General features: G+C 44.6%; 1 protein-coding gene and 1 long non-coding RNA gene across 4 annotated transcripts; one reads left to right on the forward strand and one right to left on the reverse strand.

Annotated features, from left to right (window-relative positions):
* Window positions 1-71,975: 71,975 nt before the first annotated feature.
* Window positions 71,976-566,459, reverse strand: CDIN1 (CDAN1 interacting nuclease 1). Of its 3 annotated transcripts, XM_077263824.1 has the most exons (12): window positions 566,338-566,459; window positions 493,506-493,608; window positions 397,522-397,567; window positions 395,564-395,628; window positions 393,046-393,106; window positions 348,053-348,125; window positions 260,930-261,009; window positions 258,926-258,975; window positions 251,759-251,826; window positions 240,097-240,162; window positions 239,226-239,331; window positions 71,976-72,689 (listed from the first exon to the last, which is right to left on the reverse strand). In XM_077263824.1, the coding sequence occupies exons 2-12, from the start codon at window positions 493,604-493,606 to the stop codon at window positions 72,497-72,499; spliced, it is 909 nt and encodes a 302-aa protein (XP_077119939.1). In that variant the 5' UTR covers window positions 493,607-493,608; window positions 566,338-566,459; the 3' UTR covers window positions 71,976-72,496. The 3 variants fall into 3 exon arrangements, with proteins under 3 accessions (XP_077119939.1, XP_077119956.1, XP_077119946.1); XM_077263841.1 differs by lacking the exon at window positions 397,522-397,567; XM_077263831.1 differs by lacking the exons at window positions 395,564-395,628; window positions 397,522-397,567.
* Window positions 271,692-315,272, forward strand: LOC143775567 (uncharacterized). The gene is made up of 3 exons (XR_013215669.1): window positions 271,692-271,930; window positions 273,457-273,522; window positions 314,745-315,272. It is a non-coding gene; the product is annotated as an uncharacterized LOC143775567 (long non-coding RNA).
* Window positions 566,460-1,153,433: the final 586,974 nt, after the last annotated feature.

Below are 1,153,433 nucleotides of genomic sequence, written 5' to 3' on the forward strand. Positions count from 1 at the left end.
TGGCGAATGGCGGTTTTGCAATGACTACCGCAAGCTCAATGAGGTGTCCAGTGTTGACGCGTACCCGATGTCCCGAGTGAATGAACTTTTTGAGCGACTGGGGCCCGCAAGGTATATCACAACCCTCAACCTAACGAAGGGATACTGGCAGATTCCCATATGTCGCAGAGCGCCAAAGAGAAGACGGCCTTCTCGACGCCGGATGGCTGCTTCCATTACACCAGGATGCCATTCAGTCTGCAGGGGGTCCCTGCTACTTTCCAAAGGGCAATAGATCGGATCTTGGCACCACATACGAAGTATGCTGCAGCCTACTTGGATTACACTGTCATCTTCAGCCATGACTGGAATTCACGTCTCCCAAAAGTACAGGCAGTACTGGATGCCTTGAGGAAAGGGGGTTTTACAATCAACCCGAAGAAGTGTGCCATAGGGAAAGAAGAAGCCAGGTATGTGGGCTACATCGTCAGGAGAGGCGTAATCAAGCCCCAATTGAATAAAATAGAGACAATTCAGGAGTGGCCGCAATTGCTTTCCAATAAGTGAGCGCATTTCTTGAGATGGTGGGGTATTACCGGCGATTTATACCGAATAGCCACATCGTTAATGAACCTCCTTGGGGTATCAGGCCGACTGTGATAAAATGGGCTCCTGACACAGAGAGGGCATTTCAAGAACTCAAATGGGCTCTGTGTAGGCATCCATTCCTGGTCGCAACAGACTTTAAGAAAGAATTTGTGTTACAGATCGATGCTTCAGAGGCTGGATTAGGAGAGGTACTCTCACAGGAAATAAACGGAGAAGAGCATCCCATCCACTATCTGAGCCAAAAACTCTTCTTGTGAGAAGAATTATGCAATTGTGGAGAAGGAGTGCTTGTCCATAAAGTGGGCTGTAGAGACACTAAAGTACTACCTTCTGGGCCGTAGATTCAAATTAGTGTCAGACCATGCCCCGCTGAGATGGTTGAGTGAGAAAAAGGGTAAGAATGCCAGGGTGACTAGGTGGTTCTTAGCTCTTAAGGACTTCTTGTTTCATGTAGAACACAGGCCAGAGAAGTTACATGGCAATGCAGATGCCCTCTCCCGAATTCCCTGTCTAGTGTCTGATGGTGCCAAAACCCCCAGCTTTAGGCAGAGGGGGGAATATGTGACAGAGTCACTGGCTTTGTAGAGGAAGGGAGGTATGTGTCACTGCGCATGCAGCAGTTAGTGATGTGAAACTGGAGTGTTTTTATGCTTCCAGCACACTAGGTGCTGAGAGGCCGTGTACAGAGTTTAATGGGTTGGTTTCATGTAAGCACCCGCAGTGCGGGAGGGAGGGTGCTCACCATACCCTTTTCCCTACAGGACCTGCAGGTGTTTGAGGACATGCAGTAATGTAATGCTCACGTGACCAGCACACGTGATGATATACTTGGAGCTGTGGTTCAGTCTGTGTGTGGTGCTGTGGGGAGAAGCTGTACTTCCCACAGAAGTGAGGACTGAGAGTGGTTTTTCCCTAACAATGTGCGGGAGGACCCCACACAAAGGAGGACTGAACTGTATGCTATTATTTTTGTTTTGATTTTCTGTCATGCCCGGAGGGCTGTGTTTTTGTTTTCAACACCGTGGCTTATGCTGCATATAATAAGCCCACTGGTGTTTTATGTGCACGTGATCCTGAGTCTACCTGAAGGCTTCTACCAACCATGACAACCTGTCACAACTGGTATCAACTTTTGATGCCGCATTTTTTATTTTACGTTTATCATCTATGCCACAAATGTAAGGATGACAAATCCAATGGTTAATGCTTAATTATTTCCATACTAGGTCTTTATACTTTATGGAACTACAGCTCCTCAATAACAAAGTCACCAAAGGCTGCAAAATCAGTTTCTTCACTCTACATAATATAAAGACATGTACGGTATAAGACATGGAAAGCATCTTTGGTAATTTTGTTTCCTAAATTTTGGAAATATATTGGCATTAATTTACAACATTCCATATGACATAGGTCAACTGTAATGATAACGTACAAGGAAATCTCATTTGTACGTACCATGGTACTCTTCCACAAACGTGTTGTAAAGATCAGACTTTAAGAGATCCCTGTTCTTCAAATAAACCAGGTCAACCACTCACACATGATTGTCAACCCATTGACTGAAATATCAGATTCTAATTTAAATTTCAAATTTTCAGCTAATCTTAAACATTCACATACTGTTGCCATTCACAGACATGTTACATTAGATAATTACCCTCAATAAAAAATGACAGTCGAATATTTTGACAAATTCAATATATTTCGAATTGTTTATCTCCTTTTAGGGCTTGTGTGAAAATCTGATGTGGTTTTAGCTCAAATTTATGCAGAAATATGAAAATTTCCTAAGGGTTCCCAAACTTTCAAGCACCACTGAAAGCACTGATTGCTGGTGTGCTAATGTCAATTAACAGTGACTTATATACACCTGAACTACCCACTTTTATTTGTTATGTAATGTTATGTACTGCTGTTTGTATTGCTGCTGTAATACTGTAATTTTCCCCCAGGGATCAATAAAGTGTGTCGTATCGTACTGTTAAAGGAACATCGCAGGCAAAATTGCACTTTGTTATCAAGGTTATAGGAATTATTGATCTTGTGACGTATCGCAGACAGGACGGAGAGGAAGGTTTCTGCTGTGGCAAGTGATCTTACAGCCACACTCAGGACCGTGAGGAGGCGGATGAGAAGGAGGAGGGGAAAATAGATGAGCTCCCAGGATACACACGGAAAATTTCTTCATATATTTCTCTTTTTTTCTCTTTTATTGTAATATGAAACAAAGCATACTCATAGAAAAGGTGCAGATTAAGGGAGGAATTGTTGGGATTTTTCTTGTTGCACCTTGTGAGGGACATTTATCAGTTTGCACAATTTGCGTAACTTTTCGAGGGTGGCGCCTAAGTAGGGTTCCAATCTGTAATAGTAAATAAATGTAAAACTCGGTACTCAAAATTGATGTGAAGAACAGAAGAAATTTTTTTTTTTTTAACGTTTTGGTCTTATACACGGGCCTTCATCAGAATGAGAAGGACTTAAAGTATGGATAAATCACAGGAGCACTGTGGAAAGTGCAACGTCCATCGCTGTATGCTGTGCATGATCACAGCACACGGATGTCATGCCTTCCACCTCTTTATAATATGGGCAGATGTGCAATATGCGGCCACTATGCAGTTGATGGAGCAGCTTGTGGGTTGGGCTGTTCGGTGTCACACCCCGCAGATCTGATTTTTATCCCTTATTCTAAGGATAGACTATCAACATAAAGTGCTGAGCACGGACGTCATGCCTTCCACAGTCAAGTAAATAAGGCAGCACACTGCAGCGTTGAAACATGCAAACATGAAAACTGAACTGCATTACTGCACTAGAAATATGAAAAATGAGAGCGTTTAGCACACAAAAATGGCCAATTTTATGTGTACCTGGTAGCCACTTTAGGGCATCTCTCGTATACCAGGTCCTACGCTTTCCTTTCCTCGCTGAGAATAAACGTCTCCATCTGAATGGGTACTTGTGAAACCTCTTCTTAGACTAACATTCTCTCTCTCTGTGGAGGGGTAATGGACCTGTTGCGATTAAAACACCTGTGGCCATTTTTATGCGCTAAACGCTCTCATTTTTCATATTTCTAGTGCAGTATTGCAGTTCAGTTTTCATGTTTGCATGTTTCAGCGCTGCAGTGTGCTGCCTTATTTACTTGACTGTATATGAGTTGGTGACTCTAGGTTCAGCACCTGTTCACACTTAGTCTATGTTTGGATGTGACGGTCAGTTTTTTGAAATGTATTCTTTAGCCTTCTGACCGAGCACTCCGCCTCCTAGCCACAGGTGTTTACACTATGTTTGGATGTGACGGTCAGTTTTTGGAAATGCCTTCCACAGTGAGACGTCTATAGCTGTGGGAGCAAATCTAAAAAACTGACCGTCACATCCAAACATGAACCAAGTGTGAACAGGTGCTGAACCTAGAGTCACCAGCTCGTAAACAGTCAAATAGATAAGGCAGCACACTGTGGCGCTGTGGGAGCGACACCAGACAGTGCCACTGATTAGCTGGATGTGATCAGCTACAGAGTGGAAGAGCTGTCAACTGTATAGTGGCCACAGCGGAAAACTGCAGATCCACCCCTATTCTTTATAATATGGGCAGATGTGCAGTACCTGGCGGCGGCCGCTATGCAGTTGATGGAGCTCTGCAGCTGATCACATCTGGCCTCTGCAGGCTGTGGGAACAGCTCATGGGCGGGGCTGCTGGGTGTCAAACCCCGGCGGATCTGATATTTATGACTTATTCTAAGCATAGAATATCAACATAAAATTGCTGGGCAACCACTTTATATTAGCCTATGTAAAAAGTAATTTAACATGAATGTGATAACTCTGCAGCTGCATTATTTAAGTAATTACAAAGATTAGGCACAAATTATGCCTTTTTTAATTAACGTGGGCCTCTTTGTGTTTAGTGTTCCTATAAAACAGGTTACACACCGCCTCGCAGGTTCTGCACGAGGCATAACACAGTCTTACCTAGAGCGCTCCTTAGCATTACTGTCATTACTTAGCGCAATGTTACATTCTCGATTATGTAAATAATAGGAAACAATATTGTTGCCAACTATCTGTGCTTGTGCCTGCGGTAAGATTACATTCTACTGTCCATTATCTCTACAGCTCATCACAGTTACTGGCAAAACATCAGCGAGGGAAATAATAGCAGTGTTTACCCAGATCCCAGTGCTAAAGGAGCAGTCACTGCTTGCGAAGGTCGGCAGAAATTTTGAACTAAATTTCCTCCTCCTTTTCTTTCCATCTGTCTGGCGGCTTCTAGCTCAGTGTCTGCATATTAGAAAAAAAGAAACATTAGTTAAAAATAAAATGATCACAGATTGCAAGTTACTCGGGGTCACAGCGGAGAGATTCGCAGCAGAGCTCCCCCTTCTGCATTCGCACCGCAGCTCTACGCTGATTCCTGGCTGTCAAGCTTATCACCAGCCAAAGCGCTGGAGTTTTCTGCAAACAGCACGGCGCGTCTTGTCATACATATGGAACACAGAGATGTTCATATGGATTCTCAAATGTTCCATTGTTTATTTTTATACTATAGCTCTGTTTACACACTTTAAGGGATATGGTAAAAAAAAAATCCATTCTTTACCTATCCTCTAATAGATCTCATGTCATTTGAAAAATTGATGCATCAATAATCTTGTGGCCAAACTATATTTTGCTATATTATACGCCAAAACCTACACTCGCATATCCACCTTGTGAATAAATGTTAATGTAAATTATTAATTGATTTAAATGTACTCATTTATCTATTTATATACGACAACATAAAGGTATTATGAAAAAAAATAAAAATAAAGAATACTATATCAGAAACCTAATCCAGAAAAATTTTATTCCACATGGCCCTCAAGGAAAATATTGATAAAAAAATTAATACTCTGGGTGTTGGACCGACTGGCACCATGCACAAGCTTGCAAAATGTAATTAGAAATTTTCTATCAAAAACTGTTTTCACTTATTCACATGAATGGTGCATAATGGTTAAAACTCACATTAGAGAATTATTGTTCTACCATGACAATGCTACACGTGGGATTGACAAATCAAATGCATTGGGACATATAAAACTCACAGAAGCTGTAATATAAATACACTGTGTGCGTAATTATAAGGCCAGTGAATATTTTGACCATATCATCATTTTTATGCAGATTTTCCAACTCCAAGCTGTATAAACTTGAATGCTTGCTGGATGCAGCAGATTAAGTGATGTGTATTTGTGTAAGGCCGGGGTCACACTAGAGAGTTTTACGGACGTATGAGAGGCGCAAAAACAACGCATTGCACACGGACCAATGATTCTCTATGGGGCAGCTCCTATCTGCCGTATATTTCTCAGCCGTATTTTACAGACTGAGAAAATCACAGCATGCTGCGCTTGTCAGGGTAATTGCACAAAAATCCGCCAATTAAAGTCTATGGGAGTGAGAAAAATACAGACTACACACGGACCATTAGTTTGACTTGCGAGAAATATGCAGTGGTGTTCTATAGAAAAGCCGGTAATTCAGCGCAGTGTACAGTAAAATCACACTGACATGTTAGAATAGAATAGATAAAATAAATGGCTACACATAGTATAGGTGTGTGACATATATATATATATGTCAGTGAGACACATACAGTATATATACACTCACCGGCCACTTTATTAGGTACACCATGCTAGTAACGGGTTGGACCCCCTTTTGCCTTCAGAACTGCCTCAATTCTTCGTGGCATAGATTCAACAAGGTGCTGGAAGCATTCCTCAGAGATTTTGGTCCATATTGACATGATGGCATCACACAGTTGCCGCAGATTTGTCGGCTGCACATCCCAAAGATGCTCTATACAAGGCAGGATGGATCCATGCTTTCATGTTGTTTACGCCAAATTCTGACCCTACCATCCGAATGTCGCAGCAGAAATCGAGACTCATCAGACCAAGCAACGTTTTTCCAATCTTCTACTGTCCAATTTCGATGAGCTTGTACAAATTGTAGCCTCAGTTTCCTGTTCTTAGCTGAAAGGAGTGGTACCCGGTGTGGTCTTCTGCTGCTGTAGCCCATCTGCCTCAAAGTTCGACGCACTGTGCATATATATATATATATATATATATTTAATACAGAGCTAGATAGCAGAAAAGCCAGTAATTCAATTGCCGGCTTTTGCTATCTCTTTATCAAACCCGACAGGATATGAGACATGGTTTATATACAGTAAACAATTTCATATCCCTTATTTTTTTTTACATATTCCTCACTAATAATGTTAGAAGTGTCTGTGTGCACAATTTGGGGGCTCTAGGTGTTAAAATAAAGGGTTAAATTGCGGAAAAAACTGGCGTGGGCTCCCGCGCAATTTTCTCCGCCAGAGTGGGAAAGCCAGTGACTGAGGGCAGATATTAATAGCCTAGAGAGGGACCATGGTTATTGGTCCCCCCCAGCTAAAAACATCTGCCCCCAGCCACCCCAGAAAAGGCACATCTGTAAGATGCGCCTATTCTGGCACTTAGCCACTCTCTTCCCACTCCCCTGTAGCGGTGGAATATGGGGTAATGAAGGGTTAATGTCACCTTGCTAATGTAAGGTGACATTAAGCCTGGTTAATAATGGAGAGATGTCAATAAAACACCTATCCATTATTAATCCAGAGAGAGGTATTCATACACGTAGGGACCCATCAGTCTTATGAGACCACCTTGACGTTGGTTGATGGGCAGATATAATTTGGCCAAATTTTATGCACAGCGTCTAATTTTTTATCCATACTATTCAAAAGCCGTATTGCTATTCATATTTCATATATTTCACATTGAAATGCTGTAGCACGAGAGAGTACACCCTTTTTTTCTTGTATATTACAAAATCAGCAAGGGATCAAATACTTATTTCCCCCACTGTATATTAGGAGCCTTAAAGGGGTTGTCCAAATTTGTGATGAGTCTGCAGTCATTCTATGTGACTGCAGACATCTGAATTCTCACAGTACTCACTGCACACTGTCAGGATTCTCTGGGGCCAGCGATTTTCATACATGCGGTCACGTGCAGACTAGACATGTGTAGCCTCACTCAATGAAAATGAATTGAGTGAGGCCATACATGTCCAGTTGGAATGTGGGCAGAAGTGTACAAATCTAATACTTGTGCTGACATGACCGTCCACTCTTGCTACTGGCAAGGGAAAATCCTAAAAATGTGAAGTGCATACGCTGTGAGAATTCAGAAGCCTGCAGCCCCCTATATTGACTGCAGACTTTCATCTCAAACCTGGATGCACCCTTTAATGATAAAATGAAGCTCTGTAGCATGCCCAATCCTAACAGAGTGTAAAATACTCACTGTTAGGATTCATCCTAACCATAAACCATATTGAAAACTTATGGGCCCGTCTTAAATGAGAGACTTATGGTGAAGGAAAAAAGTCACCTCTCTGATCAGCGACTGTAGAATGTGGTTGATGCTGCTCAAAAAGTTGATCGTCAACAGATTAAGAAACTGACATACTCAGTAGCGTAACTACCGTTGGGGCAGAGGCGCCCCGGGCCCGGTGCTCTGAGGGGGCCCACCTGGAGCTACGCTACTGTAACTGTATTGGCGCGCCCCTGAGCAGGCGGGGGGGCCCGGTGTGTTATGGACCTGGTGGTAAGGAGCACCTGGAATGACCTGATGAGTAAACTAGAAATCGGAACAAGCTCTGGGAAAGTGGGAACTCTGCTGACCGCAAATACTACTCCTATCACACACACTAGAAATAGCCGTGGAGCGTACCTAACTCTCCCTAGACGCCTCTTCACAGCCTAAGAGCTAACTACCCCTAAAGATAGAAATAGAAGCCTAACCTTGCCTCAGAGAAATTCCCCAAAGGTAAAGGCAGCCCCTACATATATTGACTGTGAGTTAAGAGGAAAGTCACAAACACAGGAATGAAACAGGTTTTTGCCAAGGAGGCCAGACTTCACTAATTTAGTCAGAGGATAGAAAAGGGATCTATGCGGTCAGCACAAAAGACTGCAAAAAGCCACGCAGAGTAAGCAAAAAGACTCCCCACACCGACTCACGGTGTGGAGGTGACACTCTGCACCCCAGAGCTTCCAGCTAGCAAGGGAATATCATAATAGCAAGCTGGAGTAGAAATAGCAGTACTAAGAAATATATTCAGGAAGCAGTAACAAAAAATGAATTAGCAAAGACTTAGCTTCTGCTGGAGTAGACAGGTCCTCAGAGAAGTCCAAGAGAGATCTGAACCAATACTGAAACAACGACAGCTGGCATCAAGTAACGATCTGAGTGGAGTTAAATAAGGAAGCCAGCAAGCAATAAACGAGAGCAGCTGACAAAGCCAACCTCAGTGACCAGCAGTTCCGCTCAAAGCCACCAGAGGGAGTCCAAGAGCAGAACTAACCAAAGTACCATTCATGACTACAGGAGGGAGTCCGAGAACGGAATTCACAACACCGGTGCCAGCAGTGGGCCCCTTGTCTGTCATCGCAGGGTCAGCTGTATCGGCATTTAGCCAATACACCAGCTGACCACATTGATGAGAGAAGCGCTGCACTCCTTCTCCTATCATTGACATCGGCGACGCCGACAGGGGGCGCGATGAGGGCGCGATGAGTCACTGCCCGGCGCCCGCTGTCAGGAGATCAGCGGGCGCTCAGAGCAGCGCAGGAACCAGGAAGAGGTGAGTATTTATTTATTTAAGGGGTGCTGCCCTTATACTAGAGAATCTGCCTGGGGGGGTCTGCCTAATACCACAGGGTCTGTCTATAGGGGGGTCTGCCTCAGGGCCAGCGTCAGCACCCGGCGTACCCGGGCAAGTGCCGGGGCCCTGGTGAGACAGGGGGGCCCATTCAAGGCCGGCATTAGGGGCAGGCAGCTGCCTAGGGTCCCCGCTCCCCCCTAGGGGCCCTCAGCTAGCGGCACATCACGCAGCTGTGAGGCAGGGGGGCCCGCCTGTTGCCAGCGCCAACTCCCATGCCACTGCATTGAACTATACCGGCGTCTGCCGGTAAAGTTCAAAGCAAATGATGGAGGAGAGAGCGTTACCTGACGCTCCCTCTCCCATCATTCCCCACTCTGACACTGCCGCTGTGGGTGAGCGATGACGTACTTGCACACTCGCTGTGTGTCAGGCAGTGCAGCGGCAGCCGTCGGGACCAGAGCAGGGAGCAGCGCGGGCACATTGAGAGGTGAGTGTTTTTTTTTGTAACTATAACAGTGAGTACTGGTCTATGGGGCCATTCTTGGGGGTAGGGGGGCTGTGCTGTATACTACATGTCTGCGCTATATACTACATAACTGTGTTATATACTACGTGGGCTGTGCTATATACTATATGGGCTGTTATATGCTACGTGGGCTGTGCTATATACTACATGGCTGTTCTATATACTACGTGGGCCTTGTTATATACTACGTGGCTGTGCTATAAACTACATGGCTATTCTATATACTACGTGGGCCTTGTTATATACTATGTGGCTGTGCTATACACTATATGGGCTGTTATATGCTACGTGGGCTGTGCTATATACTACATGGCTGTTCTATATACTACGTGGCTGTGCTATATACTACATGGCTGTTCTATATACTACGTGGGCCTTGTTATATACTATGTGGCTGTGTTACATACTATACAGGCTGTTATATGCTACGTGGGCTGTGCTATATACTACGTGGCTGTGTTATATGCTACGTGGGCTGTTATATACTACATGGCTGTGTTATATGCTGCGTGGCTGTGTTACATACTACGTGGGCTGTGTTATATACTACATGGCTGTGTTATATGCGATCATAAATTGTATGTGTTAAAGGGGGGGCCCCACTGATACTCTTTCGCCCGGGGCCCTCAAAAACCTGGAGCCGGCCCTGGTCTGCCTAATACTACAGGGTCTGCCTATGGGGAGGGGTCTGCCTAATACAACAGGGTCTGCCTATGGGGGGTCTGCCTAATACTACAGTCTGCCTATGAGGCGTCTGCCTAATACTACAGGGTCTGCCTATGGGGGGTCTGCCTAATATTATAGGGTCTGCCTATGGGAGGGTCTGCCTAATACTACAGGGTCTGTTTATGGGGGGTCTGCCTTATACTACAGGGTCTACCTATGGGGAGGGGTCTGCCTAATACTACAGGGTCTGCCTATGGGGGGTCTGCCTAATACTACAGTCTGCCTATGAGGCGTCTGCCTAATACTACAGGGTCTGTTTATGGGGGGTCTGCCTTATACTACAGGGTCTACCTATGGGGGGTCTGCCTAATACTATAGGGTCTGCCTAATGTTACAGGGTCTGCCTATGGGGGGTCTGCCTTATACTACAGGGGGGGTCTGCCTTATACTACAAGGTCTGCCTATGGGGGTCTGCCTTATACTACAGGGTCTGCCTATGGGGGTCTGCCTTATACTACAGGATCTGCCTATGGATGTGCTGCCTTATACTACAGGGTCTTCCTATAGGGGTGCTGCTTTATACTACAGGGTTTGCCTGCGGGTGCTACCTTATACTACAGGGTCTGCCTATGAGTGCTGCCTTGTGTTATAGAGACTACCTATGGGGAGTGCATTACACTATATTGAGGACTATCTGGTACATTATACTATATTGAGGATGATCTGGTGCATTATACTACTATATTGAGGCTATCATACAGTGTGGGGATTACAGTGTTGGAGCCAGCAGTTTGGAGGCTACTAAGGGTTCAGTATATTGTGTGGGTGGTACACAGTGAAGGGGCATTACAGACAGAACCACACAGCAGGTGCAGTAATCTTAATCTTTATTAACATATTCCGCAGCGCTTTACAGTTTGCACACATTATTATCGCTGTCCCGATGGGGCTCACAATCTAAATTCCCTATCAGTATGTCTTTGAAATGTGGGAGGAAATCGGAGTACCCGGAGGAAACCCACACAAACACGGAGAGAACATACAAACTCTTTGCAGATGTTGTCCTGGGTGGGATTAGAACCCAGGACTCCAGCGCTGCAAGGCTGTAGTGCTTGCGCCACCGTGCTGCCCGGTAATAAGGACACATACGGCAGCAGCGGCTCGGTATTGGGGAAACAGGGGCAGTAATAGGGACACATACGGCAGCAGTGGCTCAGTATTGGGGTATCAGGTGCAGTAATAGGGACACATACGGCAGCAGCAGCTCAGTATTGGGGTATCAGCAGGATGAGGAGTTTGTTCAGGTTGGGAATAGATGGTGATGGGGCTGGAATATGAGAAGTGAAATGTGTCTTTGTTGTATTCTCTGCAGACGAGTCCTGGCTGGAAGAAGTTGTCATGTCGGTCTGGGCCAGATGGAAAAGACGGGAAAAGTGACGACTCCATCATAAAGAACGTCAGCGGTAAGACATTATCTGTAGCTGTGATCTGTTATATGTTCTGTAGGACTGGTATCTACCACTGACCATATGGCGGTAATATCCATGTTGGTCGTTATATAGAGATTATCTTCAGTAACAGCGCAGTCATCTGCTGAGGTTCTCCTCCACTATTAGGGCGCATCACCGAGTTGTAATCAGGGTTACCTGGTTAGGGGCCCACTCAGAAGCTTTGCTCCCCCCTGAGCCAAAACCCTAGCTACGCCTCTGGACATACTCCATGGGTGGAGCTTATGACTGTTATTGACAAGAAGGGCGGTTACATGGTTTTTATGTTAGAAATGTATTTTATGTACATTGCGCTGTTCAGTAATTATCCCTGTAACATATGAAACTAAACAACTGAGTTGGAAAATTTTCATTTTTCATTTAGTTGCATAATAATTCTGCACACATATATTGTAAGAAAGACAAAACCTTAATTTTAATTTCTTAAATATTCAGGTTTCTTAACCTTTTGGACTGACCGACAGCACTGGAGTTGTAGTAAAATTAATTGTCAAAAATACAGATAGCCTAATAATTCTGCACACAATGTACAAAATGTAATAATCGCTATTAAATTAGTTACAAAACTAACACAAGCAGTTTTATCTGTGCACATGCAGAATCGTCATTGTACAACAAACCATGCACCGTCCAAGATAATAAGTAAAAACTATTTTTATAGAAAGTTTTAAATTTATCTATTTTTCCATTTTTTTTTGTGGAAGTAAAAGTGTACAAGCTTGTACCACAGCCTTGTAATCCACTTTGTGTGGCACACATAATATTTAAATTATATTCAATTATGTTATGCACATTGCAAAAACAGAGTGATTAATTGTGAGAATTCACCGCACACGACTCTCTGGTTGAGATTATACCTAATCTGGATATGACTCAGGCATGAGTCCAAACTTTATTTAACAATCTGGCTATTATACGTGAAACTATTCATAAATGTCAGAAAATAGAATTTATTATTTAGAAAGGGTGGAGTATAAAATGTGACTTCCTTAAAGAACTACACCCATGGCAATGGATACGACCCTACATGATGCAGTAACCGCTCCAGGAAATATTTTAAAATAGATTTGGGCTGTATATATTTCCTTAATTTCTCCCACCATGACTCCTAGTGGACACAACATTCAAAATTTAGGCTATTAGAAAATGATGTCCTCAATGTTCATGGCTACCCCTGCTGAGCTATGGAGGCTTGTAACTCTGCAGTTTAGTCAACAGAGCGTTGGTGAATGTAATGCACTATGTACCTAAATACTAAGCAAACCAGATGTGCGTTTATGAGTTGCTGTAGTTTCTACAGGCTTTTGCTTTTAAAAGGCGTTCGATACAGTACCACTAGAAAAGGTTGATACATAAAATTAGATCAATGGGACAGGGGGAATATATGTGTAAGTGGGTTAACAACTGATTAAACGATAGAGAAAAGTGGGTGGTTATTAATGAAACACGTGCTCTGATTGGGTCACAGTTATCAATGGGGTGCCACAAGGGTCAGTATTGGACCCTTTTCTTTTCAATATATGCATTAATGACCATGTAAAAGGCATTCAGATTATACTATGCTATGCAAGGTAATCAACACAGAGGAGGATAATTTAATGTTATAGAGGGATTTACATGATCTGGGCAGAAAATTGTCAACTGGAGTTTAATTTTTTAAGATAAATTTAAGTTCTTCCACTTGGGCTGAGGAAACATAATGTAGAGTTATTTTATAAATTATATAGGTAGAACTTTTAGTGAAAAAAACTTGGGTGTATTGGTGGACAGCAATCTCAGTTTTAGTGATCAGTGACCAGCAGCTGCTGTCAAGGCAAATAAACTCCATTGTACACTGTCTCCATTTTGGATCACAATCTAAGTATCTGCCAATATGTCTTTGGAGTGTGAGAGGAAACAGAAGAACATGGAGGAAACCCCCAAAAACATGGGAGAACATGAAAACTCCTTAAGAGATGTTTTCCTGGTGGTTTTGAACCAAGGACCCCAGCTGTAAGATTACAGTGCTAACCACTGAGCCACCACCCTATGTATAATTTTAGGCTCCAGTGTATTAGAAGGACATAACAACTAGCGCAGATGCAGAGAAGAGTGACTAAGGTTATTAATGGAATGGGTGAACTGTACCACCAAGATAAGTTATCAAACTTGGTGTTACTCAGTTAGGAAAGACAAAGCCTTAGTGGGAATTTTATTACAATGTGCAAATATATGAAGGAACAATACAAAGATCTTTGTATATCCTAGACTGCCATGATGACATTCTCTATGTCTAGAGCAAGATGACGATTCTTTACTGTACAAGCAGTGGGACTACTGAACTGTTATGATCCTTAGTGGCTGAGGATCACGAATAGACCAGCAAGTGAATAAACTAAGGACAAGCTCTAGGGAGATGGTAACTGGACTGATCGCAAATCTGAACCTATCCAACACAACTAGAGGTAGCCAGTGAACGTGCCTAAAAAATTCCTAGATGTCTCGAGCCAGCCTGAGGAACTAGCTACCCCTAAAGAGAAAGAAAGACCTCGCTTGCCTCCAGAGAAATAATCCCCAAAGATTATAGAAGCCCCCAACAAATATTAACGGTGAAGTAAGAAGAAGGCACATACGTAGGGATGAAATCAGATTCAGCAAAAGAGGCCCACTAGTACTAGAAAGCAGAAAATAGAGCAGGGGTCTATGCGATCAATAAAAAACCCTTACAAAATATCCATCCTGAGATTTCAAGAACCCACGCACCAACTAATGGTGTGTGGGGAGAAACTCAGTCCACTAGAGCATCCAGCAAGCGAGGGAATCACATTTTAGCAAGCTGGACAAGAAAACATGATAAACACTGCTGATCAAAAAAGAGCAAACAAAACTTAGCTTGTCCTGGATGGACTGGGAGCAAGGTAGTCAGAAGGAATCTGAGTAGCACTGATTACATCGACATCCGGCAACAAGTGGAAGTAAAACAGAGCTATATAGGAACCTCCCAGAGGATAACGAACCAGCTGATAGCCAGAGACCAGCAGGATAACAAAGCCACCAGGGGGAGCCCAAAGCAAAAGTCACACCATACCACCTGTGACCACAAGAGGGAGCCTGAAAACAGAGTTCACAACACTGAACTCTCTGTAAAAATATGTTGTAATGGTTAATTCATAAGACACAAGCTCAAGGAGGGCTTGGATGTCTTTCTTGAGAAATATAACAGTTCATGAGTTTCAGATTATGGAGATGGGACGTTATTAGAGAGGAGCGAATTAATTCCATGCAAATCAAATTTTATGAAAATCGCAGGTCACAGCAAATTTGAACAAGTTGCTATTTGATTTGTGCTAATTGCCAAAAATACCCTCATCACCTTTCTACACATTGCCCAAGATTGCATTAGCCACAGAATTCCGACATGACCTCAGGCGTGACAGTGTTGGCTTCCCCATAATGCTTTTTCCAGCTAATTCATCATATTATATAGCGTAGCTAATCAGAAGGGACTACTGTAGCCTGTATAAAAGCCTTGGTAGGGAATGCAGCAGGTATAGGGTAATTTTTCAGTGAAAATATGCAGAGCTCAGAGTTGAACAATAAAGATAGGAAAGGAGAGCCCTAAAACACTGAACACATAATCCAGATAGTAATATGTTGTTGTTGTGAATTTGCTTTTTGCTCCCTCTAGTGGTTACTAGTTTTTTGACTCTGGTTTTTCTGTCATTCCTTTTATCCGCACCTGGGTCGTTAGTTAGGGGTGTTGCTATATAAGCTCCCTGGACCTTCAGTTCAATGCCTGGCAACGTAGTTATCAGAGCTAGTCTGCTGTGCTCTTGTCTACTGATCCTGGTTCCAGTTATATCAGCTAAGTCTGCCTTTTGCTTTTTGCTATTTGTTTTGGTTTTGTATTTTTGTCCAGCTTGTTCCTAATCTATATCCTGACCTTTGCTGGAAGCTCTAGGGGGCTGGTGTTCTCCCCCCGGACTGTTAGACGGTTCGGGGGTTCTTGAATTTCCAGTGTGGATTTTGATAGGGTTTTTGTTGACCATATAAGTTACCTTTCTTTATTCTGCTATCAGTAAGCGGGCCTCTCTGTGCTAAACCTGATTCATTTCTGTGTTTGTCATTTCCTCTTACCTCACCGTCATTATTTGTGGGGGGCTTCTATCCAGCTTTGGGGTCCCCTTCTCTGGAGGCAAGAAAGGTCTTTGTTTTCCTCTACTAGGGGTAGCTAGATTCTCCGGCTGGCGCGTGTCATCTAGAATCAACGTAGGAATGATCCCCGGCTACTTCTAGTGTTGGCGTTAGGAGTAGATATATGGTCAACCCAGTTACCACTGCCCTATGAGCTGGATTTTTGTATTCTGCAGACTTCCACGTTCCTCTGAGACCCTCGCCATTGGGGTCATAACAGTTTGCCAGGCCGGTATTGAGTGTTTAATGCATTGCAGAAGAGGGATTATAGGAAAGAAGATTCTGAGTTTTTTTTTTTTTTCTTCTTCCCCTTTACCTCAGAGTGGCTATGCTTGCTGCAGACATGAATGTCCAGACCTTGATTACAAGTGTGGACCAGCTGGCTACTCGTGTGCAGGGCATACAAGACTATGTTATCAGAAATCCTAGGTCAGAACCTAAAATACCGATTCCTGAACTGTTTTCCGGAGACAGGTTTAAGTTTAGGAATTTCGTGAATAATTGTAAATTGTTTTTGTCCCTGAGACCCTGTTCATCTGGAGATTCTGCTCAGCAAGTAAAAATTGTTATTTCGTTCTTACGGGGCGACCCTCAGGATTGAGCTTTTTCGCTGGCGCCAGGAGATCCGGCATTGGCTGATCTTGATGCGTTTTTTCTGGCGCTCGGTTTACTTTATGAGGAACCCAATCTTGAGATTCAGGCAGAAAAGGCCTTGCTGGCTATGTCTCAGGGGCAGGACGAGGCTGAAGTGTATTGCCAAAAATTTCGGAAATGGTCCGTGCTGACACATTGGAACGAGTGTGCACTGGCCGCTAATTTTAGAAATGGCCTTTCTGAAGCCATTAAGAATGTTATGGTGGGTTTTCCCATTCCCACAGGTCTGAATGATACTATGGCACTGGCTATTCAAATTGACCGGCGGTTGCGGGAGCGCAAAACCGCAAATTCCCTCATGGTGTTGTCTGAACAGACACCTAATTCGGTGCAATGTGATAGAAAAACCGCAAATTCCCTCATGGTGTTGTCTGAACAGACACCTGATTTAATGCAATGTGATAGAATCCTGACTAGAAATGAGCGGAAAATTCATAGACGCCGGAATGGCTTGTGCTACTACTGTGGTGATTCTACACATGTTATCTCAGCTGTCATGATCTCAATGGCAAGAGATCATAGCATCAGCATATATAGAAACTAGCTCTTGGAAGATGGGAACTGAGCTGACCATGAACTAAACCTAACACACAACTAGCAGTGGCCGGGTAGCATGCCTACGTTGATTCTAGATGCCCAGCACCAGCCGGAGGACTAAATAAAGCTAGCAGAGGAAAATATTAGTCCTAGCTCACCTCTAGAGAAATACCCCAAAAGGAGACAGAGGCCCCCCACATGTATTGGCGGTGAATAAAGATGAAATAACAAACGTAGTATGAAAATAGGTTTAGCAAATTTGAGGTCCACTTACTACATAGCAGAAGACAGAAAGGACACTTTCATGGTCAGCTGAAAACCCTAATCAAAACACCATCCAGAAATTACTTTAAAACTCTGGCATTAACTCATAACACCAGAGTGGCAATTCCTGTTCACAAGAGCTTTCCAGACACAGTAACGAAACTACAGCTGTGAACTGGAACCAAAATGCAAAAACAAACATGGACAAGAGTCCAACTTATCTAGTAGTTGTCTAGGAGCAGGAACAAGCACAGAGAGGCTTCTGATAACATTGTTGACCGGCAAGCAACTAACAGAGCAGCAAGGTTATATAGCGACTCCCACATCTTGATGGGAACAGGTGAACAGAGAAGATGAAAACACCAGTTCAATTCCACCAGTAGCCACCGGGGGAGCCCAGAATCCAAATTCACAACAGTACCCCCCCCTCAAGGAGGGGGCACCGAACCCTCACCAGAACCACCAGGGCGATCAGGATGGGCCCTATGAAAGGCACGAACCAGATCAGAGGCATGAACATCAGATGCATTCACCCAAGAATTATCCTCCTGGCCGTATCCCTTCCACTTGACCAGATACTGGAGTCTCCGTCTGGAAACACGAGAGTCTAAGATTTTCTCCACAACGTACTCCAACTCACCCTCAACCAACACCGGAGCAGGAGGCTCAACGGAAGGCACAACCGGTACCTCATACCTGCGCAATAATGACCGATGAAAAACGTTATGAATAGAAAAGGATGCAGGGAGGTCCAAACGGAAGGAAACAGGGTTAAGAATCTCCAATATCTTATACGGGCCGATGAACCGAGGCTTAAACTTAGGAGAAGAGACCCTCATAGGGACAAAACGAGAAGACAACCACACCAAATCCCCAACACAAAGCCGAGGACCAACACGACGGTGGCGGTTGGCAAAAGCTGAGTCTTCTCCTGGGACAACCTCAAATTGTCCACCACCTGCCCCCAGATCTGATGCAATCTCTCCACCACAGCATCCACTCCAGGACAATCCGAAGATTCCACCTGACCAGAGGAAAATCGAGGATGAAACCCCGAATTACAGAAAAACGGGGACACCAAAGTGGCAGAGCTGGCCCGGTTATTGAGAGCGAACTCTGCCAATGGCAAAAAAGCAACCCAATCATCCTGGTCAGCAGACACAAAACACCTCAGATATGTCTCCAGGGTCTGATTAGTCCGCTCGGTCTGGCCATTCGTCTGAGGATGGAAAGCGGACGAAAAAGATAAATCTATGCCCATCCTAGCACAGAATGCCCGCCAAAATCTAGACACGAATTGGGTCCCTCTGTCAGAAATGATATTCTCAGGAATACCATGCAAACGAACAACATTTTGAAAAAACAGAGGAACCAACTCGGAAGAAGAAGGCAACTTGGGCAGAGGAACCAAATGGACCATCTTAGAGAAACGGTCACACACCACCCAGATGACAGACATCTTCTGAGAAACAGGCAGATCTGAAATAAAATCCATCGAGATGTGCGTCCAAGGCCTCTTAGGAATAGGCAAGGGCAACAATAATCCACTAGCCCGAGAGCAACAAGGCTTGGCCCGAGCACAAACGTCACAAGACTGCACAAAGCCTCGCACATCTCGTGACAGGGAAGGCCACCAGAAGGACCTTGCCACCAAATCCCTGGTACCAAAAATGCCAGGATGACCTGCCAACGCAGAAGAATGAACCTCAGAGATGACTCTACTGGTCCAATCATCAGGAACAAACAGTTTATCAGGTGGGCAACGATCCGGTCTATCCGCCTGAAACTCCTGCAAGGCCCGCCGCAGGTCTGGAGAAACGGCTGACAATACCACTCCATCCTTAAGGATACCTGTGGGCTCAGAGTTACCAGGCGAGTCAGGCTCAAAACTCCTAGAAAGGGCATCCGCCTTAACATTCTTAGAACCCGGTAGGTATGACACCACAAAATTAAACCGAGAGAAAAATAATGACCAGCGCGCCTGTCTAGGATTCAGGCGCCTGGCGGTCTCAAGATAAATCAAGTTTTTGTGGTCAGTCAATACCACCACCTGATGTCTGGCCCCCTCAAGCCAATGGCGCCACTCCTCAAAAGCCCACTTCATGGCCAAAAGCTCCCGATTCCCAACATCATAATTCCGCTCAGCGGGCGAAAATTTACGGGAAAAGAAGGCACAAGGCCTCATCACGGAGCAGTCAGAACTTTTCTGCGACAACACTGCCCCAGCTCCGATCTCAGAAGCGTCGACCTCAACCTGAAAAGGTAGAGCAACATCAGGCTGACGCAACACAGGGGCAGAGGAAAAACGGCGCTTAAGCTCCCGAAAGGCCTCCACAGCGTCAGGGGACCAATCAGCAACATCAGCACCCTTCTTAGTCAAATCGGTCAATGGCTTAGCAATATCCGAAAAACCAGCAATAAATCGACGATAAAAGTTAGCAAAGCCCAAAAATTTCTGAAGACTCTTAAGAGAAGAGGGCTGCGTCCAATCACAAATAGCTTGAACCTTGACAGGATCCATTTCAATGGAAGAGGGAGAAAAAATATATCCCAAAAAGGAAATCCTCTGTACCCCAAAAACACACTTAGAACCCTTCACACACAAAGAATTAGACCGCAAAACCTGGAAAACCCTCCTGACTTGCTGGACATGAGAGTCCCAGTCATCCGAAAAAATCAGAATATCATCCAGATACACAATCATAAATTTATCCAAATAATCGCGAAAAATATCATGCATAAAGGACTGGAAAACTGACGGAGCATTTGAAAGACCAAAAGGCATCACTAAATACTCAAAGTGGCCCTCGGGCGTATTAAATGCGGTTTTCCACTCATCCCCCTGCCTGATTCGCACCAAATTATACGCCCCACGAAGGTCAATCTTAGAGAACCACTTGGCCCCCTTTATGCGAGCAAACAAATCAGTCAGCAACGGCAATGGGTATTGATATTTTACAGTGATTTTATTCAAAAGCCGATAATCGATACATGGTCTCAAAGAGCTGTCTTTTTTTGACACAAAGAAAAAACCGGCTCCTAAGGGAGATGACGATGGACGAATATGTCCCTTTTCCAAGGACTCCTTTATATATTCTCGCATAGCAGCATGTTCAGGCACAGACAGATTAAATAAACGACCCTTTGGGTATTTACTACCCGGGATTAAATCTATGGCACAATCGCACTCTCGGTGCGGAGGTAATGAACCAAGCTTGGATTCTTCAAAGACGTCACGATAGTCAGACAGGAACTCAGGAATTTCAGAGGGAATAGATGATGAAATGGAAACCACAGGTACATCCCCATGAGCCCCCTTACATCCCCAGCTCAACACAGACATAGCTCTCCAGTCAAGGACTGGGTTGTGAGATTGCAGCCAAGGCAATCCTAGCACCAAATCATCATGTAGATTATACAGCACCAGAAAGCGAATAATCTCCTGGTGATCCGGATTAATACGCATAGTTACTTGTGTCCAGTATTGTGGTTTATTATTAGCCAATGGGGTGGAGTCAATCCCCTTCAGAGGAATAAGAGTCTCCAAAGGCTCTAAATCATACCCACAGCGTTTGGCAAAGGACCAATCCATAAGACTCAAAGCGGCGCCAGAGTCGACATAGGCGTCCGTGGTAATAGATGACAAAGAGCAAATCAGGGTCACAGACAGAATAAACCTAGACGGTAAGGTGCAAATGGAAACAGATTTATCAAGCTTTTTAGTGCGCTTAGAGCATGCTGATATAACATGAGTAGAATCACCACAATAGAAACACAACCCATTTTTCCGTCTAAAATTCTGCCGCTCGCTTCGGGACAGAATTCTATCACACTGCATACTCTCTGGCGACTTCTCAGTGGACACCGCCAGATGGTGCACTGGTTTGCGCTCCCGCAAACGCCTATCGATCTGAATAGCCATTGTCATGGACTCATTCAGACCCGCAGGCACAGGGAACCCCACCATAACATCCTTAATGGCATCAGAGAGACCCTCTCTGAAAGTCGCCGCCAGGGCGCACTCATTCCACTGAGTAAGCACAGACCATTTACGGAATCTTTGACAGTAAATTTCCGCTTCATCTTGCCCCTGAGATAGGGACATCAAAGTTTTTTCTGCCTGAAGCTCCAAATGAGGTTCGTCATAAAGCAACCCCAAGGCCAGAAAAAACGCATCCACATTGAGCAACGCAGGATCCCCTGGTGACAATGAAAAAGCCCAGTCTTGAGGGTCGCCCCGGAGCAAGGAAATCACAATCCTGACCTGCTGTGCAGGGTCTCCGGCAGAGCGAAATTTCAGGGACAAAAATAATTTGCAATTATTTCGAAAATTCTGAAACCTAGATCTATTCCCCGAGAAAAATTCCGGCAAAGGAATTCTCGGCTCAGATACAGGTGCATTACAAACAAAGTCTTGCAAATTTTGTACCTTCGTGGCGAGATTATTCAAACCTGCAGTTACACTCTGAAGATCCATTACAAACAGGTGGACACAGAGCCATTCAAAGATTAGAAGGAGAGAAAAAAAAAAAAAAAATTTTCAGCAGACTACTTATTTCTCTCCTTTCTCAGCCAAGGATTTTAACCCTTTAGTGGGCCGGTCAAACTGTCATGATCTCAATGGCAAGAGATCATAGCATCAGCATATATAGAAACTAGCTCTTGGAAGATGGGAACTGAGCTGACCATGAACTAAACCTAACACACAACTAGCAGTGGCCGGGTAGCATGCCTACGTTGATTCTAGATGCCCAGCACCAGCCGGAGGACTAAATAAAGCTAGCAGAGGAAAATATTAGTCCTAGCTCACCTCTAGAGAAATACCCCAAAAGGAGACAGAGGCCCCCCACATGTATTGGCGGTGAATAAAAGATGAAATAACAAACGTAGTATGAAAATAGGTTTAGCAAATTTGAGGTCCACTTACTACATAGCAGAAGACAGAAAGGACACTTTCATGGTCAGCTGAAAACCCTAATCAAAACACCATCCAGAAATTACTTTAAAACTCTGGCATTAACTCATAACACCAGAGTGGCAATTCCTGTTCACAAGAGCTTTCCAGACACAGTAACGAAACTACAGCTGTGAACTGGAACCAAAATGCAAAAACAAACATGGACAAGAGTCCAACTTATCTAGTAGTTGTCTAGGAGCAGGAACAAGCACAGAGAGGCTTCTGATAACATTGTTGACCGGCAAGCAACTAACAGAGCAGCAAGGTTATATAGCGACTCCCACATCTTGATGGGAACAGGTGAACAGAGAAGATGAAAACACCAGTTCAATTCCACCAGTAGCCACCGGGGGAGCCCAGAATCCAAATTCACAACACTCAGCATGCTCTAAACGTATAGCTAAGGTTGTTAGTCCTGTCACCGTTGGTAATTTGCAACCTAAATTTATTCTGTCTGTAACTTTGATTTGCTCACTGTCATCTTATCCTGTCATGGCGTTTGTAGATTCAGGTGCTGCCCTGAGTCTCATGGATCTCTCATTTGCTAAGCGCTGTGGTTTTACTCTTGAACCATTAGAAAATCCTATTCCTCTTAGGGGTATTGATGCTACACCATTGGCAGCAAATAAACCGCAGTATTGGACACAGGTTACCATGTGCATGACTCCTGAACACCGCGAGGTGATACGTTTCCTGGTTTTACATAAAATGCATGATTTGGTTGTTTTAGGGCTGCCATGGTTACAGACCCATAATCCAGTCCTGGACTGGAAGGCTATGTCAGTCTCAAGTTGGGGCTGTCGTGGTATTCATGGGGATTCCCTGCCTGTGTCTATTGCTTCTTCTACGCCTTCGGAAGTTCCGGAGTATTTGTCTGATTATCAGGATGTCTTCAGTGAGTCTGAGTCCAGTGCACTGCCTCCTCATAGGGACTGTGACTGTGCTATAGATTTGATCCCAGGCAGTAAGTTTCCTAAGGGAAGACTGTTTAATCTGTCGGTACCTGAACATACCGCTATGCGTTCATATATCAAGGAGTCTCTGGAGAAAGGACATATTCGTCCGTCTTCTTCCCCTCTTGGTGCGGGATTCTTTTTTGTGGCAAAAAAGGACGGATCTTTGAGACCTTGTATTGATTATCGGCTTTTAAATAAGATCACTGTCAAATTTCAGTATCCTTTACCGCTGTTGTCTGACTTGTTTGCCCGGATTAAGGGTGCCAAGTGGTTCACCAAGATAGACCTTCGTGGTGCGTACAACCTTGTGCGCATTAAGCAAGGTGATGAATGGAAAACCGCATTCAATACGCCCGAAGGTCATTTTGAGTACTTGGTGATGCCTTTTGGGCTCTCCAATGCGCCTTCAGTTTTTCAGTCCTTTATGCATGACATTTTCCGGAAGTATCTGGATAAATTTTTGATTGTTTATCTGGATGATATTTTGGTTTTTTCTGATAATTGGGATTCGCATGTGGAGCAGGTCAGGTTGGTCTTTAAAATTTTGCGTGAAAATTCTTTGTTTGTCAAGGGCTCAAAGTGTCTCTTTGGTGTACAGAAGGTTCCCTTTTTGGGGTTCATTTTTTCCCCTTCTGCTGTGGAGATGGACCCAGTCAAGGTCCGAGCTATTCTTGATTGGACTCAGCCCTCGTCAGTTAAGAGTCTTCAGAAGTTCTTGGGCTTCGCTAACTTCTACCGTCGTTTTATTGCTAATTTTTCTAGCATTGTGAAACCTTTGACGGATATGACCAAGAAGGGCTCCGATGTAGCCAACTGGGCTCCTGCTGCCGTGGAGGCTTTCCAGGAGTTGAAACGCCGGTTTACTTCGGCGCCTGTTTTGTGCCAGCCTGACGTCTCACTTCCCTTTCAGGTTGAGGTGGATGCTTCGGAGATTGGGGCAGGGGCCGTTTTGTCGCAGAGAGGCCCTGGTTGCTCTGTTATGAAACCTTGTGCCTTTTTCTCTAGGAAGTTTTCGCCTGCCGAGCGAAATTATGATGTGGGCAATCGGGAGTTGTTGGCCATGAAATGGGCATTTGAGGAGTGGCGTCATTGGCTCGAGGGTGCTAAGCATCGTGTGGTGGTCTTGACTGATCACAAAAATCTGATGTATCTCGAGTCTGCTAAACGCCTTAATCCGAGACAGGCCCGCTGGTCATTGTTTTTCTCCCGCTTTGATTTTGTTGTCTCGTATTTACCAGGTTCAAAGAATGTGAAGGCCGATGCTCTTTCTAGGAGCTTTGTGCCTGATGCTCCTGGAGTCGCTGATCCTGTTGGTATTCTTAAAGATGGAGTTATCTTGTCAGCTATTTCTCCGGATCTGCGACGTGTGTTGCAGAGATTTCAGGCTGATAGGCCTGAGTCTTGTCCACCTGACAGACTGTTTGTCCCGGATAAGTGGACCAGCAGAGTCATTTCCGAGGTTCATTCCTCGGTGTTGGCAGGTCACCCAGGAATTTTTGGCACCAGAGATCTGGTGGCCAGGTCCTTTTGGTGGCCTTCCTTGTCAAGGGATGTGCGGTCATTTGTGCAGTCCTGTGGGACTTGTGCTCGAGCTAAGCCTTGCTGTTCTCGTGCCAGCGGTTTGCTCTTGCCCTTGCCTGTCCCGAAGAGACCTTGGACACATATCTCCATGGATTTCATTTCTGATCTTCCGCTATCTCAGGGCATGTCCGTTATCTGGGTGATATGTGATCGCTTCTCCAAGATGGTCCATTTGGTTCCTTTGCCTAAGCTGCCTTCCTCTTCCGATCTGGTTCCTGTGTTTTTCCAGAACGTGGTTCGTTTGCACGGCATCCCTGAGAATATTGTGTCAGACAGAGGATCCCAGTTCGTTTCCAGGTTCTGGCGATCCTTTTGTAGTAGGATGGGCATTGATTTGTCGTTTTCGTCTGCTTTCCATCCTCAGACTAATGGACAGACGGAGCGAACCAATCAGACTTTGGAGGCTTATTTGAGGTGTTTTGTCTCTGCTGATCAGGACGATTGGGTGACATTCTTGCCGTTGGCTGAGTTTGCCCTTAATAATCGGGCTAGTTCCGCCACCTTGGTTTCGCCTTTTTTCTGCAACTCTGGTTTCCATCCTCGCTTTTCTTCGGGTCATGTGGAGCCTTCTGACTGTCCTGGGGTGGATTCTGTGGTGGATAGGTTGCAGCAGATCTGGAATCATGTGGTGGACAACTTGAAGTTGTCACAGGAGAAGGCTCAGCGCTTTGCCAACCGCCGCCGCGGTGTGGGTCCCCGACTACGCGTTGGGGATTTGGTATGGCTTTCTTCCCGCTTTGTTCCTATGAAGGTCTCCTCTCCCAAATTTAAACCTCGTTTTATTGGGCCTTACAAGATATTGGAAATCCTTAATCCTGTATCTTTTCGTCTGGATCTTCCTGTGTCGTTTGCTATTCACAATGTATTTCATAGGTCCTTGTTGCGGCGGTACATTGTGCCTGTAGTTCCTTCTGCTGAGCCTCCTGCTCCGGTGTTGGTTGAGGGCGAGTTGGAGTACGTGGTGGAGAAGATCTTGGATTCTCGCCTCTCCAGGCGGAGGCTTCAGTACCTGGTCAAGTGGAAGGGCTATGGTCAGGAGGATAATTCCTGGGTGGTCGCCTCGGATGTTCATGCGGCCGATTTAGTTCGTGCCTTTCATGCCGCTCGTCCTGATCGCCCTGGTGGTCGTGGTGAGGGTTCGGTGACCCCTCACTAAGGGGGTGGTACTGTTGTGAATTTGCTTTTTGCTCCCTCTAGTGGTTACTAGTTTTTTGACTCTGGTTTTTCTGTCATTCCTTTTATCCGCACCTGGGTCGTTAGTTAGGGGTGTTGCTATATAAGCTCCCTGGACCTTCAGTTCAATGCCTGGCAACGTAGTTATCAGAGCTAGTCTGCTGTGCTCTTGTCTACTGATCCTGGTTCCAGTTATATCAGCTAAGTCTGCCTTTTGCTTTTTGCTATTTGTTTTGGTTTTGTATTTTTGTCCAGCTTGTTCCTAATCTATATCCTGACCTTTGCTGGAAGCTCTAGGGGGCTGGTGTTCTCCCCCCGGACTGTTAGACGGTTCGGGGGTTCTTGAATTTCCAGTGTGGATTTTGATAGGGTTTTTGTTGACCATATAAGTTACCTTTCTTTATTCTGCTATCAGTAAGCGGGCCTCTCTGTGCTAAACCTGATTCATTTCTGTGTTTGTCATTTCCTCTTACCTCACCGTCATTATTTGTGGGGGGCTTCTATCCAGCTTTGGGGTCCCCTTCTCTGGAGGCAAGAAAGGTCTTTGTTTTCCTCTACTAGGGGTAGCTAGATTCTCCGGCTGGCGCGTGTCATCTAGAATCAACGTAGGAATGATCCCCGGCTACTTCTAGTGTTGGCGTTAGGAGTAGATATATGGTCAACCCAGTTACCACTGCCCTATGAGCTGGATTTTTGTATTCTGCAGACTTCCACGTTCCTCTGAGACCCTCGCCATTGGGGTCATAACAGTTGTACACCTGCAGCAGCAAAGGAAATGAGCATAGTAGCCTGTGAATAATACACAGAATCAATCGATAGGGGAAAATGTGGCGACCCTGGGGTCCAGTCACCACGGAGATGCTGCACCTCACCCAGGGGTGTGGTATCCCACTCTCAGGTAAGCAGGGAGCACCACCCAGGACTCTAACACTCACTTCCAACAAACACCAATTCAGTCGGGGCACCTGGGCGTACCCTTAGGGAGGAAGTCCTCATCCCAGGCTGGATAGGAAAGGGTGTTGGGGAGTGGGTGGGGTAGGTAGAATAGGGAAGGAGCTAATTAGGAGGGAAAGTTGGGCAGATTGTGAGAGGATGGAGAAGCAGTAAGATGTGCTAAGAAGGAGCTACCTGTCAGAGGGGGCTAGAGAGAGATTGTGAGAGAAGTGGAGCTGAGCAGACGTGAGGGTCTGCAGCTCCTGATAGCTTGAAGAGAGAATTGAGAGGGAGAAACAGAAGGAAGCTCCCAGAAGGACAGTAGGGGTCCTAGGGGCACGGGAAGTGCAGAAGCCATCCGTTGGGCCCGTATTCAGACATGGAGGGACCAGGTCGCAGGCAAGGGGATCGGCCCCAACTTAGTGGAATACTTCAAGTTCAGCTAAGAAACCGGAGGCTGTGGCTTTTGCAAGAAGCACAGCCACATCCACCCATACTTCACCGAAAAGGCAGCCGTATAAAATCCAGGGGACTCAGAGAACGTCCCCCGACCAGGTTCGTGGCTGCTGGCTTGGGACACTGTGGATAAGGCACTGGGCAGAAGAGGAAAGCCAGTGTAGTGAGACGGCCAGAGAAAGGTATACGAAAGGAGTCCTGGAAAGGTGCATCCCAATTTGCCTGGGAGTTTACTGGACCACTAACCTAAAGAACACAGCATCAGGCTTGCGTTTGTGGACTGGAGAACTGGGAGTAAAGCATTGGAAACTGCACTTTGCTGTGTCCTTGTGTCCATTCTACAACACCTGTCCAGCCTACTACAACCACCATCATCTCATCACTTACACATACAGTTGCCCTGGGGTCTAGCTCTACCTGTGGAGCGCTGTACCAACTCTGCTGCATCCCCACCAGCCCCAGCGGACTCTGAAGCAGCGTCGGCTAACATCTTTATTGCTGAGTACCACAGGTGGCGTCACAAACAATTTCCCTATTCCACATAAACTTTATTTTCCCCTTTAATTTCATTGACTCTGTTATTTGACGCTCAGGGCCACGGACCGGGTCACTGCTGCCATGACCACGTCCCCTTTAAGAACTGTCCGACCCGGCCTGAGTACCCCACGGTCTTAGCAGGCGCTCAAAGAACAAAGGTAGAAGTGGTGCTAGCAGCAGTGTGATTGATAAGTGAAATGGTGTAGCTGGCATTTGCCTTGCTCCATATGAGTTACAATGACACATTTTTTACCTTTATTCTTAATGTACTAGAAAGCAGCAGCAAGCACACAAAATATCTTTTCCTTAAAGAAAAAATCCGAAATCAGTGTCAGTCAGAGATAGTTTGCTTGCCTGTTACAAGCGATTGCATTGAGTCTTTGCATTTCTTGTGCAACACTTTTTGTGAAAGGAAGAATAATTGTTTAACCCCTTCCCGACCCATGACGCCACGTAGGCATCATGAAAACCTGTGCCAATCCGACCCATGACGCCTATGTGGCGTCATGGAATGATCGCGTCCCTGCAGATCGGGTGAAAGGGTTAACTCCAATTTCACCCGATCTGCAGGGACAGGGGGAGTAATACTTCAGCCCAGGGGGGGTGGCTTCACCCCCCCCCCGTGGCTACGATCGCTCTGATTGTCTGTTGAAAGTGAAACTGCCAATCAGAGCGATTTGTAATATTTCACCTAAAAAACTGGTGAAATATTACAATCCAGCCATGGCCGATGCTGCAATATCATCGGCCACGGCTGGAAACACTGAGTTACCCCCCCCTCTCAACGCCCTCCTCCCCGGTCCTACGTCCGGTGCTCCGCTCCGTCGTCCTGTCCGCTCCCCCGTGCTCCGATGCCACCCCCTGTCCTCCGATCCACCCCCCATGCTCAGTTTCCCCCCCCCTCATACTTACCGGGCCTCCCGGTGTCCGTCCGTCTTCTCCATGGGCGCCGCCATCTTCCAAAATGGCGGGCGCATGCGCAGTGCGCCCGCCGAATCTGCCGGCTGGCAGATTCGTTCCAGGTATATTTTGATCACTGAGATATAACCTATCACAGTGATCAAAATAAAAAAAATAGTAAATGACCCCCCCTTTATCACCCCCATAGGTAGGGACAATAATAAAAAAAAGAAAATATTTTTTTTTCTTTTTCCACTAGGGTTAGGGTTAGAACTAGGGTTAGGGTTAGGGGTAGGGTTAGGGCATGTGCACACAGTGCGGATTTGGCTGCAGATCTGCAGCGGATTGGCCGCGGATCCGCAGAGGATTGGCTGCGGATCCACAGCGGATTGACCGCGGATCCGCAGCGGATTGGCCGCTGCGAATTCGTAGCAGTTTTCCATCAGGTTTACAGTACCATGTACACCTATGGAAAACCAAATCCGCTGTGCCCATGGTGCGGAAAATACAGTGCGGAAACGCTGCGTTGTATTTTCCGCAGCATGTCAATTTTGTGCGGATTCCGCAGCGTTTTACACCTGTTCCTCAATAGGAATCCGCAGGCGAAATCCACACAAAACAACACTGGAAATCCGCTGTAAATCCGCAGGTAAAACGCAGTGCCTTTTACCTGCGGATTTTTGAAAAATTGTGCGGAAAAATCTCACACGAATCCGCAACGTGGGCACATAGCCTTAGGGTTAGGGTTGGAATTAGAGTTAGGGTTGGAAATAGGGTTAAGATTAGGCTTGTGGTTAGGGTTACGGATAGGCTTAGGGGTGTGTTGGGGTTACAGTTGTGGTTAGGGTTGGGATTAGGGTTAGGTTTGGGATTAGGGTTAGGGTTGGGACTAGGGTTACAGGTGTGTTGGGGTTAGGGTTGTGGTTAGGGGTGTGTTGGGGTTAGGGTTGTGATTAGGGTTATGGCTACAGTTGGGATTAGGGTTAGGGGTGTGTTGGGGTTAGTGTTGAAGTTAGAATTGAGGGGTTTCCTCTGTTTAGGCACATCAGGGGTCTCCAAACGCAACATGGCGCCACCATTGATTCCAGCCAATCTTGCGTTCAAAAAGTCAAATGGTGCTCCCTTCCAAGCCCCGACGTGCGCACAAACAGTGGTTTACCCCCACATATGGGGTACCAGCGTACTCAGGACAAACTGGGCAACAACTATTGGGGTCCAATTTCTCCTGTTACCCTTGCAAAAATAAAAAATTACTTGCTAAAACATAATTTTTGAGGAAAGAACAATTATTTTTTATTTTCACGGCTCTGCGTTATAAACTTCTGTGAAGCACTTGGGGGTTGAAAGTGCTCACCACACATCTAGATAAGTTCCTTGGGGGGTCTAGTTTCCAAAATGGGGTCACTTGTGGGGTGTTTCTACTGATTAGGCACATCAGGGGCTTTGCAAATGCAACGTCACGCCCGCAGACCATTCCATCAAAGTCTGCATTTCAAATGTCACTACTTCCCTTCCGAGCCCTGACGTGCGCCCAAACAGTGGTTTACCCCCACATATGGGGTATCAGCGTACTCACAACAGACTGGGCAACAAATATTGGGGTCCAATTTCTCCTGTTACCCTTGTGAAAATAAAAAATTGCTTGCTAAAACATCTTTTTTGAGGAAAGAAAAATGATTTTTTATTTTCACGGCTCTGCGTTGTAAACTTCTGTGAAGCACTTGGGGGTTGAACGTGCTCACCACACATCTAGATAAGTTCCTTGGGGGGTCTAGTTTCCAAAATGGGGTCACTTGTGGGGGGTTTCTACTGTTTAGGCACATCAGGGGCTCTGCAAACGTAACATGATGCCCGCAGACCATTCCATCAAAGTCAGCATTCCAAAACGTCACTACTTCCCTTCCGAGCCCCGGCATGTGCCCAAACAGTGGTTTACCCCCACATATGGGGTATCAGCATACTCAGGAGAAACTGGACAACAACTTTTGGGGTCAAATTTCTCCTGTTACCCTTGGGAAAATTAAAAAATTCTGGGCTGAAAAAATATTTTTGAGGAAAGAAAACACATTTATTATTTTCACGGCTTTGCGTTATAAACTTCTGTGAAGCACTTGGAGGTTTAAAGTGCTCACCACAAATCTAGATAAGTTCCCTTGGGGGTATAGTTTCCAAAATGGGGTCACTTGTGGGGAGTTCCTACTGTTTAGGCACATCAGGGGCTCTGCAAACGCAATGTGACGCCCGCAGAGCATTCCATCAAAGTCTGCATTTCAAAACATCACTACTTCCCTTCCGAACCCCGACGTGTGCCAAAACAGTGGTTTACCCCCACATATGGGGTATCAGCGTACTCAGAAGAAACTGGACAACAACTTTTGGGGTCCAATATCTCCTGTTATCCTTGGGAAAATAAAAAATTGTGGGCTAAAAAATCATTTTTGAGAAAAGAAAAATTATTTTTTATTTTCATGGCTCTGCGTTATAAACTTCTGTGAAGCACTTGGGGGTTCAAAGTGCTCACCACACATCTAGATTAGTTTCTTGGGAGGTCTAGTTTCCAAAATGGGGTCACTTGTGGGGGAGCTCCAATGTTTAGGCACACAGGGGCTCTCCAAACGCGACATGGTGTCCGCTAACGATTGGAGCTAATTTTCCATTCAAAAAGCCTTCCCTTCCGAGCCTTGCCGTGCACCCAAACAGTGATTTACCCCCACATATGAGGTATCGGCGTACTCAGGAGAAATTGCCCAACAAATTTTAGGATCCATTTTATCCTGTTACCCATGTGAAAATGAAAAAATTGAGGCTAAAAGAAATTTTGTGTGAAAAAAAAGTACTTTTTCATTTTTACGGATCAATTTGTGAAGCACCTGAGGGTTTAAAGTGCTCACTATGCTTCTAGATAAGTTCCTTGGGGGGTCTAGTTTCCAAAATGGGGTCACTTGTGGGGGAGCTCCAATGTTTAGGCACACAGGGGCTCTCCAAACGCGACATGGGGTCAGCTAAAGATTGGAGCCAATTTTTCATTCAAAAAGTCAAATGGCGCTCCTTCCCTTCCGAGCCCTGTCGTGCGCCCAAATAGTGGTTTACCCCCACATATGAGGTATCAGCGTACTCATGACAAATTGGACAACAACGTTCGTGGTCCAGTTTCTCCTTTTACCCTTGGGAAAATAAAAAAATTGTTGCTAAAAGATCATTTTTGTGACTAAAAAGTTAAATGTTCATTTTTTACTTCCATGTTGCTTCTGCTGCTGTGAAACACCTGAAGGGTTAATAAACTTCTTGAATGTGGTTTTGAGCACCTTGAGGGGTGCAGTTTTTAGAATGGTGTCACTTTTGGGTATTTTCAGCCATATAGAACCCTCAAACTGACTTAAAATGTGAGGTGGTCCCTAAAAAAAAATGGTTTTGTAAATTTTGTTGTAAAAATGAGAAATCACTGGTCAAATTTTAACCCTTATAACTTCCTAGCAAAAAAAAAATTTGTTTCCAAAATTGTGCTGATGTAAAGTAGACATGTGGGACATGTTATTTATTAACTATTTTGTGTCACATAACTCTCTGGTTTAACAGAATAAAAATTCAAAATGTGAAAATTGCGAAATTTTCAAAATTTTCGCCAAATTTCCGTTTTTTTTCACAAATAAACTCAGAAATTATCGACCTAAATTTAACACTAACATGAAGCCCAATATGTCACGAAAAAACAATCTCAGAATCGCTAGGATCCGTTGAAGCGTTCCTGAGTTATTACCTCATAAAGGGACACTGGTCAGAATTGCAAAAAACGGCAAGGTCATTAAGGCCAAAATAGGCTGGGTCATGAAGGGGTTAAAAAAAACAAAAGAAAACTTCCATCATTGCAAATGTTTAACTGTGACCATTTAACTTACAAAGTGTGCATGTCGTAAACATTTTTTTGTCACAAATCTGTTTTACTAGTGAAATTGTACATCTGTATACACTACACAAATAAAGTACCCTGTTCCAGGTGAAGGCTTGTTAGACATGTACCTGCATAGCATTTTTAGTCATGTCTTCTTTAAAGGCCCCGTCTCACATAGCGATTTACCAACGATCACGACCAGCGATACGACCTGGCCGTGATCGTTGGTAAGTCGTTGTGTGGTCGCTGGGGAGCTGTCACATAGACAGCTCTCTCCAGCGACCAACGATCAGGGGAACGACTTCGGCATCGTTGAAACTGTCTTCAACGATGCCGAAGTCCCCCTGCAGCACCCGGGTAACCAGGGTAAACATCAGGTTACTAAGCGCAGGGCCGCGCTTAGTAACCCGATGTTTACCCTGGTTACCAAAAAAAACAAACAGTACATACTCACCATCTGATGTCCGTCAGGTCCCTTGCCTTCTGCTTCCTGCTCTGACTGAGTGCTGCCATACAGTGAGAGCAGAGCGCAGTGGTGACGTCACCGCTGTGCTGTGCTCTCACTGTACGGCGGCAGTCAGTCAGAGCAGGAAGCAGACGGCAAGGGACCTGACGGACATCAGATGGTGAGTATGTACTGTTTGTTTTTTTTTACATTTACGCTGGTAACCAGGGTAAACATCGGGTTACTAAGCACGGCCCTGCGCTTAGTAACCCGATGTTTACCCTGGTTACCAGTGAAGACATCGCTGGATCGGTGTCACACACACCGATTCAGCGATGTCATTGGGACCTCAACGACCAAAAAAAGGTCCAGGCCATTCCGACACGACCAGCGATCTCGCAGCAGGGGCCTGGTTGCTGGTACGTGTCACACATAGCGAGATCGCTGAGGTCGCTGTTGCATCACAAAACTTGTGACTCAGCAGCGATCTCGCTAGCGATCTCGCTATGTGAGACAGGGCCGAAGGGGATTGAAGTTTGTAAAAGAAAATAGGAAAAAAATGTAGAATTTTAACGGTTTGTCTCTTTTTACATACCTGCTTTACAAGTCCAATTTGACAACTGTACAGGCACCACCTATACTGCGGCCACATGTTCCTTCCTGTATGTGTTCCTACCTACCTAGTATTTCTTGTTACATTTATTTTGGCTAAGGTTGAATATTTGGGGTGGAAAAGATTGTCAAAATTAATTATATTGTTGTACAAAATGTATGGTAAAAGAAAAAGTGGCAATGGAAATAAACAGGGTAGTGTAAATTTTTAAAAAACATACTGTGAAGAACATTGGCAATATAATTTCATGCCAATCATTTGTATCCTATTTGGCCTGGGATTATAAAACCCCCTTTCCTTTGTCAAGCAGGGACTTAGCAGCAAGTCCAATATTCTGGAAGCCTAAAGGAGAAAGCTGGAACCTAGCTCTGCATGGGGGGTCAAGCCTCTAAAGGCTTCAGTGACAGATATCACGCCTTGAGCCAGCTCAGAGCAGGACAAAGGCTTGCTTGCAATATAGAGTCATGCTGAAGCTGCCAAAAACATTCTAGAAGCATAATTCCTTTAGTTATGAAGATACTATGCATTCCTAGCCATACATCGTGTATGGCTAGGAATTTCGATATGTTTCGATATGTTCTAGCACCCCAGGGAGGGGAGAAATTTAGAATGGCTAGTAGGAACCATATAGCAAAGATGTGTTTAGTCTCAACACGTAGACGGGGCCGGGTCGGATCCGATGGCGTTAAAACCGCCTCCCTAGGACCGTCTGTCATGGATCCTATCTTTATCATTCTCACCACTCACACTAATATGTCATGAACTGGGGTTGTTTGGTTGCCCAGTTCTTTCTGAAGGTGATTTATCTATATCCCACTTCCCAGTTCCAGTTTGGAACTTGCAGCTCTCTGGCACCCCCCTTACCCTCAGGTCAGACAGGGTACTGCACCTAGGATAATTAGTCGCCAGAAAGGCTGCCTTACTTTGTACTGGCTAATGGGCATGCTGCAGCGAGGGCGATATAACTACTCCCACTCAGGCGGGAACAATAATTATCAACGCAGTCCGTCGCTACAAAGTCTCCCAAACGCACAGGACAAATCTGCTGTCACCAGCTCCAATTTCTTAATTAATAATGGGTCCGGAGCCAACCCATATTAGTAGCATAATTCACTTCAGAGGACGTGACAGTATGTTGTAGAGCAAGGAGAAACAAAGCTAGTAATTTAATATATTTTACTCCAAAAAGGTAGGCAGTATTTACAGAAGTATAAAAAGATACTATAAAAGTAGACAAGTATCGTATGTACAGTACAATTACAAATAAAATGGGATTAAAGTTGAAAAAAAAAAACACTTATAGTTCGTTCATATCATGGCTGACAATGCGGCTTGGGGGAGGGGGGGAGATACATCCAGATGCATTACAGATCTGTCTAGCAGCTGGACCCGGGACAAAAGACTAGTGAAGATTGATTTCTCACTTATCTCTGTGCCCAAAACCAAGGCACTCCCCCTGTGGTGACCTCACTCAGAGAATGAATACTCCCCTTTTTTAGAGTTATGACAAGCCATTTCTATACATAACTCGCTGTATGAACATCATAGAATAACGACACAATGATCATGATGCTTACCACGTCATAGGGTTCTTTTAAGTATAAACATGGCTTAGATATATGCCCCGCTTATGGAGAAACCTGTTCCTTGCATTTCGTTGGGTTTAGTTCCTAGCAATTTCAGTGAGTTATAGATTTCTCGGTGGACATTCAGAATATGTAACTCTTATATCTCTATCCCTGATCGGTACCATTATGCATAACTTTTCAAGAACAAAAGAGTCCTATGCGGTTTGAAAGTAGCTGTACCAGTTATAGCTGGTGTCAGGCGGGGTGGATGAGGGGTTTAGACAGAGGACTGGTTTTCCCAGCACAAAGCCATACAAAATTCCTCAGTGGATGTTGCTGGAAGGCTGGTCTCACATTACAGCTATATAGCAGGGGGGAGGAAGGAAGAGTGGCTTAGAATTCCAGCCTGTGCTGGCAGGCAGAGGAAACTGCAGCTGTGAGATCTGTATGTGTAATTAAAGTAATCAGAACTTCTTTCTATTTCCTGACACTGTCCATTAAATAGTTATGAATCATCTTAGGCTTTGGAGTTTTTAGCTGCTACAGGCAAGAGGAGGGGATTTTGGTTCACCCCAGAGGGCAGGAGGGGAGTGTAAGGCCATGTGTAAGACTAGTGTAAGGCCATGTGATCTCTCTCTCTGATATTCATGTGGACCACTTGGAAAGGGGAGTCAAGCCGAGTAACAAGCTGTGAAGGTCCTAGGAGCCAGCTGGCAGCACATGCTCCCTGCAGGTCAAGTGCACACATGGTCGAACATCAACGTGTTAATTGACATGATCCATCTGCTTATATCTTTTGTCCTACCACTATTGTATTTGCATATCTGACCATTGTATAAGTATAACCATCATGTATATAGCGTAATGTCTAGTGTGCCCTTAAGGCAACTAAATATATAGTTTAACCTTGGGTTGCTCTTTTATCTCAATCCACATGTCAATTTCTTGGTTTAACTTTCCATGCCACCGGAGCTGGTTTCTGGCCCGATATAATCCCGTTAACAGACCAGTCTTATATCTGACAAGGAACTGGTGGCAGTCCTACCGGGCTGGCAGTGATGTTTCACTGGTGCTAGTGAAAGGGGTTGTAAGTGTGGTGCCATGTCAGTGGCTGCTTGGGCTACATCCTCTCACTCCCCACGCCTCCCTGGGCCCGTATGGACAGGGGGCGTTTGTGTAAAACTGAACCAAGCTCATCTTACGTGTCCCCAGGGTATCACATTAGTGAAGGTGGAAAGACCACATTATGTGATCCATCTGACTCATTAGTGATGTCAGGCAGGGTGGCAAAGTGCATGTTGATCACGCATATCATGGCTAACGCCAGCAGCAGCAGAAGAACAACCACCGGTGGTACCTGCAGTCCGACCTTCTTTGCCTTTGGCATACATATCAGTGGAGATAGCAGAGGGCATTATGGAACAATAATAAACTGCTTTCAACCTTAAAACTATAATACCACACACAAATAATCATTGAATATTTTGGACGGAGGACATTTCACAAACTAACGTGTTGCAATGAAGGCATCCTATTATAAGACCATGCTGGTATCAGTGTGCGCTTTGGAGAGAGACATTATTTCACAAATTTATGTAAAGGCAGATGGTAAGGCGCGGGGCTGGATATTATACACTGGGGCAATGGGACTGAATAAAAAAATGGAATTCAATGATTAGAGGGAATCTGTCAGCAGGTTGGTGCTATGTAATCTGAGGGCAGCATGAGGTAGATCCTGAGACAGAGATTTCAGGGATGTGTCACTTATGCTGTGTGCTGTTTCCATACAATGAATGTCCTCTCTCTTCCTGTACCAGTCAGTGACTTGTTTTGCTCAAGATTATTGTACTTGTTTTTTGTTATGTACACCCCTTTTCACATGTAAAGCGCCATGGAATAAATGGCGCTATAATAATAATAATATAACAGGAACAGTTTCAAACTAGGCGGGTATAGCAACAGATTCAGGTTCTAACATTATAAATTCAGGAACAGGTTCAGGGATAGGTTCAGGGATCTGACAACTAACTAGCATGGACAAACTCAAAATAACACTAAAGAGGGCATTCTTCAGGTACCTCCCTATAGGGGAATGTGCCTTAAATACTAGATGCCTTCCAGCTATTGACTGGGGGCAGATTCAGAGTGTGCGTACTGCCTCTTTAAGAATTGGAGATTGTGCACATTATTAGGTGCACTGCCAGGAGACCTGAGCGACGTGTGTAGGCCCAGGTGACCAGGAAGCTGTGCAGGGAAAGGATACAAGGCTGAGCAGTGGATATGTTGGTGTCCCTGCCTGGAGGATGGAGATGGAACATGCAAGGACATTAGCATTAGCGTTACAACTTTCATCCATATTGTGTTAATAAGAAAGAAGGGTATGACTAAATAACACATGGACAAAAAGAAAAAAGAAATGTGAACACGAGGGTTTCAGTCATGTAGGAAAGTCTAGTGACTTCCCAATGCTGTTTGAAATATCCAGAAGAATAGGTGGCCAACAAGTTATGGAAAATAATCAACACAGACTGTCTGGATGAGACATTGTAAATTATCCTTAGTAAGAAAAGACAAAAAAGCTACATTTATAAGAACAATATACAAACATAGTATCAGAACATCTGAGGAAACCTCACATTTATCAGCAAATCCGAGAGCAATCTACTCATTTTATTAGATTATTCTCAAACATGAAAATAGCCCAAACCCTTTCACGCTTTGTGCTTATTACAAAGAGTAACATAAAAAAATTCTGGATTTAGTAAAACCTTCCAGCAGGTCATTATGATATTGACTGACTGTAAATCATAAAATTAAAATTTAACACAAACCTGAAGTATTGCAGGTTTGTCTGAATTTTGCACCAATTTTAGTGTCAGAAAATAATGGTTTTATGGGTAAAATACATGTAATCAGTTTCTGACTTTATGTCCATTGCAGAAGGTGCTTGACCCCAGACATCAGTAATTACCACTTGTTTCATACATGCCTGAAGTCTGAAGTGACAGTGGGGGATGCGTCTGGCTTTGCCAAGCTAACCGCATAAAGCTTCCCTTGTGCTGAATCTGTAATAAGGACACGGCTTGTTCAGCACAGGTTTTCAGGATCATATGCTTGCCTTGGCAACTGTGCCACCCAACGTGCTGATGGCATCTCCCACCATTACTTCAAATTTGGACAGAGGAAGCAGAGAAGATTTAATGACAGTGACCTTTCCATTCTTGCCCTACCTTCCCCTGGTGCCTTCTACCATCTTAGAGAGACCGTTAAAGCATTTTTTTTAAAGTCATGACAGATCGCTAGAATATATCATCACTTTATAATTGTGGAGGTATGACCTGAGACTTTAGTCATCGTAGGAATGAGATCTACAGTGCTCGTTTAGAGTTACATCCTCTGAACTGCATATATGGCTCATGGCCACCAGTGGTGCAGTTCAGCCTTTATGACTAACGCTCCTTTAATAGTGGATGGACCCCACAGCTACTGGGACCTATACCACCTGTTATGCATACTATGCTTAGATATCCACCATTGAGATACTAACATATCTGTTACAGTCAGAGTATGTTCCACTGTAAAGATCTGACTTGTATGTGCAGTGGAATCTGTGGCAGAAATCTGAGACTGAACTTTGGATATCTGCCGTTCATCTTGCATTTTTTAACTGCCACACTTCCACATCTGCTCTGCCCTAAATGAAAGAGGTTAATCCAAGCGTGCTACCTGCCGACCACATCCAGACTGCCCTAAATCAGAGAGGCTAATCCAAGTGCGCTACCCGCCTACCACAGCCGGACTGCACTAAATCATAGAGGCTAATCCAAGTGTGATACCTTCCTACCACATCCAGACTGCCCTAAATCAGAGAGGCTAATCCAAGTGTGCTACCTGCCTACCACATCAGCACTGCCCTAAATCAGAGAGGCTAATCCAAGCGTGCTACCTGCCGACCACATCCGGACTGCCCTAAATAAGAGGATAATCCAAGCGTGCTACCTGCCTACCCCATCCGGACTGCCCTAAATGAGAGGATAATCCAAGCGTGCTACCTGCCTACCACATCAGCACTGCCCTAAATCAGAGAGGCTAATCCAAGTGTGCTACCTGCCTACCACATCAGCACTGCCCTAAATCAGAGAGGCTAATCCAAGTGTGCTACCTGCCTACCACATCAGCACTGCCCTAAATCAGAGAGGCTAATCCAAGCGTGCTACCTGCCGACCACATCTGGACTGCCCTAAATGAGAGAGGATAATCCAAGCGTGCTACCTGCCTACCACATCCGGACTGCCCTACATCAAAGAGGCTAATCCAAGCATGCTACCTGCCTACCACAACAGCACTGCCCTAAATCAGAGAGGCTAATCCAAGCGTGCTACCTGCCGACCACATCCGGACTGCCCTAAATCAGAGAGGCTAATCCAAGCGGACCACATCCAGATTGCCCTAAATCAGAGAGGCTAATCCAAGCATGCTACTGCCGACCACATCCGGACTGCCCTAAATGAGAGAGTATAATCCAAGCATGCTACCTGCCGACCACATCCGGACTGCCCTAAATCAGAGAGGCTAATCCAATTGTGCTACCTGCCTACCACATCCAGACTGCCCTAAATCAGAGAGCCTAATCCAAGTGTGCTACCCGCCTACCACATCTGGACTGCCCTAAATCAGAGAGGCTAATCAAAGTGTGCTACCTGCCTACCACTCTAGTAACATTGAACACTTTTTAAATTTTCAAGTCTGAAAAAGTTGAAAAATCTGCATCTGCCTTATGAATAACAAGTGAATTTCCTCATTTAATATGAGGGGATGCATTTTTTTCACATGGATATGCACCAAAATCCCCTATATCTCAGGGCAATATGTACTAAAGTTTCTAAATAAATGTGAGACTTTCTCACCATACAGGTAGGTTACAGCTTTAGATTTACTTGTGTGTTACAAGAATCTGCTGTATCCTTGGGACATAACTTGAAGATGAAAGCTTGGCCATCATCTGGAATAGCAATAAGTATCTATGTGTCACTGACATAAAGATGAGGTCAGGGCACATCTGACATTTGATGCTGGATCACAGCTAAGTAACGTTAAACATTTAGCACCTGTGTCCCTGTCGCTTTTCCTACACAGGAATGCCCTGTAACGTCTCCCTGTCATCTTTTTCTCAAACTAAAGTCTCTTTTCAGAACAGTCCATAGGGACCATGCGTATTATATCCAAATCAGAAAATAGGCAGCGGTAACAATGTTTTTCCTTTCATGTTCTCTGTACATGGATGAACAATACGATCCTTTCTGAGGACTCAATTGTTGGTCCGTATTATACTTATGAGATCAAACAAGTGATATGAAGTGTCTGTATACACATATACACAATAAACCGTAAGCTACTGCTAATCTAGGTCTACATGGTGGGAAGGGTGAGAAGACATCAGCATTTAGTATAAACTCTGGGAATGTATGGCACTTCTACTGTAACATGAGGATCATACTGTAGAGGACACACATGAAGCACCAAGATCCAGACTGTACTCTGGGGGTCAGTGATCAGAATGTGCATTAATGGAGAAGATCATTTTTCATTTCTTTATACTTTGCTCATACTGTGCTGGTTCCATTGGATCTTCTTTTCTGGAGAGTTATACTTGCTAAAAATACGTAAAAACCACGGGGGAAGACCAACAGGTATTGTAGGCTAATGGGGTTTAGGATTTATTGTGATCTATCTGAACTCAGAATAATCAAAGAAGTCCAACCTTCTGTCCTACAAAAAAAAGTGGAAAATCAATAGACCGCAACATTCATGAAAACATCACATTTATTTGTAGATTAAAACATGACAAAGTAAAGTTTAAAAAACACATTAGCGCAACGGTCGATACGTTTCAAGCTACACTAGCTCTTATCATAAGAGCTATTAAGTTTACTGGAGTTTTGGATAGCGCTACACAATAACTTTAAATTGTAAGAATCAGTAAGACGTATCCAGCATACACATTGTTGTGTAGGGATGTGGACTGTCTTACTATGTTTCTACCCTATATGATGCAGTGACCCCTGTTACAGGTAGGGGGCGCTGCATGGTCTCCTCAGTCCTCAGAATACGCACGGAGGCGTATTGAGGCCTAGGAATGCATGGCAGTCCCAGGCATAACTGTGGTGATGAGACAATGTCCGGCATTATTGTGAATGGCCGGTATGTTGCAGAGGAAGATACTCTGCTCTGTATGCCTTAAGTAAGGTTGTTCTGGGACCTGGAGTCCCACAAGTGTTTGTGTAGTTTTAAAGGAAGGCTTGCAGGGCTGGTCAGATAGCTGGACGGGTCTGACTAACCACAAACACCTCCCACCTATGGGAGTGGTTACAAGTATGTAATGTGAACAGGGTGTGGGTCACATGGCTCTGAGTGTATGGACCTGAATGGTTCTTGGCTGTAAGGTCCTGTGAGAGGAAAGGCCTGGGTGTTGGGAGGTCCAGTGTGTGGACCGGATCCCTGAAGAGCATCTGGTGAGGCTGTGATCCAAATGGCTTCTGTGTTGGGAGGTCCTGGGAGTAAGACCAGATCCCTGAAGAGCACAAGGTGAGGCCGTGATCCCGAGTGGCCTCTGTGTTGGGAGGTCTTGTGTGCGGACTGGATCCCTGAAGAGCACGAGGTGAGGCCATGGATCTGCAGAACCAGTGACGGCTACTGTGTTGGGGAAGCTACATCCTTTGAAGGGTCTGGAACTAACTGCTATGTGCCTGTCAGGCAAGTTGGTGACTCCCGTAAGGCAGCTTCTCCAGTGGATATAATGAACTGTTCGGCGTGTGGTCTGCCGCGGAAACTGGGCAGAGAGGTCTGGCGTGTTTAGAGACTCCGTATTAAAGCCGAGTACTAAGAAGCGTTATGAACTGTGCGGTCACCCATGGTAACTGGACGGAGTGAGGTCCAGCATGTTTAGTGACCGCAACTTAATGTCATGTCCTGATACAGTGTGTAATGGACTGTTCGTGGTACGGTTTATGACTCTATAATAAACCGCATAGACTGTTATGTGCAAAAAGTGTTCCCGTGTACCTCAAATCTTGTTGCCGAGTGTCCCCCAACACACTCAGTAAGTGCTATCTCACACCCTCCAGACAACAAACGCATCATGTGAATGCGGTCATGAGGTTTTATATGTAAAAGTGATGTGTGTCTTATGTAATGTATTATGGTGATGTACAGCATGTGAAGTGTTAATGCATAATGTGGTTATATGCACAAACAGAAGAAATTGACGTGGATAGTCCACGGTAATAAAAATAATCAAATTTTATTCATAAACAAAAATATGACAGGACAAAGATGGGAAGAGGGGACACATACATACGTGCTGTGACAGGAAGTGGAAAAGGGGCTAGCAATAGGGACAATTCCAAAAGTATATACAGGTCATATTTAATGGAACAGAACAAGACAAAAGGTGTTACATTGTACAAAAAAAATCTTACCGTGGTACCATTACAATACAATATAGTGTCATGCAAAATATCCTGTCATAGCACCAGTAAACTGCAGTATAATATCATGCAGATTATCATATAATAATACTATTGCAATACTATATACAGTTGTGCTCAAAAGTTTATATATCCTGGCAACATTTTTGCTTTCTTGGCCTTTTTCAGAGAAAAAATTGGCGGTGGATAGTCCAAGGTAATAAATATCAAATTTTATTCATAAACAAAAATATGACTAGGCAAAAGAGGGAGAGGGTACACATACAGTTGTACTCAAAAGTTTACATACCCCGGCAGAATTTTTGCTTTCTTTGGCCTTTTTCAGAGAATATGAATGATAACACCAAAACTTTTTCTCCACTCATGGTTAGTAGTTGGGTGAAGCCATTTATTGTCAAACTACTGTGTTTTCTCTTTTTAAATCATAATGACAACCCAAAATATCCAAATGATCCTGATCAAAAGTTCACATATATGATTTTGGCCTGATAACATGCACAGAAGTTGACACAAATGGGTTGGACTGGCTACCAGGTATGGACTGGGACTGAAATTCAGCCCTGGCATTTGAAATCATACAGGCTCATGCTGTTCCTGTCCCCAAGCATGAGATAAAATATCTTACTAATATTACCTTGGATGGAGGAAAGCAAGATTTACTGCATGACCAATATTTCTAATGATTCCCGTGGGCTGCTGGGATAAGTGATGGATTTGGCGACTTTGTACTCCGTCACAACTCTTAACAGTATGGGTGTCTTGAGAACACCAATTCTGTTAACAACATAACAAAGTGGCCCATGACCAGACAGGCCCCTCTGGCATTTGCCAGACTTGCCAATTGGCCAGTCTGGCCCTGCTGCCTACTAAAGGTAACATCCTCACCTGTGACCTGTTTGCTTGTAATTAGTGCGTGTGCATAAAAGCTGACTGAGCTTCTGGGATCCAGACAGACTCTTGCATCCTTCATCCAGCCACTGACATTTCTGGATTGTGAGTCATGGGGAAAGCAAAAGAATTGTCAACGGATCTATGGGAAAAGGTAGATGAACTATATAAAACTGGAAAGAGATTCAAAAAGATATCCAAGGAATTGATAATGCCAGTCAGCAGCGTTCAAAGGGTGAAAACTAGCAGTGTGTCTGTTTCAAAATGCACAATAAGGAGTCACTTGAAGAAAAATGGGCTGCATGGTCGAGTTGCCAAAAGAAAGCCATTACTGCACAAATGTCACAAAGTATCTCGTCTACAATACGTAAAACAGCATAGCGACAAACCTCAAAATTTCTGAAACAAGGTAACTTGGCATAATGAGACTAAAATTGAACTTTTTGCCCACAACCATAATCATTACATTTCGAGAGAAGTCAACAAGGCCTATGATGAAAGGAACACAATTCCTACTGTAAAGCACGGAGGTGGATTGTTGATTTTTTGAGAATGTGTGAGCTACAAAGGCACAGGAAACTTGGTCAAAGTTGAAGGAAAGATGAATGCAGCACGTTATCAGCAAATGCTAGAGGCAAACTTGCACTTATCAGCTCGGAAGCTGCGCATGGGATGTACTTTGACGTTCCAACATGGCAACGATCCATAACACAAGGCCAAGTCGTCCTGTCATTGGCTACAGCAAAACAAAGTGAAGTTTCTGGAGTGGCCATATCAGTCTCCTGACCTTAATATCATTGAGCCACTCTGGGGAGATCTCAAGCGCGCAGTTCATGGTAGACAGCCCCGGAATTTACAGGAACTGGAGGCTTTTTGCCAATAAGAGTGGGCAGCTTTACCATCTGAGAAAATAAAGAACCTCATCCACAACTGCCACAAGCTTCAAGCTGTTATGTTAGAGGGTGGAAATACATGGTATTAACCCCTTCATGACCAGAGGTATTTTTGGTTTTGCGTTTTCGTTTTTTGCTACCCTTCTTCCCAGAGCCATAACTTTTTTTATTTTTCCGACAATATGGCTATGTGAGGGCTTGTTTTTTGCAGGATGAGTTCTACTTTTGAATGACACCATTAGTTTTAACATATCATGTCCTGGAAAATGAGAACAAAATTCAAAGTGCGGTGAAATTGCAAAAAAAGTGCAATCCCACAGGTGTTTTTTGTTTTACTTTTGTACTAGGTTCACTAAATGCTAAAAATGACCTGCCATTATGATTCTCCAGGTCATTACGAGTTCATAGACACCAAACATGTCAAGGTTCTTTTCGCCATTTTCCGATACCCATAGCGTCTCCATTTTTCGTGATTTCGAGTTGGGTGAGGGCTTTTTTTTGCGCGCAGAGCTGACGTTTTTAATTATACCATTTTGGTGCAGATATGATCTTTTGATCTCCCATTATTGTATTTTAATGCAATGTCACGGCGACCAAAAAAACGTAATTCTGGTGTTTTTACTTTTTTTCTTGCTACGCAGTTTAGCGATCAGGTTAATTCTTTCTTTTTGCTGATAGATCAGGCGATTCTGAATGCGGTGATACCAAATATGTGTATGTTTGATTTTTTTATTTTGAATGGGGCGATTTGAACTTTTATACTTTTTTATATATTTTTAAAAACATTTTTTTCCCACTTTTGGCATGCTTCAATAGTCTCCATGGAAGACTAGAAGCTGCCATAACCCAATCGGCTCTGCTACATGCAGGTGGATGATAAGGGGTTAAAAGAGGTATGTGAACTTTTGATGAGGGTCATTTGGATGTTTTGATTGTCATCATGATTTAAAAAGAGAAAACACAGTAGTTTGATAATAAATGGCTTCACCCAACCACTAATGAGTGGTGAAAAAGTTTTGGTGTTATCATTTAAATTTTCTGAAAAAGGTCAAGAAAGCAAAACTTCTGCCGGTGTATGTAAACTTTTGAGGCCAACTGTATGTGTACCCTCTCCCCTTTTTGCCTAGTCATATTTTTGTTTATGAATAAAATTTGATAATTATTACCTTGGACTATCCACCGCCAATTTCTTCTGTTTGTGCGGATATCTTATGACGATTTGTCCTTTTGCTTCCGTATGTACACTACCGTTCAATAGTTTAGGGTGACTTAGAAATTCCCTTATTTTTAAAAGAAAAGCACAGTTGTTTTCCAATGAAGCCAACATTAAATAATTCAGAAATACACTCTATACATTGTTAATGTAGTAAATGACTATTTTAGCAGCAAATGTCTGGTTTGTAATGCAATATCTTCATAGGTGTATAGAGGCCCTTTTCCAACAACCATCACTCCAGTGTTCTTGTGATACTTTGTGTTTGCTAACTGTGTAAGAAGGCTAATGGTTGTTTAGAATACCATTGAAAACTTTTCTGTAAGTATGTCAGCACAACTGAAAACAGTTTGGCTGATTACAGAACCTATAAACCTAACCTTCCTTTGAGCTAGTTGATAATCTGGAGCATTACATTTGTTGGTTCCATTAAACTCTCAAAATGGACAAAAAAAAATAACTTTCATGTGAAACTCAACAGTCTATTCTTGTTCTTAGAAATGAAGGCTATTCTATGCGAGAAATTGCCAAGAAACTGAAGATTTCCTAAAACGGTGTGTACTACTCCCTGTAGAGGAGAGCACAAACAGGCTCCAGAGTAGAAAGAGAAGTGGGAGGCCCCACTGCACAACTGAGCAACAAGACAAGTACATTAGAGTCTGTAGTTTGAGAAATTGACGCCTCACAGGTCCTCAACTGGCAGCTTCATTAAATAGTGCTTGCAAAACAATAGTGCCAACGTCTACAGTGAAGAGGCGACTATGTGATGCTGGCCATCAGGGCAGAGTGGCAAAAAAAAAGCCATATCTGAGGCTGGCTAATAAAAGGAAAAGATTAATATGGGCAAAAGAACACCGACATTGGACAGAGAAAGATTGGAAAAAAAGTGTTATTGGCAGACGAATCCAAGTTTGAGACTCAGAACAACTGAAAAGATGCTGGAAGAGTGCCTCACATCATCTGTCAAGCATGGTGGAGGTAATGTGATGGTCTGGGGTTGCTTTGGTGCTGGTAAAGTGGGAAATTTGTACAAGGTAAAAGGGCTTTTGAATAAGGAAGGCTATCACTCCATTTTGCAACGCCATGCCATACCCTGAGGACAGAGCTTGATTGGAGATAATTTCATCCAACAACACGACAATGACCCAAAGCACACCTCCAACTTATGCAAGAACTATTTAGGGAAGAAGCAGGCAGCTGGTATTCTATCTGTAATGGAGTGGCCAGCGCAGTCACCAGATCTCAACCCCACTGAGCTGTTGTGGGAGCAGCTTGACCATACGGTATGCAAAAGTGGCCATCAAGCCAAACCAACGTGTGGGAGGGGCTTCTGGAAGCATGGGGTGAAATTTCTCCAGATTACCTCAGCAAATTAACTGCTAGAATGCCAAAGGCCTAAATGTTGTAATTGCTGCAAAGGGAGCATTCTTTGACGAAAGCAAAGTTTGAAGGAGAAAATTATTATTTCAAATAAAATTCTTTTTTTCGAACCTTGTCAATGTCTGCACTAGATTTTCAATTCAATTGGCAACTCATTTTATTAATAAAAGTATGAGTTTTCATGGAAAACACAAAATTGTCTGGGTGACCCTAAACTTTTGAACAGTAGTGTATATTAGCATGTTTTATATTGTCTTGACATACTTGTATTACATTTACCATGCTTTCATTTTCCATGAGTTACTTTTATAATGTGGGTATAGTGTAGGATAAACTTAGCATAGCATAAGCTATAGAATAAAGATAATAGGTTTAGCATATGAGATATAAAATGGTTAAGGCTAGCACTAGCCCAGTGGGTGGGCACTAGTGTCAATAAAAAGGAGGGCACTTCCTGGTTAGAATGAGTTTAGTGAGAGTTAGTCAAGTGCCTATTGAAGGCCAAGCTCAGGTGTGAGGCGTAGCTAGGGGCAGCACGTTTTGATTTTTCCAGGCAGTGGGAGGCATTACTGGGATCCCAAGTGGTTACTCCTGTCACGTCTGGAGCCTAAGGTCTATCACAGGGACTTTCAGACACGTGTCTTCTGGAGTACAGTGGAAGATGGACAGGGACTCTCATAGATTAAAGGTCATGGCCGGTCCCAGGTGAACTGCCGAAGTGCACAAGAAATCCCTGAGACTGACAGAATTAGTGGTCATTGGGGGTAGTCCAGGACTCCTGAGGATGGAAGCATGAAGGCAGCTGAAGCCTGCGGCCTACAAGTGTGATAAACCCCACACCCTACAGCACACCTGGACTGGGATATCCCTTGTGACAAGGTTAATGTCCTGTTCTCTCAGGGTTAATGTTGTTAGCCTCTCTTTCAAGATGGGAGGGCTTTTTATACTCGCTCCTAACCTGTCAAGCCTATGCAGCATCAATAGTAAAAAGATATAATGTTAAAAATAATAAATAAAATAAAAAAATTGTGATATTCTCACCTTCCGGCGGCCCCCGCAGGATTCACGCTCCTCGCGATGTTCCCGTTCCCAGTGATGCCTCGCGACAATGACCCCAGATAACGTAGCATCACGCGAGACCGCTACGTCATCACAGGTCATTGTCACAAAGCATCACTGGGAACGGGAGCATCGAGAGGAGCGGAAAGGCTTCAGGGGGCCGCCGGAAGGTGAGAATATCACGATTTTTTATTTTTATTCTTTTTTTTTTTTTACAGGTATATGGTTCCCAGTCTCCTCTCTTCCACGTTGGGTACCATCCGCAGATGATCGGCTTACTTTGCGCATGGTGGGCATAGCCCCATGTGGGAAGTAAGCGGATCAATGCATTCCTATGTGTGCGGAATCGCCGCGATTCCACAAAAAGAATAAGCATTCTGTGTATTTTTCCGTGATGTGCTTCTGCAGCAGAAAAATACGCAGCATTAGCACAGCATTGCAGAATCCCATTAAATTCAATGGGCTGTGTTGTGAATGCGTTTTCGCCGCGATTTTGCAGCGAAAAAACACGGCACAAACGCATACAATCCGCAATGTGTGCACATAGCCTGAGATTGCTACATCCAAAAAGTGAGGCTAGAGTTCTTGTCCTCTTCCCCTCTGAACAGACTATTTGCATTTTTAAATTCCCAGAGAAGCATTGCATGGTATATAAGTCTTCTTATGCTTACTTGGCACTCTACACAAGGAGAAATGTTCCCCCCTTGGACCTCCTGTCAGAAGCATCTGTCCTAGTCAAATCAGATCTCATGCTTTGCACTGAGGGGCAAACATCCCAAACACATGTCTGGAAATGGATGTTCTATTTTTTTTATGCTAAGTCATATGATAAGGCTCATTGTAGGGTCAATATTGATTTTTAGGATTGTTACAACCAATAGGTCGCAATAGAGTCTCAGTCATCTTCCTCTCATAGGAGGTTATTTGCATATTTAGACTGTGACTGTATTAGCTGAATTGAACCCAGAATTTAATGATAAAAGTAAAGTAGTAATCTTACCTCTTGTTTCTTTCATGTAAAAACCTTCCTGCTAAAATAATCCTCATTGGCTTATGAAAAGCTGAGGGGGCAGTGTTTAACAATCTTTTTGTCACTGGTGCAAAAGGCCAGTGGGGAAGGCTCCTGCTGAAGCCAGATGTCTTACAGGACAATATATTTTTCAAGTTTGTTACGCACGGAATCAGGCACAGGCAGAACAGGTACAGGAATACGGGACGACCACAGATAAGGGATCACAGCTACAGGATCACAGGTGCTGGTTCAAATGGATCATGAATAGGACTAGGCACAGGCAGGATGGATTCGGGTATAGGTACAGCAGGACACACAAGATGAGGTGCAGACAATGGGGACAGAATCAGGAAAACAGGACAGACAAGATCAGATACAGAGCTCACAGGTACAGGGACCTTACAACAGGGTAATATGAAACTCACTGATACGAACATTGCTAAGGCACCTCCCACTTGGGGAAGGTACCTTAAATACCTAATGTCTCCCAGCAATTTTCAGAAGGGTTTCCTGGGAGAATGCTTATGACACGCGCTCCCTGATTTTTAAAGGGTCCGTGCATGCCATAAGCATTCTCCCAGGAAACGTGTGAAATGGCGGGGACCAAATCGGCATGCAACGGTGAATGCAGATTGGGGGAAGGGGACTTATGCAGGGGCGCTGGTGCTGTCCTAACAATTTGCAACAGAAGACTAAATGCTTTCCTGCACGCAACCTCCGATCCTGACAATATCTACTTCTCTACTCCCCTCTTATCTCCTCTTCCCACAATCGCATACAAGATTTCTCTTGCGCATCACCCCTACTCTGGAACTCTCTACCACAACATATCAGACTCTCGCCTACCATGGAAACCTTCAAAAAGAACCTGAAGACCCACCTCTTCCGACAAGCCTACAACCTGCAGTAACCACCGATCAACCAAACTGCTGCACGACCAGCTCTATCCTCACCTACTGTATCCTCACCCATCCGTTGTAGATTGTGAGCCCTCGTGGGCAGGGTCCTCTCTCCTCCTGTACCAGTTATGACTTGTATTGTTTAAGAGTATTGTACTTGTTTTTATTATTTATACCCCTCCTCACATCTAAAGTGCCATGGAATAAATGGCGCTATAATAATAAATAATAATAAATAGGACCAAAGAAAAAGAGATAAGGAGAAGAAGCGCTGGGATAGGTTTAAATGGAACCTGTAAGATGCTTCATGGTGCCCAAACTATGTTGAAGGAGAGGCCATTCAATCAAGATGGGAGAAAAAAGCCAGTGGAGACCAGAACAAATAACAATTTACCAGGTTTGTGGCTTGTTTTTTAATGATATAGTTCTTTAATCATTACAGTGTATATGCTGTCCGAGCCATGAATCACCTGACAGGTTCCCTTTAAAATGTTTTGTGTTCAGTTAATAGATTGTTTGTAAGAAAAGTTGAAAAGGGTGATGTCTCCTACAGCTACCATCTAGTTCACCTTCACTTTGTCTGCAGGGATGGGTGTATGCATATACGGAAATCCAAAGACAAATGGCATGGTGGACAGTGAATGGAAAGTAAAATCTGTACATGGTGAATCTTGCTACTAGTCGGAAGCTCCTGCTGCTGTGCAAGGATCTCTGGGTGTCAAACAACCTATTTATTTAGAATGCAGCTGGCGGCAATAAATAGCCATCTAAGAACTGTTCCACAGGACACTGACTGGGCTGTAATTGTCCATTGTGAGATGGATGGGGGCTCCCAACAGGTGCAGTCACACATCTTAACCCTAACACTCCCCAGGGACACCAGGCCACAAAAATCTCTTCCTAATAAATGGCCCTTACTAATAGAAAGTGATTTCTATGCATTTCATCCATTACAGCTAATTACATTTAATCATGTGTGTGCTCATTTTCATCCATTACTAACACATCTGGAACATTGCTGGGGTTGCAGGTGTCTTTATACTTGTACTGCCGGCCACAAACTGATTCTGATGCCCAATAGTAATCTGTCTATGAGACATATTGGAATCATCTGTCCCGGCAGCTGTATCTTTATCATATCAATGTGCTATAATGAGCAGCATGGTAATACAATTTGGCATTGGGCCTAAGAGGCTAAACAACTGGATCATACACAATCCATCCGCATATGTGGCGAAATTAAAGATTTATCCCTATTTATACAGACGCAGCATTCACTAGTCGTGCAGAATTTGTGGAGCATAGATGACAAGCAGAGCTAAATAAACAGCATACAGTTGCGAATATAAGTATTTGATGCGCTGACAATTTTCCACGTTTTCCCACCTACAAAGAATGGAGAGGTCTGTCATTTTTATCGTACGTACACTTCAGCTGTGAGACAGATTCTAAAAATAAAAAACAGAAAATCACATTGTATGATTATTACATAATTAAATTGCATTTTATTGCCTGAAATAAGTATATGATCACCTACCAACAAGCAAGAATTCTGGTTCTCACAGACCTGTAACTTTTTCTTTAAGAAGCCCTCCTCTGCACTCATTACCTGTATTAATTGCACATGTTTGAACTTGTTACCTGTATAAAAGACACCTGTCCACACACTCAATCAATCAATCACTCTACAACCTCTCCACCATGGTCAACAGCAAAGAGCTGCCTAAGGACACCAGGGACAAAATTGTAGACCTGCAGAAGGTTGGATTGGCTACAGGACAATAGGCAAGCAGCTTGGCGAGAAGGCAACAACTGTTGGCACAATTACTAGAAAATGTAGAAACACAAGATGACTGTCAATCTTCCTTGGTCTGGGAATCCATGCAAAATCTTGCCTTGTGGGGTAAAGATGATTCTGAAAAAGGTCAGGAATCAGCTCAGAACTACACAGGAGGACCTGGTCAATGAACTGAAGAGAGTCGGGACCACAGTCTCCATCATTACCGTTAGTAACACACTACGCCATCATGGATTACAATCCTGCAGGGCACACAAGGTCCCACTGCTCATGCCAGCACATGTCCAGGCCTGTTTGAAGTTCGCCAATGACCATCTGGATGATCCAGAGGAGGCATGGGAGATGGTGGTCATGTGGTCACCGTGTTTAGAGGAAGAAGGAGGATGAGTATAACCAATAGAACACAGTCTCAACCGTGAAGCATGGTGGGGGAAACATCATACTTTGAGAGTGGTTTTCTGCAAAGGGGACAGGATAAATGCATTGTATTGAAGGGAGGATGGATGAGGTCATGTATCGCAAGATTTTGGCTAGCAATCCTCCTTCCCTCAGTAAGGGCATTCAAGATAGGTTGTGGCTGAGTCTTCCAGCATTACAATAACTCGAAATGCACAGCCAGGGTTTTGAAGATCTTGAAAAGATTCTTATTTACATCCAGAAGCTGATAACTTGTATAGATATTATACTTCTCACAGCTGAGACTTTGCTACAACTATGTTCAGTAAATACAAGCTAGCTTGGCTTGTAGTCAGATATATTTTACCTTCATATTAATATTATAGAAAGTAATGAGGACAAGAGATACTTGAGCCACTGATGTATTTGGTGCTCACAGCTCACAAACTGGGAGAGGTATTAGGTCTAAACAGGTCTTTAGTCTATAACTGTAAGTTAGAAAGTTTTCATTGATTGAAAACAAACAGGGGTCTTCAAAATGATTTGACATTGAAACCCAAAATATATTAGAAATTTGCATGACCTTTTAATAAGAAATTAATACACTATATAGAATATAGAATAGATTTACTATTGTTGTTGTTGCATAGCTGTTTTATAGCCGTTTTGCTGTTGCTTAGCTATTTAGCTGGTACATAGCTGTTTTGCTGCTGCTTAGCTGTTTTTCTGTTGCTTAGCTGTTTTGCGGTTACGTAGCTGTTTTTCTGATACATAGCTGTTACGTAGCTGTTTATTGTTACGTAGCTGTTTTGCTATTGCTTAGTTGTTTTGCTGTTTAGCAGTTTTGCTGGTTTTTCTGTTGCTTAGCTGCTTTGAGGTTACGTAGCTGTTTTTCTGATACATAACTGTTACGTAGCTGTTTATTGTTACGTAGCTGTTTAGCTATTACCTAGCTGTTTTGCTGTTGCTTATCTGTTTTGCTTAGCTGTTTTTCTGTTGCTTAGTTGTTATGTGTTGTTACGTAGCTGTTTTGCGGTTACGTAGCTGTTTTGCTGTTTTGCAGTTACGTAGCGATTTTGCTGTTATGCAGTGATGCCAAATAATTATTCAAAGTTTCACAAATATCCCATGATAAAAGGAGGAAATTTCCATGATTTTGTAATCTGACTCATTAATAAAAATATACAGTACGGACCAAAAGTTTGGACACACCTCATTTAAAGATTTTTCTGCATTTTCATGACTATGAAAATTGTACATTCACACTGAAGGCATCAAAACTATGAATTAACACATGTGGAATTATATACTTAATAAAAAAGTGTGAAACAACTGAAATTATGTCTTATATTCTAGGTTCTTCAAAGTAGCCACCTTTTGCTTTGATGACTCTTGGCATTCTCTTGTTAAGCTTCAAGAGGTAGTCACCGGGAATGGTTTTCACATCACAGGTGTGCCCTGTCAGGTTTAATAAGTGGGATTTCTTGCCTTATAAATGGGGTTGGGACCATCATTTGTGTTGTGCAGAAGTCTGGTGAATACACAGCTGATAGTCCTACTGAATAGACTGTTAGAATTTGTATTATTGCAAGAAAAAAGCAGCTAAGTAAAGAAAAACGAGTGGCCATCATTACTTTTAAGAAATGAAGGTCAGTCAGTCCGAAAAATTGGGAAAACTTTGAAAGTGTCCCCAAGTGCAGTGGCAAAAACATCAAGCGCTACAAAGAAACTGGCTCACGTGAGGACCGCCCCAGGAAAGGAAGACCAAGAGTCACCTCTGCTTCTGAGAATAAGTTTATCCGAGTCACCAGCCTCAGAAATCGCAGGTTAACAGCAGCTCAATTTAGAGACCAGGTCAATGTTACACAGAGTTCTAGCAGCAGACACATATCTACAACAACTGTTAAGAGGAGACTTTGTGCAGCAGGCCTTCATGGTAAAATAGCTGCTAGGAAACCATTGCTAAGGACAGGCAAAAAGCAAAAGAGACTTGTTTGAGCTAAAGAACACAAGGAATCGACATTAGACCAGTGGAAATCTGTGCTTTGGTCTGATGAGTCCAAATTTGAGATCTTTGGTTCCAACCATCGTGTCTTTGTGTGACGCAGAAAAAGTAAACGGATGCACTCTACATGCCTGGTTCCCACTACTATTTTGAAGAACCTAGACTATAAGACATAATTTCAGCTGTTTCACACTTTTTTGTTAAGTATATAATTCCACATGTGTTAATTCATAGTTGTGATGCCTTCAGTGTGAATGTACAATTTTCATAGTCATGAAAGTACAGAAAAATCTTTAAATGAGAAGATGTGTCCAAACTTTTGGTCTGTACTGTATACATTTTGGCTTGCATACCAATTTGTAAATGAACTTGGGGCAGGGATATATCGCCATATAGCGATAGTGTAAAAGAGTAATAAATGTAACATCCCACCTCTAAATACATGTTATCATTGGTCACTTTGTAAGTTGTCTAATGCACACCATAACTGGGGCAGGCTAGAAATCCAGTGCAATGCAATCCACATCTCTGAATAATGATGGGGTTAACGCTAGTTAACAAACAGCTGTAGTCTTAAGTGAGACAGGTGGTCCTCGGACTGGCCTTTCCATATAAAACCGTGGCACATAATTAGCATATTTTATTATTCTTGCTGAGCTGTCCTCTGTAGAACAGCGTGATCACACGGAATCTGCTACTCAGATCATCTCAAAGCTTAATGTCAGCCCCCTGAGCTGCAGGGAGAAAACTGAGCCTGGGACTGTGGGTGAAGGAAGAAAATGTTACAGTCTGATAAGAGCAGAAGTGTCAGCCAGATCCTGCAGTGCTCGGGAAAAGAACACACAGTGAAGCGCATGGATGAAAGGACTCACATTTCTCCAAAGAGCGGCACATCATTACTGCAGTCAAAATACGCACAGATGAACTGTAAAATGGGATAAAAACATTAGTCAGCTTTTTAAACAAACAATTTGTTAAAAAAATATCCACATATTCCAGCATTCACTCTGGCCACTACAGCAGACCCAACAGGCACTTTCTATTTTTTGCAGCTTTGCTGTACAGATTTGGCCAAAATAAGAAGAGCAATTTCATTATTAATAGATGCGCTATACACATAAATGAGGATTCTGACATATCCCCCCAGTTATCTCAGAGAGGGCACTATACTCCACTTCTTGGAGACTATAATAAACTATGACATTTCAGTTGCAATAAGGATAGGGCTATGTGGAAACTTTGGCTGTGACAGTCATTGTGCGACCGAAGTTCGCTCGGTTCCGCTGCTACTTCGCATGCCATAGAAGTGAATTGGGTCACGTTGTGACACCTATAAGATACCGACGAAAGTAGCAAATAATGCAACAGAGTCTGATTTTTTTTACTTGCTTATCGCGATTGTGTAGATGTCATAATGTAACCCCATTCATTTCTATAGTACCAAAGTGTCGCAGTGTCACCGAGCAAACTTCGGTCTCACAAAGGCTGTCATGGCCAAGGTTGCCTACAGTAATATCAAAAGAAGAAAAGAGACATACACAAAACCAGGGATCACCAAAAAAAGATAATAATTATAATACAATAATAAATTTTATTATGATCAAACAAGGCACACCAAACAATTAAAAACATTTAAAAACCAAAAGTGGTACATATCCCAAAAAGGGGAATGCCCCCCAAGACCAAAAGAAGGCTTATTCCACAAAATATATACGTATATAGTACAACATGTACATTCAAATAACAATATATGATTTATATGAACATATAAAATATGCAGCTGCTCTTGAGAATGGAACTACAGTAATTGCTCTATAGGCGTATAGTCACTATGACCATTATAATGATGGATAGATCATGTACACCAAGCAATGGTACAAAGGTAGGGCATGTATGGCCCAGCACCAATAATAAACACAAATGTTGGTGCAATCCGAAATATCAAAAGACTGGTCAATCTAATAATAATAATGTATATAAAGGCACCCTAAATGCCAAATAGGCCTAATACGATGCAAGAAATGAGCAGACAATTGATACACCCATGAGTCCTTAAATGCATAATGCACTAAATGTACAGTATGGAGCTAAAGTACAATACCTAAACCTCAACTTCAGCAAGTAAAAAAAAGACATGCATATGTACAATTCGGGAATCAAAAAGCACCATACCGGACCTGCCTAAAAAAAGTGACTGAGCCTAAACCATGGCAAAAGGAGAAGGCATGAAGGTGTCAAAAAGCGCCATATAGAACCTGCCTGAAGCAAGAAACAGCACCCATGGAGTGTAAAGCCGGTCAAGGGGGGCAAAAAGCCCAATGCGTATCGCCACAACGTGGCTTCGTTAGGGGCAGAAGTGACAGTGTCCTTGCGTTGACACTTATATAAACCAGTTAAGGAAATGTATCATTTTTATTCTCACTTGTTTTACGGACATCATCACAATCTAAATACCTATCAGTATGTCTTTGGAGTGTGGGAGGAAACCTACGCAAACATGGAGAGAACATACAAACTCCTTAAAGTAAAAGAAAAACTACCCCAAAAAAGAGCTTTTACTAAAATGGTTTACACATGAAAATTACCATTCTTAAATGCCTCAAAACCCTCTGTGTGAACATAGCCTTATAGATGCTATAAATCAGAACCAGTGCAATTGACACAATGTTTCTTGAGTCATGCAGTGTCTACATCCTCAATGAAAGTGTATATGCCACCACTGGCCCTCAACTTTCCAGGCTTTCAAAGTATCCTATTCCTGAACCAAGTATGTATGAACCTCACTGCCACCGAGGACATTTTTGGGCAACCATCCGATTTTTGAGATCCCAGATACTCAATGCTCCAAGGTTGCTGTAAAAAAAAATGTTGGAGTCCAAAAAGCATTGATGAAGCCCCCCAATGACACACCACTGAAATAATCTTGGAGAGCATGAATGCGTTCTGTTCTTCGAAAACACAATTGGTTATCATAGTTATCTATTAATGTAATATATTCTAAATTACTGTTAACTGTAACATGGCATTTAAAGAAAGACACAGCCAAGTCTATCTTGCTGGACCACCCCTGCCTAATTAATTCAGAAAATATTACACTTGGGGAGCAAATCATCAAGATTCGCCAATGGCAGTTTCCTTTGCAATTGCTGACCAATAAAGTCCCAGATGTGATCTATGGGAGACAATTCCGGAGATACTGGAGGCAATGGTAGCACGTTTAGGCCACGCAAGTTGCTCACAGTAGCATGAGCATACTTGCAACCTAGTGTGGTTGAGTTGTAAATGGCTCTTTTGACACTTAAGGTACCGTCACACTAGGCGATATCGCCAGCAATCCGTGACGTTGCAGCGACCTGGATGGCGATATCGCTGTATTTGACACGCAGCAGCGATCTGGATCCCGCTGTGAAATTGCTGGTCGCTGCTAGAAGGTCTGCACATTATTTGGTCGCTAGGTCGCCGTGTATCGCCGTGTTTGACAGCAAAAGCGACGATACCAGCGATATTTTACACTGGTAACCAGGGTAAACATCGGGTTACTAAGCGCAGGGCCGCGCTTAGTAACCCGATGTTTACCCTGGTTACCAGCGTAAAAGTTAAAAAAACAAACAGTACATACTCACCTGCGCGTCCCCCAGCCTCTGCTTCCTGACACTAAAGCGCCGGCCCTAAACTGAAAGTGAAAGCAACAGCGGTGACGTCACCGCTGTGCTGTTAGGGCCGGAGCTCAGTCAGCGTCAGGATGCAGAGGCTGGGGGACGCGCAGGTGAGCATGTACTGTTTGTTTTTTTAACTTTTACGCTGGTAACCAGGGTAAACATCGGGTTACTAAGCGCGGCCCTGCGCTTAGCAACCCGATGTTTACCCTGGTTACCCGGGGACCTCGGCATCGCTGGTCGCTGGAGAGCGGTCTGTGTGACAGCTCTCCAGCGACCACACAGCGACGCTGCAGCGATCGGCATTGCTGTCGCTATCGCTGCAGCGTCGCTTAGTGTGACGGTACCTTTAGGAAAAAATGGTTACACCACTGGCTCCACAACCAAATCAATGTAATGCTGAGGTCTCAGCATACCTGTACTGAAAACTAGTGGAGTCTGACTACCATACATTATGCTCTGGCTATCATTATTTTCAAGACAAAAGCGAGATTCATCCCTGCAGAGGATAAGACCTTCATTCCTGTCTCCATTGCCATCTTGCTCTGCACCATGACAGCCTTTGAGAGCAGTGGGGCTAGGTCAAGGAAGAGGCCTTCCCCAGTGAACATCCTACTCCTGGGATTATGGTGTGGGGCGGCATAATGTACAGTAGCTGGTAGTTTTCACTCCAGTTACATTAACATTATCACATCATTTGCATATCACTAACATGTCAATCGATCCTGCGATTCCATAACTATGACTTTCTCCTTCTTGATATTGCAACTTGTACATAAACACACACACTGGCGGACACAAGTGTGAATAGGGCCCCTGTGCAAGAACAATATATGGGATCTTTACAGTCCAATAGTTCATCATAATGCTCAAATCCACATTAGTAATGAGTGTGCGCGCTCGGATAAGGTGTAATCCAAGCATGCTCAAGTGCTAATAGTGTGTCTTCGGCACTGGCATAAAGCTACTGCTCTATATGCCCGGAGTCTTGCACTCCTATGTGTGGATATTGATGAATGGTCCCATCTGATTTTACAGGTAGACAAGGGTCCTGCCTGTTACTGTTTCTTCACACCACTTTCTTGTTGGTTGGCCTCGATGTTACAAATCCTGAATTTTATGGGGATATTCTGCACAGTTCTAATGAATTATCCCATGCCAGGAATGCATTAAAATGACAGACAGCCTAACCAGCATGGACAAGCTCAACCAGCATCTGCTCCGATACATGCAGTCATGGGAAGATTGCGATCCTTAAAATGGAAGCCATTGTGTGAGCAACTATGACAAAACTGGTAAAGTTATTGCTGAATATCACGTCCACCATGGTGGTCTGCGCACAGACTGTGCAGGGAGTGCAACCGAAATGTTTTATGACTGTAAAGTGTAAACTAAACTTTAATAATGTGAAATGGTGTCTAGTGTCGTACTGGGACTGCGAGACGTCCCTCCGGCTGTTACTTAAATCACTGGTGACGGGTGGAATAATCAACATCTACAAAAGACAGTTTTGGCTTGTTCACACTTGTGTGGATTTTATGCGGTACGCATTTATTATAAATACATCTTCCACACATTACATTAAATCAGCAGAGACTCTACAATATTTGGACTCTTGCCACCCAATCCAGGGGTGCAGGAACATTGACATCTGGAGTTGCTAAAATTTGCTTTAAGACTTTGTTTTTATGTAATATTATATCAATAATAATAATAATAAATTTTGTAGGAATTGGTACTAAGACCATTATACTGCCCAGAAAAATTATGTTGGGGCATTTCATATTTTTTGGGTTGATTACCCCATGACTTCTGTATAAATAAAATGTATTTTCTTGACCTTATGGGGAAGCTCATCCCATATATTTAATAAAAACCGTACTTGAGCGTCATTTCTTCCATTCAGTTCTCTCACAACCATCATGCTTTGACTATAGGAAATAACATGATGGCATTTAATTATGGCTGATGGCTATTTTTCTAGTTCCTAAGTCTTTTGCAACTACTTTATTACCCACAAAGTAATCCCCATACCATTACTTACCATGTCATAGCTTCATATGCCATAACATAACCACTTCAAATTTGTTTCATATGCTTTGCTCTTGATTCAGAAGTGCCAAAATTATTTTCCATAAATAATTTTATTCTCGCATGATCCAATGGCTTTTTTTTACCCAGTCCAAAAGGAAGAAAACATAAGTAAAACTCGATCTCCAACATGTGGCTGTAATATGATTATTTTCGCTCTTCTGGTGCAGAACTAATTTGTATACAATGGTGCGTTGCCTTTAAGTCTCTATACATCGCCCTCATCTCTTCAATAAGAATCAGACCCCACCCCCGCAGAACTACTGCAGCAGATTCAAGCATTTCCTTAATTAGGCATGTCAGTGGGATCCATTCTAAACTGTACAACGACCCATGCATTAAAGAAGATTGGAAAAAAAGAGAATTTAAAGGTACTCTCCACCCATTTTCATCTTATAAATGGGACCACTGTGTTCGCCTACTGATACCCCAGTTCTGGTCAAAGCTGCAGTCACCAATTAGCTCAATTAGCTACAGTGGTCACGCACTGTGCCATAAGAAGAAACCGGAAGGGACCTAGACAGCTTTATGGCGGTTTGGCCAAGCTTGCAATTTTTCAAAGGAGTGTCTAACAACATTTCCAATCATTTTCTTCTCCAACTTCATACAGTAAAAATGGCAGCCCTCCAGACGTGAGATAGTGAAAAAAACCTGTGGTCTTTATCCATCCATGAATGGGAGACATTTCAGATCTTCAACCCGTGAGCCTTTCTAAAGTCACATCTCCAACCTGGTGAGAGTCGGACCTCCTCATGCCCGTTAAGCGTTTTAACCAGTCTTAAAGATTTTTTTCGAATGTGTATAGGGCTCTTTATATCCATCTACATCTTTAGATGCATTGATTGCAACTTTTATTGGTAAGGTTCATTTACATGAGGTTTATGACAGTAAATTGGAATATTCCAAGAAAATGTAGAAACCTGATTATTTGAAATAGATTAATCTGACATTGTCAAAGACTCATCGATGATCTAGATATTAGGAGATAGGTATCTTTAATTTATTAGGATTTTTAGCTGAAGCTGCAAAATCTTCTGTCACCTCCAGTGACTTTTCCATGAAATCTGTTGTACAGTGACTGTACATCCCCCATCCCTACCAACGTCCTTGTGGTTGTGCTATAAACAAAATACAGAAGGTTACCGAGAGGTTAGGACTTACCCAGACGGCGGCTCGTGAGATCAGGATACCTCAATCTAACCTCTTTGTAATAAGGAAATATTATGTAAGCCACGACTATTCAATGCTGCGCCAGAAATGAAAACATTTAAATAAGGAAGATATAATTAAGAAGTCCGTAATAAACAAACCTGCTGCAGTTCCTCTTGTGGTTTCCACCTTCCTGCTATTGTTTGAGATATGGCTAGTACACAAAGAGCAGAATGGGGCAGCACAATAAATTATGGGAGAGATGGATACAATGGTGGCCAAAAAATCAGGGCTTGATCAAAAGAACTTCAGAAGTTCTATTTAAATATATCCACATAACATAAACAGATTATGTACAACTATTTCCAGAATTTTCAAAGCAGAGATCTAGAGCAGATTGTACATTGTTTGCTGTTTTGTGGAACACATGTAATTTGATTGCCTATTATTACATTTTAGGTGCCACTAAATACACAGTAGAAGGGAACTGATTTGAAGTTTTGAATATTAACTAACTAAAGTTGTGGCAAAAAGTTTTGAGACTGATCCCAGGAGAAGAACCTGTGTGATGTTCCCTTGTAAGACCTCTTCCTTGACCTCACGCAAGACGGCAATGGAGGCTTATCCTCTTCAGAGATGAGTCCCACTTTTGTCTTGGAAGATATGATAGTCGATTTATAATGTACGGAAGCCGAATCCCTCTAAGTGTTCACTCCAGGTATACTGACAGCTCGGTGTTACTGATATTGGCTGTGGAACCAGTGGTATAGAATAAAGGTCAACGCTATAAATATTGAGTCTTTGCATAAACATGATGTATTGGTCAATGAAATCTAAACACTTTGTATTCAGTAACCAAAGAAACACAAAATCAGAAAACTTTGTGAAAACCAAAATTTGTGTCAATCTCAAATTCTGTAAAAACAAACAAACAAGATATTGCTGCCTTCATGCCATTTAAAATTACTTTCAGACCATATACTGGTCTAATGTGTACAGGAACTGTCTCCATTCTTATGTTTTCTAACTTGCCTCCCATTCTTTCTGAGTGAGCAATTCCTATTCATCAGCATTCTGCCAGCACTATAGGAGCTGGGACTTCCTTACCTTCACTCAACAGCATGCATTGCTCCTAACAACATCTGGTGGCTTGCCTGCTCTGAAGTGAAATCTGTGTTATGCTGGTAAGCAGTTTGAATACAGAAGAGCAGAAACAGAGGTGTCTCAGATTATACTTGACAACCACCATTGGAAAGCAAGTTACACAAGGAGGGAGACACCTAGTGGATATCACTTTTGAGTGATTTTTTAGCAGTAGGATAGCAAAATGTTAAAACAGATGATTGGCAAAATGTCTATGTAGTATATAGTCATATAAGTTGCCATTAATCGAGGTGGTCTGATACATAAAATGCCTTTTATCAATATCTTTTTTTAAACCTTAACCACTTTTGTAATTTGCTTTACTGCAAAATTCCCTACTATTCTCTCTATATACATAATTCCTATAGGCATTTTTTTACCTTACTTCCTGTGACGTCCCATTGAATCTCCTCTCAAAGGGGACATCACAGGAGGATGGCCCAGCAGTCACTTACCCATAGCTTCTATCATCACCCCTCAAACAGGACACCATTAGGGGACAACACTGCAGTCACTTAACACATCTTCTGCCACCACTGCCCCCTGATGACTCCTGGAATTATGAAGTGACCGCAGCTTCTTTCACTGCCACCATACTTCTGTCTATGTTGCTCCACATCTTCAGTCTCTACTGCCACACACATCTGTTTCCACTGCCACACTTTCTGTGCATGCCGCCTCTTTGACTGAAATAAGACGTCATCAAAGGGTGATGACAGAAGCAGGGCGAGTGACAGCAGCGCCTCCCTCTGTTGACGATTTGTTTGAAGACAGAGATAGAAGCTATGGGGTGGTGCTGCTGTCACTTACCCTGCTTCTATCACCGCACCTTGATGACGTCTCATTTCAGCAAATGAGGCAGCGGTGACAGAAGCAGTGATTGTGGAGGAGGCGACTGAAGATGCTGGCAGTGGACACAGAAGCTATGTGGCAATAAACCTGAAGATGTGGACAGAATAAGTGTGTTATTATAAAGGGCATTATATCTATTGGACAACCCTTTTACGTAGAATCACCACTGAAGTCTATAGAGGGTTTTTTTGCGGAAAATGTTGAATTTTTATGTGTTTTTTTTTTGTAGGACCGAACGCTGTGACTACAGGTTAGCTGTGAGTCAAAAGGAGAATGAAAGTCATTACTACTTATGCATTTTTTTCATATAATTCCCTGTCACCCTTCCCCTTAAAAACACAATTTTAGTGCAGTGATTAGGTCACATCCATACAACAGGGTCAAAATAAAGGAGACAAAATTTTAAAGACTTTAAAAACCTTACCCTTCAATTCAGAATCTGTAGAATTGAAAAACCCTTTGCAGATCAACTTTAAACCCCCCCCCCCCAAAAAGTAGGATTTCAGCTAGCGATGAGCGAACGTGTTCTGATAAGGTATTATCCCAACATGCTCAGGTGCTAACCGAGTGACTTCGGTGTGCTCGAAAAATATGTTTGAGTCCAAGCGGCTGCAAGTCTCATGGCTGTTAGACAATCCCTGTATGTGTTGCAGCTGTTGAACAGCCGAGAGACATGCAGTCGTGAGGATTCTAACATATTATTCGAGCACGCCGAAGACACTCGGTTAGCACCCGTAGATGCTCGAATAACACCTTATCCAGGCACGTTCGCTCATGACTAAGTTTAACTCCATAGTAGACATAGCAGCTAATAATACATATTACCAACAGCCGATGCCCAGTTCATGGTTTTGTCAGAATGTAGCGACGTCAATTTGTGACTGTTTTCTGATAATTATGTTGTGATAGAACTTTGAAAATGGTTTATACACGGTTGTCTATTCAACAACATAACCGATACAGACTATAGGGTGAGTCAAGCAGACCAGATGGATTGTAGGAGTTTAGGAACAATCCAATGTACACATACTAGGAAAAGATCTACCATGACGTCACCTCCAACATCAGCGTCCACGCAAGGTCTTCATGTTGTTTGAGTGATAAAGCATCGACAGTAATGGCAAGTGGTGAGTCGCAATGATATCCAGGGTAATAAACTACTAGCCAACTCATAGCGCCAGTGAGAACACAGAGTACGACGTGAAGTCCTGGACGATCTGCTCACCATATGTGAAGAAGCTCATACTTTGCGTTACATAAACCACTCCCAGAGAGTTGTAATATTTGTTAGCTAGAAGATAAACGACTCCGATGTCGGGTGTCTTCCGACTTCTGAATCAATCAGTGCATGTGCCTTTCTAAAAGTAGTGTAAAAGACTTTGTGACAAAGAGCCAAGACTGGGTGGACTTTTGCTGCTTGCATAGTGTTGCCAAGTATTTTGTATTGGAAAAGAAACCTCGTATTAGGAGTCCAACTCAAAAAGTGTTTGGATGTTGAGGATGCTTGATCTTTCAGTATCATCCATTTTCCAGATGGTGGCAAATTAACTTCTTTGCTTACGCAGTTATCTCCTTGTTCTTTTGCTTGCTTGATTGACTGTGGACACAAAAAGCTACTAAACATTTTAGTGTTCATAATCTCCTTGGCAGACACCCACATATTTGTTTTCCTGCTGACAAGATCATGTGTTTTACAAGACTCAACTTCAAAATGAAAATCCCGAAGCAGAATTGACAGCTTTCCATATTCCTGTTCTCCTCCTAAGCACATTGCATAAGATATCAGTATTCAGATTTCCTTAGATTAGTCATTTATTTTATTTAGTATTATCATACTGTAGCAAATCTAGCCAACACTGCTGCTCCTATGTGCGGTCCAGTATTGAAACGGTGACTATCTACAGTTGAATCTCTGGTTTAGCTGGAGTGGGCTACTTGCCATATTTTTTCCCATGAAGTATTGACGCAAAAATAAGTCTCCATACACAGTTGTGAATCTTCAATAAGAGGCTACCACACTAAGTAGTAACTAAGGTAGCAGATGTAGGCGGCTTCTGTTTGGGGCTAACAACGGGAATATTTTAAATGTCCTAAATGCAATGTGAACGGAGCGTTAGTGCCGCAGAACTTCTTATAATTGAAGGTCCGTTATTTAATAATACATTAAAATGTCAAACAATAAGATGTATAATGGCTGGATGCCAATGGCAAATCTAAGTCTAGGGTTTGATCTTTTGTAGTGGCATAACGATAGGGATCATAACCAAGACCTGAAATCAGGTAGGGTTCAGCTACAATTGTCTGCTACTGAAGGCACTTGGGCCTGTGTAGTTTTCAGCAGGCGAGTTTACACGAGCCCCAGGTACCACAGTGACTCCATTCTTCACTTAGCTCTTTGCTCCTGGCATCAGATCTTCTTCCATTATTGGCACCACACTAGGTCCTGATGACATTCAGTCACAGCTGAAGAGGACTCAACCCAGGAAAAGAGGGCAGGGGAATAGTGAAATACGTATAGAGGTCTAGTCTAAATCTGAAATTTATTATGAGGTCTGAATACATTTTTGGGTCTGGGGACTAAATTATTTGAATGGTCTTGTTTGAAGACTACTATTATTTTGGGTCTGAATTAATCATGCAGTCTGGACGAGGTCTGAATTTAAGTTGAGGCGTTCTCTGAGGTCTTAGGCTTTGGATTTATTTTGCGGTCTTTTCTCGGGTATGGATTAATGTCTAAATTTAAATTAACTTAGCAAACATCACTATGACTTAGAATTGTAGAATACGGATACATTTCTGTAATAAACTTAGGAAACTGTATTTAATCAGGTACATTTTATAGTGTAGATGTAAGAAAACTGATCACACATGGGCGTCACGTGGACGTAAAAAAACGGATACACAGATGGCACATGGATGTGTAGCGCCCCCACCGCCGCAGGGCCGAGGGGTACCCGGTACCGGGCCTCTGAGTCTCTGCTCTGGGGTTGTCACGGTGGCTAGACCCGGTCCGTGACCCTGCTGAGGGGCGTACAGTAATAGGTGTGGATAGATGATGGTGGTGGTGATGCCGTAGTGGTGCGGTGCAGTAAATAACGAGGACACCAGGTTGCAGTCTCTTTACCTCTTTACTGAAGATCTCTGGGTCCTCAGTCCGGAATACGGTTAACCAGGCTGCGCAAGTCCGGCCGGTCCAATGGCACCTCCAGAGTTCTCTTAACAGGTGGAAATCTGCGCCTTCCTGCTAGCGCTATGTGTTGCGGTCCTTCCCTGCTGTGCTTACGGAAAGTCCCCACAACTGTTGTGTCCGTTTCTTAAGTTCCCTCACAACTCGATTAGATGATGTTCTGCTAATCCTCCGTCCCTCCCTGATGTTACGGTTGGGACGGCACCCGTATGACAGGTAGGCTCGGAGCTCTTCCGGGACCCTAGAGTCGCCCCTCTCCACAAGTTGCCCCCCAAGACTGCATAGGTGATTTAGGTGAGACAGCCCGCCTTAGACTGACTGTCCTGCCGTTGGTTTAGAGTATTGCTTGAAGCTGAATATTGTAATACTCCCTCGGCGTTCCGGCCGCCGGTTGTGCGCCTCAGTAGGATGTTGCCTCGGTCTTACAGCACGACTCCTACTGGTATTCTCCTTGTTGCTTTGATCTCGTTTCTCACTCAGCACAATCTATCTCGCTTCCAATCCCTCCTTGGGTACCGCCGCTATACTGAGCAGCCACGGTCCCGTTACGTTCGCTCAAGTTGCCAAGCCTCTGTCAGGATCCCACCCCTGACAGGGACCCTACCGAATCTTCTCCCACAACACCCTCTGCCACAGGATGTTGCCTGGTTCCAACCCAGTCAGCTTCTGACTAACTTCCTGCCTGACCCCCAGTTTACCCACAATGGTGGGGAGTGGCCTAGTGAATAGAACCCTTAGCTCCCCCTGGTGGCCCGGCTGTGAAATGTATTGGTGTCTGTGATACCTGGTCAGATGAACTCCTTCAGTGCCATCAGACGTACCATAGCTCCCCTTAGTGGCGGAGCCACAGTACTGCAACGACCAGGACTCTGGGGCGCTGCACTCCCCCCCGGTTAAATCCAGTACTCCTGGACTAGGAAGAAAACAACAATACAGGTTAGCAAAAAGACATACAATTTTGTTGAGTGCAATAACAATAAGTATACTTGAACAGAGCTTCCCTTTATGGGAGGTGAGGACACTTGAACGTTACAAACATGGTTAAATATCATAGCAACATGCTATAAGTAACTTTTCTTACCCAACCGGGTATTCTACTTAGTACAAATGCTCGAACAATAATTTAACATTGCCTTTAAGGACGTACACTCTGAATCCACTAAAGACCTTCTTATAATCACATCATAAGGCAATTTAACTTTTTCATTCTCCTTCATTAAATCTGCAGAACCGCCTGTCCTAACTGCTCCAGGCCTACTGTCTCTCCTTTCTTTACAGGACCACCCCTTTCAGCCCGGGCCTTCTGCCTTTTCAACTACTATACACAGTATAGAACATAACATTACTTTCAGTTTTGGATCAATGAGCCATCTCTATATGGCTCCTGAGAGGACTCACTAACTAACCCCGTACGGGTTCACTGTCTGTCCCCATGTTTCTATCAACATTATTAAACATTTTTCACAATTAACTTGTTAAATACACATAACTTCTTCATATAAACATCATCATCATTTCTTTCTATCACGGCATCATTACTATCTGTCTTAAAGCAATATCACCCTTTAAGTACAACAGGTGAACGTCCCCTTTATGGGGTGACCAAGTCTCTATGAGGTAGCATATCTTCTCAAGCTACCAGTCCGTACTCAGCAAAGGCTCCGGTGCGGTATCTTCGCAAAGAGTCTCTTGTTAAGTAAAACCAGTAGGGAGCACCTTTAAGAAGGTGCAAACTATTTACAAGCAGTTTGTATCATGCACTGTTCATGATTGCGGCAGTTCTGGAAACTTGTGCAAACTTAGAAAAAGCAAACAAAACAATAGGGATCCCGGGTCAACAAAGGGATCCCTTTTAAGAGTTAACCCTGGACGGGTCTAGCAGCAAAAATCAGGAAACGAACAAACAGTTAAGGAACTATTTACATGTTCAGAATACTGAGACATTTATTCGAACCAATCAGGAGGCAGCACCGGCGGAGGCAACCCCTTTGGGTATTGCGAGCCGCCCGGTACTGCATAAGGGGGTCTGTCGTCCCACCTGGGGGTCTGTGTACCCACAGTCTTCAGCTCTGCAGCAGCACGGGCACCACCCACCGGGAGAGGTGCCTCCTTGGCCACGAGGGTGTTGGAGGTGACGATGCTGCATGTCGTGGTCTTGACCATAGTGCACGTGGGGGTGTCTTCGGTGGTCCTGGCAACGACCACGGGCTGACCGCAAGGGGACACCTTTGCTACAGGGGTTAGCTTCACTGGCACCCTAATCGGAGGTATCGCAGGGTTTGGCCCCTTGCGGACATTCAGGGCAAACCACCCTTTTTCCCCAAAGTGCCTGGTGTATGAGACTTCATCCCCCGGATAGAGATCCCGGCCTGGGTGGCCCTCCCTGAGGTGCGACTCAACATTCCTCCGGTTCACAAACACCTCCGCATACAGACCCGGCTCCTTGATGAAGCCCCAGCCTCCACGGAGCCTGAAGGTGGTAATGATGCCCTGCCTGCGCAGGGCCTGGTGAGCGGTGGGGTCTTTGCGGGCCCGGTCTTTGACCGCCAAGTCTTTCCGGTGGTAGGCCTCCAGCCCGGCCTGGTACTCCTTTTCCTTCTCTTTCCACTGCTGCTCCAGCTGGACCTGATATTCCTCCCAGCTTAGGGCCTGCACCATCTCTCCCTCCTGGGTCTTCACCCCGGGGAACCCCATAAGATTGGATCCGGGGTTCACCCAGCGGCACACTGTGCGCTCCGCGTGGACCCCGCACAGCAGGGGAGTGGGGGCGATTGGGGCTCGCATACGGTGCTCCATGCCCGTGGCTTCCTCCCATGGTAGTAGGCGTTGGAGTTTATGGGTTCCCGGGAGAGGGGGTGCTGCTACTGGACCCACTAGCAAACCCTCGGCCGGCGGGACAGGGTCGGCGGACTCACCAGCCGATGCAGGTTCCTTCTCCGCGGCGGGTTCCTCCGGCGGTGTCGGCGAGGATCTCAGCGGTTGCTCCGGTAACGGTGCAGGATCCGACGCCTGAGGACCTTCTTCCGGCGCTGCCTGGTGCGGAGCCTGGGCCTTCATGTTCAGCTGGAGGAGCTGGTCGAGCAAGCCCTCCATCTCGACCCGCAGGAGTTCGGTGCTGTCCACGGAGAACGGGCTGCTGTGCTCATCCGGGTAGTTGGGGGAGACTTCCACTTCAACCCCACTGTCGGGTTCGGAGCTGCTGGTCATGGCGTCCTCCACGTGGGTCACTTCCTGGTCTTTTTCCCGCTCTCTCCTTCGTGGGCGGTGTCGTTTTCTCGATCTCCGCCCTCCATTGAGGATCAGGAGGCGGATCTCCGCTGCTGACGGACACGTCCTCACAGTGCAGAAATACTTAGACTGGGCGGCCATTGTCTTTCGCGCTCTTCAGCTTGTTTACGCCCACTTCCACGTCCTTCTTCTTCTCCTGCGCTCTCCTTAGCGCTATAATGGCGGCGGTTTTGGCGGGAACTTCTGGCGGCAAGTGGCAACACACAGTCTTTGCAATAAGTCACAGTCCAAGCATAACAAATCACAGTTTCAAGGCACACATGACCTGATTCTTCAGGCTTGAGTAGATCCTGTTCGTGACGCCAAGTTGTAGCGCCCCCACCGCCGCAGGGCCGAGGGGTACCCGGTACCGGGCCTCTGAGTCTCTGCTCTGGGGTTGTCACGGTGGCTAGACCCGGTCCGTGACCCTGCTGAGGGGCGTACAGTAATAGGTGTGGATAGATGATGGTGGTGGTGATGCCGTAGTGGTGCGGTGCAGTAAATAACGAGGACACCAGGTTGCAGTCTCTTTACCTCTTTACTGAAGATCTCTGGGTCCTCAGTCCGGAATACGGTTAACCAGGCTGCGCAAGTCCGGCCGGTCCAATGGCACCTCCAGAGTTCTCTTAACAGGTGGAAATCTGCGCCTTCCTGCTAGCGCTATGTGTTGCGGTCCTTCCCTGCTGTGCTTACGGAAAGTCCCCACAACTGTTGTGTCCGTTTCTTAAGTTCCCTCACAACTCGATTAGATGATGTTCTGCTAATCCTCCGTCCCTCCCTGATGTTACGGTTGGGACGGCACCCGTATGACGGGTAGGCTCGGAGCTCTTCCGGGACCCTAGAGTCGCCCCTCTCCACAAGTTGCCCCCCAAGACTGCATAGGTGAATTAGGTGAGACAGCCCGCCTTAGACTGACTGTCCTGCCGTTGGTTTAGAGTATTGCTTGAAGCTGAATATTGTAATACTCCCTCGGTGTTCCGGCCGCCGGTTGTGCGCCTCAGTAGGATGTTGCCTCGGTCTTACAGCACGACTCCTACTGGTATTCTCCTTGTTGCTTTGATCTCGTTTCTCACTCAACACAATCTATCTCGCTTCCAATCCCTCCTTGGGTACCGCCGCTATACTGAGCAGGCACGGTCCCGTTACGTTCGCTCAAGTTGCCAAGCCTCTGTCAGGATCCCACCCCTGACAGGGACCCTACCGAATCTTCTCCCACAACACCCTCTGCCACAGGATGTTGCCTGGTTCCAACCCAGTCAGCTTCCGACTAACTTCCTGCCTGACCCCCAGTTTACCCACAATGGTGGGGAGTGGCCTAGTGAATAGAACCCTTAGCTCCCCCTGGTGGCCCGGCTGTGAAATGTATTGGTGTCTGTGATACCTGGTCAGATGAACTCCTTCAGTGCCATCAGACGTACCATAGCTCCCCTTAGTGGCGGAGCCACAGTACTGCAACGACCAGGACTCTGGGGCGCTGCAGATGAAAGTAGGATGAAAATCAGAAGACAATTGTCAGATTTCTGGACGAAGCATGGATGCGTTTTCATTCACTCATCTGCAAATCCATACGAGTTTCATCCAGAAAACTTGGATGATTTTCATCCGTGTGTCCGTTTTTGCATCCGCGTGACACCTGGGTGATGTCCGTTTTCAAACATCTACATAAAAAAAATTTACATAATTAAATACAGTTTCCTATCACATACCACATGGATATTCTGTGATGTTCAATCAGACCAAGAAAAAAATCGTTCATCTGAACAGCCCTATTGAATAACATGGGACAGTGTGATTTCCATGTCTAATCAAAAATCTGACAGCGCGCGTCTGATTTATACGCTTACCTGCTTGAGCTCTAATACTGACAATTGGAGAAAAAAAACATGCAAACAAATGGGACATGAACCACATACACAGAACATTGTACTAGAGATTGCATACAAGCTACTACCAACACATAATAGAAATTAGAAAAGCTTTATTCACATATAAAAAGTAATTTCCTCCATTCTCACTTCTGAGCTTTTACCCAGTATTAATATTTAGTATTATCAGTAGTAGAACCTTGTGGGTAAAAAAAGCAGATGTCATCTATTGGCAATCTTCTGCAGGATGTGTTACATAAATTTCCTATACTCACCCTTAGTAATTTTCCTGGTGAACTACACACCCAATAACACGGCTCCTCTGCAAATATATCTAGAGAGTAATTACAGTAAGGGGCGTCAGAAGAGCATTGGTTTCCTCTTGGCTCGGGGTCAAAGGCTGCAGGCGGAAGGAAAGCCAGTGTGTATGTCCATTGAGCATTCACAGAAGCAGAGGTGTTAGAGATAGTTCGTGGATTTTGGGTTGTAGGGTAGGGCAGGAGGGCGACTGGAAAGGAAGGTAAACAGATTGTCTGAGTGTTTGTATGAGCAGGCAGCTCTGTATCCTCATCCTGCAGTTCATCTGGAGTTCAGCATTTAAAACCTGTATGTAGATATTACAGAGCTTCCTGACGTTTCACTGCCTTGCCCTCTCCGGCTTGCTGGCCTTGCTCTTCTTCCAACGCCATGTAGCCCTGTAGTGTTACGATGTCAGAAGGAAAGTCATCCTTCAGAAGAATACCACGATCCCGTTGGCAGTCAAGCTCTTCAATAAACCCATACCAGTAGATGACCAAGCCGGGTCCAAACCTGAAAAATACACGTATCACATTGGTGAGGATCTAGAATCCGACCGTGGCGAAGAACAAGCATCGAATCAAATTGGACAGATGACCATGGATGATTGAAATATATGTGAATCATGACAATATATTATTATTATACTCGCTTATATAGCGCCATCATATTTCGCAGCGCTTTACAGACATTATCATCACTGTTCTTATCGGGGCTGACAATCTACATTCCCTATTGGTATGTCGTTGGAGTGTGGGAGGAAAATTGAGAACCTGGAGGAAACCCACGCAAACACGGGGAGAGCATACAAACTCCTTGCAGATGTTGTCTTTGGTGTTATTTGAACCCAGGACTCCAGCGCTGCAAGGCTGCAGTGCTAACCACTGAGCCACCATGCTTCCCTATATATAGTACAGTGCTACCCACGGAGCCACCGTGCTGCCCTAAAATATAGTAGTGCTAACCACTGAGCCACCATGCTGCCCTATATATAGTACAGTGCTACCCACGGAGCCACCGTGCTGCCCTAAAATATAGTAGTGCTAACCACTGTGCCACCGTGCTGCCCTATATATAGTACAGTGCTAACCACTGTGCCACCATGCTGCCCTATATATAGTACATTATTAACCACTGAGCCTCTGTGCTGCTATATATATATATATATATATATATAGAGAGAGAGAGAGAGAGAGAGAGAGAGAGAGAGAGAGAGTACAGTGCTAACCACTGAGCCACCATGCTGTCCTTCATATATGAGTGAGAGTTATGTTACAGGAAAGAAATATATCTTGGTACCGTGTTAGCTTTTGAAAGAAATAGTTATGTATAATTTTTGTTCTTAAAACAGTCTTAAAATGAAAAATAGTTTTTAAATGTCATGGGCCCATTGTAAAGAAGAAGACTGCGTTTGAAGCCTTTCCAAATACAGAAATAAAAGGGCTGTCAGCCACAATCTAATTTTAGCCACAGATCTGTGCCGATTTACTTTAAAAACAAATATATGAGATCTAGGTATCAATATCATTCTGCATTTGCTACACACGCTTGGCCTTCTGCCTGTGACTGCATATCCATTCCGCCCACTTTCAGATGGACAGATCCCTTGGGCAGCCTCAGGAAACAGCCCCTGAACTATTTGGCCCTCAAGGAAGTTCAGACCTTCAGCCTAGGGTTCATAAACAAGTAATCACCATCAATCAGAGCACTGCCCTACACATCAGCCTCACCTCACTTACATAAACATACGAGAGGGTCCCTATAACCGGCCCCTCTTCCCAACTGAGAACCCTTAGAGAATGGTCTACTCCGGCCGGCCATCTCGGGGGCTCAGTCACAGATTGTTCATTTAGACTATTCTTGAGAAATTAGGCCATAAATCAGCTCTGATGGACACACAACGCAATATTATAATTCCCCCCCTTCTTTTGATTCATTTAAAGGGATCTCTTGACTTTGACAAATATATAGGCATTGTCATTTATGACCCCTATTATTTATTTATTATGCTGAAGTACTTTACAGACATCATCATCATCACTGTCCCCATTGGAGTATGGGAAGAAACTGGAAAACAAGGAGGAAACCCATGCAAACACGGGGAGAACATACAGACTCCTTGCAGATGTTGTACTTGGTGGGATTTGAACCCAGGACCCCAGTGCTGAAAGGCTGCAGTGCTAACCACTGAGCCACTGTGCTGCCCTATATTTAGCACAGTGCTAACCACTGAGCCACCATGCTATCCTATATATAGTACAGTGCTAACTACTGAGCCTCTGTGCTGGTTTATATATACTACCGTGCTAACCACTAATCCACCGTGCTGCCCTATATATAGTACAGTGCTACCCACTGAGCCACCATGTACATTGTTTCACCGCTGTGTTTGCAGCTGTTGTGTCTACTTGTAGCTGTTTTGTTTCTATTTTTGTACCCCACTGTATATCTTTTTTTATGCCACACCCAGGACCTACGGTATTTTGGAAAACTTTAAAGTCCTGAGTTCACGGAGCTTCATCACTGGAAGCCATCCCCCCCAGCTAAGTATGAGCAAGGTTTCACCAGGTGATTTACGAGAGCCTGCTGGGGAATCCTGCCAAAGAAAACACTGTGGGGAAGATGCCTGTTACAATGTGGACCGTTGAGTTCACTGCAAAGTCATGTAACCGTTTATACGTGGATTTATGGCGTGGCTTTCAACAGCGAGGAAGTTGCATTTCATAGCAATACTCTGTCTTTTAAGCTAATCAGAAATTAAACCCCCCAAACCTGAGCTGCCCAGTGGTTAACCTGTTCACTTCCTGTCATTCCAAACCACAACAAATCATTTTCCGATATATATATAAAAAAGGCCATATCATTTTACCAAGGAGTCATAATATGGTTCCTAGACAGAAACATGCGGGCCAAGAAACAGACATTCAGATAATAAAGAAAAACAGGCGTACAAATTACATAAAGGAAAGAAAGAGATCATCGGACGAGAAAAAAAAAAAGGCCTTGGAATATTTTAGGAATTTCTGAAAAAATTTAGTTCTGGGAGCTGTAACTTGAGAAATAATCAGTTTTATAATTTGTCTGAAATACCTGGTCTTCAGTCAAGTGGGCTGGCGTTTCCCCCCTGCTTCAGACAGCACACAGCTGTCACTCACATCTTCTTGGCGCTGGGCGCCGCCTCCTCCTCACCGCTGTTTTGTAATGAGCCGGCGCCTGCACTCTTATCCCCTGCCTGCGCGGCCGCCCTGCCTGTGATTCCCAGCCCCGCAATGTGAATAAATCATAAGTCACTGCGGGGCTGGGAATCACAAGCAGGCGCAGTCAGCTGGGCTGCATATGAGGACAGACGGCCAGCGCTCACTGCGCCTGCACCAGGCAGGGGATAAGAGCACAGGCGCCGGCTACTTTTGAAAACAGCGGTGAGGAGGAGGCGACGCCCGGCGCCAAGAAGATGTGAGTGACGGCTGTGTGGCGTCTGCAGCAGGGGGGATACGCCGGCCTCCTTGACTGAAGACCAGGTATTTCTGACAAATTATAAAACTGATTATTTCTCTAGTTACAGCACCCAGACCTAAAAGAGCCACCTTGTCAGAATGCAGCATTACTGCTGCACAAGGTGGCTCTTTTAGTTTGAAACGAGGGGGAAGTGACAGGTTCCCTTTAAGTTCAAGTATTTTTGGCTAAAAATCATTTTTGTAATTGGGTTTCATCAAACATTTTCTACAATTCCTTAGCCTCTGTGTTGCATTAGCTATTGCTGGCGGCAGGATGAGAGAACGGAGAATCTGTCAGTGAGTTCAGTCTCAGAAAGTTTCTAACATTTTTTTTATCTGTCTTTTTTTTCTTAGGACCTCTCAGTTGATTTATAACCACAGATCACAGCAAAGTTGAAGGGAAACAAACAGTCTGTAAAAGCAAAATAATGCTAAATTTTTAATGACACCAAATCACAAAAATTATTTTTAGCCCCAAATACAGCTCTGGCAAAAATTAAGAGACCACCACATCAAAGCCCTGTCATGAGCAGCCCAATCTTCAGACCTGAACCTCATTGAAAGCCTCTGGAATGTAATCAAGAAGATGATGGATATTCACAAGCCATCAAACAAAGAAGAATTGCTTACATTTTTCCGCCAGGAGCAGTGTGAAAGACTGGTGGAAAGCATGCCAAGAAGCATGAAAGCCGTGATTAAAAATCATGGTTATTCCACAAAATATTGATTTCTGAACTCTTCCTGAGTTAAAACATTAGTATTGCTGTTTCTAAATGATTATGAACTTGTTTTCTTTGCATTATTTGAGGTCTGAAAGCACTGTTTGTTTTTTAATTTTAACCATTTTTCTTTCAGACAAAAAATATAAAATCTATTGCTTGGAAATTCAGACACATGTTGTCAGAAGTTTATAGAATAAAATAACAATTTACATTTAATTCAAAAATATACCTATAAAGAAAAAAATCAGACAAACTGAACATTTTGCAGTGGTCTCTTTATTTTTGCCAGAGCTGTATGTTAAACCCCCCCAAAAATTGTCCCCAGATGTAGAGAATAGTGATGATATACTCGTTACTCGAGATTTCCCAAGCACGCTCGGGGGTCCTCCGAGTATTTTTTAGTGCTCAGAGATTTAGGCTATGTGCACACGTTGTGGAAATTGATGCAGATCCGCAGCAGTTTCCCATGAGTTTACAGTACAATGTAAACCTATGGGAAACCGAAAACACTGTGCCCATGCTGCGGAAAAAAACGCGCGGAAACGCAGCGGTTTACATTCCGCAGCATGTCACTTTGTGCGGATTCCGCAGTGGTTTTACACCTGCTCCATAATAGAAAACCGCAGTGGAATCCGCTATAAATCCACAGGAAAAATGTGGTGTTTTTGCCCTGCGGATTTATCAAATCCGCTGCGGAAAAATCCACAGAGGACTATTCTATGTGTGCACATAGCCTCAGTTTTCTTCGCGGCACCTGGATGATTTACATCTGTTAGCCAGCTTGATTACATGTGGGGATTCCCTAGCCACCAGGCAACCCCCACATGTACTTATGCTGGCTAGCAGCTGTAAACCATTCAGCTGCGGTGATGAAAACTAAATCTCCGAGCACTAAAAAATACTCGGAGGACCCCCGAGCATGCTCGAGAAATCTCGAGTAAAGAGTATATTCGCTCATCACTAGTAGAGAACCCTTTTAGAGAGGACCTGTCATCAGGTCAAAAGTGGCTAGATTTTGCTTTTAGTTTATCTTCGTCGCTTGCCTTTATTTATTTCTTAAAAACATAATCGCAGAGATATGATTCTTTTTATTTATAGCCAGGCTTTCCAAGAGGAAGGCGCTTCATTACCCTTTGGTGGGTTAAGTCCTGTAGTGTCTTTTCAGAATTTTTTTTCATTAATCTTCCTTCGTCAGTGCTTTTTTTGTGTTTTTCCATTGTTTTTGGGTCATCTTTTACGATTTAAATTTCTCTCCATTCAACAATGAAGACACTATTATGAGTTTCTGAAGGAAAAATGCAGGGAAAACACACAAAAAGACGCCTGAGTGTCTATTGAGACCAGACTTGGACTGGCCTAAGGGAGAACAGGAGAATCCTCCGGTGGGCCGCTGTGGAAGAGTGAGCCACCACCCTCTTGGTACTGTTGGGTCCTTGGCACCCCAGTCTGACACTGAGACTTTTTATTGACTTGTAAAGTATAAAGTGTGAAATATAAAGAATGGTCAGGTCACGTTTTGCGTCTTTTAAAGCTCAAAGTGGTTAAAAGATGATCAAAAGCCCAAACATATGCAGAGCAAGTGGTTTTTACATAGAGACACAAATGTTTTTTGAGCACTTTTGCAGATTTCAAAAGCCTCGTGTGCACATACCCTTACAGAGCTTCATTACAAACCTCAAAGGCTACGAGCTGTGGTTAAAAAATGTCTTTTGCTGGTCTGCCAGGTTACAACAGCATGCATGAAGTATGGAGTTGTTTTGCCCGACTGGCTCTTCTACCAGCTCACTAGAAAGGACTGCATTGTTCTATGATTTATCAATGTCAAGTTACAATAGTTCACAATGACTAACCACACACAAAAGAATACAAGCAGTTGCTTACTCCAAGGTAGGGCCATCATTAATTCCTACACAAATTATTTGTGGTGGCGAGTGACAGCCAGCAGCTTCACGTAAGACTACTCCAGATGAGTGTGCATGTACGTAGAGTGCAGGAAGACAGCATGGGCCACCTTCCTAATATTGTATATTTCTCACACAGATTGTGACCTTTTATAATGCAAAGGACAAGAGAAGAGTGCCATCATAATATAGTAATGGTAATATTATTTAGGCTTGGACTGGTCCACAAAGGTCCCCGGTAGACCGCCGTGCAGGAATGGGTTCCTCACCCATTACATGATTTATAGTTGGCACAATACACCGAATTCACCATGGAAAGACAAAGGCAACATCTCATCACTTATTGAACAAACTTCCCAGTTTATGATGTAGAAGCAGAGGTAAATTGGTAATGAGGGCAATGTACACGGACATGTAGTTGAAAAGTGTCCCTCAGAGTCAATAGTGGTGGTGGGCCCTAGTTCAATAACTATATCACTGAAAAGTAAAGCTGCCTTTAAAGGGGTTTCTGGGGTTTAAAGGGGTATTCCCATCTCAGTAAGCGATAGCATATTGCTATTATTAGTGGAGATGAGTAAATCAATTTTATATTAATTAAATTAATTTCATTTCCCCAAATTTCAGTACTTATGAGAATGCGATTTGAGCGATGCATGTGGGTGCATCAGTTTAGCAAGCAGAGTCAGATGGGAAGAGAAAGGAAGGTGAACATGCCTGGCCACTGTGTGGCATACAAAGACGGTATCAGTGCACACGTGCACACTCTGGGTGACTTTAAGGCCGGCGTCACACTCAGCGTATGTAAATACGGTCCGTTTATTACGGCCGTAATACGCAGAAATGTTCCCAAAATAGTGATCCTTATGTCATCAGTAGGCAGGCTGTGGCAGCGTATTTTGCGCATGGCATCTTCCGTATGTAATCCGTATGGCATCCGTACTGCGATATTTTCTCGCAGGCTTGCAAAACCGACATCTAATGGATTTATGTGCTCAAATGTTCGTTAAAACATATATACAGTATGTATGTATGTATATATATATATATATATATATATATGTCATTGAGACACAAATATATATATATATATATATATATATATATATATATATATATATATATATATATATATATATATAGTATTTATATTTAATTCAGCGCGAGATATGTGAAAAGCCGGTAATTCAATTGCCGGCTTTTCATTTCCCCTTCACAAACCCGACATGATATGAGACATAGTTTACATACAGTAAACCATCTCATATCCCTTTTTTTTTTGCATATTCCACACTACTAATGTTAGTAGTGTGAATGTGCAAAATTTGGGCGCTGTAGCTTGTAAAATAAAGGGTTAAATGGTGGAAAAAATTGGCGTGGGCTCCCGCGCAATTTTCTCCGCCAGAGTGGTAAAGCCAGTGACTGAGGACAGATATTAATAGCCTAGAGAGGGTCCATGGTTATTGGCCCCCCCGGCTACAAACATCTGCCCCCAGCCACCCCAGAAAAGGCACATCTGGAAGATGCGCCTATTCTGGCACTTGGCCACTCTCTTCCCACTCCCGTGTAGCGGTGGGATATGGGGTAATGAAGGGTTAATGTCACCTTGCTATTGTAAGGTGACATTAAGCCAGATTAATAATGGAGAGGCGTCAATTATGACACCTATACATTATTAATCCAATAGTACGAAATGGTTAATAAAACACACACACACATTATTTAAAAGTATTTTAATGAAATAAAGACACAGGTTGTAATATTTTATTATACTAGTAATCCACCTGAAGACCCTCGTTCTGTAACAAAGGAAAAATAAAAAAACAATAATATCTCATACCTTCCGTTGCTCAGGTCAAGTCCCACGAAGTAAATCCATCTGAAGGGGTTAAATCATTTTACAGCCAGGAGCTCTGCTAAAGCAGTGCCCGTGCCTGTAAAACCCCCGGGGAATGAATGGAAAGCGGGGTGACCTGTAGTTACCTTGAGTTGCGGTGAGGCACCCTCTGCTGGATGTCCTCATATGAACTCGAGCGTGGGAACTTTTCCAAGGCTCCAGTTCATGAGGACATCCAGCAGAGGGCGCATCACCGCAACTCAAGGTAACTACAGGTCATTCCCCTGCAATCCATTCATTCCCGGGAGTTTTACAGGCACGAGCACTGCTTTAGCAGAGCTCCTGGCTGTAAAATGATTTAACCCCTTCAGATGGATTTACTTTGTGGGACTTGATCTGAGCGATGGAAGGTATGAGATATTGTTGTTTTTTTATTTTTCCTTTGTTACAGAACGAGGGTCTTCAGGTGGATTACCAGTATAATAAAATATTACAACACCCTGTGTCTTTATTTCATTAAAATACTTTTAAATAATGTGTGTGTTTTATTAACTATTTCGTACTATTGGATTAAAGGGAACCTGTCACCTGAATTTGGCGGGACCAGTTTTGGGTCATATGGGCGGGGTTTTCGGGTGTTTGATTCACCCTTTCCTTACCCGCTGGCTGCATGCTGGCCGCAATATTGGATTGAAGTTCATTCTCTGTCCTCCGGAGTACACGCCAGCGCAAGGCATTGCCTTGCGCAGGGGTGTACTCCAGAGGACAGAGAATGAACTTCAATCCAATATTGCGGCCAGCATGCAGCCAGCGGGTAAGGAAAGGGTGAATCAAACACCCGAAAACCCCGCCCATATGACCCAAAACTGGTCCCGCCAAATTCAGGTGACAGGTTCCCTTTAATAATGGATAGGTGTCATAATTGACGCCTCTCCATTATTAATCTGGCTTAATGTCACCTTACAATAGCAAGGTGATAACCCTTTATTACCCCATATCCCACCGCTACACGGGAGTGGGAAGAGAGAGGCCAAGTGCCAGAATAGGTGCATCTTCCAGATGTGCCTTTTCTGGGGTGGCTGGGGGCAGATGTTTTTAGCCAGGGGGGGCCAATAACCATGGACCCTCTCTAGGCTATTAATATCTGCCCTCAGTCACTGGCTTTACCACTCTGGCGGAGAAAATTGCGAGGGAGCCTACGCCAATTTTTTCCGCGATTTAACCCTTTATTTTACAAGCTACAGTGACCAAATTTTGCACATACACACTACTAACATTAATAGTGTGGAATATGCAAAAAAAAAGGGATATGAGAAGGTTTACTGTATGTAAACCATGTCTCATATCATGTCGGGTTTGTGAAGGAGAAATGAAAAGCCGGCAATTGAATTACCGGCTTTTCTATAGAACACCGCTGCGTATTTCTCGCAAGTCACACTGCTGGTCCGTGTGTAATCCGTATTTTTCTTGCCCCCATAGACTTTCATGGCGATTTTTTTGCGCAATACGGTGACAAACGCAGCATGCTGCGATTTTGTACGGCCGTAGAAGACCGTATAATACGGATCAGTAAAATACGGCTGATAGGAGCTGGGACATAGAGAATCATTGGGCCGTGTGTTATGCGTATTTTATGAGTGTATTTTCTGCGCTCATAAGTCCGTAAAACTCGCCAGTGTGACGCCGGCCTAAGAAGCGACCTCTGTAAATTAGAGGTGGAGAAAGCCCCCCAATATGCAAAACGAGGGAGGTGTAATGGTGCACCAAACTCCTGGCCACGCCAACAGTGCACCAAAGCTCCAATATTTTCATACGAATTAAAAGGTATTTAGAAATACAGCGTTAGGTACAGCATTAGCATGATTTCTAGAGGAGCCCAGGCTCCTATATCACAGTACAGCTTGCAGAAAATCAAGTTTAGTCTTGGCAATCTACAAGTTAAGCAAATTTATCAACAGCATAGGACACTTTGTTAAATTTGGAGAATATTAAGACTATGTGGTCTAAGTTTGACCTGTAGACAGTTTTCTTAAATGTCCTTTATTACGGATAGAAAAACTAATTGGTATCAAAATAAAATTAGGAAATCATTATGTTCCTAGGACAGATTATTTGTATAATGCAATGCATCACAAGATCTTGTTAAAAAAACCCAAGGGGATTTCTTGCAGGTGTCGGTAGTCCAACATCAAGGCACCTGTTCCAGTATAAGGAAACGGGTGTCAGGCCTCAGGTGTCGGAGAAGCTGCCGAACTGGAGACTGGAGTGTCAGCCACAAGCCATTAGCTCTCAAACATTTCCTACTCTTAAACACCTCTTAATTTACGCACAAATTACACGGTGTGCATTTTAAGCCGCCACTTGATTACAGACTGTTGTGCTGCATGACAAATAGGTGGTAGGCAGTCTCCCCGTGTGCGTTTTCACTTTCTAAGGCATTGTGCTGGCGTAATGTGAAAAGCCGCCGATACATTAAGGAGTGGGGAGGACTGTGCTCTCATTATACCTTCTCCGGAGAATTTCTTGCTGCACACCGCTGCTCTGAAAAGATGCGTGGCGCAGACTTGGCAACAATGCTGCTCTTTTGTGTGCACCAAAAAAAAAATGTTTTCAGCAGATGAAAAGGAGAAATTAGAAAAGGAGATGGGAGGGGAAAGTCTGTGCTCTTCCTTTTAAGAATGTTTACAACGCGATGGGTATAATATTCACCTTGTGACATGAATCACCTGGGATATCGAGTATCCGGGCTCAGGAGCCAGACATTGTTTCCTTAATAAGGAGCTGCGCTTAATGTGAAGTAACAGTATAATGTTGGGGCATAGACAGTCTCGTGTATTTCCCATTATTTCCTAATTCCTGCTGATGTAAACTTAGGAGGAAGCCTGTGAACAAGGCAACCCTACAAGGCGTGCCTACTTATCCGGCAAATACCATTACGTCAGCCTTAGATGTTACAGCAGCGGTTGAGTTCTACAGAACCGTACAAACAAAAAGGACAACCCCGACAACAAGTCAAAAGGGAAGAGGGGCTATAACCTGTGCAACAAATAGAGCATGTTCCAGCCTATTTTTTGTTTGAAGAAGCACTGCCATCAAAGTTTTTATCTTCTTAATATATTACAATCACCATATTATACAGCACTGTGTACTTACAATTGCTCATTTTGCCTTTCTACCCAGATAATTCTTCCCTTTTCTCTGCTCTATGTAGAAACAGGAAGTCTCTTGTCCCTGTATTTATAAATTCCCCTCTTCAACTCCTGACCCAGCTGCTTCCTCACCCCCACACCAGGGACTTTTGCAGTGATGACTCCTACAGCAAAAATTGACCTCCTGTTTCTACATAGAGCTTAGAAGGATTCCGCTACTCGGTTTTCAAAAATGGAATGTCATAGAGATAATGGAAAAGAGAAGAATTATCTGGGTAAAAAGGCAAAATGAGCAATTGTAGGTACACCATTGTTTTTAACATATTGTGTACTGGAAAAAAGGAAAAAAATTCCAAGTGCGGTCAAAATGCAAAAAAAGTGCAATTCCACAGTTGTTTTTTTATTTTACCATGTTCGCTAAATGCTAAAACTGACCTGCCATTATGATTCTCCAGGTTATTATGAGTTCATAGACGCCAAACATGTATAGGTTTTTTTTTAATTTAAGTGGTGAAAAAAAATCCAAACTTTGTTAAAAAAAAAAAAAAAAAGGCTCCATGTTCCGAGACTTGCAGCGTCTCCATTTTTTGTGATATGGGGGCTGGGTGAAGGCTTATAGGTGATATTTTTATTGATGTAATTTTGGTGTACATACAATCTTTTGCATTTTATTATTACCAAAAAAAGTAATTCTGACGTTTGGATTTTACTTGTTACGCCATTTAGCGATCGGTTTAATTATTATTTTTTTATATTGATAGATCAGGCGATTCTGAACAAGGCAATACCAAACGTGTATATTTGATTTTTTTTAATTGTTTTATTTTGAATGGTGGAGCAAGGGGGTGAATTGAACTTTTATTTTTTTGTCAAATATTTTTAAAAACATTTTTTTTTTTTTTACTTCTTGCATGCTTTAATAGTCTCTATGGAAGGCTAGAAGCTGCAGTTGTCTGATCGCCTGTGTGTAGCAAAAATGCTCACGTGCTATGAGCGCCAACCACCGCTTCTGGTAAGCGTGAGTTAAATGCCGCTGTCAGAAATGGACAGCGGCATTCAACTAGTTAAAATAGCGATCCACCCACTGCTGTTATGTGCACATGTCAGCTGTATATATCAGCATGACATGTGCCCGGAAAGATGCGGGCTCAGCGCCGGAGCCCGCACCAAACAGGGGGAGTCAGTCACCGGGGGGTACTATTATGCCCGATGTCGGAAAGCGGTCCATGCTGTCATTACAGAACTCAGACCTACAAAACTCATGTATTGTGAAGTATTTGGCAACACTTGGTAGTTAGGGCTGTTCTCTTCTACCACCGGGGTCTGGAGTTTAAATTCAATCAAGGACAATAACTTAATAGTTTGTATGTTCTTGTGTGGGTTTTCCCTGGATACTTGGCTTCCTCCCACACTCAAAGGAGAATTGGTTTAGATTTTGGGAGATGAGGAAGCCGTGAAGTCAATTGGGGGAATAAGATGTAGAAGAACTATCAGCATATTGGATTACTTCAAACAGGCATTATTTTTATTGCTGTTCTAGGACCTATACAGCCAAACCACTATTGTCATTAGTAAAATTGTCCTGACTAATTCCCTTTACAAGGAATCTATCACCAGTTTTTTTTCTGCCTCATCTGAGAGCAGCAAAAGGTTTAAAGGCAGAGACCCCGATTCCAGCGATGTGCCACTCAGTGGGCTGCTTGCTGTAGTTTTGATAAAATCAGTTTTCTCTGCTGCAGATTTAGCAGTTCTTTGAACAGAGTTCTCCATAACCCCGCCCACACCACTGATTATCAGCTTTCTGTGTACAGACGACTCCTCTATTTTTTACATTCTAAGGGCTCATTCAGACGTGTGAGCAAATCGGTCCAAGCATGGACCGCTAATGCACGGACTGACCGCGGGCCTCCCGACCAAAGCGTGACAGCTACATTTATTTCTATGAGGCTGTTACGCTTGGGTAGAGAGAGCCATGGTTAGTCAGTGCACTGTGGATGGATCTTGGAATGATTTGCATGGACGTCTGAATAAGTCTTAACTCCAATGCCTGAAGGATAAGAACTAGTAATATTACATTTTCTGTAGTTCTGTGATGAATAGGTGCTTTAGATTCAGAAAATAACATAAGTATATGATTATAATTTCTAAATTCCTCTGTAATTAACAACAAGCATTTAATTAATTATACAAGTAATATAAGATATTTTTATTTTAAACCTGGAGTTGGTGCAATTCCCTCCAAACTGGATGCACCTCATTCTTTTGCATTGGTCTCGTCTTGTCTCTATAAAGTCTTCAGTTGCCAAACCTTTTTTTGGCACAACCCTCAAAATGTGCAATTTTTAGGATTATTAGTATCTGAACTGATAGAATTTCCATGTTAGGGTTCATGCAGAAGTACAATGGGATACAATATCTTTATGATATATGGAATGCCTGAAAATTAGTTATATTGATCATATAAATACATTTTAAAATTGTAGATTGCATCATAGCAGAAGATAAAATCCAACCATGCTAAGAAAAAAAAAAAAATCTGAAAAGTAAAATATGACTTATGTTTACAATTTCTCATATAAAAAGAACAGATGTCATTGACAATATTATACTAAAGTGCGGCATCTGAAACGGTATTTTTCTGGATGAGAACCAGAGAAATGGCTCCAGGGACTGGATTTCGGGACTGTCATAAGTCTGGTCAATCCTCAGCTGATTAACCTATGTTTATTTTTAGGGTTTGATTGGAAACAGGCCACGCTGAGGCCAGTGCTCACTGATCTCTGGATAATCTTACATACTTCTCAAACATTTACAAATGCGTCTGCCTCCCTACAGCTGCTGATCTGGCCCAGATCATCTGCCGGGAGGTACGAGAATCCAAAAAGTATATATTGTAGGTTTATTATAATAAAATCATCCAGTAACAAAAATCTGAAAATATGCCCAACATACAATAAGATGGAAGGCACAGTGTAGCCTCGGTAATAATTCTGCAGTGCGCCAGACCTTTTCCTTTCGAGTTGTCTGACGCGGTGTCATCAGATCTGTTATCAGTTTTATGTTACAAGTACATGGGGAAGAATTGCATCCAAGAAACTGAACCAGTCTTGTTTGTAGATTACTGTTTGGATGGCATCCCGTACCCGCCAGATTCCTAGCAAATTCTACTGGAAAGTCAAGTACCGGTATGTTAAAGCCTACAGAATACTCCTTCTACTGTATCGAAACCACAAAACAACCTCAGAAAGTCAAATCCAGTTTACACATACCTCCTAGAAATACTTGGGAGAATATACCTTGTGGTTACATAGTATCAGTTTTGTATGTTGGGTGAGGGCTTGAGGTTTCCCAGAGATTCGGAAAGCTGAGCAACCCTTTCAAGCTCTGTCTTGCTAATAAGACAAAGAAACAACTTTTTTGCAGCTTTGGAGACCACTCATTTCCTCAGTGTATAAAAGTGAACTTGTATTAAAGGAAAGGAAGAAGGTCCCAGACCAGTTCATTATCTACCGACTTGGCTAGTTACAGCATGAAAATTTCTCTTCTTCCAGCAGACCTACATACACAGCACAACCCGTCCAAATGGTGCTCACAGAGAAACTAGGCTTGTGTCTTTGCCATATAATTGAAGATAATCCTAATAGTTATCGCCTAAGTGACATTCAAAGAAGCACTTACTCTAACAGAACATATGCAAAAATATTTAGCTTTTTTCTTTGAAAATGGAAATGCGTTGACAATAAGTGGTGTTATGCTGAACCTAGTTACTAATGTTGCTGAAAAACTCCAGATTGCAATTTCAGAATAAATCTCAAAAATAGTAGTCCGTTCTAAATGGCTTTTTTCTTTATTCCATCTGAAGTCATGACAGTACACAGCTGAATTTGTCATCTTCAGATCTGAAGTATTTCAAGTTTGTATTCAAAGTTGTTGTGCACTGAATTGGTGAAGTTGGCTCCCTAAGCTGGACCAGAGGCATCGATGCAGCAGGGCAGGACGGTATATGGGGCAGTGGGAACCATTGCAGCTGGTAATGAAGGACAGGTGAAAGTACTACTTGCAATAGAGATGAATGTGCACCTTAAGGGCTCATACCCATCAGAGTAAAAAAAAAAAAAGGTCCGATATTGTTCCTGAAAAGTCAGAAGAGAGTAATGCAGGTGGTATGCAATTTTCATGCGAGTACAATGCAATTTTTACAATCTAACATCCAACTGATATTCAAATGACATGTGAATGCAATCTGCATGCTATGTGATTTTAACATGGTAACTTGAGGCCTTACATAGAGTAAATTATATATATATATATATATACAGTATATATATATATATATATATATATATATATATATATATATATATATATATATATATATATATATATATATATATATATATATATATATATATACACACACACACAGATGAAAAAAAAAAGCGTGGGATCCCACAAAATTTCATTAACCAGCAGAAGGAAAGCGGGCAACTGGGGGCAGAGGTTTATAGTCAGAGAAGAGGGTAATACCCATGGAGCTTCCCAGGCTATTAATATCGGCTCACAACTGTATACTAAGTCTTTACTGGTTATTAAAATGCGGGACCCAAAAAATGACGTACAGTAGGTTCCCCCTATAATTAATAACCAGCAAAAAATAGGCAGGGAGCTGCGGGCCAATATTAAAAGGCTAGGAAGGGACCATGGATATTGGCCCCCTGCCAGACTGAAAACATCAGCTCTCAGTCACCACAGAAGTCACATCCATAAGATGTGCCAATTCTGGCCCTTAGCCTCGCTGTTCTCATTTGCCCTGGTGCATTGGCAGATGGGGATGATAGTATTTGGGTTCATGTCAGCTTTGTATTGTCAGGTGACATCAAGCCCAAGGGTTAGTAATGGAGAGGTGTGTATAATATGACCCCATTACTAACACCACTGTCATATTGTAATTAAAAACACCCTGAATAAAGTCCTTTATTTGAAAAAGATGCTTATTTAAAAATAAAACTTATACTCACCTTTATGCCCAATCCACTGAAGCCAATGTCCCCTGTAAAAGGATTAAAATAATAAACAACCATATCCCTCACCTGTCTTCGTCGTGAAGATAATCCTCCGATGCCCATGTCCCCTATAAAAGAGTTAAAAAAATAAACAACCATATTCATCACCTCTGCGCGAGGAGATATTCCATTTTGCTCATAGACGACTCTAGCTCTGCTACATCTACTTGGCACGCTTGTGTGCTGGCGTGAAGCGAGCGTTCATGCATGCCAGGCAGCAGAGATACTGAGCTGCATCTGCTTTTGCAGCTCAGTGCCTTGCAATGATGGGAAAAAAGGGAGGAGTTTATATCCAATGAACTCTGTTCACCTCAATGACGTCAGTGCGAGCGTCGTGGGAAAGTTCTCAGGGGGAACGCACTGACATCATCGAGGTGGAAGAAGTTCATTGGCTCTGAACTCCAGTGACCTTTGAGACTGTACCATGAGTGTGAGAACTTTCTCGTGCTCGCGGTGACGTCAGTGAGGTGAAAGGCGTTCACTGGATATGAACTCCTCTCACCTTTTTCCCATCACAGCTATAAAAATATAGCTCAGTGCCCAAAAAACAAGCCTTCGCTCACCTCCTGTGACTAACAAATACAAACATTTACAGGTTTCAGAAAATGGAGATTAAAGATTTTTTTTTTCTTAAAAATTTCCAATTTTTTTTACCACGTAAAAAAATTAAATAAAAATAAAGTGCAAAAAGGAAAAATTTCCCGCTCATGAAAAAGTAAAAAAAAACAAATATTGAAAATCTACCTTTATTTCTTTAAAAGTAAATATGCAACTAGCTCTGTATTTAATAAATTATACAGTATTCTTAGATAATCAGAAATAAAAGTTGGTATGCAAACTGTCAGTTCACACAGAACTGACATTTTGCATACAAACTTATATTTCTTATTATATGATGATAATATTGTATCACAGTATCACCCCAGGTGGGAATCACATTTTTTGTTGTTTTTCTTTTACTAACACATTTGGCTTTTATTATTTACCTCCTTTAAGTTGTACTCAAATGTATCTATAATTGTCCCACAATATTACTGAACCTTTCTCCCTTTCAAGAGGAGTCTTCCAGTGTCCTTAGGCTTTTTCCACATAGTAAACGTATGTTAGAGCACAAGGAGTAATTGGCCTGTCTTCCATTTCCAAGGCTTATTCCTCCAGGAATCAACCTTTTGCATGGTTCTGCTATGTTCCCTATGGCCTTCGGAGCAGAGATCAATCACTCACGCCTTCTGACAAGAATGTGATGGGATTAAAGGTTATTTACTTGGTAATCATCATGTGCACTAGCTCAAACATCAAACTAAAGGGATCATTTTTTCCCCTTCTTAATGTTAAAGTCCAGGTCGGTAGGGATGTTAAGGTGGCCGAGCAGTCTGTGCTGAATTGTGCTTGCTTTTATATTGCCCTGTACCAGAAGGTAGAAGATGATGGACGTGGAATTGTATCACTTACCCAAAATTTTTAATATAATATTCAATAAATACAATTCATAAACACTTAAATAGCGACCCTCATTTTAATAATCCCCCCATAAACCAATAATGCACATGAGAATAAGAGACTTTGTAATACATCTTATCCGAGAAATCTCCTCCTGGTCTGATCATTCAAAATTCTAAATTAACGGGTAAAATCTCTCTTCAGAGATTACAGATTTCACATTACTGACATAAGAGACGGCAGTTGGTGCTCATAATGATCTATGGAGAAGGGTTGGGGAGGAGCTAGAGGCAGACACTGACATTCTGCTCAAAGTTCTCCTAAGAAGACAGTTACGGTATGTCTTAAATTCTCAGATCTTCACAGAATAAAGGATATTTGGCTTTAGATTTAGAGGGAGTCTGTCACACCCAATATGTAAATTATACCATTTATACGGTACTTTCATATGGGGGGCTTAGTCCTTATACAAATCACACTTGTAGTTCAGATTTTAAATATGTAGTTTTATGTATAAAGTTTTATTAGATATGTAAAAGAGGGGGCTTAGGTCCACCCCGTGTGTGGCCAAATGCTTGGTGCACCGTTCCACCCCTTCCATTACCATCTTCCGTCACTTCCTTTGTTCTGATTGACAGCGCTTGGAGCATTGCCTCTATTGAATCCTCAGTCCTGTACCCACTGACACTGCAGGAGTCAAGAGCACCCACAGTGTTAGTTTGTGTAGGTGCTCTCCCCCTGTCCTGTCAGCACCAGCAGCTCGCTGCACATAGGATCACAAAGCATTGGACGGCCGATGCTAACAGGAGAGACGATGACTGTGTGCTCTGACACTGCAGGAGCTAAGCACACACTGACTGCTATCTTTTAAATCAAAACTTTTCAATCATTTTCAAACAAGCTAGAACATGGTGATTTCTGTTACCACTAGATTTAGCTCATGCCAATTTATTTTTTGAACTTAAAATTTGTCTCATGATCCCAAGAGAGCATTAAAATAAGCGTAGAATGAGTAAATGATCCTACGTAATCACCATTTGCTGCAACTAAGATCACTGCCCAAACTGCCTCCCAACTGCCCTTCGCCCACAACTGGTTAGTGTTAGACGTGCGGCCCGCTTCATATCGTGAGAAGTATCTTGTAAGTAATGCCACAATCTGAGGGTCAAGTTGACCACTATTTTGCAAGACTGTCAACAAGAATATGGCTCCCACTAGGGGTCTGGAGTTGCACTTTCCTAAAAATCAGAATCTATGCAGACATATTCGTTTGCAGCACTTATTTATATTGGCAGCCAATGGAGCCCAGTGTCAGACTGGGTGCCTAGGTCCCACCAGTATAATGGAAGCAGTGGGCCTACTCTTCATTTCTATCAATATCCACTCTGTTAGGTCTGTAGGAAGCAGTCATATTGTAATTATTCATAGCAGCTTCTAAAAGTCATGACTTTATTTCACACAGATGTAGCTATATAAGGGTTTTATTTCATTGGCACCATATTATTGATTTTAATTTTAATTTTAGCCCCATTTTATAGATAATTCAATGCCGATAATGCCACTGAGCTGCCACAAGTGCAGGATTCCTCAAACTTTTTTTTTTACCTTGGCTTCACAAATGAAAAACATACTACAATGCAATACTCATAGTCCCCTCTGTGGTGAAGAATATCAGCATATCACAGTGCACATCGTACCGCCTAGCTGCACAATACGCCTCCTCAGCAAAGCCACCACGTGCCATAGTGCTGTACAAAATCCTTCAGAAGCAGAAGCAAATACCAGAGAATATTCTGTGGTAGTTGAGGATCACAGCCCCATGCACAGAAAATGATCGCATTAACCAGACCTGGACAAAGTGCGGCTCATGAACCACATCTGGCTGTTCCTGTCCGGCCCACAGACCAAGATAACCGAAGGGCTGAAAACACTGTCCAGTGGGCTGCCCCGCTTTGCCCACGTCTCAATTTCACCACTATCTGCAGCATCATGATGCAGACAGCAGTGAAGACAATGGTGGAGGAGGAAGCCACTATCTCCTCCTTCCACCAATGAGCGTGTCCGGCTGAGACAGAAGACACGATAATGTCATTACATTGTGCACAGCAAAGATCGGAGCAGGGCACCATGGGAACAGGAGCAAGGTGAGTATGTGTGTCTGTATATAAGGGGCTATGTGAGGGCTCACACTGAATATTGGGAGGCTATGTGGTGGCTCATATTGTATTTCAGGGGGGCTAAGTGAGGACTAATATAGTATTATATGGGGTTGTCAGAATATTTAATTCTGCTCAATATTAAGTGATATAATTATGTTATATTAATATTAATTGTAATTAATACATTTATATTAATATTGAGCAGAATTAATTTCAGCCTATTGGTTCGGCCCTCCACAACAGTCAAGGTCTCTCATGTGGCCCCTAGGGAAAATTAATTTCCCACGCCTGGTATTAACCATTGTTCTGTGTCCATGGAAGTCTGGCCTGTCTCAGCACGTTCAGTCAACTTACATGTAGCTAGCCAATTGGTGGTCTTTATGGCCGCCATCAGCTGGTGTGAACGCACCCTAAGCCTAAGTGTGATATTGTCTGTTGTTACGGTGCATATTTAAGGCTAATGTGTGAAATGTTATCCGTCGTTATGCTGGTAAGTTTATATTGCTCCCTAATCATCACAATGTGCATAACAATTATCACCCAACTTTGTAAATAAGAAATAGTTCTAGACCTTCCTCCCTTACTTGTTTTGGTGTCAGTTATCACTGTAGATTTATTATTGTATTCATGGACTAGAATGCTCTCTACTATAGGGGAATGAGTTTTTAGAGCAAAGGGAATACAGAACTACTATAGATTTCTTCATTCCACATGTTCCTTTGACACAAAGGTTTATTGCAAGTAACATGGAATGCTAATTTCCCTGCAAACCCCAGCATCAGCCACCTCAGTATTATTGTATGCAAGCTTGACTCCAAAGTGTGATCTGGAGTGTGCGGGAGAGCCTGTGCAAATGAAGAACACAGCTCAAGCCTCCAAATGGACTTTGTCTTCTCTGCTCATACCTTTCTGGGTCCTTACATTAGTCTTTATAATAGGACACTGCTTCTGCCAAATTAGGAGGACAAGTTTGGGTGAAGCTCCAGCATCCCGGCACGGACATGTCCTACTTGGTAGTCCAGCATCTCTATCTAGCTCTTGTCCTCCCCTATGATGCCTTCTCTTCCTCATACTCTAGGACTTCTCTTCTTGTACAGCGCACCATTTTCTACAGCTGTTGTTCTTAATTAAGCTGTTGGGACTTTGTGTTCGTTGCTCGGGGGTAAATATGGTGGTGATGCTCAGATTCTATAAACCATCTGCTTCTCTCTAGGGGCAGACATGGAATGACATTTTCTACTGACAACATCAGTGTGCCACTTTTAATAAACCTAAAGTCCCACCGGGGGATTCACCGTCACCTGGTAGGCCAGTCCGAGTATGACTGTTAAGGTCATCAAAAAATAGCACAAGAAGTTTGTTTTTCGTATAAAGTGTATGGTACATTGCACAGGCAGAAATGGTCCAAAAAGATGCAGTGGGGAGGAACAAGGCCCAGAGAGGGTTTCACCAATTTCCCGTTAGGGAAGTACGAGCATGATTGTTATGGTCATAGAAAAACAGTAAAAGAAGTATGTTGTTTGTATAAAGTCTACAGACATTTCATAGGCAGAAATGGGCCAAAAAGATGCGGTGGGGAGGAACTAGGCCCAGCGAGGGATTCACCGGCTCCCCAATAGGCCAGTCCAAGCATGAATGTTATGCTCATAGAAAAACAGTACAAAAAGTATGTTGTTTGAAGAAAGTCTGCCATGCAGGTTACAGGCAGAAATGGGCCAAAAAGATGCAGTGAGGAGAAACAGCGACATGGTGTATGCTGGTTGGCGGTACATATGGTGACGATCCTAGGATTCTATATGCCATCTGCTATTCTCTAGGAGTTGAAATGACTATTTTTAGTGACAGCATCAGTGTCCACCAGGGATTTCACCGCATCTTTGGTAGTCCAATCTGATCATGACTGTTATGGTCAAAGAAAAAATGCACAAATGCTCCCAGGAGATGCAATGGGGAGGAACAGGGGAGGACCTAAGAATTTAAATAGCTCTATTGGTGGAAAAAATGATAAATACATATTGACTCTGTAACCATGCAAATAAAAAATAGAATGTAAAAGAAACGACTTGCCAAAACATATTTACAACTCAGACTTATAGATTCCTGTGAGTATGACATGGGGTGCGATCAGGTTACAATTACCTTGACTGTCCCTCAATAATCGATGTTGGGATTAATAGAATAAGCATTTTTAACATGGACTTGCTTATTCAAAATATCTTCTGTCTAAACATATCTTGACAGTCTTGACCCAACATATGGAGAGCAGCCCTTTCCAGATACTTGTTAAACTTCTTGACGCTTAAATTAACATAATAAAGGTAATAAAGATCTGTGGGTGTAAACTTAACAAGCCTTCAGTGTGTATAGTACGTTTCTGAATACAATCCATTTTTCTTTTCATACCCTGTTCTATGCTGCTCATTATGAATAAATGTTACATAATTCCGTTAATAATAGCGTTGGTGGTGAACAAATTAAAATTCAATTTAAATGTTTTCCCCCTTTCCGCACATGATTTTTTACTATATATGTTCCAAAAATCATTACAATCGAAAGAATACATAAATCTATGCAAACATCATAAAGGCACAAAGAAAAAAGTACATAATAAGGCCGGCCTAACACACTAAGTGTATGAAAATAAGGTCCGTTTTTAACGGCCGTAAAACGCAGAAATGTTCCCAAAATAGTGATCCGTATGTCATCCGTAGGCAGGGTGTGGCAGCGTATTTTGCGCATGGCATCCTCCGTATGTAATCCGTATGGCATCCGTACTGCGATATTTTCTCGCAGGCTTGCAAAACCGACATCTAATGGATTTATGTGCTCAAATGTTCGTTAAAACATATATACAGTATCTACTGTATATATATATATATATATATATATATATATATCATTGAGACACACATATATATATATATATATATATATATATATATATATATATATATATATATATATATATATATATATATTTAATTCAGCGCTAGATAGCATAAAAGCCGGTAATTCAATTGCCGGCTTTTGCTATCTCGTTCCTAAACCCGACAAGATAGGAGACATGGTTTACATACAGTAAACCATCTCATATCCCCTTTTTTTGCATATTCCACACTACTAATGTTTGTAGTGTGTATGTGCAAAATTTGGGCCCTCTAGCTATTAAATTAAAGAGTTAATTCCCACGCTCGAGTTCATATGAGGACATCCAACAGACGGCGCATCACCGCGACTCAAGGTAACTACAGGACATTCCCCTGCACTCCATTCATTCCCCGGGGTTTTACAGCCATGAGCACTGCATTAGCAGAACTCCTGAGTGTAAAATGATTTAACCCCTTTAGATGGATTTACATCGTGGGACGTGACCTGAACGACGGAAGGTATGGGATATTGTTGTTTTTTATTTTTCCTTTTTTACAGAACGAAGGTCTTCAGGTGGATTAAGAGTCTAATAAAATATTAAAACACCCTGTGTCTTTATTTCATTAAAGTACTTTGTGATAATGTGTGTGTTTTATTAACCATTTCATACTATTGGATTAATAATGGATAGGTGTCATAATTGACGCCTCTCTATTATTAATCTGGTTTAATGTCACCTTACAATAGCAAGGTGACATTAACCCTTCATTACCCCATATCCCACCGCTACACGGGAGTGGGAAGAGAGTGGCCAAGTGCCAGAATAGGCGCATCTTCCAGATGTGCCTTTTCTGGGGTGGCTGGGGGCAGATGTTTTTAGCCAGGGGGGGCCAATAACCATGGACCCTCTCTAGGCTATTAATATCTGCCCTCAGTCACTGGCTTTACCACTCTGGCGGAGAAAATTGCGCGGGAGCCCACGCCAATTTTTTCCGCGATTTAACCCTTTCATTTAATAGCTAGAGAGCCCAAATTTTGCACATACACACTACTAACATTAGTAGTGTGGAATATGCAAAAAAAAAGGGATATGAGATGGTTTACTGTATGTAAACCATGTCTCATATCATGTCGGGTTTGGGAAGGAGATAGCAAAAGCCGGCAATTGAATTAGCGGCTTTTATGATATCTAGCGCTGTATGAAATATAAATATATATATGTGTCTCACTGACATTATATATATATATATATATATATATATATATATATATATATATATACACACCTATTCTATGTGTAGACATTTATTCTACCTATTCTATTCTGTCAGTGTGATTTTACTGTACACTGCACTGAATTACCGGCTTTTCTCTATAACACCGGTGCGTATTTCTCGCAAGTCACACTGATGGTCCGTGTGTAATCCGTATTTTTCTCGCCCCCATAGACTTTCATTGGCGATTTTTTTTCCGCAATACGGTGACAAACGCAGCATGCTGCGATTTTCTACGGCCGTACAAGACCGTATAATACGGATCAGTAAAATACGGCAGATAGGAGCTGGGCCATAGAGAATCATTGTACCGTATGCAATCCGCATTTTCTGCACCTCTCATATGTCCGTAAAACTTGCTAGTGTGACGCCGGCCTCACACTGCGTGAATGTCAAGTTGTCTTAACCCTTAGTAATTTCATGCTCACACACAAACAGCTTGTAGACTTGACCACTGAAAACAATAAGTTTATGCATTAGTGTCTATGGTAGAGCCATAGACACTAATGCATTTGTCTTTTATCCTAAGTCATGTGGCAAGGCTCGTTAGAGAGTCGTAATTTACTTTTAGGATTGCTACTTCCAATAGGTGGTGCTAGAGTTCTAGTCGTCTTCCTCTCTGAGGAGACAATTAGCATATTTAATTTCCCAGAGGAGCATTGCATGGGTAAAAAGTCTCCTCACCTTGGCATGCCAGGTGTTGTGGATGCTGTTTTTGGGCTCCCTCTGGTGGTTACAACTGGTACTGGGTGACTTTGGTGGGTTGCGGTCTCTGGTTTCCACCTGTCCATCAGAGGCTGGGTGTTTCCTATTTAACCTGGCTTTCCTGTCATTCCCTTGCCGGCTATCAATGTATCAGTGTGTCTCTGTTACCTTTGCTACCTGCTCCTAGGCCTTCAAGACAAGCTAAGTCTGGATTTCCCTGTTTCATGTTTGCTTTCATGTTTTTAGTCCAGCTTGCAGATATGTAATTCTCTGCTGCTGGTTGCTCTAGTGGGCTGAAATTACCACTCATGTACCATGAGTTGGCACATGAGTTCAAGTAATTTCAGGATGGTATTTTGAAGGGTTTTAAGCTGACCGCGCAGTTCACCTTTTGTATCCTCTGCTATCTAGCTTAAGCGGGCCTCATTTTGCTGAATCTGTTTTCATAACTACGTTTGTGCCTTCCTCTCATTTCACCGTCATTATATGTGGGGGGCTGCTATTTCTGTGGGAATATTTCTCTGGAGGCAAGATAGGTCTGTGATTCTTCTGATAGGGGTAGCTAGATCTCCGGCTGGCGCGAGACATCTAGAGTCCCCCCAGGAACGTTCCCCGGCTGCTGTTAGTTGAGTGTTGAGGTTCAGGATCGCGGTCAGCTCAGGTTCCATCACCCTAGAGCTCGTCCTGTTTTTGCCCGTGTTATGTGTTTAATTCCCTGCCATTGGGAACATGACAGTATAGCCGGCCCACAAAGTGTTAATTGTTTGGGCTGAAGCAGGAGAAAAAGAAGTGTTGTAGGGAAATTTTTTTTTTTCCCTCAGAGTTTTGCTGCCTAGCCCTTAATTGCTGTCTAGCTGCTTCTTACCTCCTCTTAACCCTTGAATGGCTCTGACCTTAGCTGTTTAACATGCATGTCCAGAGTTTGGCTTCCAGCCTGAATAATCTTGCTGCAAAAGTTCAAAACATACAGGATTTTGTTGTTCACACTCCTATGTCTGAACCTAGAATTCCTATTCCAGAGTTTTTTTCTGGAGATAGATCTACCTTCCTGAATTTCAGGAACAATTGCAAATTGTTTCTTTCTTTGAAATCTCGCTCCTCTGGAGACACTGTTCAGCAGGTCAAGATTGTAATATCTTTCCTGCGGGGCGACCCTCAGAATTGGGCATTTGCATTGGCACCAGGGGATCCTGCATTGCTCAGTGTGGATGCGTTTTTTCTGGCACTGGGATTGCTCTATGAGGAACCTAACCTGGAGATTCAGGCTGAAAAGGATTTATTAGCCCTCTCTCAGGAGCATGATGAAGCGGAAATATATTGTCAAAAATTTCGGAAATGGTCGGTGCTTACTCAGTGGAATGAGTGCGCCCTGGCTGCAAACTTCAGAGATGGTCTTTCTGAGACCATTAAGGATATTATGGTGGGGTTCCCTGCGCCTACAGGTCTGAATGAGTCTATGGCTATGGCCATTCAGATTGATCGGCGTTTACGGGAGCGCAAACCTGTGCACCAGTTGGCGGTGTCTTCTGAACAGGCACCTGAGACTATGCAATGTGATAGAATTCAGTCCAGAAGTGAACGGCAAAATTATAGGCGGAAAAATTGATTGTGTTTTTATTGTGGTGATTCAGCTCATGTTATATCAGCATGCTCTAAACGCACAAAAAAGGTTGATAAATCTTTTGCCATTAGTACTCTGCAGTCTAAGTTCATTTTGTCTGTAACTCTGATTTGTTCACTGTCATCCATTTCCGTCGATGCCTATGTGGATTCGGGCGCTGCCCTGAGTCTTATGGATTGGTCATTTGCCAAACGCTGCGGTTTTAGTCTGGAGCCTCTGGAAGTTCCTATTCCTTTGAAGGGAATTGACTCTACACCATTGGCTATGAATAAACCGCAGTACTGGACACAAGTGACCATGCGCATGACTCCCGTTCATCAGGAGGTGATTCGCTTCCTTGTACTGTATAATTTACATGATGTACTAGTGCTTGGTCTGCCATGGTTACAAACTCATAATCCAGTCCTGGATTGGAAAACAATGTCTGTGTTAAGCTGGGGATGTCAGGGGGTTCATGATGATGCACCTCTGATTTCAATCGCTTCATCTACTCCTTCTGAGGTCCCTGCGTTTTTGTCTGACTATCGGGATGTTTTTGAGGAGCCTAAGCTCAATTCGCTCCCTCCTCATAGGGATTGTGACTGTGCTATAGAATTAATTCCTGGCAGTAAGTTCCCTAAGGGTCGTTTATTTAATCTGTCAGTGCCAGAGCATACTGCTATGCGGAATTATATTAAGGAGTCCTTGGAAAAGGGACATATTCGTCCATCTTCGTCCCCTCTGGGAGCAGGTTTTTTTTTCGTGGCAAAAAAAGATGGTTCCCTGAGGCCTTGTATAGATTATCGCCTTCTGAATAAGATTACAGTCAAATATCAGTATCTATTGCCATTATTGACTGATTTGTTTGCTCGCATTAAGGGGGCTAGGTGGTTCACTAAGATAGATCTTCGCGGTGCGTATAATCTTGTGCGGATAAAGCAGGGTGATGAGTGGAAAACCGCATTTAATACGCCTGAGGGCCATTTTGAGTATTTGGTAATGCCTTTTGGACTTTCTAATGCTCCTTCAGTCTTTCAGTCCTTTATGCACAATATTTTCCGTGAATATCTGGATAAGTTTATGATTGTGTATTTGGATGATATTTTGGTGTTTTCTGATGACTGGGAGTCTCATGTTCTACAGGTCAGGAAGGTGTTTCAAGTCCTGCGGGCCAATTCTCTGTTTGTGAAGGGCTCAAAATGTCTCTTCGGAGTCCAGAAGATTTCTTTTTTGGGGTACATTTTTTCTCCTTCTACTATTGAGATGGATCCCGTCAAGGTTCAGGCGATTTGTGACTGGACACAACCTACATCTGTTAAGAGTCTTCAGAAGTTCTTGGGTTTTGCTAATTTTTATCGTCGGTTCATTACTAATTTTTCCAGTGTTGTTAAACCTTTGACTGATTTGACTAAAAAGGGTGCTGATGTTGCTAATTGGTCTCCTACGGCTGTGGAGGCCTTTCAGGAACTTAAGCGCCGGTTTTCTTCTGCTCCTGTGTTATGTCAACCAGATGTTTCACTTCCTTTTCAGGTTGAGGTTGATGCTTCCGAGATTGGAGCGGGGGCGGTTTTGTCACAGAGAAGTTCCGATGGCTCGGTGATGAAGCCATGTGCGTTCTTTTCTAGAAAATTCTCGCCCGCCGAGCGCAATTATGATGTGGGTAATCGGGAGCTTTTGGCCATGAAGTGGGCATTTGAGGAGTGGCGTCATTGGCTTGAGGGTGCTAGACATCGTGTGGTGGTCTTGACTGATCACAAAAATCTGATTTACCTTGAGTCTGCCAGGCGTCTGAATCCTAGACAGGCTCGTTGGTCGTTGTTTTTTTCTCGTTTCAATTTTGTGGTTTCATACCTGCCAGGTTCAAAGAATGTGAAGGCAGATGCTCTTTCCAGGAGTTTTGTGCCTGACTCTCCTGGAGACTCTGGGCCTACTGGTATCCTTAGGGATGGGGTAATATTGTCCGCCGTCTCCCCAGACTTGCGACGTGCATTGCAGGAGTTTCAGGCGGATAAACCTGATCGTTGTCCACCAGAAAGACTGTTTGTTCCGGATGATTGGACCAGTAGAGTCATCTCCGAGGTCCATTCTTCTGTGTTGGCTGGTCATCCTGGAATATTTGGTACTAGAGACTTGGTGGCCAGGTCTTTTTGGTGGCCTTCCTTGTCAAGGGATGTGCGCACCTTTGTGCAGTCTTGTGAAGTGTGTGCTCGGGCTAAGCCTTGCTGTTCTCGGGCCAGTGGGTTGTTGTTATCCTTGCCTATCCCGAAGAGGCCTTGGACGCACATTTCCATGGATTTTATTTCAGATCTCCCTGTCTCACAGAAAATGTCCGTTATCTGGGTTGTGTGTGACCACTTTTCTAAGATGGTTCATTTGGTACCCTTGCCTAAGTTGCCTTCCTCCTCTGAGTTGGTCCCTTTATTTTTTCAGAACGTGGTTCGTTTGCATGGGATTCCGGAGAATATCGTTTCTGACAGGGGATCCCAGTTTGTGTCTAGATTTTGGCGGACGTTTTGTGCTAAGATGGGCATTAATTTGTCTTTCTCGTCTGCATTCCATCCTCAGACGAATGGCCAGACGGAGCGAACTAATCAGACCTTGGAAACTTATTTAAGGTGTTTTGTTTCTGCTGATCAAGATGACTGGGTTGCCTTTTTGCCACTGGCCGAATTTGCCCTTAATAATCGGGCTAGTTCTGCTACTTTGGTTTCTCCTTTCTTTTGTAATTCGGGGTTTCATCCTCGTTTTTCCTCTGGTCAGGTGGAGCCTTCGGATTGTCCTGGAGTGGACGTGGTGGTGGACAGGCTACATCAGATTTGGAATCAGGTGGTGGACAATTTGAAGTTGTCTCAGGAGAAGACTCAGCAGTTTGCTAATCGCCGTCGCCGCGTGGGTCCCCGACTTCTTGTTGGGGACTTGGTGTGGTTGTCTTCTCGTTTTGTCCCTATGAAGGTCTCTTCTCCTAAGTTCAAGCCTCGGTTCATCGGTCCTTATAAGATCTTGGAGATTCTTAACCCTGTATCTTTTCGTTTGGATCTCCCAGCATCGTTTGCTATTCATAATGTGTTCCATCGGTCGTTATTGCGGAGGTATGAGGTGCCCGTTGTTCCTTCGGTTGAGCCTCCTGCTCCGGTGCTGGTGGAGGGAGAATTGGAGTATGTTGTTGAGAAGATCTTGGATTCTCGTGTTTCCAGACGTAAACTCCAGTATTTGGTTAAGTGGAAGGGTTATGGTCAGGAGGATAATTCCTGGGTGGTCGCCTCTGATGTTCATGCGACTGATTTGGTCCGCGCCTTCCATAGAGCTCATCCTGATCGCCCTGGGGGTTCTCGTGAGGGTTCGGTGACCCCTCCTCAAGGGGGGGGTACTGTTGTGGATTCTGTTTTTGGGCTCCCTCTGGTGGTTACAGCTGGTACTGGGTGACTTTGGTGGATTGCGGTCTCTGGTTTCCACCTGTCCATCAGAGGCTGGGTGTTTCCTATTTAACCTGGCTTTCCTGTCATTCCCTTGCCGGCTATCAATGTATCAGTGTGTCTCTGTTACCTTTGCTACCTGCTCCTAGGCCTTCAAGACAAGCTAAGTCTGGATTTCCCTGTTTCATGTTTGCTTTCATGTTTTTAGTCCAGCTTGCAGATATGTAATTCTCTGCTGCTGGTTGCTCTAGTGGGCTGAAATTACCACTCATGTACCATGAGTTGGCACATGAGTTCAAGTAATTTCAGGATGGTATTTTGAAGGGTTTTAAGCTGACCGCGCAGTTCACCTTTTGTATCCTCTGCTATCTAGCTTAAGCGGGCCTCATTTTGCTGAATCTGTTTTCATAACTACGTTTGTGCCTTCCTCTCATTTCACCGTCATTATATGTGGGGGGCTGCTATTTCTGTGGGAATATTTCTCTGGAGGCAAGATAGGTCTGTGATTCTTCTGATAGGGGTAGCTAGATCTCCGGCTGGCGCGAGACGTCTAGAGTCCCCCCAGGAACGTTCCCCGGCTGCTGTTAGTTGAGTGTTGAGGTTCAGGATCGCGGTCAGCTCAGGTTCCATCACCCTAGAGCTCGTCCTGTTTTTGCCCGTGTTATGTGTTTAATTCCCTGCCATTGGGAACATGACAGCCAGTCTTGACATGTGACTCTCTGTAAGGAGAAACGTTACCCCTTGGATCCCGGTCAGACGCCTCTCACCTAGCCAAACCAGATCATCTCACACTTTGCACTGATGAGGGGCAATACCCCAAAACACTGAGATATTCTGGTTTAGCTTTTATCCTAAGCAACGGGGCAAGGCTCGTTAAAGGGTCCATACTGACTTTTAGGATTGCTACTTGCAATAGGTGGCACTAGAGTTCAAGTCCTCTTCCTCTCTGAAGAGACAATTTGGATATGGTAGAGCCAAAATTATGGTGCACGACACATCTAACCTTATCCCTCTCAATTAATTTTCCTTCCATTCTTCCAAGAACCTTACATTTTTTTTACTTCTCCATCCACATGGCTGGCTTGTGTTTTTTGGGATGAGTTGTAGTTTTGAAGAACATCAATCACTGTACCATACAATTTACTGGAAAATGGGGAAAAGTGCTGTAAAATTATGAAAAAGCCTGCAATCCCACCACTGTTTTGTTCCAGGGTTGTTTTTACCAACTGCAATATGTGGTAGAAATGACTTGGCAATATGACTTTTTCAAGTCAGTATCATTAACATTATAACAAACTTGTAAAGTTTTTCTTATTTAAGTAGTGAAAAAAAATATGTTAATTTTTGTTTTAAAAACTGTCTCCATTTTCTCGTAACGTTTTTATCTGTCAATGAAATTGTGTCAGGGCATGTTTGCATGACGAGCTGTACTTTTATTTATTTGTATCCTTTCGAGGCATATATGTTTTGATTGCTTTTTACTGTTATTTTTTCAGTGATGTGAAGGACTGAAAAAGCTCAATTGTGAATTTTTTTTTCATTTACCGAGTTGCGGTAGGGCTTAAATAATTTTGTATTTTGATAGTTGAGGACTGTGTGAAACCAAATGTCTACTTATTTTTTAGTGTAACCGTCGTTTTCATCTTTTTTTTTTTTAACTGGGAAATGGGTGGTGATTTGATTTCTTTATTTATTTTCATATTTTTTGAAGCATTTTTTAATAAAAAAATGAATAAAAAAATGAATGGTCGCCTGTCAAGCCCGAGCTGGTAGTCACAAAAATAGAAAGATGGCAGCCATAATGGTCTTCAGCAGGCCCTCCGTGGCCATAACAATCTATTGGTACCCCGTGATCGCGTTGCAGGGGAGGGGAAGTGGTGATTGGCACTCAAAGTAGTACAACACTTGGATCGGAGATTGAAAACAGGATTTATGGGGTTGAACAGGAGCGATCCGAGCATGCTCCAGTCACTGCTGTCAGAGGGGCTAGCATCTGCTGTGTATGGAATGGGATTAGCTTCTGTGGCCTCTCAATACACTAACCCCTGGCGTGTGACATACATGTACATCACATGTCAGGTAGGGGTAAAAGGCATTGTCCAACTCATTTTCCTTTCTCATCACATTTTACAATGGTTGAATGTTGTTATTTTCAAATTGGCATGGCTTTAAAACTTGTCTGCATTTATGTTGTCCACAGAGGTGGTTATCACGTGGTGCTTGGATTGCTAGAATTTTAACAGGAGATGACTTCTATCATTTTAGGATGCTAGTGAGGAACCATTTGGGGGTCTCTCTGCTACACTGCATGTGTGGTAGCTGTTCCACGCATTCTTAGTAGAGGATAGGAATGTACAGGGCTGACAGGCTTCACTGTCGCAACATAGCAAAAAGCAGATTAATCACGAGGCTGAAACTTCAGAAAAACTACTGAACAAGAAGTAGCGAATATCTACAGCAGTGCTCAAACAGAATATATATAAAAAGTAAAAAAAAAAAAAAATAAACATAAAAGCAAAAAACTACAGGGTGGGCCATGTATATGGATACACCTAAATAAAATTGGAATGCTTGGTGATATCAACTTCCTGTTTGTGGCACATTAGTATATGGGAGGGGGAAAACTTTTCAAGATGGGTGGTGACCATGGCGGCCATTTTAAAGTCGGCCATTTTGGATCCAACTTTATTTTTTCCAATGGGAAGAGGGTCATGTGACACATCAAACTTATTGAGAATTTCACAAGAAAAACAATGGTGTGCTTAGTTTTAACTTAACTTTATTCTTTCATGAGTTATTTAAAAGTTTCTCTTTGTTTACAGCCATTGACATGTCGCAGAGATTATCATGTGAGGAGCGGATATAAATTGTATTGATGTCTGGTGAACACAGTACCCGGGTCATTGCAGCAGATTTCAATGCAAGACACCCTACGCAAGAAAGTTGTCACCATTCCCATGTTATTTAGGTGTATCCATATAAATGGCCCACCCAGAAAAGTTTGCCTCATCACTGAACATAATGTTCTGTGTAATCTGAGGGTGCTGTTCCAATTTTTGTTTTGCCCATTCTGCAAATTCAGCGCGCCGATCTGGCATCAGTCGAACATCCCTTCGGCAGATATTAGCTACTCACAAATGGCACAAAATCCAGCTGTTGGTGCATCTCATCGATAATAAAACTGGGGCTATCCTATATAACCTAGGGATAGCTGTGCTTTGCAGTTGGACATTTTAGTTACTAGTGGTAAAGAATACTCCGTTTTAAAAATTGCAGTGGTGGACAAGGAATAAGCATCTTGAAATTGTCCTTACTTCTACAGTCCTACAAAATTTCTAAGAGGATGATGCCCCATGATAGACATGACATGTACAATATATGTATGTAAAAAATAAACTTTATTAATGCAATCTCATACAAATTTAAAAGAAAAGCAATACGTGTATGATGAGAACCAGAGAATGACAAGATGGACGGACCAAGCAGGGAAAAAACACATCATAAAGTATAGGTACCCCCCTGTACCGTACAAGCTATAGTAAATTGATTATGCAGGGCTACAGAAACATGCAAATAATGGGAACTGTAAGGAGTTGGTAAAATAATAAACCCACAAGATAACACAATTTAATCCAGGGGACAGAACAGTAACCAGCTTATTGAACCCTGGTACTCCCTCCCACAATGCACATAGCTCAATTGATCATGAAAAAATTATCAGTCTAAAGTGCCGTAAATAGTGCTTATCCATGTGAAGACCCTGCTGTGCACGTCCACCACGAGCCCCGAAGCGCGTTTCGCATACTGAGCTTCCTCAGGGGGCTGTTTTAATAATTCATTGATTAATTTTTTTTTTATAGAATATTCCCAGAAATATTGTTATTTGTCCTCATGGTGCCACTGAACATGTATGGCCAGGTTGAACTATAAGAGGCAATATGGACTAAAATATATATATCACTGTGTTGGCATTTCGATAGTCCATTAAACAATCATTCCATCAGCAACATGCGTTAATGTATAAAGGGGCCTTCAAACCATGTTTTTCTCTATCTCTGGTAGATGTCAGGCTCACTATGTGAAGTGAATAACTAAAGACTGACCATCACTTCCAAACAGAAAACAGGTGTGAACCGATGCAAACTAAGCGTATCCATCTCCAGGTATAATCAACAAATACAATTGCACTCTGTAACGCTATATATTTGTAAGCATAGGCTCTCTGACTAAGCACTCCACCCATCAGTCTCCGGCGGTTTTAATCATAGCAGGATCCTATCTACCATATAAATGTAGGCTTCGGCCTAGGAGACTATTCACATTAGATAGGTTCCCAGCTAAGAGAATCGCCTTATCATGGCTGCAGTGTACACATGAATCGGCCAATTTATGTGCTAGGTATTCTCAATTTTTCCTATTTTCTAGAGCAGTAATGCAATTCAGATATCATATATTTCATGTTTTCACACTATGTGAAGTGAATTTGCTAAGCCCCAAGGAACAATAAAGTCAGCACGGAAAGAAGCAGGTTAAGATGGTGTGCATAGGAGGTGGAATTCACCAAATAAGAGTCTTGAAACCAAAGACAGATGTACATGTACATAAATAAGTCTAGGGAGGTGATCCATGACAGGCAATCTGCAAAACCCAAAGAGGAGCACAACAGAGGGCAGACGACCCAAGAGAAGGGAGCGGAGACCGGGATACCTGGGACTAGTATGTAGCAATAGGATAACCATGATAAATGATAGATTCTGCTTAAAGTAGCTTATCAACAAATATGAGCTAATGAGAGCCATTTATGTCATGTAGACATTTAATGAAATACTAGGAAAACACTTGGGGACAGGTAAATACATTTTTGAATATTTCTGATATGTTGTATCCCCTATTCTGTACCATAATCTGGTGGAAGTCTGAGTGCTAAGAATGACATCAATTGCTCAAACCAAGGGGAGGAATTACTTTGATTCTGCCCAAATTGGCTAAGTTTCAGTTATAGCATTGGAGCAAAAATTCTTACAGAAACTAGAGAACAGAGTTGTGGTTCACATCAGAAGGTATGACAATCTCTAGATGCTGAACGGTCTCTACTAATACCTAAAAAAAAAGTCGAACACCAAAGCACAGCTATCCCTATAATAGAAAATCCTGAGTTTTATTGTGTCTGAGACATGTCATTACCCACACTACAGACTATTACTGGGTAATAACTGCAAGGTGAACGTCCTAGATAAGGATGTTCTTATTTAGAAAGACCTTGGTAAAAATATTGAGTGTGAAGATGTCATCACCGCAGGACCTCGCCACTACCTGATAAGCTATGCTTGCTACTTGGTGATATAGTTACATTTGCTCATGATACAAGAATGTCATTCATCATAAAGACAAGTGCTTGGATATTTTCTTTACCCTCTTTTACACCTTTTGCAGTCAACATATGGTGTGGTTTTGTAAAGCTAGTGAAAACAGTTGAAGCAGCACACTGCGTTGTCCCCCAAGACTTCCCTTCCGAGCGACATCCAAAGAAGGCAGAGCGAAGCATAAAAGAAGGGTCTCTTGGGAATAGGCTACATGAGGTGTTTGAGGCTTCTATTATAAAATGAATGCGTACATACTTTCTCAACAATATATTCATATAAAAAGTATGTTACAGAAGATTTCCAGGCTTCAGATAAGTTTCTGCAGTCACTCTATGTGACCAGAAATTACAGGATGTTGACAGTGTGAAAAGTGTACACTGTCACAGTTACCCTATATTTCCAGCACAAATGGGTGGTCACGTGACCCCATGTATGTGATTTGCATAGCCCAATTGCGTTTACATGCCAGCCAGATTCTCATCCAATCCACTTAATACCATATTGAGAAAAACGGAGAATTTAGTCAAGAAGTGATCACAGTCATGTAAGCATTCATTTGCAATGGGAATTCGGTGAAATCGAGACACTGTAGGCATTGCACACAGTACCGATTCGGTAATCTGCGCAGTAACAGAGTGCCAGCAGAAAGGTTTCTACAGCCCGTAAAAAAAAAAAACATTTAAAGGGAAGCCATCATAGGAAAATGACCTACTGTTTTAATAGGGTTTTGGTGTTATATGTATTTTTTTTTTTTTAAATATTCAGCTTTTTTCCCTCAAATCAAGATCTCTACGAAAGTTTTTTTTAGACTCATACATCCTTTCCTGAAGCTTACAGAAAGGCTCCATATTATCAGAGGCAGGATTATAATGAAAGGATTCACCAATCACAATAGGCGAAGTCTGTTACACATCTGTCCAGTACCCGACTCTGCTCCCCTCACCGTGATCTGCTGAACTCCATTGTGATCCACAGTGTGCTTTGTAAGAGGCCCGGCATGCTCCCTTTTGATTATTTGCCTGGAACTGTATAAGGTCTACCAAGACACACAACTGTGTCTTGATATTAAGTATCTCTGCCACGTGTCTGCGGTCTCTAGGACATTTGTCTGTGGCTTCCAGTACCGCTACTATTTGTTACCGATCTTACAGGACCTCTTCTACCTGTCTGTGGCTTCGAGTACTTCTGCTACTTGTTCCCGATTTTCAGGAACTTCTGCTACACATCCACCTGTGGCTTCCAGGAAGTCTCCTGGCCATCTGCTGCTTCCAGTACCACTGCTACCTTTCTGTGGTCTTCAGGCTGTCTCCTCTCTGCGGCTTCCAGTATGTCTGCTAATGGTCTCCTTTCTGCTATCGGTGTTCTACGTGCCTCACCCATCTGCTGCAGCAACCTATATGTGCCTACCCAGACCTTGGGTTTAGAGGATCCAGTCATCCTAGTGAGCCCTAAACAATGTTACAGCTGATGCTGCTCTCTTTCCTTTTCATTGACCTTTGCACACTCTCATTAGACACTTCAATACAAAATATAGGGTCAGGGTCTAACAATTTTGCTCATATACATATGTTGTTTCCGAGGGGATTCCTAGCAACAGCTACCCTCACCGCACAGTCTCACAGTACCAGTTCTTCAGCAGGTAATTAACCATATGAATCTTTTGAACTTTGTAGATATTAAATGCACCTGCCTTCTTACTGAGACCTACTGGTATAAGTGATGTAAAGGAACTAATTTCTATGATATATGTTTTGCGAATTGAGATGCTGATTTGGCTTTTATCCTAAGTCATATTGCACGACTCGTTAGAGGGTTGATTGTGACTTGTAGGATCGCTACTTCCAACAGGTGGCGCTATAGAGTTAAGTCCTCTTTTTCTCAGAAGAGGCAATTTGCATATGATATATGACATAATTCACAAGCACCCATGCCTCCCCCCTTTTTCTACTTCTAGGCTCTGTCTCTTGTTTTACTCTCATAGGCAGCTACCAATATTGCATCCGCAAAACTAAGCATACAAAAGCAACTTTTTAGTGCTTGCCAAGTCTCCCCTTTGTCTGCCCTCTCTTGAATGCAAGGGTTACACTTTTGCCCAGTCCTTTTATGTGTGGTGCTTGTATTATTACATTACATTCATACTGTGCACTTTATCATTACTTGCTGCTGTTTGCTTTCCCCACCATTTGGAGGCCCAGTTTTAGCCCTGACTTTTTTAATTCATTTTTTAATATTATTATTTAATAAAGATACTCTTTTGTATGTTGTCTCCTATCACTTCTCATCTATACGGCATCTTACCATAATAGATTATGCTAATCATATGTTGTGTCCTGAAACAACAGGAAATTAGAGTCTAAAAATGCCCCAGTGGCCAATGCAAACATTGCAAGATTTCTGTTTCTTATTTTTATACAGCTTGTAACAAAGAAAAATAACAGTACCAAAAAATGAATAAAAAATTAACACAAACACCTTATTTAAACAACGGATCCTTTTCTGGTGATAGTTTCACTTTAAGAACACAATTAAAAAGGCAAAATCAAGAGTGACAGTAACAAACATTCACAACATTAGTTGAAAAGTAAATTGCCAACCTGGAAAATGATAAATGAGCATCCCATCCTCAAACTAAATAATGTCAGGTATGGGAATATTTCAAGTCTGCAGGGTTTCCTATACTAAGACTGATTCTAATAAGAGGAAGACTGGATATATTGTTCAAAGAAAGGATTTGTGGTCATTGCTATTTGTCTTTCAAGCACTATTTGACTAATCCCAACCCATCTGTCCTGGACAAAGTAAGTATACAGCATTTCTTCCAAAGGCATTTTGCAATGCAAAGTCCCAGTAATTCCTTCATTCTTCTCACCCAGAATTTGATACTGTTGATAGAGCTCATCTGCCTCAGGTTCACCAGGTTTTTCCAAAACAATTGTCATATTATTTTCACTAATTTATCATCCCACAATTTAGGACATATTATATTCACTTTTGTAAAATGCTAGAGTTCACAATTTAGTTATAAATGTATACCATCCATCACAAGGGTCGCAAATCAACTTTTAATGTACAGTATAATAAAAAAAAGTGATCTTCCATTCTGATACTTTGGCTACTTCCTTCCAATGGAGGCTTGAAAATTAACCTTATGGCTAATTTTGGATGGCCATATAGATGGGGTCTGGAAGCCTGTTGTTAGTCTGGGCATTGCAGGCGGTATACAAACCATTAAATGTTGCTTTCTGAACCAGTCCTTAACCCCTTTACCCTACAAGTCTGTTTTCACCTTCCTGACCAGGCCAAATTTTACAATTCTGACCACACTGTCACTTTATGAGGTCATAACACTGGATCGCTTCAACAGATCCCACCAATTCTGAGTTAAAGTTTGTGACATATTGTACTTCATGCTAGTGGTAAAATTTGTTCAACACGACTATTGGAAATTTGGTGAAAAGTTGGAAAATGTTGCAATTTTCAAACTCCGAATTCTTATGCACTTAAACCAGAGAATTATGTCACATAAAATAGTTAATGAACAACATTTCCCATGTCTACTTTACTTCAGCACAATTTTTGAAACATATTTTTTTCTTAGGAAGTTAAAAGTTGACCAGCAATTTCTAATATTTCCAAAAAAGTACAGCAGACAAAACCATTTTTTTAGAGACCACATCAAATTTGAAGTGACTTTGAGGGTTTGAAGTGACTTTGAGGGGCCTATATGACACAAAATACCCAAAAGTGACACCATTCTAAAAACTGCACCCCTCAAGGTGTTCAAAACCACATTCCAGAAATGTACTAACCCTGTTGTGAATTCTGCATTTGGGCTCCCTCCGGTGGTTGTAGGTGGTAATGCAGTTGCCCCCGAGTTGCAGTCCTGGTCAGGTGTATCTGCTGATTGCAGTTCTGACTGGGGTATTTAGGCGTGCAGGATTCATTAGTCCTTGCCAGTTGTCAATTGTTGTTGGGAGGTGTTGGACCTCTGCTTGGTTCCTCCTGCCTTTCTGCCAAATCAGCAAAGATAAGTGTCTGTTTTTTTTTTCCTGTGGCACACATGCTATGTGCTTCACAATTCAGTGCTATTCTTTGTGTTTTCTTGTCCAGCTTAGATTGTGTCAGTATTTTCTCAGTCTTGTTGGATTCTCTGGAGTGGCAGATATACATTCCATGTCTTTAGTTAGATTGTGGAACTTTTTGTATTATCTGCTGTGGATATTTTTGGAAGGGTTTTAATACTGACCGCCTAGTAATCTGTCCTATCCTTTCCTATTTAGCTAGAGTGGCCTCTTTTGCTAAATCCTGTTTTCTACCTGCGTGTGTCTATTCTTCTCCTACTCACAGTCATTATTCGTGGGGGGCTGCCTATCCTTTGGGGGTCTGCTCTGAGGCAAGGTAGCATTCCTATTTCCATCTATAGGGGTATTTAGTCCTCCGGCTGTGTCGAGGTGTCTAGGGTATGTTAGGCACACCCCACGGCTACTTCTAGTTGCGGTGTTAGTTCAGGATTTGCGGTCAGTACAGGTTCCACCGACTCCAGAGAAAGTTTCATGCGGCTCCAAGGTCACCAGATCATAACATAACCCTTCAGGTGCTTCACAGGAATTAATGGAATGTGGAAGGAAAAAAAGATAAAATGGTTGTGCAATTTTTCCGGAGTGCACTAATATCCCATATATGGGGGAAAACTACTGTTTTGGTGCACGGCAGAGCTTGGAAGGGAAGGAGCATAATTTGACTTTTTGAATGTAAAATTTGCTGAAACAATTAGCGGACGCAATACCATGTTTGGAGAGCCCCCCTAATGTGCCTTAACAGTAGAAATCTCTCACAAGTGACACCATTTTGGAACTAGATCCCTCAGGGAATTTATCTAGATGTGTGGTTAGCACCTTAACCCCCATCTGCTTCACAGAAGTTTATAACGTTGAGCCGTGAAAAAAAAAAAATCCCATTTTTTATGCAATGTTTTTTTATGCCCCAAATTTTGCATTTTCACAAGGGTAACAGGAGAAATTACACCATGCAATTTGTTGTGCAATTTCTCCTGCGTACGCAGATATCCCATAATTGGAGGAAAACTACTGTTTGGTGCATGGCAGAGCTCAGAAGGGAGGGTGTGCCATATTGGAGTTAAGATTTTGCTGGACTGTTTTGAGGGTGCCATGTCAGATTCGCAGAGACTCTGAGGTGCCAGAACATTAGTACACACCATAAGTTACCCTATTTTACAAACTACACCTCTCAGTGAATCTTCTGCTGGAGCTTCTGTCTAAATCATGTATTTCAGAGATTTACACGTAAACCCAGGTGTAAGTGCTCAGCGAGGGATACATGCGAGGCAATCTTTGAGAGACAGAACGAACTAATCAACAGCAGGTGCAGAATTGTTTTTATTTATTTTTATGCTGTTTCTTGTGCGGTATAAGCAAATAGACGACTTTACTCTTCAGGGAGATGCGATTATAAAGATACCACAGTTATATCAGGTTTATATGTTTGTCTGCTGTCACACACTAAAAAAAACATTTTACTGCTAAAACAAGTTTTTGTATTGCCATTAGTGATGAGCGAGTATACTCGTTGCTCGGGTTTTCCTGAGCATGCTCGGGTGATCTCCGAGTATTTGTAAGTGCTTGGAGATTTAGTTTTCGCAACCTCAGCTGCATGATTTACAGCTGATAGACATCTTGAATACATATGGAGATTCCCTAGCAACCAGGCAACCCCCACATGTACTCAGGCTGGCTAGCAGCTGTAAATCTTGCAGCCGAGTCAACAAAAACTAAATTTCCGAGCAGTTACAAATACTCGGAGACCACCGTGCTCGGGAAAACCCGAACCGATTATGTGACATGGCACCCTCAAACCATTACAGAAAAATCTGAACTACAATATGGCGCCTCTTCCCTTCTGAGCTTTGTACTGTGCCTCAAAAGTAGTATTCCCCAAATATGGGGCATCTGTGTACTCAAGAGAAATTTCACAACAAAAATGAAAATGCAAAATTTGGAGCTAACATAACATTTTTGTGACGATTTATTTTTACGGTTCAACATTATAAACTTCTGTGAAGTACCTGGGGGTTCACAGTGCTCGCCACACATCCTGTTACCCTTGGGAGAATAAAAAAAATTGGGGCGAAAAGATCATTTTCGTGGAAAAAATATGATTTTTTTTTTTTTCACTGCTCTACGTTATAAACTTCTGTGGAGAACTTGGGGGTTCTCACCACACATCTAGATAAGTTCCTTTGGGGGGTCTAATTTCCAAAATCGGGTCACTTGTGGGGGGTTTCCATTGTTTAGGCACATCAGGGGCTCTCCAAACGCGACACGGTGTCCGATCTCAATTCCATCCAATTTTCCGTTGAAAAAGTCAAAGGGTGCTCCTTCCCTTCCGAGCTGTGCCATGTGCCCAAACAGTGGTTTACCCCCAGATATGGGGTATCAGCATACTCAGCACAAATTGAACAACAACTTTTGGGGTCCAATTTCTCCTGTTACCCTTGGGAAAATAAAAAAAATTGGATCTGAAGTACATTTTTTGTGAAAAAGTTAAATGTTCATTTTTTTTTTTAAACATTCCAAAAATTGCTGTGAAGCACCTGAAGGGTTAATTAACTTCTTGAATCTGGCTTTGAGCACCGTGAGGGTTGAAGTTTTTAGAATGGTGTCACTTTTGGGAATCTTCTATCATATAGACCCCTCAAAGTGACTTCAAATGTGATGTAGTCCCTAAAAAAAGGTGTTGAAAAAATGAGAAATCGCTGTTCAACTTTTAACCCTTATGACTTCCTAAAAAAAAAAATTTTGGTTCCAAAAGTGTTCTGATGTAAAGTAGACATGTGGGAAATGTTATGTATTAAGTATTTTGTGTGACATATCTCTGTGATTCAAGGGCATGAAAATTCAAAGTTGGAAAATTTTGAAATTTGCGCCAAATTTCGTTTTTTTAACAAATAAACGCAAGTCATATCAAATAAATTTTTATGGCTATCATGAAGTACAATATGTCAGGAGAAAACTATCTCAAATTCACTGGAATCCATTGAAGTGTTCCAGAGTTAGTACCTCATAAAGGGACAGTGGTCAGAATTGTAAAAATTGGCCCGGTCATTAACGTGCAAACCACCATTGGGGGGTAAAGGGGTTAAGAAGCCCTCCTCTGCACTCATTACATGTATTATTTGCACCTGTTTGAACTCTTTACCTGTATAAATGTATAAAAGACACCTGATCACACACTCAATCAATCACACTCCAACCTCTCCACCATGGCTAAGACCAAAGAGCTGTCTGAGGGCATCAGGGACAAAATTGTAGACCTACAGAAGGCTGGGATGAGCTACAGGACAATAGACAAGCAGCTTGGTGACAATACAACAACTTTTAGCACAATTAGAAAATGGAAGAAACACAAGATGACTGTTAATCTTCCTCGGTTTGGGGATCCATGCAAGTTCTCGCCTCGTGGGATAGTGATTCCGAGAAAGGTCAGGAATCATCTCAGAACTACATGGCAGAATCTTGTCAATGATCTGAAGAGAGCTGGAACCACAGTCTGAGATATTACCGTAACACTAGGCCATCATAGATTAAAATCCTGCAAAGCATGCAAGCTCCCCCCCACTCATGCCAGCACATGTCCAGGCCGATTTGAAGTTCGCCAATGACCATTTGGATGATCCAGAGGAAGCATGGGAGAAGGACATGTGGTCACAGGAGACCAAAATAGAACTTTTTGGTATCACCTCCACTTGCTGTGTTTGGAGGAAAAAGAAGAATGAGTACAACCCCAAGAAAACCGTCCCAACCATGAAGAATGGTTGGGTAAACATCATACTTTGGGGGTGATTTTCTGCTAAGGGGACAGGATGACTGCACTGTATGGAAGGGAGGATGGATGGGGTCATGTATCGCGAGATTTTGGCCAACAACCTCCTTCCCTCAGTAAGGGTAACTAAAGAGTGGCTCCATAAGAAGCATTTCAAGGTCCTGGAGTGGCCTAGCCAGTCTCCAGACCTGAAACCAATAGAAAATCTTTGGAGGGAGATGAAACTCAATGTTGTCCAGCAACAGCCCTGAAACCTGAAAGATCTGGAGAAGATCTGTATGGAGGAGTGGGCCAAGATCATTGCTGCAGTGTGTGCAAACTTGGTCAAGAACTACAGGAAACGTCTGACCTCTGCAGTTGCAAACCAAGGTTTCTGTAAAAAAATATTAGGTTCTGTTTTTTTTTTGTTTTATCAAATACTTATTTCATGCACTAAAATGCTATTTAATTATTTAGAAATCATACAATGTAATTTTCTGGATTTTATTTTTAGATTCTGTCTCTCACAGTTGAAGTGTACCTACGATAAAAATTACAGACCTCTGCATTCTTTGTAGGTGGGAAAAGTTGCAAAATACTTATTTTCCCCACTGCTAAATGTGTTTCATGAAACAACAGCGAATTAAAGACTAAAAAAGTTTTGTATTTTTAATACTGATTGCGATATGTAAAAAAAATGTTAAAAAATTATAAAAAAAAAAAAAAAATAGACTTAACACAAAAATATAATTTAAACAGTATGTAATTTTATAATGATACCTTCACTTTAAAGGAGCAAATAAAATACATCTAAGCATACATGAGTACAGTTTACGTTCCTATTACCATATTCTACAGTGAATTAACTATACGACCACAAATGGTTATTACCACATGCTGTTGGTAAGTAAGTTTATACTTTAAGTCTAATGGCAGCTAGCTGTTAAGAGATTGGACTGTCACTGTGTCAACTTGATCCGTCTAACTTGTTAAGATTCCTTTACACATAGCACTCAGCTCGGAGTGACTACTATATTCACCATTCTTCCAGCCCATTGCTGTGGAACCCCATCATTGCATTGCTGTCACAGCTTGTCTGTCATATGGGCTGCAGAGGCTGCTGGGATCACATGATCATAGTACTGATTTCCTTGTTTTTTTCTCTGAAGTTTCTCTTTTGAATAAAACAAATGCTGAAAAATACTTATATACAGGTTTTTTTTTTGTTTCCTAGCCCTATTCTTGAGTGCAGAGTCCACAGCCTACATGGCTGATGCACCATCTTTGTTGCACAATTTGCTCAGGGCAGTCACCTTACTGCATCCATACACACAAGTCTACTACCCAAATTAAATAGTCAGTAAAGACAGACCATTAGGTTCTCGAATAAGAGAAAATCAATATTTATTTGGGTATGATATCTCTATGGACAGCAGGGTGGCTCAGTGGTTAGCACTGTTGCTTTGCAGCTCTGGGGTCCTAGATTCAAATCACACCAAGGACAACACCTGCAGGCAGTCTGTATGCTCTCGTGGGTTTCCTCCCAGACCCCAAAGACATACTGATAGGGAATTTAGACATACCGATAGGGAATTTAGACATACTGATAGGGAATTTAGACATACTGATAGGGAATTTAGACATACTGATAGGGAATTTAGACATACTGATAGGGAATTTAGACATACCGATAGGGAATTTAGAGCTCCAATGGGGACAGTGATGATGTATGTGGAATATGAAGGAAGCATGATAAATAAATATTACTTTTATTGTTTCCTACTTTAAACACTCCTCATTTAATCGACAGTCACTAAATAAGGCTCTCGGGCCATTTCTCTTGGCAGATGGATGTCTCTGGAAGAGCTTTAGGAATTAGACCATTTTTACAACATTCCGTGACCTCCTAATTCTACATAGAGGAATTCTGGTGGATTATTTCTTGACATTAGTGAAGTGTTTGGATTTTTCTACCTTATGTAAGACAAGCACAGTGGTGTTATCTGGAAGCATTAAATCAATTAAGAAGTAGATGGGCACATCCCGCCATAGTTTCCTTACTCAGAGCGTCTTATTCTGCCTCATTTAACGGACATCACTTTACAACTTGCCTGGCTGTCACTTTAAATGTGGCACTTCAGTAAATTGCACTTTCCTTTCGCTTTAACAAGCATCCCCATCATCTCCTACATTTAGATGTCAGGAGAGAGGTACAGGGGACTTCAGATTTGGAAGCCTGACATGCACAGTATGATTGCGCTTCATTGTCTCACATTCATTTTTCGGTGACCGATTTATTACCGGTACATCCTTTATAATGCGAGAAGCACCCCAGGATTGTGGGCATCATTTCTTCAGATGACACATAGTGACATATTAGCTTGTTTTTTTTTAAAGAAATGGTGATATGAAAGGAAACCTGTTAGGTTCCCCGATGCTTCTTTGCTGCCTCTATAATGTTGTAGAGATGTATTATTTCATTACAATAATGTTCTTGATATCCTGTACAATTGTACACCTGTTCAAAAAACAGTTTAAAAAGTGGCGCTCCTCATATGCAAACTAATCAGGACTAGTCCAGGAGGGAGCTGACTCCTCCAGACAAGCCTTCCTCAATTGCCACAATCTGTGCCTCTTCTTCTTCTACCCCTGGGGATGACTAACATTCCCTGCATTGCCCACACTATTGTCAGTCCTGTGGATCTTGACATTGCAGCCTGGACATGTGCAATGACGTTTGGGACCTTAAACCTGGCTTCATCGCGCGTGCCCAGGGAGCAAAGACATTGGGTGTCTCCCCTAATTCAACCCCATGTTGCATTAGAAAATACGGCTGCGATTTATTAGGCAATCCCTGCATGTGTTGCATCTGTCGACATGCAGCCGCGGGGACTCACACATATTATTCGAGCACGCATATCTTATCTGTGCACGTTCATTCATCACCAGTGTTAATTTCTCTCTTTAAGTTCCCAAATCCCAATGTGATGTAAAGTGCAGCATGTGCCTTTAATAAGTGACATACTCTCCCTCGGTTCTGGGATCCAATGAGCAGGAAAATGACAACCTCTAATGACACCCATTTTGGTTACCTACAGTACATAAATAGTGACTCTCCTTATATTAGGGCAAAGGTATAGGTGGAGTATCAAACAAAGAAGACCTACCCTGCTCAAAAGCAGTTTGGTGATTTGTGGAGTAGAATTAAAGGGAATCCTATCAGCAGGTTTCCAGCGATGTGTTACCTACTTTACTGGCTTCGGGAGTTTTGATAAAATTACTGCTGCAGATCTAGCAGTTCTATGAATGCTGAGCTCTGTATAGCCCTGCCCACATCACTGATTGGCAGCTTTATGTGTACACTGTGCATAGGTAGAAGGCAGCCAATCCATGGTGAGGGCGTGGTTACATAGAGCATGGGGACTACCTAGCACGAGACAACTAGTCCCCTAGTGATAATCTTCCACTGATAAAACAAAGATTTTCTTAAAAAAAACTACACTAAGCAGCCCTGTAAATGATACACTACTGGAATCAGTGTTTCAGCCCCTACATTATGCTGCTCTCAGTCTAGGTAGTAAAAACCTGGTGACAGATTCCCTTTAACGCCCTACGAAATCAAAAACAAACAAAAAAAAAACACTAATTCTAATTATCTTTAATTGTGAATATTGGAGTGTGGTGAGGTTGGGGGGGAGGGGTTGTTTTTTCCTTTTTTTTGGGGGGGGGGGTTAAGTGTTAAATTCATGGTATTTGTTGGATATCATTGCTTGTATGTACTACTATGCATTTAATAAACAGATATATATATATATATATATATATTGAAGTGAAATATATGAGAAATGAACAAAATGGAGCTGAATCTAAGAAAAATGAGCCAAGTAAAAAAAAAAAAGTTAAGAATGTAAAAAGTTTGTAGATGTGAACTTTGGTGCAACAAGGTTTCAGACTTCATGAGTTTAAAGGTTAAGTATTCATATCAGTGAAGCTGACAAATGTAAGGCTAATCTAATCAGTGGGCTGAAAGAGGCCTAAACTCAGTGGGATGTTTTAGATTGGGTCTTCCAAAGTGAGCGACATGTTCCTCCCAGCCCCTTGACCTAGCGGAGACCTTGTTAAGGTTCTGCAAAATTCACCAAAGGATTGGAAGCAGCAACATGTGTAAAGGAGCTTAAAGAAAACACATGTTCCAGAAATGGCAACCTTCCCCGATCCAGGACCCGGAGGACAGTGTAACAAAGGAGATCCCAGGCAGATAAATCCAACTTTTAACTCTGTGTTGGGGAAGGGGGTCAGGCTTTAGTCCATATTTGTTTTTTAAAGGGAAGGGTGAAAAGTAGGACAGGGAAATGAAATCCTGTTGCGCTTCCAAAAATAAATTAGTTGAAAAAACAGAAAGTTCAATGAGTTATTTAACGGCTGATTGATCCTAAAGGAAATACGGATGTTGTTGGCTTCTCCGAGACAAGTGTCTTCTATTAGCAGAGCTTTGTATTTACAGCCAAGCAAAGCAAACTAATTAATTCAAAAAGGAAACCAAATGATCGGCCTCAAATACAAGGTGATAAAAGCCGCTCGTTGGGTGAAGGTCATCAATAATACTCCTCGGGCAATCTTCTATTGATTTCACTTTCATGCTGTGATAAAGCACTTTACAAGTTGTTAAATTGACAGTTTATTCCTTGGTAAATAAGCATTTTTACATTTAATCTCCACAACGATACAGTTACATTACATATTTATCGGCCATTTTATGTACAACAAAACTATTTACTCTTGTTTTTTTTCCTTAACATTTGATTCTTATCTTCTCCCTAATGTGAAAACCAGACTGGATGTATCATTGCATGGTGGCTCAGTGACCAGCAGTGCAGGGTACTGGGTATTTGGCCAAAGCCAACATCTACATCGGATGGTTGTCAATCGGTTTCCTCTAAAACTTAGGGAAAGTAAGAAAGCAGTGACTGATGTGAATGGTGACAATTTCTGTACAACATAAATAAACTGGCGCTAAGTAAGCAAGGGAAAATCAACACCAGCAGTGTCGGAATTTGGGTCCACTAGTTACATTGACTCTACAGGCCCACTGTTAAGCTACATGTAAATATTAACCCCTTCTTGACCCAGCCTATTTTGACCTTAATGACCTGGCCATTTTTTGCAGTTCTGACCAGAGTCCCTTTATGAGGTAATAACTAAGGAACGCTTCAATGGATCCTAGCGATTCTGAGACCGTTTTTTCGTGACATATTAGGCTTCATCTTAGTGGTAAATTTAGGGCGATAATTTTTGCGTTTATTTGTGAAAAAATCGGAAATTTGGCAAAAATTTTCAAATTTTGAATTTTTATTCTGTTAAACCAGAGAGTTATGTGACACAAAACAGTTAATAAATAACATTTCCCGTATGTCTACTGTACATTAGCACAATTTTGGGAAAAAAAAAAAAATTGTTAGGAAGTTATAAGGGTTCAAAGTTTATCAGCAATTTCTCATTTTTGCAGCAAAATTTACAAAATCATTTTTTTTGTGACCACATCACATCTGAAGTCCCTTTGAGGGGCCTATATGACAGAAAACACCCAAAAGTGACACCATTACAAAAACTGCACCCCTCAAGGTGCTCAAAACCACATTCAAGAAGATTATTAATCCTTCAGGTGTTACACAAGAACTAAAGCAACGTGGAAGGAAAAAATGGACATTTTAATTTTTCCAACATGGGCAACAGGATAAAATGGACCCGAAAATTTGTTGTCCAATTTCTCCTGAGTACACCAATACCTCATATGTGGTCATAAACCACTGTGTGGGCGCATGGCAGGCCCCGGAAGGAGCGCCATTTGACTTTTTGAATGGAAAATTTGCTCCAATTGTTAGCGGACACCATATTGCGTATGGAGAGCCCCTGTGTGCCTAAACATTGGAGCTCCCCCCACAAGTGACCCCATTTTGGAAACTAGACCCCCCAAGGAACCTATCTACATGCATAGTGAGCACTTTGAACCCCCAGTTGCTTCACAAATTGTTCCGTAAATATAAAAAAGTACTTTTTTTCACACAAAATTTCTTTCAGCCTCAATTTTTTTCATTTTCACATGGGCAACAGGATAAAATGGATCCTACAATTTGTTGGGCAATTTCTCCTGAGAACACCGATACCTCATATGTGGTCATAAACCACTGTTTAGGCACACGGCAGGGCTCAGAAGGGAAGGAGCGCCATTTGACTTTTTGAATGGAAAATTAGCTCGAATCGTTAGCGGACACCATGTCGCATATGGAGAGCCATTGTGTGCCTAAACATTGGAGCTCTCACACAAGTGACCCCATTTTGGAAACTAGACCCCCCCCAAGGAACTTATATAGATGCATAATGAGCTCTTTGAATCCCCAGGTGCTTCACAAATTGATCCGTAAAAATGAAAAAGTACTTTTCTTTTTCACAAAAATTTTCTTTGAGCCTCAATTTTTCTAATTTCACATGGGCAACAGGATACAATGGATCCTGAAGTTTGATGGGCAATTTCTCCTGAATACACCGATACCTCATATGTGGGGGTAAACTACTGTTTGGGTGCACAGTAGGGCTCAGGAAGGGAACGAGAGCCATTTGACTTTTTGAATGGAAAATTAGCTCCAATCGTTAGCATACACCATGTTGCGTATGGAGAGCCTCTGTGTGCCTAAACATTGGAACTCCCCCACAAGTAACCCCATTTTGGAAACTAGACCCCCCCCAAGGAACTTACCTATATGTGTGGTGAGAACTTTGAACCCCCAGGTGTTACACTAAAGTTTATAGCACCCGGGCATGAAAATAAAAAAAAACATATTTTTTCCACAAACATGATCTTTTAGTCCACAATTTTTTTTCCCAACGGTAAGGCTTCTTTCATACTTTCTTTTTTACAATATGCACAGGTTCCATCAAAATGTTGAAAAGACGGATCCTGTGCAGATTGTAGAAAATGGGTGCACTGGGCCTGTTTTTCTGACGGACCCGTCGACACTATGTGCACCTGTTGTGTATGCGTCTTCGCAGAGGTTTACCGCTGCGAAAACGCATACAAAACACAACCCAGGTTAAAAATAATAAAAAAAAAATTAAAAAATCACAATATTCTTATCTTTCGGCGTCCAGTGCAGCGTTACCGATGCAATGACCTCTGATAACGTAGCGCTCTCACGAGACCGCAACGTCATCGTGTCATTTCGCAATGCATTACTGGGAACGCCAGCTGCCAGCAGCATCGCGAGCATCGGTAACGATGCGCGGGACGCCGGAAGGTGAGAATATTGCGATTTTTTTATTTCTTTTTATATTTAACATTATATCTTGTTACTCTTGATGCTGCATAGGCAGCATCAATAGTAAAAAGAGAGAGAGAGCGGGCGAGAGAGAATTTCCCTGACTGGAAATTCATCCACGAATGCCCAGTTTCAAAAGACGGAACCAGTCGCAGGATTCCTGCTTTTGACAGTCAGCGACGGATCCTGCGTCCATAGGCTTCAATTAAAGCCAACGACGGGCAGCGCAGGATCCGTCGCTGAGCGATTATCCGACGTACAGAAAAAACGTTCCTCTGTGCATTGTCCCTGCCCGACGGGACTGCAATTTTACGACGGATCCAGTGCACGACGGATGAAACGGATGGCCATCCATCACAATCTGTTGCTAATATAAGTCTATGGGGAAAAACAGGATCCAGCAGAAAAATTTGCTGGATCCTGTTTTTTCAAAAATCGATGGATTTCGACGGGAGTTCAAAGACGTAAATGTAAAAGAGGCCTAACAGGAGAAATTGGACCCAAAAGTTGTTGTCCAATTTGTCCTGAGTACGCTGATACCCCCATATGTGGGGGTAAACCACTGTATGGGCACACGTTGCGGATCGGAAGGGAGGTAGTGACGTTTTGGAATGCAGACTTTGATGGAATGGTCCGCGGGCGTCATGTCACGTTTTGAGAGCCCCTGATGTACCTAAACAGTGGAAAGCCCCCACAAGTGACCCCATTTTGGAAACTACACCCACTAAGGAACTTATCTAGATGTGTGGTGAGAACTTTGAACCCCCAGGTATTTCACAAAACTTTATAGCGCCTGGGCGTGAACATAATAATAAAAAAATCTTATTTTTTCCACAAACATGATCTTTTAGTCCCAATTTTTTTTCCCAAGGGTAACTGGAGAAATTGGACCCCAAAAGTTGTTGTCCAATTTGTCCTGAGTATGCTGATACCCTATATGTGGGAGAAAACTGCTGTAGGGGCACACATCGGGGCTTGGAAGGGAAGTAGTGACGTTTTGGAATGCAGACTTTGATGGAATAGTCTGCGGGTGTCATGCTGCGTTTGGGGAGCCCCTGATGTACCTAAACAGTGGAAACTCCCCAATTCTAACTCCAAACCTAACCCCAACACACCCCTAACTCCAACCCTAAACACAAACCTAACCGAAACACACCCCTAACCCTAATCCCAACTCTAACCACAAACCTAACCCTAACACACCCCTAAACCTAATCCAAACCCTAACCCCAACCATAACCATAACTTTAGTCCCAACCCTAATTTTAGCCCCAACCCTAACTTTAGACCAACTCACTTTAGCCCAACTCTAACCCTAATGGATAAACTGGGGAGGAGGGGGCCATCAGCAGGGCAGGGGGTGATCAGTGGGGCAAGGCGGCCATCAGCGGAGAAGGGGGCGATCATCGGGGCAGGGGGGCTATCAGCACTGCAGGGGGTGATCAGGGGGCCATCAGCGAGGCAGGGGGCGATCGCCGGGGCAGTGGGTGATCAGGAGGGCAGGGGGTGATCAGGGGGGCCATCGCCGGGGCAGGGGGCGATCGCCGGAGCAGGGGGGCCATCAGCGGGGCAGAGGGTGATCAGGGGGGCAATCAGCAGGGTAGGGGGCGATCGCCAGGGCAGGGGGGCCATCAGCGGGGCACGGGGTGATCAGTGGGGTGATTGCCGAGGAAGGGGGGCCATCAGCAGGGCAGGGGGTGATCAGGGGGGCCATCAGCGGGGCAGGGGGCGATTGCCGGGGCAGGGGGTGATCATGAGGGCAGGGGGTGATCAGGGGGGCCATCGCCGGGGCAGGGGGCGATCGCTGGAGCAGGGGGGCCATCAGCGGGGCAGAGGGTGATCAGGGGGGCCATCAGCGGGGTAGGGGGCGATCGCCAGGGCAGGGGGGCCATCAGCGGGGCACGGGGTGATCAGTGGGGTGATTGCCGAGGAAGGGGGGCCATCAGCAGGGCAGGGGGTGATCAGGGTGGCCATCAGCGGGGCAGGGGGCGATCACAGGGCAGGGGGGCCTTCAGCGGGGCAGGGGGTGATCAGTGGGGCAGGGCGGCCATCAGCGGAGAAGGGGGCTCAAGTACAAGTCCCCTGTACCTGCAAGTCAGGTGACATTTCAGTTAACCCGTTCACCCGAACTGCAGGAACACGTTCCCGCCATGACGCCACATAGGAATCACAGGACAGATTGGCACCGACTTTCATGACGCCTATGTGGTGTCACAGGTCGGGAAGGGGTTAAACTACCTTCATTCACAACTAGATTTATACATTGATCACTTGCAAGGTTTAGTTCATGGATTAAATCTGGGATGGCACCAACTTCACAGCAAAACACACTGTGAATTAAAGAGACTATGTCATCAGGTTTTGCTACCCCATCTGAGAACAGCATAATGTAGGGGTAGAGATCCTGATTCCAGCGATGTGTCACTTACTGGGCTGCTTGCTGCAGCTTTAATAAAATCACAGTTTTCTCTTTCGAAGATCTAAAAGTTCTCTTCTGAATGCTGAGCTCTGTATAACCCCGCCCACACCACTGATTGAAAGCTTTCAGTATACACTGTGTATAAGCAGAAAGCTGCCAATCAGTGGTGGGGGTGGGGTTACACAGAGTGCATGAATTTGGAGGCCTACATGGCAGCAGTTTTACTATTCCCCTAGTGATTATTTCCTTCTGATAAAACTGTGTTTTATCAAATCTCCAACAAGAAACCCAGTTAGCAACAAATCTCTGGAATCAGGGTCTCTGTCTCTACATCATGCTGCTCTCACGATTAGATGGTGAAAACTTGGTGACAGATTCGCTTTCATTATCATTAAAAAAAAGAAGGCATTACATTTTAGATTTTTTTCTAACACGGACTAATGAGGCCCAAATCTACAATTTGTCTTTAATGAGCTGGTTTTCTTCACTTTCATCTATTATCCTTTCGCTCTCTCTTATTGGTGGCTGTTTGGACAATGTTTGACTGGTCAAGATGACTTGTCATAGACCTTTCATAGAGGTGAGTAGTCTAGATAAAATCATCTGTATGGATATAGGCTGTTCATTGTTGTGAATAACCAGAGCAGAAAATTAAGCTCAACAAACTGAACAATGGCCCTACTAACAGCCAAATGTGCTGCTCTCTCTGAGACTCTGCACGGCGGCATCATACCTAATAATCCTTATTTTTTATTAAAGAAAAGCACAGTTTTTTTCCAATTAAACTTTATTATTATTTTATTATTATACATTTTTATAGCGCCATTTATTCCATGGCGCTTTAAATGGGAATACGGGGCAAATATAGACAAATACATTAAAGGGAACCTGTCACCCTCAAAATCGAGGGTGAGCTAAACCCACCAGCACCAGGGGCTTATCTACAGCATTCTGGAATGTTGTAGATAAGCCGCCGCCGCCCCCCTACCCCCCGATGAATCCTAAAAGATAAGAAAAAGAGGTCAGATTATACTCATCCAGGGGCGGTCCCGGGTCCGGCGCCTCCCATCTTCATCAGATGACGTCCTCTTGTGGTCTTCACGCTGCGGCTCCGGCGCACTATGTCTGCCCTGTTGAGGGCAGAGCAAAGTACTGCAGTGCGCAGGGCCCCTCTGACCTTTCCCTGCGCACTGCAGTACTTTGCTCTGCCCCCAACAGGGCCCCGGACCGCGACGCCCACCTGATCGGACCGCCCGCTTGAGTATAATCTAACCTTCTTTTTTTTCTTATTCAGGTGACATCGGGGACTTATCTACAGCATTACAGAATGTTGTAGATAAGCCCCTGATGCCGGTGGGCTTAGCTCACCCTCGGTTTTGGGGGTGACAGGTTCCCTTTAAACATGAGCAAAAAACAAAGGCACACAGGTACATAAGGAGGGAGAACCCTGCCCGCGAGGGCTCACAGTCTGCAGGGGATGGGTGAGGATACACTAGGAGAGGGTAGAGCAGGTTGTGCGGCGGTTCAGTAGGTTGAGGATCACTGCAGGCTGTAGGCTTGTCGGAAGAGGTGAGTCTTCAGGTTCTTTTTGAAGGTTTCTATGGTAGGAGAGAGACTGATGGGGTAGAAAGTTCCAGAGCATGGGGAAAGCACGGGAGAAGTCTTGGATGTGGTTGTGGGAGGAAGAGATGAGAGGGGAGTAGAGGAGATCTTGAGAGGATCGGAGGTTGCGTGTAGGTAGGTAACGGGAGACCTTTTCACAGATGTATGGAGGAGACCGGTTGTGGATGGCTTTGTATGTCATTGTGAGGGTTTTGAACTTGAGTCTCTGGGTGATAGGAAGCCAGTGAAGGGCTTGGCATAGGGGAGAGGCTGGGGAACAGCGGGGAGACAGGTAGATAAGTTGAGCAGCAGAATTGGATTGGAGTGGTGCCAGAGTGCTAGAGGGGAGTCCAGAGAGTAGGAGGTTGCAGTAGTCAAGGCGGGAGAAGATAAGGGCATGCACTAGTGTTTTTGTGGTGTCGCGGTCAAGGAATGCACGGATCCGGGAAATATTTTTGAGTTTGAGATGGCAGGAGGAGGCAAGGGCTTGGATATGTGGCTTGAAAGAAAGGGCAGAGTCGAGGACAACCCTGAGGCACCGGGCGTGTGGGACTGGGGAAAGTGAGCAGCCATTGACATTGATGGATAGGTCTGGAGGAGGGGTAGAGTGATATGGGGGAAAGATGATGAATTCTGTTTTGTCCATGTTTAGTTGTAGAAAGCGAGCAGAAAAGAAGGCTGAAATAGCAGACAGACAGTGCGGGATTTTGGTAAGTAAGGAGGTGAGGTCAGGTGCAGATAGGTAGATCTGCGTGTCATCGGCGTAGAGATGGTACTGCATACCGTAGGATTCTATGAGCTGTCCAAGGCCGAAGGTGTAGATGGAGAAGAGTAGGGGTCCTAGAACAGAGCCTTGAGGAACACCGACTGACAAGGGCCTAAGTGAGGAGGTGGTGTGGGGGAGGGAGACACTGAATGTTCGGTATGTCAGATATGACGAGATCCAGGATAGGGCCAAGTCTGTGATGCCAAGAGATGAGAGGATCTGTAGCAGAAGGGAGTGGTCCACAGTCTCGAAGGCAGAAGACAGGACCAGGAGAAGGAGGACAGAGTAGTGTCGCTTGCTGGCAGTTAGTAGGTCATTGGAGACTTCAGATAGGGCAGTTTCAGTTGAGTGATGGGGACGGAAGCCAGATTGTAACCGATCAAAGAGGGAGAAGGAGGAGAGGTAGGAGGAGAGGTGGAAGGACAGTTCAAGATGGACGTGTTGCTCCAGTAATTTGGAGGCATAAGGGAGAAGAGATATCGGGCGATAGCTAGACACAGACTTCAGAATCCTGAAAGCGTGCAGTAAGAACGTAGTCACGATTCTGAAGTACCGGCAAGAGCGAGCGGTCACATAATTGCAAGTATGTGATCTGCATACATGTCGTCAAGTGATGACTAGACTAGACAATTCACTCCTATTGAGAAAAGCCAGAAATGTCTAGTTGGAATGTGGCTGTAAGTATGCAAATGGTATAGTTGCAGTCACATGACCGCCCGACGGAAATACTGGAGAATACATAGCGTGCTGTCAAGATTCAGAAGTCTGCAGTCACAGAGTGAGGCTGACTAGTCTGGGGACACTAATGCCCCATCGACTAGACAAAGGCTTTTCATATCATAAACGGACTTTAGAAATATTTTTTCTAAAGATCTGTTTATGTATGTAATGTAATATAGGAACTGTTAGGCAGGGTATTTGGATATGTAGAGACAACTGCAGGTAGCTCTGGGGGCACGGGGGATCTGACCGTTTCCCTTTAAATCCACATCTCAATACTTACTATTCTGTTTACCCCTGCTGGGATAAGCTACAATCTGTGATAATGGTTTTCACTGCTGATTAGATAGGTGACACCTAAATTCTCCAGGGGTAGATATACATTGCTATAAGTATTAATTCAAGGGAGTTCATGTGAAAAAAACAATTGGACTGTTCCGTACCATAAAGTGAGAATTTAGCCGCCCATTTATATGCAAGTAAATGACAACCATATATGGAGCATGCACTGATGCAGACACACGTACAGTATGGGAAGGTGATGCGTCTAGCAGCCATCACCAAATTGGAGAGGCTACGCTGCTCCCTCCGCACAATCACCAACAGCTCGGATTCACTTCTCTCCTCCTCCTGCATCTGTTTTGTTTTGATGAGGTTGAAGGAATAAATCTCTCTAATAAAACCTCCTAGATGTGGACTACGGTGGGACAGGTTATATTACAGCTGCATGCAGAGGGGAAATCATTTCATGCTTCAATGTCTCCTGATGACTTTCACCATACACTTCTTCAGGCAGAGAGAAGAGAAGAAAGACAGAGAAGCCGTGAAAGGACAAACCGAAATAATTCCCGAATAAGGTGGTGAATTTTCTTCTTCCTTTTTGTCTGTCCCATGTTACTTTTCATTTATAAAAGAGAAGATCTAATGTAGAATAATATAAGAAGTATCTTTTTTTTTGTGACTACATTCTTATTAAGTCATTTTTTCTACTTTACGTTTACAATGTAAAACAAAATCACTGACCGAGAGCTTTTTATGGAGCTATCCTACATATTGGCATCTTTTCCATCCGCCCCAAAATGCAGCGATGGGCAAGACACAGTCTGAAAGTTGGGTCGGTCTATATAATGGAGGCAGGACTGGTTTTAAACGATGGTAAACAAGGAGAAAAGTGAAACCGCACAATATTTTATAGTGGTGTTATTTTGGAATTGAATCATGGTATTACAAGCGACCAATATGGCAGTACTTATGCAGGATTTTTTTTAAAGGAGTATTATTTGGATGTTGCATATTATATAGGTGCTATATGGTGTGTAGGGATTCACTCTCTCAGGTAAGCATTAGGTAGCGTTCACACAGGCAAGGCCTAAACAGGTGTAGTTTGATTTCTCACACAAAACTCCAAGAGATTCAAAACCAAAACCAGTTTCTTCTGGGCACAAAGGTATTATAACAAATAAACAGTTCATTCAGCAGGAATATATGTCACTGCAGGCTCACCAGAACTTTCTTCTGGAGCAAACTTTACTCAAACAAGTGTCACAATCCAACAAGTCTCCGTAATCCTTTCAGCCTGAGCTCCAGCAGCTTCCAGCACCAAACAGCAGTGTTCAACTCTGTGCGCAGCTCACACTGATGAAGCTGCAGTTCCAACACACAGATTTCTCAGCTTTCCTAGCTGACCGATGCAGTCTCCGTTCAGAGAGAGATCCCAGCATGTCTCTTTCTCAGCTACAGCTAACATAGTGGCTAGTCATATACCAGCTTCAGCACATTGAACTCTGCTCAACATCCAGCAGACTGACACAGCTATTGAACACAGGACCTGGTTCTTAGTCAAAGCTAGTCAGGTGCATTTAATCAAGACCTGCAGTGCTAAGATTTAACCCAGTCTGACATGGCTCTGCTACAGGTGGTATAAAGCGGCTGCACTTGGCTTTAATGTCTTGGTTCTATATGGCAAGTGAGCAAAAATTACTTTAAGAATGGAAAGTTGGGCAGTAACTTTGTTGATGAGATCCATTTTGAAAAAAAGCTGAACAGTGTTATAGACAACACAGAAGTGAGTTTATTGTAATATTTCAATGTGCTACCTGTGGTTTTGCATACTACTGAGAGAGATATAATGGTGCACGAAGAGTAAAGCCCATCATACACATTAGATGATTGTCAGCCGAATGATGGTTCAGCCAATCGCTCTGCCGGCAGCCATCTCGGTTGGCTCTCCCATACACAGGAGTGCTCATTAGGGCGAGCTCTAATGTGTTCTCTACGAAAAGCAGCCAGCTGACATCTCTGCTAGGAGAACAAAGGGATTGGTAGTCCAAAATTGGACATTACGGATCTTTGACTCCCCCAACATTCATCTGTCTGGTGACCCCAAACACATTAGACTGTTGGTCGAAACCATTGATATCAGTGGGTTGGCAAACATTAGTTTAAGAGGGGCTTTAGCTATTCCACATTGGTAACCCCCCACCACATGTGCTTCCTTGCTTAGCAATTGCCGTGTGCCGTGATTGGATGGTTTACTTTTCCCAAGCCAATAAGTCACTTATCAGGTTTGCAGATATGAAGGCAGCAGGTGTCAATTTAGAATGGGCCCCAACTGTCCTTATTACCACCCGGGAAAGCCATCATGAGCAATGCTGTGGGATCCTTCACTTGTCATTGTTTGTCAGGGAAGCAGGGAGGATGCGAATAAACGGCTGACAGGTAATTTCGGGCTCTGCAATTACCTCAATTAGTCCTGTCATAAACAATTCGATAGCCACACACCAATACAAACAGATAAACATGAGCGCATCTCTCCGTTAATGATTGGTAATGGGGAAATCAGCTGTATCATGAGGTCTTCTGCTTCCAGAGCTGGGCGATGAGTTATTCTCAGCTGTGAGCTGGAAATCAGGACCTCTTCAGTACAAATTGTGCTATCCACTTCTATTAGCTGTCCGCCGCCACACAATGTGAAAGCTTGTGACAAAATTCATTTAGAGAGGCTGCTGGAGAGCGAGATGTGATTGCCTAAAGCAGGTGTTATCCCTAAGATAAAACAAAGGTCTCTGTTATTCTCCAGGTCCCAGCTATAGGGAGGCTGGAGTATTGGTTGTGAGCGCTACCGACCGTCTACCACGCCATCTATTCTGCCCTGAAGGAGAAGAGTCCTTGGATTTAACTTCTATACAGTTTACCATTTTATTTACTTTAATTTAGTAAATAGGAACATATTAAATTAATCAACCATTTTCTAATTTTTTGTAATAGCAATAGACAGCTATATGTAATAATATAAGTATGGGTCTTAAAGCGTTATACACTCCTCAACATTGAAAGTGTGATGCCAAGAAGGAAAAGTCTTGGTATTATGGATATCACAGGATGGATAGACATGTTAACGAAATGTAAATGATGGAAAAATGTTAACAACATTTTCAAAACATAGAGAAATCGCCGCACTTATAGTCTTGGCTGCTACCAACGTGGTTATTCACCCCTTCAGAACGGGGCCAATTTATGTTTTTGCATTTCTGTTTTTTTTTTCTCCCATTGTTCACAGAGCCATAACTCTTATTTTCCGGTCCACATAGACATATGATTCCTTGTTTTTTGTGGGACAAGTTGTACTTTTGAATAATAACATGCAATGGGAAAAAAATTCCAAGTGTGGTGAAATTGTGAAAAAACCCTGCAATTCTGACAGTTGTTTGGGACTTGTTTTTGCAGTGTACATTTTGTGGTAAAAATGACCTTGCAATATGATTCTCCTTGTCAATATGATTACGGTGATAGCCAACATGTCCAGTTTTTTTTAGCATTTTAATGGTGAAACCCCCCCCCAGAAATAAAAAAAATAATTGGGGGGTTATGTCACCATTTTCTGAGACCCCTAACATTTTCATTTTTCGGCTGAAGGAGCTGTGTGATGGGTTGCTTTTTGTGGGTAAAGACAACATTTTTACAAATACCATTTTGGGGTTGATGAGACTGTTTGCTTGTTACAGCATTTTTTGTGGAATTGTGGTGACCAAAAAAACTCAATTTTGGCATTCTTGAATTTTTCCATTTATAGTGTTTACTAATTGGATTAATAGTTTTTATATTTTGATAGATCAGACTTTTCTAAATGGGGCGATACCACAAATGTGTATTTTTTATTATTTAATATCTTTGTTTTCAATGGAGAAAATGGGGGTGATTTGAACTTTCAGGTTTTTTTTCTAATTTTTTTCATATATTTTAAAACATTTTTCTTCTTACTTTTCATAGTTCTTGTTAGCTCCTTTAGGGGACTTGAAGTTGTGATCATCCAATCGCTTATGCTACATGAAACGATGCCATAGCATCACTGCATACAGCAAAAATCACGGTATCTTTCGAAGCCCGGCCAGAGACAGGGTTTCAAAGGAACTTTGTGATGACAGGCACAAGTGTCATCTGCTGACCCCTGACTGTCAAGTCAACGCATCGGAGTCCCGCAATCACGTCACGGGTGCGCCACTAGTCAAAGAGAAAAAAAATGACATGTTAAATGTCGCTGTCAGAGATTGACAGCGGCATGTAATAGGTTAACAGTTGCGGCCAATTCTGTAAATGTGGGGATTTTTGTGTATAACACTCATGAGTAGCATGGTGACTCAGCTGGAGTCCTGGGTTCAAATCCCACCAAGGACAACATCTGCAAGGTGTTTGTATGTTCTCCCCGTGTTTGCGTGGGTTTCCTCCGGTTTCCCCCCACACTCCAAACACATACTGATAGGGAATTTAGATTGTGAGCCCCATTGGGGACAGTGACGATGATGTATGTAAAGCGCTGCAGAATATGATAGCACTATATAAGCAATGCATAATAATAATACTCGATACTGAATAAATCAAGATGTCGTAAACATTTTGTTTATATTTATGTGCAGATCGGTAACATGTCTATACATCCTGTGACTTCCATAATTCCACAACTTTTCCTTCTTGGTGTTACAATGTCAATGTTGAGGGGAGTATTCCTAAACATCCAGTACGGATGTAGCAGGCTGTGATTTTATAAAACTCCTTGTTACATGTAGTGTGATAGCTGTGGTTTTACTTAGTCCATCAGACAAATTGCCACAATAGAAACACATAAATGGAAATATACCTACCTGCTGCTTTATCTTAACAGGTGAGTCATTATGGATATTTGGGAATTGGACCCCAAAAAGCTAAAAGACGATTCTTCTGAGCTACACCTACTTGGCAACAAAAATCACTAGGTTTAAAATCCCTTTAATCTTTTCTAAATGTGCATAGATTACTTTTAAAAAGGAGACCACAACTTAAAGGGAAGCTGTCATGAGATTCAAGATTTCAAGATGAATGAACTACAGGCAGCATGAACCAGATATTGGTTGTGTTATTTAAGCTGTATATGTTTTACTTTAAAAAGCCAACCAATGTGCTGCTCAATGGGTTCCTTGGCTGGCTTTTCTCCACCTCAATCTCTTTGACTTACAGGTCTCTACCCTCTCTTAGAGAAAGAAGAGTGGAGAAGCTGCCGAGGACCAGGCTTGGACTAGTCATCAGAGACAAACTGCTTATCCCAACCTTGATGCCTTTGACTGACAGGTCTCTATCTTCTCTAGGGGACAGATGAGGAGAGAAGCTGCCAGTAACCTGACTCGGTCTAGTCATCCGAGACACACTGTCCCTGGCTGGCTTCATCCTGCCTCGATCCCTTTGACTGACAGGTGTCTAGTCTCTCTAGGAGAAAGAAAAGTGAAGAAGCCGCAAAGGACCTGCCTCGGTCTAGTCATCTGAGATATACTGTCCCAGGCTGGCTTCTCCTTGCCTCAATCTCCTTGACTTACCGGTGTCTACGCATTCTGGGGAGAAGCTGTTGGAGACCTGCCTTGGACTAGTCCTCCGAGACATGCTGTCCTTGGTCGGATTCTCCTCGCCTTGATCCCTTTGACTAACAGGTCTCTACCCTCTCAAGGGGAAAGAAGAGGGGAACCTACATTGGACTAGTCATCTGAAGCACTCCATCCCCAGCCAGCTTTTCAAAGTAAGAGTAAAACAAATAAGGAGGCAATAATGCAGCCCGAGTCTGATTCATTCTGCTCGTGCCAGTGTGAAAATGTATTTTTCATTTGTTCAAGTTCTGTTCAAATATCATGCAATAATCTAATAAAATAACCATGATATATAACTAATATTTAATCATTGTTACAAACTGGGCATTACCCCCCAATAGGTTCGATAAAAGTGGATGTTCGTATTGCTTATCATTAGATCATGCGTTAGTAAAACCCTTCTACAACTGACTTGATCCTCGCTTCTGGAGTTTCTTGCTATTGATAGGTAAAGGGTTAAGACAAAACGAGAAACCAACAGAAAACAGGACTGGCCCCTTTGACTAATGACTACTCTGTATCGGCTCTAGTCTTGTCTAGGCATGACGGTTTACTGAGAGGCCTGAAAAAAACTAGTAATTACCAGTGTTACGGGGCAATTAATGTATATTACACTACACTGCTCATGGTAGCAACTGTCATTTTCTCAATAAAAATGAGTACTCTTCAGCTAAAGGTGACATTAATTGGAGACTCTAATGACTATGCAGAGTAGATGAAGCCAAATATGAACAAAACAGCTCCTCAATGAGAGGACTTCAGAAACGAGAAAATTGTGCTAAAATGAGATTAATTGCTGTTTAGAAAAAGAAGAGAACCTAAAAAGCTATTAAATTGCAGGGTTTGGGGCCTGGGTGATCGCGGGGATGTTAATCCTGCGTTGTCACAGCAGGAAAATACTCACTAAATTCAGAGCCTGTTGACAGCAAGGAACGAGTAGGCTTTCTGTATATTTAACTGCCATCCTTGGGAGAATGAAGCACGCATACAAAAGAAGAGCTGTGATAAAGGCCTCCCTTGGTACAAGGCCTTTATCACAACTTCTTTGCATAGAAATTCCTTCTTTAAGATTAGAATGAGGGCAGAAGTCCTGTAAATAGTCGCCCGGTGCCAACCGATAGGGCAGACGTTTGTAGCAATGGACCCGCAGTCTGCCAGCTGAATTATGCCAGTATACTAGCCCCTGTGTATACCCTTCTGCCACGATTATTGCTATGTTCCTTCCTCTCCTCCTTTTTTTTTCTCGCGCTTTCATCAAGGTTCTAAACACATCAGCAATTTTAATAATTACTGCTCCTTACCTTTGCTGTCATTCTTGAAATGGAAACTCTTGTCAATACTGCTTGGCAAAAAAAAGATGCAAACAAAAAAAAAAAAATAAGAAAAAAAATAAATAAATAACACACTGTCTAGGCTTCAAACAGCCGCGGAAGGAGGGGGGAGGAATAAAAATTAGAATTGCAGAATACACTGTCTTTGCGCGAATGAAAAAAAAACCCAAAACATCACAAACAACACTTTCACGATATCAACACAAAAAATAAATAAATAAAAGCTCCAAAGATTTGAATGACCCCCTCTCTTCTGAGCCCACGCACTCTTTTTAAAAAATAAAAGCCAAGTGTTTTCCTTGCTTCTTTTTTTTCTGAAAGGAAAACAATATTACAGGAATTTCTTTCAAGCCTTGAAACACGAGGCTTAATTGCTTATCACAAATAATTGGGACATAATTTTGCTGCTCGACTTCAGGTGATATAATAATTAAGGCTGTTCTGGCGTTCCTTAAAAGCCTCCATCCCCCCATGCATAATTCTTTGAAGCAATTATATAATTGCTTTTTTCTTTTTTAGCCTTTCCAACTGTCATAATGGCAATATACATAAAACATTATGCTTAAGTCTCTGACATATTGGAGGCATAAACACACTGAGCCGCCTGGCTTAGAAGTTTCAGATCTGCCACTATTTAGATTGTTAACAAAGGATTTTGAAGTCAGTGATTAAGTCTCGACATCCAACACTTGGCGCAGTGGATTCTCTTACGGTCAAGAAGGTGCCGCAAGTGCCCTCGGAGGAGGTTTGACTACATGGCAAAGATCTCATCTGCATCAACCATGGTGACTAGTAAATAAGCAGGGCCATGGTCAAAGGAAAGCAAGCACAATATTCTTATTATTTTTTTATTATGTATTATGTACTTGTGAAATTATCCAGATGTAAAAGGAGAAGGCTGGAATTAAACACAAACCGAAGCGGCAATTATCCAGATGAGTATTATTGCCTTAATTATCAATAATATTTTTCTTTCTTTTTAAAAAAATAAAATAAATAAACAGATTTGAATATGGAAGAAGTTTCAAATCACTTTTATGCTCAAATGGAACATATCTTGTACCTTATTTTATTGTACCATATTATTATTATTATTATTTTGGCTAATGCAAAAAAAAAAAATTCACGATATGAAAAATGTTTTATTTTCCTTTCCAGCATTCAAGAGCAAGTAAGAAATCATTATTAGTAAAAGTTTTTACTGTATATTTTTCTAATGATTTTTACTTTATGTAGCACGATGGTAGCCAGTTTGTAAAAATAGACCAAAATATTAACTAGAGCTTGTTAAAAACATATTTTTAAAGGTTTAAAATAAATGAAAAAGAAAAACATTCTTTTTTTAATTCATAAATTAATTTGAATTTGTTTTATTCATTGAAGGCGAAGCACAAACATTGTCAGAAATCTATTGTTTAGGAATGGAAATATGAACAGTATAAATAAAGAAGGACAGTAATAAAACAGCATGTGTATATAGGAAAAACAATAATACAAAATTATAAATATATTGGGATATATTTGGGAGATTGTAACGAATTGAAAAAGATAATAACGTACCGGTATGAGTTTGCATTTTATTTAATATTTCATGCTTTGCTATATGGGATTTGTCAAGGAGAGGAAGCCTAAAATAAAGGCTGGATAAAGGACAGGTTTCTAGACATTTGGACCTTTATCTGTTCAAATGATCAACTGTTTAGATCATTATAGAAAGGTGTCAGACAGTGACGACATATATATATATAGTGGGTGTTAGCCCAAAGACCCAAATCTCCAGATAGGAACCTTTGAACCTATACTCAAACAATGATGTGCAGGTGTAGAAGACTTAATTATTACATTTAGCTAGTCGCCATGACAGAGTGTCCTAAAAGTAGGAATTACTCCATATTACCGTAGTTTAAGCGAATGAGTATGATAGTGAATGAGTCCTATCTTCATCTAGCTCTTGTCAACCTCAGTACAACATAAAGCCGGCCATACACATTAGATGGCTGTTGGTCAAAAATATTATTCGTCTGACAGTAGTCCCAATCTGGACAACTTTCCCGACAATTATTTGGCAAGTGACCCTATACACATTAGACTTTTGGCCAAACCCAACGATAGCGGTGGGATTGGCAAACACAAGTCTTATGTGTATGGCCAGAAAAAGTTTGAAGTCATTGGCATATTGAATAAAGGATATGATTTTAGTGGAAATAATCATGATGGCTAGGTTTGCTGTAATGGAAATCCATAGAAATCACATAGTGACGGCACGATAAGGCTGCACTCACACCTCTGTAATGCTACGTTCACATTAGCGGCGGGCGCCGCAGCGGCGCCGCATGCGTCATGCGCCCCTATATTTAACATGGGGGCGCATGGACATGCGTCGCACTTGCGTTTTGCGCCGCATGCCTCGCTGCGGCGCCCGCGTCCGGGCGCAGAGGACGCAGCAAGTTGCATTTTTGCTGCGTCCAAAATCAATTAAAAAAAGGACGCATGCGGCGCAAAACGCAGCGTTGTGCATGCGTTTTGCTGCGTTTTTGTTTGCGTTGTGCGCTGCGGCGCCGACGCTGCGGCGCACAACGCAAATGTGAACGTACCGTAATACAGCACGGTGCAGGAGACATATGTTGCAAGCCTACAGCTGTGTAACATCCCATCTTGTGAATGTGGGAAAACTATCTATAAAGTATTTTTTTCCTGCTTTCTCATGATAGGATCCAAATGCAATTTTGACTAAAAACAGCAGTATTGTGGAGGTGTGATAAACGTTGGCAAGTGAAGGTTCATGTCGTCACTTCAATCACAATTTCAGGATACTCGGTGGCGATGCAAATTATTCTCCTAATAATTATGTATTGGACCAGGTCAATGAGCACATACCAGAAAGAAAGTTGAAAATGACAGAATGAACACTCTCCTCAAAAGATAGCACCCCAACAATCAGCTAGTTAACATGGACATTGATAAAGCCCAGATGGTTAGGTCATTTCTGGGGAAAGTTGAAAAAGTATGAAAAGTGAAATTTGATATAACACGGTGCCTATTCAATCAATAGGTGACCATGATATACTGCTTTACTTATTCATACAAAGCTGGAGCCACCCTTTCCAGTAGTTGTCTTATCCGAATAATAAAGAAAAGGTCTCTACTAGGGAACCCCTTTCTATGACATTGATTTTCCAAAACAGAGTATACGAAAAAGTTTGGTGACACTTCTTAAAGTGTGAGGTACACTGTGATATTGGGTAACAGCTTCTAGAGAGGGACTTTGCGCTGCACTGTAGTGTTCGACGCTGATTTTGGGTTACACAGTGCTGCGCTGGGATTCCTTGGGTTTTCTGTTGATGTATTTTGTGTGGCACTATGGCATATGGCACTTCAGAGGAGGCATTTCGGGCTGCACTGTGATATTTCATGCTTCTAGGAGCTGCACTGTAGTTATTGGTGCTGTTTGGGAGGTATGTTGTCTTTCACTTTATTGTAATTTGTGCTTTTGTGAATTTATATTGTGCACAACTGTGGCATTTGGTGCTGCTGGGGGGTATTATGTGTCCAATATTGAGATATTTGGCTGGTGCTACAGGGAGTAAAATGCGAGACTTGTTTTGCCACATCATCGGCCACGTCAGTAAGCTGTGGATGCTGGATAAGAAGTCTGTGAATCTCCTTACCTCCCGTCATTCCCAGTTCTTATTTTGATTGGCCAGGACTTGGGCAATGTCATCATTGGCAGCATGCTAGACATACAACGTCGCAGCTAATCAAAAGAGGAGCCAGGAATACGGCCACAGATTACTGACCTGACCAATGGATCTGAATCCTGCAAAACACTTCTTCCATCTCTGCTACAGCATCACCAAGGAGTAGAAAAGGTTTGAGAAAGAAACATGGTAGATAAAAGGAACCAAAAAGAACCTTATGGTCATTGTATTCTCATAACATACGGTGTTTGCATCACATATTCCAACACAAGTAGGTTATTTTAGGACTGCACAACAGGATGACAACGTTAAAGACAAGAAAGAGACAGCAGGCAAGAGGATGAAAACCTTGTTGTCTAACTTACTAAGTTGCAAGTCAAAGATCTTTGGTTCCTTAGCGCTTTGGTATAAACCCTAGCTTTAGTGCTTCTTAAAGCAGTGAAGTACACTTCTTCAGCTGTTCCTCATGTTGTTTCACGGCTGGGTAAGCACAGCGTGAGCACTGCAAAACCAAAGTAAAATTGAAATAAAGCTCCAAAACAGAAGCAGAGATTGAAATCAACAAGTTGGGATTGTAACTCTGTAGGACGCTCACTCATCCATCCTAAACAATGGGTCTCGCTGAAACCTCCAGCCATTTTTCTCCAGCAGAGTGCTGCAGGTTAAAACTCTTTTCAGTTGCTCTCTGAGATTTAAAAAAAAATATAAAAATATGCAGGCTGAGAGCGCTGTGCCGCTGCCTGTAGTGATCCACATGTATGGATTAAAATTCATATAAATATTGATCTGAAAAATGCTATACATGTGCAAAATGCCGAAAAATAAGACAAAGAAAAGCAAATGTTAAGAGTTATTCCAGGAGGCCCCCATAGGCTGCAGTCTGCTTACTTACACATATACAACATTGATTTCTGACAGTAATGTTCATTTTTTAAAACAACCTTTTTCTTTGTCCACAAGTCCAAAGACCGCTGATAGGTTTTAACACTATCTGATCTGGGCGAGGCCTACAGCACAGTTCATTGCATCTAACTATACCAAAGACTGAAAAGTGCGCAAGAGTAAGGAAGATGTGAAGAAATACTTTATTACAATGGATATTTTATGCCATTTGTATTTAAATATTTCCCACCATTAATACGGTATATCATTATAAAATAATCTAAAAAATATTTTGAAAATCAGCAAAAGATGCTACATGGAAGCGAGTCGCTTCCCGAAAGTAAGGGAGGTAAAAAGTCCGCCCAACCTCAGCTGCTCTACAGTGGAAAGCTGCTAGTTATAGAGGAAAAAAAGTCCTTGTTGACTCTCTAATTTATTTAATTTAGCAAAAATTTCGAAAAATTTGCATATTTCAAAATGTTTATCTTTATATCCTTAAGCCAGTCATGCTGTACAAACCAATTAATAAATAACATTTCCCATATGTCTACTTTACCTTTGCAAAGTTTTTCAAATGTCATTTCCTTTTGTTAGAAGGGTTAAAAGTTTAGCAGCAAGTTCTCATTTTTTGAAGAAATTTACAAAACCTGTTTCTTTAGTGACCTGTCCTGGATTTATATGGACTTTGCGGGGCCTATATATTGAAAAATCCCCAAAAGTGATATTAAAATTTAAAAACTGCACCCCTCAAAAACTTCAAAACTGCTATCAGGAATTTTTTTAAACCCTTCATATGTAACACAAGAAATAATCCAAAGTCGAATGGGAAAAAATAAATGGTAATTTTTACTCTAAAATGTTGCTTTAGCCCCAATTTTTTCACTTTTACAAGGAATAGCACAAGAAAATATACCCCACAATTTGTTACCCACTTTCTTCTGAGCACGCAGATACCCCACATGTGGTCAGAAACCTCTCATTGGACAAATGGAAGGGCTCTGAAGGAAAAAAAGCACCATTTGAATTTTGGAACACAAATTTGGCGGAAATAGATTGCGGGCACCATGTTGCATTTACAGGGCCCCTAAAGCACCCAAACAGCAAAAAAAACTGTGACCCCATTTTGGAAATTACACCATATGCACTATAGTGAGCATTTTGAATTCACAGATACTACACAGAATTTGACATTAGATCACATTGAAAATTGTCATGCTTTTTTCACGAAAATGTTGCTTTAGCCCAAATTATTTCACTTGTTCAAGAGGTAACATGAAAATGCAGATCATACAGTTTGTTATACATTTTCTTCTAAGCGTGGAAATACTCAATATGTAGTCAAAAAGTTCTGTTTGGACACACGACAGAACTCAAAAGCAGTGTCGCCATCAGGACATTACTGCCCTTACTGGTGTGTGGGGCCCGTTGACCAGAGGGGGGCCCGGACTAGGTCCCCCTCTGCTCAACAAGCCCCAGCAGCAGGATTCGTCCGGCTCAATTACTTAAAGTGCGTCCGAGAACGCACATTCAAGTCAAATCTATTGCCGTGCAGGAAGCCACCAACTTCCTGAACGGCAACTGTTAAGAGCCGCCAGCCAATCAGAGGCGGCAACTGATGTTGGAGCGCATGCCGCTGGCGTATGATGTCACTGTTATGCGCTGGGGCATCTGCGCCTGAAATGATTGAGAAGAGGATACTGATGGACCACGACCAGGTGAGGAAAATTTTGTTTGCTTTGTTGTACTGAAAGCCGCAATATGGGGGCAGGATGGGAGACACATGGAGAGGGATAGGAGACAGGTAGGGCAGGATGATGACACTTGGGGCAGGCTGATGACATTTGGCACAGAATGAGGGAAACACCTGGGGCATGATGATAACACATAGGGGGCAGAATGGGAGACACCTTTGGCAGGATGGGAGACACCTAGGGCAGGATAGGAGATCATATGGGGCAGGATGATGAAACCTGGGGCAGGATCGGAGACACCTGAGTCAAGATGATGACACCTAGGGCAGGATGATGACACTTGGTGCAGGACTTCCACCCACTGCTCTGGCGGAAGTTTATCCCTATTGGTGATCCTTTTGAAAATGGTTAAAAATGCCACTATATTGTCACCCAGGATCATTTTCTGCAAGGCTCTCATCACCGCCTTCTGTACTGAAAAATCATCATCTAACATTGGAGTTGGAGCTGTCGCAGTGTCACAAACCACCTCTGTGAGTAATTCAATCTGCTGCTGTTATCGGTTCTGTTGCTGGTGTTGCTGCTTCTGGGCTTGCACCACGTGTTTAATCAGGTCCTCCATGATGTCTGACGCTGTTCTCCGGCTTATAGCTGCCTGCAGGACATGCAGTATGTCACGGGGGTAATGGGTAGACTACAGCTGATTACCCGGGCCCCTGCAATATCCCTCAAACTAGGGAAACCCTGTCTGTCCCTCTCCCAGAGTTTACACATGTCTGGGCCGCCAGGCCTGACCCTGAGTCCTGTTTCAGTACTAAGCTGAAACCTCCACCCGCCACCCAGTGATAAGACCTCTCACCAACCCCTACAGAAAGCACAGACAGGGAAAACTAAAAAATGCACCACGCCGCAGACACACAGGAAAACACTATAATGTGCACAGGGCAAAACAATACAAATATAGGAAGGAGAAATATAACGAAGGATAATACACCACCAGATACAATATTTCCTCTCCTAGACCACCACTCCAGACCGAGATCACCAGGCACAAGACACAAGCTATAATCGGCGACGCCCAAAGCCCAGCAAAACTATTTAAAGGCAATGGGCGTGACTAAGCCTCCAACCCGAGTACCAGCCAGATTAACCCCGGACAATTTGGATCAATCTAGCCTGCGCCACTGAGCATATAGTGGACGAATGAGGAATTACCGCTGTCTGTCAGACGCCCTAGTGTGAACAGCGTCCGACATGACAGTACCCAGCCTTCTACAAGGGACCCCAGGGCCCTCACGACTTATAGGACCCGGCTTGTCCGGATGGCGGCGGTGAAACATAATGACCAGCCGGTCCGCATGTATATCCGAGGCTGGTACCCAAGACCTCTCCTCCGGCCCATAACCACGCCAGTGTACCAGGTACTGTAACGTGCGGCGCACCACTCGAGAGTCAACCACCTTGGAGACTTCAAACTCTAAACTGCCATCCACCAAGACTGGAGGAGGCATCGGCGCAGCGTCCACAGAACCCACCACCTTTTTTAATAACGATCTGTGGAACACATTGTGAATCTTATATACCGTAGGGAGCTCCAATCGGTAGGCAACTGGGTTAATGATGGCGGCGACCCTAAACGGACCAATAAACCTAGGACCCAATTTAAGGGATGGTATTTTGAGTCTTATGTTTTTTGTGGACAACCACACCCAGTCACCCACACTCAGGTCCGGACCTGGCACACGTCTACTGTCAGCCACACGTTTGTACCTTGCACCCACGCTCAACAGGCGCTGTTTCACTTTCCTCCAGACGGAAGACAGTTGTGCTCCTAACAGGTCCTTCTCCGGGACACCGGAAGAGCCCCCCTGACTCAAAGTACAAAATTGAGGATGGTGCCCGTAAACACAAAAGAACGGAGATTCACCAGAAGATTCCTGGCGGTGATTATTTATGGCAAACTCAGCCAAAGGAAGGAACATCGACCACTTCTCCTGGTTGTCAGAAACAAAACAGCATAAGTACTGCTCCAAATTTTGGTTCATACGCTCGGTCTGACCATTTGACTGAGGATGAAATGCCGAAGAATGCGACAACTTGATCCCCAGCCGTGAGCAAAATGCTTTCCAAAATTTTGCCACAAACTGAGTACCCCTATCAGACACGATGTCAGATGGGACCCCGTGAAGTCTGACCACCTCCTGCACAAACACCTGAGCCAGAGTCTTAGCGTTAGGCAACGAAGGCAAAGACACAAAGTGCGACATTTTTGAGAACCGATCAACAATCACCAAGATGACCGTGTTCCCAGCTGAGGAGGGCATGTCAGTGATAAAATCCATGGAGATCTCCGTCCATGGCCTACTGGGTACCTCGAGAGGAAGTAGTGTGCCAGCAGGACGGGAGCGGGGCATCTTAGCCCTAGCGCACGTGGTGCATGCTGACACGTATGAGACCACATCCTGTCGGATTTTGGGCCACCAAAACCGACGCGACACCAACTCCAAAGTACCCCTAACCCCTGGGTGACCAGCCAGGACAGCATCATGATGCTCTGCCAATATCTTTAGGCGAAGATGGAGGGGTACAAACGATTTGTTAATGGGAAGTTCTGGTGGTACTTCCTCCTGAGCCTCGGCAATCTCAGCCTCAACCTCTGTCGTGAGAGCCGAGACCACCTGGAAAACACTATAATGTGCACAGGGCAAAACAATACAAATATAGGAAGGAGAAATATAACGAAGGATAATACACCACCAGATACGATATTTCCTCTCCTAGACCACCACTCCAGACCGAGAGCACTAGGCACAAGACACAAGCTATAATCGGCGACGCCCAAAGCCCAGCAAAACTATTTAAAGGCAATGGGCGTAACTAAGCCTCCAACCCGAGTACCAGCCAGATTAACCCCGGACAATCTGGATCAATCTAGCCGGTGCCACTGAGCATATAGTGGACGAATGAGGAATTACCGCTGTCTGTCGGACGCCCTAGTGTTACCGCTGTCTGTCGGACGCCCTAGTGTGAACAGCGTCCGACATGACACAGTACTTCTGTCACACGTGTTCCCTGGGAATGCTGGCCACATTTTCCACCAAATGTAACAATGTTACTCATTTTGGAGTGATATGGGGTATCACAGGAACCATTTCTATTAAAAAGTCTGGCTGGTTTATTCCAGTCCTTCATAAACCACATCACAGGAAAATCAAATATAGCCCTTGTCCAGCTCAAGGTACAACATAAAGAAAAAGTTCATACAATACAGTTTTGCTGGTTAGTCCACCTGGCTTAGGCTACGTTCACATTTGCGGTGTGCGCCGCAGCGTCGCCGCCGCAACGCACAGCGCAAATGTGAACACATGCACAACGCAGCTTTTTGCGCCGCATGCGTCCTTTTTTTCATTGATTTTGGACGCAGCAAAAATGCAACTTGCTGCGTCCTCCGCGACCCGACGCGGGCGCCGCAGGGACGCATGCGGCGCAAAAAGCAAGTGCACCGCATGTCCATGCGCCCCCATGTTAAATATAGGGGCGCATGATGCATGCGGCGCCGCTGCGGCGCCCGCCGCTGCGGCGGGCGCCGCTAATGTGAACGTAGCCTTAGAGCTTCTTAATCATTCTTTTTAGTCCAGCTTCTTAGTCCTTTAGCAAAAGCACTCAATCCTGGAGATCTGCACACCTCTCTACACACAGCCATGCGTGAGACAAACAGGTCTCAATTTACAATGTGAAGCACACCCAGGGGTGGAGATATGGTGAATAACCAGTCTCTCCCAACTCCTCAGATGATCACAATCAAACTGTCATGATCGAGAAACCCCTTTAAATCCTATATGTGCTAAAGCATTTCTGCAGGTTTATCTCCCATCCACTAGGTGTTCTACAGCCACCTTACAATATATAAAACATTCTTCACATCTTTAAAACACTTATATTTCCCAACTCTGGAGTACCACAAATGTAGCACAAAAAAAATTATAAAACAAAAGGTTATTTTCTGACAATACACTCACTTTAAGTGCATAGTTTGAAACACTTTCCTGACTAAACACTACCTGTCTATATTGTGAGTACTGATTCCTCAGTATATTTTTAAAAAGATACAGCTTCAGCCTGACTCCTCCTCTGCATCCTGTACATAACAGCTGACAGAAAAAAACTATTACAAGCAGGAGTCAGATTGAAATTGCATCATATAGGATACGATGTAAACTCGGAGGGAAGGGGGACAACAGTTCTGTTACTGATCTATTACATGTTGCGCTTAGTTGTGACCAAGACCAGAGCAACTGCAGTTTGATTAAAACTCAGCCCCCTCTACAAAGCTATGGCTTACAGTGCCCTATAGGCCGCATTAGAGGGTCCACATCAGTGGAGATGAAGGAGATAAAATGGCAGATATCACAGCACTATACAGTCCAAAAAAAGCTGGAGTGTTTCTTTGTAGTCATCAAAGTAAGCAACCCATGTACTGACAGGAGCATGCTTACAGCACTCCTATCATTATCAAATGTATTTCTAGGGTCCTGTTCTAACATTGCAATACAACTGAACAAGATTAAAAATTACAAAATGAATTAAACAGAATATGAAGTACCCCATGTAAGAACTAGAGTTCAAGGAGATCTATGCTATATACTGAATCCCTGTTTAGTAATGATTTTATCACACTCATCCATATCAGGTATTTTTATTCACTAGAATGCCCGTGGGGGGTTGCAGGAACTGGACAAGTAAAATCACTGTCTCCATTGAGAAAAGTTGCACTAGAGATATCTTGTCATGTCTTACGGTGCCCTGCTGTATTGACTGTCAGGGTGGATAAAAATCAATGTTTTTTTTTTTTTAAATCGGATTTTTTTTTATTTAAATCGGATTTTTTTGATTTAAATCGGATTTTTTTCAATAAACTGCTTTTTGAGGAAAATATTTTACCATCCAAAGGTTCTTCCATCATGAGATAAAGCTGAGTTGTTTAACTCAGTAGAATAAAGGCTGTATATGTGTAACATTCACAATGCCATGCTCTTCCAGAGGTTTCTGTAGGATTAGTGGGCAGTTTCTCTCCTATATTATCACAGACGCTCGCTTTACTTACGCAGTTCTCAAAACTGAATTTGACTCAGCCTCTTCTTCACGGCAAAAATGTTACAACATGAAAAGAGTTGAGAAAAAGACCTTAATCCTATTGTTCTACAAACCTATGACTACAGAATCAACCCCTTCAGTGCCAAGTCCAAGAAGTTAGACAATATGTTTCTGATTGTTTGGAGTGGAATAGATCTGCACAACACAAGAAGAATGTGAATCTAAGTGTGAGGAGGAGGAAGGGCAAGCAGACAAGAAAATGAAAGTGAAACTTTGAGCACAATACTGCAGCATAGCCACAGACAGACAAGTCTGGATATGTTTGTGTGTACGATCTGAGGTTTATTACATTCTTTCCTTATAATGGCAGCAGGCCGTAAAAGAGACCCAGTTTGGGAATATTTTAATGAAGCTCCTTTGCCTATCGGTAAGGCAGGCATGCGTGCAAAATGCAAACGATGCAACAAAGAGATGCAAGGCCTGGTGGCGCGAATGAGGCAACATCATGAGAAGTGCGGTGATGAAGATGACCAAAGAAACACTTCTGAACAGGAAGGATCTTCAGGTTGGTAAACATTTTTATTGAATCCTATTTCTAAAGACTGAACTGTCATGTGTGAGAAAAATTTCTTATTATTACTGCATGTTACTGTCATTTGGTACAGTTATGAAGAAAAACAAATATTCCTTTTGGGGCAGGGGCAGTGATGTGTTGTGTACAATAAGCAGAAATTGTATAAACAATAAAATAACAGCATTGACTTTTTTTGTTTAGGGGAATTCATGGATTCTGGAAACTATCCACCTCCAAGATCACCATCATCCTGTTCTACAGTTTCAGAGTTATCCATCCAGGTTAGTGCTTCATTAGCAGCAGCATCATCATCAGACACCCACAGCCACATATCACCATCACCCAAAAGGAAGAAAAAACCTTTACCTCCTGGAACCACCATAGATAGGTTTGTGATAAGAACTAGCAGATTAGAAAAAGAGTTGATTGATGAAAAAATTGCCCAGTTTATTTATGCAACGAACTCATCTTTCCGTCTGACTGAGAACCCACATTTCATTAATATGGTTCAGTCACTGAGACCAGGATACAGTCCACCCAGCAGAGCTGATGTTGCAGGGAAACTGCTGGATCAGGTGTATGACAGAGAAATGGAGCAATGTGCAACAGCTCTGGAGGGTAAAATTGTTAACCTAAGTATTGATGGGTGGAGTAATGTCCACAATGATCCTATTGTATGTGCTTGTATAACAACAGAAGAAGGTAAAGTCTTCCTTGCACAAACAACTGATACGTCAGGAAATGCACACACAGCAGAATACTTACAAGAAGTGGCAGTAAAAGCTATAACGACGTGAACGAAAATTCAAATGTCTAGTACGCAGTTTGGTCACTGACAATGCTGCAAACGTATCCAAGATGAGAAGAGATTTAGAAGAGCAGGGAGGGAATACAAAGCTGCTAATAACATATGGTTGCAGTGCTCATTTGCTGCACCTCTTAGCCAAAGACTTAAGTGTTCCAGAAATAAAGGCTAATGTTGTTGAAATTGCTAAATACTTCCGTAATAATCATTTTGCTGCAGCAGCTCTGAAAAGGATGGGTGGAACCAAGCTAACGCTCCCACAAGATGTTAGATGGAACTCTGTGGTGGACTGTTTTGAGCAGTATATCAAAAACTGGCCTATTCTGATGACACTTTGTGAAGAAAATCGAGATAAAATAGATGGAACTGTCACGGCCAAAATCCTCAACATTGGGCTTAAGAGAAATGTTGAACATATGCTGAGCTTCCTGAAACCCACCTCTCAAGCTTTAAACAAAATACAGAAAAATAGCTGTTTTATTGCGGATGCTGTTGAAATTTGGAAGGAACTGAGTGAACACTTAAAAACAGAACTACACATGGACAGAATTAAATTACAAGCAATAAACAAACGAATGGGACAAGCACTGACTCCAGCTCATTTTTTGGCAAATATTGTCAATATCCAATATCAGGGTCAAAACCTAAGTGCTGAGGAAGAGGAGTTAGCTATGACATGGGTATCCAGCAATCATCCATCTTTAATGCCAACTATAATAAACTTCAGAGCTAAGGGGGAACCATTCAAGAAATATATGTTTGCTGAAGATAATTTAAGGAAGGTCACACCAGTAAACTGGTGGAAGTCACTTAAGCGCTTGGATTTAGAGACTGTTCAAGTAATGATTTTAACAGCAGTAGCTTCTTCTGCAGGCGTTGATAGAATATTCTCTTCCTTTGGACTCATTGATTCTAAATTGAGAAATCGGTTGGGACCCAATAAAGCAGGAAAGCTTGTTTTTCTTTTCCAGATTATGAATAGGAACAAAGAAGATGATGATGAAGATGACGACAAGTGAGCTACAGAGGACAGCAGGGACAGTAGTATTTAAGTTTTTCATGTGTCGGCTGGGCTGACAGTCTAAGTTTCTTAAAATATATATATATTTTGTTTAGCCAAATTAGGTAACAAACATGGATGTTTGTTTAAGCAAATAACTTATGCTGTAATGTTGTTATTGTTTCAGTTGAATAAATCTATTTAAATTGTTATTAAGGTCAGGATTATTTTTCTCCTTCCTAAGTACAACAGAACAGTGGTGTCCAAATATGAATGATTAACCCATTAAACTGGGGAGAAAAAAAGTAATATAAAAAGTGATTCTAAAAATCTTCATCTACTTGCATGTTAAAGTAGCAAGAACTAGTTTAGGTAGAAACTTTGATTTAAATCACTGATTTAAATCAAGCCTTACTGACTAGTGATTTAAATCGTGATTTAAATCAGTTAGATTTAAATCAAATCCACCCTGTTGACTGTTAAGGGTTAGAATCTTATGTGGTAGAAGTCAGACAAATTACAGCATGGCGGCTCAATGGTTAGCACTGTAACCTTACAATTTCTGCAAGGAGTTTGTATGTTCTCCCTGTTGTAGCATAGGTTTCCTCCAGATTTTACGGTTTCATCCCACACTCCACAGACAGATTGTGAGTCCCAATGGGGACAGTGATGATAATGTATGTAAAGCGCTGCAGTATATGTTACTGTTTCATAAGCAACCATAAAAAATAATATTATCCTATGTATAGGACCAATATTTTTCAGTATTCAATTGAAGTCCTGAGATGGTGAAGGGTTTGGAGTACTAGGTTCTGGCTTGGCTATTATCCTAAGTCATGTGACAAGGCTCGTTAAAGGGTCGACATTGACTGTTAGGATTGCTACTTCCAATAGGTGGCACTAGAGTTCTAGTTCTCTTCCTCTCTGAAGAGACAATTTGCATAGAAAATGGAAGAAACACAAGATGACTTTCAATCTTCCTAGTTCTAGGGCTCCGTGCAAGATCTTGCCTCATGGGGTAAAGATGATTTTGAGAAAAGTCAGGAATCATCCCAGAACTACATGGGATGACATGGTCAATGACCTGAAGAGAGCTGGGACCACAGTCTCAAACATTACCGTTAGTAACACACTACACCGTTTTGGATTAAAATCCTGCAGGGCACACAAGGTGCCCCTGCCCACACCAGCACATGTCCAGGCCCATTTGAATTTCACCATTGACCGTCTGGATGATTCAGAGGAGGCATGGGAGAAGGTCATGTGCTCAGATGAGACCAAAATAGAACTTTTTGTCATCAACTCCACTTGCCATGTTTGGAGGAAGAAGGATAAGTACAACCCAAAGAACACCGTCCCAACCATGGAGCATGGTGGGGGAAACATTACTAGGGGGTGCTTTTCTGCAAAGGGGACAGGAAGACAGCCCCGTATTGAAGGGAATATGGATGAAATCATGTATTGCAAAATTTTGGCCATCAACCTACTTACATAAATAAGAGCATTGAAAATGGTTCATGGCTGGGTCTTCCAGCATGACAATGATCTAAAACACACAGCCAGGGCGACTAATGAGTGTCTCCATAAGAAGAATTTCAAGGTCCTGGATTGGCCTAGCCAGTCTCCAGACCTGAACCCAATAGAAAAATCTTTGGTGGGAGCTGAAATTCAATGTGTTTGGGAGGTGACAGCCCCGAAACTTGAAAGATCTGGAGAAGATCTGTATGTAGGAGTGGGCCAAAATCCCTGCAGCAGTGTGTGCAAACTTGGTCAAGAAAAACAGGAAACGTCTGACCTTTAATTGCAAACAAAAGTTTCTGTACGAAATAATAAGTTCTGTTTTTCTAAAAATACTTATTTCAAACAATAAAATGCAAATTATTATGCCAAAATCATACAATGTGATTTTATGGAATTTTTATTTAAGATACTGTGTTTCACAGTTGGAGTGTACATACAATAAAAATTACAGACCTCTCCATTCTTTGTAGTTTGGAAAATGTGAAAAATCAGCAGTGTATCAAATACTTATTTCCTCACTATATATATATATATATATATATATATATATATATATATATATATATATATATATATATATATATATATATATATACAAATACATAAGGCATACATAATTGATTGTATGTATGTGTGTGTATGCATATTTTTTTATCCCCTCCCCCCCCCCCCTGCAACTGGTAGCATTATTGCTGGTGCACAGACAATAGTATCTCGGAGAAGTTCATATTTATCTGATGTCCCCTCTATTACCCCTTTTACAGAGCCATAGTAAGTGGGAATGTCTACAACATGGACATTTCAGCGGTGTGCATTGCTCACACCAGGGCATGTTCTCTTTTCAGAACACTTAATTACCTTCAGATTCAGAAGTGCCAAGAGATAAATGGATAAAATACAGATCTGCACTTGCAACAATCGATATAACTAAGTTCTCAAAAGGTTTAGGATTTGCGGTAAACTGAAATTTTTGGCTATAACCTAAGGCTCCACAATAACAAATCATCCTCTGTATAAGTCCACGCTGCTAAACCAAATCTAGGGCTGCATTATAACACAGATGAAGCAGGGGGATGGCTGCTGGTGATGAATATTATTGGCTACTTAATATGGAATTTAGCAATAACGTTTTTTTTTTTTAAACGGTAACAAAGCGGAGAATGGTCTTTAAAGTAAAAAATGTGGAATTAAAAAAGTTGTATATTATTAGAAAAGTGCAGAGGCTTTTTATCAGAAATAGTGCTACACCTGTGTATGGGATGTCTCTGAATTAAGATTGTTAGAACATAGATATTAAAATAAATATAACTGCCAAAACCTATTGAAAATGTTTTTTGCAAGTTCATTATGGTATATCTCCTCTAATCAATAACCAGCATTAGCAACAGTCTACAATTTCTTTATAACTGTTTAGTTGTTAAAGAGAACCCGTCATCAGGATTTTATACCCCAAACTAATGGCATGTACATAAAGGTGCTTTAATGCTAAGTAAATCCTCACCTTGCCTGTACAAATTCGTTTTGCAGTTTTAGAGAAATCCATAGTTGAAACTGAATGCTAAAGAGTTGCAAGTGCAGTGGGCAAGCGCTGCACTTACAGCTCTCTCCCTACTCCCTGCCCACCTCCTGTCAGTGACTGATAGGTCACTGAAACATAAGGGACCTGTCAGCCAGAGACAAGATGCAGGCAGGGAATAAGGAGAGAAGACAGGGTCCACCCACTGCACTTTCAACTCATTAGCATGCAATATTATCTATGGATTTATATATAAATGGATTTGTACAAATAGGTAAGAGTTTGGTCAGTATTAAAGTGCTTTTATATACATGTACTCAGTTTAAGGTATAAAATCCTGACAGGTTCACTTCAAGGAATTTTCCATTTTTAGCAGTGAATACATGCAAATATATAAAGTGTAAAGAATAAATAAAGTGTAAAGAAAATGATAATAATGATATAAGCTTGTAAATTTTATATTCTTATTTTCACTCAGAACCAGGGGGCTTTAGCAGGAATTAGACTCTGGGGTGGAGTTGACTTTTTCTCTTGCACTACGTTGCCCAATCATAAGCTGTGTCACGCCAAGACAGGCGGAGAGAAGTTAGTGAATCCAGTTGACCACAGAGGGTGCTGTGGTAGGTGAACCCAAGGAACCACCTGGAGAAGGACGTCAGATGAATTGTAAGGCTTTACTTAGACTCAGACAGGAGAGCCTACAAGGGAGAACCCTCTGGCCTAAAACACCGAATTCCCCCAAGGGAGCTCCGACGAGCGAATCCTTATAAACAGGGATTGACCTGGAACAACCAGGGAGGCTCAAGTGCAACAGCTCCAAGACCAGAGGATCAAACCCAAGAGGAACAGTATAACAGAGGAGGTGAGAGAGCGATCCAGGAAGCCGGAGAAGGTGAACCGGAAGATCCATAGGGTACAGTTAGAGTCCGCTGGTAGATGGAAGGTAGGCAGAACCCCGGCAATAGAGGAAAACACTGGATATTAGTATTAGGACAAGGCAGAACAAGCAGGCGCTGGTCTGGGACCTGAGAACAGCAACACAGAACAAAGCACAAAGTTGCCCAGGCACCTCCCAAAGGAAGTGAGGACCTTAACTATAGACAGGCTGAGAGGTGATTACAGGAAAAAGGAAGCGCAGGTCCTTTAAATCATTTGATAGCCGAGCGCGTCCTACATTCGCTCCCCCGCCACCCGGAAGTGAGGAGATGGAGGAAACACGTCAGGAAGACGCCGCAGCCCGAGAGAAAACTGCGGGAGCGCAGACAAGGTAAGAAGGATTGCAGGAAACAGAGGAATTCCTGCGGTCAGGCAGAGCCTGGTCTCCTGCCGACCGAGTCATTACAGTACCACCTCCCTTATGCCCCCTTCTTTTCAAGCCAAACAGGAATCTATGTATGAGACGAGAAGCATTAACATTCTCTCTTGGCTCCCAAGACCACTCCTCCTCAGGACCAAAACCATTCCAGTCGACCAAAAACAGCGTTTTGCTCCCTCTCCGTTTGACATCAAACATGGCCTTGAACTTGAAGCAGAGATAGGAGAAGGAAGAATAGCATTATCTCGGAAGTAACGTCCAAGGACAACAGGTTTAAGGAGACAGACATTAAAAGAGTTGTGAATCCACAAAGAGGGAGGCAATTTTAGCCGGTAGAATACCTCATTGATTCTCTGAAGCACTTCAAATGGACCAACAAACCAAGAAGCAAATTTGTAGGAGGGAACCTTGAGGCAAATGTGCCTAGAAGAGAGCCATACCTTGTCCCCAGGTTGAAATGGAAGGGAATCCAGACATCACTTGTCTGCGTGATCTTTCATCGGCACAGATGCCCGCTCCAAAGAAGCCTTGGTCTCGGACCAGATCTTGGAGAAGTCTCTAGCCAGATCCTCAGCTGCTGGATTACTGGCATAGGTGTTCAAGGGTGTCGGAGTCCTAGGGTGGCACCCATAAACCACAATAAAACAGAGAATTAGAAGACTCACCAACATGGTTGTTGTAAGAGAACTCTGCCCATGGCAACAAGGCAACCCAGTCACTGTGATGCACATTGACAAAATGACGCAGGTAGTTGAGTACTTGGTTCACCCGTTCCACCTGGCCATTGGATTGCGGGTGATATGCCGAGGAAAAGTCCAGAGAGACATCCAGCTACTTGCAGATGGATTGAGAGAACTGGGAAACGAACTGCACTCCTTTGTCGGACACAATATGAAGCGGTAAACCATGAAGACGAAGAACATGTTGAACAAACAACTCCGCCAGCTTAGGTGCAGAGCGTAGATGGGACAAAGGGACGAAGTGACGCATCTTGGAGAATCGATCCACCACGACCCATATCACTGTACAGCCGGAAGACACTGGCAAGACGATGATGAAATTCATTGCAATGTGCCTCCAGGGAGCAGATGGTACAGGGAGAGGCAGAAGACGACCAGTAGGAAGCCTCCTGGAGGTCTTATTGTGGGCACAACGAGGGACAAGCAGAGACAAAATCGCTGACATCTGGATGCATCTTGGGCCACCAGTAGTGCTAAGAAATCAGTTGCATGGTCCTCTTTAGCCCCGCATGACCTGCAAGCTTAGATGAATGTCCCCACAGAAATACACGTTTCCTGTCCGAGACATGAACTAACGTTTTACCCGAAGGTGGTTGCAACAGCCGGACAGGTGCTTCGGTGATTGTTTTAGACGGATCAATGATGTGGCGAGGTTCTCATCCTGGACATCGGAGATAAAAGACCTGGATAAAGCGTCAGCCTTGATGTTCTTCTCAGCCGAACAGAAGAGAAGGCGGTACCCTGAACTGATTGGAAAATAATGACCATCGAGCTTGATGAGGGTTGAGTCTGTGAGCCGACTGAAGGTAGTCATAAGTTCTTATGATCGGTGTAGATAATAACCGGATGAACCGCACCTTCCAGAAGGAAACGCCATTTCTCCAAGGCCAGTTTGACGGCCAACAACTCCCTGTCACCAATAGAGTAATTATGTTCACAGGGCGAGAACGCCTTAGAGAAGAACCCACAGCTCACCATCCTCCCATAAGAAGTTTTCTGCATGGCTCCGGCTCCAGAAGAGGAAGCATCCACCTCCACGAAGAACTGCTTATTGACCATCGGCCTATGGAGAGCAAGAGCAGTAGAGAAAACCTGTTTGAGAGACAAAAAGGAAGACTACACTTCTGGAGGCCACTCCTTAGGATCGGATCACTTTCGAGTCAGGGCTGCGAGAGGTTTGGTCAGATCCGAGAAGTGTGGGATAAACTGCCAGTAGTAGCTGGCGAACCCTAGGAATCGCTCAATAGCCTTGACTCCCACAGGGCGTGGCCACTTGAGAATGGCAGACACCTTCACAGGATCCATTTCGGGACTCGTGTCACAGATGATGTAACCCAGGAAGGGCAGAGAGCTCTGCTCAAAGAGGCACTTCTCAAATTTGGCATACAGACGATTCTCTCTCAACCGTTGGAGCACCTGGTGGATGTTTCTTCTATTAGTAGGAAGGTCCGGAGAAAACACCAGGACATCATCCGGAAATACAGTACAGACCAAAAGTTTGCACACACCTTCTCATTTAAAGATTTTTCTGTATTTTCATGACTATGAAAATTGTACATTCACACTGAAGGCATCAAAACTATGAATTAACACATGTGGAATTATATACTTAACAAAAAAGTGTGAAACAACTGAAATTATGTCTTATATTCTAGGTTCTTCAAAGTAGCCACCTTTTGCTTTGATGACTGCTTTGGACACTCTTGGCATTCTCTTGATGAGCTTCAAGAGGTAGTCACTGGAAATGGTTTGGTGTGCCCTGTCAGGTTTAATAAGTGGCATTTCTTGCGTTATAAATGGGGTTGGGACCATCAGTTATATTGTGCAGAAGTCTGGTGGATACACAGCTGAGAGTCCTACTGAATAGACTGTTAGAATTTGTTTTATGGCAAGAAAAAAGCAGCTAAGTAAAGAAAAATGAGTGGCCATCATTACTTTAAGAAATGAAGGTCAGTCAGTCCGAAAAATTGGGAAAACTGTGAAAGTGTCCCCAAGTGCAGTGGCAAAAACCATCAAGAGCTACAAACAAACTGGTTCACATGAGGACCGCCCCAGGAAAGGAAGATCAAGAGTCACCTCTGCTTCTGAGGATAAGTTTATCCGAGTCACCAGCCTCAGAAATCGCAGGTTAACAGCAGCTCAGATTAGAGACCAGGTCAATGCCACACAGAGTTCTAGCAGCAGACACATCTCTACAACAACTGTTAAGGGGAGACTTTGTGCAGCAGGCCTTCATGGTAAAATAGCTGCTAGGAAACCACTGCTAATGAAGGCAACAAGCAGAAGAGACTTGTTTGGGCTAAAGAACACAAGAAATGAACATTAGACCAGTGGAAATCTGTGGTTTGGTCTGATGAGTCCAAATTTGAGATCTTTGGTTCCAACCACCGTGCTTTTGTGCAATGCAGAAAAGGTGAACTGATGGACTCTACATGTCTGGTTCCCACCGTGATGCATGGAGGAGGAGGTGTGATGGTGTATGGGTGCTTTGCTGGTGACACTGTTGGGGATTTCTTTGCATGAAGTCAGAATAGCCTCCCAGAGCTGCTGTTTTGATGTGAACTGCCTCCTACCCTCATAGATCTATTGCTTGATGATACTCCAAAGGTTCTCTATAGGGTTGAGGTCATGGGAAGATGGTGGCCACACCATGAGTTTATCTCTTTTTATGCCCAGAGCAGCCAATGACTCAGAGGTATTCTTTGCAGCATGAGATGGTGCTTTGTCATGCATGAAGATGATTTTTCTCCTGAAGGCACATTTCTGCTTTTTATACCATGGAAGAAAGTTGTCAGTCAGAAACTCTATATACTTGGCAGAGGTCATTTTCACACCTTCAGGAACCTTAAAGGGCCCTACCAGCTGTTTCCCCATGATTCCGGCCCAAAACATGACTCCTCCACCTCCTTACTGACATCGCAGCCTTGTTGAGACATGGTGGCCATCCACTACTCCATCCATCTGGACCATCCAGGGTTGCTTGACACTCATCAGTAAACAAGACTGTTTGAAAATTAGTCTTCACGTATGTCTGGGTCCACTGCATCAGTTTCTGCTTGTGAACATTGTTTAGGGGTGGCTGAATAGTACGTTTATGAACCAAAGCAAGCCTTTGAAGGATCCTACACCTTGAGGTTCGAGGGACTCCAGAGGCACCAGCAGCCTCAAATATCTGTTTGCTGGCTTGTAATGGCTTTTTAGCAGCTGCTCTCGTAATCCGATGAACTTGCCTGGCAGAAACCTTCTTCATTATGCCTTTATCAGCACGAACACGTCTGTGCTCAGATTCAGCCACAAATCTCTTAACAGTATGATGATCACGCTTAAGTTTTCGGGAATAATCTAATGTTTTCATCCCTTGAACAAGGCATTGCACTATTTGATGCTTTTCGGAAGTAGAGATCCTTTTTCTTTCCCATGTTACTTAAAAACTGTGGCCTGCTTAATAACGTGGAACATAATTTTTAAGTAGTTTTCCTTTAATTAGAATCACCTGGAAAACTAATTATCACATTAGTTTAAGATTGATTTCAGTGATCCATTGAGCCCTGAGACACAATACCATCCGTGAGTTTATTTGAAAAAGAAAACAATTAAATCTTTATGACACATAAATCCAATTTGCATAATAATTTGCAACACAGTGTACACAGACGTAGAGAAGGTCATGGAAGACGTCACTGACAATCTCCTGAAATACCACAGGCGCATTACTTAACCCGAATGGCATTACCCAGTATTCGTAGTGACCATCACAAGTGTTGAAGGCGGTCTTCCACTCATCCCTGGAACGAATCCGAATGAGATTGTAGGCTCCTCGGAGGTCCAATTTGGTGAAGATCCTGGATCCACAAAAGCGATTGAAGAGCTCTGAAATAAGAGGCAGAAGATACTTATTCTTCACCGTGATAGCATTGAGACCTCAATAGTCGATGCATGGACGCAAAGACCCATCCTTCTTTATCACAAGAAGAACCACGCATCAGCCAGGGAACAGGATTTCTGGATGAATCCCCGAGTCAGGTTTTCTTTTAATGTAGTCGGTCATAGCTTGGGTCTCAACAGGCGACAGAGGGTAAATCCGACCTCTGGGAGGAGTAGAACCTGGAATGAGATCAATGGAGCAGTCATATGACCTGTGTGGTGGTAGAGTCTCTACCTCGGGTGTGTCGGACACATCCGCAAAGGACCAGTAGGCCGATGATAACCCGGGCATGGCTGACAGAAGTCGCGGAGTGTGACCTGGTTGCATAGTTGTGAGACAGTGATGAAGACATGAATGACCCCAACGAAGGACGTCTCCTGTGTGCCAATCTAGCATCGGTTCATGGGTACGAAGCCAAGGAAGACCTAACAGAAGAGTAGAGAGGTTTGGTAGCACATAGAAGGCGATCTTTTCTTTATGGAAAGCCGCAATCTGTGATGCCTAGGATGGAATCTTGCAAGGGTCTTCCGTGCATGGAAGTGATGAGACGAGGATGCTGCAAAGGAACAACCGGAATCCCAAACTGATGAACCACGCTTGCAGCACAAAGTTACCTACTGAACTGGAATCGAAGTACACCGTCTCAGAAAATCACCTGCCACCAGCAGACACCTGTATAGACTTAGTAAGAGATACAGAGGATTCACTCTCACCTAGGAAAGCCTCTCTTTCCAGACCTAGGCGGAGAAGTTTCCGGCCTCTTGGGACATCGACGGCGAAAATGGGTAGCACTCTCACAGTATAGACACAGCCTCCTAGCAAACTTTTCCTCACATTCTCATTCACCCTACTTGATGCGGTCGACCTCCATAGGCTTGGGAACCGAGGTAGGGGCTGGATCAGACGAGATGAGGGGTCTTTGGAAAGATGGAGCTAAACAGGGAAATTGACTCTCTTGGGCGCTCTCTTTGGTCCGTTTCTGAAGGCGGATATCGATTCGGATGACGATAGAGATGAAGTCATCCAGGGTATCGGGAAGAACCCGAACCACCAATTCATTCTTAAGTCTCCCGGATAACACCCGTCGGAATACTCCAATCAAGGGTTCATCGGACCACTGTAACTCAGAAGCCAGAGTACGGAACTGGATGGCATACTGACTGACCGAGAGAGAACCTTGTTGTAGACTGAAGAGAGCTTCCATCGACGACGCCACTCGTCTTGGCTTGTCAAAGATCTTGTGGAAGGTGTCCAGGAAATTTTGGAGATGGGACACAACAGGATTGTTCCACGCCAGTAAGGGATTAAACCACGCTAAGGCCTCTCCTTCCAAGTGGGAGGCAAGTAATGCCACTTTAGCTATGTCTGTTGGACACTGATGGGGCAACAACCAAAAATGCAGCTGACACTGGTTAAGAAACCCCCTGCACAACATGGGATCACACACAGTACAGAGTCCCACAGATCCCAAGAGACGAGGAGAAGGACAAGATGCTGCGGCAACCACCGGATCGAGCACTGATACAGGTACAGGAGAAGGAGCGGCCGCAATTGGCATGCTGGTTAGGCGTTTATTCACAGAAGTCAAATAATTCAACATCTGGGTTTGCATCTCACGTTGCTGGTCAAGTTCCTGATGCAGATCCGCAAGTTGTGTAGCATTGGTGGGTTTGGCAGCCTGAAAAGAACTGAAACGGGCATCCAGAGTCTGCATGAAAGTCCTGACTTTGAGAAAGACCGGCTAGTTCCCTTTGGGCGGAGAATTGGGTATCAGCGAGATCCATGGCCTGGCAAAATCTGTCACGCCAAGATAGACGGAGTGAGGTTAGTGAATCCACTTGCCCACAGAGAATGCTGTGGTAGCTGAACCCAAGGAACCACCCAGAAAGGACGTCAGATGAATTTTAAGGCTTCATTTAGACTCTTAGACAAAAGAACCTACAAGGGAAAACCCTCTGGACTAAAACACCGAATTCCCCGAGGGAGCTCCGGCGAGCAAACCCCCATAACCGGGATTGACTCGGAACAACCAGGGAGGCTCAAGTGCAACAGCTCCAAGACCAGAGAATCAGACCCAAGAGGAACAGGAGAACTGAGAGGAGGTGAGTGAGCGATCCTGGGAGTTGGCGAAGGTGAACCGGAAGATCCGGAGGGTACCGTCTGAGTCCGCAGGTAGATGGAAGGTAGGCAGAACCTCGGCACTAGAGGAAAACACTGGAGAACAGAACAAGCAGGCGCTGGTCTGGGACCTGAGAACAGCAACATTGAACAAAGCACAAAGTTGCCCAGGCACCTCCCAAAGGAAGTGAGGACCTTAAGTACAGACAGGCCTTTCAGTGATTGGATGAGAGGTGATTACAGGAAAAAGGAAGCACAGGTCCTTTAAATCATTTGACAGCCGCGCGCGCATCCCATGCTCGCTCCCCCACCACCCGGAAGTGAGGAGACGGAGGAAACACATCGAGGAGACACGTCGGTAAGACGCCGCAGCCCGAGGGAGTATCACGGGAGCGCGGACAAGGTAAGAAGGATTGCGGGAAACAGAGGAATGCCTGTGGTCAGACGGAGCCTGGTCTCCCGCCGACCGGGTCGTTACAAGCATGAGGCGTCATTTCTGGATAAAAAAAAACATGCCCCCAGAGAATGTTAGACTAGGATTCACTGTGTGGTATGAAAAGATATATCACACAGTCCAGCTCTCCTCACTTTTATCATTGCCGGCTTTTACTGTATTTGCATGCGGAGAATGGGACAATAGAAGAACTGTGTGTCATTCAAACACATCGTGCATCTGCAGCTCTCTTCCCACGACACTGTCAGCTTCACTTCGCTCGCCACACAGATGAAGTCACAGAAGGCCATTGAATCAAGGGCCTTGCACGGGAACTCAGAAGCTCAAGAAATTCACACAGCTCCTGTCCATGGACAAGAGCTAAGACCTGGACTGTGGACCAGGGCTGTGCGAAGAGCTCTGCTTACCTCTAATGAGCACTATGTAATACTACTTTTTCTTTTCCCTTTAGAGGATGACCATTTAAACAAGAAAATAATTTCTACTACAATAAATATTTTGCACATTATATAATTAGATATGGGAAAAAAAGTATTTTTTGTATATTTAGTTCTAAGCAAGCATAATTAACAACTAATATTTATTATTAAATTATGAATATAATTTGCTACAAACAGAATATTTTTATATATCTGGAAAACATTAAAGACCCTTCGCCGCCCGCTGTCATATACTTTCCATATTTCCAACAGATCAGACTCGTTTCCGCATGCATTTTGCTTTATTAGTCGCTCTATCATTTAAACAAAAAAAAAATAAAAAAAGGAGGTCATTCTTAGGAGCCATCAAGAGCACAACAGATATGTTGTGCTATTTTACCATCTGGTTTGCCTTACTCTCATAGTAGAAGCTCGGTTCTGACTCTGTATACAAAATGCCATGTTTATATGAATATCACATGAAGTTTGCTGGAAAGAGTACTCTATAAAATGAAGACCAGAAATCTGTGTAATCGGCAGAGACAAGCCGTAACGAGACCACTGAATTCCAGTTGTCAAACATAATTTATTATGTATATTTCTCCTTTTTCCTTTCTATTAAAGAAGGGATTATCAAAACCAAAGCGATATGGCCAAGTGTTTAACTTCCCATTGAAGGTCTTGTGCAGGGAGGGAGTTGCGTTCAAGTTAAGTTTAGCTTAGTGAAATCAGAGTGAGATTTCTGTTTGATGGCCTCCTGACTTTATATCCTCTTGTCAAAGTGCAGGGGTTTTTATTTGCAATGATGCATGCGGGACAAGGTTGAAGGTTAAAGTTGACTAAAAGGCTAAGAGGAAAAAGTACTATACTCTTAAAATAAAGTCTTACAACTTGAAGCATGCTGAGATCTGTTGGTAAATTCTGCTGCCCTTTGGGGAGCGCCAAGCTCTAAATGTCTTACAAAAAAAAAGAACAAAAATCTGTGAATTGGAGATGGAAGAGATTAATGATGAGGGATGGCCCCTCTCCTCTACTGAAAGACAAACCTTTCAACATCCCTGCTGGAGCCCCAGATGAGTTTCAATCTGCAACTTTGAAATGAGGCTTGACAAGGGGGTTGTTTCTCTTGAAGTAGCTGAGAACTCCTCACAAAACCTTCTGAAGGGCTGGATGGTGTTCTCTAGACAAACACTAGCAATGCCATGGACAGTAAAGCTGTGACCATCTGTCTGGGCAGCAGGTACTAATCTGTCCACACGATCTGCAGAAAAAATGCAACTGTTTTGCAGTCATGCCTCATCGTTTCTCAAAACTTATAAGATTCGTCACATAAAGAAAAAAAAGCAAAAAACCTGTTCCCCTTGAAATAACGAAACCAAATATTTTTCCACCAATACATTACGTAAGGAGACCTCATTCTTACCGTAAAACCTTGCTCTGGAGCTGCAAACACTGAAGGAAATGGTAAGAAATGTACATGTAAACTTTTAGGCCCTGATTTATCAAAGCTTTTACGTCAGAAAACTGCCTTAAAATGTATTGAAAAGTCACTAAATTTTCGAGCAACATGAAGCAGCGTTTTAACACAGTTTTCGCCCAATGAAATTATAGGTGGGAAGGAGGCGTAATGGGGTGTACTGAACCCGGCTTGACAAATTCCTGATGAGTAGTGATGTTCCTTACACCACAAATCTTACTGCCGTCCCTTACTGGAGTAAGATTTGTAGCGAGATGCATATGAAGGCACATGTGCCACTTCCCACCTCACCTGACTCATTAAGAGGTGTGAGGAGCTGATCAGATAGAAAAATTGCTAAATTGAAAAGTTCATATTCATATGTTTGTATGAATGAGTCAAGTGGGTGGTCTTATTCAATGATTGACAGTCTCCCCTGCATGATTGTGCACGCATATAGCTATCAGTCACTGAATAGTCCACTGGACTGGAAATACCAGTTATTTCAATTAATAAAATACATGTTTTACAGAATCTTTTCCAACAAACATATATCATTCTGCTCAGCTTCTTCTTCCCTATACCATGCTATCCACAGATTGGACTGTATGTAAAATGTGACAGATTCCATTTGTTGATTGGTAAGTGATGATGAGATATTGTTATTACAATACTGATGGCCTATCGCTAGCATGAGCCATGAATACCAGACTGATGGGCTAACAATAGGCCATCCAGGAATTGCACAGGTGAGACAGGTCTTCCAGGTGAAACCGCTCATGGTAGCAGTTCCATGTTCGGGCTAAGAGAGGAAGACAAAAAAAGGAGTACAAGCCAGGGTGATACAAAAATATGTATTTTCTTCATTCATAGACAAGTAAAATTACATCTATTAAAATAAAAACCGAGAACTAAGAATTGGAGGGTAGAACAGGAATGGGACAGGTTCAAAAGTAATAAATCACACAAATATAATATATACCTTCACTGAGAAATAGCCTCCATACAAAAAACAAATATAGTAAAACATACGGTAATAATATATGACTAATATATAAAGCCAAGTGATCATAAAAAAAGTGTATAACTGGTCAGAAAAACAAACGATTATCAAATGCAGAGACATAAAGAAAAGAAGGAAAATAAAACCCATTAAAGAACATCAAACACAGCACCACTGGTTTAAAAGTGGACAAACAGTGAGTAAAGTGCATGAAGATGATTCAAAGTAAACTGAGTACCAATCAAACACACCAACGTGCGTTTCGCCAATAGATTCATCAGGGGGAGCAAGTAATAGAGGGAGTAATCTAGATTAAAGAGGAACTCACCAATTCTCTGACTCACGGTCAGGCCAAGACAGTCAACCACAGTACTGGGGAAAAATATGCTCTTAATATACTTGTGTAACTAGCCTTATAATATTTATAGAATCTATAGAATTTATAGAAGTCTATAGAATTTATAGAATTATTGAGCCCTATTCCAGCAAAAGTCAGCTCATCATGACTGTGCCAGTAACCAGTATGAAAACTGTGAAAATGTGTGATTCCACATGACAGTCTGTATTACACATCAAGTTTTTCTAAAAATAAATTTAATAGAGCTAATGTAAACTTATTGAGTTCTCAATTAAACTTTAAGAGACAGTAGATCCAAATGATGATAATAAATGGCCACATATTACATTTATCTATTATTGTTATTTTTTAAATGAGTTGTCCTTTTTTCAAACTTTCAAAATTCCTTGGAGGGTGATAGACAGAAAAGAGGGAGGAGATCTAGGGCATTGCAGCACTGGAGAGAACGGATAGGGTGGTAGACAGAGAAGAGAGATGTAGGGCGGTGCAGAACTGTGGAAAGAATGGGTAGGGTGGTAGACCGAGAAGAGGAAAGATCTAGGGCGGTATATGACTGTGGAGGGATCAGATAGGGTGGTAGACAGAGAAGAGTGAGGAGATCTAGGGTGGTGCAGCACTGTAGAGAGAAAGGGTAGTGTGGCAGACAGAAAAGAGGGAGGAGATCTAGGGCGGTGCAGCACTGTGGGGAGAATGGGTAGGGTGGTAGACAGAGAAGAGGGAGGAGATCTAGGGCAGTGCAGCACTGTGGAGAGAAAGGGTAGGGTGATACATAGAAAAGAGGGAAGAGATCTAGGGCCGTACAGCACTGTGCAGAGCATGGGTAGGTTGGTAGACAGAGAAGAGGGAGGAGATATAGGGTGGTACAGCGCTGTGGAGAGAATGGATAGGGTGGTAGACAGAGAAAAGGGAGGGGATCTAGCGTGGTGCAGCACTGTGGAGAGAAAGGGTAGTGTGGCAGACAGAGAAGAGGGAAGAGATATAGGGTGATACAGCGCTGTGGAGAAAATGGGTAGGGTGATAGACAGGGAAGAGATGTAGGGCAGTGCAGTACTGTGGAGGGAATGGGTAGGGTAATAAATAGAAAAGAGGGAGACCTAGGGCCGTACAGCACTGTGCAGAGCATGGGTAGGTTGGTAGACAGAGAAGAGGGAGGAGATATAGGGTGGTACAGCGCTGTGGAGAGAATGGATAGGGTGGTAGACAGAGAAAAGGGAGGGGATCTAGCGTGGTGCAGCACTGTGGAGAGAAAGGGTAGTGTGGCAGACAGAGAAGAGGGAGGAGATATATGGTGGTACAGCACTGTGGAGAGAATGGGTAGGGTGGTAGACAGAGAAGAGGGAAGAGATCTATGCTGGTGCAGCACTGTGGAAAGAAATGGTACTGTGGCAGACAGAGAAGAGGGAGAAGACATAGGGTGGTGCAGCACTGTGGAGAGAAAGGGTAGGGTGGCAGACAGAGAAGAGGGAAGAGATATAGGGTGGTGCAGGACTGTGGAGGGAATGGATAGGGTGATAAATAGAAAAGAGGGAGGAGATCTAGGGCCGTACAGCACTGTGCAGAGCATGGGTAGGTTGGTAGACAGAGAAGAGGGAGGAGATATAGGGTGGTACAGCGCTGTGGAGAGAATGGATAGGGTGGTAGACAGAGAAAAGGGAGGGGATCTAGCGTGGTGCAGCACTGTGGAGAGAAAGGGTAGTGTGGCAGACAGAGAAGAGGGAGGAGATATATGGTGGTACAGCACTGTGGAGAGAATGGGTAGGGTGGTAGACAGAGAAGAGGGAAGAGATCTATGCTGGTGCAGCACTGTGGAAAGAATGGGTAGGGTGGTAATAATAATAATAATAATAATAATAATCTTTATTTTTATATAGCGCTAACATATTCCGCAGCGCTTTACAGTTTGCACACATTATCATCACTGTCCCTGATGGGGCTCACAATCTAAATTCTCTATCAGTATGTCTTTGGAATGAGAAGAGGGAGGAGATATAGGCTGGAGCAGCACTGTGGAGAGAGAGGGTAGTGTGGCAGACAGAGAAGAGGGAGGAGATATAGGGTGGTACAGCGCTGTAGAGAGAATGGGTAGGTGGTAGACAGAGAAGAGGGAGGAGATCTAGGGTGGTACTGCACTGTGGAGATAAAGGGTAGGGTGGTAGACAGAGAAGAGGGAAGAGATATAGGGTGGTGCAGGACTGTGGAGGGAATGGATAGGGTGATAAATAGAAAAGAGGGAGGAGATCTAGGGCCGCACAGCACTGTGCAGAGCATGGGTAGGTTGGTAGACAGAGAAGAGGGAGGAGATATAGGGTGATACAATGCTGTGGAGAGAAAGGGTAGAGTGGCACACAGGGAAGAGGGAGGAGATCTAGGGTGTTCCAGCACTGTGGAGAGAATGGGTAGGGTGGTAGACAGAGAAGAGGGAGGAGATATAGGGTGGTGCAGGACTGTGGAGGGAATGGATAGGGTGATACATAGAAAAGAGGGAGGAGATCTAGGGCCGTACAGCACTGTGCAGAGCATGGGTAGGTTGGTAGACAGAGAAGAGGGAGGAGATATAGGGTGATACAACGCTGTGGAGAGAATAGGTAGGGTGGTAGACAGAGAAGAGTGAGGATATCTAGGGCGGTGCAGCACTGTGGAGAGAAAGGGTAGTGTGGCGGACAGAGAAGAGGGAGGAGATCTAGGGCGGTGCAGCACTGTGGAGAGAATGGGTAGGGTGGTAGACAGAGAAGAGGGAGATCTAGGGCGGTGCAGCACTGTGGAGAGAAAGGGTAGTGTGGCAGACAGAGAAGAGGGAGGAGATATAGGGTGGTACAGCGCTGTAGAGAGAATGGGTAGGTGGTAGACAGAGAAGAGGGAGGAGATCTAGGGTGGTACTGCACTGTGGAGATAAAGGGTAGGGTGTTAGACAGAGAAGAGGGAGAAGATCTAGGGCAGTGCAGCACTGTGGAGAGAAAAGGTAGGGTGGTAGGCAGAGAGGAGGGAGGAGATATAGGGTGGTGCAGTACTGTGGAGAGAATGGGTAATAATATAATAATCTTTATTTTTATATAGCGCTAACATATTACGCAGCGCTTTACAGTTTGTACACATTATCATTGCTGTCCCCGATGGGGCTCACAATCTAAATTCCCTATCAGTATGTCTTTGGAATGTGGGAGGAAACCGGAGTGCCCGGAGGAAGCCCACGCAAACACGGAGAGAACATACTCTTTGCAGATGTTGTCCAAGGTGGGATTAGAACCCAGGACTCCAGCGCTGCAAGGCTGCTGTGCTAACCACTGCGCCACCGTGCTGTAGGGTGGTAAACAAAGAAGGAGGAGATTGAGGGTGGTGCAGCACTGTGGAAAGAAAGGGTAGTGTGGCAGACAGAGATGAGAGAGGAGATCTAGGGCGATGCAGCACTGTGGAGAGAATGGATAGGGTGGTAGACAGAGAAGAGGGAGGAGATCTAGGGTGGTACTGCACTGTGGAGATAAAGGGTAGGGTGGTAGACAGAGAAGAGGGAGGAGATACAGGGTAGTACAGCGCTGTGGAGAGAAAGGGTAGTGTGGCGGACATAGAAGAGATCTAGGGTGGTGCAGCACTGTGGAGAGAAAAGGTAGGGTGGTAGGCAGAGAGGAGGGAGGAGATATGGGGTGGTGCAGGACTGTGGAGAGAAAGGATAGTGTGGCGGACAGAGTAGAGGGAGCAGATCTAGGTAGTGCAGCAATGTGGCGATAATGAGTAGGGTGGTAGACAAAGAAGAGGGAGGAGATATAGGGCGGTGCAGCACTGTGGAGAGAAAGGGTAAAGTGGTAGACAGAGAAGAGGGAGGAGATATAGGGCGGTGCAGCACTGTGGAGAGATTACATATGGTGGTAGACAGGGGTGAGGGAGTAGTAGGGTGGTGCAGCACCTTGTGGAGAGATTATATATGGTGGTAGACAGGGGTGAGGGAGTAGTAGGGTGGTGCAGCACCTTGGAGAACTTTGTGGGTGATATTGTATTCCATGGCAGATGGGTAACAATTGAAGTGCTGGGCACAGGGTGGTGGCATCAATGTAAAAGCTGCACAAAAATAAGAGCCTAGCTGCTGCATTCAGGATAGATTGGAGAGGGTAGAGTTTGAATGTATATAATGTGCAATGAGACTGGCATTCCTATTGCGGACTGAACAGAGGGCAGCACATTGTACAGGGCAAAATTTGCAATACAGCAAGATTGAGTTGTATGCGACTGCATAATCACAGAAACAGTTAAATGACAAATTCATCTCTGGTAACATGTTAGCATTCAGTGATGGTAGTGACAGACGTGGTTGTGACAATCTCATCATTCTCATCAAAAAGAGGGAAGGATAGAGTGGAGAAATAGCTGGTACAGATTTCCAAGGTGCACACTACTTATAATCCTGAGATCACAATGGCTTCAGAACTAAATGAAGAATAAAATAGCAGAATTATAATAACGGGTTAGAGTAACCTGTTGGAAAGCAATTTATGCATCACAAAGTGCCAGTGTACACGCCTGTCAGCGCTCACTGGGTTGCCTTAACAGGGGCATATAGGTGATGATAAGATTTCTTAAGACAGATGTATGAGCTCTTCTGCAAGGTGGTGTGATAGCTATAATACCTTTACTTCTCGTACTAGAGGTCTTTTTCTAGTAAAAGAGTGAAAAGATCTAATGTTCCACATCAGAACATTGCCATTTCAGTGTCCGTTTTTTCCTAGTATTTTGGTAACAGAGGTTTTTGATGATTTTGTGAAGATATGTACATCACATGTAGACATATGCACAAGGGCCATGTATGAACTCTGCACTACTTAAAGGGGATGCCCCAGTTGGAACAAGTTATCACCTATCCCGGTTAGAATGGAGCGGCAATGCACATACTTGAGTGGGCTCCATTCATTCCCTATGGGGCTAAGGGTAAAACCTGAATTCAGAGCTCAAACAGTCCCATAGAAAATGAACAGGGCAGTGGTTGAGCATGCACAATGCTAGTCATCTACAACACAATAGATATGTTCCATTTTGGTCATCAGAGGGGGTACTAGTGGTCTAAATATTATCTCCAATCCCATGGATAGACCAACACATGTTCCACCAGAATAACCCCCTTAAACATTTATGCTTAGGAGATATTGTGTTAATAAGACTCAGTTTGGATTTGACTTTAAGTTACAACCATGGTTTTATTACTATTTTATAAAATATAACCGTTTGATGAAAAATTGCAAGGAGGAGCACATAAGTGTAAAGTGGTGGATGGCATTTTTGGCAATATGTAACATGGTTATTTTCAAACAACTGTCCTAAAACTCGTGGCAGGAAACTAGCTCAGGGTGCTCAAAGATTAGAAAAAAAGGATCATTTTGCAGGAACGGTACAAGTAAATGGAGCCAAATTTCTATACCAGATATAGAAGATAGACAAGAACGGCCCTTTTTGTAGAACAGAAATAGGTCTTTTCCCTAATCTCAGACAATCATTTTAAAGTGAAACGTTTCCAAGTTTTCAAGGGGTATTCCTTTTGGCAACAGTTATTGTCTATGTACAGTAGAGGTGGGAAGATCGATTTGCAGGATTCCGGTTCATCAACCTGGCAAGTAGTCTATTTTTAAATATTTTTATTAATTTTTTAAATAAAAAACAGGAATTGGGAATAGGGGAGGGAAAATATAACAGTGAAGAATAGGGAAAGGGAATGCAAAACAAACAAAAAAAAAACCTAGAGAACCAAATGTAATACAATAGTTCAACAGTAACAAAACACATATGTATTTAAATGACTGCGATATTTTGGAAGGACAAGTAAATTACAATTATTTCTTTTATTTGAAAATCTATCAGGAGGTTAAGAAGTATAGAATTTATCAATCCAAATCTTCAATTTTTTCAAGAAATTTGTAATACCACTATTATTAACAGCGAATCTCCACTCCAAAAAATTGTGTTGGTGAATTTGATCTATAATGTCTTCAAATTTAGGGAGATCTGGCTTATTCCACCAAAGCGCTACCATATATTTGACAACAAGAAATATATGAATGATAATGAATTTAACCTGAGGGTCAATTATTTCCATGTCCAGGGAAAAAAGAGCTCTTTGTGGTGTAAGCACGAAATTATCAGTGAGTGAATTAATATAATTAGAAACTTGACCATAGAAGTTTTACCTTTGGGCAACTCCATAAAAGATTATATAAATTACCTTGGTGGCTGCATTTCCTCCAGCAAGTTGGGGAATATTCCGGAATTATCTTGAATAATCCGGAATTAAATAGTCTCTAACCGTTGGCTTGCAAATCTCTTACCTTCTCAAATCCCCAACTTGGCTTTTCATTAGAGAGGCCCCGGTTATGACCACATCTGTGTTTCATGCTGCAATAATGAAGTCGCACCAGCCGGCTAATGAAAAGGCTCATCGGCGCTCCTGGAAGGTAAGAGATTCGTGAGCCTCCCGTCCAGTGGCCAGAGACTAGTGACCTGGCCATTTGACTGGAATCCCGTGAATCGATTAGCTTAACTCTACTGTAGATAGATGATAACATCTTTCGAAATGAATACCCCTTTAAAACGTGTTTGGTCTTAAAAGGATAGTCTTATATTCCTGGGAATCCTGCAAATCGATCCACCCAACACCAATCTACAAGATAAGTGATAACGTCTAAAGTATATCGGTGGAGGTCTAAATGGTGGGACCAGAAAGGGGCACTTTCATCCCTGATAGACTGGAGTGGATGGGTGATTACTTCTATATACCAGCATAGCCTTTAATGCAAATGGCTTTGTAACACTAATGGTAGATACATAAGTAACCACAATTTATTGTTGGTCCGATCAATCAGACTTCACCTTCTAATTTGGACTCCAGACCTTTGTTTTATCCATGAGATAAGCTAACCACATACAGTATAATAATAATCTCTTTCTTTATATAGTGCCAACATATTCTGCAGCGCTTTACAGACATTATCATCGCTGTCCCCGATGCGGTTCACAATCTAAATTCCCTATCAGTATGTCTTTTGTGGGAGGAAACCGAAGTCCCCGGAGGAAACCCATGCAAACACGGGGAGAACATACAGGCTCCTTGCAGATGTTGTCCTTGGTGGGATTTGAACTCCAGCGACGCAAGGCTGCAGTGCTAACCACTGAGCCACCGTGCAGCCCTAACAGTACATCTCAAACTATCAGGGTATTATTAAATTGCTTTAATATAATAGCATGTTTGACACCGCAATAGTCCTTCAAAAATCAATGAGATTATTATTGACCATTTTTGAAAAATTGGTAAAAAAAAGACCTCTATCAAACCATGTGAGCGGTCATTACATCGCACAGGCAGGCGTTGCTGGAATTGATGAGACCATTCACCCAGAGAGCTGAGCAATTAGATCACATACTATTCGGATGCCTATAGAGTTGAGAGGATTAACTCAGACTAATTTCCTACACAGAATAAGTAGATGTATGGTTTGCAGGGATCCAGTCAGTCTTATACAGTCATGCATGGCTGATGAAGTCAGCTGTGATTTTTCTTTATGTTTCTTTATGTGTCCTTTGGGTAAATTTAACAGGTTCGATTTGGTTTCAGAATCCAATCAGATGAAAAAAATAATGTTCTTATTCCTTTAAATCATTAAAATCAATACACTAAGCAGCGTTCATATTAACACCAAGAAGACACTAGTAATATTCATTCCCTGTCCAGGCTTCATTGGAGCATATTAATGCAGCATAAAGGTTAAAGCTTATAGGTCTAACGGGATCTATATATCATTTTTTATCACATTTATGGATCTGTTCAGTAGGGATCCCACCTATTACAATAAGATAATTATTGGGCACGCCATTCAAATAACATGGTAATTGAAGTATGATCAGTATTATACTGCCGGATACCCTTCGAGGATTGATGCTGCCAGTTCTGATGCCATTAGACATTGGCACCTACTTTCCTATTCTGTACTGTACCATATTGCAATTAAAGGGTTATTAACCATATTTGCAAGTTATCATCTTTTCACAGGAGAGGTGGTGACTTGCGGATCACTGGGGGTCTCTCTGATTGGACCCCAACGGATCCAGGGAACGGGCTCTGAAAGGCCTTCTTAGAATGCAATATGCGCTTTATGTGGCTGTCTCTGGTTCTTTATAGACAATGAATAAACCACACGTGTGGCCACAGCTCCATTTACATGGGGCATTTCATTTCAGCACAAAATGACTGATCAAACCAAGCACGGGTGCTCAGTGCACCCTTGGCGTGGCGAAACAGATCAGTCCAAAATACTGGTTTTCCATCTAGCCCCGCTCTTTGCATCATAAGGAGCATAGATGGGTTTCGGCACCCTCCTTGCTCAGGTGTCCACTTGGTGACTTTGTCTCGTCATCCACAGAACATATGTCTTATCGTACTGCCTAGTTATTACGGTTTGCAATTCTTATAATTAATGAAGCGCTGTGTTAAGACTACACTGCTCAAAAAAATAAAGGGAACACTAAAATACCACATCCTAGATATCAGTGAATTAAATATTCCAGTTGCACATCTTTATTCATTACATAGTGGAATGCAGTGAGAACAACAAAACATATAAATGATCAATGTAAATCAAAATTAATATGGAGGTCTGGATTTGGAATTATACTAAAAATCAAAGTGGAAAATCAAATTACAGGCTGATACAAGCTCAGTGAAAATGCCTCAAGACAAGGAAATGATGCTCAGTAGTGTGTGTGGCCTCCATGTGCCAGTATGACCTCCCTACAATGCCTGGGCATGATCCTGAAGAGGCGGCGGATGTTCTCCTGAGGGATCTCCTCCCAGACCTTATTAAAGCATCAGTCAACTACTGGACAGTCTATGGTGCAATGTTGCATTTGTTGTTTGGACCGAGACATAATGTCACAGGTATGTTTGATTGGATTCAGTTCTGGGGAAAGGGCAGGCTAGTCCATAGCACCAATGCCTTCATCATGCAGGAACTGCTCAAACACTTCATTCACATAAGGTCTAGCATTATCATGCATCAGAAGGAACCCAGGGCTCACTGTACCTCTGGTCTCACCATGGGTCTGAGCATCTCATCCGGTATCTAATGGCAGTCAGGGTACATCTGGCTAGAACATGGAGGGCTGTGTGGTCCTCCAAAGAAATGCCTCCCCACACCATTACTCACCCACTGCCAAACCGGTCATGCAGGAGGATGTTTCAGGCAGAACTTTCTCCACGGCGTCTCCAGACCGTCACATCTGTCACGTGTTCAGTGGGAATCTGCTCTCATCAGTGAAGAGCACAGGGCGCCAATGTCAAATCTGCCAGTCTTGGTGTACTCTGGAAAATGCCAATCACCCTGCACGGTATTGGCCTGTAAGCACAACGCCCACTTGTGGACGTTGGGCCCTTATACCACCCACATGGAGTCTGTTTCTGACAGTTTGAGCAGACACATAAATGTTAGTAGCCTGCTGGACGTCATTTTGCAGGGCTCTGGTACTGCTCCTCCTTGCACAAAGGCTGAATTAGCAGTCCTGCTGCTCGGTTGTTGCCCTCCTATAACCCCCTCCCTGTCTCCTGGTGTACTGGTCTGTCTCCTGGTATCTGGTCCAGGCTCTGGACAATGTGCTGACAGCCACAGCTAACCTTCTTGCCACAGCTCGCATTGATGTGCCATCCTGGATGAGCTGCACTACCTAAACAATTTCTGTGGGTTGTAGACACCGGCTCATGTTACTGTACCTCTAGGGATTAGAGCAAGGACAAAATGCAAATGTGACAAAAACAACAGCCAAAAAGGATGAGAACAGAGAAATGGTCTGTGGTCACTCCCTGCACCCCACTCCTTTAAAAGGGTTGTCTTGCTAATTGCCTATCATTTCCACCTGTTGTCTGTTCCATTTGCACAACAGCAGCAGAAGTTGATTCACAATCGGTGTTGCTTCATAACTGGACAGGTTGATTTCACATAAGTTTGATTGGCTTCGATTTACATTGTGTTGTTTAAGTGTTACCTTTATTTTTTTGAGTAGTATATAAGGCGAGTACTACTTGGGGATTGTACTATATATAAAACTGTTATGTGTCCACTCTATGGCAATATTTTAAAGACAACATGGGCACTATTATTTAGGTACTGTCCTTTGTGTTTACTTTTCTTTGTTTGGCAGCAAAATGTATGCCAATTGTACCATTATTACCATAATACTATTGTCAGTTTCAGTCCTAAGTGCAAGGTTGATAAATGATACATGCTGCTAGATCTACGGCCAATATATAAACTTCACAAGTGCTGCAACAAACAGGACCTATAATATGAAATGCTTTGCCAACAGCAAGACCTCATGGGTGGTATGGACTAGGTGGGTAAAACCAAACGTGAATTACGCATACGTATTCGTGAACACCTTGGGGATATTAGGCACGACAGGGACACCTCCTCATTGGAACTCCATATGAACCTTAAACACGGGGGGTACTGAATGTATTTCCTTTAGTGTAATCGAGGCTATCCAACCATCCATCAGATATGGAGAATGGGACAAAAAAAATAATGCAGCGGGAAACACGATGTATATATTGGATAGAATCTCTTAGTCCCAAAGGACTTAATGAATAGATGAGCTTCTCTAGCTTCATCTGATTGCATTTTATATACACAGCACATACTATGGCTGTTCAGGGCTAACTACTCGGCATAGGCTTTTGTTGGCAAAGTCTTTGTATATACATCACCCATTTGCTGTGTTTCTATTTAGTTTATACTCTCTTTTCTTCCTTTGGGTTTTGTTGATTATAAATGCTGCACTGGATACTTCTAATAATCTGGCATATGACTCAATGAGCGCAATAGTGTTTTGTATAGATACTAGTTGACTACTGATATTTACCTGTGGCACATGGATGTGCGGACATCCTTCTCCTGAGGTCTTTTATGCTTGTTGGAATTATGGGGGGCCCCTTTTGGTATTGCCCCTCCCTTTTTAGATACTGTTTGCCCCTTTATGGGCTGAGGTATGCCATGAACATCCATGGTTTGCTATGGGGGCTTCCCTGTACCTTTTGTAGAGTAGTCTGACGATCCCGGACATCAGTCCTATGTGTGGAACGGATTTGTGCTCCATTTCCCTGAACTATTCATGTCATTTCCGGTACACGGATGTTAACTAACATGGAAAGCTTTATGTGTTCCAAGCGCTCCTGAATGCGGTTCATGCCTCTTTATGAAGCAGAAGTGACCGTATAAGCCTCTATAAGATGGCAGCGCCGGGCTTAGACGCTGCACATAGCATCCTTGTGGCCATGTGAAGAGACATTAATACATCTCACCGGTCCCCTGATTATTTTAGGGCAAAATGCGTCGGGACGAGCACCTATACCCTACAATCTTTGATAAGTATCATGTTATTTTTCTGTACTAATTTTAGTTGATTCCCATATTAATGGGCTTGCTTATGCACACTCCTGACTATGGGACATGCAGACCCATAAGCATTATGGCGTTTGAATTTTGTCTTTTGATTACATGAATAAGCATCAAAAATTGTGTATACATTTTTGCATTTCTGAAAAGCCTATTGCTTTTGTCAGCTTCATTTTGCCACATTCTGATTATAGTTTAGGTGTGTAATAGGGTATTCAGGGATACTGACGTTGAGCGGGGAGCTATATCGCATACATTAGAGTGCTAACCTCGGCGGCAAGGTAGCGTAATTAGTAGCGAGTACTGGGGAATTGATAGCCCTACACATACCCTACCATAATATATTTGTATTTTTTTGTTAACCCTAGATACTCTTCTTTTTAAAAATCACACGTCTATAATTTTATTTTTAGAGTGTGCCTTTTGTGAAAGCTTTTTGTGCTTTTAATATAAATAATAAAGGTTATTTTTTAGGGTTCTATCGTTCACACTGGTTCCAAGTTAATTGAGGCCCTGTTGCTTATCAATATTTTTTTTTCTCATATCCATGGACAGCATCTATAAGACACTAGTTGTATGATTGCAGCCATGTATATTTGCCTCTGAAACGCTGCTGTGACGCTAGTCACTGCTCAATGTAACTCTAGTCACTACTTATGGTCTTACCATGAGGAATGATATTCAAGAGGTCCAGGGTCAGTGCCAAGAGGGCTCATAATAGACAAAGGGAAAAGACAAAAGTGTAGTCAGGTCACATTCCGAGGTCAGGGTATTAAGAAGGTAGAGGATCAAGACAAAAGGGCAAGTCAGACGGATGGTCAAAAAGGTAAATCCAAGGTTGGCAACGAAGATCACAATACAACTCTGAGTACAGAGCAGACACACATACCACTTGAGCAGTTACAATTGGCAATGGTCTGACAGTTGTCAGAGTGCTAAATAGCCCTGTAATCACCCAGAATGGATGAAATATGGAAGAGATCACACAGAACCAACCAGAAAGTACGGCTGAGCTGTTAATCACAATACTCACACCTCTGCCTCAGATTGGGAGGCAGAGCTGTCACTCACAATCCTGACAACTCAGTCAGCCCTCAATCCCATAGGCGGGCAGAGCTGTCATTCACAGCATCCCTAGGACACCAAGAGTGGTGGAATCGTGATAGCTGCAACGTTTGAGAGAAAAACATACTTTAAAAGCCACTGGGCACCGAGCCGCACTGAAAACTAGTCTAAAATGTCAGTCCCTGGTGGCTTCTCTCCACCCACTTCCCTTGAGCCACAATTCTCTCCCGGCGTCCACATATATGGAGACAAAAGTGAGTGCCCTTCACCCAGAGACCACGTAGGAATCCATGTCAATCGTCCATGCTTTAGGACCGAAACTTTTCTATTCATTTCTCGATTTCCAAAAACAAAAATCTGATTTATCTGCATTTTGGAGTGCTAAGTAGGTCAAAATTTTTAGTCGAACAAAGTGGAACTTTCTAGAGCACCCGATCATCCTCTCGAGAGTGTCACATACCTATAATACAGTACATATATAGGGAAAGACCCATCAGTCACTGGTAATGGGTAGGGAGAAGCTGCCAGACACTCACCTTTTCAACTAGTCTCCCAAGCGGCTCGGTCCCCGGCAGCTTTTACAGTGCGTTTTTTCCTGAAATTCCATATACCCGTGGATCATGCAGCATGTATGCGCTGTCAGGTTCTTTGTAAAGAATTGCACCTTATAAAAAACATTTTTTTTGCTATAAAATGTTTCTTTATAAGTATAATATGCATCCTGTATGTATGTATCCTGAATTCAGCCATGAAATACAGGTAATTCTACATCCCTACAGATTTATCTTTAGGATTTAAGACCATTTTGTAGAACAGATGATAAACGCTGGAGCTTCGCAGGATAATTGAAGCTGCATGGGACGTCACTGTATACGATTGCAGGAGAAACAAACAATGTTTCCCTCACCAGATTCCCCTTCAGACATGTATCCCAAACCCTTCAGAATGTTAATGAGAGAGTCAGGTTTCATTAGTGTTCGGCCTTGTTTCATCTAATTAAAATAGTGACAGCTAGAACTGGATGCTTTATGCTTGGGACTAATGCACATTCTTTCTTGCATAATGCTCCTACCAAGCTCCTATAGTCTCGGAAAATCACAAATCTAATGCTGCTACCGGCACAATACAAAGCAATAAAGCAGAGTACAGACACAAACAATGCCGCTCTGACCTTCTCTGCCACCGCGCTACTAAGCACAATAAAGCACACATGATATCACTAACATTAGGTGCAACACCCGGAAGGGAGATTAGGATGAAGGTGCTGGGAATTAATCTAATTTTTACCCAAATAGTTACATTATTAATTACTTTCAGTTTTTATAAATATTGTCCCGATAATGTGGAAAGTAGACGCTTAGATCTGCATTCATTTAGGACCCTATGGATGATGTATTACATATGCCATAAGAAGGAGAGTTTACCGAGAGGTATACATCGGGAGACTATACCTACAACACAAGTTTCAAATTCGGTGAATACTAGTGTAAGAACTGTGTCATGCGGTTTAAGAAATGTAATGTGCACTAGTGCATAGTATTTTAGCTAAAGGTAATGCCTAGTGTGAGTAATATACATTCCAGCACGAGCATAGGGTATGCATAGGGTAGAGATACAGTAGAAGGATAAAGATAATAGGATAGGAAAATAGGTTTAGTACAGACTGGTAAAGGATAAGATACAGTTCAGTTAATGTTTGGGAAGAACCCACAGTGGGATGGGGATAGTGCTAGTGTAAAGCAGACTACTTCCTGATAGTTAGTCAGATAGGAAAGTACAGTAACAAAGTCAAGTTTAAGTGCAGTGGGCTGTTAGGGCCAGCATGTAACTGTTGTTCGAGGCAGTGGGAGGCTGTACTAAAATCAGGTGCAGTCATTCCGTCAACATCAGGAGCTCATGGCCCGACATAGGGGGCTAAAGAGAGCATCGTGTCCACTTGCAAACAGGGGACAATAAACGCAGAACAGTGTAAAAGGAAGGTAATGGAGGCTGACGGAGTCATTGGTCATAGGGATAGTCCAGGGAAAACAGATGATATGGCTGAAGATGTGTTGTGCTAAGGAAATAAGGAATATCCTACGTGTCACAATCTGATTAACTTGAACATTTTAGTAAACTTTTGTTGTATTAATTTAACTTTGTGCCCCCTGAGTTATATGCGGCGGCTCCTGAAGGAGTGGAGACAGCGGAGGCCAGCGGCCTACAAATGAGTGTGATGCACCCCACACCTGACAGCACACTGGGACACGGTTTTGCTGTAAAGGGCTAGAGCGCTATGGAGCAGCAGCTCCGTCATGGCTACTGCCCTTGGTCACTCTACACTAGGGTAAGGCTACTTGTTATTCCAATTTGTCCACTAGAGCGTAGTTCAGCTGAAGAATTATATATTTTTTTTGCCTGATTATATAGCACCAACATATTCCGCAGCACTTTATAGATAGTCACTAGAGGTGAGGCAATATGATCAGGCAAAATTCTAATTTCCCTGTTCACATGGATTTTTAAGCTGGAAATTCAATTCAATGTCCCTTATTTATGCCCTGTGGTCTCTCCAGACAACAGAACATAATAAATGAAATAATTTTTTTTTTTTTTTAAATCCTTATACTCACTTTCCTGGACCCTTCGCTCTTCACTTTCACCTGCCCAATCCTCGCCACATTTCTGGTTGCTGACTCTTGTTTTGCATTCCATCATCAGGTCTACCCAGAAGTTCGGGCCCAGTGTGTGAGGTCTGGGGGGGGTTTCTGCGCAAACATGCGCTAATGGTCATGGCACCATGAACTCATGTGCATGTGCAGACCGGGGGATGCAACGCGAGCATAAATGATCTGAAGATATGATAAGGAGCAGACAGGTGACGGGGAGAAACGACAGAGGGGCCAAAGAGGAAAGCGGGAAGGTGAGTATAAGGATATTTTTTTGCCTTTTGATAAGACTTTTACAGCTTTCCGAGCAGAAGCGAATTACAAAAGTAATCTGAATTTTGGATCTGTATGTACGGTAATTCGCTTTCATACATCAGCAGTTATTAAAAATGTACAAGAACAGATAAAGTTTTCTGTTTCAAAGAATTTAAATCTATAAAAATCGGATGTTATATCGTGACTTTGTATGAAATCTGACTTTTTGGAGCGCCCATAGACAAGAATGGGCGAGTCTCATCCGACATACGGAAGAAACAAGTGCATGCTCTGTTTTTCTCATGTGCAGATTTTGTCCATTAAAAAAGTCACTGATCTTGACTGCCCCATTGAATAACATTGGTCTGAGTGCTGTCCGATATGTCACGGACCCAAAATATACACTTCTGTGAACTTGGCATGATGATAATATAATTGGAATGGATGGTATACCATCAAAACAGCAGACACAAATAAAGAATGTAGTGCACCGGGTAGCAGTGAAGAGGCAATGACCCACAAAGTTCAAACATTAAAGTCTCTTTAATGCGTTATCTTCACACAGAAAAGGTTCCAATCCACACAAATGCATAAAACTCCAGTGTTCATTTCATACCAGTTCTTAACAGCTTCCTTTAGATTGCAGTCACTACACACGCTAGTCCTTCTCTGACTAGTTCCATGGGTGTCCTGCACCGCTGTATCACAGTCTCTACTCACAGCCGTACATAGACCTTTACATCCTCCTGTATGCAGCTGTGACACACGCCAGTCCTTCCTTTGGGCACAGGACAGTCTACCTCCTGCTCACCTCCGGGCACAAGATCTGGCCACATGTGACCAGTCATCGTGGACAGCAGCACCACTGTGTATGCTGTGGGTTGCCAGGCCTCACTCTGGCCTTGACACACCTGAGATTTCTCAGACTCAATTCTAAAACTTCTCTATACTACAGGGCTTTTAACAATTGTAATCACAGCTACACCTGCAACAACAACGCCCCCTCATGGCCTCACCACGCCTCTTTGTGCATCCTGGGGAGAAAAAACAGCGCCCCTTAGCTGTAACAGGGGTCACTGCCTCACAAGAATAACAATGTAAGACGCAAAGTAACATGAGGATAAATTAGTCACGGACTGAAATATGTTAGAAAATAAATAATTCTAAGTATTGCTATCAGTTTCTAGTATAGCCCCAAAAAGTTGATCAGGTTTTACCAAGTGCAGGGTCTTGGGGGGACTACATGAATTGTATGGGTCCCGTCTTTGTGTATTCCGGAATATCTACACTCATTTTTTAAAATGTATCTCTTAACAGTTAAAGTGAAAACTGGAACCATGATGTCGGGAACGAACTGTAGAAATTGACAAAGTTCAGAAACCAGGCAATAACACAATTGGTGATGCCAACGTAAAAGCTAGCGATGCAAATGAATTGATAATGTTTTTTTTTCTTTTCCAGATTTGGCTAAATCTAGGTTACGATCTTTGGGTGACATGCAGAAGTTTCACGCACCCAGTTCCTGGAACAGATGCCAAAAAAAAATGAACTTGAGGATAAATGACCCTGAACGAGGTAAAGTCTGGGTTGCGATCGTGAAAGAGAAGATCTATTCTCCAAGAGTAAAAAAAAAAAATCCACTATTTCTCTGACGAGTCCACGCAGCACTTTCAGGCAAAAGAAGGATGATCCATTATGTCACAAGCTCAATTTGTAATTTCCACAATGGAGACAGGGATAAAAAGGCGAAGCATTAGAGACATTAAGTTACCCTTCATAAAAAAGTAAAAAGGAAGACAAATATTTCTCTAATAAGTACCATGTGAGTCAAACATCATCACTTCTCCGCTGTCGCCTATTCTGGTTACATTACTAATGTATTAACATTATGAAATTTTATAACACTTTACATTTCCCTGAAACGAGGGTTCTTTCATTCTCCCACTTATTTTTGTGTTAATTAAATGTAATTCCCTGAAAGGTCTTTAAAAGCCTCACAAAGAGCCGGGTGCTGAAGATTTCTGACAGTTATTCTCCCGCATGCCTGAATGCTCTTTTTATTCGGCACAGAACAATTGAGAGATCGCATGGTAGGAGACAGTGCAGCTTTCTCCTCTTCCCAACCCTGTAATTACGCTTTAATACTGCGCCGCTCAGTGCTGCTGGAGGTATGCAGAGGGATCAGATGGCACAAGCTCTATTTAATGGAACAAAACTTGACTTTTCTCCTGGTTTTGTTGTCGAAAAAGTTCTGTAAAAAATTCTGGGCGGGTATTTTACGCCTGGCATATTAAATCTTATATTTTTAGAAATAAATAAACCATCAAGGATTTTTTCAGGGAATCTGTCACCAGGTAATTTTTCACCTAATCTGAGATGTAGGGGCAAAGACCCCGATTCCAGAAATGTGTCACTTACTGAGCTATTTGCTGTAGTTTGATAAAATCACTGTTTTATCAGCAGGAGATTATCAATATAGTAAACCTGAGCTCTGTGTAACCCCGTCCCCACCACTGATTGGTAGCTTTCTGCTTATACACAGTGTATACTGAAAGCTGCCAATCAGTGGTGAGGGCGGGGGTTATACAGAGCTCAGCATTCAGAGAAGTGGGAGATCTGCAGCAGAGAAAACAGGGATTTTAGCTAATTGACCACAAGCAGCCTAGTAAGTGACACATCACTGGAAACAGAGTATATGACCCTACATTATGCTGCTCTCAGATGGGGCTGCAAAAACCTGGTGACAGGTTCCCTTTAAACCCATGTAAACATGGTGAGAAATCTAACTATTAATGCAAATGTGGTCCCAAGCCAGCCTAGTGCTCAGGCTCTCCTCTGTAATTCCTTCCCTGTGCCATTCCCTCTCTCTTGAGCAATTGCTCCAGTACTTTTCTACATCATTCTCTTGACTGATCACAAAAAAATAATATAATATAAAAAGTATGATACATCTTTAAAAAGTGGAGAGCCAAGTAATGTCAATAAAAAATGCACACATAAGAGGTCTTAGTGATTGTGCGCCCAGTAGAGCTTGGGTGCGTTATAACCAAAACCACAGAAGCCTCTACACCCATTTATGAATGCCATGTGGCAACGCACTATGGTGGCACAGAAACTTATGTGTGCCGGTGTATGGTGCTATAATTCATCTGATAAATTAAACTATTATATAAAGAATGCTTCCGTAATACTTCAACTGAGCAATGCCCCATTTTGTTTCTGTCCAATTCATACAAGATGCATTGCATTAAGACCCCGGTATGGTTCCACATGAACTCCAACGCATGCAGAGGTACAGTATGGACTCCCAGAAGTTTGGGTCTTTGCTTACGAGTACCCAGCATGTGATAGCTTTAGTGGTAGCAGCCTTCACATACTGGATGACTGGTATCACCGCTCACAGATGGAAGCTGTGATTCTAGAAATATGACAGGAGCTGGATGCTTATAAAAGCTGGTGTATTAGGCTACGTTCACATTTGCGTTGTTGTGTGTTGCGTCGGCGACGCAACGCACAACGCATGCAAAACGCATTGTTTTGTGACGCATGCGTCCTTTTTTGGCTTGATTTTGGACGCACAAAAAATGCAACTTGCTGCGTCCTCTGCGCCCTGACGCGGGCGCCGCAGTGACGCATGCGTCACAAAACGCAAGTGCAACGCATGTCCATGCGCCCCCATGTTAAATATAGGGGCGCATGACGCATGCGTCGCCGCAGCAGCGCCCGACGCTGCGTCGCACAGCGCTAATGTGAACGTAGCCTTAAAGAGTTGGATCGCCGGGGAAAAAGAAGAGTTTAATTAATTTAAAGCTGTTTTTAAAATATTTTTGAAAGTTCGATAACCTCTTTAATCTGAATATCTAGCTTATTATAAAGATGTCCGGGCGTTTCCACTGCAGAGAACGACTCCAAGCCGTGAGGATAGAAACTGGTTTATTCTTGCTGGCAACGCATTTCGGAGTAGGACTTACTCCTTTCTCAGGCATAATACAAAAAAGGTTCCTCCTCCCTTACATAGGTGTTGGAGGTGACATATTCATTATCATTATTACTTAAAAACAATTATTAATATATACTCATCGAAAAAAACATATACAATGATAATAAATGCAAACCAATTTATAAAATCATTTTAAATTAATTTTTTATAATTTGTTTCCATTTATTGTCATTTTATATCTTTTTTAAGATGTGTATATATTCTTAATACCCTCATGCTTTGAGGTAGAAGCACCCAGATATTTCCCGTGAACTCATCGTGTTTTCCACCCAACTGGTGCGAGTTCAGAGGCCGGAGCAGCAGCTTCACCTTGGATTCATATCTCCCTTTTTCCGGTGTTGTGCCGCGCACACCCCGCCCTGGTGAGGGACTATTTCTTCAGTCTAATCGGCCAGTGATATCACACAGGGAGCACCTCTTTGCCTTTTTTTTACAGTTACTTAATATGAAGGCATCCCCATACACAGTGCAGTGTAGTTGTGATGTAAATGTTTCTACCGTGAACGGATTCGAGATTTGATTTACCTACATACATACGGCAAACCACCGATATCCCACTTTTCTAATGATGGTGCACAATACCAAATCACAATCTTGCCTTTGATACCATTTAATTTATAAAAATAGAAGTTTCTATAAATCTACTAGAATTTTTAATTTTTTTGTTTGCAATAAAATGTAGAGGGTGAATCACCAAATTTTTGCTGCCAAAAACAAAGCAACAACAGCTCACTCTGTAGAAGTAAAGAAAAGAAAAAAAAATCTCTGTAAATTCTAAGGAAACATCTAGGCGCCAACAGATTTTTCGGCATCACAGATAACGAACTCTTGGGATTCGATTGACAAGAAAATGCAATTATGACAAATAACTTTTAAACAAAGCTGTTCCCAGCAATGGGATTATACTCGTTTCACTTGACAGAACACACTGAGCAAAATATACTTTTTCATAATTTTGGAATATTTATTCACTTAAAATAAAGGACAATCATTGGACTCCGCTCAAAAAAAAAAACAACTGACAGTGCCAACTGGGAGAAAATTATTTTCTATTAAGAAAAAAGAAAAAAACAAAACCTTGACTACAAAATGATTCCTATTTCTACACCCCATTTATCTTGCTGCAATTTATAAACTCGGGAAAGGACCTAACTAGCGCGGACTCGGTGCCCCCTCCTCAACAGCTTAAGCTAATAAAACTTCAAACGGCCTGGTAATACACAACGGCAAAAATCTGAAATATGAATGTCTTTAAGTAAAACCAGATGAAAATTTGAAAATTAATCCGAGTAAAAATGACCAAAATTGAACCAAAAGTAATTCCGAATGAAAGGCAGGGAGGGTAATTAAGCGCCTATTTTGACAATTCTAAGCAGTCCAGTTTTTAAAAGAATGACATGGAGACGTTAACCTATCTGCATAGGAGTGATAAATGAGGCATTTTGTGTCATTACATCCTCATAAATCACTTTCCTCCTCTGCTGACGGCTTTTATCAGATCTAACCTTTTCAAGCTTCTACTAAAGGGCTAACATTTCCAGCTATGACACGTGCAGTTTACAAATTCTGCAGCTGATTAAGTCAGGACAGCGCCTCGCTGCTCTCATTGTCTTGCTCCAGCTGTATGCCTCGTCTGGAGCCAGCAATACATGGTGCCACTTGGTAATGTAGAAGGAGTTTTGGAAAAGCTCAGGGAGGAATTCCCAACAGCAGATATTTTATCACTGGAGTTAAGACAGGATCTGTTATTCATTTGTTTCTGCAAGCTGTTAATATAAATATATATGTTTGTATCGTAACTATCACAGGTTCCAATTTTCTATCTTTTCTTGATCCCCAATTGCAGCCTCTCCAGAGCTATATTCAAAATTCTGTAATAATTGGAAAGACACGATGACACATCCCTACGAGTTAAGCTGAATTTTTGTAATGGATTGGCACACATAGCGTACATAGGGGTTGTCCAACTTCCGGAGTACACCACTCCTCTGCCTCCTGTTTGTCGGGGAGTAGTGCACTCCGGATGACTGACAATTTGGGCCAGTGGTATGGTTGCACCGCTGATCTAAACTCCGCGCTAATCAATGCTATACTTTAACAATTGGTGAATGATAGGTGTAGTAGTAGCGCTTAGATCATATGGTTTATTCTCAATGAGTTTTGAAGTTGAACAAACTTCTTTATCAGGAGAACCTTAATGTCTCCTGTTGACTAAGTTGGTTCAAGTCCTCTGGATTTCTATAATCTAGCACAGCAGTGCAGACTGAGGGGATATCACAGTGTAGAGGGATCATCATTATTCTCATTTGCACATGGAAACACGAGAAGCAATGGAATGAAACTGAAAGTGAGAAGATACAGATTAGATATTAGAAAAAACTTTGACAGAGAGGGTGATCAATGAGTGGAACAGGCTGCAATGTGAGGTGGTGAGTTCTCCTTCAATGGAAGTCATCAAAAAGAGTCTGGACAGACATCTGTCTGAGATGGGTTAGTGAATCCTGCATTGAGCAGGAAGTTGGAGACGATGACCCTGGAGGTCCCTTCCAACTCTAACATTCTATGACTACTACTAGTGTCCTCCAATTGTTCTACCTGGAAGAATTTACTGACCTGAGAGTACTAAAACAGCAGCCACACTTTGATTCCTCAGTTGTGGATTAAACAACCCCAAAAGGTGAGAAGTTACTATACCTCTCACCTAGACCAATTTCTCCACCTGATGAGACCTTATTGAGCTTGGTGACTCCCCCTCTTTCCAATGCCATGCTTTGCCTCTGCAGAATTGGAGGACCACAATGGCATTTTTAAAGCAGGTGGGCTCCACCGATCCAGCGAGCATCAGAGGAGTAATTACAAAACAGATAGTAAACAGCTTGCAAGTGCAGGACTCCTTGTCTAGGAGACTGGTCACCGCTCAGAGACTGCAGTGGTGGACAATAACCTGGACAACAAGCAGTAGACTAAAAAATTACATACAAGATAATCACTTGGTCCTGTCAATATTGCCAAGTTTGCCCACTTATTTACTTTGACCCATCCGACATACAAGTAAGGAGCAGTGGGCAATGAGTTCCCGCAGTGTCAGAGCTATAGCAGTGGGTGTCAGCTGTATATTATAGCTACCACCCTCCTGCAATGGCTGTTATCACTGCCAGCACTGTTTGTTGCCATTAAATGCTTTACATGCTGCAACCAATCAGCCAATAGCGACTGCAGCATGTTAATGGTTGTGAAAGGGAGGGAACTCCATATTTTATTCCTTGTATAAAAAAAACCCCAGCTATCAGAGTATTGATTGCGAAAACAAATTATTTTTGTAAAATGTAGTTTTAGTGTGCAAAAGCAGCAAAAAAAAACTAGATAAATCTGGTATCGCTGTAAAAGTACTGTCCCAAACAAAAAAAGATGTCTTCTCACATTACCACATGGGGAATTGTGCAATAAAAAAAGATTGCGAACATTGTTTGTTTAAATTTCATGAATTGCTGGAATTGGGTCACTCGATCACCTAAAAATCTGAAAAAAAGTGGTTAAAAAATGTTATGAAGTCCAAAATGGTACCAATAAAACCATTCAACTCATCCGGCAATAAAACAAACCTCTAAACAGCCGTTTAAGTGGAGAAAAAAAAAAGTTATAGCTCTTACAATATGGAGATACAAAAGCAAATTAATTTTGTCAAAAGTTGCATTAGGCTACGTGCACATGGCGTCTTCTAGAGCTTTTTCAGACGAAGTCGCTTCAGGAGAACGCCAGCGGTCATTTTACTGAAGGGGTTTTCCCATAGTATGTAAGCTTGCGAGCAGGGCCCTCGCTCCTCTTGGTATCTATTTTAAACTGTGATTTTTGTAATGCTGTAATGTCTATTGTCTGTACAAGTCCCCTCTATAATTTGTAAAGCGCTGCGGAATATGTTGGCGCTATATAAATAAAATTATTATTATTATTATTATTATGGGCAACGCTGTCAGCTATACCATTGATCTTGCGGTCACACTGTCCTCGGTGTCTCTATATCACATATGGAGAGGGGGGTGACTTCCAAGTGAAGCCAACCGGAGAACTTTTCCAAACCCTTACGTGAATGATGGAGCATGTGCACAGTACTGTCGTTTTGACACTGCTTTGCATTATGTTCATTTCATCTCTATGCTGATGACACCCAATACACTCCTCCTCTCCTGACATCACACCAGCCTTTTTAGAAAACACCAGTGATTGTCTTACCGCTGTCTCTAACATCATGTCCTGCCTCTATCTGAAACTGAACCTGTCAAAAACTGAACTCCTCTTGTTCTCTCCCTCTACTAACCTACCTTTGCCCGACATTGCCATCTCCGTGTGCGGTTCCACCATTACTCCAAAGCAACTTGCCCGCTATCTTGGGGTCATACTCGATTCAGAGCTTTCATTCACCCCCCACATCCGATCACTGGGTCGCTCTTCTTATCTGCATCTCAAAATCATTTCTAGAATTCAACTTTTTCTTACTTTCGAATCTCTGCAAAAACTCTTACTGTTTCTCTTATTCATTCTCGTCTGGACTATTGTAACTGTCTACTAATCGGCCTCCCTCTTACCAAACTCTCTCCGCTCCAATCTGTCCTGAATGCTGCTGCCAGGATCATATTCCTCACCAACTGTTACACCGATGCCTCTACCTTGTGCCAGTCATTACACTGGCTACCCATCCACTCCAGAATTTAGTATAAACTTATTACCCTCACCCACAAGCACTCCATGGCTCAGCACCACCCTACATCTGATCCCTCGTTTCAGTCTACCACCCTACCCGTGCCCTCCAATCTGCTAATGACCTGAGATTAACATCCTCCATAATCAGAACCTTCCACCCATGTCTCCAAGAATTCTCACGTGCTGCGCCAATTTTTGGGAATGCACTACCAAGGTTAATTTGACTAATCCCCAATACCCACAGTTTTAAGAGTGCCCTAAAAACACATTTCTTCAACTATCACTGTGTTGGCCATTCAAAATTTTTACCATAACCAGGTTCCTTGTATCATGTTCTTACACGCTTTATGTATTTAATAGCCCTCTGTGTCTGTACTCTTACACATTCTGGTTGGTAACCGGTTCATGCAGCATTACATGAACACCCTACTTCTTACATTATGGCTGGTCCGAACAATGAAAGCAATTGTTACCATCCACCTTTCGTGTCTCCCCGATTTCCTCATAGATTGTAAGCTTGCGAGCAGGGCCCTCACTCCTCTTGGTATCTGCTGTTTATGTAATTATTGTTTTTTTGTAATGTCTTTTATTGTCTGTACAAGTCTCCTCTAAAATATAAAGTGCTGCTGAATATATTGGCACTATAGAAATAAAATTATTATTATTATTTTATTGGACGATTTTTCAGGCGGTGTCTGGGTGGAATCCGCATGAAAAACACTCCATGTGCACATAGCTTTAGTGTGCAAAAAAAAGCTAAATATTACAGAAAAACTCTATAACTCTGACATCACTGTGATCGTACTAACCAGAAGAATAACATTATCCAATCAATGCATTAAAATGGAATATTTGTAATTTTTACTCTGCAGCATCCACTGCGATCAAATTTCTGAAAAATGCCACTACAACCATATATGAACTTCCTTAGTGGAAATCTGAGCACTCATTGGGGATTTCTGCTGTTTAGGCACCTTAGGAGCTCTGTAAAGGATGCCTACAAATAATCCAGGGAACTCCAAAAGCCAAATGGTGCTCCTGCACTTTTGAGTCCTGCCATGTGGCAAAATAGTTGTGTATGCCCATATACATGGTATTGTCGTACTTGAGAGAAATTGGGTAATTACAGTATAATTTTTTTCTTATTTAGTATTTTGAGATTACGCTCCTTATTATTGTATGAAATACAATTTTTCTTTTTCATACAACCGCAGAGTAGGGAAATTAGTGAGACACCTGGTGGGTAACAATTCTCACCCTATCCTTAGATTAATTCCTTGTGAACTGCAGCTTCCAAAATGGGGTCACTTTTGGGGGTATTCTGCTGTCCTAACACCTCTGGGCTCAGCGATCTTATCTATTCCAACCAAAGTTGTGCTCCAAAAGCCAAATAGCGTTTCTTCCATTCCAAGACCTTTTTGGCCACTTTCGGATAAATTGCTTTACAAATTTTGGGATCCATTTTCTCCTGTTACCGTTTGTGAAAATTATCACTATATCCCTTCATGTTCACTTTGAGGGGTGTGGTTTCCAAAATGGGGTCACTTGTGGAGATTTCTGCTGTTTTGCACCTCTGCAACTCAGCAAGTGCAAAAATCTATTCTATCCAAACTGAGTTATTTTCCTTCCATTTTATGCTGTGTGCCCAAACAGTAGATTACAACCACATATGATGTATCACTGCGTTTGGGAGAAATTGTGCAACAACTTTTTTGTGCATTTTCTCTCATTATCAGTTACAAAAAAATAACATTTGAGGTTAAAGCAACATTTCAGTTGAAAGAATGTCATTTTTCATTTCTTCATTCCATTTTGTATTAACTTCTGTGAAGCAGCGGAACGATTAACAAACCTCCTGAATGTGAACTTGAATAATTTGACGGGTGGCATAAAATGGGGGTGGGGGTTATCACGTATAGGTCCCTCAAAATTATTTTAAAATTGAAGTGGTTTCTAAAACATAGGTTTACAAAATCTGGTTTTAAAAAATTAAATGTGCTTCCAAAATGTTAAGCTTTCTAACATTCTAACAAAATTAAAGGACATTTTTTTTTTAAAAGTGATGCCAATGTAAATTAGACACATAGAAAATGTTATTTATTCACTAATTTGCATGGTATGACTGGCATACAAATTTGAAGTCTAAAAAACGCTAATTTTTTGACGTTTTTGCCAAATTTCTATTTTCATACCTAGATTAATTCCTATTGAGTTACATTTAGGTCCTCACAGATTCTACCTCAGTATAGCTCATTAAGTCAATAGGGTCCATTAAAGTTTTTATTGTCTTAATATATTGCAGTCATGATATTATATTGTGTTGTGTACTCATTTTGCCTTTCTACCCAGATAATTCTTCTCTTTTCCATTAGGTCGATGACATCACATGATTAAAAACTGACTAAGCTGTATGTAGAAACAGGAGGTCAATTTTCCCTGTATGAGTCATGAGTCACTCCAAAAGTCCCTGGCAGGGGGAGGAGGGAGCAGCTGCATTAGTTGTTGAAGAAGGGAATGATAAATGCAGTTACAAGAGACTTCCTGTTTCTACATAGAGCAGAAAAAAAGAGAAGAACTAGCTGGGTAGAAAGGCAAAATTAACAATTGTAAGTACACAGTGCTGTATAATATAATGACTGCAATATATTATTATTATTATTATTATTTATTATGATAATATATTGCAGTCATTATATTATACAGTACTGTGTACTTACAAGTTTTCATTTTGCCTTTCTACCCAGCTAGATCTTCTCTTTTCTCTGCTCTATGTAGAAATAGCTTATATTAAGAGGATAAAAACTTTCAAGGGAGGAGGAATGCGTCTGAGAACCTGTCAGAAGCAATTTATTTCTAAAATTAATGGAATGGCTGAATAGGTCCCTAAGTATATCCATACAGTTCATGTAGAAATCTGCGCTTCCATTGTTAAGAAATTTGACTTACGGTATCTGAACGAACGCACAAATTAGTGGCAAGTGCTTTTGGTAGTGTCAAAGCACTTGAAGCTCTCCAGCTCTCATTCCTTATTTGCTGCCGAATGCCTGGCTCCTGCAGTTGATTGACAGGTCAGTCCAGCCTGTGACATCAGAAGCCTCTCCCTGTGATCATACCAAAGCACAGACAATGCCTGGAGTCTAGGTGATTATGCAAGATCTCAGCAGGGGCAGAAGATGACAGAGGTTGGACTGACCTGTCAATCAAACACAGGAGGCAGGCACTGAAGAAGAAGTAGTAGGGGCCAGAGAGCTAGAAGTGCTTTGACAAGACCCACGAAAAAGAAGATTTTAGACATAGCTAACAGAGTAATATTCTGATATAAAACTAGATATAGGATTTTCTAGATTAGTCTAAATGTTTTCTAGGAGAATAACACACTGAAAATTAAAGCCAATGAACGCTTCTAAAACAATTCCTGCATATCATTACTGATAGAAAAGTACAAATACCACAAGGGTTAAAGTTACATGCCTGCCGAAAATCGCAATGCAATAAATACATATAGAATGCAACCAGAAAGCCTCATACAGAATAGGTCTCTGTGACCTCAAGGTCATAGGTTCAGACTTCAGTGAGGTCAATTAGCCTTTCATCTTTCTAAACCAGATGAAATGGGAGCCAGTAATAACCTGTGTAATCTAATGCTAGTGATACTTTAATTGTATCTGAGAAGTGCTTTAAACAGATACAAATATAATATAATAGCAGTAGTATCAGATGAAAGGCAAAGCTACCACATTTCTGGAAGGCTCAGCTGAAATGAACCTTTATACACTGCTGAACTGCGAAACCATACAAGCAAATCAAAAAATTATGCCCCAAGATATTTAGAAATGGGAAATGATTTTCTAAGCTAAAAGGGCCCACATTTGGTTATTTGTCACAAAACATGTCTGGCACCATGTAGAACTTGCACGTTTTAGATACTTTTTCTAATTAACTTAACAGGGAGTGGCTTGGAAGACAGAGTTTGGCTTAAATGTGCAGGAAAATTGGTGTAAAAATACCAAAAATTCTAACTTGCTTAGCAATGTGGACTAAACTTATCAAATAGTATTAGATCCACAATCCACCACCCATAGCTGCCCACAAAGTTATTCTACATTCCTTGTTTCGATTTCCTGTGTATTGGTAGCTATTAGGGAAGAGTCACACGGTCATATAACTCAGACGAGGATCGCAACACAAAGCTCGGACTGGCTGTCGGTTCTCCTCTCCTGAACATGACAGCAAGTATTTCTATGCAGCTGTCATGCTCACGTCGGGAGAGCTGTCAGCCAGTCTGAGCATTAATGGCACTGCGATCCTCGTCTGAGTTATACAGTCGTCTGACTCTTGCCCTATTCTGTAAATCACCACACCCAGTTAATTGTAACCACACTCCATATGAAATGAGAACTTGCAACCAGTCCAAATTCAAATCCCACCAAAGACAACATCTGAAAAGTTTGTATATTCTCCCCGTGTTTGCATGAAGATATGATGGGTCTCATTCATTTCTTAAACTGCTCTATAAAAATGAAAGCGGAGGTCCTATTGTTTGTTATGGGCCTTATCTTGTATAAACCACTGGAGTAAACCAGGATAGTAACATGTCAGATTGGCTGCAGCAGGTACAAGCATGGCCAATGTCGAGAGAGAATTAGAGGAGGCAGGGGATCTGGCAAATGGTAAGTTGGTTCACGGTCGATCCAATTAGTTATCTGCATCTCTTATGCCAAACACATTCTAACATAATCAAACACATTCTAACATAATCATGAGTTGTACCCAATGGCACAATAATAACCAATTCATTTTTCAAACATCTGCCTTGGTAGAGCTGCTTAATTACAAGTTTGGTTACTGTGTTCTATAGAGCTTCTCCATTTTTTCCTTCCGTGCTTCCACAAACCAGAACATATGGGCTAGGTAGCAATAGCAGCTTATGGGGGACTACCAGAGATAGCTGCCAGAGAAAGCAGGAATGTATTGGACTATATCTAGGAAGCCCATAAGGAGCTAATCAAGTGGTTGTATGAAATGCGCTGGGACTGTCTTACTGATTCAATGAAGAAGGACTGTTGTCCAAAGGTTCTCTGTAGCACTGCAACTTGTATGCATTAAAGTGAATGGGTGCAATGCTTGACACAAGTCTGTGTATTGCAAGGTAGGACAGGCTCTTCAGGGAAAGAGACCATCTTTATAACCACCCTAGAGATGAGGATCCAGAACAGATCCCCCTTCTTCTACGAATTTAAAACCACATAAACCACTCAACTCCCCAACATAAAACTCTCCACAGTTGAGGGTCAGTAAAGGGTTATCTCACAAATAATCATCACTATCTATAAATATATAGGGTCTGACCACCTGGATGCCCACAGATTAGGATAAAGGGGGTCCAGTGGCTTCTGTATGACTTCATTGCTAGTGCACCAGAGGATAGGTGATAAAAGTTATCTGCTGGACAACACGATTGGGTGTTAAAGTGGTATTCTCAAGTTTGGAAGTTATGTTCTATCTATATGATATGGTATAACTTTATGATCTCTGGGGATCTGACCGCTAGTACCTCCACCAATCCAGAAAAATGGGGCTCTGAAGAACCCTTTGTAAATGTAGTGGTCGATCACGCGCATTGCTGTTTTATTCACTCTTCATAGGACCGCCAGAAATAGCCAAGTGCTACCTTCGGCTGGTCTTCGGCACTCCCATAAAAATTAATGGGGCAGCAGAGCTCAAATTCGACCACTGTGCCATTCACCCAAGGCCCAAGTTCCCAGAACTGATGGGATGGTCCCAGCAGTCAGACCCCCAGCGATCTGGAAGTTATCCCCTATCTCATGGTTAAGAAATAACTTCCAAACTTATGATACTAATTTAAGGTTTGGAAATATTTCGCCTCGTTGTTAAATATGAGATTTTGAGTGGAGTAGAGAAGAACAGAAAATAATTGAAATCATGCGATATTCTTTCAGAATTTTTGTATTTCAGATGTAAAAAATTATTCTACAAATAATGCATAGGAAAGAGAAAGATCACAGAAACACAATCACACTGATTTATTTAGAAAAAAAAAAATAAATTAAAAAATATTTTCTTGAACAAAGATTTCTGCACAGTGGTTTCGCTTAGATGGAGCTTGAGAAATGAAAACCTGCGCTCAATGCATGGAGCTGGCACTGGTGAGCCTAGTTGGAAGTGGCAAGGAAAGAGTTATGGAAGATGAATCTCTGGATGTGTGGAGGAACGCTGTGCTGCCTTGAGCGATTTCCATCAGACGGCGAGGATCTTGATGTAGGTTTGTGTGACGAGTGGAAGGCTAGTGCTTCACATGGTATTAGTCCTGATAAGAACTAACTAGGCATCAGGTCACAATAACAAAACTTGAAGAGACAAGTCTGCACCAAGCATTCAGGGTCTGCACAAGCGCTCCTAGGGCAGACTGCCTCTTGCTGAATGACAGAACTTGTAAGGCTGAGGAGGGATTGGAAGTGCAGGGTGTCACCACGTCATAGCATTCACCACAATAACTGAACCGAGAAATGTGTCACAAACTCCGAGGAAAACAGCGTACACTTTAGGAGGACTACGCCACAACTAAATTAACCCATCGATCACCAGGTCCAAAAAAAAAAAAAAAGCCTTAATCACCAGCCATTATTTTATGTATTTATTTTTCACATTTAAGGAGTCGTACCTATAGATTTTTTATTACACTAAATCTCTAGGTTATTACCATAGTACGCAACTCTAGCATGTGTGGGGGTTTTCTTTTTAAGCAAGGTATGTGGAATACAGTGCACTTTTTACTAAGTCTATTTTTTCGGGGGTACTTTTATATTGAATTTTTTAAGGAAAACAAATAATTCAATAAATTTCTTTATTATATAATATTTTTTAAATTTGTTACCTAATTTGCCCCATTTTTTTGCTTTCAACTATGAAGTCTTTCACTGCAACGGGAGCTTTCACAGTAGTCCCGGTTAAATGCAAAACAGCCAGATCCCATAGCACAACTCACTGGCAAAGCTGATCTGGGTCTGCCGACATCCATTAGGTCTGCCATGGAGAGTAGACAGTTGAGGGTACTGAAAAGAAGATTCCCTTCTTTAAACATTTTGCCCAGTAATTTTTGGGAAAATCTCTTCCTACTTTACAACACAACAGTACTTCACAGTGATCAATAATTCTCATGCACCACCATACGATTACAGGTGGGACTGCAGGAACTATGCCAGTGTCTTAGGCTACTTTCACACTTGCGTTGGTACGGGGCCATCGCAAATCGTCGGCCCGACGTACCGACGGACAGTGTGCTAAATGTATCACAACGAGGGCAGCAGATGCAGTTTTACAACGCATCCGCTGCTCATTGTGAGTTCCGGGGAGGAAGGGGCGGAGTTTCAGCCGCACATGCGCGGTCGAAAATGGCGGACCCGACGCACAAAAAAAACGTTACATTGAATGGTTGTTTTGTGCGTCGCGGCCGCCAAAACACGACGCATGCGATGTCTGGCCATACGTCGCTAATGCAAGTCTATGGAGAAAAAACGCATCCTGCGGGAAACTTTGCAGGATGCGTTTTTTCTCCAAAACGACGCATTGCGACGTACGTCACACGATGCAAGTGTGAAAGTAGCCTTAACTTACAGGTGCTGGCTGTATCCTACAGTCAACACCCTGCCAGGATCGAAGACAACTAAAAACCCATCCCAACTCCTAAGATACTGGTATTACATGGGAGGATTTACCATATACATGAATATATACGTTCCTGCTGAGAACTTAATTTTGTTAATGGAATAATAAGGGCTGACAGCTTTTAAAAGGGCTGCCATAGATAAGATTTGTGCTAGCCACTCCGTCTAGTAGATTCCAGAGGAAATTTAGCTTTCACCTTTTAACTGCTATACAGGGATCTAAATTTGTGAAAGTCCCTTTGGATTAAGTTTACACAGGGGCAACTGGCTGGTGGAGCAGGCTGGCACAAAATGGTCAGAAAAGCGGAGTCAGAAACACAACAAAATCGAGAGGCAATTGGGTAATCAAAAACACAAGCTGAGGTCACAGACAGGTATAAACAGGCTAAGTCAGAGCTGGGAATCAGGAGTGAACCAGAGCAAGTGTAACTAATAACTGACATCTGGAAGCATGGAACTAAGGGATTAAATAATGAGAACCTAAAAAGGAGAAGAAAAGATATGCACACTAGTGGGATCAACCAACCATATAAATCTTTATTTAATAAACATTACAAAAACAGGAGCAAAAGATGGACACACAATTTAAAAGCATTTAAAAAGGCCAACAGGCCAAATACAACGTCCGAAATCCCCCAGGAGATAATATGCGCACAATTGTTAGTGCCCTAATATAGATACAATCAAATCTGGCATTAAATATAGCAGTTTTTTACAGGCACATAAATATGCATCCTAAAATAACATACACAAAAAATGGTAAGCAGTACTGCATAGCACGCACCAGTAACCCTAAGCTGCCAGCTGGCCTAAAGCAAGTGCCATCAGTCCATATATAAAGTGGTTTCCCATATACACACTGCAAAAATAAGCTTTCGCCTCCTGATGAACAGACATCATGGAAGGGAAACGCGTTGAGGCATTTGTTTATCATTTGCATTCCAGATAAGATCTCACTTATTATTTTAATGCTGCTCTGTGATTTTGGATTGTGTGCAATAGGGGAAGTTGCAATATTGTTATAGTTCTGTGCTTGATGTTGATGGGGAACACACTAAATTAAGTGCATCACAGGCTTCAAGACAAGTGTGAGCCTTGGTTACCGACTAAGTGCATGGTTTAAAGAGCATATCTATGTTAATTTGTTAATAGCTTGATTACATTTGCATCTGGGTCTTTTTTGAGCGTCTATTGTGTGCTGGACCTAGTTTGCAGTCAGGTTTGAGACTGGCTTCCTCTCCTTTACCTTTGAACGCACTAACCTATATTGTGGGGTCTTGGTCTATCGTTTTGTCTTTTTGCACCCTTTTCCAAATATTCCCTGCACACGTGGTTCCCTCATTTTTTCTTGGTTATATTTCTATCGTTTTTTTGAGAGTTGAGAGGGTAAAGAAGGGTAACTGAGGGTGAGCCGACGAGAGAAGGGGGCGCCATTTGCGTTTGGGTTTAGGGTGCCAACCTCTGCAGTTAGGTAGGGACAATTGAATCAGGGTGAGTGGAGGGCCAGCTAGTGCAGACCTTTATCCGTTGCCCCTGAAAACATTCAAATTGTCTGGGTTTCCAATTTTCAGTCAGTTTTTATATCAGTCTTTGTGTACATTATTTTCATTTTTTGCTCCATAATCAAGAATGATGAATAACGTTTGGTAATAATTGTTAGACATCACCCTCTTGTTTCCATTTTCCACCTCCCTTTCCTATATAAGGCACGCCTTTTTTGAGATTTGTTTTTTTGATGTTAACTGGTTGTGTGTTGCTGTATATAGGGCTTCCCAGGTTGCATCCAGGGTGAGCCGCCATTGAGCGGGGGCGCCATATTGCGTGCCAGCTAGGGGGCCAACCTCCGCTGGTAGGAAGGGTTTACTAGGGACTGAAGGTGGAGTAGGGGCATATGTACACTTTATAATATTTGGGCTGCAGGCCATAGGTTCGGTTTGTTTATTTGTCAATGGCAATTTTAAATAGTTGAAATAAAAATTGTTTTTAGGTATTAGGTAATATGTTAGTCTGACTTTAGTTAGGGCAGTTTCAGTTGAGTGATGGGGTTGGAAGCCAGATTGTTACCGGTCAAAGGGGGAGCAGGAGGAGAAGTGGGAGGACTGTTCAAGATGGACATGCTGTTCCAGTAGTTTTGAGGCATAAGAGAGAAGAGATATCAGGCAATAGCTAGACACAGAGGATGGGTCGAGGGAGGGTTTTTTGAGGATGGGTGTGATCTTGGCATGTTTGAAGGATGAGGGGAAGACACCAGTTGTGAGTGAGAGGTTGAAGAGGTGTGGTAGGGTTGGGATGAAGACTGTGGTGAGGTTAGGGATGAGGTGGGACGGGAGCGGATCAAGCGTGCAAGTGGTGAGATGTTATCTAGACTGGAGGGTGGAGAGCTGATCTTCTGTCATGGTGGAGAAGCTGGTTTTGGAGGAACAGGGTTGAGCAGCTAAGAGGGGCACTGGGCACTGCGGGCCAAAGCTTTCTGATAGTATCGATCTTCTGTTTAAAGAAAGAGGCAAAGTCTTCAGCAGAAATGAGGGGGGAGGGAGGAGGTGCTGGGGGACAGAGTAGAGAATTGAAAGTGTTGAAAAGCTGTTTAGGGTTGTGAGACACGGAGGATATGACAGATGAAAAGTAAGTTTGTCTTGTGGCAGTAAGCATTCACTTGAAGCTGGCGAGGGATTGCTTGTATGCGATGAAGTGCTCGGCAGAGTGGGATCTTTTCCATCTCCACTCAGCAACCCTGAAAGTCCATCTCAGTTCTTTGGTCAGGCTGGTCAGCCAGGGCTGCCTGTTGATTGTACGAGTTTTGCTATGCATGAGGGAGGTGGCCGAATCGAATGTAGCTGTTATTGTGGTGTTATAAAAAGTGGCAGCAGCATCTGTGTCATGAAGGGAAGCTATGTCTGTAAGAGGGAGAAGGGACTCAGAGTGATTGTAAATTGAGGTGTTTGAGATTTCTGCGAGAGTGAGTGAGTTTGTGGAGTGGGGGTTGCGCACTAGGAGACAACATGAGTACAAACACCCAGCCAGGTCCCACACTTTCATGTAGCATGCCAGGGCATAAAGGGAGGTGATGAATGCCTCACCTGTGGTTTCTGCCCCACGCTACAATTACATATCACCCAAAAAAAGAACAATCAAAACACAATATAACTCAAAACACAGTACAATATGTACAGTACAGACCAAAAGTTTGGACACACCTTCTCATTTAAAGATTTTTCTGTATTTTCATGACTATGAAAATTGTAAATTCACACTGAAGGCATCAAAACTATGAATTAACACGTGTAATTATATACTTAACAAAAAAGTGTGAAACAACTGAAAATACGTATTATATTCTAGGTTCTTCAAAATAGCCACCTTTTGCTTTGATGACTGCTTTGGACACTCTTGGCATTCTCTTGATGAGCTTCAAGAGGTAACCACCGGAAATGGTTTTCACTTCACAGGTGTGCCCTGTCAGGTTTATTAAGTGGAATTTCTTGCCTTATAAATGGGGTTGGGACCATCATTTGTGTTGAGCAGAAGTCTGGTGAATACACAGCTGATAGTCCTACTGAACAGACTGTTAGAATTTGTATTATGGCATGAAAAAAGCAGCTAAGTAAAGAAAAACGAGTGGCCATCATTACTTTAAGAAATGAAGGACAGTCAGTCCGAAAAATTGGGAAAACTTTGAAAGTGTCCCCAAGTGTAGTTGCAAAAACCATCAAGTGCTACAAAGAAACTGGCTCACATGAGGACCGTCCCAAGAAAAGAAGACCAAGAGTCACCTCTGCTTCTGAGGATAAGTTTATCCGAGTCACCAGCCTCAGAAATCACAGGTTAACAGCAGCTCAGATTAGAGACCAGGTCAATGGCACACAGAGTTCTAGCAGCAGACACATCTCTACAACAACTGTTAAGAGGAGACTTTGTGCAGCAGGCCTTTATGGTAAAATAGCTGCTAGGAAACCACGGCTAAGGACAGGCAACAAGCAGAAGCGACTTGTTTGGGCTAAAGAACACAAGGAATGGACATTAGACCAGTGGAAATCTGTGCTTTGGTCTGATGAGTCCAAATTTGACATCTTTGGTTCCAACCACCGTGTCTTTGTGCGACGCAGAAAAGGTGAACGGATTGACTCTACATGCCTGGTTCCCACCAAGAAGCATGGAGGAGGAGGTGTGATGGTGTGGGGGTACTTTGCTGATGACACTGTTGGGGATTTATTCAAAATTGAAGGGCCACTGAACCAGCATGGCTACCACAGCATCTTGCAGCGGCATGCTATTCCATCCGGTTTGCGTTTAGTTGGACCATCATTTATTTTTCAACAGGACAATGACCCCAAACACACCTCCAGGCTGTGTAAGGGCTACTTGACCAAGAAGGAGAGTGATGGGGTGCTACGCCAGATGACCTGGCCTCCACGGTCACCAGACGAGATGGTTTGGGGTGAGCTGGACCGCAGAGTGAAGGCAAAAGGGCCAACACCTGCTGAGCATCTCTGGGAACTCCTTCAAGATTGTTGGAAGACCATTTCCGGTGTCTACCTCTTGAAGCTCATCAAGAGAATGCCAAGAGTGTGCAAAGCAGTCATCAAAGCAAAAGGTGGCTACTTTGAAGAACCTAGAATATAATACATATTTTCAGTTGTTTCACACTTTTTTGTTAAGTATATAATTCCACATGTGTTAATTCGTAGTTTTGATGCCTTTAGTGTGAATTTAACATTTTCAGAGTCATGAAAATACAGAAAAATCTTTAAATGAGAAGGTGTGTCCAAACTTTTGGTCTGTACTGTACGTATCACAAAACTAGGACCTGCGTTTGCTTAAACTTATAACTTTGAGGCACTGATTTAGTTAAGAGGGATTGGTCTGGGGTCCAAATAAATTTAGGGGTCTGGTCTGGGATTTGAATTAACCCCATACGGATGCAGACTAATTGAGTTCCCAAATGAGTTGTCTGGCCACCAGATATTGATGACCCATTGTCAAAACCAATCTCAATATGAGAACGCGGGGGTCCTTTACATGGCACTCACCACTAGTGATGAGGGAACATACTCGGATAAAGTAATATCTGAGAATGCTCGTGTGCTATCCAAGTGTCCCTGTCGTGCTCAAAAAATAAATTTGAGTCACCCTGCCTGCATGTTCCACAGCTACAACACATGCAGGTATTGCCAGTTTGTTAGCACCCGAGCATGCTCAGATAACACCTTATCCGAGCATGGTCCTCATCACTACTCACCACCAATGAGCTGATATAAGCTTCAGCAATGGCATGCTGTAATTACAATGAACAGAGCTGCAATGTGCTGCTGCATTCAATATGATTTGGCCACTTCCAGGTACTTCAGAACAGCTCCTATTCTACCTTGCACAGGAACTGTTCTGCAGCACCTCACAGCAGCCACTACATATTGCAGCCTCCACTAGGGGGCGCAGGTAAGGGAAAAAGGTAAAACTCACCGTGTAGCACCGCAGTGCAAAGCGCGGAGCGCCACTAGGAGGCGGCAGAGTAGTCAGACAGGCCGGTCAGCAACAAACAGGAAGACAAAGTACAAGAGATCACAGCAATGGACGTGGTCAGAGACAAGCCAGAAATCGGAACCAGACGGGAGCGCGGGATCCAAAAGGTGAGACAGAAGACGTAGTCGGGGTATGAGCCAAAGAGTCAAATCCAGACAGGAAACGTAGTAACAGAGATGGAAAGCAGGAGGCAGGGTTCAGAATTCAAGCATAGTCAAACACTGTGGGGAACCACCAAACACACACTAAGTCAAGGATAGGGAACGGGTCAGGCACAAATACGGGTAGTCAGAGGCAGAAGGATCACTAGGGTATAGGGGTCAGCTGCTCAAGCCAGACACTAGAACTATCAATGACACATGCTACCAGAAATGGCACCAATAAATAGCCACCCAAGAACCAAAGAGAGGCAGGAAACGTTAACCCCACCATAACCAGGCCAGAGAAAGAAAAGCAAGAAGCAAACCCCGACTTGGATCATGACAGCAGCTACATTTAGCTTACGGAATGTATAACAGCTAATAGGGAGAGGGTGTCAGGAGGTGTTAGACACCCACCAATCAGAAACTAATGATCTATCCTGAGGATTGATCATCAATACTTGGAGACAAGACAATCCCTTTAATAACACTGCTTTTGGAAGGCATAACTGTGTAATTTTTACATTATACCACAATTTTAGATGATGGCGTAATTTTGAGATAAACAATGTACTGTGTAACTTTATTTTTTGAAGGGGGAGGTGAAAGCATACATTTACGTAAAATGACTTAAAGTTTGAAGGTTTGCTTTTATTACATTGACTGTGTGTGGTATAAACTACATAAAAATTCTATTCTGCAAAAGCTATGATAATGGTGAAACCAGATTTACATTTTTTTTGTTTCACTACTTTTAAATGACTATTCTTTACAAAATATTTATTTTTCATGTTTCATTTAAAGAGCTAGAACATTTTTATTTTTCTGGCAGCGGAGCTGCACAGGGAACTGATTTTTCTATTGAAAGAATTCTTTGGTATCATTTTATGGTAGACATTTTTTTAATCCCTTTTTTCCGTATTTACATAGATAGAGGAACAAACCAAAATAAGCAAGTAATCCTGTGTTTTTATTTTTTGCGTACCATAGGGAAAAAAAAGTGTTATTTTAATTGCAGGGGTCATTATGGATACAGGAATGCCAATTATGTACTGTATACATATATTTTTAATAAACTTTTTTCCCTTTTAAAACCTTTTTTTTTTTTAAAGCCCCTGTAGGCAACACGAAAGTGGACATGTTGTCATCTATTTATGCATATAATACACTGCAATATTTCTGTATTATAATGTATCATCACCCAATAGTTCTTTACTAACAGACAACCTATCAAAGCCTACACTTGCCATTAGGTAAATGAAGAAGCTCCTTCTGTCTGACTAATCACTTACAGTGGCTTGCAAAATTATTCACAAACACCCCCCCCCCCCCCTTTACAGTTTTCATGTTTTGCCAACTCAAAACCTGGAATTTCACTTTTTGTTTTTGAGGGTTTGCATCAGTTTTTGTAAAGGACATGCCTACAACTGTGAACATTTGGTTTTCTTTTTATTGTAAAGCAACCATCAAATAGGACAAAATAACTGAAAACTTCAGTGTGCATAACTATTCACCCCCATAAACTCAATACTTTGTAGAGCTTCCTTTTGCGGTAATCACAGCTGCAAGTCGCTTTGGATAAGTTTCTATAAGCATTCCATATCTGGCCAAATCAGTCACAGATTGAAATAGGTTTTGCTCAACAATATTCCTGGATTTCGCACCATTCATCTTCTACTCGACTCAAACCATTTTCCTTGTCTCTTGTTGCTGAAAAAAATCTGCACAACATGATGCTGCCACTACCATGTTTCACTGTGGGGATGATGTTCTTGAAGTAATCAGCTGTGTTGGATTGGCACCAGACATAGCATTTACCTTAGTGGGCAAAAAGTTCAATTTGGTCTCATCTGACCAAAGAACCTTCCTCTACACATTTCGCAAGTCTTGCACATGTTGTCAAGCACAGTGCGGGAAGACTAAGTGCAACACGAGGGGATGAGGGAAAGGAAGCCCAAACGCTTGGGAAAGTAGGCAGATCTAATAGTACCTTGCTTATCCTACTGTCCCTATATTGGTTCCACACCAATCGCAGAGCAGGAAACATCAGCCCTGCATATCTCTACAGTTTGGCCCTGAATAGTGAAGGGGGGATGAGCACTGGTAAGTCCCCGCTGTACACTAAAGACAAGAAGGGAGACAAACAAGGGGGAAGAAACTTCACTTGAGCAGACTCCAGAGAAGTAACATCAAATGTCCTTCAAGAGCACCAGAGAGGAAGTAAGCTGATTGCTAGAGCTCCAAGCTTTCACAGGGGAAAATGTGAATATCACTGGCAACTCCCTGAAGCAGACTGAGAGTCTATAAACACAGGTCCAGGTTTGTCAATTAGAGCTGGAGGGAGGTTGCCACTGGGTCCAAAAGAGACCTTCTGCAGCCAGATGCAGAGCGACTGTCTGTCGCTTCTGACACACCCATGACACGTCTTTTGGCAAACTCAAATGAGAATTAAAATTTTTCTGTGAAAGTAAAGTCTTTTTTCGAGCCCCTTTTCCTTAAAAAGCCACCTCTATGAAGTGTATGAGTAATTGTGGTCATATGGACAGATACTCCAGTCTCTGCTTGGGAACTCTGCAGCTAATTCAGGGTTACCTTAGGGCTCTGCTGCCTCTCTGATTAATGTCTTCCTTGCCTGAGCTGGGAGTTTTGGTGGGCGGCCCTCTCTCAGCAGGTTTGTTGTGGTACCGTGTTCTTTCTATTTGATGATAATGGATTTGAGGGTGCATCAGGGGATCATCAGAGATTGAGATAAGTTTTTATTACCCAACCCTGAATTGTACTTCACAACAACCTTGTCCCTGACTTGTTTGGATATCTCCTTGGTCTTCATGGTGTTGTTTGGTTAGTGGTGCCTCTTTCTTAATGGTGTTGCAGCCTCTGTGGCCTTTCAGAAAAGTTTGTATATACAGACAGACCATGTCACACTTAGATTGCTCACAGGTGGACGTCCTTTCACCACACATGTGACTAATGAAGGTAATTTCTTGCCGAAAGTTTTAGGGGCTTCATAGCAAAAGGGGTGAATACATATGCACATGACAATTTTTATTTATTTTATCCCATAAATTTAACTCATGCCTATATTTTTCTCACATCATTTCACCAACTTAGACTATTTAGTGCTGATGCATCACTCACAAATCGGATTACAAAAATATTTAAACACAGGTTGTAATCTAAAAAAATAGGTAAAATACTTTCACAAGCCACTGTAGATGATGCGATCAGCATAGAGAGCGGCATGTAAAGGGTTTAATAGTTGTTTGAGAGAGGTGATAGCTGTATAACATGGCCAGCAACCTGTGGATAGCTGAGATAACAAGCATTCTTGGTACACATATTTGAACACAGGGGTCTGGCCTGAGGGACTGAATTTACTTGCATTATCTATTTATCTGTATTACTACAGAGGGTGGTAATGGGCTGCACAAACAAGAGGACACATATCTCAGCAACATACTCTGCCGTCATTAGATGTCATCATGGCGTCTGGTCTGCATGCAGAAGAGATGGAAAGAAAATGTCTAGAATTAAAGCATAAGTACACAAAAAGTCTTCTTGTTGCTCAGGACTAATTGATTATTGAGTGTTACCATTTAACTTTTTAAGATGTCTATTATTGACATTTGTTTGCCAAGCTATGTGGCAGCCAATGTTCCTGCTACTACATCTTAAACTGTGGCTGTCTGGTGACTAATCAGGAGGACATGCCCCTGAATAATGACGTACACTTGATGATTTGTGGGACAAAGCTGGGTGACAATCTCACCCTCACCAACAGATAGTACTAAGAAATATCTGTAGACTGATATTACTGAAATGACCAGATAGAATACTAATTTATGGTTACATCATTTTGACATTGGCAAAGCTGCCGAGTTTTCCCCGGCAAAGCAGATTCAGGAAAACGCTGGCAGTCGTTTACCTGGGGTGGCTTCACCGGCGGTGCTACCAAGCAGAAGTCGCCCGAAAATGAGCATGTCACTTATTTTACCCACTTCAGGTAGAAGTGGTTAAAAGAAGTGATATAAGATGGAACATGTGCTCAGCAATGTGGTTTAGACATGGCTGTGCAGTATTTTACTTTTTTGACGTGCTTCTTCGGATAGATTCTGGGTGGAATCTGCCGAAAAAGAAACTTTGTGCACATACCCAATGTCATGATACGTATTGCGACCCAACGGGTGTTCGGTCAGCGGACTGCGTAACACACACACAACAGGATGGTATTGGGGAGAGGAAGGCCCTACAGATAGGGAAATGGGGGGATGGTCACCACCTGAGCCTGTCCCTGCACTACCCTAACGCCCTAAGTGGGTTCTTATCCCCGCCACCGCCATGAACCTAAGTCCCTCGCTGTCACCCAATACTGCCCTGGCTAGTGTACTGGCCGGAAAAGGGCACTAGCCTCACCACTGCAGATAATCAGATAATACTACACAGGGAACAGTGACAAACACCAAAAGGATAGCACAAATACAGCACTTAGTGTCCAAACACCGCTGCCAAGCTCCACACCGCAGATAGCACAGCAACAGGACTTCAAACACCAGAAGAGGCTGACACCAGAGAGCTGCTCCTGCTAGGCTGGTCTCCAAAGATTAACTCTATCACCAACAGTCAGCTAAAGCATCAGGTGACCATTTAAAGGATGTTGGGAGTGGTCACCACCACATCAGCTGACCCAGCAACACTGCAGTTACACCAGATTGCCAGCGGGGGGGAACTGACATTAACCCCAGATGGATTGAAAAGAAAAAAGCTACATTTAAACAAAGTGGAACCAGAGCTGCCACAAATTCAAAAATGGATCGTGACACCCTACTTGTGATTCTTCCAGTTGAGCTGTTTCAGGAAAACACCGGCAGTTGTTTTTCTGAGGTGGCTCCGCCTGTATTTTTGCCGTCACACTTGCAGGGGCTCTCCCACCAACGTCCTTTACGCTATACTGAGAAGAATAGAAAGCGGGTGACTTCCAAGCAGAAGCGGCCCGAAGAATGAGCATGTCGCTTCTTATTACCGCTTCATGGTTTCCGAACCCAAAAGAAGTTAGAAGCAATGCTATAAGACAAAACAAGTGCACAACAATGTCGTTTTGACATTGCTGTGCATTATACTCATTTTTTTGTTTTGCCTTTTCAGGCAAATTCTGGGAGCAAAATGCCTGAAAAAAACCCGTATGCATATACCCAACTTGTGATTTTCTTATTTTATTGGAAATTACTGTTTTATTAGGAATTCAGAAAATGCAAAAATGCAGTATGGAAGGCCACATATACAGTATGTGCACAGAATAATGCTTTCCAAAGAACGCCGACTAGACTGTAGGAATTCTGTTAATCAATTGTACAGAAGGAAGAAACTATTTATATACTTCTTTTGAAGGGCCATTAGCATTTTATTTTTTAATAAATCGGGACAGTGAGCCATAATTCTTGAGGCTGCCATCCGGTATCCCACTAACGGCTTTGTTCACTTTTACGCCTCTGCATTCAATTATGCGTCTTGTTGGGTTGCTGCCCGTGTTCTGCTCATGTGCCCAGCAAATGTATTTCCTAGCAGGTACATGTGCAGAGGCCTCTCACACGCTCTCAAGCACAGACGTTTCAATCAGGGAAGATGACGCTGTATTGTATCTGACTGCTGTCTATTAGCTAAGCTGGTGCCTCCGTGGCTATTTCATTTCACACCTCATTCTGCACTCCAGCGGCTTTACACTAAGCCTCTCCAGTGTCTGGAGTTCCCCATGCCTATTTACCATATTCCAGACATCATTTCCTCGTGTATATATGATGAGAAATGGATGGCTGAAGTACTTGTAGAAGGCAACTTTATTGTGTAAAAAAAATAAAAAAGGTACTCGTACATCAGTAATTCCTTTAATTAAAAAATGGGTGCAGTGCCAGCTTCATTTACACACTTGACTGTATTCATTATTGATCCCGAGCTGTAGATTAGATTCATGCTACAAAATGAAAACACATTCCACATTTCCGAAGTTGTACCACCGTGTAGAAAATTTGGAATTTTGCTCGTCCTGCTTCATATACTTCGGAAGAAAAGAGATCTTTATTATCACTGTAAAAATAACAATTCAAGCTCCAAACCAGACCTTCATCAGGTCAATCACACTAAAGCTCACAGTCCATGGTCGTTATTAAAAAAAAGTCTGTGTGCCAAAGTTGATAAGGAGGGATGCAGTTTTCCAAGATTACATGACCAATATACTGTATATGCCGCTCAGCTCTTATTACTGCTTTAAAGAACTAAGAACTTTACAACTTGAAACGCGTAGATACGTGCCCATTTATCTTTCCCTCCTGTGTCTACCTCCCGAGGAAGAAACTAGATCAACTCTGAAATGCGTAGCATAATAAAAGTAATTTCGTATGGAATTCCTGTATGGCACCTACTTCTATTTCAGAACCTTTGGCAGTGCTATCTAGAGCGCCCTCGTTTTCTTCTTTTCCTCGTCTGGACAGTAACAATGAAATTCTGAAAACATGATCTGTTGTATTATGCTTTAATGTTATGGCACATTGGTATATGTGTACACTGTGTTCCAAATTATTATGCACAAAGAGTTTAGGAGTGATAAGGTTAGAATTTTTTGTTTGTCATTTAAACTCATTGATGGTGATGTGTGTCAGGGCTCTTTATATCACTGAAAGCAATTGCAGATAACTGTTCAAAATAGTTTGGCAGGTGTGTCCAAATAAAGGCAAGACTACTTAAGAAGGCTGTTCCACATTATTAAGCAGCCTACATTTTTTGCCAAAATGGGAAAGAAAAAGGATGTGTTGGCTGCTGAGAAGCAACAAATTGTGGAGTATTTAGGTCAAGGCATGACTACAATCAACATTGCCAAGACACTTCATCGTGATCATCGCACAATCAAGAAGTATGTAGCTGATTCCCAGCACACACGTGTGCGTGCTGATAAGGAAAAATTGAGGACTCTTTCCAACAGGCAATTGCGTAAGGTTAAAAGAGCAGCTGCAAAAATGCCTTGTCATAGCAGCAGACAAGTATTTGAAGCTCCTGGTGCCTCCAACATCCTCAGAACAACAAGTTGCAAGGTCCTTCAGAGGTGCGTAAGCCATCCTGTTGACCACCTCTATCCACCGCACACAAGCAGAAACGGCTCCAGTGGGCCAAACGATACATGAAGACTGACTTCCAAACTGTTTTGTTCACCGATGAGTGCCGTGCAACGCTCGATGGTCCAGATGGATGGAGTGGAGGATGGCTGGTTGATGGACACCCCATGAAAACAAGGCTAAGGCGCCAACAAGGAGGAGGTGGAGTTATGATTTGGGCTGGAATCATGGGGAGAGAGATTGTCGGCCCCTTTATGATCCCTGAAGGGGTAAAGATGAACTCCATAATCTACGTGGAGTTTCTAAAACAACACTTCCTGCCATGGTTCAAGAGGAAGAACCGTGCTTTCCGCAGCAAGATCATTTTCATGCATGATAATGCACCGTCTCATGCTGCAAAAAACACATCTGCATCTCTGGCTGCTATGGGCATAAACGAGGACAAACTTATGGTGTGGCCACCATCTTCCCCTGACCTCAACCCCATTGAGAACCTCTGAAGCATCATCAAAAGGAGTGTCTATGATGGCGGGAGGCAGTTCACATCTAAGCAACAGCTCTGGGAGGGTATTCTGTCCACATGCAAAACAATTGAAGCAGAAACCATCCAAAAACTGACAAATTCAATGGACGAGAGAGTTCAGAAGCTTCTTTCGAACAAGGGGTCCTATGTGCAAATGTAACATCACCTAGAATAAAGTTTTCACTTGAAAACTGTTTGATTTCATTTTGTAATAAGCTGATAATGCTTATAACTTCACAATTGGCCATTTTTTTGTTCAAAATAAAATAAAAAAGGTTGAATACTCTGCTGTGCATAATAATTTGGAACATGCATTTTGAGTGTTTATTTTTTTTTTTTAAAGATTCTGTTTTCATAGGCAGTTTGTTCCAAAACATTGCAATTATACTAGAATAGTAGATGACTGGAAAATAACAATGACTGCAATTCAGATAGGTAATTTAGAGAAAATATGAGGAAATGTTATTTGCATAATAATTTGGAACACAGTGTAGTATTGGCGGTCAAAATGCAGTGCACCACCCAAAGAGAACAAGTCCCTAAATGCCAATAAACAGATAACCCTTTTTATATAGGGTTAATCTGCAGGTAAATAGCATTACAATGCTGCCTGTCTACTTAATGAAAGTCGAGCTACAGGGAGAAAATGCCACTGACCCCCACCCCCCTGCTTCCTCTCCCTGGGGCAACTGGAATGCCCTCTCCATCTGCAACAAGCTCTACGTGATCCACGATCTCTTTACTGCCCGCAACCTTTTCTTCCTGGCCCTCACTGAGACCTGGCTGACGCCCCCTGACACAGCCTCCCCTGCTGCACTGAGTTACGGTGGCCTCCAATTTACCCACACTTCTCGCTCTGGCAACAGACATGGTGGAGGAGTGGGTTTCATTCTTTCTAAAAACTGCTCCTTCAACCCTATGCAACCCCCACCCTCCCTTATCCTCCCTTCTTTCGAGGTTCACTCTATCCGTATCTACTCTCCTTCTAATCTCCAAATGGCTGCCATATACCGACCACCAGGCTCAGCCACTGCCTTCATTGACCAATTCTCCACCTGGCTTCTTCACTTTCTCTCTGCTGACATCCCCACCATCATAATGGGTGACTTTAATATCGCTACTGACACTCGCCAGCCAGCAGCCTCCAAACTCCTGTCCCTTACTTCATCCTTTGGATTTACTCAGTTGACCTCCACAGCCACCCACACAGACGGACATACACTAGACCTCACCTTCACTCGCCTCTGTTCCATATCTAGTCTCGCAACCTCTCCCTTCCCCCATCTGACCACCATCTACTCACCTTCTCATCCTTGTCCTCCTCACCCACCCCGCACTACCACATCGTCACAGAAACCCCGCACACCTAGACATTCACAGACTCTCTTCTACCTCTGTCCTCCATATCTTCACTCCACGACACGGACAGCGCCACTGCTTTCTATAACGCCACCCTCACATCAGCCACAGACTCAGTTGCCCCTCTTATGCATGGCAAAGTGAGAAGAATCAATAGGCAACCCTGGCACAACAATCTCACCAAAAAACTTCAACAAGCATCCAGGGTCGCGGAGCGGCATTGGAAGAAAACACACCTGTCAGACGACTTCACTGCTTTCAAACAAGCTACCCTTGCCTTCAAATTAGCCCTCACCTCTGCTAAACAGACCTATTTCACAAACCTTGTATCTTCATTATCCTACAACCCAAAACAACTGTTCAGCACATTTAACTCTCTCCTCCGCCCACCACTGCCACCTCCAACTCCCCTCATCTCTTCCGAGGACTTTGCCACCAACTTCAAAAACAAGATCGACCAAACAAGGCAAACCTTTACTGTTCCACCCCAACAACTCCATATACCAGACCTCTGCCCTTCCCTAATAACCTCCCTCTCCAACATCACTGAAGGATAGCTTACTTACCTCCTTTCCAAATCACACCTTACCACCTGTGTACTTGACCCCATCCCTTTCCACCTGCTCCCCAACCTCACTAACACGCTTATTCCAGCCCTAACCAATCTCTTCAACCTATCACTATCTTCTGGTACCTTCCCCTCTGCCTTCAAACATGCCACCATCTGTCACGGGAAGCCTAGGTGGGCAAGAGCTAATAACCCGGGCCCCTGCAATTTCCCTCAGACTAGGGAAATCCTGACTGACCCTCTACCTAGAGTTTACACTGATGGTGTGCATGTCTAGGCCTTCACCCTATCTCCTGTTTCAACCCTAGGCTGAAACCACCACCCAGTGAAGAGATCATACACCCATACCCACAGTAAGAACAGACAAGGAAAACTGAAAATATGAACCAAGCCGCAGTCACTCAGGAATACACAATAAGTGCACAGGGCAAAACAAATACAAATAAAGGAAGGAGTAAATAAGACAAAGGGAAATACACCACCAGATACGATACTACAACTCCTAGCTCACCACTCCAGACCGAGATAACCAAGCACTAGACAGAAGCTATAATCGGCGACGCCCAATGTTCAGAAGAACTATTTAAAGGCAGTGGGCTTGGCCCAGCTTCCAATCCGAGCACCAGCTAAATTAACCCTGGACCAGCTAGACAAAATCTAGCCGACGCCACTGAGCGCATAGTGGACAAAAGCTGAATTACCGCTGTCTGTCGAATGCCCTAGAATGAACAGCGTCCGACATGACATTACCCCGCCTTCTACGAGGGACCCCAGGGCCCTCACGACTTATAGGACCCGACTTGTCTGGATGGCGGCGGTGAAACATACTGACCAGCCGATCCGCATGAAAGTCCGAGGCTGGTACCCAGGACCTCTACTCAGGCCAATAACCACGCCAGTGTACTAAGTACTGTAAAGTGCGACGCACTACACAAGAGTCAACCACCTTGGAGACTTCAAATTCCAAATTACCATCCACCAAGACTGGAGAAGGCATTGGTGTCGCGTCCACAAGACCCACTGTCTTTTTTAGCAACGATCTGTGGAACACGTTGTGTATCTTATACACCGTAGGAAGCTCCAATCGGTACGCTACAGGGTTAATGACAGCGGCGACCCTAAATGGACCAATAAACCTTGGACCCAATTTAAGGGATGGTATCTTGAGTCTTATGTTTTTTGTGGATAACCACACCCAGTCATCCACACAGGTCCGGACCTGGCACACGCCTACTGTCAGCCACACGTTTGTACCTAGCACCCACACACAACAGGCGCTGTTTAACTCTCCTCCAGACTGATGACAATTGTGCTCCTAACTGGTCTTCCTCCGGAACGCCGGAAGAGCCCCTCTGACTCAAAACAATACAAAATTGAGGATGTAGCCCGTAAACACAAAAAAACGGAGACTCCCCAGACGACTCCTGGCGGTGATTATTGATGGCAAACTCAGCCAAAGGAAGGAACGTCGACCACTCCTCCTGGTTATCAGAGACAAAGCAGCGTAAGTACTGTTCCAAATTTTGGTTCATACGCTCGGTCTGACCATTTGACGGAGGATGAAACGCAGAAGAATGAGACAACTTGATCCCCAGCCGTGAGCAAAATGCTTTCCAAAATTTTGCCACAAACTGAGACCCCCTATCAGACACGATGTCAGACGGAACCCCATGAAGTCTGACCACCTCCTGCACAAATACCTGAGCCAGAGTCTTAGCGTTAGGCAACGAAGGCAAAGTGCGACATTTTTGAAAACCGATCAACAATCACCAAGATGACCGTGTTCCCAGCTGAGGAGGGCAGTGATGAAATCCATGGAGATTTCCATCCATGGCTTACTAGGTACCTCAAGAGGCAGTAGTGCGCAAACAGGACGGGAGCGGGGCGTCTTAGCCCTAGCGCACGTGGTGCAAGCTGACACGTATGAGACCACGTCCTGTCGGATCTTGGGCCACCAAAACCGACGTGACACCAACTCCAAGGTACCTCTAACCCCTGTGTGGCCCAGCCAGGACAGCATCATGATGCTCCGCCAAAACCTTTAAGCGGAGATGAAGCGGTACAAAAGATTTGTTGATGGGAAGCTCAGATGGTACCTCCTCCTGAGCCTCAGCAATCTCAGCCTCAACCTCGGTAGTGAAAGCCGAAACCACAACACCCTTTTGGACGATGGGTACTGGATCCTCCCGAGGTTCTCCCCCCGGAAAACACCTGGACAGAGCATCCACCTTAGTGTTTTTAGACCCCGGTCTGTAAGTGACAACAAAGTTGAACCGCATGAAAAACAATGCCCAGCGAGCCTGCCTGGGGGACAGACGCTTGGCTGACTCCAAATACAGCAAATTCTTATGGTCGGTAATAACAGTAACCTGATGAACCGACCCCTCCAAGAAGTGTCGCCATTCCTCAAAGGCCAACTTAATTGCCAACAACTCCCTGTTGCCGATATCGTAGTTACGTTCGGCGGGCGACAGTTTCTTGGAAAAATAGGCGCATGGACGCAAATCACTCAAAGATGAGCCTTGTGATAGTACCGCCCTCACACCAACCTCAGACGCGTCGACTTCCACAACAAAAGGTTTTGATACGTCTGGCTGCACAAGGATGGGGGCTGAAACAAAACTGTTCTTAAGAAATTCAAATGCGCGCACAGCAGCCTCAGGCCAAACGGAGAAATTGGTACCCTTTTTAGTCATGTCAGTGAGCGGTTTAGCAATGATGGAAAAATCTTTGATAAACTTCCTATAATAGTTAGAAAACCCAAGGAACCGCTGAAGTGCTTTCAGGTTATCAGGCCGTTCCCAATGCAACACCACTTGCACCTTAGCGGCGTCCATTTTAAAACCAGCAGCAGACACAATATAACCCAAGAACGGCAACTCTTGAACAAAAATACACATTTCTCAAGTTTTGCATACAGCTTATTCTCTCTGAGAAGCTGTAACACCTGCCTGACATGATCTAAATGAGTATCTCGGTCGCAAGAATATATGAGAATGTCATCTAGGTACACGATAACGAATTTCCCCAAAACATGCGAGAACACATCATTAATGAAATGTTGGAACACTGCAGGTGCGTTATTCAACCCAAATGGCATCACCAAATTTTCAAAATGACCCTCAGGGGTATTAAAAGCCGTCTTCCACTCATCACCTTGAGGGACTCTTATAAGGTTGTACGCCCCCCTGAGGTCAAGCTTGGTAAACCGTTTAGCACCTGCCACCTAATTGAACAAATCCGGTATCAATGGCATAGGGTATGGATCACGAACCGTAATCTGGTTCAACTCCCTGAAATCCAGACATGGGCGTAGTCCGCCATCTTTCTTCTTAACGAAGAAGAACCCTGCTGCCACAGGCGAGGATGAAGGCCTGATGTGCCCTTTGCTCAAACTTTCAGCAATGTAATCCTTTAACGCTTGTCTCTCCGGACCGGAGATGTTAAACATCCTTGTCTTAGGGAATTTGGCCCCTGGATTAAACCTGATAGTACAGTCATAGGGGCGATGTGGTCACAGCAGACACACATGTGGCCAGGCAATTCTCCTGGCAGAACTCGCTCCACTGAATTATGTCCTGAGTTTTCCAGTCAATAACCGGCTTGTGCATAGACAACCATGAAAAACCCAAAACCACCTGTGCAGGAAGATTCTTGAGTACCTTACATGTAACCTGCTCGGAATGTAGAACCCCAATGTGGAGTTTCACCTCAGCCACAAACTCAGTAACCTCCCCCTGAGAGAGAGGAGCAGCATTGATGGTGACCACACGGATAGGATGAGGCAGTTTTTCGATCTTAAAACCAGAAGTGCGCGCAAACTCCTCATCAATTAGATTTGTGGCAGAACCACTATCCACAAAAACAGTAAATGGCAGCTCACTGCCAGCGATAATAACCTTAGCAGGGAGCATGCATTGAGAAACCACCATGGAGGATATACATAAGCTCAGATTAGCCTCCTCCACACCCTCTTGAGCTTAGAAGTTTTCCGCTGTTGCGTTTTTCTTAGACAGCAGAGGACAAATGTTAACAAAATGACCAGTTTTACCGCAGTAAAAACAGGCTCCCTGCTTCCTGAGCACAGGGGCTCGACGCTTAACATGTGACACCCCTGCGATTTGCATAGGTTCCGTGGGCTCACCTGCAGGAACCTCACGTGAACCTAAACCTTCTCCCACAGGCAGCGAGGCAGCGTCTCATGCTTCCCCTGACGCAAAAGGCGATCAATGCGGACAACCAGACTCATAGCGGAATCTAGAGAAGCAGGAGTCTCGTACATCACAAGGGCTTTTTTAACCCTTCCAGAAACCCCATGAATAAACTGACTCCGCAGCGCTGGATCATTCCACTGTGTATCAACCGCCCAGCGGCGAAATTCAGAACAGTAATCCTCTGCAACTCGCTCCCCCTGGCGAATAGTGCGTATCTTAGATTCTGCTAGAGCCATTCTGTCAGGCTCATCGTAAATGTCTCCAAGAGAGGGAAAAAAACTCTCCACAGAGTCAAATGCAGCAGAATCAGATGGCAAAGAAAACGCCCATGCTTGGGGATCCCCGTTTAATAATGACAACACCAGGCCCACACGCTGAGCCTCATTACCTGAGGATATCGGGCGCATACGGAAATATAGTTTGCAAGCTTCACGAAAAGAAACAAATTTACTGCGTTCCCCAGCAAATTTTTCAGGCAAAGGAAACTTAGGCTCAGCAACTCTACCTGTCGCTCCAGCTTGCACATTAGATACTGCTAGTCCCTGTTGCTGCACTGCCCCCCCTCAACTCAGTGACCAGTAGGGATAGCGCCTCCAACTGGCGGGTTATGGAAGTCATGGGATCCATGACAAAAAAAAAGAAACCCTTTTTTTTTTTATATTTCAAGGCCGATTATAATGTCACGGGAAGCCTAGGTGGGCAAGAGCTAATAACCCGGGCCCCTGCAATTTCCCTCAGACTAGGGAAATCCTGACTGACCCTCTACCTAGAGTTTACACTGATGATGTGCATGTCTAGGCCTCCACCCTCTCCCTATCTCCTGTTTCAACCCTAGGCTGAAACCACCACCCAGTGAAGAGATCATACACCCATACCCACAGTAAGAACAGACAAGGATAACTGAAAATATGAACCAAGCCGCAGTCACTCAGGAATACACAATAAGTGCACAGGGCAAAACAAATACAAATATAGGAAGGAGTAAATAAGACAAAGGGAAATACACCACCAGATACGATACTCCAACTCCTAGCTCACCACTCCAGACCGAGATAACCAAGCACTAGACAGAAGCTATAATCGGCGACGCCCAATGTTCAGAAGAACTATTTAAAGGCAGTGGGCTTGGCCCAGCTTCCAATCCGAGCACCAGCTAAATTAACCCCGGACCAGCTAGACAAAATCTAGCCGACGCCACTGAGCGCATAGTGGACAAAAGCGGAATTACCGCTGTCTGTCGAACGCCCTAGAATGAACAGCGTCCGACATGACACCATCACACACATCCTCAAAAAAACAAACCTTGACCCAACTGCTGTGTCCAGCTATCGCCCCATATCACTGCTCCTATTTGCTTCAAAACTCCTTGAGCAGCATGTCCATGCTCAACTTTCCTCCCACCTCTCATCTAACGCTCTCCTTGACAACCTCCAATCTGGCTTACGCCCCCGCCACTCCACTGAAACTGCCCTGACCAAAATTACTAATGGCTTACTCATAGCCAAAGCTAACAGACAGTTCTTCAACCTCCTCCTTCTCGACCTGTCCTCTGCCTTCGACACAGTCGATCACTGCCTACTGCTACAGATTCTCTCTTCCCTTGGCATCAAAGACCTTGCCCTGTCCTAGATTTCCTCATACCTTTCCGACAGCACATTTAGCATTTCCCACTCCCACACTACCTCCTCATCCCGCCCTCTCTCTGTTGGTGTCGCTCAAGGCTCTGTCCTGGGGCCCCTACTTTTTTCCATCTACACCCTTGGCCTCAACTCAAACAACTCAAAGTCCCATGGCTTCCAGTACCACCTGTTTGCTGATGACACTCAGATCTACCTCACTGGCCCAAATGTCACTTCTCTGCTGTCCAGAATCCCGTAGTGTCTATCAGCCATATCCTCCTTCAACTCTTGCTTCCTAAAACTCAATGTAACATAGATATTAAGGTTGAAGGAAGACTTTAAGTCCATCTAGTTCAACCCATAGCCTAACCTAACATGCCCTAACATGTTGATCCAGAGGAAGGCAAAAAAAACCCATGTGGCAAAAAGTAAGCTCCACATTGGGGAAAAAAATTCCTTCCCGACTACACATACGGCAATCAGACTAGTTCCCTGGATCAACGCCCTATCAAGGAATCTAATATATATAACCTGTAACATTATACTTTTCAAGAAAGGAATCCAGTCCCGTCTTAAATTTAAGTAATGAATCACTCATTACATCATCATACGGCAGAGAGTTCCATAGTCTCACTGCTCTTACAGTAAATAACCCGCGCCTGTTATTATGCTTAAACATTCTTTCCTCCAGACGTAGAGGATGCCCCCTTGTCCCTGTCTCAGGTCTATGATTAAAAAGATCATCAGAAAGGTCTTTGTACTGTCCCCTCATATATTTATACATTAAAATAAGATCACCCTTTAGTCTTCGTTTTTCCAAACTAAATAGCCCCAAGTGTAATAACCTATCTTGGTATTGCAGACCCCCCAGTCCCCTAATAACCTTGGTCGCTCTTCTCTGCATCCACTCTAGTTCAGCTATGGCTTTCTTATACACCGGAGACAAGGACGGTACACAGTATTCTAAGTGTGGTCGAACTAGTGACTTGTATGGAGGTAAAATTATGTGCTCCTCATGAGCATCTATGCCTCTTTTAATGCATCCCATTATTTTATTTGCCTTTGTAGCAGCGGCCTGATACTGGCCACTAAATATGAGTATGTCATCCACCCATACAGCCAGGTCTTTTTCATTGACGGTTTTGTCCAGAGTTTTAGAATTAAGCACATAGTTATACATCTTATTACTTCTACCCAAGTGCATAACCTTGCATTTATCCCCATTAAAGCTCATTTGCCATTTGTCAGCCCAAGCTTCTAGTTTACATAAATCATCCTGTAATATAAAATTATCCTCCTATGTATTGATTACCCTGCAGAGTTTAGTGTCATCTGCAAATATTGAAATTCTGCTCTGTATGCCCCCTACAAGGTCATTAATAAATATGTTAAAAAGAGGGCCCATTACTGACCCCTGTGGAATTCCACTGCTAACCGCGACCCAGTCCAAGTGTGCTCCATTAATAACCACCCTTTGTTTCCTATCCCTGAGCCAGCTTTTAACCCACTTACACATATTTTCCCCTATCCCCATTATTCTCATTTTATGTATAAACCTTTTGTGTGGCACCGTATCAAAAGCTTTTGAAAAGTCCATATACACTACGTCCACTGCGTTCCCTTGGTCCTGTCTGAAACTTACCTCTTCATACAAATTGATCAGATTTGTCTGACAGGAACGGTCCCTAGTAAACCCATGCTGATATTGTGTCATGAGGTTATTCCTCTTCAGGTACTCCAGCATAGCATCCCTTAGAATGCCCTCCAGGATTTTAACCACAGTAGAGGTTAAGCTTACTGGCCTATAATTTCCGAGTTCAGTTTTTGTCACCTTTTTGAACATTGGCACCACATTTGCTATACGCCAGTCCTGTGGTATAGACCCTGTTATTATGAAGTCTTTAAGGATGAAAAATAATGATCTATCAATGACTGTACTTAATTCCTGCAGTACTCGGGGGTGTATCCCATCCAGGCCCGGAGATTTGTCAATTTTAGTGATTTTTAGATGCCGCCGTACTTCCTGCTGGGTTAAGCAGGTGACACCTAATGGGGACTTTTTGTTATCACTGATCATATTGTCTGCCATAGAATTTTCTTGAGTAAATACTGATGAAAAAAAGTCATTAAGCATATTGGCTTTTTCCTCATCCACCATGACTATTTTTAAGGGGGCTAACACTATCATTTTTTAATTTCTTACTATTTACGTAAAGAATATTTTGGGGTTATTTTTGCTCTCTCTGGCAATGAGTCTCTCTGTTTCAATTTTTGCTGCCTTGATTTGCTTTTAACAGAATTTATTTAATTTTCTGTATTTATTTAATGCCTCATCACTACCTACTTCCTTTAATTCTCTAAATGCTTTCTTTTTATCACTTATTGCGTCCCTTACAGCATTATTTAGCCATATTGGTTTCCTCCTATTTCTATTATGTATATTCCCATATCTTCCCCTCCTATAAAATGACTACCCTCCCCCCCAATCCCTAGTTTAAACACTCCTCCAACCTTCTAGCCATTTTCTCCCCCAGCACAGCTGCACCTTCCCCATTGAGGTGCAGCCCGTCCCTAGCGTAGAGCCTGTAGCCAACTGAGAAGTCGGCCCAGTTCTGCAGGAACCCAAACCCCTCCTTCCTGCACCAATTCTTGAGCCACTTATTAACCTCCCTAATCTCCCTTTGCCTCTCTGGCGTGGCACATGGTACAGGCAGTATTTCGGAAAATACCACGTTGGAGGTCCTTGCTTTCAGCTTGCAGCCTAATTCCCTGAAATCATCTTTAAGGACCATCCACCTACCTCTAACTTTGTCATTTGTGCCAATGTGCACCATGACCGCTGGGTTCTCACCAGCCCCTCCCAGTAATCTGTCCACCCGATCAGCGATGTGTCGGACTCGAGCGCCAGGTAGGCAGCACACCACCCGATGATCCCTGTCTTTGTGACAGATTGCCCTATCTGTTACCCTAATAATTGAGTCCCCCACTACCAGCACCTGTCTGGCCTGCCCTGCTCTCCTATTTCCCTCCTTACTGGAGCAGTCACTCCTCCAGCTTTCAGAGGACATGCCTGGCTGCAGCAGTGCTACCCCTGTACTGGCAACTCCCTCATCTGCCAACTTAGCAAACTTATTGGGGTGTGCCAGATCAGGACTAGCCTCCCTGGCACTCTTCCCTCTACCCGGCCTTCTAACTGTCACCCAACTTGCTGCTCCACTGTCCTGCAGCTCCATCCTACCATCCCCCCTCATCTATTCCATCGAGCGACTTGCTCAGTGAGCAGAAGATTCTTTCCATATTGTCAATAGAAATCAGTGTTCCCAACTGCACATTTAGTTCCATTATCTGGGCTTCCAAATGCACATTGTGCTCACATCTCGCACAGCAGTATGCACCCTCGACCGGCTGCTCAAGGATTGCATACATATGGCAAGATGTGCACTGGATGGCATTAACAATAGTGGAGCACATTTCCTAATGGGGATTGCACCAGACAGAAAAGATAAATAAAAAATAAATGCGAAGTACAGCAATTCAGTAATTCCTCCCTTGGAAACTCCCTGAATCCAAAGTCACTGAATCACAAGTCACACTTACCGCCGCTCACACTTAGACTATGTGCACACGTAGCAGATTTTTCAGGTTTTTTGCGCGTTTTTTCGCTATAAAAACACTATAAAACCGCGAAAAAAACCGCTCACATTAAGCATCCTATTTAATAGAATGCAATCCGCATTTTTTGTGCACATGCTGCATTTTTTTCCTGAGCGGAATCGCATTCCAGAAAAAAATGCAGCATGTTCATTAAATTTGCGGAATCGCGGGGATTCCGCACACCTTGGAATGCATTGATCTGCTTACTTCCCGCATGGGGCTATGCCCACCATGCGGGAAGTAAGCAGATCATGTGCGGTTGGTACCCAGGGTGGAGGAGAGGAGACTCTCCTCCACGGACTGGGCACCATATAATTGTAAAAAAAAAAAAAAAAAGAATTAAAATAAAAAATCGTGATATACTCACCCTCTGATGGCCCCGGAGCCTTCCCGCCTCTCAGCGGTGCACGTGGCCGCTTCCGTTCCTATAAAGGGTGTGTGTGAAGGACCTGCGATGACGTTGCGGTCACGTGACCGCGACGTCATCGAAGGTCCTGCACACACACCATCTATAGGAACGGAAGCCGCTGAGGAGATCGGCTGTTTGCGGAAGGTGAGTATAACCATTTTTTTTATTTTTTTTTATTTTTAACATTCTATCTTTTACTATTGATGCTGCATAGGCAGCATCAATAGTAAAAAGTTGGTCACACTTGTCAAACACTATGTTTGACAAGTGTGACCAACCTGTCAATCAGTTTTCCAAGCGATGCTACAGATCGCTTGGAAAACGCTACCATTCTGCAAGCTAATTATGCTTGCAAAACACTAGTTTTCTGCGGGAATATGCATGCCAATTCCGCATGCGATATACCCGCGGCAGGAGCGGCAGACTTGCCGCGGAAATTTCCGCGGCAATTCTGCAACGTGTGCACTTAGCCTTACACTCAGGTCACACTCAGCTCGTTCACACTGGCTAAGCTGAAGATTTAAAGAGATTATTTTCTTTTTTTTCTTTTTCCCCTCAGCAGCAATCCACCTTGCTGTTCAATGCACTTCCAGTAGACAAAACTAACCTCATCATCTTTCCTCCATCTCGCGCATCTCCTCTACCAGATCTATCTATTTTGGTAAACGGCATCACGCTCTCTCCCGCACCTGAAATCCGCTGCCTCGGAGTAACTCTTGACTCTGCCCTGTCCTTCAAACCGCACGTCCTAACTCTTGCCACCTCCTGTCGCCTCCAACTCAAAAATATTGCCAGAATCCGTCCCTTCCTCAGCCCTCAATCAACTAAAACTCTTGTGCATGCCCTCATCATCTCCCGCCTCGATTACTGCAACACCCTCCTCTGTGGCCTCCCCGCTAACTCTCATGCACCACTCCAGTCTGTCCTCAACTCTGCAGCCCAGCTAATCCACCTCTCTCCTCACTACTCCCCTGTTTCTCCCCTCTGCAAATCCCTCCACTGGCTCCCAATTCCCCAATTAATCCAGTTCAAACTACTAACACTGACCTACAAAGTCATCCACAACCTGTCCCCTCCCTATATTTCTGAACTAATCTCCCAATATCTTCCCTCATGTAATCTTCGATCCTCCCAAAACCTCCTTCTCTCAGCCACACTTATTCGCTCCACACACAACTGCCACCCAGATTTCTCCCGAATATCACCCATCCTCTGGAATTCCACGCCTCACACGTTCGATTATCCACCACCCTAGGATCCTTCAGACGGAACCTGAAAACCCGTCTCTTCAGGAAAGCCTACAGCCTGCAATAACCATTCTGCCTCCTCACCAACCACCCGAGCTGCTGCACCCCCGACCTTCTGTCTCTTCCTCATTATCCCGTAGAATGTAAGTCCACAAGGACAGGGTCCTCTACCCTCTGTACCAGTCTGTCATTGTAAATTTGTTTACGATATCTATAATTCTATATGTAATCCCTTTCTCATGTATAGCACCATGGAATTAATGGTGCTATATAAATAAATAATAATAATAACAACTTTATTCTCCTGGGAGGTACCAGCTTTTAGCTAAAGGGGTGTGCATGCATGGAGCAGCTGTAAGCACACCTCGGCACTTTGAAAGCCTGCTCTGTACAGATACACTGCAGCACAAGCTGACAATCACAGTGCAGGGGTGAGGTTACAGATGCAACTCCTTGTGTACTGATCGTTGATTGTAGCCACTCTGGTTACATCTCTATGACTGAGAGCTGGCAGCTGCTGGGAGGAATAAAGTTCATTTTCTCACAGTAGCTGCACTTTAATAGTGTTTGGGGACATGACAGGCTCCCTTGAAAATGGGTCATTGCGAAACAGCATATTTGCCTACACAGTTTGATAAAAATGCGTACAGAGAACCCCTTGGTCATTTTTATTCATTTTGCCTATAAAAATGGAGATGTAAATTCCATCTGAGTATTTTCTACAATTTTGGCGTATAGAAGATACTAGTAGATGCTCCTTTTTATAGCTTCATAGCTATTAGCTTATACTTTTGCATTCTTATTTTAAGGTAAACGAGGATCTAATACAAATACCTGTCTAATGCATGATGACAAGACTGTAACCCAAGGTTTACTAAAGAAATGCCTCAATTATAACCATTCTGCTAAGAAGAAAAGAAAAGCATGGATCCATAGCAAATGGCGGCCTTATTCCGTGCATATTATTCAGCACTTTACTGTACAGATGCATCAAGTTGTTGTCCTAACGTATATTGAAAAAAACAATGGGTGGAATCAAAGGAAATCGTTACATGAATACTTTCTATAGGTCATGAACAACTAGAGATGCACAAGGTGTAAGAAGAATGAAAAATGACATGCAAACGTGCAGGTCACCACTGAGGAGCACAGAACAGGAACAACATTAGGTGACAAAAGAGAAATGGCTGCTCCATACCGGTAAGGAAGGATCTCGTGTGTGAACTGCCAGCACAAAGGCAGGAACACTCTTCTATACATAGACAGATATGTATAAGAATCTAGAAAGATTTCTGAATACCAAATTGAGATTGTTTTCTTGGATTTCCTGTAATTTTTTTTTTTTTTTCGGAACAGCAGTAAAACCATTGGGCACTGGTTGGGCCATATCTGATCAATGAACGCTGACCTTGGAAACTATGGTTGTAGATGAGGCACCATGCAACTTCCTTGTGTGAGAAGGTCTGATGCTATACACAGAAAATCACTCCGAGTTTCATCAGTGTTTTTGGATTTAAATTAAAAAACAAAATTATGGAGGTTTTGCTTCCTTTTCGTATCAAACACTCTATGAAAAACGGACAGTAGATGGATGGCACCTAAGTGCTGTCCCATTTTTTCACAGAACTATAGATCTGAACTGGAGATATTGATCCAAGAATCGGATCAAAATTGGACGAATCTCTGATTTTGTGACCACCATTCTGCCCATGAAAATACACGAACATGTGAATAGCTCCATAGACTATAATAGGTACAATAGGTTCTATATGTAAAAAACAGATAAAACTTGTACGCAGAAAAACTCCAGCCTGAATTGGTCCTAAGTGAGAGAAGTAAGTATAACTCACATATTATGCCACAATTTAGCCCCATGCGTGCACTTTTCGTTGACTCGTAAACTTGTGCATCAATTACTAACACTTACAAATACCGCAAACTGCACAGATTTCCAATGAACCTAGTTCACAACGAGGGATATACACCCTATACTAAGGCCATGTATTTTTTGTAGACTGTTTGACACCAGCCCAAAAAGTATTCATTGACATAAAACTGGCTTTAAAAATATCACATTATATGTCTGGACATTTTATTTTTACTAGCAAACTGATCCTTCTCACAATTGGCAAAATATGTGTGTTAAACTTGGCACTCGCTCACATGTCAGTCTTTCTCATACAAGTTCTTTCCGTATTTTTCACAGATCGAACTCGTACCTATCATAGTCAATGGAGCGGTTCACATGTCCGTGTCATTTTACAGACAACGTCAGTCTCTTGTACGAGTTCTATACGTATTTTTCACAGATCGAACTCGTAGCTATCATAGTCAATGGAGCTGTTCACATGCCCGTGTAATTTTGCTGACCACGTCAGTCTTTCTTGCACCAGTTCTATCCGTATTTTTCACAAATCGAACTCGTACATATCATAGTCAATGAAGCCGTTCATATGTCCGTGTAATTTTGCCAACCGATTGGACTTGTCTGACTTTATCAATCTCGTCAATGCAAGTTAATGGTCCGCGAAAAAAATCGGACAACCCTTGAATGCCATTCTTGTACTCTCCGTTTTTCATGAACTGTATAATAAAAGAAGCTTGAGAAACCTCCGTAATTTTTTTTAATCTGATAAAAAATGATGAAACTGATGACACTCCAAATCAAAAACCTCGAAGAAGCTCAGACAAATTTTTTCATATGAGATGAATCAGTGACGTGTGAAAGTGTCCTTAGCCTAATGAAAAAAATAAGTCATGAGTTTAGAGGTGGACCACTCTTCCTCTCCCTTCAAGAAATGTGTGGACCAAGTTCCTCTGCAGCCTGACAACGCCAGTACTGATTAGTCACTGACAGATTGTGTAGGGACATAGGCCACTGGCAAGGGGAAAGGTACCACCCAGTTGTCAATTTATTCTCACATTTCCAGGAGTAATGACAGACCGATGACAAAGCAAAGATCTAGAATAAGATGATGCCCGACACTTCTGTAGAGCTAAAAGGTCCTCTGTAAAAAATAAATAAATAAATAAAAAAAAAATGAGAAAGTAAATCAGACATTGAGGAGTACAAATTACTATATATGAGTATATATAATATATATGTTAGTGACATTTGTGCATATAAGGCCAATGAACTCTGTTTTTTTTTTTTCCTTGGGAACTCCACTAGTCTTTAACGTACAGAAGACATAATTGTAATAATATCGAGACAAAGAAATGCGAGAAAGAAGAGAAAAAAAAAAACTATCATAAAATTTATGCAGAGAGAAGAGAAATGAATAGTAAATTGTCACAAATAAAACATATTCTTCCTAATTAGTTAATTTACATTTTACAAATTAATGATGAAAATTCCTGCAGGACAATAAACCCAGCCATACATCACGGAGTTAAGTGACCTGTATTTGTATCTGTAAAATCGAGGTTCATTAGGAATGTAGATGCTGTTTGTTTTACCTGTCAAAAAAAAAAAAAAAAAAGGAAGCGCTTCCCCCCCTTCCCATTTTCTCGCTCTTTCTCTTATACTCAAACACATAAATAAGTCGAATTTCTAGACATACTCTTTCTTCCCTACATTTATCATCTAAATAACAGCCTTGCCAAGATGGCATCCTTATAATAAAACCTCTCCGGTAGAGTGATGGGTAATGAAGCTTGCTTGTGAATGCAATTGAGATAAAAAAAAATATGCGAGTAAAAAAAAAGGAAAGTTGTTGAGCCAAAAGCGTGAATATTAGAAGGGCTCTGAAGCTGGTGGACTTTGCCTACCATCAATCTTCCTAGTGAGCTGTTATAGATCTGAATATTTTGATAGATGGCGGAATAATTGAGTTATCTATCTTTCTAACTATCAGAGTTGCATAAAAATTATTCTCACACGCTGGCGAATATTAAATATATTAGGTGTCCGGTTAATTTTTCATACAAAGGAGACAATAAGGGAAGTTGGTTTTATTTATTGCGGCATAAACAGCACATAATTCGAGGTAAGGATCGAATGCTCTTGTCACCGCGGATGGGAGGGTGCAGAGTAACTCTTGCTGTCAAACTATTTTACAGACCGTGTTGTTTTCTGCCACCTCGGATAATGTGCACTGGGTCATAATACGGGGACGTGTGCCAATAATGTCTACACGGTAGACATTATTGGCACCCTTCATCGTTTAGTCAACAAAATCCAATCTCTTCACAAATAGGTGGCTATGTATCAACCGTATCATTGGAATACTTTAATAGCATGTCCAAATAAATGTAACCAAAAGATGCCACCATATAGGACAGTGTTTCTCAACTCCAGTCCTCAAGATCCCACAACAGGTCATGTTTTCACGATTTCCTTAGTACTGCACAGGTGATAATTTCATCACCTGCTCAAGCATTAATTCCATCGCCTATGCAATACTAAGGAAATCCTGAAAACATGACCTGTTGTGGGGTCTCGAGGACTGGAGTTGAGAAACACTGATATAGGAGTTCAATGAAAAAAATATAGAAGAATAGAATTTGAAAACGACAGGAATAAGGGTTCCTTACACAAACACTTAGGCCACCATAAACATTAGACTAAGGGTTCATTCAAACATCCGTATAAATCGGTTCGAGATTGGAACAGATTACACGGACTGGACAGCGGGTCTCCTTATCTGAGCTTGACAGCTTCATAGAAACGGGTCGGGAAACCCGCCAGCCAGTCCGTGCATTGCGGTCCGAACTCGAACCGATTTATACGGATGTCTGAATGTGACCTAACAGTAGCCAAACCAGCCAACATCAATTGGTTTGTCCAATAGTGTAACGTATATGGGGGTCACATAACTGCCACCTGACAGATGATGGGGACAGAATGATCTGGCGTGTCCAATTTCAGAGTGCCGATTCTTTTGTTCTGTAACAGATAGGTCGCTGCCAAAGACATCTGGCAGTGGCATTCTCGTAGAGAACACAGGAATGCTCGGCCAGCTGAGTGCTCCTCTGTATGGGTGTCGCAGGAGGTAGCTATTGGCAAAAACCATGATATGGCTAGCAGATATCTACAGTGTCTGGAAGGACTTTAGCTGCACAAACCTTTGGCAACAACAGGTTTACTTCTGAAGCATTCTTGCTTTTGTCTGTTTGAGGTTTCTTTTACTGCACTTTTGAGGTCCTGCTGTAAGTGAAGGCCATTACTATCTCAGAGAAAGAGCCCACTGTAGGACACTTTGGTTGGCCAATTGGACCCTAGTGATGAATTGATGAATATGTACTACCGGTATGCTCTTTGTGCATAATCTAAGGGTATACCTTAATGCAAGGTCTTTCAATCTTTTTCTAGTGGTGTTTTACCAGTTAGACCATGGAGACCCCTGGGTCTCACCACTGGTCATAGACAACACCAAAATGTTTACAGTTTACCACAATTAAGCTTTTTCAAATTACCAAGAAATACTGGACAAGCAAGACAAGAATAGGAAATTGGCATGTTAGGTAGCTAGCTACCTCCAATAGGCTTTATTTCTTGGAGAAAGGTAATTTGCATTCTAGAGCACTGCCCCCAGTAAAAATTGTCTGATAACATCCTCTAGGACATAATAAAAATTAACTCATTAGTGGTCAAATACTCTGATATCTCTGCAACATAAATGCGAAATGAAAAAACTATACTTCAATTTATGTCCAGTTTACAGAAGAAACAGCTACCCCACCCCAAAGCCAGCAGTTATCTTACTAAACCATAAGTTAACGTATTAAACCTGAAAACTACTGTAACTAGATAGAAGACTGTACAACATATTTACTCATTATGGAACAGTTCAGAAAAGAATAAACCGGGCACGATCATGGGTGGGAAACTCATAGTTGCAGCTTGTTTTATGCGGCAGCCATAAACCAGGTGATGCTCTGCTCACAAGTCCCAAACAGGTAAAGCAGTGAATACATCCCAGGGAAAAAAAGGGTTGCGGCACTAACCTTAAAGGTAATATATTTTCTTCATTCAAATCTTTTAAAATGCCATTAACGTGGTGATAGTGGGGAGAGGAGCAGTGCAACAGGTGCACCGAAGCAGAAGACGGATGTTTTACCTTTAAAAGGTGAGTGCCGCGATATTTTTTTCCGTGGATATTTATTTATTATGCCTGCTTATATATAGCGGCATCATATTCTGAAGCGCTTTGCAGACTTTATTATCACTGTCACCACAGGGGCTTACCATCTAAATTCCCTAACAGTATGACACTGATACATCAAAGTGTTAACACTCTAAAAATTGTGACTTTTGGTGTTTTCATGTAAGATTCAAGCGGCTACGTCCAAATGAACAGAGTTGGAAAAACCTGGAATGGGACATGGTTATCCCACCTGTTAAATTCTTCAAAAGTGGAGGCACTTCCTGCAACAGAAATGTTATTCCAGACCATGGTGTAACATTTCTGGTGAGGCACAAGCCATTGACAAGATGCAGTGAATTCAGCAAGTGACTTGTATCTCTTAATTAAAGGGAACCTGTCACCCCCAAAATGGAAGTTGAGCTAAACCCACCGCCATCAGGGGCTTATCTACAGCATTCTGGAAAGCTGTAGATAAGCCCCCGATGTAACCTGAAAGATGAGAAAGAGAGGTTAGATTATACTCACCCTGGCCGGGCGGTCCGATCTGATGGGTGTCGCGGTCCGGAGCCTCTTCTTACGATGACGTCCTCTTCTTGTCTTCACGCTGCGGCTCCGGCCTCTCAGATCTTTCCCCACGCCTGCACACTGCAGTACTTTGCTCTGCCCTCAACAGGGCAGACAAAGTACGCCTGCGCCGGAGCCACAGCGTGAAGACAAGAAGAGGACGTCATCCTATGAAGATGGGAGGCCCCCGGACCGCGACGCCCATCGGACTGGAACGCAGCAGGACCGCCCCTGGGTGAGTATAATCTAACCTCTTTCTCATCTTTAAGGATACATCGGGGGCTTATCTACAGCATTACAGAATGCTGTAGATAAGACCCTGATGCCAGTGGGCTTAGCTCAACTTCCATTTTGGGGGTGACAGGTTCCCTTTAATTTGACACATCCTATTCCTGCACACCCATTATGAACAGATATCCCAACAAACACATTTGCAGCATTTCAGAAAACAGTATAAATCATGAGAATCTTATTATAGAAGTATAGCTACTCATTATAATGCCGCAGGTGATGGACTAGAATCATAGGCCAAATTGTTAGCAACATAAGTAGACAGCAAAAAAAGGGGAGAAAGAACGAATAGTAGGCCAAAAATATATTACAAAGTAGAAAAAACTTTATTTTAAACAAATATAAAAGACAAGTGTAACAGTGGGTACTCCCACAGGGCATATGTACAATTTAGACAAAAACACGGGACATGGGAAAACTGGGAGAAATAGACCAAAAGGTATTCAGATACATATAAGGCTTTGCCGAAACGCGTGTCGGAATGACGTGGGTTTCACTGGCAGTTCCCCTCCTTACTATCTAGGTGGTCCTTTGGTCATTCACACAGGTATGATAAGCTGAGACGTTTTATATTATTGCTGATATTTTTCATCTGCTGCAGAGTCCTTGCTTTCTTTGTACTATTGATGGTCCGTCTGTGACCAAAGAAATGCTGTTTATAAATGACCATGTGTGAACCAATATTATTCAGGACTACCCCTTATCTGTAGGGGAATACCTTTTGGTCTATTTCTGCCAGTTTTCCCATGTTCTGTGTTTTTGCCTAAATTGTACATATGCCCTGTGGGAGTACCCACTGTAACACTTGTCTTTTATATTTGTTTAAAATAAAGTTTTTTCTACTTTGTAAATATATTTTTGGCCTACTGATCGTTCTTTCTCCCCTTTTCTCCTGTCTGCACACCCATTATGAAGACTGGCATATGAAATGCCAGCCCTAATCAATCTGGGACTATATCTTTGAAGTGTGGGAGGAAATCAGAGCACCTAGATAAAACCTACACAAACACTACCTAACTTTATAATATGCAATTTTACCGATGATAAGCTGGCATCTAGTGACAATAACATTTTGGTTTTATCCTTATTCCCTTAACTTATTGTAATAATTAACGATGGATTACTGCCAACAATTTCAACATTTTTCTTGACAAATAATAAGTACTGTTTTTTCTGCTCTTGGACCAATTTCTAAAGGTCTGTATACACTAGCCAATTATCATTACAATTTGCATACTATTCATTATTTATGTGAATAAAGGATGTAAAAAGAAAAGAATGAAAATATTGCTTAACTCTGATCATCACACATCCTTGGGCTACAATAATTGTCTCTATTAGCAGCGCCATCAGTAAATATAAATCCATATGTAGTTGCATGATAAATAATTGTGTGATGTGCATCATAACTGTGGACCAGAAAAGTAATAGACTCCAGCAATACATTACCACCACAGAGAGAATAATATCATTGCATGCAGCTTCCACTTTCTCATAAATCGCACAACTTTGTTGCTACAGTATTTGTCGAATTAATTTGCCCTGCAAAATCATTCATCCTTGGCCTCCACTATAACCAAAGTTCTCTACCTCTTTGGCCATGTTCACATTGATTTTGTGGCTTTATTTTAGAACAGAAGCCATATTGGATGCACAATTGATCCCACCGAAATCCATTCTATAGCAAAGTTCTGGAAGGACTTAAAGAGAGCAGTTCATATGAAAAAAAAAACACCAACATAAAGTTGAAGCGGTTTTATAGGGAGGATTAAGGTAAAATTCCTACAAGTCGATGTGCAGAGGTAATCAACAATCACCGAAAATGTTTTGCTGCGGTTACTGCTGCACAAGCGGGTCACACCAGATACTGAAAGCAAAAGTTCACTCACTTTTGTAATTTACAGATAGGTGATGATGTATCATTCTGAGGTCCAAAAAGGCATGCTGTATTAGGGTGGGCTCCACTATATTCCACACATGGAACAAGAGGCGCAAAGGAGTCGAAGGCACTGCCAATATAATCAATCACTACTTTATTGTGGAGTAAATAAACAAGATGCAACATTTCAACATGTTGGTCTTCCTCACATGTAGCCTCCTGATTTTGCTTTCTTTCTACCTAATAAAGCTGTAATTCATCATATTGTCCGTATCTTGTCATCACTGTAGCCACCGTAATCTTGACAATATGAAGCCACTGGGTTGCCGATCTTCCTCTTCATCTTGTTCCTTCTATTCTTCTCATCATGACATCATCTTTAAATGTCCCTAGGTGATGTCTAAGAGTACGTTCATCCAAACATATTTTTAATCCAAGTGCTGTCCATGTGAAAAATGAAGAGCACTTATTTCCACAACGACCAGTGGTCCGTATGAAAATTATTGTATATGCTCATCTCATCTGGGTTTTTTTTGGACGAGACCTATAAATTTTAATGAGTGCTTAAAAAAAAACAAAAAACCTCCAAACGGACATAATATGTACAGCATCCATTCGGTATCAGCTTTTAATGAATCCACTGCTTTTATTAACATAGGAAACTGTATTTGGGCTGCAGATCTTTTTTTTAATGAAGGCACAAGGATGATAAAATGGATGAAAAATGGACAATTTTTTATGTGCTTGTGTGAACTTCACCTAAGATATTTTGCAGAGGTCCTGAACCCCTAAACAAAACTCTCATCTACCACGTGTGTTCATTTACAAATAGTGATGTCTTCCTATATGGTAGTAGGGTTCTTCGGTGCCCTCAGAAATTAGGATCAAGGTAGGATTGCAATTTCTGGCTCTGACTCCCATCTTATGTGACATATATAAATACCATACAAACCTGGGATCCCTAGCAAGCAGAACTTACTATAGTGATCACCAATGTGGCTAAAAGGAAAAAGATCAAAGGTGCAATCACAAATCATCACCAGTCTACAGGATAACAATTGTCAGGGCGATAGGGATGTCACGACTGGCAATTTCATTGATCACAAACACCATGATAGTGAACAACTTTGTGTCACTTGGATGGCTTTCTCAACCAATCCCAAGGTCAGTGAATGGAGTGGCAGTGCACCTACATTCAAACGTGACATAGGACCACCCTTCCGAATATTGGCAGGACCCCCTAGTAATCAGACACTTATCACCAAGGGGCTAAGACATAATTGTGGGGCAATCCCTTATAAAGATTACCAGTCAAGTAGCCACCGCTAAACACCAACACAATATCATGTCAGCTAATAATTACTATTATTTTATGGATTATGAACTCAGCCAAGATACATACAGTATATCACACAGTGACACCATTACATTTTTGTGGGTCTTTTATTATTTTTTTTTTTAAATAAAAATGTATAGTTATATTAATTCTCAAACCATTCTGAAATCCACCATCAGCCTACTTCTTTTTGTGCACTGCTCTGTGTGCATTGGGCACAAGAAGATTTCCGTGTAGTATTTTACATATTTTGGTACATAAACTATATTATAGAAGATATAAAATAGATTTCAACAAAATATCCATTTTAGTAAAACAGATCAAAAGAGATCTTAGATGTGCAGTGTACATCTAAGATCCTTGTCCGGTCAGTTCCAGAGCACACATTGGAAATGTCACTTGTAAATGCCAATTAAGAAATTACAAGGAGTTCTGAAAGGTAGGGTTTGTGGATGCTGACATTCTCCTGACATGGAGGAGAACATCTGACCAGGGCCTTTGGCAAAATAAAGAAGGGGGTAAAAAAAATATGAAGAAATTTCAAGATCTGCTCTGTCAGCTCTTATCGTTTGTGAGGAGAGATGCTTGTCGAATGTGAGCTTGGCGGGGGTGACGCTGGATGTGGAGGAGAAGCCTTGCGGTAAAGTAGATAGGTGCTGAAAGCGCTGTCGGAATGGCGCAGTGCTCTCGGGTGATATAACAATATTTGAAAGAGTGAGATGGGGGGAGGATTGAGGGTTGGGTGGAGGGACATTAAACGGAGAAGGGGAAAAAAAACAGCATTTGCATTGTCAACTGGCCTACATCTTTAGACGGCCAAGGCTGGAGACTAGATAGAAACTGACGGCTTCTCATAAACTCAGCCAGTCAATGGGAAGAATACAGAGTGGAGACAAAATTAACCTCTGCTTGCTACAGCAGAGCAGAAATGTACCGAAAACCTTTAAAAAATGGATTTCACTCTACAAGCTATTGAATATTTTCCAAACTACTGTAAGGAAAAAAAAGGGGTCATCGAAACAAGAGAGAAATAATAATAATAATCTTTATTTTTATATAGCGCTAACATATTCCGCAGCGCTTTACAGTTTGCACAGCTCATCATCGCTGTCCCCGTTGGGGCTCACAATCTAGATTCCCTATCAGTATGTCTTTGGAATGTGGGAGGAAACCGGAGAACCCGGAGGAAACCCACGCAAACACGGAGAGAACATACAAACTCTTTGCAGATGTTGTCCTGGGTGGGATTAGAACCCCAGCGATGCAAGGCTGCAGTGCTAACCACTGCGCCACCGTGCTGCATGATCGAAGGAGATCAAAATCAGAAGAGACAGGACAGGAGAGACAGGAATCACAGATGATGGAGAGTGTTTCTGCAATTGGATGTGTATATTTGTGAAGAATGAATAAAAATAAGGAAAAACAAATGGAAAAACTTCAAAAACAGCCATATATATCTCATTCTGAGCCTGCTCTTACAGACCCTGGAATATCCCCCTCTGGTTTTAAGGTATCCCCTTCTTAAATATTGGGTAAGCGGTCAGGATATGATCAAAGAGTAAATGTTTCCTGTAAAACATCTAGCATGTATTGGCGGCGGAATCTGCTGCAGAAATCCAAGGCTGGCACTTTTTCTGCGTCAGATCTGCAATTTGACCTGGGTGTTTTCACTGGGGGAGTGCATTCTCCCTGTATGAGTTGCTATCACTGGGGGCATGCACTTATTTTCACTGTATGAACTGCCATCACTGGGGATGTGCACTTCTTTTCCCTGTATGAGTTGCTATCTCTGGAGGTGTGCACTTCTCCCTGTAAAAGTTGCTATCACTGGAGGTGTGCACTTATTCTCCCTGTAAGAGTTGCTATCACTGGTGTGTGCACTTCTCCCTGTATGAGTTTCTCTCTCTGGAGGTGTGCACTTATTCTCCCTGTAAGAGTTGCTATCACTGGTGTGTGCACTTCTCCCTGTATGAGTTGCTCTCTCTGGAGGTGTGCACTTCTCCCTGTATGAGTTGCTCTCTCTGGAGGTGTGCACTTATTCTCCCTGTAAGAGTTGCTATCACTGGTGTGCACTTCTCACTGTACGAGTTGATGTCTCTGGAGGTGTGCACTTATTCTCCCTGTATGAGTTGCTATCACTGGTGTGTGCACTTCTCCCTGTATGAGTTGCTCTCTCTGGAGGTGTGCACTTCTCCCTGTATGAGTTGCTCTCTCTGGAGGTGTGCACTTATTCTCCCTGTAAGAGTTGCTATCACTGGTGTGCACTTCTCACTGTACGAGTTGATGTCTCTGGAGGTGTGCACTTATTCTCCCTGTATGAGTTGCTCTCTCTGGAGGTGTGCACTTCTCACTGTACGAGTTGCTCTCTCTGGAGGTGTGCACTTCTTCTCACTGTACGAGTTGCTCTCTCTGGAGGTGTGCACTTCTTCTCACTGTACGAGTTGCTCTCTCTGGAGGTGTGCACTTCTTCTCCCTGTATGAGTTGCTCTCTCTGGAGGTGTGCACTTCTTCTCCCTGTATGAGTTGCTATCTCTGGAGGTGTGCACTTCTTCTCACAGTACGAGTTGCTATCACTGGAAGCGTGCACTTCTTCTCCCTGTAAGAGTTGCTATCACTGGTGTGTGCACTTCTCCCTGTATGAGTTGCTCTCTCTGGAGGTGTGCACTTCTCCCTGTATGAGTTGCTCTCTCTGGAGGTGTGCACTTATTCTCCCTGTAAGAGTTGCTATCACTGGTGTGTGCACTTCTCCCTGTATGAGTTTCTCTCTCTGGAGGTGTGCACTTCTCCCTGTATGAGTTGCTCTCTCTGGAGGTGTGCACTTATTCTCCCTGTAAGAGTTGCTATCACTGGTGTGTGCACTTCTCACTGTACGAGTTGCTCTCTCTGGAGGTGTGCACTTCTTCTCACTGTACGAGTTGCTCTCTCTGGAGGTGTGCACTTCTTCTCACTGTACGAGTTGCTCTCTCTGGAGGTGTGCACTTCTTCTCCCTGTATGAGTTGCTCTCTCTGGAGGTGTGCACTTCTTCTCCCTGTATGAGTTGCTCTCTCTGGAGGTGTGCACTTCTTCTCACAGTACGAGTTGCTATCACTGGAAGCGTGCACTTCTTCTCCCTGTAAGAGTTGCTATCACTAGGGGTGTGCACTTCTTCTCACTGTATGAGTTGCTATCACTGGAAGTGTGCACTTCTCACAGTACGAGTTGCTATCACTGGAAGCGTGCACTTCTTCTCACAGTACGAGTTGCTATCACTGGAAGTGTGCACTTCTCACAGTACGAGTTGCTATCACTGGAAGCGTGCACTTCTCACAGTACAAGTTGCTATCACTTGAAGCGTGCACTTCTTCTCCCTGTACGAGTTGCTATCACTGGGGGCATGCAATTCTTCTCACTGTACGAGTTGCTATCACTAGGGGTGTGCACTTCTCCCTGTATGAGTTGCTATCTCTGGAGGTGTGCACGTCTTCTTCATGTATGAGTTACTATCAATAGGGGAGTGCACTGCTTCTCCCTGAATGAGTTGCTATCACTAGGGGTGTGCACTTCTTCTCACTGTACGAGTTGCTATCACTGGGGGCGAGCAATTCTTCTCACTGTACGAGTTGCTATCACTAGGAGTGTGCACTTCTTCTCGCTGTATGAGTTGCTATCTCTGGAGGTGTGCACTTCTTTCCACGCCTCAACACATCCGATTATCCACCACCCTTCAGATGGAACCTGAAAACCCATCTCTTCAGGAAAGCCTACAGCCTGCAATAACCATTCTGCCGCCTCACCAACCACCCGAGCTACCATGTCACCACCGCCAGAGCTGACGCGTCACCACCTCTAGAACTGCCGCCCCACCACCACCAAAGCTGCCGCACCCACGACCTTCTATCTCTTTCCCATTATCCTGTAGAATGTAAGTCCGCAAGGACAGGGTCCTCTCCCCACTGTACTGGTCAGTCATTGTAAATTTGTTTACTGTAAACCATATCTATAACCCTGTACGTAACCCCTTTTCTCATGCACAGCACCATGGAATTAATGGTGCTATATAAATAAATAATAATGCATTAGATGCAGGAGACCTGACGTTGCAGTAATTAGCCATGACTTCTTGTACTGGGTTACTACTAGCTGTTGTCACAAGTTCATTATCTCACCGATGAATATTCATTGTGCCAGGGCTGCAGACAGGCTGCATAAGGAATCCTCCAGTGCAGTCAGGGTCAGAACTGTAGAGCGTGGCAGGCTGGCATCACAACATGTCATCTGGCTGACGTACTGTGACATGAAAGCTGACCTTTGGTGGCCTAGCCTTGGCTGCCTGTGGAGAAGTGAAAACTGCCTGTGCATGACCATCTCTGCCTGCTCCATACCTGACAGATTCCTGGATATCTAACCTCGGAAAAGCATTATTTAGGTGAAGTGGAAGAAAAAAACAGCTGTGTGTATTTCATCAGCAACAGCATCCCTGGTGGACCATCCCATGTGGGTCACCGTTTACCCCAAATGCTGCATCTGAAATCATTCATCTCGTATACTTTATTACTTGCACCATTTTGCAATCTTAGCCCAACCATATGAGCTTTCTAAAGAAATCAGTGAACAATATATTGTGGATGAAGAAGAAGGGCAGCAAAGGTTACACAAGGTTTAGCAAATTACACAAAAATGTCCAAAAAAAAAAAAAAAAGGGCTTAGTATAGTTGGGGAATTTGAACGTTGAGGTGTCTACAATTTCTGTGCTTCTTAGAAAATAATTTTTACAGTGCAGGAAAATTTGGTAGAAATTTAAATATTTGTAAATATTTATAATATTTGTCATTTTTTTTAGTTATCTATCAAGAAAAAATGGTGCAAAGATTAAAAGTTGACAAAAATGGCACCCTGAAACTAAAAATGCTCCAGGGTGTAAGATGGACAGGTGTGACTTTTATCTGCTGCATAGACGTCATTGTTCACATGATAAAGACCCCTGAGGATAGAAAATATATGTGTGCATTTACTCGTATATACCGTAGATATATACATATACGAGTATATATGCTATAAAAATAAAAGACAAAATTAAATCCACTCCGCTCTGAAAAAATATATATATGGGACATCTCTAAAAATATTTAAACCTATCATATTATTTATTCTACAGTGCAAAATTGCTCATTTTTTAAGTCATCCCTCTGCCAAAAATTTGGAATAAAAAGTGAACAAAGCGTCATATGCACTCTAAAATGGAACCAATAGAAACTGCCGATCGCCCTGAAAAAAACAAGCCCTCAAAAAGCTTCATCTTTAGCAATACAAACAAATTAAAACTTTTTTTTTCTATTTTTGAAAAGTAGTAAATTCAAAAATTCAAAAGAAACTGCGGAATTGCTGTGATGATACTGGCCTGCATTATAAAGTTGTTGTTTTTTTTTTTAAACATTAGCAAGACAATTCATCCTGGAAAAAACAAGCCCTTCTCTAGATAACCGGTGGAGGACCAGAAGATTCTGTTTTTTGCACTTTCCTTTCTTACTCCCTTTGTTCCGAGCACCATAATTTTTCAGTCGACATAACCATAAGAAATACTGGACAATTTTGCTATTTGTGGTTTGCTAGGTTGTTTTTCTATCTGTTGGCCCTTTTTCTGAACCATAAAGGGCCACCAAAAGGTTAAATAAAAAAAATTATACTCACCTTACCGGGTCACCTCTCCGGCCCCTCCACTCCTCACTGTTACCCGTCCAGTCCTCGTTGCAATCCCTGAAATCCATGGACCTCTGACAATGAGCCAGGACGTTCAGCTCTGATGAGGCCCGGGGTGGTTCTGCACATTAGCGCACATCGTGATGTGATGATATTGTGACCTTTTTGCATGCTATACAGAGGTGTAGTCTAACAAGGGTTACTGCAGGTTGCAGGCTTGTTGGATGAGGTACGTCTTCAGGTTCCTTTTGAACGTTTCCATTGTAGCCGAAAGTATAATATATGTTGGGGTAGAGAGTTCCAGGGTAGGGTGGATGCGTGGGAGAAATCTTGCATACGATTGTGGGAAGAAGAGATAAGAGGGGAGTTCAGAAAGAGATCTTGTACTGGGAGACAAGGTCATAGATGTATGGAGGATCCAATCAAGGGATTGGCAGAGAAGAGAGCCTGGGGAATAGCGGGGGGACATGTGGATTAGTCAAGCAGAAGAGTTTAGGATAGATTGGAGGGGTGCGAGAGTGTTAGAAGGGAGGCTTGAGAGCAGGAGGTTGCAGTAGTCAAGGCGGGAGATGATGAGGACATGCACTAGTGTTTTCGCAGATTCTTGGTAAAGAAATGTATGCATCGGGAAAATATTTTTAAGTTGGAGTTGGCAGGAAGTAGAAAGGGCTTAAATATGTGGTTTGAAGGAGAGATCAGCGTCAAAAGTTACCCCAAGAAAGCAAGCTTGTGGGACTGGGGAGAGTGGGCAGCCATTGATTTTGATGGATAGGTCTCTTTGGGGGGTTGAGCGAGATGGGGGAAGATGATGAATATATATAAATAAATATATAGTATCCATGTACTGTATAATATTCTAACATCATAACTGTTAAGATTAAAACATGACAATGGAAAGACATCATGAATACAAACTACTACCATACACCATTACAACTAAATGTTTTTACATAATTTACGTATTCTACAAGACACAAATTATAGAATTTTGTGAATCCTTAGGAGTGTAAGTTGAAAAAACATTTATTTACAAAAAGCAAACAAAGCAGTAAATGATGGAGACAGTCACGCGGGTCTGCGGCACATAAAGAGCCTGCGCTGGGGTCCACAGAGGCCACAGGATGGCCTTCATGATACTTTAGTGCCCAGTCTCTCATCAACAGGGCAATGAAAATGCTTGAGTGCTCTTAATTACTGCAAATGAAGTGTTCCTTATGGTGAGGAGCGGAGACATTACCAGCGCGAGCAATAACAGCATAGGCTTCGTAATATGAAAACAGTTACAGTGTTGGCAGAAGTCCTAGCTGGCTGAGGACTCGTGTCAAGTTGGCAACTTTATTTTAGAAATAATCTTCAAGGTGCAAAAATATTTATTTTTAATAAAAAAACGGTCTGCAATGTGATGCTGAGAATATAGAAAACCACCACAATATGCAAAGCTGTAATCCAGAAATAACTATGGAGAACGACTAGGACAGGACCAGACAGTGACTTTTCTAGAGAAGTAGGAGTTGTGAGGTCAACCTAATCATCATAATGTAACGGATGGACAATTAAATTTTTTTTTACATGTGGCAATACTTTAATTCCCATTCCCCATGGCAAGTAGGGAGCACATGCATAGGGAAATCAGTCTCCGTCTAAGAGCTTCCTCTGTAGAGGAGTTGTACCGATGCCGGAGACTTACCTGTTCCAGTAGCTCCAAAACTGATCCTGTAGATACATGCGATGACTATTCTCATCCCCAAATGATGCCTTGCTTTCTATCCAATGCACAACATGTCCTTCGACAGCTGAAGAACAAAAACGGGAGCAAGAACAAATTTAGTTAAGAAGCGCGCATTATGGCTGTTGGTCTCAATCATTTGGCTAAAACCGATACAAACCTGCATTTAGAGAAGGGCAACAAATGTCTTGTATCAGAGAAAGCCGTGTCGGCTTTCTCCGGCAGTCCTATGCAGAATGAATGGAGCAGCGCTGTGCTGCTTGACCTCCGATCCATTCAGATCAGTCTCGGCACAACCCCGTTCTCGGGATCGCTGGCTGCACAACTTTAAAACTTGGCTCAAGTTCTTTTACTTAATATGTCAAATACGTAGCATGCATTCTCTCTATCCCTTCAATTTTAAGCTCATTTAAATAGAAAACGGTCAGAAAAATAATGTCAGTAATATTTCAGTATCATATAAAAAAAATTTTTTCTATAAGATGGCACTGTCCAGAAGGGCAGATTTATCAGTAGTTCATGGTAGATAAATATATCTTCTATGTGGATGAGGAGAATGACCTGCAATCGGCAGTCCCAAATCGGACACGTCCAATCCCCATACATGTTAGACTGTTGGCTGAACCTGTCGATATAGGCAGATTTGGCCGACATTAGTCTAATGAGTAAGGGAGCCTTTAGTATTAGTTGTTTTATCGGTGTACTTTGTGGAGTATCAAATCAGACAACAAGATGCCTGAAACCACAAAGCAACAAGGACATGTGCAAAAGGCCTAATCTAGCTAGCATAACCCAGATGGACCACACTATACTGACATCATGATGGACTTACCTACTGGCACCTCCAGAATGACATCAGGGGTTTTATCATAGCCTTTTACACGCAGCTGGTCTTCATCTATAAAAAAGACAACAAGAACATGTTACCACCAAACAATTAAAAAAAATACTTCCAAACTGGAAATATATAATTCACACAGGTATTACTACGTTACTATCAAATTCGCAACATGATAAAACAGGCCCAAGTGTTGAAGTTGCAATCCAACAAAACTATTTTATGTCTTCCTTAATCCAGAGAACGTTAAATAAAAATAAAATCACACAAAAAAGTACGATAGATAGGTAGATAGATAGACCTCCACAGATGTCAAATCAGAGCACTACACTAGCTGTGTCTCCTTCAGTCTTAGATTGGTCAGACCTCCACAGATCCCAAATCAGAGCACTACACTAGCTGTGTCTCCTTCAGTCTTAGATTGGTCAGACCTCCACAGATCCCAAATCAGAGCACTACACTAGCTATGTCTCCTTCAGTCTTAGATTGGTCAGACCTCCACAGATCCCAAATCAGAGCACTACACTAGCTATGTCTCCTTCAGTCTTAGATTGGTCAGACCTCCACAGATCCCAAATCAGAGCACTACACTAGCTACAGCTCCTTCAGTCTTAGATTGGTCAGACCTCCACCGATCACAAATCAGAGCACTACACTAGCTATGTCTCCTTCAGTCTTAGATTGGTCTGACCTCCACCGATCACAAATCAGAGCACTATGCTAGCTACAGCTCCTTCAGTCTTAGATTGGTCTGACCTCCACCGATCAGAAATCAGAGCACTACACTAGCTACAGCTCCTTCAGTCTTAGATTGGTCAGACCTCCACAGATCCCAAATCAGAGCACTACACTAGCTATGTCTCCTTCAGTCTTAGATTGGTCAGACCTCCACCGATCACAAATCAGAGCACTACACTAGCTATGTCTCCTTCAGTCTTAGATTGGTCTGACCTCCACCGATCACAAATCAGAGCACTATGCTAGCTACAGCTCCTTCAGTCTTAGATTGGTCTGACCTCCACCGATCAGAAATCAGAGCACTACACTAGCTACAGCTCCTTCAGTCTTAGATTGGTCAGACCTCCACTGATCACAAATCAGAGCACTACACTAGCTACAGCTCCTTCAGTCTTAGATTGGTCAGACCTCCACCGATCACAAAGCAGAGCACTACGCTAGCTACTTCTCCTTCAGTCTTAGATTGGTCTGACCTCCACCGATCACAAATCAGAGCACTATGCTAGCTACAGCTCCTTCAGTCTTAGATTGGTCTGACCTCCACCGATCACAAATCAGAGCACTACACTAGCTACAGCTCCTTCAGTCTTAGATTGGTCAGACCTCCACCGATCACAAAGCAGAGCACTACGCTAGCTACTTCTCCTTCAGTCTTAGATTGGTCTGACCTCCACCGATCACAAAGTGAGGACATATCCTAATAACAAGCCATCACTTTACAATTTTGGAAAAAGTCTTTAAAACTAAGATAGGGGCTTGTCCCTAATCTTTCTCAAAGGTGAAATGCCAGAGTTATAAACAAGTCATCAGCTTTCCTAAAAAATAAATGCAGGTAGGAAATAAAGCTACAGAAAGGACAACTCGGGGAATAATCATGCATTTTAACTCTATTTTATTTCTATGTTTGGTTCCATTAGTTTTAATCCAATGGTCTCAGTAAACCGCAGTAATTTTACAAGCATTTATAGCATATTAAACCCCACCTCCCCCCAGTGATCAGTACTAGCCTTCCCCACAACGGCTCTTTTGGAGTTGGTCTGTGACAAGGTTAATCGTACAGAGCTCATTGTTATTTTTCCCTTACTAGGCACCATAACGTGATCAGAAGAGCCCCCGCTATGTTAGAACATATTGCCCTTGACTCTTGAAACCCTGGAGTACGCTATAGCATTTTGTAGAGATCCATTACGGCCTTGCTTCATGTCTCCATCCATCCTTAACTAATGACCTGGATGTGTAACAGGGAAGGCTGTGTGGTCCTGTCCTAACACCTGCTGGGCTGCTGACACGGCCTTCCCACTGCTCTTTCGGCTTCACCTTTGATTAGAATTAATGATGGTTCCCAGAGGTTGTAAGCTCGCTTCCCATCCATCTATCAGCTCGGGACAAGGATTTCACAGAGACCACTTTCAAACTCTAATTCACTGCACAACACAGAGGTAAAGGGCAAAAACAGCAAAAAGGCTACACAACGGAGCATCAATACACAGGGAGAAGACAGAATATAGGCAATGACATAGTATCAGGACTGGTAACTGAATGCAATGCCTTCATCCTCCTGGAAGTAGCAATTATATTATCATTCCAAAAGATCCGCTATATCTCTACACAAGGTGCCAAACATAAGAAATGACCTACAAATCATTTTTTGTTTTTCTGTATATTTAGGGGTACAAATTATTTTTGCAATTGGAATTCATTAAAGATTTTGGACCATTTGGTTTTTACTCATTCTGAAGCAATAGACCATAAGCGTAGGGTCACACAACTGTTTTATCTCCAAGAAAATCGGTCAAATTGTACTGATCAGACTTTAATTACTTTTTCTCGGATGTGGAGAAAAATAAAAAAAACTTCCCACATCTTTCCCATTCTGAAAATCGGACACCACACGGATGTCATCCGAGTGCAGTCCGATATTTTTCACTTGTATTGACAATTTTGATACGATACTAGGATCAAAATTGGACATGTCTCTAATTTTTTCCTTGGACTACTCTGTCCAAGAGAAAAAATATAACATGTGCACAGCCCCATAAATATCATGGGTACAAAAACTACGGACAGCACTCGTTCAAGATAGTCTGTCGTGTGCACAAGCCCCAACAAGGAGGTTATAGATGGCAAACAGGGCAAAATGTGTACATTTTGTAAAAATGATTTTTAGCCTCTATTACATGTGCCCAAGTGAAAAAAAGAAATTAAAAATGTCCACATTGTGGGTTTACAGTATTCAGAAACAATGTAACTTCATTGTATAAGAAAAAAGTGACGTAATTTGCTAATATGCTTTGTGTAGTAATAGCTCATGGTTTGAAAAGTACCCTATCTCCTCGCTGTCACTGAATAGAAACCTGCAGGAGATAAAACTGTGATCATGTCATGCTCATGTAGATTTAGTAACATCTGGGTTGCAATAGCAGAGACAGCCCATGGAGAAGAGGGCCATTATTGCAGGAAGAAAATAGCAGATATGTTAGCTACCATGCAACTTTCTTGCAAGCTGAATATTAAGCATCTACACATTCTATTGGAAAATATTTCTATTTGCTCTTTTTCTTTAATGGTTTGCACACAACCTTAAAGGGAATCTGTCAGCAGGATTTCACACCCTAAACTATTTGCATGAAACTCTTTCAAAGACAAGTCCAGCAATACCTTTACATGACCAGTCTGTTCCTCCCTTACTGAGAAATCAGCTTTGCATTCATATGCAAATGAGGCTTAAGAGCTGGGAATAGAGCTGGAGTGACAGAGGCATCAGATCTACAGCTTCAATTGCATATCAATTCAAACGCTGATTTATCAGTATCAGAGGAACGGACTGGTCATGTAAAGGTACAGCAGGATTCATCTATGAAAGAGCTACATTCGGATATAGTTTGTGGTGTGAAATCTTGATTACAGATTTCCTTTAAAAACACGTTCTAAATATATCCAGGGTGGTGAGAAAAAAAATCGATACTCGACTGCCAGACTGATGCAGCACCTCCGTACACTGCACTTTATCCCCAGCTGTTTGCTACCTGGTCATTTCTTCTGTTGAGCGGTCATCACGTGACCACTGCAAACAATCACCTGCAGCCTTCATATTTTATCCATGCTGTAAAAAACTATTACTCTTCTCTCTCAGACTAAATGATGCAGCTGGAATAAATTGGCAGGACACTGGCGGGGACACAGTGTGAACTACAGAGGAGTGGTGTCAGACCAGCAGACAAGTCTCTTTTTTTCATCTTTTCACCACCCTGGACCTGTTCAGAATAAGGACAAACCCCTAAAGAAGAATTGTGAATATGTAGATGGTAAATATTATATTTATCTTACAGGAAAGTTGATTAGTATCCAACATGTCCGCCATGGCAATTTACATCTGGGAGGAGATAGCAATGTGTAAGTGTAATGACAGACATACAAATAGCCTCCCTACTTCATCAGAAACAAATATTAGGAGTCGGGTAAATTAACAACGTGTCCTAAAAATATGACCTATTGTTTAGCTGTTTTTAGGTTAATATTTTATCCTTCCTACTCCTGCACAGTGACCTTTTACCAGATTAGAGCATGCACAGATAACACTCCTGTGCAAAAAATAGGGTCTGATTCAGACTAGCGCTTGCAAAGTCCATGTGAACAACAGGAAATACTGTGACATCAACTATTGTAAATGGTGCATTCTGTACTGTCTGGTATGTACAGAGGTGTTACCTGTCATTGTAAATTTTGTCTATGATGATAATGAAACTTCCTCTGGGCAGAACAGGAAATCTGAATCTAGCATTAGACATATGTTATCCGTTTAAAAATTGCAAGATTTCTTTCTTTCTTTTTAATAAACAGTGATAGTGAAAAATTGAAAAATAATCTAGATTTTTAAAAATCCATTTAACGTAAAAATTTTATTTGAACAACAGGTCATTTTCTGATGACAAATTCCCTTTAAATACCAATATTTCAAGGGAAAAAATATTTCAATCAATTAAGTGTTTAAAGCATTTTCTGGTTATAGCTAAGAAATGAAGACTTTCAGGTGTGCTGATGAAGACAGGTGGGTCCGAGAAGGGTGCCATGTTGGCCACTTTCTTGCTCCATCCTCTGATCCGCCAGTGTTACATGGCGATGGCTCTTATCCCGTGACAAGGAAAGTAATACCGCAGCACATACAAAAGCATTTTCTACCAGCTACTTATTGTATAAAATATTAATTACACGCCAGCGAGGGTGTGCGGTTTATACAACATATCAGGTAACAAAGTTCCTGCTCGGCCCTAAATCAATAAGAGTCTATTCAGCATCAATCATCCTCAACTCTATACTCGAAATATTCAGGAAGAGCAATGCACTGACAGTACACCATTACCATCAGTGGTGGGACGATGTGTCCTGCACCGGAGGGGATCTCCTTGAGCATCACCCTTACCATTCACACAAAATAAACTACAGATATTCACACTGACCCCAGCAACACAAACAGGGACTGGATTCTTGCCTTCATCTAAAAGCCCCTTGTCTTTGAGCAGCCCTGTAAGACTGGAGTCACACTAAACAAATGAAAAACCAGTCCGAGTCTCCCTGCCGAGAGTCACACGAGTGTAATGAGAGGGTCATGCGAGTACAGTCCATTTTTTCACACCTAGCATCCGATTTACATCCGAATGCAGTGCTATTGCTATCCGATTGTAAAGAGATTTTAACATGAGCACTTACATAGAGCAATTCTCTATGTCATTTACACATTGCTTTCAAAGGAAATATTCTTCAAAACACATATATGTGTGTGCGCAAATTACTGTACATGTATTTAATTAACAAAAGATTATTTTTTGGAAAAAAATGTTGTGGGCTCCCGTGCAATTTTCGTAACCAGCAGAGGGAAAGCCGACGGCTGGGGGACGATGTTTAAACGCTGGGAAGGGGGTAATACCCATGAAGCTTCCCAGGCTATTATTATCAGCTCACAACTGTATACTTAGCTTTAATGGCTATTAAAATGGGGACCCTAAAAAAAATGACGTAGGGTCCCCCTATAATTAATAACCAGCAAAGGCTATGCAGACAGCTGTGGGCTGATATTAGTAGCCTAGGAAAGGGCCATAGATACTGGCCCCCCCTCCAGGCTAAAAACACCAGCTCTCAGCCGCCCCAGAAAAGGTGCATTTCTAAAATGCACCAGTTCTGGCACTTAGCCTCGCTTTTCCCACTTGCCCTGTAGCAGTGGAAAATGGGGTGATAGTTGGGTGGGTTGATGTCACTTTTGTATTGTCAGGTGACATCAAGCCTCGAAGTTTTTAATGGAGAGGTGTCAATAAGATGCCCCCACTACTAACCCCACAGTCACATTCTATGAAAACACAGACACCGAGAAAAAAGTCCTTTAATTGAAAGAATTACACAGACTCCTTTAATAATCTTATTTAAACCATAGTTATGATCTCGCCTATTCTGCCGATCTCCTCGTCATCTGCAAGAGAGTTTAAAAAAAACAAAACAACAATATTCCTCGCCTTTCCGCAGAGATGCTGCTAATCCATTTGTCCCTCGACGGGTCCACCTCTGCTACATCTAAATGGCAGGCTGCATGGTTGCATGATGCGACCATACAGCCTGTCATCCAGCAGACACTGAGCACCGTGTGTACTCCTATTACCTATCTGACGGTACCACGAGCATGAGAAAGTTCTCCTGCTCGCAGTGCCGTCAGACGTGTCCTGCGAGTTCACAGCCAATGAACTCACTTCACCTTTCTGTTGTCAAAGCGAAAGACCTCTGTGAAGCCCTGCTTTATGTAGCGCAAATCACAGCACGTAGTCTCTCATGGAGACTAATGAGGCAAGTGAAAAAAAAAAACGTTTTTAAAAATATAAAATAAAAAACAATATATATATATACTGTGTATATATATATATATATATATATATATATATATATATATATATATATATATATATATATATATATATATATATATATATATTACAGAGCAAAAGTTTGGACACACCTTCTCATTTAAAGATTTTTCTGTATTTTAATGACTATGAAAATTGTAAATTCACACTGAAGGCATCAAAACTATGAATTAACACATGTGGAATTATATACTTAACAAAAAAGTGTGAAGCACGTGAAAATATGTCTTATATTCTAGGTTCTTCAAAGTAGCCACCTTTTGCTTTGATGACAGCTTTGCACACTCTTGGCATTCTCTTGATGAGCTTCAAGAGCTAGTCACCGGAAATGGTCTTCCAACAATCTTGAAGGAGTTCTCAGAGATGCTTAGCACTTGTTGGCCCTTTTGCCTTCACTCTGCGGACCAGCTCACCCCAAACCATCTCAATTGGGTTCAGGTCTGGTGACTGTGGAGGCCAGGTCATCTGGCGTAGCACCCCATCACTCTCCTTCTTGGTCAGATAGCCCTTACACAGCCTAGAGGTGTGTTTGGGGTCATTGTCCTGTTGAAAAATAAATGATGGTCCAACTAAACGCAAACCGGATGGAATAGCATGCCGCTGCAAGATGCTGTGGTAGCCATGCTGGTTCAGTATGCCTTCAATTTTGAATAAATAACCAACAGTGTCACCAGCAAAGCACCCCCACACCATCACACCTCCTCCTCCATGCTTCACGGTGGGAACCAGGCATGTAGAGTCCATCCGTTCACCTTTTCTGCATCACACAAATACATGGTAGTTGGAACCAAAGAGCTGAAATTTGAACTCATCAGACCAAAGCACAGATTTCCACTGGTCTAATCTCCATTCCTTGTGTTTTTTAGCCCAAACAAGTCACTTCTGCTTGTTGCCTGTCCTTAGCAGTGGTTTCCTAGCAGCTATTTTACCATGAAGGTCTGCTGCACAAAGTCTCCTCTTAACAGTTGTTGTAGAGATGTGTCTGCTGCTAGAACTCTGTGTGGCATTGACCTGGTCTCTAATCTGAGCTGCTGTTAACCTGCAATTTCTGAAGCTGGTGACTCGGATAAACTTCTCCTCAGAAGCAGAGGTGACTCTTGGTCTTCCTTTCCTGGGGCTTTCCTCATGGGGGCCAGTTTTTTTGTAGCGCTTGATGGTTTTTGCCACTGCACTTGGGGACACTTTCAAAATTTGCCCAATTTTCTGGACTGACTGACCTTCATTTCTTAAAGTAATGATGGCCACTTGTTTTTCTTTACTTAGCTGCTTTTTTCTTGCCATAATACAAATTCTAACAGTCTATTCAGTAGGACTATCAGCTGTGTATCCACCAGACTTCTGCTCAACACAACTGATGGTCCCAACCCCATTTATAAGGCAAGAAATTCCACTTAATAAACTTGACAGGGCACACCTGTGAAGTGAAAACCATTCCCGGTGACTAACTCTTGAAGCTCATCAAGAGAATGCCAAGAGTGTGCAAAGCAGTCATCAAAGCAAAAGGTGGCTACTTTGAAGAACCTAGAATATAAGACATAATTTCAGTTGTTTCACACTTTTTTGTTAAGTATATAATTCCACATGTGTTAATTCATAGTTTTGATGCCTTCAGTGGCAATGTACAATTTTCATAGTCATGGAAATATACAAAAATCTTTAAATGAGAAGGTATGTCCAAACTTTTGCTTTGTACTGTTTATTATATATATATATATATATATATATATATATATATATATATATATATATATATATATATATATATATATATATATATATATACTAGATGGTAGCCCGATTCTAACGCATCGGGTATTCTAGAATATGTATGTAGTTTATTTATGAAGATTTTAGAATAATACATTGAATACACAGGATTCGGCCAACAGCGACCAAATAGCGAAGCGTGGTTCAAATCCCGCGCCAATTCGTGGCCGGACTGCCACTGTCGCTGATTGTTCGCGGCCGGCCACGTAGTATATAGCACAACCACATAGTATATAACAGCCCATGTAGTAAATAGCACAGCCACGTAGTACATAGCACAGCCACGTAGTATATAACAGCCCACGTAGTAAATAGCACAGCCACGTAGTACATAGCACAGCCACGTAGTATATTGCACAGCCACGTAGTATATTGCACAGCCACGTAGTATATAGCACAGCCCACGGAGTATATAGCACAGCCCACGGAGTATATAGCACAGCCCACGGAGTATATAGCACAGCCACGTAGTATATAACAGCCCACGGAGTATATAGCACAGCCCACGGAGTGTATAGCACAGCCACGTAGTATATAACACAGCCCACGGAGTGTATAACAGCCCACATAGCATATAACACAGCCACGTAGTTTATAACAGCCCACGTAGCATATAACACAGCTCAAGTAGTATATAACAGCCCACGCACGCGGTATATAACAGCCCACGTAATGTATAACACAGCCCACGTAGTATATAACAGCCCAAGTAGTGTATAACACAGCCCACGTAGTATATAGCACAGCCCACGTAGTATATAACAGCCCATGTAGTGTATAGCACAGCCCACATAGTACATAGCACAGCCCACGTAGTATATAACACAGCCCACGTAGTGTATAACACAGCCCACATAGTATATAGCACAGCCCACGTAGTATATAGCACAGCCCACATAGGATATTGCACAGCCAAGTAGTATATTGCACAGCCCACGTAGTATATTGCACAGCCCACGTAGTATATTGCACAGCCCACGTAGTATATTGCACAGCCCACGTACTATATTGCACAACTCACGTAGTATAAAGCAATGTGGGCATCATATCCCTGTTAAAAAAAAAAGAATTAAAATAAAAAATAGTTATATACTCACCTTCCGTTGGCCCCCGGATCCAGGTGAAGCGTTTACCGATGCTACGCGCGCTCCGATCCCAAGAGTGCATTGCGGTCTCGCGAGATGATGACGTAGCGGTCTCGCGAGACCGCCACGTCATCATCTCGCGAGATCGCAATGCATGAAGCAGTCACCGGAGCGTCGCGAGGAGCGGGAAAGGCCTGTTCTGGATTCGAGGGGCCGACGGACGGTGAGTATATAACTATTTTTTATTTTTTTTTATTATTTTTAACATTAGATCTTTTTACTATTGATGCTGCATAGGCAGCATCAATAGTAAAAAGTTGGTCACACAGGGTTAATAGCAGCGTTAACGGAGTGTGTTACACCGCGGCATAACGCGGTCCGCTAACGCTGCCATTAACCCTGTGTGAGCGCTGACTGCGGGGAGAATAGAGCGGGCGCTGACTGCGGGGAGTAAGGAGCGGCCATTTTGCCGCCGGACTGTTCCCGTCGCTGATTGGTCGTGGATGTTTTGCCGCGACCAATCAGCGACTTGGGATTTCCGTTACAGACAGACAGAAAGGCAGACAGACAGAAAGACAGAAGTGGACCTTAGACAATTATATAGTAGATTTATATATATATATATATATATATATATATATATATATATATATATATATATATATATATATATATATATATATATATATATATACACCGTATTTTTCGGACTACAAGACGCACTTTTTCCCCCCCAAAAAAGGGGGGAAAATGGGGGGTGCGTCTAATAGTCGCAATGCAGGCTTACCGTGGCGGCAGAGGTACGGTGGCAGAGGTGTGGTGGCAGAGGTGTGGTGGCAGAGGTGCGGGGATGAGGAGGCGCAGTGAGCGGGGTCCCTTTCCCCGGTGAGGTGATGCAGCAGCCCGGTAAGAAGCAGAGCCGGGTGAATCCTGTTGTTAGCGGTGGTGGCGGCCATCTTCCGGAGGCCGCGCGTGCGCAGATGGAGCGCTCTGCTTCCCGGGGCTTCAGGAAAATGGCCGCGGGATGCCGCGCGTGCGCAGATGGGGATCGCGGCGGCCATTTTCCTGACGTTCGTGGCTTCAGGAAAATGGCCGCCGCGATCTCCATCTGCGCACGCGCGGCATCCCGCGGCCATTTTCCTGAAACCCCGGGAAGCAGAGCGCTTCATCTGCGCACCCGCGGCCTCGGGAAGATGGCCGCCACCACCGCTAACAACAGTATTCACCCGGCTCCGCTGCTTACCGGGCTGCTGCATCACCTCACCGGGGAAAGGGACCCCTCTGACGCCATACCTCTCACTGCGCCTCCTCATCCCAGCACCTCCTCATCCCAGGACCTCCTCATCCCAGCACCTCCTCATCCCAGCACCTCCTCATCCCAGCACCGCTGCCGGTAACCACTGCTGCAACCCTCCCATGGACACCAGGCCGTGGCGTTGCCCACCTAAGCAGGAAGGGACCCTGCTCAGGTGCACGCCGTACCGCATCACCCCACCTCTGCCGACACCATGCCTCCTGTGACCCTGCTCTGCCACCGCCAGCCCTCAGGTAAGATAATGTAAATTCGGACAATAAGACGGACCCCCATCTTATAAAAAATCTTTTTTTCTGCAATTTTCACCTCAAATTTGGGGAGCGCCTTATGGTCCGGTGCGTCTTATAGTCCGAAAAATACGGTAGGTAGGTATGTATATAGGTATGTGTATATATATATATATATATATATATATATATATATATATATATATATATATATATATATATATATATATATATAAAAGTTCATATCGCTCCCCTTTCAAAATAAAACAAATTAAAAAAAAAGATACACATATTTGGTTCAGAATCGCCCAGAATCGCCCATCGAGGTATAAAAAGAAATAATGAGATCAGTAAACTGCGTAGCAAAAAAAAAAAAAAAAAGTAAAAACGCCAGAATTGCCTCTTTTTAGTCGCCACAACATTGCATTACAATGCAATAATGGGCGATCAAAAGATCATATCCACACCAAAATGGTATCAATAAAAACGTCAGCTCGGCACGCAAAAAATAATATAAAATCCTTATCATTTGTCCAACTTTATAATTTAATAAATAACGAAGACCTTTACAACAACAAAAAAACATGTTTGATTAAGAAAGAAGGAATAGTGCCTTACCTAAAAAGGCGAGGTTTTTCTCCAACAGCTTTTCTCTTAGAAGTACTTCATGCTCATGGCCAATGGAGCTGTGCAATCAAGGGGTTAAGGTTTAATACAAAGACAATTCTATACATTTACACCTCTGTTATGTTTCTAGAGGTATTTTCAGAATTGGCATATTTCACATGGATTTTGTAATGAAATCAGCATGAAAAAGATCTGCAGAATATTTCTCATTATTTGCAATGAAAAATCCGTATTGGCGATAACACTAGCGTTAGAAGAGATTCATCTCTGGGGGCAATTACTTTTCCCCCTGCATGAGGTTGACCAATCATGAGCAGGATATGCCCCCAGAGAAGGTTTTCCTGCGAGATATGTAATGACACTCTGCTCTGTGATCGGACTGCCAGCATCTACTGTGTAAAGTAGCGCAGAGCTGTGTTTCATCACAAACACTACCTGCAGCATTCATCTCAAGGCACTGTCAGCTCGGCTATACTCCCTTTCCTCACACTGACTGCTGGGGAATGAGAGCTGCAGAGGTGTTTGTAATGACACATAGCTCTGCTCAACTTCCCTTCCATACTTGAAATGACAGTAAATGCTGGCAGTCAGATCACAGAGGAAAGCAGAGCAGGGCGTCATTACATCTCACAGGAAAAAGCTTGGTCTGACATTTTCTGGGGTGTGTGTTCTTTTTCCCCTGTATGACGCCCCCTGCTTATGATTGGTCAACCCCATGCAAAGACGAATCTCTGATAACGCCCTCCCCTAGACTTAGCATGAATTAGAATCTAAGCTTTATAAGTTAAAAAATGATAAATTACAGAATAAAAACTATGTTTTAATCAGCTCTGCCGCCATTTTTCCATGACGTGACCAGTTTAGCATGCTGAAACCTGCAAAAGGTCCTCCATACCATGGATGGTCAATTCGACTGTACAGAGCATCCACTGAACACCCTGTACGGCCATATATTAAACCCTCGTTACTCTGCATGATGAAATCCTTGTGTAACAGTAAATTATTATGTACATTGCCTAATGAAACTCGCAGCCCTGACCAGGCCGAAGTGCAGAAAAATAAAAATAGATAAATGGATCCACGGGGAGCGGACGAGCGAGAGGAAGAAGATAAGTGGAGGGTGAGGACAAACAGGGACTAATACAGGAGCTTCAAAGCGATTTCCTAATGTAATGGTGGCCGAAACACTTAGAGATGGTCTATAATGTTACTACCTGTTATTGATGGATCTCGCTGACCAAAAGGCAAAACTTGTAAATAATCTCACAGGCCATTTTCCGCCCAGTGAAAATCAGAGGCCCCGCTTCCCGTAATCCTCAGAACCTTCCTGTGAAATAGCCCCCTGCCATTTGCAAAGAGCCCGTCTCTGTGCTTTACTCTGTGCATATATAATTAGCCAGTTATATATAAAATCAATACGCAATCCTTCAGAAGGCATTATGCTTTTAAAACCTTAAACTTTCCATTGATTTTTAACTATTTTATGTGCCCTGAAATTAACATGTAATTTCTGAAAACTTTCGCCCTGATGTAACACTTTCATACAGCCGTAAGTCATAGGGCTTGTGCAGCCCCGGCCAACAGGGGCTCGGCGGGGCCCATAAAATCTCTTGCGGCCTGTATCTGAAGGCCAATGTGTCCAATTTTGTATATGCCTTTTTTATGCATGTTAAACATGGTGGCAACATTTTTCCTTTTTTTTTCCTTTCTTTAAGCCACCTATGACCGTTCTAAAAAATGTAGATTTCTAGGTAGAAAATATACTAAATTCTAAAATATTAACCATGCCCCTTTTACTCATCATTTTTACGTTTTTCAGCAGGTGAAAAAGTGTGGAAAAAAAAGTATAATAAATGGCGTAAAACTTTGATAAATTTGGCTCAAGGATGTACTTTTAATTTTCTACCCTCATATCCAACAAAAAAAAATTATTACACCGCAGAGCAAAGCCAATGTACCCTTCGTCAGGCTCTGAATAAGGCACGTGTCTTTGTTGGAGAAAATAAATGCAAAACTTGTACCAGTATATTAAGGGCTGTCTAGGAATCCAAGGAGCGTGTGAAAATTACTATCCATAGGGAAAGGAGCCAGTGGTGCAACATGCAGTGGTGTTACACCGCAGTACTCTACATCCAGTGCATTTGATATGGCTGTGAACAGCTGCAAAACATCGAACCGTGGGAATATAAACATATTATTCGAGCACGCCGAAGTCACTCGGTTAGCACCAAAGCATGCTCAGATAACACCTAATTCGAGCATGTATGCTCATCACTAATAAGCACCCATTCTCTTCTTTTGGAGGTTCATCAACCCACCTTTTGCCTAATAAAATAAAACAATCTGTGCCAGAACAATTGGTGCAAACTTAATAGTTAATGTTCTCCAGATTGCCTACAGCTCTATAATAAGGGTCCATAGAAATCCTGCCTTGTAACTATGTGGATCCGTGCACACACTTTTGCTGTGTAGAAGAGCCCTCAATGTGACCATACACCTGAGCTGTCTTCCCCGACTATCTTCCAGGGAGAGGGGACCACTGGCAGCAGGTTATCTCCCAAAAAAAAACAAAAGGATCTTGTGTTAAAATTCCACAAGACCCAAGTACACATTAGGCAGTAATGGGCAATTCCTGCTGAAATCATTGGGTTCTGCCAACTTTTCCCATCATGCATGCAGACCTTAAAGTGAATCCGTCACCAGGGTTTTGCCACCCCATCTGAGAGCAGCATGATGTAGCGGCAGAGACCCCGATTCCAGCGACGTATCACATACTGGGCTGTGATAGAATTCCTGTTATATTTCTACAGCAGATCTAACAGATCTCTGATGCTGAGCTCTGTATAACCCCGCCCACATCTCGGATTGGTAGATTTCGGTGTATATTATGCATAGACAGAAAGCTGCCAATCAGCAGTGGGGGCGTGGTTGGACTACCAGGTTTACTAGTCCTCTAGTGATAGTCTCCTGCTGAGTTTATCAAAACTACAGCAAGCAGCCCAGTAAGTGATACATCGTTGGAATCAGTGTATCTGCTTCCATATTATGCTGCTTTCAGATTAGGTGTCAAAAACCTGTTGACCGATTCTCTTTAAGAGAGGCTCATGCTTCAAGGTATGTCCGATCTATATTATTTCCAAGCGCAGGGGGTCTTAGCCAAGTCATACACAACCCCATCTCTTTTTAGGCTGCCCATTCTAATCCTTCGGCATGTAAACCCCATGTGTGGCGTGTTATCCCGCACAACTCGTGGTATGAAGAGTACAAATTCACACATTTATTAATGGTCTGTCACATGTAGTTTCTTCAGCTAACTCTCCTGAGTATGCACAAAGTCAAAGCTAGCAAGGTAATGCCACTTCATATCACAAGGATGATATTTCTCAATATCTCCACAGGCCAATCAAGCATTTCCCTGATAGTTTCTATCAAATGCTAATCAATTATTTCCTCACCAGCCATGATTTTGTTTCTAAACCACAAAGCCATTACGATCCATTATAATTCATTCCTCGCTGCCAGATGCTGCAGATGTAGTGCTAGCAGTTTGCTGGCTGTGCGGGCTCAGGCAGGGTCACAATCAGAGCCTTGTATTTCGGAGAACTGCATTAATATCGTACCTTAATGTACAAAGCACTCATCCTTCATAGGAGACCCAACAACCCTACAGCACGAGAGGCTGATATCAGCCGCCATTACACTGCTATTACTTCATGGACAGGGCAATCACACGTTACATAAGAACGCTCCATTTAACACAGGCATTGCAGGGGCCGTTATGAAAAATTTCTTATTAATTAAAGAGGATGTACTGTCAGAAAAAATACCTATTACACTGATCATGCATAAGTCCATGCTAATCAGTCCAAGCTTGTGACGCAATGCATTGACTGCCCACTGCTCTCCAACTCGAATGTCTATGAGGCTGAGACGCTGGGGTCGGGAGAGCTGCGGCCACTTCGTACTTTGCGGCCCAAGCTTGATCCAATTTGCACGGACATCTGCATGAGCCCAAAAAGGGAATCTGTCAGCAGTTTTGAACTGCAATCTAAGGACAGCAAGAGGTAGGGGATGAGACGCAGATTTTAGTGATCTGTCACTTATTAGGCTGTGTGCTGTTGCTTCAATACAATGAGTGTTTTATCAGCAGGAGATTATCACTGCCAGACTGATGATCATGTGAGCCCTGTTCAGACCACACCTCCTCCTCTGATAAGCAGCTCACTGTCAATAGACAATATACATAGCGAGCCTGGTGTAATCTGAAAACTCTGATTGCATCACAACTAGTGTTGAGCGATACCTTCCGATACTCAAAGGTATTGGTATCGGATGGTATCGGCTGATATCCAAAAAATATCGGATATCGCCGATACCGATACCCGATACCAATGTAAGTCAATGGGACACAAGTATCGGAAGGTATCCTGGATGGTTCCCAGGGTCTGAAGGAGAGGAAACTCTCCTTTAGGCCCTGGGATCCATATTCATGTAAAAAATAAAGAATTAAAATAAAAAATATGGATATACTCACCCCTCCGGCGGCCCCTGGACCTTACCGATGTAACCGGCAGCCTCCGTTCCTAAGAATGAGGAGTTTAGGACCTTCGATGACGTTGCGGCTTGTGACTGGTCGCGTGACCGCTCATGTGAACGCTCACGCGACCAATCACAAGCCGCGACGTCATCGCAGGTCCTAAACTCACTGCATTCTTAGGAAAGGAGGCTGCCGGTTACATCGGTAAGGTCCAGGGTCCGCCGGAGGGGCGAGTATATCCATATTTTTTATTTTAATTCTTTATTTTTTACAAGAATATGGATCCCAGGGCCTGAAGGAGAGTCTCCTCTCCTCCAGACCCTGGGAACCATACACTGGGAACTTCCGATTCCGATTTCCGATATCACAAAAATATCGGAACTCGGTATCGGAATTCCGATACAGCAAATATCGGCCGATACCCGATACTTGCGGTATCGGAATGCTCAACACTAGTCACAACCGCTGCACCTAGTGAACCAAGTGATACATTGATAGAGTCAGGGTCTCTTTTCCTACATTATGCTGCTCTCAGATAAGGTAGTAAAAAACTGGATATAGATTCCCTTTAACGAAGCCTTCCTCCCATCAAAGTGTTTATCCTGTTAATATATTGCAGTCATTATATTATAATGGCACTGTGTACTTACAATTGCTCATTTTGCCTTTCTACCCAGATAATTATTCTCTTTTCTTTGCTCTATGTAGGAACAGGAAGTCTTTTGTCCCTGCATTTAGCACTCCCCTCTTCAACTCCTGACCCAGCTGCTCCCTTCTCCCCACTTTCAGGGACTGTTGCAGTGATGACTCATACAGCAAAAATTGACCTCCTGTTTCTAAATAGTGCTTAGAAAGATTCAGCTAGTCAGTTTTTAATCACATGATATCATAGACCTAATGGAAAACAGATGAATTAGCTGGATAGAAAGTCAAAATGAGCAATTGTAAGTACACAGTGCTATATAATATGATGACTGCAATATATTAAGAGGATAAAAATTGTGATGCGAGGAGGAGGAAGAGGAGGAGTGCTTCTTTAATTTCATGTTTTTCATATTTATGTTCAAGTTATTTTTTTAAAGGGTTTTTCTCATGAGAGCATATAGAGATCATAGAGGGTGGTCACTGGCCTAGGAGCCACCTGTGTTACATGTGAATCATCAGCAGATCGGACACTTTTTGAAAGCAGTTGCCTCTGATAACAAAAAAACCAAACAAATTGAAGTTGTGTCTTAATTCTTTGAAATACTGCAGATTTCACATTGACCTCTAAGCCCATATTAGGCTGACACTTAAAGGGAAAAAAAAAAAAAAAGACTCTGCTTTCCACACCCTCCAGGGGTCCAGTGCCATGTCTCAGCTGCTACCCTGAAGTCTGTTATTGTCTGCAGCGCTGATGTCATGTGGACAGCTCTGTAGCCAGTAACTGAGCTCAGCGATTTGCTGTCAATATGACGTCAGCACTGCAGACCAACAACCAACTCACCGGGAGGGTGAGTAAAGGTTTTATTTAAACCGCAGCAGGAGTACAGAGGGGTGTTCTAAAAGCAGAAAAGCCCTTTCCTGGACATGTAACGGTAAGGCAATGATATCAAAAAGCAAGCGTATTCCAAGTTCCTTTAAGTAAGCTTAGAAAAGTAATCCAATGACTGTATGGAACATCGCAGTGTGTTTCCACCCAGTATTGGGGGTCTCCGTCAGGCTTGTCATTCATTCACGGGGATAAATACATGGTGATGGGAGGTGCATTTCCCCACTTCTTTCTCAATCATCCAAAGAGATAAAAAGCTTCTTGTGAGGGTCCTCACTCCTCCTGTACCAGTTATGACTTGTATTGTTCAAGATTATTGTACTTGTTTTTATTATGTATACCCCTCCTCCCTTGTAAAGCGCCATGGAATAAATGGCGCTATAACAATAAATAATAATAATAATAATAATATAAAGAATCTAAAAAAGCCTTAAAATCCCTTATATTCTGCATATGATGGAGGGGGAATAAAGGGGAAATGTATATTATAAAGCAAATAAAACAGGATCCCACCATCAGTAATTGGGACAAGGACCATTGTAGCATGCCCGCAACATTCTCCAATACAAAGCAGTTTTATTTTCTTCATTCTTCTATGTTAAGGTGCTTACCGTACGGAAACTGTCTGCAACTGCTATGTCCAGATGATCTTCATTTATTTTCCTTTTCTCTTCTTTCCCTTCTCTCCTCTTCCTCTCTTCCTTTGTTTGACTGCCTTTCCCTTCATACTTTTTCTGACCCCTTATGCCCTATACTGTAAAAATCTCCTAATAAAAAGAATTTTCCAAAAAAAAAGTACATCAAAAACTATTTTTGCCACAAAATCTATGGTTCTCAAGTGGAAATACGCCCACAGCCCAACCCGATAAAGGACGTTCGGCTACGAAGAAGTGACAAGTGTCCTGTACACATTTCTACCTAAGGATGCCGTCACATTTCAGGCCTATACAGCTGCCGGAATAACAACCAAAATAATATACCTTTACTGCAACAGCACAACAGACCTGAGTCTGTTGGGTGGGGGGAGAAAATGTTTACGGTAGATTTTTGTGGAGTCGCCCTATAAAGAAGTGAAAGTTTTAAAGGATACTGTTTTATACAATCCACCAAGGGTCCATTGCAGAAGTCATTGACAATACACTGGAAAAGACAATACAAAGTATAAAAGCTGGAGTTAGAGAATACCGTCAATCATTAATTACATGACTGTTACATTTATACGGAAAAAAAGCGCAAGACACATTTCATTTCAGCAATACGAAAGACGGCTTCCAGCACAATTATCTGCCATGTGACCTGATATACAGTACCAGACCTAATAATAATCATTTTGTTTATATAGTGCCAACATATTCCGCAGCAGTTTACATTTTAAGGGTAAGTTCACACAGGGCGTTTTTGCTGCGTTTTTTATGCTAATTCTCAGCTGCTTTTTACAATACCAGCAAAGCCTATGAGATTTCAGAAATCTCATGCACACACATTAGGTTTTTGTGTGATCAGTATTTTGTGCTTTGCTGCGTTTTTTGGACATAGAGCATGTCACTTCTTTCAGCATTTTTGCTGCGTTTTTTCACCCATTGACTTGAATGGGTGTTGAAAAAAATGCAGCAAATTAGCATTAGCATGGAGAAAGAGGAAAAAAAAAAAAGCACCAAAAAAAACGCACCAAAAACGCACCAAATACGCAACAAAAAACGCACCTAAACTTGCGTTTTTGATGCAGCTTCTTTCCTGCCAAGATCAGGTTTTGCTGCAGAAAAAAAAGCAACAAAAACGCCCTGTGTGAACTTACCTTGAAGATCTGTCCAGTTTCAGTGCTGTCCCAATTATAGGTAACATTGTTAGAAAATACACAGAACACATAGACAATATTTACTTAATGTTTTATACCCTGACAGGTGATACATGCTGCCTGATCCATGTATACTTGATTATTAAACACTGCGCTGTTTCAGAGAAAAACATACATTAAAGAAGCCCTCCTCCTCCCATGAAAGTGTTTATCCTCCTAATATATCGCAGTCATCATATTATACAGCACTGTGTACTTACAATTGCTCAGTTTGCCTTTCTACCCACTTAATTCTTCCTTTTCTCTACTTTAAAGAAATACAAGAAGTATCTTTATCCTGCATGAATCATCCCCCTCTTCAACTCTCGACCCATCTTCTCAACTCCTTTCCCCTGCCAGGGACTTTGCAATGATGTAGAATTGTAGTTCTAATGATGACTCACGCAAGAAAAGGAGACTTCCTGTTTCTACATAGAGCTTAGGAAGAATCAGCTAGTCAGTTATTAATAACGTGATGTCATAAAAAGAGGATAATTAGCTGGGTAGAAGGGCAAAATGAGCAATTGTAAGTACATAGTGCCATATAATACGATGACTGCAATATATTAACAGGATAAAAACTTTCATGGGAGGAGAAGTGCTTCTATAAAAGCCACCAGGTTTCTCCCTATACACAGACCTGTCATTCCAGGACAGTGGGAAGGGAAAAGTCACCAGGGACCCGCCTGCCCGACTAGTCTCCCGTGTAGTTCGATCCCTGGCGACTATTATAAGTATGTTTTTCTCTAAAACACCGGAGTGTTTCAGACTCAGACGTACCTGGCTGAAATCATACAGCCAGTGCCCTGATACGGGCTGCCCCTGGATTTGGCAGCATTTATGTGCTGTCAGGTTCCCTTTTAAAAGAACCTGTCACTTTCCAAAAATATGTAATTTGTTTTACCTGAACATTCCCAAATCTGGCATTGATTTCCTAGTTCCTGTGCCTCTCCATTCCTGAGATATGGCCCCCTCTTCCCTGAATATAAAACTAGTTGTCTTAGCCAAGTGGACGTGGCCATCAACTCCTTTCTATGTGTTCTTGAAGTTCACACACAGTTGTCAAAAGACTACACTTTCTTACAAGGAAGAGGTGGTCATATCTCAGGAAAAGGAGACACATGAAACAAAAGAAAAACAATGCCAGATTCAGGAGAATAACGGCACTTAAAACACAAAAAATGATTAAAAAAAATTTCCACCACTGACAGGTCTTTTATGTGCAGTCTTATTATTGAAATGTGGTTGTCAAACCGTTACCTGATTGATCTGATTGGCAAGGACAGGGTCCGGGATGAGAGATGGGTCACGCATCATACTGTTCAAGGTCTGCTTTGTGGCTGTAAAAAAATCATTATTACTTTATATACCAACAACTTTTATTTTTTTTATATAAAAGCACCTCTAATACTTTATAAGTTTTGGGTAACAATTTCCCATTGTCCCACCAGTGCCCAACCCCAATACTCCATACCCACTCTTATACAGAAAGTGAACATTTGGCACAAAGTGTACATTTTTAGTCCTCAGTTTATGTTTAAAAAAAAAACAAGCAAACGCGATAATAAAAGTGGGCTACCGTTTCTTCAAGCTATGAGTAGTTAAGATGAAGACGTTGATGCCAATTTGTCAGGACTGGTTAGGTGCACGTTCACGCTATGCTGGTCTTGTTGGAGTACCAGGCGCAGCATTCATGAAGAGGCACACGCCTCTAATACATTTGACACTTCTATTTTGTGGCTTGCGCCTCTATTCACCATGGCAGTAATGATAGTCCAGTTAGAGACATTTCTGCAGAAAAAAACACCGGCACTTTGATGAACTGGATGGGCACAATTTCTCTTTAGCTACAGCCATTTTGATTCAACTTTTCAAAGCGTTTACACCACTTATCTGGAGGAAGAGCGTTGATGAATTGGGCCCATTGTTCTCTGTGATAGTAGCTATATAAGATCCACCAATATCTGTATTTGCGATTCATCTTAACTGTGTCTCGGGTTACAGAACAGATCTTCACTATTAGGCCGGGGTCACACATAACGTATTGAAATCGGTCACCGTCTCCTTGCCGAGAGTCGCACAAGTGTTCTCCGTATGGTCATCCATGTGTGATGTGTTTGTAATGTGATTTTCTCGCACCTATGTATCCGTATGGCTTTACATCTCTCACTGATTTTCCCCATTGATTTTAATGGCTCAATGGGCTGAAATGAGGAAAATGTGTGCGTATTTGTCACAAGCTAGACGAATGGTCCGAGTGGTGTCCAAGTTTTTCTCGCACCCATAGGCTTGCACTGGTGAGACTCGGACGATATACGCGTATAACCGCACTATGCTGCGATTTTACACGCACGTCGAATACGCCTGAGGAGAAAAAAAAAATACGGTGATGTGAGCTCCCCCATGGATTAGCAGTGGTTCGAGTGCTATGCGATGTCTTCTCACATAGCACTTGTCCGTATTCTACACTAGTGTGACCCCGGCCTATAATGTGTGCAGACTGTAATTATTATTATTCAGTCTATGACATTAGGGGCAGAATGATGGCTCAGTGGATAGCACTGTACTATATATATGGAAGCACAGTGGCTCAGTGGTTATCACTGTACTATACATAGGGCAGCATGGTGGCTCAGTGGTTATCACTGTACTATATATAGGGCAGCACGGTGGCTCAGTGGGTAGCACTGTACTATATACAGGGCAGCATGATGGCAGTGGTTAGCACTGTACTATATATAGGGTAGCACGGTGGCTCAGTGGTTAGCACAACTATATATAGGGTAGAACCATGGCTCAGTGGTTATCACTGTACTATAGGGTAGCACAGTGGCTGTACTGTATATAGGGCAGCACGGTGGCTCAGTGGTTATCACTACTATATATAGGGTAGCACAGTGGCTCAGTGGTTATCACTGTACTATATATAGGGCTGCACGGTGGCTCAGTGGTTAGCACTGTACTATATATATGGTAGCACAGTGGCTCAGTGGTTATCACTACTATATATAGGGTTGCATGGTGGCTCAGTGGTTAGCACTGTTGCTTTGTAGCGCTGGGGTCCTGGGTTCAATTCCCATCAAGGACAACGTCTGCAAGGAGTCTATATGTATTCCTTGTGTTTCCGTGGGTTTCCTCTGGATTCTCTTGTTTCCATTCACACTCCAAACACATACTGATAGGGAATATAGATTGTGAACTTCAATGGGGACTGTGATGAGGATGTCTGTAAAGCGCTAATAATAATACATAACGGGTGGTGAGTGACGTGGGAAACATGCAATTAATAATGTTCCTAGACTAAGGTTCTTGTATGGTTGGAAAGTTGCAGCATTTTTAAAGCGGCTTTACCCCATTAACAGCTGCAGACGATGCATTTTAGAAGTGATCTAGGACATGGCTGACCTTCTGCTGTAACCAGTTGACAGTGGAAGTCAAAACAAAGGAAGGTGGCACTTAAGAGTGGGACACGACTTACTTCCTACCTTCCTGAACTAATCGTCAATTTCTATTTGGAAACACTGTAAAGCGCTATCAAGGTCACATCCCAAGAGTCAGATAAACTAACACTCAGTTCCTGAGAAAAAACAGTCACTTGTATGTTTAATGATTGAAGGTTGCAACCAATGCAATGACACAAAGAAGAAAAGTGAGGAATGTTTATATGCAGAGTAATGTCTCAGTTCTGAACAGTAGTAAACATATACCGTAAATATATGGATTTTATTATGTACTGTAATGGCATAATACACACCATTTTCCTAAATTAGACACAACATATTTCACTCCAGTCTTTGCCCAACTAAAACCTTAACATGGCTAACCATGATTAGAAAAAAGGGCTGGCTCTATTTTTTCCCCAGAATCAGTGCCACTCCTGTCCGTGACCTATGTACAGCATGTGCCGATCTGCCCCATTCTTTTGGGCAGAGTGTTATTGAATAGACGGCCATTTTTTCAAATCTCGCACAAGCTCTTTAAATCTTAATTAAGAAATTACTGTTATTTGTAAAGAGAACCTATAACCAATCTGGGGAGGGCCAACATTCTTATTAAAAAAAAAAAAAAAAAAGTGGCCAGTCCCAAATTGTTGATTTTCTAAAAATCCCCAGTATGGTCCCTAAGGGCTCAGTGGATTTTTGGTCCTATAAAAACGGACGTAGGTCACCCGAGAGGGACAGCCCCAATGATATATATGAAGCAGGTCAGTCTGTGCATTAGTGGTCCATACTAGGACTGATTGGTATGAACATCTGAATGAGTCCTTAATGTTTCTTGAAAAAGCCCAGCTTTCTAGCATAAGACAGGCCCAAACTTCCAGGCTGTGGGATCCCGGCATGCAGAGGTCTTCACAACCCTTCGCAGCCGCTCCTCCTTTGCACGGAGCGCTGACGTGTATTTTACTGAGATGTTACGGATTGATAACCGCTGAACTAATGTTGACGATTGACTGCAAGAGCGGCCATGGAGGCTTGTGGGACCCTACTCTATATGCCGGCATCCCGTAATCTAGAAGTTTGACCCTTTCAGATGATACTAAAGACCTTTCTGAGCTCTTTGGTTAATAGGTGATTTTTAGAAAATCACCAACCTGGGGCTGACCGCTCTTTTCTTAAATAAAAGGGCAGCCCAAGATTGGTGATAGGTTGTCTTTAAAGTATCCTTCACATGACAAAATTTGAGGCTGAAAATACTATGGTTTATAAAAGAAGCTGCAAAGCAAATTTCGCACCACCACCAACCAGACATTGATTACCTATCCTAAGGATAAGCCATCAATGATAAAATAGTGGACAACCTCTAAGTGGAAAACACCTCCAATTCCGGGAGACAGGGCAATTCCATGTAAACCCCTGCCAAAGGCCTCTCACCCAGTCCAATACCCTACTAGGAACAGGCAAGTGGTGAGAACCCAAAAACAGCTCTTTACAGTTGAAAATCATCTGGTTTCGATAGAAAAAAAAAAGTCAGTGGGCGAAGCTCCTTGAAGGGCTGACACTGACCTACAGAAGGTAGCACAAGGTAGCCAGATTTCTTCCTCTTGGACAGGAGCTTAGTTAGGTACCAACAAGCATCAGGACAGCAGATGAATCCTCCTAAGAACAAGACCTGTACACCATGGGAGACTCATACCATGGGCTGAGAACCTAACCTAGGATTCATACGCGGCTCTTCCAAAAAATTTAAATAACAGCATCTACAAGATATTTTTTTCTTGCTCTGATGTCCTATCCAGACTTTGACATACCCATACATTTTGTTTAGCAGACCATGATGTAAAGGCGAAATTAGCACAATCTCTAAATATCACGCATCAGAGACAAGTAAAGGGAGTAGATATGAGACGAAACAACGCAGCAAACACTGAAATATTAAACTGCAATCACTGAAATCATCTGCCGACTTAATTGGTCAAGAAGAGTCTTAGCTGAAAGCGCTTCACAAACAAATAATTTGTTTACCAAAGCCCCAATCTGAAGCGTGAAACATCTTTTGAAGAAGAAAGAGATGATGCTGCTCGTGAAATAATATGTTTAATGTCTTCCTCATTAAGCTAATAAGTTGCCAGTGAAGAAGACATGCTCATATCTTGCAGATTTTCTTAACACATCACTGTCAGTGGACTGATAATTTGAAGTTTAATTAAACTTGTATAAGTACGGGTTTAATTATTAAGTCTCTTCCACCACCCGAGAAAAATCTACAGCAGGCTGCCCGTGTAGAAGTGGGCAGACGTCGTACTGTAAGACTTATCAGACTTATTTCTCACATGTGCATGGACGCAGAATTGCTAACATAATAAAATAATGCCTACACTCGTGTCCACTACGGTAAAGTCTTCGGCACATGCCGCTTCCCTTTATTAATTCTCATGATGAGCATCTACAAAGTTTGGAAGTTCTTTCTACATTTGATTAAAATGGGTGATGCCTCTTTGAAGAGAATCAGTCACCAGTTTTTTTCTACCTAATCTGAGAGCAGCATAATGTAGGGGCAGAGACCCTGATTCCAGCGATGTGTCACTTACTGGGCTGCTTAGTGCGGTTTCTATAAAAACACAAGTTTTATCAGATTATCACTTGAGAACAAGTAAACCTGCTGCCTGGTAGTCCTCCATATTAATGAGCTCTGTATAACCCCGCCCCCACCACTCATTGGCAGCTTTTTGTCTATGCATAGCGTACACCGAAAGCTGCTAATCGGTGACGTGGGCGTGGTTATATAGAGCTCAGCATTCAGAGATCCGAAGGATCTGTAGCAGATAAAAGATGGATTTTATCACAAATGCTGCACCCAGTAAGTGACACATCGCTGGAATCAGGGTCTCTGCCCCTGCATCAGTTTTTCCCAACACCAGTACCCAAGAGTCACCAGCAGATTATGTTTTCAGGATTTGCTTAGTATTGCCCAGGTGGTAACTCCATGACTAATGCAATACTATGGAAACCCTGAAAAATATCAATCCTTCATATATTTTGTAGAAGTAAACAGGAAACATGAGCAGCAAATTATCCTTTATGCCTCATTCAGACGGTCCGTTTTTCACATGCGAGTCGTAGCCATGGTTTCCACGGATTGAACATGTACCGTTATAGTCTGTGGAGCTGTTCACATGTCTGCTTTTTTAATCTGGGTTGTGTGTCAGCGAAAAAATGACGAAAAAATGACGATGACATGTGCATTCATTATGTGCGACATAATTCAGAATCAAAGATACAAGTCAAAGGATCCGTGAAAATCCCAGACAGCACATGGATGGTATCAGTGCTCATTATATGCTGTGTTTCAGGGGTATATCGTCCATAGTGGCAGCCTACAAGGCCCCTTTCCTCCCTACGCCATCCCAATTTCAAAGGTGTCCGCGTCCCCATGATCAGGACCATTGAGTAGAATGGTGGACCAGGGTGCCAGTGAATGTGATAGTCCCTGCACAGCAGGCACAATGACATCAGTACATTGCGCCTGTTTTGCCAAAGCCTCAGTACTCACTGCACGAACTGGAGCAGCGCCGGTGGAGGGGGCAAGGTGAGAAGGGTTTTTTCTTTTCAATGTCAGTAATTGTGGGGGGCCAATCATACTGAATAGGGGGCTGATAGGGACCAATTACAACTTTCTCTATGCAGCCCTTTGAATTCTATCACTGATGAAGCACTGATGGTAAAAAATGACCAAACACTGATGGTAAAGACTGACACAAGGACCAAACACTGATGGTAAAGACTGACACAAGGACAAAACACTGATGGTAAAAACTGACACAAGGACCAAACACTGATGGTAAAGACTGACACAAGGACCAAACACTGATGGTAAAGACTGACATAAGGACCAAACACTGATGGTAAAGACTGACAAGGACCAAACACTGATGGTACAGACTGACGCAAGGACAAAACCCTGATGGTAAAGACTGACACAAGGACCAAACACTGATGGTAAAGACTGACACAAGGACCAAACACTGATGGTAAAGACTGAAACAAGGACCAAACACCGATGGTAAAGACTGACACAAGGACCAAACACCGATGGTAAAGACTGACACAAGGACCAAACACTGATGGTAAAGACTGACACAAGTATCAAACACTGATGGTAAAGACTGACACAAGGACAAAACACTGATGGTAAAGACTGACACAAGGACAAAACACTGATGGTAAAGACTGACACAAGGACAAAACACTGATGGTAAAAACTGACACAAGGACCAAACACTGATGGTAAAGACTGACACAAGGACAAAACACTGATGGTAAAAACTGACACAAGGACCAAACACTGATGGTAAAGACTGACACAAGGACCAAACACTGATGGTAAAGACTGACACAAGGACCAAACACTGATGGTACAGACTGACGCAAGGACAAAACCCTGATGGTAAAGACTGACACAAGGACCAAACACCGATGGTAAAGACTGACACAAGGACCAAACACTGATGGTAAAGACTGACACAAGTATCAAACACTGATGGTAAAGACTGACACAAGGACAAAACACTGATGGTAAAGACTGACACAAGGACAAAACACTGATGGTAAAAACTGACACAAGGACCAAACACTGATGGTAAAGACTGACACAAGGACAAAACACTGATGGTAAAGACTGACACAAGGACAAAACACTGATGGTAAAAACTGACACAAGGACCAAACACTGATGGTAAAGACTGACACAAGGACAAAACACTGATGGTAAAGACTGACCAAACACTGATGGTAAAGAATGACACAAGGACAAAACACTGATGGTAACGACTGACACAAGGACCAAACACTGATGGTAAAGACTGACACAAGGACAAAACACTGATGGTAAAAACTGACACAAGGACCAAACACTGATGGTAAAGACTGACACAAGGACAAAACACTGATGATAAAGACTGACCAAACACTGATGGTAAAGACTGACACAAGGACAAAACACTGATGGTAAAGACTGACCAAACACTGATGGTAAAGACTGACATAAGGACAAAACACTGATGGTAAAGACTGACCAAACACTAATGGTAAAGACTGACCAAACACTGATGGTAAAGACTGACACAAGGACCAAACACTGATGGTAAAGACTGACACAAGGACAAAACACTGATGGTAAAGACTGACACAAGGACAAAACACTGATGGTAAAGACTGATACACAGACCAAACACTGATGGTAAAGACTGATACACAGACCAAACACTGATGGTAAAAACTGATACATAGATCAAGCACTGATGGTAAAAACTGACCAAACACTGATGGTAAACCCTTGATGCAGTATGGAGAAGTGATGCAATAGTTGAGTATGAGTTCTTTTTTTTATTATTTTCACTCCATGCTGGGCCAGTCTTTAGGTCACAGAAAACATTATGAGTTGTTGCCATTACCTACATTACATTGGCAGCAGTGCTACGGCGGATGCGCAAAATCCCATTTGGGATGTGTATCAGTCCTTTGAAATACGGTTTGTGTAATGTGCTGATCTGTACAGTGCGGCGCAGAGTCGTGTTCAGGAGCCATTCACTGTGCAATCCCACCCAAACATAAGGGGGAAATAAAATACCATGTTTCTATTGTAGGAGGAACGTGTATTTATATGCTAAAATTAATGCTAAATACACACAGAGGACATAGACTCTAAGGGTAAGTTCACACAGGGCTTTTTGCTGCTTTTTTTTCTGCAGAAAAACCTGGTCTTCTTGGCAGGCAAGAAGCTGCGTCAAAAATGCAGGTTTAGGTGCGTTTTTGGTGCGTTTTTTGTTGCGTATTTGGTGCGTTTTTTTTCTCTTTGTCCATGCTAATGTCCTTGAATTTTCAGCAGCAAAAACACAGCAAATAATGATACCTGCGTTTTTGCTGCATTTTTTTCAACACCCATTCAAGTCAATGGGTGAAAAACGCTGAAAAAACGCTGAAAGAAGTGACGTGCCCTATGTCCAAAAAACGCAGCAAAGCACAAAATACTGATCACACAAAAAAACAATGTGTGTGCATGAGATTTCTGAAATCTCATAGGCTTTGCTGGTAATGGAAAAAGCAGCTGAAAATTTGCATAAAAAAAGCAAAAACGCCCAGTGTGAACTTACACTAATAATGGCACTGAGAATGGATTTTCTTCTCTTTCCAGCAATCTCCTTGCTGTACAGTCTCTCCATTAACATGACAGAGCTCTGAAGTCTTCCTCCCAGGCATTCTGCAGGCCCGGTAGGGTTTATATCTGTTTTACAAAAATGGCAATCTTATTAGAAACTGGTGACAGATAAGGCCCTCACTGCTGAGCAAAAACGCTCATTTACCTCAACAGACAAAAATGTTCAAATACCAAGTTATTTCTACATAAGCAGAATTGTGTCATTTTGTTTGGATGATATGTTCTGTAGAAATGTTCCTGTAATTTTGAACATTCACAGGAATAAACTGAATAAAACACGAAGGCAAAACTCATAGAAGCTGTTCCCGGAGAAAAGTCTGCAGTCAATATAACCATATATGTTATCAAATCATCTACAGTAAAAAACTGAAAACAAAGAACTGAAAAAATTTATAAATAAAACAGAACTATGCAAAAAGTGAACAAAGCTCTAAATAAACTTGATTATGGAGACTGTAAACTGTAGGTCTTCCCTTATTTGCTCTACACAGAAACTGATAGCAAAAAAAAGGAAAATGTGTGACAAGTTTATAAGCTCAATCCATTTAACAAATACAGCAGTGCTTGAAAGTTTATGAACCTTTCAGAGCTTTCGATATTTCTGCAGAAATTTGACATGAATTATATCAGATTTTCACACAACTCCTAGCATTGGACCGTGAGTCCAAAAATATTCGCGTTTGTAATTTTTCAAATGAGGACAATGATCCAATGCCACATGTTTAGGAGAGACAAAAAGTATGTGAACCTTTGCTTTCAGTATCTGGTGTAAACCCCTTGTGCAGCAATAACTGCAGCGAAACATGTCTAGTAAAGGTTGACTAGTTCTGCACATGTCTGAAAGTGGCAAGATTATCTGAACTTTTAGGACTAGCACATAATTTGAAGGTGAAATCATAATTTGGTGTTTTTCAATCAATGCGATGACAATCAGGTGTGAGTAAACAACTGTTTTTGTTTTGCTATATTTAAAAAACAGAAAGTCTGATCCTCACAATACATTTTTGGAAGTGTATGATGGCATGAACAAAGGAATTTCAGAGTACCATATTTTCCGGACTATAAGATGCACTTTTTCCACAAAAAAATTTGGGAAGCAAAAGAGGGGTGCGTCTTTTAGTCTGAAAGCAGGCATACCGGGGGATTGCGGCAGTGGTGTAGCAGTGTCCCTTCCTCAGGGAACTGGCGGCGGCAGAGGTGTGGCGATGCTGAGGCTCGGTGTTGGCGGTGGGTGGTGTCGAGTGCATCGTTGGTTTCCCTGAGGCCATCTTCTTGAAGCCGTGGGCCACCAGAAGGCGGCGTATGCACAGATTGAGATCTCAGCGGCCCTCGGCTTCAGGAAAATGGCTGCCGAAGGCCGAGCATGTGCAGACTGAGATCTCAGCGACCATTTTCCTGAAGTCGAGGGCCACTGAGATCTCAATCTGCGCACGCGCTTCCTCAGGAATATGCCCGCCGAGAAACCGGTGATGCACATGGCTCTGCTCGCCATGGACACTGGTCCGCAGTGTCGCCACATTTCTGCGGCTGGCATCCTGAGGATGGGACCCTGCTTTACAGGAGTGATCAAGCAATGCGTATGGTAGTCTGCAAGGTCAGAAAGGAACCCAAGGTAACGTCTAAGCAACTAAAGGCCTCTCTAACATTAGCTACTGATAATGCTCAGGAGTCCATCATGATCATTAGTGAGTGAGTGGCAGCTGTAAACACTCCCCAACACTGACCAACAGCCAGTTATGTATTGCATCAGTGCTGAGCCGACTGTCAGTGCCTGGGCGCGGTCACAGCTGTCTCTCACGATGTACTGGTCAGTAACTGAAGCAGTGTCAGTATTCCTCTGACTGAAAGCCGATGGCTGCTGGAGGACTGAAAATCATTTCCTCCTGGAAACCGGGCTTCTAGTGCAGTGGCCGCACAGCTGTAGAACGCTATTAACCTACAGATTAACCCATAACTGAAGACTAACAGTGTTTAGGGGCATAACAGGTTCCCTTTAAATTCAGGCAGTGAAAAGTTACAAGTTGTAAACTGGTTTTGGGAAACACTTATCTCACTTTTAGCCCAAAAGTGTAACTGAGTTTACAAGATAGTGTGGAATGTTGACTGCCGAGGTGTCCATGTTACATATGTGACAATATCTAAATATCTGGAAGAAAGTGGCAAAACTAAGGAAAGTTCCACTATTGGAAAAGTTCTAATATCATACCTGTACGTTTGTATAGCTGCTGGATTAAGATATGTGCCATCTCATGCCCCACTACACCATTAACACACCCAGGTATCATTTCTTATATTTGTGTGTTTGTTTATGGACAGTCAAGAAGTGCCCCAATTTGGTGTTTTCTTTTTAAGATATTACCTGCCAGGAGACAATCACTGACATATTGGATGACTTTTCCCTTTCCATTGCGATTAGACTTTTTTTTTTGCCTTATGAATCCAGGCACTTTGTCATTGCAAAATAAAATGAGATGTTAAGAATATCCTGCCCCGCAGTAGCAGAGAGTGCGTTCCTGGACTCATTCTATCACAGTGGCGGCTTTTCTACTGATGAAGTTCTGTCTGGAAACCCTTACAAGAAAGAAAATTAATGCAGCAAAATGTCAGGTGAGGACAATACCAGTTCTTCTATTCTGCTTCCTGCCTTATGCACTATAACATGCAAAATATGGAAACTATGTCATACCGAGATGCTTTGTTGATACATTTTCACTTTTGGACACACACACCCGAATACATACATACATATATATTTTTTATATTATTTTACCTAAGGCTACTTTCACACTAGCGTCGTGCACTGCACGTCGCTATGCGTCGTTTTGCAGAAAAAACGCATCCTGCAAAAGTGCTTGCAGGATGCGTTTTTTTCTCCATAGACTTTTATTAGCGACGCATTGCCACACGTCACAACCGTCGTGCGACGGTTGCGTCGTGTTGCGTCGGACCGTCGCCACCATGCGCGGCCGGAACTACGCACCCACCTCCCCGCACCTCACAATGGGGCAGCGGATGCGTTGGAAAACTGCATCCGCTGCCCCCGTTGTGCAGCACATTCACAGTTAGCGTTGGTGCGCCGCAACGTCGCATAGCGACGTGCAGTGCACGACGCTAGTGTGAAAGTAGCCTAATTGCATGTAATTGGGATATAAATCATTTTTGCAATTGAGTTTCATTAAAAATGTTGCACTGTTTGCCTTTAGCGTTTATGTTGCACTGGTTGCAGAATGAATTAGAGAGAACCTGTCACCATTTGCCCCATATGAGATACGGCCACCACCTTTCAGCCCTGATATACAGCATTCTAATACACTGTGTATAAGCCCCCAATAGGGCCTGTAAGACAAGAAAAACTCCTTTCATAAAACTCAGCTACATGGCAGTTGCTATCTTGGTCCAGCACCTCCCATCTTCTTGAAATGCCTTCCTTCTTCTGTGCTTCATGTGGATGACGCATCCTACAATGTCCCGGGCATACTTCTCCTGTAAAGGGCAGAGTAAAGTACTGCAGAGTACATGCATTGGGAAAAGTCAAAGATCCCCGGCACATGCGCACTGCAGTACTTTACTCTCCCCTAGTCATGGCAGAAAAGCACGCCTGCGCAGGTGGGCGATGCCAGGGAGACTGTGTGCATGACGTAGGACACACCATCCACATGAAGGACGGCATTGCATGAAGGGGGCATCGGACCAAGAAAGCGACACCCACCGGACCCGACTGCCCCCTAGTTGAGTATAACAGCTCTTTCTCTTGTCTAACAGACCAGATTGGGGTGATATATACAGCATATTGGAATACTGTAGATCAGCCCTGAAAGGTGACAGCCCTATCTCATATGGGGCAAACCTAGTGACAGGTTCCCTTTAACTGAGAATCAGTCAGTCAGTCCTCAACGATGGTCATACTCTGAGTTCATAGCTCTCCTGTCATTTTTCTGAGCTACTCACAGCTGATTTATGATCACATATCACAGCAAAGTTGAATGTACAGTGAACAAAGAGCCGGAGTGGGCCAAACGGTGCAAAATATTTAAAAACTGTGCATCAGTCTGCCCAGTGCATCATATAAGCGTATCATACAAGTGTGTGGCGTTATGGAAGAATTAATCCAGAATTTATTATGATGTATACAGACTGTACCGGCCATCTGCCACCATCGCACTCTAATCAACATGTCCATTTAGCTATTCTTAATGCAGGTACGTGACCCAGTTTTTCCACATTGACTTTCCCTTACCTCAGCCTCTTGCAAAAACTCGGTATGCTTTTCAAATGACCCCTGCAATACACCCCAATGTTCTTTGTGACCTTTTTTACTCTGCCTTGCTCATATGCATCTGGCTCACTCTTGATTATGTGACCAAGATGAGCACAGACCAGTCCCCGGCCCAGTGCATAATATGAGTGTATCATAGAAGTGTGTGGAGCTATGAAAGAATTAACCCAGAATTGAACCAGTAGGGAACTGAATGATACCGGATACATAGTAATTGTAAACAATGTTTGTTTGTTTAACTCTGACCCCTATAATCCTTCACTTTCTGCTAACCCCCTTAATCCCTACACCTAGTAAGGAACTGGTTATCTCTCCTTCCATCCTCCCCATCCATCCAGCTCACCTTCTCCACAGAACTGTTCCTCAACATACAATCCTCCCTCCAAACACAGACAGCCCTCTCCTGCTCCCACCTGATATCACTTTCTCTGCTCCTCCTCACTGCCATTGATAGTTCTCCAAATCCTGGCCCTCCTACCACATCCCCACAGTCATTTCTACCTCCCATCCACAATCTATCACAAATTTCCCTAACCTTTTTAACCTTATGCCCAGCCCCCGCTTCCCCAGTCCCATTAACAGGAGCTCTATGGAACGCTTGCTCTGTCTGTAACAAGCTTTCCTACATCCATGATCTTTTCATTACTAACAAACTTTCCTTCCTCGCTATCACCGAAACCTGGCTCACCCCTCTGACACAGCCTCTAAAGCTGCACTTTCGTATGGTGAATTCTACCTTTCCCACACCCCCCGTCCCAGCACCAAGCATGGCGGAGGAGTTGGTTTTCTCCTGTCAGATAACTGCTCCTTCACCCCAATCCCACTGCCACCTTCTGTTACCCTCCCCTAAATTGAGGTGCACTCTGTGCGAATCTAATCCCCCACCAACCTCCAACTGGCTGACATTTACCACCCCCAGGGCCAGCCACAACCTTTTTCGACCACTTCACCACCTGGCTACTTCATTTCCTCTCTGCTTACATTCTCTTCCCTCTCCAATCCTTGCCAACAATCCCCACTCCATAAACTTGCACACCCTCGCAGAAACCTCGATTTACACTCACTCTCTGAATTGCTTCTCCCTCTTACAGACATAAGTTCCTTACACAATTCGGACGCCGATGCAGCTTTGAATAACACCACAATAGCTGCAGCTCTTGAATCGGTCGCCTCTCTCACACATACCAAAGCTCGCAAAATCAAAAGACAACCCTGGCACACCAGCCTGACCAAAGTACTAAGGAGGGCTTCCAGGGTGGCTGAGCGGAGATGGAAAAGATCACACTCCAACGAGCACTTCATCGCATTTCAACAGTCCCTCACTACTTTCAAGACCACACTCACCGCAGCAAAACAAACCTACTTATCTCTCATATCCTCCCTGTCTCACAACCCTAAACAGCTATTCAACACCTTCAATTCTCTCCTCCGTCTGCAGCACCTCCTCCCTCTCCACTCATCTCAGCTGAAGACTTTGCCTCATTCTTCAAACAGAAGATTAATAACATCAGAGAAAGCTTTGGCCTACATCCCCCACAACTCCTCTTCCTAACTACTCAGCCCGCCTCCTCCAAAACCCGCTTATCCACAATTACAGGAGACCAACTTTCCGCCCTACTCTCAAGCTCACATCTCACCACCTGTGCACTTGACCCATCCTCTGTATCTAGCAATCGCCTCCAAATCACTTCTACCCTTTGTTTCAAAACTACTGGAACAGCATCTCCATTTCAAAATGCCCTCCCACCTTTCTTCCTGCTCCCTCTTTGACCGCTTAGAATCTGGCTTCCGACCGTGTCATTCCACTGAAACTGCCCCAAATAAAGCCACCAATGACCTGCTGACTGCCAAAGCCAAGCGACACTACTCTGTTCTCCTCCTGGACCTGATCTCTGGCTTTAACACAGTGGACCACTCCCTATTACTACAGACCATCTCATCTCTTGGCATCACTGACTTGGCCCCATCTTGGATCGCATCAGACCTAACAGACAGAACATTCAGTGTCTCCCACTCACACACCACCTCCTCACCCCCTATCGGTCGGAGTCCCACAAGGTTCAGTCCTAGGGACCCTGCTCTTCTCTATTTACACCTTCAGATTGGGACAGCTCTAAGAATCTCACGGCTTGCAGTATCACGTCTATGCTGATGACACACAGATCTACCTCTCTGGACCGCCCTACTAACCAAAATCCCAGAATGTCTGTCAGCTACTTCATCCTTCTTCTCCGCTAGATTTCTAAAACTTAACATGGACAAAACAGAATTCATCATCTTTCCCCCTTCTCACTCGACTCGCCCAACAGACCTATCCATTAAAGTAAATGGCTACTCACTCTCCCCAGTCCCACAAGCTCGATGCCTCAGGGTAATCCTTGACACTGATCTCTCCTTCAAACCACATATCCAAGCCTTTTAAACTTCCTACTGCAACCTCCTGCTCGGTGGCTTCCCTTCTAACACTCTCATGCTCCTCCAATCTATCCTAAACTCTGTTGCCCAACTAATCCACCTGTCCACGTTATTCCAATGCCTCTCCTCTCTGTCAATCCCTTCACTGGCTCCCCATTACCCAGAGAATCCAATTCAAAACCCTAACCATGGCATACAAAGCCATCAACAACCTGTGTCCTCCATACATCTGTGACCTCGTCTCCCTTTATCTACCAGCACGCAACCTCTGATCCTCACATCTGTTTCTCTACTCTCCTTCTTCCCACAGTCACATACAATATTTCTCCCACACATCCCCCCTCCTCTGGAACTCTCTACCCCAACATATCAGACTCTCGCCTACCATGGAAACTTCAAAAAAAAAACCTGAAGACCTACATCTTCCGACAAGCCTACAACCTGCAGTAACCACTGATCCACCAAACCGCTGCATGACCAGCTCTACCCTCATCTATTGTATCCTCACCCACCCCTTGTAGATTGTGCACCCTCGTGGGCAGGGTCCTCTCTCCTCCTGTACCAGTCGTGGCTTGTATTGAGTAAGATTATTGTACTTTATTATGTATAAACCTTTTCACATGTAAAGCGCCATGGAATAAATGGTGCTATAATAATAATAATAATAGTAATAATAATGAACCCCAATTGCAAAGATAATTAATTATAAATACAAGTATTGTTAATCCCCCAAATATATTTGTATTTATATTTGTAAGTGAATGTATGTCACCCAAAGGTGGACTACGGCTCCAGTTCTCTATTCGTTGTATAGATGCACATAGGCTTGTGTGATAAGGGTAGCCTGGAATATTCAATTTGGGAAATATAAATATCCCTCCCTTTGACAGTCGGGTCACATTTACGTCCACTGTAATTGCAGAATCGTTAAGTACAATATATTCAATGTATTAGGGACTTGACATAGGGCCATGGGCTGCTGGAGACAATCCTGCCTGGCCAATGCAGGAAGCCAGTCTGTCTCTTAAAAGGGTTTAAAGTTTTTCATACATAAGCAATGGACACTTCAGCTGAATGTAAAAACATAAATAAGTCATGTCATCGATTTTCCAAAAAGTCACTTTAGAAAATAACTGGTTTTCCCTATTGTTAACCATTGGATAGCAGGATATTTAACCAGTCTGCTATATTGATCATGGCAGCAACAGGCAGACTGTGGGTGGGTTTAGAAATACCATTCATTAATACTTCTTTTAGACTGTGTTCAAACATAGCGTAAATGTTTCATTTTTCCTGCTGCTTTTTATTCGCATGTTTTCTGCGTTTCCGCACCATAATGACAAATAATGACAATTGTTGATTTTTCCCATTTATTTGATGCGTTTTTGGTGCAGATTTGAAGAAGGCTTTTAAATGCATTTTTTGTAGTACAGACAAGCTTTAATCCTGCACTTATGAATGCAACTGTTTTTTTTTTTACATGCGTGTTACATGGTTATTTTTCAGGCTCCCCATAAAATCCTACAGGAAAGAAATGCACAGCTAAACGGTGTCTTTAGACGCACAGTGGGCAGGACTTAAAGAGAATCTGTCAGCAGGTTTTTGTTATGTAATCTAAGGGCAGAATGATGTGGTGGCTTAGAGCCTGATTCTAGTGATGTGTCACTTATTAGGCTGTGTGCCGTTGTTTCAAAACAATGAGTGGTTTACCATTAGGAGATTTTCACTACAGGACTACAGCTCAAATGCCTTCTAGTCCAACTCCGTCCTCAGCGCTGATTAGCAGCTTACTGTCAATATGCAATGCACACAGAAAGCCTGGTAGGGACAGAGCTAGCTTTCTGAGCTCAGCTATATGCTACATCTTAAAACTCTGATTGTGCCACAACTGCTGCACAACAAAGTGACACATCGTTGGAATCAGGGTCTCTGCCTCTATATTACGCTGTGCTCAGATGAGTTCACAAGTACCTGGTGACGGATTCCCTTTAACATGAAATCACAAACACCTTGCTTGGACAGTTAAACGTACATTTTTTTTGCACAAAAAGCTCAACAGAAAAAAATGTAGAATTGGGAATATGGCCTCTGGGTACGTTTCAAGGAGGTGATTTTCAGCTGCAGCTTTGTGTGTGGATACTACACTACAGCATTGTCAATGAAATTTCCCAAAAACTCATGAACATGTAAAGGAAAAAAAATTGCAGCAAAAACTGTTCAGAGCTGCGCACTTGGAATCCATCGTTTGTCAATTAATGTTATGCAAAGGGTGAAATGTCATAACATTCCCGCAACAAAATCCAAGACTTTTGGAAACACACAGTTGGTATTTTTTTCTCCTACAGTTTTTCTTTGCCCGAAAATGCTGGGGTCTGATGTTAGAATCCTAGAATGCTAGAGTTGGAAGGGACCTCCGGGGTCATAGTGTCCAATCCCCTGCTCAATGGAGGATTCACTAAATCATATTAGACAGATGTCTGTCCAGCCTGTTTGAAGACTTCCATTGAAGGAGAACTCACCACCTCTCGTGGCAGCCTGTTCCACTCATTGATCACCCTCACTGTCAAAAAGGTTTTTCCTAATATCTAATCTGTATCTTCTCCCTTTCAGTTTCATTCCATTGCACATGGTGTCTTTTACACACTGGCGTAATCACAGTTTTTGAAGACGCTTTAGAAAAAAACACCAGCAGTGTTAACCTTGGGGTATCTTTTCTGACGACTCTTTGGAAATTTTTTGCGGTGTTTTCTTTTTAATTTTATACATAAATTGGTAGAAGCCATCAGAAACATGGACAGGTCGCTTCTTTAAGCCACTTTGCGGCTTTTGAAGTTTTAAAGGAAGTTACAAAAGATGGAATATATGAACAGCAAATCGTTTTCACACTGCTGTGCATTATATCAATTTGTTGCAGCATTTTTTAACGCCTTTTCCAGGTGAGCTCCAGCATTGGGGACTCCATTGGTTATGGTCATTGAATTACTGGGTGCAACACATGAGTGCCACAAAATTGGAACCTACAGGTGCTATTAATTCAACACGAGGCTTCACAGACTGGGTTTAGTTTTTTTCCAAAAAGGGCTATAAAACAAATACATCAGTAATAAAGATAAAGGTGGATAAATAAATGAAATGAAGTTAAGAATTGGGCGGCATCGTACTCTAAAAATAAAAAAATAGTGTTTTATTAGCAACAATTGTGCAAAATTTTGATGAATTTGGTGCAAAGTCCACCATTGAAAACAGAAATATCACTTAAAAAAAACCCCAGCTTTTATTAAGCCCTCTGGTCTTACTGATTATCTAAATCCCATTTTATTACAGATAAGGAAATCCAGTGGAATCAGTACATCGTGCAGTTAATATGTGAAAATTTTGCCCATATCATCGTTTTTCTGCAGATTTTCCAACTCCGCACTGTATAAACTTGACTGATTGTTGGATGAAACAGATCAGCTGATGTGTATATGTGTAATGAGAGAGGATGTAACCTAAGGATATAAAGCCCATTATCAAGGTGTGCAGAAAAAAAAGATTCAACTTACTCTGAAAAATGAAAAATTGTTGCAAGTCTTGCAGAGAGATGCAGCACTCTAGAAATTGCTAAGATATTGGGCCGCGATCATAGAACCATCAGAGGTCTTCTTACCAATAGTTATCAGGGTCACAATAAATGTATAGAGAAAAAAGAAATTAATTGCCAAAGATTTGAGAAGATTCAAACATGAAGCGACCAGGAACCTATTCTCCTCCAGTGCTGTCATATTCCAGATCTGCAACCTACTTGAAGAGTAGAGAGGTAAAACTCGGAAAAAAATTCTAATCAATAATACACGTGTAGGTAGTACTAACGAAGGGATCTTATAGGAGGAAAAGGGAAAGTGTACAGAAATATATATATACACAGCTGCTTCTCACAAAATTAGATTATCAAAAAGTTAATTTATTTCAATTCTTCAATACAAACAGTGAAACTTGTATATTATATAGAGTCATTACAAACACAGTGATCTATTTCAAGTGTTTATTTCTGTTAATGTTGATGATTATGGCTTACAGCCAATGAAAACCCAAAAGTCATTATCTCAGTAAATTAGAATACTTTATAACACCAGCTTGAAAAATTATTGTAACCCCTTTCTGACCTCGGATGGGATAGTATGTCCGAGGTCAGATCCCCGCTTTGATGCAGGGCTCCGGCGGTGAGCCCGCATCAAAGCAGGGACATGTCAGCTGTTTTGAACAGCTGACATGTGCCCGCAATAGCGGCGGGTGAAATCGCTTTTCACCCGCCGCTATTAACTAGTTAAATGCCGCTGTCAAACGCTGACAGCGGCATTTAACCGGCAGTGAAGGCCGGAAATGATCGCATCGCTGACCCCCATCACATGATCGGGGGTCAGCGATGCATCAGAATGGTAACCATAGAGGTCCTTGAGACCTCTATAGTTACTGATCCCGGCTAGCTGTGAGAGCCACCCAGTGGTCGGCGCTCATAGCAAGCCTGTTATTAAACTACATAAAAAACACCAAAAAAGGAAAAATTCAAGAAAATACACCAAAAACAGGCAGAGATGCTTACCTGTCTAAATATATTTATATATAAATATTAAACTACATAGCAGCGATCTGATGATAGCTGCTATGTAATAGAGCCGATCAAGTTGTGCCAGCTTCTAGCCTCCAATGGCTATTGAAGCATGGCAAAAGTAAAAAAAAAAAAAAATGTTAAAAAAATGTGAATAAAATGAAAAAAATATAAAAGTTTAAATCACCCCCTTTCGCCCCATTCAAAATAAATCAATAAAAAAAAAAAAATCAAACCTACACATACTTGGTATCGCCGTGTTCAGAATAGCCCGATCTATCTTTAAAAAAAAGGATTAACCTGATCGCTAAATGGCGTACTGAGAAAAAAAATCGAAACGCCAGAATTACGTTTTATTTTTGTCGATGCGACATTGCATTAAAAAGCAATAACGGGCGATCAAAAGAACGTATCTGCACCAAAATGGCATCATTAAAAATGCCAGCTCGGCATGCAAAAAATAAGCCCTCACCCGACCGCAGATCATGAAAAATGGAGACGCTATGGGTATCGTAAAATGGCACATTTTTTTTTATTTTTTTTAAGCAAAGTTTGGAATTTTTTTTCACCACTTAGGTAAAAAATAACGTAGTCATGTTAGGTGTCTATGAACTCGTAATGACCTGGAGAATCATAAAGGCAGGTCAGTTTTAGTCATTTAGTGAACCTAGTAAAAAAAAGCCAAACAAAAAACAAGTGTGGGATTGCATTTTTTTTGCAATTTCACCGCATTTGGAATTTTTTTCCTATTTTCTAGTACAAGACATGCTAAAACCAATGATGTCGTTCAAATGTACAACTTGTTTCGCAAAAAAATAAGCCCTCACATGGCCATATTGACGGAAAAATAAAAACATTATGGCTCTGGGAAGGAGGGGAGCGAAAAACGAACACGGAAAAACGGAAAATCCCAAGGTCATGAAGGGGTTAAAGACCAAAATGTTGGCCCACTGAAATGTACGTTCAGTAAAAGCACTAAATTCTTGATGGGGCTCCTTTGGCATCAATTACTGCATCAATGCGGCGTGGCATGGAGGCGATCAGCCTGTGGCACTGCTAAGGTGCTATAGAAGCCCAGGTTGCTTTGATAGCAACCTTCAGCACGTATTGGGTCTGGTGTCTCTCATCTTCCTCTTGATAACGAGCATCTGTGGGGTTAAGGACAGGTGAGCTTGCAGGCCATTCAAGCACAGTGATACTGTTGTTTTTAAACCAGGTATTGGTACTTTTGGCAGTGAGGACAGGTGTTCTGCTGGAGAATGACATTTTCATCTCCAAAAAGCTTGTCGGCAGAGGGAAACATGAAATGCTCTAAAATTTCCTGGTAGACGGATGCTCTGACTTTGGTCTTGATAAAACACAGTGGACCTACACCAGCAGATGACATGGCTCCACAAACCATCACTGATTGTGGAAACTTCACACTAGACCTCAAGCAGCTTGGATTGTGGCCTCTCCACTCTTCCCCCAGACTCTGGGACCTTGATTTCCAAATGAAATGCAAAATTAACTTTCATCTGAAAACAACACCTTGGACCACTGAGCAACCGTCCAGTTCTTTTTCTCCTTGGCCCAGATAAGGCGCTTCTGGCGTTGTCTATTGGTCATGAGTGGCTTGACACAAGGAATGTGACACTTGTAGCCCATGTCCTGGATACGTCTGTGTGTGGTGGCTTTTGAAGCAATGACTCCAGCAGCAGTCCACTCCTTGTGAATCTCCCCCAAATTTTGGAATGGCATCTTCTTAACAATCCTTTCAAGGCTGTGATTATCCCGGTTGCTTGTGCATCTTTTTTCTACCACACTTTTTCCTTCCACTCAAATGTCCATTAATATGCTTGGATACAGCACTCTGAACAGCCAGCTTTATTTGCAATGACCTTTTGTGGCTTACCCTCCTTGTGGAGTGTGTTAATGACTGCATTCTGGACATCTGTCAAGTCAGCAGTCTTCCCCGTGATTGTGGAGCCTACCGAAACAGAATAAGGGACCTTTTTAAATGCTTAGGAATCCTTTGCAGGTGTTTTTGTTAATTATTCTAATATACTGAGATAATGACTTTTGAGTTTTCATTGGCTGTAAGACATAATCATCAACATTAACAGAAATGAACACTTAAAATAGATCACTCTGTCTGTAATGACTCTATATACAGTTGTGCTCAAAAGTTTACATACCCCAGCAGAATGTTTGCTTTCTTGGCCTTTTTTCAGAGAATATGAATGATAACACCAACACTTTTTCTCCACTCATGGTTAGTGGTTGGGTGAAGCCATTTATTGTAAAACTACTGTGTTTTCTCTTTTTAATCAAAATGATAACCCAAAACATCCAAATGACCCTGAACAAAAGTTCACAAACCCTGGTGATTTTGGCCTGATAACATGCACAGAAGTTGACACAAAGGGGTTTGAATGGCTACTAAAGGTAATATCCTCACCTGTGACCTGTTTGCTGGTAATCAGTGTCTGCATAAAAGCTGAGTGAGTTTCTGGGATCCAGACAGACTCTTGCATCTTTCATCCAGGCACTGACGTATCTGGATTGTGAGTCATGGGGAAAGCAAAAGAAATGTCAACGGATCTATGGGAAAAGGTAGTTTAACTGTATAAAACAGGAAAGGGATACAAAAAGACATCAAAAAGATATCACAGTTCAAACTGTGATTAACAAATGGAAAATCAGGGGGCTCTGTAAAACAAAACCAGGGTCATGTAGACCAACAAAAATGTCATCCACAACTGCAAGGAAAATTATTTCGGATGCAAAGAAAAACCCACAAATAACATCAGCTGAAATACAGGACTCTCTGAAAACTAGCAATAACTAACAATAAGGAGGCACGTGAAGAAAAATCGGCTACATGGCTGAATCGCCAGAAGAAAGCGATTACTGCGCAAATGCCACAAAGTATCTTGCCTACAATACTACGCAAAGCAGCACAAAGACAAGCCTCAAAGCTTCTGGAACAAGGTAATTTGGAGTGATGCGAACAAAATGGAATATTTTGGCCACAACCACAACCATAAACGTTTCATTTGGAGAGAGGTCAACAAGGCCTATGATGAAAGGAACACCATTCCTACTGTTAAGCACGGAGGTGGATCGCTGATGTTTTGGGGATGTGTGAGCTACAAAGGCACAGGAAACTTGGTCAAAGTTGAAGGAAAGATGAATGCAGCATGTTATTAGCAAATACTGGAGGCAAATTTGCACTCATCAGCCCGAAAGCTGCGCATGGGATGTACTTAAGACGTTACAACATGAAAATAATCCAAAACACAAGGCCAAGTCTACCTGTCATTGGCTACAGCAGAACAAAGTGAAGGTTCTGGAGTGGCCATCTCAGTCTCCTGACCTTGTCAATATCATTAAGCGACTCTGGGGAGATCTCAAGCTCACAGTTCATGTTAGACAGCCCAGGAATTTACAGGAACTGGAGGCTATTTGCCAAGAAGAGTGGGCAGCTTTACCATTTGAGAAAATAAAGAACCTCATCCACAACTGCCACAAAAGACTGTAAGCTGTAATTGATGTTAGAGGGGGCAATATACGGTATTAAGAAATGGTGCATGTAAACATTTGATCAGGATCATTTGGCTGTTTTGGGTTGTCATTATGATTTAAAAAGAGACAACACAGTAGTTTGACAATAAATGGCTTCATTCAACCACTTAACAATGAGTGGAGAAAAAGTTTTGGTGGTATCATTCATATTCTCTGAAAAAAGGCCAAGAAAGCAAAAATTCTGTTGGGGTATGTAAACTTTTGAGCACAACTGTAATATATGAGTTTCACTTTTTGTATTGAATAACAAATAAATTAAATTTTTGATGATATTCTAATTTTGTGAGAAGCACCTGTATATGACCTGCAGATTGGATTATGTAATGACCAATCGGTAATAGAAACACAAGAACCAAAAGAAGATGAACTGAAAAAAGCCAAATAATGATAAAAAATATCAAACTTTATTAGATCGAAATAAAAGTACACATGGGGGGAACCCCCTGACTAAGGTAGACGCCAAAACGCAAGTCGGGGTGGGCACATCATAGTGTGTCCCCTGGCTCCTGACCGTAAACTAGGAATATTGATTTACTAACATCCATATTGCTTACCCTTACTGAGACCCTCCAGCTACTTTATGCATGCCAGGAGTGTTCTCTCCTTCTCCTTCCAGGTATTCATGCACTATAGCACTTTATTTATGCTCTAGGTGATATTAACCTTTTCAATCATGCTTCAGATGTCCGGATTTCTATATATATATATACTGTTTAACACTGTGAATTTTGGACATTTAATGATGGTATACATATATTTCTCTGCACCTGTGGATTCTCTATTTAATATATGAGTACTTTATAATACCTTGGACTGATGTTTCATTTAGCACATAATGTGTATTACAGACATTTGTATATGGGTGCACATTTTTGATTTGCACCCTCATCCTGGTTGTTACTATCCCCCTTATATCTACTTTTATTGTGATCTAATTAAGTTTGATATTTTTTAGCATTATTTGGCCTTTTTTAAGTTCTTCTACTTTTTGTTCTTGTGAAACTCCTTGGAGAGCCCATAAGTACAGGTGTTCAGTGCTCAGAGACACCGCCGAGGTAAGGAAGGCTGATACCGATCACCACCAATGAGCAAGACACAGTAGTTCAAGGTGTTCTGTGTTCACAGACGTGGCCGAGGTAAGGAAGGCTGAACATGACCACAACTGAGCAACACACAGAAGTACAAGGTGTTCAGTGCTCAGAGACATGGTCGAGGTAAGGAAGGCTGAACCCGACCACCACTGAGCAAGACACAGAAGTACAAGTTGTTCAGTGCTCAGAGACATGGCCGATGTAAGGAAGGCTGATACCGACCACCACTGAGCAAGAAACAGAAGTACAAGATGTTCAGTGCTCACAGACATGGCTGAGGACGGAAGGCTGATACCGACCACCACTGAGCAAGAAACAAAAGTACAAGGTGTTCAGTGCTCACAGACGTGGCCGAGGTAAGGAAGGCTGAACACGACCACCACTGAGCAAGACACAGAAGTACAAGGTGTTCAGTGCTCACAGACATGGCGGAGGTAAGGAAGGCTGATACCGACCACCACTGAGCAAGACACAGAAGTACAAGTTGTTCAGTGCTCAGAGACATGGCCGATGTAAGGAAGGCTGATACCGACCACCACTGAGCAAGAAACAGAAGTACAAGGTGTTCAGTGCTCACAGACATGGCTGAGGACGGAAGGCTGATACCGACCACCACTGAGCAAGAAGCAAAAGTACAAGGTGTTCAGTGCTCACAGACGTGGCCGAGGTAAGGAAGGCTGAACACGACCACCACTGAGCAAGACACAGAAGTGCAAGGTGTTCAGTGCTCAGAGACGTGGCCGAGGTAAGGAAGGCTGAGCCCGACCACCACTGAGCAAGACACAGAAGAACAAGGTGTTCAGTGCTCAGAGACATGGCAGAGGCAAGAAAGACTGATACCGACCACCAATGAGTAAGACACAGAAGTACAAGGTGTTCAGTGCTCAGAGACACGGCCAAAGTAAAGAAGGCTGAGTTCGATAACCAATTAGCAAAGCACAGAAGTACAAGGTGATCAGTGCTCAGAGACATGGCAGAAGTAAATGAGGCTGAAACCAGACCACCACTGAAAAAGACACATAAGATTGGGCCAAGAAGTACCTGAAGAGAGCGTCTCTTAATAGACCAGATGGATGGGTCCATGACAGAGATGCCAGCAAGATGGAAGTGGGGAACTGCTATGGACTGATATTATTAAAGATGGGCTGGTTGGACTCAAAATCAACTACCAAAGGTACTGCCAGTATTTAGAAGACACTTTCTTCAAGAACAGGAAAAAGTCTGCATCTTCCAAGAAAACCATGACTTCATGTAGGACAATGCTCCTTTGCAGCATCGAAGTCTCCACTACAAAGCTGACGGTAAAGGCCTTACTGATGAAAGAACAATGACCTGGCCCCTTCCTCAACTGACCTAATCCCTATTGAGAACTTGTGAGCCCTTCTTAAACGGCACATTTACAGTGAGGGAAAACACTCACCTCACTGATCAGTGTCTGGGAGGCTGTGGTTGGCGCTGCCCAAAAGATTCATCGTCAACAGATTAATAAACTGACTGACTCCATGGATGGACAGCTTAGGAATGATGGTGAAAATTAGGGAGGCTGTATTGGTCACTCATATTTTTTGGAAATGTATTTTTAACAGACGAAAATAAACAAATGAGATGGAAAATTTACATTTTCATTCAGTTGCATAATAATTCTGCATACTCATAGTTGCCCAATAATTCTTCGCATACAGATATTCTGCCCCCAAAAAAGACAAAACCTCACTTCTGCTTTTTTAAACATTCAGGGCTTCAGGTTTATTAACCATTAAAATCAATAATCAAAAATACAAATTGCCTAATAATTGGTCACACAGTGTATAAACAATGATATACTTGGTAAAAAAAAATAAAATAATGGATAGGGCAAAAAAAAATAAAAATAAAGAGAAAAAAAAAAAAGATTTCTTTTATACATCAGAGGAGCTGACTTGGATTTTTAGGAGCTGGATAAATCGTTAACACACGAACTCCTTCAGAGCAATTTACAACATGGCGCAGAAACGCTTTAAGGTTACTGATATCTTCAGAACTCCATTCCAGCTGTTCATTGTTTTGCGAGAGGAGATAGGATGGAAGAAGCAGCAGTACGGGGGTGGTATACCAAGGAGAGGAGGGTACGGGAGAAGAGAGGAGGTGGAGGGGGACGACTGAAGGGGAGAGTGCTGACGAAGCTTTGTTCTTACTTCTAACTGCTAAGACCTGGAAGGCACACTCCTCGTATTATTTTCAGCTCATTTTTCTCCTAGACTGGTTCATCTGAAATACCTTCCTCCCGATCTATAATGGCATGGCCGTTCAGCGAGAAACGAGAGAGAGTTATATTTTCCCCTTGAGTTAGGACGCCTTGTGAGAAATGATAATGGGTAATCAATAAAGTGGGAAATATGAGGCCACAAACTTTATGAAGCCAAAGAGACGTATTACTTCTGAACAACACTTATTTTCCTTAACAAAGTCACTACTAGGCTGTACCTAATAATCTGAAGGAAAATCGAAAGAGCTGCTACCACATCAGCAATATTGGCAACTTATTCCACTTTAATGGCATTTTGATTGATTTTTCAGCCTAATGGTAGTTTTATAGATTTGACGCTGCTCCTGCAAAATAGTTGTGTGTGTAATAAACATCCCTGAAGGCAAACACTGACCATTAAGGCCCTTGTCTTACTAGGGAGTCATAATTGAAGCATGGCCCACACAGCCGCTGGCTTTTAATTTTTTTTTCCATTTTGTTAAAAAAAAACAAAAAAAACGACTTTTTCTTTCTCTGGTCAACCTCGAAATCAGGATGATGCTTTTTAGACGTTTGTGTAAAAAGGATAAAAAAAAATAAAAAAAATCATAAACAGGCTGACCTTGACAATGACTTTGGGTGTTTCAGTAAAGCACTGACCTGCCGGAAAATGGAGACCTTGGCGCTAATAAATCAAGAACGTCTTAAAATGAGTTACCCTAATGCTCATTCATCATAGCTGCGATGCCATTTGCAGAGCAGAAGAGGAAGGAGGGGGAGGAAAGTTGTCTAGCCTTTACTAACCCTGAAGCAAATAAAAACCATTTAACACCTTCACTTAATGCATTGCAGGTCTCTCGGCACTTAAAAGGTTAAATGAATTAAGTGGTCCCCAGTGTGAATCTCAACTGATTCTTCTTTTTTTTTTTTTACCTCTACCAATGCCTCTTAAAAGAAAAGTGGTTCATTAACCTAGTGGGGTCGAGTGCAACAAACATCCTGCGGTGTAAAGCAGCGGATTAAACTCGCCGGTGTAAAGCAGCGGATTAAACTCGCCGTGCCATCACACTCTCTAGCGGGTTATCCTTCAGCATGTTTTACCAATCAAAAAGAAAGAAAAACAAATGAATGCTAAAATTCTGCATTCTAAAGTATACTAGTCATTGACCCTATCTGTGCCGGACTTTAAGAGAGCGGGGAGTCATGAAGACCCAAACATGGCGGTCTGCAAGATACAGGGAACACCAAAGTGAACACCCAGACAATTAGGTCACATTAAGGCATCTTTGAAAAACTGGCACTTCCACCTGCACCTTAAAGGCAAAAACACTTTAGGAAAACGCAGGTAGGGTGTTTCGCTGAAGCATCTTCAAGGGTTTCTTTTCAATCATTTTTGCAGCGGCTCCTATGCTGCCATCTTTTACTCTATACTATCGAATATATAGAGCGGGCAGCTTCCAAACGAAGATGCTCAAAGAATGAACATGTTATTACTAGTGATGAGAGAACATGCTGGGATAAGGTGTTATCTGAGCATGCTCAGGTGCTAACAGAGTGTCTTCGCCGTGCTCAAATACTATGTTCGAGTCCCCGTGGCTGCATGTCTCGTGGCTGTTTGACAGCCATAGCACATACAGGGAATGTCTAACAAACAGGAAATCCCTGCATGTCTCGCAGCTGTTAAGACTGTTTGTTAGACAATCCCCACATGTGCTATGGCTGTCAAACAGCCACGAGACATGCAGCAGCAGGGACTCGAACATAGTATCAGAGCACAGCAAAGTCCCTCTACCAGCACCAGAGCATTCTCCGATAACACCTTATCCCAGCACGTTCCCTCATCAATAGTTACTACTTTTAACTGCTATCATTTTACACAGCCATTTTGTCATTGCTGTGTATAATGGTAATTTTTTGCAGCACTTTTGTGGGGCATTTTCAGTCGGAGCCAGCCAGTGTGCACCTACCTCAACACTTCCATAATGGTAAAAAGATTGCTGCATGTACAGACATCTTGTCTTTGTTGGCAGAAGGCATGTAACCACATTACTGTCTGATGATCAGGCATAAGCTAACTCTTTACGTTATCACATGGAAGCCCAATGGGCCGAGATCGTTACTCTACTTCATACCTCTGTTCTCTTCCAAGAATATTCTACAACTGAAGGAGGCCTAAGTGTCATGAAAACTAATGAATCAATACCCTGAATTTGGATGGGCTGTTTGCTGCCCCATATCATGACTTACTGCATGTACAAAAGAAGTCACCAGTCTTTACAACAAAAAGCTGCATCCATTACTACAAAGCGCTTGTTAGAACTGATGAGGCTAGCGCACTTTTACTTTGGAAATCCATATCAGATGGGAAAACTTTCAAAAAGGAATAAAAAAGCCATTCGGACGTGGATTTTCAATATAAGCACTCCAGCCTCATCAGGTTTAAGAGCTCTATTTAATAACACATGCAGTTTGCATTGTAAAATCTAGAGACCAATAACTGCATGTGCCTGTAGGATATATATAAATAAAACTATACACATTATAGGGATTGTCCAGAACTTGTATATTAATGACTATCCCTTATGGCTCGTTCACTCCACCGTATTACCGGTCCAAGTGATATCCGATAAAACATCGGATGGCACCCAGATTAATGTTAGTCAAAGTGGCCGTGCACATGTCAGATTCTGATATACAAATACCCAAAAATGAAATAATATGGAGTACTAGCTCAACAATATAGATAATAACAATGAAAGAACAGAGCCTAAATACTAAATGTATAAAATGTATGCAAATCTTTATTCACCACATTTTAAAAGAATTTTCAAATCAAGAACCACATACAAAATACCACATTAGAGGCTGCAAAAAAACAGCAAAACAGTCTAGGGAGCCCTTTAGTTCATCTTATACTCACAAGTAAGATCTAAATTATCACAAGTATATAAGGTGCAAAAAAGTGCTTAATGCTGCTAAAAAGCATGCTTAATATGCCTGTTAATCCAATAAAGTGCTAATTAATATATGTAAAGTGCTTTTAACTGTGTCTACATATGCAGACATAATCTTAAGTACTGAATCAAAGCAACCAGTGTTGCAATAATAAGGTGCACATAAACGCATAATCATAAAATAAGAAACTTACAAGTGAGTAGCGTCTGATGCAGGTGCTCCCGCCGCCCCAACGCACGTTTCGTGATAGTCACTTCCTCAGGAGGCGTGTGTTGGGGAGGGAGGTAAGCATATTTATAAGGCGAATTAGCCAATAACACAAAAGAGACACGTGTGTATTGTTACGACGGCAACAGGGGGTAAGGTGAAAGAGCCGGAGGACGTTCGTGAGTGGCTCATGCGCAGTGATCCCCCAACGTGATGAATGGCTATTTCCGTTTGCGGTCCGGTGGAAAGCAAGCCCAGGCACGTCGCTATGCGACACTGCATTCGCAAACCTCCAAATGGATCACTCACGGAAAAGCCTACGGGAGAACCACTGCGCAAGCGTCTAAGGACCATTAAGAAAGAACGAGAGCATTAACCCCTTCATGACCCAGACTATTTTGACCTTCATGACCTGGCCATTTTTTGTAATTCTGACCAGTGTCCCTTTATAAGGCCGGAGACACACTGGTGCGAGATCCGGCCGAGTCTCGCTGGTGAAAAGCAAGCTGTGGCACCGGCACTCCGGAGCGGAGCGTGCGGCTCCATGTATTGCTATGCGGCTGCACGCTCCGCTCCGGAGTGCCGGTGCCACAGCTTGCTTTTCGCCAGCGAGACTCGGCCGGATCTCGCACCAGTGTGTCTCCGGCCTCAGGTAACAACTCAGGAACGCTTCAATGGATCCTAGCGGTTGTGAGACTGTTTTTTCGTGACATATTGGGCTTCATGTTAGTGGTAAATTTAGGTGGATAATTTTTGCGTTTATATGTGAAAAAAATGGAAATTTGGTGAAAATTTTGAAAATTTCGCAATTTTCAAATTTTGAATTTTTATTCTGTTAAACCAGAGAGTTATGTGACACAAAATAGGTTAATAAATAACATTACCCACATCAGCACAACTTTGGAAACACAATTTTTTTTTGCTAGGAAGTTATAAGGGTTAAAATTTGACCAGCGATTTCTCATTTTTACAACAAAATTTACAAAACCATTTTTTTAGGGACCACCTCATATTTTAAGTCAGTTTGAGGGGTCTGTATGGCTGAAAATACCAAAACGTGACACCATTCTAAAAACTGCACCCCTCAAGGTGCTCAAAACCACATTCAAGAAGTTTATTAACCCTTCAGGTGTTTCACAGCAGCAGAAGCAACATGGAAGGAAAAAATGAACATTTAACTTTTTAATCACAAAAATGATTTTTAGCAACAATTTTTTTATTTTCCCAAAGGTAAAAGGAGAAACTGGACCCCGAACGTTATTGTACAATTTGTCCTGAGTACGCCGATACCCCATATGAGGGGGGGGGGGGGGGGAACCACTGTTTGGGAGCACGACAGGGCTTGGAAGGGAAGGAGCGCCAATTGACTTTTTGAATGAAAAATTGGCTCCAATCTTCAGCGGACACCATGTCGCATTTGGAGAGTCCCTGTGTGCCTAAACATTGGAGCTCCCCCACAAGTGACCCCATTTTGGAAACTAGCCCCCCCCACAAGGAACTTATCTAGATGCATAGTGAGCAATTTGAACCCCCAGGGGCTTTACAAATTGATCCGTAAAAATGAAAAAGTACTTTTTTTTTTTCACAAAAAAATTCTTTTAGCCTCAATTTTTTCATTTTCACATGGGCAACAGGATAAAATGAATCCTAAAATTTGTTGGGCAATTTCTCCTGAGTACACCGATACTTCATAATGTGGGGGTAAACAACTGTTTGGGCGCACGGCAGGGCTCGGAAGGGAAGGAGCGCCATTTGACTTTTCGAATTAAAAATTAGCTCCAATCGTTAGCGGACACCATGTCGCATTTGGAGAGCCCCTGTGTACCTAAACATTGGAACTCCCCCACAAGTGTCCCCGTTTTGGAAACTAGACCTCCCAAGGAACTAATCTAGATGTGCGGTGAGCACTTTAAACTCCCAAGTGCTTCACAGAAGTTTAGAATGCAGAGCTTTGAAAATAAAAAATCATTTTTCTTTCCTCAAAAATTATTTTTTAGCCCGCAATTTTTTATTTTCACAAGCGTAACAGGAGAAATTGCACCCCAAAAGTTGTTGTCCAGTTTGTCCTGTGTACGCTGATACCCAATATGTGGAGGGGAACCACTGTTTGGGCGCACGGCAGAGCTCGGAAGGGAAGTAGTGACGTTTTGGAATGCAAACTTTGATGGAATGGTCTGCGGACGTCACGTTACGTTTGCAGAGCCCCTGATGTGCCTAAACAGTAGAAATCCCCCACAAGTGACCCCATTTTGGAAATTAGACCACCCAAGGAACTTATCTAGATGTGTGGTGAGCACTTTGAACCCCCAAGTGCTTCACAGAATTTTATAAAGCAGAGTCGTGAAAATAAAAAATCATTTTTTTTCCCACAAAAATAATTTTTTTAGCCCCCATTTTTTTATTTTCTCAAGGGTAACAGAAGAAATTAGACCCACAAAGTTGTTGAGCAATGTTTCCTGAGTACGATTATGCCCCATATGTTTGGGTAAACCACTGTTTGGGCGCACGTCGGGGCTCGGAAGGGAGGGAGCACCATTTGACTTTTTGAACGCAAGATTGGCTGGAATCAATAGTGGCGCCATGTCGCGTTTGGAGACCCCTGATGTGCCTAAACAGTGGAAACCCCTCAATTCTAACTTCAACACTAACCCCAACACACCCCTACCCTAATCCCAACTCTAGCCATAACCTTAATCACAACTCTAACACCAACACACCCCTAACCACAACCCTAACCCCAACACACCCCTAACCCTAATCCCAACCCTAACCACAACCTTAACCAACACACCCCTAACCACAACCCTAATCCCAACACACCCCTAACCCTAATCCCAACCCTAATCTCAATACACCCCCTAACCCTAATCTTAACCCTATTTCCACCCTAACCCTAACCCTATGGCTATGTGTTCACGTTGCGGATTCGTGTGCGGACTTTTCTGCACCGTTTTTGAAAAATCCGCAGGTAAAAGGCACTGTGTTTTACCTGCGGATTTACAGTGTATTTCCAGTGTTTTTTGTGCGAATTTCACCTGCGGATTCCTATTGAGGAACAGGTGTAAAATGCTGCGGAATCCGCACAAAGAATTGACATGCTGCGGGAAACAAACAACGCAGCGTTTCTGTGCGGTATTTTCCGCACCATGGTCACAGCGGATTTGGTTTTCCATAGGTTTACATGGTACTGTAAACGTGATGGAAAACTGCTACGAATCCGCTGCGGATCCACAGCCAAATCCGCACCTTGTGCACATAGCCTAATTCTAACCCTAATTGCAACCCTAACCCTAATTGCAACACTAACGCTAACTGCAACCCTAACCCTAATTGCAAACTTAATCCTAGTTCTAACCCTAGTGGAAAAATAAAAGTAAACATATTTTCTTTATTTTATTATTGTCCCTACCTATGGGGGTGATAAAGGGGAGGCGTTTATTTACTATTTTTCTAATTTTGATCACTGTGATAGGTTCTATCACAGGGATCAAAATACCTGGAATGAATCTGCCGGCTGGCAGATTCGATGGGCGCACTACGCATGCGCCCGCCATTTTGGAAGATGGTGGCGCCCATGGAGAAGACAGACAGCGGGAGGGACACCGGAGTTTGGTAAGTATGGGGGGTGGGATCGGAGCACGGGGGGGTGGGATCAGAGCACGGGGGTGTGGACAGGAGGACGGGGGGGGGAGCGGAGGACAGTAGAGGACAGGATGGAGAGGAAGAGATCGGTGGCGGGGTCAGATCGTGGTCTCCAGCCATGGCCGATGACATTGCAGCATCGGCCATGGCTAGATTGTAATATTTCACCAATTTTCATTGGTGAAATATTACAATTGCTCTGAGTGAAAGTGAAACAGTCACTTTCAACAGCCAATCAGAGCGATCGTAACCATGGGGGGGCGAAGCCACCCCCACTGGGCTGAAGTACCACTCCCCTTGTCCGTACAGGTCGGGTGAAATTACAGTTAATCCTTTCACCCGACCTGCAGGAAAGCGATCATTCTTTGACACAGCATATGCATCACAGGTCGGATTGGCACCGACTTTCATGACGCATACGTTGTGTCACAGGTCGGGAAAGGGTTAAATAGCAGGAAAAAAAGTTTGAAAAAAATAGTAAAACACAAATGAAAAGGAATGTGAAAATATTGGATGAGTAAAAAAGTGAATGGACAAAGAATGAATGTTAATCGAGTGCAACTGTGAGTCTCAATGCAATCAATTTGCAAGCTAAATATTCCCAGACTCTTTAACCGGTCCATGTAGGACATACTTTGCAGTCTGCTCACCATCCTGGTAGCTCTTCTCTGAACTTTCTCCAGCTTTTTTATGTCTTTTATAAAATGTGGTGCCCAGAACTGTACACAGTATTCCAGATGAGGCCTGACCCAAGGGGGGGGAGTAGAAAAAAATAGCAGTCAATCTTTAAAGGGGTTGTCCAGGAAGTATAAAATGTTGACAGGTCATCAATATCAAATATTGAAGGGGGTTCAACACTTGGCACCTCCTCCAATAAGATGTTTGTTTGCAGCTCTCACTGTGGCTGCATCTACACAATGTACAGAGCAGGAACAGCACGGAACAGCTTGTGCTCAGGTACTGCAGCCCAGCTCCATTCACTTCAATAGAAGCTGAGCTGCGGTACCACCACAGAGGATGGAGCTGTGCTGATCTGGCTGTCTACATCAGGCTGCAACCATTGCTGCAAGGTGCCCTCCAACGATATTTGTTACCCATCCTAATGATAAGTCATCAGTAGACAACCCCTTTAATAGAAGAAATGATTTGGCTTCTGTAATATGCATTGCTGTAAGCATGCCCATATAATATTATGACATTACAGATTTTCAAGCATTAGCATATCTGCATCAGAGCTAACATTCACGTTATCATTTCTTCCCATTTAATGCTCACATAAAAGAAAGCAGAAAATACAACACCCCACCTGTACATATAAATAGTGGTGCTCTCTCTGACCTGTACGATACTGATGACAAACCACAGGAGCTGGATCATTTGAAGCAAGAAGGAGCACGGTGGGATGTAAATTGGAGCTGCACCTGGATCTGGCAAACATGCACCGTGAAGGTAGTCCCTGCCAGGTGCCAGCTGAAGATGTAAAATGTCTCCTGCGGTGACTTATGGAAATAAACTGTATAAGGAGTGGGGGTAATAAGCAACACTGATTGCGATACTTTACCTCTCAACATAAATTATACATAATCACAAGTGTAATCTCTGTGTGCATACATATGCATATGTGCATTCATCCTCCGCTGACTCCTGCTTTCTTTACATGTTACCCTGAGTTAATGTTGTAACAATCCATGTTATTTTATTATGGTTTGATGGTTTTAGTGCTATATGCTATTAGACTTATCCTAGACATGTAAAGAGATGTTCCAAAATGTGACAGAGTATCCCTGCCAACATCTACATCCTTGGTGGGTTAAAGTGCTCACCACACATCTAGATAAGTTCCTTAGGGGGTCTACTTTCCAAAATGGTGTCACTTGTGGGGAGTTTCAATGTTTAGGCACACAGGGGCTCTCCAAACGCACCATGACATCACATCTCGATTCCAGTCAATTTTGCATTGAAAAGTCAAACGGCGCTCCTTCCCTTCCGAGCTCTCCCATGCGCCCAAACAGTGGTTTACCCCCACATATGGGGTATCAGCGTACTCAGGACAAATTGTACAACAACTTTTGGGGTCCAATTTCTCCTGTTACCCTTGGTAAAATAAAACAAATTGCAGCTGAAGTAATTTTTTTGTGAGAAAAAGTTAAATGTTCATTTTTTAAAAACATTCCAAAAATTCCTGTGAAACACCTGAAGGGTTAATAAACTTCTTGAATGTGGTTTTGAGTACCTTGAGGGGTGCAGTTTTTAGAATGGTGTCACACTTGGTTATTTTCTATCATATAGAGCACTCAAAGTGACTTCAAATGTGATGTGGTCCCTAAAAAAAATGGTGTTGTAAAAATGAGAAATTGCTGGTCAATTTTTAACCCTTATAACTCTCTAAAAGAAAAAAATTTGGTTACAAAATTGTGCTGATGTAAAGTAGACATGTGGGAAATGTTACGTATTAAGTATTTTGTGTGACATATCTCTGTGATTTAAGGACATAAAAATTCAAAGTTGGAAAACTGTGAAATTTTCAAAATTTTCGCCAAAGTTTCGGGTTTTTTTCACAAATAAACGCAGGTAATATCAAAGAAATTTTACCACTAACGTGAAGTACGATATGTCACGAGAAAACATTGTCAGAATCATCAGGATCCGTTGAAGCGTTCCAGAGTTATAACCTCACTAGATGGTGGCCCGATTCTAACGCATCGGGTATTCTAGAATATGTATGTCCACGTAGTATATTGCCCAGCCACGCAGTATATTGCCCAGCCACATAGTATATTGCCCAGTGACGTAGTATATTGCCCAGCCACGTAGTATATTGCCCAGCCACGTAGTATATTGCCCAGCCACGTAGTATATTGCCCAGCCACGTAGTATATTGCCCAGCCACGTAGTATATTGCCCAGCCACGTAGTATATTGCCCAGCCACGTAGTATATTGCCCAGCCACGTAGTATATTGCCCAGCCACGTAGTATATTGCCCAGCGACGTAGTATATTGCCCAGCCACATAGTATATTGCCCAGTGACGTAGTATACAGCACAGAGCAACGTAGTATACAGCACAGAGCCACGTAGTATATTGCCCAGCCACGTAGTATATTGCCCAGCGATGTAGTATATTGCCCAGTGACGTAGTATACAGCACAGAGCCACGTAGTATATTGCCCAGCCACGTAGTATATTGGGCAGTCACGTAGTATATTGCCCAGCCACGTATGTCACAGGTTAAAAAAATAACAAATAAAGATATACTCACCTTCCGCAGGCGCGTTGTAGCTCTGTCGCCTGTATGGGGTGCAGGCGGCTGCTTCCGGTCCCAGGGTGTGATGACGTCGCGGTCACGTGACCGTGACGTCATGGCAGGTCCTTTTCGCGCCGGACCTGTGATGACGTCGTGGTCACATGACCATGTCGCGGTCACATGACCGTGACGTCACGGCAGGTCCTGCTCGCGCAGGACTTGTGATGACGTCGCGGGCACATGACCGTGACGTCATGGCAGGTCCTTCTCCAAGACCATCCTTGCCACCGGAACGTGCCGCTTGCATGGACAAGCCGGAGCATCGCGAGGAGCGGGAAAGGCGGCGGAAGGTGAGTATCTAATGATTTTTTATTTTTTTTATGATTTTTAACATTAGAAGTTTTCACTATTGACGCTGCATAGGCTGCGTCAATAGTAAAAACTTGGTCACACAGGGTTAATAGCGGCAGTAACGGAGTGCATTACCCGCGGCATAACGCGGTCCGTTACCGCCGGCATTAACCCTGTGTGAGCGGTGACCGGAGGGGTGTATGCGGGTTCCGGGCACTGACTGCGGGGAGTAAGGAGCGGCCATTTTCTTCCGGACTGCGTGTCGCTGATTGGTTGTGGCAATGGTCGTGGGCGTTTTGCCACGACCAATCAGCGACTTAGATTTCCATGACAGACAGAGGCCCCGACCAATGAATATCCGTGACAGACAGACAGAAGGACAGACGGAAGTGACCCTTAGACAATTATATAGTAGATAAAAGGACAGTGGTCAGAATTGTAAAAATTGGCCCGGTCATTAACGTGCAAACCACCTTTGGGGGTAAAGGGGTTAAATCCACAAAACTGCTTCAGACTTAGGCTACGTTCACATTTGCGTTGTTGGACGCAGCGTCGCCGACGCAATGCAAAACGCATACACAATGCAGCGTTTTTTGACGCATGCGTTCAACGTTTACATGAATTTTGGCCGCAGAAAAACTGCATCATGTAGCGTCGGCTGCGCCCGGACTGTTGCGCCCAAATGACGCATGCGTCAGACAACGCTAGACAACGCACACCGGCGCATGCCCATGCGCCCCCCATGTTAAAGATAGGGGCGCATGACGCATGCATCGGTATCCGTCGGCGACGCTGCGCCCAAAAACGCAAATGTGAACGTAGCCATACAGGTTTTTTTTAGTTAGTACTACTTTTTATGGTCTGCAGATAGGGGCCTCAGAGAATCCTGCAATCCACTCCTCCTTGGCAAACACCATAAAAAGTGCACCAAATAAAAAGCTCCTATCTCTGGAACCATATTGGTGGATTAAAAAAAATAACATTACTTAGGAGCCATGGAAATAAAATAAAAGCAAAAAACACTTTAAACTGTTGGCAGGTTCTCATTAAATAGGGTTCTGGGGCTCATTCACAACCTGGCTCCTCTATTCAACTCCACCTGGCCATGGTCCTTCAGCCAAAAGACAATAGAAGAAGACACACAAGTCCCCTATATTGACAACCTGTGGGGTCCCTTGTAAACTTTCCATGCTAAATAAGCCACAAGCAGGTAAATTTAAGAAAAAAATTGTATCGCTCACCATTTCCTTTGACCAGCGCACAACACATCTTGGGCTGTGCAAGAAGAAAATGGTGTTTGCTGTTAAAAGAAAAAAAATGCTAAGGCTTCTATGAAACCTTAGTAGGGAAAATTTAACTCTTTCAAATGCTTTGACTATTATGCACGTAAGGGGTACACTCCTAGGGGATGTCCACTACTATGGAATGATAAATATACTGTAGTGACATAAGCTGGACACTGTAGACAGAGCCATTTTTAAGACATATTTTCTCTGGTGGTAAGGATTTCAGGCCATTTATGAGTCCTCACGTTGCATGCAGAGTGCGCTGTGAGAGCTCTCCCATGCTGATGCTGAAACTGAGCAGTCATGTGACTGCAAGTATGCGATATGCATACTTGTGGTCACATTCCGACTAGACGTGTGCGGCCTTACTCAATACAAGTGTATTAAGCGAGGCTGTATATATCTAGTCGGAATTTGGCTGGGAGTATGCATATCGCTTACTTGTGGAAGTGTATTTAGCGTGGTTGTACACATCTAGTCAGAATGTGACCAGACGTATGCATGGTGCATACTAGTGGAAGTGTAATTAACAAGGTTCTCCATGTCTAGTCAGAATGTGGCTGGGAGTATGCATATCGCATACTTGTGGAAAGTATTTAGAGAGACGGTACACGTCTAGTCTGAATGTAGCTGGGAGTATACATGACGCCGTCTGACACCAGAGTATCATGACTGAACACAATGTGAGGATTCACAAGTCTACAGTTGCATAGAGTGCTTCAGACTTTTTGACAAACCTGTACAATCCCTTTAAGTGCTTCACAGAAGTTTATAATGTAGAGCCGTAAAAATAAAAAATCATATTTTTTCACAAAAATTATCTTTTCGCCCCGAATTATTTATTTTCCCAAGGGTAACAGAAGAAATTGGACACAAAAGTTGTTGTAAAATTTGTCCTGAGTATGCTGATACCCCATATGTGGATGTAAACCACTGTTTGGGCACACGGGAGAGCTCGGAAGGGAAGGTGAGCCGTTTGACTTTTCAATGCAAAATTTACTGGAATTGAGATAGGACACCATGTCACGTTTGGAGAGCCCCTGATGTACCTAAACAGTAGAAATCCCCCACACGTGACCCCATAATGGAAACTAGACCCCCCAAGGAACTTATCTAGATTTGTTTTGAGAACTTTGAACCCCCGAGTGTTTCACTGCAGTTTATAACACAGAGACGTGAAAATAAAAAATCTTTTCTTTTTTTTCAACAAAAATTAATTTTTAGCCCCCAGTTTTGTGCTTTCCCAAGGGTAACAGGAGAATTTGGACCCCAAAAGTTGTTGTCCAATTAGTCCTGAGTAGGCTGATACCCCATATGTTGGGTTAAACCCTGTTTGGGCGCACGGGAGAGCTAGGAAGGGAAGGAGCACTGTTTTACTTTTTCAACACAGAATTGACTGGAATTGAGATCGGACGCCATGTCGCATTTGGAAAGCCCCTGATGTGCCTAAACAGTGGAAACCCCCCAATTCTAACTGAAACCCTAACTCAAACACACCCCTAACCCTAATCCCAACCACACCCCTAACCCTATCCCAACCGTAAATGTAATCCAAACCCAGACTTTAGCCCAAACCCTAATACTAACTTTAGCCCCAACCATAACCCTAACTTTAGCCCCAACCCTAACTTTAGCCCCAACCCTAACCCTAACTTTAGCCCCAACCCTAACTTCAGCCCCAACCCTAACTTTAATCCTAACTTTAGGCCTAACCCTAATGGGAAAATGGAAATAAATAAATTTTTAAAAGTTGTATTACTTTTCCCTAACTAAGGGTGTGATGAAGGGGGGTTTATTTACTTTTATAGAGGGTTTTTTAGCGGATTTTTATGATTGGCAGCAGTCACACACTAAAAGACGCTTTTTATTGCAAAAAATAGTTTTAGCGTCTCCTCATTTTGAGAGCTATAATTCTTCCATATTTTGGTCCACAGAGTTATGTGAGGTCTTGTTTTTTGCAGGACGAGTTGACGTTTTTATTGGTTCCATTTTCGGGCACGTGACATTTTTTGATCGCTTTTTATTCCGATTTTTGTGATGTAGGATAAACAAAAAACAGTTATTCATGAATTTCTTTTGGGGGGTGCGCTTATACCGTTCCACGTTTAATTGATAAAGCGGTTTTATTCTTCGGGTCAGAACGATTACAGCGATACGTCATTTATATCACTTTTTTATGTTTTGGCGCTTTTATACGATAAAAAGTATTTTATATAAAAAATAATTATTTTTACATCGCTTTATTCTGAGGACTATAATTTTTTTATTTTTTCGTTGATGATGCTTTATGGTGGCTCGTTTTTTGCGGGACAAGATGACATTTTCAGCGGTACAATGGTTATTTATATCCGTCTTTTTGATCGCGTGTTATTCCACTTTTTGTTTGGCGGTATGATAATAAAGTGTAGTTTTTTGCCTCGTGTTTTTTTTTTTTACGGTGTTCACTGAAGGGGTTAACTAGTGGGACAATTTTATAGGTGGGGTCGTTACGGACGCGGCGATACTAAATATGTGTACTTTTATTTTTTTTATTTAGATAAAGAAATTTATTTATTGGAACAATATATATATTTTTTTCTTTATTTAGGAATTATTTTTTTTACACATGTAAATATATATATATATTTTTTACTTTTTTACATTGCCCCAGGGGGGAACATTATGCTATAGTGTCAGATCGCTGATCTTTGCACTTTGCAGTGCACTGTACTGTGTCAGATCAGCGATCACACAGGTACTGCAGGAGGCTTCCCGGCGCCTGCTCTGAGCATGCGCTTACAATCCACCCCCTGCAGGACTCGGAAGGCCCCCTGCGGCCATTTTGGATCCGGGCCTGCAGGGAGGAGGAGGTAGGAGACCCTTGGAGCCATGCGATCACATCACGTTGCTCCGAGGGTCTCAGGGAAGCACGCAGGGAGCCCCCTCCCTGCGCAATGCTTCCCTATGCCGCCGGTACGCTGCGATCATCTTTGATCGCAGTGTGCCGGGGGTTAATGTGCTAGGAGCTGTCCGTGACCGCTCCTGGCACATAGTGCCGGATGTCAGCTGCGATAGTCAGCTGACACCCGGCCCTGATCGGCCAAGCTCACGGGGGCTGATTGGTAATGACGTACTATCGCGTCGGTGGTCATACGGGCCCATACCACCTCGACGGGATAGTACGTCATATGTCAGAAAGGGGTTAAAAGAACAAAAAAACAAAACAATACCGTTTTGCACATACTGTATGTGGCAGATTAACGTGGACAATGAGAAAATTAAGGCATTTCCTCTGTGCAGCCGTTCAGTTGCAATCATTGGAGCGGTGCTGGTAGAAGTGAGCAGTCAACTCTCTACAAAGTGCAAGTGCTTCAATCACTCAAAAGATCCTTGGATGACATCATGCTCAGCACATTCACATTCATTGATCAGTGAGTGTTTACAGCCTTTTTACTGTGTAGTATGGTGACTATTCAATGTCCCCAGTGTTGCCCTGATGACTGGAGCGGAGGCAGGAAGAACATAGCTTAATTTTCTCTCTGCAGTTACAATATTTATTGTTTTACGAGGGCATAGAAAAATGAATAGACGACATGGACAGATGGGCAGATATCATCTGGTCATAAGAAATCTACAATTATCAAAGACTGGCTGTCACTTCCAAACAGAGAATACTTGTGAACAGGTGCAAACTAAGAGTGGCCACCTCCATATACAGTTGAAACCAGTTTACATACTGTAATGCAGCGGGGTTGGTGCAGTATGACAGACAGGCAATGACCCAGGAAAGTTCAAAAACAAAGTCTCTTTTTAATGGTCAGCATACTCACAAACAGAAAAAAGTAAATAGGATCCTCCGGATCACAGCCGGAAAACAAGATAGTCCGTAACTAGAACCTAGTTACCGTGGGTGACTGCACCACCGTGTACGCTGAGGGTGACAGGCCTTTTCTCTCCACTTTGGCTCTGTGTTGCTTCACGCTGAGACTATGGCAGAATCTTCTGCTCTGTACGCTTGCAAAACCAAACTGACACACCCAACTCTCTGCTGCAGGGTTTATTCAAGGAACCTGTTGTCATGGCCACATGGAAAACACGGCCGGGAGGAAACAGACTGTCCCACTACCATCCTGTAGTCCGCTTCAAAAATAAAAGCTCATGGCAGGTTTTCCTAAATGTACCTTGGACAAATAGCTTGCCCAAGACCAACACTGACTTTTATTTTGCATTGCAATCACAGCTACTGTATGCCTGTGACTGCAATGCACTCCCGTGGCCTCAATACGCTTCTGTGCGCATCCTGGGGGACACATAGCGACCCTCGCATATGACCCCGTCACTGCCCCACATAACCCCCCCTGTTCAAACTTGTGGGGTAGAACATTTGTCACAATACAGGGGTCTCGTAACAGAGCATCCATATTTCCCTGTGACTTTGCTGCCCGATGTTCTACTGAGAAACTAAAGTTTTGTAGTGACAGAAACCATCTGGTGACTCGAGCATTCCTCTCTTTTGCATTGCTCATCCAGACGAGGGGATAATGGTCTGTTATCAACCAAAACTGAGGTCCGAGCAAACAGTAGCACAGGGACTCCAAGGCCCACTTAATCGTCAAGCACTCCAATTTTTCTCTGCCGGGGTCAGTTTCCTGCTCAAGTAGGTGACTGAATGCTCATACCTGTTCACCTCTTGCGACAGCACCGCTCCTACACCTACCTCTGAGGAATCTGTCTGCACGATAAATGTGTCTGAAGCTGAGGAGAACGGGCAGTCCACACAACGCCAACTTCAGGGACTGGAATGCTACCTCCGCTTGAGGATTCCATCGGACCATAACCGACTTCTTACCTTTTAACAGGTCAGTTAGGGGTGCCGATTTCCCAGTAAAATTGGGTATAAACCGGTGGTAGCACCCAATGATGCCAAGGAATGCCCTCACCTGTTTGGTACTTAACGGCTTGGGCCAGTTTTGAATGGCCTCGATCTTGTTTACCCCAAGGCCGATCACATAACCTAAGTACCGGGGTTCCGTGAGTCCTATCTCACATTTCTTTGGGTTTGCTGTTAACCCCGCAATTCTGAGAGACACCAGAACTGCTTGTACCTTGGACAGGTGGGTATTCCCATACGCACTAAAGATGACTATGTCATCTAAATAGGCCAACGCGTATTTCCGATGGGGCTCTAACAATATGTCCATCAGCTTCTGGAATGTGGCCAGAGCCCCATGCAATCCGAAAGGCAAGAAGACATAGTGAAAGAGACCCTCTAGCATAACATATATATTATGTGGGTGGGAGCCATGTCAAGCACCGCCTGATGGTAGGATTGTGGCAAAACCAGCTGCTCCACCACCTCATCCCGGATTTTATCCACCCTGTATTATAACTCCTGGTGTATAGTCAGGCGTGGAAAAACTGTCTCAGCACCCGGTTGCTGAGCCACTCCATTAATCTCTATCACCATTTCTCAGTCCCAGGCCAGAGTGGGATGCTGAAGCTGAGCTGCCCCGAATTTACCAGGGGACACTTCCAGCTCGGGGATCGGTGGGGTCTCCTCGCCCTCTCCTGCCAATACCTATAGGGGAAACCAATTGGGGTTACACTCTGTCCCAAGGTTGGCGACCCCTACGGCAGTTATCCCTGACTCGGGATCTCTGGGTTCAGCTCCCGGAATAGCATTTACCTGGGGAGGATTAACCCTGGTCTGACACAGGGACCAGAACAGGGGCAAGTCTCTTCCCAATACAGTCCCATATGGAATAGTCTTTACCACTCCCACCATGTGTCTTATTTCTCCACACGGGGTGGAAAACAACCTCCATGGTTGGATACTCTCGGAGTTCCCCATGTATGCACACCACCCCCACTTTCAGTCCATTGGGGTTGTCCTCGGCAACAAAGGACCAATGGACCAGTCACTAAGCTTCTTGAGTCCCGGAGAGCCACTGTCTGGTACTCGTTAACAAGTACCTTACACAAAAAAACTCTGTAAATCACCAGGGCGCTAAACACGTGTGCCTAAAAGAAACAGCAGCAGGCAAACCAGCCAGTGAGGTGTGTATAACTGTCAAAACCTAATAAACATATATAAAAGAGGTTGCCGCGCTGAAGGCACTCACGAGTTGAAGTGTAGTCCTGCTTGATGAAAAATGTCCGTTTGTGCAGCAAAGCTTCTCCACTGTTCAGTGGTTTTCAGCAAAGGGAGCGTCCTCCCCGTAATTAGTCCCCGAACAAGCACTCGCCGCTGTGTATCAGCGGTAGCTACGGCCGATAGCGCCGATGTAGCGTGGCGAGGTTAGCGGGGGGCGTGGTGTGTCACACCACGCCCCCCGCTAACCTCGCCACGCTACAGCGGCGCTATCGGCCGTAGCTACCGCTGATACACAGCGGCGAGTGCTTGTTCGGGGACTGTAATTACGGGGAGGACGCTCCCTTTGCTGAAAACCACTGAACAGTGGAGAAGCTTTGCTGCACAAATGGACATTTTTCATCAAGCAGGACTACACTTCAACTCGTGAGTGCCTTCAGCGCGGCAACCTCTTTTATATATGTTTATTAAGTACCTTACACAGTTGAGGTTCACTGCCGGCAGTACCTGTAGTGGCGGTGCAGACTAGCTGGGTATATATAGATGTACGGCGAATATACCCGCAGTCCATGGGTTCAGCTGTGAGGGGGCAGTTGGCACTCATATGTCCGGGCCCTTGGCACCGCCAACACTTGATAGTTATGGCACGATAAGACCTTGGGGACTATTTAGGGGTAAACGGATCTGTTGTCACTCATGCGGGATACCCCCTCAGTATGGGCTCAGTCCTGATTGGCCCCAGTAGAGGGTCATAGATTTTTCCCTGGCTCCTGGGCTGGTGGTGCCTGACGTGACATCCAAAGTGAAGCAGTGTCCTGTATGAAGTCCTGGGTGGCCGTATACAGCTCAATAAGTCCCACCACCTGGTCCAGAGCGCCCAGGTCCCCTTGCCCCACCCAAGGCTGTATGGCTGCTGGCAGAGCCCTCACAAGCCGGTCGACCACCACCCTCTCTACTATCTGGAATGGGGTTAAGGTCTTAGGTTGGAACAATTTTTTTTTCACCAGCAGCAGCAAGTCATATGCCTGAGACCTGGTGGAACGAGACTCCACAAAGGACCACTGGTACACCCGCTGAGCCCGCACATAGGTATTAACCCCCAGTCAGGCAAGGATCTCACCTCTCAGCTTCTCATAGTCCAGTGCATTGTCCCGACTGAGGTCCAGGTAGGCCTTCTGAGCATCTCCCGTCAGTAGCGGGGCCACAACTTCAGCCCAATGGGTCACTGGCAAGCTCTCCCGAGGATGGTCCCCATGTCATCCTCAGGATTCATCTTCCTCAGGGCTGACCAGACTTTGTACCGGGCCTCCGAACAGAACGCGGTCACTGGCGTTGACGTCTCTCACAGAGCCGCAATCTGCTGCATCAAGTTAGTTGTCTGCTGCTGTAACTGCAGCGCCTCTTGCTGCTGCCTTTGCTGCTGCTCCTGCCGCTGCCACTGCAGTGCCTCTTGCTGCTTCCACAAACTGTAGCTGTTCCTCCTGATGCCGTTGCTGAGTGAGGACCAACTGCTTCAAAAGCTCCTCCATTTTGTCAGCAGCCTTGAGCTGTAGTGTTGCAGGCTTAATCACTGACATACAGCATACTATGGGGTATGCCTCAATTCACACTGCCCATTCTCCAACCATATGTAGTGCAGCGGGGGGGGGGGGGGGTAGTGCAGTGTGAGACAGGCAGTGACCCAGGAAAGTTCAAAAACAAAGTCTCTTTTTAATGGTCAGCGTACTCACAACTTACACCGCGTACTCACAACGTACACAGCGTACTCACAAACAGAAAAAAGTAGAAAGGATCCTCCGGATTTTTACTGTGTAGTATGGTGACTGTTCAATGTCCCCAGTGTCGCCCTGATGACTGGAGCGGAGCAGCTGCAGGAAGAACATAGCTTCATTTTCTCTCTGCAGTTACAATATTTATTGTTTTACGAGGGCATAGAAAAATGAATAGACGACATGGACAGATGGGCAGATATCATCTGGTCATAAGACATCTACAATTATCAAAGACTGACTGTCACTTCCAAACAGAGAATACTTGTGAACAGATGCAAACTAAGAGTGGCCACCTCCATATACAGTTGAAACCAGTTTACATACTGTAATGCAGCGGGGTTGGTGCAGTATGACAGACAGGCAATGACCCAGGAAAGTTCAAAAACAAAGTCTCTTTTTAATGGTCAGCGTACTCACAAACAGAAAAAAGTAGATAGGATCCTCCGGATCGCAGCCGGGAAACAAGATAGTCCGTAACCGGGACCGTTACCGTGGGTGACTGTACCACCGTGTATGCTGAGGGTGACAGGCCTTTTGGCTCTGTGTTGCTTCACACAGGCTGAGGCGATGGAAGAGCCTTCTGCTCTGCACGTTTGCAAAACCAAACTGACACACCCAACCGTCTGCTGAACGGTTTTTTACAAGGAACCTGTGGCCATATTGAAGACCCAGCCGGGAGGAAACGAACCGCCCCACTACCATCCTGTACTTAATTTAAAAAAAAAAAGCCCATGGCAGGTTTTCCAAAATGTGCCTTGGACAAATAGCTTGCCAAAGACCAACACATACTTTTATTTTGCATTGTAATCACAGCTATACTTGTGACTGCAATGCACTCCTGTGGCCTCAATACTCTTCTGTGCACATTCTGGGGAACACAGCGTGACCCTCGCATATGATTCCGGTCACTGCCTCACAATATACTATATAAAAAGACACATATGCATGTTTTTCTCAATATATGACATGAAATATGAATAAACCTTTCCCATTTTAGGTCAATTAGTAACATAGTTAGCAAAGCTGAAAAAAAGACATTTGACCATCCAGTTAAGCCTATATGCCATCAGAATAAATCCCCAGATCTATGTCCTTCTAAAGAACCTAATAACTGTAAGATGCGATATTGTTATGCTCCAGAAAGACATCCAGGGCTCTCTTGAACCCCTCGACTGAGTTCGCGATCGATCACCACCTCCTCAGGCAAGGAATTCCAGATTCTCACTGCTCTAACAGTAAAGATTCCTCTTCTATGTTGGTGGAAAAACCTTTTCTCCTCCAGACACAGAGAATGCCCCCTTGTGACCGTCACCTTCCTTGGTATAAACAGATCCTCAGAGAGATATCTGTATTGTCCACTTACATACTTATACATAGTTATTAGATCGCTTCTCAGTCATCTTTTTTCTAGACTAACTAATCCTAATTTTGCTAATCTCTCTGGGTATTGTAGTTCCCCCATTCCCTTTATTAGTTTTGTTGCCCTCCTTTGTACTCACTCTAGTTCCATTAAATCCTTCCTGAGCACCGGTGCCCAAAACTGTACACAGTACTCCATGTGTGGTCTAACCAGGGATTTGTACAGAGGCAGTATAATGTTCTCTTCATGTGTATCCAGACCTCTTAATGCACCTCATGACCCTATTTGCCTTGGCAGCCGCTGCTGGGACTGGCTGCGCCAGGTAAGTTTATCATTAACTAAGATCCGCAAGTCCTTCTCCATGTCAGATTTACCCAGTGGTTTCCCGTTCAGTGTGTAATAGTGATATTGATTCCTTCCTCCCATGTGTATAACCTTACATTTATCATTGTTAAACCACATCTGCCACCTCTCGGCCCAACTTATCCAGATCCATCTGTAGCAGAATACTATCTTCTCTTGTATTGACTGCTTTACATAGTTTTGTATCATCTACAAATATCGCTATTTTACAGTGTAAACCTTCTACCAGATCGTTAATTAATATGTTGAAGACAATAGGTCCCAACACCGACCCTGCGGTACCCGACTGGTCACAGCGACCCAGTTAGAGAATATACCATTTATAACTACCCTCTGCTTTCTATCACTAAGCCAGTGACACCCATTTACACACATTTTCCCCCAGACCCAGCATTCTCATTTTGTGTACGAACCTCTTGTGTGGCACGGTATCAAACGCTTTGGAAAAATAAAGATATATCACGTCCAATGAATCACCTTGGTCCAGTCTATAGCTTACCTCTTCATAAAAACTCATCAGATTGGTTTGGCAGGAGCGATTCCTCATAAACCCATGCTGATATGGAGTTAAACAGTTATTCTGATAGAGATAATCCAGAATAATATCCCTCAGAAACCCTTCAAATATTTTACCAACAATAGAAGTTAGACTTACTGGCCTATAATTTCCAGGTTAATTTTTAGAGCCCTTTTTGAATATTGGTACCACATTTGCTATGTGCCAGTCCTGTGGAACAGACCCCGTCATTATAGAGTCCCTAAATATAAGAAATAATGGCTTGTCTATTAGATTACTTAGTTGTCTTAGTACTTGTGAGTGTATGCTATCAGGACCTGGAGATGTATCTATTTTAATTAGGATAATTAGGTAATTAGGATTATCATAATTATTAATATTTGTCAAATGCCAGAATAATGAGAGAATGTTTTAAGGCATTTTTATTACTTACTGCAAAAAAAAAAAATTTACATACACTAAGATTACTATGCCTTTAAACAATTCTGGATTGCCCATTTGATGATGTCATGTGTTTGGAAGCTTCTGAGTTAGAGACACACCTGTGGATGTATTTTATTGCACACCTGAAACACACTACTTCTTTGTGTAGCATCATGGTAAAGTCTAAAGAACTCAGCGAAGACATTAGGAAGAGAACTGTGGACTTGCACAAGTATGGCTCATCCTTGGGTACAATTTCAAGATACCTGAAGGTGCCACGTTCTTCTGTGCAAACAATTATACACAAGTACAAACAAGATGGGGATGTCCACCCATCATACCGCTCAGGAAGGAGACAGGTTCGGTGTCCCAGAGATGAACATGCTCTGGTCCGACATGAGCAAATCAACCCAAGGACAAAAGCAAAAGACCTTGTGAAAATGATGGCGGAAGCTGGTAAGATTGTATCAATATCCACAGTGAAACAAATACTGTATCAACATGGGCTGAAAGGCCACTCTGCCAGGAAGAAGCCATTTTCCAAAAGAAACATAAAGAAGCCAGTTTAATGTTTGCAAATGGACACAGGAACAACGACCTTCATTTTTCTAAACATGTCCTGTGGTCTAATGAAACTAAAACTAAACTTTTTGGGCATAATGACCATCTTACGTTTGGTGGAACAAGGGAGAAGCTTGGAAGCCCAAGAACACCATCCCAACTGTGAAACACGGGGGTGGTAACATCATGTTGTCGGGTTGTTTTGCTGTGGGTGGGACGGGTGCACTTCACAAAATAGATGGCATCATGAGAAAAGATTATGTGGCAATACTGAAGCAACATCTCAAGACATCAGCCAAGAAGTTGAAGCTTAGGCAGAAATGGGTCTTCCAACTGGACAATGACTCGAAGCTTACTGCCAAAATGGTAACAAAGTGGCTTAAGGATAACAAAGTCAATGTTTTGGAGTGGCCATCACAAAGCCCTGATCGCAATCCAACTGAAAATTTATGGACAAAGCTGAAAAGGCCGGTGCGAGCAAGCCGACCTACAAACCTGGATCAGTTACACTAGTTTCTTCAGGACTCAGGAATGGGCCCAAATTCTGACCAACTATTGTGAGAAGCTTGTGGAAGGATATTCCAAACGTTTGACTCAAGTCATTCAGTTTAAGTGCAATGGTACCAAATACTAATGAAATGCATGTAAACTTTTGACTTTGCAATAAGTAATAAAAATGCCTTAAAACATTCTCTCTCTCTATCATTATTCTGGCATTTGACAAATATTAATAATTATGGTAATCCTAATTGACCTAAAATGGGAAAGGTTTATTCTGATTTCATGTCAGATATTGAGAAAAAGTTGCATATGTGTCTTTTTATATAGTGTACGTAAACTTCTAGTTTCAACTATATAATGAGCAAATAAAGTAGCACTCTGTAGCGCTATAGCATGTAAACAGGAACAATATGAAATTCGAATTGCATTACTTTTCTAGAAAATAGGAAAAAAACAAAGATACTTAGAGCATAAATTGGACAATTCATTTGTGCTTAGTAGCCAACGACAAGTTGATCCTCTCTGCAGAGAATCTAATCTATTGTGATTCTTCTCCTGGCCTGATAGCTTTCATTTATATGGGTAGGTAGGACATGGAGATTCAGAAGAACTATATTACATTTCTAATTAGAGGAATTTTCTATTATTATTATTAATAAACCTACTACATGTAGGGATAGGATATTTTAGATGGGAATACCCCTTTAAAGGAGTTGTCCCACTAAATACATAAATCAACAATCCATCAGTTGAACAGCCAGCGATCTTGAGAATGAGGTTCCAAAAGTCCCTGTGTGAATGCAGCTGTGGATTTTTTTCATGAATGTGGAAAAACAGACCAATTTCTATCAGTATGCTTGCTGGATTATACCAGTGTTTGTCAGTATGTCCATTGTTACGAGAAAAAAAAAAAGTGGCAAAAAATATATGAAGAATAAAAAAAAAATATTTTATTGAATCTTCATGTTAAAATATGAAAAAAACAGGGCAGTGGGAGAGATCGTTGATGCGTATCGACACTTAACATCAAGATTCAATAAAGTAATATTTTTTATTCTTCATGTATTTTTTGCCACTTTTGTCTTTTTTTCTCCTTAATATTTTTTTTCTGGAGCTAGGGATTAGATTGGGGCTATCTTTTCAATTGTTTTGATAGTTTCCGGATAGCTTCATGGACTATAATAGGTGTGTTTTCTATCTATAAAAAACACTGTTAGAACTGGTATGTGAAAAATGGACGTCTGAACGAGGCCTTAGGCTACTATAAAAAAAATTCTAATTAAAGGATTCTTAACGGAGTTTTCTTCTGGTCTTTAGTATCAGAATCATACCTAATTATGATTGTCTGTACAAATCCCCTCTATATTTTGTAAAGCTCTGCGGAATATGTTGGCACTATATAAATAAAATTATTATTATTATTATTTATGTGCTAGACACACAAGGATTTCAAATTACAAGACTTTCACTATATGCTGTTTTTAGTTTTGCATCTGAGGTTAATAGACTGACCACAAATAGAAGGAAACTGTGTATTTCTACATTTTACCAGCGGTGGCGCTACAAGTGAGATAAAGAATTGCTGTTTGAATCTCCCATAAAAGACAGCTCATCCATATACAGAATACTGTAGGGTCTAAGTCAGTGGTCCCCAACTACGCTCCTCAAGAGCCACCAACAGGTCATGTTTTCAGGATTTCCTTTGTATTGCTCAGGTGAAAATTGCATCAACTTCACAGGCAATAATTCCATCACCTGTGAAATACTAAGAAAATCCTGAAAACATGACCTGTTGGTGGCTCTTGAGGACCAGAGTTGGGGAACACTGGTCTAAGTAGAAGGATACACTGTTGCTATCGGTGCACCATATTATTGGGGTTTCTTCAAGCAAGAAAGTATTGTTCAACGTCAACCACCCTTTTAACATGAGAAGGTAAGGAATAACCCTACCTACCTTAAAGGAAATGTATCATTAGAAAGTTATCTATTGCTTGAATCAAAAATGTTAGCATTAACATATTAGTGATTCCCCCCCCCCAAATATTCCATATTTAAAAAACAAACCAGAAATTTGGCAGTTTTTACTTTGCTCGCTGAGCCCCACTATAGGCTGACACTTTATGCTCTCTAGATATTGCAACATTGGTTCCTATACTCACTCCCTCTGCTTCTGGGCTTTGACGCACCTTTGTTACTTGTTACAATACAGTAGTTCTGCTGAATAATCTGGGACTTTTGGAGCCCAACCAAGCTGGATGCTTAGTGGTTACTTCTTAAACATAGTTTAACTTCTTTCTGTGAGCCTTGGGCTACACAATATAAAATCCTCAAGCTCCCTGCTCTCTTGCCAGTTATAAGTTCTACTTACCCTGGTTCACTCCCGCTTCTCTGCTCCGGCTTAGCTAGTTACTGACCTCAGCTTGTGTGTTGACTATTTTACTTCCTGATTTATTTATTGCTGATCTTGACCTTTGGTACTAACCTGGTTTTCTGACCACACTCTGCCAACTTGTTTCCCAGGCCAGCAGCCACTCCAATGCCTCAACCCAGGGCCCCTTTGTAAGTCCAGATACTTGTATATGGGTTAAAGGAAGAAGGGTATCATTCCCCTGGGACTTACTAGCTGGAGTGGCTACACAAAGACTATTCATGTTTTAAATGCTCCCAGACATCCACTGATAGTGCACCATTACAGATATTACTTTTCAACAGTAATCTCATTATCGTCACAGGCAGTTAACAGTGACAAGCATCACCAATGTATAGGTCACTGAAGCTCCACCATTTACAACAGGTGATGGTCACAGCTCACCCCCTCCTCCCTCCCAGAACATTAACCTCTGCACGAATGCTGCCTTGAAATCTCTACCACAGAACTTCTCTAGATTACAGCTTTCTATGGTCTGTGTGCCTAAATAAAGCTGACTTTTTCCCAGCTATCATTGTGATCCAGCAATTCTTCATTATTAGCATTGTCTGTACATATTAAACAGCCAACTTAATACGTTTACTGGAAATCTATTTCACTGGACACAAGGTAAAAAGATGCAACACAAGAGCCTAGGAAATAAATCAAAATCCAATGTCCATTCAGGACTTGAGAGTCTTCTGGTTCAGTTACCTCGGCTGACCCTTTTGTCATTCTGTCCACACACCAAGTGAGCCATCAGAGAAATCTTACACTAATTCCATAAACGTGAAGTTTGAACTCAATTTTATTTTTCATTTAGGATAAATTAGCATTTTCTCTTCCGAGAATGCCATTAACCAAATTAAAAAAAAAAGGAGGAAAAGGAAACAAAATCTCATTAGAAGGCAACATTTGTTGAGGGTGGAACGCAATAAACAGTAATGAACGACGCTCCTTATTGTTTCTGACACTGATGAGCTCCTGAGCAAATTTGTTTATTAATTAAAAAGGTTTTTTTTTTTACTTTCTATTCCTCCCCTTTATTTTTTCCTCTCTCTGAACGCACATCTCATTGAGTTCCAAAGATGCCCATACATCAAACTTCATCTCCGATGGAGATAATGCGCATCGGTAAAGCTGATTTTCCATGATGAATCTCAGAGCATATAAATTGGCTAATATCTGAAAACATTTACAGATACTAGAGGAATTGACTACTTCTAAGGGATGATGAATGGCTCATTCAAACGCCGGGAGACAGCTCTGCAAATCTCCCCGGCTTCCACAGCCCTCATTTGATTTTCCAATTTACTCCTTTTAAATTTATCTTCCCACTAAAAATAAAAAGTGCTGATATTTTTCCCTTGTGCTGCTCCAGGAGGCGACAGACACAGGAGGGGGGAAGCTATTCTGGCAGAACTAATCCCCTTCCACCTGCTCCTGCTCACCTGGCAAAGGGGATCAATGTAAAGACCTGTATGTTCACAGCTATGTGCGGCACACAACTTCACACATCGCACAATTTAACTACTTGATCTCTGTAAAGATCTATTGTATCATATCTTTATTTTAACTTTGATGGTCTTTTCTTCTTACAGGCAGTAGAATAAGCTAAAGAAGATGAAGATATACCAATCACAATTTAGCCATAAACAAGTCTACCACCCAAGAAGGTGTAAACAGAAATGTCCAAAAAGGCGATGTCAGGGTTATAAGTGTGGTGCCATGTCAGTGGTTGCGTGGGCCACCTTCTCTCACTCCCCGTGCCTCCCTGGGCCCGTGTAAACATGGGGTGTCTCGCTAAAACTGCACCAAGCTGACCTTACTTGGTCCTAGGGAGTGAGGACCATCACGTTGGTGCAAGTGAGGAGACCGTACCGTGTGATCCCTCCGATGTAATTCTGACATTAGGCAGGGTGGCGAGGTGCAGGTTCGTCACATCTGGTGGCAGCGATGGGATTCTGAGTGTTCTCTCTGGTGTCAGCCTTCACAACTACACATGGCATCCATTTGGCACCAATGATTATGAACTGCACTTTATTACCTTAGTTTATTCTTATACAGTACACTGGTACGACAAAGGTTAAAATTATACTTGTTTTATAATAAAAAAATATTCATTTTTCGCATCATTCTGTATCCCTCTTTGGCGTGAGGCACCTCATTTTATATATTCTTTCTGCCTTTAATGTGGTTAATCCATGAATGTATGTTTTTTATTATCCTCTTTGTACACATCTTGACCTAAGAGTTTCCTGTCAATGGTCAATATGTATTTACACTCAAGAAGGAGGTCTCCTGCTTATCCATGAAAGTTCATTCTTAAGGCATACATAGATTTTTTGCATCATTTCATCATTAGACCTGTTCGGCATGGTTAATAATTCAAGATGGGATATAAAAAGTTAAAAGATTCAATTTTATGCCTTTGACCAATGGTCTCCATACTGAGGCGTTAAGAATGTATTGTTGGTGTACACTGTTTTATCATTTTCTTTTAATGGCCTTCAACTCGATCTCAAGCTATGGCTACTTGATGGATGAAGATCGATCTTTTGCAAGCCTAGATAGGACCACCAGAATCTTTTCCATTGTTATCTAGATAGTAACATGCCATTGAGTTGCTCGTCTTCCTTTTCGCCATGTTCCTTCAATTCTTCCGGTCATGATGTCCTTCTTCAGAGATTGCCGTCTTTGTATGATGTGTCCAATGTAGGTAAGTCTTAGCTTGGTGATCCTTGCTTTGAATGACATGTCTGGTTTGATTTCTCCCAAAATTGATTTGTTTCTTCTTCTTGACATCCATAGCATTGATAACATCCTTCTCCAGCACCACATTTTGAAGGCATCCAGGTATCACATCAGTATGTTACAAAAGAAAAGACCAAACTACATTGGGGAAAATAAGCATTTGATACACTGCCGATTTTGCAAGTTTGCCCTCCTACAAAGAATGGAGAGGTCTGTAATTTTTATCTTAGGTACACTTCAACTGTGAGAGACTGAATCTTAAAAAAAAAAAAAAAAAATCCAGAAAATCACATTGTATGATTTTTACATAATTAATTTGCATTTTATTGCATGAAATAAGTATTTGATACAAAAGAAAAATAGAACTTTAATATTTGGTACAGAAACTGTTGTGTACAACTCCAGAGCTCAGATGTTTCCTGTAGTTCTTCACCAAGTTTGCACACACTGCAGCAGGGATTTTGTCCCACTCCTCCATACAGATCTTCTCAAGACCTTTCAGATTTCAGGGCTGTCATTGGGCAACATTGTGTTTCAGCTCCCATCAAAACGTTTCTATTGGGTTCAGGTCTGGAGACTGGCTGGCCATCCAGGACTTTGAAATGCTCCTTAGCTCTCCTGGCTGTGTGTTTCGAGTCATTGTCATGCCGGAAGACCCAGCCATGATCCATTTTCAATGCTCTGAGGGAAGGAGCTTGTTGGCCAAAATCTTGCGATAGATGACCCTATCCATACTCCCTACAATACGGTGCAGAAAACAAGCCCGAAGTATGATGTTTCCCTTCACGATGCTTCATGGTTGGGAAAGTGTTCTTGGGGTTATACTCATCCTTCTTCTTCCTCCACACACGTCAAGTGGAGTTGATATCAAAAAGTTCAATTTTGGTGTCATCTGACCACATGACCTTCTACCATGCCACCTCCGGAATATCCAGATGGGTCATTGGTGAACCTCAAACGGGCCTGGACAAGTGGCGGCATGAGAGGCGGACCTTGCGTGCCCTGCAGGATTTCAATCCATGACGGCATAGTGTGTTACTAATGGTAATGTTTGAGACTGTGGTCCCAGCTCTCTTAAGGTCATTGACAAGGTCCTCCTGTGTAGCTCGGGGCTGATTCCTAACCTTTCTCAGAATCATACTTACCCCACGAGGCGTGATCTTGCATGTAGCCCCAGACCATGGAAGATTGACAGTCATCTTGTGCTTCTTCCATTTTCTAATAATTGTACCAACAGTTGTTGCCTTCTCGCCAAGCTGCTTGCCTATTGTCAACCAGCCCGCCCCAGCCTTGTGTAGGTCTACAATTTAGTCCCTGATGCCCTTAGACAGTTCTTTGTTCATGGCCATGGTGGAGAGGTTGGAGTGTGATTGACAGGTGTCTTATACAGGTAACAAGTTCAAACAGGTGCAATTAATACAGATAATGAGTGAAGAGTAGGAGGGCTTCTTAAAGAAAAACTTACAGGTCTGTGAGAGCCAGAAATCTTTCTGGTTGGTGGGTGATAAAAAAAAAAGAACCAAAAGGGGGAAGGGACCCCTTAAAAATTAACTTTTATTAGTATATTAAAAGTATTCTCAATACTTAAAAAAAGTGCTAGGATCAAACAAGAACCACCCAATATACAATATAATATACACACAAAAGGTATAATAACCAAATATAGAAAAATAGGAAAGGTAAGGGTAAACTCTCTCCCTGATGAGGCCCTGAAAATAGCCCTACCTACTAGCGGAGGATGGCACCCCTGAAAACCCTAGAACACCCTAGACATACCAAAAATGGAACAAACAGAAAAAAAAAGTGACAATACCCCTAGTGGGGAGACAAAATAGTCTCATTGGGAACTGGATCTAGGTTATCTGGGAGTGCTGAAGTGCTGATGTGCTGTAGTGGGGTAGAGTCAGTCTATATTAAACTTAAGAGGAGTGACAATCCAAATCCTCTAATGATGTGCCTAAAAAAACACACGGATTATCAAGCAAAAAAAAAAGAAAGAACAAATAACCACAGTATTTTGTGGACATACCCCCCACCCAAAAAAAAACACTATTATCCCAAAAATGTAGATACATATCTACTAACCAAGAAACATAAGGAAGTACATATAAATTAGCAATGATACTCAACAGAATCACAGAATACTCCCATATATGTTAGACACCTAGCAGCCAGTTTTCATCTACTAATTATACAGATACAAAGGCAAACATAAATTACAATGCTAGAGAGAACCAATAGGGACGGGGTACTTATCAGTAGTGATGAGCGAATATACTCGTTACTCGAGATTTCCTGAGCACACTCGGGTGTCCTCGGAGTATTTTTTAGTGCTCGGAGATTTAGTTTTCCTCACCGCAGCTGAATGATTTACAGCTATTAGCCAGCATAAGTACATGTGGGGATTCCCTAGCAACCAGGCAACCCCCACATGTACTTATGCTGGCTAGTAGCTGTAAACCATTCAGCTGCGGGGAAGAAAACTAAATCTCCGAGCACTAAAAAATACTTGGAGGTCACCTGAGCGTGCTCGGGAAATCTCGAGTAACGAGTATATTCGCTCATCACTACTTATCAGCCATGAGTAAGTCTTAATCACAGTATTCCTATATGAGTTAGGCACCCAGTAGCTGATACTAATTCCTTCCAGTTCCCATCAAGGAATCACATGGAAACAAACATTAATTCATAACAATACAAAGCTGGAAAACCCAATAAGAAAATTAGGGTGCTTATCAGCCATGAGTAAGTCTTAATCTCGATGCGTTTCCCCTTTCTTAACGATAAAAGGGTTCATCAGGGGATCCAAATGAGGGCTTCAATAAACCTCCAATGGCCGAAAGTCAAATGCTGTGTGCGGCCAACATTGTGTAGGTCTACAATTATGTCCCTGATGTCTTTAGGCAGTTATTTGGTCTTGGTCATGGTGGAGAGGTTGGAGTATGATTTATTGAGTGTGATTGACAGGTGTCTTTTATACAAGTAACGAGCTCAAACAGGTGCAATTAATACAGGTAATGAGCGAAGAGTAGAAGGGCTTCTTAAAGAAAGACTAACAGGTCTGTCAAAGCCAGAATTCGTTCTGGTTGGTAGGTGATCAAATACTTATTTCATGCAATAAAATACAAATTAATAATCATACAATGTGATTTTCTGCTTTTTATTTTTAAGATTCTGTCTCTCACTTGAAGTGTACCTACGACAAAAATTACAGACCTCTCCATTCCTTGTAGGTGGGAAAACTTTGAAAATCGGCATTTTATCAAATGCTTATTTTCCCCACTGTACGTACCAGATATGTCTTTGATTGCCAGTGAAATGTTCCTTGATTTGAAGACCCTGTTCAGTGACTTCATTGTTGTTTTATATTCATTACTTGTTTTATCATATTTGCTCAGTAATTGCCACACTGGATCCTGTAAACAAAATGCTGTACCTGAGAGAGGGTAGACTGACAGCTATGTTGTGCTATATGTCTAAGAAAACCCGATTTATCCCAGTCAACCTCTTAAAGACTACTGCTATGAAATAAACTTGTCCGAGACTCCAACCTGCTAAGAATCATTTAGAAAACCAAGGTGCGCCTCCTATTAAAGCCTTCATGTATCTGGACTCACTTCTGATACACAATATTTACCCATTATACTTGGATTTGGTTGTACTTGAATCCAAAAACAATACCGCAGCCATGCACGGAGCTGAAAAAATGAGCGTTACTTGTCAAATTAGAGGCTGCTCGGCTCCTCGCTGCACTTGTCTTTTTGTCCCCAGAAGCTAATGAACTGCTCCTGACTCATTACTCAAAAAATAAAATAAAGAGGCATTTAGCATATATGGAGTGGTTTCAGTGCACATCCTAGTGGAGTAACAAGAGCCATACTCCGACCCACCCTGCCGTTAAGTGACAGAGTGATGGATGGTGCCAGGGGAGGGACGAGTGGGTTAAATCTTTGTACCAGCTTGAATGGAGTGAGGAAGTAGCATGGCAGAAGTCAGACACCGAGCCTCCAAAATACGCTATTAATTATAGAACGCAATCAAATAAAATACTGCACTATTGTCGGCATACACATTGATGGGCACATCAACAACTAAGGAGGGCTTTTATCCTTTGCAGAATACACAACTTGGCAATGTACATACTGTATTTTTACCATTGCGATATAATGAAAAATAAATAAATGTCCATTACTGCTAGATGAAATCTTGTACTTTCTGAAAAATTTAATCTTACTTTTTTATACAATTTGTCAATTTCTGAAAACTTTTACGTTTTTTACTTGCTGTCCACACATGGATATTGCCGTATACTCGCCATGGTCTTGCTCTATTTGGACTCCTTTTTCATCATGTAAACCTAATTAATTTTTCTTATGTACAGTAAAAGTTTTAGGCAGATGTGGAAAAAATGCTGCACGTTAACAATGCCTTCAAAATAGGAGAGTAATAGTTTTTTTAATCAATTAACAAAATGTAAAGTGAATGAATAAAAGAGAAATCTAAAATCACATCAACATTTGGTGTGATGGCACTTTACATTCCAAACATCATCAGTTCTTCTAGGTACGCTTGTACACACTTTTTGATCAAACTCGGCATAATTCTTCTGATTTGCTGTCTCTTTCCTCATGTGCAGGCATTGCAGGACCTTAGGTATCCATGCTTATGACCACTGATAAAGTGACAGCTAGTTGTTAGTGGTCGTAACCTAATACCTAAGGTCCTGCAATGCCTGCACATGAGGAAAGAGATATTGAGAATCAGAAGAACTATATTACATTTCTAATTGGAGGTATTTGCTAATATTATTATTATTATTTCACCTACTACATATTGGGATAGGATCTTGGAGAAAAGGAAACACCCCTTTAATCTAAATTTTCAAGCTATCCTTTCTTGGAAGGGACTGGTGAAGCCAAAAGCACATATACTGAAACAAATAATTTCCGTTTCATGTAAAAATAGATCATAGTATTATTTCCTAAGACATATGCAAAAGTTTAACGGGAACCTTACAAGATTCATGATGCCAAATCCAGGGGCAGCATGATTTACTCTGAAACGCTGCAGCATTTTTGAAAAAAAAAAAATAAATCACTCTCCAATGCAGCAATTAAAGTTTTTCTTCGTAGCATTGGAAGAGTGCAGGACGACTGAAAGATCATGGTAACGGAGAGGATTTTTTTGTCAGAGGTAAATTGAAAAGTTACTTGTTTTTAGAATAACATCTGCAATTTTACTTATTTAAGATGAGGGACTTTAACATTGATGGCCAATCTTTAGGATAGGTCATCGAAGCACGGCTCCAGGTTTTCACAGGACTCGGGCGAAAGTGTCTCACTGGGCCCCTTTAACACATACCGCAATTCATGATGCATAGATACAGCAGAGGAATATAGGTGTAGTACAATGCCAAAGATTTCATTTCTTACATTACATGAGTGATATCTCTTGTACATTCCACAATAGCTCAGAATCCAGACAGTATAGTTATCCATACAGTATTATGGGCACCACATAGTGCTCCATACAGTATAATGAGCCTCATATAATGCTCCATACAGTATAATGAGCCCCATATAATGTTCCATACAGAATAATGAGCCACATATAATGTTCCATACAGAATAATGAGCCCCATATAATGCTCCATACAGAATAATGAGCCCCATATATTGCTCCATATAGTATTATGGGCACCACATAGTGCTCCATACAGAATATTGAGCCCCATATATTGCTCCATACAGTTTAATAAGACACATAGTGCTGCATACAGAATGAGCCCCATATATTGCTCTATACAGAATAATGAGTCCCATATATTGCTCCATACAGTATTATTGGTACCACATAGCGCTCCATACAGAATATTGAGACCCATATATTGCTTCATACAGTATAATAAGCGACATAGTGCTCCATACAGAATAATGAGCCTCATATAATGCTCCATACAGTATAATGATCCTCATATATTGCTTCATTCAGTATAATGGACCCCATATAATGCTCCACACAGTATAACAAACCCCACATATTGCTCCATACAGAATAATGAGCCCCATAAATTGTTCCATATATAATAAGCCCCATAAAATGCTCCAAACAGTATATGATGGGCCACATATAATGCTCCATTCATAATGGGATCCATATAATGCTCTATACAGCATATGATGGGCTCCATACAATACGCCAGTACATGATGGGCCTCATATTATGCTCCAGTATATGATGGGACACATATAATAATCCAGTATATGATGGGCCCCATATAAAGCTCCAGTATATGCTGGGCCCAATATAATGCTCCATACAAAATGGGCCCCATATATTGCTTCAGTATATGATGGGCCCCACATAATGCTACACTATATAATGAGCCCCATATAACGTTCCAGTATATGCTTTGGTCCCATATAATTATCCAGTATATGATGGGTCCCATATAATTCTCCAGTATATGATGGTCCCCATATAATGCTCCAGTATTTGATGGCCCTCATATATTGCTCCAAACATTATAAAAAAAAAATAAATAAAATTCACCTCTTCTCACTGGCCGCGGCTCCGCTCCGGACTCCTCAGAGTCGCCATCTTCTGGCTCTCTGCACTGTGACTGCTCATCGCCCCCTCTGACCTGAACATCATAAAGTCGGGAGACGCAGAAGACGCCACAGCAGAAGAACAGGGAGAGGTAAGTATTGCCTCTTGTAATCTTTTCTTTCTGGGCATCACCGAAACATGGCTGACACCCTCTGACACAGCCTCCCCTGCTGCACTATGTTACGGTGGCCTCCACTTCACCCACACTCCTCGCCCTGGCAACAAACATGGTGGAGGAGTGGGCCTTCTCCTTTCTTCCAACTGTACCTTTAACCCAATCCCACCTCTACCCTCCTCTCTTTTGAAGTCCACTCTGTCCGCATCTACTCCCCCTACAACCTCCAAATGGCCATCATATACCGACCTCCAGGCCCGACCACTGCCTTTATTGACCAATTCTCCACCTGGCTCCTTCACTTTCTGTCTGCTGACGTTCCCACCATAATCATGGGTGACTTCAACTTCCCCATTGACACCCACCAGTCAGCAGCCTCCAAACTCCTGTCCCTTACTTCATCTATTGGACTTACTCAGTGGTCCTCCTCAGCCACCCACACAGATGGACACACATTAGACCTGGTCTTCACCCGTTTATGCTCCCTATCTAACTTCACAACCTCCCCTTTCCCTCTATCTGACCACCATCTACTCACTTTCTCATCCCTGTCCTCCTCACCTGTCACCCATGTCCAGCACCATGCGCACCCACGCAGGAACCTCGCACACCTAGACACCCACACACTCTGACTCTATCCTACCACTGTCCTCTATATCCTCACTCCACGACACAGACACTGCCACTGCTTTCTACAATGTCACTCTTGCATCAGCTATTGACACGGTCGCCCCTGTCATGCATAGCAGAGTGCGACGAACCAATAGACAACCCTGGCACAATAACATCACTAAAAAGCTTCGGCAAGTATCGACAACGGCATTGGAAGAAAACGCATTCACAAGATGATTTGACTGCACTCAAACAAGCAACACTGGCATTCAAATCAGCTCTCACCTCTGCTAAACAGGCCTACTTCACAAACCTCGTATCTTCCTTATCCCACAACCCCAAACAGTTGTTCAACACTTAACTCCCTCCTCCGCCCACCAATGCCCCCTCCGAGTTCCCTAATCGTTGCCGAGGACTTTGCCACGCACTTTAAAAATAAGATAGACCTAACAAGGCAAGTCTTTGTTGTCCAACCACCACAACCCCTTTGTATGAGAGACCAATGCCCAAACTCCATAACTTCACTCTCCAAAATTTCTGAAGGGGAGCTTGCTCATCTTCTCTCCAAATCACACCTCACCACTTGTGCATTTGACCCCATCCCATCTCCCCCCCAACCTCACCACCACACTAATCCCATCCCTAACCCATCTCTTCAACCTTTCACTAACTTCTGGTACCATCCCCTCTGCCTTCAAACATGCCACAATCACACCTATCCTCAAAAAGCCATCCCTTGACCCAAGCGGTATGTCCAGCTATCGCCCCATATCTTTGCTCCCATTTGCTTCCAAACTCCTTGAGCAGCACGTCCTTGCTGAACTTGCCTCTCACTTTGCATCTAACGCTCTCTTCGACAACCTATAATCTGGCTTCCGTCCCCACCATTCCACTGAGACTGCCCTGACCAAAATTACTAACGACTTACTTACAGCCAAAGCTAACAGACAATTCTCTATACTCCTCCTCCTAGACCTGTCCTCTGCCTTCGACACAGTTGACCACTGCCTCCTACTACAGATCCTCTCTTCCTTTGGGGTCAAAGACCTTGCCCTATCTTGGATCTCCTCATACCTTGCCAACCGCACATTTAGCGTTTCCTACTCCCATACTACCTCTTCATGTCGCCCCCTCTCTGTTGGGAGTCCCCCAAGGCTCTGTCCTAGGACCCTTACTCTTCTCAAGCTATACACTCGGCCTGGGACAACTCATAAGGTCCTATGGCTTCCAGTACCATCTATATGCCGATGACACTCAGATCTACCTCTCTGGCCCAGATGTCACCTCTCTGCTCTCCAGAATCCCAGAGTGTCTATCAGCCATATCCTCCTTCTTCTTCTCTCGCTTCCTCAAGCTCAATGTGGACAAATCTGAACTCATTATCTTTCCTCCATCACGCATAGCTTCCCTACCTGATATAGCTATCAAAATAAATGAAACCACACTTTTCCCTGTCCCCAAAATCCGCTGCTTCGGAGTAACCCTTGACTCTGCCCTGTCCTTCAAACTGAACATCCAAGCTCTCGCCACCTCCTGTCGCCTCTAGCTCAAAAATATTTCCAGAATTCGTCCTTTCCTCAACCCACACTCTACCAAAATGCTCGTGCATGCCCTAATCATTTCCCGCCTCGACTACTGCAACATACTCCTCTGTGGCCTACCTTCTAACACTCTCGCACCCCTCCAGTCCATCCTTAACTCTGCTGCCCGACTAATTAATCTCTCTCCTCGCTACACTCCTGCTTCCCCTCTTTGCAAATCCCTTCACTGGTTCCCAATTTCCCAGCGTATCCAGTTTAAATTACTAACACTGACCTACAAAGCCATCCATAATCTTTATCCTCTGTATATTTCCACACTAACCTCTCAATATCTTCCCTCCAGTAATCTCCGGTCCTCCCAAGACCTCCTCCTCTCCTCCATGCTTATTCGCTCCTCACCCAATCGCCTCCAAGACTTCTCCCGAATATCACCCATCCTCTGGAATTCAGTGCCCCAACACATCCAGTTATCCACTACTTTTGGATCCTTCAAAAGAAACCTGAAAACCCACCTCCTCAAAGAAGCTTACAGCCTGTAAAGACCACACGGCCACCTCAACACCATTGGAGCTACCGTAACCCTCGACCTAATGTCTCCTTCCCCATAATCCTGTAGAATGTAAGCCCGCAAGGCCAGGGTCCTCTTTCCTCTGTACCAGTCTGTCATTGTTAGTTTTGTTTACTGTAAGTGATATTTGTATTTAGATGTAACCCCTTCTCATGTACAGCACCATGGAATAAATGGTGCTATATAAATAAATAATAATAAAATATTGCAAATACTGGAGCCCTGAGCAAGAGAAGAGGCCTACTTGCGGGCACTGGCAGCGGGTTCCCATAGTGCGCCGGTGTCCGCTACGGCGAGTGGGAGCCCCCCCCGCCTGCTCAGGGCCCCAGCATTTGCCCAGGTGGTGACGGCGGCCTTCGGGTCATCATAGTTTGGTGCAGTTGCAACACCCAGCACCCCCGCCGTTCAGCCGTTCCCAATAACATTGGCAGTTGCAACTGAATAGCTCCATCAACGGAATAGAGACCGTAGCCAGGTACTGCATATCACACCAATTGATTTGCACAGGGGGTGGATGTGTAGTACCCGGCCACTACAGGTCCTTCTCAAAAAATTAGCATATAGTGTTAAATTTCATTATTTACCATAATGTAATGATTACAATTAAACTTTCATATATTATAGATTCATTATCCACCAACTGAAATTTGTCAGGTCTTTTATTGTTTTAATACTGATGATTTTGGCCTACAACTCCTGATAACCCAAAAAACCTGTCTCAATAAATTAGCATATCAAGAAAAGGTTCTCTAAACGACCTATTACCCTAATCTTCTGAATCAACTAATTAACTCTAAACACATGCAAAAGATACCTGAGGCTTTTAAAAACTCCCTGCCTGGTTCATTACTCAAAACCCCCACCATGGGTAAGACTAGCGACCTGACAGATGTCAAGAAGGCCATCATTGACACCCTCAAGCAAGAGGGTAAGACCCAGAAAGAAATTTCTCAACAAATAGGCTGGTCCCAGAGTGCTGTATCAAGGCACCTCAATGGTAAGTCTGTTGGAAGGAAACAATGTGGCAGAAAACGCTGTACAACGAGAAGAGGTGACCGGACCCTGAGGAAGATTGTGGAGAAGGACCGATTCCAGACCTTGGGGAACCTGAGGAAGCAGTGGACTGAGTCTGGTGTGGAAACATCCAGAGCCACCGTGCACAGGCGTGTGCAGGAAATGGGCTACAGGTGCCGCATTCCCCAGGTAAAGCCACTTTTGAACCATAAACAGCGGCAGAAGCGCCTGACCTGGGCTACAGAGAAGCAGCACTGGACTGTTGCTAAGTGGTCCCAAGTACTTTTTTCTGATGAAAGCAAATTTTGCATGTCATTCGGAAATCAAGGTGCCAGAGTCTGGAGGAAGACTGGGGAGAAGGAAATGCAAAAATGCCTGAAGTCCAGTGTCAAGTACCCAGTCAGTGATGGTGTGGGGTACCATGTCAGCTGCTGGTGTTGGTCCACTGTGTTTCATCAAGGGCAGGGTCAATGCAGCTAGCTATCAGGAGATTTTGGAGCACTTCATGCTTCCTGGCACCTGCTCACAGTGCCAAAACCACTGGTAAATGGTTTACTGACCATGGTATTACTGTGCTCAATTGGCCTGCCAACTCTCCTGACCTGAACCCCATAGAGAATCTGTGGGATATTGTGAAGAGAAAGTTGAGAGACGCAAGACCCAACACTCTGGATGAGCTTAAGGCCACTATTGAAGCATCCTGGGCCTCCATAACATCTCAGCAGTGTCACAGGCTGATTGCCTCCATGCCACGCCGCATTGAAGCAGTCATTTCTGCCAAAGGATTCCCGACCAAGTATTGAGTGCATAACTGAACATTATTATTTGATGGTTTTTTTGTTTGTTATTAAAAAACACTTTTATTTGATTGGACGGTTGAAATATGCTAATTTATTGAGACAGGTTTTTTGGGTTATCAGGAGTTGTAGGCCAAAATCATCAGTATTAAAACAATAAAAGACCTGACAAATTTCAGTTGGTGGATAATGAATCTATAATATATGAAAGTTTAATTGTAATCATTACATTATGGTAAATAATGAAATTTAACACTATATGCTAATTTTTTGAGAAGGACCTGTATACAGTAGAGGGAGCTGTGCAGCTCCGTAAGGAAGCAGCTCCAGCCACCGCCAACTCCGGGAACAGATGATCGTTGGGGGTGCCAGGTGTCACATCCCCAGCAATCAGACATTGATGACCTATGCTAAAGATAGGCTACGAATGTTAAAGGTTTGAATAACCCCTTTAAAGTATTACCTTCCTACCTCAAAATTTTACTTAATAGTGGACAAACCACTGAAGAGCATGCTGAACTAATAAAGTGTGCTAGATCTGAAAGATTAGCACTTAAATATGTATTAGTAACTCTAAGGTGATATGGGCATCATCTGCTGATTCATCTTCTGCAAATTAGATTTGAAAAATATAAAAATATGTCTTAAAATTTATGTAAATTTCCTTTTTTCATTCTAAGTAGGTCAGGTAAGCCTGAGAACGGATCATCCCTTTACTGATCATGTTCTTAGAGAGGGCCACATTGCAATAACGAAAAAAACACATTGCAATAACGAACAGACATCCCAGGACTTTTACATAGCTGGCGTTAAATAGTAAAAACCTATGCTGTGTAACGCCATTACTAGGGGGAGATTAGAAGGATCCATTTTACAGCTCCCATTTCCGATAATAATGAATATGTCTTCAGAAAAGCTGCCCCTAGTGGTGGCATTAAGCAGCCAAAATTTTAGCAAGTAATTTTATGGCCGTTTGAAGTTAACAAAGGAGATTAAGACACATAAAATAAAAAGTAACGAGTACTCTACATATTTAGATAACAATATAAAACAATATGTCCATTCTGAGTCCATTGTCCTCTTTCCACATTGATCTGTAGAACCCCTTAGTACATATTCAATACATGTCACTTCCAATGAAGTACGTAATCACTTCCATTTATTAATTGACAATTCTAGAATGACAGGTAATTATTCATGTGTTTACGCAATTATGTAAAACAGGTCAGGACAAAAGAAATTCATAGAATCAATATTTTATCTGTGTCTATCTGCTCAGGATCATGGTGCATAAAAGTTGCCAACGCTCTGCCGATTCTGGCAATCCTCCTCTGGCATTAACATCAATACAAAAACTGTATGCCAGGAGATTCATGGCATGAATTTCCATGTCCGAGCTGCTGCATACAACCCTTACATCAGCAAACAACGGGCCAAGCATTAAATTAAGTGTTATGATGTACGCTGCCACTGGACTCTGGAGCAATGGAAACATGGTCTGTGGACGAGTCTGGGTTTCGTTATTGCCAGAAAAATGTTATCTACCTGACTACATTTTTCCAACTTTCAAGTTTGATGGAGTAGGGATAATGCCATGGACTTGTTTTTCACGGGTCGGCCTAGGTCCTTTGCTTCCAGTTATGGAAAGTCTAATACTTCATCATGCCAAAACTATTTTGGACAATCATATGATTCAAAATTTGTGGAAACAATATGGGGATTGCCATTTCCTGTTCCAACACGACTGTTCCCCAGTTCATATCGCAAGGTCCATGTTCCTTACCTGTCCTGGCTCCAGTGCGGAGCTTTGCTTCCTTCTCTGAAAGCCGCCTCCCTTTATAATAGTCTATACCAGGTTCCTCTGCTTACCCAGCGAACAACTCTAACATCATGCTTTTTAATACTGGTTCAGGTGAGGTCTGGTGCTTGAGTATTAAGTAGCATTGTTTCAGTTGCCTCAAGTCTGTCAGGAGATTTTGTTTACCTCACTTGGCTCTGACACAGCCAGGTATCTCATCTCCTCTGCTACTCCAGACATCTATGGTACAACCAGCCTTATTTCCAAGCTCAGTCAAGCTTGTCTACACCAACCTTTCAACAGACGAGATACCATCTTCTCCTACCTGTTTCAAGTCCTGTTCAGACCTGGTTACTCTATTGCATTGCTGCAGCTAACCATTTCCTTACTATAAGTTGCAGTTTTCATACATGACTGCTATTACCCTTCTGGAAGACACCAAGTTATATTTACTTTTCTGTTACTCATGTATTTAACCATTGCCCTGCTTGAAGGGCAATTGCCTGTTTCCATACTAGAAGATACCAGTTTCCAATACAGTTAATGTTGCTGTGTGTATCAGCATGCCTGGCTCTGTTTCCTCAGCACTACCTGCACTGCTTAATTGTCTAACATCTAACACATCCATCTGTTGTTGTCCTCGCTGATCCACAAGTCATCTGTCACGTCCTACTCTGTTGCACCATCATCACCGATACGTGCTCCCCACCCAAAACTACAGTTTAGATAATCCACATTACCTGGTGTGCCGACAACAGTCCATAAAGGCATAGTATGGTAAGCTGAATGTGTAAGAACTAGCACACTCAGAGCCCTGACCTCAACCACATAGAACAGCAGTAGGGATAAACTACAATGGGGATTAGGAGCTAAGCACTTTTGTTCAACATCAGTGTCTGACCTTACAGATTCTCTTCTGGATGAATGGGCATAAATTTACACAGTCACCCAAAAAATTCTATAGAAAGCCATCCTGGAAGAGTAGAAGCTGTTATAGCTGGAAAGGGGGAGCCATCTCCATATTAATACCTACGAATTTAGAATGGGGAGTCAAAACCTACAACTATTACTATGGGTGTAATGTGTAGGCGTCCCAATTATTTTGTGTATATATAGATATACATATATGCACACATGTATATACACACACACACATAGGTATGTATAGGCAAATATACAGTGGTGGAAATAAGTACTTGATCCCTTGATGATTTTGTAAGTTTGCCCACTGACAAAGACATGAACAGTCTATAATTTTAAGGGTAGGTTAATTTTATCATTCATAAGATAGAATATCAAAAATAAAATCCAGAAAATCACATTGTAAAAATTCTATAAATTTGCATTGTGCAGCAAGAAATAAGTATTTGATCCCTCTGGCAAACAAGACTTAATAGTTGGTGGCAAAACCCTTGTTGGCAAGCACAGTAGTCAGACATTTTTTGTGGTTAATGATGAGGTTTGCGCACAAGTCAGGAGGAGTTTTTGTCCACTCCTCTTTGCAGATCATCTCTAAATTATTAAGATTTTGAGGCTGTCGCTTGGTAACTCAGAGCTTCAACTCCCTCCATAAGTTTTCTATGGGATTAAGGTCTGGAGACTGGCTAGGCTACCCCATGACCCTAATGTGTTTCTTTTTGAGCTACTCCTTTGTTGCCTTGGCTGTATGTTTTTGGTCATTGTCTTGCTGGAAGACCCTGCCACGACCTATTTTTAATGTCCTGGCTGACGGAAGGAGATTGGCTCTAAGGATTTTACGGTTCATGCCTCCATCCATTCTCCCATTGATGCGGTGAAGTAGTCGTGTCCTTAGCAGAGAAACACCCCAAAACATGTTTGAACCTCCATGCTTGACAGTGGGGACGGTGTTCTTTGGGTCATAGGCAGCATTTCTCTTCCTCCAAACATGGCAAGTTGAGGTAATGCCAAAGACCTCAATTGTTGTCTCATCTGACCACAGTATCTTCTCCCAATCACTCACAGAATCATCCGGGTGTTCATCGACAAAGTTCAGATGGGCCTGCACATGTGCCTCCTTGAGCAGGGGAACCTTTCGGGAGTGGCAGGATTGTAAACCTTTACGGCGTGTAACGCTCGCGCCACAACTGTGCCACAAACCAGACTACCCTGGAGGAACGTGACTAAGCAGCTACCTTGGTGTTCACTGGAGCCTCTAGTGGTGAGGTCAGGCTTGTGTGGCAGGCAGCTGCCAGGTACCACTCTAGAGCGGTGTCTGGCCATAGAAGCTGATCCCACTGGGGAACAGAAGTCTATTGACAGGTGCGGGAAAGTACAGACGGGCACGACTGGCACTAAGGCGGGCATGGCTGGCATTGTGGCAGGCAGGCAGGCACGGCTGGCACTCTGGCAGGCGGGCACAGAACAGACTGGAGGAATCGGGACCGTAAAGCGTAGGACAGGAACACAGGCAGGTATGAGTAGGATAAGGGAGCAGGTAGGAACCAGTACAGACTGGGGGGACAGGAACTGTAAGGGTCCAGTTCAGACTAGAAGGACAAGGACAAACAGGGCACAGAGCGAGAGCTGAGCAAAGCCGCAGGATGCGAGACGGGAGTAGAGCAGAACTGAAGAATGCGGTGAGCAGAGCGGAACTGCAGGTTGCGATGAGTAGAGCAGAGCCGCAGGATGCGGTGAGCAGAGCAGAGCCGCAGGTTGAGGCGAGCAGAGCCGCAGGTTGCAGCAAGCAGAGCAGTGCCGCAGCGAGCAGAACAGAGCAGAGCCGCAGGTTGCAGCAAGCAGAGCAGAGAGGAGCAGAGCCGCAGGTTGCGGCGATCAGAGACACAGGTTGCGGCGGGCAGAGCAGAACAAAGCAGAGCTGCAGGTTGTGGTGAGCAGACCAGAACAGAGCAGAGCTGCAGGTTGCAGTTAGCAGAGGGAGTGGACACAAGGATACGCACAGCTGAGTGGGAAAGGCAACAGTCAAGGATATAAACCGGTACAGCTATAGACCAGAGTTCAGGGACAGACACGGGAACAAGTACAGGACCAGCATTCAGGCCTGGGTATGCAGCCCCCAGGGTGGCAGAAACAGGACAGGACCTGGCAACTCAGTAGCAAGACACTAACAGAGAGTACGTTGCTCAGGCATCTCCCAGATGCCTTAAGTACCTGATGCCTCCAAGCAATAGGCTGGGGACATATTAGGAGCGTGCACACAGTCTCAATAAGAATCAGGAAGTGCCGGAGCCGCCGCCCTAAGCATACAGCCAGGAAGTATGCAGTGAGCAAGAACATGAGGCCCACAGCAAGGAGCTGGTTGAGGACAGAACTCACAGCATGGCCCGGAATGGTGAGTAAGATGGAAGATGGGAAGCCATGCAGTAATGCCGCCAGGGATGGTACACGGCGTAATGTGTTAGCAATGGTTTTCTTGGGGACTGTGGTCCCAGCTACCTTTAGATTATTAACAAGTTCCCCTGTGTAGTTTTAGGCTGATCTCTCACCTTCCTCATGATCAAAGATACCCCACGAGGTGAGATTTTGCATGGTGCCCCAGATCGATGTCGATTGACAGTCATTTTGTATTTCTTCCATTTTCTTACTATGTGTCTCGGTTCCATCCCTCAGTGTATCTGAGATGCAGTTACAGATATTTCGGCAGTCCAATCTGGTACAGGGGAGTGCTGAAGCTGTCAGTACTTTGACTGCATGACCATCCAGTCTGGTTCAGGGGTGTGCTGAGCTGTTGGTGTGTTTATTGACCGCTCGACAAGCCAATCTGTGACTGGGAGGAGTCAACTGTCTCAGGTATTAACTATCCCGGGTAATTGTCATGCCTACTTAACTAAGCAGCTTCTCTCAGTGCACTGCCAGACGTGCATTCATCTTGTGAGCTTTGTGCTCTCCTGTGCCTTGTGTTCTATATGTTTGATCTTTTGCCTGATCTTGGACTCTATTCTGACCATCTGCCTGTTTAACCCCTTCAGCTCTGATCCGTTATCCTCCTGGTACTCTGACCTTGGAACATCACCTGACTAAGCTTTTGTCTCTTCCTTCTATTTATAACGTACCCTCCTTGCTTCTGACCTTGGAACGTTACCTGACTACACTTTTGTCTCTTCCTTCTGTTTATGATGTACCCTCCTGGCTTCTGACCTTGGACTCCCTGACCACTCTGACTCACGGCTTAGCTGTGAGAAGTGACTAGCGTCACACTATTGCACCAATAGTTGTCTCCTCACCCAGCGTCTTACTTACGGTTTTGTAGCCCATTCCAGCTTTGTGCAGGTCTATGATCTTGTCACTGACATCTTTATAAAGCTCTTTGGTCTTGCCTATGTTGTAGAGGTTAGAGTCTGACTGATTGAGTCTGTGGACAGGAGTCTTTTATAAAGGTGACTATGTAAGACATCTGTCTTTAATGCAGGTAACGAGTTGATTAGGAGCGTCTAATTGTTCTGTAGGAGCCAGAACACTTAATGGTTGCTAGAGGATCAAATACTTAATTCTCAATGCAAAATACAAATAAATGTATATAATTTATACAATGTGATTTTCTGGATTTTAATCTTGATATTCTATCTCTCAATGTTAAAATTAACCTACCCTTAAAATTAGAGACTGTTTATGTCTTTGTCAGTCAGCAAACTAACAAAATCAGCAAGGGATCAAATATTTATTTCCCCCACAGTATATCTTTCTGTATATACACACTTTTTGCTCTTACAAAGAAATCATTAATTTTAGGAGCACGAGTATACCTTAACAGAAGGGTACATGAGGGCTCATCAACCTAAAAAAGACCAAAGTGTAAAGTAAGCAGCAAATGTCATCTCTAGGGACAGAAATACTAAAGCTGGGTGCTGAAACTAAACTCCGGGAAATACGGCCTCTGCTGCCACTTCTGCTTTTAGCAGCTACATAATTGGGACAGATACGGTCTACACATTGCTGAGCAAGCACTGAAAGGAAAGACATTCATCATTTTAATTGCATTGTGTTTAATTATTATTAGAAATCTCTGCAGAAGTTGGAATAGAAATTATTGAAATGGTGAGAATGTGGAAGGATATTATTGGGCTTTTATTATCTGAGGCCCGAGTCCTGTGGGTTTCAATGTTAGGTGTAACGAAGGGGTATGATTTGGCAATTCAGATGATGATGATGCCAATAGGATGACTGCATGAAAGATATTTTGTTATAGTATTCAGAACATGCATTAAATGACACTGTTGGTAACATGATACATTTGGTATTTAGACAATATTGCTTCATAGATATTCCACGTGTCATACATGATACATAGGAAACTGCAGCTTTAATTCAGAAGATAAGAATATACGGTATGACCTATTCTGGTGAATGGCTCAGGAAATATGGTCAGTCAAGGGGTTTTTTTTAATCCTTTTTGTCTTTTACTAGAATGATCTCCCAAAGATGAGCTGAAAAACTCTCTACAAGTTCAAGATACCCTCTTGGAAGATAGTGATTTTCCTTATGGAGATCCAGCTGATGTAGGAGGTATTCCATGCAATTCTTCCAGGAATATCCTGTACGTCAAAGTGGGACTCAATAAAGAGCCTTGAAAAATTACTAGCGCTGTCAGCCAAATCTGACAATAATTAATCTTGAATTAATCATTTAAATAATTTGGAGGGAGATTCAGTAAACAACCTGTGTGAAGTTTTCAAGTGAGAAAAAAGCTGGAATTTGGGGGAAATTTGTTGCGTGTAAACATTTATTACTTTTTTTTAATATTTATGCCATGTACAGCTATTATTTTAGTAACATAGTAACATAGTTAGTAAGGCCGAAAAAAGACATTTGTCCATCCAGTTCAGCCTATATTCCTATATTCCATCATAATAAATCCCCAGATCTACATCCTTCTACAGAACCTAATAATTGTATGATACAATATTGTTCTGCTCCAGGAAGACATCCAGGCCTCTCTTGAACCCCTCGACTGAGTTCGCCATCACCACCTCCTCAGGCAAGCAATTCCAGATTCTCACTGCCCTAACAGTAAAGAATCCTCTTCTATGTTGGTGGAAAAACCTTCTCTCCTCCAGACGCAAAGAATGCCCCCTTGTGCCCGTCACCTTCCTTGGTATAAACAGATCCTCAGCGAGATATTTGTATTGTCCCCTTATATACTTATACATGGTTATTAGATCGCCCCTCAGTCGTCTTTTTTCTAGACTAAATAATCCTAATTTCGCTAATCTATCTGGGTATTGTAGTTCTCCCATCCCCTTTATTAACTTTGTTGCCCTCCTTTGTACTCTCTCTAGTTCCATTATATCCTTCCTGAGCACCGGTGCCCAAAACTGGACACGGTACTCCATGTGCGGTCTAACTAGGGATTTGTACAGAGGCAGTATAATGCTCTCATCATGTGTATCCAGACCTCTTTTAATGCACCCCATAATCCTGTTTGCCTTGGGGCAGGGCTTATTGCGTGGGACCTCCTATCTGACTTTTAACTCTAGGGCCTGGCACAAATTATAGTGAAAATTTACACATGCTCATGCCAGACGCATTCTCAAATTTATCAAGAGGCCTATGAATCATAATACATTTGTCGCATTTTATTCCAGTATACTCTGGAATTAAGATCAGAACACAAATTGCTTGTATTTGTAAGGTAAGTAAGATAAGTGGTATTCTTATCTCGTACAGGATCACTCACTGTGGCCTAGGGACACTGAGTTACAGCTCGGCCGCCCTATAGCATCTGGAGTGTCCTGGACTGTAGGTGTTGTGAGTGACAGCCCAGTCATTCAATCTGGTTGGGGTGTGCTGGACAGTCAGTATTTTGATTGACAGCCCTGCTACTCAATCTGGCGTTCCTCCAGGTGTTTCCCATTTTTGTAAATTTGCTTTCTATTTAGCTGGCTAGCTATGCGCAGATCATTGTCAGCTGTAGCTTTGCTCTATGCCTGATTTCCTGATCTTGTTGCCAGACCTTGGATTTGTCTTAACTATTGGTGTGGATTATGCCTTTTGCTTTTGATGGTCTCTAACCTCAGGTACCTGATCCTGGACTTTGTCTATATGCTTCTCTTATACCCTTATCTTGAAGTATCCTACAGGTATTTGAGCTCGGATTGTTACTTGACCACAAATTTGTGTTACCCCTCTGTACTATGAGCCCTCCCCCTACTTTGGACCTCTTGACTACCATCTCACTGCTTGTCCGTGAGTAGTGAATCAGGAGCTCTGTAGGTCTCACCAATGCAACTGGCATCTATGTGGAGAAAGTGGGCTTGTCGTGCACGGTTTTCCTTGGTGAGGTGGTCAGAATTTCTGTACACATGTAGAAAAATTTCCATCCATCTCTCCATTGACAGCGGCAAGTGTCAGGGGGTCTGTGGAGACACAGGGTAAGTGGGTGCTCTAGTCCGCTGGCCTGGCTATCTTTAGAAAGACTGTATGGATCAGGGCTCATACCACTGAACACCCCCTTTCTCTTCCTGTGGGCAGAGAACTGCTCAGACAACACAGGATGAGGGTAAAACAGTGTGGCAATAATTTATTGAACCACCAACAAACAATAGCATATAGAACAGTCCCAGCAAATACTCAAGATGGTGAAAATTACAGAGTGTCACCCTTCCGCTGATTCGCCAGGATTGAGCTGCTTCCTTGGCTAACTAACGCCCCACCAGTGGCACCCCACTTTTGGTGGACCTCCAAAGAGAGGAGATAACGACAAACTTAGAAACCTAACCGAGAGCAGTGAGGTATGTGGCCAGGTGACACCATTGTCCCAACCTGGATTCTTCAAGATGTCTCTGAGGGTTCAGTGATGGTCCATAAAGCAGATCTGTGTTCTTCCAGCAGGGGCAGCTATCCTCTAAGCTCACATCCTGTATAATCTCTTGGAGCAGAGGCAAAGTCTCCTTATATAGTTCATAACTGTTTTTCAAGCCAGCATCCAGAGGTCAAGAGAAAGATATGATGAGGTTAACTCGCACTATTTGATTATTTATATTTTATCCTTCATTGCTTGCAAGTTAACTAAATGCATAGCCCGGAACAATGTGTAATCAACATATCAGCAAACATCAATGTTCAGTGACCCTGCATCCCTGTTTTGCAAAGATAACAGTACAATAAACTGTAGGAGCTGATATAAGAGGTAAATAACAATCATTCCTCCATTTATAAATATCAATTCAACCTACAAGGATAGTTAATACTTCAGACAACAGTTAATGATTCTGGGCCTGCTAAATTTATGCCTGACATAATTAAAAAGAAATGTTGTGTCGTCACAGGGTCCCTTCTTGAAATAGATGCAGGTCCCATCGGTGGGACCCATATCTACTATACACTTATGGATAACTTGTGGATACAACATAAAAATATGACATAGGAATACCCTTTGGTACAAACAATCTGATTAATGAAGGAAAAAAACGTAATGTTTAATATTCACAAACGGTTAGCATTCTGCAGAAAACGTCCAAGTGTAGCCATATGAGCAATAAGTAACAAAGAAAGAAAGAACAGAAGTGTAATGTGTTCTTAAGTGATTGCTGCTACTCTCGTACAGGAAAATGATATTAATTTTAAGTAATATAGCAAAAGTGATAAAACCCCTATTAATGCCCTGATCTGCTCACCAAGATGAGCAGATGTCACAATCCGAACAAGAAAACATATTTTATGTTATCACCTGAAAGATCAAAAGTAACTCAAGAGAAACCAAATTAAGTGTAAAAAAAAAAAAAAAAAAAAGATTGATACTCCCAGAAAAGATCTGGAGGATTCTTCTAGGGAAAGATACACACAAAAAATAAAATAAAAATAGAAAAAGAAATATATTAATAGACATCACATTTACGGTCAGTCTATTAACTTTACAATTACCCCACTCAATGAATTTTGCTTTACTGGGTATGATACAAGCTAATCTGCCTGCTTTGCCCTTGTGCTGGCTGACGGGAGTCGGATAGAAGTAGGTCCAAAGCAATCACACGGCCTGACGTTGACAAATGGCTATGCTGCGGCAGACTTGTGGCGAAGGAGGGAGGGAGGGAGTGGAGACACATTCACTTTAATCTCTTTCTTGATTAAATCTAAAGCCGTGCTGTTCTGACATCATGTGATTTGCTCACAAAGCGTCGGCGCGTTTCAGCATGCTGGGCATAAAATGTTACATTTCCAGGTCCTTTAAAAAAAAAAAGAATGCAAAATGCACTAGGATTAAACTACTGGAGAGTCACCATAAAAATATCTAGGTGAATTAATACAGCAAAAAAAAAAAAATATCTTGGCTTCACCATTTAATACATAAAGAGAAAAAAAACACCTGTACGTAAAAAAACAAGCAAAAAAAACCCCAGCAATATTGTGCTGATTTAGCAGACATACAGTAAAATGCAAAACGTAATATTACAATTGCGCAGAAGCAAAAACTCCAGCTCTTTTATAGCCAAAATAACACGTTGAGTACTAATCACTGTTACGAACTTTATAAAATTCCAACAGGAGTTATTTGGGAATAAAATATTACATTTTGCTTGGATGTACTTGCCAAAAACTGTGAAAAACATATAAGTAGATTTTTTTTATTTATTTTTTTTAAATGGAAAAAAAAAAATAAAAAAATAAAACACATTCCTCCTAAATCTTGATACAAAAGCAGAATTTAACAGGCTATAAAAGCAAAGTGCTAAGCATAGTGATCCTACTGATGTACTGTGCCGGAGAGCCGGGTTTAAGTGTGCATGGTATAGCGCGCACAATGGAGCTCTAAAAGCGAGTGGAATTATAGAAAGGAAGAAAAAAAACTGACAACGATGAAAGCCACAAAGAATTATTTGCTGCCTTTCTTCTTTATTGTTAGATTACCTATGTGCCTAAAGGCGGGACTCAAAAGGTAAACATAACACCAGGTAATAAAAAATGCAGGCGATGGAACTGTCTTTTTTTTTTTTTTCACCAGACTAGGCAAATATTTATGGCGTAGTTGACAAACTCGTGCCTAGTAAAAGAAGCAGCAGAGAGAGCAATTACCCTGATATTCATGGCTCACTTTGAATATTGCACTGAACATTACTCATAAATCTTTTACGAGAAGATCCCCTGAGCTCACTTAACAGCCAGTTTTAATCATGCAGTTGACACGGAGAAAATAACAAAATGTATTTTTTCAGTGGCAAATTAATTTAAGTTTGAACCTCCTCCTGAAGCGCTGCTCTTTTCATCTCTTCCCGTTTTATACACATATATATATATATTTATTATTATTATTAGTAGCAGCAGAGTATTTCCTCCTACCCTCTCGCCAAGCCCAGTGATACTGTGCGGGAGGAGGATTCCAGGGCGGAAGGACAACAACGCAAGCAAAGAATTCACAAGCAGAACAAAGGCGTTTAATGGTGAAGAGGTTTTATTTGTGGTGATGGGCGGATTGTTGGGTTATGGAAGGGAAAATAATTATATATACTCAGTAGTTGGGGCTATAGGATATAGAAATATTCACACTACCAAGAAAAAAGATGCAAAACACATGCATAAAATAACAAAACAACATAGCACAACAAGCTTTCATGTGCAATGGATCACCCTGTTAGCGCATAAAAGGTGTAAACAATTTACAAAATAACAGAACTGTATAATGAAGGGGTTCATCAGAAATGTAAAAAAAAAAAAATTCCAGATACAGTGCCATTCCAGTTTAAAGAAAACATGTGACTAGGTTAAAAGTGGACTGTTTTTGTTCTTGTATTACTCCGTTGCTGCATTGAGTATTCTATATTGTTTTTGTTTTGTTTTTTTCATTAAATCCAAAATAGATCCAGAGATATGGGCCTTTTTATTTAGTGCTACTGTTTATGGACTTTACCAAGGAGGCGTATCACATAGGATTCTATGGGGCGTGTCTTTAGGGTGCTCTGCATTATTACCCTGCGATCCACGCTCCCCACCCTCCGACCATAAAATTTAGCAGTAAGTAAAAAGGGTTAAAAAGATGCTCCCACAATCTTATCATCTATCCATAGGGTTGTGTTTAGTGTCTGATTATGTATAAGCCCGCACCCTACATGGGATGCTTAGCTGCTGTTAATTATATTCAGAAGTGGCTGAGGTGGTCTGTAACATACGAGCATCGCTCTGTACTAATGGAGATAGCCGTGTACAGCACTCCTCTGGATAGAAAGAAAAATAGTGTAGCATAAGAAAAATCTTGGAGATAGGACAATCAGATATTGGAGTTTGAAAGACTTGAGGTAGGAGGTACACGGATGTGTAGCACTGCAGGGAGCTCTGGGGGTGAGAATGTAACACTTGAGGAGATACATGGAGGTGTAGCACTGCAGGGAGCTCTGGGGGTGAGAATGTAACACTTGAGGAGATACATGGAGGTGCAGCACTGCAGAGAGCTCTGGGGGTGAGAGTGTAACACTTGAGGAGATACATGGAGGTATAGCACTGCAGAGAGCTCTGGGGGTGAAAGTGTAACACTTGAGGAGGTACACGGATGTGTAGCACTGCAGAGAGCTCTGGGGGTGAGAGTGTAACACTTGAGGAGATACATGGAGGTGCAGCACTGCAGAGAGCTCTGTGGGTGAGAGTGTAACACTTGAGGAGGTACACGGATGTGTAGCACTGCAGAGAGCTCTGTGGGTGAGAGTGTAACACTTGAGGAGATACATGGAGGTGCAGCACTGCAGAGAGCTCTGGGGGTGAGAGTGTAACACTTGAGGAGATACATGGAGGCGTAGCACTGCAGAGAGCTCTGGGGGTGAGAGTGTAACACTTGAGGGAGGAGATACTGTACATGGAGGTGTAGCACTGCAGGGAGCTCTGGGGGTGAGAGTGTAACACTTGAGGAGGTACACGGATGTGTAGCACTGCAGAGAGCTCTTTGGATGAGAGTGTAAAGCCCCCGTCTCACTAAGCGAGATCGCTAGCGAGATCGCTGCTGAGTCACAAGTTTTGTGACGCAACAGCGACCTCTGTAGCGATCTCGCTATGTGTGACACGTAGCAGCGACCAGGCCCCTGCTGTGAGATCGCTGGTCGTGTCGGAATGGCCTGGACCTTTTTTTGATCGTTGAGGTCCCGCTGGGTAGCACAAATCGCTGTGTTTGACACCTTACCAACGACCTCGTTGACGACTCAGACACTGAATCGTCATAATAGCTCCCATGTGACATCGTTGTACAGGTCGCTACAGGTCGCTGGTGAGATGTCAAACAGTGAGATCGCAGCTGCGATCGTTGGAAGATCTCACTGTTTGACATCTCACCAGCGACCACATAGCGACGCAGCAACGATCCCTGACAGGTCGTATCGTTGTCGGGATCGCTTTAGCGTCGCTAAGTGAGACAGGGCCTTAACACTTGAGGAGATACATGGAGGTGTAGCACTGCAGAGAGCTCTGGGGGTGAGAGCGTAACACTTGAGGAGGTACACGGATGTGTAGCACTGCAGAGAGCTCTGTGGGTGAGAGTGTAACACTTGAGGAGGTACACGGATGTGTAGCACTGCAGAGAGCTCTGTGGGTGAGTGTGTAACACTTGAGGAGATACATGGAGGTGCAGCACTGCAGAGAGCTCTGTGGGTGAGTGTGTAACACTTGAGGAGATACACGGAGGTGCAGCACTGCAGAGAGCTCTGGGGGTGAGAGTGTAACACTTGAGGAGATACATGGAGGCGTAGCACTGCAGAGAGCTCTGGGGGTGGGAGTAACACTTGAGGAAATACATGGAGGTGCAGCACTGCAGAGAGCTCTGTGGGTGAGAGTGTAACACTTGAGGAGGTACACGGATGTGTAGCACTGCAGAGAGCTCTGTGGGTGAGAGTGTAACACTTGAGGAGATACATGGAGGTGCAGCACTGCAGAGAGCTCTGGGGGTGACAGTAACACTTGAGGAGATACATGGAGGTGTAGCACTGCAGAGAGCTCTGGGGGTGAGAGTGTAACACTTGAGGAGATACATGGAGGCGTAGCACTGCAGAGAGCTCTGTGGGTGAGAGTGTAACACTTGAGGTGGTACACGGATGTGTAGCACTGCAGAGAGTTCTGGGGGTGAGAGTAACACTTGAGGAGATACACGGATGTGTAGCACTGCAGAGAGCTCTGGGGGTGAGAGTAACACTTGAGGAGATACATGGAGGTGCAGCACTGCAGAGAGCTCTGTGGGTGAGAGTGTAACACTTGAGGAGGTACACGGATGTGTAGCACTGCAGAGAGCTCTGTGGGTGAGAGTGTAACACTTGAGGAGGTACACGGATGTGTAGCACTGCAGAGAGCTCTGTGGGTGAGAGTGTAACACTTGAGGAGATACATGGAGGCGTAGCACTGCAGAGAGCTCTGTGGGTGAGAGTGTAACACTTGAGGGAGGAGATACTGTACATGGAGGTGTAGCACTGCAGGGAGCTCTGGGGGTGAGAGTAAGAGTGAGGGAGGAGATACATGGAGGTGGAGCACTGCAGGGAGCTCTGGGGGTGAGAGTGTAACACTTGAGGAGGTACACGGATGTGTAGCACTGCAGAGAGCTCTGTGGGTGAGAGTGTAACACTTGAGGAGATACATGGAGGTGCAGCACTGCAGAGAGCTCTGGGGGTGACAGTAACACTTGAGGAGATACATGGAGGTGTAGCACTGCAGAGAGCTCTGGGGGTGAGAGTGTAACACTTGAGGAGATACGAGGCGTAGCACTGCAGAGAGCTCTGTGGGTGAGAGTGTAACACTTGAGGAGATACGAGGCGTAGCACTGCAGAGAGCTCTGTGGGTGAGAGTGTAACACTTGAGGAGGTACACGGATGTGTAGCACTGCAGAGAGTTCTGGGGGTGAGAGTAACACTTGAGGAGATACACGGATGTGTAGCACTGCAGAGAGCTCTGGGGGTGAGAGTAACACTTGAGGAGATACATGGAGGTGCAGCACTGCAGAGAGCTCTGTGGGTGAGAGTGTAACACTTGAGGAGGTACACGGATGTGTAGCACTGCAGAGAGCTCTGTGGGTGAGAGTGTAACACTTGAGGAGGTACACGGATGTGTAGCACTGCAGAGAGCTCTGTGGGTGAGAGTGTAACACTTGAGGAGATACATGGAGGCGTAGCACTGCAGAGAGCTCTGTGGGTGAGAGTGTAACACTTGAGGGAGGAGATACTGTACATGGAGGTGTAGCACTGCAGGGAGCTCTGGGGGTGAGAGTAAGAGTGAGGGAGGAGATACATGGAGGTGGAGCACTGCAGGGAGCTCTGGGGGTGAGAGTGTAACACTTGAGGAGGTACACGGATGTGTAGCACTGCAGAGAGCTCTGTGGGTGAGAGTGTAACACTTGAGGAGATACATGGAGGTGCAGCACTGCAGAGAGCTCTGGGGGTGAGAGTGTAACACTTGAGGAGATACATGGATGTGCAGCACTGCAGAGAGCTCTGGGGGTGAGAGTGTAACACTTGAGGAGATACATGGAGGTGTAGCACTGCAGAGAGCTCTGGGGGTGAGAGTGTAACACTTGAGGAGATACATGGAGGCGTAGCACTGCAGAGAGCTCTGTGGGTGAGAGTGTAATTGAGGGAGGAGATACTGTACATGGAGGTGTAGCACTGCAGGGAGCTCTGGGGGTGAGAATAAGAGTGAGGGAGGAGATACATGGAGGTGTAGCACTGCAGGGAGCTCTGTGAGCTACAGTGAGTAAGAGTGATACTTTTATATTGTACAGTATATCTGATGAGCAACTAGTGCAATAACTGGCACAGGGTGGAGGCATCAGTGTAACAGCTGTACAGAAATATCAGCTAAACTGGGAGTAGGAGAATGTTGGGTTGACCTAGCTTATAAAAGTGCATCTTGATCAGCACACCCATCCCTATGACATCCATATCCCCTAGGACACCATATGCACAGAGGTTGCACAGCTGGGTCAACCCTTCCAAATTAAGGAAAGTTAAACAAAAAGGTAGTAGCAGTAAATGTTACATAAACTAATATAGAATAAAGGAACAAGCCACCGCTAACTGCCAGAAATAATTTTTTTCACTGAAGTAGTCTAGACTGCATTAATAAAATGCCATTCTGAACCCAAATGGTTCTATCAATTCTTTTGACTGTCACGTGTCGAGGGGAGGTATTTTTTCCACAGAAAAGGCGTGAAAAGATTGCAATTGCTCAAACACTCACTTTTCTGCACCTGACGAGGCTGTATATTGACTCCACAACCCAGATCTTTACCACCGCCATTATGCAGCATCAAAATAGTTGCACCAAACACATCTTTTTTACACACTCCATCCCTGATCTTTAGTCCACAGATTACAACTACAGCCATGGCCATTACATGCTACAATCATAGGGATAAAGATGATCAGTAGAGAACGGCTAATACATTTCTGACAGATGGAACAGATTTCCATCAGTCAGAAATGACGGTTGTCATAAACAGTCATTTTTTTAACTAGCTCTAGAAATAAACCACATTTGTCAGCTTTCAGATGGGCATAACAGTGCTCTTTTTTTGGCTTGTGTATCAACCAAAGCATCTGGACCTCTCACAGTTCATCAGAAGTCAGAATTATGGTCCTCCAACTCCAGTTCTAAGGAGCCATGAGAAGTTTCTGTTTTGCATCCATAATAAGGTTACAGAAAAGCATCTACATTAAATCCATTTTAATTTCAATGCTGAAGTCTTGGGATCCAACCCCACCACGGTCATCATCTACAATGATGTTCTCCTTATGCTTTTGTGGGTTTCATCCCACACTCCAAAGACATACTGATAGGGAATGTAGATTGTGAGCCCCAATGGGGACAGTGATGGTAATGTCTGTAAAGCGCTGTTTAATTAATGGCGCTATATGAGCGAGTAAAATAAATAATAAAATAAATAAAATGGCTGTAGTTAACAAAATATACTAGTTTGTACATAGGGATGGAAAAATACACGTATAATCCGACTTTTTTTTAGGTTTTGGCATTTCGTTAACACATGCAATGGTGGAATTACACAAGTGAGGTTTGTGGCAACTACTCACCTCCTTAGGTTTTTTTTTTTTTTAAAGGTCAGTTAGTAAAGAAATTTAGTGGGAAATGTGAATCAGCATGCAACGTTTACACATATAGGGCTCAATTTATGAACACTGGCATTTTGGGTGCCAGTTTTAAAATAGGTCTGCGGTATTAAGATGCGTCAAATTCTTTAATTGATACACGCCAGTTAATGAGTTACAGCATATGATCACCTGCATGCGCCACGCCGTAAGTGTTGGACACATGGCATCCTAATTGGATACCAATACCAAGATGGAGATGCCAGGAGATCGGTGGGGAACGCAGAAGCCATGAGTAGAAGAGGAGCTCCTGTTCCACAAACAGCATATGTTTATTTTGTGTTTTTTTTACTTTGCCTTGTTCTGTCTTTCTTTAACCACCCTGGGCCCACTGATTATAAGTTGCAAAGTAGGGGAGAACCTCTTTTGGCCGTACACAGTGTCCGACTGGGGTGGCTAGAGCAACTCTGTGAGCCCACTATAAAGTTACATGCAAATATTACACAATATGTTAGTGGCTTACTCCTGCACATAGGCCCACCGGGGGATTGACCTGTACTTGTATGATACAGTCTGAGCCTAGCTGTACATGTATAGATGCTACGTGGTGTACTCCCCATAAAACTGGAAAATTTTCACATGGACTCTGTTTCAGGATTTTTGAGAGTGAAAACTCTTGTTGGTGTAGAGAATTGTTGTATATTACTGTAAACATATTGCTGGCTTATTTTTACATGGTTTCTGTGTATAAATATCTGCTCGAATGCTTTAACACTTTTTTTATATAACAAAAAAATTATACTTGTTTGTCATAAAGATACGAGAAGGTTGATATGACCATCAACAGGACATCACAACAGCTGTAATCATCAGGGTTCCGGCTTGCAGGAATGTAATCCCAGTAAACTGTCACCTTTCAAAAGGAAACAGTCACCTGATTCATGATACCTGAACCACAGTGTAACGTTAGTGGGTGTGGACCCACTGTGCCACGCGCCAGACTTACCCTGGAGGGGCGTGACTCAGTGTCTAGCGGGTCTTTACTAAGGCATCTGATGGTGAGGATAGGCTGGGCTGCGGGTAGACACCAGGTACCACTCCAGGGCAGTCGCCGGGACTGCATCAGCTGACCGAAGGGTCAGAAGCGCGGGTAGGAGGTACAGGAGAGCAAGACAGAAGCGTAGTCAGACAGCCTAAGGTCGGGACAAGCAGCATAGGATCAGGGTTACAAAGCTGAGGTCAGGAGTGGAAAGGTCAGACAGGATGGGTGTCCAAGCTTGGTCAATAAAGAGAAAATCAATACAAACAACAGGACACTAGCAGATGAACTAACTATGAACCAATGATTGGGCATAGAGTGGTGAGATTTGCAGCCTAATATAGATCATGTTGGAATAGGAAAGGCGAGGGAACCTAATATCTGCAGTACACAGCAGGGTTAAATTCCTGCAGAGACTGGCCACACCCTCCTAAGGCCAAATGGAAGCTGCATGTTGGTGCAGCAGTGCTGAGGAGTGCTGCAAAAGGCAAACTCAAAGAGACGCAGCCACGCGGTGACCATGGTGATTTGGGCATGCAAGTTAAAGCTGTGATACATGGGCAGCATGAGTCGGAGACCGGCTCTCGCATTAAAAGAAAAAAAAACCCAAAAACATTTATGTTCTACTCTGGAACACTGTAGTCATTTGGAGAAAAACTAAACTTGAAAGGTGGCCGGAGACAGGGTTGACTAATACAAGAGGAGGACTTATCTCCGCCCCTTTAGCTAAAGTGATAAATCTCTTCGTATGTGTTTATAGGATGAGATTTATCACTCAAGCTAACTGGACGAGGAGGAGCAACAAGAAATCTGCCTCTTGGACTAATCAGCTTGTTCCCAGCCACATTGTCAACTATGCCGCAGCACTTCAGAGAAGAATATAGATGTTTGTAATGATGGAGCCGGACTTTGATCCATGTTGCGCGGGGTTTGTATCTTGGACATATGACAGGTTCTCTTCCAAATTTCCAGTTTAAAATCAGATTTTTGGTCTCTCCAATTTTGGTGATTTTCAGAAGACACATCCATAGGCCTAAATGGCATGCAAAGCACATCTTACATCTATGCACACCTTAAACCTTTATTTTAGAGAGGTGTGGGGCATCACTTTCAGCCACTAATATCCATTTTTATGACTTTTTAATAAAAAAAAACAACAAAATTAAATGAAGGTGCAAGAATGTGTAAAGTGCTTACTGGCACATTGTGAGTGTGCCAGGTGTCTACTTTTTGAGAACATATGGATCTGGGAGTTGGTTTATTATATTTTTTTTATTTTGTAATTTAGGCTTAATTGGTAAATTTCAAAAGAGTTAAATTCTCTTTACTACCAGAGGTGCAAAATGTCCCAAACTCCTGGCAGGGAAAGGAATGTTCCAATATGGCAGCACGGTGGCTCAGTGGTTAGCACTGCAGCCTTGCAGCGCTGGGGTCCTGGGTTCAAATCCCACCAAGGACAGCATCTGCAAGGAGTTTGTATGTTCTCCCCGTGTTTGCGTGGGTCTCCTCCGGGTTCTCTGGTTTTCGCCCACATTCCAAAGACAATACTGATAGGGAATCTAGATTGTGAGCCCCAATGGGGACAGTGTCAATAATATTTGTAAAGCGCTGTGGAATTAATGGCGCTATATAAGTAAAATAAATAAATATGACTTTGCTAGGCTTTCTTTATGCTGACCACAGAAAAGATTGATGTTGGCAGATCTCATACTGTAGGTCCTAGGGTGTTGCTAATGTTTGAATTTCACACACAAAAAATAAATAAGTGTATTTTCAGAAACAACACCCTTCTGGGCAAGGGGCTAGTATTGCAGCTTTGCTCGATTTATGGGGTTAGTGCTGGGCTGTCCTACAAGAAAGCCTACGGGTGGCGCTGCTTCTAGAAAAGAAAAAAGGAAAGTAGGTACTTTTATAATATCTATGGGCCACTGAAAAGTAGGATACATGATGGACTATAATATGGAGCTAGCAGGAAAGAAATTATTGGATTGTGTATTTATTTTTATTACATTGATCTGGAGAGAAAATCTCCTATGGTCATTAACACCCCCCGACATTTTAAACTATTTGGTAGAAATGAAGACTTACGCATGACTTCATCGTGATCCTGCAGAAATCGCTCCAAAACTATCCGGGCGACCAACGCTGGAGAAAAGTCTACCTGTACAGGGGAATAAATACATTCTACCGTAAGCAAGATTTTCCTGTGTCTGTTGTATCACCAGTTACGTCAAGACTAAGAACACCCAATGATGGTGTCCAAACACTAGACATTTTGGACCAATTTAGACCATTTTCTGCCAAATATTGGCGGCTTTTCATGACAGTCCAGACATTACATTCTGTACTTTGATTATGAGACACAGATATTAGAATTCAGCCTACGTTTTATGTGTGAGTTATACTCATATTTTATTGTGATAGAACACTTACCCATTATAGCATGTTTTCTGTTGATTAAGGATTCAAGTTTGACCTGATGTGTAACCCAAATTTACACATATCAAGGAAAGAGTTAGTGACATAACGCAGGGCACACAGATGCCATTTGTGCTGGATCCGTATACCGATGGACTTCTTAAAGAGGACATGTCAGTTGTTAAAAAAATGAGATAAATACCCTTTATAAATCCCTGAGCTCTCCTGCTTCTGTCACTCTTTTCTAATTTGAGATGCATCAGTTAATTGCAGAGATATTCACATTTGCTGCTTTTGGAGAGAAATATGTGAAATCTCTGATTGTAGGGCAACTGTGCGTTTCTTATGAGTCTTCTATGGGGGGGTGGTCTTTCCCGCAACCCACACAGATGATGTCAATCACAGCTCGCAGATCATCTATCAGTCTCAGAAGCTGCTGAGCTCTGATTGGAGGCATTTAGATAGGAGGGGAGGAAGCACAGGCCCCAGAGAAGACTAAAGAAACATTCAATTGAACTAAAAGCAGAGATGCCACATACCGCGCTCCAAAAGCAACAAATGTGAATATCTCTGCAATGAAGTGAAAATATAAACACAGAGCTTTACAAGGTATTTGACTCAATTTTTTGAGCAAGTGACAGGTCATTTTTAATCTGGCCATATACATTAGTTTGCGGTCATTCGGCTAATGGCTATCTCCAATTTCCTGGTTAAATACAACTTGGCCTTATTGAAGAAAATTTTCTTTTTAAAGAGGGTTTTTAGAGATTAGAAAAAAAAAAAAAATACAGAAAAACAGGAATGTCATAAGACAAAACAATAAGTTGCCAGTCCAAAGCACATGCCACTCCTGCAGTGATAACGTCCTGACCACTGCAGCCAATGAGTGGCCTCAGTGGTGATGTGCGGACAATGACTATGGAGGCTAGCTGTATGGCTATATCGGTGACTGCCGCCTCACCAACCACCCGAGCTGCCGTATCCCCGACCTTCTGTCTCTTCCCCAGTATCCCATAGAATGTAAGTCCGCAAGGACAGGGTCCTCTTCCCTCTGTACCAGTCAGTCATCGTAAATTTGTGTACTGTAAATGATATCTATAACCCAGTATGTAACCCCTTTCTCATATACAGCACCATGTTAATGGTGCTATATAAATAAATGATAATAATAATAATATATAGGAAGTAGTGATGAGCGAATATACTTGTTACTCGAGATTTCCCAAGCACACTATTTTTGCTCGGAGATTTAGTTTTCATCACCGCAGCTGAATGATTTACATCTGTTAGCCAGTATAAGTACATCTGGGGGTTGCCTGGTGGCTAGGGAATCCTCACATGTTATCAAGCTGGCTAAGAGATGTAAATCATTCAGCTGCAGGGATGAAAACTAAATCTCAGAGCATTAAAAAATACTTGGAGGTTACCCAAGCGTGCTCGGGAAATCTCGAGTTACGAGTATATTCGCTCATCACTAATAGGAAGTCATCACAGAGATCATCAGGGCTGCTGGGATTTCAACTGGTTTCGAAGATCTTATTTCTTCCAAAAGTTTAGCAAAGTTTGTAAACGCTCCCCCAAAAAAACATTTTTAATGTTCCAAATGTTTTTAAAATAAATATTTAATTTTTAAAAAATAATGTATACACATATACCCTGTGTAGTTTGATCCTGCAGTTAAAGTGAACCTGTCAGCAGAATTTTGCTAGGCAAACTACATACATGGACATGTTGCCGCTGTTACATTGATTAAAATGATACCTGGGGTGAAGACATCTGTCCTGTAGTTCTTGTGTAATGTGTTAGAAGTTTTCAGTTAATGAGATGTCCGTGCTCCAGGGCGGGGCTGTGGGCAGAATCTTATCATCCTCCTCCAAGCCACAGAAACCAAATAAAGACCTGCCCACAGGCCGCCCTGAAGCACAAGCAGTCTGTATCTATGATGAGGAACGTATTTGTGCTTCGGGGTGGCCTGTGGCAGGTCTTTCCTTGGTTGTACAGATACATACATATAGAATTGCAAGACACTTCATTATGCACTGATTAAACTTTCTGTAAATCAGAGAACTTCAAATGAAGGATTCACAATTCTGTCCATACACCCAGGCTCGGACTGGCCTACAGGGAACAGGAGAATCCTCTGGTGGGCCACCACCCTCTTATATGGGGCGTACTTGGCACAATATACTTAAATCACTATATACAGACAGAGACGGCATCTTATAAATTTAACAATCTACTCAGTTCATTGTTATATAAATTGTTGATTGAGGATAATGTCACATTTGCATGTAGCAGAAAAGTGGGGCCCTGGAGTTGGTTAATAGTGGGCCCTTGGCTCCCCAGTCTGACACCAATTAGGGCCATCATATAAGCTCCCACTGGTCTGTAACAGTCTGGGGTGTGTAAAGCTGATGCAAAAGATTCTTTTCAACAAGTGTGAACAATGGCCCCCTGCTACCTGTGCATACTGCCTTGGTAGGCTGACTACTAGATGCAATGGTGTACGCGGTTTGCCAGCGCCCGGAGCAATTGGCACTTCCAGTGTCCCTTCCACCACTCCATTCCTGAAGCCCTCTTACCCCAAGCACTGGAATAGCTATCAGAGAAAGATATTGATTTGAGTATAGTTTGCTCTTTGAGCCGTCCAGGATTTTTCTTTTTTTGCTGAAATCAAGCAAAGTTTTAACTCCATAGGCTACGTTCCCACGATGAGTATTTGGTTAGTTTTTTTGTTGCAGACATTCTGCACATAACAGTTACATTAAGTTACTTGCATTTTTTTCATTGGGTATTTTTACCTGCGCTATCAACACACCACTTTGTCTATTTTTGGTATGTCATGTATGAAATAAAAGGAAATCTGTTAGACGCTTTGCTAAGCAATCCGAGGGAAGCATGATATGGGGACTGAGACCCTGATTCTAGTGATGTCACTTACTACACTGCTGTAATTTACATGCAATCCCATTTTTCTCTGAATGCTGAGCTCTGTATAACCCACTCCCACACCAAAGATTGGCAGCTGTCACAACCCACAAAGGTCGAACCAGTGGATTGCACAACAAACACCAACAACGGGAATGGAAAAAGGGGGAGGAACACCCTCACAATAGGGAACGAGGGATGGTGCACATCCTAACAGCCTGTGAATATCTCTAAGCTCCCCTAACGTCCTATGCGGGTCATTACCCCCACTGCCGTCATGTGCCTCGTCCTTAGCCATCACCTCACTATACCCTGACTAGTGCACTGGCCGGCAAGGACGCTAGCCTCACCACTGCTAGTACGAGACAGACAAAGACAAGGAATTACGTAACTTAGCTTTCAAAATTCTGCTGCAAGCTTCACACAGAAGAGGATTCGGATCAAGGATCTCAAGCAGCTGATACACGCTGACATCAAAGAGCTCCCAACTTGATACCTGGTCTCCAGAGAAAAATTATTACCAACAGTCAGCTGATGTATCATGTGGCTATTTAAAGGATAGTGGGAGTGGTCACCACCCACATCAGCAGACAAGCAACCTGCCAGCACGGAAACTGACATTAACCCTTGCTGGCACGAAAGCAAAAAACAATGTTTAAATTAATGCAGAGGCAGAGCTGTCGCGAATCCAAAAATGAATCGTGACAGTACCCCCCTTTCAATGAGGGGTCTCTGGACCCTTAAAACCGGACCTCACCAGAAACGACATACGGTGAGGACGCCTCAACCCACAAGGATTCACCTCCGCAGTCACCTGTTCCACAGGTTTACAGCAAACGCAGCCCGATGGTGAAAGAAATAACGTAGACATCAGAGGCGCAACAAATCTCCAGAGCGACAACCTGTGGAATACGCCTGCGCTTGAGCAGTAGGTCAACTGGAAGAAAAAAAAGACGGTCTGGTTGGTAATAGTAAAAGCGGATAGGATAAGGCTCAACCACTGGTGCTCAGGGGTAAAACGGTAGGACAATACAAAAGATCTAACCCCGGCATACTCCAAAAACGTGAAGACAGACCTGTTACTTAAGCTTTTCTAATTTATCTTGTGCAAAAGAGAATGGTTTCCAATGTTTTGGCTCAGGCATGAGCCTTCATCAGGAAGACAATCTTATGGTAGTTATATCGTATGTAGGTCCCGGGCTCTCAGATTGCCCTATGGAAGTCTGTCAAAAGTGGTCTTGATTGGCCAGCAGAATGGAATTAAATAAAACTGTTCACACACATAGTGGACTATCCTTTGTTATCAATTGCTAGGAATACAGATGTATTGAGGTACACTTAGCCTTTGTATCTTTCAAAAGTAATGGAATGCGCATAAGGAATTGTAAGAGGTAGATCACAATGAGCCATATTCACTGTTCATAGGGAAGGCTCCATTACAGATAGAATACCAGCTGCCTGCTTCTTCCTTAAATAGTTCTTGAATAATTTGGAGGTGTGCTTTGGGTCATTGTCCTGTTGTAGGATGAAATTGGCTCTAATCAAGCGCTTTCCACAGGGTATGACATGGCGTTGCAAAATGGAGTGATAGCCTTCATTATTCAATATCCCTTTTACCTTGTACATATCACCCACTTTACAAGCACCAAAGCAACCCCAGACCATCACATTACCTCCACCATGCTTGACAGATGGCGTCAGACACTCTTCCAGCATCTTTTCAGTTGTTCTTTGTTCTGCGTCTCACAAATGTTCTTCTGTGTGATCCAAACACCTCAAACTTGGATTCGTCTGTCCATAACACTGTTTTCCAATCTTCCTATGTCCAATGTCTGTGTTCTTTTGCCCATATTAATCTTTTCCTTTTATTAGCCAGTCTCAGATATGGCTTTTTCTTTGCCACTCTGCCATGAAGGCCAGCATCCTGGAGTCGCCTCTTCACTGTAGACGTTGACACTGGCGTTTTGTGTGTACTATTTAATGAAGCTGCCAGTTGAGGAACTGTGAAGCGTATATTTCTCAAACTACAGACTCTAATGTACTTGTCTTGTGGCTCAGTTGTGCAGCGGGGCCTTAGACTTCTCTTTCTACGCTGGTTAGAGCCTATTTATGCTCTCCTCTGAAGGGAGTAGTACACACCATTGTAGGAAATCTTCAGTTTCTTTGCAAATTCTTACATGGAATAGCCTTAATTCCTATTAACAAGAATAGACTGTCGAGTTTCACATGAAAGTTCTTTTTTTCTGGCCATTTTGAGAGTTTAATGGAACCAACAAATGTAATGCTCAAGATTCTCAACTAGCTCAGAGCAAGGTCAGGTTTATAGGTTCTCTAATCAGCCAAACTGTTTTCAGCTGTGCTAACATACTTGCACAAGGGTTTTCAAGGGTATTCTAACCATCAATTAGCCTTCTTACACAGTTAGCAAACACAAAGTACCATAAGAACGCTGGAGTGATGGTTGTTGGAAATGGGCCTCAATACACCTATGAAGATATTGCGTTACAAACCAGAAGATTGCAGCTAGAATCATTTACCACATTAACAATGTATAGAGTGTATTTCTGAATCATTTAGTGTTAGCTTCATTGGAAAAAACTGTGCTTTTCTTTCAAAAATACAGTTGTGGCCAAAAGTATTGACACCCCTGCAATTCTGTCAGATAATACTCAGTTTCTTCCTGAAAATGATTGCAATCACAAATTCTTTGGTATTATTATCTTCATATAATTTGTCTTAAATGAAAAAAACACAAAAGAGAATGATGCAAAAAGCAAAACATTGATCATTTCACACAAAACTCCAAAAATGGGCCAGACAAAAGTATTGGCACCCTCAGCCTAATACTTGGTTGCACAACCTTTAGCTTGGTTGCACAACCTTTAGCTTAAATAACTGCGACCAACCACTTTCGGTAACCATCAATGAGTTTCTTACAATGCTCTGCTGGAATTTTAGACCATTCTTCTTTGGCAAACTGCTCCAGGTCCCTGATATTTGAAGGGTGCCTTCTCCAAACTGCCATTTTTAGATCTCTCCACAGGTGTTGTATGGGATTCAGGTCTGGACTCATTGCTGGCTACCTTAGAAGTCTCCAGTGCTTTCTCCCAAACCATTTTCTAGTGCTTTTTGAAGTGTGTTTTGGGTCATTGTCCTGCTAGAAGACCCATGACCTCTGAGTGAGAAAGCTGGGTCTCCCACTGGGCCCCACAATATGCTGCAAAATTTGTTGGTAGTCTTCAGACTTCATAATGCCATGCACACGGTCAAGCAGTCCAGTGCCAGAGGCAGCAAAGCAACCCCAAAACATCAGGGAACCTCCGCCATGCTTGACTGTAGGGACCGTGTTCTTTTCTTTGAATGCCTCTTTCTCTCCTGTAAACTCTATGTTGATGCCTTTGCCCAAAAAGCTCTACTTTTGTTTCATCTGACCAGAGAATATTTTTCCAAAACGTTTTAGGCTTTTTCAGGTAAGTTTTGGCAAACTCCAGCCTGGCTTTTTTATGCCTCGGGGTAAGAAGTGGGGTCTTCCTGGGTCTCCTGCCATACAGTCCCTTTTCATTCAGATGCCGACGGATAGTACGGGTTGACACTGTTGTACCCTTGGACCAGGGCAGCTTGAACTTGTTTGGATGTTAGTCGAGGTTCTTTATCCAACATCCGCACAATCTTGCGTTGAAATCTCTTGTCAATTTTTCTTTTCCGTCCACATCTAGGGAGGTTAGCCACAGTGCCATGGGCTTTAAACTTCTTGATGACACTGCGCACGGTAGACACAGGAACATTCAGGTCTTTGGAGATGGACTTGTAGCCTTGAGATTGCTCATGCTTCCTCACAATTTGGTTTCTCAAGTCCTCAGACAGTTCTTTGGTCTTCTTTCTTTTCTCCATGCTCAATGTGGTACACACAAGGACACAGGACAGAGGTTGAGTACACTTTAATTCATGTCAACTGGCTGCAAGTGTGATTTAGTTGTTGCCAACACCTGTTAGGTGCCACAGGTAAGTTACAGGTGCTGCTAATTACACAAATTAGAGAAGCATCACATGATTTTTCGAACAGTGCCAATACTTTTGTCCACCCCCTTTTTTATGTTTGGTGTGGAATTATATCCAATTTGGCTTTAGGACAATTCTTTTTGTGTTTTTTCATTTAAGACAAATTAAATGAAGATAATAACAACAAAGAATTTGTGTTTGCAATCATTTTCAGGAAGAAACTGAGTATTATCTGACAGAATTGCAGGGGTGTCAATACTTTTGGCCACAACTGTAAGGACATTTCTAAGTGATCCTAAACTTTTGAACGGTAGTGTATGTATACAAACAAACAGGAGGGCCCCATCAAAAAGTTAAATGGGGTCAACCTAAAGCATGTCAAATAGATAAATAAAAGATAAAAAGAAAAATAAACATGCCAAAGGTCAGGGACCACCGTATAAATAACAATATTTTTTATTGAAGTATACAAAAAGCTAACAGACAGTAATAACACTTAAAAACTATCAAGAATATGCACCCATAACAGGGAATTAGCCCAAAATTTGATCCCAGAACTTTGAATTTTGATGACTGATCAATTCTAGCATAGAAAGAAGCAAATCTCTACTGTCTCCTTCCCCATAATCCTGCAGAATGTAAGCCCGCAAGGGCAGGGTCCGATTCGCTCTGTACCAGTCTGTCATTGTTAGTTTGTTTACTGTAAGTGATATCTGTATTTTGATGTAACTCATTCTCATGTACAGCACCATGGAATTATTGGTGCTATATAAATAAATAATAATAATAATAATCAGATGATCCCAGCTTCAAGTCCCCTAAGGGTACTATTAAATACAGTAAAAAGTAAAAAAAAAAAAAAAATAGAATAAAAAAAAAACACAAACAAAATCATCCCCCGTTTGCCCCATTGAAAATTAAACAATTAAAAAAAGCAATATGTATTTGGTATCGTTAAATTTATTCAACCAGTAAATGGTGTATTAAAAAAAAAAGAAGCCAGAATTACGTCTTTTGGTTTGCCACGACACTGCAATAAAATAAAATAAGAGGTGATCAGAATATCATGCCTACCCCAAAATGGAATCAATAAAAATGTCAGCTCAGGGTGCAAAAAATATGCCCTTCACTCAGCCCCATATACCAAAAAATGAAAACGTTACAGGTGTCAATAAATGGTGATAAAAGTCAAAAATTTTCCTCCTAAATTTTTTTTCACCACTTAAAAAAAAAAGAAAAATAAAACATATTTGGCATCTGCGTGCTCGTATTGAATTGGACAATCATATTACGTGGTAAATTGGTAAATTTAAAAAAAAATCACAAGACTATTGTGGAATTGCACCTTTTTTTGCAATTGGAATTTTTTTCCCCATTTTCCTGTACACTATGTGGCAGAATGAATGGAGTCATTCAAAAGTACAACTCGTCCTGCAAAAAACAAGCCCTCATGCGGCTATGGGACTGAAAAATAAGAAATGCTATGACTCTTGGAATAAGGGGAGGAAAAAACCTAACATGAAAAAAAAAAGAGAAACTTACCGGGAGTGAAGAGGTTAAAGGGCTTGTCCACTACTAGAACAACACTTTCTCACTCGGAGTGTTTGCCTCCATTAAAATAAAAACATGTATACTTACCTCTCATGGCGCCATTCCAGCAGTTGCGTTCCGGGGCCTCACGTGAGGTTGCCCGATCAGTGCTGGCTTCATTGTCCTTGCCTTCGGACGTATAAATAATAAACAGAGAGCTGTGGCTGGCCGCAGAAGGCGAGGACAATCAAGCCAGCACTGATTGGGCACACGGCTCAGTGACGTAACAACCTCATGTCAGTGCCGGGAGAGTGACTACTGACACCGCTGAAACAGCGCCGGCACGAGGGGTGAGTATAAGCGTTTTCATGTTAACGGCAGAAAACATTGGGAGTGAGAAGGGGTTGTCCTAATAGTGGCCACCTTGGGTTTTTCCGTTTTCATTTTTTCTTCCCCTTCTTCCCAGAGCCATAACTTTGTTATATTTCTGTCAATATGGTCATGTGAGGGCTTGTTTTTTGCAGGACCAGCTGTTCTTTGGAACTACACCATTGATTTTACCATATAGTGTACTGGAAAACAGGAAACAAATTCCACGTGTGGTGAAATTGCAAAAAAAAAAAAGTGCAATTGCACAATTATTTTTTTGTACAATTTTTACTAAATGCTAAAACTGACCTGCTATTATGATTATTCAGGTCATTACAAGTTCGTAGGTACCAGACATGTATAGGGTTTTTTTTTTAATTTAAGTGGTGAAAACAAAATCCAAAGTTTGTAAAAAAAAAAAAAAAAGGGGGGGGGAGCCATTTTTCTGGCTCTCGGTTATTTTTTGTGCGCTGAGCTGATGTTTTTAAGGATACCATTTTATTGTAAACTAGATGGCAGCCCGATTCGAAAGAATCGGGAGTCTAGAATCCATATATACTTTATTTATTCAAATGTAAGAATAATACAATTAATAAATAATAGTAAGAAAGAACAAAAAATGGCTGCACTCACCAGCTCTTGACAATTCTTGACAGTACGGCACATTTCTGATTGGTCGCTCGCGGCAGGCGGCAACCAATCAGAAAAGTGCCGCGCACCACGAAGGCATATATCTTTGTCCACCCTGAGCGGGTGTAGGACGCTGGTGACGTCACTTATCTCCGGACATTATCTCCGGACAAAGCCACGGAAGTTGGCACAAATTGCCGGAAGTAGTATTCTAGGCAATTATATATTAGATTTTAATGTTATCAGTGTTTACCTTTGAACGTTTATATTGTATTGTCCTGTCACCAGCCATGTGTACGATTATCGGCCGAAAGCCTCTCTGGAACCAATAATCACCCCATGTAAAGGTATCTTTATAAGTTAAACATTCAGAATACTATGACTTTTATCATATCCTGAACAGTCAAGTTTTTTATGAACCGTTAAGGTTTTCTGGTTGAAGTAAAAAAAACTCTGAGTGTTTACAGTTTGAAACCATAAAATGTTGAAAAATTATGTCATTCTTGAGTATATCACTCAATGGTGCTCATAAACGTGTCAAATTTGATCTATAATATACTTTAATATACGTAACTTTAATCTTTAATATACTTAAGAACAGGGCCCCAGACATCACACAACAACCTCTGAAACACCGCACAGTGGTCCAAAATATCGCTGTGCTCTGCCTGGGGCCCCATATGCTGCCTGGGGCCCCTGTGCTCTGCCTGGGGCCCCATATGCTGCCTGGGGCCCCTGTGCTCTGCCTGGGGCCCCATGTTCTGCCTGGGGCCCCTGTGCTCTGCCTGGGGCCCCTGTGCTCTGCCTGGGGCCCCATATGCTGCCTGGGGCCCCTGTGCTCTGCCTGGGGCCCCTGTGCTCTGCCTGGGGCCCCTGTGCTCTGCCTGGGGCCCCTGTGCTCTGCCTGGGGCCCCATATGCTGCCTGGGGCCCCTGTGCTCTGCCTGGGGCCCCTGTGCTCTGCCTGGGGCCCCATGTTCTGCCTGGGGCCCCTGTGCTCTGCCTGGGGCCACTGTGCTCTGCCTGGGGCCCCATATGCTGCCTGGGGCCCCTGTGCTCTGCCTGGGGCCCCATATGCTGCCTGGGGCCCCTGTGCTCTGCCTGGGGCCACTGTGCTCTGCCTGGGGCCCCATAGGCTGCCTGGGGCCCCTGTGCTCTGCCTGGGACCACTGTGCTCTGCCTGGGGCCCCATATGCTGCCTGGGGCCCCTGTGCTCTGCCTGGGGCCACTGTGCTCTGCCTGGGGCCCCATATGCTGCCTGGGGCCCCTGTGCTCTGCCTGGGGCCCCTGTGCTCTGCCTGGGTGTAGGACACTGGTGACGTCACTTATCTCCGGACATTAGCTCCGGACATTAGCTCCGGACATTATCTCCGGACATTAACTCCGGACATTAACTCCGGACATTAGCTCCGGAAGTTGGCACAAATTGCAGGAAGTAGTATTCTAGGCAATTATATATTAGATGGGCATTTCCTGAAGGAAATACATGGTGCTTGAACAGCGCTACCAGCTTTACAGCAGCACTTTTCACACACGGGACTGGGGGGGCGCGCTTACTTTTGCAACCGGGGCCGGGGGCGCGCTTACTTTTGCAACCGGGGGCGCACTTACTTTTGCACCTGGAGGCGCACTTACTTTTGCACCCGGGGGCGCACTTACTTTTGCACCCGGGGGCGCACTTACTTGGTTGGTGGGGCCCCTCGTCCTCCGATTGGGTGGGTGGGGACCCTCGGCCTCCGATTTGGTGGGCGGGGAACGGCCTCCGATTTGGTGGGCGGGGACCCTCGGCCTCCGATTTGCTGGGCGGGGCCCCTCGGCCTCCGATGTGGTGGGCGGGGCCCCTCGGCCTCCGATGTGGTGGGCGGGGCCGGGCCCCTCGGCCTCCGCTTTGGTGGGCGGGGCCGCTCGGCCTTCGATTTGGTGGGCGGGGCTCCTCGGCCTCCGATTTGGTGGGCGGGGACCCTCAGCCTCCGATTTGGTGGGCGGGGACCCTCGGCCTCCGATTTGGTGGGCGGGGACCCTCGGCCTCCGATTTGGTGGGCGGGGCCCCTCGGCCTCCGCTTTGGTGGGCGGGGCCCCTTGGCCTCCGATTTGGTGGGCGGGGTCCCTCTGCCTCCGATTTGGTGGGCGGGGACCCTCGGCCTCCGCTTTGGTTGGCGGGGCCTCACGGCCTCCGATTTGGTGGGCGGGGTCCCTCTGCCTCCGCTTTGGTGGGCGGGGCCGCTCGGCCTTCGATTTGGTGGGCGGGGCTCCTCGGCCTCCGATTTGGTTGGTGGGGCCCCTCGGCCTCCGATTTGGTGGGCGGGGACCCTCGGCCTCCGATTTGGTGGGCGGGGACCCTCGGCCTCCGATTTGGTGGGCGGGGACCCTCGGCCTCCGATTTGGTGGGCGGGGCCCCTCGGCCTCCGATGTGGTGGGCGAAGCCCCTCGGCCTCCGATTTGGTTGGCGGGGCCCCTCGGCCTCCGATTTGGTGGGCGGGGACCCTCGGCCTCCGATTTGGTGGGCGGGGCCTCTCGGCCTCCGATTTGGTGGGCGGGGACCCTCGGCCTCCGATTTGGTGGGCGGGGACCCTCGGCCTCCGATTTGGTGGGCGGGGACCCTCGGCCTCCGATTTGGTGGGCGGGGACCCTCGGCCTCCGATTTGGTGGGCGGGGCCCCTCGGCCTCCGATGTGGTGGGCGAAGCCCCTCGGCCTCCGATTTGGTTGGCGGGGCCCCTCGGCCTCCGATTTGGTGGGCGGGGACCCTCGGCCTCCGATTTGGTGGGCGGGGCCTCTCGGCCTCCGATTTGGTGGGCGGGGACCCTCGGCCTCCGATTTGGTGGGCGGGGCCTCTCGGCCTCCGATTTGGTGGGCGGGGACCCTCGGCCTCCAATTTGGTGGGCGGGGACCCTCGGCCTCCGATTTGGTGGGCGGGGACCCTCGGCCTCCGATTTGGTGGGCGGGGACCCTCGGCCTCCGATTTGGTGGGCGGGGCCCCTCGGCCTCCGATGTGGTGGTCGGGGCCCCTCGGCCTCCGCTTTGGTGGGCGGGGCCGCTCGGCCTTCGATTTGGTGGGCGGGGCTCCTCGGCCTCCGATTTGGTTGGCGGGGCCCCTCGGCCTCCGATTTGGTGTGTGCTCTGCCTGGGGCAAATGTGCTCTGCCTGGGGCCCCATATGCTGCCTGGGGCCCCTGTGCTCTGCCTGGGGCCCCATATGCTGCCTGGGGCCCCTGTGCTCTGCCTGGAGCCCCATGTTCTACCTGGGGCCCCTGTGCTCTGCCTGGGGCCACTGTGCTCTGCCTGGGTGTAGGACACTGGTGACGTCACTTATCTCCGGACATTAGCTCCGGACATTAGCTCCGGACAATAGCTCCGGACAATAGCTCCGGACAATAGCTCCGGACAAAGCCACGGAAGTTGGCACAAATTGCAGGAAGTAGTATTCTAGGCAATTATATATTAGATACAATCTTTTAAAAGCCGTTATTGCATTTTATTGCAACTAACATAATTCTGGCATTTTAATTTTTTTCTCGTTACGCCATTTACTGATCGTTTGCCAACCCATTGGCGCCCTCTTATTATATGACAATTTATAAATGTTCTTCATTTTTGTTTTTAGATAAAAGCGGTTTTTAGTGGCCAAACAGTACCGTATTCTGCAATTTTTTTTTGTTTTTTACGTTTATAGATTTTCTTAACTTTGATTTTACTTAGTCTCAAATATGGAACTTGAATATTTTTATATTTTTCCCATTGTTGGCTGCTCTGATACACTGAAATACTTTTATATTGTACAGCATCAGAGCTGTCAGTTTTACACCGGCACTTAGCCTGTTGGACACAGTTTACGGCAGTGCCTTTACTTGGCATCGGGGCGATATGGCAACTGTTGGGACACACTCCCCCGATTAACCATCTAAACACCGCTGATGCAATTGGCAGCAGAATCAAGGGATTTAAACGCCAACGATCAGCGAGAACACCGATTGAGGCCGATGTGGACACAGATGACATATACTGCATTTTTGATCGGTGGCACGATTTCCTTACTCCTTAGGCCCGTAAAAAAACATCACTGAGGAATAGGGCCCTATAAAAGGGGGATCAATAGGGGTTACAAATGAATAGCTGTTACTTTGTTAATACATTTTATTTTTTTTTTTAAATTAAACAATTACCCTGGCACAAATCCTAATCCTATCACTAACACAATGCCTAGCCCTAATTAGAGTTAGAAGTAAAAATGGGAAAGCAACTCTTAGTTATGAAAAAAGAAGGTATTAAATTGTGCAATGCTCGTGATTCAATACCGTTTTCATTCATTAGCAGCTCGTCTTCTGTCATCTCTGTGGCTGCTTATGCAGAGCACAGCATTTGTGATAAGTTTGTCATAGGCTGTTGTGCTCTGCATAGGCAGCAATCCAGACTACAAAGCACACTTCATTATCCTGAGTTATCTTACTTCGATTGATGCCTATGTAGAACGCAGAAGCCGATGACAAATTCATCTTGCCCGCCTGTACTCTGCAAAAGCAACGCTGGGTGTCTACTTGCTGTGCTGTACTAAGAAGATGTAGCGCTTTACGATGATTTAACAGTGGGGGTGACACAGAGAGGGGTAGGAGCAACATTTTTTGCCCCTTGTACTGTCCCATGTGGCCCTTCCTTCCATGTGACCACTGAGGATGTAACTCTGGACGCCCCAAACAAAGTGTGAAATAAGTCAACCATCCATGATGAGAGAAGAGGACATAAAAAACCTGGAAGAGCAAATTCAACACTCGGCTCTTGAATTACATGCTGAAAAGTAATGAATGGCCTCAAACACTTGAGTTGCAGACTTCTCGGTAAGTGGAGTCCTATCCTGACAGCTTCTCGAGGCTCACAATCGCACCACCCTTTCATCTGGTATTAGACATTATGGCCAAGCTCTGTAAGGAGGAAATGATCACCCACTCAGGTTATTTCTCATCTAGTACTGGCTGTGTCCGGTCACCAATCAAATGTTGACCTGATCGCCATCTTCACCACTAACAGGTCTTAAGAAATTTCACAGTTTCCGGCAAATGCATGAGTTAATGGTGCCTGTGCCTCTGACATCATTGCTTCTATATACCGTGTGGAACTACTGCAGGTATTTATTTTGCCATCGACCAATTTAACTGGAGAACGAGGTATCACATTTAATGAGTCCTATTTTCCCAGCGTCTAGACAAGCAATGTTCAAAGCGACCATCACGTACAATTAGAAAGTCATATCTTAAAGTGATCCTGTCACAAGAACCAGTATTTGTTCAGCCTAATTATATCTGTGCGTTACTTAGGCAAAACTGCAGAGAAATCGTGAGTCAATGGCATAATAATAAAAGCTGAACTCTTGCAGATGGTGAGGATCTGACATATGGCGAGACACGCACCAGCTAGACAAATCTTAAATGTCTCTCTCAGTAAATACATGTACTGCCCATAATAAAACCATTCTAGGATAACTTTTCTTAGAAGTCTATGTTGGTCAGTTCCTCTGTTAAACCTCCTAGAAATTTATGAATAAAAGGACACACAGGTGTCACCAGGTGGAGGAAGAGTCCTATAGAGTCTGACGCCGCCCAATCAGTGCTGACCGTGAGAAGCCATTTACAGGCACAGCCTGTTCGGTAAAGCCCAGTTGTCAATTTATTCATACACTTCAAGGAGGAATAAAATAGTAAGTACACATCAAGGAGATATAAAAAAATATGTCCTAGAATTATTAGGTCATGGAGAATAAAAGTATTTAGTAAAACAGACATGTCAGGAGAGCTAACAAGTTCCCTTTACAAGGAACCGGTCATCAGGTTTTTCCAATATAAAAAAATATATATATATACTATATTTATACTATGCAGAGGGGCTCGGAACATATATACAGCACACTAGAATGCTGTAAAAGAGGACTTAAGGTGGTGGCCGCAACTTATATTGGAAATGGTCTTCTTTAACTTAATTTTATGAAGATACATTCCAAATAGTTGGTGAAAGCCTGGTCTAGGTTTCTTTTGTTGTTTTAAATGAACGGATATCTACAGTTAAAACCAGGAGTTTCCATACACTATATAAAAAGACACATATACATGTTTTTCTCAATATCTGACATGAAATCAGAATAAACCTTTCCCGTTTTAGATCAATTCGGATTACCATAATTATTAATATTTGCCAAATGCCAGAATAATGAGAGGGAGAATGTCTTAAGGGATTTTTATTACTTACTGCAAAGTCAAACGTTTACATACATTTCATTAGTATTTGGTACTCTTGTCCTTAAACTGAATAACTTGGGTCAAACGTTTAGGATCTCCTTCCACAAGCTTCTCACAATAGTTGGTCAGAATTTGGGCCCATTCCTGAGTCTTGACGAAACTCGTGAAACTGATCCATGTTTGTAGGTCACCTTGCTCGCACCAGTCTTTTCAGCTTTGCCCATAAATTTTCAATAAGATTGAGATCAGGGCTTTGTGATGGCCACTCCAAAACATTGACTTTGTTATCCTTAAGCCACTTTGTTACCATTTTGGCAGTATGTTTCGTGTCATTGTCCATTTGGAAGACCCATTTCTGCCCAAACTTCAACTTCTTGGCTGATGTCTTGAGATGTTGCTTCAGTATTGCCACATTATCTTTTTTCATGATGCCATCTATTTTGTGAAGTGCACCAGTCCCTCCTGCAGCAAAACAACCCGACAACATGATGCTGCCACCCCCGTGTTTCACAGTTGGGATGGGGTTCTTAGGCTTCCAAGCTTCTCTCTTTTCCCTCCAAATGTAATGTTGGTCATTATGCCCAATTCTAGTTTCATCAGGCCACAGGACATGTCTCCAAAAATTAAGGTCTTCGTTCCTTTGTGTACCTGCAAACATTAATCTGGCTTTTTAATGTTTCTTTTGGAGTAATGGCTTCTTCCTGGCAGAGTGGCCTTTCAGCCCATGTTGATACAGTACTCGTTTCACTAGGGAGATTGACACAATCTTACCAGTTTCCGCCATCATCTTCACAAAGTCTTTTGCTTTTGTCCTTGGGCTGATATGCACATGTTGGACCAAAGCACGTTCATCTCTGGGACACAGAACCCATCTCCTTCCTGAGCGGTATGACGGCTGAACATTCCCATCTTGTTTGTACTTGCGTATAATTGTTTGTATAGATGAACAAAGCACCTTCAGGCATCTTGAAATTTTACCCAAGGATGAGCCAGACTTTTGCAGGTCAACAATTCTGTTCCTGACATCTTGGTTGATTTCCTTAGACTTTCCCATGATGCTGCACAAAGAAGTAGTGTTTCAGATGTGCATTAAAATACATCCACAGATGTGTCTCTAATTAACTCCGATAATACGAAAAAAACAGAAGCTTCCAAACACATGACATCATCATATGGTAAGTCCAAAATTGTTTAAAGGCATAGTAATCTTCATGTATGTAAACTTTTCTTTGCAGTAAGTAATAAAAATGCCTTAAAACATTCTGCATCTCTCATTATTCTGGCAATTGGCAAATATTAATAATTATAGTAATCCTAATTGACCTAAAACGGGAAAGGTTTATTCTGATTTCATGTCAGAAAAAAACATGCATATGTGTATCTTTATATAGTGTATGTAAACGTCTGGTTTCAACTGTGTATTAAAAATGCATACTAAAAAAGGAAACAATTGATTAAAAAGATGAGAGAATGAATGGCAGACTAATACAGGGTGAGGAGTTCTATCAGCTAGAAAACTAAGACAGAAAGACATTTGCTGCCCAAGATATAGATCGAAGCACTCCTAGTGTGTACAGACCATGATGGACCGCCTTGGCAAAGGCATGAGGAGAGACATTGCAAGAACATAAGCTTCACCTGATAACGGAATCATATGACAATTATATATTGAATCATGGTAAGAAAAGTTCATTAATAGCATCAAATGGGTAGAGGAGAATGTCAAATGGTGGTTTGCTCATACTGTGTTTGTATCATCTGGGGATACGATAAGGTATATTATGGTACAGCATGGGGGGCAGACCTGAGAGAAGACGTAGGAAGTCTGTTAAAAAACTAAATGGTCTCTGTACAAATGACCCGATCACAAAATGTCCAAAGAGTGTCTCAAGGGCAATTTTTCCTGTGGTGGGCCGTCCTATCAGTGGTCTGGTGAGTGGTCCTATCAGTGGTCTGGTGGGCGGTCCTATCAGTGGTCTGGTGGGCGGTCCTAACAGTGGTCTAGTGGGCGGTCCTATCATTTGTCTAGTGGGCGGTACTATCAGTGGTCTGGTGGGCAGTCCTATCAGCAGTCTGGTGGGTGGTATTATCAGTGAGTGACAGCTCCGTCTGTATGCACTTTTATACAGAGAAAGTGGGTTTGGACACTGCATTTCTCCAAAAAAGCTTGTATTATGAAGTTTTGCCAAGCATGCATTATTTGGGTAAGATATTGGAACCTCACCTTTACAAACAGATGAATTTACATGGTACCTAAACTTTTAACAATGGATTTACATGACCTGCACTGTATTTATTGTGTGTTTTCAACAATTTCTAACTTTGCTGAAAAGAGACGTGGTTTGATGGAAAACGCGTGTGGCCTCACATGCAACACTGTGATGCAAGTGTTACGGTACCGTCTCACAGTGGCACTTTGGTCGCTACGACGGCACGATCCGTGACGTTCCAGCGATATACATACGATCTCGCTGTGTCTGACACGCTACAGCGATCAGGGACCCCGCTGAGAATCGTACGTCGTAGCAGATCGTTTGAAACTTTCTTTCGTCGCTGGATCTCCCGCTGTCACCCGATCCAGCGATGTGTTCGCTTGTAACCAGGGTAAACATCGGGTTACTAAGCGCAGGGCCGCGCTTAGTAACCCGATGTTTACCCTGGTTACCATTGTAAATGTAAAAAAAAAAAAAAACACTACATACTCACCTTCTGATGTCTGTCACGTCCCTCGCCGTCAGCTTCCCGCACTGACTGTGAGCGCCGGCTGTAAAGTAAAAGCAGAGCACAGCGGTGACGTCACTGCTGTGCTGTGCTTTACAGCCGGTACTGACACAGTCAGTGCGGGAAGCTGACGGCGAGGGACGTGACTGTCACCGGAATGTGAGTATGTAGTGTTTTTGTTTTTTTTACATTTACAATGGTAACCAGGGTAAACATCGGGTTACTAAGCGCGGCCCTGCGCTTAGTAACCCGATGTTTACCCTGGTTACCCGGGGACTTCGGCATCGTTGGTCGCTGGAGAGCGGTCTGTGTGACAGCTCTCCAGCGACCACACAACGACTTACCAACGATCACGGCCAGGTCGTATCGCTGGTCGTGATCGTTGGTAAATCGTTTAGTGTAACGGTACCCTTAGGCATAAAGTCAAACATCTAACCTGTGAAGTAATCCTAAAGTACACAGAATTTATTACACAGCGTAAACCACTATAGTAAATGTGGAGCACATTAGTCTAGTCTCCATTTCCGCTGTCTAAGAATTAATCAATATTGATAACGTCGATATTTTTTTTAATTCCACCTGCAGTTCTGCCTTAAATTCCCCCCTAGAACCAACAAACTGTTGCAGGGGTTTGTGTAAAACACCCTCTTTTGGGCCTCGAAAGCAGCAAAATTGCATGGATTATTTCCAAAAAATAGAGACAGTTGATATATATGAAGTACACCCCAATATGTGATTACATTTCCAAATCTAGCCTTTATAGTGGCTTGTGGTAGAGAAAAACTGGACACATCTCTATATTGATAGGCTAGGGTCACACCAGCGTATTTTCTCTCACCCAAGATAATCGGGCCGATGTGCTATTCCCACTCTGATCAGACTTTGATCACAGTGTGATCTGATTTTTTTGAATGAGTTAAAGAAGGAGAAGAAAAATTCTCCACTGTTTTAGTCGAACTGCAGTCAGATGTCATCCGAATGCAGTCAGATGTTTTCCACACACCCACTGACTTGCACGGACGAGTGCGATCCAATAAACAGATCCAACTCGGGCATTTGGCAATTTTTTCCTCAGATAGACTTGATCTGAGGAAAAAAGTCAAACATGTGCCTGGCCCCATAAAATAACACTGGTCATGTGCACAAGCTCATAGGACAGGTCTTCAATATCAGATGAGTGGCTAAGCTCCATTGAGCACCAAAGACTGGAGACATGACCCGGAAAGATCACATGACCATGAGTGTTAGTGCAGCAACATCACAGCCTCCCATCAGTAGACAGTAGGCAGTCTGGAAAGGGTTAATTATTGGAAACATAAAAATTATACAATAGTTATAGAATGAATGTTAAAAGGAGCCTGCAATTACTGCAAGTTTCTATACTGGAGCATGTAATTTCTGAAACCTGAGGCTTTAAAGGGATTGTCTGGTCTAAGTCAAAAAGTCTGCAGTCACTCTGTGTGACTGCAGACTTGTGAATCCCCTCCAGCTCATGTACTGTACGCTGCGAGGATTCACCGGTTTCTGTGTCGGGACTGGCAGGTACGCATGTGTTATGCATACTCCAGGTCACAGCCCATCTAGTGTTCATGGCCTTGCTCCATAAACTTGAATGAAGGCAGCGCACTCTGATCGGCCATACCCACTGGACATCCGTGTCACCAGTCGGGGCGCGGCCTCGCTCTACGCAAGCGTATGATGCGAGACTGTGCTCACTGGACGGGCTGTGACCGGGAGTATGTGTAACACATACATACCCTCCGGTCCAGGATCAGAAATAGGCGAGTCCCCGCAGCGATGTGGACCAGACATCCCCTATAATCCCCGCAGAGGTGGCTTGAACGTTAATGACCAGGCCAATTTTTACAATTCTGACGACTGTCACTTTATGAGAAAATAACTGAAATGCTGCAACTGATCCCACCGATTCTGAGAATGTTTTCTTATGACATATTGTACTTCATGATGTAACTTGTGTTTATTTGTGAAAAACTGAAATTTGGCGAAAATTGAAACATTTTGCAAATTTTAAAACATTGAATTCTTATGCCCTTAAATCAGAGAGTTATGTCACACAAAATAATTAATAAATAATATTTCCCACATGTCTACTTTACATCAGCACAATTTTTTAAACATTTTTTTTGTTAGGGAGTTATAAGGGTTAAAAGTTGACCAGCAATTTGACGTTTTTCCAACAAAATCATTTTTTTTTATTGACCACCTCACATTTAAAGTGGCTTTCAGGGGTCTATATGACAGAAAATACCCAAAAGTGACACCATTTTAAAAACTACACCCCTCAAGGTACTAAAAACCATATTCATGAAGGAATTTAACTTTTTTCCACAAAACATTTACTTTAGACGCAAATGTTTTAATTTTCACAATGATAACAGGAAAAAATGGACCCCAAAATTTGTTGAGCAATTTCTCCTGAGTATGCAGATACCCCATATGTGGGGGTAAACCACTCGGCAGGCATGGCCGAGCTCAGAAGGGAAGGAGTGCCATTTAACTTTTTGAATGCAAAATTTGCTTTGGAACAATTAGCGGACGCCATGTCGCGTTAGGAGAGCCCCTGAAGTGCCTAAACAGTGAAAATCCTCCACAATTGACCCAATTTTATAAACTACACCCCTCAGGGAACTTATCTAGATGTATTGTGAGCACATTGAACCCCCAGGTGCTTGACAGAAGTTTATAACGTTGAACCTTGAAAAAAAAAAATAAATAAATAAAAATCACATTTTCCCCACAAATGTTTTTTAGCCCCAAATTTTGCATTTTCATAAGGGTAATAGGAGAAATCGCACAATTCAATTTGTTGTGCAATTTCTCCCGATTACGCCGATACACCATATGTAGGAGAAAACTAATGTATGTGTGCACGGCAGGGCTCGGAAGGGAAGGAGCGTAATTTGACTTTTTGAACGAAAAATTTACTGGAATCATTAGCGGACACCATGTCTCATTTGGAGAGCCTTGATGTGCCTAAACAGTGGAAATCCCCCACAAGTGACCCAAGGGTAAGAGGAGAAATTGCACCATACAATTTGATGTGCAATTTCTTCTGAGTATTCCAATACCCCATATGTGGGGGAAAACTACTTTTAGAAACACAGTGCAAAACTCAAAACTCATTTTAAAAACTACATTCCCCAATGAATCCATCTTAGGGTGCAGTGATCATATTGACACCACATGTGCCTCACAGAACTTTATACCATTGAGCAGTGAAGAAAGAATAAATTACATTTTTACAACTAAAATGTTGTTTTAGACCGAAGTTTTTAATTTTAACCCCTTAAGCCCCGAGGGTGGTTTGCACGTTAATGACCGGGCCAATTTTTACAATTCTGACCACTGTCCCTTTGAGGTTATAACTCTGGAACGCTTCAACGGATCTTGGCGATTCTGACATTGTTTTCCCGTGACATATTGTACTTCACGATAGTGATAACATTTCTTCGATATAACTTGCGATTATTTGTGAAAAAAATGGAAATTTGGCGGAAATTTTGAAAATTTCGCAATTTTCCAACTTTGAATTTTTATGCCCTTAAATCACAGAGATATGTCACACAAAATACTTAATAGGTAACATTTCCCACATGTCTACTTTACATCAGCACAATTTTGGAACCAACGTTTTTTTTGTTAGGGAGTTATAAGGGTTAAAAGTTGACCAGCAATTTCTCATTTTTACAACACCATTTTTATTTTTAGAGACCAAATCTCATTTGAAGTCATTTTGAGGGGTCTATATGATAGAAAATACCCAAGTGTGACACCATTCTAAAAACTGCACCCCTCCAGGTGCTCAAAACCACATTCACAAAGTTTATTAACCCTTCAGGTGTTTCACAGGAATTTTTGGAATGTTTAAATAAAAATGAACATTTAACTTTTTTTCACACAAAATTTATTTCAGCTCCAATTTGTTTTATTTTACCAAGGGTAACAGGAGAAAATGGACCCCAAAAGTTGTTGTACAATTTGTCCTGAGTACGCTAATACCCCATATGTGGGGGTAAACCACTGTTTGGGCGCATGGCAGAGCTCGGAAGGGAAGGAGCGCCATTTGACTTTTCAATGCAAAATTGACTGGAATTGAGATAGGACGCCATGTTGCGTTTGGAGAGCCCCTGATGTGCCTAAACATTGAAACCCCCCACAAGTGACACCATTTTGGAAAGTAGACCCCTTAAGGAACTTATCTAGATGTGTGGTGAGCACTTTGACCCAACAAATGCTTCGCAGAAGTTTATAATGCAGAGCCGTAAAAATTAAAAATCATATTTTTTCACAAAAATGATCATTCACCCCCAATTTTTTATTTTCCAAAGGGTAAGAGAAGAAATTGGACCCCAAAATATGTTGTGGAATTTGTCCTGAGTACGCCGATACACCATATGTGGGGGTAAACCACTGTTCTTTTCGCCCCCAATTTTTTATTTTTTCAAGGGTAAGAGGACAAATTGCACAACAACTTTTGTGGTCCAATTTCTTCTGAGTACGCTGATACCAGATATGTGGGGGAAACGACTGTTTGGGCGCATGGCAGAGCTCGGAAGGGAAGGAGCGCCGTTTGACTTTTCAATGCAAAATTGACTGGAATTGAGATGGGACACCATGTCGCGTTTGGAGAGCACCTGATGTGCCTAAACATTAAAAACCCCCACAAGTGACACCATTTTGGAAAGTAGACCCACTAAGGAACTTATCTAGATGTGTTTTGAGAGCTTTAAACCCCCAAGTGTTTCACTACAGTTTATGACGCAGAGCCGTGAAAATAAAAAAAAATTTTAATCACAAAAATGATTTTTTTAGCCCCCAGTTTTGTATCTTCACAAGGGTAACAGAATTGGACCCCAAAAGTTGTTGTCCAATTTGTCCTGAGTACGCTGATACCCGATATGTGGGGGGGGGGGAGAACCACCGTTTGGGCGCATGACAGAGCTCGAAAGGGAAGGAGCACCATTTGGAATGCAGACTTAGATGGATTGGTCTGCAGGCGTCACGTTGCATTTGCAGAGCCCCTGATGTACCCAAACAGTAGAAACCCCCCACAAGTGACCCCATATTGGAAACTAGACCTCCCAAGGAACTTATCTAGATGTGTTGAGAACTTTGTACGCTCAAGTATTTCACTAGTTTATAACGCAGAGCTGTGAAAAAAAAAAAATTTCCACAAAAATTATTTTTTAGCCCCCAGTTTTGTATTTTCCCAAGGGTAACAGTTGAAATTGGACCCCAAAAGTTGTTGTCCAATTTGTCCTGAGTACGCCGATACCCCATATGTGGGGGGGGGACCAATGTTTGGGCGCATGGCAGAGCTCGGAAGGGAAGGAGCGCCATTTGGAATGCAGACTTAGATGGATTGGTCTGCAGGCGTCACGTTGCATTTGCAGAGCCCCTGATGTACCCAAACAGTAGAAACCCCCATAAGTGAACCCATATTGGAAACTAGACCTCCCAAGGAACTTATCTAAATGTGTTGTGAGAACTTTGAACCCCCAAGTGTTTCACTACAGTTTACAACGCAGAGCCGTGAAAATAAAAAATCCTTTTTTTCCCACAAAAATGATTTTTAGCCCCCCAAATTTTTATTTTCCCAAGGGTAACAAGAGAACTTGGACCTCAAAAGTTGTTGTCCAATTTGTCCCGAGTACGCTTGTGGAGAAACGGGTTCAGTGGGTGCTCTCGTCCGCTGGCCCGACTGTCTTTAGCAAGACTGCATGGACCACGACTCATACCACTGAACGCCCGCTCTATCTCCCCGTGGGCAATACACTACACAGACAACACAGGGTTAAGGTAAAACAGTGTGGCAATACTTTATTGAACCACAACACACAACAGCAAACAGAACAATCTCACCATAGCTGGAATTATTTGGTTACATGGGTACATATAAAATATCACTGCGTCTCCACGTCTTTCCAGTATGACACGATGTCAGGGCTCCCAGGGTCACATGGGCGCATATAAAAGATCAAGGCGTCTCCATGTATTTCCAGTATGACATGATGTCAGAGCTCCCAGGGTCGCTACTCCATCTGTGTATGAACGCACAGAGAAGGGGTAACGACAAGCATAGGGAGATGACCAAGAACTGTCCATAGAGTCGATACAAGGTCCAAAGCCAGTTGACTCGAGAGTCACCACCTGGCTTATCTGACCATCTCCATGGAACCAGGCGACCAGCGGGTCCCAACCCTGGCTTTCTCCAAACATATCCATGGTTCAGAGATGGTCACTGGATCAGATCTGTGTCCTTCCAACCGGAGCCGAAAACCCCTAGGTTGTATCCTATAGAATCCTAGATCAGTGTCCCTAGTGATGGTGCCATGATGAATTAACTGCAGTCCTTTCTCTTGTCTGTGGTTTGCAGAATGTCTGGCTGATAGCTCTGTGTTACTTCATACTCCCAGGATGTGATCTCTGAGTCATTTTATACCCAAGGCATGTAAGCTATTTTTAGAATTACCCAGGGTCTTTCAATCCAACATCAAGATAAGGTAAACAATGGTGATGGGATTAAGTAGCACTATTAGCATATAAGCACACATCAATAAACAAAGCTTAACACACTCAATGTACAGTCACTATTACAGACTTAGGGTATGTGCACACGTTCAGGATTTCTTGCAGAAATTTCCTGAAGAAAACCGGAAATTTTCTGCAAGAAATCCGCATTTTTTTTTTTGCGTTTTTTTTCCGTTTTTTTCGCGTTTTTTTAGCATTCTGCAAGCGTAATTAGCTTGCAGAATGCTAAAGTTTTCCAAGCGATCTGTAGCATCGCTTGGAAAACTGACTGACAAGTTGGTCACACTTGTCAAACATAGCGTTTGACAAGTGTGACCAACTTGTTACTATAGATGCTGCTTTTGCAGCATCTATAGTAAAAGATAGAACGTTTAAAAATAATAAAAAAAATAAAAAAAATGCTTATACTCACCTGCAGACATCAGATCTCCTCACCGGCGTCCATTCCTATAGCTGATGTGTGCGCGCAGGGCCTTCCATGACGTCACGGTCACGTGAGCGGTCTCGACCAATCACAGGACAGTGACGTCATTCGGCAAGGTCCTTCTCCGCACACCAGCTACAGGAACCAGCCAGCGTGCAGCACAGAGGCGGGAACACTGCGCTGGACATCGAGGGTGAGTATAGGACTGTTTTTTATTTTATTTCTTATTTTTTGACCACTTATATGGTGCCCAGTGCGTGGAGGAGAGTTTCCTCTCCTCCACCCTGGGTACCAACCGCACATAATCTGCTTACTTCCCGCATCGTGGGCACAGCCCCGTGCGGGAAGTAAGCAGATCAATGGACCCCTAGGTGTGCGGAATCCCCGCAATTCCGCATTTTTAATGAACATGTTGCTTTTTTTTCCGCTATGCGATTTTTTCGCGGAAAAAATCGCAACATTTGCACAAAAAATGCGGAATACCTTGTAAATAATAGGAGGCATATGTTAGCGTTTTTTTCGCGTTTTTATCACGTTTTTATAGCGAAAAAACGCGAAAAAAACGCTAAAAATCCTGAACGTGTGCACATGGCCTTAAGGTACCTTCACATTAAGCGATGCTGCAGCGATAGCGACAACGATGCCGATCGCTGCAGCGTCGCTGTTTGATCGCTGGAGAGCTGTCACACAGACCGCTCTCCAGTGACCAACGATGCCGAGGTCCCCGGGTAACCAGGGTAAACATCGGGTTACTAAGCGCAGGGCCGCGCTTAGTAACCCGATGTTTACCCTGGTTACCAGCGTAAAATGTAAAAAAAAAAAACAGTACATACTTACATTCGCGTCCCCCGGCGTCCGCTTCCTGCACTGACTGAGCGCCGGCCCTAACAGCAGAGCGGTGACGTCACCGCTGTGCTGCACTTTCACTTTCACTTTACGGCGCTCAGTCAGTGTGGGAAGCGGACGCCGGGGGACGCGAAGGTGAGTATGTACTGTTTGTTTTTTTTACATTTTACACTGGTAACCAGGGTAAACATCGGGTTACTAAGCGCGGCCCTGCGCTTAGTAACCCGATGTTTACCCTGGTTACCAGTGTAAAACATCGCTGGTATCGTTGCTTTTGGTGTCAAACACGACGATACACGCCGGTCTGACGACCAAATAAAGTTCTGAACTTTGTTCAACGACCAGCGATATCACAGCAGGATCCTGATCGCTGCTGCGTGTCAAACTAAACGATATCGCTAGCCAGGACGCTGCAACGTCACGGATCGCTAGCGATATCGTTTAGTGTGACGGTACCTTTACACAGTATGTTAGATAGTATATCAGTGGGCAAGTTTGTCTTCTTGACCCACCAGACATAAACACTTAAATTCACAAGCCAATATACAGATAAAAAGCCAGTTCTTTTGTTTTTGCAAAACATGGTTGTCTGGGAAATTAAGATTCAATCTGGTTTCTTCACAACGCTGATACCCCATATGTTGGGGTAAACCCCTGTTTGGGCGCACGGGAGAGCTCGGAAGGGAAGGAGCACTGTTTTACTTTTTCAAGGCAGAATTGGCTGGAATTGAGATCGGACGCTATGTCGCGTTTGGAGAGCCCCAGATGTGCCTAAACAGTGGAAACTCCCCAATTCTAACTGAAACCCTAATCCAAACACGCCCCTAACCCTAATCCCAATGGCAACCCTACCCACACCCCTAACCCTGACACACCCCTAACTCTAATCCCAACCGTAAATGTAATCCAAACCCTAACCCTATCTTTAGCCCCAACCCTAACTTTAGCCCACACCCTAACCCTAACTTTAGCCCTAACTTTAGCCCCAACCCTAGCCCCAACCCTAACCCTAGCCCTAACCCTAGCCCTAACTCTAACCCTAGCCCTAACCCTAACGGGAAAATGGAAATAAATACATTGTTTTAATTTTATTATTTTTCCCTAACTAAGGGGGTTATGAAGGGGGGTTTGATTTACTTTTATAGCAGTTTTTTATAGCGGATTTTTATGATTGGAAGCTGTCACATACTAAAAGACGCTTTTTATAGCAAAAAAGTTTTTGCGTCTCCACATTTTGAGACCTATAATTTTTCCATATTTTGGTCCACAGAGTCATGTGAGGTCTTGTTTTTTGTGGGACGAATTGACGTTTTTATTGGTAACATTTTCGGGCACGTGACATTTTTTGATCGCTTTTTATTCTGATTTTTGTGAGGCAGAATGACCAAAAACCAGCTATTCATGAATTTCTTTTGGGGGAGGCGTTTATACCGTTCCGCGTTTGGTAAAATTGATAAAGCAGTTTTATTCTTCGGGTCAGTACGATTACAGCGATACCTCATTTATATCATTTTTTTATGTTTTGGCGCTTTTATACGATAAAAACTATTTTATAGAAAAAATAATTATTTTGGCATCGCTTTATTCTGAGGACTATAACTTTTTTATTTTTTCGCTGATGATGCTGTATGGCGGCTCGTTTTTTGCGGTACAAGATGGCGTTTTCAGCGGTACCATGGTTATTTATATCCATCTTTTTGATCGGGTGATATTCCACTTTTTGTTCGGCAGTATGATAATAAAGCGTTGTTTTTTGCCTCTTTTTTTTTTTACGGTGTTCACTGAAGGGGTTAACTAGTGGGACAGTTTTATAGGTCGGGTCATTACGGACGCGGCGATACTAAATATGTGTACTTTTACTGTTTGTTTTTTTATTTAGATAAAGAAATGTATTTATGGGAATAATTTTTGTTTTCTTTATTTAGGAATTTATTTATTTTTTTTAATTTTTTTACACATGAGGAAATTTTTTTTTTTACTTTTTTACTTTGTCCCAGGGGGGGGACATCACAGATCGCTGATCTGACAGTTTGCACAGCGATCTGACTTACAGTGCTGCAGGCTTACCAGCGCCTGCTCTGAGCAGGTGCTTGGTAAGCCACCTCCCTGCAGGACCCGGATGCAGCCCCGCGGCCATTTTGGATCCGGGGCCTGCAGGGAGAGGAGGTAAGAGAAGCTCGGAGCAACGCGATCACATCTCGTTGCGCCGGGGGTCTCAGGGAAGCCCGCAGGGAGCCCCCTCCCTGCGCGATGCTTCCCTATACCGCCGGAACACTGCGATCATGTTTGATCGCGGTGTGTCGGGGGTTAATGTGCCGGGGGCAGTCTGTGACCGGTCCTGGCACATAGGGCCGGATGTCAGCTGCGATAGTCAGCTGACACCCGGCCGCGATCGGCCGCGCTCCCCCCGTGAGCGCGGCCGATCGCATATGACGTACTATCCCGTCACTGGGAATTAAGTCCCAGGTCACCTTGACGGGACAGTACGTCATATGGGATTAAGGGGTTAAACTTAGGTCCATTTTTTCCTGAGTGCGCATATACCCTACAAGTAATTGGGAAATATTTTTCAGGCACAGTGAAAAGCGTAGAAGGGAAGGAGCACCATACTATAGTGCAGATTTTACTGCAATGGTTTTCGGGGGCCATGTCAACTGGGAGAGCCCCTGAGTTGCAGGAACAGCAGACATCCCCATTAAGCAACCCCATTTTACAAACTACACCTCTCAAATTCATCTAGGGGTGCATAATGACACCACGGGTGTGTCACAGAATTTTATAGCAATGTGAAGCATAGCAGTGAAGAAAAAATAATTACAGTTTTACCACTAAAATTTTGTTTTAGCCCCAGATTTCACATTTTTACTCAAGAAGTGAGTAAAAATGGCACCATAATATGTCCCACAATTTCTACTGAATGTGGCAATACCCCATATGTGGCTATATATTAATGCTTAGCCACACAGAGACTTGGGAGGGACAGAGAGTCTCCTGGAGCACAGATTTTCCTAGAATAGTTTGTAGACTCCGTATACAGAGCCACTAAGTGCTAGAAGATATAACATATACAGCCCACTATGGACAAAACAAGAGACGGTCTCCCCCACACGCACATAGCAATGTGTCCCATATATCAAGAACAAAGGGGATCGTCTCACTACCTTATAGAAAGGACACTCCCACAGGCATACATAAATCCCAAAAGAAAAAATGGAGTATAAGTCCAGGCCTTTTTGTAAAAAGGATATATCAAATAACTTTTTATTAAGCAATTTACATATACATATAACAAAAAATATGAAAAAGCAATTCAGTAAAGGAACACAATTAGAAACACTGAAAAGACAGTGATATCCCTAAGGTACAACTGCAATAGTATAACGTATAAGGTGCAAAAAATAGTGCAAGTCACAGGTTCAGTGTAAGATAGGGGCAACGGGTACCTATAATAAACCCTATAGTAGGGCTGCCATCAGAATAATCAGCGGGTACCGTGCACCAGATACCCCAACCCGCGCCCTCCAATCTTACCCATCATGCAGAGTACCGGGGGTCACCGTCCACGCCCCAACGCACGTTTCGCGTTAGGCTTCGTCAGGGGGCCCCCTGACGAAGCCTAACGCGAAACGTGCGTTGGGGCGTGGACGGTGACCCCCGGTACTCTGCATGATGGGTAAGATTGGAGGGCGCGGGTTGGGGTATCTGGTGCACGGTACCCGCTGATTATTCTGATGGCAGCCCTACTATAGGGTTTATTATAGGTACCCGTTGCCCCTATCTTACACTGAACCTGTGACTTGCACTATTTTTTGCACCTTATACGTTATACTATTGCAGTTGTACCTTAGGGATATCACTGTCTTTTCAGTGTTTCTAATTGTGTTCCTTTACTGAATTGCTTTTTCATATTTTTTGTTGTTATATGTATATGTAAATTGCTTAATAAAAAGTTATTTGATATATCCTTTTTACAAAAAGGCCTGGACTTATACTCCATTTTTTCTTTTGGGATTTATAAGTGCTAGAAGAGCAGAATTCCTTCCTCAAGAGACCCCATTTTGGAAATCATACCCTTTTGAGAATTTATCTACAGGTATAACGATGATTTGGTACCATAGGAGTTTTACAGTAACAAGCAGCAATGAACGTTGCCAAGTGAAAATTGAAAATTGCTGTTGTAGTGACCAGTACGTTGCAGTGACCAGTACATTATTCCCAGTTCATGCTGCTGGAGACAGACAACCTTAAATTAGGCCAGCTCTCATCACTTTAGAAATGCCAAACATGTGGATGCTGTATGTGGTTAAAGCACAATGGGGCTTAAAAGGGAGGGGGCATTTGGATTTTGGAGCACAGAATTTGCTGAATTATCTTTTCGAGGGTGAGAAGCCATTTCACTTTTCCAGAGCCTTTGTGCTACCAGTAAAGTGGAAGAGCCTATATTTCCGATGACGGACCCAAGTGGGAACTTGCTTTTTTCGTGAATTGAGTTGACGCTTTTGTTAGGAACATTTTACATAACGTTTGGGATCACACTTATCCGGCGCTCTACGCTGAGCACTTACATCAGGGTATCTAAATGTCTGAGTGACGTGATTCAGATGAAACCCCCGAGGGATTCATTCACTATAGTGAGGCAGCCGTTACTCAGTCTGTTCAGTGGTGTCCTTTTCAGAAGTGCACAAAACTGTGTCTGACAGCACTTTTATGCGTGCCTAAAAAGACACCACCGAATCACAGGTCCTATGGCGTCCACAGTTCCTCCATCTGCCTCAATATAGGGAATCTTCTGACGGGGGTTCCGTCTTAATCATGTATTTCAGAGATTTACACGGAAACCCCAGTGTAAGCGCTCAGTGTAGAGCGCTGGATAAATGTATGCCAAGCCTTGCTGCGATCTTTGGAAGGCAGAATGAATAAATCAACAGCATGTGAAGAATTTGTTTAATATTTTTTTTTATGCCGTTCCTCGTGTGATATAAGTGATTAGGTGACTTTATTCTTTGGGTCGGTGCGATTACAATGGGTTGGTGTGATTTATATCGGGTTTTTATGTTCGGCTGCTGTTACACACTATAAGTTGCTTTATATTGCAAAAAATAGTTTTTGCATCACCATATTTTGAGAGCTATAATGTTTCCATATTTCAGCCCATAGAGTCATGTGAGGGCTTGTTTTTTGCGGGACGAGGTGACGTTTTTTTAAGTACCATTTTCAGACAGATGACATTTTTGATCGCTTTCCACTCAGATTTTTGGGAGGCAGAATTAACAAAGATCCAACAATTCAGGATTTTCTTGTTTGTTTTAGTTTTGTTCTGCGTATGCTAAAATTGGTAAGGCAGCTTAAGGCTATGTGCACATGTCCGGAATTGCCGTGGAAATTTATGCGGCAATTCCGGAACTCCCTGCCGCGGGAAAAACGCATGCGGAATTGGCATGCGGTTTCCCGCTAAACACTAACGTTTTGCAAGCGTAACTAGCTTGCAGAATGCTAGCGTTTTTCAGGCGATTTGTAGCATCGCTTGGAAAACTGATTGACAGGTTGGTCACACTTGTCAAACATAGTGTTTGACAAGTGTAACCAACTTTGTACTATTGATGCTGCCTATGCAGCATCAATAAGTAAAAAGATATAATGTTAAAAATAAAAAAAATCGTGATATTCTCACCTTCCGGCGTCCCCCGCAGCCTTCCCGCTCCTCGCGATGCTCCCGTTCCCAATAATGCCAAGCGGCAATGACCCCAGATGACGTAGCGGTCGCGAGACCGCACGTCATCACAGGTCATTCTCGCAATGCATTATTGGGAACGGAAGCATCGCAAGGAGAAGGAACGCTGCAAGACGCTGGAAGGTGAGAATATCACGATTTATTATTTTAGTTCTTTTTTTTTTTTTTTTAACAATTATGTGGTTCCCAGGGCCTGGAGGAGAGTCTCCTCTCCTCCACCCTGGGTACCATCCGCATATGATCCGCTTACTTCCCGCATGGTGGGCATAGCCACATGCGATAAGTGGATCAATGCATTCTTATGTGTGCGGAATCCCCGTGATTCCGCACAAAGAATGAACATACTGCGTTTTTTTCCAGAATGCGATTCCGCTGCGGAAAAAAACACAGCATGTGCACAAAAAATGCGGATTGCATTCTAATAAATAGGATGCTTAATGTATGCGTTTTTTTCGCGGTTTTGTCACGTTTTTATGGTGAAAAAACGTGAAAAAAATGCAAAAATTCCTGAACATGTGCACATAGCCTTCTTCGGGTCAGTATGATTACAGCAATACCTTATTTATATATTTTTTTTTTTCGGTTTTGGCGCTTTTACACAATAAAAACTATTTTAGAGAAAAAATTATTATTTTTGAATTACTTTATTCTGAGAGTTATAACTTTTTATTTTTACACTGATGGAGCTGTATGGCGGCTTGTTTTTTTGCAGGACAAGCTGACGTTTTCAGCGTTAACATTTTTTTTGCTTGGATACAGCTGTGCTTAGTCTGACAATATCAAATGTGTGTACTTTTATTGTTTAAAAAAAAAATTAATAAAAATATTTATTCATGGGTACAATATATTTGAATTTTTTTCCATTTTAAAAAAAATATTTTTACAATTGTGTGAAACCTTATTTCACTTTGTCCCACTATGGGACTTTCATTTTTTGCAGGCTGATCGCTTGTATGACTTGGGGATACAGGAGCATCTCTATGCTATGCAAGCTGTCATCGCTTCACTGACAGGCAAACTTGCTACATCATGCTCTGAGCATGATCAAGCAACTTTGCTAGCTCTGATGACCCAGATGTCATCATGACAACATCAGGTCACCATGGCAACAATCGGGACCCCGCGATGACATTGTGGGGTGTCTGATCCAAGGGCAGAAGGGCTTTCTTCCCTCTGCCTGCTCTTGAAATGCTGCGATCGATTTTGAGGGGGTTAAAGTTAAAGGGGGTTCCATATATTCTGGAGCTGCCCAAAAGTTAAAACACTATGGAAACAGATCTTCCCGGTGATAAACACACTCGCCAACAAAGACCTCGTGATAACTCCACAGATGGCCCTACTCTCAATAGATATGGAAGAAATCGACTCATCAATCAGACACGTTATTATTCACCTTCTCCTGGTCGTTAAAAACTCCTTGGCCTTTTTCTGGAAGAAGCCAGAGTTACCAAGACTCCCCGACATTATGGACAAGATGTATCTACACAACTCCATGAAACTTCGTTTTGCAACAAAGAACTGTCTCACGAAATACTCTAAAAAATGGGACCGCTGGAACACATCATTCCCAAACCCATAGCTCCATCCTCAATTCAAATATCCCTTTTCCTCAGTATCCAAACTGACATTGTTATATAGTTGGTCTGAGTGGTACACTCCACATTCCAATTTTAAGTGTTAGATGCGTTAAGATTATACTGTTAGTTAGATTCATTGGGTTCAATGTTCTATTCAAAATGTTGTTCATATGTATCCTTATTGTGCTCTCTAAATTTTAATTACCCTCACTTTACCCGCCCATCACCCCTCCCCTCCAGCCCTATAATCCCCTTTTTCTGTTATGTTAAAACCAATGAATATACTTGAAATAATTAAAAAAAAAGGGGGGAGGGGGAGGCCCGGGAGCGGTGCAAGACCACTTTTGGCACCGACTGACAAGATCAGGCGTGCACATTGCGTGGTCAAGTACAAGGTCACAGAGACATATAGATACATTTCAGGAGGTAAAGGGGTTGTTTTAAAATTTGCTACTTATTAAAATTTGCAGCTGTTCTTGAGATGTTAACACTTTTCTTTTGTTTACAACTCATTGCCTAGGAGTCCGACCACTGCTGTTGTTTAATTTGTAAGCAGTGCGCTGAAACTGACTGGGATTAGGGATTAACACAAGTACTGTAGAGTCCGTAAGCAAAACCTCTGACTCCTGAATTTCCCTGACTCAGACTCCACAGCCCTGCCTCACTACTGAGTATGTACATAAAGTGCAGCACAGATTCATCTCATCTAAGACTCCACAGCACTGGTCACTACTGAGCATGTACATAAAGTACAGCACAGATTCATCTCATCTACGACTCCACAGCACTGGTCACTACTGAGCATGTACATAAAGTACAGCACAGATTCATCTCATCTATGACTCCACAGCACTGGTCACTACTGAGCATGTAGATAAAGGGCAGCAGATTCATCTCATCTATAACTCCACGGCACTGGTCACTACTGAGCGTGTACATAAAGTAGCACAGATTCATCTCATCTATGACTCCACAGCACTGGTCACTACTGAGCATGTACATAAAGTGCAGCACAGATTCGTCTCATCTACGACTCCACAGCACTGGTCACTACTGAGCATGTACATAAAGTACAGCACAGATCCATCTCATCTATAACTCCACGGCACTGGTCACTACTGAGCGTGTACATAAAGTAGCACAGATTCATCTCATCTATGACTCCACAGCACTGGTCACTACTGAGCATGTACATAAAGTGCAGCACAGATTCGTTTCATCTATGACTCCACAGCAAAACCTGCACTTTACTACTGAACTCGCAGTTAGAGGTCGGCCACTTTCTCTTTGTTAGTGCTGCTTTCCTAACACACTGACCAGCACTTCAGTCCATACAATGGCTGCTGGTGGAGGAGCATGTGACTAGACCTCTCTTTTTCTGAGCTCCTCTTAGCTAATTTATGACCACAGACCATATTAAAGTTGAATGTGCAGTGAACAAAGAGCCTGGAAAAGCAAAATGGTGCAAAATATGCTATGAAACCTATTTGCAAAAATTATTTTTAGCCCAAAATACATGTATTTAAGTGAAAAAAATTGCCACTAAAGGTGGCCAACCCCTTTAAACTGTGACTGACTCAACCCATCACTAGACGGAGCTTAATAAATTATTTGAATGAATATACAGTATGCCACTAGTTCCTATTAAAATAAAGTCTTATTTGGCCCCCAGGGACTTAACATTACTGTCGAACACACAGACCAATTTTGGAGAAAGCGGCTGATTGGGAAGGAAAAGGCATATTCAGTACCGTACTTGACTACTTCTAACATGTCTGGTCCCACGCACAATGAAAGAAGCAATGATGCAATGATTAGTTTACTGGGGTGAACATTTTACCTACTGGTTTTAGTTGCAAAACTAAGCAAAATCTTTTCGTTCTTTTGTTTATTATCAGTAACTTATACCTTCTACTATAGACTAGAGTTGGTGTGAATCAATTCACAGGACCCAGTTCATCGGCCATGTTAATCTACGTAGGCTAGATTTGCACCCCGAGAACCGCCTCTTACCTGACGTCATGCGCAGCTCTTCTTATGATTAGCCGGTCTGGGGCGATGTCATGTACAGTATATATCACGCCACAATTGTGATGTCATGCAAAGCTGGCTAATTAAAAGAGAAGCTACAGAAGCCGGTAGTTAGGATCTGGAGCTCAGGTCTCCCATCCAGCAGCCGCAGATTGATGACTGGATCCTGCGAATCAGTTGTCACCAACTACTTCTTGCTTGCTTTAAGTTTTTAGGGTTTTTTTTAGCTTTAGATTGATCCAATGAAAAGGCAAGACACCTCACCACACCTGCAGTAATATCATCCAGGGAATTGCTCGGCAGCCAGAGCAGACGTAAAGGCACAATTTGAAGCAGGCACTCCATCTTCATTGGTGAAATTATTATAGATCCATTTGCTAAGACAACATTAAAACCGGTATCTAAACATCTGACGTGTTTTGGAACGCTATGAATAAGGAATCTACTTCTGAAACGCGTCAGCTGTTTGGATACCTGCTTTAATGTGGTCTTTGCACACGGATCAATAATAAAGAATATATCCAAGGAAAACAGAGTGCAGGCTTCTCTATGAGTAATAACAGATTGACACTTGCTGCTCTGTAGAGATCACTTCTCAGCAGTCACATCATTTTCCGCACAGGCAAGGATAGAATGAAAGGTATTACCTGTATATACAGAACAGCACTGTCACATCTCCACTAGAGCCTGCTCCTGCGACAGCTGCTTCTGTCACAAGGTGTTGCCGTATTCACTCTGCGGGCGGACCTCGTGATAAAAGAGATGTCGGAACCAGAATCTCTGGATGGCAGGCTCTGTGCAGCCACAGGTTTGGGTGGCTGGGATCAGTTCTGTGGGTGTGTGTGCAGTCCAGCTGAAGTTATCAGCTCCCTTCTCGAAGCTGCCAGGAATAGTTTTCTGCTTCCCTGGTTTGGACTGTGTTTTCTGCCCTTGTGAAGCATTTCTGCTTTCCTGTTTTGACCTCGACTTGTTTACTGATGATTTTCCTGCCTTACGATTTGATACCTTTGCTGCCCTCTTGGTTTTACATAGCTACCTGACTATCCTTGTTGCCAGTTTGCGCCACAGAACAGCTTCTGACTCTTTGGCCTTTGCCCAGGGACCTCTGTGTAAGTCCAGATCCCTGTATAAGGATTAAACGGTGAAGGCTTGGAAAATCTCAGAGTTCTGGAAAATTGAGTAGCTTATGCCAAACCTGTTCACGGTAGCCATTTTAGACGTGCCAGGTGACCTCTGCCCAGATCATGAACATGCTGGGGGGGTGGTTCTTGTTGTTTTGGGAAAAATTGTGGCAGAAAAGGTGACAAAACATTGGAATACAGTCTTATTTTAAAACTACATTGTAGGGACTAACAACCTGGATCATCTATCAGAGAGAAGCAATTTTTATTTTATTTACCAGCCCAACATCCAGAGTGAATGCCAAGTTAATAAATTGATATGACAAGGTCATACCTCCACAGGAGAAAGGCTACTAAATAAAGTAAGGACACAAGATTTTTGGAAACCAGCAGACATGTATAAAAACTGAATTATCATTCCTGTTTATAGCACTTGGACATATTCATCTTTCCTCCATTGTCGGTATACTTTAGCGCACATTAATAACAGAGTCTTCAGCTCCAGCGCTGCCTCATGTGTGTACAAAGATATAATCAGACAAATATATACAGAAGCTCAGGTAAGAAATATAGGAGCGCATCGAGCTGCATGCAAAACAGCATCATAGGACAGAGATTTAACTGGCCTTCTGCAACCGTACCCTGCCACGATGTTATACATCTCTCATCAGATTTTACAGTTTCCACTGATTAAATATATATTGACTCATAAAGTAGCGTCGTTACATCAATCGTCAGCAGATGCAGAGAGGTGTCATTTAAATATTAAGTATCGTATAAAAATGGCAGCTTGATTGTTTGGAGGTAATAATGTGCTACTGGTTATTGCAACATTTCCCTAATGCATTAAGCAGCGCTCACATTGAGGACACAATAAGGCCCAGGGCACAGAGGAGGGGGATATGTAAAGGATGACGACTAGAGGAGATGGTGGGAGGAAAAATAGGAAGCAGAATTAAATCTAAACATAAACTTCTTTGTATAATTCATGCTCTGCTTGTGTTTTCTTTGATGGCGACATTAAATATTCCCTTGTTTTATGCTATAAGCACTCTCAATTTCTGCAGGAATACATATTCATGTATGAACCCGAGAGAAGATTATGGTAGTAGGCGATGATAGTGCCACCTCCACACAATGGCGCTGACGGATGAATATTATTGATCAGTACAAAATACCAGTCAGTCACAAGGATTGGTAAAGGTTGCTACAAACGATGAATACCGATTCTCCAAACACTTGTAATCGTCTGATGATTGCCAGATAGAGGCAACTAACTGCCCCATTTATGACCCAAAATAATTGGGTATAAGACATCACAAAATCTATTCACCCACCAAACACTGCGAAATCATACACAGCCATACATTTGAGCTAAGCGGGTATCTAGTTTAGGAGATCGCCAGTTGTGCACATAGTTGCAGCCATATACAAGAATGTTGGCTGAACCAAACAATTTCGGCAGGGCAATTTGACTATTTCGTGAAATAGGAAGTCTGACTCTCTTTTATGACGCATGTTGGGGAAGAATGCGTCGTCATGTTGAATTTCAATCTACCCAATCCTTTGGTGCTAACAGTGTCCAGCAGTAGCTTATTTTTCTCTCCTAATGAACACGTGCACGCTAGGCCATTATGAGGATATCAAGCATACATGTTATTTAGGTTTTACTACTATGGCACAATAACAACTACTAAAACATTATAGCTTTTTGTGTCTCCATGTTCAAAGAGCCATAGCTATTTTATTCTTCCGTCGATTGAGCGGTGTTAAGGTTTGTTTTTTTGCTAAATAGACTGACTTTTTCACTGGAAGTCTTTGGGAAACATACAACTTTTAGATAAGTTTCTAATCCATTTATTTTGGTGGCATGATAAAAAAACAGCAATTTTGCCATGGTTTCTTTTTACGTCATTTATTTGCAGGACTAAACAAAAGCATGATATAGAGTTGAAACCGACTGACAGTCCCTTAGACTTCACAGAGTCTGATATGGTGCTTTGCAATCTACACTGTGCCAACACTAAATACACAGGTCTGCAAGGGTAACATTGTTTAAAACGTAAGAGGTGATGTTTATATACTTGGCGGAATGTACTGGAGGGGCATCATACTGTATGTGGCGGAATGTACTGGAGGGGCATCATACTGTGTGTGGCGGAATGTACTGGAGGGGCACCATACTGTATGTGGCGGAATGTACTGGAGGGGCACCATACTGTATGTGGGCGAATGTACTGGGGGGCATCATACTGTATGTGGCGGAATGTACTGGAGGGGCATCATACTGTGTGTGGCGGAATGTACTGGAGGGGCACCATACTGTATGTGGCGGAATGTACTGGAGGGGCACCATACTGTATGTGGGGGAATGTACTGGGGGGCATCATACTGTATGTGGCGGAATGTACTGGAGGGGCATCATACTGTGTGTGAGGGAATGTACTGGGGGGCATCATACTGTATGTGGCGGAATGTACTGGAGGGGCATCATACTGTGTGTGGGGGAATGTACTGGGGGCATCATACTGTGTGTGAGGGAATGTACTGGGGGGCATCATACTGTATGTGGGGGAATGTACTGGGGGCATCATACTGTGTGTGGCGGAATGTACTGGAGGGGCACCATACTGTATGTGGCGGAATGTACTGGAGGGGCACCATACTGTATGTGGGGGAATGTACTGGGGGGCATCATACTGTATGTGGCGGAATGTACTGGAGGGGCATCATACTGTGTGTGAGGGAATGTACTGGGGGGCATCATACTGTATGTGGCGGAATGTACTGGAGGGGCATCATACTGTGTGTGGGAGAATGTACTGGGGGCATCATACTGCATGTGGCGGAATGTACTGGAGGGCATCATACTGTATGTGGGGGCATGTACTGGGGGCATCATACTGTGAGGGGGAATGCACTGGGGGCATCATACTGTATGTGGGGGCATGTACAGGAGGCATCATACTGTATGTGGGGGAATGTACTGGGGGGCATCATACCGTGTGTGGGGGCATGTACTGGGGGGCATCATACTGTATGTGGGGGAATGTATTGGGGGGCATCATACCGTGTGTGGGGGCATGTACTGGGGGGCATCATACTGTATGTGGGGGCATGTACTGGGGGTGTCATACTGTGTGTGGGGGAATGTACTGAGGGGCATCATACTGTGTGTGGGGGAATGTACTGGGGGGCATCATACTGTATGTGGGGGCATGTACTGGGGGGCATCATACTGTATGTGGGGGCATGTACTGGGGGCATCATACTGTGTGTGGGGGAATGTACTGGGGGGCATCATACTGTGTGTGGGGGAATGTACTGGGGGGCATCATACTGTATGTGGGGGCATGTACTGGGGGCATCATACTGTGTGTGGGGGCATGTACTGGGGGCCTCATACTGTGTGTAGGGGAATGTACTGGAGGGGCATCATACTGTATGTGGCGGAATGTACTGGAGGGGCATCATACTGTGCTTGGGGGAATGTACTTTGGGGCATCATACTGTGTGTGGGGGAATGTACTGGGGGGCATCATACTGTATGTGGCGGAATGTACTGGAGGGGCATCATACTGTGTGTGGCGGAATGTACTGGAGGGGCACCATACTGTATGTGGCGGAATGTACTGGAGGGGCACCATACTGTATGTGGGGGAATGTACTGGGGGGCATCATACTGTATGTGGCGGAATGTACTGGAGGGGCATCATACTGTGTGTGAGGGAATGTACTGGGGGGCATCATACTGTATGTGGCGGAATGTACTGGAGGGGCATCATACTGTGTGTGGGGGAATGTACTGGGGGCATCATACTGTGTGTGAGGGAATGTACTGGGGGGCATCATACTGTATGTGGGGGAATGTACTGGGGGCATCATACTGTGTGTGGCGGAATGTACTGGAGGGGCACCATACTGTATGTGGCGGAATGTACTGGAGGGGCACCATACTGTATGTGGGGGAATGTACTGGGGGGCATCATACTGTATGTGGCGGAATGTACTGGAGGGGCATCATACTGTGTGTGAGGGAATGTACTGGGGGGCATCATACTGTATGTGGCGGAATGTACTGGAGGGGCATCATACTGTGTATGGGAGAATGTACTGGGGGCATCATACTGCATGTGGCGGAATGTACTGGAGGGCATCATACTGTATGTGGGGGCATGTACTGGGGGCATCATACTGTGAGGGGGAATGCACTGGGGGCATCATACTGTATGTGGGGGCATGTACAGGAGGCATCATACTGTATGTGGGGGAATGTACTGGGGGGCATCATACCGTGTGTGGGGGCATGTACTGGGGGGCATCATACTGTATGTGGGGGAATGTATTGGGGGGCATCATACCGTGTGTGGGGGCATGTACTGGGGGGCATCATACTGTATGTGGGGGCATGTACTGGGGGTGTCATACTGTGTGTGGGGGAATGTACTGAGGGGCATCATACTGTGTGTGGGGGAATGTACTGGGGGGCATCATACTGTATGTGGGGGCATGTACTGGGGGCATCATACTGTGTGTGGGGGAATGTACTGGGGGGCATCATACTGTGTGTGGGGGAATGTACTGGGGGGCATCATACTGTATGTGGGGGCATGTACTGGGGGCATCATACTGTGTGTGGGGGCATGTACTGGGGGCCTCATACTGTGTGTAGGGGAATGTACTGGAGGGGCATCATACTGTATGTGGCGGAATGTACTGGAGGGGCATCATACTGTGCTTGGGGGAATGTACTTTGGGGCATCATACTGTGTGTGGGGGAATGTACTGGGGGGCATCATACTGTATGTGGCGGAATGTACTGGAGGGTCATCATACTGTGTGTGGGGGAATGTACTGGGGGCATCATACTTTGTGGGGGAATGTACTGGGGGGCATCATACTGTATGTGGGGGCATGTACTGGGGGCATCATACTGTGTGTGGGGGAATGTACTGGGGGGCATCATACTGTGTGTGGGGGAATGTACTGGGGGGCATCATACTGTATGTGGGGGCATGTACTGGGGGCATCATACTGTGTGTGGGGGCATGTACTGGGGGCCTCATACTGTGTGTAGGGGAATGTACTGGAGGGGCATCATACTGTATGTGGCGGAATGTACTGGAGGGGCATCATACTGTGCTTGGGGCAATGTACTTTGGGGCATCATACTGTGTGTGGTGGAATGTACTGGGGGGCATCATACTGTATGTGGCGGAATGTACTGGAGGGTCATCATACTGTGTGTGGGGGAATGTACTGGGGGCATCATACTTTGTGGGGGAATGTACTGGAGGGGCATCATACTGTATGTGGGGGCATGTACTAGGGGCATCATACTGTGTGTGGGGGCATGTACTGGGGGCATCATACTTTGTGTGGGGGGCATCATACTGTATGTGGGGGAATGTACTGGGGCATCATACTGTGTGTGGGGGAATGTACTGGGGCACTGTACTGTATGTAGAGGAATGTACTGTGGGGGCACCATACTGGGCATTGGGAATGTAATGGGGGACATCATATTGTGTGTGGGGGAACGTACTGTGGGGCATCATGCCGTGTATGGTAATATACTGTGGGGCATCATATTATGTGTGGGGAACTGTACTAAGACTATAGGGCATCATACAGTGTGTGGGGGGAATAAAATGTAGGGTATCATACTGTGTTTATGGGAATGTATTGTGCAGCATCATACCATGTAGAGTAATATTCTTTGGGGCATTGTAGCGCCAGCGTCCCTGCACGCTGCCCTGTTACCCGGCAGGAATGCCGGCTCACTCACAGCCGCAGCCTCACACTTCCTCCTGTTCCCTTGTCCGTGACTGCCCAGGGTAAGCACATTGACAGCAGATCCCCGGGCACTGTGCTTAGGGGGCACGCTCTCCCTCTCTGTTAAAGGGGCTGCAGACGCTAAAGTGTCCCCAGCTAATGACTGGGAGACAATTACTATTTAAGGCAAAACCTCCTGCATAAAGGTGCCTGTGCAATGTTGTTAGTCTGTTCCTAAAAATGCTTGCTAGTTCTCAAGTCACAATTCGCTAATTCCTGTTAGTGTCTATCTATCCATAACCTTCTTGCTAGTACTTGCTTTGTCAGTCTGTATTACAGCTGAATTTGCCAGCACCTGCAGTGCCAGTCTGTACATCAATCAGATCCGCCAGCACTTACCGCGCCAGCCTGTACATCAGCTGGATCCGCCAGCATTGGCATGCCAGTCTGTATATCAGCTGGGCCCAACTGCACCTACCGTACCAGTCTGTACATCAGCCGCACCCGCCGAGCCAGTCTATACATCCGCCGGTCCTGTCAGCACGTGCTGTGCCAACCTGTGTATCAACGTGTGTACCAGTCCGCACCTGCCAGTGCCTGTCTGCATCAGCTGTCCTCACCCTCCGGGCCGTTCCAGCTACCAGTCCCTTGAGGGCCAGTTGCCGTCCGTCTGTGGTCTGGAGTAGCACCTGGTGTTCATCGGGAGCCAAGTCTAACCACATCATCAAAAGTTCTAGTGAAGAATCAGGTGCTCACCTAGTTACACCCCCTCAGGCTCTCCTCAGAGCACGGAACAGTGGTTCCACCACTCACAGTACAGGAATCATACTGTGTGTGGTAATGTACTGTGGGGTATTGGTAATGTACTGTGTGGTATCATACTGTGTGTGGGGGAATGTACTATGGGGTACCATTATGTGTGGGAGATGCTATGGGGCATCATAATGTATGTGGGGCATCTGTGGACATCACTCTGTGTGTGATGGGCAATGTGGGGGTCATAATATGTGGGAACACTTAATGGACTTCACAAAACCAATATTTCTGCATGGGCACATATTAAGGATTGGGGAAGGCTAGAGAAATGGATTAGTGTAAAATAAAAAGTGTGATAGTTTGGGAGGTATACAATATCTTATGTAGATGTGGATGTAGATTCTGTACAATGTAATGCATGGAATTTAGAAACCATTTCATCTCTGACATCACCAAGTCTGATGTCAGACATGAAATGAATATCTCTGGTAACATTGTAAGATGCTTTTTATTGAAAATTCAAAATAAAAAGTATTAATATGTTATATAATAAATGAACCTACTGGATTAACCTTTATTTCCTCATATAAGGAAGACCGTGCATGCATTGTGATTTCATTCTCTGGGGGCTGTGGCTAAATACAGGAGTCGTATTAATATTGTAAATAAATATTTCAGCCTTGCACATAGTGATTTCACATTTTATGATGCACCTCCTCCACCTTTTACGTGGGCATTACTCAATAAACCCCAGAAGTGTTGTCTGTATTTATAACGTCCAAAACCTGCCAGCGTGTTTGGATATTTTGCGATCCGTCAATGAGAAAACTTTGAACACCTAAAGCATTTCTGGATGAGGTGGGAGCTAGCGCGCTTAGTGTATCAGATGTGGAAAACATGTGGAATAAAAAGGCTAAAAGTGTTCAACAGGGGTACAAAGTACAAACTCAAGGAGTATTCCCAAGTTGAGATAAACAGTAGAAACCCAGGTGAAATTTGGATGCTGGAAAAGACTACAGAAACATATGAGAAGGGTTATGGGCAAATAATCTCTCTGACAACCACAGGGTGCCAATCCCAGAGTCCAGGTTGCCGATCAGTCATACCCGTACAAACAGTTTTTGAACTTTTTTGTTATTGTTTCGATATGTTAAAATAAAGTAATGAAGCATTTAAAAAACAAAAAAAATTCTACCATTTTGTGCATTCAGCTCCTATACATTATAATGTGTCTCCAAGGAAACAGACTACGAACAGATCCTGTGTACTCTGATCCTACACACATATTCAAATTGGACTGGAGGTAAAACAGTGTGAATTATTGCACACAACTCATGTATTCTGCAGTCTCTGGTCTCACCTGCAGACACACTGGCTTGTCAGATCTTCTGTACAATCAACCTGCAATACTTATTTGCTTTAACAAAAAAACTCTTTTTACAGGACGACTTACTTTATTAGCCAGGTTTAGCAAGACAGGTGCTGTTGGATGCGCTGCTATATCATGTAAGTACCTACAATACAAAGTGACACATAAAGTAATAATGAATATCAAGTAATTGAATTCAAGCTGTGGCTATAACATTTATCGATGTGACACATGATCACCAGAAAAATAAAGCGACATCATGGCTCCAGCAGTCAAGATTCATCGGAACCAGAAAGACAGAGAAGCAGTACAATAAAGAAAGGGGTCTGGGAAAGCTATAATGGCAGCTATTTCATTCCACATTTGTAAAACATATAAATATTTTTCTTGCCGATTTCCCATGTAACTGGGTTGCTATATTAGCCCTAGTTACAGAGGAAATTCTGCCTCCTAACTGCATAGCACAAACGACTGGTTCTCCAAAGACGCAGCAGCTTCTGCTCCTTCCCTAGAGCCAGTGATCACAGGATCATTGGGTCTGGAAGAAGCGTCATCAGCACTTGTTCAGTGCTGTGTATAGAGCAACACATAAGGCAGACACGGTAATAAACCCTCTCTGTCTTCTAGGTGACACCCTCTATACTATACAGTGACATTTTAGAACATCACTGCTGAGTAGAATGCGGTCCACCTGGACATTTATAGTCTATGTGCGGTCCGTACACAAATATTGAAATATTGATTTACAGATCTGTCTAATAGTGTAAGGTCAAGAAGTGGTTTGTCTATTCTACATGGTTTTTCCTCCCTCATCTTTCAAAAAAAGTTTATTTTTTAAAAATGACTGAATGAATTGGCTAAACTTGATGGACTTTTTTCTTCTTAACCTAGTAACAAGAGCCTCAATTTCCATTGGACAAACTGATCCATCACATACCAGATCAAGACCAGGCCATTTTCTCGCCTTGATCTCCAGGCACATTTTTGGGGTATCTTCGTACATACATATTTGAAATTTTTCTAATTTGTTTTTTTTTCTTTATCAAATAGTTTTCGCAAATTTTTGTGTAATAAATGGGGCTTTAGTCATTTTTATAACAATATACTGTTTATTTTTTTTTTTAACTTCACAATCTGTGTACCCTATAAGTTCATAAAAGACCTATGGAAGGCATTTCAACAATACAATATTGTTTTCATTGTTGATTTTCCCTGTAACTGAGGCTGGATTATCAGATACAGTTACAGGCCACATGTATCATTATGACTATACTTTAGAGCTGACCTGTAACCCCTGCAGCTTACTGGCACCTTGCGAACACGTAACGGCTGGGAAGGAAAAGCCATCACCATTTTCCATATATACAAGTGTTCAGTGAGCCCTGATCCAGCAATGGGGCAGACACGGAAATAAACTGTCCCTGCCTTATCTATGGGGAGTCTGACCAATTCCTGCGCAACTGCTTATCTCGCAAGGACATTTAAGGTACCGTCACACTCAACGAGAACGACAACGATCCGTGACGTTGCAGCGTTCTGGATAGCGATCTCATTGTGTTTGACACACAGCAGCGATCTGGATCCTGCTGTGATATCGCTGGTCGGAGCTAGAAGTCCAGACCTTTATTTCGTCGCTGCTCACCCGCTGTCATCGCTGGATCGGCGTGTGTGACACCGATCCAGCGATGTGTTCACTTGTAACCAGGGTAAACATCGGGTTACTAAGCGCAGGGCCGCGCTTAGTAACCCGATATTTACCCTGGTTACCATTGTAAAAGTAAAAAAAAAAAACACTACATACTCACCTTCTGATGTCTGTCACGTCCCCCGGCGTCCACGCGCTGCTGCAGGGAGCTTTCCCTGCACTGACTGTGTGAGCGCCGGCCGGCCGTAAAGCAGAGCACAGCGGTGACGTCACCACTGTTACTGCCGGTGCCGCTGACACATTCAGTGCAGGGAAAGCTCTCTGCAGCAGCGCGTGGACAATGGGGGACGTGACAGACATCAGAAGGTGAGTATGTAGTGGTTTTTTTTTACTTTTACAATGGTAACCAGGGTAAATATCGGGTTACTAAGCGCGGCCCTGCACTTAGTAACCCGATGTTTACCCTGGTTACCCGGGTGCTGCAGGGGGACTTCGGCATCGTTGAAGACAGTTTCAACGATGCCGAAGTCGTTCCCCTGATCGTTGGTCGCTGGAGAGAGCTGTCTGTGTGACAGCTGCCCAGCGACCACACAACGACTTACCAACGATCACGATCCTGGTCGTGATCGTTGGTAAGTCGCTTAGTGTAACGGTACCTTTAGAAATGTCAAATGCAGACCCACCAGACGTTTTGATGAACATACATCTTTTTTTTTTCAATCCATTTAGTAAGTTCTTAAACTGATGCACCATTTAGCACGGTTATCAGCTATACCATCTTTTTTGTTGTTTTTTTTCTTTAACAAAATCCTACATGACCTTTTTTTAATTTCATTTTACTATTATTATTTTTTTTAATGGATTACGTTAATTGGACAAAAGACAGAAAGACTGATGTAAACCACAAGTTATTAGAAAAGGATTAGAGAAGCCCTCACGAAAAGTTTGGAAACTTACCTCTTGTAGTATATTTCAATAGTATCTGGAGCGTGATGTCGCCAATGGGTCTTTTTTATACGTTTCTAAAACGGGGATAAAAAGCAAACTAAAGCAATCTACTGTAAACTCTGAACGTCACTTCTAGGGAAAAGAAAACTAATGTTCCACCACCGTATAGGCTTGTTCACAAGTTGCGTTTTTTTGCTATGTTTTATCCATCCATTTTTCAAGCCTAAAAAACACATCAAAGTGAATGAGATTTCTGAAATCTCATGGACACGCTGCTTATTTTTTCCTTGGAGATTTTACTCATTAATTTACTGATCATAGCAACAGCCAGCGTCAGCGTTCCTTGTACATGGAGGGCTTTTTTGGTACAAGATTATGGTAGAAGATTATGGTGACAAGGCTGTGTTCACACAATGAATGGTGAGTTTCTGAAGTTTCAGATTTTCGGCACCTATGAGATTCCTATAAGTCCCATGCACTTCGCTAAAACTATCAGGGACTGTGATTGGGGTCAAAAACTCACCATTGTGGGAACTTAACCTGAAGCGTTAAACACTTTGCACAAAAAAAAACACATTTAATATATGAACTTTCCTAGAGTCGCCCTCTAAATTGGATATTTTAGTCACATTTCTTACAATTTCCAAAGGGTCCAAAATGAACTTAACATAATACTAAAAAAAAAATCATGAGAAATGGCCGTGTACTGTTTTACTACTTTTATCTCAATTTCTTGAACGCCAGAGTCGATCTTAGACCCAGTGACGAAGCCGCACGGGCTGCAAACAAACAGAATTACAATAGGTTTTCTGAAGGCAGCCTCAGGGAGAGCACGCTCGGGTTACACAAGACATTTCTAAATCTCCTCAATGGAATAAATATCTCTTTAAATTCCTCTCCTATTTGACTTTTTTCTTATTTACTTTATTCTATAACAGTAGTCATAAACTGAATACACATATATGGCTTGTGTGCGTTTCTTTATGTCTATGAATATGTAAGAGAAGAAAGACGCATTACAAATACATAATATATAATAAATATACAACACAAAACATATATATATATAATATATATGTAAATGTCATATATATTTATATACACACACACAATATGTACACACGCAAACACAATATATATGCACACACAATTATTATATATATATAATTGTGCTTACATATATATTCTGTGTGTATGTGAGTATATATATATATATTTATATATATATATAGCGTGTATATATATATATATATATATATATATATATTTAATTATTATGTGTGTGTATATATATATATATAATATATATATATATATATATATACACACACAAATATATTATATATATATATATTTTATATATATATATATATATATATATATATATATATATATATATATATATACACATACACACACACACACACACACACACACACACACACACACACACACGAAGGAGTGGGGAGAGGGGAAAAGAAAACAGTGAAGGTTCCTTGGAGAGCTGCCATATGAGTGACACCCGTCACAGGATGATAAATGACTCCATTTTCTGCCTCTCTTGCCTTCTGCCAGTCCAAGAGAGGGTCGTTTATCATAATCTCTGTCAGCGAGGGAAAGTAGCCCTGACAGTGCAAGTCAGCAAACATTTAGCACACGGAACCGTGCAACGCAGGGAAATTATTATTGTCAGAATAATAATGGTTTAGCATAATTTATTACGGGTCCACCAAATAAGCAAAGGATAGATGTTATTAGACAGATGGATGGGTAAAGCTTGGCAGCCATCCACTCAGGATCAGGCAACGCTTGGTAAGGGGAGGGGGTAGTGCGGACGGGAGGGCGGTGGAGGGGCTTACATCTTCCAAACCAATCACCAGGCTGGCAGTTCAATTACAAAGAAATAAAGGGACATTCATCATTCAATTAAGCACCTGTCAAGCTTCACAAAAGAGGAAACTTCTAACCTGGTACTCCTGGGAGAAGATGCTCAGCAGAGTGGACTGCGATTGACTGGAACAAAATAAAAGATGGACAAAGTTAATTACTGGAGTGCATGGGGGGAGACAAAAGGCTAGTCACTTTCAAAGGTAGGCCCCGCTGCCCTGTAATCTAAGAGAACACGAAAACAAGTGCGCAAAACTTGTTCCAGACGGACACCTCCGACAAAGGCCAGGTCAAGAAACAGGGGGAAGAAGGGATGAAGAGAAGGAACCTAGAAGGAATGAAGTAAAGAGGCAGAGCGTGGTGCGGCACATACCGCAGGCACATGTTTTGGCAGGATCCTTTTTCACTTCCCAGGCCCACAAAGCTGTATTAGTGGCATGTCCTGCTGGTAAAACACAAGGAGCAGGAGGGACGAGGGGGGCTGAAAAGAAAACAGCGTACGTTTCCTATTAATAATGGATGGAAATTCACATCCATTAGCAGTTGGGAACATGCCGCTTAGCTCATTGGCAACATATTGAAATTCATTTTGTGAGCAGTGAGGGAAACCTCTTTTGGTAGCTGTGACTTATTAAAGGGTAGCATGAAGAAAAGCCAGGAGGGAGAAACAGAGGGGGCTTAACTCAACGTCAGTAGCAGCATATGGGATGCTAACATTCCCATTGAAACTGACGGGGGCTTTAAAAAAAGAAACTTTCCCAGCAGGAGGGCTGTTTTCCCTTCCAGTCGGTCATATTTCAAGGCTTCATCCATCCAGTACTCAACTCTGTGTCAAGCAACTGGCGATGAAGCGGCTCGGCCAACAGGGACTTCCTCCCAACCTGTATCTCATTTCTTTCTCGCTTTTCACACTACTGCTTGGTTAACTCTTCTCACAGTCCAGAAGAGAGTCCACTTTGTCTGTCAAGGCCAAGCTACCCCAGCTCCGGCATGGAATGTGTTACACCAGACAGACGCGGGACACTTTGTGCTGTCTCCAACTTCTCATGCCGATCAATAAGTACGACTGTTACCGCTCCGGCTCAATTGTCCTCTGCGGAGATCTGCCCCTCATCCCATCTTAAAACCCAATTCATTACTTTTGATATATTTTCCTACTGGACACAACTTGTACAAATTACATTTCCAATAAATCTGCTTTTACTTTACAGCGGGATGGAGAGAGTCATTAGCATATTTTGGGTTCTTCTCCTCTTATTTTCTTTCTACAGGCAATATCCATCTGCAAACAAAACACTGGCGTGGTGTTATATAGGATTAATTATCTTGTTCCACAAGTTTTATTCCTCCGTGCACATACTAGGAAGAATTTACCACTTAGACCACATCAAAGGAGCACTTCTTCAGTATGTAAAATTCCCAGAAAGAACATTAAGCCCTCTGGGATCTTCTCTGTGGTCAAATTGAAAGAATAATTACTACGTGGAAGGACGGGGATAAATGAGCACAAACTTTTCATTCTTCTAGCGGCTGCCATACAAAGTTACTGCAGTGTCTCCATGTGATTACCAGCATTAGCAAATATCAGTCGTCCAGATGAACACGTCTTACATGTAGTCAGTTCTTATTCCTGTGAGCTACTTAGATGTAAAATCTCAATGCAAAATATATATTTAGGCCGTGTTCAGTTGATGCATTTGAACTGCGCTTTTTCCTGCGACTTTCCAAAAATGCCGTTAAATCATCACACTATTCTATTACAGAATTACGGAGAGAAAAAAAGGCATCACAAACACATCACTGAAATGTTCATGACGGAAAAAAATGTAAATATTTCCTGTATAGTTAAAGGGTTATTTCAAAAGTCATAAGTTATCCTCTATCTATAAGTTAGGGGATAACTTGCTGATTGCTCGGGGTCCAACCTCTGGAACCACCAGTAATTCCAAGTACCATGCTCTACAGAGCCTCGATGCTCGACTTTGGCTCCATTCATTGTCTACGACGTTGCCCGAAATCGCCAAGTACTCTGATCAGCTTTTTCCTGCATTCTCATTGGAAAAGAGCAGAAGTCAACCATGGGCACCTCTGCTCCATTCATCGTCTATGGGACTGCCAGAAATAGCTGAGCACTTTACACAGTTTTCTCCTGGGGTCTCATTGCATGCATACCTCTGCTCCATTCATCGTCTATGGGACTGCCGGAAATAGCCAAGTCCTCTATTCTGCTTTCTCCAGGGGTCTCATAGGAACAGATCAGAAGTTAAGCATGTGCACCTGTCCTCCATTCAAGTCGAGGCTACAGAGCATGGTTCACAGGATCGTGGAAACTTCCAATGGTTTGAAGTCCCTGACCTATGGATAGCGGATAACTTACAGTTTGGGGAATAACCCTTTAAAAAAAAAAGTAAAATAGGCATGAAGTTACGAACAGAAGGTGACCAGATCTAAAGAAATCTGGCCTCAAGTCAGGGAAAGTCCACTTCCAGATTGTGCTGAAGGAAATGTAAAAAAAAAAAGTGTTTCCCATGTTGGCCCATCATCAGTGCTGTATGGGAACATGCTTGGCTAACTGACCCATATATATAGCTAAGACAGCCCCCTTATGCATTGGCTATGACAGAAAAGTGAGCCAATTAGCCAGCCCCTTTATGCACTGGCTACGAACGAAAAGTGAGCAAATTAGCCAGCCCCAAAATGCATTGGCTAAGACAGAAAAGTGAGCCAAATAGCCAGCCCCTTTATGCATTGGCTACGACAGAAAAGTGAGCCAATTAGCCAGCCCCCTTATACATGGGCTACGACAGAAAAGTTAGTCAATTAGCCAGCCCCGATATGCATTGGCTATGACAGAAAAGTGAGCCAATTAGCCAGCCCCTTTATGCATTGGCTACGACAGAAAAGTGAGACAATTAGCCAGCCCCTTTATGCATTGGCTACGACAGAAAAGTGAGACAATTAGCCAGCCCCTTCATACAAATCAATGATGATATGTGATACAGGAAATCAAAAGCAAAAAACTGGGACCAAAGCAGATATCTTCAGATCAGGGCATGGCTGATATTAGTAGCTTGTCTAACTTGCTAATCGAACATCATTTCAGATGTTTTTTTAACTGTACCACAAATTTAAAAATGACAGTTTACAAAATAAAAATCCATAATCAGTCTAAGGGCTTATGCACACGAGCACTATTCATGGTTTTCATGGATAGAACTCCAGTGAGTCCAGACTAACTTAATTTCCTTCTATGACAGAATCACTGACTGGGTGGATCAGGGAATTGCTGTAGATATAGTATATCTTGACTTCAACAAAACATTTGACAAAGTATCTCATACCATTCTTATTGAAAAAATGACTAAGTATGGAATGGACAAGGCAACTGTTAGGTGGATTTATAACTGGCTAAGTGATCGGACCCAAAGAGTGGTCGTAAATGGCTGCACATCCAGCTGGAAGAATGTCTCAAGTGGGGTACCACAGGGTTCTGTCTTGGGCCGTGTACTGTTCAACATCTTTATCAATTATTTAGATGAAGGAATTGAGGGAACACTGATTACATTTGCTGATGACACAAAGCTAGGAGGGATAGCTAATAGAGAAGAGAGAGAGGATTCAAAAAAATATAAATAAACTGGAGCAGTGGGCAGCAACTAACAGAATGGCTTTTATCAAGGAAAAATGCCAAGTACTACATCTGGGCAATAAAAATGAAAAAAGCATATACAGAATGGGAGGAATAGGGCTAAGAAACAGCACATGTGAAAAAGACTTGGGTATACTAATGGATCACAGACTGAACATGAGTCAACAGTGTGATGCAGCAGCAAAAAGGCAAATGCAATTCTGGGATGTATTCACAGAAGCATACAGTCTAGATCACGCAGTCATTATTGCCCTCTACTTCTGTTTGGTCAGACCTCATCTGGAATACTGTATCCAGTTTTGGGAACCACATTTTAAAAAAGACATCAACAAACTGGAGCAAGTTCAGAGAAGAGCGACAAGAATGGTGACCGGTCTGCAAACCATGTCCTATGAGGAACGGTTATAGGATTTGGGAATGTTTAGCTTGCAAGAAAGAAGACTGAGAGGAGACTTAATAGCTGTCTACAAATATCCCAAGGGCTGTCACATTGTAGAAGGATCATCTTTATTCTCATTTGCACAAGGAAAGAATGGGATGAAACTGAATGGGAAGAGACACAGATTAGATATTAGAAAAAACTTTTTGACAGTTAGGGTGATCAATGAGTGGAAAAGGCTGCCACGTGAGGTGGTGAGTTCTCCTTCCATGGAAGGAATATCTGTCTGCGATAATTTAGTGAATCCTGCTTTGAGCAGGGGTTGGACCAGATGTCTCAGGAGGTTCCTTCCAACTCTACCATTCTATGATTCTATAATACTAACTCGTACCTATGATATTCCATGGGGTTGTGCAAAAGTCCAATATTGATGTCTATGGACCCACGGAAAATATCAGACCACATTCGGATAACATCACAACAACATTCACGGACTGACTGGAGAAGATGGAGAATTTTTTTTTAACTTTTCCTCCGAGAAAAACTGATCTCACTCTAATAAACCTATGATCAAACTCTGATCATAAAAATTGGTCAGTTTTTCTTGAATGGAGATAAAACGGTGGTGTGCACCTATCCTAACCGTGAAACACGGATGTGTGAAACCGGACTACATGATATATATATGACATCCAAGAAAGCTATTACAAATCTGTTGAGTTGGTGTGAATTGATTTGCAGGACCCAGTCCACTGGCCATGTCAGTAATATGTGATCGCTGAATAGGAGCCATGTGTGACGGGGTGTACGGCAGAGCAAGAAGGGACAACAGGCCAAGGGATGATTCCACAGATTTATTATCAAGAACGCTGGAACAACACATGCAGGTAGATCTACAGAGTCCACAATTAGTCCACCGGAACCGGTTCGGGGACACTTCCCGATAATCCTTGTGCCAGCTAACAAAACAATAGTCCACACGAGTCCAAGGGATCCCAAAACAATCCCACGAACGACGAGATATGTCCTCAGCTCAAGTCTCGCCCCGTTTGTTTCCGCAGTCACAGATGGACATGGGGTCTTGCCTCAGCTAAGAATCCCCACTCCTCCTTCAAGGATCAACTCACACCTGATCTCAAAAATAAGAATGGCTTGTCTGAGCTCCTGGGATCCGCCCACGAAGGGGGTAGGGGTCACACCTTCTATTCAATGGTTGGGTCCACCAGAAGATTTTATTCTGGTCGGCTCCGCTTAGTCTAGCTAGTATGTACATTTGACTACCCACCTGCTGCGAGGAAGAATGGCTATTCCTTCACTAGTTGACAAAGCTTAATTACATTAAAGCTTAGGGCTGCAAGTATTGGGGGAAGGAGACATTGATGTTACAGGTAAACTCCCAGCACAAGAAAACACCAAGGTTACTTACCGGTAGCCGGTTTTTCCGGAGCCCATGACAGCACACCTGAGAGAGGGATCCGCCCAGTCAGGACAGGAAACCTACTGAAATAAAAGGGCGGTACCTCTCCCTCGCTTCAGTTGGTTTTCCAGAGCATGAGAGGCCCTTTTGGTTAGTACATGGTAATCCATCACCACATTATAAATATAACAAAACACACCCAGCTAAAAAGTGCGCACCAAAGGGTGAAAAAAGAAGGGAGGGAATATACAGGTGCTGTCATGGGCTCCGGAAAAACCGGCTACCGGTAAGTAACCTTGGTGTTTTCCCGTCTCCCATGACAGCACACCTGAGAGATTTTTGGAGAAAGAACACCTTAGGGAGGGACCACCGCTTGTAGCACCCTTCTACCAAAGGTAAGGTCAGACGAGGAGGATAGATCTAGCCGGTAGTGTCTAAAGAAGGTAGACGGAGAGGACCAGGTAGCGGCTTTACAAATTTGATCTATCGATACCTCTGCTTTTTCAGCCCAGGAAGTAGACACGGCCCTGGTGGAGTGAGCCTTGATGCCATCAGGGATCGGGGCGCCACAGGAAGCATAGGATAAGGAAATAGCCTCCCTAATCCACCTGGCAATAGTACACTTGGATACCCCATATCCTTTCCTACTACCCTGGAAGGCTACGAAAAGGGATTGATCTTTTCTCCACTGATTAGTCAAGGATATGTACTGCACAATAGCCCTCCTCACATCCAGTGTATGAAATTTTTCCTCCCCTGGGTTCCTAGGATTATTACAAAAGGAGGGCAACACAATCTCTTGACTTCTATGAAATTTAAGTACAACCTTTGGAAGGTATGCCGGATCTGGTCTGAGTACTACCCTGTCATCAAAAATTTGCGTGTAAGGAGGGGAGACGGACAGGGCCTGTAAATCACTCACCCTACGGGCTGATGTTAACGCAACCAGGAGTACCGTTTTAAGAGTGAGTATCTTTAATGATGATTCCTGCAGGGGTTCAAATGGACTATTGGTTAGAGCATTTAATACCAGATTTAAATCCCACGGGGGAAGTCTCTGAATTTTTATCGGTCTAGACCTACTACAGGATTTAATAAAGCGGGACACCCATCTATTGGAGGCAAGATTGTAATTATATAAGGCACCTAATGCCGACACCTGGACCTTGAGTGTATTGGTTGCCAACCCCAGTTGTAAACCCGCTTGTAAAAATTCTAAGATGGTACCCACAGGAGCCTTGTCCCCCAAAGGTTGCCCCGAAAAATCCAGAAACTTTTTCCACGTTCTACCATAAATTCTAGATGTTACTGGTTTTCTACTTTTTAATAAGGTGGAAACTAACCCCGGCGAAAACCCCCGCCTACTTAGTAATGCCCTCTCAAATTCCAGGCTGCAAGATGGAAGCCCTTCACCTGAGAGTGGCATATTGGGCCCTGGGTTAGTAGGTCCGGAATCTCTGGTAGGATCCACGGATCGGTTATAGACATTTGTCTCAGGAGGGAGAACCAAGGTCTTTTCGGCCAAAATGGAGCAATCAATATTACTCTCGCTTGCTCCATTCTGATTTTCCTCACTACTGCTGGTATCATTGCTATTGGTGGAAACACATACGCGAGACTGAAATCCCATTGAATCTGCAGGGCATCTACTGCGAAGGGATTCTCCCTCGGGTCTAGTGAACAGAACCTGTCTACCTTCCTGTTGTTTAGAGTGGCAAACAAATCTATCACAGGTAAGCCCCAGGCCTGCACTATCTCTTGAAAGACCCGGGGATTTAAAGACCACTCCCCCTGCCTCAGTGCCTTGCGACTTAGGTAGTCTGCTCTCGAATTCTCGATTCCCCTTATGTGAAGAGCAGAGAGGGATAGCAGGTGGTGTTCTGCTATTTGTAGGAGGACAGACGCTGACTTCATTAGGGAAGGGGATCTCGTCCCCCCTTGGTGGTTGATATATGCCACCACTGCGCGATTGTCCGACATGACCCTGGTATGGTGGCCCTGAATGATGGGAAGGAAGTGTTTCACAGCTCTTTCTACGGCCCATAATTCCCTTAAATTTGACGCTTGTTGTGACTCTAGATGGGACCACGATCCCTGAACAGAGAGAGTCCCTAAATGAGCTCCCCATCCTGTACCGCTTGCGTCTGTGGTGATGACCTGTTCTATCGGAGTTACCCACTGGACCCCAGATGTTAAATGATTTCTTATGGTCCACCATTTTAGCGAATCCGTTACCCCCAATGAAAGACACAGCTTGCCCTCTAAACGCCCTTTTAACAGTTTTTGCGCCGACAGGACCTCCCACTGTAATAATCTTAGGTGGAATTGAGCCCATCTTACTGCGGGTATACAGGACGTCAGAGAGCCCAGCAAGGACATTGCTTTTCTCAAAGTCATTACAGGGTGTTGAATTGCTGTTTCCACAAGATTTTGGATTTTGACCAGCTTGTTTTCTGGTAGAAGACAAAGCTGACGCCCGGAGTCCAGAACCAGGCCTAGAAAGGACTGAACCGGCTCCGGCGTCAACCTTGATTTGGCAAGATTTATTTTCCACCCCAGCAATTCTAGTGTCGTCATAACCTCTTCTATTTGTGACAGGCAGTGCGCCGCTGAGTTCCCTATTATCAGGAAGTCGTCCAGATATGGAACAATTACCACGTCCCGTGAGCGGAGGAAGGACATGACCTCTGACATCAGCTTGGTAAAAATTCTTGGCGCTATTGACAGGCCGAACGGGAGGGCAGTGTACTGATAGTGCCTGAGACAACCTTGGACATAAACCGCTACCCTTAGGAATTTTTGAAAATCTTGATGAATTGGGACGTGATAATAGGCGTCTTTTAAATCGATAGCTGTCATGAAGCACTGTGGGAACAAGAGTTTTATCGCTGTATTTACAGACTCCATTTTGAAGGAACAGTTTACTACCGATTGATTGAGGCGTTTTAGATTGACGATAGTTCTTAGTGACCCGTCTGGTTTTTTTATCAAAAAAAGAGGGGAATAAAAACCTTTTCCCTGTTCCTTGCACGGGACTTCTATCAAAACACGTTTTGAAACCAGCTCTAGTACCTCTGTTTCCAAGGCTAGCTGCTCTTCCGGGGTTTTTCTTTGGGGTGTTGAAATAAAAGTCCGTCGCGGTGGATAAACAAAATCTATTTTTAGGCCGTCTTTGACCACCATCAGAGCCCAATGAGAGGGGGAGATGTTTACCCAGGCTGGGAAAAAAGATGAAAGCCTCCCCCCTACTGGCCTGGCGTCATTGGGAGGGCTTTTTAGTTGAAGTTGAGGGACCTTTAAACATATATCCAGATCCCCTTTTGTCTCTGGAGTCCCAGCCCCTTCTGTCTCCCGGGGGGCGGCCTCTACTAAATTTGCCCCTCCGAAAATAAGGCCTTCTAAAGTCCACTGGAAAGCGAGGAAAACCCTTTTTCCTGTCACCGGCTTTTTCCAGAATGTCCTCCAACTTTTTACCGAAGAGGAAATGGCCATCACAAGGTATAGAACAGAGTCTGTTTTTTGAGGGCAGGTCTCCCGGGCACCCCTTTAACCAGAGAGCACGCCTAGCTGCATTGGATAAACCTGCAGCTCTGGCCGCCAACCTTACGGAATCTGCTGATGAATCTGCTATAAAGGCGGCTGCCCCTTTAGCCATAGTCACATTAGATAAAATTTCGTCCCTTGGAGCTTTAGATGTCAACTGCTCCTCTATTTGCTGTAGCCAAACAATAAGGGAACGAGACACACAGGTTCCTGCAATTGCAGGTTTCAGAGCGCCTGCGGTTGCTTCCCAGGTGTGTCTTAAGAAACCGTCCGCCTTTTTATCTAAGGGGTCCCTTAATACCCCAGAGTCCTCTAAGGGAAGGGATAGCTTTTTAGAAGATTTTGCTACTGCGCCATCAATCTTAGGCACTTTATCCCAAGTCTCTGAATCTTTTTCCTCAAAGGGGTAACGTCTTTTAGAAGCCGAGGGCAGATTACCCGATTTTTCCGGCTTTTTCCATTCTTTTTCAATAAGGGCTTTTATTTTGGAGTTAACGGGAAACGTACGTTTTCTTTTTTCCTCCAACCCCCCGAACATAATGTCCTCCAGGGATTTGGCTGTCTTCTCATCTTTTAGGCCCATAGAAGCTCTAACGGCTTTAACCAGTTTGTCCATGTTTTCGGTAAGAAAGCATGGACGCCCCCCAATATCACTATCTGAAGAGGAGCCAGGGGACTTAGAGGCGGAGGAGCAGGGAGACAATGGATCCTCCTGATATTCCTCTTCAGAATGAGAAACCTCCGACGCGGAAACTGGTTCTGGGTCTCTACTACCCTTTTTCTTAAGGGCCGCTTTAACAGAGCCTTCTACTTCTGCTCTAATTATTGCCCTTAGAGTAGAGGCAAAGTCAGGGGTTTCTTCCTGGATGGTTTTTTGAATACAATCTAAGCAAAGACTTTTCTGCCACTGGACTGCCAACGGAGCTCTACAGAGGGCACATTCCTTATTCCTGGTCTTGGAGCTAGCCTTCCTCGGCGCCTGCCAAGTAAACAGAAAATGTAGCCTATTACCACCAGGGTGACATTCACGTAGATCACTCACCACCCGCTGACCACAAACGGTACCGGAATCTGAGGCGGACTAGGAGCACGTGGAACGATTCTTCTGGGGGTAGAATCCTGAGACGACCGACCAGGGCGTTTGCCACTCCTTGCGCTCGAGCGGCTATCTTTTTTGGTACGCTGGTGAGCAGGCGTATCACTTGACAGGGGCTCACGCTGCTGCTGCTGCTGCTGTAAAGGCTGCTGCTGCTGCTGGAGTTCCATACGATCCTCCATGTCTGGAATAGCTGTATGGAAATGAGCGTTGTTCCAGCGTTATTTCTCCCTTAATAAAGGGTACTCGTGCTCTCCACCTCTTCCGGTGACCGTTGCGCTCTTTTTCCTTCCCCCTGGATACCGCCGGGTAGCCTGTGGCGTTACCGGCGTTCTCTGCATGGGCGCCGCCATCTTGGATCCGGCGCGCCGGTCTGACGTCACGCGGGCACGCCCACTCCCAGCGTACCTTGCGCGCAACGTCAGCCGCGCACCCGGAAGTGGCCCAGCTAAGGGGGAGAGAGCGGCGTGGCGGACAGAGACCGGCCCCAGGAGTCCGGACTGTGCCGGACCGACGCCCGCACGTGCGCAAGAGCCCTATGGGATCTGCGAACGGCGCTACCGCTCCTGAAGGCCGACATACAGGCGCCCTGCCTGTGCTTCCAGTGCCGGGACAGGAGCGGGTAAGAAGATCTTCTGTCAATAAAATCGAACCGCCGTTCTTCAGCACAAGGGGTTCCCATCAGGACAGGAAACCCAACTGAAGCGAGGGAGAGGTACCGCCCTTTTATTTCAGTAGGTTTCCTGTCCTGACTGGGCGGATCCCTCTCTCAGGTGTGCTGTCATGGGAGACGGGAAAATACATAAATTACAGCTAATAGAAACCAGAGAACAGTTACATACATCAAATGGCATATTATTCAAATACAGGACAGGGCAAAAGTACATATCATGACAATCCCTTCCCCTCCAAATTTGTGTACGTACTAGGGACCTCTACAGGTCGCTGGTTAAGTACACACAGGCAGAGCATAACTTACATGTGGCTTCATGCAGCCACGAATTGGCATCGTAGCTCTCCCACATCATTGCCCAGGAGAATATCTGCAGGCAGACCACCCATCACCCCAACCACACATCGCCTGACCCCAAAACCAAAGTTCAGATCCACAGTGGCTGTGGGAATAGTCCTCCATTGTCCACGAGCCAGTTCAATGACAATCCCAGGTCCTCTATGGATTGCCTCAGGCCGAACCACTCGGGGATCAGCCAGTGTGAGGAAAGCCCCTGAATCACAACATCCCATAAGTCTCTGTCCATCCAGCACGACCTCCTGCAATTGCTTACCTCGATGAGCAGAAGTCGTCATAGCTGCAGGTCGCACACCATAAACTCCTAGTGATGCAACAAGGGGGGGTGAGGCACTAGGCCAGTCCTCACGTAGTGGTGACACGTCTTCCTCCATGGCACTTGGCTGTACATAATTAATAATACGACTGGGTACAGGATCAATCCTCATTTGAACAGCTGGGCAGGAGGCTTGCAGATGCCCCGGCTGCCCACATCGATAGCATCTGTGCTGGGTCTCACTCCATGCAAGGCGTCCTCTTGGGCGAGGGGTAAGGGAACCTGGAGGCCGGCTCCCACCTGAAGGTGCTGTAGGGGTTTGAGGACGACTCCTCCATGGGCTGGCTGGGCATGAGGCCTGCAGATGCCCCGGATGCCCACAACCATAACACCTGCGCTCTGCTACTTCCTCTCCTCGTCGTATTCCAGAAAATGCAGTAGAAGCAACTGGAGGCACATTTACACGGGTATCAGCATGAGGTGGTGGCGTAGAGGAATGGGGAACAATGGGGACAGAAGAACTGGGGGCCACCGATGTTGTGGAGCTGGTAGGCCCCTCTCCATCCTCCAACAGAACCCTCCACTGAGGCCTGATGGTGAGAGCCTCATCAGCGAGAGATGCAGCTTCTTCCACGGTCGCTGGTCTCCTCTCACGCACCCATTCCCTGATCTCAGCAGGGCACTTGAAGTAAAACTGCTCTTTTAGGATAACCTGGAGGAAGGTCTCCCAGGTTAAGGCTTCCTCTGCCTCCAGCCAGCGATGACATATTTGTTTGAGTCTATGAGCATATATCTTAAAAGACACTTCCCCATCACAGGCTAAAGTACGGAACTGAGTCCTGTAAGTGTCTGGCGTCACAGCATAATGTTCTAGAATAGTCTGTTTAATCTCCGCATACTCACAGTTCTCTCGAGGGCCCATAGCTCTATAGGCTGTGGCAGCTCCACCCTCTAAGAGCCCCACCAGATGTCGGACTCGCTCCCTGTCCGGGACTTCCATTAATCGACACTGATGCTCAAAGTCCTGGAAGACGCCCTCAATGTCGCCTGCAGCCTCATTAAAGGGCTTGAAGTCTTTGCGGGACACTCTGGGGAGTTCCCTCATGGTGGGTGCTGGGGTTACAGTCTGTCTGGAGCTTCTAGCTGCTTCCAAAGCGATCTGCCTCTCCAGCAATGCCATCTCCTGAGCTCTGTCCTCAGCTCTGTGAATGGCCTCCCTCTCCTCGGCTCTGTGAATGGCCTCCCTCTCCTGAGCTCTGTGAATGGCCTCTCTCTTATCGTCTATGGTGGCCTCTTCTCCCAGCAATGCCAACTCCTCCTCGTACCACACAACCCACTGACTTTTTTGTGTATTTACCTCCGGCTGCCGTCTTTCCTCCGTTTGCTGTGGGGATCCTTCCTCAGCGTAATCTTGCAGGCGAACTCCTTCCAAAGCCTCAATTAGCTGCTCCTTGGAGAGCCCTTTAAAACGGACTCCTACTTCACGGGCCTTTGATTGTAGGCTCCCCAAAGTCCAGTTCTTGCACTCTGTGGTGCTGGTTCCCGATGTTGGGCCATTGTCCTCCATTCCTTCTGCTCTGATCCCGCTGCTTGCCACCAGTTTGTGACGGGGCGTACGGCAGAGCAAGAAGGGACAACAGGCCAAGGGATGATTCCACAGATTTATTATCAAGAACGCTGGAACAACACATGCAGGTAGATCTACAGAGTCCACAATTAGTCCACCGGAACAGGTTCGGGGGCACCTCCCGATAATCCTTGTGCCAGCTAACAAAACAATAGTCCACACGAGTCCAAGGGATCCCAAAACAATCCCACGAACGACGAGATATGTCCTCAGCTCAAGTCTCGCCCCGTTTGCTTCCGCAGTCACAGATGGACATGGGGTCTTGCCTCAGCTAAGAATCCCCACTCCTCCTTCAAGGATCAACTCACATCTGATCTCAAAAATAAGAATGGCTTGTCTGAGCTCCTGGGATCCGCACATGAAGGGGGTAGGGGTCACACCTTCTATTCAATGGTTGGGTCCACCAGAAGATTTTATTCTGGTCGGCTCCGCTTAGTCTAGCTAGTATGTACATTTGACTACCCACCTGCTGTGAGGAAGAATGGCTATTCCTTCACTAGTTGACAAAGCTTAATTACATTAAAGCTTAGGGCTGCAAGTATTGGGGGAAGGAGACATTGTTGTTACAGGTAAACTCCCAGCACAAGAAAATACATAAATTACAGCTAATAGAAACCAGAGAACAGTTACATACATCAAATGGCATATTATTCAAATACAGGACAGAGCAAAAGTACATATCATGACACCATGAAACCCGCCTCCTACTTGACGGCACTCCCAGCTCTTCCACTGATTAGTCACCTTGAACTGAAGTCAGAAGTGTGCGGCAACAATGACATGCGGCAGGCCGGATAATCAAAAGAGCCATAGAGAGCGGGATGTAGAAGACGGTTCCTGTCCAACGCCCAGGGCTATCGTCTAAAGACCACAGATTACTAATGTTACCAATATGAATCCATTCACACCAACTCTACTTGTAGCAATCCCCAGCAAACATTGCTAAGCATTGAAGAGGTTTGCACTCACTCAGTGGCTCTTGAGGTAGGCACAGGAGGCAGAATTCATGCAAAGTCTAGGCAAGTTTATTTAACTTCATAAACCGCTCTGGATGACAAAACAAAACAAAGCCTTTTCTGCCACAAAGTGAAAACAAACTGAAAACAAACAGTCCATATGGTATTGCGGGTCCGCCTGCTCAGGTTAGTGCCTTTAGCAACATACACTGAAGGTCTCCACACCTCCAGCCACACTGAAGGAGAGACTCGGCCTCCATTTTATCTGCCAAACCACACCCCTGGGGGTTGGGTCATGTGAGCAGTCATTCTCACCCATCTCTTATGACTGCTTGTAAAACCCAGCCCTGGAATGGCCTGATAACTCTCTCAGCACTATACGTGCTGGAGCATGCTTCCGAGCTCACATCACCGCAGCTAATAGCCACGATGACACATATCTCCACTTAAGGACTCGTCCGGCGGCCATCTTACAGAATATATTAGAGAAGGTCCTAGTTTTCTTACACTACCACTGCCATTTGTGTTGAATCTTGGGCTAAGATTAAATATTAAGAGTAATTGTAGATCACCAACATAGTTTCATATTTTTTAAGGTGGAAGACAGACTTAAGTCCATTAAATTCAACCTACATCCTAACATGCCCAACATAGAGTCACCGATTCGTAATTTGCCATTTCTTAAGTCACTTTGCTTTTATTTTTGTCTTGTGATATTTGCTAACATTTTTTTTGCTCCAAAGTTTCCAAAATTGCACACAGTTCATTACTTTCTGCAAAATAAAAAATGCTTTGTATTCCCCCTTCAAACAGAATAGCAACATTCTAGCATGAAAAAAAAGTTGCAAAGCCTTTAAAAAGTTTCAAGAGTCAAGTTGAAAAAGTTGCATATCTGGATGAGCAACGTTATTGAGGTATAAATTTAAAAAAAAAAAAGACTTAAAGAAAACATTAAAAAGTGGAGCAAAGTGAATAGAGAATAAGGTGGAAATACAAAAGCTCCTATAAAAGGAGGAAATGACTGCAGAAAAGTAGAGAAACAACAATGATGAATTAGGACCCAGATTTTTATAACCACCTTTGGGGAATCTTAACTAAACAGAGAAATGCAACGCGCCATTGATAAACTGACGGGGACAACTTTGTGGCCACACAAAAAAAAACGGACCTGCAGTTTTGGACGAGGCAGGCGTTTACCACTGTGTCATGATTTTCCAGAGTATATTTTAAACATTCCTGTTGGGACTGTATGTGAAACCAAATGGCGGAACCTATAAATTATATCTAAGTTTATTATTTACAACCAATTAATTATTTTTTTTTTAAAGCCAGGTGGCTTTCATTAAGTTAATTACTGCTAATGACATGAGCCTCATGCTGTTTCAGTATTTAGCATAACCATGTGTCAAATGTGCGTAGGAGTACAGAACTGTCTTCTTGGGGGCATAAGTGCTCTGTCAAGCCTGGTGTGGGACATGCATCAAAAGGAGCAGCAGAGCGTGGAAATGTATTGAGATAAATATGTATGGTGGTTGGACAGTGGGAGACTTGGGACGTGAAAGCAGCTGAACAGGATATACGCTCTCGCTATCCAAGTGTATTAATAATATTAACAAAGAGGTGGCGGGACGTAGCTTAATGCAATAGGCCAATGTTGGTCAACATTTCGAGGCCCCCCAAAAAAAGACAAGTCTTGGAGAATGTTGCGGCTACCTAATGAATGTTACTAGGATCAGACCAGCCCATTTCAGTATGATTAATGATCAGATTTCTGCCAGACTCAGATTTCCAAGTCTCTCATATGGCAGCAGAAAAAAAATAAAGGGTTAGAGTGAACGGCTATATTTTTGTTGGTACAGGCAATGTATCATTTCCCCCCAAAAAAGTTTTTTTTACATTCCAAATTTGATGTAAAAGAAAAATGGAGTTTATTCACCCAATTAAGTGCAACTTTTCAGCAATTAATGATCTTTGTGAAGAATAGGCATAAAGTATTGTAACGCGGCATGTACCTGTGTGAGTAAGCACCATCAAATTGGATCTGCTCTTTTATGGGTTTTGACTGTCCTCCGGACAAAGTTACCAGAATATTATGCTGTTTTAAAATCGCTAAAGTTATAAAAAGACTGAGATTAAATAGTTTTCATAATTTGTCTCTTCTTCAAGAGCACCGTTCCCCAGCTAGCTGGTTTCCTGATCAACAGGAGGTGGGCCTGCGCCCCGGCTTGTTTGACAGTTCGGGCAGGCAGCATCACTGTGCTATTGAACTGATTGCGCTCCGATGATGCCAGATGAGGCAGCTTTGTCTCTGCAGCGTCACAGGTGTTATGGGACTGAGCCTTCGTGGGATCCGGAGCTATGGCGCAGACAGGGGATAAAAAAGCTTATCAATGAGAAGATTAGCAAAGCTGCCACAGATAAAACAGATTTTATCAAAACTATAGCAGAAGCAGAAAAAGCAACACATCACCAAATACATGGTCTCTAGGTTCATAGTTTGCTGTTCTCACATTGGGAAGTAAAAACTTGGTGACAGTTTGTATAACTGGTGGAGAAAGGTTGAACTTGATGGACTCAAGTCTATTTTCAACCTACATAACTATAATTCTTTTGAAAGGAACCCTGAGGAGCAGATTCATGTTGCACATTGTCAGTTCTTGTAGCCATGTATGTTCCACACTGAATTACTGCAGCTTTTCAGGCAAGCCAACCAGCAATGGTGTAATTAGGATGTCATTGGACTAGTCCGGGAGGCAGGTCCCCAGCGACTTCTTCCCATCTTGTTTCTCTCATGTTTCCTTATGTCTGTGTATATTTGAAAAAATTCCCGCAGACTGGATTTGATTTTACAAAAGAGACATTGTAGCACAAATTGGTGAAAAACTTAATGCTGGCAACCAGCACTTTCCAGTTAGATGCGAAACGGCCATCGTCCTTCAGGTGACCCGCTTCCCTGCATCCATGTTTTAACTTGCTAAAATAAAGGAGAGTTTTTATGCGACAGAGTGCCACCTTTTCATCCTTTCTGTGATTCCATGAAGGCTTTTTCTTCTGGGTGACCACGTGTACATCCCGGTGTCGGCAAGCTGCAATCAGTCCCATCAGGCCACACAAGTCTGAATGGTGCAGGGTTGTTTTTGTTTGAATTCCATTCGTAAGTTATTCCTTATCTACAGGTCAAAGGGAACCTGTCATGTCCTTTGCAGCATGTGACGTGTCACCAGCGCGTTTCAATGTGCATCACTAACACCTTTTTCCCATTAAAATCGCCGATGTATGCGTTCTAAAAATCATTTAATATAGTTAGATCTTACCTGCTCGATTAGTCATAGGGGTGTGCTTCATCACATTCAGTCACGGCTGTCGACACCCAAGCAATATGAATTATGTTCCCGTGGTTGCACCGACGTCACTGTAAATCCCGACCTTGCTCAGTGTTTATTGTTTTGCAGTGCTTGCGCAGTGTCTATTGGGGGAGCCGCACTTGACCAATATATAACTGTTGACCCGCGCTTGCACAGTGTTTGTTTTGTAGCGCTTGCGCATTGTCCATTGGCGATCCACACATGCGCTGTGACGAGCGGCTCCCCGCGCATGTGCACTGAAGCAGGGTTTAGTTCCCAGCTTCACTGACTAAGTGCGTAAGACAATAAACACTGCGCAAGCGTGGGATGTACAGTGACATCGGCGCAACCCTAGGAACAATTCAAAATGTGTAGGCGGGGACAAGCCTGATTAAACGTGATGAAGCACACTCCTATGACTAAACGAGCAGGTAAGAAATAACCATATAAAGTGTTTTTTTTAAAAGGATTACAGTGGCGATTTTAATGGGAAAAATGTGTTAATGATGCACATTGCATCACTAACAGCGCACTGGAGACACTAAACATGCTAAAAAGGATATGATAGGTGCCCTTTAAGAGAAAACATATTGATCATAGGGATTTGGCAGCTGGGACCACCAGCAATTCTGAGAAAAGGGTTCTGAAACCCACTAGAACCAGATCCTGCAGAGCCACAACTTGAACGGAGTGGAGGCACGCATATGCAACGTCCATTCCATTGATTTTCTATGGTACTGTTGGAGAAAGTTGTAAACAGTGCCAAAACATTTCCAACTGTCCTGTGGAAAATGCAGGAGCGGAGGTCAAACATGTGCACCTCCATTCTATTGACGATATAGTCCAGGACCCCATTCTCAGGATCATTGAGAGTCTTAGTGGCCAGACCCCCAGGGATCAGTAGCTTATCCCAAATCCTGTGGACATAGGATAACTTACAAATTTGGGAAGAGTCCTTTATAAAGATTTAACACTACTCAGAATATATATTAATTAAAAAAAGCAAATTAAATAAAATATTTTTCATTAAAAAATGAAATTATCCAAGACCAAACTGATAAGAATAACATGCTGAGAATAGTAGACTTCGAGTAGTAATAATCCCACATGTTTATGATATTGTCCTCAGAGAGAGATGCACTAATGCAAAAAGTATGGAGGGAGCCTAACGGAGCATATTAAGCCAGACGTCCTTAATTAGTCTAGAGAGAGCTCTGAACACAGAACATAATTATGCAGAATTAACCCTTAAATCTCATCGCCTTTATTGGATCAGGGTTTGCTGCCGCCTCCTCTAGGTACCATGTCTGGAGCTATAACGAATAGTTAAGAATCACTTTACCTGTCCTATCTTAGGCTAGGTTCACATTGCGTTAGGGCAATCCGTTTAGCGCTAGCACTAGCGGATTGCGCTAACGCAATGTTTATTTAGGGGCCGCGTTCAGGGGTCGCGTTAACGTCCCCGCTCTCGCAGATCCCCGATCTGCGAGAGCGGGGAACGGACCTCGGGCGCGCCGCGGACGCTGCAAGCAGCGTCCGAGGCGCGTCACAGAAGAACGGCACATCACTAGCGCGAGCCGAAAAAGGCACGCGCTAGTGATGCGCTGCAGGCGAAATTTACATTGCTGTCAATGGGTGCGCTAACGGACCCATTGCACGGCGTTAATTGCGACATTTTCGCCGTGCAACGCTGTCCGTTAGCGATCACCCACTAACGCAATGTGAACCTAGCCTTAGACTCTCTAGTGTCAAATACGTAAAACTCAGTGGAGCTGCAAAAACTCCACAAGAAATTGCACCAGGGAGTAGTAGCTGATAGTAGATGTCATTGCTAACTGCAACAATGCACTGAAATATATTTTACACCACTAAAATGATAGCTTTAACACCATCCTGCAAAATCTATTACTAGAACAAGTATGCCCATATTGCATGTGAAAGGAAAGGACACAACTTGGCAATCGACACAAACTGCACCAATAAACTTTTTTCAGCTCCAACGGCGGCCAATGTAAATAGTAAATGGAGCCATTTTAGCACGGCTACAGTCAGTACTGTTCTGCAGATCAGCTCCTACTGAAGTATTAAATAGGAGCCGAGATGCAGCTCCTGGAGATGGTCACTACACAGCCAAGACACGAAAACCACATTCCTAATATTCTACACTCCTCAACATAGACCCTGAAACTGCAACACCAAGAAGTCATGGACTTATGGAAATCACTGCATGGATAGACATGTTGATGATATGCAAATAATGATAAAATTGAGACATTTTCAAAACTTCTGATTTTATTAATTCTCGAGTATGAGTACCACATGCAGAAATCCCCACACTTACACAACTTGGCTGCTACTTATGAGGCTACTAATGGTTGAAAAATGTTCTGCCACATCAAATGCACTTGGGCACAGAAATCATCAAGATCTGCTGCTGCCAGTTCCTTTTGCAATTGCCGACCAATGATGTCCAAGATGTGCTGGATGGAAGACAAATTCAGAGATTCTGCAAGTCACGGTAGCATATTTAGGACATGCAGGCTATTCAAAGTAGCACAAGCAACATGCAGCCTGGTGTTGTCCAGTGGAAAAATGGCTCCTGGAACATTGGAGAGATTACCGTACTACTGGCTCCAAGACCAAATCAATGTAACGCTGAGCTGTTCATGGAGTGAAGACTAGAGGGGTCCGGTTACAGTACAATATGCAATCCAACATCTTAACCCCGGGAATAGGACTGGTGTGACATTCCTTTGTGAAGGCCTCTTCATGGTGGTGGCCATGTATTCATCAGACCAATCTCCAGCTATCAATGTATTCAAGACAAAAGAGACTCATCACCGATGAGGACAGACCTCTATTTCAGTCTCTGGTCTCCATCTGGAGACCATTTGGGCAACACCATGAGGAGGCCTTCATGAGGGAACGTTACACTCGTCCTACTCCAAGAATTATGGTGTGGTTGGCATAATGTATGGTAGTACGACATCTCTAGTCTTCATTCAAGGTACACTAATAACTCAACAGTTGTACAACCATTTCACCAAAGTGCCCTAAGAGCCATTTTTTCAATACGATAATGCCAGCTTGCTTGCACCACTGTGAGCAACCTGTGTAGCTTAAATGTGCAACCATGGTCTACAGCATCTCTAGACTTATCTTCCATCGAACTTGAACGTCACTGGTCAGCAATTTGTAATTGCTGCCTATATTTACCCAAGTACATTCAGTGGCACATTATTCCTCAATCATTAATAACCTCATTGATGCAACCAAGGCATGAAAGCGCGGGCTTTCTGCGCATATTGCTCATACCAATTTGAAAAATGTATTTCCATTTTTTCATAGTTTGCATATCGCTATCATGTCTATTCATCCTGTGATTTCCATCATTCCACGACTTTTCCTTCTTGGTGTTCCAATTTCAATGTTGAGACACTGCCACAGAAATTAACCTACTAAGGCTCTACTAAAGCCTGTTGAGGCCATAAGACACCTGAAGGTATCAGGCCTTAAGGAATTAACAGCAGATCTGCTTTTCCTGTAACTTGTGAAGAGTGGCCTCCAATGATCAGAGACGCATCCAGTGAGTATTGACTCTGTCGTGGCTCTGGGTTGAGATTCCTTGGACCAGTTTGGTATATATTAATCACTGCATACCGAGAACACTCCACAAGACCTGTTTAGGAAATCCTTGGTCACAGTCTTCCAGCCATCACAATTTGGCTCTTTTCAAAATAGCTCAGATTCTTACACTTGCTAAAATTTCATGCTCCAACTTATATGAACTTCAAAAGCTGACTGTACATTGGCTGCCTTATATATCCAATCCACTCAGGGGAGCTACTGTCACAACAGCGAAATTTACATCACGTCTCTGTGTTAAGGTTGCGATCACACACACAGAGGTCATGCTGCAGATTTTACTGCAGGAGCCCCATGCCTTGTTTCCCTGCTCAATCACTTAGTTTAGCTATTTTACCTACAAGAAAGCATAGCTGATGTGAACGCAGCTTTAGTACTCAAGCAAATGTATTTAAACATCTGTGTGCTGCCTCAATGCAAAACAGGCAGCATGAGGACCAAAGCAAGTCAATACAATGGACTGGTTGTGTGTAAAAAATCATAGTATTCACTACTCTGATACGTACAGTGAAATGTAAAAGTTTGGACACCACTGGTCAAACTTACTGTTATTGTGAACAGTTAAGCAAGTTGAAGATTAAATGATCTCTAAAAGGCCTAAAGTTAAAAATAATGAATTTCCTTTGAATTGTAGGCAAAATATACATATATACTGTCATCTTTTACATTTTAAAAATTTCAAAAAGGAAAATAGTTTGATGCAGAAGTTTGGGCACCCTTTGAGATTTGTGTGCTCAGATAACGTTGACCAAGGTTTCAGATCTTAATTACAGTTGTGCTCAAAAGTGCACATACCCTGCCAGAATATTTGCTTTCTTGGCCTTTTTTCAGAGAATATGAATGATAACATCAAAACTTTTTCTCCAATCATTGTTAGTGGTTGGGTGAAGCCATTTATTGTCAAACTACTGTGTTCTCTTTTTAAATCAGAAAGATAACCCAAAACATCCAAATGACCATGATCAAAAGTTCACATACTTTGGTGATTTTGGCCTGATAACATGCACAGAAGTTGACACAAATGGCTTTGAATGGCTACTAAAGGTAACATGCTCACCTGTGACCTGTTTGCTTGTAATCAGTGTGTGTGTGTGTGTGTGTGTGTGTGTGCACAAAAGCTGAATGAGTTTCTGGGATCCAGATAGACTCTTGCATCTTTCATCCAGCCACTGACATTTCTGGATTGTGAGTCATGGGGAAAGCAAAAGAATTGTCAAAGGATCTACGGAAAAAAAGGTAGTGAAACTGTATAAAACAGGAACGGGATACAAAAAGATATCCAAGGAATTGATAATGCCAGTCAGCAGCGTTCAAACTGGGATTAACAAATGGAAAATCAGGGGCTCTGTAAAAACAAAACCACGGTCAGGTAAACAAGCAAAAATGTTGTCCACAACTGGCAGGAAAATTGTTTGGGATGCAAAAAAACCCCACAAATAACATCAGCTGAAATACAGCACTCTCTGAAAACTAGCGGTGGGCTGTTTCAAGATGCACAATAAGGAGGAACTTGAAGAAAAACTGCCTGAATGGTCGAGTCACCAGAAGAAAGCTATTACTGCGTAAATGCCACAACGTATCTTGCCTACAAAACGCAAAACAGCACAGAGACAAGCCTCAAAACTTCTGGAACAAGGTAATTTGGAATGATGAGACCAATTTGAACTTTTTGCCCACAGCCATAAACGTTACATTTGGAGATAAGTCAACAAGGCCTATGAAGAAAAAAAAACACCGTTCCTACTGTAAAGCACGGAGGTGGATTGCTGATGTTTTGGGGATGTGTGAGCTACAAAGGAAACTTGGTCAAAGTTGAAGGAAAGATGAATGCAGCATGTTATCAGCAAATTTTGCAATCATCAGTCCCCAAGCTGCGCATGGGATGTACTGGGATGTTCCAATATGACAACGAACCAAAACACAAGGCCAAGTCGACCTATCACTGGCTACAGCAGAACAAAGTGAAGGTTCTGGAGTGGTCATCCCAGTCTCCTGACCCTAATATCATTGAACCACTCTGGGGAGATCTCAAGCACGCAGTTCAAGCTAGACAGCCCAGGAATTTACATGAACTGGAGGCTTTTTGCCAAGAAGAGTTGGCAGCTTTACCATCTGAGAAAATAAAGAACCTCATCCATAACTACCACAAAAGACTTCCAGCTGTCATTGATGTTAGAGGGGGAAACACACGGTATTAAGAAATGAGGTATGTGAAATTTTGATCAGGGTCATTTGGATGTTTTGGGTTGTCATTATGATTTAAAAAGAGAAAACACAGTAGTTTGACAATAAATGGCTTCACACAACCACTAACCATGAGTGTAGAAAACATTTTGGTGTTATCATTCATATTCTCTGAAAAAAGGCCAACAAAGCAAAACATCTGCTGGGTATGTAAACCCTCCAGACTCCAGACTCTGGAGTTGTGGTATATTGTTCTACTGTTCAGAGACACCTGCACAAATATGGCCCTCATGGAGGAGTCATCAAAAGAAAACCTCTCCTGCGTCCTTACCATAAAATTAAGCGTCAAAAGTATTGAAAAGAATATCTAAACAAGCCTGATGCGTTTTGGAAACAAGTTCTTTGAACCGATAAGGTTAAAATAGAACTCTTTGGCCACAATGATCAAAGGTATGTGTGGAAAAAAAAGGGCACAGAATTTCTGGAAAAGAACATGAACATCTCGCCAATTACTAGGCATAGGGGTGGATAGACCAGATTTTGGGGTTGTGTTGCAGCCAATGGCACGGGGAACATTTCACAGGTAGAGGGAAGTATGGATTCAATGACATTTCAACAAATTTGTGATGCAAACATAACACTATCTTTAAAAAAAGCTAAAGTCTAGAAATGGATAGTGATCCTAAACACATATCTAAATCCACAATAGACTGCCTCAAAAAGTGCAAGCTGAAGGCTTTATAATGGCCCTCACAGTCCCCTGATTTGAACATCATTGAAACTCTGTGGCTAGACCTGAAAATAGTAGTGCATGCAAAACGACCCAGGAATCTCACAGAACTGGAAAAAATTTCCAAAGAAGAATGGATGAAATTCTCTCAAACAAGAATTTAAAGAATCTTGTCAAGCTACAAAAAGCGTTTACAAACTGTGATACTTTTAAAATGGGATGATACTACTTTTTTGCCTAAAATACAAAGCAAATGTGTCATCTTTAATTTTAGAGATCATTTCATCTTGCTTAGCTGTTCACAATAACAGTAATTTTGGCCAGGGGTGCCCAAACTATTACATGCTTATGTATTCTGGATCAGACTAGCCCATTATAACTGTACTGTAGAAAGTTCGGCCAGCAGCACTCTTCCATCAGAGGGATGCCAGATCCAAAACCAAGGAAGCCACTTGGTAATAATGCAAATATAATTATGACAGTGTCCAAACCGCGTAATAACGCATTAAGAAATCGTTTGTTTTGCCAAGTACACAATAGCTACTTGACAAAGACCTGCAATGGGTTGAAATGTAGCTTTTATGCACAATAAACCATTTCTTTATAGGTTCATCCGGTTTGAACGCCATCTATCATTATTATAATCGCCCATTATATGTCAATGGGTGCTCAAAAAATACATCATCCGCATATCATGGGTCTTCCAGCAATTCATTAAAATTATATAGATAGGAAACTGTATTTGACCTGTTGTATTAAATTGTTTATGTCAAAACTATGTATGCCTTTTGGATGTGCACAATGGACATACGAATGGCACACGGATGTAAAAAATTGACATAAGGATGGCACAATGACGCAGGAAACCAACATATGGATGCAACACGGATATGAAAAAGCTGATAGAACACAAGAAGGATGTAAAAACTTCATTTTTTTCTGGACCATAAATGGACGCTTTTGTATAGTCTCCTGTGAATCTGGCTGTTTAGTGTCCTGAACACATCAGCTGTTCAATAACAGCAAAAGCAGCTCATACTACAAACCTGGACAGACTCCAGCTCTCCACCACATATCTAGAGAAATTATATTTCCAGGCATAAATGACAGGAGTTGGAGTCTTGTTCCAAAAAATAAACCTGCGGACACAAACTTCTGGTTAATGTTATGTGAAAGCTCATCGTATTATACAAAAATAAAAAACAAATACTGTAACTAGGTGAATGGGGTATTTTTAGTTATAAAAAAAAAAGCTTCTAATGTTGTAAAACAAAAATCAGAAAATAACTTTTCGTTTCACCGCAAATCCAGCACCGACGAACCGGAAGTCCTCCTGGTTCTGGTTAATATGTGGCCAGCAGATGACTGCTACAGTCACTTGGTGGAGTCTGTGATACCTTACCATTGGTATTAGCAGTACAGTAGATGAATGTTGCGATCACTGCTGGCCACAATGATTTTTAATCATCATCAACTGTTAAAAAACAATAATGGGATAACCCCTTTAACCCTAACCACACACTGAGCATCTCTATATAAGAAAATCTTAATTGTTTAAAAACCATGAAGATCTTGTACCACAAAATCACTTCCGATATCACCGATATGTTGCCAACTGCACTCTCTCAAGACACTAAAAGGCTAAGCCCGCATTCACAAATCTGAGTGTTTCACGGACCAGCCGCGGGTCTCCCCACCTGAGCTCAATGACCTCATCGGCATATATGAAGCTGTCAGGTTTGGGTCAATAGACCGCCTCCCGGTCCATGTATCATAATCCATACTTGGACTGTCACACGCGGATTTGCATATCCAGCCTTATAGATGGAAAGTTGGGCATACAAAAGGAAAGGTACCGGTCTATTGCTCCTTTTGGGCATGGGAGTCCAGCAGCCATCAACTCTTTATGCCTACCTCTGATTTCTGAAACTACTTATATGACTGTCTGGATTTGTTTAGAATCCCTAATTCCTGCAGTTTCCTGTTTATTACACTTTTTTTTTTGCTTTTTATGTAAAATTTTCTATGACATTAATGTTTTATCTACAAGAGAGATGGACAACTGTTTTTTTTTTTTTTTTTTAAGTCCAAGAGCTTCTTTGTCAGACTGAAGCACTCCCAAGTGCGGCAATAAAAGCTGAAGAGGTATGGCATTCCCATCCGAGATACTTATGGCATTTCAAAAGTATGTGCCATGGATGTCTGATAGGTGGGAGTCACTGGAACCTGCACCTATGAGGGGTCAGTGAAAAAAGGATAAAGGGGTCTCATTTTACCCATATGGCTTCACAGTGAACCATTTGTACTTTCACTTATCTGTTCCCATAATGTGTGGGACATGGAAACTACTTGTGAGGACACAACAAGCATGTCTTCACCCAGATAGTTGGGGCCAAACACCCTGACAGGTTGTGCATCTCTGTATAAAAAAAAAGAAAAGAAAGAACGTGCTTCACAGGACACCACTGTGAGATTAGAAAGGGATGGAAACAGAGTCAAAAATTCTCACATGGTGAAGTTATGCTAGGAACACAACAACCAAGAGGACATGGAAGGAAACATATGGCTGCCAGATGCCTCCCCAAGAAGATCCCAAAATGGGTTCAGTAAGCAGACGACTGGGAATTGTTGGTCAGAGCTCAATCCACTACACCAGTCTCCAGACATGAATAGAACTTCATTGAGGGTGCAATACAATACAAACCTTCTAGTACGTCAGTTGACACCAATGTGTTGTCAATTCTTAACTGAAGAAGACAGTTAACCTTCGAAACGCATTGCTTTGCACCCTTGGTGAAGTTCTATTTAGACCTGGAGATCAGTGCAGTGGATTGAGCTCTGACAACCCCCTTTATTCCAGCATCACTACTCCCACAAGGTTGTGCATCCCTGAATGAGATATAGAAAGACATTTTTGGAATCAAGAGCTGTCTATTTTCCAATGAAATAGCTTTAAGACGACCACTAGAAACTGCAGAACAAAATGGTATTCCAGGCAGGTAATGACAGACTCCGCACCGACAAAGTGAGACGTCGTTGGACTTGCTGGAAATGTGATTAATTTGGATCCAGCACCAATGAAAAAACAAATATTGCCCAACCTTTTGACCAGTTTGTGGTCATTATCAAAAACATCTGTGTTGGTGATGACCGGGTGAATGAAAAGCCTGATGGACCTACCCCATAAACTCAGCCACTATGTTCCTTCATTGGTGCCGGATTTAATGAACTACTACTATATAACTACTACTACATAGCTGCTGCTACTACATAACTAGAACTACATAGTTGCTGCTACTACATAACTACTACTACATAGCCACCACCATCACCACAACCACCACTTTTCATGGTTTTCCAGAGCAGATAAACATGGAGTACAAGGGAAAATCTAGCCTACATCAAGAGTGCTCTTCTCAAATGCTAGGTGTTAAGACAGACCTCACTGTGTGTATATATCTAATGTATATCTACAGGAACATTCAAAGAGCTGACATGCTACATCTTTTCTCATATTGTAACAAGGTTATGAAAATATGCAGGTAAAGTAATGAGCTTTTCCATTTCAGGGCTTCAGAGCACACATCCTATAGTTCTTGTTGTTTCTCTCTTTGGTCATGTGCAAATTGAAACTGATCTCCCCCTGGCAAATACCGAAATCATCATTTACATTTCCAAAAAACAAAACAGCATTATATTTGCAATTATGAAACAGAAGAGCTGAGGGAGGTTTCCGTATTTATCTCCTTCATAATTGCATTATCCTGGGTTCATTTCGTCCTTGTTAAGTGCAGAATTAAAATCGAGTAGAGGACTTTTGTTAGCCGCAAAGCATTAAGTTAATGTGGCAGTTTCCAAATACATTTCCACCAATTTAAACTGTAAACTGGCCCTTAATTGGAAAGCGATTGCTATTCATACGTAGCTGGTTACCTGGCAAAGACGGAAACTAGAAGGCAGAAGGCTCCGCCAGCCTGCCTAATCACCATTTCAATGGCACATGCCACAGGAGCCAAGGGCTCGTTTACTAGATTGATCATGGTAGATAAACTCCAAATAACAGAGAAATTAACAAATGCTTGACATGTGCTCAACATCCATTATTCTGACACTGCTCTGAAAACGTTAGGCCCGGGAGGATTCTTCATCTACATTCATGTGTCCCCAGAGAGCGGCACAAAGCATATTGTGTCCCTGTCCTTGCTCCAGATGAAGCCTACTCTGCTCCCTAGGAGGACACTGCCTGAGACGTCATGCAGATCAGCTGGCTTGCCTCATCTATCCGAGGGATTACTATTAGGATTACTAACAATATAACTTGTTATACCCCCTGGGAATAATAATCTGGTATAACATTCTTATTATTATGAGAAGGTTTAGTGCTTGTTTCACAATGTTGCGCAGGGATTCAGAATACATGGGATAAAAACAAAATACCTAAAATGAAATATTTGATGGTCTTTTTTTTAATAAATCAAACAAAAAATGTTAATTAAGCTATATAATAACATTAAGTGCCTGAAGGACCCCATACACATTAGATGAAAGATGGTCAAACTCAACGGCTGACATGTACAGGAGCCTTCTGACTCTACTCAGATAAATGATATTGGGGGAGAGAAGGATCCCACCACTGAAATTTTAACTTACAACCTTTTGTTTGTAGGGGATATAAGCCCTTCCCTGAGGAGTCAGGAAATAGTTTTCTCCTCTCTACCAATTGAATGCACATAAAGTTTAGCTCAAGCCAAGTGCTCATGTGTTTGGGGGAGTCTAGACAGATAGCAGTGTGCCGAATGACAATTATTAAGGTTGTATGGCCAGCTTTACTCGCATATATGTAAGACATGATCCCAAAAAGCAGAATTAAGACACCACATTGGGATATAGAGAGGCTTATATAGAACGCTATGGGCAAATCTTATGGCCAAGGACAAGACATGACTACCACCAATCTACTTTTCATCCATAGTCCAAGTTGCGTACTCTGGAACATTTTTTACTTCTATAGAACTAAAGAATAAAAGTGCTCCTCTGATAGTGGCTTTTCCACCCACAAAAAACTTAAGAACTGAGCCATTGAGATCCAATTGCCCAATCCTTATATTCCCCCCCATGTGCCACCAGGGGAATTTGTCATTTATGGGGACTCAATCACTGAAAAATAGTGCGATGGCCATTGCAGCTCCCATTAGCGCCTTACTATGCGATCACAGGGTGCCAATGGTCTGTCCAGGCAGTCAGTGACTTGCTGAAAGCCCCCACGGCTGCCATCTAAGGCTACTTTCACACTAGCGTCGTGTGACAGACGTCGCAATGCGTCGTTTTGGAGAAAAAAACGCATCCTGCAAAGTTGCCCGCAGGATGCGTTTTTCTCCATAGACTTGCATTAGTGACGCATTGCGACGTATGGCCAGACGTCACATCCGTCGTGCGACGTATGCGTCGTGTTTTTGGTGGCCGCGACGCACAAAAAAAGTTCAATGTAACTTTTTTTGTGCGTCGGGTCCGCCATTTTCGACCGCTCATGCGCGGCTGAAACTCCGCCCCCTCCTCCCCGGAACTCACAATGGGCAGCGGATGCGTTGTAAAACTGCATCCGCTGCCCACGTTGTGCTACATTAACACACTGTCCGTCGGGCCGACGGTCCGTACCGACGGACTAGTGTGAAAGTAGCCTTAGTCTTCCTATATAGCCCAGACATCGGGCTTCTTAGGAGAAGTTCAAGTAATCTATATGCAGCCATACAGTAATACTGCAATATATAGAAGCAATTATATGATCACAGATATAGTCCCCTACAGGCATGAAAAAATTTAAATAAAATATAAAAAGGCTAAAAACATACAAAAATTTGATTCACTTGCCTCCTTTAATGATGAAGAAAAAGATAAGCATATTTGGTATCACCACATTTGTAAATGTCCAATCAAAATAAAGAATTAATCAACCCAGAGTAAACGCCGTAAAGAGAACAGAAATCAAAACACCAGAATATTTGTTTGTTTTTAGTTGTCATACCTCCTTACAAAATGCAATAAAAAACATTTATGTATGTATGCACCCCAAAATGGTATAGCTAAAAACTATAGTTTGCCTTGGAAAAAAAGCAAGCACTAACAAAGGTCCATTGACGGAAAAAAAAATTTTTAATTATGGGTCTCCGAAAATAGCGATTTAATGCAAAATGTTACTCTTCATACAAATTTATGATTAATTATTTTCCCAAATAAATGGGAGAAAAAAAATCCCAATTTATGCACCTTGGTATTACTGTAATCATACTGATCTGGAAAAGTTTGTTGCCAGGTCATTTTTACCGTACAAGGAACACTGTAAACACAAAAGCAGTGATTCATTAAAGATTTTAAGCCAAAAAACTGGTGCAAAAGTTTTGAAAACTATGAAAATTAGTTATGCTAAATGTTGCAACTTTTAGCATTCTCACCCCAGTTTGAATAAGCTCCACCAAAATGGGCGAAGATAAGATGGAACCAGTGTGGAAGTGTGTTCCACGTTCATCCATCAAATTTACCAAATGTGCCAGCATTTTGTACCCCAGATGTGCTACTCCAAATGCTGACTGGAGTAGCAATTCTACTGATAGACAACCATGGCACTTTTGGCGTACAGGTGCACAAGTAGGATCCTATCCCGTAATGCAGGGAATATGAAACTTGGCACTTAGATGAATGATTGTTTGAATCTTTATTAATGACTGCAATGCAAAATAATAGACGTTTCAGTCTACAAACTAGACCTTCCTCATTAAACTGTGAATATACAGTTTGTTGAAAAAATTTTAAAATTGCCTGAAGTATACAAAAAAGAAGGGGAACATGTCTTAACCTCAGATTCAGCCAAAAAAGATTTCTCAAAGTAAAAGGGACTAATAGAAGAATAAGGAATCCAACACTCAGAGACCATGACAAAAGGAAGAGAAAAAAGTGAAAACAAAAAAATTTAAATTAAATGAAAAAATTAGCAACACAGAAAAAGGAAGCCTCAATAAAGAACGGTGGTAGAGAGGGACCATAGTCCAAGCTAAACAAAATTTATATATGTTCATCAAAAGGTTATACCAAAAACTAAGAAGGGATAGTCGCAGGATCCTTACCACATTGCCCAAAGAAGTTTGTGGTGCTGTTCACATGTCTGTTTTTCTTCTGGAACGTGTCAGCACAAAAATCATAACAATTTGTCTGGTTTTGTCCTGAAACATTTTTGGGTGATTTCACGCTTTTGGGTGATTTCATGAATCTCTTCGTTACCGCTTTTTTACGCCAACATTCTTTGGTGAATGTTTTTTCCACATTTTTGGGGCATCGTTTTATTGGCCTTTTTCTCATGTTTTTTAAGCCAAAAGAAAAAAATAAAACTCAAACTTTTTTTTTAGTTTAAATTGCTTACAACGCACTACAAGCTTCCTGGCATCTTTTGAGCCTTCCCGTTGACTTTTAATGTATAGTATGGAGCATCTTCTTAGCGGGAAAACTCCTGAAGAACGGTCTTATCACTGTTTGCAACTGTTTTTTAGAAACCTAAAGCATTTAAAAGATGTTCAAAAGCCTGAACATATGAACAGAAAGTCGTTTTTCCAAAGAAACGAATAGGTCAATTCTTTTGTGAGCATTTTTTTCAGCGTTTTGAGGAATGGACTTATTTCAAACACACTGGAGGGGGGGGGATTAGTGTGAACATTCCCCCCTTAAAGGGCGTGAGGCAGTGACTGGTGTTACATGTGAGGGTCACTTTATGTTCCCCCCAGAATGCGCATGGAGGCGTATTGAGGCCATGGGAGTGTATTGCAGTCACAGGCATAGCTGAGATTGCAATGCGAAATAAAAAGTGTTAGTCCTGGACAAACTATTTGTCCAGGGCAGGTTTAAGAAAACCTGCTGGGTTTTTGTGTTTTGGAACGAACTACAGGATGGTAGTGGTGCAGTCCATTTCATTCCTGGCCGTGTTTTCCATGTGGCTGAATGCTACAGGTTGGTAGTTAAAAAGACTCCCTGATGAAGCAGTGAGCGAAACGGCGTTGGAGTGGTGAGTGCAGGGCAGTGGTACTCCTAACTGGTCAGTATTCATAATATATTTTGGCACATTTGGCAGCGCTTTTACTGGGTAATATATAATTATTTGTTTTTTGTTTTTGGCTCACAACTTTTGTGGACACTGGTTGTTTTGTATGCAATTTATTTTTTATTGCACTATTGCACTTTATTATGAATTGATTTATTTTGCTGCACACAATAGGTGTGTGTGTATATATGGATATACACACATATTATTCACAAATTTATTTGACTGATTTTTATCACATATTATATTATTAAATTATTATTTGCTGCATTATATATATTTTTATGTTTATTATACTGATCAGTTTGGACTTGCCCTGTCTTGCACATACGGGATTTTTATATATATATTTTATCTATCCCTAAGTAAACCTCGATTGGAGGAGATACATATTATCTATAGTTGTATGTTTTATATTCTTAATAAATAAATATCTGTTGTAGATTATACAATTTTAGTAATAATAAAAATTTCCATACGTTTTGGTGATGTTATTTGTGATTGCAATTTATTTTTAATAAAAAAATATATTTTATTTAATATAATCTGGTCTGATGGAATTTTTTAAGGGTTCATTTCTATAGTGTTTTTCCTCAGTTTATAAAAATTATTATCTCTGGTGTTTCTTTCTATATAGGTTGTTGGTAGTTAAAAAACCCTGCAGTATAGCGTTTGGGTGGGTCAGGTTCAGAGTCAGTGTCAGTCTGGTTTTGGCAGGAGTAAAGAGCTGGAGGCTCTGCAGAGCTTCGCCTGTGTGAGGCAACACAGGCCAGAGGAGCCAAACGGCCAAGGCAGCTGAAAAGCCAGGCACCCACAGCGTACACAGTGGTGCAGTCACCCATGGCAACTGGTCTCAGGAGGTGGACTGGCATGTTTAGTGACTGTAAACTGGAGGATACTGTTCCCAGCTGCGATCCAGAGGATATCGCTATACTGTGTAATGCTGTGAGTAAAGCGACATTAACACGGCGGTGCAGTCACCCATGGCAACAGGTCAGAGGTGGACTGGCATGCTTAGCGACTGTAATCCAGAAGATATGGTTCCCAACTGTGATCCAGAGGATATCGTGTGCTGTGTTTACATGAGTTAAACATTAAAGAGATGTTTTGCTTTGAGCTTTGCTGGGTCACTGCCTCATCCCTGCATAAGTGTTCTACCGCTGCACTACAAGGGGTTGTGCAGACTTGGGGCTCAAGTGTTCAGTCACTCTATGTGACTGTAGAGTTGTGAATCCTTACAAGCACGCACAGTGCAAGTGATCAGGATTCTCCGGTGCCGGAGGCAAGCGGTTATATGACTGCAAGTATACAATTTACACGCCTCTAGCCACATTCCGACTAGACGTACTTGCACCGAGTGAGGCCATCCACGTCTAGTCAGCATGTAAACCTGTGTATGTAATTTGCATACTTCTGGACATGCAACTGCCTGCTACCGGCACTAGAGAATCCTGAGAGAGCGCACAGTGCACAATGAAAAGATTCACAAGTCTGTAGTACAAGTCACATTACAATGAGGAATAATAAGAAATACAAATCTATCGCTTCTTTTGCAGGAAGCAAACGATGATCTACTTGGAACTCAAACTTTAGTTGGCGTTTCCAGGTAGCGATAAATTTAATCTGTCTGCTTAGTATTCATCGATTGTCACATTATTGTATTGTTGTGCGAGTGTATCCAAAATGAGCCATTTCCCATTTGTAATATGTTTTACAATAGACAGAAATTAGACCGTTCCAACAAAGAATGCAGAGATCATCTGGAAACTCCTAACCCTATATAATTATTCATAGGTGGAAACATCATCTGTAAATTCAGGCATGAAAAAAATGAATATTCAATCCTACGTCGATGGAAAGTGGATAGGCAAAGAGCATTATATTCAAAAATATTCATTGGGTGTTTGTTCTCATTTAAATGACAACGCGATTAATATACATGTCCATATTGTGCGCTGCCCCTTGTACAAAAGAGTAATTGTAGCCTTAATTTTCTATGAGCTGTGACAAATCTGTGGCTCTACATTCTTTGCACTTAAAATGATGCCAGATTTATCTTTTGTTCCTTTAGTTTAACGCTCTATGCACAAATCGGTAATTTTCCATCCTGGACAAAAAAGACGCAGTGCGCTTAGAAGATGGCTAATGAATTCTGGAAGAAAATGACACATCAGCTAAGTGGCCGGTGCAAAGTATTTGTGACATATGACGGGAGGTAACATTTTTACTGACAGTATGTCCACGGTAAACTCAACGCATAGGATCATAATTGACAGATAGATCAATATATCAATCTATCGATCTATTTAAAGCAAGTGTGAACAGATGCAAGCTGCTATGACTGCATAATATGAAACAAAAGCATGCAGCTGCACTCTAAGCGCTGAGATGTTTGCAAACATTGAATATATGAGGTTTGAACTACATTACTGCTACATAAAATATACTTAAAAAATTGGCACAAATTGACCAATTCATGAGAGCCCACCAACCGCAACATGATGTACCTTTCTAAGGCTACTTTCACACTAGCGTCGGGCACTGTACGTCGCAATGCGTCGTTGTGGAGAAAAAACGCATCCTGCAAAGTTGCCCGCAGGATGCGTTTTTTACCCTTCGCCACGACAGCACCCCACATGAGAGAGAGGGATCCGCCCCATAGGAACAGGAAACCTACAGAATAAAAGGAGGCGGTCCCCTCTCCTCCTCAGTTTAGGTTTCCTGTTCCTACAGGGACCCGGCTTACCTACAGATGAAGAGGATCCCTGGGCCATGCACCCGCCTGCGTCGGTATCTATGGGAACGGCAGGGGCTGCGGTTCCAGAAGCAGCGGCGGGGGAGCCCCTGCTTGCAGCCTCCCCCCTCGTCTGGCCATACATCCACGGTCCGGGTCCGGTCACCGTGGGTCCGCCCGGCACCGTGAGGACGCGCGCGCTGCTGCGGCCGGCTTAATATCCCCAGCCGCCGCATGGTGAGTGAGAGCGGCGCGTCTAACCCGGAAGTCGCTGGAGCACTTCCGGGTTGGTCCGGGGAGGCAGGAGAATGGGCGGCAGTTTTAAAAATGCAGCGCTAGCGTCGGGCCGGTGTGTGTAAGATGGCTTCACCGGCCGACGATGCGCACTTGCCCGCGGTGCAACAGCGTTCTCCTAGCAAGGAGAGGAGCGCTAGGAGCAGCACAAAAAGTGGTGATCGACCTCCAGGGAAGGGTTCTACCACCAAACGAAATCCGCCTCCAGAACCGGTACCTGTCAGCTTCACTGGGTGAGTTTTTGAAAGAGTCTCTACCTATATGCTGATATATGTTCCTCCTGTATCCTTCCTCTAGACTAAGAAAAGGACACACAAGTCCAAGCACAAGGAATGTGCTTTATGTACACAGCCCCTCCCGGATGATTATGTCAAAAAACTGTGTTCGGAATGTATCGTGCAAACCTTACGACAGGAAAACATAATGACTCCGTCAGATGTCCGAGCTATAATCCGGGAAGAAATGCAGGGGTTGGCACAGGCTAGTACCACCAGTACCCGTCAGCCTAGTAGGTCCAAATCTCCGGTCAGCTCACAGTCAGAGGACGTATGTATATCCTCAGGCGAAGCGGAATCCCAGCCGAGCTCATCCGAGGCTGAAGGGGGACTTTGTCTTCCCAACAGCAGTGTGGACAATTTGATAAAATCCGTCAGAAGCACGATGGGGTGCTCAGACGAGAAAGAAAGTAAAACGGCTCAGGACATCATGTTCGCGGGGTTAGGACAGAAAAAACGTAGGTCCTTCCCCGTCATAAAAACTATTAAAGAAATAGTAAAAAAAGAGTGGGATAAGCAAAATAGAGGTTTTCTACCATCATCCTCTAAAAGACGCTATCCCTTCAGTGACGAGGAACTAAATACCTGGTCAAAGGTGCCGAAGGTGGATGCCGCTGTAGCCTCCACAACCAAACAGTCGGTCTTACCGGTGGAAGATTCAGGAGTCCTGACAGACCCGCTGGATCGTAAAGCGGAGGCTTTACTAAAAAGGTCGTGGGAAGCCAACACGGGGGCGTTCAGACCCGCCATATCTAGCACCTGCACTGCGAGGTCACTGCTAGTATGGATGGAGCAACTGGAGGAACAGATTAGAGGTAGAACTTCGAGAGAGTCAATCCTGCCGAAATTCCCTCTAATCAAAGAAGCAGTAGCATTCCTGGCTGATGCCTCTGTGGACTCGCTACGCCTAGCAGCCAGGTCAGCCGGCCTAGTGAACACAGCCCGGCGAGCACTCTGGCTAAAGAACTGGAAAGGGGACGCACAGGCCAAAGCAAAACTTTGTGCGATCCCCTGCCAGGGTGAGTTTCTTTTCGGAAAAGCACTGGATGAGCTCCTAAGTAAAGCAGGTGAAAGGAAAAAAGGCTTCCCTAACCAGTATCTTCCATCCTACAGGAGAGCCTTCAAAAGACGTCCCTTTACCAGGAACAAGCCGTTCGAACAAAGGGAGCGATGGGAGTCGAAGGACCCGAAGCAAAAAGGTGCCTTTTTTAGCGGGTCCCATAACCCGAAACGTAAATACCGCTAACCAGGAGGTAGGCGGCAGATTGAAATTCTTCTTCCCCAGATGGGAACAAATTACATCCAGCCAGTGGATTCTGGACATTGTACAATACGGCCTAAAATTGGAATTTGATCGAATCCCTTGGGATTCCTTTATAGTAACATCTCCAAAAGGTCAAGACCAACAAAGGGCTCTGGAATCAGAGATCCTATCTCTTCTGTCTAAAAAAGTCCTGATAGAAGTTCCCCGAGATCAAGAAGGGAAGGGGTTCTATTCCCCTTTATTCTTGATCAATAAGCCTGATGGTTCATTTAGAACCATCATAAACCTCAAGAGGTTAAATGCCTTCCTGCGTAATCATACCTTCAAAATGGAATCTATTAGTTCAACCATAAAACTCTTGTTTCCTAGGTGTGTCATGGCCGGAATAGACTTAAAGGATGCTTATTATCATCTTCCCATACATCCGGAACATCAAAAGTATCTAAGGGTAGCAGTCATCCTGGGAGGACAGGTTCGTCACTTTCAGTATGTTGCAATGCCATTTGGGCTTTCTATGGCTCCCCGCATCTTCACTAAAGTGATATTAGAAGTAATGGCTCATCTACGTCAACAAGATACCTTGATAATACCCTACCTAGATGACTTTCTAGTGGTGGGAAATTCCATGCTTCAGTGTAAAACTCGTCTATCTAATACGATCTCGTCCCTACAGGAGTTAGGTTGGATCATCAACTTCGAAAAATCCCGGCTGAATCCAGAAACCGTCCAGACATTTCTAGGAATCCAGCTAGACTCCGTAAGTCAGAGATGCTTCCTCCCCCAGGCAAAGAAACTGATTATACAATCAAGGGTATCAGACGCAATACGCAACCCCTACATGACACTAAGGAAGAGCATGTCCTTACTGGGGTCATTATCATCATGTATCCCTGCTGTACCATGGGCACAATTTCATACTCGTCAATTACAGTATGAGGTATTGTCGGCTCAGGATAAAGACGGACATCTAGAAAGCAAAATAACTCTTTCCAAAGATGTCTTAGAATCGCTATCCTGGTGGCTAGACATGGACCACCTCTCAGAGGGTGTGCCATGGATAATAGACCCGTCTAAAATAATTACCACTGACGCCAGCCCTATTGGGTGGGGAGCACATATGAAAAACAGTCTGGCCCAAGATACTTGGGACCAGGCAGAATTGTCATGTTCCTCCAATTGGAAGGAGTTAAAAGCGGTAGAGTATGCCTTAAATCACTTTCTTCCGCAGATTCAAGGAGCAGATGTAAGAATTTACTCGGACAATTCCACCACAGTGGCATATGTGAACCGTCAGGGTGGTACAAGATCAGGAAGTCTAATGACCATAGCTGCAGACATCTTTCAGCTGGCAGAGACTCATCTAACATCCCTAACAGCCCTGCATATCAGAGGTGTAGAAAACATCAGGGCAGACTATCTCAGTCGAAACGAGCTACGTCAAGGGGAATGGACCTTAAACAGATCCATATTCAGTATGATAACAGAGTCATGGGGGATACCACAAATCGACCTATTTGCCACAAGAGACAACCGGCAAGTAAAAAGGTTCGCTTCCCTGAACGTCATGGATCACCCAGATATGTTGGACTCTCTCCACCATCCTTGGAGATTCCAGCTGGCATATGCCTTTCCTCCAATGTCTCTGATTCCTCTAGTGATCAGAAAAATCAGGAGGGAACAAGCAAGAGTGATCCTCATTGCACCATTCTGGCCGAAAAGACCATGGTTCTCTTGTCTCCAGACCATGTGCCTATGCGATCCATGGATCCTCCCATCAGACAAGGAACTGCTGTCCCAAGGCCCCTTTTTCCACCCGCAAGTGAAAGGTCTTCACTTGACGGCGTGGAATTTGAGAGGCAACTACTAAGATCAAGAGGGTTCTCAGCAGAACTAGTTAACACCCTCTTATTGAGCAGAAAAAGATCTACCACCCTAATATATAGTAGGGTATGGAATAAATTTTTAGACTTTCACACGGTACCGTTCACTAAGCAAGTTCCAATCACACCTATTTTAGAGTTCTTGCAGAAAGGCCGAGAGTTAGGATTATCTGTAAATACCTTGAGAGTTCAGGTCTCGGCATTAGGAGCCCTATATGGATGCAATATAGCAGCTAATAGGTGGATCTCCAGATTCATAAAATCTTGTGAACGTAGTAAACCGGTCCATATTCCCCGTCTACCTCCGTGGGATTTAAATCTAGTGCTAGAGGCCTTAACCAGCTCCCCATTTGAGCCACTAGATTCAATACCTTTAAAAGTCCTGACATATAAAGTAGCCCTCTTGGTAGCCCTAACCTCAGCTAGACGGGTTAGCGACATCCAGGCCCTATCAGTAGACCCACCCTTCTTACTGATATTCCAGGATCGGATAGTCCTAAAACCAGACCCCTCATACCTCCCTAAGGTAGCGTCCACCTACCACAGGTCCCAAGAGATATTTCTCCCTTCCTTTTTTGATTCACCTGTAACTCCAGAACAGCATAAATTCCACACCTTAGATGTCAGAAGAGCCATCCTGACCTATATAGAAAGGTGTCACACATGGAGGGAGAGTAGGGCTCTGTTTATCTCCTTTCAGGGCCACAAGAAAGGACATGGGGTCACGAGAGCTACCATATCTCGGTGGATCAGAGATGCTATCTGCTTGGCCTATACATCGAAAGGCGAGATTCCTCCAGTGGGTATTAAAGCGCACTCAACACGAGCCATGGCTTCCTCCTGGGCGGAACAAGCGGATGTCCCGATCCATCTAATATGTAAGGCCGCAACTTGGTCTACACCTTCTACCTTTTACAACCATTATAGACTTGATCTATCTGCATCTTCGGATCTGACCTTTGGTAGAGCTGTTCTAAATACAGTAATCCCACCCAAATAATGAATCTCTGAAAATCTCTCATGTGGGGTGCTGTCGTGGCGAAGGGTAAAAAGCCGGATTACTCACCGGTAATGCTCTTTTAATGAGTCCACGACAGCACCCATTTACTACCCTCCCTAAGTTATGCACAGCTCTTCCTTTTAAATTCACAAATAATGGTTGTATAGAGTTTAAGATATTTTGCTGAATAAGAATTAATACTAAAGCTTTTGCGGTTCCCTTTTTGTACTCTGTAAACTAAACTGAGGAGGAGAGGGGACCGCCTCCTTTTATTCTGTAGGTTTCCTGTTCCTATGGGGCGGATCCCTCTCTCTCATGTGGGGTGCTGTCGTGGACTCATTAAAAGAGCATTACCGGTGAGTAATCCGGCTTTTTTCTCCATAGACTTTTATTAGCGACGCATTGCGAGGCAGTGCCACACGTCGCATCCGTCGTGCGACGGTTGCATCAGGTTATGGCGGACCGTCAGCACAAAAAAACATTACATGTAACTTTTTTTGCACGTCGTGTCCGCCATTTTCGACCGCACATGCGCGGCCTAAACTCCGCCCCCTCCTCCCCGGAACTTACAATGGGGCAGCGGAAGCGTCGTAAGACTGCTTGCGCTGCCCACGTCGGGCATTTTTTTCACAGTATGCGTCGGTACGTCGGGCCGACGCAGCGCGACGGCCCCGTACCAACGCTAGTGTGAAAGAAGCCTTAGATAGGACCCTAAACCTAATATTTATCAAATAAACCTCTCTCAGGCTAGAATCCTACAAACATAAAGGGAGGGGTAGGAGCCAACAATAATTAACCCCTTACTGACATCGGACGGGATAGTACGTCCGATGTCAGCTCCCCTGCTTTGATGCAGGGCTCCGCGGTGAGCCCGCATCAAAGCCGGGACATGTCAGCTGTTTTGAACAGCTGACATGTGCCCGCAATAGCGGCGGGTGAAATCGCAATTCACCCGCCGCTATTAACTAGTTAAATGCCGCTGTCAAACGCAGACAGCGGCATTTAACTACCGCATCCGGCCGGGCGGCCGGAAATGACGGCATCGCCGTCACATGATCAGAGGTCGGCGATGCTTCTCCATTGTAACAATAGAGGTCCTTGAGACCTCTATGGTTACTGATCGCCGGTAGCTGTGAGCGCCACCCTGTGGTCGGCGCTCACAGCACACCTGATTTTCTACTACATAGCAGCAAACAGCAGATCGCTGCTATGTAGCAGAGGCGATCGTGCTGTGCCTGCTTCTAGCCTCCCATGGAGGCTATTGAAGCATGGCAAAAGTTTAAAAAAAAGTTAAAAAAAATGTGAAAAAAATAAAAGTTTAAATCACCCCCTTTCGCCCCAATCAAAATAAATCAATTTAAAAAAAATCAAATCTACACATATTTGGTATCGCCACGTTCAGAATCGCCCGATCAATAAAAAAAAAAGCATTAACCTGAACGGCGTAACGAGAAAAAAAATCGAAACGCCAGAATTACGTTTTTTTGGTCGCCGCGACATTGCATTAAAATGCAATAACGGGCGATCAAAAGAACGTATCTGCACCGAATTGGGATCATTAAAAACGCCAGCTCGGCAAGCAAAAAATAAGCCCTCAACCGACCCCAGATCGTGAAAAATGGAGACACTACGAGTATCGGAAAATGGCGCAATTTTTTTTTTATTTTTTTTTTTAGCAAAGTTTGAAATTTTTTTTCACCACTTAGGTAAAAAATAACCTAGTCATGTTAGGTGTCTATGAACTCGTAATGACCTGGAGAATCATAATGGCAGGTCAGTTTTAGCATTTAGTGAACCTAGCAAAAAAGACAAGCAAAAAACAAGTGTGGGATTGCACTTTTTTTGCAATTTCACCGCACTTGGAATTTTTTTCCCGTTTTCTAGTACACGACATGGTAAAACCAATGATGTCGTTCAAAAGTACAACTCGTCCCGCAAAAAATAAGCCCTCACATGGCCAAATTGACAGAAAAATAAAAAAGTTATGGCTCTGGGAAGGAGGGGAGTGAAAAACGAACATGGGAAAACTAAAAATCCCACGGTCATGAAGGGGTTAAAAACTGCCTCAGGGTTCAATCACATGACTGTATTTTAGGTCTGAATTTTGTCCGTTGAAAAATGTATTGTCGCGATCCCGGTCGCAGATTTACTGCTGGGATCTGCGCAGAGATCTAGAGACGGGAGAGGAGAGCAGCGGTGAGCTTACCGGTCTAAACGCAGGACCTGGAGCACGTGACCCTCCCCGAGGGAGTGGCCAGGGGTGGAGCCGGACGCTGGGTAGCCATGGGGAATGGCGATACCGGAGAGAAGTCAGAGTAAGCCGTAGTCAAGACAAAGTCGAGACAAAAAGAGAAGTCAGGACGTAGCCAAAAGTCAGAAAGATGGAGATAGCGGTGAGGTACAAGCGAGGCAGGCAGGTGCGGTATCCGAATGATCAAGCCAGAAGGTCAGAGCCTGATGAGCCAGTAACTATAAGATCACAGGACAAAGTACAGAACCAGAAACCAAACCAGGTCATACACAAGAGGCAATCAACACTACAGAAAGAAAGCACACCAGTGGATGAGACATACAGACAGAAAGGGAATGTATAACTGACAAGGAATCCCAGAGGGGGGTATATACTGTATATCCTTCCCAAGTCCAAAAAGAGGTTACACAAAATTAACCCTGAGAGGACAGGGAAGAAACCCTGTCCACAACCATGATAGTACCCCCCTTAACGGGGGGCCACTGGACTCCCAGGCTTCTCCGGATGTCTGGCATGGAAGGCCCGAACCAACCGATCGGCATGCACTGAACTGGCCGAACCCAAGACAGATCCTCCAGATTATACCCCTTCCAATGCACCACATACTGAAGATTCCGACGCACCCACCGGGAGTCCAAGATATGCCCCACCTCATACTCCAGCTGACCCTCCACCAACACCGGAGTAGTGACAGACGAGGTGTCCTCCTCAACCGCTCCCAATGGCTTTGAGAGAGATCTTTGAAAAACATTAGAAATTTTAAAGGAGGCAAAAAGCTGTAACCTGTAGGCCACCGGGTTGACTACCTCCACAATTTTAATTTTATATCGGCCAATAAACTTAGGCCCCAGTTTGGCCAAGGGAACCCTGAGCTTAATATTGCGTGTGGATAACTACACTTTTTCACCCACTACAAATGCAGGACCTGATCCCCTCCTCTTGTCTGCAAAACATTTGTATTTCTCCTGGGCCTTGGCAATGTTTCTCTGAACCTCCCTCCACAGAACCTTCAAATGTTGTGCAGCACTCTCAGCCCCCGGGCAACGTGAATCCATGTGAGAAAACTCCCCAAAATGTGGGTTAAACTCATAGTTGATCAGGAAGGGAGACATCCCCATGGACTGACTCACCCGACTGTTGAAAGCAAACGCTGACATGGCCAACACCTCACACCAGTCATCCTGTCTGGATTATGCCAAAGCATCTTAGAATCTCCTCTAAGGACTGGTTAGTGCATTCGGTTTGCCCATTAGACTCCTGGTGATAAGCAGAGGAAAAAGACAATGTGATTCCCAACGTCTTACAGAAAGCCCTCCAAAACTTAGCCACAAACTGTACCCCTCTGTCAGACACCAAATTCTCGGGCACCCCATGCAAACGGACCACATGCAGCACAAACAACCTGGCCAAGGTTTCAGCAGATGGTAAAGGGGGCAGAGGTACAAAATGAGCCTGTCTGGAGAACCTATCCACCACCACCCACACAACGGAGTTGCCCCTGGAAGGAGGGAGATTAGTGAAAAAGTCCATGGACAAATGTGTCCATAGTCTATCCGGAATTGGCAAAGGGGTCTATCCGGAATTGGCAAAGGCACCAATTCCCCGGCCGGCCATGAAAATTTTTAGAATGGGCACAAACCCCACACGCAGACACAAACTTTTTAACATCTGTAAGCAAAGAGGGCCACCAGAAAACCCTGGCAACAGCCCCCCGTGTGGCCAAAATCCCATGATGAGCACTCAATACAGACTCATGAAACACCCGCAGGAGTCCAAGACAGAAATGTTTCGGTACAAACAATTTACTCCTAGGTTTATTACTAGGAGCCAGCGCCTGGGCTTCAAAAATTTCCCTCTCCAAATCAGACGAGGTTTAGTCAACCACCCCCTGGCTGAAGAATGGAGGTTGGAGGTTCAAGAGCAGACACAGAATCAAAGCTTCGGGACAATGCATCCGCCTTAACAGTCTTAGATCCAGGGCGGAAGGTGCCTGGGGGTCATTCTTTTGGCAGACTCAATGTAGCCTAAATTTTTATGATCGGTGATCACAGAGACAGGATGAATAGCCCCCTCCAAAAAATGCCTCCATTTTTCAAATGCCAACTTGACAGCCAGAAGCTCCCTATTGCCCACATTGTAATTTCTCTCGGCCAACGAGAATTTTGTTTTTAGAAAAGAATGCACACGACTTGAGGTTGGTCAAGGTACTGGGACCCTGAGACAAAACTGCCCCCACACCCACCTCAGAAGCGACGACCTCCACAATAAAAAGGTCTTGATGGATCTGGCTGCACTAACACTGGAGCAGAAATAAAACACTTATTTAAAGTCAGAAAATAATTTTTAGCAAACGTTGACCAATTCTTCACATCAGTCCCCTTGAGTGTGAGATCAGTCAGGGCTTAACCACCTGCGAAAAACCCTTAATGAACTTTCGGTAGTAGTTAGCTGAGCCCAGAAAACGTTGCAAACCCTTTAGAACATGAGGTTGAGCCCAAATCAGTAATAGCCTGAACCTTTTGAGTCCATACGAAAACCTTCTCCAGAAACAATTGAACCCAAAAAGGACAACTCTTGTACAAAAAATGCACATTTCTCCAACTTAGCAGACAAGTGATTTACTCTAAGTCTCAGAAGAACTGTTCATAGATAATGCAAATGGGTTTGACTACCCAAGGCGTACACTAGGATGTCATCCAGATAAATGCCCACAAAACATCCACTAAGATCAGGAAAAATGACATTAATAACATTTTGAAAGATCACAAGAGCGTTTGTCAGACCGAAGGGCATGACCAGGTTTTTAAACAATCTTTCCATTGTGAGGAACGCCATTTTCCACTCATCCCCTTCACGAACCCTTATAAGGTTATGGGCCCCCGCAAATCAGGCTTGGAAAACCATTTGGCCCCCGAAAGTCGGTAACACAGATCCGGGATGAGGGGGAGTGGATATGTGTTTCTGACAGTGATCTTGTTCAGTTCCCGAGGTCGAGGCATGGCCGCAAACCACCATCTTTTTTCTTAATGAAAAAAAAACCTGCAGCTACAGGTAATACAGAAGGGCGAATATGCCCTTTGCGGAGACTCTCAGGGATATATTCTTTCATGGCTTGGTGCTCACGCCCAGACAGATTAAACAGAATTGGGCGGTTTGGCTCCAGGAATTAAGTCAATAGCGCAATCAAAAGGTCTATGTGGTGGAAGAGCCTCAGCCTCGCTTTCAGAGAACACGTCTTCAAAGTCTCTCAGGTATTCTGGAATACCCTCCAGACCGACAGACGACACAGACACAGATTTTAAAGGGGTGGTTGTCATGATATGTACTTTTGCCCTGTCCTGTATTTGCATAATATGCCATTTGATGTATGTAACTGTTCTCTGGTTTCTATTAGCTGTAATTTTTGTATTTTCTTGTGCTGGGAGTTCACCTGTAGCAATATGTCTCTTTCCCCAACAATTGCATTCCTGGACTCTAATGTAAGTAACCTGTCTCCTTTTCACAAGAATTGTGTACCTGGACCTTAATTTAAGTGCCAACAGATAGGGAATTCCCCCATTGTTTTCGTAAACAGAAGATAACTCCAAATACATAAACTTCTAGACACACCGGAGCCTACCATTCTAGAAGCTTCGGATGAACCCTCCTCCCCTACACACACATGGGCTGACCCCAGGAGCACAGACAAGAGACCCATGTGTGATCTAGTCAGTTGTGTGTTGAGTACTGGAAGAGAAGGAACCGAAGCTGTCTGTCGGTATCCTTGTGATTGTGGTGGATCTGTTGAACTCGTGGAAGGACTATTGTTTCGTTTATCAGGTGCGGGATTACTGGAAAGCACCTCCAGATCTGTTTCTTTACTTGGACTTATTGTGGACTTCTCGTGGACTTGAAGGACATTATTGATATTTATCGTTGTATGCTCCCTACTTTAATAAATCTCGTTGGATCATCCCTCGGCCTGTTGTCCCTTTCTGCTCTGCCGTACACCCCGTCACAAACTGGTTGGCAGCGCTGGGCAGAAGGAATGGAAGACAATGGCCCAACATCGGGAACCAGCACCGCAGAGTACAAGAACTGGACTTTGGGGAGCCTACAATCAAAGGCCCGTGAAGTAGGAGTCCGTTTTAAAGGACTCTCCAAGGAGCAGCTAATTGAGGCTTTGGAAGGAGTTCACCTGCAAGATGACGCTGAGGAAGGATCCTCACAGCAAATGGAGGAAAGACTGCAGCCGGAGGTAAATACCCAAAAAAGTCAGTGGGTTGTGTGGTACGAGGAGGAGATGGCAGTGCTGGGAGAGGAGGCCACCATAGAAGATAAGAGGGAGGCCATTCACAGAGCTCAGGAGATGGCATTGCTGGAGAGGCAGATTGCTTTGGAAGCAGCTAGGAGCTCCAGACAGACTGTAACCTCAGCACCCACCATGAGGGAACTCCCCAGAGTGTCCCGCAAAGACTTTAAGCCCTTTAATGAGGCTGCAGGCGACATTGAGGGCTTCTTCCAGGACTTTGAGCATCAGTGTCGATTAATGGAAGTCCCGGAAAGGGAGCGAGTCCGACATCTTGTGGGGCTCTTAGAGGGTGGAGCTGCCGAAGCCTATAGAGCTATGGACTCTCGGGGGAACCGTGAGTATGCGGAGATTAAACAGACTATTCTAGAACATTATGTTGTGACGCCAGACATTTACAGGACTCAGTTCCGTACTTTAGCCTGTGATGATGAAGTGTCTTTTAAGATATATGCGCATAGACTCAAACAAATATGTCATCGCTGGCTGGAGGCAGAGGAGGCCTTAACCTGGAACACCTTTCCCCAGGTTATCCTAAAAGAACAATTCTTTGCCCAGTGCCCCGTTGAGAACAGGGAATGGGTGCATGAGAGGAGACCAGCGACAGTGGAAGAAGCTGCATCTCTCGCTGATGAGGCTCTCACCATCAAGCCTCAGTGGAGGGTTCTGTTGGAGGATGGAGAGAGGCCTACCAGCTCCACAACACCGGTGGCCCCCAGTTCTTCTGTCCCCATTGTTCCCCATTCCTCTAAGCCACCACCTCATCCTCCAGTTACCCAATCGATAATAGGGTTATGGCGTTGAAGCCAAGGCATACCTAAAACCAGACCCGCATGCAAATTGTCCAAAATAGCTTAATTTTTCCACATGAGCCGGTCCCACTCTAAGAGAAAAAACTTCGGACATGAAACAGATACCTCCCCGGGTGAGAGGAGGAGTCAATAGCCACCACCTTGACCGAAGACTCAAGCCTGACTGTCCCTATATTATTAAGAGTCACAACACGAGAGTCAATTAAATTGATGGTGGAACCACAATCAACAACAACGGTCGTCACAATGGGAGCACCAATAAGTTCCAACTCCACCTCCTTGATCGTTACCCAGACTTAGGCTTTAACCGACATCTTAGCTGAGGACGGGCAACAGGGAGAGTCCTTTTTCCAGTGTCCAGAGGCTCCACAGTAAAAATACAAATTGTATTAGGAGCTGGAACGTTTACCTTTGTATTCCTGCTGATCCACGTCAAGTCCTGACGGAGTTCCGTGCACTTGTGGCAGTCGGTGAGCTGGCTAGGGCTTATAGCCCATTACTTTTCTTTAAATGCTCCACAGTAAAAGCATAGCTGGTTATCTCTGCGGCGTCTCCTCTCTCTTTCATTAACAGAGATGACTCCCACTTCCATGGGTTCGGGAATAGCAGAGATGTCACCAAGGCTGGGGTATGAAGGGGTTTCCTGCTGCGTAACCCCTCTGGTGCGGAGCCTGTTATGGTTCTCAATGGCAAGAGAACATAGCCCAGCAAACATGAGTACTAGCTCTTGGAAGGATGGAAACTAAACTGACCATGAACTAAACCTGCCGCACAACTAACAGTAGCCGGGTAGCGTAGCCTACGTTTTTATCCCTAGACGCCCAGCGCCGGCCGGAGGACTAACTAATCCTGGCAGAGGAAAATATAGTCCTGGCTCACCTCTAGAGAAATTTCCCCGATAGGCAGACAGAGGCCCCCACATATATTGGCGGTGATTTTAGATGAAATGACAAACATAGTATGAAAATAGGTTTAGCAAAATTGAGGTCCGCTTACTAGATAGCAGGAAGACAGAAAGGGCACTTTCATGGTCAGCTGAAAACCCTATCAAAATACCATCCTGAAATTACTTTAAGACTCTAGTATTAACTCATAACATCAGAGTGGCAATTTCAGATCACAAGAGCTTTCCAGACACAGAAACGAAACTACAGCTGTGAACTGGAACAAAATGCAAAAACAAACGAGGACTAAAGTCCAACTTAGCTGGGAGTTGTCTAGTAGCAGGAACATGCACAGAAAGGCTTCTGATTACAATGTTGACCGGCATGGAAGTGACAGAGGAGCAAGGTTAAATAGCGACTCCCACATCCTGATGGAAACAGGTGAACAGAGGGGATGATGCACACCAGTTCAATTCCACCAGTGGCCACCGGGGGAGCCCAAAATCCAATTTCACAACAGGAGCCTTTGGTCCATACGGACAGCTTGGGTCATGGCGTCCTCCAGGGTATCGGGGGGAGGATGCAGCGCTAGTGCATCCTAGCAAGCGGTTGGACAGGCCCCTGTGGAACAACCCTCTCAAGGCGGCGTCATTCCAAGATATCTCAGCAGCCCAGCGTCTGAACTCGGAACAGAACCATTCTGCTGAGTGCTTCCCCTGTGTCACACTCATCACCATATCCTGAGCCAGACGCACTCTATTAGGCTCATCATAAATATGCCCAAGAGCTTAAAAAAAAACAGATCCACAGACACACATTCCAGAGCGGAAAGAGGGAGAGAGAAACCCCAAGCTTGTGGCGGCCCCCTTAATAAAGAAATAATAATTCCCACCCTCTGACTTTCGTTTCCAGAGGCGCGGGGACGCAGAGAGACAAAGAACTCACACTCCTCTTTAAACACCCTAAATAATTTTTTATCTCCAGAAAAGTTGTTGGGTAATTTAACAGGTGGTTCAGAGGAACTTAAGGAAATGTCCGTGGCACCCTCATCCCGAGCCCCCGGAGATAGCGAACCCTGCAAGGCGCCAGCAACCTCTCTTTGGACCTGCTGATGCGACTGTGCCAGGTTTCGCTACTCCACAGACAATTTCTGCATCATATGAGTGAGGTTACTCACTTGCTCAGAGAGGGTATGTAACGGGTCCATAACAAAAACCACCACTCCTGACCAGAGAGAAAAAAAAACTGTTTTGGTCAGTTATAATGTTGTGATCCTGGTCTCAGACTTACTGCTGGGGTCTGCGCACAGAGATACAGAGATCTAGAGATGGGAGAGGAGAGCAGCAGTGAGCTTACTGGTCTAAGTGCAGGACCTGGAGCACGTGATCCTTTTGGAGGCGTGGCCAGGGGTGGAGCTGGACGCCGGGTAGCCACGGGGAATGGCAATACCGGAGAGAAGTCAGAGTAAGCTGTAGTCAAAACAGGAAGTCAAGAAGGTGCCAATGGGTGAAACGAAAAGAGAAGTCAGGACGTAGCCAAAAGTCAAACAGATGGAGATAGCGGTGAGGTACAAGCGAGGCAGGCAGGTGCGGTATCCGAATGCTCAAGCCAGAAGGTCAGAGCCCGATGAGCCAGTAACTATAAGATCACAGGACAAAGTACAGAATCAGAAAACAAACCAGGTCATACCCAAGAGGCAATCAATACTACAGAAAACAAGCACACCAGGGGGTTAGACACACAGACTGAAAGGGAATGTATAACTGACAAGGAATCCCAGACAGGGGCAGGTATATATATCCTTCCCAATCCAAAAAGAGGCTACACAAAATTAACCCTGAGAGGACAGGGAAGAAACTCTGTCCACAACCATGACATGTATTTTGTCCGTTGAAAAATGTTACCCAATGATGAGCCATTTGGCTCACACACTCCTTCATCTGCTCTCCTGGCCACGATGTTTTAAACGTTGAAATAAAGCAAGATTTTTAAGGATTGGTGAGTGCTATCCGTTTTTTCTATTTTTTGCATCTTCCATAAACCAGATGAGTGTAAAGCACCTGCCGACGCCCCTTCCCCCTGCTAGTGAGTTGTTCCCAATGTGACCAGGGCCTGAATGTTATTCTCTGGTCCCGATGTGGCCAGTCCTGTGTCTGTAGGCCCCTCGTCCCAGTCTGGCCAGTCCTGTGTCTGTAGTCCCCTGGTCCCAGTCTGGCCAGTCCTGTGTCTGTAGTCCCCTGGTGCCAGTCCTGTGTCTGTAGTCCTCTGGGTCCCAGTGTGGCCAGTCCTGCAACTTCATCACCTGGTCCCAGAGCCTGAACTTCATCCACTAGTCCCAGAGCAGCCAGGCCTGAACCACATCCCCTGGTCCCACAGCGTCCAGTGCCTGAACCGTGTCACTTCATCTTGGAGCGACCAGTGCCTGAAGCTCATCCACTGGTCCTGAATCAGCCAGGACCTGAACCTCGCCACCTCGTCCCGGAGTGGCCATAGCCTAAACCCTGTCCCCTGTTTCGGTGCAACCAGTCCTGTTACCAAAATCCCCAGTGCATGAACACTATTCCTCGGTCCAAGAGTGGCCTAACCCTGATGCTGAATCCTAGACCTTTGTGTCTGAACTAAGCCCTAAATCAGTGTCAGCGTACCTAACCCCTGGAATCAGCAGCTGCGACCAATCAGTGACACAAAATTTCCGTTACAGACAGAATTAGATGATTATATAGTAGATACTTATGAGTTTTTAGTACAGAAAAATCTACAAGGATGGATGGAAGGAAGGATGGATGAATGGATAGATTATATACACCGCACCCCATGTCTGTCTTTCCCCAGAGTCATCTCTCTTTTTTCAAAATCACGAGAGCAGTCAATTTCCAATTCTAATGACCATGACTGCTTGACCTTTTCGAGGCCCCCTGAGCTCTTGAAGTACCACTCCTTCAATGCCTCTCACTGGCCGTCAGCAGCTAATGGGGCAGTGCTACACGGCAGGAGTTCCCAATTTGCATCCTATTCTATTGTGCCATTTGCATCAGTGACAGAACTGTGTCGAATGCGGTCACATAGGGAAAGTCCAGCACCATGGGATAGGCATGGCTGGCAGATGACTCCCTTAGACATCTGTGTTATGTGGCCGCCTGTGCTTAAGTTCCTGCTCATAAGCTGTCATCTACCTCCAGCATTCACACAACTCACTATTTTTTTTTTTTTTTAGCTATATCTTAGCCTTCTGTTTAAATGGAGTAGAACAATGGAAAAACTACATACTCATTTGAGCAACTCCCTCAGCACAAATCAAAATCATTGGGGACATAAAACTCATTCAGGGTTAAGTAGATGTTGACATTCTTTCACCGGCAAGAAAAAAAAATACACAAATAAGAAAAAAAATGGAAGAACAACAGCCTGGAAGCGAAAACGCTAACCATAATAACCAATTACTGCATCATTTGCAATGGAAATGAGCTTTCTTGGAGCTTATCATTCTGGTGTCAATTTCACTGTTGGTAGAAAAGAAATAATGGTCAAAGCCGCAACAGAAACAGCTTTTGGGGTGAACCTAGTGCGCTTAGAAAAAATAATGCCTTACTCTAAATTTACAGTGTTCCGAACATGTCCTCAGAAATAGGAAATCGCCATCAGCCATTGCCCTCACTACCGTGGCTCATTTCTCAGGGTGCACAGAAATCATTCAGCCTAATTCTAGGAATACAGAGGATCTCCAACACCAAAAAGGAAGGCAAAGTACACCCACAAAGAATCTATGTGTTGTAACTATTACTAAAAAAAACATCACACTGATAAAAAGGATGGAGAATACAGAAGCCAAGATGTGAAATCTAGATCCACCATGAAGCCTCAATCAGAATCAATCAGAAACCACTATGTAGTTGCTCCATACGTCTTCGAAATATAACAACTGAAGGATTTATATTAAAAACGTGAGAGATACCTTCATGTAAAATTATAGGTATTCAAAGGCAAGGTATGGTCACCCAGATCCACATGTCCTACTCCAGCTCCGTACAACACAGAAGTTCTACAAATCTGTATCAAAGATATTGGCACATTTTGAAAAGTCAAGAATTCTTGAATGAGTGTTCGTAAGAGCGCGTGCCCCAAATTATTGGCCCATATAAATATGTTGGTGATTACCACATGATCGTTCATGCATGAAAAGAAAAAAAAAACATTATTGACATACATGACGTTAAACGCTCATTTACTGGCCTGCTAACAGTCCCATCAAAATTGATGGGAAAAGATTCTTAAAACAATAGTTCAGTACCCATACGGTATCACATTGTTGGCAGCATATCCTCTGCTTACACGAGGCAATGTGTTGCCAAAAACATGATACTGCATGCACACAAAATGATGGTATTAACAGCTTCTCACCGAAGCCAATTTTTGCTTTTGTGATTTTGCTTTGTGAGAACTTTTTTTTTTTATTGATACCATTTGGGAGAAAAATAAATGTCTTGATCGCTTTTGCATTTTGATTTTTTTTGCTTGTTTTTTTCTTTATGGAGCTTGTTAAATAATTTTATATTTTGAAATACTTACCGTATAGACTCGAGTATAAGACGACCCGAGTATAAGCCGACCCCCCTAATTTTGCCACAAAAAACTGGGAAAACTTAAAGGGAACCTGTCACCCCGCTTTTTGAAGATGAGCTAAAAATAGCGTTAAATAGGGGCAGAGCTGGGCGTTACATTAGTGTCTTTGTGTGCCTTTATAACCTACCTAAGCTGCCGAAATACCTTTGTAAAGTCGCCTTTTTCTGCTGTCACTCACGCTGGTCTGGTCATATGGGTGTGGTGACAGCACTGTTTCTCCCCCAGATCAGGCTCATCATTACGTTGGTGGCGTAGTGGTGTGCGCATGTCCAAAGCAAAGATCCACTGCCCAGGAGATTCAAAAAAGCGCGGTCTTCGCTATTCGCCGTTTACCGGTGGGCGCGGCCATCTTTCCTGTGGCCGCGCGTGCGCAGATGGAGCGCTCTGCTGCCCGGGGCTTCAGGAAAATGGCCACGGGATTCCGCGCGTGCGCAGATGGAGATCACGGCGGCCAAACTCCTGCGAATCCGCAGCGGCCAATCTGCAACGTGTGCACAGACCCTCAGGCTACGTTTCAACTATGAGCTTTTGGTGAGTTTTTGATGTTGCTGATTTTCTGCACCCATTAAGGCTACGTTCACATTTGCGTTGGGCGACGCAATGCACAACGCATGCAAAACACATGCACAACGCAGCGTTTTGTGAAGCATGCGTTAATTTTTTGCATGATTTTTGGCGCAGAAAAAACTGCATCATGCAGCGTCCTCTGCGCCCTGACAGTTGCGCCAAAATGACGCATGCGTCACAAAACGCAAGACAACGCATGTCCATGCACCCCCCATGTTAAATATAGGGGCGCATGACGCATGCGTCGCCGCGGCTGCGCCCGACGCTGCACCGCACAACGCTAATGTGAACGTAGCCTAAGAAAGATAGGTTACTTGCATTTTTTCGAAAATACACAATGTAAAAAAACTCACCAAAACCTCATTGTGGAAACATAGCCTTAAACAACCACGGACCAGCAATCATGCTGCCGAACTTAGCAGTAATTTACACTGCAAATCGCAAACTAATCAATTAAACTAATTGATGGTTGAAACTTAGACTAAACTTAAGGCCCCATACACATTAAACTAATCTTGGCTGAAGCTGCCAATATCGACAGGTTTGGCTGACTATCTTATGTATGTGGGGAACACAGCCAACTGATCATTGGGAGAGATGTTGACCAGACATGTCCGATTTTGGAAGCCCGATCATATTGTTCCTCCTGAGATAAGCCACTGGATGACATCTCAATTGGCAGCTTTTACATAGAGAACATAAAAGCGCTAGGCCATGCAAGAGCTTCTGTGTATGGGAGTCAGATTGACATGGCTGTCCTACAAATGATCGAGGAAGCATTTATGAGAAGAGAGGAGCTCAGCTAATTTGTTTAACACCTTAACGACCAGAGGTATTTTTGGTTTTGCATTTTCATTTTTTGCTCCTCTTCTTCCCAGAGCCATAACTTTAATTATTTAGTCAAAATGGCCAAGTGATGGCTTGTTTTTTGCGGGACAGGTTGTACTTTTGCACAACACCATTGGTTTTACTATGTCATGTACTCTAAAACGGGAAAAAAATTCCAACTGCTGTGAAATTACGAAAAAAAGTACACAGTACCACAACTGTTTTTTGTGGGTTTTTTTACCATATTGACTAAATGCTAAAACTATCCTGCCATTATGATTCTCCAGGTCATTACGAGGTCATAGATACCAAACGTGTCTAGGTTCTTTTTTATTTTAGTGGTGGAAAAAATTCCAAAGTCTGTTAAAAAAAAAAGAAACTGCGCCATTTTCCGATACCTGTAAAGTCTACTTTTTTGTGATCTCGGGTTGGGTGAGGGCTTATTTATTGCGCACCGAGCTGACGTTTTTAATGATACCATTTTGGTGCAGATACGACCTTTTGATCGCCCGTTATTGCATTTTAATGCAATGTTGCGGTGACCAAAAAAAAATAACTGGCGTGTTGACTTTTATTCTCAATACGCTGTTTAAAAATTGGGTTAATTTTTTATGTTTATCGATCAGACGATTCTGAACGCGGCAATACCAAATAGGTGTTCGATTTTATTATTTTATTTTGAATGGGGAATGATTTGAACTTTTAGATGTTTTTTATTTTTTTAAATATTTTTAAAAACATTTTTTTTTTTTTACTTTAGGCATACTTCAATAGTCTCCATGGGAGATTAGAAGCTGCCATAACCCGATCAGCTCTGCAACATCCAGGCGATGATCAGATCGCCTGTATGTAGCAAAATTGCTGACTTGCTGAGAGCGCCGAACACCGGGCGGCGCTCATTGCAATCCAGCAGTGACAATCATAGAGGTCTCCTGGAGACCTCTGGTTGTCATGCCAACCCATCAGTGACCCACGATCAAGTGACGAGGTCATGCATGGGCGGAACATTCGGCGCGCTTGCCAGAAGCGTGGTTAAATGTCGCTGTCACAGTTTGACAGCGGCATTTAACTAGATAACAGCCGCGGGTGCATCACAATTTCACCTGCGGCTGTTAGAGGCATATGTCAGTTGTTGAAAACAGCTGACATGTGCCGGAAAAGATGTGGGCTCAGCGCCAGAGCCCACATCAAAGGGAGGGAGTCCGACATCGGCATACTATCACATCCGATGTTGGAAAGGGGTTAAAGTCTTTCATGAAGATTGAACTGATGCAATGAATGAGGAATACGGTAGTTCACAATCCGCGTTGACCAAGGTTCCATTAAGTTATCATTGTGGTTTGGTCCTGATGATAAGGTTTGGAAACCTTGAAACGGGTTGACAAATAAACCGCATTGATGCTTTACCTTCGTGTGTGATCGAATTTTTGGAAACTTGGACAGTGCAGACTTTGAACCACCGTATTCCTCATTAATTGCATCGTATCTCCTTGGTGCTCTTGATGCAGCCTTTACATGCTTCTAGAGATGTTGAGACTGTCACAACCCTATCAGGTGAGCGTACCTATAATATCTAATACCACTTGGCTATCAGAAAAGACCCTATTTGCGCTTATTTTGTCTCTCCAACTTTACAGTTGGTTTTTATGAAGAGTGACCTCACATATGTGGCCGCCTCTCCATCGGGAACAAGAGACATGGAAAGAATTCCACCAAACAAATTTGCTCAATACCATTTTAACATTTGAAATAAACGTCTACAGAAGGAAAACCAGCTAAATTCATACACAGTATTACCGATTATGAAAAAGGGCACAGAAATTAAAGACATGTTTTCAAGGAATAAAAGAGACTTTAGGACTGAAGATTAAGCCTCATTCAGACATCGGTGAAAGAAGTCCAAGTACGGACCGTTCTGCACGGACTGGCCATGGGTCACTGACCCAAACTTGACAAATTCATAGGCTGTTGAGTTGGGGTCAAGAGACCCGCAGTCGGTCCTTACATCATGGTTGGTACTCGGACTGTGTTTCACGGACGTCTGAATGAGACTTTACCTTAAGTGGTGTTGCTTCCTGCATGAGGTCTGTAAACAGGTCGTGTGCATTAAAGCACAAAAATCAAAACTTAGATAGGCTAAGATGTCATGTTTTATGACTGTGTGCCATATGCTTCTTATATCTGCAATTAATCTTCCTAAATCTGAACTACCTAAATTACAGCAGAGCAATACATTTGTCACTGTGTCATCTAGGCTTTATACCAATGCATAAGTCCTGCTTTCTTTTTCCCTTTTCTAGTGGCTTTTACTGTAGGTTGAAAAAAAAAAGACTAAAATTTGCTAGCTTTCTGTAACAAAATTTGTATTTTTTTTTTTTGCAAAACACTATTAATTGAAGGAAGCTATACACGTGAAAAAGGTTTGACCCCTGGGCAACTTTCCGTTTTTCCTCCCATTCTTCCAAGAGCCATAACTTTTTTTTTATTTTTCCATCCACGTAGCCATGTGTGGGCTTGGTTTTTTTAAAGGAAGAGTTGTACTTTTGAATGACATCAGTCATTTCTATCATGTGATGCACTGGAAGCAGGAAAACATTTTCAAGTGCATTGAAAGAGCAAAAAAAAAAGTACAATTTCAAATTTTTTCAATTTTGTTTACCATGTTCACTATATAGTAATTTGATTCTCCAGGCCTGCATGATTATCAAGATACCAAACAAATCTACGGTATATATTTTTTATTTAAGTGGTGAAAACAAATACAGGAATTTGTATAAAAAAACAAAAAAAAAACACGTTGCTTTGTCACCATATTCAGAGACCACAACACTTTAATTTTCAAGATCTGGGGGTAAGGGCTTATTTTTGCACCCTGAGATGAAATTTTTATTGATTTGATTTTTATTGATTATTGTATTGATACTGTTTTGGGGTAGAAACGATGCTTTGATCACCTGTTATTGCATTTTATTGTGTTGTTGCGGTGGCCAAAAAAAATGTACGGTAATTCTGGAGTTCAGATTTTTTTCTAATTATGTAGTTTACCAATCTGATTGGCAAAGTAATTTACCGGTTTACCCTTAATATTTTATATTTTGATAGATCGGACTTCACTAGAGATTAACAGTAGCATTTAGCAGGTTAAAATCAGCAAAAGGAGCTCTGCTCCACCTGGGCTGTTAATGACGCATGATGGCTGATTAAATCCACCATTATCTGGCGTAAACGATGGGGGCTCGAAGTGCGAGCCTGCATCAAAGTCAGGGACACAACATATGACGTAAATGTACGCCATATGTCGTGAAGGGATTAAAGGTAATTTCTCATCCTCATAAATGGTTAATTTGTTAAGTGCTTTATAAAACCAAGCAAACTACTAGTTATTAAAAATCATCTCTGTTCTTAAGAATGGAGAGAATTTTAGTTTAATTGTTTATGGCTTATTACTTAGATTACTGGTCACCTCTGAAGTCTATCAGCAGTGGCCGGTCTCCTAGGCAATAAGCACAGTGCTAACAATTTTTTTGCTCTAGAACTTGAAGCTGGTTAGATTACTGTATCTGGACGGCTTCCTGTTTGCAGCATTGGAGAGTGCACACTTAGGGACAGGAGACCATAAATGAGGGTAGAAGCTACAGCCAGAAGAGAGGTGGAAGCAGGGTTATTGTATGATGTAGTCTTTAACCAAGATGTGGGTTTTCAGGTTGCCCTTAAAAGTTTTTAAAGTTTCAAAATGGGGGATAGATTGGAGAAATCTTAGAAGGGTTGGGTGAGGAGCAGATTTGAGGAGAATACAGAAGATCTTGAGAAAACCATAGATTGGTTGTAGAATGGTAACAAGAGATTGGGTCAGAATTGTAAGGCGTAGACAAAGAAGAAAGGAAATTAAAGGGGTTGATTGGCCTTAGCCTACACATCTGCATCTATGTGACTGCAGACTTGTGAATCCTCATATCGTGCACACTGTGAGGGTTCTCCGATGTAGGCGCTGCGAGTGAACGGTCAGGTGGCTGCAAGTATACAATCTGCATATTTCCCGCCACACTCCAACTAGACTTTGTCCTCTGGCCTCAATCAATACACTTGCATTGAGCGAAGCCACGCATGCCTATTCGGCATGTGACTGCATATATGCAAATGACATCCTTGTAGTCATGCGCCCGCCGCTCTCGGCGCCAGCACCAGAAGATCTTCACACCGTGCAAGGATTGTGTTACACCCGGTTCTGGCGCTGCCTCCAGTTCTGGTCCCTTACCCGCTCCTGCTCCCGAGGCTGCCCCTGCACCTCAGCGAGGTCCCTGCCTGGATCCTCGCTCTCTGTCTGTTCCTTGGCATCCTGATGCTGCTTCTCTCTCCCCCACTTCCTGGCACACTGCCAGCAGGCCTCCAGGGAGAATGCTTAGGACAGGCGCGCGTACCTCGGGTCTCTTAAAGGGACAGCGCGCATTTTTTTTAAATCTTCATAAACCAATGGCAGCGCCCTCCGTCATAGGGAGCAATGAGTATCTACTCTTGCTATTTCCAGTTCTGTTCCTGTTCTGACTGCGCTGTAATAGTATTCCGTTCTGCACTCTGCTTACACTATTTGTTTCCACAGAATATCAGTGTTCAGTTGTTCGGCAATCCTAAGACGATTCCTGCACTTTTATACTCAAGTGCCATCCCGTTCCGCCACCTGACATCTGTACCACTGGACTATGCTAAAGGTGCCAGAGCCAGCTTCCTCCCATCTACCCGGAATCTGACTACCCTCACCACAGCCAGCTTCACATCTTATACCCGGTGTCCGTCAGTCTGCTTCACCATCTCTGTTATATTTGTTTACCTGTTTGTCCCGCTGGGACAGCTGCCACGTGTCCGGGGTCTAACTGGAGGTAGCACCTGTGTCCCCCCCAGGTATTCCACTCTGGTCCTGTTCAAGGGATTTTACTACGTATACCTGGGGCTCACTAGTTACACCCCCTTCGGAGCATCCTGGACCAAGGTCCCGAGGTTCCACTCAAAAAATAAAAAACTAATGTGAACTTCATCACCTGTGCCTCGGCTTGCATCTCTTTCAACCTGCAGCAGAGTTGATGATGGATTGGCTGGCTGCAAATGTTATCTGAAAGGTTATAGAGAAGGATGTTGATCTCCACCTTGATCAGACCTCATCTTCAATACAGTGTCAAGTTTTGGGCACCACATTTTAAAAAGACCAAAAAACTTGAATAATTTCAGAGAAGAGCTACTAGGATAGTGAGCAGACTGCAAAGTATGTCCTATGAGGAACGGTTAAAAGATCTGAGAATGTTCACATTGCAAAAAAGGAAAGGGAAGAAAGGGAGAAGATACAGATTAGATACTAGAAAAAACTTTTTGACACTGAGGGTGATCAATGAGTGGAACAGGCTGCCACGAGAGGTGATTTCTCCTTCAATGGAAGTCTTCAAACAGAGGCAGGACAGACATCTCTCGGAGATGGGTTAGTGAAACCTACATTAAGCAGGGGGTTGGACACAATGACTCTGGAGGTCCCTTCCAACTCTAACATTCTATGATGTAGTAGTCCAGGTAGGAGCTAATGATGGCATGTACTAGGATTTTTGTTTGGATACCCATACAGATTGTGGGGATGTTAGTTGGAAGGAAGTACCACAGCCAGCGATAATGGCAGGACCTGATTGACAACAGATGTAGATCATGACCACTTGGACACAGGCAGGGAGAGTACATGCCTACTGAATAAACTTTAATACTTTTAAAAGAGCGATGATAGAGATGGCGTTGGCTTGAAGAAGCAGTTACTTAATTAGAGAATCAACTCCTCCACCTTGTTTGTTGACAGTGTGGGGAATCTGTGTACCATCAGTAGGCTTGTTCTTGAGGAACATTTCTACCCAAGCTTCCAGAGAAGTAACCACACATCTTCTTTAGACTACATAATTAAACATTGGGCCATAAATCACACATATCTGGTCACTTATAATGTTTCCATTGCTTTGTCATTAGAAAGATTTCAGTCATTTTAATCGTTTTGCTGCTAAAATATTGGAAAACTCATTGTGTTTATCTTTGTAATACACAGAGTGAATGTAGCCAGTTTTACCCCCAAAGTGAATACTCCATATACCAGGCCTCCATGCTGTCAGAGAATGAATGTGTTGTGTCACATGTAGAGAGAGATTTCTCATTTTAACATAAAACAATTAAGACATTTTTAGCACGGTACAGTCTTCTTCCATACATCAATATCGTGTTTGAGTCAGTAAACAATATTAAGCAAATCAATATAAAAATCAACCTCTGCTCCAGAATATATGAACATAACTCATTACTTCTCCCACCAGAATAAATGATCCATTGAAACACATTGCTAAATTAAGAAATGCAGCGTTTTATCAGTCTCCCTCTAAATGTTCCTGTTGCCGAACCTTGCCAAAATGAAACAAAAACGTAAAAATGAATATTTACTAAAATACACTTTCTCTAGATAAACCACTTTTAACAAATAGATTTTTCCCTCTGTCTCAAAAGTGAGAAATCAATATATACTGTGGAGAGATTATTATCAGAGGTTATACGACGAGTTGTAATTATAACAATACATCAGAAAAATGAAGGTTCTCTGCTCGGAAAGACGTTCAAAAACATCTATTACTAGGTTAAGGGACAAGTCCATCCCAGTTGATAGTGTTCTTACCCTCTAGTATGTACTCAGACAAGTAGTTTGGTATGAAGGACCTTGTCTCAAAATCCCCTATCCATGGCTCCCTTAATTTAGTAGGCATCAACCAACTATATTTTGCCTTTTTGAATAATTAGCATATAAATCCACATATAGTGCATGTGCAATACAGCAAAGAGATACTGGATAATGCTACACAGCACTGTGTATTTCTCCGCACTGATACTGAGCACGCTGCAGGCCTAATGATGCCAATTATCTGCATTCTGATAATGAGTAGTTGTGCTCCACACAAATGAAGAGACCTGGGTATGGAGACCACATCAAATTTAGGTTTCACACAGAGCAACTGATAGTTAAAGACAGAACAGGGGAAACAATTTTAGTTTTTTCCATTAAACAAGTACAACTATGATCAGTCCTGACACTGGATATAACTATTAACCAAACCGAGATTTCATGTACAGACATTTAAAAACTTTTGCTGCCCCTAAAGTAGTTGGATCATGTATGCAGCAAATAGTCTGACATACTACATAGTGATGGTGTTCACGTGTTGCGTCTTTGCTGCTTTTTGTTTTTTTCACCCCGCACATTTTTTACTGCGGAAAAAAACGCAGCGTTTTGCAATGCAAGCAACGTGAGGTTTCTGAAAGCCATGATTAATTGGGGGCTCAGTGGTTACAACCGTGAACGACTGAACTAAAAAAAATAAAAAATCAGTATGAACAAATGCATAAAAAAAAAAAATTTAATTGCGTAAATGTTGTAGGGATTCATGCTCTTGTGAAGGCATTAGGTAGCGTTCACACAGGCAATGCGGTTTGGGCCAAACATATATATTTTTATAGCTTTCATAAAACTCCAAGGGATTCAAAATCAAAAACAACCTCCTCTGAGCACAAAGTATAACAGCAAATTAAATGTTCATTTAGCAGGGCACATATGTCAGTGCAGGCTCCCCCAAACAGATTACTGTTCTTTCTCATGGAGGAAACTTCATACACAGAAGAGGCATGATTTCACCAGTAGCAGTATCTGCTTAAGCCCGAGCTCCAGCAGCTTCCAGTGCAAAATAGAAGTGTTTAACTCCAGGCACAGTTCACACTGAAAAGGCTGCACCTTCCAAGTGGTTCTCTGCAGCTCCCACAGACTGCTCAGGTTTCCAGCTGATCCATACAGTCGCCATTCAGAGAGAGAGACCCTGGCATGTCTCTTGTCTAAGCTGTATCTCACATTTTGACTGGTCACTCACCAAAAGCACACTCTACTCGGCTGCATCCAGGAGACTGACATCCCTAGTGAACACAGGCCCTGGTTCTGGTAAAAAAAAACTAAGCAGGTACATCTAATCAGACCTGTTCTGATAGGACTTCACCATGTCCTACCTGGCACTGCTACAAAATATATATTATATATACAGCTCTGGCAAAAATTTAAGAGACCACTGGAACATGTTCAGTCTGTCTGATTTTTCTCTTTATAGGTATATTTTTGAGTAACATGTAAATTGTTCTTATATTCTATAAACTACTGATAAAATGTCTTCAAAGTTCCAAAGTTCCAAGCAATAAATTTTGTATTTATTTTCTGAAAATGAGATATGGTCAAAATGACAAAAAGAATGCATTGCTTACAGACCTCAAATAATGCAAAAAAAAAAAAAAAAAAAGGTCATAATCATTTACAAACAACAATACTAATGTTGTAACTCAGGAAGAGTTTAATCACAGCTTTCATGCGTCTTAGCATGCTTTCCACCAGTCTTGATATGCCATGGAGAATGTTCTGCTGCCTGCAACATCATTCAACATGACCGGTTTGGCAGTGGGTCAGTAAAGGTGTTGGGAGGAATTTCTATGGAGGGCCGCACAGAGGTACCCTGACTGCCATTAGGTACCAAGATGAGCTCCTCAGACCCATTGTGAGACCCTATGCAGGTGCAGTGGTTCCTGGATTCCTTCTGATGCATGACAATGCTAGGCCTTATGTGGCTGAAGTGTATTTGCAGTTCCTGCATGATGAAGACATTGATACTAAGAACTGGTCTGCATGTTCCCCAGACCTAAATGTAATAGAGCACATCTAGGACATCATGTCTCGTTCCATCCACCAACACTACTTTGCACCACATACAGTAGTCCAGGAGTTGACTGATGCTTTAACCCAGGTCTGGGCTGAGATCCCTCAGAATATTTGCTTCCTCAACAGGACCATGCCCAGGCATTGTAGGGAGGTCATACAGGCACGTGGAGGCCACAAACTGTTACAAGTGGGAGATCTGGAGATAGAAGATCACTATGTATTGTGCATCGCAGATCTTCCATTTAGCCTGTGTTTGTGTATTAAATGGATTTTGTTTCCTTTAGCGTTGAAGAGTTTAATGACCCTTTCTATGCTGGTTAGAAACTTGCACCTCCATCTCACAGCAGTTCCTGACCTGGTCTTTTCCTCTGGCTAAAAAATCTGTCCAGATCTTCTCTTCCTTGCAAGTGAACGTTTTACTTCCTATCTCCTTGGAGTCCCTGTGCCCAGTTGGAGATTGCTGTAGCTGCTGGAGATTGTTGCATGCAGTTTTTGGTTGCATGCTTTCCTCATTGTCCTATTCCCATTTGGGTTGTACATTCTTACCATTCTTTATACACCTCTCTATATTTGGTGAGTGTTTTGTAAGTTTGTTGCTTTTGTTATTCCTGTTTGTCTTACCTGTTTATAGACTAGCATATCTGTCCCAGACACCCTGGGGGAGAGGGAGGAGACAGCTTAGGGAATAACAGAAGAATACTAAAGGTACCTTCACACGAAGCGATGCTGCAGCGATAGCGACAACGATGCCGATCGCTGCAGTGTCGCTGTTTGATCGCTGGGGAGCTGTCACACAGACCGCTCTCCAGCGACCAACGATGCCGAGGTAACCGGGTAACCAGGGTAAACATCGGGTTGCTAAGCGCAGGGCCGCGCTTAGTAACCCGATGTTTACCCTGGTTACCAGCGTAAAAGTAAAAAAAACAAACAGTACATGCTCACCTGCGCGTCTGCTTCCTGACACTGACTGAGCTCCGGCCCTAACAGCACAGCGGTGACGTCACCGCTGTGCTTTCACTTTCACTTTAGGGCCGAATCTCAGTCAGAGCAGGAAGCAGACGCTGGGGGACATGTACTGTTTGTTTTTTTTACTTTTACGCTGGTAACCAGGGTAAACATCGGGTTACTAAGTGCGGCCCTGCGCTTGGTAACCCGATGTTTACCCTGGTTACCAGTGTAAAACATCGCTGGTATCGTTGCTTTTGCTTTCAAACACAACGATACACGGCGATCGGACGACCAAATAAAGTTCTGAACTTTATTCAGCGACCAGCGACATCACAGCAGGATCCTGATCGCTACTGCGTGTCAAACTAAACGATATCGCTAGCGAGGACGCTGCAACGTCACGGATCGCTAGCGATATCGTTACAAAGTCGTTTCGTGTGAAGGTACCTTTAGGCTACTTTCACACTAGCGTTGTGTGACGTACGTCGCAATGCGTCGTTTTGGAGGAAAAAACGCATCCTGCAAAGGTGCCCGCAGGATGCGTTTTTTTTCTCCATAGACTTGCATTAGCGACGCATTGCGACGATTGCCACATGTCGTGCGACGGATGCGTCGTGTTTTGGTGGACCGTCGGCACAAAAAAAACGTTCCATGTAACTTTTTTTGTATGTCGCGTCCGCCATTTTCGACCGCGCATGCGCAGCGAAACTCCACCCCCCCCCTCCCCGAACTGCAGAATGGGTAGCGGATGCGTTGTAAAACTGCATCCGCTGCCCACGTCTTGCAGCGTCCGTCGGAACGTCGGCCCGACACATTGCGACGGGCCCGTACCGACGGATCAGTGTGAAAGTAGCCTAAGGCTGGTGGCTGATTCACCACACTCCAGCTAGATTCACCAGACTGACCGTTTGGCAACTTTAGTCATCAATACAGAAGCTGCAAATACAGATAAAATGCAGCAAGAATCTGTCTAAAATTTCTAAAAGTTCTCAGATACAAGTAACTGAGCCTTATTATTAAAACATGATGGCTGATGGATAAAACATAATGGGCAGATATGAATAATTAATCGCTAATATTAGGAGGACCCATAGGAATACACTAATAATGTATAGTCAGGTCATGAAAAGAAGCCTTCTAGTCACAATCTTGTTTTTAGAGCACAGCTACATGGTTTTGTGGCAGCAATAGATTCATTAAAAACCAAAACAGTTTTTTTCTTTGTAACGACACCAAATTAGAGAAGCAGGGAAGTGACAGATCTGTAAAAGTGTAATTTCAGGCGCCACCAGGGAGCTGGAGATGTTACAGGTTAAAGAGTAAATATGGCACTTAACAACCTGTAGTTTGATCTTTTGTGTCACCGGTAAGGTCGTTCCCTCTAACTGCACCATGAGGCCAATTGGATCCTTTCCTGGGAAGAAGAAGAAGCCAGAGGCCACATTACAGCTGCCCCCATGCTGCTAGAATCAATGATTTATATTACGGGGTCCTCGGAAACCCTGCCAACAGTATGAGCGTGTTGTATCGGAGTCGAAAACAAAGCAGCAGGGAAAAGAAACCCAGTACAGCGAGCCACTTACAGTTTACACATTCGCCCGGTTAACAGCGGCACGAGATGGGCTGGAAATAAGGAGATAGAAGAAAAGCTGCTGGATAATTAACCTCCTAATGTCTGGGATATCACAAAGCGCAATGACCATCCAAACAAACTTTTCCATGTTCTAACTAAATTCTCTATATAATTTATTAATTACTTTTTTTTTTCCATTTTTCTTCGGCTAAGTTCACACGAGCATATAATAAAAAAAGTGTCTGCATTTCATCCAGAAAAAAAATAGTTGATTTTAATCTGAATTGTTATGCGCATGGCATCCGTTTTAATATGTCAGCAGGTAGTAAAAATTCCAAGACCAAATACAGTTTCTTATGTTAATAATGACAACGTATTGATAAGTATTGCATGTTGTATGGATGACCAGCTTGGATGCGTTTTTTGTTTTTTTTTCGAACATTCGGTCCATGGGAAAAATTTAGAGATGAGACTGGTGTGGCGCTTCTCCCGGAACCACTAAATGATTGACAGCTCTTTTGCTATGAGAAACCGGTCAATCACTTGCAGGGGTGCTGGGAGAAGTTGGCCGCGGGAGGAGCTAGACTAGTCTCCGGATTTTCTAACTATATTATCTGAAAAGGCAACGCATTTCACAGAAAGATATACCTGGCTGCAATCATGCACCCAGGCTATAATTCATGCTGTCCAGGTTATGGGCAGCATGACTCAATTGACAGTTTCCCTTTAAGAATTTAGATGACAGCAATGCCATGCAATGCAAGAACCAGGTTTAGTGACTGCATAGATAACAAATATCTCATTTATTTTGATCTGGTTTATTAGAATATATATATTTTTTTTATCTTTGCTTACAGCACCGTAGTGCAGAAAATTGTTCTTCGGAAGCTGCCAGGAGCATTGAAATTGTAGTAAAAACACTAATTATTTTTGGTTTAGTAGGTGTGACATCCAGGACAATAAAAATGATTTAATTGAAAAAGTAATAGTCACAACAATACATCAGTCGGACATCAAAACTCACAACTCATGTGAGACATTATTCTGCGTGGATCAATGCCGTACTCCCTCAGCAGATGTTACTGGCAAATCTAGTTAGAAGTGCGCTCTTTATGTACTTAAGTGTAACTGCCAGTGCTTAAAGAGAGAGCAAAATCAATTAAGTCATTTAATATTTAACAGTGGTCACAAAAATGAGCCAAGAACATAAGCACCGTCTAGAAACTGGCCTGCCTTCCCATCGGTGCCCCCAGCCAGAGTCCATGGGCACTCATCACCCCACGAGCAGAACGTTTCAATAACCGAATATGCCAAACTACGTCGAGTACGAATCTTTCATTTCTGTGCCACCAGGTGATATTCGCCAATAATGAGGAGCTCTCTGCATTGACACTTAACTGTACAAGCCAATATCACAGGACCTACACTAATAAGATCGGGAACTAGTGAATTACCCCTTATACTGGATCAAAGGGACTGACCATGAATGCAAAATGGTTGAGGGCCACTGTGGATAGTACTGCTGTAAATCTGTAAATCCAGGCAAAATGTACCGTATATTCTCATCATGCCCAAAATACAATGACTCAGCCTTTGTCTGTAAAGGTAGCCATACGCAATAGACCAGGAGTCTCAAACTAAAATGGGGTCTGGGGACACATTGTTAAATTTAGGCAGGGGCTACATGGAAACTTTGGCACTGCCAGACATCTTGTGGCCAAAGTTCTCTTTGTGTACTTGCTACAACACAAAGTCATACAAGTAAATGGCGTTGCATTGCCATGAGTGGTGTATCTCAAACACACGGCCCAATGTACAGTAAGATGGCTTCTATAGCCCCGGTATACAGAATGATGGTCAAACCAAACAGGGCTTACCACTTACGAAGCAGTTTGTATCCCGTCTGGCCCTGTAGCTTGGATATCCTCAGAGGCGGGTACTTACAGCGTCCGGCGCGCTGCATGATGTCATTCACCACACTGCATGGACGTCTGCTATTCTGTGATGCAGCCAAAACAGCACCAAGTACATCTAAAGACGCACTGCCAGCATGGCCGATAGCGGGCGGTAAAAAATTGCTAAGTGGGCTGAGTGTGTTGGACCCCTGCATTATGCTATAGTCAGACAGACATGCTTATTTTAGTTGGCTGTTCCGATGACAATCTTTCAGCCTTCATCAAGGAAAGAGAAAAAAAAATGGTCAGGCATGTTGAATATTAACATGCCTGATCTTTTGTTCTCAGCAGAAATAAGCTGTAGCCAGATTTGTCAAGCAGTGGCTTACTCCGTTCTCCACATTCAGGACACATCCCCACTTGGCCAAACTGAGCATGCATGTGTATGTCGGAGATTGGAAGGGATAGCTGTCAACCAAATAATGTAGTACCTAACAGCTATTATATGTGTATGGCTACCTTAAAGGGTTATTCTCACTATATAAAGGTATCACCTATGCACAGGATAAGTGACCAATAGATGATTAAAGGGAACCTGTCACCCCCAAAATCGTAGATGAGCTAAGCCCACCAGCATCAGGGGCTTATCTACAGCATTCTGTAATGCTGTAGATAAGCCCCCGATATATCCTGAAAGATGAGAAAAAGAGGTTAGATTATACTCACCTGGGGGGCGGTCCAGGTACGATGGGCGTCGCGATCCGGGGCCTCCCATCTTCATATGATGACGTCCTCTTCTTGTATTCACGCCGCAGTTCCGGAGCTGGCGTACTTTGTCTGTCCTGTTGAGGGCAGAGCAAAGTACTGCAGTGCGCAGGCGCTGGGCCTCTCTGACCTTTCCCGGCACCTGCACACTGCAGTACTTTGCTCTGCCATCAACAGGGCAGACAAAGTACGCCAGCTCCGGAACCATGGCGTGAAGACAAGAAGAGGACGTCATCATATGAAGATGGGAGGCCCCGGACCGGACCGCGACGCCCATCGGACCGGACCGCAGCGGGACCGCCCCTGGGTGAGTATAATATAACCTCTTTTTTTTCTCATCTTTCAGGATACATCGGGGAGTTATCTACAGCATTACAGAATGCTGTAGATAAGCCCCTGATGCTGGTGGGCTTAGCTCATCTACGATTTTGGAGGTGACAGGTTCCCTTTAATGGGAGTCCACTGGGACCCTATTCGATTGGCTCAATTTCATCAGGACATTTCAGAGCCCTGTTCTTGGGATTTTTGTAGTCCCAGAGGTCAAACCACTCAACAATAATAATTCTATAATGTTACACTTATGAAACTAAGCCCGATAATAGGATGACACGTCCTGTTCTGTGGAGATCACTTTTCAGCAGTCATCTCATCAACACAGGCTGGATTACAAAAAAAGATAACAAGTTTATTGATAGTGATAGCACTGACTCTTCCACTAAGGATGGGTAATGGTCACAGCTCTTTTCACACCCTGCACAATAGTCTCTCAAGAATAACAGAACATGCCCACAACATTCTCCCATAGAAGTCAATGACAACCTACAGTCTACTGTTTGTTCCAAGCAGCTGAAAGTAAAGCACTATGATAAAGAAGGTCACCCTTTAGAGCTATAACAACTACTGATCTTTTGGGATGGTTTTCTACAAGATTTTGGAATTATCTATTGGACTTTCTTACCATTCATCAAGAAGAACATTTGTGAGGTCAGACATTGATGTTGGAGGAGAGGACCGGGCTCACAATCTCCATTCTAGCTAAACCCTAAATCTAAAGGTGTTTGATGGGGTTGGGATCAGGGCTTTGTGCAGCCGGACAAGTTCTTCGACATCAGACTCTTCCAACCAATTATCCAAAATGTCTTGTATGCTGAAGTATTAAGATTTCCCTACACTGGAACTAAGGGGTCGAGGCTGACCTGTGAAAAACAAACCGCACACTATTATCCCTCCTCCATCAAATTTTATAGCAGTAAGGCAGATAATGTTCTCCTGGCATTCAGCTGTCACAAGGGTGTTACATAACCCTGGAGACCTGAAATTAGGGGATCACATCAGGTAATGAATCACAGGTCTTCTTTAGACATGGTGTGATTTGTGTCCCATAGTAAAAGGATTTAGCTTCCTCTGGTGCTGAAGAGATTAACAACCCTTTCTATGCTGGTCATAAATAGGCAGCTCAATTTCAGCTGCTTCTGATCTGGTCATTACCTCTTCCTATTAAAAATGGTCAGACCTTCTTGTCCTTTCAAGTGAAAGATTTGTCTTCCTGTGCGGTGTGCTAAAGCTAAGTGGTTGGAGTAGGGTTGTTGTAGCAGTGTTGTGTGGTTTACTGTAGTACATGTGTTTATCTCCTGGTCCCTGTTCCCATTTAGTTTATTCCACCCTGTCTCCATCCTCCTCCCTATTGTTTAGTGTCTTTGTCTTGTTTGCCTTACATGCTTATCCCATGCCTCACGGGGCGGGGGAGGGGAAAGATCAGGAGATAACAGAGGTATAGTAAGGTTGGAGACTCTGGCCTCTCTACCTTCAAGAGTACCAATAGGACAGGGATAGGTAGGGTTCCAGTTCCAGGGACAGTTCGAGGCCCCTCTACCTTACCGAAGACCATCACAGCATGACATCGCCAAACCCAGACTTGTCCATGAGATTGCCAGATAAAGAAGTGTGAGCAGTCACTGTAAGAAGCACGTTTCCACTGCTCCAGAGTCGGCATGTTTAACATCACTCCATCTGACACTTGGCATTGCGCTCCATCACTCCATCTGGCAGTGAGCTCTTTAGAACGAACCCTTCTTTTACACGTTAGTAAGGGCAAGCGGCATGGCAAGGGGCTGGACTTTATACATTTGTGGCAATGGGTAAAATGAAAAAATTGAATTAAATGATTTGAGGCATTTCCCAATACTTTTTTTATATTTGTTATATCATTACGACGAAGGGTCCATAATAATTTTCACTGCAACATTCGTCATGTGACCAAAGTTGGCTAGGTGTCACTGCTACATCGATGCGCAATACAAGTGAATGCGTCCGTGACCAGCAAGTCTTAAGAAGTCCAACCTCGTGAGATTTTTTTTTTCCAATTGCTTGTCGTAGTACCCTCTTGTACAGTACCCTTACGCTACTTTTCATCAGTAACTGGTGAATTATTATTATTATTATTATTATTTATTGTTATAGCGCCATTTATTCCATGGCGCATTACAAGTGAGGAGGGGTATACATAATAAAAACAAGTACAATAATCTTGAACAATACAAGTCATAACTGGTACAGGAGGAGTGAGGACCCTGCCCGCGAGGGCTCACAATCTACAAGGGATGGGTGAGAATACAGTAGGTGAGGAGGTGTGAATAGGAATCCACATAGATATCAAGAACAGAAAACCCAAAAAGCGCTTCAGCAACAACAACAAAAAAAAAACAGATACACACTATACACAATGTCTAGCTACTGGGGCGTCCTTCTATATTATTTCAAAACACTCCGTTCATACTGCACCCACACACAAATGATACACCATTTGAAAGGAAAATGTGCCCCCTTCAGCAAGAAAATAGCCAAACAAACCACACATCAACGAAGTGATCACAAAATACACTTTAAACATTAATTTTCATAAAACTGCAGTAAAGGAAAATGACCTGCAGATGGCACCACACTACCCCAAAGCATACTACCACAAAGCTGAAACAAATCCTAACATTTGCCTTGTGGGCTTTCCAGCTTGCCGAACTCCTTGCCCAGCCGTTTTCAGGCAGATACATATAAAATATTTGCTACATATGTGGAAGTAGAATCAAAGTAAAACTTTACCTGTTTAAGACTTCAGCTTTAAAATTGAAGATATAAATGAATGCAGCCTAAAAGGGAACGGACAGGTTCTGAACCATCAGATTGTCTGTATTATTGGACAGTCACTGAAAAGCCTATCTTCCTTCTAAGGTTGCAGCTTATTGGTGACATGGAGTCCCAAGTAAAAAAAAACAAAAAAAAAACTGCAGCATTGACATACAGTTATATGAAAAAGTTTGGGCACCCCTATTAATCTTAAGCTTAATGTTTTAAAAAATTATTATTTTTTGCAACAGCTATTTCAGTTTCATGTATCTAATAGCTGTTGGACACAGTAATGTTTCTGCCTTGAAATGAGGTTTATTGTACTAACAGAAAATGTGCAATCTGCATTCAAACAAAATTTGACAGGTGCATAAGTATGGGCACCCTTATCATTTTCTTGTTTTAAATACTCCTACCTACTTTTTACTGACTTACTAAAGCACTTTTTTTGGTTTTCTAACCTCATTGAGCTTTACACTTCATAGCCAGGTGTATGCAATCATGAGAAAAGCTACTTAAAGTGGCCACTTGCAAGTTGTTCTCCTGTTTGAATCTCCTCTGAAGAGTGGCATCATGGGCTCCTCAAAACAACTGTCTAATGATCTGAAAACAAAGATTATTCAACATAGTTGTTCAGGGGAAGGATACAAAAAGCTGTCTCAGAGATTTAACCTGTGAATTTCCACTGTGAGGAACATATTAAAGAAATGGAAGAACACAGGTACAGTTCTTGTTAAGGCCAGAAGTGGCAGGCCAAGAAAAACATCAGAAAGGCAGAGAAGAAGAATGGTGAGATCAGTCAAGGACAATCCTCAGACCACCTCCAGAGAGCTGCAGCATCAACTTGCTGCAGATGGTGTCACTGTGCATCGGTCAACTATACAACGCACTTTGCACAAGGAGAAGCTGTATGGGAGAGTGATGCAAAAGAAGCCGTTTCTGCGAGCACGCCACAAACAGTCGGCTGAGGTATGCAAAAGCACATTTGGAGAAGCCAATTTATTTTTGGAAGAAGGTCCTGTGGACTGATGAAACCAAGATTGAGTTGTTTGGTCATACAAAAAGGCGTTATGCATGGCGGCCAAAAAACACAGCATTCCAAGAAAAACACTTGCTACCCACAGTAAAATTTGGTGGAGGCTCCATCATGCTTTGGGGCTGTGTGGCCAATGCCGGCACCAGAAATCTTGCTAAAGTTGAGGGACGCATGGATTCCTCTCAGTATCAGCAGATTCTTGACAATAATGTTCATGAATCAGTGACAAAGTTGAAGTTACGCAGGGGATGGATCTTTCAGCAAGACAATGATCCAAAACACCGCTCCAAATCTACTCAGGCATTCATGCAGAGGAACAATTACACTGTTCTGGAATGGCCATCCCAGTCTGTGGGATCATTTGAAGAGGGCTGTCCATGCTCGGCGACCATCAAACTTAACTGAACTGTAATTGTTTTGTAAAGAGGAATGGTCAAAAATACCTTCATCCAGGATCCAGGAACTCATTAAAAGCTACAGGAAGCGACTAGAGGCTGTTATTTTTGCAAAAGGAGGATCTAGTAAATATTAATGTCACTTTTCTGGTGAGGTGCCCATACTTATGCACCTGTCAAATTTTGTTTGAATGCAGATTGCACATTTTCTTTTAGTACAATAAACCTCATTTCAAGGCAGAAACATTACTGTGTCCAACAGTTATTAGATATATAAAACTGAAATAGCTGTTGCAAAAAAAACAATTTTTATAAAACATTAAGCTTAAGATTAATAGGGGTGCCCAAACTTTTTCATATGACTAACTCAGACTGTACATTGTTTCCCGATGGGAGAGATTGGTTGAAACAACCTTGCAAAAATTGAAAAAAAAAATCCAACCGTAGGAAAAAAAAAGGTAAAATAATCTGCAGATATTACTTTTTTTTTTTAACGGGATATTCCCAATTATCATACAATGGTATAATTACTCTCAGTTATGGGGTCAAATCTCCATCATTTTTACTGTCAAAGTGGCACTGCTGTACAGGGACCTGCTCGGTTCACATACATAGGGCTGTGTTGCACTTTCCTACACTGCAGATAGATGGCAGTGCTGCTGTGGAGGGGAAAAAAATGCTGCTGCCCCTGTTCTTTTGCAAGGTCCTGACAATCAGACCCCTTCTGATCAGGAAGTAAAATACCATTATGTTTAATGTTGGGGGATCTCCTTTAGGCTGGAGTCACACACAACGTATAAAAAAAAAAAAAAAAAAAAAAAAAAAAAAAATCGATCCGTTTTACACAGACAAGATTCGCAGAAATTTTCCCTGAACAGTGGATCCGTATGTCATCCGTGTGCAGTGCGAGGATGCGATTTTTGCGCATGTAAGCATCCGTATGACATCCGTATGGCGAGATTTTCTCGCCGGCTTGCAAAATGGACATATAATGGATTCATGGGCTCAAATATTCGTGAAAAAAAAAAAATATATATATATATATATATATAAATATAAATATATATATATATATATATATATATATATATATATATATATATATATATATATATATATATATATATATATATATATATATATATATATATATATATATATATATATACACACTAGATGGTAGCCCGATTCTAACGCATCGGGTATTCTAGAATATGTGTGTAGTTTATTTATGAAGATTTTAGAATGATACATTGAATACACAGGATTCGGCCGTCCGCGACCAATTAGCGAAGCGTGGTTCAAATCCCGCGCCAATTCGGACTGCACCTGTCGCTGATTGTTCACGGCCGGCCACGTAGTATATAACAGCCCACGTAGTAAATAGCACAGCCACGTAGTATATAGCACAGCCACGGAGTATATAGCACAGCCCACGGAGTATATAGCACAGCCCACGGAGTATATAGCACAGCCCACGGAGTATATAGCACAGCCCAGAGTATATAGCACAGCCCACGGAGTGAATAGCACAGCCCACAGAGTGAATAGCACAGCCCATGGAGCATATAACAGCCCACATAGTAAATAGCACAGCCCACGTAGTAAATAGCACAGCCCACATAGTAAACAGCACAGCCACGTAGTATATAGCACAGCCACGGAGTATATAGCACAGCCCACGGAGTATATAGCACAGCCCACGGAGTATATAGCACTGCCCACGGAGTATATAGCACTGCCCACGGAGTATATAGCACTGCCCACGGAGTATATAGCACAGCCCACGGAGTATATAGCACAGCCCACGGAGTATATAACACAGCCAACGGAGTATATAACACAGCCCACGGAGTATATAACACAGCCCACGGAGTATATAACACAGCCACGGAGTATATAACACAGCCCACGGAGTATACACCACAGCCACGTAGTATATAGCACAGCCACGTAGTATATAGCACAGCCCATGGAGTGTATAACAGCCCACATAGCATATAACACAGCCACGTAGTTTAGAACAGCCCACGTAGCATATAACACAGCTCACGTAGTATATAACAGCCCACGCACGCAGTATATAACACAGGCCACGTAGTGTATAACACAGCCCACGTAGTGTATAACACAGGCCACGTAGTGTATAACACAGGCCACCTAGTATATTGCACAGCCCACGTAGTATATAGCACAGCCCACGTAGTATATAGCACAGCCCACGTAGTATATAGCACAGCCCACGTAGTATATAGCACAGCCCACGCAAAATATTGCACAGCCCACGCAGTATATTGCACAGCCCACGTAGTATATAGCAATGTGGGCATCATATCCCTGTTAAAAAAAAAATAATTAAAATAAAAAATAGTTATATACTCACCTTCCGTTGGCCCCCGGATCCAGGCAAAGCGTTTACAGATGCTCCTCGCGCGCTCCGATCTCAAGAGTGCATTGCGGTCTCGTGAGATGATGACGTAGCGGTCTCGCGAGACCACTACATCATCATCTCGCGAGATCGCAATGCATGGAGCGGTCACCAAGCGTCGCGAGGAGCGGGATAGGCCTGTTCTGGATCCGAGGGGGCGACGGACGGTGAGTATATAACTTTTTTTTATTATTATTATTATTTTTAACATTAGATCTTTTTACTATTGATGCTGCATAGGCAGCATCAAAAGTAAAACGTTGGTCACACAGGGTTAATAGCAGCGTTAACTTAGAGTGCGTTACACCGCGGCATAACGCGGTCCGTTACCGCTGCCATTAACCCTGTGTGAGTGCTGACTGGAGGGGAGTATGGAGCGGGCACTGACTGCAGGGAGTAAGGAACGGCCGTTTTGCCGCCGGACTGTGCCCGTCGCTGATTAGTCGTGGCTGTTTTGCCGCGACCAATCAGCGACTTGGGATTTCCGTGACAGACAGACAGAAGGACAGACAGAAAGACGGAAGTGACCCTTAGACAATTATATAGTAGATACATATACAGTATGTCAGTGACACACATACCTATCTGTGTTCATCATCTCATTAAATACATTTACATTTGACCAGCTTAATTTTCCTGAAATTGCCTGTGCCCCTGACAACCGATGTGCGAAAATTTCGCACAGGCCAACTAGTATTGATAAATAGGTAAATTAAGCCAAGAACATTACTATTGGTATCCATGGTACATACAGTATGTTTTTTTTTGTTTTCAAGGAAAAAGAAGAGTTAAAACCTTCCAGCTAGGAAAAAAACAACAAAGTCCATTATCTTTCTTTCTGTTGGAAGAAATATTAAAAATGCCATTTCTATGGCATGGAGGCATTGACTGTGACAGGCCACTTACAGACGTGCTGCCATTAGATGCTTCTCTCAGTAGGAGGCAAGTATTTACTAAGTGAGTGGTCCTCACACACATAGCAGCCTGGCTAGCGAATGATGGATGCCTCCCGTCAGCTCCTCCTAATTTGGAGTCAATGAGAAGTGTGGAACAGAACAATACCCGAGTTACCACCGATGCTATGCTACGGATTGCCAAAGTGAAGAAATGGAGGCAGAGACTAATAGCAAAGTGAGAGCCTGAATCTGTACCCTAAGGAGTATACAATCTAATTCAGTGTAACGTGACAAAGTGACTTGTCCAAAGTGAAATCAACTTGGTCTGGAATTCCACTCCCTTAGGACAGAGGCATTCACAAAGTAATTGACATGGGCCATTCTGAGTTCATGTACGATACAGAGATACACATTGATATATTTCATTATAGTTGTTTCATTGAAGATAATATAACGCTGTGCAACAACCATGGAAAAGTTACAATTCTGGATGGTGATACTGGAAACAATGAGATGTTCTGTGGATAGGAGACAAATTTGTCAATTCTAATGTTTATCATGTCCTCCTCTAGTATATAATCCTATTAGATTTTACTGAAAGTAAGTTTTTGAACGCCAAATGCTCAAAGTAATGGAATCAATCAATCCATTGGTCCACAATTTAAAAAAAAACAAAACAAAACAAAACATTTCTACCCAAGAGGAAGGACCAGAAGCCATTAAATCCATGTATGATAGTAAATCCACCTACCCAGACAGCGCTCTTCTCCCCAGGACTGACAGTGTCAGTGGTAAGACTCCCACTAATCTAGCGAAATACAAGCACAACACTGAACGATATTAGGGCAGATTTATCAAGACTGGCATGTATATTTACTCTAAGGCAAAGTTTGGATGATGTGTTTTCGGTGAGTTTTTGATGGTGCGTATTTTTGAAAAATGCAAGTAACATACCTTACTTAATGGATGCAAAAATACTGAACAAAATCTGCAACATGAAAAACTCACCAAAAGCTCATCATGGGAACTTAGCCTAATGAAAAAGATCATCATTTCTTTTTTCAGAAGTGTTTTACTTTGCACCAAATTACACAATAGCAACGTACTATAATTATTGTGCCTTTGCTGTTTTTTTTTTTTGGCAGTGTTTTGTCCCTTTTTTGATGTGTTTTTCATACAGATTTGAAGCTTTTTTATGTTTTTTTTTTATAGTGCAGAAACAGTCTAAACTTAAAGATTCAACAGCGTTTTTTATATGCATTTTTCTAGGCTCCTCACAAAAGCTTACAAGGAAAAATGCACCTAAAAACCACACAGTTCAACAGCGTCATTAAATGCACAGTGGCCAAGAGTTTATATAAAATCCACATTGCTGTAACTGGTAATCATGGCAGATTATCAGCACAAAACACACAGTAGGAACAAAACATAGTCTATGGCCTTAGACTGTTTTAAGGTCAGGAACTTATACCTCTTATGAGCAGGTGCAGATAGAAGTCAAAATTTATGACAATCTCTGGCATAAAGGGAATCGGTCTCCAGGTTTTTGCTATTCAGTATCACTAGGCTGCTTGCTACAGTTTTGATAAAATCACAGTTTTACCGGAGATCTACCATTTCCCTAAATGCTGAGCTCTGTATAACCCTGCCCACACTACTGATTGGCAGCTTTCTGCTTGTGTACACACAAAGCAGCCAAACAGTGGTGGGGGTTTTCTGAGCTTATGAATACGGAGGACTACCTGGCAGCAGGTTTACTAGTCCTCTGGTGATAATTTCCTAAACTAGAGCAAGCAGCCCAGTAAGTGATACATCGCTGGAATCAGGATCTCTCGCTCTCTACATTATGATGCTCTCAAATTAGGTAGCAAAAAAAAAAGAAGATTAGGTAGCTGCAAAAGAAAAACATGGAGAAAAACATGGAGAAAAACATGGAGAAAAACATGGAGAAAAACACTGCATGTGAACACAGCTTTTGGAAAGTATGGTACAGAAAAAAATGTGCAAATTTAAATTGTGATGGGGCTAATCCTTTGTGGGCAGTTTCAGCCTAGATTTTGCACAAAAAAATGGCATATATTAAATGTATACACTGCTCTCGCCACATTAGAAACGTGTGGCAAAGTGGGCACATTTAGTTATGTAAATTAATCTAAGCCAAATTTATAAAATACAAAAAAAGTCTCTCCATTAGGTGTTGTTGAACATTGGCCCATGATTCATCGAGGACGGCTTTGTTCACACAGGTCTTGATTAAGGGGTATGCTGTAGCCAGACGCTCTTGGTTTATTAACAGGCATACACCTCTTAGTGAATCAGGCACGTATGACAAGTGGTGTCTGCTTCACCCCAAATCTTACTCTAGTCAACGACTGGAGTAAGATCTCTGGCTTTAGGCCAGACAACGTTCGTCATGAATTACACACCCCATCGCAACCAGGCCCTGCCGCTATGGGAGAAACTGACATAAAATTGCCAAAGGCACACGTTTTTGTGCAACTCTGAGTCGCTCAAAAACTTTGTGACCTTTCAAAAACCGATTTATGCCAGACTAGACAAATTTGGCTTCTCTCCATACACTGTGTTCCAAATTATTATGCACATAGAGTTTAGGAGTGATAAGGTTAGAATTTTTTGTTTGTCATTTAAACTCATTGCTGGTGATGTGTGTCAGGGCTCTTTATATCACTGAAAGCAATTGCAGATACCGGTGCAAATTAGATTGGCAGGTGTGTCCAAATAAAGGCAAGACTACTAAAGAAGGCTGTTCCACATTATTAAGCAGCCTACATTTTTTGCCAAAATGGGAAAGAAAAAGGATGTGTCGGCTGCTGAGAAGCAACAAATTGTGGAGTATTTAGGTCAAGGCATGACTACAATCAACATTGCCAAGACACTTCATCGTGATCATCGCACAATCAAGAAGTATGTAGCTGATTCCCAGCACACACGTGTGCGTGCTGATAAGGAAAAATTGAGGACTCTTTCCAACAGGCAATTGTGTAAGGTTAAAAGTGCAGCTGCAAAAATGTCTTGTCATAGCAGCAGACAAGTTTTTGAAGCTGCTGGTGCCTCCAACATCCCCAGAACAACAAGATGCAGGGTCCTTCAGAGGTTTGCAGCTGTGCGTAAGCCATCCTGTCGACTACCTCTATCCACTGCACACAAACAGAAAAGGCTCCAGTGGGCCAAACGATACATGAAGACTGACTTCCAAACTGTTTTGTTCACCGATGAGTGCCGTGCAACGCTCGATGGTCCAGATGGATGGAGTGGAGGATGAACACCCCATGAAAACACGGCTAAGGCGCCAACAAGGAGGAGGTGGAGTAATGTTTTGGGCTGGAATCATGGGGAGAGAGATTGTCGGCCCCTTTATGATCCCTGAAGGGGTAAAGATGAACTCCATAATCTATGTGGAGTTTCTAAAACACTTCCTGCCATGGTTCAAGAGGAAGAACCGTGCTTTCCGCAGCAAGATCATTTTCATGCATGATAATGCACCGTCTCATGCTGCAAAAAACACATCTGCATCTCTGGCTGCTATGGGCATAAAAGAGGACAAACTTATGGTGTGGCCACCATCTTCCCCTGACCTCAACCCCATTGAGAACCTCTGGAGCATCATCAAAAGGAGTGTCTATGATGGCGGGAGGCAGTTCACATCTAAGCAACAGCTCTGGGAGGGTATTCTGTCCACATGCAAAACAATTGAAGCAGAAACCATCCAAAAACTGACAAATTCAATGGACGAGAGAGTTCAGAAGCTTCTTTCGAACAAGGGGTCCTATGTGCAAATGTAACATCACCTAAAATAAAGTTTTCACTTGAAAACTGTTTGATTTCATTTTGTAATAAGCTGATAATGCTTATAACTTCACAATTGACCATTTTTTTGTTCAAAATAATTAAAAAAAAAAGGTTGAAAACTCTGCTGTGCATAATAATTTGGAACATGCATTTTGAGTGTTTATTTTTTTTCTAAAAGATACTGTTTTCATAGGCAGTTTGTTCCAAAACATTGCAATTATACTAGAATAGTAGATGACTGGAAAATAACAATGACTGCAATTCAGATAGGTAATTTAGAGAAAATATGAGGAAATATTATTTGCATAATAATTTGGAACACAGTGTAGAAGTGAAGTGAGAGAAGCTGGAGGAATTTAGTCAGTGCATGACTGTTAGTATTCAACCTCCATACATATTCACGTGACCGTATTCTTGCATTGCCAATATCATGGAATTGGGACACCTTACATTATCATGATTCAGCAGTCTGTAGTCATATAGCGTACTTGAAGACTTTTGCCACAAGCCTAGACAACCCTTTTAATCCTTTTTTATGGTTTACATTTTTTCCTCCCCGGTCTCCAGGAGCCATACATTTTATATTTTTCAATTGACACAACCATAACAGTACTGTTTATCTATGGAACAAGTTGTAATTTTGAATGGCACTATCTATTTTTCCATACAAAGTACTAAAAACTGGGGGGGTTTTTACCGTATTCATTCATCGCTTTCTAACATTTTCTTTATGTGGCCATAAATTACACACAGCTCTGCAGTAAGATCAGAGTTAGTACAGTACAGAAGAGCTAACACAGTACAGCACAGCTAACAGAGTACAGCAGAGCTAACACAGTGCAGCAGAAGTGAACCTTGTCTCATTGCAAACATTACAGTAGCAGTCCTCTCACAGTGCTGTCAGCTCTGCTGTACTGCTCTTCCCAAAAACTGGCTGCCTGTGAAATGGAAGCTAAAGCAAAGAGAGGACGGCTGCTGCAAATGTGTTTGTAATGAGTTCAGTTCTGCTGTACTGTGTTAGTTCTGATCTCATTGAACAGCTGTGTTGTGAGACCAAACATTACATGTCTCACACTGATAACGGCTCCTTTCATTTATAATAAGTTCTGGAGGCAGATTCTCAGAGAGATCTATGTCCGGCCCAAATATCTAAACAGCTCATTTACATTTTAAGAAAAATGTGGATTGCTCAGAAATAAGGCATCGAATTGCAGATATCAATGTGTCATTTTATTCAGCTTCCTAGAACCTCTATGATCACATAGACAATTTAGGAGGTTTGATCATACCAACAGATTCCCTCTAAAGGGTTTCTACAGGGTTTTCACAAATGTTTTCAGTCACTCCGAGTACTACGAGTGATATGAGGATTCACAAATCTGCAGTCACACAGAGGTACTGCAGACTTTTGTGAAAAGTCTGGACAGCCCTCTTAAGCTTTTACCCTAAAGCCCTGAAATAATTCTTAAGGACCTTCCATGTACCTATATCGATGTCATTGGTGCCAATGTATACTATTACTGCTGGGGTCCTTACAAACCCCTCCCAGTAATCTATCAACCTGATCCATGATGTAGAAGTCAAGTGTTGCTGCAGCAGTGCTACCCCTGCGCTGACACCCCCCTTATCCGCCAACTTGGCAAACTTGTTGATTGTGCCAGATCAGGACTAGCCTCCTTGACACTTTTCCCTCTACCCAGTTTTCTGCCACACAGCTGGCTGCCTCACTGTCCAGTAGCTAAATGTTACCATCCTCTCCTCTAACCCAGCGAGCACCTGCTCAGTGAGCAGAAAACTCAATTCCATAATACCTATGGATCTCAGTGTTGCCAGCCGTTCATTTCCATCCAGTACCTTCTAAATGTACACAATGCAGACATCTCGCACAGCAGTATGCACCCTGACATGACTGTTCAAGGATCGCAAACATGCAACAACATGTGCACTGGATGGCACCGTCAAAAATGGAGCACATTTGGCATAGAAAATAAAAAGAAGCTTAAAAGTAAACAAGTAAATCCAGACAAACAATAAATCTATAAACCTCTATAGACAGAGGTGTTGTACCTAAAGATGTAACACTGATACATTTGGCACAAATTAAGGCATTGCGGCCACAAGCAAAAATGACTTCCAAATTTCCTTCTTTTGATTGCAAAGGAAAACCTAAAAATGGCAAAATGCAAAAACTAATTAAGAATTTATAGTCAGTGATGTGATGGTTACTGGTTTCTATTCGACAACAGTTACTTTTACTATTGCAATTATTTTTGGCTAGTACAAGAATGAAGACACAAACAGCGAGCGGATGTCGTCCTCTCCTCCCTTCGTATCACATTCCAATGTAGGCTCGGAGGCCGTTAGCCGCGAATAGCTCCCAATTTGATAATTACAACCAAGCAGCTCGTTATGCCAGGAAAACCACACTGACTCCCTCATGTACCTTTTAGTTACTGGTATAGGCTTGGCCCGTTTGCCAGCTTAGCTAAATGGACCCTGAAGTGCAAGCTAATGCTACATGATATTAGCTTCCTCTTCAAATACTCTGGATGAGCAAACACATGCTCAGCCGATGCCAACATTTTTCTGGCAGCAGAACAGAGAAGAGTTTCACTCTGCAGCTCGGAGATTATCACGGAGCACATAACCCATCGCTTTCATAGTGTCTGAGCCCTGCCAAAGTGGCTACCTCAACAAAAGCACTAGCCATTGGGTGCAATCTGCATAAGAACACTTAAAATGCCGAGCCTCGCTGCTAACCCTTCTGCTTCAACTGCAGAAATGACAAACTAAAAAAGATTTTTGCTTTGCAAAGTAGCATTCATTTAAAAAAAGATTTACAATGACAGCCATGAAATGTTAGGGTGTGTTCACAAGTTGCAGATATGCTGCGGATTTACTTTCCGGACTTGTGTGCAAAAAATCTGCAGCAAAGTGGGTGAGTTTTCTAAGTGTTGCAGACAAAATACAAGGAGTGCAGATATTAACTCAGTAGCAAGTTAAAGGAGTTTGCCGGCCTGTATGCGACTGCAGATTTGTTAATCCACACACTGCATGCACTGCATGCTGCAAAGGATTCTGCAAGTATATGATTTGCATACTGTCACGCCACCGCCTCTCTTGCCGCTTCCTCCCGACTCCCGCTATACTTACCGTCCCGCGGCATCCCGGTGCACTCCTGCTCGTCCCCCGACGTCTGCTGCTCTCCGTCGGATGCGCGCGCACTGGCTTCAGCGGCGCATGCGCACACTTCCCGTCCTGATCTCGGCCGCTCCTTCCAGCTCCCTCTATGCTCCTGGAGGACCCTGACCCGGAAGGTACTCCGCCGCTCTGTTTATCAGTCCGTCTCTTCCTCCTGACAGTGCCTGACTGTCATTTGTATTTTTTCAAGTGATTCTGGCTCCAACTCTCTCTGCGGTCTCTTTGCCCAGCTTGTCTGCTCTGCCCTTTGACCTGTGTTACTTTGCTACTCTGCCCATTGTCCTTATCATTGTCTTTCTCTTTGCTCTCTTCTAGTGCCCGTCTTCCTGTGCCTCCAGCCAGTCCATGTTCCAGTGTCTTCCCGTCCGTGTTCCCATTATCCCGCCGTTTCAGCCTGACAGTGTCTCCTACTTCTCCGTGTTCTTGTGTCTCAGCCGTAACTGTCTGCGTCGCAGTCTTGTCCGTTTTCCCGTGCTCATTCCGTGTCATTCTACCCTCCTGTCTTTCCTTCCTCCCGCTCACATTCCGGCTCTCTGTCCCTGGGTACCAGTCTCCCCTGGGCCTACCCCTAACGCTCCCTGTATAGGGAGTGGTCGACCAGGTCTACTTGATTCTACTCAGTACCCTGTCACGGTCCAGTGGGTTCACCTTTGGAGTTCCTCCAGCCCTTACAGTACAGTCAGGCCATGGACCACGCTGGTGCCTCTGCCTCTACCCAAAAGGAACTGGTGTTCCTACGGGAGAATCAAACCAGGATCATGGCCTTTTTAAAGACCATGGAGTCCCATTTAGCCGTGCTACAGCCCTCTGATCCGGGTAACGCGTCCCAACTGGCCAGTCTCCAGCAGGAACTCGCCCAACTACGCGACACCCATGGTCATAGCCTTAATTATATGGCTTATGTGGATAACCGTCTTCTTTCTCTACAGTCTGCCGCCTCCGCCCCTGCCCAGGTTCCAGCACCGCACCCACCGCCACGTCTGGCTAAACCCCAGCGGTATAGTGGAGACCCTAAATTGTGTGGGGGTTTCCTAAACCAGTGTCAATTACATTTTGAATTATTGCCACAACAATACCCCACCGACCGAGATAAGGTGGCTTTTGTGGTGTCCCACTTGGAGCGAGAGGCGTTGGCCTTGGTTAATCCCCCTCTGGGAGCATGACAATCCTCTTGTGTCCCAACTCTCCACTTTATTGGAGTCCTTTCATAAAGTGTTCGATGAGCCCGAACATCTTGCTTCTACCACGAGTCCCTTTTTAACCTCCACCAGGGCACTCTTTCTGTCGGTCAGTACGCTGTTCGATTCCGTACCTTGTCCTCCGAGCTGGGGTGGAACAATGAGGCCTTGGTGGGAGCTTTTTGGCGAGGTCTGTCTGCTCGGATTAAGGACGAGCTGGCGGGTCGAAACACACCAATGTCTTTGGAAGACCTCATCTCTCTGGCAACCCGCATTGATTTGCACTTTCAGGAACGTCTCCGCGAAGCAGCCAGGGAGAGATTTCCTCGTCCTTCTTCTGCTACTAGCAGCCCTCCTCGCTTGCAGCACGCCTCAGCTTCCGCGGCCTCCGCACCTGAGCCCATGCAAGTGGATCGCATCAAGCCAGCGGAACAGCACCAAAAAGAAAGACTCGCACAGGGTCTCTGCTTCTACTGTGGCAGCGCCTCCCATCTTCTGCGTTCTTGTCCAGTGAGGCCAGGAAACGCCTCCCGCTAGGTCAGATAAGAGGCCTCCCTAGGTGTCAGTGATACTTCTCTACCTATGACTCTCTCTGTCTTATTGAATCTAGGTTCGAGTCGCTTTTCTGAGGTGGCCTATGTAGACTCTGGAGCTAGCTGCAAGGAACTTTATTCAGCTTGAGGCGGTCAGAAGATTCCGGATTCCTGTTAGGTCCCTGGAGACTCCTCAGCAGATAGCTTTGGTCAACGGCAGGCCCTTGAGGGAGACCGTTACCCTGGTCACCGAGGAGGTGGAGCTACAGATTGGAGCCTTGCATCGGGAGAAGATTGCCTTTTATGTGCTGCCTCGTTGTCTTATACGTTTCTTCTGGGTCTTCCTTGATTAAGAATTCATGAACCCATCCTGGATTGGCATTCTGGTGATGTTCTACGTTGGGGTCATTCCTGCCGGACTAGAGGTCTGCTCCCCGTTCAGCCTGTAAGGTCTTCCCGGTCTACAACAGTGCCTGCAGATTTGCCTTCGGCCTACTCCTCCTTCGCAGATGTCTTCGACAAAAGGGAAGCAGAGAGTCTACCTCCACATCGCCCATATGATTGCCCGATCGACCTCGTTCCTGGGTCGACTCCCCCCAGGGGTCGAATTTATCCGCTGAACCCTCTTGAATCCCAAGCCATGACCGAATACGTCCAGGAAAATCTGGCCAGAGGTTTTAACCAGAAATCCTCTTCACCTGCGGGCGCGGGTTTCTTCTTTGTTAAGAAAAAGGATATAACTCTTAGTCCCTGCATCGATTACCAGGGTCTCAACAGTATCACAATTAAGAACAAGTACCCGCTCCCTCTCATTCCGGTGCTGTTTGAGCGGTTACGAGGAGCACGAATCTTTACTAAACTGGATCTCCGTGGGGCTTACAATCTAATCTGCTTCCGCTCCGGAGATGAGTGGAAGACCGCTTTTAACACAAGATGGGCACTATGAGTATTTGGTCATGCCCTTCGGCTTGTGCAATGCTCCCGCAGTATTCCAGGAATTTGTGAATGATATTTTCCGAAATCTTCTGTACTCTTGTGTGGTGGTATACTCGGACGATATTCTCGTTTTCTCTCCGGATTTATCTACCCATAGAAGGGACGTCCGTCTCGTTCTATTGCGTCTGAGGGAGAATCGTCTTAAAGCCAAGCTCGAAAACTGCGCCTTCGAACTATCGTCTCTGATTACATCATCTCTGATTCTGGTTTACCCATGGATCCGGAGGTGTCCGCCGTGCTCAACTGGCCACATCCTCAGGGTATCAAAGCAATCCAGCCTTTCCTTGCTTTCGCAAATTATTACCGGCAGTTCATCCCTCACTTTTCGTCTTTGACCGGTCCCATCACCTCTCTGATTCGCAAGGGGGCCAACGCTCACATCTGGACGTCTGAGGCCAAAGATGCCTTTTTGTCCCCGAAACAAGCCTTCGCCACAGCTCCCGTACTTAATCGTCCTGAGGCCAACAAACCTTTTATTCTTGAGGTTGATGCTTCAGCTGTCGGGGCCGGAGCGGTACTTTCTCAGAAATCTTCCTCCGGGCGGCTTGTCACCTGCGGTTTCCTCTCCAAGACATTCTCCATCTCGGAACTGAACTATTCCATTGGTGTCAGGGAACTACTGGCCATCAAGTTGGCATTGCAGGAATGGGAATGGAGATACCTATTGGAGGGAGCCGTTAATCGTTTTAAGATCTACACGGACCATAAGAACTTAGAATATATCCGTACGGCACAAAGACTTAACCCCCGGCAAGCTAGATGTTCTCTGTTCTTTGCCCGTTTTAATTTTGAGCTGAACTTCTGTCCTGGCAATAAGAATCTCACGGCTGATGCATTGTCCACGTCCTTTTTGTCTTGCGATACGGAGAAGGAACCCATGCACATCTTGGATCCCTCCAAGGTCATCACGGTAGCACCTGTTAGACTGACTTCTTTAGCTCCGGGTAAAACTTTTGTTGCTCAGTGCAACAGGAGACTAGTCCTACGCTGGGGACATGCCTCCAAATTTGGAGGTCATGTTGGACTCAAGAAGACTCTCATGCTCGTTTCCCGCAATAATGAGTGGCCAACTCTTTTCCTAGATGTCCGAAGCTTTATAGCCTCCAATCTGTCTTGTGCCAAGAACAAGGTTCCTAGGCAACTACCTTCTGGTCTCCTTCATCCGCTTCCAGTCCCATCTGCTCCTTGGCAGCATATTGCAATGGATTTTATTACCGATCTGCCTCGGTCTTCCGGGAGCACCATCATCCTCGTGGTTGTGGATAGATTCTCCAAGATGGCTCATTTCATATCTCTTCCTGGTTTGCCCTCGGCACCTCAGTTGGCGAAATCTTTTGTCCACCATATTTTTTTAAATTCATGGCCTTCCTCAACATATCGTTTCAGACAAGGGAGTCCAGTTCACCTCTCGGTTCTGCAGAGTTCTCTGCAACTTTATGAAGATCATGCTTGACTTCTCTTCTGCCTACCACCCACAGACCAACAGCCAGGTGGAACATACTAATCAGACTTTGGTGACATATCTCCGTCATTTCTCTAACTTCCACCAGAATGACTAGTCAGATTTACTCCCGTGGGCTGAATTCGCGTACAACAATCACGCCAGCGAATCTTCTTCCAAGTCACCTTTCTTTATCGTCTACGGACAGCATCCTGGTGCACCTCTACAGGTTCCTCCTGTCTCGGGTGTGCCGGCGGCTGATCTTCTGTCCGGGGAGTTCACCAGGATTTGGCAGGAGACCGCTCTCGAACAAGCACGCTACAGAATGAAAAAACATGAGGACAAGAGGCACTTAGATTCCCCACTTTATCTTCCTGGTGATAAGGTATGGTTTTTGCCAAGTTCATCCACTTAAAGATTCCCTCACGTAAGCTGGGTCCCCGCTATATCGGACCTTTTGAGGTCTTGGCCCGCATCAATGATGTCTCTTACAAGTTAAAGCTACCCGCCTCGCTCTGCATTCCCAATTCTTTCCACGTTTCCCTTCTGAAACCAGTTGTCCTCAACCACTTCTATGTTTCTACTGCTCATTCTCCTCGGTCTGTTTCCGCTAATGATGTCTTTGAGGTTAAGGACATCCTTGCAATGAAAAAGCTGAGGAGTAGGACCTTTTTTCTTTTTGATTGGAAGGGTTTTGGTCCCGAGGAGAGATCTTGGGAGCTTCGTGAGAACATCCAGGCTCCCCGTATTTTGTCAAGTTTTCTTTCCGGTCTTAGGAGGGAAGGGCGTAAAGAGGGGGTACTGTCACGCCGCCGCCTCTTTCGCCGCTTCCTCCCGACTCCCGCTATACTTACCATTCCGGCGCGCTTCTGCTCGTCCCCCGGCATCTGCTGCTCTGCTTGTGCGGCCGGCTCCTGCTCTCTGACCCGGAAGGTACTCCACCGCTCTGTTTATCAGTCCGCCTCTTCCTCCTGACAGTGCCTGACTGTCATTTGTATTGTTTCAAGTGATACTGGCTCCACGTCTCTCTGCGGTCTCTTTGCCCAGCTTGTCTGCTCTGCCCTTTGACCTGTGTTACTTTGCTACTCTGCCCATTGTCCTTATCATTCTTTCTCTTTGCTCTCTTCTAGTGCCCATCTTCCTGTGCCTCCAGCCAGTCCGTGTTCCAGTGTCTTCCCATCCGTGTTACCATTACCCCGCCATTCCAGCCTGTGTCTCCCCCTTCTCCGCCATAACTGTCTGCATCGCAGTCTTGTCTGTTTTCCCGTGCTCATTCCTTGTCATTCTACCCTCCTGTCTTTCCTTGCTCCCGCTCACATTCTCTCTGTCCCTGGGTACCAGCTGCCATGGCAGTAGTCTCCCCTGGGCCTGCCCCTAAGGCTCCCTGTATAGGGGGTGGTCCACCAGGTCTACTCGACCTAGGGAGGTTCGCTGTCACGGTCCAGTGGGTTCACCTTTGGAGTACCTCCAGCCCTTACACATACATGCGACCACATGCAGACTAGAAGTGTGCAGCATCGCTTAATGCAAGTATATTGATCAAGGCTGCACATGTCTAGTCTGAATGTGGTCAAAAGTATGAAAATTTCATACTTGTGCTCACATGCGCCGACACCAGAGAATCCTTGCACCGCTTAGTGTGCAAAATGTGCACACCCCTTTTAATTCAATCTGTAGACTTTCACAAATTATACCCTTTACAAAGCACCCACAGCAAATTCTCAGCAATATTTACATGTAATGCTGTGGATCTATAACAGACTTTTTCTCTGTGTGCACCTATCGGCAGCAAAAATTCAAAGTATAGAACGGATTCATCATAGTGACTATGCCAGAATTAAATTGCTTTAACCCCTTCATGACCGGAGGTATTTTCCTTTTTGCGTTTTCGTTTTTTGCTCTCCTTCTCAGAGCCATAACTTTTTTATTTTTCCATCAATATGGCCATGTGCGGGCTTATTTTTTGCGGGACAATTTGTACTTTTGAACGACACCATTGGTTTTACCATGTCGTTTACTAGAAAACGGGGAAAAAATTTCAAGTGCGGTGAAATTGCAAAAAAAGTGCAATCTCACAGTTTTTTGTTTGGCTTTTTTACAAGGTTCACTAAATGCTAAAACTGACATTATGGTTCTCCAGGTCTTTACGAGTTCATAGACACCAAACATGTCTAGGTTATTTTTTATCTAAGTGGTGAAAAAAAATTCCAAACTTTGTTAAAAAAATTTTTTTTTGCCATTTTCCGATACCCGTAGCGTCTCCATTTTTCGTGATCTCGGATTGGGTGAGGGCTTATTTTTTGCATGCCGAGCTGACTTTTTTAATTATACCATTTTGGTGCACATAAGATCTTTTGATCGCCCGTTATTGCATTTTAATTCAATGTTGTGGCGACCAAAAAAACGTAGTTCTAGCGTTTTGACTTTTTTCTAGCTAAGCCGTTTAGAAATCATTTAAAAACTTTTTTATTGATAGATTGGGCGAATCTGAACGTGACGATACCAAATATGTGTATGCGTGATTTTTTTGTTTTGTTTTATTTTGAATGGGGCGAAAGGGGGGTGATTTGAAATTTTTTTTTAAAGCTTTTTTTTTTTTTTTTTTTACTTTTGGCATGCTTCAATAGTCTCCATGGGAGACTAGAAGCTATCATAATCGATTATCTCAACTACATACAGGCGATGATCAGTTCGCCTATATGTAGCTGAATTAATTACTTGCTATGAGCACCAACCATTGGGCGGCCCTCACAAGAAACCGGCAATGACAATCATAGAGTTCTCCAGGGGACCTCTGGTTTTCATGCCAACCAACCAGTGACCCACGATCACATGACGGGGGTCACTGGTGGGCGAATTTCCGGCGCGATTACCAGAAATGAATGTTGAAGGCCGCTGTCAGAAGTGGCATTTAACGGGTTAGTAGCAGCAGGTGGATTGTGATTCCAACCGCGGCTGTTGCGGGCACATGTCAGCTGTTGAAAACAGCTGACTTGTGCCGGGAAAGATGTGGGCTCACCACCGGAGCCCACATCAAAGGTAGGGAGTCCGACGTGGGCGTACTATTATTATTCTCAATGTCGGAAAGGGGTTAAAAAGTTGAGCTTTTTTTTGGCACAATGCAGAGCTGTGTAAAACTTTCCTGATTTTTAGTATTTCCACACCAGTTTTGGGTGAGATGGGGAAACAAATCCACAGTTCATCTCATTCAAGATTAGATGAGTTGTTACATCAGAAATCTTACTCCAGTCTCTGACTGACCAAGGAGGGGTAGAGGGGGATAATTACTTCATGTGATCTAGACTGTATGTCTCTTAATACATCCTAGAACTGTGTTTGCCATTTTTCCTGCTGCATCACACTGTTGACTCATGTGCAGTCTGTGATCTATTAGTATACCCAAGTCTTTTTCACACGTGCTGTTGCTTAGTTCTATTCCTCCTATTCTGCAGATTTAATTTTCTTCTTTTATGCCCAGATGTAGAATCTTGCATTTCTCCATGTTAAATACCATTCTATTCGTCACTGCCCATCGGTCAAACTTATCTAGATCCTTCTGAATCCTTTCTCTGTCTTCTCTAGTGTTAGCTATCCCTCCTAGCTTTGCATCGTCTCCAAATTTGATTAGTTTACCTTCAGTTCCCTTATCTAGATGATTTATAAAAATGTTGAACACTGGGGCAGAGAGAGAGCCTTGTGATACTCCACTTGAAACGCTATTCCAATTGATTGTGCAACCATTTATCAATACTCTTTGAATACGATCACTGAGCCAGTTATGAATCCACCTAACCGTAGCCTTGTGAATCCCATACTTGGTCATTTTTTCAATAAGGATAGTACGAGATACTTTATCAAATGCTTTGCTGAATTGAAGATATGCTACATCTACCGAATTTCCCTGATCCACCCAGTCAGTGATTCCATCATAGAAGTAAATTAGATTAGTCTGTCATGACTTGTTTGCTACAAATCCATGCTGGCTCTGGTTAATTACTGTGTTGTTATCCAAGTACTTTCATACACACTGTTTAATAATTTGTTCAATTCCAAAGACATACTGATAGGGAATTTAGATTGTGAGCCCCATCGGGGACAGCGATGATAATGTGTGCAAAACTGTAAAGCGCTGCGGAATATGTCAGTGCTATATAAAAATAGAATTATTCTTACCGTTAATTCGGTTTCTAGGAACCTTCCACGACTGCATATGGAGGTTGCCTCTTTGCCCTAATGGGGAACAGGAAATGGAGAGGTTAAAAGGCCCTCCCACCTCCCTCTCACCAGTGACTTATAACTGAAAACCATAGCACCGGTTTACCTTGAATCCCAGATTTAAATCCAGGAGTATAGGGAGGGAACTAGCGCCGTCGTGGAAGGTTCCTAGAAACCGAATTAACGGTAAGAATAATTCTATTTTCTCTAGTCACCTTCCACGACGGCATATGGAGGAATACCAACTGATTGGCGCTAGGGAGGGACAACGGCCTGGAGTACTTTCCGGCCGAAGGCTAAATCCTTGTTGGGCATTACATCCAATCTGTAATGCCTGGAGAAGGTATGCAAAGAAGACCATGTGGCTGCCCTGCAGATTTGCTCTGCTGATGCACCTGCTCTTTCTGCCCAGGAGACTGAGGTTGATCTAGTCGAATGAGCCTTGATTCCCACTGGAGGAGTTTTGTCTTGAGCAAGGTATGCTTCTGCTATTGCTTTCTTTATCCAGTTGGCAATAGTACTTTTGGCTACCTTTTTTCCCCTATTTTGTCCTGATGGATGGATAAATAGATTGTGGTCAATTCTGTAAGAACTGGTTTGTTCTAAGTAAAACAATACAGTGCGCCTGACATCCAGCATATGGAATCTCTCTTCTTTGGAATTTGCAGGATTTTGGCAAAAAGAAGGTAGAATAATTTCCTGGGAGCGGTGGAAGTCCGATACGACCTTTGGGAGAAAGGAAGGGTCTAGGCGCAGTACTATAGAGTCATCTCGAATGGTTAGGTATGGTTCTCTTATTGAGAGAGCTTGTAATTCTCCCACCCTCCTTGCTGATGTAATAGCCACAAGAAAAATTGTTTTGTAGATTAGGTTTTTCTGGGAGCAGGAGGATAATGGTTCGAAGGGGGGACCTGTGAGCCCCTGTAATACTAGGTTGAGATCCCACAGTGGTACTGTTATTTGCTTCTTAGGGTTCATTCTAGAAGCTGATATCATGAATCTCTTGATCCAGCGATGATTTGCCAGATCCTGATCAAATATTGAACTGAGGGCGGACACCTGGACTTTTAAGGTGCTAGGCCTGAGGCCTATTTCTAAGCCCTTTTGCAAAAAGTCTAGAATTTTTGAAATATTCGGGTTGAAGGGATCCGGCACCTCAGGAAGACAGAAGGATGAAAATTTCTTCCAGATTTTATTATATATTGCAATGGTTACAGGTTTCCTAGATTTTTGAAGTGTGGAAACCACTGCTTCTGATAGTCCTCTTGCTCTTAATATTTGGGCTTCAGTAGCCATGCTGCCAGATTCCACTTGTGGGCATCTAGGAGATGGATTGGTCCTTGAGAAAGAAGGTCTTTTTCTATCGGAAAGTGGAGCGGCCCATCCACCTGAAGGTCCACTATCAGGTTGTACCAACTCCTCTTGGGCCATAGTGGAGCTACCAATATGGTAGGCGTTTGTTCTTCTCGCACTTTCTGTAAGACTTTTGCCAGAATTGGGATTGGTGGAAACGCATAAGCTAGCCGGAAATTCCACTTCTGGACCAGTGCATCCACTCCTTTGGAGCCGTCCCTGGGGTTCAGAGAGAAGAATGCTTCGACTTTCGCATTTCGGCTGGATGCAAAGAGGTCGATTTCTGGGAGACCCCATTTGTTCACCAGCATCTCGAAGCTTCGGTTGCTCAGGCACCATTCCCCCGGATGTATGTCTTGGCGACTTAGATAGTCTGCCTGAATGTTGGACGAGCCTTTCAGGTGAACCGCTGTCAGAGATAAGAGATGTCTTTCTGCCCAGGAGCATATCCGGGCAGATATATTCTTCAGGCAATTGTTTTTTGAACTGCCCTGATGTCTGATGTGGGCCACCGTGGTCACATTGTCCGAATATATCCGAACGTGATGTCCCTTGATTAGATGACTTCCTACTAGTAGGGCTTCTTCTACAGCTTTTAGCTCTCTGTAGTTGGAAGATTTCTTGCTTGTTGACTGGTCCCAGAGACCTTGGAAAGGGGTGTGATTTATCATGGCCCCCCAGCCTCTCTGGCTGGCGTCCGTTGTTACTGTGGTCAGTGGGACTTGCGTCCAGCTGACCCCTTTTTGTAGATTTTTTGGGGACATCCACCAAGCCAGGGAGGCCTTGACACGACCTGGTGTGTACAACCTCTTGTTTAAAGAATTGGGATGACCGTCCCAATTCTGCAAGATATGTGCCTGAAGAATTCTGGAATGGGCTTGGGCCCATGGTACCGATTGAATGCAGGCTGTCATCGAGCCCACAAGAGACATGCCTACTCTGACTGTAGGGGATCTGGTGTCCCTGAACGTTTTGACCTTTGATAAAAGGGTTTGACGGTGTTCCACTGGGAGGAAGGACATTTGTTTTGCCGAGTCCAGGAGAACTCCCAGGAATTTCCTGCATTTGGAGGGTCGTAGGTGAGATTTTTCCAGATTCGGCACCCATCCAAGAGATGTCAGGATTTCGAGAGTCTTGGATACATGGGACTCCAGGGCCTGTTTGGAAGGAGCTATTATCAGAAGGTCGTCTAGGTACGGCACTATACAGACGCCTTGCTTCCGGATAAAGGAGACTACCTCCCCCATTATTTTGGAAAATACTCTTGGAGCCGAGGAAATTCCAAATGGGAGGACGTTGAATTGATAGTGCTCTATCAGACGCCCTCTCTGTACAGCGAATTTGAGGTATTGGCGATGTCTTTGGTGAATAGGGATGTGAAAGTAGGCATCTTTCAGATCGAGAGTGGCCATGAAGTAGTGTGGACCTATCAAGGGGATGGCATTCTTCACTGATTCCATCTTGAATCTTCGGTACTTTATATGCCGATTGAGATTCTTTAGATTTATAATGACACGGGACTTGCCCGATGGCTTGGGAACCAGGAATAAGCGAGAGTAGTGGCCGTGATCCCTCTCCGATTCCGGTATCTGGGATATCGCACCTGACATCTTTAGGGCTCTGAGACCGGACGCCAATTTTGACTGATCTTTCAGGGAGGGTAGGGAGGTGACTTTTAGACCCCGTGGGGGGGAGGAAATGAATTCTATTAGGAGACCCTCTTTGATGATATTGAGGATCCAGGGGCAAGAGGTGATGTTTTGCCACTGGGAGTAAAAATTTGAAAGTCTCCCCCCCACTGGATCGAAGTCACCGTTTCTCCTGTTGAGACTGCTGCTGCTGTTGCTGAGGGATGAGGATGTTTCTCCCCCCTCCCTTCGGGTAACTCCACCTCCCGGACTTGCCTTTCCCTCTCTGAGAGGTTTGGGACTGAAAGGGACGAAAAAACTTCTTTTTGGGAGTTTTTTTGTTCTGGGAGGGCTTTCTTTTTATCGGTTGCTTTCTCCAAGATGTCATCAAGAGAAGGCCCGAAGACGTAGTTACCTTTAAATGGTATGGCGCATAACTTGGCTTTGGAGGTGATATCACCAGACCACATTTTTAACCACAGCGCCCTTCTGGCCGAGTTAGTCTGTACTAACGACCTTGCAGCAATTCTGATCGTTTCCATCGAAGAATCTGCTAGGAAACCCGTGGCTCTAAGGAGACTAGGAAGGGAGTCTAACAACTCAGCTCTTGAAGTGCCCTGGGATATGTGAGACTCCAGTTCACCTATCCAGCGGAATAGAGCTCTAGCCACGCATGTTGATGCGATATTAGCTTTGAGGGCTACCGAGGAGGTCTCCCATGATTTCTTTAATAGACTCTCTATCTTCCTGTCCATCGGATCCTTTAATTGTGACGAGTCTTCAAATGGAAGAGCCGTTCTTTTAGCCACTCTTGCCACCTGAGAGTCAACTTTAGGGACATCCCATTTGGTCATTTCGCCTTCTAAGGGGAATCTACGCTTCATCTCGGATGGAGTACTGAGGCGCTTTTCAGGTAATTCCCACTCTTGGTCAATCATATCGGAAATATTCTGGTGGATTGGAAACCCCACCCGTTTACCCTTAGTTATGCCACCAAACATCTGGTCCTGTATGGACTGGGGTTCTGGCTCCTCCTCCAGCCCCATAGTACTGCGTACTGCGGCTACTAAGTCCTCAATCCAGTCAGAAGAAAAGAGATATTTTCTGGCCTCAGATGTAATAGAGGATGCAGATTCCTCCTGACGACCTGAGGATGAGGCATAAGAGAGGTCTGACTCAGATTCAGAATTCTCTTCCTGGATCTTCCTTTTTTTGGCTGGAGAGTGTGGCGGAGGGGGTGGCGGAGGGGGTGGAGGGGTAAAGGCTGCTAGGGAGGATTGCACCTCTTGCTTGACCAGGGATCGGATTTCCTCTAGTAAAGAAGGTTGCTCTGCCCTGACAACTTTGTCAGTACAGGTCCTGCAGAGTTTTTTCTCCCATGAAGGTGGCAGCTTAATGGTACAGATGGCACACTTCTTTTTAACAGTAGTTTTGGGGGTAGACCTTTCTCCCTGCAATGAGAGGGGAGAGAGAGAGTGACCAAGGATACCCCAAAGTTACTACCTAAGGACCCCTGTCCCTGCGGCACTTACTGTGGCAGGGGCAGCGCTGGGCTCTGCAAGCGCAGGGCAGGTACCGCTCTCCATGACAGGAACAGTCTTACCTGCGACGTTTTCTGGCAGGTTTTATACACGGTGGAATGCACCTGCCCCCAGCGATCACCTCTTCCCCTCCATAGTCCAGTGTGGAGGACGCCGTCCTGCACGAGACACCGCCGGCGGAAGTGCCTCCAGGGAGCGCAGAAAGGACCGGAAGTGACGCGCGCGATCACTTCCGGGTTGCCAGCAGCGTGTGTGGAGGGGAAGGAGACCGGAGAGCTCCAGGAGGACTCCGGTCAGAAACACTAGCCTGCTTTGCCCTCACGGGGGCGCGGGAACGCTAGGCACAGGTCCCGAGGACACCGCAGCGCGGCGCGACGGGAGCAGCATAGGAGGGGAGGTAAGATACGACCCCATGCTGCCCGGTTACACACAAGCCGACGCTTGTAAGATGCAGCAGTCACCGGCCACCACTGCATACGAAGTAAACCTCTCCTGTCCCATGGGGAACAGGAAAAGACACTGGTGAGAGGGAGGTGGGAGGGCCTTTTAACCTCTCCATTTCCTGTTCCCCATTAGGGCAAAGAGGCAACCTCCATATGCAGTCGTGGAAGGTGACTAGAGAAAATAAAGATCATTATTATTATTCTTTCCTGGTATAGAAGTAAGGCTCACTGGCCTGAAATTGCCTGGCTTTTAATGAACAGATGTCATCGGACGCACTTACCAGGGGAATCTCTCCTTCAGCTGCTTCATGCATTGCCTCGTGGGCCTTAGAGTAGTAATGAAAAGGGCAATCTCATCATACTGCGCTTTGCTGAGCTTCATCTCTGTGAAGAGGAACATGGGATAAGCTTCAATCAAAAAATATTTTGTGACAAAAAAAAACTAGTAAAAACAGTGTACAAGTCTTCGTTCATAACATAAATGTTTGTATCTAAGCTTTACCTACTAAATAAATATCAAATGATTACGTATAGGTTTTTAATTATACATTCCAGTATGAATGCAGGCAGACCATGTGTTTGTGTGTGCTGCTTTATATATCAAGATCAAGATTATATATATATATATATATATATATATATATATATATATATATATATATATATATATATATATATATACACAGTATATATATATATCCACATGCAAATAGAGAAATAAATGCGGCACTCACCCAAATTTTTGCTGTGTGATACGTAGTATTTATTACTGACAAGCTTTAAAATCCATCAGGACTGCAGGAACATAGTGAGGGTGCGGTAAATGGAGTATGGACAAAAGCAAAAATTTGGGTGAGTGCCGCATTTATTTTTCTATTTGCATGTGGATTTACAGCGCTGTTTTTTCTTATGCTGAGCACCGGATACCCATAGCTGTTGTGAGACCTGCCAATTCAGAGGTTCGTTATCAGCTGAGACGCTGGGGAGCTTGCTTGTTTCTAGTGCCGCCCTGTTATCTCTCATTGTGCATTGAATATATATATATATATCTACTATATAATTGCCTAAGGGTACTTCCGTCTTTCTGTCCCGGTTATTCGTTCGCTGATTGGTCTTGGCAGCTGCCTGTCATGGCTGCCGCGACCAATCAGCGACGCGCACAGTCCAGAAAAAAATGGCCGCTCCTTACTTCCCGCACTCACTGCCCGGCGCCCGCAAACACCGCTCACACAGGGTTAATGCCGGCGGTAACGGACGGCGTTATGCCGCGGGTAACGCACTCCGTTACCGCCGCTATTAACCCTGTGTGTCCCCAACTTTGTACTATTGACGCTGCCTATGCGGCATCAATAGTACAAAATGTAATGTTAAAAATAATTTAAAAAAATGTGACCGTGACGTCATCACAGGACCTGCGCTCAGACCAACCCTGGGACCGGAAGCTGCCGTGGACTACAAGGGGCCCTCGGAAAGGTGAGTATATGTTTATTTTTTATTTTTTAACCTGTGACAAACGTGGCAGGGCAATATACTACGTGACTGGCTAATATACTATGTGGCTCTGTGCTCTATACTACTTCGCTGTGCAATATACTACGTGGCTGTGCTGTATACTACGTCACTGGGCAATATACTACGTAACTGGGCAATATACTACGTCCCTGGGCAATATACTACGTGGCTCTGTGCTGTATACTACGTCACTGAGCAATATACTACGTAAATGGGCAATATACTACGTGAATGGGCAATATACTACGTCGCTGGGCAATATACTACAGCGCTGAACAATATACTACGTGGCTGGGCAATATACTACGTGACTGGGCAATATACTACGTAACTGGGCAATATACTACGTGGACATGCATATTCTAGAATACCCGATGCGTTAGAATCGGGCCACCATCTAGTATACTATATAATTGTCTAAGGGTCACTTCCGTCTGTCCTTCTGTCTGTCTGTCTGTCTGTCACGGATATTCATTGGTCGCGGCCTCTGTCTGTCATGGAAATCCAAGTCGCTGATTGGTCACGGAAAAACGGCCACAACCAATCAGCGACGGGCACAATCCGGCGGCAAAATGGCCGCTCCTTACTCCCCGCAGTCAGTGCCCGCTCCATACTCCCAGCAGTCAGCGCTCACACAGGGTTAATGGCAGCGGTAACGGACTGCGTTATGCCGCGGGTAACGCACTCCGTTACCGCTGCTATTAACCCTGTGTGACCAACTTTTTACTATTGATGCTGACGATCGTCGTCTTTAGGAACCACAGTTCTCCTTGCAATGTCCTGCTTTTTTAACATTAAGCCTCAATAAAGGAAGACTTTTTGTACAGATGGTGAGTGCTCGTTTTCTTGCTATTATCGTTTTACTATTGATGCTGCCTATGCGGCATCAATAGTTAAAAGATCTAAAGTTAAAAATAATTTAAAAAAATAAATAGTTATATACTCACCGTCCATCGGCCCCTCGGATCCAGAACCGGCCTATCTCGCTCATCGAGACTGCCCGGTGACCACTCCATGCATTGCGGTCTCGCGAGATGATGACGTAGCGGTCTCGCGAGACCGCTACGTCATCATCTCGTGAGACCGCAATGCACTCTTGGGACCGGAGCGCGCGAGGAGCGTCGGTAAACGCTTCGCCTGGATCCGGGGGCCAACGGAAGGTGAGTATATAACTATTTTTTATTTTAATATTTTTTTTTTTAACAGGGATATGATGCCCAGATTGCTATATACTGCGTGGATTGTGCAATATACTACGTGGGCTGGGCAATATACTACGTGGGCTGTGCAATATACTACGTGGGCTGTGCAATAAACTACGTGGGCTGTGCAATATACTACGTGGGCTGTGCTATATACTACGTGGGCTGTGCAATATACTACATGGGCTGTTCTATATACTACGTCGGCTGTGCTATATACTATGTGGGCTGTGCTATATACTACGTGGGCTGTGCAATGTACTACGTGGGCTGTGCAATGTACTACGTGGGCTGTGCAATGTACTACATGGGCTGTGCAATATACTACGTTGGCTGTGTTATACACTACGTGGCCTGTGTTATACACTATGTGGGCTATGTCATACACTACGTGGGCTGTGTTATATACTGCGTGCGTGGGCTGTTATAAACTACGTGGCTTTGTTATATGCTATGTGGGCTGTTATACACTCCGTGGGCTGTGCTATATACTACGTGGCTGTGCTATATACTCCGTGGGCTGTGCTATATACTCCGTGGGCTGTGCTATATACTACATGGCTGCGCTATATACTACGTGGCTGTGCTATATACTACGTGGCTGTGCTATATACTACGTGGACTGTTATATACTACATGGCCGGCCGCGAACAATCAGCGACAGGCGCAGTCCGGCCACGAATTGGCGCGGGATTTGAACCACGCTTCGCTAATTGGTCGCGGCTGGCCGAATCCTCTGTATTGAATGTATTATTCTAAAATCTTCATAAATAAACTACATACATATTCTAGAATACCCGATGCGTTAGAACCGGGCTACCATCTAGTGTGTGTGTATATATATATATATATATATATATATATATATATATATATATATATATACACACACACACACATATATATATATATATATATATATATATATATATATATATATATATACACACACCGTATATACTCGAGTATAAGCTGACCCGAGTATAAGCCGACGCCCCTAATTTTGCCACAAAAAACTGGGAAAACTTAATGACTCGAGTATAAGCCTAGGGTGGGAAATGCAGCAGCTACCGGTAAATGTCAAAAGTAAAAATAGATACCAATAAAAGTAAAATTAATTGAGACATCAGTAGGTTAAGTGTTTTTGAATATCCATATTGAATCAGGAGCCCCATATAATGATCCATAAAGTTTATGATGGGCCCCATAAGATGCTCCATATTAAAATATGCCCCATGTAATCCTGCATAAAGGTTAATAATGGCCCCATAAGATGCTCCATAGACACATTTGCCCAATATAATGCTGCACAAATGTTGATTATGGCCCCATAAGATGCTCCATAAAGATATTTGCCCCATATAGTGCTGCACAAAGTTGTTTATGGCCCCATACAGACACTTGCCCCATATAGTGCTGCACAAACGTTATGGCCCCATAAGATGCTCTATACAGACACTTGCCCCATTATAGTGCTGCACAAACGTTATGGCCCCATAAGATGCTCTATACAGACACTTGTCCCATTTGCTGTGATAAAAAAAAAAAAAAAAATCACATACTCACCTCTCCGTCACTCAGGCCCCCGGCACTTTCAATATTCACCTGACTTCATTCCAGTGCCGCTCCATCTTCAGCGTTATTTACACTGACATTCAGGCAGAGGGCACGCACTAACCACGTCACCGCGCCCTCTAACCTGAGCGTCACTGCAGAAGACGCTGAAGATGGAGCGGCGCTGGAACGGGGAACAGGTGAATATCGCGCAGCGCTGCGCTCCCCTCCCCGTTATACTCACCTGCTCCTGGCGCTGTGCAGTCCCTGCTTCCCAGGCGCTGCTGCTTCTCCCTGTACTGAGCGATCAACGTTACCACTCATTACAGTAATGAATATGCGGCTCCACCCTTATGGGAGGTGGAGCTGCATATTCATTACTGTAGTGAGCGGTACCATGTGACCGCTCAGTACAGGAAGCTACCGGCGCCAGGGCAAAGACGTGTAGGGACCGCACCAGGAGCAGGTGAGTATAATTAGACAGCCCCCACTCCCCCTCCCCTGCCGACCCCTGGGTATGACTCGAGTATAAGCCGAGAGGGGGACTTTCAACCCCAAAAAATGGGCTGAAAATCTCGGCTTATACTCAAGTATATAAGGTATATAATATTCATTATATAAACTAGGGGGCAGGTCACTGAGGGATCAGTGACTTGTAGAAGCCATACACATGATTACCTAGTCAGACCACATGAAAACCCCCCCACAGGCCGCCCCAAATCATGAGTACTGAGATAAGAAGAGACTGCTCACACTGTTGTCCGCCCTGTCTATCTCATCTAATACTGGAGATACCTGGAGTGATGAGATAAGAAGAGGCTGCTCACATTGCTGTCCACCATGTCTATCTTATCTAATACTGTTCCAAAAAAGTTGAGGCAGCACACCAAATCCAAAGTTATAAAATGCTTTTTAATAGCCCATGTGGCGACGTTTTGGTCCTGGGTACAGACCTTTCTTAAGCCTTTTTTGGAAAAGTATTTACTAGGATTGGTATGTACCTGTGAAGCGTCTGCACCCTACCTCTTAACTGTGCTGTTTTTTCTATTTTTTTTTTATCTAATACTGGAGATACTAGAAGTGCGGAGACAAAAATAGGCTGCTAACACTGCTGTCTTCCATGTCTATCTGATCTAATACTGGAGATACCAGGAGTGCTATGGTAAGAAGATGCTGCTCACACTGTTATCCACCCTGAATATCTGATTTAAAACTGGAGATACCAGGGGTGCTGAGGTAATAAGAGGCTGTTCACACTGCTGTGCACCATGTTTATCTAATCCATCATCCAATACTGGAGATACCAGGGGTGCTGAGGTAAGAAGAGGCTGCTCACACTGCTGTCCTACATGTCTATCTGATCCATCATGCAATACTGGAGATACCAGGGGTGCTGAGGTAAGAAGAGGCTGCTCACACTGCTGTCCTACATGTCTATCTGATCCATCATGCAATACTGGAGATACCAGGGGTGCTGAGGTAAGAGGCTGCTCACACTGCTGTCCACCTTGTCTATCTGATCTAATACTGGAGATACCAGCAGTGCTGAAGTAAGAGGCTGCTCACACTGCTGTACACCCTGTATATCAGATCTAATTCTGTAGATACCAGTGGTGCTAAGGTAAGAAGAGGCTGCTCACACTGCTGTCCAACCTGTGTTTTTGAATGCTGTTCCGACACTGTAATCTGCAGTAAGTAATCTTCAGGTCACAACAGCAGCTCGGCAGTCAAAAAGACAGGGTGGACAGTAAATATAGTTGCTATGAAACAATGTGCTCATTCCATTCCATCAGCAATGCCAGTGGTCTGTGGCTGCTGGAATGGAAGAGAAAATACCACCTCTTACCTGACAACATCCGTGACTCTTCTTTTGATTAACTGTCCCGGCATGACGTTCTATGTCCATCCTTCCTCAAGAATGAAGTTGCATCAGTCTAGCTAATCAAAAGAAGAACCATGGATGTGATCAGGTAAGAGGCGGTACTTTCACTCAAATTCCAGTGGGCACAAACCACTGTCATGGCCGATGAAATGGGACATGCGAATAATACCAACTATAAGCAGCATTGTGCGCAGCCTCTTCTAAAGCCCCCGCCACACTAAGCGAGGTCGCTAGCGAGATCGCTGCTGAGTCACAAGTTTTGTGACGCAACAGCGACCTCAGTAGCGATCTCCCTATGTTTGACACGTAGCAGCGACCAGGCCCCTGCTGTGAGATCGCTGGTCGTGTCGGAATGGCCTGGACCTTTTTTTGATGGTTGAGGTCCCGCTGACATCGCTTAATCGGTGTGTGTGACACGGATTCAGCGATGTCTTCACTGGTAACCAGGGTAAACATCGGGTTACTAAGCGCAGGGCCGCGCTTAGTAACCTGATATTTACCCTGGTTACCATTGTAAATGTAAAAAAAAAAAAACAGTACATACTCACATTCCGGTGTCCGTCAGGTCCCTTGCCGTCTGCTTCCCGCACTGACTGACTGCCGGCCGTAAAGTGAAAGTACAGCACAGCGGTGACGTCACCGCTCTGCTGTTAGGGCCGGCGCTCAGTCAGTGCAGGAAGCAGACGCCGGGGGACGCGAAGGTGAGTATGTACTGTTTGATTTTTTACATTTTACACTGGTAACCAGGGTAAACATCGGGTTACTAAGCGCGGCCCTGCGCTTAGCAACCCGATGTTTACCCTGGTTACCCGGGGACCTCGGCATCGTTGGTCGCTGGAGAGCTGTCTGTGTGACAGTTCCCCAGCGACCACACAGCGACTAAACAGCGACACTGCAGCGATCGGCATCGTTGTCTGTATCGCTGCAGCGTCGCTAAGTGTGACGGGGCCTTTAGCACCAGAACTCTTGATATTCTCAGTATTTGATTGGAATATGTCAATGGGAGAATATCTAAGCATTAAACAATCACTCCCATCAAAGTTTTTTCCTCTTAATATATTGAAGTCATATTATATATATCTCTTTTCTGTGCTCTTTCTCCCACCCCCAAAAAAAATCTGTAGCGCCCCCACTGCCGCAGGGCCGAGGGGTACCCGGTGCCGGGCCTCTGAGTCTCTGCTCCGGGGTTGTCACGGTGGCTAGGCCCGGTCCGTGACCCTGCCGAGGGGCGCACAGTATCTGATAGATGTAGATGGTGGTATTAGTGATGCTGTAGTGGTGCGGTGCAGTAAATAACGAGGACACCAGGTTGCAGTCTCTTTACCTCTTTACTGAAGATCTCTGGGTCCTCAGTCCAGAATACGGTTCACCAGGCTGCGCAAGTCCGGCCGGTCCAATGGCACCTCCAGAGTTCTCTTCACAGGTGGAAATCGGTGCCTTCCTTCTAGCGCTATGTGTTGCGGTCCTTCCCTGCTGTGCTTACGGAAAGTCCCCACAACTGTTGTGTCTGTTTCTTAAGTTCCCTCACAACTCAATTAGATGATGTTCTGCTAATCCTCCGTCCCTCCCTGGTGTTCTGGTTGGGACGGCACCCGTTTGACGGGTAGGCTTGGAGCTCTTCCGGGACCCTAGAGTCGCCCCTCTCCACAAGTTGCCCCCCAAGACTGCATAGGTGATTTAAGGGAGACAGCCCGCCTTAGACTGACTGTCCTGCCGCTGTTTGAAGTATTGCTTGAAGCTGAATGTTATTATACTCCCTCGGCGTTCCGGCCACCGGTAGTGCGCCTCAGTAGGATGTTGCCTCGGTCTTACAGCACGACCCCTACTGGTATTTCTCCTTTTGCGTGATCTCGTTTCTCACTCAGCACAATCTATCTCTCTTCTAGTCCTTCCTTGGGCACCGCCGCTACCCGGAGCAGGCACGGTCCCGTTACGTTCGTTCAAGTTGCCAAGCCTCTGTCAGGATCCCACCCCTGACAGAGACCCTACTGTATCTTCCCCCCACAACACCCTCTGCCACAAGGTGTTGCCTGGTTCCAACCCAGTCAGCTTTCTGATCTAACTTCCTGCCTGACCCCCAGTTTACCCACTATGGTGGGGAGTGGCCTAATGAATAGAACCCTTAGCTCCCCCCGGAGGCCCGACTGTGAAATGTATTGGTGTCTGTGATACCTGATCAGATGAACTCCTTCAGTGCCATCAGACGCACCATAGCTCCCCTTAGTGGCGGAGCCACAGTACTGCAACGACCAGGACTCTGGGGCACTGCACTCCCCCCTGGTTAAACACAGTACTCCGGGACTAGGAAGAAAACAACAATACAAGTTAGCAAAAAGACATACAGTTTTGTTGAGTGTAATAACAATAAGCATATTTAAACAGGCTTCCCTTTATGGGAGGTAAGGACACTTGAACGTTACAAACGTGGTTAAATATCATAGCAACATGCTACAAATAACTTTTCTTACCCAACCGGGTATTCTACTAAGTGCAAAATTGTTGAACAATAATTTAACATTGCCTTTAAGGACATACACTCTGCATCCACTAAAGACCTTCTTATAATCACATTATAAGGCAATTTAACTTTTTCATTCTCCTTCTTTAAATCTGCAGGACCGCCTGTCCTAACGGCGCCAGACCTACTGCCTCTCCTTTCTTACAGGACCGCTCCTTTCAGCCCGAGCCTTCTGTCTTTTCAACTACTATACACAGTATAGAACATAACATACTTTCAATTTAAGAGCACTGAGCCATCTCTGTATGGCTCCTATGAGGACTCAGGGTTTACCTTCTATCCTAATTATCTATCAACGTAATTAACCATTTTCTTTACACAACATCAAACCTTCTCATTATTTTTCTCACTAACATGCATGCTGGACACCACGTCTACCCCTACGGGCCCACTGCATCTTTCTACTATCTTTCACTTTCTTTCCGGAACATCATCAGCATTTCTTCACAATTAACTAATTGAACACATATAACTTACTCATGTAAACATTATCATCATTTTCTTTCGTCAAACATCATTGTTACCTATCTTAAAGCAATATCATCGGTTAAGTGCGACAAATGAACATCCCCTTTAAGAGGGGACTAAGTCTCTACGAGGTAGCACGCCTTCTCAGGCTACCAGTCCGTACTCAACAAAGGTTCCAGTGTGGTATCTTCACAAAGAGTCCTTCTTTAAGTAAAACCAGTAGGGAGCACCTTTAATAAGGTGCAAACTATGTACAAGAAGTTCGGATCATGCACTGTTCATGATTTCAGCAGTTCTGGAAACTTTGTGCAAAACTTGGAAAAATCAAACAAAAACAAAACAATAGGGATCCCGGGTCAACAGAAGGATCCCCTTAAGAGTTAACCCTGAACGGGTTTTAGCAAAACAGCAGAGAAACAGTTAACTATTTACATGTTCATGGTATCGAGGTTTATCCTTATAGCAAATCACAGGACATCAGCCGAAAGTGGACACCTTCCGACTGTGCAGGCTTCGATCCTTGGCCAGCAGCTGATGCCGCACCAGTGTCACTGGCGGATTTCCCCTGGGCAGCCAGACCTCCGGAGGTCTGAACCTGAAGGCGGACTCTAGCTGCTAGCTCAGTCGCTGCAATGAGACGTACGGCGGCAATATTGGTAAGATCCGTCACGTCTGGTTCCATCATGGTTGAAGTAACAGATGACACTCTCCCAGGCCCACAGCGGCGCACATTCCGGGCATACCATATGCATGCATTCCGATGACGAGTGTAAGTCACCTGACACCCCTTTTTCAATGGGTCACCACTTCGGCCGCAGCAGGGAGTCTTCACGTTGCAACTGGCAACAAAGACGTCAGTTGGTAACCCCGGTTCCTGTATGGAACCCCATCCCCTCCTCGGGTGGAAGGTCAATACAGTGCCCCGCTTTACCATGTCCCTGTCATCACATACAAGAGGCGATGGTTGCGCCCTCGGTGGGTCAGTCGGTTCTGCCTCTTTTTGCCGTTTCCAATGTAAGATCAAGCATTGTTTGTACTGTTCCCAGGTAAGTACAGCAAGGGTGAATCCTTCTTCCCGAACTCCATCTGGCCCAACCCGGGGGGTGTCCCACTGGAGGATCACCCCATCTGGCCCCACGTCTATGGGTTCTCCCATCCTAGTCGGTAGCGGCGGTACCAGCTTCCCCATTGCATCAGGAGGTAACACCATTAACTCTGCCGAGCGGAGACGGCTTTTACTGGGGTGAGGGCCGGTCGCGGGAGCGGGTTCGAGCGGGGGAGCAGGGGCGTCTTCCATACCTGCGCCTGATGTGATTCCACCGATGTCGATCCGGTCCGTTGACGAGGACACTGGAATCGGCTGCAGTCCGGACCGCGGCTCCTCCACCGCGGTCCCCGGGTGTGGCTCCGCCCACCATGGTTCCTCCTCCACTAGCTCCGAGGACGGGATGGGTAGGTTCCGCTCCGCGGCCGGTTCCAAGGAATTCAGATCCTTCCGCTGCAGTGGACGTAGGTCCGCCTCTGGTGGAAGAGGACAAGCCGGGATCGCTCCTTTTTCGTTCAGGCACTTGCTGCTCGTCATCGCTGCCTGATAGTCGGTGGCAGTGCATGCACCTGACTCCGCCATTTCTCCGAGGTTGAGCTTCTCCGTCACCCGCTTCCCGCCGTTGCAAACCAAGGGGTCGCCCTCTACTTTGGGGCAGGTCTTCGCTTTGCAGCAAGAGGTGCAGGGGGCGGTCGCCGCTTCTGGCGCCACTTTGGTAGTCCCCTCCCATGGCACGCCCCCCTTCTTCTTTGGTGTAGCAATGGCGGCGGTTTTTGGCGGGAGATTTTGGCGGTAAACGACACAGCGCAGTCTTTGCAATAAAGTACAGTCCAAGCACGACAAATCACAGTTCCAAGGCACACATGACCTGATTCTTCAGGCTTAAGTAGATCCTGTTCGTGACGCCAAGTTGTAGCGCCCCCACTGCCGCAGGGCCGAGGGGTACCCGGTGCCGGGCCTCTGAGTCTCTGCTCCGGGGTTGTCACGGTGGCTAGGCCCGGTCCGTGACCCTGCCGAGGGGCGCACAGTGTAATAGGTAAAACGGATGATAGTGATGAGGCTGTAGTGGTGCAGTGCAGTAAATAACGAGGACACCAGGCTGCAGTCTCTTTACCTCTTTACTGAAGATCTCTGGGTCCTCAGTCCAGAATACGGTTCACCAGGCTGCGCAAGTCCGGCCGGTCCAATGGCACCTCCAGAGTTCTCTTCACAGGTGGAAATCGGTGCCTTCCTTCTAGCGCTATGTGTTGCGGTCCTTCCCTGCTGTGCTTACGGAAAGTCCCCACAACTGTTGTGTCTGTTTCTTAAGTTCCCTCACAACTCAGTTAGATGATGTTCTGCTAATCCTCCGTCCCTCCCTGGTGTTCTGGTTGGGACGGCACCCGTTTGACGGGTAGGCTCGGAGCTCTTCCGGGACCCTAGAGTCGCCCCTCTCCACAAGCTGCCCCCCAAGACTGCATAGGTGATTTAAGTGAGACAGCCCGCCTTAGACTGACTGTCCTGCCGCTGTTTGAAGTATTGCTTGAAGCTGAATGTTATTATACTCCCTCGGCGTTCCGGCCACCGGTAGTGCGCCTCAGTAGGATGTTGCCTCGGTCTTACAGCACGACCCCTACTGGTATTTCTCCTTTTGCGTGATCTCGTTTCTCACTCAGCACAATCTATCTCTCTTCTAGTCCTTCCTTGGGCACCGCCGCTACCCGGAGCAGGCACGGTCCCGCTACGTTCGTTCAAGTTGCCAAGCCTCTGTCAGGATCCCACCCCTGACAGAGACCCTACTGTATCTTCCCCCCACAACACCCTCTGCCACAAGGTGTTGCCTGGTTCCAACCCAGTCAGCTTTCTGATCTAACTTCCTGCCTGACCCCCAGTTTACCCACTATGGTGGGGAGTGGCCTAATGAATAGAACCCTTAGCTCCCCCCGGAGGCCCGACTGTGAAATGTATTGGTGTCTGTGATACCTGATCAGATGAACTCCTTCAGTGCCATCAGACGCACCATAGCTCCCCTTAGTGGCGGAGCCACAGTACTGCAACGACCAGGACTCTGGGGCGCTGCAAATCCTCAATTTGTTTTTTGTTCATTTTGTCTCACAAAAATCGGAATAGAAAGCAATGTCATGTGCCTGAAAATGGTACCAATAAAAACTTCAGTTTATCCCACAAAAAACAAGTCTTCATATGACTCTGTTGGCCAAAATATGGAAAAATTATAGCTCTCAAAATATGGTGATGCAAAAACTATTTTTTTGCAATATAAAGCGTCTTAGTGTGGGACAGCAACCAAACATAAAAACCCGACCTCAAAAAGTCACCTAATCACTTATACCACACAAGGAATGGCGTAAAAAATAAATAAAACCAATCCTTCATCTGCTGTTGATTTTTTCATTCTGCCTCCCAATGATCGTAGTAAGGCTCAGCTTCCATTTATCCTGCGCTCTGCGATGAGCGCTTAATCTGGGGTTTCCATGTATATCTCTAAAATACGTGATTCAGACGTAACCTCTGGTGGAAGATTCCCTATAATGGGGCAGATGTAGGCACTGTGGATGCCGTCTGACCTGTGATCCGGCGGTGTCCGTCTTTTTAGGATTGCATAAAAGTGCTGTCGGCCACAGTTTTGTGCACTTCTGAAAAGAAGGACACTGCTAAAGAGGCCAGACGAAGTCCAGAGTAACTCTGCTGCCTCATTATAGTGAATGGATTTCTCTGGGACTTCATCTGAATCATGTCACTGAGAGATTTAGATGGAAACCCCAAAGTAAGTGGTAAGCATAGAGCGCCAAATAACTGTAAATAATAATAATAATAACAATAATAATAATAATAATAATAATAATAATAAATGTTCCCAATAAAAGCTTCAACTCAATCCACAAAAAAGCAAGTCCTCACTCAGGTCTGTCAGCTGTTAATGGAAATATAGGGGGGGCTTTCACGTTACTGGTAGTACAAAAGCTCTGGAAAAGTGAAATGGCTCCTCACCCATCAAAAGAAATAAAGCAAATTCTCTGCTCTCAAATCCAAATGCCCTCTCGCTTCTGAGCCCTACAGTGTACCTAAACCACATATTGCATCCGCGTTTGGCAATTCTGAAGCGATGAGGGCCCAACTAACTTACGGGTGCATACCTCCAGAAGCACGGGCTGGGCATAACGTACTGGTCACTAAAACAGCAGTTTGCAATTTTCACTGGGCAAAAATCATTGCTGCTTGTTTCTGGAAAATAGCCATTGAGTCAAAATACACTGTGTTCCAAATTATTATGCAAATTGGATTTAAGTGTCATAAAGATTTAATTGTTTTGTTTTTCAAAAAAACTCGTGGATGGTATTGTGTCTCAGGGCTCAATGGATCACTGAAATCAATCTTAAACACATGTGATAATTGGTTTTCCAGGTGATTCTAATTAAAGGAAAACTACTTAAAAATGATGTTCCACATTATTAAGCAGGTCACAGTTTTCGAGTAACATGGGAAAAAAAAGGATCTCTCTGCTGCTGAAAAGCATCAAATAGTGCAATGCCTTGGTGAAGGGATGAAAACATTAGAAATTTTCCAAAAACATAAGCGTGATCATTGTACTGTTAAGAGATTTGTGGCTGTATCTGAGCACAAATGTGTTTGTGCTGATAAAGGCATAATGAGGAAGATTTCTGCCAGGCAAGTTCATCGGATTAAGAGAGCAGCTGCTAAAAAGCCATTACAAAGCAGCAAACAGATATTTGAAGCTGCTGGTGCCTCTGGAGTCCCTTGAACCTCAAGGGGTAGGCTCCTTCAAAGGCTTGCTGTGGTGCATAAACCTACTATTCGGCCACCCTTAAACAGTGCTCACAAGCAGAAATGGTTGTATTGGGGCCACACATACATGAAGACTAATTTCCAAACAGTCTTGTTTACTGATAAGTGTTGAGCAACCCTGGATGGTCCAGATGGATGGAGTAGTGGATGGTTGGTGGATGGCCACCATGTCCCAACAAGGCTGCAACGTCAGCGAGGAGGTGGAGGAGTCATGTTTTGGGCCAGAATCATGGGAAACAGCTGGTAAGGCCCTTTAAAATTCCTGAAGGTGTGAAAATGACCTCTGCAAAGTATATAGAGTTTCTGACTGACAACTTTCTTCTATGGTCTAAAAAGCAGAAACGTGCCTTCAGGAGCAAAATCATCTTCATGCTGACAATGCCCCATCTCATGCTGAAAAGAATACCTCTGAGTCATTGGCTGCTATGGGCATAAAAGGAGATAAACTCATGGTGTGGCCACCATCTTCCCCTGACCTCAACCCTATAGAGAACCTTTAGAGGATCATCAAGCAAAAGATCTATGAGGGTGGGAGGCAGTTCACATCCAAACAGCAGCTCTGGGAGGCTATTCCAACTTCATGCAAAGAAATACAAGCAGAAACTCTCTAAAAACTCACAAGTTCAATGGATGCAAGAATTGTGAAGGTGACATCAAAGAAGGGTCCTATGTTAACATGTAACTTGGCCTGTTGGGATGTTTTGGCGTTAAACAGCTTTTTTGTTCAGTGAATGTGACCTCCTAATGCTGCAAATTCCACAAATGAGCATTTTCAGTTCTTTAAAACATATCAAATGTATAAAAATTCTACTGTGCATAATAATTTGGAACAGTGCATTTTGAGTTTTTATTCATTTTGGAGATTATACTGTTATCATTGGGAGGCTTCTTCAATAAAATTTGATGTATAATCTAACGGGTGATGACTTTTATTAGACTGACTGTCATTTGCACCGACCATTTAGGAAAATCTGATAAAAATGTAATTTGCATAATAATTTGGAACATAGTGTAGTCACTACACTTGTAGATAAATTCCCCAAGGGGTGTAGTTTCAAAAATGGGATCACATGAGAGGGGATTCTGGTCTTCTAGCAATTAGGACCTATGTATATGGAAAAAAAAGCCAAGGAGCCAGCGCTGCCTATGGTCAGCACGCAATACATGAAGTGCATGTGCACATATTAATTTCTAACTGTACTTTAAACTGAGACTTTTAGCAAACAATTGATCAATTCTTTGAGCTACCCCGCCACATCACAGCATTCTCAGATAGGGGCAGTCCTACTCTACGTTTTTTATATACGCTGTACCATTGCAGCCTCCTAAATGGATTAAAAATAAGACTATATTAAATGCAAACGTACCTGAAGCATTTCTGAAACATTCTCATGGCGCCAGAAAGGGCAAGCGCAGATAAAGGCCGACCAGGTCCGGACATTTCAGATCTGACCTCCACACTGCCAGACCAGCAACCATAGATGAAGGGTGAAACAGGCCCAGACACAGATGCATAAATTAAGTAGAGCCTATGGAGGAGGGTAGGGCTGCTGCAAGTGTGTATAACAGCCTAGGTCAATCACAATAAAGACAGATAAAATGGCGTGCATAACCAAGAGCGCACGGCCAAAGTGGTGGTCAGCCAAAAACCAATATGAAAACAAAGCCAAGAAGCCAGCGCTGCCTATGGTCAGCAGCGCTGGCTTCTCCCCTTTTTTACTTTGACATTGGTTTGTGGCTGACCACCACTGTTGCCGTGCGCGCTGGGTTATGCACACCATTCTTTCTGTGTTCATTGTGATTGATCTAGGCTGCTGTACACACATACAGCAGCCCTGCCCTAGGCTCTGTTTGATTGTGAACCTGTGTCTGGGCCTTTCTCACCCTTCATCTGTGGTGCTGGTCAGGCAGTGTGGAGGTTGGACCTGAAATGTCTATGTCCGGACCTGGTCAATCTTTATCTGAGCTTGCCCTTTCTGGCGCAATGGGAGTGATTCAGAAACGCTTCAGGTACAGTTTTCATTTAATGTGGTCTTGCTTTTAATACATTTAGGAGGCCATAATGGCACAGCGAATATAAAAAATGTAGAGTAGGACTGCCCCGCTATGAGAATGCTTGCCGTGGCAGGGTGGCTCAAAGAATTGATCAATTGTTTGCTAAATGTTTCATTTTGAAATACAGTTAGAAATCAATATGTGCATGTGCACTTTATGTATTGCATTCTGACCATTAGCAGCGCTGGCTTCTCCCCTTTTTTACTATGTATATGGAGTCCGCAAACTGTTCTAGGAAAATCTGCGCTCAAGGAGGCAAATAGCGCTCTCCGTTCATTCCGAGTCTCTCCGTATGGCTAAGTAGTGCTGTACAGCCACGTATGGGGTATTGCCACGTTCAGTAGAAATTGTGGGACAAATTATGGTGCCGTTTTTACCCACTTCTTGTGTGAAAATGTAAAATCTGGGGCTAAAACAAAATTTTGGTGGTAAAAATCTAGTTATCTCTTCACTGCCCAATGGTATAAAATTCTGAGACACTCTCATGGTGTCAATATGATCACTGTACACCTAGATGAATTCATTGAGAGGTGCAGTTTGCAAAATGGGGTCACTTATGGGGGAGTTCTGCTGTTCTGTCACCTCATGGACCAGTAGGTCATGGCACCCACAAACCATACAGCTGTGCTCAAAAGTGTACATAGCTCGGCAGCATTTTTGCTTTCTTGGCCTTTTGTCAGAGAATATGAATGATAACACCAAAACTTTTTCTCCACTCATGGTTAGTGATTGGGTGAAGCCATTTATTGTCAAACTAGTGTGTTTTCTCTTTTTAAATCATAATGACAACCCAAAACACCCAAATGACCCTGATCAAAAGTTGACATACCCCACTTCTTAATACTGTGTATTGCCCCCACTAACATCAATGACAGCTTAAAGTCTTTTGTGGTAGTTGTGGATGAGGTTCTTTATTTTATCATATGGTAAAGCTGCCCACTCATCCTGACAAAAAGCCTCCAGTTCCTGTAAATTCCTGGGCTGTCTAGCATGAACTGTGTACTTGAGATCTTACCAGAGTGGCTCAATGATATTGAGGTCAGGAGAATGATTTGGCCACTCCAGAACCTTCACTTTGTTCTGCTGTAGCCAATGACAAGTTGACTTGGCCTTGTGTTTTGGTTCGCTGTCATGTTAAAACGTCCAAGTACGTCCCATGCGCAGCTTCCAGGCTTCCGAATGCAAATTTGCCTCCAGTAGTTGCTGATAACGTGTACTCCATTCATCTTTCCTTCAACTTTGACCAAGTTTCCTGTACCTTGAAGATCACACATCCCCAAAACATCAGCGATCCACCTCCGTGCTTTACAGTTGGAATGGTGTTCCTTTCATCACAGGCCTTGCTGACCTCTCTCCAAATGTTACGTTTATGGTTGTGGGCAAAAAGTTCAATTTTGGTCTCATCACTCCAAATACCTTATGCCAGAAGTTTTGAGGTTTGTCTCTGTGCTGCTTTGCGTATTTTAGGTGAGAAACTTTGTGGCATTTGCGCAGTAATGGCTTTCTTCTGGCAACTCAACCATGCAGCACATTTTTCTTCAAGTGCCTCTCTATTGTGCATCTTGAAACAGCCACACCCCTAGTTTTCAGAGAGTCCTGTATTTCAGCTGATGTTGTAGCTTTTTCTTTGTATCTCAAACAATTTTCCTGGCAGTTTTGGATGACATTTTTGTTGGTTTACCTGAATGTGGTTTTGTTTTTACAGAGCCCCTGATTTTTCCATTTGTTAAATCACAGTTTGAACACTGCTGACTGGCGTTATCAATTCCTTGGATATCTTTTTGAATCCCCTGTTTTATACAGTTCAACTACCTTTTCCCGACAATTCTTTTGCTTTCCCCATGACTCACAATCTAGAAACATCAGTGGCTGGATGAAGGATGCAAGAGTCTGTGTGGATCCCAGAAACTCACTCAGCTTTTATGCACACACACTGATTACAAGCAAACAGGTCACAGGTGAGGATGTTACCTTTAGTAGCCATTTAAACCTATTTGTGTCAACTTCTGTGCATGTTATCAGGTCAAAATAATCAGGGTATGTGAGCTTTTGATCACGGTCATTTTTATGTTTTGGGTTGTCATTATGATTTAAAAAGAGAAAACAGTAGTTTGACAATAAATGGCTTCACCCAACCACTAACCATGAGTGGAGAAAAAAAACAATTAACCTTTTTGGGTTTTTTCACAAAAAATTTACTTCAGATCCAATTTTTATTTTGAAAAAATGGACACAATATTTGTTGTGTAATTTCTCTTTAGCAAGCCGATACTGTATGTGAGGGAGAAAACCACTGATTTGGCGCATGGCAGAGTTCGGAAGGGAAGGAGCGCCATTTAACTTTTTGATTGCAAATTGCCATGTTGCATTTGGAGAGCCTCTGATGTGCCTAAACAGTGAAAATCCCTGTGACACCATTTTGGAAATTAGACCCCTCAGGGAACTGATCTAGATGTGTAGTGAGCATATTTAACCCTCAGGTGCTTCACAGAAGTTTATAACGTTGAGCCGCAAAAATTATAAAAAAAAAATCAAATTTTCCCCACAAATATGTTTTTAGTTTAAAATATTGCATTTTCATAATGGTAACAGGAGAAATTGCACCATAGAATTTGTAGTGCAATTTCCCCTGAGTACTCCGATACCTCATATGAGGAAGAAAACCGCTGTATGGGTGCACGGCAGGGCTCAGAAGGAAAAAGGAGCGTCATTTGACTTTTTGAATGTAAACTTTCCTGGAACAATTAGCTGATGTGCCTAACGTTGAGCTGTGAAAATAATAAAATCACATTTTCCTCACAAAAATGTTATATTGGCCCCAAATTTTGCATTTTCATAAGGGTAACAGGAGAAATTGCACCATACGGTTGGTTGTGCAATTTCTCCAGAGTACGCTGATACCCCATATGTTGGGGAATACTACTTTTGAGGCACAGTGCAAAGCTCAGAAGGGAAGAGGCGCCATATAGGAGTTCAGATTTTGCTGGAATGGTTTGAGGGTGCTATGTTACATTGGCAGAGCCCGGGAGGTACCAGAACAACAGAATTATGTGTGAACTCATTTTACAAACTACACTTCCCAATGAATTCATTTAGTGGTTCAGTGATCACATTGACACCAAAGAATTTTATACCACTTGAGCGGTGAAGAAAGAATAAATTACATTTTTACCCCTAAAATGTTGTTTTAGCCTCAAGTTTTTAATTTTTCTTAGGGCTAATAGGAGTTTATTTTACAACAAACTGAGGTCCATTTTCTTCCTGAGTACGCCAATACCCTACATGTAATCGTGAAATATTTCTCAGGCACTGTGCAAAGCTCAGAAGGCAAGAAGCGCCAGATTTTACTGTTACAGTTGTGCTCAAAGGTTTACATACCCCGGCAGAATTTTTGTTTTCTTGGCCGTTTTGCAGAGAATATGAATGATAACAAAACTTTCCACATGCCAAAAATTCCGGTGAAGCACCAGAAGGGTTAATAAACTTCTTGAATGTGGTTTTGAGCACCTTGAGGGGTGCAGTTTTTAGAATGGTGTTCCTTTTGGGTATCTTCTATCACATAGACCCATCAAAAGGACTTAAAATGTGATCCAAAAAAAAAAAAAGTTTTGTAAATTTTGTTGGAAAAATAAAAAAAGTCAATCGCTGCTCAAGTTTTAACCTTTACAACTTCCTAACAAAAAAGAGAATTTGGTTCCAAAATTGTGCTGATGTAAAGTAGATATGTGGGAAATGTTACTTATTAACTACTTTGTGTGACATATCTCTGTTTTAAGGGCATAAAAATTACAACTTGGAAAATTTCACAAATAAACGCAAGTCATAGCAAAGAAATGTTACCACTATCATGAATTACAATAAGTCCCGGAAAAACAATCTCAGAATCACCGGGATATTGAAGTGTTCCAGAGTTATTACCTCATAAAATAACACTGGTCAGAATTGTAAAATTTGGCCTGGTCATTAACGTGCAAACCACCTAAGGGGGGGGTAAAGAGGTTGCAAAAAAAAAAGTCCTGCTGCTTTCTTTGAAACAAAGACCAACACCTGTTGGCAGGCTGTGTGCAGTATTGCAGCTCAGAGCTGTAATATAAGGCATAACCTATCATTAGTTATGATACTACCAGGTTTAACTAATCCTTTACAATCCCTTTAAAAAAATTGTGCAATTTACCAAAAAAAATCGTTTCTTTAATTGAGTAAATAAAGCAAATGTAGATACAAGAACGTCAAGTGGAGAGCAGTTTAAGAACAAAATAATAAAGGACACAGAAGCCATTAGAGAAGATTATTTCAGTGAATATGAATTAAAGTTAGAACTAAACACTGGTTGTAATTTGTCAGCACATTAGTAACATTAGCTGGATGGCATCCATTCCTAGCAAAGCAAATTCAAAGAAAATCATAAGTTTATCAGTTAAAGAGGAAGTTTCAATAAAGAACAAGCTATGTGCTACTTACAGTGCCCTGTAGAAGTATTCATACCCCCAAGTTTTTTCATCTTACAAGCACAAACTTAAATGTATTCTATTGAGATTTTATGTGATATACCAAAACAAAGTAGAAAACAAAGGCCAAAATGCATCTTGTGGTGGAAGCCTGTGCTGTCTCCCATATAAGTACGGTAAGAGGGTCACTGGTAATGTGCTGGAGGGGAGAAATGTTTCACTGAGGATATTAGTTTCAGTGATATAAACGTGGAAGATTTGCTCCAGCATGTTATGTGCTGAGAGGGGCTAATCAGCCATGACAGGGCCAGGTCTAATATGAACAGCTGAAGAGGTGAGCAGGACAGTTGTTCACCACCTCTCCACCCTAAGGACGGGGACACACACAACGTATTAAAAAACGGTCCGTTTTTCACAGACGAGAATCGCACAAATGTTTCCAAAACAGTGATCCGAGTGCAGTGCGAGGATTCGATTTCCTCGCATCAAATTATCCGTGTGACATCCGTATGGCGAGATTTTCTCGCAGGCTTGCAAAACCAACATCTAATGGATTTTTCGGCTCAAATGTTCGTTTAAACATACATACAGTATATGTATACTATACAGTGCCTACAAGTAGTATTCAACCCCCTGCAGATTTAGCAGGTTTACACATTTGGAATTAACTTGGCATTGTGACATTTGGACTGTAGATCAGCCTGGAAGTGTGAAATGCACTGCAGCAAAAAAGAATGTTATTTCTTTGTTTATTTTTTTTTTAAATTGGGAAAAGTTTTTTCAGAGGGTCATTTATTATTCAACCCCTCAACCCACCAGAATTCTGTTTGGTTCCCCTAAAGTATTAAGAAGTAGTTCAGGCACAAAGAACAATGAGCTTCACATGTTTGGATTAATTATCTCTTTTTCCAGCCTTTTCTGACTATTTAAGACCCTCCCCAAACTTGTGAACAGCACTCAAACATGGTCAACATGGGAAAGACAAAGGAGCATTCCAAGGCCATCAGAGACAAGATCGTGGAGGGTCACAAGGCTGGCAAGGGGTACAAAACCCTTTCCAAGGAGTTGGGCCTACCTGTCTCCACTGTTGGGAGCATCATCCGGAAGTGGAAGGCTTATGGAACTACTGTTAGCCTTCCACGGCCTGGACAGCCTTTGAAAGTTTCTTCCCCTGCCGAGGCCAGGCTTGTCCGAAGAGTCAAGGCTAACCCAAGGACAACAAGGAAGGAGCTCCGGAAAGATCTCATGGCAGTGGGGACATTGGTTTCAGTCAATACCATAAGTAACGTACTCCACCACAATGGTCTCCGTTCCAGACGAGTCCGTAAGGTACCTGTACTTTCAAAGCGTCATGTCAAGGCTCGTCTACAGTTTGCTCATGATCACTTGGAGGACTTTGAGACTGACTGGTTCAAGGTTCTCTGGTCTGATGAGACCAAGATCGAGATCTTTGGTGCCAACCACACACGTGACGTTTGGAGACTGGATGGCACTGCATACGACCCCAAGAATACCATCCCTACAGTCAAGCATGGTGGTGGCAGCATCATGCTGTGGGGCTGTTTCTCAGCCAAGGGGCCTGGCCATCTGGTCCGCATCCATGGGAAGATGGATAGCACGGCCTACCTGGAGATTTTGGCCAAGAACCTCCGCTCCTCCATCAAGGATCTTAAGAAGGGTCGTCATTTCATCTTCCAACAAGACAACGACCCAAAGCACACAGCCAAGAAAACCAAGGCCTGGTTCAAGAGGCAAAAAATCAAAGTGCTGCAGTGGCCTATTCAGTCTCCTGACCTTAACCCAATTGAAAACTTGTGGAAGGAGCTCAAGATTAAAGTCCACATGAGACACCCAAAGAACCTAGATAACTTGGAGAAGATCTGCATGGAGGAGTGGGCCAAGATAACTCCAGAGACCTGTGCCGGCCTGATCAGGTCTTATAAAAGACGATTATTAGCTGTAATTGCAAACAAAGGTTATTCCACAAAATATTAAACCTAGGGGTTGAATAATAATTGACCCACACTTTTATGTTTAAAATTTAACTGAGCAACAAAACTTTTTGGTTTGTAAGATTTATGCATCTGTTAATAAATCCTGCTCTTGTGTGAAGTTTGAAGGCTCTAACTTATTTGCATCTTATTAAACCTGCTAAATCTGCAGGGGGTTGAATACTACTTTTAGGCACTGTATATATATATATATATATATATATATATATATATATATATATATATATATATATATATATATATATATATATATTTTTTATACCGTATTTATATTTAGTTCAGCGCTAGATATCCTAAAGGCCGGTAATTCAATTGCCGGCTTTTCATTTCTCCTTCACAAACCCGACAGGATATGAGACATGGTTTACATACAGTAAACCATCTCATATCCCTTTTTTTTTTTTTTTTGCATATTCCACACTACTAATGTTAGCAGTATGTATGTGCAAAATGTGGGCGCTGTAGCTTGTAAAATAAAGGGTTAAATTGCGGAAAAAATTGGAGCTGTGCTAATGCACCCGCTCCTGTCTGTAAAATGTTGTGAATGAATGGAGTGCAGGGGAATGTCCTGTAGTTACCTTGATTCACGGTGATGCGCCCCCTGCTGGATGTCCTCATATGAACTCGAGCGTGGGAAAAAGGCTCGAGTTCATATAAGGACATCCAGCAGGGGGCGAATCAAGGTAACTACAGGACATTCCCTTGCACTCCATTCATTCACAACATTTTACAGACAGGAGCGAGTGCATTAGCACAGCTCCTGGCTGTAAAATGATTTAACCCCTTCAGATGGATTTACATCGTGGGACTGACGGAACAACGGAAGGTATGGAATATTGTTGTTTGTTTTGTTTAACTTTGTTTCAGGTGACAAGGGTCTTCAGGTGGATTACCAGTATAATAAAATATTAAAACACCCTGTGTCTTTATTTCATTAAAATACTTTTAAATAATGTGTGTGTGTTTTATTAAATATTTCGTACTATTGGATTAATAATGGATAGGTGTCATAATTGACGCCTCTCCATTATTAATCTGGTTTAATGTCACCTTACAATAGCAAGGTGACATTAACCCTTCATTACCCCATATCCCACCGCTACACGGGAATGGGAAGAGAGAGGCCAAGTGCCAGAATAGGCGCATCTTCCAGATGTGCCTTTTCTGGGGTGGCTGGGGGCAGATGTTTGTAGCCAGGGGGGCCAATAACCATGGACCCTCTCTAGGCTATTAATATCTTCCCTCAGTCACTGGCCTTACCACTCTGGTGGAGAAAATTGCGCGGGAGCCCACGCCAATTTTTTCCGCAATTTAACCCTTTATTTTCCAAGCTACAGCGCCCAAATTTTGCATACACACACTACTAACAGTAGTAGTGTGGAATACGATTTTTTCTCGCAACTATAGACTTGCATTGGCGATTCTCGGCCGAGATACGCTGACAATCGCAGCATGCTGCGATTTCACTCAGATCCTGAATACGGCAGAGAAAATATCGGATGATGGGAGCTGCCCCCCCCCCCCCCTTATATTAACATTGGGTCGGGCGCTATGCGATTTTTTCCTCGCATTGCACTCGTCCGTATTACGGTCTAGTGTGACCCCGGCCTAAGGAGGAGTCTTGGAGCCAAAAGTGAAGCCTTTGCACTTAACCCCTTTCTGACCTCGGACGGGATAGTACATCCGAGGTCAGATCCCCCTCTTTGATGCAGGGCTCCGGCGGTGAGCCCGCATCAAAGCCGGGACATGTCAGCTGTTTTGAACAGCTGACATGTGCCCGCAATAGCGGTGGGTGAAATCGCGATTCACCCGCCGCTATTAACTAGTTAAATGCTGCTGTCAAACGCTGACAGCGGCATTTAACCGGCGCTTCCAGCCGGGCGGCCGGAAATGAGCGCATCGCTGACCCCGTCACATGATACGGGGGTCAGCGATGCTTCTGCAGTGTAACCATAGAGGTCCTTGAGACCTCTATGGTTACTGATCCCTGGTAGCTGTGAGCGCCACCCTGTGGTCGGCACTCACAGCACACCTTCATTTTTGCTGCATAGCAGCGATCTGATGATCGCTGCTATGTAACAGAGCAGATCGCGTTGTGCCAGCTTCTAGCCTCCCATGGAGGCTATTGAAGCATGGCAAAAGTAAAAAAAAAAAAAGTAAAAAAAAAATTGAAAAAAAAAAAAATATATATATAAAAGTTGAAATCACCCCCCTTTCGCCCCATTCAAAATAAATCAATAAAAAAAAAATCAAACCTACACATATTTGGTATCGCCGCGTTCAGAATCGCCCGATCTATCAATAAAAAAAAAGGATTAACCCGATCGCTAAACGGCGTAGCAAGAAAAAAATTTGAAACGCCAGAATAACGTTTTTTTGGTCGCCGCGACATTGCATTAAAATGCAATAACGGGCGATCAATAGAACGTATCTGCATTGAAATGGTATCATTAAAAACGCCAGCTCGGCACGCAAAAAATAAGCCCTCACCTGACCCCAGATCATGAAAAATGGAGACGCTACTGGTATCGGAAAATGGCGCAATTTTTTTTTTTTTTTTTAGTAAAGTTTGGAATTTCTTTTCACCACTTAGATAAAAAATACGCTAGTCTTGTTAGGTGTCTATGAACTCGTACTGACCTGGAGAATCATAGTGGCAGGTCAGTTTTAGCATTTAGTGAACCTAGCAAAAAAGCCAAGCAAAAAACAAGTGTGGGATTGCACTTTTTTTGCAATTTCAGCGCACTTGGAATTTTTTTCACGATTTCTAGTACACGACATGGTAAAACCAATGATGTCGTTCAAAAGTACAACTTGTCCCACAAAAAATAAAACCTCACATGGCCATATTAACGGAAAAATAAAAAAGTTATGGCTCTGGGAAGGAGGGGAGCGAAAAACGAACACGGAAAAATGGAAAATCCCAAGGTCATGAAGCGGTTAATGATTGTTCTGTGTACTCTGGAGGAGCTCTTGGTAAACAGAGCTGAACCCTGTTTCCTGTGCAGGCAAACCACACAGTTATAAGTATTATAGTGAGTGCTGTTTTGTTTATGTCACGAAGACTTAAGGTACCTTCACACTAAACGATATCGCTAGCGATCCGTGACGTTGCAGCGTCCTGGCTAGCGATATCGTTGTGTTTGACACGCAGCAGCGATCAGGATCCTGCTGTGATATCGCTGGTCGTTGCTGAAAGTTCAGAACTTTATTTGGTCGTCAGATCGGCGTGTATCGTCGTGTTTGACAGCCAAAGCAACGATGCCAGCGATGTTTTACAGTGGTAACCAGGGTAAATATCGGGTTACTAAGCGCAGGGCCGCGCTTAGTAACCCGATGTTTACCCTGGTTACCATTGTAAAAGTAAAAAAAACAAACAGTACATACTCACCCTCTGATGTCTGTCACACGTCCCTTGCCGTCTGCTTCCCGCACTGACTGTGAGCGCCGGCCGTAAAGTAAAAGCAGAGCACAGCGGTGACGTCACCGCTGTGCTGTACTTTACGGCCGGCAATCACAGTCAGTGCAGGAAGCAGACGGCGCTGGACGTGACAGACAGCAGAAGGGGAGTATGTACTGTTTGGTTTTTTTACTTTTTCAATGGTAACCAGGGTAAACATCGGGTTACTAAGCGCGGCCCTGCGCTTAGTAACCCGATGTTTACCCTGGTTACCCGGGGACCTCGGCATCGTTGGTCGCTGGAGAGCCGTCTGTGTGACAGCTCCCCAGCGATCACACAACGACTTACCAACGATCACGGCCAGGTCGTATCGCTGGTCGTGATCGTTGGTAAATCGTTTAGTGTGAAGGCACCTTAAGACTAATTATGTCTATTTCTTTCATTTGCACTGGTTTATGAAGCCTGTTTTAATAAACCAGTTGAAAATTTAAAAGGAGAAGCATTCCTGTGACTACCTCGTTAAGGAGCCGAGTGAGCCGATCTAACACAGGTGGTGGCTAGTAGTGTGGGCAAGATCTCTAGGAAGCAAATGTGACGACTGTGGACGACCTGCATGTCCTGGATGAAGCCAGCTTTAAGGATGTAATAGCAGTCAGACAAAATGGAGTAAAGCCAGCAGCAGCTCCAGCAGCAGTAAGCCCAGCAGGAGACAAAAACTCCCGATACAACAGCAACAACGGCAGATGTAACTCCTGACAGTGCATATCTGCAGCATAGAAACCGCCCAAAGTCCAGATGATGAGTCATGTCCAGAGGAGGCAAAACGTGCCATGCAAAAGATGACCGGGGGGGGGGGGGGGTGATGACTAGGCATTTTTGGAGGTATTTGAAAGGATCCAGAACGGGAGAGGCTGCCGCCAGAGCAGTGGACAGAGGAGCTGGCACCCTATCTAACTGGCAAGCCCCAAAAGGCGTATTGTGACGCAAAGTAATATGCCAAACTAAAGACAGAAATGTTGACACGCTTGGGAGTGACTGTCTATTAGGGCACAACGGGTCCACCACTGGGCATATTTCGCCAACAACCCCCCCACCCCAAATGTTTGACTTACTACATCTGATTCAGAAGTGGATGCAGCCAGAATCCTCCACCCCAGCCCAGATGATCGAGCATGTAGTATTGGCCAGATTTATTCAAGCCCTCCCTAGACCAGTGCAGTTCTGGGTTGCACAGGGCGATCCTCGGAATGCGGACGACCTGGTTGGCTTAGTGGAAAGGTAACAGATGGTTGAAAAGTCATTAGGAAAACCAGGTACCATCGCCCCGCAGTTCTTGTGTACCAAAAAGGTGACTGACCATCAAAAATAGGTACTAGAAACACAAATGAGGGGCGTCCAAGTCGCAAGGGCCCACTGACGGGTTGTCGAGGGTAAGTTTTATGAACTTAATTTTTTGGAGAGGTCAAGGTCCGAGGCATATAGTTGCTCGTTGTCCCATGTCCTTAGAACCGATGAACTGCAATCTAGGGTTTCAAAGTTCGTATTACGCTTATCCGGCAGGCAGTGTGGAGTACTGGTGTAGGGACTCCTGGATACTGGAAGTCTAGCCACAATCCCTCACCTGTTGATCCCCGAAAGTATTGAGTGCGTTCGCAGTGTACAAGGGGAGGCTAGGGACCACACTGTCACTCCAGTAACTATAGAAATGAACTGTCTCTCAGTCCCATGAAAACTGGTCCATATCTTTTCTCGGGCCGGCCTGCCAAAGGAGATCCTGATGAACCAAGTAACTCTACTCATGTACAAAATTATGAGAGAGTTGTGTGACCCTCCAGATAACGCAACTCAGAATGCCAGTTTACCATCCACAAACAGACAGCCTGATGGAGAGGTTTAATAAGACTAAAGGTTATGCTCAAGAAGGTCGAAGAGAAGGATAGTAGAGCCTGGGACTTTTCATGAGCGAAGTTCTACAGGCCTCTACAGGGTTCTCTCCAATTAAACTGTTGTATGGCCGTCACCCTCTCAGTCTCCTGGATGCTGCAAAGGAAACAGAAGTTTCACCCCACCAAAGCAACATCGAGCATGTGGCCCTGATGCAGGAAAGAATTAGAGAGGTAATGTGGATTGTGAGAGAGAACCTCCTCCACGCACAAGACGCTCAGTCAACGGTCTACAATCGTCAGGCAAAGCTGAGACAGTTTAGCCCTGGGGATAGAGTCGTAGTGCTGGCCAAATACCTAAGCTATATTGTCGGTAGTGGCGACATCAAACCACAGGAGAACAAGATGGAGGTGATCCAAAATTGGCCACAAATAGTCCTCAAGAAACAGGTTAGAGTGTTTTTAGGAAGTGTGGGATGGCAGTTCATCTCAAATTTCACAATTAGAGCCGCACCCCTAACCGACCTCCTGAAAAGCAAAAAGTCACAAAGAGAAAACAGCTTTCCAGTAGTTGAAGTTAGCCTGTACAAACAGCCGGTTAGGTTGCAATGGAATTCACAAGAGTTCATGGTCCAGGCGGACACTTAAGAAGTCGGGTTAGGAGCGGCGTTGTCACAGGAAATAAATGGGGAGAACATCCAATCCTTTGCCTAAGTACGAAACTTTCCTAATGTGCGAAAAAATAGTAGTTACTCACCGATAACGGTGTTTCTCTGAGCCCATGACGGCACCACGGAGAGAGGGGATCCGCCCACCAAGGACAGGAAACCTACAGATAAAAAGGCGGTACCTCTCTCCTGCATCAGTTTGTTTACAGAGCATAAAGGGAACATCAGGTTAAGGATTACAAATGTTTCAACATTACTAAACCTTAATAAAGATACCACGTGCTTAATGATTATATACATAACTAAACATTGTAAGAATGTGCACACCCACGCGTGAGGGAGGGAATGTACAGGTGCCGTCATGGGCTCAGAGAAACACCGTTATCAGTGAGTAACTACTATTTTCTCTGTCCCCCATGACGGCACCACGGAGAGAATTGCAGAGACTGTCTACATTAGGGAGGGACTACCGCTTCCAGAACCCTTCTACCAAAGGTAAGGTCTGAAGAATAATTTAAGTCCAACCGATAGTGCCTAAAGAAAGTTGAGGGTGAAGACCAAGTAGCAGCTCTACATATCTGGTCTATTGTTGCTCCGGCTCTCTCTGCCCAGGAAGCCGCCATCGCCCTGGTTGAATGAGCTTTAACTTCCCGTGGAGCTGGCATCCCGCTTGAGGTATACGCGAGGTTGATGGCATCCCTGATCCATCTTGCCAATGTACCCTTGGAGGCTTTTTTGCCTTTCGGAGGGCCCTGAAAACACACAAAAAGAGATCCTTCCTCTCTACACTCCCTAGTAGCCTCTAGGTCAGTGATGGCGAACCTATGACACGCGTGTCAGTGCTGACACGCGTAGTCATTTTCAGTGACACGCCGGCCGCGGCCCCATAGAAATTGCTTCTTTCCCAGGGTCTGAAGGAGAGGAAACTCTCCTTCAGGCCCTGGGAACCATATTAATATGTAAAATAAAGAATTAAAATAAAAAATATTGCTATACTCACCTGTCCGACGCAGCCTGGACGTCCGCGAGGGAACCGGCAGCGTTGTTTGCTTAAAAATCGCGGTTTTCCTTCCTTCCTTGAAGTCCCGGCTTGTGATTGGTTGCGTGCCGCCCATGTGACCGAGACGCGACCAATCACAGCAAGCCGTGACGAAATTTTAGGTCCTTCAGGATTTTAAAATTACGTTCCGGCGTTGTGATTGGTTGCGTCGCCCATGTGACCGCACGCAACCAATCACAACGCCGGAACGTAATTTTAAAATCCTGAAGGACCTAAAATTACGTCACGGCTTGCTGTGATTGGTCGCGTCTCGGTCACATGGGCGGCACGCAACCAATCACAAGCCGGGACTTCAAGTAAGGAAGGAAAACCGCGATTTTTAAGCAAACAACGCTGCCGGTTCCCTCGCGGACGTCCAGGCTGCGTCGGACAGGTGAGTATAGCAATATTTTTTATTTTAATTCTTTATTTTACACACATTAATGTTGTTTCGATACCGATACCCGATACCACAAAAGTATCGGATCTCGGTATCGGAATTCCGATACAGCAAATATCGGCCGATACCCGATACTTGCGGTATCGGAATACTAAACAATGGCATCCGATCCGATTTTTTATCGGATCGGATGCCATGCAGGAGGTCTGTGGGTCCAAACAACAGAGCTCCGGTGCAGAGCGTCTAGGCCTGGGACTTCCGGTAGGCTAGGCGCAGCTCCCGGAAGTCCCAGGCCTCTGCGTCGGATCTGTGTTGTTTGGGCGACATTGCGCTGCTCCCTGCTGCGCCGACCAGAAGTCCCAGGCTGCACTTCTGAGGCCTGAGGAGATAGCTGTCTGGACTCAGGCCCTGTGATAGCTGTCTGGAGGCCCTGTGATAGCTGTCTGGACTCAGGCCCTGTGATTGCTGTCTGGACTCAGGCCCTGTGATAGCTGTCTGGACTCAGGCCCTGTGATAGCTGTCTGGACTCAGGCCCTGTGATAGCTGTCTGGACTCAGGCCCTGTGATAGCTGTCTGGACTCAGGCCCTGTGATTGCTGTCTGGACTCAGGCCCTGTGATAGCTGTCTGGACTCAGGCCCTGTGATAGCTGTCTGGACTCAGGCCCTGTGATTGCTGTCTGGACTCAGGCCCTGTGATTGCTGTCTGGACTCAGGCCCTGTGATAGCTGTCTGGACTCAGGCCCTGTGATAGCTGTCTGGACTCAGGCCCTGTGATTGCTGTCTGGACTCAGGCCCTGTGATTGCTGTCTGGACTCAGGCCCTGTGACTACTACAGCAACCATCATCCAGTGAACTGTGGGGTGTCATTGGCCATTACTGAGATAAGTGAGAGGGAGGCATCAGTGATGATGAACCTGTGGCAGTCCAGCTGTTGCAAAACTACAATTCCCATCATGGCTGGCCATTCAAAGCAAAGGCTTTGGCTGTAAAGACATGATGGGAATTGTAGTTTTGCAACAGCTGGAGTGCCACAGGTTCGCCATCACTGGAAGAATTCCCCCTCCCCCTCACTTATCTTAGTTCACGGCACCCCACACAAGTTAAATAATAGCAAGACCAACAAAAGAAACCAACTGACAGATGAACAAAGAAGTCACTAAGCAGGTAAGTTAATTCTAATTATACATATTTGTTATTTAAACTATACATGTCGCAAAATTGTTTTTTTATCAAGGTGACACACCACCCAAGTTATGCTCGGTTTTTTGGCGAATTTTGACACACCGAGCTCAAAAGGTTGCCCATCACTGCTCTAGGTAATGGATGAGACACCTTCTGACATCCAATGTGTGTAGTGATTTTTCCCCCTCGTTTTTAGGGTTAGGACAAAAGGAGGGAAGGGAGATCTCTTGGGACCTATGGAACCGGGAGGCCACCTTTGGTAAGTATGCCGAATCAGTTTTTAATACCACCCTGTCCTCCAATATTAGTGTGAAGGGTGGCCCGGCTGACAAGGCTTGTATGTCGCTAATTCTTCGGGCTGAAGTGAGGGCTACCAAAAGGGAGGTTTTAAAGGATAGAATCTTTAAGGGAAGTTCTTTTAAGGGCTCAAAGGGTGCTTTGGTAAGGGCCGTAAGAACTAGATTTAAGTCCCACTGTGGGGCTCTACGTGAGGGTAGAGGTCTAGATCTTTCTGCCGCCTTAATGAATCTGGAAACCCAACGATTCTTTGCTAGATTGTAATTAAACAGTGCCCCAAGTGCGGCAATGTGAACCTTCAGTGTATTAGTGGCTAGGCCTTTTTCCAGCCCATTTTGCAGAAATTCTAACACCAATTTGAGAGGGATTCCCTCGGAGACTTTAGCCCCCGAGGAAGAGAGGAATTTCTTCCAGACTTTACCATACTGCTTAGTAGTTGTTAATTTTCTACTTTTTAAGAGGGTTGACACTAGACCTTGAGAAAAGCCTTTCTCTATCAGTAACCCCCTGTCAAATTCCAAGCTGTCATGTGTAACCTCGCTACCTGCGGGTGTGATACTGGACCCTGGAATAGGAGATTGGGCAGGTCTGGGAGTATCCAAGGGTCTGTTATGGACATCCTTCTGGCCCAGGAAAACCAAGTTCTCTTCGGCCAGAAAGGGGCAATCAATATCACCCGGGCGCTGTCCTCCCTTATTTTCCTCAGAACCGCTGGTATCAGAGTGATAGGGGGAAAAGCATAACCTAGTTTGTGCTTCCAAGGAATCATGAAAGCATCCAGCGCCACCGGGTTCCCTGCTGGGTTCATGGAACAAAAGGTGGTCACCTTCCGATTTAGGTTGTTTGCGAAGAGATCTATTGTCGGAGACCCCCACATCTCCGTTATCTGATTGAATATGGACTGGTTCAGTTCCCATTCCCCCCGTTTTAGGCAGACCCGACTCAGATAGTCTGCCTTGAAATTGTCCACCCCTTTTATGTGAAGTGCCGTCAAGGATGCTAAATTTTTCTCGGCCATCTGTAAGATTGAATGTGTGACTTCCATCAGCGGTTGAGAGTGTGTTCCCCCCTGATGGTTTATGTAGGCCACTACCACTCTGTTGTCTGAAAACAGTCTTACATGATGTGAGTGAAGGGGTTTTTGGAATTCTGTAAGAGCGAATTTTACTGCCAGTAATTCCCTCATGTTGGAGGATGCTTCTTTTGTGTCGTCTGACCATGTCCCCTGAACCACTAGATCGTGTAGGTGAGCCCCCCAGCCGAAGGGACTTGCGTCTGTGGTTACCACCTTTGACACTGGGATCACCCATGGCAGACCGCGGCCCAAATTGCTGTCTTTTGTCCACCAATCTAGCGAGAGAATTGTGTTTGATGAGAAGGTGAACTGACTTTCTAAATTTCCCTTCAGGAAAATTTCTTCCGCTAATATCTGCCATTGCAGTTCCCTTGTATGTGACTGGGCCCATAGGACGGCAGAAATGCAGGCTGTCATGGACCCGAGGAGAGACATTGCTTCTCGAAGCGATATAGAGGGGAGATCTCTTGCCCTGGACACTAACCCCACCATCTTTTGGATCTTTTCTTGGGGTAGGCGACATTCCTGAGAGATGGAATCCAATATGATTCCCAGGTACTCCTGAATCTGATTCGGTATTAGTCTGGACTTCTTCAGATTCAGGAGCCACCCCAAGCTTTCCAAAGAGTCCATAACTAACTCTAGCTGGTTTTTGCAATGTTGGGGAGAGTTGCCTATTATCAGGAAATCGTCCAGGTATGGGACGATTAGGGTGTTTTGTTTTCTCAGGTCTGCCATGATTTCCGCTATCAATTTGGTAAATACCCTTGGGGCTATTGCGAGACCGAATGGTAGGGCTGTAAACTGATAATGCTTTACCATCCCTCCTATTTCGATTGCCACCCTGAGGAATTTTTGGAAGTCTTTGTGAATGGGGACGTGGTAGTATGCGTCCTTTAAGTCGAGTACTACCATGAAACAATGCGGAAACAACATTTTGACTGCTGTCTTTATTGTTTCCATTTTGAAAGGTTCCACAATCAGGTGTTTGTTTAAGTTTTTTAAATTGATAATTGTCCTGAAAGACCCATCTCTTTTTTTCCTGAGAAAAATCGGAGAGTAGAACCCTCTCCCTTTTTCCTGGAGGGGGACCTCCCGAAGAACCCCTTTGTTCAATAATGTTGTGACTTCCTGTTCCAGAGCTATCCGCTCCTGTGGAGAAGCTCTCTGAGATGTCACCAGGAAGGACGGCTGAGGGAACGTAAGAAATTTGAATTTCAGTCCTGATTGTACCAAGTCCAGAATCCAGGCACTGCTGGTTATCTTTTCCCAGGCTGAGAGGAAGAGGGACAATCTTCCTCCCACCTGGGGCGAAAGTTCATTGTGAAGGTTTTTTGGGATAGGTGGGGCTTTTGTTGAAAATAAACCCTTTATTCTTATTCTTTTTATCTTCCCATCTGTCCTGTGGCCTAGGGGGCTTCCTACGGAAGAATTTTTTACTCCGAAAAGGACGTTTGTAAGATGGGTATTGCAGAACGGGAAAGGACTTCTTTTTGTCCCCTGCCTTTTCCAAAATATCATCCAGAGTAGAGCCGAAAAGAAATTCTCCCTCACAAGGAATATTACAAAGTTTTGCCTTTGTTAGGAGGTCTCCGGGCCAACATTTGAGCCAGAGGGCTCTTCTGGCTGCATTGGAGAATACCGCTGATCTGGCCGAAAGCCTGATGGAGTCTGCTGACGCATCGGCCAGAAAAGCGTCTGCCCCTTTCATTACTGGTAGGGTATTTAGTATACTGTCTCTGGATGCCTTATCCTTGAGCTGGGATTCCAGCTGGTCAAGCCATACCATAAGGGAGCGGGAAGTGCAAGCTGCGGCCACCGCTGGTTTTAGGCCCCCCCCCCCCCCCCCTGCTGCTTCCCAGGAACTTTTTAGAAAAGCATCCGCTTTTTTATCCATGGGATCCTTTAAGACCCCCATGTCTTCAAAAGGTAGGGCAAACTTTTTTGACGCTTTAGCGATTGCTACGTCTAATTTGGGTGCTTTTTCCCAACAGGAGCATGCAGAGTCTTCAAAAGGGTATTTCCTTTTGGGTGTAAGCAGGGCCTTTCTCAAAGGTTTTTTCCATTCTTTATTTATCAAGGCTTGTATTTTATCATTAAGGGGAAACACCCTTCTTTTTTTCTGCTCCAGTCCACCGAACTTGATATCTTGGACTGATTTTTTAGTGTGGGAATCAGCAAGGCCCATGGTACTTCTGACCGCTTTAATTAGGGAGTCCGTTTCTTCTAATGGGAAACAACTACGACCCCCCTGAGAAGAGGATGAAGAAGAGGATGATGAAGAATTGGAGGAATTTGAACTAACCTCCCCGCTATCCGAGTCACTAGAGTCAGATATAGGGGTTTTTTGTTTAACTTTTTTACGTTTTTTACCCTCCTGGAGAGACTTAAAGGTATCTTCCACCTGAGTTTTAATTAGTGTTTTGAGTTCTGTGGCGAACCCTGGAAGCCCTTCACAGAGAGTCTCTTCCATACAGGATTTACATAGTCTTTTTTCCCAGGAGGCAGGTAAATCTTCTTTACAAAGTGCGCAGATCCTATGTTTGGGCTTCCCTGCGCTCTTCCTTCCCTAAAACAACAAGAGAAGGGTAGGCTCTATTAGCCGGAGCATTCACGGAGATCACTCACCACCTGGTGTACCCTCAGTACCGGCTGTGGATGGTCCGTATCGACAGTATGGTGCTCCTTTGATCCGGATGCAGCACTAGAATTTTTGCTGTGCTGAGATCCAGACCGTGCTCCAGCTCCACGCCGCTGGACATGAGAGGTCCCTTGCCCCTGCTGCCGGCGTTTCTGCTGCTGCTGCGGTGCCTGCGGTTGCTGCGCTGGTGAGCCCTGCAATTCGGGGTCACTCATAGCTGCTGGGGACCGCTGGCTGTACTCCATTAGAGCAACTAGCCAGGGTGACAGGTCCCATTTAAATATCCTGTGCGCCGATTTTCGCGCGCTCCCCGACGCTTAGCTATGCGCATGCGCCGATCCCAGCATGCACCGCGTTCCCAGCAAGCCCTGCGCCGCCCAGAATGCCCTGCTCCGCCCAGCAGGCATTGCGGCACCCGCGCATGCGCGTTGCTAACCCGAAAGTCCGACACCATGCCGCTGATGCTTCCTGGTGCGCCGTTCAAGCGCGCATTGTCGCGCCGTGCTCCACCTATGGAGGGACCCCTCACAGTGGTTTTCGTGCGGGTGTGTGCCATCTGGAATCCCCACGTAGTGAGGATTCCTCTAGGGACTGCAGCGCTGCTGCTGCGGTCCCCCGCTCACCCTAGAGACCTACTGATCCCAGCGGTGGCGCTTAGGGTGGCCCAGCCTAGCCAGGGAACCCCCGCTGCCTGAACCGGTCTGACTGGCCCCGGAATCCAACGACGACCTGAGGTAAGATCTGCTGCAGGTCCCGTCAAGGACAGGAAACCAAACTGATGCGGGAGAGAGGTACCGCCTTTTTATCTGTAGGTTTCCTGTCCTTGGTGGGCGGATCCCCTCTCTCCGTGGTGCCGTCATGGGGGACAGAGAAATTATGCAATTGTGGAAAAAGAATGCTTGACGATCAAATGGACAATTGACACTTTGAAGCACTACCTGTTGGGCTGAAAGCTCAGTTCAGTGTGAGACCATACACTCCTGAGATGGATGAGGGAAAAGAATGGGAAGAATGCCCAAGTGTCCAGGTGGTTTCTGGCACTCCAGAACTTCAGCTTCCATGTCATGTGGAGAAAAGGCCACGGAAACTACATGCCAATGCAGATGCCCTGACGAGGCTTCCCTGTCAGTGATTGAAGGTGCCAAAGGATCCGGCTTTGGACAGAGGGGGATATGCAAGAAGGTCACTGGTAATGTCCTGGAGGGGAGAAAAGTTTCACTGAGGTTATTAGCTTCAGTGATATACATCTGGAAGTTTTGCTCCAGCATGTTATGTGTTGAGCAAGGTTAAATGACCCATGAGAGGGCCAGATCTATTATGAACAACTAAAGAGGTGGGAAGGAAACCTATTCACTATATCTCCACCCTAGGGAGGAGTTCAGGTGCAAAAAGCAAAGCCTTTGGACTTAATGACTGTTCTGTGTACTCTGGAGGGGAGCTGACCAACAGAGCTGGGCTTGGGCTGAATACTGCTTCCAGTGCAGGCTAAGGACTATAGTGAGTGGTGTTTTGTTTCTGTCAAGAAGGCTGATTATATCTATTTATTTTGTTTGGGCTGGTTTATTATTATTATTATTTATTATTATAGCGCCATTTATTCCATGGTGCTTTACATGTGAGGAGGGGTATTCATAATAAAAACAGGTACAATAATCTTGAACAATACAAGTCACAGCTGGTACAGGAGGAGAGAGGACCCTGCCCGCGAGGGCTCACAATCTACAAGATATATGAAGCCTTTTTTAATAAACCAGTAGAAAAATGAAATGAGGATTCCTGTGACTAGCTCGTTAAGCAATCGAATGAGCTGATCTGCCACAGTACTTACTTACCTGACCTTATTTCCCATACAATGTTTACCTGTTCGGCAAGAGCATTTCCACATCCATTTATTCACTCCAACACCTTGGCATTATTATTAGGGAAGATTATCAGAGTTGATGAAGAGATGGATGTAGATAAATACGAGGCAATTCTTGAGGAAAACTTGTCAGAGGCTGCAAAACACTCGAGATTGGGGCATATATTCAGCTTCCAGCAGGACAATGACCCTAACTGCCAGAGCTACAATAAATGGTTTAGATTCATCCATATGTATGGTTGAAAATCCAGACCTAAATACCATAGAGAATCTGTGGAAGACTTAAGAATTGCTGTTCATAGTTATCTTCATCCCATCTCGCTAAGCTAAAGCGAGTTTGCTAAGAAGAATAGGCACAAATTTCAGAGTCTAAAGGCCCCGTCTCACATAGCGAGATCGCTAGCGAGATCGCTGCTGAGTCACTAGTTTTGTGACGCAACAGCGACCTCAATAGCGATCTCGCTATGTGTGACACGTACCAGCGATCAGGCCCCTGCTGTGAGATCGCTGGTCGTGTCGGAATGGCCTGGACCTTTTTTTGGTCGTTGAGGTCCCGCTGACATCGCTGAATCGGTGTGTGTGACACCGATCCAGCGATGTCTTCACTGGTAACCAAGGTAAACATCGGGTTACTAAGCGCAGGGCCGCGCTTAGTAACCCGATGTTTACCCTGGTTACCAGCGTAAATGTAAAAAAAAAACAAACAGTACATACTCACCATCTGATGTCCGTCAGGTCCCTTGCCGTCTGCTTCCTGCTCTGAGTGCCGCCGTACAGTGAGCGCAGCACAGCAGTGACGTCACCGCTGCGCTCTGCTCTCACTGTACGGCGGCACTCAGTCAGAGCAGGAAGCAGACGGCAAGGGACCTGACGGACATCAGATGGTGAGTATGTACTGTTTGGTTTTTTTTGGTAACCAGGGTAAACATCGGGTTACTAAGCGCGGCCCTGCGCTTAGTAACCCGATGTTTACCCTGGTTACCCGGGTGCTGCAGGGGGACTTCGGCATCGTTGAAGACAGTTTCAACGATGCCGAAGTCGTTCCCCTGATCGTTGGTCGCTGGAGAGAGCTGTCTGTGTGACAGCTCCCCAGCGACCACACAACGACTTACCAACGATCACGGCCAGGTCGTATCGCTGGTCGTGATCGTTGGTAAATCGCTATGTGAGACGGGGCCTTTAATGTGAAAAGCTGGTAGAGACATAGCCCAGAAGGCTTGCAGCAAAAGGTGGTCCTAAAAAGTATTGACTCAGGAGGCTAAATACAAATGCATGTCACAATTTTCAGATTTATATTTTTAAAATAATAATAAAATCATGTATCATTTCCGTTACACTTCACAAATACTTGCTACTTTGTGTTGGTATATCACCCAAAATCTCAATAAAATACGTTTAAGTTTGTTGAGTGTAACATGAAAAAATGTGGAAAAGTTCACAGGCTGTGAATACTTTTTCAAGGACTGTAACAGTCAAACATAAATTGAAAGACAATCTGAGACAAAAGTGCGAAGGATGAAGTAATATAAGACTTTCAGCCATATTTTAAATTCTGGTAATATCACAAGGTTTTCTATGGTTCAAATACAATGTTGTGCCCAATGATATGTTCACATAGCACATATAACTGCAGCAGCATTGTTGATGGGATTTTAAGCAATAAAATACAGTGACTTGAGCTGGATTACAGGACACATACACAATGTAGTGCAGTTACAGTACAGGTATGGGGGCTGTGCACCTGTATGACCACAGGACACATACACAATGTAGTGCCGTTACAGTACAGGTATGGGGGCTGTGCACCTGTATAACCACAGGACACATACACAATGTAGTGCGGTTACAGTACAGGTATGGGGGCTGTGCATCTGTATGACCACAGGACACATACACAATGTAGTGCAGTTACAGTACAGGTATGGGGGCTGTGCAGCTGTATGACCACAGGACACATACACAATGTAGTGCGGTTACAGGACAGGTATGGGGGCTGTGCAGCTGTATGACCACAGGACACATACACAATGTAGTGCAGTTACAGTACAGGTATGGGGGCTGTGCACCTGTATGACCAGAGGACACATACACAATGTAGTGCAGTTACAGTACAGGTATGGGGGCTGTGCACCTGTATAACCACAGGACACATACACAATGTAGTGCAGTTACAGTACAGGTATGGGGGCTGTGCACCTGTATGACCACAGGACACATACACAATGTAGTGCGGTTACAGTACAGGTATGGGAGCTGTGCAGCTGTATGACCACAGGACACATACACAATGTAGTGCAGTTACAGTACAGGTATAGGGGCTGTGCACCTGTATGACCACAGGACACATACACAATGTAGTGCAGTTACAGTACAGGTATGGGGGCTGTGCACCTGTATAACCACAGGACACATACACAATGTAGTGCAGTTACAGTACAGGTATGGGGGCTGTGCACCTGTATGACCACAGGACACATACACAATGTAGTGCAGTTACAGTACAGGTATGGGGGCTGTGCAGCTGTATGACCAGAGGACACATACACAATGTAGTGCAGTTACAGGACAGGTATGGGGGCTGTGCACATGCATGACCACAGGACACATACACAATGTAGTGCAGTTACAGTACAGGTATGGGGGCTGTGCAGCTGTATGACCACAGGACATATACACAATGTAGTGCAGTTACAGTACAGGTATGGGGGCTGTGCACCTGTATAACCACAGGACACATACACAATGTAGTGCAGTTACAGTACAGGTATGGGAGCTGTGCAGCTGTATGACCACAGGACACATACACAATGTAGTGCAGTTACAGTACAGGTATGGGGGCTGTGCATCTGTATGACCACAGGACATATACACAATGTAGTGCAGTTACAGTACAGGTATGGGGGCTGTGCACCTGTATGACGAGAGGACACATACACAATGTAGTGCAGTTACAGTACAGGTATGGGGGCTGTGCACCTGTATAACCACAGGACACATACACAATGTAGTGCAGTTACAGTACAGGTATGGGGGCTGTGCACCTGTATGACCACAGGACACATACACAATGTAGTGCAGTTACAGGACAGGTATGGGGGCTGTGCACCTGTATGACCACAGGACACATACACAATGTAGTGCAGTTACAGTACAGGTATGGGAGCTGTGCAGCTGTATGACCACAGGACACATACACAATGTAGTGCAGTTACAGTACAGGTATGGGGGCTGTGCATCTGTATAACCACAGGACACATACACAATGTAGTGCAGTTACAGTACAGGTATGGGGGCTGTGCACCTGTATAACCACAGGACACATACACAATGTAGTGCAGTTACAGTACAGGTATGGGGGCTGTGCATCTGTATGACCACAGGACACATACACAATGAAGTGCAGTTACAGTACAGGTATGGGGGCTGTGCATCTGTATGACCACAGGACACATACACAATGTAGTGCGGTTACAGGACAGGTATGGGGGCTGTGCAGCTGTATGACCACAGGACACATACACAATGTAGTGCGGTTACAGGACAGGTATGGGGGCTGTGCAGCTGTATGACCACAGGACACATACACAATGTAGTGCAGTTACAATACAGGTATGGGGGCTGTGCATCTGTATGACCACAGGACACATACACAATGTAGTGCAGTTACAGTACAGGTATGGGGGCTGTGCACCTGTATGACCAGAGGACACATACACAATGTAGTGCAGTTACAGTACAGGTATGGGGGCTGTGCATCTGTATGACCACAGGACACATACACAATGTAGTGCAGTTATGGGGGCTGTGCAGCTGTATGACCACAGGACACATACACAATGTAGTGCGGTTACAGGACAGGTATGGGGGCTGTGCAGCTGTATGACCACAGGACACATACACAATGTAGTGCAGTTACAGTACAGGTATGGGGGCTGTGCACCTGTATGACCAGAGGACACATACACAATGTAGTGCAGTTACAGTACAGGTATGGGGGCTGTGCACCTGTATAACCACAGGACACATACACAATGTAGTGCAGTTACAGTACAGGTATGGGGGCTGTGCACCTGTATGACCACAGGACACATACACAATGTAGTGCGGTTACAGTACAGGTATGGGAGCTGTGCAGCTGTATGACCACAGGACACATACACAATGTAGTGCAGTTACAGTACAGGTATAGGGGCTGTGCACCTGTATGACCACAGGACACATACACAATGTAGTGCAGTTACAGTACAGGTATGGGGGCTGTGCACCTGTATAACCACAGGACACATACACAATGTAGTGCAGTTACAGTACAGGTATGGGGGCTGTGCACCTGTATGACCACAGGACACATACACAATGTAGTGCAGTTACAGTACAGGTATGGGGGCTGTGCAGCTGTATGACCAGAGGACACATACACAATGTAGTGCAGTTACAGGACAGGTATGGGGGCTGTGCACATGCATGACCACAGGACACATACACAATGTAGTGCAGTTACAGTACAGGTATGGGGGCTGTGCAGCTGTATGACCACAGGACATATACACAATGTAGTGCAGTTACAGTACAGGTATGGGGGCTGTGCACCTGTATAACCACAGGACACATACACAATGTAGTGCAGTTACAGTACAGGTATGGGAGCTGTGCAGCTGTATGACCACAGGACACATACACAATGTAGTGCAGTTACAGTACAGGTATGGGGGCTGTGCATCTGTATGACCACAGGACATATACACAATGTAGTGCAGTTACAGTACAGGTATGGGGGCTGTGCACCTGTATGACGAGAGGACACATACACAATGTAGTGCAGTTACAGTACAGGTATGGGGGCTGTGCACCTGTATAACCACAGGACACATACACAATGTAGTGCAGTTACAGTACAGGTATGGGGGCTGTGCACCTGTATGACCACAGGACACATACACAATGTAGTGCAGTTACAGGACAGGTATGGGGGCTGTGCACCTGTATGACCACAGGACACATACACAATGTAGTGCAGTTACAGTACAGGTATGGGAGCTGTGCAGCTGTATGACCACAGGACACATACACAATGTAGTGCAGTTACAGTACAGGTATGGGGGCTGTGCATCTGTATAACCACAGGACACATACACAATGTAGTGCAGTTACAGTACAGGTATGGGGGCTGTGCACCTGTATAACCACAGGACACATACACAATGTAGTGCAGTTACAGTACAGGTATGGGGGCTGTGCATCTGTATGACCACAGGACACATACACAATGAAGTGCAGTTACAGTACAGGTATGGGGGCTGTGCATCTGTATGACCACAGGACACATACACAATGTAGTGCGGTTACAGGACAGGTATGGGGGCTGTGCAGCTGTATGACCACAGGACACATACACAATGTAGTGCGGTTACAGGACAGGTATGGGGGCTGTGCAGCTGTATGACCACAGGACACATACACAATGTAGTGCAGTTACAATACAGGTATGGGGGCTGTGCATCTGTATGACCACAGGACACATACACAATGTAGTGCAGTTACAGTACAGGTATGGGGGCTGTGCACCTGTATGACCAGAGGACACATACACAATGTAGTGCAGTTACAGTACAGGTATGGGGGCTGTGCACCTGTATAACCACAGGACACATACACAATGTAGTGCAGTTACAGTACAGGTATGGGGGCTGTGCACCTGTATGACCACAGGACACATACACAATGTAGTGCGGTTACAGTACAGGTATGGGAGCTGTGCAGCTGTATGACCACAGGACACATACACAATGTAGTGCAGTTACAGTACAGGTATGGGGGCTGTGCACCTGTATGACCACAGGACACATACACAATGTAGTGCAGTTACAGTACAGGTATGGGGGCTGTGCACCTGTATAACCACAGGACACATACACAATGTAGTGCAGTTACAGTACAGGTATGGGGGCTGTGCACCTGTATGACCACAGGACACATACACAATGTAGTGCAGTTACAGTACAGGTATGGGGGCTGTGCAGCTGTATGACCAGAGGACACACACAATGTAGTGCGGTTACAGTACAGGTATGGGAGCTGTGCAGCTGTATGACCACAGGACACATACACAATGTAGTGCAGTTACAGTACAGGTATGGGGGCTGTGCATCTGTATGACCACAGGACACATACACAATGTAGTGCAGTTACAGTACAGGTATGGGGGCTGTGCATCTGTATGACCACAGGACACATACACAATGTAGTGCAGTTAAGGTACAGGTATGGGGGCTGTGCACCTGTATGACCACAGGACACATACACAATGTAGTGCAGTTACAGGACAGGTATGGGGGCTGTGCAGCTGTATGACCACAGGACACATACACAATGTAGTGCAGTTACAGTACAGGTATGGGAGCTGTGCAGCTGTATGACCACAGGACACATACACAATGTAGTGCAGTTACAGTACAGGTATGGGGGCTGTGCATCTGTATGACCACAGGACACATACACAATGTAGTGCAGTTACAGTACAGGTATGGGGGCTGTGCAGCTGTATGACCACAGGACACATACACAATGCAGTGCAGTTACAGGACAGGTATGGGGGCTGTGCACCTGTATGACCACAGGACACATACACAATGTAGTGCGGTTACAGTACAGGTATGGGGGCTGTGCAGCTGTATGACCACAGGACACATACACAATGTAGTGCGGTTACAGTACAGGTATGGGAGCTGTGCAACTGTATGACCACAGGACACATACACAATGTAGTGCGGTTACAGTACAGGTATGGGGGCTGTGCACATGTATAACCACAGGACACATACACAATGTAGTGCAGTTACAGTACAGGTATGGGGGCTGTGCACCTGTATAACCACAGGACACATACACAATGTAGTGCAGTTACAGTACAGGTATGGGGGCTGTGCATCTGTATGACCACAGGACATATACACAATGTAGTGCAGTTACAGTACAGGTATGGGGGCTGTGCAGCTGTATGACCACAGGACACATACACAATGTAGTGCGGTTACAGTACAGGTATGGGGGCTGTGCACATGTATGACCACAGGACACATACACAATGTAGTGCAGTTACAGTACAGGTATGGGGGCTGTGCACCTGTATAACCACAGGACACATACACAATGTAGTGCAGTTACAGTACAGGTATGGGGGCTGTGCATCTGTATGACCACAGGACACATACACAATGTAGTGCAGTTACAGTACAGGTATGGGGGCTGTGCACCTGTATAACCACAGGACACATACACAATGTAGTGCAGTTACAGTACAGGTATGGGGGCTGTGCATCTGTATGACCACAGGACATATACACAATGTAGTGCAGTTACAGGACAGGTATGGGAGCTGTGCACCTGTATGACCACAGGACACATACACAATGTAGTGCAGTTACAGTACAGGTATGGGGGCTGTGCACCTGTATGACCACAGGACACATACACAATGTAGTGCAGTTACAGTACAGGTATGGGGGCTGTGCAGCTGTATGACCACAGGACACACACACAATGTAGTGCGGTAACAGTACAGGTATGGGGGCTGTGCACATGTATGACCACAGGACACATACACAATGTAGTGCGGTTACAGTACAGGTATGGGGGCTGTGCAGCTGTATGACCACAGGACACATACACAATGTAGTGCGGTTACAGGACAGGTATGGGGGCTGTGCATCTGTATGACCACAGGACACATACACAATGTAGTGCAGTTACAGTACAGGTATGGGGGCTGTGCACATGTATGACCACAGGACACATACACAATGTAGTGCAGTTACAGTACAGGTATGGGGGCTGTGCAGCTGTATGACCACAGGACACATACACAATGTAGTGCGGTTACAGTACAGGTATGGGGGCTGTGCAGCTGTATGACCACAGGACACATACACAATGTAGTGCAGTTACAGTACAGGTATGGGGGCTGTGCAGCTGTATGACCACAGGACACATACACAATGTAGTGCGGTTACAGTACAGGTATGGGGGCAGTGCACCTGTATGACCAGAGGACACATACACAATGTAGTGCGGTTACAGTACAGGTATGGGGGCAGTGCACCTGTATGACCACAGGACACATACACAATGTAGTGCGGTTACAGTACAGGTATGGGGGCTGTGCACCTGTATAACCACAGGACACATACACAATGTAGTGCGGTTACAGTACAGGTATGGGGGCTGTGCAGCTGTATGACCAGAGGACACATACACAATGTAGTGCAGTTACAGGACAAGTATGGGGGCTGTGCAGCTGTATGACCACAGGACACATACACAATGTAGTGCAGTTACAGTACAGGTATGGGGGCTGTGCACCTGTATGACCACAGGACACATACACACTGTAGTGCAGTTACAGGACAGGTATGGGGACTGTGCAGCTGTATGACCACAGGACACATACACAATGTAGTGCAGTTACAGTACAGGTATGGGGGCTGTGCACATGTATGACCACAGGACACATACACAATGTAGTGCAGTTAAAGTACAGGTATGGGGGCTGTGCAGCTGTATGACCACAGGACACATACACAATGTAGTGCGGTTACAGTACAGGTATGGGGGCTGTGCACCTGTATGACCAGAGGACACATACACAATGTAGTGCGGTTACAGTACAGGTATGGGGGCAGTGCACCTGTATGACCACAGGACACATACACAATGTAGTGCAGTTACAGTACAGGTATGGGGGCTGTGCACATGTATGACCACAGGACACATACACAATGTAGTGCAGTTACAGTACAGGTATGGGGGCTGTGCACCTGTATAACCACAGGACACATACACAATGTAGTGCGGTTACAGTACAGGTATGGGGGCTGTGTATCTGTATGACCACAGGACAAATACACAATGTAGTGCAGTTACAGTACAGGTATGGGGGCTGTGCACCTGTATAACCACAGGACACATACACAATGTAGTGCAGTTACAGTACAGGTATGGGGGCTGTGCATCTGTATGACCACAGGACATATACACAATGTAGTGCCGTTACAGGACAGGTATGGGGGCTGTGCACATGTATGACCACAGGACACATACACAATGTAATGCAGTTACAGTACAGGTATGGGGGCTGTGCACCTGTATGACCACAGGACACATACACAATGTAGTGCAGTTACAGTACAGGTATGGGGGCTGTGCACCTGTATGACCACAGGACACATACACAATGTAGTGCAGTTACAGTACAGGTATGGGGGCTGTGCAGCTGTATGACCACAGGACACACACACAATGTAGTGCGGTAACAGTACAGGTATGGGGGCTGTGCACATGTATAACCACAGGACACATACACAATGTAGTGCAGTTACAGTACAGGTATGCGGGCTGTGCAGCTGTATGACCACAGGACACATACACAATGTAGTGCGGTTACAGGACAGATATGGGGGCTGTGCATCTGTATGACCACAGGACACATACACAATGTAGTGCAGTTACATTACAGGTATGGGGGCTGTGCAGCTGTATGACCACAGGACACATACACAATGTAGTGCAGTTACAGTACAGGTATGGGGGCTGTGCATCTGTATGACCACAGGACATATACATAATGTAGTGCAGTTACAAGACAGGTATGGGGGCTGTGCATCTGTATGACCACAGGACATATACACAATGTAGTGCAGTTACAGTACAGGTATGGGGGCTGTGCATCTGTATGACCACAGGACATATACATAATGTAGTGCAGTTACAGGACAGGTATGGGGGCTGTGCATCTGTACAACCACAGGACACATACACAATGTAGTGCAGTTACAGTACAGGTATGGGGGCTGTGCAGCTGTATGACCACAGGACACATACACAATGTAGTGCAGTTACAGTACAGGTATGGGGGCTGTGCACATGTATGACCACAGGACACATACACAATGTAGTGCAGTTACAGTACAGGTATGGGGGCTGTGCAGCTGTATGACCACAGGACACATACACAATGTAGTGCGGTTACAGTACAGGTATGGGGGCTGTGCACCTGTATGACCACAGGACACATACACAATGTAGTGCAGTTACAGTACAGGTATGGGGGCTGTGCACCTGTATAACCACAGGACACATACACAATGTAGTGCGGTTACAGGACAGGTATGGGGGCTGTGCATCTGTATGACCACAGGACACATACACAATGTAGTGCAGTTACAGTACAAGTATGGGGGCTGTGCACCTGTATGACCACAGGACACACACACAATGCAGTGCGGTTACAGTACAGGTATGGGGGCTGTGCATCTGTATGACCACAGGACACATACACAATGCAGTGCAGTTACAGTACAGGTATGGGGGCTGTGCAGCTGTATGACCACAGGACACATACACAATGTAGTGCAGTTACAGTACAGGTATGGGGGCTGTGCACCTGTATGACCACAGGACACATACACAATGTAGTGCAGTTACAGTACAGGTATGGGGGCTGTGCACATGTATGACCACAGGACACATACACAATGTAGTGCAGTTACAGTACAGGTATGGGGGCTGTGCACCTGTATGACCACAGGACACATACACAATGTAGTGCAGTTACAGTACAGGTATGGGGGCTGTGCACCTGTATGACCAGAGGACACATACACAATGTAGTGCAGTTACAGTACAGGTATGGGGGCTGTGCACATGTATGACCACAGGACACATACACAATGTAGTGCAGTTACAGTACAGGTATGGGGGCTGTGCACCTGTATGACCACAGGACACATACACAATGTAGTGCGGTTACAGTACAGGTATGGGGGCTGTGCACCTGTATGACCACAGGACACATACACAATGTAGTGCGGTTACAGTACAGGTATGGGGGCTGTGCAGCTGTATGACCACAGGACACATACACAATGTAGTGCGGTTACAGTACAGGTATGGGGGCTGTGCACCTGTATGACCACAGGACACATACACAATGTAGTGCGGTTACAGTACAGGTATGGGGGCTGTGCAGCTGTATGACCACAGGACACATACACAAAGTAGTGCAGTTACAGTACAGGTATGGGGGCTGTGCACCTGTATGACCACAGGACACATACACAATGTAGTGCGGTTACAGTACAGGTATGGGGGCTGTGCACCTGTATGACCACAGGACACATACACAATGTAGTGCGGTTACAGTACAGGTATGGGGGCTGTGCACCTGTATGACCACAGGACACATACACAATGTAGTGCAGTTACAGTACAGGTATGGGGGCTGTGCACCTGTATGACCACAGGACACATACACAATGTAGTGCAGTTACAGTACAGGTATGGGGGCTGTGCACCTGTATGACCACAGGACATATACACAATGTAGTGCAGTTACAGTACAGGTATGGGGGCTGTGCACCTGTATGACCACAGGACACATACACAATGTAGTGCGGTTACAGGACAGGTATGGGGGCTGTGCAGCTGTATGACCACAGGACACATACACAATGTAGTGCAGTTACAGTACAGGTATGGGGGCTGTGCACATGTATGACCACAGGACACATACACAATGTAGTGCGGTTACAGTACAGGTATGGGGGCTGTGCACCTGTATGACCACAGGACACATACACAATGTAGTGCGGTTACAGGACAGGTATGGGGGCTGTGCAGCTGTATGACCACAGGACACATACACAATGTAGTGCAGTTACAGTACAGGTATGGGGGCTGTGCACCTGTATGACCACAGGACACATACACAATGTAGTGCAGTTACAGGACAGGTATGGGGGCTGTGCACCTGTATGACCACAGGACACATACACAATGTAGTGCAGTTACAGGACAGGTATGGGGGCTGTGCACCTGTATGACCACAGGACATATACACAATGTAGTGCAGTTACAGTACAGGTATGGGGGCTGTGCACCTGTATGACCACAGGACACATACACAATGTAGTGCGGTTACAGGACAGGTATGGGGGCTGTGCAGCTGTATGACCACAGGACACATACACAATGTAGTGCAGTTACAGTACAGGTATGGGGGCTGTGCACATGTATGACCACAGGACACATACACAATGTAGTGCGGTTACAGGACAGGTATGGGGGCTGTGCATCTGTATGACCACAGGACACATACACAATGTAGTGCAGTTACAGTACAGGTATGGGGGCTGTGCACCTGTATGACCACAGGACACATACACAATGTAGTGTGGTTACAGTACAGGTATGGGGGCTGTGCATCTGTATGACCACAGGACACATACACAATGTAGTGCAGTTACAGTACAGGTATGGGGGCTGTGCACATGTATGACCACAGGACACATACACAATGTAGTGCGGTTACAGGACAGGTATGGGGGCTGTGCAGCTGTATGACCACAGGACACATACACAATGTAGTGCAGTTACAGTACAGGTATGGGGGCTGTGCACATGTATGACCACAGGACACATACACAATGTAGTGCAGTTACAGTACAGGTATGGGGGCTGTGCACCTGTATAACCACAGGACACATACACAATGTAGTGCAGTTACAGTACAGGTATGGGGGCTGTGCATCTGTATGACCACAGGACATATACACAATGTAGTGCAGTTACAGTACAGGTATGGGGGCTGTGCACCTGTATGACCAGAGGACACATACACAATGTAGTGCAGTTACAGTACAGGTATGGGGGCTGTGCACCTGTATAACCACAGGACACATACACAATGTAGTGCAGTTACAGGACAGGTATGGGGGCTGTGCACCTGTATAACCACAGGACACATACACAATGCAGTGCAGTTACAGTACAGGTATGGGGGCTGTGCACCTGTATGACCACAGGACACATACACAATGTAGTGCGGTTACAGTACAGGTATGGGGGCTGTGCATCTGTATGACCACAGGACATATACATAATGTAGTGCAGTTACAGTACAGGTATGGGGGCTGTGCATCTGTATGACCACAGGACACATACACAATGTAGTGCAGTTACAGTACAGGTATGGGGGCTGTGCACCTGTATGACCACAGGACACATACACAATGTAGTGTGGTTACAGTACAGGTATGGGGGCTGTGCATCTGTATGACCACAGGACACATACACAATGTAGTGCAGTTACAGTACAGGTATGGGGGCTGTGCAGCTGTATGACCACAGGACACATACACAATGTAGTGCAGTTACAGTACAGGTATGGGGGCTGTGCAGCTGTATGACCACAGGACACATACACAATGTAGTGCAGTTACAGTACAGGTATGGGGGCTGTGCACATGTATGACCACAGGACACATACACAATGTAGTGCAGTTACAGTACAGGTATGGGGGCTGTGCAGCTGTATGACCACAGGACACATACACAATGTAGTGCAGTTACAGTACAGGTATGGGAGCTGTGCAGCTGTATGACCACAGGACACATACACAATGTAGTGCAGTTACAGTACAGGTATGGGAGCTGTGCAGCTGTATGACCACAGGACACATACACAATGTAGTGCAGTTACAGTACAGGTATGGGGGCTGTGCACCTGTATAACCACAGGACACATACACAATGTAGTGCAGTTACAGTACAGGTATGGGGGCTGTGCATCTGTATGACCACAGGACATATACACAATGTAGTGCAGTTACAGTACAGGTATGGGGGCTGTGCACCTGTATGACCAGAGGACACATACACAATGTAGTGCAGTTACAGTACAGGTATGGGGGCTGTGCACCTGTATAACCACAGGACACATACACAATGTAGTGCAGTTACAGGACAGGTATGGGGGCTGTGCACCTGTATAACTACAGGACACATACACAATGCAGTGCAGTTACAGTACAGGTATGGGGGCTGTGCACCTGTATGACCACAGGACACATACACAATGTAGTGCGGTTACAGTACAGGTATGGGGGCTGTGCATCTGTATGACCACAGGACATATACATAATGTAGTGCAGTTACAGTACAGGTATGGGGGCTGTGCATCTGTATGACCACAGGACACATACACAATGTAGTGCAGTTACAGTACAGGTATGGGGGCTGTGCACCTGTATGACCACAGGACACATACACAATGTAGTGTGGTTACAGTACAGGTATGGGGGCTGTGCATCTGTATGACCACAGGACACATACACAATGTAGTGCAGTTACAGTACAGGTATGGGGGCTGTGCAGCTGTATGACCACAGGACACATACACAATGTAGTGCAGTTACAGTACAGGTATGGGGGCTGTGCAGCTGTATGACCACAGGACACATACACAATGTAGTGCAGTTACAGTACAGGTATGGGGGCTGTGCACATGTATGACCACAGGACACATACACAATGTAGTGCAGTTACAGTACAGGTATGGGGGCTGTGCAGCTGTATGACCACAGGACACATACACAATGTAGTGCAGTTACAGTACAGGTATGGGGGCTGTGCAGCTGTATGACCACAGGACACATACACAATGTAGTGCAGTTACAGTACAGGTATGGGGGCTGTGCAGCTGTATGACCACAGGACACATACACAATGTAGTGCAGTTACAGTACAGGTATGGGGGCTGTGCACATGTATGACCACAGGACACATACACAATGTAGTGCAGTTACAGTACAGGTATGGGGGCTGTGCATCTGTATGACCACAGGACACATACACAATGTAGTGCAGTTACAGTACAGGTATGGGGGCTGTGCAGCTGTATGACCACAGGACACATACACAATGTAGTGCGGTTACAGTACAGGTATGGGGGCTGTGCACATGTATGACCACAGGACACATACACAATGTAGTGCAGTTACAGTACAGGTATGGGGGCTGTGCAGCTGTATGACCACAGGACACATACACAATGTAGTGCAGTTACAGTACAGGTATGGGGGCTGTGCAGCTGTATGACCACAGGACACATACACAATGTAGTGCAGTTACAGTACAGGTATGGGGGCTGTGCACATGTATGACCACAGGACACATACACAATGTAGTGCAGTTACAGTACAGGTATGGGGGCTGTGCAGCTGTATGACCACAGGACACATACACAATGTAGTGCAGTTACAGTACAGGTATGGGAGCTGTGCAGCTGTATGACCACAGGACACATACACAATGTAGTGCAGTTACAGTACAGGTATGGGAGCTGTGCAGCTGTATGACCACAGGACACATACACAATGTAGTGCAGTTACAGTACAGGTATGGGGGCTGTGCAGCTGTATGACCACAGGACACATACACAATGTAGTGCAGTTACAGTACAGGTATGGGGGCTGTGCAGCTGTATGACCACAGGACACATACACAATGTAGTGCAGTTACAGTACAGGTATGGGGGCTGTGCAGCTGTATGACCACAGGACACATACACAATGTAGTGCAGTTACAGTACAGGTATGGGGGCTGTGCAGCTGTATGACCACAGGACACATACATAATGTAGTGCAGTTACAGTACAGGTATGGGGGCTGTGCACATGTATGACCACAGGACACATACACAATGTAGTGCGGTTACAGGACAGGTATGGGGGCTGTGCAGCTGTATGACCACAGGACACATACACAATGTAGTGCAGTTACAGTACAGGTATGGGGGCTGTGCACATGTATGACCACAGGACACATACACAATGTAGTGCAGTTACAGTACAGGTATGGGGGCTGTGCACCTGTATGACCACAGGACACACACATAATGTAGTGCAGTTACAGTACAGGTATGGGGGCTGTGCACATGTATGACCACAGGACACATACACAATGTAGTGCGGTTACAGGACAGGTATGGGGGCTGTGCAGCTGTATGACCACAGGACACATACACAATGTAGTGCAGTTACAGTACAGTATGGGGGCTGTGCACATGTATGACCACAGGACACTTACACAATGTAGTGCAGTTACAGTACAGGTATGGGGGCTGTGCACCTGTATAACCACAGGACACATACACAATGTAGTGCAGTTACAGTACAGGTATGGGGGCTGTGCATCTGTATGACCACAGGACATATACACAATGTAGTGCAGTTACAGTACAGGTATGGGGGCTGTGCACCTGTATGACCAGAGGACACATACACAATGTAGTGCAGTTACAGTACAGGTATGGGGGCTGTGCACCTGTATAACCACAGGACACATACACAATGTAGTGCAGTTACAGGACAGGTATGGGGGCTGTACACCTGTATAACCACAGGACACATACACAATGCAGTGCAGTTACAGTACAGGTATGGGGGCTGTGCACCTGTATGACCACAGGACACATACACAATGTAGTGCGGTTACAGTACAGGTATGGGGGCTGTGCATCTGTATGACCACAGGACATATACATAATGTAGTGCAGTTACAGTACAGGTATGGGGGCTGTGCATCTGTATGACCACAGGACACATACACAATGTAGTGCAGTTACAGTACAGGTATGGGGGCTGTGCACCTGTATGACCACAGGACACATACACAATGTAGTGCAGTTACAGTACAGGTATGGGGGCTGTGCAGCTGTATGACCACAGGACACATACATAATGTAGTGCAGTTACAGGACAGGTATGGGGGCTGTGCACCTGTATGACCACAGGACACATACACAATGTAGTGCGGTTACAGTACAGGTATGGGGGCTGTGCACCTGTATGACCACAGGACACATACACAATGTAGTGCAGTTACAGTACAGGTATGGGGGCTGTGCACCTGTATGACCACAGGACACATACACAATGTAGTGCAGTTACAGTACAGGTATGGGGGCTGTGCACCTGTATGACCGCAGGACATATACACAATGTAGTGCAGTTACAGTACAGGTATGGGGGCTGTGCACCTGTATGACCACAGGACACATACACAATGTAGTGCGGTTACAGGACAGGTATGGGGGCTGTGCAGCTGTATGACCACAGGACACATACACAATGTAGTGCAGTTACAGTACAGGTATGGGGGCTGTGCACATGTATGACCACAGGACACATACACAATGTAGTGCGGTTACAGTACAGGTATGGGGGCTGTGCACCTGTATGACCACAGGACACATACACAATGTAGTGCGGTTACAGGACAGGTATGGGGGCTGTGCAGCTGTATGACCACAGGACACATACACAATGTAGTGCAGTTACAGGACAGGTATGGGGGCTGTGCACCTGTATGACCACAGGACATATACACAATGTAGTGCAGTTACAGTACAGGTATGGGGGCTGTGCACCTGTATGACCACAGGACACATACACAATGTAGTGCGGTTACAGGACAGGTATGGGGGCTGTGCAGCTGTATGACCACAGGACACATACACAATGTAGTGCAGTTACAGTACAGGTATGGGGGCTGTGCACATGTATGACCACAGGACACATACACAATGTAGTGCAGTTACAGTACAGGTATGGGGGCTGTGCACCTGTATAACCACAGGACACATACACAATGTAGTGCAGTTACAGTACAGGTATGGGGGCTGTGCATCTGTATGACCACAGGACATATACACAATGTAGTGCAGTTACAGTACAGGTATGGGGGCTGTGCACCTGTATGACCAGAGGACACATACACAATGTAGTGCAGTTACAGTACAGGTATGGGGGCTGTGCACCTGTATAACCACAGGACACATACACAATGTAGTGCAGTTACAGGACAGGTATGGGGGCTGTGCACCTGTATAACCACAGGACACATACACAATGCAGTGCAGTTACAGTACAGGTATGGGGGCTGTGCACCTGTATGACCACAGGACACATACACAATGTAGTGCGGTTACAGTACAGGTATGGGGGCTGTGCATCTGTATGACCACAGGACATATACATAATGTAGTGCAGTTACAGTACAGGTATGGGGGCTGTGCATCTGTATGACCACAGGACACATACACAATGTAGTGCAGTTACAGTACAGGTATGGGGGCTGTGCACCTGTATGACCACAGGACACATACACAATGTAGTGTGGTTACAGTACAGGTATGGGGGCTGTGCATCTGTATGACCACAGGACACATACACAATGTAGTGCAGTTACAGTACAGGTATGGGGGCTGTGCAGCTGTATGACCACAGGACACATACACAATGTAGTGCAGTTACAGTACAGGTATGGGGGCTGTGCAGTTGTATGACCACAGGACACATACACAATGTAGTGCAGTTACAGTACAGGTATGGGGGCTGTGCACATGTATGACCACAGGACACATACACAATGTAGTGCAGTTACAGTACAGGTATGGGGGCTGTGCAGCTGTATGACCACAGGACACATACACAATGTAGTGCAGTTACAGTACAGGTATGGGAGCTGTGCAGCTGTATGACCACAGGACACATACACAATGTAGTGCAGTTACAGTACAGGTATGGGAGCTGTGCAGCTGTATGACCACAGGACACATACACAATGTAGTGCAGTTACAGTACAGGTATGGGGGCTGTGCAGCTGTATGACCACAGGACACATACACAATGTAGTGCAGTTACAGTACAGGTATGGGGGCTGTGCAGCTGTATGACCACAGGACACATACACAATGTAGTGCAGTTACAGTACAGGTATGGGGGCTGTGCAGCTGTATGACCACAGGACACATACACAATGTAGTGCAGTTACAGTACAGGTATGGGGGCTGTGCAGCTGTATGACCACAGGACACATACATAATGTAGTGCAGTTACAGTACAGGTATGGGGGCTGTGCACATGTATGACCACAGGACACATACACAATGTAGTGCGGTTACAGGACAGGTATGGGGGCTGTGCAGCTGTATGACCACAGGACACATACACAATGTAGTGCAGTTACAGTACAGGTATGGGGGCTGTGCACATGTATGACCACAGGACACATACACAATGTAGTGCGGTTACAGGACAGGTATGGGGGCTGTGCAGCTGTATGACCACAGGACACATACACAATGTAGTGCAGTTACAGTACAGGTATGGGGGCTGTGCAGCTGTATGACCACAGGACACATACACAATGTAGTGCAGTTACAGTACAGGTATGGGGGCTGTGCAGCTGTATGACCACAGGACACATACACAATGTAGTGCAGTTACAGTACAGGTATGGGGGCTGTGCAGCTGTATGACCACAGGACACATACACAATGTAGTGCAGTTACAGTACAGGTATGGGGGCTGTGCAGCTGTATGACCACAGGACACATACACAATGTAGTGCAGTTACAGTACAGGTATGGGGGCTGTGCACATGTATGACCACAGGACACATACACAATGTAGTGCAGTTACAGTACAGGTATGGGGGCTGTGCATCTGTATGACCACAGGACACATACACAATGTAGTGCAGTTACAGTACAGGTATGGGGGCTGTGCAGCTGTATGACCACAGGACACATACACAATGTAGTGCGGTTACAGTACAGGTATGGGGGCTGTGCACATGTATGACCACAGGACACATACACAATGTAGTGCAGTTACAGTACAGGTATGGGGGCTGTGCAGCTGTATGACCACAGGACACATACACAATGTAGTGCAGTTACAGTACAGGTATGGGGGCTGTGCAGCTGTATGACCACAGGACACATACACAATGTAGTGCAGTTACAGTACAGGTATGGGGGCTGTGCACATGTATGACCACAGGACACATACACAATGTAGTGCAGTTACAGTACAGGTATGGGGGCTGTGCAGCTGTATGACCACAGGACACATACACAATGTAGTGCAGTTACAGTACAGGTATGGGAGCTGTGCAGCTGTATGACCACAGGACACATACACAATGTAGTGCAGTTACAGTACAGGTATGGGAGCTGTGCAGCTGTATGACCACAGGACACATACACAATGTAGTGCAGTTACAGTACAGGTATGGGGGCTGTGCAGCTGTATGACCACAGGACACATACACAATGTAGTGCAGTTACAGTACAGGTATGGGGGCTGTGCAGCTGTATGACCACAGGACACATACACAATGTAGTGCAGTTACAGTACAGGTATGGGGGCTGTGCAGCTGCATGACCACAGGACACATACACAATGTAGTGCAGTTACAGTACAGGTATGGGGGCTGTGCAGCTGTATGACCACAGGACACATACATAATGTAGTGCAGTTACAGTACAGGTATGGGGGCTGTGCACATGTATGACCACAGGACACATACACAATGTAGTGCGGTTACAGGACAGGTATGGGGGCTGTGCAGCTGTATGACCACAGGACACATACACAATGTAGTGCAGTTACAGTACAGGTATGGGGGCTGTGCACATGTATGACCACAGGACACATACACAATGTAGTGCAGTTACAGTACAGGTATGGGGGCTGTGCACCTGTATGACCACAGGACACACACATAATGTAGTGCAGTTACAGTACAGGTATGGGGGCTGTGCACATGTATGACCACAGGACACATACACAATGTAGTGCGGTTACAGGACAGGTATGGGGGCTGTGCAGCTGTATGACCACAGGACACATACACAATGTAGTGCAGTTACAGTACAGGTATGGGGGCTGTGCACATGTATGACCACAGGACACTTACACAATGTAGTGCAGTTACAGTACAGGTATGGGGGCTGTGCACCTGTATAACCACAGGACACATACACAATGTAGTGCAGTTACAGTACAGGTATGGGGGCTGTGCATCTGTATGACCACAGGACATATACACAATGTAGTGCAGTTACAGTACAGGTATGGGGGCTGTGCACCTGTATGACCAGAGGACACATACACAATGTAGTGCAGTTACAGTACAGGTATGGGGGCTGTGCACCTGTATAACCACAGGACACATACACAATGTAGTGCAGTTACAGGACAGGTATGGGGGCTGTACACCTGTATAACCACAGGACACATACACAATGCAGTGCAGTTACAGTACAGGTATGGGGGCTGTGCACCTGTATGACCACAGGACACATACACAATGTAGTGCGGTTACAGTACAGGTATGGGGGCTGTGCATCTGTATGACCACAGGACATATACATAATGTAGTGCAGTTACAGTACAGGTATGGGGGCTGTGCATCTGTATGACCACAGGACACATACACAATGTAGTGCAGTTACAGTACAGGTATGGGGGCTGTGCACCTGTATGACCACAGGACACATACACAATGTAGTGCAGTTACAGTACAGGTATGGGGGCTGTGCAGCTGTATGACCACAGGACACATACACAATGTAGTGCGGTTACAGGACAGGTATGGGGGCTGTGCAGCTGTATGACCACAGGACACATACACAATGTAGTGCAGTTACAGTACAGGTATGGGGGCTGTGCAGCTGTATGACCACAGGACACATACATAATGTAGTGCAGTTACAGGACAGGTATGGGGGCTGTGCACCTGTATGACCACAGGACACATACACAATGTAGTGCGGTTACAGTACAGGTATGGGGGCTGTGCACCTGTATGACCACAGGACACATACACAATGTAGTGCAGTTACAGTACAGGTATGGGGGCTGTGCACCTGTATGACCACAGGACACATACACAATGTAGTGCAGTTACAGTACAGGTATGGGGGCTGTGCACCTGTATAACCACAGGACACATACACAATGTAGTGCAGTTACAGTACAGGTATGGGGGCTGTGCACCTGTATGACCACAGGACACATACACAATGTAGTGCAGTTACAGTACAGGTATGGGGGCTGTGCACATGTATGACCACAGGACACATACACAATGTAGTGCAGTTACAGTACAGGTATGGGGGCTGTGCAGCTGTATGACCACAGGACACATACACAATGTAGTGCAGTTACAGTACAGGTATGGGAGCTGTGCAGCTGTATGACCACAGGACACATACACAATGTAGTGCAGTTACAGTACAGGTATGGGAGCTGTGCAGCTGTATGACCACAGGACACATACACAATGTAGTGCAGTTACAGTACAGGTATGGGGGCTGTGCAGCTGTATGACCACAGGACACATACACAATGTAGTGCAGTTACAGTACAGGTATGGGGGCTGTGCAGCTGTATGACCACAGGACACATACACAATGTAGTGCAGTTACAGTACAGGTATGGGGGCTGTGCAGCTGTATGACCACAGGACACATACACAATGTAGTGCAGTTACAGTACAGGTATGGGGGCTGTGCAGCTGTATGACCACAGGACACATACATAATGTAGTGCAGTTACAGTACAGGTATGGGGGCTGTGCACATGTATGACCACAGGACACATACACAATGTAGTGCGGTTACAGGACAGGTATGGGGGCTGTGCAGCTGTATGACCACAGGACACATACACAATGTAGTGCAGTTACAGTACAGGTATGGGGGCTGTGCACATGTATGACCACAGGACACATACACAATGTAGTGCAGTTACAGTACAGGTATGGGGGCTGTGCACCTGTATGACCACAGGACACACACATAATGTAGTGCAGTTACAGTACAGGTATGGGGGCTGTGCACATGTATGACCACAGGACACATACACAATGTAGTGCGGTTACAGGACAGGTATGGGGGCTGTGCAGCTGTATGACCACAGGACACATACACAATGTAGTGCAGTTACAGTACAGGTATGGGGGCTGTGCACATGTATGACCACAGGACACTTACACAATGTAGTGCAGTTACAGTACAGGTATGGGGGCTGTGCACCTGTATAACCACAGGACACATACACAATGTAGTGCAGTTACAGTACAGGTATGGGGGCTGTGCATCTGTATGACCACAGGACATATACACAATGTAGTGCAGTTACAGTACAGGTATGGGGGCTGTGCATCTGTATGACCACAGGACACATACACAATGTAGTGCAGTTACAGTACAGGTATGGGGGCTGTGCAGCTGTATGACCACAGGACACATACACAATGTAGTGCGGTTACAGTACAGGTATGGGGGCTGTGCACATGTATGACCACAGGACACATACACAATGTAGTGCAGTTACAGTACAGGTATGGGGGCTGTGCAGCTGTATGACCACAGGACACATACACAATGTAGTGCAGTTACAGTACAGGTATGGGGGCTGTGCAGCTGTATGACCACAGGACACATACACAATGTAGTGCAGTTACAGTACAGGTATGGGGGCTGTGCACATGTATGACCACAGGACACATACACAATGTAGTGCAGTTACAGTACAGGTATGGGGGCTGTGCAGCTGTATGACCACAGGACACATACACAATGTAGTGCAGTTACAGTACAGGTATGGGAGCTGTGCAGCTGTATGACCACAGGACACATACACAATGTAGTGCAGTTACAGTACAGGTATGGGAGCTGTGCAGCTGTATGACCACAGGACACATACACAATGTAGTGCAGTTACAGTACAGGTATGGGGGCTGTGCAGCTGTATGACCACAGGACACATACACAATGTAGTGCAGTTACAGTACAGGTATGGGGGCTGTGCAGCTGTATGACCACAGGACACATACACAATGTAGTGCAGTTACAGTACAGGTATGGGGGCTGTGCAGCTGTATGACCACAGGACACATACACAATGTAGTGCAGTTACAGTACAGGTATGGGGGCTGTGCAGCTGTATGACCACAGGACACATACATAATGTAGTGCAGTTACAGTACAGGTATGGGGGCTGTGCACATGTATGACCACAGGACACATACACAATGTAGTGCGGTTACAGGACAGGTATGGGGGCTGTGCAGCTGTATGACCACAGGACACATACACAATGTAGTGCAGTTACAGTACAGGTATGGGGGCTGTGCACATGTATGACCACAGGACACATACACAATGTAGTGCAGTTACAGTACAGGTATGGGGGCTGTGCACCTGTATGACCACAGAACACACACATAATGTAGTGCAGTTACAGTACAGGTATGGGGGCTGTGCACATGTATGACCACAGGACACATACACAATGTAGTGCGGTTACAGGACAGGTATGGGGGCTGTGCAGCTGTATGACCACAGGACACATACACAATGTAGTGCAGTTACAGTACAGGTATGGGGGCTGTGCACATGTATGACCACAGGACACTTACACAATGTAGTGCAGTTACAGTACAGGTATGGGGGCTGTGCACCTGTATAACCACAGGACACATACACAATGTAGTGCAGTTACAGTACAGGTATGGGGGCTGTGCATCTGTATGACCACAGGACATATACACAATGTAGTGCAGTTACAGTACAGGTATGGGGGCTGTGCACCTGTATGACCAGAGGACACATACACAATGTAGTGCAGTTACAGTACAGGTATGGGGGCTGTGCACCTGTATAACCACAGGACACATACACAATGTAGTGCAGTTACAGGACAGGTATGGGGGCTGTACACCTGTATAACCACAGGACACATACACAATGCAGTGCAGTTACAGTACAGGTATGGGGGCTGTGCACCTGTATGACCACAGGACACATACACAATGTAGTGCGGTTACAGTACAGGTATGGGGGCTGTGCATCTGTATGACCACAGGACATATACATAATGTAGTGCAGTTACAGTACAGGTATGGGGGCTGTGCATCTGTATGACCACAGGACACATACACAATGTAGTGCAGTTACAGTACAGGTATGGGGGCTGTGCACCTGTATGACCACAGGACACATACACAATGTAGTGCAGTTACAGTACAGGTATGGGGGCTGTGCAGCTGTATGACCACAGGACACATACATAATGTAGTGCAGTTACAGGACAGGTATGGGGGCTGTGCACCTGTATGACCACAGGACACATACACAATGTAGTGCGGTTACAGTACAGGTATGGGGGCTGTGCACCTGTATGACCACAGGACACATACACAATGTAGTGCAGTTACAGTACAGGTATGGGGGCTGTGCACCTGTATGACCACAGGACACATACACAATGTAGTGCAGTTACAGTACAGGTATGGGGGCTGTGCACCTGTATGACCGCAGGACATATACACAATGTAGTGCAGTTACAGTACAGGTATGGGGGCTGTGCACCTGTATGACCACAGGACACATACACAATGTAGTGCGGTTACAGGACAGGTATGGGGGCTGTGCAGCTGTATGACCACAGGACACATACACAATGTAGTGCAGTTACAGTACAGGTATGGGGGCTGTGCACATGTATGACCACAGGACACATACACAATGTAGTGCGGTTACAGTACAGGTATGGGGGCTGTGCACCTGTATGACCACAGGACACATACACAATGTAGTGCGGTTACAGGACAGGTATGGGGGCTGTGCAGCTGTATGACCACAGGACACATACACAATGTAGTGCAGTTACAGGACAGGTATGGGGGCTGTGCACCTGTATGACCACAGGACATATACAGGTCCTTCTCAAAAAATTAGCATATAGTGTTAAATTTCATTATTTACCATAATGTAATGATTACAATTAAACTTTCATATATTATAGATTCATTATCCACCAACTGAAATTTGTCAGGTCTTTTATTGTTTTAATACTGATGATTTTGGCATACAACTCCTGAAAACCAAAAAAACCTGTCTCAATAAATTAGCATATTTCACCCGTCCAATCAAATAAAAGTGTTTTTTAATAACAAACAAAAAAACATCAAATAATAATGTTCAGTTATGCACTCAATACTTGGTCGGGAATCCTTTGGCAGAAATGACTGCTTCAATGCGGCGTGGCATGGAGGCAATCAGCCTGTGACACTGCTGAGATGTTATGGAGGCCCAGGATGCTTCAATAGCGGCCTTAAGCTCATCCAGAGTGTTGGGTCTTGCGTCTCTCAACTTTCTCTTCACAATATCCCACAGATTCTCTATGGGGTTCAGGTCAGGAGAGTTGGCAGGCCAATTGAGCACAGTAATACCATGGTCAGTAAACCATTTACCAGTGGTTTTGGCACTGTGAGCAGGTGCCAGGTCGTGCTGAAAAATGAAATCTTCATCTCCATAAAGCATTTCAGCCGATGGAAGCATGAAGTGCTCCAAAATCTCCTGATAGCTAGCTGCATTGACCCTGCCCTTGATGAAACACAGTGGACCAACACCAGCAGCTGACATGGCACTCCACACCATCACTGACTGTGGGTACTTGACACTGGACTTCAGGCATTTTGGCATTTCCTTCTCCCCAGTCTTCCTCCAGACTCTGGCACCTTGATTTCCGAATGACATGCAAAATTTGCTTTCATCAGAAAAAAGTACTTGGGACCACTTAGCAACAGTCCAGTGCTGCTTCTCTGTAGCCCAGGTCAGGCGCTTCTGCCGCTGTTTATGGTTCAAAAGTGGCTTTACCTGGGGAATGCGGCACCTGTAGCCCATTTCCTGCACACGCCTGTGCACGGTGGCTCTGGATGTTTCCACACCAGACTCAGTCCACTGCTTCCTCAGGTTCCCCAAGGTCTGGAATCGGTCCTTCTCCACATTGTTTCCTTCCAACAGACTTACCATTGAGGTGCCTTGATACATCACTCTGGGAACAGCCTATTTGTTGAGAAATTTCTTTCTGGGTCTTACCCTCTTGCTTGAGGGTGTCAATGATGGCCTTCTTGACATCTGTCAGGTCGCTAGTCTTACCCATGATGGGGGTTTTGAGTAATGAACCAGGCAGGGAGTTTTTAAAAGCCTCAGGTATCTTTTGCATGTGTTTAGAGTTAATTAGTTGATTCAGAAGATTAGGGTAATAGGTCGTTTAGAGAACCTTTTCTTGATATGCTAATTTATTGAGACAGGTTTTTTGGGTTATCAGGAGTTGTATGCCAAAATCATCAGTATTAAAACAATAAAAGACCTGACAAATTTCAGTTGGTGGATAATGAATCTATAATATATGAAAGTTTAATTGTAATCATTACATTATGGTAAATAATGAAATTTAACACTATATGCTAATTTTTTGAGAAGGACCTGTACACAATGTAGTGCAGTTACAGTACAGGTATGGGGGCTGTGCACCTGTATGACCACAGGACACATACACAATGTAGTGCGGTTACAGGACAGGTATGGGGGCTGTGCAGCTGTATGACCACAGGACACATACACAATGTAGTGCAGTTACAGTACAGGTATGGGGGCTGTGCACATGTATGACCACAGGACACATACACAATGTAGTGCAGTTACAGTACAGGTATGGGGGCTGTGCACCTGTATAACCACAGGACACATACACAATGTAGTGCAGTTACAGTACAGGTATGGGGGCTGTGCATCTGTATGACCACAGGACATATACACAATGTAGTGCAGTTACAGTACAGGTATGGGGGCTGTGCACCTGTATGACCAGAGGACACATACACAATGTAGTGCAGTTACAGTACAGGTATGGGGGCTGTGCACCTGTATAACCACAGGACACATACACAATGTAGTGCAGTTACAGGACAGGTATGGGGGCTGTGCACCTGTATAACCACAGGACACATACACAATGCAGTGCAGTTACAGTACAGGTATGGGGGCTGTGCACCTGTATGACCACAGGACACATACACAATGTAGTGCGGTTACAGTACAGGTATGGGGGCTGTGCATCTGTATGACCACAGGACATATACATAATGTAGTGCAGTTACAGTACAGGTATGGGGGCTGTGCATCTGTATGACCACAGGACACATACACAATGTAGTGCAGTTACAGTACAGGTATGGGGGCTGTGCACCTGTATGACCACAGGACACATACACAATGTAGTGTGGTTACAGTACAGGTATGGGGGCTGTGCATCTGTATGACCACAGGACACATACACAATGTAGTGCAGTTACATTACAGGTATGGGGGCTGTGCAGCTGTATGACCACAGGACACATACACAATGTAGTGCAGTTACAGTACAGGTATGGGGGCTGTGCACCTGTATGACCACAGGACACATACACAATGTAGTGCAGTTACAGTACAGGTATGGGGGCTGTGCAGCTGTATGACCACAGGACACATACACAATGTAGTGCAGTTACAGTACAGGTATGGGGGCTGTGCAGTTGTATGACCACAGGACACATACACAATGTAGTGCAGTTACAGTACAGGTATGGGGGCTGTGCACATGTATGACCACAGGACACATACACAATGTAGTGCAGTTACAGTACAGGTATGGGGGCTGTGCAGCTGTATGACCACAGGACACATACACAATGTAGTGCAGTTACAGTACAGGTATGGGAGCTGTGCAGCTGTATGACCACAGGACACATACACAATGTAGTGCAGTTACAGTACAGGTATGGGAGCTGTGCAGCTGTATGACCACAGGACACATACACAATGTAGTGCAGTTACAGTACAGGTATGGGGGCTGTGCAGCTGTATGACCACAGGACACATACACAATGTAGTGCAGTTACAGTACAGGTATGGGGGCTGTGCAGCTGTATGACCACAGGACACATACACAATGTAGTGCAGTTACAGTACAGGTATGGGGGCTGTGCAGCTGTATGACCACAGGACACATACACAATGTAGTGCAGTTACAGTACAGGTATGGGGGCTGTGCAGCTGTATGACCACAGGACACATACATAATGTAGTGCAGTTACAGTACAGGTATGGGGGCTGTGCACATGTATGACCACAGGACACATACACAATGTAGTGCGGTTACAGGACAGGTATGGGGGCTGTGCAGCTGTATGACCACAGGACACATACACAATGTAGTGCAGTTACAGTACAGGTATGGGGGCTGTGCACATGTATGACCACAGGACACATACACAATGTAGTGCGGTTACAGGACAGGTATGGGGGCTGTGCAGCTGTATGACCACAGGACACATACACAATGTAGTGCAGTTACAGTACAGGTATGGGGGCTGTGCACATGTATGACCACAGGACACATACACAATGTAGTGCGGTTACAGGACAGGTATGGGGGCTGTGCAGCTGTATGACCACAGGACACATACACAATGTAGTGCAGTTACAGTACAGGTATGGGGGCTGTGCAGCTGTATGACCACAGGACACATACACAATGTAGTGCAGTTACAGTACAGGTATGGGGGCTGTGCAGCTGTATGACCACAGGACACATACACAATGTAGTGCAGTTACAGTACAGGTATGGGGGCTGTGCAGCTGTATGACCACAGGACACATACACAATGTAGTGCAGTTACAGTACAGGTATGGGGGCTGTGCAGCTGTATGACCACAGGACACATACACAATGTAGTGCAGTTACAGTACAGGTATGGGGGCTGTGCACATGTATGACCACAGGACACATACACAATGTAGTGCAGTTACAGTACAGGTATGGGGGCTGTGCATCTGTATGACCACAGGACACATACACAATGTAGTGCAGTTACAGTACAGGTATGGGGGCTGTGCAGCTGTATGACCACAGGACACATACACAATGTAGTGCGGTTACAGTACAGGTATGGGGGCTGTGCACATGTATGACCACAGGACACATACACAATGTAGTGCAGTTACAGTACAGGTATGGGGGCTGTGCAGCTGTATGACCACAGGACACATACACAATGTAGTGCAGTTACAGTACAGGTATGGGGGCTGTGCACATGTATGACCACAGGACACATACACAATGTAGTGCAGTTACAGTACAGGTATGGGGGCTGTGCAGCTGTATGACCACAGGACACATACACAATGTAGTGCAGTTACAGTACAGGTATGGGGGCTGTGCAGCTGTATGACCACAGGACACATACACAATGTAGTGCAGTTACAGTACAGGTATGGGAGCTGTGCACATGTATGACCACAGGACACATACACAATGTAGTGCAGTTACAGTACAGGTATGGGGGCTGTGCAGCTGTATGACCACAGGACACATACACAATGTAGTGCAGTTACAGTACAGGTATGGGAGCTGTGCAGCTGTATGACCACAGGACACATACACAATGTAGTGCAGTTACAGTACAGGTATGGGGGCTGTGCAGCTGTATGACCACAGGACACATACACAATGTAGTGCAGTTACAGTACAGGTATGGGGGCTGTGCACATGTATGACCACAGGACACATACACAATGTAGTGCAGTTACAGTACAGGTATGGGGGCTGTGCAGCTGTATGACCACAGGACACATACACAATGTAGTGCAGTTACAGTACAGGTATGGGAGCTGTGCAGCTGTATGACCACAGGACACATACACAATGTAGTGCAGTTACAGTACAGGTATGGGAGCTGTGCAGCTGTATGACCACAGGACACATACACAATGTAGTGCAGTTACAGTACAGGTATGGGGGCTGTGCAGCTGTATGACCACAGGACACATACACAATGTAGTGCAGTTACAGTACAGGTATGGGGGCTGTGCAGCTGTATGACCACAGGACACATACACAATGTAGTGCAGTTACAGTACAGGTATGGGGGCTGTGCAGCTGCATGACCACAGGACACATACACAATGTAGTGCAGTTACAGTACAGGTATGGGGGCTGTGCAGCTGTATGACCACAGGACACATACATAATGTAGTGCAGTTACAGTACAGGTATGGGGGCTGTGCACATGTATGACCACAGGACACATACACAATGTAGTGCGGTTACAGGACAGGTATGGGGGCTGTGCAGCTGTATGACCACAGGACACATACACAATGTAGTGCAGTTACAGTACAGGTATGGGGGCTGTGCACATGTATGACCACAGGACACATACACAATGTAGTGCAGTTACAGTACAGGTATGGGGGCTGTGCACCTGTATGACCACAGGACACACACATAATGTAGTGCAGTTACAGTACAGGTATGGGGGCTGTGCACATGTATGACCACAGGACACATACACAATGTAGTGCGGTTACAGGACAGGTATGGGGGCTGTGCAGCTGTATGACCACAGGACACATACACAATGTAGTGCAGTTACAGTACAGGTATGGGGGCTGTGCACATGTATGACCACAGGACACTTACACAATGTAGTGCAGTTACAGTACAGGTATGGGGGCTGTGCACCTGTATAACCACAGGACACATACACAATGTAGTGCAGTTACAGTACAGGTATGGGGGCTGTGCATCTGTATGACCACAGGACATATACACAATGTAGTGCAGTTACAGTACAGGTATGGGGGCTGTGCACCTGTATGACCAGAGGACACATACACAATGTAGTGCAGTTACAGTACAGGTATGGGGGCTGTGCACCTGTATAACCACAGGACACATACACAATGTAGTGCAGTTACAGGACAGGTATGGGGGCTGTACACCTGTATAACCACAGGACACATACACAATGCAGTGCAGTTACAGTACAGGTATGGGGGCTGTGCACCTGTATGACCACAGGACACATACACAATGTAGTGCGGTTACAGTACAGGTATGGGGGCTGTGCATCTGTATGACCACAGGACATATACATAATGTAGTGCAGTTACAGTACAGGTATGGGGGCTGTGCATCTGTATGACCACAGGACACATACACAATGTAGTGCAGTTACAGTACAGGTATGGGGGCTGTGCACCTGTATGACCACAGGACACATACACAATGTAGTGCAGTTACAGTACAGGTATGGGGGCTGTGCACCTGTATGACCACAGGACACATACACAATGTAGTGCGGTTACAGTACAGGTATGGGGGCTGTGCACCTGTATGACCACAGGACACATACACAATGTAGTGCAGTTACAGTACAGGTATGGGGGCTGTGCACCTGTATGACCACAGGACACATACACAATGTAGTGCAGTTACAGTACAGGTATGGGGGCTGTGCACCTGTATAACCACAGGACACATACACAATGTAGTGCAGTTACAGTACAGGTATGGGGGCTGTGCACCTGTATGACCACAGGACACATACACAATGTAGTGCAGTTACAGTACAGGTATGGGGGCTGTGCACATGTATGACCACAGGACACATACACAATGTAGTGCAGTTACAGTACAGGTATGGGGGCTGTGCAGCTGTATGACCACAGGACACATACACAATGTAGTGCAGTTACAGTACAGGTATGGGAGCTGTGCAGCTGTATGACCACAGGACACATACACAATGTAGTGCAGTTACAGTACAGGTATGGGAGCTGTGCAGCTGTATGACCACAGGACACATACACAATGTAGTGCAGTTACAGTACAGGTATGGGGGCTGTGCAGCTGTATGACCACAGGACACATACACAATGTAGTGCAGTTACAGTACAGGTATGGGGGCTGTGCAGCTGTATGACCACAGGACACATACACAATGTAGTGCAGTTACAGTACAGGTATGGGGGCTGTGCAGCTGTATGACCACAGGACACATACACAATGTAGTGCAGTTACAGTACAGGTATGGGGGCTGTGCAGCTGTATGACCACAGGACACATACATAATGTAGTGCAGTTACAGTACAGGTATGGGGGCTGTGCACATGTATGACCACAGGACACATACACAATGTAGTGCGGTTACAGGACAGGTATGGGGGCTGTGCAGCTGTATGACCACAGGACACATACACAATGTAGTGCAGTTACAGTACAGGTATGGGGGCTGTGCACATGTATGACCACAGGACACATACACAATGTAGTGCAGTTACAGTACAGGTATGGGGGCTGTGCACCTGTATGACCACAGGACACACACATAATGTAGTGCAGTTACAGTACAGGTATGGGGGCTGTGCACATGTATGACCACAGGACACATACACAATGTAGTGCGGTTACAGGACAGGTATGGGGGCTGTGCAGCTGTATGACCACAGGACACATACACAATGTAGTGCAGTTACAGTACAGGTATGGGGGCTGTGCACATGTATGACCACAGGACACTTACACAATGTAGTGCAGTTACAGTACAGGTATGGGGGCTGTGCACCTGTATAACCACAGGACACATACACAATGTAGTGCAGTTACAGTACAGGTATGGGGGCTGTGCATCTGTATGACCACAGGACATATACACAATGTAGTGCAGTTACAGTACAGGTATGGGGGCTGTGCACCTGTATAACCACAGGACACATACACAATGTAGTGCAGTTACAGTACAGGTATGGGGGCTGTGCACATGTATGACCACAGGACACATACACAATGTAGTGCAGTTACAGTACAGGTATGGGGGCTGTGCACATGTATGACCACAGGACACATACACAATGTAGTGCAGTTACAGTACAGGTATGGGGGCTGTGCACCTGTATGACCACAGGACACATACACAATGTAGTGCAGTTACAGTACAGGTATGGGGGCTGTGCACCTGTATGACCACAGGACACATACACAATGTAGTGCAGTTACAGTACAGGTATGGGGGCTGTGCACCTGTATAACCACAGGACACATACACAATGTAGTGCAGTTACAGGACAGGTATGGGGGCTGTACACCTGTATAACCACAGGACACATACACAATGCAGTGCAGTTACAGTACAGGTATGGGGGCTGTGCACCTGTATGACCACAGGACACATACACAATGTAGTGCGGTTACAGTACAGGTATGGGGGCTGTGCATCTGTATGACCACAGGACATATACATAATGTAGTGCAGTTACAGTACAGGTATGGGGGCTGTGCATCTGTATGACCACAGGACACATACACAATGTAGTGCAGTTACAGTACAGGTATGGGGGCTGTGCACCTGTATGACCACAGGACACATACACAATGTAGTGCGGTTACAGTACAGGTATGGGGGCTGTGCACCTGTATGACCACAGGACACATACACAATGTAGTGCAGTTACAGTACAGGTATGGGGGCTGTGCACCTGTATGACCACAGGACACATACACAATGTAGTGCAGTTACAGTACAGGTATGGGGGCTGTGCACCTGTATAACCACAGGACACATACACAATGTAGTGCAGTTACAGTACAGGTATGGGGGCTGTGCACCTGTATGACCACAGGACACATACACAATGTAGTGCAGTTACAGTACAGGTATGGGGGCTGTGCAGCTGTATGACCACAGGACACATACATAATGTAGTGCAGTTACAGGACAGGTATGGGGGCTGTGCACCTGTATGACCACAGGACACATACACAATGTAGTGCGGTTACAGTACAGGTATGGGGGCTGTGCACCTGTATGACCACAGGACACATACACAATGTAGTGCAGTTACAGTACAGGTATGGGGGCTGTGCACCTGTATGACCACAGGACACATACACAATGTAGTGCAGTTACAGTACAGGTATGGGGGCTGTGCACCTGTATGACCACAGGACACATACACAATGTAGTGCAGTTACAGTACAGGTATGGGGGCTGTGCAGCTGTATGACCACAGGACACATACACAATGTAGTGCGGTTACAGTACAGGTATGGGGGCTGTGCACATGTATGACCACAGGACACATACACAATGTAGTGCAGTTACAGTACAGGTATGGGGGCTGTGCACATGTATGACCACAGGACACATACACAATGTAGTGCGGTTACAGTACAGGTATGGGGGCTGTGCACATGTATGACCACAGGACACATACACAATGTAGTGCCGTTACAGTACAGGTATGGGGGCTGTGCACATGTATGACCACAGGACACATACACAATGTAGTGCGGTTACAGTACAGGTATGGGGGCTGTGCACCTGTATGACCACAGGACACATACACAATGTAGTGCGGTTACAGTACAGGTATGGGGGCTGTGCAGCTGTATGACCACAGGACACATACACAATGCAGTGCGGTTACAGTACAGGTATGGGGGCTGTGCACCTGTATGACCAGAGGACACATACACAATGTAGTGCAGTTACAGTACAGGTATGGGGGCTGTGCACCTGTATGACCACAGGACACATACACAATGTAGTGCCGTTACAGTACAGGTATGGGGGCTGTGCACATGTATGACCACAGGACACATACACAATGTAGTGCGGTTACAGTACAGGTATGGGGGCTGTGCAGCTGTATGACCACAGGACACATACACAATGTAGTGCAGTTACAGGACAGGTATGGGGGCTGTGCACCTGTATGACCAGAGGACACATACACAATGTAGTGCAGTTACAGTACAGGTATGGGGGCTGTGCACCTGTATGACCACAGGACACATACACAATGTAGTGCCGTTACAGTACAGGTATGGGGGCTGTGCATCTGTATGACCACAGGACACATACACAATGTAGTGCGGTTACAGTACAGGTATGGGGGCTGTGCAGCTGTATGACCACAGGACACATACACAATGTAGTGCGGTTACAGTACAGGTATGGGGGCTGTGCACCTGTATGACCAGAGGACACATACACAATGTAGTGCAGTTACAGTACAGGTATGGGGGCTGTGCACCTGTATGACCACAGGACACATACACAATGTAGTGCAGTTACAGTACAGGTATGGGGGCTGTGCACCTGTATGACCACAGGACACATACACAATGTAGTGCAGTTACAGGACAGGTATGGGGGCTGTGCACATGTATGACCACAGGACACATACACAATGTAGTGCAGTTACAGTACAGGTATGGGGGCTGTGCACCTGTATAACCACAGGACACATACACAATGTAGTGCAGTTACAGTACAGGTATGGGGGCTGTGCACCTGTATGACCACAGGACACATACACAATGTAGTGCAGTTACAGGACAGGTATGGGGGCTGTGCACATGTATGACCACAGGACACATACACAATGTAGTGCAGTTACAGTACAGGTATGGGGGCTGTGCAGCTGTATGACCACAGGACACATACACAATGTAGTGCAGTTACAGTACAGGTATGGGGGCTGTGCACCTCTATGACCACAGGACACATACACAATGCCAGCAGACCCCCCCTACGGATCGGTGTGACAACCCCAGGCTGCAGTGTTCCCGGTGTGATGAGGGGCTGCGTTGCTCCTGCTCAGTCCGCAGACAGAATCTGACACCCCGATAATTCCCCGTTATTGAGGCGCGCACCGCATAGCTCTGCAGTGACAGCACACGTGACACAGAGCAGCGCCGGTAACACAAGTGCTCAGTTATTAACCCCTGCATAGCCGCCCCCGCTGTATGACATGGAGCAGTGCATGGACGTCGGCAGCACATGGCGCTGTACGGAATGTACCTGAGTCCTGTCAGTCACACACACGTGCTGGGCGAACGATGCAAACCGCTCCCGCCAAGGACCTGCAGTGATGGCACAGTCATGTGATCAGTCACGTGGGAGGGAGGAGTCAGGAGACGTGATGTTTTTGTTTTCAATAGGTTGTTGTAGTGGGTGAGGGTAGTAGCTATGTGTGATACTGGTCCCCACATTATACTGGTCCCCACATTATACTGGTCCCCGCATTATACTGGTCCCCGCATTATACTGGTCCCCGCATTATACTGGTCCCCGCATTATACTGGTCCCTACATTATACTGGTCCCCGCATTATACTTTTCCGCACTTGATACTCGCCCTCACGTTATACTGGTCTCTCTCCACATTATACTGGTCCCCACATTATACTGGTCCGCACTTTATACTGGTCAAGATACTCAGATAACACCTGAGCATGGTCGGATAACACATTATTCGAGCATATTTGCTAGTCACTAATGATGATAAGTATAATGTGAGGACCAGAATAATGTATGAGGACTAGTATAATGCTTGAGCATCAGAAAAATTTGAGGTCCAGTATAAAGTATTAGGACCAGTATAATGTATGAGGACCAGTATAATGAGGATCAGCATTGTACTGGTCCTCATCATTATAGTGATCCCCATATTATACTGGTCCTCACATTATACTGATCCTCATACATTATACTAGTCCTTATACATTATTCTGGTCCTCACATTATACTTATCATTAGTGATTAGCAAATGTGCTGGGATAACGTGTTTTCTGACTATGCTCAGGTTTTACCCGAGTATCTTGTAGTGCTCGGATAATATATTTGAGTCCCTGCGGCTGCATGTTTTGCAGCAGTAGACAGCCACAACACATGCGGGGATTGCCATACAAACAGCCGCAAATCATGCAGCCACAGGGACGCAAAAATAATATACATGCACTAAAAAGATACTCGTATAACACCCGAGCATGGTCACCTGAGATGTCATCCAAGCACGTTTGCTCATCACTAGTCCTCATACATTATACTGGTATCACCACTCAGTTGTCAGGTGACCCGGGACCAGGGGCTCCTGTTCTGTCCCTAACACTAGGGGCACCTTAGCTCGCCCTATTCTCCGGGATACTTCTGAAGGTGAAGATGCCGGGGTCGCCACCCTTGCCTTATCTCCTGAATCCACCCTCCGTCTGCACCATTCCCCTACCCAGGGAAGAGGGGAGTAGTTTTGCACCGTAGTACACCAGCCAGACGAACAGGGAAAATGGAAAATGCAACGTTGAGTGGAGGATGGGGAAAAAACAAAGAGGAGGGATGGGAATCAGGGGCGGATTATCAGAGGGTCAATATGGGCGGTAGCCCAGGGCCCAGTGGTGTGGGGGGGCCCTGGGCTACCGCCCAGATTGACCCTCTGATAATCCGCCCGAGTGTGACTGAATGCCTGCCGGCATTTATGTGCCCCCGGTCCCGGTGGGCAGAGAGAGGGGGCCTGCATCGGGCCCCTTCTCATCTGCTCACTGGGCCCCTTCCGGCACTGCGGCGGTTTCCTATTGACATGCGGGCGCGCGCCCGCACGTCAATAGTTAACAACAGCCGCCAGCCAATTGGAGGCTGGCAGCTGAAGTCGGCTGCAGCGCACACGTCGCCAGCGTCTGACGTCATTGTCAGTCGCCGGCGAGTGTGCGCTGCTGGAGGGAGCTCGCCACCTGGAGCGCTGGTCAGGTGAGGAGAACTTTTTTGTTTGTTTGTTTTTTTGCGAACGGCAATCCGGGGGGCTCTGGGCAATATGCTGGACACACTGGGGCAATGCTGGAGACACTGGGGCAATGCTAAAGACACTGGGGCAATGCTGGAGACACTGGGGCAGATTGCTGGACACACTGGGGGCAATGCTGGAGACACTGGGGCAATGCTGTAGACACTGGGGCAGATTGCTGGACACTGGGGGCAATGCTGGAGACACTGGGGCAGATTGCTGGACACACTGGGGGCAATGCTGGAGACACTGGGGCACTGCTGAAGTCACTGGGGCAGATTGCTGGAGACACTGGGGCAGATTGCTGGAGACACTGGGGCAATGCTGGAGACACTGGGGCAGATTGCTGGACACACTGGGGCAATGCTGGAGGACACACTGGGGCAGATTGCTGGAGACACTGGGGCAATGCTGGAGACACTGGGGCAGATTGCTGGACACACTGGGGGCAATGCTGGAGACACTGGGGCAGATTGCTGGAGACACTGGGGCAATGCTGGAGACACTGGGGCAATGCTGGAGACACTGGGGCAGATTGCTGGAGACACTGGGGCAATGCTGGAGACACTGGGGCAATGCTGGAGGACACACTGGGGCAGATTGATGGAGACACTGGGGCAATGCTGGAGACACTGGGGCAGATTGATGGACACACTGGGGGCAATGTTGGAGGACACACTGGGGCAATGCTGGAGACCACTGGGGCAATGCTGGAGACACTGGGGCAGATTGCTGGACACACTGGGGCAATGCTGGAGGACACACTGGGGCAGATTGCTGGAGACACTGGGGCAATGCTGGAGACACTGGGGCAATGCTGGAGACACTGGGGCAGACTGCTGGACACACTGGGGCAGATGATTGCTGGAGACACTGGGGCAATGCTGGAGACACTTGGGCAGATTGCTGGACACACTGGGGGTAATATGCTGGAGACACTGGGGGTAATGCTGGATACTCTGGGGCAATATGCTGGACATACTGGGGCATATTGTTGAACACACTGTCTGGGGGCAATGCTGGAGACACTGGGGCAATGCTGGAGACACTGGGGCAATGCTGGAGACACTGGGGCAATGCAGGACACATTGTGGGCAATGCTGGACAATTGGACATACTGGGGCAGATTGCTGGGCACACTGGTGGTAATATGCTGGACACACTGGGGCAATGCTGGACATACTGGGGCAGATTGCTGGACACACTGGTGGTAATATGGGGCAGATTGCTGGACACACTGTCTGGGGGCAATGCTGGACACACTGGGGCAGATTGCTGGACACTGGGGCAATATGCTGGACATACTGGGGCAGATTGCTGGACACACTGGGGGTAATATGCTGGACACACTGGGGCAGATTGCTGGACACACTGGGGGCAGGACTGGAGGCATGGGCAAAATGTAGACACGGGACATGATTGGAGACACGGGGCAGAATGAAAGACATGGGGCAGGATTGGATCATGGGGCAGGATGGATACGATGGAGACAGATGGGGCAGGATGGGGAGATCATATGGTGTAGAATAGATACTCATGAGTGCAGGATGGGAGAACGTATGGCTGGAGCCAGGAATGAGACACACGGGGCCAGGGTGTGGGAATATTATTACCATAGGGGCTAATTAAGAGATATTATTACTGCAGTGATGTATTTATTTTATTTTTTGAGTATACTGTTTTAAATGGGGGGGCGGTCCTGTTACTGTGCAGAGTGACACTATAGCGCCTTTTTTTCTCCATGTGGTGTAATGTAGAAGTTGTGAAAAATTAAGTAATGTGTTCTGCAAGCAGAGCTCGAGATAACTGTGTTATTTCCTGCAGAAACGAGTCCTGGCTGGAAGAAATGATGGCGGTCTGTGCTGGATGAAAGATGGAGGACTTCACCTAGAGACGTCACTGGTGAGTCAGTGTTACCTATACACTGACACTATACACTGTATACTATATACAGAAGTCCTGTGTATAATGTCACCAGTGATCACTGTATTACCTATACATTATATACAGAGCTCCTGTGTATAATGTCACCAGTGATCTCTGTATTACCTCTACACAGACACTGCATACTAAGTACAGATCTCCTGTGAATACTGGCACTTATGGTGATAGTATTGTGTTTTGTTTTTTTTATATTATTACTGATCAGCATTGTAGTAGTCGGTCACTATGTGGTGGTAATATGTGGTCTGGAAATGGTGTTGTGGTATTTGTCCCTTGAATGTGCTATTTGGTCACCAAGTGGTGGTAATATGTGGTCTTGACATGGTGCGGTGGTATTTGTTCCTTGTATGTGATATTATTCGATCACTGTGGTTGTAATTTGTGGTCTGGTCATGGCGCGGTGGTATTTGTTCCTTGTATGTGATATTATTGGTCAAAATATACCTAAATTGTATTGCAGATTTTAACAAATATTTAATAGGTTACAGTAGAGTAGGGCCTGGCCATTTTTCTGGAATAATCTGGTTCGGGTATCACATGGCCCCCATCACATGACCCCGTCACATGACCCCCGTCACATGACCCCCGTCACATGACCGGGGGGGGTGGGCCCACAGTGTCTGAACAGCCTGGGGCCCTGGCTACCCTTAATCCACCCCTGATGGGAATTATCACATATATAAACCCATGCAACAATCACAGATAACTCCTCCAAACTCCTTTTCATATAGCCACTAAAACGCCTCTCCTCCAAGCCATGCAGCATAAGCTAGCTCTGACAATGTTTCAATCATGACCCAGATTATAAAGGGGATAGGAGTGGCTGACCGTGCTCAGCTGAGAGCTCAAACTCCCAGAGCTCCCAACATGGCCGATTATCCCCTGTACTAACAAAATAAATTAACTCCATTTAAAAAGAAGGTGAAGTGCTTCTTTTCAGTGCAGGAGTAGGAGCAATCAGACGCTGCAGTCTTCTGGCTCCTCTCTGTTGTGGTAACCCCGCACAACTGGTACTCACATTTTGCTGGTCTTCATGGGGATGTAAAACTGAAATACATGTAGAAGAAAACGGTGTGAATCCAGCTCCAGGATAAAATGCAAAAAAATTTTTTATTTCAACATTTAAAAACGCTGCTAGAACATGACCAGCATAGAAATTAGCGGAGAGCTACCAGCACCTGACTGGACGCGTTTCGGGCAGCAAATGTACCCTTAGTCCTCAGTAGTCCTTACTGAGGACTAAGGACACATTTGCTGCCCGAAACGCGTCCAGTCAGGTGCTGGTAGCTCTCCGCTAATTTCTATGCTGGTCATGTTCTAGCAGCGTTTTTAAATGTTGAAATAAAAAAATGTTTTGCATTTTATCCTGGAGCTGGATTCACACCGTTTTCTTCTACATGCTTATCAGTGTTGTGGCAGCAACACTTTGTCTCCGTGCTCAGACTGACTTCTACCATCTCGTTTGAATTAAGGGTGAGCTGAAATACTGTTTTTTCTTCTTTGTGCAAAACTGAAATACGCAGAGGGCCAAAATTAAAAACTTAGACAAAGTCGCGGGCCAACCTTGATATTTATCAAGAAGAAGTCTACAGTTTTGGAAGTTTCTCCTTATTATCAAATAAAAACCATATGAACATATCCATTTCATATGTAGATTGTGAGCCCTCGTGGGCAGGGTCCTCTCTCCTACTGTACCAGTCATGACTTGTATTGTTTAAGATTATTGTACTTGTTTTTATTATGTATACCCCTCCTCACATGTAAAGCGCCATGGAATAAATGGCGCTATAATAATTAAAAATAATAATAATAATATGGAAACTAACTTAAAGGGGTTGTTCTACATGCCAGAAGTCCTAATTGGACCCCTTAATATTCTGTGGGATCACAAAAGAACATACAGCTGTGGCAAAAATTAAGAGACCACTGCAAAATGTTCAGTTTGTCTGAGTTTTCTCTTTATAGGTATATTTTTGAGTAAAATGTAAATTGTTCTTTTTTTGTATAAACTTCTGACAACATGTCTCCGAATTTCCAAGCAATAATTTTTGTATTTTTTTTCTGAAGAAGAAAAATGGTCAAAATTAAAAAAAAAAAAAAAAAACAGTGCTTTCAGACCTCAAATAATGCAAAGAAAACCAGTTCATAATCATTTAGAAACAACAATATTTATGTTTTAACTCAGGAAGAGTTCAGAAATCAATATTTTGTGGAATAACCATTATTTTTAATCACAGCTTTCGTGCTTCTTGGCATGCTTTCCACTAGTCTTTCACACTGCTTCTGGCCCAAACATTTAAGCAGTTCTTCTATGTTTGATGGCTTGTGACTATCCATCATCCTCTTGATTACATTCAAGAGGTTTTCAATAGGGTTCAGGTCTGGAGATTGGGCTGCCCATGACAGGGTTTTGATGTGGTGGTCTCTTAATTTTTGCCATAGCTGTATCTCACAACTTTGCAGCCCTCACAAATTAATCTTCCACCTATTGAAGCCCTTAAATTGCCCTTAATTGCCCCATAAAGTATAATGCCAACAAAAGTGCCCCCAAACACAGTATGATATTCTCAAAGTGAATTTCTCCACAGTACTGTCCATACGCATGGTATGATGACCCAATTGTGCCCCCTCTCAAGCTCCTCGTCCAAGTATGGTGACCGCCTTCATGCCTCAATTGTGATCCCCACACACTGTAATGGGCACCACATAGCACTCCAGACAGGATAATGGACACCTCATAGTCCTCTATAATGAATAATGGCCCCACGTAGTCCTCTACAATTAATAATGCCTCCACAGAGTCCTCCTTACAGTATAATGGTCCCACAGAGTCCTCCATACAGTATAATGGCCCCACATAGTCCTCCATACAGTATAATGGGTCCTTCATAGTCCTCTATACAGTATAATAGGCCCTACACTAAAAATAAATATACAGCTTTCCCCGTTCCCTGCTGCTCTGCGCTCCGCAGTGAACTTTCTGAAGATCTTCATTGCTTGAGTGCGTGAGTTGATGTTCCTCCAACACAATTTACCCTCATAGATGAACAGCTTGCCCTTTTCTTTCCACAACTGTTGGGTCTCTTGTGGAGCATCTGGACCAGGGTGTGAATCAGCCTGTGTCAGCAATTCCTTTTCCAGGCGGACTGCCAGGTCGCTGTCCTGTGTCTCTGCCCGTTCATGGTGGGCAACGGGTTCAGCGTGGCTTCTTGCCTACCATAGCGCTTGTTCCTCATGCAGTGGGAGCACTGGGCCGCCTTGGAGTGGTGGAAGGCTGGTAACTCAATTTCTTCTAGCTCTTCAGGGTCTTCTCCCACATCTGGTAAATTGGGCATCCTGGACAGCGCATTCGCATTTGCGTTCTTATTCCCCCTCTTGGTACTTGATGGTAAACTCGTGGTTGGACAACTGGGCCATCCATCCCTGTTCCAATGTGCCAAGCTTTGCAGTTTCCAGGTGAGTCAGCGGATTATTATTCGTTTAGACAGTGAACTTTGCTGAAGCCAGGTAGTGTTTGAATCGCTCGGTCACAGCCCAGACTATGGTGAGAAACTCCAACTTAAAGCAACTATAGTTGTCGGGGTTCCTTTCGGTGGGACGAAGCTTCCTGCTGGCGTAGGCAATCAATCTCTCTCTGCCTTTCTGCACTTATGACAGCACTGCTCCAAATACCTCCTTGCTGGCATCAGTGTAAAGCATGAATGGTTGGTCATAGTCAGGGTAGGCCAGGACTTCATCTCCCGTGGGAGCCAACTTCAACCGAGTGAAGGATTCTTCTAACCTGTCGTTCCACTCGAACGGAGGATTCTTGTTCTTATGAATAATAATATGTCCGCGCTAGGAATAATCCCCTTTTTTGTTTTATATAGAGCAATAAGTCAGGGAACAATCTCTTATACTTTTATTTACCTTTCTAGATGCAGGGAGAAAACTTCAGTTTTTTTTCCCCTCTCCCTTTTTCCGTGCCAACTACGCTCCTTATGGGTGTGATTCTCATCCAGGTTTGAATGCTATAAGAATAAACGCATCAAGTTTGGCTTACTGTAGTAGAGGCGCACTAATTTACCCAGAGTGGGACAAATAGATAAAAGCACCTAAAAAGCACATATTAGAAGCACATAAAAACAAGCAGCTCAAATTTGATTAAGATGTTTGCCAGAGAGAAGGTTACCTCCTGTATTCTTGTCTGTTCCTCCGACCTTTTTGGTCTACTGCGTTATCCATAGCCAGTCACGTGTGCCAACACGTGACTGTGACGTCACGCTAGGTCCTGCAGAGTCAGGAAACCAGCGGCTAATATAGACAGCGCGCAGCCACACCACGCTATTGATTTAAAAGAACGGGTGTGTTGGAGCACTGCTACCGGCCGGGGCAGCGCTCACCACCCATAGGAGCGACACAAATCCGGAGACCTACTAGAAGGAGTTCATCACAGCCATAGAAGAGCGGAGGAACAGACAAGAATACAGGAGGTAACCTTCTCTCTGGCAAACATCTTAATCAAATTTGAGCTGCTTGTTTTTATGTGCTTCTAATTTGTGCTTTTTAGGTGCTTTTATCTATTTGTCCCACTCTGGGTAAATTACTGCGCCTCTACTACAGTAAGCCAAACTTGATGCGTTTATTCTTATAGCATTCAAACCTGGATGAGAATCACACCCATAAGGAGCGTAGTTGGCACGGAAAAAGGGAGAGGGGAAAAAAAACTGAAGTTTTCTCCCTGCATCTAGAAAGGTAAATAAAAGTATAAGAGATTGTTCCCTGACTTATTGCTCTATATAAAACAAAAAAGGGGATTATTCCTAGCGCGGACATATTATTATTCATATTACCTTTAATACACGACACAGACAAGTGGTACTGTGACAATATCTGCGGCAAGGAAGCAGTGTGGCGAGCGCCACTGATACTTTATACGATTCTTCTTCTTAGCCTTCTTGGACTGGCCCATCAGAAGATCTTGCAGGGGTGCAGCTATCTTGGTGTAACCCTTGATGAATCTCCGGTAGTAGCCTACCAACTCAAGGACCTGCATTATTTCATGAATGTTGCTGGGTTTTGGCCAGTCTCTGATAACTGTGATTTTGTCAGGGTCTGGTGCCACACCTTGGGTGCTTACCACTAGGGTTGAGCGACTTTCATTTTTTTAAGGTCGAGTCGGGTTTTGTGAAACCCGACTTTGTCCAGAGTCGAGTCGAGTGCAGTCGGCCGATTATCGCTAAAAGTCTGGGATCGACCGAAACACGAAACCCAATGCAAGTCAATGGGGAAGCATAGTCGGCAGTGAGTGAAGGCCAGGAAAACACCTACAGTGCCCATTTTAATGCCAAAAACATCCATTCTTGTTTCTGAAGCTTGTCAATCTTAATTAACTTTATAATAATAGTTGTTCAATGGAACTTGGGGGTCATTTGGAAAATTTGTGGGGGGTAGGGCTGGTTCAAGGTTTTAGTGGGCCCAGGAATCGTGGACTACGTCACGACGGTGGAGCAGGGAGAGGAAAGTATTTCAACGTTGCAAGTGCTGTGATCCTGAGCAAGCAGGGGGGCACACTTGTTCGCATTGGCACTGGCACAGGGCCCCTCAAAGTACAGCGGTGTGTTTGCACGGCGGGGGCGCCTCCCACCAGCAGCGACACTTTTGCGTACTCTGAGGGGCCCTGTGCCAGTGACATCGCCAACGAGTATGCCCCCCCCCCCACCTGATGAAGGAACCTGCACTTTCATCTGCACCTTCCTCTTTGTCCCTGTGTAAGGTGGTATAACATGCGGGAAGGGGAACCTTACTTTCAGCAGGGTCAGATTCTGGCTGTGTAGAGTGCAAGGGGAATGTAGTGGTCTAGGTCAATGTACCAGCAGACTCATCTAGCAGTGGCTGGGCAATGGGCAGGATGAGGAGGAAACAGATATAGGGCCAAAGAATAAAGTAGGCTAAATGCAGTTCAAAATTGGTAACAGGACAGGACTAAACAGGCGGAATTGCTTTGTTCAGTGGAGTAGCAAACCCAGGAGCAGCAGACACTGTTTTAAAGGCCCAACCAAACTAGTAGGCCAAATGCAGTTTAATATCTGATACTATAGGCCCAAAGCCAGAAGGTTGAAGCTCAGCTTTATTCAGTTGAGGGCAAACACCAGGGAGGGGCAGACACCGTTAGTAGCCCCTAACCACCAATTTTTAAAATAACAGCACTTAATGAGAGCCAGAAGGTTGAAGCTCAGCTTTATTCAGTTGAGGGCAAACACCAGGGAGGGGCAGACACCGTTAGTAGGCCCTAACCACCAATTTTTAAAATAACAGCACTTAATGAGAGCCAGAAGGTTGAAGCTCAGCTTTATTCAGTTGAGGGCAAACACCAGGGAGGGGCAGACACCGTTAGTAGGCCCTAACCACCAATTTTTAAAATAACAGCACTTAATGAGAGCCAGAAGATTGAAGCTCAGCTTTATTCAGTTGAGGAAAAACACCAGGCAGGGGCAGACACCGTTAGTAGGCCGTAACCAAAGTTGAAGGCCAAATGCAGTTTAATATCTGATACTATAGGCCCAAAGCCAGAAGGTTGAAGCTCAGCTTTATTCAGTTGAGAGCAAACACCAGGGAGGGGCAGACACCGTTAGTAGGCCCTAACCACCAATTTTTAAAATAACAGCACTTAATGAGAGCAAGAAGGTTGAAGCTCAGCTTTATTCAGTTGAGGGCAAACACCAGGGAGGGGCAGACACCGTTAGTAGGCCCTAACCACAAATTTTTAAAATAACAGCACTTAATGAGAGCCAGAAGATTGAAGCTCAGCTTTATTCAGTTGAGGAAAAACACCAGGCAGGGGCAGACACCGTTAGTAGGCCCTAACCACCAATTTTTAAAATAACAGCACTTAATGAGAGCCAGAAGGTTGAAGCTCAGCTTTATTCAGTTGAGGAAAAACACCAGGCAGGGGCAGACACCGATAGTAGGCCGTAACCAAAGTTGAAGGCCAAATGCAGTTTAATATCTGATACTATAGGCCCAAAGCCAGAAGGTTGAAGCTCAGCTTTATTCAGTTGAGGAAAAACACCAGGGAGGGGCAGACACCGTTAGCAGGCCCTAACCACCAATTTTTGAAAACACAGCACTTAATGAGAGCCAGAAGGATGAAGCTCAGCTTTATTCAGTTGAGGGCAAACACCAGGGAGGGGCAGACACCGTTAGTAGGCCCTAACCACCAATTTTTAAAAAAACAGCACTTAATGAGAGCCAGAAGGTTGAAGCTCAGCTTTATTCAGTTGAGGACAAACACCAGGGAGCAGCAAACAGAGGTATTAGGCCCCATCCAGCAATTAAAAAAAAAAAAAAAGCTTAATCAGAGCCAGAAGGTAGAAGCTCAGCTTTATTCAGTTGAGGACAACACGAGGCAGGGGCAGACACCGTTAGTAGGCCCATAACCACCTATTTTTAAAAGCACAGCACTTAAAGAGAGCAAGAAGGTGGAAGCTCAGCTTTGTTCAGTGGAGGACAACACCAGGCAGGGGCAGACACCATTAGTAGGCCCATAACCACCTATTTTTAAAAGCACAGCACTTAAAGAGAGCAAGAAGGTGGAAGCTCAGCTTTGTTCAGTGGAGGACAACACCAGGCAGGGGCAGACACCGTTAGTAGGCCGGAACCAACAATCTTTTAAAAAACAGCACTTAATGAGAGCCAGAAGGTAGAAGCTCAGCTTTATTCAGTTGAGGACAACACCAGGCAGGGGCAGACACCGTTAGTAGGCCGGAACCAACAATTTTTGAAAACACAGCACTTAATGAGAGCCAGAAGGATGAAGCTCAGCTTTATTCAGTTGAGGGCAAACACCAGGGAGGGGCAGACACCGTTAGTAGGCCCTAACCACCAATTTTTAAAAAAACAGCACTTTATGAGAGCCAGAAGGTTGAAGCTCAGCTTTATTCAGTTGAGGGCAAACACCAGGGAGGGGCAGACACCGTTAGTAGGCCCTAACCACCAATTTTAAAAAAAACAGCACTTAATGAGAGCTAGAAGGTTGAAGCTCAGCTTTATTCAGTTGAGGGCAAACACCAGGGGGGGGCAGACACCGTTAGTAGGCCCTAACCACCAATTTTTAAAATAACAGCACTTAATGAGAGCCAGAAGGTAGAAGCTCAGCTTTATTCAGTTGAGGACAACACCAGGCAGGGGCAGACACCGTTAGTAGGCCGGAACCAACAATTTTTGAAAACACAGCACTTAATGAGAGCCAGAAGGATGAAGCTCAGCTTTATTCAGTTGAGGGCAAACACCAGGGAGGGGCAGACACCGTTAGTAGGCCCTAACCACCAATTTTTAAAAAAACAGCACTTAATGAGAGCCAGAAGGTTGAAGCTCAGCTTTATTCAGTTGAGGGCAAACACCAGGGAGGGGCAGACACCGTTAGTAGGCCCTAACCACCAATTTTTTAAAAAAAAAAAACTTAATGAGAGCCAGAAGGTTGAAGCTCAGCTTTATTCAGTTGAGGGCAAACACCAGGGAGGGGCAGACACCGTTAGTAGGCCCTAACCACCAATTTTAAAAAAAAACAGCACTTAATGAGAGCCAGAAGGTTGAAGCTCAGCTTTATTCAGTTGAGGACAAACACCAGGGAGCAGCAAACAGAGGTATTAGGCCCCATCCAGCAATTAAAAAAAAAAAAAAAAAAAAAGCTTAATCAGAGCCAGAAGGTAGAAGCTCAGCTTTATTCAGTTGAGGACAACACCAGGCAGGGGCAGACACCGTTAGTAGGCCGGAACCAACAATCTTTTAAAAAACAGCACTTAATGAGAGCCAGAAGGTGGAAGCTCAGATTTATTCATTTGAGGACAACTTGAATTAGGGACTGCAGACAGACTTACCAGGCTGTCCCCTGTGTGGACCATGCATCCAATGCATTAACCCATTGCGCCACAAAGGACACGTAACCTTCCGTGGCCATGCCTACAGGTCCATGTGTCTGTTGTCAGGTGTACCTTTGGACTCACAGATTGACAGAATGCAAGGACAATGTGGTCTTTAACATGCTGGTGGAGGGGCGGGATGGCCTTTCTCGCAAAAGAATTGTCAACTGGGTAGCTCATAGCGTGGTACAGCGTAGTCCATCATGGCTTTATTAATATTAAATAAAATAAAAAAATAGGCTCTATGCACTGTAAAATAGGTTCCAGGGGTACACGGGCAGCAGTGGTCTGGTCAGTGGAGGCCTAGTGGAAGGAGGGACCGCAGACAGGCTTCGAAGGCCTAACATAATAAAATGGGCAGGCTCTATGCACTGTAAAATAGGTTCCAGGGGTACACGGGCAGCAGTGGTCTGGTCAGTGGAGGCCTAGTGGAAGGAGGGACCGCAGACAGGCTTCGAAGGCCTAACATAATAAAATGGGCAGGCTCTATGCACTGTAAAATAGGTTCCAGGGGTACACGGGCAGCAGTGGTCTGGTCAGTGGAGGCCTAGTGGAAGGAGGGACCGCAGACAGGCTTCGAAGGCCTAACATAATAAAATGGGCAGGCTCTATGCACTGTAAAATAGGTTCCAGGGGTACACGGGCAGCAGTGGTCTGGTCAGTGGAGGCCTAGTGGAAGGAGGGACCGCAGACAGGCTTCGAAGGCCTAACATAATAAAATGGGCTGGCTGTAGGCACTTTATAATTTGTTCCAGGGGTACACGGGCAGCAGTGGTCTGGTCAACGGAGGCCGATTGTAATGAGTGTCTGCCAGTTAGTAGTCCAAAACAACAAATAAATGTGAATGTCTCGCATTAAAACAAAACAAAAACACTAAAGGGTGCAATCATTAGGTTCAGGGGTGGGATCCTCTGCGTTGTTTCAGACCTACTAATTTAGAGCAAAGTATTTACTGTGGTAAATAGAGGACACTGCCCCTGACTATGTTAAGTACCATCATACATGTCAACACAATGGTATTGTCAGTGGCAGGTATGGAAGGATGTCAGCGCATAGACTAAACATTGGTGGAAGTGTGAGAGATAACTGTGGAAGTGGTAGAGCAATGTTTGACCTGGGGGTGGGTGTACTCTCTTGTGGCCGGCGGTACAGGCCCAGGGCCCCTCATGTTACAACAATGTGTCTGACGTTGGGTGCGCACCACCACCGCCAGAGACACTTTATTGTACTATGAGGGACCCAGTAGCAATGCCGTCGACCAAAAGCGAGCACACCCACCTCTTCAGACAAACAGCAGTCTCACGGATGCTTGCGCCAAGTCGCGATACCACGGCCCCGCGTGGGGAGTTTGGCCATTTAGGGAGGTGTAAACATGTCGTATGCTGGACAATCAGCTGCAACAAATTAGACATTAGAAAAGTAATTCACAGTAGTCCACAGGCAAGAGCTTTTCATAGGAAAGCTAGGTGTCAGCCGGGCAAGGTGGGGCAAAAGATTTCGAAATCCAGTTGTGGTTCATTTTAATGAATGTTAGATCATCAACATTTTGGGTAGCCAGACGAGTCCTTTTTTCGGTTAATATTGAACCTGCAGCACTGAATACTCTTTCTGATAGGACACTAGCTGCCGGGCAAGCAAGCTCCTGCAATGCATATTCTGCCAATTCTGGCCAGGTGTCTAATTTTGATGCCCAGTAATCAAATGGGAATGACGGTTGAGGGAGAACATCGATAAGGGATGAAAAATAGTTAGTAACCATACTGGACAAATGTTGTCTCCTGTCACTTTCAATTGATGCAGCAGTACCTGTCCTGTCTGCGGTCATAGCAAAATCACTCCACAACCTGGTCAGAAAACCCCTCTGTCCCACGCCACTTCTGATGTGTGCACCCCTAACACTCCTAGTCTGCTGGCCCCTGGAGCTCGTGTGAGAACGATCACGTGCGCTGTGTGCTGGGAATGCCTGAAGCAAACGGTCAACAAGAGTTGATTGTTTGGTTGCTAATATTAGTTCCAAGTTCTCATGTGGCATCATATTTTGCAATTTGCCTTTATAGCGTGGATCAAGGAGGCAGGCCAACCAGTAATCGTCATCGTTCATCATTTTCGTAATGCGTGTGTCCCTTTTTAGGATACGCAAGGCATAATCCGCCATGTGGGCCAAAGTTCCAGTTGTCAAATCTCCGGTTGTGATTGGTTGAGGGGCAGTTTCAGGCAAATCTACGTCCCTTGTGTCCCTCAAAAAAACAGAACCCGGCCTTGCCACGCAACCAATTTCCAGTGCCCCCGGGAAAGCTTCCTCATTAAAAATATACTCATCCCCATCATCCTCCTCGTCCTCCACCTCCTCTTCGCCCGCAACCTCGTCCTGTACACTGCCCTGACCAGACAATGGCTGACTGTCATCAAGGCTTTCCTCTTCCTCTGGTGCAGACGCCTGATCCTTTATGTGCGTCAAACTTTGCATCAGCAGACACATTAGGGGGATGCTCATGCTTATTATGGCGTTGTCTGCACTAACCAGCCGTGTGCATTCCTCAAAACACTGAAGGACTTGACACATGTCTTGTATCTTCGACCACTGCACACCAGACAACTCCATGTCTGCCATCCTACTGCCTGCCCGTGTATGTGTATCCTCCCACAAAAACATAACAGCCCGCTTCTGTTGGCACAGTCTCTGAAGCATGTGCAGTGTTGAGTTCCACCTTGTTGCAACGTCTATGATTAGGCGATGCTGGGGAAGGTTCAAAGACCGCTGATAGGTCTGCATACGGCTGGAGTGTACAGGCGAACGTCGGATATGTGAGCAAAGTCCACGCACTTTGAGGAGCAGGTCGGAGAACCCAGGATAAGTTTTCAATAAGCACTGCACCACCAGGTTTAAGGTGTGAGCCAGGCAAGGAATGTGTTTCAGTTGGGAAAGGGAGATGGCAGCCATGAAATTCCTTCCGTTATCACTCACTACCTTGCCTGCCTCAAGATCTACTGTGCCCAGCCACGACTGCGTTTCTTGTTGCAAGAACTCGGACAGAACTTCCACGGTGTGTCTGTTGTCGCCCAAACACTTCATAGCCAATACAGCCTGCTGACGCTTGCCAGTAGCTGGCCCATATTGGGACCACTGGTGTGCAACAGTGTCATCTGCCGATGGAGTGGTTGGCCGACTGCGGTCTGTGGAAGAGCTGTCGCTTCTGCAGGAGGACGAGGAGGAGGAGGAGGGGGTGCGAACGCCTACAGCCAACTGTTTCCTAGACCGTGGGCTAGGCACAACTGTCCCGAAATTGATGTCCCCTGTGGACCCTGCATCCACCACATTCACCCAGTGTGCCGTGATGGACACATAACGTCCCTGGCTATGCCTACTGGTCCATGCATCTGTAGTCAGGTGCACCTTTGTACTCACAGATTGCCTGAGTGCATGGACGATGCGCTGTTTACCATGCTGGTGCAGGGCTGGGATGGCTTTTCTGGAAAAAAAAGTGTCGACTGGGTAGCTCGTATCGTGGTTCAGCGTACTCCATCAGGGCTTTGAAAGCTTCGCTTTCAACTAACCGGTAGGGCATCATCTCTAACGAGATTAGTCTAGCTATGTGGGCGTTAAAACCCTGTGTACGCGGATGCGAGGATAAGTACTTCCTTTTTCTAACCAGAGTCTCATGTAGGGTGAGCTGGACTGGAGAGCTGGAGATCGTGGAACTTTCGGGTGTGCCGGTGGACATGGCAGACTGAGAGACGGTTGGAGACGGTATTGTTTCCGCCGGTGCCCTAGATGCAATATTTCCTCCTACAAAACTGGTGATTCCCTGACCCTGACTGCTTTTGGCTGGCAAAGAAACCTGCACAGATACTGCCGGTGGTGCGGAAAATGGTGGCCTTACAGTGACGGAAGGGATGTTGCGTTGCTGACTAGCTTCATTGGCCGAGGGTGCTACAACCTTAAGGGACGTTTGGTAGTTAGTCCAGGCTTGAAAATGCATGGTGGTTAAGTGTCTATGCATGCAACTAGTATTGAGACTTTTCAGATTCTGACCTCTGCTTAAGCTAGTTGAACATTTTTGACAGATGACTTTGCGCTGATCAATTGGATGTTGTTTAAAAAAATGCCAGACTGCACTCTTCCTAGCATCGGATCCCTTTTCAGGGATTGCAGACTGAGCTTTAACCGGATGGCCACGCTGTCCTCCAACAGGTTTTGGCTTTGACACGCGTTTTGGCCCAGATACGGGACCGGCAGATGGAACCTGTTGCGATGTTGATGCCTGCTGCGGCCCCTCCTCCACCTCCGCTTCTGAACTACTGCCGCCTGCACCCTGTTCCCCCAATGGCTGCCAATCGGGGTCAACAACTGGGTCATCTATTACCTCCTCTTCGAGCTCGTGTGCAACTTCGTCTGTGTCACCGTGTCGGTCGGTGGTATAGCGTTCGTGGCGGGGCAACATAGTCTCATCAGGGTCTGATTGTGGATCAGTACCCTGAGGGGGCAATGTTGTGGTCTGAGTCAAAGGAGCAGCATAGTACTCTGGCTGTGGCTGTGCATCAGTGCACTCCATGTCAGAATCTACTTGTAATGGGCATGGCCTGTTAAGTGTTTCACTTTCTAAGCCAGGGACGGTATGTGTAAAGAGCTCCATGGAGTAACCCGTTGTGTCGCCTGCTGCATCCTTCTCTCGTTGTTTTTGCTGAAGAGGACAAGGAAGCGACTTGTCCCTGACCGTGAACATCCACAAGCGACGCGCTGTTTTTACATTTACCAGTTTCAGAAGAGGAGGCAAAAGAGTTAGAGGCTGAGTCTGCAAGGTAAGCCAAAACTTGCTGTTGCTGCTCCGGCTTTAAAAGCGGTTTTCCTACTCCCAGAAAAGAGAGCGTTCGAGGCCTTGTGTAGCCAGACGACGAACCTGGCTCCACAGCTCCAGACTTAGGTGGAATATTTTTATCCCCATGACCACCTGATGCTCCACTACCACTACCATCATTACCAGCTGACAATGAACGCCCATGGCCACGACCTCTTGCACCAGACTTCCTCATTGTTTTAAAAACTTAACCAAAGTAACTTTATTTGTTGCTGTCAAACAACTTACACGGTGAGCTATAACTTCAGTATGATTTCAATATCCCTTTACAGGTTGGTGAGACCACAAGGAAAATCAGGCCCAATGTTACACACTCTGTTTTCTGTGGCACCAAATCACAGAGATGCCACACACGCAGGACTGTCACTCAAGCACAAATGTCAATATTAATCTCCCACCTATTTTTTTTTTTTTTTTTTTCAGGGAGACTTTAGAAACCAAATAAGATAAAATGATTTTTTCAGGGACAATTTAGAAACCAAATAAGATAAAATGATTTTTTCAGGGACAATTTAGAAACCAAATAATAATAAAAAAAAGGCTTTCTATGGCCCACTGAGTGAGAGATGGCACACACAGGAGTCAGGAGTGGCACACAAGCCCTGAGGCCAATATTTTTCTCCCACTGATTGATGTAGTGATTTTTTTTCAGGTAGATTTTAGAACCCAAATCAAGCAAAAAAATAAATAGGCTTTCTATGGCCCACTGAGTGAGAGATGGCACACACAGGAGTCAGGAGTGGCACACAAGCCCTGAGGCCAATATTTTTCTCCCACTGATTGATGTAGTGATTTTTTTTCAGGTAGATTTTAGAACCCAAATCAAGCAAAAAAATAAATAGGCTTTCTATGGCCCACTGAGTGAGAGATGGCACACACAGGAGTCAGGAGTGGCACACAAGCCCTGAGGCCAATATTTTTCTCCCACTGATTGATGTAGTGATTTTTTTTCAGGTAGATTTTAGAACCCAAATCAAGCAAAAAAATAAATAGGCTTTCTATGGCCCACTGAGTGAGAGATGGCACACACAGGAGTCAGGAGTGGCACACAAGCCCTGAGGCCAATATTTTTCTCCCACTGATTGATGTAGTGATTTTTTTTCAGGTAGATTTTAGAACCCAAATCAAGCAAAAAAATAAATAGGCTTTCTATGGCCCACTGAGTGAGAGATGGCACACACAGGAGTCAGGAGCGGCACACAAGCCCTGAGGCCAATATTTTTCTCCCACTGATTGATGTAGTGTTTTTTTTTCAGGTAGATTTTAGAACCCAAATCAAGCAAAAAAATAAATAGGCTTTCTGTTATGACCCCAATGGCAGAGGGTCTCAGGAATAATTGCTAAGTCTGCAAACACAGAAAACCAGCTCATAGGGCAGTGGTAACTGGGCTGACCATATATCTAATCCTAGCACCACAAATACCAGCAGCCGGGGAACGTTCCTACGTTGATCCTAGACGTCTCGCGCCAGCCGGAGAACTACCTAACCCTAGAAGGGAAAAGAAAGACCTTTCTTGCCTCCAGAGAAAATACCCCAAAAGTTGGATAGAAGCCCCCAACAAATAATAACGGTGAGGTAAGAGGAAAAGACAAACATAAGAATGAGCTAGGTATTTAGCAAAGAGAGGCCCACTAGCTAATAGCAGAATATAGAAAGATAACTTATATGGTCAGCAAAAATCCTATCAAAAATATCCACACTGGAAATTCAAGAACCCCAGAACCGTCTAACGGCCCGGGGGGAGAACACCAGCCCCCTAGAGCTTCCAGCAAGGTCAGGAATCACATTTAGTACAAGCTGGACAAAAATGAGAGCAAGCAAATAACCCAAAAAACAAAGAAGCAGGACTTAGCTTAATTTTGCACGAACCAGGACCAGCAGATAGGAGCAAACAGAATGTGTCTGATTACAACGATGCCAGGCACTGGACTAAGGTTCCAGGAGGTTTATATAGCAACACCCCTGAACTAACGACCCAGCTGGGTGCAAACTGAGGGAAGAAAATCCCAGAGTCATATCACTAGTAACCACAAGAGGGAGCCAAAAAGTCTAATTCACAACAGCTTTCTATGGCCCACTGAGTGAGAGATGGCACACACAGGAGTCAGGAGTGGCACACAAGCCCTGAGGCCAATATTTTTCTCCCACTGATTGATGTAGTGTTTTTTTTTCAGGTAGATTTTAGAACCCAAATCAAGCAAAAAAATAAATAGGCTTTCTATGGCCCACTGAGTGAGAGATGGCACACACAGGAGTCAGGAGTGGCACACAAGCCCTGAGGCCAATATTTTTCTCCCACTGATTGATGTAGTGATTTTTTTTCAGGTAGATTTTAAAACCCAAATCAAGCAAAAAAATAAATAGGCTTTCTATGGCCCACTGAGTGACAGATGGCACACACAGGAGTCAGGAGTGGCACACAAGCCCGGAGGCCAATATTTTTCTCCCACTGATTGATGTAGTGATTTTTTTTCAGGTAGATTTTAGAACCCAAATCAAGCAAAAAAATAAATAGGCTTTCTATGGCCCACAATTTGAGAGAGAGAGATGGCACACACAGGAGTCAGGAGTGGCACACAAGCCCTGAGGCCAATATTTTTCTCCCACTGATTGATGTAGTGATTTTTTTTCAGGTAGATTTTAGAACCCAAATCAAGCAAAAAAATAAATAGGCTTTCTATGGCCCACTGAGTGACAGATGGCACACACAGGAGTCAGGAGTGGCACACAAGCCCGGAGGCCAATATTTTTCTCCCACTGATTGATGTAGTGTTTTTTTTCAGGTAGATTTTAGAACCCAAATCAAGCAAAAAAATAAATAGGCTTTCTATGGCCCACTGAGTGAGAGATGACACACACAGGAGTCAGGAGTGGCACACAAGCCCTGAGGCCAATATTTTTCTCCCACTGATTGATGTAGTGTTTTTTTTTCAGGTAGATTTTAGAACCCAAATCAAGCAAAAAAATAAATAGGCTTTCTATGGCCCACAATTTGAGAGAGAGAGATGGCACACCCAGGAGTCAAGACTGGCACACAAGCAGAAAGGGCAATATTAATCTCCCACTGTTTTAGTTTTTTGTTTTTTTTTCAGGGAGACTTTAGAAACCAAATAAGATAAAATGATTTTTTCAGGGACAATTTAGAAACCAAATAATAAAAAAAAAAAAAAGGCTTTCTATGGCCCACTGAGTGAGAGATGGCACACACAGGAGTCAGGAGTGGCACACAAGCCCTGAGGCCAATATTTTTCTCTCACTGATTGATGTAGTGTTTTTTTTTTCAGGTAGATTTTAGAACCCAAATCAAGCAAAAAAATAAATAGGCTTTCTATGGCCCACTGAGTGAGAGATGGCACACACAGGAGTCAGGAGTGGCGCACAAGCCCTGAGGCCAATATTTTTCTCCCACTGATTGATGTAGTGATTTTTTTTCAGGTAGATTTTAGAACCCAAATCAAGCAAAAAAATAAATAGGCTTTCTATGGCCCACTGAGTGACAGATGGCACACACAGGAGTCAGGAGTGGCACACAAGCCCGGAGGCCAATATTTTTCTCCCACTGATTGATGTAGTGATTTTTTTTCAGGTAGATTTTAGAACCCAAATCAAGCAAAAAAATAAATAGGCTTTCTATGGCCCACAATTTGAGAGAGAGAGATGGCACACACAGGAGTCAGGAGTGGCACACAAGCCCTGAGGCCAATATTTTTCTCCCACTGATTGATGTAGTGATTTTTTTTTCAGGTAGATTTTAGAACCCAAATCAAGCAAAAAAATAAATAGGCTTTCTATGGCCCACAATTTGAGAGAGAGAGATGGCACACCCAGGAGTCAAGACTGGCACACAAGCAGAAAGGGCAATATTAATCTCCCACTGTTTTAGTTTTTTGTTTTTTTTTTCAGGGAGACTTTAGAAACCAAATAAGATAAAATGATTTTTTCAGGGACAATTTAGAAACCAAATAATAAAAAAAAAAAAGGCTTTCTATAGCCCACTGAGTGAGAGATGGCACACACAGGAGTCAGGAGTGGCACACAAGCCCTGAGGCCAATATTTTTCTCCCACTGATTGATGTAGTGATTTTTTTTCAGGTAGATTTTAGAACCCAAATCAAGCAAAAAAATAAATAGGCTTTCTATGGCCCACTGAGTGAGAGATGGCACACACAGGGATGGCACTCTAGCAGAAATGCCAATCTTAATCTCCCACAAAAAAAAAAAAAAACAGGGACTGTCCTACAATTACTATCTCCCTGCAGTAATCTCAGCCAGGTATGGCAGGCAGCAATAAGGAGTGGACTGATGCACAAATTAAATAAAAAGTGTGGACAAACAAAAAAGATAGCTGTGCAGAAAGGAAGGAACAAGAGGATTTGTGCTTTGAAAAAAGCAGTTGGTTTGCACAGTGGCGTACACACAGCAATGCAGCTATCAGGGAGCCTTCTAGGGCAGCCCAATGAGCTACAGCGCTGAGGAAAAAAAAAAAAATATATAGCTTCCACTGTCCCTGCACACCAAAGGTGGTGTTGGACAGTGGAAATCGCTACAGCACAAGCGGTTTGGTGGTTAATGGACCCTGCCTAACGCTATCCCTGCTTCTGACGAAGCGGCAGCAACCTCTCCCTAAGCTCAGAGCAGCAGCAGTGAGATGGCGGTCGGCGGGAACGCCCCTTTATAGCCCCTGTGACGCCGCAGACAGCAAGCCAATCACTGCAATGCCCTTCTCTAAGATGGTGGGGACCAGGACCTATGTCATCACGCTGCCCACACTCTGCGTTCACCTTCATTGGCTGAGAAATGGCGCTTTTCGCGTAATTGAAACGCGACTTTGGCGCGAAAGTCGCGTACCGCATGGCCGACCCCGCACAGGATCGGGTTTCATGAAACCCGACTTTGCCAAAAGTCGGCGACTTTTGAAAATGAACGACCCGTTTCGCTCAACCCTACTTACCACGTGTCCTAGGTACTGCACCTTGGTCTTCAGCAGGTGGCATTTGGATGGCTTCACTTTCAGGCCAAAGTTGGACAGGGCTTCGAACACCTCGGCCAGGTGCTTCAAGCAGGGCTGCCACTAGAAATTTCAGGGCCCCATACTGGCAAAATTTTCGGGGCCCCCTTGAGACTCCGCCCAGGCTCCACCCCAGCCCCACCTCCACGCCCCACCCCACCGCTCTCTCTTGGAAAATCTCCACTTCTCACCTGTCACACATTGACAGTTCCCATCACCAGATCACACATATAGCCGGCAGCTTTTGTTTTGGCCAAAAGATTTTTTTAAGCCACCAAAATGACAAGGTAGACACTTTTGGCCAGGCCCTACTCTACTGTAACCTATTAGATATTTGTTAAAATATGCAATACAATTTAGGTATATTTTTATTTATTTTTCAATTTTTAAAATGACCTATAATACCACATACAAGGAACAAATACCACAGCACCATGACCAGATGATATATTACCACCACAGTGATCGAATAATATCAAATACAAGGAACAAATACCACAACATCATGACCAGACCACATATTACCACCACATAGTGACTGAATACTACAATACTGATCAATAATAAAAAAAACAACCCACAATACTATCACCATCAGTGCCATTATACACAGGAGATATGTACTTAGTATGCAGTGTCTGTGTACAGGTAATACAGTGATCACCAGTGACATTATACACAGGAGCTCTGTATATAGTGTATAGGTAATACAGTGATCACTGGTGGCATTATACACAGGACCGGTGTATATAGTATACAGTGTATAGTGTCAGTGTATAGGTAACACACTGACTCACCAGTGACGTCTCTAGGTGAAGTCCTTCATCTTTCATCCAGCACAGATCGCCATCACTTCATCCAGCCAGGGCTCCTCTCTGCAGGAAATAACACTGTTATCTTGAGTTCCACTTGCAGAACACATTACTTAATTTTCCCAACTTCTACATTACACCACATGAAGAAGGCAACATAGTATCACTCTACACAGTAATAGGACCGCCCCTCCATTTAAAACAGTATACTCAAAAAATAAAATAAATACATCACTGCAGTAATAATATCCCATAATTAGCCCCTATGATACTAATATTCGCCATCCTAGCCCCCGTGTGTCTCATTCCTGGTGTCAGCCATATGTTCTCCCATCCTGCCCTAATGAGTATCCATTCTGCCCCATATGATCTCCCCATCCTGCCCCATCTGTCTCCATCGTATCCATCCTGCCCCATGATCCTGCCCCATCTGTCTCCAATCCTGCCTCCAGTGTATCCAATCATGCCCGTATCACCATTCTGCCCGTCTCCAATCATGCCCCCATGTCTGCAATCATTCCTCCTGTGTCTCCATTCTGCCCTATCTGTTTCCAATCCTGCCCCAGTGTCTCCAGTCATGCCGCCATGTCTGTCATCCTGCCCCGTGTCTCCAATCATGCCCCATTTCTCCATTCTGCCCCATGTCCAGCACTCTGCACCAGTGTCCAGCATTCTGCCCCTGTGTCCAGCAATCTGCCCGTGTCCAGCTTTCTGCCCCTGTGTCCAGCTTTCTGCCCCTGTGTCCAGCATTCTGCCCCTGTGTCCAGCATTCTGCCCCTGTGTCCAGCATTCTGCCCGTGTCCAGCTTTCTGCCCGTGTCCAGCTTTCTGCCCGTGTCCAGCATTCTGCCCGTGTCCAGCATTCTGCCCCTGTGTCCATCGTTCTGCCCCTGTGTCCAGCTTTCCGCCCGTGTTCAGCTTTCTGCCCCCGTGTCCCACTTTCTGCCCCTGTGTCCAGCTTTCTGTCCGTGTCCAGCTTTCTGCCCCTGTGTCCAGCATTCTGCCCCTGTCCAGCATTCTGCCCCTGTCCAGCATTCTGCCCCTGTGTCCAGCATTCTGCCCGTGTCCAGCATTCTGCCCCAATGTCCAGCTTTCTGCCCGTGTCCAGCATTCGGCCCCAATGTCCAGCTTTCTGCATCAGTGTCCAGCATTCTGCCCCAATGTCCAGCTTTCTGCCCCTTGTTTAGCATTCTGCCCGTGTCCAGCATTCTGCACCTGTGTCCAGCTTTCTGCCCGTGTCTAGCATCCTGCACCTGTGTCCAGCGTTCTGCCCCCGTGACCAGCGTTCTGCCCCCGTGTCCAGCGTTCTGCCCCCGTGTCCAGCGTTCTGCCCCCGTGTCCAGCGTTCTGTTCCCGTGTCCAGCGTTCTGCCCCCGTGTCCAGCATTCTGCCCCCGTGTCCAGCGGTCTGCCCCCGTGTCCAGCGTTCTGCCCCCGTGTCCAGCGATCTATCCCCGTGTCCAGCGATCTGCCCCATGTCCAGCTTTCTGCCCCCGTGTCCAGCTTTCTGCCCGTGTCCAGCATTCTGCCCCTGTGTCCAGCGTTCTGCCCGTGTCCAGCGTTCTGCCCCCGTGTCCAGCGTTCTGCCCCCGTGTCCAGCGTTCTGCCCCATGTCCAGCGATCTGCCCCCGTGTCCAGCTTTCTGCCCCATGTCCAGCTTTCTGCCCCCATGTCCAGCTTTCTGCCCCCGTGTCCAGCTTTCTGCCCCCGTGTCCAGCTTTCTGCCCGTGTCCAGCATTCTGCCCCTGTGTCCAGCATTCTGCCCGTGTCCAGCGTTCTGCCCCCGTGTCCAGCGTTCTGCCCCCGTGTCCAGCGTTCTGCCCCCGTGTCCAGCATTCTGCCCCCGTGTCCAGCGATCTGCCCCGTGTCCAGCTTTCTGCCCCCGTGTCCAGCGTTCTGCCCTCGTGTCCAGCTTTCTGCCCCCGTGTCCAGCTTTCTGCCCCCGTGTCCAGTGTTCTGCCCCCGTGTCCAGCGTTCTGCCCCTGTGTCCAGCGTTCTGCCCCTGTGTCCAGCTTTCTGCCCCTGTGTCCAGCATTCTGCCCTGGGCCCCCCGGATCGCCGCTCTCAATAAAAAAAAAAAAAAAACAAGTTCTGCTTACTTGGTCGCGCTCCTGCTCTCTCCACGCAGCTGAAGCGCGCACTCGCCGGCAACTGACAATGACATCAGACGCCGGCGACATGCACGCTGCGACTGACGTCAGCTGCCAGCCTCAGATTGGCTGGCGGCTGTTAACTATTGACGTGCGGGCCCACGCCAGCCAATAGCGTTAAACAGCTGCAGCGCCGCTAAGGGCCCGGTTTAGCCTGCGGCTGCCGGTAGGGGCCCGGTGAGCAGATGAGACGGGGCCCGATGCGGGCCCCCTCTGCCCACCGGGCCCCATACGCCAGTCATGGCTGTAATGCCCTGATGGCGGCCCTGGCTTCAAGTGTTCTTCATAGGTCTTGGAGAAGACGATGACGTCATCCGGGAACAACAGAACGGTTTTCAAAGTTCTTGTGCCCGAGGCAACAATCCATCATCCTCTGGAACGTCCTTGGTGCGTTGCAAAGCCTGAATGGCATGTAGTTGAACTCAGAGAGGCCCATTGGAGTCGTGAAGGTGGTCTTCTCTTTATCCGCCTCTGCCACGGGAACCTGCCAATACCCACTGGTGAGATCTAAGGTGGAGAAATAGCGGTCTTCAGTGTAGCTAGTGATTCCTCTATCCTGAGTAACGGGTAGGCATCCTTAAGTGTAATGTGGTTAATGTGCCTGTAGTCAACACACACATCCTCATTGTACCATCTTTCTTTCTAACAAGGAATAATGGAGCTGCCCAGGGCCTACAACTGTCTTTGATCACCCCAGCCTCCTTCATCTCCTGTTACATACCCTTGGCACATTGATAGTGAGCTGGATATACAGGCCGGTACCTCTCTTTAATGGGCGGATGATCTCCAGTGCAGATATGTTGGACCCCTTTTACCTGCCCAAAGTCTAGTGGGTGTTTGCTGAATACCTGCTCATATTCTTGAACCACCCTGTAAGCCCCCTGCTTTTGGTGCAAAGGAGTGGAATTAGTGCCTACGTGTAGCTGTTGACACCAATCCTCCAGCTGTCCTGCAGAGCCATTGTCCTCCACCTGGTCGGACAGGATCAAGGGTTCAGTTGCTTGTATTGCATTGTTACTGACAGTCAACAGTTTAGCAAGGGTGGCATATCTGGGTAAATGGACCTCTTTTTCCCCACAATTCAGAATGCGTATTGGTACCCTCCCCTTGCGGACATCAACTATCCCTCTGGCTGTCAGGATGGTGGGCCTACTATCAGAATACACGGGTTCAACCAGGGCCTGGTAGTCTTGACCCCTGAGGCCTATTGCTGCTCGACACCAGATTAACATTTCACTCCTGGGGGGTATTGCAGTGGGGATTGGATCACTCACTCTGACACTGCCGACTTCTCCACCAGGCAGTTCTACCTGTTGTCTCTGCATCAGGGCTTTGATCTCTTTTTGCAGGACACGCTGCTCACTGGAGCCAGCAGTTTCGGCTACAATATCTACAATTACCAGACCTTGGCTATTCAATTCTACCCGCCCCACCTTAATGGTCACCTCCTTGTACCCCACTTGTGGAAAAGGCTGACGATTGCTGGCGACTATTGTCAGATCATTATCTGGGTCACGGGTAAACTCAGAGTCAGCCCAGTACTGTTTGTGAAGAATATATGGCATAGTCATCACCTGGGAGCCGGTGTCCAGTAAAGCGTTCATCGGGATGATGTCAATCACAATTGGGAGGACCATCGTCCTCCGACGTACTTGGCTCGCCAGCTTTGGGGTTGCTGCAGCGGCGACAAATGGGTTGTCTGTTCTGGTCATAGCGGTCGTTGTCTCTCCCTCTGTTCGGTAGGATCCTTTTCTGTCGTCGCCACAGGACATCATCTGGACTGGAAGCCAGCTGGATCTTCTCCTTTGGGGACACTTGCATGGACTGCATGGTTTTGGCTAGTGCAGCCACACTTTTGGTCAGTTTGTGGACCTGGAGCGGCAGTCCTGCAGCAGGGTCATTATCTAAGGTCTGCGCGTCAGCCTCAACGGGGGCCTGTGGAAAGGATGCCGCTTCCTGATGGTATATAATTGCTGGGTGCTTAGGGGGTGCTGTGCGGCTGGAAATTGGTTCATGCAGCACCCGGATGGCCCTATCTTTAAAGTATGCAAAGTCCAGGTCAGGGTTCTGTAGGGCCAAGATGCGCATCTGTGTCCTGTGGGTGCTGGACAGGAGTCCCTCAATATATTGCTCCTTTAACAAAATGTCCCCATCCTGCACGCAGTCAGGGTAAACCTGCTTAATGGCCCTCAGCACCTCCTGGAGATTAAGGGCATAGTCCCGTATACTGTCCTACACCCTTTGTTTACACCCAAAGAATCTCATCTTTATCTCTCCTGCAGTGTGGGTGTCAAAGGTGTCCTTCAGCCTGGCCAAAATTCAGTTCTTTTATCAGTGTCCAGCCAGGACTTTACCTCCCTCTGAGCTGCACCAGTTAACTGGCCAGTGAGGAAGCTGACCTTTTGATTTTCAGACAGGGGGTACACTTCAAAAAAACTGCAGAGTTTCTCCTTAAAATTGCTCAGGGTGTGTGACTCCCCTGAGTACTGTGGTAACCAAGCTGCTCCCGGTATGTACGGCATCGATAGCGGCATCATGGAGACTGTAGCTGCGGCTGCCGCTGGGTCTGGCTGCATCATGGGGGCTGTGGCTGCCACTGGGTCTGGCAGCATCATGGGGGCTGCCGCCGCTTGGTCTGGCTGCATCATGGTGGCTGCTCAGTTACAGCTCCATTCCCAGTCTCTCTCCTCATGTGCTTCCACTTCCTTCAGTGTCTCACTCTAAACTGCCTAACCCTGCCTCCAGACCAGAACTTATAGGGAAATTCCCCTGAAACTGGGTTTAGAGCTCCCCCTTCTGGTCTGGAGTAAGGTAGGTGTTGTATGTTTGCGTTACCTACCAATGGGATCCCTCCTTACTCCCAGGCATGACATCACCTCCCTGTGAGGAAGGCAATGCCATTGTGGCAACTGGACTCCTGGGGTGCCACAATAAACAGTATGTCCAAGACTGACCTTATTTATTATTACATTTAACCTGCATTGTAGTCACCTCTACGCCCGTGACAGCCATGCACACCTATGGACTTCATACGTCTCCATGTACAACCTGGGGAGACATTGGTCACTGCTTCACCATTGCAATCACAGCTACACCTGTGACTGCAATACCCCCTCATGGCCTTACTACGCCTCGGTGAGCATTCTGGGGAGCACAAAGAGCACCCCCTAGCTGTAACAGGGGTCACTGCCTCACAACGGGTATACATACAATTTCCACAAAGTTATAACTTGGACAATAAATAAATAGCAAAATAGCAAAGTTTGTTTTAGTGATTAAGACCCAAAATACATGCTGCTCAACGTTTCTTACATATGAGAATGTAGCACTCAAATTGTTGGTGACCTCTGCAAAGTAAAAATAAATCACTGTAACTTTCATTTTGGTTATATTAACCAGAGAGAGTGTAGAACCATTGTATTGAACAATAATAATTCTCAACATTTTGTGTAATCTGACAACCAGAAATACAAAGCCTGGAGATAAAATGTGCTATTTGTGGTGGTTATGGTTCTTCACAATACAATATCACATTGGTAGTTTGACTAATTCTACACTTCCTGTTTCCTTGGTTCTTGACAAGACCCATTTCCTTTTCAAAATGGACCAGTTTTGGCAAACCTCAAAATTCTCATGATACTTTATTCTTACATTTGTTATTGTTCTGAATTTATTCTGTTCTTAACTTATTTCCTGTTTCATTGTAGAACAATCTACTGGTCATAGACTTGACTGGTTTACTACTGCCATAGTTACCTGTGTTGACACAATCTCTGTGCAATAGACATAAAAGGATGTGGAGATCCATCAAATATTAGGACAGAAAATAAAAACGATAAAATCAGATACCTACCTGAGAACAAAGATGGCCTCAAGTACTGGAAAACCTTATTCATCAACATTCAATTTACTTTCTCGAGCCCTAGCAGAATCCCAGCAGAGGTACTGCTTGCAGGTGGGAAGAGTCCAGGAGATCACTGGCAAATTGCAAAGTTACTGAAGACCTCAGAAAAATTGCAATTACTGAAGAACAAAGGCAGACTGGAGACTTAAGGACTGGAAGCCGCAGGCAGACAAGAGGCATCATGGAAATGCAAACAGGTTGCAGCCAAAACTCCAGAGTAATAAGAAAGTTTAAAAACCATTGAAGACACAGGCGACTAGGAGACGTCCTGGAAACTGTCAGACATGTAGCAGAGGTCTTAGAAGATGGGGAACAGGTAGCAAACAGACCTCCGGAGTCACTAGAAAGTCTGAAAATCATGGAAGCTGCAGGCAGACATGAGAAGTCCTCCTCTGACAGGTAGCAAGGTTACCGGAGACTACAGACAAGCAAGTGAAGTCTTAAAGACCACTGACAGATGGCAAGGTTATTGGAAACTGCAAACAAGTAAATCATGGATGGGAATCCACATTCGGCCAAGATGCTTCTTGATGCATGTGGAGTGGAACTATGCACAAACAAACTAAAAGAATTACTAGAAAGTCTTAACACAATACTAAGACACAGGTGTGTGACTTGGGAGGCCTAATATAGCCCTAGGAAATACAACACATGGTAGCATGTCGGGCTACTTGCAAAGCCCAACGTGGTGCATAAAAAAAATCTAACTGATCAGGGCATGTGCATAGTACACATCTTATTTGAAGCTACTAATAAAGGTATGAATCAGAAGATCTTCACTTAATCTATAGGCTCTCAGTGTAAAAATGCTTCCCATACTTTCTACTTTTCTGTACTCTATCCCTATGTATAGGAAAGCAGACTAGACTGCACTTTTTTATATAGGTAAATGGAAGGTCTGGTAAAGCATAAATCAAATGGACACATATGGCATTTGAAAGGTGCATGAGGGCCATTGGATACATTGGAGCTCTTGCAGTGCCCCAGAGTCCTGGTCGTTGCAGTACTGTCGCTCCGCCACTAAGGGGAGTGATGGTACGTCTGATGGCACTAAAGGAGTTCACCTGACCAGGTATCACAGTCACACATTACACTTCACACTCTGGCCACCAGGGGGAGCAAAGGGTTCTATGTATTAGTTCACTCCTCACACTCTGGTAAAACTGGGGGTTGGATAGGAAGTTAGCCAGAAGCTGACTGGGTTTTGCCCAGGCAACACCTAGTGAGAGAGGAGGTTGCTTGGGAAGATTCAGGGGGGTCCCTGTCAGGGGTGGGATCCTGACAGAGGCCTAGCGAAAAGGACAAATCGTTACGGAGCCGCGCCTGCACTTCATTGCGGCGGTATCTTAAGAAATGATAACAAGCGAGGTTTATTGTGGAGAAGTGAGAAACGAGATCACAGCACAAAGGCGAAAGAACCAGTAGGAGTCGTGCCCCGAGATCGGCAACATCCTACTGAGGCGTGTAGCCGGTGGCCGGAACGCCGAGGAAGTATTGGGCTCTACGCATTACTTCAAACCAACGGCAGGGCAGTTAATTATAGGTTGGCTGCCTCACCTAAATCACCTAATGAAGACAACGGAGGCAATTGTGGGAGAGGGGCGTCTCTAGGGTCCCTATAAAATAACTCCAGGCCTACCCCGTCATACGTGTGCGCCCTTCCTATCCATATCATCTGGGGGACGGAGAGAAAGAACAGAAACATACACGACAGTTGTGAGGACTATCCCGTGGTGCTCAGCAGGGAAGTACTACAATACCCAGGCGCTAGTAGGTAGGCAACTGATTTCCACCTGCAAAGGGAACCTGGATGTGCCTTCGGACCGGCCGGTCTCAGCCAGCCCTGTTAACAGTGCTCTGGATTGTGGATGCTGAAGCCTTCAGTAAGAGGTAAAGAGACTGCAACCCTGTGTCCTCGTTATTTACTGCGACCTACACCTTTTATTGGGCGCCCCTTAGCAGGACCACGGACCGGGTCAGGCCACCATGACATCCTCAGAACCGAGAGACCCGGTACCGAGTACCCTGTCATCCTGTGTCTGGGGGCCGCTCCACTATAATTTGGTTGAATGAGGAAGTCTATTCTTCTTGATATATTTAATGTCGTTTCCAGTTATATTTTTCCTTTTAACTGCTTTTGTTATAGGTCTTAAAGCAAAATATGAAGCAGGCTCATGAGACGAGTTTGCTTCATACCAGACAGATGGAGGCTGTGTTACACAGTTACATATGTTATATACTTACTTTGAACACAACAGCGGAGAAACAAAAATTTTAAAAAAACTTTGTCTGGAAGGTCCAAAATAAGTCAGTACTGTAGGCAGTAGCATAGCTAACAGGGGGCAGAGGAGGCTGTCACCCCAGGCCCCACGCTCTGAGGGATCCCACCCGGAGCTATGCTACTGTAACTGTATCGGTGTGCTGTGTGCACATTGCGCCGATACAGTTACATTCTGAGATCTCCGATCTCCCTGCTCTGCCACCCAGCCACTATGGGGCCCCGAGGAGGCGGGAAGGGGCCCAATTGCAGCAGTGGGCCCCTCGTGTCAGCAGTGCGCCTCCGCCCGTCATCGCATGTTCAACTGTATCGGCTAGATGCGGTATAGCTGAACGCATTGATGAGAGGAGGAGCATTAGTCCACCTCTCCCATCATCCCCCTGTCAGTGTCTGACGTCACCGATGCCAACACTGACAGCGGGCACGATGACTGTTATGATCCGGTGACCTTGGAGCCGCATGAGAGACTTTCTCAGGAGATGGTACCTGTACTGACCGCAAACCCTAAACTAACACCGCAACTAGGAGTAGCCGTGGGATGTACCTAACACGTCCTAGACACCTCGACACAGCCGGAGGACTAAATACCCCTATAGATGGAAATGGGAATTCTATCTTGCCTCAGAGCAGAACCCCAAAGGATAGGCAGCCCCCCACAAATATTGACTGTGAGTATAAGAGGAAAGACACACGCAGGCAGAAAAACAGGATTTAGCAAAAGAGGCACTTCTAGCTAAATAGAAAAGGATAGGACAGAATTCTAAGCGGTCAGTATTAAAATCCTAAAAAAATATCCACAGCAGATAATACAAATATTCTACATCTAACTAAGACATAGAAAGTATATCTGCATCTCCTGAGAATCCAGCATGACTGAAAAATCCAAACAAAGTCTAAGCTGGACAAAAACACAATGAATTGCACTGAATTGCAAAGCACACTGCATGTGTGCACAGAGACAAAAAACCAGACACTTATCTTAGCTGAATTGGCAGCAGGGCATGAGGAACCAGAGAGAGATGCAATCCCTCCAAGTACAATGGACAACTGGCATGGACTCATGGATCCTGTACACCTAAATACCTAATAGAGCTGCAATCAGCAGAAACACCTGCCCGGATTACAACCCCAAGACAACTGCACTACCACCAACAACCACCGGAGGGAACCCAAGAGCAGAATTCACAACAGTACCCCCCCTTGAAGAGGGGTCACCAAACCCTCACCAGAGCCCCCAGGCCGATCAGGACGAGCCAGATGAAAGGCACGGACCAAATCAGCAGCATGGACATCAGAGGCAAAAACCCAAGAATTATCCTCCTGGCCATAACCCTTCCATTTGACAAGGTACTGAAGTCTCCGCCTCGAAAAGCGAGAATCCAAAATCTTCTCAACCACATACTCCAACTCCCCATCAACCAACACAGGAGCAGGAGGATCAACAGAGGGAACAACGGGCACCACATATTTCCGCAATAAAGATCTATGGAAAACATTATGGATGGCAAAAGAGGCCGGAAGGGCCAAACGAAAAGACACCAGATTGATAATCTCAGAAATCCTATAAGGACCAATAAACCGAGGCTTAAACTTAGGGGAAGAAACCTTCATAGGAACATGACGGGAAGACAACCAGACCAAATCCCCAACCCGAAGCCGGGAACCAACACACCGACGACGGTTAGCAAAACGCTGAGCCTCTTCCTGAGACCACACCAAATTGTCCACCACATGAGCCCAAATCTGCTGCAACCTGTCAACCACAGAATCCACACCAGGACAATCAGAAGGTTCAACTTGCCCCGAAGAAAAACGAGGATGAAAACCAAAATTACAAAAGAAGGGCGAAACCAAGGTAGCCGAACTAGCCCGATTATTAAGGGCAAACTCGGCCAATGGCAAGAAAGCCACCCAATCATCCTGATCAGCAGACACAAAGCATCTCACATAAGTTTCCAAAGTCTGATTAGTTCGCTCGGTCTGGCCATTTGTCTGAGGATGAAATGCGGAAGAAAAAGACAAATCAATGCCCAGCCTAGCACAAAAGGCCCGCCAAAACCTAGAAACAAACTGGGAACCTCTGTCGGACACAATATTCTCCGGAATACCATGCAAACGAACCACATGCTGAAAAAACAACGGAACCAAATCAGAAGAGGAAGGCAATTTAGGCAAAGGCACCAAATGAACCATCTTAGAAAACCGGTCACAAACCACCCAGATAACCGACATCCTCTGGGAAACCGGAAGATCTGAAATAATATCCATAGAAATATGCGTCCAGGGCCTCTCAGGGACCGGCAAAGGCAAAAGCAACCCACTAGCACGGGAACAACAAGGCTTGGCCCGCGCACAAGTCCCACAGGACTGCACAAAAGAACGCACATCACGCGACAAAGAAGGCCACCAAAAGGACCTACGAACCAAATCTCTGGTACCAAAAATACCAGGATGGCCAGCCAACACAGAACAATGAACCTCAGAAATCACTCTACTAGTCCATCTATCAGGAACAAACAGTTTCCCCACTGGGCAGCGGTCAGGTTTGTCAGCCTGAAATTCCTGCAGAACCCGTTGCAAATCAGGGGAAATGGCAGAAAGGACCACCCCTTCCTTCAGAATGCCGACCGGCTCAAATACCTCAGGAGAATCAGGCAAAAAACTCCTAGAGAGGGCATCAGCCTTAACATTCTTAGAACCCGGAAGATACGAGACCACGAAATCAAAACGGGAGAAAAACAGGGACCATCGAGCCTGTCTAGGATTCAGCCGCTTGGCAGATTCGAGGTAAATCAGATTTTTATGATCGGTCAAGACCACAATACGGTGCTTGGCTCCCTCAAGCCAATGTCGCCATTCCTCAAACGCCCACTTCATAGCCAACAACTCCCGATTGCCGACATCATAATTGCGTTCAGCAGGCGAAAACTTACGGGAAAAGAAGGCACACAGTTTCATCAAGGAACCATCAGAATTCCTCTGAGACAAAACGGCCCCTGCCCCAATCTCAGAAGCGTCAACCTCAACCTGAAACGGAAGAGAAACATCTGGCTGATGCAACACCGGGGCAGAAGTAAATCGGCGTTTAAGCTCCTGAAAGGCAGAGACAGCCACAGGGGACCAATTCGTTACATCAGCGCCTTTCTTCGTCAAATCGGTCAGGGGTTTAACCACACTGGAGAAGTTAGCAATGAAACGGCGATAAAAATTAGCAAAGCCCAAAAATTTCTGAAGGCTCTTCACAGATGTGGGTTGAATCCAATCATGAATGGCCTGAACCTTAACCGGATCCATCTCTATAGATGAGGGAGAAAAAATAAAGCCCAAAAAAGAAACCTTCTGCACTCCAAAGAGACACTTAGACCCCTTCACAAACAAAGCATTATCACGAAGGATCTGAAATACCATCCTGACCTGTTTCACATGAGACTCCCAATCATCGGAAAAAATTAAGATGTCATCCAAATATACAATCATGAATTTATCAAGATAATTCCGGAAGATATCATGCATGAAGGACTGAAAAACAGATGGAGCATTAGAGAGCCCGAATGGCATCACAAGGTATTCAAAATGGCCTTCGGGCGTATTAAACGCAGTTTTCCATTCGTCACCCTGCTTAATACGAACAAGATTATATGCCCCCCGAAGGTCAATTTTAGTAAACCAACTAGCCCCCTTAATCCTGGCAAACAAATCGGAAAGCAAAGGTAAAGGGTATTGAAACTTGACCGTGATCCTATTCAAGAGGCAATAATCAATACAGGGTCTCAAGGAGCCATCCTTCTTAGCAACAAAAAAAAATCCCGCTCCCAACGGTGAAGAAGATGGCCGAATATGCCCTTTCTCCAAAGACTCCTTAACATAACTCCGCATGGCGGTATGTTCCGGCACAGACAGGTTGAAAAGTCGGCCCTTAGGAAACTTACAGCCTGGAATCAAGTCAATAGCACAATCACAGTCCCTATGCGGTGGAAGGGAGCTGGACTTGTGCTTATCGAATACATCCTGAAAATCAGACAAAAACTCTGGAACTTCAGAAGAGGAGGAAGAGGAGATTGACGTCACAGGAACGTCATTATGAACCCCCTGACAACCCCAACTAGTCACAGACATAGACTTCCTATCCAACACAGGATTATGTATCTGCAACCATGGAAAACCCAGCACAATAGCATCATGCAAATTATGCAACACCAGAAAACGACAATCTTCCTGATGGGCTTGCGCCATGCACATGGTCACCTGTGTCCAAAACTTGGGTTTATTTTTAGCCAAAGGTGTAACCTCGATGCCCCTTAAAGGAATAGGGTTCTGCAAAGACTGCAAGGGGAAACCACAACGCCTGGCGAATTCAAAGTCCATTAAGTTCAAAGCGGCGCCTGAATCCACAAACGCCATGACAGAAAATGACGACAATGAGCAGATCAAGGTCACAGATAACAGAAATTTAGGTTGTACAGTTCCGGTGGTAACTGAACTAGCGATTCTCTTTGTACGCTTTGGGCAGACTGAAATGACATGAGAAGCATCGCCACAATAAAAACACAACCTATTCTGACATCTGAATCCTTGTTGTTCCGTTCTAGACAGAATCCTATCCTACTGCATAGGCTCAGGCATCTGCTCTGAGGACAACGCCACAGCGTGCACAGTTCTGCGCTCCCGCAAGCGACGATCAATCTGAATGGCCAGAGACATAGAATCACTCAGACCAACAGGCGTGGGAAACCCCACCATAACATCTTTAACAGATTCAGAAAGACCCTTTCTGAAAATTGCCACCAAAGCATCCTCATTCCATTTAGTCAGCACAGACCATTTTCTAAATTTCTGACAATACAATTCTGCCGCTTCTTGACCCTGAGACAGGGCCAACAAGGTCTTCTCCGCTTGATCCACAGAATTTGGTTCATCATATAATAATCCTAGAGCCTGAAAAAAGGCATCTACATTAAGCAAGGCCGGATTCCCAGATTCCAGGGAAAATGCCCAATCCTGAGGGTCGCCACGCAGCAGGGAGATGACAATTTTAACCTGCTGAATGGGATCACCAGAGGAACGAGGCTTCAGAGCAAAAAACAGTTTACAATTGTTTTTAAAACTCAAAAATTTGGACCTGTCCCCAAAAAACAAACCAGGAGTAGGAATCCTAGGCTCTAAAAGCGGAGTCTGAACAATATAATCAGAAATACCCTGTACCCTAGCAGCAAGCTGGTCTACACGAGAAACTAATCCCTGAACATCCATGCTAGCACAAGACTCCTCAGTCACCCAGAGGAAAAGAGGGAAGAAAAGACAAAGCAGGCTACAGAAAAAAAAATGGTTCTTTCTTCCCTACTTCTGAGATGCATTTAACTCATTGTGGGCCAATTGTACTGTTATGATCCGGGGACCTTGGAGCCGCATGAGAGACTTTCTCAGGAGTAGGTGGTACCTGTACTGACCGCAAACCCTAAACTAACACCGCAACTAGAAGTAGCCGTGGGATGTACCTAACACGTCCTAGACACCTCGACACAGCCGGAGGACTAAATACCCCTATAGATGGAAATGGGAATTCTATCTTGCCTCAGAGCAGAACCCCAAAGGATAGGCAGCCCCCCACAAATATTGACTGTGAGTATAAGAGGAAAGGCACACGCAGGCAGAAAAACAGGATTTAGCAAAAGAGGCACTTCTAGCTAAATAGAAAAGGATAGGACAGAATTCTAAGCAGTCAGTATTAAAATCCTAAAAAAATATCCACAGCAGATAATACAAATATTCTACATCTAACTAAGACATAGAAAGTATATCTGCATCTCCTGAGAATCCAGCATGACTGAAAAATCCAAACAAAGTCTAAGCTGGACAAAAACACAATGAATTGCACTGAATTGCAAAGCACACTGCATGTGTGCACAGAGACAAAAAACCAGACACTTATCTTAGCTGAATTGGCAGCAGGGCATGAGGAACCAGAGAGAGATACAATCCCTCCAAGTACAATGGACAACTGGCATGGACTCATGGATCCTGCACACCTAAATACCTAATAGAGCTGCAATCAGCAGAAACACCTGCCCGGATTACAACCCCAAGACAACTGCACTACCAGCAACTCCCCACTAGGGAGCCCAAGAGCAGAATTCACAACAGATGACATCACTACTCTGCGCCTGTAGTCCGGAGGTGAGCGGGAGCTCGGAGCAGCGGAGGAGCCAGGAAGAAGAGAGGTGAAAATTTATTTATTTTTTAATGGGGCTGCATTATACTATAGAGTCTGCCTATGGGGGGGTGCATTAAGCTATAGTGGCTGCCTATGGGGGTGCATTATTCTGTAGAGGATGCCTATGGGAGGCTGCATTATACTATAGAGGCTTTCTATGGAGGTGCATTATATTAAGGGCTGCATTATACTATAGAGTGTGGCTATTGGGGTGCATTATGCTATAGTGGCTGCCTATTTGGCAGTGCATTATGCTATAGAAGCTGCCTATGGGGGTGCATTATGTTATAGAGGGTGCTTATGGGGGTGCATTATGCTATAGAGGCTGCCTATGGGGGTGCATTATGCTATGGAGGCTGCCTATGGGGGCTGCATTATGCTATAGAAGCTGCCTATGGGGTGCATTTTGCTATAGAGGCTGCCTAAGGGGGTGGATTATGCTATAGAAGCTGCCTATGTAAGTGCATTATGCTATAGAGACTGCCTATGGGGGTGAATTATGCTATAGAGGCTGCCTATGGGGGGTGCATTATATTAGGGGCTGCATTATACTATAGAGTCTGCCTGTGGGGCTGCATTACATTGGGGGCTGCATTACACTATAGAGTCTGCCTATGGGAAGTGCATTATACTATAAAGTCTGCCTATGGGGAGTGCATTATATAGAGTCTGCATTTGGGGGGGCACAGTATACTATAGAGTCTGCCTATGGGGAATGCATTACACTATATGGAGACTTATGGGGAGTGCATTATACTATACTAGATGGTGGCCCGATTCTAACGCATCGGGTATTCTAGAATATGTATGTAGTTTACAGCCACGTAGTATATAGCACAGCCACGTAGAATATAGTGTGGCACCCCCACCGCCGCAGGGCCGAGGGGTACCCGGTACCGGGCCTCTGAGTCTCTGCTCTGGGGTTGTCACGGTGGCTAGGCCCCGGTCCGTGACCCTGCCGTGGGGCGCACAGCAAATAATCGATATGAATGGTGCGGATGGTGATGTGGTGCCGTAGTGGTGCGGTGCAGTAAATAACGAGGACACCAGGTTGCAGTCTCTTTACCTCTTTACTGAAGATCTCTGGGTCCTCAGTCCGGAATACGGTTCACCAGGCTGCGCAAGTCCGGCCGGTCCAATGGCACCTCCAGAGTTCTCTTCACAAGTGGAAATCTGTGCCTTCCCCCTAGCGCTAGGTGTTGCGGTCCTTCCCTGCTGTGCTTACAGAAAGTCCCCACAACTGTTGTGTCTGTTTCTTAAGTTCACTCACAACTCGATTAGATGATGTTCTGCTAATCCTCCGTCCCTCCCTGATGTTCTGGTTGGGACGGCACCCGTTTGACGGGTAGGCTCGGAGCTCTTCCGGGACCCTAGAGTCGCCCCTCTCCACAAGTTGCCCCCCAAGACTGCATAGGTGATTTAAGTGAGACAGCCCGCCTTAGACTGACTGCCCTGCCGCTGTTTAGAGTACTGCTTGAAGCTGAATGTTAAGATACTCTCTCGGCGTTCCGGCCACCGGTTGTGCGCCTCAGTAGGATGTTGCCTCGGTCTTACAGCACGACTCCTACTGGTGTTCTCCTTATTGCGTTGATCTCGTTTCTCACTCAGCACAATCTAACTCGCTTCTGATCCTTCCTTGGGCACCGCCGCTATCCTGAGCAGGCATGGTCCCGTTACGTTCGCTCAATTTGCCAAGCCTCTGTCAGGATCCCACCCCTGACAGAGACCCTACTGTATCTTCCCCTACAACACCGTCTGCCACAAGGTGTTGCCTGGTTCCAACCCAGTCAGCTTTCTGATCTAACTTCCTGCCTGACCCCCAGTTTACCCACTATGGTGGGGAGTGGCCTAGTGAATAGAACCCTTAGCTCCCCCGGAGGCCCGACTATGAAATGTATTGGTGTCTGTGATACCTGATCAGATGAACTCCTTCAGTGCCATCAGACGTGCCATAGCTCCCCTTAGCGGCAGAGCCACAGTACTGCAACGACCAGGACTCTGGGGCGCTGCAATAGCACAGCCACGTAGTATATTGCCCAGCCACGTAGTATACAGCACAGACACATAGTATATTGCCCAGCCACGTAGTATATTGCACAGCCACGTATATAGCAGAACCACCTAGTATATAGCACAGAGACGTAGTATATAACACTGCCCATGCAGTATATAACACAGGCCACGTAGTATAGAGCACAGCGATGTAGTATATTGCCCAGCCACGTAATATATGCCACAGCCACGTAGTATATAGCACAACCCATATAGTATATAGCACAGAGATGTAGTATATAACAGCCCACGCAGTATGTAACACAACCCACACAGTATCTAACACAGCCCACGTGGTATATAGCAATGTGGGCACCATATCCCTGTTAAAAAAAAGAATTAAAATAAAAAATAGTTACATACTCACCTTCCGGAGCCCCCGGATCCAGCCGAGGCGTTTACAGATGGTCCTCGCGACGCTCCGGTCCCAAGAGTGCAATGCGGTGTTGCGAGATGATGACGTAGCTGATTGGTCGTGGCCGTTTTGCCGCAACCAATCAGCAACTTGGGATTTCCGTGACAGAAAGACAGACAGACAGACAGAAGGACAGACAGAAAGATGGAAGTGGACCTTAGACAATTATATAGTAGACTAGATGGTGGCCCGATTCTAACGCATCGGGTATTCTAGAATATGTATGTAGTTTACAGCCACGTAGTATATAGCACAGCCACGTAGAATATAGCACAGCCACGTAGTATATTGCCCAGCCACGTAGTATATAGCACAGACACATAGTATATTGCCCAGCCACGTAGTATATTGCACAGCCACGTACTGTATATAGCAGAACCACCTAGTATATAGCACAGAGACGTAGTATATAACACTGCCCATGCAGTATATAACACAGGCCACGTAGTATAGAGCACAGCGATGTAGTATATTGCCCAGCCACGTAATATATACCACAGCCACGTAGTATATAGCACAACCCATATAGTATATAGCACAGAGATGTAGTATATAACACAGCCCACGCAGTATGTAACACAACCCACGCAGTATCTAACACAGCCCACGTGGTATATAGCAATGTGGGCACCATATCCCTGTTAAAAAAAAAGAATTAAAATAAAAAATAGTTATATACTCACCTTCCGGAGCCCCCGGATCCAGCTGAGGCGTTTACAGATGGTCCTCGCGACGCTCCGGTCCCAAGAGTGCAATGCGGTGTCGCGAGATGATGACGTAGCTGATTGGTCGTGGCCGTTTTGCCGCGACCAATCAGCAACTTGGGATTTCCGTGACAGAAAGACAGACAGACAGACGGACAGACAGAAAGATGGAAGTGGACCTTAGACAATTACATAGTAGATGGAGGCCTACGGGGAGTGCATTATACTATATTGAGGACTATCTGGTGTATTATGCTATATGGAGGCTATTTAGGGGGCCATCTTACAGTGTTGGAGCCATTAAACAGTTATTGTTATTATTATTTATTATTATTATAATGCCATTTATTCCATGGCGCTTTACATGTGAAGTTTGGGGGATATTAAGGTGTCAGTATATATACAGTGAGGGGGCATTATACTGTGTATAAGAGAGCATCATACTGTGTATAGGGGAACTGTACAGGGGGGAGACTCGGGACATTATTAAAGTTAAGTGGGCACTTATTGTTATAGGGGAACTCAGGTTACTGTGACTGTCAAATGGGTACACAGGGCAATATTACTTTTTAGAGGACAAAATGTGGGCACTGTTTTTCTAGGGCACTTGCACCTGGCATTACTATATTCTAGAGGGTTGCTTTAGAATTTAGAGGGCACATAGTACCACACAATAGGTGCAGTAATAGGGGCACCGTCAGCAGCGGCTCATCATTGGGATATCAGCAGGATGAGCAGTTTGTGTAGGTTGGGAATAGCCCCATTGGGGACAGTGCTGAAAATCTGAGAAGTGAAATATGTCTTTGTTGTATTCTCTGCAGCCGAGTCCTGGCTGGAAGAAGTTGTTGCGTCAGTCTGGGCCAGATGGAAAAGACGGGAAAAGTCATCAGAAAGAACTTTAGTGTAAGTCATTTTCTGTAACTGTGCTGTGATCTCTTATACAGTTGTGTTCAAAAGTTTTCATACCCCGGCAGAATTTTTCCTTTCTTGGCCTTTTTCCAGAGAATATGAATGATAACACCAAAACTTTATCTCCACTCATGGATAATGGTTGGGTGAAGCCATTTATTGTCAAACTACTGTGTTTTCTCTTTTTAAATCATAATGACAACCCAAAACATCCAAATGACCCTGATCAAAAGTTCACATACCCTGGTAATTTTGGCTTGATAACATGCATAGAAGTTGACACAAATGGGTTTGAATGGCTACTAAAGGTAACATCCTCTTCTTTGACATGTTTGCTTGTAATCAGTGTGTACATAAAAGCTGAGTGAGTTTTTGGGATCCAGACAGACTCTTGCATCCTTCATCCAGCCACTGACGGCTCTAGATTGCGAGTCACGGAAAAAGCAAAACAATTGTCAACGGATCTATGGGAAAAGGTAGTTGAACTGTATAAAACAGAAAGGGATACAAAAAGATATCCAAGGAATTGATTATGCCAGTCAGCAGCATTCAAACTGTGATTTACAAATGGAAAATCAGGGGCTCTGTAAAAACAAAACCACGGTCAGGTAGACCAACAAAAATCTCGTCCACAGCTGCCAGGAAAATTGTTTGGGATGCAAAGAAAAACCCACAAATAACATCAGCTGAAATACTAGACTCTCTGAAAACTAGAGGTGTGGCTGTTTCAAGATGCACAATAAGGAGACACTTGAAGAAAAATGGGCTGCACGGTCGAGTCGCCAGAAGAAAGCCATTACTGCGCAAATGCCACAAAGTATCTCGCCTACAATACGCAGAACAGAGACAAGCCTCAAAACTTCTGGAACAAGGTAATTTGAAGTGATGAGACCATAATTGAACTTTTTGGCCACAACCATAAACATTACATTTGGAGAGAGGTCAACAAGGCCTATGATGAAAGGAACACCATTCCTACTGTAAAGCACAGAGGTAGATTGCTGATGTTTTGGGGATGTGTGAGCTACAAAGGCACAGGAAACTTGGTCAAAGTTGAAGGAAAGATGAATGCAGCACGTTAACAGCACATACTGGAGGCAAATTTGCAATCATGAGCCAGGAAGCTGCGCATGGGATATACTTGGATGTTCCAACATGACAATGATCCAAAACACAAGGCAAAATTGACCTGCCATTGGCTACAGCAGAAAAAAGTGAAGCTTCTGGAGTGGCCATCTCAGTCTCCTGACCTCAATATCATTGGGCCACTCATGAGATCTCAAGCGCGCAGTTCATGCTAGACAGTCCAGGAATTTACAGGAACTGGAGTTTTTTTTGCCAAGATGAGTGGGCAGCTTTACCATCTGAGAACATAAAGAACCTCATCCACAACCACCACAAAAGTCTTCAAGCTGTCATTTATGTTAGAGGCGGCAATACACAGGTATTAGGAAATGGGGTATATGAACTTTTGATCAGTGTCATTTGGATCTTCAAGCTGTCATTTATGTTAGAGGCGGCAATACACAGGTATTAGGAAATGGGGTATATGAACTTTTGATCAGTGTAATTTGGATATTTTGGGTTGACATTATGATTTAAAAAGAGAAAACTTAGTAGTTTGCAATAAATGGCTTCACCTAACTAACCATGAGTGGAAAAAAAAAGTTTTGGTGTTATCATTCATATTCTCAGAAAAAAGGCCAAGAAAGCAAAAATTCTGCCAGGGTATGCAAACTTTTGAGCACAGCTTTATGTGTATATTTGATTTTTTTTATTGTTCTTTTTAAATGGGGCAATAGGGGTGTGATTTGAACTTTTATATATTTTTAATTTTTCTATATTTTTAAAAACATTTTTTTTACTTTCTCCAAGCTGCATTTGTCTGATCCCCTCTGCTACACAAAGGCGATGATCAGATCGCCTGTGTGTAGCAGAAATACTCACTTGCTATGAGTGCCACCAGGTGGCACGTGTAGCAATCTGGCTATGTCAACCATAGAGGTCTGCTGGAGACCTCTGCTTGTTATACCAACCCATTGATGACCCGCGATCATGTGACGTGGTCACCAATGGGTGGGATTTCTGGCGAGCTTGCCGGAGCAGAAATTAAATGCCACTGTCAGAGATTGACAGTGACATTTTACAGGTTAACAGCATTGGCTGTTGAAGGCACGTCAGCTGTATACAGGGGTTGGACAAAAAAATGGAAACGCGTTTAATGTAGTGTAGGTCCACCTTTAGCGGCGATTACAGCCTCAATTCTCCAAGGTATGGATTCATACAAGGTGTGAATTGTTTCCAAAGGAATTTTAGCCCATTCTCCAGTTAAAACACCCTCCAGTTTTTTGAGCGACGATGGCGGTGGAAATCGACGTCTAACTTTGAATCTCTAAAATCGACCATAAATGCTCAATAATGTTGAGGTCTGGGGATTGTGGGGGCCAGATGAGATGCTCAACTTCATTAGAATGTTCCTCGTGCCATGCTTTAACGATTCTAGCTGTATGAATTGGTGCATTATCATCCTGAAAGATGGCGTTCCCCTCCGGGAACAGTGCTTGAACTATTGGATGCACTTGGCTGCCCAAAATGCCTAAATAATTTCGGCTGTTAATTCTTCCATGAAGAGATATCATTGGCCTGGCGGATTTCCACAAAATAGCACCCCAGATCATCACAGAACCTCCGCCATGTTTTACGGTTGGGAGAAGGCAGTCTGGATGTAATGCTTCTTTCGGCTGTCTCCAAACGTACACTCGGCGGGAGGTCGGAAATAGGGTAAACGATGATTCCTCTGAGAATATCACGTTTCCACTGCTCGAGGGACCAATTCTGGAGGTTTCTACACCACTCTAAACGCTTGGAAACATTTGTCATTGAGAGCAGCGGTTTTCTAATTGCAGTTCTTCCGTGGAACCCACATTTGTGCAGCTCCCGACGAACAGTTTTCGTGGAAACTGGGTTCTGTAGGTGTTCATTGAGCTCAGCAGTGATTTTCGGAGCCGTGGTCTTGCGATCCTCTCTCACAATTCGCTTTAGAGTCCGACGGTCTCTCACAGTCAACTTTGACTTTTGGCCGGACCTGTGCTGTGTATATCAGCTGTCATGTGCCCAGAAAGCTGTGGGCTCAGTGCCGGAGTCCACTCCAAACAGGGGGAGTCTGATATTAGCATACTATTATGCCCGATGTCGGAAAGGGGTTAAAGAGTCTGTCTAGTGCTCGGACAATCACATCTCCGGCGTCGTTTCACTGGATCTCACTTGGATTGCAGCCAATCAGCATTGGCTTCACTCTCCCCTACTTCTAACAAATCACATACATTTGGAGGAAGTGAGAGCTGCTGCGATAGTTGGGGGCCATGTTGTTTTTTATTCGGGCCAACCTGCTTCAAGTAACGCCAATGGTGATCAACATCATAGACTTTAATGAGTACATGTTTTAAACGTGAATAATATTGATAGAACCTGTATTTGACTCAGACATTCAAATGAAATATTGACGAATGCACTTCAGAATTTAAGATTAAAATCCACTGCATGTTCTTTCTAATCAATGGATTAGCACCAATGGATAACAGTGAGGCTAATCCACATGCAGAGCCATTTAGAATCTGCGATTAAACATTGTATTTCTGCTGTGCAATCTCTCAAATTAACATGATGACTTGAAAGGGAATCTGTCGCCCCATTTAAGGCCTGTAAGCTAAAGGTACCGTCACATTAAGCGATGCTGCAGCGATATCGACAACGATGCCGATCGCTGCAGCGTCGCTGTGTGGTCGCTGCAGAGCTGTCACACAGACAGCTCTCCAGCGACCAACGATGCCGAAGTCCCTGGGTAACCAGGGTAAACATCGGGTTACTAAGCGCAGGGCCGCGCTTAGTAACCCAATGTTTACCCTGGTTACCAGTGTAAATGTAAAAAAAAAAAAACACTACATACTTACATTGCCGTGTCTGTCGCGTCCCTCGCCTTCAGCTTCCCTGCACTGTGTAAGCGCCGGCCCTAAGGCACAGCGGTGACGTCACCGCTGTGCTTTGCTTTACGGCCGGCACTAACACAGTCAGTGCAGGAAGCTCTGAGCAGCAGCGCGGACGCCGGGGGACGTGACAGACATCAGAGGGTGAGTATGTAGTGGTTTTTTTTACTTTTACAATGGTAACCAGGGTAAATATCGGGTTACTAAGCGCGGCCCTGCGCTTAGTAACCTGATATTTACCCTGGTTACCATTCTATCATGCTGTAGATAAGCCCCCCCCGATGTAACCTGAAAGATAAGAAAAACAAGTTAAGCGCCTTCCATCTTTATACGATGACATCCTCTTCTTTGCTTTCTGTCGTGGCTCCTGCGCAGGCGTACTTTGTCAGGTGCCTGGCCTCTCTGACCTTTCCCAGCACCTGGGCACTGCAGTACTTTGCTCTGCCCTCAACAAGGCAGACAAAGTATGCCTGTGCAGGAGCCACGACAGGAAGCAAAGAAGAGGACGTCATCGTATGAAGATGGGAGGCACCGAACCAGGACCGCGACACCCATCGGACCAGACCGCCCCTGGGTGAGTATCATTTAACTTGTTTTTCTTATCTTTCAGGTTACATCGGGGGCTTATCTACAGATGACGGGTGACAGATTCTCTTTAAGCAAATCTCACTTGTGTGAACATAGCATAAAGATGAAAACTTTCTTCTATGCAGTAAATACAGAGAAAGTGCTGAGACTCCATCCAACAAACTTAAAGATGGATTCAGCCAATAAACCTATAAGATCCCATGCAGTGAAGCCATCAGGCTACATAATGAAACAGCCTTGTTACTATTCAACTATTCAAAGCAGAAAATGTGTTTTTAACTAAGTAAATTGAATTAAATTACTTGCTTTTTCAATAGAAAATGACGAGCATTGCTTATCCGAATGCAACTGCAATTATTCTTTGTCTCCCACCATGTTTACTTATTTATTAAAGTTGTATGAACTGTTAAACATCCCTTATTTCATGGGCGAGCAATTAATTTTCCCAAGGGGCACATGAGAGACCTTAAATGTTGTGGAGGGCATGCTGAACTTAATTACTTATGGACTGACCACAGACTATACCTGTCCAGGCGGTCTACTTTCTGCTCTACAGCGATTGCATAATATAACAGCTGCATGTGATCATGCAGCTGTGGTAGCAGGCAGCGCACATTGCCAGACTCCCCATGGAGACGATTCCTAATCTCTGTATACACGTTGCTGAAGAAGCACTGTGTATACGGTACAGGAAGCACTTACAGTTCTTCCTCCTCTGAACCCAGTGATTGTGTGTCCGCAGGGAGTAGGGACTAGAAAGGAGCTGCTGGATCGACTGATCTAGTCAGCTTCACTATGCATGCAGGAGGCTGAACTTTCACTGTAACAGAAATCTGATAAAGAGAAAAATATTTGATATTGAAATACAGCCAAAGGTCTTTTATGATCTTATAAAGGACACAGTACGTAAAATAAAACAAAAACAAATGTGTTAATTAATAAATGAAAAGCAGGAAATATACTAATTAAAAAAAAAAGCTTTGCCAAATTGCTATTACTGACCACTAGGGTTGAGCGACTTTCATTTTTTTAAGATCGAGTAGGGTTTTGGGAAACCCGATTTTGTCCAGAGTCGAGTCGAGTGCAGTCGGCCGATTATCGCTAAAAGTCGGGGATCGACCGAAACACGAAACCCAATGCAAGTCAATGGGGAAGCATAGTCGGCAGTGAGTGGAGGCCAGGAAAACACCTACAGTGCCCATTTTAATGCCAAAAACATCCATTCTTGTTTCTGAAGCTTGCCAATCTTAATTAACTGTATAATAATAGTTGGGCATAGGGAATTGGGGGAAAGTTGTGGGGGGAGTAGGGCTGGCTCAAGTTTTTCGTGGGCCCAGGAAATGCGGACTACGTCACGGCGGTGTTGCAGGGAAAGGTAAGTATTTAAAAGTTGCAAGTGCTGTGATCCTGAGCAAGCAGGGGGGGCCCACTCGTTCGCATTGCCACTGGCACAGGGCCCCTCAAAGTACGGCGGTGTGTTTGCATGGCGGGGGCGCCTCCCACCAGCAGCGACACTTTTGCGTACTCTGAGGGGCCCTGTGCCAGTGACGTCGCCAACGAGTATGCCCCCCCACCTGATGAAGGAACCTGCACTTTCATCTGCACCTTCCTCTTTGTCCCTGTGTAAGGTGGTATAACATGCGGGAAGGGGAACCTTACTTTCAGCAGGGACAGATTCTGGCTGTGTAGAGTACAAGGGGAATGTAGTGGTCTAGGTCAATGTACCAGCAGACTCATTTAGCAGTGGCTGGGCAATGGGCAGGATGAGGAGGAAACAGATATAGGGCCAAAGAATAAAGTAGGCTACATGCAGTTCAAAATTGGTAACAGGACTAAACAGGCGGCATTGCTTTGTTCAGTGGAGTAGCAAACCCAAGAGCAGCAGACACTGTTTCAAGGGCCTAACCACACTAGTAGGCCAAATGCAGTTTAATATCTGATAGTATAGGGCGAAAGCCAGAATGTGGAAGCTCAGCTTTGTTCAGTTGAGGACAACACCAGGGAGGGGCAGACACCTTTAGTAGGCCGGAAAAGCCTATTGCATTTTTTAAAATGGTAATTTGGAGCAGAAGGTTGAAGCTCAGCTTTATTTAGTTGAGGGCAACACCAGGGAGGGGCAGAAGCCGTTAGTAGGCCCTAACCACCATTTTTTTTTTTTTTAAAACCACTTAATGAGAGCCGGAAGGTTGAAGCTCAGCTTTATTTAGTTGAGGACAACACCAGGGAGGGGCAGAAGCCGTTAGTAGGCCCTAACCACCATTTTTTTTTTAAAACCACATAATGAGAGCCGGAAGGTTGAAGCTCAGCTTTATTTAGTTGAGGACAACACCAGGGAGGGGCAGAAGCCGTTAGTAGGCCCTAACCACCATTTTTTTTTTAAAACCACTTAATGAGAGCCGGAAGGTTGAAGCTCAGCTTTATTTAGTTGAGGACAACACCAGGGAGGGGCAGAAGCCGTTAGTAGGCCCTAACCACCATTTTTTTTTTTTTAAAACCACTTAATGAGAGCCGGAAGGTTGAAGCTCAGCTTTATTTAGTTGAGGACAACACCAGGCAGGGGCAGAAGCCGTTAGTAGGCCCTAACCACCATTTTTTTTTAAAAACCACTTAATGAGAGCCGGAAGGTTGAAGCTCAGCTTTATTTAGTTGAGGACAACACCAGGGAGGGGCAGAAGCCGTTAGTAGGCCCTAACCACCATTTTTTTTTTTTAAACCACATAATGAGAGCCGGAAGGTTGAAGCTCAGCTTTATTTAGTTGAGGACAACACCAGGGAGGGGCAGAAGCCGTTAGTAGGCCCTAACCACCATTTTTTTTTTTTTTAAAACCACTTAATGAGAGCCGGAAGGTTGAAGCTCAGCTTTATTTAGTTGAGGACAACACCAGGGAGGGGCAGAAGCCGTTAGTAGGCCCTAACCACCATTTTTTTTTTTTTTAAAACCACTTAATGAGAGCCGGAAGGTTGAAGCTCAGCTTTATTTAGTTGAGGACAACACCAGGGAGGGGCAGAAGCCGTTAGTAGGCCCTAACCACCATTTTTTTTTTAAAACCACATAATGAGAGCCGGAAGGTTGAAGCTCAGCTTTATTTAGTTGAGGACAACACCAGGGAGGGGCAGAAGCCGTTAGTAGGCCCTAACCACCATTTTTTTTTTAAAACCACTTAATGAGAGCCGGAAGGTTGAAGCTCAGCTTTATTTAGTTGAGGACAACACCAGGGAGGGGCAGAAGCCGTTAGTAGGCCCTAACCACCATTTTTTTTTTTTTTAAAACCACATAATGAGAGCCGGAAGGTTGAAGCTCAGCTTTATTTAGTTGAGGACAACACCAGGGAGGGGCAGAAGCCGTTAGTAGGCCCTAACCACCATTTTTTTTTTAAAACCACTTAATGAGAGCCGGAAGGTTGAAGCTCAGCTTTATTTAGTTGAGGACAACACCAGGGAGGGGCAGAAGCCGTTAGTAGGCCCTAACCACCATTTTTTTCTTAAAACCACTTAATGAGAGCCGGAAGGTTGAAGCTCAGCTTTATTTAGTTGAGGACAACACCAGGGAGGGGCAGAAGCCGTTAGTAGGCCCTAACCACCATTTTTTTTTTTTAAACCACATAATGAGAGCCGGAAGGTTGAAGCTCAGCTTTATTTAGTTGAGGACAACACCAGGGAGGGGCAGAAGCCGTTAGTAGGCCCTAACCACCATTTTTTTTTTTTTTAAAACCACTTAATGAGAGCCGGAAGGTTGAAGCTCAGCTTTATTTAGTTGAGGACAACACCAGGGAGGGGCAGAAGCCGTTAGTAGGCCCTAACCACCATTTTTTTTTTTTAAACCACATAATGAGAGCCGGAAGGTTGAAGCTCAGCTTTATTTAGTTGAGGACAACACCAGGGAGGGGCAGAAGCCGTTAGTAGGCCCTAACCACCATTTTTTTTTTAAAAACCACATAATGAGAGCCGGAAGGTTGAAGCTCAGCTTTATTTAGTTGAGGGCAACACCAGGGAGGGGCAGAAGCCGTTAGTAGGCCCTAACCAAAGTTGAAGGCCAAATGCAGTTTAATTTCTGATACTATAGGCCGAAAGCCAGAAGGTGGAAGTTCCGATTTAGACAGTGGAGGACAATTTGAATTAGGGACTGCAGACAGACTTAGTAGGCTGTCCCCTGTGGACCATGCATCCACCACATTAACCCATTGCGCCGTAATGGACACGTAATCTTCCGTGGCCATGCCTACAGGTCCATGCGTCTGTTGTCAGGTGCACCTTTGTACTCACAGATTGCCAGAGTGCATGGACAATGCGGTCTTCTACATGCTGGTGGAGGGTTGGGATGGCTTTTCTCGCAAAAGAAGTGTCGACTGGTTAGCTTGTAGCGTGGTACAGCGTAGTCCATCATGGCCTTATTAATAGTAAATAAAATATATAACTAGGCTCTATGAACTTTTAAATAGGTTCCAGGGGTACACGGGCAGCATTGGTGTGGTCAGTGGAGGAGTATTGCAAGTAGGGGCTGCAGACAGGCTATCAAAGGCCTAAAATAACAAACAGTAGGCAGTCATGGCAGTTTTACATCGGTTACATGGATACACAGGCAGGCACTCCAGGCAGCATTGTGCTCAGTGGAGGAGTATTGCAAGTAGGGGCCGCAGACAGGCTATCAAAGGCCTAAAATAACAAACAGTAGGCAGTCATGGCAGTTTTACATCGGTTACATGGATACACAGGCAGGCACTCCAGGCAGCATTGTGGTCAGTGGAGGAGTATTGCAAGTAGGGGCCGCAGACAGGCTATCAAAGGCCTAAAATAACAAACAGTAGGCAGTCATGGCAGTTTTACATCGGTTACATGGATACACAGGCAGCTAGGTGGTGAGTGGAGGAGTATTTAAAGTAAGGACCGCAGACAGGCTATCAAAGGCCTAACATAACAAACAATAGGCTCATGGCAGTTTTACAGCGGTTACATGGATACACGGGCAGGCAGCTTGGTGGTGAGTGGAGGAGTATTTAAAGTATGGACCGCAGACAGGCTTCGAAGGCCTAACACAATAAAATGGGCTGGCTGTAGGCACTTTAAAATTGGTTCCAGGGGTACACGGGCAGCAGTGGTCTGGTCAGTGGAGGCCTAGTGGAAGTATGGACCGCAGACAGGCTTCGAAGGCCTAACACAATAAAATGGGCTGGCTGTAGGCACTTTAAAATTGGTTCCAGGGGTACACGGGCAGCAGTGGTCTGGTCAGTGGAGGCCTAGTGGAAGGAGGGACCGCAGACAGGCTTCGAAGGCCTAACACAATAAAATGGGCTGGCTGTAGGCACTTTAAAATTGGTTCCAGGGGTACACGGGCAGCAGTGGTCTGGTCAGTGGAGGACTAGTGGAAGTATGGACCGCAGACAGGCTTCGAAGGCCTAACACAATAAAATGGGCTGGCTGTAGGCACTTTAAAATTGGTTCCAGGGGTACACGGGCAGCAGTGGTCTGGTCAGTGGAGGCCTAGTGGAAGTATGGACCGCAGACAGGCTTCGAAGGCCTAACACAATAAAATGGGCTGACTGTAGGCACTTTAAAATTGGTTCCAGGGGTACACGGGCAGCAGTGGTCTGGTCAGTGGAGGACTAGTGGAAGTATGGACCGCAGACAGGCTTCGAAGGCCTAACACAATAAAATGGGCTGGCTGTAGGCACTTTAAAATTGGTTCCAGGGGTACACGGGCAGCAGTGGTCTGGTCAGTGGAGGACTAGTGGAAGGAGGGAGCGCAGAAAGGCTTCAAAGGCCTAAAATAACAAACAATAGGCTCATGGCAGTTTTACAGCGGTTACATGGATACACGGGCAGGCAGCTTGGTGGTCAGTGGAGGAGTAGGGACCGCAGACAGGCTATCAAAGGCCTAAAATAACAAACAATAGGCTCATGGCAGTTTTACAGCGGTTACATGGATACACGGGCAGGCAGCTTGGTGCTGAGTGGAGGAGTATTTAAAGTATGGACCGCAGACAGGCTTCGAAGGCCTAACACAATAAAATGGGCTGGCTGTAGGCACTTTAAAATTGGTTCCAGGGGTACACGGGCAGCAGTGGTCTGGTCAGTGGAGGCCTAGTGGAAGGAGGGACCGCAGACAGGCTTCGAAGGCCTAACACAATAAAATGGGCTGGCTGTAGGCACTTTAAAATTGGTTCCAGGGGTACACGGGCAGCAGTGGTCTGGTCAGTGGAGGCCTAGTGGAAGTATGGACCGCAGACAGGCTTCGAAGGCCTAACACAATAAAATGGGCTGGCTGTAGGCACTTTAAAATTGGTTCCAGGGGTACACGGGCAGCAGTGGTCTGGTCAGTGGAGGACTAGTGGAAGTATGGACCGCAGACAGGCTTCGAAGGCCTAACACAATAAAATGGGCTGGCTGTAGGCACTTTAAAATTGGTTCCAGGGGTACACGGGCAGCAGTGGTCTGGTCAGTGGAGGCCTAGTGGAAGTATGGACCGCAGACAGGCTTCGAAGGCCTAACACAATAAAATGGGCTGGCTGTAGGCACTTTAAAATTGGTTCCAGGGGTACACGGGCAGCAGTGGTCTGGTCAGTGGAGGACTAGTGGAAGTATGGACCGCAGACAGGCTTCGAAGGCCTAACACAATAAAATGGGCTGGCTGTAGGCACTTTAAAATTGGTTCCAGGGGTACACGGGCAGCAGTGGTCTGGTCAGTGGAGGCCTAGTGGAAGTATGGACCGCAGACAGGCTTCGAAGGCCTAACACAATAAAATGGGCTGACTGTAGGCACTTTAAAATTGGTTCCAGGGGTACACGGGCAGCAGTGGTCTGGTCAGTGGAGGACTAGTGGAAGTATGGACCGCAGACAGGCTTCGAAGGCCTAACACAATAAAATGGGCTGGCTGTAGGCACTTTAAAATTGGTTCCAGGGGTACACGGGCAGCAGTGGTCTGGTCAGTGGAGGCCTAGTGGAAGTATGGACCGCAGACAGGCTTCGAAGGCCTAACACAATAAAATGGGCTGGCTGTAGGCACTTTAAAATTGGTTCCAGGGGTACACGGGCAGCAGTGGTCTGGTCAGTGGAGGCCTAGTGGAAGGAGGGACCGCAGACAGGCTTCGAAGGCCTAACACAATAAAATGGGCTGGCTGTAGGCACTTTAAAATTGGTTCCAGGGGTACACGGGCAGCAGTGGTCTGGTCAGTGGAGGCCTAGTGGAAGTATGGACCGCAGACAGGCTTCGAAGGCCTAACACAATAAAATGGGCTGGCTGTAGGCACTTTAAAATTGGTTCCAGGGGTACACGGGCAGCAGTGGTCTGGTCAGTGGAGGCCTAGTGGAAGGAGGGACCGCAGACAGGCTTCGAAGGCCTAACACAATAAAATGGGCTGGCTGTAGGCACTTTAAAATTGGTTCCAGGGGTACACGGGCAGCAGTGGTCTGGTCAGTGGAGGACTAGTGGAAGGAGGGAGCGCAGAAAGGCTTCAAAGGCCTAAAATAACAAACAATAGGCTCATGGCAGTTTTACAGCGGTTACATGGATACACGGGCAGGCAGCTTGGTGGTCAGTGGAGGAGTAGGGACCGCAGACAGGCTATCAAAGGCCTAAAATAACAAACAATAGGCTCATGGCAGTTTTACAGCGGTTACATGGATACACGGGCAGGCAGCTTGGTGCTGAGTGGAGGAGTAGTGCAAGGAGTGTCTGTCCCAGTACTCCCAAAATATAAATAGATGTTAATGTCTCGCAAAACAACCAAAACAAAAAAAAAGATGGCATACTTAGGTACAGGGGTGGGCTCATCTGCTGTGTTTCTGACATAGTAATTTGGCAGTAACTATTTAATGGTGCCAATATAGGACACAGACACAGACTACTTTAAGTTGCATCATAGATGTCTACAAATTTGTATTGTCAGTGCCAGACATTGAATGATGTCAGCGAATAGACTAAAGATTGGTGGAGCTGTGCGACATAATTTTGCACGTAGTAGAGCCCAGTTTGAGCTGGGGTAGGGGGGAACTCTCTTGAGGCCGGCGGGACCGCCCCAGGGCCACTCATGTTACAACGGTGTGTCTGACGTTGGGTGCGCACCACCACCGCCAGAGACACTACATTGTACTATGAGGGACCCAGTAGCAATGCCGTCAACCAAAAGCGAGCACACCCACCTCTTCAGACAAACAGCAGTCTCACGGGTGCTTGCGCCAAGTCGCGATACCACGGCCCCGTGTGGGGAGTTTGGCCATTTAGGGAGGTGTAAACATGTCGTATGCTGTACAATCTGCAGCAGCAAATTAGACATTAGAAAAGTAATTCACAGGCAAGAGCTTTTCATAGGAAAGCTAGGTGTCGGCCGGGCAAGGTGGGGCAAAAGATTTTGAAATCCAGTTGTGGTTCATTTTAATGAATGTTAGATCGTCAACATTTTGGGTAGCCAGACGAGTCCTTTTTTCGGTTAATATTGACCCTGCAGCACTGAATACTCTTTCTGATAGGACACTTGCTGCCGGGCAAGCAAGCTCCTGCAATGCATATTCTGCCAATTCTGGCCAGGTGTCTAATTTGGAGGCCCAGTAATCAAATGGGAATGACGGTTGAGGGAGAACATCGATAAGGGATGAAAAATAGTTAGTAACCATACTGGACAAATGTTGTCTCCTGTCACTTTCAATTGATGCAGCAGTACCTGTCCTGTCTGCGGTCATAGCAAAATCACTCCACAACCTGGTCAGAAAACCCCTCTGTCCAACGCCACTTCTGATGTGTGCACCCCTAACACTCCTAGTCTGCTGCCCCCTGGAGCTCGTGTGAGAACGATCACGTGCGCTGTGTGCTGGGAATGCCTGAAGCAAACGGTCAACAAGAGTTGATTGTTTGGTTGCTAATATTAGTTCCAAGTTCTCATGTGGCATAATATTTTGCAATTTGCCTTTATAGCGTGGATCAAGGAGGCAGGCCAACCAGTAATCGTCATCGTTCATCATTTTCGTAATGCGTGTGTCCCTTTGTAGGATACGTAAGGCATAATCCGCCATGTGGGCCAAAGTTCCACTTGTCAAATCTCCGGTTGTGATTGGTTGAGGGGCAGTTGCAGGCAAATCTACGTCACTTGTGTCCCTCAAAAAACCAGAACCCGGCCGTGACACGCAACCAATTTCCTGTGCCCCCGTGAAAGTTTCCGCATTAAAAATATACTCATCCCCATCATCCTCCTCGTCCTCCACCTCCTCTTCGCCCGCTACCTCGTCCTGTACACTGCCCTGACCAGACAATGGCTGACTGTCATCAAGGCTTCCCTCTTCCTCTGGTGCAGACGCCTGCTCCTTTATGTGCGTCAAACTTTGCATCAGCAGACGCATTAGGGGGATGCTCATGCTTATTACGGCGTTGTCTGCACTAACCAGCCGTGTGCATTCCTCAAAACACTGAAGGACTTGACACATGTCTTGTATCTTCGACCACTGCACACCTGACAACTCCATGTCTGCCATCCTACTGCCTGCCCGTGTATCCTCCCACAAATAAATAACAGCACGCCTCTGTTCGCACAGTCTCTGAAGCATGTGCAGTGTTGAGTTCCACCTTGTTGCAACGTCTATGATTAGGCGATGCTGGGGAAGGTTCAAAGACCGCTGATAGGTCTGCATACGGCTGGCGTGTACAGGCGAACGTCGGATATGTGAGCAAAGTGCACGCACTTTGAGGAGCAGGTCGGAGAACCCAGGATAAGTTTTCAATAAGCACTGCACCACCAGGTTTAAGGTGTGAGCCAGGCAAGGAATGTGTTTCAGTTGGGAAAGGGAGATGGCAGCCATGAAATTCCTTCCGTTATCACTCACTACCTTGCCTGCCTCAAGATCTACTGTGCCCAGCCACGACTGCGTTTCTTGTTGCAAGAACTCGGACAGAACTTCCGCGGTGTGTCTGTTGTCGCCCAAACACTTCATAGCCAATACAGCCTGCTGACGCTTGGCAGTAGCTGGCCCATAATGGGACAACTGGTGTGCAACAGTGTCATCTGCCGATGGAGTGGTTGGCCGACTGCGTTCTGTGGAAGAGCTGTAGCTTCTGCAGGAGGACGAGGAGGAGGAGGAGGGGGTGCGAACGCCTACAGCCAACTGTTTCCTAGACCGTGGGCTAGGCACAACTGTCCCTAAATTGATGTCGCCTGTGGACCCTGCATCCACCACATTCACCCAGTGTGCCGTGATGGACACATAACGTCCCTGGCCATGCCTACTGGTCCATGCATCTGTAGTCAGGTGCACCTTTGTACTCACAGATTGCCTGAGTGCATGGACGATGCGCTGTTTAACATGCTGGTGCAGGGCTGGGATGGCTTTTCTGGAAAAAAAGTGTCGACTGGGTAGCTCGTATCGTGGTTCAGCGTACTCCATCAGGGCTTTGAAAGCTTCGCTTTCAACTAACCGGTAGGGCATCATCTCTAACGAGATTAGTCTAGCTATGTGGGCGTTAAAACCCTGTGTACGCGGATGCGAGGATAAGTACTTCCTTTTTCTAACCAGAGTCTCATGTAGGGTGAGCTGGACTGGAGAGCTGTAGATCGTGGAACTTTCGGGTGTGCCGGTGGACATGGCAGACTGAGAGACGGTTGGAGACGGTATTGTTTCCGCCGGTGCCCTACATGCAATATTTCCTCCTACAAAACTGGTGATTCCCTGACCCTGACTGCTTTTGGCTGGCAAAGAAACCTGCACAGATACTGCCGGTGGTGCGGAAAATGGTGGCCTTACAGTGACGGAAGGGATGTTGCGTTGCTGACTAGCTTCATTGGCCGAGGGTGCTACAACCTTGAGGGACGTTTGGTAGTTAGTCCAGGCTTGAGAATGCATGGTGGTTAAGTGTCTATGCATGCAACTAGTATTTAGACTTTTCAGATTCTGACCTCTGCTTAAGCTAGTTGAACATTTTTGACAGATGACTTTGCGCTGATCAGTTGGATGTTGTTTAAAAAAATGCCAGACTGCACTCTTCCTAGACTCTGATCCCTTTTCAGGGATTGCAGACTGAGCTTTAACCGGATGGCAACGCTGTGCTCCAACAGGTTTTGGCTTTGACACGCGTTTTGGTCCAGATACGGGCCCGGCAGATGGAACCTGTTGCGATGTTGATGCCTGCTGCGGCCCCTCCTCCACCTCCGCTTCTGAACTACTGCCGCCTGCACCCTGTTCCCCCAATGGCTGCCAATCGGGGTCAATAACTGGGTCATCTATTACCTCCTCTTCGAGCTCGTGTGCAACTTCGTCTGTGTCACTGTGTCGGTCGGTGGTATAGCGTTCGTGGCGGGGCAACATAGTCTCATCAGGGTCTGATTGTGGATCTGTACCCTGAGAGGGCAATGTGGTGGTCTGAGTCAAAGGAGCAGCATAGTACTCTGGCTGTGGCTGTGCATCAGTGCACTCCATGTCAGAATATACTTGTAATGGGCATGGCCTGTTAAATGTTTCACTTTCTAAGCCAGGGACGGTATGTGTAAAGAGCTCCATGGAGTGACCCGTTGTGTCGCCTGCTGCATCCTTCTCTCTTGTTGTAGTTTTTGCTGAGGAGGACAAGGAAGCGACTTGTCCCTGACCGTGAACATCCACAAGCGACGCGCTGCTTTTACATTTACCAGTTTCGGAAGAGGAGGCAAAAGAGCTAGAGGCTGAGTCTGCAATGTAAGCCAAAACTTGCTGTTGCTGCTCCGCCTTTAAAAGCGGTTTTCCTACTCCCAGAAAAGAGAGCGTTCGAGGCCTTGTGTAGCCTGACGACGAAACTGGCTCCACAGCTCCAGACTTAGGTGGAATATTTTTATCCCCACGACCACCTGATGCTCCACTACCACTACCATCATTACCAGCTGACAATGAACGCCCACGACGACCTCTTGCACCAGACTTCCTCATTGTTTTAAAATCTTAACCAAAGTAACTTTATTTGTTGCTATCAAACAACTTACACGGTGAGCTATAACTTCAGTATGATTTCAATATCCCTTAACAGGTTGGTGAGACCACAAGGAAAATCAGGCACAATGTTACACACTCTGTTTTCTGTGGCACAAAATCACAGAGATGACACACACGCAGGACTGTCACTCAAGCACTAATGTCAATATTAATCTCCCACCTAATTTATTTATTTTTTTTTCTCAGGGAGACTTTAGAAACCAAATAATATTAAAAAAAAAAAAAAAAAAGGCTTTCTATGGCCCACAATTAGAGAGAGAGAGGTGGCACAACCAGGAGTCAAGACTGGCGCACAAGCTGAAAGGGCAATATTACTCTCCCACTGTTTTTTATGTTTTTTTTGTTTTTTTCAGGGAGACTTTAGAAACCAAATAATATTAAAAAAACCAAAAAAAAAAAAGGCTTTCTATGGCCCACTGAATGAGAGGGAGAGAGGTGGCACACCCAGGAGTCAAGACTGGCACACAAGCTGAAAGGGCAATATTACTCTCCCACTGTTTTTTTATGTATTTTTTGTTTTTTCAGGGAGACTTTAGAAACCCAATAATATTTAAAAAAAAAAATAAATAGGCTTTCTATGGCCCACTGAATGAGAGGGAGAGAGGTGACACACCCAGGAGTCAAGACTGGCACACAAGCTGAAAGGGCAATATTACTCTCCCACTGTTTTTTTAGGTTTTTTTTTTTTTTTCAGGGAGAATTAGAAACCAAATAATATTAAAAAAAAAAAAAAAATAGGCTTTCTATGGCCCACTGAATGAAAGGGAGAGAGGTGGCACACCCAGGAGTCAAGACTGGCACACAAGCTGAAAGGGCAATATTACTCTCCCACTGTTTTTTTATGTATTTTTTGTTTTTTCAGGGAGACTTTAGAAACCCAATAATATTTAAAAAAAAAAATAAATAGGCTTTCTATGGCCCACTGAATGAGAGGGAGAGAGGTGGCACACCCAGGAGTCAAGACTGGCACACAAGCTGAAAGGGCAATATTACTCTCCCACTGTTTTTTTAGGTTTTTTTTTTTTTTTCAGGGAGAATTAGAAACCAAATAATATTAAAAAAAAAAAAAATAGGCTTTCTATGGCCCACTGAATGAAAGGGAGAGAGGTGGCACACCCAGGAGTCAAGACTGGCACACAAGCTGAAAGGGCAATATTACTCTCCCACTGTTTTTTTATGTATTTTTTGTTTTTTCAGGGAGACTTTAGAAACCCAATAATATTTAAAAAAAAAAATAAATAGGCTTTCTATGGCCCACTGAATGAGAGGGAGAGAGGTGACACACCCAGGAGTCAAGACTGGCACACAAGCTGAAAGGGCAATATTACTCTCCCACTGTTTTTTTAGGTTTTTTTTTTTTTTTCAGGGAGAATTAGAAACCAAATAATATTAAAAAAAAAAAAAAAATAGGCTTTCTATGGCCCACTGAATGAAAGGGAGAGAGGTGGCACACCCAGGAGTCAAGACTGGCACACAAGCTGAAAGGGCAATATTACTCTCCCACTGTTTTTTTATGTATTTTTTGTTTTTTCAGGGAGACTTTAGAAACCCAATAATATTTAAAAAAATAAATAAATAGGCTTTCTATGGCCCACTGAATGAGAGGGAGAGAGGTGGCACACCCAGGAGTCAAGACTGGCACACAAGCTGAAAGGGCAATATTACTCTCCCACTGTTTTTTTAGGTTTTTTTTTTTTTTTCAGGGAGAATTAGAAACCAAATAATATTAAAAAAAAAAAAAATAGGCTTTCTATGGCCCACTGAATGAAAGGGAGAGAGGTGGCACACCCAGGAGTCAAGACTGGCACACAAGCTGAAAGGGCAATATTACTCTCCCACTGTTTTTTTATGTATTTTTTGTTTTTTCAGGGAGACTTTAGAAACCCAATAATATTTAAAAAAAAAAATAAATAGGCTTTCTATGGCCCACTGAATGAGAGGGAGAGAGGTGACACACCCAGGAGTCAAGACTGGCACACAAGCTGAAAGGGCAATATTACTCTCCCACTGTTTTTTTAGGTTTTTTTTTTTTTTTCAGGGAGAATTAGAAACCAAATAATATTAAAAAAAAAAAAAAAATAGGCTTTCTATGGCCCACTGAATGAAAGGGAGAGAGGTGGCACACCCAGGAGTCAAGACTGGCACACAAGCTGAAAGGGCAATATTACTCTCCCACTGTTTTTTTATGTATTTTTTGTTTTTTCAGGGAGACTTTAGAAACCCAATAATATTTAAAAAAAAAAATAAATAGGCTTTCTATGGCCCACTGAATGAGAGGGAGAGAGGTGGCACACCCAGGAGTCAAGACTGGCACACAAGCTGAAAGGGCAATATTACTCTCCCACTGTTTTTTTAGGTTTTTTTTTTTTTTTCAGGGAGAATTAGAAACCAAATAATATTAAAAAAAAAAAAAATAGGCTTTCTATGGCCCACTGAATGAAAGGGAGAGAGGTGGCACACCCAGGAGTCAAGACTGGCACACAAGCTGAAAGGGCAATATTACTCTCCCACTGTTTTTTTATGTATTTTTTGTTTTTTCAGGGAGACTTTAGAAACCCAATAATATTTAAAAAAAAAAATAAATAGGCTTTCTATGGCCCACTGAATGAGAGGGAGAGAGGTGGCACACCCAGGAGTCAAGACTGGCACACAAGCTGAAAGGGCAATATTACTCTCCCACTGTTTTTTTAGGTTTTTTTTTTTTTTCAGGGAGACTTTTGAAACCAAATAATATTAAAAAAAAAAAAAAAAAAAAAATATAGGCTTGCTATAGCCCACTGAATGAGAGATAGCGCACACACAGCAGTGGCACACAAGCCCTGACTGAGGCCAATATTTTTCTCCCACTGATTGATGTAGTGTTTCTGTGTTGAGGTAGATTTTAGAACACAAATCACGGAAAAAATAAATAGGCTTTCTATGGCCCACTCAGTGAGAGATGGCACACACAGGGATGGCACTGTAGCAGAAATGCCAATCTTAATCTCCCACAAAAAAAAAACAAAAAAAAAAAAAAAACTGTCCTACAATTACTATCTCCCTGCAGTAATGTAAGCCAGGTATGGCAGGCAGCAATAGGAGTGGACTGATGCACAAATTAAATAAAAAGTGTGGACAAACAAAAAAGATAGCTGTGCAGAAAGGAAGGAACAAGAGGATATGTGCTTTGAAAAAAGCAGTTGGTTTCCACAGTGGCGTACACACAGCAATACAGCTATCACGGAGCCTTCTAGGGCAGCCCAATGAGCTACAGCGCTGAGGGGAAAAAAAAAAAAAAATAGCTTCCACTGTTCCTGCACACCGAAGGTGGTGTTGGACAGTGGAAATCGCTGCAGCACAAGCGGTTTGGTGGTTAGTGGACCCTGCCTAACGCTCTCCCTGCTTCTGATGAAGCGGCAGCAACCTGTCCCTAAGCTCAGATCAGCAGCAGTAAGATGGCGGTCGGCGGGAACGCCCCTTTATAGCCCCTGTGACGCCGCAGACAGCAAGCCAATCACTGCAATGCCCTTCTCTAAGATGGTGGGGACCAGGATCTATGTCATCACGCTGCCCACACTCTGCGTTCACCTTCATTGGCTGAGAAATGGCGCTTTTCGCGTCATTGAAACGCGACTTTGGCGCGAAAGTCGCGTACCGCATGGCCGACAAGCACAGGGGTCGGATCGGGTTTCATGAGACGCCGACTTAGCCAAAAGTCGGCGACTTTTGAAAATGATCGACCCGTTTCGCTCAACCCTACTGACCACTCTTCATTGCAAAAAAAAGCAACAGACGTCCGAAATATAAAATAATAGTTATGTAAAGGTGAATACATTTTAAAGGGAACCTGTTACCCCCAAAATCGAAGGTGAACTAAGCCCACCAGCATCAGGGGCTTATCTACAGAATTCTGTAATGCTGTAGATAAGCCCCTGATGTATCCTGAAAGATGAGAAAAAGACGTTAGATTATTCTCACCCGGGGGCAGTCCCTGTCCGGTTCTGGTCCAATGGGCATCGCGGTCTGGTTCGGGGCCTCCCATCTTCTTACGATGACGTCCTCTTCTTGTATTCACGCTGCGGCTCTGACGCAGACGTACTTTGTCTGCCCTGTTGAGGGCAGAGCAAAGTACTGCAGCGCGCAGGCGCCGGGCCTCTCTGACCTTTCCCGACGCCTGTGCACTGCAGTACTTTGCTCTGCCCTCAACAGGGCAGACAAAGTACGCCTGCGCAGGAGGCGCATGAATACAAGAAGAGGACGTCATCGTAAGAAGATGGGAGGCCCCGGACCGGACCGCGATGCCCATTGGACCAGAACCGGACCGGGACAGCCCCTGGGTGAGTATAATCTAACCTCTGTTTCTCATCTTTCAGGATACATCGGGGGCTTATCTACAGCATTACAGAATGCTGTAGATAAGCCCCTGATGCTGGTGGGCTTAGCTCACCTTCGATTTTGGGGGTGAGAGGTTCCCTTTAAAATGTATTTTAGTGATTATAAAAAAAATATTATTTTGTGACTTTATTAAAAAAAATTAAAAAACATTGAAAAACAGACAGGTTTTGTCACGACTCGGGTGCCCATCTTGCCTGTCGAGGCGTTAGACATTTTGCAGACTCTAGATATACGAGATTTTTATGATCAGTGACTTCCATAACTGGAAGTGCATTGAACAGCAAGGTGGATTGCTGCTGAGGAGAAAAAAAAATCTTTAAATCTTCAGCTTAGTGAGTGTGAACGAGCTGATTGTGACCTGAGCGTAAGTGTGAACGGCGGTAAGTGTGACTTGTGATTCAGTGACTTTGAATTCAGGGAGTTTCCAAGGGAGGAATTGCGGTCTGTATCTTATTAATACTTTGCATTTGATTTTTTTTTTATTTAGCGTTTCTGTCTGGTGTAATCCCCATTAGGAAATGTACTCCACTATTGCTAATGCCATCCAGTGCACATCTTGCCACATGTATGCAGTCCTTGATCAGCCAGTCGACGGTGCATACTGCTGTGCGAGATGTGAGCACGTTGAGCATTTGGAAGCCCAGATTCTGTATCTAAATGTGCAGCTGGCAACACTGAGATCCATAGACAATATGGAAAGGAGTCTTCTGCTCACTGAGCAGACGCTCAATGGGATAGATGGGGGGGATGGTAGGATGGAGCTGCAGGACAGTGGAGCAGCAAGCTGGGTGACACTTAGGAAGCGCGGTAGAGGGAAGAGTGTCAGGGAGGCTAGTACTGATCTGGCACACCCCAATAAGTTTGCTAAGGCTACTTTCACACTAGCGTTAACTGCATTCCGTCACAATGCGTCGTTTTGCCTAAAAAACGCATCCTGCAAAAGTGTTTGCAGGATGCGTTTTTTCACCATTGATTAACATGAAGCGACGCATTGTGACGGATTGCCACATGTTGCACCCGTCGTGCGACGGATGCGTCGTGCAGTGGCGGACCGTCGGGAGCAAAAAACGCTACATGTAACGTTTTTTGCTCACGACGGTCCGCTTTTTCCGACCGCGCATGCGCGGCCGGAACTCCGCCCCCACCTCCCCGCACTTCCCAGCACCTCACAATGGGGCAGCGGATGCGCTGGAAAAATGCATCCGCTGCCCCCGTTGTGCGGCGGAGACAACGCTAGCGTCGGGAACGTCGGCCCGACGCACAGCGACGGGCCGAGCCCGACGCTAGTGTGAAAGTAGCCTTAGTTGGCAGATGAGGGGGGTGCCAGTACAGGGGTAGCACTGCTGCAGCCAGGCATGTCCTCTGAAAGCCGGAGGAGTGACTGCTTCAGTAAGGAGAGAAATAGGAGAGCAGGGCAGGCCAGACAGGTGCTGGTAGTGGGGGACTCAATTATTAGGGGAACAGATAGGGCAATCTGTCAGGACTCGTCGAACGGTGTGCTGCCTACCTGGTGCTCGAGTCCGACACATCGCTGATCGGGTGGACAGATTACTGGGAGGGGCTGGTGAGGACCCAGCGGTCATGGTGCACATTGGCACAAATGACAAAGTTAGAGGTAGGTGGAAGGTCCTTAAAGATGATTTCAGGGAATTAGGCTGCAAGCTGAAAGCAAGGACCTCCAACGTGGTATTTTCCGAAATACTGCCTGTACCACGTGCCACACAAGAGAGGCAAGGGGAGATTAGGGAGGTTAATAAGTGGCTCAAGAATTGGTGTAGGAAGGAGGGGTTTGGGTTCCTGCAGAACTGGGCCGACTTCTCAGTTGGCTATAGGCTCTACGCTAGGGACGGGCTGTATCTCAATGGGGAAGGTGCAGCTGTGCTGGGGGAGAAAATGGCTAGAAGGTTGGAGGAGTGTTTAAACTAGGGATTGCGGGGGAGGGTATTCATTTTATAGGAGGGGAAGATAGTGCAGATAGAGACCTGGGCACAAATAAGGAAGTTGGGGGTGGCGGTGGCATGGGGGGTGGGGTTAAAACAGTTAATAATTTAAGAAAGAATAGAGGTACAGAGAGGAACATCAAGTGCATGTATACTAATGCCAGAAGCCTCGCCAACAAAATGGACGAATTAGAACTAATGTTGTTGGAGCATAATTATGACATAGTGGGGATATCTGAGACGTGGCTGGATGAGAGCCATGATTGGGCTGTTAACTTGCAGGGCTATAGTCTTTTCAGAAATGACCGTACAGATAAGAGAGGGGGTGGGGTGTGTCTGTATGTAAAATCGACCTTAAAAACCTGCTTGATAATATAGGTGAATCAAATGAAAATGTAGAGTCCCTGTGGGTGGAGATAAGGGGAGGGGGAAAAATAATAAATTACTGATAGGGGTTTGTTATAAATCTCCAAAAATAATGGAAGCAATGGAGAATATCCTCGTAAAGCAAATAGATGAAGCTGCGACTCAAGGAGAAGTCATTATTATGGGGGACTTCAACTACCCTGAAATAGATTGGGGAACAGAAACCTGCAGTTCCAGCAAAGGTAATCGGTTTTTGACAACTATGAGAGACAATTACCTTTCACAACTGGTTCAGGACCCAACAAGGAGGGGGGCACTGCTAGACCTAATATTAACCAACAGGCCAGACCGCAGAGTAAATATAAGGGTTGGGGCTCTCTTGGGGAATAGTGATCACAAAATAATAAGTTTTCATGTATCCTTTAATAAGATGTGTAGTAGAGGGGTGACAAGGACACTAAACTTCAGGAGGGCAAATTTCCAATAGATGAGAGATGATCTTGGTGCAATTAACTGGGACCATATCCTGAGACATAAAAATACACAAAGAAAATGGGAGACGTTTATTAGCATCCTGGATAGGACCTGTGCACAGTATATACCGTATGGGAATAAACATACTAGAAATAGGAGGAAACCAATATGGCTAAATAGAGCTGTAAGGGGCGCAATAAGGGACAAAAAGAAAGCATTTAGAGAATTAAAGGAAGTAGGTAGTGAGGAGGCATTAAATAAATATAGAAAATTAAATAAATCCTGTAAAAAGCAAATCAAGGCAGCAAAGATTGAGACAGAGAGACTCATTGCCAGAGAGTGTAAATATAATCCCAAAATATTCTTTAACGACGTAAATAGTAAGAAACTAAAAAATGATAGTGTTGGCCCCCTTAAAAATAGTCTGGGGGGAAATGGTGGATGAGGATGAGGAAAAAGCCAATATGCTAAATGACTTTTTTTCATCAGTATTTACACAAGAAAATCCCATGGCAGACAATATGATCAGTGATAACAAAAATTCCCCATTAAATGTCACCTGCTTAACCCAGCAGGAAGTACGGCGGCGTCTAAAAAGAACTAAAATTGACAAATCTCCGGGCCCGGATGGGATACACCCCTGAGTACTGCAGGAACTAAGTACAGTCATTGATAGACCATTATTTTTAATCTTTAAAGACTCCATAATAACAGGGTCTGTACCACAGGACTGGCGTATAGCAAATGTGGTGCCAATATTCAAAAAGGGGACAAAAACTGAACTCGGAAATTATAGGCCAGTAAGCTTAACCTCTACTGTGGGTAAAATCCTGGAGGACATTCTAAGGGATGCTATGCTGGAGTATCTGAAGAGGAATAACCTCATGACCCAGTATCAGCACGGGTTTACTAGGGACCGTTCATGTCAGACTAATTTGATCAGCTTCTATGAAGAGGTAAGTTCCGGACTGGACCAAGGGAACCCAGTGGACGTAGTGTATATGGACTTTTCAAAAGCTTTTGATACGGTGCCACCAGAGGCGTAGCTAGGGGTTCAGCCCAGGGGGGGCGAAACATGTGAGTGGGCCCCTAACAGGCGGGCATATCATTAGTGCAAACTATGCGGCAGCACATGGGCCCAAGAGTTAAGGGGGCCCATTTCTATCTCTAAATTAGGTGCAATTTTGTATTTGTAGAAGTTCTTGGGCTGCAAAGGGCCCATATATTGTTCTTGCACATGGGCCCTTTTCTGTCTGTGTCCGCCTGTGGCCCTTAACCAGGTAATCATGATTGTAACTATGGTGGGTATAGGGGAACCTCAGGAAACAACCGCACTGTTATTGAAAATAAATCTCTATACAATAACCAGCACTGATATTACCGCCATACGGTAATACCATATAGTGGTAGACAGGGCCGGACTGGCCATAGGGCAGTTCTGGCAAATGCCAGAAGGGCCGATGGCAGTAGTGGGCCACTCGAATGTGCCGCTGTCGGCACACTCCCCACGCTGTCGCGGCACACTCCCGGCCCCGCATTCCCGCATTCAACTATACCGGCGTCATAGACGCCGGTACAGTTGAATGCAATGATGGAGAAGAGAGCGTCTGCTGACGCTTCCTCTCCCATCATTCCCCGCTCTGCCTGCCGCTGACACTGCGGGTGCGCGATGACGTCATATCATCGCGCACCTGCTGTGTGACCGGGCGGGCAGACTGCAACTGCTGAGACCGGAGCCAGGAGCAGCGCGGGACACGAGGAGAGAGGTGAGTAGTGTGTTTGGTTTTTTTTTATCAATGAGTGATGACTGGATTGTGGAGCTATTGGGGGGGGGGGGCTGCCTGCATTACTTTCTATGGGGTCTGCCTGCCTGCATTACTTTCTATGGGGGCTGCCTGCCTGCATTACATTCCATGGGGGCTGCCTGCCTGCATTACTTTCTATGGGGGCTGCCTGCCTGCATTACTTTCTATGGGGGCTGCCTGCCTGCATTACTTTCTATGGGGGCTGCCTGCCTGCATTACTTTCTATGGGGGCTGCCTGCCTGCATTACTTTCTATGGGGGCTGCCTGCCTGCATTACTTTCTATGGGGGCTGCCTGACTGCATTACTTTCTATGGGGGCTGCCTGCCTGCATTACTTTCTATGGGGGCTGCCTGCCTGCATTACTTTCTATGGGGGCTGCCTGCCTGCATTACTTTCTATGGGGGCTGCCTGCCTGCATTACTTTCTATGGGGGCTGCCTGCCTGCATTACTTTCTATGGGGGCTGCCTGCCTGCATTACTTTCTATGGGGGCTGCCTGCCTGCATTACTTTCTATGGGGGCTGCCTGCCTGCATTACTTTCTATGGGGGGCTGCCTGCCTGCATTACATTCTATGGGGGCTGCCTGCCTGCATTACATTCTATGGGGGCTGCCTGCCTGCATTACATTCTATGGGGGCTGCCTGCCTGCATTACATTCTATGGGGGCTGCCTGCCTGCATTACATTCTATGGGGGGCTGCCTGCCTGCATTACATTCTATGGGGGCTGCCTGCCTGCATTACATTCTATGGGGGCTGTGCTGCATTATATTGTATGGTGTCTGCCTGCATTACATTCTATGGGGGCTGGCTGCATTCCATTCTATGGGCCTGTGCTGCATTATATTCTATGGGGCTGGCTGCATTCCATTCTATGGGCCTGTGCTGCATTATATTCTATGGGGCTGTGCTGCATTACATTCTATGGGGGCTGCCTGCCTGCATTACATTCTATGGGGGCTGTGCTGCATTATATTGTATGGTGTCTGCCTGCATTATATTCTATGGGGCTGGCTGCATTCCATTCCATGGGCCTGTGCTGCATTATATTCTATGGGGCTGGCTGCATTCCATTCTATGGGCCTGTGCTGCATTATATTCTATGGGGCTGTGCTGCATTACATTCTGTGGGGCTGTGCTGCATTACATTCTATGGGGGCTGTATTACATTCTATGGGGGCTGTGCTGTATTACATTCTATGGGGGCTGTGCTGTATTACATTCTATGGGGGCTGTGCTGTATTACATTCTATGGGGGCTGTGCTGTATTACATTCTATGGGGCTGTGCTGTATTGTAGTCTATGGGGGCTGTGCTGTATTATAGTCTATGGGGGCTGTGCTGTATTATAGTCTATGGGGGCTGTGCTGTATTACATTCTATGGGGACTGAGCTGTAATGCTGGATACAGCTGTAATTATATGTTATATAGTCGTGTTACACTCCCCTCACTTCTTGTAGCCTACAAGTGTACAAAGATATTATACAGTCACCATGCGACAAGTGGGCCTGTGTAACTTCAAATGCCAGGGCTGAATTTTAGTCCCAGTCCGGCCCTGGTTATAGATGGTGACTTACAGAGGACGTTCTTTCCGGTGGAGCCATTCACTTTTCCCATCTTTTCCACCTGGCCCAGACTGACAAACTGTGTATACTATTACATCAACATTTTTAAGTCACCGCTCTGTGTATAGAGAGTGGCGGCTGTAACTGATACCCCGGGACAGACTGACAGCCGATACAGCACTATCTGCCACCCAGTAGTTAGGCTTCAATGCTTCGTAAGTGCCTACTTAATATTTAGGAGTCCCCCAATGTATAGTAATAATGGCCCCAGCATCGCTGATGAGAGCAGGAGGTCGTGTGACGATTTTCTTCTATTGAGAGAAGTCAAACTTGTCTAGTCAACACGTGCAAATAGCAAACGTGGTCGCATGACCGCCTGATCACACCAGTGGTCTTAGGGTCTCATGACGGCAGGTGCACCCCATCATGATTTGGCAGTCTGTAGAGTGACTGCAGACAATTACCCCAAGCCTTTAATAACTTAAAGGGAACCTGTCACTCCCTCCAGGGCCTATTAAGGTAAAAGAGCCACCTTCTTCAGCACTAAGGCTGCATTCTGTGAAGGTGGCTCTTATGTTTTTATCCCTAATAATGCTGAAATATTCACTTTTATAAATTGTGCGCCATACCTGTATTGAGTCCGGGGGGTACGTTTTCTCCCCCTGACTCAGCCGTTCATCATCCCACCGAGCACCGCCTCCTTTCTGTCTTGTGCCGTCACCGGCGCTCTGCAATTATTTCTCGGGCGTGCGCAGTGCGCGCTGCCCTGGAACTTATATCAAGTGATGTAAATAGATCGCACCTGCGCACAGCGCCAGATTCCCAGCCCCGCAGTGTGAATAAATCATAACACACTGCGGGGCGGGATCTCGGTCCTCCGCTACACGCAGGCGCGATATCAGTACATCAGCTGATGTGAGTTCCAGGGCAGCGCACACGGCGCATGCCCGAAAAATGAGAGCCCAGGCATCGGCGCCCGGTGGGATGATGGACGGCTGGGAGGCGGTTGTGTCCGGGAACAAAAGACGTACCCCCCAGACTCAATACAGGTATGGCATGCAATTTATAAAAGTGAACATTTCAGCGTTATTAGGGACCAAAAACATAAAAGCCACCTTCACAGAATGCAGCCTTAGTGCTGCTGAAGGTGGCTGGCTCTATTACCTTAGTAGGCCCTGGGGAGGGGGGGGGGGGGGGTGACAGGTTCCCTTTAATAATGTAATTACACTCACCGGCCACTTTATTAGGTACACCATGCTAGTAACGGGTTGGACCCCCTTTTGCCTTCAGAACTGCCTCAATTCTTCGTGGCATAGATTCAACAAGGTGCTGGAAGCATTCCTCAGAGATTTTGGTCCATATTGACATGATGGCATCACACAGTTGCCGCAGATTTGTCGGCTGCACATCCCAAAGATGCTCCATACAAGGCAGGATGGATCCATGCTTTCATGTTGTTTACGCCAAATTCTGACCCTACCATCCGAATGTCGCAGCAGAAATCGAGACTCATCAGACCAAGCAACGTTTTTCCAATCTTCTACTGTCCAATTTCGATGAGCTTGTACAAATTGTAGCCTCAGTTTCCTGTTCTTAGCTGAAAGGAGTGGTACCCGGTGTGGTCTTCTGCTGCTGTAGCCCATCTGCCTCAAAGTTCGACGCACTGTGCGTTCAGAGATGCTCTTAGGCCTACCTTGGTTGTAACGGGTGGCGATTTGAGTCACTGTTGCCTTTCTATCAGCTCGAACCAGTCTGCCCATTCTCCTCTGACCTCTGGCATCAACAAGGCATTTCCGCCCACAGAACTGCCGCTCACTGGATTTTTTTTCTTTTTCGGACCATTCTCTGTAAACCCTAGAGATGGTTGTGCGTGAAAATCCCAGTAGATCAGCAGTTTCTGAAATACTCAGACCAGCCCTTCTGGCACCAACAACCATGCCACGTTCAAAGGCACTCAAATCACCTTTCTTCCCCATACTGATGCTCGGTTTGAACTGCAGGATATTGTCTTGACCATGTCTACATGCCTAAATGCACTGAGTTGCCGCCATGTGATTGGCTGATTAGAAATTAAGTGTTAACAAGAAGTTGGACAGGTGTACCTAATAAAGTGGCCAGTGAGTGTATAAGCAATTTATTCTTATAACATAGATTGCAGCCCATGGTTACTGTATTGTTATACTTGTTAGGGGGGAGACAGACGGACGTATTTCTCATGTGAGGATCGCATCGCAATCCTCGGACTGACCGTCGGCTCTTCTGACCTGAGGCTGACAGTTGCATAGTAATTTATCACGCTGTCAAGCTTATGTCAGGAGAGGTGTCAGGGCCAGTCCGAGGATTGCAATGCGATCGTCACATGAGTTATACAGTGTCTGTCTGCGCCCTTATGTTAATACTTATCCTTGTTATAGTAATATTAACCTTCTTTGCTATGCTTGTTTTACTAATACTTATAAAAGACCCAGCTCGCAATAATAAAAAGCCCCCGACCTCCCCATCTCCAGCCCCCAAGACAGCAACTATTGCTTGGGTTTTTGCTGGGGATTGGACGCTGTGTACATCCGCAGCGTCAAAACTGCAGCTTCCAGATGTTACAGCATAGTGGAGGGGATTTTATGAAATCCCATCTCCACTATGTGTGCATAGACGCAGGTGGCAGTCCTGCGTAACCGGACATGTGGCGCGTCTTTCTAGATAGCAGCGTGTCTATTTATCTTGTGGAGATGCTCAGTCTCCACAAGATAAATAAAACAGTCTATGAATAGGATGCGGTGATTCCACCTGTGTTCAATGAATATATGCGGAATCACCGCGCGTACAACAGGGGGCAGCGCTTTGGGCAGAGCGGGGTATCTGCTGCGTCCAAAGAGCTGCCAATACACCTTAAGGACACATACTCTCACATATGATGGAGTGAATATCTCATAACATTAAACAGTATAATAATAATCAGCCCCCCAGTGCCCCCTCACCCACGTCAGCCCTCACAATACCCTCAAACTCTCCCGTTCACCCCCAGTACCCTGTCCCCCTCCCACAATGCCACCATCCTCTCTCATTCACCCCCACAGTGCCCTGTCCCCCTGCACACCAACAATAACCCCCATCGTTTCACATTTACCCCACAGTGCCCTGTCCTCCTCTCCCACTTCAGCCCCCACAATACCACAAACCTCTCCCATTCACCCCCACAGTGACCATGATATGCCTAAATCGAATTTCTCTAATAAATTCCAATCCCACTTACTGATGAAGTCTTCAGGCAGACAGTGAGGAGAACCAGGAAGTGTCCAGATAGATGTAATTGCAAGGAGGGCACTAGGACCCAGCGTGCCTCAGCCAAACCCAGCATGCACACACTGCACAGCCAGAAAGTACCTGCTGCTGCTGCTGCCAGCCAGGAAGAGATTCCTGGGGTGAGACCACATTGCACTCTGCACAGAGGGAGGCTCTGCAGCCGGCATTGTGCTGCTCTCTCCCTGACACCTCAGACTCGGCAGTGGATCTCCTGGTGGGCCCCTTCAGGTGACTGGGCCCGGGGCAATGGCCCCCTCTGCCCCCCATAGCGTACCACACAAAAAGTTGATACATAAAATGAGAATAATGGGGATAGGGGAAAATATGTGTAAGTGGGTTAAAAGCTGGCTCAGGGATAGGAAACAAAGGGTGGTTATTAATGGAGCACCCTCGGATTGGGTCGTGGTTAGCAGTGGGGTACCACAGGGGTCAGTATTGGGCCCTCTTCTTTTTAACATATTTATTAATGACCTTGCAGGGGGCATTCAGAGCAGAATTTCAATATTTGCAGATGACACTAAACTCTGCAGGGTAATCAATACAGGGGAGGACAATTTTATATTACAGGATGATTTATGTAAACTAGAAGCTTGGGCTGATAAATGGCAAATGAGCTTTAATGGGGATAAATGTAAGGTCATGCACTTGGGTAGAAGTAATAAGATGAATAACTGTGCTTAATTCTAAAACTCTGGGCAAAACCGTCAATGGAAAAGACCTGGGTGTATGGGTGGATGACAAACTCATATTCAGTGGCCAGTGTCAGGCAGCTGCTACAAAGGCAAATAAAATAATGGGATGCATTAAAAGAGGCATAGATGCTCATGAGGAGAACATAATTTTACCTCTATACAAGTCACTAGTTCGACCACACTTAGAATACTGTGCACAGTTCTGGTCTCCGGTGTATAAGAAAGACATAGCTGAACTAGAGCGGATGCAGAGGAGAGCGACCAAGGTTATTAGAGGACTGGGGGGTCTGCAATACCAAGATAGGTTATTACACTTGGGGCTATTTAGTTTGGAAAAATGAAGACTAAGGGGTGATCTTATTTTAATGTATAAATATATGAGGGGACAGTACAAAGACCTTTCTGACGATCTTTTTAATCATAGACCTGAGACAGGGACAAGGGGGCATCCTCTACGTCTGGAGGAAAGAAGGTTTAAGCATAATAACAAGCGTGGGTTCTTTACTGTAAGAGCAGTGAGACTATGGAACTCTCTGCCGTATGATGTTGTAATGAGTGATTCATTACTTAAATTTAAGAGGGGACTGGATACCTTTCTGGAAAAGTATAATGTTACAGGGTATATATACTAGATTCCTTGATAGAGCATTGATCCAGGGAACTAGTCTGATTGCCGTATGTGGAGTCGGGAAGGAATTTTTTTCCCCAAAGTGGAGCTTACTATTTGCCACATGGGTTTTTTTTGCCTTCCTCTGGATCAATATGTTAGGGCATGTTAGGTTAGGCTATGGGTTGAACTAGATGGACTTAAAGTCTTCCTTCAACCTTAATAACTATGTTACTATGAACTGACGCCTTCAGAAAATGGCGCCACTCTTCAAAGACCCATTGATAGCCAAGAGTTCACTGTTACCAATGTCATAATTTCTCTCCGCAGATGACAGTTTTTTATAAAAGTATGAACATGGGCGACATTTACCAGGAGACGCACCCCACGATAATACAGCCCCCACCCCACTTCATATGTGTCAACTTCTACAATAAAAGGCTGACGTCAGGCTGTATGAGAATCAGTGCAGATGCAAAACACTCCTTCAAGTTATCGAATGCCTCCATGGCTGGACCTGACCATTTGGAAAAGTCTGTCCATTTCCTGGTGATGGCCATTACCAAAAAGTTTTTGATGAATTTTCGGTGGTAGTTGGCGAAACCCAAAAACTTTTGTAATGCCTTCAAATCCTCAGGACGATCCCATTTCAGTACCGCCCGGATTTTCGCCGGATCCAAGCGAAAACTGGTGTACGATAACACATATCCTAGAAAAGGGATCTCCTCCATCGAAAACATACATTTCTCTGGTTTGACAAATAATTTATTTTCTCTGAGTATCTGTAAGACCTGCCTGACATGTACCTAATGAGACTCAAGGTCAGGTGAATACATTATTGATATGATCATACTGAGTTTTTGGAAATCTAGGCATGGGTGTAACCCCCATCCTTTTTCTTTATAAAAAAGAACCCCGCAGCAATGTGGAATGAGGATGGTATGATATGACTCTTTTGCCAAACTTTCCGCAATATAGTCTTTCATGGCCTGCTTCTCTGGACCAGAGATATTAAATAGTCTGCTGTTTGGCAGCTTGGCCCCAGAGACAAGATTTACAGAGCAGTCATAATGATGATGGTGAGGAAGTTCTTGGCACCCCTGCTTCGAGAACACATCCCCAAAGCCTGACAGGTATTTAGACACAGACTAGGTATCCACCCTTTCAAGTCGGGTGCCCAATCAGTGTCCTTGACAATACTCACTCCACTTTACCACCTCCCGTGTCTGCCAATCTACCACATGGTTTGTGCAGAGTGAGCCAAGGAAGTCCAAGAACCACATAAGAGTCAGCACCTTCTGAATGCATGGCAACTACCTGTAGATGTAACCCCTGGATGGCTTATGTAAAATATCCCTGTCTCAAGGTTGCTGAGTTAGTGGTGATTATGGGTATATGTTATGACCCCAATGGCGAGGGTCTCAGAGGAACGTGGAAATCTGCAGAATACAAAAATCCAGCTCATAGGGCAGTGGTAACTGGGTTGACCATATATCTACTCCTAACGCCAACACTAGAAGTAGCCGGGGATCATTCCTACGTTGATTCTAGATGACACGCGCCAGCCGGAGAATCTAGCTACCCCTAGTAGAGGAAAACAAAGACCTTTCTTGCCTCCAGAGAAGGGGACCCCAAAGCTGGATAGAAGCCCCCCACAAATAATGACGGTGAGGTAAGAGGAAATGACAAACACAGAAATGAACCAGGTTCAGCACAGAGAGGCCCGCTTACTGATAGCAGAATAAAGAAAGGTAACTTATATGGTCAACAAAAACCCTATTAAAATCCACACTGGAAATTCAAGAACCCCCGAACCGTCTAACGGTCCGGGGGGAGAACACCAGCCCCCCTAGAGCTTCCAGCAAAGGTCAGGATATAGATTTGGAACAAGCTGGACAAAAATACAAAACCAAAACAAATAGCAAAAAGCAAAAGGCAGACTTAGCTGATATAACTGGAACCAGGATCAGTAGACAAGAGCACAGCAGACTAGCTCTGATAACTACGTTGCCAGGCATTGAACTGAAGGTCCAGGGAGCTTATATAGCAACACCCCTAAGTAACGACCCAGGTGCGGATAAAAGGAATGACAGAAAAACCAGAGTCAAAAAACTAGTAACCACTAGAGGGAGCAAAAAGCAAATTCACAACAGTACCCCCCCCTTAGTGAGGGGTCACCGAACCCTCACCACGACCACCAGGGCGATCAGGATGAGCGGCATGAAAGGCACGAACTAAATCGGCCGCATGAACATCAGAGGCGACCACCCAGGAATTATCCTCCTGACCATAGCCCTTCCACTTGACCAGGTACTGAAGCCTCCGCCTGGAGAGGCGAGAATCCAAGATCTTCTCCACCACGTACTCCAACTCGCCCTCAACCAACACCGGAGCAGGAGGCTCAGCAGAAGGAACTACAGGCACAATGTACCGCCGCAACAAGGACCTATGAAATACATTGTGAATAGCAAACGACACAGGAAGATCCAGACGAAAAGATACAGGATTAAGGATTTCCAATATCTTGTAAGGCCCAATAAAACGAGGTTTAAATTTGGGAGAGGAGACCTTCATAGGAACAAAGCGGGAAGAAAGCCATACCAAATCCCCAACGCGTAGTCGGGGACCCACACCGCGGCGGCGGTTGGCAAAGCGCTGAGCCTTCTCCTGTGACAACTTCAAGTTGTCCACCACATGATTCCAGATCTGCTGCAACCTATCCACCACAGAATCCACCCCAGGACAGTCAGAAGGCTCCACATGACCCGAAGAAAAGCGAGGATGGAAACCAGAGTTGCAGAAAAAAGGCGAAACCAAGGTGGCGGAACTAGCCCGATTATTAAGGGCAAACTCAGCCAACGGCAAGAATGTCACCCAATCGTCCTGATCAGCAGAGACAAAACACCTCAAATAAGCCTCCAAAGTCTGATTGGTTCGCTCCGTCTGTCCATTAGTCTGAGGATGGAAAGCAGACGAAAACGACAAATCAATGCCCATCCTACTACAAAAGGATCGCCAGAACCTGGAAACGAACTGGGATCCTCTGTCTGACACAATATTCTCAGGGATGCCGTGCAAACGAACCACGTTCTGGAAAAACACAGGAACCAGATCGGAAGAGGAAGGCAGCTTAGGCAAAGGAACCAAATGGACCATCTTGGAGAAGCGATCACATATCACCCAGATAACGGACATGCCCTGAGATAGCGGAAGATCAGAAATGAAATCCATGGAGATATGTGTCCAAGGTCTCTTCGGGACAGGCAAGGGCAAGAGCAAACCGCTGGCACGAGAACAGCAAGGCTTAGCTCGAGCACAAGTCCCACAGGACTGCACAAATGACCGCACATCCCTTGACAAGGAAGGCCACCAAAAGGACCTGGCCACCAGATCTCTGGTGCCAAAAATTCCCGGGTGACCTGCCAACACCGAGGAATGAACCTCGGAAATGACTCTGCTGGTCCACTTATCCGGGACAAACAGTCTGTCAGGTGGACAAGACTCAGGCCTATCAGCCTGAAATCTCTGCAACACACGTCGCAGATCCGGAGAAATAGCTGACAAGATAACTCCATCTTTAAGAATACCAACAGGATCAGCGACTCCAGGAGCATCAGGCACAAAGCTCCTAGAAAGAGCATCGGCCTTCACATTCTTTGAACCTGGTAAATACGAGACAACAAAATCAAAGCGGGAGAAAAACAATGACCAGCGGGCCTGTCTCGGATTAAGGCGTTTAGCAGACTCGAGATACATCAGATTTTTGTGATCAGTCAAGACCACCACACGATGCTTAGCACCCTCGAGCCAATGACGCCACTCCTCAAATGCCCATTTCATGGCCAACAACTCCCGATTGCCCACATCATAATTTCGCTCGGCAGGCGAAAACTTCCTAGAGAAAAAGGCACAAGGTTTCATAACAGAGCAACCAGGGCCTCTCTGCGACAAAACGGCCCCTGCCCCAATCTCCGAAGCATCCACCTCAACCTGAAAGGGAAGTGAGACGTCAGGCTGGCACAAAACAGGCGCCGAAGTAAACCGGCGTTTCAACTCCTGGAAAGCCTCCACGGCAGCAGGAGCCCAGTTAGCTACATCGGAGCCCTTCTTGGTCATATCCGTCAAAGGTTTCACAATGCTAGAAAAATTAGCGATAAAACGACGGTAGAAGTTAGCGAAGCCCAAGAACTTCTGAAGACTCTTAACTGACGAGGGCTGAGTCCAATCAAGAATAGCTCGGACCTTGACTGGGTCCATCTCCACAGCAGAAGGGGAAAAAATGAACCCCAAAAAGGGAACCTTCTGCACACCAAAGAGACACTTTGAGCCCTTGACAAACAAAGAATTTTCACGCAAAATTTTAAAGACCAACCTGACCTGCACCACATGCGAATCCCAATTGTCAGAAAAAAACAAAATATCATCCAGATAAACAATCAAAAATTTATCCAGATACTTCCGGAAAATGTCATGCATAAAGGACTGAAAAACTGAAGGCGCATTGGAGAGCCCAAAAGGCATCACCAAGTACTCAAAATGACCTTCGGGCGTATTGAATGCGGTTTTCCATTCATCACCTTGCTTAATGCGCACAAGGTTGTACGCACCACGAAGGTCTATCTTGGTGAACCACTTGGCACCCTTAATCCGGGCAAACAAGTCAGACAACAGCGGTAAAGGATACTGAAATTTGACAGTGATCTTATTTAAAAGCCGATAATCAATACAAGGTCTCAAAGATCCGTCCTTTTTTGCCACAAAAAAGAATCCCGCACCAAGAGGGGAAGAAGACGGACGAATATGTCCTTTCTCCAGAGACTCCTTGATATATGAACGCATAGCGGTATGTTCAGGTACCGACAGATTAAACAGTCTTCCCTTAGGAAATTTACTGCCTGGGATCAAATCTATAGCACAGTCACAGTCCCTATGAGGAGGCAGTGCACTGGACTCAGACTCACTGAAGACATCCTGATAATCAGACAAATACTCCGGAACTTCCGAAGGCGTAGAAGAAGCAATAGACACAGGCAGGGAATCCCCATGAATACCACGACAGCCCCAACTTGAGACTGACATAGCCTTCCAGTCCAGGACTGGATTATGGGTCTGTAACCATGGCAGCCCTAAAACAACCAAATCATGCATTTTATGTAAAACCAGGAAACGTATCACCTCGCGGTGTTCAGGAGTCATGCACATGGTAACCTGTGTCCAATACTGCGGTTTATTTGCTGCCAATGGTGTAGCATCAATACCCCTAAGAGGAATAGGATTTTCTAATGGTTCAAGAGTAAAACCACAGCGCTTAGCAAATGAGAGATCCATGAGACTCAGGGCAGCACCTGAATCTACAAACGCCATGACAGGATAAGATGACAGTGAGCAAATCAAAGTTACAGACAGAATAAATTTAGGTTGCAAATTACCAACGGTGACAGGACTAACAACCTTAGCTATACGTTTAGAGCATGCTGAGATAACATGTGTAGAATCACCACAGTAGTAGCACAAGCCATTCCGGCGTCTATGAATTTTCCGCTCATTTCTAGTCAGGATTCTATCACATTGCATTAAATCAGGTGTCTGTTCAGACAACACCATGAGGGAATTTGCGGTTTTTCTATCACATTGCACCGAATTAGGTGTCTGTTCAGACAACACCATGAGGGAATTTGCGGTTTTGCGCTCCCGCAACCGCCGGTCAATTTGAATAGCCAGTGCCATAGTATCATTCAGACCTGTGGGAATGGGAAAACCCACCATAACATTCTTAATGGCTTCAGAAAGGCCATTTCTAAAATTAGCGGCCAGTGCACACTCGTTCCAATGTGTCAGCACGGACCATTTCCGAAATTTTTGGCAATACACTTCAGCCTCGTCCTGCCCCTGAGACATAGCCAGCAAGGCCTTTTCTGCCTGAATCTCAAGATTGGGTTCCTCATAAAGTAAACCGAGCGCCAGAAAAAACGCATCAAGATCAGCCAATGCCGGATCTCCTGGCGCCAGCGAAAAGGCCCAATCCTGAGGGTCGCCCCGTAAGAACGAAATAACAATTTTTACTTGCTGAGCAGAATCTCCAGATGAACAGGGTCTCAGGGACAAAAACAATTTACAATTATTCACGAAATTCCTAAACTTAAACCTGTCTCCGGAAAACAGTTCAGGAATCGGTATTTTAGGTTCTGACCTAGGATTTCTGATAACATAGTCTTGTATGCCCTGCACACGAGTAGCCAGCTGGTCCACACTTGTAATCAAGGTCTGGACATTCATGTCTGCAGCAAGCATAGCCACTCTGAGGTAAAGGGGAAGAAGAAAAAAAAAAAAAAAAAAAACTCAGAATCTTCTTTCTTATAATCCCTCTTCTGCAATGCATTAAACATTTAATACTGGCCTGGCAAACTGTTATGACCCCAATGGCGAGGGTCTCAGAGGAACGTGGAAATCTGCAGAATACAAAAATCCAGCTCATAGGGCAGTGGTAACTGGGTTGACCATATATCTACTCCTAACGCCAACACTAGAAGTAGCCGGGGATCATTCCTACGTTGATTCTAGATGACACGCGCCAGCCGGAGAATCTAGCTACCCCTAGTAGAGGAAAACAAAGACCTTTCTTGCCTCCAGAGAAGGGGACCCCAAAGCTGGATAGAAGCCCCCCACAAATAATGACGGTGAGGTAAGAGGAAATGACAAACACAGAAATGAACCAGGTTCAGCACAGAGAGGCCCGCTTACTGATAGCAGAATAAAGAAAGGTAACTTATATGGTCAACAAAAACCCTATTAAAATCCACACTGGAAATTCAAGAACCCCCGAACCGTCTAACGGTCCGGGGGGAGAACACCAGCCCCCCTAGAGCTTCCAGCAAAGGTCAGGATATAGATTTGGAATAAGCTGGACAAAAATACAAAACCAAAACAAATAGCAAAAAGCAAAAGGCAGACTTAGCTGATATAACTGGAACCAGGATCAGTAGACAAGAGCACAGCAGACTAGCTCTGATAACTACGTTGCCAGGCATTGAACTGAAGGTCCAGGGAGCTTATATAGCAACACCCCTAAGTAACGACCCAGGTGCGGATAAAAGGAATGACAGAAAAACCAGAGTCAAAAAACTAGTAACCACTAGAGGGAGCAAAAAGCAAATTCACAACAGGTATAGGTCTGGACAGTGTATGTGGTTTGAGGCCCTGGACGATCTTACGGTTAATCAAGTTAAACCCCACCCCACTGTCCAGAAAGACAGAAATAACCACCTTATTTTTGCCCAGATGGATTTGAGCAGGCAGAAAAAATTGTGTCCTACCAATGGAGGAGATATGTGCACCTGATTTGCTAACCTCCCCACAACCCGGGTGTTATGACCCCAATGGCGAGGGTCTCAGAGGAACGTGGTAGTCTGCAGAGTACAAAAATCCAGCTCATAGGGCAGTGGTAACTGGGTTGACCATATATCTACTCCTAACGCCAACACTAGAAGTAGCCGGGGATCATTCCTACGTTGATTCTAGATGACACGCGCCAGCCGGAGAATCTAGCTACCCCTAGTAGAGGAAAACAAAGACCTTTCTTGCCTCCAGAGAAGGGGACCCCAAAGCTGGATAGAAGCCCCCCACAAATAATGACGGTTAGGTAAGAGGAAATGACAAACACAGAAATGAACCAGGTTTAGCACAGAGAGGCCCGCTTACTGATAGCAGAATAAAGAAAGGTAACTTATATGGTCAACAAAAACCCTATCAAAATCCACACTGGAAATTCAAGAACCCCCGAACCGTCTAACGGTCCGGGGGGAGAACACCAGCCCCCCTAGAGCTTCCAGCAAAGGTCAGGATATAGATTTGGAACAAGCTGGACAAAAATACAAAACCAAAACAAATAGCAAAAAGCAAAAGGCAGACTTAGCTGATATAACTGGAACCAGGATCAGTAGACAAGAGCACAGCAGACTAGCTCTGATAACTACGTTGCCAGGCATTGAACTGAAGGTCCAGGGAGCTTATATAGCAACACCCCTAACTAACGACCCAGGTGCGGATAAAAGGAATGACAGAAAAACCAGAGTCAAAAAACTAGCAACCACTAGAGGGAGCAAAAAGCAAATTCACAACAGTACCCCCCCCTTAGTGAGGGGTCACCGAACCCTCACCACGACCACCAGGGCGATCAGGATGAGCGGCATGAAAGGCACAAACTAAATCGGCCGCATGAACATCAGAGGCGACCACCCAGGAATTATCCTCCTGACCATAGCCCTTCCACTTGACCAGGTACTGAAGCCTCCGCCTGGAGAGGCGAGAATCCAAGATCTTCTCCACCACGTACTCCAACTCGCCCTCAACCAACACCGGAGCAGGAGGCTCAACAGAAGGAACTACAGGCACAATGTACCGCCGCAACAAGGACCTATGAAATACATTGTGAATAGCAAACGACACAGGAAGATCCAGACGAAAAGATACAGGATTAAGGATTTCCAATATCTTGTAAGGCCCAATAAAACGAGGTTTAAATTTGGGAGAGGAGACCTTCATAGGAACAAAGCGGGAAGAAAGCCATACCAAATCCCCAACGCGTAGTCGGGGACCCACACCGCGGCGGCGGTTGGCAAAGCGCTGAGCCTTCTCCTGTGACAACTTCAAGTTGTCCACCACATGATTCCAGATCTGCTGCAACCTATCCACCACAGAATCCACCCCAGGACAGTCAGAAGGCTCCACATGACCCGAAGGAAAGCGAGGATGGAAACCAGAGTTGCAGAAAAAAGGTGAAACCAAGGTGGCGGAACTAGCCCGATTATTAAGGGCAAACTCAGCCAACGGCAAGAATGTCACCCAATCGTCCTGATCAGCAGAGACAAAACACCTCAAATAAGCCTCCAAAGTCTGATTGGTTCGCTCCGTCTGTCCATTAGTCTGAGGATGGAAAGCAGACGAAAACGACAAATCAATGCCCATCCTACTACAAAAGGATCGCCAGAACCTGGAAACGAACTGGGATCCTCTGTCTGACACAATATTCTCAGGGATGCCGTGCAAACGAACCACGTTCTGGAAAAACACAGGAACCAGATCGGAAGAGGAAGGCAGCTTAGGCAAAGGAACCAAATGGACCATCTTGGAGAAGCGATCACATATCACCCAGATAACGGACATGCCCTGAGATAGCGGAAGATCAGAAATGAAATCCATGGAGATATGTGTCCAAGGTCTCTTCGGGACAGGCAAGGGCAAGAGCAAACCGCTGGCACGAGAACAGCAAGGCTTAGCTCGAGCACAAGTCCCACAGGACTGCACAAATGACCGCACATCCCTTGACAAGGAAGGCCACCAAAAGGACCTGGCCACCAGATCTCTGGTGCCAAAAATTCCCGGGTGACCTGCCAACACCGAGGAATGAACCTCGGAAATTACTCTGCTGGTCCACTTATCCGGGACAAACAGTCTGTCAGGTGGACAAGACTCAGGCCTATCAGCCTGAAATCTCTGCAACACACGTCGCAGATCCGGAGAAATAGCTGACAAGATAACTCCATCTTTAAGAATACCAACAGGATCAGCGACTCCAGGAGCATCAGGCACAAAGCTCCTAGAAAGAGCATCGGCCTTCACATTCTTTGAACCTGGTAAATACGAGACAACAAAATCAAAGCGGGAGAAAAACAATGACCAGCGGGCCTGTCTCGGATTAAGGCGTTTAGCAGACTCGAGATACATCAGATTTTTGTGATCAGTCAAGACCACCACACGATGCTTAGCACCCTCGAGCCAATGACGCCACTCCTCAAATGCCCATTTCATGGCCAACAACTCCCGATTGCCCACATCATAATTTCGCTCGGCAGGCGAAAACTTCCTAGAGAAAAAGGCACAAGGTTTCATAACAGAGCAACCAGGGCCTCTCTGCGACAAAACGGCCCCTGCCCCAATCTCCGAAGCATCCACCTCAACCTGAAAGGGAAGTGAGACGTCAGGCTGGCACAAAACAGGCGCCGAAGTAAACCGGCGTTTCAACTCCTGGAAAGCCTCCACGGCAGCAGGAGCCCAGTTAGCTACATCGGAGCCCTTCTTGGTCATATCCGTCAAAGGTTTCACAATGCTAGAAAAATTAGCGATAAAACGACGGTAGAAGTTAGCGAAGCCCAAGAACTTCTGAAGACTCTTAACTGACGAGGGCTGAGTCCAATCAAGAATAGCTCGGACCTTGACTGGGTCCATCTCCACAGCAGAAGGGGAAAAAATGAACCCCAAAAAGGGAACCTTCTGTACACCAAAGAGACACTTTGAGCCCTTGACAAACAAAGAATTTTCACGCAAAATTTTAAAGACCAACCTGACCTGCTCCACATGCGAATCCCAATTATCAGAAAAAACCAAAATATCATCCAGATAAACAATCAAAAATTTATCCAGATACTTCCGGAAAATGTCATGCATAAAGGACTGAAAAACTGAAGGCGCATTGGAGAGCCCAAAAGGCATCACCAAGTACTCAAAATGACCTTCGGGCGTATTGAATGCGGTTTTCCATTCATCACCTTGCTTAATGCGCACAAGGTTGTACGCACCACGAAGGTCTATCTTGGTGAACCACTTGGCACCCTTAATCCGGGCAAACAAGTCAGACAACAGCGGTAAAGGATACTGAAATTTGACAGTGATCTTATTTAAAAGCCGATAATCAATACAAGGTCTCAAAGATCCGTCCTTTTTTGCCACAAAAAAGAATCCCGCACCAAGAGGGGAAGAAGACGGACGAATATGTCCTTTCTCCAGAGACTCCTTGATATATGAACGCATAGCGGTATGTTCAGGTACCGACAGATTAAACAGTCTTCCCTTAGGAAATTTACTGCCTGGGATCAAATCTATAGCACAGTCACAGTCCCTATGAGGAGGCAGTGCACTGGACTCAGACTCACTGAAGACATCCTGATAATCAGACAAATACTCCGGAACTTCCGAAGGCGTAGAAGAAGCAATAGACACAGGCAGGGAATCCCCATGAATACCACGACAGCCCCAACTTGAGACTGACATAGCCTTCCAGTCCAGGACTGGATTATGGGTCTGTAACCATGGCAGCCCTAAAACAACCAAATCATGCATTTTATGTAAAACCAGGAAACGTATCACCTCGCGGTGTTCAGGAGTCATGCACATGGTAACCTGTGTCCAATACTGCGGTTTATTTGCTGCCAATGGTGTAGCATCAATACCCCTAAGAGGAATAGGATTTTCTAATGGTTCAAGAGTAAAACCACAGCGCTTAGCAAATGAGAGATCCATGAGACTCAGGGCAGCACCTGAATCTACAAACGCCATGACAGGATAAGATGACAGTGAGCAAATCAAAGTTACAGACAGAATAAATTTAGGTTGCAAATTACCAACGGTGACAGGACTAACAACCTTAGCTATACGTTTAGAGCATGCTGAGATAACATGTGTAGAATCACCACAGTAGTAGCACAAGCCATTCCGGCGTCTATGAATTTTCCGCTCATTTCTAGTCAGGATTCTATCACATTGCATTAAATCAGGTGTCTGTTCAGACAACACCATGAGGGAATTTGCGGTTTTTCTATCACATTGCACCGAATTAGGTGTCTGTTCAGACAACACCATGAGGGAATTTGCGGTTTTGCGCTCCCGCAACCGCCGGTCAATTTGAATAGCCAGTGCCATAGTATCATTCAGACCTGTGGGAATGGGAAAACCCACCATAACATTCTTAATGGCTTCAGAAAGGCCATTTCTAAAATTAGCGGCCAGTGCACACTCGTTCCAATGTGTCAGAACGGACCATTTCCGAAATTTTTGGCAATACACTTCAGCCTCGTCCTGCCCCTGAGACATAGCCAGCAAGGCTTTTTCTGCCTGAATCTCAAGATTGGGTTCCTCATAAAGTAAACCGAGCGCCAGAAAAAACGCATCAAGATCAGCCAATGCCGGATCTCCTGGCGCCAGCGAAAAAGCCCAATCCTGAGGGTCGCCCCGTAAGAACGAAATAACAATTTTTACTTGCTGAGCAGAATCTCCAGATGAACAGGGTCTCAGGGACAAAAACAATTTACAATTATTCACGAAATTCCTAAACTTAAACCTGTCTCCGGAAAACAGTTCAGGAATCGGTATTTTAGGTTCTGACCTAGGATTTCTGATAACATAGTCTTGTATGCCCTGCACACGAGTAGCCAGCTGGTCCACACTTGTAATCAAGGTCTGGACATTCATGTCTGCAGCAAGCATAGCCACTCTGAGGTAAAGGGGAAGAAGAAAAAAAAAAAAAAAACTCAGAATCTTCTTTCTTATAATCCCTCTTCTGCAATGCATTAAAAATTTAATACTGGCCTGGCAAACTGTTATGACCCCAATGGCGAGGGTCTCAGAGGAACGTGGTAGTCTGCAGAGTACAAAAATCCAGCTCATAGGGCAGTGGTAACTGGGTTGACCATATATCTACTCCTAACGCCAACACTAGAAGTAGCCGGGGATCATTCCTACGTTGATTCTAGATGACACGCGCCAGCCGGAGAATCTAGCTACCCCTAGTAGAGGAAAACAAAGACCTTTCTTGCCTCCAGAGAAGGGGACCCCAAAGCTGGATAGAAGCCCCCCACAAATAATGACGGTTAGGTAAGAGGAAATGACAAACACAGAAATGAACCAGGTTTAGCACAGAGAGGCCCGCTTACTGATAGCAGAATAAAGAAAGGTAACTTATATGGTCAACAAAAACCCTATCAAAATCCACACTGGAAATTCAAGAACCCCCGAACCGTCTAACGGTCCGGGGGGAGAACACCAGCCCCCCTAGAGCTTCCAGCAAAGGTCAGGATATAGATTTGGAACAAGCTGGACAAAAATACAAAACCAAAACAAATAGCAAAAAGCAAAAGGCAGACTTAGCTGATATAACTGGAACCAGGATCAGTAGACAAGAGCACAGCAGACTAGCTCTGATAACTACGTTGCCAGGCATTGAACTGAAGGTCCAGGGAGCTTATATAGCAACACCCCTAACTAACGACCCAGGTGCGGATAAAAGGAATGACAGAAAAACCAGAGTCAAAAAACTAGCAACCACTAGAGGGAGCAAAAAGCAAATTCACAACACCCGGGCTCCTTAGTTTTTCAGCTGCTGTTTACAGTAAGATAGAGAATGACGTGCACATGAAATGGCCCTTTCTTCCACAGTAAAAACATACTCCCCTTTGCGCCGAACAACAGACTGCTTTCCAGAACGAGTTGCCCCACTCAACTGCATGGCTTCCTCAGATGACTCAGACCACGTTTCCCTTGGCCCCAGACCTCCTGCATATTGGGGTGTCTCCTTATGTCTATGGCGAAGACGGCGATCCACCCGGATAGCCAGAGACATGGCCTCCTCAAGGCAAACTGGAGTCTCATACAGGGCTAAGGCATCCTTCACCCTTACAGATATCCCTTCACAGAACAGGCTACGGAGTGTGAGATCATTCAACTTAGCATCAGTAGACCACCTCCAAAACTCAGAGCAATACTGCTCTGTTGGCCGGTCTCCCTGATGAAGCTGTTGTAGTGTGGACTCAGGCAGGGAGACGGGGTCGGGGTTATCATATATATGATCCAGCACCAGAAAAAATTCCTACACCTTCTGGATCAACTGGTAGTCAGACGGGAGAAAGAAAACCCATGCTTGGAGGTCACCCTGAAAGAGCGAGATTATTATCCCCACCCGTTGCTCCTCGGTTTCTGAATAACAAAGAAGTAACCTGAAATATAGTTGAAAACAACAAACTTGTTATGCCCCCCAGAGAACCTGTCAGGCAAAGTGATCTTGGGCTCTACTAAGGGTTGCCTAGAAGTCATGGTCCCTAAACCTGAAGTGTTAGGGTGCTGTAAAACAACAATGTGTGGATCTGCGACCTCTAGGCTAAGCTGCTGCAGATGCCTTGTCAGAGCAGTGATAGGATCCATAATGGATCAAAAAGCGGTTTTGGTCAGAGCTAATGTCACAACTCTGTTGTTGGGTGTCCCAGGACCAGGGGCTCCTTCCCTGTCCCCAACAGTAGGGTGCACCCTAGCTCAGCCTGCTCCCCGGATTACTTCTTGTAGTGAAGATGCCGGGGCCATGTACCTTACCTTAGCTCCTGAATCCGCCCTCAGTCCGTACCCTTCCCACACCCAGGGAAGAGGGGAGTATTATTATACTGTAGTACACCAAACCAGACTAATAAGGTAGTACGAACAGGGATAATGAAAAAATACCAAATATACTCACACATGTAACTGTGGAAAGCACCGGGGAGTGGAGGATGGGGTTAAAAAAAAGGAGAAAAAGAAAGGGAATTATCAGACGCACAAAATCTAGCAACGGTCCCAGATAAATCCGCCAAACGTCCACTACTCATACAACTTATTCTTTATGGCTATATTCTTATATTCTATCATATAAAATAAATACAGCCTGTAAATGTAAGAGGGAGAAACTAACCAGGTTTGCCTCATCCGCAACCGTCGGGTCTATGTTCTCGAGAGAAGGGGGCGTGGCTAAGCAGACAGTTAATGCACGTGCAGAAATTCAAACAGTTCAGGCGGGAACGGCACGTGCGAGCGTCCTGTCAGAGTAGAGCCTGGGACGAACGGATGCACTGACAGGAAACGACCAACAGGGACCCACTGAAACACCACAGATATTGCTGTCCTCGCTAACACCGCTGTCCCCACTTACATCGCAAAATTTTAAGAGACTGCTAACTCAGCCGACAACACTGACAAGACTACCAAGTCCAGAAGTACTGACCGTGAGCGGCAAGGTCTGTGTACGGGATACAGGTGCTCACTGGTACGGCACAGCGGACCAAGCTGGCCATTATAGAGTGTGTCGGGACAGTGACACAGGGTTCGGCATTGTAGGGACTCTCACCACTGAGGGAAGAGACTATTCCTCCTTCCTCCCTTCATCCGTTGGGGCCAGTGCCTGTGATAATACCACAGACTATCACCGCCATCGCCAGGTTCAACAGAGGACATCGCCACCGCCAGGACCACCAGAGGACACCGCCATCATCGGGACCACAGGAGGACACTGTTAACGCCAGGGAAGTTCCCCCATTTTTTTTACAGAACTGTGACAGATCCTTTTTTTTTGTCACGTAATCTAAACTTCCTCAGTCACGGCCAGGAACACACCCGTGGCTGATGCCCAAAGTGTTAAGAGTATTATTTGTATTATTCTCCCCTGTTCGTTAAAAAACCTTCCCCCTATTAGTTCTCTCTGTATTAGGTATAACCTTGCTCCTTGTGTACATATCTCCCTGCGAGGAGTAACTACTGTTTATTAAACCCCTTGTTAACCCTTGGTCTGCCTCCTGTCCGTTACTGCATCCCGCAACCTGCTTATATATTCACCTCCAATGTTTACATCATTTGAGGAATATAGGCGCAGGACCTCCCGGGGATCACATGACATTGTTTTTATCATGTGAGCCCTGCAGCCAATTGGTAGTTGCTAATGTTATGAGGTTTTTTTTCCAACATATGGGTCCCCAAAGTCACTTCAAATCTGAATAGGTCACTAAAAAATAAGTTTTGCATGTTTCCTTGAAAAAAATGAAAAAATGCTGCTACAGTTTTAAAGCTTCAGACATCCTAAAAAAAATTAAAGAATATTTTACAAATGGTGCTGATGTAAAGCAGGCATGAGATAAATGTTATAAACAATTTTATGTAGCAGGACTATCTGTGTTAAAGGGATAATCATTCAAGGTTTGAAGAAAATGTAAATATTTTTTGGCAAATTTCTGATATTTTTATAAATAAACGTAAAACATATTGCCCTAAATTTACCACCAACATAAAATACAATGTCTCACAAAAAAAATCTAAATCACTGGGATATGTAGAAGCGTTCCAGAGTTATTGCTACGTAAAGTGACACATGTCAGATTTGAAAAATGTGGCCTCGTCCATAATAAACAGCCTGGTCCTATTCTCTTTCGACATCTCAATAACATCATCTCTTGGGGGAGATGGTCAGCTAGTCCCATCAAATTGGAAGGTTCGGATCAATTTAATCTTGTGTACGTTTGCTTTAACATAATAAATGTATATATCAATAATAACAGTTTCCCTGACCGTGCTTTTCCTTGTTCCTTTCCATACATAGAGTTACCAACTTGATACATTCCTAAATTTTAATAAGAAATTTAAGAAACTTAAAATCGAGCCTCAGAGAGTGCTTTTCTAATTGCAGTGTGAACACTCCCTTAAAACTTTTACCCCCTACAAGCTGTCACCCATGTTTCAAGGCAGCGACTAGGCCTGTGTATTTTACCAAAGTCTTTAAAGCTGCTTCTTTCATTTATTTTATTAGCCTTTAATGAATGTAATTAGAACCCAAGTAATTAAATGCAATTGTGCTCAGTATGTTCCTGTTGTAAATTGCCCTAAACAGTGTGCATGGTGTGAACAAATTTGTGGGATTAATAGAGGATGGATAATGTTTTTGGATAGTATTTCACACTAAACGGCCACAGAGAGAAACAAAGGACTTGGTGCAGTGTTATTAATCTTTGTCAACTGACAGCTCAGGGCTAATCTGCATTAGTGAGGCAGCAGAACACAAAGGGATGATCTGGATAGGTGTTGTCTGCACCATCACATTTGATTTGTAATTGGAAAGTAGCCTGAAAGCAAAGACCTAATATTGGGACACAGGGACGGATGGGTGGACACAGGCGTGACACACGAGGCCTCATTATAAGATGGAAGAACAGCGAGGAAATAGCAGGGCAGATGTTACAAAGAAATGATTTAGGGCAGGAAGTTACTGCATATTCTCAAATCAAGGAACGGTTACCCTCGAGTGCACGGAGAATAGACCAAATTAAGGTTTATTCTAAATATTGCAAAATCCAATGCATTCCCAAAGCTGAGCAAAAATGTGATCTTTTTCATACGGAACTACTGCATAGCATCATCTTATGTTACAAACGTATGGCAGTGGAAAATGCCTTAGGGTAGCCTACACCTGTGAGGTTTACATCCATTAGAATAAATAGGAGCACCAAGAAAAGGAGTAGAAAGCCAATAGTATTGAATATTTCATAGACCGGGTTGATGCATCCAAATGTTCATCAAATTCTTAATGTGCTTTACACGTGCCATGTAACCATATAGCAAAACCCCATATCCGTATCATCCTGGTACGACGTCAATGAAACATCCATCTACTTTTGGCTAGGATCACACCTTGTGTTATCCAAAACTGCAATTGTTTTCAAAAAAAGAAAAGTTTTCTGCCTCTATGGCGGCACATGGAGTCCCTTCAGTTCTGTCCTATTGGCATAACATGTGCCAAAGTATGGTGCCTTCTTATTGCATTGTGTTCTGGAATTATTACACTCTAGGTGCAAAGCATATAGGAGACCAAACCTCTGTTAAAAGGCAAACTTAAAAAATGGTGAACATTTACTAGACTAAGGCCGGTCATACATTTGGCGGTGGGCTCCTGTGTTCTCTATGAGAAAGCCACCAACTGACATCTGGCCAGTAGCTTTTCTCAGGGAGAATAATGCGATTGGTAGTCCGAAATCGGACAAGCCTGATCAACATCACTCCCTACCATCATTTTGAAAATGCCCCCTTACACATTAGACCATCGCCAAACTTGTTGATATCGGCAGGTTTGACATACCAGAATCGCTTGTCTTGATCCGGCACCTCCTCTCATCGCAATTACTGTCCCCTGCTTGCTTCATGTGGATGACGCATCCTACGTTATCCACATAGCGTCTCCCAATTTCACTAATGCACAGGTGTAATTCACCCTGCCCTGCGCTTCACTTCAAAGTCATCAGCTCACTTTGACCTTCCCGATGCATGTGCTCTATAGTACATTGCTCTGCCCTCAGCAGGGTATAGCGAGGTACAGCAAAGGGGGACAATGTGTGAATGATGTAGGATGCATCATCCACATGAAGCAAGGAAGGAGAAACGGCGATTGTAGGAAGATAGGAGGCGCTGAATCAAGATCAGAGACGTCATCGGACAGGACCCCGCTGTTTGTGGGTATAATAAAAGGTCTTTTTTTTTGCTGCAGATATGCCAAATTGACGGGGCGGTAGTCGTGGGTGAGGTACTCATCTTTCATGCCCCGACACGCTACATGAAAATGGGGGTCCTTACTGGGAGTATGAGCTTTGTCTACGAGGGTGATACGCCATTGAAGGCCCCATGACGCAGGTGACTTTGGCTGGCCTGAACCAGATCGTCTTTTACAGAACATCAACTTGGTGGGAACTATGTACAATAGATAGCGGGTGCATAACTTCGCAAACGTTTCCTTTACAACATGGAGCATCTTCACAGATGGTCTCTCTACCTCTTACAGGATTACTAGTTTCTGCCCCCCAAGTTCCTCTGCCTTCCCAAAAAATCACCACAGTACTACAGTCCAATAAGTGAGAGACCTGTCCTCAACATGCGGCTCCGCTTCCTCCTTTCCCTTAAGGGAACTAGTTTGCCACTATAGCCGTTACTGAACTTCTTTGCTTGTTGACGACTTGGAACCTACACCCAGGGCACTCTCTTTGTCTCATGTCCCCTGTTCCGTCCTGGCCCATTACCTCTCTGCCTGGCGAATTTGGGGTTGTACGGCTAGGCGTTTTGTCACAGGGCCCATCTCTTCTGCACCACTCTCTCCTTTTGTCAGTTTCCTTTCTCTACTCCAGATCTTGCTATACACTGCCTAGGTCTCCATTCACATCAGGGGCACCCACGTCACGCTGCTCTGCTGACTAGACAGACCTGTTGCATGGTGGGCCCTATCTGACTTTCTGACAGAAACTATTTCTGTCCCTCCACTCTAGCCCCTCTCACTCTGGGCTTGTCAAAAGCATTTGACTCTAAGTTTCCCTAAGAATAGGCAGATTACAACACTAATACTAATAATGCATATTGCAAAAACACATTTTACATCATAATAGTACTCATGTCTTCAAGGGGGAATGTGGGCAGTATGTCCTTCTCCTTACATTTCTACTCCAGCCATGATCTGTCAGATATTTTCACTGTAATTCATGCCTATTTGTGGCATATATTATAATACATTTGTTGACCCACAGGTTGCTCTTGCTTTACGACTTTCAGCTAAGCATATATTCACTTTTTAGAAAGTTGAAAAAAAGAGGCACAAATTTTTACACAAAACAGACAATTTTTCTCTGATAGAATGTGCAAGTTTCGTAATGAATTTCCCTCTTTTATGTGAAATTGGAGGCATAATAGGCTACAGTACGGCTCTCTATACTGCTATGGGTGCCATATTCAATTATCATGATGAGGGAGCGTGCTGGAGTCAAACTCCTTCATGATTCTGGAGAGTCTGATGAGTGGCGTGCCCTTCCATGCACTACACTAGAAATCTCACTTCAGTCAGGGACTGGAGTGCAATTTTTGGCATACGGAATGACAAAGCTCGCCATGAATTAGATCACCATGCCCCAATCCCAATCTAGCTCTGCCTATTTCATCAGAACTGGGATAAACTGAAGATGCTAAAAGTCTCACAAATTTTGCAAAAATTCAAAGCTTTTACCCCAGAATTCTGATGTAAAGCTTTGATGAATTGGACCAAATGTATTTATCCTCTCTGCTTTGGATCCAGCCTTAGTTTGACTACAAAATAGATACAGTACCTTGCGAAAGTATTCGGCTTCCTGGAACTTTCAACCTTTTCCCACATATCATGCTTCAAACATAAAGATACCAAATGTAAATTTTAGGTGAAGAATCAACAACAAGTGGAACACAATTGTGAAGTTGAACAAAATTTATTGGTTATTTTAAATTTTTGTGGAAAATCAAAAACTGAAAAGTGGGGCATGCAATATTATTCGGCCCCTTTAACGTAGTACTTTGTTGCACCACTTTTTGCTGCGATTACAGCTGCAAGTCACTTGGGGTATGTCTCTATCAGTTTTGTACATCGAGAGACTGAAATTCTTGCCCATTCTTGTGAACAGTAGTTTTCAGCTCTTTCCACAGATTTTCGATTGGATTGAGGTCTGGACTTTGACTTGGCCATTCTAACACCTGGATATGTTTATTTGTGAACCATTCCATTGTAGATTTTGCTTTATGTTTGGGATCATTGTCTTGTTGGAAGACAAATCTCCGTCCCAGTCTCAAGTCTTTTGCAGACTCCAACAGGTTTTCTTCAACAATGGTCCTGTATTTGGCTCCATCCATCTTCCCATTTTAACCATCTTCTCTGTCCCTGCTGGAGAAAAGCAGGCCCAAACCATGATGCTGCCACCACCATGTTTGACAGTGGGGATGGTGTGTTCAGGGTGATGAGCTGTGTTGCCTTTATGCCAAACATATCGTTTGGCATTGTTGCCAAAAAGTTCGATTTTGGTTTCATCTGACTAGAGCACCTTCTTACACATGTTTGGTGTGTCTCCCAGGTGGCTTTTTGCAAACTTTAAATGACACTTTTTATGGATATCTTTGAGAAATGGCTTTCTTCTTGCCACTCTTCCATAAAGGCCAGATTTGTACAGCGTACGACTGATTGTTGTCCTATGGACAGACTGTCACACCTGAGCTGTAGATGTCTGCAGTTCATCCAGAGTGATCATGGGCCTCTTGGCTGTATCTTTGATCAGTCTCCTCCTTGTTTGAGATGAAAGTTTAGAGGGATGGCCAGGTCTTGGTAGATTTGCAGTGGTATAACTGTTGTGAGGTTGGATTCTGGGCTCCCCCGGTGGCCACTTGTGGAATTGTACTTGTGTGCATCATCCCCTCTGTTCACCTGCTCCTATCAGGATGTGGGAGTCGCTATATAACCTTGCTCCTCTGTCAGTTTCATGCCGGTCAACAATGTAATCAGAAGCCTTTCTGTGCATGTTCCTGCTACTAGACAACTCCCAGCTAAGTTGGACTTTTGTCCTTGTGTGTTTTTGCATTTTGTTCCTGTTCACAGCTGCTGTTTCGTTACTGTGTCTGGAAAGCTCTTGTGAGCGGAAATTGCCACTCTGGTGTTATGAGTTAATGCTAGAGTCTTAAAGTAATTTCTGGATGGTGTTTTGATAGGGTTTTCTGCTGACCATGAAAGTGCCCTTTCTGTCTTCTTTCTATCTAGTAAGCGGACCTCGATTTTTGCTAAACCTATTTTCATACTACGTTTGTCATTTCATCTAAAATCACCGCCAATATATGTGGGGGCCTCTGTCTGCCTTTTGGGAAAATTTCTCTAGAGGTGAGCCAGGACTGTCTTTTCCTCTGCTAGGATTAGGTAGTTCTCCGGCTGGCGCTGGGCATCTAGGGATAAAAAAACGTAGGCATGCTACCCGGCCACTTCTAGTTGTGCGGCAGGTTTAGTTCATGGTCAGTATAGTTTCCATCTTCCAAGAGCTAGTTCTCATATATGCTGGGCTATGTTCTCTCGCCATTGAGAATCATGACAGTTTGACCGGCCAGAAAAAAAAGGGTTAAATTACTGGCTGAGAAAGGAGAGAAAAAAGAAGTCTGCTACAATTTTTTTTTTTTTTTTTTTTTTTCCTCTAGTTCTGAGTGTGCTCTTAATTGAATCACTTGCTAGTTTGCCTATGCTGCAGCCTTCCTCTCTTTCTCTCCTTCTTATCCTTGAATGGCTCTGTGTTCACCTGTTTCAAATGGATCTTCAGAGTGTAGCTACAGGTTTGAATAATCTCGCCACAAAGGTACAAAATTTGCAAGATTTCGTTGTTCATGCACCTATGTCTGAGCCTAGAATTCCTTTGCCTGAATTCTTCTCGGGGAATAGATCTCACTTCCAAAATTTTAAAAATAATTGCAAATTGTTTTTGTCCCTGAAGTCTCGCTCTGCCGGAGACCCTGCACAGCAGGTCAGGATTGTAATTTCCTTGCTCCGGGGCGACCCTCAAGACTGGGCTTTTGCATTGGCACCAGGGGATCCTGCGTTGCTCAATGTGGATGCGTTTTTTCTGGCCTTGGGGTTGCTTTATGAGGAACCTCATTTAGAGCTTCAGGCGGAAAAGGCCTTGATGTCCTTGTCTCAGGGGCAAGATGAAGCTGAAATATACTGCCAAAAATTCCGCAAATGGTCTGTGCTTACTCAGTGGAATGAGTGCGCCCTGGCGGCGATTTTCAGAGAAGGTCTCTCTGATGCCATTAAGGATGTTATGGTGGGGTTCCCTGTGCCTGCGAGTCTGAATGAGTCCATGACGATGGCTATTCAGATCGATAGGCGTCTGCGGGAGCGCAAACCTGTGCACCATTTGGCGGTGTCTACTGAGAAAACGCCAGAAAATTTGCAATGTGATAGAATTCTGTCCAGAAGCGAGCGGCAGAATTTTAGACGAAAAAATGGGTTGTGCTTCTATTGTGGTGATTCAACTCATGTTATATCAGCATGCTTTAAGCGTACTAAGAAGCCTGACAAGTCTGTTTCAATTAGCACTTTACAGTCTAAGTTTATTCTATCTGTGACCCTGATTTGTTCTTTGTCATCTATTACCGCGGACGCCTATGTCGACTCTGGCGCTGCTTTGAGTCTTATGGATTGGTCCTTTGCCAAACGCTGTGGGTATGATTTGGAGCCATTGGAGGCTCCGATACCTCTGAAAGGGATTGACTCCACCCCATTGGCTAGTAATAAACCACAATACTGGACACAAGTGACTATGCGTGTTAATCCGGATCACCAGGAGGTTATTCGCTTTCTGGTGCTGTATAATCTACATGATGTTTTGGTGCTGGGATTGCCATGGCTGCAATCTCATAACCCAGTCCTCGACTGGAGAGCTATGTCTGTGTTAAGCTGGGGATGTAAAGGAACTCATGGGGACGTACCTTTGGTTTCCATTTCATCATCTATTCCCTCTGAGATTCCTGAATTCTTGTCTGACTTTCGTGATGTTTTTGAAGAACCCAAGGTTGGTTCACTACCTCCGCACCGGGAGTGCGATTGTGCCATAGACTTGATCCCGGGTAGTAAATACCCTAAGGGTCGTTTATTTAATCTGTCTGTGCCTGAACACGCGGCTATGCGAGAATATATAAAGGAGTCCTTGGAAAAGGGACATATTCGTCCTTCGTCATCTCCCTTAGGAGCCGGTTTTTTCTTTGTGTCTAAGAAAGATGGCTCTTTGAGGCCGTGTATTGATTATCGACTTTTGAATAAAATCACGGTTAAATATCAATATCCGTTACCACTGCTTACTGATTTGTTTGCTCGTATAAAGGGGGCCAAGTGGTTCTCTAAGATTGATCTCCGTGGGGCGTATAATTTGGTGCGAATCAAGCAGGGGGATGAGTGGAAAACCGCATTTAATACGCCCGAGGGCCATTTTGAGTATTTGGTGATGCCTTTTGGTCTTTCAAATGCCCCTTCAGTCTTCCAGTCCTTTATGCATGACATTTTCCGCGATTATTTGGACAAATTTATGATTGTGTATCTGGATGATATTCTGATTTTTTCGGATGACTGGGACTCTCATGTCCAGCAGGTCAGGAGGGTTTTTCAGGTTTTGCGGTCTAATTCCTTGTGTGTGAAGGGTTCTAAGTGTGTTTTTGGGGTTCAAAAGATTTCCTTCTTGGGATACATTTTTTCCCCCTCTTCCATCGAGATGGATCCTGTCAAGGTTCAGGCTATTGGTGATTGGACGCAACCCTCTTCTCTTAAGAGTCTTCAGAAATTTTTGGGCTTTGCTAACTTTTATCGTCGATTTATTGCTGGTTTTTCTGATGTTGTAAAACCATTGACTGATTTGACTAAGAAGGGTGCTGATGTTGCTGATTGGTCCCCTGATGCTGTGGAGGCCTTTCGGGAGCTCAAGCGCCGCTTTTCTTCCGCCCCAGTGTTGCGTCAGCCTGATGTTGCTCTTCCTTTTCAGGTTGAGGTCGACGCTTCTGAAATCGGAGCTGGGGCGGTGTTGTCGCAGAGAAGTTCTGACTGCTCCGTGATGAGACCTTGTGCTTTTTTTTCCCGTAAATTTTCGCCCGCCGAGCGGAATTATGATATTGGGAATCGGGAGCTTTTGGCCATGAAGTGGGCTTTTGAGGAGTGGCGTCACTGGCTTGAGGGGGCCAGACATCAGGTGGTGGTATTGACTGACCACAAAAATTTAATTTACCTTGAGTCTGCCAGGCGCCTGAATCCTAGACAGGCGCGCTGGTCGTTGTTTTTCTCTCGGTTTAATTTTGTGGTGTCTTACCTACCGGGTTCTAAGAATGTTAAGGCGGATGCCCTTTCTAGGAGTTTTGAGCCTGACTCCCCTGGTAATTCTGAGCCCACAGGTATCCTTAAAGATGGAGTGATATTGTCTGCCGTTCCTCCAGACCTGCGGCGGGCCTTGCAGGAGTTTCAGGCGGATAGACCTGATCGTTGCCCACCTGGTAGACTGTTTGTTCCTGATGATTGGACCAGTAGAGTCATCTCTGAGGTTCATTCTTCTGCGTTGGCAGGTCATCCTGGAATCTTTGGTACCAGGGATTTGGTGGCAAGGTCCTTCTGGTGGCCTTCCCTGTCACGAGATGTGCGAGGCTTCGTGCAGTCTTGTGACGTTTGTGCTCGGGCCAAGCCTTGTTGTTCTCGGGCTAGTGGATTGTTGTTACCCTTGCCTATCCCGAAGAGGCCTTGGACGCACATCTCGATGGATTTTATTTCGGATCTGCCTGTTTCTCATAAGATGTCTGTCATCTGGGTGGTGTGTGACCGTTTCTCTAAGATGGTCCATCTGGTTCCCTTGCCTAAGTTGCCTTCTTCTTCCGAGTTGGTTCCTCTGTTTTTTCAAAATGTTGTTCGTTTGCATGGTATTCCGGAGAATATCGTTTCTGACAGAGGGACCCAATTCGTGTCTAGATTTTGGCGGGCATTCTGTGCTAGGATGGGCATAGATTTGTCTTTTTCGTCTGCTTTCCATCCTCAGACTAATGGCCAGACCGAGCGGACTAATCAGACCTTGGAGACATATTTGAGGTGTTTTGTGTCTGCGGATCAGGATGATTGGGTTGCTTTTTTGCCTTTGGCGGAGTTCGCCCTCAATAATCGGGCCAGCTCTGCCACCTTGGTGTCCCCGTTTTTCTGTAATTCGGGGTTTCATCCTCGATTTTCCTCCGGTCAAGTGGAATCTTCGGATTGTCCTGGAGTGGATGCTGTGGTGGAGAGGTTGCATCAGATTTGGGGGCAGGTGGTGGACAATTTGAAGTTGTCCCAGGAGAAGACTCAGCTTTTTGCCAACCGCCGTCGTCGTGTTGGTCCTCGGCTTTGTGTTGGGGACTTGGTGTGGTTGTCTTCTCGTTTTGTCCCTATGAGGGTTTCTTCTCCTAAGTTTAAGCCTCGGTTCATCGGCCCGTACAAGATATTGGAGATTCTTAACCCTGTGTCCTTCCGTTTGGACCTCCCTGCATCCTTTTCGATTCATAATGTTTTTCATCGGTCATTGTTGCGCAGGTATGAGGTACCGGCTGTGCCTTCCGTTGAGCCTCCTGCTCCGGTGTTGGTTGAGGGTGAGTTGGAGTACGTTGTGGAAAAGATCTTGGACTCTCGTGTTTCCAGACGGAAACTCCAGTATCTGGTCAAATGGAAGGGATACGGTCAGGAGGATAATTCTTGGGTCACTGCCTCTGATGTTCATGCCTCCGATCTTGTCCGTGCCTTTCATAGGGCTCATCCTGATCGCCCTGGTGGTTCTGGTGAGGGTTCGGTGCCCCCTCCTTGAGGGGGGGTACTGTTGTGAGGTTGGATTCTGGGCTCCCCCGGTGGCCACTTGTGGAATTGTACTTGTGTGCATCCTCCCCTCTGTTCACCTGCTCCTATCAGGATGTGGGAGTCGCTATATAACCTTGCTCCTCTGTCAGTTTCATGCCGGTCAACAATGTAATCAGAAGCCTTTCTGTGCATGTTCCTGCTACTAGACAACTCCCAGCTAAGTTGGACTTTTGTCCTTGTGTGTTTTTGCATTTTGTTCCTCTTCACAGCTGCTGTTTCGTTACTGTGTCTGGAAAGCTCTTGTGAGCGGAAATTGCCACTCTGGTGTTATGAGTTAATGCTAGAGTCTTAAAGTAATTTCTGGATGGTGTTTTGATAGGGTTTTCTGCTGACCATGAAAGTGCCCTTTCTGTCTTCTTTCTATCTAGTAAGCGGACCTCGATTTTTGCTAAACCTATTTTCATACTACGTTTGTCATTTCATCTAAAATCACCGCCAATATATGTGGGGGCCTCTGTCTGCCTTTTGGGAAAATTTCTCTAGAGGTGAGCCAGGACTGTCTTTTCCTCTGCTAGGATTAGGTAGTTCTCCGGCTGGCGCTGGGCATCTAGGGATAAAAAAACGTAGGCATGCTACCCGGCCACTTCTAGTTGTGCGGCAGGTTTAGTTCATGGTCAGTATAGTTTCCATCTTCCAAGAGCTAGTTCTCATATATGCTGGGCTATGTTCTCTCGCCATTGAGAATCATGACATATAACACTCCTTCCATTTCAATATGGTCACTTGCACAGTGCTCCTTGGGATGTTTAAAGTTTTGGAAATCATATCCAAATCCAGCTTTAAACTTCTCCACAACAGTATCACGGACCTGCCTGTTGTGTTCCTTGGTCTTCATGATGCTCTCTGTGCTTCAAACAGAACCCTGAGACTATCACAGAGCAGATGCATTTATATGGAGACTTGATTACACACAGGTGGATTATATTTATCATCATTAGGCATTTAGGACAACATTGGATCATTCAGAGATCCACAATGAACTTCTGGAGTGAGTTTGCTGCACTGAAAGTAAAGGGGCCGAATAACATTGCACGTCCCACTTTTCAGTTTTTCAATTTCCACAAAAATAACCAATACATTTCGTTCAACTTCACAATTGTGTTAGATTTGTTGTTGATTCTTCACCAAAAATTTACATTTGGTATCTTTATGTTTGAAGCATGATATGTGGGAAAAGGTTGAAAAGTTCGAGGGAGCCGAATACTTTCGCAAGGCACTGTATGTAAAAACTGCCCCAAAAATGAGCACTATGAAACATGGCCTGTATATGGACAGTCCATGATGTTCGAACTGGCTATGGCTCTCCTGACATGAACTAAACAGTCTCACAGATATATACAGTATGATACTGTCAAGTTTGGGTCGGGAGACCTCTGGCCAGTCTGTACACCACGGTCCGTATACAGGCCTATTTCATGGATGTCTAAATTTGCCTTTTGCTTTGGATATCTTTTCTTGTGCAGATATAGATCATGCATAAATTCTAGCACCTGATACGTGGGAAAATCCAACTTCTTTACTGTTAGATAGGCATACTGTCCATAAAAGCCTTTGAGTTCACAAAATGAAATTGTAAAAAATCTGATATTGCGGGAACCAGATAAAAAACCTCAAAACTCTCAAAACAACTTTGTGTGGCATTTCCCGAAGAAGGGGTCATTGAGACCTTGAAACGCATTGAATAAACCACCATTACTACATTAACTCTGGAAGTGTATTATTGCGGCAGCGCAGAAGTACCGTAATCCATACTCTTTGTGTACACGGTACACTCAAAACCTAGCAACAGTCCCAGATAAATCGACCAAATGCATTCTCCAATAACCACCAACAGCAACCTCCAGCCATGTAGCATAAGCTCGCTCTGACAATGAGTGCTAGCCAGGACCCAGATCATATAGGAGATGGGAGTGGCTAACAGTGCACATCTCAGAGCCTTAATGCAGGAAAGCTTCCAGGAGCTCTCAACTGAGCAGATTAACTCCTGCACTGCTAAAAGAAATTTACACCATTTAATATGAAAGTGAAGTGCTTATAATCATTGCAGGAGTAGACGAATTCAGACGCTGCAGTCTTATGGCTCCTTTTATTTTGTTAGGCTGTTGGAAGGGTGAAAATTTTAGTAGCAATGTTATATTTTTTTCAAGCAAAATTACAAAACTTGTTTTTCTATGGATCTGTTCAGATTTGAAGTAACTTAGAGGGGCCTAATTTTGGGGAAAAAAGAAACAAAACAAAAGTGATACCATCTAAAAACAGCACCCCTCAAATTATTCAAAACTGCAGTCAGAAAGTTTGTTAACCCTTCAAAATCTTAATTGGATTTCATGCAAAGTGAAATGAAAACTGGAAAAAAAATATTTCTTTGCACTGAAATATTGATCTAGGCCCAAATTTTTCATTTCCATAAGGAGTAATAAGAAAAATTGGACCTTACAATTTGTTACACAATTTCCATCAAAAGCGGCTATACCCAACATGTGGTCAAAAACTTGCTGAAGTCAGGCGCCCAGGGGAGGAGGAAGGATATTTCCCCTGTTTATATCCTCCAACTATGGACACAATATGCCCTCACATCCTCCATTTACTTTGGTTGTTCAGCATTCTGCACACCATATCCAGGGTTTCCTGTCACTACAGGACCCAGTTGCAATTCCCTCACAAACCGAGGATGCAGAGCATCGGGAGGGACATAAGGGTCTTCTTCTAAAATGCGACAGGATGACACTTGTGTACTGCCCTTGCAGCGGCAGGAGCTATTACACAGGTCACACAGGATAGTTAGCTCACACAGCATTATCTTTCCCCTGGTTCCCACTGTTTTCATTGGATGATGCCGTATCATATGTATATCATTGCATGGGTGATCTAACCATTTTCTACATGATCACTGGTAGAGTTGAGGACTCTTATACTTGTGTACAGGTTTTATGTTATTTAGTACTGCAATATTTCTGTATTGCTTTTATTGTTTTATTATGTCTGTAGGCTAAGTATATATGTATATACAGTGCCTTGTGAAAGTATTTGGCCCCCTTGAACTTTTCATCCTTTTCCCACATATCATGCTTCAATCATAAAGATACCAAATGTAAATTTTTGGTGAAGAATTAACAAGTGGAACACAATTGTGAAGTTGAACGAAATTTATTGGTTATTTTAAATTTTTGAGGAAATTCAAAAACTGAAAAGTGGGGCGTGCAATACTTTCAATTACTTTTAATTACTATCAGTGCAGCAAACTCACTCCAGAAGTTCATTGCGGATCTCTAAATGATCCAATGTTGTCCTAAATGCCTAATGATGATAAATATACCTATATACTCGAGTATAAGCCGACCCGAGTATAAGCCGACCCCCCTAATTTTGTCACAAAAAAATGGGAAAACTTAATGACTCGAGTATAAGCCTAGGGTGGAAACTTTACCAAAAAAACGGGACATATAATGATAAGCTCTACCAAAGAAACAATATAGAAACCCAAAAGAAAATTGGACACTCAAGCTAAAAGTACTATAAACTCTTTATTACAAAGTGTACTTAAAACATCATATAAAGACGGCAAAAATCAATAAATATAAAAACGACACAATTAGAAATGACAGGCGAATAGCCTAGAACCACATACAAAGGCACAATATTACAAAAGTAATGCCAAAGTAGCCACCATTCTTCGGGAGGCAAGAAACAAGGTTGCGAAACGCGCGTTGGGGTCCCTCTCCACGTCTGGGCACAGGTCGGTTCAGTATGCCGCATCATTTCACTTCTTAGTTCTTCTTTTTTCCTAGTGTCATTACTTTTTATGCTATGGGAATCTATATATATATAATTGTCTAAGGGGTACTTCCGTCTTTCTGTCCTCAACTTCCGTAACGGAAATTCCACGTCGCTGATTGGTCTCAGCAGCTGCCTATCATGGCTGCCGCGACCAATCGGCAACGGGCACAGTCCGACTAGTCCCTCCCTACTCCCCTGCAGTCAGTGTCCGGCGCCCGCATACTCCCGTCCAGTCACCGCTCACACAGGATTAATGCCAGTGGTATCGGACCATGTTATGCCGCAGGTAATGCACTCCGTTATCGCTGCTATTAACCCTGTGTGTCCCCAACTTTTTACTATTGATGCTGCCAAGACCGCTAAGTCATCTGGGTAATTTCGCAATGCATCCTGGGAACGGAAGATGGTGGCACCCGCGCACGCATCGCCAGAGCTTCGCTGGATCCCGGCGGGTAAGTATATAACTATTTTTTATTTTAATTATTTTTTTTAACAGGGATATGGCGCCCACACTGCTGTATAGTACGTAGGCTGTGTTATATACCGCGTGGCTGCTATATACTACGTGGCCAGTGTTAGATACTGCGTGGGCTGTGTTATATACTACGTGGCCAGTGTTATATACTGCACGGCTGCTATATACTGCGTGGGCTGTGTTATATAGTACGTGGGCTGTGTTATATACTGTTTGGGCTGTGTTATATACTGCATGGCCACTGTTATATATTGCGTGGCCTGTATTAACGCATAGGGTATTCTACAATATGTATGTATGTATGTACAGTATATAGCAGCCACATAGTATATAGCACAGGCCACGTACTGTTTGTCTGCTATATACTACATGGCTCCTATATACTACGTGGCCTGTGCTATATACTATGTGGCTGCTATATACATACATACATACATATTCTAGAATACCCGATGCGTTAGAATCGGGCCACCATCTAGTTTCTGTATAAGCCTCCTGTATATGTTTCAACTTGCTACTATAGCATTTAAGACTTGGTTTATTATGGTACTTACCTGTCTGCACTTTGCAAACTCGTATACATTGTGGCTATATCATTTACTTTTAGCACTTTGCACTTTAATGTGACTTTATGTATAGAATTCATCTGATGTGTTCATTTTGAGCCGTTTTTGCCTATATATATATCTTTTATATAGCCTCACCACACTCATTATATAATGTGAATTGGACTAAATAATGTGAGGATCTTAGTGTGGTCTATTGAGACTACGATGGTGGCTACTTTGGCATTACTTTTGCAATATTGTGCCTATGTATGTGGTTCTAGGCTATTCGCCTATCATTTCTAATTGTGTCGTTTTTATATTTATTGATTATTGCCATCTTTATATGATGTTTTAAGTACACTTTGTAATAAAGAGTTTATAGTACTTTTAGCTCGAGTGTCCAATTTTCTTTTGGGTTTCTAGGGTGGAAAATGCAGCTGCAACTGGTAAATTTCAAAAATAACAATAGATACCAATAAAAGTAAAATTAATTGAGACATCAGTAGTTTAAGTGTTTTGGAATATCCATATTGAATCAGGAGCCCCATATAATGCTCCATACAGTTCATGATGGGCCCATAAGATGCTCCATGCAAAATACGCCCCATATAATGCTCCATACAGTTTATGATGGGCTCCATAAGATGCTCCATAATAAAATATGCCCCATATAATGCTGCACAAATGCTGATTATGGCGCCATAAGATGCTACATAGACACATTTGCCCTGTATAATGCTCCACAAATGTGGATTATGGCCCCATAAGATGCTCCAGAGATATTTGCCCCATATAATGCCGCACATGGCCCCATACAGATATTTGCCCCATATAATGCTGCACATGGCCCCATAAGATGCTCCATACAGATATTTGCCCCATATAATGCTGCACATGGCCACATAAGATACTCCATACAGATCTTTGCCCCACATAATGCTGCACATGGCCCCATACAGATATTTTTCCCATATAATGCTGCACACAGCCCCATAAGATGCTCCATACAGATAATTGCCCCATATAATGCTGCACAAATGCTGATTATGGCCCCATAAGATGCTCCATACAGATATTTGCCCCAATATAACGCTACACATGGCCCCATAAGATGCTCCATACAGATAATTGCCCCATATAATGCTGCACATGGCCCCATAAGATGCTCCATACAGATAATTGCCCCATATAACACTGCACATGGCTCCATAAGATGCTCCACACAGATATTTGCCCCAGATGCTGTTGCTGCGATAAAAAAATAAAAAATCACATACTCACCTCTCAGGCCCCTGGCACTTGCTATATTCACCTGTCCTCCGTTCCACCGCCGACCGCCGCTGTGTCTTCTCTGTCCTGTGCACTGACACTCAGGCAGAGGGCGGCGCACAATAATCGCGTCATTGCGCCCTCTGACCTGAGCCACTGCAGAGGACGCGGAAGACGCAGCGGCGCCGACGGTGGAACGGGGAGCAGGTGAATATAGCTCACTGTGTTATACTCACCTGCTCCTGGCACGGTCCCTGCACGTCTGTTCCCCGGTGCCGGCAGCTTCTTCCTGTAGTGAGCGATCACATGGTACCGCTCATTACAGTAATGAATATGCGGCTCCACCCCTATGGGAGTGGAGTGAGGTCCATATTCATTACTGTAATGAGCGGTACCATGTGACCGCTCACTACAGGAACAAGCTGCCGGCGTCGGGGAAAAGACATGCAGGGACTGCGCCAGGAGCAGGTTAGTATTATTACACAGCTCCGCTCCCCCTCCCCTGCCGACCCCTGTGTATGACTCAAGTATAAGCCGAGAGGGTTAATTCAGCCCAAAAAAGTGGGCTGAAAATCTCGGCTTATACTCGAGTATATATGGTAATCCACCTGTGTGTAATCAAGTCTCCGTATAAATGCATCTGCTCAGTGATAGTCTCAGGGTTCTGTTTGAAGCACAGAGAGCATCATGAAGACCAAGGAACACAACACACAGGTCCGTGATACTGTTGTGGAGAAGTTTAAAGCCGGATTTGTATACAAAATGATTTCCAAAACTTTAAACATCCCAAGGAGCACTGTGCAAGCGATCATATTGAAATGGAAGTAGTCTCATACCACTGCAAATCTACCAAGATCCAGCCATCCCTCTAAACTTTCATCTCAAACAAGGAGAAGACCGATCAGAGATGCAGCCAAGAGGCCCATGATCACTCTGGATGAACTGCAGAGATCTACAGCTGAGGTGGGACAGTCGGTCCATAGGACAACAATCAGTGGTACACTGCACAAATCTGGCCCTTATGGAAGTGTGGCAAGAAGAAAGCCATTTCTCAAAAATATCCATAAAAAGTGTCGTTTAAAGTTTGCAACAAGCTACCTGGGAGACACCCCAAACATGTGGAAGAAGGTGCTCTGGTCAGATGAAACCAAAATCAAACTTTTTGGCAATAATGCCAAACGATATGTTTGGCATAAAGGCAACACAGCTCATCACCCTGAACACACCATCCCCACTGACAACCATGGTGGTGGCAGCATCATGGTTGGGGCCTGCTTTTCTTCAGCAGGGACAGATGGTTAAAATTAATGGGAAGATGGATGGGGCCAAATACAGGACCATTCTTGAAGAAAACCTGTTGGAGTCTGCAAAAGACCTGAGACTGGGACGGAGATTTGTCTTCCAACAAGACAATGATCCCAAACATAAAGCAAAATCTACAATGGAATGGTTCACAAATAAACGTATCCAGGTGTTAGAATGGCCAAGTCAAAGTCCAGACCTCAATCCAATCGAGAATCTGTGGAAAGAGCTGAAAACTGCTCACTGAGCTCGAGCTGTTTGCCAAGGAAGAATGGGCAAGAATTTCAGTCTCTCGATGCACAAAACTGATAGAGACTTACCCCAAGCGACTTGTAATCGCAGCAAAAGGTGGCGCAACAAAGTATTAAGTTAAAGGGGCAGAATAATATTGCACGCCCCACTTTTCAGTTTTTGATTTTCCACAAAAATTTAAAATAACCAATAAATTTTGTTTAACTTCACAATTGTGTTCAACTTGTTGTTGATTCTTCACCAAAAATTTACATTTGGTATCTTTATGTTTGAAGCATGACATGTGGGAAAAGGCACTGTATATACATATACATATATATATATATATATATATATATATATATATATATATATATATATATATATATATACAGGGTGGTCAAAAAGTAGGTGCACAGCATGTGTACACAGCATGTGTATAAAAGGTTATGAAGGGGGAGATTTATCAAACATGGTGTAACATGAAACTGAGTCAGTTGCCCTTAGCAACCAATCAGATTCCACTTTTCATTCTTCACAGACTCTTTGTATTATTGTTCAGAATAAATTTTAATTGTCAATGTTATGCTTGTGTTAGTAAATATAACTTTTTATATAATCAAAATAAATGTTATTACTTTCTGTCCACCTACTTTTGGACCACCCTGTATATATATACAGTATATATAAGTACTTTTAATGAAAATTTATATGGACAAAAAACTGCATAATATATTTATGCATTAGTAATATAACGTATAATATAACATGTTATGGTAAAATATGCTCCAAAATAATCTTTATATAAGGATTTAAAGGGAACTTGTCAGCTTTGAAATGTTGGGCAGCTTGGTATAGAACAATTCAACATATTGAAAAATTGATTTTTGTCACGCTGTCAAGGCTGGTTGGCAACTGAAGTAATGGAGGCTTTCAAGGCTGGATGGCAACTGAAGGAATGGAGGCTGTCAAGGCTGGATAGCAACTGAAGGAATGGAGGCTGTCAAGGCTGGATAGCAACTGAAGGAATGGAGGCTTTAAGGCTGGATGGCAGCTGAAGGAATGGAGGCTGTCAAGACTGGTTGGCAACTGAAGGAATGGAGGCTTTATGTCTGGATGGCAGCTGAAGGAATGGAGGCTTTAAGGCTCGATGGCAGCTGATGGAACGGAGGCTGTCAAGGCTGGATGACAACTGAAGGAAAGGAGGCTGTCAATGCTGGATGGCAGCTGAAGGAACAGAAGCTGACAAGGCTGGATGGCAACTGAAGGAATGGAGGCTGTAAAGGCTGGATGGCAACTGAAGGAATTGAGGCTGTAAAGGCTGGATGGCAGCTGAAGGAATGGAGGCTGATAAGCCTGGATCGTAACTGAAGGAATGGAGGCTGTTAAGGCTGGATGGCAACTGAAGGAATGGAGGCTGTCAAGGCTGGATGGCAATTGAAGGAATGGAGGCTGTCAAAGCTGGATGGCAACTGATGGAATAGAGGCTGTCAAGGCTGGATGGCAACTGAAGTAATGGAGGCTGTCAAGGCTGGATGGCAACTGAAGGAATGGAGGCTGTCAAGGCTGGATGGCAGCTGAAGGAATGGAGGCTGTCAAGGCTGGATGGTAACTGAAGGAATGGAGGCTGTCAAGGCTGGATGGCAACTGAAGGAATGGAGGCTGTTAAGGCTGGATGGCAGCTGAAGGAACAGAAGCTGTCAAGGCTAGATGGCAGATGAGGGATTGGAGGCTATCGAGGCTGGATGGAAGCTGAAGGAACGGAGGCTGTCAAGGCTGGATGGTAATTGAAGGAATGGAGGCTGTCAAGGCTGGATGGGAGCTGAAGAAATGCAGGCTGTCAAGGCTGGATGACAGATGAAGGAGCGGAGGCTGCCGAGGCTCGATTGGAGCTGAAAGAACGGAGGCCGTCAAGACAGGATGGGGGTTGGAGTAATGGAAGTGACAATAGCGATAAAGCAGATTAGGGTAAATGGCAGAACAGAGATTGTTACGCACCTGTCCCGGATCCATTCTTTGTTTCCACATAACTATGCTGCTCCACGTCAAGCCTTGCAGATGACCCGGCATGTGAGCATCAGCCCTGGCCTGTGTAAGGTTCACTGAGATACACCATCGTGTCCTGGTGTTGCATTAACACTTCTGTGTTGCTGGACCTTGGTTTGCTACACACCTTACTCGTGTACGTCGCCTGCCTGTGGTTTCCTGACGTCCACCTTCCTGCGGTTTTCCTGAAATCCACCTGCTGAAGTCCTCCTCCTGCCTGCGGCTTCCTTACATCTGCCTGCCTGCAGTTTGCTACATCCTGCCTGCAGTCTCTTGTCCCATGACTGCTTGTGTCCCGTGTGACCCGTCTAGCTGCTGCACCAACGCCCACCTGGACCTTGGGCTTGGTGGATCCAACTCACCTTGTGAACGTAAAAGAAATGTGGCACAGTTGAGTAGATCGTAGATTTGCTGAAGCAATATTACAAAGTTGAATAAGTCAGGAGACTCACTGTAGCAATATAGCAGAGCCAAACGACAGAGCATATGTGTATGTCAGGAGTCAAAGTAGCAGAGGCCATTGATGTAGCAGAGCTACTGTATGTATATCAGGAGTCTCCTAGAAAGTTAACTAGTAGGGGAGATATTTAGTAGTGATGTGGACACCAACTACATGAATACTTAGTGAGACTGCCACCGCCTGTGTCACGGGGTTACCGCGACGGAGTGGAGCCAGGGTCTGGTTGCTCCTACTACGGCGCTGAGAAGAAGCACTTCTCCGTCTTATTAAACATGTCTATTTCTTCCCTGCAAAATAAGGGTTAATCAGCCATGTTGGAAATCTGGGCTTTGTTACTAATCCTCATCAGAGTTAGCTTTTGCTGCATGGCTAAAGGAGGGAGGGAGAGAAGTTGGTATGAGGGGGGCTGGAGGAGTTATAAGTGACTGTTGTTTGGTTTGTATGCTTGATAATTCCTTATCCTTCCCTATTTTGTTTTTTTCCCCCTACCTTCACACCCCCAGCATCTTCTCTATCTGAATTATCCCGGGGAACAGCGCGAGCTAGGGCGCCCCCTAGTGTTAAGGCCAGGAAAAGAGCCCCTGGTCCTGGGTCACCCGACAGCTGTGTAATGACCCCCTGATCCAGTTTACAAGGCCTAGAAGTGTGAACTCCGAGTTAAGCGCTGGGCACAGGAACAGGGAGAGCCAGCTGCTGGAGGAGGAGGATAGAAAAGCTGACACTGGAGCCAGGATAGGCGAGCAACAATATAACATGTAATTTATTCATCTAAATCCCTTTTTATTCAGGGCTTAGGAGTCCAATGAGTAGTCCAAAAGAATGATTGCCAAAACAGTCAGCCCTGTATCAGTGTGCATTATAGATATACAGTAGCTGTCAGTCACTGATTAGGACCGCCCACTGGACTCCTACGCTTAGATAGAGCATGACTTTCAACATTACAATAAAATATTCTGAATCTTTTCCTAGAAAACCTATATACAGTATCTATCTGTTCAAATCCTCCGGCTCGATAATTCATGAAAGGCTCCCTTTAAACCTGTTCAACCCATTTTGATACTGAGATAAATATATAGCCTTTTCTACATTGATAAATCATTTCCCCATTCATCTTTTTGGATGATGTCCATGTTGTTTCACTCTACTTCATATAGCGGTTGTCTACTTTGGTCAAAAGCTGACAATATGACTGAACGTGCGTGTTCCTGGCCATCGTTAGATAATGATGGATGTTATAGTCGGCAGAAGTGTTCAGCCCACAAGACAACAGCAGCACTTGTATCTTTAGCCTAAAACCATACTTGAAATATGAAAGAAACGAGTTCGTCGCCCCAGAACACAGTATTCACTTAAATTAAACTTGACAGAACTGATATCATGGTAACATCTCCTGCAAATAGATATCACTACGATTACATTAAAATGTCAGTTTTCCATTCAGACCTCCGAAATCTCTATGATTTGACACTGATATTAGGACTCAATCACGCCCTTTCTATCTATAATTTCTTTACCCAGAATGAGGTGCTTTGAAGTATTGAGATCTACGGTCATACATTAATACATCACATCACTCCACATTTACTCTCTTTAGCATAATGGATATTTAACCCATCCACTTTTGAGATGTTTGCCTGTAACTGTAGACAGCCTGAAGTGCATCTCTTGTTTTGCATAGACCTGTCTATTTTATTACAGGTAGTTTATGATAAAAGTACACAAATGCGTTAAAATCATTGGGAGCGCAGTAAAGTCACATCTCAATTGGTAGCATTTTCAGTTGCAGATATATCTGCATAATCAATGTTCAGAACCTAGGAAAAAGATTGCATCACAAACACCAACTTAAAGGGTTATTTCAGAAATGATAAGTTACCCACTATCCGAAAGATTGGAGGATAACTCTTTGATCGCTGTGTATATGACTGAGACCCCCAGCTATCTTGAGAATGAGGTTGTAGATCCCGGAGAGAGTCTTATCTTGAATAGAGAGGATGTGCACGTGCTCGACCTCTGCTCCTTTCATTGTCTAGGGGACTGGGGCAGTCCTATAGACAATGAATGCATGCTCGCCTTTGCTCCATTCAAGATGGGGCTCTGAAGATCGCGATTTAGGGTATCTAGAACCTCATTCTCTGGAGAGCTAAGGATCACAGTGGTAGGACCCAATTGGCACCGGGCCCGTTATTCGGGGGGCCCGGTGTCAGCTCTGGAATCGGGTAACCACCCGGCATATTTTCAACTGTATTGACATCCTGGTCCTGGATGTAGATGCAGTTGAAAATAATGATGGGAAAAGGAGGTGATGCTCCTTCTCCCATCATTCCCCTTCTGTGTCTGAACTCTGACGACTCATCGCAGCCCTCCATACTGTATAATGGGCCCCACATAGCCCTCCATATGCGCCCTCTGTGCTGATCAGTGCAGAGAGTCAGAAGACGTGCTGCAGAGACCAGAGCAGTGGGTAATGGGGAGAGGTAAAAATGTGTTTATTTTTTATGTACAGAGCACTATATGGGCCCATAATACTGAATGGAGCACTATGTGAGGCCCATTATACTGTATGGAGGACTATGTGGTGCCCATAATACTGTATGGAGAACTATGTTGGGTCCATAATACTGTATGAGGACTATATGGGGCCCATAATACTTAGGGGCACTCCATGGGGTTTAATACACTGTATGGATGACTATGTGGTGCCCATGATTCTGCATGGAGCACTATGTTGGGCCAATAATGCTGTATAGAGGACTATGTGGTGTCAATAATACTGAATAGAGCTCTATATGGAATCTATTATATGAAAGACTATGGAGGACTATGTTGTGTTTATAATACTGTATGGAGGACTATATGGGGTTCATAATACTTAGGGGCACTCTATGGGGCCCATTACACTGTATGGAGGACTATGTGGTACTCATAATACTGTATAGAGAACTATGTGGTGCCCATAATACTGAATGGAGGACTATATGTGGCCCATAATACTGAATTGAGCACTATATGGGGCCCATTATACTGTATGGAGGACTATGTGGTGTCTATAATACTGTATGATCACTATATGGGGCCCATTATACTGTAAGAAGGACTTTGTTGTGTCCATAGTGCTGTATAAAGGATCATGTGGTGCTCATAATAATACTGCATAGAGAACTGTGTGGGGCCCATAATACTGTATGGAGGACTATATGGTGCCCATAATACTGTATGGAGGGCTACACGGTGCCCACAATACTGTATGGAGGGCTATGTGGGGCCCATTGTACTACATGGAGAGCTATGTGGGGTCAATTTCACTGTGTGGAGGGATATATGGGGCCAATTGTACTGTATGGAGGGGTATGTGGGGAGTCAGTATGCTTTTTAGAGGGCTGAGTTGGGGCCATTTCAATATTTTGAGGGCTAGTAAGGGCCATTATACTGTGTGGATGGTTGTAGTGGGGCCATCATACTGAGTGCAGTGGTGTGGGGGCCATTATACTGTATAGAGGCCATTATACTGTGTAAAGGGCTGTGTGGTGATCACAGTTGGGGTATTATACTGTGTAGAGGTCACTATACTTTGCCAGGGAGGCTTGTGGGGGAGGGGGGTACAATAGGGTCATCATAACGTGTGTGTGGAGGGTAGGAGGGTATTTGGAGGAATTAACTGTGAAAGTTTCAAACTGTGTTTCGGGGGACATTATAGTTGGCATCATACTTTATGGGGGCAATGAAAAGGCAATCTACGTGCTTCAATTGGACGAAAATTACTTTGAAAGGGCTGCTAAGGTGTGAGACATGATCTGTGTGACCCATGGGCGGACATACCACATGTGCAGCCTGTGAGGCTGCACCAGGGCCTGGAGGTGGAGGGGGGCCCCTGCAGGGTGGCTAATAATGAGGGCAATCTGGCCCCTGGATGACATCATCAGTCAGTGGCCGGCTGTGCCAGAGAGAGGAAGGTGATGGTAATTCTGCGGCAGAGCGTGCGGAGAGGTGAGAGGTGCAGGTGCGTGTGTATGTTGGTGTGTGTGTTTGTGTGTGTGTGTAGGGGGAGGAAAGGGCAATGATGGGGGTGGTGGGGGAGGAGGAAATGGTGGAAGTAGTGGAATGGGCAATGATGGTGGTGGGGAAGAGGAAATGATGGAGGTGGTGGAAAGGGCAATGATGGGGGTGGTGGGGGAGGAAGAAATTATGGAGGTGGTGGAATGGGCAATGATGGTGGTGGGGGAAGACAGTGGTGGAGGTGGTGGAAATACAATAATGGGGGGTGGAGGGGGAGAAAATGATGGAGGTGGTGGAATGGGCAAGGATGGTAGTGGTGGAAACGGCAATGGTGGGGGGAGGAGGAAATGATGGAGGTGATGGAATGGGCAATGATGGGGTGGTGGGGGTGAAGGCAATGATGGCGGTACTGGAAAAGACTATGATGGGAGTGGTGGGGAAGAGGGCTGTGATGGAGGTGGTGGAAAGGGCAATGATGGGGGTGATGGAAAGGGCAATGATGGGGTGGTAGGGGAGAAAGCAATGATGGAGGTGGTGGAAAGGGCAATGATGGGGTGGTGGTGGAAAGAACAATGATGGGAGTGGTGGGGGAGAATGCAATGATGGTGGTGGAAAGGACAATGATGGTTGTGGTGGAAAGGGCAATAATGAGGGTGGTGGGGGAGGAGGAAATGATGGAGGTGGTGGAATGGGCAATGATGGAAGTGGTGGGGAAAAGACAATGATGGGTTGGTGGGAGAGGAGGACATGATGGAGGTGATGGAATGATCAATGATATGGGGTGGTGGGGGAGAAAGCAATGACAGTGGTGGTGAAGAAGGCAATGATGGAGGTGGTGAAGAGGGCAATGATGGGGTGGGGAAAGGTTAATAATGGGATGTGGTGGGAGGAGGCAGGGCCGGATTTAAGAGGTGGGTGGCCCGGGGCCCATTTTGGAGGGAGGCCCATTTTTCAAGGTGCTGCAATATGTAATGCAAAAACACAAAATGAAACAAACGCAAGTTTATTTACAAAAATCATTTATGCAGAGTAATTCAAGTAAAATCATTCATTTTTTACAATCCGGGCACTTTCCTTGATTTTAGTTCTGCAAAATCACTAATGATGTCACTAAAGTCCAATTCACGCAGTATAGCTGACCTTGTCAGCCCTTGAAGTCCTGAAAGGGCGTTAAAATTAAAATATGCACATATGTATCTATGTATATTGTAGAAGTTTGGGCTGTCTATATCAAAGACTGCTGCTGGGCTGTATATGTATGAGAGGCTTCTGCTGGGCTGTATATGTATGAGAGGCTTCTGCTGGGCTGTATATGTATGAGAGGCTTCTGCTGGGCTGTGTATATATGAGGGGCTTCTGCTGGGCTGTGTATATATGAGGGGCTTCTGCTGGGCTGTATATATATGAGGTGCTGCTGCCGAGCTGTATATATCAGAGGCTGTTTACCTGTATATATCAGAGGCTGTTGCTGTGCTGGCTGTATATGTATGAGTGGCTTCTGCTGGGCTGTATATGTATGAGAGGCTTCTGCTGGGCTGTATATATATGAGGGGCTTCTGCTGGGCTCTATATGTCAGAGGCTTCTGCTGGGCTCTATATGTATGAGAGGCTTCTACTGGGCTGTATATGTATGAGAGGCTTCTGCTGGGCTCTACATGTATGAGAGGCTTCTGCTTGGCTGTATATGTCAGAGGCTTCTACTGGGCTGTATATGTATGAGAGGCTTCTGCTGGGCTCTATATGTATGAGAGGCTTCTGCTGGGTTGTATATATATAAGGAGCTTCTGCTGGGCTGTATATATATGAGGGGCTTCTGCTGCGCTATGTGTATATGAGGGGCTTTTGCTGGGCTGTATATGTACAGTATATGAGGGGCTGCTGCTGGGCTGTATATATATATGAGGGGCTGCTGCTGGGCTGTATGTATCAGAGGCTGTTTACCTGTATATATCAGAGGCTGTTGCTGTGCTGGCTGTATATATATGAGGCTTCTGCTGGGCTGTATATATATGAGGGGCTTCTGCTGAGCTATATATATATGAGGGGCTTCTGCTGGGCTGTATATGTATGAGAGGCTTCTGCTGGGCTGTATATATATGAGGCGCTTCTGCTGGACTGTATATACAGTATATGAGGGGCTTCTGCTGCGCTGTATATATATGAGGGGCTTCTGCTGGGCTGTATATATATATCAGGGGCTGCTGCTGGGCTGTATGTATTAGAGGCTGTTTACCTGTATATATCAGAGGCTGTTGCTGTGCTGGCTGTATATATATAAGAGGCTTCTGCTGGGCTGTATATACACTCACCGGCCACTTTATTAGGTACACCATGCTAGTAACGGGTTGGACCCCTTTTGCCTTCAGAACTGCCTCAATTCTTCGTGGCATAGATTCAACAAGGTGCTGGAAGCATTCCTCAGAGATTTTGGTCCATATTGACATGATGGCATCACACAGTTGCCGCAGATTTGTCGGCTGCACATCCCAAAGATGCTCTATACAAGGCAGGATGGATCCATGCTTTCATGTTGTTTACGCCAAATTCTGACCCTACCATCCGAATGTCGCAGCAGAAATCGAGACTCATCAGACCAAGCAACGTTTTTCCAATCTTCTACTGTCCAATTTCGATGAGCTTGTACAAATTGTAGCCTCAGTTTCCTGTTCTTAGCTGAAAGGAGTGGTACCCGGTGTGGTCTTCTGCTGCTGTAGCCCATCTGCCTCAAAGTTCGACGCACTGTGCGTTCAGAGATGCTCTTAGGCCTACCTTGGTTGTAACGGGTGGCGATTTGAGTCACTGTTGCCTTTCTATCAGCTCGAACCAGTCTGCCCATTCTCCTCTGACCTCTGGCATCAACAAGGCATTTCCGCCCACAGAACTGCCGCTCACTGGATTTTTTTTCTTTTTCGGACCATTCTCTGTAAACCCTAGAGATGGTTGTGCGTGAAAATCCCAGTAGATCAGCAGTTTCTGAAATACTCAGACCAGCCCTTCTGGCACCAACAACCATGCCACGTTCAAAGGCACTCAAATCACCTTTCTTCCCCATACTGATGCTCGGTTTGAACTGCAGGAGATTGTCTTGACCATGTCTACATGCCTAAATGCACTGAGTTGCCGCCATGTGATTGGCTGATTAGAAATTAAGTGTTAACAAGAAGTTGGACAGGTGTACCTAATAAAGTGGCCGGTGAGTGTATATGAGGGGCTTCTGCTGAGCCATATATATATGAGGGGCTTCTGCTGGGCTGTATATGTATGAGAGGCTTCTGCTGGGCTGTATTTATATGAGGGGCTTCTGCTGCGCTGTATATATATGAGGGGCTTCTGCTGCGCTGTATATATATGAGGGGCTTCTGCTGGGCTGTATATATATGAGGGGCTTCTGCTGAGCCATATATATATATGAGGGGCTTCTGCTGGGCTGTATATGTATGAGAGGCTTCTGCTGGACTGTATATATATGAGGGGCTTCTGCTGGGCTGTATTTATATGAGGGGCTTCTGCTGCGCTGTATATATATGAGGGGCTTCTGCTGGGCTGTATATATATATCAGGGGCTGCTGCTGGGCTGTATGTATCAGAGGCTGTTTACCTGTATATATCAGAGGCTGTTGCTGTGCTGGCTGTATATATATAAGAGGCTTCTGCTGGGCTGTATATATATGAGGGGCTTCTGCTGAGCTGTGTATATATATATATATATATATATATATATATATATATATATATATATAGGAGGGGCTGCTGCTGGGCTGTATATATTAGAAGCTGCTGTTGGGCTGTATATATATGAGGGGCTTCTTCCGGGCTGTATATATCAGAGGCTGTTGCTGTGCTGCCACGCTCCGCGGTGGAGAATCCTCTTCTTGCGCCGACAACGTGGCTCCACCTCCTTCCTCAAAGGTAGCTGAACAAACTCTCATCTGATCTAACCAGGGAGCGATCATATAGCTGAATAGGTAGCGCCTAGAAGCTTCTGTTGGGATCGGAGAAGGCTGCCGCATGCCATAAGCTAAGCATTAGGTACAGGGAGGGTACTAAGGAAGTCTGGCTAGCCAGGTCAGTGAGTGGATGCTGACGCAGGTCAGGGGCCATGACTCTGCCACTCTGCGCCAGCCACTGAGATGTAGGACCGTAGCCAGGTCACTACACTTTCAATAGTTTCTATTTTCTTAAATGTTCCTTATCATTAGAAATGGTTCACAGCAAAGAGACGTGTATTTTACATGTTTTGAGATATTTATCCCTATATTGCTGGGAGGCCCCTGCTTGATGGGTGGCCCAGGGCCCGGGCCCCTTGGGCCCACCCCTAAATCCGGGCCTGGGAGGAGGACAATGAGGGGTGTGGGGGATTGGGATGGGAGGAAGGGGGACTTATAATGGACTTAGGAACAGGGGGAGGTGGAGGAAGACATTATTATTGCTTATTATGTCTAACACAGTCTCTTAGTATATAGTGTACTCACTAATTCTGTATAACACCATCCTTAGTGATATAGTTTCCTTTTTTATTATGTATAACATCGTCCCTTATTACGGACCATCCTCTCTAGTTATATATGGTGCCAACCCTTATTATATAGAGCTTCCTCTGCTGTTATGTAAGTACTGTCTCTTACATAGTGTATTCTTGTTAATTTTGTTATTCACAGCGCCTTTTTTATTACATAGTCCCCTCTCTTTTTAGATGACTGCTGATGGAGGAGCCGGTGACCAGAAGACCAGTCCATCAGCTCCTCCATTTTTATTACATAGTCCTCTCTCTTTTTAGATATAAAATGACTGCTGATGGAGGAGCCGGTGACCAGAAGACCAGTCCATCAGCTCCTCCATTAGAAAAGAAGCTTTCCCATGCTCCATCAGCCGTCATTGCATTATACAGCTAACAAGACAGGATGGTATGTAATAAAAATCAGGGCTCTATATAATCCAATGTGTAAGGGACGATACTGTACATAACAAGAGAGGGCACTGTATAATAAGGGATGGCAATATATATAATAAAGGAGACTATGTACATGTATGTGTGTGTGGCTATATATATATATATATATATATATATATATATATATATATATATATATATATATATATATATACTAGCTGTTTCCAGCCAGCTAATGCTCGGCACGCTCAGGAGCCTCGTTTGGTAATGTGCGGGGACAGAGACTCGTGTGCTAATGTGTGGGGACGGAGCTTCGTGTGGTAATGTGGGGGAACGGAGCCTCGTGTGGTAATGTGTGGGGATGGAGCCTCGTGTGGTAATGTGGGGGAACGGAGCATCGTGTGGTAATGTGGGAGGACGGAGCCTCGTGTGGTAATGTGTGGGAACGGAGCCTCGTGTGGTAATATGAGGGGACGGAGCCTCGTGTGGCAATGCGTGGGGACGGACCCTCGTGTGGTAATGTGGGGGGACGGAGCCTCGTGTGGGAATGTGTGGGGATGGAGCCTCCTGTGGTAATGTGTGGGGACGGAGCCTCGTGTGGTAATGTGTGGGGACAGAGCCTCATGCGGTAATGTGTGGGGACGCAGCCTTGTGTGGTAATGTGTGGGGACGGAGCCTCGTGTGGTAATGTGGGGGGCGGGATTATGTGTGGTAATGTTATGGGGGTCAGGATTATGTGTGGTAATGTGGTGGGGGGCGGGATTATCTGTGGTAATGTGGGGGGGGCGGGATTATTTGTGGTGATGTGGTGGGGGGCCGGATTATGTGTGGTAATGTGGTGGGAGGGTGGGATTATGTGTGGTGATGTGGTGGAGGGGCGGGATTATGTGTGGTGATGTGGTGGGGGGGCGGGATTATGTGTGGTGATGTGGTGGGGGAGCGGTATTATGTGTGGTGATGTGGTGGGGGGGCAAAATTATGTGTGGTGGGGGCGGGATTATGTGTAATGATGTGGTGGGGGGTCGGGATTATGTGTGGTGATGTGGTGGGGGTCGGGATTATGTGTGGTGATGTGTTGGAGGGGCGGGATTATGTGTGGTAATGTGGTGGGGGGCGGGATTATCTGTGGTAATGTGGTGGGGGGCGGGATTATGTGTGGTGATGTGGTGGGGGCGGGATTATGAGTGGTGATGTGGTGGGGGGGCGGGATTATGTTTGGTGATGTGGTGGGGGCGGAATTATGTGTGGTGATGTGGTGGGGGGCGGGATTATGTGTGGTGATGTGGTGGGGGGCGGGATAATGTGTGGTGATGTGGTGGGTGGGTGGTATTATGTGTGGTGGGGGGCGGGATTATGTGTGGTGATGTGGTGGGGGCGGGATTATGTGTGGTGGGAGGGCGGGATTATGTGTGGTGATGTGGTGGGGGGGTGGGATTATGTGTGGTGATGGGGTGGGGGGCGGGATTATGTGTGGTGATGGGGTGGGGGGGCGGGATTATGTGTGGTGATGCGGTGGGGGGGATTATGTGTGGCGATGTGTTGAAGGGGCGGGATTATGTGTGGTGATGTGGTGGTGCGGGATTATGTGTGGTAATGTGGTGGGGGGTGGGATTATGTGTGGTAATGTGGTGGGGGGCGGGATTATCTGTGGTAATGTGGTGAGGGGTGGGTTTATGTGTGGTAATGTGGTGGGAGGGCGGGATTATTTGTGGTAATGTGGTGGGGGCGGGATTATGTTTAGTGATGTAGTGGGGGCGAGACTATGTGTGGTGATGTGGTGGGGGGCGGGATTATGTGTGGTAATGGAGTGGGGGGGTGGGATTATGTGTGGTGATGTGGTAAGAGGGCGGGATTATGTGTGGTGATGTGGTGGGGGGGCGGGATTATGTGTGGTGATGTGGTGGGGGGCGAGATTATGTTTGGTGATGTGGTGGGGGTGGGGGTGGGGGGGCGGGATTATGTGTGGTGATGTGGTGGGGTCAGGATTATGTGTGGTAATGTGGTGGGGGGCGGGATTATGTGTGGTAATGTGGTGGGGGCGGGATTATCTGTGGTAATGTGATGGGGCGGGATTATGTGTGGTGATGTGGTGGGGGGTGGGATTATTTGTGGTGATGTGGTGGGGGGATTATGTTTGGTGATGTGGTGGGGGCGGGATTATGTGTGGTGATGTGGTGGGGGGCGGGATTATGTGTCGTAATGTGGTGGGGGGGCGGGATTATGTGTGGTGATGTAGTGGGGGGGTGGGATTATGTGTGGTGGGGGGCAGGATTATGTGTGGTGATGTGATGGGGGGTGGGATTATGTGTGGTGGGAGGGCGGTATTATGTGTGGTGATGTGGTGGGGGGGCGTTATTATGTGTGGTGATGTGGTGGGGGCGGGATTATGTGTGGTGATGTGGTGGGGGGCGGGATTATATGTGGTGCGGGGGCGGGATTATGTGTGGTGATGTGGTGGGGGCGGGATTATGTGTGGTGATGTGGTGGGGGGCGGGATTATGTGTGGTAATGTGGTGGGGGGGCGGGATTATGTGTGGTGATGTAGTGGGGGGGTGGGATTATGTGTGGTGGGGGGCAGGATTATGTGTGGTGATGTGGTGGGGGCGGGATTATGTGTGGTGGGAGGGCGGTATTATGTGTGGTGATGTGGTGGGGGGGCGTTATTATGTGTGGTGATGTGGTGGGGGCGGGATTATGTGTGGTGATGTGGTGGGGGGCGGGATTATGTGTGGTGCGGGGGCGTGATTATGTGTGGTGATGTGGTGGGGGCGGGATTATGTGTGGTAATGGGGTGGGGGGGCGGGATTATGTGTGGTGATGTGTTAAGGGGGCGGGATTATGTGTGGTGTTGTGGTGGGGCGGGATTATGTGTGGTAGTGTGTGGGGGCGGGATTATGTGTGGTAATGTGGTGGGGGCGGGATTATGTGTGGTAATGTGGTGGGTGGCGGGATTAACTGTGGTAATGTGGTGGGGGGCGGGATTATGTGTAGTGATGTGGTGGGGGGGCAGGATTATGTGTGGTGATGTGGTGGGGGGCCGGGATTATGTGTGGTAATGGGGTGGGGGCAGGATTATGTGTGGTGATGTGGTGGGGGGGTGGGATTATGTGTGGTGATGTGGTGGGGGGCGGGATTATGTGTGGTGAAGTGGTGTGTTGCGGGATTATGTGTGGTGATGTGGTGGGGGGCAGGATTATGTTTGGTAATGGGGTGAGGGGGCGGGATTATGTGTGGTGATATGTTGGGGGGCGGGATTTTTTGTGGTGATGTGTTGGGGGGCGGGATTGTGTGTAGTGATGTGGTGGGGGGCGGGATTGTGTGTGGTAATGTGGTGGGGGGCGGGATTATGTGTGGTAATGTGGTGGGGGGGTGGGATTACGTGTGGTGATGTGGTGGGGGCGGGATTATGTGTGGTGATGTGGTGGGGGGGCGAGATTGTGTGTGGTAATGTGGTGGGGGCGGGATTGTGTGTGGTAATGTGGTGGGGGCGGGATTGTGTGTGGTAATGTCATGGGTAGGGTTGAGCGAAACGGGTCGATCATTTTCAAAAGTCGCCGACTTTTGGCTAAGTCGGCGTCTCATGAAACCCGATCCGACCCCTGTGCTTGTCGGCCATGCGGTACGCGACTTTCGCGCCAAAGTCGCGTTTCAATGACGCGAAAAGCGCCATTTCTCAGCCAATGAAGGTGAACGCAGAGTGTGGGCAGCGTGATGACATAGATCCTGGTCCCCACCATCTTAGAGAAGGGCATTGCAGTGATTGGCTTGCTGTCTGCGGCGTCACAGGGGCTATAAAGGGGCGTTCCCGCCGACCGCCATCTTACTGCTGATGATCTGAGCTTAGGGAGAGGTTGCTGCCGCTTCGTCAGAAGCAGGGAGAGCGTTAGGCAGGGTCCACTAACCACCAAACCGCTTGTGCTGTAGCGATTTCCACTGTCCAACACCACCTTCGGTGTGCAGGAACAGTGGAAGCTATTTTTTTTTTTTTTTTTCCTCAGCGCTGTAGCTCATTGGGCTGCCCTAGAAGGCTCCGTGATAGCTGTATTGCTGTGTGTACGCCACTGTGGAAACCAACTGCTTTTTTCAAAGCACATATCCTCTTGTTCCTTTCTGCACAGCTATCTTTTTTGTTTGTCCACACTTTTTATTTAATTTGTGCATCAGTCCACTCCTATTGCTGCCTGCCATACCTGGCTTAGATTACTGCAGGGAGATAGTAATTGTAGGACAGTCCCTGTTTTTTTTTTTTTTTTTTGTGGGAGATTAAGATTGGCATTTCTGCTACAGTGCCATCCCTGTGTGTGCCATCTCTCACTGAGTGGGCCATAGAAAGCCTATTTATTTTTTCCGTGATTTGTGTTCTAAATTCTACCTCAACACAAAAACACTACATCAATCAGTGGTAGAAAAATATTGGCCTCAGTCAGGGCTTGTGTGCCACTGCTGTGTGTGCTATCTCTCATTCAGTGGGCTATAGAAAGCCTATTTATTTATTTATTTTTTTTCTTATTATTTGGTTTCTAAAGTCTCCCTGAAAAAAAAAAAAAAAAAAACAACAACAGTGGGAGAGTAATATTGCCATTTCAGCTTGTGTGCCAGTCTTGACTCCTGGGTGTGCCACCTCTCTCTCATTCAGTGGGCCATAGAAAGCCTATTTATTTTTTTGGTTTTTTTAATATTATTTGGTTTCTAAAGTCTCCCTGAAAATAAAAAAAAAAAAACTTAAAAAAACAGTGGGAGAGTAATATTGCCCTTTCAGCTTGTGTGCCAGTCTTGACTCCTGGGTGTGCCACCTCTCTCATTCAGTGGGCCATAGAAAGCCTATTTATTTATTTTTTTAAATATTATTGGGTTTCTAAAGTCTCCCTTAAAAAACAAAAAATACATAAAAAAACAGTGGGAGAGTAATATTGCCCTTTCAGCTTGTGTGCCAGTCTTGACTCCTGGGTGTGCCACCTCTCTCATTCAGTGGGCCATAGAAAGCATTTTTTTTTTTTTCCTTGATTTGTGTTCTAAAATCTACCTCAACACAAAAACACTACATCAATCAGTGGTAGAAAAATATTGGCCTCAGTCAGGGCTTGTGTGCCACTGCTGTGTGTGCTATCTCTCATTCAGTGGGCTATAGAAAGCCTATTTATTTATTTATTTTTTTTCTTATTATTTGGTTTCTAAAGTCTCCCTGAAAAAAAAAAAAAAAAAAAAAAACAGTGGGAGAGTAATATTGCCCTTTCAGCTTGTGTGCCAGTCTTGACTCCTGGGTGTGCCACCTCTCTCTCATTCAGTGGGCCATAGAAAGCCTATTTATTTTTTTGGTTTTTTTAATATTATTTGGTTTCTAAAGTCTCCCTGAAAATAAAAAAAAAAAAACTTAAAAAAACAGTGGGAGAGTAATATTGCCCTTTCAGCTTGTGTGCCAGTCTTGACTCCTGGGTGTGCCACCTCTCTCATTCAGTGGGCCATAGAAAGCCTATTTATTTTTTTTTTAAATATTATTGGGTTTCTAAAGTCTCCCTTAAAAAACAAAAAATACATAAAAAAACAGTGGGAGAGTAATATTGCCCTTTCAGCTTGTGTGCCAGTCTTGACTCCTGGGTGTGCCACCTCTCTCATTCAGTGGGCCATAGAAAGCATTTTTTTTTTTTCCTTGATTTGTGTTCTAAAATCTACCTCAACACAAAAACACTACATCAATCAGTGGGAGAAAAATATTGGCCTCAGTCAGGGCTTGTGTGCCACTGCTGTGTGTGCTATCTCTCATTCAGTGGGCTATAGAAAGCCTATTTATTTATTTATTTTTTTTCTTATTATTTGGTTTCTAAAGTCTCCCTGAAAAAAAAAAAAAAAACAGTGGGAGAGTAATATTGCCCTTTCAGCTTGTGTGCCAGTCTTGACTCCTGGGTGTGCCACCTCTCTCTCATTCAGTGGGCCATAGAAAGCCTATTTATTTTTTTGGTTTTTTTAATATTATTTGGTTTCTAAAGTCTCCCTGAAAAAAAAAAAAAAATAAATTAGGTGGGAGATTAATATTGACATTAGTGCTTGAGTGACAGTCCTGCGTGTGTGTCATCTCTGTGATTTTGTGCCACAGAAAACAGAGTGTGTAACATTGTGCCTGATTTTCCTTGTGGTCTCACCAACCTGTTAAGGGATATTGAAATCATACTGAAGTTATAGCTCACCGTGTAAGTTGTTTGACAGCAACAAATAAAGTTACTTTGGTTAAGATTTTAAAACAATGAGGAAGTCTGGTGCAAGAGGTCGTCGTGGGCGTTCATTGTCAGCTGGTAATGATGGTAGTGGTAGTGGAGCATCAGGTGGTCGTGGGGATAAAAATATTCCACCTAAGTCTGGAGCTGTGGAGCCAGTTTCGTCGTCAGGCTACACAAGGCCTCGAACGCTCTCTTTTCTGGGAGTAGGAAAACCGCTTTTAAAGGCGGAGCAGCAACAGCAAGTTTTGGCTTACATTGCAGACTCAGCCTCTAGCTCTTTTGCCTCCTCTTCCGAAACTGGTAAATGTAAAAGCAGCGCGTCGCTTGTGGATGTTCACGGTCAGGGACAAGTCGCTTCCTTGTCCTCCTCAGCAAAAACTACAACAAGAGAGAAGGATGCAGCAGGCGACACAACGGGTCACTCCATGGAGCTCTTTACACATACCGTCCCTGGCTTAGAAAGTGAAACATTTAACAGGCCATGCCCATTACAAGTATATTCTGACATGGAGTGCACTGATGCACAGCCACAGCCAGAGTACTATGCTGCTCCTTTGACTCAGACCACCACATTGCCCTCTCAGGGTACAGATCCACAATCAGACCCTGATGAGACTATGTTGCCCCGCCACGAACGCTATACCACCGACCGACACAGTGACACAGACGAAGTTGCACACGAGCTCGAAGAGGAGGTAATAGATGACCCAGTTATTGACCCCGATTGGCAGCCATTGGGGGAACAGGGTGCAGGCGGCAGTAGTTCAGAAGCGGAGGTGGAGGAGGGGCCGCAGCAGGCATCAACATCGCAACAGGTTCCATCTGCCGGGCCCGTATCTGGCCCAAAACGCGTGTCAAAGCCAAAACCTGTTGGAGGACAGCGTGGCCATCCGGTTAAAGCTCAGTCTGCAATCCCTGAAAAGGGATCCGAGTCTAGGAAGAGTGCAGTCTGGCATTTTTTTAAACAACATCCAACTGATCAGCGCAAAGTCATCTGTCAAAAATGTTCAACTAGCTTAAGCAGAGGTCAGAATCTGAAAAGTCTAAATACTAGTTGCATGCATAGACACTTAACCACCATGCATTTTCAAGCCTGGACTAACTACCAAACGTCCCTTAAGGTTGTAGCACCCTCGGCCAATGAAGCTAGTCAGCAACGCAACATCCCTTCCGTCACTGTAAGGCCACCATTTTCCGCACCACCGGCAGTATCTGTGCAGGTTTCTTTGCCAGCCAAAAGCAGTCAGGGTCAGGGAACCACCAGTTTTGTAGGAGGAAATATTGCATCTAGGGCACCGGCGGAAACAATACCGTCTCCAACCGTCTCTCAGTCTGCCATGTACACCGGCACACCCGAAAGTTCCACGATCTCCAGCTCTCCAGTCCAGCTCACCCTACATGAGACTCTGGTTAGAAAAAGGAAGTACTTATCCTCGCATCCGCGTACACAGGGTTTTAACGCCCACATAGCTAGACTAATCTCGTTAGAGATGATGCCCTACCGGTTAGTTGAAAGCGAAGCTTTCAAAGCCCTGATGGAGTACGCTGAACCACGATACGAGCTACCCAGTCGACACTTTTTTTCCAGAAAAGCCATCCCAGCCCTGCACCAGCATGTTAAACAGCGCATCGTCCATGCACTCAGGCAATCTGTGAGTACAAAGGTGCACCTGACTACAGATGCATGGACCAGTAGGCATGGCCAGGGACGTTATGTGTCCATCACGGCACACTGGGTGAATGTGGTGGATGCAGGGTCCACAGGCGACATCAATTTAGGGACAGTTGTGCCTAGCCCACGGTCTAGGAAACAGTTGGCTGTAGGCGTTCGCACCCCCTCCTCCTCCTCCTCCTCGTCCTCCTGCAGAAGCTACAGCTCTTCCACAGAACGCAGTCTGCCAACCACTCCATCGGCAGATGACACTGTTGCACACCAGTTGTCCCATTATGGGCCAGCTACTGCCAAGCGTCAGCAGGCTGTATTGGCTATGAAGTGTTTGGGCGACAACAGACACACCGCGGAAGTTCTATCCGAGTTCTTGCAACAAGAAACGCAGTCGTGGCTGGGCACAGTAGATCTTGAGGCAGGCAAGGTAGTGAGTGATAACGGAAGGAATTTCATGGCTGCCATCTCCCTTTCCCAACTGAAACACATTCCTTGCCTGGCTCACACCTTAAACCTGGTGGTGCAGTGCTTATTGAAAACTTATCCTGGGTTCTCCGACCTGCTCCTCAAAGTGCGTGCACTTTGCTCACATATCCGACGTTCGCCTGTACACGCCAGCCGTATGCAGACCTATCAGCGGTCTTTGAACCTTCCCCAGCATCGCCTAATCATAGACGTTGCAACAAGGTGGAACTCAACACTGCACATGCTTCAGAGACTGTGCGAACAGAGGCGTGCTGTTATTTATTTGTGGGAGGATACACGGGCAGGCAGTAGGATGGCAGACATGGAGTTGTCAGGTGTGCAGTGGTCTAAGATACAAGACATGTGTCAAGTCCTTCAGTGTTTTGAGGAATGCACACGGCTGGTTAGTGCAGACAACGCCGTAATAAGCATGAGCATCCCCCTAATGCGTCTGCTGATGCAAAGTTTGACGCACATAAAGGAGCAGGCGTCTGCACCAGAGGAAGAGGAAAGCCTTGATGACAGTCAGCCATTGTCTGGTCAGGGCAGTGTACAGGACGAGGTAGCGGGCGAAGAGGAGGTGGAGGACGAGGAGGATGATGGGGATGAGTATATTTTTAATGCCGAACCTTTCCCGGGGGCACAGGAAATTGGTTGCGTGTCACGGCTGGGTTCTGGTTTTTTGAGGGACACAAGTGACGTAGATTTGCCTGCAACTGCCCCTCAACCCATCACAACCGGAGATTTGACAACTGGAACTTTGGCCCACATGGCGGATTATGCCTTACGTATCCTAAAAAGGGACACACGCATTACGAAAATGATGAACGATGACGATTACTGGTTGGCCTGCCTCCTTGATCCACGCTATAAAGGCAAATTGCAAAATATTATGCCACATGAGAACTTGGAACTAATATTAGCAACCAAACAATCAACTCTTGTTGACCGTTTGCTTCAGGCATTCCCAGCACACAGCGCACGTGATCGTTCTCACACGCGCTCCAGGGGGCAGCAGACTAGGAGTGTTAGGGGTGCACACATCAGAAGTGGCGTTGGACAGAGGGGTTTTCTGACCAGGTTGTGGAGTGATTTTGCTATGACCGCAGACAGGACAGGTACTGCTGCATCAATTGAAAGTGACAGGAGACAACATTTGTCCAGTATGGTTACTAACTATTTTTCATCCCTTATCGATGTTCTCCCTCAACCGTCATTCCCATTTGATTACTGGGCCTCCAAATTAGACACCTGGCCAGAATTGGCAGAATATGCATTGCAGGAGCTTGCTTGCCCGGCAGCAAGTGTCCTATCAGAAAGAGTATTCAGTGCTGCAGGTTCAATATTAACCGAAAAAAGGACTCGTCTGGCTACCCAAAATGTTGACGATCTAACATTCATTAAAATGAACCACAACTGGATTTCGAAATCTTTTGCCCCACCTTGCCCGGCCGACACCTAGCTTTCCTATGAAAAGCTCTTGCCTGTGAATTACTTTTCTAATGTCTAATTTGCTGCAGCTGATTGTACAGCATACGACATGTTTACACCTCCCTAAATGGCAAAACTCCCCACACGGGGCCGTGGTATCGCGACTTGGCGCAAGCACCCGTGAGACTGCTGTTTGTCTGAAGAGGTGGGTGTGCTCGCTTTTGGTTGACGGCATTGCTACTGGGTCCCTCATAGTACAATGTAGTGTCTCTGGCGGTGGTGGTGCGCACCCAACGTCAGACACACCGTTGTAACATGAGGGGCCCTGGGGCGGTCCCGCCGGCCTCAAGAGAGTTCCCCCCTACCCCAGCTCAAAATGTGCTCTACCACGTGCAAAATTATGTCGCACAGCTCCACCAATCTTTAGTCTATTCGCTGACATCATTCAATGTCTGGCACTGACAATACAAATTTGTAGACATCTATGATGCAACTTAAAGTAGTCTGTGTCTGTGTCCTATATTGGCACCATTAAATAGTTACTGCCAAATTACTATGTCAGAAACTCAGTAGATGAGCCCACCCCTGTACCTAAGTATGCCACCTTTTTTTTTGTTTTGGTTGTTTTGCGAGACATTAACATCTATTTATATTTTGGGAGTACTGGGACAGACACTCCTTGCACTACTCCTCCACTCACCACCAAGCTGCCTGTGTATCCATGTAACCGCTGTAAAGCTGCCATGAGCCTATTGTTTGTTATTTTAGGCCTTTGATAGCCTGTCTGCGGTCCCTACTTTAAATACTCCTCCACTGACCACCAAGCTGCCTGCCCGTGTATCCATGTAACCGCTGTAAAGCTGCCATGAGCCTATTGTTTGTTATTTTAGGCCTTTGATAGCCTGTCTGCGGTCCCTACTTTAAATACTCCTCCACTCATCACCAGCTGCCTGCCCGTGTATCCATGTAACCGCTGTAAAGCTGCCATGAGCCTATTGTTTGTTATTTTAGGCCTTTGATAGCCTGTCTGCGGTCCCTACTTTAAATACTCCTCCACTGACCACCAAGCTGCCTGTGTATCCATGTAACCGCTGTAAAGCTGCCATGAGCCTATTGTTTGTTATTTTAGGCCTTTGATAGCCTGTCTGCGGTCCCTACTTTAAATACTCCTCCACTGACCACCAAGCTGCCTGTGTATCCATGTAACCGCTGTAAAGCTGCCATGAGCCTATTGTTTGTTATTTTAGGCCTTTGATAGCCTGTCTGCGGTCCCTACTTTAAATACTCCTCCACTCATCACCAGCTGCCTGCCCGTGTATCCATGTAACCGCTGTAAAGCTGCCATGAGCCTATTGTTTGTTATTTTAGGCCTTTGATAGCCTGTCTGCGGTCCCTACTTTAAATACTCCTCCACTGACCACCAAGCTGCCTGTGTATCCATGTAACCGCTGTAAAGCTGCCATGAGCCTATTGTTTGTTATTTTAGGCCTTTGATAGCCTGTCTGCGGTCCCTACTTTAAATACTCCTCCACTGACCACCAAGCTGCCTGTGTATCCATGTAACCGCTGTAAAGCTGCCATGAGCCTATTGTTTGTTATTTTAGGCCTTTGATAGCCTGTCTGCGGTCCCTACTTTAAATACTACTCCACTGACCACCAAGCTGCCTGCCCGTGTATCCATGTAACCGCTGTAAAACTGCCATAAGCCTATTGTTTGTTATTTTAGGCCTTTGATAGCCTGTCTGCGGTCCCTACTTTAAATACTCCTCCACTGACCACCAAGCTGCCTGCCCGTGTATCCATGTAACCGCTGTAAAGCTGCCATGAGCCTATTGTTTGTTATTTTAGGCCTTTGATAGCCTGTCTGCGGTCCCTACTTTAAATACTCCTCCACTGACCACCAAGCTGCCTGCCCGTGTATCCATGTAACCGCTGTAAAACTGCCATGAGCCTATTGTTTGTTATTTTAGGCCTTTGATAGCCTGTCTGCGGTCCCTACTTTAAATACTCCTCCACTCACCACCAAGCTGCCTGTGTATCCATGTAACCGCTGTAAAGCTGCCATGAGCCTATTGTTTGTTATTTTAGGCCTTTGATAGCCTGTCTGCGGTCCCTACTTTAAATACTCCTCCACTCACCACCAAGCTGCCCGTGTATCCATGTAACCGCTGTAAAACTGCCATGAGCCTATTGTTTGTTATTTTAGGCCTTTGATAGCCTGTCTGCGGTCCCTACTTTAAATACTCCTCCACTCACCACCAAGCTGCCCGTGTATCCATGTAACCGCTGTAAAACTGCCATGAGCCTATTGTTTGTTATTTTAGGCCTTCGAAGCCTGTCTGCGGTCCCTCCTTCCACTAGGCCTCCACTGCTGCCCGTGTACCCCTGGAACCAATTTTAAAGTGCCTACAGCCAGCCCATTTTATTGTGTTAGGCCTTCGAAGCCTGTCTGCGGTCCCTCCTTCCACTAGGCCTCCACTGACCAGACCACTGCTGCCCGTGTACCCCTGGAACCAATTTTAAAGTGCCTACAGCCAGCCCATTTTATTATGTTAGGCCTTCGAAGCCTGTCTAAGGTCCCTCCTTCCACTAGGCCTCCACTCACCTGACCACTGCTGCCCGTGTACCCCTGGAACCAATAATAAAGTGCCTAGAGCCTATTTTTTTATTTAATTTAATATTAATAAAGCCAGGATGAACTACGATATACCACGCTATGAGCTACCCAGTTGACAATTCTTTTGCGAGAAAAGCCATCCCACCCCTCCACCTGCATGTTAAAGACCGCATTGTCCTTGCATTCTGTCAATTTGTCAGTCCAAAGGTATACCTGACAACAGACACATGGACCTGTAGGCCTGGCCACGGAAGGTTACGTGTCCTTTGTGGCTAAATGGGTTAATGTATTGGATGCATGGTCCACACAGGGGACAGCCTGCAAAGTCTGTCTGCAGTCCCTAATTCAAGTTGTCCTCAACTGAATAAAGCTGAGCTTCTACCTTCTGGCTCTGATTAACTGCTGTTTTTAAAAAAATTGGCTGTTCCGTCCTTCTAAAGGTGTCTGCCCCTGCCTGGTGTTGTCCTCAACTGAATAAAGCTGAGCTTCAACCTTCAGTTCCAAACATACAACAGAAAACTGGTACAATACAAAAAGTGGCCTCCAGCTACAAAAACTTTCTCCTACAAGTAGTTAACTGACAGTTTTTTTTCCAGTGAAAACACAGATATGGCATCCAACGAGTGTTGTCCTGTCTCGTCTTCTTTATATTATTGCCAAGAAGCTGCAACTGAATAAAGCTGAGCTTCAACCTTCTGTTCCAAATTACCATTTTTAAAAAAGCAATTGGCTGTTCCGGCCTACTAAAGGTGTCTGTCTGCCCCTGCCTGGTGTTGTCCTGAACTGAATAAAGCTGAGCTTCAACCTTCTGTTCCAAATTACCATTTTTAAAAAAGCAATTGGCTGTTCCGGCCTACTAAAGGTGTCTGTCTGCCCCTGCCTGGTGTTGTCCTCAACTGAATAAAGCTGAGCTTCTACCTTCTGTTCCAAATTACCATTTTTAAAAATGCAATTGGCTGTTCCGGCCTACTAAAGGTGAATGTCTGCCCCTGCCTGGTGTTGTCCTCAACTGAATAAAGCTGAGCTTCTACCTTCTGCCTCTTACTAACTGCTGTTTTTTTTAAAAATTGGCTGTTCCGGCCTACTAAAGGTGTCTGTCTGCCCCTGCCTGGTGTTGTCCTCAACTGAATAAAGCTGAGCTTCTACCTTCTGTTCCAAATTACCATTTCTAAAAATGCCATTGGCTGTTCCGGCCTACTAAAGGTGTCTGTCTGCCCCTGCCTGGTGTTGTCCTCAACTGAATAAAGCTGAGCTTCAACCTTCTGTTCCAAATTACCATTTTTAAAAATGCAATTGGCTGTTCCGGCCTACTAAAGGTGTCTGTCTGCCCCTGCCTGGTGTTGTCCTCAACTGAATAAAGCTGAGCTTCTACCTTCTGCCTCTTACTAACTGCTGTTTTTTTAAAAAATTGGCTGTTCCGGCCTACTAAAGGTGTCTGTCTGCCCCTGCCTGGTGTTGTCCTCAACTGAATAAAGCTGAGCTTCAACCTTCTGTTCCAAATTACCATTTTTAAAAATGCAATTGGCTGTTCCGGCCTACTAAAGGTGAATGTCTGCCCCTGCCTGGTGTTGTCCTCAACTGAATAAAGCTGAGCTTCAACCTTCAGTTCCAAATTACCATTTTTAAAAATGCAATTGGCTGTTCCGGCCTACTAAAGGTGTCTGTCTGCCCCTGCCTGGTGTTGTCCTCAACTGAATAAAGCTGAGCTTCAACCTTCTGTTCCAAATTACCATTTTTAAAAATGCAATTGGCTGTTCCGGCCTACTAAAGGTGAATGTCTGCCCCTGCCTGGTGTTGTCCTCAACTGAATAAAGCTGAGCTTCTACCTTCTGCCTCTTACTAACTGCTGTTTTTTTAAAAAATTGGCTGTTCCGGCCTACTAAAGGTGTCTGTCTGCCCCTGCCTGGTGTTGTCCTCAACTGAATAAAGCTGAGCTTCAACCTTCTGTTCCAAATTACCATTTTTAAAAATGCAATTGGCTGTTCCGGCCTACTAAAGGTGTCTGTCTGCCCCTGCCTGGTGTTGTCCTCAACTGAATAAAGCTGAGCTTCTACCTTCTGCCTCTTACTAACTGCTGTTTTTTTAAAAAATTGGCTGTTCCGGCCTACTAAAGGTGTCTGTCTGCCCCTGCCTGGTGTTGTCCTCAACTGAATAAAGCTGAGCTTCAACCTTCTGTTCCAAATTACCATTTTTAAAAATGCAATTGGCTGTTCCGGCCTACTAAAGGTGAATGTCTGCCCCTGCCTGGTGTTGTCCTCAACTGAATAAAGCTGAGCTTCAACCTTCAGTTCCAAATTACCATTTTTAAAAATGCAATTGGCTGTTCCGGCCTACTAAAGGTGTCTGTCTGCCCCTGCCTGGTGTTGTCCTCAACTGAATAAAGCTGAGCTTCAACCTTCTGTTCCAAATTACCATTTTTAAAAATGCAATTGGCTGTTCCGGCCTACTAAAGGTGAATGTCTGCCCCTGCCTGGTGTTGTCCTCAACTGAATAAAGCTGAGCTTCAACCTTCAGTTCCAAATTACCATTTTTAAAAATGCAATTGGCTGTTCCGGCCTACTAAAGGTGTCTGTCTGCCCCTGCCTGGTGTTGTCCTCAACTGAATAAAGCTGAGCTTCAACCTTCTGTTCCAAATTACCATTTTTAAAAATGCAATTGGCTGTTCCGGCCTACTAAAGGTGTCTGTCTGCCCCTGCCTGGTGTTGTCCTCAACTGAATAAAGCTGAGCTTCTACCTTCTGCCTCTTACTAACTGCTGTTTTTTTTAAAAATTGGCTGTTCCGGCCTACTAAAGGTGTCTGTCTGCCCCTGCCTGGTGTTGTCCTCAACTGAATAAAGCTGAGCTTCAACCTTCTGTTCCAAATTACCATTTTTAAAAATGCAATTGGCTGTTCCGGCCTACTAAAGGTGTCTGTCTGCCCCTGCCTGGTGTTGTCCTCAACTGAATAAAGCTGAGCTTCTACCTTCTGCCTCTTACTAACTGCTGTTTTTTTAAAAAATTGGCTGTTCCAGCCTACTAAAGGTGTCTGTCTGCCCCTGCCTGGTGTTGTCCTCAACTGAATAAAGCTGAGCTTCAACCTTCTGTTCCAAATTACCATTTTTAAAAATGCAATTGGCTGTTCCGGCCTACTAAAGGTGAATGTCTGCCCCTGCCTGGTGTTGTCCTCAACTGAATAAAGCTGAGCTTCAACCTTCAGTTCCAAATTACCATTTTTAAAAATGCAATTGGCTGTTCCGGCCTACTAAAGGTGTCTGTCTGCCCCTGCCTGGTGTTGTCCTCAACTGAATAAAGCTGAGCTTCAACCTTCAGTTCCAAATTACCATTTTTAAAAATGCAATTGGCTGTTCCGGCCTACTAAAGGTGTCTGTCTGCCCCTGCCTGGTGTTGTCCTCAACTGAACAAAGCTGAGCTTCCACATTCTGGCTTTCGCCCTATACTATCAGATATTAAACTGCATTTGGCCTACTAGTGTGGTTATGCCCTTGAAACAGTGTCTGCTGCTCTTGGGTTTGCTACTCCACTGAACAAAGCAATGCCGCCTGTTTAGTCCTGTTACCAATTTTGAACTGCATTTAGCCTACTTTATTCTTTGGCCCTATATCTGTTTCCTCCTCATCCTGCCCATTGCCCAGCCACTGCTAGATGAGTCTGCTGGTACATTGACCTAGACCACTACATTCCCCTTATACTCTACACAGCCAGAATCTGACCCTGCTGAAAGTAAGGTTCCCCTTCCCGCATGTTATACCACCTTACACAGGGACAGAGAGGAAGGTGCAGATGAAAGTGCAGGTTCCTTCATCAGGTGGGGGGGGCATACTCGTTGGCGACGTCACTGGCACAGGGCCCCTCAGAGTACGCAAAAGTGTCGCTGCTGGTGGGAGGCGCCCCCGCCATGCAAACACACATCGCTGTACTTTGAGGGGCCCTGTGCCAGTGCCAATGCGAACGAGTGGGCCCCCCCTGCTTGCTCAGGATCACAGCACTTGCAACGTTGAAATACTTACCTTTCCCTGCAACACCGCCGTGACGTAGTCCGCATTTCCTGGGCCCACGAAAAACTTGAGCCGGCCCTACTCCCCCCACAACTTTTGCCAAATGACCCCCAATTCCCTATGCCCAACTATTATTATAAAGTTAATTAAGATTGACAAGCTTCAGAAACAAGAATGGATGTTTTTGGCATTAAAATGGGCACTGTAGGTGTTTTCCTGGCCTCCACTCACTGCCGACTATGCTTCCCCATTGACTTGCATTGGGTTTCGTGTTTCGGTCGATCCCCGACTTTTAGCGATAATCGGCCGACTGCACTCGACTCGACTCTAGACAAAATCGGGTTTCACAAAACCCGACTCGATCTTAAAAAAATGAAAGTCGCTCAACTCTAGTCATGGGGCGGGATTGTGTGGCAATGGGGTGGGTGGCAGGATTATGTGTGGTGATGTGGTGGGGGGGCGGGATTATGTGTGGTGGTGGGGGGGCGGGATTGTGTGTGGTGATGTGGTGGGGGGGCGGGATTATGGGGTGATGTGGTGGGGGGGCGGGATTATGTGTGGTAATGTGGTGGGGGCGGCGGGATTGTGTGTGGTGATGTGGTGGGGGGTGGGATTGTGTGTGGTAATGGGGTGGGGTCGGGATTGTGTGTGGTAATGTTGTGGGGGCCGGATTGTGTGTGGTGATGGGGTGGGGGGCGGAGCTACTGTGCAGGGGGCGGGATTAGCGAGTAATCACGATGCCTCTTATATATATAGATATATATATACATACATACATACATACATACATACTGCTCAAAAAAATAAAGGGAACACTAAAATACCACATCCTATATATCTCTGAATGAAATATTCCAGTTGCAAATGTTTATTCATTGAATAGTGGAATGTGTTCAGAACCATAAAACATAACAATTCTCAATGTAAATCAAAATGAATTTCCCATGGAGGTCTGGATTTGGAATGATACTCAATATCAAAGTGGAAAATCAAATTACAGGCTTATCCAACTTCAGTGGAAATGCCTCATGACAAGGAAAAGATGCTCAGTATTGTGTGTGGCCTCCACGTGCCTGTATGACCTCCCTACTGTACAACGCCTGGGCATGCTCCTGATGAGGCGGCGGATGGTCTCCTGAGGGTTCTCCTCCCAGAACTGTACTAAAGCATCCACCAATTCCTGGACCGTCTGTAGTGCAACGTGATGTTGGTGGATGTTGCAAGACATGATGTCCCAGATGTGCTCAATCGGATTCAGGTCTGGGGAACAGGCGGTCCAGTCCATAGCTTCAATGCCTTTATCTTGCAGGAACTGCTGACACACTCCAGCCACATTAGGTCTGGCATTGTCCTGCATTAGGAGGAACCCAGGGCCAACCGCACCAGCACATGGTCTCACAAGGGGTCTGAGGATCTCATCTCGGTACCTAATGGCAGTCAGGCTACCTCTGGCGAGCACATGGAGGGCTGTGCGGCACTCCAAAGAAATGCCACCCCACACCATTACTGACCCACTGCCAAACCGGTCATGCTGAAGAATGTTGCAGGCAGCAGATCGCTCTCCATGGCATCTCCAGACTCTGTCACATCTGTCACATGTGCTCAGTGTGAACCTGCTTTAATCTGTGAAGAGCACAGGGCGCCAGTGGCGAATTTGCCAATCCTGGTGTTCTGTGGCAAATGCCAAGCATCCTGCACGGTGTTGGGCTGTGAGCACAATCCCCATTTGTGGACGTCGGGCACTCAGACCATCCTCATGGAGTCGGTTTCTAACCGTTTGTGCAGACACATGCACATTTGTGGCCTGCTGGAGGTCATTTTGCAGGGCTCTGGCAGTGCTCCTCCTGTTCCTCCTTGCACAAAGGTAGAGGTAGGGGTCCTGCTGCTGGGTTGTTGCCCTCCTACAGCCCCCTGTACATCTCCTGGTGTACTGGGCTGTCACCTGGTAGCGCCTCCAGCTTCTGGACACTACACTGACAGACACAGCAAACCTTCTTGCCACAGCTCGTATTGATGTGCCATCCTGGATGAGCTGCAATACCTGAGCCACTTGTGTGGGTTGTAGAGTCCGTCTCATGCTACCACGAGTGTGAAAGCACAACCAACATTCAAAAGTGACCAAAACATCAGCCAGAAAGCATTGGTACTGAGATGTGGTCTGTGGTCCCCACCTGCAGAACCACTCCTTTATTGAGGGTGTCATGATAATTGCCAATAATTTCCAACTGTTGTCTATTCCTCTTGCACAACAGCATGTGAAATTGATTGTCAAACAGTGTTGCTTCCTATGTGGACAGTTTGATTTCACAGAACTTTGATTTACTTGGAGTTATATTCTGTTGTTTGTGTTCTTTATTTTTTGAGCAGTGTGTGTATATATAGATAAATAGATAGATAGATAGATAGATAGATAGATAGATATATATATATATATATATATATATAGATTTATATTATGCTTTGTAGCCATAAAAGGAGGGGGGCCCAGCAGACACATTTCTTTCACAGGGGCCCCAAACTGTCGGTGTCCGCTCCTGGTGTGACCCCACCTAATATTAATAAATTTCTGCTATGGGAATCCATGATTTCTATGTCCCTGGTTGGACCCTCAGCGATCAGTAACATATACCCTTAGGAATACACTAACTTACAATTTTTGGAAGTAACCCTTTAACTTCTATGATAGAATTAGAATGTGACATAATTACGGTATGTTGCATTTTAATGATTGAGGATGTGTTGCCCCAAAATGGGCCAGCACATTGCATGTCAACTAGGGAACATAATATTACTACTACCATAAAATATTCTTTTTTTTCCTATTGACCTAATGTGAAAAGTGTTATGAAACCAATACATTAAAAAATACACAAAAAATATTCACTTATTAGATAAATGAATTGTGGACTGTTTAGCTGCTCGAGAAAACAAAGACTCTTTTACTCTGATACAATTTTGGTACATGAGGTCCATTGAAATTTACAGCTGACTATTGGGAATTTACATGAGAGCTGTCTATCTTTACCATAAACTGTCAAGATAATGTGAAAAAGCAAACATATCTGAATGTGGGCCTTATCTGTACAAACACTCTCTGCCCTTATACTGTACTGTATGTATAGCATGTGTTATCCTTCCGAAAACAGCACCAGCTATTAGGCATGATTTTTGCATAACAATGCTTGATTTGGTTGTAAAAATTGAAAGATAGAGAGAAAAAGAGAAAGAAAGTACATGTTGAGAAAAGTGTACATTTTAATAAAAAAAAATCCTTAACTATTATTCTGTAGGCAGTGACGGCGTTAGGGGTAGTCGAACTAGGCATTTGCCTGGGGCCCCCACTCGCCCAGCCAGTGAAGTAGCGGCACACCACACGGCCGCTATGGGGCCCATGAGTCGGGGGGGCCCAGCACCAGCTCCTCGGCCCCCGCATTGTGCATTCAACTGTATCAGCACCGCTCCCTCTCCCATTATTCCCCCTCTGCTTCTGATATAGCCAATGTGATGACGTCACTTCATCGCACACCACGCTGGGACGAACAGTGAAGCTGTTAAGTAGATGCACTGCAGAGATCAGAGCAGCAGGATAGGAGAGTATTATATTTATTTATTTCTAAATCAGTAAATATGTGGTGGCCATAATACTGGAGGGCTATGGGGTGTACATTATACTATTTGAGACTGCATTATTCTATTTGAGGCCGCATTATTCTATTTGAGGCTGCATTATTCTATTTGAGGCTGCATTATTCTATTTGGGGCTGCATTATTCTCTGTGAGGGCTGCATTATACTCTATGGGACTGTATTTTACTCTATGTGGGCTGCATTATATTATATGGGGCTGCATTATGCTATACGGGGCTGCATTAAACTGTGTGAGACTGTGTTATACTCTATGGGGCTGTGTTATACTCTACGGTATGGGAGCTGCGATATAATATATGAGGGCTGCATTATACTTTATGGGGGCTGCATTATACACTATGGGGCTATGTTATACAAGATTGGACTGCGTTATACTCTATGGGGGCTGCAATATACACTATGGGGGATATATTATGGTCTATGGGGGCTGCATTATACCCTATCAAGTATTTTTGGGGAGCGCATTATACTATATGGGGGCTGCATTAAACTCAACCGAGAACTATTGGGAGTGCATTATACTATATGAGGATGCATTTTACTATATGGAGGACTATGGATGTGGGATGCATTATACTATATTGAGGACTATAGAAAGTGTAGTATACTATATGCTTTTATTTACCAATTCTCTACCTGCTTCTTCACTTTCTTTCCACTGACATTCCCACTATCATCATTGGTTACTTCAACATCCCCCCACAGCCTCTCCTGTCCCTTACTTCATCTTTTGGACTTGCTCAGTGGTCCTCCTCAGCCACCCACACAGACGGACATACATTATACCTGGTATTCACCCGTCTCTGCTCTCTATCTAACTTCACAACCTCCCCTCTCCCTCTATCCGACCACTATCTACTCAATTTCTCATCCATGTCCTGCTCACCTGTCACCCATGTCCAGCAACATGCGCACCCCCGCAGAAACCTTGCACACCTAGACACCCACACGTTCTCTGTCTCTATTCTACCACTGGCATCCATATTCTCACTCCATGACACAGACAGTGCTACTGCTTTCTACAATTTCACTCTCGCATCAGCTATTGACGTGGCCGCCCCTCTCGTTCATGGCAGAGTGAGACGTATCAACAGACAACCCTGGCACAATAACACCACATTTCTGCTGAGGACTTTGCTACACACTTTAAAAATAGGATTGACCAAACAAGGCAAGTCTTCATTGTTCAACCACCACAACTTCTTTGTATATCAGACCAATGCCCAAACCCCATAACCTCCCTATCCAACATCACTGAAGGGGAGCTTAATTGTCTCCTCTCCAAATCGCACCTCACCACCTGTGCGCTCGACCCCATCCCATCTCACCTCCTCCCCAACCTCACCGCAACTCTTATCCTATACCTAACCCACCTCTTTAACCAATCACTAACTTCTGGTACCTTCCCTTCTGCTTTCAAAAATGCCGCAATCACGCATATCCTTAAAAAGCCAACCCTCGGTCCAACTGCTATGTCCAGCTATCACCCAATATCACTGCTCCCATTCTCTTCCAAACTCCCGGAGCAGCACGTCCATGCTGAACTTTCCTCCCACCTCTCATCTAACTTGCTCTTTGACAATCTACAATCTGGTTTCCGCCCCATCACTCAACTGAGACAGCCCTGACCAAAATTACTAACGACCTACTTACAGCCAAAGCTAACGGACAATACTCTATACTCCTCCTCCTTGACCTGTCCTCTGCTTTCGACACAGTTGACTGTTATGACCCCAATGGCGAGGGTCTCAGAGGAACGTGGAAGTCTGTAGAATACAAAAATCCAGCTCATAGGGCAGTGGTAACTGGGTTGACCATATATCTACTCCTAACGCCAACACTAGAAGTAGCCGGGGATCATTCCTACGTTGATTCTAGATGACACGCGCCAGCCGGAGAATCTAGCTACCCCTAGTAGAGGAAAACAAAGACCTTTCTTGCCTCCAGAGAAGGGGACCCCAAAGCTGGATAGAAGCCCCCCACAAATAATGACGGTGAGGTAAGAGGAAATGACAAACACAGAAATGAACCAGGTTTAGCACAGAGAGGCCCGCTTACTGATAGCAGAATAAAGAAAGGTAACTTATATGGTCAACAAAAACCCTATCAAAATCCACACTGGAAATTCAAGAACCCCCGAACCGTCTAACGGTCCGGGGGGAGAACACCAGCCCCCTAGAGCTTCCAGCAAAGGTCAGGGTGTAGATTTGGAACAAGCTGGACAAAAATACAAAACCAAAACAAATAGCAAAAAGCAAAAGGCAGACTTAGCTGATATAACTGGAACCAGGATCAGTAGACAAGAGCACAGCAGACTAGCTCTGATAACTACGTTGCCAGGCATTGAACTGAAGGTCCAGGGAGCTTATATAGCAACACCCCTAACTAACGACCCAGGTGCGGATAAAAGGAATGACAGAAAAACCAGAGTCAAAAAACTAGTAACCACTAGAGGGAGCAAAAAGCAAATTCACAACAGTTGACCACTGCCTTCTACTACAGATCCTCTCCTCCTTTGGCATCATAGACCTCACCCTATCCTGGATCTCCTCATACTTTTCCAACCACACATTCAGCGTCTCCCATTCACACTACCTCCTCATCCCACCCTCTCTCTGTTGGAGTCCCCCAAGGCTCTGTTCTAGGACCCTTACTCTTCTCAATCTATACACTTGGCCTGGGACAACTAATAAAGTCCCATGGATTCCAGTACCGCCTGTATGCTGATGACACTCAGATCTACCTCTCTGGCCAAGACGTCACCTCTCTGCTGTCCAGAATCCCGGAGTGTCTATCAGCCATATCCTCCTTCTTCTCCTGTTGCTTCCTCAAACTCAATGTGGACAAATCTGAACTCCTCATCTTTCCTCCATCTCATAGACCTTCCTTACCTGACCTATCTATCACCATTAATGACATCATGCTTTCCCCGTACTGGAAGTCCGCTGCCTCGGAATAACCCTTGACTCTGCCCTGTCCTTCAAACTGCACATCCAAGCTCTTTCCACGTCCTGTCGCCTCCAGCTCAAAAATATCTCCAGAATCTGTCCTTTTCTCAACCCTCAATCTACTAAAATGCTTGTGCATGCCCTTGTCATCTCACACCTCGATTACTGCAACATTCTTTTCTGTGGCCTCCCTGCTAACACCCTTGCACCTCTCCAGTCCATCAGTAACTCTGCTGCTTGACTAATTAATCTCTCTCCTCGCTACTCCTCCGCTTCTCCCCTCTGCAAACCTCTTCACTGGCTCCCACTCCCTCAGCATATCCAGTTCAAATTACTAATACTGACCTACAAGGCTATCTATAACCTGTATCCTTCATACGTCTCTGAACTAATCTCCTGTTATCTTCCCTCACGTAATCTCCGGTCCTCTTCTTCCGAATATCCCCCATCCACTGGAATTCTTTGCCCCAACATGTCCGACTATCAACCACATTCGGATCCTTCAGACGAAACCTGAAAACCCACCTCTTCAGGAAAGCCTACAGCCTGCACTGACCCCACTGCCTCCTCACCACTACCGGAGCTACTGCCTCACCAACTACGGAGCTGCTGCAACCCCCCAACCTACTGTCACCTTCTCCACCATCCCGTATTATTATTATACATTTTTATAGTGCCATTTATTCCATGGCGCTTTACATGTGAAAAGGGGGCAAATAAAGACAAATACAATTAAACATGAGCAAAAAACAAGGCACACAGGTACATAAGGAGGGAGGACCCTGCCCGCGAGGACTCAGTCTGCAGGGGATGGGTGAGGATACACTAGGAGAGGGTAGAGCTGGTCGTGCAGCGGTTCAGTAGGATGAGAATCACTGTAGGCTGTAGGCTTGTCGGAAGAGGTGAGTCTCCAGGTTCTTTTTGAAGGTTTCTATGGTAGGCAAGAGTCTGATGTGTTGTGGTAGAGAGTTCCAGAGTATGTGGGAAGCATGGGAGGGGAGGTCTTGGATGCGGTTGTGGGAAGAAGAGATGAGAAGGGAGTAGAGAAGGAGATCTTGAAAGGATCGGCGGTTGCGTGTAGGTAAGTACTGGGAGACCATGTCACAGATGTATGGAGGAGACAGGTTGTGGATGGCTTTGTACGTCATTGTAAGAGTTTTGAACTGGAGTCTCTGGGCGATAGGAAGCCAGTGAAGGGCTTGGCATAGGGGAGAGGCTGGGGAATAGCGGGGACACAGGTAGATTAGTTGGGCAGCAGAGTGTAGGATGGATTGGAGTGGTGCCAGAGTGCTAGAGGGAAGGCCAAAGAGTAGGAGGTTGCAGTAGTCAAGGCGGGAGATGATAAGGGCATGCACTAGTGTTTTTGTGGTGTCGCGGTCAAGAAATGCGCGGATCCGGGAGATATTTTTGAGTTTGAGATGGCAGGAGGAGGCAAGGGCTTGGATATGTGGCTTGAAAGAGAGGATCACCCCGAGGCAGTGGGTGTGTGGGACTGGGGAAAGTGAGCAGCCATTGACATTGATAGATAGGTCTGGTGGAGGGGTAGAGTGAGATGGGGGAAAGATGATGAATTCTGTTTTGTCCATGTTCAGTTTTAGAAAGCAAGCAGAAAAGAAGGCTGAGATAGCAGACAGACAGTGTGGGATCTTGGTAAGTAAGGAGGTGAGGTCAGGTCCAGAGAAGTAGATCTGCATGTCATCGGCGTAGGGATGATACTGCATACCGTGGGATTCTATGAGCTATCTCAGGCCGAAAGTGTAGATGGAGAAGAGTAGGGGTCCAAGAACAGATCCTTGAGGAACAAGGACAGACAATGGGCGGAGTGGGGGGGAATATAAGCCCACAAGGGCAGGGTCCTCTCCCCTCTGTATCAGTCTGTGATTGTTAGTTTGTTTATTGTAAGTGATACCTGTAATTTATATGTAACCCCTCCTCATGTACAGCACCATGGAATTAATGGTGCTATATAAATAAATATATAATAATAATATGGGGAGTGTATTATACTATGCGAAGTACTATGGGGAGTGTATTATACTATATGGAAGACTATGGGGAGTGCATTGTACTATATGGAGGACTATGGGCAGTGCATTATAGAATATGGTGGACTACGAGGTGTGCATTATATCAAGGATTATGGGGATTCTTAATTAGGCAAGGTATGACAAAGTAACTGACGGAAGCACAACCCCCCCAAACCCTTCCCCCCAAAAAAAACCCCAAAAGCATGGTATAATAAATGGACATTTAAATAAATAAACAAACTGATCTCCGAGAAGGAATCCTAAATTGGATTACATTAGTGGTGTGAAAGTTTCATTTCATAGCAAGACTCAATCTTCGGCCTGGGTCACACGTACGTGTGCAATGCGAGAAACTCGCACGAGTCTCTCGCGTAAATACTCGGAACTGCCGCCGGCTCTCGGGAATGGAGCGTTCAGCTGCATAGAATACATGCAGCCGCACGCTCTGGGCCCGAGTGCTGGCGGCAGTGCTGGGTGTTGATGTGAGAGGCTAGCGCGAGTTTCTCGCAATGCATGTGCAAGTGTGACGCCGGCCTTAAGCTAATTTCACACTAGCAATATTTGGTCAGTATTTTACATCAGTATTTGTAAGCCATAACCAGGAGTGGAACAATCGGAGAAAAAGTATAATAGAAACACGTCACCACTAGTGTTGAGCGATACCGTCCGATACTTGAAAGTATCGGTATCGGATAGTATCGGCCGATACCCGAAAAGTATCGGATATCGCCGATACCAATACCCGATACCAATACAAGTCAATGGGACACCAAGTATCGGAAGGTATCCTGTATGGTTCCCAGGGTCTGAAGGAGAGGAAACTCTCCTTCAGGCCCTGGGATCGATATTAATGTGTAAAATAAAGAATAAAAATAAAAAATATTGATATACTCACCTCTCCGACGCAGCCTGGACCTTACCGATGTAAATATATCAATATTTTTTATTTTTATTCTTTATTTTACACATTAATATCGATCCCGATACCGATTCCCGATATCACAAAAGTATCGGATCTCGGTATCGGAATTCCGATACCGCAAATATCGGCCGATACCCGATACTTGCGGTATCGGAATGCTCAACACTAGTCACCACTTCTGCATTTTTCACCCAGTCCTGGTTTTGGCTTACAAATACTGATGTGAAATACTGACCAAATACTGAATATGTGAAGGTGGCCTTAATGTAGAACCCATAGTGTAACCTCTATTGAAGTTATGCCGGCTTGTCATTTTGTTAGGCTGTCTTTACACTCAAAGTCACACAAGTTTTGGTGATTAAATGGCAAATCACGATCACATAACTGTGCAAATCGATAAACAGTGATCTGGCAATAATGTAATCTGATCACAGCTATGGAATAGTAAGTGGGGTGTATATATATGCTTTTTCATTGGCAATTGTGTATATGGACTTTATGATACAAGTGGGTGCAAATTTTACCAAGCTACATGGCACCACATATCTGAACACCTACTTTTGCATTGTTTCTCCTAAAGCTATGTGCACACGCTGTGTCCTGGTGTGCTTATTTTTCCGCACTGATTTTGATAAATCCGCAGGGCAAAAACACTGCGCTTTTCCTGCGGATATATCGCGGTTTTACTGCGGATTTACCGTGGTTTTTGTGCGGATTCTGCTGCGGTTTTACACCTGCGTTTTTTTAATATGGAGCAGGTGTCAAACCGCTGTGGATTCCGCACAAAGAATTGACATGCTGCGGAAAAAACCCCGCAGCGATTCCGCGCGTTTTTTTCCGCAGCATGTGCACAGCGTTTTTTGTTTTCCATAGGTTTACATTGTACTGTACACCACATGGAAAACTGCTGCGAATCCGCAGCAAAAACTGCAACGTGTGCACATACCCTAAGAAAGCCAATGTCACTTATATTTTTAAGGACAGAAGGTGCTGGGCACTGGGGATACAACATTGGAGAGGGATGTACAAGAACTTGTACTTTGCATTTTTACTGGGGCTATACTGGGTGAGTACTGGGCGAATTGTGGAATTGCACAAAGCAGTTGTAAGGCTTCTTTCTGCAGCGCCCCAGAGTCCTGGTCGTTGCAGTAGCATGGTTCAGCCACTAAGGGGGGCCATGCTGCGTTCGATGGCACGGAAGGAGTTCTCTGAGCAGGTATCACAGTCACCAATACATTTCACAGCTGGGCCTCCGGGGGGAGCTAAGGGTGCTATTCATTAGGCCACTCCCCACCATAGTGGGTAAACTGGGGGTCAGGCAGGAAGTTAGAGAGAACGCTGACGGGATTGAACGGAGCAACACCTGGTGGCAGAGGGTGTTGTGAAGGGAGAGACTGTAGGGTCTCTGCCAGGGGTGGGATCCTGGCAGAGGCTTGGCATGGAAAGAACGTAAAGGGACCGTGCCTGCTCAGCATAGCAGCGGTGCCCAAGGAAGGACTAAGAAGCGAGATAGATTGTGCTGAGTGAGAAACGAAATCAAGCGAAAGGAGATACCAGTGAGGGTTGTGCTGAAAGAGGCAGCACCTTACTGAGGCGCACTACCGGTGGCCGGAACGCCGAGGAGGTAAAGAGTTTCAAGCCATACCTCAGACCTACGGCAGGGCAGTTAGCTTGAGGCGGACTGTCTCACGCATAACCCAGGAAGGCAAAGGGGGGTACCAACAGGAGAGGGGCGCAGATAGAGTCCCGGAAGATCTCCGAGCCTCCCCGTCATACGGGTGCGTTCCTACCATAGTATCTGGAGGGACGAGGAAGATCATTGCGAATTAAGTTGTTGTGAGGGAACACGAGAAACAGACACAACAGTTGTGGGGTACTTTCCGTAAGCACAGCAGGGAAGGACTGCAACACATAGCGCTAGAAGGAAGGCACCGATTTCCACCTGCAAGGAGAGCTCTGGAAGTGCCATTGGACCGGCCGGACTTGCGCAGCCTGGTGAGCCGTATTCCGGACTGAGGACCCAGAGAGCTTCAGTAAAGAGGTAAAGAGACTGCAACCTGGTGTCCTCGTTATTTACCGCGACCTGCACCCCACAACTGCACCGCTACAACATCACTTATTGCACCGGACGTCCCCCACTGACAGACAGGGCCACGGACCGGGTCTAGCCACCGTGACAACCCCAGGACTGAGACCTAGAGGCCCGGCTCCGGGTACCCCTCGGCCCTGCGGCGGTGTGGGGGCGCTCCAACTTGGCGTCACGAACAGGATCTACTTAAGCCTGAAGAATCAGGTCATGTGTGCCTAGAGACTGTGATTTATTGTGTGTGGACTGAACTTTATTGCAAGACTGTGTGCTGTGCCAGTTGCCGCCAAAATCCGCCGCCATTGCAGCGCTGAGGAGAGCGCAGGAAGAGAAGAAGGGCGTGGAGTGGGCGTAGACAAGCTGGAGAGCGCGAAGAATAATGGCCGCCCAGTCTAAATATTTCTGTGCAGTGAGGACGTGTCCGTCAGCAGCAGAGATCCGCCTCCTGATCCTTAATGGGGGGCGGAGGCAGAGAAAACGAAACTGCTCACGCAGGAGAGAGCGGGAAAAAGACCAGGAAGCGACCCACGTGGAGGACGCTATGGCCAGCAGCTCCGAACCCGACAGCGGGGTTGAAGTGGAAGTCTCCCCTGACTACCCGGACGAGCCCAGCAGCCTGTCCTCTGTGGATAACACCAAATTCCTGAGAGCCGAGATGGAGGATTTATATACCCGGCTCCTCCAACTGCATGTAAGAGTCCAGGCCCCGCATCAGGCGGTGCCGGCAGCGGGTTCCCGGACATCGGAGGAACCAGCGGGACCTGTTGCGGAAAGTGGATTCGTACCGGTGGGTGAGTCCCCCGGTCCTGCCCCACCAGCCGAGGGTGTGTTAGTGGGTCCCGTAGCAGCACCGCCTCTCCCGGGGACCCGTAGACTTCAGCGCCTGTTACCATGGGAGGAAGCCACGGGCATGGAACACCGTATGCAAGCCCCTATCACCCCTACTCCCTTGCCGTGTGAGGTCAGTGCGGAGCGCACGGTGTGCCGCTGGGTGAACCCTGGATCCAATCTCATGGGGTTCCCCGGGGTGGAGACCCAGAAGGGAGAAATGGTACAGGCCCTAAGCTGGGAAGAATATCAGACCCAGCTAGAACAGCGGTGGCAAGAGGAAGAGAGAATACATCAGGCCAAACGGGAGGCCTACCATCAAAAAGATTTGGCGGTTAAGGATCGGGCCCGCAAGGACCCCACCACCCATCAGGCCCCGCGCAGGCAGGGCATTGTCACCATCTTCAAGCTCCGAGGAGGCTGGGGCTTTATCAAGGAACCGGGGCTGTATGCGGAGGTCTTTGTCAATCGCCGGGATGTGGAGTCGCACCTCAGAGAAGGTCACCCGGATCGGGACCTCTACCCGGGGGACAGCGTTACCTACACCCGGCACTTTGGAGAGAAGGGGTGGTTTGCTCTGAATGTGTATAAGCAGGAGAGGCCAGCCCCTGTAGCCAAGGTGTCACCGTGTGATCGATCTGAAGCCACTCCGGTCGCCTCCACCTGCCTGGCTGCGGAACCTGGAGCCCGCAGGTTGATCACCGCCACCACAGCAGTGGCCAAGGGAGTGCCTCTTCGGGTGGTTGAGACTCCTGAGGAGCCAGCGCAGAGAGCAGTGGGAACCCAGACCTTCATCGCTGCGCACGATCTGGTCATACAACAGACCCGAACACATGGGGTGTACCTGGCAGTAGGAGTGGATCTGAACCCTGAACTGCAGGGATCCACCTGCCGGGTGGCGCCTCGTGGAAAGTTTTGAAAGTACTATCATTGGATGGAAAATGTAAATAGTTAACTGTTCATTCCTTTAACTGTTCCTGTTTGCTGCTAAACCCGTCTAGGGTTAAAGGTGACCCCTTTGTTGACCCGGGGTCACTGTTGTTTTCCTGAAGTTTATACAGTTTTAAAAAAAAAAGAACTGCAGAAATCATGAACTGCGCATGATTCAAACTTTCCCTTGTAAATAGTTTGCACTTTCTTAAAGGTGCTTCCTACTGGTCCTAGTTAAAGACACTTTGTGAAGATACCGGACCGGAACTTTGCATGAGACTGGTAGGCTGAGAAGACGAGCTACCTCAGAGAGACCTGGTCCCCTCTTAAAGGGGATGTGAAGAATTGTACTTGAAAGCGATACTGTTACAGAACAGTAATGTGGTAATGATGCCTTGAAAAGAAAATGTAACTGTTTTACATGCCGAGTTATATGTGTTGAATTTGTTAAAATGTGAAATTTGAATAATGTTTTGAAGACAGGAAAGATGCAGAGAGCCCGTAGGGGTAGAAGTAGAGGTCTGCATAGTTGAAAGTAAGAGAAGTAATAATGAGGGTGAGGATAGAAGGTAAACCCTGCGTCCCCATTGAAAAGTTACTTTGTTGCTAAGGACAGAGAGTGAACCCGTAGGGGTTAGAGAGTGAGTCCTTAAAGGGGCCGAGTAGAGCTGGCTCAGAGTTCTTCAACCGAAAGGAATGTTATGTCTATACTGTGTATAGTAGCGAAAGGCAGTAGGCCCTGGCTGAACAGGGCGGTCCTGTAGAAGAAAGGAGAGGCAGTAGGTCTGGTGCCGTAGGGACAGGCGGTCCTGCAGGTTCACAAGAAGGAGAATGTAAAGTTGAAATGCCTTATAATGTGATTATAGGAAGGCCTTTGATAGACTAAGAGTGTGAGTTTCTTAAAGGCAATGTTAAGTTATTATTTCAAAAATTGCACTAAATAGAATACCCGGTTGGGTAACAGAAGTTATTTATACTCTGTAAATTATAAGGTTAATTATGTTTGTAACGTTACAAGTGTCCTCACCTCCCATAAAGGGAAGCCTACTTAAGTATACTTATTGTTATTTGCACTCAACAAAATTGTATGTCTTTTTGCTAACCTGTATTGTTGTTTTTCTTCCCAGTCCCGGAGTACTGTGTTTAACCAGGGGGGAGTGCAGCGCCCCAGAGTCCTGGTCGTTGCAGTAGCATGGTTCAGCCACTAAGGGGGGCCATGCTGCGTTCGATGGCACGGAAGGAGTTCTCTGAGCAGGTATCACAGTCACCAATACATTTCACAGCTGGGCCTCCGGGGGGAGCTAAGGGTGCTATTCATTAGGCCACTCCCCACCATAGTGGGTAAACTGGGGGTCAGGCAGGAAGTTAGAGAGAACGCTGACGGGATTGAACGGAGCAACACCTGGTGGCAGAGGGTGTTGTGAAGGGAGAGACTGTAGGGTCTCTGCCAGGGGTGGGATCCTGGCAGAGGCTTGGCATGGAAAGAACGTAAAGGGACCGTGCCTGCTCAGCATAGCGGCGGTGCCCAAGGAAGGACTAAGAAGCGAGATAGATTGTGCTGAGTGAGAAACGAAATCAAGCGAAAGGAGATACCAGTGAGGGTTGTGCTGAAAGAGGCAGCACCTTACTGAGGCGCACTACCGGTGGCCGGAACGCCGAGGAGGTAAAGAGTTTCAAGCCATACCTCAGACCTACGGCAGGGCAGTTAGCTTGAGGCGGACTGTCTCACGCATCACCCAGGAAGGCAAAGGGGGGTACCAACAGGAGAGGGGCGCAGATAGAGTCCCGGAAGATCTCCGAGCCTCCCCGTCATACGGGTGCGTTCCTACCATAGTATCTGGAGGGACGAGGAAGATCATTGCGAATTAAGTTGTTGTGAGGGAACACGAGAAACAGACACAACAGTTGTGGGGTACTTTCCGTAAGCACAGCAGGGAAGGACTGCAACACATAGCGCTAGAAGGAAGGCACCGATTTCCACCTGCAAGGAGAGCTCTGGAAGTGCCATTGGACCGGCCGGACTTGCGCAGCCTGGTGAGCCGTATTCCGGACTGAGGACCCAGAGAGCTTCAGTAAAGAGGTAAAGAGACTGCAACCTGGTGTCCTCGTTATTTACCGCGACCTGCACCCCACAACTGCACCGCTACAACATCACTTATTGCACCGGACGTCCCCCACTGACAGACAGGGCCACGGACCGGGTCTAGCCACCGTGACAACCCCAGGACTGAGACCTAGAGACCCGGCTCCGGGTACCCCTCGGCCCTGCGGCGGTGTGGGGGCGCTCCATTTCACACTAGCGTCGGGCTCGGCCCGTCGCCGTGCGTCGGGCCGAGGTCCCCGACGCTAGCGTTGTCCCCGCCGCACAACGGGTGCAGCGGATGCATTTTTCCAGCGCATCCGCTGCCCCATTGTGAGGTGCGGGGAAATGCGGGGAGGTGGGGGCGGAGTTCCGGCCGCGCATGCGCGGTGGGAAAAAGCGGACCGTCGGGAGCAAAAAACGTTACATGTAACGTTTTTTGCTCCCGACGGTCCGCAACAGCACGGCACAACCGTCGCAGGACGGTTGCGACGTGTGTCATTGCGTCGCAAATGCGTCGCTAATGTTAGTCAATGCTGAAAAAAACGCATCCTGCAAGCACTTTTGCAGGATGCGTTTTTTCGGCAAAACGACGCATTTGCAACGTAATGCAGTTAACGCCAGTGTGAAAGTAGCCTAATGTTGTATGTCTCCCGTCTTTAGCTTTTCGATTTCAGAAGCTGACAATCATAGTTTAGAACTAATGCATAAAATAGAGGAAAAGCATTTTGCTGTTTGTACAGAATGTAGAAATCAACTGGAAATCCAATATATTCATGCAGTTGACTAGTCTCTACCTTCTAGTTAGTAATAATTTGTGTTTTTGTTCCTCCAGAAATGCAGGAACTGTATGTTATGTTGTATATAAAAGAAAAGTATCCAAGTGTTGTTAGACATAGTAAAAATGGCCAAAAAGATCAATAACTCAGTTCAGCGCAGTATAACGAACGCTTGCTGGGAAGTGACAGGTTAAAGGCAGGAGGCCACTGAGTAAAGCAAGGAGGGTAGTGCAGCGGAGAGGGGGCGAATATACCTAGAACAGTCATTTGAGGGACATGGAGGTAAATGAAAGGTTACACTTTGCCCCTTACTTTGTCACCAGTGTTTGCTGTGTCAATAGCCAGTGACTGCTGTCAGGAAAAAGCAGAGATTGAGGTCAATAGCAATAGCAAATATATCAGGGCTTGTGTTTGAGCACAGAGTATCAGCCTAATCGTATGGTTAAAGCTTTTCACACCCTGTATATATCAATCAATATCTATTCATTGTCTGAAATTAGAGATTAATAGGGATTTTGGCAGATTCAGGTCCAGGGAGCAAGGCTAGTCTTCCAAATTGGTCAGTTTTAGAAATTAAGATGTAAGGTGTAACGTTTCTCCTTATGCAGAGTGACATACCAAGCCTGGCATGTCAGAGTGAGGAGTCTTATAAGCCATGCATGCTCTGGAAAATCAAATATGCAAATTGTGTCTTCAGAGAGGAAGAAGACTATAACTCTTGCGCCACCTTTTGGAAGCAGTGTGTCAAGATCCATTTTTGGATTCGTGACAGCTTTGGTCCACTCTGTTTTAAAAGTAACTTTTTTCCTTACAGGACCATCGAGGGTTAATGTCAGTTTTCCCCCTGGCAATCTGGTGTAACTGCAGTGCTGCTGGGTCAGCTGATGTGGGTGGTGGCCACTCCCACCATCCTTTAAATGGTCACCTGATGCATCAGCTGACTGTTGGTGACAGAGTTTTCTGGAGACCAGCCGATGTGTGAGGAGCTCTCTGGTGACAGCATGAATCGGCTGTTTGAGGTCCTGGTGTCGTATTCTATGCTGAGTGGAGTTTGGAGTCCTGCTTCAGTGTCATCTGTGGTGTGGAGCTTGGCAACTGAGTCTGGAAGCTAAGTGTGGTGTTTTTTCCTTGTCCCTTTTGTGTTTGTCCCGTGTGGTACCATCTGCAGTGGTGAGGCTTGCGCTCCTTGCCAGCCAGTGCACGAGCCAGGGCAGTGTGAGGTGACAACTAAGGACAAGGTTCCTGATGGCGGTGGGGAAAAGGACCCACTTAGGGCATTAGGGGAGTGCAGGGATAGGCTCAGGTTTGAGCAGGAGGTGACCATTCCTTCATTTCCCTATTGATAGGGCCTTCCTCCCCCCTTTTCTATCCCGTTGTGAGTGTGTTGTGCCGTCCGAATCCCCATTGGGTCGTGTCTAGTGATGAGCGAGTGTACTCGTTGCTCTGGTTTTCCCGAGCACGCTCGGGTGACCTCCGAGTATTTGTTAGTGTTTGGAGATTTCGTTTTCATCACGGCAGCTGAATGATTTACAGCTATTAGCCAGGCTGAGTACATGTGGGGGTTGCCTGGTTGCTAGGTAATCCCCACATGTAATCAAGCTGACTAATCGCTGTAAATCATTCAGCTGAGGTGATGAAAACTTAATCTCCGAGCAGTCATAAATACTCGAAGACCACCTGAGCGTGCTCGGGAAAACCCGAGCAACGAGTACTCGCTCATCACTAGTCGTGTCACATCGTGACACAGTGACTTTTAGGATCGTTTCTTCCAATAAGTGGTGCTAGAGTGCTAGTCTTCTTCTTCTCTTAAGATACAATTTATATATAGAAATTAAGATGTAAGCGTTAATATTTCTCATTGCGGAGAGTGTAATGACAAGCCTGGCATGTCAGAGTGAGGAGTCTTATAAGCCATTCAATGCTCCTCTGGGAAATAAAATATGCAAATTGTTGTTTTCAGAGAGGAAGAATTCTAGCGCCACCTATCGGAAGCAGTGACTTTTAGGATCATTGCTTCCAATAGGTGGTGCGAGAGTGATAGTCTTCTTCCTCTCTTAAGAGACAAGTTGCATGTAGAAATTAAGATGTAAGGCGTATCGTTTCTCCTTGAGTGAAATGCCAAGCCTGGCATGTCAGAGTGAGGAGTCTTATAAGCCATGCATGCTCATCTGGGAAATGAAATATGCAAATTGTCTTTTCAGAGAGGAAGAAGATTGTAACTCTAGCCCTACTTATTGGAAGCAGTGACTTTTGGGATCATTGCTTCCAATAGGTGGAGCTAGAGTTCTAGTCATCTCTAAAGAGACAATTTGCATATAGAAATTAAAGGGAACCTGTCACCTCGTTTTTTCGATATGAGATAAAAAATATGGTTCAATAGGGCCTGAGCTCTCCTTTATATCAGTACCTTCCATATCCCCTGATTCCCCACCTTTGCTGCGAAAATACCTTAGTAATCTCTCCGTTTTCGTATGTCAATCACCTTGGTCCGGTCTGATGGGCGGGCCTAATCGCCGATTCTCCCCACCTCCGGCTTTGCTCTACGAATCTTCTTTCCTTTCTTTGGCATAGTTTTCTGCACCTGCGCATTGAATTAACGACCTAACTAGATCTGTGAATAGCACAGATCGCGGTCAGTTTCTGCGGTTGCGCAGTGCGTCTCGCGCGTGCGCAGTATGCTTTGACCAACTGTGGGCAAAGCATGAAATCATTATTGCACATGCGCCGGCTTTTGACCCTATGCTCTGTGCCCCGGAAGCATAGAAAGATTTCCGGGGCACAGAACGTCAAGGAAAATGCCGGCGCATGCGCAATAATGATTTCATGCTTTGCCCACAGTTGGTCAAAGCATACTGCGCACGCGCGAGACGCACTGCGCAACCGCAGAAACTGACCGCGATCTGTGCTATTCACAGATCTAGTTATGTCTGACACAGCGAGGTGCGGGGGGAGAGACAGCGATTAGGCCCCGCCCATCGGACCAGACCGGGGTGATTGACATTCGAAAACGGAGAGATTACTAAGGTATTTTCGCAGCAAAGGTGGGGAATCGGGGGATATGAAAGGTACTGATGTAAAGCTGAGCTCAGGCCCTATTGAACCATATTTTTATCTCATATCGAAAAAACGGGGAGACAGGTTCCCTTTAAGATGTAAACAGACTTAGTAGATTCATTTGCTCGTGTCACTTTCCCTTGGTAGTCTCTTTGAAAGACATTTAATACAAGAAAACACAAGAGAAAAAAACCCATAGGATGGAGACAGTAATTTCCAAACAAAACGCAGAAAAGTTTTACCAAACTTTATTTTACATTGCGGTGGACGTACCCCATCCTGTCCCTCCCCAGTATCATGGGGTGATGATGTGGTGAGTGATCACTCAGGGCTTCTCTCTGCTTGTCACTATTAGAGGAGTTTATCTAAATTATGTGGCAATTCTATTCTTCTGGCCAGAAAAAGAAAAGAAAATACTAATCCTGCCTGTCAATGACACAAAGTATTGACCGAGGAATCCAGCGGGTGTGACCACGTTCATGAATGGACAAATACACCTACATTTCCCCAACATTGATGTCTATGAATGATATATACTGTACATTTCTCATGTTCATAGGCACGATAAGCAGTTATATAGTCATATATGTCTCATTGCTTATGTAGCGAAAACATATTCCACGGCGCTGTACAGAGACTGTCATAATTTATAATGATCCCTGACCTCCAAGGAGTTCTGAATTCCCTCTCGTACAAGATAAAGCTGGCCATACACAAAATCATTGAATGCCATAATAATAAGTATACTCCTCAAACATTGAAAGTGCAACACAAAGAAAGAAAAGTCGTAGAATTATGTGAATCAAAAAAATGGGTAGATGTGTTAGTGATATGCAAATTATGAAAAATCGAGTATGATTGTCACCCGCTGCCATGCACTGACACTCCTTGGCATGTTATCAGTGAGGTTATTACTAGTTGTCTGAGGAATGTTCTGCCACACTGAATGCACTTGGTCAAATCATCAAGATCCGCTGCTGGCAGCTCCCTCTGATGTCGCAGATGTGCGCGATCGGAGACAGGTCTGGAGACGCAGGCCATGGTAGCATGTTTAGGTCACTCACACAGTAGCACAAGCCTGATGTTGTGGGACACTCACATTCTTTCATGAAGTTGTCTTCAGACCAATTGTATCATATCATTGTGTACAAAACAAAAGCAAGACTCATCGCTGAGGAGGTTAGACCTTTCTTCCAGCATCCATTGCCATCTTGTTCTGTACCCTGAGAGTGGTGGAGTGAGGTCATTGGACACCTGTAGCTGGACATCAGACTAGTAGGCCAATGTTGTGCAAACATCTTCTGCTGGTGTGTGTAGACATTGTGACTAGTGATGAGTGAGTGTACTTATTGCTCAGGTTTTTCTGAACACGCTCGGGGGGTCTCTGAGTATTTGTAACTGCTCGGAGATTTAGTTTTTGTTGACACAACTGCATGATTTACAGCTGCTAGCCAGCCTGAGTACATGTTGGGGGTTGCCTGATTGCTAGGGAATCCCCACATGTATTCAAGCTGTCTATCAGCTGTAAATCATGCAGATGAGGCAACGAAAACTAAATCTCCGAGAAGTTACAAATGCTCGGAGACCACCCAAGCGTGCTCGGGAAAACCTGAGCAACGAGTACACTCGCTCATCACTAATTGTGACCCCTTATGCTTAGAATGTAACATCTAATTTCATTTGCAGAACTGAATGAATCACTCTGCGCCATTCTTTGAATCTGACGAGACCACGTGGACAAGGCCATGAAGAGGCCTTCACGAGGGAACACTGTTGCATCAGTCCTACTCCTGGGACTATGGCTTGGGGTGACATAATGTACAGTAGCAGGACCCCTCTAGCCTCACATTTCACCCTTTTCGTTGCATATATTGACATACTATGGATCTCAAACCTGCAGCTATTGTCAATTTACGATGCAGACATTTTTATGCAGATGTTGCCATTTCCATTTAACACCGCAATGCTATCCCACAAAAGTGAGCCATACAATTTATCAATGAACAGAGAAGCACATGCTCGGCCTCCACTCCATGCATTGTTTATGGGACTGCATGGATATAGCCGAGCGCTGAACTCAACAGTCCCATGGACAATGAATAGCGCGGAGGCCGTGCATGTGCATCTCTGCTCCATACAGGACAGCAGAGCCCTGTTATCAGGATACCATAACCCCATCTCATCACAGGAGTGCTGGGAGTCCCAATGAACATGTTATGCCAGACCCTTTAGATAGGAGATAACTTGATTTTTTTGATAATAACCATTTCCATGGCCCTGATCTCCAAATTTCTGGAGTTCCCAGTGGTCAGACCCCCATCGATTATCAAGTCATACCCTATTTTATGTCTAGAGGATAACTTATTTTTTGGAAAATAACCCTTTAACCACATATAATCACTGATTGTAAGTTTCCTAAATAATGTCATGTTCCCATGTGTGGAAACATTACATTGTTTACGTTGTTTTTATGCACCAAAGTATTCAATAGCAATATGCTCGGTTTATTGCATTTTTTGTGTTTTCCAACATTTGTAATGCACTTATTGCGATATTACTTGCATTTATTCAGGCTTAACATAGAAATATATGAGGAAAAAACTGCACAGTTCCACAGCATCTTGAAAAACACAGCATGTGGGCATGAGTCTTCATGACATCACATCCACTTGAAATGTTAAAGGGAATCTGTCAACAGCTTTTTGCTATTTAATCTGACAGCAGCATGATGTACAGACAGACCCTGATTCCAGCGATGTGTCTCTTAGTTTACTGGGTGCAGCCGATATAGAATCCCAGTTTATCTACTGCAGATCTAGCAGAGATCAGAATGCTGAGCCCTGTATAACCCACCCCACTCCACTGATTGGCAGCTTCCTGTGTATACTGTGCATAGGCAGAAAGCTGACAGATATTGGTGGGGGTGTATTTGGATCAGGAGGCACGAGACACCTAGTCTACTAGTGATAATCTCCTGCTGATAAATCACTAATTTGATTAAACAGCAAAATACAGCCTATTAAGTGATACATCACAGGAATCAAGGTCTCTGCCCTTACATCATGCTGTTCTCAGATTACCTCACAGAAGAAAATACTTTTTTAATATAAAGAAAATATTTAATAACAAAGTTAAAAAAAAGTGTGGAGAGCTACAATAACCTGCCCAAGAATGGTGTATATTCACTGCAGAAAACAGGTGTCTGAAGTCTAAATCCCAGTGACCAATATAGATGAAATCATGATGTGTTAAGATGACTTACGTGACATGCCCCCTGACAAAGCTGGATGAAACGCGCGTTGGGGGACATAACCAGGTTCTTCAATACAGTATGATAATTGTTAAGATCTCAGGGATAATCACGTGTAAATGAGCCAAATGCATTATGCAGACTGCTGTATTAGGGACCTATAATATGGCACCCATAGTCACTGAAGACTCACTATATTATTTTTTCCAGAGTTTGCAAGAAAAACTTGCGACATGATCACATATTGTAGAAAAATTATAAAAAACATTATCTTGATTCATACATCAAATCTACGGGTAGAAGCGTCACTCTACGTCCCCATTCATTAATATAAAGAGAACGCGTCTAAACTCTAATAATCTTATCTTGTGTTCTTATTTCATGCTCAGTTGTAAAATCCATGACAGATTTTGTAACGCGTACCTAGGATAAACCGCAAAAATCCGGAATGGAGCTGTGCAGAGCTTCCCATTCATGTGAAGTGGGAAAATAATTGCAAAAGAGATCCCCAGTGAGTTCCCGTGATAGAGCGGCACTATAAATATTTGAATGGTTTACGTTTTATTTCCCCCAACCACATTCTGGTCTACGGGCTCCTGTGATGAGTTTATGAAGTGACAGTGGAACCGTTCCATCAGCCAAAACAACCAAATGGGACAACTGGGGACCCATTTCTTTTCAACGGTGGCGGATCTTGCGAACATCCAAAACTGTCACACCCATTGGCAGATGGAATTCTGGACCTTGTGCCCCAAAATTATTCGGAAAGCTGTCACTGAAATCTATTTTGGAAAGTTGGCACCCATTAGCTCGGAATTACCATACAGAGTGCGACGGCTGGAGTGATTATGTTACAGCAGATTTAAAATCTTATAAATTAATCACTCTTTAAAATATGATTTTCTCCTCTCTCGTTTCATCGGAAGGTGCTATTGATTTCGGCGGCAGTCTGCTGCACAGAAAAAAAAATAATACACCCCTCTTCATAGAAAACCTTTTGTTCTGCTGAAAACAGTGGGCTTTTCCAATGTGTCTTTATACTGCTCTCTAGTGGCCAACAGATGTATTTCAAAGTATAGAGAGTAAAGTATGTGAGTTCAAGCCACATCCTGGGGCCTGGGATTCTGCTGGCTTCATGGATTCATTTATTGGTAGTGCTGGGGACGGTTTATTGCAGAATCAGACTCTTTTCAGTATTTGGGAAAAAAAATGCATAAAAACAAGATATTCTGATTAAAGGTATGACATCCCCGAAGGCATTCGAAAAGTGGCACAAACGCTTCTTCTTCTAGGGATTGCTTCTAATAAACCTGTACAAATACATTGCTGCAGTGTGTCTTCTGCTTTATATTGTTTCTGCAAATAATTACATGTATATTATTCCAGTAATGTATCAATGTGACAAAGAAAAAGAAAATAATGAATTCTCAGTTTGGTTATTTTGGTAAATGTCTAGTAATGCCACAATAAGGAATACAGTTATTCATTGATTTCCCGACAATACTTCAAGAGTAAATGTCGTTTTACATTTTTATTTCTTAAATCAATAGTGCACATGATAATAAGAAAGTTTGTAATGTATTTTATCAGAGAAATCTGCTTCTTTCTCTGTCTGGAATGATCTAAAAATTCTCAATTCATGGGTAAATCAAAAATATTTAGAATTGTGAGTCCTCAGTGGTTGATAGCTTTATGGGTAAAATCAGTCTGCGGTGAATATAGACTTTCCCATTACTGAGATAGGAGATTACAGTTGGTGCTTATAAAGTTCTATGGAGAAGGGTAACTGACATTTCCGGAGAGACTGTAGCAGAATGTCTGCTCTTCCTCCCTCCCGTCTCCATAGAACCTTATTAGCACAAACTGTCATGTTCTATCTCAGTAATGTAACAAATCGTCTTCCCTATTAAACATTTCCCATTAGCTGAGATAGGAGATGACAGTTGGTGCAAATAAAGTTCTATGGAGAAGTGTAACTGTTGATTCAGGAGAACTTGCAGCAGAATGTATGTGTCTCTCTCGAGCTCAGTGTTTCTCAACGCCAGTCCTCAAGAGCCACCAACAGGTCATGTTTTCAGGATTTCATTAGTACTGCACAGGTGATAATTTCATCACCTGCTCAAGCATTAATTCCATCACCTGTGCAATACTAAGGAAATCCTAAAAACATGACCTGTTGGTGGCTCTTGAGGACTGGCGTTGAGAAACACTGCTCTAGCTCTTCCTCCCTCCCGTCTCCATAGCACTTTATGAGCAAAAGTTGTCATGTTCCATCTCAGTAATGTAATAAATTGTCTTCACTGATTACTGAGATAGGAGGTGGCAGTTGGCGCTCATAAAGTTCTATGGATAACTGTAACTGCTATTCCAGGAGAACTTGCAGCAGAAGGTCTGTGTCTGCCTCTGCTGTTCCCACTCCATAGAATTTAAAAAGCACCAACTGTCATCCCAAATCTCAGTCATTGGGAAAGTCTGTCTTTACTGAATATTAATTTTACCCATGAATTGAGAATGAATAATCAGTCCTGGTGGAGAAAGTTAATTGATGTGTCTTGCACCCCCTGCTTCGTCCTACTTTCTGCCTAAAGCCTCATACAGATATTCGTGTTCCAATATTCGTTTTCCTCTTGTTTGCCACCGATAGAATCCATACCCACTGTAATCTATGAGGCTGTTTACAAAACAACAGTAATAATTTTATTTATATAGCGCCATGTTCCGCAGCACTTTACATGTCAGACGGGACTTGTACAGATAAATCATCAGATACCAGGAGGAGTGTAGGCCAATCTATGAGGAACTAGACACGAAAGGTATAACTAAAGTGCTGGTATTGTAGGGTCCGGCCATCAGTATAATAATTGGGGGATGCACATAACGCTGCATGAATATGTCCGATTTTGGATCAATAAAATCAATAAGTCCATGAAAAACAATGGATGGCATTTGCGTATCAGCCGAGTGCTGACCATTGTTTATTTGAGTAGGGGGAAGCATAGCTGGTATTTTTTTTTTTTGCATAAAAGACAAAAATGATTTCACAATGATGGTAAAAATGGACCCATTGGCCCCAAAATGGATGAAAATTGAGTCCAGCACCTTGATAGTGCACATCATTAACGGGTTAGGACACGTTGTCAAATACCCTAGGAACCCAACCTGAGCGAACAAACGTACCATGGTCAATGGAAAGAACAGACATCGTCCATCTGGATTGTGGAAAATACAGGTTCAATGTTTACTCCAATTTAGTAACCACATTAATTAATGCGGAATAAACTTTCTATTATCTAGAACCTGGAAGGACACTATCTGTTCTATTGAGTAAAAAACACCATATGGTTATGTGTCCACGTTCATGAAAAGCTGCGTGTTTGACGTAGAGCCGCAGCGTCAAACACGCAGCGTCCAGATGTTACAGCATAGTGGAGGGCATTTCATGAAATCCCGTGTCCACTATGCAGTAAAACACGCAGGCGGCAGACCCGCGGAAACGGACATGCGGCGCGTCTTTTCAGAACGCAGCATGTCTGGTTACAGTGCGGGGACGCTCCGTCGCCGCGCCGTAAATTTCCCATAGATAATAATTAGATGCGGTAAAACTGCATCTAATGATTAGTGAAATGCGTAGAAACTGCGTTAATGCAGCTTACTGCGCATGTCACATGCCGGCTTACCTGTCCCGCCGCCGGAAGCCCCGCGTCCACTGCAGTTCTCGCGGTAAGATAAGTTCTCGCGATAACTTAGCTTACCGCGAGAACTGCCGTGCACGTGACCCGGGGTTATCTCCGGTCACTCTAGGCTGGTTCTCACGGTCAGCTGACCATGAGTGCTAGAATGTAGGTGATCGCTGGAGAGTTATCTATATCTGGATGTCAGGCATCCAGATGTAGCAGAGCCGGACTCGTCGTGGGACACTCGTTATGGGATATCTGCGGACAGGGAGTATAAATTTGGTTTGTTTTTTTTTTTGCTTTTTTGCAGGACGAGAATCTTCAAGAGAATTGACCGTACAATAAAGATATGGTCAAAAAATGTGTGTAATCATTTCATTAAAATACTTTTTTCTAGTGTCTGTGTTTTATTTATACTTTACTTGGATTAATAATGGATAGGCATCTTATTGACACCTCGCCATTATTAACCGGGCTCTTAATGTCACCTAAGGTGTCATTAACCCCTTATTACCCCATATTCCACCTCTACAGGGGAGTGGGAAGAGAGAGGCTAAGCGCCGGAATTGGCATATCTTATACAGGTCCGTCTCAAAAAATTAGCATATAGTGTTAAATTTCATTATTTACCATAATGTAATGATTACAATTAAACTTTCATATATTATAGATTCATTATCCACCAACTGAAATTTGTCAGGTCTTTTATTGTTTTAATACTGATGATTTTGGCATACAACTCCTGATAACCCAAAAAACCTGTCTCAATAAATTAGCATATCAAGAAAAGGTTCTCTAAACGACCTATTACCCTAATCTTCTGAATCAACTAATTAACTCTAAACACATGCAAAAGATACCTGAGGCTTTTAAAAACTCCCTGCCTGGTTCATTACTCAAAACCCCCATCATGGGTAAGACTAGCGACCTGACAGATGTCAAGAAGGCCATCATTGACACCCTCAAGCAAGAGGGTAAGACCCAGAAAGAAATTTCTCAACAAATAGGCTGTTCCCAGAGTGCTGTATCAAGGCACCTCAATGGTAAGTCTGTTGGAAGGAAACAATGTGGCAGAAAACGCTGTACAACGAGAAGAGGTGACCGGACCCTGAGGAAGATTGTGGAGAAGGACCGATCCCAGACCTTGGGGAACCTGAGGAAGCAGTGGACTGAGTCTGGTGTGGAAACATCCAGAGCCACCGTGCACAGGCGTGTGCAGGAAATGGGCTACAGGTGCCGCATTCCCCAGGTAAAGCCACTTTTGAACCATAAACAGAGGCAGAAGCGCCTGACCTGGTACTTTTTTCTGATGAAAGCAAATTTTGCATGTCATTCGTAAATCAAGGTGCCAGAGTCTGGAGGAAGACTGGGGAGAAGGAAATGCCAAAATGCCTGAAGTCCAGTGTCAAGTACCCACAGTCAGTGATGGTGTGGGGTGCCATGTCAGCTGCTGGTGTTGGTCCACTGTGTTTCATCAAGGGCAGGGTCAATGCAGCTAGCTATCAGGAGATTTTGGAGCACTTCATGCTTCCATCGGCTGAAATGCTTTATGGAGATGAAGATTTCGTTTTTCAGCACGACCTGGCACCTGCTCACAGTGCCAAAACCACTGGTAAATGGTTTACTGACCATGGTATTACTGTGCTCAATTGGCCTGCCAACTCTCCTGACCTGAACCCCATAGAGAATCTGTGGGATATTGTGAAGAGAAAGTTGAGAGACGCAAGACCCAACACTCTGGATGAGCTTAAGGCCGCTATTGAAGCATCCTGGGCCTCCATAACATCTCAGCAGTGTCACAGGCTGATTGCCTCCATGCCACGCCGCATTGAAGCAGTCATTTCTGCCAAAGGATTCCCGACCAAGTATTGAGTGCATAACTGAACATTATTATTTGATGGTTTTTTTGTTTGTTATTAAAAAACACTTTTATTTGATTGGACGGGTGAAATATGCTAATTTATTGAGACAGGTTTTTTGGGTTATCAGGAGTTGTATGCCAAAATCATCAGTATTAAAACAATAAAAGACCTGACAAATTTCAGTTGGTGGATAATGAATCTATAATATATGAAAGTTTAATTGTAATCATTACATTATGGTAAATAATGAAATTTAACACTATATGCTAATTTTTTGAGAAGGACCTGTAGATGCGCCATTTCTGGGGCGGCTGGGGGCTGGTATTTGTAGCCGGGGGGGGGGGGGCAATATACTTTCAGGCTATAAATTATAGTGGGACCCCACATCATTTTTTTGGGGGGGTCCCCCTATTTGTATAGCCAGTAAAGGCTACGCAGACAGCTGCGGGCTGATATTCATAGCCTGGGAAGCTCCATCGGTATTAACCCCTTCCCAGGCTACAAATATCAGTCCCCCAGTCGCTGGCTTTCCCTCTCTGGCGCAGAAAATTGCGTGGGAGCCCACGCCATTTTTTTTTTTTCAAATTTTTTTTTTTAAATTAAACATATTGCATTTAAGGCCGGGGTAAATATCCGACACGGCCGCGAGCACTCAGGACCGGAGCGTTCAGCTGCATAGAAATACATGCAGCCGCACGCTCCGCTTCCGAGTGCCGGCGGCAGTGCTGGGTATTAGGCCGGCGTCACACTCAGCGTATGTAAATACGGTCCGTTTATTACGGCCGTAATACGCAGAAATGTTCCCAAAATCGTGATCCGTATGTCATCCGTAGGCAGGGTGTGGCAGCGTATTTTGCGCATGGCATCCTCCGTATGTAATCCGTATGGCATCCGTACTGCGATATTTTCTCGCAGGCTTGCAAAACCGACATCTAATGGATTTATGTGCTCAAATGTTCCTTAAAACATATATACAGTATGTATATATATATATATATATATATACATATCATTGAGACACACACATATATATATATATATATATATATATATATATATATATATATATATGTATATATATACTGTATTTATATTTAATTCAGCGCGAGATATGTGAAAAGCCGGTAATTCAACTGCCGGCTTTTCATTTCTCCTTCCCAAACCCGACAGGATATGAGACATGGTTTACATACAGTAAACCATGTCATATCCCTTTTTTTTTGCATATTCCACACTACTGTTAGTAGTGTGTATGTGCAAAATTTGGGCGCTGTAGCTTGTAAAATAAAGGGTTAAATGGCAGAAAAAATTGGCGTGGGCTCCCGCGCAATTTTCTCTGCCAGAGTGGTAAAGCCAGTGACTGAGGACAGATATTAATAGCCTAGAGAGGGTCCATGGTTATTGGCCCCCCTGGCTACAAACATCTGCCCCCAGCCACCCCAGAAAAGGCACATCTGGAAGATGCGCCTATTCTGGCACTTGGCCACTCTCTTCCCACTCCCGTGTAGCGGTGGGATATGGGGTAATAAAGGGTTAATGTCACCTTGCTATTATAAGGTGAGATTAAGCCAGATTAATAATGGATAGGCGTCAATTATGGCACCTATCCATTATTAATCCAATAGTACGAAATGGTTAATAAAACACACACACATTATTTAAAAGTATTTAATGAAATAAAGACACGGGGTGTTGTAATATTTTATTATACTGGTAATCCACCTGAAGACCCTTGTTCTGTAACAAAGGAAAAATAAAAAAACAACATCTCATACCTTCCGTTGCTCAGGTCAAGTCCCACGAAGTAAATCCATCTGAAGGGGTTAAATCATTTTACAGCCAGGAGCTCTGCTAAAGCAGTGCTCGTGCCTGTAAAACCCCCGGGGAATGAATGGAAAGCTGGGTGACCTGTAGTTACCTTGAGTCGCGGTGAGGCGCCCTCTGCTGGATGTCCTCATATGAACTCGAGCGTGGGAACTTTTCCAAGGCTCCAGTTCATGAGGACATCCAGCAGAGGGCGCATCACCGCAACTCAAGGTAACTACAGGTCATTCCCCTGCAATCCATTCATTCCCAGGGGTTTTACAGGCACGAGCACTGCTTTAGCAGAGCTCCTGGCTGTAAAATTATTTAACCCCTTCAGAAGGATTTACTTCGTGGGACTTGACCTGAGCAACGGAAGGTATGAGATATTGTTGTTTTTTAATTTTTCCTTTGTTACAGAATGAGGGTCTTCAGGTGGATTACCAGTATAATAAAATATTACAACACCCTGTGTCTTTATTTCATTAAAATACTTTTAAATAATGTGTGTGTGTTTTATTAACCATTTCGTACTATTGGATTAATAATGGATAGGTGTCATAATTACGCCTCTCCATTATTAATCTGGATTAATGTCACCTTACAATAGCAAGGTGACATTAACCCTTTATTACCCCATATCCCACCGCTACAGGGAGTGGGAAGAGAGTGGCCAAGTGCCAGAATAGGCGCATCTTACAGATGTGCCTTTTCTGGGGTGGCTGGGGGCAGATGTTTGTAGCCAGGGGGGACCAATAACCATGGACCCTCTCTAGGCTATTAATATCTGCCCTCAGTCACTGGCTTTACCACTCTGGCGGAGAAAATTGCGCGGGAGCCCACGCCAATTTTTCCCGCGATTTAACCCTTTATTTTACAAGCTACAGCGCCCAAATTTTGCACATACACACTACTAACATTAGTATTGTGGAATATGCAAAAAAAGGGGGATATGACATGGTTTACTGTATGTAAACCATGTCTCATATCATGTCGGGTTTGTGAAGGAGAAATGAAAAGCCGGCAATTGAATTTCCGGCTTTTCTATAGAACCCTGCTGCGTATTTCTTGCAAGTCACACTGCTGGTCCGTGTGTAATCCATATTTTTCTCACCCCCATAGACTTTCATTGGCGATTTTTTTGCGCAATACGGTGACAAACGCAGCATGCTGCGATTTTCTACGGCCGTAGAAGACCGTATAATACGGATCCGTAAAATACGGCTGACAGGAGCTGGGCCATAGAGAATCATTGGGCCGTGTGTTATGCGTATTTTACGGATGTATTTTCTGCGCTCATATGTCCGTAAAACTCGCTAGTGTGACGCCGGCCTTAAGATGCAAGACTCGTCCGAGTTTCTCGCATGTGTGATCCATCTATCGTATCTATCTATCTATCTTATCTATTAATCTATTATCTATCTATCAATATATCTATCTATCGATACATTTATATATAGATAGATATATTTATAGATAGATATATCAGTAGATAATAGATAGATATATCGATAGATAGATAAGATAGATGGATATGATAGATAGATAGATATCTATCATATCTATTTAGCTGTGTGTGTAAACATTATTCTTCAATGGAGTATGTAAATGAAGAGGTTCGACAAGAAATGACATCACAATTCTTTCTTTTTGTATATCTTTATTTAGCTTACAAAAACACACACAAATCCGCATGAAAAACGCATCAAAAACGCAGGTGACCTGCCAGTGACCTCAGGTGCAGATTTGGTGCAGCTTTTACCTGCGTGAAATCCTGAGCAAATCCTGATGCAATCCTGAACGTGGACACATACCCTATAAATAGTACACATAGAAAGAAGAAACTTTGTAATATATCTTATCAGAGAAATCTGCTTCTTTCTCCTCCTGGACGGATCTTTTATTTCCAATTGATGGGTAAAATCTGCATTCAGTGAAAACAGACTTAAAAGCAGACACAGACATTCTGCTGCAAGTTTTAATTCTCCATAGAACAGTACGAGCACCAACTGCCATCTCTTATCTCAGTAATGAGGAAATCTGTCTTCACTGAATACACATTTTACCTGCCAATTGAGAATATAGAGAATTAACGATCAGTCCAGGAGGAGAAAAAAAGTGGATTTATTTGACAAGATATATTACAAAGTTCCTGATTTTCATGTGTACTATTGATTTATGATATCTACTCTATCATTGATATATTTAAAAGCATTTCCCCCAAAATAAATAAATAAGAAAAAAAATCTAACATGTCTAGGATTTTATTTTTGTTCTCCTCCTCTATCAAAATAAAAACAAAATTGATGTTTCTCGATATAAAAAACAAACAAAAAAAACAAACAAAAACATGAAACCTGCCATTAGAGTTTTTTGCAGCTTTTTCATAATCCGGGATTTAGTTTCCTCTGCATTAAATAATCCACACATCCCTCTATACAACGCGCTACATCTGCTGCTTGTGACGACTTCATATTTATAGTCACCCGAATTCCACAAAAACAAATATCACTAAGGCTGCCGTCACACTAGCAGTATTTGGTCAGTATTTTACCTCAGTATTTGTAAGCCAAAACCAGGAGTGGAACAATTAGGGCTTGTTTCCATTTGCGAGAAACACGTCCATGTCTCGCATGTGGAAACCAAGCTCTGGCGCCGGCACATTGGAGCGGAGCATGCAGCTCCATGTGTTCCTATGCGGCCGCATGCTCCGCTCCAATGTGCCGGCGCCAGAGCTTGGTTTCCACATGCGAGACATGGACGTGTTTCTCGCAAATGGAAACAAGCCCTAATTGTTCCACTCCTGGTTTTGGCTTACAAATACTGAGGTAAAATACTGACCAAATACTGATAGTGTGACGGCAGCCTAACAAACAACTAAACAGAAGTTCAAAGCTATCAAAGCATTTTTTTTAATGAAAATATAGTTATTTTTTAATGGCATTCCATCTTATATATAACTCTTTATTAATGCTGCTTCTTAACAGCCAGGTGCTTGGTCTTAGAAGAGCACAGAGAATCATTTAGTGTTGGTCACACATTTAGTGTAGAAAGCAGAAACGATTTTTTTTTTAACCATTTCTGCCTTTTATTCAATACTAGACTGTGGCCCGATTCTAACGCATCGGGTATTCTAGAATATGCATGTCCCCGTAGTATATGGACAATGATATTTCCAGAATTCGCGGCAGACTGTGCCCCGTCGCTGATTGGTCGAGGCAACCTTTATGACATCATTGTCGCCATGGCAACCATTATGACATCTATGTCGATACTGTGCCCATCGCTGATTGGTCGAGGCGAATTCGCGGCAGACTGTGCCCATCGCTGATTGGTTGAAGCAACCTTTATGACATCATCGTCGCCATGCTGTGCCCGATTCTAACGCATCGGGTATTCTAGAATATGCATGTCCCCGTAGTATATGGACAATGATGATTCCAACTGTGCCCGTCGCTGATTGGTCGAGGCAACCTTTTTGACATCATCGTCGCCATGGCAGCCATTATGACATCTACGTCGATACTGTGCCCGTCGCTGATTGGTCGAGGCCTGGCGGCCTCGACCAATCAGAGACGCGGGATTTCCATTATGACATCATCGTCGCCATGCTATGCCCGTCGCTGATTGGTCGAGGCCCAGGCGGCCTCGACCAATCAGAGAATGAATAAACGGGACAGACAGACAGACAGACGGAAAAACCCTTAGACAATTATATATATAGATATGTACAACTCTGCAGGAGAGATATCAACATCAGTGAAAAAAAATAAAAAAAAAATAAATTTAAAAAAAAATAAAATTGCACAGTACATGGATAACATCTGAGAGTGGTCCCATTTTCATGAACTGTCGGAATTGAGAAGCTGGAGAAACTGTTCTTTTTAGTTTTTGTTTTTTGCTTTTCAAAAAAAATTGAGAACTTTGTACTGAATTGGTAACAGTAAAACAAAAAAAAGTAATTTTATAAAAGCTAAATAAAAAAATGAACATTAATTATTATATTAATTATAGATTATTTGATTATTAATAAAGTTGCTTCTGTTGCTCATTCCATTGCTTTGGGAATGTGATGTCTTGTCCACTTTTTGGTCCTGAGACTTTTTTCTTTTGCTTTTTTAGTTTTTAGCTCTTCAACAACATGGCCGATTTTAGCTTTCAAGACAGCAATTTTTTTTTCCCACCGTGTCATTGCAGAAATGATAAGTGTCGGCATATCTGTTAAGGGGCTCATTTTATTGTTGCTGGAAGAGTTGTATTTTTTAGTGGAGCCATTTTGGGGTACATACTGTATAATGTTTATTATTTTGGGAAGGGTGTATAAAAACTGCAATTCCTTCACAGTGTACACCCTGCAATATAAATGGTCTGAACTTTATATGCGGCAGATCCTTGGGATTATTACAATGCCAAATTTGTAAAAGATTTTCTCTTTTTTTTTTTAAGTAACACAACTGTTTTTATCATAGTTTATTTTCGTGTTGCCACATGAAAGATTGATTTCTTTGACTCCGCTTTGAGGCAAATATGACTTTTTGAATAATTTTTAATTATATTGTTTAGGAAATAGGATGGAAATGGAATAGGGTATATCATTTTTTCTTTACAGTGTTCAGAGTATAGGGTATATCATTTTTTTCATTACAGTGTTCACTGTGCAGGGTTTGGGTTGTTACGTTTATGCGATAACAAGTTTGTATAATTTTCTTTTATTTTCTTTGTCCCTATTAAAGTCTATGGGTACGTAAAAGAAAAATCGGATCACACACAGAATGTCTGAGTGGCAGGCAAATTTTACTGATACATTTCTATTAATCTTGAAAACTATATTTGATCATGTAGATGTATGAAAATGGATCACACACGCGACGTCACATGGATGTAAAAAACAGAAACGGATGAAAATCGGATTAAAAAAATCAGACGATTTTTCATATGCTCGTCTGCAGTCTACATGGGATACTGCTAACCGTGATGTCACTGCACAGGAATAGAGCATGCAGTGAGGTCACTGTACAGGGGTAGAAAATACAGCAATGCCACTGAACAGGGGTAGAGAATTCAGTGATGTCACTGCACAGGGGTAGGTAAGTGATGTCATTACATACTAGAGGTAGTGCAAACAGTGATGTCACTGCTAGTGTTGAGCGATACCGTCCGATACTTGAAAGTATCGGTATCGGAAAGTATCGGCCGATACCGGCAAAGTATCGGATCCAATCCGATACCGATACCCGATACCAATACAAGTCAATGGGACTCAAGTATCGGACGGTATTCCTGATGGTTCCCAGGGTCTGAAGGAGAGGAAACTCTCCTTCAGGCCCTGGGATCCATATTAATGTGTAAAAGAAAGAATTAAAATAAAAAATATTGCTATACTCACCTCTCCGAGGGAACCGGCAGCGTTGTTTGCTTAAAATTCGCGCTTTTCTTTCCTTACGTGAAGTCCCGGCTTTGTGATTGGTTGCGTCGCAGTCACATGGGCGACGCAACCAATCACAGCAAGCCGTGACGTAATTTCAGGTCCTTAAGGATTTTAAAATTACGTCCCGGCTTTGTGATTGGTTGCGTCGCAGTCACATGGGCGACGCAACCAATCACAGCAAGCCGTGACGTAATTTCAGGCCCTTAAGGATTTTAAAATTACGTCCCGGCTTTGTGATTGGTTGCGTCGCAGTCACATGGGCGACGCAACCAATCACAAGCCGTGACGTCACGGGAGGCTGGACACGCGCGCATTTTAAAATGCGCGCTTGTCCAGCCTCCCGTGACGTCCCGGCTTGTGATTGGTTGCATCGCGGTCAACCAATCACAAGCCGGGAGGCTGGACACGCGCGCATTTTAAAATGCGCGCTTGTCCAGCCTCCCGTGACGCCCCGGCTTGTGATTGGTTGCGTCGCGGTCAACCAATCACAAGCCGGGAGGCTGGACACGCGCGCATTTTAAAATGCGCGCGTGTCCAGCCTCCCGTGACGTCACGGCTTGTGATTGGTTGCGTCGCCCATGTGACTGCGACGCAACCAATCACAAAGCCGGGACGTAATTTTAAAATCCTTAAGGGCCTGAAATTACGTCACGGCTTGCTGTGATTGGTTGCGTCGCCCATGTGACTGCGACGCAACCAATCACAAGCCGGGACTTCACGTAAAGGAAAGAAAAGCGCGAATTTTAAACAAAGAACGCTGCCGCTTCCCTCGGTAAGGTGCAGGCTGCGTCGGAGAGGTGAGTATAGCAATATTTTTTATTTTAATTCTCTCTTTTACACATTTTTACATTAATGTTGTTTCGATACCGATACCCGATACCACAAAAGTATCGGATCTCGGTATCGGAATTCCGATACCCGCAAGTATCGGCCGATACCCGATACTTGCGGTATCGGAATGCTCAACACTAGTCACTGCATAAAGGTAGTGCAAACCGTAATGTCACTGCACAGGGACAGAGCATGTGTCATGCTGGAGCAAGGAAATGCCCAGCATACAGCACAAAAGAGGGAACAAGGGTAAAGGGTGCCCTTATGATAGGGAGAGGGGAGACTGACTCTAAACACTCACCTGAGAATACCTGTGCTCCCTCTTATCCCTAGATGAGTCCTTTTTTCTGAGCGATCACGTGCCTAAACTCTGGCTGGCCCTGAGCTAGCCCTAACTAGTGGCTAGAACAGCAAGAAACTAATCTCACTACTAAAGTAAGGAAACACAGGGAGGAAGACAAACAGGTAGAAAAAAAAACAGCAACTTCAACTCCACAGCTTAAACTGGAACAACTTCTCCAGTAAGGTCAGCATAGAACACCTATAACCGACACAGGAGAGAGCTAGGAGCCAGTTTAAATAATGGAAGGGAGTGGCAGCAAAATTCAACAGCTGATAATAGAGCCATATGGAATCCCAGCAGGATCAAAAAGGAACTCTTAACCCTTTCTACACCAAATGAAAATCAATCCATTCCATTCAAGTTTAATGCCGAATGGACTCTAAAGAGGACCTGCAATCTGCCAATCGCTGTGACCTTCTGATCCCAGATACCCCATAGGTCTCATCAGGATGTGCCACATTTGTGGCAGCATGCAGGGATGTCAGTGCACAGGGGTAGAACATACAGCTATGTCACTGCACAGAGGCAGAGCATTCAGGGATGTCACTGCACAGGGGTAGTGCATATACTGATATCACTGTATGGGGGTGGTAAAAACAGAGATGTCATTGCCCTGCACAAGCATACAATGATTTCACTTCACAGCTGTAGAGCATACAATGACGTCACTGCACAGGGGTAGAGCATACAATGACATCATTGCACTGGGGTAGAGCATACAATGATGTCACTGCACAGGGGTAGAGCCTACAATGATATCACTGCACAGGGGTAGAGCATGCAATGAAATCACTGCACAGGGGTAGAGCATACAAGCACAGCACATGGGTAGAGCATACAATGATATAACTGCACAGGGGTAGAGCATACAATGATGTCTCTGCACAGGGGTAGAGCATACAATGATATCACTGCACAGGGGTAGATCATACAATGAATTCACTGCACAGGGATAGAGCATACAATGACAGCACTGCACAGGGGCAGAGCATACAATGATATAACTGCACAGGGTTAGAGCATACACTGATGTCTCTGCACAGGGGTAGAGCATACAATGAAGTCACTGCACAGGGGTAGAGCATACAATGACAGCACTGCACAGGGGCAGAGCATACAATGATATAACTGCACAAGGGGAGAGCATACACTGATGTCACTACACAGGGGTAGAGCATACAATGACAGCGCTGCACAGGGGTAGAGCATACAATGATATAACTGCACAGGGGTAGAGCATACACTGATGACAACACTGCACAGGGGTAGAGCATACACTGATGTCACTGCACAGGGGTAGAGCATACACTGATGTCACTGCACAGGGGTAGAGCATACACTGATGTTACTGCACAACGGTAGAGCATACAATGAAGTCACTGCAGAGGGGTAGAGCATACAATGAAGTCACTGCACAGGGATAGAGCATACAATGACAACACTGCACAGGGGTAGAGCATACAATGAAGTCACTGCACAACGGTAGAGCATACAATGAAGTCACTGCAGAGGGGTAGAGCATACAATGACAGCACAGCACAGGGGCAGAGCATACAATGATATAACTGCACAGGGGGAGAGAATACACTGATGTCACTGCACAGGGGTAGAGCATACAATGATATAACTGCACAGGGGTAGAGCATACAATGATGTAACTGCACAGGGGTAGAGCATATAATGATATAACTGCACAGGGGTAGAGCATACACTGATGTCACTGCACAGGAGTAGAGCATACACTGATGTCACTGCACAGAGGTAGAGCATACAATGACATCACTGAACATGGGTATTGCATGCAGAGATGTCGCTACACAGAGAAAATGGAGACAGTGATGTAATAATTTGATGATGTAAATACTGATGTGTCTGGGAAAATGCACATATTTATTGCTGTGCAGGGATGACATCCTTCCTTCATCTCTCACTTACCTGACTCCCCATTTTCATGCTCGCCTCCTCCATCATCATTGATACTTTCCTATTGTTGAGAGGAGCAGTGTAATTGAAAATACTGTAAGAATTGGAGCAGGTGTAATTTGCGATTTATTCTAAAGCTAAATTCAGCCACAGTTTTCTTTCTGTAATTAGATAAGTGCCCTTCAATGGGACCTTTGCTTCATGTCCGAGATATATGAGGATTTATTAATGTGAAGCGATGTATTAATCCTGTGGGTTCTTATGGAAAGGAGGCTGTGTAGTAAGAGCTGTTACAATGGAGTTTCCATTGGAGTTAGTCCAGTTTACTCTAGGCATACAGATGAGATGACAACTAACTTCCATACTGTTGTTAAAAGTATACTAGAAGCAGTATTCACATGGGTCGCATACAATGGTGTATCAGTCACCTTTGCTGAGAGATGGTAAAGCTTGATCACATGATGCCACTTTCTACTCTATGATAAGCGATCCCTCTATGTTTGTATCCTAGTTTTATTGTCTCAGTGCATGATCCATCCTTTGCTCGTAGTATCTCAGGTCCACGTCTAAAGAGTCAATTGTATTTTAAGAAGTGTGACCATGTCCCTAGATACAGGCACCCACAAAGTATACAGTGAATGAATGACATGTATCAACAACATGACAACTAGAAGAAAGTATTTGACACATCGGAACGCTATTAATATATTTATAAACTGCTGTATATAATATCTGTATTTAGAGTGCGGCCTGAGACATGTCTAATAACCATGAAGGGTCCATCAACTTCTAAATCTCTCTGAGCACTCTCCAGGTCCCCTGAGATCTCTAGGACAACACTGTATCTGTGTTTGTTTCTTTACACAGATGTCCGCAATGTTTCCATGAATGAGCTGTAATACATATTTATTTGCAGAAACCTGAAGAGGCCATCTAAAGCTGTGTGCACATAGAGTTCTCTGAGTAGAACCTACATGTTTTTGAGTTTTTGAAGAGAATGTGGAGTTTCTTCTCCACAAGCTTCTCATTGTGCACCTAGCCTGGAGATGATCGATCATTAGGGGACTTTGCCTATGCAGTTCTAATGTATGGGTGCTATGGGGGAAATGCATTGTTATATACTGTATATATACCACATTGGGCAAAATTGACATAGAAAAGAATTTGGAAATGTAAGTGATAGGCAAATGAAATGTTAGCAATCAGTGCCAGGCTGCTGCTGCCAAGGCAAATAAGATCATGGAATACATCTAAAGAGAGGGATTTGCACATCATAAGAACATAAATAGACAAGTGACAAGTCAGACCACATATAAACCAGACTATGTACACTTTTAAGCAGTCCAAAAAGGACATAGATTAGCTGGAGAGGGAACAGGGGGGGCTGCTAGAAAAATGATCTCTGTTTAGTTTGGAGAAGAGGCAGCTTACTAGTGACTAGGGTTGAGCGAAACGGATCGTTCATTTTCATAAGTCGCCGACTTTTGGCAAAGTCGGCGTCTCATGAAACCGAGCCGATCCCTGTGTGGGGTCTGCCATGCGGTACGCGACTTTCGCGCCAAAGTCGCGTTTCAATGACGCTAAAAGCGCCATTTCTCAGCCAATGAAGGTGGACGCAGAGTGTGGGCAGCGTGATGACATAGGTCCTGGTCCCCACCATCTTAGAGAAGGGCATTGAAGTGATTGGCTTGCTTTCTACGGCGTCACAGGGGCTATAAAGGGGCGTTCCCGCCGACCGCCATCTCACTGCTGCTGATCTGAGCGTAGGGAGAGGTTGCTGCCGCTTCTTCAGAAGCAGGGATAGTGATAGGCAGGGTACATAAAGCTACAAACCGCTTGTGCTGTAGCGATTTCCACTGTCCAACACCACCTTTTGATTGCAGGGACAGTGGAAGCTACATTTTTTTTTTTCTCAGCGCTGTAGCTCATTGGGCTGCACTAGAAGGCTCCCTGACCCTGATAGCTGCGTTGCTGTGTGTGTACGCCGCTGTGCAAACCAACTGCTTTTTTTCAAAGCCCAAATCCTGTTTTTCCTTCCTTTCTGCACAGCTATCTTGGCTGTTTGTCCACACTTTTGTGTGCAGCAGTCCTTTTTATAGCTGCCTGCCATACTTTTCTGAGATAACTGCAGGGAGATAAATATTGGCAAGTCTGCCTCCATGCCATTGCTGTGTGTGGTATCTGTCTCTCATTGTGTGGCACCGAAAACACTGTGTAATACTTGGCCATTTTTTTTTGGGGGGGGGTACATTCTCCCTTTTCCCAAAAAAAAATTAGTGGGAGATAAATATTGGCAAGTCTGCCTCCGTGCCATTGCTGTGTGTGGCATCTGTCTCTCATTGTGTGGCACCGAAAACACTGTGTAATACTTGGCCTTTTTTTTTTTTTTGCTAAATTCTCCTTTTTCCAAAAAAAAAATTAGTGGGAGATAAATATTGGCAAGTCTGCCTCCGTGCCATTGCTGTGTGTGGCATCTGTCTGTCATTGTGTGGCACCGAAAACACTGTGTAATACTTGGCCATTTTTTATTTTTTTTGGGTACATTCTCCCTTTTCCCCAAAAAAAATTAGTGGGAGATAAATATTGGCAAGTCTGCCTCCGTGCCATTGCTGTGTGTGGCATCTGTCTCTCATTGTGTGGCACCGAAAACACTGTGTAATACTTGGCCATTTTTTTTTTTTTTGGGTACATTCTCCCTTTTCCAAAAAAAAAATTAGTGGGAGATAAATATTGGCAAGTCTGCCTCCATGCCATTGCTGTGTGTGGCATCTGTCTGTCATTGTGTGGCACCGAAAACACTGTGTAATACTTGGCCATTTTTTTTTTTTTTTTTTTGGGTACATTCTCCCTTTTCCCCAAAAAAATTTAGTGGGAGATAAATATTGGCAAGTCTGCCTCCGTGCCATTGCTGTGTGTGGTATCTGTCTCTCATTGTGTGCCACCGAAAACACTGTGTAATACTTGGCCATTTTTTTTTTTTTTTGGGTACATTCTCCCTTTTCCAAAAAAAAAATTAGTGGGAGATAAATATTGGCAAGTCTGCCTCCGTGCCATTGCTGTGTGTGGCATCTGTCTCTCATTGTGTGGCACCGAAAACACTGTGTAATACTTGGCCCTTTTTTTTTTTTTGCTAAATTCTCCCTTTTCCAAAAAAAAAATTAGTGGGAGACAAATATTGGCAAGTCTGCCTCCGTGCCATTGCTGTGTGTGGTATCTGTCTCTCATTGTGTGCCACCGAAAACACTGTGTAATACTTGGCCATTTTTTTTTTTTTTGCTAAATTCTCCCTTTTCCAAAAAAAAAATTAGTGGGAGATAAATATTGGCAAGTCTGCCTCCGTGCCATTGCTGTGTGTGGCATCTGTCTGTCATTGTGTGGCACCGAAAACACTGTGTAATACTTGGCCATTTTTTTTTGGGGGGGGGTACATTCTCCCTTTTCCCAAAAAAAAATTAGTGGGAGATAAATATTGGCAAGTCTGCCTCCGTGCCATTGCTGTGTGTGGTATCTGTCTCTCATTGTGTGCCACCGAAAACACTGTGTAATACTTGGCCAGTTTTTTTTTTTTTTTTTGCTAAATTCTCCTTTTTCCAAAAAAAAAATTAGTGGGAGATAAATATTGGCAAGTCTGCCTCCGTGCCATTGCTGTGTGTGGCATCTGTCTGTCATTGTGTGGCACCGAAAACACTGTGTAATACTTGGCCATTTTTTTTTTTTTTTGGGTACATTCTCCCTTTTCCCCAAAAAAAATTAGTGGGAGATAAATATTGGCAAGTCTGCCTCCGTGCCATTGCTGTGTGTGGCATCTGTCTCTCATTGTGTGGCACTGAAAACACTGTGTAATACATGGCTGTTATGACCCCAATGGCGAGGGTCTCAGAGGAACGTGGAAGTCTGCAGAATACAAAAATCCAGCTCATAGGGCAGTGGTAACTGGGTTGACCATATATCTACTCCTAACGCCAACACTAGAAGTAGCCGGGGATCATTCCTACGTTGATTCTAGATGACACGCGCCAGCCGGAGAATCTAGCTACCCCTAGTAGAGGAAAACAAAGACCTTTCTTGCCTCCAGAGAAGGGGACCCCAAAGCTGGATAGAAGCCCCCCACAAATAATGACGGTGAGGTAAGAGGAAATGACAAACACAGAAATGAATCAGGTTTAGCACAGAGAGGCCCGCTTACTGATAGCAGAATAAAGAAAGGTAACTTATATGGTCAACAAAAACCCTATCAAAATCCACACTGGAAATTCAAGAACCCCCGAACCGTCTAACGGTCCGGGGGGAGAACACCAGCCCCCTAGAGCTTCCAGCAAAGGACAGGATATAGATTTGGAACAAGCTGGACAAAAATACAAAACCAAAACAAATAGCAAAAAGCAAAAGGCAGACTTAGCTGATATAACTGGAACCAGGATCAGTAGACAAGAGCACAGCAGACTAGCTCTGATAACTACGTTGCCAGGCATTGAACTGAAGGTCCAGGGAGCTTATATAGCAACACCCCTAACTAACGACCCAGGTGCGGATAAAAGGAATGACAGAAAAACCAGAGTCAAATAACTAGTAACCACTAGAGGGAGCAAAAAGCAAATTCACAACACATGGCCATTTTTTTTTTTTTTTGGGTACATTCTCCCTTTTCCAAAAAAAAAATTAGTGGGAGATAAATATTGGCAAGTCTGCCTCAATGCCATTGCTGTGTGTGGCATCTGTCTGTCATTGTGTGGCACCGAAAACAATGTGTAATACATGGCCATTTTTTTTTTTTTTTTGGGTACATTCTCCCTTTTCCCAAAAAAATGTTAGTGGGAGATAAATATTGGCAAGTCTGCCTCCGTGCCATTGCTGTGTGTGGTATCTGTCTCTCATTGTGTGCCACCGAAAACACTGTGTAATACTTGGCCATTTTTTTTTTTTTGGGGGGTACATTCTCCCTTTTCCAAAAAAAAAATTAGTGGGAGATAAATATTGGCAAGTCTGCCTCCGTGCCATTGCTGTGTGTGGCATCTGTCTCTCATTGTGTGGCACCGAAAACACTGTGTAATACTTGGCCATTTTTTTTTTTTTTGGGTACATTCTCCCTTTTCCCCAAAAAAAATTAGTGGGAGATAAATATTGGCAAGTCTGCCTCCGTGCCATTGCTGTGTGTGGTATCTGTCTCTCATTGTGTGCCACCGAAAACACTGTGTAATACTTGGCCATTTTTTTTTTTTTTTGCTAAATTCTCCCTTTTCCAAAAAAAAAATTAGTGGGAGATAAATATTGGCAAGTCTGCCTCCGTGCCATTGCTGTGTGTGGCATCTGTCTGTCATTGTGTGGCACCGAAAACACTGTGTAATACTTGGCCATTTTTTTTTGGGGGGGGGGGTACATTCTCCCTTTTCCAAAAAAAAAATTAGTGGGAGATAAATATTGGCAAGTCTGCCTCCGTGCCATTGCTGTGTGTGGTATCTGTCTCTCATTGTGTGCCACCGAAAACACTGTGTAATACTTGGCCATTTTATTTGGGGGGGGGTACATTCTCCCTTTTCCCAAAAAAAAATTAGTGGGAGATAAATATTGGCAAGTCTGCCTCCGTGCCATTGCTGTGTGTGGCATCTGTCTGTCATTGTGTGGCACCGAAAACACTGTGTAATACTTGGCCATTTTATTTGGGGGGGTACATTCTCCCTTTTCCCAAAAAAAAATTAGTGGGAGATAAATATTGGCAAGTCTGCCTCCGTGCCATTGCTGTGTGTGGCATCTGTCTCTCATTGTGTGGCACCGAAAACACTGTGTAATACTTGGCCATTTTTTTTTTTTTTTTGGGTACATTCTCCCTTTTCCCCCAAAAAAATTAGTGGGAGATAAATATTGGCAAGTCTGCCTCCGTGCCATTGCTGTGTGTGGTATCTGTCTCTCATTGTGTGCCACCGAAAACACTGTGTAATACTTGGCCATTTTTTTTTTTTTTTTGCTAAATTCTCCCTTTTCCAAAAAACAAAATTAGTGGGAGATAAATATTGGCAAGTCTGCCTCCGTGCCATTGCTGTGTGTGGCATCTGTCTGTCATTGTGTGGCACCGAAAACACTGTGTAATACTTGGCCATTTTTTTTTTTTTGGGGGGGGGTACATTCTCCCTTTTCCAAAAAAAAAATTAGTGGGAGATAAATATTGGCAAGTCTGCCTCCGTGCCATTGCTGTGTGTGGTATCTGTCTCTCATTGTGTGCCGCCGAAAACACTGTGTAATACTTGGCCATTTTTTTTTTTTTTTTTGGGTACATTCTCCCTTTTCCAAAAAAAAAATTAGTGGGAGATAAATATTGGCAAGTCTGCCTCCGTGCCATTGCTGTGTGTGGCATCTGTCTCTCATTGTGTGGCACCGAAAACACTGTGTAATACTTGGCCATTTTTTTTTTTTTTTTGGGTACATTCTCCCTTTTCCCCAAAAAAAGTTAGTGGGAGATAAATATTGGCAAGTCTGCCTCCGTGCCATTGCTGTGTGTGGTATCTGTCTCTCATTGTGTGCCACCGAAAACACTGTGTAATACTTGGCCATTTTTTTTTTTTTTTGCTAAATTCTCCCTTTTCCAAAAAAAAAATTAGTGGGAGATAAATATTGGCAAGTCTGCCTCCGTGCCATTGCTGTGTGTGGCATCTGTCTGTCATTGTGTGGCACCGAAAACACTGTGTAATACTTGGCCATTTTTTTTTGGGGGGGGGTACATTCTCCCTTTTCCAAAAAAAAAATTAGTGGGAGATAAATATTGGCAAGTCTGCCTCCGTGCCATTGCTGTGTGTGGTATCTGTCTCTCATTGTGTGCCACCGAAAACACTGTGTAATACTTGGCCAGTTTTTTTTTTTTTTTGCTAAATTCTCCTTTTTCCTAAAAAAAAATTAGTGGGAGATAAATATTGGCAAGTCTGCCTCCGTGCCATTGCTGTGTGTGGCATCTGTCTGTCATTGTGTGGCACCGAAAACACTGTGTAATACTTGGCCATTTTATTTGGGGGGGGTACATTCTCCCTTTTCCCAAAAAAAAATTAGTGGGAGATAAATATTGGCAAGTCTGCCTCCGTGCCATTGCTGTGTGTGGCATCTGTCTCTCATTGTGTGGCACCGAAAACACTGTGTAATACTTGGCCATTTTTTTTTTGGGGGGGGTACATTCTCCCTTTTCCAAAAAAAAAAATTAGTGGGAGATAAATATTGGCAAGTCTGCCTCCGTGCCATTGCTGTGTGTGGCATCTGTCTGTCATTGTGTGGCACCGAAAACACTGTGTAATACTTGGCCATTTTTTTTGGGGGGGTGGTACATTCTCCCTTTTCCCAAAAACAAATTAGTGGGAGATAAATATTGGCAAGTCTGCTTCCGTGCCATTGCTGTGTGTGGCATCTGTCTCTCATTGTGTGGCACCGAAAACACTGTGTAATACTTGGCCTTTTTTTTTTTTTGGGGGGGTACATTCTCCCTTTTCCAAAAAAAAAATTAGTGGGAGATAAATATTGGCAAGTCTGCCTCCGTGCCATTGCTGTGTGTGGCATCTGTCTGTCATTGTGTGGCACCGAAAACACTGTGTAATACTTGGCCATTTTTTTTTTTTTTTTTTGGGTACATTCTCCCTTTTCCCCAAAAAAAATTAGTAGGAGATAAATATTGGCAAGTCTGCCTCCGTGCCATTGCTGCGTGTGGTATCTGTCTCTCATTGTGTGCCACCGAAAACACTGTGTAATACTTGGCCCTTTTTTTTTTTTTTTTGCTAAATTCTCCCTTTTCCAAAAAAAAAATTAGTGGGAGATAAATATTGACAAGTCTGCCTCCGTGCCATTGCTGTGTGTGGCATCTGTCTGTCATTGTGTGGCACTGAAAACACTGTGTAATACTTGGCCATTTTTTTTTTTTTTAGGGGTAAATTCTCCCAGAAAAAAAAATAAAAATAGTTGGAGATTAAGATTGGCATTTCTGCTTGAGTGCTGGTCCTGTGTGTGCCATCTGTCTCAAATTATTGGGGCACAGAAAACCTAGTGTGTAACATTGGGCCTGATTTTCCTTTCAGTGTCAGGCACCTATAAAGGTATATATAAATCCTACAGAAGTTTGAGTTCACCTGATAAGTTGTTTTACAGTAACAAATAGCGTTACTTTGGTTACGTTTTGCAAACAATGAGGAAGTCTAGTGGAAGAGGTCGTGGCCGTGGGCGGTCATTGTCAGCTGGTAATGATGGTAGTGGTGGTGGAGCATCAGGTGGTCGTGGTAAAAGCAGTACAGCACCTAAGTCTCGAGTTGTTGAGCCAGGTTCGTTGTCTGGCTACACAAGGCCTCGAACGCTCTCTTTTCTGGGAGTAGGAAAACCACTTCTGAAGCCGGAGCAGGAGGAACAAGTATTGGCTTTCATTGCTGACTCTGCCTCTAACTCTTTTGCCTCCTCCTCGGAAAGTGCCAAATGTCAGAGCAGTGCATCGTCAGTGGATGCTCCCGGTCAGGAACAAGTCGCTTCCTTGTGTCCTTCACTAAAAACAACAGTGAAGGATGCGTCAGTCGACACAACAGGTTACTCCATGGAGCTCTTTACACATACTGTTCCTGGGTTACACAGTGAAACAGTTAACAGGCTATGCCCATTAGAAGTTGAATCGGACATGGAGTGCACAGATGCACAGCCACAGCCAGATTACTATGCTGTTCCTTTGACTCAGACCAGAACATTGCCCTCGCAGTGTACTGAGGCAGAATCGAAACCAGCGGAGACTATGGTGCTCCGTCACGAACGCACTACCACCGGCTTACACGGTGACACAGACGAAGTTGCACACAACATAGAAGAGGAGGTCATAGATGACCCAGTTGTGGACCCCGATTGGCAGCCATTGGGGGAACAGGGTGCAGGCGGCGGTAGTTCTGAAGTGGAGGAGGAGGAGCCGCAGCAGGCATCAACATCACAACAGGTTCCATCTACCGGGCCCGTATCTGGCCAAAAACGTGTGGCAAAACCAAAACCAGTTGGAGGACAGCGTGGCCATCCGGTTAAAGAAGCTCAGTCTGCAATGCCTGAAAAGGTATCCGATAGTAGAAAGAGTGCAGTCTGGCATTTTGTTAAACAACATCCAAATGATCAGCGCAAATTTATCTGTCAAAAATGTTCAACTACCTTAAGCAGAGGTCAGAATCTTAAAAGTCTAAATACAAGTTGCATGCATAGACATTTATCCACCATGCATTTGCAAGCCTGGACTAACTACCAAACGTCCCTAAAGGTTGCAGCACCCTCGGCCAATGAAGCTAGTCAGCAACGCTACATCCCTTCCCTCCCTGTAAGCCGACCATTTCCCACACCACCTGCAGTATCTGTGCAGCTTTCGTCGCCAGGCCAAAGCAGTCAGGGAATCACCAGGTTAGTAGTAGGAAACACTGCATGTAGGGCACCGGCAAGAATACCATCTCCAACCCTCTCTCACTCACCCATGTCCACCGGCACCACCGCTAGTTCCACGATCTCCAGCTCTCCAGTCCAGCTCACCCTACATGAGACTCTTGTTAGGAAAAGGAAGTACTCATCCTCGCATCCGCGTACACAGGGTTTGAACGCCCACATTGCTAGACTAATCTCATTAGAGATGATGCCCTACCGGTTAGTTGAAAGCGAAGCTTTCAAAGCGCTGATGGACTACGCTGTACCACGCTACGAGCTACCCAGTCGGCACTTCTTTTCTAGAAAAGCCATCCCAGCCCTCCAACATCATGTTAAAGACCGCATCGTCCATGCACTCAGGCAGTCTGTGACTACAAAGGTGCACCTGACAACAGATGCATGGACCAGTAGGCATGGCCAGGGACGTTACGTGTCCATCACGGCACACTGGGTGAATGTGGTGGATGCAGGCTCCACAGGGGACAGCAATATTGGGACAGTTCTGCCTAGCCCACGGTCAAGGAAAGAGTTGGCTGTAGGCGTTCGCCCCCCCTCCTCCTCTTCCTCCTCCTCCTGCAGAAGCGAGAGCTCATCCACAGACCGCAGTCGCACATCCACTCCATCCGCAGCTGCCACTGTTGCACACCAGGTGTGCCATTATGGGACAGCTAGTGGCAAGCGTCAGCAGGCTGTATTGGCAATGAAGTGTTTGGGCGACAACAGCCACACCGCGGAAGTTCTGTCCGAGTTCTTGCAGAAAGAAACTCAGTCATGGCTGGGCACTGTACATCTTGAGGCAGGCAAGGTAGTGAGTGATAACGGAAGGAATTTCATGGCTGCCATAGCCCTTTCCCAACTGAAACACATTCCTTGCCTGGCTCACACCTTAAACCTGGTGGTGCAGTGCTTCCTGAAAAGTTATCCGGGGTTACCCGACCTGCTCCTCAAAGTGCGCAGACTTTGCTCGCATATCCGCCGTTCGCCTGTACACTCCAGCCGTATGCAGAACTATCAGCGTTCTTTGAACCTTCCTCAGCATCGCCTAATCATCGACGTTGCAACAAGGTGGAACTCCACACTGCACATGCTTCAGAGAGTGTGCGAACAGAGGCGTGCTGTTATGTATTCGTGGGAGGATACACGGGCAGGCAGTTGGATGGCAGACATGGAGTTGTCAGGTGTGCAGTGGTCGAAGCTTCAAGACCTGTGTCAAGTCCTTCAGTGTTTTGAGGAATGCACACGGCTGGTTAGTGCAGACAACGCAATAATAAGCATGAGCATCCCCCTAATGCGTCTGCTGATGCAAAGTTTGACGCACATAAAGAAGCAGGCGTCTGCAGCCGAGGAAGAGGAAAGCCTTGATGACAGTCAGCCATTGTCTGGTCAGGGCCGTGTAGAGGACGCGGTAGCGGGCGAAGAGGAGGAGGAGGACGAGGAGGATGATGGGGATGAGTACTTTTTTACTGAGGAAGCTTCTCCTGGGCCAACAGAAATTAGTGGCGTTGCAAGGCCGGGTTCTGTTTTTGTAAGGGAGACAAGTGACGTAGATTTGCCTGTAACTGCCCCTCAAACCAGCACAACCTCAGATTTGCCAACTGGAACTGTGGCCCACATGGCGGATTATGCCTTACGTATCCTCAAAAAGGACCCACGCATTATTAAAATGATGAGCGATGACGATTACTGGTTGGCCTGCATCCTTGACCCTCGCTATAAAGGCAAATTGCAAAATATTATGCCACATGAGAACCTCGAACAAATATTAGCAACCAAACAAGCTACTCTTGTAGACCGTTTGATTCAGGCATTCCCAGCACACAGCGCCGGTGATGGTTCTCACACGAGCTGCAGGGGGCTACAGGGCAGAGGTGTTAGAGGTGCACAGATCAGAAGTGGCGTTGGACAGAGGGGTTTTCTGACCAGGTTGTGGAGTGATTTCGCAATGACCGCAGACAGGACAGGTACTGCAGCATCTATTCAAAGTGACAGGAGACAACATTTGTCCAGTATGGTTACTAACTATTTTTCAGCCCTTATTGATGTTCTCCCTCAACCGTCATTCCCATTTGATTACTGGGCATCCAAATTAGACACCTGGCCTGAATTGGCAGAATATGCGTTGCAGGAGCTTGCTTGCCCAGCAGCTAGTGTGCTATCAGAAAGAGTATTCAGTGCTGCTGGTTCAATATTAACCGAAAAAAGGACTCGTCTGGCTACCCAAAATGTGGATGATCTCACCTTCATTAAAATGAACCACTCCTGGATTTCAAATTATTTTGCCCCACCTTTCCCGGCTGACACCTAGCTTTCCTATAAAAAGGTCTTGCTTGTGGACTGGTCTTACTGAGTGTTAAAATCTCTTAATTTGCAGCAGCTGTTTGACCAGCATACGACATGTTTACACATCCCCCAATGGGAAAACTCCCCCCACGGGGCCGTTGTCTCACTCTCGACACTTGGCGCAAGCACCCGTTAGTTACAGTGCTGTTTGTCAGAAGAGGTGGGTGTGCTCGCTTTTGGTCGACGGCACTGCCACTGGGTCCCTCATAGTACAATGTAGTGTCTCTGGCGGTGGTGGTGCGCACCCAACGTCAGACACACCATTGTAACATGAGGGGCCCTGGGATGGGTACCGCCGGCCACAAGAGAGTTCCCCCCCCAGCTCAAACTGTGCTCTACCACGTGCCAAATTATCTCGCACAGCTCCACCAATGTTTAGTCTATGCGCTGACATCATTCAATGCCTGGCACTGACAATCAATACCAATTTGTTGACATCTATGATGATAGTTACAGTAGTCTGGGTCAGTGTCCTATATTGACACCAGTAAATACTAATTTACTGCCAAATTACTTTGTCATAAACTCTGCAGATGAGCCCACCCCTGTACCTAAGCATGCCACCCTTTTTTTTATTTATAGTTGTTTTGCGAGACATTAACAACTATTTATTTTTTGGGAGTACTTACTGTGTCAGACACTTCTTGCAATACTCCTCCACTGACCACAATGCTGCCTGCCTGTGTATCCATGTAACCGATTTAAAACTGCCATGCCTGCCTATTGTTTGTTATTTTAGGCCTTTGATAGCCTGTCTGCGGCCCCTACTTGCAATACTCCTCCACTGACCACAATGCTGCCTGGAGTGCCTGCCTGTGTATCCATGTAACTGATTTAAAACTGCCATGCCTGCCTATTGTTTGTTATTTTAGGCCTTTGATAGCCTGTCTGCGGCCCCTACTTGCAATACTCCTCCACTGACCACAATGCTGCCTGCCTGTGTATCCATGTAACCGATTTAAAACTGCCATGCCTGCCTATTGTTTGTTATTTTAGGCCTTTGATAGCCTGTCTGCGGCCCCTACTTGCAATACTCCTCCACTGACCACAATGCTGCCTGGAGTGCCTGCCTGTGTATCCATGTAACCGATTTAAAACTGCCATGCCTGCCTATTGTTTGTTATTTTAGGCCTTTGATAGCCTGTCTGCGGCCCCTACTTGCACTACTCCTCCACTGACCACAATGCTGCCTGCCTGTGTATCCATGTAACCGATTTAAAACTGCCATGCCTGCCTATTGTTTGTTATTTTAGGCCTTTGATAGCCTGTCTGCGGCCCCTACTTGCAATACTCCTCCACTGACCACAATGCTGCCTGCCTGTGTATCCATGTAACCGATTTAAAACTGCCATGCCTGCCTATTGTTTGTTATTTTAGGCCTTTGATAGCCTGTCTGCGGCCCCTACTTGCAATACTCCTCCACTGACCACAATGCTGCCTGGAGTGCCTGCCTGTGTATCCATGTAGCCGATTTAAAACTGCCATGCCTGCCTATTGTTTGTTATTTTAGGCCTTTGATAACCTGTCTGCGGCCCCTACTTGCAATACTCCTCCACTGACCACAATGCTGCCTGCCTGTGTATCCATGTAACCGATTTAAAACTGCCATGCCTGCCTATTTTTTGTTATTTTAGGCCTTTGATAGCCTGTCTGCGGCCCCTACTTGCACTACTCCTCCACTGACCACAATGCTGCCTGGAGTGCCTGCCTGTGTATCCATGTAACCGATTTAAAACTGCCATGCCTGCCTATTGTTTGTTATTTTAGGCCTTTGATAGCCTGTCTGCGGCCCCTACTTGCAATACTCCTCCACTGACCACAATGCTGCCTGGAGTGCCTGCCTGTGTATCCATGTAACCGATTTAAAACTGCCATGCCTGCCTATTGTTTGTTATTTTAGGCCTTTGATAGCCTGTCTGCGGCCCCTACTTGCACTACTCCTCCACTGACCACAATGCTGCCTGCCTGTGTATCCATGTAACCGATTTAAAACTGCCATGCCTGCCTATTGTTTGCTATTTTAGGCCTTTGATAGCCTGTCTGCGGCCCCTACTTGCACTACTCCTCCACTGACCACAATGCTGCCTGCCTGTGTATCCATGTAACCGATTTAAAACTGCCATGCCTGCCTATTGTTTGTTATTTTAGGCCTTTGATAGCCTGTCTGCGGCCCCTACTTGCAATACTCCTCCACTGACCACAATGCTGCCTGGAGTGCCTGCCTGTGTATCCATGTAACCGATTTAAAACTGCCATGCCTGCCTATTGTTTGTTATTTTAGGCCTTTGATAGCCTGTCTGCGGCCCCTACTTGCAATACTCCTCCACTGACCACAATGCTGCCTGGAGTGCCTGCCTGTGTATCCATGTAACCGATTTAAAACTGCCATGCCTGCCTATTGTTTGTTATTTTAGGCCTTTGATAGCCTGTCTGCGGCCCCTACTTGCAATACTCCTCCACTGACCACAATGCTGCCTGCCTGTGTATCCATGTAACCGATTTAAAACTGCCATGCCTGCCTATTGTTTGTTATTTTAGGCCTTTGATAGCCTGTCTGCGGCCCCTACCTATTTAAAAGTTCATAGAGCCTAGTTATATATTTTATTTACTATTAATAAGGCCATGATGGACTACGCTGTACCACGCTACAAGCTAACCAGTCGACACTTCTTTTGCGAGAAAAGCCATCCCAACCCTCCACCAGCATGTAAAAGACCGCATTGTCCATGCACTCTGGCAATCTGTGAGTACAAAGGTGCACCTGACAACAGACGCATGGACCTGTAGGCATGGCCACGGAAGATTACGTGTCCATTAAGGCGCAATGGGTTAATGTGGTGGATGCATGGTCCACAGGGGACAGCCTACTAAGTCTGTCTGCAGTCCCTAATTCAAATTGTCCTCCACTGTCTAAATCGGAGCTTCCACCTTCTGGCTTTCGGCCTATAGTATCAGAAATTAAACTGCATTTGGCCTTCAACTTTGGTTACGGCCTACTAACGGTGTCTGCCCCTGCCTGGTGTTTGTCCTCAACTGAATAAAGCTGAGCTTCAACCTTCTGGCTCTCATTAAGTGCTGTGTTTTTAAAAATTGGTGGTTAGGGCCTACTAACGGTGTCTGCCCCTCCCTGGTGTTTGCCCTCAACTGAATAAAGCTGAGCTTCCACCTTCTGGCTTTCGGCCTATAGTATCAGATATTAAACTGCATTTGGCCTTCAACTTTGGTTACGGCCTACTAACGGTGTCTGCCCCTGCATGGTGTTTGTCCTCAACTGAATAAAGCTGAGCTTCAACCTTCTGGCTCTCATTAAGTGCTGTGTTTTTAAAAATTGGTGGTTAGGGCCTACTAACGGTGTCTGCCCCTCCCTGGTGTTTGCCCTCAACTGAATAAAGCTGAGCTTCAGTCTTAGGCTTTTGGCCTAAAGTATCAGATATTAAACTGCATTTGGCCTATTAGTGTGTTTGGGCCCTTAAAACAGTGTCTGCTGCTCCTGGGTTTGCTACTCCACTGAACAAAGCAATGCCGCCTGTTTAGTCCTGTTACCAATTTTGAACTGCATTTAGCCTACTTTATTCTTTGGCCCTATATCTGTTTCCTCCTCATCCTGCCCATTGCCCAGCCACTGCTAGATGAGTCTGCTGGTACATTGACCTAGACCACTACATTCCCCTTGCACTCTACACAGCCAGAATCTGACCCTGCTGAAAGTAAGGTTCCCCTTCCCGCATGTTATACCACCTTACACAGGGACAAAGAGGAAGGTGCAGATGAAAGTGCAGGTTCCTTCATCAGGTGGGGGGGGCATACTCGTTGGCGACGTCACTGGCACAGGGCCCCTCAGAGTACGCAAAAGTGTCGCTGCTGGTGGGAGGCACCCCCGCCGTGCAAACACACCGCTGTACTTTGAGGGGCCCTGTGCCAGTGCCAATGCGAACAAGTGTGTCCCCCTGCTTGCTCAGGATCACAGCACTTGCAACGTTGAAATACTTACCTCTCCCTGCTCCACCGCCGTGACGTAGTCCACGATTCCTGGGCCCACTAAAACCTTGAACCAGCCCTACCCCCCACAACTTTTGCCAAATGACCCCCAAGTTCCATTGAACAACTATTATTATAAAGTTAATTAAGATTGACAAGCTTCAGAAACAAGAATGGATGTTTTTGGCATTAAAATGGGCACTGTAGGTGTTTTCCTGGCCTCCACTCACTGCCGACTATGCTTCCCCATTGACTTGCATTGGGTTTCGTGTTTCGGTCGATCCCCGACTTTTAGCGATAATCGGCCGACTGCACTCGACTCGACTCTGGACAAAGTCGGGTTTCACAAAACCCGACTCGATCTTTAAAAAATGAAAGTCGCTCAACCCTACTAGTGACTACAAAACTACAGGACAACCCTTCTTAAAGAGAACCTGTCACGTGAAAACACAATTAGACTGTAAAAAGAGGGTTAATCTGCAGGTTAATAGTGTTCTGAACCTGCTCGGTGCCGGTGTAAAGTGACACAGGTAGTAACTGTGGGGGATATGCTTGGCTCTTAAGCCCCGGCCGTCACTATACATGATGATGTTGGTCCTGGCTGGGTGTGTGGGCTTTGTCTATGGGGGCGTTATGCCCTTGCAGACCGTGTGATGCCAGTGACTTCTGCTGGCCAGGACAGGATGTTAAGCAGTTCAATGAAGGAGACCACCGCTCAAAAATAAACCGTCTTTTACTTAACATTAGCTTAGTGGGAACTATGTACAATAGATAGCGGGTGCATAACTTCACGAATGTCTCCTTTAGAATACGGAGCATCTTCACATACAGTCTCTTTGTCTTTACCACAACCCAGCATAGTGCGACAGTCCAGTAAGTCAGAGTCCTCTGCTTTCACCCGCGAATCCGCGTCCTTTTCCTCTTACTGGAGTTTTCCACTACAGCCTTTACTTAGCTTCTCTGCTTGCTGATGCTATGGAACTCCTGCCCGGGGCACTCTTCATTTCATGCTCCCTGTTCCATTTCAGCCCGTTGCCTCTCCGAGTTATAAACTCGGGCCCGTACTACTAAGCGTCCTGTCCCAGGACCCATCCACAGACCATCAGACTGTCCCTCGGTCACTCTCTCTAGGTGCTAGTGTTTAATTTTTTTTTTTTTAAATTGGCTTAAAAATCATTGCTCTTGATAGCACATCGTCTGTGTAAACAGGTGACATGCTGCCGATAACATGATATTCTACAGGCACAGAACAAATCATTCTAAGCACATATTATATTCAGATCAGCCTATCTAAACATGCCATAAAATAACTGCTGTTCCGCTTGTATAACGACATTTGGTGGATGTTGGGGTCCTAATTCTACCCCTTAAAGAGAGCCTGTCATCAGAATTTCATTCCCCAAACTGATGGCATGTATGTAAAGATGCTTTAATGCTGAGTAAATCCTCACCTTTCTTGTAGAAATCTGTTTTGCTGATTTAGAGAAATCCATACTTGAAATTGAATGCTAATGAGTTGTAAGAGCAGTGGGCAAGCCCTGCACTTACAACTATCCTGCCTTTCTCACAATTGCCCACCCGCTGCCTGTCTTCTGTCTCTCAAACAAATAAAGCAGCACTCTGTAGCACCATAGTATGCAAATATGAAAATTGAATTGCATTACTGCACTAGAAATATGAAAAATTGAGAATGCTTAGCTAAATTGGCCATTTCATGTGTTACCTGGAAGTGACGTTAAGACGATTCTTGTTTCCAGGACCTAACCTAATGCCAATCCTCTCGTAGACTAAGGTCTTCATCTGTATGGGAACCTAATGTGAGTCCTCTCTTAGACTGACATCTATATCTCTTTGGAGGGGTAGGGTCCTGCTGTGATTAAAAATGCCTGAGGTTAAAAGGCGGAGTGCTCAGTCAGAAGGCTAATGAATACAAATTTTAAAAAAATGACTGTCACATCCAAACATAAACTAAGTTTGAACAGATGCTTACCTAGAGTCACCAACTCATAAACACTCAAACAAAAAAGGCAGCACTCTGTAGCGCCATAGCATGCAAATATGAAATATGAAAATGTAATTGCAATACTGAACTAGAAATATGATTTTTTAATCATATTTCTAGTGCAGTAATGCAATTAAATTTTCATATTTCATATTTGCATGATATGGCGCTACAGAGTGCTGCTTTATTTGTTTGATTGTATATGAGTTGGAGACTCTAGGTAAGCACCTGTTCAGACGAAGATTATGTTTGGAAGGGACGGTCAGTTTTTTAAATTTGTCTTCTGTCTCTGACTGACAGTTTATTGCAAAATGAGACACCTGTTAGTCAGAGATGGAACACAGCATACAATGCCATTTTTGGATTTCTTTAAACAGCAAAACTGATTTCTACAAGAAAGATAAGGATTTACCCAGCATTAAACCACCTTTAAATACATGTCATTAGTTTGAGGTGCAAAATCCTGATCACAGGTTCTCTTTATGTCCTGTGGTCACCTAATAGTAAAGAGATAGCACTGTCTCCCAATGTTTGGGCAAACAGGGGTCAACTGCAATCTATGACCCAGAAATAAGTATTCAAATTCTTTACAGATGCCCCGCAGGGGAATTTAAGCATTACACAATTTGCTCGTAAACATTAGGTTATTGGTGTATCATACAGACATGTCGGCTACTTCTCATCAAGAGATGTAGTTGATGAAAATCTTTCCTTGAAGACTCTCATCTATTAGCTCAGAAATTCCAAGTACGATGTTAAAAAAAAAAGTTTTCTGAACTACCGTGATTTGGACAATTCTGGTTTAGTTTTTGCCACAGAAAAAGAAACCAGCCTTACCAGCATCGGCACAGATCACCAATGCAGCAGCCGGATGCAGTACACCCCTATGATAAAGGCAGGGGCAGATCAGGTGCCAAAAACATATGCAATTTCAATTTTCTGCTATTTATATCCAGGTGTACCCATCCCTTTGTCTTGTTCCTGTTTTTTCCATGTGTTCCCTCCTGTTTTACTCACTTGAAATGATTTATCTGTAATTAAATTTGTTTTTTAAATTTTGTTCAAATAAAAGTACTTTTTAGACCATTGTTTTGAAAAGTTTGATTCATCTCAGTGTTGGCCTTATATTATTCCCTTTTCTTTGGCCATATATTTTGGGATTTAGGTTTTTGTGGTTGTTCCATCAGTATTTTGCACCTGTGCTGTCCCCGGCATCCTGCTAGTGCATTGGTTATCTGACCTGGTGTTGGTAAGGCTGTTTTTTTTCTGCAATGTTTATTTAATTTATGTACTTTTTTGAGCCATTTTTTAGTTTTTGCCACCCTGTCACGATTCCACACCTCAGTATATTTTGAACGCAGTAATTGACAGCTCAGTCATCCAATCTGGTGCTACGTCGTGCTGTGCTGTCTGTGTTTTGATTGACAGCTCTAACATCCAATCTTAGACTAGGAGGTGATGAGCTTTTTTCAGGTATCCCCGGTTCCTAATGATTACTCAGCTACTTAACTAGGCTGGCAGTCCCAGATAGCTGTGAAGGTACAGATGAATGACCTCGGGGAGACCAAAACATCCAACTCCGAGGAGACACCACCATTGTTTCTCAACGCAGTGATCCAGAACACTGCCCCCATCCCTTATGGGAAATATGCAAATGCATGTAGAGTAGCTGCAGAGACACCATCACGTGTTTCTCAACGCAAGCAATGAATAGCCAGGCCTTTCCCCGGGAAGGAACAACCACGGGAAGGGCAGCATCCAATAAAGGAAAACATCCAATAAAGGAAAACCACCTATGCCAAGCATGGTATCCAACCACGGACAGCTGTTTCGGGGTTTTTGCCCCTCATCAGTGTGGAGTAGGAAACTGGCTATTAGGAGCAGTGCCTAGTAAAAGGCTGTGAAGGTAAAAAGGGAAAGGCCTGGCTATTCATTGCTTGTGTTGGATGTTTTGGTCTCCCCGAGGTCATTCATCTGTACCTTCACAGCCTTTTACTAGGCACTGCTCCTAATAGCCAGTTTCCTACTCCACACTGATGAGGGGCAAAAACCCCGAAACAGCTGTCTGTGGATGGATACCATGCTTGGCATAGGTGGTTTTCCTTTATTGGATGCAGCCCTTCCCGTGGTTGTTCCTTCCCGGGGAAAGGCCTGGCTATTCATTGCTTGCATTGAGAAACACGTGATGGTGTCTCCGCAGCTACTCTACATGCATTTGCATATTTCCCATAAGGGATGGGGGCAGTGTTCTGGATCACTGCGTTGAGAAACACGTGATGGTGTCTCCGCGGTGTTGGATGTTTTGGTCTCCCCGAGGTCATTCATCTGTACCTTCACAGCCTTTTACTAGGCACTGCTCCTAATAGCCAGTTTCCTACTCCACACTAATGAGGGTCAAAAACCCCGAAACAGCTGTCTGTGGATGGATACCATGCTTGGCATAGGTGGTTTTCCTTTATTGGATGTTTTCCTTTATTGGATGCTGCCCTTCCCATGGTTGTTCCTTCCCGGGGAAAGGCCTGGCTATTCATTGCTTGCGTTGAGAAACACGTTATGGTGTCTCCGCAGCTACTCTACATGCAGTCCCAGATAGCTGTCAGACATAGCTTCAGATCAGTGCATTTTGTTTCTCTGTGCCTTGTGCTTGTAGATCTATTGCTACCAGACCTTGGACCTCGTTCTGACTATCTATTTGTCTAGCCCCTTTGCTCTGATCCACTATCTTCCTGGTATTCTGACCTCGGACCATTACCTGACTATGCCTCCATCTTTTCCCTTTGTTTATGATGTACAATCCCGCCACCTGACCTCAGACTCCTTTACTACCTTGACTCATGACGTGTCCATGAGAAGTGACTCATAGTCACACCAACACTAGTTGATCCATAATTGGAAACAGCTAGAAAGTAGGTAGTTATTTTCCCATATAGTGGCACACTATGGGGTCATCACTGAAATAACTATGGGGTCATAATTGATATAAACTGAAATAGTGCACATTAGCGAATATAGCAAGTAGAAGACATTTTCTTTTACAAACTCTGTCACAGCTCCCCTGCCAGCCAAACCCATGGCTTATTATCTACCCATATTCAAAGCTTATCATTAAGTAGATTATTTTCAAGCCTGCAAAATGTAACTAATAATTGTTCAGTATGTTGTGAAGTGTATACAGCCCAGGATATGGGAAATAATCTTTCTCAGAGGAACACATTTTATTTTCATACAATTACAATATGTTGGCAAATTACAAGTTACCTTGTGTCTCACCAGCCTACGTGATTTTAGGATTTTATGCTCACAATTACAAGCATCAATCTACAAGGCAATACCTTCCAAATAATAGAGAAAGCTTACACTGTGGTGCCTCTAACAGGCAGCCTATTGTTTCTGCTTACAAAATCTATTCTGTTAAGTGTTTCCTAAATTTCCTAACAGAAAAGCTCAGGTATTCAAGCAAGTAATTGAGAAAAAAAAGTGGTTTCCCCATGGGTTCACCTGTTTGAGGCGAGAATGCTAATTTCTTCGCAGTTACTGTATTAACAAGACCTAAATGTTACATATCAATAAAACATATGGTAATCCCCAATTTTATTGCTATTTGACTCTAGCAACAGCAGTGACTGTGAAGCTGCAAATTATCAGCAAAGTCCTCGAGCTGAGCGTTCCACAAACCTGTAATTACCTGGGGAGTAAAGAAGCCACCATACTGCTACAAGTCTACCAAGGATAGGAAAAAGAGCCGAAAGCTAGCGGCAAGCTAGGACACACAGATTGTGGTAATACCAGGTTCAGTCTCGTGAGTCCAGGGTCCTGATGTAGCAGCATAGGGTTATCTCTTCTTAGCCAACCACATTATCACGCAATGAATGCAAAAATTTAGGGCAAGTTCACTCGCAGCGAAGCAATGGCTGGCCAAACGTTCAGAGCTTAGAAATATTATTGTCAGTACAAGAAACTATTAAAAAGAAACCATAGTCGAGATTTATTAATGTCATTACAAGATGCCTCATTGTACAAGATGATGGACATGGTGGTGCATTCTATGATAAATTAGGTGTCATTTGCTAGAAACCATCCCTTACACTCCCTCGCTAGAGTATTGTGTCTTTTTAATTAAATTATGTGCATTCACTGACTATTATGAGCCAAATGTTGCTTTTTCAATCTCTCTTTATGGAATAAATTGAATAACACTGGCATTTCATACATCAGTCATAAATGGAACCTGTCATCAGGCTTTACCAATATAAAGTGCTGCCACCACCTTTACTGCCTGTTTTACAGTACTCTAGGAAGATATATATGAATCTCCAACCCTCTCTGCATAAACCCAAAATAGCTTTTGTAATGCCCCAATATGGTATAAGGGGGTGGAAAGCAGATGATGTGGTTCATAAATGCACTACGGCAATTACGACCTAATGTCGCCATCTGGTGAGCGAACCAAGTAGGCCTGAACTAAAAGATGGAGGAAGCATTTCTGGAGGGAAGAACTTAAAGGAGACACCGGGACAGAGAGGATGTGTGAGAAGTGGAACACAGAGGCAGAGACAGGGCTGCCATCAGGGCATTACTGCCCTGACTGGCATATGGGGCCCGATGAGCAGAGGGGACCCGCATCGGGCCCTGTCTCTTCTGCTCATCGGGCCCCAGCGGCAGGATTCTGCCAGTGCAGTAACTGAACCTGTGTCCAAGACGCAGGTTCAGTTAAACTCTATTGTCGTGCGGGCCCGCACAGCAATAGTTAAAAGCCGCCAGCCAATTGGAGGCTGGCAGCTGATGTCAGCGTGCATGTTGCCGGCGTATGACGCCATTGTCATTGAAATGACTTTGGTGCAATGTCGGTGCTGGAGCACGGTCAGGTAAGGAGAATCTGTTTTTTAAAATTTTTCTTAAAAGCGGCAATACACATGGAGACACGGGGCAGAATGGAGACACAGGGGGCAGGATGGAGACACAGGGTGGAATGGAGACACGAGGCAGAATGGAGACACGGGGGCAGGATGGAGACACAGGGGCAGGATGGAGACACAGGGTGGAATGGAGACACGAGGCAGAATGGAGACACGGGGGCAGGATGGAGACACAGGGGCAGGATGGAGACACAGGGTGGAATGGAGACACGAGGCAGAATGGAGACATGGGGCAGGATGGAGACACAGAGGGCAGGATGGAGACACGGGGCAGGATGGAGACAGGGGGCAGGATGGAGACACAGGGGGCAGGATGGGAACATAGGGGGCAGGATGGAGACACGGGGCAGAATGAAGACACGGGGCAGAATGAAGACACAGGGGGCAGGACAGAGACACAGGGGGCAGGATGGAGACACGGGGCAGGATGGAGACACAGGGGGCAGGATGGAGACACGGGGCAGGATGGAGGCATGGTGGGCAAAATGGAGACACGGGACAGAATGGAAACATGGGGCAGAATGAAGACACAGGGGGTGGGATGAAGACACGGGGTAGTATGGAGACACGGGGCAGGATTGAGACATGGGGCAGGATGGAGACACAGGGCAGGATGGAGACAGGGGGCAGAATGGAAACACGGGGCAGAATGGAAACACGGGGCAGAATGGAGAAATAGGGGGCAGGATGGAAACACAGGGGACAGAATGGAAACACAGGGCAGAATGGAGACACAGGGGGCAGAATAGAAACAGGGGGCAGAATGGAGACACGGGGCGAGATGGAGACACAGGAGGCAGGATGGAGGCACAGGGGACAGGATCGAGACACGGGGCAAGATGGAGACACAGAGGCAGGAAGGAGACACGGGGCAGAATGAAGACACAGGGGGCAGGACGGAGACACAGGGGGCAGGATGGAGACACGGGGCAGGATGGAGACACAGGGGGCAGGATGGAGACACGGGGCAGGATGGAGGCATGGGGCAGAATGAAGACACAGGGGGTGGGATGAAGACACGGGGTAGGATGGAGACACGGGGCAGGATTGAGACATGGGGCAGGATGGAGACACAGGGCAGGATGGAGACAGGGGGCAGAATGGAAACACGGGGCAGAATGGAAACACGGGGCAGAATGGAGACATAGGGGGCAGGATGGAAACACAGGGGGCAGAATGGAAACACAGGGCAGAATGGAGACACAGGGGGCAGAATAGAAACAGGGGGCAGAATGGAGACACGGGGCGAGATGGAGACACAGGAGGCAGGATGGAGGCACAGGGGACAGGATCGAGACACGGGGCAAGATGGAGACACAGAGGCAGGAAGGAGACACAGGGGCAGGATGTTGACAGATGGGTCAGGAATATGGGGCAGGATGGAGACAGATGGGGCAGGAATATGGGGCAGGATGGAGACAGATGGGGCAGGATGGAGATACATGGTGAAGGATCATGGGACTTGAGGATACGATGGAGACAGATGGGGCAGGATTATGGGACAGATGAGGCAGGATGGGACATCTCATGGGTGGCAGAATGGATACTCATGAGGGCAGAATGGGAGAACATATGGCTGGAGCCAGGAATGCGACAGGCTAGGAGACAGTAAAGGTGGTGGTAAATGTGGTGGTCATATTTTTTATTGGGAAAACCTGGTGACAGGTTCCCTGTAAAGTGCACTGCAATGCTCTGGGATGTACCTCTTAATAAATCTGGAGCATTTTTCCTTATCTGTGCTCCAGAAAGTAAAAACTAAGCCAGCCAGAAGAGGAAGAAAATATTGAAAATCTGTTGTCAAGCATCAGGTCCCACCTTCCTCTGATAAACTCTGCTCATTTTGCTCGTCATCATTTTTAAAAAGTACAAAGCACAAAACAGAAATCTTCGGTAAAAAAAAATTGTATGACAGAAATTGCAACTCTTGTACACCAGAAAAGTAGAGATACATTTCCAATATATGTTTTTTGTTCAATTTAATGTAAACACCCAAATCTCTAATGGTTTTGTTTTTATTTTATTTACATTTTTACTGTTAACCTATATAAATGCCATCCAGTATAGTTATCAGATGCCTTCATCCCTTTGGAGGAGGTTGAAATTTTACTCTAAGGCCACGTTTACTCTAAGGCCACGTTCTCATTTGGTTAGAATGTTACATCAGTATTTGTCAATTGTCTATGGCAATTGGATCTTGCTCCCTCTTGTAGAGAGCAACAGGGTGGTATATGCAGAAATATAGTCCATGCAATGAGAAATTAAATATGCTAATAACCTATTCACCGAACAAGAGAGCAGGGACTCTAGTGCTTCCTATTGGATATAACAATCTTAAAATTCGATTATGGACCCTTGCCATTGGCCTTGCCATATGACTCTGAATCTCCATTTGCAGACACGTGTTTTGGAGGTTTTGCCCCTCATCAATGCAAAGCAGGAGAACTGAGAGGTATTTGATAGAAGATCTAAGGGGTAAAGTTTTCCCTTTTGGAGAGCGCCAAGTTGGCAGCAGTAAAGTTATAGTCCTTGCATAGATTTCCTGGGAAATTAAAAACTAATTTAAAGCGCATCCACAGTTTCCCAAGAAAAATTTTAATAGTGCATGGTTCCACATATTTTCTTAATACCTTTATTAGATATTTTTGCCGATAAGCCGCAGAATGGACCTATTGAAGGCTGATGCGGGCTACACTAAAATATGCAGCATCCTGATTGTCACACTTACCTACCGCCTTCATTGTGGGAGTGAGAGATGTAAAATCCTATGACACTCGCTCCCACCATGAAAATGATAGCTTAGCAGCAGGAAAATGCCTCTGCATATTTTGGATTAGCCTGGATATACACAAAAGTGGGCCCCTGTGCAAAAACAATATACAGACCCTTTGTCATGATCCAGGCTGGGGTTTTGTTTTGTCTTTCCCATTCTGGTCATGTCAGGAGTTAACTTTCACAGCCTTGTTTCAGGTCTGCTATATATCTGTGCTGCTCCCTGTATTCAGTGCCAGTTATATTCCTTGCCTTCGGAGTGCTATCTGGCTCTGGTGAGTTCCTGATTTGTCCTGCTGCATTCAGTTAACCTGACCCATGTTTGTTTATCTCCCGCCTACCTATCTCAGCTCCTTATTTCTGTTGAGATTTCCTGGTACCCGACTTTGGCTTGACTCTGACCTGATTTTGTCTCTCCCCTCTGGTATTTCTGCTACTGACCGAAACTGACCCTTGCTCTCCTAAGACTCTGCGACTCGGTTTTTCCTTTTTTGTACTGCATTTTTCTCTGGTATTGACTCGGCTCTCTGACAACTCTGCAGCCACCTAGTGGTGGCTTCGCTGAATTGCTGTGGGACTGCTTCTCAGCAGGATATTCAGCTCACTCTCCACTCTGTTGCCATCTAGTGGAGCTTGCGTTACTCTGCATTACCCTCAGTAGTAAAGCGTGACACCCTTTGCAGCCAAAAGCTCACAATATGCACAATTACGCCAGTTTGGGGGGTAGAAGTGGCCCCTTTACCTCTTGGGCCCCTGTGTGGCTTCACAGGATACACCAATGATATTTCCACTTCTGGCCTGCAGCACTGACTTTCGGTGGTCCATACTATGGGTTATCAACAGAAATTGCTAATAGAAAGAAGTGGCACTAGAGACCCTGCGCTCTTCCTCTGGAATGCATGTCCAAAAGTTCCTGACATTTTCTGTGGACCATCAATGATCTATAATGGACTGCTATTCTTGGCAACATTATCTTTGTTTTGTCACCCTTCCACTTTGAACTTACCATTTAAATGCAGTTTCTCCTGAAATATCTACTCTAGACTGCAGTGTTGGCTCGATTAATGCAAATTAATGGTTCTTAACAATTACCGTATAAGTACTTGCAGTTTTCAGCATCTTGTCTTGGCTATTGCATGAGAAGCAGAGACAAAGCAATAGAAGCTCCTAGACCCCAATGCAGAATTTGTAATAGAGACTCTCATCTATTATCAACCTTTATAATTCTGCTGTTTAGTTAGGTGAGTGAATATTTGGCCAATTACCTAGGCATGGGACTGGCCTTCCTCTTGTGGCTATGTTCTGCATAACATTTACTATAGAGTGATTTTCATACTTGTATCCCCACCCTGCCTAAGCTCCATATATCTTTTACCATACCAATCCGATTTTTAGTGGGTTGCACTTGTCCGTTTTTGTCGCAGATGAGTATGATCCATTAGTCTTCCATCTAAAACACTAAACCTAAGTGCATGATTAGCAAGGACCCCATCCCAGGCATAAAAAACCCAGCTATTGCAACAATATTTGCTGCCATTCTTCCACTGTCAACACAACAAATAACTTTTCCATACACATCGGTTTTGTTATCTACCCAGCGACAAGATTCTTTAATTTACGAACCTTTCATGGTAAAATCAATGACTAATTAAACTGCAAAACTGACATTTCAATAGATAAGACCAAAAAATATAAAGGAATACTTGACTTCTTTAAAAACCGAGATGAAGGCCATGTTAATTAAAGAATGACTGTAAGTTTTCTCCTTTTCTTCACAATGCTGGTAAGCTGTGATACAACCAAGAAGACTCTAGAAAAAGCACAATAAGCCAGCAAGGAAGCAGTTAAGTGTGTATGGGAGATGCCGTCTTAGCAGCCCTTCCGAAGACAGAATAATCCATCTTTCTTATTGTTTGCACTCGATAGTCCTAATGTGTATACTGTGTACTTTGCATACCTCTGTTGTAAATGTGCTTTAAATGCACCTTCAAAAATGAGTATTGATTTGCCCAGACCGCTTCCAAAATCACTTTGTATGCAGCGCACGCACCTGACTGTGCTTTTAATTAGATACCACTCCATAAATAAGCAAATAATAGAAGTTAGCAGAGGAGCAGTTGATCTAAATTACGACAGAGGCTCATTTATCTTCGTCCCTAACAAGACAATAGGAAGTGACATGTGGCCATTGTTTCCGACACATGAAGAATTCTGCATTTAAAGAAGTAGATCCCTTGGTAATGCCAGGTGCCAAGATTTTCCAGGCATATTTGCAAGTATTAAACAGGTTAAAGAGCTTGTTTTTGCTTTTAATCACTTATTTATTTAATAGTAAATATATATTAGTACACAATAAGTAGTATTACAAAGCAGGAGTGAAGGTGAGATATAGAAAGATACAACTGTCTTCAACTAGGCATTTGCTGAAACATTTCCATAATACTCAAGTGTGTTCTCAGCAGGGGCGGACACTGACAGCTTGAGGGCCCTGTGCAAGAAGTGTGTCCTGGACCCTCTTTTTATTGCAACAAAGGTACAGACTACATATTTATTTATTTATTTATTTGCTTGGAGAACTTGGAGGAAATCTACGCAAGCACAGGGAGAATGTACAAACTCCTTGCAAATATTGTCCTTGGTGGGATTTGAACCCAGGACCCCAGTACTACAAAGCAACAGTGCTAACCAATAAGCCACACTACTGCCCCTATACATCTATCTATATAAATATATATATATGTATACAGTATCTTGATATCTATATATAGATATTTCTCTCTCTGCTCTAGCAGCTGTCATTTTCTTATTTCTAACTAAAGAGGGTTCTATGTTATATAGAAAGGGTGCTAGGAATAACAAAAATAACAATAGAATACATTATGTAATAAGGGACAACACCATATAGAGGACGTTACATAATATGAGATGGCGCTGTACATAACAAGGGAAGATGCTATGTAATACTGGATGGTGTTCTACGTAATGAAAGGAAACTATATAAGGGATGGTGATATACATACCATAAAAGTACACTATATATTGAGGGACCACACTATACATAAAAATAAAGTGCACTATATACTAAGGGATAGATCTACATACAATGGGTATGGAAAGTATTCATACCCCTTTACATTTTTCACTCTTTGTTTCACTGCAGCCATTTGGTAAATTCAAAAAAGTTCATTTTTTTCTCATTAATGTTCACTCTGCACCTCATCTTGACTGAAAAAACAGAAATGTAGTAATTGTTGCAAATTTATTAAAAAATAAAAACTGAAATATTACATGGTCATAAGTATTCAGACCCTTTGCTCAGTATTGAGTAGAAGCACCCTTCTGAGCTAGTACAGCCATGAGTCTTCTTGGGAATGATGCAACAAGTTTTTCATACCTGGATTTAGGGATCCTCTGCCATTCTTCCTTGCAGACAGGGCCGTATTTGCCACTAGGCACTTGAGGGCACGTGCCTAGGGCGGGGCCATGCAGGGGGGCGGCACCTGAGCAGGTGTGTGTGCTTTTTTTTTTTTTTGTAAAGTCCGGCCGGGGTCACCTTAAGCCACGCCCCCCATCACCCGACCCCCCCCCCCCGCCGCTGCCTCCTTGCCCATACACAGTATGATTGATGCATACTCACCTCACCTGCTCCAGCGACGCCTGGTCTGACTCTGCTGTAAGTGACTGCACCCTCGCTGTGTGAGCGGTCACATGGTACCGCTGATTAAGATCATGAATATGCATGAATATTCATGACTTTAAATGAGGGGAACCACCTGACCGCTCACACAGCGAGAGTGCTGCGCCGGGACAGAGCACAGAGGTGGAGGATTACGTTCTTCTGCGCGCCGTGCGCGGTGTGAGGTGACAGCCAGGTGAGTATGATGACAGCTTGGGACGGGGGGAGCCGGGGAGGATGAAGGAGGAGGACCGTGGACGCCAGGGAGCCCGGCAGGCGGCAGCCACAAGATAGATGGGGAGCGGCGGGGCAGGCAGCCGATGAGCCACGCATATGGGGGGGGGGATGGGAGATGACGAGCCAGAGCCACCATGCATACAGGGAGGGAGGGGCAGATGATCCAGCCATGCATACAGCCAGGGAGGGGGAGATGAGCCACGCATACAGCCAGGGAGGGGGAGATGAGCCACGCATACAGCCAGGGAGGGGGAGATGAGCCACGCATACAGCCAGGGAGGGGGAGATGAGCCACACATGGGGGGGATGGGAGATGACGAGCCAGAGCCACCATGCATACAGGGAGGGAGGGGGAGATGAGCCAGCCACGCATACAGCCAGGGAGGGGGAGATGAGCCACGCATACAGCCAGGGAGGGGGAGATGAGCCACGCATACAGCCAGGGAGGGGGAGATGAGCCACACATACAGCCAGGGAGGGGGAGATGAGCCACGCATACAGCCAGGGAGGGGGAGATGAGCCACGCATGGGGGGGGGATGGGAGATGACGAGCCAGAGCCACCATGCATACAAGGAGGGAGGGGGAGATGAGCCAGCCACGCATACAGCCAGGGAGGGGGAGATGAGCCACGCATACAGCCAGGGAGGGGGAGATGAGCCACGCATACAGGGGGGATGGGAGATGACGAGCCAGAGCCACCATGCATACAGGGAGGGAGGGGGAGATGAGCCAGCCACGCATACAGCCAGGGAGGGGGAGATGAGCCACGCATACAGCCAGGGAGGGGGAGATGAGCCACGCATACAGGGGGGGATGGGAGATGAGCCAGAGCCACCCATGCATACAGGGAGGGAGGGGGAGATGAGCCAGCCATGCATACAGCCAGGAAGGGGGAGATGAGCCACGCATACAGCCAGGGAGGGGGAGATGAGCCACGCATACAGGATGGGGGGGGGCCATTATACAGTATGCATGTAGCATCATATGTGGCCCTTATAAAGTATGGAGCATCATGTGTGGCCATTATAAAGCATGAAGCATCATGTGGGGCCATTATACAGTATTGAACATCATGTGTGGCCATTATACAGTATGGAGCATCATGTGTGGCCATTATACAGTATGGAGCATCATGTGTGGCCATTATACAGTATGGAGCATCATGTGTGGCCATTATAAAGCATGAAGCATCATGTGGGGTGTTATGACCCCAATGGCAGAGGGTCTCAGGAATAAATACCAAGTCTGCAAACACAAAAAACCAGCTCATAGGGCAGTGGTAACTGGGCTGACCATATATCTAATCCTAGCACCACAAATAGAAGTAGCTGGGGAACGTGCCTACGTTGGTTCTAGACGTCTCGCGCCAGCCGGAGAACTAACTAACCCTGGAAGGGAAAAGAAAGACCTTTCTTGCCTCCAGAGAAAAGACCCCAAAAGTTGGATACAAGCCCCCAACAAATAATAACGGTGAGGTAAGAGGAAAAGACAAACATAAGAATGAGCTAGGTATTTAGCAAAGAGAGGCCCACTAGCTAATAGCAGAATATAGTAAGATGACTTATATGGTCAACAAAAACCCTATTAAAATATCCACGCTGGATATTCAAGAACCCCCGAACCTTCTAACGGCCGGGGGGAGAACACCAGCCCCCTAGAGCTTCCAGCAAGGTCAGAAATCACATTTAGTACAAGCTGGACAAAAAATAGTAGCAAGCAAGTAACTCAAAAAACAAAGAAGCAAGACTTAGCTTAATTTTGCAAGAGCCAGGACCAGCAGACAGGAGCAACAGAAGGATCTGATTACAACGATGCCAGGCACTGGACTAAGGATCCAGGAAGTTAATATAGCGACACCCCTGGACTAACGACCCAGGTGAGTGCCAAACAGAAAAAAGACAATCCCAGAGTCATACCACTAGTGACCACAAGAGGGAGCCAAAAAGTCTAATTCACAACAGTACCCCCCCCTTAAGGAGGGGTCACCGAACCCTCACCAAGACCACCAGGGCGATCAGGATGAGCAGCGTGAAAGGCACGAAGTAAATCAGCCGCATGCACATCAGAGGCAACCACCCAGGAATTATCCTCCTGACCATAGCCCTTCCACTTGACCAGATACTGAAGCCTCCGCCTGGAGAGACGAGAATCCAAGATCTTCTCCACCACGTACTCCAACTCGCCCTCAACCAACACCGGAGCAGGAGGCTCAACAGAAGGAACCACAGGTACAACATACCGCCGCAACAAAGACCTATGGAACACGTTGTGAATGGCAAACGACACAGGAAGATCCAAGCGAAAGGACACAGGATTAAGGATTTCCAATATCTTGTAAGGACCGATGAAGCGAGGCTTAAATTTAGGAGAGGAGACCTTCATAGGAACAAATCGAGAAGACAGCCATACCAAATCCCCAACACGAAGTCGGGGACCCACACCGCGGCGGCGGTTGGCAAAACGCTGAGCCTTCTCTTGTGACAACTTTAAGTTGTCCACCACATGATTCCAGATCTGCTGCAACCTATCCACCACAGAATCTACCCCAGGACAGTCAGAAGGCTCCACATGTCCCGAGGAAAAACGAGGATGGAAACCAGAGTTGCAGAAAAATGGCGAAACCAATGTAGCAGAACTAGCCCGATTATTAAGGCCAAACTCAGCCAACGGCAAGAAGGTCACCCAATCATCCTGATCCGCAGAAACAAAACACCTCAAATAAGCCTCCAGAGTCTGATTAGTTCGCTCCGTTTGTCCATTAGTCTGAGGATGAAAGGCAGACGAAAACGACAACTCAATGCCCATCCTAGCACAAAAGGATCGCCAGAACCTGGAAACAAACTGGGATCCTCTGTCAGACACAATATTCTCAGGAATGCCGTGTAAACGAACCACATTCTGAAAGAACACAGGAACCAGATCGGAAGAGGAAGGCAGCTTAGGCAAAGGTACCAAATGGACCATCTTAGAAAAGCGATCACATACCACCCAGATGACATACATGCCCTGAGACACCGGGAGATCTGAAATGAAATCCATGGAAATGTGTGTCCAAGGCCTCTTCGGGACAGGCAAGGGCAAGAGCAACCCGCTGGCACGCGAACAGCAAGGCTTAGCTCGAGCACAAGTCCCACAGGACTGCACAAACGACCGCACATCCCGTGACAAGGAAGGCCACCAAAAGGACCTAGCCACCAGATCTCTGGTGCCAAAAATTCCCGGATGCCCTGCCAACACCGAGGAATGAACCTCGGAAATGACTCTGCTGGTCCACTTATCAGGAACAAACAGTCTGTCAGGTGGACAAGAGTCAGGTCTACCAGCCTGAAATCTCTGCAACACACGTCGCAAATCCGGAGAAATGGCAGACAAGATAACTCCCTCTTTAAGAATACCAACTGGTTCTGCGACTCCCGGAGAGTCAGGCACAAAGCTCCTTGTAAGAGCATCAGCCTTCACATTCTTTGAACCTGGTAAATACGAGACCACAAAGTCAAAACGGGAGAAAAACAATGACCAGCGGGCCTGTCTAGGATTCAGGCGTTTAGCAGACTCGAGATACATCAAATTTTTGTGATCAGTCAAGACCACCACACGATGCTTAGCACCCTCGAGCCAATGACGCCACTCCTCAAATGCCCACTTCATGGCCAACAACTCCCGATTGCCAACATCATAATTCCGCTCAGCAGGCGAAAACTTCCTCGAGAAAAAGGCACAAGGTCTCATCACAGAGCAACCAGGGCCTCTCTGCGACAAAACGGCCCCGGCCCCAATCTCAGAAGCATCCACTTCAACCTGAAAGGGAAGTGAGACATCAGGCTGGCACAAAACAGGCGCCGAAGTAAACCGGCGCTTCAACTCCTGGAAAGCCTCCACGGCTGCAGGAGCCCAGCTAGCAACATCAGAACCTTTCTTGGTCATATCCGTCAAAGGTTTAGCAATGCTAGAAAAATTAGCAATAAAATGACGGTAGAAGTTAGCAAAACCCAAGAACTTCTGAAGACTCTTAACTGACGTGGGTTGAGTCCAATCATGAATAGCACGGACCTTGACTGGGTCCATCTCCACCGCAGAAGGGGAAAAAATAAACCCCAAAAAGGGAACCTTCTGTACTCCAAAGAGACACTTTGAGCCCTTAACAAATAAAGCATTCTCACGCAAAACCTGAAACACCATCCTAACCTGCTCTACATGCGAGTCCCAGTCATCAGAAAAAACCAGAATATCATCCAGATAAACGATCATAAATTTATCCAGATACTTCCGGAAAATATCATGCATAAAGGACTGAAACACTGAAGGAGCATTAGAGAGCCCAAAAGGCATCACCAAGTACTCAAAATGACCTTCGGGCGTATTAAACGCGGTTTTCCATTCATCTCCTCGCTTAATGCGCACAAGGTTGTACGCACCACGAAGATCTATCTTGGTGAACCACTTGGCACCTTTAATTCGGGCAAACAAGTCTGACAACAGAGGCAAAGGATACTGAAATTTAACAGTGATTTTATTCAAAAGCCGATAGTCAATACAAGGTCTCAAAGATCCGTCCTTCTTGGCCACAAAAAAGAATCCCGCACCAAGAGGGGAAGAGGAAGGACGGATATGCCCCTTCTCCAGAGATTCCTTGATATACGAACGCATTGCGGTATGCTCAGGTACAGACAGATTAAATAGTCTTCCCTTAGGAAATTTGCTACCTGGAATCAAATCTATGGCACAGTCACAGTCCCTATGAGGAGGCAGCACACTGGACCTGGACTCGCTGAACACATCCTGATAATCAGACAAATACTCAGGAACTTCCGAAGGAGTAGAGGAAGCAATAGACACCGGCGGGGAATCACCATGAATACCCTGACAGCCCCAACTTGACACAGACATTGCCTTCCAATCCAAGACTGGATTATGAGTCTGTAACCATGGCAAACCCAAAACGACCAAATCATGCATTTTATGCAGAACAAGAAAACGAATCACCTCCCGATGTTCAGGAGTCATGCACATGGTTACCTGTGTCCAAAACTGCGGTTTATTTTCCGCCAATGGCGTAGCATCAATACCCCTCAGAGGGATAGGATTAACCAACGGCTCAAGAACAAAACCACAGCGCTTGGCAAATGACAGATCCATAAGACTCAGGGCAGCACCTGAATCCACAAACGCCATAACAGGGTAAGAGGACAATGAGCAAATTAAAGTCACAGACAAAATAAATTTAGGTTGTAAATTACCAATGGCGACAGGACTAACAACCCTTGTTAGGCGTTTAGAGCATGCTGATATAACATGTGTAGAATCACCACAGTAAAAACACAACCCATTCTGACGTCTATGATTTTTCCGCTCATTTCTGGTCTGAATTCTATCACATTGCATCAAATCAGGTGTTTGTTTAGACAACACCACCAGAGGATTAGCGGTTTTGCGCTCCCGCAAATGCCGGTCAATTTGAATAGCCAGCGCCATGGAATCATTCAGACTTGTAGGAATGGAGAAACCCACCATCACATTCTTAATGGCTTCAGAAAGGCCATTTCTGAAGTTTGCGGCCAGAGCACACTCATTCCACTGAGTAAGCACGGACCATTTCCGAAATTTTTGGCAATACACTTCAGCTTCATCCTGGCCCTGAGAAATAGCCAGCAAGGCTTTTTCTGCCTGAACCTCAAGATTGGGTTCCTCGTAAAGCAATCCGAGCGCCAGAAAAAACGCATCAATATTTGCCAATGCCGGATCTCCTGGCGCTAGCGAGAAAGCCCAATCCTGAGGGTCGCCCCGTAAGAAAGAGATAACAATTTTAACTTGCTGAACTGAGTCTCCAGATGAACGGGGTCTCAGAGATAGAAACAATTTACAATTATCCCTGAAATTCCTAAACTTAAATCGGTCTCCAGAAAACAGTTCAGGAATAGGTATTTTAGGTTCAGACATAGGACTACTGGTAACAAAATCTTGTATGCTTTGCACACGAGCAGCAAGCTGGTCCACACTTGTAATCAAGGTCTGGACATTCATGTCTGCAGCAAGCTCAAGCCACTCAGAGGTAAAGGGGAGGAAGAGAGGAAAAAAAAAAAAAAATTCAGAATTTCCTTTCTTATATCCCACTTCTGCAATGCATTAAACATTCAATGTTGGCCTGGCATACTGTTATGACCCCAATGGCAGAGGGTCTCAGGAATAAATACCAAGTCTGCAAACACAAAAAACCAGCTCATAGGGCAGTGGTAACTGGGCTGACCATATATCTAATCCTAGCACCACAAATAGAAGTAGCCGGGGAACGTGCCTACGTTGGTTCTAGACGTCTCGCGCCAGCCGGAGAACTAACTAACCCTAGAAGGGAAAAGAAAGACCTTTCTTGCCTCCAGAGAAAAGACCCCAAAAGTTGGATACAAGCCCCCAACAAATAATAACGGTGAGGTAAGAGGAAAAGACAAACATAAGAATGAGCTAGGTATTTAGCAAAGAGAGGCCCACTAGCTAATAGCAGAATATAGTAAGATGACTTATATGGTCAGCAAAAACCCTATTAAAATATCCACGCTGGATATTCAAGAACCCCCGAACCGTCTAACGGCCGGGGGGAGAACACCAGCCCCCTAGAGCTTCCAGCAAGGTCAGAAATCACATTTAGTACAAGCTGGACAAAAAATAGTAGCAAGCAAGTAACTCAAAAAACAAAGAAGCAAGACTTAGCTTAATTTTGCAAGAGCCAGGACCAGCAGACAGGAGCAACAGAAGGATCTGATTACAACGATGCCAGGCACTGGACTAAGGATCCAGGAAGTTAATATAGCGACACCCCTGGACTAACGACCCAGGTGAGTGCCAAACAGAAAAAAGACAATCCCAGAGTCATACCACTAGTGACCACAAGAGGGAGCCAAAAAGTCTAATTCACAACAGTGGGGCCATTATACAGTATTGAACATCATGTGTGGCCATTATACAGTATGGAGCATCATGTGTGGCCATTATACAGTATGGAGCATCATGTGTGGCCATTATACAGTATGGAGCATCATGTGTGGCCATTATACAGTATGGAGCATTATGTGTGGCCATTATACAGTATGGAGCATTATGTGTGGCCATTATACAGTATGGATCACTGTGTGGCCATATTTTTTTTTTGGTTATAATTATTGTATATGAAACCGTGTGATCAGCAGTGCTAAATGGGTGTGGTTGGGACTTGGATATGGGTGTGACTAGTTGTGAAATGGGTGTGGTCAGAGGCGTGGCCTAAAATTTGCCGCGGCGCACTAAGCGCGCCGCAACCCTTATACCTCTTTCCCTTCAAGAGTTGGGACATATGGTACTGCATTTGCCAGATCACAGCAAGTGCCGCAAAATCCCAATAGGGAATGAATGAAGCCAAACGCAGTGTTGCCGTAAGTGATCCGTTACACGGCAGATGCGAAAAAAACTGCCCGATCTGCTGCAAAAGGCGACTTTCACAACAGCGATTCTTGCCAAAGTCACTGCCGATAGTGTCATACTCACCAATGGGGGAGGCAGCGCTAAAAGTGCCTAGGGCAGCAGAAACTCTAAATACGGCCCTGCTTGCAGATCCTCTCAAGTTCCATCAGGTTGGATGGTGAACGTTGGTGGACAACCATTTTCAGGTCTCTCAATAGATTCTAAATTGGATTTAGGTCAGAGCTCTGGTTGGTCCATTCAAGAATGGTCATAGAGTTGTTCTGAAGCCCCTCCTTTGTTATTTTAGCTGCGAGCTTAGGGTCATTGTCTTGTTGGAAGGTGAACCTTCGGCCAAGTCTGAGGTCCAGAGCACTCTGGAAGAGGTTTTCATCCAGGATATCTCTGTACTTGGCCAACTTCATGTTTCCTTCAACGACAACCAGTCATCCTGTCCCTGCAGCTGAAAAACACCCCCATAGCATGATGCTGCCACCATCATGTTTCACTGTTGGGATTGTATTGGGAGGTGATGAGCAGTGCCTAGTTTTCTCCACACATACCGCATAGTATGGGAGTCCTTCATGTGTATTTTAGCAAACTCTATGCAGACATTCATATGTCTTGCACTGAGGAGAGGCTTCCATCGGGCCACTCTGTCATAAAGGCTCGACTGGTGGAGGGCTGAAGTGATAGTTGACTTTGTGGAACTTTCTCCCATCTCCCTACTGCATCTCTGGAGCTCAGCCACAGTGATCTTGGGGTTCTTCTTTACCTCTCTCACCAAGGCTCTTGTCACACCAAGGTAGGCGGAGTAAGGTTAGTTAACCCACTAGACCACAGAGAACTCTGTGGAAGCTGAACCCTAGGAACCAGCAGGACAAGGAGGTCAGATGAATCAGCAAAGCTTTATTCAGGTTATAAAGCAGGTGAGCCCTCAAGGGAGAACCCCCTGGGCTGAAACACAGAATACCACCGAGGGAGCTCCGGCGAGCGAACCCCTATAGAGGGATAGACCCTCCGCAGCCAAGGAAGCTTGCGTGCAACAGCTGCAAAGACCAGAGGGTCAGACTCAAATGGGACAGTGGTACTGGGAGAGGAGAAGCAAAAGGTCCAGGGAACCAGAGAATGAGAACCAGAAGGGCCCAAGGATACCGTCAGTGTCCGAAGGTAGATGGTAAGACAATAAACATGGAAGAGCACAGCATGAGAAGCACCAGGTGGTTTGATTGGGATGTTGCAATGGAAGGTGAGGGGATTAGCCTCTCACCTGGAAGGGTTGTGCATCCCTGCACAACTCTGGTAGCGGACCTCTCCGTGCAATACTGCTCTGTTGCTCTGAGACTGCTCCTGTGCTGTGCTTCCTGTTCTGGTCACGTGGGCCCAAGATTCAGTCACGTGATGCAACTTAACAAGATGTGACTTTACTTCAGGTCCTATTGCCTGGAGATGAGATTTATGGCCCCAAGCTGCTCCAGCTACAATCCCTCAAGGGGAGTGTAAACGTTTTTTGGAAAAAATGTGGTCAATTAAAGGAGCGCTATGGCTATAGAGCACACTGCAATAAATTAGTGGTAAACAAACCTTTTATTGAACCACTACGCATTTTGGCAGCGGACTGCTACCTTGCTCAGGTGGATCCAAGGTGAGTGAGGTGCATAGAGCCGCATAAGGAGCGCCGGTCACCCTGTCCATGAGAGACCGGGCCCACGACTGAGGGCATGACAGCTCTTCTCCCACGATTGCTCAGTTTGGCTGAACGGCTAGGTCTAGGAAGACTTTTGGTGGTCCCAAACATCTTCCATTTAAGGATTTTGGAGGCCGCTGTACTCTTAGGAACCTTGAGTACTGCAGAAATTCTGTTGTAATCTTGGCCAGATCTGTGCATTGCCACAATTCTGTTTCTGAGCTCCTTGGCCAGTTCCTTTGACCTCATGATTCTCATTTGGTCTGACATGCACTGTTAAAGCTGTGAGGTCTTATATAGACAGGTGTGTGCCTTTCCAAATCAAGTCCCATCAGTTTTATTAAGCACAGCTGGACTCAATGAAGGAGTAAAAAATGTTCTCATATATTTCATGCAGTTAATAGCCCTCTGTGTCTGTACTGTAACATACTTAGGCTGTTAACTGGTTCATGCAGCTTTACATGAACACCCGATCCTTACACTATGGCTGGTCCGAACAATGAAAGCAATTGTTACTGGAGCGGCCCCAAAACGCAGGGCAGCGGGGTACTCGGTACCGAGTCCCTCGGTCTCGGTTCTAGGGGTGTCACGGTCGCCCGACCCGGTCCGTGGCCCTGCTAAGGGGCACCCAAATAAATGTGTAGGTGAGAGTTTGCCAAGTGTTCGTGACGCCACCTGTGGTATTCGGTCAGGGCAGGGGCGTAACTACCGCGGTCGCAGGGGTCGCAATTGCGACGGGGCCCGCAGTGCTTAGGGGCCCACCCAGTCCAGCAGACTGGGCGGGCTCCTAAGAACTCTAAGCTACAAAATGGGCCGCCGGCCCTTTAAATAATTCTTCCTTACAGGCCCTGCTGCGCGTGCACTCGCGAACACGGGTGGGACTGCACTTGACCCGCAGCAGAGCCCCTCCACCGCAGAGAGCCGCACACCACTACTATAGCTGCCAGTGCTCTGTGCGCACAGGACCTGTGATGAGGTCACAGGAGGGGAGGAGTTGGAGTCACATGATCAAGGGCTTCCGTGTAGTGCAGGACAGTAGTGCAGTGCTGTTTGTCATCATGCTGGAGGAGGGTAAGCTTTTGTGTGAGGTCAGGAGGGGTTTGGGTGGATGTAGCAGAGCAGTGTGTGTATGAGGTGTACAGAGCGGAGCCGTGTGTGTATGAGGTGTACGGAGCGGAGCCGGGTGTGCATGAGGTGTACGGAGCAGAGCTGGGTGTGCATGAGGTGTACGGAGCGGAGCTGGGTGTGCATGAGGTGTACGGAGCGGAGCTGGGTGTGCATGAGGTGTACGGAGCGGAGCCGGGTGTGCATGAGGTGTACGGAGCAGAGCTGGGTGTGCATGAGGTGTACGGAGCAGAGCTGGGTGTGCATGAGGTGTACGGAGCGGAGCTGGGTGTGCATGAGGTGTACGGAGCGGAGCTGGGTGTGCATGAGGTGTACGGAGCGGAGCCGGGTGTGCATGAGGTGTACGGAGCAGAGCTGGGTGTGCATGAGGTGTACGGAGCAGAGCCGGGTGTGCATGAGGTGTACGGAGCGGAGCTGGGTGTGCATGAGGTGTACGGAGCGGAGCTGGGTGTGCATGAGGTGTACGGAGCGGAGCCGGGTGTGCATGAGGTGTACGGAGCGGAGCTGGGTGTGCATGAGGTGTACGGAGCGGAGCCGGGTGTGCACGAGGTGTACGGAGCGGAGCCGGGTGTGCACGAGGTGTACGGAGCGGAGCCGGGTGTGCACGAGGTGTACGGAGCGGAGCCGGGTGTGCACGAGGTGTACGGAGCGGAGCCGGGTGTGCACGAGGTGTACGGAGCGGAGCCGGGTGTGCACGAGGTGTACGGAGCGGAGCCGGGTGTGCACGAGGTGTACGGAGCGGAGCCGGGTGTGCACGAGGTGTACGGAGCGGAGCCGGGTGTGCACGAGGTGTACGGAGCGGAGCCGGGTGTGCACGAGGTGTACGGAGCGGAGCCGGGTGTGCACGAGGTGTACGGAGCGGAGCCGGGTGTGCACGAGGTGTACGGAGCGGAGCCGGGTGTGCACGAGGTGTACGGAGCGGAGCCGGGTGTGCACGAGGTGTACGGAGCGGAGCCGGGTGTGCACGAGGTGTACGGAGCGGAGCCGGGTGTGCACGAGGTGTACGGAGCGGAGCCGGGTGTGCACGAGGTGTACGGAGCGGAGCCGGGTGTGCACGAGGTGTACGGAGCGGAGCCGGGTGTGCACGAGGTGTACGGAGCGGAGCCGGGTGTGCACGAGGTGTATGGAGCGGAGCCGGGTGTGCACGAGGTGTACGGAGCGGAGCCGGGTGTGCACGAGGTGTACGGAGCGGAGCCGGGTGTGCACGAGGTGTCGCATCTCTGCTTCAGGAAAATGGCCGCCGCGATCTCCATCTGGGCACGCGCGGCATCCTGCGGCCATTTTCCTGAAGCCGCGGCCAGCAGAGCGCCGCTTCTGCGCACGCGCGGCCAAAGGAAGATGGCCGCCCCACCGATCACCAATGAAATGTCGCACATCACGCTATTTTCACTCCCCTGTGCAGTGGATTCGGGACCTTGGGCATGCGCACACCACTACGCCACCAACGGAAAACTAAGCAAGATCTGGGGGAAGACACCACGCCCATCTGACCAGACCAGCCTGATTGACAGGCGAAAACGACTACTTTGGTAACGTATTTCGGCAGCATAGGTGGGGAATCGGGGTCCACAAAATACACTATTGCAATGCACAGCTCAGGCCCTATTTAACAGTATTTTTATCTCATACGGAAAAAACGGGGTGACAGGTTCCCTTTAAGAGAAAGCCAAAATAACCCCGGGACAGAAGGCGAGAGCAGGGGGGAGGTGCGGGACAGAGCCGCTTTAGGCTAGTTTCACACTAGCGTTAACTGCAATACGTCGCAAATGCGTCGTTTTGCCGAAAATACGCATCCAGCAAAAGTTCTTGCTGGATACGTTTTTTCGTCATAGACTAACATTAGCGACGCATTTGCGACGCATTGCCAAACGTTGCGTCCGTTTTGCGACGCTTGGGCGTGTGGTAGCGGACCGTCGGGAGAAAAAAACCTTACATGTAATGTTTTTTGCTCCCGACGGTCCACTTTTTCCGACCGCGCATGCGCGGCCGGAACTCCGCCCCCACCTCCCCGCACTTCCCCGCACCTCACAATGGGGCAGCGGATGCGTGGGAAAAATGCATCCGCTGCCCCCGTTGTGCGGCGGAGACCACACTAGCGTCGGGAACGTCGGCCCGACGCACAGCGACGGGTTGTTCCCGACGCTAGTGTGAAACTAGCCTTAGTCGCTAGTGTGAAACTAGCCTTAGTCAGGAGAAGCTGAGGAGCTGCAGCCGGTTTACATCAGCCACCCCTGTACCAGAGAGGAGATTGTGAGTTGTGTATATGAGCTGGTATCTCTGGTGTGTGTGTGTGTGTGTGTGTGTGTGTGTGTGTGTGTGTGGTGTGTGTGTGTGTGGTATCTGTAGTGTGTGTGTGATAACTGTAGTATGTGTGTGATATCTGTAGTATGATGTGTGTGTGTGTGATATCTGTAGTGTGTGTATGATATATGTAGTGTGTGTATGTGTGTGTGTGTGTGTGTGATATCTGTAGTGTGTGTGTGTGTGTGTGTTATCTGTAGTGTGTGTGTGTGATATCTGTAGTATGTCTGTTTGTGTGTGTGATAACTGTAGTGTGTGTGTGATAACTGTAGTATGTGTGTGATATCTGTAGTATGATGTGTGTGTGTGTGATATCTGTAGTGTGTGTATGATATCTGTAGTGTGTGTATGTGTGTGTGTGTGTGTGTGTGTGATATCTGTAGTGTGTGTGTGTGTTATCTGTAGTGTGTGTGTGTGTGATATCTGTAGTATGATGTGTGTGTGTGTGATATCTGTAGTTTGTCTGTTTGTGTGTGTGATATCTGTAGTGTGTGTGTGTGATAACTGTAGTATGTGTGTGATATCTGTAATATGATGTGTGTGTGATATCTGTAGTGTGTGTAATAACTGATGTGTGTGTGTGTGTGTGTGTGTGTGTGTGTGTGTGATATCTGTAGTATGATGTGTGTGTGTGTGATATCTGTAGTGTGTGTGTGATATCTGTAGTATGTGTGTGTGAGGCAGCGGCGTAACTACTACGGTCGCAGCTGCAAGCGGCTCTGGCAGGTCAGGGGGCCGTGAGTCCCCTTGAGCCTGTCTCCCTTATGCTTGTGTCCCCATGTGCCAGTCTCCCTTGCCCATTAGTCCCTGTGTGTCCCCATGTGCCTGTCTCCCTTGTCCCCTTATGCTTGTGTCCCTTGTCCCCGTGTGCCAGTCTCCCTTGCCCATTAGTCCCTGTGTGTCCCCTTGAGCCTGTCTCCCTTATGCTTGTGTCCCCGTGTGCCAGTCTCCCTTGCCCATTAGTCCCTGTGTGTCCCCATGTGCCTGTCTCCTATGTCCCCTTGTGCTTGTGTCAGTCTCCTTTGTCCCCTTGTGCTTGTGTCAGTCTCCTTTGCCCACTAGTCCCTGTGTGTCAGTCTCCCTTTCCCACTTGTCCCTGTGTGTCCCCTTGTGCTTGTATCCCTTGTCCCCTTGTGTCAGTCTCTTGCTCACTAGTCCCTATGTGTCCCCTTGTGCCTGTCTCCCTTGTCCCCTTGTGCTTGTCCCTTGTCCCCGTGTGTCAGTCTCCATTGCCCACTAGTCCCCTTGTATCAGTCTCCCTTGCCCACTATTCCCCGTGTGTCAGTCTCCCTTGCCCACTAGTCCGTGTCCCCGTGTGCCAGTCTCTCTTGTCCACTAGTCCCCGTGTGCCCTTTGTGTCAGTCTCCCTTGCCCACTTGTGTCAGTCTCCCTTGCCCACTAGACCCCTTGTATCCTTCTCCCCTGCCTCCTAGCCCCCATGTGTCCCCTAGTGCCTGTCTTCCTTGCCCCCTTGTTCCCTCTCCTCTGCCCCCTCGTCACCATTTGCTCGTGTCTTTGTCACTGCCCCTGTATGGAGGGGCTGCATTATACTATGAGGGGGGCTGCATTGTATTCTATGGGGCTTACATTGAATTTTATGGTGGGGGGGGCCCCATTTGGAAGTTCGCACCGGGGCCCATAACTTTGTAGTTACGCCACTGGGTCAGGGTGACCGACGCTGCTAGGGGTCCGCTGGGGTGATGGAATGGCAGCTAGATGTTGTAACTTCCCACAGGTGAAGTATGTCCCCAGGGCTTCCCTTGATGAGTAGATGGTAATGGTGTAGGTCGCAGTAAATGACGAGGACACAGGGTTGCAGTCTCTTTACCTTTTTACTGAAGGCTTCGGCATCCACAATCCAGAGCACTGCTAACAGGGCTGGCTGAGACCGGCCGGTCCGAAGGCACATCCAGAGTTCCCTTTGCAGGTGGAAATCAGTAGCCTTCCTACTAGCGCCTGTGTGTTGTAGTACTTCCCTGCTGAGCACCACGGGATAGTCCTCACAACTGTCGTGTACGTTTCTGTTCTCTCTCTCCGTCCCCCAGATGGTTTGGATAGGATGCACCCGTATGATGGGGTAGGCCTGGAGTTATTTTATAGGGACACTAGAGACGCCCCTCTCCCACAATTGCCTCTGTTGTCTTCATTAGGTGTAAAGGTGAGACAGCCAACCTAGAGTTAACTGCCCTGCCATAGTTCAAAGTAATGCGTAGAGCCTATTACTTTCTCGGCGTTCCGGCCGCGGGCTACGCGCCTCAGAAGGATGTTGCCGATCTTGGGGCACGACTCCTCCTGGTTCTATCTCCTTTGTGCTGTGATCTCGTTTCTCACTTCTCCACAATATACTTCACTTCATGTCCTTTCTTAGGATGCCGACGCAATGAGGTGCAGGCACGGCTCCGTAACGATCTGTCTCGTGCTAGGCCACTGCCAGGATCCCACACCTGACAGGTCCTCCCTGGAACTCTCTCAGGCTGCTTTCTGACTAACTTCCTATCCAACCCCCAGTTTTACCAGAGTGTGAGGAGTGGCCTAATACATAGAACCTTTTGCTCCCCCTGGTGGTCGGAGTGTGAAGTGTAGTGTGTGACTGTGATACCTGGTCAGGTGAACTCCTTTAGTGCCATCAGATGTACCATCACTCCCCCTGGTGGAGGAGCAACGTTACTGCAACAACCAGGACTCTGGGGCGCTGCATTACCATCCACCTCTCATGTCTCCCTTTTTCCTCATAGATTGTAAGCTTGCGAGCAGGGCCCTCACTCCTATTGGTATCTATTTTGAACTGTGATTTTTGTTATGCTGTAATGTCTATTGTCTGTATAATCCCCTCTTTAATTTAGCACTAGGAAAAAACACTGGATATTAGTTGAGGCAAAACAAGGCAAGACAGAATAAGCAAGCGCTGATCTGAGACCTGAGAAAGGCAACTAAGAACAAAACACAAAGTTGCCCAGGCACCTCCCAAATGAAGTGAGGGCCTTAAGTATGCACAGACCATCACAGCACAGACAGCCATAATAGAGAACAGGTGCCCTGCTGATTAAGTATGTGCAGGAAGCGGGGCGCACCTCCGAAGAGCATTACCAGGAGACCTGCCAAGGGGATGCAGGTTCCTAGCAGGGAATGGAGCCGCCGATTGTCTCGAGCTACAGACAAGGTGAGTGAGGTACATAGAGCCGCATAAAAAGCGTCGGTCACCCTGTCCATGAGAGACCAGGCCCGCGACTGAGGGCATGACAGCTCTTCTCCCACGATTGCTCAGTTTGGCTGGACGGCCAGGTCTAGGAAGACTTCTGGTGGTCCCAAACATCTTCTGTTGTGAAATTGGATTTTGGGCTCCCCCGGTGGCCACTGGTGGAATTGAACTGGTGTGCATCATCCTCTCTGTTCACCTGTTTCCATCAGGATGTGGGAGTCGCTATTTAGCCTTGCTCCTCTGTCTCTTCCATGCCGGTCAACATTGTATTCAGAAGCCTTTCTGTGCATGTTCCTGCTGCTAGACAACTCCCAGCTAAGTTGGACTTAGTCCTTGTTTGTTTTTGCATTTTGTTCCAGTTCACAGCTGTAGTTTCGTTTCTGTGTCTGGAAAGCTCTTGTGATCTGAAATTGCCACTCTGATGTTATGAGTTAATACTAGAGTCTTAAAGTAATTTCAGGATGGTATTTTGATAGGGTTTTCAGCTGACCATGAAAGTGCCCTTTCTGTCTTCCTGCTATCTAGTAAGCGGACCTCAATTTTGCTAAACCTATTTTCATACTACGTTTGTCATTTCATCTAAAATCACCGCCAATATTTGTGGGGGCCTCTGTCTGCCTTTCGGGGAAATTTCTCTAGAGGTGAGCCAGGACTATATTTTCCTCTGCCAGGATTAGTTAGTCCTCCGGCCGGCGCTGGGCGTCTAGGGATAATACGCAGGCTACGCTACCCGGCTACTGTTAGTTGTGCGGCAGGTTTAGTTCATGGTCAGTTTAGTTTCCATCCTTCCAAGAGCTAGTTCGTATGTTTGCTGGGCTATGTTCTCTTGCCATTGAGAACCATAACAGTTTGACCGGCCAAAAAGGGTTAAATTAATTGACAGAGAAAGGAGAGAAAAGAGAAGTCTGCTGAAGATTTTTTTTTTTTTTTTTTTCTCAGTTCTGAGTGTGCTTGTAATTGAATCTCTTGCAAGTCTGCCTATATTGCAGCCTTTCTCTCTCTCTCTCCTTCTAATCCTGGAATGGCTCTGTGTTCACCTGTTTAAAATGGATATTCAGAGTTTAGCTGCAGGTTTGAATAATCTCACCACGAAGGTTCAAAACTTACAAGATTTTGTTGTTCATGTTCCTATATCTGAACCTAGAATTCCTTTGCCTGAATTTTTCTCGGGGAATAGATCTTGCTTTCAAAATTTCAAAAATAATTGCAAGTTGTTTTTGTCTCTGAAATCTCGCTCTGCTGGAGATCCTGCTCAGCAGGTCAGGATTGTGATTTCTTTGCTCCGGGGCGACCCTCAGGATTGGGCTTTTGCATTGGCTCCAGGGGATCCTGCGTTGCTCAATGTGGATGCGTTTTTTCTGGCCTTGGGGTTGCTTTATGAGGAACCTCAGTTAGAACTTCAGGCGGAAAAGGCCTTGATGTCCCTATCTCAGGGACAAGACGAAGCTGAAATATACTGCCAGAAATTCCGTAAATGGGCTGTGCTTACTCAGTGGAATGAGTGCGCCCTGGCGGCGAATTTCAGAGAGGGTCTCTCTGATGCCATTAAGGATGTTATGGTGGGGTTCCCTGTGCCTGCGGGTCTGAATGAGTCCATGACAATGGCTATCCAGATCGATAGGCGTCTGCGGGAGCGCAAACCTGTGCACCATTTGGCGGTGTCTACTGAGAAGACGCCAGAGAATATGCAATGTGATAGAATTCTGTCCAGAAGTGAACGGCAGAATTTTAGACGAAAAAATGGGTTGTGCTTCTATTGCGGTGATTCAACTCATGTTATATCAGCATGCTCTAAGCGTACTAAGAAGCTTGATAAGTCTGTTTCAATTGGCACTTTACAGTCTAAGTTTATTCTATCTGTGACCCTGATTTGTTCTTTATCATCTATTACCGCGGATGCCTATGTCGACTCTGGCGCCGCTTTGAGTCTTATGGATTGGTCCTTTGCCAAACGCTGTGGGTATGATTTGGAGCCTCTTGAGGCTCCTATACCCCTGAAGGGGATTGACTCCACCCCATTGGCTAGCAATAAACCACAATACTGGACACAAGTGGCTATGCGGATTAATCCGGATCACCAGGAGATTATTCGCTTTCTTGTGCTGTATAACCTACATGATGTGTTGGTGCTTGGATTGCCATGGCTGCAATCTCATAACCCAGTCCTTGACTGGAAAGCTATGTCTGTGTTAAGCTGGGGATGTAAGGGGACGCATGGGGATGTACCTGTGGTTTCCATTTCATCATCTATTCCCTCTGAGATTCCTGAATTCTTGACTGAATATCGTGACGTTTTTGAAGAACCTAAGCTTGGTTCATTACCTCCGCACCGGGAGTGCGATTGTGCCATAGATTTGATTCCGGGTAGTAAATACCCTAAGGGTCGTTTATTTAATCTGTCTGTGCCTGAACATGCTGCTATGCGAGAATATATAAAGGAGTCCTTGGAAAAGGGACATATTCGTCCTTCGTCATCTCCCTTAGGAGCCGGTTTTTTCTTTGTGGCTAAGAAAGATGGCTCTTTGAGGCCGTGCATTGATTATCGGCTTTTGAATAAAATCACGGTTAAATATCAATATCCGTTGCCACTGCTGACTGATTTGTTTGCTCGCATAAAGGGGGCCAAGTGGTTCTCTAAGATAGATCTTCGTGGGGCGTATAATTTGGTGCGAATTAAGCAGGGGGATGAGTGGAAAACCGCATTTAATACGCCCGAGGGCCACTTTGAGTATTTGGTGATGCCTTTTGGTCTTTCAAATGCCCCTTCAGTCTTTCAGTCCTTTATGCATGACATTTTCCGTGATTATTTGGATAAATTTATGATTGTGTATCTGGATGATATTTTGATTTTTTCGGATGACTGGGACTCTCATGTCCAGCAGGTCAGGAGGGTTTTTCAGGTTTTGCGGTCTAATTCCTTGTGTGTGAAGGGTTCTAAGTGCGTTTTTGGGGTTCAAAAGATTTCCTTTTTGGGATATATTTTTTCCCCCTCTTCCATCGAGATGGATCCTGTCAAGGTTCAGGCTATTTGTGATTGGACGCAACCCTCTTCTCTTAAGAGTCTTCAGAAATTTTTGGGCTTTGCTAACTTTTATCGTCGATTTATTGCTGGTTTTTCTGATGTTGTTAAACCATTGACTGATTTGACTAAGAAGGGTGCTGATGTTGCTGATTGGTCCCCTGCTGCTGTGGAGGCCTTTCGGGAGCTTAAGCGCCGCTTTTCTTCCGCCCCTGTGTTGCGTCAGCCTGATGTTGCTCTTCCTTTTCAGGTTGAGGTCGACGCTTCTGAAATCGGAGCTGGGGCGGTTTTGTCGCAGAGAAGTTCCGATTGCTCCGTGATGAGACCTTGTGCTTTTTTCTCGCGTAAATTTTCGCCCGCCGAGCGGAATTATGATGTTGGGAATCGGGAGCTTTTGGCCATGAAGTGGGCTTTTGAGGAGTGGCGTCATTGGCTTGAGGGGGCTAGACATCAGGTGGTGGTATTGACTGACCACAAAAATCTAATTTATCTTGAGTCCGCCAGACGCCTGAATCCTAGACAGGCGCGCTGGTCGTTGTTTTTCTCTCGGTTTAATTTTGTGGTGTCCTACCTGCCGGGTTCTAAGAATGTTAAGGCGGATGCCCTTTCTAGGAGTTTTGAGCCTGACTCCCCTGGTAATTCTGAACCTACAGGTATCCTTAAGGATGGAGTGATATTGTCTGCCGTTTCTCCAGACCTGCGGCGGGCCTTGCAGGAGTTTCAGGCGGATAGACCTGATCGTTGCCCACCTGGTAGACTGTTTGTTCCTGATGATTGGACCAGTAAAGTCATTTCTGAGGTTCATTCTTCTGCGTTGGCAGGTCATCCTGGAATCTTTGGTACCAGGGATTTGGTGGCAAGGTCCTTCTGGTGGCCTTCCCTGTCTCGAGATGTGCGAGGCTTCGTGCAGTCTTGTGACGTTTGTGCTCGGGCCAAGCCTTGTTGTTCTCGGGCTAGTGGATTGTTGTTGCCCTTGCCTATCCCGAAGAGGCCCTGGACGCACATCTCGATGGATTTTATTTCGGATCTTCCTGTTTCTCAGAAGATGTCTGTCATCTGGGTGGTGTGTGATCGTTTCTCTAAGATGGTCCATTTGGTTCCCCTGCCTAAGTTGCCTTCTTCTTCCGAGTTGGTTCCTCTGTTTTTTCAAAATGTGGTCCGTTTGCATGGTATTCCGGAGAATATCGTTTCTGACAGAGGTACCCAATTCGTGTCTAGATTTTGGCGAGCATTCTGTGCTAGGATGGGCATAGATTTGTCTTTCTCGTCTGCTTTCCATCCTCAGACTAATGGCCAGACCGAGCGGACGAATCAGACCTTGGAGACATATTTGAGGTGTTTTGTGTCTGCAGATCAGGATGATTGGGTTGCTTTTTTGCCTTTAGCGGAGTTTGCCCTCAATAATCGGGCCAGTTCTGCCACCTTGGTGTCTCCCTTTTTCTGTAATTCGGGGTTTCATCCTCGATTTTCTTCTGGTCAGGTGGAATCTTCGGATTGTCCTGGAGTGGATGCTGTGGTGGAGAGGTTGCATCAGATTTGGGGGCAGGTAGTGGACAATTTGAAGTTGTCCCAGGAGAAGACTCAGCTTTTTGCCAACCGCCGGCGTCGGGTTGGTCCTCGGCTTTGTGTTGGGGACTTGGTGTGGTTGTCTTCTCGTTTTGTCCCTATGAGGGTTTCTTCTCCCAAGTTTAAGCCTCGGTTCATCGGCCCGTACAAGATATTGGAGATTCTTAACCCTGTGTCCTTCCGTTTGGACCTCCCTGCATCTTTTTCTATTCATAATGTTTTTCATCGGTCATTGTTGCGCAGGTATGAGGTACCGGTTGTGCCTTCCGTTGAGCCTCCTGCTCCGGTGTTGGTTGAGGGCGAGTTGGAGTACGTTGTGGAAAAAATCTTGGACTCCCGTGTTTCCAGACGGAAACTCCAGTATCTGGTCAAATGGAAGGGATACGGTCAGGAGGATAATTCTTGGGTGACTGCCTCTGATGTTCATGCCTCCGATTTGGTCCGTGCCTTTCATAGGGCTCATCCTGATCGCCCTGGTGGTTCTGGTGAGGGTTCGGTGCCCCCTCCTTGAGGGGGGGGGTACTGTTGTGAAATTGGATTTTGGGCTCCCCCGGTGGCCACTGGTGGAATTGAACTGGTGTGCATCATCCTCTCTGTTCACCTGTTTCCATCAGGATGTGGGAGTCGCTATTTAGCCTTGCTCCTCTGTCTCTTCCATGCCGGTCAACATTGTATTCAGAAGCCTTTCTGTGCATGTTCCTGCTGCTAGACAACTCCCAGCTAAGTTGGACTTAGTCCTTGTTTGTTTTTGCATTTTGTTCCAGTTCACAGCTGTAGTTTCGTTTCTGTGTCTGGAAAGCTCTTGTGATCTGAAATTGCCACTCTGATGTTATGAGTTAATACTAGAGTCTTAAAGTAATTTCAGGATGGTATTTTGATAGGGTTTTCAGCTGACCATGAAAGTGCCCTTTCTGTCTTCCTGCTATCTAGTAAGCGGACCTCAATTTTGCTAAACCTATTTTCATACTACGTTTGTCATTTCATCTAAAATCACCGCCAATATTTGTGGGGGCCTCTGTCTGCCTTTCGGGGAAATTTCTCTAGAGGTGAGCCAGGACTATATTTTCCTCTGCCAGGATTAGTTAGTCCTCCGGCCGGCGCTGGGCGTCTAGGGATAATACGCAGGCTACGCTACCCGGCTACTGTTAGTTGTGCGGCAGGTTTAGTTCATGGTCAGTTTAGTTTCCATCCTTCCAAGAGCTAGTTCGTATGTTTGCTGGGCTATGTTCTCTTGCCATTGAGAACCATAACAATCTTCCATTTAAGGATTTTGGAGGCCACTGTACTCTTAGGAACCTTGAGTACTGCAGAAATTCTGTTGTAACCTTGGCCAGATCTGTGCATTGCCACAATTCTGTTTCTGAGCTCCTTGGCCAGTTCCTTTGACCTCATGATTCTCATTTGGTCTGACATGCACTGTGAGCTGTGAGGTCTTATATAGACAGGTGTTTGCCTTTCCAAATCAAGTCCCATCAGTTTTATTAAACACAGCTGGACTCAATGAAGGAGTAAAAATTGTTCTCATATATTTCATGCAGTTAATAGCCCTCTGTGTCTGTACTGTTACATACTTAGGCTGTTAACTGGTTCATGCAGCTTTACATGAACACCTTATCTTTACACTATGGCTGGTCCGAACAACGAAAGCAATTGTTACCATCGATCTCTCGTGTCTCCCTTTTTCCCATAGATTGCAAGATTGCGAGCAGGGCCCTCACTCCTATTGGTATCTATTTTGAACTGTGAATTTTGTTATGCTGTAATGTCTATTGTCTGTACAAGTCCCCTCTATAATTTGTAAAGCGCTGCGGAATATGTTGGCGCTATATAAATAAAATTATTATTACTATTATTAAAACCATCTCAAGGAGGATCACAAATAAATGGACAGCATGTGACTTAAATATGAGTGTGAGCAAAGGGTCTGAATACTTATGACCATGTGATAATTCAGTTTTTCGTTTTTATTACATTTGCAAACATTTCTACATTTCTGTTTTTTTTCAGTCAGAGATGGGGTGCAGAGTGTACATTAATGAGAAAAAAATGAACTTTTTTGAATTTACCAAATGGCTGCAATGAAACAAAGGGTGTAAAATTTAAAGGGGTCTGAATACTTTCCGTACCCACTGTATAACAAAAGAGTACACTATATATTAAAGAAACACTCCTCCTCCTCCCATCAAAGTTTTTATCCTCTTAATATATTACAGTCATCATATTATTTGGCCCTGTGTGTTTACAGGTGTTCACTTTTCCTTTCTACCCATATAATTCTATTCTTCTCTATGTAGAAACAGGAAGTCACTTGTCCCTGCATTTATCAATCCCCTCTTTAGCTCCTGACCCAGCTGCTCTGCTCCTCCTCCATGCCAGGGACTTTTGCAGTAACTCATGACTCATACAGGGAAATTGACCTCCTGTTTCTACATAGAACATAGAAGGATTCAGCTAGTCAGTTTTTAATCATGGAATCAATGGAAATAGAAGAATTAGTTGGGTAGAAAGGCAAAATAAAGCAATTGTAAGTACACAGTGCTATATAAAATGATGACTGCAATAAAGAGGATTTAAATTTTGATGGGAGTGCTTCTTTAAGGGACGTTGCTATAGAAAATAAGTGAGTAAACTATGTGCTAAGAACTTGTGCTATACATAATAAGACTACATTCACACATCCATGTGAAGTGTTGGTGTGCTGCCCGATTTTTTTTTGGACAGGACAGAACCCCATTATGTCCGATTCTGATGCTCAAAACCGAATCAGAGTCTCACAGATCTCATTTTCGGATTTGTGATTTTCATGGATGTGTAAATTGATCTATCAAATGCTATAAAAAAATTGGGCAGCACACAGACATGTCATACGAATGTGCGAGTGTAGCCTAAGGAAGGTTGTTTTACAAACAATAGTAATCCTCCCATCATCTATCTGCAAGTCCTACAGTACAGATACAGAATAATGTTTACATCCAGTGATGGCTGACGTCTTATGTCATTAAATGTATATATGCGGCGCCCCAGGGTCCTGGTCGTCGCAGTGGTATTACTTTCCTCTCGGGGAGAGTGATGCTACGTTTGGAGGCAAAGAAGGACAACTGCATCCAGGTATTACAAACATGCAACACATTTCACACTCCAGGCCACCAGGGGGAGCTCTTGCTCCTATTTATTATATCACTCCCCACATTGGTAAAACTGGTGACCTGTAGGGAACGTTAGTTAGTTGCTGGCTGAGCTCCGCTCAGGTAGTTGGTCCCTGACAGGGGTGGCATCCTGTCAGAGAGCAAAGGAGAAGGACACAGAGCTGTGCATGCCCTCCGAGCTGCAGCTCCTAGAAAGAGACATTGAAAGCAGAACTGTATCGCAGCGAGCGTGCAAGGAAGTCGTAGCAAAGGAGTGGATATTAGAAGGGGACCAGCCCTGCACAGGCTGCCTTCTTCTGAGGCGCAGAAGCCCAGTAGCCGGAACACCAAGGGAATAATGATCTTTATGCCTTGCTCCAGAGACCAGCAGGACAGCTAATTTCACGTTACCTGTCCGCCCTACACCCAGGAGGCACGGTGGCACCCCTTAGAGGCTGGGGCATGATAGAGTCCCTATAAACTGCCTCAAGCCACCAGTCATACGGGTTTGTCCTATCCTATCCGGGGGACAGAGAAAGAGACATAACATCTACAATAGTTGTGAGGACCTTATGAGAAGCTCAGCAGTAAGGGACTACAACACTGCAGCGCTAGAGGAAGGCTACTGATTTCCACCTGGACAAGGGGACTCTGGACTTGCCTCCAAACCGGCCGGACTCTACCTGCCCTGTGATCTGGTGCCCTGGACTGTGGACGCTGAAGTCTTCGGTAAAGGTAAAGAGACTGCAACCTTGTGTCCTCGTTCTTCTCTGCGCCTCTCACCATCCACCATCTACACACCGGGAAGCCCTGGGGAAGGTATAAAGCAGCGTCGGTCACCCTGACCGAATACCACAGGTGGCGTCACGAACATTCCCCTTAAAGACCTTTCCCTTTTACATGGATGTCCCAGGGCCACGGACCGGGTCAGCCACCGTGGCATCCCCCAGTGAACCGAAGGACCCGGTACCGAGTACCCTGCTGCCCTGACGGGGCGATTCATATATGTATATATATTTGCCTCTTGAATAAAAAAAAAATTGAATAAAAAAAAAATTGACCAAACTGCTCTCCCGAAAAAAAATATGTACCACCCCATTACTAAACAATTAGTCATCTACCTTTCACAATATAAATTGATAAGCCAGCACTGTGCCCACCATTAATTATAATTTCCGCCACCCAATAAATATAAATTAATAAATCATTTTTACTTTCCCAATTCATCCTGTCCTCTCTTCTCTAACTTCATTAGAATTCCATGTCTTGTGTCCTCTCTTGCCCTTCTAAATTCATTATAAATCCCTGAATGTCCTTAACCAACCTCAGTTCATTATAAGTCCCTGTATAGCATTCAGTGCCACCCCCAAGTCATTAAAAGCCTGTATGGCATTTGATTCAACCCCCAATTCATTATAAGTCCTTGTATAGGGCCCTCTCCTCCTACCATTTATTTTAAGTCCCTACATAGCATGATTCTCTACATTAAATTCATTATAAGTCCCTGTTTACTGTTCTCCCCCCAATTCATTATAAGTCCCTGTATAGTGTCATCTCTCCCTCATTCACTATAAATCCCTGTATAGCATCCTCTGCCACCCTTCAAGTCATAAAAAGTCTGTATATGGTGTTTGCTTCAACCCCCAATTCATTATAAGCCCTTATGTAGGGCCTTCTCTTACCCTCATTTACTATAAGTCCCTGCATAGCATCATTCCCTACACCAAATTCATTATATGTCCCTCTGTAGTGTCATCTCTCCCCCCAATTCATTATAAGTACCTGTATAGTGTCATCTCTACCCCCCAATTCATTATAAGTCACTGTATAGCATTCTCTCCCACGCTCCACACATTATGCATCCCTGAATAGCATTATCTCCTACCCCCAAATCATTATAGGTCCCTGTAAGCCCCAAATCATTATAGGTCCCTGTATATCATTCTCTCCCACCCCCCAATTCACAATAGGTCTCAATATAGAATCCTCTCCCAACCCCAATTCACTATAATTTCCTATATAGTGCCCTTCCCATCCCCCAATTCATTATAACTCCCTGTATAGTGTCCTATCACTTTGCACCCCACTGCACCCCCATCACCCTCTCTCCCACTGTGTTTTGTTTTTTTAAAATAAACATTACTCAACTTTCCAGACGATCCTCAGAGCATGGCTTCCTTCATCTTCTGGCTGGGCACTTTCTAAATGGTGCAGGCAGTGTGCTGACATCACCATGCTGTACACATCTGATTCATTGAGAAAGCGACAAGCGTGAAGCTGATGACGGTTTATTGCGGCTTTGCTGCTGTCTTTTTGGTCGCATTCACACCTCAGTATTTTTGCATCATCTTAGTGTTCCAAAGCCAGGAGTGGAACTTACAGAGAGAAACTACTGTATTTTTTAGATTATACGACGCACCTGACCATAAGATGCACCCCAAATTTTCAGAACGAAAATAGGGAAAAAATAATGTGTCAAATGGAAGTCCATCTTACAGTCTGAATTCAGCTTACCAGGGAAGATCGACACAGGTGGAGGAGTGGTCACAGGGGAGCATAGTCACAGGTGTTGTTCGGTGGTCCAGGCTGGTGCGGTGGCCTCTGGTAAATCCCATCCTAGGCTTGTGCAGCGGTGGTGCCCTGGGGTTCCCGGTGGTTTTGCCGGTATTTTGCGACAGGTTAGGCGGTGGTGCATCACCGAGATCTGAATCTGAGCATGTGCCACCCCCGGTGGCCATTTTCCCGGAGGCCACCGCATCGCAGCAATGGATCTGCGGGGGCCTCTGGGCTTTCAGAAAATGCTGGTGGAGCTCCACCGCACCACAGAGCACCACCGCTGCACCACAGAGCACGACTGCCGCACCTGCCTGGGAAGGGAGGTTGCATCGCCCTGCAGCGTCGGACTGGGACTGAGCCACAGTATTTTGTAAGTATATTCTAGCTATAAGACGCTCCCCCATTTTTGGGAAAAAGTGCATCTTATAGTCTGAAAAATACAGTATATGGCCGGGGTCACACATGCGAGTGCAATGCGAGAAACTCGCACAAGTCTCTCGCATCAATACCTGGCATTGCTGCCGGCTCTCAGGACCAGAGCGTTCAGCTGCATGTATTTCTATGCAGCTGAACGCTCCGTTCCCAAGTGCCGGCAGCAGTGCCCGGTATGAGAGAGACTCGTGCGAGTTTCTCGCATTGCACTAGCAAGTGTGACCCCGGCCTAATTGAAAGACTGACACCTGTTCTGTGTTTTGGAAACTCACCTGATTTTGACCTGCAAATACTGATGAAATACTGATAAAAAAAAACTGATGTGTGAATGAGGCCTTACTGTGGGCAGTGGAGCTGCAAGAATGTTCCGTGAATGGCAAGCCACTAATGAAAAGGGCAATCTGGCCATCGGCCAGGCCCATGATGTTTAACAGATTGAGGCAAATTTAGCAAACCTGTCTAAAAATCAGAACAGTCTTTGTCGTCAATGGCAACCAATCAGAGTACAGCTTTTATTATACCAGGGTTCTTTATTAAATGAAAGCTGAGCTATGATTGGTTGCAATTGATTGCTATAAGGCCCATCAAGTTTAACAGATTGGGGCAAAGCTGTCTAAAAGTAAAAACTGTCTGTTGCCTATAGCAACCAATCACAGCGTAGCTTTCATTTTTCCACAGTGATTTATCAAAGGTAAGCTGAGCTCTGATTGGTTGCTTTAACAGATTGTTGCAGATTTATCAAAGCTGTCTAAAAATAAGAACTATCTTTGTTGCCCGTAGCATCCAATCACAGCACAGTTTTCATTTTACCAAAGTGGTTTATGAAATATAAACTGAGCTCTGATTGGTTGATATGAGGTTTACGGCTTAGAAGTAAAAGCACCAATCAGTTATGTTATCTATATCGAATAAAAAGGGTTAACACTGATTAATAAAACTAGAAATGGTATCGCTCCCCGCCGTGGCATTAATGTAGCATAGTGCCCAATAACAACAGATGTGCGTGGAGCGGTTGGCAACGAGCGAATGTCTGCGAGGTCCATTCTGTCTTTGTCACCTAACATGGTGACATACAGGTTTACGCAGCAAAGGTTCCCATAGTCTCTGCTTTGCTAATTGAAGACACAGCAGAGAGAGATCCCAGTTCAAGGCCTGAGGATGAGATATTTCTAAACAATGTGGTACCCGGCAAAATGAATCCTGGGACAATTAAATTATGGGAATAAATATGCAGACATGTACAAGTGGTGAGGGCAGAGATTATTAAAGCTTGCATCTTTCCCACTGTCAAACAATGTATTAAAAAAGCATCTCCTTTATGACACAATAATTTAAAAATCATTTCATTACCGCAGGCAACACATATTGTATGAAGCCATTATTGCAGATGCGGTGGCAGCATGAGACTTTATGGGAACATCGAGTCTTAAAGAGATCGCTCCGAACGCGCAGGAAAGGAATCGCAATATTATCATCGTTATTTTACTTCCAGGAGATAAAGATTTTTCACAAACTAATTGACAAGATGAAAAGACAAATATTCAATTTAAAAAAAAAATACTCAATCCCAGCAATGATGTCTCGTGCCCGACCCTGTACTATAACCGAGTTAGCATTGTATGGAGAAACAAGAAATGCATATACAATTTGTCCTTCCCCATCTTTGAATAACATTAAAAAATATCATATAGCATACTGCAATTTTTTTAATTTCATAAATCAATAGTACAGATGAAAATAAGAAATTTTGTAATATGTCTTATTAGAAAAGTCTGCTTTTTTTCTTCTTGAACTGATCTCAAAATTCTCAGTTCACAGGTAAAATCAGTCTTCGTTCATTACAGATTTTCCCATTACAGAGGTAGCAGATGACAGTTGGTGCTCATAACGTTCTATGGTGAACTGTTGTTTCAATAGAACTTGCAGCAGAATTTCTGTCTTTGCCTCTGTCTTCTCCATCCTCCTCCCTGACTTTCCCTCACGTTAGACATATAAAAGCACCAACCATCACATATCTCAGAAAGGGAAAAGTTTGTATTCACTGAATGCACATTTCACAGGTTTAACTACCATTAAATTGAGAGCAAAAAATTAGTCCAGGATGAGAATAAAGCAGATTTCTTTGAGAAGATTTATTACAATAAATGTATAAAATCAAAATTAAAACAATGGTTACTCTTTAAGTTTTAATGTTTCCACTTACCTTTCCTTTTTTTTTTACTCTGTAAGGCCGGGATCACACATACGCGAGATACGGCCGAGTCTCGCAGGTGAAAACCCAGCTCTAGTGCCGGCACTCCGGAGCGGAGCGTGCAGCCGCACAGCAATACATGGAGCCGCACGCTCCGCTCCGGAGTGCCGATGCCAGAGGAGGGATTTCACCTGCGAGACTCGGCCGTATCTTGCGTATGTGTGATCCCGGCCTAATGCTGAAAAAAACATGGCGGCATGGAAATCCTCATCAAGAAGAGCAGACATTAGAGCCACCTGGAGAAAAAATAAAGAAAACTGATAATACAAAATTGCTAACCGATTTTCTTAGAATCAGTATAACTCAACCTATTGTGAGGCAGTGACCGGTGTCATATGCGAGGGTCGCTATGCATCCCCCAGGATGTGCTCAGAAGCGTATTAGACCCGCTGGAGTGCCCTGTGCTCACAGCAGGACGCCTGTGAATCACAAGGCAGAATACAAGTAAGGCCGGGGACACACTTAACGTATAAAAAAAGGTCAGTTTTTCACGGCCGAGAATCGCACAAATGTTTCAAAAACAGTGATCCGTGTGCAGTGCGAGGATGCGATTTCCTCGCATCAAATGATCCGTGTGACATCCGTATGGCATACGTATGCCGAGATTTTCTCGCAAGCTTGCAAAACCGACATCTAATGGATTTATGTGCTCAAATGTTTGGGAAAACATATATACAGTATATATATATATATATATGTCATTGAGACACATATATATATATTCTGTATTTATATTTCATTCAGCGCGATATCTGTGAAAAGCCGGTAATTCAATTGCCGGCTTTGCATTTCTCCTTCACAAACCCGACAGGATATGAGACATGGTTTACATACAGTAAACCATCTCATATCCCCTTTTTTTTGCATATTCCACACTACTAATGTTAGTAGTGTGTATGTGCAAAATTTGGCCGCTGTAGCTGCTAAAATAAAGGGTTAAATGGCGGAAAAAATTGGCGTGGGCTCCCGCGCAATTTTCTCCGCCAGAATGGTAAAGCCAGTGACTGAGGGCAGATATTAATAGCCAGGAGAGGGTCCATGGTTATTGGCCCCCCCGTGGCTAAAAACATCTGCCCCCAGCCACCCCAGAAAAGGCACATCTGGAAGATGCGCCTATTCTGGCACTTGGCCACTCTCTTCCCACTCCCTGTAGAGGTGGGATATGGGGTAATGAAGGGTTAATGTCACCTTGCTATTGTAAGGTGACATTAAGCCAGATTAATAATGGAGAGGCATCAATTATGACACCTATCCATTATTAATCCAATTGTTTGAAAGGGTTAAAAAACACACACACATGATTTAAAAGTATTTTAATGAAATAAACACAGTGGTTGTTTTAATAATTTATTGCTCTCTCAATCCATTTTCAGACCCTCACTTGGCAAAACAATAAACACACAATATACATACCTTCTCTGATGTCCTATCACGTCCCACGAGGTAATCCATCTGGAGGGGTTAACTAATATTACAGGCACGAGCTGCGATAAACCACTCGCTCGTGCCTGTAATCCCCGGGTGCTGAAAGGAAAGCAGTGATCTGTACTTACATTCAGTCGCGGTGATGCGCCCCTGCTGGATGTTCTCATGAACTGCAGCCTGGGAACTTTTTCCCACGCTCCAGGTCATATGAGGACATCCACCAGGGGGCGCATCACCGCGACTGAAGGTAACTATAGGTCATTGACCTACATTTCACATTGGCGATTAAATGGGCCTTGGAATCACTATGCTACTATTTGCTCGGGCATCAGTTTTGGTTGGTAACGGTCCGGACCATTCACCCCTTGTCTGGATGAGAAATGCAAAAGAGAGGAATGCCTGAGTCACCAGATGGTTCTTGTCCCTACAAAACTTCAGTTTCTCAGTGGAACATCGGGCGGGGAAATCACAGGGAAATGTGGATGCCCTCTCACGGGCCCCCTGTATGGTGACAAATGTTCAACCCCACAAGTTTGAACAGAGGGGGGTATGTGAGGCAGTGACCGGTGTCATATGTGAGGGTCGCTATGTGTCCCCCAGGATATGCTCAGAAGCGTTTTAGATCCGCTGGAGTGTCCTGTGCTCACAGCAGGTTGCCTGTGAGTCACAAGGCAGAATAAAAGTGAGTGTGAACTTGATCAAGTTATTTGACCAAGAAATTGTTCAGGAAAACCAGGTATGGGCTTTTATTTTTGAAGCGGACTGCAGGAAGGTAGTGGGACCGGTCCGTTTCCTCCAGCTGGAGGAAAGAAAAAAAAACCCTGCAAAAGGGTTTGGCCGGCGTCCCACTTAGCGTATGTAAATACGGTCCGTTTATTACTGCCGTAATACGCAGAAATGTTCCCAAAATAGTGATCCGTATGTCCTCCGTAGGCAGGGTGTGGCAGCGTATTTTGCGCATGGCATCCTCCGTATGTAATCCGTATGGCATCCGTACTGCGAAATTTTCTCGCAGGCTTGCAAAACCGATATCTAATGGATTTATGTGCTCAAATGTTCGTTAAAACATATATACAGTATATATATATATATATGTCATTGAGACACACACATATATATATACTGTATTTATATTTAATTCAGCGCGAGATATGTGAAAAGCCGGTAATTCAATTGCCGGCTTTTCATTTCTCCTTCACAAACCCGAGAGGATATGAGACATGGTTTACATACAGTAAACCATCTCATATCCCTTTTTTTTTTGCATATTCCACACTACTAATGTTAGTAGTGTGTATGTGCAAAATTTGGGCGCTGTAGCTTGTCAAATAAAGGGTTAAATCGCGGAAAAAATTGGCGTGGGCGCCCACCAATTTTCTCCGCCAGAGTGGTAAAGCCAGTGACTGAGGGCAGATATTAATAGCCTAGAGAAGGACCATGGATATTGGCCCCCCCTAGCTAAAAACATCTGCCCCCAGCCACCACAGAAAAGGCACATCTGGAAGGGTATGTGTCCACGTTCAGGAAACGCTGCGTTTTTGACGCAGCGTTGAGCCGCAGCGTCAAAAACGCAGAGTCCAGATGTTACAGCATAGTGGAGGGGATTTAATGAAATCCCGTCTCCACTGTGCATTAAAAAACGCATGCGGAATTCCCGCAAAAACGCACATGCGGTGCGTTTTTTCAGAACGCAGCATGTTGCTACATTGAGCAAAACACGCAGGAACACCGCAGGTGACCTGCCAGTGACCTCAGGTGCATTTTTGATCAGGATTTTACCTGCATAAAATCCTGACCAAAGCCTGAAGCAATCCTGAACGTGGACACATACCCTTAGATGCGCCTATTCTGGCACTTGGCCACTCTCTTCCCACTCCCTTGTAGCGGTGGGATGGGGTAATGAAGGGTTAATGTCACCTTGCTATTGTAAGGTGACATTAAGCCAGGTAAATAATGGAGAGGCGTCAATTATGACACCTTTCCATTATTAATCCAATAGTACTAAATGGTTAATAAAACACACACACATGATTACAAAGTATTTTAATGAAATAAAGACACATGTGGTTGTAATATTTTATTAGACTCTTAATCCACCTGAAGACCATCGTCCTGAAACAAAGTTAAAAAAACAAACAACAATATTCCATACTTTCCGTCGTTATGTCCCACGATGTAAATCCATCTGAAGGGGTTAAATCATTTTACAGCCAGGAGCTGTGCTAATGCAGTCAGTAACCGGGGTTTTACAGGCACGAGCGACTGCATTAGCACAGCTCCTGGCTGTAAAATGATTTAACCCCTTCAGATGGATTTACATCGTGGGACATAACGGCGGAAAGTATGGAATATTGTTGTTTGTTTTTTTAACTTTGTTTCAGGACGATGGTCTTCAGGTGGATTAAGAGTCTAATAAAATATTACAACCACATGTGTCTTTATTTCATTAAAATACTTTGTAATCATGTGTGTGTGTTTTATTAACCATTTAGTACTATTGGATTAATAATGGATAGGTGTCATAATTGACGCCTCTCCATTATTAACCTGGCTTAATGTCACCTTACAATAGCAAGGTGATATTAACCCTTCATTACCCCATATCCCACCACTACACGGGAGTGGGAAGAGAGTGGCCAAGTGCCAGAATAGGCGCATCTTACAGATGTGCCTTTTCTGGGGTGGCTGGGGGCAGATGTTTGTAGCCAGGGGGGCCAATAACCATGGACCCTCTCTAGGCTATTAATATCTGCCCTCAGTCACTGGCTTTACCACTCTGGCGGAGAAAATTGCGCGGGAGCCCACGCCAATTTTTTCCGCGATTTAACCCTTTATTTTACAAGCTACAGCACCCAAATTTTGTACATACACACTACTAACATTAGTAGTGTGGAATATGCAAAAAAAAAAGGGATATGAGATGGTTTACTGTATGTAAACCATGTCTCATATCCTGTCGGGTTTGGGAAGGAGAAATGAAAAGCCGGCAATTGAATTACCGGCTTTTCACTAACACCGCTGCGTATTCCTCGCAAGTCACACTGCTGGTCCGTGTGGAATCCGTATTTTTCTCGCCCCCATAGACTTTCATTGGCGATTTTTTTTTGCGCAATACGGTGAGAAACGCAGCATGCTGCGATTTTCTACGGCCATATAAGACTGTATATTACGGATGAGTAATATACGGCAGATAGGAGCTGGGCCATAGAGATTCATTGGGCCGTGTGTAATGCGTATTTTACGGACGTAGTTTATGCGCTCATACGTCCGTAAAACTCGCTAGTGTGACGCCGGCCTTTGGGTGTGTCAGTTTTGAGCTTACTAGCAAACAGAGCAGTCGGTCTGCATAGCCTTCCATGTGTGAGGCAACACAGGGCTAAACCGAGCCAAAAGGTCAGGCACCTCTGCATGCACAGTAGTGTGGTCGCTCATGGCAACCGAACCCGGACTGTCTTTTGTTTTCCCGGCTGCGATCCGGAGGACACAGCATGCTGTGAATTGTGTGAGTTTTCTTTTTGGACATTAAATACGTTTTTGTTTTGAACTTGATTGGGTCACTGCCTCTGCACAGCAAAGACACCTCTGCACCACACTATTAAGACCTAACTGTATGATTCTTAGTAACATGGGTTTTTATATTATTGGGATTCGTATATGAACACCTAAGGATATGTTTACGCAGATTACTTTGAGAAAAGTTATTTTTTGAGCCAATCTTCACCAAAATCATGCTGAAAAATAGCTTAAAATATACATGGAAAATTTTTTCTATTCATTTAATTGGGATATTTACTTTGCTGTTCATATGAGGAGTTTTTTTAGTGTTTTACTTCAGCTTCTGATTTTGAAAATTCCTGGTGGACAAAAAATAAAAGTGCATGTCATTTTTTAAATGGATCCTGATGGAATCTATTCCAAACTAGACACTATCGAATCAAAAGACTGCAAAAAAAGAGGAAAAAACATTTCAAAAACTCTTCAAGGCAAAAAAAAAGTGCCAAATCTGAATGCCTGTGGCCGCCCAGCATCTTCCTCCTGCCGTATACATTCAGCACAGTTACAGCCGCTGCGCAGGCACAGAGGTGAGCGGTGTTAGTCACTGACACCGCTCACCTGTCTCTGTACTGCACCCCGGCCATCGCTCCCTCCCTGCACTCAATTGCATTCGCGTCTATCAGACGTAAATACAATTGATGTCAGAGCCACGCTGCCTGGGACAGGATGTTGTGGTCATCATACTACACTGTGTTCCAAATTATTATGCAAATTGGATTTAAGTGTGATAAAGATTTAATTGTTTTGTTTTTCAAATAAACTCGTGGATGGTATTGTGTCTCAGGGCTCAATGGATCACTGAAATCAATCTTAAACGCATGGCATAATTAGTTTTCCAAGTGATTCTAAATAAAGGAAAACTACTTAAAAATGATGTTCCACATTATTAAGCAGGTCACAGTTTTCAAGTAACATGGGAAAGAAAAAGGATCTCTCTGCTGCTGAAAAGCATCAAATAGTGTAATGCCTTGGTGAAGGGATGAAAACATTAGAAATTTCCCGAAAATGTAAGCGTGATCATCGTACTGTTAAGAGATTTGTGGCTGTATCTGAGCACAGATGTGTTTGTGCTGATAAAGGCATAATGAGGAAGATTTCTGCCAGGCAAGTTCATCGGATTAAGAGAACAGCTGCTAAAAAGCCATTACAAAGCAGCAAACAGATATTTGAAGCTGCTGGTGCCTCTGGAGTCCCTCGAACCTCAAGGTGTAGGCTCCTTCAAAGGCTTGCTGTGGTGCATAAACCTACTATTCGGCCACCCTTAAACAGTGTTCACAAGCAGAAATGGTTGCATTGGGCCCACACATACATGAAGACTAATTTCCAAACATTCTTGTTTACTGATAAGTAGTGTTGAGCGATACCTTCTGATACTTGAAAGTATCGGTATCGGATAGTATCGGCCGATATCCGAAAAATATCGGATATCGACGATACCGATACCCGATACCAATACAAGTCAATGGGACACAAGTATCGGAAGCTATCCTGGATGGTTCCCAGGGTCTGAAGGAGAGGAAACTCTCCTTCAGGCCCTGGGATCCATATTCATGTAAAAAATAAAGAATAAAAATAAAAAATATGGATATACTCACCCCTCCGGCGGACCCTGGACCTAGCGGTGTTAACCGGCAGCCTCCGTTCCTAAGAATGAGCGAGTGAAGGACCTTCGATGACGTGGCGGCTTGTGATTGGTCGCATGACCGCTCATGTGACCGCTCACGCGACCAATCACAAGACCGTGACGTCATCGCAGGTCCTTCACTCGCTCATTCTTAGGAACGGAGGCTGCCGGTTGCAGCGGTTACAACCAGGGCACGTCAGAGGGTGAGTATATCCCTATTTTTAATTTTTATTCTTCATTTTACACATGAATATGCATTCCGATCCGGATTCCCGATATTGCAAAAATATCGGAACTCGGTATCGGAATTCCGATACCGCAAATATCGGTCGATACCCGATACTTGCGGTATCGGAATGCTCAACACTACTGATAAGTGTTGAGCAACCCTGGATGGTCCAAATGGATGGAGTAGTGGATGGTTGGTGTATGGCCACCATGTCCCAACAAGGCTGCAACAACAGCAAGGAGGTGGAGGAGTCATGTTTTGGGCCGGAATCATGGAGAAACAGCTGGTAGGGCCCTTTAAGGTTCCTGAAGGTGTGAAAATGACCTCTGCAAAGTATATAGAGTTTCTGACTGACAACTTTCCTCCATGGTATAAAAAGCAGAAATGTGCCTTCAGGAGCAAAATCATCTTCATGCATGACAATGCCCCATCTCATGCTGCAAAGAAAACCTCTGAGTCATTGGCTGCTATGGGCATGAAAGGAGATAAACTCATGGTGTGGCCACCATCTTCCCCTGACCTCAACCCTATAGAGAACCTTTGGAGGATCATCAAGCAAAAGATCTATGAGGGTGGGAGGCAGTTTATATCAAACCAGCAGCTCTGGGAGGCTATTCTGACTTCATGCAAAGAAATACAAGCAGAAACTCAATGGATGCAGGAATTGTGAAGGTGATATCAAAGAAGGCTCCTATGGTAACATGTAACTTGGCCTGTTAGGAGGTTTTGGAGTTAAATAGCTTTTTGTTCAGTGAATGTGACCTCCTAATGCTCCAAATTCCACAAATGAGCATTTTCAGTTCTTTAAAACATATCAAATGTTTAGAAATTCTACTGTGCCTAATAATTTGGAACAGTGCATTTTAAGTTTTTATTCATTTTGGAGATTATACTGTTATCATTGGGAGGTTTATTCAATAAAATTCGATGTATACTCTAACGGGTGATGACTTTTATTAGACTGACTGTCATTTGCACCAACCATTTAGGAAAATCAGAGAAAAATGTAATTTGCATAATAATTTGGAACATAGTGTATATGGACGGCTATGGTCACCATCATGCCCTGCAGGAGAACAGTGTGGGGGACATCATACTGTATATTGGGGGGCTGTGATGGACATCATAGTGTATATTGGGGGATGTTGCGGTCATAACACTGATGGATGGCTGTGGTCACCATCGTGCCATGTAGGAGATCGGTGTGGAGGGGATACAGTTTGGAGATGACAATGTGGGCACTATGAGGGCATAGTGTGAAAAGTGGCAAAGAATAGAAATCAAGAGACGTCAGTGTGAAATGTGAGCACATATGGAGAGAGATTAGCATGGCGGGGGGACAGTGTGGAGATATAGAGAGTGTAAGGAAAACTTAGAGAGGGGACAGCCATGGTATAGGCCATGGTTCATAAAGGTGGATGGTTTGGCAGTTATAGCTGATAATGGCAGACATTGTGGTGGGTGCAGCTCATTAAGGTGGAGAGTGTGGAGGCCATATAGCATTGGAGGCTTATTTAGGTCATAATATGGACAGATATTTTATGCAGAGGGCATTTTAATAACACTGCTATGTTTAAATGGCACTGTGTCAAGATGTGGTTCAGTAGACCGGAGAAGAGGGAAGTCTGCACAGAAGAGCTGTGGATGTGAAGTCAACTTGGAGTCTGGACAAGATGGAGGCAAAAAGACTCAGAAGAGGTCACCCACAAGGTACCTGGATGTAAATGTTTACTCGTTGCTTGTTACTACGTCTCATCAGTACTGTGCTTCATGTTTGGTCCACAGTCTGATAAAGACTGATAACGACTACAAGCATCTCTTTACTATTGTTAAGGACATGCTGGGAGTTGTAGGTTCATGAGATACAAATGTATATGGGATTGACTTAGAAGGATTCAGCTCATCAGTTTTTAAAGTGAATCTGTCACCCCATTTTTCGCCTATAAGGTAAGGCCATCGCCATGAGGGGCTTATCTACAGCATTCTGTAATGCTTTAGATAAGCCCCCGATGTAATCTGAAAGATAAGAAAAACAAGTTAGATTATGCTCACCCAGGGGTGGTCCCAGTGCGGTTCGGTCCAATGGGGATCGCGGTCCGGGTCCGGCGCCTCCCATTTTCATACAATGACGTCCTCTTCTTTGCTTCCTGTTGTGGCTCCTGCGCAGGCGTATTTATCTGCCCTGTTGAGGGCAGAGCAAAGTACTGCAGTGCGCAGGCGCCGGGAAAGGTCAGAGGGGCCCGGCGCCTGCACACTGCAGTACTTTGCTCATTAAGATCCGCTGCTGGCAGCTCCCTTTGCAATTGCCGACCAATGACGTCCCACATATACTCAATGGAGGCAAGTCCAGAGACACTGCTGGGCATGATAGCACATTTAGACCACGCAGGCTGCTCACAGAAGCATGAGCTACATTTGGCCTGGTATTTTTGTGTTGAAAATTGGCTCCTGGGACACTGGAGAAATGGCCATACCAATGGTTCCTCGACCAAATCAATGTAATGCCGAGCTGGTCGAGTATATGGAATGAAGACTAAAGGGGTTTGGTTATGGTACATTAGGTCACTCCACATCATAATCATGGGAGTAGGAATGGTGTGACATTCCCTATTGAAGGCCTCTTCGTGGCATTGGCAACATGGTCTCCAAGTGGAAACAGGAGACTGGAATAGAGCAATGGAGATTGCAATGGAGACCAATCCCCTTCAGTGATAAGTTCCACTTTTGTCTTGGATGCAATGATAGCTAAAGATTGGTCTGGTAACCAAATGGGAAATGCAACGAAGAGGCCTTCAACATGGAATGTCAAACTGGCCCTACTCTTGGGATTATGGTGTGTGTTAGCATAATAGATGGTAGCCATAATTTAGATTTCATTGCAGGTACACTAAAAACTTGGCATTACATTCATTTGGTCATGTAAGCAATGGTGTGGCCATTTCTCCAAAATGTCCCAGGAGCTGTTTTTCAACACAACAACGCCAGGTCGCACGATGCTTGTGCCACTGTGAGCAGCCAGTGTGTCCTAAACGTGTTACTATGATCTGCAACGCCTCCAGGCTTGTCTCCCTAATCACTTTTGGGATGTCGTTGGTCGGCAATTGGAAAGGGATCTTAATGATTTGCATTCCCAAGTTCATAATGCACAGCAGACCATTCCTCAACCATTAATAACCTCATTATTAGCATACCAAGCCTTGTAGTGTGTGTGTTTCTGAGCGTGGAGCTAATACTCCATACTACATAAATCAAAATGTTTTAAAAATGTTTTCTCCATTTTTGGATCATTTGCATATCACTAACAATGTCTAGACATCCCACGATTTCCATAACACCATAACTTTTCATTCTTGGTGTTGGAATTTCAATGTTGAGAAGTGTGTATGTTATCTTACAATGGAAGTCAATGGCATGCAGATGAATATGTGTGAGATATAGATTTTGTGGCATAGTTTAATCATGCACTAAGTATATTCCCAGAATATATGATGTGAACAGAGCTTGGAGGACAAAAGACAAAGAGAGGACAACACAAGGAAGAAGACAAAAGCAAATAATAGCAGTGGACAGCAGAGGAAATTCCAGCCTCCACTTATTAGACACAGCAATCTAGCCTTCCAATAATCTCTGTGCCAAAGGGATAGATAATCTGATTAAAGTCATATATTGCAGTTTATCTGTTTTCTCATTACCTCTCACTGTTTGACACTTGTGGAATAGAGCGGATGTTAATATAAACCATTAGGAGGCCCTTCCCCACAGGAACAAATCTAGCTTATCAAAGTGATATTTAATGTTTTCCATGATATTTATTTAACTAAAATGGCTGATTGGATCTTAAGCAGAACAGAGGTTAATGATTATTTTTATGGGTGTTATAAAAAATTAAATAGGAATATTATAGGATTAATGATGTATGTCCCCGTTGTTTAGACGCAGAATCAAACATTGAGCTATCTGTCACATGGAAAGATCCAGCTCCCAGCTGTGAGCAATTAGCTTAATTGTCTCACCTCTTTTTTATTTATTTTTTCTTAACTTTTCAATGAGATGCTTTGATTTTTTTTCCTTCTTCATTTTACCCCATCTTATGGATTTAACTTGGCATCGTTTACAGCGAGCCTTGCCATAATCCTTTACCCGCTGCGCTTAAAGCAGCAGTGCTGCTAATACTCAGTACTATTTGTGCTTATGTAAATTATTAATATCTTGCAACACAGTTACAGGGAGCAAATATGGAGAGTTATCGAATCAACTGCAGAAATTCAGCCTTATTAAATATCATGTTCAGCATTGCTGCACTGTGTTGGATTTCGTTCGAACATGGCACAATGTGCATCAGCTCCTTGCAAAGCGACAAAGCTAAATTCTGTATATTTGTAATCAGGTTACTAGGATGCAACACGCAGACAATGACAAGGCGGATGTAACCAGCTAAACTATTTATTCTCTTAACACAACAATAAAGGGGTTAATTTTGCTAGGAGTCAATTATTCAAATACAGGATATAAAGTAAAGCAAAATTAGCAAAAATGATAATAAACACAGATCAGTACATATTCTCTACCCTATCTGACTAGTTTCCAGTAGGAGCGACGAGCTAATGTCACTTGTGTGATAACTCCCAAGGATGGCATTCACAACTATAAGGTCGCCACTAGAAGGTTTTTTTCAGTACATTTCCACTTAGGCTATAGGATCTAACGGGGTCACCGTTATTTCCGTTACGCCACAAGTCCTCCTGACAAAGTCAAATAATGCTCTATGGACCCTCTTCACACATGCCCATCCCATCTGCAGAACAGCCCCGGACCAAACCCTGTACCATACGTCAACTTTGGAAGCAATGGCCTAGTTCACTTGTGCCTCCGGATCACCACAGCGGACGTCCACTTCTGGATGGCGGCCTGCACTTGGTGTTTGGTGCTTGACCTGCGACGGTTGACAATCAAGTCATGACATATAAGGGCTGGGCCTCCAGTCTGGATCCCAGTCCTTGACTGGCATGGTCTAGATCTTGCCCACTGGTTCACAAAGTCCCGCCCATCTCATTCTCCAAGTGCAACGCGGTGACTCGACCCCAGCATTCCTCTACGCAGTCATTCCGCTGGTTTCACTTGTTGGTGCCAACTGTTACGTATCTGCATCTCAGAACTAGGGAAGAAGGGGGAAAAGCTGACCCTGTACTAGGACTAGGCTGAAACCCTATGATGGAGTGGGCGACCTATTCCTTGTGAATAAACCCACCGACGCTTCCTAGGCTAGGCTCAAATGAAGACCTACAGGTAGGGGGGAAGGGGGTCCCTGAAATCTAGGGATTGGGAAAAAAAACAGGTAACCTCCTAGTAGGAAAATAGAGGCAGCCGCAGAAACGAATGGAAAACCAAAAGCAAAACTGGCAGAACTAGAGATCCCAGAACTACACAATATAAAACACAGAAAGCTAACACAAAGCTAGATCACTAGCGTAGCACTGTTGTCCAGCAAGGACTGGGAGGCAGGTGCTGGGTAATAAAGATTGAAGCAATCACCTGACCTAGGACAACCCCAGCACCAGAGGAAAAAGACCAGCAGCCTGAAAACCACAACAAGATGGCGGATGGTCAAAATGAAATAGATTCCAACACAAACTGACTTTCCACCTTGTCCCTCTGGCTTTTTATACTGGATAACTGCGCCACAGGTGTCACCCAACCTGATGCTCTCTTTAGACCCGTCCTTCCCAAAACACTTCTCCTATCCTTCAGTTCCGCTGGGTTCAGTTTGGACAGTAAGTAAGGCCGGCATTTTTTTGTTGCATTGCACTCGGCCGTTTAAAACGCCAGTGTGACGCCGGCCTAAATTTCAGTTTCTGTTCGTAAATGCTGCCCAACACTGAGGAACCTCATCCTCCACAGTGCACCCTCTTATATATTCATTACATGTTAGCTGATGACCAGATGGGTGTACAGGGGTTAGAGGGACTAGTTGTTCCTGCAGGATACATCACTAATAGTGATGGGCGTGCACTAAAATGCTCGGGTGCTCGTTGCTGGGGTTGAGTAAATTGGAATACTCAGGTACTCGGCCAGAACAACGAGCCCAATGTAAGTCTATGGGAGACCCGAGTATTTTTACCGCGATCCCAGCCGGGAGTCCTTTTAAGGTCTAAAAACGTCTGAAAATGATGGAAACATTGCTCAAATGACACAGGGACCTCCTGGGGATCACCCCTGAAAGCATTCCCGACTCCTAGTTCACAGCTTTAAACATTTTTTTAAGAGATTCATGCCATTTTTCCCGGTGCCACAAAAAACACATTAAAACAAAACCAAAAAGGGTTTTGCTTGGAAATATGTCAAGGTACATCCTTTGCAGGTTAATGACTTGCTTGTAAGGCCACATATTTAATCCCAGACCGAAAATTTCCTCTCCCACTTAGTTCAAACGCAGTGTTTTTCAACTTTAAGGCTGTGTGTGTTAGGGGTCGAGTTCCCGCCTCTGCACAGGGGGAATCTCGGGCCATCTCCGCTGCGGTCTCCCATTCTTCTCCTGCCGCAGTGGAGCCTGCTCAGTGGAGACGTCGGTCCCAGTGTCTCGCTCAGTCTGACTCTGTACTAAGAGTTACTGCTGCTTTTCCTGCTTCTGCCATTGAAGTTAGTGCTGGGCAGCGGCGAGCAGACGCTTCTGGGACTAAGTCCTGCTTTTCTCGTTCTGAGCATGCCCAGAGTAAGATCTCTCAGTGGAGATCGAGGGTCACATGATCAGATACTGCAGCTAAAGCCATTGGTCCTTCAGGAAGGTCCTGTAGGTGCTCACGCTCTGTTGCAGCCTCTCATTGGTCCTTCTAGGAAGGTCCTGTACGTGCTGCAACTATTTAACATGGCCATGCGCTAGTATTGTTCTATGTTATGTGCCAATGTGGTCATGTGAGTTTGTGTTCAGGGACCTGGCTGAAATAAGCCCCTAGAATGCTGGCACCTCCGGAGAGGAGATTTTGTGTGAATGTATTCAGGGACCTGGCTGAAATAAGCCCCTAGAATGCTGGCACCTCCGGAGAGGAGATTTTGTGTGAATGTATTCAGGGACCTGGCTGAAATAAGCCCCTAGAATGCTGGCACCTCCGGCGAGGAGTTTGTGTTCATGCATGACCACTGACTGCTCTTAGTTGGGTAGTTAGCCTGTGCCACTGTGAAGTCAAACAGGGTGCAGTGCTTTGAGTTTCGGCTACTCTGTGAAGTAACAGGGTTAACTCATACCGCCATATAGTTCCGCCGTTTGCTAGCAGCAGGTTCTCCTGCATGGTGGACCCCGGGCTGCGAACGCATCAATTATAATAAAACCTATATACTTACTCGGTGCGTTCCTCTAGCCCTAACATAATACTAGCGCCAGGGTCTGGCTAGTAAATGGCGGACATTTAGCAATCCTTGCGGTATATCCAGCAGCTGGAGGGTAGGTTGGCGGCTCTCGAGAGCTCAACCTCAGCTGTGGATGTTACCGCAGTTGCTGTACAGGCTGCTAGCGTGGCTGCAGCAACCTTGTCCACTGCCACCCCTGTTTTGACATTATCCCGCCTCCCAATGCCAGAAAAATTTTCTGGAGATAGCAAATCTTGTAGGGGATTCGTGAGTCAGTGCTCTATTTACCTCGAGCTCCTGGCTGCACGTTTTCCCACAGAGAGGGCTAAGGTGGGATTTATTGTGTCTCTCTTGTCGGACAGGGCGTTGGAATGGGCTACGCCGCTGTGGGAGTGTGGCGATCTTGTGGTGCAGAATGCTCCGCTGTTCCTGGTGGTATTTCCTGATGAAGGGGGCATGAGACCCCTGAAACGCGTTGAATAAAACCACTGTGAATCAACTATACTCTCCTGAAAATCATCAGCGCAGAATTTTAACTACAAATCTCCCTTTGAAGACATTATTTCCGCTGTTCCTGAGCACTCTGAAACAGGTCTTTTTAGGACCTCGAGTCACCCATAACACGGCGCTCCAACTGCTGGCATTAACTCAGGGTATGTCCTTGGTCAGCCATTTTGCCGTCCACTTCCGTACTTTAGCTTCTGAGCTGGAGTGGTCGGATAAAGCCCTTATCCCCATATTCTGGAGGGGGCTGGCTGATCACGTGAAGGACGCTCTGGCCACTAGGGAGATTCCTGCCACACTGGAGGAGTTAATATCTGTCTCTACTCGTATTGACCTCCGTTTTAACGAGCGGAGGTTAGAGCGAGCCCAGTGTAGGCAGAGGTTTCGGCTGGCTCCCACCTTCGCCAAACCTCTGGAATCTCCGGTCCTGGTTCCTGAGTCACATGAGGCCATGGAAGTGTCACGAGCGGGATCTAAGTCCCGGACCACTTGTGCACTCAAGGTCTGTCATGTTTGCCAGCAGTCAGGACATCTTGCCACCAGATGTCCCCAGCGGTCGAGGAAACGTCAGCGTATAGTGGTAGTAGGTGGAGGTACACTAGACACGGCGACGTTTGCCTCCAAATTGTCCTTTAAGGAGACAATTATTATAGGCTCATCCTCCCACTCGGTAGAGCTCTGCGTGGATTCTGGGGCGGAGGGCAATTTTATGTCTTCTGCCTTCGCCCAACGTCACGCAATACCCCTGGTTATGCTAGCTCAACCAGTAACGGTAATAGTGGTGAATGGGTCGACACTGCCCTCACAGATAACACACCAGACCATCCCTTTTACTCTGTCCATGTCGCCATCCCATCAGGAGATTATATCTCTGCTCGTCATTCCTGAGGGAATTGATGAGGTCCTCTTGGGGATACCTTGGCTACGGTACTCCTCATATCGAGTGGTCCTCAGGCAGAATTTTGGGATGGTGTGAATCTTGTGGGGGTAGGTGTCAGAGGGAGTGCGTTCAGGTTGCTACTACAGAGGTACCCGCAGATCTATCCTCTCTCCCCAAGCAATATTGGTCTTATGCGGACGTGTTCTCCAAAAAGGCGATGGAGACCCTACCGCTCCATCGCCCCTATGACTGTCCTATTGACCCCTTGCCTGGTGCTGAGCCTCCCCGGGGTCGAGTCTATCCGTTATCTCTCCCGGAGACGGAGGCAATGTCTCAGTACATTCAAGAGAATCTGGCAAGAGGGTTCATCAGGAAGTCAGTGTCACCTGCTGGGGCTGAGTTCTTCTTCGTGCAGAAGAAGAATGGGGAACTGCGTCCATGCATAGATTACAGGGGTCTTAACGCCATCACCGTTAAGAATAAGTATCCTTTGCCCTTGATATCTGAGCTCTTCGATAGGCCTTGGGGAGCAAGGGTATTTACTAAATTAGATCTGCGGGGTGCTTACAACCTGATTCGCATCCGTGAGGGAGACGAATGGAAGACGGCTTTTAACACCAGGGATGGGCACTATGAATATCTGGTGATGCCCTTCGGGCTCTGTAATGCCCCAGCCGTTTTCCAAGACTTTGTGAACGACATCTTCCGGGATATGCTCTCCACCTCGGTCGTAGTCTATCTGGATGATATTCTCATCTGCTCTCCAGATATTGACTCCCACCGGAGAGATGTTTGCAAAGTCTTCGACCTCCTACGGGCAAACTCCCTCTATGCCAAGTTGGAGAAGTGTATGTTCGAGCAGGAGTCCTTACCTTTCCTAGGCTATATCATCTCTGCCCAGGGATTGGCTATGGATCCTGCCAAACTACAGGCTGTGATGGACTGGCAGGAACCCCATTCTCTTAAAGCGGTGCAGCGCTTTATGGGCTTCATTAATTATTATCGCCAGTTCATTCCGCACTTCTCAACTTTGGTAGCTCCCTTGGTTGCCCTCACCAAGAAGGGAGCAAATCCCAAATTGTGGTCTGAGGAGGTCTCCAAGGCCTTTAACTCCATAAAGTCACATTTCGCTAGCGCTCCCATCCTACATCGCCCTGATGTAGATAAGCCATTTATCATGGAGGTGGATGCCTCATCTGTTGGTGCTGGAGCAGTCCTCTTCCAAAAGGATGCTCAAGGTTGGAAGCATCCTTGCTTCTTTTCTAAGACCTTCTCACCAGCAGAGAGGAATTATTCCATCGGGGACAGGGAGTTGCTAGCCATGAAGTTGGCTTTCTCGGAGTGGAGACATCTCTTGGAGGGAGCTCGTTTTCCCTTCCAAGTCTTCACAGATCATAAAATTTGGTGTAACTGCAGACAGCCCAGCGGCTAATTTCTCGCCAGGCCAGATGGTCCTTGTTCTTCTCCCGGTTTCATTTCACCCTCCATTTTCTTTCTGGGGAGAAGAACATTCGTGCCGACGCTCTCTCTCTCGCTCCGTGGTGTCATCTGTGGAGGAGGAAAAGGAGCCTCGGCTTATTGTCCCCACTGAGAGCCTGAGAGCTGTGGCCCCGGTTTCGTTAGAGTCTGTGCTTCTGGGCAAGACTTTTGTACCATCCAGTTTGCGACCGGAGGTTCTCTCTTGGGCACACTCATCCAGCGTGGGTGGACATTTTGGTTCCAAAAGGACATCTGAGTTACTGGCGAGGACATACTGGTGGCCGCATATGGCTCGTGATGTCGCAGACTATGTTCGGGCGTGTGTCTCTTGCGCCAAGAACAAGTCTCCTCGGCAACGGCCAGCTGGGTTGCTTTACCCTCTGCCGGTGGCGGACAGGCCCTGGGAGATGGTCGGTATGGACTTTGTGGTGGGCTTACCCAAGTCTCGTAACTGCACCATTATCTGGGTGATCACCGACCATTTTTCCAAAATGGTTCATTTGGTGCCTCTTCCACGGCTACCTTCTGCACGGGCTCTGGCAGCCTTGTTCATCAAGCATATCTTTCGCTTACACGGTATGCCGGACAAGATTGTCAGTGACCGGGGTCCCCAGTTTGCGTCTCGGTTCTGGAGGGAGCTTTGTCGTCTACTCAGTATTGAGTTAAATCTCTCCTCGGCTTATGATCCTGAGACGAATGGGTTGGTTGAGAGGGCCAATCAGACTCTGGTCACTTATTTACATTTTGTTTCTGCCAGGCAGGATGACTGGGCATCCTTGTTACCGTGGGCTGAGTTTGCCCTTAACAACGCTGTAGCCGACTCCACCGGTCAGACTCCTTTCCTCCTTAATTACGGCCAACATCCGCGGGTTCCTGTGCCTATGCCCGTGTCCTCTGCTGACTCCAGGGTGGCAGACTGGGCAGTGGAGGCACAAGACATTTGGGACCGCACTCAGGATGCCATCCAGGCTTCCAAGGAGAGAATGAGGTCCTCCGCCGATGCACATCGGCGCCCTGCCCCAACCTTTGCTCCTGGTGACTTAGTGTGGCTCTCCGCTCGTAACATCAGGCTGCATGTTGAGTCTCCTAAGTTTGCACCTCGCTACTTGGGTCCCTTCAAGGTCCTCGAACAGGTTAATCCTGTGGTCTACCGTCTAGCCCTTCCTCCACGCCTAGGTATCACCGAAACCTTTCATGTGTCCCTCCTTAAGCCCGTATACATGTCCCGGTTTTCTGAGTCGTCTGCCGGGACATCGGGTTCGTCTACGGACGATTACGAGGTGAACGCTATTTTGGGGTTCAAGGTGGTTTGTGGCAAAAAATTTTATTTGGTGGACTGGAAGGGTTATGTGTTATGACCTGGTGGTTAAGAGGCCGCACTGATATGACCTGGTGGCTAAAACGCAACATGGGACGAGCTCTGAGAAGGTGGTATCTCTACTGACCGCAGTCCCTAATCCTAACAACAACACTAGTAATAGCCGTGGGATGTTCCTGACTCTCCCCCACAAGGAAAGATAGCCCCCCACAAATATTGACTGTGAGTGGAGAGGGAAATGACGTACACAGAAATGAAATCAGGTTTCAGCAAAGGAGGCCAATACTAAACTTGATAGACAGAGAGAAAAGGATACTGTGCGGTCAGTACTAAAAACTACAAAATTCACGCAGAGTTTACAAAAATGAACTCCACACCGACTCACGGTGTGGAGGGGCAAATCTGCTTTCCCAGAGCTTCCAGCTAGCCTGAATATGACATAGTGACAAGCTGGACAAAAAGAGACATATTTGCAGAGCAATAAAGTCCAAAACAAATGGACAAACAAGGACTAGCAAAAACTTATCTTTTGCTGACAAGGACAGGCCATATGAGAAATCCAAGGAGAGAACCAAATCCAACCAAGAACATTGACAGCTGGCATGAACTAAAGCCCAGAGCAGGTTTAAATAACAAACCCAGGCAAGGTGATTAGTGAAGGCAGCTGCTACAGCCACCTAAAGGAGCAGCAGTTCCACTCAAAACCACCAGAGGGAGCCCAAGGGCAGAACTCACAAAAATACCATTAGCAACCACAGGAGGGAGCTCCAGAATGGAATTCACAACAGTAACCCCCCTTGAGGAGGGGTCACCGAACCCTCACCAGAGCTCCCAGGCCGATCAGGACGAGCCAAATGGAAAGCACGAACCAAATCGGCAACATGAACATCGGAGGCAACAACCCAAGAATTATGCTCCTGGCCATAACCCTTCCACTTGACCAGATACTGAAGCTTCCGCCTCGAAAAACGAGAATTCAAAATTTTCTCCACCACATATTCCAATTCCCCCTCAACCAACACCGGAGCAGGAGGATCAACGGAGGGAACCATAGGTACCACATATCTCCGCAACAAGGATCTATGGAACACATTATGAATGGAAAAAGAAGCTGGAAGGGTCAAACGAAAAGACACCGGATTGATAATTTCAGAAATCTTATAAGGCCCAATAAAGCGAGGCTTGAACTTAGGGGAAGAAACCTTCATAGGAACATGACGAGAGGACAACCAGACCAAATCCCCAACACAAAGCCGGGGACCAACACACCGACCACGGTTAGCAAAACGTTGAGCCTTTTCCTGAGACAACGTCAAATTGTCCACATGAGTCCAAATTTGCTGCAACCTGTCCACCACAGAATCCACACCAGGACAGTCAGAAGGCTCAAGCTGCCCCGAAGAAAAACGAGGATGAACACCAAAGTTACAAAAGAAAGGCGAAACCAAGGTAGCCGAACTAGCCTGATTATTAAGGGCAAACTCGGCCAACGGCAAAAAGGTCACCCAATCATCCTGATCAGCAGACACGAAGCTTCTCAAATAGGTTTCCAAGGTCTGATTGGTTCGCTCCGTTTGGCCATTTGTCTGAGGATGGAATGCTGAAGAAAAAGACAAATCAATGCCCATTCTAGCACAAAAGGACCGCCAAAACCTAGAAACGAACTGGGAACCTCTGTCAGACACAATATTCTCCGGAATACCATGCAAACGAACCACATGCTGAAAAAATAATGGAACCAAACCAGAGGAGGAAGGCAACTTAGGCAACGGTACCAAATGGACCATCTTAGAAAACCGGTCACAAACCACCCAGATGACAGACATCTTCTGAGAAACAGGAAGATCAGAAATAAAATCCATGGAAATATGCGTCCAGGGCCTCTCAGGAATAGGCAAAGGCAAAAGCAACCCACTGGCACGGGAACAGCAAGGCTTAGCCCGAGCACAGGTCCCACAGGACTGCACAAACGAACGCACATCCCGCGACAAGGAAGGCCACCAAAAGGACCTAGCCACCAAATCTCTGGTACCGAAAATCCCAGGGTGACCAGCCAACACCGAACAATGAACCTCAGAAATTACCCTGCTAGTCCATCTATCAGGAACAAACAGTTTCCCCACTGGACAGCGGTCAGGTTTATCAGCCTGAAACTCCTGAAGTACCCGCCGCAAATCAGGAGAGATGGCAGAAAGAATCACCCCCTCCTTGAGGATCCCAGCCGGCTCAAGAACTCCCGGAGAATCAGGCAAAAAATTCCTAGAAAGGGCATCAGCCTTTACATTCTTAGATCCCGGAATATACGAGACCACAAAATCAAAACGGGAGAAAAACAGAGACCACCGAGCTTGTCTAGGATTCAACCGCTTAGCAGACTCGAGGTAAATCAGATTCTTATGATCAGTCAAGACCACCACGCGATGCTTGGCTCCCTCAAGCCAATGTCGCCACTCCTCAAATGCCCACTTCATAGCCAACAACTCCCGATTGCCGACATCATAATTACGCTCAGCAGGCGAAAACTTTCTGGAGAAGAAAGCACATGGTTTCATCAAAGAGCCATCAGAATTTCTCTGAGACAAAACGGCCCCTGCCCCAATCTCAGAAGCATCAACCTCAACCTGAAGAGGGAGAGAAACATCTGGCTGACGCAACACAGGGGCAGAAGTAAAACGACGTTTAAGCTCCTGCAAGGCCTCAACAGCCGCAGAGGACCAATTCATCACATCAGCGCCCTTCCTCGTCAAATCGGTCAGAGGCTTCACCACACTAGAAAAATTAGCAATAAAGCAGCGATAAAAATTAGCAAAGCCCAAAAATTTCTGAAGGCTCTTTACAGATGTGGGTTGTCCAATCATGAATGGCCTGGACTTTACCAGGGTCCATTTCAATAGCCGAGGGAGAAAAAATGAAACCCAAAAAAGAAACCTTCTGAACTCCAAAGAGGCACTTAGACCTCTTCACAAACAACGCATTAGCACGAAGGACCTGAAATACCATCCTAACCTGCTTCACATGAGACTCTCAATCATCGGAAAACACCAAAATATCATCCAAATACACAATCATGAATTTATCCAGATAATTCCGGAAGACATCATGCATAAAGGACTGAAATACCGATGGAGCATTAGAGAGCCCGAATGGCATCACAAGATATTCAAAGTGGCCTTCGGGCGTATTAAATGCTGTTTTCCATTCATCACCTTGTTTAATACGCACGAGATTATACGCCCCTCGAAGGTCGATTTTAGTAAACCAACTGGCACCCTTAATCCGAACAAACAAATCAGAAAGTAAAGGTAAAGGGTACTGGAATTTGACCGTGATCTTATTGAGAAGGCGATAATCTATACAGGGTCTCAAGGAGCCATCCTTCTTGGCAACAAAAAAAAATCCCGCTCCCAGCGGTGACGAAGACGGGCGAATATGCCCCTTCTCCAAGGATTCCTTTACATAACTCCGCATAGCGGCATGCTCTGGCACAGACAGATTGAAAAGTCGGCCCTTAGGGAACTTACTGCCAGGAATCAAATTAATGGCACAATCGCAGTCCCTATGAGGAGGCAGGGAACTGGACTTGGGCTCATCAAATATATCCTGGAAATCCGACAAAAACTCAGGAACTTCAGAAGAAGGGGACGAGGAAATGGACATCAAAGGAATATCACTATGTATCCCCTGACAACCCCAACCAGTTACAGACATAGATCGCCAATCCAGCACTGGATTATGTACCTGTAACCATGGAAAACCCAGCACAACAACATTATGCAACACCAAAAAGCAAATATTTTCCTCATGTGCTGGAGCCATGTACATGGTTAACTGTGTCCAGTACTGAGGTTTATTCTTGGCCAATGGCGTAGCATCAATCCCCCTTAAGGGAATAGGACTCTGCAAAGGCTCCAAGGAAAAACCACAGCGCTTGGCAAATTCTAAGTCCATTAAGTTCAGGGCAGTGCCAGAATCCACAAATGCCATAACAGAAAAGGACGACAATGAGAAAATCAGGGTAACAGACAAGAGAAATTTAGGCTGTACAGTACTAATGCTAACAGACCTAGCGACCCTCTTAGTACGCTTCGGGCAATCAGAAATAGCATGAGCAGAATCACCACAGTAAAAACACAGGCCATTCTGAAGTCTGAATTTCTGCCTTTCTGCTCTAGTCAAAATCCTATCACATTGCATAGGCTCAGGACTCTGCTCAGAGGACACTGCCATATGGTGCACCACCTTGCGCTCACGCAGGCGCCGATCAATCTGAATGGCCAAAGACATTGACTCATTCAGACCAGCAGGAAACCCCACCATAACATCTTTCAGGGCTTCAGAAAGACCCTTTTTGAAAATCGCTGCCAGGGCATACTCATTCCATTTTGTGAGCACAGACCACTTTCTAAATTTCTGGCAGTATACTTCTGCTGCTTCCTGACCCTGACACAGAGCCAGCAAAGTTTTTTCTGCCAGATCCACAGAATTAGGCTCGTCATACAGCAATCCAAGCGCTTGAAAAAATGCGTCAATATTGAGCAATGCAGGATTTCCTGGCTCAAGGGAGAATGCCCAGTCCTGCGGGTCGCCACGCAACAAGGAAATAACAATCTTCACCTGCTGAATAGGGTCACCAGAAGAACGGGGTCTCAGAGCAAAAAACAATCTGCAATTATTTTTAAAGTTCAAAAATTTTGATCTATCCCCAGAAAATAAATCAGGAATAGGAATTCTAGGCTCTAATACCGGAGTCTGGACAACATAATCTTGGATACTCTGTACCCTTGCAGCGAGTTGATCCACGCGCAAGGACAGACCCTGAACCTCCATATTAGCACCAAAATCCTGAACCACCCAGAGATTAAGGGGGAAAAAAAGACAAAACAAGCTACAAAGGAAAAAAAAATGACTCAGAACTTTCTTTTCCCTCTTTTGAGATGCATTTAACACATTGTGGGCCAGCTGTACTGTTATGACCTGGTGGTTAAGAGGCCGCACTGATATGACCTGGTGGCTAAAACGCAACATGGGACGAGCTCTGAGAAGGTGGTATCTCTACTGACCGCAGTCCCTAATCCTAACAACAACACTAGTAATAGCCATGGGATGTTCCTGACTCTCCCTAGACACCTCTTCACAGCCTAAGAACTAACTACCCCTAAAGAAGGAAATAGAAAGCTATCTTGCCTCAGAGAAAACCCCAAAAGGAAAGATAGCCCCCCACAAATATTGACTGTGAGTGGAGAGGGAAATGACGTACACAGAAATTTCACACAGGAGTTTGTGTGCATGCATGACCACTGACTGCTCTTAGTTGGGTAGTTAGCCTGTGCCACTGTGAAGTCAAACAGGGTGCAGTGCTTTGAGTTTCGGCTACTCTGTGAAGTAACAGGGTTAGCTCATACCGCCATATAGTTCCGTCGTTTGCTAGCAGCAGGTTCTCCTGCATGGTGGACCCCAGGCTGCGAACACATCAATTATAATAAAACCTATATACTTACTCGGTGCGTTCCGCTAGCCCTAACAGTGTGCACATGTTGCGTTTTTTTGCGTGATAAAAAACGCATAAAAACGTGATAAAAACGCATACATATGCATACCATGAATTATAATGCATTCTGCAAATTTTGTGCACATGATGCGTTTTCCGCAAAAAAAACCACATCGCGGTAAAAAGCGCATCATGCTCATTAATTTTGTGGATTTTTCGCCTTTTTCCCGCTATTTAATGCATTGTGAAGCTCCAGAAAAAAAGCAAAAAAAACACGCAAAAAATGAGTCAACAACACGCAAAAAACGCGAAAAAAAACGCATGCGGATTTCTGGCAGAAAATGTCCAGTTTATCCTAAGTCATATTGCACGACTCGTTATAGGGTTGATTGTGACTTGTAGGATCACTACTTCCAATAGGTGGCGCTGTAGAGTTTAAGTCCTCTTTTTCTCAGAAGAGGCAATTTGCAGTTTTCTTAAGGAATTTTCTGCAAGAAATCCTGACGTGTGCACATACCGTAACATTGCTTTCAACCACTACAAATGCATTCACTGGGAAATGTCATTGTAACATTTAACACCCCTAGCTGGCCATGTGGTGTGTGACACATAAGCAAACACATCTTGTTTCTTTTACGAAGGAGGTGTCCACCTTCAGGATGGCCGGCGGTATGGACAGAGCGGCAAACCCGCTCCGCCCTAAGCCCCGCCCCCTTCTGTGACGCGATGATGTCGGATGTGTTCATTGCACACATCTGGCATCATCGCACCCCACACATAGGGCCCTGTGATATACCTTGCGGCAACGCAGCGTCGCCGCAAGGTATACGGACATGCTGCAATCTAAAAAGACACGCAGCATGTCCGGAATTGCAGGGCCGCCGGGTGCGTGTTAGCACGCATAGTGGAGACGGGATCTCATAAAATCCCCTCCGCTATGCTGTAACATCTGGACGCTGCGTGTTTGACGCTGCGGCTCTGCACAGCGTCAAACACACAGCGTTTCCTGCACGTGGACACATACCCAACTCCTGCCGCGGGTATATCACATGCGGAATTGGCATGCATATTCCTAGCGTTTTGCAAGCATAATTAGCTTGCAGAATCCTAGCGTTTTCCAAGCGATCTGTAGCATCGCTTGGAAAATTGATTGACAGGTTGGTCACACTTGTCAGACATAGTGTGACCAACTTTTTACTATTGATGCTGCCTATGCAGCATCAATATTAAAAAGATATAATGTCGTCATCGCAGGTCCTTCACACAAAGCATCCATGGGAATGGAAGCGGCCGCGTGCACCACTGAGAGGCGAGAAGACTCCGGGGGCCATCAGAAGGTGAGTATATCACTATTTTTTATTTTAATTCTTCTTTTTTTACCAATTATATGGTGCCCAGTCGGTGGAGGAAAGTCACCTCTCCTCCACCCTGGGTACCAACCGCACATGATCTGCTTACTTCCCGCATGGTGGGCATAGCCCCATGCGGGAAGTAAGCGGATCAATGCATTCCTATGTGTTGTGAAATTGGATTCTGGGCTTCCCCGGTGGCCACTTGTGGAATTGTACTTGTGTGCATCATCCCCTCTGTTCACCTGCTCCTATCAGGATGTGGGAGTCGCTATATAACCTTGCTCCTCTGTCAGTTTCATGCCGGTCAACAATGTAATCAGAAGCCTTTCTGTGCATGTTCCTGCTACTAGACAACTCCCAGCTAAGTTGGACTTTTGTCCTTGTGTGTTTTTGCATTTTGTTCCTGTTCACAGCTGCTGTTTCGTTACTGTGTCTGGAAAGCTCTTGTGAGCGGAAATTGCCACTCTGGTGTTATGAGTTAATGCTAGAGTCTTAAAGTAATTTCTGGATGGTGTTTTGATAGGGTTTTCTGCTGACCATGAAAGTGCCCTTTCTGTCTTCTTGCTATCTAGTAAGCGGACCTCGATTTTTGCTAAACCTATTTTCATACTACGTTTGTCATTTCATCTAAAATCACCGCCAATATATGTGGGGGCCTCTGTCTGCCTTTTGGGAAAATTTCTCTAGAGGTGAGCCAGGACTGTCTTTTCCTCTGCTAGGATTAGGTAGTTCTCCGGCTGGCGCTGGGCATCTAGGGATAAAAAAACGTAGGCATGCTACCCGGCCACTTCTAGTTGTGCGGCAGGTTTAGTTCATGGTCAGTATAGTTTCCATCTTCCAAGAGCTAGTTCTCATATATGCTGGGCTATGTTCTCTCGCCATTGAGAATCATGACAGTTTGACCGGCCAAAAAAAAGGGTTAAATTACTGGCTGAGAAAGGAGAGAAAAAAGAAGTCTGCTACAATTTTTTTTTTTTTTCCTCTAGTTCTGAGTGTGCTCTTAATTGAATCACTTGCTAGTCTGCCTATACTGCAGCCTTCCTCTCTTTCTCTCCTTCTTATCCTTGAATGGCTCTGTGTTCACCTGTTTCAAATGGATCTTCAGAGTGTAGCTACAGGTTTGAATAATCTCGCCACAGAGGTACAAAATTTGCAAGATTTTGTTGTTCATGCACCTATGTCTGAGCCTAGAATTCCTTTGCCTGAATTCTTCTCGGGGAATAGATCTCACTTTCAAAATTTTAAAAATAATTGCAAATTGTTTTTGTCCCTGAAGTCTCGCTCTGCCGGAGACCCTGCACAGCAGGTCAGGATTGTAATTTCCTTGCTCCGGGGCGACCCTCAAGACTGGGCTTTTGCATTGGCACCAGGGGATCCTGCGTTGCTCAATGTGGATGCGTTTTTTCTGGCCTTGGGGTTGCTTTATGAGGAACCTCATTTAGAGCTTCAGGCGGAAAAGGCCTTGATGTCCTTGTCTCAGGGGCAAGATGAAGCTGAAATATACTGCCAAAAATTCCGCAAATGGTCTGTGCTTACTCAGTGGAATGAGTGCGCCCTGGCGGCGATTTTCAGAGAAGGTCTCTCTGATGCCATTAAGGATGTTATGGTGGGGTTCCCTGTGCCTGCGAGTCTGAATGAGTCCATGACGATGGCTATTCAGATCGATAGGCGTCTGCGGGAGCGCAAACCTGTGCACCATTTGGCGGTGTCTACTGAGAAAACGCCAGAAAATATGCAATGTGATAGAATTCTGTCCAGAAGCGAGCGGCAGAATTTTAGATGAAAAAATGGGTTGTGCTTCTATTGTGGTGATTCAACTCATGTTATATCAGCATGCTTTAAGCGTACTAAGAAGCCTGACAAGTCTGTTTCAATTAGCACTTTACAGTCTAAGTTTATTCTATCTGTGACCCTGATTTGTTCTTTGTCATCTATTACCGCGGACGCCTATGTCGACTCTGGCGCTGCTTTGAGTCTTATGGATTGGTCCTTTGCCAAACGCTGTGGGTATGATTTGGAGCCATTGGAGGCTCCGATACCTCTGAAAGGGATTGACTCCACCCCATTGGCTAGTAATAAACCACAATACTGGACACAAGTGACTATGCGTGTTAATCCGGATCACCAGGAGGTTATTCGCTTTCTGGTGCTGTATAATCTACATGATGTTTTGGTGCTGGGATTGCCATGGCTGCAATCTCATAACCCAGTCCTCGACTGGAGAGCTATGTCTGTGTTAAGCTGGGGATGTAAAGGAACTCATGGGGACGTACCTTTGGTTTCCATTTCATCATCTATTCCCTCTGAGATTCCTGAATTCTTGTCTGACTTTCGTGACGTTTTTGAAGAACCCAAGGTTGGTTCACTACCTCCGCACCGGGAGTGCGATTGTGCCATAGACTTGATCCCGGGTAGTAAATACCCTAAGGGTCGTTTATTTAATCTGTCTGTGCCTGAACACGCGGCTATGCGAGAATATATAAAGGAGTCCTTGGAAAAGGGACATATTCGTCCTTCGTCATCTCCCTTAGGAGCCGGTTTTTTCTTTGTGTCTAAGAAAGACGGCTCTTTGAGGCCGTGTATTGATTATCGACTTTTGAATAAAATCACGGTTAAATATCAATATCCGTTACCACTGCTTACTGATTTGTTTGCTCGTATAAAGGGGGCCAAGTGGTTCTCTAAGATTGATCTCCGTGGGGCGTATAATTTGGTGCGAATCAAGCAGGGGGATGAGTGGAAAACCGCATTTAATACGCCCGAGGGCCATTTTGAGTATTTGGTGATGCCTTTTGGTCTTTCAAATGCCCCTTCAGTCTTCCAGTCCTTTATGCATGACATTTTCCGCGATTATTTGGACAAATTTATGATTGTGTATCTGGATGATATTCTGATTTTTTCGGATGACTGTGACTCTCATGTCCAGCAGGTCAGGAGGGTTTTTCAGGTTTTGCGGTCTAATTCCTTGTGTGTGAAGGGTTCTAAGTGTGTTTTTGGGGTTCAAAAGATTTCCTTCTTGGGATACATTTTTTCCCCCTCTTCCATCGAGATGGATCCTGTCAAGGTTCAGGCTATTGGTGATTGGACGCAACCCTCTTCTCTTAAGAGTCTTCAGAAATTTTTGGGCTTTGCTAACTTTTATCGTCGATTTATTGCTGGTTTTTCTGATGTTGTAAAACCATTGACTGATTTGACTAAGAAGGGTGCTGATGTTGCTGATTGGTCCCCTGATGCTGTGGAGGCCTTTCGGGAGCTCAAGCGCCGCTTTTCTTCCGCCCCAGTGTTGCGTCAGCCTGATGTTGCTCTTCCTTTTCAGGTTGAGGTCGACGCTTCTGAAATCGGAGCTGGGGCGGTGTTGTCGCAGAGAAGTTCCGACTGCTCCGTGATGAGACCTTGTGCTTTTTTTTCCCGTAAATTTTCGCCCGCCGAGCGGAATTATGATATTGGGAATCGGGAGCTTTTGGCCATGAAGTGGGCTTTTGAGGAGTGGCGTCACTGGCTTGAGGGGGCCAGACATCAGGTGGTGGTATTGACTGACCACAAAAATTTAATTTACCTTGAGTCTGCCAGGCGCCTGAATCCTAGACAGGCGCGCTGGTCGTTGTTTTTCTCTCGGTTTAATTTTGTGGTGTCTTACCTACCGGGATCTAAGAATGTTAAGGCGGATGCCCTTTCTAGGAGTTTTGAGCCTGACTCCCCTGGTAATTCTGAGCCCACAGGTATCCTTAAAGATGGAGTGATATTGTCTGCCGTTTCTCCAGACCTGCGGCGGGCCTTGCAGGAGTTTCAGGCGGATAGACCTGATCGTTGCCCACCTGGTAGACTGTTTGTTCCTGATGATTGGACCAGTAGAGTCATCTCTGAGGTTCATTCTTCTGCGTTGGCAGGTCATCCTGGAATCTTTGGTACCAGGGATTTGGTGGCAAGGTCCTTCTGGTGGCCTTCCCTGTCACGAGATGTGCGAGGCTTTGTGCAGTCTTGTGACGTTTGTGCTCGGGCCAAGCCTTGTTGTTCTCGGGCTAGTGGATTGTTGTTACCCTTGCCTATCCCGAAGAGGCCTTGGACGCACATCTCGATGGATTTTATTTCGGATCTGCCTGTTTCTCATAAGATGTCTGTCATCTGGGTGGTGTGTGACCGTTTCTCTAAGATGGTCCATCTGGTTCCCTTGCCTAAGTTGCCTTCTTCTTCCGAGTTGGTTCCTCTGTTTTTTCAAAATGTTGTTCGTTTGCATGGTATTCCGGAGAATATCGTTTCTGACAGAGGGACCCAATTCGTGTCTAGATTTTGGCGGGCATTCTGTGCTAGGATGGGCATAGATTTGTCTTTTTCGTCTGCTTTCCATCCTCAGACTAATGGCCAGACCGAGCGGACTAATCAGACCTTGGAGACATATTTGAGGTGTTTTGTGTCTGCGGATCAGGATGATTGGGTTGCTTTTTTGCCTTTGGCGGAGTTCGCCCTCAATAATCGGGCCAGCTCTGCCACCTTGGTGTCCCCGTTTTTCTGTAATTCGGGGTTTCATCCTCGATTTTCCTCCGGTCAAGTGGAATCTTCGGATTGTCCTGGAGTGGATGCTGTGGTGGAGAGGTTGCATCAGATTTGGGGGCAGGTGGTGGACAATTTGAAGTTGTCCCAGGAGAAGACTCAGCTTTTTGCCAACCGCCGTCGTCGTGTTGGTCCTCGGCTTTGTGTTGGGGACTTGGTGTGGTTGTCTTCTCGTTTTGTCCCTATGAGGGTTTCTTCTCCTAAGTTTAAGCCTCGGTTCATCGGCCCGTACAAGATATTGGAGATTCTTAACCCTGTGTCCTTCCGTTTGGACCTCCCTGCATCCTTTTCGATTCATAATGTTTTTCATCGGTCATTGTTGCGCAGGTATGAGGTACCGGCTGTGCCTTCCGTTGAGCCTCCTGCTCCGGTGTTGGTTGAGGGTGAGTTGGAGTACGTTGTGGAAAAGATCTTGGACTCTCGTGTTTCCAGACGGAAACTCCAGTATCTGGTCAAATGGAAGGGATACGGTCAGGAGGATAATTCTTGGGTCACTGCCTCTGATGTTCATGCCTCCGATCTTGTCCGTGCCTTTCATAGGGCTCATCCTGATCGCCCTGGTGGTTCTGGTGAGGGTTCGGTGCCCCCTCCTTGAGGGGGGGGTACTGTTGTGAAATTGGATTCTGGGCTTCCCCGGTGGCCACTTGTGGAATTGTACTTGTGTGCATCATCCCCTCTGTTCACCTGCTCCTATCAGGATGTGGGAGTCGCTATATAACCTTGCTCCTCTGTCAGTTTCATGCCGGTCAACAATGTAATCAGAAGCCTTTCTGTGCATGTTCCTGCTACTAGACAACTCCCAGCTAAGTTGGACTTTTGTCCTTGTGTGTTTTTGCATTTTGTTCCTGTTCACAGCTGCTGTTTCGTTACTGTGTCTGGAAAGCTCTTGTGAGCGGAAATTGCCACTCTGGTGTTATGAGTTAATGCTAGAGTCTTAAAGTAATTTCTGGATGGTGTTTTGATAGGGTTTTCTGCTGACCATGAAAGTGCCCTTTCTGTCTTCTTGCTATCTAGTAAGCGGACCTCGATTTTTGCTAAACCTATTTTCATACTACGTTTGTCATTTCATCTAAAATCACCGCCAATATATGTGGGGGCCTCTGTCTGCCTTTTGGGAAAATTTCTCTAGAGGTGAGCCAGGACTGTCTTTTCCTCTGCTAGGATTAGGTAGTTCTCCGGCTGGCGCTGGGCATCTAGGGATAAAAAAACGTAGGCATGCTACCCGGCCACTTCTAGTTGTGCGGCAGGTTTAGTTCATGGTCAGTATAGTTTCCATCTTCCAAGAGCTAGTTCTCATATATGCTGGGCTATGTTCTCTCGCCATTGAGAATCATGACACCTATGTGTGTGGAATCCCCGCGATTCCGCAAATTAATGAGCATGCTGCGTTTTTTTCTGGAAAGCGTTTCCGCTCAGGAAAACGATGCAGCATGTGCACAAAAGATGCGGATTGCATTCTATTAAATATGATGCTTAATGTGAGCGTTTTTTTCGCGAAAAAGTGTGAAAAAAACGCGAAAAAAAAGCGACGTGTGCACACAGCCTTAAAGTCACAGAGCCTATTTTTACTGGTGCATCAGGCGCCAGTAATCGTCTTAAAGGGCCATTATGAAACAGTGGGTCTCCTAAGCTGTTGTAGCCTATGCTGTGAGTGGATGGGCTGCCAAGAATTACGACGCACCACAATACCCCTGTCATAAGATTTCCAGGGGGACTCCTGAAAAAGTGTTGCATTGAATTCAACACCTGCCCTGCTACCAATTCATATGCAACCCAATAAGCCTTTGAATCCACTTCACAATATGCATTTTGTACTCCCGTACTCGTTGGTTTTACACATTGGCAGGAAGGCGAGCCCTGCTGCATAGTCATATGCATCCCATTAGCCTTGGAACCCACATAGTGGATGGGCACATGAAAATCCACTTCACAATATGCTTTTGTACTCCCGTACTCCTTGGTTTTACACATTGGCGGCAAGGCCAGCCCTGCTGCATAGTCAGTCTTATGCACACCATTAGGCCTTGGAACCCACATAGTGGATATGCCCATGAAAATCCACTTCACAATATGCATTTTGTACTCCCGTACTCCTTGGTTTTACACATTGCCAGCAAAGCCAGCCCTGCTGCATAGTCAGTTATATACACCCCATTAGGCCTTGGAACCCACATAGTGGATGTGCCCATGAAAATCCACTTCACAAAATGCATTTTGTACTCCCGTACTCCTTGGTTTTACACATTGGCAGGAAGGCGAGCCCTGCTGCATAGTCAGTCATATGCACCCCATTAGGCCTTGGAACCCACATAGTGGATGGGCCCATGAAAATCCACTTCACAATATGCATTTTGTACTCCCGTACTCCTTGGTTTTACACATTGCCAGCAAGGCCAGCCCTGCTGCATAGTCAGTAATATACACCCCATTAGGCCTTGGAACCCACATAGTGGATGTGCCCATGAAAATCCACTCGTATTTTTTAATGGTATGATGGTTCCCTCTTTGCAGAATTATTTACAGGAGAATTTGGCATTTGTGTTTGCCATGTTTGTAACACTAAGGTTCAGATACGGATTTAAAAAGGCTAATCCTTGCAATACAAAGCAATTTCATTGCAAACTACAAAATTCAAGGAATATTAAGATTGAATAGTGTGAGTGCGTACATTTTTGTATATGTTAACAATAACATACAAAGGTTAATAAGTACATATAAGGATTACATAAATATACTGATTACGTATATATGAAGATTAACTTCATACAGTCTACTTAGATCATCACCAAGAGGCTTTTAAATATCATCCGTCTGGAATATCCGAGAAGCAACACCAAGACAGAGAACCCCTGGGAGATTACCTACACTGCATGCGCGTCCCCAATTATGCAGGTATCAGCACACTGTACATGTACAGGTACCCCAGTTTTGGCATCTGACTTAGTCATGTTTCTCTGGTCTTATATAGTGATTTACACTATGTAGTAACTCTAGTTTCACCCAGACCTTCAAGTGGCCACTTTTCAAGGTTGGATGAAACTGAGATATCATGGACTCATCAGACGAGGGGCCATAAATCCCTAGAAAATAAAAGCCACGAGCATTTAGATCAAACCACCACAGGCAGAGTTTCAGTAAACCTTAATGTTTTACAATGACAAACAGCAAACATATAGAGACTTCGAACTGTTTGTGAAGAGAGTAAACAATCATTTATCAAGATTGTGTCACTATGAGCATTGTCTGTCACATCTGTAAATGTTTTACAAGACATGCAGCTATGTGATTGTCTGAACGCATTCGGTGTACAGTATTTCAATCTTGTTTACAAATCGCCATTTGTATATTCACCATTTGTACATTTGAGGCATCCAAAGTTATGGCTCTCAAGGAGAGAAACTAATATAGTGAACAAAGCTATATTTTTAATGAACTACTGAGCCAAACTAACAGCATTGCTTTATCAAATTTATATGAAGTGTATTGTGTCCAAATTGGCCAACCAGGCAACACAAAAAGGAGCTTTTCAAGTGAGCTCTTTAAGGTACAAAAATGTGAAGTGTTTGCCATCAAGGATGTGGTTTCACCAATGGGGGGTACCTTTTTTAAAAATATACTATTGCCATCACAGCCCCCCTTGCCCAAACTTCACGTGCCTATAACAGTACAAAGCATGTTCACCCAGGTCATGTCGTCGGAGATAAGGAAGAGACATTGCAGGAGACAGAGTTAAGAATTAGGGCAAATGAAGTGGTGTGGGTCTCTGAGACTTATAATGCAGTGCATGATCTGCCAACCAATTCCCCAATGGGGGTACCTTTTTTAAAAATACACCAGTGCCATCGCATGCCACTAGCCCAAACTTCAACGGCCTATAACAGTACTGAGCACGTTCACCCTGGTGATCTAGTGGCAGGTACATTTTAGATTGCAGGAGGCCGAGTTAAGAAGTTGGCCCAATGGAATGTCATGCCCAATTCCCCAATGTGGGGTCCATTTTTTAAAAAAAATAAAAGAGTGCCATCACAGCCCCCTTGCCCAAAATGCACCGTACAGAGCACGTTAACCCTGGTGATCTAGTGGCAGTTAAAGGACACATTGCAGGAGACAGAATGAAGAAGTAGGCCCAATGTAATGTCATGCCAAATTCCCCAATGTGGAGTCCATTTTTAAAAAAATAAGAGTGCCATCACAGCCCCCTTGCCCAAAATTCACTGGCCTCTAACAGTACAGAGCGCGTTCACCCTGGTGATCTACTGGCAGGTACAGGACAGATTGCAGGCGACCGAGTTAAGAAGTAGGCCCAATGTAATGTCATGCCCAATTCCCCAATGTGTTGTCCTTTTTGGACTTAAAAAAATAGTGCCATCACAGCCCCCTTGCCCAAAATTCACTGGCCTATAACAGTACAGAGCACGTTCACCCTGGTGGTTTACTGGCAGGTACAGGACAGATTGCAGGAGACCGAGTTAAGAAGTAGGCCCAATGTAATGTCATGGCCAATTCATCAATGTGTTGTCCTTTTTTAAAAAATAAAAGAGTGCCATCACAGCCCCCTTGGCCAACATGCACCTTACAGACCACGTTCACCCTGGTGATATAGTGGTTCTGGATCAGGATAATGAGGATAAGGAGGAGGATAAGAACAAACAAACCAAATCTGGAAGCGTTCACCCTGGTGATCTACTGGCAGGTACAGGACAGATTGCAGGCAACCGAGTTAAGAAGTAGACCCAATGTAATGTCATGCCCAATTCCCCAATGTGTTGTACTTTTTTAAAAAAATAAAAGAGTGCCATCACAGCCCCCTTGGCCAACATGCATCGTGCAGAGCATGTTCACTCTGGTGATCTACTGGCAGGTACAGGACAGATTGCAGGAGACCGAGTAAAGAAATAGGCCCAATGTAATGTCATGCCCAATTCCCCAATGTAAAATCCTTTTTTAAAAAAATAAAAGAGTGCCATCACAGCAACCTTGGCCAAAATGCACCTTACAGACCACGTTCACCCTGGTGATATAGTGGTTCTGGATCAGGATAATGAGGATAAGGAGGAGGATAAGAACAAACAGACCAAATCTGGAAGCGTTCACCCTGGTGATCTACCGACAGGTACAGGACAGATTGCAGGCAACTGAGTTAAGAAGTAGGCCCAATGTAATGTCATGCCCAATTCCCCAATGTGTTGTACTTTTAAAAAAAAAATAAAAGAGTGCCATCACAGCCCCCTTGGCCAACATGCATCGTGCAGAGCATGTTCACTCTGGTGATCTACTGGCAGGTACAGGACAGATTGCAGGAGACCGAGTAAAGAAATAGGCCCAATGTAATGTCATGCCCAATTCCCCAATGTAAAATCCTTTTTTAAAAAAATAAAAGAGTGCCATCACAGCACCCTTGGCCAAAATGCACCTTACAGACCACGTTCACCCTGGTGATATAGTGGTTCTGGATCAGGATAATGAGGATAAGGAGGAGGATAAGAACAAACAGACCAAATCTGGAAGCGTTCACCCTGGTGATCTACCGACAGGTACAGGACAGATTGCAGGCAACTGAGTTAAGAAGTAGGCCCAATGTAATGTCATGCCCAATTCCCCAATGTGTTGTACTTTTTTAAAAAAAATAAAAGAGTGCCATCACAGCCCCCTTGGCCAACATGCATCGTGCAGAGCATGTTCACTCTGGTGATCTACTGGCAGGTACAGGACAGATTGCAGGAGACCGAGTTAAGAAGTAGGCCCAATGTAATGTCATGCCCAATTCCCCAATGTAAAATCCTTTTTTAAAAAAAATAAAAGAATGCCATCACAGCACCCTTGGCCAAAATGCACCTTACAGACCACGTTCACCCTGGTGATATAGTGGTTCTGGATCAGGATAATGAGGATAAGGAGGAGGATAAGAACAAACAGACCAAATCTGGAAGCGTATACCCATGTGTGGCTGTGAAAAGGTGCATGAGAATACACCTCCCTAAAAGAGAGAATGTAAGAATGTATTTGAGGTTATGTTTTGCTGTTTTCACTTGGTTGTGTACAGAAGTCTTTCCCAATCCAGGCCTTGTTCATTTTTACAAGAGTCAGCCTGTCAGCATTTTCAGTTGACAGGCAGATGCGCTTATCTGTTATAATTCCACCAGCGGCACTAAAAGCCCTCTCTGACAGAACGCTAGCAGCAGGGCAGGCCAGGACCTCCAAGGCGTAGAGAGCCAGTTCATGCCACGTGTCCAGCTTGGATACCCAATAATTAAAAGGCACAGAGGAATCACGGAGGACGTTTGTACGATCTGCAAGGTACTCCCTCACCATCTTCACAAACATTGCACTTCTTGTGACAGCACCCCTTGCCTCTGTGCCACCACGATGGGAGGGTCTGAGAAAACTGTCCCAGAACTTGGCCATTGTTCCCCTGCTTGAGCTGGATTGTACTTCTGTCTCTCTCGCTTGGAGTCCTTGGTTGTACATCAAACTCTGACGTCTGCTGCCAGCGTTCTCACATGGGAATTTTCTAAGTAATTCTGCTACAAGGGCCCTGTGCTACTGCAACATTTTAGTACACCTCTCTGCCTCAGGCAGAAGAGATTGAAAGTTATTGTAGCATGGGTCTAGAAGTGTCACCAACAAGTAATGAGTGTCACGTGAAATGCAGCGCAACATAAAGTCAGCCATGCCTGCCAGACTGCTAAAAGGCAAGACTTCCGTGTCCTCACCAACAGGACGACTGACCATGCTGTCCTCCTTCTCCTCATCCTCCTCCTCATCCTCCCTGTCCTCAGGCCATCCCCGCTGAACAGAAGTTAATACAGATGTGTTTGTAGTACCGTCTATAACGCATGAAAGTAGCTTCCTCCTCCTCCTCATTGCCTATCAATCCACGTTGAGAAAACATGAGGCTGGGGTGAGTGTAATCCCCCTGTATGTTTCCTTGCTCCATGTCCTCATGCTCCGCCTGCAATGCATCCTGTTTGATTGTGAGCAGAGAGGTTTTCAGAATGCTGAGAAGCGGGATGGTGACGCTAATTATGGCGTCATCGACGCTCACCATCTTGGTGCAGTCCTCAAAGTTTTGGAGGATGTTACATATGTCTGACATCCATGTCCACTCCTGAGGTCTTATGTGTGGAGTCTGACCTGAAATTCGACGGCCTTGTTGATGTTGGTAGTCAACAACGGCCCTCTTCTGCTCACAAATCCTTTCCAACATATGCAGTGTAGAGTTCCAGAGCGTGGGGACATCACGCTCGGTGAGCTGGAAGCTGAAAATGCTGCTGAAGCACGGCAAGGGCGGCTGAAGCTGTAGCTGACTTTCTAAAATGGGCAGACAGACGGCGTACTTCCACTAGCAGATCCGGTAGCTCCGGGTAGCTTTTCAGAAAACGTTGAACCACCACGAAGTTAAGCACATGGGCCAAGCAAGGTACATGTGTGAGCTCACATTGCCTCAGAGCCACCACCAGGTTACGGCCATTGTCACACACGACCATGCCTGGCTGTAGGTTCAGCGGTGTCAACCAAACATCTGACTGCTCTTTCAGCGCTGTCCACAACTCTTCTGCATTGTGCGGTTTGTCACCTATGCAGATAAGCTTCAGCACAGCCTGTTGCCGCTTGGCTGAGGCAGTGCTGCAGTGCTTCCAGCTTCTGACTGATGTGTTGATTTCAGAGACGGAGGATGAAGAGGAGGAGGAGGTGCAGGAGCTGTAGACTGTGGGGGCAACCCTGGGGGCAATCCTCAGCATGGGGAGGATGTGTTCCATCCCAAGGTCCGACTGGGTCCCGTCTTCCACTATGTTAACCCAGTGTACCGTCATTATGTACCATCCCTGCCCACAAGCACTTGTCCACGTGTCCATGGTTAGGTGGACTTTCCCTGTAACAGCATTGTTGAGGGCACGGGTAATATTGTGGGACACATGCTGGTGTAATACCGGTACAGCACACCGGGAGAAATAGTGGCGACTGGGGACCGAGTACCTTGGGACGGCCGCCGCCATCAGGTTGCGGAAAGCTCCCGTCTCAAAAAGCTTAAAAGGCAGCATTTCTAGAGCAAGCAGAAGAGAAATATTACATATTTCCACTTGCTTTCCAAAGACTGGGTTATAGACAACTGAACGCTGTGCTCAGACAAGGATGTGGACGGGTTTGCTGATGGTGGTGCTTGACTGTGGGCCACAACAGGTGCAGGGCTAGAGGAATCTTCACATGCATGGTGTACTGGGGATTGGCTTCTACACAAAACAGTGGAAGAAGCAGTGGTGTGACCAGCAGGCAGTGGTCCTGGAGCCTGGGGTTCGGCCCACAAAGTCGGGTTCTTTGCTTACATGTGCCTGATCATGCTGGTGGTGGTCAGGCTGGGTGTTTTGCTACCCCTTCTGATGCGGGCATGGCAGGTGCTGCAAATGGCCTGTTTGGGGTTATCGGCAGAGTCTTTAAAAAATAGCCAGACTCGGGAAGATCTCACAGCTGGAATGGCAACTTCACTCATGTTGGTGTTACGGGGAACGGATGCACGCCTTCTGTCTGTGGCCTCCACACTGCTTCTTCCTGCCTGTTGGGGGGGAATATGCCTCCTTCCCCATTTGTGCTGCTGTCCTAGCTATGCATGTCCTCCTGCCAGGTTGGGTCAGTCACTATGTCATCCACCACCTCGTCTTCCACATCCGCACCCTGCTCCTCCTCCTGACTTTCTGGTAATTGTGTCTCATCATCGTCCACCTCTTGTGACACTTTCCCACCATCGCCTTCGTGTGACCGGGGCTGGTCAAAACTTTGGGCAGCTCTACATGCGATCTCATCTTTCCCCACTTCAAGTTGACCGGCAGAGATTTCTGAATCTTGAAATGGAAAACGGAACAGCTCTTCAGAGTGTTCAAGTGTGGGATCAGTTGTCTCAGGGCACTCGGCATGGTGGGAGGAAGGAGGATCAGGGTGAGGAATATCTTGGCCACACTCACGGCTACTCAGACTTGACCGTGTGGAAGACAAATTGGTGGTGGTGGCTAAGTAACTGGAAGCATTATCCGCTATCCAACCAACAACCTTTTCACACTGCTGTGGCTTCAATAGTGGTGTCCTGCGGTCCCCTAGAAACTGGGACAGGAAGGTCGAGCGAGAAGATGTGGGTCTTTGTTGTTGCCCATTTTCACCTTGCCCACGGCCTTGTCCTCTGGATGCACCATCAGCATCACGTCCACTTCCCCGTCCCTTGCCCCTTACCTTAACCATTTTAAATGGACTACTGCACTATTTCAAGTGCTCAACACAAATGTCTTTATTAGTAGCGAAATAATATGTGATCAGTATGCCTGTAAATCTACGATTTTTCAAACCCAAACACCAGGCAGGCCTCAGCTTGACCTAACAGACTGTATTCAATTTTGTTTGTTTTTTAAAGTTAATTTATGCGAAATAGTGCTGTATAGAATTTGAGTATCACACAGCCAAAAAATAAGTACACCGGCCTACAATGTCCAAACTTGGAGCAGACATATATGAGGGCTCTCACAGAAATACCACACTGGCAAATGTGTGGCCTTTAAAAATTTTTTATGCGAAATAGTGCTCTATAGAATTTGAGTATCACATAGCCAAAAAATAAGTACACCGGCCTACAATGTCCAAACCTGGAGCAGAGATATATGAGGGCTCTCACAGAAATACCACACTGGCAAATCTGTGGCCTTTCAATTTTTTTATGCTAAATAGCCCTGTCTAGAATTTGAGTATCACACAGCCAAAAAATAAGTACACCGGCCTCCAATGCTCAAACTTGGAGCACAGAGATATATGACGGCTGTAAAGGAAATACCACACTGGAAAATCTGTGGCCTTTCAATTTTTTTTTATGCAAAATAGTGCTGTATAGAATTTGAGTATCACACAGCCAAAATATAAGTACACCAGCCTCCAATGCCCAAACTGGGAGCACAGAGATATATGACTGCTGTAATGGAAATACCACACTGGCAAATCTGTGGCCTTGGAATTTGTTTTGATGCTAAATAGTGCTATATAGAATTTGAGTATAACACACAGCCAAAAAATAAGTACACCGGTCTCCAATGACCAAACTTGGAGCACGCAGATATACGAGTCCTTTTTCGGTGAATTGAAAACACCAAAAAAAAAAGGGGCACAAGGGTAGCACACACACAACCATGCTACGTATGCCTGACAAACTATTACTTTTCAACAGGCCTCAGTCTGACAGGCTGTATATATTTTTTTTTTTTTGGGGGGGGGAGTTTGAAAAAAAAAAAAGGTATATAGACAGTAAATAAGCTGCAGCAGCAGACAGTTATGGAGCTTTGGGAGGGATGCAGTGGGAGCAATGGACGCACATACAGTGCCTGCAGGCCTTGCACTGATGTGGATATGCTGTGCCCTGCCTACCTAGCGCTGCAATATCGGGACCCACGAATTAGCCCTAAAAAGGACTTTTGTTTTCTGAGGAGTTGTAGATGTAAGAGTTGCAGACCTACACTAACTCTAAAACCACGATTCTGATCCTATCTCGGCAGCACCTCTCCCTACTCTCGTTGAAACAGGAAAAAAATGCAGTGAGCAGGGCGGCGCCAGGTCTCTTATACTCGGGATGATGGTGTACGGCCCAGCCAATCACTGCATGACCACAACAAAGATGGCTGCGGCGTTTCATGGCCTGGCAGACAATCCCTGCATCATGATTGGGTCTCTAAAGTCCGCCAAAACTGCTGGGTGGAGACTGGAGTTACCGCCGAATAATACCGGAAATGCTCGCTGCTCGCCGAGTACGCCGAGCAAAGCGATACTTGGGCGAGTAACGAGTAGTGGCGAGTACGTTCGCTCATCACTAATCACTAACTATTTATCAATGTGTGCATCTTTATGTCGTCACCAGGGAAGTTTGAATTAAAACCCTGCCTGCAGATTAATCTATATGGGCTATATGTGCTTATCCATATAGGATGTCTTTATCAGTTGATATCTGCCTGATAACTATTTCTACATGATTAATGGATACAAATCTGTCATTAATAAATCTATATTTATTGGTCATGTAGGGTCTACTTGATATTTTAGTAGGGACATGTGTTTAGGGTTTTATTAGGGCACAATTTTTATTATTGGTCCACCTTTCTCTGTTTTAAACATAATCTCATTTTATATAGTTCTTGTTCTTTGAGGTTGTCCTCCTTCAAATTAGTGATGCAAACAACTGGTAAAATCCAAAAGCTAGGGGCAAAAGAACCTATTAGAACCCATATTGAGCAATTGTAAATGTAACTGTAGCGGGCACCACCCAGAGATTAACCCAATGCATATAATTTAAAATACCAAGAAAATATTGATAAATTGTTTACCTCCTTTACATTGGTACCTTTTACATATTTGGGTTTGTATGTTATGACAGGGTAATAAAAGTTATATTTTAAAAGGGTTTTTCTTAAAAATTTTTCCCACCTATAAAATCTGTATATATCACGATAACTGGGCACTGAGAAGCGCCAGGTTTGCCATCTTTGGGGAGGGGGAAAAAATAATAAATTACTGATAGGGGTTTGTTATAAATCTCCAAAACTAATGGAAGCAATGGAGAATATCCTCGTAAAGCAAATAGATGAAGCTGCGACTCAAGGAGAAGTCATTATTATGGGGGACTTCAACTACCCTGAAATAGATTGGGGAACAGAAACCTGCAGTTCCAGCAAAGGTAATCGGTTTTTGACAACTATGAGAGACAATTACCTTTCACAACTGGTTCAGGACCCAACAAGGAGGGGGGCACTGCTAGACCTAATATTAACCAACAGGCCAGACCGCATATCAAATATAAGGGTTGGGGGTCACTTGGGGAATAGTGATCACAAAATAATAAGTTTTCATGTAACCTTTAATAAGATGGGTAGTAGGGGGGTGACAAGGACACTAAACTTCAGGAGGGCAAATTTCCAACGGATGAGAGAGGATCTTGGTGCATTTAACTGGGACGATATCCTGAGACACAAAAATACACAAAGAAAATGGGAGACATTTATTAGCATCCTGGATAGGACCTGTGCACAGTATATACCGTATGGGAATAAACATACTAGAAATAGGAGGAAACCAATATGGCTAAATAGAGCTGTAAGGGGCGCAATAAGGGACAAAAAGAAAGCATTTAAAGAATTAAAGGAAGTAGGTAGTGAGGAGGCATTAAATAAATACAGAAAATTAAATAAATTCTGTAAAAAGCAAATCAAGGCAGCAAAGATTGAGACAGAGAGACTCATTGCCAGAGAGAGTAAAAATAATCCCAAAATATTCTTTAACTATATAAATAGTAAGAAACTAAAAAATGACAGTGTTGGCCCCCTTAAAAATAGTCTGGGTGAAATGGTGGATGAGGATGAGGAAAAAGCCAATATGCTAAATGACTTTTTTTCATCAGTATTTACAAAAGAAAATCCCATGGCAGACAAAATGACTAGTGATAACAATTCCCCATTAAATGTCACCTGCTTAACCCAGCAGGAAGTACAGCGGCGTCTAAAAATAACTAAAATTGACAAATCTCCGGGCCCGGATGGGATACACCCACGAGTACTGCAGGAACTAAGTACAGTCATTGATAGACCATTATTTTTAATCTTTAAAGACTCCATAATAACAGGGTCTGTACCACAGGACTGGCGTATAGCAAATGTGGTGCCAATATTCAAAAAAGGGGCAAAAACTGAACTCGGTAATTATAGGCCAGTAAGCTTAACCTCTACTGTGGGTAAAATCCTGGAGGGCATTCTAAGGGATGCTATGCTGGAGTATCTGAAGAGGAATAACCTCATGACCCAGTATCAGCACGGGTTTACTAGGGACCGTTCATGTCAGACTAATTTGATCAGCTTCTATGAAGAGGTAAGTTCCGGACTGGACCAAGGGAACCCAGTGGACGTAGTATATATGGACTTTTCCAAAGCTTTTGATACGGTGCCACACAAAAGGTTGTTACATAAAATTAGAGTAATGGGGATAGGGGAAAATATGTGTAAGTGGGTTGAGAGCTGGCTCAGGGATAGGAAACAAAGGGTGGTTATTAATGGAGCACACTCGGACTGGGTCACGGTTAGCAGTGGGGTACCACAAGGGTCAGTATTGGGCCCTCTTCTTTTTAACATATTTATTAATGACCTTGTAGGGGGCATTCAGAGTAGAATTTCAATATTTGCAGATGACACTAAACTCTGCAGGGTAATCAATACAGGGGAGGACAATTTTATATTACAGGATGATTTATGTAAACTAGAAGCTTGGGCTGATAAATGGCAAATGAGCTTTAATGGGGATAAATGTAAGGTCATGCACTTGGGTAGAAGTAATAAGATGTATAACTATGTGCTTAATTCTAAAACTCTGGGCAAAACCGTCAATGAAAAAGACCTGGGTGTATGGGTGGATGACAAACTCATATTCAGTGGCCAGTGTCAGGCAGCTGCTACAAAGGCAAATAAAATAATGGGATGTATTAAAAGAGGCATAGATGCTCATGAGGAGAACATAATTTTACCTCTATACAAGTCACTAGTTCGACCACACTTAGAATACTGTGCACAGTTCTGGTCTCCGGTGTATAGGAAAGACATAGCTGAACTGGAGCGGGTGCAGAGAAGAGCGACCAAGGTTATTAGAGGACTGGGGGGTCTGCAATACCAAGATAGGTTATTACACTTGGGGCTATTTAGTTTGGAAAAACGAAGACTAAGGGGTGATCTTATTTTAATGTATAAATATATGAGGGGACAGTACAAAGACCTTTCTGATGATCTTTTTAATCATAGACCTGAGACAGGGACAAGGGGGCATCCTCTACGTCTGGAGGAAAGCAGGTTTAAGCATAATAACAGACGCGGTTTGTTTACTTTAAGAGCAGTGAGACTATGGAACTCTCTGCCGTATGATGTTGTAATGAGTGATTCATTAATTAAATTTAAGAGGGGACTGGATACCTTTCTGGAAAAGTATAATGTTACAGGGTATATACACTAGATTCCTTGATAAGGCGTTGATCCAGGGAACTAGTCTGATTGCCGTATGTGGAGTCGGGAAGGAATTTTTTTCCCCATGGTGGAGTTACTCTTTGCCACATGGGGTTTTTTTGCCTTCCCCTGGATCAACATGTTAGGGCATGTTAGGTTAGGCTATGGGTTGAACTAGATGGACTTACAGTCTTCCTTCAACCTTAATAACTATGTAACTATGTAACTATCTTGACTTTTTATTTTTTCTGGAGATCTTATCAAAAAATCATGGAACAGGCAATATTTTTTTAAGGACTGTGAGGCAGTGACCGGTGTCATGTGTGAGAGTCGCTATGTGTCACCCAGGATGCGCACAGAAGCGTATTGAGGCCGAGGGAGTGCATTGCAGTCACAGGCATAGCTGTGATTGCAGTGTAAAATAAATGTAAGACTTGGTCTTGGGCAAGCTATTTGCTCAAGGCAGATTTAAGGACAAGGGGTTTTATTTTTTAAACGGACTACAGGATGGTAGTGGGGCGGTCCGTTTCCTCCCTGGCCGGGTTTTCCATGTGGCCTACAGCCACAGGTTCCTTGTAAAAACTCCTGCAGCAGAGGGTTGGGTGTGCCAATGTTTGTTTGCAAGTAGTAGAGCAGGTGACTTTGCAGCGTCCAGCCTGTGTGAGGTAACACAGGGCCAAAAGCAGCGAACGCCTGACACCCCGCAGCGTGATATGGAGGTGCAGTTGCCCTCGACAACCGTTCTCATGTACGGACTGTTGTGATGCCCCCGCAGCGATCCGGAGGATACCATGTGCTGTGCACTGTGTGAGTTATTTGGACATTAAATACGTTTGCTGTGAACTTTACTGTGGTCCCTGCCCTATCTGTCACACTGCACCAACTTCGCTGCACTACAGGACACATTGGAAAACCATAATAAATCACTAAGATTATATGTGATACATGTCTACTGTCCATAATTCTTATATGAAGACATCAGCTGCATTCTCTGTGAACTCTAAAATGAGGATAATTACAGTACAGTAAAAGAAATTGGTATTAGTTTTTACAGCTTCACAAAAAATCACAGACTCCTTAAAAAAATGTTGTGATATGGAAAAAAAGTGCCTTGTTTTTGCGTACTTTCCTGGAGTTTCTGGACAGTTGTTTGTATAGGAATTCCGATCTCTTCTCTTACAGCAACATGTGACTAGCCCCTGTCCTCTATATACTATAAATGATACAAGATAGGAATACACTTGAAAGCGAGCCTACACAGCAAGAAAATATGCCAATGTTCTACAGGTGTATTAGGATCTTGGAGATGGGAGTACCCCTTTACGTTTTCTTATTTGTACAGCAATGTAGTTTTTCCAGATATTTCAGTTTTATCATCAAATGCTATTTTTTAAAAAGTTGCTAAATGTTTTGCACAAATGTACTCCGGCCCTCCTTTAGATTGATTTTCTTTTTTACCTCTTTGAAAGCCAGTTTTCTTTGCTCCAATGACTATTGTGTAACATGCAACTTTTTGCTCTAAAAAGATGCAAAAAAGATTAAAGACGAAAATAAAGACCACTTTTTAGTTTGCGCAAAATTCACGTTCCCCAGTTTTGGTGCAAGTATGACAACGAATACAACAATACAAAGAAGAAAAAAAAGAAAAGTGAATTCATAAAAAATGAAATAATAAAGCAGGCCATAGGGTTTACCAAGGTCGCTGCTTTAAATCCACCAGACGACTATCCACATCTGACGAGCATTTCGTTTATGATGCAAAATATAATATATGTTTGTGATATTTTCTGTCCATTATTTATTTTTTGGGTGGCTCTAGTGATTCAATATGCTTTATGGACATGAAATTGTGGGATGTCTAATGGAGTAGTATGGAGTTATAGAACATATGAGCAATCCAGACCTGTCATTGAATTCTATTGCATAGGGGTGCATTGTGATGTGTCATACTTCTGCAGTGTTGGAAGGAACTTTCTTTTAGGTTGTCCTGTAAATATTAATAAATTGTACTTAAACCAAGCATAAACGAAGGGTTAAGCACAAAATAAACACGGCCCTTTGGGCAAAAACAGCAAAGTAAAGCAAAATTAAAACTCCAGGTACAGTTCTTGTAGTAGTGGAGGCAACCGGTTCAGGGTTAGCACAACCCACAGTTCAGGCATAAACCACAGCAAAAAAACACTTCTCTAGAGTGTTTCTGTCGAGACACACAACACCCAGACTGCCTCTCGGGTCCAGCTATTTAAACCCAGATCATTTGACTCCTCACCCATGTGACTGATCAAATGACTGTGACATCATATAGGTCCTGTCAGCACACGGCTCTGCAGGTGGAGATAAGGTGGACATCTACCCACTCTATAGATGTCCACATAAAACCAGCCCATGTATGCAACTTTAACTTAACCCTCATTACACGTAGTGTGCTGGAGGAAAATACTCTGGTTTCACATCACTGACAACATTAAAGGGAATCTGTCACCTCATTTTGGCCCTATAAACTGCGGCCACCGCCATCAGGGGCTTATCTACAGCAGTCTGTATTGCTGTATATAAGCCCCCGATGTAACCTGAAAGATAAGAAAAACAAGTTAGATTACACTCACCCAGGGTCCGGCGACTCCCATCTTCATATGATGTCAACATCCTACTTGCTTTTGTTGCTGCTCCTGCACAGGCGTACTGATTTGCCCTAAAGTAAAGTAAAGTACTGCAGTGCGCAGGCGCTGGGCCTCTCTGACCTTTTCCGGTGTCTGCGCACTGCAGTACTTTGCTCTGCCTTCAACAGGGCAGATAAAGTATGCCTGCACAGGAACCATGGCAGGAAGCAAAGAAGAGGACGTCATTGCATGAAGATGGGAGTACCCGCACCCGGACCTGCGATGCCCATCGGACCTGAACCGAACCAGGACTGCCCCTGGGTGAGTGTAATCTAACTTGTTTTTCTTATCTTTCAGGTTACATTGGGGGACTTATCTACAGCATTACAGAATGCTGTAGATAAGCCCTGATGGCGGTGGCCACAGTTCATAGGGCCAAAATGAGGTGACAGATTCCCTTCTTTCACACTTCCGTCGGCAGGCGGCCGTCAGAATGCGTTGATGCGACGTATTGATGGATGTCTTAAAAATAGTATAAAACGGATGCAACGCATCCTGTGTTCTGACAGATGCGTTGAAGTTGGCGCTGCCTGAATTTCAATGTATAAAATTAGAGAGCGAGAGATACCAGCAAAGGAGAGGATATCAGAAGGGTATCACAGGCTGCCTCCTTCTGAGGTGCAGAAGCCCGGTAGCCGGAACACCAAGGGAATAATGATCTTTATGCCTTGCTCCAGAGACCCGCAGGACAGCTAATTTCACGTTACCTGTCCGCCCTACACCCAGGATGCACGGTGGCACCCCTTAGAGGCCGGGGCATGCTAGAGTCCCTATAAACAGACTCAAGCCACCAGTCATACGGGTTTGTCCTTTCCTATATGGGGGACAGAGAGAGAGACATTACATCTGTGAGGACCTTATGTGAAGACTTAGGCAGTAAGGAACTACAACACTGCAGCGCAAGGGAAGGTTACTGATTTCCACCTGGACAAGGGGACTCTGGACTTGCCTCCAAACTGGCCGGACTCTGCCTGCCCTGTGATCTGGTGCCCTGGACTGTGGATGCTGAAGTCTTCAGTAAAGGTAAAGAGACTGCAACCTTGTGTCCTTGTTCTTCTCTGCGCCATTCACCATATCACCAGCTACACACCGGGAAGCCCTGGGGACATACTTCACCTGTGGGAAGGTATACCATCTAGCTGCCATAACATCACCCCAGCGGACCCCATAAAGCAGCGTCGGTCACCCTGACCGAATACCACAGGTGGGGTCACGAACACAAACTTTATCCCTTTAAAGATCTTTCCCTTTCACACGGACGTCTCAGGGCCACGGACCGGGTCAGCCACCTTGACATCCCCCTGTGAACCACAGGACACGGTACCGAGTACCCCACGGCCCCATGGGGGCGATCCAGATATCTCTGGTACCGTTTTTTCCGGTACTGGAAATATCAGGATGTGTGAAACTGGCCTAAAAGTGAGTATTGGTCCAGGGCAAGCTATGTGTCCAGGGCAGAATTAAGAAAACCTGCTCTGGGCTTTTGTGTTTTGAAACAGACTACAGAATAGTAGTGGCACTGTCCATTTCTTTCCCAGCCCAAGTTTTCCATGTGGCTCAAGGCCACAGATTCCAGTTAAAAACCCTACAGCATAGGGTTTGAATTTGTCAGGGTCAGAGTCAGTGTTAGTTTGGCGTTTACTACAGTGCAGAGCGGTCGCCTCTGCAGAACTCCACTTGTGTGAGGTAACACAGGCAAGCTGAGCCAAACAGCCAAGGGAGCTGAGAGGTCTGGCACCCACAGCATACAGGTCTCGGAGGTGGACTGGTATGTTTATTGGCTGCAAACTGGCATATATGGTTCCTGGCTGCGATCCAGAGTATATTGTGTGCTGTGCATTACTTGTGAGTTAAACATTAAAGACACTTTTGCTTTTGAATTTTGCTGGGTCACTGCCTCATCATTGCATACGGTGTTACCGCTGCAGTACACTTTACTGTCTTACCAGAAAAATTAGATTTGTGAGCTTCCAGAGCACAGAGACTCCTTCGTCAGGCAAATTTACAAGTCAGGCAAATTTTTGTAAACTTGCCTGTCGAAGTAGCCACTGTGTTCTGAAAGCTCGAAAATCAAATTTTTCTGGTTAGGAAATAAAAGTACAATTTTATACTCTATGTAATTTTTTACTGACTATTATCATGTGTGTATACTGTATAAATGTAATCTTTCTCGGAAGTATTGGATGTGGGAGAATATTGCAACAGAGTAGCACACCAAAAATGGATGGCTCTGTGTACAGGCTGCATATACAAGGATTTGCTTTGTGGATAAGTCACTGTTTACACTGCTCATAGGATCCATCACATCTACGTAGGTGTTGTTGGAAGCAAAAAAAGAATAAGGTACAGTTCCAGGAGCTTCAGCAACAAGCCTGATACATGTTGATTCGTCTTCAGATGTTGCTCTTGTTGCTAACATAGGGTTCCTGATGATATAAGGGTCCCTTTCGGGCTGGGAATATTTTTTATAAAGCCATAGGTAGTTTGAACTTTGTGTGAGGTCTGTGTGAGATGTCTCGGGATGAGTCTTGGACTTTCTTTTCAACTGGATGGCTGATATTTTTTTTTCATAAATCCTAAAAATTCATTGAAAAAAAGGAAAAATTCATCCAGCATTTTCAAGGAAGGTAAAGCTGTGATTAAGGAGAGTTCTTGCTATTTAAACTTGACACTGCTGAAGGCAGACAGAAGATATAAATTGTAAGGCAGAAGCAGACATGATGATGTGGAGGGACTCTCCTAAAGCTTTGCACAGTGGGTGCAAAAGAATAGAGGGGAAAGAGCGTGCACCTCACATCAGGCCCGACCCTCTGACCAGAACATGCCAGAACTTGGCATCAGGTGTGTATTTTTAACATGAAGTTCATGGCAAGGTGACTCCACGCTGGCTGACCCTCCCTAGGAATTCCAGATAAAACAAACCCAGACACGAGTCCTTTGCAATCACCCAATCTGGAATGCACAATAAGTGAGTGTCTATATATCACCTTGTCAGCCGCCTTCCTCTGGGGAGGGAACATGGGTAGAGAAATGGACCTCTACATCAAATCTCTCTTCCTGTGGGCCTCACAATGAGGTGTCTGACGAAATAAATATGGACCATAAACCCTCACTGGAGTGTAATGACTCTCTTGGGGAAAGGCTCGGCTTTTTTTAGGTTTAAAATCCATGCTCGCAGTTACTTGATATTGTCATGTTTCCTCTTCCCCAAAAAGCAGACTGAATGATTTCTACTCACTAGGAAGTTTAATAGCGCTCGTATTTATAGGTTTGTACAATACTTCTACAAAGGATGTTCAATGGGGGCAAATGTCATGGAGTGGGAATTTCCACCTTTGTGAAGATTACTCATCAATTTGCCGATTATTCATCTTGTCTGAGGGGCACATCTGTATAAGCTTCTATTCCTGGAGTGCTATGTATCCTCTTTGTCCAGGTGCATATTTCTTACCACACCAGACCAACCACATACGGGAAGTATTGAATCTCACTGGCTGGGAAATTCTGGTTCCCAAGTTTACCAAGGTTCCAGAGTCATACTTAGGCTATGTTCATGTTCACACATTGCGTTGTTACTGCATTTTTTTTGCTGCTTTTTTAATGTGAATTAAAAGCTTTTTCTTTACAGTACCAGCAAAAACTATGAGATTTCAGAAATATCATGCACACACTTGTTTTTTTTTTCCTGATGGATATGGAAAACTGCTGCTTTTTTTAAAACTGCAGCATTTAAATTATTTTAGTGGTTTTGCTGCATTTTTTTCACCCATAGCAAAGAATAAGAGAAAAAAGCAGCAAAAATGCATGTATCAGTTTTTGCAGCATGTTTGATGAAAAAAAAACCCAGCAGGTATGGCAGGATGTGAAACCCATTTATTTTTGGTATGTTCCCAAGTTTAAACCATAATGTGTTTCTATCCTCATATGATCATGGCTATTAGTATTAGTACAGTTTAATTAAATTAGTAAACAATGTCCTACCAAGGTGTAAAAGCGAACAATGCCCTACCAACTCAATGCCCTACCAATGTGTAAAAGTGAACAATGCCCTACCAATGTGTTAGGTAAACCATGCCCAACCAATTCAACTTCCCTCTGCTGTTTTTACATTTGCAATTGTATATTTTTTCATGAACTCATGTACCTTTAGTTTACAGCTGCACTTTATACATGAATCCAGATTTTTTGTTCAGAATAATTACTATTTTTTCAGACATAAAAATCTATATATATAATTGTCTAAGGGTTTTTCTGTCTGTCTGTCCTGGAAATCACGTGTCTCTGATTGGTCGAGGCCGCCAGGCCTCGACCAATCAGCGATGGGCACAGCATGGCGACGATGATGTCATAAAGGTTGCCTCGACCAATCAGCGACGGGCACAGTCTGCCGCGAATTCGCCTCGACCAATCAGCGACGGGCACAGTATCGACGTAGATGTCACAATGGTTGCCATGGCGACGATGATGTCATAAAGGTTGCCTCGACCAATCAGCGACGGGCACAGTCTGCCGTGAATTCTGGAATCATCATTGTCCATATACTACGGAGACATGCATATTCTAGAACACCCGATGTGTTAGAATCGGGCCACAATCTAGTAACTAATAATAAATAATTCGATCAAATTGCTCTTTATTCCAAAAATGTTTTAGGCTTCAGCATACGTCTTGCGTTGGTGGTCTATCACATTGTATTGTTCATGCTTACAAGGTAGGAGCAAAGATGAACTTTGGGATCCTAAAAAAAAGCAGCAGCAAAAAACTGTGGTAAAATCACAGCAAGAAAAGCAGCAGCAAAGGCAAACCTAAGTTTTGACTGCAGCTTTTCTTTCTGCCAAAATATCAGGTTTTGGCTGCTGGAAAAAAGCAACATGTGAACAAAGCTTAACTGTAGGTTTGGGTGTTTCAATTGTGTGGAAAAATGTATTACAAATGTACAAAAAATGATATAATAGAATATGGATTCTTTATAATGGAGGCATATATAGCCATACAGTTGCAGACATCTGCAATGTACATGTTTTTTCACATATATAATTAGCTAACCATTCACAAATGGGATTTTATTGAACAAAGCCTGAATTGTGTGCACCTTATGACAATACATTGCTATTATTCCTAGAATTTACATTGAATGCCCTTCAGATCTGTCACCTGAATACCAGTTTATGGTCTACCGGTGCCTCACAGCAGGAGCAGACTGGCTGGTGAGGTAGGCAGTCACCATTCATGGGACCTTGAGCATTATTGGGACGCAAGGCAACACTGTACCACATACAGTATCTTTACCACGGTCGAAACTGTGTTTTCCTGATGTAGAGACTCAAATAGTCTCTTTAGTGGTTGTGCACCTAGGTACAACCCTGTGGCAAACGTGTGAATCAATACGGCTCCACCGCTGGACCCCCCCCGGATCCAGAACATAGTGAAGAAGGAGGCTTCTTATTGAGGTGATCTTTCATCGCTGCCGAGGAACATCCAATCCAGACCGAGAAAAGTAGAATTTAAAAACTTTATTTGCTACGTGTTTCGCAGCAGTTCCTTCTCCTTCTTCAGGTGCGCATATAGCATGTGTGATGGTTAAAGCTGTTATATACAATGCAGTGATTATTGGCTAACAAATCAAATGCTAGACACAACAGGTGGTAATCCAATTATGCAAGTGGACCCAGTCTCCATTATTGGTCATCAGCAAATACCATAACACTGTATAAACATTACCAAACCTCTGACGAGGTGTACAAATTTCAAAAATGTGTATGTAAGAACCAATAAAATAAAAAAAAAAGGGGGGGTTTTATTCTTTTTTTTTTTCCTTTCCTTGTTCTTTTTTTTTTCTCCTCTTTTCTATTCCCATCCCTTTTCCTTTTCAGCGGCCATTATTCACTACCGCCGAAAAACCCAATCCCCTGGTGCTAGCCTGTATTAAAGGGGACCAGTCATGAGCTCAAAAGGGTCCAGTTTTTGCTTTTGTTTTATGCCCGCTTGTCCCCTGAGTAATCAGGTTTTTTAAAAAAAAAAATCAGCCATACGGTTCCAGAGATATGGACCTTTTGTTTAGAGCTAGTATTTACGGTCTTTTTAAGGGGGTGTTGCTCACAGGGTACTATGAGCAAAAACTGGTTACTTTGTGTTTTGTGATCAGTTCTCTTTAAGGCCTTATTAACTTAATATTTTTGGTCAGTATTTCACCGGTATGTGTAAGTCAACCTCAGAAGTGGCTCCAAAACACAAAACAGGTGTGAATCTTTCAAGTATAATTCCATTCCTAATTCTGGCTTAAAAGTACTAGTGCAAAATACTGACCAAGTATTGTGTTTCGCAGTCCATTCTCATAGTCATATATGGGTAATTCGGGTCATGAGACTCTCGGGTGGTCCATGCATTGTGGTCCATACTCAGACTGTGATACACAGCTTTGCCAGCTCATTCATCTACATCTAAAATCGGCGCATATTTTTTGCACTTTTTCAGGCGTTTTATGTGAGGTTTTTTGTTTCGTTATGCACCAAAAATGCAGCATGTAGAGGAGATTATTGTAAAACTCATCTAATTTGCTGGTACTGTAAAATGCTGAGGATTTTAGGCATAAAATCTGTTTCAAATATGCTACATGTGAACATGGCTCTAATCCGCAGGTTAACCCTTTAAGCTTGCTTTGTTCTGTTGCTTTTTTTGGTGTATTTATACAACAAGAAATGTTATTAAAAAAAGTGCTGAAACTTTTCTGTGCTTGTCAGCATCTTTTTTTTAGGCTTTAAAAGCCATGAAGCGGATAAGAAAAGGGAGCAGACTATTCTTTAGGTAGCTTCTGCTTGGAAATCGTCATTATTTTATATTTAAAATGGGAAAAAAAAGCTACTGCAGCAAAAACAGCTAAAAAAAAGTCAAAAAAAGAGGAAAAGCATCACTAGTGTTTCTCGGAAACGTCTTCCGCTTAAAAAATGATGCGGGTATAAGATGCTGCTATTGTTGGACTGACCATTCAGATATCAAGGCAGTACATGCGGGATCATGAGTAAAATTAACTCCCAGCCCCATAGTCAGATGCATAAAAATGTAAAAAGTCACCATATTAAAATGAACAAAAAAAATCTATTGGAAATACAGAAGATAGAGAAAAGACAAAAATATACAACAGTATTGATTTTACAGAAGGTCGAGTCAATGGGGGTTTTCCAAAACTTGGAGAAAATGTATGAAATGATGTTAAAGCAACCAATCACAGCACATCTTGTGGAATGTGACATGTTATTGGTTGTATCATAAACAGTTTATTAAATTTTTCTCAATTACAGAAGTAATAAAACGACTGTATCCATAATGGGTCTGATGTATGCCAAGAGTGGGATGTGGGTGCACGAGCAGTATATACAGCTGAGCGGTGCACACTATATACTGTAGGCCAGGGATATCTACTTATAGTATGCAACTTAAATTCTGATTTTTGTCCTGAGCACTGAAGGAGTTAATTCCGGTGTCAGCGGGTCAAGTGCGGTGCGCTGGTTCCTGAGCAGAGTGCGACCTGCTCTCTTGCTCCTGGACCTGTTGTTATTTTCCGGTTTCTCGCCATGAGTTCTCTGTTACAGGGGAAGGGGATGACATTGTTCCTGAACATCGGTCTGCTAATTATAACTCAACCTTTTTACTGACCATCTAAATACAAGAATAACTTTTCCTCTTTCCATTAATTATTGATGGACAGGTACACGGCCTTTAGGTGGGAACTGTCTGAGCCGTTTTTTTTTTTTTCAGATGAGGAAACAGTGTAGTTTCCTCACTGATAACCCTTATTTAGGTCAATTCTTTTTTTATTTTTTTAACTTTCCATGTACTTTTTTGGAAAAAATTACAATAATATATTATTTTAACACAATTAGCATTTGGGAAATATTGATTTGGAAATGAATGAAATTGCTAATATTTTATATTCTCTACTTTCTTGCCTTATTTTATCTGAATATTGTGAATTACGGTAATTTACATTTTTTAATTTGTTTTTAAATTTAAACAGAACTCAAACACCTCTTTATATACATGAATTTTTTACTATGTAAAATTTATATGTTAAACTTAAAGAAGTCTCAGGCAATTTTTTCCCCTAAAGCCTCCTAATTAGTGGATGTGATATAGTGGAAGTGTATTAAAATACTTATTGAGTGCCATTTTTCCCTGTTGCCGGCGCCCCTCTTCTGGCCCACATGACCGCTCTTCAGCTTTGTCAGCTCTTTGTGTGGGGCGAGGCTGCTTTTCAAATGTAAGTCTATGAGAACCAAGAAGAAGCTCCATAGACTTACAATGAGAAAGTGACTTTCTCTCTTTCAGCGATGCTTTAAATGGGAGAAGATGGTGATCGGTAGGTGTTTTAATGCATTTGCACTACATCACAAAAATAATTTGGAGGGTTTACAGAGAAAAAAAGTTAGGAGTTGCCCAGATTTATCATGAGAGTCTGCAGACTTGTGAATCCTCACGTCGCGCACAGGATATGACATGAATGTTTGATAATCACTAATGATGAGCGAATATACTCGTTATTCGAGGTTTCCCGAGCACGCTCAGGTGTCCTCCGAGTATTTTTTAGTGCTCGGAGATTTAATTTTCCTCACCGCAGCTGAATGATTTAGAGCTATTAGCCAGGCTAAGTACATGTGGGGATTCCCTAGCAACCAGGCAACCCCCACATGTACTTATGCTGGCTATCAGATGTAAATCATTCAGCTGCAGAAAGAAAAACTAAATCTCCAAGCTAAAAAGTACTTGGAGGACCCCCGAGCATGCTCGAGAAATCTCCAGTAATGAGTATGTCACCCAATGACAAAGTGTTATGGACACTGAGAACAGAAAATGGCACCCCATAGGCGGCTCTCTTTATCTACTTTAAACTTTTAAGTTTAAAAGTTTGTTAAATAACAAGGGAAGCTTAATATTTTTGGAGTTTCATAGAAGTGAATGGAGACAGCTGTGAATGAGCAGCCACCTCTCCACAGGTTTTTACTACCTCATCTGACAGCAGCATAATGTAGGAAAAGAGAAGCTGATTCCTACGATCTATCACTTATTTTACTGGGTGCAGCAGTTGTGACACAATCAGAGTTTTAAGATGCAACATGAAGCAGAGCTCAGAAAGTTAACTCCGCCCCACCACGCTATCTATGTACATTTTCTATTGACTGTAAGCTGTCACAGAAGGGGGCGGAGTTGGCTTGACATCAGACCTGGCAATGATAATCTCCTAGTGATAAAACCTTCTCTGTAAGTGAACAACAGCACACAGCTTGATAAATGATACATCGCTGAATTCAGTGTTTCATCCACTATCTCCTGCTGTTTTCAGATTACATAGCAAAACCCTGCTGACAGATTCCCTTTAATATAGGTGCCAGTCTTCTGTCAGCTATTTATATCATATCTTGTAGATATTCCATGAACATTTGAGATTTGAGATGAAACTCATATGTCGCGCCCCCCCGGCAAGGGCAATGGGGTACCCGGTACCGGGTCCTTCGGTTCGGTAGGGATGTCACGGTGGCCCGACCCGGTCCGTGACCTATTGAGGGGATGTCCAACAAAAGTAATAGTCTTTATGGGAATAGTGTTCGTGACGCCACCTGTGGTATTCGGTCAGGGTGACCGACGCTGCTTAGGGGTCCGCTGGGGATGATGTGATGGCAGCTAGATGGTATACCTTCCCACAGGTGAAGTGTGTCCCCAGGGCTTCCCAGAAGTGTAGGTGGTGATGGTGGACAATGTAAGGCGCAGAGAATAACGAGGACACAAGGTTGCAGTCTCTTTACCTTTACTGGAGGCTTCAGCATCCACAGTCCAGGGTACAGACCACAGGGTAGGCAGATTTCAGCCAGTCTGAAGGCAAATCCAGAGTCCCCTTATCCAGGTGGAAATCAGTAGCCTTCCTCTAGCGCCTGTGTGTTGTAGTACCTCCCTGCTGAGCTTCTCGGTAAGGTCCTCACAACTCTTGTAGATGTTCTAGATGTTATTTCTTCCTCTCTGTCCCCCAGATGGTATGGATAGGACAAACCCGAATGACTGATGGCCTGAGGCTTGTTTATAGGGACCCTAGAGATGCCCCAACCTCCACAAGTTGCCACCATGTCTCCTTGGTATTAAGGTCGGGCAGCCAACTTGGAATTGACTGTCCTGCCGGTCTCTGGAGCTAGGCTTGGAGGCGGTTGCTCCCTCGGTGTTCCGGCCACCGGCTACGCGCCTCAGAAGGAGGCAGCCTATTTCAGGGCAGAACTCCTTCTGGTGTTATCTCCTTGTGCTATGACTTCGTGTCTCACTCTCTACAACACAATTCTCTTTGTGTCCTTTCTTAGGATGCTGCCGCACATGGGGCAGGCGCAGCTCCGTGTCTTTCTGTCTTGCTAGGCCTCTGACAGGATCCCACCCCTGTCAGGGACCCTCTGTCTGCAGCTCCAATGTTCCTCCTTTTCCCCCTGTCTGCCTGACAGGTGTTGCCTGGGCAAAGCCCAGTCAGCTTCTTCCTAACTTTCTATCCAGCCCACCAGTTTTACCCTTCTGTGAGGAGTGCCCTAGTAGATAGGAGCAAGGCACCCCCTGGTGGTCTGGAGTGTGAAGTGTGGTGTATGGTTTGTGATACCTGGTAGTAAGATCTCCTGTATTGCCATCAGATGTAATATCACCCCCCCTGGGGGAAGAATGACATCACTGCAACGACCAGGACTCTGGGGCGCTGCACTCCCCCCCCCCCCCCCCGTTAAATCCAGTACTCCTGGACTGGGAAAAGAAAACAACAATACATTAGCAAAAAGACGTACAACATTTTTGAAATGCTATGAAACAAGTTAATATAACAATGCTTCCCTTTATGGGAGGTGAGAACACTTGAACGTTGCAAAACAAGAACATATTTACATTGCCAGCTTACTTCTGGAGATTGACCAATTACGGATGCGCTAACTAACTAACTATGAAATACTATTACCCTTATAGGTATTCTATCTATTAATTACTTAGTGCAATTACAAAACAATAAATTAACATTTTCTTTATTAAATAATAAAACCGTTATTCTTCTCTAAGTGCAAAGTCCTCTAACTATCTAAAGTTCACTAAATGACTCACTAACCCTACGGGTTCACTCTATTGAAATGCAGAACAGGTGTCACCCCCCAGGGGTTCACTGTAGCTTTCTTTCAATCTGTTTTACCTCTATTTTATTTAAAGTACATCATTTAACATTCTATTCTTTACTACATACCATCAGCTATGTATAAACATTATTACTATCTAACTATCTAAGATAACATTATCACTCTTGAGCTAAAGGTACCTTCACACTAAGCGACGCTGCAGCGATATCGACAACAATGCCGATCGCTGCAGCGTCGCTGTGTGGTCGCTGGAGAGCTGTCACACAGACAGCTCACCAGCGACCAACGATGCCGAGGTCCCCGGGTAACCAGGGTAAACATCGGGTTCCTAAGCGCAGGGCCGCGCTTAGTAACCCGATGTTTACCCTGGTTACCATTGTAAAAGTAAAAAAAACAAACAGTACATACTCACCTTCTGCTGTCTGTCACACGTCCCTTGCCGTCTGCTTCCCGCACTGACTGTGAGTGCCAGCCGGAAAGCAGGGCACAGCGGTGACGTCACCGCTGTGCTCTGCTTTCACTTTACGGCCGGCAATCACAGTCAGTGCGGGAAGCAGACGGCAAGGGACGTGTGACAGACAGCAGAAGGAGAGTATGTACTGTTTGTTTTTTTTACTTTTACAATGGTAACCAGGGTAAACATCGGGTTACTAAGCACGGCCCTGCGCTTAGTAACCCGATATTTACCCTGGTTACCACTGTAAAACATTGCTGGCATCGTTGCTTTGGCTGTCAAACACGACGATACACGCCGATCTGACGACCAAATAAAGTTCTGAACTTTCAGCAACGACCAGCTATATCACAGCAGGATCCTGATCGCTGCTGCCTGTCAAACACAACGATATCGCTAGCCAGGACGCTGCAACGTCACGGAACGCTAGCAATATCGTTTAGTGTGAAGGTACCTTTAGTGAAACAAACTAACATTCCCTTTAAGAGGAAACCCAAGTCTTTTTCTGAGGTAAGGCAAACAATCACATCATCACTATTCAAGTCAGTTCAAAGGTTGACGAGATGCAATATGAGGGACCCATTATGAACCCCCGAATGTTGGTCTTGGGTGGGCTACAAGACGTGTAATCCTTACCCGGAATTCTACCGCACCAATGGGTTTTTCTTCAGGTCTGTAAGGCAAAGCAGTTATTTTTACAGCATAATTAACAGCAGTTTCTGTTAAGAGGCAGTCTCTGTAAGAGCCTCCTATGTAAAACCAGTAGAAAGCACCTTAAGAAGGTGCAAACTATTTACAAGTAGTTTGTGATCATGCACAGTTCATGATTCTGCAGTTCTTTGGTAAAAGCAGAAAAACTTGTGCAAAAACATAGGATCCCTTTAAACAGGGGACCCCTTTAACAGTTAACCCTGGATGGGTTCAAGCAGCAAAGAAAGAACAGTGAACTATTTACCTTTGGTGTTTCGAGGTTTATTTAAATCACTCTGGAGGTAGTACCGGCGGGGGTAGTCCCTTTGGGTATTGGCTACCGCCTGGTACTACATAGGGGGGTCCCTCATTCCATTTGGGGGTCTGAGTACCCACAGTGTTCCGCTCTGGAGTAACCGAAGTACAGGCCACCACGGGAGTTGGCCCAGTAGCCACAACAGTTTCAGTCGTGGTGACAGTGCAAGTGGTGATCCGGGTCGCAGTGTATGTTGGGGTGACAGTGGTCGTGGTAGTCGTAGCAGTCGTTTGGACGCGAGGTGGCGCCATTGCCACAGGAGATGACTTAGCTGGTGCTTTGGCGTGGTGTGCCACAGTGTCTCTTTTCTTATGCACATTTAGAGCGAACCAGCCTTTCTCACCGAAATGTCTGGTGTAGGTGACGGTGTCTACCGGGTAAAGGTCTCTGTCAGGGTGGCCTTCCCCGAGGTGGGATTCCACATCTCTGCGGTTGACAAAGACCTCAGCGTACAATCCTGGCTCTTTGATGAAGCCCCATCTGTTGTGAATTCTGTTCTTGGGCTCCCTCCGGTGGTTATAAGTGGTAGCGCTGCTGTCTGTCCTTCACAGCAGTTGTCAGGTGTGTCCACTCTGGACTGGGCTATTTAGTCTGGCCTCACCCTTTAGTCAGTGCCAGTTGTCCATTGTATTTTGGAGGATTCACATCCCTTCATGGTTTCTCCTGCTTCCTGGTCTTTTCACCAAGATAAGTTCTGCTTGTTTTGCAGCCCACATGTTGTGGGCCTCATTGTTCAGTGCATTTCATGTTTTTTCTTGCCCAGCTTAATCTGTGTAAGGATTTATGCAGTCAAGCTGGAATCTCTGGAGAGGCAGATATACCCTCCATATCTTTAGTTAGATGTGGAGTTTTTTGTATTTTCTGTGGTGGATATTTGCTAGTATTTTAATACTGACCGCATAGTTCTCTGTCCTATCTTTCCTATTTAGCTAGATTGGCCTCCTTTGCTAAATCCTGTTTTCAGCCTCTGTATGTTTTTTCCTCTCCTCTCACAGTCAATATTTGTGGGGGGCTGCCTATCCTTTGGGGATTTTCTCTGAGGCGAGATAGTTTTCCCTTTTCTATCTATAGGGTTAATTAGTCCTCCGGCTGTGTCGAGGTGTCTAGGATCAGTAGGTACATCCCACGGCTACTTCTAGTTGCGGTGTTAAGTTCAGGGTCCGCGGTCAGTATAGATACCACCTTCTCCAGAGTACGTCCAATGCTACTCCTGGGCCACCAGATCATAACACCCATCCTCCTCGGAGTTTGAACGCTACAACTGTGCCCTGCTTACGCGGGGCCTGGTGGGTGGTGCGGTCCTTGGGGGTCTTGGCTTTTACTGCTAGGTCGCATTGGTCATGGGCCTGGCGTTGGGCCTGGTGTCTCTCCTCCTTCTCCTCTCACTTACGGGCGAGTTGGGCCTGGTAGTCCTCCCAACTTAGGACTTCTACTGTCTCTCCTTTATGTTGTTCTGCCCCGGGGAACCCCATGAAATCTGGCTCGGGATTCACCCAGAGGTACACAGTCCGCTCCGCGTATACCTCACCCGGCAGGGTGGTAGGCGCGATTGGGGCCTTCAAAAATTGTTCCATGCCCGTGGCCTGGTCCCAGGGCTCGAGGCGCTGCAGCCGACGAGTACCGCGGGGAGGTGGTGCCTCTACAGGGCCTATCAGTAGTCCCTCTGTCACTGGGGCAGGGTCAGCATCCTTACCTGCCACAGTGGTGTCCCCCATGTCGGCTGGTTCTGTTGGCGGCGTCACCTGCGACGGTGCTGGCAGAGGCTCCTGTAGTGGTGCAGGGAGCGGTGTCGGTAGCGATGACGGCGGGTTTTCGGCAGGTGTTATCGGGCATGCGGCCTTGTTGGTCACCCACAGCTGCAGCAGTTGGTCGATCAGTTTGTCCACTCCGGCCTGCAGGAAATCAGCGCCAACTGTGGAGGCCTGGTCGCGGTGCCCCTCCAGGTAGCTGGGGGAGTCCTCTGCTCCGACCCCACACTCTGGTTCCGGGCAGCTTGCCATGGCGTCCTCCACGTGGCTGGCCTCTTCCTGGTCCTTTTCCCGCTCTCTCCTTCGTGGGCGGTTTCGTTTTTGTTGTCTCCGCCCGCCATTGAGGATCATTAGGCGGATCTCGGCTGCTGACGGACACGTCCTCAAGGTACAGAGATATTTAGACTGGGCGGCCATTGTTCTTCGCGCTTCTCAGTTCGTTCACGTCCACAACTCCATGCCCTTCTTCTTCTCCTGCGCTCCTCGAGGCGCTATAATGGCGGCAGTTTTGGCGGGAATTTTGGCAGTCTTTTGCAATACACAGTCTTTAAGCAAATCACAGTTCAAATACAGTTCTGGCACAGTTCTTAGGCGCACATGACCCGATTTTTAGGCTTAAGTAGATCCTGTTCGTGACGCCAAGATTTTGTTGCGCCCCCCGGCAAGGGCAATGGGGTACCCAGTATCGGGTCCTTCAGTTCGGTAGGGATGTCACGGTGGCCCGACCCGGTCCGTAGCCTTTTGAGGGGACGTGCAACAAAAGTAATAGTCTTTATGGGAAAAGTGTTTGTGACGCCACCTGTGGTATTCGGTCAGGGTGACCGACGCTGCTTAGGGGTCCGCTGGGGATGATGTGATGGCAGCTAGATGGTATACCTTCACATGGGTGAAGTGTGTCCCCAGGGCTTCCCAGAAGTGTAGGTGGTCATGGTGGACGATGTAAGGCACAGAGATTAACGAGGACACAAGGTTGCAGTCTCTTTACCTTTACTGGAGGCTTCAGCATCCACAGTCCAGGGTACAGACCACAGGGTTGGCAGAGTCCAGCCGGTCTGAAGGCAAATCCAGAGTCCCCTTATCCAGGTGGAAATCAGTAGCCTTCCTCTAGCGCCTGTGTGTTGTAGTACCTCCCTGCTGAGCTTCTCGGTAAGGTCCTCACAACTCTTGTAGATGTTCTAGATGTTATTTCTTCCTCTCTGTCCCCCAAATGGTATGGATAGGATAAACCCGTATGACTGATGGCCTGAGGCTTGTTTATAGGGACCCTAGAGACGCCTCGACCTCCACAAGTTGCCACCGTGTCTCCTCGGTATTAAGGTCGGGCAGCCAACTTGGAATTGACTTTCCAGCCGGTCTCTGGAGCAAGGCTTGGAGACTGTTGCTCCCTCGGTGTTCCGGCCACCGGCTACGTGCCTCAGAAGGAGGCAGCCTATTTCAGGGCAGAACTCCTTCTGGTGTTATCTCCTTGTGCTATGACTTCGTGTCTCACCCTCTACAACACAATTCTTTTTGTGTCCTTTCTTAGGATGCTGCCGCACGTGCCGCATGTAGGGCAGTCGCAGCTCCGTGTCTTTCTGTCTTGCTAGGCCTTTGACAGGATCCCACCCCTGTCAGGGACCCTCTGTCTGCAGCTCCAATGTTCCTCCTTTTCCCCCTGTCTGCCTGACAGGTGTTGCCTGGGCAAAGCCCTGTCAGCTTCTGACTAACTTTCTATCCAGCCCACCAGTTTTACCCTTCTGTGAGGAGTGCCCTAGTAGATAGGAGCAAGGCTCCCCCTGGTGGTCTGGAGTGTGAAATGTGGTGTATGGTTTGTGATACCTGGTAGGAAGATCTCCTTTATTGCCATCAGACGTAATATCACTCCCCCTGGTGGAAAAATGACATCACTGCAACGACCAGGACTCTGGGGCGCTGCACATACATTGATGAAACTTTGACACTCTAATGAAACTCCGATGACACTCTAATGACACACTAATGAAACTCTAACACTAAAATGACACTCTTATGAAACTCTGATGACAGTCTAATGACACTCTGATGAAACTCTGACACTAAAGTTGCAATCTAATGACACTCTGACATTCTGATGACATTCTGATGATACTCTAATGAAATGCTGATGAAAATCATTGACAACACTCAGTCTGTTTTTCTCGTACGTAGAAAAAACCTGACATCTGAATGAGCCCTTAAAAAACAACTCTAACTTTTTACCCTGAAGAACTTTGCAAACATTGTACTTGATACCAGGAGATTTTTTTTTATAATGTTGTATTTCTCTGTATTTTTGCAGATTCTTGTTTAGGTTATATAAGTCTAAGGATCTATAATAGTCACTTTTATAGTAAAATCTATTATTTTCTGCTCTGATGCTGGAATCTTTTAAACTTCTATTAATCAGGACGGACGCAGTTCTCTCAAAACTGCTAAGGGTGAAGATGGAGAATATATGAGTGAGCGGAGTTTGAAATAATCACGTAATGGAGCGGGGTCAATTAATTCCTGACTTCACTTCCCAAGCCAAAACACAACAAGCAGGAGTCCATATTCACAGCAGGCTTCCTGTCAGAAGAGTGTTTCACACTCAAGTGCTGACATATCCAGCTGTGAGATGCCGCGCTGTTTGTTTTTTTTTATTCTGTGCTTGTTCTGGCTTCACTTCACATTTCCAAAGGCATTTTAATATATGTCCAGAATGCACTGATATGTTACTCCCTGGCCTCTCTTTAAATAGGACATAACGCATAGACCACAAGTCACCCAAGATGACCCATCTGAGCTCTCCTTGAAGTTAAACAGCTCCTCCATAGTCCAATAGCTCATTAGTGTAGGCGGACATATTCATACCTCTTTAAAAAAAAAGTTTTATTCTTAACAGGTCAGTAAAGGGTAAGATGAGGTTGGTAAAGGTGTCTCATATAGATCTACGTTCTCTACTTATATATTGTGCAGAATATTTATATTCACACCGCACTTTTTAGAGATAGAGCTGTAACATTGACTCTGGGATCCACTGTTTAGTTACATGCAAAAGTTACATTATCCTAATTCATAAATTGACCTCTTTTTCTATATAATAATAAATGGATAGTTAGTCAATTGAATATTGAGCTGTTGTCTCTGTGCTCATAGAGGGGGGCCCACCAGGGAATTCACCTGTTCCCCCGTGGGCCAGTCCCAGCCTGCTGTCAGATATAGAGACACGCTATCATGCACGAGGATAAATCAGCACATTCAAACTGTATACTTTTATATATCTTCTTTAATGGATTGTGCACCATGGCCATGAGTTGTATGTAGGCTTTCCTTTAACAAGGTTGATGTGAATACTTTTCTGCCCAATGTTGACAAAAGTATTCTAGGAGTGATACCTTTATTGGCTAACCAGAAAGGTTCAAGGTTTAGTTCACTGTTGTAGCTCATATGCTAGCCTAGGAAGAGTGGCTTGTTGGCACATTCCCTCCTATCAAGTGCTGCAGATTTTAGCTTTCAGCTGAATTATCAGCAGGTTACCGGCCCAAACATACACAGGAACAGCACAGCGCCGCTGCAGCTATGGTGCAGGTACAGCAGGTGGCACTGTGCCAACTGTTACAGGATATTGAAATGTGAAGTAGTTTCTTTAAAATGTATTGTGTGACCTCTCTAGTTTGTTTTGTCTATTCCCTTCCTGTAACTTCCCATGTTAAGGAAGATAATGCGTGCTATATGCCCAACAAAAACAGTTTAGTCTTCCACAATATCTGAGTGCTGATGCCTCTCCAATCCATTCCATTACTAAGAGCTACTGGGACATCACTATGACATCATTCTGTGCATTATCCATGTACTATGACATCACTGTGTGCATTATCCCTGTTCTATGACATCACTGTGTGCATTATTCCTGTAATGTGACATCACTGTTAGCATTATCCTTTTGCTATGACATAACTATGTGCACTATCAATGTACTATGACATCACTGTGTGCATTATCCCTGTACTATGACATTACTGTGTGCATTATCCCTGTAATACGACATCATTGTGTGCATTATCTCTGTACCATGACATCACTATGTGCATTATCACTGTTCCATGTCATCATTGTGTGCACTATCCCTGTACTATGACATCATGATGTGCATTATCCCTGTACTAAGACATCATTGTGTGCATTATCCCTGTACCATGACAACATTGTCTGCATTATTCCTGTACTGACATCATTGTGTGCACTATCTCTGTACTATGACATCATTATGTGCATTATCCCTGTACTATGACATCACTGTTTGCATTATCCTTGTACTATCACATTATTGTGTGCACTATCCCTGTACTATGACATCACTGTGTGCATTATCCCTGTAATATGACATCACTATGTGCATTATCCCTGTACTATCACATCATTGTGTTCATTATCCCTGTACTATGACATCACTGTTTGCATTATCCTTGTACTATCACATCATTGTGTGCACTATCCCTGTACTATGACATCACTGTGTGCATTATCCCTGTACTATGATATTACTGATGTGCATTGTCCCTGTACTGTGACATCACTGAGTGCACGATCCCTGTATTATGGCATCACCGTGTGCATTATCCCTGTAATATGACATCACTGTGTGCATTATCCCTGTACTATAACATCACTGTGTGCATTATCCATGTACTGTAACATAATTGTCCATCAACAAAGAAAAAGGCAGGTAGCACTCACCGATCCTTAAAATTCCATTCTTTATTCAGTCACGATTAAAAAATCATCATGGCCAGGGAGAGTGAGGGCAGGAGTGTGCAGGTACTGACGACAGCCATTTCGCGCTGAACAGCGATCAGCACCTGCACACTCCTGTCCTCACTCTCCCAGGCCATGATGATTTTTTAATCGTGACTGAATAAAGAATGGAATTTTAAGGATCGGTGAGTGCTACCTGCCTATTTCTTTGTTGATGGACAGTATTGACATGTTTTCTTCAGAGGAGCACCCGGAATCCTGAGGCACAGCTTAGATCTGTATATCGCACTCAAGGCGCATAGATCCAGTGAAGTCGGCGGTGCTGTCTGCTCTTTGTACTTGACATGGTGAATATGACATCATTGTGTTCATTATCCCTGTACTATGACATCACTATGTCAATTATCCCTGTACTATCACATCACTATGTGCATTATCCCTGTAATATGACATCACTGTGTGCATTATCCCTGTACTATCACATGATTGTGTGCACTATCCCTGTATTAGAACATCACTATGTGCATTATCCCTGTACTATGACATTACTGATGTGCCTTGTCCCTGAACTGTGACATCACTGAGTGCACGATCCCTGTATTATGGCATCACTTTATGCATTATCCCTGTACTATGACATCACTGTGTGCATTATCCCTGTAGTATGACATCAGTGCTTGCATTATTCTTGTACTTTCACATCATTGTGTGCACTATCCCTGTACTAGGACATCACTATGTGCATTATCCCTGTACTATGACATTACTGATGTGCCTTGTCCCTGAACTGTGACATCACTGAGTGCACGATCCCTGTATTATGGCATCACTTTATGCATTATCCCTGTACTATGACATCACTGTGTGCATTATCCCTGTAGTATGACATCAGTGCTTGCATTATTCTTGTACTTTCACATCATTGGGTGCACTATTCCTGTACTATGATATCACTGTGTGCATTATCCCTGTACTATCACATCATTGTGTACATTATCCCCTGTACAATGACATCACTATGTGCATTATTCCTGTACTATGGCATCACTGTGTGCATTATCAATGTACTGACCTAACTATGTGCACTATCTCTGTACAATGACATCACTGTGTGCATTATCCTTGTACTATGACATCACTATGTGCATTATCCCTATACTATGACATCACTATGTGCATTATCCCTGCACTATGACATCACTGTGTGCACTATCCCTGTGTTATGACATCACTGTGTACACTATCCCTGTACTATGACATCATTGTTTGCTGTCACAATCCATTTTTGGATTTAAGACAGATCTGGTTTCATCAACTTAAAACTTTTTTCCTTTCAGGCCATCGGGGGTTAATGCAGTTTTCCCTTCCGGTGGCCTGCTGGTGTAATTGCATTGCTGCTGTGTCAGCTGATGTGGGTGGTGACCACTCCCACCATCCTTCAAGAAGTCACCTGATGCATCAGCTGACTGTCGGTGTTAGTGCATTCTACAGCAACCAAGCAGGAGGAAGGAGCTCTCTGGGTGCAGCGGTGCTTCACTGAGTTCACTTTTCTGGTGCCTTACTCTGCTGTGCGATGCTTTGCTACCTCGTCCCTTCGGTGTCTGTCCTTTCCCTGTGTTTCTTACCTGCAGTAGGTGCCCTCCAGTGCACTAGCTAGGGCAGTTATAAGTGACATTTAGGGAAGAGGTATCCTGACGTTGGCAGGGGGAAGCTCCTGCATAGGGTGTTAGGTGAGATCAGGGACAGGCTCAGGTCAAAGCTCAGGAGGTTATCGACCCTGATTCCCTAGTGTCAGGGCCTTCCTCTCCCCTATTCCATCGGCGTTGTGTTGTTGTGCCGTTTGGAAACTGACCAACTGTTGGGTCGTGTCACACTGGGTCAGTCACTCCATGACATTAACACCGACCTTACTTTTTTTTTCTGGTGAGCCATGGCTCAAATGTAGGTCTTTGCCCAACTGCTCCAGCCTGTCACCGATGAGCTTGATGCGTGATGAGGTGGTGCAGCAGTTGTTGGGGTTCTGGGCGTCGGCTCAGGTGCAGGCTCTACCAGAACCCAAGATATCTCTCCCTGACAGGTTTTCTGGAGGGGGAGATACATTTTTGTTTTTTCAGGAAGCCTGCAAGTTGTACTTCAGGCTCCGCCCTCATTCATCAGGGAGTGAGGAACAATGGGTGGGAATCATTGTATCCCTTCTTAAGGGTGATCCCCAATCCTGGGCCTTCTCCCTGCCAACCGATTCACCATCTCTATGGTCAGTGGATGAGTTTTCGTGGCTCTGGCGCTGATGTATGGAGTTCCTGATGGCATCTACCTGGTGGAATCCCAAGTCCGTAAGATCAAATAGGGGGGCCGGCCGGATAAGGAGTATTGCTCTGAGTTGAGGAGGTGGGCCACTGACACACAGTGGAATTACCCTGCCCTTAGGAGCCATTTTGTTCAGGGTCTGTCTCCAAGGTTGCAGGATACCCTTGTGCAGTGCACCGCCCCCAGGTCGTTGGAGGACGCCATGTCCGTTGCCATCCAGGTGGATAGACGCTTGAGAGAGAGGCATACACCAAATGTGCCCCCTGTAGTCCTGGCTAGGGAGGAGGACACACCTGAGCAAGCGGACGAACCTATGCAGGTGGGAGTAGTTGGTTCCCAAACATTGTTGCCTGCGGTTTGTCATGGTGTGGGGGCATGTTTTTACTGTGGGCAGACTGGTGATTTCATCGGTGTCTGCCCAACTCATGCCAAGTTACCAGTATCATCAAAGAAGCCACGTCTATCTAGTCGTGTGGAGGGAGGCGACCAGGGAGTGTATATTTCCTCCATTTTTTCCCCTCAGTGTATCTTGTCTGCTGAAGTGGTGGTTGACTGGATAACTGAGGGTATTCCGGTGCTTGTGGACAGTGGAACAGGTGTCAATCTGGTGGATGCTCACTTTGTCCAGACAAAACCCCTAAGCATCCAGGCTATTGACTCTGTCCAACTCAGCCAGGGGAGGGTAACTCAAGTCGTACATGATATACACCTGCATATAGGGACTCATCATGAAGAGTACCTGTCATGCTACATGTTGGGGGAATGCCATCACCTATCATTTTAGGCCTCCCTTGGTTGAAAAGACACAACCTGGTCATAGATTGGCTGTCCAGGGAAGCAGTCAGGTGGGATCAGTCGTGTGAGGGCTGCTACCCAGGGACTACTGTCTCTGCCGTCTTTCTTCAACCATCCCCTTCTCCGGTAGGGGGCGGCAGAACTATTGCCAGGGAGTAGGGGCAGGACTCAACCCTCACCACATGCTAACCCTGAGTGTTGGAGTCCTCTTAGGAAGAGGGGTCAGGGAAGGGTGGTGGTTCCTTCTGAGCATAGTGGGGGTATGAGTGTGGTGACACAGGGGGACACCTCTGTTGTCGATTCCTCAAAAAGTTCACCATCTTGTGGCAAACGTATGTGTGGCAATAAACGTTCATGTCCGGATCTGTGTGAATGAGTACGTATGTGTGTCCACCAAAACATCAAGTGGAAGTGTGCAACTGGGACCTGGAGTTCCAGGGTGATCAGACTGTATCAGGTGTCAGCCACTCTCAGCCCAGGGACTTTCCAGTTGGATTTACCCCCGGTTGTGCATGTACTTAACTCATTCCCCAGGTCGGCACTCAAAAGATTTGTGGTGTCTCCAGAGCCTACATTATTGCTCCTTCCATCAGGCTGCATTTGCCATAAACCTAAGGGTCAGGTGACGGCCGAGGTGAAGTCTAGTGGATCGAGGCATCCTCATCGTAGGTTGTTGATTGGTGAGGTCCAGTGTTGAGGGTCCAGAGGCCCGTCATTGAAAGGGGGGTACTGTCATGATCCATTTTTGGATTTGTGGCAGATCTGGTTTCATCAACTTAAAACTTTTTCCTTTCAGGCCATCGGGGGTTAATGCAGTTTTTCCCTGCTGGTGCAATTGCATTGCTGCTGGGTCAGCTGATGTGGGTGGTGACCACTCTCACCATCCTTCAAGAGGTCACCTGATGCATCAGCTGACTGTCGGTGTTAATGCATTCTACAGCAACCAAGCTGGAGGAAGGAGCTCTCTGGGTGCAGTGGTGCTTTGCTGAGTTCGCTTTTCTGGTGCCTTATTCTGCTGTGCGGTGCTTTTCAGAAGAGGCAGCGAAGTGTTGCATTTTTTACCCTGTCCCTTTGGGTGTCTGTCTTTCCATTCCTTTTGTTGTATTAATGCAGTGGTGGGACCAGTGCTCTCACCTGCTAGTTCCCTACTTAGGGATAATAGCAGGGCAACTGAGGGATTCGGTATCCTGCTCGGCGACAGAGTGAAAGAACCCATATAGGGACGATAGTGAGATCAGGGCACATCCTCAGGTGAGTGCAGGAGGTGTCCATTCCACCATTCCCTATCGACAGGGCCCACCATTGTTATAGTTTCCCTGGTGTTCCCTGGTGAGTTGCGCCATCCGTGTTTACCGACCATTCGTGGGGTCGAGTCACACCACTTCAGTCACATCATGATATTTGCATTATCCTTGTACTATGACATCACTATGTGCATTATCCCTATACTATGACATCACTGTGTGCATTATCTCTGTACTATGACATCATTGTGTTGTACTATGACATCATTGTGTGCATTATCCTTGTACTATGATGTCACTATGTGCATTATTCCTGCACTATGACATCACTGTGTGCACTATCCCTGTACTATGACATCATCACTGTGCATTATCCCTGTACTATGACATCATTGTGTGTTATCCTTGTACTATGAAATCACAATGTACATTATCCCTGTGCTATGACATCACTTTGTGCACTATCCCTGTACTATGACATCACTGTGTGAATTATCCCTGTAATATGACATCTTTGTGCACATCATTCCTGTGCTATGACATCATTGTGTGCATTATCCTTGTACTATGACATCACTATGTGCCTTATCCCTGTACTATCACATCACTGTGTGCATTATCCCTGTAATATGACATCATTGTGTACATGATTCCTGTACTATGACATCATTGGGTGCATTATCCTTGTAGTATGACATTACTGTGTGTATTATCCCTGTAATATGAAATCATTGTGTACATGATTCCTGTATTATGACATTATAGTGTGCATTATCCTTGTACTATGACATCACTCTGTGCATTATCCATGTACTGTGACATCAGACATCACAGTATACATTATCTCTGTTCTTTGATGTTACTTTGTACATTGTTCCAAAATGAAACTGACTGCTAGCGTGGTGGTCCACCAAAACAAGATGGCAAGTATATCATGGAATGGAAAATCTGCCACATCCAACTGTCATATCGGACACTGCTCAGACCAGGTCGTCCAACAGACAGCGGTAATTCCGCTTTTGACCACTATTTGCTCATTGGTGTCTGCTAGATTTTATCTAGCTGTTCCGGGGTTAATTTACCTAATCCTCGGATTGGAAGCTGGGCCATTCCCATTGCCTTTAAATAGTTCTCCTGATCATTGGGCGTCGCCGATTATAGCTTCTGTCTTGTGCATTGTTATCTCGGTCTGGAGTGGAGAGCTGGTTGTTGGAGATTTGTTGCTGGTGGTGTATTTTCCTCTGTCTTATTTACTCCTTCCTATATTTGTATTTATTTTGCCCTGCACATTTATAGTGTATTCCTGAGTGACTGCGGCGTGGTGTATATTTTCCTTTATCCCTGTCTGTGCTAACTGTGGGTATTGGAATATTACCTCTTCACTGGGTGGAAGGCGGAGGTATCAGTGCAGCGCCCCAGAGTCCTGGTCGTTGCAGTGCTGTGGCTTCGCCGCTAAGGGGAGCCATGGTACGTTCGATGGCACCGAAGGAGTTCCTCCAATCAGGTATCACAGACACCAATATGTTTCACAGCTGGGCCTCCGGGGGGAGCTAAGGGTGCTATTCATTAGGCCACTCCCCACCATAGTGGGTAAACTGGGGGTCAGGCAGGAAGTTAGTCAGAACGCTGACGGGATTGAACGGAGCAACACCCTGTGGCAGGGGGTGTTGTGAAGGGAGAGACTGTAGGGTCTCTGCCAGGGGTGGGATCCTGGCAGAGGCTTGGCATTGAAAGAACGTAACGGGTCCGCGCAGGCTCCTGGAAGCGGCGGGACTCAGGAAAGGACTAGAAGCGAGATAGATTGTGCTGAGTGAGAAACGAGATCAAGCAGAAGGAGAATACCAGCAGGGGTTTTGTTGAAAGAGGCAGCACCCTGCTGAGGCGCAATACCGGTGGCCGGAACGCCAAGGGAGTGGATTAGAATACAGCTTCAAGCCATACTCCAAACAGCGGCAGGACAGTCGGTCTCAGGCGGGCTGTCTACCACATATCACCTATGAAGTCTTGGGGGGCAATTGCGGGAGAGGGGCGACTCTAGGGTCCCGGAAGAACTCCAGGCCTACCTGACAAACGGGTGCCATTCCAACCTGAATACAGGGAAGGGGTGGATTACAGAGGAACATCAAATCGAGTTGTGAGGGAACTTAAGAAACAGACACAACCGTTGTGGGGTTACTTTCCGTGAGCACAGCAGGGAAGGACTACAACACATAGCGCTAGAAGGAAGGCACAGATTTCCACCCGAGAGGAGAACTCTGGAGGTGCCATTGGACCGGCCGGACTTGCGTAGCCTGGTGAACCGTGTTCTGGACTGAGGACTCAGAGATCTCCAGTAAAGAGGTAAAGAGACTGCAACCTGGTGTCCTCGTTATTTACCGCGACTTACACCCCACAACCGCACCGCTCCATCGCTACCATTACTACCACCTATTACACCGGACGTCCCCCACTGACGGACAGGGCCACGGACCGGGTCTAGCCACCGTGACAACCCCGAGACTGAGAACTAGAGGCCCGGCTCTGGGTACCCCTCGGCCCTGCGGCGGTGTGGGGGCGCGCCGCAGACTTGGCGTCACGAACAGGATCTACTTAAGCCTGAAGAATCAGGTCATGTGTGCCTAGAGACTGTGATTTGTTGTGCTTGGACTGTACTTTATTGTAAGACTGTGCTGCGCCATTAGCCGCCAAAAGTTCCCGCCAAAAGGCGCCGCCATTGCTACACCCAAGGGGAAGGAGGGCGTGTTATGGGCGGAGACTCCCAGTGTGGCGCGAGAAATGGCTACCGCCCCCTGCACTTCTGGCTGCAGAGGAATGACCTGCCCCAAAGCAGAAGAGAAACACCCCTTGATATGCAACGGCGAGAGGCTGGTGACGGAGAAGCCCGACCTCAGAGAAATGGCGGAGTTAGGTGCATGCACTGCCAGCGACTATCAGGTGGCGATGATGAACGGCGAGTGCCTGAGCGAGGAAGAAGCGGTTCAGGCCTGCCTTTCTTCACCGGAGATGGACCGGAAGCCTGCGGATCCGACAGCGAAGCTACGTCCACCAATCCCGACCTCGGAGTTAGAGGAGGAAGAACCACAGCAAGCGGAGCGGAGTCCGAGTATCCCATTGGAGGAGCCCCTGTCCGGGCTGCAGCCGACTCCAGCGTCCTCGTTAACGGACCAGAGCGACACCGATGGAACCACATTAGGCGCAGGTATGGCCGACGTCCCTGCTCCCCTTCACGAGCCCGCTTCTATGACCCACCTCCATCTCAGTAGGGAGCGACTTATCTCGGCAGGGCTAATGGTGCTATCCCCCGATGATCTGGGGAGGATGGTGCCACCGCTGTCGACCGGAGTGGGGAAGCCCGTGGATGTGAGCTTAGATGGAGTAGTTCTTCGGTGGGACACCCCCTGGTTTAGAGCAGATGGATCCCGGGAGAACGGGTCCACCCTTGCGGTGCTTACATGGGAGCAATATAGACAGTGCTTGATTCTGCAGTGGAAAGGACGGAAAGGGGCTGAGTCGATGGGCCCATCGAAAGTACAACAACCCCCCCCGGCATGGGATGACAGAGACGCGGTAAGGCGGGGCACTGTGTTGGCCTACCATGTAAAAAGGGGGTGGGGCCTCATACACGAGCCGGGACTGGATACTGATGTTTTCATTGCGCATTGTAACGTGAGGGCTCCCTGTTGTGGCCGAAGCGGAGAACCGTTACAGAAGGGGGATCCTGTGACCTACAGCCGCCACTTGAACCCACTTGGGTGGTATGCACGGAATGTTCGGCGGTGTATGTCTGGACCTGCGGCACCTGCAGCCCCAGACCTGGTCCCGGGGGCACCCGAACTTGTCACCATCGCAACGGTACGCCTAGTAGCAGCCCCGGAATTGGCCAGTCGGGTTCATCTGCATGTTCGAACCGCGGATGCTGGCGCTGCAGTGACCGGGGCCCCAGAACCCAAGCCACCAGAAGAAGAATAAACCTCGATACCATGAAAATGTAAATAGTTACTGTTTGTTCTTTTAAGTTGCTGCTAAACCTGTCCAGGGTTAATGGATCCCTTTGTTGACCCGGGATCCCCTTTGTTTGTTTTTCTTTTTCTTGAAGTTTTTGCACCAAGTTACACAAACTGCAGAAATCATGGACTGTGCATGATTCGAACTTCTTTTTTGTAAATAGTTTGCACCTTCTTAAAGGTGCTCCCTACTGGTTTTAGCCAAAGACACTTTGCGAAGATATTTGCCCTATTGGTTTGAGCCAAAGACACTTTGTGAAGATACCTTTCCTACCGGTTCTAGTTAAAGACACTTTGCGAAGATACCATACCGGAACCTTTGCGTGGGCTGGTAGGCTGAGAAGACGAGCTACCTCAGAAAGACTTGGTCCCCTCTTAAAGGGGATGTGTGAAATTGAACTTGAGAAAGATACTGTTGCAGAACAGTAATGTGATAATGAAGCTTGAAAAAGAAATGTAACTGTTTTACATGCTAAGTTATATGTGTTGAATTTGTTGAAATGTGAAATCTAAATAATGTTTTGCAGAAAGAAAAGATGCAGAGAGCCCGTAGGGGTAGAGATAGAGATCTGCATAGTTGAAAGTAAGGAAGTAATGATGAAGGTGAGGATAGAAGGTCAACCCTGCGTCCCCATAGAAAGTTACTTTGTTACTAAGGACAGAAGGCGAACCCGTAGGGGTTAGAGAGTGAGTCCTTAAAGGAGCCGAGTAGAGCGGGCTCAGAGTTCTTTAAACGAAAGGAATGTTATGTCTATACTATGTATAGTAGCGAAAGGCAGTAGGCCCTGGCTGAACGGGGCGGTCCTGTAAAAGAAAGGAGAGGCAGTAGGTCTGGTGCCATAGGGACAGGCGGTCCTGCAGGTTCAAAGTAGGAGAATGTGAAGTTACCTTACCCTGTAATGTGATTATAGGAAGGCCTTTGGTAAACTAAGAGTGTATGTTTCTTAAAGGCAATGTTAATTTATTGTTTCCAGAATTTGCACTAAGTAGAATACCCGGTTGGGTAACAGGAGTTATGTATAGCCTGTAATTTATAAAGTTGACTATGTTTGTAACGTTAAAAGTGTCCTCACCTCCCATAAAGGGAAGCCTGTTCAAGTATGCTTATTGTTTTGCACTCAACAAAATTGTATGTCTTTTTGCTAATCTGTATTGTTGTTTTTCTTCCCAGTCCCGGAGTACTGTGTTTAACCAGGGGGGAGTGCAGCGCCCCAGAGTCCTGGTCGTTGCAGTGCTGTGGCTTCGCCGCTAAGGGGAGCCATGGTACGTTCGATGGCACCGAAGGAGTTCCTCCAATCAGGTATCACAGACACCAATATGTTTCACAGCTGGGCCTCCGGGGGGAGCTAAGGGTGCTATTCATTAGGCCACTCCCCACCATAGTGGGTAAACTGGGGGTCAGGCAGGAAGTTAGTCAGAACGCTGACGGGATTGAACGGAGCAACACCCTGTGGCAGGGGGTGTTGTGAAGGGAGAGACTGTAGGGTCTCTGCCAGGGGTGGGATCCTGGCAGAGGCTTGGCATTGAAAGAACGTAACGGGTCCGCGCAGGCTCCTGGAAGCGGCGGGACTCAGGAAAGGACTAGAAGCGAGATAGATTGTGCTGAGTGAGAAACGAGATCAAGCAGAAGGAGAATACCAGCAGGGGTTTTGTTGAAAGAGGCAGCACCCTGCTGAGGCGCAATACCGGTGGCCGGAACGCCGAGGGAGTGGATTAGAATACAGCTTCAAGCCATACTCCAAACAGCGGCAGGACAGTCGGTCTCAGGCGGGCTGTCTACCACATATCACCTATGAAGTCTTGGGGGGCAATTGCGGGAGAGGGGCGACTCTAGGGTCCCGGAAGAACTCCAGGCCTACCTGACAAACGGGTGCCATTCCAACCTGAATACAGGGAAGGGGTGGATTACAGAGGAACATCAAATCGAGTTGTGAGGGAACTTAAGAAACAGACACAACCGTTGTGGGGTTACTTTCCGTGAGCACAGCAGGGAAGGACTACAACACATAGCGCTAGAAGGAAGGCACAGATTTCCACCCGAGAGGAGAACTCTGGAGGTGCCATTGGACCGGCCGGACTTGCGTAGCCTGGTGAACCGTGTTCTGGACTGAGGACTCAGAGATCTCCAGTAAAGAGGTAAAGAGACTGCAACCTGGTGTCCTCGTTATTTACCGCGACTTACACCCCACAACCGCACCGCTCCATCGCTACCATTACTACCACCTATTACACCGGACGTCCCCCACTGACGGACAGGGCCACGGACCGGGTCTAGCCACCGTGACAACCCCGAGACTGAGAACTAGAGGCCCGGCTCCGGGTACCCCTCGGCCCTGCGGCGGTGTGGGGGCGCGCCGCATCAGCCTAGGGTTAAAACAGGAGACAGGGTGAGGTTCGAGGCCTGGACATGCACACCATCAGTGTAAACTCCAGGTAGAGGGTCAGTCAGGTTTTCCCTAGTCTGAGGGAAACTACAGGGGCCCGGGTTATTAGCTCTCGCTCACCTAGTCTCCCCGTGACACCAACCTGATCTAAGTCATGGTGAGATGTTCTGAAAGTGGTAAGTTTTTGGTCGAGTGTCAAATTATTCTTAAAATTAAATTAATGAATATTATTTTATTGTAAACCCAGCCTAAATGTACTAATACTAGAATGAGTGTAAATAGGAATATGATTTGACCTGTAGAGCCTAAAGACACAGGTCACTCTTTGGGTTGCCCCTGGGTACAACTCAAACTTTTCTTAAGAAATCATATTTTAAATGGGTAGGGTATACTCGCAGCTTGACCTAGCCCCTGTTATACATTGGAGGTAAATCATTTGTAGTATTCAAGCCCACGGGGTCTGCCAATTTAATCACTATTTTCATTTATAATTTGTTATTATTATACAAAAGTAGCGGGGTCTCCCGGTTTGGCGTGGCATGAATGAGGTTTTTGTTCTGAAGTGGATATGGGTCACGGGGCAGCAATTAATAACCATTGAAGGATTACACTTAGGAATACGTTCTTTCCTCCTGACACTTCTCAGACCAGCTCCTTCATCGCCTAACTGTGACCAAGACACATTCAGGTCTCCATATGGTTCTGATTTAGGGGCCAGCGTGGGAACTTTAGGAACCATTTTTCTTCTTTCTGCCCCCTTCCCCCTTGAAATGTTTTTATACCAGGCCAGCAGTTTTAAACTTGTTGCTAGATGTCATGAACAAAGTGGTGACTGATGAACAGAACTTAGCCTTGAACCTTGCGTCCCTCGAAAATAAAGGTCCTCATACACATGGCTACCTAGCCCAGTGCCCCAGCCTTCACACCAACCGTCACTCAGACTTATGCTGCTTCAGATCAAAATGGATGTTGGCAGTTTTGCGTTGTTCACGTCTGAAGTCCACTGTTTATGGAGACAGGGTCAGAGAGTCCTTCGCGTCTGTTTCTCATAAGTGTTGATAATTATGGATGCAGACTGTTGTGCCTGTGCCGTGCTTGGTACAAATTACCATGGCGTCAGTGTTTCATATTTCATTCTATGAAGTCCCCATGAAACTGGTATAGTACAAGTAGGAAAGGAGCTGTAAGTTACTTAAGCGCTGTAATCTTCCAGTCGCATAGACTCTGAATGGAGTAATATCGTGGATTCTTGACCGCCACTCCATTCAAACTCACGTGCAAAGTTGGTGAGATGTCACTCTAGTGATTGGTGGGGGTCCCAGTGAGCCCCTAGGGATCAGACATTTAAAACCAATCCGGTGTTCAAATTTCTCCCAACCATTTTTAATATAAAGGTGACCTGGTTTACAATCACCCTATCATTTTTAGTTTTCTACAGGAAGATTGTGTATTATATCATAACTTGAGGTTTCTTTTAAAGGAACACTAAAGGAAAAAGTGATCTACATTGTTATTGACTTGTATGCCACAATGATTCAAAGAGTGTGCAAGGAGGCTGCCAATATGCTGTAGGGAGATTTATCGGCTTCACCAGTGGTCCCCAACCTTCCTTACACTAAAGGTACCTTCACACTGAGCGACTTTAGAACGATAACGATAGCGATCTGTGACGTTGCAGCGTCCTGGATAGCGATATCGTTGTGTTTGACACGCAGCAGCGATCTGGATCCTGCTGTGATATCGCTGGTCGTTGATTAAAGTTCAGAACTTTATTTGGTCGTCAGATCGCCGTGTATCGTTGTGTTTGACAGCAAAAGCAACGATGCCAGCAATGTTTTACACTGGTAACCAGGGTAAATATCGGGTTACTAAGCGCAGGGCCGCGCTTAGTAACCCGATGTTTACCCTGGTTACCATTGTAAATGTAAAAAAAAAAAACCACTACATACTCACATTCCGGTGCCTGTCACGTCCCCCGGCGTCCGCTTCCCTGCGCTCCTCCTGCATCCTATGTCAGCGCCGGCTGGCCGTAAAGCAGGGCACAGCGGTGACGTCACCGCTCTGCTTTCCGGCGGTGCTTACACAGGATGCAGGAGGAGTGCAGGGAAGCGGACGCCGGGGGACGTGACAGGCACCGGAATGTGAGTATGTGTTTTGTTTTTTTTACATTTACAATGGTAACCAGGGTAAACATCGGGTTACTAAGCGCAACCCTGCGCTTAGTAACCCGATGTTTACCCTGGTTACCCGGGGACTTCGGCATCGTTGGTCGCTGGAGAGCTGTCTGTGTGACAGCTCTCCAGCGACCACACAGCGACGCTGCAGCGATCGGCATCGTTGTCTATATCGCTGCAGCGTCGCTTAATGTGACGGTACCTTAAGGCTATGTTCACATGTTGTGTTTTTGATGCTTTTTTTATGCAAATGTTAAGCTGCGCTTTACAGTACCAGCAAAAGCTATGAGATTTCAGAAATCTCATGCACACTCATTGTTTTTTTTTCCTGACTGAATTGGAAAACTACTCCGTTTTTTAAAACTGCAGCATGTCACTCCTTTCAGCATTTTATGGAGCATTTTTTTTTACCCATAGAAAGCATTAAATGCAAAAACACCGCAAAAACGCAGGTATCAGGTTTTACTGCATTTTTGGTGAAAAAAAGCAGGTACTGCAGTATGTGAAACCCAATGATTTTTGTCATTTTCCCAAGTTTAAATCATAATGTCTTGGTCTCATCATCTGAGAATGGCAGTTAGGATTAGTGCAGTTTAATTAAATTAGTGATATGTGTAAAGTAAACATTGACTGGCCAAAGTGTGAAATTGAGCCAACTCAAGGGCTGATCAAAACGTGCAAGTAAACAGTGTCCTACAAACTCAATGCTCTGCCAATGTCCCCTCCTCACACTGTTACATTTTTAATTGTGTATTTTTTAATGAACTCATGTGAACTTTTTTGTTCAGATAGTCACTATTTTTTCAGACATAAAAATCTTTTTCCACTAAATAATATGATCAAGTTTCCCTTTTTTCCAAAATGGTTTTATGGTTTGACATACAGTGGGGCAAAAAAGTATTTAGTCAGTCAGCAATAGTGCAAGTTCCACCACTTAAAAAGATGAGAGGCGTCTGTAATTTACATCATAGGTAGACCTCAACTATGGGAGACAAACTGAGAAAAAAAAAATCCAGAAAATCACATTGTCTGTTTTTTTATCATTTTATTTGCATATTATGGTGGAAAATAAGTATTTGGTCAGAAACAAAATTTCATCTCAATACTTTGTAATATATCCTTTGTTGGCAATGACAGAGGTCAAACGTTTTCTGTAAGTCTTCACAAGGTTGCCACACACTGTTGTTGGTATGTTGGCCCATTCCTCCATGCAGATCTCCTCTAGAGCAGTGATGTTTTTGGCTTTTCGCTTGGCAACACGGACTTTCAAATCCCTTCAAAGGTTTTCTATAGGGTTGAGATCTGGAGACTGGCTAGGCCACTCCAGGACCTTGAAATGCTTCTTACGAAGCCACTCCTTCGTTGCCCTGGCGGTGTGCTTTGGATCATTGTCATGTTGAAAGACCAAGCCACGTTTCATCTTCAATGCCCTTGCTGATGGAAGGAGGTTTGCATTCAAAATCTCACGATACATGGCCCCATTCATTCTTTCATGTACCCGGATCAGTCATCCTGGCCCCTTTGCAGAGAAACAGCCCCAAAGCATGATGTTTCCACCACCATGCTTTACAGTAGGTATGGTGTTTGATGGATGCAACTCAGTATTCTTTTTCCTCCAAACACGACAAGTTGTGTTTCTACCAAACAGTTCCAGTTTGGTTTCATCAGACCATAGGACATTCTCCCAAAACTCCTCTGGATCATCCAAATGCTCTCTAGCAAACTTCAGACGGGCCCGGACATGTACTGGCTTAAGCAGTGGGACACGTCTAGCACTGCAGGATCTGAGTCCATGGTGGCGTAGTGTGTCACTTATGGTAGGCCTTGTTACATTGGTCCCAGCTCTCTGCAGTTCATTCACTAGGTCCCCCCGCGTGGTTCTGGGATTTTTGCTCACCGTTCTTGTGATCATTCTGACCCCATGGGGTGGGATTTTGCGTGGAGCCCCAGATCGAGGGAGATTATCAGTGGTCTTGTATGTCTTCCATTTTCTAATTATTGCTCCCACTGTTGATTTCTTCACTCCAAGCTGGTTGGCTATTGCAGATTCAGTCTTCCCAGCCTGGTGCAGGGCTACAATTTTGTTTCTGGTGTCCTTTGACAGCTCTTTGGTCTTCACCATAGTGGAGTTTGGAGTCAGACTGTTTGAGGGTGTGCACAGGTGTCTTTTTATACTGATAACAAGTTTAAACAGGTGCCATTACTACAGGTAATGAGTGGAGGAAAGAGGAGACTCTTACAGAAGAAGTTACAGGTCTGTGAGAGCCAGAAATCTTGATTGTTTGTTTCTGACCAAATACTTATTTTCCACCATAATATGCAAATAAAATGATAAAAAAACAGACAATGTGATTTTCTGGATTTTTTTTTCTCAGTTTGTCTCCCATAGTTGAGGTCTACCTATGATGTAAATTACAGGCCTCTCATCTTTTTAAGTGGTGGAACTTGCACTATTGCTGACTGACTAAATCCTTTTTTGCCCCACTGTATGTCTTGCATTCTGACCTAACACCTTGCATTGTTCATGTGTCACGACTCTGTTGTTGGGTGACTCAGGACCAGGGGCTCCTTCCTTGTCCCTAACGCTAGGGGGCAACCTAGCTAATCCTTTTTCTCGAGTTACTTCTGAAGGTGAAGATTCCGGGTCCACGTACCTTGCCTTATCTCCTGAATCTGCCCTCTGTCTGCATACTTCCCTCACCCAGGGAAGAGGGGAGTAATTGTACATGGTAGTACACCAACCAGAACAACAAGGTAACATGAACAGGGGAAACGGAAAACACCAGGCATACAAATATTCACTCACATATAACAGAGGGATACACCGGGGAGTGCAGGATGGGGTAAAACCAAAGTAGGAGAAGAAAAGGAAATGATCACACTTACTAAACCAAGCAACAGTCATAGATAAACCCACCAAATTATTTTTATATGATCTTTTTGGAGGATTTTCTTTGTAGGTTTTCCTGATTTTCACGGTCCTCCGTGTTTACAGTCTAGGGCATATTTTGTGCTTCGACCTGACATGTACCTGATGAGACTCAAGGTCAGGTGAATAAATTAATATATCATCAAGATAGATAACCACAAATCTACCTACCAGATGACTAAAGACAAACTGGCTGTCCAAACTGGCAGTGACACATGCAGCTACGGCTCGGAACAGCTGATTATCAGAGCGCTCCAGTTAGCCAGGCTCCCGATGCAGCTTATTCATTAAGCGATATAGCTTGCCAAATAAGGAGGGAGTCGAAGATATTCTCTCATCTCTAAATAGAATCTATAATGGATCATAAAAAGGGTTTCAGTCAAGGCTAATGTCCCAACTCTCTCGGGTGACCCGGAACCAGAGGCTCCTTCCCTGTCCATATCACTAGGGGGAGCCCTAGCTCACTCTGAAGGTGAAGATGCCGGGGCCACGTACCTTTCCTTATTTCCTGAATCTGCCCTCTGCCCTGCCTCTACCCTTCCCCCACCCAGGGAAGAGGGGAGTAGTTGTGCACTGTAGTATACCAACCAGACGAACAAGGTAACACAAACAGGGAAAATGGAGCATAGTAGGCATACAAATATTAACTCACATATAACAGAGGAATGCAGGATGGGGTAAAAGCAAAGTAAAGGGAATTATACAACTTAATAAACCAAGCAACAGTCACAGATAAACTCACCAAACGCCTTCTCATATAACCACCAAACTATTATCCTCACAGCCATGCAGCATAAGCTACTCTGACGATGTGTGTCAGTCAGGACCGAGATTATATAGGGGATAGGAGTGGCTAACAGTGCTCAGCTGAGAGCTCTAGCTACCTGAGCTACTAACGTTGCTGATTAACCCCTGTACTGCCAAAAGAAATTTACACAGTTTAAAAAGAATGTGAAGTGATTCTTTTCAGCGCAGGAGTAGGGGCCATCTGACACTGTGGTCTTCTGGCTCCTTTCTGTTGTGCTATCCCCGTGACATCATGCTTCTGTGTTGGAAGCAAAGCTGATGTCACGCTCATACATGGGTAAGTCCGGCAGACGACGCAGCATACAATACGACGGGATGGAAAAGGGAGAGGAAGGCCCTAACAGTAGGGAGCGAGGGATGGGACACCTCCTGACACCAACCTGTGCCTGTTCCTAAGCTCTATGTGGGTCCTTCCACCTGCCCTCATCACATGCCTAGTCCCTGATTTTCTTCTCAATGTACCCTGGCTAGTGCAATGGCCAGCAAGGATGCTAGCCTCACCACTACAGATGGTAAAACACACAAGGGAAGTGACAAACATGGGACAGACAAAGTTAAAGGAGTGAATATTCAGCTTCAGGCTCTGTTGCTAAGCTCTGAAGCAGCAGAGAACGGGGCACCAAAAATCCAAACTCCCACAGCAGCAGCTGCACCACCAACACAAGAGAGCTCTTTAGTCCAGGCTGGTCTGTAAAGAAAAACTTTATTACTGACAGTCAAGTGATGGGTCATGACTATTTAAAGGATGATGGGAGTGGTTTACCAACCAGCATCAGCTGACCAGCCTAAAAGCAGCTGGCAGCAAGAATACTGACAATAGCCCTTGCTGGATCAAAAGGAAAAAGCAACATTTAAATTATAGCAGAACCAGAGCTGCCACGAATTCCATAATGAATTGTGACAGCTGAACTTTGGGATCTTGAAAAACCCAGCCATAATGCAGTGAAAGAGCTTTTTCTAAGCAGCTTCTTTACAGCCAAGAGAGCAGGTTGTTTTGCCTGCAGAAAAACACACAGCAAAAACGCAACGTATGAACATAGTTAGAGCCACACTCAGCTCTAGCTGATGGTCGTGAGCCACATCCAGAGCTCAGTTCCCCCGGCCTTCCCCAGCTGTTACACCCAGAGTCCCCCATACTATAATAAAATAATGTGAGCCGAAGGTTACCCCCAGAAATCACATCAATACCTTGTGCTGCCCTGCCTTATAGGCAACATACTTACATCTAGGTCTTCCCATCTTAATTCGAGTTGGTATTCTTGCACAACCACTTCCAATTACACTATTGCAGCCAGCTCCAAGCACCTCTCTATCAGGTGCTATAATCCTATCACCAGTTTATTATATTAATCTCTCCACCCCCAAGGCCAGTGTATGTGTATCCAGATCTACACTTCTGTATGGGGCAACTCCGAAAAGTCACCTTCTCTTCATAGCTGTTTGTTAGATCTGGTGTTACCAAGCTCGTAAACCGCCACAAGTCACACATGGGCTCGGGAACCACATGTTCTGAGTCACAGGGTGTGCAATCCTAGTATACAGTGCTTCCTTGAGTATAAAGATATGCAAATAGCCTCTTCACAGAGGAAGAGAACAGGGTCTTTAGTGCCACCTATTGGAGCTAGCAGTCCTAAAAGTCAGTGTTGACCCTTAAGGGAAAGTTCACACTAGGCGTTTTTTCAGCATTTCCTTTCTGCTGCAGAACCTGATCTCTTGCCAGGTAAGAAGCTGTAGAAAAAAAGCATGTTTTCCTTGGTTCTTCTTGCGTTTCTGTGCTGCGTTTTTTTTTTAGTGTTGAAAAAAAGTCCTATTTCATAGAATCAGGTTTTGGCTCAAAAAATGCAAAAACCTGATACCTGCATTTTTTTTTTAATTTGTTTATTAAACAACAAAAATGTAAGACATACATATTTTGCATATAACCAGATCAGCACATATGCACTCATCATAAATAATAGCTATGAAAAACAGTAAATGTATACAATGAGTTTTCATTAATGCAAATCTCAATACATAGACTTGGTCATATAAAAGTTGAAATATTACAGTACGTCTAAAGTACCTACATTAGAACCCTAAAACTATCTTATTGCCAAAACAATCTACATTTCGTTAATAATTTAATGCTGAAGCATAGTGTGAACCAATGCATATTTTACCTCTAACTCTATAATTTTGGAGCTAGGCCATTAACCACGTGATGACATAGTGAGGTACGACAAGTTCCATACATCCCAAATTTTATTAAATTTCCCTAAGCAACCACTATTCTGGTATAATGCTCGTTCATAAGGTATAATTGAGTTTATCAGCTCAATCCAGGCCCTGAGAGATGGATGTGTTGATACCTGCATTTTTGGTGCGTTTTTTCGCCACCCATTCATATCAATGGGTGAAAAAACGCTGAACAAAGTGACATGCTCCATTGTGCAAAAAACTATGCTAAGCACAAAATCTTGATGACAAAAAAACAATGTGTGTATATGAGATTTCTGAAATCTCATAGCCTGTGCTGGTACTATAAAATGCAGCTTAAAATTTGCATGAAAAAACGCATAAAAAACCCCTCAGGACTTATTTCCAAAATGCATCAGGCTTGTTTAGATGTTCTTTTGCATACTTCCAATGCTGAATTTCATGATGAGGACACACGAGAGGTTTCCGTCTGATGACGCTTCCATGAAGGCCATATTTGTGGAGGTTGCTCTGAACAGTAGAGCAATGTACCACAACTTCAGAGTCTGCTAAATCTTTCTGAAGATCTTTTGCAGCTAAGTTGGGATTCTGTTTTGTCTCTCTAGAAATTCTACAAGCAGTTCTCACTGAAATTTTGCTTGATCTTCCAGACCTTCCAGACCTTATCTTGACCTCTACTGTTCCTGATAACTGCCATTTCTTAATTACATATATACTCGTGTATAAACCGAGTTTTTCAGCACATTTTTTTGTGCTGAAAACCCCCCCCTCGGCTTATACATGAGCTATTGTCCCAGAAAGACTGCGGGGTATGGGGAGCGGTGGAGCAGCGGGTCACAGGGGCAGGAGCCGGCGGCTGCAGCTAAAGCCTGTGCCCACTGCTAAAAAAAATTAATATTCACTGCACTGGCTCTTATAGCGTGCAGTCACAGCCGCAGCCGCTGGCTTCAAGCACACATCCTACATACCCTCTCTGTGCACCCTCACTGCATCTCGTTCCAGCCGGCACCAGCAGCTCTTCCAGCCAAGCGATCACGTGTCCCACACTCATTAAGGTAATGAATATTCAAGACTCTCCACTCCCATAGGTGTGGAGTGAATATTCATTACCTTAATGAGCGGTGACACGTGATCGCTCGGCAGGAAGAGCTGCTGGTGCTGGAACAAGATGTAGCGAGGGCACAGAGGGAAGGTAAGTAGGATGTTTTTTTTATAGGAACCATGCATACAGGGATAGAATATAAGTAGCCATGCATTCAAGGACAAGGATAAGGAGCCATGCATACAGGGAAGGGAAGCCATGCATACAAGGACAGGGATGGGGAGTCATGCATTCAAGGATAGGGGATAAGGAGCCATGCATACAGGGACAGGGATCCATGCATACAAGGACAGGGATGGGGAGCCATGCATACCAGGATAGGGATGAAGGGACAATGCATACCTGGCTTATACTCGAGTCAATAAGTTTTCCCAGTTTTTCGTGTCAAATTTAGGTGCCTCGGCTTATACACGGGTCGGCTTATATTTGAGTATATATGGTATATTTTGAAATGAGGAAAGAGCAACTTGAAAACTCTTTGCTATCTTCTTATAGCCATCTCCTGCTTTGTGGTCCTCCACCATTCTCATTTTCAGAGCGCTAGGCAGCTGCATAGACGAATCCATTGCTGCTGTATTTGCCATAACGTTAGGGGAGGCTGGATTTTTATAAAGTTGGGAAATTTGCATCATCTGGCCTTTCCTAACGATGATAATGAACAAGCCATAATGCTAACAGGCTAATTAAGATCTGAAATCTTGGTCAAAATTATCTGAGCACAGAAATGTTCAAGAGTGCTCAAACTTTTGCATTGGCCCATTTTCCTTTTTGTAATTTTTAAAATGTAAAAAATGACAATTTTTTTGGCCTAAAATACAAAGGAAATGTGTCATTTTTTACTTTAGGCCTTTATTAAATCATTTAATCTTTAACTGTATTAAGAGGATACAAATTTTGATGGGAGTCCTTCTTTAACGTTGATTCCTCCTTCAATTTAATATTAAAAAATCTAATTCCTAGTCCTAGTGCTATCCTTGTTTTTCATGGAGAGCATTCATGCCTGTGATAGTCTATGGGGCTATTCGCATGTCTGAATTTTTTCGGCGCACCTAGTGCTCAATGGGAAATATCAAAGACATGTCAGATTTTAATCCGTGGGTTGGATCAAAATCAGCAATGCAAGTCAATGGGTCCATGAAAAAATTGGACTGTACTCAGATGACATTTAACTGCAGTCAGATTTTTATGGAAAAATTGAAAAAATTCTGATCAGAACAACTTGCCCGATTTTCACGTTTGCGAAAAAAAGGGTATATGAATGAGGCCTTCTTCAGATCGGCATGTCCAAGATGTTTGCCAGTGTCTGAACCTGTGCTTAGTTCACCATTTACAGGTTATTTAATATCATTTATAGCCCCTATTCCAAGGCCACCAATATGGTTATCTGACTTCAGTCCATGAACTATTTACATACACCCTGGTCAGTAGTTTACTGCAGACACAACGTGTCAAAAAGAATCAACGGCAAGTAATTAGCATTGTGCGGCTGAAAGTCCTGCCATTTACAAAATCAGGCCATTATGCCCTGCAATGCTTCAGAGCTGGCGTGTAGCGGAGGGGAAGAAAGTGGGCAGTGTGTCTAGGGTGAAATAACATCTTCCTGCAGAGAAACTTTTTTATGCATTGCAAATAGAAGCTAAGAGGCTTGTGTTTCTTCTGTGCATCCACAAATAGAACACGAAGAATATTTTTTTTGTATCTGATTTCACCCCATTATGCATCTTCCCTTGCGAAAACACTTTCCCCTGTCACTTAAGATTAGACGGGTTACCCCTCAGAGCTGTAATTACACTTGACACGTAATTATTATGGTTTTTGATGACAAAGTATTTTCCTCCCCGCGCTCTGACTTTCTGCTGCTGAAAGCTGGGAATGTTGAATATGATTTTGCATATACATCCAAGCCCCCCCATTTGCTTTAGGCTCAGACCTTCTCATTCCAGCCATCGGTCAGATAGAGAGCGTGGTAAGACCCCGGACACAAATTTTCCATAGCCTGTGGCTCTTCAGTCTTAACGTAGAGCAGATCTCGACAATTCTAATTGTGTTTCGGAGTTGCATTTCTGTAGGGAATCAGCATGGGCTAAATGACGCTCCGCGATGTAAATTTAGTGGAGAGAATACTATCCATATGGCAGATATAAAGATGCCGTTGTGTGATATGTACAGAAATAAAGCTAGTTTTTAATCAACTGCAATGACAGTGACACATTAGCTCTTTGGGCATCCGGGGAGCATTAAAGATTTAGGGGTGTATTCATCAATGTCGTATTCTCAAATAACAGCTGTTTTTCCATAAAGTACTGCTTTTTCTGAAAGAGGAAAATTCATCAAAGTAATAGCCACATATTTTATCAGATTAGAAAAAAAATCTGCAGGAACAGGTGTTCTACCCTCCAAACTCATATTTTAGGACAAGTACTATGATTTCATACAAGTAGTTCCGACATTTGGTAAAATCAGTTAAAAGACTTTCGTCCGAACTGGTAGAAACCCGTGATCAGCATTTTACTCTCTATTCTGTAAAGCGCACACGTGCCGCCTATACTCACACATGTACCTATACGATGCTCCCGCTCACTGCTATGAATGAGCACAAGAACTCCAATATTGCTCTAAATGTTAAAAGTTAGCGTTTTTTTTTTAATCAAAGAACACAAAAACCATCCAACCATGTAAAAGTGTACTGAAATATGGATGGTCCCTATCACTAATGTCATATCTCTTCATGTGCCAAACCAGCCTCATTTGATCAAACAACGCTAACTAACTACCTTTTCTGGGAAAAAGGGAAGCAAATAACAGAAATTGGAAAACTGAAATACCCCTGGTCGATAAAATGGAGTTAAAAGGGTTTTCCCCACAAATATCCAAGAAGTATCGTTCTTCCTTGCAGAGATTGACATGCTAAGCATGCCGAGATGAGGAGACTAAAAGCCACAATGCTCCTCTGGAAAATATGCTAATTATCTCTTCAGAGAGGAAGAGAACTAGAACTCTAGTGCCATCTATAGGAAGGTAGCAATCCTACAAGTCAATGTCAACCCTTTAATGAGCCTTGTCACATGACTTAGGATAATAGCCAAACCTGAATCTCGGCTTTAAGTCTCCTCATCTCGGCATGCTTAGCATGTCAATCTCCGCAAGGAGAAACGATACTCCTTGGATATCGGTTGGACGCCTCTCACACAGCCAAGCCAGATCTCCACTTTGCACTGATGAGGGGCAGTACCCCAAAACACAGTGTCTGCAAATTGAGATTCTGGTTTGGCTATTATCCTAAGTCATGTGACAAGGCTCGTTAAAGGGTCGACATTGACTTGTAGGATTGCTACCTTCCAATAGATGGCACTAGAGTTCTAGTTCTCTTCCTCTCTGAAGAGACAATTTGCATTATTAGCATTTTCCCCACAAACAAAGTTAATTTTAAAGTTGATTTTAATCAATAGATCTTGGAATAATAATAATTTCCACAATTTGATGTGTTTAAAAAGAATGTTCCTGTGCTGAGATAATTATAAATGTGCCCTGCTGTGTATTGTGTAATGGTCGTGACTGACCGTACAGGAACATGGTCTGATCATATCACATCTCCTGGGCAGGGGAGGAAGCAAAAGAGTATACAGACAGGGCAGCATGGGATAGCAAACAATTCTTTTTGTGCGATAAAACATTTCCCTGCCTGTTTTTAAACAATGCTTTACCTCAAAGAAAGAATCAGCTGTGATCCCATGTTGTAATGTCTGTATACTCTTGTTTTCAAACATGAAAAATAATTTAGGACAGTGTTCCCCAATTCCAGTCCTCAAGAGCCACCAACAGATCATGTTTTCAGGATTTCCATAGTATTCCACAGGTGATGGAATTACCACCTGGACAATACTAAAGGCCCCGTCTCACATAGCGAGATCGCTAGCGAGATCGCTGCTGAGTCACAAGTTTTGTGACGCAACAGCGACCTCCATAGCGATCTCGCTATGTGTGACACGTACCAGCGATCAGGCCCCTGCTGCGAGATCGCTGGTCGTGTCGGAATGGCCTGGACCTTTTTTTGGTCGTTGAGGCCCCGCTGACATTGCTGAATCGGTGTGTGTGACACCGATCCAGCGATGTCTTCACTGGTAACCAGGGTAAACATCGGGTTACTAAGCGCAGGGCCGCGCTTAGTAACCCGATGTTTACCCTGGTTACCAGCGTAAATGTAAAAAAAAACAAACAATACATACTCGCCTTCTGATGTCCGTCAGGTCCCTTGCCGTCTGCTTCCTGCTCTCACTGACTGCCGGCCGTACAGTGAGAAGTGAGAGCACAGCAGTGACGTCACCGCTGCGCTCTGCTCTCAGTGTACGGCGGCTCAGTCAGAGCAGGAAGCAGACGGCAAGGGACCTGGACACCGAAAGGCGAGTATGTACTGTTTGTTTTTTTTGGTAACCAGGGTAAACATCGGGTTACTAAGCGCGGCCCTGCGCTTAGTAACCCGATGTTTACCCTGGTTACCCGGGTGCTGCAGGGGGACTTCGGCATCGTTGAAGACAGTTTCAACGATGCCGAAGTCGTTCCCCTGATCGTTGGTCGCTGGGGAGAGCGGTCTGTGTGACAGCTCCCCAGCGACCACACAGCGACTTACCAACGATCACGGCCAGGTCGTATCGCTGGTCGTGATCGTTGGTAAATCGCTAAGTGAGACGGGGCCTTAAGGAAATCCTGAAAACGAGATCTGTTGGTTGCTCTTGAAGACTGGAGTTGGGGAACACAGCTTAAGGATTTAACACATTAGTGATTTTTGGCGATGTATTCATTGTCCCAGTATTGAATTTATACAAGGAAGATATTTTTTGTTTGCAGGATGAGGTTGGGGAGGAAGTTTTGTTTTTTCATAGAATCATACAATGTTAGAGTTGAAACTCGGGGTCATCATGTCCAACTTCCTGCTCAATGCAGGATTCACTAAACCATCTCAGACAGATGTTTGTCCCGCCTCTGTTTGAAGACTTCCATTGAAGGAGAACTCACCACCTCTCGTGGCAGCCTGTTCCACTCATTGATCGCCCTCACTGTCAAAATAGTTTTTCTAATATCTAATCTGTGTCTTCTCTCTTTTAGTTTTTATCTTGAACACCCTGTTCCCAATAATGCCTAGATCTAAGAAGATTTGTGGGCAGCACGGTGGCTCAGTGGTTAGCACTGCCTTGCAGCGCTGGAGTCCTGGGTTCAAATCCCACCAAGGACAACATCTGCAAAGAGTTTGTATGTTCTCTCCATGTTTGCGTGTTTCCCACATTCCCCGAAACAGCTGTTTGTGGATGGATACCATGCTTGGCATAGGTGGTCTTCCTTTATTGGATATTCTCCTTTATTGGATGCTGCCCTTCCCGTGGTTGTTCCTTCCCGGAGAAAGGCCTGGCTATTCATTGCTTGCGTTGAGAAACACGTGATGGTGTCTCCGCAGCTTACTTTACATGCGTTTGCATATTTCCCATTAGGGATGGGGGCAGTGTTCTGGATCACTGCGTTGAGAAACACGTGATGGTGTCTCCGCAGTGTTGGATGTTTTGGTCTCCCCGAGGTCATTCATCTGTTCCTTCATAGCCTTTCACCAGGCACTGCTCCTAATAGCCAGTTTCCTACTCCACACTGATGAGGGGCAAAAACCCCGAAACAGCTGTTTGTGGATGGATACCATGCTTGGCATAGGTGGTCTTCCTTTATTGGATATTCTCCTTTATTGGATGCTGCCCTTCCCGTGGTTGTTCCTTCCCGGAGAAAGGCCTGGCTATTCATTGCTTGCGTTGAGAAACACGTGATGGTGTCTCCGCAGCTTACTTTACATGCGTTTGCATATTTCCCATTAGGGATGGGGGCAGTGTTCTGGATCACTGCGTTGAGAAACACGTGATGGTGTCTCCGCAGTGTTGGATGTTTTGGTCTCCCCGAGGTCATTCATCTGTTCCTTCATAGCCTTTCACCAGGCACTGCTCCTAATAGCCAGTTTCCTACTCCACACTGATGAGGGGCAAAAACCCCGAAACAGCTGTTTGTGGATGGATACCATGCTTGGCATAGGTGGTCTTCCTTTATTGGATATTCTCCTTTATTGGATGCTGCCCTTCCCGTGGTTGTTCCTTCCCGGAGAAAGGCCTGGCTATTCATTGCTTGCGTTGAGAAACACGTGATGGTGTCTCCGCAGCTTACTTTACATGCGTTCCCACATTCCAAAGACATACTGATAGGGAATTTAGATTGTGAGCCCCATTGGGGACAGCGATGATAATGTGTGCAAAACTGTAAAGTGCTGCAGAATATGTTAGCGCTATATAAAAATAAAGATTATTATTATAAGGACCCACATCATGCTCACTAGTGATTTATGACTAGAATGGATTTTTAGAAATTTGCTACCACAACCTTGTGTCCATCAGAACATCCAGACTACAATTACACATATACGTAGAATATCTGATTGTTAACTACCAGTACTTAAAATAACACAGGACAGGACACTTCCTTGGGTCCAGATTTCCCAATAGCGTGAGCCATATATTCATGCTATACATGTCTTCTGTCAGACATCATGAGTATTGGGAAGATCACTATGTCCAGATAAGAACTCTCAGTTGGGCACATTGCGGTACACACTGCTATATAGTGGTCAGTGGATGCTTTACTATTGGCAGTTGTTGTTGCTGTTGTTTTTTCTCTTCTAAAATAAAATTGTATTTTAAATATTAAACCTAAATAGTTAACCTAAAAATGTTTTAATTTTACATTTACATTTTTATGGTGTTTGTATTATATGTATCTAAAACTCTTTCTAATAATGTCGTATTATCCTTTTTATCACAATTTTAAATCAATTTGAATGTGCAGGGAAACAAAGGCCCCAATACATTAAGACAGACGTTGTATGCGCCATTCTTAAGTAAGAGGTGCATCTTACAAGTGCTGTAAGCCTCCAGCAGAAATGGTGTAACTTTTCATGAATTTGATGGACAGGCATAGATAAGCTCCATCATGTGCAAGCATGAGCTGCCCATATTGGCGTAGCTGGCAAGGGCTCAAATGAAAATGTCAAAAGTCAAAAACTTTTTCTGCATCTCCCAAGTTGCATAACAATGAAATTTGAATATTTTTTGCTCTAGAAAACTGGCATAAACATCTTTATGACTCGTAGTCAAAGAACCTCTAAAAGCAAAGCAGTGCAACATTTGTAATAAAACACAATGGCAAAAGTGATTTTAAACCACAAATACATGTAATTAATTAAGCTAAAAAAAAGTCCCCAAATGTGGACTATCGCTTTAAATACTGTAGATTGAAAAATAATACATATGTTTATTAAAGAGAACTCAAATGGAGTTGAATTTGCAGAATGGGCAAAACAAAAGTTAGAACAGAACCCTCAGTTTAAACAGAACATTATGTTCAGTGATGAGGCAAACTTTTCTGGGTGGGCCATTTATATGGATACACCTAAATAACATGGGAATGGTGACAACTTTCTTGCATAGGGTGTCTTGCATTGAAATCTGCTGCAATGACCCGGGTACTGCGTTCACCAGACATCAACACAATTTCTATCCGCTCCTCACGTGTTAACCTCTGCAACATGCCAATGCCTGTAAACAAAGAGAAACTTGTAAATAACTCATGAAATAAAGTTACGTTAAAACCAATACCTATAACCTATAACTATACCATGGTTTTTCTTGTGAAATTCTCAATAAGTTTGATGTGTCACATGACCCTCTTCCCATTGGAAAAAATAAAGTTGGATCCAAAATGGCCAACTTCAAAATGGCCGCCATGGTCACCACCCATCTTGAAAAGTTTTCCCCCTCCCATATACTAATGTTCCACAAACAGGAAGTTGATATCACCAACCATTCCCATTTTATTTAGGTGTATCCATATATATATGGCCCACCCTGTATACAAATATATGACCATCCAGATAATAAAGGAAGGAGGTAGAGCATTCCAGTGAAGATGGGCAGCACAAGAGAAACCTTGTAGCTATGTATATGACTACAGAGGAGGAGAAAATACTTTGTAGCAGAAAGTTCTGTATTTTATTAAAAGGGTTGTCCACTTCTTGGAAAACCCTTTCTGAATCCAATAAAATAATGACACCTATACTCATCCGGTGCCGACACCCTTCCAGCACTATTTTAGTAGTGTTGGCACTGACTCTCCCAAGGATTGATTGACATTGCTTTTTCACATGATCCCTGCTGCCAATCACTGTAGTCTTAACTCTCCCCTCCTACAGATGTTATTGACATTGCGAGGACCTGAGAACTGCAGCTGCTCTCTTACTTCCTCTGGATGTCTTGATTTGTTCGAAGGTGGGGAGAGTGAAGTCGGCGCTAATTGGCTGCAGTTATTGCATGACATAAAAATGTCAGGCAAGCCCTGGGAGAACCAGTGCTGACACCGGTGGAATTATGCCGTTACCGGAAGTGAGTAAAGGTGTTCTTATTTCACTTGGGGGTGGGGAAATATAGGGATTCGGAAGGGTCTTTATGAGTAGTGGCCAACCCCTTTAAGAATGTAAATATTGTTAGAGGTCTTGTTTGTATAATAAGGATGTTTAGCTCACAGAGATTACAGTAAGTATCACACATAATATTATTTGTGATCAACTTGATCAAAATGAACAATAGCATCTGGAAGGCAACCGAACCATTTTGACTATGGGTCTCTCAGCAAATGAAGTAAACCCTTTGACAAATTGCATTATTGTGCCAGAGTTTTCATTCCAGACATGAATGATAATAATAAGAACAATAATAAGAACAGTGGGAATGCTTTACATTTTTGCTTCATATGTATGATCCACAGATAGGTAAATACAATCCTTCAAGAGGATTGAACACGCTGTTTGCACAGCCACATGTGGTTGACCCGGTCTTCACCTTTTCGCTTCCCTCCCAACTCCGCATCATCTACCAGTCAAAGTCAAGTAGAGCTGACAACAGCCATTCATCATCCTGTAAGACTAGACTCTCAAATGAAACCCATTACCCCATTTTTGCCTTAAATATAGAGGAGGGGTTCTCTAAATCAATTGAAGATGTTATCTTAAAAAGAAGCCAAACATCTGATTAAAGGATTACAGTTGTGCTCTGCAAGGCATGCTCCCGGCCTAAGTTCTACACATGTTGTAATTATCTCCAGGCCACAGTCGTGGAGCTGCGTGCCTTCCCCGGGGACATTAGGAGTAGCTGAGTACATCTCTGTAACCAGTCAGGTAACCCAAACATTCAATGTCATATGTATCCTATAACCAATATTTATTCTCAAACATACGGGTGGTCACTTGAACAACGAGACATCTTGTGAATTTCCATTTCAGCATTCTCCACTGAAACGTTGCTGGTAACATTGGCATGACTTCTATTAGTATGAATTTCTTACATTCTAGGGTAGTGAAATGAGACTAAAGGTACCTTCACACTAAACGACTTTTCAGCGATAACGATAGCGATCCGTGACGTTGCAACGTCCTGGATAGCGATATCATTGTGTTTGACACGCAGCAGCGATCTGGATCCTGCTGTGATATCGCTGGTCGTTGCTGAAAGTTCAGGACTTTATTTGGTCGTCAGATCGGCGTGTATCGTCGTGTTTGACAGCCAAAGCAACGATGACAGCGATGTTTTACAGTGGTAACCAGGGTAAATATCGGGTTACTAAGCGCAGGGCCGCGCTTAGTAACCCGATGTTTACCCTGGTTACCATTGTAAATGTAAAAAAACCAAACAGTACATACTCACCTTCTGCTGTCTGTCACACGTCCCTCGCCGTCTGCTTCCCGCACTGACTGTGAGCGCCGGCCGTAAAGTGAAAGCAGAGCACAGCAGTGACGTCACCGCTGTGTTGTGCCTTACGGCCGGCACTCACAGTCAGTGTGGGAAGCAGACGGCGAGGGACGTGTGACAGACAGCAGAAGGTGAGTATGTACTGTTTGTTTTTTTACATTTACAATGGTAACCAGGGTAAACATCGGGTTACTAAGCGCGGCCCTGCGCTTAGTAACCCGATGTTTACCCTGGTTACTTGGGGACCTCGGCATCATTGGTCTCTGGAGAGCTGTCTGTGTGACAGCTCTCCAGCGACCAAACAGCGACGCTGCAGCGATCGGCATCGTTGTCGCTATCGCTGCTGCGTCGTTTAGTGTGAAGGTACCTTAAGTCTTTTTTATTGCATTTTGTTACTACAAATGAATTCACTGACAAGTATTAGCATAAAATTGTCCGTTGAGCTGGTTCCGGTGCCTAATGAGAAGAGGGACACCAGGCGCATGTTGGCATATTATGATACTGTGCAATGTTATCTCATAGGAAATCATTTGTCTGTAGTTATAAAATCTATTTGGGGGGATATGTATGGATTATTAATGGTTAGGAAAGACCAGATACAAGTTTTAGTTGTTAGTTTTTGAGCGATGTTACCAGTGACCAATATGTAAGGACTTACAGTGGGCACGGAAAGTATTCAGACAGCTTTAAATTTTTCACTCTTTGTTTCATTGCAGCCATTTGGTAAATTCAAAAAAGTTAATTTTTTCTCATTAATGTACATTCTGCACCCCATCTTGACTGAAATAAAACAGAAATGTAGACATTTTTGCAAATTTATTAAAAAAGAAAAACTGAAATATCACATGCTCAGTATTGAGTAGAAGCACCCTTTTGAGCTAGTACAGCCATGAGTCTTCTTGGGAATGGTGCAACAGGTTTTTCACACCTGGATTTGGGGATCCTCGGCCATTCTTCCTTGCAGATCCTCTCCAGTTCTGTCAGGTTGGCTGGTGAACGTTGGTGGACAGCCATTTTCAGATCTCTCCAGAGATGCTCAATTGGGTTTAGGTCAGGGCTCTGACTGGGCCAGTTAAGAATGGTCACAGAGTTGTTCTGAAGCCACTCCATTGTTATTTTAGCTGTGTGCTTAGGGACATTGTCTTGTTGGAAGATGAACCTTCGGCCAAGTCTGAAGTCCACTCCAGAGCACTCTGGAAGAGGTTTTCATCCAGCAAATCTCCGTACTTGGCCGCATTCATGTGTCTTTTAATGGCAACCAGTCGTCCTGTTGCTGCAGCTGAAAAACACCCCCATAGCATGATGCTGCCACCACCATGTTTCAATGTTGGGATTGTATTGGGCAGGTGATGAGCAGTGCCTAGTTTTCTCCACATATGCCACTTAGAATTATCACCAAAAAAGTCTATCTTCATCTCATCAGACCAGAGAATCTTATTTCTCATAGTCTGGGAGTCTTTCATGTGTTTTTTAGTAAACTCTATGCGGACTTTCATATGTTTTGCACTGATGAAAGGCTTCTGTCGGGCCACTCTGCCTTAAAGGCCCAACTGGTGGAGGGCTGCAGTGATAGTTGACTTTGTGGAACTTTTTCCCATCTCCCTACTGCATCTCTGGAACTCAGCCACTGTGATCTTGGGATTCTTCTTTACCTCTCTCACCAAGGCTCTTTTCCCACGATTGCTCAGTTTGGCTGGACAGCCAGGTCTAGGAAGACTTCTGGTGGTCCCAAACATCTTCCATTTAAGGACTATGGGGGCCACTGTGTTCTTAGGAACCCTGAGTACTGCAGGAATTGTGTTGTAACCTTGGCCAGATCTGTGCCTTGCCACAATCCTGTCTCTGAGCTCCTTGGCCAGTTCCTCATGATTCTCATTTGGTCTGGCATGCACTGTGTGGTCTGATATAGACAGGTGTTTGCCTTTCCAGATCAAGTCCTATCAGTTTAATTAAACACAGCTGGGCTCCAATGAAGGAGTAGAACCATCTCAAGGAGGATCACAAGGAAATGGACAGCATGTGACTTAAATATGAGTGTCTGAGCAAAGGGTCTGAATGCATATGACAATGAGCAATTCCAGTTTTCGTTTTTTAATAAATTAGCAAAAATGTCTACATTTCTGTTTTTTTCAGTCAAGTTGGGGTGCAGAGTGTACATTAATGAGAAAATAAATTAACTTTTTTGAATTTACCAAATGGCTGCAATGAAACAAAGAGTGAAAAATTTAAAGAGGTCTGAATACTTTCCATTCCCACTGTATGCCCAAGGACAAATCAAAAAGACTCAAAGTGTCCATGAATGACTACTATGTCTTAGTGTCTGCCTCATCTAGGCAAAAAATGATGCACAACAGAGCACACTGTGACTCCATCTGAATTATTATAGTCAATGGCAACGTCGGCGTTTACGCCTAAATCCCGTTTTGCGGAGGTTCAGACAGAAGCCCTGACGGGTTCACTGAACATAGGAGAAAGCGCTGTGTGAACTGAGCCTAAAGGTACCTTCACACGAAGCGACGCTGCAGCGATAGCGACAACGATGCCGATCGCTGCAGCGTCGCTGTTTGGTCGCTGGAGAGCTGTCACACAGACTGCTCTCCAGCGACCAACGATGCCGAGGTCCCCGGGTAACCAGGGTAAACATCGGGTTGCTAAGCGCAGGGCCGCGCTTAGTAACCCGATGTTTACCCTGGTTACCAGCGTAAAAGTAAAAATAACAAACAGTACATGCTCACCTGCGCGTCCCCCGGCGTCCGCTTCCTGTACTGTGTGAGCGCCAGCCCCTAACAGCAGAGCGGTGACGTCACCGCTGTGCTTTTACTTTCACTTTAGGGCCGGCGCTCAGTCAGAGCAGGAAGCGGACGGCAGGGGACGCGCAGGTGAGTATGTACTGTTTGTTTTTTTACTTTTATGCTGGTAACCAGGGTAAACATCGGGTTACTAAGCGCGGCCCTGCGCTTAGTAACCCGATATTTACCCTGGTTACCAGCGTAAAACATCGCTGGTATCGTTGCTTTTGGTGTCAAACCTGACGATACACGCCGGTCTGACGACCAAATAAAGTTCTGAACTTTATTCAACGACCAGCGATATCACAGCAGGATCCAGATCGCTGCTGCGTGTCAAACACAACGATATCGCTATCCAGGACGCTGCAACATCATGGATCGTTGTCGTTCTCGTTGTAAAGTCGTTTCGTGTGAAGGTACCTTAAGGGTGGAGAGTTTCAAAGGTGACAAAGTTCCTTTAAGGCTCCATGAGAACTCTGATTTGATGGAAATCATGAAAGGAGTTTTGTAGACTTCTATGGAGCCTACAGTGTCGGACTAGAGTGCCAAGGGCCCACCAGTAAGCAGCTCCAGAGCCCCACTTTTCTGCTACATGCAAATGTGACATTATCTTCAATAACAAATCTATATAACAAAGAACTGAGTAGATTGTTAAATGAATAAGATGCCGTCCCTGCCTGTACATACTGATTCAAGTATATTGTGCCAAGTACTGCTCATATAAGAGGGTGGTGATCCACCGGAGGATTCTCCTCTAGGCCAGTCCAAGCCTAGAGCCTACAGTATCTCCAGTTTCATACCAATTCATATAGTTTTTTCCATAGTAAATTAAGCTTTGTTATAGGTAAAGCTGCTTTATATAGATTTTATCTCTGACATATGGCATAGCACGCAGGACTAGTGGCACACACTGAGGATTCATGCACTTCATTGCTATGATCAGATCTATAAAAAGTATGTCACAAGAAGGTATACGGGGCATCTTATGTTTCTGAAGACCAGCGGCCGATCATCCCAGCTCTACCATGACATGTACAGTTACCAGCCTACAGCTTTCAAAAATATTTTCCAGTTAATACGCACATGTTTTAACCATTACTCTCTAGCTACCATGTGCTATGAAGCTAAATGAACCCCACAAATTGCTTTAATTGGTGACAATCTTCTTAGTAATCATTACTGACACGTAATCTGCCCTAGAGTTGTTTGACTGCTATGTGATCTCTTGTGAAGTGAGCAGGAATGTGCAGATGGGATGCTCCCGATTCGGCTCTTTCTGAGCTGTGTAACTGATTATTTGCAAAGCATTGGGTGGCTTCATTAGGTCTCCCTAATCCCTTTTAATCCTTTCCAAATAAAGACGTGGATTTCATCCAGAGAGAGCGATTCTAAACAAGAATTTTGCAGGCGAGATTTCTGATACGACGACCTGCTGTGTAGAATGCCAGGATTCCTTCGGTTACACATATGTAACCTGTCACCGATCAGAAGTACGCATTATATAGTCTAAAATATATCAATTTTCATGTTTTTTTTGCAACCTCCTTATGTCTAAATCTAAAATTTAGACCTGACTTGCTATTGAGAAACAATTTTGAAATTGCCAACTGCAAAAATTAGTATCGGAAAAATTAAATAATCTTGTTTGCAAAACGAAAGACACAAAAAATAGAAAAATATTTTTTTTATAATAATGAAAAGTTCATGTTCCCGAATTCATCAGATGCATGACTAGATAGATGGACAGTGCGTATGAGTAGGGTTAGTTCACTGACTAGTTAATGGTGAGGACACATGGTGCGGCTGGCCGAATTTCGACCCACCCTCTTTGGATAATAACCATATAAATTAGTCTCCAAATTGTGCCACCCTGGCAATTGGAGCTTAACCAATGTGTGACACAATGTGAAGTTTCCCCCTACTAATCAGGGGTTTTTCAGGTTGATATAATTTGTCTATCAAGCTAGGCTTTTCTAAGAACTGCACCATTTTTAAGTTAAGTAAATGTATGGTTTATGTTCCAGTGTCTGTATGATCAAAATAATAATTTTGCATGATTTAGTTAACAGAAAATTTGGATTTGGTCACATGGTTCAAATAGGGAATTGATAATAATCAGACTGTGTATAGTGATGTTGCTTTTAATTGTTTGATTACTAATAAAGTATTGGTGGCATATTTACATCTCAGGGGTCTGCAGTCACAAATTATCTAGAATCTCTGCCTATCAACAAAATGTAAACCAATCAAGATATCACAGATAGCTGGAGTAATAGGTCTCATGGTCTATTTACCAACATGTAGAATACAAAATGTGTCTAGGTCAAAGCAAAACACTATCAGTACAGTGAGGTGTCAAATTGCATCCTATTATACTCTACAAAGTAAGTAGGGGTGAATAGGATTGAGGAGTAGACTGAGATATCAAGCAGATATTAAAACAGGCAGTTGAGTTAAAGTTAGTGAGTGATTTAACTTATCCCAGAGCTTGATTCACAGCTACACAGCTCAGTAAATCGGTACCATATCCTCCATGCTGCTGTTAATTATGAACATGTGTTAAACAGAGAAATAAGCAGAAATCCCTCTGTTTCTATGTGTTGTGTATAGGAAACATCATACCCCTTACTCAGGGGAACTGAAAATTAGGAATATAGCCTCCAAAGGGAAAAACTGGTGATATACTGGTGGTATAATGGACAAATAAAGTGTTATTTTTCATGTACACACATAGGACAGCTTATACTGAAAAATTAAATTAATTGACAGGTACACTTGAAGCCCCTTCCCCAGGACCACCTGGAAACAACTTCAAGACATCCACTTTTGAGTGTGATTTTGATATATCACTCTTTTTTTTATGTTTGGTCCGACTCCTCAGCAAAATCTGGACTGTAGAAATTTTTATTAGTAAAAACAACACTCCTAAAAGACTTCAGTATCCTAAACAAATATGAAAATGTGATTCTAGTCACTTTATGTGGTCTTTATAAAGTGAAAAAAAAACAGATGAAGGGCGTTTACGTTAAAATCGAATGGAGCAAATGGATCCAATGAGTATGGATAAGACATATAAAAATATTATCTTTTATTTAAAAACACTCTGTGTTTCGCCTGCATCTAGCCTTCCTCAGGTGTATATATTATACTTTTATTTTTAACCTACTATTCTCAGAAAGCGCTCCTTTCTCGCCTTCTTTCCATTAAGGAAATTCCATATATACGTGTGTGTGGTCTTTGCAGAAGTCATATGGGGAGATCTATGTCCTGACTGTGATCAGGGCAGCTCTCTCACCCTTTTAAAAGGAATCACCAAACAGAAATAGGTAACAAATCTTCTGCTTTATATATCTTTGGGGAAAAGGTCTCAGTGCTGGTCCTCACCTCCACACTAATCAAATTTTGTCAGTAAACACTTCTGTGATTAAAAGGGAAGTTGTGATTTTTATGATGGGGGTTTAAACATGCCTCAATCACACCTATCCTCAAAAAGCCCTCTCTTGACCCATCCTCTGTATCTAGCTATCGTACTATATCACTTCTCCCCTATGCCTCAAAACTACTGGAACAACACGTCCATCTTGAACTGTCCTTCCATCTATCTTCCTGCTCCCTCTTCGACCGCTTACAATCAGGCTTCCGGTCACACCACTCCACTGAAACTGCCCTAACTAAGGTCACCAATGACTTATTAACCGCCAAGAGCAAGCGACACTACTCTATCCTCCTCCTACTGGACCTGTCCTCTGCCTTTGACACAGTGGACCATTCCCTGTTGCTGCGGACCCTCTCATCCCTTAGCATCACAGACTTGGCCCTATCCTGGATCTTGTCATACCTAACAGACCGGACATTCAGCGTCTCCCACTCACACACCACCTCCTCACCTCGCCCCCTATCTGTCGGAGTCCCGCAAGGTTCAGTTCTAGGGCCCCTGCTCTTCTCCATTTACACTATTGGCCTGGGACAGCTCATAGAATCTCATGGTTTTCAGCATCATCTCTATGCTGACGACACACAGATCTACATCTTTGGACCAGATATCACCACCCTACTAACCAGAATCCCTCAATGTCTGTCCGCTGTTTCATTCTTCTTCTCCGCTAGATTTCTAAAACTTAACATGGACAAAACAGAATTCATCATCTTTCCCCCATCTCATGCGACCCCCCTGAACGAACCTATCCATTACAGTAAACGGCTGCCCACTCTCCCCAGTCCCACAAGCTCGCTGTCTCGGGGTAATCCTTGACACTGATCTCTCCTTCCAACCACATATCCAAGCCCTCTCCACTTCCTGCTGCCTTCAACTCAAAAATATTTCACGGATCCGTACATTCCTAAACCAAGAATCTGCAAAAACCCTAGTCCATGCCCTCATCATCTCCTGCCTCGACTACTGTAACCTCCTGCTCTGTGGCCTCCCCTCTAACACTCTCGCACCCCTCCAATCTATTCTAAACTCTGCTGCCTGACTAACCAACCTGTCCCCCCGCTATTCCCCGGCCTCTCCCCTCTGTGAATCACTTCACTGGCTCTCCATTACCCAGAGACTCCAGTACAAAAACCTAACCATGACATACAAAGCCATCCACAACCTGTGTCCTCCATACATCTGTGACCTCATCTCCCGGTACTTACCTGCACGCAACCTCCGATCCTCACAAGATCTCCTTCTCTACTCCCCTCTTATCTCCTCTTCCCACAATTGCATACAAGATTTCTCTCGCACATCACCCCTACTCTGGAACCCTCTACCACAACATATCAGACTCTCACCTACCATCGAAACCTTCAAAAAGAACCTGAAGACCCACCTCTTCCGACAAGCCTACAACCTGCTGTAACCACCGCTGGACCAAACCACTGCACGACCAGCTCTACCCTCACCTACTATATCCTCACCCATCCCCTGTAGACTGTGAGCCCTCGCGGGCAGGGTCCTCTCTCCTACTGTACCAGTTGTGACTTGTATTGTTCAAGATTATTGTACTTGTTTTTATTATGTATACCCCTCCTCACATGTAAAGCGCCATGGAATAAATGGCGCTATAATAATAAATAATAATAATAAAAGTAAATCATGTGTGGAGTCCAGGTATTTCCAGTGCATGCTGACGCTAATGTTTCCATCTTAGTGCATTGCTGACAGTTCACTATATACTAATCAGTTGTCACTTTATACTCATGTGTGCAGGTCGTATTATGTGCAGGTCATATAGGACATATTGATTATGGGACTGAAACCTTTCTAATGTTGTAACCATGTACCAAATGGATGGCAGCACCTTTGCATGGGCCATGAGTTGGAAAAGTTCTACTAGGCTTTCATTTTAAAGATAGTAGCTATAATTTGTGAATTAGAAAAATCCTATGAAGGAAAGGTAATTTTGAAGGTCATCTTTTCATTGCTACATGAATATTGCTATTATCTATTCTTACATCTATTCTTTTAATTAGGCTTCTGCACATTGATTTTAGTCCCAATCAGACTGGATTATTTTGCTACATTGACAAGAAGAAGAATCATTCCAATTATCACAAAATGAATCCCTGATATCATCCATATTGGGGATAAATAGTAAATTTCGTGGGTGTCCAGTTACACATAGCAAATTATTTAAAACTTTTTTGCAAACCCAGCTTAAAAAGATGAAAGCAAATCGAACATGTGCACGTGCGACACAGTCTCCAAACAAATTATTTACAATACCAATTCTCTAGGAAATTAATTTATACATTTCAGAGTCTTAACAGAATTAGTAGTGTGGAACTTACATATAATGAAAAAGAAGGCGATTCACACAAGTTACAAATCAGCTTGCCTGAGCGAGAATAATGACAAAGCTTTGTCAGGATGAAAATCTATAGTTTTTTAAACAAGAGTGACACAGGAGATAAGTGAATAAAGAACGGCCACAAAAATAGGGAAACTTAAAGTTTAATTTGAAATAATTATTTATTGCCCAAATTAATTTAAAATAATGAAGCAACTTAGCAAATAATCTTAAAAAATCTGGATTTCTTTCAGTTATGTTTCTACAGCTGCTATGCAGAACTCTGTGTCCTCATGGTAACAGATTACTGACAAACGCTGTGGATTCTGCAGTAACACTCTCTTCCATATGTACGCTACATGTTGGTATCCTTAGTAAAAAGCATAGTGGCAGGATCAGACTATGAGAGTTTTGTTAGCCTATAAAGTGTAAGGCTGGTTTCACACTTGCGTTTTTGGACGCTGCGTTTTAGCGCTAAAAAACGCATGCGTTTTTTCTATACTTAACATTAAAAACGCATGCGTTTTTTAGCATGTGTTTTGACGCGTTTTCGGCAACGCATGAGTTTTTTGACGCGTGCGTTCAGTTGCAGAAATGCAACCTGTAGTAATTTCTAGCTGCGTTTTTTTGCCGCAAAAAAACGCATGCGTTTATTCGCGGCAAAAAAAATGTATTGCTGTCTATGTAAACGCATGCGTTTTTAAGCACATGCGTTTGCATGCGTTTTTAAACGCATGCGTTTCTATAGAAAAACACAAGAAAACACAAAAATAAACAAGAAAACCCTAAACCTAACCCTTGGGTTACTAGGGATCCTAACCCTAACCCTAAGGTTAGGATCCCTAGTAACCCTAGGGATCCTAACCCTAACCCTAACCCTAGGAATCCTAACCCTAACCCTAGGGATCCTAACCCTAACCCTTAGGGTTAGGGTTAGGATCCTAACCTTTAGGATTAGGGTTAGGGTTAGGATCCCTAGGGTAACGGTTAGGGTTAGGGTCCCTAGTAACCCTAGGAATCCTAACCCTAACCCTAGGGATCCTAACCCTAACCCTTAGGGTTAGGGTTAGGATCCTAACCCTTAGGGTTAGGGTTAGGATCCCTAGGGTTATGGTTAGGGGTAGGGGTAGGGTTAGGATCCCAAGGGTTATGGTTAGGGTTAGGGTTAGGATCCCAAGGGTTAGGGCTAGGGTTAGGGGTAGGGTTAGGGTTAGGGTTAGGGGTAGGGTTAGGTTTTGTATCCCTAGGGTTAGGGTTTGGATCCCTTTATCACCTTGATGGTGGGGGGTGGCTTATCAGTGACCTGGTGACCAGGACATTCTTCTAATAAAAAGCTACCCCTAACCCTAACCCTAGGGATCCTAACCCTAACCCTAACCCTTGCTAATTCTATTAATAGTGGGTTTTCTAGTTGATTTTGATGATTGGCAGCTGTCACACACTTCTCAGCATGCGTTTCAAAAACGCAAACGCAGGAAAAAACTTATGTAAACGCGTCAAAACGCCGCGTTTTTTTCTGCATGCAAAAACGCATGCGTCTAAAAAACGTAGCGTTTGCATGCGTTTACATGCGTTTTTTCACCACCTGCGGTTTTTTTAAAAACGCTGCAGATCAAAATGCAAGTGTGAAACCAGCCTTACGCTATTTGCCGGCATCCCTGCATGGTTTCACTTCCCCCTACATGCAGGGATGCTGGCATACTCACCGCCCGGCCTCGCGGTGTGGTCTTCGGTATGCTCCCTGTCTACATGTGTAGTACGCACCACGCTTTCAGGCTGTATGGGCACACGCTACTCTGCTCTTAAAGGGGCAGAGGAGAGTGCAAATAGAAAAATGCCCCCAAGCCAATGGCTAGGAGGCATTTAGTAGATGAATCACCTGCAAGATGGCTCCCAGCCATTAGCTGGGAGTCATATGGTTTACAAGGCACCCTCCCCAATGCGAAGTTGCCAATCAACCGTAAATCATAAGGTAGTGTGGTGTTCTACTAATTAGGTGTGAAGTCCCCTGGTCCTGGTGTGGCCAGTGTCCTGAATCCGAAATCACTGGTACTTCTGCGGCCAGTGCTGGACCCATAGTCCCTGGTCCTTGTGTGGCCAGTCCTGAATCCAAAATCCCTGGTCCTTGTGCGGCCAGTCCTGAACCCTGAAGCAACTCTGGCGGTACGTGGATCAGTATCCGAGACCCGTGTTTCTGAACGTGTGCCTACCAGAGTATTCTGTGAATCTGGACTGTCATAACAGTCTCCAAATCAGCCCTGTCTGAGACTCTGTGTTAGTAACCCTTCAGCAGTGGATCCTACCTAGTAGTCTGGACAGAAGTCAAGTCTGTGTCTGTAACTGTTCTGCAGAGTATCCAGAACCTATTAGTTTTAAGGGCGCCCTAGCCCTTTCCGTGTCTGACTACATGACCCCTGGGGTCAGAAGCTGAAGTATCGGTGACTGCCTAGGATAGGTACCTGGTGGCTACCTGCAGCCAAGCCTGACTCCACCATCAGGAGCTTCAGTGAACACCTGGTAGCCGTTTAGCCATGCCCCTCTTTGGTAAGCCTGCCCTGTGTCAGAGTGGGTACACGAACCACGTGTGTCACCTGCATACGTGACATAAAGAATCAAAGTAAAGTGCAACAATACTCACGAAACATATACAATTAAGGAAAAACTATCACTCCCTGAAGAAGCCACACGCGAAACACATGTTGGAGTGAGAGGCAGAGAAGTTGGAATATCACCTCCCGAAGAAGCTATAGTGAAACACGCATTGGAATGACAGATGGAGAAGGTGGACTATCACTTAATGAATAAGCCACCCACGAAACTTAAGTAGGAATGAGAGGCAGGGGAGCAGGACTATTACTCCCTGAAGAAGTCACATATGAAACACACATTGGCGTTATAAGCAGAGGAGCAGCAGCAATATGAACCCGGGCCAGTTTTATAGTAATTACTATTAAATGTGTCACATTCTTTTTAACTATTTATTATCTTGTATCATCAACTTAATTATTTATTGGCTCCTCTTTCGGCAGTGATTGCTAATATTTTAAATACTTTAAATTCTCTTTGCCACCCTTCCCCTTGTGACACCCCCTCAGCTATCCACCATACTTGGGTGCTCCTGCTTCTCTGCACCATGACATGTATTTTTAAAAATAATCTGTCTGCAGGTTTTTGCTATGTAATTTGAAGACAGCAAGAGATAGGGGCAGAAACACAGATTTCAGTGATGTCTCATTTATTAGACTATGTGCTATTATTTACTTACAATGAAGGTTTAATCAAAGGAAATTATCACTGCCGAACTAGCTGCCTTGTGTTAAGTCGTCCAACCACACCCCCTCCTATGATAAGCAACTCAGAAAGCTGTGTTCTGGGTTGGCTCAGCTTTCTGAGCTCTGTTTCATGCTACATCTAAAAACTCTGATTGTGACACAACAACAGCACCCAGTAAACTAAGTGATACATCATTGGAATCAGGGTCTCTTTCTCTACATTATGCTGCTCAGAAGAGGTAACAAAATCCTGTTGCCAGATTCCCTTTAACTGTCTGTATCTCTATGTGTATTATAAATGCACCTGTCGAATGTCATTTGGTTTTGCAATAATAAACTTTATTGTTTGACTTTACTTATTTGTATATATATTTGTGAGTATTGTTTCACTTTACTAGGATCATTTATGTGAATTTGAATCCAAGACCGCAGTGCTAACCACTGAGTCACCGTGCTGCCTTAAATACAAGTGCTTCTCACTAAATTAGAAAGTCATCAAAAAGTTTAATTATTTCAGTTCTTCAATACAAAAAGTGAAATGTATATATTACATAGAGTCATTACAAACAGAATGATCTATTTCATGTGTTTATTTCTTTTAATGTTCATGATTATGGCTTACAGCCAATGAAAACCCAAAAGTCATTATCTCAGTAAATTAGAATAATTAACAAAAAACAACTGCAAAGGCTTCCTAAGCATTTAAAAAGGTCCCTTAGTCTGTTTCAGTAGACTCCACAATCATGGAGAAGACTGCTGACTGGACAGATATCCAGAAGGCAGTCATTGATACACTCTACAAGGAGGGTAAGCCACAAAATCATTGCTAAAGAAGCTGACTGCTGTATCCAAGCATATTAATGGAAAGTTGAGTGGAAGGGACAAGTGTGGTAGATAAAGATGCACAAGCAACCGGGATAATCGCAGCCTTGAATGGATTGTTAAGAAAAAGCCATTCAAAAATTTTGGGGAGATTCACAAGGAATGGACTGCTGCTGGAGTCATTGCTTCAAGAGCCACCACACACAGACACATCCAGGACATGGGCTACAAGTGTCGCATTCCTTGTGTCAAGCCACTCATGACCAATAGACAACCCCGGAAGCATCTTACATGAGCCAAGAAGAAAAAGAACTGGACTGTTGCTCAGTGGTCCAAGGTTTTGCTTTCAGATTAAAGTAAATTTTGCATTTCATTTGGAAATCAAGGTCCCAGAGTCTGGAGGAAGAGTGGAGAGGCACACAATCCAAGCTGCTTGAGGTCTAGTGTGAAGTTTCCACAATCAGTGATGGTTTTGGGAGCCATGTCATCTGCTGGTGTAGGTCCACAGTGTCTTATCAAGACCAAAGTCAGCGCAGCCGTCTACCAGGAAATTTTAGAGCACTTCATGCTTCCTTTGCCAACAAGCTTTTTGGAGACGGAATTTTAATTCTCCAGCAGGACTTGACACCTGTCCACACTGCCAAAACCTGGTTTAAAAGCAACAGTATCACTGTGCTTGATTGGCCAGGAAACTCATCTGATTTTAACCTCATAGAGAATCTATGGGGTATTGTCAAGAGGAAGATGAGAGACACCAGACGCAACAATGCAGACAAGCTGAAGGCTGCTATCAAAGCAACCTGGGCTTCCATAACAGCTCAGCAGTGCCACAGGCTGATCGCCTACATGCCAAGCCACATTGATGCAGTAATTGATGCAAAAGGAGCCCTGACCGAGTATTGAGTGCATTTACTAAATATACATTTCAGTAGGCCAACATTTCGGATTTTAAAATCATTTTTATCATTTTTTAAGCTGGTGTTATAAAGTATTCTAATTTACTGAGATAATGACTTTTGGGTTTTCATTGGCTGTAAGTCATAATCCTCAACATTAACAGAAATAAACATTTGAAATAGATCACTCTGTTTCTAATGACTATATAATATTTGAGTTTCACTTTTTGTATTGAAGAACTGAAATAAATTAACTTTTTGATGATATTCCAATTTAGTGAGAAGTACTTGCATAGTACAGTGCTAACCACTGAGCCACCATGCTGCCCTATATATAGCATAGTGCTACCCACCGAACCACCGTGCTCCCCTATATATAGTGTATAAAACAGTGCTACCCACTGAGCCATCATGCCACTCTATATAGTTCAGTGCTAACCACTGAGCCGCTGTGCTGCCCTATATATAGTACTGTGCTACCCACTGAGCCACCATGCCACTCTATATATAGTTCAGTGCTACCAACTGAGTTGCTGTGCTGCCCTATATATACAGTACTGTGCTACCCACTGAGCCACCATGCTGCCCTATATATAGTACAGTGTACCCACTGAGCCACCATGCTGCCCTTTATATAATACAGAGCTAACCACTGAGCCACCGTGCTGCCCTATTTATTTCTAGTGATAGATCTACTAGGGTCTTGTATATATAAGTCTGCATATGACCTGTGTACACAAACAATACAATATTTTTTACTTATGACTATTTGCAAAGTTGCTTCATTATTTATTTTGGATACATTAGGGTAATACAAATTGCTTACCATGTCCATTATATGGAAACGAGTCCAACGAAAAAATATCTGCTATTTGTGATCAAAACGGATAATAACAAATACACAAATGGTTAGTAAGAAGTGTTATTGCTGGAAAATAAGCACACAATTATCAATATTTACAAACAATTGCACTCTATAGAGGTTGGGACAGAGAGTGTCATATTTGGAGCCGTATACAGTGAGTGTTATATGAGCTGTGTGTATACACGTCCCCCCAAGAAGTTATTATGACATAAGGATTGTAGGGTAGCTTCTTGTCTAGAGCTTTCTGCTTGTATCAATGAATGTCTGTAGCCGTTCTCTTGGGTAAAGCCCAGGTAGCATTGACAGGCGGCTCCTGTGTGGAACAAAATGAGTTTAAAGACATCATTCCTTTGAAGGACAAAGCGCCAGTTTGTTTACCTATCTCGCTTAACCAGCAGCGCCTGGAAGGACAGGTTGTTCAGATCCCCAGGGCCTTCTGGGAAGAGGAATTGTATGCTAGGCTCAGCCTCATCAGTCACCGTTGATTATTCGGAGTGTCAGTAGGAATCAGTGGCCGTGATCTGATTAGAGGAATAATTTAACCACTGTCACAAGGAGAGATAACCATGATTTATGACCAGGGCTATAATTTGGTTGTAAGCCCACTGGTGTATCTGGGCGAGGATCCCAAAAGGACAGCAACCTTTTTATTAGGACCTAAGATGCCCTTTGAAAAAACATGCATGAATAATCATTGAGAATGTATAACCCCTTATGTACCACGTATCACATTTAACGGAAAAAAACAAAACATGAACCCTAAGTCCAGGGCTCACGTTGATGCCGGAGATTCCTCGTCAGACTGATGCGTAAGGTATTCCCTAATTGATATTATCCTCCTACAGATACATTGTGAACATGATACATTTATTGATCTGTAATCAGCGTTCGGTGAACACATTTGTTACTGCTCATTAAATCGTACAGGAAAGTAAAATCTAAGGTCAAGAAGAGGATCCCAAAAATCCTGCCTAACTCGAAGAGCACACAATCAATATATAAGACGTGAGGTGCAGGATAGAAAAAGACACAATGTTAATGTGAAGATGGGCAAGCCAGAGATACGATCCCCATGAAATTTATGGCAAAGCAATGAAGTTTATGAAAAAATCAATGCGGCATGGCAGCGTCTGACCACGTTTTATTAAGGCTGAAGCGCTTATGATGTCAGTTCGTTTCATTAGCACACCCCAAGTTTGACATTTCTTGAAGTTACGATATGTATCGAAAGTAACTTGTAAGATCTGGTAATTGTTTCTTATTCATTAGTGCCACATTCCACTAAATGACTTAAAGGGAACCTGTCACCCCCAAAATCGAAGGTGAGCTAAGCCCACCGGCATCAGGGGCTTGTCTACAGCATTCTGGAATGTTGTAGATAAGCCCCTGATGTATCCTGAAAGATGAGAAAAAGAGGTTAGATTATACTCACCCAGGGGCGGTCCGGTCTGATGGGCGTCGTGGTCCGGTTCGGGGCCTCCCATCTTCTTACGATGACGTCCTCTTCTTGTCTTCACGCTGGGGCTCCGGATCAGGCGTACTTTGTCTGTCCTGTTGAGGGCAGAGCAAAGTACTGCAGTGCGCAGGCACCGGGAAAGTTCAGAGAGGCCCAGCGCCTTGGAAAATATTGATCAGCAGTTTGTATTTATCTGGTGCAATTTTCCATTTTTCGTTTTCTTTTTCCTCCCCTTCTTCCAAGAGGCATCAATTTTTTTATTTTCCCCTCAATATAGGGGAATGAGGACTCGTTGTTTTTTTTGCGGGAAGAGTTGTACTTTTGAATTACATCATTAGTTTTGCCACATAGTGTACAGGAAAACAGAAAAAAAAAATTAAAGTGAGGTGAAATTGCAAAAAAGTGCAATTTCACAATTTTATTTATTTATTTTTTATTTCATGTGCTCATTATACGGTAAAAATTGACCTGGCAATAAGATTCTACCTGACAGTATGAGTACGCAGATAGCAAACATGTATATATATATATTTTTTAAGTAGTGAAAAAATTTCTTCAATTTGTATGAAAAATGTTTTTGCCTTTGTCACCATTCTAGGAGACCCATAGTGTTTTAATATTTCTGGCTGTGGAGTTGGGTGAGGGCTTATTTTTTGTGCCCTGAGCTGATGTTTTTATTGATACCATTTTGGGGTAGATAATATGTTTTGATTGTCTTTTATTGCATTTTATTGCAATGTTGCAAAGCCAAAAACACCCTAATCCTGGAGTTTTGATCTTTTCCCATTACGCCGTTTACCGATCTGATTAATTTATTTTATATTTTGATAGATCTGACATTTCCGAACGCAGTGATACCAAACTTGTATTTTTTTACTGTTTTATTTTTAATGTTTTTTAAAGCTTTTTTTCATGTTTTACTGTATTTAATAGTCCCTTTAGGTGACTTGAGCTGCGTTCGTCCAATCGGCCGTTCTATAAATAGGAGGGTTTCAGCACTGACATGTATAGCAAAAATCACGATTTCTTACGAACGCCAACCATAGACCAGCCTTCATGGGAGGATCATGGTGACAGACACGGGAGTCTTCAGCTGACCCCCAACTGTCATGACAACCCTTCTGAGCCCTGCTATCATGTGATAGGATCAATGATGCGCTTCCTGCTGGCGCGTGTTAAATGCCGATGTTTAACAGCCGCGGATGGATCTTGTGGGTTCCTGTTCAGCACTCTTGCTAGGAGTGGATATGTCCAAGGTGAGGAGCTGCAGTAGTGCTCAAAAAGGAGGTGCTAATGACAGAAAAGCAGAGGCTGCCCATAGAATGTAGCAGAGAAAACATGCCGCCCTGGATATTACCCACTACGTGGCATCCTGGATAGTACCCACTACATGGCATCCTGAATATTACCCACTACGTGGTGTTCTGGATAGTACCCACTACATGGCGTCCTGAATATTACCCACTACGTGGTGTTCTGGATAGTACCCACTACGTGGCGTCCTGAATATTACCCACTACATGGCGTCCTGGATATTACCCACTACATGGCGTCCTGGATAGTACCCACTACATGGCATCCTGGATATTACCCACTACATGGCGTCCTGGATAGTACCCACTACATGGCATCATGGATAGTACCCACTACATGGCATCCTGGATATTACCCACTACATGGCGTCCTGGATAGTACCCACTACATGGCATCCTGGATATTACCCACTACGTGGCATCCTGGATAGTACCCACTACATGGCGTACTTGATATTACCCACTATGTGGCCTCCTGGATATTACCCACTACATGGCATCCTGAATATTACCCACTACGTGGTGTTCTGGATAGTACCCACTACATGGCGTCCTGAATATTACCCACTACATGGCATCTTGGATAGTACCCACTACATGGCGTCCTGGATAGTACCCACTACATGGCATCCTGGATATTACCCACTACATGGCTTCCTGGATATTACTCGCTGTTGTGAATTACATTAACCATTCTAACAGTAAGAAGCCTAAAATGACATTTACTAGAATGAAAAAACAAGTCAAACAAGTCCCAGGAAGGGTCACCGGTCCCACACAGTTCCAACAGGGTTGCCAACTTGACTTTTAATTATTTTCTGGACAGTTTATCAAAAAATTACAGACAGACAAATATTTTTTACAGACACATTTGGAAAACCATAATAAATCACTATGATTATAAGTGATCCATGTCTACAGCCCATAATTCTGATATAAAGACATGAGCTTCATTCACTGTGAACTGTAAAATGATGATAATTACAGTCAAAATAATCTGTATAAGTTTATTCAGCATCAAAAAAAATCACTGACGCCTAAATTTATTATTTGTAAAGGGCAAAGAAAATGCCCTAATTTTGTGTTCTGTCTTGGAGTTGTGGACGGTTGGCAACCCTGAGTTCCAATAATAGAGAAAGGTGACACCTTCCTAGCAGAACGTGGTGCATCGACCAGCTACAGAAACTAAGACAGATGTAGCGCCCCCACCGCCGCAGGGCCGAGGGGTACCCGGTACCGGGCCTACGGGTCTCTGCTTCTGGGGTTGTCACGGCGGCTAGGCCCCGGTCCGTGACCCTGCCGTGGGGCGCACAGTGAATGATAGGTGTGGATAGTGGTGGTGGTGCGGTGCAGTAAATAACGAGGACACCAGATTGCAGTCTCTTTACCTTTTTACTGGAGATCTCTGAGTCCTCAGTCCAGAATATGGTTCACCAGGCTGCGCAAGTCCGGCCGGTCCAATGGCACCTCCAGAGTTCACTTCACAGGTGGAAATCGGTGCCTTCCTTCTTAGCGCTATGTGTTGTAGTCCTTCCCTGCTGTGCTTACGGAAAGTACCCCACAACTGTTGTGTCTGTTTCTCGTGTTCCCTCACAACTCGATTAAATGATGTTCTTCTAATCCTCCGTCCCTCCCTGATGTTACGGTTGGAACGGCACCCGTTTGTCGGATAGGCCTGGAGTTCTTCCGGGACCCTAGAGACGCCCCTCTCCCGCAATTGCCTCCCAAGACTTCATAGGTGATTTAGGAGAGACAGCCCGCCTGAGACTGACTGTCCTGCCGCTGTTTAGAGTATTGCTTGAAGCTGGTTATTGTAATACTCCCTCGGCGTTCCGGCCACCGGTAGTGCGCCTCAGTAGGATGTTGCTCCGGTCTTACAGCACGACCCCTACTGGTATTCTCCTATCGCTTGATCTCGTTTCTCACTCAGCACAATCTATCTCGCTTCTAATCCTTTCTTGGGTCCCACCGCTTCCCGGAGCTGGCGCGGACCCGTTACGTTCTTTTCAATGCCAAACCTCTGTCAGGATCCCACCCCTGACAGAGACCCTACTGTCTCTTCCTCCACAACACCCTCTGCCACCAGGTGTTGCTTCGTCCAATCCAGTCAGCTTTCTCATCTAACTTCCTGCCTGACCCCCAGTTTACCCACTATGGTGGGGAGTGGCCTAATGAATAGCACCCTTAGCTCCCCCCGGAGGCCCAGCTGTGAAATGTATTGGTGTCTGTGATACCTGATCAGATGAACTCCTTCAGTGCCATCGGACGCACCGTAGCTCCCCATAGTGGCGGAGCCACAGTACTGCAACGACCAGGACTCTGGGGCGCTGCACAGACATACTATGGTCTTCCAGATCTAGTTACTATGAGATATACACAATTCATCATAATATATTACATTTATTTAATAAGAAATTGGAGTTCTGGGGAATGAGGGGACATCTGTGGACTGTTGCACCGTGGTTCCCATTCTCTTTACACTACAAGTGCTATATGAAGCATAAAGAAATACTGATGCTGATCAGAGACTTTCGCCATCTGTGGCAAGTTAAAGGAGTGGTCCACTACTTGGACAACCCTGTTTCAATTACTAAATTCCTCCAAGAAGCATAAAAACAGCCTGTACTCCCCTCCGGTGCTGCGCTGTTCTAACAACATCGGATCTCTGGTGACGTTGTTATGTCATATGAACACTGCAGCCAATCAGTGGCCGCTAATGGGCCGTTTCACTGAGACAGAAGCAGCCTATTAGTGGTCACTGATTGGCTGCAGGGCTCATGTGATATAACATCACATGAGCTGTGGAAGACCCGATATCGCTAGAATGGTGCCGATACCTGAGGTGAGTGCAGGCTATTTTTATTTTACATAAAGTATATAGGAGTTGAGAAGGGGTGGTCCGAGCTGTGGACAAACCCTTTAACATAATCACATATGTTTCTTGTAAATAACCCTAGCAAAACTTCTGTGTACAACGTCCTTTGTACCTACAGTAAAGAAAGACTTAACCACACTTGATTTTCCTTTATCCCAGTCCTGCCATGTTCAGCCAGTTGTACAGCAGATACATGCTAACAGCTACTGTTGTCAGCCACATCAAATCTGGAACTCATTTTCTTGTCACCTGGTCATTAATTCAAGAAGGTCCACCAATGTCCTCTCTGGGGACCTCAATCACAATAAGAGAACCCCCTTCGCACCCCTTATTGTCTCTTGTATATTTGAATTCTGTTCTCCTTTCCCTTTGAACCTCCTAAAGGTTTATTCCACCATGACGTATGACATCAAACAATTTTTTATCAAAGGGGGTCATCCGGCCTTAGGCTACAAGTCTGCAGTCATGTGTACCTTACAGTGGTCCTTGTCGCGATGGGATGGTTTTACTCTTTTGTTATCTAAATAGTGTTAACTAAGCCCCCTATGATATTTTAATGTACTATTACTATTTATTTCCTTATTATAAGGTATATCCTCATTTTAGTTTTTATCTTGAGTTTTGTCTATTAAACGGCCACAGCGTGAACGTGCTCCTACACATTGCACATATAACAACTTATATTCTTTCTCATTTCTTCAGTTTCACATTGTAAGACTAGAAGAATCCAGGACCTGGGATTGATCTTCTCACCTCTAGATGCTACTTATTGTGGATTTCACACTGATGTATCCACACGGGCAGTTTTGCCAGTGTTTGACTTCCTTCCCAGGAGGATGAGAGTTAGGAAGTTAATCTTCTCATTATGGGGTTTCAGGGTCTGTTGCATAATAAACCCTTTCAAGTGTGTTTGCTTTCGAGCAGGTTCTATACGCCAAGAGTGGGATTAGATTCCCCTGCAAAATTCCGGCATTTACCATCAGCCCCCCATCCGGCAGCAGTTTGGCAGACACACTGAATTACATGTGTTTCATATGGTCCAGTCCCTGAATCAGTTTCACTTGAAAGTCTTGAAAAGAGAGCTCCTTCTCTGCCAGGAAGACTGATACTTATAGCTGCGCCTGGGGAATGCTGTGCATTTAGCTGCATCTAGTGCACATCCCAGGAGGCTCGTGATCCCTGCTTGTAATGGGGGCTTTACATGACGGCATCCCCTTTTTTCTTTAAGTATGAACATGATCTAAGTGTGTTATAAGAGGCGGGAGGAGGACTTTGTGGCTGTGCTTTCTATCATATTTAATTTGTCCATTAAAGATACATGAACCTCAGGATCAATCAGCAATGGTGGTTAGACCCCCATGAGCCGAGCTAATGGCTACACCTTGTCTAACATGAGAGATGTTGATTGTGGTTAAGTAACTGCTTCCCTAAGAGTAATCTGAGCTTCAAGAATTTGTCAGTGAAGACCTACCTTCTGTTTCCACGTACTTAAAGCTTTAGCACTTAACATCCCTTCCATGTACAAGTGTATCAGTGATGTGCAGTCTCTGGGACATGGGCAATCTTCTTCCTTCCCGAGAAAGTCCCATATATATTTCACATATAACTTGTACATCTGATAGTTCTCATTTACAGTTAATACTTCTCTGTGATCGATTAATTTGTGGCTTTTTATAACACATTTTTCTCTGACAGGTCTCAAGTTGTTAAACTGCAGAACACAGGAAAATTTGTGACTCAATCCAAAATGTGAGAAAACCCCCCAAAACAAAATGAAAAATATATCCTGTAGTAAGTGTAAGGGGGTAGATGAAGATGTTGTGGCAAGAAGGAGTTAATGTGAATAGTCTTTTACGATAATGTGTTGTTTGATAAAGAGTGTTGCATTTTATCCTTATGGCTGGTTTGCGTCTCGGTTCTCCTGTAGGCTCTGCCTCAAGGCCATTCATTCCCGGTTATTAGGAAGGTCTGTCCACTAAGGGAACCATTACAAAGGATAGGGATATAGTTTGGATCACGCAGGATAACATACAGTTAATATAAGGGATCTAGGGATATTAGGTAATAGTGGAGGCAATTACTAGTTTTAGTCGGTTAAGAGTGGAAGAGAGTGAGGAGTCTCAGAGAGTCAGGTGTGTGAGGTAGTTCTGAGCAAGTGCTAGATAATGACAGTGCCAACAGGTTCTCAGAAAATGGATGCTGCAGAGGTGAAAGGGTTCTCCTAACAGTATGAAGACACATCTGAAGCATCGTGTGGATGCCGGGACAGTCTTGGGCCTAGGGCCCGGAAGAGGTATTGAATGCCATATCTATATTTCCCCTGTGAGGAAGATGTCGTCCGAGTCTCAGTGAAAGGGAAGGATGGTGGGCTGTACTGCCGAATAGGAAGTCCCCAGTACCAACAGTGAAGGTTGAGGTGGGGACAGCTCAGGCAGAACAGAGTCAAAGACTGATAGTATACAGAACAAAAGGAACATTACCTATATATTTCAATATGTGTGCCGCAACTGCTTGTAAAAATATTGCACAGTAAAGCCGGACCTGTTGAACCGGACCTATGGTCTCCTGTCATATGTGTAGCCGGATCTGGTCCTACGGATGAGGAGGTAACAAGGACTAACTAACGACACGTTAGTACAGTACGAACCCCACAGCACAACACACATAAGTAAGACTTCTGTTTAGAAGACGGGTTTCAGGGTAGAGAGACCTCAGTTCCGGCCCACAGCAAACCGGCCTTGTATCCCCCTTCATAAGCAAATAGTAATAGTACATGTAAATAAGCTAGGGAATTTGTTAACAGTATTTTGCTAAAAAAAAACGTAAAAGCCATCCCACCTCGACAAGGTGTACCTATCGGGACAGTCCTATCTCTAGTACTAAAATCTCACATTGTGTCAGATGACCTCAATATAGATAAGGACAGAAGAAGACAGAAGAAGATTAATGCCTTACTGTTCAGACACCTGCCCATGGGAAGCTATAGATTAAATGCATAGCTCAAAAAGGAGCCACACCCCTCTTTGCAATAAGTACAAGAAACTACAGCAAAACAAAAGAAATGAGCTGCATCATAAGTTGGAATACATGCACTACGTAAGAGCACTGTTACAACCACCCGCCCAGCGATACTTACCTGGTTTCCCGCGGTATCGCTGGACTGGGTCTGCTCCATGCCTCGTCGGTATCTCTGGGATTTCATTGTCCTCGCATGCGCAGAGGGTCCTGGTGACAACCACCACCTGGTATATCTGACTGTCTTCTGTCTTGGGTAAGCGCCTGAGTATTGCTTGTGTGTCCTGGTGATTCTCTTTGGTGTCGCCTCCATGTACATTCCAGCACTCTGGTCCCCTCTGCCCTGTCCCCTGCCTGGTACTTTTCCCGGTGGGTGCTCTGCCCTGTTCCCTGCCTGTAGGCTTCCCGGTATGTGCCCTGTCCAGACCTCAGCCCTGTACACTTCCAGCGTGCGCTCTGCCCTGACCTCAGCCCTCTACTCTTCCAGCATGCGCTCTGCCCTGTCCTTAGCCTTGTACGCCTTCCCAGCATGCGCTCTGCCCTGACCTCAGTCCTGTAAGCCTTCCAGGGTGCGCTTTGCCCTATCCTCAGCCCACTGAATCTTGGAACACCTCCAGCCTATGCTCGGCCCAGCCCTGATCCCATTCCTGGAGATCCCAGTTCTGTTACTGACCCATGTCGGCAGCTCTCCTGGTCTTGCTCTCCCACTCCTGCTACCAGTTCCTTACGTGCTCCCAGTCCTTTCTCCTATGAGCCGACCCTCAGGTACTTGCTCTTGCGGTGCTTTCCCCCCGGCCTGCCCCTAACACTCCCTGTATAGGGGTCGGTTCCACCGGGCCACCTCGCCCGGAGTCAGTTGGTTCTGCCAGCCAGTGGGTCCACTCTTGGAATCGTGATAAACACATTCACACTGTGGCCATTTCACAAACAAGACCCAAGATAACAACAAAATGAGTATATACCTTATAGGAAGTAAATAAGTAAATAATAAGTGTATTATTATTACGTAAATAATAAGTGTATTATTATTACTATTAACAGTTATTCTCAAAAGTTTGCATACCCCGGCAGAATTTTTGCTTTCTTGGCCTTTTTTCAGAGAATATGAATGGTAACACCAAAACTTTTTCTCCACTCATGGTTAGTGGCTGGGTGAAGCCATTTATTGTCAAACTACTGTATTTTCTCTTTTTAAATCATAATGAAAACCCAAAACATCCAAATGACCCTGATCAAAAGTTTACATACCCCACTTCTTAATACCGTGTATTACCCCCTCTAACATCAATGACAGCTTGAAGTCTTTTGTGGTAGTTGTGGACGAGGTTCTTTATTTTCTCAGATGGTAAAGCTGCCCACTCTTCTTGGCAAAAAGCCTTCAGTTCCTGTAAATTCCTGGGCTGTCTAGCAGGAACTGCACGCTTGAGATCTTCCCAGAGTGGCTCAATGATATTGAGGTCAGGGGACTGAGATGGCCACTCCAGAACCTTCACTTTGTCCTGCTGTAGCCAATGACAGGATGACTTGGCCTTGTGTTTTGGATCATTGTCATGTTGGAACGTCTAAGTACGTCCCATTCACAGCTTCTGGGCTGATGAGTGCAAATTTGCCTCCAGTATTTGCTGATAACGTGCTGCATTCATCTTTCCTTCAACTTTGACCAAGTTTCCTGTGCCTTTGCACAAAACATCAGCGATCCACCTCCGTGCTTTACAGTAGGAATGGTGTTCCTTTCATCATAGGCCTTGTTGACCTCTCTCCAAATGTAACGTTTATGGTTGTGGCCAAAAAGTTCAATTTTGATCTCATTACTCCAAATTACCTTGTTCCAGAAGTAATGAGGCTTGTCTCTGGGCTGTTTTGCTTATTGTATGCGAGATACTTTGTGGCATTTGCGCAGTAATGGCTATCTTCTGGCGACTCGACCATGCAGCCCATTTTTCTTCAAGTGCCTCTTTATTGTGCATCTTGAAACAGCCACACTGCTTATTTTCAGAGAGTCCTGTATTTCAGCTGATGTTATTTGTGGGTTTTTCTTTGCATCCCGAACAATCTTCCAGGCAGTTGTGGATGTAATTCTTGTTGGTCTACATGATCGTGGTTTTGTTTTTACAGAGCCCCTGATTTTCCATTTGTTAATCACAGTTTGAAAGCTGTTGACTGGCATTAGCAATTCCTTGGATATCTTTTTGTATCCTTTTCCTGTTTTATACAGTTCAACTTCTTTTACCCATGAATCCATTGACAATTCTTTTGCTTTCCCCTTGACTCCAGAAACGTCAGTGGCTGGATGAAAGATACAAAACTCTGTCTGGATCCCAGAAACTCACTCAGTTTTATGCACGCACACACACTGATTACTAGCAAACAGGTCACGGGGAGGATGTTACCTTTAGTAGCCATTCAAACCCATTTGTGTCAACTTCTGTGCATGTTATCAGGCCAAAATCACCAGTGTATGTAAACTTTTGACCAAGGTCATTTGGATGTTTTGGGTTGTCATTATGATTGAAAAAGAGAAAAAACAGTAGTTTGACATTAAATGGCTTCACTCAACCACTAACCATGAGTGGAGAAAAGGTTTTGGTGTTTTCATTCATATTCTCTGGACAAAGGCCAAGAAAGCAAAAAATTCTGTTGGGGTATGTAAACTTTTGAGCACAACTGTATTTAACTTATTTCATACCTTGTTCAAACTGGGTCATGACCCCTCATTTGATATATATACTGTATATTTTCCCAGGAGCAGGTGTCATGTCGGACGCTGTTCAGACCAGGTCGTCCGACAGACAGCGGTAATTCCGCTTTTGACCACTATTTGCTCATTGGCGTCTGCTAGATTTTATCTAGCTGTTCCGGGGTTAATTTACCTAATCCTCGGATTGGAAGCTGGGCCATTCCCATGGCCTTTAAATAGTTCTCCTATTCATTGGGCGTCGCCGATTATAGCCTCTGTCTTGTGCGTTGTTATCTCGGTCTGGAGTGGAGAGCTGGTTGTTGGAGATTCGTTGCTGGTGGTGTATTTTCCTCTGTCGTATTTACTCCTTCCTATATTTGTATTTATTTTGCCCTGCACATTTATAGTGTATTCCTGAGTGACTGCGGCGTGGTGTATATTTTCCTTTATTCCTTTGTCTGTGCTAACTGTGGGTATTGGAATATTACCTCTTCACTGGGTGGAGGGCGGAGGTATCAGCCTAGGGTTAAAACAGGAGTCAGGGTGAGGTTCGAGGCCTGGACATGCACACCTTCAGTGTAAACTCCAGGTAGAGGGTCAGTCAGGTTTTCCCTAGTCTGAGGGAAACTACAGGGGCCCGGGTTTTTAGCTCTCGCTCACCTAGTCTCCCGTGACATTATAATCAACCCAACAACAACAAAAAAAAGGGGGGGTTCTTTTTTTTTTGTGTTTTGTCATGGATCCCATGACTTCCATAACCCGCCAGTTGGAGGCGCTGTCCCTACAGGTCACTGAGTTGAGGGGGGCAGTGCAGCAACAGAGACTAGCAGTATCTAATGTGCAGGCTGGAGCGACAGGAAGAGTTGCTGAGCCTAAATTTCCTTTGCCTGAAAGATTTACTGGGGAACACAGTAAATTTGTTTCTTTTCGTGAAGCTTGCAAACTATATTTCCGCATGCGCCCAATCTCCTCGGGTAATGAGGCTCAGCGTGTGGGCCTGGTGTTGTCATTGTTAAGCGGGGATCCCCAAGCATGGGCGTTTTCTTTGCCATCTGATTCTGTTGCATTTGACTCTGTGGAGAGTTTTTTTTCTTCTCTTGGGAAAATCTACGATGAACCTGACAGAATGGCTCTAGCAGAATCTAAGATACGCACTATTCGCCAGGTGGAGCGAGTTGCAGAGGATTACTGTTCTGAATTTCGTCGCTGGGCGATCGATACACAATGGAATGATCCAGCATTGCGGAGTCAGTTTATACATGGGATTTCTGGAAGGGTTAAAAAAGCCATTCTGATGTATGACTCCTGCTTCTCTAGATTCCGCCATGAGTCTGGTGGTCCGCATTGATCGTCGTTTGCGTCAGGGGGAGCATGAGACGCTGCCTGTGGGAGAAGGTTTAGGTTCACGTGAGGTTGCTGTAGGTGAACCCACGGAACCTATGCAAATCGAAGGGGTGTCACATGTCAAGCGTCAAGCCCTTGAGCTCAGGAAGCAGGGAGCCTGTTTTTACTGTGGTAAAACTGGTCATTTTATTAACATCTGTCCTCTGCTGTCTAAGAAAAACGCAACGGTGGAAAACTTCTAAGCTCAGAGGGTGTGGAGGAGACCAATCTGAGCTTATGTATATCCTCCATGGTGGTTTCTCAATGCATGCTCCCTGCTAAGGTTTTTATTGCTGGCAGTGAGCTGCCAATTACTGTTTTTGTGGATAGTGGTTCAGCCACAAATCTCATTGATGAGGAGTTTGCGCGCACATCAGGTTTTAGGATTGAAAAACTGTCTCATCCTATCCGCGTGGTCACCATCAATGCTGCTCCTCTCTCTCAGGGGGAGATAACTGAATTTGTGGCTGAGGTGAAACTCCACATAGGAGTTCTACATTCCGAGCGGGTTACATGTAAGGTGCTCAGGAATCTTCCTGCTCAGGTGGTTTTGGGTTTTCCTTGGTTGTCTATGCACAACCCGGTAATTGACTGGAAAACTCAGGACATAATTCGGTGGAGTGAGTTCTGCCAGGAGAATTGCCTGGCCACATGTGTGGCTGCGGTGACTTCAAACGTTCCGGAGTCACTTCTGGATTTTGTGGATGTGTTCTCTGAGAAGGGTTGTTCAGAGTTGCCGCCACATCGTCCTTATGACTGTTCTATCAGGTTTAAAGCAGGGGCCAAATTGCCTAAAGCAAGGATGTTTAACATCTCCGGTCCGGAGAGACAAGCGTTAAAAGATTACATTGCTGAAAGCTTGAACAAAGGGCACATCAGGCCGTCATCCTCACCGGTGGCAGCAGGGTTCTTCTTCGTGAAGAAGAAAGATGGCGGATTACGCCCGTGTTTGGGTTCGTGATCCATACCCTATGCCTCTGATACCAGATTTGTTCAACCAGGTGGCAGGTGCTAAGTGGTTTACCAAGCTTGACCTCAGGGGGGCGTACAACCTCATAAGAGTCCGTCAAGGTGATGAGTGGAAGACGGCTTTTAATACCCCTGAGGGTCATTTTGAAAATTTGGTGATGCCGTTTGGGTTGACTAACGCACCTGCAGTGTTCCAACATTTCATCAATGATGTGTTCTCGCATGTTTTGGGGAAATTCGTTATCGTGTATCTAGATGACATTCTCATATATTCTTGCGACCGTGATGCTCATTTAGATCATGTCAGGCAGGTGTTACAGCTTCTCAGAGAGAATAAGCTGTATGCTAAACTTGAGAAATGTGTATTTTCTGTTCAAGAGTTGCCTTTCTTGGGTTATATTGTGTCTGCTTCTGGGTTTAAAATGGACGCCGCTAAGGTGCAGGCGGTGCTGCATTGGGAACGTCCTGATAACCTGAAAGCACTTCAGCGGTTCCTTGGGTTTTCTAACTACTATAGGAAATTTATCAAGGATTTTTCCATCATTGCTAAACCGCTAACTGACATGACTAAAACGGGTACCAATTTCTCCGTTTGGCCTGAGGCTGCTGTGCGCGCATTTGAATTTCTTAAGAACAGTTTTGTTTCAGCCCCCATTCTTGTGCAGCCAGACGTATCTAAACCCTTTGTTGTGGAAGTCGATGCGTCTGAGGTTGGTGTGGGGGCGGTACTATCTCAAGGCTCATCTTTGAGTGGTTTACGTCCGTGCGCCTATTTCTCCAAGAAACTGTCGTCCGCCGAACGTAACTACGATATCGGCAACAGGGAGTTGTTGGCAATCAAGTTGGCCTTTGAGGAATGGCAACACTTCTTGGAGGGGTCAGTACATCAGGTTACTGTTATTACCGATCATAAGAATCTGCTGTATTTGGAGTCAACCAAGCGTCTGTCCCCCAGGCAGGCTCGCTGGGCATTGTTTTTCACGCGGTTCAATTTTGTGGTCACTTACAGACCGGGGTCTAAAAACACTAAGGCGGATGCTCTGTCCAGGTGTTTTCCGGGGGGAGAACCTCGGGAGGATCCAGTACCCATCCTCCAAAAGGGTGTTGTGGTTTCGGCTCTCACTACCGAGGTTGAGGTTGAGATTGCCGAGGCTCAGGAGGAGGTACCATCTGAGCTTCCCGTCAACAAATCTTTTGTACCGCTTCATCTCCGCCTAAAGGTTTTGGCGGAGCATCATGATGCTGTCCTGGCTGGCCACCCAGGGGTTAGAGGTACCTTGGAGTTGGTGTCACGTCGGTTTTGGTGGCCCAAGATCCGACAGGACGTGGTCTCATACGTGTCAGCTTGTACCACGTGCGCTAGGGCTAAGACGCCCCGCTCCCATCCTGTTGGCACACTACTTCCTCTTGAGGTACCTAGTAAGCCTTGGACGGAAATCTCCATGGATTTCATCACTGATTTGCCCTCATCAGCTGGGAACATGGTCATCTTGGTGATTGTTGATCGGTTTTCTAATATGTCGCACTTTGTGTCTTTGCCTTCGTTGCCTAACGCTAAGACTCTGGCTCAGGTATTTGTGCAGGAGGTGGTCAGACTTCATGGGGTTCCGTCTGACATCGTGTCTGATAGGGGGTCTCAGTTTGTGGCAAAATTTTGGAGAGCATTTTGCTCACGGCTGGAGATCAAGTTATCTCATTCTTCGGCGTTTCATCCTCAGTCAAATGGTCAGACTGAGCATATGAACCAAAATTTGGAACAGTACTTGCGCTGTTTTGTCTCTGATAATCAGGAGGAGTGGTCTACCTTTCTTCCTTTGGCTGAGTTTGCCATCAATAATCACCGCCAGGAGTCATCTGGGGAGTCTTCTTTTTTTTGTGTTTACGGGCTACATCCTCAATTTTGTACCTTGAGTCAGAGGGGCTCTTCCGGCGTTCCGGAGGGGGACCAGTTGGGGACACAATTGTCATCAGTCTGGAGGAGAGTTAAGCAGCGCCTGTTGAGTGTGGGTGCTAGGTACAAGCGTGTGGCTGACAGTAGGCGTGTGCCAGGTCCGGACCTGAGTGTGGATGACTGGGTGTGGTTATCCACAAAAAACATAAGACTCAAAATACCGTCCCTTAAATTGGGTCCATGGTTTATTGGTCCATTTAGGGTCACCGCCGTCATTAACCCAGTAGCGTACCGATTGGAGCTCCCTACGGTGTATAAGATACACAACGTGTTCCACAGGTCTCTTCTAAAGAAGGTGGTGGGTTCTGTGGACGCAGCGCCTATGCCACCTCCAGTCTTGGTGGATGGTAATTTGGAGTTTGAAGTCTCCAAGGTGGTTGACTCTCGTGTAGTGCGCCGCACTTTACAGTACTTGGTACACTGGCGTGGTTATGGGCCTGAGAGGTCCTGGGTACCAGCCTCGGACATTCATGCGGATCGGCTGGTCAGGTTTTTTCATCGTCGCCATCCAGACAAGCCGGGTCCTATAAGCCATGAGGGCCCTGGGGTCCCTCGTAGAAGGCGGGGTACTGTCATGTCGGACGCTGTTCAGACCAGATCGTCCGACAGACAGCGGTAATTCCGCTTTTGACCACTATTTGCTCATTGGCGTCTGCTAGATTTTATCTAGCTGTTCCGGGGTTAATTTACCTAATCCTCGGATTGGAAGCTGGGCCATTCCCATGGCCTTTAAATAGTTCTCCTGTTCATTGGGCGTCGCCGATTATAGCTTCTGTCTTGTGCGTTATTATCTCGGTCTGGAGTGGAGAGCTGGTTGTTGGAGATTCGTTGCTGGTGGTGTATTTTCCTCTGTCTTATTTACTCCTTCCTATATTTGTATTTATTTTGCCCTGCACATTTATAGTGTATTCCTGAGTGACTGCGGCGTGGTGTATATTTTCCTTTATCCTTGTCTGTGCTAACTGTGGGTATTGGAATATTACCTCTTCACTGGGTGGAGGGCGGAGGTATCAGCCTAGGGTTAAAACAGGAGTCAGGGTGAGGTTCGAGGCCTGGACATGCACACCATCAGTGTAAACTCCAGGTAGAGGGTCAGTCAGGTTTTCCCTAGTCTGAGGGAAACTACAGGGGCCCGGGTTTTTAGCTCTCGCTCACCTAGTCTCCCGTGACAGCAGGTACCTGAACAGTCCTGCTCTTCCCTTATCTAATTTTAGGTGAGTTGACAGAAGGTGAGGTTTTAATACTAGACAGAATAGGACAGCCATGGTTGGATAGAATTAAAGTAAATGAGCATATACCAAAAGCAAGCAAATAAGTAAATAGTAATAGTACATGTAGATAATATAGGGCACTTATTTAAAACTATTTTGATCAAAAAAGCGTAAAAGCCATCCCACGTCGGCAAAGTGTACCCATCGGGACGGTCCTATCCTGTCTCTAGTATTTATAACCTCACCTTATGTCAGATTACCTCAATGTACAAAAGGACAGAGCAGGATCAAATAAAAAAATGTAGAATTCTTCTAAAACTTTGCAATCCACGGTATTCCACCAAAATAACTGGATTTATTCACCTTTAAAAAATTATGACATGTGGTACAATTTATTCCTGATGAAGGATCTCTTGACTTGAAACATTGCATGAATTACAAAAGTGGTGTTTTTCTTGGGTCTGGAATTTTTTAAAGAGGTTGTCCATTACTTTTTGATTGATGACCTAGTCTTAGGATAGGTGAACGGCCGGGTTCGACATCCAGCAACCCCGCTGATCAGCTGTTATCGGTGTCGGTGACAGTGGACACCTGACGGAAATACTCACTTGCAGAGCTGGCAGTCTTCTGACAGTGGTCAAGATTTGGTACTACACATCCGCCTATTATTCAGAACAATCAGAAGAGATTGTGCAGTACCCTGCGGCAGCCACTACCAGAAGACAGAACATCCCCACAAGTCAGTACTTTTCTCTTCACTCTGTAAATTGATGTCTGATGTTTGATTTTTTTTTATCGATTTGCCAGCTTTTATTGTAACAAATGTGTTGGGGACTTGAATTTGTGGACCTGAGAATACAGTTAGGGAGGTTGCTGGAAATTAGGTCAGAACTGACACGCTGCAGCACTGCAGGTAAATGCAAACTCCACTAGATGGCAGCAGAGTAGAGAGAGGACTGAAATCCTGCTCAGAGCAGACCAGCAGAACTGCACACCAGGTGGAAGCAGAATAGCCAGACAAGCCGAGTCGATACCAGACAGTAGCGTAGCATCAAGGGGAATCCAAAACACAGAGTTAGAGGAGCGCCAAAACGTCAGTTCCGGTCTGTAGCAGAAGTACCAGAAGAAAGAGACAGAATCAGGTCAGAGCCAAAGCAGAATTAAGTACCGGGGAATCCAAACACACAGGGGCACAAAGAGTCGGGGCGGGAAGAGAGGAATGAACAGACACGAGCAAAGACAGCTAAACGCAGCAGGACAAATCAGGGTTTCACCAGAGCCAGCTACACATGCCGTAGGCAGGAAATATAACTGGCACTGCCTGAAGGATGCAGCGCAGAGAAATAGCAGACCCGACACCGGAACAAGGCAGAAAAAGTTAACCCCTGACATGACCAGACTGGGGAAGGAGAGACAAGACCCAAAACCCGGTCTGGATCATGACAAGAATGTATGGAAATGACAGATTATAGATGGACTTGTAGGTCAGGGTTAATATTTCAAACCAAAATATCTGGGTATTGGAAATCGAGTGAAGAGATTGGCAGAGGGAATAGGCAGAGAAGTTGTGAGGGGACAGATAGATTAACCGGGAGACACAGTTAAGGATGCAGTTAAGGGTTGTTGGAGCGCCCCCACTGCCGCAGGGCCGAGGGGTACCCGGTACCGGGCCTCTTGGTCTCTGCTCTGGGGTTGTCACGGTGGCTAGGCCCGATCCGTGACCCTGCCGAGGGGCGCACAGTGAATGATGTGACGGATGTAGATGGTGAGGCCGTAGTGATGGGGGGTGGTGCGGTGGTGCAGTGCAGTAAATAATGAGGACACCAGGTTGCAGTCTCTTTACCTCTTTACTGAAGATCTCTGGGTCCTCAGTCCGGAATACGGTTCACCAGGCTGCGCAAGTCCGGCCGGTCCAATGGCACCTCCAGAGTTCTCTTCACAGGTGGAAATCGGTGCCTTCCTTCTAGCGCTATGTGTTGTGGTCCTTCCCTGCTGTGCTTACGGAAAGTCCCCCACAACTGTTGTGTCTGTTTTTTAAGTTCCCTCACAACTCGATTAGATGATGTTCTGCTAATCCTCCGTCCCTCCCTGGTGTTCTGGTTGGGACGGCACCCGTTTGACGGGTAGGCTCGGAGCTCTTCCGGGACCCTAGAGTCGCCCCTCTCCACAAGTTGCCCCCCAAGACTGCATAGGTGATTTAAGGTGAGACAGCCCGCCTTAGACTGACTGTCCTGCCACTGTTTAGAGTATCGCTTGAAGCTGGATGTTGTAATACTCCCTCGGCTTTCCGGCCACCGGTAGTGCGCCTCAGTAGGATGTTGCTTCGGTCTTACAGCACGACTCCTACTGGTATTTCTCCTTTGCGTGATCTCCTTTCTCACTCAGCACAATCTATCTCTCTTCTAATCCTTCCTTGGGCACCGCCGCTACCCGGAGCAGGCACGGTCCCGTTACGTTCGTTCAAGTTGCCAAGCCTCTGCCAGGATCCCACCCCTGACAGAGACCCTACTGTATCTTCCCCCACAACACCCTCTGCCACAAGGTGTTGCCTGGTTCCAACCCAGTCAGCTTTCTGATCTAACTTCCTGCCTGACCCCCAGTTTACCCACTATGGTGGGGAGTGGCCTAATGAATAGCACCCTTAGCTCCCCCCGGAGGCCCAGCTGTGAAATGTATTGGTGTCTGTGATACCTGATCAGATGAACTCCTTCAGTGCCATCAGACACACCATAGCTCCCCACAGTGGCGGAGCCACAGTACTGCAACGACCAGGACTCTGGGGCGCTGCACTCCCCCTGGTTAAACACAGTACTCCGGGACTGGGAAGAAAACAACAATACAAGTTAGCAAAAAGACATACAGTTTTGTTGAGTGCAATAACAATAAGTATACTTGAACAGAGCTTCCCTTTATGGGAGGTGAGGACACTTGAACGTTACAAACATGGTTAAATATCATAGCAACATGCTATAAATAACTTTTCTTACCCAACCGGGTATTCTACTAAGTGCAAAATTGTTGAACAATAATTTAACATTGCCTTTAAGGACATACACTCTGAATCCACTAAAGACCTTCCTATAATCACATTATAAGGTAATTTAACTTTTTCATTCTCCTTCTTCAGATCTGCAGGACCGCCTGTCCTATCGGCACCAGACCTTCTGCCTCTCCTTTCGGTTACAGGACCGCCCCGTTCAGCCAGGGCCTACTGCCTTTTCAACTACTATACACAGTATAGAACATAACATTACTTTCAATTTTAAGAGCACTGAGCCATCTCTACATGACTCCTATAAGGACTCAGGGTTTACCTTCTATCCTAACTATCTATCAGCATTATCAAAAACATTTTCTATTGAACATTAAGCCTTCTCATTATCTTTCTTTCTATCATGCATGCTGGACACCACGTCTATCCCTACGGGCCCACTGCATCCTTCTTCTATCTTTCACTTTTTCTTCTCAGAGAACATCATCAGTATTTCTTCACAATTTAACTAGTCAAATACATATAAGTTACTCATGTAAACATTATCATCTCTTTCTTTGGTCAAGACATTATTGCTTCCAGTCTTAAAGCAATCTTACGGTTTAAGCGTAACAGATGAACATCCCCTTTAAGAGGGGACCAAGTCTCTATGAGGTAGCACGCCTTCTCAAGCTACCAGTCCATACTCAGCAAAGGTTCCAGTGTGGTATCTTCACAAAGAGTCCTTCTTTAAGTAAAACCAGTAGGGAGCGCCTTTAATAAGGTGCAAACTATGTACAAAAAGTTCGGATCATGCACTGTTCATGATTTCAGCAGTTCTTTTCAACTATAAACTTGTACCAAAACTTGGAAAAATCAACAAAAGCAAAACAATAGGGATCCCAGGTCCACAGAAGGATCCCCTTAAGAGTTAACCCTGGACGGGTTTAGTGGCAAAACAACAAACTATTTACATTGCTCAGTGTATCGAGGTTTACTCTTCCAAGTCTGGGGGCGATCTTTGTCCCCCGGCACCCATACTGGTAGTTGGTTTCTCAGATGCCATCAGATCAGCCGGTGCCTGGATTTGAAGGCTAATCCTGCTTGCGAGTTCGGTAGCCGCTACAAGACGTACCGTGGTGATGGGAACAAGGTCCGGCAAATCGGGATTATTCATGATCGGGGCAACAGGGGGCGCTTTCTCAGGCTCACACCGTCGAACGTTCCGGGCACACCATCCTTGTGCACTCCGATGGCGGGTGTAAGTCACCTGATCCCCTCTTTGTAACGGATCACCATTTCGACTGCAGCAGGGGGTCTTCACATTATAGCTAGTGACAAAGACATCAGTTGGTAACCCCAGTTCCTGTATGGAGCCCCATCCCCTCTTCGGGTGGTAGGCTAGTACGGTTCCCCGCTTTACCACGTCTCTCTTGCCGGGAGCAGACTTCTTACGTTGCGTGTCAGGTGGTTCGGTCTCGTCCCGATCTTTCCAGTGTTGGATCAGACATTGCTTATACTGTTCCCAGGTAAGTACCGCAAGGGTGAGGCCATCCTCCCGGGTCCCATCCGGCCCGGTCCAGGGGGTGTCCCACCGAAGGATCACCCCATCTAAGCCCACGTCTAGGGGTTCTCCCATCTTGGTTGGTAGCGGAGGCACTAGCTTCCCCATCGCGTTAGAGGTAAGGATGACCCGCTCCACCAAGAAAGAACGATCATTGCTGGGGTGAGGAGCGGTCACAGGAGCGGGATCGCTCAGGGGAACCGGATCGGTCGGGGGAGCAGAATCGGCCAGGGGAGTAGGGATGCCGTCCATACCTGCGCCTGATGTGATTCCACCGATGTCGCTCCGGTCCGTTGACGAGAACACTGGAATCGGCTGCAGCCCGGACCGTGGCTCCTCCGGAGTCACCTCTTGACGTAACTCCACCCTCCCTGGTTCCATAGTTGGGATAGGTTGACTCGGCTCCTCCATTGGCGGCTCCAAGGAGTTCGGGTCCCTCACCGGCGGTGGACGCGAGTCCGCTCCCGATGGGTGAGGGCAAGCCGGGATCACCTCGCCGCTGCTCGGGCACTTGTTGCTCATCGCCGCTGTCTGGCATTCGGCGGCAATGCATGCACCTGGCTCCGCCATTTCTCCGAGGTCGAGTTCCTCCTTCACCTCGTTCCCGCCGTTGCAAGTCCGGGGGCGGTTCTCTACTTTGAGGCAGGTTATCGCTTTGCAACAAGAGACGCAGGGGGCGGTCGCCGTTTCTGGCGCCACTTTGGTAGTCTCCTCCCATGGCACGCCCTCCTTCTTCTCTGGCGCAGCAATGGCGGCGGTTTTTGGCGGGAACTTTTGGCGGCAAGTGATAGTACACAGTCTCCCAATAAAGTACAGTCCAAATACGATAGATCACAGTTCCAAGGCACACATGACCTGATTCTTCAGGCTTAAGTAGATCCTGTTCGTGACGCCAAGTTGGAGCGTCCCCACTGCCGCAGGGCCGAGGGGTACCCGGTACCGGGCCTCTTGGTCTCTGCTCTGGGGTTGTCACGGTGGCTAGGCCCGATCCGTGACCCTGCCGAGGGGCGCACAGTGAATGATGTGACGGATGTAGATGGTGAGGCCGTAGTGATGGGGGGTGGTGCGGTGGTGCAGTGCAGTAAATAATGAGGACACCAGGTTGCAGTCTCTTTACCTCTTTACTGAAGATCTCTGGGTCCTCAGTCCGGAATACGGTTCACCAGGCTGCGCAAGTCCGGCCGGTCCAATGGCACCTCCAGAGTTCTCTTCACAGGTGGAAATCGGTGCCTTCCTTCTAGCGCTATGTGTTGTGGTCCTTCCCTGCTGTGCTTACGGAAAGTCCCCCACAACTGTTGTGTCTGTTTCTTAAGTTCACTCACAACTCAATTAGATGATGTTCTGCTAATCCTCCGTCCCTCCCTGGTGTTCTGGTTGGGACGGCACCCGTTTGACGGGTAGGCTCGGAGCTCTTCCGGGACCCTAGAGTCGCCCCTCTCCACAAGTTGCCCCCCAAGACTGCATAGGTGATTTAAGGTGAGACAGCCCGCCTTAGACTGACTGTCCTGCCACTGTTTGGAGTATTGCTTGAAGCTGAATGTTATGATACTCCCTCGGCGTTCCGGCCACCGGTAGTGCGCCTCAGTAGGCTGTTGCTTCGGTCTTACAGCACGACTCCTACTGGTATTTCTCCTTTGCGTGATCTCGTTTCTCACTCAGCACAATCTATCTCTCTTCTAATCCTTCCTTGGGCACCGCCGCTACCCGGAGCAGGCACGGTCCCGTTACGTTCGTTCAAGTTGCCAAGCCTCTGCCAGGATCCCACCCCTGACAGAGACCCTACTGTATCTTCCCCCACAACACCCTCTGCCACAAGGTGTTGCCTGGTTCCAACCCAGTCAGCTTTCTGATCTAACTTCCTGCCTGACCCCCAGTTTACCCACTATGGTGGGGAGTGGCCTAATGAATAGCACCCTTAGCTCCCCCCGGAGGCCCAGCTGTGAAATGTATTGGTGTCTGTGATACCTGATCAGATGAACTCCTTCAGTGCCATCAGACGCACCATAGCTCCCCACAGTGGCGGAGCCACAGTACTGCAACGACCAGGACTCTGGGGCGCTGCACTGTAAGGGAGTTAGATTGGAGGCCATAGGGGAGGATGTTGCAGTAGTCAAAACGGAAGATGATGAGAGCAGCTACTAAAATTTTGGTTGACTCTGGGTTAAAGAAAGGGCAAATTAAAGAAATGTTTTTGAGTTGGAGGCATCAGTAGGTGGTGAGGGATTAGACGTGTCACTTGAAGGACAGAGCACAGTGGAGGTTTACACCAAGGACTTGTGAGGCAGGGGAAAGTGTGGAGTCATTAATTGTGATTGATAGGTCTTGTAGGGGGGATTGACTGGAATGAGGGAAGAGTGATGTGTTCAATGTTGTCCATGTTGAGTTTTCAGAAGTGAAGAGTTTAAGTCCTCTTTTTCTCTGAAGAGGCAATTTGCATATTTAATTTCCCAGAGGAGCATTGCACGGCCTCCTTACCTTGACAAGCCAGGGCTGGTATGTCACTCTCCATAAGGAGAAACGTTGCCCCTTAGACCCCAGTCCAGAGCCTTTCACCTAGCCAAATTAGTTCTCATGCTTTGCACTGACGAGGGCTAACAGCCCGAAACACCGTGTCTGCGAATTGAGATACTGATTTGGCTTTTATCCTAAGTCATATGGCACGACTCATTAAAGGGTTGATTGTGACTTGTATGATCGCTACTTCCAACAGGTGGCGCTATAGAGTTTAAGTCCTCTTTTTCTCTGAAGAGGCAATTTGCATGATATAGCTGATAGACATTCTGAGATTTTTAACAGGCAGGTTGGTGGCTCAGTGGTTAACACTGTAGCTTTGAATAGCTGGGTCCTAGGTAAAATTCCAATAGTAACAACATACACTAGAAGTTTGTTTGTTCTCCCCACGTTTGTACGCGTTTACTCTGGATTCTCCAGTTTTCTCCCACACTCCAAAGACATTCTGATAGGAAATTTAAATTGCGAGCCCCAATGGGGACAGTGATGATGATGTCTGTAAAGCACTGCAGAATTAATGTCACTCTATAAGGAAAGCATAATAATAAAATACATTTGGGCCAGAGAGGTAGATCTGAGTGTCATTAGGAAGGAAGTTATCCCAGGCTGAACGTATAGATGGATAAGAATTAGGGTTCAAGTACAGAGTCTTGAGGAACAGCAGCAAAGAAAGGGGAGTACAAGTTGGTGTTGTTCGAGTGTGTGATGGTACCCCAGTGTGCAAGCCTGGCTGGAACGTCAGACGGCCAGAGCTTACTGCGTCTGCGCAGCACAGCAGTACACAGAGCAGGCGCCGGTTTTGAACCGATAACAGCGCTGAGGGGGCGGCGCCGAAAGCGCAGAAAGATTGGAGTGACGGCAGAGGAGCTGGTCAAGCTGGGGAGTGAGGACCCGCCTACCTGGCTAGAGACAGGAATTGTGGCTAAGTATAAAAACGCTTTATTTGGGGTATACTTGAACCTAAAACTAAAAGAGCCACCTTGTTAGAATGCAGCATTACTGCTGCACAAGGTGGCTCTTTTAGTTTATAACGGCTGGAGGGGGGTGACAGTGGCCCTTTAAAGATATGCTCGTGCTTCGTGGCGGCATGTGGGTGATCTACATGTGGTGCTCTGATTAGGTATTCATAATGCAGACTGCTAACAGGTCACTGATCCCTCACTAACCTGCCCCCTAGTTTACGCACATAATGAATATCTGTATATAATGAAGATAATAAAAATACCTTCTGCAGGCAGGTGCCAGCTGTGGCACTTGTGCTGCAACATAATCGCATGTTTAACCCCTTTCCGACGTTGGGCGGAATAATACACCCACGTCAGAATCCTTCCCTTTGATGTGGGCTCCAGCACTGAGCCCACATCTTTCCCGGCCCATGTCAGCTGTTTTGAACAGCTGATATGTGCCTCTAACAGCTGTGGGTGGAATTGCGATCCACCCGCGGCTGTTAACCTGTTCAATGCCGCTGTCAATCTCTGACAGTGGCATTTAACGTGCGCTTATCGAAAGCGTGCTGGAAATCCTGCCCATCGGTGACTCCATCACATGATTGTGGGTCACCCATGGGTTGCATTGACAACCTGAGGTCTCCCAGCAGACCTCTATGATTGTCATAGCTGGATTTCTATGAGCGCCGCCCGGTGGCTAGAGCTCATAGCAAGTGAGCATTTCTGCTACACACAGGCGATCTGATCATTGCCTGTGTGACACAATCAATCAGACAACTGCACCTTCTAGTCTCCCATGGAAACTATTGAAGCATACAAAAAGTAAAAAACAAATGTTTTTAATGTTAAAAAAATATAAAAGTTCAAATCACCCGCCTTTCGCCACATTCAAAATAAAACAATAAAAAAATCAAACATACACATATTTGGTATCGTCGCATTCGGAATCGCCCGAGAAAAAAATTCAAAACTCCAGAATTACGTTTTTTTTTGTCACCGCTACATTGCAATAAAATGCAATAACAGGTGATCAAAAGATCGTATCTACACCAAAATGGTATAAATAAAAACGTCAGCTCGGTGTGCAAAAAATAAGCCCTAAATAAAAAAGATCCTGGACATATTTGGTGTCTATGAACTCATAATGACCTGGAAAATCCTAATGGCAGGTTAGTGCATGCCTTTCTGACTCACATATGGTATCTGGGAATAATGCTGTCAGATTATTGCACTGGTTTTATGGATTTTTAAAAAGACCTACCAAACCAAACCAAAAAAATTTTTTAAAGGGAAAAATGCTAATAAACATTTTTTCCTTCAGAATTACATGTATATAACGCTAAATAAAAATAAAAAATAATAAATTATACCTCCCTTTTAGCATATGTTCACACGGAGCGTTTTGGCTTAGTTTTTCCTTTAACATTTGTGAGGGCTCTCACTCCCACATTTGAGAGATCCCTCCCTCATGCCAAATAGTTAGGAAGATATGCAGGAGAAGGAGGTCTGGGAGCTTCAATGGGATCCACATGCAACACCAAATGGGTAGAGCCAAATCAAAAGGCAGGTGGGTGCTCGCAAGGCTAGTGAGCACAGCCAAACTGGAAAAATTGAGAGGATAGCGGCACACCACTGATGAAAAAATGGAAAAAACTTTATTCAGGCATAGCAAGCCATATTAAAAACATGAAAAGCCTTACGAGTTTCATGTGCATGCACAGGGCCGTATTTAGAGTTTCTGCTGCCCTAGGCACTTTTAGTGCTGCCTCCCCCTTGGTGAGTATGAAAATATCAGCAGTGACTTTGGCAGAAATCACTGATGTGAAAGTCGCCTTTTGCAGCAGATCCGGTAGTTTTTCCGTATCTGACGCATAGCGGATCACTTACGGCAACACTGCGTTCGGCCTCATTCATTCCCTATGGGACTTGCGAATATGAGCGGCACTTGCGGTTTTGCCGCGATCCGGCAAATGCGGTACTTGCAGCAATGGAAAAAAAACACTGCTAGCAGTGTTTTTTTGTCTCACTGCAAGTGCAAAAGCGCAAGTGTAGCGCCCCCACTGCCGCAGGGCCGAGGGGTACCCGGTACCGGGCCTCTGAGTCTCTGCTCTGGGGTTGTCACGGTGGCTAGACCCGGTCCGTGACCCTGCTGAGGGGCGTACAGTAATAGATGTGATGGATGGTGGTGGTGGTGCGGTGCAGTAAATAACGAGGACACCAGGTTGCAGTCTCTTTACCTCTTTACTGAAGATCTCTGGGTCCTCAATCCGGAATACGGTTAACCAGGCTGCGTGAGTCCGGCCGGTCCAATGGCACCTCCAGAGTTCTCTTTGCAGGTGAAAATCTGTGCCTTCCTGCTAGCGCTATGTGTTGTGGTCCTTCCCTGCTGTGCTTACGGAAAGTCCCCACAACTGTTGTGTCTGTTTCTTAAGTTCCCTCACAACTCGATTAGATGATGTTCTGCTAATCTTCCGTCCCTCCCTGATGTTACGGTTAGGACGGCACCCGTATGACGGGTAGGCTCGGAGCTCTTCCGGGACCCTAGAGTCGCCCCTCTCCACAAGTTGCCCCCTATGTCTTCGTAGGTGATTTAGGTGAGACAGCCCGCCTATGACTGACTGTCCTGCCGTTGGTTTGAAGTATTGCTTGAAGCTAGATGTGTGAATACTTCCTCGGCGTTCCGGTCGCCGGTTGTGCGCCTCAGTAGGATGTTGCCTCGGTCTCACAGCACGACTCCTACTGGTATTCTCCTTGTTGCTTTGATCTCGTTTCTCACTCAGCACAATCTATCTCGCTTCTAATCCTTCCTTGGGCACCGCCGCTATGCTGAGCAGGCACGGTCCCGTGACGTTCTCCCAAGTTGCCAGACCTCTGTCAGGATCCCACCCCCGACAGGGGCCCTACCGAATCTTCCCCCACAACACCCTCTGCCACAAGGTGTTGCCTGGTTCCAACCCAGTCAGCTTTCTCCCTAACTTCCTGCCTGACCCCCAGTTTTACCAGTATGTGAGGAGTGGCCTAATGAATAGAACCCTTAGCTCCCCCTGGAGGCCTGGCTGTGAAATGTATTGGTGTCTGTGATACCTGGTCAGGTGAACTCCTTCAGTGCCATCAGACGTACCATAGCTCCCCTTAGTGGCGGAGCCACAGTACTGCAACGACCAGGACTCTGGGGCGCTGCACTCCCCCCCGGTTAAATCCAGTACTCCTGGACTGGGAAGAAAACAACAATACAGGTTAGCAAAAAGACATACAATTTTGAAAATTCAATAACAATAAGTAAGCTTGAACAGAGCTTCCCTTTATGGGAGGTGCGGACACTTGAACGTTACAAACATGGTTAAACATTATAAATTACAGGCTATAAATAACTCCTGTTACCCAACCGGGTATTCTACTTAGTGCAAACTTTTGAATAAGAAGTTGACATTGCCTTTAAGGACGTATACTCCCTATCCACTAAAGACTTACTTATAAAACATTATGAAACTGACTTCTTCTTTAAGGGCGTGCAGGCTAACCCACTAAAGAATTATTCTGAACATTATAATATTAATTAACTCTTTCTCTTTCATTCTCCTTCGTTAAATCTGCAGGACCGCCTGTCCTAACTGCTCCAGGCCTGCTGCCTCTCCTTTCTTTACAGGACCGCCCCTTTCAGCCCGGGCCTACTGCCTTTTCAACTACTATACTCGGTATAGAACATAACATTTACTTTCAGTTCGAAATCACTGAGCCATCCCCATATGGCTCCAAAGAGGACTCGCTGACTAACCCCGTACGGGTTCACTTTTCTGTCCTCATTCTTCTATCAACATTATCAAACATTTCTTACAATCAACTAATTGGATACATATAACTTTTACATGTAAGCATCATCATCACTTTCCTTTTTATCAAAACATTATTGCTATCTATCTGTCGTAAAGCAATACCTGTTGTGAAATTGGATTTTGGGCTCCCCCGGTGGCCACTGGTGGAATTGAACTGGTGTGCATCATCCTCTCTGTTCACCTGTTTCCATCAGGATGTGGGAGTCGCTATTTAGCCTTGCTCCTCTGTCACTTCCATGCCGGTCAACATTGTAATCAGAAGCCTTTCTGTGCATGTTCCTGCTGCTAGACAACTCCCAGCTAAGTTGGACTTTAGTCCTTGTTTGTTTTTGCATTTTGTTCTAGTTCACAGCTGTAGTTTCGTTTCTGTGTCTGGAAAGCTCTTGTGATCTGAAATTGCCACTCTGATGTTATGAGTTAATACTAGAGTCTTAAAGTAATTTCAGGATGGTGTTTTGATAGGGTTTTCAGCTGACCATGAAAGTGCCCTTTCTGTCTTCCTGCTATCTAGTAAGCGGACCTCAATTTTGCTAAACCTATTTTCATACTACGTTTGTCATTTCATCTAAAATCACCGCCAATATTTGTGGGGGCCTCTGTCTGCCTTTCGGGGAAATTTCTCTAGAGGTGAGCCAGGACTATATTTTCCTCTGCCAGGATTAGTTAGTCCTCCGGCCGGCGCTGGGCGTCTAGGGATAAAACGCAGGCTACGCTACCCGGCTACTGTTAGTTGTGCGGCAGGTTTAGTTCATGGTCAGTTTAGTTTCCATCCTTCCAAGAGCTAGTTCTTATGTTTGCTGGGCTATGTTCTCTTGCCATTGAGAACCATGACAGTTTGACCGGCCCAAAAAGGGTTAAATTAATTGACAGAGAAAGGAGAGAAAAGAGAAGTCTGCTGAAGATTTTTTATTTTTTATTTTTTCAGTTCTGAGTGTGCTTGTAATTGAATCTCTTGCAAGTCTGCCTATATTGCAGCCTTCCTCTCTCTCTCTCCTTCTAATCCTGGAATGGCTCTGTGTTCACCTGTTTAAAATGGATATTCAGAGTTTAGCTGCAGGTTTGAATAATCTCACCACGAAAGTTCAAAATTTACAAGATTTTGTTGTTCATGTTCCTATATCTGAACCTAGAATTCCTTTGCCTGAATTTTTCTCGGGGAATAGATCTTGCTTTCAAAATTTCAAAAATAATTGCAAGTTGTTTTTGTCCCTGAAATCTCGCTCTGCTGGAGATCCTGCTCAGCAGGTCAGGATTGTGATTTCCTTGCTCCGGGGCGACCCTCAGGATTGGGCTTTTGCATTGGCTCCAGGGGATCCTGCGTTGCTCAATGTGGATGCGTTTTTTCTGGCCTTGGGGTTGCTTTATGAGGAACCTCAGTTAGAACTTCAGGCGGAAAAGGCCTTGATGTCCCTATCTCAGGGGCAAGACGAAGCTGAAATATACTGCCAGAAATTCCGTAAATGGGCTGTGCTTACTCAGTGGAATGAGTGCGCCCTGGCGGCGAATTTCAGAGAGGGTCTCTCTGATGCCATTAAGGATGTTATGGTGGGGTTCCCTGTGCCTGCGGGTCTGAATGAGTCCATGACAATGGCTATCCAGATCGATAGGCGTCTGCGGGAGCGCAAACCTGTGCACCATTTGGCGGTGTCTACTGAGAAGACGCCAGAGAATATGCAATGTGATAGAATTCTGTCCAGAAGTGAACGGCAGAATTTTAGACGAAAAAATGGGTTGTGCTTCTATTGCGGTGATTCAACTCATGTTATATCAGCATGCTCTAAGCGTACTAAGAAGCTTGATAAGTCTGTTTCAATTGGCACTTTACAGTCTAAGTTTATTCTATCTGTGACCCTGATTTGTTCTTTATCATCTATTACCGCGGATGCCTATGTCGACTCTGGCGCCGCTTTGAGTCTTATGGATTGGTCCTTTGCCAAACGCTGTGGGTATGATTTGGAGCCTCTTGAAACTCCTATACCCCTGAAGGGGATTGACTCCACCCCATTGGCTAGCAATAAACCACAATACTGGACACAAGTAACTATGCGGATTAATCTGGATCACCAGGAGATTATTCGCTTTCTTGTGCTGTATAACCTACATGATGTGTTGGTGCTTGGATTGCCATGGCTGCAATCTCATAACCCAGTCCTTGACTGGAAAGCTATGTCTGTGTTAAGCTGGGGATGTAAGGGGACGCATGGGGACGTACCTGTGGTTTCCATTTCATCATCTATTCCCTCTGAGATTCCTGAATTCTTGACTGAATATCGTGACGTTTTTGAAGAACCTAAGCTTGGTTCATTACCTCCGCACCGGGAGTGCGATTGTGCCATAGATTTGATTCCGGGTAGTAGTTTTTCAGGTTTTGCGGTCTAATTCCTTGTGTGTGAAGGGTTCTAAGTGCGTTTTTGGGGTTCAAAAGATTTCCTTTTTGGGATATATTTTTTCCCCCTCTTCCATCGAGATGGATCCTGTCAAGGTTCAGGCTATTTGTGATTGGACGCAACCCTCTTCTCTTAAGAGTGTTCAGAAATTTTTGGGCTTTGCTAACTTTTATCGTCGATTTATTGCTGGTTTTTCTGATGTTGTTAAACCATTGACTGATTTGACTAAGAAGGGTGCTGATGTTGCTGATTGGTCCCCTGCTGCTGTGGAGGCCTTTCGGGAGCTTAAGCGCCGCTTTTCTTCCGCCCCTGTGTTGCGTCAGCCTGATGTTGCTCTTCCTTTTCAGGTTGAGGTCGACGCTTCTGAAATCGGAGCTGGGGCGGTTTTGTCGCAGAGAAATTCCGATTGCTCCGTGATGAGACCTTGTGCTTTTTTCTCGCGTAAATTTTCGCCCGCCGAGCGGAATTATGATGTTGGGAATCGGGAGCTTTTGGCCATGAAGTGGGCTTTTGAGGAGTGGCGTCATTGGCTTGAGGGGGCTAGACATCAGGTGGTGGTATTGACTGACCACAAAAATCTAATTTATCTTGAGTCCGCCAGACGCCTGAATCCTAGACAGGCGCGCTGGTCGTTGTTTTTCTCTCGGTTTAATTTTGTGGTGTCCTACCTGCCGGGTTCTAAGAATGTTAAGGCGGATGCCCTTTCTAGGAGTTTTGAGCCTGACTCCCCTGGTAATTCTGAACCTACAGGTATCCTTAAGGATGGAGTGATATTGTCTGCCGTTTCTCCAGATCTGCGGCGGGCCTTGCAGGAGTTTCAGGCGGATAGACCTGATCGTTGCCCACCTGGTAGACTGTTTGTTCCTGATGATTGGACCAGTAAAGTCATTTCTGAGGTTCATTCTTCTGCGGTGGCAGGTCATCCTGGAATCTTTGGTACCAGGGATTTGGTGGCAAGGTCCTTCTGGTGGCCTTCCCTGTCTCGAGATGTGCGAGGCTTCGTGCAGTCTTGTGACGTTTGTGCTCGGGCCAAGCCTTGTTGTTCTCGGGCTAGTGGATTGTTGTTGCCCTTGCCTATCCCGAAGAGGCCCTGGACGCACATCTCGATGGATTTTATTTCGGATCTTCCTGTTTCTCAGAAGATGTCTGTCATCTGGGTGGTGTGTGATCGTTTCTCTAAGATGGTCCATTTGGTTCCCCTGCCTAAGTTGCCTTCTTCTTCCGAGTTGGTTCCTCTGTTTTTTCAAAATGTGGTCCGTTTGCATGGTATTCCGGAGAATATCGTTTCTGACAGAGGTACCCAATTCGTGTCTAGATTTTGGCGAGCATTCTGTGCTAGGATGGGCATAGATTTGTCTTTCTCGTCTGCTTTCCATCCTCAGACTAATGGCCAGACCGAGCGGACGAATCAGACCTTGGAGACATATTTGAGGTGTTTTGTGTCTGCGGATCAGGATGATTGGGTTGCTTTTTTGCCTTTAGCGGAGTTTGCCCTCAATAATCGGGCCAGCTCTGCCACCTTGGTGTCTCCCTTTTTCTGTAATTCGGGGTTTCATCCTCGATTTTCTTCTGGTCAGGTGGAATCTTCGGATTGTCCTGGAGTGGATGCTGTGGTGGAGAGGTTGCATCAGATTTGGGGGCAGGTAGTGGACAATTTGAAGTTGTCCCAGGAGAAGACTCAGCTTTTTGCCAACCGCCGGCGTCGGGTTGGTCCTCGGCTTTGTGTTGGGGACTTGGTGTGGTTGTCTTCTCGTTTTGTCCCTATGAGGGTTTCTTCTCCCAAGTTTAAGCCTCGGTTCATCGGCCCGTACAAGATATTGGAGATTCTTAACCCTGTGTCCTTCCGTTTGGACCTCCCTGCATCTTTTTCTATTCATAATATTTTTCATCGGTCATTATTGCGCAGGTATGAGGTACCGGTTGTGCCTTCCGTTGAGCCTCCTGCTCCGGTGTTGGTTGAGGGCGAGTTGGAGTACGTTGTGGAAAAAATCTTGGACTCCCGTGTTTCCAGACGGAAACTCCAGTATCTGGTCAAATGGAAGGGATACGGTCAGGAGGATAATTCTTGGGTGACTGCCTCTGATGTTCATGCCTCCGATTTGGTCCGTGCCTTTCATAGGGCTCATCCTGATCGCCCTGGTGGTTCTGGTGAGGGTTCGGTGCCCCCTCCTTGAGGGGGGGGTACTGTTGTGAAATTGGATTTTGGGCTCCCCCGGTGGCCACTGGTGGAATTGTACTGGTGTGCATCATCCTCTCTGTTCACCTGTTTCCATCAGGATGTGGGAGTCGCTATTTAGCCTTGCTCCTCTGTCACTTCCATGCCGGTCAACATTGTAATCAGAAGCCTTTCTGTGCATGTTCCTGCTGCTAGACAACTCCCAGCTAAGTTGGACTTTAGTCCTTGTTTGTTTTTGCATTTTGTTCCAGTTCACAGCTGTAGTTTCGTTTCTGTGTCTGGAAAGCTCTTGTGATCTGAAATTGCCACTCTGATGTTATGAGTTAATACTAGAGTCTTAAAGTAATTTCAGGATGGTGTTTTGATAGGGTTTTCAGCTGACCATGAAAGTGCCCTTTCTGTCTTCCTGCTATCTAGTAAGCGGACCTCAATTTTGCTAAACCTATTTTCATACTACGTTTGTCATTTCATCTAAAATCACCGCCAATATTTGTGGGGGCCTCTGTCTGCCTTTCGGGGAAATTTCTCTAGAGGTGAGCCAGGACTATATTTTCCTCTGCCAGGATTAGTTAGTCCTCCGGCCGGCGCTGGGCGTCTAGGGATAAAACGCAGGCTACGCTACCCGGCTACTGTTAGTTGTGCGGCAGGTTTAGTTCATGGTCAGTTTAGTTTCCATCCTTCCAAGAGCTAGTTCTTATGTTTGCTGGGCTATGTTCTCTTGCCATTGAGAACCATAACAGACTGGGCTGTATTACATTCTATGGGGGCTGTGCTGTATTACATTCTATGGGGCTGGCTGTATTACACTCTAAGGGGGCTGGCTGTATTACATTCTATGGGGGCTGGCTGCATTACATTCTATGGGGGCTGGCTGCATTACATTCTATGGGGCTGGCTGTATTACACTCTAAGGGGGCTGGCTGTATTACATTCTATGGGGGCTGGCTGCATTACATTCTATGGGGGCTGGCTGCATTACATTGTATGGGGGCTGGCTGCATTACATTCTATGGGGCTGGCTGCATTACATTCTATGGGGACTGGCTGCATTACATTTTTGGGGGGCTGGCTGCATTACATTCTATGGGGCTGGGCTGCCTTACAGTCTATGGGGGCTGGCTGCATTACATTCTATGGGGGCTGGCTGCATTACATTCTATGGGGACTGGGCTGTATTACATTCTATGGGGGCTGTGCTGTATTACATTCTATGGGGCTGGCTGTATTACACTCTATGGGGGCTGGCTGTATTACATTCTACGGGGGCTGGCTGTATTACGTTCTATGGGGGCTGTGCTGTATTACATTCTATGGGGCTGGCTGTATTACACTCTATGGGGGCTGGCTGTATTACATTCTATGGGGGCTGGCTGTATTACATTCTATGGAGGCTGTGCTGAATTACATTCTATGGGGGCTGTGCTGAATTACATTCTATGGGGGCTGTGCTGCATTACATTCTATGGGGGCTGTGCTGCATTACATTCTATGGGGGCTGTGCTGCATTACATTCTATGGGGGCTGTGCTGTATTACATTCTATGGGGGCTGGCTGTATTACATTCTATGGGGGCTGTGCTGTAATGCTGGATACAGCTGTAATTATATGTTATATAGTCGTGTTACACTCCCCTCACTTCTTGTAATCTACAAGTGTACAAAGATATTATACAGTCACCATGTGAGAAGTGGGCCTGTGTGACTTCAAATGCCAGGGCTCAATTTTAGCCCCAGTCCGGCCCTGGTGGGAGGTGGGTAGGTGGGCGGGCGAGCGGGATGGTGACCCCAGACTTTAATTTAAAAAAAAAAGCAACTTGCTCAGGTGCCGCCTTCCCCCGGCATCCTGGCACCCTAGGCACGTGAAAAAATACATACCATGAGATACAGCCTTCCCAAAACCCTGTCTGATGACAAATGCACATTTAGCAGGATGCAGCATGCCTCCACTGATAAAGGCAAGGGGCAGCACAGGTGCAAACTACTTGATAAAAACAGCCACCCCCACACCAGCCAGACATTGCAGGGGTTGGCTGCCTAGTAGAAAAAATGCACATTGATATAACTCGCATAGGACGCCAGTCACACAGGTAAGTGTGATGCACAGTGTCTGGTACGCAGCCTATTAATGATGCCCCTGTATTAACAGGAGGGCTGCTCAGCACCATAGTATGCAGCACACTGACAGACGCCCCAAAAAACTTAACCAACATAAAGAAAAAAAAAGATGATATAGTGCAAAAAATTAAAGCATATGATAAATACATACATTATATGAGGTATTGGTTTAATATTTTGGCCAAAATAAAGTAAGCTCGCAACCCAATGTCAAGGGTCCTCATAATCTTGCGAGTCCTACCACTAATATCAAAAAACAGCTAACATAGAAAAAACTCTGAAAAAATACATACCATGAGATACAGCCTGCCCAAAACCCTGTCTGATGACAAATGCACATTTAGCAGGATGCAGCAGGCCTCCACTGATAACGGCAAAGGGCAGCACAGGTGCAAACTACTTGATAAAAACAAGTGCCTAGTGGCAAATACAGCCCTGTGCATGCAGCACCCTTAGTCATAGGATCCTGCATTGTGGTCAGTCTGTCACAGGACTTCTTCCTGTGTATGTGGTAATTCCTGAGGAAGAAGTCATCGATAGACTTCGAAATGCGTTGAATAAAGCCACCATTTCTTTTCTTCAATACGTTCCGACTTCTATTTGCTCAGCAGCGCGGATGATATCCACAAAATTTCTAAGAGGTAGAGATAGAGAGTACAAGCATCACCATTGCACAATTTGTAAAGGTTTAAAAAAATTAGCCAAGGGGTCTCTCTCAGACCAGATGAAAAATGCCATGATGGGGACACCACAATACACTTAGCAGTTATTACAAGAGGTAGAGATAGAGAGTGCAAGTTTCAACATTGCACAATGTGCAAAGGTTTCAAAAAGTAGAAAACATTACCCACATGTTGTATACACAGATGAACTCTAAGTACTTGTTTCAGAAGCAGGAAGAGGAGGAGGAGGAGGTGATTTCCTGAACAAAATGGTTTTGGATGGTAAGGGATGGACCTTAAGGCAACTTCCAAAAAAAAACCATTTGGCCTGCATTTACATAATGTTGCTGTCATCTATAGGCTTACAAAGTTGGAGGAAATCCAGCCCTTGTTGAATTTTAGAAGAGTCCGCCTGTCTGCTTTTTCCATTGACAGGCTTCTGCACCTATCCGTTATGATTGCATCAGCCAAACTAAAACTCGCTTAGACAACACACTCGTGGCAGGGCATGGTAGCACCTCCAAGGCATACAAAGAGAGGTTGGGCCAAGTGTGCAGCTTGTACAACCAATAGTTAAAGGGCAGTGAAGAATCAGGAAGGACACTGGTATGTGTTATGATCCTTGGTGGTTGAGGATCACAAATTACTCCAGCTAAGTAACAAACATAGGACAAGCTCTAGGGAGGTGGCAAACTGGACTGACCGCAAATCTGAACCTATCCAATCACACTAGAAGTAGCCGGTGAACGTGCCTAAAAATCCTAGACGTCACGAGCCAGCCTGAGGAACCAACTACCCCTAGAGAGAAAGAAAGACCTCTCTTGCCTCCAGAGAAATAATCCCCAAAGATAAAGAAGCCCCCAACAGACAATAACGGTGAGGTAAGAGGAAGGCACATACACAGGGGCGAAAGCAGATTCAGCAAATGAGGCCCACTAATACTAGATAGCAGAAAATAGAAAAGGGAATCTATGCGGTCAGTAAAAAACCCTTACAAAATATCCACTCTGAGATTTCAAGAACCCCCACACCAACTAACGGTGTGGGGGGAGAAACTCAGTCCCCTAGAGCAACCAGCAAGCGAGGAAATCACATTTTAGCGAGCTGGACTAAAAACATAATGAACACTGATAATCAAAAAATGATCAAACAAAAACTTAGCTTGTCTTGGAGAGACTGGGAGCAAGGTAGCCACAAGGAATCTGAAGAGCACTGAATACATTGATAGCAGGCAAGGAACTGAGTCTCCAGGTGAGCTAAATAGGAAACCAACCAAGGATAACGAACCAGCTGATGCAGCCAACCTGCAGAAAGACAACACTACACAGTACCGCTTGTGACCACTAGAGGGAGCCCAAAAATAGAATTCACAACAGTACCCCCCCTTTGAGGAGGGGTCACCGAACCCTCATCAAGACCCCCAGGGCGATCAGGATGAGCCGCGTGGAAGGCACGAACCAAATCGGCCGCATGAACATCAGAGGCGACAACCCAGGAATTATCCTCCTGACCATAGCCCTTCCACTTAACCAAATACTGAAGCCTCCGTCTAGAGATACGAGAATCCAAAATCTTCTCCACCACGTACTCCAATTCGCCCTCGACCAGCACCGGAGCAGGAGGCTCAACAGAAGGAACCACATACCTCCGCAACAAAGACCTATGGAACACATTATGAATGGCAAACGATGCTGGGAGATCCAAATGAAAAGACACCGGGTTAAGGATTTCCAAGATCTTATAAGGACCGATGAAGCGAGGCTTGAATTTAGGAGAGGAGACCTTCATAGGAACATACCGAGAAGACAGCCACACCAAATCCCCAACACGAAGTCGGGGACCCACACCGCGGCGGCGGTTGGCAAAGCGCTGAGCCTTCTCCTGTGACAACCTCAAATTGTCCACCACATGGTTCCAAATCTGCTGCAACCTATCCACCACAGAATCCACCCCAGGACAGTCAGAAGACTCAACCTGACCTGAGGAAAAATGAGGATGGAAACCAGAATTGCAGAAAAAAGGTGAAACCAAAGTAGCAGAACTAGCCCGATTATTAAGGGCAAACTCGGCCAAAGGCAAAAAAGTCACCCAATCATCCTGATCAGCAGAAACAAAACATCTCAAATAAGTTTCCAACGTCTGATTAGTTCGTTCGGTTTGGCCATTAGTCTGAGGATGGAAGGCCGACGAAAAAGACAAATCAATGCCCATCTTAGCACAAAAAGTCCACCAAAACCTGGACACAAACTGGGATCCTCTATCAGACACAATATTTTCAGGAATGCCGTGCAAGCGAACCACATTCGGAAAAAATAGAGGAACCAAATCGGAGGAAGAAGGCAACTTAGGCAAGGGCACCAAATGGACCATCTTGGAAAAACGATCACACACCACCCAGATGACAGACATTTTCTGAGATACTGGAAGATCCGAAATAAAATCCATGGAAATGTGTGTCCAAGGCCTTTTCGGAACAGGCAAAGGCAAAAGCAAACCGCTGGCACGAGAACAGCAAGGCTTAGCCCGAGCACAAATCCCACAAGACTGCACAAAGGAACGCACATCCCGCGACAAGGAAGGCCACCAGAAGGACCTAGCCACCAAATCTCTGGTACCAAAAATCCCAGGATGACCCACCAACACCGAAGAATGAACCTCGGAAATAACTCTGCTGGTCCATCTATCCGGGACAAACAGTCTCTCTGGTGGACAACGGTCAGGTCTATCCGCCTGAAATTTCTGCAGCACTCGTCGCAAATCTGGGGAAATGGCAGACAAAATCACTCCCTCTCTGAGAATACCAGCCGGCTCAGAAACTCCCAGAGAGTCAGGCACAAAACTCCTAGAAAGTGCATCAGCTTTCACGTTCTTCGGACCAGGCAGGTATGAGACCACGAAGTTGAAACGGGAGAAAAACAACGACCAACGAGCCTGTCTAGGATTCAGGCGCTTGGCAGATTCAAGGTAAATCAGATTTTTGTGATCAGTCAAGACCACCACACGATGTTTAGCTCCTTCGAGCCAATGTCGCCACTCCTCAAATGCCCACTTCATAGCCAACAACTCCCGATTACCAACATCATAATTCCGCTCGGCAGGCGAAAACTTTCTTGAAAAGAAAGCACATGGCTTCATCACAGAGCCATCAGAGCTTCTCTGCGACAAAACAGCCCCTGCTCCAATCTCAGAAGCATCAACCTCGACCTGGAAGGGGAGAGAGACATCTGGCTGACATAAGACTGGAGCTGAAGAAAACCGGTGCTTCAGCTCCCGAAAGGCCTCCACGGCCGCAGGAGACCAATTAGTCACATCAGAACCCTTCTTGGTCAAATCCGTCAAAGGTTTAACCACGCTAGAAAAATTAGCGATGAAACGACGGTAAAAATTAGCAAACCCCAAGAACTTCTGAAGACTCTTAACAGACGTGGGCTGAGTCCAGTCATGAATAGCCTGGACCTTGACTGGGTCCATCTCCACAGTAGAAGGAGAAAAAATAAAACCCAAAAAGGAGACCTTCTGTACTCCGAAGAGGCATTTTGAGCCCTTCACAAATAAAGCATTAGCACGCAGGACCTGAAACACCATCCTGACCTGCTTCACATGGGACTCCCAATCATCAGAAAAGACCAAAATGTCATCCAAATAAACAATCATAAATTTATCCAGATATTCTCGGAAGATGTCATGCATGAAGGACTGAAACACAGAAGGAGCATTAGAGAGTCCAAGAGGCATCACTAAGTACTCAAAATGGCCTTCGGGCGTATTAAATGCTGTTTTCCATTCATCTCCCTGCTTAATGCGCACAAGGTTATACGCACCACGGAGATCTATCTTGGTGAACCAACTGGCACCCTTAATCCGAGCAAACAAATCAGACAATAGTGGCAAAGGATACTGAAATTTGACTGTAATTTTATACAGAAGACGATAATCTATACAAGGTCTCAAAGAACCGTCCTTCTTGGCCACAAAAAAAAATCCTGCCCCAAGAGGGGAAGAGGATGGGCGAATATGTCCCTTCTCCAAAGACTCCTTTATATAACTCCGCATCACGGCATGCTCTGGTATAGACAAATTAAAAAGTCGTCCCTTAGGGAATTTACTACCAGGAATTAAATTTATAGCACAGTCACAATCCCTATGAGGGGGCAGGGCACTGGACCTGGGCTCATCAAATACATCCTGGTAGTCAGACAAAAACTCAGGGACCTCAGAAGGAGTGGAAGAAGCAATAGACACCAACGGAGTATCGCCATGAATTCCCTGACAACCCCAACTTGACACAGACATAGCTTTCCAATCTAAAACTGGATTATGAGCTTGCAGCCATGGCAGACCCAAAACGACAACATCATGCAAATTATGCAGAACGAGAAAGCGAATCACCTCCTGATGTACGGGAGTCATGCACATGGTCATTTGTGTCCAATACTGAGGTTTATTCTCAGCCAATGGCGTAGCATCAATTCCCCTCAGAGGAATAGGAAATTCCAAAGGCTCCAGGACAAAACCACAGCGCCTGGCAAATGACAAATCCATCAGATTCAGGGCAGCACCCGAATCCACAAAAGCCATAACCGGGTAGGACGACAAAGAACAAATCAAAGTAACAGACAAAATAAATTTAGGCTGTATAGTACCAATGGTGACAGGTTTACCGATTTTTTTTAAGCGTTTAGAGCATGCTGAGATAACATGAGTAGAATCACCACAGTAGAAGCACAACCCATTTTGACGTCTATGACTTTGACGCTCAATTCTGGTCAGAGTTCGGTCACATTGCATAGACTCAGGTCTCTGTCCAGAAAATACCGCCAAAGGATGAGCAGATTTGCGCTCCCGCAAACGCCGATCAACCTGAATGGCTAAAGCCATAGAATCACTCAGACTTGCAGGGGTGGGAAACCCCACCATAACATTCTTAACGGCCTCAGAAAGACCTTCTCTGAAATTTGCAGCCAGGGCACACTCATTCCACTGAGTAAGCACCGACCATTTCCGAAATTTTTGACAATACACCTCTGCTTCATCGTGACCTTGAGAGATAGCCAGCAACGCTTTTTCTGCCTGATTCTCAAGATTAGGCTCCTCATAAAGCAGTCCAAGAGCCAGAAAAAATGCATCTACATTAAGCAATGCAGGATCTCCTGGCGCCAGAGAGAAAGCCCAATCTTGAGGGTCGCCACGCAACAAGGAGATAACAATTTTAACTTGCTGAGCGGAATCACCAGAGGAACGAGGTCTCAGAGATAGAAATAACTTACAATTATTCTTAAAATTTTGAAACCTAGATCTATCTCCAGAAAACAACTCAGGAATGGGTATCTTTGGTTCTGACATAGGGCTACGAATAACAAAATCCTGAATACTTTGCACCCGTGCAGTAAGATGATTCACACTAGAAGTCAGAGTCTGAACATTCATGTCTGCAGCTGAGCTCAAAACTACCCAGAGTTCAAGGGGAGGAAAGAAGCTAAACAGACTGCAGCAAAGGAAAAGCGGGAGGAAAAAAAAAATAATAATGTACTCAGGTCTTCTTTTTATCCCACTTCTGCGATGCATGAAACACTTTTTGGCCTGCTATACTGTTATGATCCTTAGTGGTTGAGGATCACAAATTACTCCAGCTAAGTAACAAACATAGGACAAGCTCTAGGGAGGTGGCAAACTGGACTGACCGCAAATCTGAACCTATCCAATCACACTAGAAGTAGCCGATGAACGTGCCTAAAAATCCTAGACGTCACGAGCCAGCCTGAGGAACCAACTACCCCTAGAGAGAAAGAAAGACCTCTCTTGCCTCCAGAGAAATAATCCCCAAAGATATAGAAGCCCCCAACAGACAATAACGGTGAGGTAAGAGGAAGGCACATACACAGGGGCGAAAGCAGATTCAGCAAATGAGGCCCACTAATACTAGATAGCAGAAAATAGAAAAGGGAATCTATGCGGTCAGTAAAAAACCCTTACAAAATATCCACTCTGAGATTTCAAGAACCCCCACACCAACTAACGGTGTGGGGGGAGAATCTCAGTCCCCTAGAGCAACCAGCAAGCGAGGAAATCACATTTTAGCGAGCTGGACTAAAAACATAATGAACACTGATAATCAAAAAATGATCAAACAAAAACTTAGCTTGTCTTGGAGAGACTGGGAGCAAGGTAGCCACAAGGAATCTGAAGAGCACTGAATACATTGATAGCAGGCAAGGAACTGAGTCTCCAGGTGAGCTAAATAGGAAACCAACCAAGGATAACGAACCAGCTGATGCAGCCAACCTGCAGAAAGACAACACTACACAGTACCGCTTGTGACCACTAGAGGGAGCCCAAAAATAGAATTCACAACAGGTATGGTCACTTAAGTAGTCCTTCACCATTTTGGTCAACGTCTCCCTCCCTGTCATAGTTACACCCACAGATAGCCCTTGCTGATGAGACGGTCTCATGAAAATGGTCCAGTTGGTGGAGATTTCCCCCCCTGAGTTGCACCTAGTGTGCGTGGACCTCCCCTGTAATCCTTGTGGGTGAAAAGAGCCGGTACCTCTGCCACCAGGATAAACTTTTGAGCAAGTCTTCCACTATGGCCCTCTGGCATGCCTGCACTGAAAATGGCATGTCTGCCTCCGACATTAGAGAAGCAAATTTCTCCTTGTACCAAGGGTAAAGAAAGATGCACAGCCAGTATTTCATGTTGGACAAAATGTCTTTCACGCGAGGATCTTGGGAAAGGTATCTGGACATGAACTCCATGTGGAAGACTACTAAGAGTCAAATGTTCAGTGTCCTCACCAGGAAGAACGCTAACCATCCTCTCCTCCATATGACACATAGACTCCTCCTCTTCAGGCCATCCATGCTGGGTAGTCATGAAGCCTGGATTAGGAGTTCCCTCTGTAGTGCAGAGCAAAAACTCCTGCCCTTCCTCCTCCTCTTTCTGTTCATCATCATCACCCAATGTGGCCTGAGAATACTGGGTGAGGCTGGGCTGTGTGGTATCAACCACTGTACAATCTTGCTCCATAGCCACCTGTTCGGCATTCAAACTTCCTCTTTGAGATTCTGCAGCAAACATTTTAATAGACAGAGCAACGGAATTGTTATGCACATAATAGCGTCATACTCAAAGTTTTGAAGAACCTCACATAGGTCAGCAATCCACACTCACGCAGCAGATGTTATGTGTGGGTTATGTGTGGGCACTGAGTGTTACTCTGACGGGCGTTGATAAGCTGGAATTCAGAGACTGCCCTCTGCTGCTCACTAAGCCTTGCGAACATATGGAAGGTTGAATTCCAGCGTGTGGGCAGGTCACAAATCAGTTGGTGACAAGGCAAATTAAAGCACTGCTGCAGCGAAGCTAGAACGGCAAAAGCCTGAGATGACTTTCGTAATTGTGTGCTGACATGGCGTATCTTGGCAAGTAGGTCAGGCAAGTCAGAGTATGTTTTTAAACACCGCTGTACAACCAAGTTCAGCACGTGGGCCATGCATGAAACGAGTACCAGTTTGCCGAGCATTAAAGCTGCCACCAAGTTACACCCATTATCGCACACAACCAGACCTGGTTGGAGGTTCAGCGGGGAGAGCCACTGAACAGTCTGTTCTTTTATCCCTTTCAACAGCTCGGCTACATTGTGAGCTTTGTCACCTAAACACATGAGCTTCAGCAGAGCGTGCTGCCGCTTTGCCAAGGCAGTGCTGCAGATTTCCCAGCTGGGGAGTGATGGGGAGGCTAGATCCGCTGAGGATGATGAGGAGGAGAGACAGGAAATGGAATATGAGGAGACTGAAACCCTGATGGAAATTTGGCTCCCTATTCTTGATGTGGGTAAGATGTGTGATGTCCCAGCCTCTGTCCCAGACTCCACCAGGTTAACCTAGTCTAGTGTGTCATCAGGGAAATGTATCGTCCCTATCCACAAGAACTTGTCCATGTGTCTGTGGTTAGGTGGACCTTCCCCGTGACTGCGTTGGCCAGAACTGATATTGTGAAACACGTGCTTACGTAATGCGGAGACAGCACACTGGGAAAAATAGTGTCAGCTGGGAATCGAGTACGGTGGACTGCCACTACCAAGAGGTTGCGGAAAGACTAAGTTTTCACAAGTCGAAATGGCAACATTTCCCAGGCTAGCAATCTGGCATTGTGGGTGTTTAGCGCTTGGCCTTTGTGGGTGGGTGGCTGGATATTTCTGCTTTCTGGTAAATGTCTGAGGCAGGGACAACTGAACCCTGCACAGGGAAAATTAACTGGGCATGGTTGATGACTGTTGTGTGTGTGTGCAACCGCTGGTTGAGGGTAGGAGGCAGCAGCGACTGCTTCATGGTCAGCAGTAGTGTTGAGCGATACCTTCCGATACTTGAAAGTATCGGTATCGGATAGTATCGGCCGATACCCGAAAAATATCGGATATCGCCGATACCGATACCCGATACCAATACAAGTCAATGGGACACAAGTATCGGAAGCTATCCTGGATGGTTGGGTCTGAAGGAGAGGAAACTCTCCTTCAGGCCCTGGGATCCATATTCATGTAAAAAATAAAGAATTCAAATAAAAAATATGGATATACTCACCGGTCCGGCGGCCCCTGGACCGCGTGAGCGGTCACATGAGCGGCACGCGACCAATCACAAGCCGCGACGTCATCGAGGGTCCTAAACTCCTCATTCTTAGGAACGGAGGCTGCCGGTTACAATCGGTAAGGTCCAGGGGACGGGTGAGTATATCCATATTTTTTATTTTAATTCTTTATTTTTTACATGAATATGGATCCCAGGGCCTGAAGGAGAGTCTCCTCTCCTCCAGACTCTGGGAACCATACACTGGGAACTTCCGATTCCGATTTCCGATACCACAAAAATATCGGAACTCGGTATCAGAATTCCGATACCGCAAGTATCGGCCGATACCCGATACTTGCGGTATCGGAATGCTCAACACTAGTCAGCAGATTTGGAAGGCCATAGCACAGGAGAAGGGGCAGTGGTTTGACCATCAGACACAGATTTTGTACCCAGGCATTCTGCCCACCTATTGGGGTGCTTGGCTGCCATGTGCTTTTGCATGCTGGTGGTGCTCAGGTTGGCAGTGTTCTTACCTCTTCTTAGCTTGGTTTGGCAGATGCTGCAAATTATAGTTGTTTTATCTGAAGGACTGTCAGAAAAAAAACTGACATACAAGGGAACAATGCACCCTTGGCCTGTTAACTAGCTGAGTGGGGGGACTCTGTGGAACAGTTGACCGAGTTCTACCTCTGGTCAAACCACTACCTCTTCTTGAATGTTGTCTTGCTACGGATCCATACCTTTCTGCACTGCTGTGCTCGCTAGGTGTGCCACCGTGCCAGGTTGGATCAGTGGCCTCATCATCAACCACATTGTCTTCCAATTCCTCAATCTTATCCTCCCTTCAGAGTTGCGAACTGAGGCTGACCTAATGGCAATTGTGTGTCATGATTATCCTCCATCTCTTCTGACATAAATTGACCTTCCCCAATGTGACTTTCTCCTGGCCGTGGGTGCTCAAATTTTTGGGCATCACCGCACTCCACCTGCTCTTTAGTTGTGCACGTTGAGAGGCCTGACAAATTACAAGGTAATGTAAACAGTGCCTCAGAGTGGCCAGCATTGTGGTCATATGTCTTCTGGGACTCTTGATGATGGTGGGAGGAAGGAGGACCAGGTTGAGGATTCAGAGGCACAGCCTCTTGGCTACTGAGACTGGACCATATGGAAGACTTTGTGGTGCTGCTTGTCAATACACTGGAGCCTTTGTCTGCCATCCAACCCACAACATCCTCGCACTTGTCTGGGTTCAATAGTGGTGTATTGTGCTGAACCACCACATCCACGTCCCTTAACGTCACCCTTTCTCATCTTGAATGCGTTATGCTTATGAAACATAAAAATACTGGCTTTATTTTTTATTTTTCACAAGTACCCTTACAAAGGTCTTATGTACAAATTCATTGTAACTGGAGCCTTTGTCTGCCATCCAACCCACAAAATCCTCGCACTTGTCTGGGTTCAATAGTGGTGTGTAGTGTACTGATGAAAGTTTTACAGGAAGCTAGAAAGAGATACAGTCACCTTCAGATCTGTCACACGGCCTTGGTGGGAACCACCACATCCACGTCCCTTAACATCATTCTTTCTCATCTTGAATGTGTTATGCTTATGAAACAAAAAAATGCTGGATTTATTTTTCACAAGTATCCTTACAAAGGTCTTATGTACAGATTCATTGTATCTAGCAATGTGTGGCTATTTCTTGGAGATCGCAGCATGATTATACACAGCAACAGCAGACTGATGTAAATTACAGGTAGTCACGTCTGCGTATCTCTGCAGGCTTTGCGTCAGTCGCACAACTGATAAAGATATGCTATTTCTTAAACCAATAGAAAATGATGGGGGGTTTTTAGGTCGCCTTGCTGACACACTCCAAATGTGAAGTAATGAAGATTATTGCTGCTGCTAAATTGTCACGTAAGATTATCTCTATCCGGATTGCACCAGTCGCACAACTGCTAGATAAAGATACACTTTTTGTTAAACAAATATATTTTTGGGGAGATTTTTTTTGCATTGTCTTTATGAGACACGCCAACAGCAGACTCAGGGAAATTAATGGTAAATAGTGACTTTCCGTAGCTCAAGAAGTTTTGCGCCAGTCGCACAACTGCTAGACAAATATTAGGTATTTAAGCAATAGACAAAGAATAGATTTTAAAATGTATGTTACTGTATGCTGCCACTGAGGAATATTATTTTGCGGTTGAAAAAAAATGATAGGCTGCTACACAGGAATAATATCTAGCTCCCCCAAAAAATTGCTTGCTGTTACTACCTAATATTATTTCCCTGTACAAATAGCTGATTTTTATATTTTGGTAGTGGATGAAACCCTCCCTATTTCACCCTAATCCCACAGTATGTTCCTAAGGCCGGGGTCACACTAGACCGTAATACGGACGAGTGCTATGCGATAAAGAATCGCATAGCACTCGGCCCAATGTTAATCTCGTGCCTGTAATATTAGTTAACCCCTTCAGATGGATTACTTCGTGGGACGAGACGGTTCACCAGAAGGTATGTATCTTGTGCGTTTATTATTTTTCCAAGCGAGGGTGTTCCTGATGGATTGAGAGAACAATACATTATTACAACAACCGCTGTGTTTATTTCATTAAACTACTTTTAAATCATGTGTGTGTGTTTTTTAACCCTTTCCAACAATTGGATTAATAATGGATAGGTGACATAATTGACGCCTCTCCATTATTAATCTGGCTTAATGTCACCTTCCAATAGCAAGGTGGCATTAACCCTTCATTACCCCATAGCCCACCGCTACAGGGAGTGGGAAGAGAGTGGCCAAGTGCCAGAATAGGCGCATCTTCCAGATGTGCCTTTTCTGGGGTGGCTGGGGGCAGATGTTTGTAGCCACGGGGGGGCCAATAACCATGGACCCTCTCCTGGCTATTAATATCTGCCCTCAGTCACTGGCTTTACCATTCTGGCGGAGAAAATTGCGCGGGAGCCCACGCCAATTTTTTCCGCCATTTAACCCTTTATTTTAGCAGCTACAGCGGCCAAATTTTGCACATACACACTACTAACATTAGTAGTGTGGAATATGCAAAAAAAATGGGGATATGAGATGGTTTACTGTATGTAAACCATGTCTCATATCCTGTCGGGTTTGTGAAGGAGAAATGCAAAGCCGGCAATTGCATTACCGGCTTTTCACAGATATCGCGCTGAATGAAATATAAATACAGAATATATATATATGTGTCTCAATGACATATATATATATATATATATATATACAGTGGGGCAAAAAAGTATTTAGTCAGTCAGCAATAGTGCAAGTTCCACCACTTAAAAAGATGAGAGGCGTCTGTAATTTACATCATAGGTAGACCTCAACTATGGGAGACAAACTGAGAAAAAAAAAAACAGAAAATCACATTGTCTGTTTTTTTATCATTTTATTTGCATATTCTGGTGGAAAATAAGTATTTGGTCAGAAACAAAATTTCATCTCAATACTTTGTAATACATCCTTTGTTGGCAATGACAGAGGTCAAACGTTTTCTGTAAGTCTTCACAAGGTTGCCACACACTGTTGTTGGTATGTTGGCCCATTCCTCCATGCAGATCTCCTCTAGAGCAGTGATGTTTTTGGCTTTTCGCTTGGCAACACGGACTTTCAACTCCCTCCAAAGGTTTTCTATAGGGTTGAGATCTGGAGACTGGCTAGGCCACTCCAGGACCTTGAAATGCTTCTTATGAAGCCACTCCTTCGTTGCCCTGGCGGTGTGCTTTGGATCATTGTCATGTTGAAAGACCCAGCCACGTTTCATCTTCAATGCCCTTGCTGATGGAAGGAGGTTTGCACTCAAAATCTCACGTTACATGTCCCCATTCATTCTTTCATGTACCCGGATCAGTCATCCTGGCCCCTTTGCAGAGAAACAGCCCCAAAGCATGATGTTTCCACCACCATGCTTTACAGTAGGTATGGTGTTTGATGGATGCAACTCAGTATTCTTTTTCCTCCAAACACGACAAGTTGTGTTTCTACCAAACAGTTCCAGTTTGGTTTCATCAGACCATAGGACATTCTCCCAATACTCCTCTGGATCATCCAAATGCTCTCTAGCAAACTTCAGACGGGCCCGGACATGTACTGGCTTAAGAAGTGGGACACGTCTGGCACTGCAGGATCTGAGTCCATGGTGGCGTAGTGTGTTACTTATGGTAGGCCTTGTTACATTGGTCCACTCCCAGCTCTCTGCAGTTCATTCACTAGGTCCCCCGCGTGGTTCTGGGATTTTTGCTCACCGTTCTTGTGATCATTCTGACCCCACAGGGTGGGATTTTGCGTGGAGCCCCAGATCGAGGGAGATTATCAGTGGTCTTGAATGTCTTCCATTTTCTAATTATTGCTCCCACTGTTGATTTCTTCACTCCAAGCTGGTTGGCTATTGCAGATTCAGTCTTCCCAGCCTGGTGCAGGGCTACAATTTTGTTTCTGGTGTCCTTTGACAGCTCTTTGGTCTTCACCATAGTAGAGTTTGGAGTCAGACTGTTTGAGGGTGTGCACAGGTGTCTTTTTATACTGATAACAAGTTTAAACAGGTGCCATTACTACAGGTAATGAGTGGAGGAAAGAGGAGACTCTTAAAGAAGAAGTTACAGGTCTGTGAGAGCCAGAAATCTTGATTGTTTGTTTCTGACCAAATACTTATTTTCCACCAGAATATGCAAATAAAATGATAAAAAAACAGACAATGTGATTTTCTGTATTTTTTTTTCTCAGTTTGTCTCCCATAGTTGAGGTCTACCTATGATGTAAATTACAGACGCCTCTCATCTTTTTAAGTGGTGGAACTTGCACTATTGCTGACTGACAAAATACTTTTTTGCCCCACTGTATATATACTGTATATATGTTTTCTCGAACATTTGAGCACATAAATCCATTAGATGTCGGTTTTGCAAGCTTGCGAGAAAATCTCGGCATACGGATGCCATACGGATGTCACACGAATGTCACACGGATCATTTGATGCGAGGAAATCGCATCCTCGCACTGCACACGGATCACTGTTTTTGAAACATTTGTGCGATTCTCGGCCGTGAAAAACGGACCATTTTTTTATACGTTAAGTGTGTCCCCGGCCTAATACTAACTACTATACAACACAGTGGAAAATAGTAGAGATTTGCATCATGTACTTGCAATGATGAGACCACCTAGGTGCCTGCCTTTCACTCTCCCTCCTATTAAATCTCTCCTTACTAAATCCCGACCTAACAAACAATTAATCGGTAATGCAACTGCAAGTCAGTTGCACGCAACCTCCACCAGGGGCGCAGGTAAGGGGAAAAAGATAGCACTCATTGTGTAGCACCACAATGCAAAGCGCAGAGCGCCACTAGGAGGCGGCAGAGTAGTCAGACAGGCCGGTCAGCAGCAAACAGGAAGACAAAGTACCAGAGTTCGTAGCAATGCACGTGGTCAGAGACAAGCCAGAAATCAGAAACAGACGGGAGCGCGGGATCCAAAACGTGAGACAGAGGACGTAGTCGGAGTATGAGCCAAATAGTCAAAGCCAGATGGGAAACGTAGTAACAGAGATGGAAAGCAGGAGGCAGGGTTCAGAATTCAAGCTGTCACACACTGTAGGGAATCACCAAATACCCACTAAGTCAGGGACAGGAAACGGGTCAAGCACAAATACGGGTAGTCAGAGGCAGAAGGATCACTAGGGTATATGGGTCAGCTGCTCAAGCCAGAGACTGGAACTATCACTGACAAATGCTAACAGAAATGGCACCAATAAATAGCCACCCACGCACCAAAGAGAGGCAGAAAAGATTAACCCCATCATAACCAGGCCAGGGAAAGAAAAGCAAGAAACAAACCCTGACCTGACTAATAATGCTCACTATAAGCTCCTATCACTCTCCCTACGCTCCTTTCACTCTCCCTATATCCAAACTACGCTCCCCTTATGCTGTTTCCGGCTGCAATGTAAGCAAGATGGTGCCAGCAGCATTTAAATATTCCCTAAGATGCTGGAAGGCCAGCCAATCACAGTAATGTCACACCAAAGATGGCGTCGGTATTACTTTGATTGGCAAGCTAGCCCAGAATGTTCATTGGCTGCATATAAAGAACATGCTGGGAAGGTCACTCAAATATACCGAGGCAAATACCTAATTACTCGCCGAGTAATAAATAGCCTGAATACTGTGCTATTCGTGCGAGTAATGAATAGTGCTGAATGTATTTGCTCATCACTAATCGCCGTCCATCTCAAATGTGTCTCGAGCCTAATTGTAGTGATCTATATCTTTGTCTTCTTTGTCTTCTTGTTGAGTAGCAGTCCCATGTTCGAGCTCTGCATCTTGACAATTCGTAAAAAGTCCTTCCTTCCATTTATGCTTGTTGATACAGTAGGGGAAAAACGTATTTAGTCAGCCACCAATTGTGCAAGTTCTCCCACTTAAAAAGATGAGAGAGGCCTGTAATTGACATCATAGGTAGACCACAACTGTGAGAGTGAAAACGAGAAAACAAATACAGAAAATCACCTTGTCTGATTTGGCAAGATTTATTTTGCAAATTATGGAGGAAAATAAGTATTTGGTCACCTAAAAACATGCAAGATTTCTGGCTCTCACAGACCTGTAACTTCTTCTTTAAGAGGCTCCTCTGTCCTCCACTCATTACCTGTAGTAATTTCACCTGTTTGAACTTGTTATTCGTATAAAAGACACCTGTCCACAACCTCAAACAGTCGCACTCCAAACTCCACTATTGTGAAGACCAAAGAGCTGTCGATGGACACTAGAAACAAAATTGTAGCCCTGCACTACGCTGGGAAGACTGAATCTGGAATAGGCAAGCAGCTTGGTGTGATGAAATCAACTGTGGGAGCAATAATAAGAAAATGAAAGACATACAAGACTGTCATGATCTCCATGGCCAGAGAACTAGCATAAGCCTCAATAGGAACAAGCTCTTGGAAGATGTAACTGTACTGACCATGAACTAAACCTACCGCATCATCTAGAAGTAGCCAGGTAGCATGTCCTACTTTTTATCCCTATATGCCCAGCGCCGGCCGGAGAACTAAATAATGCTAGCAGAGGGAAATATAAGACCTGACTCACCTCTAGAGAAATGCCCAAAAAGGAGACAGAAGCCCCCCACATATATTGGCGGTGATATGAGATGAAACAACAAACGCAGCAGGAAAATAGTTTTAGCAAATTTGAGGTCCGCTTTCTAGATAGCAGAAGACAGAAAGCATACTTTCATGGTCAGTAGAAAACCCTAACAAAACACATCCAGAAATTACTTTAGGACTCTGGCATTAACTCATAATACCAGAGTGGCAATTCCTGATCAACAAGAGCTTTCCAGACACAGTAACGAAACTGCAGCTGTGAACTGGAACCAAAATACAAAAACAAAACATGGACGAATGTCCAACTTATCTAGTAGATGTCTGGGAGCAGGAACAAGCACAGAGAGGCTTCTGATAACATTGTTGACCGGCAAGCATCTAACAGAGAAGCCAGGTTATATAGCGACACCCAGATCTAATCAGAACAGGTGAACAGGGAAGATGATGTCACAAGTTCAATTCCACCAGTAGCCACCGGGGGAGCCCAGAATCCAAATTCACAACAGTACCCCCCCCTCAAGGAGGGGGCACCGAACCCTCACCAGAACCACCAGGGCGATCAGGATGGGCCCTATGAAAGGCACGAACCAGATCAGAGGCATGAACATCAGATGCAGTGACCCAAGAATTATCCTCCTGGCCGTATCCCTTCCACTTGACCAGATACTGGAGTCTCCGTCTGGAAACACGGGAGTCTAGGATTTTTTCCACAACGTACTCCAACTCACCCTCAACCAACACCGGAGCAGGAGGCTCAACGGAAGGCACAACCGGTGCCTCATACCTGCGCAATAACGACCGATGAAAAACGTTATGAATAGAAAAGGATGCAGGGAGGTCCAAACGGAAGGAAACAGGGTTAAGAATCTCCAATATTTTATACGGACCGATGAACCGAGGCTTAAACTTAGGAGATGAGACCCTCATAGGGACAAAACGAGAAGACAACCACACCAAATCTCCAACACAAAGCCGAGGACCAACACGACGGTGACGGTTGGCAAAAAGCTGAGTCTTCTCCTGGGACAACTTTAAATTGTCCATCACCTGCCCCCAGATATGATGCAATCTCTCCACCACCGCATCCACTCCAGGACAATCCGAGGATTCCATCTGACCGGAGGAAAATCGAGGGTGGAACCCCGAATTACAGAAAAACGGGGACACCAAAGTGGCAGAGCTGGCCCGATTATTGAGGGCGAACTCCGCCAATGGCAAAAAAGCAACCCAATCATCCTGGTCAGCAGACACAAAACACCTCAGATATGTCTCCAGGGTCTGATTAGTCCGCTCGGTCTGGCCATTAGTCTGAGGGTGAAAAGCAGACGAAAAAGACAAATCTATGCCCATCCTAGCACAGAATGCCCGCCAAAATCTAGACACAAATTGGGTTCCTCTGTCAGAAACGATATTCTCAGGAATACCATGCAAACGAACAACATTTTGAAAAAACAGGGGCACCAACTCGGAAGAAGAAGGCAATTTGGGCAGGGGAACCAAATGGACCATCTTAGAAAAACGGTCACACACCACCCAGATGACAGACATCTTCTGAGAAACAGGCAGATCTGAAATAAAATCCATCGAGATGTGTGTCCAAGGCCTCTTAGGAATAGGCAAGGGCAACAATAATCCACTAGCCCGAGAACAACAAGGCTTGGCCCGAGCACAAACGTCACAAGACTGCACAAAGCCTCGCACATCTCGTGACAGGGAAGGCCACCAGAAGGATCTTGCCACCAAATCCCTGGTACCAAAAATTCCAGGATGACCTGCCAATGCAGAAGAATGTACCTCAGAGATGACTCTACTGGTCCAATCATCAGGAACAAACAACCTATCAGGCGGACAACGATCCGGTCTATCCGCCTGAAACTCCTGCAAGGCCCGCCGCAGGTCTGGAGAAACGGCTGACAAGATAACTCCCTCCTTAAGAATACCTGTGGGGTCAGAGTTGCCGGGTGAATCAGGCTCAAAACTCCTAGAAAGGGCATCCGCCTTAACATTCTTAGAACCCGGTAGGTACGATACCACAAAATTAAACCGAGAGAAAAATAATGACCAGCGCGCCTGTCTAGGATTCAGGCGCCTGGCGGTCTCAAGATAGATCAAATTTTTGTGGTCAGTCAATACCACCACCTGATGTCTGGCCCCCTCGAGCCAATGGCGCCACTCCTCAAACGCCCACTTCATGGCCAAAAGCTCCCGATTCCCAACATCATAATTCCGCTCAGCGGGCGAAAATTTACGGGAAAAGAAGGCACAAGGCCTCATCACGGCGCAGTCAGAACTTTTCTGCGACAACACTGCCCCAGCCCCGATCTCAGAAGCGTCGACCTCAACCTGAAAAGGAAGAGTCACATCAGGCTGACGCAACACAGGGGCAGAAGAAAAACGGCGCTTAAGCTCCTGAAAGGCCTCCACAGCATCAGGGGACCAATTAGCAACATCAGCACCCTGTCTAGTCAAATCGGTCAATGGCTTAACGACATCCGAAAAACCAGAAATAAATCGACGATAAAAGTTGGCAAAGCCCAAAAATTTCTGAAGACTTTTAAGAGAAGAGGGCTGCGTCCAATCACAAATAGCTTGAACCTTGACAGGATCCATCTCAATGGAAGAGGGAGAAAAAATATATCCCAAAAAGGAAATTCTCTGAACCCCAAAAACGCACTTAGAACCCTTGACACACAGAGAATTAGACCGCAAAACCTGAAAAACCCTCTTAACTTGCCGGACATGAGAGTCCCAATCATCCGAAAAAATCAGAATATCATCCAGATACACTATCATAAATTTATCCAAAAAATCGCGGAAAATATCATGCATAAAGGACTGGAAGACTGAAGGGGCATTAGAAAGACCAAAAGGCATCACCAAATACTCAAAGTGGCCCTCGGGCGTATTAAATGCGGTTTTCCACTCATCCCCCTGCCTGATCCGCACCAAATTATACGCCCCACGGAGATCAATCTTAGAGAACCACTTGGCCCCCTTTATGCGAGCAAACAAATCAGTCAGCAACGGCAATGGGTATTGATATTTAACCGTGATTTTATTCAAAAGCCGATAATCAATACATGGTCTCAAAGAGCCGTCTTTTTTTTGACACAAAGAAAAAACCGGCTCCTAAGGGAGATGACGATGGACGAATATGTCCCTTTTCCAAGGACTCCTTTATATATTCTCGCATAGCAGTATGTTCAGGCACAGACAGATTAAATAAACGACCCTTTGGGTATTTACTACCCGGAATTAAATCTATAGCACAATCGCACTCACGGTGCGGAGGTAGTGAACCCAGCTTGGGTTCTTCAAAGACGTCACGATAATCAGACAGGAACTCAGGGATTTCAGAGGGAATAGATGATGAAATGGACACCAAAGGTACGTCCCCATGAGTCCCCTTACATCCCCAGCTCAACACAGACATAGCTCTCCAGTCAAGGACTGGGTTGTGAGACTGCAGCCATGGCAATCCCAGCACCAAATCATCATGTAGATTATACAGCACCAGAAAACGAATAGTCTCCTGGTGATCCGGATTAATACACATAGTCACTTGTGTCCAGTATTGTGGTTTATTATTAGCCAATGGGGTGGAGTCAATCCCCTTCAGAGGAATAAGAGTCTCCAAAGGCTCTAAATCATACCCACAACGATTGGCAAAGGACCAATCCATAAGACTCAAAGCGGCGCCAGAGTCGATATAGGCGTCCGTAGTAATAGATGACAAAGAGCAAATCAGGGTCACAGACAAAATAAATTTAGACTGTAAAGTGCCAATGGGAACGGATTTATCAAGCTTTTTAGTACGCTTAAAGCATGCTGATATAACATGAGTAGAATCCCCACAATAGAAACACAACCCATTTTTCCGTCTAAAATTCTGCCGCTCGCTTCTGGACAGAATTCTATCACACTGCATGTTTTCTGGCGTCTTCTCAGTGGACACCGCCAGATGGTGCACTGGTTTGCGCTCCCGCAGACGCCTATCGATCTGAATGGCCATTGTCATGGACTCATTCAGACTTGCAGGCACAGGGAACCCCACCATAACATCCTTAATGGCATCAGAAAGACCCTCTCTGAAAGTAGCCGCCAAGGCACACTCATTCCACTGAGTAAGCACAGACCATTTACGGAATTTTTGGCAGTAAATTTCAGCTTCATCTTGCCCCTGCGATAGGGACATCAAAGTTTTTTCTGCCTGAAGTTCCAAATGAGGTTCCTCATACAGCAAGCCCAAGGCCAGAAAAAACGCATCCACATTGCGCAACGCAGGATCCCCTGGTGCCAATGCAAAAGCCCAATCCTGAGGGTCGCCGCGGAGCAAGGAAATCACAATCCCAACCTGCTGTGCAGGGTCTCCAGCAGAACGAGATTTCAGGGACAAAAATAACTTACAATTATTTCTAAAATTCTGAAAGCTAGATCTATTCCCTGAGAAGAATTCCGGCAAAGGAATTCTCGGCTCTGATACCGGAGCATGAACAACAAAATCTTGCAAACTTTGTACTTTCGTGGCGAGATTATTCAAACCTGCAGTTACACTCTGTAGATCCATTATAGACAGGTGAACATAGAGCCATTCAAAGATTAGAAGGAGAGAGAAAAAAAAGAAAGACTGCAGCATAGACAGACTGGCAAGTGATCCAATTAAGAGCACACTAACTACTAGAGAAAAAAAAAAAAAAAAAAATTTTCAGCAGACTTCTTATTTCTCTCCTTTCTCAGCCAAGGATTTTAACCCTTTAGTGGGCCGGTCAAACTGTCATGATCTCCATGGCCAGAGAACTAGCATAAGCCTCAATAGGAACAAGCTCTTGGAAGATGTAACTGTACTGACCATGAACTAAACCTACCGCATCATCTAGAAGTAGCCAGGTAGCATGTCCTACTTTTTATCCCTATATGCCCAGCGCCGGCCGGAGAACTAAATAATGCTAGCAGAGGGAAATATAAGACCTGACTCACCTCTAGAGAAATGCCCAAAAAGGAGACAGAAGCCCCCCACATATATTGGCGGTGATATGAGATGAAACAACAAACGCAGCAGGAAAATAGTTTTAGCAAATTTGAGGTCCGCTTTCTAGATAGCAGAAGACAGAAAGCATACTTTCATGGTCAGTAGAAAACCCTAACAAAACACATCCAGAAATTACTTTAGGACTCTGGCATTAACTCATAATACCAGAGTGGCAATTCCTGATCAACAAGAGCTTTCCAGACACAGTAACGAAACTGCAGCTGTGAACTGGAACCAAAATACAAAAACAAAACATGGACGAATGTCCAACTTATCTAGTAGATGTCTGGGAGCAGGAACAAGCACAGAGAGGCTTCTGATAACATTGTTGACCGGCAAGCATCTAACAGAGAAGCCAGGTTATATAGCGACACCCAGATCTAATCAGAACAGGTGAACAGGGAAGATGATGTCACAAGTTCAATTCCACCAGTAGCCACCGGGGGAGCCCAGAATCCAAATTCACAACACAAGACCACTGATAATCTCCTTTGATCTGGGGCTCCACGCAAGATCTCACCCAGTGTTGTCAAAATGATCACAAGAATGGTGAGCAAAAATCGCAGAACCATACAGGGGGACCTAGTGAATAACCTGCATAGAGCTGGGACCGCCGTAACAAAGGCTACCATCAGTAACACACTACGCTGCCAGGGACTCAGGTCTCGCAGTGCCAGGCGTGTCCCCCTGCTTAAGCCAGTACATGTCCTGGCCTATCTGAAGCTTGCTACAGAACATTTGGATTATCCAGAAGAGTATTGGGAGAATGTCATATGGTCTGAGGAAAGCAAAGTAGAACTGTTTGGTAGAAACAAAACTCGTCGTGTTTGGAGGAGACAGAATGCTGAGTTGCATCCAAAGATCACCATACCTACTGTGAAGCATGCTTTCGGGCTGTTTCTCTGCAAAGGGACCAGGACAACTGATCCGTGAACATGAAAGAATGAATGGGCCATGTATTGTGTTTTGAGTGCAAACCTCCTTCCATCAGCAAGGGCATTGAAGATGAAACGTGGATGGGTCTTTCAGCATTATAATGATCCCAAGCGCACCGCCAGGGCAACAAAGGAGTGGCTTCAAATGAAGCATATGAAGGTGCGGGAGTGGCCTGGCCAGTCACGAGATCTCAACCCAATAGAAAACCTTTGGAGGGAGTTGAAAGTCCGTGTTGCCCAGCAACAGACCCAAAACATCACTGCTCTAGAGGAGATCTGCATGGACAAATCTGCCAACATACCACCAGTGTGTGCCAACCTTGTGAAGACTTACAGAAAATGTTTGACCTCTGTCATTGCCAACAAATGATATATAACAAAATATTGAGATGAACTTTTGTTAATGACCAAATACTTATTTTCCTCCATAATTTGCAAAATAAATCTTGCCAAATCAGACAAGGTGATTTTCTGGATTTGTTTTCTCATTTTTTGGTCTACCAATGAAGTCAATCACAGGCCACTCTCATCTTTTTAAGTAGGAGAACTTTGAAAATTGGTGGCTGACTAAATACTATTTTCCCCACTGTATAATCTATACATATATACACTGCTCAAAAAATAAAGGGAACACTTAAACAGCAGAATATAACTCCAAGTAAATCAAACTTCTATGAAATCAAACTGTCCACTTAGGAAGCAACACTGGTTGACAATCAATTTCACATGCTGTTGTGCAAATGGAATAGAAAACAGATGGAAATTATTGGCAATTATCAAGACACACTCAATAAAGGAGTGGTTCTGCAGGTGGGGACCACAGACCACATCTCAGTACCAATGCTTTCTGGCTGATGTTTTGGTCACTTTTGAATGTTGGTTGTGCTTTCACACTCGAGGTAGCATGAGACGGACTCTACAACCCACACAAGTGGCTCAGGTAGTGCAGCTCATCCAGGATGGCACATCAATGCGAGCTATGGCAAGAAGGTTTGCTGTGTCTGTCAGCATAGTGTCCAGAGCCTGGAGGCGCTACCAGGAGACAGGCCAGTACACCAGGAGACGTGGAGGGGGCGGTAGGAGGGCAACAACCCAGCAGCACGACCACTACCTCAGCCTTTGTGCAAGGAGGAAAAGGAGGAGCAGTGCCAAGGCCCTGCAAAATGACCTCCAGCAGGCCACAAATGTGCATGTGTCTGCACAAATGATTAGAAGCCAATTCCATGAGGATGGTCTGAGTGCCCGACGTCCACAGATGGGGGTTGTGCTCACAGCCCAACACCGTGCAGGATGCTTGGCATTTGCCACAGAACACCAGGATTGGCAAATTCGCCACTGGTGCCCTGTGCTCTTCACAGATGAAAGCAGGTTCACACTGAGCACATGTGACAGATGCGACAGAGTCTGGAGATGCTGTGGAGAGCGATCTGCTGCCTGCACCATCCTTTGGCAGTGGGTTAGTAATGTAGGGTGGCATTTTTTTGGAGGGCCGCACAGCCCTCCATGTGCTCGCTACAGGTAGCCTGACTACCATTAGGTACCAAGATGAGATCCTCGGACCCCTTGTGAGACCATATGCTGGTGCGGTTGGCCCTGGGTTCCTCCTAATGCAGGACAATGCCAGACCTCATGTGGCTGGAGTGTGTCAGCAGTTCCTGCAAGATGAAGGCATTGAAGCTATGGACTGGCCCGCCTGTTCCCCAGACCTGAATCTGATTGAACATATCTGGGATATCATGTCTTGCACCATCCACCAACATCACATTGCACCACAGACTGTCCAGGAGTTGGGGGATGCTTTAGTCCAGGTCTGGGAGGAGATCCTTCAGGACAGCATCCACCGCCTCATCAGGTGCATGCCCAGGCATTGTACAGGCACGTGGAGGCCACACACACTAATGAGCATCATTTCCTTGTCTTGAGGCATTTCCACTGATGTTGGATCAGCCTGTAACTTCATTTTCCACTTTGATTTTGAACATCATTCCAACTCCAGACCTCTGTGGGATATTAGTTGTGATTTACGCTGATAATTTTTATATCTTATTGTTCTCAACACATTCCACTATGTAATGAATAAAGATTTACAACTGGAATATTCCACTCAGGCCGGTTTCACACATCAGTGGCTCCGGTACGTGAGGTGACAGTTTCCTCATGTACCGGAGACACTGACACACGTAGACCCATAAAAATCAATGCATCTGTGCAGATTTCATTGATTTTTTGCGGACCGTGTCTCCGTGTGCCAAACACGGAGACATGTCAGTGTTCGTGGGAGCGCACGTTTTACACGGACCCAATAGAGTCAATGGGTCCGCGTAAAACACGGACCTCACACGGACATTCTCTGTCTGGGGTCCGTGTGCGTGCAGGAGACAGCGCTACAGTAAGCGCTGTCCCCCCCACATGGTGCTGAAGCCGGTATTCATATCTTCCCTGTAGCAGCGTTTGCTATAGAGAAAATATGAAGAATAGTGTTAAAAATAAAGATCCATGTGTCCGCCGCCCCCCCACCCCCTGTGCGCCCCCCCGCTGGTCAGAAGATACTTACCCGCTCCCTCGCTCCTTCCTGGTCTGGCCGCGCCTCCTACTGTATGCGGTCACGTGGGGCCGATCATTTACAATCATGAATAGTCGGCTCCGCCCCTATGGGAGGTGGAGCCACATATTCATGACTGTAAATGATCGGCCCCACGTGACCGCATGCAGGAGAAGCCGCGGCCAGACCAGGAAGCAGCGAGGGAGCGGGTAAGTATTTTCTGACCAGCGGGGGGGCGCACAGGGGGTGGGGGGGCGGCGGACACATGGATCTTTATTTTAAACACTATTCTTCATATTTTCTCTACAGCAAACGTTGCTGCAGGGAAGATATGAATCGCAGCTTCAGCACCATGCAGAGTGGGTACCACACGCTCCGTGTGGTACCCACTCGCCATACGGGCGGCACACGTGTGCCGCACGTATGGCCTCCGTGAGTTCCCAGGCACACGGACACGGATAACTCCGGTACCGATTTATTCCGGTACCGGAATTATCTGGACGTGTGGGACAGCCCTCAGTGATAGCTAGGATGTGGGATTTTAGTGTTTCCTTTATTTTTTTGAGCAGTGTGTGTATATATATATATATATATATATATATATATATATATATATATATATATATATATATATATATATACATATATATCATGTTTTCCATTTGCTCACTAACACCAGTATGCACACATTATTCCAGTATGACACTAAGCAATATTACACTGTGGTAGTTCTGCTCACTGAGTGATACCTGGGGGTAGAAAACAGGAACACTGTCTCTTTAAATCTTCTGTTGGTTTATAAGATAGACGGTCTAAACCAAAATGAAGGGAAAAATAAATACAGCCCTATGGGGCAAAGCAGGAAATCAAAGAAAACAAAATGCTGTAATACTGTCCACACAATTGTGGGGAGTGGCACGCTCTGGAACAACACAGGTTCAGTCTTTCCTCCTCAGGACACAAAACCACTGTAGATCCTCTCTCCAGCCTTGCTGAACAAAGGGTAAGTTCACATTTGCGTATATGTGCGCAGCGTATCATCTGCATGCGCAAACACATGCTTACGCAGCATTTTTTATCCGCATCAGCTTACGCATGACGGCATAAAAAACGCTGCGTGTGCATGCGTTTGTATGCGTTTTTTGCCTGCATTTGCATTTTTTATTCGCATGCGTTCAATATTTCCAGGAGGGCGTGTCTCAATGGGCATGTCTCAATCAGTTCCTGGACATGCGCAGTTCGAAGTACGCAAGAACATTCAACGCATGCGTACGCATGAGTTCCCATAGACTGTAATACGTTTTTTAAAGCACTCATCTGCATGCGCATGCCCGCGCATATTTGATGCTTCCAAAAATGCAACATGTTGCGTTTGCCGGACCCCACCGCACACCGCAAAATGATGCATGCGTACGCAGACGCATGCGAACTGATGCAAACGCATATGCGGATCTGTGCGGATGATACGCTGCGCACAGAGACACAAATGTGAAACCACCCAAAGACAACTTCTAGAGTCCAGCTATTTAAGCCCCATACCACACCCTGGGGTTGAGATAAGGTGGACATCCTCCCAACCGCTCTATGAATGTCCACATAAAAGCCAGCCCATTATACAAATTAGCTAACCCCTCACCACACTTATTGTGCTGGAGAAAAAAACTCTAGGTTTTATATCACTGACGCCATTAAGCGTAGTGAAACATATCTCCCATCCAGCAATTTACCAGTGACTTTGTCACAACACCTAATAGTAATGAGATCTAGTATAGTATCTGTAGGCTGTATACGGCTTGTGCCTATGTGATGTGCAGGATTCCTGTCAGTAATGGTCAGCTGTTCTGCTCCTTTTGTATATTTTGCTGTATGTTAAATACAGGATAATAATTACTCTGTGAGTCCATAAAGGTGATAAATAGCTGGCTCTTCAGGGCGCTCAGCCTGTGGAATATGTGACAGCTGTATTTCAGACATTAATCCACCTTAGAAGGATTTTTTTCACAATGCTGTTTTTCGTTGTCGTGGGTTTTTTTTAAATGTGGGATCAGAAAATGTGGAGAAAGGCCTGATAAAGGATAAATGAAAAAAAGAGAAGACAGTGGCTTAGATAAAATGCAATGAATTATAGCTTCCTTCTAGTAGTAGTGACAAAAACATTGATCCCAGCTACATGGGCTGAAATCACAAGAGCCATGGATATTTGCCATGAGAAAGTATTTAACAAGGTAAGGCTTTGTGCATGCTATGGACCTGTCTAAGTCTCTGCGGCTGCATAATAGGCATCATGCTGCCATATAGTAACTTTATAAGGCACCATACTGTGGATGTGATGGCTGGGATAAATTACTCTGTGACATGCATTGCTGGTTTTAGACAAAGTGGGACCCTGGGTAAAAGATTAAAGTGGGGCACCACATGCTCACATATTGCACCATCACACAGAAAAAGTTTGGTTGTATTTACATGCGTTGAGATCAGGCTGTTAAACAAGCGTGATCGACAATATTGAAGTTGTTCTACGCTTGTTTCCGGGACTCTTTACTCCAGCTGAGGAGAAATGATGGGGACAGATAGTCCTCAATACAGTATAATGCAGCTCCCATACAGTATAATGCACTCCCCATGGTCCTTGATAGAGTATAATGCAGCCCCCCTCAGAGTATAATGCAGCCCCCCTCATAGAGTATACTGCAGCACCCCTCAAAGTATACTGCATCTCCCTTATAGTGTATAATGCAGCCCCTCAGAGTATAATGCAGCTCCCTCAGCGTTTAATACAGCCCCCACAGTGTATAATGCAGCCCCCTCAGAGTATAATGCAGTCCCCCTCAAAGAGTATAATGCAGCCCCTTCAGAGTATAATGTAGTCCAACACACACAGTATAATGTAGCCCCCCATACAGTATAATGTAGCCTGTTGTGTATCCGCTTTTTGGGCTCCCCTGGTGGTTGCTGGTGGTACTGGTGACTTGTTTGCACTTTGCTGCTTCTGTTCACCTGCTTCCATCAGTGTTTGGGAGTTTCCTATTTAGCCTTGCTCTCCAGTCTTTTCCTTGCCGGTCATCATTGTAACCAGAGCCTTCGGTTGCATGTTCCTGCTACTAGTCTGCTGATCAGCTAAGTGGACTTTGTCCTTTTGTTTTGTATCTTTAGTCCAGTTTGCAGTTTTTGTATTCTCTGTAGCTGGAAGCTCTTGCGGGCTGAAATTGCCACTCCTGTGTCATGAGTTGACACAGGAGTCTTAAAGTAATTTCAGGATGGTTTTTGAAAGGGTTTTCAGTTGACCGTGAAGTCCTCTTTTGTATCCTTCTGCTATCTAGTAAGTGGACCTCTCTTTGCTAAATCTACTTTCATACTGTGTATGTCTTTTCCTCTTAATTCACCGTTATTACATGTGGGGGGCTGCTATCATCTTTTGGGGTATTTCCCTAGAGGTAAGCCAGGTCTGTTTCTTCCTCTACCAGGCGTAGTTAGTCCTCCGGCTGGCGCGTGGCATATAGGAAGCCGTAGGTATGCTCCCTGGCTACTGTTAGTTGTGTGGTAGATTTAGCTCACGGTCAACTCGAGTTTCCATCACCCGAGAGCTCGTTTGTTACTTATATGTTTCTTACGTTCCCTTGCCATTGGGAACCATGACAGTATGACCGGCCTGTGTTAAACTTATTGGCAGAAGAAAGGAGAGAAAAAAGAAGTCTGTAGATTTTTTTTTTTTTTTTTTCCTATGTTTGCTCCATAGTTGGATCAGTTGTATTTCAGCTCTAATTACAGCCTTTGCCTTTCTCTCCTTCTAATCCTTGAATGGCTCTGAGCTCACCTGTTTAAAGATGGATCCTCAGAGTTTGGCTGCAGGTTTAAATAATCTTGCTACGAAGGTTCAAAATTTACAAGATTTTGTTATGCATACTCCTATTTCTGAACCTAAAATTCCTACACCAGAGGTGTTTTCCGGAGATAGATCTCGGTTTTTGAATTTCAAATATAATTGTAAATTATTCCTTTCTCTCAGACCTCACTCCTCAGGAGATCCTGTCCAGCAGGTTAAGATTGTAATCTCTTTGCTGCGAGGTGACCCTCAAAATTGGGCATTTTGATTGGCACCAGGGGATCCTGCGTTGCTCAATGTGGATGCGTTTTTCCTGGCTTTAGGGTTGCTTTATGAGGAACCTAATTTGGAGATTCAAGCTCAAAAAGCTTTGATAGCCCTATCTCAAGGGCAAGATGAAGCGGAGATATACTGCCAAAAATTTCGTAGGTGGTCTGTGCTTACTCAGTGGAATGAGTGCGCCTTAGCGGAAAATTTCAGAGAGGGCCTTTCTGATGCCGTTAAAGATGTTATGGTCGGGTTCCCTGCGCCTACAGGTCTGAATGAGTCCATGACAATGGCAATTCAGATTGATCGGCGTTTGCGGGAGCGCAAACCCGTGCACCATTTGGCGGTATCTTCTGAAGAGACGCCAGAGAAAATGCAATGTGACAGAGTTATGTCCAGAAGCGAGCGGCAGAATTATAGGCGTAAAAATGGGTTATGCTTCTATTGTGGTGATTCTGCTCATGTTATATCAGCATGCTCTAAGCGTACTAGGAAGGTTGACAAGTCCATTTCAATTGGCACTTTACAGTCCAAATTTATTTTGTCTGTAACCTTGATTTGTTCATTATCAGTTATTACCGTGGATGCCTATGTGGACTCTGGCGCCGCTCTGAGTCTTATGGACTGGTACTTTGCCAGGCGCTGTGGGTTTGATTTAGAGCCTCTGGAAGTCCCTATACCTCTGAAGGGTATTGATTCTACACCTTTGGCTTGTAATAAACCACAGTTCTGGACGCAAGTGACTATGCGTATGACTCCAGACCATCAGGAGGTGATTCGCTTCCTTGTGTTGTACAATTTACATGATGTTTTGGTGCTTGGATTACCATGGTTACAGTCTCATAACCCAGTCCTTGACTGGAAGGCTATGTCTGTGTTAAGCTGGGGATGTCGGGGGGCTCATGGGGACACTCCTATGGTGTCCATTTCGTCATCTATTCCATCTGAGATTCCGGCATTTTTGTCTGATTATCGTGATATTTTTGAAGAAAAGCCTAAGATTGGTTCACTCCCTCCTCACAGGGATTGTGATTGCGCCATAGATCTGATTCCTGGCAGTAAATTTCCAAAGGGTCGTTTGTTTAACCTATCTGTACCTGAACATGCTGCTATGCGCGAGTATATTAAGGAGTCCCTGGAAAAGGGACACATTCGTCCTTCTTCATCTCCTTTAGGAGCTGGTTTTTTCTTTGTCTCTAAAAAGGATGGCTCTCTGAGGCCTTGTATTGATTATCGTCTCCTGAATAAAATTACAGTCAAATATCAGTATCCGTTGCCTTTGCTGACTGATTTGTTTGCTCGCATAAGGGGGGCTAAGTGGTTCTCTAAGATTGATCTTCGTGGGGCGTATAATTTGGTGCGAATTAAGAAGGGGGATGAGTGGAAGACCGCATTTAATACGCCTGAGGGCCATTTTGAGTATTTGGTAATGCCTTTCGGCCTTTCTAATGCACCTTCTGTCTTTCAGTCCTTAATGCATGATATTTTCCGTGAATATTTGGATAAATTTATGATTGTGTACTTGGATGATATTTTGATTTTTTCTGATGACTGGGAGTCTCATGTTCAGCAGGTCAGGAGGGTTTTTCAGGTTTTGCGGGAGAATTCTTTGTGTGTAAAGGGTTCAAAGTGTGTTTTTGGGGTTCAAAAAATTTCATTTTTGGGGTATATTTTTTCCCCTTCTTCAATTGAGATGGACCCTGTCAAGGTTCGGGCTATTTACGACTGGACGCAGCCTACTTCTCTGAAGAGTCTCCAGAAATTCTTGGGCTTTGCTAATTTTTATCGTCGATTTATAGCTGGTTTTTCTGGCGTTGCTAAACCTCTGACGGATTTGACTAAAAAGGGTGCTGATGTTGCCAATTGGTCCCCTGCTGCCGTGGAGGCCTTTCGGGAGCTTAAGCGCCGCTTTTTGTCTGCCCCTGTGTTGCGCCAGCCTGATGTTTCTCTTCCCTTTCAGGTTGAGGTCGATGCTTCCGAGATCGGAGCGGGGGCGGTTTTGTCGCAGAAAAGTTCCGACTGCTCAGTGATGAGAACTTGTGCGTTCTTTTCGCGAAAATTTTCGGCCGCCGAGCGAAACTATGATGTTGGTAATCGGGAGCTTTTGGCCATGAAGTGGGCATTTGAGGAGTGGCGTCATTGGCTTGAGGGTGCCAGACATCAGGTGGTAGTTTTGACTGATCACAAGAATTTAATTTATTTGGAGTCTGCCAGGCGCCTGAATCCTAGACAGGCACGTTGGTCGTTGTTCTTTTCCCGGTTTAATTTTGTGGTCTCGTACTTACCGGGTTCTAGGAATGTGAAAGCAGATGCTCTTTCTAGGAGTTTTGAGCCTGACTCTCCTGGGAATTCTGAACCTGCTGGTGTCCTTAAGGATGGAGTGGTTTTGTCTGCTGTCTCTCCAGATTTGTGACGTGCTTTGCAAGAATTTCAGGCAGATAGACCTGATCGTTGTCCGTCTGATAGACTGTTTGTTCCTGACGAGTGGACCACTAGAGTCATCTCGGAAGTTCATTCTTCTACTCTGGCAGGTCATCCGGGAATTTTTGGCACCAGAGATTTGGTGGCTAGATCCTTCTGGTGGCCTTCCTTGTCTCGAGATGTGCGTGTTTTTGTGCAGTCTTGCGATGTGTGTGCTCGGGCCAAGCCTTGTTGTTCTAGGGCTAGTGGGTTGTTGTTGCCCTTGCCTATTCCAAAGAGGCCTTGGACGCACATCTCTATGGACTTTATCTCGGATCTCCCTGTTTCTCAGAAGATGTCTGTCATCTGGGTGGTGTGTGACCGTTTTTCTAAAATGGTTCATTTGGTGCCATTGCCTAAGTTGCCTTCCTCATCTGAGTTGGTCCCTCTGTTTTTTCAAAATGTGGTTCGCTTGCATGGTATTCCGTGACAGTAGCCCCCTCAGAGTATAATGCAGCCCCACACATAGTATAATGCAGCCCCCCCACACAGTATAATTCAGCCCCCCACATACACAATATAGTGCAGCTCCCCACACAGTATAATCCGGCCCTCCACACACAGTATAATGCTGCCCCCACACACAGTATAATGCAGCCCCCCACACACAGTATAATGCAGCCCTGCCACAAACAGTATAATGCAGCCCCCCCCACACACAGTACAATACAACCCTCCTACACACACAGTGTAATGCAGCCCCCCACACAGTGTAATGCAGCCCCCACACACAGTATAATGCAGCCCCCACATACACAGTATAGTGCAGTCCTCCCACACAGTATAATGCAGCCCCCACATACACAGTATAGTGCAGTCCCCCCACAAACACAGTATAGTGCAGTCCCCCACACACAGTATAATGCAGCCTCCCTCACATACACAGTATAGTGCAGTCACCCCAAACCTTGTATAGTGTACCCCACACACAGCATAATGTAGCCCACACATGCACACATATACACAGTATAGTGCAGCCCCCCCACACAGTATAGTGCAGACTCCCAACAAAACACTATAATGTAGACCCTCACATACACACAGTATAATGCAGCCTCCCAACATACACAGTATGCTCACAGTATAGTGCAGTCCCCCCACACACAGTATAATGCAGCCCCTTACATACACAGTATAGTGCAGTCCTCCCAGACACAGTATAATGCAGCCCCAACAGTATAATGCAGCCCCCCAACATACACAGTATAATGCAGTCCCCCCACACACAGTATAGTGTAGTCCCCACACACACGCACAATACTTACCTCTCCTCCTCGTTCCCCTGCTGCTCTGGCTTCTGCAGCTTGTCTCCTCAGCTCCACTACAGGCACAGTCAGAGGTAGAGGGGGAGTGATGGGAGAGGGAGGGTCATCTGACGCTCTCTACACCCTCACTGTTTTCAACTGTATTGGCAGGGTCAGGAGCTAAAGAGGGGGATGATAAATGCAGGGACAAGAGACTTCCTGTTTCTACGTAGAGGAGAGAAAAGAGAAGAATTTTCTGGGTAAAAAGGCAAAATGAGCAATTGTAAGTACACAGTGCTATGTAATATGATAACTGCAATATATTAAGAGGATAAAAACTTTTATGGGAGGAGGAGAAGTGCTTCTTTAAAGGGAACATGTCACCATTTTTTTCCATTCTGAATTATCAGTAGACACCTCAATCATCGCCTATGCTAAATTCCATGAAGAGGTATATAATCCCCGGTGTATCCCCCTGTTCATCCCCTAAAACATTTTGAAGTTCTCCTTCTCTCTATGTAAAGCCTGCCAGTCTATCCCTCCTCCCGGCTTCTGATCTCCGTCCTCATGCTCTCATAGACGTAGTTGACGCTTCCTGTGTCATCCACATAAGTGGTCGAAATCTCATGCCTGCACAGAGAAATCGCCTGCTCGCGCCTGCGCACTTTGTTCTCTCCTACTGCAGGTAGAACCTAAAACATAAGTGACCAATGAAAAAAACGATTTGATGGTTCAAATCTGTAAGGAAAAAATAAGCAGCATATGTATGAGATATGAGAAATCTCACTCACTTTCCTATTCCTTTAAAATGCAGCTTTTTTTTACCCTTGGAAACGCACTGAAAAAATGCTTCAGATAAACAAAGTGGAGCGCCCGCCAGGGCCGTGGGGATACTCGGTACCAGGCCAGTTCTTAAAGGGATGTGTCACGGCAGCAGTGACCCGCTCCGTGGCCCTAGGCATCCAATAAAAGAGTGATGATGAAAAGGGGAATAACGTTTATAGGAAAAGGGGAATTGTTTGTGACGCCACCTGTGGTATTCGGCAAATAGGAGATGTTAGCCAACGCTGCTTGAAGAGACCGCTGGGGCTGAAGGTGATGCAGCAGTATTGTTACAGCTCTCCACAGGTAGAGCTACACCCCAGGGCAGTGATGGTGCTAAAGGGTGATGATGTTGGTTGTAGTGCAGGGCAGGTGAAGCAGTAATAATTCAGAGGACACAGCAGGGTGCAGTTTCTACAGGTTCACTCACAGTTCTTAGTTGTAGTCCCTAGCAGGGGTGCTGTGTCTTCCGGGTCTGTGGTCCAGCCAGCTCTCAAGTAAATTGGGTGCATCTTCCAGAACTCCCTTTCTAGGTTCCTTTCCTGGCTGTCTCACTGCGCTGGCTCTCACCCTTCTGCCCTGCGCCTTCACACACAGTGTCCCAATCCAGCAGCCTCAGATCTTGTCGGGCGACACTCTTTGTTTGTCCCCTGGATCCTATGTGGCTGCCTTTTCAGTGAATGTGTTGGATGTGGCTGTAACACGTGCAGATGCTGCAGCCTCTGGCTGGCTAGCTGAGTCTTGTAGTTCTCCACTAGTCTTGGGCGCCAGTTCCCCACTGCGACCTGGTCCCTCCACCAGGCGATGGTCAGTGTGGATGCAGGCTCCATGGGTGGACTGCTCACTACCCATGCCCCTAGGACCCCTTATTTCCTTCTGGAGCTTCTCTATCTTCAGCCTTTTCTCTCTCTAGCTCCCTCTGACAGTGAGCTCCTTTCTGCACGTCTCACTCCATTCAGTCCCTCTCACAATCTGACTAACTTTCCCTCCTAATTAGCTCCTCCCCTAACTACTGGCTCCACCCATTAAATTAATGATTTAATGATTAAAGGGGTTGTCCAGGCTCAGGGTAAAAGTCTGCAGCCATTCTGTGTTACTGCAGACTTATGAATCCTCACAGTGAGCGCTGTTAGGATGTTGGTGTCAATGCTTTCATTAGAACAACCCCTTCAATAATGCCACACCCGCGGGACAGAAAGCTGAATGTCTCATGTAACGGGGTCTACTGTGCTGTAGTACCTCTTTAGGTACCACCCCGTGTTTCAGGAGGCCCACTCTGCCTTGGCTGGATTTTGAATGAAGGACGCTGGCTGGAATTCCTTGGTTACATGGGTGCATATAAAATGTCACTGCTTCTCCACGTATTTCCAGTCTAACAACACTTTATTCACAGCACACAGAATATACAACACAGATACAGAGGGCAGGCCAATAGAAAAACAGCAGGCCAGACATACATTACACTAGCCGCAGGTGGCCGGAGCCTGCCGATATTTACTGTGGGAATTACAAAGGTGGGGGAGGTCAGAAGGAGAATATCTTGTCCAGAGGCGCAGCCTGTGGACTGATGCATTCCACATGGAACCTATTATACATACATATACTGCATAACATATTCTTGGTGCTGGGGGGTTCTGTAACACGGCTCCCCTTTTCAGCGACGCGATCGGCATACACAGTCTGATCCTTAACGGATCGGTTTGGGGATGACCGAAGTTTATGGGGTTGGTACAAGTTCCATTTGTCGACTTAGTCCATCGGCGTTACCGTTTTGTTTGCCGGGTCTGTAGTGGATGATGAAGTCCAGAGGTTGTAGGGCTAAACTCCACCGCAGTAATCTGGCGTTGTCTCCGGAGACCCAATTAAGCCAGACTAGGGGATTATGGTCCGTTAGGAGGGAAAACTGTCGTCCATACAAATATGGTTGTAACTTTTTGAGTGCCCATACTATTGCCAGGCACTCCTTCTTGATGTCCGCATAGCTCACTTCACGGGGCAGTAGTTTCCGACTCAGGTAAGCTACCGGGTGTTCTTGGCCGTCCGGCCCGACTTGGCTTAGTACTGCCCCAATCCAAACATAGAAGCGTCCGTGTGAACAAGGAAACGTTTAGTTGGATCGAGTGCGGCCAATACAGGGGTATTGGTGAGGGCGTCCTTTAGCTGGAGGAAGGCTTCCTCACACTCTGAGGTCCAGGTTACCTGGCGGGGTTGGTTCTTACGGGTCAGATCAGTGAGGGGCTTGGCTACGCTGCTGTAATTGGGAACGAATTTCCTGTAATACCCCGCTGTCCCTAGAAACGCCATGACCTGGGTTTTAGTGCGTGGGGTGGGCCATTTGGCTATGGCCTCAATCTTGGCTGGTTCTGGTCTCTGTTTCCCACTTCCCACCCAATGCCCTAAATACTGAACCTCTGCTTTGCCCACGTGACACTTGTTTGGGTTCAGGGTGATTCCGGCCTTGTGGATCCTGTCTAATACTGTCTCTAGGTGATTTAGATGCTCTTCCCATGTCGCGCTGTAGATGGCGATGACATCCAGGTAGGCACAAGCATAGTCCTGGAGACCATCCAGAAGCTGGTCAGCCAGCCTCTGGAAGGTCGCCGGGGCAGTCTTCATCCCGAATGGCATAACTCGAAACTGGAATAAGCCGAACGGGGTGACCAATGCAGACTTGGGAATAGCGTCAGGACTAAGGGGAATCTGCCAGTAGCCTTTGCATAGATCGATGGTGGTCAAATACTTTACCCCTGCCAGCCGGTCTAACAACTCATCCACACGCGGCATGGGATACGCATCCGTCACTGTTTTCTCATTGAGCTTACATTAGTCTACACAAAACCGTGTAGTCCCATCCTTCTTGGGCACTAACACTACGGGGGATGCCCAGGGACTATCTGACTCATCAATGACCCCTAAATGCAACATCTCTTGTATCTCTTGTCTCATCCCTTCTCGTACAGACTCAGGGACGCGGAAGGGGGGTTGTCGCAGGGGGGTCTGATCTTGGGTCTCAACCTTGTGTTGTGCCAGGCGAGTGTACCCTGGTCTCCATGAAAACATCCTCTGTCGCTGCCTCAACAACGCCTCCGCCTGCTGTCTCTCCCGGGGACCTAGGTCTTCACCCAAGTGTACCTGGTCCCATGTTTTAGACTGAGTCCTTTCCCCTAAAACATCAGGCAAGGGAAGTCTGGCTAAATCCTCTGCTTCAGGTGCACAGATGGCCACTACCTCTTCAGGGCTCTCCCGGTAGGGCTTCAGCATATTCACGTGGAACATGCGGATAACCCTGGGGTCGTCACAATCGGCGACATTATAGGTGGTGTTGGCTATTTTCCCCACTACCTGGTAGGGCCCCTGCCATGCAGCTTGGAACTTGTTCTGCCTAGTGGGCTCTAACAACAGGACCTTCTGCCCTATTTCCAAGGTGCGCTCTCTGGCCTTGCGATCGTACCATACACGCTGGCACCGCTGAGCCTCCTGCATGTTCCCACGTACAGCCTGGGTCAGCTCCTGTAGGCGGTCCCGGAATTCCAGCACATAGGGTACAATAGGTACCCCTTGTATGATGCCCTCCCCTTCCCAGTGTTCTAGCACTATGTCTAGGGGTCCCCTTACCCGTCTCCCGTATACCAGTTCGAACGGGGAGAACCCCGTGGATTCTTGGGACACCTCCCAATAGGCAAACAGGAGGTGAGGCAATTTCTCCCAGTCCCTGTAGGTCCTGGTAAAAGTCCCAATGAGTTGTTTTAACGTCCCGTCAAAGCGTTCACACAACCCATTGGTTTGCGGATGGTACGGGGCGCTTCTAATGAACTTTACGCCGCACAGCTTCCACAGTTGGTTGGTCACCTCTGCTGTAAACTGGGTACCCTGGTCCGAGATAATCTCCCGGGGAAATCCAACCCGTGAGAAAACCTGGAGCAGGGCAGCCGCCACCGTCTCTGCCAGTATGTTAGGTAACGCAACTGCCTCTGGATACCGTGTGGCATAATCTACCACTGTCAATATATACCTTTTCCCTGACGGACTGGGTTTGGCTAACAGCCCTATCAGATCGACCGCTACTCGGCTAAATGGTTCCTCCACAATGGGGAGGGGGCGTAATTTGGCCTTGCATCGATCGCCCCTCTTGCCAATGCGCTGGCAACTGTCACAGGTCTGGCAGTACTGACGAACATCATAGGTTACCCCCGGCCAAAAGAAGTTTTGTGTCAGACGATGCCTGGTGCGACTGACGCCGAAGTGCCCGGCCAAGGGTATGTCATGAGAGATTCGCAGTAACTCCTGCCTGTACTTCTTGGGAACTACCAGCTGTCGTTTTATAGTGGGGCTCGTCCCTGTGTGGTGCTGCTCTGTGATCCGGTAGAGGAGTCCCTGCTTCCATATAAACTGTTCCCCTTCCAGTACCCCTCTCCCCTCTTGTGCCTTCCCACGATATCCCTCCAATGAAGGATCCTCAAGTAACTCCCTCTTAAATTCATCTGGTGTGGCCCAAGAAATGTGCCTGGCTATGGGAATACGTGTAGGGCTGGGATGTCTTACCTGGGCCTCCTCTGAGTGTGATTTCGCCTCCGCAGCTCGAGCTTGTCTCCGGGTGGTCACAGGATATGTCTCAGCCAGAGGGGCAACTGAGAAGGCAGACAACATGGGCCCCAAGTCATTTCCCAGCAAGACATCTGCGGGCAAATCCTCCATCAAGCCGACCTCAACAAGGCCATCCCTGACTCCCCAGTTCAGGTGAATCCGGGCAGTGGGCAGTCGATGTATGGCTCCCCCTGCTACTCGTACTGCCACTGTCCGGTCCGTCTTCTCTTGGTCCCGGACGAGATGAGGCTTCACAAGGGTCAAAGTTGCCCCGGAATCTCTTAGTCCCTGCATACGTTTCCCATTAACCCACACGACCTGTCGATGCTGTTGTCGATTATCTGCCCGGGCTGCCTGCACGGGTTCCACTTCATGCAGCACTTCCTCCATCTCTTCCACCCCTTGGTTAGTCGTAGCCCCCAATGTCGGGTCAACTTCTCCTTGGTAGCAGTGTACAGCGGCCCGGCTGAAGGTAGCTGTTCCCGCCTTTGGCCACTGGGTATGCTGAGTCCGGTTGGGACATTGTCTTTGCAGGTGACCCAGCTGACGGCAGGTGTGGCATCGCACCCCAGGGGAACTGTGGTAGGCCGGGTTTCTAGCTGGTCCCCCTACAATCTTCGGTGGTTTGGGGCCCTCCAGGTCCATGGGCGGACCCCTAGAGACCATCTTTGATCCGGACAACTGAGGCCTCCTGGCATCATGATGTTCATCGGCCAGACGAGCGGCTTCCTCAAGAGTCGTTGGCCGCCTGTCCCGAAGCCATTCCTGTGTCTCCGGGGTTAGTCCATTAAAGAATCGTTCTAACAAGACGAGCTGGAGGACGTCCTCCTTAGTGGTTGCTTGGCTCCCTTGTACCCACTGTAGCAGTGACCGCCTTCATTTACAGGCCCATTCAGCGTGGGTATTGATTACTCGTTTTATAAGTCCGCGGAACTTTTGGCGGTATGCCTCTGGTGTCAGCGCATACCGGGCCAAGATCACTTCTTTGATCCGCTCATAGTCCATACAGTCCTCATCAGGTACCGTGCGATAGGCGTCCGCTGCCCGGCCTGTCAGCTTGCTGGCCAGAATCTGAACCCGTTCCTCTGGCTTCACTTGATGAAGGGCACACTGCCGCTCAAAGTCCTGCAGAAAGCCATCAATGTCTTCCTCTGCCTCCCCCAACTGTCGGAAGGCATTATACTGGATCTTTTTGTGACTTACTGTTGAAGGTACCTGGGCGGAGGCCAGAGCTCCCCCTGCTCGCTGACTCTCCTCTCTCCGCTCTGCCATCTCCATCTTGGCTAGCTCTATCCTGGTCTGCTCTGCCATCTTTTCCTTCAGATCAGTACGCACATCAGCCATCACCTCTCGTATGATCTCTACTGCAGGGTTTGGGCCATAGAACGCCAGTCTGTTCTTTACCTCCCTTTGGAATTCAGTCTCCTCCACGTTCACATTGGGAGGCTCTGCACTGTCGTGTTCCATGATGGCTGCTATCAAATCCGATTTTGTTTTGTTGCTGGCGATTAACCCTCGGGCTTCCACCAGATCTTTTAAAGTAGTCCTCTTTAACTTCTGGTAGTTGTTTTCCATTCATTCCTTTCCTCCTGTAGAAGGGGTCTCACATCCCGCTGTCTGCCACCAGTGTAACGGGGTCTACTGTGCTGTAGTACCTCTTTAGGTACCACCCCGTGTTTCAGGAGGTCCACTCTACCTTGGCTGGATTCGGAATGAAGGACGCTGGCTGGAATTCCTTGGTTACATGGGTGCATATAAAATCTCACTGCTTCTCCACGTATTTCCAGTCTAAAAACACTTTATTCACAGCACACAGAATATATAACACAGATACAGAGGGCAGGCCAATAGAAAAACAGCAGGCCAGACATACATTACACTAGCCGCAGGTGGCCGGAGCCTGCCGATATTTACTGTGGGAATTACAAAGGTGGGGGAGGTCAGAAGGAGATTATCTTGTCCAGAGGCGCAGCCTGTGGACTGATGCATTTCACATGGAACCTATTATACATACATATACTGCATAACATATTCTTGGTGCTGGGCGGTTCTGTAACATCACAGTTCTGACTCCCATCTGCTGCAGAATTAGTCATTCAAATGAAAGGTCGCCCATGTAATCCATAGTCAGGCTTAGGCCTCATTCAGAGTATAACCGGAAGTGACACAAAAGCACTCGAGTGCGCATAACTGCCGTATCCTCAAAGAATGACGAAGCTCCACTTGTTGGGGCGATACGCGTGGGTCACCTTTTCCACCCCACCAGGATCTGGATCCGTGATCCTCTGCCCTCTTCCTATGCTACACACTGGGTAATTTAACCCCAAATTGCTTTCTGCCCATATGGGGCTTATTGTTTCCCCCATATAGATACGCTTGGGACCCTTTATGAGCTACCTATTGGGGCATATAATTTGGACTTTTTATCATATGCGGTCCCGCTCTTTGAATCATGTGGGATAGCTCAGTTCCTCAGTCTTTTTCATCTAGGGCTGTTTGTATTGCCTCATGAGCCAATAGGCTTAGGCTTTTCATATGTATCTGTGATATTGGGCATATATACGGTAATATATCCGGAGGGGATGTGGCTTTGTGTGTCTTTTTGGTTTTAATTGTGTTTTAATTCATTGTGGTGTGTTCATGTTATCATTAAAAATTTGGTACATAACCTTATTTATATTTGTGCGGTGTGCATAACTGCAGTAGTGCTTTTCTCTTTTTATCAAAAAATCAAACTGGACTCTGATTTGATTAAATTTTCACGGCTGTTAGAATGGAGAAGGGGGGAATTTTTTTTCCATTTCTGCAATTTCTGCATGTATGAGAAAATCAGATGACACTCGGACCACTCTCTGATCAAACTCTGATTAGAATAATCGATCCGATTTTTTCGTATGCAAAAAAAGTATACGTCTGAATGAGACTTTTCTACCGAAACAAAAGCCTCCACCTCCTTTGGTTCATAAAGGGGAAGCTAATGCAGGGGATATCAAATGTCTAAGGGTCCTCCTAAATCCTCCTTTACATTTTTTTGTTGCAGTATTTTTTAGTTTGAAAACAACACCATGAATTTACAATTTTTTTCCCGTTGTTTGTGGCATGATTTTATATGCAACATATACATACATACATACATTTTTTAATGCAATTTTTTTCTATAGAAAAGTCATGAAAAAATGCCACATCAAGAGCGAGCATGATAGTTTTTGGAAAGTAAAAGTCCAGGATGCAAAAAAGCCACATCCGAAGAGTAAAAACGTCACCAAAAACAGATTTTTTGTTTCTTATTCACTTTAAACGGTAATGTTTTTTATGCCATAAAAAAAGTTTAAAAATAACAATAAATGCTGAAAAAAACGCATTGGGTGAGACTGCCCAAATAAAAAAAAGCACTTTACTGTTACAATCTAATGTCATAAGAAGTAAACAAGAAAATATGCCTACCATAAAAAGCACACATTTACTTTATCTATACAGTATAGTCTTGAATGTATCACTATAGATATTGGCTGCACAGTGGTATATTTCCATAGTCGCACCCCAGGTTTAGTACTATCAGACTGAGGGTCGTGCTGACGAGTGCGATCCGAGACAGATGACTATGATACTTATAATATTCGGCAACCCATAGGTAATAGGCCTGATCGAATAATAGAGCATTTCACAACAAGCCCTGACACATGTCTTCATGGTACCCTGTTGGCTGCTATAAAATGTACATAATAACAGTACATGATGCTAAGATGTATGGAGGCAATTCTCATTTTATGTGTTATTGTCCCTTTAAATTGATGTACATATTAAAGCAGCATATCCCTGCCTAGAAGCACATTTTCTTTGCTCTGAATAATGCACTCAATAACATGATGCAGAGGGGCTAAACAGCAGTATTAAGCATTAGGGAACATTAAGCTGATCTGACACTGTTTTCTTGTTATAACATCAGTTCTCCATTTGTGGCTTAATAATTAGGACTCTTACATGCATAATAATTCAGCTCTCGCAAGCAGTGGCCTCGTTTTATTTTCTCCTTTTTTTACTATGTATTAGAATTTGGATTAAACAAGGAATTCACATGCAAAAATACCCTGTAGTAAGTAAATAAGTAACTAGTAATAATACAAGTAAATACTACATTCTACTTCTGGCTCCTCCCTCCTCCTATCTCCATAGACTTCTATGGTCAGTAGGTAAAAATCACTCCCTCACTGAAGACAGATTTGAGCATTTTTTGACAGTGGCTGATCAGTGCAGAAAGAGAAGAAGAGACTGATACATAAGTGGGGAAAGAGGCATCTTTACCCATCAGGATAGATATATTACAGTTTTGTTATCTGTACTTGTACTTTTGGTTTAGACAAAAAAATAAAAGTGGCATTACTCTTTGTCAGAGTAATGAAACAAAACACATATTTGCCCAATGGTATAAGAGAATTGCAAATGTATATTTGTTTTCCCAATGCCCTTATTTAAAACTAAAGTATAGAAGAGGAAGAATTGGTGGTGCTGGAAGACAGATCATGATCCTCCATGTGTTAGATCACCTGTGCCATGTTAGTGTCCTGTTTTCTATAGGGTAATGTTACTGTTTTCTGTCTGCATCCTACCTCATTGTATAGGATTGTTAGGCTGGTTTCACACTTGCGTTTTTTGCCGCTGCGTTTTAGCGCTAAAAAACGCATGCGTTTTTTTCTATACTTAACATTAAAAACGCATGCGTTTTTTTGCATGCGTTTTGATGCGTTTTTGGCAACGCATGCGTTTTTTATGCTTGCGTTTTGTTGCAGAAATGCAACCTGTAGTAATTTCTAGCGGCGTTTTTTTGCCGCAAAAAAACGCATGCGTTTTCTCGCGGCAAAAAAATGTATTGCTGTCTATGTAAACGCATGCGTTTTTAAGCACATGCGTTTACATGCGTTTTTAAACGCATGCGTTTCTATAGAAAAACACAAGAAAACACAAGAAAAAACAAGAAAACCCTAACCCTAAGGTTAGGATCCCTAGTAACCCTAGGGATCCTAACCCTAACCCTAACCCTAGGGATCCTAACCCTAACCCTTAGGGTTAGGATCCTAACTGTTAGGGTTAGGGTTAGGATCCCTAGGGTTATGGTTAGGGTTAGGATTAGGATCCGTAGTAACCCTAGGGATCCTAACCCTAACCCTAGGGATCCTAACCCTAACCCTTAGGGTTAGGGTTAGGATCCTAACCCTTAGGGTTAGGGTTAGGATCCCTAGGGTTAGGGTTAGGGTTAGGATCCCTAGGGTTAGGGTTAGGATCCCTAGGGTTAGGGTTAGGATCCCTAGGGTTAGGGTTAGGGTTTGGGTTAGGGTTAGGATCCCTAGGGTTAGGGATAGGGTTAGGATCCCTGGGGTTAGGGTTTGGGTTAGGATCCCTAGGGTTAGGGTTAGGGTTAGGATCCCTAGGGTTACGGTTAGGGTTAGGGTTAGGATCCCTAGGGTTACTAGGGATCCTAACCCTAACCCTAACCCTAACCCTAGCTATTTCTGTTTATAGTGGGTTCTCTAGTTGATTTTGATGATTGGCAGCTGTCACACACTTCTCATCATGCGATTCAAAAACGCAAACGCAGGAAAAAACGCTTGTAAACGCGTCAAAACGCCGCGTTTTTTTACCACATGCAAAAACGCATGCGTCTAAAAAACGCGTTTACATGCGTTTTTGCACCAAATGCGTTTGCGTTAAAAACGCTGCGTTTTTAAACGCAAATGTGAAACCAGCCTTAGATGGCTGGTTGTGTTACATAGCTGTGTTATCTATGACAATTCCGGAACTCCCTGCTGCAGGAAATAAAAAATGCGGAATTGGCATGCGTTTTCCCGCTAAACACTAGCGTTTTGCAAGCGTAATTAGCTTGCAGAATGCTAGCGTTTTCCAAGCGATCTGTAGCATCGCTTGTAAAAATGATTGACAGGTTGGTCACACTTGCCAAACATAGTGCTTCACAAGTGTGACCAACTTTGTTCTATTGATGCTGACTATGCAGCATTAAAAATAATTAAAAAAAATTAAAAAATGGTTATTCTCACCTTCCGACGGCCCCCGATCTCCTCAGCGGTGCACGCGGCAGCTTCCGTTCCCAAGAATGCTTTGCACGAAGGACCTTTGTGACATCACGGTCGCGTGACCAAGATGTCATCCCAGGTCCTTCGTGCAATGCATCCCTGGGAAAGGAAGCCGCCGCGTGCACCGCTGAGAGGCGGGAGGACTCCGGGGGCCATCGGAAGGTAAGTATATCACTATTTTTTATTTTAATTATTTTTTTTAACAGGGATATGGTGCCCAGTTTGTGGAGGAGAGTCTCCTCTCCTCCACCCTGGGTACCATCTGCACATGATCCGCTCACTTCCCACATGGTGGGCATAGCCCCATGCGGGAAGTAAGTGGATCAATGCATTCCTATGTGTGCGGAATCCCCGCGATTCCGCAAAATTAATGAACATGCTGCGTTTTTTTCCGGAATGCGTTTCCTCTTCGGGAAAAAACGCAGCATGTGCACAAAAATTGTGGATTGCATTCTAATAATAGGATGCTTAATGTATGCGTTTTTTCGCATTTTTATTATAAAAAACGTGCAAAAATCAGGAACGTGTGCAAACAGCCTTAAACTCACTTGAATTTCGTGGTCGTCCTATTGGGAACTAGAGCAGTAAACTACTTGTATCCAAGTATATACAGTCAAGCAAATGATCATTTACTTTTGAGTCCACTCATCATTTTGGTATGAGCTATATGGCCTTTAACCAGAGATGTCTATGAAAATGTAATGTGAACCTGACAGCTGATACCGGCTTTCCAATCCGTGGGCAGAATATATTAGGCACTGGCTGTGTGAACTCAGCCAGGTATGTTTGACTGTGAAACGTGGTGGTATTTCAGAGAAAGACATATTTAAAAAGCCGCCAGGGACTGAGGCCGCACTGAAGGCTAGTCAGACAAATGCATCCTTGGCGGATTCTCCCTGCCTGCTGCCCTGGAATGACAGGTCTCTGCCTGGGCAGTGGGCAGGGAAAAACTGCAGGGGACCCACCTTTCTGTCTAGTCTACAGCGCAGTTTCGGTCCTTGACACCTTTTAAAGTATGGCTGAGTGATTACAGCCAGTGTCTGAAGCATAACCCAAGGAAAAAACAAAATAAGCATATACCCTGTGGTAAGTAAATAAGTAAATACTAAAAGTATATGTAAATAACATTGGGTACTACTTAGTTATCACTATTTTAATTTAAAAAAAGCAGGAAAGCCATCCCACCACGACAAGGTGTACCCAATCGGAATGGTCCTATCCTCTAATAGTAAAACATTACCTTGTGTACATGACCTCAATGTAGATAAGGGCAGCGCAGGATCGGGGCCCGACTACTGCCCATAAAAAACTATAAAGACAAAATGCCTAGCTGAAGTAGGGGGACCACACTCCTGTTTGTACAAGAGGGTTCACTTTGTTGCTGCAGGAGGGCTTTTATTCTTTTTTTTATCAAAATAATGATAAATAAGTACCATATGTTATTTACATGTACTTTTTAGTTTTTTATTTACTGCAGGATATATGATCATTTTATTTTCTTCTTGGGTTTTGTCTGTAAAATGGCGACAGTGTGAACGTGCTCTTACACATTACATAACAACTTATACTTCGGCACTTTTCTTTGGTTTTGAAGTGTCTGATATATGTTGCTCATGGATTGGGCCGCATATATCAGGTGTCAGGTTCACTTTAGCCAAATTAGAGCCTCTTTAGTGCCCCTAAACTTTAGTAACTCATCAAAAATGACATTGTAACTAAGGTCTATTTACTAGATATTTTGCTTTTCCCTATAGATGATACACAACAAATTAAGAAAAACAGACTTTAAGGCGATTCATTTACAGTTATTGAATTTTAGGGGTAACTCTGGGATAGTGATGTCATTGTGGTCATTTATTGCTCGGACTTACATTACTATGGATATTATGGTTTAAAACTATTCTTTGAGCTTTCGCTTTAAATAATCTATAAAACCTAATCCACCTGGTGCCCTTGTAGTAGCAGAGATTACATTATCATAGATAAATGGCTGTGTGTTTAATCCAAAATGTTCAGCCATGTCTGCCCCTGAGAAGAGCAACTGTCGAGGAACGGATCTGATTCCCATTATGGAGAATAAGTCGACATTTAGCTCGGTCCCAGTGGCTGATAAACCTTCAAAACAGAAATCTTTTGATGCTCTCCCTCCGCTGATCCCACTACAAAGCTCCGCGCTCTGCACGCAGTCACATGACACATTTGCTGGGTCTGTGTGAATTTTTAGGTCAGACACTACAGCTGTGTTGGAACTCTCCATCTCCAGACCTTTTTTATTTTGCTCATCTCTGCACATTGTAGTAATGCCGGCTCATTTTTCAGTGTGGGGGGACAAGGGGAGGGAGCTGGTGCCTTGGAGTTCGGTTCATTTCACAGTTTTTATCTTTTTTTTTTTTTTTTAAGTACAAAAACATCAAAGCATTGCAAAGCCTCCAGGTTTTCTGCACATGTATAGCTCCCGAATGATTGATGGACGCAGCTGCGGAGAGGAAGGGGGGGACACATCCTGGTCCTGCAGCGTCAGCCAAAATGATATGATGCTTTCCAATCTATGTCAGAATTTCAGGGCAGCAGATTGACATTTTTGATAAAATATTAACTCAGGTGTAGATGTCTTAAAACATGTTTAGTACTGGCCCTTTAAATCTCATGTTTCATGGGTCGGGTTTAAAGAAGACTTACCAAAGTTATGTCATTACTTTACCTGGTGTAAATATTCCTGTTCTAACAAATCTCAAGAATAGGATGGCATAAAAAAAATAAAAAATACCAGACTCAAGAACGGCAGCATTTACACCAGGTAAAAAAATGAAAGCGATAGGTCCGCTCTACCTACAATAGATACATAATGATGGGACATAAAAAAGTTATTGGCCACTTGGACACTTTAGATCTCTCAGTGGTTGAAACAGGAATGTAACAGAACCTGATCACACTAATTCACACCTTCTTCAGAAAGGGAGTTCTTATTGGTCAAGGTTTATTTTTTTAAAGTTGTTGTCAACTTCTAGGACAACCCCTTTTTGATCAAAATGTTTGGCCCCCATGAAATAATAAAAACTATACTCACCTCCCATGCCGGTGCCGTTCCCGTGGTGTCGACAGTCGGTCTCCCCAAGGCACTCATGTGGTGTTGTGACACGTGACCATGGCGCCCAGTCAGCGCTGGCGTCACTGTCGCCACCTTCAGCCAAATCGATCATCAAGAGGAAGTCTGGGCTGCAGCTGATCAATGACTTCCTCTTCATGTTCAATTTGTTCAAATTCGGAGACAGTGATGCCAGCACTGATCGGTCGCCTGGGTCACATGTCACAACACCACAAGAGAGCCCCAGGGAGAGTGAGCGCCAGCACCGCGGGAACAGCACCAGAATGGGAGGGGAGTATAGGCTTTATACCCCAAGCGAGGGGTATGACAAGAAGTTGTTGAAGTAGTGGACAAATTCTTTAAGGACTAGAGGGGAAAATACATGATGGCAATTCAAAGAACTCCTAAAAGAGAGACTGCATTGTCTGCTAATCAGTCATTCCATTTATGTGAATTATGTCCAAACTAAGGGCATAATCTGAGAATTGGGCAGATTATGCAAATCACACTCTGATCTAACTTTCACCAGAATGTGATTGCAACATGTTCCGATTCTCTCAGGTGAAGCAAAAATGTTCTTTGTCCCCTCCATTCTGTCAGTGCACCATAATTGGAGTTTACACATAGGTCATCTGAATGTGGTCCGATGTTTTCCACTGACTCGTTGATTTGCATGGCCGAGTGTGACCCAAATTTCAGATCAAAGTCGGCATGCTGTGATTTTTTGCCATGTCCAAGGAAAACTTCAAAAGACTGACTGGCACTTCCAAGCTAGTGGGAACAGGTGCATACTAGGAGCAGCCACCTCCATATACGATATACAAAAGAAGTTTCACTCTGTCATGCTAAAGCATGTAGACGTGGAATACATGAAATATAAATTGGAATACATGAAATATAAATTGCAATACTGCTCTGATAAGAAAGATAAAAAATTGAGATGCTTAGCACATAGTTTGGCCAATTCATGCAGGCCTAGCAACCAACGACAAGGTGGTCTCAAACTGCTGGGACCCTACGTGTCTAGTGTGAATAAATCTCTTAGGATGAAGTCTGAATTCCTGGGTAAATGTGGATACTTCTCTTTAAAGCCCGTATTTATGTATAGGTAGGATTCTGCTGTAGTTAAAACCTCCACATGTTGAAGGGCAGAGTGCTTGGTCAGAGAGCAAACATACAAATAACAAAAGACTGACTGGCACTTCAAAGCTAGTGTGAACAGGTGCACACTAGGAGCAGCCACCTCCATATACAATATACAAAAGAAGTTGCACACTGTCATGCTAAAGCATGTAGACATGGAATATATAAAATATGAATAGCAATACTGCTCTGGATAATAAGAAAAAATTGTCATTGGTTGCTGGGCATGCAGGTGGCTGCTCCTAGTATGCACCTGTTCACACTATCTTGGAAGTGCCAGTCAGTCTTTTGTTATTTGTATGTTTGCTCTCTGACCGAGCACTCCGCCCTTCAACATGTGGTGGTTTTAATTACAGCAGGATCCTTCCTACCCATAAATACAGGCTTTAAAGAGAGGTATCCGCATTTACCCAGGGATTCAGACTTCAGCCAAAGAGAGGTATTCACAGTAGACACGCAGGGTCACAGCAGTTTGAGACCACTTTGTCGTTGGTTGCTGGGCATGCATGAATTAGTCAAATTATGCGCTAAGCATCTCAATTTTTTATTATTATCCAGAACATTATTGCTATTTACGTTTAATATATTCCATGTCTACAACTAATGTTTTGTATGTTCACACTTGGACCAAAACTATGGTCGTCTGCACGAGCCCTAAAAATTAGCAATTTCCCCAAATTCGTAATGGGTTAAATTCGACTATTTTTTTTTAGAGAAATTCTGTACAAATTGAACGTGTTCCAAAAGCCTTTCATTACCCTGAAAAGATATAAAAGTCTGAGGTCTTGTGGGACTTTATCCAATCTCTCTTTCAAGCTTTATAACACAAATATGGCACTAGCAGTGTCACAGTGACATCAACATATATAGCTATGGGTAAATGGCACTGCCCAGGTGCAACACGATGAGTGCGGCTAATTTTTTACAGACTGAATTTGACTTAAAGAAGCATTTCCATTAACGTTTTTATCCTTTTAATATATTGCAGTCACCATTTTATATAGCACTGTGGACTTACAATTGCTAATTTTGCCCTTCTGCCCAGTTAATTCTTCTCTTTTTCTACATAGAGCTTAGAAGGATTCAGATTGTCAGTTTTTAATCACAAGATGTCATGGTCCTAGTGGAAAAGAGAAGAATTATCTGGGTAGAAAGGCAAAATGAGCAATTGTAAGTACACAGTGCTATATAATATGATGATTGCAGTATGTTAATAGGATAAAAACTTGAATCAGCGTGCTTCTTTAAGGGTGGAGTTTAAATGCTGGTTTGATGTAAAACAAGAAGGAAATAGTGGGTGCGGCAGTCAGTTACTGCACGGGTGCAACAACATTAGCTCCAAGTTAAGACTTGCAACAATGACTGTTATGGACCGACCTGGGTTGGAGTAGTGGTATTGCAACCACTAGGGGCAGGTAACATAGTCAGGAATAGCCAGGGGGTCGGTACACAGAGCAACAAAAAAATCTTATTATGAAGTAGCAGGAGAAAGAAAACTTGACTAAAGGCTGGGAGCTCAATAATCTCGCAAGGAAGGAAGTGCAATGCCAGGTTTAAAAAGGGCGTTCAATCAGGGTGGAGACAATCAGAAACACCACAGGTACTGGTATCTGGTTTAGCAAAGAACTGTCCAGTGAGATGAATAGCTCAGAGGGAAGAGCTGCCGCCTGGTGCACAAGAGCTGCTGGGTTTGAGTCCTGACAATGACCAACTTACATGTTTTATTGCTGAGCATAACAACAAATGGTCAATGGTAAGAAACATTTTGAGTAATTAGTGGAGAATATTTCTGATGGATCCAAAGACCAATTCTGAAGTCTTGGATCATCCTTTGTTGACTGCTAAAAGGGCACTAAAAGGGCACCCAATCTAGGAGGTTACTCAGCAATGAGCTATTTTAGATGACTCACAACTAGTCCTAACTGGGGCATCCTTTTAAAGGGATCCTTTTCATGTGGAGACTGTAATGTGTGTCAATCTGTCTGTCCCACCAGTCTATTTTTATTAACCCAATAGACGCTAAACAGTTTAGACTAAAGTCATATATTAATTGTAACACTACCTGTGTTATTTATGCCATTATTTGTCCTTGCAATACAATCTACATAGGCCAGACATTGCAAAAGCTGAGAAAGAAAATTTAGAAACCACTTCTAACTTAGCCACAATAGATGAACAGAAAGGTAAGTAATTGACTTCAATGGCAGGCCATTTTCTATGGAATAACTGGGAGATGCCTAAAGCTATTCGAGTGATAGGACTTGAGAAGATCAAGTCAAATATAAGGGGTTGTGACTATCAAAAATTATTGAAAATTACTGTTGCAGCTGGAATCTAGATGGATGTGAACATCTCCATGGGGTCTTAATGAGGAATTGCTTTTTTTCTGGATTTCTGGGCTGTTATTCATCCTTCTATACTTTCTCATTAATCACTTAATTATAATTACATATTTATTTTCTTTGTATAATAATTTTTTATTTCTTTCTATTTAGATCTCCTATTGCTCTACTTATTGTCTGATGAGGATCAGGTTCCTCACAGAAGGCTCCTCATGTTGTGTGATGAGGTCTACATCCCCCCACCACCAATCTGACAATTTTAAAACTATAATTTTTGTAAGCAGAAATACCTCTTCAAATAACCAGAATTTCCCTTAACCAGGAGGAAAGTGGCAGCGGAATATTAAATTCTCCACTTTCTTTGACACATACTTAAAGATTTGTTTTTTGACTGCCTCTGATTATCAATTCTCGTATGAATAGTCCATTTATCAATTGAATCAGCAATTAATCAAAAAGTCTTGACGATCAAATCCATGATCTCCAGTGGGAGACGTACATTCAACCCACAGTGGATAAAGGGTTAACCAACCGAGAATAGATTTATAGTTTTAACTCCAAGTATGTCATTTAATAAGTAATCTTTTATCACAGGGCACTATTAAATCATCAAATGGAAAATGACACTGGAGGAAAGATATAGCAACAGAACAAGCTTTTAACGGGCCTGAAATCTTTATAAAGGGACATTAAGAGACATCAAATTACCTTATCCCAATCATAAACTCCCGAGCGCCAAGACATTAAAGAGCCTTAATTAATGGTGTTCACTGTCTGATATTCAATCTCCTTATCAAAAAATGACTCCTTTGACAGTAGCATGGGCAAAGCAGTGAATTAAATATGTAATATTATTAATCAGTTAATGAGCACCGGCTGATCAAATGGGTATAAAACTACAAGATTCATCTCCGACATTAAAAGCCATGATTATTGGTCACACGTTGGGTAAAATAGTGTGTGCGGGGGGCACAATGGAACTGATGAATAGGCAAACAGTTTTTCATACAATATACCTACCAGCATTCTGTCTAAGTGAGAACTCCACCTATTGAGAACTCCACTCCTGTGAATCTGTAGATCAAAATTTGTACACATTGGATCAAAGTTGGTCTATTTTGCCAATATCAAAGAGATCGGCCCACATTCCAGTGTATATATGGTGAACCACCGACTGTCCCCCTCCAAATGTTGTCGAGTGAGATAAGGGTGGTGCAGCTGGATTTCAAATACCCCATTGTTTTGTTCTCCGGGAGGTCCACTGCCCCAATCTTTTTCCTGCCGAAGCAACCTACGTCTACTGAGAACAAATTAAGCTGATCCACTTCTGTTCCTGTTCAGATCCTTCCTGGTTCTCTGCCGATCTCGGAACATATCACCCCAGCTATGATGTCCCAACGTAGACATTTGACCACTGCAGCCAATCACTGGCCACAGCGTGTCATCTCTGTCGTGCAGTCAAGAACTCGTGGGCAGTGCAGATGAAATAAGTACTTGTTTTAGATCTTTTGCATTGACAGGTACATGTGGTCCATGGTGTCTTTAATGTTCTCTTTGAATATTGCTTTCTTGTGACTGTATAATTCTGGAGTCTATTAGCATTGACCGGCTGTACATTATAAGAATCATAAAAATAGATATTTACTGGCTGCTCGGGAATAATTATACAAGTCCCAGCAAATCAATAGAAAACATGGAGAATGCACATTGGTGTGAATTGTATAAATTGTTTTGTCTCTGTCTTTTCTTCTAAGTGTTCCCCCATGTCAGACCTGCCGTCCACAATTCTCATTAATTTCATTAATCCGTCGATAACAGGCCTAATTAGGTCAGAGGCTTTTGATACTCAATTAGGCCTAATTATTATTAACTGCGTGAGGCCGGAGCCTTTCAAATAACTAATTGATCCCATTTGTCTGTGGGTTTTGAAGATTGCTTCGGCCGCTCTGATTAATAAATGGATCTTTAGGAAGAGACTTTTTAACTGTGCAGCAGGCCATTTCTTGTGGTCCTAACGTCTAGCACTTATGTAAGAGAGAAGGTAGTATTTAAAGGAGGGAATCCATCTCATTGCGCATATAATCCAATCTGGAAGCAGACTATTATAGAGCAGAATGATCAGAACACATTAATATTTAGCTTTTTAGGAAAAGATTTAGTATAATTTGTATTTTGTTCGTTAATATCCCGACTCATTCCGGGCTTTGGAGTCAAGGGGGTGGTCCTATACTGTGACTGCTATATCTGTATGCACGGATAAAAGGGGCAGCCTGTAAACACTGATTAGGACGGCCCACTGGACCTCTTTTGTTTACGGATGTAGTTTTATTTGTACACTATTATTTAGGCTGTCTATCATGGTTCTACACAGGCACTGTGACAGTCACTGGCATGGTATGTAAAGGAAGATACATGTCACTGTGCATACTGCAATCAGTGATGTAAAACCGGAGTGTTTTTTTCCTCCAGCATGCTAAGTGCTGAGAGGGTTAATACTAACCTATGTTATGGGCTGGTTTTAGTGGACCTTCATAGAGCGGGTGGGCAGAGGTCCACCGTATCTCCACATGCAGAGTCCTGCCAAGACCCGTGTGAGGTCAAGGTCATGTAACCATCTCATGGGTGTTAAGTACCTGGCCATGAGGGTCAGTGGGTGGCTGTATTGGAGAGAGCAGGAACTCCCACATAGCTCCCGTAGGAGCTAAAGGACTGTGCGGAGAAACTGCAGGTGAACCCTGCAGGGAATGGACTCATATAGACTGTGTTTTGTTTGTTTTACCGTTATGCCAGCAAGGCTCTGTTTAGTTTGCTGGACCCTGCCAAGGTTGATACTATCCACAATAAACCAGCAGGTGATTCTCTACCAGAACGGTTCCTGTATTTCTTTCCTGTATCTACATGAGGAAGCAGCTAAGTGTGTCAACCCCTCACAGCACCTTGTGACTATATTATGTACACCTATAAGCTGCTTTTACAATTTTGACAAAGTGTATCTAATGCATGGATAAACGCCAGGCTTTTCAGGCATTTTTTCAAGCAGTGTTTGTGGCTTTTTTTTCAAATAGGTACTCTATTTTTATTACAGAAAAAATTTGGTACGGGAGTAATAAGTCACATCCATCCAGTCTTTGTAAAACATGAAAAGTCTTTATTGAGAAGTCATTAAAAACAAGAGGATCCACTCGTCGTGTTAAAAACCTCACAAGTTTCTGACGTATCAAACGCCCTTAGTAGTAGAAGTCATCCTATGACTAAAGGTGTTTGTTACGCCAGAAACCCATCAGGTTTTAACATGACAAGTGGATCCTCTTGTTTTTAATGAATTATCAATAAAGAGTTTTCATTTTTTACAATTATTGTATGGATGTGCCGGATTACTCCTATACCGAATTTCTTCTGTTGACTGGCTGTGCACCCACTAGAAACGGCATCCATCTTTTGAAGGTCCTGGTGTGGTTTGATTGCTCTGTTTCTCCCCTTTTCTCTACTTTGTGATTTTATTGCATGCCTTTTTGGTAGCTTTTTATTATGAGTTCTTCCATTATAAACCATGTGGCTTATAAGTCATGTGATACAAAGATTCCTTTTGGTATTATATTATTTTGTATTAGGGAAAATACAACAAAAACTTATGGAAAACTAATGGAGAAAATCACTACGACTTGGCTAAAAAAAAAAGCAAACCAACATCATACTACATATGCAAAAAAAATACAAAATAAAAAAATAAAACCAACAGCCAAAGTTACATATAAAGAACAGACAGCAATACATTACATTAAAATACCACGATGGAGTGGTTAGGTTTCTACTGATAACAAGGATGAGAGGAGGACAGACTTATTTTTTAACAGATATTGTAGGAGCTGCCTCCCACTGTAAAGTAGCCGGATCCAGTACTATAGAAAAATGGACATAATAATAGAATTATAAAACAATAATAAATAAAATAAAACAAATAAAAGTGAAGGGCGTACGGCTACAATCAGACTTGGGTGAAGGCTACTCTCAGCACTTTATTGTTTCTTGAGCGTAGTTTTGTGGGGTTTTTTGTCTTTTTTTTTCCACATTTTTCTTATTTACTTGAAAAGTCATCTGTTTTTCTATGTCACGTTACATAAAAATAGAATACAAATCTTTCTTTTAGTGAATGGTCATGCAGAAGGCTCACATAAGTTATAGGTTTTCTCCAAAGCAACATCTGGATGGGAATATCTGCCGAGTTAAATTTATTGTGCAAATATGAAAGCTCTCATTTTTACAACTTATATTCTCATGCCATCCTGATGTTATATGCGAGTAAATATCTGAAAAAGCACTACCATTTCGAGTTTTTATATGAAAGGTATATGTATGTTAACTAGATTGCTGCAAGTCGATTATTACTGTTGCAAAATAAAGTTCTAAAGTTCACCAGGTTGACTTACAGCTTTCATTTCTTCCGCATGCTCAACATGTTTTTTTTTTTTTTTTTACAATTTTAGTTGTTTTTTTTTCATATTGTAGCCATTTTGCCCCTTTTCTAGTTGGTATCCATAGTATGTGATGCTACATATATGATGTATTTAACAAAAGGACGTATGCTGCTTCTGTAGGAAAGAAAATGCCAATATCAATATTGCAAAGGGTTTTTCACCGTCTTTTACCTACGTGTGTGAAATCTATGCACAAAATACACAGTACAAATTACTTTGTAGATACATTCGATGAATTATCTACTCTTACACCCTCTGCCATAGATCAGAGCTGCCTTTACACTTCTTCTGGTCATCATTGTTAGGTAATGATGCAATCTGATCACATCATCAGTATCTTATTGCCCCAATCCAAAAACTCTTAAATGTCCCCTCAACTAGCAGGGACATTTGGGCCCCATAAGACTTAAGGACCTGGGTGCACCCGTAACCCACAACTGCTTCACCCCTTAGATTTCCCCCTGGCTTTCCAGAGTGCCAAGAAAGTTATAGTTTACAAGATGGTAGCCCGATTCTAACGCATCAGGTATTCTAGAATATGTATGTAGTTTATTTATGAAGATTTTAGAACAATACATTGAATACACAGGATTCGGCCAGCCGCGACCAATTAGCGAAGCGTAGTTCAAATCCCCTGCCAATTCGCGGCCGGCCATGTAGTATATAACAGCCCACGTAGTAAATAGCACAGCCACGTAGTATATTGCACAGCCACGTAGTATATAGCACAGCCACGTAGTATATAGCACAGCCACGTAGTATATAGCACAGCCCACGGAGTATATAGCACAGCCACGTAGTATGTAACACAGCCCATGGAGTATATAGCACAGCCACGTAGTATATAGCACAGCCCACGGAGTGTATAACAGCCCACATAGCATATAACACAGCCACATAGTTTATAACAGCCCACGAAGCATATAACAAAGCTCACGTAGTATACAACAGCCCACGCATGCAGTATATAACACAGCCCACGTAGTGTATAACACAGCCCACGTAGTGTATAACACAGGCCACGTAATGTATAACACAGGCCATTTAGTGTATAACACAGCCCACATAGTACATAGCACAGCCCACGTAGTATATTGCACAGCCACGTAGTATATTGCACAGCCCACATAGTATATTGCACAGCCCACGTAGTATATTGCACAGCCCACGTAGTATATAGTACAGCCCACGCAGTACATAGCACAGTCCACGCAGTATATTGCACAGCCCACGTAGTACATTGCACAACCCATGTAGTACATTGCACAGCCCATGTAGTATATTGCACAGCCCACGTAGTATATTGCACAGCCCATGTAGTATATTGCACTGCCCATGAGCAGCATCAATAGTAAAAAGTTGGTCACACAGGGTTAATAGCAGCATTAACGGAGTGCGATACACCGTGGCATAACGCGGTCCGTTAACGCTGCCATTAACCCTGTGTGAGCGCTGACTGGAGGGGAGTATGGAGCGGGCACTGACTGCAGTGAGTAAGGAGCGGCCATTTTGCTGCCGGACTGTGCCTATCGCTGATTGGTCGTGGCTGTTTTGCCACGACCACTCAGCGACTTGGGATTTCCGTGACAGACAGAAGGACAGACAGAAAGACGGAAGTGACCTTTAGACAATTATATAGTAGATAACTCCAAAATAATGTAGAATTTAGCAATTTTATGTGTTTACAAAGTTACTTGATATATACTGTAAGCTATAAAAAGGTGAAAATACACCTTAGTCAAATTTAAATTATTTTTGAACCCTATTTTTTTGATTAATTGCCGATAGATGTTTTATTTTGCTTTTGTCTGGCTTACCAAACCAAGTAAATGATAGGGTAGCTTGTGTTTTCGGGAAGGGTTTCTGCCTCTGATTTGCCAGTGTCTGATAGTCTGTTCATATACACAGCAACCATCAAACACTGATAATAGAGGCCGCGGGTGCTATCCCCTTATCAGTACAGAAGACCGAGTTCACTATATTCAATGATGCCTACTAGCCTATGAGTGAACGTATTTGGATAAGGTGATATCTGAGCATGTTCAAGAGTATCTTCGGCGAGCTCAAAAAGTAGTTTGAGTCCCCATGGCTGCATGTGTTGCGGCTGTCGAACAGCCGTGAGACATGCAGCAGCGGGTACTCGAACATACTTTTCGAGCTCGCCGAAGATACTCTATTAAGCACTTAAGAATGATAGCACCTTATCCAAGCACATTCGCTCATCACTAATACCTACTATTAGCCACAAGGGATGACTCAAGTAGATGTTGGGTCCCATGTCTGACAGTAGAATGTAATCAGCAGAATTAAAATTATGAAGTTATCCTACAAGTGCGGTAGTAGATTTTAAAGACAGTAATGACCAAAAGTTTTGAGACTGACAGAAATTTTGGTTTGCACGAAGTTCGCTGATTCAGTTTACAAAGCGGCAGTTTGCATTAACTCTAACTTGTTATGAACAGTGGTCGAATGAATTGCAAAAAAAAATGCACAGTAATTCCTTGCCTTGTAAAGTAGCTTAATTACGAAAAAAAAAACATTTCCACTGATTTCCTCCCACAAAATGACCTACTTACCTAATTTGTGATCTGTTTTGTTTGTCAAAGTACTAATGAAGACAAGGCATAACATTGTCATGATGACTGAATTACACTGTGTGCAGAATTATTAGGCAAGTTGTATTTTAGAGGATTATTTTTATTATTGATCAACACCTATGTTCTCAATCAAACCAAAAGACTCATAAATATCAAAGCTTAATATTTTTGGAAGTTGGAGTGGAGGTTTTTTTTTAGATTTGGCTATCTTAGGAGGATATCTGTTTGTGCAGGTAACTATTACTGTGCAGAATTATTAGGCAACTTAAATAAAAACAAAAATATTCCCATCTCACATGTTTATTTTCACCAGGTAAACCAATATAACTGCACAAAATTTAGAAATACACATTTCTGACATGCAAAAACAACCCCCCCAAAAATTAGTGACCAATATAGCCACCTTTCTTTATGATTACACTCAACAGCCTTTCATCCATAGATTCTGTCAGTTGCTTGATCTGTTTACGATCAACATTGCATGCAACAGCCACCAAAGCCTTACAGACACTGTTCCGAGAGGTGTACTGTTTTCCCTCCCTGTAGATCTCACATTTTATGAGGGACCACAGGTTCTCTATGGGGTTAAGATCAGGTGAACAAGGGGGCCATGTCATTATTTTTTGTTCTTTGAGACCTTTACTGGGCAGCCACACTGTGGAGTAGTTGGAGGCATGTGTGTTAGGGTTGGCGGAACGCACCGAGTATATATATATGTATTAATAGGTGCGTTCACAACCAGGGGTCCACCGTACAGGAGAGAAACCTGCTGCTGGCAAATGGCGGCGCTATATGGCGGTATAAGCTAACTCTGTTAACTCCACAGATTCGCTAGAAACAAGATGCTGTGCCCTGTTAACCTCACAGAGGTACACAGCTACTAAACAGAGCAAAACTGTGGTCATGCAGTCAGAGAAACAGGCAAACAACTCCTCACCGGAGGTGCCGGTATTCTAGTGGCTTATTTCAGCCAAACCCTAACCGCATCCAGACATGACCACACTGGCGCTGAGCTCATAGACTTTGGTTTGATACTAGCGCATGGCCGTACGGCCATGCCAACCTTTTATAGCTGTAGCAGACAAGGACCTTCCAAGTGGTCCAATAGGAGCTGCTACAGGGCCTGAGCGAGTGACCCCGACCTCCAATGAGAGGTCCTCCCATGGGCATGCTCAGTGTGTGCAAAGCAGGACTTAGTCCCAGAAAAGCCTGCACACCGCTGACCAGTGCTGGCTACAAAAGCAGAACCTGGAAAGGCAGCAGTAACCCTTTGCACAGTATCAGGCTGAGCGAGACGCTGGGACCGACGTCTCCACTGAGCAGGCTCCACTGCGGCTGAAGCAGAATGGGAGACCGCAGCAGACATGGCTCGAGATTCCCCCTGTGCAGCGGCAGGAACTCGACTCCTAACAATGTGATGGAGCATTGTCCTGCATGAAAATCATGTTTTTCTTGAACAATACCGACTTCTTCCTGTACCACTGCTTGAAGAAGTTGTCTTCCAGAAACTGGGAGTAGGTCTGGGAGTTGAGCTTCACTCCATCCTCAACCCGAAAAGGTCCCACAAGTTCATCTTTGATTACACCAGCCCATACCAGTACCCCACCTCCACTTTGCTGGTGTCTGAGTCGAAGTGGAGCTCTCTGCCCTTTCCTGATACAGCCTTTGGCCCATTCATCTGGCCCATCAAGAGTCACTCTCATTTCATCAGTCCAGAAAACCATTGAAAAGTCAGTCTTAAGATATTTCTTGGCCCAGTCTTGACATTTTATCTTATGTTTCTTGTTCAAAGGTGGTCGTTTTTCAGCCTTCCTTACCTTGGCCATGTCCCTGAGTATCGCACACCTTGTGCTTTTTGTTACTCCGGTAATGTTGCAGCTCTGAAATATGGCAAAACTGGTGGCAAATGGCATCTTGGCAGTTTCATGTTTGATTTTCCTCAATTCATGGGCAGTTATTTTGCGCCTTTTTTGCCCAACACGCTTCTTGCGACCCTGTTGGCTATTTGTCATGAAACGCTTGATTGTTCGGTGATCATGCTTCAAAAGTTTGGCAATTTCAAGACTGCTGTATCCCTCTGCAAGACATCTCACAATTTTTGACTTTTCAGAGCCCGTCAAATCTCTCTTCTGACCCATTTTACCAAAGGAAGTTGTCTAATAATTAAGCACACCTTATATAGGGTTTTGATGTCATTAGACAACACCCCTCCTCATTATAGAGATGCACATCGCCTGATTTACTTAATTGGTAGTTGGCTCTCAAGCCTGAACAACTTGGAGTAGGACAACATGTATAAAAAGTATCATGTAATCAAAATACAACTTGCCAAATAATTCTGCACACAGTGTAGAAGACAGACTTGTTGCTTTAAAATGGACTGGTGCTTGAAATCAGTGTCTTCTTCTGTTAAAGGAAACACATTGAAATCACCATAGCTTTGCATCAAAAGGTATTTACAGGCAAGGACATTGCTGCTTGTAAGATTGCCCTTAAATCAACCATTTATGGGATCATCAAGAAGTTCAAAAAGATGTTCAATTTCTGTGAAGAAGGCTTCATGGCTCCCAAAGCAATTCAGCTGGTGTCTGGACTGTTTTCTAAAATGGAAAAGTCTATCAGAAAGAAGAGCACTCACCATCCGTGCAAAATGTCCATTCTTTATTGTGACATCATGTCAAAATAGCAGGGCATGACCTTGGAACCACTGTTTCTCCCTGTCATGCCCTGCTATTTTGACGTGATGTCACAATAAAGAATGGACATTTTGCACGGATGGTGAGTACTCTTCTTTCTGATAGACTTTACCAGTGTTAGAACTTCCATTTTTTCTGAATGAGTACCCGTAATCCGTTGTGGCACATGAACGCAACTTCAGCTGTGAGGAGGTGGGGCAAGGTGATTTGAGCTGATTGTGCGAACCACTTTTTTCTTTTTTTCTTTCTTTTTTTTCTTGTTTTCTAAAATGGATTGAGCTGCAACAATGCAAAGATTGCTTAGGAATGGCAGTAAGCAGGTGTCAGAGGTTTAGGAACTGGCCTAGTGTCAAGAAAGGCAGCTAAGAAGCCACTTCTCTCCAAGAAAAGTATTAAGGAAAGACTGATATCCTGCAAGAAGTACAGACATTGGATTGCGAATGACTGGGGTAAAGTTATTTTCTCTGATGAAGCCCCCTTCAGACTGGGACATCTGGAAGAATGATTCCCCAGGTCCAGAGAAGAAAAGGAGAGCATTAGCATGAGTGCTGTGTCCCACACAGTATAGTGTTGTGATTTTGCTTTTTGCTCCCTCTAGTGGTCATTAGTGATTTGACTCTGGAGCTTCTGTCTTTTCCTATATCCTCACCTGGGCCGTTAGTTCAGGGGCGTTGCTATATAAGCTCCCTGGACCTTCAGTTCAATGCCTGGCATCGTTGAAATCAGAGCTAATCTGTTGTGCTCTTGTCCTATGATCCTGGTTCCTGTATTTCAAGCTAAGTCTGCTTCCTTGCTTTTTGCTTTTGTTTTGTTTGGTATTTTTGTCCAGCTTGTTCCAATCTGTATCCTGACCTTTGCTGGAAGCTCTAGGGGGCTGGTGTTCTCCCCCCGGACCGTTAGACGGTTCGGGGGTTCTTGAATCTCCAGCGTGGATTTTTATAGGGTTTTTGTTGACCAGATAAGTTATCTTGCTATATTCTGCTATTAGTAAGCTGGCCTCTCTTTGCTGAACCTGGTTCATTTCTGTGTTTGTCATTTCCTCTTACCTCACCGTTATTATTTGTGGGGGGCTTGTATCTTGCTTTGGGGTCCCTTTCTCTGGAGGCAAGAGAGGTCTTTGTTTTCTTCTCCTAGGGGTAGTTAGATTCTCCGGCTGGCGCGAGTCATCTAGCGATCACCGTAGGCATGATCCCCGGCTACTTCTAGTGTTGGCGTTAGGAGTAGCTATTTGGTCAACCCAGTTACCACAGCCCTATGAGCTGGATTTTTGAATATCGCAGACTTACACGTTCCTCTGAGACCCTGTCCACTGGGGTCATAACAGTATAGCATCCTGAGATCATTCATCTGTAGGGTTACTTTTCATCCAGAGAAATAGGATCACCCACAATTTTGCTTTTCACTGCCATGAATAAAGAATGGTATCTAAACCTCCTCCAAGAGCAACTTCTCCCAATGACCTATCGTCAATTTGATGATGGACAATTATTGCTTTTTCCAGCATGATGGAGATCATGTCATAAAGTAAAAAAGATAACTTAGTGTCTCAGTGAACAAAACATTAAAATTTTGGGTCAATGGCAAGGAAACTCCCCAGATCTCAATCCCACTGAGAACCTGTGGTCAATTCTCAAAAAGCAGGTGAATAAACCAAAACAGAAATTGTGATAAACTCCAAGCACTGATTAGACAAGAATGGCTGTCATCAGTCAGGATTTTGTCCAACTGATATCCAGCCGCTGGTTCAAAGGGAAGGAAGTCTTGAAAAATAAGGGTCAACACTATAAATATTGAGTCTTTGCATAAACTTGATGTATTTGTCAATAAAAATGTAAAAACGTATCAAATGCTATTAATTATACTTCAGTGGCCCAGAGACATCTAAAGAAAGCATCTAAGGCTACTTTCACACTAGCGTCGTGCACTGCACGTCGCTATGCGTCGTTTTGTAGAAAAAACGCATCCTGCAAAAGTGCTTGCAGGATGCGTTTTTTCTCCATAGACTTGCATTAGCGACGCAGTGCGACGCATTGCCACACGTCGCAACCGTCGTGCGACGGTTGCGTCATGTTGCGTCGGACCGTCGCCACCAAAATACATTGCATGTGACGTTTTTTGGTGCGTCGTCTCCAGCATTTCCGACCTCGCATGCGCGGCCGGAACTCTGCCCCCTCCTCCCTGCACCTCACAATGGGACAGCGGATGAGTTGAAAAACAGCATCCGCTGCCCCCGTTGTGCAGCGCTTTCACTTCTAGCGACGGTGCGCCGCAACGTCGCATAGCGACGTGCAGTGCACGACGCTAGTGTGAAAGTAGCCTAAAACACCGACGCAGCAAACTTTGCGAAAAATGAAATTTGCATCAGTCTCAAAATGGTTGATCACGACTGTATAATGTAAGGTAATACTTTTGCACATTTCTTATTTGCCATTTATTTACTTTATTGAGGGCTGCTTGTATGATCCATTAGGGCGCCATCGTCATTTGTACTTGCAGCTTAGCTGCTTTAGTTTCCACCATCTTTCTAATCAGAGGTTGCTGTGCTTGACTGACATAACCTCATCGTAAATTTACCAAGAGTTCAGTGATTTCTTATATATCCATTAACAAGGATTTTGCAATTGTAAATCATGGTAAAACCTAAAACAAAATAAAAATGCACATGCAAACACGGTTCAATAAGAGGGGAACTTGGCAAAGGGGAACATTTTAATTATTTGACTCACATGCACATACAATTTCCTAAGTGAGAACAGTCATGATAATTAGAATGAGAATTATCATTACATGTGACAAAGATCCCCGGCACACCTTACTACTTTACCAGTTCATTTATTGCTTTATTTGCCATGAGTTATTAAGACAGATATGGATTATAATGCGCACAGCTTCATTGTAGTAGACTGTAAACTACAAAATACCTACATGTAGAATCGCCATAAGGCAGCAAAATATCAAAGTAGCTTTGTTTCTCTTTAAGAAAAAACACAACTTATTAGAATAGGCTTCTTATCAGGTTTTTTTTTTAAAGGACATAATTGTCACACTGTGACTGTTCGTGATTAGGGAAAGGTGCCCTGAATCGTCCTTAGGACTGGGGCCCAAGCTATCCCTGCTCCCAAAGGTACCTCTAAAGGTAAGGAGGTTTGGGCCACCAGTCTTACTGTTCTCCTGTTATTCCCTAAGCTGTACCCTCCTCTTCTCCAGGATGCCCGGGACAGAAATGCTATATAAGTGTATCAACATATAAGACAGAAAAGGATAACAGAAAGCAACAAACATACACTCACCAAAGGTAGAGCGGTATATAGGGAAGAATACTAATGTACCAACCAAATGGGAACAAGACAATGAGGAAATCATACACCCAAAAACAGCAACAACAATCTCCAGTAGCAACAACGCTGTCCAAGTCAGCACAGCGTCTCCAAGGAGCTAGGAAGCAAAGCTTTCACTGGCAAGGAAGAGAAGGTCTGGACAGGTTTTATAGGGAAAGGTAATGACCAGATCAGAAGCAGCTGAAATTGAGCTGCATGCTTCTGACCAGCATAGAAAGGGTTGTTAACCTCTTCAGCTCCAAAGGAACCTAAATCCATTTCATATGGGACACAAACACACAGGCTAAATGGAAGATCTGCAATTCACAATACGCAGTGATCTTCTATGCCCAGATCTCCCAGGAGGACATGACACACCATGACAATAATACTTTATAGCTGCATTGTTAACTGGCTTATATGCCGGTTCTAAATTCTGTATTAGTGCTATATGAAGGAGTTGTATCTTTTGACAAAGCTTGCCCAGTCTAATTAAAGGGGTTCTGGGAAATTTCTACTTGTTAGAAGTGTTCCCAAATAATAAGCCCCCTCCTATCCGAACAGCTGGATTTAATGGTAAACCAGGCAATAAGTGTTTTATTTCTTTACAGCATCTTCATGGGGAAAAATTGAGCTTTACACATAGGGCTGGCGCCAGCACCCACCACCACAAAGAAAGTGCCATGTCCCAAGACAATGACCTGCCTATTGCAATTTCAACAGTTTTACCTCTGTGATACTGCATAATTTTAGAGATTGAAAATAAAGGGAGGTGCACCCCTGCAACATGATAGTAGGGTGCCGATGGCACTGTCTAGGCAGTCATGCGAGCTACTGGAAGTCCCTGTGTATGCCATGTTTGTACATCTGAGTAGCCCAGCCTGTGGTTGTATTCATAAGAAAATGATAATTTTACAATAAAAGGCAATATTACACGACTGCAATAATTATTGCAAAAAAAATAACGAAAACAAAAACATATCACCACTATTTCTTTTACCAGATAGTAAATATAATCTGAAAAAAACTAATACAATGTCTTCATATTTAGCCCATATGATAAAAGATGTAATGAAATAAAAATGTAAATGACAGAAATCACTGGGCTTCTTCTTACTTTGCCTCCAAAAAGTCTTTAGAGATGGCCCTGAATACACAATGTCCAAATCATTGAGTTCTCTGTGTAATAAAGGGAAGGACAAGAGTTAGAAATCTACTATATAATTATCTAAGGGTCACTTCCGTCTGTCTGTCTGTCTGTCGCGGATATTCATTGGTCGCGGCCTCTGTCTGCCATGTAATCCAAGTCGCTGATTGGTCGTGGCAAAACAGCCACGACCAATCAGCGACGGGCACAGTCCGGCGGAAAAATGGCCGCTCCTTCCTCCCCGCAGTCAGTGCCCGCTCCGTACTCCCCTCCAGTATGCCCTCACACAGGGTTAAATGGCAGCGGTAACGGACCGCGTTATGCCGCGGTGTAATGCACTCCGTTACCGCTGCTATTAACCCTGTGTGACCAACTTTTTACTATTCATGCTGCTTATGCAGCATGAATAGTAAAACGATCTAATGTTAAAAATAATAAAAAAAAAAAAAAATCGTTATATACTCACCGTCCGTTGGCCCCCGGATCGACAACAGGCCTTTCCCGCTTGCGACGCTCCAGTAACCGGTCCATGCTGCGATCTCGCGAGATGATGACGTAGCGGTCTCGCGAGACCGCTACGTCATCATCTCGCGAGACCGCAATGCAATGCACTCTTGAGACCGGAGCGCACGAGCAGCGTCGGTAACCGCTTTGCTTGGATCCGGGGCCAACGGAAGGTGAGTATATAACTATTTTTTATTTTATTTCTTTTTTTTAACAGGGATATGATGCCCACATTGCTATATACTACGTGGGCTGTGCAATATACTACATGGGCTGTGCTATATACTACGTGGGCTGGGCAATATACTACATGGGCTGTGCTATATACTACGTGGCTGGGCAATATACTACATGGGCTGGGCAATATACTACATGGGCTGTGCAATATACTACGTGACTATACAACGTGGGCTGCGCAACATACTACGTGAACTGCGCAATATACAACGTAGGCTGCGCAATATACAACTTGGGCAGCGCAATATACAACGTGGGCTGCGCAATGTACAACGTGGGCTGCACAATATACTACATGGACTGCGCAATATACAACGTGGGCTGCGCAATATACAATGTGGGCTGCGCAATATACAACGTGGGCTGCGCAATATACTACGTGGGCTGCGCAATATACTACGTGGGCTGCGCAATATACTACGTGGGCTGCACAATGTACAACGTGGGCTGCGCAATATACGTGAGCTGCGCAATATACTATGTGGGCTGCGCAATATACTACGTGGGCTGCACAATGTATAATGTGGGCTGCGCAATGTACAACATGGGCTACACAATGTACTACGTGGGCTGCGCAATATACAACGTGGGCTGCACAATATACAACGTGAGCTGCGCAATATACTATGTGGGCTGCACAATATACTACGTGGGCTGCGCAATATACTACGTGGGCTGCGCAATATACTACGTGGGCCGCGCAATGTACTACGTGGGCTGTGCAATGTACTGCGTGAGCTGCGCAATGTACTACGTGGGCTGCGCAATGTACTGCATTGGCTGTACATAGTTGACCAATGCACAGTGACACCATCTGCAGCAAGCTGATGCTGCAGCTCTCTGGAGATGGTCTGAGGATTGTCCTTGACCGATCTCACCATTCTTCTTCTCTGCCTTTCTGATGTTTTTCTTGGCCTGCCACTTCTGGCCTTAACAAGAACTGTAAATGTGTTCTTCCATTTCCTTACTATGATCCTCACAGTGGAAATTGACAGGATAAATCTCTGAGACAGCTTTTTGTATCCTTCCCCTGAACAGCTATGTTGAATAATCTTTGTTTTCAGATCATTTGACAGTTGTTTTGAGGAGCCCATGATGCCACTCTTCAGAGGAGATTCAAACAGGAGAACAACTTGCAAGTGGCCACTTTAAGTAGCTTTTCTCATACACCTAGCTATGAAGTTCAAAGCTCAATGAGGTTACAAAACCAAAAAAAGTGCTTTAGTAAGTCAGTAAAAAGTAGGTAGGAGTATTTAAAACAAGAAAATGATAAGGGTGCCCATACTTATGCACCTGTCAACTTTTGTTTGAATGCAGATTGCACATTTTCTGTTAGTACAATAAACCTCATTTCAAGGCAGAAACATCACTGTGTCCAACAGTTATTAGATATATGAAACTGAAATAGCTGTTGCAAAAAAAACAATTTTTATAAAACATTAAGCTTAAGATTAATAGCGGTGCCCAAACTTTTTCATATGACTGTACTACGTGGGCTGTGCTATACACTACGCATATATATATTCTAGAATACCCGATGCATTAGAATCGGGCCACCATCTAGTGTTCTTTATAACCACTCTCCAAGAGATAAGGAGACTAAATAGACGATCCACCTCTATTATTTCAGAATTACCTAACAGTATATTAAAATGGAGTTTCATTAAACTGAGCATTTATATTAGAAGGGAAAGGGAGTGATGATAGCTGTGTCTGTATGAGATTTTGGTAGATTCTGTATAATGACAGTAACTAACAGTCTGAGATTTTTTCAGTCCTACTAGCTCTTATTCATTAAAACCAAAGAAATGACCCAGAGCATAAGTTGGTATCCGTGCAATGTGTAAGAGCGCGTTCACACAGTGCACTGTGGCCATTTCACAGACAAAACTAAAAAAAAAAAACAACAAAATTAGCAAATACCCTGTAGTATGTAAATAAGTAAGTAGTGAAAATAACATAAGGTACTAAGTTAACCCTATTTTGATCAAAAAAGCACAAAAGCCATCCCACCGCGACAAGGTGTACCCAATCGTGATGATCTTCTAGTGTTAAAACCAAATTATGACCTCAATATAGATGGGGGCAGTGTAGTGCAGGGGCCCAAGTGTTCAGGCACCCAGTGATGGGAAGCTACAGTCAGGGCCGTATTTGCCACTAGGCACTCGAGGGCACGTGCCTAGGGTGGCGACATTGCGGGGGGCGGCACCTGAGTAAGGTTTTTTTTTTTTTTTTAAGTCCCAGGTCACAAACGCGACCGACCGCCCCGCCCCCCGCCTCCCGCCCCCCGCCTCCGAGTCCCACCCTCCTTGAAGACGATACTCACCCTGCTCCAGCGATGCCTGGTCTCAGCGTCTGTAGCGCGTCCTGAGTGAGCGGTCACGTGGTACCGCTGATTAAGCTCATGAATATGCGCATATTCATGATCTTTAATTAGCCATACCACCTGACCGCTCACTCAGGAAGATGGCGCTGCGGCGGGACAGAGCCAGAGGGATGTCGGCGCGGCCGCGCGGTGTGTGGGACAGCTGACAGGTGAGTATGGGCCCCCCCTTCTAATACTCACCTCTCCTGGTTCCTGCAGCAGCTGCAGCGTCTTCACCGCTCTCTGACTCTGCGACGTCTCAGGGCAGAGGGTGCGATGACGTCATCACTGCGCGCTCAGCCTCTCTGTCCTGAGCGTTGCAGAGCCGGAGAGACGCTGAGTGCACCGGACCTGCGCTGGGAACGGGAGAGGTGAGGATTTTACTTTTTTTTTTCTTTGTCTGACAGACCCTGGGGCAATGCTGCACACTGGGGCAGATTGCTGGACACACTGGGGCAATGCTGCACACTGGGGCAGATTGCTGGACACAGTGGGGGCAATGCTGGACACACTGGGGCAGATTGCTGGACACACTGGGGGCAATATGCTGGACACACTGGGGCAGATTGCTGGACACACTGGGGGCAATGCTGCACACTAGGGCAGAATGCTGGACACACTGGGGGCAATATGCTGGACACACTGGGGCAGATTGCTGGACACACTGGGGGTAATATGCTGGACACACTGGGGCAGATTGCTGGACACACTGGGGGCAGTGCTGGACACACTGGGGCAGATTGCTGGACACACTGGGGGCAATATGCTGGACACACTGGGGCAATATGCTTGACATACTGGGTCAGATTGCTGGACACACTGGGGGCAATGCTGGACATACTGGGGCAGATTGCTGGACACAGTGGGGGTAATATGCTGGACACACTATTGCAGATTGCCGGACACACTGTCCGGGGGCAATACTGGACACACTGGGGCAATATGCTGGACACACTGGGGCAATATGCTGGACACACTGGGGCAGATTGCTGGACACACTGGGGCAGATTGCTGGACATACTGGGGGTAATATGCTTGACATACTGGGGCAGGTTGCTGGACACACTGGGGGCAGGACTGGAGGCATGGACAGAATGTAGATACGGGGCATGATTGGAGACACGGGGCAGAATGAAAGACATGGGGCAGGATGGATATGATAGAGACAGATGGGGCAGGATGGGGAGATCATATGGGGTAGAATGGATACTCATGAGGGCAGGATGCGAGAACATATGGCTGGAGCCAGGAATGAGACACACGGGGCCAGGGTGGGGAATATTATTACCATAGGGGCTAATTAAGGGATATTATTACTGCAGTGATGTATTTATTTTATTTTTTGAGTATACTGTTTTAAATGGGGGGGGGGGCGTCCTGTTACTGTGTAGAGTGACACTATGTCACCTTTTTTTCTTCATGTGGTGTAATGTAGAAGTTGTGAAAAATTAAGTAATGTGTTCTGCAAGCAGAGCTTGAGATAACTGTGTTATTTCCTGCAGAAATGAGTCCTGGCTGGAAGACATGATGGCGGTCTGTGCTGGATGAAAGATGAAGGACTTCACCTAGAGACGTCACTGGTGAGTATGGAGTATCATGTGTGGCCAATGGCCATTATACAGTATGGAGCATCATGTGTGGCCATTATACAGTATGGAGCATCATGTGTGGCCATTATACAGTATGGAGCACTGTGTGGCCATTATACTGTATGCAGAATCATGTGGGGCCATTATGCAGTATGGAGCACTGTGTTGCCATTATACAGTATGGAGCATCATGTGTGGCCATTATACAGTATGGAGCACTGTGTGGCCATTATACTGTATGCAGAATCATGTCGGGCCATTATGCAGTATGGAGCACTGTGTTGCCATTATACAGTATGGAGCATCATGTGTGGCCATTATACAGTATGGAGCACTGTGTGGCCATTATACAGTATGGAACATCATTAGTGACAACACACCTACAGAAATCACATGGATCCCACACACACCGTGTGTAGTTGTAGAGAGTTGTTTAACTCTACCCATGTATATATAAGGATAGTACCGTATACTCCGGATAACTATTACTCACAAGAAAAAAATGGAGTTCTATACGAAATATCAAATATAAAATCAATATTTTATTGTAACAACATGATAAAAGAACAATATTACAAAAAGTATAGAAAAAAGGGGAGACCCTAGTACAAAAACATCCACGTATGTGTACCACCATGGTATAAGTATCTAAAGAAACATACGTATTAGCACACAAAGGTGGAGCATAGTTCTGGTTTTCATATAGACCAGTGTCCTCCATACAAACTGCGCAGGAACACCAATTGTGATGCACATCAAATAAACAGTTTCTTACCCATGGTGAGATAAAGTGACTAGTGCCTGGGACTCTGGAGACCCCCTATGGAACATCATGTAGGGCCATTATACAGTATGTGGAGCCCTGCGTAGCCATTATACAGTATGGAGCACTGCGTAGCCATATTTTTGGGGGGTTTTAATTATTGTATAGGAAACAGTGTGATCAGAAGTGCTAAATGGCTGTGGTTGGGACTTGGATATGGGTGTGATTAGTTGTGAAATGGGCGTGGTCAGAGGCGTGGCCTAAAATTTGCCGCGGCGCACGTAGTGCGCCGCAACCTTTAGACCTTTTTCCCTTCTTCAAAAGTTGGGAGGTATGGTACCACATTTCCCAGATCACAGCAAGTGCTGCAAATCCCATAGGGAATGAACGAAACTAAACACAGTCTTGCCGTAAGTGATCCATTACACAGCAGATGCAGAAAAACTGCCCGATCTGCTGCAAAAGGCGACTTTCACAACAGCGATTCTCGCCAAAAGTCTATGCAGATAGTGTCATACTCACCAATGGGGGAGGCAGCACTAAAAGTGCCTAGGGCAGCAGAAACTCTAAATACGGCCCTGGGGACAGTATATAGATGAAATACCTAGATAAAAAGGGGGTCCACACCCCTGTTTGTATAAACTACAAGAAACTACAGAAAAACTAAATAAATGAGCAGGAACATAAGTTGGAATACATGCACTACATAAGAGCATGTTCACACTGTGGCCACTCAACAGACAAAATCCTATTCTTTGCAGCTGCTGCACACCATGAAAATCATTGTTCTCAATTTACAAAGACAATGCAGTCAGTGTCTATGGAAGGATATATGTGTACTAAGTAAAAAAAAAAAGTTTACAAAAAGGAAGAATGTTAATATTATGGGATATGATTTTTCATACATTGTTTTTAATTGCTTTCTAAGATGCCTTTCATTTAGCAGGCAATACACACCATTGGGCTGATGATATAGAGGGCTCTTATGGATAGAAATCACAGGATAGATAGACATGCTAATGATATGCTAATGATGAAAAAATTGAAACAAAATTTTCAAAACATCTTGATTTATTCAGTATCAAGTATGACGCCATGTATAGAAATCCCAGCACTTACACACCTTGGTTGCTATCAATGAGGTTATTAATGGTTGTCTGAGGAATGTTGCACTACTGAATACACTTGAACAAATCATCAAAATTCGCTGCTGGCAGCTCCCTTTGCCATTGCCGACCAATGACATCCCAGATGTGCTCAATGGGAGACAAGTCTGGAGACGCTGCAGCCATGGTAGTACATTTAGGCCAAGCAGGCTGCTAACAGTAGCACAAGCATCACATGCCTCTTGTGTAAATAAACAGCTCCTGGGAAACGTTTGAGAAGTGGCCGCACCAACCATATAATAATAATAATCTTTATTTATATAGCGCCAACATATTCTGCAGCGCTTTACAGTTTAACAGTAACATGTAACATTGAGCTGTTAGTGTATCTGGAATGAAGACTAGAGGGGTCCGGGTCCCACTTTGGAGAAATGGTCGTACAACTGGTTCCACAACCAAATGTAATGATAAGGTATTAGTTTAAGGATAAGAGGAATTAAGCGACTATCCTATGACTAAGGGATCTTAGACACCAGAAACGTGTCAGGTTTTATATATTTTTTTGGATTCAATGTTTTTAATTAATCTTTAATAAAGCATGAAATAATTTTTACTTATCGTTGGACGGATGTACCACTCATTTCCTCTTATCCTTGAACCTTTGGCTGAACTTCACCAGGAGGACCAGCTCCTGACACACAGATTTCAACCCTCAACATCAGATGACATGGCATGGTGAGCTCATAATCCCCTCCTCTCATCAAGACAAGGTATTAGTGTACATGGAATGAAGACTAAAGATATCTGGCTACGTACAATATTCCACCCCATGCCATAATCCTGGGTGAAGGATGGGTTTGACGTTCCCTCCATTGCATTGTCCACGTGGTCTCCTCAGAATTGAAGAGTAAAACGCAGTGGTCCATTGTATAATGTAAGTAAATCAGATCACATACCAAGCATAAGACATCAAACATTGTCTGCGCATGTCATCAAAAGATGTTAGAATGACATTGGGCTACAAGCCAGATGTCCAGCTGCAAGTGTTCTAGTGACGTCAGACAATATAGGTTCCCCATGAAGAGGCCTTCATGAGGGAACGTAAAGGTGTCCAATGAGCCATTTTTCAACATGACAGCTCTAGGTCCACATACTTTTTACGTGATAATGGTAATGTGCTATCATGACCTGCAGAAACTCCCATTGAGCCTAATTGCTAATCAGTATCATCATTAACAATGGCAAAGGGAGCTGCCAGCAGTGGATCTTGATAACTTCCCCAAGTGCATTCAGCGTGGCAGAAGCTTCCTCAAACAACCATTAATAACGCTAAGGTGTCAAACTGCATTTATTTCTACGAATGACGCTCACTCCTGATTCTGAATGAAGCGCCATAATTTGAAAATTATTTTTTCCATTTTTTCCATATCATTATCAGGTCTATCTATCCATCCTGTGATTTCCATCATCCCATGCCTTTTTCTTCTTTGTGTTGCAATTTCAATGTCAAGGAGTGTAGCATTTTGATAGTAATAATATTTATTATTATTACAACATATTTCATCCTTGTAGCATAGAGTGTTTTATTTTTACTGATAAGCATTAATAATAATAATAATAATAATAACTTAATTCCAACAGAATATAACAAAATGAACTGTGTTGTGTTTGTAAGTGTTAGTACTGGAAGGAGACAGAAATGGAGAGATAGCAGGTACATGTAATAATAATATTTTTTATTTCTATAGCGCCATTGTTTTCTGCAGCACTTTTTAGATGTACCCCAGCCTACCCAAGTACACAATCTGCCCCTCTGGCTTTATATACTTTCTCAGAAGACGTTGGTAACAGAGGATGAAGTAATTTTAGGATACACACTGTGATCGGGGGAGGAGGGAGTCAGCAGTAGATAGGCTGATCAGGGGGTGGACATTCATTCAATTACAGGGACCATTACCTCATAGCTGAGCCAGGGCTACAAGCCGAGATCTAGACCCGCAGTGAATTAAAAATCATCCCTGCACCGACTAATAATCTCTGCTGGGGTCTCTGCTGCAGACGTGTCATCCCGCTGTAAGATGTGAAACCTGTTTACATTGATTTCAACCGGATGGAAATTATGTTCCAGGTATTTACTTATCAAAGATTGTAAAGAAATCGCTTCACCTACACTACATAACCGTACATTATGAGAATATTGGCAGAAATAAAGGTATGATACAGAGGACTTCATTATAATATGAAGGAAAGTAGCAATAGTAAGAATCCTTCCAAACTGTTATAGCAAAATAGTAAAATAATTTCTAAACTTATTTAGCGTACTTGAAATTGCAGGCGTTATACATTGCACACGATCCAAACATTCTCTATTTTCTAGAGAACAGCAGAACATACAGATGGGACACCGACATGCAATTGACAGGGGTCCAACTGTTGTAGCCCCCACTTTGTGTCCTGGCAGCTGCACTCAGTTTACGGGCTCTCTGACAATTGCGTATAACTCGGACAAGGGCAATCTGCTAAAAAATCGTATAGCACTCGGATCAATGTTATTCGGTGAGATCTGTAGATTTTTTCTCTGCTGAATCAGTCTGAAAAGCAAAGAAAGCTGAAGTATAAAGTATGGGGGGCGGGGATAGGGAAACAGCATGAGATTCTAACTAGGGCTCATTTATACATCCGTTTTTCATGTATAAGTTCTATCCATGGTTTTCACTGATATAACTCTAACCTGTGATAGTCTATGGGGCCATGATTTTTAATAGATCAAGAATTCCATGGAAAATTGTGAAGACATGTTCGATTTTAATCTGAGGGTCATATCAAAATTGGCAATGTAAATCAATGGGTCTGTGAAAAAATCAGACTGCACTCGGATGACATCTGAGTGTTGTTAGATTTTAGCGGACTGTCAGAATAGAGAAGGTGGAAAAACAGATGACACTCGGACCACACTCTGATCAGAATAATAGGTCCGTTTTTCTCATGTGTGGAAAACTCGGATGTGTGAATGAGACCTAAGACATGACAAATATTACACCTAAAACTCGATTTGGGCAAAGTAGCTAAGCAGCCAATCCTGTAAAATGGCAGGTAAGTATTACTAGTGGGTACTAGTAGCTTATACTGTATGTAATTTCTAACACCAGAATTGGGGTAAGACTTTGTATCATAGCTAGTTGCTGAAGCTCAACCTGCAAGAAAAGTATTAGAAGAGCAATTAGAGATAAACGTACTCTATAACCTGAAAACATGGAAACTGGCCGGGTTTCAGTTATACATACATAATATATCCAGCTCTGGTCATAAGCAGAGATATACATTGCAGTGCAAAAGTGTTGGGCAAATGTGGAAAAAATGTTGCAAAGTAAGAATGCCTTAACGCCTTCACTACTTTGAATGTACCTGTACGTCCCTGCCTTTGATGCGGGCTCACACGTTGAGCATGCATTTTTCCCTGCACTTGATGGCTGATTTGATTAGTGCCTCTAACAGCTGCAGGTGGAGCTCCGCTCGCTTCTGTTTATCAGTTAAAGGGAACCTGTCACCCCCCCACGTGGTTTTAACTAAAAGAGCCACCTTGTGCAGCACTAATGTGGCATTCTGTCAAGGTGGCTCTTTTAGTTGGGTTTCCTGCAAACGTTGAAATAATCGCTTTTATAATGTGCCCCTCATACCTGAATTTGTCGGGGGGGCATGTATTTTCCCCCCTGACACAAACGCCTCCCAGCCATCACTCTGGGCCTCCGTGCGCCAGGCACCGCCTCCATTTCCTTCATGAACGTCCCCGGCGATTGTGCTGTAAGTTCGAAGGGCGGCGCAAACTGCGCATGCCCGAAAAAAAAAACTTACAGTGCATCCCAGAATTGTATTTGCCTTTTTTGCTGCTGCATCACAGTGTTGACTCATGTTCAGTCTGTGATCTATTAGTATACCTAAGTCATTTTTCACATATGCTGTTGCTTAGCCCTATTCTTCTCATTCAGTATAGGCTTTTTTCATTTTTATTGTCCAGATGTAGTTCTTTGCATTTCTCCCTGTTAAAAACCATTTTGTTAGTTGCTGCTCACTGCTTCAGTTTATTTATATCTTTTTGAATCCTCCCATTTTCTTCTCTAGTATTAGCTATCCCTCCTAGCTTTGTGTCATCAGCAAATTTAAACAGTTTACCCTCAATGCCTTCATCTAAATCAATGATAAAGATGTTGAACAATACAGGGCCCAGGACAGAGCCCTGTGGTACCCTACTTGAGACATTCTTCCAACTGGATGTGCAGCCATTTACGACCACTCTTTGGGTCCGATCACTAAGCCAGTTATGAATCCACCTAACAGTTGCCTTGTCCATTCCATACTTAGTCATTTTTTCAATAAGGATGGTGTGAGATACTTTGTCAAATTCTTTGCTGAAGTCAAGATATACTATATCTACAGCATTTCCCTGATCAGTCAGTGACTCTGTCATAGAAAGAAATTAAGTTAGCTTGACATTACTTATTAGTTACAATCCCATGCTGACTCTGTTTAATCACTTCATTCCTATCCAGGTACTTACATACATGTTGTTTAATAATTTGTTCAAAGATCTTTCCTGGAATAGACGTCAGACTCACCGGCCTATAGTTCGCCCCTCAGTCGTCTTTTTTCTAGGCTAAATAATCCTAATTTTGCTAATCTCTCTGGGTATCGTAGTTCTTCCATCTCCTTTATTAATTTTGTTGCGCTCCTTTGTACTCGCTCTAGTTCCATTATATCCTTCGTGAGCCCCGGTGCCAAAAACTGTACACAGTACTCCATGTGCAGTCTAACCAGGGACTTGTACAGAGGCAGTATAATGCTCTCATCATGTGTATCCAGACCTCTTTTAATGCACCCCATGATCCTGATTGTCTTGGCAGCCACTACCTGGCACTGGCTGCCTCAGGTAAGTTTATCATTAACTAGGATCCCCAAGTCCTTCTCCATGTCACATTTACCCAGTGGTTTCCCGTTCAGTGTGTAATGGTGATATTGATTCCTTCTTCCCATGTGTATAACCTTACATTTATCATTGTTAAACCGCATCTGCCACCTCTTGGCCCAAGATTCCAACTTATTTATCTGTAACAGAATACTATCTTCTCTTGTATTGACTGCTTTACATAGTTTTGTATCATCTACAAATATCAATATTATACTGTGTAAACCTTCTACCAGATCGTTAATAAATATGTTGAAGAGAATAGGTCCGAACACTGACCCCTGTGGTACCCCACTGGTCACAGCGACCCAGTTAGAGAATATACCATTTATACCATTTATAACCACCCTCTGCTTTCTAGCACTAAGCCAGTTACTTACCCATTTACACACATTTTCCCCTAGACCCAGCATTCTCATTTTGTGTACCAACCTCTTGTGTGGCACAGTATCAAATTCTTTGGAAAAATCAAGATTATACCACGGTAAACGATGTCACGAAAAAAAAAGTCAAAACGTCAGATTCACTTTTTTTGGTCGCTGCAACATTGCATTAAAATGCAATAACAGGCGATCAAAAGATCGTTTCCACACCAAAAAGGTATAATTAAAAATGTCGGCATAATGTACCTAGACCCCTCTAGTCTTCATTCCAGGTGCACTAACAGCTCAATTTTACATTGATTTGGTTGTGGAACCAGTGGTACTACCATTTCACCAATATGTCCCAGGAGCTGTTAGTAACAGGCTACATGATGCTTGTGCTACTGTGAGCAGCCTGCTTGGCCTAAACATGCTACTACGGACTGCAGTGTCTCTAGACTTGTCTCCCATTGAGTACATGTGGGATATTATTTGTCGGCAATTGCAAAGTGAGCTGCCAACAGCGGATCTTGATGATTTCTGTGCCCAAGTGTATTCAGCGCAGCAGAACATTCCTCAGACAACCATTAATAACCTTATTGGTAGCAACCAAGGCTGTAAGTGCGGGGATTTCTGCATGTGGTGCTCATACACCATACTGAATGAATCAAGATGTTTTGAAAATTTTGTTTCCCTTTTTTCATCTCCTTTGCAGATCACTAATATATTTACCAATCCTGTGACTGGCCTTACTTTGATGCTCACCATCTGTGCCTCTTCCAAGCCTTATGTTCTCACATGAAATGGATTTTACTTTGTTTACTACCTTAATTTTTCCCTACTTTGCTGCAGTTGTCGTGCTTTGGCTAGCATTTGTACCCAGTGGATTCTATTCAGTGTTGGGCTGGGATACCAAATTACTCATGCATCTATATAATAATAATTTGGGTAGCTTGTTGAATGTAGATTGAGATTCTAGAAGTGTATTGTGTCAGCTACTGTTCAGGTATGGTGATGGGGGTTGCACTCTTACACAGGGGTCCCGCCAGAAGATTCTCCTGTTCCCCTTGTGAGCCAGTCTAGGCCTGCTTCTATTTCCCTTACCTACTTCTGAATTGTGTAGGCAGGCTGAATAGCATCACATCACATCTCCATTCATTAAAGGGACTCTGTCAGCACAGAATGACTGTTCAAACCAAGTACAGTTGCTCGTTTGACCCATGGCATTGCCAAACATTTAAGTGAACCTTCCCACCTACTTGTTTTCCATGTATCTCTGTCCTAAAAACCTAAGGCTGTCAATAAAAGAAGAGGTGATGGATATGTAAAAGGCCGGGCCAGAGCTGTAGTCGTGGCTGAGGTTAACTGGTTATACACGCCCTGGCCCCCAATTACATTACAAACAATGTCCCTTCTGCAGCATACCTTTCGATTTACCTTCTGCACCATCTGGGTCCCATCGGGCTGGCTGAAGTTACGCTGCTTCCGTTGAGCAATAAGAGACAGAGTCCTTTTCCAACTTAATACGAAGAACTTTACTTTTAGTTTGTCTCAGCATATTCCAGTCAATTACAACATTAGCATTAGGTTCCAAGCAGTTCACTTTCTGCTTTCCCTACGCTTTCTACTTCCTCCTGCAGTACATTACAGGGACTTACTGCCTCTTTCGATAATACAGCGTCCTCCCTTTGCGAACTCAATACACCTGAGTGTTCCTCCTCCTGTTTTGTACCGGCGCAAAAGGCATCAGCCCAAGCAATGATCTGCCACATAGTGAGCGACCTGTGTCCCTGTACTGGTTAAGGTTCACTTCTTGACTCCTGTTCTGAACTTTGGAAAACGCTGCTGCCTCAGCTGTACTATCTGTCCATCCGGACCCTGAATGACTGGGTGCATGGCTTGGATGTTGTAGAGCTGTCTGCCCAGCACGGGCACTGGGCCCCCACTGACTACAAATCAAGAAAACACTTTACTTGACAAAGACAGCCCCTCCTACATGACTATGTACAATGTAGTGCCCCATCTAGTGTCTGATAACAGGTCCTACACTTGCCCTATACTATAATACACAAAATGGCAAAAGCATAAAGTTTACAAATGGCACACCCCCTTAAAGATATAGAGGGAAAACAAGTAGGTGGCAAGATTCTCTTACTTGACTGACGAAGCCTAGAGTGCACCGAGCACTTGTACATGGTTTGAGCAGTGATTCTGTGCTGTAGAGTCCATTAAACACAATCAACACAGTCTCAGATTACTGCTGTGTCAATTGGGAGAAAAATTAAAATGAAAAATCATAGTAAGAGGCTTCACTTGTCTTTTTTTGGCAACTTGATGAATGAAAAATCTGTAGAAAGATCGATCTTGTGCAAGCCTAAATAGGTCCACCAGGTCTTCTTTGCTGATATCTTGATAGTATCAAGCCATCAGGTTTCTGGTCTTCCTCTTCACCTTGTTCCTGCTATTCTTCTGTCCATGATGTCCTTCTCCAGTGATTGCTCTCTTCGTATGATGTGTCCAAAGTAGGCAAGTCGTAGCTTGGTGATTGTTCGTTCGAAAAACATGTCCAGCTTGATTTGTTCCAAAATTGATTTGTCTATTTGTCTTGCCACCCATGCTATTGATAACATCATGGTGATCCTTGCTTTGAGTGACTTTTTACTTATAGCCATAATCATTTGTTGCTTTCTTGTGTGAATGGAAAGAAATAATTATCTATGTATACCATCTAAATAAGACTGAGGCTGAATTTCCAAAATTGCAGCAAAATAGCAAGAACTGCTACATGTAAACTCACAAAGAGAAATATTTCATTGTGTTTATTATGTATAAGTTTATGTTGGGTCGATACATTAGTTTCTTGAGCTATGCCCATGGATTTCCTGATTACCTCTCCCACTCATTTCTTGCCATTCCGCCTGTGTTGCACGGTTTATCAGCTTTTGTTAGGGATGTTCATCAATAACCATGTTGCATTATTTTGTCCTGTTGCTCAGTTGAGACTGTGACTTACCTGCCCCACCATCTGTCTGCTGTCTTTTTCCATCCTCTTAACCTCCCCAGATATCACCTGTCAGATAACACATATGTTCCCTGTCTGTCAGGTGAGGATACTTCAAACACTGCACGTTCCCTCCAGGGTCGCGCTGCTCCTCGTCTCCATTCCATCACATCTGTGGCCTAGATTCTCACTCTCTGGTGGAGGCACAAACGCTACTCCAGGGTCTGAAGATAATTATTTGTTTCCTTTTTTGATAATAATAAACAAATTTACCCTTTCATTACAAAAGGGCAGAGAAGGATTCCGAACAGACACAAACAGAGAGAAAATAGGGACCATTTTTTCTTACAAAAACTTTAAAGTAAGAAAAAAAGAAGACAAAAGTATCTATAATCAATGTATAATATTATTACTACAAGTGCAATTAAATGGGCTGTTCCCTTTCATTAAAAGTGTATGCCCCATTGTAGGTTATTATAAAGAAACAAACTTTACAATACTCACCTTCCCTCTGTCCATCAGTGAGTCTCTGGTGTCTGCCATTAATTGCACTGTTGACGACACAGCAGCCAATCAGTGACCTACATGGCTCTGAACAGGGTGTTCTGTTTACATGAGAATGCCCTACTCAGAGCCGCTGAGTGCATTCATTGGCTGCCATGGAGACGTGATGTCAGTGCCGTATCAAATTTCAGACACCAGGAGCAGAGGCAGAGACTCACCAGTAGACCCAAGTAGGTTGAGTGCAGCATGGTATGTTTCTTTAAAATCGCCTGCAATCAGGGACTAAAGAAGCGCTCCTCCCATCCAAGTTTTTATCCTCATAGTCTATTACAATCATCATATTAAAGAGCACTGTGTACTTACTATTGCTCATTTTACCCTTCTACCCAGTTCATTCTTAAGGGCATACTTGATTATAGGTTCTTGTGATACAAGTGTATATGTGGCTGAGCTATCATTGTAATTGATAACTATACTAAGCTTGCTGCTGCATTCATGAACTGATGGTGGTTCTGGTGCTGCATTCATGTACTGATGGTGGTTCTGGTGCCTCATTCATGTACTGACAGTGGTTCTGGTGCTGCATTCATGTACTAACGGTGGTTCCGGTGCTTCATTTACCTACTGACAGTGGTTCTGACCTTGTACACATGTAGCATTCTATAACATGCTTCATGGCTATGTTAAAGCTGAAAACTCCTCAACACTTAGGGTTTTGAGGTTGTGAAGAGTATTTGGTGGGTGTCAGGTCAATTTCTGACTCAAAAACTCAGTGTAACTAAGGGTGTGTTTAAACTGAGTTTTTGAAGGAAAAAAATATGAACAGAAACTCCCAAAATACTCAAAACTTGGTTTTGGTGATATATTCAAGTAAGTATCCCTTCATATTTATTTTGCGGACTTTGTAATTGGTTCAGTATGACAACGTACAGCATTGATTAATCATTATGGTTCCTATGATAACACAGTATTTATTCTTAGTTATGGCAGACATATTTCTCAGTAGTTCAGGAGATATAGGCCTTTGTTCTTATGAGCCCGAACGTTGACTTTTGAATTTATGTTTGTTGCGGCTCAATGTTCTGCTATCCTTGGAGGATAGGGATGCAGGGTCATTGAACAATTGATGTTTGGTAATATGTTAATTATTCTTTGCATCAGTCCATGCAACTTGTTGACCTGCAAACATTGAAGGACAAACTATGCAGATTGATTGAATACTCAATGAGAGTATACCTCATCCCACCTGTCATGGTTGTGGTCTGGTTCTCTCCCGGTCCTCACGGGGGTAATTGTTTTGGCCTCCTTTTGGATCTGGGAGGGACATATATACCCACACCAGGCTTAGGATCCTTGTCAGTTATATGTTCGTTCATTTTGTCTGTGTGTCTGACCCCCTGGTGTGTTTGTGTACTGCTTGCCTGTTTTGCCTCTTCGTGTTCTGACCCTGTCCATTTTCTGGTATTGCGCTTAATCTTTTGATTCTGGTATTATTGTTCTGTCTTGTTCTGACCTCCTGGTTTTACTTCCTCGGCACTGCACCTGTCTGTCCCATTTGTACTTTATCGTTATCTCCGGCATTCTGACCTCGGCTTTGTGTTTGACTTTGCTCCCTGTTTCATCCTGCGGTATTGCTCCTATCTCCTGGTTTGACCTTGGCTCATTCACCACGCTCCGGCATCGTCGGTCTCCTCTGTCACCCGGCCATCGGCCACTCCCTTGAGAGTCACATGTTGCAGGTCCTGCGTTCAGGTTACCACGGCTCTCCTTGTCCTTCCTGAGACTCAGGTGTCCTGTACTCGACCCTCTGCTTAAGATCTATTGCATAGGTTGTGACATTATAACTGACCTTACCTTTTTCCCCTCTGGTTGGGTGTAAGGGAGGGATTCCTGGAACATAGATCCCTTACGCGCACTTTCAGATCAAGTAAATGATCTCACCCATTTTATGAAGAAGCTGTTTACGGAACAGCATGTCCTGGCTCAGTCACATCAACTGGTACAAAGAGATGTGGTGGATGTACTACAGGGCTCTGTACCGTTAGGGGCTCGGGTTGGGGTTCCCACTGATGTGTCTTTGGTGGCTCCTGAACCACCAGTAAAATGACCTGATAATTTTTCTGGGGACAAAAAATTGTTTAGGGTTTTTCAAGAGGGATGCAAGTTGTTTTTTGAGCTACGTCCCCGTGCATCTGGGAATGAAAGTCAGAGAGTGGGAATTGTTATGTCCTTGTTACTCGGGGCTCCACAAGCTTGGGCATAATCTCTTTCTCCTGCTTCACCGGAACATAAATCCGTGGATGCGTTCTTTGGGGCCCTCGGGCATATTTATGACAAGCCTGATAGGGTGCGTTTGGCTGAGGACTTGATGATGAGTGTGACACAGGGGAAACATTCAGCAGAATGGTTTTGTTCAGAGTTTAGACGCTGGGCTGCTGAGGTTGCATGGAATGACGCCATCTTGAAAGGGCTGTTCCGCAGGGGTCTGTCCAACCATCTACAGCACGCTCTGGCGCTTCATCCTCCGTCTGGATACTTTGGAGGATGTCATGACTCAGGCAGTTCGTATGGACCGAAGGCTCTATGCCAGAGGAGTGATGCAGCAGGAGGCACCTCTATACTCCAGCCTGGGGAACACTGCATTCACTTCTGAACCTATGGAGGTTGGTTCAATCTTGTTGATCGAGATAGAGAGAAGACATCGCAGAGACAATCATTTGTGCTTTTACTGGAGACTCTGGACATTGGAAAAGAGACTGTCCCTCTAGTCCATCGGTGAAGACTTCGGCAAAACAACTAAATCTGGGTGACGATCAAGAAGGTTGCCTAGACTCCCAGGTACTTTTGTCCTCACTTTCTAAAATCCTTCTCCAGGATGAGTTGGATTTTTCTAGTGGTCCCATTGTGACTACTGCTTTTGTTGACTGTGGTTAACTATCAATTTGATTGACTCTTAAGATAGGGACAGTCAGGCTCAGGACTCCAGTCGAAGTGGTGGCTATTTACGCCTCTCCACTCACCATAGATGGAATTTGTTTCATATCTGAGTTTTTTTCACTGAGGGTGGGTACTGCTCATGTTGAAAGTATAAACTGTTTTGTTTTGGAAAATTTGCCAGCAGGTCTGGTGTTGGGTATGCCTTGGCTTCAACATCACAACCCTATTATTGATTGGGGTTCTGGAGAAATAACTCTGTGGGGATGTAAGGCTAATAGCCTATGTTGTATCAACTATCATTCCTGTGAAATCTGTTTCGATGTCGTCTGTCGGTCTAGAGGGTATTCCGGAATACCTAAAGGACTTTGAAGACGTGTTTTCTGAAAGCGAGGCAGAGGCGCTTCCATCACAGAGACCTTTCAATTGTGCCATTGATTTAATCCCAGGAGCCAAATTGCCCAAGGCTCGTCTGTTTAATTTGTCCATGCTGAGCGCCAAGCCATGAAGGAATATATGCCGGAAGTCTCCGCAAGGGGCATAATCGGCCTTCTGTGTCACCTGTGGTGGCGGGGTTTTTTTTCATTAAAAAGAAAGATGGTGGATTGCGGCCATGCCTCAACTTTTGGGAATTAAACAAAAATTACTGTAAAAAACACATATCCCCTTCCTTTTATTCTGGACCTATGTAATCAACTTACTGGGGACAAATGGATCCCCAAGCTTGATCTACGGGGGACCTATAATCCCATAAGGGTCCGGGAAGGGGATGAATGGAAAACTGCCTTTCTCACGACCGAGGGGCTGTTTGAAAACTTGATCATGCCCTTTGGTCTCACTAACGCTCCTGCTATGTTCCAGAATTTCATTTACATTATTTTCTCTGATTTAATTGAGCGTTTTGTGGTGATTTATCTGGATGACATTTTAGTGTATTCTTCTGACAGTCAGTCTCACTTGCACCATCTGCGTATGGTTCTTACAAGACTCAGGGAAAATCATTTGTATGCCAAATTGGAGAAATGTTCTTTTTTCGTTCAAGAATTGTCCTTTTTGGGTTTGATTGTGTCTGGTCAAGGATTCCGTATGGATCCTGGGAAGGTTCAGGCCATTACGGACTGGGTGCAACCTCGTGATTTGAAGGGGTTGCAACTATTTTTGGGCTATGCAAATTATTACAGAAAGTTTATTAAGGGTTTTTTGCAGGTGGTTAAGCCCTCGACTGACCTCACACACAAGGGGGCTGATGTGAGGAACTGGCCCGTATCTACGAAAAATTCTTTTCTGGCTTTGAAAAAATGTTTTACTTCCGCTCTTGTATTGGTTCAGCCAGATCCGTCAAAATATTTTATCGTGGAGGTCGATACGTCTGAGGTAGAAGTGGGGGCAGTCTTGTCTCAGGGTCCTTCTACCCTTACTAGTCTTAAACCTTATGCCTTATTTTCTAGAAAATTCTCTCCCACAGAGAGAAATTATGATGTGGGCAATAGGGAACTGTTGGTGGTCAAATTGGCCTTTGAAGAATGGAGGCATTTTTTGGAAGGGGCTGTTCACCCTATTACCATAATCACAGATCACAAAAATTTAGCCTATATCGAGTCTGCCAAGAGACTGACCCCCAGACAGGCTCGATGGGTGTTTTTTTTTTCCAAGTTCCAATTTACTATTACCTTCCGCCCGGGAACCAAAAATGTTAAGGCCGACGCCTTGTCCTGAAGCTTTGATCCCATGTCTGCTCCTGAACCTCCATCCTCCATTCTTCAGCCTGGGGTGGTTGTGGCCAAAGCCTCATCTGAATTAGAGAGAGGTGTTTTGGAAGCACAGGCATTGGCTCCCAGGGGTAAACCTCAGGTAAATTGTTTGTACCGGAACATTTCCACTGACCATCACTGAACCCGTGGAGACGTTTGGAGAAGCAGTTAGGACAATCAGGTCACCTGTCCCCATGGAGACATTCAGAGAAGCCAGGTTGGGACAATCAGGTAACCTGGCCCCATGGAGACATTCGAAGAAGCCAAGTTGGGACAATCAGATCAACTGGCCCCATGGAAACATTTGGAAAAAACAGGTTGGGTCAATCAGGTCATCTGGCCACATACCTCAATGGACTGTCAGCTTCCTAGCTTGTCATTACCTACTTTCATGTGAGTGCCTGCCAAAAGCAGAGTGCCACTGGTGGGGTTAATCAGCCTTAGAAGCCTTGAAATCGGAACTGCTCTAATCCTGGTGAGCCAGCGTATGGGTGAGACTCTAATTTGCACCATCTTGTGTACTTGCTGGGACTGTACTATATGTTATTGTCGGTTGGTGATTCAATAAGGTATTGCCACACTATTTTACCCTCACCCTGTGTTGTATGAGTAGTATTCTGCCCAATGGAAAGGAGTGCAGGCCCTGGTCCATGTGATCTTTCTAAAGACAGTTGGCCAGCAGATGAAAGCATCCACTAACCCTCATGTCTCCACATTTGGTACAGAAAAGGGATACTACTCAGGCCAGCGTATCTGGGGGAGCTGCAGGGGACTGGCGTTCCTAGACACTGTCCAAGGGCCCCACAACCAGGGAGGCATATAGACAGACCCAGCAGACCACAGCTGAGGCATACACAGCAAGTTTTGGATGCCACTAGGTCCAAACCTACCAGCTCATCCTTAAGAAGATGACTGGAGTAGATATAGAGCCTCAACAGGAAATGGCAACTACTGAAGTTGTGCCAGCTTCGACAGATTGAATACAGGAACACTGACACACCGTCAGAATTTTTACAGGAAATGGTCCTTTGGAATACCTAGAAGGTTGAGGAGGACAAGGAGTTTGACCAAAAGGAATTGAGCCAAACCAAGGATCCAGTGGTAGTTTGGAATCAATTATCCAGTCCCAAGCAGGGAATCCAGGAGTTGTTGGTCACTTTGGGACCCAGAGCCTCAAGCGGGAGAAGGAGCTGGTGGAATTGTTCTATTGGTACGGGCGGAACTGTACCATCAAGCTAAAGAATCACAGTGGTGGCGGTGCAACACTGTTTGCCTTCATCAGCTTTCGGGAACCACAAGATGCGGAGGACGACATGTGTATGAAATGGATGAGAGTTTGGTGCTCATCAATTACGTGAGGAGTTACCCAGGTCAAGCCGAGCACTAGGAGAAAGATGGTCGGAAGCCTATCACATCTTGCTAATTAATATGGGGGAGGAATGTAATGACACAGCATTTATTCTTAATTAGGTCTGACGTATTTCTCAGTAGGACAGGAGACATAGGACATTGTTCATATGAGCCTGAATGTTGACTCTTGAAATTATGTTTGTTGCAGCTTATTGTGCTGCTATCCTTGGAGGACAGGGATGCAGGGTCATTGAACTATCAATGTTTGCTAATATGTTTATTACCTATTGAATCAGTCCATGGGGCCAGGTCATCTGGCCCCATGGAGATGTTTGGAGAAGCCAGGTCATCTGGCCCCATGGAGATGTTTGGAGAAGCCAGGTTGGGACAAACAGATCACCTGGCCACATACCTCTATGGACTATCAGCAGGGGTGGACTGGGCCAGGTGGCAAAGAGGCAAGTGCCGCCCGGGCTGCTCCCCCAGCAGATGTTCAGGGCCGGCTGCCTGTTGGCTACAGCCGCACATCAAATTGTGCGTGGCCGTGTCCGATGCACTGAGGCCGGCAGCAGACACAGTAGCATCACAATCAACGCACACATCTGCACCGGGGCCGGGAGCTGTGCACGGCCGTCACCTTGATGTTCTCTATACTTCCGGGTCAGGTGTCGGGCATGCGCGATGATGTCATTGCGCATGTGCCAACATTTCCCGGATGCTAGAAGCAGAGAGACGCTGCAGGGGAGTGACTGGTGAGTTAAGTATGAAAAAAAAATTTGTTTTGTTTATAAAATGAATTCAATGGTGGGTAACTGCAAGTGATGAAGTGAGGGGTGTAAGGAGGACTGCATATCATGGAATTTGGGGGTTAAAGGAGACTGCACATGATGGAGTGGGTGGTAAGTGGGGCTGCACATGATGAAGGGGGAGTGGGGATGCACATGATGGAGTTTGGGGGTTAAAGGAGACGACACATGATGGAGTGAGGGAAGTGGGGCGGCACATGATGACGTGGGGTAAGGGGGATTGCACATGATGGCGTAGGGGGTAAGAGGGGCTGCACACGATGAAGGGGGAGTGGGGATGCACATGATGGAGTTTGGGGGTTAAACGAGACTGCACATGATCGAGTGGTGGGAGTGAGGCTGTACATGATGGAGTGGGGCTGCACATGATGAAGGGGGAGTGGGGCTACACTTGATGGAACTTGGGGTTAAAGAAGACTGCACATGATGAAGTGGGGGGAGTGGAGTTTTACATGATGGAGTGGGGCCGCACATAATAATGTGGGAGGGGGTAAGAGGGATTGCACATGATGAAGGGGGAGTGGGGCTGCACATGAAGTGGAGGTTAAGGGGGACTGCACATGAAGTGGGGGAGTAAGGGGGACTGCACATGATGAAGGGGTGTGGGGCTGCACATGATGAAGTGGGGGAGTGGGGCTGCAACATGATGAAGTGGGTGGTAAGGGGGACTGCACATGAAGTGGGAGGTAAGGGGGACTGGACATGGTGAATTGGGCATTAAAGGGGACTGCACATGATGAATTGGGGGTTAAGGGAGACTGCACACGATGAAGTGGGGGAGTGGGGCTGCACATGATGAAGTGAGGGTAAGGTGGACTGCACATGAAGTGGGGGTAAGGGGGACTGCACATGATGAAGTGGGGGGGTAAGGGGGACTGCACATGATGAATTTGGGGGTAAGAGGGACTGCACATGATTAATTTGGGGTTAAGGGGGACTGCACTTGATGAAGTGGGGGGTAAGGTGGACTGAAAATGAAGTGGGGGTAAGGGTGACTGCACATGATGAAGTGGGGGGAGTGGGGCTGCACATAATGAAGTGGGGGTAAGGTGGACTGCACATGAAATGGGGGTAAGGGGGACTACACATGATGAAGTGGGGGGTAAGGGTGACTGCACATGATGAAGTGGGGGGTAAGGGGGACTGCACATGATGAAGTGGGTGGGTAAGGGGGATTGCACATGATAAAGTGGTGGGTAAGGAGGACTGCACATTATGAAGTGGGGGAAGGGGACTGCACATGATGAAGAGTTGTTGACAAAAACCATGAACATGTGCAAAAAGACTACATGATAGTAATTTTATCACAAAATATAAACTTTATTTGAAAATACAGCATAAAAACACCAAATGTAGCGGGATGGGGATGAGGTGAACGACTAAACTGGAAAGTGACTGCATGAAAGCACACCCATATGTATATCATGGGGGGTACATAGCCAAATAACTATATAAGCAATCAAAAAGCCACAGAACTGGCACTACATATGAACATAAGTAAAGGAGGGGGGAGGGGGCAAAAAAGGGTCAGTGACCAAATGCCCTGTTGGAATATGCCCACTCCTAACCCCACATAAGTAAGAGATATATTGCACAAACATCCATAAAGTGCTTAGTACAAAAAAGTGCCAAAGAGAGCATACCGCAAGTGGCGATTAGGGCTTACCCATGTGTGTGCAGGCCTGCAGTCAGGTTCCAGTGAGAAGCCCCGACGCGCGTTTCGCGTGATGTGCTTCCTCGGGGGGCTGTGTGGGTACTAAGTGCACAAGGTTTATATAGAACAATAGTGTGACCAACATTACTTCCTATTGGCGGCGCTTTTCGGCGCACGGGGAATGGTATCCCGCCACCACCGCCCTCCTTCCGGCCATCTCAGCAGCGTCCAGTAAGGGGAAATCCCCCGTGACGTCAATAAGACTGGACGTCGCTGTGAGAAGATGCCTTGGGAGGCGCGGCTTGTGACGGGGCCCATTGCGCGTGCGCGCCACCGCAATAGCCATTTTGGAAAAGGGAAACAGCTAATGGCAAGATAAAAGTAAGTCCCGTGCAACTGAAAAGGGGGGGGAAAAAGAAAAACATCTGACTACCGCGCATAATACCAAGGACAACAAGAGTGCATATACATATTGTACGAGCTAAATTAAAAGAGGAGCACATTTAGGAGTCCTGGCAACCCAGGCAGCCGATTCAGTTTTTTTCAATTATAAAGATCAGGCATCACATCCATTTGCTTGTCAGAAATGTCTTCACTTCTGCTCCACTTGTTAAATAACGCACTCTTAGGGTGCCAGTACGGTCACCTATGTCCCAGCGCCAAATGTAGAATATTGCTTGTGAGCAAAGACACAGAGCACTATGTGCACGAGACCACTCTAAAGGCAAGAAGGAAAAACAACCAATGTGAATAAAACATAATAATAAAACCTAATATAAGTAAAATAGAGAGACAGATCATAAAAATGGAACAAAGGACAACTTTTCATTCAGGCCACCCGGGGTCATAGTCCCTAGCCTGACAATCCACTGACATTCTATCTTGGCTAGTGATTTTTTAAGGTCACCACCCCGAATGCCAGCATGGACCTTATCAATACCACGCACTTTAAGGACATCTGGATTACAATTATGTTTTGCCTTAAAGTGTCTTGGGATAGTCTTGAGCTCTGAAAAGCGCCGCCAATAGGAAGTAATGTTGGTCACACTATTGTTCTATATAAACCTTGTGCACTTAGTACCCACACAGCCCCCCGAGGAAGCACATCACGCGAAACGCGCGTCGGGGCTTCTCACTGGAACCTGACTGCAGGCCTGCACACACATGGGTAAGCCCTAATCGCCACTTGCGGTATGCTCTCTTTGGCACTTTTTTGTACTAAGCACTTTATGGATGAGACTATGACCCCGGGTGGCCTGAATGAAAAGTTGTCCTTTGTTCCATTTTTATGATCTGTCTCTCTATTTTACTTATATTAGGTTTTATTATTATGTTTTATTCACATTGGTTGTTTTTCCTTCTTGCCTTTAGAGTGGTCTCGTGCACATAGTGCTCTGTGTCTTTGCTCACAAGCAATATTCTACATTTGGCGCTGGGACATAGGTGACCGTACTGGCACCCTAAGAGTGCGTTATTTAACAAGTGGAGCAGAAGTGAAGACATTTCTGACAAGCAAATGGATGTGATGCCTGATCTTTATAATTGAAAAAAACTGAATCGGCTGCCTGGGTTGCCAGGACTCCTAAATGTGCTCCTCTTTTAATTTAGCTCGTACAATATGTATATGCACTCTTGTTGTCCTTGGTATTATGCGCGGTAGTCAGATGTTTTTCTTTTTCCCCCCCCTTTTCAGTTGCACGGGACTTACTTTTATCTTGCCATTAGCTGTTTCCCTTTTCCAAAATGGCTATTGCGGTGGCGCGCACGCGCAATGGGCCCCGTCACAAGCCGCGCCTCCCAAGGCATCTTCTCACAGCGACGTCCAGTCTTATTGACGTCACGGGGGATTTCCCCTTACTGGACGCTGCTGAGATGGCCGGAAGGAGGGCGGTGGTGGCGGGATACCATTCCCCGTGCGCCGAAAAGCGCCGCCAATAGGAAGTAATGTTGGTCACACTATTGTTCTATATAAACCTTGTGCACTTAGTACCCACACAGCCCCCCGAGGAAGCACATCACGCGAAACGCGCGTCGGGGCTTCTCACTGGAACCTGACTGCAGGCCTGCACACACATGGGTAAGCCCTAATCGCCACTTGCGGTATGCTCTCTTTGGCACTTTTTTGTACTAAGCACTTTATGGATGTTTGTGCAATATATCTCTTACTTATGTGGGGTTAGGAGTGGGCATATTCCAACAGGGCATTTGGTCACTGACCCTTTTTTGCCCCCTCCCCCCTCCTTTACTTATGTTCATATGTAGTGCCAGTTCTGTGGCTTTTTGATTGCTTATATAGTTATTTGGCTATGTACCCCCCATGATATACATATGGGTGTGCTTTCATGCAGTCACTTTCCAGTTTAGTCGTTCACCTCATCCCCATCCCGCTACATTTGGTGTTTTTATGCTGTATTTTCAAATAAAGTTTATATTTTGTGATAAAATTACTATCATGTAGTCTTTTTGCACATGTTCATGGTTTTTGTCAACAAGTATACACTTGGGAGTCTGGTGCCCCCGAGTCTCTCCCCCCATTGGGGTGTTATGGGCACCCCAGGTGTAAGGGAGCGTGGTATTCATAGTGGTATCCACAAGTTCGGTTTTTGTTATAAATTGATATTTATACTGTGTATTTTCACAGCCTCTCCTACCGATCGCATGGATCACAGAGCCAGGGAAAAAAAGTGGCTCACGAAATTGGATGAGGTATTTGGTGACGACTCGAGTGTGGTTTTTAAATCTAGAGAGACAGAGGATTCTGTTACTAAATTGAAATATTTGTTAAACAAAAAAACACGCTTGTGGTGGAACAAAGCCTTCTTAGAAAGGTATATCGATAAGGGTCTAATACCAAGAGGCTTGAGGATTCAAGTGTTCCCGTCTTTTTCTATAGATGATGAACCCTTAAAAGAACAATGGGAAGAGTTGTCCTCAAACTGCTCCAGAGGGTATATGGAACTATTAATTAAATCTAACACAACCTCCCTACAGTCAGTAGAAAATGAGATTGGAGCACTACAGGAGACGTTATTGGGTTCATTATCAGTAACAGCCAGGACAAAACTGAATGAAGAACTGGAGGGGGAATTTCAAAAGTGGGAAAAAGATATTGTGACATCTAAGACCAAAAAATATCAGAGAGATGTGTTGGACTACAAAAACAACCATGTATACAAATGGAAGAAGAAGCAGGCATTCCAACAGAAACCCCCAGTTCACCGCAATTCCTTCTCATCGATATCTTCGATGGAGGAGGAACATGCGGGTACGAGCGATTCCAGTAATATCTTAAATGAAAGACTTGGTGTGGCTAAATCTGGGAATCAGAGGGGGAAGAACAAACGCCGTGTTACTCCACCACAGTCTCGTGAGAAAAAATCGAAACCCACCAATCACTTAGAGGTAATCAACCTATCTGAGCATGTGTTGTCCACCGACCAGGTTCAGGTTTTGAGTTTAGGGTTGAATTTTGTTCCCACTAACAGCTTTGATTACTTCACAGTTATGAAGGACACGCAACTCTTCTTGAGGAAGGTTATCCTGCGCAAATTACACACTAAACCAGGTGACATCCTTAACCCTGATACAATCTTGGAGCAGGAGGCACTGGCGGCATTGGAAGAACTGGCAGCAGAAAATGAGACATCAATCACAGGTACCTTCCCTGCTTCTGTTGCGCCGAGATGCACCACGTTCCCCTCCTTCTCTCTATGTCCCCAGATTGATATTTTTAATAAACTAGTATTGGAGGATTTTAAAAAAATTTCCAATGACAAGAGGGGTGACAACCTGACGAGAACACAGCGCCGGGCCCTTAAAGAACTGGGGTCCATGCGGGATGTTGTGATCAAGCCGGCAGACAAGGGGGGGAACGTGGTGGTCTGGCCAACAGCTAGGTATGAGAAGGAGGCCTTTCGACAATTGAAGGATCGTGAATCATACATATCTCTTGCCAGTAATCCACTGCCGAGTTTTTCTAGCGCTTTGTATGAAATTCTTGATCGGGCCCTGACACGGGGTATTATAACAAAAAAGGTGTTTAAAGGTCTTATGGTAGAACATCCGGTTGTCCCTACCTTTTACCTGCTGCCGAAGATTCACAAAGACCCGTTGGAACCCCCGGGGCGTCCTATTGTCTCTGGCATAGGAGGGTTGTGCGATCCCATATGCAAATTTATTGAATACTATTTACATCCTTTAGTGGAGTCGCTCCCCTCCTATGTCAGAGACACTACGGACGTCTTGAGGAAAATTGATGGCCTTGTCTTGGAGCCAGACATGATTTTTGCAACAGTAGATGTTGAATCCTTATACACGTGTATAAGGCATACGGACGGATTGGAGGCGGTTGAATTCTTTTTGAATATGAGCAATTTAGGCCTTCCACTGTGCACCCTGATCCTGGAGCTGCTTTATTTTGTTCTGACACACAATTTTTTTACGTTTAAGGACCGGTATTTTTTACAGAACCGAGGCACTGCCATGGGTGCGGCGTGTGCGCCTTCGTACGCTAATCTCTTTCTCGGATATTGGGAGAGGGAGATTTTCGGTGGGGGCGCATGCGCCGCTTCCCATGTGCAGTGCTGGTACCGTTATATTGATGATGTTTTGTTAATTTGGCAGGGTCCCGAGCCTGGCCTACTTGACTTCATCCGTGGACTAAATCAGAATGATCGTAACATCCGTCTGACTCATAGAATTGCTGTAGAAAGCATAGACTTTCTAGACATAAAGATCTGTAGATGTGGGGATGGAGTGATTCAAACTGATGTATTTAGAAAGGAGACATCTGTGAACGCACTATTGCATTCCACCTCCGCACATACTAGCTCCACAATACGGGCTATACCAGTGGGCCAATTTCTGAGAATGAAACGGATTTGTTCCACGGATGGAGTTTTTGAGGGCCAGGCTCGTGACCTTTTTGACCGCTTCCGGGATCGGGGGTACAGTGGAAGATCTATCAAAAGGGGTTACTTTCGTGCTAAAAGCACCCCCAGAGATCGGCTCCTTTATGGGACCTCAGTGTCTACTCTTAGTAATAAAAAAGAACAACCATTAAGATTTATCTCCACTTTCAACAACAAATGGGATGTTATTAGAGAAATTTTACAGAGGCACTGGTCTGTATTAAAAACTGAACCAACACTCAACAGAATCCTACCGGACCGACCTCTGCTTACGGCAAGGAGAGGCAGAAGCATTAAGGACCAACTAGTGCGGAGCCATTACAGCATGCCCATTCCTCGAATTTTTGATTCGGGACCCCCTAGGTGGGGTTGCTTCCCATGCGGCTCCTGTAAGGCATGTAAAAACATTATACGGGCCACCACTTTTTCGGCAGCGGGTGGGGGTAGGGAGTTCCGTATTATGAGTTATATCTCCTGCAGCACCACGTTTGTGGTGTATTACGCCACCTGTACTTGCAATTTAATTTATGTAGGCCTCACCTCCCGTGAACTCCGTGTCAGGGTTCGGGAACACGTCAGGGACATCGTATCTGCAAAAGAAGCAATAGATGACTCAGAGCTCAAGACTATCCCAAGACACTTTAAGGCAAAACATAATTGTAATCCAGATGTCCTTAAAGTGCGTGGTATTGATAAGGTCCATGCTGGCATTCGGGGTGGTGACCTTAAAAAGTCACTAGCCAAGATAGAATGTCAGTGGATTGTCAGGCTAGGGACTATGACCCCGGGTGGCCTGAATGAAAAGTTGTCCTTTGTTCCATTTTTATGATCTGTCTCTCTATTTTACTTATATTAGGTTTTATTATTATGTTTTATTCACATTGGTTGTTTTTCCTTCTTGCCTTTAGAGTGGTCTCGTGCACATAGTGCTCTGTGTCTTTGCTCACAAGCAATATTCTACATTTGGCGCTGGGACATAGGTGACCGTACTGGCACCCTAAGAGTGCGTTATTTAACAAGTGGAGCAGAAGTGAAGACATTTCTGACAAGCAAATGGATGTGATGCCTGATCTTTATAATTGAAAAAAACTGAATCGGCTGCCTGGGTTGCCAGGACTCCTAAATGTGCTCCTCTTTTAATTTAGCTCGTACAATATGTATATGCACTCTTGTTGTCCTTGGTATTATGCGCGGTAGTCAGATGTTTTTCTTTTTCCCCCCCCTTTTCAGTTGCACGGGACTTACTTTTATCTTGCCATTAGCTGTTTCCCTTTTCCAAAATGGCTATTGCGGTGGCGCGCACGCGCAATGGGCCCCGTCACAAGCCGCGCCTCCCAAGGCATCTTCTCACAGCGACGTCCAGTCTTATTGACGTCACGGGGGATTTCCCCTTACTGGACGCTGCTGAGATGGCCGGAAGGAGGGCGGTGGTGGCGGGATACCATTCCCCGTGCGCCGAAAAGCGCCGCCAATAGGAAGTAATGTTGGTCACACTATTGTTCTATATAAACCTTGTGCACTTAGTACCCACACAGCCCCCCGAGGAAGCACATCACGCGAAACGCGCGTCGGGGCTTCTCACTGGAACCTGACTGCAGGCCTGCACACACATGGGTAAGCCCTAATCGCCACTTGCGGTATGCTCTCTTTGGCACTTTTTTGTACTAAGCACTTTATGGATGTTTGTGCAATATATCTCTTACTTATGTGGGGTTAGGAGTGGGCATATTCCAACAGGGCATTTGGTCACTGACCCTTTTTTGCCCCCTCCCCCCTCCTTTACTTATGTTCATATGTAGTGCCAGTTCTGTGGCTTTTTGATTGCTTATATAGTTATTTGGCTATGTACCCCCCATGATATACATATGGGTGTGCTTTAATGCAGTCACTTTCCAGTTTAGTCGTTCACCTCATCCCCATCCCGCTACATTTGGTGTTTTTATGCTGTATTTTCAAATAAAGTTTATATTTTGTGATAAAATTACTATCATGTAGTCTTTTTGCACATGTTCATGGTTTTTGTCAACAAGTATACACTTGGGAGTCTGGTGCCCCCGAGTCTCTCCCCCCATTGGGGTGTTATGGGCACCCCAGGTGTAAGGGAGCGTGGTATTCATAGTGGTATCCACAAGTTCGGTTTTTGTTATAACATGATGAAGAGTGTCTGAAGTGGGACTGCACATGATGAAATGGAAGGGGATGGGGCTGCAAATGATGAAGGGCCACTGCAGATGAAGTGAGGGGGTGATAGGAGACTGCAATGGATGAAGTAAGGGGACTTCAAATTAAAGTTGGGGGACTGCAAATTTTTAATTTAGTCTGAGGGACGGGGAAAGCAATTTAATTGAAGGTGGGGAGAGCAAATGATCAATTGAAGAGGGGGTGGGGAGAGCAAATGATGATCTAGGGGGATTACAAATAATGAATTTTGAGGGTGGGAGAATAAATGATGTATTGAATGTGGGGTAGAGCAGTTGATAATGAATAGAGGGTGGGAGAGAAAGACATGACAATGAATTGAGGCAGGAGGGGCATGTAAATATAATGAAAGGGGGTTAGGGTTAGAGCGGGAGGTACATAGTGGGGGCGTTGAGGATGAAGTGACTGGTAATGAATTGGGGAAAGAGTATAGGTGCTAATTAATTTATATATTAAATGGGGAAAGTGGCTATTTATAGTTAGTGGGTGCACAGTGGTGGATAATAATTTATATTTGGAATGGTGGGTTAATGATAATAATAATAATTTTATTTCTATAGCGCCAACATATTCCAGAACACTTTATATTTTAGAGGGGACTTGTACAGACAATAGACATAAAGCATAACAATAAACACATAGATCAACAGATACCAAAAGGAATGAGGGCCCTACTCACAAGCTTACAATCTAAGAGGTTGCATAATAACCAATTATATATTTATTGTGGGTGCACCCCTGTATTCAGATGTGTATTGTAGAAGAAAGGGAAAAAGTGGGGAATGTGCTCTGGAAGCCATGATCTAGGTAACTGTGTTATTTTATGCAGAGACGAGTCCTGGCAGGAAGAAGTGACGGCGGTCTGTGCTGGATGAAAAAGAAGAGCAAGGATGAAGGACTTAAGCTAGAGACGTCACTGGTGAGTCAGTGTATTACCTGTACACTGACACTATACACTGTATACTATATACAGAGCTCCTACTATACAAGTTAAGGGGGCACCACGGTCAGTGGGATACACACCAAGACCTATGAAATGACCAATATTTAGAACACAAAGAAGCAGAATAGGTTATATAAATGGGGATCACCACACATTTGGATATGGCAAAAGTTTTAACACAGCTTTATTTAGGTATAACAATGGACAATAACAAGACACTAACATTTAAAAACATTTAAAACAGGAGCATATTTATGCCCCAACCATACAAGTCCCTAATAAGGCTATTACCCACACTTGACTCCTGGTCCCAATAGAAAAATGACATGCGGCACGGTACCTATATAAACAGCATTGCCCCAATACAATACAAATACATTGATGCATATAAAGCAGCTTGTTACCCTGTGAATATAGTAGAGTTTTTGAAGCCTTTATAATAGTCCTCTGGTAGTAACAGGCAGTATTGCTACCTTAAGTTGAACACTGACATATATAGTGTGTAATCAATAACGCACCCCAATAGATGTATAATAATGATCGCTGAATACTACTAAACAGCCCATGAACCCAAGATTGCAATAAAGGTTTAAAGTCTAGAGGGTATAATAGCCCTCTAGCAGAGGAGACATGCCCATAACTGCACAGAATATAATAGCAAACCCCTATATGATAGAAGACGCAAAAACTAAATACTGCAGGGTAGTGCTAATACAAATACGGCAGAGCTACTTCCTTGAGTAAGAAATAGCACAAAACAAGTAGTAAACATTACAGCCCAATAGGTGCAAAAACTCACAAGGGGAAACTAAAGGTACCAAATGTGCCTCAGGGAGTGATCCCCACCATGTAGCTGATCCAATACCATATCAGACCACAAGTGAATCTACAATCTGGCGGAGTCTAGTGTGGGCAGCGCAGATGCCCAATGCATGTCGCCACCATCTGGTGGCTTCGTCAGGGGTAGTGACCATATACAGAGCTCCTGTGTATAATGTCACTGATAGTGGTGATCACAGTATTACCTGTACACTGACACTATATACAGAGCTCCTATGTATAATGTCACCAGTGATCACTGTATTACCTGTACACTGACAGTAAATACAGAGTTACTGTATAGAATGGCACTTAGTATTGTGGGTTTTTTAATTTAATGATCAGTATTGTAGTATTCAGTCACTATGTGGTGGTAATATATGGTCTGGTCATGGTGTGGTGGTATTTGTTCCTTGTATGTGGTATTATTCAGTCTCTATGTGATGGTAATATGTTGTCCGGCCATGGTGTGGTGGTATTTGTTCCTTGTATGTGGTATTATTAGGTCAATATGTGGTGGTAATAAGTGGTCTGGTCATGGTGTGGCGGTATTTGTTCCTTGTATGTCCTTGTATGTGGTATTATTCGGTCACTATGTGTTGGTAATATGTGGTCTGGTCATGGTGTGTCGATATTTGTCCCTTGTATGTGGTATTAATGGTTGTTTTATAAAAATGTAAATGTATGTCACTCATTCCCTTAAAAAAAATACATAAAAATATATTTGTTTTTAATAGTTTAGAGTAGAGTAGGGCCCAGACAAAAGAGTTTACTGTGTCGTGGTGTCAGCTTAAAAATTCTTTTGTCCAGAACAAAAGATGCTGGTTATGAATGTGATCTGGTGTTTGATGGGAACTGTTAAAATCTCATCGGTGAGGATGTGGTGGAGAAGTTGAGTTTTTCCAAGAGTGGGAGGTGGGACGGTGGTGGCGGAGTGTCAGGACTCTGAATATTTTTTACCTTTTGTGCATTACTGCCCTTTTCCAAGATGGCGTCTTTGGTCTCATGTGCACTGAGTCTTCCTGCTATAAAACTCCACCCCAGCCTTCAGTCTGTGCTAGAGTATTCTGCCTTGCATCCAGCTCCTGACCTCTGATTACTCCCTGGCTATACACCTGCTCCTGTGAACCTGTGTGGTGATCCTGCTACTCTGCTCTGAGTTCCTGCTGCATACACAAGTTTCCAGTAATCCTCCTTCATCTGCTGCTCGTGTTTACTTCCATCTGCATTTGCTGGACATGTAAGCTGTTGCTGCTTTGCAATAACCTGAGACTATTAACCAGTCCTCCCTGGTTGAGCTAAGATATGATTTGAACTGCCTAATAAGCATATCTATCTGTGTCTGGACTAAGACAAGGATTTATTCGTGTCAAGTATCATCAAGAATAACTGTGCTTCATAGACTTTCTGCTTGATTGCATTTTTCTCTGAAGTTTCCTATAGACTGCTAAGCTGCGTTTATTATTTGCACCAAGTGTTGTGGACTTGAGTTTCTCTCTGCACCTGTTTGAATCACCGTGTGATAATATAGACTTTACCACTTATAAAACTGTGTCCTGTAGTTGTCTTGTTCCATGCAAAGAGTCTCCTGAGTTATCCCCTAACATTATTAGAAGGAGCTGGTGTGGAGCCTGTGTGGAGTCTCAAGGGAACTCAAGGGAAATTCCTAGTGGAAGCCCTGGTCTGTCTCATAAGCTGCAGACCGCAGCTTCTTGAGACTTCAGTGTGCTCACGCAGGCTGCATGATGACATTATTGCCTCATGCCGCCCTGCAGACTGGAAGAGAAAATGGAGGCTGCAGTGCTAAGAATCAGGATGGGGTGAGAATAAACTTCATTATTTTTTAATATGGAGAACTGGGGCCATCATTCTCTCTGTCTCTCTCTCTCTATATATATATATGGGGGAACTGGAGCCATCTTACTACATACATGGGGAGAACTGGGGCCATCCTACTATATATATATGAGAGAACTGGGGCTATTATACAATATATACACTCACCGGCCACTTTATTAGGTACACCATGCTAGTAACGGGTTGGACCCCCTTTTGCCTTCAGAACTGCCTCAATTCTTCGTGGCATAGATTCAACAAGGTGCTGGAAGCATTCCTCAGAGATTTTGGTCCATATTGACATGATGGCATCACACAGTTGCCGCAGATTTGTCGGCTGCACATCCCAAAGATGCTCCATACAAGGCAGGATGGATCCATGCTTTCATGTTGTTTACGCCAAATTCTGACCCTACCATCCGAATGTCGCAGCAGAAATCGAGACTCATCAGACCAAGCAACGTTTTTCCAATCTTCTACTGTCCAATTTCGATGAGCTTGTACAAATTGTAGCCTCAGTTTCCTGTTCTTAGCTGAAAGGAGTGGTACCCGGTGTGGTCTTCTGCTGCTGTAGCCCATCTGCCTCAAAGTTCGATGCACTGTGCGTTCAGAGATGCTCTTAGGCCTATGCAGCGCCCCAGAGTCCTGGTCGTTGCAGTGCTGTGGCTTCGCCGCTAAGGGGAGCCATGGTACGTTCGATGGCACCGAAGGAGTTCCTCCAATCAGGTATCACAGACACCAATATGTTTCACAGCTGGGCCTCCGGGGGGAGCTAAGGGTGCTATTCATTAGGCCACTACCCACCATAGTGGGTAAACTGGGGGTCAGGCAGGAAGTTAGAACAGATCGCTGACGGGATTGAACGGAGCAACACCCTGTGGCAGGGGGTGTTGTGAAGGGAGAGACTGTAGGGTCTCTGCCAGGGGTGGGATCCTGGCAGAGGCTTGGCATTGAAAGAACGTAACGGGTCCGCGCAGGCTCCTGGAAGCGGCGGGACTCAAGAAAGGACTAGAAGCGAGATAGATTGTGCTGAGTGAGAAACGAGATCAAGCAGAAGGAGAATACCAGCAGGGGTTTTGTTGAAAGAGGCAGCACCCTGCTGAGGCGCAATACCGGTGGCCGGAACGCTGAGGGAGTGGATTAGAATACAGCTTCAAGCCATACTCCAAACAGCGGCAGGACAGTCGGTCTCAGGCGGGCTGTCTACCACATATCACCTATGAAGTCTTGGGGGGCAATTGCGGGAGAGGGGCGACTCTAGGGTCCCGGAAGAACTCCAGGCCTACCTGACAAACGGGTGCCATTCCAACCTGAATACAGGGAAGGGGTGGATTACAGAGGAACATCAAATCGAGTTGTGAGGGAACTTAAGAAACAGACACAACCGTTGTGGGGTCACTTTCCGTGAGCACAGCAGGGAAGGACTACAACACATAGCGCTAGAAGGAAGGCACAGATTTCCACCTGAGAGGAGAACTCTGGAGGTGCCATTGGACCGGCCGGACTTGCGTAGCCTGGTGAACCGTGTTCTGGACTGAGGACTCAGAGATCTCCAGTAAAGAGGTAAAGAGACTGCAACCTGGTGTCCTCGTTATTTACCGCGACTTACACCCCACAACTGCACCGTTACAACACCGCTTATTGCACCGGACATCCCCCACTGACAGACAGGGCCACGGACCGGGTCTAGCCACCGTGACAACCCCAGGACTGAAACTCAGAGGCCCGGCTCCGGGTATCCCCTCGGCCCTGCGGTGGTGTGGGGGCGCTCCAACTTGGCGTCACGAACAGGATCTACTTAAGCCTGAAGAATCAGGTCATGTGTGCCTAGAGACTGTGATTTGTTGTGCTTGGACTGTACTTTATTACAAAGACTGTGCTGCGCCAGTTGCCGCCAAAATCCGCCGCCATTGCAGCGCTGAGGAGAGCGCAGGAAGAGAAGAGGGGCGTGGAGTGGGCGTAGACGAGCTGGAGAGCGCGAAGAATAATGGCCGCCCAGTCTAAATATTTCTGTGCAGTGAGGACGTGTCCGTCAGCAGCAGAGATCCGCCTCCTAATCCTTAATGGGGGGCGGAGGCAGAGAAAACGAAACTGCTCACGCAGGAGAGAGCGGGAAAAAGACCAGGAAGCGACCCACGTGGAGGACGCTATGGCCAGCAGCTCCGAACCCGACAGCGGGGTTGAAGTGGAAGTCTCCCCTGACTACCCGGATGAGCCCAGCAGCCTGTCCTCCGTGGATAACACCAAATTCCTGAGAGCCGAGATGGAGGATTTATATAACCAGCTCCTCCAACTGCACGTAAGAGTCCAGGCCCCGCATCAGGTGGGACCGGCAGTGGATTCCCGGACATCGGAAGAACCAGCGGGACCTGTTGCGGAAAGTGGAATCGTACCAGTGGGTGAGTCCGCCGATCCTGCCCCACCAGCAGAGGGTGTGTTAGTGGGTCCCGTAGCAGCACCACCTCTCCCGGGGACCCATAGACTTCAGCGCCTGTTACCATGGGAGGAAGCCACGGGCATGGAACACCGTATGCGAGCCCCAATCACCCCTACTCCCTTGCCGTGTGAGGTCAGCGCGGAGCGCACGGTGTGCCGCTGGGTGAACCCTGGATCCAATCTCATGGGGTTCCCCGGGGTGGAGACCCAGAAGGGAGAAATGGTACAGGCCCTAAGCTGGGAAGAATACCAGATCCAGCTAGAACAGCGGTGGCGAGAGGAAGAGGAAACACATCAGGCTAAACGGGAGGCCTACCATCAAAAAGATTTGGCGGTCAAGGACCGGGCCCGTAAGGACCCCACCACTCACCAGGCCCCGCGCAGGCAGGGCATCGTCACCATCTTTAAACTCCAAGGAGGCTGGGGCTTCATTAAAGAACCGGGGCTATATGCGGAGGTCTTTGTCAACCGACGGGATGTCGAGTCACACCTTAGAGAGGGTCACCCCGATCGAGACCTCTATCCGGGAGACAGTGTTACCTACACCCGGCATCTTGGGGAAAAGGGGTGGTTCGCTCTGAACGTCTACAAGAAAGAGAAACCAGCCCCTGTGGCCAAAGTGCCGCCGTGTGACCGATCTGTAACCACCCTGGTCGGCCCCACCTGCCTGACCACGGAACTTGCGATCTGCCACCCGATCGCCGCCACCACCGTCGTGCCTAAGGAGGTGCCCCTTCGAGTGACCGATGTTCCGGATGTACCAGCACAGAGAGAAGTGGGGACACAGACCTTGATCGCCGCGCACGACCTGGTCGTGCAACAGACCCGAACCCATGGGGTGTATCTGGCAGCGGGAGTGGACCTGAAACCTGGATTGCAGGGGTCCGCCCGCCAGGTGGCGCCTCATGGAAATTTCTGAAAGAGGAGTAAGATTTTAAGATACTCTGAAAAATGTAAATAGTTACTGTTTGTCTTTTATTCCTTTAAGTTGCTGCTAAACCCGCCCAGGGTTAATGGATCCCTCTGTTAACCCGGGATCCCCTTTGTTTGTTTTCCTTTTCTGAAGTTGTTGCACAAAAGTTACACAAACTGTGAAATCATGGACTGTGCATGATTCGAACTTCCTTTGTAAATAGTTTGCACCTTCTTAAAGGTGCTCCCTACTGGTTTTAGCCAAAGACACTTTGCGAAGATATTTGCCCTATTGGTTTGAGCCAAAGACACTTTGTGAAGATACCTTTCCTACCGGTTCCAGTTAAAGACACTTTGCGAAGATACCATACCGGAACCTTTGCGTGGGCTGGTAGGCTGAGAAGACGAGCTACCTCAGAAAGACTTGGTCCCCTCTTAAAGGGGATGTGAGAAACTGAACTTGAGAGAGATACTGTTGCAGAACAGTAATGCCATAATGATGCCTTGAAAAGAAATGTAACTGTTTTACATGCTAAGTTATATGTGTTGAATTTGTTGAAATGTGAAATCTAAATAATGTTTTGCAGAAAGAAAAGATGCAGAGAGCCCGTAGGGGTAGAGATAGAGATCTGCATAGCTGAAAGTAAGGAAGTAATGATGAAGGTGAGGATAGAAGGTCAACCCTGCGTCCCCATAGAAAGTTACTTTGTTACTAAGGACAGAAGGCGAACCCGTAGGGGTTAGAGAGTGAGTCCTTAAAGGAGCCGAGTAGAGCTGGCTCAGAGTTCTTTAAACGAAAGGAATGTTATGTCTATACTATGTATAGTAGCGAAAGGCAGTAGGCCCTGGCTGAACGGGGCGGTCCTGTAAAAGAAAGGAGAGGCAGTAGGTCTGGTGCCATAGGGACAGGCGGTCCTGCAGGTTCAAAGAAGGAGAATGTGAAGTTACCTTACCCTGTAATGTGATTATAGGAAGGCCTTTGGTAAACTAAGAGTGTATGTTTCTTAAAGGCAATGTTAATTTATTGTTCCAGAATTTGCACTAAGTAGAATACCCGGTTGGGTAACAGGAGTTATGCATAGCCTGTAATTTATAATGTTGACCATGTTTGTAACGTTAAAAGTGTCCTCACCTCCCATAAAGGGAAGCCTGTTCAAGTATACTTATCGTTTTGCACTCAACGAAATTGTATGTCTTTTTGCTAATCTGTATTGTTGTTTTTTCTTCCCAGTCCCGGAGTACTGTGTTTAACCAGGGGGGAGAGTTGGAGCGCCCCCACACCACCGCAGGGCCGAGGGGATACCCGGAGCCGGGCCTCTGAGTTTCAGTCCTGGGGTTGTCACGGTGGCTAGACCCGGTCCGTGGCCCTGTCTGTCAGTGGGGGACGTCCGGTGCAATAAGCGGTGTTGTAACGGTGCAGTTGTGGGGTGTAAGTCGCGGTAAATAACGAGGACACCAGGTTGCAGTCTCTTTACCTCTTTACTGGAGATCTCTGAGTCCTCAGTCCAGAACACGGTTCACCAGGCTACGCAAGTCCGGCCGGTCCAATGGCACCTCCAGAGTTCTCCTCTCAGGTGGAAATCTGTGCCTTCCTTCTAGCGCTATGTGTTGTAGTCCTTCCCTGCTGTGCTCACGGAAAGTGACCCCACAACGGTTGTGTCTGTTTCTTAAGTTCCCTCACAACTCGATTTGATGTTCCTCTGTAATCCACCCCTTCCCTGTATTCAGGTTGGAATGGCACCCGTTTGTCAGGTAGGCCTGGAGTTCTTCCGGGACCCTAGAGTCGCCCCTCTCCCGCAATTGCCCCCCAAGACTTCATAGGTGATATGTGGTAGACAGCCCGCCTGAGACCGACTGTCCTGCCGCTGTTTGGAGTATGGCTTGAAGCTGTATTCTAATCCACTCCCTCGGCGTTCCGGCCACCGGTATTGCGCCTCAGCAGGGTGCTGCCTCTTTCAACAAAACCCCTGCTGGTATTCTCCTTCTGCTTGATCTCGTTTCTCACTCAGCACAATCTATCTCGCTTCTAGTCCTTTCTTGAGTCCCGCCGCTTCCAGGAGCCTGCGCGGACCCGTTACGTTCTTTCAATGCCAAGCCTCTGCCAGGATCCCACCCCTGGCAGAGACCCTACAGTCTCTCCCTTCACAACACCCCCTGCCACAGGGTGTTGCTCCGTTCAATCCCGTCAGCGATCTGTTCTAACTTCCTGCCTGACCCCCAGTTTACCCACTATGGTGGGGAGTGGCCTAATGAATAGCACCCTTAGCTCCCCCCGGAGGCCCAGCTGTGAAACATATTGGTGTCTGTGATACCTGATTGGAGGAACTCCTTCGGTGCCATCGAACGTACCATGGCTCCCCTTAGCGGCGAAGCCACAGCACTGCAACGACCAGGACTCTGGGGCGCTGCACCTACCTTGGTTGTAACGGGTGGCGATTTGAGTCACTGTTGCCTTTCTATCAGCTCGAACCAGTCTGCCCATTCTCCTCTGACCTCTGGCATCAACAAGGCATTTCCGCCCACAGAACTGCCGCTCACTGGATTTTTTTTCTTTTTCGGACCATTCTCTGTAAACCCTAGAGATGGTTGTGCGTGAAAATCCCAGTAGATCAGCAGTTTCTGAAATACTCAGACCAGCCCTTCTGGCACCAACAACCATGCCACGTTCAAAGGCACTCAAATCACCTTTCTTCCCCATACTGATGCTCGGTTTGAACTGCAGGAGATTGTCTTGACCATGTCTACATGCCTAAATGCACTGAGTTGCCGCCATGTGATTGGCTGATTAGAAATTAAGTGTTAACAAGAAGTTGGACAGGTGTACCTAATAAAGTGGCCGGTGAGTGTATATATATATATATATATACGGATAACTGGGGCCATCATACTAAAGGGTCCTTATTCCAACGTGGGTACCGTCACCAGCAGCGTTTGAAGATCCTGAAGTCTTTGCAGTCTTTTCTCCCAGTGCAGCTGGAAGCAGGAAGTCACACAGCCACTCTGCTGCCAGTCTCTGTATATTGGGCTGACAGTCTCTCTCTCTGCAGCAGCAATGCTACACACACACTGAGCAGTTTACTTTGTCACACTCAGGGGTCCTGGCTTGTCAGTGCGGTCACCGGGGCTGCGCGCTCAGGTCACTGTAAGGGGATACGTCTTCTCTGATTATGGAGGCTTCCAAGTCCACACTCTCACATCCAGCCTCCACTACGGCTGGTATCTCAGCCTCAGTGACCTCACGGGGAGCACTCTCTTTCGGGGAGTGCGGCGCTGCAGCCTGCTCTCTCTCTGGTGCGCTGTCCCCTCTGTCTCGCTGTCCCCTCTGTCTCGCGTGCTCTGCTCTCCCGCTCTTTTCTGACCACACCCCTCTCTCTTCCTCTCTGCCCTCAGCAGTCACATGGTCCCTTCTGTCCAGGGCAGAAAGTCTTCCCCCAAACAACCCAGCTGCCTGACTAAGTGGTTCCAGGTAAGGAGCAGGGAAAGCAACCCCTTACATGGGGCTGTGGGGAACATCATACTATATATGTGGGGCAGTGGGATACCTTCATACTATGTATAATATATATATATATAAATAAAAGAAGCTAGGGACCATCATATGGGGGCTGTGGGGCCACCATATTCCATATAGGGGGCTGTAGGGACATGATACTATATAGAGGGGATGCGGGATCATCATACTATATATAGGAAGCTGTGAGGTACATAATATCGCAATTAGAGAGCTGTAGGGGGCATCATACTATATATAGGGGGTTTTGGAGACATACTATTTGTGAGGAGCTATAGTATATATAGAAAATTGTAAAGCTTCATACTATATACAGGAGGCTGTGGGGACATTATATTGTATATAGGGGGCTAGTAGCCATTTTACTATATAGTAAATATAGTAAAGTTTTGGGATCCTCAGTGTATAATAAAGGAGTTTTGGGGGCTGTAGGACCATCATTCTGTATATACAGAGCTGTGTGGGTGCTCAGAGGACATTATTTGTTATGATTTTATGAATGCGGACATTATTAGTTTTGATAGGGGCACTCAAACTTTACTTTAAGTGAGCACTCAATGGTATTTGTTGCTGGAAGGGGGCACTTGGGATATTATATCCTTCAAAGGAGCATACAGGTCTTTGCACAGTAGGGGCATTAATACTTTTTGTGGGACACTTTAATATTTTGGGGGTGTAATCCTAGTAATGACACAATTGATTAAATATTGGGGTCAGCAGTCCACACTGCAGATGCACACAGAGTGGGGAGTTTTTTTTAGGTTGGGAATAAATGGAGACGGGGCTGGAAATGTGAGAAGTCAAATGTACCTTTGTTGCAATCTGTGCAGATGAGTCCTGTCTGGAGAAGGTCAAGAAAAAAGACAGCTGACAGCACATCAGAAAAAAAAGATGCATGCTCCAAGTCCACAGATCCAATTGGACGTAGTAACTCCAAAATAAAATATGGAACAGCATCCAGTCCAGGTGAAAGATTGGAAAAAAAATATATTTTTCCAATCTTTCACCTGGACTGTCTGGAGAAGTTGTCATGTCGGTCTGGGCCACATAGAAAAGTGAACGACCCGAATCAGAAAGAAAGTCATGTGTAAGTTACTATATATAACTGTACTGTAATCACTTGTTCTGCGGAACTGGTATCTACCAATATACGGTTACTGTAAGGTTGTAATATTGCTCTTTTTAGGTAGCATTTTTTTTTATTTAGTAGCAGCTTAATGTAATTCAGTCATTATAGTAATAGGTGTATGGTGGTATCATTGGTCTTTGTATAGAATGTAGTTTCATGTAGAGGTAATGGTGACATTATAATATTATGTATTCGCTGTGTAGTGGTGATAGTAGTAGGCACTGTGTAGCCATATTGTTGTATATATGTTTGTAAGTAAGCTCCGTTATGGCACCATATCTAAGCAGTGAGCTTGGTTCTGGTACTGTATCAATGTAGTAATCTAGATTATGGTACCGTATATATGCCGTAATCTTGGTTCTGCTCCAGTTTCTATGTAACAGGCTTGGTTACATGTAGAAGACTTATTAAGCTCGGTTCTGCTCCCATCTCTGCAGTAAGCTTGATTCTGCTGCCATAGCTCTTTAGTAAGCTCGGTTCTACTCCCATATCTCGGTAGTAAGCTCGGTTCTGCTCCCATATCTCTGTAGTAAGTTCGGTTCTGCTCCCATATCTCTGTAGTAAGCTCGATTCTGCTCCCATATCTCTGGAATAAGCTTGGTTCTGCTCCAATATCTATGAAGCAAGCACCATTCTATTCCCATCTATGTTCCAGCCTGTTTTTAAAGCCTGTTATCTCTGCTACTTTAATGAAGTGGCCAGAGATAAGCAGGGAAAAGGAGGGCCACCACAACTGGAGGGCCACTGTCTTGTGATTGCCCCCCAGGCTGAAAGGTGCCAGCCAGGCCCTGATTGTCAGCTTCCTAAACTTGTTGTTACCTTCTCTCTGTGAGTGTCCACCAAAAGCATGGCACCACTGGTGAGGGTAGCAGGCCCTGGAAGCCCCAAAGACGCTGCTACTCTAATTCTGGCGAGCGAGCGGAAGGCTGAGACTCTGTAATTTGTACTATCTTGTGGTGCTGGGACTGTTCTATATGTTATTGTCTGTTGGTGGTTCAAGAAATTATTGCCGCACTGTTTTACCGTCACCCTGTGTTGTGTGAGTAGTATTTTGCTCAAGGGAAAGGAGAATGGGCATTCAGTGGGATAAACCCTGGTCCATGCGGTCTTTCTAAAGACAGCAGGCCAGTGGATGAGAACACCCACTGACCCTTATGTCTCTATAGTTCCCATTTATATATAGTAGGTACAAACGTTTTATTTAACAGGTTTCCTTTTTTTCATGGCAAGAATATCCTGCTAGTTATCTTATTCTTGCTACCCAAAAGCAGATGGATTTTTAATCCCTAGGTATGCCCTGGCATAGGCAAAATAGTGATGGGCTGCCGGCATGGACACTCATCTACGGGCATTCTTATATAAGATAATCTTGTATGCTGCATACAAATGTCTTTTTGCATAATATTGCAGAATCCTCTGAGCAAATTAATTAATTTCCGCCAACAAGGATGACACCTAAGAATAAGGGAGTGTGGTGCCCTATCTGGCTCAATATATTCTCCTGCTTAAATACAAAAGCTGTAATGCTGAGGAATTCTAGGGATGTAAAGATGGACTAAGGACAAGACACTGGAGAGAACATGAGTTGGGATTTACTATGTGTCTGGAACGGGTTGAGGTGTTTAATAAAGGTGTCTGAAGGAAGTTAGCACAAGAGGTTCATGCACTGAACGTGAATTAATGATGTCCTGGGTTGTTTGCCTGCACGGGAGCCTGTGTTGGGCATACACGGCATTACTTTCCTATATTACGTGTCAGTTCTCAGTGCTGCGGCTCTCAGCTAATATTATCTGTAATCTGCCCCCACCTCCTCGTCCGGGCAGCATTATTTATTAATGACGTGCTCACAGCTAATGTTTGGCCTGAATTATTTAAATGCATCTTCATTTATCAATACACATAAAATGTTAAACAAAGAACACTGATTGTAGGCATTATTTAGCTATAAGATTTTATGAGGCTTTTCCGACACGCTGTTCCTATCCTGATTTATTAACCCAATATATTTTGTAATTATTTTACTTTACCTCTTTTTTTCCAATGCAGCGAGAAAACTATAAATAATAGGTGGAAATTTTCCTACGCAGAAGCCGCTTGTCTCAGAAACAGAGAAACAAGCAAACACCAGCCCTGTATATCTCTCTCTGTTACAACCGGATAAATCATTACAGATCTGTATTCATTTTTATGCTTATGTTAATATTGTCTCTTTGAGAGCATTAAACACGCATTGATTTTCTTTTTTGCTTGTGTCTGATGCAAAGCAGAAATTTTATTTTACTACCTATGGGTCAAATCATCAAACGGAAAACTGGCCTGGTTCTCTATAAAATATGCACAGTATCAAGAAACCTCAGAAAAAAATAGTCTCTTTATGACACATGGTGATTTGCTTTGTGTGTTTCCAAAGGTGTCCTTAAATATTGCGCTTTACACATTGAGTTTATTCAAAATGTCCCTTTATGTTCAACACCAAATTTTTACGTTACGCCGCATGAATTTTTTCACCCCTCTTCCGCCCATCCCCTAATGCGGTTTGAGTGGTCATCATGTGACCACTCATTCATATGCGATTTGCTTACTTTATAGTCACCGACGAGCTGCTCTTCATATTACTCTCAATGCTCAATGAAATCTGAGAGAAGCAGGAAGAAAAGCTCGTTGTTACGTGACCATAAGTATGAAAATTGCATATGAGTGAAGTGGCCATGTGATGACTGCTGAAACTAGCAAGCAGAGCTGAATCCTGACATTGAGGATATCACACACTGTTAAGGCCCCGTCTCACATAGCGAGATCGCTAGCGAGATCGCTGCTGAGTCACAAGTTTTGTGACGCAACAGCGACCTCCATAGCGATCTCGCTATGTGTGACACGTACCAGCGATCAGGCCCCTGCTGCGAGATCGCTGGTCGTGTCGGAATGGCCTGGACCTTTTTTTGGTCGTTGAGGCCCCGCTGACATCGCTGAATCGGTGTGTGTGACACCGATCCAGCGATGTCTTCACTGGTAACCAGGGTAAACATCGGGTTACTAAGCGCAGGGCCGCGCTTAGTAACCCGATGTTTACCCTGGTTACCAGCGTAAATGTAAAAAAAAAAAAACAGTACATACTCGCCTTTCGGTGTCCAGGTCCCTTGCCGTCTGCTTCCTGCTCTCACTGACTCCCGGCCGTACAGTGAGAAGTGAGAGCACAGCAGTGACGTCACCGCTGCGCTCTGCTCTCACTGTACGGCGGCTCAGTCAGAGCAGGAAGCAGACGCCAAGGGACCTGGACACCGAAAGGCGAGTATGTAGTGTTTGTTTTTTTTGGTAACCAGGGTAAACATCGGGTTACTAAGCGCGGCCCTGCGCTTAGTAACCCGATGTTTACCCTGGTTACCCGGGTGCTGCAGGGGGACTTCGGCATCGTTGAAGACAGTTTCAACGATGCCGAAGTCGTTCCCCTGATCGTTGGTCGCTGGGGAGAGCGGTCTGTGTGACAGCTCCCCAGCGACCACACAGCGACTTACCAACGATCACGGCCAGGTCGTATCGCTGGTCGTGATCGTTGGTAAATCGCTTAGTGAGACGGGGCCTTTAGGAATGGCATGCTACAGTGCTTAGTTTTTTTAATTAGAGGGCCTGTCCAGGTTTGTGATGAAAGTCTGCAATAACTCTGGGTGACTTTAGGCTTCCGAATTCTCACAGCGCATGCACTGCACACTTTTAGGCTGCCGTCACACTAGCAGTATTTGGTCAGTATTTTACATCAGTATTTGTAAGCCAAAACGAGGAGTGGAACAATCAGAGGAAAAGTATAATAGAAACATATGCACCACTTCAGTATTTATCACCCACTTCTGGTTTTGGCTTACAAATACTGATGTAAAATCCTGACCAAATACTGCTAGTGTGATGACAGCCTTAGGATTCTCCCATGACGGCAGCAAGAGTGGACGATCATGTAAGTGTAAGTATGTGTTTTGCAAACTTCCGTGCACATTCCAACTACATGTGCCCGGCCTCAGTTAGTTCATTTTCATTGAGCAAGGACATGCATGTATAGTCGGCATGTGACCACATATATGTAAATCGCATACGTGAGGTTTCGTGACCTCCCGCTCTCACCGCCATTACCAGAGAATCCTGTCAGCGTGCATTGCATGATGTGAGAATTTTAAAGCCTGCATTCACATAGAGTGACTGCAGACTTTCATTAAAAACTTGTAAAACCCCTTTAATGCTCCTAACATAAGTAAAAACATAGTACCTTAACTTATCAGATGACACAACACTTTATTAACATATACATATATCACGTATGTTATGGGTTTATCAAGACAGAGAGTCTGCACTGCTTAGAAGCACTTCACCTTCATATTAAATGGTGCAGGTTTCTTTTATCAGTGCAGGGGTTAATATGCTCAGCTGAGAGCTCTTGGAAGCTTTCCTGCATTAAGGCTCTCAGCTGTTCACTGTTTGCCACTCCCCTCTGATATACTGTATATTCTGGGCCCTGGCAGGCACTCATTGCCAGAGCTAGCTTCATGCTGCATGGTTAGGAGATGGTGGTTTGTTGTTGTTGTTTGAGAAGGCGTTTGGTGGGTTTATATAAGACTCTTGCTAGGTTTTGGTTGTGTGCTATTTACCTTCCTTCTCCTTCTTTGGCATTACCCCATCCTCCACTCCCCAGTTTTTACATCTGTTGTTTGTATGAGTATATTTGCATGATTGGTATTTTTTCTTTATCTGTGTTTGTATTACCTTGTTAGTCTGGCTGGTGTATTACGGTACACTACTACTTCCCTCTTCTCTGGGAGGGGGAAGGGTACAGACTGAGGGCAGATTCAGGAGCTAAGGCAAGGTATGTGATCATGGTGTCTTCATCATGATCACCAATTTTTTTTTGGGGTGTTTGTTAATTAATTCCTTGGTTATTGTTATTTTTATTCTCTTGTTGTTCTGTTATAAATGTTTATAATGTTGCTATATGACAAACAGCTATTTAGACTGTTTTTTTGCTTTCCTAGTAACCCCATGAATAAGACCCGGGAGGGTCGAAACGTTGGGTTCTGTCTACAAATATCAATGTGGCAACTTCTTTTGTTTTTTGAATAAACATGGCATATACCTTTTTTGCATCATACCAGTATCGAGTGTGCGGTAATTTTCTCCATATGATTGACTGGACCACACGGTCTGTTTTACCAGCACCTCCTTGTCCCTGACCTGAGTGCACACCATTTTCCCTACATTCATCATTAGAAGTAATCCGGGGAACAGGGCAAGCTAGGGCGCCCTTAGCATTAGGGACAGGGAAGGAGCCCTTGGGCCCGAGACACCTGACAACAGAATCGTGACATCATAATCTTACACGTTGGATTGTTACATGTGTACAGGATCATGAACAATAATAGCAGAAGAATAAATCACCAGAACCACAATAAGTAAAGAAATAGATCAGTAGAACCCCTCCAGTACAGAAATATAGTATCACATCAGTGCAGAAATACATCACCAGAACCACCAGCAGTACAAAAATACATCACCAGATGCACCAAATACATCAGCAGTACAGACCTTGACTGTGGCCAGTCTCTGCTGTGTCTTGCAGAGATTAGGTTCCCCAGCACATCCTGTGTAAGCAGGCTCTTTATTAGGCAGCTCCTCTCACCACTCCTGGCCCAAAAGTTGGTTAATAGTCAGCTCGCATGCTAGTTTCCTGCTCCTACATATGTGTATTTTGTTTCTCGTGCTATTGAACCCCACTCGTATACCCATCATGTCTGACTTCTCCGTTCCTAACCTCAGCTACGTATTCTGAAACTTTGCTGCCTGCCATCACCTCGGACCATGTTTTTGTCTTCGTCCTCTTGCACCTCATTACTGCCCCTCAGACCCTCCGGTCAGCTGCTGCAGTCCCAAGGACTGCCCTGGAGTGGTACCTGATATCTACTGGCAGTCCAGCCTATCCTAACCAGCAGAGGCTCTAATGAAGACCAGGATAGGCACCTAGTCAAGCCCCTCCAGGGTAAGACCAGCCTGTGGGGCAGTGGGTCCACATCCACCAGCGTTACACAGCCACTGTGTACCAGCGTTACAAATTCATACATGAATTCAGCATCAGAACCACCATCAGTACAGAAATACCGTATTTTTCGGATTATAAAAGGCACTTTTTTAGGAGGGGAGTGGATGCGTTATATAATCCGAATGTAGCTCACCTGGGGTCAGCTGCGGTGAAGTGTTCTAGGGTCACCACCACAGGAAGATGGTGGTGGTGGCAGGAGAGGGGGATAATGCTGAGAGCCCAAGGCTGGGAGGAGGTGGTGTTCGGCGGTACAACGCTGTAGCGGGTTCTGGGCTTTCACTAAATGTCGGCAGAGCCCCCACACTTTCCATGGTTTTCAAAGCGGTGGACTTCGGGAAAATAGCATCTGGAGGCAGCACATGCATAGATATAGATCTCCCTAGATCTAAATCTGTTCATGCTTTGCCTCTGGCAGCCATGAACATCCCCTCCCAGCGTGGGGCTCTCAACATCACCTCCCTCTCCTGCCGCTGCCGCCACCTCCACCAGCTGCCTGCAGCAGCAACCTTGCTCCACTGCAGCTGCCAACCCCGGTAAGCTACATAATAGCATATTATAAGACACCTCTTTTTATTAAAGAATGTTTGTCCTACTTTCCTCCTCAAAATTTGGGGTGCATCTTATGATCCAGTGCGTCTTATAATCTGCAAAATAATGCACATCACCAGAACCACCATCATTAAATAAAAAAGATCACATGAACCATGATCAGTGTGTGAATACATCACCAGAACCACCATCAGTTCACGGTACATTAATTGTAATGTCACATCAGACCCATGTACATTTGTATTGCATGAACCTACAACTCCCAGTATCTCCTAATCAATGGTAAGGATATGCTGGATGTTGGTTTTATCAGTCATTGTCAGACTGAGCATCATATAGGGACCACATGATGAGAATTAGTCGGCCCCTGAGGAGAGGTGTATAAAAGCCTTAAAGCGTACCTTTACTTTCATATAAAACCTGTGCAGAAGCATAGTCTAGCTACCCTCATCCCAAACTACTACAAAGTTCAACCCTACTGACTACTGCCTGCGTACAATAAGGTACAGTCTTAAAGGGGATATTCTAATAACCTAATATTTATCCCCTATGCACAACATGTGGGATAATTATTAGGGCCAGTTCACATGGCGGATCTTCAAGGATAACTTTGGCGTGGATAGCCATGCCGACATTCTGCTGAATATCCACAGTGGCCGCTTCCTTCATGCCTCCAATTCATCTCTATGGGAGACAGCTAAGAGGATTGTAGAACAGTGGGTTTTAGCTGCAGCCATGCCGAGAAAGGACCTTTAAGCACCAAAATTCTGCTTGAAAATCTGCCGTATGAGCTGTTCCTTACAATTAAATGACTGCACGCATGCCCAATCAGCTGCTCCGCTCATTTCAGGCAGTGATGAGATTTATAAGGGCCCCATTCTTGTGATCAGTGGGCGATCACAGAAGTAGAAATCCAGCTAGTCCTGAGAACAGGGGACCCGGAACGCTATTCTTCCCCTGAATTGAACGAAACGGTTGCGTGCAGGGAGTAAATGGGAAAGCCAAGCTTTTTTCCAGCAGACCCTACAAAGAGGTCTTGGAAGCAGTAAAAATGTTCCAATGGATGGGAAAAGTACTGAATGGTCGGAGAACAGCATGGGGAAGACCCCTGGAAGCCTCTCTGACTCCCACATCGTGGTGGAGAACAATGGTGTCACACTTTTACTCCACTTTAAGGCCTGACAGTAAAGCATTACAAACAAGAAATTGCATTTTACAGGAAAAAAAATGTTAAGAAACATTTTTTCCTGTAAAATGTCTAATAATTTTTTCCTGTATAATGTATAATTTATTCCTGTACAATAATTTAAAAAGGACTAAAATAAATATATAATTTAAGTAAACCAAAACTGAATTTTTGATGTAAAAAATTGGAAATTTCAGTGTAATTTATGAAGTTAGATATATCCTGTATTAGACATAAAGGAGGGCCTCATACACATTCTGTCATGTATGTCTCAGGTACTCCTAGACTCATAAAGGCTATGCGCTAAGCGCAAATCCTGCCCAAAACTACAAGCAGGGTCCATAAACCCTTGAAGACACCTACTGTAGTGCCTCATAAAAATATTAAGTAAGTATACTTGTGGTACTTCTACACTCATAAAGGCTTTGTAGAGCACAGTAATAGCACTACATGGACAGCTACGGCATTACAGTGACTGGAAGGCAATGCCCGCATGCCAAGCATTATATCCGAGCACCAACCAATGCTTGATGAGTGCCAGGCATATCCGAGCACCCAGATACTCGAGTGATAGCGGAATATCACCGCGCACGCTCGCTCATTCCTAATTGCTACCTCAAAATTTAATGTACTTCCAGATCCAGGAATTTCAATAATATTGCTGTTTTAGCTATAGGTTTTTTAGGTTTCAATCCTCTATACATTATAATTCCCTTAGTGTTGCAACTTTGAAAATCCATTAATAAAACAGCCCCAAATAACCAATGCATCATAACATATAGTGATAAATGTTGTGGTTAGGAAAAATATGAGTCAATCTTGAGAAATATCAGAGTAACTTGATCAAGAAGGGTCATGAAACATTCGGTCGGACAATAGTTATCGGTCTTGGGGGGGAATAAAAAGAAGCTTCATCATGGATTACGTGACATAATCCCAAATTGTAAAATGTATAGGATCATTCTAGGGGTTAATTATAAAGCGATTTATCAAAGTTCTGATATAGGTTAAATGTTTAAGCAAATGGGTAAGAGAAGAAGGCAAAAGACACTAAGAGGTGTTGTGTAGGATTGGAAAACATTGTTGCGTTCTTCCAAGAGCGCCCTACACCTTTCCACTGGTTGGGAGTGCTTTTGGGCTGCTTTCCTACAGTGAGTTTTTGGTGAGATTTTTTATACTGCTTATTTTGAAACTATGTACACAAAGTCACTGCTCCAATGGGGGCCACCAGCACTGCAGTGCAGGAACAGCAGGGGGATTGAATGGTGAGTTCTGGTTACTTTTTTATTGTATCATATTGTCTGCAAATTTCATAAAATTCTGGCAAATCTCTTTAAAATGAATAAATTCCAAATCTTTCCAAGTATCGCCGCTCTGCTCCAGTGTTCCTCTTTTTTATTACCTTTACTTTATTGCAGCGGTGGTGCTCTACAATAATCCCTGTGGGGGTTTGGACCTTGGAGAGAACAGTGATGGAGTAGTGGGAATATGATGCAGCTTTAGAAGAATCTGACCGTGAGGAGAATAAATGAGAACTTCTCATCTTACAAAAATCTTTTAGGCAATGAACTTTTCTTGAACTCATAAACAATCTTTCCTTGTGAACAGTAATTCTTCCATAATGTGATTTTCACATAGTCTAAAAGAAAATACTTGGTCAAGGTTAGACACAATTGTTTATCTGTATGTATCGAGCAACAACAGAAATAAAACCTTAGCTGACAAAGCAATGGATTGGAAAGTCTGGATTTCCCATATTTGCAACATTCATTGAAGAAACATCTAACATCTTGAGGGAATCATACAGAGGTTGGGGCGCTTCGTTGCAGCAAACACATATACAGTGGGGCAAAAAAGTATTTAGTCAGTCAGCAATAGTGCAAGTTCCACCACTTAAAAAGATGAGAGGCGTCTGTAATTTACATCATAGGTAGACCTCAACTATGGGAGACAAACTGAGAAAAAAAAATCCAGAAAATCACATTGTCTGTTTTTTTATCATTTTATTTGCATATTATGGTGGAAAATAAGTATTTGGTCAGAAACAAAATTTCATCTCAATACTTTGTACTATTGCTGACTGACTAAATACTTTTTTGCCCCACTGTATCTGGAACGACACCTGTGTGTGGAGGCCAGTTGCTGCCCAATTTTCAGGCTAAAACAGGTACTATGTCCAAAATCATTTGGGTATTGCCTATCACAAGTGGCCTTGTTTTGCCCAAATGCAGCTGGTTCAATGTGGAAATGTGGCCAAAATGTGAAAACTCAGCCATAATTACAAACTTAACAAGCATGCAATCCTAAGGCTAGCCTAACTTACATTTAAGGCCCCGTCTCACATAGCGAGATCGCTAGCGAGATCGCTGCTGAGTCACAAGTTTTGTGACGCAACAGCGACCTCCATAGCGATCTCGCTATGTGTGACACGTACCAGCGATCAGGCCCCTGCTGCGAGATCGCTGGTCGTGTCGGAATGGCCTGGACCTTTTTTTGGTCGTTGAGGCCCCGCTGACATCGCTGAATCGGTGTGTGTGACACCGATCCAGCGATGTCTTCACTGGTAACCAGGGTAAACATCGGGTTACTAAGCGCAGGGCCGCGCTTAGTAACCCGATGTTTACCCTGGTTACCAGCGTAAATGTAAAAAAAAACAAACAGTACATACTCACCATCTGATGTCCGTCAGGTCCCTTGCCGTCTGCTTCCTGCTCTCACTGACTGCCGGCCGTACAGTGAGAAGTGAGAGCACAGCAGTGACGTCACCGCTGCGCTCTGCTCTCACTGTACGGCGGCTCAGTCAGAGCAGGAAGCAGACGGCAAGGGACCTGGACACCGAAAGGCGAGTATGTAGTGTTTGTTTTTTTTGGTAACCAGGGTAAACATCGGGTTACTAAGCGCGGCCCTGCGCTTAGTAACCCGATGTTTACCCTGGTTACCCGGGTGCTGCAGGGGGACTTCGGCATCGTTGAAGACAGTTTCAACGATGCCGAAGTCGTTCCCCTGATCGTTGGTCGCTGGGGAGAGCGGTCTGTGTGACAGCTCCCCAGCGACCACACAGCGACTTACCAACGATCACGGCCAGGTCATATCGCTGGTCGTGATCGTTGGTAAATCGCTTAGTGAGACGGGGCCTTTAGGCTATATTCACATGTCCAGTAATCATCCATTAGAATGTATCTAGCAGCAAATTCATTGTCAAAAAAGTTGTGCAGAATACCGTAACTTCTTTATGAGCCTGAAAAAAATTAACTTCAACTGGATCCGTTTCTTTATTATTGAAGCTTATAACTACTTGAAAGTTCACATCTAAAATAGTATATGTTAAATATAGTTTTTAAGCTCAAATAAGCAAAAAACTGATCCTGTTGAAATGGGAAAAAACATGGATGGCTATTTATCAGATCTGTTTTAGACTGCAATGTTAAAAAAAACAGATCCGGTTGAAATAAAAAATTTTCAGGTGGACAAAAAAGTTGGGTTTGCAGAATTTTTTTGTCTACAGATTTCTGCAGATTATAATAACATAAGAACAAAGGAAACGCTAACAGTGGTAGGATATTGATAAAATAAATTCACCAATGATATATAGAAGTGCTAGTAATGCCCCTGCAACCAAAAAGCCGGACAAAGGTAGTCACATATGGACAGTCGGGGATACCCAAAAGGAAAGAAAAAAAGAAGAGGCCGACCATATAGTCCAAAATATGTAATGCAGTAAAAAAACAATTTTACTAGTAATGAACTGGAAAACAATAACGAAAAAATGTCAATGTACAGAAATAAACTTAAAAACAAGGCCGCACACCCAGTGATCATAAGCAATGTAACAAATCCAAGCAAAAAATGTCAAGTGCCAATCAAGATATATAAACACAGGGTAAAATTGTATTGTTGACAATCGTTGAAATGCAACTATATCCTTAATAAAAAAGTGCATGTATGGGGTAATGTAACATACATAATGGTAAATAAAGTGCAAGTGCGTTACAACTCCAAAGAAATGTCACTAAGTCTGCATAATGTACATGTATATAATGCTGTGGATAAACAGGCACAAACAAATATAAATAGCTATGGATAAGAAAGTGAGACTAAAATAAATAAATGTAAAGTAAATTCCATAGTAGAGAGAATGATACTCGTTGGAAAAGTACAGGTCCCTCTTTCCTGGATGGAGTCCTTCCCAACGCGTGTTTCGTCATGCTGCCTTCGTCAGATGTCTGCAGATGATTACTGGACATGTGAATATAGCCTTATATCTAAAGCTATGTTCACAATTTTTCACAGTGCTCGAAGGACAGCACTGTGGCTCAGTGGTTAGCACTGCAGCCTTGCAGCACTGGAGCCCTGGGTTCAAATCCCACCAAGGACAACATCTGCACGGAGTTTGTATGTTCTCTCTGTGTTTGCGTGGGTTTCCTCCCACATTCCAAAGACATACTGATAGGGAATTTAGATTGTGAGCCCCATCGGGTACAGCAATGATAATGTGTACAAACTGCAAAGCGCTGCGGAATATGTTAGTGCTATATAAAAATAATGATTATTATTATCTGATCTGAAGACACTGACCTTGTAATGCGGTGATCTCATCACGGACTTTTTACCAAGGTCCTGAGGTCACTGCAGTTCAGCCCGGCTGGGAACCCCGATGATGCCACCGCAGGTCAATGATGCTGCACTCGCAGCAGCTTATTCACCAGTGCTTCTCAGCCTGGACGGTGGCATCTTGGCACCATTCAGGCTGAAAACTATTTAGCCCCTAGTCAAGGATTACGGCGTGGGACAGAACGACTGACAGGTATGGTATATTGTTGTTTTTAATTTTAGTTTTATTACAGGAGATCGAGGGCTTGAGTGAAAATATTCGTTAGGTGAGTATAACCATGTCTATTATTTTTAAATAAAAAAGGAAAACTGTGTTTTGTTTTATTTCTAATAAAGGACTTTATTCTGTCTGTGTGTTTATTTACTATATAACTGTAGGATTAGTACTGGATAGGTGCTTACAGACGCCTCTCCATTACTAAGCCATGGGCTTGATGCCACCTGACAATACAAAGGTGACATCAACCCAACAAATATGAACCTCACTTGCCAGCCCTACCAGGCAAGTGGGAAGAGCCAGGCAAAGCATCAGAATTGGCGCTTCTAATAGATGTGCTTTTTCTGGGCAGATGCAGGCTGCTGTTTTTAGGCTGGGGAGATGGGCTATATCAATGGCCCCTTCCCATCCTGAGAATACCAGCCCCCAGCTGTGAGCTTTAGCAAAGCTGGTTGTCAAAAATGAGGGGGACCCCATGCCTTTTTTTTTATTATTAATTTAAATAATTAAAAAAACAGCTTAGGGACTCCTCTATTCTTGATAACCAGCCTTGCAGAAGATGACAGCTGAGGATTACAGCCCTCTGCTGTGAGTTTAGCCTGGCTGGTTATAGAAAATAGGGGGAACCCACGCCGGGTTTTTCAATCATTTATTTAGTTATAGCGCAGGTGGCGGGTGAGGAATACCCCCATCCTCTGTTCCTGCTGTCACTGTTCTTAGCGGCAGCAGGTGTAGGCTGATGGGAGTAATAGTTCCAAAAGCTCCCACCTGCTGTCATCATTCTGACTTTAATATAACTCTCATCATTCTCCCCTGCTCACGCCGATCGCCGAGAGAGCCAGGGAGAATGATGAGAGCCGTCTTCAGCACCCGCCGCTGGGGAACAGCGTTTACTGTAGTGCTTCTTCCCTGCTGGCCAGCTGTGTGGTATTGATGCGGCACATGGGCGGCACACTGTTGCCACTCGTGTGCCACAAGTATTACACACACGACACACGGCCACAGATATCTCCGGTACCGGTTTTTCTGGTACCGGAAATATCATCATGTGAAAGAGACCTAACTAAGGCTTATTTCACACTTGAGTTGGGCAGAGCTGCGGAGGGCTGCGTAGTTCCTCCGTTAAGCCCCGCCCACTGCTGCACTTCTTCCATTGACCTCCGCCTACGTCAGCATGTATCCTGCGTACCTATCTTTAACATTGGGTACGCAGGCCATGCGAATGTATGCGGATGCCTCTGCATGCATCGTTTTGACACTGCGCCGACCGCAACAAAATGCAACATGTTGCGTTCGCCGCAACTGTAACAACCGAGGCTCCTGGTTGTCACAGTGGCATTGCTTTCCTCATGGGTAGAGTGATGTCACGCTTGGAAGCGATGAAGGATTCCTTTTATCAGGTAATCACAAAGCACACAACATGTTCACACTCCAGGCCAGAAGGTGGAGCTCTGATCCTGCTTATGGGTGGCTCCCCTAAAAATACATTCTGGTCTGGAGGGAAAGTTAGTTAGTGAGAGGAGACAGTTAGTGCCAGAAAGCAGACTGGAGCAGTCTGAGGCAGAAGGATGTGTGAGGGGCCGTGTAGCCAGAGTTGCTGCAGCTCCTGGACAGTGATATAGTTTAGTCAGCATGCAGGAGAACAAAGTGCAGGAGAGACACCAGGGGACCACAGCAGCATTTGGGCTACCTCCCTGGCCAAGTGCAGATTCCGGTAGCTGGAAGACCAAGGTTGTGTCGGACTTTAGGAGGCACAGCAGAAACCGTCAGGACAGCTTAACTACAAGTAATCTGTCCACCCTAATACCCAGGAGGCACAGTAGCACATAGAGCCCGGGTCATGATAGAGACCCTATAAAAAGGCTCAAGCCACCTGTCATATGGGTTTTGTGTCCTAACCTATATGGAGGACGAGAGAACTGTGAGGGCTTTGCCAGAAGACATAGGCAGTAAGGGACTACAACATCACCACGCTAATAGGAAGGCTTTTAACTCCACCTGGTAAAGGGGACTCTGAATTTGTTTCCAAGTCGGCCGGACTCTGCCTGTACCTGTGATCTGGTGCCCTGGACTGTGGCTGCCTGAAGTCTTCAGTAAACCAGGTAAAGAGACTGTAAACCTGTGTCCTCCGTTCTTTACTGCACCACTCACCATCCTTATCTATACACTGGGAGCCCTGGGGACCTACTTCACCTGTGGGAAGTTATACAATCACAGCTGCCATAACATCACCCCAGTGAACCCCTTTCAGCAGCGTCGATCCCCTCTGACCGAATACCACAGGTGGCGTCAAGAACACAAACTTTATTCAAAACCCCTTTAAAGACATTCCCTTTTACTGGGTGCCCAGGGCCATGGACAGCGTCGCAGCCACCATGACATCCCCTTTAAACACCGGACCAGGTACCGACTACCCCTAGGCCTTGGTGGGCGACTCACAGCATCAAAATGACGCATGCGGAGGCATCCGCATACATTCGCAAGGCTTGTGTACCCAATGTTAAAGATAGGTACGCAGGATGCATGCCGACGTAGGCAGAGCTGAATGGAAGAAGTGCGACAGTGGGCGGGGCTTCACGGAGGAACTACACAGCCCACCGCAGCTCTGCCCAACGCAAGTGTGAAACCAGCCTAAGGAAATGCTCCCAATACATACTGTATATGCTGACATTCCCATAGACAAGCATCATCCAAACTGATGTAGATTGTACTTTTCACATGTTTTCCAGATCAATAAAGTAAGAAAATATATATTTAACAATAAGTTCCTTAATGTTTTTCAATACAAGAAAATCCTGCAAAAGCAAAAAAAAAAAAAAACAATTCCACGGGATACAGACGCAGAACTCTAGTATCATCCAGACTGGAAAAAGTACACAAATCCTCAGCTGTGAGAAGCATTAGGGTATGTGCACACATTGAATATTTGCAGCAGATTTTTCCACAGTAAAACCAGATTGCTGGCGGCAAAAACGCTGCATAAAATATGAATGTTTTTGATGCATTTTTCCCCATATTCATTTAATGGGTGAAAACCGCTGTAAAAATGTTGAAAAAATGGATGAACATGCTGTGGATTTAAAATAACAAAAACGCTTTGGCGGTTCAAATCTGTAAGGAAAAAATAAGCAGCAGAAATCTCCTTCATTTTGGGGGGATGCAACATGTGAGCAGGCCCATAGGAATCTATGACTTTTTTAGTCCAGCATATAAATAAGGCTGCCGTCACACTATCAGTATTTGGTCAGTATTTTACATCAGTATCTGTAAGCCAAAACCAGGAGTGCAACAATTAGAGGAAAAGTATAATGGAAACACATCACCACTTCTGCATTTATCACCCACTCCTGGTTTTGGCTTACAAATACTGATGTAAAATACTGACCAAATACTGCTAGTGTGACGGCAGCCTAAGAATGCTTCCTTTCATTGACAGCAACTAAAAGGCATAAAGAAATTGGGAGATATTAGAACAGAAATTATATGAGAAAGCCATTATAACCTGATGAAGCTTTATTTCCATAACATTGGACAAGTCCAAGTGAAATATATTTGAGAATTACGATTAAAAAAAAAATTTGTTCCATTTATTTATAAGGAATTATAATGGTTGAAAGGGTTAAACCCCCCTCATTAGCCGGCACCTGTTGATACCCCTCTGGCACTGTAAGGGTTGTTGGTATCTTTTCTGTAATAAAGATGTTTTATGATGGCAATAAGGCCACTGCAGGGTGTATGGTTATCTCAGTGTAATAGAGCCCTGGGGGCAAGGCTCACACTTGGCTGTGCTTCCTAACACCCAGTGCGTCTGTTTTACTCCTGATAACGGTGCTCCTTAATATGGCTCATTGCCTAATGACTCTCCCATCATGCGGAACGCTCATCCCTGGCCCTTCAGCACAGTTTTACTTTGCCGCAACAGCTATCTCTTGCTGGCGGGCTTGGCAGCTGGCACAGCTTTCTCTTGAACCCTGTGTTGCCAAGTAGCTGGTTAAAACTGTAAGCTATGTTCCCAAAGGAACATGTATGTTACATTGTATACCGCGGCTCATCTGATAGAGTCCTGATACAGGAGAGGAAAAAGGAAGACACCTTATTTTAATTGAAATCTGCAATTAAGTTGCACTCGTCGTATTCTTGTAACACATACTGCTGCACTCGTATAAAAAGTAAAATGACATTCTGCACTATCCTCAAATGGTTAGATATTTGTGTAATCATTTTTTAGTATTATTTATTTGGGTGAAAGCAAATGTGTCCAAATTCAAATCTGTCTGATTTGTTTGATTTCGGCTAGGAAATATGTATCAATATTTTTCGATGCAAATATACGTATATACTTTTTTAATTAAGTTTGCTTTTACGTTGCAGAGATATTTGCACTTATAGTATATAGCATCTAATGAGTTACCATGTATACTCGAGTATAAGCTGAGTTTTTCAGTACATTATTTTGTGCTGAAAAAGCCCCCCCTCGGCTTATACTCGAGTGCGGGTCACAGAAGATGCAGGGGGAGCTGCAGCAGTGGAGCAGAGGGTGACAGGAGGCAAGAGCCAGCTGCTGCGGATAAAGCCTGATAATGAGAAATTAATATTTACCGCACTGGCAGTGAATATTCATTTTTCTGTAATAGAGGGTACAGTAGTCGCAGCCGCCTGAATACTCAGTGCTCTCCATGCCGGGACTATGTGTGTGGAGGGCAGTGAGTATTCATTGCTAATTAGTAGTGCGCACAGTGTCAGCCGCAGACGCCAGCTTCTTGCAGCGGCCGGGTGGTCACGTGTGCCCGCTACTTAAGAGAAATGAGTATTCACTTCTCTCCACTCCCATAGGTGTGGAGGGCAGTGAACATTCATTCCCTTTAGAAGCAGGCACACATGTGCGCTACTAAATAGCAATGAGTACGCACTGCTTTCCAAGCACATAGTACCGACATACAGAGCAGTGAGTATTCCAGCAGCTGTCCTCTGCTTGTAAGCAGTGCATGACATCACTGCTATGCCCTGCTTACAAGCATAAAGAAGCTGCTGGCATCAGAGAAGACATTGCAAGGGAGCGCAATTGTTTGTTTTTTGATGGGGCCATGCATACAATGGTAGGGATAAGAAGCCATGCATGCAAGGATAGGGATGATGAGCCATGCAAACCAGGATAGGGATGAGGAGCCATGCAGACAAAGGTAGGGATGAGGAGCCATGCAGACCAGGATAGGGATGAGGAGCCATGCAGATCAGGATAGAGATAAGGAGCCATGCAGATCAGGATAGGAATGAAGAGCCATTCATACTAGAATGGCGATGAGGAGCCATGCTGACCAGGACGGGGATAAGAGGGCCATGCAGACCAACATGGGGATGAGGGGGCCATGCAGATCAGGATGGGGATGAGGAGCCATGAATTCTTGTTAATTAAAACTTTATAGTCTAAAGCAGGGGTCTCAAAGTGCATTCCTCGAGAGCCGCAAACCATGTGTGTTTTCAAGATTTCCTTAGCATTGCACAAGGTGCTGTAATCATTATGTGTGTATGTGATTAAATTATCACCTGTGCAATGCAAGGAAATCCTGAAAACATGACCTGTCTGAGGTCCTTGAGGAATGCAGTTTGAGACCTCTGGTCTAAAGTTTAGTCTTGCTCCTACAGCTTTCAGTGTGGTATACTCATTTTTGCAGCACTCTTGAATTAGTTTGTTAGGAAAATTACTTTTTTTGGGGTGTGCAAAATAGCAAACAATATTTGCAAACAATGGCCCACATTTGTGGGAGCATCTTGAAGTATGGTTATATACATAAAAAATGTTGATTCTGAAAGGAAACTAAAGGTTTTCTAACAAATCTGTTGGGGTGTACTTATTTATGGTGAGCATTGTACGTATATATGAGAAAAAGAGGCCGCACTCCGCAGATTAGCAAAATTTAGCATGTGAATTTATTTCCTGCCCATGTGTACTTTAAACTTAAAAAAGGCTCAATGCCTGAGCCAAAACATTGTACACTTTAGGCATGCAATACATTCAGTTTTTGCCTTTTCCTAAACTACCGACTACCTATACTATTGTGATCCAGAAACCAATAGAGGATCTGGAGGATTGCATCCAAATTTTGAAGGATTGGTGCTGCTTTACATTATATATAAAGTTGTGTGAAAAAGTGTTTTCCTCCTTCCAGATTTCCTATTCTTTTGCATGTTTGTCACACTTAAATGTTTCAGATCACCAAAAAATTTAAATATTGGACAAAAAACACAAGTAAACACAAAATGCAGTTTTTAAATGAAGATCTTTATTATTAAAGGAAAAAGAAATCCAAACCTACAGGGTTCTGCATGAAAAAGTTATTGATCAAGAGAATGCCAAGAGTGTGCAAAGCAGTCATCAAAGCAAAAGGTGGCTACTTTGAAGAACCTAGAATATAAGACATATTTTCAATTGTTTCACACTTTTTTGTTAAAGAGGTTGTCCACTACTTTCAATTATCCCCCCTATGTATCCCCCCGGGGCCCCTGATGAATTGTGTAAATACCTTGCGTTGCCTTTTTCGCCTGTGAGCGGCGCTATGCTGGTGGCTGAGTCCGGGTCACGAGACCCCCAGGCTGCAGCCACCGCTAATTTCCGCTGACGTCATGTCAAAATCCAGACTCTGGAAATTGACGTGACGTCAGTAACAGGCGTGTCCAAGCCGCACAGTCAGCAGTCACTCAGGAGTGCATGGGCTGTGGGCGGGACTGTAGGCTGCCTGCGGGGCTGTGCTGGGGGCGGGCGGGGCTGCGCTGGTGTCTGTGGTGCTGGGATCTGCTGGCCGTCGCTATGGCCGAGATGTGCGGCGGCCGGTGCCGTGGCGGCCGGTGCGTCGGCGGCCGGTGCCGTGGCGGCGGTGGCCGGTGCATTGGCGGCCAGTCCCGCGGCGGCGGTGGCCGGTCCCTCGGCGGCCGGTCCCGCAGCGGCCGGTGCCGTGGCGGCAGCGGCCGGTGCGACGGCGGGGGTCTGTGTGGTGCTGAAGGTGCTGGAGTGTGGCTGTGCGGTGGTGGTGGCGGCGGCGTTGTCTGTGTGCAGGCATGTCCGATGGGACTACAAGTCCCATCGGGCTCTGCCTGCTACAGAGACAGTGAGTGACACATTAGCCTATGATGGGACAGTAGTAGTCCCATCATCCGGCTAATGTGTTGAATGTAAAAAAAAAACAAACAAAAAAACACATATACAGTACATACATACATAGAACACATACAGGACATGCGACGACATGCAGCATGCGATGACATGCACCATGCGACGAAATGCACCATGCTACAACATGCGCCATGCGACGACATGCAGCATGCGACAACATGCGCCATGCGACGACATGCGCCATGGGACGACATGCGCCATAATGCAGCATGCGGCAACATGCGCCATGCGGCGACATGTGGCATGCAACAACATGCGCCATGTGATGACATGCGCCATGTGATGACATGCGCCATGCGACGACATGCGACGACATGCAGCATGCGACGCCATGCGACGACATGTGTCATGCGACGACATGCGCCATGTCATGACATGCGACATACGACGACATGCAGCATGCGACGCCATGCGCCATGCGACGACATGCAGCATGCGACGACATGCTCCATGCGACGCCATGCGACGACATGCAACATGCGACGACATGCGCCATGCGACAACATGCGCCATGCGACAACATGCAGCATGTGACAACATGCGCCATGCGACGACATGCATCATGCGACAACATGCACCATGCGACGACATGCGCCATGCGACGACATGCAGCATGCGACGACATGCGACATGCACGACATGCGCAATGCGGCGACATGCGCCATGTGACGACATGCGCCATGCGACGACATGCAGCATGCGACAACATGCGCCATGCGACGACATGCAGCATGCGACGACATGCACCATGCGACGACATGCAGCATGCGACGACATGCGCCATGCGACGACATGCGCCATGCTACGACATTCAGCATGCGATAACATGCAGCATGCGACAACATGCGCCATGCGACGACATGCGCCATGCGACGACATGCACCATGTGACAACATGCAGCATGCGATGAAATGCACCATGCGACGACATGCACCATATGACGACATGCGCCATGCGAAGACATGCAACATGTGACATCATGCGACATGCACCATGTGACATGTGACGACATGCACCATGCGATGACATGCAACATGTGACATCATGCGACATGCCGCATACAGTACATTCATACAGTACATACATACATACAGACATACAGTACATATAACATATAGTACATACTCACCATCACTTGTCACTTTGATCCCCGAAGCCATTGTCATCTGTAAAAAATATTAAAATAATAAACAAACACTATACTCCCTGATCCGCAGAAATCCAATTAAAACGAGTGTCCCTCGACGATCTCCCATGGACAGCAGGAGCATCTGCTGATGCAACCACTCTCCAGGGGCTCCAGGAACACAATGAGGAGAGGAAGGTATCCTTCCACAATGTATTCCCCACAATGTATTCCTACGCCCCTGTGAGAAAATATTCCCTAGTCTCACTTTATGGCATTGCTGTATGAGAAAGTTCCCACGCAGCTTTTTGCCATAAAGTGAGACCAGTGAACTATAGTAACCTCAGTGATGCACTGCAGGAGCCATTGTCTCCTGTCAGTGTGTCACTGAGGGTCCTATAGAGCAGTGACATTACCTGATGTCACTGTTCTATAGGGGAGATCGTCGTGGGACACTCGTTATTAATTGGACTACGGCGGACAGGTAGTTGTTATGATCCTGGTGGTTAGAACACATGAACTGACCTGATAAGTAAACCCAAAAATAAGGACAAGCTCTAGGAATGTGGGAACTTTACTGACCGCAATCCTGATCCTATCAACACACACTATAGGCAGCCGTGGAGCGTTCCTAACTCGGCCTAGACGCCTTGTTCACAGCCTGAGAAACTAGCTACCCCTAGAGAGAAACAAAGCCTCACTTGCCTCAGAGAAATTTTCCCCAAAGTGTAAGCAGCCCCCCACAAATAATAACGGTGAGTTTAAGGGGAAAACACAAACATAGAAATTAAAATAGGTTTTAGCAAATGAGGCCCGCTAATAACTAAATAGTCAAAAGATAGCAAGGAATCTGTGCGGTCAGTATAAAATACTACAAAAGTATCCACGCAGAGAATGCAAAAAGACCCCCACACCGACTCACGATGTGAGGGGCGCAACTCCGCACCCCAGAGCTTCCAGCTAGCAATCAAATAGCATATAAGCAAGCTGGACTGAACTCATAACATACTGAGAAACATTTTCAAATAGCAATAAGCAAAAATGGACTAGCATGAACTTAGCTTCTCCACGAGGAGACAGGTCACAAGGGAAGTCCCAGAGAGATCTGAACCAGTACTGAATACAACGACAGCAGGCAACAAGTAAAGGTCCAGATGGAGTTAAATAGGCAGCAAGCCTAGCAGGAAACGAGGCAGCTGGAGTCCAGCCACAGACCAGCCGTAACACTAAAAGTCACCAGAGGGAGCCCAAGAACAGAATTCACAACAGGTAGTATACGGTTTATTATTACTTTTTTGCAGGCGCTGAAGTATGGTAAGTATGGTGAAATGAAGAATATTAAAATACTTTTTCCTAATGTGTGTGTGTGTTTTATTAACCCTTTTTTAGTATTGGATTAATAACGGATAGGTGTCTTATTTACGCCTCTCCGTTATTAACCCGGCTTAATGTCACATTACAATAGCAAGGTGACATTAACCCCTTATTACCCCATATCCCACCGCTACACGGGAGTGGGAAGAGAGGGGCTAAGTGCCGGAATTGGCGCATCTTACAGATGCGCCATTTCTGGGGCGGCTGCGGACTGGTATTTGTAGCCGAGGGGGGACCAATATCCATGGCCCCTCTCTAGGCTATGAATATCAGCCCGCAGCTGTCTGCGTAGCCTTTCCGGCTATAAAATATAGGGGGACCCCACGTCATTTTTTTTGGGGGGTCCCCCTATTTTAATAGCCAGTAAAGGCTACGCAGACAGCTGCGGGCTGATATTCATAGCAGGCTACAAATATTGGCCCCCGGCCATCGGCTTTCCCCCTCTGGCGCAGAAAATTGCGCGGGAGCCCACGCCGTTTTTTTCAATTTTTTTAATTAAATTAAACGCTCATTAAGGCCTCTTTCACACTTGCGTCGGTACGGGTCCATCGCTATGCGTCGGGCCTACGTACTGACGCACGTTGTGAAATTTGTGCACGTCATGGGCAGCGGATGCAGTTTTTCAACGCATCCGCTGCCCATTCTGAAGTCCAGGGAGAAGGGGGCGGAGTTTTGGCCGCGCATGGGTGGTAGAAAATGGCAGACGCGACGGACGTGCCAACGGTCCGCCAAAACACGACGCATCAGTTGCACGACGGACACGACGTGTGGCCATCCGTCGCGATCCGTCACTAATACAAGTCTATGGGTAAAAAACGCATCCTGCGAGCACATTTGCAGGATCCGTTTTTTTCCCAAAAAGACGGATTGCTAAAAACGCAAGTGTGAAAGTAGCCTTAGGCTGCTTTCACACTAGCATCGGTAAGGGTCCGTCGCGCTGCGTCGCTAATAAAAGTCTATGGAGAAAAAACGCATCCTGCAGACAACTTTGCAGGACGCGTTTTTTCTCCACAACGACGCATTGCGATGTGCAGTGCACGACGCTAGTGTGAAAGAGGCATTAGAAACATCGGCCTTTCTATTATGTATCTATGGATATATCTATCAATAGATAAATTTATAGATAGATATATCTATAGATACATAGATGTATCTATCCATATATTTGGCTGCTTTCACACATCAGATTTTTGCCGTGAGGCACAATCCGGCGAGTTTTGAAAAAAACGGATCCATTTTTTTCCGCCGGATCTGTTTTTTTTTTCTCATAGACATGTATTAGCGCCGGATTGTGCCTGATGGCCACACGTTTCATCCATTTTTTGCTGGATCCGTCAAAAAAGCTGTTTCCGCCAGATGGAAAACACATACAGAGGAACGTTTTTTCTGTCCGGCGAAAAAACGCACAGCGACGGATCCGGCAAAAAAATGTATGAAACTGAGATGTGAAATGATGAATCCGGCCTTGGAATCCGTTTTTTCATGCATGTTTCCATTCAAATCATGCACATTTTCCATTTATTTACTTATTTCCAAAAACGGCATTAAAACCGCGCATAAACCGCACAAAAAAAAAGCATCAAAACTGCACCAAAAACTGCATCAAAACTGCACCAAAAACTGCATCAAAACCTGGTGCAGTTTTGGTGCAGTTTTGGTGCGGTTTTGATGCAGTTTTTGGTGCGGTTTTGATGCAGTTCTTGGTGCGGTTTTGATGGAGTTTTTGGTGCGGTTTTGATGCAGTTTTTGGTGCGGTTTTGGTGCAGTGTTGATGCAATTTTGGTGCGGTTTTGATGCGTGTTTTTTTTCAGTTTTGATGCGTTTTTTATGCAGTTTTTTGCAGGGTTTTGATGCATTTTTTAATTCGCTTTTGTTGCGGTTTTTGCGCGGTTTTTAGGCGTTTTGGTGTGTTTTTGAAAGCTAATTAAAGATGTATTATTGAACCAAAATAAAAAGATTTGTGATGTCATTATTGTCCAACCTCCTCTTTTACATTTGTCCAACCCACACTCCATTAAACACACAGATTAACAGATAGATGATAGATGAAATGGATAGACAGATCTACATATAGATAGATCTATAGATGTGGAGCGCCCCCTACCACAGGGCCACCGAGTCCTAAGTACCGGGTCTCCCTTCCTGCTCTGTCGATGTCACGGTGGCTAGACCCCGGCCTGTGACCCTGTTAAGGGAGATCCAATAAAGGAATAACAGTTCGATGTGTGGGTGGTAGTGATGATGTGTGTTGTGAATTAGACTTCTTGGCTCCCTCTGGTGGTTATTAGTGATATGACTCTGGGATTTTCTTTCCTCAGTTTGCACCCACCTGGGTCGTTAGTCCAGGGGTGTTGCTATATAAACCTCCTGGATCCTTAGTCCAGTGCCTGGCATCGTTGTAATCAGATCCTTTTTGTTTGCTCCTATCTGCTGGTCCTGGTTCGTGCAAAATTAAGCTAAGTCCTGCTTCTTTGTTTTTTTGGGTTATTTGCTTGCTCTCATTTTTGTCCAGCTTGTACTAAATGTGATTCCTGACCTTGCTGGAAGCTCTAGGGGGCTGGTGTTCTCCCCCCGGGCCGTTAGACGGTTCGGGGGTTCTTGAATATCCAGCGTGGATATTTTTGATAGGGTTTTTGCTGACCATATAAGTTATCTTACTATATTCTGCTATTAGCTAGTGGGCCTCTCTTTGCTAAATACCTAGCTCATCCTTACGTTTGTCTTTTCCGCTTACCTCACCGTTATTATTTGTTGGGGGCTTGTATCCAACTTTTGGGGTCTTTTCTCTGGAGGCAAGAAAGGTCTTTCTTTTCCCTTCTAGGGTTAGTTAGTTCTCCGGCTGGCGCGAGACGTCTAGAACCAACGTAGGCACGTTCCCCGGCTGCTGTTATTTGTGGTGCTAGGATTAGATATATGGTCAGATCAGTTACCACTGCCCTATGAGCTGGTTTTTGTGTTTGCAGACTTAGAAAATATTTCTGAGACCCTCTGCCATTGGGGTCATAACAGATGTGGTGCAGTGCCGGTCACGGTAATTAACGAGGACACCAGGTTGCAGTCTCTTTACCTCTTTACTGAAGGCTCAGGATCCTCAGTCTGGAATACGGTTAACCGGGCGGTGAGAGTCCGGCTGGTCCGATGGCACCTCCAGAGCTCCCTTTGTAGGTGGAAATCTGTGCCTACCTTCTAGCGCTTGTGTGTTGCGGTCCTCCCCTGCGGTGCTTACGGGATAGTCCCCACAACTGTTGTGTCTGTTTCTGAAGTTCCCTCACAACTCAATCAAGATATTCTGCTTCGTCCCCCAGATTATATGTCTAGGATGCACCCGTATGACGGGTAGGCTCGGAGTTCTTCCGGGACCCTAGAGTCGCCCCTCTCCAAATGTTGCCCCCTATGTCTTCTTAGGTGATTTGGGTGAGACAGCCCGCCTATAACTGACTGTCCTGCCGTAGGTTTGAAGTTAGGCCTGGAGCTCTATACTTCCTCGGCGTTTCCGGCCACCGGCTGCGCGCCTCAGTAGGATGTTGCCTCGACTTACAGCACGACTCCTACTGGTGTTTCTCCTTGTTGCGTTGATCTCGTTTCTCACCCTCCTCAATACACCTCGCTTCTTATCCTTTCTCCGGGCACCGCCGCAAGGAAGTGCAGGCGCGGTCCCTTTACGTTCTCTCTAGTTCGCTAGGTCTCTGCCAGGATCCCACTCCTGACAAGGACCCCCCTGAGTCTCTCCCCGCAACACCCTCTGCCACAGGATGTTGCCTGTTCGATTCCCAGTCAGCTTCTTCTCTAACTTCCTATCTAACCCCCAGTTTTACCAGACTGTGAGGAGTGGCCTAATACATAGCGCCCTTAGCTCCCCCTGGAGGCCAGACTGTGAAGTGCATTGGTGTCTGTGATACCTGGTCAGGTGAACTCCTTCAGTGCCATCAGACGTACCATCACTCCCCTTAGTGGCGGAGCATCAGTACTGCAACGACCAGGACTCTGGGGCGCCGCAGATGCATACATCTATCTATTCATATATCTATCTGTAGATGTGTCTGGATAGATATATCTATTGATAGATGTATGGATAGCGTAGGGTGTGTGTCCACTGTCCGGATTACATCCGAATGAGCTGCAGATTGGATGCTGCCTACTTGTAGTCCCATTGGATGATGCCTGCACACACACACCAAAAGACCCCCACAGCCCCGCACACACACGAACAGTCCCGCACAGGGCTGTACACGTCTGAACAGTCCCAAACACATCCGAACAGCCCGCAGACCCCGCACACACCTGAACAGTCCCGCACACATCCGAACAGCCCGCAGACCCCGCACACACCTGAACAGTCCCGCACAGCGCAGCACACATCCGAACAGCCCGCAGACCCCGCCCGCCCACACATAAACGCACACCGTCACCGCCCACACACTTCCATCCTCCCGAGCTGCAGTGTTTCTCGGACCCACATCCGCAGCAAAACTGCAGATCTTTTTTACATCTGCGGTTTTGCTGCGGATGTGCCCAACTCAATGAAAGTCTAAAGGTGCAAAAACGATGCAGTTCCGCACAAAAGAAGTGACATGCTGCGAGACCATGCTTTGGTGCGGCTTTTTCCGCAGCATGTGCACAACAAGTCTGCGGCTCCCATAGACTTACATTGGTTGTGCACTACACTGCGGATTTTATGCAATTCAGTGCGGCAAAAAACGCTGCGGATCCGCAATCAAATCCGCAACGTGTGCACACAGCCTTAGCATTTAGTGAACCTAGCAAACAAGCCAAGCAAAAAACAAGTGTGGGATTTGCACTTTTTTTGCCATTTCATTGCACTTTGAATTTTTTTCACATTTTCTGTTACACGACATGGTAAAACCAATGATGTCGTTCAAAAGTAGAACTTGTCCCGCAAAAGATAAGCCCTCACATGGCCATATTGACGGAAAAATTATGGCTCTGGATAGAAGGGGAGCGATAAACGAAAACAAAAAAGCTCCAGGGGTGAAGGAGTTTAGAAACATGGATATGGACATATCTATGGAAATAGACATAGATATATCTGTATCTATCTATCTATCTATCTATTCCATCCATCTGTGTATAATGGAGTGTGGGTTGGACAAATGTAAAAGAGTAGGTTGGACAGAAATGACATCACAAATCTTTTTGAAGACAGAGGAGGGAGTGCTTGGGGTGTGTTTTGGAGTGGGTGTGCCAGGTGCAGAGTTACAGGCGAGTGCAATGCATCATGGAACTTGTAGTATTAGAGCACAATAACTCAGGAGAAAGAAAGTTGTCGATTAACCCCATGAGAGCTGGATCCAGCACTAAAGATGTGCTGCTACAGCATGATAAAAGGTAATATTGCTAAAATAAACACAGTAGATGTTTTCAGTGGCACATAATAGCAAGATTTATGAAAAAAAAAAGGTTATAGTAGTGGACAACTTCTTTAAGTATATAATTCCACACGTGTTAATTCATAGGTTTGATGCCTTCAGTGTGAATGTACAATTTTCATAGTCATGAAAATACAGAAAAATCTTTAAATGAGAAGGTGTGTCCAAACTTTTGCTCTGTACTGTATATATTATATATACAGTGCTAAAAAAAATAAAGGGAACACTTAACCCCTTAAGCCCCGAGGGTGGTGTGCACGTTAATGACCGGGCCAATTTTTACAATTCTTACCACTGTCCCTTTATGAGGTTATAACTCTGGAACGCTTCAACAGATCTTAGCGATTCTGACATTGTTTTCTCGTGACATATTGTACTTCATGATAGTGGTAAAATTTATTCGATACAACTTTCGTTTATTTGTGAAAAAAATGGAAATTTGGCGAAAATTTTGAAAATTTTGCAATTTTCCAAATTTTTATGCCCTTAAATCACAGAGATATGCCACGCAAAATACTTAATAAGTAACATTTCCCACATATCTACTTTACATCAGCACAATTTTGGAACCAAAATTTTTTTTTGTTAGGGAGTTATAAGGGTTAAAAGTTGACCAGAAATTTCTTTTTTACAACACCATTTTTTTTTAGGGACCACATCTCATTTGTAGTCATTTTGAGGGGTCTATATGATAGAAAATACCCAAGTGTGACACCATTATAAAAACTGCACCCCTCAAGGTGCTCAAAACCACATTCAAGAAGTTTATTAACCCTTCAGGTGTTTCACAGGAATTTTTGGAATGTTTAAATAAAAATGAACATTTAACTTTTTTTCACACAAAATTTATTTCAGCTCCAATTTGTTTTATTTTACCAAGGGTAACAGGAGAAAATGGACCCCAAAGGTTGTTGTACAATTTGTCCTGAGTACGCTGATACCCCATATGTGGGGGTAAACCACTGTTTGGGCGCATGGCAGAGCTCGGAAGGAAAGGAGCGCCATTTTACTTTTCAATGCAAAATTGACTGGAATTGAGATGGGACGCCATGTTGCGTTTGGAGAGCCCCTGATGTGCCTAAACATTGAAACCCCCCACAAGTGACACCATTTTGGAAAGTAGACCCCCTAAGGAACTTATCTAGATGTGTGGTGAGCACTTTGACCCACCAAGTGCTTCACAGAAGTTTATAATGCAGAGCCGTAAAAATAAAAAATCATATTTTTTCACAAAAATGATCTTTTCGCCCTCAATTTTTTATTTTCCCAAGGGAAAGAGAAGAAATTGGACCTAAACATTGTTGTGCAATTTGTCCTGAGTACGCTGATACCCCATATGTGGGTGTAAACCACTGTTTGGGCGCATAGCAGAGCTCGGAAGGGAAGGAGCGCTATTTTACTTTTCAATGCAAAATTGACTGAAATTAAGATGGGACGCCATGTTGCGCTTGGAGAGCCCCTGATGTGCCTAAACATTGAAACCCCCCACAAGTGACACCATTTTGGAAAGTAGACCCCCTAAGGAACTTATCTAGATGTGTGGTGACTGCTTTGACCCAACAAGTGCTTCACAGAAGTTTATAATGCAGAGCCGTAAAAATAAAAAATCATATTTTTTCACAAAAATTATCTTTTCGCCCCCAATGTTTTATTTTCCCAAGGGTAAGAGAAGAAATTGGACCCCAAAAGTTGTTGTGCAATTTGTCCTGAGTACGCTGATACCCCATATGTGGGGGTAAACGACTGTTTGGGCGCATGGCAGAGCTCGGAAGGGAAGGAGCACTGCTTTACTTTTTCAACGCAGAATTGGCTGGAATTGAGATCGGACGCCATGTCGCGTTTGGAGAGCCCCTCATGTGCCTGAATAGTGGAAACTCCACAATTCTACCTGAAACCCTAATCCAAACACACCCCTAACCCTAATCCCAACGGTAACCCTAACCACACCCCTAACCCTGACACACCCCTAACTCTAATCCCAACCCTAATCCCAACCGCAAATGTAATTCAAACCCTAACCCTAACTTTAGCCCCAACCCTAACCCTAACTTTAGCCCCAACCCTAGCCCCAACCCTAACCCTAGCCCTAACCCTAGCTCTAACCCTAGCCCTAACCCTAGCCTGTTGTGGATTCTGTTTGTGGGCTCCCTCTGGTGGTTGCTGCTGGTACTGGGTGACTTTGGTGGGTTGCGGCCTTTGGTTTCCACCTGTCCATCAGAGGCTGGGTGTTTCCTATTTTACCTGGCCTTTCTGTCATTCCCTTGCCGGCTATCAATGTATTCAGATGTGCTCTGTTTGGTTCCTGCCTACCTGCTCCCAGATCTTTCAGGATAAGCTAAGTGCTGATTTTCAGTTGTTTGGTTTTTTGTCCAGCTTGCTTATTATGTCTCTATGCTAGCTGGTAGCTCTAGTGGACTGAGGTTCTCCCCATGTGCCATGAGTTGGCACATGGGTTCTTGTAATCTCAGGATGGTTTTTTTGATTAGGGTTTTTTGCTGACCGCTCAGTCCCCTTTTGTATCTTTCTGCTTTCTAGTTTACAGCGGGCCTCAATTTGCTAAAGCTATATATATCATCTCTATGTGTGTGCCTTCCTCTCATTTCACCGTCAATACATGTGAGGGGGCAACTATATCTTTTGGGGTTCATTCCTCTGGAGGCAAGTGAGGTCTTATTTTCTCTGCAGTACTAGTTAGCTCTTAGGCTGGTGCGTGGCGTCTAGAACCAACGTAGGCACGCTCCCTGGCTATCTCTAGTTGCGTTTGTCAGGCGTAGGGCAGCGGTCAGCCCAGGTTCCATCACCCTAGAGCTTGTCCGTTATTTATTTGTACTTTGCTTGTCCTGTGCTATCCCTAGCCATTGGGGATTCATGACAGTATAGCCGGCCCACAAAGTGTTAATATTTTGGGCTGAAGCAGGAGAAATAGAAGTGTTTAAGGGAAATTTTTTTTTTTTTTTTTTCCCCTTCAGAGTTTTGCTGCCTAGCCCTTAATTGCTGTCTAGCTGCTTCTTACCTCCTCTTAACCCTTGAATGGCTCTGATCTTAGCTGTTTAACATGGATGTCCAGAGTTTGGCTTCCAGCCTGAGTAATCTCGCGGCAAAAGTTCAAAACATACAGGATTTTGTTGTTCACACTCCCATGTCTGAACCTAGAATTCCTATTCCAGAGTTCTTTTCTGGAGATAGATCTACCTTCCTGAATTTCAGGAACAATTGTAAATTGTTTCTTTCTTTAAAATCTCGCTCCTCTGGAGACCCTGCTCAACAGGTCAAGATTGTAATATCTTTCCTGCGGGGCGACCCTCAGAATTGGGCATTTGCATTGGCACCAGGGGATCCTGCATTGCTCAGTGTGGATGCGTTTTTTCTGGCATTGGTATTGCTCTATGAGGAACCTAACCTGGAGATTCAGGCTGAAAAGGCTTTATTAGCCCTCTCTCAGGGGCATGATGAAGCGGAAATATATTGTCAAAAATTTCGGAAATGGTCGGTGCTTACTCAGTGGAATGAGTGCGCCCTGGCTGCAAACTTCAGAAATGGTCTTTCTGAGGCCATTAAGGATATTATGGTGGGGTTCCCTACGCCTACAGGTCTGAATGAGTCTATGGCTATGGCCATTCAGATTGATCGGCGTTTACGGGAGCGCAAACCCGTGCACCAGTTGGCGGTGTCTTCTGAACAGGCACCTGAGACTATGCAACGTGATAGAATTCAGTCCAGAAGTGAACGGCAAAATTATAGGCGGAAAAATGGATTGTGTTTTTATTGTGGTGATTCAGCTCATGTTATATCAGCATGCTCTAAACGCACAAAAAGGGTTGATAAATCTTTTGCCATTGGTACTCTGCAGCCTAAGTTCATTTTGTCTGTGACTCTGATTTTTTCACTGTCTTCCATTTCCGTCGATGCCTATGTGGATTCGGGCGCTGCCCTGAGTCTTATGGATTGGTCATTTGCTAAACGCTGCGGTTTTAGTCTGGAGCCTCTGGAAGTTCCTATTCCTCTGAAGGGAATTGACTCTACACCATTGGCTATGAATAAACCGCAGTACTGGACACAAGTGACCATGCGCATGACTCCCGTTCATCAGGAGGTGATTCGCTTCCTTGTACTGTATAATTTACATGATGTACTAGTGCTTGGTCTGCCATGGTTACAAACTCATAATCCTGTCCTGGACTGGAAAACAATGTCTGTGTTAAGCTGGGGATGTCAGGGGGTTCATGGTGATGTACCTCCGATTTCAATCGCTTCATCTACTCCTTCTGAGATCCCTGCGTTTTTGTCTGACTATAGGGATGTTTTTGAGGAGCCTAAGCTCAATTCGCTCCCTCCTCATAGAGAGTGTGACTGTGCTATAGAATTGATTCCTGGCAGTAAGTTCCCTAAGGGTCGTTTATTTAATCTGTCACTGCCAGAGCATACTGCTATGCGGAATTATATTAAGGAGTCCTTGGAAAAGGGACATATTCGTCCATCTTCGTCCCCTCTGGGAGCAGGTTTTTTTTTCGTGGCAAAAAAAGATGGTTCCCTGAGGCCTTGTATAGATTATCGCCTTCTGAATAAGATTACAGTCAAATATCAGTATCCATTGCCATTATTAACTGATTTGTTTGCTCGCATTAAGGGGGCTAGGTGGTTCACTAAGATAGATCTTCGCGGTGCGTATAATCTGGTGCGGATAAAACAGGGTGATGAGTGGAAAACCGCATTTAATACGCCTGAGGGCCATTTTGAGTATTTGGTAATGCCTTTTGGACTCTCCAATGCTCCGTCAGTCTTTCAGTCCTTTATGCACAATATTTTCCGTGAATATCTGGATAAGTTTATGATTGTGTATTTGGATGATATTTTGGTGTTTTCTGATGACTGGGAGTCTCATGTTCTACAGGTCAGGAAGGTGTTTCAGGTTCTGCGGGCCAATTCTCTGTTTGTGAAGGGCTCAAAGTGTCTCTTCGGAGTCCAAAAGATTTCTTTTTTGGGGTACATTTTTTCTCCTTCTACTATTGAGACGGATCCCATCAAGGTTCAGGCTATTTGTGACTGGACACAACCTACATCTGTTAAGAGCCTTCAGAAGTTCTTGGGGTTTGCTAATTTTTATCGTCGGTTCATTGCTAATTTTTCCAGTATTGTTAAACCTTTGACTGATTTGACTAAAAAGGGTGCTGATGTTGCTGATTGGTCTCCTGCGGCTGTGGAGGCCTTTCAGGAACTTAAGCGCCGGTTTTCTTCTGCTCCTGTGTTGTGTCAACCAGATGTTTCACTTCCTTTTCAGGTTGAGGTTGATGCTTCCGAGATTGGAGCGGGGGCGGTTTTGTCACAGAGAAGTTCTAATGGCTCGGTGATGAAGCCATGTGCATTCTTCTCTAGAAAATTCTCGCCCGCCGAGCGCAATTATGATGTGGGTAATCGGGAGCTTTTGGCCATGAAGTGGGCATTTGAGGAGTGGCGTCATTGGCTTGAGGGTGCTAAACATCGTGTGGTGGTCTTGACTGATCACAAGAATCTCATTTACCTTGAGTCTGCCAGGCGTTTGAATCCTAGACAGGCTCGTTGGTCGTTGTTTTTTTCTCGTTTCAATTTCGTGGTTTCATACCTGCCAGGTTCAAAGAATGTGAAGGCAGATGCTCTTTCCAGGAGTTTTGTGCCTGACTCTCCTGGAGACTCTGGGCCTACTGGTATCCTTAGGGATGGGGTAATATTGTCCGCCGTATCCCCAGACTTGCGACGTGCATTGCAGGAGTTTCAGGTAGATAAACCGGATCGTTGTCCACCAGAAAGACTGTTTGTCCCGGATGATTGGACCAGTAGAGTCATCTCTGAGGTCCATTCTTCTGTGTTGGCTGGTCATCCTGGAATATTTGGTACTAGAGACTTGGTGGCCAGGTCTTTTTGGTGGCCTTCCTTGTCTAGGGATGTGCGTACCTTTGTGCAGTCTTGTGAAGTGTGTGCTCGAGCTAAGCCTTGCTGTTCTCGGGCCAGTGGGTTGTTGTTATCCTTGCCCATCCCGAAGAGGCCTTGGACGCACATTTCCATGGATTTTATTTCTGATCTCCCGGTTTCACAGAAAATGTCCGTTATCTGGGTTGTGTGTGACCGCTTTTCTAAGATGGTTCATTTGGTGCCCTTGCCTAAGTTGCCCTCCTCCTCTGAGTTGGTCCCTTTATTTTTTCAGAACGTGGTTCGTTTACATGGGATTCCGGAGAATATCGTTTCTGACAGGGGATCCCAGTTTGTGTCTAGATTTTGGCGGACGTTTTGTGCCAAGATGGGCATTGATTTGTCTTTTTCGTCTGCATTCCATCCTCAGACGAATGGCCAGACGGAGCGAACTAATCAGACCTTGGAAACTTATTTGAGGTGTTTTGTTTCTGCTGATCAAGATGACTGGGTTGCTTTTTTGCCACTGGCCGAATTTGCTCTTAATAATCGGGCTAGTTCTGCCACGTTGGTCTCTCCTTTTTTTTGTAATTCGGGGTTTCATCCTCGTTTTTCCTCTGGTCAGGTGGAGTCTTCGGATTGTCCTGGAGTGGACGTGGTGGTGGACAGGCTACATCAGATTTGGAATCAGGTGGTGGACAATTTGAAGTTATCTCAGGAGAAGACTCAGCAGTTTGCTAATCGCCGTCGCCGCGTGGGTCCCCGACTTCTTGTTGGGGATTTGGTGTGGTTGTCTTCTCATTTTGTCCCTATGAATGTCTCTTCTCCTAAGTTCAAGCCTCGGTTCATCGGTCCTTATAGGATCTCGGAGATTCTTAACCCTGTATCTTTTCGTTTGGATCTCCCAGCATCGTTTGCTATTCATAATGTGTTCCATCGGTCGTTGTTGCGGAGGTATGAGGTGCCCGTTGTTCCTTCGGTTGAGCCTCCTGCTCCGGTGCTGGTGGAGGGAGAATTGGAGTATGTTGTTGAGAAGATCTTGGATTCTCGTGTTTCCAGACGCAAACTCCAGTATTTGGTTAAGTGGAAGGGTTATGGTCAGGAGGATAATTCCTGGGTGGTCGCCTCCGATGTTCATGCGACTGATTTGGTCCGCGCCTTCCATAGAGCTCACCCTGATCGCCCTGGGGGTTCTCGTGAGGGTTCGGTGACCCCTCCTCAAGGGGGGGGTACTGTTGTGGATTCTGTTTGTGGGCTCCCTCTGGTGGTTGCTGCTGGTACTGGGTGACTTTGGTGGGTTGCGGCCTTTGGTTTCCACCTGTCCATCAGAGGCTGGGTGTTTCCTATTTTACCTGGCCTTTCTGTCATTCCCTTGCCGGCTATCAATGTATTCAGATGTGCTCTGTTTGGTTCCTGCCTACCTGCTCCCAGATCTTTCAGGATAAGCTAAGTGCTGATTTTCAGTTGTTTGGTTTTTTGTCCAGCTTGCTTATTATGTCTCTATGCTAGCTGGTAGCTCTAGTGGACTGAGGTTCTCCCCATGTGCCATGAGTTGGCACATGGGTTCTTGTAATCTCAGGATGGTTTTTTTGATTAGGGTTTTTTGCTGACCGCTCAGTCCCCTTTTGTATCTTTCTGCTTTCTAGTTTACAGCGGGCCTCAATTTGCTAAAGCTATATATATCATCTCTATGTGTGTGCCTTCCTCTCATTTCACCGTCAATACATGTGAGGGGGCAACTATATCTTTTGGGGTTCATTCCTCTGGAGGCAAGTGAGGTCTTATTTTCTCTGCAGTACTAGTTAGCTCTTAGGCTGGTGCGTGGCGTCTAGAACCAACGTAGGCACGCTCCCTGGCTATCTCTAGTTGCGTTTGTCAGGCGTAGGGCAGCGGTCAGCCCAGGTTCCATCACCCTAGAGCTCGTCCGTTATTTATTTGTACTTTGCTTGTCCTGTGCTATCCCTAGCCATTGGGGATTCATGACACTAGCCCTAACCCTAACCCTAGTCCTAGCCCTAACCCTAGCCCTAATGGGAAAATGGAAATAAATACATTTTTTTAATTTTATTATTTTTCCCTAACTAAGGGGGTGATGAAGTGGGGTTTGATTTACTTTTATAGCGTTTTTTATAGCGGATTTTTATGATTGGCAGCTGTCACACACTAAAAGACGCTTTTTATAGCAAAAAAGTTTTTGCGTCTCCACATTTTGAGACCTATAATTTTTCCATATTTTGGTCCACAGAGTCATGTGAGGTCTTGTTTTTTGCGGGACGAGTTGACGTTTTTATTGGTAACATTTTCGGACACGTGACAGTTTTTGATCGCTTTTTATTCTGATTTTTGTGAGGCAGAATGACCAAAAACCAGCTATTCATGAATTTCTTTTGGGGGAGGCGTTTACACCGTTCCACGTTTGGTAAAATTGATAAAGCAGTTTTATTCTTCAGGTCAGTACGATTACAGCGATATCTCAATTATATCATTTTTTTATGTTTTGGCGCTTTTATACGATAAAAGCTATTTTATAGAAAAAATAATTATTTTGGCATCGCTTTATTCTGAGGACTATAACTTTTATTTTTTTGCTTATGATGCTGAGTGGCAGCTTGTTTTTTGCAGGACAGGATGATGTTTTCAGCGGTACCATGGTTATTTATTTCGGTCTTTTTGATCGCGTGTTATTCCACTTTTTGTTCGGCGGTATGATAATAAAGCGTTGTTTTTTGCCTCGTTTTTTTTTTTTCTTACGGTGTTTACTGAAGGGGTTAACTAGTGGGACACTTTTATAGGTTGGGTCGTTACGTTTTCTTTATTTAGGAATTTATTTTTTTTTTTTACACATGCGGAATTTTTTTTTTTTACTTTGTCCCAGGGGGGACATCACAGATCGCTGATCTGACAGTTTGCACAGCACTCTGTCAGATCAGCGATCTGACTTACAGCGCTGCAGGCTTACCAACGCCTGCTCTGGACCCGGAAGTAGTCCCTGCAGGACCCAGATGCAGCCCCGCGGCCATTTTGGATCCGGGGCCTGCAGGGATAGGAGGTAAGAGACGCTCGGAGCAACGCAATCACATCGCGTTGCCCTGGGTGTCTCAGGGAAGCCCGCAGGGATGCTTCCCTATACCGCCGGAACACTGCGATCATGTTTGATTTCAGTGTGCAGGGGGTTAATGTGCCGGGGGCGGTCCGTGACCGCTCCTGGCACATAGTGCCGGATGTCAGCTGCGATAGTCAGCTGACACCCGGCCGCGATCGGCCACACCCCCCCGTGAGCGCGGCCGATCGCATATGACGTATTATCCCGTCGGTGGGAATTAAGGCCCACCCCACCTCGACGGGATAGTACGTCATATGGGATTAAGGGGTTAAACAACACAGTGAAACTCCAAGTCCATTACACTTCTGTGAAATCAACCTGTCCAGTTATGAAGTAACACTGATTGTGAATCAATTTCTCCTGCTGTTGTGCAAATGGAACAGACAACAGGTGGAAATGATAAGCAATTAGCAAGACATACTCAATAAAGGAGTGGTATTGCAGGTGGTGAACACAGACAATTTCTCAGTTCTCATGCTTTCTGGCTGTTGTTTTGGTTACTTTTGCATTTTGTCATTGCTCTAACCCCTAGAGGTTCAGTGGCATGAGGCAGTGTCTACAACCCATAGAAGTTGCTCAGGTAGTGCAGCTCATCCAGAATGGCACATCAATGTGAGCTGTGGCAAGCAGGGTAGCTGTGTCTGTCAGCACAGTGTCCTGATCATGAAGCAGATACCAGGAGACAAGTCAGTACACCAGGAGATGTGGAGGGGGCCATAGGAGGGTAACAACCCAGAATCAGGACCCCTACTTCCTCCTTTGTGCAAGGAGGAATAGGAGGAGCAGTGCCAGAGGCCTGCAAAATGACCTCCAACAGGCTACTAACATCAATGTGTCTGCTCAAATTGTCAGAAACAGACTCCATGAGGGTGGTATGAGGACCATACGTCCACAAGTGGGTGTAGTGCTTACCGTCCAACACTGTGCAGGGCCATTGGCATTTGCCAGAAAACACAAAGGTTGGCAAATTCAACATTGACGCCCTGTTCTCTTCACGGATGAGATCAGGTTCACACTGAGCACATGTGATAGGCATGTGGAGATGTCGTGGAGAATGTTCTGCAACATCCACCAGCATGACCGGTTTGGCAGTGGGTCAGAAATGGTGTGGGAAGGCATTTCTTTGGAGGGCCGCACAGCCCTCCATGTGCTAGACAGAGGTACCCTGACTGCCATTGACTACTGAGATGGGATGCTCAGACCCATTGTGAGACCATGTGCAGTGGGCCCTGGGTACCTTCTGATGCATGACAATGCTAGGCCTCATGTGGCTGAAGTGTGTCAGCAGTTCCTGCATGATGAAGGCATTGATGCTATGCCCGTTTCCCAGACCTGAATCCAATCTAGCATATCTGGGACATCATGTCTCGTTCCATCCACCAACGCCATGTTGCAAAACAGACTGTCCACTGTTGAATGATGCTTTAATCCAGGTCTGGGAAGAGATCCCTCACGAGAACATCTGTCGCCTCATCAGGAGCATGCCCAGGCATTGTAGGGAGGCCACTCACACTATTGAGCATCATTTCATTGTTTTGAGTCTTTTCCACTGAAGTTGGATCAGCCTGTAATTTGATTTTCCACTTTGATTTCTAGTTTCATTCCAAATCCAGACCTCCATGGGATATTAATTTTTATTTATATTGATCATTTGTATGTTTTAGTGTTCTCAATGCATTTCACTATGTAATGATGTAACTGGAGTATTTCATTTAGTGATATCTAGGATGTGGTATTTTAGTGTTCACTTTATTTTTTGAGCAGTGTATATACAGATAGATAGACAGATAGATAGATAGATAGATAGATAGATAGATAGATAGATAGATAGATAGCTTCTTTTTCCATTTAACAGTCACTTCCTCCCCTCTCTCCTCCTCCAGAATTCATCATCCTCTCTCAAAATAACAGATCAACTTTAACTTAATTTAAGATTGTTAGGTTATATCTCCTATTATAAGCTGTGGAGAGGAGAGTGAGTGGAGGTGAGTGAGAAAAGAAGCAGAGATTGTGTTAGACTTTCTAACAAGTCTTTTACCTCACACCACAGCTGGATTCACATCTACATGGCTCGGTACAGTTAAATAAATTTCCTCCATGCTGCTGTTGCTTTTATCTTTGTGCCAAAGAAAAAATAGGGGGATTATCTTTCTGTGCGCAATTCAATATATGTCTCCTTCTAACATCTGAGAGTAAATTGCAAAGTAAGAGACAGAGTGTTGGAAAACTAGTGAAAATGTATGTAACATTAATTCCTGAAAAATGTTATTCCTCATTTACACGCATATGACAGCTTATTCCGAAAAAGTATTTTAAAGTATAGTTAATTTTTAAAGAAAACCTATTGAAAACTTAGAGAAGCACCTTTATCTTTATCCCTTATACATGTGGCCATATCACTCCTCTGTGTGTATGAAGCCATAATAGAGTTCCTATGGAGTGACATTAGACACATGTTCCCTACCTGGCTTTGGCTCTCTGTTATTCAATTGGACATACACTCATACCTCATTTATCCTATAACTTTGGCCATATGAACTTTTGCTGTTAGTGCTATTTTTGGATGTATGCACTTGCTACTTTCTCCTGGTGACTACACCTCCCTGACTCTGCCAGGAACAGTTACAGAGGCAATCATCTCTCTGTAAGTCCTGGTCACTCTAGATGCTCTCTGCAACTAGCCCAAAGTGGATGGAAATATTTTTGGTTCACATGCTACAAAGACATGAATGTTTATTTTACAGGCAACCCCCGAAAATTGTAATATTTAGGTAATGTGCAAGCATAATGCAACCTGCGCAACCATACAGGGGCCCAAAAGGTAAGGTGTCACTACTACCTCCAAAGCAGGATGAACTGTGCATTATGATGAGATATTGGACTGCAAAGGGCACATATCTTGTTCTTGCACATGGGCCCTCTTCTGTCTTTTTCCACTCCTGATTTAGGTGCTGTTACTTTTTAACAGTTGCCACTGAAGAATTTGCTAAAGTGGATGTAAAGGCACTTACCAGTACAGGGAATCAATTTCAGCAGTAATAAATGTGGCATATTATAGCTGAAGCCAAATTGATGAGGGCCAATAATCATGATTACTTTCGTGTTAAAACATGAAAGTGATGAGTTATCCTTTATCTCAATGGTTTTAAAAAATCATTGCACCAATCCGTAAATATTTCTGATAAAAATCTGTCAACAAAGTTGCCAATGAAGATGGAGATACGTTTTTTTTAATGCACTGTATACTCTAATACATCTTCCCAAAGAGCGATATCCACTTCGATATCTACCTTCTAGAGATGTCTACCATGTACTGTATATTGCACAAATTTAAATTTTATGGATTTTTGTTTGTTTAAAAGCAGAACACTATAAAACAGCACTTCTGGGAGCAAACAATACTATACATATATAAATAAAAGAAGCAATCAATGCAAACATCCTATTTCCCGATCAAGCCTTTTTTCAAGAAGCTTGCTCCATGACACACTCATCCTGTATGACTTTGTAACGTGGCATGGGGCGGAAGCTGTGGGCAAAGTACTCTTGTTTCACACCCCAGTACATTACAAGAAAATGGGGGTCCTGGCTGTGTGTGCGTGCTCTCTTGTTACCTGGGTGATACGCCTCTACTATCTCGGGCAGGCCAGGACCAGATGTTAGGGAACTAACTGAGAGAGACCAAAGTCCAACATTAAACTTCTTTTTACTGAACATGAACTTGATAATGACTATGTACATCAGATAATATACATGTTTTTTTCACAAAGTTTTCTCTTGCTTTAAGCAGCCATGGTCACTTCTCAGTTACGGGAGACTGTAACGCTGTTGGGCATGGACCCACTGCACCACGGGCCAGGATTACCCTGGAGGGCCGTAACTAAGTGATTATAAGGTGTTCGCTAGAACCTCTGATGGTGAAGATTGGCTTGCCTGCCGGTAGTCACCAGATACCATGACAAGGTGGTCGCCGAGTCTGCAGCAGCTGACCAGATGGTAAGAAGCATGGTGTGAGGTATAAGGGGGTGAAACAGAGGCATCGGGGCGAGCAACACAGGGTCAGTAAATGCAGTTGAGCTCAAGAGCGGAGAGGTCAGGCAGGATGGGAAAGCTAGCTGGAACAGTAATGGGATGCAGAATACTGAGACAAGCATAAATGTGGGCTAACAAGGAAGAAACCGACGTTTGGGCGAGGAGTGAAGGTAGGAGCTGCCTAATAAAGGCCCTGCTAGCACGCAATAGGTCAGGGAACCTGATCTCTGCAGGACACAGCAAGATTAAATTCCAGAGACCAGCCCCACCCTCCCTAAGGCTAGATGGGTACCACATGCAAGTGTAGCAGTGGTGAGGCATGCAGGAGGAAACAAACTCAGCGGAGACTCCTTCAACAAGGAGAAACCACTCAAGGACTGGGGCTGCACTGAGAGGAGGCATGCCAGTTGCTGTTGTGACAGAAACTTTGTTTTGCCCTGAGAGGGTCGAGGTGTAACGCTATGGCCACACCCAGCTATTCTCAGTTCCCAACTGACTCATTGGAATCCCCACTGCTTGAGGTGCGTTGATATGACTCCTCACTAGAACCTTGATCCCTTTACTGTAGATAAATGTTCACTAAAGTCCTGCTGATACAATTCCTTCTCGTTCAATCTCCTTCAATCTCCTTCAAGTGGACCTTCTACTTCCCCTGGGTTAAGTTCCATATCATTTAGATAGCCTCCCTGGCCTGGGTTCCTATCAGTTAAATCTCTCCGTCAAATATCTCTGCACGTTTCCTTGGGCCTTAGGGTATATTATCTGATGTCCCGTGGTCTTCCCTCTTCACACATCACACTTTAACATGTCAGTCTGCCAACTGTCATACCTCAGGTCTGTCTTTGCTGGACATTGGGATTTAACCAACTCACTTTCAGGAAGTCATCGTCTGTCTTCCCACATATCCCTTTCCATTCTGGTCTAGTCCCAACTATTAATTATTTATATTCCTAACTAAGTGTATGCAAATTGTCAAACAGCAAAAATCACATTTAAACAGTGCAGTGTGTGAGGAGAGCCAGGGCCATAGTCGAGGCTGACATGTCCCCTTTGCAGCGTACCTTCTTTAACGCCTTCGGTACCATCAGGGTCCCCTCTGATCTGCTGTGGGTTCACTCCTGTTGGTTTCACGCAAAGAGAGACAGAGTCCAGTTTCAACTTGTAACAAACAACTTTGCTTGAATCCATTTGCTGAACGTCCAACTCAGTTACAGCAACATCACAGGGAACATCACAGTACACATCCTTGTCTATTCCTGTGCTTTTCCCCACTTCTTCTAGAATGCTCTCATGTCGTACTGACTCGTCCGGTACTGCAGCGTTCCGTCTGTCCAGCTTAACTACATTCAGAAGTTCCCCTGTCCGTTTTGTCCCAGACATAAGGGCATCTCCCCAAGTACTCAGCTGCCACATCTTGGTGCTGCCCTGCATTCCACTGCTGTTGTGTCCTTCCGTTCCCAAGCCCTGGACGACTGGGCTCCTAGCTTGAAATGTTAAGGGGTCCACTGCGTTGCCCGGGCTCTAAGGCCCTATGGCACTGTCTGGGCTCCCTGACCCTACTAACTACATTCAGGAAATGCTCCTGTCTTACCAACGGTTGGCACCTCCTAGATTAAGTATTACTTATCCTATGCTAATGTCCCATGATGCCCCCTCTAGTGGACTAATCACATTACTACACCAGAACACACTATACAGTTATATACATTGCATATCAATCATTGACTTAGAAAGAGGGGTGGGGTACAAGTCAGTCCTGGTACACCCCTTACACAGTGCATTATTTCACAACAAAAATGTCCTCAAGGAGGATGTGTGTGACACCTCCACTTCCTTAGATTAACCACACCCTGGCACGTTACATAAAAATGGGTTCCCAGCTGTGTGTATGGTCTCTTGTTACCTGGGCGATACGCCTCCGCAGACTCATGGTGCCGCTATCTTGGGCAGGCCGGGACCAGATGTTGGAGAATGAATTGAGGGAGACTAAAGTCCAATATTAAACTAATTTTTACTGACCATGAACTTGATAACAACTATGTACATCAGTTAATAGGCATGTTTCTTCACAAAGGTTTCTTTTGCTTCTCTTGGCACTTCCACTTCCTTACAACTCCATGCACCTCGGATTTGAGGAATGATGTTTAAAAGCCAAGGAGAGCAGTGAGAACCTGTCACTGTGATATTACATTACATTTCAGTAGCCGAGACACTGCAGTACATTCTATAATATACTAGGGGTCATGAGGGAAAGGTCAATATTATTGTGCATTTCATTTCTTTTTAGTATATTGTTAGAATCCACCAAATATTTTAAAATGTAATAAAGCAAAAGTAACTTTCCAAATCATTATATCATATCTAATATTCTATAACCTCTGTGCAAAAACAGCAAATATCGATACATCATTATGGAAATCTGAAGGTATGACCATGGTGTTGTTATACACACATAGCAGTGCCACTCATCACAAGCAACGTCCTGAATGTAATAGTCTGACCATAAAGATAACTGTTGGCACACACTGACAGCCACACGATCCTTTTTATCTCCTATTTTGCAGTATAATTGTGAATAGGTACAGTAACGTGAAGCTGGCCATACACATTAGACAGGATCGTCTTTCCGATAGGTATAATTTCCAAATATTTTCTGACTCTTCCAATATACAAGAATGGCCAGCTCAACCTGGTGATCCTGTGTTATCTACGAGAGAGCGGCTACCTGAGGATCCAAACAAAAGGCTGTGCCATTAAAATTCAACAGGCTGGATCCTGTTCTCCTCCGACACCATCTGCCGGGGAAGAGTTGGGAGCCCCCGACATATTGCATTGCCAGACACTCATCCCATAATTGGCAGGTTCAGGTGACCTTTATCAAATGTTTAAGACTGGGGTGCTAAGAGCACACCAGTAACATAGAACCCTGGTAGCCACTATTCAGCTACATGAACATATTGCATTACCCTCATTTACGAATTGACCTCTGCTTCCATATAATAATAAATTGGGTAGTTTGTTAATTGAAAGATGAGATGCTGACTGTTCATAGTTTAAATGTTCGTATAGATTGAGATGGGGGGTCCTCGGGAGATTCCCCTGTTCTTCTGTAGGCCAGTCTAAGCTGGAATGTATATAGGGCCTTATGATGGAGATGGAGATGTATAATTTCCAACTTTACTGCAGAGAAATCTAGATTCTAGCCTGTAAAGATGACTAACTCACTGGACATAATGAATCCTTTCATCTTCCAAACTCACCTTTCTAATTTCCATTAAACTGTTACCTACCCTAAACTATAGAAAAATAAAGGCCTACACTAAAAAAGCCTAGACTACTCTTAGTAACTTGACTTCTTTACTTTCCTAGACAACCACAGTTTTTGATTCATCACTAATTATAAAATGATTTGAAGAGGGGAAACTGAACTGTATTAGAAGACTTCATGTTACGTTAGGAGTTGTGATTTGGTCACTGCAGCTTGGCATTATGTAAGCATTGTATTGGGGTACTTAAAGGGATTATCCAAGACTTTTAATTTTGTACTATGTTCCCAAAAACTAACAGGCAGGTAGTTGCTTGACACCGATCTTTGCTGCTATAGACTGGTCACAGACTGCTCCTGCCAGTGATTCTTCAACTTCTAATGACTTCACATCAACAGAGCAGTAGCTTTTTTCCACTGTGCTCTGCTGACAGAGTGTGACTACCAACGTCATGCTGATTGACAGGTAGCTCCCCACTGCCTAACGGTGGGAAGCCTGCTGTCAATCAGCATGACGTCGGCAGTTACACCGCGACAAAGCAACCCGGATGAAGAGCTGCTCTGTTGACATGGAGCAGCTGAATCGCCGGAAGGAGTCGTCAATGATCGCTCTTTGCCGTTGCCAGGCAGAACTGGCAGGTAGTTAGTAACTACTTTCCTGTTCATTTTAAGCCCATAGTAAAAAAAAAGTCAAGGATAAACCCTTTAAATGGTTTATCACTGTTACCAAGGAGTGGCACTGTATACTATATTTTCAGTGATAGTGGTGGAGGTACCGTGTCACTGATATTTAGGTAACTGTATGTCAGTATTATCCGTCCGGTATATGCTATTTTTATTTAAGCAGCCATACTGTAGACAACTCATAAAAAAGCACTTCATGATCGATTGTATACTGTATTAGAATGGGACACCAACTGGCGTGATACACAGGACATCACCCAACGGAAAGCCACCCTGCTGGCATACAACGTTCTGTAACCTACAATACTAGTGTACAGAGATAGGACACTATTTAATGATCCAACAGATTATATTATGCCAGCATCTCTTCTACTCCTTTCCTTCCCTGCCTCAAATGTGTATATTCCCATAGAAACCAATCAGACATTTGCTTTCATTGACTACCTGGCATACAATCATTGATTTAAGATTTAGTTAAATGGCAAATGATTGTTCTGAGCTGTTGCACAGTAGCATTTTGTTCAGAAATAATGAGCCTATTAAAGTGGTGGTCCGGGATTAGTAAAATATGGCTGCTACCTTTCTCCCAAATATGACGACATTCCTATATGGTACCAATTCACCTCAGTGGATGCGAGCTGTAATGCTAGACATAACCCACTGCCAGATGTGGCGCTATTTCCTGCAGAAATCATCCAGGTGTTTCTAATCCTGGAAAAGCCTTTTAGAAATGTTAACCATTAGCCAAAAGAAAACCTTTGGGACAGTTGTGATAAGGTTTATGCATCCTTTTTCGGGGCTAGAATGTGCTTAGACCTTTTAGAAAAAAACAAAAATCTGAGCTGGACTATAAGTTAGTGTACTTGCAAAGTGTAGCAGCAAGTTCTCACTGTGGCCATTTCACAGACAAATCCCAAGAAAAAAAAATGAGCATAAACCCTACAGCAAATAAACATGTAAATTGTAATAGTTCATGTAAATAACCCCTAACCCCATCCCCTCCCCTCCAAGTCAGTTTTTATCTCATGAGCAGGCTAAATTTCTGACCAGTGTCACCTTATGTGGTAATGATTCTGGAACACTTCAATGGATCCCACCGATTCTGAGTAGCGATGAGCGAGTGTACTCGTTGCTCGGGTTTTTCTGTGCACGCTCGGGGGTCCTCCGAGTATTTGTAACTGCTCGGAGATTTCGTTTTCATCACGGCAGCTGAATGATTTACAGCTACTAGCCAGGCTGAGTACGTGTGGGGGTTGCCTGGTTGCTAGGGAATTCCCACATGTAATCAAACTGTCTAACAGTCACAAATCATCCAGCTGCTGGGAGGAAAACTAAATCTCCGAGCACTTAGGGTATGTGTCCACCTTCAGGATGGCCGGCGGTTTGGATGGAGCGGCAAACCCGCTCTGCCCTAAGTTCCGCCCCCTTCTGTGATGTGATGATTCCAGATGTGTTCATTGCACACATCCGGCATCATCGCACCCTACACCTAGAGCCCTGTGTTTTACCTTGCGGCGGCGCAGCGTCGCCGCAAGGTAAACGTACATGCTGCGATCTTAAAAGACGCACCGCATGTCTGAAATCGCAGGGCCGCCGGGTGCGTGTTACCACACATAGTGGAGACGGGATTTGATAAAATCCCCTCCACTATGCTGTAACATCTGGACGCTGCGTGTTTAACGATGCGGCTCTGCGCAGCGTCAAACACACAGCGTTTCCTGAACGTGGAAACATACCCTAACAAATACTCGGAGACCACCTGAGTGTGCTCGGGTAAAACCCGAGCAACGAGTACACTCGCTCATCACTAATTCTGAGACCTTTTATTCCGTGATATATTGTGCTTCATAATAGTGGTAAAATTTGTTCGATATGACCTTCATTTATTTGGTAAAATATCAGAAATTTTGAAAATTTAGGGGCTTATTTCAGCCAGGTCCCTGAATACATACAAACACAAACTCCTCGCCGGAGGTGCCAGCATTCTAGGGGCTTATTTCAGCCGGGTCCCTGAACACACTCTCATGTGACCACACTGGGGCAAAGCACATAATAAAGAACAATACTAGCGCATGGCCGTGCGGCCATGCGAGCCTTAAATAGTTGCAGCACGTACAGGACCTTCCTAGAAGGACCAATGAGAAGCTGCCACAGAGCGTGAGCACCTACAGGACCTTCCTGAAGGACCAATGGCCTCAGCTGCAGTATCTGATCATGTGACCCTCGATCTCCACTAAGAGATCTTACTCTGGGCATGCTCAGAACGAGAAAAGCAGGACTTAGTCCCAGAAGCGCCTGCTCGCCGCTGCCCAGCACTGACTTCAATGGCAGAAGCAGGAAAAGCAGCAGTAACTTCTTTGTACAGAGTCAGACTGAGCGAGACGGTGGGACTGACGTCTCCGCTGAGCAGGCTGCACTGCGGCAGGAGAAGAATGGGAGACCGCAGCGGAGATGGCCCGAGATTCCCCCTGTGCAGAGGTGGGAACTCGACCCCCAACAATATATATGTACAGTTGAGCTCAAAAGATTACATACCCCGGCAGAATTTTTGCTTTCTTGGCCTATTTTTCGGAGATTATGAACGATAACACCAAAACCTTTTCTCCACTCATGGTTAGTCAATTATCACTGCAGCCCTCCAACAGTCGGGCTTTTAGGGCAGAATGGCCCAACGGAAGCCTCTACTCAGTGCAAGACATATTAATGCATAGAGTTTGCTAAAAAGCACATGAAGGGCTCCCAGACTATGAGAAATAAGATTCTCTGGTCTGATGAGATGAAGATAGTCCTTTTTGGTGATAATTATAAGTGGTATGTGAGGAGAAAACCAGGCACTGCTCATCACCTGCCCAATACAATCCCAACAGTGAAACATGATGGTGGCAGCATCATGCTATGGGAGTGTTTTTCAGCTGCAGGGACAGGATGACTTGTTGTTATTGAAGGAAACATGAATGCAGCCAAGTACAGAGATATCCTGGATGAAAACCTCTTCCAAACTGCTCTGGACCTCAGACTTGGCCAAAGTTTCACCTTTCAACAAGACAATTAGGATCTGCATGGAAGAATGGCAAAGGATCCCCAAATCCAGGTGTGAAAAACTTGTTGCATCATTCCCAAGAAGGCTCATGACTGTACTAGCTCAAAAGGGTGCTTCTACTCAATACTGAGCAAAGAGTCTGAATACTTATGACCATGTGATATTTCAGCTTTTCTTTTTTAATAAATTGGAAAAATTACTACATTTCTGTTTTTTTTCCAGTCAAGATGGGGTGCAGAGTGTACATTAAGGAGAAAAAATTAACTTTTTTGAATTTACCAAATGGCTGCAATGAAACAAAGAGTGAAAAATTTAAAGGGGTATGAATACTTTCTGTACCCACTGTGTATATATGAAGCCATTTATTGTCAAAGCCATAAATATGTGAAGCCATTTATTGTCAAACTACTGTTTTTTCTCTTTTTAAATCATAATGACAACCCAAAACATCCAAATGTGTTGTGAATCCGCTTTTTGGGCTCCCCTGGTGGTTGCTGGTGGTACTGGTGACTTGTGTGTGCTTTGCTGTCTCAGTTCACCTGCTCCCATCAGTGTTTGGGAGTTTCCTATTTAGCCTTGCTCTCCAGTCATTTCCTTGCTGGTCATCATTGTAACCAGAGCCTTCGGTTGCATGTTCCTGCTACTAGTCTGCTGATCAGCTAAGTGGACTTTGTCCTTTTGTTTTGTATCTTTTGTCCAGTTTGCAGTTTTTGTTATTCTCTGTAGCTGGAAGCTCTTAATTTGAGGACAAAGAACACTGAGTCATAGCTAATTTATAGAAAAGTACAAAGACGCCTTTATTTAAACTATACAACACACAAAACAAACAATAGTAAAAAAGGAGCACGTGTAAGACAGCCACTTGGACTAAAGGTAAACACTGGGCATGTGATCAAAAAATCCCAAGTATTAAGGTACCGGCTGTAAAGCAATGCATCAGGGGCATATAGGAGCTGAATGTGTCACCATGGAAGTAGTAGTTTGAAAAGCAAGCATAATAAGGGGCCTCTACAGGCAAACAGTTACTAGGGGTGCAAATTGCTACCCCTGAATATATCAAAATCCCTATACTGCTTTTATATCTGTAGCTACCCAATAAATACTGGTGACACAAGACAGCAAAATATCAAAAATCAAAGTCCAAATACATTACCCGTCATGATGCAAAGCAGTAGAGCCGGGACCAGTTCCCCAACGTACGTTTCAGTACGAGATGACCTTCTTCAGGGGGTGTGGCTAGTGAAGGTGATGATACCTGTTTTTATATTGGTGGAGCCTAGTCACCTGTGTTAGGAACACCAATATAATCAGACCTTTAAGCGCATCTGCGCAGTCATAGGTGTTATGTATCAGCGCACTGAGTGTGAATCCGGTCACATGGGACGGATGCAGCCCTGCCGTTGCCCAGTGACCAGATACACAAAGGGCGGCGCACATGCGCAGCAGCACAGTCCTCCGGACCCGGTCACATGGGGCGGCCGGCGTCTCGCCGTCACCATGCGACCAGGTACACAGAAGCCAGCGCCGCCGCACACAAGCCCCGCCCTTCCGGATCCGGCCAGATGGGACGGCCAGCACTGCACCGTTACCAGGCAACCAAATATGCTGTAAGCAACGCTGCTAAACAAAAAACAAGGCTAAGTATGGTACATAAGGTTTTAAATCGCCGAACACACTTATTATAGTAAGGTCAGATTAGAAATATTTGTTATAATAAGGTCAGATTAGAAACCTTATAAAAAGACCTGTTGGCTCCATATAAATGATATTTATAAAAAAGAGATTTTACATGTACTGTGCATCAGTTCATATATTTTAGATATTGTTAACAATTAACAGAATAGAATACCAAAAGATACATATTGCAACAAAGTCCTATTACAGTCCATTTTTCTTGTCCAGGTGTGGATGTCACAGACATAAACTTTCCGGCATCAGGCTTCCATAGTAGAAATCCAATCAGCATAACCGTAGTAGTTACTTATTCATCCCAGCGGTAGCCGTTGGAATAATACAGGTGGAGACATATACAGGATCATCACTTTGAAAAAGACAAAACAATGTGATAAATATACAATTAAGAATATTAAAATTTGATAAAAACCAGCCATAAAATCAAACAGATGGCTAAGGAGGGGGCAGGGCACACACATAGGCAAAAGACGCATGCGAATAATTATAGGAAAGAAGCAAATCCTTGCGATTCATTAAGTCCATTAGGGGACATTGTCCCCAAGATAGTGATCCACCTACATTCTTTTTGTGCTAATAAGCGCTTAATATCACCACCACGAATGCCGCTGCGGACATGCTGGATGCCTCTGACCATGAAAGATTTTGGATTACAATGATGGAACAGCTTGTAATGTTTAGGAATGGTTTTTAATAGGGTCAGGTCAGTTACGGAGGCTGCCGCCTGGATATCGCGAACATGTTCCCGTGTGCGTATTCTTAATTGGCGTGATGTTAGGCCAATGTAAATTTTAGGGCATCCGCATGTGGCATAATATATCACCTGTGTGGTAGCACAGGTGATATGTTGTTTTATAGAAAAGTTTTTTGCTCCGTCAACTGAGGTGAAGGTGGTGGTTCTTAGGATGTTTTTGCAGGCCACACATGTACCACAAGGAAAACATCCTTGTGGGGGGCCCCGGGAGTTAAAGGGATTAGGAATTGCTGGTACATAGTGGCTATGGACAAGAATATCAGCCAGATTTTGGCCCCTCCTTGCTGTCATCAATGGATATTTAGGTATAAATCCAGCTGGAAGCTCTTGCGGGCTGAAATTGCCACTCCTGTGTCATGAGTTGACACAGGAATCTTAAAGTAATTTCAGGATGGTTTTTTGAAAGGGTTTTCAGTTGACCGTGAAGTCCTCTTTTGTATCCTTCTGCTATCTAGTAAGTGGACCTCTCTTTGCTAAATCTACTTTCATACTGTGTATGTCTTTTCCTCTTAACTCACCGTTATTACATGTGGGGGGCTGCTATCATCTTTTGGGGTATTTCCCTAGAGGTAAGCCAGGTCTGTTCCTTCCTCTACCAGGCGTAGTTAGTCCTCCGGCTGGCGCGTGGCATCTAGGAAGTCGTAGGTATGCTCCCTGGCTACTATTAGTTGTGTGGTAGATTTAGCTCACGGTCAGCTCGAGATTCCATCACCCAGAGCTCGTCCGTTATTTTTGTGTTCTGATGTTTCCCTGCCATTGGGAATCATGACAATATGACGGGCCAATGTTAAAGTTATTGGCAGAAGAAAGGAGAGAAAAAAGAAGTCTGTAGATTTTATTTTTTTTTTTTTTTCCCCCTATGCTTGCTCCATAGTTGGATCAGTTGTATTTCAGCTCTAATTACAGCCTTTGCCTTTCTCTCCTTCTAATCCTTGAATGGCTCTGATCTCACCTGTTTAAAGATGGACCCTCAGAGTTTGGCTGTAGGTTTAAATAATCTTTCTACCAAGGTTCAAAATTTACAAGATTTTGTTATACATACTCCGATGTCTGAACCTAAAATTCCTACACCAGAGGTGTTTTCCGGAGATAGATCTCGGTTCCTGAATTTCAAATATAATTGTAAATTGTTCCTTTCTCTCAGACCTCACTCCTCTGGAGATCCTGTCCAGCAGGTTAAGATTGTAATCTCTTTGCTGCGAGGTGACCCTCAAAATTGGGCATTTTCATTGACACCAGGGGATCCTGCGTTGCTCAATGTGGATGCGTTTTTTCTGGCTTTAGGGTTGCTTTATGAGGAACCTAATTTGGAGATTCAAGCTGAAAAAGCTTTGATAGCCCTATCTCAAGGGCAAGATGAAGCTGAGATATACTGCCAAAAATTTCGTAGATGGTCTGTGCTTACTCAGTGGAATGAGTGCGCCCTAGCGGCAAATTTCAGAGAGGGCCTTTCTGATGCCGTTAAAGATGTTATGGTCGGGTTCCCTGCGCCCACAGGTCTGAATGAGTCCATGACAATGGCTATTCAGATTGATCGGCGTTTGCGGGAGCGCAAACCCGTGCACCATTTGGCGGTATCTTCTGAAGATACGCCAGAGAAAATGCAATGTGACAGAATTCTGTCCAGAAGCGAGCGGCAGAATTATAGGCGTAAAAATGGGTTATGCTTCTATTGTGGTGATTCTGCTCATGTTATATCAGCATGCTCTAAACGTACAAGGAAGGTTGACAAGTCTAGTTCAATTGGCACTTTACAGTCTAAATTTATTCTGTCTGTAACCTTGATTTGTTCATTATCAGTTATTACCGTGGATGCCTATGTGGACTCTGGCGCCGCTCTGAGTCTTATGGATTGGTCCTTTGCCAGGCGCTGTGGGTTTGATTTAGAGCCTCTGGAAGTCCCTATACCTCTGAAGGGTATTGATTCTACGCCTTTGGCTTGTAATAAACCACAATTCTGGACGCAAGTGACTATGCGTATGACTCCAGACCATCAGGAGGTGATTCGCTTCCTTGTGTTGTACAATTTGCATAATGTTTTGGTGCTTGGATTACCATGGTTACAATCTCATAACCCAGTCCTTGACTGGAAAACAATGTCTGTGTTAAGCTGGGGATGTCGGGGGGCTCATGGGGACATACCTTTGGTTTCCATTTCGTCATCTATTCCCTCTGAGATTCCGGCATTTTTGTCTGATTATCGTGATATTTTTGAGGAGCCTAAAATTGGTTCACTCCCTCCCCACAGAGATTGTGATTGCGCCATAGATCTGATTCCTGGCAGTAAATTTCCAAAGGGTTGTTTGTTTAACTTATCTGTACCTGAACATGTTGCTATGCGAGAGTATATTAAGGAGTCCCTGGAAAAGGGACATATTCGTCCTTCTTCATCTCCTTTAGGAGCTGGTTTTTTCTTTGTATCTAAAAAGGATGGCTCTCTGAGGCCTTGTATTGATTATCGACTCCTGAATAAAATTACAGTCAAATATCAGTATCCGTTGCCTTTGCTGACTGATTTGTTTGCTCGCATAAGGGGGGCTAAGTGGTTCTCTAAGATTGATCTTCGTGGGGCATATAATTTGGTGCGAATTAAGCAGGGGGATGAGTGGAAAACCGCATTTAATACGCCTGAGGGCCATTTTGAGTATTTAGTAATGCCTTTCGGCCTTTCTAATGCACCTTCAGTCTTTCAGTCCTTAATGCATGATATTTTCCGTGAATATTTGGATAGATTTATGATTGTGTATTTGGATGATATTTTGATTTTTTCTGATGACTGGGAGTCTCATGTTCAACAGGTCAGGAGGGTTTTTCAGGTTTTGCGGGAGAATTCTTTGTGTGTAAAGGGTTCAAAGTGTGTTTTTGGGGTTCAAAAGATTTCCTTTTTGGGGTACATTTTTTCCCCTTCTTCTATTGAGATGGACCCTGTCAAGGTTCGGGCTATTTGTGACTGGACGCAGCCTACTTCTCTTAAGAGTCTTCAGAAATTCTTGGGCTTTGCTAATTTTTATCGTCGATTTATAACTGGTTTTTCTGGCGTTGCTAAACCTCTGACGGATTTGACCAAAAAGGGTGCTGATGTTGCCAATTGGTCCCCTGCTGCTGTGGAGGCCTTTCGGAAGCTTAAGCGCCGCTTTTTGTCTGCCCCTGTGTTGCGCCAGCCTGATGTTTCTCTTCCCTTTCAGGTTGAGGTCGATGCTTCCGAGATCGGAGCGGGGGCGGTTTTGTCGCAGAAAAGTTCCGACTGCTCAGTGATGAGACCTTGTGCGTTCTTTTCTCGAAAATTTTCGGCCGCCGAGCGAAACTATGATGTTGGTAATCAGGAGCTTTTGGCCATGAAGTGGGCATTTGAGGAGTGGCGTCATTGGCTTGAGGGTGCCAGACATCAGGTGGTAGTTTTGACTGATCACAAGAATCTGATTTATCTAGAGTCTGCCAGGCGCCTGAATCCTAGACAGGCACGATGGTCGTTGTTTTTTTCTCGGTTTAATTTTGTGGTTTCATACTTACCGGGTTCTAAAAATGTTAAGGCAGATGCTCTTTCTAGGAGTTTTGAGCCTGACTCTCCTGGGGATTCTGAACCTGCTGGTGTCCTTAAGGATGGGGTGGTTTTGTCTGCTGTCTCCCCAGATCTGCGACGTGCTTTGCAAGAATTTCAGGCGGATAGACCTGATCGTTGTCCGCCTGGTAGACTGTTTGTTCCTGATGATTGGACCAGTAGAGTCATCTCGGAAGTTCATTCTTCTTCGCTGGCAGGTCATCCTGGAATTTTTGGTACCAGAGATTTGGTGGCTAGATCCTTCTGGTGGCCTTCCCTGTCTCGGGATGTGCGTGTTTTTGTGCAGTCTTGTGATGTGTGTGCTCGGGCCAAGCCTTGTTGTTCTAGGGCTAGTGGGTTATTGTTGCCCTTGCCTGTTCCGAAGAGGCCTTGGACGCACATCTCTATGGACTTTATTTCTGATCTCCCTGTTAGGGTTGAGCGAAACGGGTCGATCATTTTCAAAAGTCGCCGACTTTTGGCTAAGTCGGCGTCTCATGAAACCCGATCCGACCCCTGTGCTTGTCGGCCATGCGGTACGCGACTTTCGCGCCAAAGTCGCGTTTCAATGACGCGAAAAGCGCCATTTCTCAGCCAATGAAGGTGAACGCAGAGTGTGGGCAGCGTGATGACATAGATCCTGGTCCCCACCATCTTAGAGAAGGGCATTGCAGTGATTGGCTTGCTGTCTGCGGCGTCACAGGGGCTATAAAGGGGCGTTCCCGCCGACCGCCATCTTACTGCTGCTGATCTGAGCTTAGGGAGAGGTTGCTGCCGCTTCGTCAGAAGCAGGGAGAGCGTTAGGCAGGGTCCACTAACCACCAAACCGCTTGTGCTGTAGCGATTTCCACTGTCCAACACCACCTTCGGTGTGCAGGAACAGTGGAAGCTATTTTTTTTTTTTTCCTCAGCGCTGTAGCTCATTGGGCTGCCCTAGAAGGCTCCGTGATAGCTGTATTGCTGTGTGTACGCCACTGTGGAAACCAACTGCTTTTTTCAAAGCACATATCCTCTTGTTCCTTTCTGCACAGCTATCTTTTTTGTTTGTCCACACTTTTTATTTAATTTGTGCATCAGTCCACTCCTATTGCTGCCTGCCATACCTGGCTTAGATTACTGCAGGGAGATAGTAATTGTAGGACAGTCCCTGTTTTTGTTTTTTTTTTTTTGTTTTTTGTGGGAGATTAAGATTGGCATTTCTGCTACAGTGCCATCCCTGTGTGTGCCATCTCTCACTGAGTGGGCCATAGAAAGCCTATTTATTTTTTCCGTGATTTGTGTTCTAAATTCTACCTCAACACAAAAACACTACATCAATCAGTGGTAGAAAAATATTGGCCTCAGTCAGGGCTTGTGTGCCACTGCTGTGTGTGCTATCTCTTATTCAGTGGGCTATAGAAAGCCTATTTATTTATTTATTTTTTTTCTTATTATTTGGTTTCTAAAGTCTCCCTGAAAAAAAAATAAATAAATAAAAAAACAGTGGGAGAGTAATATTGCCCTTTCAGCTTGTGTGCCAGTCTTGACTCCTGGGTGTGCCACCTCTCTCTCTAATTGTGGGCCATAGAAAGCCTTTTTTTTTTTTTTTTTTTTTTAATATTATTGGGTTTCTAAAGTCTCCCTTAAAAAACAAAAAATACATAAAAAAACAGTGGGAGAGTAATATTGCCCTTTCAGCTTGTGTGCCAGTCTTGACTCCTGGGTGTGCCACCTCTCTCTCTCATTCAGTGGGCCATAGAAAGGCTATTTATTTTTTTGGTTTTTTTAATATTATTTGGTTTCTAAAGTCTCCCTTAAAAAACAAAAAATACATAAAAAAACAGTGGGAGAGTAATATTGCCCTTTCAGCTTGTGTGCCAGTCTTGACTCCTGGGTGTGCCACCTCTCTCTCTCATTCAGTGGGCCATAGAAAGGCTATTTATTTTTTTGGTTTTTTTAATATTATTTGGTTTCTAAAGTCTCCCTGAAAAAAAAAAAAAACATAAAAAAACAGTGGGAGAGTAATATTGCCCTTTCAGCTTGTGTGCCAGTCTTGACTCCTGGGTGTGCCACCTCACTCTCTCATTCAGTGGGCCATAGAAAGGCTATTTATTTTTTTGGTTTTTTTAATATTATTTGGTTTCTAAAGTCTCCCTTAAAAAACAAAAAATACATAAAAAAAACAGTGGGAGAGTAATATTGCCCTTTCAGCTTGTGTGCCAGTCTTGACTCCTGGGTGTGCCACCTCTCTCTCTCATTCAGTGGGCCATAGAAAGGCTATTTATTTTTTTGGTTTTTTTAATATTATTTGGTTTCTAAAGTCTCCCTGAAAAAAAAAAAAAAACATAAAAAAACAGTGGGAGAGTAATATTGCCCTTTCAGCTTGTGTGCCAGTCTTGACTCCTGGGTGTGCCACCTCTCTCTCTCATTCAGTGGGCCATAGAAAGGCTATTTATTTTTTTGGTTTTTTTAATATTATTTGGTTTCTAAAGTCTCCCTTAAAAAACAAAAAATACATAAAAAAACAGTGGGAGAGTAATATTGCCCTTTCAGCATGTGTGCCAGTCTTGACTCCTGGGTGTGCCACCTCTCTCCCTCTCATTCAGTGGGCCATAGAAAGCCTATTTATTTTATTTTTTAAATATTATTGGGTTTCTAAAGTCTCCCTTAAAAAACAAAAAATACATAAAAAAACAGTGGGAGAGTAATATTGCCCTTTCAGCTTGTGTGCCAGTCTTGACTCCTGGGTGTGCCACCTCTCTCTCATTCAGTGGGCCATAGAAAGCATTTATTTTTTTTTTCCTTGATTTGTGTTCTAAAATCTACCTCAACACAAAAATACTACATCAATCAGTGGGAGAAAAATATTGGCCTCAGTCAGGGCTTGTGTGCCACTGCTGTGTGTGCTATCTCTCATTCAGTGGGCTATAGAAAGCCTATTTATTTATTTTTTTTCTTATTATTTGGTTTCTAAAGTCTCCCTGAAAAAAAAATAAATAAATAAAAAAACAGTGGGAGAGTAATATTGCCCTTTCAGCTTGTGTGCCAGTCTTGACTCCTGGGTGTGCCACCTCTCTCTCTAATTGTGGGCCATAGAAAGCCTTTTTTTTTTTTTTTTTTTTTTAATATTATTGGGTTTCTAAAGTCTCCCTTAAAAAACAAAAAATACATAAAAAAACAGTGGGAGAGTAATATTGCCCTTTCAGCTTGTGTGCCAGTCTTGACTCCTGGGTGTGCCACCTCTCTCTCATTCAGTGGGCTATAGAAAGGCTATTTATTTTTTTGGTTTTTTTAATATTATTTGGTTTCTAAAGTCTCCCTTAAAAAACAAAAAATACATAAAAAAACAGTGGGAGAGTAATATTGCCCTTTCAGCTTGTGTGCCAGTCTTGACTCCTGGGTGTGCCACCTCTCTCTCTCATTCAGTGGGCCATAGAAAGGCTATTTATTTTTTTGGTTTTTTTAATATTATTTGGTTTCTAAAGTCTCCCTGAAAAAAAAAAAAAACATAAAAAAACAGTGGGAGAGTAATATTGCCCTTTCAGCTTGTGTGCCAGTCTTGACTCCTGGGTGTGCCACCTCTCTCTCTCATTCAGTGGGCCATAGAAAGGCTATTTATTTTTTTGGTTTTTTTAATATTATTTGGTTTCTAAAGTCTCCCTTAAAAAACAAAAAATACATTAAAAAACAGTGGGAGTAATATTGCCCTTTCAGCTTGTGTGCCAGTCTTGACTCCTGGGTGTGCCACCTCTCTCCCTCTCATTCAGTGGGCCATAGAAAGCCTATTTATTTTTTTAAAAAAATATTATTGGGTTTCTAAAGTCTCCCTTAAAAAACAAAAAATACATAAAAAAACAGTGGGAGAGTAATATTGCCCTTTCAGCTTGTGTGCCAGTCTTGACTCCTGGGTGTGCCACCTCTCTCTCATTCAGTGGGCCATAGAAAGCATTTATTTTTTTTTTCCTTGATTTGTGTTCTAAAATCTACCTCAACACAAAAACACTACATCAATCAGTGGGAGAAAAATATTGGCCTCAGTCAGGGCTTGTGTGCCACTGCTGTGTGTGCTATCTCTCATTCAGTGGGCTATAGAAAGCCTATTTATTTATTTATTTTTTTTCTTATTATTTGGTTTCTAAAGTCTCCCTGAAAAAAAAAAATACCTAAAAAAACAGTGGGAGAGTAATATTGCCCTTTCAGCTTGTGTGCCAGTCTTGACTCCTGGGTGTGCCACCTCTCTCTCTCATTCAGTGGGCCATAGAAAGGCTATTTATTTTTTTGGTTTTTTTAATATTATTTGGTTTCTAAAGTCTCCCTGAAAATAAAATAAAAAAAACTTAAAAAAACAGTGGGAGAGTAATATTGCCCTTTCAGCTTGTGCGGCAGTCTTGACTCCTGGGTGTGCCACCTCTCTCTCTCTAATTGTGGGCCATAGAAAGCCTTTTTTTTTTTTTTTTTTTTTTTTAATATTATTTGGTTTCTAAAGTCTCCCTTAAAAAACAAAAAATACCTAAAAAAACAGTGGGAGAGTAATATTGCCCTTTCAGCTTGTGTGCCAGTCTTGACTCCTGGGTGTGCCACCTCTCTCTCTCATTCAGTGGGCCATAGAAAGGCTATTTATTTTTTTGTTTTTTTTAATATTATTTGGTTTCTAAAGTCTCCCTGAAAATAAAAATAAAAAAACTTAAAAAAACAGTGGGAGAGTAATATTGCCCTTTCAGCTTGTGCGCCAGTCTTGACTCCTGGGTGTGCCACCTCTCTCTCTCTAATTGTGGGCCATAGAAAGCCTTTTTTTTTTTTTTTTTTTTTTTTTTAATATTATTTGGTTACTAAAGTCTCCCTTAAAAAACAAAAAATACCTAAAAAAACAGTGGGAGAGTAATATTGCCCTTTCAGCTTGTGTGCCAGTCTTGACTCCTGGGTGTGCCACCTCTCTCTCTCATTCAGTGGGCCATAGAAAGGCTATTTATTTTTTTGTTTTTTTTTAATATTATTTGGTTTCTAAAGTCTCTCTGAAAATAAAAAAAAAAAAACTTAAAAAAACAGTGGGAGAGTAATATTGCCCTTTCAGCTTGTGCGCCAGTCTTGACTCCTGGGTGTGCCACCTCTCTCTCTCTAATTGTGGGCCATAGAAAGCCTTTTTTTTTTTTGTTTTTTTTTAAATATTATTTGGTTTCTAAAGTCTCCCTTAAAAAACAAAAAATACCTAAAAAAACAGTGGGAGAGTAATATTGCCCTTTCAGCTTGTGTGCCAGTCTTGACTCCTGGGTGTGCCGCCTCTCTCTCTCATTCAGTGGGCCATAGAAAGGCTATTTATTTTTTTGGTTTTTTTAATATTATTTGGTTTCTAAAGTCTCCCTGAAAAAAAAAAAAAAACATAAAAAAACAGTGGGAGAGTAATATTGCCCTTTCAGCTTGTGTGCCAGTCTTGACTCCTGGGTGTGCCACCTCTCTCTCTCATTCAGTGGGCCATAGAAAGGCTATTTATTTTTTTGTTTTTTTTAATATTATTTGGTTTCTAAAGTCTCCCTGAAAAAAAAAAAAAACATAAAAAAACAGTGGGAGAGTAATATTGCCCTTTCAGCTTGTGTGCCAGTCTTGACTCCTGGGTGTGCCACCTCTCTCTCTCATTCAGTGGGCCATAGAAAGGCTATTTATTTTTTTGGTTTTTTTAATATTATTTGGTTTCTAAAGTCTCCCTTAAAAAACAAAAAATACATAAAAAAACAGTGGGAGAGTAATATTGCCCTTTCAGCTTGTGTGCCAGTCTTGACTCCTGGGTGTGCCACCTCTCTCTCTCATTCAGTGGGCCATAGAAAGGCTATTTATTTTTTTGTTTTTTTTAATATTATTTGGTTTCTAAAGTCTCCCTGAAAATAAAAAAAAAAAAACTTAAAAAAACAGTGGGAGAGTAATATTGCCCTTTCAGCTTGTGCGCCAGTCTTGACTCCTGGGTGTGCCACCTCTCTCTCTCTAATTGTGGGCCATAGAAAGCCTTTTTTTTTTTTGTTTTTTTTTTAATATTATTTGGTTTCTAAAGTCTCCCTTAAAAAACAAAAAATACCTAAAAAAACAGTGGGAGAGTAATATTGCCCTTTCAGCTTGTGTGCCAGTCTTGACTCCTGGGTGTGCCACCTCTCTCTCTCATTCAGTGGGCCATAGAAAGGCTATTTATTTTTTTGGTTTTTTTAATATTATTTGGTTTCTAAAGTCTCCCTGAGAAAAATAAATAAATAAATTAGGTGGGAGATTAATATTGACATTAGTGCTTGAGTGACAGTCCTGCGTGTGTGTCATCTCTGTGATTTTGTGCCACAGAAAACAGAGTGTGTAACATTGTGCCTGATTTTCCTTGTGGTCTCACCAACCTGTTAAGGGATATTGAAATCATACTGAAGTTATAGCTCACCGTGTAAGTTGTTTGACAGCAACAAATAAAGTTACTTTGGTTAAGATTTTAAAACAATGAGGAAGTCTGGTGCAAGAGGTCGTCGTGGGCGTTCATTGTCAGCTGGTAATGATGGTAGTGGTAGTGGAGCATCAGGTGGTCGTGGGGATAAAAATATTCCACCTAAGTCTGGAGCTGTGGAGCCAGTTTCGTCGTCAGGCTACACAAGGCCTCGAACGCTCTCTTTTCTGGGAGTAGGAAAACCGCTTTTAAAGGCGGAGCAGCAACAGCAAGTTTTGGCTTACATTGCAGACTCAGCCTCTAGCTCTTTTGCCTCCTCTTCCGAAACTGGTAAATGTAAAAGCAGCGCGTCGCTTGTGGATGTTCACGGTCAGGGACAAGTCGCTTCCTTGTCCTCCTCAGCAAAAACTACAACAAGAGAGAAGGATGCAGCAGGCGACACAACGGGTCACTCCATGGAGCTCTTTACACATACCGTCCCTGGCTTAGAAAGTGAAACATTTAACAGGCCATGCCCATTACAAGTAGATTCTGACATGGAGTGCACTGATGCACAGCCACAGCCAGAGTACTATGCTGCTCCTTTGACTCAGACCACCACATTGCCCTCTCAGGGTACAGATCCACAATCAGACCCTGATGAGACTATGTTGCCCCGCCACGAACGCTATACCACCGACCGACACAGTGACACAGACGAAGTTGCACACGAGCTCGAAGAGGAGGTAATAGATGACCCAGTTATTGACCCCGATTGGCAGCCATTGGGGGAACAGGGTGCAGGCGGCAGTAGTTCAGAAGCGGAGGTGGAGGAGGGGCCGCAACAGGCATCAACATCGCAACAGGTTCCATCTGCCGGGCCCGTATCTGGCCCAAAACGCGTGTCAAAGCCAAAACCTGTTGGAGGACAGCGTGGCCATCCGGTTAAAGCTCAGTCTGCAATCCCTGAAAAGGGATCCGAGTCTAGGAAGAGTGCAGTCTGGCATTTTTTTAAACAACATCCAACTGATCAGCGCAAAGTCATCTGTCAAAAATGTTCAACTAGCTTAAGCAGAGGTCAGAATCTGAAAAGTCTAAATACTAGTTGCATGCATAGACACTTAACCACCATGCATTTGCAAGCCTGGACTAACTACCAAACGTCCCTTAAGGTTGTAGCACCCTCGGCCAATGAAGCTAGTCAGCAACGCAACATCCCTTCCGTCACTGTAAGGCCACCATTTTCCGCACCACCGGCAGTATCTGTGCAGGTTTCTTTGCCAGCCAAAAGCAGTCAGGGTCAGGGAACCACCAGTTTTGTAGGAGGAAATATTGCATCTAGGGCACCGGCGGAAACAATACCGTCTCCAACCGTCTCTCAGTCTGCCATGTACACCGGCACACCCGAAAGTTCCACGATCTCCAGCTCTCCAGTCCAGCTCACCCTACATGAGACTCTGGTTAGAAAAAGGAAGTACTTATCCTCGCATCCGCGTACACAGGGTTTTAACGCCCACATAGCTAGACTAATCTCGTTAGAGATGATGCCCTACCGGTTAGTTGAAAGCGAAGCTTTCAAAGCCCTGATGGAGTACGCTGAACCACGATACGAGCTACCCAGTCGACACTTTTTTTCCAGAAAAGCCATCCCAGCCCTGCACCAGCATGTTAAACAGCGCATCGTCCATGCACTCAGGCAATCTGTGAGTATAAAGGTGCACCTGACTACAGATGCATGGACCAGTAGGCATGGCCAGGGACGTTATGTGTCCATCACGGCACACTGGGTGAATGTGGTGGATGCAGGGTCCACAGGCGACATCAATTTAGGGACAGTTGTGCCTAGCCCACGGTCTAGGAAACAGTTGGCTGTAGGCGTTCGCACCCCCTCCTCCTCCTCCTCCTCGTCCTCCTGCAGAAGCTACAGCTCTTCCACAGAACGCAGTCTGCCAACCACTCCATCGGCAGATGACACTGTTGCACACCAGTTGTCCCATTATGGGCCAGCTACTGCCAAGCGTCAGCAGGCTGTATTGGCTATGAAGTGTTTGGGCGACAACAGACACACCGCGGAAGTTCTGTCCGAGTTCTTGCAACAAGAAACGCAGTCGTGGCTGGGCACAGTAGATCTTGAGGCAGGCAAGGTAGTGAGTGATAACGGAAGGAATTTCATGGCTGCCATCTCCCTTTCCCAACTGAAACACATTCCTTGCCTGGCTCACACCTTAAACCTGGTGGTGCAGTGCTTATTGAAAACTTATCCTGGGTTCTCCGACCTGCTCCTCAAAGTGCGTGCACTTTGCTCACATATCCGACGTTCGCCTGTACACGCCAGCCGTATGCAGACCTATCAGCGGTCTTTGAACCTTCCCCAGCATCGCCTAATCATAGACGTTGCAACAAGGTGGAACTCAACACTGCACATGCTTCAGAGACTGTGCGAACAGAGGCGTGCTGTTATTTATTTGTGGGAGGATACACGGGCAGGCAGTAGGATGGCAGACATGGAGTTGTCAGGTGTGCAGTGGTCTAAGATACAAGACATGTGTCAAGTCCTTCAGTGTTTTGAGGAATGCACACGGCTGGTTAGTGCAGACAACGCCGTAATAAGCATGAGCATCCCCCTAATGCGTCTGCTGATGCAAAGTTTGACGCACATAAAGGAGCAGGCGTCTGCACCAGAGGAAGAGGAAAGCCTTGATGACAGTCAGCCATTGTCTGGTCAGGGCAGTGTACAGGACGAGGTAGCGGGCGAAGAGGAGGTGGAGGACGAGGAGGATGATGGGGATGAGTATATTTTTAATGCCGAACCTTTCCCGGGGGCACAGGAAATTGGTTGCGTGTCACGGCCGGGTTCTGGTTTTTTGAGGGACACAAGTGACGTAGATTTGCCTGCAACTGCCCCTCAACCAATCACAACCGGAGATTTGACAACTGGAACTTTGGCCCACATGGCGGATTATGCCTTACGTATCCTAAAAAGGGACACACGCATTACGAAAATGATGAACGATGACGATTACTGGTTGGCCTGCCTCCTTGATCCACGCTATAAAGGCAAATTGCAAAATATTATGCCACATGAGAACTTGGAACTAATATTAGCAACCAAACAATCAACTCTTGTTGACCGTTTGCTTCAGGCATTCCCAGCACACAGCGCACGTGATCGTTCTCACACGAGCTCCAGGGGGCAGCAGACTAGGAGTGTTAGGGGTGCACACATCAGAAGTGGCGTTGGACAGAGGGGTTTTCTGACCAGGTTGTGGAGTGATTTTGCTATGACCGCAGACAGGACAGGTACTGCTGCATCAATTGAAAGTGACAGGAGACAACATTTGTCCAGTATGGTTACTAACTATTTTTCATCCCTTATCGATGTTCTCCCTCAACCGTCATTCCCATTTGATTACTGGGCCTCCAAATTAGACACCTGGCCAGAATTGGCAGAATATGCATTGCAGGAGCTTGCTTGCCCGGCAGCAAGTGTCCTATCAGAAAGAGTATTCAGTGCTGCAGGTTCAATATTAACCGAAAAAAGGACTCGTCTGGCTACCCAAAATGTTGACGATCTAACATTCATTAAAATGAACCACAACTGGATTTCGAAATCTTTTGCCCCACCTTGCCCGGCCGACACCTAGCTTTCCTATGAAAAGCTCTTGCCTGTGAATTACTTTTCTAATGTCTAATTTGCTGCAGCTGATTGTACAGCATACGACATGTTTACACCTCCCTAAATGGCCAAACTCCCCACACGGGGCCGTGGTATCGCGACTTGGCGCAAGCACCCGTGAGACTGCTGTTTGTCTGAAGAGGTGGGTGTGCTCGCTTTTGGTTGACGGCATTGCTACTGGGTCCCTCATAGTACAATGTAGTGTCTCTGGCGGTGGTGGTGCGCACCCAACGTCAGACACACCGTTGTAACATGAGGGGCCCTGGGGCGGTCCCGCCGGCCTCAAGAGAGTTCCCCCCTATCCCAGCTCAAAATGTGCTCTACCACGTGCAAAATTATGTCGCACAGCTCCACCAATCTTTAGTCTATTCGCTGACATCATTCAATGTCTGGCACTGACAATACAAATTTGTAGACATCTATGATGCAACTTAAAGTAGTCTGTGTCTGTGTCCTATATTGGCACCATTAAATAGTTACTGCCAAATTACTATGTCAGAAACTCAGTAGATGAGCCCACCCCTGTACCTAAGTATGCCACCTTTTTTTTTTGTTTTGGTTGTTTTGCGAGACATTAACATCTATTTATATTTTGGGAGTACTGGGACAGACACTCCTTGCACTACTCCTCCACTCACCACCAAGCTGCCTGTGTATCCATGTAACCGCTGTAAAGCTGCCATGAGCCTATTGTTTGTTATTTTAGGCCTTTGATAGCCTGTCTGCGGTCCCTACTTTAAATACTCCTCCACTCACCACCAAGCTGCCTGCCCGTGTATCCATGTCCCCGCTGTAAAACTGCCATGAGCCTATTGTTTGTTATTTTAGGCCTTTGATAGCCTGTCTGCGGTCCCTACTTTAAATACTCCTCCACTCACCACCAAGCTGCCTGTGTATCCATGTAACCGCTGTAAAACTGCCATGAGCCTATTGTTTGTTATTTTAGGCCTTTGATAGCCTGTCTGCGGTCCCTACTTTAAATACTCCTCCACTCACCACCAAGCTGCCTGCCCATGTATCCATGTCCCCGCTGTAAAACTGCCATGAGCCTATTGTTTGTTATTTTAGGCCTTTGATAGCCGGTCTGCGGTCCCTACTTTAAATACTCCTCCACTCACCACCAAGCTGCCTGTGTATCCATGTAACCGCTGTAAAACTGCCATGAGCCTATTGTTTGTTATTTTAGGCCTTTGATAGCCTGTCTGCGGTCCCTACTTTAAATACTCCTCCACTCACCACCAAGCTGCCTGTGTATCCATGTAACCGCTGTAAAACTGCCATGAGCCTATTGTTTGTTATTTTAGGCCTTTGATAGCCTGTCTGCGGTCCCTACTTTAAATACTCCTCCACTCACCACCAAGCTGCCTGCCCGTGTATCCATGTCCCCGCTGTAAAACTGCCATGAGCCTATTGTTTGTTATTTTAGGCCTTTGATAGCCTGTCTGCGGTCCCTACTTTAAATACTCCTCCACTCACCACCAAGCTGCCTGCCCGTGTATCCATGTAACCGCTGTAAAACTGCCATGAGCCTATTGTTTGTTATTTTAGGCCTTTGATAGCCTGTCTGCGGTCCCTACTTTAAATACTCCTCCACTCATCACCAGCTGCCTGCCCGTGTATCCATGTAACCGCTGTAAAACTGCCATGAGCCTATTGTTTGTTATTTTAGGCCTTTGATAGCCTGTCTGCGGTCCCTACTTTAAATACTCCTCCACTCACCACCAAGCTGCCTGTGTATCCATGTAACCGCTGTAAAACTGCCATGAGCCTATTGTTTGTTATTTTAGGCCTTTGATAGCCTGTCTGCGGTCCCTACTTTAAATACTCCTCCACTCATCACCAGCTGCCTGCCCGTGTATCCATGTAACCGCTGTAAAACTGCCATGAGCCTATTGTTTGTTATTTTAGGCCTTTGATAGCCTGTCTGCGGTCCCTACTTTAAATACTCCTCCACTCATCACCAGCTGCCTGCCCGTGTATCCATGTAACCGCTGTAAAACTGCCATGAGCCTATTGTTTGTTATTTTAGGCCTTTGATAGCCTGTCTGCGGTCCCTACTTTAAATACTCCTCCACTCACCACCAAGCTGCCTGTGTATCCATGTAACCGCTGTAAAACTGCCATGAGCCTATTGTTTGTTATTTTAGGCCTTTGATAGCCTGTCTGCGGTCCCTACTTTAAATACTCCTCCACTCATCACCAGCTGCCTGCCCGTGTATCCATGTAACCGCTGTAAAACTGCCATGAGCCTATTGTTTGTTATTTTAGGCCTTTGATAGCCTGTCTGCGGTCCCTACTTTAAATACTCCTCCACTCATCACCAGCTGCCTGCCCGTGTATCCATGTAACCGCTGTAAAACTGCCATGAGCCTATTGTTTGTTATTTTAGGCCTTTGATAGCCTGTCTGCGGTCCCTACTTTAAATACTTCTCCACTCACCACCAAGCTGCCTGCCCGTGTATCCATGTAACCGCTGTAAAACTGCCATGAGCCTATTGTTTGTTATTTTAGGCCTTCGAAGCCTGTCTGCGGTCCCTCCTTACACTAGGCCTCCACTGACCAGACCACTGCTGCCCGTGTACCCCTGGAACCAATTTTAAAGTGCCTACAGCCAGCCCATTTTATTGTGTTAGGCCTTCGAAGCCTGTCTGCGGTCCATCCTTCCACTAGGCCTCCACTGACCAGACCACTGCTGCCCGTGTACCCCTGGAACCAATTTTAAAGTGCCTACAGCCAGCCCATTTTATTGTGTTAGGCCTTCGAAGCCTGTCTGCGGTCCCTCCTTCCACTAGGCCTCCACTGACCAGACCACTGCTGCCCGTGTACCCCTGGAACCAATTTTAAAGTGCCTACAGCCAGCCCATTTTATTGTGTTAGGCCTTCGAAGCCTGTCTGCGGTCCCTCCTTCCACTAGGCCTCCACTGACCAGACCACTGCTGCCCGTGTACCCCTGGAACCAATTTTAAAGTGCCTACAGCCAGCCCATTTTATTGTGTTAGGCCTTCGAAGCCTGTCTGCGGTCCCTCCTTCCAATAGGCCTACACTGACAAAGGTACACCTGACAACAGACACATGGACCTGTAGGCATGGCCACGGAAGGTTACGTGTCCTTTGTGGCTCAATGGGTTAATGTATTGGATGCATGGTCCACACAGGGGACAGCCTGCTAAGTCTGTATGCAGTCCCTAATTCAAGTTGTCCTCAACTGAATAAAGCTGAGCTTCTACCTTCTGGCTCTCATTAAGTGTTTTTTAAAAAACAAAATGGTGGTTAGGGCCTACTAACGGCTTCTGCCCCTCCCTGGTGTTGCCCTCAACTGAATAAAGCTGAGCTTCTACCTTCTGGCTCTGATTAACTGCTGTTTTTAAACACATTGCTGGTTCCGGCCTACTAACGGTGTCTGCCCCTGCCTGGTGTTGCCCTCAACTGAATAAAGCTGAGCTTCAACCTTCTGGCTCTCATTAAGTGTTTTTTAAAAAACAAAATGGTGGTTCCGGCCTACTAACGGTGTCTGCCCCTGCCTGGTGTTGCCCTCAACTGAATAAAGCTGAGCTTCAACCTTCTGGCTCTCATTAAGTGTTTTTTAAAAAACAAAATGGTGGTTCCGGCCTACTAACGGTGTCTGCCCCTGCCTGGTGTTGCCCTCAACTGAATAAAGCTGAGCTTCAACCTTCTGGCTCTCATTAAGTGTTTTTTAAAAAACAAAATGGTGGTTCCGGCCTACTAACGGTGTCTGCCCCTGCCTGGTGTTGCCCTCAACTGAATAAAGCTGAGCTTCAACCTTCTGGCTCTCATTAAGTGTTTTTTAAAAAACAAAATGGTGGTTAGGGCCTACTAACGGCTTCTGCCCCTCCCTGGTGTTGCCCTCAACTGAATAAAGCTGAGCTTCTACCTTCCGGCTCTGATTAACTGCTGTTTTTAAACACATTGTTGGTTCCGGCCTACTAACGGTGTCTGCCCCTGCCTGGTGTTGCCCTCAACTGAATAAAGCTGAGCTTCAACCTTCTGGCTCTCATTAAGTGTTTTTTAAAAAACAAAATGGTGGTTCCGGCCTACTAACGGTGTCTGCCCCTGCCTGGTGTTGCCCTCAACTGAATAAAGCTGAGCTTCAACCTTCTGGCTCTCATTAAGTGTTTTTTAAAAAACAAAATGGTGGTTCCGGCCTACTAACGGTGTCTGCCCCTGCCTGGTGTTGCCCTCAACTGAATAAAGCTGAGCTTCAACCTTCTGGCTCTCATTAAGTGTTTTTTAAAAAACAAAATGGTGGTTAGGGCCTACTAACGGCTTCTGCCCCTCCCTGGTGTTGCCCTCAACTGAATAAAGCTGAGCTTCTACCTTCCGGCTCTGATTAACTGCTGTTTTTAAACACATTGCTGGTTCCGGCCTACTAACGGTGTCTGCCCCTGCCTGGTGTTGCCCTCAACTGAATAAAGCTGAGCTTCAACCTTCTGGCTCTCATTAAGTGTTTTTTAAAAAACAAAATGGTGGTTCCGGCCTACTAACGGTGTCTGCCCCTGCCTGGTGTTGCCCTAAACTGAATAAAGCTGAGCTTCAACCTTCTGGCTCTCATTAAGTGTTTTTTAAAAAACAAAATGGTGGTTAGGGCCTACTAACGGCTTCTGCCCCTCCCTGGTGTTGCCCTCAACTGAATAAAGCTGAGCTTCTACCTTCCGGCTCTGATTAACTGCTGTTTTTAAACACATTGCTGGTTCCGGCCTACTAACGGTGTCTGCCCCTGCCTGGTGTTGCCCTCAACTGAATAAAGCTGAGCTTCAACCTTCTGGCTCTCATTAAGTGTTTTTTAAAAAACAAAATGGTGGTTCCGGCCTACTAACGGTGTCTGCCCCTGCCTGGTGTTGCCCTCAACTGAATAAAGCTGAGCTTCAACCTTCTGGCTCTCATTAAGTGTTTTTTAAAAAACAAAATGGTGGTTAGGGCCTACTAACGGCTTCTGCCCCTCCCTGGTGTTGCCCTCAACTGAATAAAGCTGAGCTTCTACCTTCCGGCTCTGATTAACTGCTGTTTTTAAACACATTGCTGGTTCTGGCCTACTAACGGTGTCTGCCCCTGCCTGGTGTTGCCCTCAACTGAATAAAGCTGAGCTTCAACCTTCTGGCTCTCATTAAGTGTTTTTTAAAAAACAAAATGGTGGTTCCGGCCTACTAACGGTGTCTGCCCCTGCCTGGTGTTGCCCTCAACTGAATAAAGCTGAGCTTCAACCTTCTGGCTCTCATTAAGTGTTTTTTAAAAAACAAAATGGTGGTTAGGGCCTACTAACGGCTTCTGCCCCTCCCTGGTGTTGCCCTCAACTGAATAAAGCTGAGCTTCTACCTTCCGGCTCTGATTAACTGCTGTTTTTAAACACATTGCTGGTTCCGGCCTACTAACGGTGTCTGCCCCTGCCTGGTGTTGCCCTCAACTGAATAAAGCTGAGCTTCAACCTTCTGGCTCTCATTAAGTGTTTTTTAAAAAACAAAATGGTGGTTCCGGCCTACTAACGGTGTCTGCCCCTGCCTGGTGTTGCCCTCAACTGAATAAAGCTGAGCTTCAACCTTCTGGCTCTCATTAAGTGTTTTTTAAAAAACAAAATGGTGGTTAGGGCCTACTAACGGCTTCTGCCCCTCCCTGGTGTTGCCCTCAACTGAATAAAGCTGAGCTTCTACCTTCCGGCTCTGATTAACTGCTGTTTTTAAACACATTGCTGGTTCCGGCCTACTAACGGTGTCTGCCCCTGCCTGGTGTTGCCCTCAACTGAATAAAGCTGAGCTTCAACCTTCTGGCTCTCATTAAGTGTTTTTTAAAAAACAAAATGGTGGTTCCGGCCTACTAACGGTGTCTGCCCCTGCCTGGTGTTGCCCTCAACTGAATAAAGCTGAGCTTCAACCTTCTGGCTCTCATTAAGTGTTTTTTAAAAAACAAAATGGTGGTTAGGGCCTACTAACGGCTTCTGCCCCTCCCTGGTGTTGCCCTCAACTGAATAAAGCTGAGCTTCTACCTTCCGGCTCTGATTAACTGCTGTTTTTAAACACATTGCTGGTTCCGGCCTACTAACGGTGTCTGCCCCTGCCTGGTGTTGCCCTCAACTGAATAAAGCTGAGCTTCAACCTTCTGGCTCTCATTAAGTGTTTTTTAAAAAACAAAATGGTGGTTAGGGCCTACTAACGGCTTCTGCCCCTCCCTGGTGTTGCCCTCAACTGAATAAAGCTGAGCTTCTACCTTCCGGCTCTGATTAACTGCTGTTTTTAAACACATTGCTGGTTCCGGCCTACTAACGGTGTCTGCCCCTGCCTGGTGTTGCCCTCAACTGAATAAAGCTGAGCTTCAACCTTCTGGCTCTCATTAAGTGTTTTTTAAAAAACAAAATGGTGGTTCCGGCCTACTAACGGTGTCTGCCCCTGCCTGGTGTTGCCCTCAACTGAATAAAGCTGAGCTTCAACCTTCTGGCTCTCATTAAGTGTTTTTTAAAAAACAAAATGGTGGTTAGGGCCTACTAACGGCTTCTGCCCCTCCCTGGTGTTGCCCTCAACTGAATAAAGCTGAGCTTCTACCTTCCGGCTCTGATTAACTGCTGTTTTTAAACACATTGCTGGTTCCGGCCTACTAACGGTGTCTGCCCCTGCCTGGTGTTGCCCTCAACTGAATAAAGCTGAGCTTCAACCTTCTGGCTCTCATTAAGTGTTTTTTAAAAAACAAAATGGTGGTTCCGTCCTACTAACGGTGTCTGCCCCTGCCTGGTGTTGCCCTCAACTGAATAAAGCTGAGCTTCAACCTTCTGGCTCTCATTAAGTGTTTTTTAAAAAACAAAATGGTGGTTAGGGCCTACTAACGGTGTCTGCCCCTCCCTGGTGTTGCCCTCAACTGAATAAAGCTGAGCTTCAACCTTCTGGCTCTCATTAAGTGTTTTTTAAAAAACAAAATGGTGGTTAGGGCCTACTAACGGTGTCTGCCCCTCCCTGGTGTTGTCCTCAACTGAACAAAGCTGAGCTTCCACATTCTGGCTTTCGGCCTATACTATCAGATATTAAACTGCATTTGGCCTACTAGTGTGGTTAGGCCCTTGAAACAGTGTCTGCTGCTCTTGGGTTTGCTACTCCACTGAACAAAGCAATGCCGCCTGTTTAGTCCTGTTACCAATTTTGATCTGCATTTAGCCTACTTTATTCTTTGGCCCTATATCTGTTTCCTCATCATCCTGCCCATTGCCCAGCCACTGCTAGATGAGTCTGCTGGTACATTGACCTAGACCACTACATTCCCCTTGTACTCTACACAGCCAGAATCTGACCCTGCTGAAAGTAAGGTTCCCCTTCCCGCATATTATACCACCTTACACAGGGACAAAGAGGAAGGTGCAGATGAAAGTGCAGGTTCCTTCATCAGGTGGGGGGGCATACTCGTTGGCGACGTCACTGGCACAGGGCCACTCAGAGTACGCAAAATTGTCGCTGCTGGTGGGAGGCGCCCCCGCCATGCAAACACACCGCCGTACTTTGAGGGGCCCTGTGCCAGTGCCAATGCGAACGAGTGGGCCCCCCCTGCTTGCTCAGGATCACAGCACTTGCAACGTTGAAATACTTACCTCTCCCTGCTCCACCGCCATGACGTAGTCCATGTTTCCTGGGCCCACTAAAACCTTGAACCAGCCCTACCCCCACAACTTTTGCCAAATGACCACCAATTTCCAGTGCCCAACTATTATTATAAAGTTAATTAAGATTGACAAGCTTCAGTAAACAAGAATGGATGTTTTTGGCAGTAAAATGTGCACTGTAGGTGTTTTCCTGGCCTCCACTCACTGCCGGCTATGCTTCCCCATTGACTTGCATTGGGTTTCGTGTTTCGGTCGATCCCCGACTTTTAGCGATAATCGGCCGACTTCACTCGACTCGACTCTGGACTAAATCGGGTTTCACAAAACCAGACTCGATCTTAAAAAAATGAAAGTCGCTCAACCCTACTCCCTGTTTCTCAGAAGATGTCTGTCATCTGGGTGGTGTGTGACCGTTTTTCTAAAATGGTTCATTTGGTACCATTGCCTAAGTTGCCTTCCTCATCTGAGTTGGTCCCTCTATTTTTTCAAAATGTGGTTCGCTTGCATGGTATTCCGGAAAACATCGTTTCTGACAGGGGAACCCAGTTCGTGTCTAGATTTTGGCGGGCATTCTGTGCCAGGTTGGGCATTGATTTGTCTTTTTCGTCTGCATTCCATCCTCAGACTAATGGCCAGACGGAGCGAACTAATCAAACTTTGGAGACTTATTTGAGGTGTTTTGTGTCTGCGGATCAGGATGACTGGGTTGCCTTTTTGCCGTTGGCAGAATTTGCTCTTAATAATCGGGCTAGTTCTGCCACTTTGGTTTCTCCTTTCTTTTGCAATTCAGGGTTTCATCCTCGTTTTTCATCTGGTCAGGTGGAATCTTCGGATTGTCCTGGAGTGGATGCGGTGGTGGATCGGTTGCATCAGATTTGGGGACAAGTGGTGGACAATTTGAAGTTGTCCCAGGAGAGGACTCAGCAGTTTGCTAACCGCCGTCGTCGTGTTGGTCCTCGCCTTCGTGTTGGGGACTTGGTGTGGTTGTCTTCCCGTTTTGTCCCTATGAGGGTTTCTTCTCCTAAGTTTAAGCCTCGGTTCATCGGTCCTTATAGGATTTTGGAGATACTTAACCCTGTGTCCTTTCGTTTGGACCTCCCGGCATCTTTCGCTATCCATAATGTATTCCATCGGTCGTTGTTGCGGAGATATGAGGTACCGGTGGTTCCTTCTACTGAACCTCCTGCTCCTGTGCTGGTGGAGGGTGAATTGGAGTACGTTGTAGAGAAGATCTTGGATTCCCGTATTTCCAGATGGAGACTTCAATATCTGGTTAAATGGAAGGGCTATGGTCAGGAAGATAATTCTTGGGTAACTGCCTCTGATGTTCATGCCTCGGATTTGGTTCGTGCCTTTCATAGGGCTCATCCAGATCGCCCTGGCGGTTCTCGTGAGGGTTCGGTGCCCCCTCCTTAAGGTCGGGGTACTGTTGTGAATCCGCTTTTTGGGCTCCCCTGGTGGTTGCTGGTGGTACTGGTGACTTGTGTGTGCTTTGCTGTCTCAGTTCACCTGCTCCCATCAGTGTTTGGGAGTTTCCTATTTAGCCTTGCTCTCCAGTCATTTCCTTGCCGGTCATCATTGTAACCAGAGCCTTCGGTTGCATGTTCCTGCTACTAGTCTGCTGATCAGCTAAGTGGACTTTGTCCTTTTGTTTTGTATCTTTTGTCCAGTTTGCAGTTTTTGTTATTCTCTGTAGCTGGAAGCTCTTGCGGGCTGAAATTGCCACTCCTGTGTCATGAGTTGACACAGAAGTCTTAAAGTAATTTCAGGATGGTTTTTTGAAAGGGTTTTCAGTTGACCCTGAAGTCCTCTTTTGTATCCTTCTGCTATCTAGTAAGTGGACCTCTCTTTGCTAAATCTACTTTCATACTGTGTATGTCTTTTCCTCTTAACTCACCGATATTACATGTGGGGGGCTGCTATCATCTTTTGGGGTATTTCCCTAGAGGTAAGCCAGGTCTGTTCCTTCCTCTACCAGGCGTAGTTAGTCCTCCGGCTGGCGCGTGGCATCTAGGAAGTCATAGGTATGCTCCCTGGCTACTATTAGTTGTGTGGTAGATTTAGCTCACGGTCAGCTCGAGATTCCATCACCCAGAGCTCGTCCGTTATTTTTGTGTTCTGATGTTTCCCTGCCATTGGGAATCATGACACAAATGACCCTGATCAAATTCACATACCCCATTTCTTAATACCTTGTATTGCCCCCTCTACCATCAATGACAGCTTGAAGTCTTTTGTGGTAGTTGTGGACCAGGTTCTTTGTTTTCTCAGATGGTAAAGCTGCCCACTCTTCTTGGCAAAAAGCCTCCAGTTCCTGTAAATTCCTGGGCTGTCTAGCATGAACTGCGCACTTGAGATCTTCCAAGAGTAGCTCAATGATATTGAGGTCAGGAGACGGAGATGACCACTCCAGAACCTTCACTTTGCTCTGCTGTAGCCAATGACAGGTCGACTTGGCCTTGTATTTTGGATCATTGTCATGTTGGAATGTCCAAGTATGTCCCATGCACAGCTTCCGGGCTGATGAGTGCAAATTTGCCTCCAGTATTTGCTGATAACGTGCTGCATTCATCTTTCCTTCAACTTTGACCAAGTTTCCTGTGCCTTTGCAGCTCACACAACCCCAAAACACCAGAGATCCACCTCCGTGCTTTACAGTAGGAATGGTTTTCCTTTCATCATAGGCCTTCTTGACCTCTCTCCAAATGTAACGTTTATGGTTGTGGCCAAAAAGTTAAATTTTGGTCTCATCACTCCAAATTACCTTGTTCCATAAGTTTTGAGGCTTGTTTCTGTGGTGTTTTGCATATTGTAGAAGAGATACTTTGTGGCATTTGCACAGTAATAATAATAATAATAAGAGGAGTGAGGGCCCTGCTTGCAAGCTTACAAACTATGAGGAAAAAGGGGAGACACTAGAGGTGGATGGTAACAATTGCTTTCGTTGTTTGGACCAGCCATAGTGTAAGGATCGGGTGTTCATGTAAAGCTGCATGAACCAGTTAACAGCCTAAGTATGTAACAGTACAGACACAGAGGGCTATTAACTGCATAAACTGTATGAGAACATGATATGAGGAACCTGACTATGGCTTAAGTTTTTTAAATGGGCCACACAGGGATAGTTAGGTTAATGCGTTGAGACAGTAGGCAATGAAAAATATACACGGCACTCAAGGTTCCTGTATGGTGCTCAAGTCGGGTTTCCAGCCCCTCAATCCAATACTCAAAAAATACTTGGCACTCAGAAGAATATTTTGCAAGTTGATTATTCCATTTATTTGTACATCCAGTTTAGAAAATGAACGTTTTCGGTCCATACATCAGACCTTCATCAGAACTGTCTTTTTTAACAAACTGAAATACAGGTAGATAATACAAAACAATGAATGTCAATCTACAATAAGACACAATATACATGGTGCACAACATAAAGGACAATGGAATTATAGTAATATTATTTCCAGACCAAAATCCATCATGTGACAGACCGAGTGCATGCAACCATGGCGGCTGGAGAAAATCCGGGTTAGTGGTCCGTGAGTAGTCAGTGCTTTCAATTATTGAGAGCTAGATGACAGGAGATAACAACGATTGTACGGCTGTACGTGCAGATAAGGAAAAGAAACAATGGCGCACACAGTGGAAGGTTGTGGCTTATGACGGTAAGTCCCGACAGTGGACTATCATAGTGGTAAAGATCCATATAGCCTCAAAAGGATACTAGGTGAAGCATAAATCCGGGTACTGGCACGATGTGTTGTGCTCTACAGCGTGCTAGTGATAGCCTATAAAGCAAGTGTGACAACATATATAGATTAGCACAGGTGATAGTGTCTATGCTGTCAGAAACACAAGTCATTATGTAAATACTATACGTGACCCGCTTAGATACTGAGTAGGTGGTCTATGGCACATTGAGGCGAACAGAGAGGAGATACAAAGAAAGTGAAAAACGAAGGATAAAAAGATGAAGAGAGAATATATATGTTTCTTCTAGAGCCAGGTGGTGGTCCCGCTTGTGATGTGAATGATATAAATGCTGAGAACAAAGATAATGTTACCTGGTAAATATAATGTGGAAGGGTATATCAAGGCCTAGATAGGCCAGAGCTGGGTGACCCGGGATAAGGCAGGGAGGCTAGCAGCCTGGAATATATGAGGAAAAATGTATGATAACCCCAATATATATACACAGTAATGCTCTACAGGTATGAAAAAAGAAGTAGTTACCAGGTTGCCTCACTATGCCTGGATAGGTGATGCTGTGTGAAGGCGCCGATCTGCTGCTATAAGTGGCGCTGGAGGAAGGAATAGGAGGAAAACAAACCTGAATATCACATGCAGGTATTGGTGGAGAGCATTGCCCCCAGTCGGTCCGTCGTTACCTTGAAACGCCAGCTATGTGGCGTGAAAAACTGGAAGTCCCGGGCACCGCTGTGTAATGGCGTTACTTCCGGGTTTAAAAGCCCTATGTGATCGGGTCATGTGACCCGCCACGTCATGTGACCGCGGTGCATCTCAGTGCGCATGTGCGCTTCTAATACTAAGAGAAAGCAGCGGTGACTGCAGGGGATATGTTAACAGACTATTGCGCATGCGTTGGGGCCAGAAAACGGTGACTGCAGGGGATCTATGTCTGACTATTGTGCATGTGAGGAATGTGCATAGTAATTGCCAGGGCAAACTGTGCCATCCTGGAAGAGGCAAAGAACGAGCATAGAGAGAATGAATGAAACGAGATGAGAAGTAAACAAGACAGAATAATGACGCCTGCATAGTGCCAAGTCCCTATAGGTGTTTATATACTCTACCATCTACGGTGCCATATGTGACCGTCAGTGCCACGTGTGTGCCGTGAAACTATCGATTCTAGGAGAAAAGAAAAGACATAATAGAATTAGACAAACTAATTAAAATAACTATATACATACATTGCCATAATAGGAATTGCATACATATTCTATATATAAATAATTACAGGAATGCTGCTACTTCAAATTCCCTGTTAAGTCCCTTGGGCTCTAGGGTCTGTAAGGTAAAAATCCAGAATGCTTCCCTTCTTTTAAGTGTTTTTATACGATTTTGACCTCGTCTCTGGGGATCTATCTGCTCTAGAACCTGAAAACGGAGTTGGGAAATATTATGGTTTTTTTCATTGAAATGATAGGGAAGTGGTAAATGCGTCTTTTTACACTGGATGGTAGATTTGTGCTGGGATACTCTGTCCCGGATGGCTTGCGTGGTTTCCCCCACATACGCCAAGCCACAAGGGCATTTGATGACATAAATGACGTATGTGGATTCACAGGTGAAAAAACCTTTAATAGGCAGGGCTTTACCCGTTTGTGGATGGAAAACTGCGGGACCTTTTTGAACATTGCTACATTGTAGGCAATTGAGGCATGGGAAGGTACCCTTTCTTTGTGTTTGAAGGAACGTTTGTCTAGCCACAGTTGTCTCTGGACCTATATCGGCTTTGATCAGTCTGTCTTTCAAGTTCTTCGCACGTCTAAAACATGAGAGAAATGGGGATTTAAACTCAGGAATAGATGGATAACTTTTGGATAGAATGTTCCAATGCCTCCTAATGGTAGATTGTACCAAGCCTGAGAAGGGGTGAAAGGTTGTAACAAAAGGAATTCTTTTTGTAACAAGATTGGGCCTCCTCTGTGATGTGTTAGATCTGGCCTGGGAGAGTATCCCCTGTGGGTAGCCCCTGTTTGAAAATTTCTGCTCCATTTCTATTAATCTAGTTTCCTTTATGCTATCATCGGAGACAATTCGTTCTACCCTTTGAAATTGGGACTTGGGGATGGCTCTTTTGGTTGAGGGAGGGTGACAGCTACTGAAATGAAGTAGGCCATTACGGTCTGTGGGTTTTATATACAGATCAATGGCAAGAGAGCCATCCCTCTCCTTATAAACCATGGTGTCCAGGAAGCTGATACGCTTGGTATCCTGTTGTATAGTAAATTTTAGTTCTGGCCATATGTTGTTTATATGGTTGTCAAATGCCACAAGTGACTCCATCGGTCCCTCCCATATGCAAAAAATGTCGTCAATGTATCTCCGCCAGATTTTACAATGACTGATGAACAGAGGGTGGGAAAACACGAAGTCCATTTCGAAGGCTGCCATATAGGCCACTGCGAAAGGAGGCGCAACGTTAGAGCCCATGGCTGTGCCCTGTTGTTGAACATAAAAGGAGTCCTGGAACATGAAATAATTCTCCTTTAAGACAAGATCTAAAAGGTCGGCGCAAAAATGACGTATTTTAATATCCACTCTGGCTTCACTTAGAAGCCTGTCTGTGGCCTGTAGCCCCTTCTCGTGGGTTATGGACGTGTATAAACTATTCACGTCCCAGGTAATCAAAAGGCATGTTTGGGATAAAGGGCCCATGGATTTAATAGTATTGATGAAATCATTAGTATCAAGTAGGAAGGACTGCGTGGTCTTAATTAAAGGTGTAAGAATCTTTTCTAACACAATGGCCAGTGGTGACAGGACTGAGTCTGTTAGTGACACAATAGGTCGACCTGGTGGTTTGGTCAACCTCTTGTGTATCTTGGGTAAGATATAGAAAATGGGGGTGATAGGATCTGTTTTGGTAAGAAAATCCCTCATTTTGCTATCGATGGTGCCTGCTTGTAGGTGTACCTCCAGTACTTGTTTGATTTTCTTTTCTATACGGTTTAGGGGATTGTAAGATATCTTTTTATACACCGCCTGATCACTGAGCTGTCTAAACACTTCCTCTAGGTAATCTGATTTATCCATAATAACGGTGGCTCCACCTTTATCCGCTGGTTTTAAGATGAGTGATTTGTCCGATGCTAACAGTTCAATAGAGAGTTTCTCAGACTGTGTCAAATTAGTCTGAAAATGGAATTTTCCTTGCTCCACTTCTCGATAGAAACGGTGAATATCCCTTTCAACCAAAGAGACAAATGTTTCTACTGGAGGACTGTTCCTTGGAGGCATATACGTACTGGGTGATCTTAATCCCAATTCTTGAAGCATAAGTAAGGGGGAATGGTCCTGATGAGGGGGTTCTCGTACTGGTGGTTGTTCAGAGAAATGGACTCGTAATCTGATGTTTCGATAGAACCTTTGTAGGTCCATACTCAATTCAAAAGAGTTGAATTTGTACATAGGACAAAAAGATAGGCCCTTTTGGAGTAAGGAGAGTTGGTGTGTGTCCAGGTTCCTGGAAGAGATGTTAATCACCAATGGTAAGTCCTTACCTGAGACCTGGTTGTCATCTGGTTTGTGGAGCCCCCGGCGGCATTGGCCCCCCCGCCTCGTTTTCCTTTTGGACGGATCTGACCGTTCCCTAAAAAATTGTGAGATGTAGAAGAATATGATGTGCCAGACCGACTGTCGGTGGAGCCTGAGGAACTTTGGGAACTGCGTCGTCGGTTGAATTGACGGGTACCACGCCATTGGTAGACGCGGTTCTGGAGGTAATCCTCCGTATCCCTCAAAAATTTCGACCTTTTCTTCTTCTCCAATTCCACCCTGTGTGTGCGTAAGAGATCTTGGTTCTTTGCCTTGAGTTCCAGGAACTCCTCCTGGGGCATGGTGCTGGTCAATTGACTCTCGATGGCCGTTACTTGGGATTTGACCGATTCCAGGTTCTTCTGCAGATAGGATAAAGTCAATGTCATTAGATCTGCAGAGCGTTTGTTCAGTATATGCTCAAACTTTGTACAATAGTCCTTATCGTCCTTGAAAAAAGTTGGCTGTAAAGAGACCCTCAGACCCCTTGGGATTCGTTGGACCCGAAGGTATTCCGCTAGAGTTATAATATGCAGTTCCAAATTGATGGCTCTTCTGGACTCACGTTCCAGATCCCGATTTTTAATCTCCTGGGTGGGAGTTTGCAGAAAGTCGCTAGGTGCGGTAACTTTAGCAAGAATCTCCGCCGCTTCTGCTGCGTTAAATGAAAAAGTCTCGCTGGACATTATCCAGGGTGCACGTGTAAGGATACTATAGATAATGAAAAATATACACGGCACTCAAGGTTCCTGTATGGTGCTCAAGTCGGGTTTCAACGCATGCGCAATAGTCTGTTAACATATCCCCTGCAGTCACCGCTGCTTTCTCTTAGTATTAGAAGCGCGCATGCGCACTGAGATGCACCGCGGTCACATGACGCGGCGGGTCACATGACCCGATCACATAGGGCTTTTAAACCCGGAAGTAACGCCATTACACAGCGGTGCCCGGGACTTCCAGTTTTTCACGCCACATAGCTGGCGTTTCAAGGTAACGACGGACCGACTGGGGGCAATGCTCTCCACCAATACCTGCATGTGATATTCAGGTTTGTTTTCCTCCTATTCCTTCCTCCAGCGCCACTTATAGCAGCAGATCGGCGCCTTCACACAGCATCACCTATCCAGGCATAGTGAGGCAACCTGGTAACTACTTCTTTTTTCATACCTGTAGAGCGTTACTGTGTATATATATTGGGGTTATCATACATTTTTCCTCATATATTCCAGGCTGCTAGCCTCCCTGCCTTATCCCGGGTCACCCAGCTCTGGCCTATCTAGGCCTTGATATACCCTTCCACATTATATTTACCAGGTAACATTATCTTTGTTCTCAGCATTTATATCATTCACATCACAAGTGGGACCACCACCTGGCTCTAGAAGAAACATATATATTCTCCCTTCATCTTTTTATCCTTCGTTTTTCACTTTCTTTGTATCTCCTCTCTGTTCGCCTCAATGTGCCATAGACCACCTACTCAGTATCTAAGCGGGTCACGTATAGTATTTACATAAAGACTTGTGTTTCTGACAGCATAGACACTATCACCTGTGCTAATCTATATATGTTGTCACACTTGCTTTATAGGCTATCACTAGCACGCTGTAGAGCACAACACATCGTGCCAGTACCCGGATTTATGCTTCACCTAGTATCCTTTTGAGGCTATATGGATCTTTACCACTATGATAGTCCACTGTCGGGACTTAAGGCCCCGTCTCACATAGCGAGATCGCTAGCGAGATCGCTGCTGAGTCACAAGTTTTGTGACGCAACAGCGACCTCCATAGCGATCTCGCTATGTGTGACACGTACCAGCGATCAGGCCCCTGCTGCGAGATCGCTGGTCGTGTCGGAATGGCCTGGACCTTTTTTTGGTCGTTGAGGCCCCGCTGACATCACTGAATCGGTGTGTGTGACACCGATCCAGCGATGTCTTCACTGGTAACCAGGGTAAACATCGGGTTACTAAGCGCAGGGCCGCGCTTAGTAACCCGATGTTTACCCTGGTTACCAGCGTAAATGTAAAAAAAAACAAACAGTACATACTCGCCTTTCGGTGTCCAGGTCCCTTGCCGTCTGCTTCCTGCTCTCACTGACTCCCGGCCGTACAGTGAGAAGTGAGAGCACAGCAGTGACGTCACCGCTGCGCTCTGCTCTCACTGTACGGCCGGATCTCAGTGAGAGCAGGAAGCAGACGGCAAGGGACCTGGACACCGAAAGGCGAGTATGTACTGTTTGTTTTTTTTTACATTTACGCTGGTAACCAGGGTAAACATCGGGTTACTAAGCGCGGCCCTGCGCTTAGTAACCCGATGTTTACCCTGGTTACCCGGGTGCTGCAGGGGGACTTCGGCATCGTTGAAGACAGTTTCAACGATGCCGAAGTCGTTCCCCTGATCGTTGGTCGCTGGAGAGAGCTGTCTGTGTGACAGCTCCCCAGCGACCACACAGCGACTTACCAACGATCACGGCCAGGTCATATCGCTGGTCGTGATCGTTGGTAAATCGCTATGTGAGACGGGGCCTTTACCGTCATAAGCCACAACCTTCCACTGTGTGCGCCATTGTTTCTTTTCCTTATCTGCACGTACAGCCGTACAATCGTTGTTATCTCCTGTCATCTAGCTCTCAATAATTGAAAGCACTGACTACTCACGGACCACTAACCCGGATTTTCTCCAGCCGCCATGGTTGCATGCACTCGGTCTGTCACATGATGGATTTTGGTCTGGAAATAATATTACTATAATTCCATTGTCCTTTATGTTGTGCACCATGTATATTGTGTCTTATTGTAGATTGACATTCATTGTTTTGTATTATCTACCTGTATTTCAGTTTGTTAAAAAAGACAGTTCTGATGAAGGTCTGATGTATGGACCGAAAACGTTCATTTTCTAAACTGGATGTACAAATAAATGGAATAATCAACTTGCAAAATATTCTTCTGAGTGCCAAGTATTTTTTGAGTATTGGATTGAGGGGCTGGAAACCCGACTTGAGCACCATACAGGAACCTTGAGTGCCGTGTATATTTTTCATTATCTATAGTATCCTTACACGTGCACCCTGGATAATGTCCAGCGAGACTTTTTCATTTAACGCAGCAGAAGCGGCGGAGATTCTTGCTAAAGTTACCGCACCTAGCGACTTTCTGCAAACTCCCACCCAGGAGATTAAAAATCGGGATCTGGAACGTGAGTCCAGAAGAGCCATCAATTTGGAACTGCATATTATAACTCTAGCGGAATACCTTCGGGTCCAACGAATCCCAAGGGGTCTGAGGGTCTCTTTACAGCCAACTTTTTTCAAGGACGATAAGGACTATTGTACAAAGTTTGAGCATATACTGAACAAATGCTCTGCAGATCTAATGACATTGACTTTATCCTATCTGCAGAAGAACCTGGAATCGGTCAAATCCCAAGTAACGGCCATCGAGAGTCAATTGACCAGCACCATGCCCCAGGAGGAGTTCCTGGAACTCAAGGCAAAGAACCAAGATCTCTTACGCACACACAGGGTGGAATTGGAGAAGAAGAAAAGGTCGAAATTTTTGAGGGATACGGAGGATTACCTCCAGAACCGCGTCTACCAATGGCGTGGTACCCGTCAATTCAACCGACGACGCAGTTCCCAAAGTTCCTCAGGCTCCACCGACAGTCGGTCTGGCACATCATATTCTTCTACATCTCACTCTTTTTTAGGGAACGGTCGGATCCGTCCAAAAGGAAAACGAGGCGGGGGGGGCCAATGCCGCCGGGGGCTCCACAAACCAGATGACAACCAGGTCTCAGGTAAGGACTTACCATTGGTGATTAACATCTCTTCCAGGAACCTGGACACACACCAACTCTCCTTACTCCAAAAGGGCCTATCTTTTTGTCCTATGTACAAATTCAACTCTTTTGAATTGAGTATGGACCTACAAAGGTTCTATCGAAACATCAGATTACGAGTCCATTTCTCTGAACAACCACCAGTACGAGAACCCCCTCATCAGGACCATTCCCCCTTACTTATGCTTCAAGAATTGGGATTAAGATCACCCAGTACGTATATGCCTCCAAGGAACAGTCCTCCAGTAGAAACATTTGTCTCTTTGGTTGAAAGGGATATTCACCGTTTCTATCGAGAAGTGGAGCAAGGAAAATTCCATTTTCAGACTAATTTGACACAGTCTGAGAAACTCTCTATTGAACTGTTAGCATCGGACAAATCACTCATCTTAAAACCAGCGGATAAAGGTGGAGCCACCGTTATTATGGATAAATCAGATTACCTAGAGGAAGTGTTTAGACAGCTCAGTGATCAGGCGGTGTATAAAAAGATATCTTACAATCCCCTAAACCGTATAGAAAAGAAAATCAAACAAGTACTGGAGGTACACCTACAAGCAGGCACCATCGATAGCAAAATGAGGGATTTTCTTACCAAAACAGATCCTATCACCCCCATTTTCTATATCTTACCCAAGATACACAAGAGGTTGACCAAACCACCAGGTCGACCTATTGTGTCACTAACAGACTCAGTCCTGTCACCACTGGCCATTGTGTTAGAAAAGATTCTTACACCTTTAATTAAGACCACGCAGTCCTTCCTACTTGATACTAATGATTTCATCAATACTATTAAATCCATGGGCCCTTTATCCCAAACATGCCTTTTGATTACCTGGGACGTGAATAGTTTATACACGTCCATAACCCACGAGAAGGGGCTACAGGCCACAGACAGGCTTCTAAGTGAAGCCAGAGTGGATATTAAAATACGTCATTTTTGCACCGACCTTTTAGATCTTGTCTTAAAGGAGAATTATTTCATGTTCCAGGACTCCTTTTATGTTCAACAACAGGGCACAGCCATGGGCTCTAACGCTGCGCCCCCTTTCGCAGTGGCCTATATGGCAGCCTTCGAAATGGACTTCGTGTTTTCCCACCCTCTGTTCATCAGTCATTGTAAAATCTGGCGGAGATACATTGACGACATTTTTTGCATATGGGAGGGACCGATGGAGTCACTTGTGGCATTTGACAACCATATAAACAACATATGGCCAGAACTAAAATTTACTATACAACAGGATACCAAGCGTATCAGCTTCCTGGACACCATGGTTTATAAGGAGAGGGATGGCTCTCTTGCCATTGATCTGTATATAAAACCCACAGACCGTAATGGCCTACTTCATTTCAGTAGCTGTCACCCTCCCTCAACCAAAAGAGCCATCCCCAAGTCCCAATTTCAAAGGGTAGAACGAATTGTCTCCGATGATAGCATAAAGGAAACTAGATTAATAGAAATGGAGCAGAAATTTTCAAACAGGGGCTACCCACAGGGGATACTCTCCCAGGCCAGATCTAACACATCACAGAGGAGGCCCAATCTTGTTACAAAAAGAATTCCTTTTGTTACAACCTTTCACCCCTTCTCAGGCTTGGTACAATCTACCATTAGGAGGCATTGGAACATTCTATCCAAAAGTTATCCATCTATTCCTGAGTTTAAATCCCCATTTCTCTCATGTTTTAGACGTGCGAAGAACTTGAAAGACAGACTGATCAAAGCCGATATAGGTCCAGAGACAACTGTGGCTAGACAAACGTTCCTTCAAACACAAAGAAAGGGTACCTTCCCATGCCTCAATTGCCTACAATGTAGCAATGTTCAAAAAGGTCCCGCAGTTTTCCATCCACAAACGGGTAAAGCCCTGCCTATTAAAGGTTTTTTCACCTGTGAATCCACATACGTCATTTATGTCATCAAATGCCCTTGTGGCTTGGCGTATGTGGGGGAAACCACGCAAGCCATCCGGGACAGAGTATCCCAGCACAAATCTACCATCCGGTGTAAAAAGACGCATTTACCACTTCCCTATCATTTCAATGAAAAAAACCATAATATTTCCCAACTCCGTTTTCAGGTTCTAGAGCAGATAGATCCCCAGAGACGAGGTCAAAATCGTATAAAAACACTTAAAAGAAGGGAAGCATTCTGGATTTTTACCTTACAGACCCTAGAGCCCAAGGGACTTAACAGGGAATTTGAAGTAGCAGCATTCCTGTAATTATTTATATATAGAATATGTATGCAATTCCTATTATGGCAATGTATGTATATAGTTATTTTAATTAGTTTGTCTAATTCTATTATGTCTTTTCTTTTCTCCTAGAATCGATAGTTTCACGGCACACACGTGGCACTGACGGTCACATATGGCACCGTAGATGGTAGAGTATATAAACACCTATAGGGACTTGGCACTATGCAGGCGTCATTATTCTGTCTTGTTTACTTCTCATCTCGTTTCATTCATTCTCTCTATGCTCGTTCTTTGCCTCTTCCAGGACGGCACAGTTTGCCCTGGCAATTACTATGCACATTCCTCACATGCACAATAGTCAGACATAGATCCCCTGCAGTCACCGTTTTCTGGCCCCAACGCATGCGCAATAGTCTGTTAACATATCCCCTGCAGTCACCGCTGCTTTCTCTTAGTAATAGAAGCGCGCATGCGCACTGAGATGCACCGCGGTCACATGACGCGGCGGGTCACATGACCCGATCACATAGGGCTTTTAAACCCGGAAGTAACGCCATTACACAGCGGTGCCCGGGACTTCCAGTTTTTCACGCCACATAGCTGGCGTTTGAAGGTAACGACGGACCGACTGGGGGCAATGCTCTCCACCAATACCTGCATGTGATATTCAGGTTTGTTTTCCTCCTATTCCTTCCTCCAGCGCCACTTATAGCAGCAGATCGGCGCCTTCACACAGCATCACCTATCCAGGCATAGTGAGGCAACCTGGTAACTACTTCTTTTTTCATACCTGTAGAGCGTTACTGTGTATATATATTGGGGTTATCATACATTTTTCCTCATATATTCCAGGCTGCTAGCCTCCCTGCCTTATCCCGGGTCACCCAGCTCTGGCCTATCTAGGCCTTGATATACCCTTCCACATTATATTTACCAGGTAACATTATCTTTGTTCTCAGCATTTATATCATTCACATCACAAGCGGGACCACCACCTGGCTCTAGAAGAAACATATATATTCTCCCTTCATCTTTTTATCCTTCGTTTTTCACTTTCTTTGTATCTCCTCTCTGTTCGCCTCAATGTGCCATAGACCACCTACTCAGTATCTAAGCGGGTCACGTATAGTATTTACATAATGACTTGTGTTTCTGACAGCATAGACACTATCACCTGTGCTAATCTATATATGTTGTCACACTTGCTTTATAGGCTATCACTAGCACGCTGTAGAGCACAACACATCGTGCCAGTACCCGGATTTATGCTTCACCTAGTATCCTTTTGAGGCTATATGGATCTTTACCACTATGATAGTCCACTGTCGGGACTTACCGTCATAAGCCACAACCTTCCACTGTGTGCGCCATTGTTTCTTTTCCTTATCTGCACGTACAGCCGTACAATCGTTGTTATCTCCTGTCATCTAGCTCTCAATAATTGAAAGCACTGACTACTCACGGACCACTAACCCGGATTTTCTCCAGCCGCCATGGTTGCATGCACTCAGTCTGTCACATGATGGATTTTGGTCTGGAAATAATATTACTATAATTCCATTGTCCTTTATGTTGTGCACCATGTATATTGTGTCTTATTGTAGATTGACATTCATTGTTTTGTATTATCTACCTGTATTTCAGTTTGTTAAAAAAGACAGTTCTGATGAAGGTCTGATGTATGGACCGAAAACGTTCATTTTCTAAACTGGATGTACAAATAAATGGAATAATCAACTTGCAAAATATTCTTCTGAGTGCCAAGTATTTTTTGAGTATGAGACAGTAGGCAATGTCAGGCAAAGGTAGGTTAATAGAGAGAGAGAACATGAGGAGTTCAGTTTTTGACAGGTTCAGTTTCAGATAGAGGGAGGACATGATGTTAGAGACAGCGGTAAGACAATCACTGGTCTTTTCTAAAAAGGCAGGGTGATATCAGGAGAAGAAGTGTATAATTGGGTGTCATCAGCATAGAGATGGTACTGGAAACCAAATCTACTGATTGTTTGCCCAAAAGGGGCAGTATACAAAGAGAAAAGAAGGGGGCCTAGGACTGATCCTTGAGGAACCCCAACATTAAGGGGAAGGTGAGAGGAAGAGGAACCAGCAAAAGATACAGTGAAAGAGCGGTCAGAGAGATAGGGGGAGAACCAGGAGAGAACGGTGTCCTTAAGGCCGATAGAGCGGAGCATAGTGAGGAGGAGCTGATGATCCACAGTATCGAATGCTGCGGAGCGATCCAAGAGAATTAGCATGGAGTAGTGACCATTAGGTTTAGCCGTTAGTAGATCATTAGAGACTTTAGTGAGGGCAGTTTAAGTAGAGTGTAAAGATCGGAAACCAGATTGAAGAGGGTCGAGAAGAGAGTTATCTGAGAGATAGCGGATAAGACGGGAGTGGACCAGGCGTTCGAGGAGTTTAGAGATGAAGGGAAGATTAGAGACAGGTCTATAATTAGCAGCACAGTTTTGATCGAGGGATGTTTTTTAAGTAATGGATGTATGATGGCATGCTTAAATGAGGAGGGAAAGATACCGGAAGAGAGAGAAAGGTTGAATATTTTTGTTTGGTGAGAGGTGACAGCAGGGGAAAGGGACTGGAGGAGATGTGATGGAATGGGGTCACCAGTGCAAGTGGTCGGGCGAGAAGATGCAAGGAGCCTAATCACTTCTTCTTCTGTAACTGGTTCAAAGTCAGAGAGTGAACTAGATGCAGTGGGGGAGGGAGGGAGATAATTTCCTGTCGGATGTGGTCAATTTGTTTTTTTAAGTAATTGGCCAGATCGTCAGCGTGGAGATCTGTGGTTGGGGCCTGCACTCTTGGGTTGAGTAGGGAATGAAAAGTGTCAAAGAGAAGTTTCGGGTTATTGGAGAGTGAGGTGATGAGGGTGTTAAAATAGGTTTGTTTGGAGAGGTAAAGGGCAGAGTTGTATGTTTTAAGCATGAACTTATATTGGATGAAATCTTCGGATAGATTAGATTTCCTCCACAGACGTTCGGTGCACCTGGAGCACCACTGTAGGAAACGTGTTTGCAGCGTGTGCCACGGTTGTCACCATCTGTGCCGAGTTGTTCTTTGTATAGGAGGTGCAATTTCACCCAGGGCACTTTGCAGGGTTTTATTGTAATGCTTCAGTGCAAAATCAGGACATGAGATGGAGGAGATAGGGGCCAATGAGGACTGCAAGTTCTTCATAAGTTTCTGGGTGTTAATGGCCTGGATGTTTCTATAAATGTGGAAAGTGGGGGTGATCTGAGTGGGATGGCAGTTTTTGATAGAGAATGAAAGAAGGTTGTGGTCAGAGAGCGGGAGAGGGGAGTTTGTGAAATCATCCACTGAGCAAAGCTGGGAGAAGACCAAGTTGAGGGAGTTTCCGTCTTCATGCGTTGGAGAGTTAGTAAACTGCGAAAGGCCAAAGGAGGAGGTTAGAGATAAAAGGTGAGTAGCAGATGGGGAGAGTGGAAAAGCAATGGGGATGTTGAAATCACCCATGATGAGGGTGGGGATGTCACAGGAGAGAAAGTGTGGAAGCCAGGTGGCAAAGCGATCCAGGAACTGATGGGAGGGGCCCAGAGGATGATACACCACCGCCACTCACATGGTCCTTCTTCTGGTGACTCGACCATGCAGCCAATTTTTCTTCAAGTGCCTCCTTATTGTGCATCTTGAAACAGCCACACCGCTAGTTTTCAGAGAGTCCTGTATTTCAGCTGATGTTATTTGTGAGTTATTCTTTGCATTCCAAACAATTTTCCTGGCAGTTGTGGATGACATTTTTGTTGGTCTACCTAACCGTAGTTTTGTTTTTACAGAGCCCCTGATTTTCCATTTGTTAATCACAGTCTGTACACTGCTGACTGGAATTATCAATTCCTTGGATTTCTTTTTGTATCCCTTTCCTGTTTTATACAGTTCAACTACCTTTTCCTGTAGATCCGTTGTCACTTCTTTTGCTTTCCCCATGACTCACAATCCAGAAATGTCAGTGGCTGGAAGAAAGATGAAGAGTCTGTCTGCATGCCAGAAATTCACTCAGCTTTTATGCACACACACTGATTACAAGCAAACTTGTCACAGGTGAGGATGTTACCTTTAGGGTATGTGCACACGTTGCGGATTTCTTGCAGAAATTTCCTGAAGAAAACCGGAAATTTTCTGCAAGAAATCCGCATTTTTTTTTTGCGTTTTTTTTCCGTTTTTTTTGCGTTTTTTTAGCATTCTGCAAGCGTAATTAGCTTGCAGAATGCTAAAGTTTTCCAAGCGATCTGTAGCATCGCTTGGAAAACTGACTGACAAGTTGGTCACACTTGTCAAACATACTGTTTGACAAGTGTGACCAACTTTTTACTATAGATGCAGCTTATGCAGCATCTATAGTAAAAGATAGAATGTTTAAAAATAATAAAAAAAATAAAAAAATGCTTATACTCACCCAGACATCTCATCAGCGGCGTCCGTTCGTCTTCCTATAGCTGGTCTGTGCGCACAGGACCTAGCGTGACGTCACGGTCACGTGAGCGGTCACATGACCGCTCACGACCAATCACAGGACAGTGACGTCATCGGCAAGGTCCTTCGCCGCACATCAGCTACAGGAACCGAAGCGGCAGCATGCAGTGGAGGCGGGAAGACATCGAGGGTGAGTATAGGACTATTTTTTATTTTAATTCTTATTTTTTGACCACTTATATGGTGCCCAGTGCGTGGAGGAGAGTCTCCTCTCCTCCACCCTGGGTACCAACCGCACAAAATCTGCTTACTTCCCGCATCGTGGGCACAGCCCCGTGCGGGAAGTAAGCAGATCAATGGACCCCTAGGTGTGCGGAATCCCCTGCAATTCCGCATTTTAATGAACATGTTGCTTTTTTTTCCGCGATGCGATTTTTTCGCGGAAAAAAAGGCTACATTTGCACAAAAAATGCGGAATACACTTAAAATAATGGGAGGCATATGTAAGCGTTTTTTTCGCGTTTTTATCACGTTTTTATAGCGAAAAAACGCGAAAAAAACGCGAAAAATACTTAACGTGTGCACATGGCCTTAGTAGCCATTCAAACTTCTGTGCATGTTATCAGGCCAAAATCACCAGGGTATGTGAATTTTTGATCAGGGTCATTTGGATGTTTTGGGTTGTCATTATGATTTTAAAAGAGAAAACACAGTAGTTTGACAATAAACGGCTTCACATATTTATGGCTTTGACAATAAATGGCTTCATATATACACAGTGGGTACGGAAAGTATTCACACCCCTTTACATTTTTCACTCTTTGATTCATTGCAGCCATTTGGTAAATTCAAAAAAGTTCATTTTTTTCTCCTTGATGTACACTCTGCACCCCATCTTGACTGGAAAAAAAAACAAATGTAGTAATTTTTCCAAATTTATTAAAAAAGAAAAGCTGAAATATCACATGGTCATAAGTATTCAGACTCTTTGCTCAGTATTGAGTAGAAGCACCCTTTTGAGCTAGTACAGTCATGAGCCTTCTTGGGAATGATGCAACAAGTTTTTCACATCTGGATTTGGGGATCCGTTGCCATTCTTCCTTGCAGATCCTAATTGTCTTGTTGAAAGGTGAAACTTCGGCCAAGTCTGAAGTCCAGAGCAGTTTGGAAGAGGTTTTCATCCAGGATATCTCTGTACTTGGCTGCATTCACGTTTCCTTCAATAACAATAAGTCCTGTCCCTGCAGCTGAAAAACACTCCCATAGCATGATGCTGCCACCATCATGTTTCACTGTTGGGATTGTATTGGGCAGGTGATGAGCAGTGCCTGGTTATATCCTCACATACCGCCTATAATTATCACCAAAAAGGACTATCTTCATCTCATCAGACCAGAGAATCTTATTTCTCATAGTCTGGGAGTCCTTCATGTATTTTTTAGCAAACTCTATGATTCATATGTCTTGCACTGAGTAGAGGCTTCTGTCGGGCCACTCTGCCATAAAAGCCCGACTGTTGGAGGGTTGCAGTGATAATTGACTTTGTGGAACTTCCTCCCATCTCCCTACTGCATCTCTGGAACTCAGCCACAGTGATCTTGGGGTTCTTCTTTACCTCTCTCACCAAGGCTCTTCTCCCACGATTGCTCAGTTTGGCTGAATGGCCAAGTCTAGGAAGAATTATGGTGGTTCCAAACTTCTTCCATCTAAGGATTATGGAGGCCACTGTGCTCTTAGGAACCTTGAGTACTGCAGAAATTCTTTTGTAACCCTGGCCAGATCTGTGCCTTGCCACAATTCTGTCTCTGAGCTCCTTGGCCAGTTCCTTTGACCTCATGATTCTCATTTGGTCTGACATGCACTGTGAGCTGTGAGTCTTGTATAGACAGGTGTGTGCCTTTCCAAATCAAGTCCTATCAGTTTAATTATACACAGCTGGACTCCCATGAAGGAGTAGAACCATCTCAAGGAGGATCACAAGGAAATGGACAGCATGTGACTTAAATATGAGTGTCTGAGCAAAGGGTCTGAATACTTATGACCATGTGATATTTCAGTTTTGCTTTTTTATTAAATTTGCAAAAAATTCTACATTTCTGGGTTTTTTTCAGTCAAGATGGGTTGCAGAATGTACATTAATGTGAAAAAAATGAACTTTTTTGAATTTACCAAATGGCTGCAATGAAATAAAGAGTGAAAAATTTAAAGGGGTCGGAATACTTTCCATACCCACTGTATATGTTATGTATTATATTTTGAGTGCATTGTATAAATTGTGGGTGCAATACATAAAGTTACCTAAAATGAAATTTACTTTCACATATTTACTGAATTGTCTTCCTGTCTTACCAGTCACTCTTGTGTGGCTGGTAACACTTCGGTAGCTGGAGTAATCTTTCTATACATGTCACCCAATATTATAGCTTTGCATGAATAGGCTTATATGGTTATGGTTAGTAAACTTACACTTAGGTTTATTTACATCACTTATTGACATCTACATGTAAATTGACACACGCTGGCTACTTGCCTATGTACATCCATCCCTATGCAGTATATACAGTCAGTGACATACACGGTCTCCTGGGAAATAATGCAGTGACACTGGAACAGCATACTGAGAAAGTTCCTGGCTAAATTAACAACGCAATTACATTACACGACACGCAGGAAGATGGATGAGAAAAACTTGGCCTGGATCCTCTTCTGTTTTCAAATTGCAATTTATTTGAGGGCTTTAATGGATGCCTTATTAAAACATCCCAGCATTGGTGAGCCCAGGCACGCTGTCACCGCCAGTAGTGATTGATGACATCCTGAGCTGCTTCTCTTGCACATTTGCTTGGGGGTTGGAAGAAGAGGCTGGTGGGGAGAGATGTAGAGGGGTATGATGAGGGGATAGATGGGCCCGGCTCTACTTATTGCTATTGATCTCTGTGTACTACACAGACATTTAATTGCTGTGTATGTGAGGGTGTGCAGCTAGATATGAGGGTGGCAATATCTAAGGTCAGCATACCCGCACCATGGCATAGGTGGAGGAAAGGGGCATTACTGGATTATTAACTCTTGCAATGCTAATATTGCTTGCAGATCAGAAAAAAAGAGAATATTCCCGTTTGTAATCAGCAGTGTTTAATTTTAAAAGATGACAGAACGCAATATCATGTATCTGTAAGGAGATTCACATATTGCCCCTTAAAGAACAAGTATCTTGTTATATTGTGTAATCAGTAAGGAAAATAAGAGTTAATGGTTGTGACTAGCCCAGAGTGGGGGAGGGGGGAGCAAAACTGAAGGGACAGAGGTAGTTTCCTGTTAAAAAAGGGTGAGAGTGTGTAGAAAGAAGACCTCAGATCTGATGTGAGCAGTGCCGCATGACGTGGGTGTCCTTAACGATGGAGTACACAGAGACAGAGGATAGAGAGATCCTAGTGGACAGTAAGAGAGAAGTGACCTGAAGATACAGAGTGATCGATCAGAGACAGTTCCTGGGTAGGATGCCTACCAGTACGGCCTAGTTTATAACTCATAAGGTACCAGGACTAGACCGGAAAGAGTACCGAAGATTTAGAGAGTGCCCCAGGTGGGAGTTTCAGAGTGTCAGAGGCAGAGAACTAAAGTACCGGCCATACTGGCAATATAGTTCCCTAGATGGGAAAGTAGATGCAGAATTGCGGGTTGAGTAAAGGACAGGGTCGTAACTACAACACGTGCAGGGGTTGCAATCGCACCCGGGCCCTGGAGCCTAGGGGGTCCTAAAAGTCCCTTTGGCCTATAAAAAAAGACTATTGCTATTAAAGATTTAAAATATTTGGGGGCCCCGTTGGCAGATTCGCAACGGGGCCAATGAGTTTCAAGTTACTCCACTGGTGAAGGACTCTTACTAGCTGGACTGTAACGCTGAGCTGTGCTATGGTAAAGTAGAAAGGAACGATAAAGATAGACTACAAGATAGTAAAGACAAAGGAATTGAAACTATGTGTGGAAAATGCTGCTTATTGTAAAGGAAACGTTCATCAAGATGTGTACCCTCCATCTACTGCATAGTCCAAGTTATCGTTTAGTAAAAAGTTATTTTGACTGATGGTCTCATTAATTGAACTGTCGATCATATAGTCCTGGCCAACCCAAGTCATCAGTTACAGGAGGCCTGCAAGGGTGTAGCATCCCCACAGAACTAGTCCACACACCCAGCCAGGACCCCGGCCTTCATGCAACATTCTGGAGGGCAAGAGATGACTACCTCACACATGGCTACAGCCCCGTGCCAAATTATATATCACTATATAAAGCATCAGATCTATGATGTCAGAGACAAAGTCTTTAAAAGGTCCGGCCCTCCATTTTATTACTCATTATAGCCTTAGCCCCCGGAGAATGCCTGTGAAGGCGAAACTTGTGGGGAGGGTATGAGTTACTCTTAATTCAGCTTCAGTGTTCTTGTATATACCATTAATCATATATACCCTATATGTAATCCATAAACTGCAGCCATGGTTTAGCCAAGATAGCACAGCCTAAGCAATGTGTATAGGATAATTAGCAAATAGGATAGGGTTTCTAGGAACCCCGTGTAATTTAGAAATAATACAGGACCACTTATTTTTAAACAGTATAGACCACATTTTATTCAAATTACATAAAATTCAAGTTTTATTGCATCCCTTAAATAGGGTTCATTCACCATCTCTGGATAATTAGTTAATGCAAATTTTCATCCCTAAAGGATTATATTACACCTGTGAGTTATTCTAAGTAGAGACCTGTTATTCAAGGTGAGCGCGACATGCAGAAGCCACCAATGACAGGTCTCTTGACTGGTGACCAGAAAAATGCCCACAGGAAAATTGCCCACATGGAAAATTGCCCACATGGAAAATTGCCCACATGGAAAATTGCCCACACGGAAAATTGACAATTGCAGCATCACAAAGTTTCAGATCTATGATATTTGAGGTGTAAGGTGAAAAATGCCCACGGAAAATTGCCCACAGACTGAATTATAGGTTAAATGGTCTGCAGGACAGGGGGATAGTATATGCATGTATACATGAGATGCTCTGCAGGGCAGAAGAATAATATATAATTATAGGTGAGATGCTCTGCAGACCAGAGAATAGTATAGAATTATATGTGAGATGCTCTGCAGCACAGGGCGATACTATGCAGGTATACATGAGATGCTCTGCAGGGCAGAAGAATAATATATAGTTACTAGATTGTGGCCCGATTCTAACGCATCGGGTATTCTAGAATATGCATGTCCCCGTAGTATATGGACAATGATGATTCCAGAATTCGCGGCAGACTGTGCCCGTCGCTGATTGGTCGAGGCAACCTTTTTGACATCATCGTCGCCATGGCAACCATTATGACATCTACGTCGATACTGTGCCTGTCGCTGACGAGGGATTTCCATTATGACATCATCGTCGCCATGCTAAGCCCGTCGCTGATTGGTCGAGGCACAGGCGGCCTCGACCAATCAGCAAATGAATAAACGGGACAGACAGACAGACAGAAAATCCCTTAGACAATTATATATATAGATAGGTGAGTCCTCTGCAGGACAGAGAATAGCATAGAATTATAGTTGAGATGCTCTGCAGCACAGAAGAATGTCGGCAAAAATTGCTCACACAGAAAACTACCCACAAGTTTATTAAGAACAGTTTATTAAGGAGTTCTAATAACAACAATAACTTAAGTTTAATAAACAATCATTGCATACCTGCAAATAATTAGCTGCTGGGTGATAGTCATTGACTTCAATGGGCTCCATTGAAATAAATACAGCACAACACAGGCAGCAAAGAAAATGCAGAATGGATTTCTTCAATGGTCTGTGGGCCCAGTTTACTTCTCCAGGTTCTACAGATTCGGATTACTCATCCCTAGTCCCAGAGTACGGATTCTGTTCTTAGTTGTCATTTCACTGTGCTAACAATAATTCTACTCTCAGTGTGGTGTGTGTGAGCCTAGAGACCCTTATTCCACTCTCATTGTGGTGTGTCTGGGCCCAGAGACCCTTATTCCACTCTCATTGTGGTGTGTCTGGGCCTAGAGACCCTTATTCCACTCTCACTGTGGTGTGTCGGGGCCTAGAGACCCTTATTCCACTCTCATTGTGGTGTGTCTGGGCCCAGAGACCCTTATTCCATTCTCAGTGTGAGGTGTCTGGGCCTAGAGACCCTTATTCCACTCTCAGTGTGGGGTGTCTCGGCCCAGAGACCCTTATGCCACTCTCATTGTGGTGTGTCTGGGCCCAGACACCCTTATTCCACTCTCAGTGTGGGGTGTCTGGGCCTAGAGACCCTTATTCCACTCTCATGTTGTGTGTCTGGGCCTAGAGACCCTTATTCAAATCTACTCTGCATTTCCTTTCATCCTATGCCTGCCTGCACCTGCAGTATATGTGTATGATACATAACTAGGTAGGGTCTGTTCACTCTTACTCTTGGTAGCCATAAGTGGACAGGGAAGGAAGTGCAGGCCCCAGATTCACTGCCACTGAAGTCAATGGGAGAGCGGCGCTGCTATGGCACTTCTGCTCCTCTGACAGATTCTGACAGAATCTCACCTTTCTGTGGTGCCTTCTGGGCTTCCAGGACCATCTATCTCAGCCAGCAGCACCCTGTTTTTGGTGGGCTTCCACTGAGATGATAATGTATTAGATGTGACCTGCAGTCCCATGTAGCTCCACAGATAATACAGTGATACTTTTTTTTTGTGAGTACTGATAGCAGTGATGGCTCCTCTGGATCACACTGCTGCTGGTTCTGCATGTGCTGCTGTTTTGGGCTTGTGGGAGGAGTAAGGCAGAATCAGTGAGAGATGAGAGCAGACTAGATCTACCTATTGCTGAGAATGACAGACTGCTGCAAATCACAGATCTTCAGCATGTTTGCAGTTTTGCACTAGATCAACTGTAAGGCTATGTGCACACGTTGTGGATTGCACAAAATCTGCATCTCCTGGCAGAAAACGCAGGTGCAGATTTGCCGCGGATTTTGTGCGTTTTTGTTGCGGAATTGACGCAGATTTTGTGCGTTTTTTACCCCTGCGGATTTCTATAATGGAAGGGGTCAAAAACGCTGTAGTTCCGCACAAAAGAAGTAGCATGCTACTTCTTTTGATCCGCAGCAGTTTTCATGCTAATTTTTCCGCACCATTAGCACAGCTTTTTTTTTTCTATTGATTTACATTGTACAGTAAATCACTTTGCGGAACTGCAGCGTTTCTGCGCGGAAAAATCCGCTGTGGATCCGCACTAATTCCGCATCTTGTGCACATAGCCTAAATCACAAGTTGATCACATATCATGGGAACATCCTCACCTTTCACCTCAAATATCATAGATCTTAAACTTTGTGATGCTGCAATTGGCAATTTTCTATGTGGGCAATTTTCCATGTGGACAAATTTCCGTGTGGGTATTTTTCCGTGTGGGCATTTTTCCATGTGGGGAATTTTCCTTGTGGGCAATTTTCCGTGTGGGCAATTTTCCGTGTGGGCAATTTTCCATGTGGGCATTTTTCAGGGAACCCTCTTGACTTAGTCACCTGAGCGGCATGGTCCCTGAGTGGCTTTTAAAGGCTTTAGTGGTGAAATAACAAAAATATATTTTATTCCTCTCTGCAACCATTATGGCATTGTGTGTCCAGTTCTGTGTGAAACATTTGGTGAAAGGTCCTCTATAAAAGGCTCCCTGCGTAGCTATCCCCTGTAAATAAGCCATTAGGTAAGTTATTCTTTCAAAGTTTTGAGTGGTCACCTTGTCGGCGTTGATCTAGAAAAGGCGTTCATCTTTGTTAGAGCATGAAATTTACATAACTTTTAATCAGATACTTACCTAAAATATATGTTCCATATTTGTCTAAAATCAATTTATTTATTTAAACTTCGGCCCTGAAAAGATGCTTTCATGTTCTAAATGCTTGTTTTCAGAATATCAAGCTTCTGACATCTGCCAAGACGTGATGGTGATCACATGCGAAATGACAGCATCAATGGTAGAAGAAAAGCTGTAGTGAGATTCAAGGCCTGTTTAATTCCCTCTACAGCTGCATTTGGCTTCTTGCCATAGTAATCAATATCTTCAGCCTAAACATGTCCTACCTTGTGTTCTCTCTAAGAAATGCAACCACGCACAACACCCATGAGCCCAGCACACGCAGGACTGGAGAGCAGGCAGTGGCAAATTTAATTTATATTACTTATGTTTTTGCTGTATCAACACAAGTTAGGCATACACTTTAACCTGTAATGTAATCGGCCTCGCTGTCTGCAGAGTAATAATCAGCAATGATATCCATAGGCCAATGTATGTACAGGAGCAGCACAGCTAATATTGAGTACTAGATGGTGGCCCGATTCTAACGTAGCGGGTATTCTAGAATATGTAGGTAGTATATAGCACAGGCTATGTACTATATTGCAGAGTGACGTAGTATATTACAAAACCGACGTAGTAAATAACATAGCTACGTAGTATGTAACACAGCGTACGTAGTATATAGCAGAGCTACGTAGTATATAACACAGCCACATAGTATATAACAGCCACGTAGTGTATTGCGCAGGTATGTAGTATATTGGTCAGCCACGTAGTATATAGCAGAGCCACATAGTATATAACATAGCCATGTAGTGTATAACATAGCCACGTACTATATTGTAGAGCCACGTAGTATATTGCACAGGCATGTAGTATATTACACAGCCCAGGTAGTATATAACACAGCCATGTAGTGAATTGCACAGCTACGTAGTGTATTGCACAGCTATGTAGTATATTGGTCAGCGATGTAGTATATAGCAGAGCCACGTAGTATATAACGTAGCCACGTAGTATATTGTAGAGGCATGTAGTATATTGCATAGCTATGTAGTATATTGCACAGTCGACGTAGTATATAACAGAACTGACAGTAACACAGCCCACGTAGTTTATAGCAATGTGGGCAATATATGCGTGGTTAAAAAAAGACTTAAAATAAAAAATAAACATATACTCACCTTCCGAAGGCCCCTTGAAGTCCTGGTGCCTGTGTGCGGTGAACACGGCAGCTTCCGGTCCCAGGGTTGGTATGAGCGCAGGACCTGATCCTTCTCGCATAGCATCCTTGGCACCAGAACCCGCCGCTTGCACTGCCGAGGACAGTGCGCGACGTCGGAAGGTGATAATAACTTTTTTTTTATTATTATTATTTGTAACATTAGATCTTTTTACTATTGATGCTGCATTCGCAGCATCAATAGTAAAAAGTTGGTCACACAGGGTTAATAGCTGCATTAACGGAGTGCGTTACACCGCGGTCCGTTAACGCTGGCATTAACCCTGTGTGAGCGCTCAGCGCTGACTGCAGGGCAGTAAGTCAGTGACCATTTCGCTGCCAGACTACGGCCGTCGCTGATTGGTCGTGGCAATGGTCGTGGGTGTTTTGCACGACCAATCAGCGACTTGGATTTCCATGACAGACAGAGGCCGCAACCAATGAATATCCGTGACAGACAGAAGGACAGACAGAAAGACGGAAGTGACCCTTAGACAATTATATTGTAGATTTTTCTAGATGCACCCAGATTATACAAAAATACAAATATTGCTGACGTACATGACACCAAGATAATTTAATACAGTAGAATGGTAACAATATTAACAGCACCAAATCACGGGAACTCAGATAATCCCGACTATATCCTTTTAAACCTTAAGCTGTCATATGTGTTAAAGGGAACTTGTCACCATGAAGTTGCAGTTCAACCTTCAGGCCCCATGTTACAGAGCAGGGGGAGCTGAGCAGATTGGTATATAGATTTGTTAGAAAAGATTCAGAATAATCTGTGTTTAAATCATTTAATCCTCTGCTCTGTCCTGGATTTTAGGCCCAGAAGGCGGTCCTATCCACTCTACAAAGACAGCTCTCAATGAGTGACAGGACCGCCCAGCGGACTGAGCAGCCCAGAAAGAGCAGAGATATAGTTAAAACACAGGTTATGCTGACTCTTTTCTCACAAAGCTATATATATCAATCTGCTCAGCTCCCCCTGCTCTATAATATAGTACCTGCAGATTGGACTTAATTTTCATAGCGGCAGGTTCCCTTTAAGAATCCCATAGTCATTTTTGTAGAACCAGCAATCCATCTCATGAGAATCGGGGGTGTCCCAACTCTCCCCTCACAGATAATGTGGAGCGAGAGAAGGCTTGTGCTTTTAAAACTTAAATGGTCAATCTTTTTGTTTTTAGGGGAGATAAGTAGCATCCATAGATGTCTGGGAGCGGATTTCTCCTATCACACAGCTAAAAACACATAAAAACTCTGTTAAGCTGAGCACTCATGTGGAAGGGATTGCTATTTGCAAAACCAATGTTCACCCATTAGCGTTCTCATATGTATGGCCCCCTTTAGTTACACAGCATGGTGGCAACAAGTTTGACCCCATTCATTGTTCCAAATGGGAAGGTTCCTAGCTTTTCATGTCTTTTTACATCAATTGAGGAATTTGCTCCTCAGACTTTTTGGGGGCATCACAACACAGAACCAGACCCCAATCAGAGGACAATAAAACATTCACACTCCTTATCTATGAACTGTTCCAATATTTATGGGCACAACTGTTTATCACTCTCCTATAATGGTAGTTCTGCTTCATGTCACCTGTCTTATCTATGGCATTATTTCTGTACTGTGTTGTGCATAAATATATGATTCTTCAGATTTTGTATTAGTCTATGCCTGATGAAAAGACATGAGTAGTCTTGAAAGCTTGCAATTTGCTACCATCTTTTCAGTTAGCCATTAAAAGGTGTCAACCACTGAGGACTCTGAATTTTAAAAATTTTTCTAGCTTTTCAGCACACCTTTTCTAATCTTGCTAACCATTGATAGTTAGGCAAATATGTCAAATTGTTAGTAAATATTTGTTGACAAGTCTGGTAAGATATGGTGGAAAGAAGACAATAAGGGTATGTGCACACGTTCAGGATTTCTTGCAGAAATTTCCTGAAGAAAACCGGAAATTTTCTGCAAGAAATCCGCATTTTTTTTTTTGCGTTTTTTTTCCGTTTTTTTCGCGTTTTTTTAGCATTCTGCAAGCGTAATTAGCTTGCAGAATGCTAAAGTTTTCCAAGCGATCTGTAGCATCGCTTGGAAAACTGACTGACAAGTTGGTCACACTTGTCAAACATACTGTTTGACAAGTGTGACCAACTTTTTACTATAGATGCAGCTTATGCAGCATCTATAGTAAAAGATAGAATGTTTAAAAATAATAAAAAAAATAAAAAAATGCTTATACTCACCCAGACATCTCATCAGCGGCATCCGTTCGTCTTCCTATAGCTGGTGTGTGCGCGCAGGACCTTCCGTGACGTCACGGTCACGTGAGCGGTCACATGACCGCTCACGACCAATCACAGGACAGTGACGTCATCGGCGAGGTCCTTCGCCGCACATCAGCTACAGGAACCGAACGGCAGCGTGCAGTGGAGGCGGGAACACTGCGCGGGACATCGAGTGTGAGTATATGACTATTTTTTATTTTATTTCTTATTTTTTGACCACTTATATGGTGCCCAGTGCGTGGAGGAGAGTCTCCTCTCCTCCACCCTGGGTACCAACCGCACATAATCTGCTTACTTCCCGCATGGTGTGCACAGCCCCGTGCGGGAAGTAAGCAGATCAATGGACCCCTAGGTGTGCGGAATCCCTGCAATTCCGCATTTTTAATGAACATGTTGCTTTTTTTTCCGCTATGCGATTTTTTCGCGGAAAAAATCGCAACATTTGCACAAAAAATGCGGAATACCTTGTAAATAATAGGAGGCATAGGTTAGCGTTTTTTTCGCGTTTTTATCACGTTTTTATAGCGAAAAAACGCGAAAAAAACGCTAAAAATCCTGAACGTGTGCACATGGCCTAAAAGTGTAAAGGTACCTTCACACGAAACGACGCTGCAGCGATAGCGACAACGATGCTGATCGCTGCAGCGTCGCTGTTTGATCGCTGGAGAGCTGTCACACAGACCGCTCTCCAGCGACCAACGATGCCGAGGTCCCCGGGTAACCAGGGTAAACATCGGGTTACTAAGCACAGGGCCGCGCTTAGTAACCTGATGTTTACCCTGGTTACCAGCGTAAAATGTAAAAAAAACAAACAGCACATACTTACATTCGCGTCCCCCGGCGTCCGCTTCCTGCACTGACTGACTGACTGAGCGCCGGCAGTAGCAGGGCACAGCGGTGACGTCACCGCTGTGCTGTGCTTTCACTTTCACTTTGCGGCGCTCAGTCAGTGTGGGAAGCAGACGGCGGGGGATGCGAATGTAAGTATGTACTGTTTTTTTTTTTTACATTTTACACTGGTAACCAGGGTAAACATCGGGTTACTAAGCGCGGCCCTGCGCTTAGTAACCCGATGTTTACCCTGGTTACCACTGTAAAATATCGCTGGTATCGTTGCTTTTGCTGTCAAACACAACGATACACGGCGATCGGACGACCAAATAAAGTTCTGAACTTTATTCAGCGACCAGCGACATCACAGCAGGATCCTGATCGCTGCTGCATGTCAAACTAAATGATATCGCTAGCCAGGACGCTGCAACGTCACGGATCGCTAGCGATATCTTTACAAAGTCGTTTCGTGTGAAGGTACCTTAAGCAAATGTTTTTTCAGAGAGGAGTAGACTTTGAGGCCTTGTGCACACCTTCAGTATTTTTTGCGGTTTTTTTCGCGTTTTTTCGCTATAAAAACGGGATAAAAACGCGAAAAAAACTCTAACATATGCCTCCTATTATTTACAGTGTATTCCGCATTTCTTGTGCAAATGTTGCATTTTTTTCCGCGAAAAAATCGCATCGCGGAAAAAAAAGCAACATGTTCATTAAAAATGTGGAATTGCGGGGATTCCGCACACCTAGGAGTCCATTGATCTGCTTACTTCCCGCACGGGGCTGTGCACGCCATGCGGGAAGTAAGCAGATTATGTGCGGTTGGTACCCAGGGTGGAGGAGAGGAGACTCTCCTCCACGGACTGGGCACCATATAATTGGTCAATAAAAAAGAATTAAAATAAAAAATAGTCCTATACTCACCCTCGATGTCTTCCCGCCTCCACTGCACGCTGCCGTTCGGTTCCTGTAGCTGGTGTGCGGCGAAACCTGCCGATGACGTCACTGTCCTGTGATTGGTCGTGAACGGTCATGTGACCGCTCACGTGACCGCGACGTCATGGAAGGTCCTGCGCACACACACCAGCTATAGGAAGAGGAACGGACGCCGCTGAGGAGATCGTCTGGGTGAGTATAACCATTTTTTATTTTTTTTATTATTTTTAAACATTCTATCTTTTACTATAGATGCTGCATAAGCAGCATCTATAGTAAAAAGTTGGTCACACTTGTCAAACAGTATGTTTGACAAGTGTGACCAACCTGTCAGTCAGTTTTCCAAGCGATGCTACAGATCGCTTGGAAAACTTTAGCATTCTGCAAGCTAATTAGCTTGCAGAATGCTAAAAAAAAGCTAAAAAAACGGAAAAAAAAGGCAAAAATGCGGATTTCTTGCAGAAAATTTCCGGTTTTCTTCAGGAAATTTCTGCAAGAAATCCGGACGTGTGCACATACCCTAACAGTGAATGAAAATTGTAAAAAGTATTTTAAACAGTAGAATTAGGCATTCCCTTTTAAATAACAGCATTGGACTGGATTACTACTTTGCATATGCGGCGACACAGCGTTAATCTGGTCACTGGCGGGGGTGAATTATTCTTTACCCCTTTCTGCCTTCAGACGGAATAGTACGTCCGATGACAGATCCCCTGCTTTGATGCAGGCTCCGGCAGTGAGCACGCATCAAAGCTGGGACATGTCAGCTGTTTTGTACAGGTGACATGAGCCCGCAATAGCGGCGGGTGGAATCGCACTGACATTTAACAAGCGCTTCCGGCCATCCAGCAGAAATATGTGCATTGCTGACCCTGTCACGTGATCGAGGGTAACCGGTGCGTTGGCATAACAACCAGAGGTCTCCTGAAGACCTCTATGGTTGTTGATGCCAGTTTGCTGTGAGTGCCACCCTCTGGTCGGCGCTTATAGCAATGCTGTAATTCTACTACATAGGAGCGATCTGAGCATCGCTCCTATGTTGCGGAGCTGATCAGGCTATGCCAGCTTCTAGCCTCCCATGAGGCTATTGAAGCATGGCAAAAGTAAAAAAAAAATGTTTTGAAAAAAATAAATAAAATAAAATTTCAAATCACCCCCCTTTCGCCCCATTCAAAATAAAACAATAAAAAAAAAAAATCAAACCTACACATA

This window comes from Ranitomeya variabilis, chromosome 1 (genome assembly GCF_051348905.1).
Source record: "Ranitomeya variabilis isolate aRanVar5 chromosome 1, aRanVar5.hap1, whole genome shotgun sequence".
NCBI classification, from domain to species: domain Eukaryota; kingdom Metazoa; phylum Chordata; class Amphibia; order Anura; family Dendrobatidae; genus Ranitomeya; species Ranitomeya variabilis.

Coding starts and splice junctions, on each gene's coding strand:
- CDIN1 (XM_077263824.1), bottom strand. CDS start 493,606: ATGAAGCTCAGCAAAGCGCAGTATGATGAGATTGCCCTTTTCATTACT. Junction 395,629..397,521: donor TCTTCTCCCAGGAGTACCAG/GTTAGAAGTTTC, acceptor TCCCCGTTTTAG/AAACGTATAAAAAAGACCCA. Junction 240,163..251,758: donor GAAAAACCTCGCCTTTTTAG/GTAAGGCACTAT, acceptor TCTTTTTTATAG/ATGAAGACCAGCTGCGTGTA.